The sequence below is a fragment of the Dipodomys spectabilis genome, unplaced genomic scaffold (genome assembly GCF_019054845.1).
Source record: "Dipodomys spectabilis isolate Male_0828 unplaced genomic scaffold, ASM1905484v1 ptg000094l, whole genome shotgun sequence".
In the NCBI taxonomy this organism is placed as follows: domain Eukaryota; kingdom Metazoa; phylum Chordata; class Mammalia; order Rodentia; family Heteromyidae; genus Dipodomys; species Dipodomys spectabilis.
Genome location: NW_024870771.1, coordinates 21790933 through 22774862, shown reverse-complemented (window position 1 = coordinate 22774862; position 983930 = coordinate 21790933). Strand labels below are relative to the sequence as shown.

The 983930-nt window shown below is 39.0% G+C and overlaps 3 protein-coding genes across 4 annotated transcripts; 2 read left to right on the top strand and 1 right to left on the bottom strand.

Annotated features, from left to right (window-relative positions):
- Nucleotides 1–9201: 9201 nt before the first annotated feature.
- Nckap5 (NCK associated protein 5) lies at nucleotides 9202–658646 on the top strand (the record flags this gene model as incomplete). The annotated part of the gene is made up of 15 exons (XM_042685241.1): nucleotides 9202–9275; nucleotides 105971–106034; nucleotides 174830–174963; nucleotides 308072–308159; nucleotides 334449–334598; nucleotides 421928–421996; nucleotides 432454–432492; nucleotides 439355–439474; nucleotides 516832–517020; nucleotides 521760–525529; nucleotides 526215–526392; nucleotides 534833–534911; nucleotides 585073–585378; nucleotides 587730–587866; nucleotides 658092–658646. Coding segments are annotated over 15 exons (5676 nt in total), but the record flags the coding sequence as incomplete, so codon positions are not given.
- A 3046-nt stretch (nucleotides 658647–661692) lies between these two features.
- Lypd1 (LY6/PLAUR domain containing 1) lies at nucleotides 661693–696246 on the top strand. Of its 2 annotated transcripts, XM_042685290.1 has the most exons (4): nucleotides 661693–661753; nucleotides 661885–661923; nucleotides 663235–663372; nucleotides 696009–696246. In XM_042685290.1, exons 1-4 carry the CDS (start codon nucleotides 661693–661695, stop codon nucleotides 696242–696244), a joined length of 474 nt encoding a protein of 157 aa, XP_042541224.1. In that variant the 3' UTR covers nucleotides 696245–696246. The 2 variants fall into 2 exon arrangements, with proteins under 2 accessions (XP_042541224.1, XP_042541223.1); XM_042685289.1 differs by having other exon boundaries at nucleotides 661699–661923.
- Nucleotides 696247–696684: 438 nt separating this feature from the next.
- Nucleotides 696685–918537, bottom strand: Gpr39 (G protein-coupled receptor 39). Its single transcript, XM_042685287.1, has 2 exons — nucleotides 917462–918537; nucleotides 696685–697199 (listed from the first exon to the last, which is right to left on the bottom strand). Exons 1-2 carry the CDS (start codon nucleotides 918315–918317, stop codon nucleotides 696688–696690), a joined length of 1368 nt encoding a protein of 455 aa, XP_042541221.1. The 5' UTR covers nucleotides 918318–918537; the 3' UTR covers nucleotides 696685–696687.
- Between the last annotated feature and the right edge of the window lie 65393 nt (nucleotides 918538–983930).

Genomic DNA, 983930 nt, shown 5'->3' with positions numbered 1-983930 from the left:
CTGAGGGAAAGATGATGTAAAATGTCAAGTACTTTGGGAGCTGGTCATAAGATACAGACGAAGTGAGATTCCAGCTTGGGAAAGCTATCTGAGGCTCTAATAGAAAAAACAAATCTTTTAAATAGGGATACAGGTGGCCCCATTGCAACAATGAGATGTACATGTCGTTATGTCGAAAACGAACTTTACAATTTTCGTGCGAGGGCGGGGGGGGGGGGGGGGGGGGGGGGGGGACCGGGGCAGGGATTGTGGGGGGGGCAGGGGTAGGATGGGAAGGGATGGGAAGGGGAAACAAAGGAGGAGGCTACAATGCTTGATAAGAAATGTACTCATTATCTTGCCCATGTAATTGTAACTCCTCTGTACAGTATTTTCACAATAAAAAAAAATTATACACAACAACAACAACAACAGCAAAAAAAAGCTACACTGGAATTGGCAGTGGAAACAAGTTTGCAATTGCTTGAACGGAAAAGGAATTAAAGATGACAAATGGAGGGATAATGAAGGTGGAATTAATCTGTTAAATCTGGAGCTCCTGAATTGACTTGTTTGTGGTTCTTAGCACACAAAGATGTTTCCTTGGAAAATTTGTGTTGGCATGGGTGCCAGTTACAATTGAGATACCTTTCTATTTATTACCCTTATCTGTATATTTCCCAAAGAGGATATATTTAGTGTTTTTATAATTGGTTTGCAGGCGTACCTTTTCATTAAGATGACAAAAAAATTTTTTTGAGGGCAGTATTACATGTAATACTAGTTGATTCCTAATTGTGGAAATTCCTGTATCTAATCATATTTCTGCTGCTTTGAACATCTGACCTTCTCCCTGTTTCTTCTTTGCCCAACGGTGGATTGGGAATTTTGCGTTAATAGTCACAAATTTTCTGGCAGGATTTCACAAGATCTGCTGTGATAAGTTACTCATTATAATATGAAGGTTATTTGAGGGATTTTGGAGTCTGTAAGCTTCATAGGCTAGTATATTTTAAACTCCACTTCACATAAATGATATCTAGGATCCTCATATTATTAAGATTCATTTATAATGAGCCTCCTTCGTAACTGACCTATTTCAGACAACAGGAGTTCCACATTAAGTGCTACACATATATATAATCTTAAATATGTCTATAAACTTCTAATTACTTTAAATACTTTATATTAATTGCCTTTAAATGCTTGCATTAAAGAAATGAAAGGCAAGCTTCCTGAAATATATCTCTAAAATGATTCTAATTTGCATAAATGTTAACTGAGGTACACATGTCTCTTAAAGGCTGTACCTTGGGGGAAAAAATTAAAATATTGTGGATAATTTGGTATTACTTGATACTTCTCATCTTGTTAATCATAATTGGAGAAATCATTTTATTAGAATAATAAGGAGGAGTAGAAAGAAGGTTTATTTGTCAAATTCCAGCTAAGATTTAGAATAATATGTAGAAAATAATTTATTATAGTATTTTAATTTAATTTTCTAAAATTTAATTACATTCAGACTTTTATACGCCTTAGTTTTTGAGTTTTTTTTTTGCTGGATTTTTTCCAAGTACCCTTTCATGCATTTTAAATGAATGCTATGATCATATAGCATTTTAAAACTATAGAAAAAGAAAATAACACAGAACAAAAGTTGAATTGATCCCTAATATTGCCATATACTATTCTGTATCTTATCTAAATGGTGAAACAAGGGATTATGCAGCTCTGCATCTGCTTCCACTTAAATTATACAATTTTTATTTTGTTATGTATTCTTTATAAAATTCTTTTTTTATTGTAAAGCTACTATGCAGAGGGTTACAGTTACATGAGTGAGGTAATGAGTACGCTTCCTCTTGAACATTGTTACCCCCTCCATTGTTTTCCCCCTACCATCCCCTCCCTCCCTCCCTTCCCCAAGGTTCTTTTTTTTTTTTTTTTTGATTGTGATTAAATAATTACATAATTTCAAAGTCACAAGTTCATTCTAACTTCCCTGGAGCAAATTGTCTACCACAGTCTGTAATATATAACAGTGTTCACATGTTATATACCATATTTGTGATCAGCAGCATGGGGATATTTAGTAGTGGTTCAACCAGATGAGCGGGAGTTCTTTGTTTCTTAAGTCCTGTTAGTTTTGTCGTATCACCTAACCTTTTGGATTTAGCATCCACTTATCAGGGAGACCATGTACCGTTTGTCTCTTCGTTCTTGGCTTACCTCGCTCAACATGATTCCTTCTAGCTCCACCCATTTCCCTGCAAATGCCATTATTTTGTCATTTCTAATGGCTGCATAATATTCCATTGTGTATAGATACCACAATTTTTGGATCCATTCATCTGTGGTGGGGCATCTAGGTTGTTTCCATATCCTAGCTATTGCGAACAGTGCTGCAATAAACATGGAGGTGCACGTGTCCTTGTATATTGGTTCCTGTTGTTCAGGGTAGATGCCTAGAAGTGGTATGACTGGGTCGTAAGGGAGGTCAATCTTTAGCTTTCTAAGGACCCTCCAGACTGCTTTCCAAAGTGGTTGTATAAGTGTACATTCCCACCAGCAGTGTAATAGGGTTCCTCTTTCTCCACATCCCCTCCAGCATTTGTCGTTGGCTGATTTGTGGATGTGGGACATTCTGACTGGGTAAGGTGGTATCTCAGGGTTGTCTTTATTTGCATTTCCTTCACCACCAGGGATGATGAACATTTCCTCATGTGTTTCTTTGCCATTTTTATTTCTTCATTTGAGAAGTCCCTCTTTAGTTCCCTTGCCCATTTAGTAATTGGTTTGTTAGGTTTGGGAGGGATTAGTTTCTTGAGTTCCCTGTATATACAGGATGTTAACCCCTTGTCTGATATATTGCTGGTAAATATTTTTTCCCAATTAGTTGGTTGTCTTTCTAGCTTAGTTGCGATAGATTTAGCTGTGCAGAAGCTTTTTATTTTAAGGTAGTCCCATTTGTCGAGTCTCTCTCCAACTTGTTGTGACCCTGGGACTCTGTTCAGGAAGTTCCTTCCTGTGCCTATTAGTTCAATCTTTATAAAATTTTTAAAAATTTACAAAATTGTTCAAATGAATAAAACAGGCTTTATTTTAATCATTCTTACAATTTTGGAAAGTCAGATATACCTGGGTTTTTCAAATTGCCACAAATAATATCTTACACATCCTTTGCATTTAACATGACAATTTTTGTAGGTTAATTTCTAGACACAGGCATCTAGATGTTTTCAGTTCACAGCATGACTTAGAAAAATGCTTCTTCCAATTGTGGAAATATAGGCAAAACATGCCATTCTGTTTATCAAGTCAAGAATGGAACAGTAATTTTTGTCTCTACTTATGGAGAGATTTTTGTCTATTTTCCTTTTGGTCCTTCCCCTACCCATCAGATATTTTACACATTCTTCCTGGAATATTTATTTTGATTTATTTAATTATTCAAGTTATTTAGTTTTGTCTACTAAATTATATTTATTAAAAACTAAGCTATTTATATTATGATCTATTATTGCTTGAATTTGAACTTTCTCTGTACATTATGACCTCCATATTTATTGGTTACATATTGTGTGCATCAACACATATGTGCATATACACATGACATTTCTTACAGTACTGGGATTAAACCCAGGACCTTGTGCATCGTAGGCAAACAGTCTACTGAACTATATCTGAGCCTTGGCATGTAATTTTTTTTACTCATTCTTTAATATTTGATGGCTACCAAGATAGCCTTAACATATACATATACATGTATTTTAGTGTTTCATTAAAGAAATAGCTGCTATGTTTTCTGAATCCATAAACACTTGAAAATATCTTTTTGTTGCTTTGTTATACTTGATTAGAAATATATTTAATTTAAGTAGGGATTTGGAATGGCTGGAAGAACAGAGCCAGTATTTTTTACATTGGTTGATAACCTGCTTAGGTGCTTATTGCTGGTTTGCATTCACTATTTTTTTCAACCCCTATATCAATGAATAGGTTTATTTTTCCATTAGCTCTACCTAGAATACATTGTGATGAGCCCTCTCAATGCATATAATCAACTTTTTAAAAATCCTGAAATGTGTTATGAGTTATCCTTCTATTCTAAAGGTTATCAAATACTCAACTGTAATTATTAGGCAAAACTGTATTTTCTGGTCTTATATCAATTATCTGTTTATTTTTACCTTTATACTTTATTTCCTTTTTGTCATTTTATTTATTTTTTATTGTAAAGGTGATGTACAGAGGGTTATGGCTACATATGTGGGTAACTAATACATTTCTTTTTGAACCATGTCACCTCTTCTCTCATTTTCTCCCAGGTTTTTTTCCCTCCCGACTCCCTTTATTTCTTTTTATTTTAGATGTACTGGAGTTTAAACTCAAAGCCTTAAGCTTGGTAAGCAGGAGTTCTGTTGTTGAACCATCCCTCCAGTCTTTTTCTGCACTAGTTATTTTTGAGATAGAGTCTCACTTCCTGTATGCCCCTATGCCTAGGCCATGATCCTCCTTTTTAAGCTGAAATAAACTGTTGTGAGTAAGAAAGGAGCTACATACTGGACAAAGAAAAGCTTGAGAAATGGACATCAGTCATAGATAATTTTTGCAAACCACAACACCACCAAGATAAGCAAACTTGAGTTCTCTTTTCTAGCTTACAGCAAGCTTTGTCTTCACAAACTGATGTCATAGAAATATGAGTTGTTTGTAAGTTTGTGACCTTAGTTAAGTAGTTTGATTTGTTTTCTAATGAGATACTGAAAAGCAGACATTTAGTTCCAATAGAAGTAGTAGTTTAGGGGCTGGGAAGATGGCTCAGTGGTAGAGTTCTTGCCTTGTATGCATGAGGCCCTAGGTTTGATTCCTCAGCACCACATAGGCAGAAAAAGCTGGAAGTGGCACTGTAGCTCAAGTGGTAGAGAGAGCTGAAGAGCTGAGGGACAGTGCTCAGGCCCAGAGTTCAGGTGCCATGATCAACAAAAAATAAAAATAAAAAATAAAAAAATAAAAAAATACTAGTTTAGTCCTGACTAATCTGTTGTGTGCTATTCTCTAAAGTACCATTTCAGGAGCTATCTCTTAATCAAAATTTCAATTACAAGGACAAATAGGTTTCATTTCTGTTACTACAGTTTATCTTGTTCTCACTTACTCTGATCTTTTTAATAATTTTATTTCATTTTATTATCTGTACTTTTTTTTGTTACCTTCTTAGGTCTAATTCTGTTTGTTAATCTCAGGAGATTAAAGACTTTCAGAAATCAGGTCTTTCTAGATAGTCCTCACAGGACACATGAAGGCTTTATAAACAATATCTAATGTTTTACTTATAACTCACTGTGTGAGTCCTATACTCTATGAGAATTGCATATGATGTTGTTTATACTGTCCTGCAGGACTTTTTCGAGGAGTCTATATTATAGTTTTTCAGTTTATTCTGAAATACCCATCTTGAGTTATTCTTTTGTTCTACACCTTTGATATTTTGGAATACTAGAATCTCTGTGCCTTCTTAGTAGTTAAATTTTTTTGTCCTTCTGATTAAAATATGAGAGTTAAGGTTTAGAGAGATTGAAGAATTAATCCAGGAGAACTTTAGTTAGTACAATCTAAACCAGGAGCTTCATTGTATTCACTGTTCCTTTCAATTTTGACTTCTAATTTGAGCTTATCAGAATGTATAAAATAACCAATGCTTCACTTTTTAAAGTTGGAATTTATTTATTATTATCTTTGTGAAGTTGTATGAAGGGGTTTCAATAGCTTTAATGCAAATTGCTTTCCAGAGATTGTGCAAGATTTGGCTTTTGTCTATTTCTAACTTCATTTTTTTTATTGTGAAAATACTGTACAGAAGGGTTACAATTACATGGGTAAGATAATGAGTACATTCCTTATCAAGCATTGTAGCCTCCTCCTTTGTTTCCCCTTCCCATCCCTTCCCATCCTCCCCCCTCTCCACCACCCAATCCTTCCCCCCACACCAAAGGTGTAAAGTTCGTTTTTGACATAATGACTTGTACATCTCATTGTTGCAATGGGTCCACCTGTATCCCTATTTAAACGATTTGTTTTTCCCCTTCCCCTCCACAAATTTTACCGACATCAAAAACAGTGAAAGCAGGGGTTATACTGTGGGGGAGGGCCCTACATAGCAACAAAGAAATATCTAACTTCATCTTGACCTCTATATTTCCATATTCTTGTTTCCAGCCCCTTACTGCCGGTCTTTCTTTTTTCTGCTCTTCAACTTGGACATTGCATTTCCTGATTCCTTTACCTGAAATGTTCTGACCCCCTTTTTTCCTGTTTGCCACCTCCTTCCTAGCCCTCAAATACCAGTCTTTTTTTTTTTTTTTAATTTTATTTTATTTTATTTGAGAACATACTGTACAGAGGGGTTACAATTACATGGGCAGGATAATGCATACATTTCTTACCAAGCATTGCAGCCTCCTCCTTTGTTTACCCTTCACCTCCCTTCCCAGCCTCCCCCCTCCCTCCCACCCAATCATACCCCCCCCCCCCACCGACATTGTAAAGCTGGTTTTGACATGACATTTTGTACTTCTCATTGTTGCAACAGGTCCACCTGAATCCTTAAACGACTTGTTTGTCCCCATCTCCTCCACATGTTATACTGACATCAAATATAGTGAAAGCGGGGGTTACACTGTGGGGGAGGGACATACAAAGCAACAAAGAAATAATCTTATAAATGCGTTAGAAACACATGCATGAAAGAAACAAAAACATTAAAATACATTCAAATACCAGTCTTTTTAAGATGCGTTTATGTGAAGTAGTTGAACATCTCATTTTAATAATAGACTTTTTATTTCCTATAGCACACACCTGATCAAAACTCAGTCCATTTGTTTGCTTGTCTTCTTGGGCTGAATGTAAGCTCCTCAAGGTTATGGCTTTGGCTTTCTCCCTCTTAATACTATGTCTACAGAACTTAGAATAGTACTTGGCACATCATAGATATTTAAAGAGTTGTCCAATGAGGAATGAATGAATGAATTGGAAAGCTGTTTTTACTTGGGAACAGGGTCTTTACATGTTTTTCAGTTGAACATATTTGTGAATTAATGTTTGTTGGTCACATTGCACATTCTAGATCAGTTTGGCTTCAATTAAGACACTTGAAAATGTACACTGTAATTTCATGCAACAGCAGCGATTTCTGCTTCAAACTTAATAGGCCCAATTGTCTTATTTAAGAAACAATTCAATAGCCACCTGAAAATGAATATCCAATAGGCATTAAACTCTTCAACTAATCACAACTGATTTATAGTATCTTGAATCACAACTCACAATTTTTTAACTACATGAGGTCTTAGTACTCCTTGAGGGATTTTTTTGTTTTTGTTTTTTATTTTATTTTTTTTATTGTTTTGATCATGGGGCTTGAACTCTGGGCCTGGGCACTCTCCCTGTGCTCTTCAGCTCAAGGAGAGTGCTCTACCACTTGAGGCATGGTGCCACTTCCAGTTTTCTGGTGGTAAATTAGAGATAAGAGTCTCATGGACTTTCCTGCTAGGGCTGGCTTTGAACTGCAATCCTCAGACCTCAGCCTTCTGAGTAGCTAGGATTACAGGTATGAGCCACTGGCTCCCAGCTACCCTGAGTTGTTTTATACTTACTATACTAAAGTGTTTTTGTAAAGGTGAAAACATTCTTTCAAAATTACATGGGTAATCTTGGGTAATCCATGATTAGAAGCTCAGTATTGGGCCCTTCTATTGTATCAGGTCAACCCCTAGCTGCTCCTTGCCCACTTATTATATGGAATATTTCTGTAGATACAATAAAGTATGTATAATAGTTCATAATAAATCTGCATTGCAGAAAGAGAAATCCCAATCTTGATCAAACCTCCTAGTTTATTTCTAATCTGTAGAAATGAAACCATATGTTTCTTAGGAGCCTTACTGTTAAAACTGCACAGTGCTCCATCTCAGGCGACTGTAATGTGGAGCCAGAGGCCTGTAGGATAGATCTTCAAACCAAGGGGGAAAATAACAACAGATTCAGAATAAAACAGTGTTTTGAAAGGTTTTACATACTATATTTGCAATTGAACCTTTATTGCCAATATCTGTATTCAGAAATTACCAGTTTAGATATCTGATACATTTACTTGTATGTTTTAAATAAAATATGGTAATGATTTACATAAATTTACCTGCATGTTTCTATAGAACAGCAAATCGTTGTGTTCTTAGAGCCAAAGATTTATCTTCTAATACTAACAAAAAATAGTAAACACTGCTTTATTTTTAAATTTTATTGTAAAGATGCTGCACAGAGGGGTTACAATTAGATGAGTAAGGTAATGAGTACATTTCTTTTTTTTGGGTCCGGTCATGGGGCCTGAACTCTGGGCCTGGGCGCTGTCCCTCAGCTCTTCAGCTCAAGGCTAGCGCTCTACCACTTGAGCCACAGCGCCACTTCTGGCTTTTTCCTTTTTGCTGATGTGGTGCTGAGGAATCGAACCCAGGGCCTCAGGCATGCGAGGCAAGTGCTCTACCACTGAGCCACCTTCCCAGCCCCTAATGAGTACATTTCTTGTCGAGCATTGTTACCCCCTCCTTCGTGACAACAGAGGATATACTATAGGGGGAAGAGCATACTAACCAAAAAAGAGCAAGCACCATTTTTTGTTTTGTTTATTTATTTTTTTTTGTTTTGTTTATGTATCAATGTGAAGGAAAGTTGATATACCTCAATGTTCACAAATATCCATGAAATGCATGTATAAAGAATTCTTATATAGTTTGAACATATTTAACCTGAAAATGACTTTTCAGACTAATATAATCAAGGCCTGTATCATTTATTTTATTATTCTTCTACAGTCAGCATCAATATTGTCTCATTTATCTGTGTGTGGTACAACACATGACTGTAATGTAGTTTACTATGAAATGTAGGTTTTTCTGTAAATAAGATGATTTTTGTGCTAACTCAACAAATCTTTAGTTCTTTGTGGTGATTTGTTAATAAAAAATAATTACATTATATGGAAAATACTACTTGCCCTTAAATGATTATGCTTATAAATCTAGAATCAGAGACTCCTAGCACCAAGAGAAACTTAGGTATTATGTTGCCCAAAATATCCCTTGTTATAGAAATGGGTGTAGAGTCTTAAATCTGATAACCATGTAATGAGGTTTTATTTCTCTAATTCTGTATGTGCAGGAATATATGGACTCTAATAAATATATTGAGCATCTGCTAACTCAACTCGAGGAACAACACAGAAGTCTATGGCGGTGAGTTAAATTGCTGTATTTTTGGGGGGGTGCTCAGGATACAGTCTATGGATCTATAATTTTGGTCATGGATTAGGGAGTTGTAAAAAGATGTCTCCTACTTGGTGCCGGCAGGAATCACAGGAGTTCCTTGCAGAATGCCATTCCTTTGATTAAAGTAAAGGAACAGTGCCTGAAGTTGCTGTTGAGTGTAGGATCTGTTCAGAGGCAGATCCTCCTTATTTTAGGAAAGTTAAAAAGCCTGAAACTTGTCAAGGTCAAAGAATTAAAGATATGTTCTCAGGGCCACCCGGCCAGACTTACAGGGTGGAAGAAATTAAAACATTAATTCTCTGACCCTTGCCTGCTTAAAGATTAAGTTTTACTCTAATTAAATTCTGGCACATTTTAGTTTCAGGAGTCTGCTTCTTATTCTAATAAATTTAAAGATGCTGTTGTGTAGTTTTCCAATATTTAATTTTTCCTTTCATGCTATATACTGATTTTAAGTAAGGAAGGATACTCAAGGAGATTTGTGCAAGCACATTGGAAATACAAATTGGTTACACAGAAGTTGAATTCTAAAGTCACTACCCCTCCTCCACCAGGGCCTCTTAGAAAGTGATTGTGATGTCATTAGTTGGCTTTGGAGAGTCTGTATGGTTGTATTGATTGTGTGTGCCGTTATAGAGTTTAAATTTCTACTAAGTGTCTATAGTTCTTAAGTTTTGAAAATAGTCTAATCTTTTTTTTGCTAAACTCTCAGGAGTTATTTATTTTTAACATATTTTTTATTGTAAAGATACTGTAAAACAGGGTTACAGTTAGATGAGCAAGGGAATGAGTCCATTTCCTATGGAGCATGCCCCTCCTTTGTATTTCCCCTACCATCCCTTTCCTCCCCATCTCTCCAACTCCTCCCTCCCCCACCCCAAGCCCCAAGTTGTAAAGTTCGTTTTCAACAAAGTATCTTGTACATCTCATTGTTACAATGGGTCATCCTGTATCCTTATTTCAACCTTTTGTTGTTTCCCTTCACCTCCCCAAATTAGAAAAATGAATATAGAAGATGCAGGACACTGGATTCTAAGTAGAATGAATGCTAAGATAGGGACACAAGAGATTTTATCTTTCTTGTTGTTCTTTGTAATGTACTTATAATGTACTTTGTGATTTGTTTTTGTTTCTTTGCTCTTCCCCCAAGTATAACCCTGGTTGTCTAATATTTAATTTTATGATTCCTCTCATGCAGAATTGTTTCCTATGATTACTTTGTATAATCAAGAGTCAGAAAGCTCTTGTTTATTTATTATTAATTTATTTATTGTAATCTCTTGGTAGATAGTACTCTGCTTGTACAGAGATGGAAGGGAAGGTAAATATTCGCTGACTGTGTGGGTCACTTGCTAAACTTCTTCCAATTCCATCATCACTGAGCTCAGTACCGGCTGCTCCATCTTCATAAATCATTGTAACACGCTCTAAAACCTGGAAATTCATCTTCCTCAGTAGTTCTAGTTCTTTGGTCAGGTATGATGAATTTTAATTAGTTTTACTCAATTTTCAGACTAGAGACTAGATCTCTGGTCATTATAGCAAAACACTCTCTGCTTCTGTATATAGAAAACAACTGATAGAAAAATGGCAAAAATAAGATTCCAATTTAAGTGTATTTACCACAACACACACACATAGATACACACAAAGGGTAGTTTTAAATTGACTGGTGCAATATCCGCAAGATATTTTGAAAGCTAAACCTAGATTTGACAGTTTTCTTGAGCTAGTATATAAAAAATCAACTATGCTTATGGTGATACACTTCTAATTATAATTTTCCATAGTTTAACAACTCGTATGTTGAATTATATTTGAACTCATTGTTTAGAATGTTTTATTTACCAGCTTTTTCAAGAGAAAAACTACACAGAAGGTGATTAATGCTATCTGATGATGAAAGAAGATTATGGTTTAATTGGGCCAGTAAGTATATCTGAATCATGTCATTGTGGCAGAGTAATGGTTTTATGGGCTTTTTGAACCAGCAAAAACCTGCAAGGAAAAGGCTATTTTCTCTGCTTTCTTGAGGTAGCTAACAAAAACCTTTTGGTCCTCTCAGATATGATTAAATTAAGATCTTATTTCAGGCACAGACTTACCTTAACAAAGTAAGAGAAAGCTCAGAATTTTGTGTGCAATCCCTTCCATTTTCCTTCAGAAATGGAATTATTATTGGTGAAGAATTAAAGCCTTAGATGTGGTTTCAAGATCTAATAAAAAGCTCTATTTGAATAACAATAGAACAAAATAATGACATTTAGTCAGAATAACTACCAATGAGGATATGGGAATGGATAGTATTGAAAAGAAACTGAAAACCAATAATAGCAGATTATATACGATTTGTTGAATCATGAAATTACAGTTGATTACATTTTGCAAACAAATTCTAACTTGACTGACTTAAAGTGACAGACCATATGATAGTTATTTCAGTATGATAGTTATTTCAGGCTCATAGCTACAATGGTAGCCACATTGTTTTTGGTGAAGACTATGTGAATAACAGTGAGGAGTGTGGAAATGCTTTCTGGTTATCATTGAGGATTTTTTCATTTTTTATTATTATCATTTGATATTTGTACAAGGGATTTATAATTCCATAAGTCAGGTATGAGTACAGTGCTTTTTGGTCAATGTCACCCCTTCATTCTCTTCCATTTCCCCCCTCCCATCTCTACTTACAAGTTACATAGTCCATTTTTACATAGTATACATTGAATACCATTACTGCGTTTGCTCACCCTTTCCCCTTCCATTCCAGTGCCCTCTATTTTGCCTGCTCCATAATAAACCTGTTTAAAGAAACAGTACTTAAGTTGTTCAGAGATGCTATGCCTTTGGATTCCTCCATTTTATAAATGCTTTATTCATGAGTTGGAATAGAGCCTATGATGTGTAGAGAATTATGGGAGTAATGTGTTGCATACACCAGCACAACTGGAGTGCCTGAAGTTAAACAAATGTTCTCGTATATTGGTATGGACTCTTCTGAATTTACCATGCTTTTGATTTGTGGTTCCTGTAATTTTCATGGAGTGGGCTATTTGTCATTGCTGCTAGTATGAACTGATAGAGTTAAGTTTTTACTCAAACTAATTTACAACTCAGAAGACAATTTTTGATTATATTTTGTTCTTCCAGAAATTGTGGTCATTAGTTTTATGGACATCAACGTTTATTATTGAACAAAAGTATGGTAGACATGAGGTTTGTTTTTATTGCTATTTAGTGAATGATAAGAGTTGCACATGTGATAGAGCAATGGGTAGAAGCATTTTGATGAGTCTCTTTACCACCACAGAAGGGGTTACTAGTCTTTAGATTTTAGTTGTTTCTTACAGCATAACCATCTGTGTTGATATAAAAATATATTGTAATCTCACTCAAGATAACCAGTTATTCTGGGCACCTGTTTAGTATTCTACTAAAATAGACCTATCATCTATATCTGAAATTTCAAATGGCAAAGAAATTTGCGGAGTTCAAATATAGCTGTCCAGCAATGAGCAGTCATTTAGTTCCACGCTCTTTGATATCAACAACTTCTTTTTAAAGAGATAAACTCCTGTGAATTTCTTTTAAGAAATTGATGGAGTCAGAATATAGAACAAACTCTCTGCTTACTCAGGCTTACATTTAAGTCTCAATGTACTGTTTGTCTCCCTGATTAAATTAGAAAAATAAGTATAAAATAATTTGAAATACAATATTTGTTCCAATAAAAGTATTTTATATAATCTAGGGATATTTCTTTTTTTATTGTGAGAATACCGTGCAGAAGAGTTATAATCACATGGGCAAAATAACTAGGACTTTTCTTACCAAGCATTGTTGCCTCCTCTTTGTTTCCCCTTCCCATCCCTTCCCATACTCTCCCCTCCCCCCATCCAATTCTCCCCCCACCCCCCACTAAAGTTGTAAAGTTTGTTTTTCAACATAACGACTTGTACATCTCATTGTTGCACTGGGTCCACGTGTATCCATCATCTAGGGATATTTCTGATTTTGATAAATGTATCTGTGACAGACAGTGATGATCATAAGAAGCAACTACAGAAAATGTCTTTTTCCTCACATTTAATAAAAATCTTTATCCATTTGATGCCACGAATTAAGAGTTTAAGAATAAACACAAACAGTTTTAAAGGACAAATAAAACTAATGAATATTTATGCTATTTAATATATTCTTTTATGTCACATGTGAAATTATGTATGTAAAAAGTAGAACTAACATGTTACCATAGTAATAATAGAAAGGATTGAACTAGAAGTTATGGAGGACTTTGACAAAAGTAGCTATTGACATATATCTCATATCTGTAAAAGAAGGCATTAAAATGGCTAGTATTTAAGATCGCTAAGCACTGGATTATATGGAATATAATGTGTAGAATAGGATAATGCAGCTATAAGACACAGACTATTTTTGGTCTTTTTATATAAATATATATACATATATATAATTTGAATTTTTGGAAACTTTAGCTGTGCTGTCAACTTTGGAAAAAGTATACCAGTTTACCATGTTGAGTTGGCATTGTACAGAAATTAATAGCCATATTGGTCTAGAAATGTTAAACTTAATTTTTTTCCATTTGTACAGGGGTAAATGCACTGTATTAAATATGTAAGGTCTTATCTACGTGGGTTTGATTACAGAAACTAATAAAGTATTCTCTAAATAATGAAAAAAAAGACATAGACTGATGTGTGTTTTTATAAAACACACAATGAATATTGTTCAATGATACTCCATAATGTATACACACAGAATAGAAAACCTAAAAGGAAACAGTAGAAATGTATAATCAAATGGTCCATCCGTTTTTTTAGTAACAACCAGATATTATTCATTTGGGGGCAGTGATACCCAAAATTAATAAAGTGATACCTAAGGGAATCTGCATGCCCCAATAGGTCCATCTGATGAATGTAGCATGTCAGCTACCTGTCCAGATATTCTAGATCACCCAAGATCCATCTGAAGCCATATCTAGAATAGGGTTCCTCAACAAAGTCACTGTTAACATTTGGAACTAGGTTTTTGTTGTTGTTAGAGAAATGTGGTTGTCTTGTCAGCTGCAAAATGTTTTGGATCATCTCTAGTTTTTACTCACTGCCTACCAGTGATATCCACCAGTAATGGCAACCAAAAATGTTTCCAGACATTTTCCAAGTTTTCACCAGAAGGCAAAATTATCTCTTCTTCCTATAGAAAGCCAGTGTTCTAAATAAATCATCTACATAAGTATGTCCCTAAGTCTATTTCAAGAAACACTAATACCCCAATTGCTATAGATATTTTAAGAAAATATGCTGTGTCCAAAAACACCCGAACAAACAAGTTTGAAAAATACTAAGCAAAACCTAAAAGTTAAATGTTTTTAACTGCGCAATTTCTTAAGGTCACTACAATTTGTAATATACTTTAAACATATAAAACCATGGGATATAAAATAAAATTTTGGCTTAAAAATCCCCAAACTCTAACTTTTCTGGAACATCCACTGTTATTGAGCTTCTGGGGGACATATCTTGGAAAAAAAGTTATCGATATATTTGAAAATAAGATACAGAATTTCTATGACATGCAATTCATTCCATCTTTGTCATTCCTCTGGTACTAGGCAGGGTGACTTGCTGGAAAAGTTCCTAGCAGGATAAAGAAAGTAACTTATTGGTAAGAGGAAAAAACACTAGGTAGAAAAGCTAGTCCCAAGTCTTTCACCATTGAGAGCCAGCTCAATCCTCAATATCAAATTCCAAGAACCTATAAACTATTGATTGCATTCTGTTTGCCCTAATAAAACACTTACTCCCTGCTTCCCAAGGTAAACAAATGCTTTCTATGTCACCAGAAGGAAGAAAACAGTTAATTAACAAGTATGTTAAGGTCCCTGCTTGAAATAAGATTCCTTAAGACAATATAGCATATCAAAAATTTTAAGAAATAGATTTCCTCTTGGCTTGCTAGCTGACATGTGAACCTTTTCCTAAAGGAAAGAAATAAAGTGGAGAAGCAGTCTGCCTTCATTGTCATTATGATTTAACATGTTGCTACTCTGTACAAGGAACACCAGTCCACATTCCAAATATTCATTCATGTTATCTATAACACTGATATATTTATGTATTTTAGGTCAGATGTTACTGGCATCTGTACCTCTACAGTTTCTTAATTCTTTCATACATGAAAAATAAGAATGCCTCATTCATACACTGTGTGTGTGTGTGTGTGTGTGTGTGTGTGTGTGTGTGTGTGTGTGTGTGTGTGTGAATAATGCTAGGATTGCCAGCTGGGAAGGCACATGCTGTTATACCCCATAGGGAACAAAATTTCTTTGTGGCTATGTTATCTTGAAATTACCTTGTAGTTGTAAATTACAAGCAAGAAACAAAAGCAGATACAGGAAGTATCATCAGGCCCTGAATCTCTCAGATTTACTTTCTATGAAGCTATCCTGGCTCCTAGGATCATATTAGCCAGGCTTTTCGAGAATTAGCATGACTCTCCCCTCATGGGGTTAATTTTATGTAGACTAAGGAGATGCCAAGTATTAAACAGGTTGCCTTTGCTGTAATCATAGACCTCCCCCGGGAGATCTTAATTGGCAACAAGTAAAATTGCTCTGCATGAATTCTTAATGGTGGACACTGAATAAAATAAGCACTATGATTTGTTTAAATCCCTTCAAGAGAAAAAGAGGCTATCTCTAGGGGTTGGAATGTATAGCAAACAAAGAAGTTCAGTGCTCTGTAATAGCAGTAAAAGCTCTGAGAGCAAAACATCATGCTATGCCAACTCAATAATAGCACATGGTCCCCCATTCTGCATCCCTGTCTCCCTCCCCTGAGGTCAAAGGAGATCAGGCTAGTGGGCTTTGCATTATCTTTCCTCCTCTTAACCCATGGGCTGAATTTCTAAATCATAGTGGTGTTCTCAGGAAAGTGCAAGCCCTGGAGCCCCCCTGCAAACCCATCAATGCATTCCCCAATTACCCACCAGGGGTTGTTTCAGAGATGCAGACAGTCCCAGACCCCTGCCAAGATAAGAGTCTGGCCTCTCAGCCATGCCCTCTGCCCAGCACAAAGGAGAATAAATTAGGGCACTGGCAACGGGGTATTGGCACATGCTTCAATGGTTATGTCATCCCTGAACAGGGGTAGGGAGGGCCAAGCTGCACACCAAGGGATGCTTATTGTGACTGCTGCTCCTGTTATAGAGGAGCATCAGACTTGTCAGGCCTCGACTCATGACTCTTACACCCCTGGTAAAGCTGCACCACAGTCTTTTGAGCAATGTTTGTTCCACAGTGGAAAAAGCTAGTAGAGCCAAGGGATTACTTGAACAAAAGGAGCACCTAGATTCATCCCTGCCCTTGGGTCTTAGGATCAACCAGCATGGTATTTTTATTTGGGTGACTTGTATTTGATCTGAATGTATGATGCCTTCTTATTAAGTGTCTAATGTTTGCATCTAGATCTTTGGGAGATAATAAAACACCAAAAATGTGAGAGTAAAAATCTACACCAGCTACATAGCCGTAATTTTCTATGATCAAATCTACTTAGCTTTCTTTCTTTATCAAGTCATACTAAGACATTCTAATAATCAGAGAACAATTGTTTAGCTTATGTTTAGCCAAATAATTTCATATAATAGACTGTTAAGAAATCTTGGAGTGAAATTATCTTCAAGAAAAAATGTACATCTATTTAAGACTATTATATATATATATTTCTCAAGACTATTACACCTGGATTGAAGAAGAGGGACCTATACAAATGTATTTTAGCAAACTGTCTGAAACGCTAAGAGGAGGTGGCACATGATCTGAGTCTTAAGTCAGACAGAACTGATGAGGTGAGGGCAAATCAGGAGACATTGTGGGACATGTTGACTTCGGCCTGCCTTTAAGATTTGGGGCCCTAAATATACAAATAATGATGAAAACTTTAGATAGAGAACTCTTCATAGTTTATCAAGTAAACTAAACATACATGAAGTCACTTGATTAACCATTTGAACTTTAAAATTGCCCTGTTACACAACTAGGAAAATATTTCTACTTTAAACATGGATTTGTTGCAGTCATAGGGACCTGAGTTGAATGCTATTATATAAGTAAGCCCAGAGATAGTTTGAAAATTGTGCTTCTAGTTTAGTCACATTTATGCTTTTCAAGAAACACTATGAAGTACTAAAAGCTCCAATACTAATAGGATTTGGGGGTCGTTGAGAGAAATTTACCACTATTTAATCTGTAGCTGATATGCCCTCATTCAGATCTTACCAATTTTGATAAAATGGCTAGGAATCTAATGTGATCTATTTATTTGAAATTACGCCTCAAGCAAAAGGCATCTTGTAGATTTATTCAGAGTAATAAAGATCACAACTATTCCCCACTAAGTTGAAAGAAAACCCCTGAAAAGCAACAGTATAAATGATCCCGTTGACATAAATGCAGGCAATGAGGCTGAAGCACACCCACAGTAAGAAATGACAAAATGCCTTTGTTTCACATCTGTAAGGGGAAGTGAAAGGGGTACTTTACCATGGACTTCTATTTGGTTTTAATGGAAAGGTTCACTAACTTAATAGTACATGAGCAATGGTAATTTTTCTAGGAAAAAAAGATTAGGATAGATTCTACATATTTCTTTAAACATAATTCTGAACTTAAAAAAGTAACCTTTTCCCTTTTTCTTCCTCCTTGCTATTCTTTCCATATATTCTTTACTCATGTACTTGGGAGGGAGTTCTGGTACTCAATTTCACTTCTGCACCCTGGGGTGTGGTGACTGGGCACCTCTAAAAAGAGAAAATGCCAAATACAATTTCATTTCCTTGAAGACTTTCACTGCACCGCATTGTATAATTGTGTATTTCAGATTAGACCTCATAAATAACCCAGAGAATATGGTGAACTAAATCAAAGAATCCGAAGAGGTGACTGTGAGCGGAAGTTGCTGGTAGCTATCTCAGGGCAGAGTAAACTTCTAGGCATAGCAGATAGTCCTTTGTCTTGGTATACAGATGCAAAAGTTCAAAGTAGTTACAATTAGCAATTTAAATAGGGGATGTGTAATGAAGAAGTCATATTTCTAGAGGCAAAGCCAGTAAGAGTACCTGTTTTATTAGTGTTTTATTACACAGCTTTCAAATTTCAATTGTATATAATGTCAGATCACATCAATGTATGTTATTATAAAGACTCTAGCCAGTATTAAAAATCAAATGTGTATCTAAAATACTATTTTATCAAAATGAATTCCAGGAAATGGAAATACGTTTTTTGTTGTTGTTGCTGTTGCTCTGCTGTTGCTTTCTTTGTGGGGGGAGGGCATATGAGGGACACAGAAACGGAAGGAGGAAAGATGAACAAATGCAGTCATAATATTCATTATATACTATGTAAAATTAGGCAACGGTGGGCAAGGGCATAAGGGTAAAACTGGGAGAATGTAAGGGAAGTGATGACATTGTCCAAGAAGAATTGTACTTATTACCTGACCCATGAAATTGTAACCCCTCTATACAACTTCTTAATAGTAACAATAAAATTATATTTAAAAATCAAATGTGTATTTCTTTCCTATCATCTTATTTCATTCTGTGATCCTCAGTTAACAACCAGCCTCATAAATAGAAGGAATAAAATAATATGATTTTGAAAGATTGTAATTAAGAGACTGTCATGGGTGTGAAAGAAATCAATGATAAAAATCAAAGTCTGTGGAGAAGGGTGGAAGAGTAAAGAGAGAAAGTGGGAGAGGATATAGGCATATATTCAATGTATATCCTATGAAGCTAAGAAAATGAGGGGAGGGGTTGAAAAGAATGGGGGAGAATAATGAAAGGGTTGACATCAATCAAGATTTATGGTGCTTATAAACCAATTTGTTAAATAGCAACTCATTTACACAACTACTTAAAGATAAAAAATATAATTAAGCCAGGTGCTGGTGGCTCATGCCTGTAATCCTGTACAATGAAAGATTCTAGTCTGATTGCTTGGTGACTGGTAAACTGCTACTGAGTTTTAAATATTATCAACCCTACTTCATTCCTCATAATATGTAGTTCAGTTTCTGATCCTGGCAGTCATTGTGTGGTCCTGTAAATGTCAATTAGGTGTTCCTGGCTTCCCACTGGTAATTTCTTCAAGGGTTATTAATCTATAATTTTAGTCAATCCTCTGGGCAAGTCAGTTGAAAGGTTGAGTGGTAAAAATGATGAGGTAAAGAAGTAATTAATGTATAAAATCATTGAGTGTTTGAAGTGTCAGTTTCCCTTCTTGAAAGTAGGCAAAAATAATTGTGTTCATGGATTGTCCTCTCTTTAAGATCTAACTCTTGAGTTATCTCTTGGCCTCAAACTTTCCAGAAACAATAAAATAGTATGCTGGCAGACAGATACAGGGCAGCAGAGTCAGGTCAGTCTGTGACCACTTTCAAAAGAGTTTCTAGGAAATCATTCTATTGAATAATGTTTAAGTTTCCACAGAAGTTACAAGCACAACATGGTACAAAAAAAGTTAATTACAGAATATTAAAAAAAAGAAGCAGCAAGTACTCTGGGGTTATGGTCCCTATTAAGGAAAATTGCATTGCTTGATGCTGTCTCTTCAGTATTCTCTAGAAGTTTAACAAACTCACTGGCTAATTGAGAGCCAAATGTGTGTTTACTCTGACTTATTCACTGGAATTGTTAAATGACTTTGCTATTTCTCTGCTTTGGAAATAGATTCACAATGGGGTCAATTGCAGAAGGCTGTTTAAAAAGAAAAAAAAATAATCTTTGATGTCACCACTGAACAAAAGTTCTCATCCTTGTATCCTTCATGCTCTTTGAGATGTTGCTTTTGGGATCATTGGCCCCTGAGACACTATAATTTAAAATGTGCTAAGTGACCTGTTTACTTAAAATATCTCTCCCACTGAAATTCCCCTCAAATTCCCATGCTCAGAATAAAGGAAATTAGTTATCTGCCCTTGACACCTGAGGTAGATTCTAGTATTACTTATTTAATTCTTCGTAATATCCTATCAAGGAGGATATGTTTGTCCAAATTAATACAAGTCTAAGTCCTGGAAATTTTTAGCAAAAGCAAACATGTTTAGAATGGGTGAAAGGAAATTTCATTAGAAATGTTATAGTGCAAGTGAAAATATTCCTATTTCTAATCTCATGCACACACATCCCTACTAACCATCCCTGGCCTCTTTTTTACCCTTGTCCTTATGCACACATTTTTTTTGTTGTTTTTCTCCTTTCCCCAAACATAAAACCCTAGTCATGCTCCAAGAGTAGCCCAGTTTCTCCTATTCTCTGCACCCCTGACTTGACCTCAGCCCCTGAACATTTAATCATGAATATCTCATAAAAGCTCCAGAATTAGTCCATGTACCTTAATTTGGATGTTATAACTTTTGTCAGCATCAGATATTACATATTAAATGATATCCAGCGTAGTGTTGGGTATAATAGATATTCAGCTAAAACATAGATTGATCTGTTGTTGTTGTTTTTAAGAAAAAATAAGAGGTTTACCTGGTACTCTTACATGTTAGATCATTTCAAGAGTATTTCTTTCAGATGTCAGTTAAAGGCACTACACACCATGAAGTGTCCATAAGGCCAGAGACTCAAGATACAGAATACTGAATTAATAACAGTGCAAGGGAAGGGGATGCTTAGTTGGGCAAATAGAGGATGAACCTGAGAATTGTTTAGCAATGGCAATGAATTATCCTTCTTGAGATAGGAATTAGAAGCATCTTGGGGGTATATCAGAAGGCAGAGCTAGTGACCATTTGTCTAACACTCTCAGTCTGTAATTTGTTACTGCAACAGAACATTTGGGACCAGGTGGACAAATAGAAAATATTAGCTCACAATTCTGGAATCTGAAAAGTAATCTATATTTTTATGTGTGGTGCTTCTATCAAAAGAAGGTAAGTCCTCCTTGCCTGTTTGGTAAGTGCTTAGCACTGAGTTATACCCTCTGCTTCTAGTCCCTAGTCAGGAGGCTACGTGTCCAAGATCAGGCAGTAGCATTTGGCAAGAGCATCACACCCACTATATAAAAGTATGGTTGGAAAAGAGAAAAGTAAGAACATATCTATAGAAGAGCAATAATCTTTGAGTAAGCTTCTTCATGCTCATGAGATTCCTGTATTAATTTTTGGTTAGCCTCATCATGCTCACGAAGTTCTTGTATTAATCTTTGGTTAGCCTTGTCTCGCTCCCTGTCACTCTCACACTAAGTCCTTTTTAGGCTTTCAATCTTTTCATTCACCATGTTTACCAGTAGTGTTTGTAGAGCTTTTTGGGAACTCTCCTCTGGATTATTCCTTAACTGTTCTGCCACCTGATTATCATGAGTAGGAGATGAGATACCTGGACTTGCCATTTTTCTTGTGTTTCTCCAGCTTGTTCTACCCATTTGGTATGAAAGTAACACCAAGTTTGTGCTAGAACACTACTTTAAGGCAACATCCACCTGAGTCCTGTAGTTGCACAGTCAAAATGGCTGCAGATACAATCTATTCAACATTGAACAACTATGGATTAATGTGGGGGAGGGAAGAGGGAGAGAGTGTAGTTGAGGAGGTGGGAGAGAAGGGATGGTAGGGGAAAAACAAAGGAGGAGGCAACAATGCTTGATAAGAAATGTACTCATTACCTTGCTCATGTAACTGTAACCCCTCTGTACAGTATTTTCACAATAAAAAAAAACATTAAAAAAGAAGAGCAATAAAACAAGAGTTGGCCTGGCTTTATAATAAATTGTTTTTGGTATAATTGTGAGATAATTAACCCATTCCCAAATAAAAGCCTGTAATCCTAACAGCTCTTAATGATCTCAACATCTCTCAGCACTGTTATATTGAGAAACAATTTTTTTAGGTAACCTAGGCTAAACTTGACCTCATAACCCTCCTTTCTCGTGTTCCCAGGCTATGTGTTACTAAGCGCAGCTTGGGGAACCAGTTTTTAACATGAGTTTTAGAGGTGACAAATTACATTCATCCCAGAGCAGTAAATTACAACATGACAGCTGTCACTGTAAAGAGATCCCCTGAAGTTTATTGCTATCTAAGATAGAAGGATGTATTCTTGATATAGTAAGTTTTGTGTCCTTGTAACTGTCAAAGCAAAACTGGTGACCAACATGTAGATCAGTGCAGAGTAGTTTTATTCTGTGAGAAATGAAAAAGCAGATTCCCTTCATACTGGATAACCCAACTCCTGGCTTTCACCATCTGCCTTATGGATGCTACTTATAATTTGCACTTCATTTTCTCTACACCATCCCTTTTAAATAATACATTTCAAGCTGGACGCCATTGGCTCACATCTGTAATTCTACTATTCAAGAAGCTGAGATCTGAGGATTGCAGTTCGAAGCTAGCCTGAGTAGCAAAGCCTGTGAGACTTTTTATTTTATTTTATTTTGTGGTTGTATAGGTGATGTACATAAGAGTTACAGTTACATAAGTATGGTACTGCGTACATTTCTTTTCAAACACTGTTACCTTCTCCTGTTGTCCCTCCCTCCCCCAATCCCCAAGTTGTAACGTTGTAAAGTTCCTTTCCAGGATAGAATCTAGTGAGAATTGCTGTTGCATTGGTTTTATCTTCAATAATCCCTCCTCCCCTAAAAAAAAAGCCAAAAGTGGAGCTGTGGCTCAAGTGGTAGAGCAGTAGCCTTGAGCACAAAAGCCCAGGGATAGTGCTCAGAACCTGGGTTCAAACCCCAGGACCTACCCTTCCCCTCTACATACAAAATAATTTATTTCAAACACAATTTTTCATATTTTGTCATGGTATATACTTTTCCAAAGAAAGAAATGTAGGGTTCTTCTACCGAACTTATAACAAAGTTTTTTGATGCTATTTAATTCCAGACAATAATGGGCATATACTAATTTGTCTGCTTTCATATTTATGTATGTATGTATGCATGTGTATATTTATTTATTTATTTAAATTTGATCCTGGAGATTGAAACTTGGTCTCATTCAAGCTAAATAAGTACTATGCTAAGCTATAGCACCAGCCCTGCAATTTTCCTCTGAACACATCAAGCTCTAATATAAACATAATATATTTTCTTATGACCAGATTACATGTTCAGTTTTAGCCATCCTTTGAGAGGTGGTTGTTATTCTAATTTTATGATTTTTCCCTTGTGGTACTAATTGCTAATAACCTTTAGGCAAAATACCTAAAATTCTCACATTGCATCACACACATCCAATTACTCTCCTATGAAGTTGAAGAATATAAGTCATTATTTCAAGAGAAGGCCGAGTGTTTTGAATTTAGTAAGTCCATTTCTCTCCCTATTCCGTTACTCCTCTTTCCAACCCCCATTTTAATTGCCTTATCCTGTTTCAGATCTGAGTTTTTCCAAAGCCCAAGGCTTTATTTGTAGGTAATAGTTCAAGCCAAATAATTATAAGTGAATTAGATCATTCCTAAAATTGGTAAAACTTTTATGAGATGATTACTCTGGCCATTGGAAGGGGTTACAGATCATCACAGAAATGAACATTTATTATGTTAACATTTAGTATTCTAAAAAAGAGTTCTTGAAAGGAGAAACAAAGCTCAAAATGCAAGATTTATCTAGAATATCACTGAAATGAGGGGAACAATTGGATGTTCAGCTGAGGCAGAGATTTAACATTGGGTATTGTAGATGGACACCATAGTTTATGTTTTCATTCTTCTATTTTCTGTCATCTGGGTGTATGCATTTCATAAAGACATGCAACTGTTCAGTGAGAAGAATTCTGAATCACTGTATCAATTCTTGCCTGTGTTGATAGACAAACCACAAAAAGTCCATGGATTCAGGATGTCTAGAAGGTTTCCTGCTTCTCATATGAGCAAATCAAAGAGGAAAATATGGATAAATTCTTATGAAAACTTTCCCATGGGATCATAGAGACCCGAGTCTTTGCATAAAGTTAGAATGTGAAACTGTCCCTTTAACTTGTATGAGATGAAGAAATGTCAGAATTCTCTTAAGTGACACATGCTCAGATTGTTTCATTGAATATTCATCTTTTAGACAGAGCCCAACAATCTGACAGTTTCTCCAGACACCCCAAAGCAGTGTTTGGAGATTCACAACCAGAAGCCAGGATTGCCAGGGAGCCCCATGGCCATGTGCCATCTCTGTATTCGGCAGAGTTGGCACTGGCAAAGCTAGGGCCTCTTTGATGTCAACTTCAAACATCTGAACTTGACCCACGCATACTATTTTTGCTCATTAGCTGTGATGGCCCCCTCACTGATGTATATAAGCCATTTAAAATCTATTTATATTTCTAACTTCTTCCACCTCTGGTTGAATAATGAGTTCCATCAACTTAATCCTACCCTGTGGGGTAGAGCTTCCCAGGATTTGTTCTAAACACACCAGCTAGAAGCAGGGAGCCCTCAATTAAGCATTTTAGAGTAGAAGTTAATTCTATCCACTCAGTGTATATTACTTGCAATCTTATTGACATCATTCACTTTGGTTCTTATGCAGAACACTCACAGGAAACCACAAGAGGAGTCTAGACTCACCTTCTCTCTCTCTCTCTCTCTCTCTTACACACACACACACACACACACACACACACACACACCTTATGGCATATGAACTCAGGGTCTTTTGCTTGCTAGAGAGGTATTCTACCACCCCTACTCCTTTTTTGCTTTACTTATTTTCTTTTTCATGGAGTCTTAAAGCTTGACTGATGTCATGATCCTCCTACCTATGCTTTCTAGAGGTCGCAGGTGTATAGCACTAACACCTAGCTTGGTTGATGAAATGGGAGTCTTGCTTACTTTTTATCTGGACTGGCCTGGAACTGTAATCCTTCTTGACCTCTGCCCTTCAAGCAGCTGAGATTATAGAAGTGCATTACCACATCTGCCCAATGCTCATTTAGTGCTATTTTTACTAAGTGAAACACAGACATTACCTAGTCCTAAGGGCCCAGGTCCTCAATCATTGCTTAAACAAGTGAATAAATGGTCAACATGCAACTCCTTTGCTTCCAGCAATATGACTGGACTACAGCTTCTGCAACATCTCAAGCTGCCTATGAGTTGTTAGCCTAAGGAATGTCCGTGTTCTCATGATGTTGGGGTCTCTAAAGCCAGGATTAGAATAATTATTATGAGCAACATCTCCTGACAGTAGCATAAAGAGGAGCTAAACTTTCAGTTTTAAATTCTGAAGACTTGGGATCCTGCATCTTCACCAGGCTGAAGTAGAATAAAGACTGAGTTATTCACATCATGATGCTAAAAATTTTCAGTCTCTCAAGTACTAAATTTACCTTTAGTCCTTTGCTTTATCTTAGTTCCCAATATCACCCCAGAATAGCTAGAAGAGTTTTCCCTTTCATAAGAGATCTGGGTCACCTTCTTGACAGTTTTAAAATTTTACCCTAGCTTCCCAAGTAGAAGCTTCATAATTTTAAAATTTTTGTGATGTTGTTGAAATTTGATAACTACTGTATCCATAATTTATAAAACAGATTTTAAAAATTAATGCTTATATTTTAGGGAAATATACTGTAAACTCCACATAAGACAATTTGAAACAATATTAGCAACTCTAATTGTATTGTAAAGTTATAGTGATTAACCATTCATTAGAAGCACTATATTTTAATTATATGAAAGTATTCTTGGTGTAGTAATTGCTAGCTATATAAAGTTAATTTATGTTTAATTTTAAAAGTTAATTATCTAAAAGCACTCCTAGTCTTACTATTAAAATGGATCTATCAGTGAGCACCAGTGTATGCTCTGTAGAACAAATCATATCTGAAAGGTAAGGACTTGTTAGCTTTCATGTGATACCTTTAATTGCTATAGTTGTTTCACATTGAAAGTCAAAATTACAATTGTTAAGATTGGGTTTCCTTATCCAAAGTGAGTGGGACCAGAAATATTCAGATGTCAATTTTCTACACAAGTTAAGATTTGTTAGGGATAAAGTCTGAGTCTAAACATAATATTTAAGTATATTTTGTTAAGTATGTTTAAGTACATCTTAGATAAATAACATGGAGTTAATGGCATACAATATTTTCAATGCATCTGTGATTTGATTATCACTCACATTTCATTATGAAGTGTAAACATTTTTACATGTGGAAACATGTCACAAAGTGACAATTTGAAAGTTTCAGGTTTGGGAGAAATTTGGATAGGGGATGTTCACTCTACAATAGATTTTTGGAAGTATACATTTATTCCTATTTATAATGTTTTATAACAACCTCTTCTAATGTGTGAGTCAGCAAATGTTTTGAGCTGAGGACAAAATAACACATATTTTGGGCATTAAGAAGAGTAATCATGGGGTCACTCATTGCTACAGCTATTCCATTTGGCAACCATGTCTCAACAGTAGTCACAGAGAACACATAAGGAAGTAGGTATAATTGTTTTCCCATTAAATTTTATTTTAAGAAAAGTTTAGCCTGAATTCTAGTCCTTGACCTAGAGTGAATTTGTAAAAAGAAAAAAAAAAGATTTTCTCCTGTTTTATAACCCCTAATATACTAACTTCTGAACTAGAACAAGGCCATCACAGATTTAATTTCCCTCGTAGAGCATCCTTAGACCCCCCTCTGCTGAGTCCTGGGGCATCAACAGCTCCTCTGTCTGCTGAGTAAATTGCTGAAAGGTGGATGCAGAAACCTCACAGGCGTTACTCAGTACTCCCTACGCATCTCTGTGTGGCCTCAAACTTTGTAAGCTCATTTCTCTACCTACAATGCAAATTGGAAAACTGGGGTCAATTGAGTTGTAGTTTGTTCTCACCCATCATTCAGTCTGCTTCCCTGTTGAAAACACTGAAACATTCACTTGTAAATTGTTGAATAAACTGGGGGGGGGGTTAAGAAAATTAAAATTAAAATTATTTCAGAACAGAGTGGGTGATATTATCATATTTATTTTCATAAGGCTAATCCTCCTCATGCTCAGATAGAAATATGAGTAATAATTTGTTTAAATACATTCCACCTATTTTCTTACAGTAACCATTTCAGAAATGTATGCATACTATTCTGAGTCTTAATTTTGATTGTTATGGGCAAACATTTAAAAAATGCATTCTTAAAGTGGGTTTCTTCCTATTTTTGAACTTATCTTATGGCATTGTTTATGGAGCTAGAGATACATAAACACATATATGTATATAGTTTGTATATGTACATAATATATATATTACTATGTATGAAGATGTATAATATATGTGCTTATATGCTTACTAAAACTGAGTATGGATCATATAAAACTAGATGATGTGTCATTAAAAATGTGGTTTTTTATTAACCTCTTTTTAGTTTAGGAGCCTGCATTTCTCATTTAAGAAGTTGGCACCATATATTTGATATATTAGTTGTTTAATAAATGATGGTTGAGTGAATAACAGCTACAAAGTACTAAAAATGGAATGATTACTATTGCATGATATGTGTTTATTTGCTTTGCTTCCAAGCCCCAGGAGAATAACTCCCTGAAAGAATAACTATTTAACCACATTCCATTTATAAATCTCATTAATAATAATAATATTATCATAGAACAGCAGTCTGCCCAGTTGTGGCTGCAACATGTACAATGTAGAGGGAAATTGTGTTCTATGTTGCTGTGATAAACTCAGTTGGCCTTGAGCCATAACCACAAAGGTTTAGATATTGGAAAAATAATATTTTCTTACATAAAACTCACTTGATAAAAGAAAAACTTTGTAAGAACCATGAAAAGAGTATATTAGATAATAATCTGGGATGTATCCAAAATTAATAAGCCATGTGTTGTAAAAGAATGCTTCCAATATTAAATTGAACTTAATAAGACCATTGTTTAGACATAATAATTTTCAAATCAGTATAATTTGTTCAGTGTTTCATGCAGATAATAGTGTAGAAGCTGCCCAATGAAGGATTACAAAGTTGAATACTAGTTTAACTAACAGATAATGTAAGCACAAAATAAGGATAAAAAGAAATACCTAGAAGACAAGAAGAAGTCAAAGATATTTTAAACCAATTGTACACTTAAATCAGTGTGGCAAACTAAGTGCTGGTGGCTCATGCCTTTAATCCTAGCTACCCAGGAGACTGAGATCTGAGGGTCATGGTTCAGAGCCAGCCCTGGTAAGTAAGTGTATGAGACTTATCTCCAATTAGCCACCAGAATACCAGAAGTAGTGCTCAAGGTGGTAGAGTGCTAGCATTGAGCACAAAGTTCAGTGATACTGACTAGGCCCTGAGTTTAACTCCTATAATCAACAAAAAACAAAAAATAAAGAAATAATGGAGCAATGATCAACCGTATGCCTGAGTACTTTGGTGTTACTAGAAATGTAATTTCAGGGTAAATTCAAAAAGGAGAATGTCACATGTTGTCAAATTTTCCCCTAAAAATAATTTTTTATTTATATTTTTCTCTAGCAATATGTAAAGCTACATCTTTATCCATGGTTTTACTAACAGCTGAGTTATCAAACAGTTCTGCTTTTCCAATTTAATTAATGAGATATGGTGTCTTAGTCTATTTGCGTTTTTCTAGTTATAAATTTGAGCATCTTTTCATAACTTTTTTTGGGGGGGGTTCAGTCTTGGGGCCTGAACTCTGGGCCTGGGCGCTGTCCCTCAGTTCTTCAGCTCAAGGCTAGCACTCTACCACTTGAGCCACAGCGCCACTTCCGGCTTTTTTCTTTTTGCTTATGTGGTGCTGAGGAATCGAACCCAGGGCCTCAGGCATGCAAGGCAATTGCTCTATCACTGAGCCACCTTCCCAGCCCCCTCTTTACATAACTTTAAAGGCCACTTTGCTGTCATTTTGTGAATGGTCTTTGACATGCTGATTTTTGCATTATGGCATTTCTTCTTTAGCCTAAAGTTCATTGTAATTAATACTTTATTTGTGATCTATCATAAATATTTTCTCCTGTTTACAACTTTTGAAATATGTGTTTGTCATGTGTGGTCATTAACATAATGGTCCATAGCAATGTACGTATTTGAGTTCCTAGTCCTGTAAATAAATTGCTTTTTTCAGTAAAAAGGATTTAAAAGTTGTAATTGAATCAGAGACTCTGAAATGGATAAATGGTCTTGGAATATTCAGTTGGGCCCCATGTAATCACAGAGCTCATGAAAGCTCACCACCATTTCTGGCTGTGGTTAAAAGAAGATACGAAGAAAGAAAAGGGATCAGAAAGATGCAAAGATACTAGCTTTGGAGATAGAGGAAAGGTCCTAAGACAAAAAGAAAATGTTGGTGGCATCTATATTCCCTTCAGGGGAAAAAAACTAGAAAGTGAATTCTCTTCTACAGCCTTCAGATTGCAATGTAGCAACCTTCACTGTAGATTAGTAGGACTTGTCTGGCTCTGGTCTACAGACTGGAAAGTGATAACTTAATCTGAGTAAACTAGGTTTGTGGGAAATTGTAGCAGCAGGAATAGATAACTAAAATACTATGCCATTAAAAAATTTTGGACTCACATTTACTAATCTTGTCCATTTAAAAATTTTGGACTCAAAGTTACTAATCTTGTAGAGCATCTGGAGTTTGAGCCAGATTTACGCAAACATTCCTTCAGACCTGCTTAAATAGGAATTTATTTGGTTTCCTCCTGCATTTGTGTAGTCTCATCACTTTTCATTTAGATTCCTGATGAGCTCAGAGTTTATATTCCTATAAAATGTAGTGTGTATATGTTCCGGTGGCCAACCAGTTATCCTAGAACTATTTGATGAACACCCTCCTTGTGATAGCAGGCACAGCTCTTTATTATAGACTGTTGGATTTCCAAGACCATTTCTTCCATGGCTGTCCACTCATGCATGAACACCATATTCCTGATTTCAGAAAATTTGTATGTTTATTGTGGGGTGGAACTGTTTCCTTTCTCAGCTATTTTTTCTTAAGGTTTTTTTCTTGTCCTTCCATGTGTTTTCATGAGAAATTTAGTTGGATGTTTTTATTATAGAGGGGTATTTCTCTCTTGTAAATGCAGCATAGCAACAAGCTGAATTAACTAGTTTCACTCTCAAATAACCTTGTTGGTATTTTTATTAGTACTGTGTTACGTTTTTCAAAGTAACTTCAAACTGACCTCATTATAATCTGAGTCATTCTATTACAAAAGAGTGAATGCCTTACTTCCTTCAAGTCTTGTTTTTGTGGCTTATGTTTTAATGTTTGTCTCAGAGATCTGATACATTTTCTACATATGATTTTCTTTATGTAGTTTATCACTTGTGATAATGTAATTCTATCCAACAGGTTACAATCAGTATCTCTCAAGACAGCTGACTCCTGTATTTTAAATTTTACTGTGTCTATTTTATTGAGTTCATTGTGTTATTGATTCCCATCATTTTCCAGGCATACTAACATATCATCTACAAATCCAGTTTTTACATGTCTTTCCAATTCCTATGCTATTATTCGTATATTATGTATAACTAATGAAATATCAGCTGGTATTTAAGGTAGTAGAATCTCAGTTTTGTCTGTAATGAGGTTGAAAGCTTGCATGTCCCTGTTAAGTAAGATACCGATGTGTGTGTTTTACCATGTTAAGAAAATATGTTTTAAGTCCTATCTTATTGGATTTTCATCAGATATGATATTATCAGAAATTTCATTTATGTGGAGAATCATTCAATTTTTCACTAGAATTATTGAAGTGGTATATTGTACTAATGGCCTGATATTGAGCCAAATTTACACTCCTGAGAATATAAGTTTGGTTACAGAATTTTTAAACTGTAGTTGCACTGTTTTGATCTACTTGTTTAGCATTTCTTTGTGTCAACACTGGGGTCTGAATGCAAGGCCTCATGTTCTCAGCTTTCCTGCTCATAGCTGACACTCTTATCACTTGAGCCACACCATTAGTTTAGTATTTTGCTGGTTAATTGGGAATCTCACAAACTTGTTTTTCTCTAGGCTGGATTTGAACTATAATCCTTCAGTTCTCAATTTCTTGAGTAGCTAGGATTGTAGGTATATACCAGTGGAAAGCCTGGCTTATTTAACATTTTTACATTGATATACATGGTGACATCATAACCTAGAAAGGTTTATATATATATATATATACACATATATATTTTATTCATTAAAGCTTGTTAACATCTTAGTTTCCATCTTCTTTGTTTTGGTCAGTTTGCCCCCTTTTGAGCAGAGTATTTAGGTTGTTTATATAGGTTGAGTATTCCTAATGTGGAAATCACAAAGTCAAAGTGCTTGCAAATATGAAACTTTTTTAGTGTTAAGATAATGCCACCAATGGAAGATTTGACCCTTGCGCTATGAGATGCATAGTCAACACGCGGATGCACTAAAAGTGTCATTTGAAATTTACCTTTCAGCTATACATTTAAGAAACTCAAATGAATTTCATGTTTAGATTTGAATCCCATCTCCAAGATACCTCATCATGCATGTGCAAATATTCCAAAATCTTCCCCCCACTAAAAAAAAAACAAAACTCTGAAATCTGAAACACATCTACCTTTGTACATTTTGGATAGAGGATGTCCATCTGTACTCCAATTTTTATTGGTAAATATTCATAGGAATGATAATTTTTCTATGACCACTTATGTGAGTGTATATAAACTTTCTTATATTTTAAGAAATTTTGATGTATATTCTCTTTCATTGAAATTACTAAAAGTTGTTGTTCTAGTTTTCAGAAGTAGGATTATCTTTTACATTTTTGTTTTGTTAATGACTTGTTTACTGCATTACCACCAGGTGCCATTTGCAGTACTGTTCTCAAACTGAATTATATAGTGTATTTTGTGTGTGCTGTGTGTGTGCTTGTATATGCATGTGAGCTTTCCCCTTAAGAAGCCCATGGTACTGGGGTTTCCATGTCCTACAGCATGAATGCTTTTACCTTTACTGAGTAGGTCTAAAGCGTTCCCACCTATATTTTTCAGTCTTGTTTATACACATTTTTACTAATGCATACTGTAATTAGAATTATTTTTTGCAACTATGATGGCTGTGAAATTGTGCTTATCAGTCTTTTTTTTTAATTGTGAAAATACCAGACAGAGGGGTTACAATTACATGGGCAAGATAATGAGTATATTTCTTATCAAGCATTGTTGCCTCCTCCTTTGTTTCCCCTTCCCATCCCTTCCCACCTCCCGCTGTGTCCCTATTTAAACAATTTGTTTTTTCCCTTCCCCTCCAAAAATTATACCAACATCAAATACAGTGAAAGCAGGGGTTATACCGTGGGGGAGGGACATACAAAGCCACAAAGACATATATTATAAATATGTTAGAAACAATAGCAAGAAAGAAAAAACATTTGAGTCCTTATCTTGGGGTTCATTTCGCTTACCATCAACTTACCTGACCATTTCTGCTTGTCTAAGACATATACTAGTTATTGCAAATAAGGGAAACCATGGGACCTATGTTTCTTTGGGCCTGGCTTACTTCACTTTATATATTTTTTCCAAGTCATTTCCTTTCCTAACAAATGGGGCAATGTCATTCTTTCTGATGGAGGCATAGAATTCCATTGTGTGTGTGTGTGTGTGTGTGTGTGTGTGTGTGTGTATTCCACATTTTTTTATCCATTCATCTGAGGGGCCTAATTTGAGATAGCAATTCTTTTCCATATTCATAGGATTCCAAAAGATTCATTTAGTCTGTGTCTTGACTTCTTGACTTTCATTGATGGTATCTTTTTTCCCTTGTGCAGATATAAAAATTTTAATGTAGCAAGACTTCTTTACACTTCCCAGACTGATGATAGAAAAGTATCTTCTAAATTGTTATTCAAAAAGTTTTATAAATTTATTTTCACCTTCAGGTTTTAATATGTATTTCCTTTTGGTTAATAGCCTAAGACACGATCCTAATTATTTCCCAATTAGGATTCTGTTCTGTCTTATACTTTAATTTAATATGTGAGCATTGTATCTCTTCAATTCCTTTAGATCTTTTATCTATCTGACTTTTCTGTCTAATTACCTACAATAATGTTTCTGCCCAGTTTTGGAATACTAGGGGAAATCCCTTCTTAGAGACACTTGGTTTGTGTGGATGTTAGAGGGAACCTTTCATTTTTACATAAAGAATTTAGGACAGTTGGTGAAGCTTAGTATATCAATTTGTCTTAGTTGATAAATGATTCATATTTGTAGAGGCAGGAGACTAAATTCTATCATTATAACACATTTTTCTACTTTCTCAATTCTTTCATTGTGCCCTTTAACAAAGTAGTTCACGCAGAAGTACCTATTCTTGTGTATCTTCCATTCTTTTATCTCCTTTCTGTTTTCTTTTCTTTTCTTTCCTTCCTTCTTTCTTCTTTACATGATTTGTTTTAAATTTTTCAAAAGCTTATTTTGTTAGAAATTATATTTGCAATATGAGTCTTACATGGTTGTGCAGAGTATGTATATAATGTGTCTTACTTCATTATGGTATTTTATTATTACTACTGTAAAATATTACTTTCCATATTATAGACTTAGTTTTATTTAGGATTTTTAAGATTCTCTTTAAGTTCTGCTTCCCATATGGTTTATGTTTACTTTGGGTATAAAATTCAGTCTAGCCTCTTAAAAGTCTTCCAAACTTCTCTGTTGAGCATCCACTTTCCCTTTTCTTCCCCTCTCATCCTTCTTTCTCCTCCACTTCTGGTTTTGGTGCTCTGTAACTCTTTGGTATTGAGATTACTAATTTTTGTATTGAGTTCTAGTTTTGTAAAGATTGTCTTAAAAGTTTTTCAGCCCACCATTCAACAATAAAAAACAAATAGCACAATTTTAAAAACTAAGGAAGAAATTTAAAACCCTATGAGCACATGACATGTGAGCATATGAAAAGATGCTGACCATCATCGTCCATTGGGAAAAAGTACAAGCAAACATCATAACAAGATACCATTTCATACCTTCTATGATGGTATATACTCAATGAAAGAGGGTGTGGTGAAATTGGAACTCTCATATGTAGCTTTTGAAAATAGTTTGGTAGTTCCTCAAAATGTTAAGCATGTTACTATAGGATTCTTCTACTTAGGTATATACACGGAATATGAAAATACACCACTGAAAAAAATGATATGAATTCTTTTTTGATACACATATCTATATATATATATATTTACTGAAGCAAACAATACCATCAGTGTACATTAATTGGTTGGTTAATCTTTATAAACTCTGCCAAACATGGTAGTATATACTTGTAATTCTAGCTCCGTAGGAAGTTCAGGAACAAGGATCAAAAGTTGAAGGCCACACAATTGCCAGTGGCTCACACCTGTAATACTAATAAGATATTTGTCCCCCAAAAAAGTAAAAAAAAATAAGGAGCTGGGGTTTGCTTTATGATAAAATGTTGCCTGTCTTTCATAATGTCCTGAGTTCAATCCCCAGTACCACCAAAAAAACAAAGACAAACTTTTTAAACTGTGTTTCTATTGATTGTATAACAAAGCAGTTAAGAGTATGGTGGCTTGTAAGTTTGAGAATTATTTCTGTCATGGTTATTTCATTTAATCATAGGAAATTTATTTGAGGAGTGAGAGGGTCACATTATAAAAATCAGATCTAAATTCTGCCCTCTTATGTGGAATGGCTAGGTTAATAGTGCTTTTTTTCTGCAGCATTATTCGCCATAGATAAGATATGGAACCAACCAAGATGTCCCTCAGTAGATGACTGGATCAAGAAAATGTGATATATATAAATTCTAGCTTCCACCAGAAAGAATAACACTGGCCCATTTGTTAGGAAATGGTAAGACTTGGAAAAAAATCATATTAAGTGAAGTCAGCCAGACCCAAAGAAACATAGGCTCCACGTTTTCCCTTATTTGCAACAATTAATATATGTCTAGGATAATCTTATCACATGAGCAAAACAGCTCAATAGTTATGTACATATGACCATTTATGATGATAAGCAAAATGAACTCCAAGATATGGACACAAGAGGTTTTTCTTTGTTGTTGTTGTTGTTTTTAATGTACTATGTGATTTTCTGTTTCTTTTGTATGTTTTTCTCTCTATGGTATATCCCTTGTTGTCATTGTATTTGATTTTGGTATCCTGGTATTGTATATACATTTATTTGAATTAGGAAATGGAAGGGGAATAACAGAATGGTGAGACAAAAGAACAAGGGGAAAATGAGTGCAACAGAGACATACACAAGACAATATGTTGAAATGATCTGTGCAACTTGGGAAGGTTTAGGGGTGAAGGGAAAGTAGGAGAAAAATAAGGGAAGGGGTAACAAGTTTGACAAGAAATGTACTTACTACCTTACTTAAGTAACTGTACCCCCTCTATACATCACCTTGACAATAAAAAATGACAAAAATGAATATGAATTTTTGCAGGCCCATTATTTATAACCAAAGAACAGTATAAAGGACTACTAAGAGTCAAAATTCAGAATTTGCCAAGCAATTCCTTACTCTCCACAGTAATGTATGAGAGTCCTAATTATCTTACAGACTTCATAACAGATGACATTTTTAACCTGTTACACTTTGTCATAATTCTAGTGAATATGAGTGAGTCTTATTGTAATTATCACTTTAATATTTGATATTGAACATTTTTTATGCATTATTTGCCCACTTGAACATTTGGTAAACTGTATCTTTAAATCTGTTGTTCATTGTAGTTGTATCACTTTATTAGGTAGTAGGATTTTTGCTATAATTTTATATTTTATTTTTATATTTAACTAGTTGTACAAAAGACTTGCCATTCAACAAAGTAATATATGAATTCGGTGAACCCTGATCAATGGCATCACATTCATCATTCTCTCCCCTTCCTCTCAATTCCGTCCCTCCCACCAATTTTCTTAATTTTGTAGAATATGCATTGAAATTCATGACTATATCTTCCCTTTCTCCTATTATAAAGCATACTTCTTTATCATATAGAGGAAAAAAAGAGGCTCAATGGCAACTCCCATGGCCTGCCAGGCCAGTATCAAATGACATTTTGATTGTAAGCAGGGACCAGAGAAATTCTGCAAGATGCACATACATACTTTCTTTTGTAAAGGCTCCATTGCAACACTTAATCCAGCCCATCTAAGCATTAGTTTCCCTGTATCCAGTCTCAATTTCTATGGTTTGTCTCAAATCTTTTACCTTCACATTGGTTATTTTATTTATTTATTTATTTATTTACTTTATTTTTTATTGTGAAAATACCATAGAGAGGGGTTACAATTACATGGGCAAGGTAATGAGTGCATTTCTTTTTTCTTTTTTCTTTTTTTTTGGGGGGGGGTCTGGCCATGGGGCCTGAACTCTGGGCCTGGGCGCTGTCCCTAAGCTCTTCAGCTCAAGGCTAGGGCTCTACCACTTGAGCCACAGCACCACTTTCGGCTTTTTTTCTTTTTGCTTATGTGGTGCTGAGGAATTGAACCCAGAGCCTCATGTATGCAAGGCAATCGCTCTACCACTAAGCCACCTTCCCAGCCCCAATGAGTGCATTTCTTATCAAGCATTGTTGACTCCTCCTTTGTTTCCCCTTACCATCCCTTGCCATCTCCCCCTCACCCCACCTCATGCCAAAGTTGTAATGTTCATTTTCGACATAATATCTTTTACATCTCATTGTTGCAATGGGTCCACCTGTATATTGGTTATTTTAATGGGGCCATTTGAGGAAGCATTAGGACTGTCTTCTCTATTCAGTGCAGGACTTGTTGGAGTGGGAGGATTTATGTCTGGAAATTAGTCTACCTCAGTACTGGAGACTGAGGCCTTAATCCCATATATCCTAGCATCAACTCAAGTTGATTGGGAACTCTCTATCTGTAAATTGCATATAACTTACAGTAACCAGAAGTACCTCTCTAGAAGTCTTCACAGATTATGAGGACAGTCAGCTTGCTAGGGGTGGAGTATGAGACTCCTATCCATGATTCCTTTTGATGGGAAACAATCTGGTCTCAGGTGTAATTATGTGGTTCTACCATTAGAACAGCTATCTTGGTCATGAGCAAGATTTGATATGGCCTTCCTTTGGTGGGATCAAGATTTGATCAAACATTTCTTGTCTTCTCTGAGCCATTATCCTCTTGCAAAGAGGCTTTTGAGCAAGAGCTGGAAACTCATGAAGGAAGGATTTACAAAAATCTGAGGGAAAGCAAAAGTTACATTAAAATCCTTTCTAAAAGAAATTTCTCCTCCTCTACAAGAAAATTCTATTGGAAGTTCTTTCTCTGAGAGAAAAATTTCTTTTACAATTGTTTTTGTTAAAACTCTTCTCTATAAGGAAATTTCATTAAAAGTATTTTTCTCTAAAAGAATTTCATTAAATTTATTTTTCTATAAAAGAAAGAAGCTGAGTACTAAGCTTCAACTTGAGGAGGCAGAGATATACAGGTGGGCAAGCAGTTTTGTATTTGGTTCTGCGGATGGGAAAAACCTTAACAAAGAAGTGAATCTGGAGAAGAGATATAGTGCAGAGATAGAGCATGTGCCTAGCTTTTTAAAGTTTAAAGTGCCTAGCTTTTTTGTTAAAGTTTAATTCCAAGCTAAAAAAAATTAAAAATAACAACAAAAGAAAACAGCTGTAGATTTGCTCTTCTGTTAAGTGTTTCATCTTAGAAATATCCTTTTTAATGTCATGTGGTTATCCTGTATTGTTCAACCCTCCAATGTTAGGGGTGATACTTGACTTTTCCTTTATGAAGAAGCTAACTCTGAAAAAGTCTACTGACATCCACTAAAAGCTAGTTGGTGAGGTTGGACATGTAGCTCAGGAAAATACTAGTCAATGAACAAAAGAGCATCAGGTACTGAGTTTGAGTCCTAGTCTCGAGCCATAAATAAATAAATAAATAGATAAAAAACCCAAACTAGTTTTTCAGTATGATTTCCTACACCAAGACTAGGAGTTGTATAAGCAGAAGCATTAAGACAAAGCTGGGTAGATCTGGCTGCCGCTCTTCAGTTATAGATCTTTAAATCTGAACATAAAAATGCCATTTGGGTACTAAAATGTAAGTGTGGAAACCTTCTAAGCAGTAAGCCTGAAAACAGACCCTATCAAGGGTGGGGTGAGGGCAGTGTTTACTGTTTCCACCAGTCTTATTTTCAATTTGCAGTGTTAGGTAATTCTGACAAAGAACATGGTAACGGTCTACAGGGGAAAAACATGCATGCCTCTCAAAAACAACCATTTTTCCTTCAACTTGGTCTCACGGCACTTAGCCTGTCTCTTGGTTGATTCTCTAAGGATGAACAATTCCAGGAGAAAAATGTCTACTGATTCAACTGCCAATCATGCAAGGGAGAGATAGGAGTTAGGAAGTAAAGATAGTCATAAGTTATCAGCTGTAAACTTGTCAAAGAGACAAGTTCTCAATGTTTTTACCAGACTCACTGATGTCTCAGGGTGAAACAGTTCAACAATCTGGTTTTAACACACCTTCCAGGAAATTCTGATCTCATTAAACTTTGAGAACCTGTATTCAATCAATGGTCAACTGCATTTAATGAACAGCCATCATTACCTTAACTCATTCCCTGAGAAATAAACTCAGTGGCAAACATTTTCTTTTTCTTCAAAACAAAGAGCAAAGTTAAAACATAGTCTTTTTTTTGCAACTCAATGCTGTGGCTTGTTTGTGAAACAATTTAAGATTACTCTCAGGAGAGCCTCAAATATCTGGTGGCATAAAACGATTACCATTTCTCTGATTAAAAAGAACTTTCATTGGTGGAGGCCTGATACAACTGAAGTAAGTAGAACTCTCCCTTTACTAGAAAGGCAACAAGAAAGCCATTTTGCTCTAACAACAGAAAATCTCTGATACAGAGGAAAGAAGTTTCTTATTTCTTGAAAGACAAATAGAACACAGTTCTAAGACTGGTCTCTCCCATTGGAGAACCAAAGAACTATCTTGATGAATACTAACTTCTAATTCAGAAGCAGACTTTATGCTCGTAGCCTAATTTGTGTGACGATACTCCTCAGAAAGGCTTGTGTTGGAACTTAGAAATTATCTTTCTCTAACCCCTCATTTGACCTACACGGGGGGCTTGTTCTTGGTTCTTCCAAGTCTAACCTTAGAATATCAACCTTAGAATACCTACTTCAAAACCTTATTGCTCTGATGACAAGGATCTACTTCAATAGTTCTGTGTACTCCTGGACAACATCATAAATATCGCTGGCAAAATTGGTAGAAATGCTAACTCTCCTGCTTTTTTCTCCAGCTGTGGGTGGATTGTAGGGCAATTGATATCTTTATCAAGTCTTCCAGGTAGTTTTGATCTTGCTGAACTTCCACCATCATTGCATTCATTCCCCCTGCACATTCATCTACCTTCTCTCCCCATATATGAGGTTCTCTAGCCTTTTGAGGCTATGGCTAATCTCAGTAAAGATTACCCATGATATCTCTTGAAAATATCATTTTGAGGCTAGGAAAAACACTTGGTGATGTGCCTCTTCCCATCAGCTAAAAAATCCAAGCTTAAAGCAAACTCATAGGTAGCTGCATGGCTGTGAAGTTGATATTTGTACTTGTTAAGTAGAAACCATTCTAAATAGTAGCAAGATAATAGTAAGTAGCAGTGGCACCTATAATAATCCTAACTACTTGGCAGGTTAAGATCTGAGATTCACAGCTGGAAGTCAGACCAGGCAAAAAGGTCTGCAAGACACCAAAAAGTCTGAAGTGAAGCTGTGGTTTAAGTGGTAGAGCACTAGCCTTGAGCCAAAAAGGGTAGGGGAGATGCAGGGATAGCATGAAAGTCCTAAATTCAATCCCCAGGACCTGGACTGAAAAAAAATTAGCAAGAGAGCTAACTAAATCTGATGCCTCATATAACTTGCTATTTTTTAAAGTATCTTTCCCTATGAAGTCTTATGCTATTAAGTAGACCATACACTTTTAGAAACTGAAAACAAAACACCCTGACATGGCTGGCTTGTTACAAACAGCACAGATGATAGTTAAAAACTGAAGTCAAGGAACAAATAATTCCAGGAAATGTCAGTACAAAATAGTGATTAGTTACAAGATTGAGACGTTTTAGCTGGACAGAAAAGATTTCCTCACACCTGGAATCCTGTGGATGCTTTGTCTTGGGACAATCTTCCATGACAAAAATTGTGTTTCTAAGCATACATACTTAGGGGAGCAAAGCAGGGAGTTCATTTACCAATGGGAAAGTCATTTATTTATCCTAATTAATTTTCTATGTAAGCTAGCCACAATTGGACAAAGCATATGTGTTAAATCAATTTAGCAAGGCAATTTACTATGATGAGGTTTGTTCAGTCGTAGGGAGCATCAGGAAATTTGTGCAAGTATTTTTCCAAATTTGTCCTGCCTATGCAAATATCACATAATTAGTTACCATACTTCACATGCAAAATCCTTTGCTATAATAATCACACTCAACTCTAGTGAACAGGAAAACCTTTATTTTTATCACTGGAAGGCTGTAATTGAGTGTCAAAACACAGGAAAACCTAGTTCCAACGTTCCACATCGTTATTCCAAACAAACAAGTGCAACAAAAGTTAGGAGGGTTCCTTGACTCTGGGCAGCACTTGAAGAGTTATCAGCATCACAAAAAGTAAAAGCAATTCATTCTGTTTTTTGGACTAGATTGCTTCAGGTAGACTTTCTAGCCTCTATTACAGAATGACTCAGTACAATCACTTAATATTTGCCAGAAGAAAAGCAAATTTCTGATATGGAATCTTCTGAAATATAACTATTGTTAAGTATCCAGCTGCCCCAGGCTGACAGGCTGGATAAAATGGGGACTTGTAGCATGGTGTGTTCCCCTGGTTCATTCTGTCAATGGTCCCACTAACAGGGGGGCTTTCTGGGCTGTCTTCTTGCCAAAGTTCTGTGTTTTCTGTTGGAAGTCTTTTTTAAGTCCTAAATAACTCCTAGCCACTTGAGCTATAACCCATCTATTTGTCCAGAATGGAGAATAGGAAACTTGGCAGTGACCACACTGGATAAATCTGGGCAAACCAGAACAAGTTGGACATTCAAATATAATCTTACTGTCTTCTATGCCTCCTCAATTTTGTGCTCATTCCTTACCATCCTGTTGTTTTTAGTATGTTCAAATTTCCTCACTGACAGTGAGCTTGGCCTCAAATTCTGTCTCTTTTGCTCACCCACTCTCTGCTTCTTTCATAATCCCAATCACTGGCTGAAGCTTGCTTTACCACAGGTGGATTGCTCTGGAATGAAGGGTTACCATTTGCCTGGGGATTCACTCAGAGGGTTTCCAGTGTCTCCACTGCCTGTCCCTCTTAGACAGATCAATGTGCATTATAGCCATGTTACCACATTTGAGCTGATAACTATGATTACAACTCAATGCTTGGGCACTCAGCAGGACCAGCCCTTCAACTAGGAGGGATTCAGTTGTAATCGTGACTTATACCTACATGGTATGCATAAGTCAGGATTGAGATCCCAGTTTTGTTACTTAAATTATACCCTGCCGTTGTTTTATTTTTTAGAAATATTGTACTTTTGTCATAGTATGATTGCTCTAGAATCTAAACTTGTTAAGCACTTTTCCATGTTTGTATTAACTTTAGCAAGAGGAATGAGCACAAGAGGCCTAAAGCTATGCAAACTCTTAAGAGAAATGTCAATATTTGACATATTTATCTTTTAGAAAAATAATGATGGACATTATACAGATACTTTGTTAAAATAAAAAAGGGAAATAGTCTGGAAAAAAAGGAAGTAGTAAAAGACAATGTTAGGCTGCCCATAAAGGGAAGCCTTAGTTTCCTATAAAAGTTAGCTGCTAAAAATTTCTGACGTCTTTGTAAATCAATTATCATCCTATTACATCCCTAACTTGAGGTAGTGACAGTTCCCAATCAAATACAAAGACCCTATTCTTTACTAGATCAAGTCCTCATTTTAAAACAAAACATTAAAATGATTGTGGTGTTGTCTTCTTAATTTTATGTCTTTATCTTAGCCCAATATTAAATTTAATTAGATAGAACTTAAACTGCTGTGTGTGTACAACTGATTTTATACAAATAAGTGTTGGTATAAAATTTGCATGTGTGTTACAAACCAGCTGCCTGTGGTCCTTCTGCTCTACCCAGATGGATTTGTGGACAGCCCAGGAAGAGCTACTCCTTATTTTGGGCCCTTCAGGTAATTGCAGACCGTTACCCCTGGGACTGTGACAGGCAGGATGGCAGCACAGAATTCAAGACCCTCAGTGCTATAGGAATTTGTATTCCAGGAGGCTTTTGAGACCTTAAGTGTTAAAGCTCTTTCTTGCCCATGGTATTCTTTGCTGATAGCAACTGCCTGTTCCTGAAGCTCTGGACCAGGCAGCTTGTCAGCCTTGCTACTGCCTTGCTGCCAGGCCACCTTCCTCTCTGCCATTGTCACTGCTTCTGCTCTTCATGTTATCAGCCCAGCAAAAGTCAGAATGAGCACTGGAGAGAAAGTCTTTATTAGGATCTGATGTTATAATATCAGGGGTACAGCATGAGGAGTGTCTCCCAGATGCTCATAAGGTGAGTTATGCAGCTTGAGGAGGAGGAGACAAGGGTGTTTGCACCCATCATGGCAGGTCCCTCATGTTTGTGCCAATCATGGTACAGTCTGCCGTGCAAATGAAGGCTTTTGTTTGTGCCGATCATGGTACAGACCATGATACAAATAAAGAATTGTGCTTTTGCCAACCACAAATTTTTGGGGGGCCGAAGTGCCAATCTGTTGGGAATGGCAGTTGTGGCTGTGGTCTTTTGATTCTTTTGAGCCAAATTCTAAATACAGGCTGCTTGCTGGTGTAATCCCTTCTGGAATGATACTTTGGATATTGGCAGGAGGGCAGCTTGTCTTCCTGTTGACTATTGCCTGTTGCTTAAAGTATCTGGGTACACTAGAGAAGGTTCCAGAAGCTGGCAGTTACATGTTAAATTTCTCTAGCCCCCAACATCTCAGCACATTTACAAGAAAAAAATGCACTTGAAAAAGAGTATTTACAACATAGCTTATCGTCCAACTACTTTTACCACTGTTCTAACAATGCTATACTTCTGTTCTGGCGTCTGAGAAAAAGTTAGGTCCCTAACATCTGTTTCATGTGTATCCAGCTTTTACATTGTATTTTTTTTATCTTTGAACAGGCTCTACTTTTATTTCTCTGAACTCTAGAACCTTGTACTTGGTTCATCTTTCACCTGTTCATCTAAGTGTCTAGTAATTCTTCATCATAATAAGTTCAATATTTATTTCCTTCATAAAGTAATTCATCACTTTTGTCAGTCTCATTTTATGCAGAAAGATTCCCTTAGCACTAAGTCAATAGATTTAATTAAATAGACACAGTCCTGTAAGTAAAACAGTTGAGACAACAAACATTTTAGTATCACAGTGTTAATGACACTCTTCCTGGGATATTACTATCAGACTCAGATAATTGGGGGGGGGGGTAGACTTGAGAAAGTTACAATGTACTAAGTCATACAGACATTTTACAGCAAATACTATTAACACTCCAGTGAGACACTGAGATAGAGTAGATCAAGGCTAAAACTGAGCTTGTCGAAAATAAGGTCCAGAATCACTTCTATATTCAATTATCTTGCATAACATGCTTGAAAAACAAATTTCTATCTCTATATTAGTGATAAGGGACTAGGCTTAGAGTCTAAGCTTCAGTATTTGAGTAGGTAGCAGAAAACAGTGCTATATTAAATCACATGAAAACAAGCTAAATACTCTTCTTTCCAGTAGGTTTTTTAAAAATGTAAACACTCTATTTTTCATATATTCTTAGTGTATGCTGTACAAAATATTTTAATTGTGATCTTTCTGTATGTGCATGCAGTGTACTTTAATAAATTTTTTGCCCTTTATTTCTTATTCCTTCTTCTTTATCTAGAGTCTTAGAAGAGACCTGAGAGTTTATAGTTTTAACAAGTTTTAGGAACTCAGGATTTGTGGAACACAGGACTGGAGAAGCTCTAAATCTTTTCAGTGTTTTAAGTATGCAAAACTTAATATAGACTACCTGAAGGTAAAGCGTTTGTTCAAATCTCTTTCTCCTATCCATTCATTCAACAAACTCTAGGTAAACACTTATTAACATGCAGTATATTTTCCAATAGTTTCCAGTACTACTTTTCAAAAAGTAGAAAAAAGTGATTAAATAGGTCATTTAAATCATTTATAGGTAATTTGACAACTTCATTTCTGTGATCATGGAAAGCCATAAAAAAGAATAAACAGGAAATGCATGCAAAATTTTTAACATAGTCTCAAACACTAAGTAAGGATTCAGCATCCACAGCTTGTAGCTCTCAGAAATTAACAACCATTTAGTATATCCTCCTTTCACTTCTCACAATTGCTACAACTGTGAGCATCTCTGAACATTTTGGAATTTTCTTCCCTATTTAGCTTATGAGGACAGCAAGGGTGAGATCAAGATAAAGCTGAGGAAGGGATGTGTAGGGTTAAGAAGGCCAGGAAGCATGATGCCACACCAAGTATATTATGAATTCCGGTAAGCAGTTACAATTCAAAGCAAATCATAAGCATTGGTTCATAATGTGTACCAGCTCCCAGAAGTGCCAACTAACCTTAAGATACATTCCTCCTGTGTCAACTTACTCCGTGGGGAAGAGGAGAGCATTGGCAGCAAAATAAAATAAAACCAGCACCAACTCTTGGGAGATCCTACAGAATTCAGTTAAACCTAGGCACCCGTCTTGAACGAATCAATCCTGAATGCACTTTTACAAGAGCTGGGATACCTGCCTGCTTCTCAGTGTGAGAAATGTTTTTTATTCTGTCACCAGATTGACATCAGCAATTTAAAATTTTGTCCACAGTAAAGTCCAAAAAATTCCTCTTGGAAATGGTACATGGTTACTCAGCAGGGAATGATAAAGGTTGATCTGGGTACTGGTGGCTCATATCTGTTATCCTAGCTACTTAGAAGGCTAAGACCATAAGGATCATACAGCAAAATGAGCTCAGGCAGGAAAGTCTGTGAGGACCTTATCTCCAATTAACCATCAAAAAGACATAAGTGGAGCTGTGACTCAAGTGGTAGAGCAGTTTCCTTGAGCAAAATAAAGGTCAGGGACAGTGTTCAGGCATAAAAATGAAAAAAAAAAGGAAAGAAAGAAAGAAAGAAAAAGAAAAAAAGCCTGAACTCCAAATGGATTTCCTGACTTCCATTGGAAAATAAGTCTACTTTTACATTCATCTTTGACCCCATAAAGTTTCCAAACTCTATGATGTTAAGAATCCTGGGCTGTATGGAAGTTCACTATAATCTTCCCTGTAGAATACAAATGTGTAAAAGGAGTAAGCCAGGCCTGTTGGGCAAACACATCAATTCAATCTCAGGGGAGGATCAAAGGCATGAATGGAATTAAGGTATCTCTTAATGCTTATTTGGTAACACAGTAATTGGATCCCTATCACCTTGTATGAATATCAATTCAAAATGAATCAAACACTTTAATGTAAGACCTGAAACCATGAAGATATTTCAGGAACAAGTAGGACTCTTTGTCATAAGCAGGAACTTTCTAAGAAAAGATCCAGAAACAAAGAAAATCAAAGAAAGAACAGATCACTGGGATAGCATCAAACCAAAAAGTTTCAGTATGGCAAAGCAAACAGTTAACAAGGTAACAGGATGTCTTCCCGAAGTGTTTTCCTAAATTTCCTTACCTGATTTATACCATTGTTACTAATTTCAATTTTCTGGAACATGGTCTGGGAAAAGATGCTACCTGAGATTGCTTAAGTTCAATATTTTTTCCTCAGAAATCTTCTGTACAATCGTATTTTTAAAATTTAAGATTCTTGCAACAGCATTCATAGACATAAATTGAGAAATAATTTGAAGCATAAGGCATTTAATTCCTTCATTGATTAATTGATCCAGTGTACTTGGAATAACTCATGTACCTGACCTTTGTGAGGTGCTGGGATACTGACTTATATTACAAACAGATGGCAGGCAATCAAGTTATCTAGTAACTTAGTAATCTGCATAAACATATAAATTTTCTATAAAGGGATAACTCATATTAGGAGTTACTTCCTCCTTCTTGAAATACTTTCCTTACTAGGCTCCTCATTGGGGCCCCAGGCTCTTGATTTGCCTTCATGTTCATGCCACTTTTGGATATTCCTTTCATCTCTTGACTGTTGAACGTTGTATTACTCATGACAGTCCCTGAACTACTTTGTCTTCATAGTCTTGATGGACTTAATATAATGACAGTACTGTATTCAGTCATCTACAGTCTATACAACCCCCAAACGAATCTTTGACATTTATCCAGTTGTGTACTGAACATCTTATTTGGGTTGATAAACATCAAAATAGTTAACAACCACAAATAAAAGCTCTCCTCACCCAAGTTCTACCACCACTAAAAATTTTACAGAAGCTAACTTAAAAATTAATGTATCTTAGTCTTTACAAGTACAAAACTGAAGTCCCGGGTGCTGTGGAGATACACACACACACACACACACACACACAGATGAAGCATATGCTAGGCATTCATAAAGTCCTGGATTTGTAGCTCAACATCACTAAAACAAAATGTACTCCACCTAATTTTTTTTTCATTTGAAGTGAGGAAAGTTATTTATCCTCTCTTTCCTTTTAATAGCACAAAACAGTCTCAGATTTGGCACCAATTAATTAATTTCTTGTTACCTGTCCCAGTTATCAACCCTCACCTACATTCTTGGCAATAGCTAATCACAGATCTCTCTGCTTGTCCTTCATTTCCACAATTAATTCTCCTAGTGGCCTTCAGATAACTTCAGTAAGCCAAAAATCAGATGATCAGGTCCCTCCCTCTGTTTCTGGGTCCTCCCATGTCAGTGACATCAAGTCCTGTTAGCTCCTAGATCACTGGATCTACCTTCTAAGCATTCCCTCTTCACCACACTTCCCTAGCCCTGCCCCCTTCTTATAGCCTCGTTAATGTTCTTGCCAGACACAACTGTATCTAGGGACCATAAACTGTTCTTTCCACTTCCTGTGCCTGACATCCTAGATACCTGCGTGCCTTGCTTGCTCCTTTGCCTTACTTCAGTCATTAAATCAAGTTAAGTATTTTCAGTGAGAGCTTCCCAGAAGGCTGTAAGCTTATATTCTACCCAGCCACCCTGCTTTTCTAGGTAGTATGGATCATCTTTTGACACTACAATTACATCTTTATTTTTTTCTGTCTTCTTGTCCAGTGTATCTATGTATTATATATAACTCCTATATGTTTACTTATGTATTTATAACTTGGACAAGCTGCACTAGGACATAATTCTTTTTTTGAAACTTTATGAATTTTTTTGAAACTTTTGAAACTATATGACCACAAACACATACTAATTACTCAATAAGTACAATTGAGAAAACTGGACAGGATACAATTAGGGTTAGAACTAGGAACTTGGTAAATTGGAGATGGGGCAGTCAATTTCTACTGCTACTTAGCTCCCATGAAATTGGAACAAGCCTGATGGGAAAATAACAGAACATAACAACATCTCTTGCTCAGGATGGTTCTTCAAGTGTACTCTCTCCCAGTGAAAGTCATCTTTCCTTGGAAGACACCAATTTCCTAAGCACTGGTATTTAAACTAGCTGCAGCATAATAGAATGCCTTATTCTGGTAGAAAAAAAATCTTTTTGAAACACTTCTTGGGATCAGAGTAATCTTTTAAAACACTGTTTTCATTTACTATTATTGATAAGTACATTAAATGATTGACAATGGAACACTCCAAACTTTTATCATTTTGTACAAAGGGGTTCCAATTCAGCATGCTAGCTCCTGAGTACAGCACATCTTGATGGATGTCTCTCATCATCCTCCATCTCTGCCAATCCCATTCATCCCCTCTGTTCCACTTTCACATATGTACACTATTATGACTGCATTTGCCTAATACCCTTTCTCTCTCTGTTCATTTGACCCCTTCTTCCTTGACCTCAGCCTTCTTCCTAACAGTTTCCTAATGTTCATTTTGTTAAACTGTAGTCAGTTATTAAACTGTAGTTGTTCAAAGGAATTACAACATTTAAATCCTCTTCAACCTATGCCATAACTTTAGTTAACATATTTGAGTACCTATGTATATGACCCTATATGTTTAGCTACATATTTATAATTTGGATCTTTCTCCAAACTTAAATATTAGTAAAAAAAAAAATCTTACAATCTAACCAGTAGTCCAAAGTGGCTTATTTACTTACTGGATAGAGCTCCACTCTACTTTGCTATAATGTGTATGATTTTGAAACCTGATTTGAAAATAAAAACTTCCAAATCATCAGTATTCGTCAAGTGTCCACAGTTGTACAGTGCTGTAGTAAGCATCACTGGACTATAAAATAAGTGGAAGGCAGCTTCTGCCTAGGTAAATTGATACTTAATGCAGCTCTCACTCATTTATTTTAAGTGTAGCATAAAGCAAAAGAATGATTTGGGCCCTGACTTAAAAGTCTATTCAATTTTCACAGTAAAATACATTTGGGCCTACCTCTTAAACCTATCTCAGTAAATGGGTAAATTTTTGCCTTTCAAAATTCCCTCGGTGTTTTGTTTATGCAACAAAATTATTTCCCCAACAAACACTGTCATTCAAAGCAATTGAACATTTCTAAGCACTTGAAATAAATATATAAAGTCAGGTGTAATCCCATTGGTGGAATTGTTTCATGCTTTAAGCCTTGTTTATGGGCCTCTAGGACTACTGCTCTTTTTTATTATACAAAAAACAAACAGACAACAACAAATCTCCTGGGATAGTTCTTGTGTGTATCACCCAGTACAAATATATGTAGTTGTACTAAAATGTTACATTAAAATGGTTCAAGAAACTAGCATTGAAACTAGCACCTCATTTCATCTGCCGAAGAAACTATTTTAGTTTGGAAAGATATCCATTTTAGAACTCATTATTTGCTAATAAAATAGCGTTTCTTGAAAAGTAGCATTTTCATGAGAAAATGGAAAAGAAATTTATGGGAATACTTTAAACTCAAAAATGGGCCTGAGTTCAGCATTTTCTTGCCCGAAGTCGATTTCCTTTTATCTCCAGAAATACCAACAGGAGGCGAAGGACCCAGCTTCTTGGCCAATTACATGCCCCTTGTCTCTTCCAGAAGCTTTATTCCCCAATGTACTTGGGAACTAACTTCTGACTTCAGACAAATGGCTGTTAGTTCCAGTCCTTACCTGCCAATTAACAATACTTTGCATACTGTGCCAGTCTCTGGGTCAGCCGCGTGATAAGATTAAGGAACCTGTTTGTTTAGTTCATTAGCAGAAATTCGTTCCACTCAGACAGAGCTGGGGGGGTGAGGGCGCCTGCTGGAATGGATTTTCTTTCTTTCTTTTTTTCTTTCTTTCTACTGGTACTGGGAAATAAAAGCACGATTTCCCTTTGGATCTCCGTTTCCCCTTTCAGTTCCTGGGTTTGGGGCAGACAATAGGAGCTTCCAGGCCCCCTCTCCAGTCGTGAGTCCAGAAGCCCCTCTCCCCTTATTGCCCCTCCCCGCCCTCTCACATCGCCCCCCCCCTCCCTCCGCGCCCCTCCACAACTCCAGCTCCAGGCGGAGATTTGTCAGAACCATTCGGTTGAGACTGATTATGATCGCAGCAGATGGGCTGGATTTGACAGCGCCGAATCTAAACCGCTTCTGATGGGGGGGCCACAGAGGGGCGGGGCGGGGGAGAAGGTGGGGGTGGGAATCCCTGGGCCCACGCTGCCTGCTAGGAGCGCACGCCCGCCGCCCCGCCGGGCGCTCGGGGCGGCTCTTTAACGCGCGCCTCGGAGGAAAGTGGCACAGCCGACCCCGGGCGGAGCGCGACGGGTAGGGTCCGGTGGCCACGACTGCGCTGGGACGCAGGGAGAGAGGCCTGAGCACTGGGGGCTGGCGGCGGAATACAACAAAGCCCAGGAGCGCAAGGTGCCCCGACTGCGGAGCGCGCGCGGCCCACGGCTTGACATGGCAAGTTTGGCAACTCCAGGCTCTGCGCCCAGCACCTTGCTGCCCCCCAACTGACGGCACCGCAGGGTCTGCTCCCCCCCACCCCCGGAGGGGCAGCGCCCACCCCACCCCGGGCCCCCGCTGCAAAATGATCTACCACAAGCCAGGTAAGAAGACACCACCGCACCACCCCCTTCTCCGCTCCAGGGCGTGTTCCCTGCGCCCAGCCTTAGTCCTCCAGTCCCTGGCTTTTCTCGGGTGCTCGCCGAGCGCTGGCTTCTGCACGTCCCTCCTCAGTCTCCTTGGTCCGCTTTGCCCTCTGTCGCCCTCCGGCATGGGCGCCCGCCCGTGGCGCCTTACCCGATTCTGACTGCAGGGGGAGAAGTTCAGGGAGGTGGCGAGAGGCGGAGGGTTTCCTCCCGGAAAGCCCGGCCCGAGGTGGCGGGGCCGGGGGCTCAGGTCTACGAGTGTGCGCACCCGCTGCTCGCTGGCAGGCAGCGCAACCCAGGTGCAGCCCGCACGCGCACGGACTTTCATCCCTCTCTCCACCTGTGGGGCCTCGCTTTTTTTCTGCTGGGGGCGCAGATGAAAACATGCACAAGTGACTCTACAACTTCCATTCCGCAGACCTCCAGACTTCCCAAGGGCGAGGGTGCAGAGGGTGGAGAGCGTGGGGGTGGATCCCATGACTCCTTGGGCATATCCAAGCACCCTGGGCTCAAGCCACGGCTGTCATTTGGTCTTAAGTTACAGTGTCCAAGTACTAGCAGAGTTTAGCACCCGGAAGCGATGGGGGCGGGGAAGCTGTTGGATTTGGCAAGGACATTGCTTGCTGTGCCACTAGGAATCCCCCTCTCCCTAGCCAGCAAGGTCACAGGGCCACTGCCTGGCCTGGTTCCCGCAGAATGCTTCTGCCCCATCTAGGACGAACCCACTCCTTCCTTAGCACTGAGACCCTGACCTTGTCTGCTCAGCTGAGGGCTGCTAGCCGCATAGACATAGATGGCCCTTCCCTTACTGTCACAGCCAGCCTGGGCACAGCCAGAGTGTGCCCTGTTGCTACTGGCAACTGCTTATGCCGAAAGCCAAGCTTCCTAAGAGGCTTAATTCTGATGGATGAAGAGAAATAGGATATTTTCTGGAGGGGAGCTGAGGGAAGGTACACGGGCCTATCTTGCCTCTGGGACATGGAGACCACCCAGGATGCGCACTACTGTCTGCTGCACCCAACCCTATTTCTTGGAGAAAAGAGGAAGGGAAAATATCCTCATTCTTCAGGCTAAATACCTCTACGGAGCCCACTTTTGCTTTCTTGTTGGATAGCTGGTAGCCACCCTGAGGTTTCTTTTCATCCTGGAGACTGTGTTAAGTTAGATAAAGTATATGAGGTTTGTGTTCGTGGCCACTACCAATCACCTCCTTTCCATCTTTATTTCTACTTCCTCATCCTTCTCATCTATTAAAATCTTAAAAGGCTTCCCCTCTGTACTAACTAGAGCTGTTCTTGCCAATCTTCACCGAAGTGTTTTCCAGCAAAAAGCATTCCATAGGAATACCTCTTTAAGTCACTTCTCTTTCTGGCTCTGTGCCTCCCTTCTGTGACAGAGTTGGTCATTTTCAACTCAAGACACCATCCAGGAAAAAAGTCAGTGCTTATAACGAGCCATACTTGGATAACCAGAACCTGCTTTGTGACTTTCTTTTCAGTCCTTTCAGGAGTGGCAGCTTCTTCTCCAAGCCATCATAGACAATACAGATTTTTTTTTTCTGGGCGAATAAAGCTTTCTGGCCTACTCTATACTCTTCCTTCTCCTCCTCAATACTGAGTGTTAAGGGACTGCATTTTATTATTAAAGATAATATCTTAAGGGAACTTTTTGTTCTACAATGTCCTATCACAATACTATTTTAGCACCACATTTTTATTCTAAGTTGTCATTCTTAGAATGTATTTGTTTATTTTTGCCTGTATAAGTGGTTTTGGAAAACCATGTGATACTTTTTTTTCCCTGTCTGAAGTTTGAACTCAAGGCCTCAACCTTACTAGGCAAATACTCTACCACTTACTTGACCCAAGCCTCTAGCTACATTCAATGCTCTTGAGTCACTTTATCAAACAAAACTTTTTTTGTTTTTGAGAGGGTTCCCATATGCTAGGCATCAGGATAGGCATTGGGGTGGGAAGGGACAGAGAAGGTGTACATGAGTATTGGCATGTTAAAGTCCCCATTACAGCTGGATTGTGATTATAACTATGATGGTTAATATTATAACAGCACACTCCATTTGATTAGGACTTTACAGTTTACAAAGGGCTTTTATAAACATTATCTCCTTTAATCCCAGTGGCAGGAATTTTAAATAGCAAGGATTCCACCAAAAGGCCCAGTAATGCTCACCAATCCTGCTTAATCAAAATGAAAGAGAATGTTGCAAATCATCCCAACAGCTGATGGGGCTTTAAAACACAGAATAAACAATTTAGAAGAAGCTTATGGAGCTTAGTAACTGGAATGTAACTCAGAGAAGATAAGTAAAATGCATGCTCTGTGTATATGAGCAGGAAGTCATTCTGGGAAGAAAGTGTATCCTGTGAGCTTGGTGGCCCAGTGAACTGCAGGCTTTGGAGGTGGAGCCTTCCAGGGGGTTGGCTTGTTGCCTTATTCTAGGTCCTAAAATTGGATGAAAGTGTTAGCACAAAGTTGCTGGGAGACTAGCAAATTAAGCAAAATGAGTAGGCAATGCTGTTACTTTCTTTAGCTACAAAGCATTCTTGAAATATCTGAAGTCTCTAGCATGTATTTACTAGAAAAATGAAGTGATTTTCTGTACTTGGAGCATAAGAAATGAGCTTGGGTTCCTTGTTGGAAGCATAATAAAGACAATCTAGGTTTTGATCTCTTTTACCCATTATTTTGAAAACTGGACATATCTCATGTGGATACACAGCAATTTCTCTTTTTTCATAATGTGTAGACAGAGTGGATAGAAAGCATTCTTATAGGATTACTTCTCTTTTCAGCTCTTGAATACAGAATAATAACCCTTTTCTGACTTCCTCATTGTAAATATCCTTTGTTTCTTGACTCCCCAAACTATTTTTACAATGCCAGCTGATAGTTAGAGATTTCAGACATCTTGTTAATGTTGCAGATCATTCTGTGATCAGAATGATCAGAGGATATTTCTCCCTAGTAGTGGGCTCAAACTCAGCTTAGGTGTTGCACTTTAGCTACTTTACTCAAGACTGGTGTTCTACCACTTGAACCACAGCTCCACTTCCTGCTTTTTGTTGGTAATTGGAAATAGGAGTATCAGGAACTTTCCTGCTTAGCCTATATCTGGCTCATAGAAGTTTTGCAAATAAACCACATAAGTTATGCAATTATACATGGGGGCTAGCTTTTAGTACTAGATAACAGATAAGCCAAGAATAATCATAAGCACAGTCTTTGAAGGTCAGAGATACTTGCAGGAACTTAGTTAGTTAGTTAGTTAGTTAAAATGGTGTATAATGGGGTTACAGTTATATGTCAGGTGATTAGTACATTTCTTTTTGAACAGTGTCACCTCTTTTCTTGTTTTCTCCCAGTTGTTTCCTTCCCAACCTGCTCCCCTACAAGTTTTATAGTTCATTTTAACATAGTATCTAGTGAGTATCACTGTTGCATTTGTTTACCTTTTGTCCCACCATTTCTGTTCTCCCCCTTACCCTCCCCAAAACAGATCAATTTATGAGCAAGACAAAAGGTACATAAAACAAAAACATCAAAAACAGACCCAAAAAACCCAAAGGAAAATAACAACCTCTTGTTTCCATATGAAATTCATTTTCAGAAACATCATTTTATATGATCATATGCACATAGGTGTTGAGCCTTGTGACCCTCTCCTAAGAATATATTCCTTTGATCTCACTGTGTGAATGTTTAAAGTCCAAGTGTAGTTACTGTTGGTGTGAATGTAAACTTGTTTAACCTCTATGAAAAGCAGTATGGAGATTCTTCAAAAGACTAAACATAGGGCTTCTCTAAGATCTAGCTGTTCCACTCTTGGGCATTTATCCAGTACACCACAAGCAAGGCCACATTAAATCTACCAGCACAACCATGTTCATTGCAGCATTGTTTACCATAGCCAAGATATGGAATCAACCCAGATGCCCCTCAGTGGAACAATGAAGCAACAAAATGTGGTATATATGCATGGTGGAATTCTATGCTTTCATTAGAAAGAAAGAATGATAGTGTACCATTCATAAGGAAATGATAAGACTTGGAAAAAACTATTTTTCATTGTTGATACATCTCATAATAGAAGCTTATAGATGAGTTTTTTTCCTAGATCTCATTTATACAAGCCTATTACAGTTTGAGTATCCCTTATTTGAACAATTTTGGACAAGAACTGTATAGAATTTTGAATTTTTAAAAAGTGTTTTAGAAATATGTTTAATGTAATCATCCTGGTGGTTAGGAGCCCCTATTGGGACATGGGACATGGAATGGTTTTGTTTTATGTGTATACCATATATATATATATATATATATATATATACATATATATATATATATATTTACATCCATATATATATATAACCTAAAAGTAATTTTATAGTAAAAATGGTATATTTGCAATATATTTGTGTTTTTACTGCAGTCTATCATGTGTGGATCATTTGTGGTATCATGTTGGTGCTAAAATAGTTTTAGATACTGGAACATTTTGGATTTCAGATTTTTTGGTTAGAGGTGATCAACCTATACTCTATATTTTGGCATGCCTGAGTATTATTTGCATTCATAGGTGTTATTGAACTCAGGGTCTTGCACATGCTAGGCAAGTACATTACCACTTGAGCCAGCCTGCAGCTGTTTTTGTTTTTGTTTTTGTATTTGAGATAGTGACGCACAACTGCCCAGGCTAGCCTCCAACTGGCTACTGCCCCTGTCATCCAAGTTGGTAAGATTGTAAGTGTGTACCACCCTGGTAAGATTATAGCATTTTAATTGACAGTTAGCTTATGTATCTAGGTGGCTATATGTCAATATATATGTCCTATATATATAAAGCAAAATTGGATATAGTCAGGCTGGTCAGCCTTCTTCTAATGGAGCTTCACTTTATCAGAGATGTGATGTTAGCCTTGGCCTTAGATATACTCTGATTTTTCTGTTCAACATGCTAATGCCATGGCTAATGCCATTCTGGATCAGAATTGTCCATCTTCCCTAATCTAGAGCACCATTATTTATTCGTTCATTTATTCAATGTGTGCTGAGGCATTATGTTAGAGATAGAGTTTCCTTAGTTTATGCAGAACTGTGCCATTTTCTGTAAAGTTGTAGGCATGTTTCTTTCACATATGACAGTTTTTCTCTTTGAATACCTGTGGGTGGTATTTAATGGCAGTGACTAGGTGGCTGAGAGATTTTCCTGCTGTAGTAAAGTGGTTTAGAATTGAGGTTGCAGGCAGCAGTCTCTGGCTGGGATTGCTTGCTAGAAACTATGTTCTTCTTGCTCTATCTTAGTAAACCAAGTGTTCATGTGTCCCTTAAGTTCAGACCATAGATAAAAATGAGTTACATAATAGAATGAATTTGATTCTCATCTACAAGAGTTTCATATTAGTGGACCTGAACGTAACAAAGTCTTTAAAGCAATGTAGATCTTGAGAGGAGGGGTTAATAGAGTAAAAGGAACTGACCTTTTTTATGTTTTGAAAGGTGTTAAACATAAAGCAAACCACGCAATAGGAAAATCCGTATCCTTTAAACAGGTGAAGGTTTTTGTGGGTTCAGTGTTGCTATGTCTTCATGTTGTCTAGCAGGTGTTTACAAGTTTACACTTAAACTATGTAGACCTAGAATCACAACTGATTCCATCATTTCCTTCCTTTATTCCTTTCTTCTTTCCTTCCTTTCTTTTCTTTTCTTTGCTTTCTTTCATGATAGTACTTGGGTTTGAACTTGGGGCCTAGGTATTCTCGCTTACTTTTTTGTTGTTGTTAAAGGCTAGCACTCTATCACTTGAGACACAGCTCCACTTCTGGCTTTTTGGTGGATAATTGGAGATGAGTTTCAAGTTTTTTTTTCTACTTTGGTTGGCTTTTAATCTCAGTCCTCAGATCTCAGCCCCTTGAGTAACTAAGATTACAGGGGTGATTCATCAGCACTTAGCTTATCATTTACTATTAACATTATTTAGGAAAGGCCTCCTCATCAATAAAGTACAAGGAGCTTACAGTATATGCATTTATAAGATGTTAAAAATAAAGTGTAGAAAATCCTTAAAGGCTTAGAACAGAACTCAACAGACACACTCAGCAGATACTATGGCAGTCTTGAGTCTTTCAGTGGTCTTTTCATATCCCGTAGGACTGGATAAGACAGCCTTTCTCATATTAACATAATCTCTGAACTTCCTATCACCACTCACAGAAGTGAACCATTATAAAAGGTTTTGGAGCCTGGCTCATGCCCATAATCCTAGCTCCTCATGAGGCTGAGATTTGAACATCACCATTCTAAGCCAGCCCCAGCAAGAAAGTCTGTGAGACTTTTATCTCCGATTAACCACCAGAAAATGAGCTGTGTTTCAAAGTGGTAGAGCTCTATCCTTAAGCACAAAATCTCAGGGATGGTGCCAGACCCTGAATTCAAGCTCTATGGCAGACAAAATAAAGGGTTTGTTTAGAGGCAGGAATGTCAGGCCTCAGACTCTACAAGGCCCACAGAAGCAGATAATGAGAGAAAACAGTATGTTTCATATTGCAACTGCTCATTTTCTATGGATCTTCAATGATGATATAAATACTCAAATGTCCCTTGGAAGAAAAAATAACAAAGACCACTAGTGTAAAAACACTTCCTCATCCCTTGAAGAAATTAGTTTCAGAGGAAGAAGGTACCATCCAAAAATATGACCAGATGTGTGTGGTAACTAGTCTGACCTTGAGATGCAAAGAGGTATTTGTGTATAAGCTAAACCAGTTTAGCTTATGAGGTAAATCAAGAGAAAGTTTCAACTAAAAGTCGTCAGATGCCTGTGAAATTCACATGAGTTTTAAGGCATGCAAAGATGAAAAACTGACTTGTTCTTGGTTTACCAACTGGAAAACAGGGACTGATATAAGAAACAAGAACAATAACATACTAATAAAGAACTCCATAATAAATGTTCTTATTATTTAAGGGATATGTCAGAAAATACTATAATTATGTCTTTGGATATTTTTTATTTTTTGTCGGTCGTGGGGCTTAACTCTGGGTGCTATCCCTCTACCCTTCAGCTCAAAGCTAGTTCTCTACCATTTGAGCCACAGCACCACTTCCATGTCTTTGGATATTTTTAAGGACATCAGTTTTGGTATTTTTTGGGGGGGATCCGGTCGTGGGGCCTGAATTGTGGGCCTGGGCACTGTCCCCCAGCTCTTCAGCTCAAGGCTAGCGCTCTACTACTTCAACCACAGCACCACTTCCGGCTTTTTTCTTTCTTTCTTTTTTTTTTTTGCTTATGTGGTGCTGAGGAATCGAACCCAGGGCCTCATGCATGCAAGGCAAGCGCTCTACCACTGAGCCACCTTCCCAGCCCAAGGACATCAGTTTTGAAACAAATGAGTGTGATTTTTTTTTTCATGATAGATGTATGATAAAGTAAACATATAGGTGTGAGTTACCAAGTAAGGAGTTATCCAAACGGATAAGCCTACTTTAGGTGTTTTTGTTGGTGCTTTAAGCAAATTGGAAGTCTAGAATGTGCATTCTTTGTTAGCTAAACTATCCAGGGTTGTATTTGGGTTCAACAATCTCTTGATTCCCTACATTCTATTCACATTGTCATAGAAATGAGAGAGAGAGAGGAATATTGGGCTTGGTTAAGCAGCCACCAAGGAATTTATTCTCTTCTTTTCTTGGCTCTTTGTTCATTTTTACTATACATCCCTCTAGGGAAAATATCCTACAACTCTCACAAGGCTCTTTCCTAACTTAAAGACCACTTTATCACTAATAACACCTTCAATTCTTTTCTATTACATGAGATTTAAGCTACCGGGTTATTTTCTACTATAATTCATATCAGAGCCATATTCTCACCAAATGATAAATAAACTAAATTAATTAGGCTTACTGGCATCAGAATAAAGTTCAGTGTACAATATATATTTCACCTAATGCTCATTTGCATCATCTGGACTTCTGCCAGACTCATCCTCCTCTGTTTGTTCCCTATTAGATTTTTTCTTGTTTTAAACATTGTTTTATTAAGATAAATTTGTTAACATTCTAACACCATACTTGTTAACATTCTGATATTCATGAAGTTCTTTGCACCTCCTAAATGACAGATGCCTCTACTCAACTCCTGCTCTCTTCATCTTATTTTTGTTTTTCCTAAGATTATATAAAATGAACTATCCAATTAATAATTGATCTATTCAATATTGTTTAATAATCCTTTTCTTGTAGGGGCCCTAATTTATCTGAGTTGCTATATCATAGAAATGGATTTATGTAGGGTGTCACAAAAGAATTCTAAAATTTAATAATATTTTGAAGGAGACTAAAGAAGGCATAGACAGAACTTTGCAGCCTAACCTAAACTCTAATTCAGTTTAAAAGAATTATAGCACCAAATGTAGAGCACCTGGTTAAAGCCCAGCAGCATTTCAGTGCAAGGTGGAAGGCCTCATTTCTTGCCTTTACTCATTCATTAGTTGACCAAACTAGGACTCGACACCTTCTTGTGCTAGGAAGTGTGTAGGTTGTAAAATCATGATTATTACCATTGTTTGTTATTCTCACACTGAATATTAAGCATTGGATCTTAAAAGTCATCAGACCTTAAAAGAAAAAGTGCATGATTTTGCCTGCTTACTGGCTTAGGTGGCTTTCAGACAAGTCTTATTTTAGGCTGCCTCATCCTCGTTGAACTCATGAAAAGTTTCATTGTACAAAGAGTTTCAGAAATAGACCCCTTAATCTTCTGTACCTCAGTGTATCCTAATTTTCTCTGAGCCATTTCCAGTTGTCATTTTTGCATGATGTTTGACAATTAGGACCTATTTGACAAATAGGTAGTCCAGGAAGGGGGAATAAAGGAGGGAAGAAACTTATTTACTGTGTTAGAAACTACCTCTGAGTTGGTAATTTAACATATCCCAAAGGTGTGTTTATCTTTTCCCCCCTTCCCATGAATCTTTGTCTATCCTAGATCAAATTAAGGACAATGGCACCTTTTTCATTGGATAACTTGAGGATTTGGTGCAAATGACCACGTTTACTCGGACATTTTGGTATTGATAATTTTGTAGAAGTTTTAGATTCTAGATGCTGCCCCACACCCACTCTGCTAAATTACTCTTGCACAGAGAATTAAAATCTAACATGCCTCCTCCTACATATTCCTACATAGGCATAAATGGAGACATCTACTTTTTTTTCTATTGAAAGATATTTAATACTTGTTGTATATAAGATCTTATTCTACAGAATGAGACCTCTGTTTCATGAATTCATAATGGATAGTGATAAAGGTGATTGGTTAAAAGTTAGATATAAAATTAGCCTTTGGGACAAATCTTTACTGGGAACTTTTGATTTATGTGAAGGAAGAAGTCACAGTCTTTCACGATTGTTTAGCATCCTTTAAGATGTTAAAAGGCTTAGTATAGAGCTTAGTATAAAACTTGTGCAGGAGTAAAAGGAAATCTGTGAGGGAGATGTTGGAATATAAGATGATGAAAGAAGTCAAAGTCATTGGGATGAGCCTCCTGAGGGAGGAGAGCAGAATCTGATGAGGATAGGACTTGGACATGTGGAGTGATCTAGTCAGCATAGGACTAGAGCTCAGGCCTGGACATGAGTAATTCTAGAAGAGAACATGGGAGCTGCTGGTGCAAAAGAAACAAAGATAATTTCATATGAGTCATCACAGGTACGATAAGCAGTTTGGACATTATCTCCTGGGCCAGTGTTTCCCAAGATGTGTTTTTCTAGCACACCAGTTCCAATGATGTGGAGGTGTTAAGTCAATATGTTTCCATGGTTAAAAAATGAGAAGAGCTGAGATCAAGAGTAAAAACAAATTCTCTCCTGCAGTTCTTAGAGACTCACATGCTAACCTGTGTTATTATTTTTTAAGTATCCCCTAAATAGATTAATCAATAAATGTATGCTTATGGAGCAGCTTAGGGAGAGAGTTGCTAGTGAGTGGAAGCCATTGATGATTTTGAGTCTCCGGTGATGCCAGGAAAATGGTATTAAGAACATGAATGTAAAAGTGGCTGGCTGTGGATCTGAGTAGGGAACTGGGTAGGGATTCAAGCTCTTGTCTTATACATGAACACCTTGGTTGGTGGGGCATACATGAAAATGGAAACAAAGGAACCTGTTTCATGAGCTACAAGACATTGAAGACCCTCCATTGTCCTATAAGTGACCAGATGAAAAACAGTTGCCAAGATAGAAAGAAAATCAAGAGTATATCAAATATTTTAGATTCATTTTAGAGCTTCATGGCTTTCTATGGATTTTAACTTCTTTGCCTTCTGTGAAGGCATGCATACACCACCATGCATACACCAGAGCCAAAGAAGCAAGGTTGTCTTTGTAGACATTTAACTCTTGTCATGAATGATCTGTAGTCCAAATGCTTTCTCAGAACAATGTAGTTAAAGCACTATATATCTGTTTCAAACAGTATGCCAGATATAATACTGTCGTAAGTGACATGGTGGAGTCATTAGAACTCCTGACTTTGGGGGTGTGGCTTATTTAATGCCTAGCAAGGAAATATCTGTAACATAGAAAAGAAACTATATTCTACTCTTGAGAATCTGCTCTTGATAAGTACTCTTTGGCTTAAGCAACTTCTGCTTGTTTAGCTCACCTTGAGGAGCTTTATCAGAAAAGATAGTAAGTGCAAAGCATATACAGATGTTGTTATAATCTCTCTTGAGTTTATTCATCCCTAGAAATTCAAGGATTTTAACAAACCATATTAAAACCCCTGGTTTATCATTATATCCAACGACATGCCTATAGATTGTGCACAAATTTTACATTCAGCTCTTTTTAAGTGCATGAATTTATGCCCCTGGCCCTTCAGCCATTCATGACAGATTACAAACAATGCTGATTTGTTTATCATGATTGTTTTCCATTTTTGAGAAATGGTGTGTGTGTGTGTGTGTGTGTGTGTGTGTGCGCGCACACACACGTGCATGGGCGCACACACATGCTTGTGCGTGCTGGTCTTGGGTCTTGAACTCAGTGCCTGGATGCTATCCCTGAGTTATTTTTTTGTTCAAGACTAGGTCTCTACTACTTGAGCCACAGCTACTTCTGTTGTTGTTGTTGTTTTGTTTTTTTTGGTCGCGGGCTTGAACTCTAGGCTTGGGTGCTGTCCCTCAGCTCTTCAGCTCAAGGCGAGTGCTCTACTGCTTGAGCTACAGCGCCACTTACGGTTTTCTGAGTGGTTTATTGGAGATAAGAGTTTCACAGACTTTCCTGCCCGGGCTGGCTTTGAACCACAATCCTCAGATCTCAGCCTCCTGAGTAGCTAGGATTACAGGTGTGAGCCACCGATGCATGGCTGATTTTTTTTTAATAGTCAATTGGAGGTAAGAGTCTCACAGACTTTCCTGCACTGGCTGGCTTCAAATTGCAATCTTTAGATCCTCAGATCTCAACTTCTGAGTAGCTAGGATTACAGTCATGAGCCACTGGTGTTTGAAAAATGTTCTTCACATTATTCACAGCAGGTAGTGAATAAAGCAGTAGGTAGTGTAAAGTTGTGCTGCTTTTCTCCTCTAGAATTGTTCATTAGAGGAGCTGAGCTTTCCATTTTCCATACATATTTATGGATATAAATGCACTGGGCTGCTTAATTAATAACTCATTTAGTCTCTGTATTTACTTCTTTCTGCTGCTATACTTGTTATAACTATGTTCATATATTTGTTGCTTATAAATGACTCAAAGTAGTATGAATGTCTGAATATTTTTCTCTTTTATTGTCTGTGATTCCATAAAGTATCTGAATCCTTTTTATTCTTTCATTATATTGCTTATCTGCACTTCACACAGCCTTGAAAATCCTGAGTTGTATTTCCTTGTGTTTTCGCATGACAGATTACTGCTCATTGGTGTCTTACTAAATCAACTTGTGCTACCTAGTGTTCTTGAGCATGTTGTCTGTTTCACTAAAGAAGTTCCTGTTCCTGTTTAAATTCTGTATGACAAAGAATTAGGCAAGTTCTTTATATTATTACAAAATCCCACCCTCTTGTTAGGGGTGCTTATATGTATGTGTTCCATAAGTTCTACACTCTAATGTCTGTAGAGGTTAAGGATAGAGACATTACATTGGATCCAGCTTAGTGGTGTGCTTATGGTTATTTAGTTTGCAGGGTTCAATGGCCTTCTGTTTGAATCTAAGAAGGCATGGTGGATGAGGCCACAGCTGAGTAGACATTATCTGGGCACATTGTTAACAAATGGCTTCTAGTATGCTCAATGGAAATAGAAGCTTTTGTTTTAACTACAGAATGTGGTTTTTCTTTCATTAATTGAAGAATGCTCAACAGTGAATGGGACACTGCCATGTATCTGTCAATTCACGCAGCCACATTCATTTTTTAATTAGATTACACACTCAAGATATTTTACCACATATTTTATCATTCATTATACAATTTTGTATATGTGTATGAGAGAGTATTCACTATTTTTCATATAGATTTAAAAGGGTTTTTATTCTGATGATAAAATGCTGTTTTGTATGTTACTTTAATATTCACAATAATAAAATAATTGTAAGAACTTGTTAGGAAGACTTGGAACATAGGCATGCCATGTCAATTACAATTTCCCTAGTATGTTACTTTGGAGACATTTGAGATAGATTGTAACTTTCTTCCATGACTATGATTTGCTCATTTGAGTTTTCCCTTGTAACTGGGATGACAGGAAGGAAGATAATTTCTTTCTTTTTTTTTTTTTTTTGGCGGTGTGCGGGGGTGGGGGGGGGTGGCTCTCCAGTCGTGGGCCTGAAGTCTGGGCCTGGGCGCTGTCCCTCAGCTCTTCAGCTCAAGGCTAGCACTCTACCACTTGAGCCACAGCGCCACTTCCGGCTTTTTTCTTTTTGCTCATGTGGTGCTGAGGAATCAAACCCAGGGCCTCAGGCATGCAAGGCAAGTGCTCTACCACTGAGCCACCTTCCCAGCCCCAAGAAGAGAATATTTTTCAGGAAAGCATGTTCTTGCTACAAAACATGCATATGTAGGAATTGGCATATAAGTAGCTCTTTATAAAACCTTTGGTTTTAATGGCATGATGTAAGGTTTATACACATTTTATTCTGCTTTAAGGTTTTGCTTACAATGAGAGAATGTTACATAAATGGATGAGACCCAAGCATTCCAAGTAATAGCTTCAGGGGGCTGTTTAAACACTTGTTGGCTGTCATTACTCATATAAAGGGCAAAGAGTTCTTTTTATGAGAAAACTGGTATCTCGTTCCATTGGAAAGAACAGGTAACTTTAAATATTTACCTGAGCCAAAGGATCTGTGTATCCAATTATCTGTTCTCTTTATCATTTCTTGTATCCAGCCAATCACACTGAGAGGCCTCTGTTTGTGCACATTAAAACTGTATTGATACACGTATTCTTTATAGTCCCTACTCTCAACTTTTTCTTTCTCAGGAACAAAATCTAATAGACTAGTACGTTAACAGTATGGCAAAATGTCACTATTTCCTGAAAACTAGAGGGTTTTAAAAAAAACTTCATGGCTTTATCTTTGAAAAGTATAAATGTGGAAGTGATATATTAAGATTTTGAGCTCACAAAGTTTGGTATTTTAATGTGTCACACACAGGGCATGAAAGAAGGCAGTATTTTTTTGAACATTTATTCTGCAGTGATAGGAAAATACACTAATTGTAACTGAAAATTTCTGTGATAGTTATGAAGTGGTGAGACCTCAATTTTTTTGTGACAGTGTTTCACCTTTGTACAGGAATTTTTTTCTCTTCTTTGTTTACAAAAGTCCTCTATTTTCCTTCTGAGCTCATGGCAAACACAAAAATCTAAGATGGTATTTCCTTTTTTTTTTAATTTAAAAACTTTAGAGACTTCAATTTCTTATATTTGGTAATTAGGCTAGAAGTTGAATTCAGGTTTCCAGGCTCTTAGTTAAGTTTCGTTTCCCTCCCTTCCTTCTTTCCTTCCTTCTTTCCTTGCTTCCTTCCTTCCTCTTTCTTTCTTTCTTTCTTTTCTTTCTTTCTTTCTGTCTTTCTTTCTGTCTTTCTTTCTTTCTTTCTCTCTCTCTCTTTCTCTGTCCTTTTTTCTTGATTACTGTAATACAGTGCTTCTATTTGTATTATTTAACATAAGCCATTATTGGGTAGCATTATTTTTTAATTTTTCAACTCAATTTTCACCTGGGATAACATAATTTCACTCAGCCTCATGTGTAGTTTAGTGTCCTAATGCATGTTTCAATTGGTTGTAGTGAAGATGGAATCAGATGACTCCTATGAAAGGCGAAGCATATAGTCTCTGTCTCCTTTCTTGTCCTCCTCCTCTGGGTTAGTTATTTACTACTGCATAACAATCTCTAGTCTGGTGTTTAAAATGATTCCCATTGTATTTGGTCTGACATTCTGTGAATTGATGGAGTTGAGTCAGTGGTTCTGCTCTTTTTGACCTTGTTTGGAGTTATAATTGTCTAAGAACTTGCATGGGCTGAAATGCCCAAGATGCACCACATCTGTGCTTCTTAAGGATGGAGAAAAGCCTGGACTCAGCTGCAGTTCTAGGGCTTTAGGTTTCTATCTGTAATTTTTCCATGTGTTTTTTCTACCATCACCTTTACCTAGTGGCTGAGAATAGATATGGACATTGTAGACATTCTAAAGGCTTTGAGCTGAAACACTGTGACATTTCATCTCTGCCGCATCCTGTGGTTTACGTGAATCCCAGGAGCACTTAGTTTCTCTTGTGGAAGAAGACCACACTGTGACATGAACACAGGGAGACACAACACAGGTCATTGAGAGATACCTTTTGTCCAAATTCTGTCCTCATCATCTGAAAATGCTTAGAGTTGTTCTGGGCTTTTTGCCTAGAGAAATGAATGAAACAACCCCAATGTGTAAGGAGGATTTCTGCATCTCTTTGTTACTCTAAAAGTTGATAACTTAGTTGCTTTTCTGAAGGACATGCCAGCATCTAGCTTTCTTTTGTATTGTGAGGTCCAAATGATAATCAAGTTGGTGAAAGACATCTGGTCTGCATCTTGCAGTGGTTTGTGATATGACTACTTCATACTAGGGTTTTTAATTTTGAAGTATTTTTCTATGTATTTTCCTGTTTATCCTCCCTCAAATGGATACACATAGATTTGGCATATATCCTCATTTTGAGACTTAAAAACAAAAATAACCCAAAACTAGGAATTTAACTGACTTTTCCAATGGCACATACCTGGAATAAGATAATATCAGAGTTCCAGCTCAACAGCTTTTACAACTGGGACATCATGCCTCCTTCTCAGTTCTGTCCTCAGGATAGCTGAGGGAATAAAGAAGGTTGGATCTCATGAGTGGAGGATGTGGGAAGGAGGCATGGGGATCTGTGGAGAGGAAATGGCTCTTTGTGTGATTCTGCTGCTTTCTACCTTTGTGTACTCTGGTTTTTAATTTCTTTATTGTATGTAATTCATTGGCTGTACTTGAGGTTTAAAGTGTCTTCCATGGAATAGGGAAGAAAAATTCTTTAAGCCCTTTGAGAGCTTATCAGAGTTAAGTATACTGTATAGAAGGCCCATAGATTGCTTCAGATATAGTAGGTGTTTCAGACTTGTTCATTCTCTCCTCACCCTACTTAGGCAGTCTGTTTTCCCAGGCACAGTGCTGAACCTGGATGATATATTGAAATACACTGAGCTTTCTTAGTACAACTTATGTCATTACTAACTAATGGAAAAGTTGGGGATTGCTGGCCTGCACAACAGGAATTCGGTGACTGCTTACGCATTGCACACAAAGGTAATGTTGGCAAGGTTGGCATCCTTGCCCTGAAACACAGGGCTTGTTATTCTGCAAGAGGGCTGGTGATATGAAGGAATGTGAGCTGCCAGCTCTTCACCTTACCTGCTGCAAAAGTTGCTGTCTACAGACCCACCAGCGCTTGCTGCTGCTTAGAGAGATGGTAAAGGGTTGTGGCTTGTTTTTGTAAATTGCTGTTTCAGCAGATGTTCCTGGACACTGGGATAGATTTCCCTCAGTAGCAAGCGAGTCACAAATTTAGATTTGCAGGCATTGTGAACTGGGATGTTAGATTCTTCCCTGCCCTGTTTTTGGCTACTGCAGAAAGCCATTTTGCATTTGTTAAAATATTTGGTGATGGTCCTGAGCAGTTTCGTTGACCTCAACATCCTCTAATCTAAAACCCATGTCTGAGTTCCTTCCTCCCAGAGATGAAGGAAGATCTGATTCTATTTATTTTCCTAAGTCAATGACAGGACAGAAAGAAACAAGTCACCAGAGCTTAAAGGTGAGTGTTTCATAGCAGCTCTTGTCTGGGTGAAGACTACACCAGCCTCTGCAGTGTCAGGTTGTCGTAGTGTTACATTGGTGGATGATCATGCGGGCATGTGTCTACTTGGCTGTGAGAAGAACGGGAACCCTGTAGTGACCATGGATGCCCAGAGAGTCTTCCTTCTTGGCAACTGCTTCTAGTTCTGGCTACAAAATAATGAGCTACCACAGGGACACTTATTTCTTTTGAAAGACCTCTTGGCAAGTTGATTCTACAGGTTTTTAAAGTAACTATGACTTCCTAGAACTCTTCACATTGCTAATGTACATCTAGGCTGAAATCTAGGCTTAGTAAATCAGGATGTAGAGGGATTAGAATGTGACTGTCCTGTGAATAAGGATGCTTCTGGGATTAGGACATTAAATCAGCACCAGCTACCTTTTCCCTACAGTTTGCAGTTCACATGTCTGAACTAAATTTAGGTCCATCAAATCATTTTTTCCTTAAGAATTAAAAAAAAAAACCCACATTTTAATGGGTTATGGTTTCAGCCAGGGGACTTCCTCATAGGTTTAGAGCCTAAGACCTCAATTTTGGGGAAATATCCAACTATACAAAGTGCATTTGATTCCTAACAGGGCAGAAATTTGCATTTGTATCAAGTACAGTCTTTCACTCCATGGAAAGGGATAACATTTTTAAACAGCTCATATTTTTAAATTTCTTTTGCCTGACTAGAGCTCAAACTCAGGGCTGATGCCCTGTTTATTAGCTCTTTCAGACGAAGTTAGCATTCTAACCCTTGAGCCACAACTCCACATTCAGTGTTTTGGGGGTTAATTGGAGGTAGGCATCTCATAGACTTTTCTTGCTTGAGCTGGCTTTGAACCATGATCCTCAGATCTCATTTTCCTGAGTACCTAGGATAACAGACATGCACCACTAGCACCTGGCAGTTTTATGTTTCTTTATTGGTGAAACTTCACATTTCAGCCAGAACTATTTCTGAGTTTAAACGTCTGCTTTAGATTCTAGTTGGGTCGAGTGCTTTGCAGAGTCAATAAAGGCTGCCTTTATATGATTTGGGGGGAAGGAGGCATGTACTATATGCTGGGTGATGTGGTTAGTGTTGTTCTTTAAACTGCTGTGCCTGCTGATGGTGAGAACACTTCCTTATCAGACCAGACCTGCCTGGTTTTGGAGGAACTCATTGGCAGTTTTAGGATCTGGGTCAAAACATATGCTAGTTTTCTGTTCCACTGATTGACTGTGACTGGGAACAGATGTTTGTTTAAAAGCTAATAAAAGTAAATCTCAGAGAATTTGTTTCCAAGTTAAGTTTCTTCCCACTAAGATGACAGGCAGCAGTGAGGTGCCCAGGAGGGAAACACCCACCTAGGAGGGTGCCTCTTCATATTCTGAGTCCACACGTTTTACGTGGTGGTCTCTATCCAGGCTGCTGGTGTGGAGGGTGCCAGGGCAAGACAGAGAGCTCAGCCATCCAGGGACACATTCAGAGACAAATACAAAGCAGCCCCTGCTGGGTTTACTTCGGGCCTGCTGTAGGCCTGGGAGGCTGGCTGCCTCTGTCTCAATTCGAGGCTATGCAGGGCATATCCTTGGAGGTTGCTTGGGCTTATCTCTCCCTCGGTCCTTCATGATATTTTTTCTACCTCACCTCCTTTCCTTGTGGCACTGCTTCATAGGCAGCTTACTAAGAGATGAAATTATGTGTGATAAAGATTTATCACATAGTTGTGGATAAATATGTACTTTTTTTCCTGGGCTTGTATTTGCATATTTAATCAAAACCTCCAAGGTTCAAGCTTCGTGTTTGGCCTTGTGTTTTAAATTCCCTTACCAGATGTCACCACAGGAAACTGATTATTTCAGAGATATCCTTAAACCTCTTTCCTTAAGAGGAAGTGAGGAAACAAATCAGAGTGGTGGCTTAGAAGTTCTGCCTGATGGGACCAGCCTTTCCCTCCGGCTTCCCTTCTCACCAAATCTCTTTCAATTCCTTCTCAGCTTCCGCCATCTGCTCCCTTGGGTGTCATGTGCTTTTTCATAGATCTCATAACTCAGCCAGAACTATTATTGGGTATAAACTTCTGCTTTGTATCACTAGTGCCAGGTGAGGTAGCCTGAGTATGGCAGTACCCAGCTCAGTGTGAGGGGGTGGATGAATTTCTATGGCTTCTATAACAATTAGCTACTAAGTGGCTTGAAATAAAGTATCCATATCATCCTAGTTCTGGAAGTCTAGAAATGAAATTGTTGCCTACATTCCTATTGGAGACACTAGAGAGGAACATAGCCTTTCCTGCCTTGTAAAAGTTGCTTCCATGCCATGGCTCATGGGACCTTCCAGCTGTGATGTTACTCTGACCTCTCCTTCCAATGTCATATTTCTGTCTGTGGTGGGGATTCTTCTGAGTTTCTTTTATGAAAACCTTTCTGGTTATATTTTGAGACCACCAATATAACCCAGAATAATCTTCCCCTCTCAAGGTTCTTAATTATACCTGCAAAGTGAGGTATAATTATAAAATTATTCCTTTGCAATGTGAGGGACACAATTTTGCCAGCCACTAACACCTTAATGATGACAGGTGTCACAGGACAAATTTAAAAAAAAGTTTTCAGGGGACATAATATAAAATTACTAAAAGATCACTCATGTCTAGGACAAATGAGCCTAACAGGAAGAAAAAGCTTGAGGTATAAAGATACTGGGGAACATCCAGGATTACTGGTAATCTGAGATTTAGAAGTGAGAAGAAGGCTGGGAATGTGGCTTACTGGTATAAAGTGTTTTCCTAACATGCAGGAAGTCCTGGGTTTGATTCCTCAGTACCACATAAACAGAAAAACCCAGAAGTGACACTGTGACTCAAATGGTAGAGTGCTAGCCTTGAGCAAAAGTAGCTCAAAGATAGTGTCTAGGCCCTGAGTTCAAGCCTCAGGACTGGCAAAAAATAAAAATAAAAAGAGAGAGGAGAGAGAGAGAGAGAGAGAGAGAGAGAGAGAGAGAGAGAGAGAGAGAGAGAGAGAGAGAGAGAGAAGCTGGGCTTCGGTGGCACACACTTGTAATCCTAGCTACTTAGGAGGCTGAGATCGAGGATTGTGGTTCAAAGCCAGCCTGGGTAGGAAAGTCTGTGAGACTCTTATCTCCAGTTAACTACCAGGAAACCAGAAGTGGCACTGTAGCTCAAGTGGTAGAGCGCTCGCCTTGAGCTGAAGAGCTGAGGGACAGCACCCAGGCCCAGAGCTCAAGCCCCACGAGCAACCACAAAAAAAAAAGGGGGGAGGAGAGGTTTATTTTTGTCAGAACAGAGCAGTTGTAAATTGGAATTTAGGAAAAAAGAAAATGACTTTGCCAAGGTTCAGGACTGGGTGTATACATCAGGTGGGGAAACAAACTGGAGGACCAAGAGTAGGCTAGTTATTTGGACTGGGTTATCTGAGAAAAGAACCCCACGGTAAATAAATCCCACCTACATCCAGAAGAAAGAACTTAAAGCTGCAACGCACCTCCGCATTATCTTGAGACATGTCCCCCAAGTTTGAGCTATTAGAAAACTAAGGGCTGCCGGGCACTGGTGGGTCTCATGCCTGTAATCCTAGCTACTCAGGAGGCTGAGATCTGAGGATCACAGTTCAAAGCCAGCTGGGCAGAAAAGTCCATGAGACTCTTATCTCCAATAAACCACTAGAAAACCGGAAGTGGTGCTGTGACTCGAGTGGTAGAGCGCTTGCCTTGAGCTGAAGAGCGCAGGGATAGCGCCCAAGCCAAGAGTTCAAGCCCCACGACTGACAAAAAGAAAAAAAAGAAAAGAAAAAGAAAACTAGAAAGCTAAGGGCTAAGACATGTCAAATTGGTGTCAGAATTTAGACTAGAAATCTACTTCTAATGCTGCCTTTTCTATTGATGAGTTCCTTTTCTTCAAAATTTTCTCTTCAGTGTTACTGTCCTATGTCCTGTTCACTGCCTGCATAGTCGAATAACATTTAGGAGAGGATGTCAGTAGGGCACATGCCCATGGTCTCCATCTATAAGCAGCAGGCTGCCTTTTGATGAGGCTCTGAATGGTGTGTTGAGATGAACAGAAAGGACCCCTTTCTGAGTAGCACTGAGCGGAAAGTGGGACACACATATTCCCTTTGGGGCAAGAGAATGATTATCACAAAGGCAGTGCAGATCAGTGTCCCACATATAGTCCATGCATGGAACATTAAGTCCCAGGAATGCACATGACTGGTTGATAGGAAAGCAAATGTACGTTGACAAGAGATTTACTGTTTTGATTTGTTGTTGTCGTTTTTTCCTTTTATCATGGAGCCCTTTTTCTTCCTGGGTAGTAGACATTAATTTCTCCAGAATATCCACAACACTTCAATAATGTGATCATTCAGTGGGTAAGCTATTAACCTATGACCTTATGGGCAGAGAGCCTGCAGATATCTTGGCTTGGCTTTAAATGTCCAGTTCTGTTCTGCCAGTGTAGTGACACATTTGAAAGTATTTTAGAGTAATTCTGGAACAAGTAATGTGAGACAAATAATACTGAAAGCAGTCACAGTAGAAATTGGATATGTTTCGGGGAGAGTATTGGAAATCACAAAATCATGAACCCCGGGGAGATGTGTTGTACCACAGGAAGGGAATATATACCTGAGCTATTCTTGTGCCTGCTGACTTCCAGGTTACCAGGTTTCAGAATGAATGAGAGTCTTCACTGCTCTAAGGATAAATTCTGCAAAGAAAACATATATTAATGTCCATTAGTAGTTAAAGACCTCCTTAAATACATCTTCTCACAATAAATGCTTTGTGTGGCTGATCCCAATGCTTTGACCACATAAGACCTAGAGTTCCTAGGGAGTTCTGCTATTAATTTAAAGTGATGAAGGTAGGTCCATAGGCAGAAGCTGCTTATGAGATTTTAATTTAATGCTATCAAATTTGAAGGGGTTGAGAAATCTTTATGTCGGTATAATTGAGTGCTACAAAGTTTTAAGAGGAGTAGGAAATTAACTCAGACTAAAAGTGCTCTGTGTTTTAAAAAAGATTGTTTGACCGTTTCTTAGTTTCTATGTCAACATCATTAAGGGCCTATCATAAAACAGCCATTAGTCTCACTAGAGCTGGATTTGAATAGTGGAAAGTATGTAGGAACATGATAGCCATTAAGATTCTTGATTTATTTTAAAAACTATTTTGTAAAAATTTATGGAATAGAATGAGATAATTCAACACAATGTGGAATGATGATTAAATCAGAATAATTATCATTTCCATTTCAAGTGTTTTTAAATTTTTTTGATTAATATATGATAGTTGTATATATTTATGGGGTACAGTGTGATTTTCAATACATGAATACAGTATGATCTGATCAAATCACTGTAATTAACATTTCTGTCTCTTCGTTAGAACTCTGGGTTTAGAGTCTTCAAGTTCCTCTCTTCTAGTTCTTTATAAGGTATATGAGCAATGACTGTGAACTATAGTTTTCCCCCCACACACTGTGCTACAGAACACTACAATGTTCTATCAAACATCTTATTCAACCTCCCACTGTCCCTTCCACCACCACACTTTTCAAGCCTCTAGTAATTACTGTTATACATTCCTACTGATTCTTTACGCATCCACAAAAGAGAAAGAATATGCAGAATTTGTCTTTCTACACTTGATTTCACTTAACATCATGTCTTCCGGTGCCATTCATTATGCTGGGAATGACAGACAAGAGAGAAGACACCTTAATGCTTCCCCAAATTCCGTATTTAAGCAGACCGAACCCTATTAGACATTCATAAATTGAGCACATCTTTAAAATACAAACTAACATTACCTTATATATTACATGAAATATAAATGATTCTGTTTTCTCTGCCTCAAAATTTGCTACCTAGCTCAGGCAGGAAGAATAGAATTTAGAAAACAGTTAAATTCCAGCCTCATGTGGCATGATTGAAAGAAGAATGGAATTGAGGGCTGTGTGGGAAATAGGGCATGGTGGAGATGGGGCACAGATAACCCCATGACTTAAACACAGCATGTTAAGGGTCTGAATATCTCTTGAATATAGACTCACTACTACCTGAATGTTCAGCCATCTGTGCTGCATCTTCTTGGCATTTAATATTCTCTGGCACAGAATGTTTTTCAAACTTTTTTGACTGTCAGCTACAAAGAGAAATGCATTTTATGTTTCAACCCAGTGCACATATCTATGTAAATCCACGTATCACAAAATCAATGATTTCTTGTTAAAAAAAAAAAACAAAAAAAAAAACAACACTCTACCACCTGGAGAGCCAGCCGTTGCCTGGATGCTTTACTTTGCTTCCGTCAGCCCTTACCCATGGATCCTAGCTTGAATTACGGTCTTTCTTGCTAACATCTGTACAGTGTATTCACGACTTTTTAAATCTGACCTATACTTAAAGAATATTGGTGGCAGCACACTAAAATTTATTTTATCCTTGACTAATGCACTGACAATCACAATTGAAAAAAATGTAGAAAAATGTAATCGATATTATTGAAAGAATAATCACACACACATACACACAGACACTTACACACAAATAGTAATGGAGTTTGAACTCAGTGTTTCATGCCTGCTAAGCATACCTCCAGCTCTTTTTTACTGGTCATATTTGAGATAGGGTCTCAAATTTTTAGACTATGACTGCACCTTCTATTTACACATCCTGCTGTAGCTAGGTTGGCAAGTGTGCAATACTTGCTGAGGTGGAGTCTTACAAACTTGTTTATCCCAAGACTGACATAGTGTTGTATTGCTTCCCATCTCAGCTGACAAGTAGCTAGGATTGTGTGTCTGCATAGATTCATTTTCCTGGGAATGGAACTGGGATATGAATTCAGGGTCTCATGCTTGCTAGGCAGATAAATGTATATTTTTAAATAGATTTTCTCATTATATTCAATTTGAAGATGGACAGTGACACTTTTGTTAGAAAACAGCAGTCTTTAGAGTTTTCTCTCCTGGTTCTTCCTTACACATCTTAACAGGAAAATTTACTCTATTCAAACAGTGTCACTACTCATGTTCACCAGCCATCTCCCAGAGTCATTCCCATGGCCCTCTCTTGATACTGTAGATTCAGATTCTATTCTTGACTCCATTCTGCACTCACATTTGCCTTTATTATGAGCCCTTTCTTGATAACTTCAGACTTTGACCATTATTCTTCTTTCATGATTCCTGTAGCACAGCTGTTGGAACATATTAGAGTTGACTACCCAGCATTATAATCACTTAGGGTTTGCCATCATCCCTGTATGTGTGTGTGTGTGTGTGTGTGTGTGTGTGTGTGTGTGTGTGTGTGTGTGTGTGTGTGTGTGTTAGCTCTTCACACCTAATCAGAACTAAAGACTCCTGAAGAAGGATTTTTTTTCCGTTCTTAATATATGTTTCCTTCACTCCTAAAATACTGGCCACAAATTAGGAGCTTACTTGATGTGCCGGGTGTTAAAATGCCATATCACTGTTTTAGCCACCAGCAAATATAGTCCTGAGATCTGCTACTTTAAGTTGATTTTTCCAATATTCCACATTCTGTCTCTTAAATATATATTTAAAATATATCTTAAATGTATATCTTAAACATATATCTTAATATATATTATATGGAAGGGGTGCTGTGGCTCAAGTGATAGAGTGCTAACCTTGAGCTGAAGCACTCAGCGACAGCACCCAGGCCCAGAGTTCAAGTCCCATGACTGACAAAATTTATATATATATATATAATATTATATTACATAATATAATGTTTATTATATGATATGTGTCATTCTTTTCCTAACTTTTTATGTACACATCATTTTTGTATATATTTTTGATACGCAATATCAAGCTTTTGGTTTTTAAAATTATTTTTATTTAAGTAGTTGTATAAAGGAGTTATTATTCAACAAATCAGTGTATGAATAAAAATTCATCTTAATATCACCTCTTTCAGCATTTTACTCCCTCCAAGCCTTTCCTTCCCTCAATTTTCTTAATTTTTTAGGATCTGCATTGGATTTTATGACTACATTCTTCCCTGCTTCCTCTTCTCATTAGTCCGTCTCCTCCCTTTGACCCTTACCCTTCATGTACCAGTATTCTAGAATTTATTTTTTTGAAGTACTTGCTATGCTCTCTTAAAGAACTAGCTTCTTACATATTTTTCCAGGGAGGTTTGGTTATTGGTTATTTCTCATATATCTATATATATATCTATATATATATCTACAGTCATTCAGAAATTATTTTATTAAGTCTGAGTTAAGAATTAAGACTTAATTTCTCCCCATGTGTATATCCATAATTAAATATAGGAAAAACTTTATCTGATTCTTTCCTTTGTCATTTTTATTATTGTTTATCAAATGATTATGTGTGGCTGGCTCTCCTTTTTGTTCTATGCACTTGTTTATTTTTTGTTTCAAAGACACAATCTTAATTTTGTATCTTTATAATAGTTCTTTCTTATGGTATTTGGGTTTGAACTCAGGGCCTCATGCACTAATAATCTTCAAGGCTATTTGTTTTTATAAAGAGTTTTTTGTTTGTATGTGTAATTTGTGTGTGTGTGTGTGTGTGTATGTGTACATGTTTCTGTCTGTCTGTGTGTGTGTGTGTGTGTGCTGGTCCCGGGGCTTGAAACTAGGGCCTGGACACTGTTCCTGAGCAGTTTTTCTCAAAACAAGTGCTCTACCACTCAAGATACAGCTCTATTTCTGGATTTTTGGTAATTTTATTGGAGGTAAGAGTCTCATGAACTTTTCTGCCTGGGTTGTCTTCAAACCTTGATTCTTATAGCTCAATCCATTGGATTACAGGCATGAGCCACTTATATCTGGCTTCTATTTGATTTTAATAAAGTAATTTTTCAAATAGGGCCTTGCATTTTTGCCCAGACAGTCTTGTCTGCCATCCTCTTGTTCACGACCTTCACATGATCAGAAAGACAGACACACATAACTATCCTCATCTTATTGATTCTGATACAGGTCTTGATTCCTCTGATTCTCTCTACTTTCCTTATCTGAGATTACAGATGTGTATAATTCTTATTATATAATGTAAGTACTCCAACTTCTATTGTCATTTTCTAAGATTGCTTTGGGTATCATACATTTTAATTTTTTGAGCATGATGACAGTTGTGCGTAAAATACCAGTATAAACAGCACAATGTCAATAACTTTTATGGGACTGGTGGGACATTTAAGAAAGGTGAGAGTGAAGTAAGCCAATGAGAAAAATTCATGAAACTTGGAATATAAGTCATTTGATTTTGATTTTGTAAATTTCAAAGCTTTCAGATCTGATAAGGGAAAGCATTATACAGAGAAGTAGATTATAGAAAGGATTTGACTGAGGAAAAGAGGAGGCAATAAAGATGATCAAAGTGATAGATGAAGTAGAAAACTAAATACAAAATACTCCATTATTATCAAATTGCATGCCAAAAGTTTAAATAAAGTTAGGACTTTAGCAAGATAAACTTCCAAAGAGTAAATAATATAATTGCTTAGAAATAGATCTCTAGGAAGATTTTATTTAAAATTAAATATGATTAAGCTACATGTAGGAAAGAAATACATGCCTTGTCAACCATTTTCCTACCAAGAGTCCCACAAAAGATAAATATTAAATAGAAGAAAACACTTGACCCTAAATAGCAGCTCCTCACACAGGGTTTACATTCAGGCAAAGAAAAGAAAAATACTTTGTCAGCTTCATTACAGTTTTTGGAGAATCTGTGCCTTTCTACTCCAGATGAAATAAAAGGATGAAAATATTGTATTTGCTAGAGCATATCAATCAGGTTTTATAAATGTTCGTTTCCTTTGTCTGGGGAGTGTGTCTCCTTGCAGCCTTATTTAGAAACACCTTCACATGTTTCATGATTTAAATCCAAGGTATCCATCAAAGAGGATAGCTTTAGCTTGCAAATACCCCAGTTAATGCTAGACAGGGCTTAGATAAGGTGACTGTGTTGAAAAATGAATCTTCCAACCATAGGCTCCACGAGGGCACAAAATAGTTTCATTTTATGTGGATTGCAGGGAAGAGGACCAATTGGCCTTTGAAAGATAGTTTCCATAGCTACTGGGTAGAATGAAAAGCAAATGCTGGGGCAGCACTTTTTTTTCCTGTGCCACCTTCACTGCTGCATGGTAGCTGCCAGGGTACACATCTTTTCAGGAGCTCAGACATCCATAGATGAAACGCAGGAAGTGCTTCAATCTGGTGCCTTTTATAAGCAGACTTCTTTTGTGACAATTTCATCGCATGTCCAATATTTGACTAGAATTACCCTTAAAAAAAAGATTTGTAAAGAAGAGTCTCTCTGCAAGTATACCTCTGAAGATCAATGTTTTGCTTTTGCTAATTGAAACTCAAATTTGTGACTTCAAACATGGAAGCTACACTTACGTACAAAACTAGGATTTCTGCCCTAAGTTTTCTGGTCAGATGAATATAAAAAGCACTTTCCTAATGGATCCAAAAGGTGATTTTTAAAATTCTTAATGTAATATAATATCTAAAAACATCAAGTACTTAAAATTTGAAGGAAACATTATGACAGAGTTCTCTTTCTTTTTATTTTGGGACATAAACTATACAGTGAGTGTATAATACCACTGTAGTTGTATAGCTATCCAACATCTGCATTAATGATGCTCTAAGTACAAAGTGCTGTATCATACAAACCTGTAATCAAAAGCATTCCCAATGGGCTGGGAAGGTGGCTCAGTGGTAGAGTGTTTGCCTTGCATGCATGAGGCCCTGGGTTCGATTCCTCAGCACCACATAAGCAGAAAAAAAAAGCTGGAAGTGGCGCTGTGGCTCAGGTGGTAGAGCACTAGCCTTGAGCTGAAGAGCTGAGGGACATTGCTCAGGCCCAGAGTTCAGGCCCCACGACCGGACAAAAAAAAAAAAAAGTGTTCCCAATAATTATCTAGATGGTAGAAAAGAAGTGGGAATTCAATTTTGCTTTATTGTTTATAAATCTCTCAATTTAAGTCTGTGAATTCTTGAGTATCTATTGCTTTTTTAAAGATGTTTTCCCTTTTTAAATATTAATTTTAAAGTTATAACCAAGGTGACTTCTGAGGAAGGTCTGGCTGATGCTACATACAGTGGCAGTATTTCTAAGCCACAACAGTGAGCGCATTAGCCTGGCCAAAGGTGACATCTTTATTGGCCATCTACCCCAAACTGCCACAGTCCAGTGGGGAATGTGATTAGCTCAGTAAACACAGCTTCAGAACTAACACTCATTTTGCATGTTCTAACCAAGCTGTTCATCAGAAGCCCCTTGGGGGACTCTTGAGTCACTCCTGTTTGTCTCTGGATGTCATTTTCCCCCAAGAGCTAGTTTTTATTGCTTTTAAAACATAGTTATCCCCCCCCCATATCTGTATGCAAAAGACCATTTCCTTTCTATTATTCCAGAAGTCAAAATTGCTTTTTTTAAATGCTCTCTCTTTTCTCATTCTTTAGAATAAGAAAGTGGTTCTTAGCCAACTCAGATACTGAGACACCTTCAGCTGTTTTTATAAATTGGATGAACAATTCAAAATAGAGATTAACCTGTTTTGTATTGCTCATCTTTAATGCCTGAAACATCTCATATCCCTGACTCTCATCTTATGCTGAAATTTCTTTAAAAGAGTAGCCTGGGGAGGCCCTTTTGGACCACACACATCCCTTGGTGTTTGAAAGAAGGAGGCAGAGTCTTCTATAGAGAGCTGTGTGGTTGAGTAGATGAAAGTAGAAGAGGAGAAAAGCCCATTCAGTCCTTGGGATCAGAGGACAGAGGACCACCACAGACAGCCATATCTCATGTCTCTGGGAACTTCCTCTGGAAAGGAATGTCTGTCCCAGGGACATGACTTGTTTTGTCAACTGCTGAGTACTAGATAAAGGGTTGTATTTATAAATACAAATTGTATTGTACAAACATAGTATAAATAAAGCTTTCTGGTAAAGTTTGCTAAGTCAGATTCCAGAGCTGAAAGTCATTTTGATTTTGATATATGTAAAGAATGTTGAGCTACTCAGTGGAAGTATGAAATGTGAGTGTGTTTCTGTATGTGAATTTTTATTTATTATTGCTTAGTAGCATTGTTGATCCAAGAAAAAAAATGTAAAAGAAGGCACAGAAGAGAGCTCTCTGACATTTAAAAAAATCCATTTCTGGAACTTCATTCCAGAAAATATAAGTAGTTGTTTATAAGTGCAGTGTGGGAATCTCCCATGCAAATCACATACACTGCACTGAAATCTCTAACTTGCTCTCCAAAAGCCAGCTTTCTTTGCCTCTGTGTTCCGGTTTTGAGATGGAAAAGGAAGCCAGTGTTGAGGATTAAATTCTAGAATAAGAGAATGATAAAGTAAGAAAACTTAGAAAACTTTCTCTAGAGTCATTGTTGAGAAGGTGGACACAGAGCAGCAAAATGGAATGCAATGCTTTTCTGTGAGGTAAGATGAATATCTTGTTCTGAGGGAAAGTAGAAGTGAAAGACAGCCATCCAATGAGTGCTTTGTAAATCACATTATCTGGACTTGCTTAAAGCATTCGCCTAGTAGTTCATATGGAACTGGTTGGTGGCACTGCCATATGCCAGCTTGGGTCTGGGCCAGAGACACACACTGGAAGGCTTTTGCATTCCAGCCATCCACTCCTGCCTGGCAAAAAGCACTTTTTGTATGTGGTCTAAGTGGCCAAGTTATTTGTACACAATGGGAAGCTGAAATTTCATTTCCACATGAAATTAGTGAATAATGGCTTTCAAGACTCAATGAATAAGCATGCCTAAGATGCAGTCCGCATTCGAAGTCTGTTCAGGCTGCCAGCCATCTGGATGAAAAATCAGTTATGCAGCTAGTTTTGGGGGTGTCAGAAGTGGGGTGTGACACAGTGAAAATACTGTACTACATTTTTTGCTTTTCATCAGGACTTTGGTTTGGTTAAGATTTGTCTCTTCTCTGATTCCAGATCACCTTTGTACTGGCCTAATATAGTAACCACAAATGCATAGGTTTGGTTAACAATTGTACTGTATTTGGCCACTACGTTTTTGCTTTGTTATTATTGCTTAGTGTTTGTGTCTTATTTTTTATATTAATTTTCCCAGAAGCTTTTGAATATCAATTTTGGACTTAGGGATCTAAGAGAATAGTGTTATGTAACATGGCTATGTTTGTAACTATGGAAAATATAACTCGACTGAATAGTTAATTCTGTAATGAGATTTATATTTTACCAGAATTGTAATAGTGAAATTTATTTAAACAAAAATCATTAAACGATGATTTCACAAAAATCTGATTTCATTTTTGATAGATTTGATAACTAAGCATAATCACTTACTTTTGATAAGATATTGATAAATTGTCTACACATAACAGTTAAGGTGAAAAAGTAGAAACAAAACTGAGAGGAGATGGAAATATTGTTTGGCATTTTAGAAAAATGTTGCAAAGCAGTGATGGAGTTTTATCTAAGGTATTTTGATCTCCTTTAGAAATGCTTTGGAATTCCGTGTGTGAACAGGATAGCAATGCCAGGTAGCAAGATTTGGAAGAGATTGGTTAATGAGCTGGAAAATAATTGCTTGGTTTGAGAATTGGAGGAAAGGGTAGGAAACATCAAAAATCTTGCTGGTGTATTTCATTACTTTGATTCTTTCTGGGGTCTGGCTCAGTAACAGAAAAGGTAACTGTATGCAGTAAGAAATGAAGTAGCAGTACAGCTTCCCTGATTTGCTAAAATTTCATGGTATGATATTTTGTAAAACTGTTTCTTCCATGCTCTTGTAAGTTTGTTGACTCACATTCTACTCTAAATAGGTCATCAGCTGGAGTTAGGCTGTCTCTTGCAAGTCCAGATATTCAGTGAAACTGTATTCGTTGTATCAGGATTTGGCTTGTGACTTAATATAGTGCACTCTGTATGCATTAATTAATTTTGAGGCAGCTGCTCTTATTATGTTTCCCAGTAAACATAATAAGAGAATGTATTTTGGAAGATCTAGCACATGATGTATTAAGCAGGTTTTGATAAATGAATTTGGCTGACTTCCTTGGCAGGTATGAGAAATTCTTATTTATGGGAAGCTAGTATAATTTTGTAGCAATCTCAACAGTTTTTATATTTTCAATAGGACATATCTGTGGGATAGTGTGATAATTTGGTGTATGTATACAAAGTGTCATAATCCAATTGGGATAATTAACAGGGCTGTCCCCTGGAGTGTTTAATTTTTGTTTGTGTGTCTAGGGGCAATAAAGTCTTTTCTTCTAATCATTTTGAAATATGGAATGAATTACTGTCAAAGACTCAGCGTAATATACTGTAGAATACTGGAACTTACTCTTCCCATCAAACTGTAATTTTGTATTCATTAACTAACCTGTATCCCTTTTTTTCCTCTGCTCTTTCCAGTGTCAATAACTACTTTTCTCTTCTCTGCTTCTATGTGATGACATTTTTGGCTTATATATAGGAGAGAGAACATGTAATATTTACATTTCTGTATCTGGCTTCCTTAACACAAAATCCTCTCAGTTAATTCGTGTTACTGCAAAGGACAGTATTGCATTCTTTTTCATGGCCTAACAGCATTCCATTGTGTATATGTATATCATATTTTCTGTATCTTTCCATCTGTTGATGGATACCCAGGTAGATTTCATATCTTGGCTGATGTGCCAATGAAAAGCAGAGGACAGATGCACTGATTTCCTTTCCTTTGACTACATCCATACCCAATAGCGGAACTGGTGAGTCCAAACTCAGTTCTATTTTTAATTTTGAGCACTCTTTAGATTCAGGGTTCCAGAATGATGGGCTATAAAACAGTATTTTTAAATCCTGTTTTAAGATCATGAATTTTCTGTTATCAAAAAGGAAATTTGGGTTGGTTATTAATTTGGAATAGATGATGCATTATGATATCATACCAACTGAGAGCAGGAAGGGGATTTGGAGACCCTCGTCCATTCTTCAACAAGAAACTTGAGAACAGAGAGGACGGGGTGTGATTTGTCTGAAACCAAAAAGTTCCATGATAGAAGCTGCAAGCAGAACATTGGACTCTCACACTTTAAATTCTCTTGACCAGTGCTGTTGAATACATCTTCATGGATCACATCTACATGGAATGCACTGAGTTGCTGTAGAATCATTTCAATAGAAATAAGAAAGGATGTTCACGAAATTTGAACAGATGCTCAGCTCTGCGATACAAACAGGAAACACACAGCTAGCTATTGTCTAAGCCACCAAACCATCAGTGCTTATTACCACAGCCAAGCTTCTGCTTTCTTTTACACAGAATGAGAGCACCTCAATGTTTCATAGGCAATGAGATATACATTATCAAATTTTCTATCAAGTAGTCTATCATGTCTCCAATGTATCTTTCTCTGTTGCTTCTATCCTGTGTTCACCCACCTTTCTCCATTAGCATGGGGATGCAGCCACATAAGTCAGAAAGGTGCTGCTTACTTGGGAAGACTACAGCCCACATTATTCTGAAGGCAAGTGTGCACGCAGGAGGCATGCACTGTCTGTGAGACCCTGGTAGGAGAAATTTTTTCCTATCATATGCAGACATCACTTTCATTATTCCATATTTACAACCAAACAACACAGACCCACAAAAGAAATAGGAATAAGCCAGGTGCCTATGTCTCAAACCTGTAATGCTATCTACTCAGAAGGTGGAAATCTGAGGATCACACATTGAAATTAGCCCAGGCAAAAAAGTATGTGAGACTCTTATTTAAAAAAAAAAAAAAAAACAGAAGGAGGAAGAGGAGGAGGAGTAGGAGGAGAGAAGAAGAAGAAGAAGAAGAAGAAGAAGAAGAAGAAGAAGAAGAAGAAGAAGAAGAAGAAGAAGAAGAAGAAGAAGAAGAAGAAGAAGAAGAAGAAGAAGAAGAAGAAGAAGAAGAAGAAGAAGAAGAAGAAGAAGAAGAAGAAGAAGAAGAAGAAGAAGAAGAAGAAGAAGAAGAAGAAGAAGAAGAAGAAGAAGAAGAAGGAGGAAGGAAGAAGAAGGAGAAGAAGGCAGCAGCAGCAGCTGGAAGTAGAGCTGAGGCTGAAATGGTATAGCAGTAGCCTTGAGCAAAAACCAAAAAACAAACCAACAAAACCAACTTAAGGACAGCTCCCAGGGCCTGAGTTTAGGTCCCAGGACTCCCAGCTCCTTAAAAAAAAAAGAAAAAAAAAACAGGAAAAAATGATATTCATTCTTTCTAGCAGTTGGTCAGATCCCCAGTCCATGTATATAGATTACCTACTGTTGCACTTGAACTTCATTGCTGAGACAAGGAAATATTTATATCTCTATTCAGAAGAAAAGGAAACAGATTTAGGTGATTAGCTAGCAATCGTATACAGACATATGTATATTTATACAGTTTAGTATTAGTGATGTATTACCTGTAGCATTCTTACATGAGTTATATACAATACATGGATTGTGTATTTCTCTTGTGTGGATTTTGTATATCTGATATATGTACACAGCATACATACACATACATACACACATGCTTAACATTCTCTCAAAATTAATCTAGGGAACAAATTTTCATTTTCTGAACATTCTGTCGCTAGAGATCTTACAGTTTGAAGATCGAGCTCCTTTGATTTCTCTTTGTGCTCATGTTGTTTTCATGATCTGCTTTTTCCCCTCGTCTACCTTCTATCTAGAGTCCTTACAGAGTCCTGAGGCTTTGCATTCTTTCTGGTTCTCATCAGCATAGCGCTAGTGCCTTAAAAGCTCTTCTTAAAGATGCTTGAGAGAGAAAGCACAGCTGTAAGTGAGCCATACAACCCAGTTGATTGGTCATCATGGATATCAAGATCTCCATGGCTCTAGGAAGTACGTGTGAAGGGATCTTTTTTGACCAACCTTAATCTCCTCATGGGCCCATCAATCTCCCCATTTTCTCCTGGAATGTCTGCTTTCCATTCCACTTCTTCATTTCTCATTCAGCTGCAGGCCCGGAAGCATGTAGACAAGTATGAATTCAAATGTATGAGACCTGAGGTCAAACAGCTCTAAATTATAATGGTTCCTGGCCTAAACTTCCTTTTCTGCTTCTTTCTGCTCTTAGATAAGAAAAATCATAGAACTTATGTGAGATGTTTAATATTATTGGCACATAAAGGATAAAAATAAAAATTGTGGTTGTTTTTGATATAATAATGGAACTAGTGTGATTAAACCTTGGTTTGGAGAGCAGGCCTGGGGCTGGCTCAGGTTACTCAGTAGGCTGGAAAGCAGGTCATTTGGAGACATTTATGAACATCCTACCATAGAGAAATGATAGAGGATGGAGAAAGGAACATCTGTCTTATAGAACAGGGCTGAAAATGGTTTCCTAGCAGGAGCTTCTTTTCTCTTCCTCATTCATACTTAAATTTAAGTTGATCAAATACGTATTTTTATCCCTATGAAACAGCAGTCTTTTTGTGCTTAGGAACACATAGCTCTTCAGCACTGTACTTAGGAGCCATGTTAATCAGTATGGTCACTGAGAAAAGCATGTAAGTGCAAAATATGGGGCACTACATAGGTCATGAAGAGGGCACCTGCTTCCCTTGAGTGCTGCAGAGCATTACATCAGCTTGTTTGACCTCTGAGCTGGGAATGTGCACCCTGGAACGCTCCTTTTAACCAGTCCTTAGATGTCTGCAGGAGACAATGAAGATGTGATGAGGACTGATTTTGATGTTGCAAATTTGTTTTAGCAATCAGGGAGGTCGATTGGTAAAGGTGAGAGGCGTGAATACTGAGAGCAGACTGTTACCACTGAGATTGCAAGTGATGAAGCGGAGACTAACTTCAGTTCAACAAGATAACTTCAGTTCTGCAGTATTTATTACAGATTTAATATGTGCAGGACATGATCCATCCAACTAGGCTGATGCCCCTACTTGTACTTGATGACTTAGCTCTATAGTCATATAGAAGTTTTCTTAAGAAAGAATTACTTCTAGGTACAATGTAATCCCAACTTCTTAGGAGACAGAGATCTGGAGAATTAAGATTCTAAGATTCTAGGATCAAGATTTTGCCAGCCCCAGCAAATTAGTGGTGGATATTTGTGGTCCCAGCTATGCCTGAGGCCTGAGGGATAGACTTTCAGTCTGAAGGTGGTGCTTGGCAAAACTATAAGACCTTTCCTGAATAATGAAGAAAAATGCAGAAAAGAACATCTCCCTAGCAAATGTGATGACTGAAGTTCAAACCCCACTATTGATTTTTTTAATATATTACTTGCTTTCTTTGTTCTTTCCTTAATATTTACCATTTTTCTAAAAAGCAAAGTTAATTTTTAAAACTTTGTTAAGTAATTCTTTAGTTTTTACTTTAAAATTTTTTTGTCTTTTTCAGTGCTGGGGCTTGATCCCTTGGAGTCAAGCTTGCTACACAAGTACTTTACCACTGAGCTACATCCCAGCACTAAGCATTTCAAAAGTAAAGGTTGATACTGTGTCTTATCTTTCCCCCGTAGGACAAGAACTATTTTTGGGATCAGTATCAGTACAAGGTAAACTGCAGTGAGTGTATCTGTTCACAGGTGGCCCTTCTTGCCAACTCCCACAGTCTTAGACTCATCAATGTTTTGATAATTGTCCACAGCAAAGAAAACTTCTCATTCCACACTAACAATAACGTTCCAAAGAAATCACTTTTGTGGTTTTACCTGGAATACATGTGTGGATTAGAATGTGAGCTGTTGAATTGGATGTTCTGGTTCCTGATGGATTGAAAAGAGGACTTTTTCAAGACTCCATAATATGGGATAGTGGCTAGCATGTTGTTATGACTCAGTAAGCTATTAGCTACTTGTAATATGGTATTTTATTCTTCTAGTTTATCAAGGTGTTCATTGAGGCACCTCATTACATTTTACTTAGTGCATACAACTGTTGAGATTTAAATATAGGTAGAGAGATATATGGATAGAGGAAATAGAAACCTTCATATTCAAGAGACTAGATATTTTAATGAGTCCAAGTTTACAAATAAGATATCTTGATTTTCTACTTCACTATATGTGTTCCAGCAAAAATGAAATATGAGTATTCTAGCCTAAATTTGTAAAGCGTCTTTACTTGCAGAGTTAATACTCTATGCTTAAAAAAACAAAAACAACAGCAACAAATCACTAAAAAATAATGAGCACTGGTAAGATCATTGACCCAAGTAGTAGGTTTTAAAGGTTCTCTGTTTTGGGACCTCATGTGTAAGATTTCCTTTGCAACACCTCTTGTCTTCTGTATTGACTATATGAAATAGATCACTGACTGTAATGTTGAGTGAAGAGTTGCAGGGAACTGTATTGTCAAGCTTTCCTGTCTCTGTTGTTGTCTTTTCTTTACCAAATCTCTGCCCCGCTCCCCAAGCCACACACTGGTATGGGTTGATTTTTACAGCACGGCAGGTTTTCCCAGTAAGCAGCAGTTCCCCATTCTTGGACTCATAACAGGGAGGCTGGTCAGTTGAATAGATTCACTGTGGCTCCTTCTACAAGTGCTTATCTTGTTCACTGGTTGCTTTGTAATTGTTATTGCTTTGAAAAGGCGTTTCTTTTTCATCTGTACACTCAGATTATATAGAAGACTTTCTGCCATTGAGGTATATTTTTATCAGGATGTTTTTCTTCTATTTCATAAATAATGGCATTATTAGACATAAGATGAAGCTCTCACAGTTAGTGCCAAAGGAAACAGTACAATGGACATGGGCAGTGGGAGGTGAGCTCGATAGAGTAGCTATCTTGTTTTTCTTGCTTGCTTTTAATCAATGCTTGCATTCTCTTCAAACTTTCTTATCCATCTTTTGTGGGCACTGTTTGTGAATTTCCTTCCTTTCTTGCTTTTCTTTATGTGACAGTGTTTCTGTTTCTTTAATTTATCAAGGTGTCACATACAACAGCCTTATTGTATTGTGGCTGAAGACAGTCTCTATTTGCCAGAGAGTGTTTGTTGCTGGCTTTTCTTTCCTTTTAGACTAACTAGGGCATTGCTAGTTGTTTTGCTTTGGGCTTTTGAATGTGTTTCAGTTCCTAACTTTGTCCATCCCTTAATTTTGTTACCCCTTTTAAATGGTCTGGGCTGTTTTCCAAAGCTTCTGCTTCTGTGTCTTCTTTTAATGGGATTGCCTTCTATGATAATCTGCACTTTATCAGGACTTTGGATCATTATGCTTTTCATATATGTATATATATATATATATATATACACATGTATACATACATACATATATACATATATATATAAGTAGCTTCAGAGCAGTCTCTCTCATTTTGTTTTCTGTTTTTACAAATGATAATTTAGTTAAAGGGGGAGAAAATACATGTTTTTGTGATCAGAAATGTCATAGGCTTCAAATCTTTATCATTCCCCTATTTAGTTATAAGAAAAGTGGTTTTGCTAGTAGCCACACAAAACTTGAGGGGATATTATTCTTCAAGTTTCAGACATGGCTGGAATAGAATTAAAGAGAACAAATACCTGAGTTCATATGTTCCATTAAATTTCTTCCAAGAATTTTTACTGTTTTAGTAAAATGATTTTTTAGTAAACAGATTATATTATCATTAAATTGATGAGTTGCTGGGAATAACTTTTGGGTTTGTGTGTGATAACAGTCAAAGCACTCATAGCTACCTTTAGGCTTGAATGCCTGCCTGCCTGACTGACTGACTGACTCTCCTTCCCTCCCTCCCTCCCTCCCTCCCTCCCTCCCTTCCTCCTTCCTTCCTTCCTTCCTTCCTTCCTTCCTTCCTTCCTTCCTTCCTTCTTCCTTCCTTCCCTCCCTTCTTGTTTTCTTCCTTCTCCCCCTTCCCCCTCCTTGTTTTTTCTCTTAATTTCTTTCCTTCTTGCTTTCTTCCTTACTATTGACTAGATGTACTCCCTTGTTCAGTTTTTTATTGTTGTTGTTATTGGATTTAATGATATTCTATTCATTATTGTTTTAAAGCAAATAACTGGTGAGTTTTTCATACATTTGTTTCCTATTTTATTTAATTTAATTGTTTTATTATCTTCCAGTAGTTTAGATAAGCTCCAGATAGGAGCTTTACAAAACCTAGTCATCCTTTGGGCTTTGTTGAATGGATCATGTCAAAACGCAGTAGAGTACTGAGTAATATGTAATGAATTTGTGAATTGGGTACTAAAAATGATGAGTGGTCATTTTCCATATTTTCATGTTTCCTTTTTTAAAGCGTTCATCCTAGGACTTGTCTGGCCACAGGTATGGGGATATTTTGGGGGGTGTTCGGTCATGGGCTTGAACTTGGGGCCCAAGTGTTGTCCCTGAGCTTTTTTGCTCAAGGTTAGTTTTAGCCACGGTGCTACTTCCAGTTTCCTGATGATTAATTGGATATAAGAATTTCACTGACTTTCTGCCTGGGCTGGCTTTGACCCATGATCCTCAGATCTCAGCCTCCTGAGTAGCTAGGATTATAGGCATGAGCCACCAGCACCTGGCTAAAAATCACAGATCCCAAACTTTTTTTTTGTCCTTTCCTTTTGGTACTGGGGATCAACCCAGGATACTGCACTTGCTATGCAAACACTTTGCCACTGAGCTACATTCCAATCCAGGCATGAGGATTCTTTCCTAATCAGGTGTTTACTGTTGAACTCACTTGTATTTTTCTTAGTAAGATATTCACCATCATTACACTTCCATGTCCTTATCTGTAATGTGAGGATATTGGTGTGAAAGGTTCCTTTCAGGCTCTACTATAATATCCTGTGCTGTCTAAGTTGGTTTGGAGTGAACCTCACAGTACCTTTTCCCTTGGGCACCTGAAGTCTCATTATCTGCTTATTAAAATGATACAAGTGGCTATCAACACTGTTCCCCGTAGGCAATTGTGTGAAACTAAAATTGGCAAGATGCTGAACTATAACATTTGTACACTAACAATAAGAACTTGCCCAAACTCCAGAAATAAGAAAACTTGTGCAGCAATCTCCCTGTGACCATCAAAACAGAGGAGAGCTCTTAAATCCTACTCAAATTGTCACAGAAGAGAAAACTGGTTTGACTCTGTTTTAGAAAGAATAACTGAGAGGAAAAGGACATTTGTAGAGTACCTTCTTGGTCAAAGTTTGTAGAAGGAAAACTCTTTGCAGCCTTGGATCAGCAATATTAAAACTCTGAATTGCAAATGAATAGAAGATTATGGATTGAGAAGAGAGCATCAAAGAGAAGGATGCATTTGCAAAAAGCCCAAAGGGAAATCAGTGTAAGATTAGAACTGAGTTGGAGGGATTTGAGCATCAAAAAGGATTTGATTAGTATTAGGAATGCTTCCCCTATGTGCTTTTTTTTCTCTCTCTTGTGATTCTTTGTAGGTGAATATCTCGTTTGCTAAGATGTTTTCTGCTATGTACATATGAAAATGATTATCCAGAATGAACACGTCTTGTTATAGTTTGTGTCCCAAAAGCTCAAACTAAAAGTTTGGCCATTAATGGATCAGTGTGCATAAGTAGGACTTTTGAGAAGTCATTAGATCATGGCGGGACTCTATTTGCTGAACATACCAACCAAGTAGGGGTTCATGACACAATGGGAGTCAGTAGTAAGCTGTTGTTACAGAGAGAATTATCTCCTTTTGCTTCCTCGCTGCTGAGAGAAGAACAGTCTCCTGTGACAAGGCTCCCATCATGATGATGTTTGACCTCACCATAATAGACTCCAACCTGTGAACTGAAGCCTCTGAAACCACAAGCTAAAATAACCTTTTCCTCTAAGTTGATTTTGCCACATTTACAGAAAGCAAAGACTTCAGGAGAACTCATCTGCACCATTCACTCTACTAGATGCTTTACAGACATCACTTATTTAATTTCTAGAGCAACTCTAGAGGCACAAAAAATTGAGGCACAGAAAACGTGTGAATCTGCAGAGGCGGGTTGTTGTATTAAGGGAGCCCTCAGATCACAGAGGGTGGGAGAAACAGGGAACCTGTAGATCTCTCTTCCCTTCTTTCTCCTTTCTACTCTCTAGTCTCTCTCTCTCTCTCTCTCTTTCTCTCTCTCTCTTCTCTCTCTTTCCTCTCTCTCCCCTCTCTCTCTCCTCTCTCTCTCTTACACACATGCACACACACACTCATTCTCTCTTTCTGTATATCATCTCATCCTAGGGCTTGAATTCAGAGCCTGGGCACTATCCCTGGCTTCTTACTCAGAGCTAGTGCTCTACCACTTGAGCCACAGCTCCCCTTTCAGCATTTTTTTTTCATGGTTAATTGGAGATAAGAGTCACACAAACTTTCCAGCCTGGGCTAGTTTTGAACCACAGTCCTCAGATCTTAGCTTCCTGAGATGCTAGGAATAAAGCTGTGAGTCACCAGTGCCCAGCTGATTTCTTACAGGTGTTTGTGATGGGTTTACTCTTTTGTTCCAAGGCATTCTAACTCCAGAGCTCAGGCTAGCCTCTTCCTGAACAGAGCTGATTGTAATGAGATAAAAATAACAAGGTCTGGATCTTCATCTTTGTGACTAGAAGTTGCTTTGGTCAATAAAACATGAATAGGAGAAAGTTGTAACTAATAAGCCAAGGCTCTCCCAAAAGAGCAATGTGTGTTTGTGAATAATGATGCACTGTAATGCAAAGAGGGTAAGTAAACCTACCCTGGGTCAATGAGTTGGTTGGTAAGCACAGGTGCCAGGATTCTGAAATTATACAGCCTGGGCCCCAGTCTATAGTATTAACCATGGTTCTGTACTGCCACTCCAGTTATCTGATTCTGGGAATTGAAATGGATTTTAAAGAATTTCCCAGGGCTAGGAAGGTGGCTCAGTGGTAGAGTGCTTGCCTTGCATGCATGAGGCCATGGGTTCGATTCCTCAGCACCACATAAACAGAAAAAAAATCCAGAAGTGGCACTGTGGCTCAAGTGGTAGAGCACTAGCCTTGAGCTACAGGTTCAGGGACAGAGCCTAGGCCTAGAGTTCAAGCCCCATGACAGACAAAAAACAAAAAAGAATTTCCCATGAAATTCACATGAAAGTTTTAGTGCCCATATTACTTACTGAACAGCCACATACAGTATAAAAATCATAGATCTGATAGAAGCTATGACAGTACTATAGCTTTAAGATTAAGAATGAAGATTTAGCACTAAGGCTGCCTGTGGCCAAATTCTGACACTTACCAGTCTGAGTACAGTACCTTCACAGAGATATTTATCTCTCAGGACTTCATTTTCATTATCAGTCAAATGGGGATAATAGTAGTGATTACTTCAAGGTTGGAATGAGAATTATGTGAGTGAATAACTGTTAATTACTTGAGATATAATTGCTGTGAGTATTAATGGTTATTACTGCTATTACTCTTATCCTTCTCTATCCTAAGTGTCACCAAAATGAGTTCATTACTTCAGTCAAGATCAGCCTTTAGGAGGAAGGGTGGCTCTGATCCTACAGATAGTGGCTTTTTGTAGACTCTGAATCATTCAGTGCTTCCCTCTCTCTTCTTAAAATACAAAGGATGCTTTCATTTCTTTGTTTACTTCTCTCTCTCTTTCTCTCTGGCAGCAAAACATCTTATAATTATAATTGCTTTAATTTATTTATGTATAAACAGAGCATTTCTAATAACCTGTCTTGACAGAAATTTTCTTGGTGGTGTGCTATTATTATTTTCTGTAAACACATAGCTAGTGTTTGCATACCTGTTACTCCTCTGGTGTTTGCATACCTGTTACTCCTCTGTTTTGTATTGCACACTTTTTTGCCACTCTCATTGAGAGTATCCTAGATGGTTATGCTTTGGAGAATTTTTCCTTGCTCATCAGTTTTGTCTGCTGTCACATATACAAGTTGAACATCCTTAATCCAGAATCTGAAATGCAAAGCATTTCAAAATTTTGAACGTATCAGAGCTTAGATTTTTAGATTAGGGAATGTTCAACCAGTAAAGTTTGTGCAAGTATTCCAAAATTGGGGTAGGAAGGAAATCCAAGATTTAAAACACCATTGGTCCCAACACTTCAGATTTGGGTGACTATGATTTTATTAGATTATTTCACTAATTGGTATCTGTTTTCTCATCTCTTTGATATTAGGTTCTCATTTTTCTTATTATTTTCTTTCATTGATTTTTTTTTTGCTTGTTTCTCAGCTATCAAACTCAAATATAAATTGAATATTTATCTACATTTGGTCATGATTAGATTATGTACAAAGAATACAGGGAAGTATGACTGTCTGTTTTACTCCCTAGATTTGTGTGTGTGTGTGTATGTGCATGTGTATGTGCACATGTGCACATGCATGTTTGTATGTCAGTCCTGTGGTTTGAACTCAGGGTCTGGGTACCATCCCTGAGAATCTTTTTTTTTGCTCAAGGCTATTGCTCCACTTTTAGTCACAGGTCCACTTCTAGCTTCTTTTAGTAATTAATTGGAGATAAGAATCTCAAGGAATGTCCTGCCCTGGCTGTCTTTAAACCATGTTCCTCTTCTCTGCCCCCTAAGTAGCGAGAATTACAGGCTTAAACCACCAGCTCCCAGCTCTCCAGACTTTTTAAAATTAGAATCCTTTCAACAAAATTGGAATTTTATTTATTTCTTTAGAGTTTTGAACAGAAGGCCTTGCACTTGCTAGCAAGTACTCTATCTCTTGAGCTACAATCTCAAGCCCTTTTTGCTTTAGTTTATTTTTCAGGTAGTCTTATGCTTTGTTGGCCTGGGGCTAGCTGAGGACCATAATGCCTCCTACCTTTGTATCCCAGCTAGCTAGGATTACAGTCCCATAACATGATATTAGGCCTAAATTGCTATTCTTTTTAAAAGTTTCCATTTCTATTTAAATCTTAATGTTATTTAAAGGCATCTTGCTGTAATGATGGTAGGAGCAGGAATAAAAGAGAAAGCAACTTCCTGTGCATGGGTCCCAAATGGCTAATCACCACCATGAGTACTATATGTGCTCTGTGAACCTGTGCACAGTGTTTCACAGTTGAGGACATTTCTAGAACTGTGTGAAGTATAAATAAACTGGTGACAGTGGAAACAATGACTTCATGAAGCAATACATAGACTAAATGCTAGCTGAATAATCTAGAAGAAAGAATGAGAACTGTGGCAGATATAATAAGTTTCTAAGTCACAGTGGTTTGAAGAAAGCATTGCTTTCATTGTAGCTACATTGCTACATATATGTTTTAGTAGGAAACCTCCAATAGAGTTAGTTCAATTGAAATGATTGCGAGACTTACTGAGTTAAAAGAAAGTATTGGGTTTGGATATGGTGGTCACTTGTAATCGCAGCTATGCAGGAGCTGAGGTAGAAGAATCATAGTTGAAAGCCAACCCAGGCAAAAAAGTTAGTAGGACCCTATCTCAAAACACAAGATGGCTGCCCAGTGTTGCCCAGTGGCTCATGTCTATCATTGTTCCCATTCAAGAGGTTAAAATGCAGATGATTGTGATTCAAAGCCAGCTCAGGCATAAAAGGCTGTGAGACTTCATCTCCAAAATACCCATTAAAAAGCCAGGCTGGACGCTGTGTCTCAAGTGGTAGAGTGCCAGCTGAGCAAGCCAAGCCTAGTTTGAGTTTACAGGCTGGGAGTAGTGATACATATCTGTAATCCCAGCTACCAAGCTACTTAGGAGCCACAGGTAGGAGGATCCCCATATGAGCTAGCTCAGGAAAAAATGTGAGACCCTATCTGAAAAATCAACTATCTCCACCAAATAACCCTATATCGTAAGTGGTGAAGATCTTGTGTAGAAAGTATAAGGCTCTAAGTTCAAAATCTAATACCACTAAAACAATTATTTGGTTCAAGGAAGGATTAGTGAATAAATATGTAAGAAGAGTTTTCAAATTAAGGATAATACAAAAGTCTTAGTTTTGGATCCCTGTAGAAGTCTCTAACAATGATTTCTTTCCTTAGAATACTCTCCAAACCCATCAAGGACAGGGGTGTGTCTTAAATCTGTGCCATTTCACCTGTCTTTCAGCCAAAGCTGCTCAAATCAAAGTGTGTGCCTCACTCACACTTTGTCCTTCATGACCTTCCTCTAGGGATATAAAATATGGAACTAATGGAAAGAGAAAACCAGTAGTCTTCCTTGCTCATCTAGGGAACTGGGGTAGCATTCAGAGGAGGCACAGCCAGTGTAGCTGCAGAAAGCCATGGAGGCCAACTGGATCCTGCCTCTCTTAAGCCTTGGGGGACACAGTTCTTTCTGAAATATTCAAACCCTGTCAATAATATTCTTCATAGTTCTTTCTAATCACAGTGAATTTCTAATATTTGCGGCCCAAAATAAATTTTTAAAAACCCACACAATTCACATGGTTTCTATAAAAAAAAAAAAAAACAGGAGAGAAGAATATACCCATTATACAAAGTTTAAAGGTGAGAGTAATTAATTTTGAATGGAAAGATAGATTTGGTTGTAATAGGATAAAGCGTCATCAAAAAATGAATTGATAGAGTTATTGTCATTGAACACTTCAGACAAAGCTATTGACTCTTAAGTTTATAAACATCATTGTTAATGAGGTTTCCATTTGGGAGACAACTTAGTTAATAAAGACATCATCTTGTTTCAGACAAGTTTCATGACTAAAGGTTATCTCAATACTTACGAGGAACTAACCTATCCCCTTACAATGGAGCAGCTAGAGAGTTGTAGTTGCAAACCATTCCCACTAGGGAAGACCAAGTCAATGCTTTCCTAATAGAGGACAGAGGTAGCACCTTATTTTAGAGTGGACATCACAATACACATAGTAAAAGACCTATAATAAAAGTATTAAGAATATATCTGTTGCTAAGTTTACGTGTATGAAGGTTTAGCTGTGGTGTGTGCAGTATTTGAATCATTTGTATAGTTGCCTAAAACTTTCTTAAGAAATATGAATACTACATTCCTTAGATTAAAAAGTCTTTTTAAATTCAAATTTTATTGCAAAGGTGATGTACAGAGAGGTTACAGTTAGAAAAATAAGGTAATGAATGCATTTCTTTTTAAACAGTGTTACCCTCTCCTTCATTTTCTCCCACTTTCAATGTTGACAGCTCATCACTTCAAATAAAGATGATTGCCATTTGTCTATAAGTTTTTCCTGATTCCTCTTTAGAAGGAATATTCTTTTTGATGAAAATATATTGAATTTTGCTTGGGACTCTGGCTACATTGTGCCAAGTTGAGCATATGTGTACAAGCTGAGTATCTCTAGCCAAAATGCTTGGAACAAGAAGTATCTCAGAGTTTGTAGGATTTGTACATACTTTACTGAAATTTACTAATCTGAGATTTGAAATGTATGATGGAGCTCAGAATGTTTTATTTTAGATTTTTGGATTAGGAGAGCCAAACCTGGATAGAAGAAAGATGGATTATGTACAAACATAGATAGACAATGGACCTTTTTGCTGAAATGTATCTTGAGTGTATCAGTTTGTTAAGGCTATTAGAATACCAAAACCAGGGTGACTTAAAAAAAATAATAGAATTTATTTCTTACAGTTCTGGAGGCCAGAAGGCCAGGACCAAAGCATCAACAGGATTAGGCCCATGTGGGTCTCTGAGAGCCGGTATTGTGCCTCCTGCCTCCTTCCTGGTGGTTTGAGGTGATCTCTATTGCTCACTGGCTTGGGGAAGTATGTCTTCATCTTTATACACTGTGTTTTTCTCAGTGTGTACACATGTGCATCTTCAAAATGTGCCTCTTTTTTTTTTTTTTTACAAGAACTACAGTCATAGTGGATTAGGATCCACTCCAGTGTCTTCCTTTTAACCTGGCCTTCATTGCTACATCAGGTCCACTCTGAAGTCCTAAGAGTTAGGCTTTCAACATCTGAATGGGGTGGGATGCAATGTGGTCTATAACACTTGTCTTTTTATGTATTTTTTTTCTGTGACTTAGTGCCCTGGGCTACAGGAATAAGCTCTGTGCATCATTGTATAGTCTACAGAGCCTAGCAAAGTGCCTTCCGCACAGCAGGAAGCATAGTATTTGTAGACTGTATTGATGGTATTTCCACCTTATCTTAAAAGTTACCATTTGAGCAGAATTCACCCTTGCCTATGTGACTCTGAACAAAGGGAGAAGGCTTTAGGGCAAGAGTTTTGTGTTACTGTCTACGAGGAGTTGCTACTAGCACATCTCTCGACATTGTCCTCTTGAAATTCACAACCTTCTTTCTCCACAGCCTAGACAGATGGCTTGAGTCTCTCCATAGACACTATCTTGGGGCCTTCCTCAAAATAAAGACAGAATGTGATTTCAAGGCCATTGATAATTGAAAACCATGGAAAACTAAATTAGTTGCCCCATAAGGCCTATTTTTATGTGAGGAAATGGTTAGCATGTGTTACCTCCTTAAGAGTGCCCCTCTCTGTTAACCTCCTTACACTCTAGCCATCTCCATACATTATTGTTAAAGCTCTGTTATTTACACAGTTTTCCTTAATTGACAGCTAGATTTCTTAATATTTCAATAATAGAAGAAGAAAATCGGAAGGCTGCAGGAAAACTTAGGAAATCTTACATTTCTTAAAAATCATGGAAACATCTAAACTGCTTCTCAGAGACCTAGACTTTACAGAAATTTGTCATATGATTGAAAAATAAGTGGTTCTTGAGTGTTTTTTTTTTAGTATATATTTTTATTGTAAAGATACTGTACAGAGGGGTTACAGTTACATGACTAAGGTAATGAGTACATTTCCTATCAAGCATTGTTACCTCATTTACTGTTTTTCCCCTATGATCCCTTCCCTCCCAACCTTCCCAACTCCTCCCCGCCGCCCCCCCGCCCCAAGTTGTAAAGTTCATTTTCAACATAGTGTCTTGTACATCTCATTGTTACAGTGGGTCAACCTGTATCCTTATTTCAGCATTTTGTTATTTCCCTTCCTCTCCCCAAATTAGAAAAAAAAATGTATAAACAAGATACAGGGCACTGGAATCAAATACAGTGAAAACATGAGTTGTACCATGGGGGAAGAACATACAAAAGAAACAAAAAATCACATAGTGCATTATAAATACATTAAAAACAACACCAAGAAAGATAAAACCTCTTGTGTCCCTATCTTGGGGATCATTTTGCTTAGCATCATCTTATATGATCATTTGTACATAGCTTTTGACCTTTTCTGCTTGCCCTAAACATATACTATTTCTATATTAAGTAAAGTAAGCCAAGCCCAAATAAATATAGGTCCCATGGTTTCCTTTTTCTTTTTCTTTTGTTGGTCATGAGGCTTGAACTCTGGGCCTTGGTGCTGTCCCTGAGTGCTTCACTTCAAGGCTAATGCTCTACCATTTGAGCCACAGCACCACTTCCAGTTTTCTCATGGTTTATTGGAGATAAGAGTCTCATGGACTTTCCTGCCCAGGCTGACTTTGAACTGCAATCCTCAGATCTCAGCCTACTGAGTAGTGAGGATTACAGGTGTGCCTGCCTTGAATGCTTCTTAAAAAGTACAAATCTCAAGAAAACCTTTCTTAAAAATATTTATGTGCTTAATCCATATGTTGAGACTCTTACTTTGTAGCCCAGGCTGGCCCTGAATTCACCTCCCTCCTGCTTTCATTCACCTGTCCAGTGCAGGATTTTCAGCAAGCACAAGTCATTCATGTTGGGATTCTGTTAATTGACAACTTCAGTCACTGATTCACAAATTTGTGCAAAGTTAAACAATTTGAGGACATACTCCCAGTTTTCTGACTCTTAAGCATCATGAATGGTAATAATTCCAGTGAATCACGTTATGAAATAATGATTTTTGACCTTTTAAAGTTTGGGGTATACTAAGGACTAGAAAACATGCATAAAGAAGTTTCTCTCATCTACATTGTGGGCTCTAAAAGTTTCTCTAAAATCTGTTCTTACACTGATGATCTGAGGGGATGAGTAATTAGATGATATGCTTTGGGAAGGCTAATTAATTTAGCCATGACTCGGGGACTGCTGCCACCGGTCTCCCCATCTGCCCACGCGACAGGTGCACCTGGCACTTGGCATTGTCCTGGCCCTGGCGGCGGGTGACTCCCCAGGATGTCTCTGTGTTGGAGAGAATAGTCTTGGCCTCCTCCTGGGAGCAAACCTGCTCTCCCCACACACATACTAGATCGCCATGGGCTCCTATTCTTGGGGATTGCTAGAAATGGAGAAGGCTGATGATTAATTGAACCATTTCCCCCCAAGTTTTGTGTACAGCTCTCAGCCCCAAGGCATAAAAGAACGTCATCATCTAATTTCCTTCTAACATTTGGTGGTATCTCCATGGAGGGAAGATGTGAGGGGATGTTTGTTGAATTCTAGCCCTCTACCTGAGCATTTGTTTCCTTTGAGAATTTGATTCATGCTTTTCTTCTACTGGGCATAGAACTAGTGTTTTATCAGTGTTATTCTTACTGGCTCACACTAAATGGGTCAGGAATGTGTTGCATCTTTGGGCATCCCAGCCATTTTTGGCATTATTGGTGATCATCTCCCTAGCAAGGAGGGAGGTAACAGGTGATAGTGGATATGAAGGTTCAAGTTTTAATAAATAGAATTTTAACTAACTGTATATTCATTGCTGTTTAATGGATTTGTCAAAATTAATGGCATATTTAAACTTTTGAGCAATAGGGAACGCAGAGGCATTGTCTTCCCAATTAACCTATATGAGCATCCAAAGTTGCCCCATTAAGTAGGTGTTGCTGTACATTAGCACTGTTCAAACTGTGGATCAGAGACCACTAGAACCCTTTCTGGAGGACTATAGGGTCAAAGTATTTTGTGAGAATACTATGGTGTTACTGCCTTTTCCATTCTTACTGTAGTTGTTCACTATATGTAATGGTTTACAGGTTGTTCCCTCAGTGGCTGATACAGGATATTGCATGGAGAAGCAAATATGAGAATCCAGATGTCTTGTTTATATGAGCCAGATATTAAAGATAACAGCTAAAATATACAGTGCCATGTTTTAAATTTTGAAATCCATATTATAATGAAATAAACATATACTTAATATAATTAATATAAATACCAACATGCAAGATACTTACTTTTGCTATTTGAAGTGAATTCATGTGTGTTTTGAAGGCTCAGTTTATTTTTTTGAATATGGTAAATCTTGGTAGCTATAACCCACAATAACAAAGGCTTCTTAGGATCCTTAATGATATTTTGAAGAAGGAAACGGATTCTTGATTCACAAAATTTAGGAATCAACTGCTGTGTATCAAGGAGACGATAATAAGTACCTCATGAGAGTGTCCGAAGTTTAAATATTACCTACAGTGTAATTAGGATACTAAACTGACATAGTAATGTCTCATTAAACATTATTCATTATGATTTAACTTCACAATTGGAAACACTACTACAGTGACTCCCCAAAAAGTGATGAGAACAAAATCCTGACAGCACAACAGCAAATTCTGGTGCTGAACTCAAATTTAGCAAGCCCAGCATAAACTCACATTGTTTGCTGGATTAATTTGAATTTTCATTTTCATTGAGTCATAAAGTTTTAGTTGAATAGACGATTTTAAGTAAACTAGAGTTAAGTGTATATGTTACATATCATACACATTACTACGTTTTAAATAGTTTTGAATACAGGAATTTAAACTAATACCCAAAACTCACATTAATTTACTCTGTTTTGGGGAGTAGGAGTATAGAGAGGATTCTGTGTGTGTGTGTGTGTGTGCGTGCGCGTGCACGCACACGCGCATATATGCATGTGTACGTGTGCTTGCCTGGTAGGGAACTGGGTACATGATGGTTTCCATTTTTCCCATTCATGATAGGTAGGAGTCCTGGTCTTTATTTAGAGGGGCCAGAGAAGATGATTTGTCTCCAGAAACTCTTGCCTATAACTGTCATGCAACAGAGCACTCTACACCTCCCCAGTCTGTGGCAGCCATGCATTACAAACCGACTATATTTCTACATGCACATTACTTTTCATTGGGGAATGCTTTCTAACCATGCAAGTCTTCTGTTTTTTTGGATTATACCAATGCCATTGTTGACATCATTGAGGTCACTCTTTCATGAGCTTGTCTCAAGGCTGTGTTAGTGGTATTTTGAAGACCCATGGCTCACATAAAAGGAAAAAAATATATTTGTTATCATCTTTAGTTAAGATAGTCTGTGGCTATAGTGAAGGACTTTAGAGACCTTAGACTAATTCTCTGTTTGGATATAAAAACTGAATGAGTGAAGTGAAAAATCCTCTTTACATTTAATTGAAAGAGAAGTGAATACTCTAGTCTATTGTTTGTATATTTTTCATGTTCTTTTATTTCAATTCTGTAAATAAGGAACCATAGGTTTTTGATAAGAAATCCCTGGGCATTTGTTTTATAATCATAAACTCAATACCCTCTTCCTAATGAGCTGCTGGCTTTGCCTCAAACACAGAACAAAACATCACACGGATGTATTGCAAAAGCAATTGTCTGTTTTCAGCAGATGAACTAAACCCTTCAAATGGGAGCAAAGTTATACATGGGTGTGAGTGTATTTAATTTGCTTTGGGTAGCTCTCAAGTCTAGGATTTTTTTTAAGAAGCTTCGATTTGCATGAAAAAGATGCTAGACCCAATTAGTTTCACATATGTACTGGGGCCATAGAGGTTTGGAGACATGGTTTGCCAGAAACCACTAAACCAAAGCACAAACTGGATTACTGCTAACAAAGATTGGGACATTTGTTTGTGATACCTTGATTTGGCAGATAATTTGATCCCAGAAATGTTACTGTCTAAAAATCCTGAGATTTTTGTCTTAGATAACTTTGACCTATTCAACTACTTCCTTAGTTTTGTAACTTTTCCCTTTTCTGAAGAATACCAACCTTTTTGTACAAAAATAAAATACAATTTCTGCTTTGAAAACACTGATATAAAACACACATGGAATACCAAGTACTTGGAATATGTAGAATATAAATATGATTGAACTTAAAGAAAGAGTTCTGCTTTTATTTTTTTAATTTCACTGTGACATTTTTTTCTTAAGGAAGTCTGGCTCAAACCTCATGATTAATTATCCAGGATTGAGTGTACCTTTTGATTTTGCCTTCATTTCTCATGAGTCTCCACTCATGACAGTGTATGTTATGTCTCCTACATAAAGACTTAAAAACAATCACTACACATAGTTCCAAAGGGATATTTGTATTTATGGTTCTTGCAAATTCTACTCTTTCACTACCCAGACCTTGAGACCCTTTTGTAAATGATGAGGGCTCAGGAGCAGTGCCAGGGTGAGGAATTTTCTTTCCTGTAACTCAGAATTCCCCGTATTATCTGTCCTATTATCAAATGGCTGTTGGCAACTTGGCATATGTCTGTTCTTTGTTCTGGTCAAAATTAAAATTGATATTTACCGTTTCTACCTATTTTATGTCATTTCATCAATGCGACAGTTAATATGTAAGCCCTTAGAGATGGCTCTTTCATGTTGGTTCATTCAATCTTTATTGAATGCCTAGAAGCATTAATTCATGGGCAGCCCACAAATTTTCTTTCATCCTTTATTAATATATTCCTTTTAAAATAGTATGTGAAAGCTAAAACCATTAAAATTTTTCTTTAAATTGGATTTAATAAAATTTGACACGTGCCTATACCATGTGAGATATCCTTAATAGTTGTTATGAAGACAACATTGTTTAAGCATAAAATTGATGTTTCTAACCTTTATTCTGCATTGACTCTTATTTTGTAGGATGATAGTCATGATTCATTCTTGTTCTCTTCCTAAAAGTGTCTCTTTTATGTTAATCCCCTTGTGAAAAATGTATGTGCTCTGAACATAGATATTTAATCTTACTCTGATGATTCAGCAGTTAAGACTAATGAGTCAAAACAATTGTCCACAACATTCTTCCATTCTTCTTCTATATCCGTCTTATAGTTGATATTCTCAATGTGTGGTCTACGCCCACTGGATGTCCCCAAGACTTCTTCAGTGGATTTACAAGATCAAAACTCTGCTCCTAAGAACAGTAATAGGACTTTTCCCTTTTTCATTCACTATTTTTTTCATGAGAGGAGTTTACTATGTGTGCTATCACAACAGATTGGTGCAGAAACTGATGTAAACATCCTTCTGCTGTCTATTAGCAAGACATTAAAGATACTTCCAAAATTATAAAGCAGTCACTCTTGTAAAAATTATGTTTGTTCGCATTTATAAGATTATTTCTTTGTTGCTTTGTATGTCCCTCCCCCACAGTGTAACCCCCACTTTCACTATATTTGATGTCAGTATAACATGTGGAGGAGATGGGGACAAACAAGTCGTTTAAGGATTCAGGTGGACCTGTTGCAACAATGAGAAGTACAAAAAGTCATGTCAAAACCAGCTTTACAATGTCGGTGGGGGGGGGTATGATTGGGTGGGAGGGAGGGGGGAGGCTGGGAAGGGAGGTGAAGGGTAAACAAAGGAGGAGGCTGCAATGCTTGGTAAGAAATGTACGCATTATCCTGCCCATGTAATTGTAACCCCTCTGTACAGTATGTTCTCAAATAAAATAAAATAAAATTAAAAAAAAAATTGTTTGTTTTGTAAAAGGGGGGTTCTTTCCTTTCCTTTCCTTCCTTCCTTCCTTCCTTCCTTCCTTCCTTCCTTCCTTCCTTCCCTCCTTCCTTCCCTTTTCTTCCCTTTCCTTTCCCAAACAGAAGGTGTCCAGTTGAAATGATTGTGTATGTGCAGTCAAGTGTTAGGTTCCATGTAAAGGCAAGGCATTAGTATACTAGGCAAGCTGGCATTGGGGTCTGTGATTGATGTGACATCAGCAAACCATAGACATTTGTCTTGTGCCTACCAAGTGTGCTTTAGTAGGTGTTATAGAAATTAATGACATTTGATGATTGCATTCAGATAGCCAGCTATTAAAATAAGATATAAAATCAATTCTGATCATGCCTACCTGCAATACCAGAACTCGAAGTGGAAGCAAGAAGGTCTCAAGTTTGAGGCCAGCTTGAGGTATAAGGGTGAGTTTGAAGTAAGAATGAACTATCTAGTGAAACTCTATATCAGACCAAAACAAAATAAAACAATAAGAAAAAGCAAAAGATACTAATTATAATACTGACCACCAAGGAACTATATCAATGGCTGCCATTAACTTGATCAAGGAGAAATGTAGTTTTGTTTCCCTCTCCACAGGTGGAAAAGATATGCTGAATGAACAATTGAGTAAAATAGAAGAAAGTGTATAGAAATTAAATGTGTACGTAGGTCAGCCCAGCATAGCCCAGCACAGCAGGAAGTTAAACATCTGTCTAGTCAGTACCTTAGTCACAGTGGAAACTGAATTTCTGTCCTAATTTATCAAGGCTAGTATGAGGAAGTGTCTTCATTCAGTTCATGGACTCACGTTAGCCTTGGATCATGGAGATGTGGATTTACTTTGCCCACTTCTGATTTAACTTTTAAGTGCACTTAAGATTTCTTAACATGCCTGTGTATATTGTACTCATTTAAAAAGTTAAAAGGTAGTTAGGCTTAAACTCTCTCTGTAAAATGTTGAACTATTGAAAACATTTATCCAGATTCCTAGATGCTTCCAGTTCCTACTTTTTCCTTGATACACAAAAACTTTTCAGTGGGTTCTTCTCAGGACCATGATAAGGAGCCACTCCATGACGGATCTCTAGTTTTTGAACAGTTTGACATGTTGATATATTTAATAAAAATAAAAGCAAGAGAGCTAGCCATGTGATCATATTATTTCAAATCATATTTTTGAGAGCTTTTTATTTGGTCTGTTTTTTTTTTTGAAGGTATGTTCAAAAAAAAGAAAAAAAGAAAAAGGAAAAGCCCAGGCTGGCTTCATACTCATACTCTTCCTCCCTCAGCTTTCTGAGCGTTGAATTAAAGGCCTCTGCCCTCATGCCCCACTTAAAAATTCAGGGTGACGAAGTAATTGTTTCTTCATTGCAATTGACAAAATTAATTATAAGTAATTCATCAAAGTAACTTATGTGCCGAGTTAGGAAATCAGATTGAGTGATAAGATTTATAAGGTGTGCATCTGCTCTCTAAGTCTTAAGGCCTGGATGCAATCATTCTCCATTCATGTTGTTTTCCATCCTTATTCTAAGTAATATTCTTGTACTCTTTTTTCCTAAGTTGATCAGCTTTAGACATCATATGTGGTGTTCCAATTGTGTAGTTTATGATAGTGTTACTTTGCCATCTATCTCTTTGTGCATCCTCTTCTTTTCATATTTTTCCCCTAGTGCTGGGAATGAACCCAGGTCCCTATGTGTGCTAGGCAAGCATTCTACCACTTGAGTGTGCCCCCAGCACTTCTCTTCATTTTTTTCATTAAATTGAAAATTAATTTACTTAATTAAAATGAAAGAAATGCTATTCATCACCGAGTTTAAAGTCTAGCGTTACTATTTAGGACAACTTCACATTTCTTGGAGATAAGAGGCATTTGAAAGACCCAGGCAATTAGGACAAAGAAATACAATCACTCGTGTGCCAGGAGCATCCTGTTGTATGTTTGCATACAGCTGACCAGGAGTATATGACAGAATGAGACATGAGACATGAATTATCACATAGTTTAAAGTCTTGAAATCTCAAGAATTTTCAGGGAAATCCTTGCAAACACTACCTATTGGAGCATTTCAGGAAAAAAGATTCCTTGTCTTTATGCCATCTATTTCTTATTTTTTCAAACAATTAAATCTATAACTTTAAAAATATCCTTAATATTTGGGTGATATTTTGTATTTGCAAGTGAAATCAGGGTTATAAGAATATAAAATAAACCCTATTGATGAGTAGAGAATACTAAAATCTCACTTTTAAGTCTATATTTTTCATACTTCCCAGATCTTGAAAATTGATATACAGAATTTTTATTTAGTCTTAGAAGTAGGGAAACTTAAAAAAAAAAACCAGAACTTAATCTTAAAACTATTAGAGTACATGCCAATACACAGCTGAGAATTTTTACTTTATCTGTTTGGGTCCTTATCTACAAAATTGAGTAAATAGATCAATTATGAGGCCCATGAGAACAGGCGAAATGCCCAGTACAGCAAAGATCATATAGCAAACCTGTAAGTGATTTTCTATTTATTAAGATTATTATCAGGCTGTAAAGAATGGTAAGTCGTTTTTTGTTTGCTTTTTAAAATCAGTGTTAGGGTCAACCATGGTAGTACATGTCTATAAGCCCACATTTGAAGCATTAGTCAGGAGGACGAGGTACTTGAGACCAACTTGGGCTACTTGGTGAGATTCTGTTTCATAAACTCCAAATCCAAAATAACTGAAAAGAAAATCTTAAAAGCAAAAAAATCCCAGAAGACAAAAAAAAAACCCCACCCTTACTATTTGTACAGATCATCAAAGACAATCCAACTATACTAAGCAAAGTTTGTACAGAAATGACGACTAAAATATTTCAACATACAAGATTAACCTTCAGGGCTGGGAAGGTGTCTCAGTGGTAGAGCGCTTGCCTTGTATGCACAAGGCCCTGGGTTCCATTCCTTAGTACCACATAAGCAGAAAAAAAAAAAAAAAAAGCTGGAAGTGGTGCTGTGGCTCAAGTGGTAGAACACAAGCCTTGAGCTGAAGAGCTGAGGGACAGTGCTCAGGCCCAGAGTTCAAGCCCCATGACAAACAAACAACAACAACAACCAAAAAAAAAAAAAACAATAAAAAATGATGTAGGCTAATGAATTTAAAGCAAAGCCTCTAACTCAGCATTCAACCTTCGTTGGGCTTTAATCAACAAGGCAAAAAAATCTCTGTGTGACTCTGGATAAAAGCAGAAATGACCAGTCATTTTAAATATTTATGGAATGTTCATGGAGGAAGTGAATGAAGAAAAGGAAGAAGTTCCTCTGGAGACTGTAAAAGAATGTTTCAAGATTGTATGGTGTTGCCTGCACTCTGGGAATGGCTCACTAACCATTTGTTTCTGTTGGTCCAGGGAGAAGTTGGCTGTGGCTCGGCTTCAGCGAGAAGTTGCACAAAGAACAAGGGAGGGGGCCATGGTAAGTCCTATTTGCTTGCTGCCTTCTCTGAGCCTCTTGTCATTGAAAGTCATCTGACTTCAGCATGAATATCTAAGGGGAATATTTGCTTGCAGTAAACTCCATAATATTTTTGTAAATAACAAATTTACAATCCAGTTTAGATAGCTCTGTCATTTGTGGCCAGGGGAAGATAGATTAATTGAAATGAAAACTATTTGGGCTTTGGAAAAAAAGTGTTCCAATATTCAAAGGGTTATAAGACTTGTCTTCAAAAGGAATACTAGATATCCAGCCTCCCAAATATGAGTATAAAGTCCCTAAATGAGCAATCTTAGCCATTTAGATAAAGAGAGATAATGCACTTCTGTCTGTTCCTAGAAATTAAATAAGTTGAGAGGACACCAAGATGTTTGCTAATGAAATTGTCTTCTTTTTCTTCTCACCACACACTTATTGCACCATTTATATTTCTTGCCCTTTTCAGCCTGCGCCATTTACGAAACTGTTATCTCCTTGTGTTTTGAGTCATACTAAAAATCAATATGGTTGTTTTGGACCACAGCAACTTCATTTTATAGTAGTCTTTGCCAAAGTATCTCCCTATGTGGCACTGAAACATCGGATCTGACTAGTAGGTGCCCAGAGAGAGAGAGAGAAAGAGAGAGAGAGAGAGTGTGTGTATCAACTGCCTTAGCCACTACTGGGAAGAAAATATAACACCAGACTCACTGCCTTTTTTTCTTACTTATGACAAAATAGTGACACATGTGCAGTTTTACAGTAGAAGCATTCCTCCTCTGCGAAAAGAAAAATGACACATTTTCAGCCCCTGAAGGCTGCTTCCATTTGATTTCCTAAGAGTTAAGTGACACTCCATCCTTTGGAAAGAGAGAGGAGTTTGTAAAAGTAAGCTACACACCTTCTTTTCTCAGCAGAGAAGTAAAGGGCTTAAGTCAGAGGCTGAATACAGAGTAGAGTTTGTAAGGTACATGGGCCTGTGAATTTGCTATCACACTTTAGGAAAGTCATTGTATTTATTTGTTTTCTTAGCAATAGGAATGAAAAAAAAAAGCTTGAATGTTCAAATAACTTAAAGCAACCACTCAAAAAGGTCTTTGAGCAATGGAGTAGAAAGAAGTTGGAGAAAGTAAAGATATAGCAAACGGTGAACTGAACCACCCTGAGAGGGAGTTCTCACTGTATTTGGAAATGTTGATAACCTCTGTCCTTCTGGAATGCTTCTGTCTCCTGTCATGTTGAACTCCTGTTCACCACTTCATGGACTGTGCTGTAATTAACTGCCGGGAGGGAATGACTTAGCTCTAGTTGGTCTCAGTTTTCTCATCTTCCAAAGGAGGAGGCTGGAATTTATGATTCCATTAGCTTAGTGGATCATGCAAACATGAACGCTTGCCCATGTTAAGTTTTTATGATGCAAAGCTTTTTCTGGTAATAACAAAATGCTAATGCAGCTCATAAGCAAAACAAGGTGCTTTGCAAAAATTTTCACTCTGACTCTGACATTGGGCTTGAGTTTAAATGATCTTAGACAGTTGACTAATCTTTACAAAATCAAAACCTCCCCCTTTAAAACATAATAGGTATACTTGCTCAAGGTAGATAATGCCCCCAAAACACAGTCAAAAACATTAATCTAATTGCACTTACCAATACTTGACAAGAAATGTACTTCTTACTTTACATATATAACTGTAACCCCTCTGTTTATCACCTTGACAATAAAATAAAATTTTAAAAAATAAAAAGGATGATAGAAAAGTTACCAGTGATGAATGATTCTACTTTTGTGATAGTACTTAAAGCTCACACATTTCTGTTGATTGACTAGGTGGATATTTATTAAGCACCTACTACTTGTGACTTACACTTTTTTAAGCACTGGGAAAACATCAATGAACAAAGCAGGAAAAATTCTGAGAGCTTGTAGGTTAGTTTGAGGAGACAGACATTCAGCATAATTAAATATTAGAAGGTAGAAAGTAAAAGACCAGATGAGGGGCCTGAAGGAGGTCTTGGGGTACATCATTTTAAAAGGATGTGTGTAATGGTAAATCACGGAAGCAGTAAGGATTTGAGTAAAACTTGGAGAAGGCAGAGTTTACCAAAGGGATGTTTATTCTAGCCAAGGGGCTTAGTGAAAACCACTTCCAGGCCATGATAGGGGTAAGTTTTCAGAAGAATTTAAGAGAGAGGGAAGTGGGGGTTTTCTCTGATTCATGATGTCAGTGATGGGAGCCAATGAAAAACAGAGCATGATAATAATCTGGGCTAATTCTCTTTATTTTGCTGTGATTCTCCCATTCCATCATTTATCACATCTCAGTTCCTTGGAGATATCATAATTCCTGACTTCCACTGATTTTCTATACACTTCTACTCCTTTCTCTATTTTATCACCCTCTTTCTTCCACAGTCAAATTCTGCTGAGATTTCTACTTAATTATGTATGTCAGCTTTACTGCTCCTAAAACACATTGATTTTTGAAATCCTGGTTGTTCCAGTATCTGACATGTCTTCTATTGCTCCTTTGAATCTGCTTCTTGCTGTTATAAGTGTTCGTTTTCCTTAAAAACTTTTTTCTTCAACTTGACAATAAAATTTAAAATGTGTTTTTCTTACAGAATTTCTGTCACATACATAGAAAGGCAGAGCACTTCATCACGATCAGTTAATTTTATGTTCTTAAAAACTACTACTGACAGGTCTCTGCGTTTATCTGTATAAAAAGAAAGAGTATAGAAGAAATTTCTGTAAAAAACTATGTAAATAAGTTGAAGCAGACACTTATTTTTAGAACGTATTTATAAACCTATTATAAATCAGTCTTCATCACAGAGTTTGCTCTGTGAAATTTGGTTTCATGTAATGAATCTCTTCGCTTAAAAGTGATGCATCATTTGGAGAAAATTATTTCAAAGTCATAATTAGGGTATAATTCTAGATTTAAAAGACAATTTATAGTTGTCTACTCTCCACCTGGTTTTCTTGAACATTTTTACCACCTATGTTACAAAAGTGTTATTGTCAAAACTAGAAGACTAATGCTGATAGATCACTATAAACAAAACTCTGGATTTTATTAGTATTTTACAAGTTTTCCTAGTTGTGTTCCCATTTCTGGCCTGGAATCCAATGCAGGATTCTACAGTGATTCCTCCTTAATGACTAACTAAACACATATGTGGAATTAGAAGAGGAGTCTGGAAGTAATGCAGATCTGGATCCTAATACAGCTCCAACACAAGTCAGTTATGTAATCTTGTCTACATTACTAGTCTACCAGTTCTGTGTATTTTTTGTCCTATTAAGTCAGGTCTCTCTTGTAGGAAGCTTTCATCATTATAGATGTTTTATATTTGTTTTCTTAGTTCTTTTAGGAAATGATATAACCATTGTTTCTTACGCATCCCATTCATTCTTATTTTACACATTTTCTATGTTTTCCTTTGAGAAGATTGTTTGAGCGTGTGCTGGTTCTGTATACTCTAGTACACATATGATGGGGCATGTGGACTTCATGGTCTATTCTGTCTTTAAGATTTCAGTGTCCTTACAATACTGGTGCTTAGGAGGAAGATAGAAGATAATGAGTTCAAGACCAGCTTAGGCTAAAATTGACATTCTCTAAAACAAGACAAAACACTTCAGTAGCCATCTACTGTCCCACCTTCAAGGTGTAAAGATACTCATGCTTGTTATCTTGTAGATCTTGTATTGCTATTGTCTTTCACATGCAAATTCTTGGTGTGAATGTTTTGTTATGGAGGTATGCATCAGAAAAATAATTTTCCTGAATTGATAATTCCAACACCATATATTGAACAATGTACCTTTTATTATCAGCCTTACCTTTCATATCAGCTTAGGTAATGACAAAACCTCTTACCCTTTGCCACTGGAAGTATTGTTTATGGAGCCAACTAGTCCCACAAAAGGAAAATTAGGGAAGTTTCCCAACTCACTTTAAAAAGTAAACCTTTCACTACAGAAATATTTCAAGGACAGTATAGAGTATTTCCATATGCCACATTCCCAGTTTCTCCTACTAATACCTGATATTAGAATTCACCAGTTAATTCACCAATGAGAGCCATTATTGTTGATAAACTCCATATTCATTTAGAATTTTAAAGTTAGAATTTTAAAGTTTTTCCTAATGTCCTTTTTCTGTTCCAGAGCTCAGCCAGGATATAGGTTATATTTTTGCCATGTCTCTTTAAGCTTCTCTTGGTTTTGACAGTTTGTCAGAATTTCCTATTTTCATGACCTTGGCAGTTTTGAGAACATACTAGTTAGAGTTTGTTTACTTTTGTACTTGTTTCATTAGGATTTGTGTGAATTTATTCTAATGATTAGACTTGGGTTCAAGTTCCATTAATAACAAATGAAAGGTCTCTACTGTCAACATGATTTTTCTTTGTTAATATGGTGAGGAAATGTTTGTCAGATGGGCCCTCTGTCAAAACCCTCCTACTTTCTTTTGTATTCTCTCTCTCTCTCTCTCTCTCTTTCTCTCTCTCTCTCCCTTCCCCTCGCCCTCTCTTTCTTGTATTCTCTTTGGAAGCAACTCACTACAGTTAGCTTATACTTAGGAATGGGAAGTTATGTTTTACATGCTTAAGGGTGTAAGAGCTCCATAAATTATTTTGCATTCTTCATAGTTTATCTTTTTTGTCCTCTTGAGTTTAATTCTTGAATTGTTTATTTATGTCTTCATGAGTATATTGATACTTATTGCCTGCTTTGTGTTATAAGCCAGTACTAATTTTTTTCTGAAAGCATTCCATATTTATATGCTCCCTTTAGGCTCCACAAATCCCTCTGTTATGCCCCCACCATTGTTAATTCTTTTTCTTTCTTTTTAGCATTTTCCTTCTGTAATTATAAGGTCTTTTGGCTCATCTTGTATATTTCTTTCTTTATCTTAGGATCAGGCATTTCTTGAAGGAAATATGGCTCCTCCTTTAAACAGATATTAAAAGGAGCAAAGTATTTGCTGAGTACTATCTCATTGTCATAAGACTAGCTTAAACTGGTATTTATCCCTAGAATGCAATGATTGCTTAATATTGAAAAAATCCACTAATATAAATGACAAAAGTAATAGATTCATAAACAAAACAAAAAAATCAATAGGCACAGTGAAACATTTGATAAAATGCAGTGCTAGCTCATGGCATTTGAAATTACAAATATATACTATATAGCCAGGAATGAGAGGGGATTTCTTTAAGCTGATGAAGGATATTGAGTGAAAACCTCAATATACTTTGTACATAGGCATCCTTTTATAATCCATAACTAGGTTCGGAAGCCTCTGCTACTACTTCTGTTCATCATTGGTCTTAGCTAGCATAGTAAGATGACAAATAAGTGGCATAAAAGTTGGGGAGAAACATTTCCTTGTATTTGCATAAGCTTGTTTACATAGAAAATTCTAAGCAAATCTTAAGGCACTTTTAGAAGAATATCAGATGTTAAAAATCAATAACTTTCCCAGATATCAATTATCCCCCTACTCCTCCCCACCCAGCCTAAACCTCATCCTGCCAGAAATTGTAAAGTTCATTTCCAATATACTGTCCTGTGGGTATCGTTGTTGCAATGGGTCCTTGTTTCAGTGTTCTGTTATTCCCCTTCCCACCCCAGATTAGACAAATGTATACAAAAGATGCCAAAATCAAGTACAGTGACAATAGGGAATATACCATAGGGGGAAGAACATACAAAGGAAACAATAACAAAAAAAGATATAGACACAAAAGGCCTTCTTTATTGTTACTGTTTTAAATGTACCATGACACTCTTAATTCCAATTATCCACCAGAACACTGGAAGTGGAACTGTGGCTCAAAGTGGTAGAGCACTAGCCTTGAGAACAAAAGTTCAGTGCCCAAGCCCTGAGTTCAAGCCCCAGGACTGACAAAAAAAACAAAGTAAAACAAAAAATACTTAGGCTGGACATCAGTGGTAATTTGCCTATAATTGTCATAACATAGAAACCTGAGATCTAAGAATCAAAGATCAAAGCTACCCAGGATAGAAAATCCTCTGAGACCCTATGGAGCCCATTTTGAGGGTTTTTGTTTTGTTTTGGTTTTTTTTGCATGTAGTTTGAGAACAGGGTCCCACTTGGATCTTTTGCATAAAGTTTTCTATTTGTCCTAGCAATGCTGTGTCTCTCATTAGATTCTGTTGACAACAAGTTGAAAATCTGTTGCTGTGAATACAAAGGTTTGTTTCCCTGGGCTTCATTCTATGTATGGTATATGTCTCTCCTGTGCTATTAGCCCACTGTCTTGATAACTGTAATCATCAAATAAGAGAAGTAATAATGAAATTATACTGAAGTTGAAAAGTGTGCCTCTTCCACCTATTTTTTTTTCTTTTGGCTATTTTTTTTCCTTTCTGTTCTAAGCCTTTTGCATTTCCATGTGAATTTTAGCATCAATTTTACAAAACAAAACAAATGGAAGCTTTATAGAGATTGCATTCAGTTAATCTAATTAGATTTGCTGGTTCTTAGGTTTCATATGAGAAAGCCCATATTCTTTTATGCCTTAATTCTTCACACAACATAATGAAGTTGAAACTTACACAGTTTTTTATCTTACTGGGTAATACATATATATATATATGCTTTATTTATTTTCTTTTTGACCTACATTTAGGTACTTTCTGGTTTCTAGCTATTATGAGTTAAGCTGAGATAAACTTTTCTGTACAAGTCATCATCATGGGTATAATTAGTTACTCTGTGATATCTAGCAGTAATGTTATTGGAACTTACAGTAAGTATATATTTAACTCAAAAAGAAACAGCAGTTATGTTCTCTAAACTTGCTCTGTTTTATGTTTCCACCAACAATGAATGGGAGATTTCTTTTGATTGACCCTTTTCCAACAGTTGAGATTGTCAGTATTTTAGCCATTGCAGTTGATAAGTAGTAGTATCTCAATGTGATTTAGTTTCCATTTCTTTGGTGATAAAGATGTCAAATACTTTTCAGGTATTATTGTATTTATTTTATATCAGTGAAACATTTCTGCCTGTCTTTTTAAAGGGGATTTCTTTTGTATTGAGTTGTATGAGTTCTTTGTATGTTTTCAGTATAAGTCTCCTGTAAAGATGCGTGTTGCAAACTCTTTTTCTTTGGTGTTTCTCTTCATTATAAACAATGGTGACATTTATTGGCTGGGACTATTTTAGTACTTGAGTTCTATTTATTAATCTTTCACAATTATTAGTTTCTGTATTCTGTATGTTATTTTCTGTTTTCCTCTTAAAACCTTTATAGATTGTGGTTTTATGTTCAGGTCTATGATCAGTTGAGCTTAATTTTTTGCCTATGATCTTTTAGGTGTTAAATTTCACATTTGTACCTTTGTACAATGAACTTCCTATGAATTTCTTCAATGCCTTTGTTGGAAACCATTTACTTCAGCATAAAGGAGTCTAAATAGTTTGTATAGCATTTGATATCTGTTCTTTATATCTGTTTTTTATCCTTTGTAAATACTATGCTATTTATGATGGTGACGTTGTAATAAGATTTAAAATGTCACTGTCAGTCTTTCAACTTTATTATTTTCTTAGGTATTTTCACTATTCTAAGTTCCTTTCATTCCCAGGTTCACATTAAAATCCATCTGTTAATGTCCTAAAAATGGTGCTTAATAATGGCGTTGAATCTTCAATATGAGCAGAAGTAACATCTTACAGCAGTGAATCTTTCAATCTTTAGACATCATATAAACCTGTGCTTAATTAAATTTCCCTTCAATTGAACGTTATAGTTGTAGAGCTATTAGACATCATTTTGAACAAGTTAGTTATTAAAGTAATCACAATTTGTTATTTGCTAGTGAAATGAAATGTGTTGCAAAAAATTCACTTCTCATTTCCATAATTTCGAATGAGAAGCCTATTGTCATTTGTATTGTTTCCAACTTTGTGTCTTGAAGTAGTCAGGATTATTATTGTCATTTTGTGTTCAGTTTCCTGCAGTATGATTATGTTGTGTGTGGGTGTAGATTTCTTTGAAATTACCCTATTTGGGGGTTCATTGAGCTTCTTGAATCAGAAAATTTGCCTTTCATTAAATTATTTCCATATATTTTTTTTTCAATAAATGGTTTTTCCCATTCTTCTGAGTTGCTAATGGTATAAGTAGTAAAGCTTTTATTATTATCCTCAAGCACTCTGAATTTTTCCTCTCTTTTCTATTGATATTCTCACATTCAGTGATTCTTTATAATTTGCATTGTGCTATTGAGTCTGCCCAGTGAAGATTTTATTTTTGTTATTTTTCATTTTTATATTTCTTTTTGTTCTAGGTCTGTTTTCTTTGCTGAGCTTTTCCTTCCACTCATTTCTAGAGTTTTCTCTCCTTTTTAAAAGATTCATCATGATTTCCTTGGAAAAGTCTTATTTCTAAATATTCTGTCATGTGTTATTCAGGGATTGGTATCTTTTTATTGCTTTTTTTTCTCTGGAGTTGAGAACTTCCTAGTTATTCATATGTGAGTGCTTATTTGTTTGTTTTGGCTCTATACTGGACATGTTGAAGATTACATCCTAGAATTCTTGGTATTGCTTCAATCTCAAAAATATTGAGATTCTATTTGGGCTAGAAACTGGCCAGCTTAGGCTCAGGCTTAGGTTCTGACCCATCCTCTGTGGACCATTGTTGGATGTGAGTTCACCTGCTACAGAGTTCATAACACTGTATGGATTGTGCCAGAGTGCATTCTCTAGGGTCCAGTATGTGACCTTGGCCCACATCTGCATAGATTCATTTCCACAGACTCTGTGTGCTGTTTGGATCAGATCCATTCCATATAAATAGAGAGAGAAAATAGGAGAGTCATAGGACTGGTCTTGGCTTTTATTTCTCTGTGTCATCTCTGACACATTTTAGTCTCTGGAGCCTTCCTTCCTGATCCTCTATCTGGAATGTGTAGCTTCAGTTTTCCTTCCTTCTGCTCATTGTACACACGGATACCTGTGTCTGAAGCTCAGCATTCAGAAGAGGTAGAGTGGCATGAATAAAAAGAGTTTGCCTCTCAGCCTCAAGATTTTGACTGCTTTAGAAAGAAGGTCCCCACCTGCAGTCTGCAGAGGTTTTGGTTGCCTGCCATTTGAGCACCATCCTGTCACCATCATTACCCAATTGCTGTGACTAAGGAGGGAGGCAATGTATGTCTTTCTGATCCTGTAGCGGTCCCATCCCCACTCCTTGGTCAAGAGTTCGTTAGCTGAAGAACTGGCTGTTTCCACTGGATAAGTGCTTCTGAATTTTGATTTATGTCTGAGGCCAGGCCAAGTGATACCAGAGAGGGGAATGTGATGGGTGAACTCACTGCTTATTGATGGGGCTCCAAATTCAGATCCCTTTCTCCAATAGTTCCACTACCATTCACTTTTCAGAGTTCCTAGGTAGCGGTCAATGTATTTTGCCCAGGACTTATGTTTGCGCACTGTAGGACAGACTAGTTAGAGTGGACTTGTTCCATCTTAGTGGAAACCTCAAGAGAATCTTAGGCCAGAATCAAGGCCTTGCCTACATCCTTGTAGCAGCATTGGAGCAATGCAGAGGCCCTGGAGTTTCCTTTGTTTTATCCCATTTCTGGTGCTGGGAAACATGTGAGCCCCACTTACTCTGCTTTACAAGACCAACTGATAGCATTTGGGGATATTATGTGGTTCTCCTGGCTCCCTCCTTCCACGCTCAGCTTCTCTGGGCTATAAGCATTCTTTTCTTTCCTGCACTAAGCACTAGAGGCTAGTAGAGTGTAGTCAGCAAACAAAGAAAGGTTTGTTGCCAGGAAAGGGGCCGGCAAGACCCCTTCTCACAAGGCAGAAGTGAGAAGAAGCACCGGCTATTGTCTGAGGTGACCTGTATAACTTACTGAGGCTAGGAGGGGGTAGAAGGGGCTAGAAGGTGGAGACCTCAGTATGGGACTTGTGGACCAGGGGCTTCATCATGGTGGACTAGGATTTATGCTGCTGCCCAAGTAGTAGATCAGGGGCTCTGCAGCTGCCCAGACCTGATGGTCACTTTAAGGGGCTCTTGTTGCCTTACATGGTGGTAGTTGCCTTAGAGAAGTGCCATCACAAGGTAAAAGCGGGGCTGGAGGCTGATTATTTAATGCCCTTACTAAATGGGCCTAGTGTTACCTAGGAAGGGAGCATGCCAAGCTGTGGAAGGGGGAAGGAGCATGCTAAGCCATGGGAAGGGAGCTCATTGTGCTAACAGGCACAGTAATTCTCCCTCAGGTCTTCCTGATTCTTCCTCAATGTCTACCAGTCCTGCCTAGGATGCATGGGAAGCTTAGGGTATTTCTGGAGCTTCTGTAACCTGCCCTTAGCTCAAGCATTCATTGTGCACACAGTTTATGGGACTTTTTTTTTCTCTCTCTCTCTCTTTCTCTGCTCTGTTGATTATAGGTGAAGATTCAGTGAAGGACTACAGGAAAAAGATGGGTAGTTAGAATTATGTAAATATTTTTCTTCCTTTATTCTCTTTCTCTCTGTCTCTCTGTCTCACTGTCTCTGTCTCTCTCTTTCAGCAGTACTGGAGTGTGAGCTTATCATTTTATGCTCACGTTGGCAGGCACTCTACAATCTGAGCCATGCCTCTAGGTCATTCTTTTTTGCTTTGGTTCTTTTTGAACTGGGGTCTCAATTTTAGCTTCAAATGATCTAGACTGCCCTTTACCTATTCATACTTTTTGCTGTATAGCCTGGGAATACAGAACCACTATGCTTACCTAGATTTTTCTTTTGAGATGGGAATTTTATGAATGTGCCTTCTTCTTCCTGGCCTGGCTTATAGAAGTCTGTACAGCTAGGACAACAGATAAATACCACTGAGCCTTGGCTTTTTATTGTTGAGATGAAATTGTGTAATTTTTTTTTGCTATGGCTGGCCTACAACCTCCAACCTCCTGATCTCAGCCACCTGAAGAGCTAAATATCTAAAATTGCAGGTGTTAGCCTCTGTACTCAGCTGTTACTTAGGCATTCTAAAGAAATATATAACATACTTACCCTTTAAACTTTAGGGAAAAGGGTTTTTTTTTCTGTTTTCTCCTAACTCCTGTTAGGAAAGAACAGGCAACTTTTTAAAAATCTGTCGTTCTATGTGAAATCAAAGCATCCTAGGATACCTTTCTTTCATTTGGAGCAGGATACACGTGTTTGTGAGTTTCAGTTCATTTTTTATTTCTTAATGTCTTTAATTCTCAGTTGGGTCTTCAAAATCCATAATCTTCAGTCTACCAGGTTTGTTTTCATTATTGTGATGGATGTGGTAGTTAGTTGAGACTTTCAATATCCTATGTTAAATTTAGCTTAATCCCTTAATATTTATGCTGTTGTAGAGCAGAGTACCACATCTATATTATCTTGTCCTGTCACCATTGTCCAAATGGTTTTGCCACCTTAATTATTACTTAAAGTGAATTTCAGTTTTTTTCTAATTCTTGTGTAATTCCAAGAACCACAATAAAACCACTGTTTCTGTATAGTTGTGTTGACTTCCACACTTGCTCATCTCCTCTTTCCATCAAGCTTCTCCAGTGGCTCAGACAAGGAACATAGCTCCGTGTATATTTATGGAGTAGTTTGGTGCAGACACCCTGGGCTAGTATTTCATAGTGTTTTTAGTCGGAACACAAAAACTTCAGAGAAACATGACTAGTTTGTGGCAGTTTTATATGTTCTGAAGGGTCCCCTGTTGGCAGAAAACCCGACCTGTGAATGATTCTGGTTCTATTCTCTAGACATCCCTGCAAAGCACTTTCACTGTGTTCTGGGAAACTTATGTCATCCAATAACCTCACCTTCTGAAGCTTTACATTAGTTTATTTTTGACAGCAGCATTTTTCAGAAAGATCTAATAGTGTTTTTGTTTGTTTTGCTTTGTTGTTTTTTTTTTTTAACCTATCCTGGGGCTTTAACTCAGGGCCTGGGCTTTGTCCCTGAGCCTCTCTGTGCTCAAGGCTAGCACTTTACCATTTGAGCCACAGTGCCACTTCCAGCATTATCTGAGTAGTATTTACTTTTTTGTCAGTCATGGGGTCTGAGCTTTGGGCCTGGGAGCTGTCCCTGAGCTCTTCAGCTCAAGGCTAACACTCTACCACTTGAGCCACAGCACCACTTCCAGCTTTTTCTTCTTATGTGGTGCTGAGGAATCAAACCCAAGGCCTCATACATGCAGGGCAAGCACTCTACCACTAAGCCACCTTCCCAGCCCCTGTCTGAATAGTTTATTGGAGATAAGAGTCTCACAGACTTTCCTGCCTGGGCTGGATCCTCAAATCTCAGCCTCCTGAGAAGCTAAGATTACAGGCACCAACCACTGACCTAAAAGTTTGTTTTTAAGCTGGCAACCTCAGCATTTCTTCATTTTGTACCCATCTGGCCACTCATGTTATTGTGGCTTCAGGTATACAGGTGCAGCTCCCAACAGGTCAAGGACACAGCCTTAAGCACATAGTCAGCCCTTCAAAATTAGCCTTCAGCTCTTGGTATCTGGAGTATATGGTGTGAGAAGCAAGAGCTTACGTAAGATTGAGAAACTCAGAGTGTTATATATATGCATTGGTGATTTACTGTCCTTACATTAAATACACCAAGATATCCTGTTGAATACATAGCTGTCTAGCTTCACTTAACTATGGCTAATTCAGAAGTCATAACATATGATTTCTTTCCTATATCTATTAATAATCAGAGGTCTAGCGAGTGTTTGAAAAGAAGTGAAAGGGCTCTCTATAAAATAATAGGTTGAACAACCCTGAGCTGAAAAACAAAACCTACAAATTCTACCATTGACCCAATAGGTTACATACGCCTGAAGGCACCCAAAGATACTGTTTAACATTATGTTCACATATCTGTGTAAGGTTATACAAGATGCCTGTCCTATTTCCAGAAGACTTCATGATGTCGGCAAATCTTCTAAAGTCTGAACAACAACAACGAAATAACCCCTTGAAACCCCAAACACTTCTATCCTCAAGTGTTTTGGGTTCACTCCTCAAGTGGGTATATCATAATCACCGTATGATATGCCACTCTATCTGCAGTAATATTCTCTGAAATCTACTGTAGCTGGTACGAATATATTCATTCACTCTAGCTTCCTTCTAATCAAAGTTTATAAAATGCATCTTTATCTATTGCGTACTTTTGATTAGCCTATGTTTGCCATACTGAAAGTGAATTTTCTATAGGCAGCATATGGCTGTGTCATGTGTTTTAATTTACTCTATAAATCTGTTGATGTTCTGCGTTATTTTACTCTCAATAAAGTTATTGATGTGTTATGATTCATGTTTGCTTTTTTGTTTGTTGCTTTCTATCTATTTTCTGTTCTTCATTTCCATAGTTTTTTTGTAGGATAAACTTTAAAAAATAGATTTATTTGTATTGTTTTCTGAGTGTGTCTTGTATGTCTCATTTAGTGGTTCTTCTAAGTGTTTTATCACATGCACATAATTTAGCCATCTGTATTTCAAGTGAAGTGAAAAAACTTACCTCTCTTTAAGGCCTCTTTAGTGCCCCCATTTTGATGTAAATGCCTTAAACATTTCCTTTCTTCACTTATAACTGTATCATATAGTATTTGAAGTGTTGCTTCAACTTTCAAGCATATATAAGAAAACATGCAAGTATGGAAGCTAATTATATTTACCCACCATGTATTTTTTCCCTCACTGATTACACAAGATTTCTTTGTTGGGCATGTGCACCAATGCACATGTGATATGATGTGTGTGTATGTATGTAAATATGCATCATTTTAAGAACAATTTTCACTTCTTATATTTAAAGTATACAATGTGATGTGTTGTTAGGCTCCTGTGCTAGGGCTTGAACTCATTGCCTTGCTCTCTCAGTTGGCATTTTGCTTCAGGCTCATGCTGTATTACTGGAACCACACTTTGGCTTCTGGCATTTTGCTGTTGATTGGAGATATGATTCTCACAGACTGATTGCCTGAGCTGACTTTGGATGGTAATCCTCAGATCTCAGCCTCTCAAGTAGTACAAACCTGAGCCACAAGCACCAGACCAATTTTTGTTATACATAATGAAAGGATTACTATAGCTAAGCAAATTAACATAGTCATCATCTTCCATCATTATTTTGGGGAGTGTTTGGTAAGAAAATCCAAGAACTATGCTTTTATCAAATTATCATTATATAATAGTGTGGTTCTTAACTGTGGTTCTCTTCTGTACATTAGAGTGGTGGGGTTATTGAACATATATAACTACAAGTTTGCAACCTTTGATTTTTCTTCATTCTGCCCCTCCCCCAGGCAACCCATTTCTGTATTATTCAAGTGTTTATTTTTAAACTATCATATATGTGATACTATGCCTTATTTCCTTATTTCACTGAGCTCAGTGTCTCTCATGTTGTTACTAATGGCAGTTTTGTTAAGACTCAACACATTCTATGGTATATATGTGTGTACACATGCACACATATATAGGTATACATATATATGTATGTATACACACATATCCTGTTTCTTCATTCTGAGGGGCAGTAGTAGTAGAGGTGGGAGGGAAGGGATGGTAGGGGGAAACAAAGGAGGAGGTAACAATGCTTAACAGGAAATGTACTCATTACCTTGGTCATGTAACTGAAACCCTTCTGTACAACATTTTTACAATAAAAAATGTACAAAAAAAACCAGTACTGCAGTGAATATGAAAGTGCAGATAGCTCAATGGGGTGTTGTTGATTTTATTTCCTTTGGATCACAGAACCAGAAGAGAGATGGCTAGATTATATGGCACTTCTGTTTTTGCATTTTTTGAGGAGACTCCATAATGTGTTCCATAATGATCAAATCAGTTTACATTACCACAAACAATGTATATGAGTTTGATTTTCTCTACACACTCGACATTTATTTTTCTTAATACTAGCTAATCTTAAAAGTCGAAAGATCTGTGGCTTTATTTTTCTTTGATGAATGATGGTTATTCTGCTTGGTTTCCCTATTCCTGTCGATCAATTTTATGTCCTCATTGTAGTAAGATTATTCTGATCCTTTATGGATTCAAAAAGTTGTTTCTGTTTAGTTTTGCTATTGAATTGTGTGTTTTCTATGAAGTTGCCATATCTTGAGAACAATTATATATATTATTTCAATGTGTCATATGTATTATGCATTCTTCCTGGCTATATTAAGTGCAAATCATTTCTCCTAATTTAAAGGTTCATTTTTTTCATTTTGTTAATTCCTTCCTTGGCATTTCGGTCTTAGGTAGTGTCATTTTTGTTGTCTTAACTTTTGGTGTGAGATTTAAAAATAAATCACTGCTACAGGCAATATCAATGAATTAATATTCCTATGTTTTCTTCTGGGATTTTCATCTTTTCAGATCTTACATTTATATCTTTAATTTATTTTATATTGATTCTTATTTTATTATTTTTTTCCATTTAGACAGCTTGCTTTAACCATTTTTTTTAAGGTTAGCTCTATCGGCAACAAATTTTCTTTAGTTCTTCTTCACCTGAGAATGTCTAGATCCCCCCTTCATTCCTGTGGGATATCTTGAGAGGATATAAGATTTTGAGGTGACAGTTCTGACTTTTTTTTAGCACTTGAAAATATTGTTCTACTTCCTCCAGACATGCCAGGTTTCTAGTGAGAAACCTGTTGTCAGCCTAATCACTAACTCTATGGGTAACCCAACCATTTTTCTACGGCTTTCAAAACTTTTGCCTCTTAGTTTCTTAAGTTTGATTATGATGTTCTTAGTGTTAAATTCTTTGGGCTTATCTGGAGTTTAATCCATTTCGTCAACCCGCAAGCTTACATATTTTGTTAAATTTAAGAAGTTCTTATTGTGTCTATGGTGACAAGCCTCTCTCACACCTTTGAAGAACTCTGAGATGTGACTATGAGGCTCTGTTTTAGTCACACTCTTCCCTGAAACTTCATGGATGACTTTTTGCAATGTAATTTCTCTTTGCTGGTCCAATGGTAGATTTTCTATTGCTGCATCTCCAAGCTAACTGCACATTTTCCGTCACATAGCCAACCTGCTTGGTCCAGCTGGGCCCATTCATTTTGCTTTCTTCAGCTGAGTTTTACAGTATTGCATTTCCACTTGTTTCGTGTTTATTTCTTTAATTACATTGCAGAGAAGTATTTGTATCTTGACCACTTTTGTCAGAGAATTATGTATCTCTTCTGTGGGAGTTGTTGTATTATGATCTTTTTCTCATTCAATTTTAGTTGTTTTAGGTGATGAATGTTTTTTCTTCCCATCAATACTTGATCCTTTGTGGCATTGTTTTAAGAGATCCTGACTTCGATTTCAAGTCCTATTCTCTCTGCTGCTGTTGACATTGCTCCAGGAGGAGGATCTGCCTATTTACTGCCAGTATGAAGAACTAGTCCAGGTTTCCACTTGTCCCCATTGACATAGACATGGAGAGGAGTTTGGCCTCCCTCCTGAAACTACTTCCATAGCCCCTGGTTGAGAGGGATGAGTGACTTGTTAGTGTCCACTGGTCTCATTTGACATAAATAGTATGGGTGGCCCCATTATCACTGATAGATGGTGAAGATTCTGCCTCTCGACGGTGCCTCCTCTTACACCATCCCAACGGGAAGTTATGGGATATGAGGTGGTGACATTTTGAAGGTATAAATCTGAGCCTCCCTAGTTTTTACTCTATACTCTGGGTATATGGGGGCATACTACCACCAACAGTGGTAGCACATCCTGGCTCCCTTTAAGATTGTCTTCTGATTGAGTTAGAGAATCTCATGATGGCTTTTTGGAAGTAGGAAAGTCTGGACTAGAGATCTTTCCCTCTGAATCTCTCTCTCTCTCTCTCTCTCAGTAACGCACATAAACTTGTACAAAAGCATCTAAAGATTGAATTGATTGTGAAGCTGGATACAATCACAGAGAGTGTTTTCCTGCTTTAATTTTAAACATGGCCAGCACTAGCACATGTTTTCATTCTGAAAGCACTTGTATGGTTGAAGAAGGTAAAATGATCTGGGGGCCGCAGCCCATGAGTGACATGGTCAGTACATTCTGGACACTCCACACACCACTGTATTCTGTTGTTTTATCAGAATAGGGAGTGTGACTAAATCTCTGCTCATTGGCACACCATGTTAAATTCTTCATTTTATTTTCTTTGCTTGTCACAGCAATGAACTCTGCAGGGCCTGGATCATGATATCCTAACCAAATGCTGTGACTCTGGTACAGTGGAAATTTGCACTTTATAGACATTTCTTGTGTCATATGTATGGGGGAAAAGTCTCCTGTGTCACTAGAATTCCTCAAATGTTGAACTCCAGCATTTCCAAACCCATCTACATTATTAATTGTTTAGTTTAAATCTATAGTGTTTTAATATATATATATATTATTGTAAAGATACTGTACAGAGGGGTTACAGTTACATGAGCAAGGTAATGAGTCCATTTCCTAGCAAGTTGTTACACCCTCCTTTGTATTTCCCCTACCACCCCTTTCTTCCCCACCTCCCCAACTTCTCCTTCCCCTTTCCCATCCCCCCCCAAAGTTGTAAAGTTTGTTTTCAACATACTGTCTTGTAAGTTTCATTGTTACAATGGGTCATCCTGTATCCTTATTTCAGCATTTTGTTATTTCCCTTCCCCTCCCCAAATTAGAAAAGTGTATATACAAGATGCAGGGCACCAGAATCAAATACAGTAACAACAGGGGTTGTAGCATGGGAGAAGAACATACAAAAGAAACAAAAAAACCACATTGTACATTATAAGTACATTAAGAAGAGCAGCAACAAACATAAAACCTCTTGTATCCCTATCTTGGGGTTCATTTCACTTAGCAGCAGGTTATATGGTCATAACAGCTTTTGAGCTGATCTATTTATATGAGGACATTTTGGTTTTATATTTAAAAATTATTGGTTTCTTAACACCCTTTGTGGCAACAGTTTATGCAATGATATATTTTCAGGTCAAAATGGAGCTATTTGTAGCATATCGTATATGCCCAGTTAAATGTAGTTTCATCTAGACTTCAGACCCTTGAAGTCAGGGTGGGGAAAAGGGTGTGGATAGGCTAGATGAACAAAGAAACTAATACTGCAAAGAAAACTGTGGAAAAGAGACATATGGCCATGCTTAAGACAGGCTTATTTATACATTTAAAAGTTTGCTCTTTTTGTATAGATACACTTGTGATTCTCATGCAGATGTAGGCTCTGTGGTTAAATAAAATATTTTTTTAAAAGGGAGTCCATAGTTGCTTTGCTTCTCAGGCATTTGCTAACCCCCAAAACACAAAAGAAACAAACTACCTAGCTCATGGAAATGCTTAAAAGTTGGGAATCCTTGTACAATTCTGGAGTTAATTCAGAAGTACAAGTGTTGTTGTTTATAGGGAAAAGGTATATGAATAACACTCTATTCAAAGAACACAACTCAGTGTGAGTGCAGTCCCTAATGCTAGAGTATTTAATAAAAGGCACCAGCAATTTCAAAGGTTCTTCAAAGTGATATTAAGCAGATTAAAAAAAATGGTTCCATCTGTTACTTTCTATTCCTAACAAAGAAAGAGGGGAGCAAAGGAGATCATTTTGATCAATGTCCTTTTAGATCTTCATCTTGGTATAAAATAAATCACAGTGTTATGGCAATTCATTTACAGAGGTTAAAGTGATATGATGTGGCTTTTCATGGTAACATGGATTTTACTTGCTGAGTGCCTGGGACTTTGATTTGCCGTATTACCTGCTGTGGCTTAAGTGATGCAAAATAATTATTGGGGCTTCCTCTTGCAGTGGCCTATTCCACACCTGCACCCTTTTGTTGGAAGCCCGACAGGGATGCTGGGTATGAGGTTTCCACTGAATAGACATCCTCTCCGAGTCGTCTTCCTCTACCAGATTGATTTATGGATGTATTAGGCTCTTTGTTAGTATGTATACCCCTAATTAATTTAAAGCCCTCTGTAGAGAAATTAAACTCCTGGTTAAAATTTTTAACAGACTCAGATGGGGCCAATAATAGGAAAGCAAGTCCTGTGAATGGATTTACCATGGTCATTGGTGTTCATCCTTTACAATGAATGTTGGTATATGGAGCTGAGAGTGCACACTCCGATAAAGAATGGACTGTCAGGAAATCAACCCTTTGTGTTTCCTAACCCAATTAGGCCTATCATTTGAGTTCTAGCTTCCCATCTGGGGGACAAGAATGGAAAGTAGACAGAGGCAGACATGGAGCAGAAGAGACGGGATGAGGAAGGAAAGAGTCATAATTAGTGGAGTCACAATTAAAATTCCAATGAGGCAATTTCTTGCCTTCCACAGTAAAAATGAGTATCACAATACATTCTATTGGGTAAGTTGTGAGGAAGCAGGCACATAGATTGCTGACAGGAGTAAATCCTTAGAGAAACAGTCCTATTTAACAAGTAATATCCACCTATACCCTTCTTTGTGGCATTTATTATCATTACAAAATGTTAGAATAACCATCGTTGCCTATACTTGGGAGACTGATATATATTTATATATATATATTGCATATATATATTCTGCATATTCTCTGCACATTTTCCAAATCAAACCCAATATGAAGTACAACAAAAACAGATATTCCACCTACCTATCGTATATATTTTGGATTTTATCATAGATTAACTGAAGGATTTTGAAGAAGAATCAGCTTGAGAGACTCAAAATAGTACTGATTGTATACTGTTAAAACTAAAGATAAAATTGCTATGTAAATGCTCTAATATGAAAGTTCTTTCCAAAAGATGTGAGCTAGCAATTAATAAACTATCTATTAGAATTGAATACCAGCATTGTAGATAATTTTAGAAATTTTAGAAAATGAGAGTTGGGCTTTTATTGTTAAGAAAAAGAAGTTGTGGAAATTTATACTAAATTGAAGCTATAGTGTAAGGTTGTAATTAGAATAACAAGAAGTTTAGTGCATATACTTAAGCACATACATATAGATACAAGCATCTCTATACTTAGTACACACACACACACACACACACACACACACACACACACACACATAAGCATTCTCACCTAGCCCTCCCAACTCACGCCTTCCCTCACTTTTCTTGATTTTGTAGGCTATTTATTGAATTTTTTCTAGTTCTGGACATTGAATAGGCTTAAAATAATGACATTTCTGTTACAGCAAGGAAAATTAAAGTTTAGAGCTTGGTTGCTATACAACATTATCCAATAAAATGACTCCAAGCTCTTTAGAGAAGTGGATACCAAGGAAATAAAATATCTAAAAAGCTTGCAATATTTTAGGCTGGAGTGTAAGGATATTTCTACCAAAGATGGGAATATCTGAAAAGGAGAAAAAAAATCTAACTTAAAGGAGTCCCCAAAATTGACTAAACCTGGAAAGAACTGAGCAAAAACAAATGTGAATTAAACACAGTATTGGATTTTAACCTGAAGAACAAAATAAATCTCTATTGAGCCTATATTAGTAGATGCTAAAATAACAGTTTGAGGATACACAGAATTTTCTGAGTCTCCAAGGCTTTCATCTAAGTCTTATATTAAGTCCATTAACTTTACAGTAAAGAAACCTACATACCCTGTTGTCACTGTATTTGATTTTGCTACCCTGGTATTATATATACATTTATCTGAATTAGGGAAGGGAAGGGGAACAACAGAATGGTGAGATAAAGGACAAAGAGGGAAACAATGTAATAGCAATATACAAAAGACAATATGTTGAAAATGATCTGTACAACTCAGGGTGGGGGTTGAAGGGAGGAAAAATAGGAGAAAAATGAGGGAAGGGGTAATAAGTTTGACAAGAAATGCACTTATTACCTTACTTATGTAACTGTAACCCCTCTGTACATCAAGTTGATAATAAAAAAATAAAAATACAGGCCTCACTTCTACTAGTGATCAAGATAAATATCCTAAGTATGAAGACATAACAGTATTAGATATTTGGTTCACTATTTTTTTTCTTGGATATGCAAAAACTTATTCCAATAACTAGACAAAAATAAAAGAACCCATTCTGTGTAAACATTTTCATGGGAAGACACAAAGACTGCATTTCACCAAATCAACGATGTCATCAGGTATAAACCACGCCCTGACTTTATGTAGCAGCAATTAAAGAAAAATGCTGCCAGTTAATTTTTTTTTTTTTTTGGGCCCGGTTGTAGGGCCTGAACTCTGGGCCTGGGCGCTGTTCCTCAGCTCTTCAGCTCAAGGCTAGCGCTCTACCACTTGAGCCACAGTACCACTTCCGGCTTTTTTCTTTTTGCTTATGTGGTGCTGAGGAATCGAACCCAGGGCCTGAGGCATTCAAGGCAAGCGCTCTACCACTGAGCCACCTTCCCAGCCCCAACTGCTGCCAGTTAATTTTAAGACACTACCAATTATGTGTCCAGACTTTGCCCCAAATTCAGTCCTCAAAAAGGGATAGGCAAGGAAGAGGAGGAAGTAGGAAAGGCTTTCCAAAGAATGAGAGACACAAGCTAAGTAGCTAGCGAAGTGCAAGCTCTTTCTTGACCTATCTCAGTATTTTCATTTTCATTTTGTTCCTCTTAATAGTTAGTGCTGTGTTTCTCTTTTTAATGCACATAGTTACTAGCATAGAATAATAATATTGAATAGACTAAGCAATAAGAGATTTTGGGCTTCAAGTTAACTACAGTGGTTAAAAGCAAGGCTTTCAAGTGTAAGTATGGTTAAGTCTTATGCTACCACATGGCCTTGAGGGGGGATAATTTATAGATATAAATAGATATATGTATATGCATACATACATACATATATATATATATATATATATATATATATATATATGTAACATCAAAGTTGTTCCCTGTTTTCCTGCTATGCAAAATGGCCTTACTATCTTCATCCACTTTTTCCAAGATAATCAAGTGAAATGATGCATGTCAAAGCATGTCATGGTTTCTGGCATACAGTATACATTCAAATAAATGTTAAGTAATAAAGAATTAACAAAAAAAAAGAACCCACATCCTGAGGAGTATTAATCAAAGTCATGAAAGTAAAGTTAAAAACAGAAGAATCTACTACTTATATAAAATTCCAAGAAACATGGCAATAAATTCAATATAGTATCCAGGAATGGAGTTAGGATATTAGCAAAAAGACTGACAAAATCCAAATAGTTCTCCTCACTTGAGTGTCTCTGCCCCTTCTTTGGGTGCTTTGGTTGAAATTCCAGGCCTAGGAATACTAGTCAAGTGTTCTACCATTGGGCAATGGCCCTGGCCTCTAGCTCCTGACTCTAGTTAATTACATTAATTTTAAGCATGCAAATATTAAATTAAGTAAAACTCTAAATTAGGCATGTGACTATGTGCACTGTAAAAAGTATACATATTTTCATATTTTCACCCTCTTTATCTCCTTACTGGTTCCCAAGTTGCTAGTATATTGGTTTCTAAATTGACATCAAGTCCATCAGATGTTGGGTTTTGTCAATAGTCAACTTAGAAGTTAAAGGTGGTAATAACAGAGTTTATTCAGGACTGTTGCAATAGTGATAGGGCAAGGGGACCTTCTCTAGAAAACTGGACTTCGTTATGGCTTCAGAAAGGAAAGGGGAATTTCATAGCTTAAGGACATGTTTTGGTTGGGGATGAACAGTAAGGGAGGAAACAAAACCAGCTTGATGGATTCTTACTGAAGGTAGGCCGGGTGAATAGGTCTTATCTGAGGAAAGACGGACAACAATGACTCCCATTGAGATACGGAGGATGCTCAGGTATTGAGAATGGAGGGCTCTTTCAATGAAGACTTAGCAAGATTGTTGCTAAAACTGTACAAAGTAAAGATGAACATGTAAATCCAAAAGTTCAAGCTTTGTTCATAAGAGAATCAACATAGCCTGAATAAAATCTAGTCAAGGAAAATATCTTTGCCAATATGTACAATATTTCCAAATCCATTTCCTTTCTTCCAGCTCCACCCAGAGTTGCAATATGCCTCTTTCTATGAAAGAACAGAAAACATAATTGCTTATCCCAATTGTCTCTGACGATATCCCACCCAACTTCCTGCCATCCCCAAATCTAGAGTTTGCCTAATCTTCCTAGGAGACCAGTCCTCAGAAACCAAACATCATAGGTCCAGCCGCACAAGAATGCAGCCCTCATCTTCCTGAACCTGAACCCTCTGCATGGCAGCACAATGCATGCTTTCTGTATTAAAGCCTCTGCATAAAGACATGGGAAATCTGGACTGTAGCCTTTAGCAAGTGGCAGCATTTGTGATGCAGAAACATTGGGGTTATTCAGGAGTGAATATAATTTAACAATCAATGAAGTGTTAAGAGACAAAATGTGGGAGTCTGGTTCCTTTTTGTGTGGAGCACTAGGCTTATTTTTTGTTTAATTGCCCTCTGTGTTTAACTGTTTCTTTGATTGTAGTAATCTTCAGCCCGTTAGGATTTATTTTAGCTGTCGAAGTTTACATATTGTTTGCTGTTGATAGTAAAGAAACACTATCTTTAAATTTGCCTACATTTTTGGCTTAATGATAAATAATATAGTTGGGGCTCAAATGTTTACTTCTAGTAAACGAAAAGTGTTTTCAAGTGTCCATAATCTAAAAGTATGTGGTAGTAGATTGTTTTAATATTGTATTTTTGAACCCCATTAAAAAATCAAGATATTAGGCATTCTGGAATATTTATTTCCATTAAGAAGTATGTTAACCATAATATATCATATATATTCTCTTAGTTACTATATCTAAGAACATGTTTCTAGGAATTCTTTTTAAGAGATTCAGGAACTCTCTCTCTCTCTATAGATAGATAGATAGATAGATAGACTTTTTTATTTAAGGACAAATTCCAAATTTGAACCCGAAATTCCTCTTTTAAACATAATTTTTGGAGAATTCCTTTGTTCTCTCTCTGTTTCTTTTTTATTGTCAAGGTGATGTACAGAGGGGTTACAGTTATATAAGTAAGGTAATAAGTACATTTCTTGTCAAACTTATTACCCTTTCCCTCATTTTTCTCCTATTTTTCCGTCTCCCGCAACCCCCCCAAGATCATTTCCATCATATTGGCTTATGTATATCACTTTTCAATTGCTTCCCTCCTCTTTCGTTGTCTCTGTTTCTTTCTCTCTCTCCCTCCTTCTCTTTCTCTTTCCAGTGAAGGATTTGTTTTCCCTCTCTTTATTTCACTTAAGTTCTCCATCTTTTTACCATCTAACCTTGGTGGTAAAATATGAGAATGAGGGTGGATCTGTTATTGCCTGGTTCACTTATTAGGAGTATTGCCTTGATACATATCTCTGTTGCTCTCCATTGCGTAAAGAACAAGAGACTGCCTCCCTGGTGTCCTGTTCCTATGATTTTTATTATTGATTTAGACTTCTACCAGAAGAGGGAGCCACATTCATTAAAATAGCATCCATAATCCAATTGAGTTTTTTCTTTTTTCAGCAAGTTCCCGATGCAATGCTTGAGACATGATGCTTGGATTACACACCAACATCATAGACTTATGGTATGAGAATGCATTTGGCTCTTATTGGGTAGATAGATTTTTAATGCCTAATTCTACAAAAACTAACAGCAAAAATAATATTATTAAAACCATACACTTTTTCTCCAAATCTCACATTTCCACTCAATTAGGAATTACATTTGTTCTGTACTAAAAGGATTGGGGTTTTTTAATTAAGCTTGTAATAGCCTACTTCTGTTTATCATTCCTTAGAAACAACCCTCTCCTTTTATGGGAATAATGACACAGTATAAAAAAAAAGGTTCTTGCCTTTATACTATAAGTTGAAGATGTCTTCAAAAGCACCCTGTCTCAAAATGCTGCCTTTATCTCTCCCTGTACCTGCTCAAGTGTCTAATTTCCAGTGTGAAAATTCAATTCATAAGGCTTATTACAGCTAGTTTCACAGTCTTAAAATTGCAAATATCTCCAGCAAGGTAATGCATCAATCTATCAGGAGCCATTTAACTGTGTATTCTAAAATTAGTTTATTGGACACAAGGCTTGTCACTGGGTACTAAATGAAGACATGGTTTTGTTTTGAAGAGGATTTGAGAGAGAATTTATTCCTATGGTACACCTGAGATGTATGTAAGCTAGTTACATTGATAAGTATCTCAAGGCAAAAAAAAAAAAAAGTAAAATAGAGTAGAACTCAAGAAGGAAAAATATGGAAAGGAAGTATAAAACGGGAAAATAATATAGGTGGCTACAAACACTCACTCAAAACACAATTGGTCTGAGTAGATTTTTATCTTATGTACCCTCTACAAAATTATTGCCAGGAAATGGCTAGAGCTTCTAGAGTGGGATTAGCTATTTCTTCTCTATTATTCCTTCCCTATATAGAATTACATACACAATGTTCAATGAAGAAAGGCGCAGAGTGGGGGTGACGAGAAGACTGGGCAAACTGTAGTGCTATAAGCCTGCCATCACAGAGACCTTTGAGAAAACATAATGATGACATCCACACTATACCATGGGTAATGTTGACAAGGGATATTATTTGTGAGCACCGTTTCTGCATATGTTTTTATAATGACTTTCAGAGGCTGCTGTTGTTATTATTAACCCTCCATTGCATTAGTTCAGGGAAGTTAAATACCTTACAAGCCTCACAGCTAGGAAGATACATAGCTGGTGTTTGAACTCCTGCTTTTCCCAAGGTCCAAGCTCTTAGCCATGGTACATACCTTCTATTCTGACAGAAATCCCTGAAGCAATGAACTCACACTTTCCCTTGAAATCCCCATCCTTCAGCTATTTTCAAAAGAATTAGTTTTCTGAGAATTACTGAATATAACATATATAATAAATATATAATAATATAATAAAAATTATATTTCTGAGCCGGGCGCTGGTGGCGCACGCCCGTAATCCTAGCTACTCAGGAGGCTGAGATCTGAGGATCGCGGTTCAAAGCCAGCCCGGGCAGGAAAGACCTTGAGACTCCTATCTCCAATAAACCACCAGAAAACCGGAAGTGGCGCTGTAGCTCAAGTGGTAGAGCGCTCGCCTTGAGCTGAAGAGCTGAGGGACAGCGCCCAGGCCCAGAGTTCAAGACTCACGACCGACAAAAAAAAAAAAAAAAAAAAAAAATTATATTTCTGGGTACCAGTGGCTCATGTATGTAATCCTAGTTACTCAAGAGGCTGAGATTTGAGGATCACAGTTCAAAGCCAGCCCAGGCAGGAAAGTCCATTAGACTCTTACCTCCAATTAACCACCAGAAAACTGGAAGTGGCGCTGTGGTTCCATTGGTAGAGGGCTCGCCTTGAGCTGAAGAGCTCAGTGCCCAGGCCCAGAGTTTAAACCCCATGACTGACAAAAGAAAAAAAAATAAAATAAATAAGTAAATGAAATTAAATTAAAATATATCCATGCTAAAGAAATTGTCTTCAAGTCAGGAACTAATGATTGCAGTTGGTACTGTAAAGTGGAAAGTAATCCATTTTCAGCACCTGTTGGTTAGTTTATCACCTTACAAACAACCCTCATCTGCACAGTGATACCTTATGCTGTTTTTATACCTAAGTATGGCAGCTGTATGCAGGCATTTGTTATTACCTCTGAAGTCTGCCAGATCCATGTCTCATCAAATTAGTTCCTCTACTATACATAGCAATCACAGTTTTTAACTGGAAACAGATGGATTTCCAGCACTCTTCAGTAGCCTTGTTGCGGGCTTCTGGCCTCCTGTGTGTGCAATGCAGGCTGGACACATATACTAATAACTATGAGTAGCAGCCACTTGAAGAAGTGTCAGGTTCAGCAGTCATCTTAACTTTTCCTCTGAAGGTCTTGTAGGCAGCAAGCAGAGTCTGGAAGCTTGCAGCTACAGTCTAGGGTGAGTATTGTCACAAAAGGGAAGTGTGTTTAGCAGCTGATAAAAGATGGCAGAAGTGCTCTATGAAGGAAAAGATACAATAAACTCTCTAGCACTTAAGTCAGTCAAGTGGCACCATCCCCTGGGTGAGTTTTCTTGAAAGGCAAACAGATGTGCTGATTCATCTGTGCAATTGAACCTAATTGGGAAAGAAAAGATTTCCATCTTGATTTGTAGAAGGGAGATTTATTGCAGCATGTCCCATCGGAAGTTTCAAGATGGGGATGGTGGTGAAATTCCATTCCAGAAATAACACACTGACAATGTTTGCTGTGCAGTTCTTCTGCTTACTTCCAGGAACTTCAGCATTTCAAGGTGAAGCTGAGAGTTGTTGGGAAGTCTTTATGTAAACTTCACAAGATTTCCTCTGTTGTATATAGGGCATCTATGGCTACTTGAAGATGTGATTACATTTTTCTTAAACCGTCATCCTTATTCTGGCATTATAGCTTCAGGGTTGGTTCTGCAACTTTATAAGAGGATTGAAGGAGAACGGAGAAGAAAATGAACAGTGTTTCCTGAGCTCTGAGACTGCAGGGAGACAGCATAGCCCATCAATTTTTCTGGGCAGCATTGTCTGTAGCACCATAAATGAGTACTGGGACTGAGTCAGTTCTTTTCCCACCCATTGAAAAATCTACTCTTTATTAGAGAAGTGGTTTAGCCTCTTTGCTTTGAAAGTTATACTGTTAACATAAAGGACAAATATCGCCTATAAAAAGCAAAGACAATGGCTTTGAGTAAATATTTAACATGGAAAATGAAAATTTGTGTATTAGATCTTTGTTGGTCTCAGCTTTGAGTCTCATTTTAACTTTTTCTGGAGATTAGATAACAAAGTAAGCTATATACTGACTCAGAAAGGGGAACAGATGCTGCCATCAGATGAAGCAAAAAGCTTTAGGAAAGACCAGTTTGTCTACATTTGCATTGTCATAGAGCTCTTCAATTGTACATGACTTTAAAAAGTAAATTTATTTATTGGTTTTGAGAAATGCTCTAATAAAAGAGATCCCTCAAATGGTGCAGGGGTCTTTGCATGAAATGTATATAGGAATTAATCTGTTCTTGAAAATGCCTATTTGCATGGTACGGTTTTAGAAAGTGACATTCAGACAAGGTCTTCTAGATAAAAATCTTCATCAGGGGCTGGGAAGGTGGCTCAGTGGTAGAGCGCTTGCCTTGCATGCTTGAGGCCCTGGGTTCGATTCCTCAGCACCACATAAGCAAAAAGAAAAAAGCCAGAAGTGGTGCTGTGGCTCAAGTGGTAGAGCGCTGGCCTTGAGCTGAAGAGCTGAGGGACAGCGCCCAGGCCCAGAGTTCAGGCCCCACGACTGGACCCAAAAAAAAAAAAAAAAAAATCTTCATCAGTTGCATTTACCCTTGCAACCTAATTTGACAAAAAATGGTAAATCTAGGAATGTGGCTTCTCTGAGTAATGATTAAGTTCATGGAGTCAAAAACCATATTATCTGTCAGTCATATCCTGTATCCAGCTTTGCAATGTTCAATATGCATTAATGACCTCTTTACACTTAGACAGCCTACTCTTGAATGTGGTAATCTAAGGATCATTGTGAATATTAAACAAGTGTTCATATATGTAAAATGATTAAACTAATTCATTGAAACTAATGTGTACAATATTAATATTCTATTATCACTAGTAACATGATGATGATGATGATGATGATGATGATGATGATGATGATGATGATGATGATGATGATGATGATGATGTGATGGCACTAAAGCTGATTTAACTTCTGTAACTTGTCAGGGGCAGGTGTTTAACTGGACAGAGATGGAGAACAGAACTGTGTAAACAGGGAAAGCTTTCCTTCCCAAGAGATTCTTCCTCCTTCTGGTCTGGAAAAAAATTTTCCCAGTGAAAATGAAATTTTCAACTACTTGAGACCATATGATCAGATGTTATTCTACAAATAAACAAACTTAACTTATATAAGACAACCTGGTTAATTCATTTCAAGGCTGGTATGGGTTGAACACATGAATCCAGGATATCATGGTGCAGGGTACACCGAATAGTTGCTTGGGAATCAAGAAATCTAACTTCATTGTTTTCTTCCATTATATACTACTTGAGAAGATCTCCTAACCTCTAAAATAGTATTCAATCAAAATGATTTTGTCATTTGTAAAACAATGAGACTTTCTATCCATAATGCACGGTAGGGAAATCATATGTGAATATAATTTGTGAATTTAAATAATTCTGCAAATGCAAATTCTTACTACAGGTGCATCCTTCACTAAGAAGTAGTTTAGAAATGTCCCATACTGATATTGTTCTTAATGATGTCAAAGATAGGATGTAGTTCATGATCTATCATAGACGATTAAATCACAGCTAAATTATTGTGGTACCTTCAACCCCTAAATGAATGGGCCAGCCATGGTAGGTGATAGTTTATTTTCAAGATATATTTATCATCCAAGTACTAAGTATCATGACTTAAAATCTTATTTTTACACTTTTGTTTTGTTGCCACATGACACTTCTTTTTACCATTATAGATGTAGATTTCTGAGAGAGGCTGAAGTTTGAGTGTGGGTTATCTTCTCTGATTTGTTAAAGATCATGATCTGTTTATTTTTTTATTTTTTGGCAGCACTGGGGTTTTGGATTCAAAGCCTTGTATGTATCAGGCAGGCAGTCTACCATTTGGGCCATGCTCCCAATCCTTTTTATTTAGTTTTTGTTATTTTTAATGAGCTTTTTATTGTGAAAATACTGTACAGAGGGGTTACAGTTACATGAGCAAGGTAATGAGTACATTTCTTATCAAGCATTGTTGCCTCCTCCTTTGTTTTTAGAGTCTTGTATTTATGCCAAGCTGGCTTAGGCAATGATCCTTGTATCTGTACTTTCTCATACTAGGTGGGATAATGGGTGTATCACTGTGCCTTGCTATTATTTTTTGAGATGACATTTTGCACACTTCCCACATCCCCTGCTGGCCTCAAATTATAACCCTCCGGATCTCTGTCTTCCAAGGATTACAGGGTGAGACACTGCATCTGGCTTGCAAACTGTTAATCTTAAAACCCCAAAAATATCCAGGAAAGTATTTGAGCTTTCTTCAGTTTTAATTTACTTATGGTTTAAGTTAGTAGTGCTTAATTCCCAGAAAGTACCAACTAGACTAATCTTGTCTTGTTGCCTAAAATATAGCCTTTTAATCATAAACCATCTCAAAAGAGAAATATGTACTGTTGACTGCCAGAGATTATGAAAAGAAAAACATACTTTACCTCACAAGCCGGGGAAATGTCAGCTATCTAAAATCAGATTTCAAGTTTAAAGCCTTCTTGGTAGCTGTAATTCAGTTCTTCATTTTATGACTGTGATGGATTTTAAAGAGAGTTCAAAATTATGGTTTGGGTATTGTGAGATAGTCTCAACTTGGGGATTTTTAAATATAAAAGTGATTAAAGTGAAGCAGGAATGAAGTTCCTTCTTCATTATCCATCTTTGTTTATGTGTATAAGTTGATATTTCAAATAGTAGAAACTAGCCTAAAGCAGAAATGCAAAAAGCATAGAAAAAAGGAAGAATTTCATTTCAGCAGGATATGGAAGAGCAAAAATTAAGTAATAAAAGCTGAATTTGATAGCACATGCCTGCACTCAGGACACAGAGGTAGGAGAATTGCAAATTTGAAGACAGTTTATGCTCTCTAACAACAAGTTGTTTTCAAAAGCTAGAAAGAAAGCCATTAGTTGCCACCTCTTTTCTCTCCCCTACCTCCAGTTCTTCATCCTGTGGCCTCTTGGGTGTTGCTTCTTCAGATAGTCCTTTCTTGCTATGCCCCATCCAGATTTCCACCATTGCAGCCCATTCACACCACAAGAGCCTGTTCCTCAGTTTGCCTGCATCCCCAGAGAAGAAGACCACCTCTTTCATCCTCATTATTTGTGGGGCACCAGAACATACCGAGGGACTCAGGGTTGCTGGCTACTGGACCAGGATGCTAACGACATTATCCCAAAATCATATATATATATGATCTGCAAAGTTAATGACTAAATCATCTTAGTTAATGGTACGGAATCATCCTTGCAAGAGGACAAAAGGCTTAGGATTCCCATTATAGTTCCTAAGCAGCCAATTAGTAATCAAAGGATGCGTTGGGGAGTGGTATCCAATCCCTTTCATCTTGGTGAGACTATAGGAACTTCCTTGTTTCATAGCCAGATTCTCTCTCTCCCTGCTGTCAACACTGGATATTGTATACATCCTGTCTCTTCAACTTCATATAGTCTGTCAGTTCTTTCTGTCGATAGAATACATCTCCTCTTTTGCTCTCTCCAGGCATATGGCTGTAATTACATTTATTTTCACACCATATAGTTTTACTTTACACAGAATCACCACAATTTAGCCATTCTAATAGAAAGTTAGATTGTTTCTCTGAACTATCCTGAACATGATAACCTTATAAGAGTTATTTTTGGAACCACTGTATAGGGGTTTCTTGAAGATACTTAACAGTACAATTGCATTTTGAACAATGAAAATACTATGACATTTTGAGTTGATTATGAGCATAGTGAATGTTATCATATGCCATATGCCATATTGTTTCATTTGCAGTCCCCCCAGCAGTGCATACAAGTTACCATTGCTTTATATCAGGGGTTATGACTGTATTGACACTTTGGACCAGAGCATTCTCTGTGCTCTGTAAGATATTCAGTAGCACCGTTAACCTTTCCTCAGGAGATACCAGTAACATGCTTCCCTAGTGACAACCAAAATCATCACCACTCATGACCATATGTCTCCTGGAAGCGGCAAAATCATCTGTATTTAAGAATCATTGATCTGTCTTTGCCAACACTTGGTGTTGTCTAGCATCTTTTTATATATATTAACAGCACCAAGAGAAGAACTTTGATAGAGATCTACTTTGAATCAGGTAAAAGAGCACTTAAGCAATCTACATAAAGATAACTTCTTGCAGAGGCATTTTTATAATTCTTTCCTAAAATAAATTATTTCATTTCCAATTTCAAAAAACATTCTGATATGTCAACCAAATAATGCTGTAAGTTCTTATTCGAGTGGATGCCTGTAACATAGGGCTTCTAGAAAGACTGAAAGATAGAAGTTTAAGAGACTGGGCAAGTCAGGCTTGTGTATTTCAATAGGTTGGAAAGCTGGAAACTACAAGAAAATTGCCAAGAATGGGTGCTTGATCTGACAGACACTCCACTCTGGGGTTTAAACATTTTGTAAGATATAATAATAACATATGTAATAATCTTTGCTTAGTGTCCTGTGAATATCTTATTGAGTCTTCAGCAGGGACAAGTAAAGGAGATAAATGAGTTCCTTACCTAAAGAGACTCATCAAGTCCCACACCTCGAAGGAATCAAAACCAGGTTTCTCTTTTGTCTGTCATGGGGCTTGAACTCTGGGCCTGGGCACTGTCCCTCAGCTCTTCAGCTCAAGGCTAGCACTCTACCACTTGAGCCACAGTGCCACTTCTGGTTTTCTAGTGGTTTATTGGAGATAAAAGTCTCACGGACTTTCCTGCTCGGGCTGTCTTTGAGACGCGATCCTTAGATCTCAGACTTCTGAGTAGCTAGGATTACAAGGCGTGAGCCATTGGCACCCAGCCCAGGTTTCGTTTTTAATGTTTGCTTTAGAACCTAGGATTTTTACCTTTTAACCTTGTCTTATGACTATCATCAGTATTTGAATATTTAGGAAACCATCATTTCAGACAGAACTTTTTGCACTCTTTGACACCTTTCTGGTAGGCCACCCGGGATTGTTGAGATTTATACGACACAAGACAGTCCTTACCTGCCTACTAGGGGAACAGTCCTAACCTTGCATCCTCAGACTCAGGATAGGATCCAATGACCTACTTGAAAATTGGCTTCTTGCTTGTGGGGTTGGAATTGCTCTCTGGTTGTTTGCTGTGCTTCGCTCCCTTTGTGTTGTGTGTTTCCTTAGGTAATGCTAAGCTTAAAGTAGGTGTATGCTTGATGCTTATTTTATTCAGTTGATATAGGCTCAAATTGAACAAATTATCCAGTCTAGATAGACAAGAAAAGTGGTTTTTTTTGCAAGTTTGTGAGGTTAGTTCTGAATAACAGAGTCTGTGAATTAGAATTCATCTGATGCAATTACTGCTTGACAGGGAAACTGAAGTCTAAGGCAAGCTGTTTAAAATAACTGAGAAATAAAGGTTCCTTTGAAATGAGACTAGAAACTAATTAGAAAGTGGAAGGCATTTGAATAAACAACAATAACAAAATTAGGCTCTGCTCCTCACCATACTTTCTCAAGAACACAGAGGCGAATATCATCTCAGCATTGCTGAACTATATAAATAGTAGAAGCTATCTACGTTAGAGTTTCAGTGCCAGAAGATTTTATTATAAAGAGTTACTCCAGAAAAAAATATGAAGTTGTCCTAAGTTAATATTGATGGCAGCCATCAGTGATAAGTAGATGTAAATATAAGATTTTCTAAGATGTCTTAAGCATTCCTGGCAAGTTAAGTATTTCCATCTACATTCCAGTTATTAATGCCTATTGTATGTAGCTGAGAGATCCAATAAAGTATAGATCCCAGTGATGCCAGGTAGAGCTTTGAGCTTCTGATAAGAGATTTCATGGGTTTCATACTCTCACAGCTACACGTAGAAGTTATCGATTAAAACACAAGAAATGGCTGATAGAGTATGCTAACACATACTGGGCATTTAGGAACAGTTGTGTGGGCAGAAGTATGACAGCGTCTTTTTTTTTTCACCTATAGTCATAGCCTTTAATTTCCTTCTAAGGTATTTAAAGTGCTTTAATGCTTTTTTTTTTTTTCATTGTACTTCTAAATCCCTTGCAACTGGCTCTTTCATCTTTCCTATAAAGGTAGGACATTTCTCCCTCCCTGTTGAGATGCAACCTAATACTAAAGTCCCTCTGAGCAGTTTTCCTTGATATTTCTCCTTTAATAGAGGTGAAAATATCACCCTGATTCTCCAGTGACATCTTTATGTCACTGAACCCTCACAATAATAACATTCTCTTACATGCAAAAAAATAACAAGTGACTGTTTTGGGGCTCCGACTCCTGCACAGCAGTGGGTTTACAAACACATAATCATGTTAACTATAGAAAGTAATTTAAGAGTAGCCACAAGTGACCTGGAAAGCTGTCAATTTTTATACTTGACTCTGTATAAGACTGCGTTGTGGGGATGTGAAGACTTAAATATGTCCTAATCAAGAAAGTCAGTTTTATGTTTCCTTATGAGAAAAACTGGTTACCTTATGATTGCAGTAATAGGTCACGGTCCCAAGGGAGTTCCAGAAAGAATTTAGGGCCACTATAGCTCACTTTAATTTTTTTCCCTACTCAGAGTAACACTATATTTGCAAGAATGAATGTTTGTCTTCTATCAAAAATAAATACGATGCTAAAGCTTAAAGTATTGCTTTTATTCGTCTAACTTTCTGTACAGCAGTTCCTTTTCAGCATAAAGCGGCATAACTCTTGTAAATGTGGGTACAGTATTTTTTTTAATTCAAAAATTATTTTCCATGCAGATCTTTAATCTCTAGCATAATGCTTTGTGTGAATTTTCAATGCAGTAATTAAATGACTCACAAAAATAATCAAAAGTCTCTGTAAACACTACTCCCTAGCTGTGATAGAAATTATCAATACTTTATATGTCTGTCCTTGGCTCTTTGCCTATGTATGTATAGAACATTCTTACTGAGGAGGTTGGTGATATGATTGTGAAAAACACATACTTTTGAAAATTGTGAATCTGATTCTAGGCTGAGTATTTGCACTGTGCCAGGTAACACAAAACTAAAGACGAGAAAGGACAAATCGGATCCAAGTTGTCCTTTATAGAGGGAAGAATTATATGAAGCCTCCTTGTGTAAATTTAATTTCAAGGCTCTTCCCTCAAAAATGAAGAAACATTTCTGGTTATAGATTTTTGTCATTTAAGAGAGATTTCTTTGCATAGTTCCAGCTACCATGTGCCCCATTCCCTGCTGTTATTAAATGTAAACCTTCCTTAACCAGGTTTGAACTCAGGGTGGAACAATTCAAATTCAAATTTGGATCTCCCTGGAAACTTTCTAAGATTTAACTTTAGATGTGATCTTTATTTTTACATTTTCACATAAGAAGAGATGCTGGCTGTGTGTTTGACCACCATGGTTGTTACCTGGCTGACCCTTGTGCTAAATTCAGTGCTAACCTAGGGACACTAGGTGGCGCTATTTTAACTTTGGTTAGAAAAATCAACGTGACAACAACAATAACAAATTCATCTGTCTCACACAAGTATTTGCCCAAGTTGATTGACACACTGAAGAGTAACACACAGGCCCAAACTAAAGATTGAATTGGGTTGTACTGGTATGGATAGGGTCTAAATTACTCTTAATTGCATTGTTCTTGAGGTGCAGAGTGCCTGAACATATTTTTGGATGGACACCTTTGGATAAGCACATAAGGTTGAAATCAGTGCTGCTTACAGAGCAGGTTTAGGTGCAAGCTAATTCAGATGAATACTTGTCATTGAGGGCAGTGCAGTGACTACTAAGCAGCTGATCAATAAGCAGCTGATTAATAAGCAGAGGTCAGATCACTACTCTTATAATGCATAAAACTCAATGGGTTCCTTAGAAATAGGTGATCATCACAATGTCTCAATAGTGATGAGCCTATGACCACATAAAATGATGCATATCAAAATGAACCCCAAGAAATGGAAACAAGAGGTTTTTATTGCACTGTTTTCAGTTGTTTCTTGTTTCTTTTTTTTTTTTAGTTTTATTCCTTTTTGACACTGTTTTTGATTTCTGTACCCTTTGTCTTGTATGTAAGTTTATCTGATTTGGGGAGGGGAATGGGAATCACAGAAATGGTGGGACAAAGGGTGAACCAATTCATCAGTGATACTCACAAGACACTATGTTGGAAATGAACTTTATAACTTGGGGGAGGGACTGGGAAGAAGAGGGAGAAGAAATGTACTCATTACCTGGCTTATGTAACTCTAACTCCTCTGTAAATCACCTTTTACAATAAAATTTAAAAATGTCAAAAAAAAAGAAATAAGTGATCATGTAGATCTCAGAGATTAAGCCTTGGAACTATATGGGTAAATTTCTAATAAAAGAAAGGGTAAGAGCAAGGATAAGCAAATGGTGGGACTAGTTGGCCCAATTAGACACATTGGAGGTTGTTATTACTTAGAGTTTTCAGTGCTGCTCAGGATTATTGTTTTATAGGTATAGCTTTCAAACTTAATTTTAGTGGTTGTTATGCATGGAACTGTGTCCCACCTGAAGGTATGTGTTAAGATGGTGACTATCAGTATTTCAACATATGGCCATATTTGGAAATAACCTTGAAGATGTATTTAATTAAGATCAGGCCATATTTGAATGAATGAAGAACATTTCCTGTGAAGGTTGAGGTGATGCTGCCACAAGCTGGGTAGGGAGAGAGACCTGGACAGATCCTCCCTCAGAGCCTTAAGAGGCAGCATGACCATGCTGCTACATTCATCTCTAGGTCTGGCCTCCAACACTGTGAGAGAAAAATAGTCTATTGTGTGGAGTCACCCGGTTTGTGATTTTTTTTTTTTTGTGACAGCAGCCCTAACAAATAAATACTATTGTGAATCTTGATCCATGCAATCCTACCTACTCAAAAATCAATGGAGAAAAATCCACTAATGTGGGTTGATTGAAGGTCAGACGGTGAGAGGACCAGGAAAGAGGCTGTGGTGCCTCCATTCGCTATATATGGGGCCCAAATCTGGATCTGTGTTCACAGCTTTTTCCTCCCCAAGGCTGACTGAAAGTGACCTATGTGTCTCATGTCTTTATCTTCCAAGGTTTATGAGTGTGCAGGAACTGTATGGGATGCAGAGGTTAAATTAAGACAGTGGATAGGAAAAACCCTAATGGAGTAGGTTGTTTTTCTTCAGAGCTGTCTCTTAGTTGCAAGTATTGGGGATCTTGACCTCCTTCCTTTCTTAGCCAATTCATAGGATTTTGAGGAGAAAAAGGAATCTGACAGAGAAGAAAATGTGGAAAAAGAAAATAAAATGGGAAAAAGATGAATTTGAAGACCTAGGGAAAGGACTGGGAGAAGGGGCAAAAGTCAATAAAAGATTAGAGGGTAGATGGGGATTAAAGTGTATTATCCCAATTCTTTTCCTCTGAAGGAAACAACTTAAGTTGTTTCTGAATATTTTTCTGTGCTTTCACAGGTATAGCTTAAGTATGGTTCCCACCTGCATCATGACAAATATATGGCTACCTTTCCTCCACTTCCTCTCTGAGCTTTGGCTTAGGGTTATCTCTAAGGAGACTTAAACCACTGCTCGAATTCTTGCTCGAAACTTGCCACTGCAAGTCAACAGTCTTTTTTTTTTTTTTTGGTCATCCCAACTTGTTTCTGTGGTAGTGTGCCATTTTTGTATGCTTTTGTTTTTGATAGGATACTATTTATCTAAATTAAATGCTAGTCACTATACACTCAGCGATTACTACAAATCTCGGTGATTCTCTCCTCTGAATTAAAAAAACACGTGCGAAGGAACTGGGGATGAAGTTCAGTGGTAGAGTGCTTGGCATGTGGAAGGCATAGGTTCCATCCCTAGTACTGCAAAAGGAACAAAAAAGTATAAACAAACCAACCTTATAAGACCAAGGCAATGGTTCTCATCAGAATCTGTCTATTCTACCAAATTATGGAACATGTTGTGATACTAATCTCCACGTGGGTCAATTACAGGTCTTTGAATTTTTGGTTGCTAATATAATAAATTACCCCCATTTGGCATAATTTTTTGTTGTATCCCAGTTCCTGGAGCCAGTGGGACTCAAACCCACAACTGGCAACCCAGCACTCAGTCAAACTGGCTGGAAGCCTTTTTAGGAACCGTATGGCATCTGTCTCCAGCTCACAGAGCTAGAGAAGCAGCCCCTTTTGCTTTTCGTTGAGGATTTTTATAGGAAGGGGTTTCATGTAGGGGATGTTTACTAAAGCAACAAGCAAAGTTACAGAAGCAAAGCAGACGAGTCACAAGAGCATAGGCAAAACATAATTGTGACTTAACATGATTGATACTATCAATGCTATTGACATTATTACAAAAAGTCAAAACATATCCTTGGCTTACAGAAGTCAAAACATGACCTTGGGAAGGGGTAGTATATTTTAAATCTCAAAACATTAGAAACTCGTTCCCATGGTTGGGGGTGCACTAAAATTTTCCTTACAGAAATGTTATTATTATTATTATTATAAGCTCTTGATAATACAGAAGTCAGTATAGCTGGTGATAAGCCTCAAGGTTGTCAGAGGCTTCGGCAAAGTTTGTGGTACACTGCAACGCTGCCAGCCTGGCAAACTTGAGAGAGGGAGAGATGTTCTTTTGCTTTTTAGCAAGGACGTAAAGGGGCTAAGGCTGACTGCTGGCCATTTGACCTGGAGTTCTCTCTACATAGGGGTTCTTCATTTAATATTTGGCCCTATTTTTAATAATCAGTGATTTTTTTCTGTTCTCTGATTTTTACATGGTGTGTGTGTGTGTGTGTGTGTGTGTGTGTGTGTGTGTGTGTGGTGTGTGTATGCTGATCCTGGAGCTTGAACTCAGGGCCTGGACATTGTCTATTGTCCTTGAGGTTTTTTTGCTCAAGGTTAGCACTCTACCACTTGAGCCACAGCTCCACTTTCAGCTTTTTTGATGGATAATTGGATATGTGAATATCATATTCCTTCCCAGGCTGGTTACGAACTGTGATCCTCAGATCTTATCCGCCTGAACACCGAGGATTATCAGCATGAGCCACCCCACCTGGCTTCCTTCATTTGATATCTTTAAGCAAAATACTAGTATTTCAGAAGTTAGAGTTGGCTCAACTTGTTCCTCTGCTTCCTCTCCAAAGGCTGAAATCCAAGGTGCTGGGCATTTTGATTTTCATGAGAAGGCTCCAGAAATATTTTGCTTCCAAATTTATCTGGGCTGTATCTGTTTTATTAATTAATGGAGTGAGGGAACCATCTGGCCTCAAGCAGGACCCACTGTAATCAATGAGAAATCTCTTTTGGGGAGCCTACATCTCAGCACTCTCTAAGGTTTGGAATCTTTCTTCCTATTTCTCCTGCTGCTTTACCTTGCCTTCAGCTAGCAATAGTCTCTACCTTTAAAGATTGGTCTCACCCTTTTATTTTCTCTATTTTATAGTCTGTGACGTTAATAACATCTGAAAACTGCTTTTTCCAACGTCAGCTTCCAGGTATAAACTGTGAATTTTTGGGTGGCACATTATACTCTCTACTACAATTATTAAGGACAAAAGCTGTATGTTATACTTATGTCTTATTCCCTATCACATTACCTAGAATAACAGAAGTTATTGCCCAAAATAACAGAAGTTCTCAATAACTGAAGCTGTTGACTGATTAATTGAATGATTCATAATCAATGAGACAAACCAATGACTACTGATATAAATTACATTCAAGGAGTTTGTTTTGTTAATTAAGCAAAAGATAGATTCATGCCTGGTGCCAGGAGCTCATGCCTAGCTACTCAGGTCTCAGTTTGAAGCCAGCCAATGCAGGAAAGTTCATGAGACCCTCACTTCCAATTAGCCAGAAGAAAAGCAGAAGTGGCACTGTGGCTCAAAGTGGTAGAGCATTAGTCTTGAGCAAAAGAACTCAGAGACGGCACCCAGGTCCTGAGTTCAAGCCCTGTGACCGACAAATAAAAAAAGAGATGGATTCAAAACAGCAAATACTAAAGGTAAAAAGATTGGCAAGAAATAAGGTGATCATTTATGTGAATCAGATTACTGTGGAAATGGAGAATAGAGAAAGATCCTTCTTCTGAAGTATGAATAGGACACCTGGATGCAACTGGTAGAATAGGTGGCCCCTTTTATATGTGTCTAGCACAATACAATCTCAATGATATTTTTGAATGAGCAAATGAGTAAGTATAGCACAATGAGCTTTCTTAAAGCATAATTCAAAATGAGTCTAAAAGGAGAAGCCTTCATTCTAAAGACTGAAATGTGTATTGCTATTCATGTTCATAAAAGTAAATAGAGGAAAATTTGTAATCATCTTGGCTATCCTCTAACAGCCCAGAAAAAAATTATCTGCAGGCAGCAGTTTGTTTTCTTCATATTTGCCCATATTACCTCTCGCTACAGCTACATCCAATACACTGGGATCAAAGAACACAATGATGGCAAATATACTCAGCACTTGCCTTGAATAGATTCAAGGCAGGGAAAAGTTCCCTAACCAAGAGCAAACAGAACTCAGAGATAGGACCTTTTACATTCTCAAAAAGGACTGCTATCTAGATTTTCTTCATTTACATACACACACATTCAGAGAGAGAGAGAGAGAGAGCAATACTTCTCATTCTAAATACAAATCACTGCTTTCATTTTGAAGCACAACTCCCATTAGTTGAATGGTATAAAATCATTTATATTGTGTAACAACCACATTACTACTACTTCTCAGTGTTTTGTGAGGTAAAGAATGAGCTAATATATTCAATTATAAGGTGATTTGGAAGGCAAATGGACAGTCACTTTCTCGGGAAAATATCTAAAGTCATAGGATTACATTTTTTAATGAGAAAATTATCTTGCATAGGCATTCTTATATTTACTAGTGTTATTTCCATGGTGTATCATTCACATGGAGGTCTTCCCTTTGCCTCTGTGTATTTTCTTCTTTTAAGTGAAATCTCACTAAGTCTCCCAAAAGCAGACAAAAGCAAAGCCATAAACATTGGAAAGACCTAAGGCGCTCAGGAAAAATATGGAGGTTTCTTACTATATGTAGAATTTTCAGAGTCATGTTCTCTGGCAATTTGTCTTGCAGGGAAAAACAAAATAAACAAAAACACAAGTAAAAAAAATGTCCTTCCAATAACGGAGAACTCCCTAAATAAAAATATGATAACTATGAAAGCATTAAATGCATCATTTGTGTAACCAACACTACAATTAGCTCAATGTAGAGCTTTCATCCTTTTTGGAATCTGTCAGCCCCATGCAGATGGGAGCCCTTCCTCTATGTGAGTCAATGCTTCCATGATAACACAGATCACAGTAAGCTCTCTTGTCTCAACAAGCAGATATTTTTTAATGGGTAGTGGAAACACACATTGTGTAAAGGTATAAAAAATGCTTATTACTGAACTATGCCAGTCAGTGTTTTGGAGATCTGATGGGTAAAAGCAAGTATAACACCACTTTTAGGCCTTCTGCTTATATAGAGACCAATATACACAGCCAAAAACAATGAGATACCAATAGCTATTGAATAATAGCTACTAAAGGTATTCGAGGCAATAAGAAAACAGTAGGTTGGTATAATGGCAGGAAAAAGAGGTAGGTTCTGATAGATATGTCCAAAATAAGTAGCAGTGGTTTACAGGTAAGAGGAATCATATGTTACAGAGAGTAATAATAGGATACTGAGCCAGAAAAGTCAGAATATGAGATGCAGGTAAATACAGCCAGGGAGAGATATAATATGAGTGATTAGGATTGATTTGTTAAGGTAACTTTGGATGAACTTATGAGAAATCTTATGTGCAAAACCTAGAAAGTCTGGATGGTGTTCATTGGATGATAGGAAGCCATTGGGTGTGGAGAAAATATGATCAGAGATGTAAGACATAATCTAGGAATCAAGCAAATCATATGAAGGCTAACTTGGTTACCTAGGTTACCCATGATGGAACCATGATGAATACTTGTAGGAATGGGAATGGAGCAGAGATAGATACAAGTGTTGTAGAAGAAGAACCAAGACCCAGCCTGCTAATACCAAGTTCTTGCTAGTGTTAGAGGGAAAAACAACACAGAAAATTTTAGCCTGGCTACAAAGCATACGAAAAACCACATGTGATCTTTAGGATTCCATATGAATAAATTTCCTCAATGCATATTTTTAGGTCCCTGGAAGTTGCCTGGTAAATACTATGTAAGGACCTCTTTTGATAAGTGGCTTCTAGCATTATAAAGAAAGCTGGACCAACAAATATAAAATGTCAAACTAATGCCAAGCTTACAAGACTGTGTGCCTGTGCAGAAGAGATGCCGTTAATTACAGGAGGCACACAGCAGGAATGACAGGCTCAGGAAGAAGACAGGGTAGCTTTTCTACTTGAATTTAAGGAGATTGTATCATTCAGGAGTCCAGCAAGAAAAAGAAGGCACACTTGAAATAAAATGATTCAACATGGGTTTACTGTGCAGTGAGATCACCTTATTCATGGATTTATTACAAGATTGCTCAAATAAATATATTAACTAAAAGAAAAGAAAAAAGGAAAAGAAAGGTCAATCAGGTACAAGTGGCTCATTCCCATAAGCTTAGCTACTCAGGAGGCTGAGTTCTTAGGACTGCAGTATGAAGCTAGCCTGGTCAGTAAAGTCTATGACAATCTTACACCCAACTAACCACCACAGAAAGCTTGGGGTGAAGCTGTAGTTCAATAGCAGAGTGATATCCTTGATCTAAAATCTCAAGGACAGTGCCCAGGCCTTGAGTTCTAGCACTAGGACCAGCACAATAGAGAGGGGTTGGGGGGAACAGATACACACACAAATTAAAATCACAAAATTAAATTATCTTGCATGCCTTAATACAGCTCAGTAGATGTGGAGAAGCTCTCAGTCCCTTCAAGTGTTTTTGTCATTTTGATTTTTGGATTATTGTGTTATCTGCTGAGTGTTTCCTTGCCATTAATTTTGTGAAAATATACCTCCCAAAGAGCAAATGGTGACAAGAAGCAATATGTAAGTTAATGTGCTTAATTGAGGTGATGAAGTGAAAATGTGAGATTTAGTAGACATCAGCATGTCTTTAAAGAAAGAGTCTCACAGACTTTCCTACCTGGGGTGGCTTTGAACTGTGATCCTCAGATCTCAGCCTCCTGATTAGCTAGGATTACAGGCCTGAGCCACTAGCCCCCAGCCCTGTAGGGATTGTTTACAAAAATGTGCAATTAGGGATACTATAGAAAACTGTGCAGAGGGGGCTGGGAAGGTGGCTCAGTGGTAGAGCACTTGCCTTGCATGCATGAGGCTCTGGGTTCGATTCCTCAGCACCACATAAGCAAAAAGAAAAAAGCCGGAAGTGGCGCTGTGGCTCAAGTGGTAGAGCACTAACCTTGAGCTGAAGAGCTGAGGGATAGCGCCCAGGCCCAGAGTTCAGGCCCCACGACCGGACCCCCCCCCCCCAAAAAAAAAAAAAGAAACAGTGCAGAAGCTGACATTTGTAGTAATCAAGCTGTTATTCACATATCTGAAGTGTCAGGTGGGAAACATATTCTCATGTAGGGAATAGTTCCTTGAACCCAGAGAGGCAAAATTCTTCTAGCTACACAGAAGGACTCTGTAGAACATGATGGCTGGAACATGATCTGGAACATGATGGCTCAAGACTAGCCCAGGCAAAAAGGTCTGCTACACTCTATCTCCAAACTAACAGCATGGGCTGGATATATGGCTAAAGTGCTAATTGGCAACTGAGTAAGCTACCAGAGGTGGTAAGATAAGCTAGCGTTTAAACCCCAGTATCAAAAAGAAAAGGAAAAAAATCCAACGTTATATGTATATGTATGCATACAAAATGATTTAGATAGATAGATAGATAGCAAGCTTTACAAACACATACACACATGCATTTAAGAAAGTGACTAATGTGATTCAAGATGCTTGGTAAGTCATATTTGAGCAAACTAGAAACCAAGGGCAGTGTTTCAGTTGGGCCTTAAATGAATAATACAGTGATCCACAATTATGGTATCATACAGAATAGTCACTACCTAAAACATTCTATATGCCACTTAATCATCCATTCCTCCAATACCAAACCCCTAGCAACCACTGATCTTTTCTCTATCTCCATGGTTACTCTTTTGAGAGAATGATATATAGTTAGAATGATATTATATGCTGCATTTTAACCTGGCCCTTTTCCCAATCACTAATATGTAACCAAAGCTCACTGAAGTCTTTTTATGGCTGGATAGTTCAGTCCTTTATATTGTAGAGTATTATTCCATTGCATTATTGTATTATAGCTTGCTAATCCATCTATTGAAGAATACGTTGTTCAAAAAGAACTATACTCTTTATCTAACTTACGTAACTGTAATCCCTCTGTATATCTCCTTTACAATAACAGTAGGATCAATTCCTTAGCACCACATAAGCAAAAAGAAAAAAGCTGGAAGTGGCGCTGTGGCTCAAGTGGTAGAGCGCTAGCCTTGAGCTGAAGAGCTGAGGGACAGCGCCCAGGCCCAGAGTTCAGGCCCCACTACTGGACCCAAAAAAAAAAAATTGGAAACATAAAAGTAAAAGAATGCTTAGTTATATTCCAAATATTTTACAATTATGAATATGCTCATAATAAGCTTTTATCTTTAGGATTTTTGTGTGTATGTATTGCACCTATTTAGATGAACAAAATTCCTATTGTTAAATTGTGTGGTAAATCTACATTTAGCTTTGTAATAAACTTCCATACTGTTTTCCAGATTTTCAATATATTATGTAATAGTGCCACCAACAAAAAATGAGCGTTCTTGTTGATTCACATTGTCCCTAGCATTTCTTGATGTGAGTGGTTTGGGCTTTGACTATTCCCACAGGCGTGGCATAATGTTTTATTGTTTTAATTTCTAATTCCCTAATAACATAATGATGAGGTTTTTTTCACAATCTTATTTGCCATATGTATAACTTCCCTTTAACCATTAGAAGTGAATACTTATTACTTATTATATAAGTTTTGCAACGTTTTTCTGTTCCAAGGTTCTTCATTACTTTGTATTGTATTTTTCACTGATTTGATTTATTTTCTTGCAAAACATAAGATTTCAATTTTAGTGATGACCATGTGCATCTTATTAGCTTTTTTTTTTGTTGGTTGTGGGGCTTAAACTCAAGGCCTAGGTGCCTTGAGCTCTTTTGCTCAAGGCTGGTGCTCTACCATTTGAGCCACAGCTCCACTTCTTGCTTTTGAGTGGTTAATTGGAGATCTGAGTCTCATGTGTACTTTACTGCTTAGGCTGGCTTCAAACCATGACCCCTGAGTAGCAAGGTTTAATATGAGGCACCAACGCCTGACCCTTATTACCATTTTTTGAGACATATCTTAAGCTTTTGACATTGTATTTGATAACTTTTCATCAAACCAAAGGTCACCTGGATTTTCTTCTATATTTCTTCACTTTTCATTGAAGTATATAATGTACATAAAAGTACGCATAGTTGGCAAAGCTAAGTTTTCACTAGTAGAACTTGTGAATGAGTATCTAAATCAACAGAAAAGATATCACCATTATTATAGAAGTCCTTCTCTGGCCACCTAACCAACTGTCCTTTGATAAACACCTTGAAGCATAGATTACGTTTGCCTTGTTTCTACTTTATGTAAGCTGATGTAATATAGAATTTATTGTTCTTATCCACATGATTTGTGTGGTTTTTCTATAGTATTACCTAAAGATAGTTCATCCATTCTTTCTATGTGCTATTTCAGTGTTATAGTATACATACCTTCATATATTCCAGTGAACATTTACTTTGTTTCCAGGTTGTAACTGTTAGGAATACTACTATGGGTATATGTCTTTAGGGGAGATGTGTGCATAGTGGTATTTCTGTGTCATAGGTGTTATATACATACAATATCATAGGTACTGTCACATAGTTTTTCCAGAGTGTTACTAGTTTAAACTCACACCAGAAAACAAATTGTTAAAAATAATAATGTGTATGTACTTAGCCTATTGAAATAAACAGGTTACAAAAAGTGTAGAAAGCAATGTAAAACATGAGACTAAGGCCTGGGCCATGTTAGAAATCCTGTAAGAAAGCAGAATTGAAATATCTGTCCTTAAAACACTTGAAGAAACTCCCTTGTATTCTCTATTATTAAGCTAGAAGTTTATAATTGCCCTATCTGCCTAATGTTATCAATGACTATACAGCCGATTGGAGAATTTATGCAAAGACTACCATCCATAGGAAGGGACCATAGGGCATGAATGAAGTGAATGTCCCAAATGCTCAGCTATTACTTTCAAAGGAATGTTAACACAGGATAGGTAATTTGTGCTCAAAATGATACTGATGTGAAGTATAATGATTTAGAATGATACCCCTACTGAAGAAGAGTGTCACTGGTGAGATTTTAAGTATCTTTTGGACAGAAAGCCTGTCTTATTCTAAATAGAATGGCAGCACCTATTGAATGTCTGGCACAAAGTAGGTAATTACAAATGTCACTTGTAGTCAATGAATGGATTAATTAATGCAAGTGATGGGATGTATTAAGATTAGGAAAACAAATCAAAGTTTCATTGAATGAGATAAGGAAGAATTAAAGTTGCAGAAAATGTCACTGTAGACTAATAGATTAGAACATTAATAAACACAAACCAAATGTAGGTGTTTAACATTCAAACAAAATAATATTTAAGCCCACAAGAGAAAAGAGCTGTGTTGGTGGGTAGGGTATCCATGGTAGTTGATATCAGAAATATAGCTGAAGTTTGGATTTGGTAGAAAGATTAAGCCAGGTGCTGGTGGCTCACACCTGGCTGAGATCTGAGGACCATAGTTCAAAGCCAGCCAGGCAGGAAAACCCGTGAGACTCTTATCTCCAATAAACCACTAGAAAACTGGAAGTGGCGCTGTGGCTCAAGCAGTAGAGCGCTTGCCTTGAGCTGAAGAGTGCTGGGACAGTGCCCAAGCCCAGAGTTCAAGCCCCACAACCGCCCCCCCCCCCCAAAAAAAAGAGAAGAAAAAGAAAGATTAATCATGCTTCTTTGCTTTGACTTACATTGATCCAACCCTTCTTAGATTTTAAAATATGATTTTGATTGCCATTTTTAAAGAGAGAATGAAAATATAATGAAATGTGGCAATGATAATGAAAAAAGAGGATGACAAATCATTAAAGAGTATATAATTGGCAAGGTGTCTATCATTAAGAGATTAAAGCCCAGCCTAATTATTGCCTTCTGGCATAAAACATATTTATGAACCATTTTGAGACTAGTATTTTCCTTGATTTATCGAAATATAAACAGTAACACAATAACTTGACACACAAAATGCTTTGGTTAGATATAAGAAAAACCTTAGGACTACCAGTAGGATGAACTGCTGCGATAAAAAGGGAAAACAAGATGATTTTTTTTAACCTGGAAGCCACCAAGGTTTAGAGAGTCTGAATCTTGGAAAGACACCAAATAAATGTTCTATTAGTTAATCATCTAGTCTGAGGCTTTTTCTTTTCTTTTGTTTTGTTATAGCTGTTTGGACTTACCAAGCAATGAAGGAAGTGCTTCTCTGCTTGTTTTTCTTTTTTCTCATACTGTATTTTTTTTTCAATTTAAATTCATTGTCAAGATGATTGCTAACACTGACCCTGGTAGTCACTATGGCTCTCAAATATTATTATTATTCTAATTGTGTGTGTATGTGTACTGGTCCTAGGCAATGTCCTTGAGCTATTTTTCTCAAGGCTATTGTACCACTTGATCCACAATTCCACTTCCAGCTTTTTTGGGTGGCAAATTGGAGACAAGAGTCTTTCCTACCAGCTCTGGCTTCCAACTGAAATCTGAGGATCAGATGCTCCTGAGTAGCTAGGATTATGGACATGAGTCACTAGAGCCTGGTTCCAAATGTGATTTTTACTAGAAGAAAAGCACAACTAGTATAAAATCTAGACATTCAGCGTGTGAATCACGCAAGTTGAATTTGAGGATGTGCTGACAACATTTAATTAAATAAACTCTTTAAAAGCACTTAATGGAAGATTTTCAAAGGATGTGTGTTTCAGTTGTATAAGCAGTCAGGGTGAAGTGGAGCAGTATACTCGTTTTCAGATGGGTTATCAGACAATAAAAGTTGATATGATACAATGGAATTACCATGCACATTGCCATAACCCCCTACTCCATTGGCTTTTTCTGGCAACTGCGGCATCTCTACAAACTCCAGAACACCATTCTCAGAGGCAAATTCTATCACCCTGACAACATTTTCTAGTTTTATTTGATCTTAAAAAACATTTCATTATGTTTAATTTAGGGAAATGAGATTTCTTTAATTACTATCAGTAGCAGCTATTAGAAGCTCAATTACATTTGCAAATTCATTTTTAAAAGCTTTATGGTTTTCAGATAAAAATTTCAAGTTCTAACTGAGCCCATTAAAAGTTAGTGTTCCTCCCCTTGGTGCCTGAGCTTCCCAGAGAGAAGGTACATTTTATAGTGTGAAATAAACAATGCTAGCAAGCTGAAGATTAGCCTAAATAGGCTCAGAATCACTGATTTGAATAAAACAGATATTTCATTAAATAAATTGGTTCATCAAACATGTATAAGTTTCCTTTCTTTGGGGTTTCACATACACGAAGCAGTACAATGTGAGAGGTCCCCCCTGTGGAGGAAAAACCACTTCCTAGCTAGAAATGCGATGTTGTTCATCCTGATTCATGGCTATCCTGGTTATGTGTAGTCCTGCAGTTTACGTAGTTATTACCACCATTACCTCTAAAGCCACATCTCCATGAGAGGTCATAAATAGAATCTAGATAACCTCTTATTTATTTATGCAATTAATGAATTTCAGAGTGACTCAAATGTTATCTGTTCTGGAGCTTCTTGTATAGGGAAGGAAGTGAATAGTTAAATAGTTATTAGTAGTTAGAAACTTCATTCCAAGTTCAGTGTTACTCTTGTTCTCAGTCACAGTAGCATCAATAGGCTATTTTTTCCCCTTATAAATTATTAGGAGATAAATGAAATGTATATTTTGATATCTAAAGGACTACCTGCATCTGTGGTGAGCTATCCCAGATAATGGTTTTTTTTTTCTTTGTAGGGTATAAAAGAACACCCTGCACATAGTAGATTCGTGATAAATGCTGCTTGATGTGATTTGCTCAACTCTCCTTATTTCAGAAACAGTTGTTCCTATAGGAGAGTGATTAGGCCAATGTATGGCTGTCCAACTTGATGACCATTTTGAGCTGTTCCATGAGAAATCTCTTGAAACAAGAAATAGGAAATATCTTTTGAGTAAACTATAGGATCAGTTCACAGCATTGCTTCACTGTAATGCAGAATTATCTCTGTTGACAGGAGATCTCAACTGATGTTAATAAAAATTATAAATGCTTCTTTTGTTGTTTGCCATTGTTAAATGCATGCAGATTCAAATGATTCAAGCTCACAGATTGGGGGAAGATCTTCAGTAGCTATCCAATAGACAAGAGTCTATTGGATATATATACTTAGAGCGCAAAATATCAGCCCCCAAAATTTTTTTCAAAGAATCATCCACCCTATTAATAAGTGGGCTAAAGACCTAATGAGACTTGTCTGAAGAGGAAATAAGAACGACTAATAGACACATGAAGAAATGTTCAATATCTCTGGCCATAAAAGAAATGCAAGTCAAAACAACAATGAAATTTCATCTCACCCCAGTTAGAGTGGCCATTATCAAGAAAGCTAATAACAAAGATGCTGGAGGGTATGTGGCTAAAAGAGAGCACCACTACATTGGGAGGAATGTAAAATTGTTCAAGCACTCTGTAAAGTAGTATGGAGGTTCTGCAAAAGGCTACATATAGAGCTCTCCTATGGCCGAGCAATCCCACTCGTGAGAATTTGAAGACGACAAACAATGCCCACAAACTATGTTTATTGCAGCATTATTTAGCATAGTGAAAATATGGAATGAACCCAGATGCCCTTCAGTGGATGAACGGATTAAGACTATGAGGTATATATAATGGAATTTTATGCTTCCATCAGAAAGAATGACATTGCCCTATTCGAAAGGAAATGGAAAGACTTAAAAAAATCATATTAAGTGAGGTAAGCCAAATCCAAAGAAACATAGGCTGTCTGGTTTCCCTCATTTGTACCAATTTGTATTTGTCTAGAATAGTTTTAGCAAAGGTTCACAATAGCGCAATAGGTATGTACATATGACCATATAAAACGATGCTAATCAAAAGAAAGGAACTTTGCATTTCTTTTATGGAGAGGGAGGTTGAGCATTTCTTCATGTGTCTATTGGCCATCCTTCTTTCCTCTTCAGAGAAGTTTCTCTTTAAGTCTTTAGCCCACTTATTTATTGGACAGTTGTTTCTCTGAAGATTTGTTGTTGGGGGATTTAATTTTTTGAGTTCCAGGTATATTTTAGATATGAGACCCTTGTCAGTTGTATGGCTAGTGAAGATCTTCTCCCAATCCATGGGCTTTCCATTAATCTTGCTAGCTATGTCCCTTGCCATGCAGAAGCTCTGCAATTTCATGCAATCCCATTTGTCCAACCTTTCTTTGATTTCTTGTGTTTCTGAGTCTCTATTAAGAAAATTTTGGCCTGTACCAAGGAGACCTACGGTTTCTCCTATTCCATTCTGTAATGTTTTCAGAGTGTTTGCTTTGATTCCAAGGTCTTTGATCCATTTGGAGTTGATTCTGGTGCAGGGTGATATATAAAGATCCAGCTTTAGTTTTCTACAAGTAGTTAACCAATTTTTCCAGCACCATTTACTGAAGAGGCTGTCTTTTTTCCATTCTATTTTTTTAGCTCCCTTATCGAAGATTAGATGGCTATATGTCTGTATGTTCATTTCTGGGTTTTCACGTCTATTCCATTGGTCCTGGGGTCTGTTCTTGTGCTAGTACCAAGCTGTTTTGATTACTATGGCTTTGTAGTAGAGTTTGAAAGTTGGTATTGATATTCCTCCAGCACTGTTCTTTCTGTTGAGGATCATTTTTGCTCTTTGGGGTCTTTTATTGTTCCATATGAATTTTTGGATTGCCTCTTCTATTTTCTTGAAGAATGAGGTTGGAATATTGATAGGTATCACATTGAATTTGTAGATAGCCTTGAGAAGTATTGCCATTTTTACGATGTTGATCTTTCCAATCCAGGAGCATGGGAGTTTTTTTGCCACTTTCTAAGTTAGAATGGCTATAATCAAGAATTCTAATAACAACAGATGCTGGAAGGGATGTTGACAGAAGGCAACCTTACTGCATTGTTGATGGGAGTGTAAACTTGTTCAACCACTTTGGAAAGCAGTATGGAGGTTCCTCAAAAGACTCCATACAGAGCTCCCCTAGGACCCAGCAATCCCACTTTTGGGCATTTACCTGAATGCTCACAAACAATACCATACTAAAGCTACCAGCATGACTATGTTTATTGCAGCATTATTTACTATAGCTAAGATGCCCCTCAAGTAGATGAATGGATCAAGAAAATGTGGTATATATACACAATGGAATTCTATGCCTCCATCAGAAAGAATGACATTGCCCCATTTGTTAGGAAATGGAAAAACTTGGAAAAAATTATATTAAGTGAAGTAAGCCAGGCCCAAAGAAACGTAGGTCCCATGGTTTCCCTTATTTGTAATATCTAGTATATGTATGAGTCAAGCAGGAAAGGTCAGATAAATTGATGTTAGGGAAGTGAACCCTAAGATATGTATTCAAATTTTTTTCTTTCATGTGATTGTTTCTAACACATTTATAAGATTATTTCTTTGTTGCTTTGTATGTCCCTCCCCCACGGTATAACCCCTGCTTTCACTGTATTTGATGTTGGTATAATTTGTGGAGGGGAAGGGAAAAAAACAAATCAGTTAAAAGGTTATACAGGTAGACCCATTGCAACAATGAGATGTACAAGTCGTTATGTTGAAAATGAACTTTACAACTTTTGTGGTGGGAGAGGAGAATTGGGAAGGGATGGTAAGGGGAAACAAAGGAAGAAGCTACAATGCTTGATAAGAAATGTGCTAATTATCTTGCCCATGTAATTGTAATCCCTCTGTATAGTATTTTCACAATAAAAAAAGAAAGGAGCTATAAAATATGGAAATGAGGTTTTTTTTCTTAATGTACTATATGCAGTTATGTCTTTCTTTCATTTTTCCCATTTTGTTTTTCCTCCTGTTGTCACTGTTTTTTATTTCAGTACCCTTTGTATTGTATAAATGTATCTGATTTAAGGATGGGAAGGGGAATCACAGAATTTGTGAGACAAAGGACAAAAGGTGAACCAATGCAAAAGTGATACTCACAAGACACTGCGTTGGAAATGACCTTTACAACTTGCAGGGAGGAGTGTTGGGGGAAGGGATAGTGGGAGAAAATGAGGAAGAGCGTAATATTGTTTGACAGGAATTGTACTCATTTCCTTACTTGTGTAATTGTAACCATTCTGTACATCATCTTTACAATAATAAAAAACAGAAAAAGAAAACAGGTATACAGGGGAATGGACTCCATTCATTTGTTAAGTGATCAAGGGCCCCTGAAGTGTAGAGATCCTACATGCAATGTGAAAAACATGAGTATTAATTACTTAACCTGGTTTGAACCACTGTGTCCTCCTTAAAGGTGTGGTGTTCTTATGGATTTGAGCAAATTACTCAAATGCTTTGTTCTGCAGCTTTTCACATAGTCATACTGGTAACAACTATGTGATAGGAATACTGTGGAAAAAATTTAAAAATATAAAATGGCTACATGTCCTAAAAAAACAAAATCATTGCTTCTTGACTTCTTCCTTACTAGTGAGTATCAAGATGAGAGTATGCCATAATTTATTGAAGGTGTATGCACTTGAAAGACTTGTTCATTCATTTCATTTGAAAATGTTTGATTTTATTTTTCTTAATTTGCTTTAGATTTTACCCAGGCCAATCAATGCCTTCTTTTGAAGAGAACACTATATATTAGGAATTTGGTGTCTGAGTGGATTGGTATTAGAGGGAGGAATATCCTATAGTTTAGTTTGTGGCACTCTTACTTGGCTGCCATACATACTTGATAAATTCCTGTTATAAAATGTATGTAAGAGACAGATCAAGCATAAAATAAATAATTAGAAAATGTTGGGGCTGGGAATGTGGCTCAGTGGTAGAGTGCTTGCCTTGCATGCATGAGGCCCTGTGTTTGATTCCTCAGCACCACAAAAGCGGAAATAGCCAGAAGTGGTGCTGTGGCTCAAATGGTAGAGTGTTAGCCTTAAGCTGAATTTGCAGAGGGATAGTGCCCACGTCCAGAGTTCAGGCCCCACGACTGAAAAATAAATTTTGTTGCTATCATTGAAAATTTGTATTTTATATAATGATAGAAAAATACATAAAAGGTAGGCAAAGTTAGTGAATAGTAATAAAGTACATATCAGTGTAAGAACACCATAAATTTCAAAACAGAGAACCAGAAGAATTGAGGGGATAGGTGAGTTGGGAGAGATAGGAAGAATGATGAAATAGATGACATTGATCAAGGTCATTCTATTCACAAACTGAGATGTTAGAGTCTCTTTGTACAGTAATTAAAGATAATAATACATAGATCAATACTGGCAGAGGGACTGGAAGCAGCTGATGAGAGAGGATATGTTGCTCCTATAGTGATTTCATAAGCAAATGTTTTTAAAAGGCCAGGCAACTTATCTTTTAGATAAGTGTAGAGAGTGTAGAGAAGTTTCATGTCAACACATGCCTTGCTTTTGGGATCTAAAAGTACTACAGGTTATTTTTTTGTTCAAAAAGTTATTGCTGTTTGAAATGGTTCTGAAACAATCTTACAAAACAAAGTCATTGCTGTTTACATTTTATGCCACTTCCCTGCCCCATTTTCCCTAATGGTTGGTCTTTAAAAACTTCATTCTCAGAGAATTTGTAAAAATGATCATGAACAGTGTGGTCACAATACTTTGAAGCAGTAATAAAGAACAAAAATGTATTAATTGCTATTCTCAGAAATCTTGTGATTCACTGGCCGTCTCATTTAATGAAGTCTTGTTCCAGTGGAATGATTGAGCCATAAGGAGCATGTATACGTTGCAATAAGCATCAGAGTTACATTTTCTGATTCTTGGAGGGAGTAGTTTTCCTGTTACCCACCCTCTGCAAAGCTGCAATGTACTTCAGAGTTGTTTGTCAGTGCCTGGGTTAATTTGGTAAGAGAGTATTGACTACAGAATAAAACACATTTAGTTTAACAGTAATCAATGAGTAGCCGACAAAAGGGCATCTGATGTTTTGAAGTCTTTAAAATATGAGCTAAATGCACAAGCTGGGGAAATATTGGTGAAAGGCATGACTCTAGGGCTACATACATTGCAGAATGCAAACTTTCTTTTTCTCTCCTAGGGCATATCTGATGTAAAAGAGAGGAATGAATGACTATGCAGGATAATTAGTTTATATAATATGTTGTAAATACAAAAATTTTGGTAGAGATATGGAGAGCAAATTTTTCTGTTAGCCTGTCAGTTATCCATGAAAGGACTTTACTGCAAACTACAAGTTATTTATTTGTTAAACTTCAAACTTTATTTCAGCATGTGGAGAAAATGTGTTAGAAAAGCATTTAAAGGTGCCAATATCTGTCAACATCAAAGCTATTAGTTAAGCAAAAGAAAAATGTTTTAGTCTGAATGTATTAGCTTTACATCACTGTAAAAAAATGGATACAGGGAACCTATGAAGGAAAAGAGGTTTATTTTGGCTTGTAGATCTGGAGATTCACATTCAAGTTCCTGAAGTTGCATGGATTTAGGCCTGATGTGTGTAATACATCATGACTGTGTTATAGTTCAGAATGAGAACTCATATCTGGCTCCTGGAGCCAGAAAGGAAAAGGAGGTCCGGTGGGGTCTGACAACATACCTTCTAAGACCTAAGAATCCACCTCATAAAGGTCCATAGCATCACCTTGCAGACCAAAGCTTTAACTACAGCAGCCACCAAATAATAATTTCTCTGTACAAGTGCTATGACCCATATACACAGCTGTTTAATGTTAAAATTAGTTTGACATAAAGTAGGTCCTTTGTAAATTACCAGTGGATTCATGTAGTTCTAGCAATGTCTAACAATAATTCCTGATGGCAACAAATGACTGCCAAGGCTATTTTACCTCAGATGTGTGTGTGTGTGTGTGTGTGTGTGTGTGCGCACGCACACGTGCATGTCCACATGTGGTAGGGAAGAGGTGGTGGCTGCCTATTCCTATGTATAACACAGAGCTGGTGTTTGGTGCCGAGATGTAATCACACAGGGATGGAAAAAGGATTTGTTCCTAGTCCAGTGGCAAGCAAAGATATTACATGATTTCTAGACTTGCTGAAAGGTTCATCCTTTCTGGAAAGCACAAACTTAATTTTTTCATTGTTGACAGTGGTTACAAAATTTCATTAAATTTGATAGAAAGTATATCAAATTACTTTTGTTTCTCAACAATAAGAAGAAAGTCTCCCAAACGGAAGACTCCTTAGGAAGTTTGGATATTAAAAACAATATCTTCTCGAAATGAAGCATTAGAATTGGTTACCTATCTGAGATTTTAATTGCGAAGTAATGATTGGGGTGTACAAACTATGGCTAGATATTTTCTCCCACACTCATTTTTTATAAACACTTTGGATGTTGTTGCTCATGTATAATTTATATTCACTTTCATGCTATAAGAAACAGTTGAGTGTTTATGAAACAAATTATATGATACATACAGCCTCAGATATTTACTGTTCAGCCTCTTTTACAGGAAAATGTTGCCAGCCAGGTGCTGGTAGCTCACAGCTGCAATCCTAGCTACCTAGCAGGGTGACATCTGAGGATCATGGTTTGAAACCAGCTGGAGCAGAAAAGTTCATGAGACTCTTTTCTCCAATTAACCAGTGGGCTCCACCAAATCAAGCCAAAAGTAGAGTTGCCGCTCAAGTGGTTAGAGTGCCATCCTTAACCAGAAAAGTTAAGCAAGAGCAAAATCCCCTGAGTTCTAGTCCTAATACTAACACACATACACACACACACACACACACACACACACACACAGAAAAGCTTTGCTAATTTCTGCTTTAGACAGTCATTCCAAATTGTTACATATGTGCTAAACTTACTCTAACTACATTATAATGTTCTTCATAATAAAGATCCTTTATTCCTATCTTTGCCTTTGTCTCTGTCTTTCTCTCAGCATTTCTAAGGTAGATTGTTTCTATACTCCATAACAGTGAACATAGTCTTGAAAGAGTTAAATATGTCCATTGGTTCACCAGAAAAAGTGAATGTTTTCTGGACCTTGAAGGAAACTTTCATATCTTCAAAGAGAAGCTCTGAATTCCTGAACTCCAGTTTTCTCTATTAAACTGCTCTGTTATTTACTTATGGTGGCCTTAGGTTTAAAATTTTCTAAGAAAAATGAATTGGAAATAGTGCCTACTTTCCTGCCAGTGGTGATATCCATGGGTATCCTTACTACTACAAGTACTTCAAATTAAGCCAGAGTTCCAGAGTTCGTTATCTTTACGCATGTTGCTGGAAATAATCTCATTCTTTTTTTCTATTGAATTTGTTTAGTTAATTTTTATTGATATTATTTTAAATTATTCTGTAGATCAATTTGTATACAGTAAATATGTGTGTGTGTGTGTGTGTGTGTGTTTCCCTTTTCTTATACATCTTTGGGGATACTGGCCACAACCTTCTTGCATGTATGGATTTTTTATACATAATAAGATAAAGTCAGAATCTCTGTAGCATAGGTGTAGGTTTTTTATTTATTTAATAACTATCTGCAAGTACTGGTCATGACACTGAACTTTTTGCCATTTTTGGTCCTTTATCATTTCTTCTATTCTAAGAGGAGGGAGCCATTCTTCTGTTCATTTGAAAATGGATGAGTCAGGTAATGAGTCCATTCCTATCAAGCATTGTTACACCCTCCTTTATTTTTCCCCTACCATCCCTTTCCTCCCTACCTCCTCAACTCCTCCCTCCCCTCTTCACCCCCACCCCACAAAGTTATAAAGTTTGTTTTCAACATACTGTCTTGTACATCTCATTGTTACTATGGGTCATCCTGTATCCTTAGTTCAGCATTTTGTTATTGTAAAAGCGATGTGCGGAAGGGTTATAGTTATATAAGTCAAGTAATGAGTATATTTCCTTTCAACAGTGTCACCCACTCCCTCGTTCTCTCCCAGTTTTTCCCTCTTGCTCCCCTTCAAGTTGTATAGTTCATTTGCAACTTAGTGTCCAGGGAAAATCACTGCCAAATTGGTTCACCCTTTGTCCCATTGTTTCTGTGCTTCTTCCCGCCCACCCCCCTCCAAATAAATAGACTTACATATAAGACAAAGTGGTACAGAAACCAAACACAAACACAGCAATGAAAGGGAATAAACCTAAACCAAACACAAAACGGAAAGGAAAAGGAAAAATAAAGAACTGCAACTAATACAATGAGAAATAAAACAAAAAAAGAAAAAAGAAAAAAGAAAATGGATGAATTACATACCTGTATAATGACACAATTGTGTTTACCAGGGTCCTTGTGCTTAATGGCAGTTAACTTTCTGGAACCACCTTCTTGGACATTTTGAATCTAATGCTTTGTCATAAATTCTGGGAAACCCTAACCTCTATAAAAACATACTTGTGGAGGAAATTTTTTTTTCACTTATAAAAGGGAGAAAAAGTTACTTTATAATGTTTCCAAGAAAGTTTGAATTTTCTGTGGTAGCTTTATTTTTATTTTTTTTTTATTGTGAAAATACTGTACAGAGGGGTTACAATTACATGGGCAAGATAATGAGTACATTTCTTATCAAGCATTGTAGCCTCCTCCTTTGTTTCCCCTTCCCATCCCTTCCCATCCTCCCCCCAACCCCCCAATCCTCCCCGCTTACCCCCCCCCCCCGCACCAAAGTTGTAAAGTTCATTTTTCGACATAACGACTTGTACATCTCATTGTTGTAATGGGTCCACCTGTATCCCTATTTAAACGATTTGTTTTCCCCTTCCCCTCCACAAATGATAACAACGTCAAATACAGTGAAAGCCGGGGTTATACTGTGGGGGAAGGACATACAAAGCAACAAAGAAATAATCTTATACATGTGTTAGAAACAATCGCATGAAAGAAAGAAAAAATTTGAATACATATCTTAGAGTTCATTTTCCTAACATCACCTTATCTGACCTTATGTGTGAATTTTTTCAATCATAAACATTTTTATTATCTTTCAGTAGTTCTACAAAGGGGTTTCAACTCCACATGTCAGGTTGTAAATACAGTACATCGTGATCAATGTTATTCCTCTCATTGTTCTCACGCTTTTCTCCAATCCCACTCAGCTTCTCAATTATCTCAGTTTCATTTTCACATAAATACATTAAAGAGCATGACGGCAACTCTAAAGAGAAGGGTGGGAATATAATAATGATTAAAATATTGCTATCACTTTTCCATCTTCAGGCAATGTTTTCATTTTGAGATTATACATAGAAGTCTATATTGCAAAAGAAAATAAATGTCAAGTACAGGTGCTAGTTTTTATATAAATGTTATAGGTTCAGATGAAAAAAAAATCTACCAAGCAATTGATAACCTGCTTTTCTTTCAACTTCCCAGGAAGTGAGACTGGAAAGGAGATTTAATTTCTGCACAGCTACAGAGGCCTAGCATAGGATGAACCATCCTGGAAAAATTAGCTTCTTTCAGGACCTCATTTCCACTTTGTAGTTTATAGCACTTTTCCAAGATTTAATTTCCCTTTGGCTGTAAGCCCTATAGGAGGTGAAGAGTATTGACGTGTCCATGTGGGGGAAAAAAGCTGACTGTGTTTAGTTAAATCTGACAAAATCTTCAAGAAGAGACAAGTTGTTGTTGTTGTTGTTTTGTGTGTGTGTGTGTGTGTGTGTGTGTGTGTGTGTGTATGTGTGTGTGTTGGTCCTGGAACTTGAACTCAGGGCATAGACACTGTCCCTGAGCTTTGTTTCTCAGGCTAGCACTCTACAACTTGAGCCACAGCTCCCCTTCTGACTTTTTTGGTAGTACACAGAGCCAATCACTCAATCAAGAGTGGGACCTGGGGGAAACTCAGTAAATTATTAAAAAAAAACTTCTGAGTACAAACAATTACTAACATTCAAAGTATACCTACAAGTCCTGTCATCACAGTGTAGACATTTCTCTGTGAACATTTCTATTCTAAGTCATGTGTCAGGAAAGTAGTATTTCAGTGGTAACTCTAGTCCATACTGACCTATTTTTCAAAAGTAGTAGTTTTACCATGTGGGATCAAGTCTTTTATTTGCTTTCACTTGTGACTATTCATGCTCAAAAAGTGATCATCTCCCCTAATGTTTATCCTGAGCCTATACAATTAACCAAGGGTTAAATATACTTTTAAGAGAGACACTTAGATTGTCTTTCAAGAGAATATATGTTCCCTTTCCCTCGATTAACTGTGCTTACTCAGCTCATATATTGGTCTTGAATGGTTTCTTCATAAAAATGATATTTCTGTTAAAGCTTACCTCCCATAAATTACACAAATTTTAATTCATCAGTATGCACTATTTTCAATCTCTCTTAAGTGTGGTGATTATGAAATGAAATTCTAGAGCATTGAACTGAAGCATTGATTGGTTCCACACGGTTCTCTCAGTGGTATGATAAAATGTGAAAGTTTTCATTTGTTAACAAGGATGAACAGCCCGCTAAAAGTCATATATAAAAATTTTCAGGTTTCTCATATAATGCAATATCATAAAATATTAGTGTCCTTGTGTGTGTGTGTGTGTGTGTGTGTGTGTGTGTGTGTGTGTGTGTGTGTGTGGTTGTGGGGCTTGGAGTCAGGGCCTAGGAGCTGTCCCTGAGCTCTTTTGCTCAAGGCTAGCATTTTACCATTTTGAGTCACAGCTTCACTTATATTTTTTGAATGGTTAATTGGAGATAAAAGTATCATGGGGCAGGGCACCAGTGGCTCATGCCTGTAATCCTAGCTACTCAGGAGGCTGAGATCTGAGGATTGTGGTTCAAAGCCAGCCTGGGCAGGAAAGTCCGTGAGATTCTTATCTCCAATAAACCACTAGAAAACCGGAAGTGGTGCTGTGGCTCAAGCAGTAGAGCGCTAGCCTTGAGCTGAAGAGCACAGGTACAGCGCCCAGGCCCAGAGGTCAAGCCCCACGACCAACCACAAAAAAAAATATATCATGGGGACTTTTACCTGGGCTGGCATGGAACTGCAATTCTTAGATCTCAACCTCCTGAATAGCTAGGATTACAGTCATGAGTCACCAGTGCCCAGAAATAGCCATTCTTCAGGATTTGTTAAAAGGATTAGTCTTGTCAAAAGAAAATTTCTGCAACAATATAGTAAATATGAAGGCCACTTAGTATACTTTCCAATGAACAAAAAGCATTTGTAGAGAAATTAATGCTAATTATTAGGATACTGGAAGCCATTTCTCTCAGATTTAAAAACTTCAGTAGTACCATGTATAGTAACTTGTTGACATTGTAATTATTCTCTTATTTTAGGAGGATAAATAATTATCATAGCAAACATTCCAATTTCCTATACATATAATTACTCCATTTACTGAAGGAAGACAGAAATATAAAAATCCCCGTCTAAATAGGCTTTATCTTGGACTCACAGTTCTAAGAAACCTAGTAAGTGAACAAATTTACCATCCTACAAAATTGAATTACATGCCTTGTAAAGAAGCCACTGAAAGTATTTTAAGAAGCAAAATTTTTATTTAATTGTTACTGAATGAAAGTGACTGATGTGGAGTTGGATTGCAATCTGTGAGCTATAGGGAAAAGGCAGTGATAAAGAAATCACAATGAAATGCAGTGAGTTTTTAAACCCAAGTAAATCATACTGCATTCTTTTTGGCAGCAAGATTAAGACTAAAAGTCATTACTGATAGAAATTTTGCAAACCTAGTTAAGGAAAAAGATGTGATGGGAGGTCAGGAGGAGTTGACTAAGCTAGGCATCAGTGGCTGACACCTGTAATCCTACCTACCCAGGAGGCTGTGATCTGAGGATTGCCAGCCCTGGAAGGGATGTCTATGTGTCTCTTATCAGCAAATGACCAGTAAAAAGCCTGAAGTGGCACTGTGGCCCAAGTAGTGCAGTAGTGCCAGTGTTGAGTGAAAAAGGTAAGGGCCAGCACCTAAGTCCTCAGGTCAAGCCCAGTACTGTCACCAAAAAACAAAACAAACAAAAATCAAGAAATCAGTCAAACTAGATTCCCTGACGATTTCTGGAATGCTTGACAGTATGCTAATGTTGTATGTGGCCTCCTTACCATGTACACTGCCTAAAGTTGTATGTGGCCTCCTTACCATGTACACTGCCTAATCCCCATATTAAGAATACATTCTTTTGGAGGAATCAGGGAACGTAATTATGCATATATATTTAACAAATTATATGGCAACATATAATTTTTACAATGCTGAGCTGAATATTAAAAGCACCAGTGAATGAGATAAACCATTATTTAAGTTGGCATTAAGAGAGACATTAGGATTGAGAAGGCAAAGCAAGGCTACTTTCTAGTAATTATTGCTGAAATTTGATATTGGAGAATACAAGAAAAAAATAAAATATCTTTCAATTATCTGCAATAAGGAACAAAGAAAGTATCTCCAAGTCTGAAATGGTAACCAAATCAGACAGATAATCCATTCCTGATGCATCACTTTTGTTTGGGTACACATAAAAATACATACAAATCTAGAGTCCTTCTGAAAATGCATGAATGGTTCATGAGAGGGAACTAGAAGTAAAATTTTTAATAAGTCAAAATGCTTCTGCTTTTTTATATGGAATTTACTGTCTCCATAGAAAAGAAAAGAACAAGAAGAGGAGTTCAATCAAGTATGGAGGCACTTAATAAAATTCGCTTCCAAGAGTCCACAAGAGGATGGAATAATTAATAGCTACCGTTAATTGTAATCAATTAACATGACAACAGAGAAAAGGATCTGTGACCAAGGAAGAAGAATGAGTCATTGACTTCTTATAAATGGAATCACTGGTCAAGAAAATGAAGCTATTTTCTAAGTTGAGAATCGAGCTTTTTGACCAAATACACTCAAGGGAAAGATTGGTACAGGGCAGGAGTGTATTGAGATGAGGCTTACCACCCACCTAGCTAATTACTTCTTTGGTTAGTTCCTGTAACCACAAATATTCAAAGACTTGGAAGGCATGGTTTGCTGATAAGCTTGTTGAAGTCAGAAAGCCAGTGAGTCAGAAAACCCCATGGAATGGCCTATTTCAACTCAAAGAACCATTGCTAATGAATGGCAGTGATAGAAGACACGATCTGCTGTTTTCCTCTTCCAATAGACTCTCACTTCTGGAGTCTACAGCAAGAGAGAATTATCTTGCTGTAATGACATTTGTATTTGGTTATCCTCCTTAAAATCTACAGAGAGCTGTAAGTGTTTAGGAGCCTCTGGAGTATATTTCACCACTTCCATTCTCAGTTATGTGGCATCCAGTATCATCACTTTAACATTGCTTTGCCTTCCTTCCCCTAGCCAGGGAGAGCCATACCCTTACCTTCTTTAAATCTTCTCCCATTCTCACCCAATCGTCTGAAAATCAGAGTCTCAGTCATCTTCATCGTTATCAGATGAAATCTATCCTCCCACTGACCCCAGCATATGTACGCACACACATACACACCATCTTGTAAACATTATGTTACATCTCTTTATAGCCTTAGTATCATTAGTAATTATGCTTTCTTGATATGGTTATGGCTAATTTCATGGCTATATAGAATGAGAGAACATTTCAGAAATAGGTCCAGAGAGAGTAAGTATATTTCCCAAGGTTGCATAGCAAGCTAATGGCAGGACCAAAATGGCAACCCAGATTATTAGCCTCATGCCTTCTCCATGATAGAAATGAAGATGCTTATACTGGTTTAAAAAATGGTGAGCAGTAGCAAAAATGTGAGCTTTTTTCACATTTTTCAGCTGTATGATGTCAAAACCAAAACTTTATTATTTTATGTGATGAATACATTGTTCTTATTCTTATTATCTTATTCTTTGTCCCTAGCCATAATTAATAAATAAATAAGATTATTGTCTTCACAGAAGAAAAGTCTTAATTTCCTCTTTTCATAAGGTTGTAATTTATTAAAATTTTTTCCTATCATGCCCATACAACACTCATCAATCTTGACTTATCAGACCATGTACTTTGCTTTTCTTTAGTCTACTCTGGAGATGCTTTTCCTATATTGTTCATGTCTACATCCCTGCTAAGTAATAAAACACTTGAATAATTTTGCCCAAGCAAAATGTAGTTATAATGGGTGAGTCACCTATAGGGCGGCTTTTTAACATTCAGGATACTGTTGAAACCCATTTAAATGCCTGTTTGTCTCCTTTACCCTTGAAATTTCTACCCCTGCCTCTGCTCATTGCCTTCCTCTTTTCTTCTCTCTTTCACTCTTTTTCTCTCCTCTCATTTTTAAAAACCAAACTGTATTTTTTTTCCTTAGAATAAGGGCTTTGTATCTTTCCAGTGATGTTATCAGCACTATGGATATATACTGAGTTGTTTTTATCCCAGCATCTCAAAATCTGATTCTGATTCTTCAGTTACACCTAATACTACAGACTTAAAAAAATCAATTCCTAAGTTCCTTATCTGTTTCTCTGCTTCTAGGATGTCTGAATCTTTCATAACTAATGGGGATATTGAATTCAGAGGGCTTTATGGAAGAAATGCATTGCAATTTTTGTAGAAAGGAAAAAAGGTGGCTGCAATTAGATATAATAACTATAGCTTAATTTAGATCCATTTTACACTGGTTTGATAGAAATTGGTTAATGTAGAGTTTTTAAATTAAAAGCTAGTTTTCATGAAAACATTAGTTTAACTTTTCTGCTGGTGTGTTGGCTCAAGATTTCTCAAGGAAAAAAATCAATTGTTGGTTTTAGATTCTTAGATGGCAAGATAATTAAATGGTTATTGTGGGTGTTCATAATTTTTAGAATATACTAGGGGTTGATTAGTGATGCCCATGATTTTTTTTTGATACTGATTAAGCAAATCAAGGCAGACCTGGAACTTCTAAATTTGTTATTTGGTCTTAATGCCATGTTTTGTATTTGTATCATTGAATCACATGTATTCTTCTTTTCTGGTAGGCTGTTGAGTTTTCATGTAAATCTCCATTACATAATAGTTAGCTCATCTGCCAGACTTCACATTACTTGGATGAGCTCATCTATTTATCCATTCAATATCCCCAACTATCATTTAACCATGTTAAAGACCTTTTCTAATGGCCTTTATTCATTTCCCCTACTTCAGATCTTTGTATTATCCAGAAATATTAATGTTTCTCCAATAATTCTTTTATCATAAGATATTATTCATCAGGAATTTCATAACAATGATTTTATATAGTTTGAGCCCATTGTAGAATTTTTTTTGAAAAGAAACATATAGGGAATACTGTTGTATATGTCCTTGTGGATCTCTGAAGCATCAGGTCAGTGGAGAGCACACCCAGGCATAATGTTGTCTATTTGTACTATAACTAAGCAGGTCTGGAGACTGCACTCAGGGGATGTGGATGGACCTCTCCTTTTATGGCAGATATTTCACTTAACACAAGGGTATGCATGATGGGACTAATATATTTACATATACTTGCATACGACCCAATGTATTTATAAGTTTATAGGCTAAATCCAGCTTCCACGTATGAGAGAAAACATACATCTTAGTCTCTCTGGCCTAACTTACTTCATGTAATGTAATTGCTTACAGCTCTTCCTTTTCCTTTATAAAAGGTAAACTATGCTTGCTAATGGAGGAGTAAAATTCCACTATGTTTTTATACTGCATTTTCTTCATACATTTGTCTGTTGAGGAGCATCTGGGCCCTTGTGATTCCATAGCTTGGCTATCGGGCATAGTGTTGCAATGAACATGGTTGTGCTGGTTGGCTTTACTACTTCCTGGTTTTTAATCTTTTAGATAAATACCCAGGAGTGGATTTGCTCACTAATAGAGTATTACTGTGTTTTAATTTGCAAGGTAATTCAGTTCTTTATCAGTTTAGTCATCAGAATAATCATTACTTAATTTTCATAAGATTCTATTGCATAAAAGATTAAACCTTAAAATAAAGTTGTTATTTTATTGAGGTTATAATCCCTTCCTTTTCAAGTTCTTGAATGTTTTTAAACTTCATGAATATTAGCACCAACTGATGTACTGAGAGTCACCAACTATAATTAGACCTAGGAAAGAAGCACATGTTGGTTTTCTATGTTCAAAATCCTCCAGGGTCTAGCCTTTTCCTTGAAGCTGTATCCCCTTCGACACCTGTCTCTTTGCTCACCAGGCTGTAGACACAGTGACCTTCTCTTTGTGCTTGCAACATATGACAGAGGACTTTTTTTTTCTTTTCTTTGTTTAATTTTATTTTCCTGTAAACAAAGGAAATTTTTACTTGCTGTTCACTTTGCCTGGTGTCCTGGTCCCCAGCAAAACTCAGTTGTCAGAGAGATCTCCATGTGAATTTACTTCCTCAGAGAATCTTGCCTACCATATAAAATCTGTTCCTCTTGCTGTCATCTTGCTATCTTTCAGGAGATCCTAATTAGCTATCACTTGTTTGGATGAGTCTAGCAAGTCCTTTAGCAATTGTCTTCAGTCTGTAAGCATGATACGACAATAATCAGGACAGTTGGCTCATTGTTTACCTCAGAGTGAGTCCAGTGTTGGGTAGCTAGTAGTTGCTCAATGATTATTTGTAGTCTAAGTAAGTGAATGCCTCCATGTTGGTGGTTACATAGCTATTTCCCAGCATAAATCTTAAATTATGGAATAATCAAATCAACAATCAAGGGGATTCAACTTTTTTTCCTTTCTGGTAACATGTATACATAAATAACCTTTTAATACTTGAATGACTGAGACAACTATTAGAAGTTTATCAGTACAAGAATTTAAAAATGATTACAAAGAAACTGGAATATACTTCTTTCAAGGATTAATCAGTATAGCTCAGTGAAACATTGTTGCTGTGGACAGCTATGATTTATGAACAAGCTCTACTTGTAGAACAGAACAACTTTTTTTCCTTACTTTTTTGTCTATGACTCAACTTTTGTCCTTGGACAGAGAAAGTGCTTTGGAATTCTGTTCTTGATGCTGATGTCTTTTTCTACTGCATGATGTGCAGTCTGCCCTTCCCTAGCATGACATGACATGTGTTTCTAAAAATCATTGCATTCTGCCAAAACATACATAGGAAGCATGGATGGGCTCAATGGGAGATGGAGAGTAGAAATGGAATACTAAAAGCATTGGCCAATGACAACTTAAAAATAAGAAACAATAAAAATAGTGGATAAGTTAGTTCCACGTGTGTTAAATGGTTAGGAAATAAATAAATAGATAGATACAGCTATAAATTTCACATTTTACCTTGAAAAAAAAAGACCTGCAGTTCTCTGGTGGGAGTTGGTGTCAACTCCTTGTGATATACTGCAAAGGGTGGAAGGCAGGCTGCCTGAAATTTCAGGGAATGGCATAGGCTTGGTGTGAAGGACTGTGACTCTTAAAATGCACAGCAGACTGAGGGCTTTTCAAAAAGTGTGCTTTTAGCACACCTATAATCCTAGCTACTTAGGAGACTGCAATCTGAAGTTCAAGGTTTGAAGCCAGCCAGGGCAGGAAAGCCCTTGAGGCTCTTATTCTAAAAATGCTGAATGTGGAGCTGTGGCTCATATAGCAGAAAGTTAGCCTTGAGAAAACAAAACAAAATAAAACAAAACATGCTTTGTGTTTGTGTTCACCAAATTTTTCGTATGAATGAAATCAAGCTTAAGCAAATGTGAACTGTGTGTCATGCTCAAAGTTTTCCCTGATTTATCAGTTGCATTGGGACAAATTTATACTTGTAAGGTAAGGACTGCAGCCCAAATGACCAGAGTAAGGAGGAAATGAAAAGGAATTGAATTCTGAAAACTGTCCTATGATCTAGCTCTTTGAACAGAAAAGCCTGGGAAAGTGTCTGACCTCTCTTTATCATTCAGTGGAGGAGGTGGTCATGGATGGAGCCAAGTTATCCAAGGAGAAGACACAGTAGTGCTCGTGAAAGTACTAGGCAGTGCCTGCTCCCTGTTGTAATAGTTCCAAAGCAAGTCTGGGGGAGGAGGGAATTTATAATTAGTTTAGTGATAAACTAACATGCCCAGGATAAAACACCAAGCCAATCCGCTGACATTTTCTATTGTTAGTCTTATGAAATACCTTAATTTGTGTTAAAAAAAAAAAACCTCAAGTTTCTTCTGTATTTGGAAAATTGATATAGGTTATGGGGAAAGTATATAGGTTAACTAAACACCTGATATGTGAAAGGAATATATTTCAAACACCTTTGGTTTTGTTGTCTTAATCTAGAACTTTCTTTATAGTGTAGCATGTATGTATAAGGTGTATATGTGTGTGTACTTGTGTATATTCTTTGTATGTTTTGTGTATGTAGGTTTCTATATTTGAATCAACAAGTTGAACAGAAAGGATTATTTATATAGCAAGGGAAGGTTCTCCCTTATTAGGTATTAGAGATTCTTCACTATGACAGTGAATGAATTTATATAGCGTCCCCTTTTACTTTTGAAATAAAGAAAAATTCTGTTTTCTCAAAATTTCCCATCTTTGATAACATTTGGCTAAGTTATGTCTTTACAAATGACCAGATCCAGATTCAATAAGCACGTACATTTCTAGGACCACTGTGTACTAGGTAATATGATAAAAAATTTTTGTACATAAGATATAGTTGTAATCTTGACTGTTTATCCAGTTAAAGATTTTGATAAATGTGCAAGAAAAACAATACCAGAATAAGTGAGCAGCTCAAGGACAGGTAAATAAGTGGGAACTAAGGGAAGGGAGAAAATGATGGAATGATAAGGGAAGTCTTCTCAAGGGCATGGCTGATGGCTGTGATTGGAAGAGCCCTTTGCTTTCACTTCAGAGAGGCTTTTAATCAGGAACTAGGACTTACCCGAAGGTGCAGTTTGATATGTAAGTATGTTTAGAGGGTCATAATTCATATCTAGATTGTAGTCTTTATTTTTCGTTCATGATCTTCAGAATAACTTTTTACACAGAAGTCAGAGACTGAAAACTATACCGGTGCCTGTGCCTGTGATATGGCTGTGATTATGCTGTATATATTGAGTAAGCCATTGAGATAATCAGGGCATTTGAATTACTTCAACACAGAAGGGTCTGATTCTCTTCTTTCATGATAGGAATGTAGGCTTCTCACAATCAGACATTGTAGCTTTGATTTTCATCATAAAATTATGCATTCTGTATGCAAAGTGTTTCAGTTAGTTACAGTAATAACCATAACAGCATGTAATGCTTTCATGAAAGGCAATAACAAAAACAAAACACAAACAGAACAAAGACAACATTAGCGTAGCTGACCTGGTACTATCAGGAGATCTGAGATGTGTGTGGAGCCGTCTTTTCTGGATCATTCAGTCCCTTTCAATCCCAGCTGCCCATTCATGCAATGAGCTAGTTTTCTAAGATTATAAAAACAGTGGGCGGTCTGGCCTATTTTTATCTCTGAGAACCTGACTGGACAAAATTAAAGCTCATTCTTTAACCTTATTCTCATCAGCCCCATGGTCTAATTAACTTGAAATTCTTGGTTTTTCTGTAGAAATAGTGATGTTCTCTTTAAAGTATATGCCAGAGATTGAAGTGATAAAATAATTTTGAATGGGTAATAGTGCTCTAATTATTAACTGAATTACTATGCTTTGTTACTAATTATTTTTTTCATAAAACCCTTGTTAAAAGTCATTCCCTTTGTTCTTTTCACAGCATGAAAAGCTGATACATGAACTGGAAGAGGAGAGGCACTTGCGTCTTCAAAGTGAGAAGCGGTTGCGGGAGGTGACCTTAGAGTCTGAGCGCAACCGAATCCAGATGCTGGGTCTGCAGAGGCAATTCTCCAGGTACTGATCTTCACTATATGCACTGGTGCATGCACAGGGTGTCCGTGCACCAGTAACTCCTTAGGCTGCAATTCTGTGTTGTAGCTTTTGCTGCATTTGGTAAGCTGAGTCTCAGTAGTTTAAGCCATGGAGGCAGATTGTCTGAAACTTGACGTTTGCACCAGAGCAGGCTGGGCTTTATTGAAGCTGATGGTCTTTTCTCTACCTCAGAGGTATGTCTTTGAGTCTGTAGGGACTTTGTGGCCTGTGTGTCTTTGCTATGTGACACAGTCATCTCAGGGAGGAAAAATAGCCCCTGGTCATCGCAACCCTCTTTTACTATAGAGAATGCAAATGTAATTATTTGGTAAATTCTTACCAATATGGTTTTTTAAATGAATTAATGGTTATGAAAAGGACTTGGAACATTTAGTCAAGCCTCTTTTTAGCATCTAGCTCCATTTCTGCAATTTCAGGTATATTTTCATATCACAAGCAATGCATATTCACATCTAAGAATAAAAGACTGTTTTGTATTTTAAAAAATGAATCATTGAGTTCCATTCTTTAAAAAAGATATGGCAGCTAGATGGTGGCTCATATCTGTAATCCTTGCTACTCAGGAGTCTGAGATCTGAGGACTGTGGTTTGAAGCCAACCAGGGCAGGAAAGTTTGTGAGACTCTTTTCTCCAATTAATCACTTAAAAAGTCAGTCATGGGGCTGGGAAAGTGATTCAGCGGTAGAGGGCATGCCTCGCATGCCTGAGGCCTTGGGTTCGATTCCTCAGCACCACATAAGCAGAAGTGGCACTGTGGCTCAAGTGGTAGATTGCTAGCCTTGAGCTGAAGAGCTGAGGACAGCACCCAGGCCTAGAGTTCAGGCCCTACAACCGACAAAAAAAGTCATGGAGCTGTGGCTCAAGTGGTAGAGCTTTAGACTTCAGCACAAAAGTTCAGGGATTATGCCCAGGTCCTGAGTTCAAGCCCCAGGAGCAGCACAAAAAAAGACATAACTAGATTTTTTAATAAAGGATTCTGAAATCTTTAATATTTAATTACAGAAGAATTGAAATCTCTTCAACTCCAATTGATGGGAGCTCTCAATTTATTATCCTCCAATCGAACTTTGAAAGAAGCACTGTTTATTAATCCTTGTCATTTTGTTGATACAGGAAAGGAGGAGGCAGATCTCACTCTTTATACTATGTAATTGAGATGTCTTTATATTCAAGCTATTGACTTCCATGATTTGAGAAAGGTGACACAGTAGATTATTTTTATATGATGCTGGGTCATCTGCTGTAAATCAAATGAGTATTTCATACAGATTTATGTTATAGAAAAACTAAAACTTACATCTTAGGCTGAAAGAGAAAATTATTATATGTACAGTAAATAGTGGTTGGTTGTGCATACTGCTTTGTGAGAATTTTTTCCTAGTATTATCAGTTTTCTTATGTAAAGCTTTATTGGAACTCTGAAGTTCAAGTGCAGTTAGCAGGGTAACTAATATAAATCAGCAAAAAATAGGAGAGAGCATAGATAGCAGATAATTACATGATAATTTGAGAAAGTCCCATGGCCTTTCACAGTTAAACCTCAGCTTTAAACATACATTTTAGTAATTCTTATTTAAACAACCTGTTAATTTAGTCTTTGTAAAATTCTCAGTAATACAGAATATGCATATAATTCATCACCCTTGGACATGGTAGAGATTCAAATGGTCATATAAATGATTTATATAATCCAAACTATTATATTAAATTAAAAAAATTTTATGTTGATCCTTTTAATTCTGGATTAATTAGTTCATTTGTAATTTCTAATACCTAGCAAGTGGAATTACTTAATTCATGGACTGTGGATAGTTTTTTAAAAATTAAATTAGTAACCAATTTTTTAAAAGAATACAATATAGCTTATAATAAAAGGTAAACTAATAATCAGGTAGACCAAATCAAAACAGAAAATAAAGTCCACCATAAGAGAATTTGACTAATAATTTTAGTCACAGCTCTATATGTTTTCTGAGAATGAATATTTAATATAGCTCTGAGATTCCTGGCAGCTTTAAAAGAAAAATACAGGAGATAGGCAATTTTTATCTCACAGTCAGAGGCCACTCCTCTTAGAGGAAAATCATCTCTGATTAAAAAGTTATACAAAGGTCTCCTCATAAAGGACATTAAAGTATATAATAGTGGCCCAAGGATCAATTCTAATTAGTTTGACTGCTTCCACTATGACTCTTTAAGTTTGAGAGGTTAACTAGTATCTGAGTTTCATAATACACAAAATTAGGAATAGAAAGTCCATATGTAGGGGCTGGGAAGGTGGCTCAGTGGTAGAGTGCTTGCCTTGCATGTATGAAGCCTTGGGTTTGATTCCTCAGCACCACATAAGCAAAAAGAAAAAAAGCTGGAAGTGCGCTGTGGCTCAAGTGGTAGAGCACTAGCCTTGAGCTGAAGAGCTAAGGAACAGCACTCAGGCCCAGAGTTCAGGTCCCACGACTGGACCCCCTCTCCCTCCCCAAAAAAAAGAAAGTCCATATGTAAAGGCACAAATAAAGCAATAGTTACTCTAGTGTCTGAGTTCTTGAATTAATCATTGCACGGCGAATTCATGAATGCATAAAGCATTAATGACAAAGAATGATAAGATAGAAAGGTCTGAGCTGGATTGGGTAAAGTGTTTCTTGGTATATGTAATGGCAGTACAGACAGAAGAGCTTTTAAATATTGCTCCTAGGTCTCAACTTCAGGGAGGAAGTGGGGTAGTGGAAAGGGAAATAAGTAGTGAACATAGAATCTGAGTCACTTAGAAGTATGTGGGATGTAGAATGTCAGCAAATGGTTTCAGGAGAAATAATTTGGAGTTTGGGTTTATGCAGGTTCAGCTGAGTTGGATGCTGGGTTTCATGGTTTGGAGAAAGCCAGCAAGGGTGACTGTTTGTGATTATCTGTGTTAATTACTAGGACAACTTGGATGCTGAAAATCCATTTTTTGTACGCTTTAATTGTAAAAATGCCATACAGAGGGGTTACAGTTACATGAGTGGAATGTTTGATTTATTTTTCATTAAAATGAGTTTTTTTAATACTGTGTTATTTACATCACCACAAAACTTTCAGACTTAAATCCTTTCTTCCCTTTGGCCTTTGATCAAGGTCTAAAGTTCTGAAAAAATAAAGAAAAAGGATATGTATCCAGGGACTGCAAATTAAGCTGAGCCTCACAGTTAAGGGAACTCTTCAATGAGGGAATGATGCTAATCATTCGAACTGCATTTTGTTTGTCTTAGTATTCGATGCTACAAATGTGAGTTGCTTTTCAGATGCGATGATGGATTTTTAACCCCACTATCTGATGGGATTTGTGCCTGTAAATACTTTATGATGGTGTCCTCTTTTTCTTTATAACTTCTTGTTCAGCTTATAAGTGTCCAGGTCCACCAGGCTTAGAGGCAAAGACTGAGACTGGGTTACTGCTTTCTGTTATAATTAGAGGTTAACCTCTATCCTCATTTTCCACTTCAGTTTAAAAAAGTGTTTGAGCCTCAGCAAAGGGGTATTTCCACAACATTATCCCCAAGCTGAGCTGAGTATATTTAGTTGTAGAAACGATTTTAAAAAAGATGTGTGGCATGGCACCAGTGGCCTGTGTCTGTAATCCTAATTAACTCCCAAAGCCAAAATTGGAGCTATGGCTCAAGTGGTAGAGTGCTAGCTGTTAGCAAAAGGAAAAAAAACCCTCAGGGACAGTGCCTAAGCATTGAGTTCAAGCCCCAGGACTGGCATGCATGTGCAATTACACACGTGTGCACACGCGCATGTACACACACAGACAACAAGCAACTAACACTACAGAGTACTGATTTCATACAAACCATATATGATTTGAACATGTATTTGATTGGAAATCTTGGAAGTAATCTAGTCAATTCTGTGAGCTGCTGTTATCACAAAATATTCACTTTTATTGTATACACTATAAGAGCCAAGTTAAACAATTTAGAAACCAAATAAAAAGGCTCTACCCATATTTATGAACAAACAGTATTATATGCTACACAGGAATTTTTTTCCAGGTTCAGCGGGCCAGACTTGATATTTGTTAATAGGTTATTATGCTTGGACATGAATAGTCAAAATTAATGATCATATAGTGATAATAGTACTATATATTTTAATGTGTAATATTTTATTCTACAATATGTTTTACGCTTTCAATTACAATTGATCTAGCAGATTCACCACCTGGCAGACATTATTTTATAAACTATCTCTAGTCAGCAAACTGGCCATCAAGGATCAGTGTTTCTCTGAAGCCTTGAAATGGGGAACAGTTAGTGTTGTCAATTGTAATTAGCCATGGTTGTTAGAAATCATCCAAATGCAATCCAAGATTCTATTCTCTACATCCAGGATTTCTCTGCACCTACTGTGACCTCCCAGCACTCTTATCTGCTGCCTTGAAGCCATTTACTTGCTTAGTGTAATGGCGATTCTTCTATCACAGTTGATTGCTGGGCCTTTATTGCAGTCTGTTGTATGCTGAACTTCAAGGTGATGTAAATGGAGATGGTTTTTCTCATCACTCATTGCTGTTCACATTATCAGCTCTCAGAAGACACTTCATAGAATCCTAGGGTTCGTTTTTTTTGTTGTTGTTGCCCATTTGGAAGCAGCTGTAGGCACCTGGCACAGAGTGTGTGTGGAAAATGATAATATGTTCTTAAATGTTCTACTCTCTTCTTCCTGAATATATGTTTGGTAATTAAAGAACATTTTCTCTGCACCATTGGAATGAGTAAAACATAACAAGATGAAAAAAAACTATCAATTGATCTTCAGACAATCAACAGCTCTTCTGTTTCTCTTCTGCATTTGTTTCCATCTCGGCTGGTTTAACTCATCCTGGAAGCAGGCTCTTCTGAGTGCCTTGTTCTTCCCAATGAATGTAGAAGACAATTTTCTATTGATCTGAAGTTGCTGTTTTCACACTGTCAGCAGTACTTTTAAGACTATTCACAAAAATTGGACCCTTATGTACAATTCTGTGTGAATCTACCTGAAATTTAAAATGGCAAAGCAACTTTGTTAAAGGACATGTTTCCTTCCATTTCAAACAGATGGAAGAAAATATTGTAAATGGCATTGTGTAAGATGTCTGGCTAAAACAACAATGTCATATTTTCATGTCAGCAGTGTTTTTCTTAATCACTGAGTATATGATATATTATTTGAAAAAAGTAGAAGTAGAAGAAACCAGCCCCAGAGACATCAGAAGCGAAAGTTATTTTCAGCTCCCTTTGGTGACCACAAGCTTTCTGAATGTTGAATAGTATTTTATTGCTTTGCGTTACTGTGTTTTGCCTGAGAAGCATTGATGTTTTTCTCTTAAATTCTTAAGATTTATTGAATAGACAATATGGAAGTTCCATTGCCCTTCACTCATTCCTGGGAAGAAATACAATATTGTCAAACAGTATTGCTTTCTTTTCAAAGAGCACTGTTCTGTCTAATTGAAGCTCAGTAGTTCAAGCATCCTTGTAACTAGACTAATAACTCTGGTGAAATAATTTGACCCTTCTTGGTTTCAATATGCTCATTTGTAAAAATGCAGTCTAGTATTATCATGCTTTTATGCTCTTTAGAAGACAGTACATTGGAAATGACATACATTTACTTATTGTGGGAATTATTTATTACACTGATAACTAGACCTTTGACATGACTAGCAACAGGTTTTCATTTTGAAAAGTGGGAGTGGGAAGGAATCAGTGTGGGTCCCTGGGGATATATTTAGACTGACTTTGTGAGAAGTAGAAAATAGAAAGCTGCCGTGTCTGGATGAAAAAAATTATTTTGGGGACAGCCTAAGTTAAATGCTGAGGAATTTGACTGACAAAAGGAAGTGAAGATATTTTGTAGTGAATGTACTCAATGCTGCCCTTGGTTCTGATTTTGTCAACTTTATGATTTATTTGAGCAAGTTTGAGAACAACACTCTGCAGAGAGGATTTTATGATACCCATAATGTTTTTCACTTCTAAACAATTTCTCTAAAATGGTAGCCATAAAAATAACAGTGATTTAGTCCCTAGTCCACAATTTTTTCAATGACCTATTAAAACTTCTAATTTGTTACTGTCTCCACCTCCAATACATTCTATAGAAAATAAGTATATAGAACCTTACTATAACTTCAAACTAAATTTATTCCTACTCTTAGTAGTATAAGATTTATTTTCTGGTCAGGTTTTTAAAAGCTTGATAAGTTTTGACAAGCATATACCACATATAATCACCATTGTAATAAAAATATAGAATATTTCCACATAGGAATGGTGACATCCTTCACTGTATCCCAAGTCCTTGGCAACTATTTATTGATTTCTCTCCTTGTAGCTTTGCCTTTTCCAGAGACTTGTAAATATATTTATAAAGTACTTCTAACACCTGATTTCTTGCACTGTGCATAGTCTTTGGAGATGAGCGTACTGTTGCATCTATCCGTGGATTTATTTTCTTTACTGCAGATTGGTCTGTGACTGTGAAAATATACTGAATATACTGTTGTGTGTTCATCCATTTACCTGCTGGTGGACATTTGGGTTTTCTGTAGTTTGGGATGAGGATGGTTTAAATTGGTATAAGTATTTATGTCCAAGTCTTGTAGGGTGTTTTTCTATCACTTAAGTAAAAGACTAGAATAGGGTCACTACTCTAGGGCCATATAATTAACATTTATTTCACTTTACAAGAAAATACTAAGGCATTTTCTAAAGTGTCATGCCATTTTGTATTTGCCCTTAGACACAGATAATTCTAGTTGTTTATAGCAATAAATTCTTCTCAAAAAAAGAAGAAATCCTATAGAAAACCACACAATGCAAATACTTGGCCAATTGAATTTATATAGGGCAAACACCCTTGCAACCAACACTTCATCAATAAAGTACTAGCTACTCAGACTTGTCTCTACATATTGCTTTTGAGTATCAGCTTTTGGAAGAGGCACTGTGGATCAAGTGGTAGAGTGCTAGCCTTGAGCTAAAGAACTGAGGGACAGCGCCCAGGCCCAGAGTTCAGGCTCCACAACTGACAAAAAAAAAAAAAGAATTCTAGTCTCAGCTTTCTCCCAAAGAGTAATTATTATCTTGATTTTATAGCAATAAAGTCTCTATCTTTTTAGTAATTTATTATTTAATATGTACAACTGGATGCTGTAGTTTAATTTTGCAAATTTGTTAAAAGAATTTATTATAGATTGCCTCCATTCCTTCATTTCAGATTTACCTACCTATTGAAGAACACAGAAAAGTTGACTTGTAAAATTTCTCATAGTCTAACTTTTATTAATTATTCCTGGGGCTATTCAACATATTCTCTGGCCTTTATACTTTCTACAAATTGTCATCTGTTTCTAGATGTTTTTCCTATGATTTATCTAAATAAAGAGTTAATAGCTGTTTTCTATTCACATGACAGAAGCTAGTACAACTTGGAAATTGCTGTCAGTGAGTAAATGCTCAGTAATCTGTTGATGGAGGAATAGATGGATAAATGAAAATAAGAATGAGTGAATGAATGAATGAGTGAATAAATAAGAATCAGAGTTGCAGAAAGAATTGTACTATCAAAGATTTAAGTTAAACACAGAGAAGAATGACAGAAATTTGCTTCCAAGGGAAGGTGTAGGAATGCCATTTCTGAGGGTCTTTAAAAGTGTGATAATAGTCATCATTCTTAGAGTTATAAACTGTGATGGCCTAGAAGGATAAAGACATGATTTTCCAGGCTTCTATGATAGAGTGCTCCCCTATAAAAGATGAGCTGCCTGTTTCTGAGTACTCTTTGTAGAATTCCTTTCTGCAGGGCACTAAGTGGAATTTGGTGCATTGAAAGTTTACTTCCCATAGGGTAGAGTTTACTTTCAGAGAGAGTTTTATGACCCTCATATAATTTTTCTGCCAGGTCTCTGGCTGCATATGGGGCAGGTTCACAGGCATCAGTCCCAGGAGTGTGGATTATTGTTCTCAGTATCTTTCACATGCATAATCAGTGAATTGAATGGGTGACATTCATGCAGAAGGTATCCCTGAGTGCTGAGCGTAAATACTTGGAACTGTTCTTGGAGATCCTTTGTTTAATTTGTGAAAAATAATTTAGTTAAGATGGTCCTTGTTTATAAATGTCTACATCTGTTGCTCACAAACAGCCTCAAGCTTTTAAGGATGTTTGCTGAGAATACAGAATTAGCCATGCTGAAGCTATGGGGTTGTGACAGAAGAAATGTGTTGTAGTTTTCATTAAATTGTTTTTCTGGATTCATTTCATGTTTCTTCTGATCTGTCAAGTATTGTAGTATCAAGTGACAGAATACATTTTCTCAAGATTAGAAATATGAATTTTTTTCTCCCACCTAATCCCTATAGCAATTAAAGAAGTATATTTTTACTAATTAGATAGTATTATCGCATTAAGAGTTTTTAGGCTAAGTCCAAGGTATCACACTGATAATTCCAGCTAATGGGATGTTGGAAATTGGGAGAATTGCTGTTGGAGGCCAAATAATGAGAATCCATCTCAATCAATAGACCAGGCATAGTAATATCCCTCTATAATACCAGACAAAGAGGAGGCATAGATAGGAGGACCAAGGATCAGGAAAATATAGGAACTCCTACCTGAAAATAACTAAAGCAATGAAGGGCTAGGGGTGAGGTTCCAATGACAGAGTGATTGACTGGCAAGTATGGGGTCCTGAGTTCAAACGTCTCTGCCAAAGAGAGACAGTGTCTTTTAGGTAAGCACCACTGAAAGTATGACCATTTAATTTGGCTCTGTTTTTGGCAAGATGATTCTTTTTTTAAAATGTTTTTTATTGTGAAAATACCGTACAGAGGGGTTACAATTACATGAGCAAGGTAATGAGTACATTTCTTATCAAGCAACCTGTCATGTTACAAATAACCCAAGGATCAGCCAGGCACCAGTGGCTCACGTCTGTCTATAATCCTAGCTACTCAGTAGGTTGAGATCTGAGGATCATGGTTAAAAGCCAGCCCAGGCAGGAACCTCCATGTGACTCTTACCTCCAATTAACCATGAGAAAACCGGAAGTGGCTCTGTGGCTCAAAGGGGTAGAGCACTACTAGCCTTGAGCAAAAGAGCTGAGGGAGAATGCCCAGGCCCGGAGTTCAAGCCTCATGACCGACCCCCCCCCCCCCTCCGCTCCTGCCAAATACCCAAGGATCTGATGTTTACAAAATATCACACATGGAAGGGAAATATGATTAGATGAAAATCAAGTATTTGCTATGAATCAGGGAAGAATAAAATGATCGAAGAAAAATTTTGCAGCCAAAAGGAATTGATTTGTGGTGAGTAATGAAGCAGATGCACATGGGAAGGGCTGAAATGGATGGAGCAGGGAAAGACAGATGCTTCAAGTCGGTAAGCAGATACAAAGTCAAGCCTCAAGACATGAGTATGCCAATGCATGTTGCCCTTATATGAGCAAAGGATACATCTGCAGCTTGAGTAGTATAAGAAAGCCCTTTGCAGTGTCAAGTTATGAATTTTCAATCATGCAACTCAGTCTTACTCTAGACTAGTTTTTGAAGCCCAGTGGTCACCTCTGATATCAGAAACACTTTAACAATTGATTTCTATTCCCTCAAAAGAGTACCCAGTGAAGTAGTAATATATTTAGCATTACTTCCAATATGCAAGACTCATTGAACATTTACAAGCCTATTGCTTTCTCATAAACAATCACCAAGGTTTATGATACATTATCAGGAAATATCCTACAGCTCTTTCTAATAGATATGAATGGCTTCTAGATTCCTTAAGCCCCAGCTTTCTCAGCATCTCTCCTGCGGAGAGGAATTTAAGGATGGAGTAGTTGAATATTTTTTACTCCCTCAATATATCTGGAGCCTAATTCAGGAAAGGCTGGAATCTGAGAGATTAGAATGATGGTGGAAAAAAATCCATCATTTGGTAAAATCTGAGAAGGAGAAGGGCTCAGCTAAATGCATGTAAAGAAAACTTAGAAATGTGAAAAGTAGCAACTTGAAACTTCCACAATGGCCTTTAAATATAAGATTTGGAAGATTGACAGTATTATCTCATTTATTTTTATTATCACTTAAGGAAATTTTACCACCTGCTGGATTGCTTATGTTGTAGGTAAAAGGTATATAGCAGTGAGGTGAAACATATTAATTTCTCTTCCTCCTGGGAAGAACTACAATACTACATGTAACTTAATTCTGATATCAGTCCTCCTTGGAAGATCTTCTTATGTCTATCCTTTACAGATGGGGAAACAGCCTTCTTCAGGTCAAAATTACTTGTCTTCTACTCAGTTTGAATGCACTTAAAGATGTAATTATATAGATAGACTACAGAAATAGATATATAGATATAATCTAATTTTTCCAAGTCTTTCCATTTCTTTGGTAATATGCAATATCATTCTTCTGATGGAAGCACAGAATTCCATTCTGTGTGTACACCACATTTTCTTGATTCATCATCTCTGAGGAGCATCTGGGTGGATTCCATATCTTGGCTATGTTAAGTGAAGCAATCCAGACCCAAAGAAACAGGTTTCCTGCTTTCCCTAATTTGTTGTGACTAGCATGTGCCTATAAATCTACAAGTAAACACGTGGGATGGTAAAAGACAAAATTAGACATTATAAATTATACAGGACTCTAAACATTCACACATGGAGGAGGATATTCTCAGGAGAGGATCACAAAGGCTATGTTCATATGATCATATAAAACAATGCATGTGTGATCCATGCAGTAAGTACAAATGAATTACTTATTCCAGATCAGTTTTTGAATGGAAGATCTGGTGGAAGATATTAGTCCTTATTGCAATACATACATAGTAGTAAAATCTTTCTCAGAGCAGGTAACAATGCTCAATAGGAAATGTATTCATGACCTTCCCCATATAACTGTATAACCAATCTATACAGTATCTTTACAATAAAATATATATTTAAAAAAATAAAAAATAAAGCAATGCTTATTGAAATGAACTCCAAGAAAGGGAAACAAGAGGTATTTTGTTATTTTGCATTTTGTTTTTTGTTTGTTTCCTCCTTTGTCACTGTTTTTTAATTCTTTAATTTTTTTAATTCTTTACCTTTTTTCTTATATGTAAGGTTTTCTCTTCGGTGAGTGGGAGAAGGAGCACAAAAATGGTGGGACAAAGGATGAACAAATGCAGCAGTGATACTCACTAGACATTATGTTGAAAATGAACTCTACAACTTGTGGGTGCAGGGATCAGGAGGAAAAACTGGGAGAAAACAGGGGAGAGATGACACTGTTCAAAAAGAAACGTACTCATTACCTGAAATATGTAACTGTATCCCATTTGTATATCACCTTTAGAGTAGTATAATATATATACTATAATATGCGGTATATAGTATTATATATAAACGTATAGTATTATATATAAATATATATATACACTGTAGCATACGCTGTATATACACACATACACACACATATAGGCAAAAAGACTGCACTGAGGAAGCTTAAACCTCAACTTTTACTAAATCATCGACTAAATCAGTCCAATCTGAATTCAACTCAGATCTACCTGTACATTAAGATACATTCACATCCTGTGCATACTATAAAAATTATTGCATTTACATACTTAAAGATAATTTAAAAAATTGTTTTAAGCTTCAAAAATTCAGTGTTTCCTTCAGTGCAAACTTTATTGTTGGAAACTTCATAATTAGTACATAATTATTTATACTATAATGTCTCTGGGAATCTCTAGGTAGATTTTAATTATTATAAGTGATCCATAAATTCTTTCATTTTGCAAAAGAAACAAAATTGTTTTAGATACATATTTCACATTTTGAAAACATAAGCTGAACTATCAGTATGGCTTTTTAGAGATTTACTTTACTGATGAACTCAAAGTTGAATAACTGATCTTTAGTTACATTTGAAGTGAATACTAGCAATTTATGCACTTTATCCTTTCTATACTACACTACTTTTCAAAATATATTTCAATTCTGTTTCTTCTTTTAAAGATTTCAATCAACATTTTCTTCTTATTTTTATTTTCATATAGAATAAATTCATTAAAATTTTATAAGGAAAAAATAGTGTCAATTGAGAAAGTCACTGGTATATATTTTTCTATAAAATATGTATTTCTATAACTACTTAATAAATATAACTATTTAAATAGTACAGCACCCAGGCCCAGAGTTCAAGCCCCATAACCAATTACACACACACACACACACACACACACACATATATAAAACTGTAGACTATGTATACTATATATTCTCTCTTCTCTATAAGTTTTATAGTGTCTATAATATATATGAAAGATATATGAAAGCTATATTCTGTAATATAAATTCTATATTTTTAATTTTTTACGATCTCTCTATATTATACATAAATATCCTATATATATATATATATATATATATATATATATATATATACTGTGTTAAAGCTATATATTCTATGATCTATATAATATTTTAACAATATTTTCTTTATGTATTGTATATATAATATGCATTCTATACATATGGTATTAAAATTCATGTAAGAAGGAAGGACATCCACAAAGATAACAGATGTGTTTCAAACAACAAATTAAACAAGAAATAGAAGCTCGATTGTTCTGAATAAATCTTGTTCTGAGGATTTGACCTTAGAAATTCATATATGTTTAATATAATGCTAATGTAATATCCAACTCCAAATAGTAGACATATTTGGAGATGTATTGTATCATTATCCAGAGTTAAAAGTACTCAAGATACAATTTAAAATATCTTCTACTATTCTGAAATTACTCAAATTATGCATTTGTAAGAATACTGAAAGCAGAATAGTAAAACAAGTTAAAATCCTCTCGTTCATAGTGATATAAAATCCCTGGAACCCAAAAAGTGTTAATGATACAAAACTATTCTAGCAAAACTTTTATAACTTTCTACCCAAAGTAATAAGCAATAGGAGACACTCATTATTACTGAAACTCAATAAATACTTCACAGAAATTTTTTTTAAAAATCAATATATTAACACACAGTTTTAATTCCATATTAGAAGTACAATGACAACTACTGAACGATAATAAAAATATTCAAGAAAAAAAAATTTTAGAAGTGTAGCTAATCTGTCATCATAAATGACTCTTATATAACATAGGGAGGCATATCATATTATGCCTCTAGATGGAAATGCATACAACCTATGAAGTTGTCTTGCCAAAAACATGAACCCGAATCTAATATGTTCATATAATGATCAGTTTGCACAAAACATTATGAAAACAGAATTTGCCAAATCTAAACTGTGGAAATTTCTGAAGGACAAACAAAATGGTTCCTTCAGGTCTCTACAAAAAATCTGGAAGGACATAAAAAAAAGAGCATAAAGAAAACCTTTTAGGTGAAGAAGAGTCCCAGGTAGATTTTACTTTATGTGGATTTTATTGGTATCCTGATTTGAATTGTCTGAAGAATGAAAGTTATATGAGACAAATAGAATTGATAAACTGGGTGGATGATTAGTATAGTTCTCAAATGTGTGAGATAGTCTTGTTCTTATATATGTTGGTGTGTTTGTTAATATATAGTTGTTGTTTTTTAGGATGCTTAACTCCTGCATATGCATGGTGACATAAATATGGCTAAAAGTTAGATACAATTTAATTATTTGCTTTAAATCTGGATAATGTAATTAGCGTTAAAGATGAAACATCATTGATCATGAATTAGTTGTAATTAAATCAGGTTATAAACATATTAAAGTCCTGTACTGCAACCTCTCCATATTTGGAATATTTTACCAAGAAAATCAAAAGAATACAAAATTCCTCAGAATATGTGATTTTGTGAATTATTAATTATCATATAGAACATAGAAAAATGACTGTTTTCAAGTGGTAAGATTAACTTACAGGCAACAGTATGTAAGTTGGCAGCCCACATTTCACATATGTCTATATATGAGAATGTCATAAATCAAGAAAGCACACTGCCACATAAATATGTTCTCCTTTTCCTTGATGAGAATACTTTTATCATATCATGAAGGCCAAAATAGTTGACAGTTCACTGACTCCTTGGAGTTTGGGTTGACTCATGATGGCAGAGGAATAATCAGTTAGCACTTAGCATGTAGCTCAGTTCTTTATCTGGTTTCTTTCTTTTCCAACTCTTAACACTGTTTTATCTTTCTTAACTTTAAGGTGCACATGAGGGGACACCCTATATTTCTGGTCCATATCCTGTTCAAACTCCCTCTATGCTGGGCCTCTATGTTCGTTTTGACTATAGGTACATAAGATTGAGCCCTAAATATTGTTCTTTTTTGTGTTTTTTTTTTTTAAGATAGGCTCTGGAATGCAGTCCAGTTTGTCTTTGAACTTGTGATCTTGTCGCCTTAACATCCTAAGGGCAACATTCTAGACACATACCACCCTGTTGGGCATAGGCACAGATTCTTAGTGGGTATATCCTCTTGAGAATTGATGCCTCCTTGTGTAGAATGAAGTGGCTGCTACAGGGCCACAGTAGCTATCTAAATCTCAAGGCTCAGTGTTCAACCATTTTTACCCAGGTCTATGAAAAATACAATGTTCATAGGTTACAATTCTATAATTTTTATAAGAAACGCCTTTGATCCTAGGGTTTGAAAGTTTTTAATTGCTTTTGAAATATAGGTTTTGCAATTATAAACAACAATTTAGCTAGCAAAAAATAAAACTTTAGTCTTCTATAAAATATTATTTTTTGCTCTCCACATGTTTACCAGCATCATAAGGTTTAGATGCCCATCTATGTTGTAGAATTAACAGCTAAGACCATATTTAAAAATAAAGTTCTATCATCCTAAATTGTCTTGCAAGGATGGGATGATTCTTGTTGGAGCAGTGTCCAAACTTGAGGGTCTGGCCTACCTAATACCAAACCCTCTAATGTAAGTGCCACGGTAAACAGTGAAATAGAACACTGTTCTAACAAACTGGCAGAAAACTTTCCTAGAACAGAAAGTAGGATCCCATGGAGCAGCTGAAAACTGACTTCATCCATGAGAACTATTCTGATTGCCCTCTGGCCTGTCATTTGGAGACAAGTTTCATTCCATCCATTTGCTGAAATTGAAGGCCAGCAGTTTACTACAAACAAACATCTGGCCATTGGTCATCTCTAATAGAAATAAAACAATCAGCTGTGGGATAGCGTGCTTCACCGTGTTGACCTTGGGCCTAATTTAGTGGCATCTGGATATTTGTAGGAGGCAAATTATAATGTAGTTCTGACAATAATTTTGTATTAAACCAAATGGCTGCTACTCATCTGTCTATACAAAAGCTTGGAAGAGATTCAGATACTTCTGAGTCTTACTGCAGATGGCTTTGCCATTCTTGTGGATGATGGCTGATGTTTCAGCTGAAAGTTAGCATCACGAATTTAGCTACTAATTAGGCTGTTAATCCATCCCTTAAAAAGTTATTTTTAGTGATTTTATTATGTCACAGATGCTATTCTCAACACTCCATGTGTTTGCTAGTGTGACTTTTCATTTAGTTTTTGAGTTAAGCAGCTTGGAGAACCCCATTATACCTGTTTTAAGATGAGTAAGGTGAGATTTAGAGAAGATCATAGGACATCTATACAAACATCTCACATATCTTGCCATTCCGAAGTCTCATATTCTTTCCACACGTTTCACTGTGTTTGGTCTCCCTTCTTCCTCCTATGGAGAATTTTGCATTTCAGTTCCCCAAGAGGATTTGTATCTGGGTCCTGTCACATACTTTTTAAACTTTCTTGAAATCTGACTTTCTACAACTCATCTTTGACTACATCCTTATTCTTTTGGAGCTACACTGTCACTTAAGTTTTCAGTAATTATACTGTCATGCTTTCATGCCCAGCATGAATGAAACTCTTAAGTAAAACTTGCACTGGGGCCATTGTGCTATAGACCAACACTTCAAAATCTTTGTGCTCGGGCTGGGAATATGGCTCAGTGGTAGAGCGCTTGCCTTGCATGCTTGAGGCCCTGGGTTCAATTCCTCAGCACCACATAAGCAGAAAAAAAAGCCGGAAGTGGTGCTGTGGCTCAAGTGGTAGAGTTCTAGCCTTGAGCTGAAGAGGTGAGGGATAGCGCCCAGGCCCCATGACCAGACCCCTCCCCCCCAAAAAAATCTTTGTGCTAAAGCAAGATTTTCATCTTTTTAATGTAGTGTATGTATTTTGTTGACATAATAGAAAACTGACATAATGGAAAATGTGAGTTAAGGCAAAGCTATGTAAAGGAAGTAATTGCCATGGGTATATTTGCAGAGGATCTTACACATTTGTGCAAATTCCATATTCCTCTCCTGAAACTTTCAGTGTACACTGAGACATTGTCAATGGGCTATTATTTCTGGTTGATTCTCAAGAAACCTATGACCCAAAAACAATAGGAATCATACTTCTTGTGCATCTACTAAGGCTCTGGGAAAATAGTGGCTAACCACAAGGTATTTGATGCCATTTCCAGTTGTGATTTTTAGAAAAGCGAGTACAAGCCTTATTGAGGTACAAAGGCAGGTGATTCCACAGCCCTCAGATGAAGATGGCTTCTTGAAACATTAATTCCAAACCCACCTTTGTTTAAGTCAAGTAGAGATATGTAGGAGAAGGATTCTCTTTTTCTCATTTAGTCTGTGATATGAACTGTAATCCCCTAGAATTTACATGTTAGAGCCCTAGCTTCCTAGATAGGTCTTTAGGGAGGTATTAAGGTTAAATGAAGTCATAAAGGTAGGATCTAATTTAATAAGACTGTCTCACTATAATAACAGAATGGGATGCAAGTATGTCCTTGCTATCTGAAAGCACACAGAATAAAAGGCCACGTAAGGACATTGGGAGACATTGCTACCTGCAGGATCCTGAGGGCACTCTGCATTTAGTTTCTAACTTCCGTTGTGCAGTGGACTTCTAGCACCAGGGACAAGTGGCATGCCTTCAGGCTAAGGTCATTTTAAAAAGTATATATGAATATATACATATATACCTATATAAACTTCTAATAGTTGTACAAAGGAGTTACTATTCAGCAAATCAGTTTATCAGTACAATGCATCTTGATTGTAGTCACCCCTTTCATTATTTTTCCCCCATACTTCCCAATCCAATCTCTTTTCTCTATATTCTTCATTTCTTTTTTTATGGTTTTTATTGGGAAAATACTGTACAGAGGGGTTACAATTACATGAGCAAGATAATGAGTACATTTCTTACCAAGCATTGTTGCCTCCTCCTTTATTTTTCCCCTACCATCCCTTCCCATCCCTCCCACTTCCACAACTACTCTTCCCCCCTCTTACACTCCTCTCTGCCTAAATTGTCAAGTTCACTGTTCAACAGTGTGTTGATCATCTCATTCTTACAATGGGTCCACCTCTATCACTATTTAAACATTTTTTTTTCCCTTCCCCTTCCCAAATTATACCGACATCAAATACAATGAAAATAGGGGTTGTACCATGGGGAAGGAACATACAAATCAACAACAAAATCACATGGTATATTATAAATACGTTAGAAACAATACCAAGAAAGAAAAAAAAACACTTGTGTCCCTATCTTGGGGTTCATTTCACTTCACTTCATCGTATCTGGTCATATGTACATAGCTTTTGACCTATGTCATAAAAAGAGTTTAAAGAAGTAACATAGTTTTCTACCTGTTAAGGGTTTCTCTAGAACACAATTATTATAGAGAGAGTTAGAGGGATCCTGTCCTTTGACAACCCTCTATCATTTAGCAATTGCCAATCCTTGTCAGGACTTCTGTCAGATACTCTTTGTAGATACTTCTGAATGCCTTGTTGTGAACAATTTTCGGGTTTCCCTGCTTAGGATACGCCCATACAAGTGTTATGTAAACTGCCTAGTTAAAATTATAAATCATACCTATGGATTTTAGTAAATAGGAAGCTAAGGTAATCTTCAAGTTAAATTAGTAGTGTTATTAAGTAGTAATCATCTTCATCAAGGAGTCAGTAAATGGAAAAAAGGAAGCTTAATTACAGCATGAGAGGTTGTAGATATCTATTAATAAAATTGATTACATATTAGAGATCACTTGTGACTCATTTTTTTCAAAAAAGAGTAGTTAAATCGTTTTCTTGTCTAAAGCCAAGGAGATGGTGTAGATGATGTTTAAACATTATTTTCTTCTTTAAAAGATTCCCTCTAGATAGCCAGAAAGATGATGAAATGACGGTCAACAAAGCCATTTAGATAAACCCTAATTTGATTTGTAAAACTTGAATTCCTCTATCAGATTTGAGGGCTTTTATCTGTTTATATATGTACGTGGGGAATATGACACGGGTCTTCAAGTAATAGTGGACCTTTTGCCGCTTTCTGTCTAGAGGTGTTCACCATGATCTGATCAGTATGCTGATATAGAGGGCACAAAGGGTATTTCCTCCACTTCATACAGATGGGCCATTACTTTACAGAACTCTTAAATATGAATATTTAGCAAGTGAGCATATGGATTGGTGACATTAAATTCACGCATTATTTATATTTCATGCAGTTTTATTGCAAAGCTCCTTTACATAGTGAGCTCTTCTGCTATGTTGTAGCTAGAATTCAAATTTGCAACATGTGATTTACTTTTCCCTACAACTTTGATGTGATACTTTTTTTTAGCAAGATGCAGGATGCCTAGGTGCCAAAACCACCTTTGGATGTGTATGTGCTGTCATAACCCCTAGACTTTATTGGAGCCCAGCAACAGCCTCTCAAGATGGAAAGTGTGGATGATGGCAGAGAGTTGAGGGAGCTGCTTCTGGTTCTTCCCCAGAAGATTATGTAGAACTTAGTAGTGAGGGTTTGATAAAATTTCTTATAGGCAGCAAGAGCTTTGAATGACCACTTCTGACCTCATGTTTTAGAATCTTTGATGATATTGAAGTGATTTTCAACCTCATACTCTAAGATACAAGCCACTTTAGAGTAAGTTCAAAATTGCTCCTCTATGTGAACAGGTTAGCAGAAAGAATGTAGATCATATCACACATTGGAAATACCACAAGCTTGTGACAGCCTTTCACTTTGGTTTCACCACATGAACAAGGAATGGAATGATTTTGAACAATTCCTTTAGCATCCTAGGTCTCCACTTCCTCTTTTCTAAAATAAACTCAGGGGTTCTTTCTCACTGTAACATCTTAGGAGCTCATAAAATATTTTAAACTTCCTAAACAGCTGTTTCCACAATTCTGTTCCTGCTTTTAATATTCTGGTCTAACCATATTTTTTTAAAAACTGTGCTGGGCGCTGGTGGCTCACACCTGTGATCCTAGCTAGGAAGCTGAGATCTGAGGATCACAGTGCAAAGCCAGCCTGCACAGGAAAGTCCGTAAGACTTTTATCTTCAATAAAACCACCAGAAAACTGGAAGTGGTGCTGTGGCTCAAGTGGTAGAGCGCTTGCCTTGAGCTGAAGAGCTGAGCAACAGCACCTGGGCCCAGAGTTCAAAAGCACCATGACTGATGAAAAAAATAAAAAAACAAACAAAAAAAAACCTGTTACTTTTTTTATTTTCACAAAAGTTCTGCCTTACCATTTTCTCAACAGCCTTTCAGAAGAAGAAGGTCATTACTTAGAAATGACTGGACTCTAGTATTACTCTTCACATGTTTTCTAAAACTGGGTGATGCTTACTCAGTGTCTGCATGAATGGGAATAAAACATTCATCCATGCTCTGTAGAGGGGGACAATAACACTAATGAATAGGTTCCAAATAACTGTCCACAGAGCAGGTGCTTCTACACCTGAGGCCTACCGTAACATATACTATGGTAGTCCTCTTCATACTCTTCCCTAGAAGTGATTCTCTGTACAGCCAACACTTCATGCTGTCCTTTACCAACACAATTCAGTGGTTTTCCTTTTTTAAAAATAAACAATGAAGAGGATATGCAGGAATATGGCATTTGTGAGGAGCACATATAATAGCTGGATTTACTTTGTTTCCAATCTCCATGCTTCAGAGCCTTTGTCCATTTGCTCCTTGTTTATCAGCACCAGTGTTGGACATCATTTGTAACTCACTGGATTCCATCATGGATACTGGTATTCTCTTAGTGTGAGGATATATACCTTCCATTGTTATCAAATGACCACTAAACTGGCTACGTATGATGTAGAAGTCGTTTGAACAAAGGACCCATTTATGCAAGTGAAAGCATGAAAGCAGATAAAGACCATTTCTGAGAGACAGGGGAATTGGAGGAACATTAAAAAGTTCAAAGGAATAGAGTACAAAAATAAGCTCTTATAGAATGACAAATTCAATTGGATTGATTTGAATGAAAATTAATATTTTATTCCTTTTAGATAAGAATCATTGGTTTCTCAAACTAAACCAAGGAAAAAATCAGTAATTACTTTCATATACTTATTGTTTATCTAAAACATCATGTAAATTAAAAAATAATATGTATTGGGAAATCAACGTTGAAATATACTAAACATCTACATTCATTAGTTGAGTGTTGAGAACAAAGAATTAATCCAATTCAGATATAATGAATTCCTGTAGAGTTTCTATTTTAGTAGGAAATTATTTTAAAGTTATTTGTAAAAACATTGAAAACTAAGGTTGAAATAAAATGAAAGATGACACGTGACTTCCTGGAGAGTGGAGTAAGACAATATTTGCATATCCTTTGAAGACAGGAGAGAATCCAGGAAGGGGAGGGGTTGCAGCTGAAGAGAATGTTGAGGGGAGAGAAACGGTGAGCCTGGCACATGGCAGGCATACTAAAGTCCTTAATAGCTCCTTTGCTACCACCTTCACTACAAAGGTTAATAGTGAAAGGATGCTAATATAGTAGCAGTTAATGAGTAAGTGGGTGAGTTCACATCTGTAAGAATCAGGTTAAAGCACACCTCAATAATTGACTGCATTCAAATCATTGAGGTCTGATGAAATTCACTTAAGAGCCCTTAAGGCAACAGCTGAAGGGGATGAAAGTGAACACAATCATCTTGGAGTGTTTAGCAAGGATTCATGTAGATTTAAAAAAAGAAAATTTGATGTTGCATAGGAAGATAAAACAAAGAAATTGCAACAGGAGCCACTGATGACTCATGCCTGTCATCGTAATTTCTCAGGAGGCTGAGATCTGAGGATCACGGCTAGAAGCCAGCCCAGCCGGAAAGGTTTTGAGATTTTTCTCTCTAGTTAACCATGAAATGTAGAAATGAAGTTATGGCTAATTGGTAGACCACTCACTAGCCTTGAGTGAAAAAGCGTAGAGATAGCAACCAAGCCCTAAGCCCCAGTACTGTCACACATACAACCACACATATTTATGGACAGACACACACACACACAGAAAAAAGTTTGAATGGAATAGTATATAAAGGATTGTGAATTTGTGCACTGAAGGGAATTAATATTAAAAAAAAAAAAAAAGCAACAAGCCAGGCACTAGTGGCTCATGCTTGTAATCCTACCTACTCCGGAAGGTAAGATCTGAGGATTGCAGTTCAAAGCCAGCCCGGGCAGGAAAGTCCGTGAGACTCTTATCTCCAATAAACCACCAGAAAACCGGAAGTGGTATGGTGGCTCAAAGTGGTAGAGCACTAGCCTTGAGCTCAAAACAGTGCCCAAGCCCCAAGTTGAAGCCCCATGACCAACAACAACAACAAAAGCAAAAGAAAGGATCTAAGTAGAGCTGATACCAGTTGTACTACTGCCTTCCACACATGCTGATGCTGTCACCTGTGTGCAGTTCACAAGTTCCACATTCTGAAGCTGAAAATCCAGGATGGCTTAACACATTCCTTTACTTGAGATTCAGTAACTAGCTTCAGATTTGGAAGTTTTGAGTTATTTTATCAAACAATGGGATTTTGTTATCACCAGTAACATATCTGATTTTTTGCTCAGTAAAATAGGGGATATACGTAACAAGATTCTATTGAACATTTGAGGAAAGATTAGACTTTCAGCAGGTAGCTAGCTGTTCCAGGGGATTTTTAAACATGTCTCTTTGTGCTGTACTCAGTGTCTGGCTAGAGATGGGGCTGGAGCTCTGTAGCTGATTTCTCTGTCGGTTAAGAAGTAATCACACTTTAGACATTTTCCCTTGCATTTGTAGTTCTGACTGTTCTTAAGGTAGTTTTGTTTCAGGTGGAGAGTTAAGTCTTAGCTAGGAATACAGAACAATTATTTCTAAAGTCACAGGAAGTTGAAGAAAGAGGACTCATCAGAAGCAGAAGTCTCACAGTCATTTAGTTCATTAGTGAAAAAACAGTACTATGATTTTCTGAGAGGGTGCAAGTGTTTCCCTCTTGTAATTTAATATATATATGATTAAAATGTATTAAAAGCACCAGTTTTCTGGAACAATATGTGGATGAGCAGAAATAAAAAGCAAACATCACCCAATATAAGACCTCCATTTAGACAGGCAGTATTCAGTGCGAGTTTTCTTTCCATTGCCACCACAATTGAAGAGATTGGCACTATTATAATCTCATTTTATAAGTCAAACTACTTAAATTTAACCACATTAAGTAACCTGCCCATGGTTTCCCCTTGAGCAAGTAGCTTCAAACAGTCTAAATCCAAAGTCTTCAACCAGAACCACTACCCTATTTAACTTTTAGGAAATTATATTCAAAAAGTAGCCCTAAAAGAAAATGGTGAAAAATGAAGGTAGAACTTTTGAAGATGAAGATAACTTACACTGTTCATTCATGTGGAAATGTGATGGAAGGAAAACATAATAACCAGCAAATATGTAAAAATATGTAATGAGATTGCTAAGGGGGAAGCCATCAATCATTCTCACTGGGGAAAATGAAAAGAAATGAGCTCCTAGCACTACAGAAATAGAAGGAAGTAGCACACATGGCTCATAGATGATGATATATCAGAGCAGATTCAAAGCTAACAATTTTCACACAGGGAAGTTGAGGCTCAACGAGGGATGAGCTATTTCTCAAATCACCCTTTGGATTCATCAGAATTCTAAGATTTAAAACTAGTGTTCTGAAAGCTCACTCCCAGATTTGTACCATTTCAGTTTTTGGTGATTATTAAGATAAAAGATGCAGGGGAATCATTGGTTTAGGTGAGTCTTTGTGTGTCTACATGCTTGTCTGATTCATTAATTTAAAAAGAGTACATGCCACAAGGAAGTTTTGAAATCATCTATTGTCCCTGTTTTAGGTGAACCTAGAATGCATTTCCATATTTTAAAATAGAAAACAGCATACATTTTAGTCACTCACAACCATTGTCTAAGAATTGATAGATGGCATGACTACATGCATTCTTCTATCTCGGAAAGTACAATGGCTACCAACAGGAAGCACCATTTTGAATCTTTAACTCCTATTTTCTCCATGGGAACCATTAGAAGCATGAAATATTTCTCTTTTTTTGTTCTCTTTCATTTCTCCCTCTTTTATTTTGACGTACTAAATTAAACCTTGCTATAGCTTTAAAAAGTGATCACATTAGCTATGCCTGATGGCTTGTAATATTAGCTAGTGAAAAGGCTAAATTCTGGAGAATTGAAGTTTGAGGCCAGCCCATACAAACAGTTCATAAGACCCCTTCACAACCAATAAGATGTTGGGTAAAGTGATGCTCATCTGTCATCTCAGTTATGCATTCAGCATGAATAGAAGAATAAAGATCCACGCTGATAAAAAATGAGACACTATCCCCAAAATAACTAAAGCAATGAAAAAAAGGTAGCAGAGACTTTCAAGGGGTAGAATGCCTTCTTAGTAGGTAAGAACAGTGCCTTGAGTTCAATCTCAGGTACCATAAGATAGAGAGAGAGAGAGGAGGTAGAGAGAGAGAGAGAGAGAGAGAGAGAGACAGACAGACAGACAGACAGACAGACAGACAGACAGACAAAGACAGAGAGAGAGAGAGGGAGGGAGAGAGAGACAGAGAGAGAGAGCACATAAATTAGTTTCTGTGGAAGCAGCAGAAGGACAGAAGGTGTGGATAAAGTCCTAGTGGAAGATTGGGAGATACATTTAAATATTTGAACTTTGGAATTAAGATGTCCAGGAAGGAGCTGGATGATTGCAGACAAAAACCAAAATATTTACTGAAAGTTTAAAAAAAATCCTTTTATATATTTTCATCTTCTCTATGTTTTCACTTACGCTATTTCTTTATTTTATTTTATTGTAAAGATGCTATACAGAGTGGTTACATTTACATGAGTAAGGTAATGAGTACATTTTTCATGATTTATTCAGAAGGACTTTAGACTTTTGCCTGTAACTATTGCATTTTTGCTAAATTTTTACAAAATATGTAAGATTTCTCTGTTTTTTCTAGCCCGCATGTTTCTTTTCCCAGAAACCACTTTTGCTCTAAGGTGCCTGACTAGCACATGGAGTCAAGTTTATCACATTGTGTCCCCACATCCCAAGGGACATCTTCACTTCCTAACAGCCATCCTTTAAGCTTCTGTTGAGGTACATACAGGCCATCCTGTGACATAAGAAGCCAGTTACATCCAGAAATACCCTGCCAATACTGAGAGCCTGTCTTTCTCCATTCAGCATGCTTAGCTTTAAAACTTATCTCCTCCCTTCCCTCTCTTTCTCTGTCTCATGAGTACCATATCAAACTCAGGCCTTTGTACTTCCCAAGCAAGCTTCCTACTACAGAGATAGTATATTCTTAAGTCTCTTTTTCTTTAAATGAAGAGAGTAAATTCATTTTTGTAAATCACCATTTGTTTATAATATTAACATGACCAAACCATCAAGAAAACATAAAAAAGAGTCATTCCTACAATGTCATATCTACAATGGAACAATCATGGTGAAGAGGTATTTTTCTGTTAAAACTTTATTTTTGAAGTCACAGAAGAATTCATTTGAACTGTTGAAATGGAAAGTATTACTCCTAAATTGATCAGAAGAGATATGAAATTTGGGAATAGAATTTATATGGAGTTTAAAGTAAATGAGATGCTTTTTCTGTAAGCAAAAAGAATTTTGTATCCTGTGGCTGCAATCCAATATTTACTTTTTTAAAATTCGAGTTCAGAAAAATAATGAATTGAAACTATGCACTTCTATGTCGAGACTTGAGCTCACTGCCTGAGTTCAGCCTCAGTTCTGCTTTTTATGCATTAGACATGGGCAGTCATTTCCTTCAATACTCTAAACCTTTACAGAACAGTTTAGTAAATTGGACTAACTATTTGGTTATTGGGTGGAGTAAATTAGATAAACAAATATACACACATATGTATATATGTACATATTGATATTCAACAAGGAAAGATCTCAGTAAATCTCAAGTAATAATATATAAATATATGATAATAATTTATATTAATGATTAATTGAAATGGGATTCACAGTAGCTAGTAGAGAAAGTGGATTTCCATGGTTTACTCTTTCCAATGGACCTCTTAGAGAGTTTTGATTTGCTTGAAATTCTCACATTAAGTAGGTAATTTAGGAGACATTATTGCCATATACTTGTGGCCATCAGGAGTATTTTTCCATTAACTCTGCTTTGGGGTATTCCTAAAGGCAGAATGTTAGACTAAATTGTCTTTCCTACTGTATACACATTTGAATACAAGACTCCAGAGACTTATTCCGTACAGGGGTAGAATGTAAATGATTTAGGATTTGTGAACCAGGTGGCCATTGCTATAGCTATTAGGCTTTTTTTTAGTAAGTTTTTTTTTATTGTGAAAATACTGTGCAGAGCAGAGGGGTTACAGTTACATGAGCAAGATAATGAGTACATTTCTTTTTTTAAATTTTTATTTATTATTTTATGAGTACATTTCTTATCAAGCATCCTTGCCTCCTCCTTTGTTTTTCCCCTACCATGCTTTCTTTCCCTTCCACAATGACACTTCCACCCTTCCCCCCCCCTCCTAAATTGTAAAGTTCCTTGTTCAACAGTGTCTTGTACGCGTCATTCTTACAATGGCTGAACCTGTATCCCTATTTCACCATTTTTTCCTTCCCCTCCCCAAATTATGCCAACATCAAATACAGTGAAACTGGGGTTATACCGTGGGGGAGGAACATACAAAGCAACAAAAAAATCACATGGTACCTTATAAATATATTAGAAATAATAGCAAAAAAAAAGAAAACCACTTGTGTCCCTATCTTGGGGTTAATTTTGCTTAACATAATCTTATCTGGTCATATGTGTATAGCTTTTGACCTTTTCTGCTTGTCCCAGACTTATACTAGTTATTGCAAATAAGGGAAACCATAGGACCTATGTTTCTTTGGGCCTGGCTTACTTCACTTAATATATTTTTTCCAAGTCTTTCCATTTCCTAACAAATGGGGCAATGTCACTTAATGTCATTCTTTCTGATGTAGGCATAGAATTCCATTGTGTATATATACCACATTTTCTTGATCCATTCATCTACTGAGGAGCATCTGGGTTGGTTCCATATCTTACCTATGGTAAATAATGCTGCAATAAACATAGTTGTGCTGGTAGCTTTAGTACGGTCTTGTTTGTGATCATTTGGGTAAATGCCCAAAATTGGGATTGCTGGGTTATAGGGGAACTCTATGTGGAGTCTTTTGAGGAACCTCCTTACTACTTTCCAAAGTGGTTGAACAAGTTTACACTCCCACCAGCAAGTAGGGTTCCCTTCTGGCCACATCCCCTCCAGCATCTGTTGTTTTTAGAGTTCTTGATTATAGCCATTCTAACTGGGTTGAAGTGGAATCTCAATGTTGTTTTGATTTGCATTTCTATTATGGCTAGAAGGGTTGAGCATTTCTTCCTGTGTCTATTGGCCATTCTTATTTCCTATTCAGAGAAGCTTCTCTTTAAGTCTTTAGCCCACTTATTTATTGAGCAGTTGTTTCTTGAAGAAGGCTCTGAAAAAGTTAGGAATCCATGGAACATCCCTGAATACAATAAAGGCTGTATATGGGAAACCTACATCCAGCATTATACTTAATTGCGAAAAACTAAAGCCATTTCCTCTAAACTCACTTCTCGTCAATTTAGTATTAGAATGCCAAGCTACAGCAGTAAGAAAAGATGCAAACATAAAGGGGAGACAAATAGGGAAAGATGAAGTAAAACTCTCCCTCTGTAGATGACATGTTCTTGTATTTAAAGAATCCCACAGACTCCACTCCCAAATTACTTGAGCTGATTGGAAACTTTGGCAAAGCAGCAGGGTATAAAATTAACCCTCAAAAATAAATGGCTTTTCTGTATGCCAGCAATGACAAGAGACCAGCTGAAATCAGGAAAACAACTCCTTTTGTAATAGCCTCACAAAAAACAAAATCCCTAGGAATTAACTTAACTAAATAAGTGAAGGACCTCTATGATGAAAACTTTAAAAACCTGAAAAAGGAAATCAAAGAGAAGTTAGAAAGTGGAAACACCTCCCATGCTCCTGGATTGGAAAGATCAACATCATGAAAATGGCAGTACTTCCCAAGGTTATCTACAAATTCAATGTGATACCTATCAATATTCCAACCTCATTCTTCAAGGAAATAGAATAGGCAAGCCAAAAATTCATATGGAACAATAAAAGACCCCAAAGAGCATAAGCAATCCTTAACAGAAAGAACAATGCTGGAGGAATATCAATATCAATCTTCAAACTCTACTACAAAGCCATAGTAATGAAAACAGCTTGGTACTGGCACAAGAATAGACCTGAAGACCAATGGAATAGAATTGAAAACCCAGAAATGAACCCACAGACCTATAGCCACCTAATCTTTGATAAGTGAGCTAAAAAACATACAATGGAAGAAAGACAGCCTCTTCAGTAAAGGGTGCTGGCAAAATTGGTTATTCATCTGTAGAAAACTGAAGCTAGACCCTTATATATCACCCTGCACCAGAATCAACTCCAAATGGATCAAAGACCTCAGAGTCAAAGCAGACACCCTGAAAACATTTCAGGATGGAATAGGAGAACCCCTGGGTCTCCTTGGCACAGGCCAAAATTTTCTTAATAGAGATCCAGAAACAAAACAAATCAAAGAAAAGTTGGACAAATGGGATTGTATGAAATTTCAGAGCTTCTGCATGGCAAAGGACATAGCTAGCAAGATCAATAGAAAGCCCATAGATTGGGAGAAGATCTTCACTAGCCATACAACGGATAAGGGTCTCATATCTGAAATATACTTGGAACTCAAAAAATTAAATCCCCCAACAACAAATCCTCAAAGAAACAGCTGTTAGGCTTTTGTAGCAAAAAATTAGCCATAGACAAATGGTAAAGGAAGAGCAGCCTTATTGTTCAAATTAATTTACAAAAGCAAGCAGCAGTTCAGGGTTGGCTTATAAACTATGGCCCACAACCACTTCCTCCACAGAACTTGGTGAGAGGTAGAAGATACAATGAAAGTGCAAGGCACACACTAAGAAACAGTTAGGGAAGTGTGGAGAGAAGACAACACAATTCTGGAAAGCTGATCTACTGGGAGTATTTTGAGCATAGACTAGCTACTTGATCTTGGGCTAGGGATTTTAGACAATATACAAACAACAATATAAAAACAATTTTATTTGAGCCAGGTGCAGTGGCTCATGCCTGTAATCCTAGCTACTCAGACAACTGAGATCTGAAGATTGGGGTTCAAAGCCAGCCTGGGCAGGTAAAGCTGAAAGACTCTTTAATAAACCACCAGAATACCGGAAATGGCATTGTGGCTCAAGTGGTAGAGTGCTAGACTTCAACTGAGAGCTGAGGGACAATGCTCAGGCCTAGAGTTCAAGCCCCAAAACTAACTAACTAACTAACTATACACACACATGTATATATGTATATACACATATATGTACATATATACATATGTGTATATATACATGTATACATATATATATATATATAGATATAATTTTTTGTGGCAGAAATTGTTGCCCAAGCCTATAATGCAAGCTACCCCAGAGATTGGGATTGCAGTTGATAGGTTGCAGTTTGAGACCACCTATAAGAAATTTCATAATACCACTTCTTTGCTAATGGTTTGACTAGGCCAGCCTAGTAAAAAAGTATCCATGAGATTACATATCAACAGAAGATGCTGGGTATGATGGATTATACCTGGCACTTAAGCTCATGGGAAGCGTAAAATAAGGTTGAAGTCCAATTGCATTGAAAATGAACTGTACAACTTGTGGGTGGGGACAAGAGGGAAAAATTGGGAGAGGACACGGAAAGGGTGATATTGAAAGGGTGATATTGTCCAAAAAAATGTACTCATTAGTTGACTTATGTAACTGTGATTCCTCTGTATATCACCTTTATAATAACTGTAAATTTTTGTAAAAGATTGAGGTCCAGGTTGGCTAGGATAAAAAATGGGAGATGGTAGAACACCTTCCTTGCAAGTGTGAAACACTTGCTTCAAGTCCCTAGTATTACAAAAAAGATACTGAGATATGATTTATAATTTTTGAGTTTACAATTGACTAGGATAAATTTAACAGAGACCAACAACTAATTAGTGATGATTCCAATAACCGGTGTCCAAATATTTCTCCATTATATGCCTGAGTTGTGGGGAAGATTTGGGCAAGATTTCCAATCAGTGATAAACATAGGGGGATATAAATTGTATAATTCTGAAGAGTTAAAAGCGTTTTCTCACTAAAGCTAGATCCTTATATATCACCCTGCACCAGAATCAACTCCAAATGGATCAACGACCTTGAACTCAAAGCAGACACTCTGAAAACATTACAGGATGGAATAGGAGAAACCCTAGGTCTCCTTGGCTCAGGCCGAAATTTTCTTAATAGAGACCCGGAAACACAACAAATCAAAGAAAGGTTGGACAAATGGGATTGCATAAAGTTGCAGAGCTTCTGCAGGGCAAATGATATAGCTAGCAAGATCAATAGAAAGCCCACAGATTGGGAGAAGATCTTTACTAGCCATACAACGGACAAGGGTCTCATATCTAAAATATACTTGGAACTCAAAACATTAACCCCCCCAACAACAAATCCTCAAAGAAACAACTGCCCAATAAATAAGTGGGCTAAAGACTTAAAAGAGAAACTTCTCTGAAGAAGAAAGAAGGATGGCCAATAGACCATGAAGAAATGTTCAACATCCCTAGCCATAAAAGAAATGCAACTCAAAACAACATTGAGATATCACCTCACTCCAGTTAGAACGGCAAAAATCAAGAACTCTAACAACAACAGATGCTGGAGGGGATGTGGACAGAAAGGAACCTTACTTCATTGTTGGTGGGAATGTAAACTTGTTCAACCACTTTGGAAAGCAGTGTGGAGGTTCCTCAAAAGACTTCACATAGAACTCCCCTATGACCCAGCAATCCCACTTTTGGGCATTTACCCAAATGTTTACAAACAAGACCACACTAAAGCTACCAGCACAACTATGTTTATTGCAGCATTATTTACCATAGCTAAGATATGGAACCAACCCAGATGCCCCTCAGTAGATGAATGGATCAAGAAAATGTGGTATATATACACAATAGAATTCTATGCCTCCATCAGAAAGAATGACATTGCCCCATTTGTTAGGAAATGGAAAAACTTGGAAAAAATTATATTAAGTGAAGTAAGCCAGGCCCAAAGAAACCTAGGTCCCATGGTTTCCCTTATTTGCAATATCTAGTATATGTATGAGTCAAGCGGAAAAGGTCAGATAATGTAATGTCAGGAAATGAACCCTTAGGTATGTATTTTAATGTTTTTTTTCTTTCATGCATGTGTTTCTAACGCATTTATAAGATTATCTCTTTGTTGCTTTGTATGTCCCTCTCCCACAGTATAACCCCTGCTTTCTCTATATTTGATGTCAGTATAACTTGTGGAGGAGATGGGGAAAAACCAGTTGTTTAAGGATACAGGTGGACCTGTTGCAACAATGAGAAGTACAAGTTGTCATGTCCAAAATGAGCTTTACAACGTTGGTGGGGGGGGGGAAAGGGGGAGGAAGGAGAAGGATTGGGATTGGGGGAGAGGGGGGAGGCTGGGAAGGGATGTGAAGGGTAAACAAAGGAGGAGGCTGCAATGCTTGGTAAGAAATGTACACATTATCCTGCCCATGTAATTGTAACCCCTCTGTACAGTATGTTCACAAATAAAATAAAATTAAATTTAAAAAAAAAAGCGTTTTCTCAGGATCTGATTTATTTGTTTTAGTTTATTCTGAACAGGAAAAAAGTTTAAAAAATTCTGAATCCACACAGTAAACAAACTCCAGGAAGATGACTGGCTAAATTAGATGAATTCAAAATTTGAATCTATGACTGTTTCAGAATTAATTCAGAGATTTTTGTATATTGCTTTTCTTTCTCTCTTTAATAACTTGCATTTTTATTTATGTATGAGATTACTCTGGAGCCAATACAGCCCATTCTTAGAACCATAATATCTTGTTCAGTGTAAATATCTTAGCAAATAATACTCAATAATTTAAAACAATTGGAAAAAAGTCATTTCCCATGAACGTATGTGCAATGCCCATTTCAGATACATGATTACTTTTCTAAGATACTGCCACGTCTGGAATGTATGAATTACTACCAAGTTTCTTGTGGGAAATATTTGCAAGTACTTTATAATCTAAGCATTTTACATTAACAATTAAATATGAACTTATTATTCTTTATATGGTTTTTGCAGGTCTTTAGAAAATTATCTGACAATAAGATCTATTATTCCAAAAGAACAATATTTTCCAATATACCACTTTATGTGATATAAATTAAAGGAATTATTTTGAGAGGGCATCATTATGAATATTTTAATTATGGCCAAGTGTCTTTAATTACATGGCACTATTGCTCAAGTATAACTAGAGCATTAAACCCATCATCATTTTTTAGTTTTTTAAGGTGGATGGTTTAACTAAGTGGATTAAAAAAATAATGTTTACCCACTAATACAGTTGACCTTTTAAGGAATATTTGTCTCTGAAGTAACCATTAGCAATGATTTTAATAGAAAAATTCCCTTGAAACATAACTCCAAATTTGGAAAATAAATAAATAAAAAGTCAACACTTTAGAATATGTGGCTAATCATTTAAATTCTCTGGTTATTTTCTGCAGTATCATTAATCATCATGATGGGGTCATTTGATCCTAATATGGATGTAATATCCTATTCTGCAGCAATTCAGCTGTAATTTAGCAACAATTATTGTCCACTTATTATAAACTGATGCCAAAAACCCTAATGCAATTATTTTAATGTATTTTTTCAGATTATACAACAGCATTCAGATTTGCAGATACAGCAGAATTTTAGATTGATGTGTCTGATTTAAAGCACAATATATCTAAATAAATTTATTTGAGATGTTTCTGTTGTAATAGTTCTTACTTTTGGGTTTATGTCATTGTGTGTGTGTGTGTGTGTGTGTGTGTGTGTGCGTGAGCGCACGCTTGATTTGGAGAAAATAGTTTTCTAAACATATGCAACTTTTGAGCAAGGCATAACAAAGATTGTCAAAGTAACTTGTCAGTGTGAAGGTTTGTTACTAAAATGACAAAGTCTCTGCAGCCTTTTTTGGATTCACCTTGCTGTTCATCAGGAATCCCCAACACAAGCTTTTAGGACAAGTCCCTGAGCAAGTGCAACACTTGTCTCTTTGTGCCTCAAAAATATATTCTTTAATCTTTATTTCATACCACATTGTCAGTCAGCTAGGGTAATACAAGTTCACAGTTTGCTTTCTCTTTGGTCAGACACATGGTCATATTGTGAAGTGGCAGTTGATTGTTGCTATATTCTTGTGTTACTAACCTCCTTCTTTTAAGAAGTATTTCTCTTGTCCTTGCAATCACCCATCAAATGTTTAAGGAACTCATATTTTATTTCTTTCCTTACTGAATCCTGTTCTTAGTAAGGGATTTGATGATCAAGTTGACATTTGGGGATGGATGACTTGCAGTTCTTAAGATCTGACATTCGCAGGAATTTGTACACCAGAGGAAATAATTTGTGGTGGCATGACATGATATCAAGAATATATGAAGAAATGGAGATAGTACCAGTTGACTGTTAGTCTGCATTTCTCAAACCCTTGAAATCAGCTTGAGAATCCTCACAACGCTCCTGCATGTCAGAACTCCAAAGTATAGAGATTTGAGTGTGAGAGAGGTTAATATGTCCAGAAGCAGATGAGAAGGACTTAGGGAGTGACCCTGACACCCACACAATGCCATCATTTCAGGACTGCAAACGGCTGCTTTTTTCCCTCTACTTCCCTGTCATTGAGCGAGAAGCTCCTCCTATACCCAAATGTAGAGTACCACATCTTATTACATCACTGTAGACTTAGTCTGAAGGCCATCTGTGGCTCCAAGGGAGGTGAGGAATATGGCAAAGCACTTAGCTAGATTTGAAATGCTATTAAAGGAACCAGAGCTAATAACTGTGGCACAATTATAATCTGACTCACCTAAGTGCTATATAAAAAGAGTCTCTTCCCTAGACAGATGTGTATGAAATCACTCTTAATAAACATGTGCTAAATATTATTGAACTATTCAGCCTCTTTATTATCATTATATTGACACCTGGATAGATAATACAATCACCCATAGAACAAGTTCTCTTCGTGGATGTATTCATTGAACTTGTATAAACTTTTAGTGTTATTTTCAATGCTTAAATGAGGTAAAATCATGCGATATAAACTCAATTTAATATATATGTAATTAACAAATAGTCTATATTTCCTAAAACAAAATATATTACTTAATGAGTTATCTACATTAATATATTTTAAGGTAAACTTTTTAAAAGTGCTTTGGTAGATTACCACAAATTTCACCTCAGGTTTGACATTATTTTTGAGTTTTAGATTGATTGCTAGATAATCACTTTTATTATAATGGAATTTTTGAAAACTGTAGCTCAAGGATACATAATCATATTATATAGTGATAGGAGAATAAATTGGCACATAATAAGTTACCAAGTAATTTATTGTCATCTGTTAAAGATTAAAAGGTGACCAATCGGTTCTTCCACCCATTACTTCCCTTGGAGTGATCCCCAACAGTTATCCAAAGAGACAGGGAAGCCTTTCTGAACTGCAGGTAATGGTTGATATTTGACTAATCTTGAATTACACAAATGGTAGTCTCTGTTACTCAAATTAATGTCATCATCTATCAAGAAGAGAATAGATAAATAAAATATTCTCCACTCATGAAACCACTATGTTTTAATATTTCTCACATTTGGGGCATGGAAGCGGTTGGTCCTTTCACTCTGGAGTTTGGCTGGGGGTTGGCTAGACCTCTAACAACCCCACGTGGTCATATCATTCAGTAGTTGGGTTGGGTTTTAGTTTTGTTTTTCCTTTGGGAAAAGAAAACAGAAACTTCAAGGTCTCTCAACATCTAACTTCAGAGATTTTAGAACATCACTTTTATTATATTACATGGTGGCAATAAGTGACAGGCCAGCTTACATTGAAAAAGTAAGAAAATAAGGAAAGAATGGCAAGGTTGTACTGTGATATGAGGAATGGTTGTATGCCATCTCTGGAATGAAGGCAGCTGCCTCTTCATTTCCCTGCTACTGACCCAGAGGCATACATGTCCAAATCTAAAAGTTGAATGGGTCACATAAGACTTACTCATTTTATTTCATTTGCTACACTGGGGATCAAACCTGAGGCATTGTTTGTACTAGACAAGTACTCTCCCACTGAGCCACGCTCCAATCTCCAACTATCCCAGAAGATTCTTGAATAAAAAAAGTTATAGAATGAAGTGTAGTCTTTTTTAACACTTGACATTTTTGCATTTTTTATTGTGAAAATACTGTATCGAGGGGTTACAATTACACGAGCAAGATAATGAGTACATTTCTTATCAAGCATTGTTACCTCCTCCTTTGTTTCCCCTTCCCATCCCCTCCCACACCCCAGTCCCCAGCACCAAAGTTGTAAAGATCGTTTTTCCACATAACGACTTGTACATCTCATTGTTGCAATGGGTCCACCTGTATCCCTATTTAAACAATTTGCTTTTTCCCTTCCCCTCCACAAATTATTCCAACATCAAAGTCTCAGTGGGCAGAGCTGGGTTCTCTACTAGGGTATCTCTACGAGTAATTCAAGGAGTCATGCATGCTGTTCTTACCCAAAGGCTCTTGGGATCAATCTACTTCTGTGTTTTTGGAAGCTGTTAGTAGAGCTCACTTCTGTGTGGTTCTCAGACTGGAGTCCTCACTTCCTTGCTGTCTGTGAGATGCTGGGACTCTTCTAGGTACATAGGTACATAGTTAATTCCACTTTCAAAGCCAGCCATGATGCATCAAATTTTTCTCATGCTTTGAATCTCTGACTCCCATCAGCTCCCAGCTAGAGAAAATGCTGCTTTTGAAGGGCATGTGTGATTACATTAGGCCCTTTTAGATAATCTCTCTTGTGATTAACTCAAATTCAACTCATTTAGTCCCTGTAAGTATATTCGCACAATTTCTTTTGACACATGACATAATCAGAGGGTAATATCTCATCAAAATCACAGTTCTGATGATTAGGCAAGAAATTTTAGGGGAACATTTTAAGATACTGTCTTCCAAACACGTAAACAGGTAGGACCCCAAATAAATACTACAGGCATTTGAATATATGTAGAAAGATACTTGAAATGATGCATCGGGTTTAGAATCCCTTACCTAAAATTCTTGGAACTAGAAGTATTTTGGATTTCAACTTTTAAATTTTTTTGAATATTTGTATACATGAAGTGTGATATATTGGAGATTGAACCCAAGATTATCCAAAAATCACTTGTTTTATATACACATTATACACATAACCTGAAGGTAATTTTGTGTACTCATGTTTATTACTGAAACCCATCACATGAGATCAAAAGTGGATTTTACCTCATGTGGCTTCAGTGGTCAATGTTTTGGATTTTTGAACATTTTACATTTTTACATTAGAGATGCTTACTCTATACTAAATTACTTCTGGGAGTAAACAAAATTAGAATGCCAGGTGGTGTTTAGCCTTAATCAGAATGTTTTAATTCTTTAAAGTGGTAGATTTTGTTTTTACATCAATGTGATTAGAGAGTAATAAAAAATGCTAAAACAGAATTTAAGGGGTCAGACACTCCAGGTTCCTTACTGTCCAAAAAATAACTACAACTACCTCAACGCAGTGTGCTTTCCTTTTGTTCATATCTGTCTCATTTGTCTTCTGTATGACGGCCCTATGACTCCCCACTATTATTCTGCTAATCTAAAGCATCACAGCCTAGGGCCAGTGTTCACTAGTTGATGACTTGAAAGTTATACATTTGTTATGTCAAAATACCTGTATGCTAGTTGGTAAGTAGCCACTGCCTCCAGCCCTCAGACTGTCTTACAACCAACTAGATTATCCTCTTTTCTTTGTGTGACTTTGAACAACCTACTTTTCTTCAAGATCCTCATTCCTCTGTCAACTAGCAAGTAAAAACTCCCATACCTTTAATGTCAGAGCTCCTCCATCACAAAGTCTGCCATCTTCTTGTCCTTAGACAAGGTTTTCTAATCCTCTGTGATTGAGACATTACATATGACCTTTAATCCTTGCCTAGTGCAGGGTTTTAGATGTATGAATTCAGAAGGATGGACATTTTAGATGCACATGTTCCTTCTGTATCCAGTAGGAACTGAACAGAAACCATAACTATTTTCTTTGCAAACCCTAACCATAATTGATGTGCATCCTGCCCACTCTAATGAGCTATCTGGAAAGCACTACAAAGAGATGTGTATGTTGTCTCCTTTACCATTTAAAAGGAAAGCAAACCCTGCATTTCCATTAGAGATAAAGATTCTGCATTAGTGAGAAGAGGTTGGACACATTATCAGATGTCATTATAATGTCATTATAAAAACCTTGCAGAAAGAGGGGTTTGGTCCTTCTGTCTAGGGCAAGTGGTCTAACAGTTTACTGATTTGAGTTGTACTGGGATATTATTGCAGATGTCAAGCTTTGTAAGTAGTAGTGATGGCAAGGCAAGGCAACTGTTATAGTATTCAAGCACTGCTATTCTAAAATGGAATAGTTATTGCAGTTAGGCATACATAACCCTTAGAGGCAAAAACCTGAAAAAATACAAGGAAAACAAGGTCTTCTCTATATTAAATGAAATTGTTTTTTCAGGACTTTTCTATGAGCATGCATAAGTATGAATTTTACATTTATTTTAATTAAAGTATTTGTTTTTAGTCTTCAGTAATGCCATCTTTCACAATTATAATAGCTAATGTGTATTGCATAGTTAACCATGCTCTAGATAGGATGCTAAATAATCATTTTACATGCAGCATGTAATTAGTATTTGGAGCTCTATATAGAGATGGGTTTTTTTTCTATTTTACAGATGAGGAAACTAAAGCTCAGTAAAGTTTTCAAGTAAATTAGCTAATGACACATAACTAGAAAGAGGCAAGAGTTGCTAGAAAAAAAATTCCCCCCTAAAATTCCAGACATGGGCCTAATTATATAGTACTTCCTGACTTAGATTTCACTAATTTGCAAATCTACTAGAACCAGACCTCTCAATTACTATAATTTGGAGTTTTCTATACAAATTGTCCAATGGATGGAATAGGTAGATAGAAAACTAATTTATATGGCAAATCCCAGTAAAGAGATTTGCAAGAAACTTAAGTAATAAAACATACCAGTGGATTGGTAACTTACAAGTTTTTTTGTTTTTGTTTTTTTAGAAATGGTGTTCCCACAGCAGAGTGTTCAAAACAGTAAAAAAAAAAATTCCTTTGTAGTCTTGGAGGCAGAAAGTCTTAAGGTGTCAGCAGAGCTACACTACTGATGGCTCCAAGGAAGATCCCTTCCTTGCTCCTTCCTAGGTCCTTGTATTGCCCTTAATCTCTAGCTTAAGGACATCACTCTGATTTTCTAGCTCCATCATCACATGACCGTCTTCTTTCTTTTTGTTACTGTGCCTGCATTCCCCTCTCCTTGTTAAGATGTCAAGATGTGTCAGTCCCAGCCCAACTTCATTTTAGCTTGACTACATCCTATTTCCAAACAAATACTCATCTTTTCCTAATATATATGAATCTGAGAGGAGATACAATCCAACCTACAACATGGTCTTAAGCTGATTGTATTCAACAATAAGTATTGACTCAGAGGTTCCAGTCACAAGATCACTGACATGGGCCTTGAGTATATAGGAAAAACCTACCAATCAAAACATTGTATCTGAGCTGCTACGAAGGTGAGTAACAAGTATACTTTTAGACAAAAACATTTGCAAATTGCTTCTCCATCTAAATATTCATTCATAACACATTTGTTTAAAAACTTCCATTGCTGTACATAGAGGGAAGCCCTATGTAAACAAATGAGGAAATTTATGCCCAGAGTCCCTTCTCCCAGAGAAACTAATATTTGTCTTAGGCACAGAAGTGAATGCTTAATTTTAAGGAAGATCAAGCTGTACAGAGTGGGAAAACAATTGAAGTCCAGCTTACATAAGGGGATCTCTCTCACCAGGAGAGAGGGTAAAAAATGTTGAGCTAAGATCTTTAAGCTAGATAGGATGTCACTTGGAAGGGACCTTAGACTGGAGAGAAGCTGAGTGGAGGGTTTAGAAGAGAGAAAGAACAGAAATGTGTCATTACATTTTTTTTCTCTCTTATTATCTCACCATGCTCAGAGTTTCTGGAAGTATTGGAAGAAGTCAAACACATAATCAGAGAGTGAAATTAACATTTCATCTTTTTGGCAGTGACTAACTTGTCTGCTCTATTAGCTTCACTTGGTTGTTATAATGAATGGACTTGATAGTTTGGTAGCTTTAAAGGAGAGAAACTTATTTTTGGAGTTTTGGAGTCCATGAGTTCAAAATCAAGGTGTTTGCCACCCTATACCCAGCTCTGTTCTTTGTCTTTTCTTGTGGCTACCACTCCATGACTGCATCCACATCACACCCATCTTCGTTTCCATGGTCATAATGACATAATCCTCCTCTCTGTATCATCTCCTCTGTGGCTTGTCCCACATCTGTATTTTTCCCTATCTTCTATAAGGATACTTGTCATTAGACTTCAGAGTATGTTGATCATCTAGGACTTACATCAGGGCTTATAAGTTAATCATGACTCTAAAGACTTTTTTCCACATAAGGTGACAGACACAAACGTTGAATAGGAAATTCTATTTTAGAACCCCTATCCAGATCCTGTCAGATCTGGGTTTGCTGGACTATTTAGTAAGTTAGAATAGTGAGTTATATGGAAAGAAAGTTTGGGCAATTCAAAGCAATAGAGACGAACTAGAGGGCCCAAAAATAGTATGAGATTTGGGCTTCCCACAGAAACTTCACACAAAGCATAAGTCTTTGATTAGTAAAACATTCATCATTAAGGGTATATAAAAACTTAATACTGATGTTAAATGAAATTAACCCCAAGATAGAGACACAAATATCTTTTTTTCTTTCTTGCTATTGTTTCTAACATATTTATAATGTACCATGTGATTTTTTTGTTGCTTTGTATGTTCCTCCCCCATGGTATAACCCGCTTTCACTGTATTTAATGTCAGTGCCCTGTGTCTTGTATTTATACTTCTCTAATTCAGGAGGGGAAGGGAAAAAACAAAATGCTTAAAGAAGGATACAGGTTGACCCATTATAACAATGAGATGTACAAAATGCTATGTGAAAAATGAACTTTTCAACTTCAGCAGGAAGAGGGGGTAGTTGTGGAGGTGGGAGGGAAGGGATGGTAGGGGGAAACAAAGGAGGAGGCAACAATGCTCAATAGGAAATGTATTCATTATCTTGCTCATGTAACTGTAACCCCTCTGTACAACATTTTTACAGTAAAAAACATACAAAAGAAAAGATGCATTGTATTAGAAGTGGCGCTGTGGCTCAAGTGGTAGAGAGTTATCCTTGAGCTGAAGAGCACAGGAATAGATCCCAGACCCAGAGTTCAAGCCCCACAACTGACTATATATGTATATATATATATATATATATATGTATATATATATATATAATTAAAAATAAACATGTATTGTATTCATAAACTGCTTCATTAATTAGTAACTCCTTTGAATAACTCCTAAAAGATAATAACTAAAATTTCACAGAAAAAAATCATGCTTTTATTAGACATTCATATATAGAGATGAATGTCTTGATCTTTCCCCCACTTCAGGTACAGACATAAAATATTTTTTGCATAGTTTTAACAAATAATGGCTTTTTCCTATTGTGTTCTAGCCTTATAAAATGAAGACACTAATTAATCCAGAGATTGAGCAGGCTTTTCACCATTCAGGTAGCTACACCCACTTACAAGAGCATAATTTGCACTATCCAGGCTCTCAAGAAAACCTCTTATTTGAACTGTCAGTCTCAGTGACATACAAATATTTAAGAGAGATCACAGACAATTATAAAGTAAGAATGAAATGTTATCAAATTAGCAGACACATGAAATTCAGTCAATCTCACTGAGGTTTATTGGAATTTATTTTACAAAATGCTTCTCATGTTTCCGTGGTATTTCTATGTGTGTGCATATATATGTGCATGTAAATAATTTTGTTAAGCTACATGACAAGAAACCTGTAGTGTAGAAATTACTTACTGAATATATTTACTTGGCTTTTCTTGCATGTTTCCCCATGTGGTATCCTCACTGTGACCACTACCTGTTTTCAGCTTCTTAAATTTTGATGTCACATCCCTATTCATCATTCATTTCCTGTAATCTACTATAGACTATGTTCTCCAAAGCTTTTTGAGTACCAAAAGGCAGAAATCAAACTTCAGCAGTTCTGGAATTTTAAGATAAGAGATAACTTTTCTGTGAAACCTATTACTATGGTTGCATGTCATATTCAGGATTATTTGACACTTATGTATACCGCTCTGCTCATTTATTAGAACAGCATAGTTTTTCATGCCTTCATTTTTGACAGTCTACAATTTATCACTGTATGAGCTCTGTATATTATTTGATGATTTTCTTATTTCATGCAAATTAGTAGGTTTTTTTTTTTTTACTATTTACTCAAACATTAGCTTTTATTTTAGTCAGCTTGTACCTCATGTTGTTTTTGTTTGTTTGTTGAAGTTCTGGGAACCAAACCCAGAATACCATGCTATGTAAATATTACACCACAGAACTATGATTCCAGCCCTCTTTAATGCTTTGTTTTAAATCTAAAATTACTCACTATAATTACAGGATCAAGCATCTCCTTAATTCATTCTATATTCTAGGATAGCATTTTCCAGAGCATATTATTTTACTACAAATGACTTTGCTTTTATGTCCCTTTTGTATTAAATTTAGGGTATCATATTGATTTTTTTCTTGAAATAATGTTATAGGTAAATTATGTTACCTGTTAATTTTATTTCATGGTAATAAAGCAAAGATCACATTCCTTTTGTTATAAAATAAAACCTTGCATCTGATAGAGTTGAAACCACTACCATCAATAATATGACACAATTTAAAACCTGAGAACATATATGGTTTTAGCTAAGGCAGAAGGCAGCATTTTTCTCACTGGGTGGTGACAAAAGGAAGTATGGTAGGGAATGAACCAGACAAAAACAGAGAGGACAGGGCAAACTCAGGCAGACAAGGTACAGCTTGGTTACAGGGGAGACCTGGAGGTTTATTTGGAAAGAGTTATGAGGGATTTTGAGCAGAAGGAGCAATTATACTCTATGTTTAGAGAACACATGAGGCAGAACAGGAAAGTAAGGGTCAGAAGACCAAATGCTGGAGTCCACAAACGTTTGCCCAGGGCTTCTGGAAAACCATAAATGAATTGTGTCTCTGTTTGGGTGTTGTGCTCACCTTAAAGCAAGGGCTATAACTAACCTTGTATAAAGTTATGTATTAGGAATTCTAAGGACAAAATATCTAATCTTCTACTTTACATCAATGCTAAGACTCCACAGACAACAAAAATGAGGAAAAAAATCACAACACAGCAGTACTGACAATTGAAGAAATGGAAGTGGGCTTGATAGCAAGGTAGACAGTAAGAAGTATGTTGAGAGAGCTCATGCTGAGGGAATGGAGAGCCCTGACGATATTCTCTATTTTCATGAATGAATTCACTTGTTTGTTCAACTTGGTACCCTCTCACCCACAAAAGGAAGCTCCATTAGAAAAATGCCCATCTCTGTGTTATTCAATATACACACAAACAGCACAGTACCTTAAACACTGAGCAGAATATTTGCTTGATAAAAATTTGATGGAATGGCTTGGATAGGAGCTCCCGACCATCTCTATTAGACATATGTGTGTTCCCATTCTGGGTTTTAATAATATGTTGCTGTAAGAATTATTAATAGGGAAAAGAACCAGATTGGTTCAAGTTGTATAGTATTTTCATTGTAAAGTGATTCAGAACTACTAACAATGGAGATGTGCATATCAGACTCTACTGCCAAAATAAATGATTAGCATAAATGTTTCAGAGAAATAGCTAAACAAGTTGCAGAGCTGCTAACCTGTTAGAATTCAGATTAGATCATTAGGAAGTAACAGACTTCAACCACATAGCAGTGCTTAAGTATAGTGAAGACTCTTAATTGAACACTGACACACCATCGCATTCCATCAAAGGATTAATTTTTTGTCTTCATCAATACATTCTTTGATTGATTGAAAATCAAAACAGACATTTTTACCCTGATTTTTATTTTTGCACATTTTGCTACTTTGTCATTATATTTGTGCATTTCACCAGCAACTTAATTTAGATATAGAATTCTCTAAGGGGCCAAACCTTAGAAATGAACTCATTTACAAGGGTAAACAAAAGTAAATGGATAAGAAACCTCTTCTAGTTATCAAGAGGGGAAAAATGGAATTGCACATCAGATAAAATACAATTTTTTTTTCTATCCAGACTTCAATCAAACCTAGCGATTAATAGATCTCAAGATGAAGTGTTTTAACAGGATGTGTGGCTGAGAATTAACTTAGTTATATCTTTTTTACTTCCTTAAAAAGACACTTTCCAAATGATTTTAACCTAGTTGAGTAATATAAACATGATACCCTTGCTGTTTAGCAAGTAATCTTCCAGTGCTATAGAAGATACTTGGACATACAAAAAATGTTTACCTCTGGATTCATCTCAGAGCTCATTGTAGCCTTGAGTGCTAATGCTTAACAAATCTGTTGTCCCCTTCTCTCTCAGTCACTACCCAGGCTGCTGTACAAAGGAAAAGTTGGGTACTGGATTCCTGAATCACTACAAATCATATGGTCTGTTCACTGCCGATTTTTGAGAAAAAAATAAGGCAAAACAATGGAATGGTAGATCTTATGTTAATATGGTGGCTTCTTTACTTCTTTTCTCCACTAGGCTAAAAATTCAAGAACTCAGAGTTCCTCTGTGCAAAACATGCAGATGCAGCACCTGACCTGTAGTACGACTCTGTAAATGACAATATGTGGTTAAAGAGGAGTTCAGTAGGCCTTGGTGTACTAATCCCACAACTTGTGGGTGAATACTGCTCCAGAGTTTTGAGATGATTAATACAAAGTCACTAACATAGCATAGGGAAGGTGTTTTTGGTAGAAGGAATGAATAGTCCTCTTGGATGTGTGTGTGTGTTTCTGGTTAGGTCCTACCTTTAGAAATACAATCAATTATAAGTATATTAAAAAGAACAACAAGCAAGATAAAATCTCTTGTGTCCCTATCTTGAGGTTCATTTCGCTTAGCATCAGGTTATATTGTCATATATACATCATATATACATAGCTTTTGACCTCTTCTGCTTGTCCTAGACATATACTAGTTATTGCAGATAAGGGAAACCATGGGACCTATGTTTCTTTGAGTCTGCTTACTTCATTTAACATAATTTTTCCAAGTCTTTCCACTTCCTAATAAATGAGGCTGTGTCATTCTGTACTATATGATTTTTTTTGTTTCTTTGTATGTTTTCCCCCATGGTACAACACCTGTTGTCACTGTATTTGATTGTCCTGCATCTTGTATATACATTTTTCTAATTTGAGGAGGGGAAAGGAAATAACAAAATGATGAAATAAGGATACAGGATGACCCATTGTAACAATGAGATGTACAAGACACTATGTTGAAAATGAACTTTACAACTTTGCAGGGCAGGGGTGACAGGGAGGAGTTGGTGAGGTGGGAGGGAAGGGATGGTAGGGGAAAAACAAAGGAGTGGGTAACAATGCTCGACAGGAAATGGACTCATTACCTTACTCATGTAACTGTAACCCCTCTGTACAGGATCTTTACTATAAAAAAATTAAAAATAGAAATACAATCAATTGCATGTTGCAGATACTTGTTACCAAGTCTAGTAGCATTACTAGACTTTTTAAAACTCTGCTTCATCTACTTTTCCCTAAGTATGGTTGGCTTCTGGATCTAATGTCCCTTTTGGGTCTGTTCTCTGCTTTATAAGCGAAATCTAATGTCCCTTTTGGGTCTGTTCTCTGCTTTATAAGGAGAGGCCAACCATTGTTCAGGAAGATGCCAGTGTATGAAACCAAAAGGAAGTAGAGTGTAAGCTTGTTTGCCCAGGGATCTGAGACATACTCCACAAAGGTCATAATCCAAACTTGTGATTCTATTTTTCATAATTTCATTTGCTTGTGGTTAACAGTAGGCTGGAAAATACTAAATAGGAATCATCAGAAATATTTTCTAAATTGTCAGTCTCAACTTTTGAGTAGTGTGATGAAATTGCATGCCATCCCATTTTATTTACCCTGCTTGTCACTTGATTAATCCTTTTGTCCAAAGTGTCCATGTTATGTGTACCACCAGCCCATTGGTCACTTAGTAATTGTCTCAACAGTTGTATTGACTGTTGATGTTTATGGCAAAGTAACAATAATGATCTAAAATGCAAGACTAGTGACACAAAGAGGCATCAAAGATAGATTAGTCCTGGCACTGTGTGGTGATGCTAGAGAAGTATAGAGGTAAATATTTCTTATAAACATATATACATGTAAAAACTATATACATATATATCATCCCTATGTTTTCCATACATGTATACATATTATATACCATCTATGATATAAATGTGTATATATAATAAATGTGTTATATATGTATATATATATCATAGATAGGGTTTTGTGCTATCCTCAGTTTCAGATATACATTAGAACATGGAATTTTGTATCTTCCACAGGTAAGCAGGGAGTATATATTTGATTCTGCTTTTCCATACCATAACTCTTTCAGTTGTTTCCAAAAACAAACTAGCTAGCAGTGATATTTGGGGGTTTTGTTTGTTTGTTGACAACAATGAAATCTTCAACACTAAAAAAAAAACTTAACTTTCCCCAGATCAATTGTATCATCTAAAAATAATCATTGTTGGTGGGAGTGTAAACTTGGAAAACAGTATGGAGGTTTTCAGAAGATTACACATAGAGCTCCCCTATGATCCAGCAATCCCACTTTTCGGCATTTACCCAAATGATCACAAACAAGACCATACTAAAGCTACTAGCCCAACTATGTTTATTGCAGCCTTATTTAAGATATGGAACCAACCTCAGTAGATGAATGGATCAAGAAAATGTGGTATATATGCACAATGGAATGCCTCCATCAGAAAGAATGGCATGGCTCCATTTGTTAGGAAATAGAAAGACTTGGAAAAAATTATAGTAAGTGAAGTAAGCCAGACCCAAAGAAACATAGGTCCCATGGTTTTCCTTATTTGCAATAACTAGTATATGTCTGAGACAAGCAGAAACAGTCAGATAAATTGATGTTAGGCGAAATGAACCCCCAAGATAAGGACTCAAATGGTTTTCCTTTCATGCTATTGTTTCTAACATATTTATAAGATGATTTCTTTGTTGCTTTGTATTTCACTCCCCCATGGTATAACCCCTGTTTTCACTGTATTTGATGTTGGTATAATTTGGGGAGGGGAAGGGAAAAATTGTTTAAATACAGATATAGGTGGATCCATTGCAACAATGAGATGTATAAGACGTTATGTCGAAAAACAAACTTCACAACTTTGGCAGGGGAGATGGGGGGTGGGGGAGATGGGAAGGAATTGAAACAAAGGAGGAGGCAACAATATTTGATAAGAAATGTACTCATTACCTTGCTCATGTAATTGTAACCCCTCTGTACAGTATTTTCACAATTATAAAATCTTCAGAAGTTTTCATCGTGTGTGTGTGTGTGTGTGTGTGCACACGCATGCACATTTGTTTAGGTTAATTGTAAATTGTGTTCACACTGATTATGTTTTTCTTTCTGCTCTTTATTCATTTAGATTACTCAGACTATTTAAAGACAAGTAGACTGTGACTACTTTGCAGTTCTCTGTTAAATGCTGTATTGTCTGTAAAATTTTGCTAAAATAGCAGGTGTCTGAATGCTTGTTAAGAGAACCTCACCCTTTATTGGAATTCTCAGAGGAGCTGATGTGCAGCACTTGGTCTTTGCTGAAGCAAGATTCACAGTGACCTCCATCAGATACTCTTAGATTATCATCCTAAACTGACCTGAAGACCTTGACCTGAAGACTGCAAGCTAAACCTGTCTTCTCATTCTTCCTCCCGGTTCTTGCTTTAGTATGCCCAGCAAACTAGGAACATAATTTATGTTCTTAAGGAGTTGTTTAGAAAATGCAACAGAGTGTCATCTTTGGGGCTGACAATATTTAAAAATATTTTATATCTGGTGCTTTACTTAAAAAACTTGTGTCAACTTTCAGTCATTTTTATAATTTATTATGAAAATTCAAAAATCATCTTTAATTTAAGTAGGGGATGAAAAATACTTCACAATGTGTGAGAGGAATCTGTAGGCAAAGCCAAGGAGTAACACCTAAGTGTTTGAGTGATGAATGTGCTAATGCTGAGATCATGAACAGTGGCCATACATCTCTTTCAAGGGTAGAAACTTGATGCATGGATTTATCTCAGTTGAAGAGTAGGGTTGAGATTAAGCTTTTGGGACAAAACTTCACAGGCAGATTCATTTTAGTTACATTTATGGTTAGTACAATAAGAAGGGGTTCAATGTGTAGAGAAGCCAGTGATTAGAATTTTCTCATGGTAGTCATTTGTTCTTGAAATCAACTCTACCTAAGTTTGCATTAGTCATGTTTTACAGATAAGGAAATGTAGAGTCTGTAGATTCATCAGATTGTCCAGATAATATAGCTAGTAAGTAGAATCCAGTTGTAGAAATGATCTAACTCTCTCTGTGATATTATATATCTATATAATTTATATATTTCCCATGTGCATGATAAGTATTTCTATAGTGTTATAAGACACAGAGACAGGACTGCAAATTCCAAAGAAAAACCTGTGCCATTCATTCTGGATACATCTGCTGTGATATTCAAGTCTGCTATCAGGTACGTGGCTGCCTCCCTTGACACTTTGCTGTCATATAGAGAACCTAATAGCCCAGTATTTCTCCAGTCACTATATTCCGGCATCCATGCATTATGGATTGCTGCCCCATCTGCCAGAATGCTGTCCCCATTTGTGTCTAGAAACTCTACTCAGCTTTCAACATCTCAATTCTCACCTCCTTTCCATGGTAATTTTTGACTCTCTAGATACTAGTGTAAGATCTTCTGATAGCCAGTGAATGTCTGGAACCAAGATCATGTATCAGTGCTGTTCTCCTTAGATGGTTATGACTCTAAATGAGAGAAACATGAACAAGTTGTGGGTGATAAACGTAAGTGTGGTCTCTGCATCAGATGTGCTTCTTACACATTATACTTCCTTTGGAATTCTGTCTATCCCTGGTGCACCAGAATCTTTCACCACCCTCACAACTTCTTGCTCGATAGGGTTTGTGATCTATGCCCATCTAATTCTTTATTTATTTGGCTTGAACCTAAGCCTGGGTGCTGTTTCTGAGAGTCTTTTTCTCAAGGCTAGTGCTCTACTACTTGAGCCACATCCCCATGTTTGGCTTTTTCTGCTTGTGTGTGTGTGTGTGTGTGTGTGTGTGTGTTTTAAATTAGAGGTAAGAGTATCATGGACTTTCCTTCCCAGGCTAGATTAGAATGACAGTCCTCAGATCTCAGCTTCCAGTAGCTAGTATTACAGGCATGAGTCATGGGTGCCTGGTCATTTAATGCTTTTGTAATTTTAAATTTTTTATTGTAAAGATGTTGTGCAGAGGGGTTACAGTTACAATGAGTACATTAATTGTTGATCATTGTTACGCCTTCCCTTGTTGTGGTCCTACTATCCCTTCCCTCCCCACACTCCTCTCCACCCCACTCCCCTGCCTGAAGTTGTAAAATTCATTTCCTATATACTGTCCTGTGGATATCATTGTTGCAATGGGTCATCCTGTGTCCTTGTTTCAGTGTTTGTTATTCCCCGTTCCCTCCCCAGATTAGACATATGTCTGTATATACAAGATGCAGGGTACCAAAATCAAGTATAGTGACAACAGAGGATATACCATAGGGGAAAGAACATACAAAGGAAATTTTTAAAAAAACACATAGTACATCTGACACCACAATTACAAAGTCAGACCTCTTGTATCCATATCTTGGGGTTCATTTCACTTATCTTATATGGTCATATGTACATAGCTTTTGAGCTTTTCAGCTCATCTGATAAGATTATCCTATACTTATACAAATTATTGCAAATAAGGAAAACCAAAGAACCCTGTGTTTAAAAACAATTTTTCATCAGTCGTACATTCTAAGTTCCAAGTCTCTAAATGATTATGGTTATAATTCAGCATTGGGCCAATGGATAATTGTATTACTTTTTCATCTCCAAGTCTCATCATAATTGATGACTCTAGCTCTATTTTTGTCCATGGTCCTGATAGGTAGTTGCTGGAAACTTCGCTCTATCAAAGCATTTAACCTTTAAGACAGCTATGTGATCTGTAAATAGTTGCTAATCCAATATTCTGGCTCCCCAAATAGCTAAGGTTCTCTTAGTTTTGCATGCATTTTAAAAATCTAAGCTAATATGCAAGTGGCCATAAGAAGAATGTCCTTAGCTGGGTATAGGTGGCTCACACCTGTAATTCTAGCTAATCAGGTGGCTGGGATCTGAGGATCATGCTTCGAAGAAGTCTGGGCAGAAAAGTCTATGAGATTCCTATCTCCAATTAACCAACCAAAAGCCAGAGGTAGAGAGGTGGCCCAAGTGGCAGAGTGCCACTTAGTAAAAAAATCTAAGCAACAGTACAAGACCTTAAGTTCAAGCCCCCGTATTAGCACAATAAAGAAGGAGAAGGAGAGTAAGAAGAAAGAGGAGGTAAAACAACAAGAACAACAACAAAGCATAATATCACACAATTATGAACATACCAATGAGCTTTTCTTGGCACCATTTACAGAGGGGAACTTTGAGGCACTGTTTTCCTAGCTGTACTATTACTATGGCATATCTTCTATCTCCCCTTTGCTGTGCTTTCTGAGAAGGAATGATGTGATTGAGCCCAAAGAAGGGTGAATCATTTGTATGATAACTCCTTACAGCCAATCCCGTATAAATACAGCATCATTTAAAATTTTCATAAACCGTAATCCATAATAGCTCCCAAAGCACCAACTATTTCCTCTCCACTACATATCATGCATTTTTTAACTGTCTATAATTACATTGTTAAACAGTAAGCCATTGGGGCCCACTGGAGTAATTAACTCAAAATATTTCAACTTCCATAATATGGAACTAGAAATGATTCTAGTGTGGGAAGTTTATTCATCTGTCCATGAGAGTACCGCAAATTTGGGTCACCCTCCCTCAGGGAGGTAGCAGAAGGGATTAAGTAAAAGGGAAACTCTATTCTGGCAGCATGCTACCATGTTGATATCAGTTGATACAATTCTTGAAAGGGAAGAAGGTCTCAGGCAGGAGGAGGTGGAAGAAAAAAGTGTATATTTCTTCTTCATTCCCTGATTCTCCACTTGAAATTTTTCTAATAAAAAAACAACAACAAAGATATTCCCTCACTGGCATACTCAATATGCCACAACTCTTTCAGTCTGAGAAAAGTCTTGTTTTAGCCTAGTGCGTGTTACTTTTAGAATCCATCCTCTATAAATGGGTATGCTTGTCTTTCAATATCTGTAGGAAGTTGCTTCCTGGACTCCTCTGAATACCAAAATCTGTCCATTTTCAAGTCTCTTATATCAAAGGCTATGGTATTTGTATATAACTTATGCACACCTCCTATATATTTTAAATGTTCTCTAGATCACTTGTACCTAATGCAATGCTAATGTCATATAAATCATTTTATATTGGGATTTTTAAACAATAATAACAAGAGAAAGAAGTCTGTACATGTTCAGTTCAGATGTGATTTTTTCTACATATTTTTGATCTACTATTGATTGAGTCAATAACTGCAAAGCTAATGGAATGGAGAGCCCATGGATTATCTCCACACAGAACATAGGTCAAATGGGTCATACAAAGATAACATTCTGAAACCTTGAAACAATAATCTAGTCTTGAAATGTGTGTGCTAAGAATAACACCTACCATATTTTATTCTGAGAAAAAAATCAATGACAGCTTTGTTTATTTGAGTTATGATCTCCTTACCTGATATCCAAGATAGCTTCAAATTTGTCCTCCAGCATCTCAGATGCTGGGGTTATAGGCATGTGCAACCTGAGTCAGTTTATGGTGGCATTTTGATTCATTTGTTGCCTAAGCTTTTCTTCACTTAAAACTGCTAGGAATTTTCCTTCTATCTAAACTGCTTCCTTTCTTACCACACATTTTTCTTAGAGGTCATTTCTTTATCTTCATACATTATATGCAAGGTATTGAGAAATTGATTGTGTTATATTCACCTCTGCTCACCTGTAGCATGTAAGAGTGTGCTTCCCATGAAGGTAAGTGGATTGATAATGGCCATCCTATAAATAGATCTTGTGTCTCATATTTTACAAAAGTATTTTGAATTTAAAAACTTGCAAACAGCAATAACAAAAAAATAGACAGTAATTTCCAGTGACATTTACATTAGCTTAAATGAAAGGGGATAGAAAATAAGCAAATACTGCCTTTTGAGCAGCTTCGGAAAATGCACTATTGGATAGGGCACTTTGGCAAATATTAAGTGATGGAGACTTGGTATGCCTGTGCTTTTTGTTTTGTGTATTCTGCTGCTGCTCCTGTTTTTGTCCTACTGTTGCTAATCTAATGTTCTTTGTTTTTACATTAGCATTCAGGTATTATAAATATAAACTATAAATATAAACCTTTTATTAAAGTTGGAAGAGAAGGAATGAAAGATGATATGAGATATAAGGAGAGATTGTAGAATAAAATTTGCTTTATAGAGGTTTCCTTGCTTAAGTAAAAAATGTAATTTAGGGTTGTTTTAAATAGAAAGTGAATATCTTTGAAAACATTTTTCTATTTTATACTACCGTTGTTCTTCACATTTCTTAATCCAGCCCCATTCTGGGAGGCATGCACCTGGTAAGTCCTCGTTGTGCACAGACCCATCTCTGCTTCTGCAGATGCTCTTGAAGCTAAAGCAGTCTGCTCACTCTGCTTTGTCAATCCAAACCCTTTAAATTTGTGGACTAATTCAACTTCAGTCCTTCTTAGTTTTTCTATTTTTGCATTACCATATTTTTCTTCCCTTCTCTAAACTCCTCCTATATTTGTATACTTCATTAGAGTACATGACTCCTATGCTGAAATGTCTTTTAATTTTTGTTGATTTTGTTCTTTTGCTTTGTAAACACAGTCATATTTGAAGTTCCTTGTGAGTAGGCATGATAGATCAAGGGATTCAATAACTACTTGTTGGCTGAATGGTTATGGCCTAGTAGTATTGGTTTTAATTTGTAATTATTTAAAGAATTGGAAACTATTAGCAATAATGGATCAGATCATTGTGTATTTTTGAACTTTGTGAATAAGATGATCTCTGTTTCTTTCTGATCATAAAAAGGAAATGCAAATCAAAATGACATTTACATTCTATCTTACTTCATCTTCAAGAAGAGAAGCAACAATAAATGCTGGTGGGGATATGGTGAATAGAAACCCTATTACACTGTTGGTGGGAATTTAAACTAGTGCAACCACTTTAGGAGGAAGTTGAGAGATTCCTCAAATACTAAATATAGAACTACCCTATGATCCAGTGATATCACTCTTGGACATGTACCCAGAATGTTACAAATCATAATATAATAAAAATACATTCATACTCATTGTTGCAGTATTACACACACAGTGGGCTATTATCTGTCAGAAAGAATAATACCTTGTCATTTTCAGTGAGTTGAATAGACCTACAAAAAGTGTTAAATGAAGGTGGCTCAGTGGTAGAGTGCTTGCCTTGCCATGGGTTCGATTCCTTAGCACCACATAAGCAGAGAAAGCTGGCAGTGGCACTGTGGCTCAAATGATAGAGTGCTAGCCTTGAGCTGAAGAGCTGAGGGACAGTGCCCAGGCCCAGAGATCAGGCCCCATGACTGACAAAAGAAAAAAATATGTGTTAAATGAAGAGAATCAGGCTCAAAGAAACAAATGTTTTATCTCATTTGTGGAAGTTAAGTTATAAACATATATGAAAACAGATATGGGTTATCTGCATATATACAGACTAAAGGATGATATACACAGAGGAGGATCCTAATAATGTAACTTCTCTGATCAACTAATAAACAGTTTAACAAATGGATACCAGGAAGCTGAAACATGTGTTTTTGGGGGAAAGGGGGGAACTAAAAGAGGGAAGATTGATAGAGAAGAGAAGGACAGGCAAATATAGTCATTATATTCAACATATGTAAAAACAGAACTACATAACTTGAGAGTATGGGTAGGATTAGGAAAGATGGGGAAGACCAATGGAAGGGGTAACGTTGACCAAGATTACTTATAGGATGATTTGTTCAACACTCATTTGTACAACTTTTTAAAATGAATAAAATGAAATATGTAAAAAGAATGATCTCTACTCAACTCAGCTCAGCCTTTGAAGCCCAAAAGCAACTAGTAGACAATGTGTGAACAAATGGTATAACTTGAATTTTGGTTAAACTTATTTTACAAAACAGGTGCAGAGATTTTAATAGTCTCTATCTTAAAGTCCTGGAAATACTGTTACCTAGAGGATGCCATATAACTGCAGTGTCCAACATAAGGAGCATTTTTCATTCTCCAGTCTAAGAAAAGAATACTACATAATACTCACATGTTTTAAAAATACTCTCATTAATGTTTTTGGTGGTTGATTGGAATTTACTAAAGTCATTACTTTGGATTGTTTAAAAGTAGTAATCCAAGTAACTTCACAACAGTTAAAAATATTAATTGGTTCCAAATTTTTAGAAACATATCAGCATTAAATATCATATATTCATGTTCTTGTATCTATTTCAGAAAGAATGCTAAAGAAATCTTTGATTTTCTCAATATGTATTTAAGACTATCCTACATAAAAGTTGGCATTTTGTTAGATGTTGGAACTTTCTAGAAGTGAGAAAAGACTGAGCTGTAGGGTGTCAATGACAACATTGTTTATCACAAAGTAAATTTAGGGACACTTAATATTTTATCAATATTAAAGTGATCCTGAAGAATTTTTTATTATTTGGGATGATATTCTACATAGTTAATAAAATGTATTCCAATGTATTTATTATAGGTATTCTTTAACATGCTTAAAAATGTATAAATAAATATAAATAGAAAAGCATAAAGATAATATTGATCAAAATAATAACACTAAATTTAGAATTTCGAATGGTGGAATTCCAAATGATCTAGTCACCTTTTTGCTTCATAGTTTTCCAAAATAACCATAACTAATTTATTTTAAGTCAAAATTGGAATAGACATTTTAATTATGAAAATTTGCCAACAGTAAAGCATAGTCGTCTAAAACGAAAATTAAGGTAACTTGCAGCTAGAAAAAAAAAAACAAACAGAAATTCTTGTTTTTTTTTTTTTTTTTGATGTCAGTCCTGGGACTTAAACTGGGTGTTGTCCCTGAGCTTTATTGCTCAGGGTGCTCTGCTAGTTGAACTCCTTCTGGCTTTTTTGGGGGGTCATTTATTGGAGATAAAAGTCTCATGGACTTTACTTCTTGGGTTAGCTTTGGACTATAACTCTCAGATTTCAGCCTCCAGAATTAAGTAGGGGCTAGGGTTATATACATGAGCCACTGGCACCTGGCTAACATAGAAATTTTCATTTCAGTAAAATTGCTACTGAGTTGGCTATAAAATATTTACCTATCTTTATGTAATTCAACTATTAAAATCTTTCTCCATCAACCAGAATATTGTGTAGAATAGAATTGTATTCATATAATTTCAACCAGAAAGTCCTTTGTTTCAACCCTTCTTAATCTCCAAATTCCCTTTGCAGTCATAGTCCATTCAGTCTTATGAACATAATTGAATCTTCCTTTGATGATTCAGTGTGTTTCCAGACCTCAGGATTGTAATGCGGACCATCAATTATCATCATATAGGACAAAAGATACAGATGTAGATCTGTAGAAGAATGTTGAGGTAAATGTGAAATGATTCCAAGATAACCTCTGGAAATTACTTTGCTGAATAAATCCCTTATGTCAGTGAGATTTGTTGTGTCTTTTTTTGTTGTTGTTAAAGGCTGGCTTAGTTCATGGGATGGGGAAGAGAGAGACAGAGACAGAGAGACAGAGACAGAGACAGAGGGACACACAGAGAGGGGTAATAAAGAGATAACCCAGTGATTTGAACTTTCTAGTTAATAAGAACCTTGTAATGTCAGATTATGATCCCATGCCTTCTCTTTTCCTTTCTATTTGCACTCTCCCTAGAGTGTCTATTATAGTTCAGTTAATTAATTAATAAGCTTTTGTATATCACCCAATGTATTTACTTGTAGATTTTTTTTAATTTTTTTTTTAAATTTTAAGAGTACCTACTCTAAGCTGGATATAGTAGCTCATGCTGAAATGTCAGCCAGGGCTGAGAGTTGAGGCTAGCCCAAGCAGATGTTGGCAAAAAAACCCTTTTTGGACCATAGCTGGTCATTATGGTATGTAACTGTCATTTTAGCCATGATGGAGGCTGAGAGCAGGAGGACCATATTTCCAGGTCCAATTTAGCATAAAAGCTCAGGAGACCCCATCTTCATTGGAGAAGCTGGGTGTGGTGACACGGGCCTGCACCTGAGCTATAGCAGGAAGCTTAAATAGGAGGATTGCAGTTCAGGTGCAGACCTAGGCAAAAAGCAAGACTCAATCTCAAGGGTGTGAAAAAGGGGTTGTAGGTGCAGCTCAGTAGTGTAAGATCTGCCTAGCAAGCTCTAGTACGGAGAAGGAAAGAAACAGGAAAGATATAAAGAAGAGAAACATAGTGCTTATCCTTCTTGGAACAAAGTTGTGAAAGCTTTTAAAAAATATTTTGGTTAATCATTCTAACATCTACCTCGTTTCATGAATTATGTCTGTTCATTGCCTTTTCCCCTGAAAGTTGTTAAGAATTTTCCTCTGTTTTCTTGTGTATCCTAAGCAATATATTCTGGACACTTTTATGATTGTTCTGAACACTGACAAAAGTTATTTCTTTTGTTTTAGCAATTAGCCTGGTTTGAATGAACATGAATCTCATCTTCCTGTCTCCTGGAATAGTTCTGGCAAAGTAATTACTTAATAAATATTAGTCAGTGAATTGAAAATGGCAATTGGAAGTGGTGACACTGGTCAAGATGCATCGGACACAGAAATTGACGTGTCGAAATACCCTTGTACAAATATTGTAAAGACATTTATTGCACCAAAATTAGGAGCCTAATAATTTAGAATGACTTAAACTGTTAGGACTCATACAAAAACAAAACTCTATTTAATAGTGCCTATTTATAATAATTAATGACATTAGTCCAAGAAAAAATTACTTAATGTCCAATTTATTTCATTGAACGAGAGACTTCAGTCAAAGCTTGCCTAAGTTGTTGGCTTATGTCCAAGTGAAAAAAATACAAAATCATAAAATCAGAGGGGCTGAGACATGCCTCCAGGATTCCCCACTACCTGTACATCTGGGCTAGTGCCCATTCTGTGTGGTCAAACACCTGTTAATGTAAAAGCATACATAGAAGAAGGTAGCTGTCAAAGCTGAGCATGCATCAGAGTCAGCAGCAAGATTATTTAGCACACTGCCTATGCCCTACTCCATAGTTTCTGAGTTATAGGGATCAGAGGGGAAATAATTTGCATTTCTATCAAGTTTCCAGTGATGCTGATGCTACTGGATCAGGACTATACTTTGAGGCTTATTGTTCTAAAGAGAATATTAGTTGGCATATCTCCACTAGTGAAACTGGGCTAATCATTACTCTATACTAATTCACTTCCTCTTAGACATGTGCTGTAAATAAATAATTAAATCTCATCTATCAGTCATACACAATAGGTTCCCCATCGATATCCCTTGGGAGATGGAGATTGGGAAAATTGCATATGGAGGCAAGCTGGAGAAATCAAGTTTCTGAAACTATCTCAAGCAATAAAAAAGTGGGGTGTGGTGGTTCAGGCCTGTCATAGGACATATAAATAGAAGAATTGTGATCCGGGCTGCCACAGCATAAATGTAAAACCTATTCAAAAAAGTGAAAGCAAAAGAGCTGGGAAGCATGACTTAAGTGGTAGAATGGTAGAATGCCTGCCTTGCAAGTACAAAGCTCTGAGTTTAAACTTCAGTACTGAAAAAAATATATTCATGTAGGATTAGAGTTAAGAAAAAGTGAATTATGCATTCAAAGAGATTGTGCTTGAAATCTTAGATTCTGCACTTACTAATAGAATCATTATAGGGATTTTTGCTGTTGCTTTTTGTATGTCTCAAGTATATAAAAGAAGTGCTTTTGTTGGGTTGTCAAAGTTCAGGGAAGTTTAGTCTTTGTAAGTCTTTCTATCCTTGGCTGTGGGTGAGACTCTGGATGCAATGGATATTTTGACATTGCCTACAATTACCAACACAATGCAAGGACATGAAAGAGGCCTTTCCAGACTGAAAAGGCCAACTAATGTGTCTTAAATAGTATAAGGTATTAAGGGAGAAGAAGAGAGGGTAGAGAGTGAAGGTTATCAGAAGAGTCTAGATGAATCAAACAACTTAGTGCATAGTTGAAATGAGAGTAGACCCGAATCCAGTTTAAAAAAAAAAAAAAAAGCCCAGTACAGATAAACAAAAATAACTAACTTATCTTCTATACTTTCTGTGCTCTACTTCTATGAATTCATTTACCACATGACATTTACCACGGTGTACACTACGAATGGCAGAGGTGAGGTGTGATCTCTGACCCACTGCTTTTGTCTAATGCACTATGTTGTCTGTTTAAAATATGTGTTCAGTACATGTTAATTCCCTGCCTACTTTTTCTTCTGAAACATACGGTATTACAGAATATTTTTGGTATTTTTGGTTGGTATCTGTGTGGTTTGTGTGTGTGTGTGTGTGTGCGTGTGTGTGTGTGTGCGTGTGTGTGTGTGTGCGTGCGCATGTCATTACTGGAGCTTGAACTCAAGGCTTGGGAACTATCCTTTAGCCTTTGTGTCCAATACTGGCATGCTACCACTTAACCCCCAACTCTTCTGGCTTTCTGGCATTGAACTGCAATCCTCAGATCTCAATCTCCTGAGTAGCTAGGATTACAGGGGTGAGCCACTGCTACCCAGCTTCCAACTAAAGATCACTAGCAAGAGATTTCCATTCTATTTTCTATGTAAGAATACAAAGGCTTAGCAAAAATAAGAGGCCTGCCTTGATTCTGCATTCACAGGATCTTATTTGCTGGACTATGCAGAAAGCCTGGTTTCTGATAAGTTTAATTTGGCTATCAAGGCCAATGTGTATCTCTCTTCCAGATAGATCCCACTAGTTCTGGAACATTTCTATTTTGTTACCATAGCACAGAATTTTCCTGCAACTCAATTAGTTTAACTTTTCTGTTGTTCTCTGCCAATATGATTAGTCTATAGTTGTAACTTCCTGGAAATGAATCATTATGTTTCTTGGTTTCTTTATCATCATCTTTGTCTTTTTCCTACTTAAATCTATTCCATTAGTTTTCTCTGAAGTAATGGATGGATATGTGATTGACTCTCTTAGAATTATAATTAAGAAAGGTGATCTTTCATATACCACTCAAATTTTTTTTTTTGGGTCCGGTTGTGGGTCCTAAATTCTGGGCCTGGGCACTGTCCCTCAGCTCTTCAGCTCAAGGCTAGCACTCGACCACTTGAGCCACAGTGCCACTTCCAGCTTTTTTCTTTTTGCTTATGTGGTGCTGAGGAATCGAACCCAGGGCCTCAGGCATGCAAGGCAAGCGCTCTACCACTGAGCCACCTTCCCAGCCCCCCACTCAATTGTTAAAATTAACTATTCCTGAGATAGGACACTCATGTAATTTGTACAAAGTAAGATTATGCATATATATATATGCACAAAAATGGGTATATAAATTTTATATGTAAAATATGTACCTATTTTGTTTTATATATATATATATATATATATATATATATATATATCTTGAGTATATCTTACATGAAATATTCTCCTGCCTCTCTATATGTAGGAGGCTATGTGTACACACAGATGCCCATACAGTGTAGAAATTAGGAGAATATTGTGGCTTTTTTTCTTGAGTTTGTCATACTGAGAACCCTGTAGCAGCGACTTAAAGAAGACCCTGTTCTTTCCCTAAAGAAGGTGTACTTTGGAGTTAAGGAACTGGGAAGAGCAGGGTAAACATTGCTAACCCTAAGATGCTGGTAAAGTGAAACTGGAACATAAAAGTTGGTTATTAAGTATCCGGAAGAGATGCTTCAGGAAAAATCTGCTTGCTCTCTTTTCTTTAGTGTAGACAGATTGAAGTACAGGGGTCTTTTCAGGGGAACAAATACTGAAATTCCCTTCTAGCAACAACAGCTACATGAAAATCAATCAGGACATTGGGTAAGAGAGGTCTGATATCCTGGTGGTCAAGATATATATTAGGTTTATTGTCTCATTTTATTTTACTCTTTGTCTTTCCTTTTCATTCATTATCCCACAGTGTAATTCTCCTCAGATCCTTTAGCATTCTAATGCTATTTTTTTTCATCAAGCAAGGAGACAATATTCTCATACCTTTCACAAAAGAAAAGTCTTAAGCTCATAAGGAAACATTTTTCCCCCACACATTGACAGACACCATGCATGAACACCAGTCTCAGTATTTGCTGATGCAGTTGAACTCTGGTTCAGATTAACCACATTTTCAAGGTGATATTAATTGCAGTTCAAAAATTCTTGTATAATTTGTGGAGGGGAAGGGGAAAAACAAGTCGTTTAAGTAGGGATACAGGTGGACCCGTTGCAACAATGAGAAGTCCAAGTCCTTATGTCGAAAACGAACTTTACAACTTTGGTAGTGGGGGGGGGGCGGAGAGGACTGGGTGGGAGGGCGGGGTGGGAGGGGAGGATGGGATGGGATGGGAAGGTGAAACAAAGGAGGAGGCTGCAGTGCTTGATAAGAAATGTACTCATTATCTTGCCCATGTAATTGTAACCCCTCTGTACAGTATTTTCACAATTAAAAATCTTCTGTCCAAATTTCTTTTTTTTCCTACACACCTGTCTTGGATATTCATGTTTCTACCACACATAATCACTGAGAAATGTGAAATTAAAGTACTAGATTATTAATGAGGTATATATTTACTAAGTTATGAAATCTTCATATACTTAAGTAGTTTTATCATGATAATGCTTGGGTATTTTGTTTCCACATTACCCTGAATGGTTAAGCTAATACCTTTTATAAATTACCTACATGTTTTTCCTTTCCTGATGTATGTATTTATTTTCAGATAACTACCTTGCAAGCTGATAATGTTTTACCCCACCAGAACAACCTTCTATCTAATGAGATAAGTAGGAAATTGCAGGCTTTACTTTGTTATGCATTGGAAGGAATTAAAAGACTGAGGAATAAAACTTCTATAGCTGGCTATATTTGGAATAGGTAACCTGTTAAGCAGCATATCCATCAATGCCTTGTTATTATTTTGTCAGTTGTTTTATGGAGAGACTCCCATCTGTGAGAGAATGAGAGAAAAATTTCTTTCTCACATTTTTCATATTTTTGTTCCTTCTTTTTCTACTGCTAGAGGTGGAACTCAGGGCTTTACATATGGTTGTCAAGCTATCCACCCTTAATCCATCCAGAAACAAACAAACAAAAAATACTTTGTTAGCTGGGCACCAGTGGCTCACACCTGTAATCCTAGATACTCAGGAAGCTGAGATCTGAGGACTGCAGTTCAAAACCAGCCCAGGCAGGAAAGCCCATGTGACTGTGACTTTTATCTCTAATTAACCACCAGAAAACCGGAAGTGGTGCTGTGGTTGAAAGTGGTAGAGTGGGAACTTTGAGCAAAAAACAAAACAAAACAAACAAACAAACAACTTAGGGACAGTGCCGAGGCCCTGAGTTCAAGCCCCATGACCAAAAACAAAAAAAAACAAGGAAGTCAGAAGGAAAAATCTGGGATATGGACATTGCCTACATCATCCTATTAGTCCTAGTGATTATCTCCAGACAGCTTGGGAGCTAATGGAGTAGATTTGGTGACTAACAAGGGTTTAAGAAGCCCCAGAGAGGGAAAATATTTGGAAAAGGGTCTTTTTTAAGGTATTAAAATAACATCACATTTTTTATTTCACAATGATCCACATTTGTAAGTTATTTTCTACTTAAGCTGAAGGGATTTAAAAGAAAGACCCCAAAGCTTATCATTTCAGTCTCTCCTCCAAATGGATAATACCTCACAATGTAATCTTGTCTCCCTGAGCACAAGTTGGTGTTGTACCATCACCATTTACATTCATTATCCAATTGAATGAACAAAGGAAAACTGTCATCCAGAATCACAGAATTTCTGGTTTCAAACCTGGAATGTGAATGGTTGAAGATTGCCTTCTTTCACATTTAGATTTGTTCCTCGCTGGCTTTTTAGATTAATTTATGATACATCTTTTTTTTTCTAGTTACAAAACTATTAGAATCAAAATCTATTCTGGCTATACATGTCTGAAAACTCCAGTCATGAAATTAGTGTCAGATATCTTAGAGTAATAGAACATTATCCCACAGCTAGCTGACTTTGAGTAACAATGCAGACTTCTCTGTGAAGCCAGTGAATTCCTTTTCTTAGTTTTATCCATGTTTTTTTTTTTCGTATCTATGGTCACTTGAGTTGTTCCTATAACATCCACACTAAAACTCAGGGAACTTGTCTATGGGACAGTCTCTAGAATGAGCTCCCTTTTTCAGATTAACCTGGGAATCTGAAAATAAGCACAAAGGTATTGCTCATTGCCTTTCCCTTGGCTTTCTTTCCACTTCTAGCAATGTATTCAAGCCATGGCCATCGACTGATCTTATGTCAGAGCAAGATCACCTAAAGACCTTGAGCATGCATATTTTCGTGTGACAGATTCTTGATGCCTCTGAGAATGTACAGGGAAGACTTTTACAGCTTTCCTGTTTGTAGCAATGCTTTGAGATCTTAAATATTTAAATGATCTATGGAAACTGAGGTGCCCACAGCCACTCATCAGCACCACTTTTGACTTTCAACGTCCCCCTCTGTTAATAGAGGATGCTGTGATGTGCTGTTGAACCTCCCCCTCCTACCCCAGGGTGACTTCTCATTCTTACCTCTAGTTCTGAGAGTATGGACAAAATTGCAGCCCTCTCTAGGAATTGTCATCAACTAAAGAATCTTCCCTAAGTTTGTCACTCTTTTCAGGACAAGCCTACAACCAATGGCTATGTCAATGAGGGTATGAAATCCTGGTTTTATTATCCAGTTAGAGATGATTCTACCAGACCATTCTAATTCTAGAATTCCCCTTCCTAATTCTGCTGGTGCTCTCCAGAGTACCTTTCCCAACACATTTCCTGCATATTACATGTGAATTGCTATCTCTGTCTGTGAATACATACATTGTAATAGCTACTCCATGAAATAAATTCAATATGGTATCTCTTGTTTGTTCTGACCCTCATAACCTACCTAAATATCTTTCTCTCCTCTGGCTGAGATTTATCATTATAGTCCTAGTTGTTAGGATAGGTTCTATTATCAACCTGTAGGTATTCTTCCACTTAACATTGACTATTGCCTGCTACTTACACCATGTGCCCACTTTATTGGATTCCCTCAGACACCAGCATCTACTAGGATCAGACACTTTGGAAGCCTCTTTGTGCAATGCATTTCTTGCTACCAGCTCTAATGCTGAATCACGGGTGCCCACTCTGATTTTAATATGATCCTGGATTGTTGTTTTCCTTTCCTCATTTTAGTTGCCTAACACCTTGAAAGCAGCCTGGGAAATGGTTTATTATGCTACAAATATAATGAATTTAAGTAACATTAAATCATCTTAGTTTGAAAATCTGTATGTATGTGTGTGCATGTGCCTGTGCCAGGCTTGGGTTTGAACTCATAGCTTGGGCACTGTCCCTGAGCTTTTATCACTTGAGCCACATAACCACTGGCTTTTTGTGGTGACTAATGGGAGGTAAGAGTCTCACCTCAAGTTGGCTTTGACCTTTGTTCCTATTTCAGACTCCTACACACCTACGACAACAAGCCACTGGTGCCCTGCTGAAAAATCTTTTAATGAGATATAGAACTGAAGATCATCTAAAAGAACTCAAAATCCCAGAATTATTCATAGCAAAGTGATGATCTCATAACCTGAAGACCCTATGGATTACTTCCTGCAAAATAGCCATTATTTGCTCAATTCTGCTCAAATGTTGGTCATCTCTTCCCATTGAGTCTCAGAAAAATATTTAGAAGATATAACCTTAAAATGATTTCAGATTAAACCTCACCACTGTTAAAACATAAATTGAGATAACCACTCTGAGGTGAACGAATCCTAGGTAACTAGAATAGTTTATAAAATAGATAGGTCTTTTATAATATTCACTCTGATTTTAATACATACTTTTCTCTCTTGACTCCTACCTCGACAATTCCCACCAAATCACAAAAATCTTTTTTTCAGAGTGACTATGGCAATGCTTCTTATATTAAAAATCAACTCAAAGCCAGGCACTAGTGGCTCACCCTAGGATTACAGAATCCTAGCAACTCAGGAGGCGGAGATCTGAGGATAATAGTTCAAAGTCAGCCCTGTCAGGAAAGACCATGAGACTCTTATCTCCAAATAACTACCAGAAAACCAGAAGTGATTCTGTGTTAGAGTACTACCCTTGAGCAAAAGAACTCATGGACAGTACCCAGGTCTAGAGTTCAAGCACCATAACAAGAAGGAAGGAAAGAAAAAGAAAGGAAAGAGAGAAAGAAAGAAAGAAGGAAGGAAGGAAGGAAGGAAGGAAGGAAAGAAAGAAAGAAAGAAAGAAAGAAAGAAAGAAAGAAAGAAAGAAAGAAAGAAAGAAAGAAAGAAAGAAAGAAAGAAAGAAAAGGAAGGAAGGAAGAAAGAAAGGGGAAGAAAGAAAGAAGTAAGAGAGAAAGAAAGGAAAGAAAGAAGTGAGAGGGAAAGAAAGGGAAGGAAAAATGAGAAAGAAGGAGGAAGGAAGGAAGGAAGAGAAAGAGAAAGAACAAAGTCAAAAATCAGTATCATGAGCTTTCTCATGAGAAGGGATAGACAATTTCATTGGAACGGAGTCTCTTCTTAGTCCCCATAACAGAACATATCTCATTTAGCACTCCACGTTTGCAATATTTTTACTTTCTGAGAGAGAATGGGAGTTTGAGAAAGAAGGTGGAAAAGTAAGCATGCATTTAGGCATGGGAGACTTGCAGTAAGTGTTATGTCTCTACTTTGCTCCATTCTCCAATGAGCTACATTGGCAAGGGCTAACTGATGATTCTGATTCATCCGGAGTCATTGTGTTGTTTTTTAATTTAATGTAAAGCTGTCTGAAGCACTGAGCTGGTGGTAAGGAAGCCATTTTTCTCAGTGGTAAGGAAGTATACTTCCTGAAAACAGAAAGAAAGATGAGACTTTTTCAGATGTGGGTTCTTCTAACACGAGTCATTTTTAAATTGCTTCTATAGTTTAGCAATTAAGCTTTTAATTTGTCTTTCATTGTATCAATGTATGAACACTCCAGATTTTCTTTGTCTTATTCTTACTGAATCTCCTAGTCATCAATTATGCTTCCTTCAGTTCTAATTATCTTAATGAATTATATGTAGGGAATACATAGATACACCAGCAAGCACACACACACACACACACACACACACACACACACACACTTTTCTAACTACTTGAATATTTGCGTTGAGCTAGTAACTCACACTAAGATGAATACCAAAGGAATCAAACTAGAGAATCACATGAATTATAAATTGCACTGTCATAAATAACTTGTAACCAAACCTTTATTTTCTCATGCGTGGTGTCACATTGTCATCAGAGCATAAGGGAGACACCAAGACTCTAAAACAGCTTCAGGAACCTAATGGCTTAGTGACTCAGCCAAAGGAAGGAGGCCATCAGTTATAACCTACCCTACTACAGCAGTCCTTTTGCTATTGGCAGTACTGAACTTGAACTCAGGGCCTTCCTTCTTTTACATTTTATTATAAAGATGATGTACAGGGGGTTACAGTTACATGAGTCAGGTAATGAATACATTTTCTTTCCTAGGTTTCCCTTCCTGACTTCCCTCCGCATAAAGTTGTGCAGTTCATTTCCAATATAGTGTCTTCTGAGTTTTACTGCTGAATTGGATTCCCCTTTGCCCCACCTTTTCTGCGATTCCTCTTACCCTCTTCAAATCAGATAACCATATACAAGACAAAGCCTACAGAAATAAAAAATTTCAGCAGATATGAATAAACCAAAGATAAAATGAAGGAAGACAAGAAAGAAAGAAGAAAGTGAAAAAAGAAAGAACCACAAAGAGTATAATAAAAAACCTCTTGTATCTATTTCTTGACGTTCATTTTCATAAGCACCATTTTGTATGATCATATACACATAGCTTCTTGGCTGGTTTTCCCTGCCACTTGAGTCATGTTTCCAACCATTTTTGACTTTAGTTATTTGTCAAATACAGTCTTTTATTTTGCACAGGGCCTGCCCTTGGACAAATCCTTGAGCATGCACAACCATAACTGGCTTGTTTATATATTTTTTAAATAAGTTTTTTATTGTGAAAATACAGTTGCATGAGCAAGGTAATGAGTACATTTCTTATCAAGCATTGTTGCCTCCTCCTTTATTTTTCCCCTACCATCCCTTCCATCTCCACAACTACACTCCCCACCCCCTACCCCCCAGTCCTATATTGTAAAGTTCTTTTTTCAACATAGCGTCTTGTACATCTCATTGTTGCAATGGGTAAACCTGTATCCCTATTTAAACAAATCATTTTTTTTCCTTCCGCTCCCCAAATTATACCAACATCAAATACAGTGAAAACAGGGGTTATACCAAGGGAGAGGGACATACAAGAACAAAGAAATATCTTATAAATATGTTAGACACAATAGCAAGCAAGAAAAAAACATTTGAGTCCTTAATTTGGGGTTCATTTCACTTAACACCAACTTATCGGATGACCCAGCTATCCCACTTTTGGTCATTTACCCAAATGATCACAAACAAGAGCATACTAAAGCTACCAGCACAATTATGTTTATTGCAGCATTATTTACCATAGCTAAGTTATGGAACCAACCCAGATGCCCCTCAGTAGATGACTGGATCAAGAAAATGTATATATACACAATGGAATTCTATGTCTCCATCAGAAAGAATGACATTGCCCCATTTGTTAAGAAATGAAAAGACTTGGAAAAAATTATATTTTTTTTTGTGCTTTGTTTCATTTTTTTTTAATTTAATTTAATTTTATTTGTGAACATACTGTACAGAGGAGTTACAGTTACATGGGCAGGATAATGCGTACATTTCTTACCAAGCATTGCAGCCTCCTCCTTTGTTTATCCTTCACATCCCTTCCCAGCCTCCCCCCTCCCCCCCTAATCCCAATCCTTCTCCTTCCCCCCCCCTCCCCCCCCCCCCCCCCCCCCGCACCAACGTTGTAAAGCTCGTTTTGGACATGACAACTTGTACTTCTCATTGTTGCAACAGGTCCACCTGTATCCTTAAACAACTGGTTTTTCCCCATCTCCTCCACAAGTTATACTGACATCAAATATAGTGAAAGCAGGGGTTATACTGTGGAGGAGGGACATACAAAGCAACAAAGAGATAATCTTATAAATGTGTTAGAAACACATGCATGAAAGAAAAAAAACATTAAAATACACATCTAAGGGTTCATTTTCCTGACATCACATTATCTGACCTTTTCCGCTTGACTCATACATATACTAGATATTACAAATAAGGGAAACCTTGGGACCTACGTTTCTTTGGGCCTGGCTTACTTCACTTAAGATCTTTACTAGCCATACAACGGACAAGGGTCTCATATCTAAAATATACTTGGAACTCAAAAAATTAAACCACCCAACAACAAATCCTCAAAGAAACAACTGCCCAATAAGTAAGTGGGCGAAAGACTTAAAGAGAAGCTTCTCGGAAGAAGAAAGAAGGATGGCCAATAGTCACATGAAGAAATGTTCAACATCCCTAGCCATAAAAGAAATGCAAATCAAAACAACATTGAGATATCACCTCACTCCAGTTAGAACAGCAAAAATCAAGAACTCTAACAACAACAGATGCTGGAGGGGATGTGGACAGAAAGGAACCTTACTTCATTGTTGGTGGGAATGTAAACTTGTTCAACCACTTTGGAAAGCAGTATGGAGGTTCCTCAAAAGACTTCACATAGAGCTCCCCTATGACCCAGCAATCCCACTTTTGGGCATTTACCCTAATGTTTACAAACAAGACCACACTAAAGCTACCAGCACAACTATGTTTATTGCAGCATTATTTACCATAGCTAAGATATGGAACCAACCCAGATGCCCCTCAGTAGATGAATGGATCAAGAAAATGTGGTATATATACACAATGGAATTCTATGCCTCCATCAGAAAGAATGACATTGCCCCATTTGTTAGGAAATGGAAAAACTTGGAAAAAATTATATTAAGTGAAGTAAGCCAGGCCCAAAGAAACATAGGTCCCATGGTTTCCCTTATTTGCAATAACTATTATATGTTATTAGAGTTCTTGATTATAGTCATTCTAACCGGGGTGCGGTGGAATCTCAGTGTTGTTTTGATTTGCATTTCTTTTATGGCTAGAGAGGTTGAGCATTTCTTCATGTGTCTATTGGCCATTTTTATTTCCTCTTCAGAGAAGTTTCTCTTTAAGTCTTTAGCCCGCTTATTTATTGGGCAGTTGCTTCTTTGAGCATTTGTTGTCAGGGGATTTAATTTTTTGAGTTCCAGGTATATTTTAGATAGGAGACCCTTGTCTGTTATATGGCTAGTGAAGATCTTTTCCCAATCCTTGGGCTTTCTACTGATCTTGATAGCTATGTCCCTTGGCATGCAGAAGCTTTGCAATTTCATGAAATCCCATTTGTCCAACCTTTCTCTGATTTGTTGTGTTTCAGGGTCTCTATTAAGAAAATTTTGGCATGTGCCAAGGTGATAAAGGGTTTCTCCTAATCCATCCTGTAATGTTTTCAGAGTGTCTGCTTTGACTCTGAGGTCTTTAGTCCATTTGGAGTTGACTCTGATGCAGGGTGATACATAAGTATCCAGCTTTAGTTTTCTACAGGTGATTAACAAATTTTGCCTTGATAGAGTTTCACTCAATTTTTCCCAGGCTAGCCTGCAGTCATCATCCTTTTTTTGTCTTCCATGGAGCCATCATACCTAGTACCTTGAAATGGCCTTTCTTCAATCCTATCCTCCTTCAGAGTTTACTTTATCTCTCTCCATATGGTAAATTAATAAAAGTGAACAAGTTCTGTTACAGAAGAAAAATACAGAAATGGCTTTTTTACCTACAGCTGTTTTTACCACTTGAGCTTTCAAAAAGTTGTGTGCACGACTGTTAGGTTGTAGATTTATGAATGGCTTCTGTACTGCTTTCTCTGGTGGCTAGAGATGAGAGAACATTCTTTTAGTAATGTGTAGAAAATCAACACTTTAAACAAGGAGATGAGGTAAATGATGCTCTTCATGGTCCTGATCATTTTATATGCTTGTTTCTGTTCACAAAAAGGTATTGTTCCCACAGCCCCTTGGAGCAGTGTGATTCTAGTTAGATACCCCAGAGACTACTTATGATTATATATCCTCTGGTAGACTGATCCATTCAGTCCAGGAAACTTTAAGTTCCAATAGAATTTGGAATGAAAGAAAATATTTTATAGATGTGGTTGCTAAGAGTTAGGCCTGGAGAAACATTAGGAGGCAAACTGTCTTTTGTAAACAATATGGAGTTTGGATTGGAATCCTAGATGCTTTTGGTATCTACGTGTTCCTCCTGCAAAGTATATTCCACACAGAGCAATGATGGACAGTAACATTTATTTTTATGTGAGCAGTAATCTAACACATCCTTCTTTACTAGGCCTTCTTCAGCTGTTTACAACATTTGTAATTGTTCTGTGAGTTTATCATTCCTTTGAAATGATTTCGAGGCCCTAAAAGAAAACTCTTCAACAGTTTCTCTTAATCTGTTTTTTTTTGTTGTTGTTGTGCAGTTATATAATCATGAAAAAGTGGCATTATGTACTTAGAAGCAAATTTTGTTTTCAATTCGGCATTCTTTCTGGAACATATGTGATTTTTATATTGTTAGAAGACCTTTTTTAGATTTCTTTTTGTAGGCAAAGCTTTAATGAAACAAAGCACTGCACTTAAGATATCAGTGTACTTAAAGTTTCATCTTCCAGTTGTAATTACTGCTGTTCCTGTGGGGCAGAGCTTTGAATTCCAGCTTGATAAAGCATTGCCAATTTATATACACTGAGTCTGGTTCCCTGATGATGTTTTATTTATGGTTTTATAAGTAGTGATGAAAACCATACTAACATAAAGACCGGGAGAAAGGAGCATTTGTTGATATCATCTTCTACTTTCTCCCTTCTCTCAACATCTCTGAGGGAGCAGGGAGAGAGGGAGGAAAAAAAGAAAGGAAACACAAGATTCTTGGCCAATGAGTTGCCCCAGAGGTTGGGCATGATTTGTGTGGTACCTGATAGGGAGAAATTCCCATGGATTTCAGTACCATAGACAGTTCCAGCAGGAGCAAGCAGATAGTTGGTGTATCCATTGCCCACATTTCTGTCTGTTGTAGAGTGCATCTCCCAGATGATTTCCCCATTCTCACATGTCAGCAATTTCTTCTACAAAATATAGTTTAGGTGACTGAAGTTTCCCTACTTTCAAATAATTCAAAAGCATATCTTCAGCAGGAGAATCAAAAGTTGATAGTAACTCATTTTGCCCAGATAACACTGAATATGAGTACTTCAGTGATGAGGGAGAAAGTTAAGTGGCTGAGACCTTCCTGTGTTTAAGGGCAAATGTGCATCAAAGTGCTGATGAGAGCATAGTGATTATAGTTGTGTTTTCTAGAACAAAGAGGCCAGAAGTTGATAGAAGAAAAGAAAAGTGATAGGTTTTCCTTTGCTCAAGTCACAAAACTCCTCGGCTCTTTGTCACATGAAGGCTTTTCAGAGGAAACTCATACTCTGTTATCAGAAATTGCTTCCCTTGATTTATGATCCGGTCAGCCCCTCCTTGGTAAGCTCTATGAACTCTCCTTACCAGGAAAAGAGAAACTGCAGATGGATCCAGCATGTATAAATGCATGCTGGCAGTGTATATATAACTTCACACTGTTCAGAGATAATAAATTGAGTGCCTTGTCAATGCAGCTGAATAAACACATTTGTTGTAAATGATCTGACAATAGAATTATTGATTATAAATCTAAAGTTTGACATCTGGAATCACATCTCCATTTCATTCCTGAGGAAGGGTGTGACTCTTGATCTTTTCTATAGGAGCAGCTCGACAACATCTCTGGCAACTTGGCTCCTTTCTGCTATGATTAATTAATCTGGAGTCACTCGCTTCTTTTGCTTGTGTGGACTGCATTAACCTTGCTTTGCGTCTCTGAAACAATACATGCAGCTGATGCCTTCCCCATGAGCTAGATTTTGCTTCCCTCTTCTAGAGTGTCTTGTTTTGAAGTAAAAACAGGAGAATTTTTAGGAGAGACTGATCCAATTGCAATGTATCTAACCCATTGAAATCCTTATTCTGTTTAGACATACATGCTCTTATTTATACATACATGCTATGATTATAGAATCTCATTTTGTGAGTCAATGGAGGGGTGCTTTTTACTTAGTCTTTTCCTGTTTGTAATGAGTTTTAGTAAGCCATATAAGTAAATGAACTAGAAAGATAGGGTTACCTGCAGGCACTGTTGCTTATGCCTGAATCCTAGCTACTGAAGAGGCTGAGATCTGAGAATCATGGTTCAAAACTAGCCCTGGAAGGAAAGTCCTTGAAGCTCTTATTCCCAGTTAACCACCAAAAGGCAGAAAGTAGAGATATAGCTAAAGTGGTAGAGTATAAACTTTGTTTAAAAATAGCTAAGAGACAGTGTCTAGGCCCTGAATTCAAGCCCTATTACCCTATTACATGTAAAAAGAATGGGTCACCAAGAAAATGATTTTCCAGAATATTTTGGAAATTCCAGTTTTTGCATTTACCCACAGTAAAATTAAACTGTGACTATCTCTTAAATATGTTCTTTAAATATATATTTGCTTTGTTAGGTTCACAATAAATGAGTCACTCAATCAGAAGACACAAAAGTATTAACTTCTTTACATGTCTGTAGGCCTGCATTTTTCTATTTTCTTTGGAGATACAATCTCAATAGCTTTTCTAGCTTCAAACTCCCAGTCCTCTAGATTTCAGTTTTCTAACTAGCTAAGATTATAGGTGCCCAGATTAAGAATTTTTTCTGACGTTATTTCATTTTTATACAGAGCTCAAAAATAGGAATGTGAGAGTTCTTGATTTTTGCTGTTCTAACTGGAGTGAGGTGATATCTCAATGTTGTTTTGATTTGCATTTCTTTTATGGCTAGGGATGTTGAACATTTCTTCATGTGTCTATTGGCCATCCTTCTTTCTTCTTCAGAGAAGCTTCTCTTTAAGTCTTTCGCCCACTTACTTATTGGGCAGTTGTTTCTTTGAGGATTTGTTGTTGGGTGGTTTAATTTTTTGAGTTCCAAGTATATTTTAGATATGAGACCCTTGTCCGTTGTATGGCTAGTAAAGATCTTCTCCCAGTCCGTGGGCTTTCTATTGATCTTGCTAGCTATGTCATTTGCCCTGCAGAAGCTCTGCAACCTTATACAATCCCATTTGTCCAGCCTTTCTTTGATTTGTTGTGTTTCCGGGTCTCTATTCAGAAAATTTCGGCCTGAGCCAAGGAGACCCAGGGTTTCTCCTATTCCATCCTGTAATGTTTTCAGAGTGTCTGCTTTGACTTCAAGGTCTTTGATCCATTTGGAGTTGATTCTGGTGCAGGGTGATATATAAGGATCTAGCTTTAGTTTTCTACATGTAGTTAACCAGTTTTGCCAGCACCATTTACTGAAGAGGCTGTCTGTCTTCCATTCTATTGTTTTAGCTCCCTTATCGAAGATTAGATGGCTATAGGTCTGTAGGTTCATTTCTGGGTTTTCAATTCTATTCCATTGGTCCTGAGGTCTGTTCTTATGCCAATACCAAGCTGTTTTGATTACTATGGCTTTATAGTAGAGTTTGAAATTTGGTATTGATATTCCTCCAGCAGTATTCTTTCCGTTGAGGAGCGTTTTTGCTATTCGGGGTCTTTTATTGTTCCATATGAATTTTTGGATTGCCTCTTCTATTTCCTTGAAAAATGAGGGTGGAATTTTGATAGGTATTGCGTTGAATTTGTAGATAGCCTTGGGCAGTATTGCCATTTTCACGATGTTAATCTTTCCAATCCAGGAGCATGGGAGGTTTTGCCATTTTTTAAGTTCTGTGTTGATTTCCTTTTTCAAGATTTTAAAGTGGAGGGGATGTGGACAGAAAGGAACCTTACTTCATTGTTGGTGGGAATGTAAACTTGTTCAACCACTTTGGAAAGCAGTATGGAGGTTCCTCAAAAGACTCCACATAGAGCTCCCCAACGACCCAGCAATCCCACTTTTGGGCATTTACCCAAATGATCACAAACAAGGCCACACTAAAGCTACCAGCACAACTATGTTTATTGCAGCATTATTTACCATAGCTAAGACATGGAACCAACCCAGATGCCCCTCAGTAGATGAATGGATCAAGAAGATGTGGTATATATACACAATGGAATTCTATGCCTCCATCAGAAAGAATGACATTTCCCCATTTGTTAGGAAATGGAAAGGCTTGGAAAAAATTATATTAAGTGAAGTAAGCCAGGCCCAAAGAAACATAGGTCCCATGGTTTCCCTTATTTGCAATATCTAGTATAGGTATGAGTCAAGCAGAAAAAGTCAGATAATGTGATGTTAGGAAAACAAAACCTCAAATATGTATTTTAATGTTTTTGTTTCTTTCATGCATGTGTTTCTAATGCATTTATAAGATTATTTCTTTGTTGCTTTGTATGTCCCTCCCCCACAGTGTAACCCCTGCTTTCACTATATTTGATGTCAGTATAACATGTGGAGGAGACGGGGACAAACAAGTCGTTTAAGGATTCAGGTGGACCTGTTGCAACAATGAGAAGTACAAAATGTCATGTCAAAACCAGCTTTACAATGTCGGTGGGGGGTGGGGAGGGGGGGTATGATTGGATGGGAGGGAGGGGGGAGGCTGGGAAGGGAGGTGAAGGGTAAACAAAGGAGGAGGATGCAATGCTTGGTAAGAAATGTATGCATTATCCTGCCCATGTAATTGTAACCCCTCTGTACAGTATGTTCTCAAATAAAATAAAATAAAATTTAAAAAAAAAAAAAAATAGGAATGTGAGTAAATAGCTTTTATCTCTCCACCTTTGAAATTGACCATTGGAATCACTTTAAAAGATTTTCCTTTATGCATTTGTAAGTCCTTACAAGTTTAATGATGAAAGTTCAGTTTGTCCTACCTCAAAGATTATCTATGTCCTGTCTTTAATATTCAACAGAAGTGGAATAAACAAAAGGGCATGAGATTTCATTAATGTGGCATAGCACATTTAAGTTAAGGTATATATTTTTCATTTCAATATACATAAGATTCAGTAGACAGGGCTGGGAAGGTGGCTCAGTGGTAGAGCACTTGCTTTGCATGCATGAGGACTTGGGTTCGATTCCTCAGCACCACGTAAACAAAAAGAAAAAAGCCGGAAGTGGCGCTGTGGCTCAAGTGGTAGAGCGCTAGCCTTGAGCTGAAGAGCTGAGAGACAGTGTCCAGGCCCAGAGTTCAGGCCCCACAACCGGACCCCCCCCCCAAAAAAAAGAATCAGTAGACATGCAGCAGTAACAATTTTAATGATATTTTAGAAGGCAGAGAGTGGTGTTTGAATAATAAGAGACTTATATGTGTTTTACCCCAAATTGGGCAGCCACTGTGACTGGTGGCCACTGGCAATGAATGTTAAGGAATTACACATTTGTGCGCAGTTATGAGCTTTCTCTCCATCTTCCTCTGATAATCCTCTTTCCTTTCCTCCTTACTGACTTTCAGTTTTTCCTTTAAATATGGTGAGATAGATTGACAATCTTAGCAGACAGTTTTTTGTATAATTCTGCCCTCTGTTTCTATGTAAGGCTGGAGACTGAGTCCCAGCTCTACTGTGTGACTGGGCTCAGGATGAATTGCTTTTTTTGAGTCTTAATTTACTTATCAGTGAAGATTGAAATGGAAGTAAAAGTCTTCTCTTTTCTCTTAAGAAAGTTCTGAAGATTCAATGAGGTATGTATATGAGCACATCAAGTACAATGCCTGGCATGGTGCCCATATACATTGATTGAACTTGGATCAAATCCATTATAAATCTAATTTCTCTACAGCCTATTAATGAGACAAAATCTTTTAAAAATCAGTTTTTTCCAGGCATTTTGCCATTCATAGACATGAAAACTGGTTTTGGCTTGCCCATTTTGAGGTGGTTGTTACAGACACAGTTCTTCACTAGTTAAAAGGTTCAAAAGCAAGAGTACAGATACTCACCATGGTCTGCAGCGGATGCTTTAGTCATGGAGCTTCAATTCAGGAGAGAAGCCTGGATGGATGGAAAGCCCACTGGAGAAGACCATGTCACTAAACCTTGTAAGCCAATCAGAAGGCTTCCCAGTATGCCGCCTCCTAATACATCTTCAGTTATGCCCTATGAGAAGAGGGATGGCATTTAATTCTGGTATACATCATAGGCAAGGCATATGTTCTTTACCTCAGTGCATACATTTATCTTCATTGCGTCTGAGAAGGAAAATGGGCTCATAGTTGAGATTGCCACTCAGTTTTGATACTTTAGATTCTTTATGGCTTTCAAATAAAACAGGAGGAAGGATTATTATTGTCAGCAAAGTGAATTTGGGGCCTGCTAGAAGATGGGAGGGCAGATAGCCTCTTATATTTTTATCAGTCTGGTCCATGGAAATGCACACATGAGCGTGAAGCCATAAAACATACTGACACAGAACACTTTTCCCACAGCATCATTTATACTTCTTGATATCTGGAATTTTCCTTTTTTTAGGGGACTCCTTCAGCATGCTAGGAGAGCTGTGTTCCATGGGACTCCTTCAAGATACACTTTTCTTAAAAAGGACTTTCATAATAAATGTGCTCAATTTTATTTCCCAAAATATACTACCACCTGCTACCTTTGTGCGTAACATTTAGAGTTATAAAAGAAACTGTTAGCCAAGGGCTGGGAAGGTGGCTCAGTGGTAGAGCGCTTGCCTTGCATGCCGGAGGCCCTGGGTTCGATTCCTCAGCACCACATAAGCAAAAAGAAAAAAGCCGGAAGTGGCGCTGTGGCTCAAGTGGTAGAGCGCTAGCCTTGAGCTGAAGAGCTGAGGGACAGCGCCCAGGCCCAGAGTTCAGGCCCCACGACCGGACCAGTGCTGGTGCCTCACACCTATAATCCTAATTACTTAGGAGGCTGAAATTTGAGGATCTGGGCAGGAAAGTCTGTGAGACTTTCACCTCCAATTAACCACCAAAAAAGCCAGAAGGGGAGTTGTGGCTCAAGTGGTATTGCTCTAGCCTTGAGCAGAAAAGCTCAGGGATAATGCCTAAGCCTTGAGTTCAAGCCCATGGACTGGCACCCAAAAAATAGAAAAGAAATGGTTAGAAATACAAGGTTTTTTTAAATCACACCATAATTTTGATTTTTTAAAATACTGTACTATTAAGTGTAAATCTTTTGGATGATTTCCTGAGACCTACTGAAGCCTTAGAAACCATGAATGTGCTTTGTTATACAATTATTTGGGGCAGACATAATTTTGGCATCCCAATGTATGTCCTAGGTATAAATGTATGGTTCTCTGGCTGAAGTACTTGTTCTGTGAGTCATCAGATTGATTCAGCTAATTTCATTAGTAAGAGGAATCCTTCTTCCTTCATTTTTTCATTATTGAAAATCTGCACATTTGGTCAAAGTTGAACAGCCATTCTTAATATTTTTTCTTCTTTCTTTTTGAAATGTTTAAGTGGTTGTACAAAGGAGTTTCCATTAAAAAAAAATCTAATGAATGCAATGCATCTTGACTAATTCCACTCCTTTCAACATTTTTTAAAATGTTTTTTATTGTGAAAATACTGTACAGAGGGGTTACAGTTACATGAGCAAGTTAATGAGTACATTTCCTATCAAGCATTGTTGCCCCCCTCCTTTGGTTTTCCCACCTCCTCAACTACGCTCCCCCCTCTCCCCCTCCTGCCTAAATTGTAAAGTTCCTTTTTCAATATGATGTCTTGTACATGTCATTGTTGCAATGGGTCCACCTGTATCCCTATTTAAACCATTTGTTTTTTCCCTTCCCCTCCCCAAATTATACCAACATTAAATACAGTGAAAACAGGGGTTATACCGTGGGGGAGGGACATACAAAACAAAACAAAAAAAGAAAAAAAGAAAGAAAAAGAAAAAAACACTTGTGTCCCTATCATGGGGCTCAAAATGTGATATATATATATATATATGAATTCTATGCCTCCATCAGAAAGAATGATATTGCCCCATTTGTTAGGAACTGGAAAGACTTGAAAAAAATTATAGTAAGTGAAGTAAGCCAGGCCCAAAGAAACATAGGTCCCATGGTTTCTCTTATTTGCAATAACTAGTATATGTCTGGGACAAGCAGAAAAAGGTCAGATAAGATGATGTTAAGCATAACCAACATTTTTACCCACCTCTCCCCTACCCAACCCTTCCATCACTCTTTTTTTTTTCAGATATACATTGGATTCTTGTCTGCATTTTTCCCCCTTCTCTTTCCCCTTGACCACCCCCCCCACCCCTGCCACCTTTCTTGAGTACCGAATTTCTGGTGAGTTTTTCGTTTGTTTTTTGACAGTCATGGGCTTGAACTCAGGGCCTTTGAGCTTTCCCTGAGCTCAAGGCTAGTGCTCTATTACTTTGAGCCACAGCTCCATGTCCAGTTTTGGGGAGATTAACTGGAGATAAGAGTCTCACAGGGACTTTTCTGCCTGAGCTGACTTCAAACCACAATTGGGCCTCAGATCTTAGCCTCCTGAGTAGCTAGGATTACAGGTGTGAGCCAGTGGTACCCAGCTTCCTGGTGTTTTATTTTGCTGAACTTTGATTTTGGCTTTCTAAAGAAAGATATTATTTGAGATCTTCCTTGAATCTATCATATTTCAGTTAACACATTTATATACACTTAAATACACATAAACAAATACACCCACTTAAATACAACTCGCAAGCCAATATACATAATACATACATATATATATATATACATATATATATATATATGTATGGCTTCCACATATAAGGCAAAACATGTATCCTTTCTTTCTCTGGGATTGTTTTATTTTACTTAGCATACTTTTTTCCAATTCTTTCCATTTCTTTACAAATAGTATTCTTTCTAAAAGATGAGTAAAATTCCATTGTGTGTATATGCCACATTTCTTGATCCATTCATCCATTGAGGGGCATTTGGGTCTTAATAATTTTTTGTACTTTGCAATACAAAGATATCTGAGAAACTGGCAAATATTTTAAAACAAAATTGCTGGAAATATCTTTCTTTAAAAAAATTATGATACTATAAAGTGTGCATACTCTCCTATGCCTGGAAACTCAAGGGAAAGATTTTCTGCTTTACATCTATAATATGAAGTTAATAAATGTTTGTTGGCATAAAGAATAAAATAAGTCTCTATAGCCTTTCATTATACTTGTCATATTTAGCACTCTCAAAATAATCCCCATAGATTTATTTAATATTTGATATGGAATTGGTACAACTCCTCACCAAAAATGAAAAATTACAAAGGCAGACCGTCTAGATAAATAAATCAATTTCTTTTTGTCTCCTCTGGCCCTTAAGTTTTGTTTTGTTTTGTTTTAAGGAAATCTGGGATTTATCAATAAGTTTTGTTGACTCGAATCACATACTGGAAGTGAGGTGGTATTGAAGAAGAATGTAGAATCGTATAATGAAACAATTTGAAAGTATACGTGATGGATTGTAAGAGGGACTAAATTTCTACATTTGGGATGATGAGTATTTGAGGTTCAGAGAATTGATGCTGTCTTCAGGGATGTTTCAATGTAGAGCTGGAACTGAGCTAGCCACTAGGGGACTGGGAGATCTGAATATACATATTAAGACAAAGCCCAACGCAACAGACAAACTAAAACCCCTCTCCAGATGAGGAGATCTTAAGGGCAGTGGTACCTATACAAGAATCCCCCATTGCACAGAAGGTCCTGCCTTAGAATACAGGATAATGTTGGAGAGTGAAGGGAGCAAGTATGAAAAACAGTAAAATAGATCGAGGAAGAAGACAGGGTGCTATCTCTTATGAGTCTTTCCATAACTCTTACACGTAATTTTTAAAAGAAAGATTTTATTCTAATAATTAAAGCTCCTGGTGAAATAAACATCCTCCAAGGAACACAGGACAAACCTCTAGAGCTGCCTGGCCAGATGGAAATTCAGAGACCCTTCCAAAAAGACTAGTTGTACTTCTGAATCCTTCACCAAAAGTACAGGTGCCATTGCTGGAAGTTATGTTTTCCTGTAGCTCTGCATCTGGCTGCGATAATGAGACTTGGAGAGAGAATAACTGATAAATAATCTAAATAATGCAGTAAATGTCACCAGTTATGCCATTTCATCCTGTTTGTGTCCACTGCCAACTTTAAAACTGACTGCAGCTATCTTTTCTGTTCTTTTGTGGAACCTTCTTTAATGTTTAAATAAACTAGTATCATGTCGAATACCATCCAATGGCCTTTTTGGTGTGATTGATTACCCCCTTCCCTCCATCTTATTCTTTGAGGTAGCAATAGATTGCTTCAGGTTGTTATTTACAGCTAGGTCCTGTTCTGCTTCTCCTTCCTTCTCCTCTTTCAGATATTCATTATATTGCCTTTGGTTTCTGGTTTTTTACTCTTTTCTGGATGAATCAGAAAGCTTCTCATTTTCGTGAAAGGACTGCAATTCCCATTTGGCCATTATTCTAACTTTAGTATCCACTCTAGAGTTTTAAGAAAGCAATGCCCTGTTCTAATTTGAGGCTTTGTGATAACACTGTTCCTTGTTCCTCTCTCTCCATTTAATTTTCCAAATTATAGTACTTAACTCAAGTAAAAGCCAGAATGTGCAGAGCAAGCTTTCAAGAAAAAGATCAATAGAGACAGCTGAAAGTTCTCATACAAAGATATGTAAATTTGTGATTTTAGTTTAGATGCCCTGTAGCCATGTTTCATCAAGTTTTTTTTTAATTTGGTATGATGGAAAGATAATGCTTCCCTGCTTATACACTAGAACTTTAATAAATGTCAGAGCATGATTCATAACTGTGCTGAGAAATGAATCATGGGGGCCTCTGGGACATTTGATTTCTAAGGGAGTCCCAAAATTGACCTGGTAAGATAAAAATGAGAGAATGGCATTCTCCTTTGTGAAGAATACTATACTTTCTACTTTTCAGTTTCATTGTTATATTATTTTATATTTCTAGCTCCACTGAAATCCCTAAATTGTCTTTACCACTATCTGAAGTTCTTAACTCAAATTCCTTGACTTTGTATGATTTGAATCCATGTCCCTTTCCTAGGATATTGGCCAAGTTGACCTGGCATAAATAGTAGGTAACACTCAAGTCCTCACACTATTCCTTGGGATGTATATTCTTTTTATAGGCATCATCTGGACATATCCCTATATAAGCGAAACCCTGTACAAATGTCTTGTTTTAAATCAGCACACGAACACTCAGCCAGCAATTAAGTCTCCCATTAATCTCCCTAGCATACTGTGTCTTTCTTTTGTCCTTAGAGTAGCTTACTTTATTCAGTGACTTTTTTTCTGTACATGTTCTTTCCTTTCTGGTGTGCAGAATGTAACATATCATTGTATTCTCAAAACTTAATTGAACAAAGTACCATCTCAACGTTAGTAGAAAGAATAATTGAGTTTCTGAGCAAATATTTTGGAAGAAAGCATTTTAGAATTAACATATAATTAAATGCTTCTTGCATTTTCTTGCAAGCTCAGATATTTTTACTCCTAAATGTTGTATTCATGCTCCAATGTGCTCTTACAAACTTCCTTGGTTCTGATAAGCACCACAAGATTATGACATATGAACTGGCTGTACCATCTCCGGCTGCATTTATTCATCTTTTTGCTCAGCATGGAAGACTTGAATTTGAATTTCTAATAGTAATTAAAACTAAATTTGAGATTCAAATTATAGATTTTTTTCATTTATTGACCTACACACTATATGTTTTATGAAATGCTTTCATACTATTTCTTTTTGTAGTTAAAATACATTACTTAAGAATTAGGAGACTGGAGATTTAAAGGATTTATAGTACAGCACAACAAAGAGGTATTTCCTTAGTAACTAAAACCAGTTGTGTGAAGATACCAGGAAATTGAGCTTGCTTTGAAATGTTACCCTGAAAGCAACTGAGATTTGAAAAAAGTGAAATGAAAATTGGCCAAAGAAAGAAGAAATCATGAAAGAAGCAGATTAGACTCGTGCTGATTTGCATGGCCATGCCTGGAACAGATGGGTTAGAGAATAAAAAAAAGTTAATATTTGATTTTTTTTTTTACAAAAGGTCATTTAACAAATTTGTACAATTAAAATTTTATTTCTGTAGCCACATTGTATTTCAGAAGAAAACTTTTATTGTTTTAATTTTAGCTTTAAGTAATTGAATCATAGGCTTTCTACCTGTCAGATTATAGTACATCTTGATTAATGTCACTCCTTTAATCATTTTCCCTCCTATCTCCCAACCCCACCCATCCCCTATCTATCTATCTATCTATCTATCTATCTATCTATCTATCTATCTATCTATCTATCTATCTATCTATCTATCTATATGTACACATTGCATAATATTATTGCATAACTTTCCTAGTTCCATTTTCATCTATGTACATTGAATATTATGAGTATATTCTCCCACTCTTTCATTCTTCATTTGCCTGCTCCTCTCCCCTTGATCTCCCTCTTCACCCCTCAACTTCTCACATATCAGCTTCCTGGCATTCATTTGGTTAGAATGTAAATTAGTTGTTCAAGGAAGTTATACCACTGGAATACTCTCCCGCACATACTATACTTTAGTTAATGTTTGTGTACATATGTGTATGGCTTTGTAAATGTGTATTTCTTTGCTTGATCCCTGAGCTTGACCTCTGAACCTGAGTGTTGTCTCTGGGCTTTTATCCTCAAGAAAAGATCTACCACTTAAGCCACAGTCCCCAATCTGTTTTTTTGTTAGTTAAATGGAGATAAGAGTCTCAATGACTTTCCTTCTAGCCTGGCTTTGAACTTTGATCCTTAGATCTCAGCCTCCTGAGCAGCTATTATGTGTGTGTGTGTGTGTGTGTGTGTGTGTGTGTTTGTGTGTGTGTGTATTAGATATAATTTTCACATATGAGAAGAAACATGCATCCTTTCTCTCGCTGGAGCTGATTTACTTCACTTAATAAAACTAAATATATCACTACCCTAAGACCCAGCAATTACTTATCCAAAAAATTACAAGTCAGTATACAGTAAAACCACTTGCACACAACCATGTTCATGGATGCACTGTTTACCCTCGTCAAGTTATGGAAACAGTTCTGGTGTTGTTCAACGGATGACTGGACCAAGAAATATATAGGTCCCATGGTTTTCCTTATTTGCAATATCTAGTATATGTATGAGTCAAGTGGAAAAGGTCAGATAATGTGATGTTAGGAAAACGAACCCTTAAATATGTATTTTAATGTTTTTTTTCTTTCATGCATGTATTTCTAATGCATTTATAAGATTATTTCTTTGTTGCTTTGTATGTCCCTCCCCCACAGTGTAACCCCCGCTTTCACTATATTTGATGTCAGTATAACTTGTGGAGGAGATGGGGACAAACAAGTCGTTTAAGGATTCAGGTGGACCTGTTGCAACAATGAGAATTACAAAATGTCATGTCAAAAACGAGCTTTACAATGTCGGTGTGGGGGGAGAGGGGAGGAAGGATTGGGTGGGGGGGAGGGGGGAGGCTGGGAAGGGAGGTGAAGGGTAAACAAAGGAGGAGGCTGCAATGCTTGGTAAGAAATGTATGCATTATCCTGCTCATGTAATTGTAACCCCTCTGTACAGTATGTTCTCAAATAAAATAAAATAAAATTAAAAAAAAAGAAATATATATGTATGTATATATATACATATATATGCATATACATATATACATATATGCGTATATAATATATACACATATATACATATGCATATATATGTGTATATGTGTGTATATACATGTGTATATATGTATGTGTGTGTGATATATATATATATATATGTGTGTGTGTGTGTACTCATCCATTAGGAAGAATGATACTACATTATTTGCAAAAAAATGCATAGACCTGGAAAAAAATCATGTTAACCAGGGAAATTTTTAATTATATAATTATGTCCGGAAATAAGAGTTGTAATTAAGATAGTTAGCAAATAGATAATATCACCTTCCTAGAATATTATGTAGGATTTGTTACTTCACTAAGGAGTCTGATTTCTTGAGAATTATGTATCAAAGCAGACCAGAGACAGCAAACTCCCACCTCAAGCAGACATCTTGCTTTCTGGCCTATGTTGTGCTGGTCATGAAAACTGTAGTTAAGAAGGAAGACTTGTTCAACTTAGCCATTCTGAAGCATCTCTGAGGACTGGAGAGAGGAGATGTGGAGAATGACTCACCAGGTTACCCAATGATGAGAACAGCAGCAGACAATTAGTTCAATTACTATGAAGATTATGTCTCAGTGACCAGGACCTAAAGTTTACCTCCAGACTCCACTTTCTTTTCCTTCCACTATTTTTTCTTTCTTTCTTTCTCCTTCTCTCTCTCTCTCTCCCTGCCCCCTCCCCCCATCTCTCTCGCAACCCCCTTTCCCCCTCACTTCAGGAAGCATACAAAACCAACAAAATTTTTCTTATATATTTTTTTTTTAAATTTTATTTTATTTTACTTGAGAACATACTGTACAGAGGGGTTACAATTACATGGGCAGGATAATGCATACATTTCTTACCAAGCATTGCAGCCTCCTCCTTTGTTTACCCTTCACCTCCCTTCCCAGCCTCCCCCCTCCCTCCCACCCAATCATACCCCCCCCCCCCCACCGACATTGTAAAGCTGGTTTTGACATGACATTTTGTACTTCTCATTGTTGCAACAGGTCCACCTGAATCCTTAAACGACTTGTTTGTCCCCATCTCCTCCACATGTTATACTGACATCAAATATAGTGAAAGCGGGGGTTACACGGTGGGGGAGGGACATACAAAGCAACAAAGAAATAATCTTATAAATGCGTTAGAAACACATGCATGAAAGAAACAAAAACATTAAAATACATATTTGAGGTTTCGTTTTCCTAACATCACATTATCTGACTTTTTCTGCTTGACTCATACCTATACTAGATATTGCAAATAAGGGAAACCATGGGACCTATGTTTCTTTGGGCCTGGCTTACTTCACTTAATATAATTTTTTCCAAGCCTTTCCATTTCCTAACAAATGGGGAAATGTCATTCTTTCTGATGGAGGCATAGAATTCCATTGTGTATATATACCACATCTTCTTGATCCATTCATCTACTGAGGGGCATCTGGGTTGGTTCCATGTCTTAGCTATGGTAAATAATGCTGCAATAAACATAGTTGTGCTGGTAGCTTTAGTGTGGCCTTGTTTGTGATCATTTGGGTAAATGCCCAAAAGTGGGATTGCTGGGTCATAGGGGAGCTCTATGTGGAGTCTTTTGAGGAACCTCCATACTGCTTTCCAAAGTGGTTGAACAAGTTTACATTCCCACCAACAATGAAGTAAGGTTCCTTTCTGTCCACATCCCCTCCAGCATCTGTTGTTGTTAGAGTTCTTGATTTTTGCTGTTCTAACTGGAGTGAGGTGATATCTCAATGTTGTTTTGATTTGCATTTCTTTTATGGCTAGGGATGTTGAACATTTCTTCATGTGTCTATTGGCCATCCTTCTTTCTTCTTCAGAGAAGCTTCTCTTTAAGTCTTTCGCCCACTTACTTATTGGGCAGTTGTTTCTTTGAGGATTTGTTGTTGGGTGGTTTAATTTTTTGAGTTCCAAGTATATTTTAGATATGAGACCCTTGTCCGTTGTATGGCTAGTAAAGATCTTCTCCCAGTCCGTGGGCTTTCTATTGATCTTGCTAGCTATGTCATTTGCCCTGCAGAAGCTCTGCAACCTTATACAATCCCATTTGTCCAGCCTTTCTTTGATTTGTTGTGTTTCCGGGTCTCTATTCAGAAAATTTCGGCCTGAGCCAAGGAGACCCAGGGTTTCTCCTATTCCATCCTGTAATGTTTTCAGAGTGTCTGCTTTGACTTCAAGGTCTTTGATCCATTTGGAGTTGATTCTGGCGCAGGGTGATATATAAGGATCTAGCTTTAGTTTTCTACATGTAGTTAACCAGTTTTGCCAGCACCATTTACTGAAGAGGCTGTCTGTCTTCCATTCTATTGTTTTAGCTCCCTTATCGAAGATTAGATGGCTATAGGTCTGTAGGTTCATTTCTGGGTTTTCAATTCTATTCCATTGGTCCTGAGGTCTGTTCTTATGCCAATACCAAGCTGTTTTGATTACTATGGCTTTATAGTAGAGTTTGAAATTTGGTATTGATATTCCTCCAGCCGTGTTCTTTCCGTTGAGGAGCGTTTTTGCTATTCGGGGTCTTTTATTGTTCCATATGAATTTTTGGATTGCCTCTTCTATTTCCTTGAAGAATGAGGGTGGCATTTGGATAGGTATTGCGTTGAATTTGTAGATAGCCTTGGGCAGTATTGCCATTTTCACGATGTTAATCTTTCCAATCCAGGAGCATGGGAGGTTTTGCCATTTTTTAAGTTCTGTGTTGATTTCCTTTTTCAAGATTTTAAAGTTTTCATCATAGAGGTCCTTCACTTCTTTAATTAAGTTAATTCCTAGGTATTTTATTTTTTGTGGGGCTATTACAAATGGAGTTGCTTTCCTAACTTCAGCCACACTTTTCTCATTGTTGGCATACAGAAAAGCCATTGATTTCTTATATTTTTGATTGCTTTCACTGTGACATTTCATTTTTCCAAGTCATTCTCCTTGTCATTTCCATTTTCACTTCTACTCATCAAGAGGACCTACCTTAGCATAATTGTTCCTTTTATGTAATGTCTTTCATCATCAAATGTTCATTTTCAGCAAGAAAGCAGAATTGTTTTCTTTACAGAAGTGAACTATAAATGATTTTTTAATAATCAACTCCTCTCTCCTCCATCCTATGCTTCTACCTTAAACATTTTCAGAAAGGTCAACAACTAATCTTTGTCTCCCTCTGCTAATTGCCCTCCATCAGTTTGGAAGACAGAATACTCTGTTAGGTGGTAACCCTCCAAACAGGGTAGGGAGAAGGTTCTGGGTCATGATCACTCTGTGATCTGATTTGGGTACTCTGGAGAACTAATTGATAAGAATGTGACTTGCCTTAGTGATTTGTGAATTTTGTCACTGCTGAGGAACCAAAGCAAGATTTTCTAAGCCTGTGACTTGGGAACCTAGAAAATCAGCTTGCAGTATGGATGACCACCAGTGGCAAATGTTTTATCACAAGTGTTCGAGAACAGGTAGCTAGGTTGCCCAGGGAAGGTGCAATCTTGCAAATCATTGTAGTTTTAGCTTCAGCATAATTCTTAGTGCTTTGTAGGCTTCTCAGCAAAACATTATAGAAGAAAATACATACCTGAGCTTAATTCTTTACTTAGTTTCTCCAGACTTTCTCTTTTCTCATCTACAAATTGAATCTTTAATAAACTTTCTTTTAGCCTTCTCACTCTTTCACTTTTTTACTCATTTAGATTCATCCAAGAAACATTCCTTTTGTATGTACCGATGGCCTATCATTTTGTAGACCCCCCCCATGCTTCAAAAATGAGGTACCTTAGGGGGTGAGACATTTGAATGTTTTTCCTCAGAATTGTATCACCTTTGGAGTGGCAGATGACTTTATTCTTTTAAATATTCACAGTGCATTTGAAATAACTGATGTACAGTTTTGTCACGGGGTCCAGTCCATGCGTTCTGGTTTGGGTTGCTCACAGTAAAGGCTGGCTGCAGACCTGAGCGTGTCACGCTGGCCTTGCTAACAACTCATCCATTCTATAGTGCTCAGAGCTAAAGCCAGTACCTACCCTACTTATGACCACATAAACCTTAGGACTACTTTAAGCCACTTTTCTTTCATCCTTTTCAGTAGCAACCATTTGACTAAAGGTTTTGTCTGGTAAAAAAAATGATTTAAGACATTTCGTCATCCATAACCTACTCTATAAATATATGAAAATTATTCTGATTGTGATGAAGCTAGGTCTAAGGCTATTAGGGCTAATAATAGAAAAAAAAGTTTAATTAATTAAAGAATAAGTTTAACCCCAGACCAGCTATAGTCTCAGAGGACCCTGCCAAGGGAATAATTAGGAAGTTGGCTTTTATTTCTGTCACTCAAGTCTCAGTAGAGAAGTAGAAAACATCTGATCTTAAGCAACCCAGACTCTTGACAAGATTAACTAAGAAAAAAATCCATTAATCTGATTACTTTACCTTTAGAGTATTAAAGGATTCAAATTCCCAAGGTCCTCTAAATTTTAATGATTCCAAGGGCATTTCCATCTGAGAAACTCAAAGACTTTAATGAATGTGTTCAGTTGCATATAGACTTCAAAGCAAGCACTTTTATCCTTATTACTTTTTGGTGATGAAATTGAGACAAAGACAGGGTAACAAATATTTTCAACCATCAAAGGATGTTGGTTGATAAATGAAAACTATAGGTGACCTTTTGTTCAGATCATCACTCAAACAGTTAGTCAACATTTTACAAACCTGGTGTGGACCAATTCCCTTGAGAATGTCTGTCTGCATCTTAAGAGACATATATTGATATAAAATGTAGAAAAATATTCTCAGACTAATGTTTCAGAAAATAAATAGCAGCCTAGATAATGTGCTCTGAATTACAATTGAGTGCATTTTATTCCTGCCTGAACTAAGCACATGAAGAAAATTTTCTTGTTCCATCCCCAAATAGATTTAATAAAATGTATTATCATCTTTGTATGGTTTTCATTCTACAGATAGGAAAGATTACTTTCTATTATCCAGTGGAATACAGATTTCAAATAATGCAAAGGTTGCTCATTTATTTCTCGCCTATCTAAATAAGCTCTTCAACATAAAGCTATACATCCCTCTTTGCCTCTACCAGAATACCATTCATATTATTTCCCTTTTCAAACAAGTTGACCTCTCCCTATTCCTTCCCTCAGTCTCTTCTTCCTGTCCATGGAATCTTCTATTCATAATGAATTAAAACAACTCTGTGGAGCCTGGGTTTTGTAAACAAGTCTAGGCCAGGTGCTGTGTGGAATTATCCAGAAGAATGAGAAGAAAGAGGTGAAGGATACTCTTCTTAAGTGGCTTACCCTTCCAGGGAAGAACTATAAATAACATTGGAGAATCTTAAGAAACCCAGCAGGTGTTGAATCATGAGTTACCAGGAAGAACAATGTGTAGTCAGCAGAGGGAAGGGCTATAGTACAGGCACTGGCCATCTTTCTTCATAATTTACTTCTGATTATTTCCTCAGTTTTTATTCAGTTATATCTTCTAGGCCATAATTCACATCAGTACACCTGTAGTTTTTATTACCACCTCAGAGAGCTGGGTGTTTTTGTTGCTTTGTATTGATAGGTGAGATTTCCTTAAACATTGCAAGATGACTTGGGATTTAAGTTGAGCAATACATGCTGGAATACTGGAGTTATGAGTACAAATTTTAAGATTCTAGTTAGAGGACAGGGAAGAGAATATGCTGGCCAGAGGCCACTGTATGAACTTATTCCAGAGAAAGTGAAGTCAATCTAGTCCCCCAGTGGGCAACCTAGGACCACTGACATTGGCGATGCATTATAGGTAATCTATCATGTTCCCATTTTTCAAAGCCCTTTTGACTTGACAGTGAGACTATTCTCCTTGGGGCAGAGATGTGGGAAATATCCAAATGAAAACATCACTTTTGTGTTTTGCAGTGAAATGTAGAGTGCTACACAGTCATTTACCTCAAGAATAATAGTTAATTTGGCAAGAGTGCTTCCCTGTAAGTTGCCAACATTTTGAAATATGATTTCCTTTGGTTGATAATGAGGCTTTCACCTTTTTAATGGCTATAAATGTATGGAAATTAAGGTCTAGAAAAGAGCATGAGATTTGAGACCAGAAAGCTACATCTAAGTCAGGCACCTGCCACTTTGGCCTCTGCTTTTTCTATTCTTTGATGACACTGCTCCATTCTTAAAATAGAGTGATGTAAAATAGAGTGATGGAGTTCATTTCACTTATCATCATCCTCTTACTTGGTCATAGGTACATAGCTTTTGAGCTTTTCTGCTCATCTGATAAAATTATTCTAGACATACACTAATTATTTCAAATGAGGGAAACCATGGGACTTATATTTCTATGGATCTGGCTTACTTCACTTTATATGATTTTTAAAATATTTTTATTGTAAAGATACTGTACAGATGGGTTACAGTTACATGAGTAAGGTCATGAGTACATTCCCTATTGAGCATTGTTACCCTTTCTTTGTTTTTCCCCTACTATTCCTTTTCTCCCTACCTCCCCAACCCCTCCCCCACCCAAGTGGTAAAGTTGGTTTTCAACATAGTGTTTGTATGTCTCATTGTTACAATGGGTCAAGCTGTATCCTTGTTTCAGCATTTTATTATGTCCCTTCCCCGCCCCAAATTAGAAAAATGTGTATACAAGATGCAGGGCACCAGAATCAAATACAGTGAAAACAGGGGTTTTACCATAGGGTGAAGAACATACAAAAGAAACAAAAAAAATCACATAGTACATTTAAAAACAACAACAACCTCTTGTGTCCCTATCTTGGGGTTCATTTCGGGTAGAATAATCTTATATGGTCATATGTACATAGCTTTTGAGCTTTTCTGCTCACCTGATAAGATTATCCTAGATGTATACTAATTATTACAAATAAGGAAAACCATGAGACCTATATTTCTTTGGGTCTGGCTTACTTCACCTAATAAGAGTTTTTCCAATTCTTTCCATTTCCAAACAAATAGGGTGGTGTCATTCTGTCTGATGGAAGTATAGAATTCCATTGTATGTGTGTGTGTGTGTGTGTGTGTGTGTATGTATGTATATATATTTGTGTGTATATATACATACATATATGAATATATATAACACATTTTCTTGATCCATTCATCTACTAAAGGGCATCTGAGTTGGTTCCATATCTTAGCTATGGTGCTGTTCTTTATTGTTGTTGTTTTAATGTACTATGTGATTTTTTTTTGTTTCCTTCGTATGTTCTTCCCCCTATGGTATATCACCTATTGTCACTGTACTTGGTTTTGGTACCCTGTATCTTGTATATACATTTGTCTAATTTGGGGAGGGGAAGGGGAATAACAAACGATGAAACAAGGACACAGAATGACCCATTACAACAATGATACTCACAAGACAGTATATTGGAAATGAACTTTACAACTTCAGGGTCGGGGAGTAGGAGTAAGGGAGGTAGAGAAGGAAAGGGATAGTGGGAGAACAGCAAGGGAGGGGGTAAAAATGCTCGACAAGAAATGAACTCATTGCCTTCCTCAGGTAACTGGAACCCCTCTGTACAGCATCTTTATAATAAAATAAAATAAAAATAAAATGATGGTTTCTGATCTGTAGGTTATTGTGGCAGCAAGCTGAAACTGTCTACTATAAGTCATTGTAGAAATTGAAAAGCCTTTATAAAATTGAGTAGCAATAATCGTTATTATTATAGTAATCCCTTTTTACCATTGAGGATATATCTTAAGATCCCCTATTATGGGTACCTGAAAATTTGAACAGTACCAAACTCTATGTGTACTATGCTTTGTGTGTGTGTGTGTGTGTGTGTGTGTGTGTGTGTGTGTGTGCACGTGCATAACCCCTCCACTCCTACACATGCATGTACATACCTGTGATAAAGTATAGTTTCCAAATTAGGCACAGTGAAAGATAACAATAATAGGAAAATCATAACATCATGCTATAATGACAGTTAGGTGAATGCGGGCCTTCTTAAAATACTACACAGTATTCACATTTCTTGCTGTGCTCTTGTGAGATAATTCAGTGCTCACATGAGATGAGAAAGATGAGTGATGTAGGAATTATGACTCAACATTTTATTTTACATAAAAGCCTGCTGTAGAAGACAATCAATCTGATAATAGAGATTCAGTGACTAAGATCCTAAGTGACTGGCTAATAGGTTGGTTGTGTCCATAATGTGGACAGGATGACCTGTGTCTTGCTCAGGATAAAACAGTACAATGTGAGATCTCCTCTTGGTATCAGGACAGCATACAGCCTACATCTTGACAATTATTTATTCTACCCAATATTTTGGAATTGTGATTGCTAACACATAACTATATTTTTATTTTTGGTGGGGGGGGTGGTCGGTCATGGGCCTGGTCACTGTCCTTCAGCTCTTCATCTCAAGGCTACCACCTGAGCCACAATGCCACTTCCGGTACTCTGGTGGTTTACTGGAGGTAAGAGTCTCACGGACTTTCCTGCCCAAGCTGGCTTTAAACTATGATCCTCTGATTTCAGCCTCCTGAGTAGATAGGATTACAGGCATGAGCCACCAATGCCCAACTCATAACTATACTTTTATTAAAAAAAAAAAAACCTTGTATTACAACTGTTTTCTTTCAGCTAACTGTCTACATGGAGTGCTAAAATGCAAATATTAGGAGAGAGCATGTCGGGTAGAATGTGACAATACTTGTATTATATCACCAAGTAGAATTTTTACATTTGTCTAGTAAATACTCATGTTGTTTGGAGAACTAAGACAAAATTATAGTAATTCTGGAAAATATCTGCAAGTGGCTTCTATATGACACATGTATGTGTGTTCATCTATAATTCTCATAATTAAGCTAGTGATGAGGTTGCAGCTAAAATATACTTAACCACCTATCACTAGAATGTTAGTAAGTGTGGACTACAAAATTATAGGTTAACCTCTTCGTTGCAGCCATTTTGATTTAGCTATATTGCACGCCGTTGGTGTGCCTTTAATCATTCCCCAATCTTTTTTTAGGTTTGGATCTTCAACATACAGCAACAGACAGGCTAAAGGATGCACCCAAGTCTATCAGGCAGTAAATTGCACAAGTCAGTTTTCCCTAAATCAAGTCTAGTGCCCTTTTCACTGCAACAATGTGAGCAATTTCCTCCTGAATATGAATCTTGTGCAAAGAGCAGAGGCTCTCATTCAATTCACTTATTATGAGCTTCACATCCTGGTGAGACTCTATGTCTGTGGATGGTGTGGCTCACACAATCTCATCCTCCAAAGAAAGTTGAGCCTCAATCAGTGGAGATTCAAAATCATTGCTTTTTCATGTAAGAATAATGTGTTCGCACATTTGGTGAGGATTTTTCCACTCACGCTCCAAAATGCATGTAGTCCAAAGTTGTCCTGGATGTTTTAGAATGTGGAGCTTCATGTTATACATGCAGCTTTACAAATTGTTTTCAAAAAGCTGTAACAAGCCTTTCCAGTACTGTTGGCTCCCAATGAGTGTGATTACTGGTTAATCAGAATGGTTAGTGGGAGTGAATGGATGTTGTAATGTGAATAATTATAAATGTTGACTCCCTGGTCCCTCTTGAAAACAAGCTGGTACTGCCAGCTTAATGAGGTTTTCCTGGAGTGTTTACAAATTTTAAATAATTAACATTAAATTGAATTGTAGTCCTTTGCAATGATTGCAATTACATCATTATCATCCAGGCAATTGGAATGGGGCGGGGCAGAAGAGTTCTTTCAGGCTCAAAGTCACAATAATTATATTTTGCAAAAAGATGCCAAACATTTTAAACTTTTTTATTTTAGTTGCCCATAAGGGGAAAAAACACTGCAAAATTTCTTAATTCAGCATTTTTCTTACATCTTTAAGTGTATAAATTGGATTCACTTATCAGGAAGGTTTTTAAGGAGTGTCATTAATCTGGACAACTTTAATGTATACCACAAGCCCATGGAATAGCAGTAGTTTGGGCTTAAGCAGGTACCATGTTCTGTGGGATGGGGACAGGATTGCTGATATTCTATCTATAAAGATGTTTTTGAAAAGCACCTAACTCAGCATCATTTATAACTTGGCCTTCAGTAAAGAACTTTAGGCTGGAAAAAAATAAATATTTTCCTTTACATGGAAGGCATGACAGGTGGTTTGGAGGATGAGAGCAGCATACAATTTGCACTCATCGTATCCGCTGAAGTAGCCAGAAACAAATGTAATTGAATCTACGGAGAACATGTATAGAATATTGCCCTTTAAGTAAATTTCTGTGACCAAAGAGGGAAACAAGGGCAAATCACTCTAAATTTTTTCTTTAGCATGAATTATTTTGATGAGCCTTGCCTATCACTTAATGGGATTAAAGAGATGGAGCCAGATACATGATAGGCAGGCACACGGATTTTTGTTGTTGCTGCTGCTAACACCAACAAAATGAGCAACTTCTTCTCCAGACCTCATATGCTTCTTTTTTGTCTTCTGATGAAACTGTGAGTGTACTAGAGAAAGTGTTCCTTTTCTAGAAATTCCCTCTTTTTTCTAGAATTATGTAAATATTTTGCTGTTGCCCAGTGTGTTTTGAAGCATATAGATAGTTTTTATTCCTTTTACAGAAGATTTTTTTTCTTAGCTTAAGGTAATTATACAAAGTGGTTTCATTGCAGTATGTATAATATGCATAAAATGTACTATGATTAAGTGCATTCCATTAGTTTCCTAACCACTCTCTTCCTTCTCTTCCTTTGTAGCCAATGTTGGTGAATGTCATATACTATTTTCATTCATGTATATAGTGTATTTCTATAATATTCATTACCCCCATCACCTTCTCCTCCATTGGTAGTTTCTTTTCTTTTTCTTTTTCTCCTTCTTTCTTTCCTTATTTTCTTCTTTCTTTTATTTGTTTCTCCCTCTCTCTTCTCTTCTTTTTTCCTCTTTCTTTCTTTCATTCTCTCTTTAGTGATATTAGAGCTTGCAGTAAAAAAGTTAAAGTATATATAATGTCTTGAGCTTAGATAATGTTGCCATTAAATTGTTTTCTGAAAAATTTCTCAAAACTCAAAGAAACAAAATTGTATACATAGAATTACTGTCATCTTTTGTATTTCCCTTTCATCTTACTGTGTCTGAGTTAATCTTACATCTGTAAATCCCATTCCTACCTTTTTTGCTTTTTGTACACATTCATGATCCCCAAGTCCATTTAGAATATTGTGATCTCTTTATTATAATATTATAAAGTGGTGACATACTATAATGTTTTTTCTGTATTCTCTCTTTGATAGACTCAATATTTTGTGTTACAAAGTTTATCTACATTGACAATACATTGTTCTGGTTTCTGTAGAGTTCCGTCATATGGATAAGCCTAGTTATGCATCTCCTTTAGGTTTTTACAAACAGGACTGCTAGAACTCTCTGATCATGTTTCTTCATCCTACATGGAGAGCTTCCCAGGGTCACAGAAATGGTTATGAGTGAAACTGATGGACCTTTTGGCATACTTATTCCCAATTTTTTCAAGGTCTTATTAAATATCTCTCCAGAACGGTTGCATCAGTTTACATTCTCATAGTAGTACTTTAAATTCCAAGGTCTACAACTTTCCAGCTTTTTATTTTGCCAAATAATGTTTTTTTGATCAATGTTATGTCTGTCAATTATACTCTTTGTTGGTGCTCACTGCTGCCGGAGCTGAGCCAATGTTCACACATGCATTGGCTGTTTCTAACAATCTATTTTCTTCAAAGTTCCAGTTCATGTGTTTTGCTTGTATTTCCATTGGGTTGTTGCTGCCATCTTATTGATATATGAGATAGCAACCCTTTTTGTGACAAGCATTGGGAATATCTTTTTCTTCATGGTCTGCCTTTCAATATTCCAATCTTGTCACTGGAATTACTTTTAAATTTTTTCTCTCTATTTTTATTTCTTAGAAATTGCTTAAGGAATATGTTCTAACCTGATTTACAAAAGTGTTATCCTATATGCTCCCAAATAATGCACCATACCAATGTATACATGCTATTTCACTTTGTGATATGTTGGGCCATTTTCTATACTTTACCATTTCATTAGGGCTATTGAATACACATAGCCATTTGACAGTTGGTAGAAAACAGCTTACTATAAAGTTAGATTGAATGATTATCATTTAATAAGGATTAATTCAACTCTTTGTATATTAAAAGTTACACGCTTGGTTAACAGGTGGTATTTTATACTAACTGTTTAATATGTCAAAATGGGAATATATCAGTGACATAATATTCAATATCTCATTGTCATGGCAATGTTCTTTGATGTGTTTGTCATTCACAGAATTTAACATATTAGGAGAATAATCATTGAATGAATTTTTTGTGAAAAAATTCTGGCAAATGCTTGAAGTTTCTATTTTACTTAGCAAGGAAAGTACATTAAGACATTATGTTCTCCTTGTAACTTGTGAATCTGAGTATATTCTATTTAGAAAACTCAGTGTTTGCAGTTTGAGTCAATACAGAACACAGGACTTAAACATGTACTCACTGTTGAGTACATTGGTTAAATGTTTGATCAAGGTGTCCTTTCCTGAGCTGTATATTTTATCTGATGTAATTTTATAGGAGTTCATTTAACACACAAAACAAAGCAATCTTTTTCTAGAACAGAACTAGTAAACTTCAGCTCAGATAAGAAAGACAATTTCAGTTCAGACACCTGAGAACAATGAAAATTCCCATGCTATATGTGCATGTCTTTAAAAGTTTCTCTTGTATAAATATATCATTCAAAGTTATCTGTCTATTGATTCTGTGTAGGTCGTTGGGAAAATTCTGACATGAATATTATCTTCTTAATGTTCATGCAATAAATGAAAATGACTTTTGAAATTCTTGCTGTTAAGACTATTATCAGAATTTTAACTAAAATAGTCATTGTCACTTCTTATTTTCATAAAAATGGATGATCTTTTCCATTATAGTGTCTTGACTTTGTGATTTCTTGTAATTTATTACAGAGAAATGGCAAGAGGTTTTTTTCTTCTCCTTTTACACGTAGGTCAGGTATGTGGAAGAGATGTCTTGCTAAACCCTCACTACTCTTTGTATTTGACCAGAAATTTCCTTTCTTCTCCCTGACTTTAGTTCTCATGCAACTCAGAGAGGTACAGAGCATCTGCCTTCCAAAATTTCAGTCATCAAATGTAAAATGCACATTTGTAATCCACCGAACAATCTTATGAAATATGCAAAGCTCCTCTGGGGTATTTGACAAAAATCATCAGCATTCTTGGAACGTTACTTTTGCATACGTTAACATTTGTCATTTTGCTTAGGCCATTCCAAACCTCTTCTCTACGCCAAATTTGAATGCATAGCCCAGAAATTATCCAGGAAAAAATTCAATAACTTTTAATTAATTTTGCATGGCCTGGAGAAATAGAAGAATTGCATGTAACCAACAATGGTGCCTGTGTAGCATTAGTCTGATACATAGACCAACCTTGCTCCTCAGATACATTTAAATCAATTTCTTTCTGTAAAGGAACTCATTGCTGTTTGTGTACACTTGGATGTCTGAAATAAGATACTTATATACTTTATATACTTCTTCAAAAGTTGGCAATATCCTGGGTACATTTTTTATTTTTCTCTTCTCTTTTTAAAAACAATGATTTTTTTCCCTAGAACCAATTTGGTAGATTATATATATATATATATATATATATATATATATATATATATATATGTATGTATACATAATATTCTATAGTATGTGTACATATATATATATTCAAATACTCATCTAACAAATTAGGTGACTATCCCAGATTATTAAAGAACATATTCATTGCTTATTTAATTTTACCAGCCTTGTTCATTCATCATGATGGGCTGAGGACTACACAAGATTGTCCCTGTAGCAAAAGATAGTACAATGTGGCAGATGACCTTCACAAAATATTGGAAAAGTGTTTTGTAGATGGAGGAGAACTGAGAAAAGTTATAGATTGAACATGACGATATATTTTTATGAAACAATTTAATCAAATGGTTGGAAAATATTATAGTACACTTTTTTTTACTGTTGTTGTTGATCATGGGGCATGAATGCTGGGCCTGGGCGCTGTACGTCAGCTCTTCAGCTGAAGGCTAGTGCTCTACCACTTGAGCCACAGTGCCACTTGCAGATTTTTCTACTTGTGTGGTGCTGAGAAATTGAACCCAGAGCCTCATGCATGTGAGGCAAGCACTCTACCACTGAGCTACCTTCCCAGCCTAAGCTTATAGTACACTTTAATTTTCAATGCCCACAAATAATACATGCTGGATATGCTTCTCAATGAAAGGGTTTAAATGCCTTTTCTAAATGTTTGAGATCCTAATTCTGAGTAAAAGAGATGCAGGATTAAAAAAGAAGTAGTTAAAGAGAACAAAATTAACAAATGGGGAGGTGTCATTCTTTTTGATGGAGGCATAGAAATTATATTAAGTGAAGTAAGCCACACTCAAAGAAACATAGGTCCCATGGTTTCCCTTATCTTCAATAACTAGTATATGTCTACAATAAGCGGAAGAGGTCAAAAGCTATGTACATATGACCATATCACCTGGTGCTAAGTGAAATGTACCCCAAGATAGGGACACAAGGGATTTTATCTTTCTTGTTGTTCTCTTTTTTTTTTTTTCTTTGCGGTCATGGGGCTTGAACTCTGGGCCTGGGCACTGTCTCTCAGCTCTTCAGCTCAAGGCAAACACTCTACCTCTTGAACCACAGTACCACTACTGGTTTTCTGAGTGGTTTATTGGAGATAAGAGTCTCTTGGACTTTCCTGCCCAGGTTGGCTTTGAACTGTGATCCTCAAATCTCAGCCTCCTGAGTAGCTAGGATTACAGGTGTGAGCCACTGGTGCCCAGCTCTTGTTCTTTTTAATGGACTTACAATGTACTATGTGATTATTTTTTTGTTTCTGTGTATGTTCCTCCCCCATGGTACAGCCCCTGTTTTTACTGTATATGATTCCAGGGCCCTGCATCTTGTATATACATTTTTTCTAATTTGGTGAGGGGCAGGGAAATAACAAAATGCTTACATAAGGATATAGGATGACCCATTATAACCGTGAGATATACAAGACACTATGTTGAAAATGAACTTTACAACTTTGTGGGAAGGGGTACTGGGAGGATTTGGGGATGTGGGGAGGAAAGGGATGGTAGGGGAAAAACAAAGGAGGGGTAACAATGCTGAATAGGAAATGGACTCACTACCTTTCAAGTAACTGTAACCCCTCTGTACAGTATCTTTATAATAAATATATCTAGGATGTGAAGGGTAAACAAAGGAGGAGGCTGCAATGCTTGGTAAGAAATGTACGCATTATCCTGCCCATGTAATTGTAACCCCTCTGTACAGTATGTTCACAAATAAAATAAAATACAAAAAAAATAAATATATCTATACATTTAAAAAATTTTTTAAAGAACAAAATTAAGGATATGTTTACAGTATTTTTTAAATCAGTGAGCTAATGTAAATTACCAACAATGCCACTTTATGGTGCATTAATACATAATATTGCCCTGTTACAGATTTTTTCAAAATAATGCTTATTGATTTTTAAGTGTCTATCCAATATTGGGGCACATTTTCACGGTATAGCTGTAGACTACTTATGAAAGCAATGTCTTGGAAGTGCTTGTTGAATCAGAAGCTCTGAAGCTAAATTCTGGTATCTGCATTTTTAAACAATATTGCACCCCAAGTGGATTTTAAATCACAAAAGATCTATACCATTGTCTCAAGTTATGCCAGTTGCTCAGGAAAGCAGTATATTTTCATCTTTCCATATATTCTTTTTTATGTGTCTGTATGATGCTGGGTATCATACTTACGGCTTTGTACATGTTGGGTCAATGCCCTACCTCTCAGCCTTAGCTCCAGATCTTTCCATAGATTCTTTAATTGTGTAATTTCAGACACACTACTCTCCTATTTTTTCTATTTCACCTTTATTAATGTATTCTTCATGCTTGCTCATTGGATGTATAAAATTGTCTAGGCATCATTCATTAATTTTTTCAATATTTTGTTTGCTTTTGTAAAATATAATGGGGTAACATTTATGGTGACCACCCCCTTCAGGAATACCCACAATTCCGCTCTCTCCTAGTCTTACTGTCTTTGTGCTATACAATGCTAGTGTTCAGAGCTTTCTGGTGGCTGCACATATTGGCACCAGGGACTGGCACCTTTCTCTCTGACAGGTGTGGCTGGACTCTGAGCCAAACTCAGCCTTGGAGAGGCTAGAATGTGTTGGTTTGTTCTTCCTCACTATATTGTAATTTCAAATAAAAAGTTTAATATGTTTACATACAGGAGGTGGTATAACATTTTTCTAAGATTATCATGTTTACTCTCCCTCCTGCTAAAGATGGCTGGTTAGTAATTATAGTTGCATTTAGATATGAAAAGTCTTAAGGCTGGTGGATTTTCATTGCAAGTTTCAAGATCAAGGATTCTGTTCCTAATAGCAAAAACAAAGCCAAGTGGGTGTACTACTGGGTGTCTGCACATAACTTATAATAACCCTTTCCTTTTAAAAGTTACAGGCTAAACTGAATGACTGGGTTGGTTTGTACTGCCGAATGTCAGCACCCACAATATTCCCCCCAATAGAGACCTGCTGAAAGTTTTTGTGATCATTTAATGTGATTGCGAGTAGTATTGATTTCACCTGCGCTTTACTATGTACCAACTGGAAGGTAAAGTAACCTAAAAAACCTGTGCATGAGTGGTGTCCTACCCTTACCCTGGGCTCCCTTGACCCTTTGGGCATAAGTGGCTGCCAGCTGCTCCTTTTTCTCAGAGCTAGTCAAGGTTGCCCTAATCTCAGAGATCATATGCTGTTCTTGTCCATTTGAATTCATTTTCGAAACCCTATAAGGCTATTCCGTTTTCCCAGAATGATAAGACAAGTTCCTTATGCATCTTGGCTACCTGCCCTAATTCCTTTCCTACATAAGGTTAAATGGTGGGTCTTGCAAAACATATGATTTGGTAACAAGAACCTGTGACTCTCACATTATAGCAGATTTGATTATGGGGAGGTCTTGAGAGAAAGTGCTTATCCTGAATTTCCCAAAGTAGTCCCTAAGTGCAGCCACAGGTATTCTTCTTTCATGAGGACTATAACATGAAGTGAGAGCAGAGGGAAATACAGCCACCTTGAAGATGGAAGAGTCAAGAGGTGGATCCTCCCTGGATCTAAGGGAGGCCCTTATGCATCTCTCAGTTTTTGACTTCTAGCTGCTAGAACTACAGTTTTAGGTTTTCCAAATTGAGGTTGTTAAAACTTTCACTGGAAACTAACATACTACGCAATTTCTTCACTCCCCTCCCTAATCCTCACTGCTAAAAACTGACTTCTACTTCCACTACTTGTGAAAATAGTCATCTAATGAACCATGATCTATGGAGCAATGTGGACTGCTTCCTGTGAGCATTGGTTCTTATCAATCTATTCAGAGAAACATTTAGAAGCTAGTGTCATTTACATGGCTGCAGAAAAATATGAAAAATATAAAAGCATAGGATATTTTTGTTTCTTTGTGTTTTAGCAAATATATGTGCAGATGGCATTCTTCATTGACCTCTGACTCTGCTATGGAGTGTGTTTGTGGTGTCTGCCACCCATATTTGTGTGTTGAAGTCCTACTATCCACTAGGATAGTGTTTGAATGGAGTCTGTGAGAGGCAAGCAGATTTAGAGGTCACAAAGATGATGAGGACATATGGGTAGAATGTTCAACATGGGATTAGTGTTCTTATAAGAAGAGATAGAAAGTGTTTGCTCCTTCCTTCTCTTTCATTTGTCTCTCTCCCTCTCCCTTTCCCCCTCTCTTTTTCTCTTTCCCTTTTTTCTGCCATGACAAGTGATGATAAGAAGATGGCCACCTACCAACCAGGTGACACTCACTAAACATGGCAGGCTGGTGCCCTGGTCTTAGATTTCCATCCTCCAAAACTGTGAGGAATAGCTTTCTGTTGTTTAAGCCAGGCAGACAATACTCTTCTATTATAGCAGCTTGAACTGCCCAGAACAGTTTCCTCCCCTATACAGGTGAACCTGCTGAATTTAGGAATTTATCATTAATAAATCAAAAACAAAAAGCTCTTTAGTATTTTTTTACTAGCTTAAGTTTTCCATATTAGTGTGACTTGAACATGTCAATCTGTCCACATCAAAGGAACATTTGACATTCTCTGACCTTACCCGAAAACACGTGTCTTCTTGATCACAGGTGAAGTAGCTATCTCCAAATCTCAGTGAAACTTGGATTGACAACTTTTTTTTCAGAACTCGGCAATTTTCTGCCATTGTCTTACAACTGTGTGCTACAGATGAGGTAGACATGAATAGGGATTGCTGAATTGATATGTGACCACTTTCTTGATTTGTTTTACCTTCCCTGATCTTTCAGGCCTTAAGCATAGAATCCTGACCTGAAGAATCTGGTTTTGAGGTGCTCATCCACCACCCTGTTATGGTCATGCCTAATATCCCATCATTAGGTATTCTTCTGGGATTCTGTGGTCAATGATTCTCTGATAGGTATTTCTCAGCAATCAAACTAGCTATTTTCTTCACTGAAGCAATCTATACCAAAGAACACATTTCTGAAACATTAGGTTTTTCTTTGCTTTGTTTTTTTGAAGGAGTGAGTTTTGTCTAATAGTTTCCAAAAGAATCTGCTTGTATTAAGAAGGTTGTATGTAATTAAGAGGATTTTCTTGATTTAGTCAGCCAATGTCACTAGGGCCTAAGAGATATTTTGTTTTCTAAATGGGATAGCTGTATAACTAGAAAAGTCATTTCATTGCTTTTTGTTAAATAGTTTTCCAAAGTCAAGCATAGCTTATTTTTAGCCAGAAAATAAGTTTGTGGATAGTCAATAAGTGTTTTCTGACACTGCTTAGATTCACTGCCCCAATTTTTCTTTCCTCTCTGTGTCTTCTTAGCATAGTCTGATATGCCCTAAGGCAGTTGTTGGCCTGTACCATCATCAGGTGATGAAAGAACTACACATTCTGATGTCTTAAAAAGGAGGAGGCAACAATGCTTGATCAGAAATGTACTCATCACCTTGCTCATGTGATTGTAACCCCTCTGTACGGTATTTTCACAAATATATATATATATATATATATAGCAATCAATGCAACAGTGATACTCACCAGACACTATGTTGGAAAAGTATTTTACAACTTGGGGAGGAGAGGAGTGGAAGGTAAAGTGGGAGAAAATGAGAGAGGAGGTAACACTGTTTAAAAAGAAATGTACTCATTACCTTACTTATGTAACAGTAATCCCTTTGTACATAACCTTTACAATAAAGTTTTTTATAATCCATTTTAAGGGACTGGGCATGTAACTCAGTGGTAGAGCACTTATCTAGCAAGTGCAAGGGTCTGAGTTTCATCCCCAGCACCAGAAGGAAACCAAAATCTCTAATAAAGTTACTTGTGTATATATATTTTTTAAAAAAGAAATCCATTGTAATAGATTCTTACTCTGATTATATAATGGGTAGTTAGTAAATATTAAATGATTTTGGCATTTTTAGTATAAGAAAATAAGAATTTTAGTGTCATTTCTACTTTTGGATATGGGGCATTTTTGAAAGAACTAGAAAAACTGAATTGGGTTATCTAATGATATCCAATCTTTTCTGAACCTTCCCCCAAACTATTTAAGTTAATTTAGTTAAGTCAATGTTTGAATCAGGTCTACATTCAAATTCTACTTCTGCCACTTTTGAAGAAGACTTAGGCATGATTTTTAATCTCTTATGAGTCATATATGATCATTTACAAGTGGGGACAATAACGTCTACTTCAGAAATTTGTGATAAAATATTATGTCATATTGCATGTGACATACTTAGCATAATAAATATGAATCAACATTATGTGTAGTTAAAAATAGTACAACAAGCTGGGCACCTGTGGCTCACGCCTGTAATCCAAGCTACTCAGGAGGCTGAGATCTGAGGATCGCAGTTCAAAGCCAGCCAGGCAGGAAAGTCTATGAGACTCTTATCTCCAACAAAACACTAGAAAAACCAGATGTGGCGCTGTGGCTCAAGCAGCAGAGCGCTTGCCTTGAGCTGAATAGCGCAGGGACAGCGCCCAGGCCCAGAGTTCAAGCACCACAACCGACCAAAAAAAAAAAAAATAGTACAACAGTTGGTCTTGAAACAAATGTTTGTGAGATTCAGTTATATGGTAACTTCCACTTTTTCTAATAAAATACAAGAGATTTTTAAATTATATTTTTATATGTATAGCTTTAAAAAGGGTTATCATTCAACAAATACATTTATAAGTACAATGAGTCTTGATGCATGTCACCTTTTTTAACATTCTCACCCATCCATCCCACAAGAGATTTCACTATAGATAAAGCAATTGCCTCTACATCTAGATACTAAATTTCAGATACTTTATTTTTAGAAGAAGACTGTCTTTCCCATTTATATTCAGTTTGTTTTGCATTTTCCTTATTCACCATAGCTAGCCAATTTTATTATAAAATTCCTTGATTTTAAAACAGGCCATGAGGAGAAATACTATATGGATATATGTAGCTTTTAGAGGAGTGTATAAAAAGTTAACACGTATGAATATATATGATAATAATAAAAGAATCAAAAAATTATGATATATACATATCAATTAATACTTATTTTGATTGCTTTAAGTAGCCATCAAAAGTCTTGTGCAGGTCAGACCAATAAATAATATGTAATAATATGTTCATGATTTAAGGAAAACAATTATCAAACAACTTTTTATTTACCTTAATGAATTATAAATTAATAGTTATCTAGAAATTTTATTTAAAGGATTTTTTTATGTTCCTGGGGCTTGAATTCAGGGCTTTGTGCTGTTTATTTGACTAAAAGCTAGTGCTCTACTACTTGGGTCACAGATCCACTTCTGGCTTTTGTGATAGCTAATTAGAGATAAGATTTTAATTGACTTTCCTGCTCAATCCTCAGATCTCAGCTTCCTGGATAGCTAGGATTACAGCAGTATCTTATTTTTATTTCTGTAAGAGTAATAGTAATTTATATTGTTAACTTTTCTGAGTCCATCAGAAAATATGCTATGTTTTGCATTAAATAATTTCCTCTAGGAATTTCAGTCTAAGATCAATTAATATAACATTTAAGAGGAAATTAAAAGTAATGCTATGCATATAGAAATATATAAGAACATAACAGACCAAAAGTTAAATTATTGGATAATTAAGCAAAAGTAATTTCTAAAGGAATTATAATGATAATATATAAATTGTACTTTAGCATATAATAATCATTTATGGGAAAGGCCATTTGTATAAGAAAAAAAGTGTTTCTTTTGGAATCATGTGAGAATTGTATTCCAGCCTCTCTTCTGACACTCAAGCCCCCTATAAAACTCCCTATATATTTACTTTTTCTTTTTTGGGGGGGAGGGGGTTCCAGTTGTGGAGCCTGAACTCTGGGCCTGGACACTGTCCCTCAGCTCTTCAGCACAAGGCTAGCACTCTACTACTTGAGCCATAGTGCCACTTCTGGCTTTTTTTCTGCTTATATGGTGCTGAGGAATCGAACCCAGGGCCTCATGCATGCAAGGCAAGCGCTCTACCACTGAGCCACCTTCCCAGCCCCCTCCCTATATATTTAAAAGGCCATATATATGGCAGTGTGAATAATCAGTACCCACCAAACTGCCTGAGATCCTATTCCAGCTTAACTACATCTAAGTCATGTGACCTTGACCTTGTCATTAAATCTGTCTGTTTCAGTTGCTTCTTTCTAATTATCGAGGGGTGGGAGGACTTCTGAGTGCTATTTAAATGATTATCTTTAAGATACATGCAAAACACCTAAAATATAGGTTACAAAAGTAAGTGCTCATAAATTTGCTTAATAACATATAACCTATAATTCTTCAAATTAGGAATTGTGCTAAGTGAATAAAAAAAAAAAACAGGATTTTTTCCTGTGTATGATACATGCTGGGATTGTGTGTGTGTGTGTGTGTGTGTGTGTGTGTGTGTGTGTGTGTGTGTGTGTGTGTGTGAACTGATCTGTCCAAATGGAACCATCACATCTTCTTCATACCAAGTCATGTTCATGGTCACCAGCTCTAGAAATAGTCATGTTATATTATTATTACTAGAAAGGATATCGGTGTTTACCTGTTGCAGAATGTTTTTCCCTACCAAATGCACATGGCCTTATGGAAGCAGGTCTTTTCCTCCACTTTGTAACAAAATAGCAGCAACCTGAAAAGGTGCTTTGGAGTGAGTGGCAGGCTGACAATGAGTCAGATGCAGTGTTGTAAATCTGGCTACACTCTGGTTGGATTATGGGTGAGAATATTGATCAAAGGAGAAGTGTACCTCAATAAATACAGTAGATTGCAGTGTTCAGGACTTTTTGCATGAAGATATTTGGATCAAAATAGCAAGCAAGAGCTCAGTTGAAAAGATTTTTGAGTTCAGCACAAAGGATAGTTCCCAGCAGTCTGCAACACAAGTCTTCCCAGTGATCAAGGTCAGCCCTCCTTTTGACTAAAGGTTCCCAGTTCTACAAATACAATCTAATGAAGGAAGTTTAAATTGAAACTATATTTAAGCTTTTTCATGGTAGCAGTAAAAATGCCATTCAAATTGAAAGGCAGCCAACTTTCTAAATTCTTAAACATTTTTCCTTATGACCTTCTGGAATGCCTCTTTGTTTTTCTTAGGGCCAGTAAAACTGTGACTGAGTTTGCAATGACTCTTATGCTGTTGTTCAAAGTCAAACTAGAATAGAAGTAGTTGGCTGTGACTAGAAATGAAGAATGAGCTGAGTCTATTGTAGCTTCAATGGAAATATTCCTGATAGATCATGCTGCACATCCTCTCTCTGAGCCTATTAATCCAGTGTACAGTTACCAGAAAGTTCTGGATTCATTCTTCTTTGTCCTCTCTTTGTCTAGATCAGTTCCTTGCTAACATTTCATGGAATGTTGATACCATAATTAAAATAGTTCCAGGCCTTCTTCAAGACCTCACAGCACCCAACAGTGTCTTTTGACAGTTTTTCACACCTCTTAGAGATAATAAAGCCACTCACAAATAAGCAGTAATACTTTGCACACCAGCCCCACATCCATTCTTTACCTTAAAGAGCTGTGTTTCATTGAATTATGTGATCTGAGTTTTCTAGTCCTGGAAACATGAAGACTATGTTTTTTAAAAAAAACCTTCTTGGGCTGGGAAGGTGGCTCAGTGGTAGAGCCCTTGCCTTGCATTCATGAGGCCCTGGGTTCGCTTCCTCAGCACCACATAAGCAAAAAGAAAAAAGCTGGAAGTGGCGCTGTGGCTCAAGTGGTAGAGCACTAGCCTTGAGCTGAAGAGCTGAGGGACAGCGCCCAGGCCCAGAGTTCAGGTCCCACGACCAGACCCCCCCAAAAAACCCTTCTTAAAAAATCTTGAAATTCTCATTCCCCCCAAAGCAAATAGAGATGGATCATATGATTGCTGACTAATACTTGTTCATTATAAACCAGGCAGCATTTAGTCATCTTTAGAGATAGGTGCACCGAACCATTTTCTCCAATATAAGAAAAAGTTTTGGAGTCACCTATTTCAAAACCTTTTTCCTCCTCATACTTCAACCACAAAAAGGCAACGGGAGAGCTAAGTCAGGGAAAATTGGATGGTAATAAGAATGGTAAAGTGAAAGGGAGGAAACTCATTTTCTTTGTCCCTTTCTCTGGATGGTAATTGGACTAATTCACCAGGTATTATCTTTCTTTACAAAACACCTAAAAGCGTAGTGAGAAATATTAGACAAATATGAGACTGGCTTATCTTTACAGACGCATCATCATATTTTCTGGAGGCATCTAGCCAAATGCATGATCACACCAAGAAGACATGCTCTGCGGCTCTTTGTGACACAGTGTGGGGAAAGGCAAAGGGACAGGAACTAACCAGCTATCCCAGAGTTGTAACGAATTCCCAATCCAAGGAAACCTGTCATAAGACATTCTCTCAAAATTACTAAAACTACTTTTCATATAAAGCTGATATTTAAGAGAAAAAACTGGTTTCTTTATAAGTTCAAGCAAGAAAGGCTTCTAGATTTGCTTCTGTATTTCTAAATAGCATATAATGATAGAATGATTATGTAGTAAATCATGTTAATTACTTTCTTCCACAGCTGTTGTTTTCAATATGGGGGAAAATATAATTGTTTAAAATAAGTACATAACTTTCTTCTACATTTAGTATACTAAATACAAGAAAATGAGGTTTACAATGTCTTTAAAAAGTGTTTTGTTTATCCTTAGTGAGTGCTGGTTAACTCCAAATTTTTGGAACTAAATGAAAAATGATGGTTTACATTTTCTTATTAAGGCCTATTTTTTTCATTGCGTAATGAATGTGGATGTTAGCAATACTAGATGAATTGTGAGTAAAACTTAAACTCTGAGTAGTATTTTGATGCAGGTGAGGGTCATATGATTGTGGTACAGTTAGCTATGTTTGTGTTGGCATGCAGTGTATTTTTATTTGACTGACTTTGTGAATGCATAATCAGTGAAGACATTTATTAATTTCTCTCTGTGAGATAACATTCTTGAATTCTCTATGATAAAAACTTGTACTCTATCTGAAAAATTAATCTCAAGTCTACATGAAAAGCTACAAGGTACAAATAATTATTTGGGGGTCTTAGATATTTGGGGGGTCTTAAATATTTATACCCTTCATGACCTGAAATACTAGACAGTCCTGTCAGTGAGAATTCTAGGCATACTGATATATCTCAAATACTGAAACTACACACACACACACACACACACACACACACACACACACACATCACATCAGAAATAGCCAGTTTTAGCCAGGCACTGGTGCCTCACATCTGTAATCCTAGGTATTCAGGAAGCTGAGATCTGAGGATCACAATTTGAAGCCAGCATTGGCAGGAAAGTCTGTAAGACTCTTATCTCCAGTTAACCGCCCCCCCCCCCCAAAAAAACTGCTAGTGGCGCTGTGACACAAAGTATTAAAGTGCTAGCATTAAGTAAAAAAAGTTCAGGGATGGCACCCAGGTCCTGAGTTCAAACCCTACAACCACCATCACCACCACCATCAACAACAACAACACACACACACACACACACACACACACACACACACACACACACACACACACACACACATATATATATATATATATATGTACATATATATATGAATATAAGAACTATATAGGAAAGTTCTTTGTTTTATTAAAAATAAGATGATTTGTATCTTAATTTACTTAAAGGTGAAACAAAGAGAGGAAAAAGGAAGACAATATGAATTAGATTGAGAGAACTAAGATATGTATATTTTTTAGTGAGATCAATATTCATAGCTCTAGGAGATAGCATGAAAAGTAATTGCAGGCATCACTGAGGGCTATGCCATCTGAGTAGAGAGGACAGAGTCTAGCTTAAACTCTTGTTGTCGGTGGTATTTGTTCTATAACAAGTTCCTGAAGTCCCTTTATCAATGGTGACACCGACCAAGTGTCACTGACCCAGTGTCAAATTCTACCAGACTGTTAAAGATCTAACACTATGACTCCTTTAGTAGTTCTATGAAACAGAAAATAAAACTACTAAACTCATTCTATGAAGCCAAGGAAACACTCGTCCTAAAACCAGATAAAGATGCAGCAAGGAGAGAATTAGAGACCAGTCTGTTAATGAATATGGACATAAAAATTCCCAGTAAATTACAACTACGATTCAACCATACATTTAAAGGATCATGTACTGTGGTCAAGTTAGTTTAATTCTACTGACATTAGTTTAATTCTACTGACATAAGGATTGTTCAACACAGATAATAATAATAGACAAAATAAACAATGAGTATAATATATAATATGAACAGGATCAAGAACAACCATCACAGTCATCCCAATTCATGAAAAAAGCCTTTGACAGAATTTATGATTAAAGCTAGGTACAGGCTCATGTCTGTATTCTTAGCTACTCAGGAGGCTGAGATCTGAGGACTGCAGATCTGAAGATCCTACCAGCTCAGTCAGAAAAGTCTGTGGAAATCTTTTCTCTAATTAACCACCGACAAGCTGGAAGTGGAGCTGTGGCTCAAAGGGTGGAAAGCTAGCCTGGAGCAGAAAAGCGTAGGACCAGGACATAAGCCTCAGGGCTAGCATGAAAAAATAGAATTAAAGTGCTGAAGAAACTAGAACTCTAAGGAATGTACATCAACATGATAAAGGCTATAAATGATAAATTCATAGTCAACATCCTACTAACTGGGGGAACAAAGGAAATCATTTCCACTGAAGGCAGGAAAAATAAAAGGATGTTCATTTTCTGTGTGGCTTATTCAAGGTCTTACTGTAATTTCTAGTCATTACATCTTTAGATATAAACATTCTAACATAGATTCAATCCCAGGAAAAGTCTAATAGAGACAGATACCTTTCTTCCTTTCTACTCTCCTTTCTCATCATCTCTTTATTCATTTCTAGACTTCCTGCATCCAGGCCCTCTGTATCCAGGTCCCAGCTTCACTCCTCACTGAAGAACCTAGCGTTCTAGCTCTATGAATGGGCTCAGGCTTCTTTCAGGCAAAACCTCAGTATTCTAAAAACTATTTACATCTGAAGTGGCTAATTAACTTCTCTCTCCTAGCCGGTATTGTAGTATCCCTTCCACAAAGACTTCTTCTGAGATGGACTGAATGGAGGAACAGTATGTACTCTGAGATGTACAAGATGCATCTTCCCAGGTGCAGTCATGAAGATTCTCTATCATCCTCTACTCAGGATCTATCCATCCTTTTCTATTTATGCATCATTTGCATGTACTTCCTGTTCCCTGACTGCACTGATCTTCCTCTGTTGTTGATTCATGACTGCCTCTCCACTTTTTATAATCGGACTCTTACTTTTCCTTTAGTAAAATGATCCAGAGACCCTGAGTACAGAATCAGTCACTATAACACCTCCCTCCTGGCTTGTACCTCATGCAACTCATTCCAGGGTGTGCATTTCAAACTGGTTCTCCTTTCAGGTAAAATGCTCCCCGCTCCCAATTCTTTTATTGTGAAAATGCCGTACAGAGGGATTACAGTTACATGGGCAAGGTAATGAGTACATTTCTTATCAAGCATTGTAGCCTCCTCCTTTGTTTCCCCTTCCCATCCCTTCCCATCCCCCCCACACCTCCCACCTCACCTCGTCCCACTCCCCCCCCCCAGCACCAAAGTTGCAAAGTTCGTTTTACAACATAACATCTTGTACATCTCATTGTCGCAATGGGTCCACCTGTATCCCTTTTTAAACAATTTGTTTTTTCCCTTCCCCTCCCCAAATTATACCACCATCAAATACAAATTTCAAAACAAGACACATAATTTTAGACCCTAGTCAGTATCGCTTCTAAAAGTTTTTCTGCCATGCTTTTGAGAAATTCTTTTCTCCTTAATCTATTTATGCCACTTCCTCTGAGTCCCAGTGACTCCTGAAATGCAGAAAACTCATTATGTGCATCTTTTTATTTCTCCTCTCCTGTTACTGTCACATCACTTCCATCTTGACCAAGTAGCACCTTGCCTACATCTTACCACCACAGGAGACATTCTTTTCTTTTTTCTTTTGTTAGTTGTGGGGCTTGAACTCAGGAACAGGACACTGTCCCTGAGCTTCTCTTTCCTCAGCGCTAGCATTCTACTACTTTGAGCTACAGCTCCACCTCCACTTTTCGGATGGTTAATTGGAGATAAGAGTTTCACAGACTTTCTTCCCCAGGCTGGCTATGAACCATAATCCTCACTTCTCAGTCTTCTGAGTAGCTGGGATTGTAGGCATGAGCCACCAGCACCAAGCTAGGACTCAACTCTCTTAAACAACAGATTTTTTTTTCTGCTGCCATTCCCACTGTTGCTCCTTTCTCATAAAACTTGGTCCAAACTGAGCTTATTGCTGTATGTTCTTCATCCTGTGCTCCTTAGCAACCTCTTCACATTTACATGAACAAAGATGGATTCAAATTATCTTCTTTGGTGATCCCAATATCTAGGCTGTGCTCCAAGGATTATGACAAACAACAGGATATGCATTGAGTAGCTGATGACAGGTATACTTTACTAAAGAGGGAACTAAAACATGGGTTCAAGACTCCATGGCTGTTGAATGACAGCCAGTAGCAGACAGCAGGTACCCACATGGTTCCTGTAGAGCAGTGTGGAGGACTTCACTTAGGGGTAGACCTTGTCAAGATAGGAAAATGCTTGTAAACCCAAAGATGGCTATGTTTTATAATTCTTTCCCCACCCTGCTTTTGTCTCAGTCATCTGTACTTTCAACTAATAAGTTTTCTTCTCTCTGAATAAATTTAAGGGTACACCTAGAACATGGTGGAGTGAATTCTTATGCTTGCATTGCAATATAAGGGACAATGAGAATGACTTCCACTAACTCTCACATGACTTCTTTACTTTCCTATGAAACCAACAATGAGTTCAGGCTTAAAGTTTTGAAGAACTATTTTCTTAAACTTAATAAAGGAACTTAAACATGTGCCATACTGTGACACATTAGAGAGTCCTTCACAGATGGCTTCAGTTCTAAGGAGTAATGTGTCCTTCCATTTTAACCATCCCTACTGTTTTTTGTCGGTTGTGGGGCTTGAACTCTGGGCCTGGGCGCTGTCCCTCAGCTCTTCAGCTCAACGCAAGCGCTCTACCACTTGAGCCAAAGGCCACTTCCATCTTTTTCTACTTATGTGTCGCTGAGGAATCGAACCTAGGGCCTAATGCATGCAAGGCAAGCACTGAGCTACCTTCCTAGCCCCCAGCCCCTAATTTTTGTTTCATTTCCTATCCTGTTTACCCCACAACTTGCCAGTGCTTCCCTCTTTCTTTCTCTGTCAGACTTATCTAAATATTCTGTTGGTTAACTTCTGCTTCAGAAAAAAATCTGACAGAATCCTCACTGTTATTGAAATGGTAATAATAAGTAAGGACTGCTCCATGTTTTGTGACTCCTGTAGACCAGGCAGCTTGCTGTGTGATCTCCTTCTATGATGGTCCTATAGCATATCTGCAAGTCATTCCTGTTTTATGGTTGCTGCAACAGAAATGTAAGGAAGCAAATTCCAAAATATGATCTGCCCAGAATAAAGGGAGAAATAAGATTTCACTTGGTTACATTCATTCTTAGAATGAGACAAGGCCCATTTACTTTATTATTATGTTTCCTTCCAGGCATCATGGTGTTTGAGCAGGCAACAATGTAAAGCTCGACAAATAAACTCCTAAGACTAACAGTACTAGAAGAGTCCTTTTAGATACCTTCTACCCATTGCACCATACTTGCCTGCTCTGTGGCGGTGTCTTGCTTGTTTCTTTTTTAGCTTCAATTTGCTTTGAGTTTCTATAGCAAAAGTTTTGACTTGTGTTCTCTTATCTCTTAAGTACATACCAAAAAAAAAGTAGAAAGCATCCTTAGGGAATGATCTTTCAAAGGTTCTTGCTAATTTTTCTGGATTCCAGAACAAGTGACAAAAACATTTATTATTGAGCACTTAAAGCAACAAGAGTGAGCCAGGCACTGGTGGCTCACTCCTGTAATCCTAGCTACTCAGGAGGCTGAGATCTGAGGATCACGGTTCAAAGCCAGCCCGGGCAGGAAAGTCTGTAAGACTCTTATCTCCAATAAAAACCACTAGAAATACGGAAGTGGCGCTGTGGCTCAAATTGAAGAGCATTTGCCTTGAGCTGAAGAGCTGAGGGACAGCGCCCTGGCCCAGACCAGGTCATGGGGTCAAGCCCCATGACCGACCAAAAAAATTTTTTTCAGAGTGTGAAAAAGGATTTGTCAGTCCAACGAATTTATATACTTTTTAAGTGAGGAAGATTTAAAGAATTAGAAAATATTTTTTCTTCAGTCTCTACAGGCAAGAACACCTTTCTTTGTTCACCATTAATCAGCTATGTTTTCAGTCAAAAAATTAGAAAGAATTGCAATGTTTCAAATAATGGTAATCATGGCATATTTCTCATTTTGAAGCTCGAATAATTCACCTGAACTTAATTATGAAATGAAGTATTGTATTTGTATACATCCCTCCAGTAGGAAAGGGAAGGGAAGGCACATTATGCTTCTAAACCCAGACCCTATTTTGGTTTTAGGAATTTCCATAATGGAATCTACATACCCAGGAGGGTTCTGGGGAATTCAGAATGCCAGGAGAATGTGTACATGCCTCAGAGGTGCTCAGAATTAATTTAATGAGAAATGGTTGCCTTTCCAAAAACGTAGGAAAGAAAAAATAAAATAATATAAATAGCTTTTGACAGAAGATGTTAGCAGATGGTTTCATATAGGCACAGCAATATTGTCTTTGCACATTGTTAATAAAAATTCTGCACACACTATTCATATTATGTTTGTCAAGAAGTGATCATATAAATAAAAATAGAAGATTGGTATAGAAAGGCTATAAATATTGAACGCATTTCACAATGCATATCAATCAGTTAACAATGAGGTAGTTGCATTGCCCTTTACCATTATTCAATGCAAATTTTAAAATGTAGACGGCATTATAAATTTGTTATGTCTTTCAATTACACATTAAAGGGTGTTTTCATTTGAGTGGCAATCCATAAATATTGTGTTGCCATATCTTCTACTTTCCTGTCACACTACATTTTCCTCGTTAGGCAAGCAGATGTCTCCTCTGTGAAGTAGATTGCTTTGGCTATGGCCATTAGCTCTATTATGTTGGCCAGCCTCTGCTATTCCTTTCTGGAATCTCTCAGATGAGAACTTTAAAAGAAGAAATACAATGAAGTCCTTCTTTAAACAGAGTATCAGTACTGATATGTCCAGACTTGGAAACCCTCTTCTTGTTTCATTAGGATTCATGTTGGAAAGCAGGCCAACACTGTGTTCTGTAGCATTAATACTGTTTAATTACAGATTTCAAAAGACCAGTTTCTTTGCATTTTATATTTAGACAAAGAACATGCCAAATGTCCTGAGAAGGCTACTAAATCATTTCTTAATATGGAAGGCCTGTAAAGATTTATTTCCATCAAATTTTGGTGAAATGTACCGTCTGTTCAGCTAAAGAGCTTCTGTTTCCAAACCAGGTAGAACATTTATTTTCATCAGCTTTTTGTGCCCATAGGACTTTCCCAAATCCACTATAAATCATCAGACTTGGTGTGAGGGTAACTTTCCCACACCAAGAGCCTGAATTTTGGAGATATGAAACTCTGGTTCAAGTGGTTGGACTAGGACCACTATTTACTTACTTTGATTCGATTTGAATTTTCATACATTAAAGAGCAAATGGCTCTCTTCCTTCTTCATCTTTTTCTGATTTCTTTTCTCTTTTCTCTCTTGATATCCTTGAGAGACTTCCTATTATAAGCTCTTTTCCTGGGGCTCTGTCTGAACATTCTTCTCTAATGTTGTTGTACTGATCCATTCTCATTCACCTTTCTAGTCATTGTTTCACTAGCATCAATCGTAGAATGCCTTCTTTCTACACTGCTTGGAGGCCCACTTCTCTGCCTTCAAAGCATGCCAGTTTACCTCTGCTGTGCAGATTCCCCTGTGTGGTGGTTTGTATTGACATACATGTTCAAGTCTTCATTGAGCAGTAGTGGTTCTTTTTGAGTGGAGACTGGGAAAAGTGATTATACAAGTTAAGGCTGGCACCGGTGGCTCATGCCTGTAATCCTACCTATTCAGGAGGCTGAGATCTGAGGATTGCAGTTTGAAGCCAGTCCCAGCAGCAAAGTTCCCATGAGACTCTTATCTCCAATTTACCACTCAAAAACTGGAAGTGGTGGTACTGTGGCTTAAAGTGGGAGAGTATCAGCCTTGAACAAAAGAGCTCAGGAACAGTGCCCAGGCCCTGAGTTTAAACCACATGACCGACAAAGAAAACAAAAAAACAAAAACATTGATCTATTTATTAGGTTGAACCAATGAAAAGATGTCCTTTCTGTAGATCAAAAATGGTCAAATACCTGTAGTTTCAAATTGAAAATTTATTTGGAATACTTTGGACCCAAGATGTTTTACACATGTACTTTTATTCTGATTTGGAGGTATTTGTATAAATCCCACCACAGCCTTTCCTAATCCAGAAATCCAAAATATGAAATATTCCTAAGTCCGTATTTGGAATATCCAATTTTATAGCATTTTGGATCACAGATTTTCAGATTAGGGATGTTCAACATATATATATATTTATCCATTTAAAGTTTTAGAGCTTGCCTATAAATCAGAAAGTCTTAAAGCAGAATAATTATGCATCAGAAAGTTTATGATCTCATGAACCACTAATTTCAAGTAATAGTCTTCATAAAATTGCCATTTGGCAAAGAGATTTGAACAGTCTGCTGCTGTACATCACTGAATATTGAATAGACATGTCTTAAATTATGTTCAGGCTATAGCACCCTAACTTCAGGAAGATTAAGTTCCAGTTAGGATCACAAACATAGCAAGTGGAGTAAGGACAATGTTATCCTGATTTTACAGAATACTAAAACAAAGTCTTAAAACAGCCTAGAGAGTTCAACTCAGCTCCATGTATTATGGTACCTGTGTGTGTCATAAAGGACCATGTTTCTGTAGAGATGGAACAACCTTCCTGGGATAGGTTCTATCCCTGCAAGAGTCCAGTTGGATAAGGTGATTTCCAATCATATATAAACTGATATTTAAAGAATTTGAAGGATCACTGGGAACACTGTGAGGTCATATTCAAGGTGAGGAAAAAAATGAGAAGTAATTCTGGAGGCAAGATATGGTGTAGAGTGCAAGGATGGATTTCAAGTACCATTTTGCAGAAGGAAAATAAAGCCTTAACAACAGGAAATATGCCCCCTTTTCTGCAATAATTGTGGTCCAAGACCTCTAGAGGTGCCTGAAACTATGGAAAGTACCAAATATTCTACATATACTATGCATTTTTCCTAAGTGAACGTGTTTATCATAAAGTATCATTCATGTTAAGAACAGAAAAGGATTAACAATGATAACTAGTGAAAAGAATGATTACATTAAGTAATCTAAGGGCTTCTTGAACACAAGCCATGTGATATATGATGGTTGAACTGACACCCAAGAAGGTGGCTACCAAGTGACAAAGCAGCAGGAAGCATATAGAGGTGATTCACATCATAAATCAGCCTGAGCTTTGTGTTTCAGTGTTTTGTACCTCACGCGGCTCTGTGCATGGCTGAAGCCTTGGAAGGTGAAACCATAGATAAGTGGGGACTATCATATGTCAAATTCCTTGCTAGCTGTCCTGACCACCCAGCTGGCTGGGAGGATGGGTTCATGTAAGGTTCTAATCCATTGCAATGGAATGCTAATAATTATTGTTTAAAGCGGGTTGGTTTGTTGTCAGGTGAAGATGGTAAAGTCACGGTTAGAATGAGTTCGAAGACTTGTGAAAGATAGGGAATAGAGGCCAATCTAAGAGCATTAGTAATAGAGAGTAAAACATTTAGAAGACGAGACATCAGCATAAGCCAAATGACACAACCAAAATGTTTGAATATGATGAATTCAGGTCTCTAAGTATAATAAAACACTCTCAATATGATCAGGGTAAAAGTCAGATTGGAGTTAGTTGTTTAGCTTGGTGGGGAAAAATCGGAATGAAGAGCATAGAAACTGATCTTTAGAATGAGCAAAGAGGGATACATTGTAAACAGAATAAAGACAGAAAAAGATTGAATTAGAATAAAATTACTACTAATGTCCTAATAATCTGATGAAAAAAATCATATAAAGAGAGAAATAAGAACTGCAAATGAGCGCAAAAGGCCAGAGGAGACAAAGAAGTAGTGGGGATCCATTGGTAGCCATGGAGAAAGAAGGCTCAGGGACCATAAATTTCCTAGTTGCCACTGCCATGGACATCATGAACATACCACATTCTCCTGGAGAGTTGGCAGCAAAGCAAGAACAACAATGTGTTTAATGAGGTGATAATCATGCATTCCATCCAAATGGGAAATCTAGCAGTGAGCACCACTGGAAACATGGCCAGTCAATGTACATCCCAATTCCTTCTTTTGTATCAAGTTGTTTCCTGTCTCCAGTAGCCACAAGTATGAGATGCTAGGTGATAATGAGAATTCCCTACTGGAGGCTATGGTTCCCACCCTTGTTCCCCCTATACAAAGAACATTGATATTTGATTTATTCAACTTCACTAATCAATCTCTTGGTAATAGACATACTGCAATATCATTTTAGAGTCCCTATCATAGCCTAACTAGATATAGATAATTAAGTCTTAAGGGATCCATGTTCTAACTGATTACTGCAGAATGGACCTTCCTGCACTGCTTCCAGTCTGCAGTAAGTCACTGAACTTCATAGTTAAATCTTAATCTTCTTCTAGTATAGTCCTTCATATGGGGGAACCAAGGGCAACTGGAAGCAAGTCAAATAGCAGAGGTGCTATTGTCTTTACCAATAAAATCCCATGGATAAAAGGAGAGCAGAATGCTACACGGTTTTACTGATTCACTTAGAGAGGGAACAGAATTTCTGTCCCTACACATGGTTGCACAGCTGTAACATAAAACAATCACTGTTATATATCTCTGTGTGTGGCAACATCAGAATTTCTAGTAGTATGACCAATATATTATTGGCAAACGTATCATTTGGTAACTTGCTTTTATCAATAGTTTTCCTTATGTTACTGAGAATTGTGTTTCTTTCTCTACTTTTAATATCAAAGAAAATATCTTTTTCAATGTTTGTTTTAGAGTATAGATTCTCTGCCCTTTCCCCATGTGTCTTGCTACTCTCCTTTACATGGCATTGCCAATTTAAGAATAAATCAGCACTGTTTTGGCCCAAAGTCACTATATTTTCAACATCTATTTCACAGAGCAAGAATGGGCAGTGAAAGTGCTATATAAAAGCTTCTGTTTTACAATAAAAAAAATACTTGAAGACAATTGACTTTTATTTAATGTCATCTTTGTGGTCGGGGAGTTTTGCAATTATTGGTCCTAGTTTTATCATAACCATTCTTTCCTTAAAAACAGAAATTCTGATGTGGTTAGTCTTTATTTCCTCACAGAATCCAAGGACAAGAAGGACATCTCCCAAAAACTAGAGGAAACTTGATTTATTACCACAATGTTGGGAGTAAATACACAAATATATGTAACATTGTTAAAGAAGCTCTGAAAATATGTAAAAGTACCTAGAGAAGCATAACCCTATAGCCCTAGTTAATACTGAAATATAGTTAATAAACTTCCATGAAAGAGCAGACATAGCAGGACATGTATGTAGTTCTGTTGAAAGACCCTTTGTTGTCTCCTAATAATTTACTATGCTGTCCATTTTTTTTAAAAAAGGCTAGCACATACCACACTAAAGTGGAGTGTTGTTACTTTCAAGAGACATCCACTTGATGTTGCATACACTTAAAGCATATTTTTCATTTTGGCAAACCATAATAAGCAATATGCATTTGCAAACAAGTTAATCAGCTATGTTTGAAAAATCCCATTTTCATCAAACTAAATCCTACTCATTTGCCTCATGTCAACACCTCCAGATTGCCTTTTGTGACCTTTCAGCTTTTTTCCTGCCTAGCATCTCTTTTTGTACTAATTACACTGTCTCCGTGACTCATGTTTTCAGCATGTTTTCTTTACTTGACTTATTAGTTATAACTTGAAGCACCTGACAGGCTTTCAACAGATGATTATCATATAAAGATAGAGATAACTGAGTGGCACAGTATATAAGGGAACAAATAAAAGAGGGAGTAATTATTCATATTGCAGAAAGTGTTATTCATAAGCTTACCACCATTGGAATTAAAATGAAATTCATCTAAATATACACTTTTCTCCATTTGGCAGCATCAAATACCTTTCAAATGAGGTAAATCAATCTATAGTTCTATGACTTGAGAATGTTCTAACCACTCAGGATAAATAGATACTCTACACTATGTTGTGAATCATAGAAAAGGACCTGAGATCCGCGCTGTGCTTTCTAACGAGCTCTCAGGATTGACAAAATCGGTGTAGAATTGAGATACTTGTATATGAACTTTGTGTTAATATTAAAAAATGCCAGGTAGTGTAAGTGGCTTAGAAGGCCATGAGCACGCCACGAGGTTTCTTTTAGCTCAGTGTGTGAAAGCAAAGATATTTAAAAAAAAAGCGTATTCCTAGCCTCTGCTTGGCAGGAGGGGGCGAGAGCAGAGGTCTCAGGAGGGCATGGGAATCTGACCTTTTAACTGGCATCCTCATTAGCTCTCTGAACGAGTTCCAAGAAGATACTTTTCAGCAGATTTAAGAGACATTCCTGTGGGCCACGCTTAGCAGGAAAGAAGGATCCTGAAGGTACTTGATATTTGGACAGGCAAGGAAGGAAGGAGAGGAACCTCACAATTCTGATAGTGGCTGACAGAAAAAATTTCCATCCAAATAGCAGATGATTGTGATGATTGGCAAAAGACACCTTCGTGACATCCCAGTATAAAGCACTTTACCTTGACAGCTCCTTTTTTGTAACATACAAGCAGGTTTTAAACTTGACTTCTTCCCCCTTTCCTCCAGCTTTCCCGTTTACCTGTTTGTCTTGAGAGGCTTCCATACTCCCAAGTTTCCAATGATAACACATGCCAGATAGTTCTGGATCTAGTCATGGTAATATTTTAAACAATGGATAGTGAAATGCTGGAAGAATTGCTCTATCTACACCATCTAGAAACCACCTGTTCCATTGTCCTTGCCAAATAAAACTTAGAAGGTTACATGGGTTTTGGGGTCTTTTTTTTTTTTTAACAAATATGAGTTCCTTTTCTATGTGTATTGAGATTTGCTATGAGATAGGGTGCATCAAAAACATGTCTATCAACTGTCATACTGAAGGCTTGAGAGTGTGTTCTTCAAAGCAAAGCAGCCTTTGAAGGTGTGTGTTTGAAGATTCCCTGATCAGAGGAAGCATATTTGTTGACAATTTAGAGAGCTCAAAGAGACTAATTGTATAGCTGGCAATCAATTTGGTGTGACTGAAAGAAGAGTGACAATCAGCATTCAGCTTAAAAGTAAGACGAGCCCTAATAGTGACAGCTCAGTCACACAATAGGGAAAAGGTAACCACAATATGGAGGGATGCCACCCACAGCAATGCTTGCTTGCCTGACTTGAATTTTGGACTTTGTTCACTGGTTGGGATTAGTGATGTCAGACAGGCCAGGCAGGCCATTCGTGAATAGCAGTTTCATAGATGCCCTCAATTCTGTCCGCGAAAGTTTGGAAGACCATTTCCACCAATATCTGGTTCTCTTCTCTGTGCTGCAGTACTCAAGAGACTTTAAATTTATCAGCCACCCTAACAGTTAATTCAGTCATATGAGCAGTCTGGACAATAGTCCTTAAGCTAAAGTGACAATTTTTGTAAGAGGCATAGAAAAATCTCTACCTAGTTTCTCTTTTCAAACCATGATAAGGACCACAAGCTGAGAGGGTTGGCTGCTGAAATACTCTGAGTCACTTCATTGACAAGAAAACCACAGCATTTGTCTTTTAAAAAGAACAATTTTTGGAGCAAAATGACGCTATTAATAATTATTTTAGAAAAATAGGTATGACCTGGACAGTCACAGCAAACCAGGACACAGAACAACCCTAACTATGGAAGAAAAGAGACTGATGAGTTGCCCAGACTGTGTCAATAAGAAATTCAGAAAGTTAGTACTCTCTCTCTCTCTCTCTCTCTCTCTCTCTCTCTCTCGCTCTCTCGCTCTCTCGCTCTTTCTCTCTCTATCTTACTGAGATGCTGGGACTCTTTGTTATGTCAGCATAACCTTGACTATCCTGACAGATTGGTATGTTATCTTTCCAATCAGTTTATTGCCTGAAATTGAGAGAGGGGTATTTTACCCCCTGACCTTTCAAAAGAGGCAAAGAAGTTAGATAATTTCATAAAATGTAGCTAGTTAAGCTCCTGTTATCAAGAGCCTTTTTCCTGCTCTTCTTATATAAGACTGTATAATTCACAAAGCCTTAAAGTTCTAAATGAACTATTTTTTAAACCATATTAATATCAAGTACCAACATAAGCATTTCACATTTTATTTCAGTTTTATAACTTCTCTCTGGATCTAGCAAGATGTACCTGTTTTACAGATAAGGAAACAGAGGCTCAGCTAATAGAAACAATTTGCCCTGAGTTACATAGGGAGTAAGAAAATCTGCACTCAGATACCCCTGTGCCACCTTAAGTGACTATACTGCAAAGATAAGAATTGAATCTGGAAAGGAATGTTATTAGCAAGCTTTCCTTCCTGTGTTAGAGTTTATAGTATTTACTTCCTTAATAGGAGCTACATGAAAAAATGGTGATGTCAACACAGGTGAAGAATGCCTTGCCACGGGGTCACAGAGGCTGGTCTTGGGGCTTGGACTCAGGGCCTAGGTGCTGTCCCTGAGATTTTGTTTAATTTTATTAAGGTGATATACAAAGGGGTTACAGTTGCATGTGTAAAGTAGTAAGTGCATTTCTTGTGGAACTTGTTTTGGATATGCTAATGCTCTACTATATGAGCTACAACTCCACTTGAAGCTTTTAGGTGATTAATTGGAGACAAGAATTTCACAGATTTTCCTGCCTGGGCTAGCTTCCTCAGATATCAGCCTTCTGAGTAGCTATGTTATAGGCACGCGCCACTGGCACCCAGTAGATGTATGGATTCTTAAGTACCTCTTTGCCACAATTGCATCTTCATCTTCTACTGTTCAGAAAGTTTAACACATAATTTGACCCCAAAGATGGCCAGTTGGATTTTCCTATAACTTTCCTGCACTACCCTTAAAGAATTAATAGCAGATTAATACCAGTTACTTAAGAGTATTGCTACAGATATTACCTAGTATGACTAATAGTTTGACCTTTACAAGTTTTAATGACTAAATACTCTCCAGTTTGCAAAAAGTTGGAGAAAGAGTCTTTTAAGATGTGGAAAACAAGAACCAAAATGGTTTGACAGTGAAAATCAAGTCTAGTCCCACCTAGTTCTGTATTTACAAATTATCTAGGATGAACTATTCTAAGAAATGAAATAATCAAAGCTTGAACAGACCAAAGTCTGTTCAGTGAATAGTAGAGATCAGAATTATCTGACGAGGTGAAGCCAGATAAAACTGTGGAGAAAGATACAATATGTTTGAAATAGAGAACTTGATTTTGAGTTCCTAAATTACATTTCTAACTTAAAGCTTTTCTTTGTCTACTCTAGATTTTGTTTTCTTGTGCAAGGTACCATTGTTACCGTTTTTCCAGTCATGGGCCTTGAACTCAGGGCCTGAGTACTGTCCCTGTGCACTTTTTGCTCAAGGCTAGCCCCCCACCACTTTTGATTCACTAGGCCTTTTCTTGTTTTTTGAATGGTTAATTGGTCATAAGACTCTCACAGGGACGTTTTTGCCTGGGCTGCTTCAAACCAGTTCCTCAGATCTCAGCCTCCTGAGTAACTAAGATTACAGGAATGAGTCACCTGCATTGGGCTCTATTGCTAAGCCTTTTATAAGAAGTAATAGGAAAAACAAGGCTCCAAATTGCTAACATTAATTTTCTAGCATAGAACAACCTCTAATTAAAACTTAATGCATATAGCATTATTTACAATAGCTAAGATATGGAACCAACCCAGATGCCCCTCAGTAGATGAATGGATCAAGAAAATGTGGTATATATACACAATGGAATTCTATACCTCCATCAGAAAGAATGACATTGCCCCATTTGTTAGGAAATGGAAAGTCTTGGAAAAAATTATAGTAAGTGAAATAAGCCAGGCCCAAAGAAACATAGGTCCCATGGTTTCCCTTATTTGAAATAATTAGTATATGTTTGAGAGAAGCAGAAAAGTTCAGATAAGTTGATGTTAGATGAAATGAACCCCAAGATAAGGACTCAAATGGTTTTTCTTTCTTGCTATTGTTTCTAACATATTCATAAGGTGATTGTATTGTTGCTTTGTATGTCCCTCCCCCAAGGTATAACCCCTGTTTTCACTGTATTTGATGTTCGTATATTTTGGGGAGGGGAAGGGAAAAAACAAATTGTTTAAATAGGGATACAGGTGGACCCATTGCAATAATGAGATGTACAAGACGTTGTGTTGAAAACCAACTTTACAACTTTGGTGGGGGGGGGCGGGATGGGAGGGAAGGGGTGGTAAGGGGAAACAAAGGAGGCAACAATGCTTGATAAGAAATGTACTCATTACCTTGCTCATGTAATTGTAACCCCTCTGTACGGTATTTTCACAATAAAAAAATTCATTAAAAAAACGTAATATATATACACAATAGAATTCTATGCCTCCATCAGAAAGAATGACATTGCCCCATTTGTTAGGAAATGGAAAGACTTGGAAAAAATTATAGTAAGTGAAGTAAGCCAGGCCAAAAGAAACACAGGTCCCATGGTTTCTCTTATTTACAATAACCAGTATATGTCTGAGACAAGCAGAAAAGGTCAGATAAGATGATATTAGGCTAAACGAACCCCAAGATAAGGACACGAGTGGTTATTTCTTTCTTGCTATTGTTTCTAACGTATTTATAGGTGATTGTATTGTTGCTTTGTATGTCCCTCCCCCATGGTATAACCCTTGTTTTCACTGTATTTGATGTTGGTATAATTTGTGGAGGGGAATGGGAAAGAAACAAGTTGTTTAAATAGGGATACAGGTGGACCCATTGAAACAATGAGATGTACAAAATGCTATGTTGAAAAACAAACTTTACAACTTTGGCATGAGGGAGTGGGTAGGGGGTGGATAGCCATGGAGATGGGAGGGCAAGGATGGTAGGGGAAAAACAAAGAAGGAGGCAATATTAGTTGATAAGAAATGTACTCATTACCTTGCTCTTGTAATTGTAATCCCTCTGTACAGTATTTTCACAATAAGAAAAAAAAAAGAATTCTAAAAGACATAACACACCAATCGGCAGCTGAGCAGATGAGTTCATAAGATGGGACATTGGTGATATTAGTTATAACAGCTACTTTGTCTTAATTGATAGTAATTACCAATTGTAACTAATTATAATTATCATTAGTGTATTTCTTTTTTTTTTTTTGTCAGTCATGGGACTTGAACTCTGGGCCAAAGCGTTGTCCCTCAACTCTTCAGCTCAAGGGTAGTGCTCTACCACTTGAGCCACATCGCCACTTCCATAATTATCATTAGTAACTAATTAATTGAAAATTAGTGTATTGAAAAGCTGGTTACATCTGTGACTCTTTGGGATACTTTTTTTTTTTACTTCTCTGTGACTTACACACATTAGTTGTTTTTTTTTTTCTCCTCCTTCTCCCCTGCTGTCTCCTCTTCTCTTTTAACATGTGAATCCATAAATGTACTTTTGTATTCTGCCACAGTTAAGCAGAAACACTTGGGACTTACTTTTTAACACTCAGGGAAACTCCCTGGCATTCATGTGGAAAGTAGGACTTCCTCTGAATGCATGCCCTGACCCTCTCTCAGTTGGCATTTCTTCATCCAGTGAGTGCCCTGTGAGGATCTGTACAAGCTTGCCTAGAAGAAAATTTATGTTGCTTTCTGCTCACATACAGAGGGCCCTGGAGTGGATATGCCGCAGTAATTCAAAGTGGACTAGCACCTTTCGATCTGTTTATGAATGGTGTTGCATCCCATGAGTGAATTAGAGCACTGTGGTTTCTGGGCAGTGGTATTATTCTTGCAAAATTTGTGCAGAATTAAAGATATATATCATGTTGGGAAGAAATCATAAACTCTTTCCTTCCAACAAATGTTCCAGGCTGAGTTTCAGTTTCAATGCAGTATTTAGTAATCCTCATGGTAGATTTACTGTTGCTAACTATTGCAGTAGGGATAAGCAGAGCTTGGGTTAAGAACATCCACTTCACAACTGATCAGGGAATTGTTCTTGCTTACATGCTTAGCTATGCTAGCTTCTAAAGGAAGAAAGCCGCATTTTCTAAGGAGAAAAGTTTGGCAGAACCCAGTTCAAAACCAGCAAAGTTTCCACATGAGCAATTTCTTCTTGGAAATCAAAATTAGTCAGTTCTTTTCATTCTTAGGAATGGCTTCCCACTGCAGTTAAGATGGGAAGCAGAATGGGCTATTGAGGAGGATGAGGGAAATAGAAGGGGAAAATGAAACATAAAGTAAGTGATACAGATGCAATGCAAAATATGTTCTCTATCAAGATCTAATTCTCTGTCCCCCTAGGCAGTAGAATAGTGGATGAGCTTAGCAAAGACTGGTTTGCCAGGGGTCTCACAGTGTTAAAACAAAGAGTGTCGAGGTTAGGTTCTGTCTCAAGTACCTTGTCATCACTGAAGTTAAATTATAACTGTCAAAACTAATTAACTGAATTGAAGCATACAGGTAATCAATGTGACAATTAGAACATCGTTATGTACTTTGTTTATTTTACCAAATGTGAAGGGTACAAAAATCTCAGCCCCAAATGTCACAGCTAAAGACATTCACCCTGTAATCTTACTTTTATCTTGTACTGTTGCTCCTTTTCTATGACACTTTACACATATAACACATGTACTCGTGTGTATAAATATAAGGAGCCAAAGAGTTAAAAAATGAAAAAACACTATTGTACTAATTTCCTCATAAAAGAACTATATATTCAGCAATATCAGCTGTGCTTACTAGGATTTTTTTAAAGGAAAAAGGCAAAGCCATTGACTTCAGGAAGCTCATAGATCATTGATAAGGTGCTATTATCACACTCTGACAGAGAGAGTCAGGGTGTTAAGAAAACATAAAGGGAGGGCTATCCTTAGGGAAAGAAGAGGTCAAAACTTGGTATATGTTTTCTGTGGCATTGGATGAAATTGAATGCCCTATAGGTAAGACATATATTTCTATGGATAGTTGATATTAAATGCTTCAATGGGTATTTAGCTGGGCTCCACATTTTTAATAAAGCTATATTAAAAATAACATGTTAGAATCTATCACTGCATAAAATCCTGGATGTAGAAGATTTTTTAATCTAAGTAGGAGAAGAGGGCTGACTAATGTATATAGAGTATTTTCAAGTAACAACAATCCATCTATGCAAATGTCAACACATGGTAATAAGATGGTAGAAAATGTTGGTTCCTGGCCAAGTAAACACCAGCTTGTTTTAAATGTTTGCCAAAATGCTGACATGATACAGGAGAACATTTTGTAAGTTTTATATAAATACATAAAAGCAAAATGGAGATGCCATACCTAGCCTTGTGATTATAAAGATGAAACCATGGATCATTTGGCATACAGTTGCTGTAACAGTGTTACTGTTTAAAAATCTGTTTAAGTTTCTATTTTGTCATTCTGACTATGAGAGCCGTGCTCTTGTTCATATGAGATTAAATAATATAAGGGCAGAAAAACTCAAGTTCTGCACAACAGGACTAAGCCGAAAGACTTGTGAGTATTCAGATATATTGATCTTAGTTCTTTTACTCACCACCATTAACATTCAAAAGGCCAGGTCTGCATGATCCATATCAGAGATCCTGCCTAGGATTTACACAATATACTGCAATATCATTTGAAAAAGACAGAAGCTGGAAAAGAACCAGACATGGTTTCTAAGAAATTTTGAGAAGTTCTTACACTTCCAGTGCTGAAGATTACTGCAGGAAAGATAGGTTAGAGGGTAGAAATCTGTGCTGTAAGTGGCAAATTACATGAACAACAGAGCAGTGCTAGTATCACTACTTCCCACGGAGGATTCAGTAAGAGGACCATACCTGTGTCTGTGCCTGTGAACTGGGGCATGGCCATACCTATTATAGTCTTGTACCTTCTCACCTGACTAAATGAAATAGAAACAGAGGCAATATTAAATAAAGCCATTGCTAATTTAATTATTCAAAATGTTCTAGCCATTGTCAGTTTGAGAGACTTCTTGTTTCATGCTTTTTTTTTTTTTTTTTTTTTGTCCAGGACTGGGAATCAAACTCCGTATGTTAATTTCCCTCATTGGTTGGGGCTCCACCACCTGAGCCATGCAAACTACCCCTATTTTTTTCTATTTCTGTCACAGAAAGAAATTATGCTTATTGGATGGTAAAAGATGAAAAGAACAGTTTAGTTTAATAATTTGACCAATCCTGATTGGGCCAGAGAGCCAGAATGGAGGATTTTATCTTGGGAGGAAGGAAAGAATAGGAAAATGTTCATAGTCATTTCTAGGTTAGAATAAACAGCTCCTAAGGTGTCATTGAGTCACATTTTATAATCCTTATTACTGCTGCTGTTACTGAGCCAAGTTCCTCAGGGCCCAAGTCACATTTGGGGGGGGGGGGCGCGGAGTTGGTCATGGGGCTTGAACTCTGGGCTTGGGCACTGTCCTTCCCCTCTTCACCTCTAGGCTAGCACTCTACCACTTGAGCCACAGTGCCACTTCCATTTTTTTCTGCTTAGGTGGTGCTAAGGAATCGAACCCAGGGCCTCATGCATGCAAGGCAAGCACTCTACCACTGAGCTACCTTCCTGGCCCCACATTCTGATTGTAAATAAAGCCCTTGATATTATTAGGCTTAAAGAGCTGTTTTCTTGATGCTCAAGAAACAGTTGTCTTTGAATACTTCCTTCCACAATGAACTTCCTTTGGGGTTTAGAAAAACCTTCTCTGTAAGACACTATGTCCAGGCCAGTGACAAGTACCCCCTATTGTCTACACTTGAAATGTGAGCTTTTAGGTAAAAGTGAATCTGTAGGAATAGTGAGTGGATTAGTTAAACTGGTTTTCTTATCCTACCTTTTTGGGGATTTGAGGTGGGTGAGGTCTGAAACCAAGACTTGATCTTAGTACCTGATGTTTTCGCTCATTGGTTAGCACTCTAGCAAACAAGCCTTGCTTACCACCCCTCTTTTGTGGTTTTAACTTGTTAATTTTCTTAGGCATTATTTATTATCCATAATAAAAATATATGAACTAAATAATGTTTACCTTAATGACTGGAAATTAGTTTTTGTATTTTTTATTGTAAAAATAGTGTACAGAGGTGTTACAGTTACATGAGTAAGGTAATGAGTACATTTCCTTTCCATCAGTGTTACCTCCTCTTTGTTTTTCCCCTACTATCCCTTTCTTCTCTCCCCACCTCCCCAACTCCCCTCTTCTGCACCTCCCCCCCCAAGTTGTAAAGTTCGTTTTCAACATAGTATCTTGTATATCTCATTGTTACAATGGGTCAACCTGTATCCTTGTTTCAGCATTTTGTTCTTTACCTTCCTTTCCCCATATTAGAAAAATGTATATACAAGATGCAGGGCACCCACGTCAAATACAGTGAACACAGGGGTTATACCATGGGGTAAAAAACATTCAAGAGAAACAAAAAAATTCACATAGTATATTTTAGATATGTTAAAAACAATAGCAAGAAAAAAAAACAAGTTGTGAACCTATCTTGGGGTTCATTTCACTTAACATCATCTTTTTTTTTGAAATACTTTTTATTGTAAAACTGCTGTACAGAGAGGTTACAGTTACATGAGCAAGGTAATGAGTACATTTCCTATCAAGCATTGTTACCTCCTCCTTTGTTTTTCCCCTATGCTCCCTTCCCTCACACCTCCATAACTATACTCCTCCCTCCCCGCTCCCTGCCTAAATTGTTGTTTGTTTTTCAACATAGTGTCTTGTACATATCATTGTTACAATGGGTCAACCTGTATCCCTATTTAAGCATTTTGTTTTTTCCCTTATGTCCCCAAGCTAGAGAAGTGTATATACAAGATGCAGGGCATCAACATCAAATACAGTGAAAACAGGGGTTATACCATGGGGAGGAACATATAGAGAAACAAAAAAAGTCACATGATACATTATAAATACGTTAGGAACAATAGTAAGAAAGGAAAAAAAAACCTCTTGTGTCCCTATCTTGGGGTTCATTTTGCTTAACATCATCTTGTCTGGTCATATGTACATAGCTTTGGACCTTTTCTGCTTGTCCCAGACATATACTAGTTATTGCAAACAAGGGAAACCATGGGACCTATGTTTCTTTGGGCCTGGCTTACTTCACTTAATATAAATTTTTCCAAGTCTTTCCATTTCCTAACAAATGGGGCAATGTTATTCTTTCTGATGGAGGCATAGAATTCCAGTGTGTGTGTGTGTGTGTGTGTGTGTGTGTGTGTGTGTGTGTGTGTGTGTGTGTGTGTGTGTGTGTGTGACATTTTCTTGATCCATTCATCTACTGAGGGGCATCTAGGTTAGTTCCATATCTTAGCTATGGTAAATAATGCTGCAATAAACATAGTTGTGCTGGTAGCTGGTAGCTTTAGTATGGTCTTGTTTGTGATCATTCGGGTAAATGTCCAAAAGTGGGATTTCTGGGTCATAGGGGAGCTCTATGTGGAGTCTTTTGAAGAACCTCCATACTGCTTTCCAATGTGGTTGAATAAGTTTACACTCCCACCAGCTGGAAGTTAGTTTTAATAAAATCACATTTCTTCATTTTACCTATGTTACCAGAAATGTAGACATTCATTTACATAGGCATTTGGTTTATTTTATCTGGTTTGTCTAGGAGTTAACTCATGATTTACTTGACTAAGTATAATATATCTAGGAATAAAACCCCATGGAGTAAACATTTTAAACAGTTAACAGAAATATTAACAATGAATATTAGGAAGCTGAAACAAAATTTTAAGGTTTGTGGGACACTAATGAGTATGGGGTTGCATAAATTTAAGAGAGAGCAGGGAATATATATTGCCAGAATATTCAATTTACGTAAGTGATAAAGGAAACAGGAATCATGAAATGAGCCTAGAGGAAGGGAACAGATAGGATGGATGATTCACAGGAAACTTAGATGGACATATTCAACTGTAACCCTCTTATACAACCTTTTGAAGGTCAGAAAGTAAAATAAAAATAGTTTACTTCATGTATATTAGAAGATATTGCATCCCACCAAGTATAAAATTACCCTACATGTTTTTAGTTATGAACGCTAATTCATCAGCATTTAGGAAAAGAAGTGATTTAGTTTCCATTGGGAAAAAAGAAGATCAGTGTTTACTAGCACCTGTCAGCTATTTAGAAACAAAGGAGAAGAAGAAAAAATGTCTGCCCAACCTTATAATGGAGGGAGGAATTGACTTATTTTTAGTCACATTTGGGAAACAGATGATGCAATTGTGCTATGTGTTGACTGGTAACATGAACCCTCATACATCACAATAATGAAATGATGCAAAATGTCATTGGGCATCAGTGACAAAGGACAATTCTTCACGGCCCTTGATTTTCAAGAAAATAGAGGTTTGCTAAATGAGAATTAAAAGATGTCAGCAAGTAATAAATAATGGTATATTCCTATCAAAGAAAATATTTTCTCTGCTGCCACATTCATAAAAATTATAAAAAGACAAAAGTTTTTCTTAAAAAAAACACAAAGTTTTCAATGTGCTCCTGTTCCACTATCCCATATTGTAGGGTGAAAATGGAATTGATTTTCATTAATTATAGAGTTGTTCAAGAAAGGTGTTCACATTATTACTAAGGAATTATTTTAGCAATTCCCTGTTCATACTTGCTGTTTTCCATTCCTTTAGTTTTTATTTTAAAATATGAATCCAAGACTAATGAGGGAAAGGTGAATAGATGTTTGATCCACTGACATGTATAAAGAACTTCTTTTTATTCAGAAGAGACAATCCCACAATATATATACTAAAACAAAAATATATTTTGTTAGTAAAAATATTTCAAAAATGATCTTTGTAAAAATACTTCAAACATGATTTTTACTTCAGCTTATCTGTAATTTAGATAAGCTAAATATTTATCTGGGTACAAATGAATGAACTAAGGATAGAAATGAAGTATTCATCTTCTGTGCTAAGGTGAAGAAAAATAGATTACAGTGTGGGGGGGATGCATTCTGGAAGATGCATCCTCAGGCAGTTACATCATTGTGCAAACATCTCAGTGTACTGATAAACTAGAATAGCTACAGTTTCACTCAGTGATGTAATCTGTGATCATATTGTTGAATGACATGTCCTTGGGCATCACATGACCCATCATCCATATTAGCAAACCCAAAGTCTAGACCGTAACTTGCCATGAACAAAAAAGTGTTCACCAAATCTTAGAACCATTAATAAATTGATCTTGGTTGGTGTCAAATTTCGTGGACAATCCACTACTATGAAAGAGATGTACATTTAACAATGAAACTAAGTATTAGGAACTTCAGAATTTGTAACTTCTTCATGTCTGTGGGTTTTGAGGGTTTTGATTTGTTTTTACATAAATTTAGTTTTATTCTCTCACAAGATCTTAATGTTTCCACAAATCAGAAACGTGTTTGCTAATGTAGTAGGCCAGCATCTAAAATGTATTCATGAAGAAACTCCTAATTAGAAATTAAGATTCTTGTTTATCTGAAATAATTTCCCTAAATGTCGGTAAGGACTAGTGAAATTAGGATGCTGTACTGCTGTCAGTAAAAATTGTGTAACCCAAATTCCCTGTCCAGCTGTAGTTCTTTATGCCAGCCATCTACCCTTCCTGTGCCTCAGAGTTCCAAGTAGATAAATTCTGTATTGAAAGTGCATTAAAACAACTAACAGATGAGAGAGTTATTTGACAAATGAAACTGCATCTATTTTTCATTAGTAATAATATGCAACTTGTGAAAATACAGATCACAGCCTCTGCTTACCCAGCTGGCTATGTAAGGTGGTGTCTTGAATAAGTAGGCAGTTAAAAACATTCTTTGAGCACTCATAATCAGTATCTACCATTTTGGGAAGCCTGAATGAGTCCGGTGCCATCCTCTCAAAAGGCAGAGTTACCCCAATTAATAATACAAGTCTGTATATCTCCAGGGTTTATTTGTTTGTTTGTTCATTTCTAAGGGTGTGGGTTTTTTTTCAGGCTCTTTACTTTGTTCGTGATGTTAAATGTTATAGTAGAAAGACTGACACTTTTACTTGTGTAACCCTGACTACTGTAATGGCCTGGCCATCTCAGGGTCATAGACATTCTAGAGCCCCTAGTTACATCCCTTAATTAGTCAGCTTGATCAACTTATTTTTCCCTATAACTCTCGTAAACTAATTTCAAACTGTAATACTAACAATACACGTTTCAGGATGTGACTAAAAAAGCCTACCAGATACAGAACAAGGGAGCACTATGTTTAGTGCACAGAGCCAAGCCATCTTGCTCTCAGTGTTCTGGGCCTTGAGTTCTATGATGGGACCCAAACAGAAAGTCATTTAAGCATAGTGTAAATATGCATGGCTTATACCTAGCACAAAGTAAGTACTTCGTCCTTTTAAACATGACTTGATGAATATGAACTGTCTAGTGAGTGCCTACTTTGTCCATAATTAAGGGAGACATAGAAGAAATAAATGGCATGGACTTAAACCAAATGTCATCATTTGTTCTCTGAGATAACATAGGAATATATGAAATATTTGAGCATTGCAGTGAGGGACTTTTAAGGGATAAAGTAGGTCATTTAAAAGATAAGGCTGTAAGAATTCAAAGTAGGAGATCAATGAGGAGTTATCTCAGGAAGGAGAAATTGGAAAGATAGGTGGGATATGGCCAGATAAAGGTTGCCTTTTCCTGGACTAGCAACCACCTAAGCAGATGTCTAGAAATGGTGATGGGATAATGGTCAGTTCTTGGAGATAGATACTTAAAACCAGCAGGATTATAACTCATATGTTAGAGCCTTAAACTAGTCAGAAGTATGTTAAAAAGATGTCTACGTAAAGATGTTATTGAATTAGCAGAAGCTGTTAAGTGATTTAAATAAATCACAAAGCACTGACAACAGAAAAAACTAAAAAATATTGAAAAAAAGAAGTAAATTTTTGCATGCTGACGTTGAAAGTCCACCATAGAAAGGCCTAAGAAGCTATTAATGGTGAGAATGCATTTACCCAATATCTGTTAGCTTTGAAAATTGATTTTTATAAAATCAAAATGGTGTTTCGAGATTCTTGTGATGACATTACCTTGAATTACAAGGGAGTGACTGGAAGTGAAGAAGAGTCTTGGAACGTGTGTGCATGAGTAGAGATTCTATGTCTGAGGAGGGGTCCCTGAAAGGCAAGAGTGAGCTGTGTATTCTGAAAAATAATTACAAATGAACTTCATGACAGATTCTGTGCCCTCTCCTCCTATTCTTCCTCCTTCTCCTCTTTCCCCTGCTCCAGCCCCCAGCCCCCTTCCCTTCCCTCCCCCCCCCCCCCCCCAGCCACAATGTGTTAACTCCTAGGGAAAACAGACAAAATAAAACAAATACCTAATGTAAATGAATTCCTATGGTTCTGGTGACAAAGGTAAAAATGAAGAAATGTGATTTTATTTAAAACTAACTTCCATTAGTTAAGATAAACATTATTTAGTCCATAAGTTTTTATTATGAACAATAAATAATGCCTAAGAAAAAAATAACAATTTAAAGCCACAAAAGAGGGGTGGGAGGCATGGCTCAGTTGGTAGAACACTAGTCAATCAGCAAAAGTGTCAGGCACCAAGTTAAATTCCTGGTTTCACACCTAAAAACTAAGACCCACAAAAGAACAAGACTAGCAAATCACTATAACTAAGTCCTCTCACTCTTCCTAGGGGTTCATTTTTACCTAAAGCTTCATCCTTCCAGCACAGACCATAGGGGTACTTGTGGCTGGCATGAACTCAGTGTCTTACAGAGAAGGTCTTTCTAGACTTTTGAACACAAGGCCTTGTGCATGATAAACAAGTGCTTTACCCCTTCCATATATCCCCGGCCCTCTGATTCTTAAACTATGGGATAAAGAAGAGAAAAGATATTTCCTGGTCTAATTTACTGATCAATTATAAGATTCACGCTAATAGGAAACCTTTAAGAAACTCTTCATGGTTTTGTTTCTCAGGATGGAAGAAACAGTCCGAAATTTATTGCAGAGTCAAGGATCTCCAGAACAAAGGAAAGAAGAAACTGTTCACATGAAGGTCTATCAGGTACATCATGTTTCTTACTCTTGGCTGTGTGCCACTCAGTTACTTGTGGGTCAATTATGGCTTGAGGAATCATACACAGCTTGATTGTATGATGCTGCAAAGAAAACCAGAAAGACATATACAAGCAGTGCAGTGCCCCTATGGTCAGGAGTACAAAAGAGGTGAGTACAACAATTTATGAGGACAAAGAAAAACTCGAGAAAACTGAGAAATTAAGGACTGCTTGCCAGTGATGTGGTTTTGAGGTAGGCCTGGGGAATAGAGGGCAAGGGGAAGGACATTCCAGCTATAGGAGAAGGCTAGATCCCAGTGCCCTGGCATGAATTTTCCGAAAATGTTAAGTAGCTTAAGGAGACTGAATGATGGTCTGCTGCTGATGAGAACAAGGATGCCCAGAAGAGCTAGATGTGGTCTGGACATGTTTGTCATGCTCCTGAATCTGACCTTGTATCTGACAATGTGGAGTTCAAATAGATGCAGGGAAGAAATGGTCACTGAAGGGACACTCATCCTCTTCTTGGATATCACTTATCCCACAATCCATTGATCCAAGTCTGGTAACCAGAGTAACAAGCAGGACATCTAGTCTGCCTGTGAATCCAGAAGGTTCTAGCAGGATGGGAAAAAGAAATGCTACAGGAATCATCTAAGTGCTCTACATTTAAGACTTTTATTGAAGACCTAAAATCACAAATGGAGACCCAGTATTCCCAGGTCAACTATGTGTGGAAGGAAATAAATAAACAAACAGACAAATAAAATAAGCAATCTATAAATAAAGCAAGGAAATGGGTAGAAATTTAAGGTTATTACTGGTCATCTCTGAGTTTCAGCTGGCTTAAAAAGCAAATAGGTTAAGTAAAACAAGCATCGGAACACAGCCAGGAAGGATAAATTTGCATTGGTTTATTTAAGTTCATAAGTTCAGGGTCCTGCAGCCCAGTGTGTTATGAAGAAGACTGGGAAGAATCTGATAATAAATGTCAATATGTCATACAGAGTGATGATAGCTCAGCTTGTTTGCCTTCACAGTTGATCCTGGAGACATGCATAGGGCTGCTTCCTAAAGGCAGAGCCAACTGCTTTTCAGGCAAGATTGATGGAAGCACCACAGAGCTAGGAGAAGGACCAAAGTCCAGTTCTGGAGACAGAATTTAGTTTATTCTTGAAGTGATGGTCTGGACAAAAGGAATGCATGCTCAGCTATTCCAAGTTGACTGTGGACTAACACTTGATTAAATCTATCTGGCTGTGAATTGCTCCTAGATTTTATATTTGCTTTGGTTGAATGATGACTTACAAGTAAAAGTGAGACTTGATTTAGCATTAACTAGTTCTGTGCAAGCTAAAAGTCATGGGAATCTGAAACGTGGTCCATTTGTTCCTGCTCACAGGTGACAAGGGAACTAAATAATGCAGCTCTGTGCCTGAGTTTTTGCCAGTGTTCTTCCTCTCTGTGGATTCCAGTTTTCTTTAGATCATTTTTTCCCAATCTTTCCTCTAGTCATTAGTCAAATGTATAGTATAGACAGTTACATTCCTTATTAGGATTCTTTGTGAAACAGGAAGACACTTTGAAAAACACATACACAGAGAGAAATTCATTTTTAAACGATTTCTGCTCTATATACCAGTTCACTTCTTTTTGGACATTAGCTCTTCACTTTCAAGAGAAGATGGCTATTAATTGAAATACAATAAAAGCAACAGCAGTGTTGCTTCCATCACTGCTTTCATTCACTTTAGGCTTCTTATCCGTAAAATGGGAGAGGGATATATGGGAACATCACCTATTAATGTCGTTTATGTATTCAACAAACATTTACTGAGTTTCTAAAGCATATTTGACATTTTGGGAAACCAAGAGAGAAATAATAGTAGGTCACAAATACCTCTCACAAATTTTAATATTCTAAAGATGTTTCATAATAGTAAAATAGTAATATAAGATACACAATGTGCAGAATCAACTCCAAATGGATCAAAGATCTCGAAGTCAAAGTAGACACCCTGAAAACATTACAGGATGGAATAGGAGAAACCCTAGGTCTCCTTGGCACAGGCTGCAATTTTCTTAATACAGACCCAGAAACACAACAAATCAAAGAAAAGTTAGACAAATCGGATTGCATGAAGCTGCAGAGCTTCTGCAATGGCAAAGGACATAGCTAGCAAGATCAATTAAAAGCCTATGGATTGGGAGAAGATCTTCACTAGCCAGACAATGGACAAGGGTCTCATATCTAAAATATACCTGGAACTCTAAAAATTAAATCCCCAACAACAAATCCTCAGAGAAACAACTTCCCAATAAATAAGTGGGCTAATCTTGCTCATGTAACTGTAACCCCTCTGTACAATATTTTCACAATAAAAAACTTATTAAAAAAGAAATGTACACATTACCTTGCTCATGTAAATGTAACCTCTCTGTACAGTAGTTTCACAATTTAAAAAAAACTTATTAAAAAAAAGACAAAGAGAAACTTCTCTGAAGCGGAAATGAGAATAGCCAATAGACCCATGACGAAATGCTTAACCTCTCTAGCCATAAAAGAAATGCAAATCAAAACAACATTGAGATTCCACCTCACCCCAGTTAAAATGGCTATAATCAAGAACTCTGGTAACAACAGATGCTGGAGGGGATGTGGACAGAAGGGAACCCTACTGCATTGTCGGTTCAACCACTTTGCTTTTTTTTCTTTTTCACAAACACATTTTAATTTTCACAAGGCAAATTTGTTCAACCACTTTGGAAAGCAATATGAAGGTTCCTCAAAAAACTCCACATAGAGCTCCCCTATGATCCAGCAATCCCACTTTTGGAAATTTACCCAAAGGATCACAAACAAGGCCACACTAAGGCTACCAGCACAACTGTGTTTGTCACAGCATTATTTATCATAGCTAAGATATGGAACCAACCCACATGTCCCTCAGTAGATGAATGGATCAAGAAAATGTGGTATACACACACACACACACACACACACACACACACACACACACACACACACACACACAAACACACACACACACACAGATACATACAATGGAATTCTATGCCTCCATCAGAAAGAATGACATCGCCATATTTGTTAGGAATTGGGAAGACTTGGAAAAAATTATATTAAGTGAGGTAAGCCAGACCCAAAGAAACATAGGTCCCATAGTTTCCCTTATTTGCAATAACCAGTACATGGGTAGGACAAGCAGAAAAGTTCAAAAACTATATGCATATGGCCAGATAAGATGATGTTAAGTGAAATAATTCCCAAGATAAGGGCACAAATATTTTTTTTCTTTCTTACTATTGTTTCTAACATATTTATAATGGACCATGTGATTTTTTTCTTTCTATGTTCCTCCCCCACCGTATAACCCCTGTTTTCACTGTATTTGATATCGGTGCCCTGCATCTTATATATACACTTCTCTGATTCGGGGAGGGGAAGGGTAAAAACAAAATGCTTAAATAGGGATACAGGTTGACCCATTGTAACAATGAGATGTACAAGACACTGTGTTGAAAATGAAATGGGCTGGGGCGGGAGTAGTTGTGGAGGTGGGAGGGAAGGGATAGTAGGAGAAAAACAAAGGAGGAGGCAACAAGGCTCTATAGGAAATGTACTCATTGCCTTGCTCATGTAACTATAACCCCTCTGTAAAGTATTTTTACAATAAAAAACATACAAAAAAAAAGATACATGGCATGGTACAAGGGAATCTCATAGTTATTACCTTCCGAAGTCAAATGATATGTTTAAAACAAGAGCTGGGAAATGCATTGCTTCTTAGGCCTAGCTCAGTTATCCCAGATAATTTCCCCATCTCAAGATCCTTAATTTGATATCATCTTCAGAGTGCCTTTTTGTCATGCAACATAACATTTTCTTCTGGACACAGTAACCCAAACCTATAACAAAGCTACTTAGGAGAAAAACTTGGGGGGAATCATTGTTTGAGGTCAGCCAAGGCATAAAAATATACATGAGCAATGAAATTATCCCTTGAGAAACTAATATTAACTAATAAAATTCCAATATTAATTTTAAAAATGCATGAGACTTCATCTCAACCAATGGCTCTGTGCAATGGTAGATTCCTGTTATCCGAAGGGAAAGCACAATAGCTAGGTACAGTGTGTACATCTCTCACTCCAAGGCTGGCTTGGGCATAATGTGAAACCATACATTGAAAACAGTCAACACATAACAGGGATTGGAAGCCCTTGATTTGTAAACAAGGCCATTTAAATCCCTGTATCAGAAAAAAAAAATGGATAAAATGTCTTCAGGTCTCAGGAACTATGGAATGTCGATTACTTGGGCATTATTCCTTCTGTCACATTCGTAACACTAATTGGTCTAGCAGTACCCAGCAGACAATAAGTTATGTTTCTAAAGGTTGTAAGATGTGTGACATAGGCTCATTTCATAGGATGCTAGAGTGGGAAGACAAATATTAACTAATAGTTAATAATGTGATAGAAGTTTAAATAGAAGCTCACACTGTTTCTAGAACACACGAGAGGCATGCTCTTAGACTTATTGCACTATGCTCACAGGAGACCTTGACACCACCTATAACTTATTTTTTATAATCTCTTCTTTTTGTTGTTTTATTTCTGAGTCCTATGGTCTTCCTTTGCCAGAACATTTTATGCCCCCGGTGCTTGAGGACAAGGATACATAGGCTTAAAGCTTGCCAATTTACAAACACATAGTATGCTTGTATTACTAGCATCTGTAATAGACATTGCAATGAAATGTATAAACTCTGGCACATGGTAAGTGTTGCATCTCAAAATAAATTAGTTAAATTTCCTAATACCTATGAAAGATTCTGAAGGTGGAGATAAAAGTATGCACAGTCTAAAATCCCAGATCACAACATTAGTTCTTCAATATACAACACGAGGGGGAAAAAAACTATTGAAAGGAAACTGAAATAAATCAATACAGCACAAAATGTTTGACTCCCTTGTCTCCTCTGGGGGGTGGGAGGAGGAGAAGTGTCTCAGTGATCGAACATCACCATTATACACAGAGAAGAGGCCATGTGCACTGAGGACAGACGTTTTATTAGGGAAAAATACAAGGCCTGAAATAATCGTCTTTTGAGGAGCTTAAGTGAAAGACATCTGTTTCATTCTGGCTTTGTTTGGTTTTCTAGCTCAATCTCTCTAGGTGTTTTGGGGTTTCTTGTGCATAGTGTTATATATTCTTGTCATCCTGGCCACCATTTCATGTAGTTAAATTAGGAAACTTATGTCAGAAAAAAATCATAATTAGACATGAGAGAGGGTCATTAAGCATCAATGAAATAGAGTGAGTGTTTGGAGAGGGACATCATTCCTTCATTTGTCAAAACAAGTACTCATGAGCTGCCTGAGTGGGTGTGAATAATCACAGCCGTAAGGATGGATTATCCTTTACCGGCCTCCTGAGTCTGTACTACCTTCTGTGCTTCTTTACGTAGCTGTTTATAGTTCCTCTTCTTTCCACTTTTCTATATGGAACGTGAATTGAGTCCACAAGCTAATTCATTTAGGGAAAACAAAAGTGTATGGGCAAGCATGAATTGTAATGGAGGCTGAGACCCACATGTGCAAACGGCCTTTATCACTAATGAATCTTATGACCTCATATGGTCATTTAAACCTTAGCTGTCTCTTCTATTTCATGTCTTTGAAAGAAAAAGGTTTTAGACCAAATGAGGAATCACAGATGTAAATAGCTTAGTGTTCAGTAATGTAGCCATCATGGTCCAGGTATGAGAAAAATCAACTGCCCTTTAGGGGTTACATTTAATGAAATAAAAACAGGGAAGCACTTTCATTTTGTTTTTATCAAAAGGCTGAAGGTTTGTTTTTGAGAGTCATGGCAATCCATACCTGGCTGAATGCCAAAGGAACAGTAAAGAATGGTGAGGACAATGGCACACTGGAAGGCCTCTGTGTACTCTCCAGGGAGAAGTTACAGTTCTGCTACAGTGGACTTCCAAGATCCAGATATACATACGGAAGCCTGAAGATGTATGGCTGAATGGTGCAAAAGATGAAAGTTAGACTTTTATGAGAAATTTCTTTTTATCCAGATGTTCACAATTTAGGACACTTTTTCTTTTTTAATGTATATTTTTATTGTAAAGATACTGTACAGAGGGGTTACAGTGACATGAGTAAGGAAATAAGTACATTTCCTATCAAGCATTGTTATTCCTTCCTACCATCCCTTCCCTCCCACCTCCCAAACTCCTCCACTCACCCATAGTTGTAAAGTTCATTTTCAACATAGTGTCTTGTACATCTCATTGTTACAATGGGTCAACCTGTATCCTTGTTTCATCATTTTGTTATTTTCCTTCCCCTCCCCAAATTAGAAAAATGTATATACAAGAATCAGGGCACCAAAATCAAATACAGTGAAAACAGGGGATATAACGTGGGGGAAAAACATACAAAAGAAACACAAAAATCACATCGTACATTATAAGTACATTAAAAACAACAGCAACAAAGATAAAACCGCTTGTGCCCTATCTTAGGGTTCATTTCACTTAGCATCCTCTTATATGGTCATGTGTACATAGCTTTTGACCTTTTATGCTTGTGTTACCCATGTACTGGTTATTGCAAATAAGGGAAACAATAGGGCCTATGTTTCTTTGGGCCTGGCTTACTTCACTTAATATAATTTTTTTTTGCAAGCCTTTCCATTGAGATTCCACCTCACCCCAGTTAGAATGGCTATAATCAAGAAATCTGATAACAATAGATGCTGGAGGGAATGTGGCCAGAAGGGAACCCTATTGCATTGTTGGTGGGAGTGTAAACTTGTTCAACCACTTTGGAAAGCAGCGTGGAGGTTCCTCAAAAGACTCCAGAAATCCCACTTTTGGGCATTTACCCAAATGATCACAAACAAGGCCACGCTAAAGCTACCAGTACAACTATGTTTATCGCAGCATTATTCACCATAGCTAAGATATGGAACCAACCCAGATGCCCCTCAGTAGATGAATGGATTAAGAAAATGTGTTATCTCTCTCTCTCTCTCTTTCCATCTCTCTCTCTCTATCGATATATATAGTGGAATTCTATGCCTCCACCATAAAGAATGAGAAATTTCTTAATATGTATCATACGGCTTTTTAAAAGTATATGCAATAACTAAACTGCATGATAAAGAAAGAGCAATCCTTAGGAACATAATTTCTACAGTGGCTTCTTGCTCTTAGGACTCTGGAATTTTGACTTTTTCCTTCATAATCCTGTGTGTACCCACTATACACCAATACTATTCTGATCCTTTTACCAGGATGAGTTCACTGAGTCCTCAGTAGAACTCTGTGAAAGAGTTGCTATCTGGTTTCCTAGAAAAAAGAATCTGAGGCTCATAAAGAGGTTAAATAGCTTGCCCAAAGTTACACATTAGTGATGCTACAGCAGTGCCTTTTGTTCCAGAGGAAGCTGTCATAAGAATGGAAAACAGAAATTATGTCCTGAGACATGTTATGTCATCATCCCAATGGAGAATATAGAGAACAAGACATCATGTTCAAAAAAATTACAGTGCTGTCCAAGTTTGTCTTTTCTTCTTCAGTCTACCTTCTTGGAGAGCCCTGAGCTGTTAAATTTCCTGAATACAGCTCCATCCTTGCCAGAGTGGACTATTATCTTCATACAATTTTATTAGTGTATATTAATTGTACATAATTTTGTGTTTCATTGTGACATCTTCATATGTGTGCCTTGTATGCCTTGATCAAATTCATTCTCCAGCAACTTAGTATTTTGCCAAGTATTTCCATTTGAAGTGAAGATCAAAAATTATTTTTTTATCTTTAAATACTTCTATAAGAGAATTGTTCGGTGTGAACATGGGGAAACAGACCTTTTCTAGTTACTCTAAGACCTGTCAATCATCACATTTATGTATTTCGTTCTCTTGTGGTACCTAACAGGCCCAGACCATGGTTGGGGACTTTCCTTACTGAAGCTCAATACCACCTAGATGCTAATTATTCATAAATTACTGTCCTATTCAGAAGTGGTAGGAAATTTGTTACACCAAACTTTACCTCCTTTTCCTGAAGTGATTTAAGGATACTTTAATCAAATCAAAACATTTAAGTATAACACAAAGCAAATTAGGTTAAAAATGATTATTCAATAGCCAACCAGAAAGAATAACTTCTCTAAGATATACTTAAATAGAAATAGCTCTAGTGACAGTGTGAAAGTTTGAAACCCTTAATAGTAGCGTTTTTATTTTAATGAACAAACATGATCACACATCCAAATTGAAGTTTTAGGTTTCACAAAGCTGGCATTTCCTGATTTCCCAATGTTCCTGGCCCTAGCTAAGCCTCTGAATCACCTGAGGTACGTCTCAGCTAACTGGGTACCTTTCAAATATAAGTGGAGATGATGCATGCTGGGTCTGTGTTTGGCTTTGTTTATGTTCAAGTTTCATGGACCATTTTGATCCCTGTAGTCAATGGGTCTTTGCTAAGATCCTCTAATTTGCTTCAACACACATTCTCCCCACAAAAAAAACAAAAACACTTTCCTTCATTTAGTAGAGCAGAAAATGGAGTTGAAATTAGGGTCTACTTCTCCCCACACAGTGCATGTGATAGTCATCTATAACAATACACACACACACACACACACGCACACACACACACACACACACACACACACACACACACACACCCAAACCCCACTTGTTTCAACAAATATCCTAGACAAGAGTACTGAACTCTTTATAGAATATAACTGTAATTCATAAAAATGATTTAGAAAGTGTTCTCTTTTTTCCCTTTTTCCTTTTCCTCGACATAAAAAAGTAGTAAACAAATGTAAATACACAGATCACCCATAAGTAGAATTGAAAGAGCCAACATCAACTAAATCAAAGGATGTAAAATTGTACTGTGAATAGAGTAGTTAAAGTCTCAGTACAGTTATATATAAAATTGTATATAACTGGGATACGAAATATTTTTATTGAGTACTTGTTATTTATATTTGTGGACTATAATCATAGGAAAACTCAAGTGCTTTATATTCTGTGTTAAGAAATTTGGCTTTTTCTTTGAATTACTATGAACTTTGAATAGCAGGTGAAGAGTGTGAAAGTGGTAAATGGAGTATTTTAATTGTGGGTAAATTTTACGCAAGGGATGAACTCTTCCTTGAGGAAATAGCTTCCTTTCTTCCTTTTTTGTTTTGGTCTTAAGCTGTGTTTCCTACTCATAGAATGAGTCCAGAAAACCTGCTTAGGTTCAGGACAGCCAAATGTATTGGTCTTTATAAAGGAGAACAATTTCTCTTTGAAATTCTGGAAGATAAATGTTATGATTTCACCTCCTACATAAACACTGCTCAGTATTCTCATAGTTCCTAGAACAGTCTTATTTAAGAGTATATGCTTGTTGGTATACTAACTACAGAATTAATTTGCCTTAAAATTCTAAACTCATTCTGAATACATTTGAAGGAATAATGATCGTTTAAAAAATAGAGCTGAGATTTTAAATAATTACCTACATGCTTCTCAGGAATTTTAAATCCCTGCTTTAATAAAGGCTCCAACTCAATTTTCTTGGCCTCCATTTCTTGCTAAATTCTGTGTTCTGACTTGAATACTTTTGCTATTAGCTATATTGACCCTTGACCTGAATTCTTCCCAAGTAAAAGTAGAATATAGCTTCCCCACTAAAACCAATATAACCTATGAATAAAATGGTGCCCTAGAGAGGCACCTTTGCGTCTTACAGGTAAGCTGGCTATTGCCCCGTGGACCCTCCGTTTTCTCAGCTCATCTCAGCACGGGCCTGAGCTTTATTGTCAATACCCAAGATGTCTCCCAGGTCAGGAGGTCCTGTGGAGAGAATTCAAAGGTGTTGGCCTTTAGTAGGAGTGTGGCTGGGATAAATACTTTGGGCACTTCAGATTATTCAACAGGCATATCAGCTAGTTCTTTGTTTTATGAAGCAAATGAATTTGAAGAGAACGAACTCACGATATCTATTATTGAACTTTGACCTTCCATCCTTTTTTTAACCTTCCATTTTTAAGTCACCCGTGGATTTCAAAACTTTGAAAGTTTTCAAAGACTTGAGTTATTAGTGCTTCATAAAATGTAGATAATATAGTCTGAGAGAGGATATATTATTTTGGAATAAAGAAATAGTTAAGAAGTGGCAAGTACCTTCTCGGAAAAAAAATACATTTTTATTACTGAGATCTCCCCTATACAGTAACCTTTCAGCTGTATTGTCCTTATTGATTTTGTCTGCACAGCTAGCACAGCATGGCAATGAGAAGAAATGGCTGGGTACAGGGTGAAGGAAAATGTCTGGCCTGGGGCCTCTTGTCTCCATTTAAGCCCATGTAGACGCTGGGTGTTAATTGGCTGACAGGTGTAGTAAGAGAGCAGTATTTACAGGATTTACAGGCTTTGAAGCCAGGACTGGGCCTTGTAATGCAGTTTCTAGCTTTAAAGGAGGTAGCCACCTGCCCCTGAAATGTCTTTCCTATAAGAGAAGAGTTTGGGCTATGAGAGTGTTTTCAAATGACCTGGCTCCAGCCCACAATAATTCCAGAGTCCTCAGCAACTGAGTATGAGCTTTACATGTTCAAAGGTCTCCTGGGTGATTCTCAGATAAGGCCTGAGGCTGCTATTATCATAAATAAATGTAGAAGAGCTGGCCTGCAGCCTCCGCACCATGTCCTCTGTGCTTTCAGCAGGATGCATCTAGTGTTAGTTAAGTTCAAAGCCACTCTCAAACGAGCCAATGACTTGGTTTTTATATGACCGGAAGGACTGGTTCTTCTAATGACTTGTATTCTTACTTCATCTTGTTTAAGTGAGTATCCACAGGTATCAGTCAGATTGATTCCATTGTTTTGTAAGTAGATCAAAATGTATGTTTTATCCAAATGTGTTTTGTCTGGTAGATTTGCCACTCTACTCCCTAATAACTTTGGTTTGGCACCGAATTAATGAATTAGAGAGTAATCTCATTTCTCCCCATTAAGACTTAAGTTTATCCCTTAGTCTGAATTAGTAGGCTTCTGCTGTAATTATATGTGATGATCTGAAAGCAATTTCATTGCAAGAACTCCATAAAGTGTTTTATTGCATTTACAAAATAATTTGTAAACATATCCTTAAGATATAAATCAGGCTGGATTTCTCATGGGTCACTATATTTAATTTTTCTACTTTAATATTATTGCATTTTTCTTCTTTGTGCATTTTTATTACCTCATTTCTTTTTGAGCATTTAAACATTACCCTGGGGGTGTCAGTAGGGGAATTGGTTCACAATAATTAATACGTATTTTACAGCTTACAAAGTACTTTTCACACTGTCATCAAATTTGATCCTTACATTAACCTTTTAAAATAAGAGAAGCAGGAAGTTCAAGCTCACCTTACAGGTGAAGAAACTGAGCTCTGCACAGACTATTGTTTTCTGCATGTCATGCAGTAAGTCAGGATGCAGTGGAATTTAGCTTTCATTTCCAAGTCCATAGTCTTGCAGGGCCGACATTATTTACATTCTATACCAGTGGTTTAGCCATTATGTCTGCACATCATCTGGAGAGTTAAACATTTTACTGATGTCCTAGCTGCACTCCAGGGATTGTGATTTAATTGATATGGGTGTGGCCTGAGCATGATGATTTTCAAATTCTTCATGAGCCTCTGGGGAACCATAGTGGAGAACTCCTGCACTACAATTCATTACACTCACAGATGTACTTACCTTTCTCACCATGGTATAGCTTTGTTTTCTGGCCAGGTCTTGCTTTTATTAACCTACTCCAGGATTTACTTCCACCAGAGTAGGTAATCTACTGACTTCTGTAGAGGCAACACTGAATTTGTAGAGTGAGTGAGAGTTAAGTTGGTCCTTGAAAACCAGTAAAATTCAGATAAGTGGAAGGATCTTTTATTTTGTAGGTACTTTGACGAATGATACCAGAGCACTGTATACACTAATTAGAGACTGCAGAGGATTATGGGAACTCCAAGAAGAAGTAGAAAGGAATTACAAATACTATAAGAGGAAAGAGGATTACTGTAAATATAAAGCCTTCATAAGCCAATAGCCTGGGTTCAAATTGTGCCTGAGCCACTCACAAACTGCCTGATATTTAGAGTTAGTTCACTTGTAATGGCTCTGAGGATCTCATTCCTAGCCATGTCCAGTACAAAGGTAAGTAGAGAGCTTACTGCTAGGACATGGAACATTTTGGTCAGGGAGTCACTTAGGATAATGACTGAATTATGGAGTGGGCTTTCTTCAGACATCCTAGCCTCGGTGGTTGAAAATTGGAGGAGGTGTCTGGGGAAGCAGAAGCATTGAGGAAAATTACTGCTGGAAAGTCCCTACCAGAAATGTAAGGTAATTTCACTCACATTATTAGATGTAGCATGGACATTAAATTTTTTTAAAATGTATTTTAAATTTGTTCAATTTAGGATAGCCTAGCATTAGCAAATGCTAGGGAGTTACTTTACAAAGAGTTTTCTTTTGACAAAGAGGAAAACCATGGAAATTCAAGGTAATACAAGTAGAAAAAATGAGCAGCCAGGCACTAGAGCTGCTCTTCACAGCCAACCCCTTACCCCCAGCCAGTTCTATGCCCTCTACATAGAACTGAGTTTTCAGAGCAGCCTGGGTCCCAAGGACTTTTGGGTCCTCTATCAGGGACTAGGACACAAAGCCTTCTGTGTTTGGCAGGTTGGAAAAAAAAAAACTATGAAAACTGAATAGCATCCTTACTGTGTAGCTCGAGGTAGAGCCAGAGTGCTTCCTGATTATTGTTGACAAGACTATAAAAACTCTCATCTGTGTGTTTTGGAGACCAGACTACTTGGAAGGTCTTGAAATTTTTCATATTTCCTGGGTTGGTCAAGAGCACAAGTTGTGTTTATCAGCTCTTTAGGTCATATTGATGTGTATTAGTTGACCAGCCTGTAATGTTTCCTGAGGAAACAGTTAAAATGTGACACAAGAGGGCCAATCACTGGGAAGAGTTGATTAACAAGCCTAAAGGAACTGAAAACAAGTACAAGAGAGCCAAACAAGCAAATTGAAGCCAATGATTCTCGTTGCTAAATGCTACTTCTAACTAGCTCTGTCAGAGTCCTTCCTATCAGCCATGAATATCAGGCCCAGCTCACTGGACTTCATTACATTTCTCCTGGTGCCAACAGAAAGCTGTACTGGTTGCATGGCACTAAGATAGCCTTTGATGAAATCAAGAAGCCTGTTGAAGTTACTAGAACTCTGAACAACCGTTTGTGTCAAAGACCATGACTTTTGCTGGTTTGTTCCTCTTTAAATGCATGAGATTTTATTGAAGAAATGGCTACCCAACTTTTAGATGACTTTTATATTGCTCTTCTTATGTGTGTATTCTGACTTTTCTAATTGGTTTTGAGGATCATACTTATCTCCTGCTAATTTACCTAAATTTGCTTCCACATTTTACTAAGATGAATCATTTGACAGCTTTATAGCAGTCTTCACTAAGCAGCTCCTTGACTCTGTACTCCCACTGAGGCAGTGAGTGGTTTGGCAGAATCTACCTCCGACTCCGTGACAGGGAAGTACTGCACATGGGAACTTCCTGCCATTTCCAGGAGTTCAAGAGAAAATAATGATTTTGATGTCTCAAAAGAAAAATAGGACAGTATGACTGACAACATTTCCTCAGTAAAAAATCCTCAAGCAATTGAACCCAACTAGATGCACTGAGGTTGGAGTGACTAAAGAGCAGGTATTATGTAAGTTGTGCTAGAAGATGCAATATTCTTGACTTTGGTTCCATTTAGAGGAGGCCTCTCTCTTCTCTGACATGAGACCTCAATAAAATTAACTAGCTAATACTGACTTTCAAATGAGCTGGAAGTGATGTATATTATTCGCGCTGTTCAGACTGCTAACCCCCAGAAGTGAAGGTGGGAGGAATAGGGTATACCTTGATTAGGTCTGTGAGTTCCCAGAAAATCCCTAAGGCATTTTAGGATAGACAACTGTTCGGCTTGAAAGGTGATGTACCTCCCTTTAAGGTGGATGATGGGACCAAGCCCTCAAAAGTCCCATTCTAATAGAAGAAATCAGTTAATGGTAATTTAGTATATTTAAGATGGCAAATTACTTTTTAAAGAACATTTTTCTGAGCCAAGTCTGGTGACTCAGACCTATTATCATGTCATGGAGGAGACTAGCACAGGAGGATGGCAAGGTCAAGACCATCCTGGGCGCCATAATTAAATTGTTTTAAAAAAAGGAAGATAGAAAGAAACAAACAAAAACTCAAAATTAAACCAAATAAATCTTTCTGTTAAAAGTACTTAGCAGTCCCATTGCAACAACAAGATGTACAAGTCGTTACGTTGAAAAATGAACTTTAGAACTGTGGCGGGGGGGAGGGGAGATGGAGGACAGGAGAGGGGATATGGGAAGGAATGGGAAGGGGAAACAAAGGAGGCAGCAATGCTTGATAAGAAATGTACTCATTATCTTGCCCATGTAATTGTAACTCCTTTGTACAGTATTTTCACAATAAAAAAATCATAAAAATAGTACTTAGCAGTATTACAATCACAGTACCATTAACAGAGCCAGGCTACATAATCCTTTGATTCATTTCAGCATACAAATCAATTTTGGTCCTTTATTGAATGTCTTGATTTGATGTTATAACACATTATTGCTGTTTCTGAAAGTCTTAGGATTGTCATGTTGTGAAATGCATATCCTGTCCATTTACTGAATTTGATCTGTAGTTCTCTTCTCTTTATGAACTACTTATTGTTACCAATGTTTTTCAGTTTACAATTGGGTTATGCCCTTATAAGTCTATCATAAATTGAGAGTATTATTTCTCAAAAATGCCCTTAATACATTTACCAAACAAAACCCACACATAACCTAATGCCTATTTTATAACAAAGTGTTGAACATCTTGTATAATTTATTGAAGACTCTACTCAGAATCTGCTAGGAATCTAGAACACTGTAATGTATAAGCTCTTCTTTTTCATGATCCTGTGGTTGTGTGGGAGATTCAGCCCACTGTTGCTATCTAGCATTTCAAGAAAAAGCCCAACAAGGTATCTCTATCAATATGGGAGGAGACAATAATGCTTGATAAGAAATGTACTCCTCACCTTGCTCATGTAATTGTAACCCCTCTGTACAGTATTCTCGCAATAAAAAACATTAAAAATTCAAAAAGAACAAAATTCAAAGTGTGTTTTCTATTAATTTTTTTTTACATTTCTTTTTTGTGAAAATACTGTACAGAGGGGTTACAATTACATGGGCAAGATAACGAGTACATTTCTTATCAAGCATTTTGTTGCCTCCTCTTTGTTTCCCCTTGCCATCCCTTCCCATCCTCCAACCACCCCCCCACCCAGCCCTCCCCCCCCCAACCAAAGATGTAAAGTTCATTTTTGACATAATGACTTGTACAATGGGTCCACCTGTATCCCTATTTAAACGATTTGTTTTTCCCCTTTATTAATTTTTTTTTGCTTTTGCTCCATTGCAAGGCTGAAATTTTTCTCTTAACTCTAACCATCATAAGTGAAAGGTCTTCTGTAGTATTAATGTCATTATTAGTGTATCTGAATATTAAGGAATTATATCTTCATAGAAACAGTTGCCTCCCTGTCAGTTCAGTTTAATAAACGCAGACAGTCCATAACAACAGCACACAAACAGTTATGCCACTGATCACAGTTTTTGAAAAACAAGTGAACATGTTGGCCACCTAACAATGTGTTTTTATGGGAACCAGAGATGAGATCTTATTTAATTTTAGGCCAGCCAAAACAAAAATGTTTGCAAGAACTCATCAAGAAAAACAAAATAGCCAAGCATGGTGGCATGGTGTTATTTGCTTCCATTTTACTAAAATGCATCATTTGACAGATTTATGTAGTTAATTTTATATACATATATGCACACATACATACACACACACACACACACACATATATACATACACACACACACACACACACACACACATATCTACATACACACACACACACTTCTGCAGGGAGTGTAAGATAGGGGATCACTATCCAGGCCAACCTGGGCAAAAAAAGCCCCTATTTCAATAATAGAGAAAACATAATCGAAGCAAAAAGATATTAGAGACACAGTTCGAACAGTGGAGCACCTTGTTAGCACGTGCAGCATCCTGAGTTCGAACTCCACTATCACAAAAACAAACATCTTTGCAATTTTTGGCATATAGTACATTATTATTAGATATAATCACGATATAGTGCAATGTGTTTCATGAACATATTTCTCCTTTTTCATTGAAATTTCTGTTGTTTGCCCCAAACCTTCTCCGTTCATGTAATACTTCGCCCATCACACCACACCACACACACACACACACACACACACACACACACACACACACACACACGTGCGTGCTCATGCACATGTGCGCATGCCTCTTGGGAAACCACTGTTCTACTCTCTGATTCGGAGGGTCCATATATTTCTGACATCATGAGACGTTTGGTTTTCTGTGGCTGGTTTATTTCATTTAATATAATGTCTTCCAGGCTCATCCATTTGCAACAAACTGAATAGGAACTTTTAAATTGCTTAAATGTATTTTAAATTAAAACTCTGCCCAGAATTCTCAAACATATAGCTGCTATCAGTGTGTTTAAAAAGCAGCAGTAATATCGCCACACCACCTACCACTGACAAGGCAGTGACTGAATTATCAGCTCATTTGGGGATGGCCATTGCACAGCCTATGAGCTCATCTTCCATCTGGATGCTTTTCAGTTCCTCTACCCTGTGAATTCTCTGAGAAAACTGACATGAGATAGGAACTCAATTCAAATTGTAGTTTTTGATCTGAAGTTTTGAGTTTATCATTTTACTAACCTTCAAGCTTTTAAATGTAACCATTAACCACATATATACATATATACATACATATGGATGCATATATATATATATATATATATATATATATATATATATAATTATTCACATGTGTGCCATTTTGCTGTTTTTCTTTCTGCTGTGATTATACTCAGACACCAATACCTGGTTGTTGTTTTTTTAATAAGTATTTTTTATTGTGAAAATAGTACAGAGGGGCTACAATTACATGAGCAAGGTAATGAGTACATTTCTTATCAAGCATTGTTGCCTCCTCCTTTGTTTCCCCTTACTATCCCTGCCAACCCATCCCCTCCCCCCTAGCCAAAGTTGTAAATTTCATTTTAATCCCTGAGTTTAAAGCACTCATTTCTTTTGATAATTTTAGATGTGCAGTCACATGGAGTATACTTTTGATGAAAATCATGGCTGCCTTTTTCACACTGTACTCTTCCACAGCAGACTTTCCCTTTATGTAAAGTGCCTTGAGATTGAGCTGGGTTTTTATTTATGATAAGGATAGATGGAACAAGCAATAAAAGTACCATCTGAGAATTTATTAATGTAACTCCATGAATCTATTCAATATGGGAGATAGTTGGCAATTTTGAGGAGTGTTTCCAGCAAAGAATAATGTGGAGTAGATGGGAATTGATATGGCCCTGGTTGTGGGATCATATCAGAGACATAGAGTAAACACTTTGTCCTTTTATCCATCAGACACATTTAATCTTGGAGATTTTTACTGTATGCTTACTTCACTTTGTAAGTCAAATCCAGGGATAAAAGAGAAGAGTTTTATATGTTTTGCCTGTCAGTTGTAATGTTAAACTGTGAACAAATTGGGATGTTCTTTTAAAATCCTGTGATTTATCTGGCACTATTTTTTTTCTCCCTTTAAAATTTGATATGCTAGAGCTGAACAAAAGCTGCTAGCAGTCCCTGGAAACCAGAAATTGTTATGGTATTTGCTGAAATGCTATCTAAAGGTACATGAGATTCTGTGTACCCTCCCTACCACCACAAAACAAATGAGTAAATAATTCACAGAAGCTGAAGCCGCTGGGTGCACTGGAGTGGCTGTCAGGCAGTCAGATGGCCTCACTATGTTTCCATTTAGTTTATATTTTGATGTGTTTATGTTTGAAACTAATTGGATCACCATGAAGCATGGACAGTTAGGGCTCTGTTAAACCTAATCTGTACATAGCCATTGGAGACCAGACCTGAGATTTTTGACAAAATCACCAACCTCCTAAGAACACTGGCCTGGGACTTATAGAGAGGTATTGCCTGCCAGTGGCATGACTCATGCTTCGATAAAGATTGCAGATTCTCAAATGGAATTTCCATTAAAGATACATCTGCACGTGCATGGAAAAGCCCAAAAGAGGTCACGAAGTGTGCAGAAACAGCATGCCACTTGGAATCAGAACTGCATTTCAATTCCTTCTCTTCTCATTAAACAGGTAACTTCAAAGCCAGTCAAGCTCAGTTCCTTCTCTCTAAGGGGAGTTCTGGAACAATATCCCTATATCCCTGTTTCTCCAAGTATATAAAAATGGTACATGTGAGCTCACTTAGTTTAATTCTGAGATATTACACAAATATTAAATGTGATTTATTATCTCTTGTGTGCCAGAAAGAACTTAGCACTTCATGCTAATACCACTCCAGTAGCTGCCTTCTGTGAGAAGTCCTAAATTATAGCTTTTTACATTTTTACTATGAATTAATAGGTGGATTTAACACATGGTTGGGTATTTAAAGTGAAAATTCTGTTCCAACTTCTACAACTAAATAGCATCTTAAAGTTTGATGTTATTTCAAATCCTATAATTTGAGTTTTTTATCTTCAAGTTAAAAAAAAAAACTATTTGAAGGAAAAGTACTTGAGGGTATTTTAGGTTTCCCCCATGGTGCTGAGAATTTGGGATTAAGAAAAACAAAGAATGAGCTGCCATCTGCATGGCGCAGAGGCTCCATGGCCACTTCAGATAAAAACAATAATAAAAGAAAAGTTATAGGCGAACTTGCTTTATTTTCCCCAGAGGATACTTAGAATTAGTCCCCCTATAATCACAAACCCTCAGAGAAGTTTTTATTGGAGTGTGTTAGCAGGACTCTCCAGCAAACTCTCATTGAGTGTTGCCACCCAGTTTATTCATGTCTTGCAAAAGGTAAAGTTGGTCTAAATGACTTTACTCTTATAGCCCAAGAAACATGCACAGCAAATAGAAGTGATTTTTATTGTTGTTGCTTGTATGTGTGTATTTTTTAAGGGAGGGAGAAATACACTTCTAGAAAAAAAGGCATAAAAGTTTATCCAAGGAGTTTTCTAGACAGATCTATTGACATTATATATTAAAAAGCCAGTCAGACATGTTGGTTTATGCTTGCAGTTGCAACTACTGGAATCAGGAGGATTGTGGTCTTGGTTTGTGGGGCTGGCCTCACCAGCCCCTCTAAAACAAAAAGTTACCAAGGCTACATCTTAACAAATAAGATGGAAGTGGGTTCATAGAAGGCATAGGTAATAGGATCATGGGCCAAGGCCAGCCCCAGAGCACAGGACTATATCTGAAAAAAAATTCAGATGAGTAGTGGCTGGAACATCTTTCAAGTGAGTGAGGGACTACCTAGGTATCATAAAGCCCTGAGTTCACACTCCAGAAACACCAACAAACAAAAGTGTTCAAACTTCAGCAGCATTTCAAGTATTCCCTTGAGTCTTTGCAAACAATCAAAATCATTAACAAGCCAAGAGATCTTTGAGTCATTCTATATCTCTGCATTTGATATTACACATGAACAGAAAAGAATGGGATAAGTAAAAACACATAACTAGTGAGCATCAGAAGTAGGAGGGAATGCAGATTCCTTGTGTCTGTTTATTCTAAGGTGGTCTTTAGGAAGTTGACTCTCCCTTTATCCTATTAAGTGAACAGTGCTAAGGTTTTTTGTTTTTGTTTTTTTCAAAATGAAATACAGTGATAACAGTGGAAGAACATACAAAAGAAACAAAAATATCACATAGTACATTAACAATTGCAACAACAAAGAAAAACATCTTGCGTCCATATCTTGGGGTCCATTTCACTTAGCATCATCTTATATGTTCATATGTACATGGTTTTTGAGCTTTTCAGTTCATCTGATAAGATTATCCTATATGTATACTAATTATTGTAACTAAGGGAAACCATGGGATCCATATATCTTTGGGTCTGGCTTACTTCACTTAATATGATTTTTTTCCCAAGATTTTCCATTTCCTAACAAATGGGGTGGTGTCATTCTTTCTGATGGAAGCATAGAATTCCACTACATATATATGTATATATAAATGTATATGCATGTATATATATGTACACACATACACACATATATATACGTACATGTATATATACATATATATATTTACCATTTTCTTGATCCATTCATCTACTGAGGGACATCTGGGTTGGTTCCACAGGGGCGGGGGGAGGATGGGAAGAGATGGGAAGGAGAAACAAAGGAGGAGGCTACAATGCTTGATAAGGAATGTACTCATTATCTTGCCCATGTAATTGTAACCCCTCTGTATAGTATTTTCATAATAAAAAAAATTTAAAAAAGGGAAAAGAAAGATTTTCTAAATGTGACTCAGCATCATTTTCCCTCTGCCTGAATTTGGATTTTTTTTAGTTATCTTTGCAGTTCTGAGGTTAGACAGACCTAATAGCACAGCTCCAGAACTGGATAGAAGAGAGAAAGGCCACCATGTTTGGTTAAGCTAAATCTTCAAGCTCACAACTAGGCTATCACATATACCCAGAGGGCTGAGCTTGGATTGCTGGGTGTCTGATATTTAAACTTTTCTCACCAGTTTTCTTAAGAGAGATACTAGGAATTCATTGTGGCTACCAGTTTCTTGGTTCTTACCTTAAGTAGAGCAGTCAGTACTGGGCACGTTTCTTCTTTAATTCTTTTGTTTTTTTAATGAAAACAAAGAATGAGAATGCATCTTTTGTAAATTAAGAAGGCTTACCAAACAAGGGAGTTTTGTAGGCCTGTGCATTCCTTGCTTGCGGCCATCCTAAGACGTATCTCTTGAATCTTAGTGAGGCTTGCTCTCAAAAACCACTGAATGTAGTTACAAGCTATTAATGTCATCAAGTTCCATGAACAGGAATACTCATAACAGAATGGGCCCTAGAGGCTCAGAACTCAAATAGAAATTTTCCCTGCAGCCTGTCATCACACTAACATACAGAACTAGCTCCTCTTCCATAGGCCAGCCCCTGACTCCTGTAACCAAATTACTATTTAGCAAGCTGTGGGTAAATTCATCTACCTATTGCTTATACCTATTGTCCCAGTGTACTATTAATAACCACCCCTTGTGTCTACTCTCCAGTGGGTATTGGTTTGGATGATTAATTATCTGTTCATTTTACTGATTAATAATAGAAATTAAATCAAATGTGCAACCTCAGAAACTTATCTAAAGTGAAAGTGATTTATGTTCCATGCTGGGGCATTTTTTGTCTTAAATTTCTACATAGATTAGTAATACCTGGGGTTTTTCTCTAAAATTAAAGACTGCTGGCCCAACTCCCAGATATGATGACTCACTAGAGCCAAAGTGTGCCAAGGAATCTGCAATTTAAGCAAGCAGCACTTTTCTCCCTCCACCTTCAGTCTAGTGACTGAGTGGAGTTCTTGTTGGCCCACCCTGAAAAAGACTAAAGAATGTTAGTTATTTGTCAGTGTTGGAAGAAATATGGGAGTCAGAATTGAAGGATGACTGAGAAGCGATGAGCTCTCGTTTAGTGATTGTCATTTTAATCATAGTTCAATAAACTCCTGCTTACACTATTCCAGTAGTGTCGAATCTCACTTACCTCTCAATGATAGCCTCTCTCCAATCAGTCCTCAACAATGTAGCACGGAACTATTTCAAATATGACCATTTTATCTCTGCCCTTACCACCTCCACCTTCCTGGGTAGTGGCTTACCTTTCACTACTACAAGATTCCTCGACCTATGCCTTGCTCCATCTGCCCATCCAGCCTCTTCTCTATCCCCAGCAATAATACCAACTTCCATTCAGACCTTCCCTGTTTTACCCCACTCTTCTCAGCTCATAGTCATTTCTTGACTAACTTGCACTGTGCATTCAGATCACAGTTTGGGAAACCTGACCTTCCTTCCATACTCCTCTATCTCTGAATCATAAAATACCATGAAACTTGCCCACAGCAAACATTGCATTTTTATTTCACGTTTCCTTGTGATTTAAAAAATATTATTATTGTAAAGGTGCTGTACATAGGGGTTACAGTTACATAAGTCAGGTAATGAGTGCATTTCTTTTTGGACAATGTCACCCCTTCCCTAGTTCCTTCCCAGTTATTCCTTCTCATCCCCACCCATAAGCTGTGTAGTTCATTTTCAACATAGTGTCTAGTGAATATCCCTGCTGCATTTCTTCACCTTTTGTCCCTCATTGCTGTTTGCTAGCAACTTTTTAATTATCCTTTACGTAGTTATATAAAGAAGTTTCAATCCAGCCTGTTTGTGAGTACAGTGCCTCTTGATCTATTTCTGATCTTTTGATTAGCAGCCAACTCCTCCCCAAGACTGTAAGCTCCATGAGAACAGGAGCCGGTGTGTTGGTTCACTAGCATTTCTGTGATGGTGTCCAGCATTTAACTGCTCAGCAAATATTTCCTGAATGCATTGTTTAATTAAAGTAAGGTGACCTCAGGAAACATTTATGGAATCCTACTTGGTGGCTATTCTAGAAGAAAGTGGTGACCTGAAAGTGAATAAGACATGTTTGTACATTTCAGGGAAAGTGTTCTGTTTATTTTCCTCCCTGTTTTTATTAAAGATTCCTAACTTATAAAAGCAACACACTGCTGGCTGTCAGTGAAGACTGGGCTGTTTGCACTTTGGACTAACTAAGCTCCCTAGACTATCATCTGTCTAAGTTGAACTGATGTGATTCAGAGCTTTGTGTTGATTGATATTATTTTACATAGGCCTGATGATGCCAACTGCTCAAGAACAAAAGATGAGAGTTCCCCCAGAAGTGAATCATTACCTTGGTTACCACTTAGAGAAAAGTAGAGCTCTAAGGATTGCTTTATGTACCGACAAGGCAAAATTTGATTTAAACCCTTCAATGCTAACTGAACTCCTAAATCTTTAGCTTTCTGAGTACTGGCTGGTATTTGTTGAGGCAAACAAGCTTATGGCTTCAACCATGTATGAAATATGTGGTGAGTGAAAGTTGCTTGCGTGGTAGCCTCACATTTATAGAATTTGCTGCTGATTAAAGTCCGTTAAAATGAAAACAGGTCACCTTTAGAATCAACTATTTCTATTTACAATTTGGCAAAGCTGAATGAATGGACTTAGCTTATTTTCCTTTTCCTTTCTGAAAGCTTTGTAAAAAGAACATACCTTATTCTGACCTCTGTTTCTTTTTGTTTAATCTCTCTCTCTTTTTACCATTGTATATCTCAGGTGCTTTGTATACATAAAATGCATATACTTGAATTTTAAAATATTACCATGAAGCCAGGCACTGATGGCTTATGCCTGGAATCCTAGCTACTCAAGAGGCTGAGATCTGAGAATCACAATTCAAAGCCAGCCTGGACAGAAAAAGTCTATAGGACTCTTATCTCCAATTAACCATCAAAGAGATGATCAATTGGTAGAGTGCCAGCTTTGAGCAAAAAAAAAAAATCTAAGAGACAATGCTCAGGCTATGATTTCAAGCTCTAGTGCCAGGTGTATTGTGTGTGTGTGTGTGTGTATCTAGGTAGACAGATACATAAATACATACATATGTACATGCATGTACACTATCTATGTACTATAAATACATATACTGTAATATTTTTATGAGTGTAATGTAAATTCCACAGCTATCCTATGTGAAACTGGTCATTGTAGCCTGCTAAAAGATTGTACTCTCTCACCCCTTCACTGATCAATGATGAAGGGAAGAATTAGAGAAAAACACTTTTTAAATGGAATTCTGCTTGTAGCTCGGTGACCGTTTGAGGAGCACGAAGCCATGGCTTTCTTCCCTGGGAGATGTCATGTCAAAGTTGGTCTGAGGCCTTCTAGTTATCTCTCACCAACATGCTAACAATGTGCTGTCTACTTCACACCATTCAGACTGCTCCTTTGAATTCTGTTGCCAGCATCTGGGTCAGATGGCTCAGTTGCATATGAGATATGCAAAGCTCATTGCCCCATGGGGCAAGCTGAAAGTGCTAGGTAATGAACACTACAGCAACTACTCCCAACCAATGAATTTTAAGGGGTTAATGAATAAGCACTCTAACTCCTTCTCTTAGATCTTAGATTTCTCTGTTTCCCAAGACACTTAGCTTTGGTCACTGAATGATAATGTCTCGCACAGGCTTTTAGACTTTTCCTACTGATACTTTCTGAGCTTCTCAAATAAACTATTTCCACTCAAACCTTTGTTTTCTATGGACTGAAGTAGACACTGATGATAAGGAATGCAAATGTGGAGTGTTGTGGAGACATATTTTGTAGGCAAATATATTTCAGAAGCCTAGTTGCTCTGCCTTCTCTAGCCTCCTGGCACTGGAGAACCTTCATCTGTACCCACAAGTACTGTCATCCCCATCTCCCCTGTGTTCTATAGCAAACGGCTCTATCTTCTCCATCCTGTAAAAGGTTTCTACTTGCCTATGCAATGCCCTTCAGCTATAGTTCTTTGTGTTTCCTTCCCTTCCCTGCCACACTTTCAAATGAACATCTGAGAAAATTGCCTCTATTTTCTTCTCTTTTTACTTTTTTGCTTAACCACAGACAATTTGGACACCATTGTCACAGTTTAGGCAAAATGCTTTCAAATTCTCCCTAATCATCTTTCTCTCATTTTGTTCTCTTGTCATTTCTGTTCCCATCGATTGTATTGATAAAATTTCCTCCCTGAAAACTGTGTTCTGGTAACTAACTGAATTCTTAGAATTTTAACATCAGAAGGGGCACTTAGTACTCCCTACCTTTACATGTGGGAGAAAGTAAGACCTAAAAATTTCCAATCATTTACTCAGTGAGGTCCTAAAAAGTAAAATGTCATGGAAGTGAAGCTACAATGATGATAGATTGATATATATTTATATATATGCACACACTTACACTTTCATATAGATATATAGATATGTACACTTACATATATATGGGTGTATAGCAAGACTTTATTTTACGTACCTTATAGTGTATTTTCAAATAAATTAAACTGCTTTTGAAACCTTTGGCAAATATAGTATGAAAACCTCTTTTTTTCCCTCTCTATCTTAGGCTGTTTCTGGCTAAGTAAATGTCATGAGAACCTAAAGTGTAAGAATTATACCCTTTTTTGCTTCTGTATTTGCAAATGATCTTAGCTTAGTACTAAATATAAAGAGATTTGTTACGATTGATAATCTAATTTAGCTCAACCAGTTGGCAACCAGCTATATTAAAGCAAAAATTTCTGCAGTGCACTTAGAATTAAATAATGGGAAGGAATGACAAGGGTCCTGATATAAGCACACAATGGATCAGATTTGGTTCACATAATATTCTCTTGACATTTCTCTTTCCTTTGAAAACAAGAGCCAAGCATGAGTCTCAAATTAATACTTCTCAGCTTCCAAAAAGCTGCCAGAAACAAGGTTGAGTGAGGCTTTTCCAACAGGGAGACAAGTCAAGATAACAACATCTGATGTTTGCCTCAAGGCTATATTCCACATCTTGAGGTGTTTGAGCAAGGACTAAGGGGTTCTTAAAAGCCATGTCATTATTGAGCTAAAGGAGCTAATTGGTTTAACTTAGAATTCAGACAGTATTTAATTCAATATTTCTGATATTTTATTTTCCCTTAATTAAATGGTTGCCATTGGATCTAATGATCCTATTTTTGGGAAGCTGAGCCTCTCCTAAATCAAGGCATTGAGGTTGAGGTACTTTTTCAAGGTTTAAAGCACAACTGAATTCCATTGTGTGGTTAAAAATGGATTAACTGCATGACTTCACCTAGAGCTTTGCTGGTCTGTGGCTTTTCCAACTGGGGAGAGAACATCTGCCTTAAGACAGGGTGACCCAGTGGCTTTGTCCTGATGGTGTATAGTAAAAACTAAAATAAAATATCATCTCCTGTATTCATTAATATAAGCAGCACTTGCTATCTTACTCTGGAAAAATGCAATATCAAAAGAAGAATAGCACAATTATTTTGCTTTAGACTAGTGCTTATTTTCCAGGGGAGATTATTGAAAAACAGTCATTCTTTTTTGCTTCAGGAGAAACTGTCAGAGGAAGAGAGAAAACACAAGGAAGCTTTGGATGATCTTCACGTGGTGTTAGATGAGGATTCGAGGAGCGAAAGCAGCAGTACAGATGAGGGAAAAGAAAAGACCAAATTGCTGTTAGAAAGATTGAAAGCTCTAGAGGTAAGAAATGGAACCGTTTTTACACATTTAAAGAAAAATAACAGTGTTCTGCTTTTATTGGCACTGCTTTTAAGTGAGTATAAATCTTCCTTTTTCATTTCTCCTAGACTGATGCAATCAAATGTCTGTCATTGAGATTCTTTTGTCAATGATGGACATAAAGTTACAAATTGCAGTACTGAAAGGGTCTTGATCCACTGACCATGATTGTATTGCCTTAAAAGGAAGACATAGGACAATAATTCACTTCAAATTCATTTTACAACTCAAACTGGATTAGTTCCTAAAATTGCAGCTTCCTGTGGCAAGGGCTTCTGAGATACTTCACCAGGTTTGCTTAAAGACTTGAAATGAGTGATTGAATAAGCAAAATATCTCTCAAAAAAATCATTTATAGGGGCTGGGAAGGTGGCTCAGTGGTAGAGTGCTTGCCTAGCATGCATGAAGCCCTGGGCTCAATTCCTCAGCATTACATAAGCGGGGGGGAAATACCAGAAGTGGCACTGTGGCTCAAGTGGTAGAGTGCTAGCCTTGAGCTGAAGAGCTAAGGACAGCTCCCAGGCCCAGAGTTTAGGGCCCACGACTGGACCAAAAAAAATCATGTATAGAAGTTAGATATGCAAAAAATGATGAGTTGAAACCAGCCTATCGGACTTTTTTGGAATACTATAATTCCCTACAACACTGCTTAGAAAACAGTGATCTGTATTTAGTGGCATTTGAAATCATTTTAAGTATCAGTTGATATTAAGCATCAGTGGATATCAGAACATTACAGATATTACTCCTTGATTGAAATTTTATATGCTAAAATCATCAGGTGAAGATTTCTCTTTACAAATGAGTTTGCTTACGTCTCTTCCATAAACTTGCAATAGTCCTTTACCCAGTCATCTAAAAATATATTTAACCATGGCATTCAGAGTCCTAATTGTTTAAGAAGAACCTCCACAAAGAGAGAGATGTTATTCTCTCTGCTTATTTTCTGTAACCCTGTCTCTAAGCCTCGACATTGTCTACTATGAGCAGATCCTTTATATTCTAATTTCTTAACAAATATGGTAGCAAAACTGTTGAGATTGTGAAACTTGAAGACAGACTCAGAGTTTTGCTTGAATCCCTGTTCAACTTTCTTACTTTAAAAAATGTTCAGAGTTCCCTAGTCTCTCTGTGTCTGTTTACTCAATTGTAAAAATGGAGATAGCAATAGTAACTAATCTTATGGGAAAGTAATGAGGATTAAACAAGTTAATATTTATACATTTCCCTTCTATGTGATGTATTCTGTTAATCATTCATAAATGGTTTCCTATTTACTTGTGTGCGATGTCTGCCAAGAACTACGAATTAGAACTTCAGCTAATCCATACAGTATTACCACAGGTCAATAGGTGAACCAGTGATGTCAGATACCAGACACTAGGTCCAGCACAAATCAGCTAAGGAAGTCACTCCCAGCTTGCCATCTCTATCCCCAAACAGTCAGATATCACCTTTCTCCTCCAAGAGTTCCCATACTTTTTGTTTTAACATTCAAAGCCAGTCATTATAAAAGATAGGAAAAGCCTTCTTGGGAAGATTGAAGATTTGTTTCAGTGTGCTAAGAAATCTTTAGTTTTGTCTTTAGCCTGAATTAACTGGATTCAATCATAGGAATGAGTTAGTATTACATGTATTTAATTTGTTACCAGTTATTTATGATTGCAATGAAAGTTGTTCTGAGTTCATCTCTTTGTCAGAGACCACTTGTGAAGGGCATTTCATTCAATCAAGCTAAGAGGAATTTAAAAAAGGTCTTTGGCAATGAATGTTTCATAAACTTCAAAGCTGAAAAAGGAGCCATGTTTTTTTGTCCTTCCACAGGGATCCTTACACTTTGGGCAACAATTCTTTCCAGAATTACTTGGATGCAGTAAATGATTTAAATCCACAAAACACTGTGTTTTCTAAATTAATCTCCTCTAGTCAAAATATCATTGCTTATTTTCTAAAATAGTTCAATGTCATTAGGTTAACTTTCTTCTTACCAGTCTATTACACCATACTATTTGAGGATTCTGAAGTAATCTTTTATTATATAAAATCAAAGGTTTTTTTTCATTTTATGTAATCTGATTTTTGTAGGAATTTTATATTCACCTTAATTTTTTACAGTTGTTGAAATTTATCCCATCGATTTACTGCATAGATGAAAATGCATTATGGAAAAATAGGGCTAATTTTGACAGGTTGTGATTAGAGCTAGTCACAGACCCCCATGTGAATTCAAGCACTTCAACAAAATGTTCCTTTAAAAGACTGAAATGATAATGCATAATGCATCAAAATTGCCTTGGCAGGATTTGATATTGTATATCAAGATTTTGGAAAAACAAAGACTATTTTCCATCAACGCATATTTGAAACAACTGTACATACCTACCCTGATATCTCTGTTACCAGTGTAGGAAACAGAAAATGATTCTCAGGGGGATAGAAAGCAGGTTTCCTCTACTCCTGCTTCCCAAAAAGGGCACAAGAAGTTGTGGAAACAGACACAAAGTTCACTTCTAATAATATATTCTTGATCAATGCAACAATATTATTTATCATATTTAACAACTAACACAATTGTACCTGAGTTGCCTCTTACTTTGGCAGTTAAGTGCATAGGATCCAGATATTTTATTTCCTGGCCTACAGAAAGTCTAGTGTTATCTTTTCTAGGGCTGGGTCCTGCTGACGTTCAACTTTTGATGTCTTGCTTCACTCAGAACATCATCATGAGGAATAATGCCACCTTTCCTGGGTTTTCCCCAACATCCAAAGCCACAAGTACAGGGTTTTTGTCAGAATATCCATTTCATCCCAATTGTTCACTGCAAGAAAGGTTTCAATGGTATCGCCTTCAATTTCCAGCTTCTGGCCATATAACTTAGATATCTCTTTCTCACCCACTTTGTCTTACAGCCAACTTCCCCATAATTTTTATGCACAGCTCTTTAGGACTCTATGCTCTACTTCATGGGTTTGTTTCCTGATGTTCCAGGATCATCAGAGTATTTTACTAAATAAATTATTTAACTTTAATATTTAACAGAATGCCAGGTCCAACAGTCAAAATCATATGCACACACACAGACATTCTCCCATTTACCTTCAAAACTCAGTCACTGCTTCCTAAGGGCCTAAAGCCTCATTTTTGTTTAGGTTCTGATGTAGGGGAGAAAGTGTGAGGTGGTATTTTGTGTCTGGGTTATCACATAGGTGATCTGGATGCCACTTGCATGTCTTCTTGTCAGTGTCAAGATGTAGTATTTTCCATTTTGTTTTGTTTTCAAGTTTGCGTTTTAAAGATTGCCATGTCAGGGACAGTTTTCTTGACTTAGAAAAGAAAGTTTACAGTTCTGAATAATGCTATATCATTGTTGTGAAAAAGGTTTATGCTTTTCTCCCACCTTACTTTATGCCTTTGATTCCAGGGATCTCTCCAGACTTGCTGTCCAGGATACATTGACTTCACCTTGAGTCTTCTCTGTTTTGCCTCAGGCCCTGTATTTGTTTATGGTACCTTCCTTACAATGTAGGATTTGCTTGTCTCCCAGCTCCATCCCCAAACTCCTAACAGCTCTTTCTCTCCAATGAGGGATTAGCCTCATACTTGACCTTAAATGAAACTAGACATTTCCTCATAGAGTCTCTGATTCCCACACTCTAGCCAGGGGAAAGAATAGGTTTGGGATCACTTCAGAGTTCTGAGTCTCCAAATAAGTATCTTAGCTACAGCCTCAAGGTCAAACAAATTTGAACTTTTATGGAAAAGATTTATTTTGTGCACAAAAATATGGCAATTAAATATGTTAAGGTGAATAACAGGTTTTTCTACTCAATTATACCTTTCTATGAAAGTATGACAATTGAAGTGCTAAGTATAAACATTCTGTTAATCAGTAATTCCTGCTTAAAATTGGGTTGTTTAAAATAGTCAAACCTGGTTGTACATCTCAATTTTACATAGATCTTGTAGTCAATGGATACATGCTGAAGACACATTTGATGAGCCAAAAGCCAAAAATTCAAAAGCAATGGGTCATGGCAGTTTTTCTGTTTTTCATCTCAGTGGGTAGAAACAAGAATCACAACTTAAAAAAATAAACAAGTGACTCTGAGTGAGAAAAAACAGATGATACTGCAGCAGAGAAAGTATGAAAGATATTTACCTACCTCAGAAGCCACCTGATATATGTACCACATATACAGTAACAAGAAGCCAGCTGTGTGAAGATCTGGAAAGACCAGCATGCCTCTTGCTACATGCTGGTCTTCCTTCATGTAGAGAGCTTGGCAAATTAAAAGCACAGAATTTTGCCTTGGAATATCAATAATAAGATTTTTATAAAACTGAAAGATGATTTTAGGGAGGTAGACAAGGATCAGATTCTGTGAAACTTTGTAGGCCATTGTCACTGAAAAGAATTATAAATTCTACAAGGACCCATTGGAGACTTTCAGCTCAGGAAACAACATGAGGTAACTATTTAAACTTTGAAAAAGCAGTTTTTGTGGGCTACTAATGGGGCAGAGGAGAGTCAAAGAGATGAGCCAAAGGGTTGTTATTTTTATTTGAAGGTCTGGGCCTGGTACTCAAACTCAGTACCTGCCACTTTCACACTTTGACTAGCTCTCTGTCAACTGAGGCAGGCCTCCAACCCTGTGTTGTTCTTTTAAAGTTCCAGATAAAAGCTCTTCGTAACTTGGGCGGTTATGGGTGCCTAAGAGTAAGAGGGTATAATAATATTATATTAATAATATCACTAGAAAATAAGACCACTGAGTAATAATAATCACTCTGCTAGAAAACCCTTCTATAGAGCTACTGTGTACCAAGCACCATATCTATATAATTTTAATCTGCATATGTAATGCAGAATGTAATGCATATGTAATGTAGAATAGGGTGGTTACAGTATCATCATCATCATTTGCCAAATGAAACAACTGAGCCCCAGAAAGATTTATTGTCTTAGCCAAGGTCACATAACAGCAAACAAGAGAATAAGAATTTGCACTCCAGTTACATGGCTTGAAAGAAAAGCCTATAGGAATTACTGATAGATTTTATATGGAACATAAAGGAAAGTGAAAAATCAAGAGTGACTGCCATCTTTTTTGGCCTTAACAACTGAGAAGGAGATTATAACTGATTCCTGAGAGGCAAAAATTGAAGGAGAGGTGACCAGGGAAATGACTGTGGTCATCAGTTTGTGTTGTCCATGTTGAAATGCCTATTACACATGCAAGCCATGATGTTCAATAAGCGAGTGGGTATACAAGGTTGAGGTCAGGATTAGAGATATGGATTTGAGAGTCATCAGCATTTAGATGACATTCTATGTTTAGGACCAAAAAAAGTCACATCAGAAGTAAGTATAAATGTGGGTGAGAACAGGACAGAAGACAGAGCCCTGGGGTGAGATCTTGCAGAGCTGAAGAAAAAATGGAAAATAAGTCGTGAAAGAGTAACTGGTAAAATGGGAGGAAAATGGCCAGGGAAGTGTCAAAGAATTGTAACAAATGAAGTATTTCATTTGTTAACCTTAAGAGAATTAGATGAAACACCGACTTCATCATTATTAGTTCTGAGTTGATAATTATCCATGATCTTCTAAGCATAGTTGTTAGATAGAATGGATAGGAAGGAAAAGAAGTGGAACCAACAGATGGCTCTTGAGAATCCTTCCTCTGAAGTGGAGCACATGTGGAGAAAGACATAGTACTGGGAAAGGTCTTTTAAGACACTAGATTTGGGGGTGGGTTATTGTGCTATTGGGGATGATCCAATGGGCAGGGGGAAACTAATGATAGAGAGAAAGGAATATAATTGTAAGGGTGATACCTACAAAGCAGACTGAGGGCAGGGACGGGGGGGGGGGGCAACAGACACAGAGCTGAGGTACCTAAGAAAATTCCAACTATCTATGTCTGTGATAGAAGCTAAACATCTGTATGGTTTTAAAATACTGCTGGTGATTCAGATGTACAGCCAAGATTGAGAATCACAAATACTGTTTTTTCTTTAGTCTATTTTGCATTGCTAGAAGGAGATACCCTAAGCTGTATAACATTTTAGAATAAAGAGGTTTATTTGGGTCAGGGCATTGGTGGCTGAAGTCCAAAGAGCATGATGCCAGCATCCCAGAGAAAGCCTTAAGGTGTGTTACAACATGATAGAGAAGCAGGAAGGGAACTAGCCAAATACCCAAAGAAAGAAAAAAAAAATCACTGTGCCAAATGGAAGCAGAAGACCAAGGAAAGGCCAGGCTCCTTGAAGACTAATTACTTCCTACTAAGGCCCAAAAGTTAAAGGCTCCATCACACCCAAATCACCCATAGGAGCGTCTTAGATATAGCCCATAATAAGTTGTTTTTATTCAAATCCTGTGGTTTGAACTCAGGGCCAGAACACTGTTGTTGAACATTTTTGCTCAAAGCTGATGTTCTACCAATTGAGCCACAGTTCCACATCCAGATTTTTGTGTGTGTATGTGGTTAATCAGAGATAAAAGTCTCACAGAAGACTTTCTAACCTAGGCTGACTTTGAACCACAATCCTCAGATATCAGCCTCCTGAGTAGCTAGTATTACAAGTATGAGCTACCAATGCCCAGCTGATAAACCATAGTAAGTTTTTAGAGTGATAGTTAAAAGGTTCAAAACAATCTAGATCCTGTTCAGTACCAGATCGAACAAGTTTATTGAGTCTTAAATACCTCTTAATTTACCTTCCTTTGTTGTAAGACTTCAGTAGACCTTTCCAAGAGTATCTTAATGTAGGTACAGAAGCCCTTCCTACATGGGCCCAATGACAAGGTACTACTGAGCCTTAGGACAGCTTTTTAATCAAAAGTGCATTGAAGTGGCTCCTTACCTTCCTTTCATGCCTCCTGTGATATGGTCCTTGATAGGCCCAGGTTTGGCTTGGGTTTTTTGGTAAGAAGAAATTCCTAATTTACCCAGCATTCCTGGTTTACTTCAAGTTCTGACGTTGGCTTTGGTCTTTTGGTCTTCTTCTCACTCTTATCCTCACTTCCCTAAGTATGTACACACACTTGTATATATGTACATACATATGTATATGTATATATGTATATATATATGGATGTGAATAAATATATACACATATGTATACATAAGTATAGGTTTATACATATATACATGTGTGTATATATACATATATGTATATACATGTACATAGGAAAGAAAGTTGTAAAGCAGTGCACCAGTGGTAGTCTCAATAAAAATCCATGATTCTGTGACAGATTCTGTGACAGTTTGCTCATAGGTAACTCCAGCTATACCATCTCAAGGTATCTGAGATATATCTTTCTCCTGATTAATTTGGCTGCAACTCTGGGTTACCTAGCAACAACATGAATGTAAAATTAGAGACAGAAATTATCTTTGGAAAAGAACTTAAAGCTAGGAGGTTGAAGTCATTATATAACTTTGTACTAGCAACATTCTATCTATAAAAGTAGTAAATGATTATAACAAATAAGCAAATCAATTGTATTGGCATTGAACAGGTTCTTATTTTATTTCTTAAATCATATAGTGAAAAGAGACATCTCTGGAGAGGAAATAAGAATAGCCAATAGACATATGAAGAAACATCTGTGGCCATAAAAAAATGCAAATCAAAACTACATTGAGATTCAAACTCACCTAAGTTAGAATGTACGTAACCAAGAAATCAAATATTAACAGATGCTGGTGGGGATGTGGCCAAAAAGGAACACTACTACACTGTTGGTGGGAATGTAAACTGTTCAACCTCTCAGGAAAGCGGTATGGAGGTTCCTCAAAAGATTAAACATAAAGCTCCCATTCAGCCATCCCATTCATGGGCATTTACCCAAATAATCACAAACAAGGCCACACTAAAGCTACCAGCACAACCATGTTTATCGCAGCATTATTCACCATAGCTAAGAGATGAAATCAACCCAGAAACCCCTCTGTAGATGAATGGATCAAGAAAATGTGGCACGTGTGTGTGTGTGTGTGTGTGTGTGTGTGTGTGTGTGTGTGTGTGTGTGTGGATTCTATGCTTCCATCAGAAATGATTGCATTGCCCCATTCATAAAGAAATGGAAAGTCATGGGAAAAAATCGTATTAAGTGAAGTAAGCCAGACCCAAAGAAATATAGGCTCCTTGGATTGCTTCATTTGTAATCATTAGTATATTTCTAGGATAGTCCAAGCAGAGGATCACAATAGCTCAATAACTATGTGCATATGACCATATAAAATGATGCTAATAAAATGCATTCCAAGATATGGAAACAAGATATTTGGGGTTTTCTTTGTTTCTTTTTCTTTTTGTTTTTTAATATACTGTATGAAGTTATTTCTTTCTTTTTTTCTTTTTGGTTTATCTCCTGTTGTCACTGTTTTGATTTTGGTACCCTGTGTCTTGTATATATGTTTATCTGATTTGGGGAAGGGAAGGGGAATAACAAAATGTTGAGACAAAGGACAAAGTTTGAACCAATGCAACCATGATACTCACAAGACCCTATGTTGAAAATGAATTTTACAACCTGGAGAGGGAGGGGAATTGAACGAGAGGCAAAGTGGAAAAAAAAGGGGGAAAGGGTAACACTGTTTGACAAGAAATGGTCTCATTACCTTACTCATATAACTGTAACCCCTCTGATATCACCCTTACAATGAAATTAAGCTAAATTTAAAAATAGAAGAATTTGCATAGCCTTTGTATTAGATAAGTACATAGCATTGTATTAGATAAGTAACTTAGAAATGACTTTAAAGATACAGTAAAATATATGTAAGTTATATAAAAATGTTATTCTGTTTTATATAAAATGTTTAAGCATCTCTGGATTTTTGTTGCCCTGGCAACATGCCCAATTGGATTCTGACATACAACAACTGTGCATCAGTCAGAAATGGCTTGCTTTTTCGTATTTTGGTGTATTTCCAGTCTTTTGTTGATATTGTACTTAACCAAATCAATAAGACTTAGAATATTATTACATACAAGTTAGTAGGAGCCTGTTCTTACATATAACATATTACAATTATTTCCTTCTGTTGTTTAATATCACTCAAAAATACAGTACAACTGGGCAGGTACCTATAATCCTATTACTCAGGAGACTGAGATCTGAGGATCATGGTTCAAAGCCAGCCCATGCAAGAAAATGTGTGAGACTCTTATCTCCAAAAACTGAAAGTGGTGCTGTGGCTCAAAGTGGCAGAGCTCTAGCCTTGAGCAAAGAACTCAGGGACAGTGCCTAGGCACTAAGTATAAGCCCCATGACTGACAAAACAACAACAGTAACAAGCTCAACAAAAACACAGTGCAATGATTATATAGAAATTTATCTAATAGATGCTAAGTAACACTCATTTAATCCCCTTCAGCTTGCTACTTTGGTTGTTAACATTTTTTTCACTGTTATAAAGTTACAATGTTAAAATGTGCTTACAAGATTATATTGCCTTATAATGTTATAATTATCCTTACTGTATACATGTGTATTTTGGCAGGATAATTTAAATGCCTCGTTCTTTTAAGATAATTGTGCAAGTACGCAGTTATATGTCTTCTGTAAGAATCAAGGTTGCTCCTAAATCAAGAATTTCAGAAAAGATGTTGACGAGGAACAGTAAAAGTAGGGGGAAAGCACCTAACCTATATCTGTCACCATTGTCACTCAAAATAGAATAAAATGACCAAAAGGACTATGGACTGTGGGATCAATTTCAAGCATCTAAATTCTTGGGAAATTTTCATGATGCCCTTATGCTCTCTCAAGATACTCTGTAATCTTTCAGTTGCAAGTCATAGAAGTTCCACCCAAACTGATAAGCAGAACACAGAAGGCCTACGTAATGATAAGCTATATTGGAGCAACATGTACAGGTACAGAATGAAGCAGATCCAGAAGTCAGAGCCATCTCCCAGGCCTGCTGTGCTCTGGGCTAGTGCCCTTTTCAGTCATGCTTTTGTCCATGTGATGAATGAGGTGGCACCAAATAGCAGTACCAGGAAGAAGACCATTTTCCTTTCCTAGTAATTCTATCAAAACCCTTTGATCCCAGAGAGGAGTCCCATTGACATGGCTTCTGTTGGTGGTGCTCATTTCTTGGCCTGGGTAGTTGAAGCTTACAATATGTTAGTTGTCTAAATGTGAGAGCTGCTTTGACACCACCCAAAGAGGTTCGTTACTACTTATTTTCTTTTATAAATTTTTCTTTAGTTATTTTTCTGTAGTGTATCTTCTTTTTTTTCTTCCTGTTTTTCTCACCAAACTCCAATCTTTACTCCATCTGTTCTCCCTTTGTGGCATTTGTAAGCCTGGCCTCATGCTGGATACTGTAATTACAAAGTTCCATAGAACATTCTTTCTGCCCTTGAAATGTACTGTGGGAACAAAGACAAGACTATACTAATTGAAGTAATAAAAATAATATACAATAAAAGAAACAAGATATGTGCAAGGCCAACACCAGATGGAAGTAGGTAAATGAATTCTTTTTGAAGAGAGCAAGGAGATTAAAAAGGTGGCATTTGAACTATGAGTCCTTGAGACCTCAAGCTAATTGTCTAGGGATGTGGACAGAGAGAAGGCTAAGGGCATCTCCATAAAAACGGAGAAACCTGATGGGTAGATATGGATTGGTCAGAGATAAGAACAATAATCTTTGCCTGTCTTGCGTGTGTGTGAACACAGAGCTACTGATTACCCATCAATAATATTACAGTTATATATATATATATATATATATATATATATATATATATATATATTTAGTTAAAACGCGTGGAGTTGTCTAATCAAGCCTCTAATTTGGGTAAAGGCTTTCTTAATTTTCAGCCTCCATTATACTGAGTTAGCCTCTGTATATGTCCTCATAACTCCTCATGGCACTTAAGTTCATCTTAGGGCATAAAAATCACATACAAAGCACCATGCCAACTGTTGGTATAAACAGTCCTGAGCTCTGGAAAGCATATTTATGGATTTAGTGCTCAGGTCCCACTCATTTTGAAAGGCACTCCTTTGACAGGTAGAAAAATGTATGCATTCTATAAAATGAAGTTGTACCAATCATCAACAGCCTTTAATCTGCCCTCATTTTCTTTTTGCCTGTCTTTCACTATTGATGCGAGGGAGCTGAACTTGTCTGCAATTTAGGTTTTTCAATAACAGAAGAGTCCTCCTACCTTGGGTTTTGCTAGCATCTCTACTGCTGTTTTACAGCAGTTCTTTTGGCCTTCTAACTCCTGGAAGCTTGTTCAATCAAGACATAACCTTTTATCAGTTATGACCAACTGCTGAGGGAAAGAAAAATCTTCTCAATATGAGGCAGGCCAAGGTGTGAGGTGATCTATGGTTTTATTGCATTGCTGAGGCCAAATCTGGGGGGAAAACTCACAATAAACACCTCAGCTATTAGAAGAAAAGCCAATATGTCCATAAGTAATCTGCATAAATATGTTTCTTTCCTAAGCACAGATTTGTGTCTGAGCTTGTAAGAGAACCACAGCTCTTAGGGAAGGCCAATATATCAAGGCTTAATCTCCGTAAATATTCTGAGAGCTATCAAAGAAGAAAAATGAACCACAGGGCCAACATTAATTGTGCCTAGAGATAATTAGAACAAAGTGTTGTTAATTGCATGTTGGTTTAATGTGATGTAGCTATGGCCTTGTTTTTTCTTTCATGGAGGGTATAAATTTTGATGTCAGAAACTAAAAGCTAGCTGGCTTGATTAATCAAAAGGCCTTAGTTTGCTTAGTTACAGCCAATTAGACATTTTAGTCATTACTCTACAAGGTATGATGAAGCCTAGTATATAATGAATATAATTGAAAAACAAAACCCTAAATCTTAGTTCCTTTTGTCTAGTCTGGCATGTGAGTTGTCTCAGAACCATTTGCTTCTGAGACAACTCACCTAAGCATCATGAATGAAAATTACACGAGTTGTGATTCAAACAGCAGCATGACTGATGAGTGTCTCAGATACAGAATCGCAGTGTCCTATTAACTGTCATAATTTGCCCAGAGGAAATGTCATATAGCTTTGGGAGAAAAAAGCAGGGGATCCAGAATTGAATCCAGAAAGATATTCTTGTTTTGTAGGTGTTGACTTCCTATGCTGGGTTAGTAACATAATTATCCTAACATTAGGTAATTCTATAGAAATCCATGGAGTCTGGTTTCCCATAGCAGCCTTCTGAGGGCCATCCAATTCATTAGCATTCGCAGCAGCTCCAACCTTAGGACCTCACTACTTAGAGAATAGGGAAGTAGGTCATTTTGCTTTCTACCCAAAGCAGTAAGACTGAAGTATTATAGTGGATCAGGGATTTTAAGATTCTGGTGTAGGAGGAGAGATTATAAACACAAGCTGTCATGGTGTTGGAATCTCTACTGTTATTCTGGCAATTACCCCTATTTCAAAACTATCTAAAATATACATCTTTGTTTTTATTTGTGAGCTACACTTTTAAAAGCAAATGTCCCTTGTATGTTGGGATGCATCTCGCTTTTTGAATTGGATCCCATTAGTCGCAATACACACAATGCTGTTGTTTGGAGCTCAGTGATCTTGGGGTCTAAAACACACACAGTGAAGAAGGCTCTTGGAAAAAGCAGGTTCCAAGGTGCTTTGAGAGAAGACACAGCTTGTAATTGGTACATATTCTTCATTTTGGAAGGACAGCATCTCAGCCAAGTAATGGAAAGACATACTTTACAGAACAGAACAGGGAACAAAAGCAATTTGGAAAGTTGGGATCTTTTGCCTCCAGACAGAGCTTTCCCCCCCCCCCATACTTTTTGTCTTATTTGTAGTCATATCTATAAGAAGACATTTTTGAGAAACATGAAAAATACCTCTTCCTGTGACATCATTTTTTGTTTGATTTTTTTTAAATTTTATTTTAGATTCCCAAGGGCAATCAAATAAATTGGTTTTGGTAATCTCATAAAGCATTTAAATAATCATGGATTCATTTAGAGGAGACTGCTTTCCCTACAGTGTAATAGCTCATGAGAAGTCATGCTGTAGGTAATAACCAGATTAAAATGAGAAACAGCCATAGGAATACAGCATGTGATATGCTAAGATTTCTAAGTCCAGTGGATAAATTGAGTTTTTCAGAAATCCACATAACCAAAATCTCCCTGTAGTCAGTCTTGTTTTATGAGGGAGAGATATAAGAAAACAAATAGGTTCTTCCTGCCCCCAAAAGCAATATCTAGTATTTCCTAAGGTGAATATAAATTCTTGACAACAGATTCCATTTAAGGCCTTACCCTAATATTAGTCTCTGAAAACCTATCCCAAGAGACTCATTGCAAGAGTGAAAGAGCATAAAGGATTATCATAGTAGATGTGATAATCATATTTTGAATATAATATATTGTAACAATTAAATACCAAAAATGCCAACTAAAGGAATATTTGGTAAATTTAATGGTATCCATTTTTGGAGAAAAATAATAAAAGATGCTTATTTGATGATCTTATATTGCTTTTAAATTAGCTTGTTCATGTCATAACAAAGAAAAATTTCAAAACTAAGTACAATCTATGAATAAAGGTGTGGTGAACAAGGTTTTGTCTGTTTGACAATATTTGCCTGTAGAAAGCGAACTTTACAACTTTGTGTGGGAGGGCGGAATTAGAGGTGGGCAGGGGAGGGGCGGTAGGGGGAAAACAAAGGAGGAGGTAACAATGCTGGATAGGAAATGTACTCATTACCTTACTCTTGTTACTGTAACCCATCTGTACAGTATCTTTACAATAAAAATATATACATTTAATAAAAAATAAAGATAATTAAAAAATTAAAAATGAACCAAAAAAGAAAATATTTGCCTTTCATAAAATGACTATCTTTAAAGAGCAAAGGACAAGAAAGAGGTGAGAAGAGGAGGAGGAACAGGAGAAGTAGTTGTTTTACCTTCTTTCCTACAGTTTTGTAACGCCCCCTCTACACACACATGCGTGCACGCGTGCGCACGCACACACACACACACACACACACACACACAGAGTCAGACATATCTGGATGTCCTCTGAATGAGTCACCCAGTTGTCTTGAGAGCCATGTCTTCAAATTTAGGCTTTACTATTATTTGAGTAGAGTAAGGCCCACAGATCAGAGGATGGCTGTCGTTGAAGAGATGGCTGCTAGGCTCATAGATTCCAATAGGGAAGGGAAGGGGACACTAAGCCCCATGGTTACTGTAGCAGCAGATGAAGAGGAAGTGGGCACATTAGGCAAGAGCCTTGAATGTAGTTTCTATGAGAAGAAACACGTGAAGCAGGGGATAATTTCAGCAGTACAAGGGCACAGGGATTGTTGTTCATTGTGGGGCATCTGGTCTTGAGTTGTCTAAGACAGGTGAATAGTGGCTTTTTATGTGGGAGCCCCAGACTGAGATGATGGAGACAAGGATCCTAGACTGGTTGGCTTACAGTTGAAAAGCACACTTATGGGCTGGGAAGGTTGCTCAGTGGTAGAGTGCTTGCCTTACATGCATGAGGCCCTGGGTTCAATTCCTCAGCACCACATAAACAGAAAAGGCTGGAAGTAGTGCTGTGGCTCAAGTGGTAGAGCACTAGCCTTGAGTTGAAGAGCTGAGGGACAGTGCCCAGGCCCAGAATTCAAGCCCCACAACTGACAAAAAAAGAAAAAGAAAAGCATACTCATGAGTAAGTGGATCACTATTTCTAGGAACTGTCTGACCATGGAAGAGCGATCAGCAGGAGTTCAGGATTCCTTCAGGAGTTCAGGACAAACCTTCAGAACATAGAAAATAAAAGGCATGCTTAATATGTGCTCTGAGATCTAAGTGACATGCATGTTGTTTCTGCACTCTGGACTCTTTTGCACAATTAGCCTTTGAATTTATTTACTGCTGCTCACCAAGGGTAGGGAAGAAAGAGTTGAGTCTTACATGTTACTTTTTTCTGATTTTTCTGCATCCTTATTCCTTTTGAATTGGGATATCAAAATCAAGTGTGGCATCAAACTTTCAAACCATTTGAATTTTCTGTTCTTTCCATTTTATAAACCGATCAGGATGATTCAGCTAATCACTGGATATTAATCTTCTGGCATTTCAGGCCCTAGACTTGGTTTATGTTTGCCCATACTTGGTTTATTTGCTCCCCAACTTCCAAACTGAAGCTAGTAGATAATAATTGATGTTTTACATATAGCTCTGCAGTCAGTGCAGAAGTGAGGCTTTAGCCTATCACCTTGCCTTATAGCTATGTTCCTCACTACCCAGGAGTCTGAGATCTGAGGATCATGATTTGAAGCCAGCCAGGGCAGACAAAGGTAAGGGACTCTTACCTCCAATTAACCACAAAAGAATACAGAACAGGAAGAGGTATGGCTCAAGGGGCAGCCAAGACTGAAAAAAACAGAGTGAGAGCAAGAAGCCCTGAGTTCAAATCCCAGTGGGGCTAACCAAGAGACAGGGGTTCTAGATGGCCAGGATTTCCTTCCATATTGGGGTCTTATATGTTTGATATTTAATGAAGGGATGGGGAGTGCTTCTCTTTCTCATAAGCAGCCTTTCCCTGGAGACTGTCCAAAGAGCATGTTACCATTTGCCACTCTACCTCCTCAGCTCACATTTAGTTCCCCAGATCTTTGCCCAGAAAGGTAGATTTATGTTTTCTCTAACTGCTTCTCATTCAGGCTGTCAAGGCCCTCTGTTCCTCTCCTTCCCAGAGAGTGCCCCTTGCCTCTCTGGGGACTGCACTATAGGGAGTTCTTAAAGCAATTCTTCTGCTTTCTCAGCAGGCAACAGTCCTTTTACACTTCTCTGTGCAGCTGTTTGGGCACCTGCTGCCAGCTGCTGTCTGCATATAACCAGCTAGAAATCAGCTGCCTACCTCTGGATTGTGAAACTTGTCTCTGAAACCAAGTACTCACAAAGTGTGTCACTTTTCTTGTTAAATGCCAATTTCTCCCTTGCATCAGAAAGCACATAAATACATGTAGACAGAAATCAGCAAATGAAGGGGAACCTGTATGGCTGACAAAAAAAAAAACAAAAAACGAAATCATCATTATGGTCTATCATCTCTAAGTCAACCCAGAAACTTCTTTCTCATAGTCGCCTCCCTCCACTGGATTCCTTTGAAAATTCTTTCACTTGGGAGGTATCCTTCAGAACTTTTACCTATCTTGGGAATGGGTGATTGAAATATTACTGGTGAGTTTCTTTATCTCAGCTTGAGTGCTAATTTCATGGCCGAAGTTATTAGAAACAATTGTCCGAAGTATCCAGTCTCCAGAGCCTTCTAGGGCAGGTGACAAAGGAGACAGGTGACAGAATGTTTTGTAGTAAAACCTCCTTAGTGGAGTTGGTAAGTTCCTCATTTCCTTTATCTGAGAGATAGGTTCCTAAAGAAATCAAGTGTCTCATTATTGCTGGAGACATGAGCTCCAGGAGGGCAAGGACAGAGTTACAAGTTCACCTTCAATTTGATTCTAGCATTTGTTTAAATTTGCCAGGTTGTGAATACCGACCATGAATACAAAGATTTAAAACAAGGGACCCTGCTGAACTGATGACAAGCCAAGATAATAGCCAAAGAACTCATCTATTTTCCATTCTTCAGCTGCAGGGAATTCTGCATTATCTGCTATGGGTATCATTTTATTTTAAAGTTGTACTTTATTATTATGAATAGTGATAAACCAAGAAATGGCAAAGCCCAGGGTAGATTCACCTATTTTTCCATCATTTCTAGTTTTCATTTACTATCAGTACATAAATTAGCATATATTATATTTAAAACAGCATCCCTCTTTAGTTCAATGAAATGAATTTTAGTTAGAGTTGACTATAAAATTCATTAAAACATTTTAAGCAACCAAATTAACTTTAAAAAATCCCAATATTAACAACCTTCAAGTTAACCCTTGTAGTTTTTGTTTTGCTTTGGTTTTTGCTTTATAATTCACAGTATATATAACTTTCTTTAAGGACCAACACTTGTATTTCAATTCATACTGAGCATGAGCTAAATAAGAAAACTATTTAAACCAATTTCAGTCCTCTGAAAAAGAGGAACATATTCCTGTAAGACTGTTTCTTTTTCTAATTATGTATGCAAAGCATACCATTTATTTTTCTTCATTTTGAGCAAGCATTTTATAACTCTCACTTTTCAGAACTAAATCTTGTGGTAATGGGGTTTCATATATGAACTTCTGGAAATCATAAAACATGAAGATGAGTTCCTAGCTCCCTTCCTTTGTGATGTTTTCATTTACTCATCAGCTTTTCAGCAGAGAAATAAGCAAGTCTGAAAGTCAGTGAGACTCAGCTTCCTTGGAAAGATTAGTAGGGATTTGGTGGAAATAACCCCCCAAATTCCAAGAACCAGTACCAATATTATTCATGACCCACTGAATTAAACCCAGAGTTCACCTTGCAGATGGCTTTAGATGAAGTATCTAGTGTCACTTCTCTGGTTGCCTGAAATTCCTGCTTTGGCTTTTCCAGTGGCTAACCTGTTTCCTAGAGACAAACAGGCTCAGAACCCTGTCTGCAGCTCTTTTTGAAGAGGACAGATTGCAAATCGATTACCAACAATCTAGGGGGGATGCCAGTGTCAGCCTACCATTTCCTCCTCTCTGACCCCTGGAATGTACTCTCCCATTTCACTCATCCCCTGGATTTTTACTTCTCTCCTGTATTAAAATGCAAATCTCCTGAGATAAACACCATAGAAACATGAATTTCCTGACAAAGGCAAGTGAACTTGCCTGCAAGTATTAACCAGAGAAGTAAATAGAGCTGACCTTCTTTGGTTCTCCAGTGCCTTTTCACCTTCTTTGAAATTTCCTTCCTTTGAAATTTTCGATGGTTTTGAAATTCCTTTGAAATTTTGGATCACTTGTGAAATAAGAGAAAGAATACATTCATGAATGCATTGAATACATATTTTTAAATGCCTAGGATATGGCCTACTGAGAGGCATATATTTTCCTTCTTAAGCTGAATAGCAAACTGAAGAGGTTTTGCTGGAATATAAGACTGGGGCATTTCTTTTCCCTCAGCTTGTGGGGGAAGTAACCTGTGAAGACTTTTAACTCTAGATGATGTAATGTGGTATTTGTCATTTTGGTTTTTTTTATTTTCATTTTTTGCATTTTATTTTATCTTTTTTGATCTTTAAGGTGATACAAAGGAGTTGCCATTTGCAAAGCAGTTTATGAATACAGTGCATCTAGATTAATGTCATTAATGGCATCCAGGTGATAGGCTATTGCTTCTACTGATGCCATTGTTCACTCACCTTCCTTGGGCTACTACCCAGCTGTTGTGTCTTTTCTTTTCTTTTTTCCCCTAATTTTCATCTTTAAGTAGCTGTACAAAGGAATTGTCATTTAACAAACTAGTAGATGAATACAATGAACTTGATCAATGTCACCCATTTCATCATTATTCCCCATTCCTCCCAACCCCACTCTTTCCTTCAATTTGTGTTTTTTTTAATATTTTTATTTGTAAAGATACTGTACAGCGGGGTTACAGTTACATGTGTAAGATAATGAGTACATTTCCTAGCAAGCATTGTTACCCCTCCTTTGGTTTTCCCTACTATTCCTTCCCTCCGCACCTCCCCAACTCCTCCCTACCCCCCAAGTGGTAAAGTTCATTTTCAACATAGTGTCTTGCACGTATCTTTAAGTAGCTGTACAAAGGAGTTGCCATTTACAAATGAATTTATAATATATCTTGATCAATTTTCTTAATTTTATAGAATATGCATTGAACTTTATGTTCTATCTTCTTTCTAAGTTAAGGAATAGAAAGACTCCTGACAATGCTTTGATCCATCTCCCTTTGTTCCCTTTCCATCCCTTCCCTGGGCACAATAGCCAAATCACAACCCCACCCCCAGTATTTCTCATAAGGTGAGACCATGAGAGTACTTGTTAGTTATCCCCTTGCTACGACATTCAATCTCCAGGGGCAGATAGTATGTTGTCCAAGAGTTCCCCCTTCTGTCCCTTGAAGACCAACAGTAAAAGTAGGCCATCTGAGACAATCCAACCAGCTGAAAGTCAGTCCTACTTCTACACTACCACTTACCCAGAGTTCGTTCTTCTGTTGTGGTACCTGTAAGGTCTGCACAGGGACACCTCCCTACCTTTTGGCTAAATTTCCACCCAGTATCTGTTACCTAAGTAACTAGCACACCTGGAAGCAGTCACCTCCTCAGGCTAGGTTACATCCTGGCTGCCTCTGGTCACATGCCTCCCATCTGTCCATACAGAGGGTCCCAGACCCTGAGGTCACATCCAGATCCAATGTGGCCACACCTTTCCCTACCTAGCCAAACCTCTTCCTGTCCCTGGCCTAGATAAGTCCTGGCCCAGGGGTGATTTGCCCCATCCTTTGTCAGCCATGCCTCTCCCATGCATAGTGCGGGCAGCAGTTCAGTAAATAAACTTCTTTTTCTGTCTGAATAGCACGTGGTGTTCTCCTCATGGGCTATCTAATGAAACCTACCTATTTAATATACCTTACATATAATGCCGTGACTTGGATGGGGTTTTTGAGTTGGAAATGTTAGTACTTCCTAACCATCCCTTTTCTGTGAACCAAATTGCCTTGAGACACCACGCGAGACTTTTCACCAATACCATTGCTGGCCTTCACATCCACATCCACACCACTTCTCTACTCTGGTGAGTGAAACTACTCTCTATGGCTCTCTGTTTCTCAGTCTCTGTCCAGATGTGGCACCACACAAGAGAGCTCCTAAGGCCTCTAGCGGAAAGGCCAGTCACCTCCAGAGCCGAGGACATTGGGTTTTGGGGGCTTGGCTATTTCTCACTAGAGTGTGCTGGGGGAAGTGGGGACACCGCTTCTGCCTGGTCAGCTCTCCTTCACTCACCAGACTGACTCTCCCACAATTTTACTATGAGTCATGACTGAGCATTGAAACCCTTTGAAATGCCTCCTGCACTCCCTGGAAAGCCAGAGCACCTAATTTTTAGACAGTTTTTGCCACTGCATTGGTAAATGGTCAGTAGTCTGTTTACTTTCAGGCTCTCTTTGCTCTCTCTCTCTCTCTCTGCCAATCACATCCAACTTTCCCTACCCCCTCCCTCTCAAAGGCTAGCCATTCTAAGTTTTGTCGTAGGAAGACTTCTAGTCAGGCAGGCAAGCCCACCTAGTCGTCTGAGTTACAGAGCTCACTGCAACAAAGTTGTTAATAAAGAAGCAACTTTACTGTGAAGGTTCCTACACTGACCGGTCAGGGCCACAGCACAGGCTCGGGAGCTGATACTGTGACCCCAAGCATCCCACATACTTTGGCTTTTAAAGGCAAAATTCATGACATCGAGCCTGGTCACGCACAGGTGACCAATGGGATTGCACAGTCATAGTAGACCACATACAGGTGGCCAGTGAGGTTACAGTTTGTCTCATAATGGCTTTTTAAACAAGCCTAGCACTTTGGTTTAAAATGGCATACAAATTTAGTGGGCAAAAGGTAGGATCTACCTTTTGGTGGGCAGAAAGGATTTACTGTAAGCAGGTGGTGTTGCCAGTTGAGCAAAGTTACAACTTATCTGCTTTATTGGTCAGTCTTTAACTGAACAGTCAAGGATGGGTTAGGTTGTTAAGGGGAGGGGGACCAGATACATTTTTTCCATTCCAGAAACTAGGCCCATTGGAGCCAAGATGTGGCCCTGTGATTAAAAGTTGTTTTTCTACTTTGAACATTGTTTAAAGGTTTTTAGTCACCACCCTTCAAAAATGCAGTCTAAAAATCCCTAAAACAAAAGCAAAGCTCAAAATGGAATCATACCAGCGTGGGCCCCATCTCAGGGTCCACTTCAGTTTGGACATTGTCAGTTTCCCTATGTTCAGGTTTTCTTTGCCTGTCCTCTTCTTTCTAAGCCCTTCACCTCTGCCTCCCAGCCATCTTCTCATGAAAGGTAACTTTCCTTGTCTTATAGTTCAATCTCTCCCTCTCTTTCCTTGAAAGCACCTATACTATGTTAGAGGGTACCCCTTCCTTTCTGCTTCTTTGCTTGTCTGTTTGCTTATTCAATAAAGCTCCACCTTATCATGACTTTTTCAGAAATTCACCATCTTGAGTTTGCCATCTTGGCCACATGGTGAGTTAAGAGTTTGGCCTCATCCGACCCTAAGCTTACTACTTCTCCACCCATTCATTCTAATGTGCCTTTGCTAACAAGTTGCTGCCTCTTTTCACAGGCTGTGGAAACTCAAGTCCAACCATCTCATATTCTTTGTTAGCAAAGATGTCTAAACATGGTTGTCAAAAATTTTGGGTTTTGAGTTTTGCCTTTTTTGTTTGGTGTTGCTTATTCTAGCACTGGCCACATGGTTTTAAAATATTGCGCAAAATAATGTCATCTGACTGATGGAATTCTAAGAGTCTATGGCCATTATTCATTTTTACGCACTGTAAAACTTAATGTGTACAGTGTGTATGTGTGTGCTCGTGCACCTATGTGTGTATGCCTGTGTCTGTGTAAACTTGTTCTCTGGCATTGTAATCAAGTTATTTGGCTTAAATTGTCTGAGATTCCTGAAGTTTGTTCAGTTTGGATTTATAGTTCAGTGCTAGCCAGACTACATGTAGTCCAGATCCAGCCCATCTCTTCCAACCTGGAAGACAGCCTCACTCCTGCCTAGATCTTACAGTACCCAGAATACAAGGCCTTCCACACAGAACTCATGGTGATTAATCTGGAGTTCACCCTCTGGAATCAGCAAGCTCTCTGATCCCTGGACTCACCTGTGCTGCCTGGATGAAGCCTTCTCTTAGCCCATCGTTCCATGTTTGTCCTTGACTCAGCTTTATACACATGTGGCTGTGCATGCTGTAAAGGGAGTTCCCATGAGACAAAGCATATTATCTTCCCTCATTGGAATTTAATGTTAAGGTCCCCTTAATTTATTGTCTTCCCACATTGGGATATTCCCATTAACAGTAAACTGCGACTCCCAAATGTAGCTCATAGCAAAATGCCAGAGAAGTTTCAAGGCCCAGCAAAAACTTTGAGTTCAACTCCAGGCAGCTAAGCTGCACTAACCAGCTAGATAAGTTACCCGAACTTTCCAAGGTATGGTCACTGCATTTACATGAAGATAACAATAAACCCCGAAAAGGCTTGTTTGGGTGTTATAGTGAGGAAACAATTTTTAAAAACCTTAGCACATAAGTTAGCCATAGATAAGGATTCAATAAAATGCTAGCTACATATTTATTTAGCTGCCATCCAGCTTTGCAAGAAGTACTCTTATTTTTTCTGGAATTACTTCTGTTTCTCTGAAATTTCTCCCAGGTGATTTCTACCTACAATGCTAGTTCTGTCCCTAAAGCCACACATAGTAATGTAGTGTAGTAATGATGACCTTGTGTCATCCAAGGACAACTCATATCCTATCTAAGAGTTTTCTCCTCTGGTTAAATAAGCACAGTTTCTTTTGTATGACATGATTTCCTTTGTAAGACATGATTCAAGTCCCATCACCATCCTTTACTCTCTCATTTCTCCATGCGAGTTTAGCATCTGGCCAAATATAACACATATTCTCACCTGAACTAAATTTCCATTGTTTATTACCTCTAGCAGCAGATGAAGGATAAGAACACATTCTTCACTTGTACTGAGGATACATACTCAGTCTGAGATCCCAGTTCCCTGGTTGGCGTATTCTTTCCCCCACTTTGTTCTTGCGCAGTTGTGTTTGCCTTAAGTGCAGGGTAACATATTGACTTCAGTTGATTTCAACCTAGTTGGATGAATTTGATTGTAAACCATTTCTCCAGGTTCTTTTATAGCTTTCTGGAGCCTGAGTCTGTTGCCCAGCAACCCAACATATGCACTCCACCCTATTTTGTATCATCTGCAGATGTGTGCAAAAGGTGACTCCTTTGGGTGAAGGAGCAACTTCATGAACAGTAACACTCGGCATTAACAACAACAACAAAAATCCCTTTTCTGAGCTCACTGCTCCCCTTTGTACAAGGAAGGACTTGGCTACAGGGTCTGTAAAATTCCTCCTTCCTCTTCACTCTACAGAAATGAACATCCTCATTGTCAATGATAAGTTTTTAGCCTTTCAACTAATAATGGCACACTTTTACTTGTGAAATACATTTTTATCATTTGATGGAGTATATGAGTATGAATTATATTCATATTGATATTTGATCAGAGGTTAATTTTTGATTTATGATGAGATTCCTGTCACAATTTAATTTTAGTTGTTAAAATATGAGTGAATCTTACCGCATTGATGGATAAGCCTTAAATGGGAAGATAACTGGAAAGGCACAGGACTCATAACTCAGGACGAGCAATTTGGTAAAACCTGCCTAATTGACAAGAAGTTACTAAATTGGTAATCTAATTCAAAGTTCTTACGATCTGCTAGTGTCACAGTTTGCCACTGTATAGTAAGTTGATGCTAATCTATTTTATTTAAGTATAAAAATGCTTAGACTTTAACATGGATTAAGGTCTCAATGGAGTTTTACAATAAATACCAAAGCAAAATATCTTCCTATCCTTATCTAGACTTGCCTCAAGGAGTCTCATCAATAGATAGACCACTTACTATTTTTTGCTCCAAAGAGGTAAAAAGACACCTCAGAAGCTGTGGTATGTTTGATTACTTTGATCTGGTAAACTCGGCTAATAAATGTAGCATTAAGTCTGACTTTTGCTTGGTATAGCACAATGCCTGACTGGTCATGTCATCTACTGGAAATTGAGGTTGACTGGTTTCCATAATGAATTATTTTAATCAAGCATTTGCAAGATTACTTTGGCTCTGTTATTTTTCATCCACCTCTAAATCACATCATTATCTTTATGCCCAGATTTCACAGATCTAAACTGTACTTGTCTCTCAGAAAACATAGACTTATGCTTTAGATCTGACACACCAAGAAAATGTCAATAATTACACTGAATTGCAAAACTTTTTTAATCTAAGTGACTTTTAAATTGTGGTCCTTAAGCCAGAAGCCTCAGCAGTAAAAAGTCTCAGGCTCCACCTTAAACCCACTCAACAATATGCTGAGGAGTGATGGGAGGTACAGTAATATGTCTTTTCTAAAACCATCCAATTAATTCTGATGTGTGCCAAAGTTTGAGAATCACTGATCTAAATTATTATACATAATCACTATTAATATTTTCTTTCATATTTAACATTTATGGAAAAGTCTAAATCCAGATTGAATCCAGATGGCTAATTAGGCAACTTCTTTTTCTGCTTTATTGATTAAGATATGTTTATTAAAACCTATTTTATATTCAGATTGTCAAATAAGATAAGCATATATAAAGTCACTCATTGACTTGACAAAGTTTAACACTTATTTGAGAAAGAACTGTAACTGCTTAATTCAAGATTTAATCTGCAATTTAGACTCATACAATGTGAAAAAGAGGATATAGTTCAGACAATATTCATTATCTGATGTACAATTCTAATGCTTTCTTTTGTCTACCTAACTTTCTGTCTGTCAATCATAATTTTTTTTCCTCTCTTTTGTTTTACTGATCCTTGGGCTTGAACTCAGGATCTGGAAGCGGTCTCTGAGTTTTCTTGATTAAGGCTAGTGCTCAGTCACTTGAACCATGCCTCTACTTCTAACTTTTTTGTGGTTAATTAGAGAGAAGGGTCTCAGAGACTTTCCTGCCCAGGCTGGCTTCAAACTATGATGCTCAGATCTTAGCCACCTGAGTAGCTAGGAATATAGGCATGAGCTATTGGCACCTAGCCATCATCTTCTTTGTAAGCAGAAAGTATATTTATACTTCACTAGGAAATTGAAGAAATATGAGCCAGGTGTCTTTTGGTACACATAGCAAAAAAAAACCACTTAGCTCAAAATACAGGGAGAAAACACCATTTATTGGCTTGTGAATATAGAAAATCCTGTAGCATAGGGTCTCAGAAACAGCTATGTCCAGGTTTTTAAAAATAATACAGGAATCAGCTATACTTCTCTTGTGTTATTTCGTGATCAGACAGATTCTATCTAAATGTCAATACGAATGCTTCCTAATGCTAGTGAGAAAGTTGCTACTGGCTTAGTGAAGAATATCATTCAAGTTACCATCCCAAGGCTTACTGTCATTGTTAAGTGTGGAGCATTTGGAGCTATGCTGCTAGTCTACACTTGCTAAAAGAAAAGATCTTAAAAATGAAAGGAGAGTGGTCCACTGAACTGAAAATCAGGATGAGATGCAGGAGTATATATAAGGCAGACAGAAACAAGACACTTGAAGTGCTTAATGGCACTAATGATAGTTTTTTTTTTTATTTTCCTTGTTTTGTTTTGTTTTGCCATGGGTAAATTCTCTAGCAGCACCTTGTCTTTGAGGACTTTTTGTACTTCTGATCAACACTGCAGATTTTGCCAACTTTTATTCACTGTCTTTGAAATTTTCAGATCTCACAACTTTATTTGATTTTCAGTAGTTTTGCTGTTACCTTCATGTAGCATTTAAAGTATTAAATATGTTAATAGAAGAGAAAATCACTGAATTTTAATGAATATATTAGTACAATATTAAATTGATATTTATTGTAATTATAAATATACTTAGCAGCAAATATTAATTATGAGTACAACTAATAATCTAATTACAGAGCAAATACCAAAGCTACCAGCACAACTATGTTTACCACAGCATTATTTACCATAGCTAAGACATGGAACCAACAAAGATGTCCCTCATTAGATAAATGGATCAAGAAAATGTGATGTGATATATATGTATGTGTGTGGGTGTGTGTGTGTGTGTGTGTGTGTGTATAATGGAATTTTATGCCTCCATCAGAAAGAATGACATTGCCTCATTTGTAGGAAATGGAAAGACTTAGAAAAAATTATATCAAGTGAAGTAAGGCAGGCCCAAAGAAACATAGGTCCCCTGGCTTCCCTTGTTTGTAATGACTAGTACATGTCTAGGACAAGCAGAGAAAGTCAAAGGCCATGTACTGATGACCACATGAGAAATGTTAAGCAAAATGTACCCCAAACAGGGACACAAATGTTTTTTTTTTCTTGTTAGTGTTTTTAATGTACTTAAAATGCACTATGTGATTCTTTTGTTTCTTTTGTATGTTCTTCCCCCACAGTATAACCCATTTTCACTGGATTTGATGCTGGTGTCTTGCATCTTGTATATATATTTTTGTAATTTAGGGAGAGGAAGGATATAGCAGAACACTTAAATGGGGATGCAGGCTGACCCATTGTGATAACCAGATGTACAGGACACTGTGTTGAAAACGAACTTAACAATGTGGGGGGGGGGGGAGGAATTGAAGAGGTGGGGGGAGAAGTGATGGTAGGGGGAAAACAAAGGAGGAGGTAACAATGCTCAGATATATATATATATATATATATATATATATATATATATATCTGAGTAGAAACTTGACTCATCTTGAACTCTCTACTATGGTACAATCTTAGCAAATGGTTTTGTTATTTACTGTATTTTTCCTGTACACTTCTTTTTGTTTCTTTTTCTTAAGTATAATCTGGTGACATGATTGTAGATTCATGTATTTGAAAAAGAATGAACGAAATGTTACTACATTAACAACTTTGACATTTCATCATAATAATTTACAGCAATAATACATACATGAATGCTTCATGGTTAATGGGTGAACAATGTTTTTCTCAACTACATAATTATATTACCATATTGTTGTTGACCAGCTGGATTGTTGCAATTTGTCCATTTCCATATTACCTTCTACTCCTTGAAGAGATGTAAGTAAGGGAAATCAGTTATAAATCATACAACCCCATCTTACTATATATTAATATATGTTTATATGTTGAAATATGTTTCTATTTTTTTATGTTGACAAATAATATGTATTGACAATATATTATATTTTATATATTATATTTATTATATATTATACATATTCTACTATAAATGTATTATGTATGTATTTTGTTTTTTGGGTTTTTTTGGGGGGGGGGATCGGTCATGGGGCTTGAACTCTGGGCTTGGGCGCTGTCCCTGCGCTCTTGTAATTTGGTTTTTGGTGTTTTTTTTTTTTTTTTTGAGGGGGTCGGTCATGGGCCTTGAACTCTGGGCTTGGGTGCTGTCCCTGCACTCTTCAGCTCAAGGCCCACGCGCTCTACCACTTGAGCCACAGCACCACTTCTGGTTTTCTGGTGGTTAATTGGAGATAAGAGTCTCACGGACTTTTCTGCCTGGGCTGGCTTTGAACCGTGATCATCAGATCTCAGTCTCCTCAGTAGCTAGGATTACAGGCATGAGCCACCAGCGCCTGTCTTATGTATGTCTATATTGTGTATTATACATAGATACATATATGTAATACATATATGTATTACATATATTTTTCATATCATACATGTAAATATATTATATAATGTATTCTATGATATGTTATATATTTATATATTAACAATGTATTATTTATGTATTTATATATTAGCAATATTATATATACTATATAATCATATAATATAACTATATATATATAGTTATATATATATATATATATATATGTCTGCTAGGCATATGCTTTATGGCTTGATCTATGCCTCGAGCCCTTTTTGCTCTAATTATTTTTAAATAGGGTTTCACTGTTTGCCCATGATGGCTGAGACTATGATTCCTCTCTTTATGCTTCCCAGTGAAGCTGGGATGACAAGTATGTCCCACCATAACTAGATTTTTCTGATGGTATGGAGCCTTATTAATTTTTTTTCCTCAGTTGGTCTAGAACCAAGATCCTTCCAACCCCAGTCTCCTGAGTAAGTCTGACTGACATCTATACACCATTACTCCCAGCAATTTATTATGATGGAGACTTAAAAATCTCTTTTGCCTGGACTGATCTGAAACCACAGTCTTCCTAATTTCTGTGTTCCAAGGAGCTAAGATTTCAAGTGTGAGCCACTACTGCCCAGCTAACCTATTTTATGGGAAAATGCTCCATGAAAGTCTAGGAGCACAGCACTGGCAGTCATGTGGGTTGATCACAGCTGTAGCCCAATATTTCCTGAGTGTTGTTTAAGACTGTCTCAATTGCAATTTCATTTTATTCTATCCCTGTAAGTAATCTTGTACAGTTATGCCTAACACATTAGTTGCATAGTAAGTAAAAATGGGCCTTAGAAACATATGTACAAACAGAGCACTTTTCATGATGATGAAAGGTGTCAGTAATGACACCTTTCAGGTCAGGAGCCAAGAATGTACAACTGTCCAGATAGTTCTTCCCTCCTCCTACTGTCCTGAACATTGCATTATAATTTTATTTGAGAATTCAAGAGGACCATTTATGAATGCAAGAATGCTGATTTCAGTTTACAGAATAGTTGAAGCAGTTGTAGTTTTGCTAATTCATTCTTACTTTGTGAGCATTGGCTCCTTTACATTACTTCAACATCCTGTTTCTCCCTGAAAGTTTAATTCAGTCTCCATATATTTGTAAATTCTTTTCTAGCTTTATTCTGGTATGATCAGAAAAGATACAGGTCATGGTTTTACTTCCTTTGTAATTTTTAAAATCTATTTTGTGGCTTTATATATTTACTAGGGAATGTAGTATGAACTGACAACATGTTTATTCTGTTGCTGTTGAATGAAATGTTCTATAGAAGTCTTTTAAATCTACTTGTTACATAATATAGATTAACTCTGGTATTTCTTTGTTGATTTTTGTCTCCATAATCATCCATCTGTGAAGGCAGAGTATTGAATTCCCCCATTCTTAGTGTATTGGAGCCTACCTCTCTGTTTATGTCCAATAGTACTTATTTTATGAAATTGAGTTCTCTGGCAGGTACATATAGATTTTCCATCATTGTGTTGAATTGATCCCCTCATCATTCATTGTACAACGGCCTTTTTTGTATTTCATATAAGTCCATTTCATCAGGTTTTACAATAGCTACTCCTGCTTGTTTAGATTATTTGATTAGAATATAATATTTCATCATTTTGCTTTCAGTTTGTAAGTATCTTTATTGATGAAGTGAGTTTCTTGTAGACAACAAAGTGTTGCAACTTTGAAAATATACTTCACTCATCCAGTGTGTATCATTCAACTAGAGAATTTAGTCTACTTTATTGTTGATAGGCAAGGACTTTTTCCTGTCATTTTAAGTTTATTCTATTTGTTTTCAATGTGCTTTGTTCTTCTTTTCTTGTGCAATTTAATGATTTACTGTATTCATAGGTTTGATTCTTTTCTATTCCCCTTTTGTGAACCTACTCTTATTGTGGGATTTAGATGCTGTTATGATGGTAGTTATTGTTTATTCACTCCGCATCTAGAATTTCCTTCAGGCTAGTGTTATGGTCACAAATTCCCTGTAATCTTGTATGTTATAAGTCTTTATTTCTTCTTCCTTTCTAAAGGATAGTCTTTCTGGGTATAATGTTCTTGTTTAGCAGTTAATTCCTTTGAGAACTTGAATATGTCTGTTATTCCATTGCATTTGGCTTATGAGATTTCCACTGAGAACTCTGTTAATCTAATGGGGATTAGTGCTTTTTTCTAGCACATTTTAGATTTCTCTCTTTATCTTGTCTTTTTGAGAGTTTGACTAAAATATGTCATGATGAAGATTTTTGCTCTACTTGGATACTATAAGCCTCTTGTACCTGGATGCCTATTTGTATTGTCTGCTCTTATTTCAATGAGTTAGTTTTCTATGGTATTCAGGCTTCCTTCCCTTTTCTCTTTCAAATATTAAGAAAATGTAGAGCATTTGAGTAGAAGAGATAGGAGAAACTTGTGCACCAAGTGCACCAGAAGAAAATATGAATATTTGTTTATTTAATGGTATCCTAAAGTATGTAGGCAGACTTTCAGATGCCACCCAAGCACTTCATTAATAACACTCACACATAACCTTAACAGCACAATCACACACAGGACACTGGCAAGGAGAAGGCAGGTACTCCTTAGATGAGTTGGCAACAAGAATCACAGTGAGCCTCTCTAATGCTTCCAGATCATGCATGCAAAGACAAGGTGGTAGTTTGTCTGTCTCAGCCTTTCCACTAGCAGCACACTTTTGGAGCTGTGACAGCAGAAGGGGCCACATCTTCTTTTCGCCTTCAGTTGCAATGTGAAGATACAGCTTCAGTTACATAAGTTCTTCTTTGTCTTCTTCATGACAGAGTGACAGTGCACCTAGAGATAGAGTGTTACTTGGACTCACAGGCTTGCCTAAGGCTCCCTCAGCATCCCTTTGACTTGATTGCATGACCTCAAGTGCCAACATCTCAAACACCACATTTTCTTCTTCCTCTTCTCTTTCTCCCTAGTGAATGCTTAGTTCAGATTATCTCTCTAGTCTGTTCTACACAAGCTGAGTAATTAAGACCATCACTGATTTTGTAAAGATTCTTAGGATCCTTGGATCCTGTCAGGGGTGAAATTTCTGTTCCTACACTTCAGTCATCTTGACTCTATACCAACATAGAGCAGTCAATACTTGGTGTCCAAGGTGTCATCACATTTTTGTCTTAATTCCTAACATACACATTTTAGAATGTGAATGGAGAAAAAATAAAGAAGGTAATCCAAATCAATATGTTTAAGGAATACATCATTCTTTGAGGAGGATTTATAAAACTAAAATATTCAAGTTTTTTTTTCCAATAAGAAGTGCTAACCAACAATATATCATTATTTCCTTCTCTCTTTTTTTTAACCAAACCCAGCCTTTTTCTTCTCAAAGGAGAAAAGTTGCTAAAATTGAGATTCTTTATTGAATTTTTAATATTTAAATGAAATATTTATATGCAAGTGTAAAAAGTATATATATAATATATGTATATGTGTTTGTATATTTCAACTGCATTAAAAATGAAAACACTGCATACTGACCAGATTTTTTGGTTATACATTGAAGAATATTTTACAGTCATCAGCATTCCATGACTCCTTCAGTGGGTTTATAATTTTTTTCAGAAATGTCACTATTTTACTGTTCTTTTCCAATGAATCCTCTGCTTGTGATTAATATTTTAAATTTTCCATGAGCTATGCAATGTTGAATATAAATTATTGTGTATTAAAACAGAAAAGTTATATAGTAGTCTCAATGTGTATTACTTAAATAAGTGAAGAATGTGAAGAACAAAAAGTAATTATTTGTATCAAAATAAATTGTTTTTTCTTTATATGAAGATAAAACAACTCCCTCCTCTATCACCACCCATTTTAATTATGTTTGGTCATCCAAATCAAGTTTCCCTCTTAAATTAATTGTAGCAACTGAGTTCATAATTATATTAGACTTGTTCTGATTTAAGTCAATGTTGATACAGATATGCCTACTTTCAAGCTTCTATCACCTAGGTATAATAATTTGTTAAAAACACAAAATTGTCAATAGTATAGAATACCCTGAAATGTCCAAAAGACTAAACTGACAGAGTACTGAAACTAAAGAGAGTTTGGGAAAGTGTCCAATTCAAGGTCAGCATCCTAAAACCATTGGCATTTTTTACTGTGCTGTGCCTGTGGCTAGATAAGAAGTTAATTCCCAGGGAAACAGAACCAGCTGAGACATTTTCCCTGAACAGACTATATTTTGTAAGTAAAAAAAGTTAATAAGAAAGAGAAAGTGGTTTCAAGTACATACTTTATCCAGAGTGGTGAGAAGTCGAATAGTTTCTACATGGTCTCTTAACAGGCATCCCACAAGATTGAAATAAGCTTTCTAGCTGAAAGGCATTAGAATGGGTTATGATTAACATAATACAGTTATACCTCAGTGTCCATAGGGTATTAGTTCCACAACCCCAAAATATACAGATGCTTTGTATATAACCTATGCCTTCCTTAAAAGTTAGTATTTTAATATGAATGGACAGTCATGAAATAGCTTTTTATATATTCAAATAAGTAGTATATTAAATGATATAAAGTAATATACTAGATTAGCAATATATTTAATGTATTATTACATTAAATTATTTCATATTTTATTTAATTATATTATCATTAATATATATTAAATATAACAGATTTCATTGTGAATTTCTCTAGCATATGCAGTGTTCCATGTGCATTCTCAGATCCCTTCTTCCTTCTCACACATGCTCCAAATAGGCAGCACCTGTGTCTTGTGGTAGATGGACTGCTGTCCTCACACTTTGCATTTCCACAGTGGAAGCCTTGACCAGTGACTGACACAGAAGAGGACCAATCTGCTTTGTCCCTGCGGAGATGATCCTGAGTTATCTCCAGTAGGACTTTGCTTAATATTTCACCTTTTTTGGGCCGAGAATCATGCCAGAACAGGGGTTTGTCTTACCAATTTTACTCTTTATCACTAACAGATCTGTTAGTGGTGGAGAGATATTAAAAGGAACATGTGAGCTACCACCTTGATACATCCAGGAACTGGAGAGACTTTTTATTTGACTATATCTGTTATGAAAATAGTATCAATCAGAGGAGTTACACCCAGGAAACATTAATAATCCACTACATAGTTGTCTTACACTGATTCAGTTAAATGTACCATAACTTATCTAGCCATCCCCTGTTATTTTAGATTTAGTTTGTTTCCATTACTGTCATTTAAACAAATTATATAGAACCTATTCCAAAAATTATTTAAGGTAGTTTAACTCACGCCTCTGGCTTAGTCCTCATTCTTGATTAATGTTGGCTTTTTTCATGTCCCGTGACTGAAAACTCACTGTCCCATGATTTACTCTCTGTCCACTAATGCAGTTTAACAGCATATCATGTGTTGTCTATCATTGATTACCCTGTGAACCCAACCTTTCTTTGCCATGTTCACTGCCCAGGTGCAAACTAGGCCCTTCATCATCTTTCTCCCAGGTGATAACAGCCATTTATATCTAGCTTCCATTCCTCTCTTCCTTATGTTTTTCTGCTGCCACAGTTAGTATTCTAATAGACATCACTATAGATGGTCCACTTTCCTTCCCACTCCACCTTCCACCTCTCTTTCCATGTGACAGACCTGCCTTTGAACGTGATAGGCATCTTCGCATTTCTTTGTTCTTGCCCTGGGAATTTTCCATCCCTGGAAAAGCTTCATCCCCCAATCTGTTGTCAATAGTACATTCCTTCCTCAGAAGTTCGCTCCAGGACCATGGTTTCCATTGCAGAGTTGTTGTTAAGGTACCCAAGCTGCAGGTAAAGGAAGGCTCAAGCTGTCATGCGTCTGTTATAGTTTCCCATATTACTTAATCATGTTTTGTTGTTTGCTTATGTTTTGTTCTATATCTTTACATTAGGTCTATTTTTCTAAAAACCTCACATTTTTATTAGCATCAATTAGCTATAAGAAGGGACTCAATTTGCATGTCCATGTATGCATGCATTATATCTTGATCAGACTCTTTTTCACTTTCATAGATATGTAACTATACTCCTATTTTTCCTTTTTCTTTTTTTTTTTGTTGGTTGTGGGTCTTGAACTCAGGGCATGGTTGCTATCCTTGAGCCTCTTTGTACTCAAGGCTAGCACTATACCATTTGAGCCACAGCCACTCTACCATTTGGGGCTTCTGAGTGGTTACTTGGAAACAAGAGTCTCATGGGGACTTTTGTGCCCAGGCTACATTCTGACCATGATCCTCAGATCTCAGCTTCCTGAGTAGCTAGGATTACAGGCAATAGCACCAGTGCCTGACTCTATTTTTTCTTGTTTTTCTTTCTCTTTAAATTATACTTAAGTAGTTGAACAAAAAACTGTCATTTAATAAAGCAGTTTAAGAATATATCTTCATCACTCCTTGTACCATTCCCATCCATCCCTCAGCTATTCAGCCTTTACCTCCCATATTGGATTCCTGTCTGCATTTTCCCCTCTTCTTTTTTGTTACCTACTTTCCCCTAGAGCTCATCCACTCTTTTCAAGTACCCAGTTGCTGGTGTTTTATTTTGCTGAACTTTGATTTTGCCTTTCTAAGGAATTAAACTATTTGAGATCTCCCTTGAAGCTACCATATTTCAGTTACTACATCAATATACACTTGTAGACTACCCAGCATATTTGCTTATGAGTTTGTAAGCTAAGGCTAGTTTCTATATATAAAGGAAAACATGTATCCTTTTTCTGCCATACATCTTCAAAGAGTCCAGAACTAGATTTGGCTTCTGGCACAACTTGATGAAAAATCAGGCTTCATCCTTTGATACAGTTTTTTTTTTCAGGGGTGGTAATTCCCTTTCCGTGTATCATCACCATTCTTAAGATGGTACCTGCCCTCATGATTGTAGTCAAGAGCTACATGTCAACTTAGTATACTTTACACAGCACAGTTCTCCCAGGAATCCCTGAAAAGTGAAAGTCTCCAGCAAGCTCCTCTACCCAGATCACTTCAAGGGTCTACAGTAAAAAATAAAACATCTTCCCAAACCAATCTCTTATGGCTAAAGAAAATCCATGTTCTGATGGATTCAGCCTGTGACAATGGGGGCAGGGCATGGCATAACCATAATTAAAACAAATTAGGGCAGCCATTGGTAAAGCAGAGTGGCCACTGACCAATCCTGACTTCCTGAAATTCATATATGAGAGATGCAATGCCTGTTGTATAGAGGGATACAGAGATTTCCACTCTTGAATGGATTACAGGGTGCTTTAGATATGGCACATCACATCAGATATCACTATAGCTCTTAAAGCATCTTGGAGAAAATCATTTTTGCTTAACTCCAAGTATATGTTGAATACTTGTCTAATGCTTACTCACACTGTAATAAATTGAGGAAAGATCAACTGATGTTAATTTTTTTTCTTTAACCTTGCTTTTCAAAGTTTAAAACAGGGTCATTATTTGGCTTTTACAGCACATCTTTTCCATATAGCAATCATTACCATATCAGGTTATCCATGCTTCTCTAAGTTTCTACTTGTCATCACCAAGGAGACCCAATATTTGGCCACCTGTGTATCTACTTTCTGTTATGATGCAGATGTTCTGCTATGACAGGAATCCCAGGGTAAGCATACCAACAGGTTATGCTTAAAGTTATAAAGACTTTTTAACTCCATAGTTAAGGATAGAGTAAATCTCTGTGTACTGTGTTTGAAATGCTATTGCAAAGATCTCCAAAGCACAATTCTTTAAAGCAGAGGCCAGGGCAGAAAGGCCCCTGTCATGGTAATATGCCAAATGAATAGACCCTGTGCTGATGCTCTGGACAATTTTTCCTGTTCTTTGGAGATTGTGCAATGAATGTCTACGGGAAAATTAGAGCTATTGTTGTAGGTTTTTTTTTCCTTTTGAAAATACAATTCTCTTCTGAAAATACATTTAAGATTCAAACTTCTCTGGCTTCAAGGTACAATCATCATAATGAGGTTGGACTCCACATGTATATGTAAATCCTAAATGCCATTTTCCTGTCTTTAAATTATGGTGACAAAAAAAGCAACTCATACATTTTGATCAGATCAAAGTTATTCTTTTGGGTTAAAGAATTTTAATTGTGATCACAGCCATATTGAAGCCTTTTGCCATTGTCTTTTTTGTTTGTTTGAGGATTTTTTGGGGGGAGGGCTCTAATTTTGTAAGCTTTAAGTATATTTTAGATATGAGGCTCTTGTCTGATGTATAGCTACTAAAGATCTTCTCCAAGTTTGTGGGATTTCTATTTATCTTGCTAGCTATGTCCTTTGCTATGCAGAAACTCTGCAATTTAATACAGTCCCATTTATCCAGACTTGATTTGTTGTTTCTGGATTTTTTTCTTATAAAGTTTTGGCCTGTGGCCAATAGACACATGAAGAAATGCTCAACCTCCCTAGCCATAAAAGAAATGCAAATCAAAACAACATTGAGATACTACCTCACTCCAGTTAGAATGGCTAAAATCAAGAACTCTAAAAACAACAGATGCTGGAGGGGATGTGGACAGAAGGGAACCTTACTGCATTGTTGGTGGGAGTGTAAACTTGTTCAACCATTTTGGAAAGTATTATGGAGGTTCCTCAAAAGACTCCACATAGAGCTCCCCTATGACCCAGCAATCCCATTTTTGGGCATTTACCCAAATGTTTACAAACAAGACCACACTAAAGCTACCAGCATAACTGTGTTTATTGCAGCACTATAGCTGCACTATAGCTAAAATATGGAACCAACCCAGATGCCCCTCAGTAGATGAATGGATCAAGAAAATATTGTATATATACACAATGGAATTCTATTCCTCCATCAGAAAGAATGACATTGCCCATTTGTTAGGAAGTGGAAAGGCTTGGAAAAAATTATATTAAGTGAAGTAAGCCAGGCCCAAAGAAACATAGGTCCCATGGTTTCCCTTATTTGCAATATCTAGTACATGTCTGAGTCAAGCAGAAAAGGTCAGATAAGGTGATGTTAGGGAAATGAACCCTAAAATATGTACTCAAATGTTTTTTTTTCTTTCATGCCATTGTTTCTAACACATTTATAAGTAAACCAGGCCCAAAGAAACATAGGTCCCATGGTTTCCCTTATTTGCAATATCTAGTACATGTCTGAGTCAAGCAGAAAAGGTCAGATAAGGTGATGTTAGGGAAATGAACCCTAAGATATGTACTCAAATGTTTTTTTTTCTTTCATGCCATTGTTTCTAACACATTTATAAGATTATTTCTTTGTTGCCTTGTATGTCCCTTCCACACAGTATAACCCCTGCTTTCACTGTATTTGATGTCGGTATAATTTGTGGAGGGGAAGGGGAAAAACAAATCGTTTAAATAGGGATACAGGTGGACCCATTGCAACAATAAGATGTACAAGTCGTTATGTCAAAAACGAACTTTACAACTTTGGTGTGTGAGGGGGAGGGGGAAGCGGGGAGGATTGGGTGGGGGGTGCGGGGGGGAGGATGGGAAGGGATGAGAAGGGTAAACAAAGGAGGAGGCTACAATGCTTGATAAGAAATGTACTCATTATCTTGCCCTTGTAATTGTAACCCCTCTGTACAGTATTTTCACAATAAAAAAAGAAAGAAAGTTTTGGCCTGTGCCAAGGAACCCTAGTGTTTTCTCTGTCCCTTCCTGTAATATTTTCAGGTTATCTGGTCTTATATTAAGGTCTTTGGTCCATTTGGAATAGATTCTGGTGCAGGGTGATACATAAGGATCTAACTTTAGTTTTCTCCATTGTGTAGCCAATTTGGCCAATACCTATTTTTGAAGGGGATGCTTTTCTTCCATCCTGTGTTTTTGGCTCCCTTATCCAAGATAAGGCCATAGGTCTGTCATTTCATTTCTGGATCTTCAGCTCTATTCCATTGGTACTCAGGCCTGTTAATTTGCAAGTCCTCTCAAGTTACTTGAGCTGATCTGAAACTTTGACAAAATAGCAAGGTATAAAATTAACCCACAAAAGCCAATAGCTTTTCTGTGTACCAACAATGAAATCAGTAAAGGAAGTCAGGAAAGTCAGGAAAGGACATCAGGAAAGCAAGTCCCTTTGTAATAATCTCAATACAAACCTCTATGATGAAGGACCTCTATGATGAAAACTTTAAAAAATTGAAAAAGAAAATTAAAACAGGCTTAAGTAAGTGGAAAAACCTCCCATCCTCCTGGATTGGGAAGATTAGCATTGTGAAAATGGAAGTGCTGCCAAAAGCTATCTACAAATTCAATGCAATACCCATCAAAATCCCAAAGGCATTCTTCAGTGATACAGAAGAAGCAGTCTAAAAATTCATATGGAATAATAGAAGACCCAATTAGCAAAAACAATCCATAGGAATATCAATACCAAACTTCAAACTCTATTATTATAAAACCATAGTTATAAAAATAGTCATTGTCTTTTTTGATGTTTCCAAATAATAAATATTTTTCTTTTGATACAATTAAATGTAGTTATCATTCATCCTAGAGATACATATTTGATCATTTCTACCCAAACTTGGAGACATTTCCACTTGTATTCCACCTTAAATTAAATCTCTGAAGTAAACTAATAAGCTTCATTTAAATCCATTCTCCTTTTACCAAGCACTTCCCATATATCGGCCACCATGATGGATATTAGGAACAGGTCAGTAAACAGGATACAGTTCTTGCCTTCTCTCGGAGTCTAAGCAGAGAGAGAGAGAGAGAGAGAGAGAGAGAGAGAAGGAGAGAAGGAGAGAAGGAGAGAAGACAAGAAGGAGAGAGAGAGAACATTTATTGTGCAGAACAGGCTATGGAGGACAGCAGATGCATGGCAGAAATGAGGGTGACTCACTTCAGCTCACTTCAGCTTGAAAAGTAGAACTAGAAAACAGTAGCAAAAGACTTGCCTGAAGTATTGGTATTGAACGTGTCTGTTTATCCGTAATGCTTCATGATTCCCTTTCATGACTTTATCAAGATCACCCCTACAAGACAGCTAAATTGAGTTATGGTTACTTCCTAGAAATGGTTGCATGACCTTCTTTGCTGTGTGCCATGAATTTTAGGGTTTACATCCAACAATGTCATGATATATTCAATATGGCATATTTCTGCCTTTTTCAGGAAAGTGAAGCCCTTTTTGGCACTAGCTTAGACACAAAGAAAAACAACTAGTGCAACTATTGATTGTGTGATTTCCACTTTCCATTTAGCAATTGCTACTTTTCCAAGGTCAGTGTTGACTTAACTTTCCTGTGAATGCCAATAGAATCATTTTCCTTTATAAACATTGGCTGAGTTAGGTGTGACCAAAATCTGAAGGTCATTGATTTGGGCTCTGGGCTCTGAAAGTGGTCAGATACTTCTTTTCTTGGACTCATTTATTGAACACTTTTTTTAAAAAATTGCTTTTCACTTTACACTGTTTTCCTGTCTCAAACTTGATGTCTGAATTGTAGTATTTTTAGCCATTGGGGAATATTTTGTTAAAGGTAGTGGAGAAAAGATCGGTGAGAAAGTGACACTGTAGATCAAAAACTTAAGAGAATATTTCGCAATGATCTTCAGATATTAAAACAATGTCACAATAAAAATGTGCATATGAAACTATTCTTTTGTGTCCTAGCATGTACTGCATGGAATGGTATATTTCTCAAAGCAATTAATACATTGAATAATGGAGATTATAATGAGGAGCTCATCAAAACTTACCTCTCTAATTTGTGTACTGAGAAACCGCCAGGGAAACTAAGATGGAACTGTAGGAATCTCATAGATCAATACCCAGACAAGTCTTTCCCATAGAGCAACTATGCTCTATTATTTTTAGGTGTCTCCCAATGTTCTTATGCTATTAAAATTTAACTTTTCTTGAAATAATTATCAAGTGCAGTATGGCCTTTTTAGTCATGATTTTTTTTTTTGCTTTTCCCTCAATCAACTTACAGTGACAATAAAATACGATATTATGTCTGTGAGTATTCACAACTCTTTCTGCTTATGTTTATGATTATCAGGGTCCTCACCCTTAGAAAGGAGTGTTGTTGTTGTTATATAGAATGTGGTTAAAAACAGGTGTGAGGGTAGAGGTATAACTCAATGGTAGAGCATTAGGATGTCCAAGTCCCTCCATTCTATCTCTAACAGTTCAAAAGAAAACAAAATGTAAGGAGGTCATATGCACAATCATGCATTGGGTTATCTGAATTTTTTTAAATGTAATGCTGTGGTTTGAATCCAGAGCTTTATATTTCCTACACAGGTGTTCTGTCATTTGAGCCACAACTCCAGTTTGTTTTTGTGCAGGTCCTGGGGTTTGAACTTGGGGCCTTGGTAATGATCTTCAAATCTATTACTTGAGCCACATCTTCCCTATAGCTTTTTCTAAGTAGTTTATTGGAGATAGTCTCACAGACTTTCCTGCCCATGGTTCTCAGATCTCAGCATCCTGAGTAGCTAGGATTGTAGGTGTGAGCCATCAGTGCAAACCAAAGCAATTCTAGCCCTTAATAGCTTTAGTTATTTTTAGAGATAGTCTTGAACATAATCTTTCTACCTATAATTCATGTGTAACTAGGATCACAAGTATGAGCCACCATTCCCAGTTTATTTGTTTGAATAACATTTTGCACAGGGATGAAACTGAACAGAGATTCTCCAGATATCCACCTTCTAAGTACATAGGAAGCAGTCATGTGCTACCATGTCAGGCTGTATTAACTGATTTTTATTGTGCGTTCACAACAGCTTTCTTCCAAAGACATTATAACAGTCTCCTCAGAAGAACACTATAGAATTATGAACTTTTATAGCAGAAAGAGAGCATCGAGATTACTTTACAAATAAAGAATTTGTATGGCCTGCCCAAAATCCTGCTGTCCACTGGTAGTGAAATTGGGGCTAGAACTTTAGTTTCCTCGCTCTACCATCAAAGTTGCCTCCCTATTTTTCTGCTATGAGATATTTCTCAAAGGCAACCAGAAAATGGAAGCCTTTAGATATGGACTGATTTGGAGCCATGGAGTAGCACATAAAAACAACGGTCAAGAGCCAAAATCTAGAGTGTAACTTTTGACTCTGTCACTTATTAACAAGCTATTTAGTCTGTACCACAGAGTAAAGGGTGAAATGAAATAGCAGCACATTTCTCATAGGGCTGTTGACACCGTGAGTCCTTCGCAATGGGAGTCTCCTCTTAGTATGTGCTGTGTCTCTCTGTCATTGTCCTCATGACAATCTTTACCTGTCACTTCTTAATCCTCCATCCTTTTCTTAGTCAGGATGACCCATAGAAACAGCAAAATAGGCTACAAAAGGGGAGACTTGGTTCATAAGATTATAGAGGCTGAGCAGCCCCGTGGTCTATGATCTGCAAGTTGAAAACTCAGGGAAGCAAGTATTATAATTCATTCCTAAATTTCAGGCCTAAAAATGAGAGAAGCCACTGGTTTAAGTCCTGGAGCCGGAAGCCTGAGCGCCAGGAGCTCTGATGCTAAGGATAGAAGATGTCTGTCCAGGAAAAGTGACAATTTATTCCTCCTCTGCCTTTTTTTTTTTTTGGTCGTGGGGCTTGAACTCTGGGCCTGGGTGCTGTCCCTCAGCTCTTTAGCTCAAGGTGAACGGTCCACTTGAGCCACGGCACCACTTCCAGTTTTCTGAGTGGTTTATTGGAGATAAGAGTCTCACAGACTTTCTTGCCCGGGCTGGCTTTGAACCATGATCCTCAGATCTCAGCTTCCTGAGTAGCTAGGATTACAGGCATGAGCCACTGGCGCCCGGCTCCTCTGCCTTTTTATACAATCTTTGGGCCCCCAAATTATTGGACTAATTCAAATGCTAATTTCTTCAAGAAACACTTCCCTTGACATATCCAGAAAAAATGTTTCTCCAGCTGTTTTAGCTATCCTTTAGCTTACTCAAATTAGCATATAAAATTAACTATCAAACCATTGCCAGAGCTGCTTCAAGGACACTTGGATTTTCCCTATGGATCCAGAGGCTCTTCTATGATCATACCACCTTAAATATGATCTGAACACAGAAGCTAAGAAGGTTCTGGCCTGATTTAGTGCTTAGATGTGAGATGGGTGAATGACTTCCTAGGCGGTAGATAATCTTGTCAGTGTCATCCTGGTTGACACAGTGAACATAGTAGTTTAGGTTCAACTGGGGAAACAGACCCAATAGAATGATACTGTGCCCTTGCCTCTGCCTTTAGTAATGCAGGTATCTTGCAGAAGATGGGACACTGAATACATATTCCTGGTCAGGAGGCAGAAAAAAATGGAAGACAATATAAGGGAAAGTAGCACCAGTATAGGCACCATAGCTTATTCATACCATGAAAATGAACCAGCAGAAACAGTTTCTATGAAATAGTTGCTTCACAACTCTTCCAATCTCAAGAATTTTCCTTGTGGGCTGACCCCAATTTGGAAGATACCACAAGGGAACTACCAAGTAAACACATCCCAAAGCCATCATAGCATCCAATCATGGAAAAAGAAAGAAGAGCTGAAGAACAAAAAATGAGAGAAATCAAAGAAGAAATGTGGCAAATCACTCCTACACAATAGAATGTGGTTTGGGGACAGCTGGCTGCTTCTAGATTTCAGAGAACTGTACTTAGCAAAGGAGTCACCTTCCTGGGACCAACTCATTAAAATAGTTATCTGCCTCATCATGCTTACATACCTACCATTTTCTTAAAATTTGCTCCCCAAATCCTTTTCAATTTTTAAAATATGAAGCCTGGCACTGGTGGCTCATGCCTTAATCATAGCTACTCAGGAGGCTGAGAGCTGAGGACTGAGGTTCAAAGCCAGCCCAGGCAGGAAAGTCCATGAAACTCTTATGTCCAATAAACCACCAGAAAACTGGAAGTGGTGCTGTAGCTAAAGTGGTAGAGCGCTTGCCTTGAGCTGAAATGCTGAGGGACAGTGCTCAGGCACAGAGTTCAAGCCCCATGACCCACCAAAATTTTTTTTAATATGAACAATGTAAGCAATGCATTGTGTTTATTTTAACTATTTTTATAGCAGAGGTAAAAACAAGCAAGCAACACCAATCATATCAGTTTAGATAACCAAGATTCTCCACTTCTACCATAAACATGTTATTATAAAATATGTGTCAAACAGCTATAGGTTAGAACAGAAGTCCTTTGTATGTTTTACTTTCTTTCATGTCTCTTAGTTGGGATTTTTTTTTTTAACAAGATGCAGACTGTGTGACTGAAACATCAAAGATTTCTTTTTTTACAATTCTGGAGGATGGGAAGTTCAAGAGCAAAGTGCTAGCAAGTTCATTGTCAGAAACCCTGTTTCTTGGTTTTCTTCCTGCAGTCTTATATATCATAAAGCCTCCTTTTGAAGTTCTATTTTGCTCCTATTTTTTTTTTCTTATTCAATCTTTTTGTTGGTGGTGGTGGTGGTCATAGGGCCTGAATTCTAGACCTGGGCGCTGTCCCTCAGCTCTTTAGCTCAAGGCTAGCGCTCTACCACTCGAATCACAGTGCCACTTTGGTTTTTTCTGCTTATGTGGTGCTGAGAAATCGAACCCAGGACCTCATGCATGCGAGGCAAGCGCTATACCACTGAGCCACCTTTCCAGCCTATCATTCAAACTTTTAATTTACTTTGATATTTTAATTGTCTTAATAATGGACCATATGAATGAGAAAAGTTCATAGCAAATTAGAGTTTCTGTGTCTCTGAGCTTAGTAAGGATGGGGTATACACCTCACAAACAGGCATCCTGAGTTCAAATTTATAGTGTGGATCTTGAGACATGGTGAGGACAAGATATATATATATACATACATATGTGTATATATTTATATATAGTCTATGTAAATGCAATGTAGAAAATCTATTTTCCAGCATATTTGTGTTTACTTCAGTTATGTCATCTGTCTTCTCCATTTGTGATTGCCTCTAATTTTTACTTTGCTTTGAGTGCCACAGCCATCTGTTACGATTTATCTATTGTTGTAGTAAGAGTTTACAACAAAAGTATTTTATTTGCTTGTAAATCTGATGTGAACAGTTTGCCTGGCTACTTTTTGAGCTAGTCTTGGTTAAGATCACTTGTGTGACTGCAGCCATCTAGAAGCTTGTGTGAGGCAGCCTCCGTCATATGTATTATGTGTGGTCTGGAATTTGGCTTTCTGGAGAGAGACAGCCTCAAATGGGATGGGTCGTTTCTGTGCCTGTGACCTCTCATCCCCAGAGACTTGTCCAGTCTTTGCACATGGTGAACTGAGAGAGTGACAGAAAAAATGAGAGATCTAGTGAGTACCAGGCATCGGACTTTCAACCAAGTCTCTTCTTCTGGACAATATTAGTCCAGGAATGTCACAGGCCAGCCTAGATCTAAGGAACTGGAAAAGTAGATTCTACATCTTAATGGAAAGAAGGGGAAAGTCACATACAAAGGAGTATACATAAGAAGAAAAGTATTTATGGCCAATTTTAATATACCATAGTTTCCACATCAGGAAAGCATTGCAGTATTGTAGAAGAATAAAGTTAGTCAAAGAATAGCTGCCCCCAAGTTCATGTTTTTTCTGCTTGTTCACCTTTTATAAAGATCAGCCATTACTTTTGCTTTGAAATGTACACGCCAAAAATACCATATTCCTTTTTTTCATATAAATTGCCTCAATAAGCAAAGGATCTTAACTGCTTGATTATATCATGTGTATCTTAGATAGTGAAATCCTAACCCAAATCTGAGGGCTGGGTTCTATTTTCTCCTCCCACCCCCACCCCCCACCACTGTGCCATTTGTCTACTTAGAACATCCTATTTAATTTTCCTTAGTTGTGTGGTCAAATACCCATATAAATCTTGCAGAAGAAAAGAAATTCCTCTGCTAACTCATTTGTCTTCCTGGACTGTAAGAGAAGATGAAAGTTTAATAAGGTTTAGATGTTAACATGACTGCCTGCTTTCTCCCTTTGCCCACTTGAGTTTTTCAGCAAGTAATAAATAATTGCAGAGCACCTTAAAATATTTTATGTGTCATAGTTTTATTTATCTTTGACTTGTCTTAAATAAGAAGAGTTGATCAAAATTCAGAGAGTTTAAAAGTATGTGTTTGTTAGGGAAACCCTATCGTTTAAGAAATACTGTTCATTTGGAAAGGTATAAAGAGACTGCCACGAGGCAAGCATTCTATTTTAATTCAGCACATGCTTACATAATGCTTATCATGTGTCAGGGATATTGGTCTGAAAGCTTCATGGACAATTCACCAAATCCTCACAGCAATCCAATGAGAGAGTACGATTATAGCTATTTCACAGATGAAGATATTGAAGTACAAAGAGTTTATAGCTATTACACAGATGAAGATATTGAAGTACAAAGAGTTGAACTAATTTATTTTGAATAACCAGGAGTTCAACCCCTTCATCACTTTGCCATGCTTCCTCTGATTGTGTTCAGAAATCATGGGTAAGGCAAAATGTGTTATAAAATGTATGACAAGGATAAGAAAACATGGTGACATGTTACACAGGTGGCTTAATTTGTACCTTCAATGATCCACAAAGTCATATGTGTTGCAGGCTGAGTCATGAGACAGATTCTATTAGGAGGCAGTAGACTGGTTACGAAGTGGAACTTAGTGGGAGGTGTTTAGGTCATGGGGTACAAGCACCCGGCCCCTGCCTCTTAACTGTTTTTCTTCCTGTTTCTATTATACATTCCCACACTGATATACTCTATCTGTCCCCACACACACACACACACACAGAGCCCTAAACACAATGAATTTACCAGATTGTATACTTGAACCTACAGACCACAAGCAAACTTCATCTAAGTTCTCTTCATTTTTGTAAGTACAGAAAGTTACTAACACAGATGTGACACTGGTAAACAATTGTAAGTCACCATTCAGGAAATTTCATGGAAAAAAAATAGCTCTTCCTGTTTTCCCTATAAAAAAGAACAAAAGTAAGCTCTGTAATGAACTTCTTATCAATAAAACAAAGCTCTTTAGGTTTAGAGATTAGTAAGTAGTAAACCATCTTAAGAAGCACATAACACATTGGTAATTAAGAAATCCTGATTTTAATGCTTTTTTATTTTTTTAATTGTGAAAGTACCATACAGAGGCGTTACAATTACATGAGCAAGAAAATGAGTACATTTCTTATCAAGCATTGTAGCCTCCTTCTTTGTTTCCCGTTCCCATCCCTTCCCATCTCCCCCGGGCCCCCCACCCCCACTCCGGGTCCAAAGTTGTAAAGTTCAGTTTTCCACATAACATCTTGTACATCTCATTGTTGCAAAGGGTCCACCTGTATCCCTGTTTAAACAATTTGTTATTTCCCTTCCCCTCCACAAATTATACCAGCATCAAATACAATGACTCCTATTTGGCTATGTTAATACTGGCAAATCACTTTTTCAGGTATAAAGGATGATTCTTAAGACTAGAGCCAAAAGTAGCAAATATAATTATTTCTGTTTATAAACCACAGCCTCTGTGAGAATGTGAGATGCAGAACCTACAATCTGGATTATAAAATGCCCTCTTACCCTACCAAGTATTGATTACATCTCTGTTTTCTCCTAGCTTAGAAAGAAGTGTGATTCATTCTTCTTCACATTCTTATAACTCTAATGAAAACATTTTTAGTGATTTTAATGTTAATTCTTCTGTTCAAGATGGACCTCTGTGACTGTTGTGTCATTGGCTGTGATTGGGCATGGGTTTTGACAACCTCTTAAGTCACTCTGGCTAATACTCAAATAATCACTAAGATTAGCCAACAAAATCCCTGATGCACAAAGCTTTGAGATTAGTGATCATTTAAACCTTTCATATTCTAAGCCATGACAAGGGATTAACCTGTACTAGCTGTTAAGCATTGTCTTGGACCAATTATGCCTGTTTATACTTTATTGATCTCTGTTAATAAGAGAAAATTTTATACAATTTTCAAAGAATTAATAATACTTTAGGATTTTCCTTACTGTATTTAAAGAATGACTCCTTGAATAAACATGATTCTGCACACAAAAGGAGACCTCTTACTAACATTTTATATTCTTCTTAATCTTTAGATTGAGAGCCATTTAAAAATTCAATTCTTTCAAGACTTCTCTTCTGGTTAGCTGTGTGCAGCAAAATTTCCAACTACAACACAGTCTTTTTAAGGTCCTGGAATGATTTTATGGGCTAAGGGTGCAGTACAAGAAAAATGAGTCCATTTTTGATAGTCGCTGAGGTTATGAAAAAAAATGTCTTTTTTCCTGAGAGGAATATAACTTTTTCTGGTGATTTCATGGCATTTTCAGGGCCACAAAAGCACCTATCCAGAAACAGCTGAGGTGTACAGAGGATGAGCTACCAAAAGGCCTCTTAGAGCCCTGAGCCCTCCAGATCCCACTGGATGGCATCTTTCAGCCATTGATTATGGAAGTGGCTGTTGAGTTTATTTATGTCCTACGGCTCTGGAATCACTCTCACTCAGATAACTGAGCTTATATCCAGTTCTCAATCTCTCAAACCCCTGATATGACAAGTATCTTTTTCCACTCTCAAAAAGTACTTGTTTGGGACATTGGAAAAGCCCCACTTAAATTTTCATCTCTCAATCATTTCTCACTTCGCTATGCATTTTTAGTAACTCAATAATCTTGTCCTAATGAATGAACATACACAGTAAGATTTCCTGACGATACCTTTAAATATTTGATTTAGTAAAATATTTTTGTTGAGTTTATAGCATCCAATTTGTTGTGTATATTTTTTCAGTTTTTTTATGCTTATTTTTTGTTGTTCTTTCATTGATGATCAGTTTGATCTCAATTAGAAATCTAGGATGTAGCCGGGCGCTGGTGGCTCACACCTGTAATCCTAGCTACTCAGGAGGCTGAGATCTGAGGATCGCGGTTCAAAGCCAGCCCGGGCAGGAAAGACCTTGAGACTCCTATCTCCAATAAACCACCAGAAAACCGGAAGTGGTAGAGCGCTCGCCTTGAGCTGAAGAGCTGAGGGACAGCCCTCAGGCCCAGAGTTCAAGCCCCACAACCGACACACAAAAAAAAAGAAATCTAGGATGCAATCCTTCAAAATTAGTACTACTAAGAAATGTCCTACATTTTGGTGAGAAATAGGAGTAAATAAGGTAATGAAAAATGTATATGTTGTTAAAGCAACCATGTACTCTGTTCCTGACCCCACCTATGCAGGCTGGAGCCTCGCTGAGCGAGCTATAATACAATTGATTCCAGGTATACAGGACACAGCACACTATTTCCTTCATTGATTGATTCCTGGGCTATTCTCCACATTTCTCTATTTTGCTGATCACTTAATCTCTGATAGTACTCGGTGGCGACCAGTGAATATAATGCAGCAGATGATGTTTCCTCAGAAACAGAATGATGGACTTCCTTGTGAACAGGCATCCATTCTCATAGGGACAAAAAGTCTTGTGAATGAGAAAAAGCTATGAGGACTTAATTGACTTCCCTTCCTTCTTTCCTTCCTTTTTTCTTCCTTCTTTCGTCTTTTCCTTCCTTCCTTATTTTTTTCTGAGAATTATCTTACTTTATAGCCCAGAATAGCCTTGAATTTACAATTCTCTTGCCTTAGCTTCCCAAGTTCTGAGATTATAAGTGTATACCAATACCCAGTGTGAAAAGTAGATTACTGAAAGCACTATGAAGACAAAGACTGTGTTGTCATTCTTTATCCTAACAGTGCCATTACCTGGCACCATGTTTGGCATGAAAGAAACACTCAAAAAATATTTGTGAACTGAATGGAAAAAAATAAAATTGAGTTTGCAGTCATAGCAAAGTAGATTAACATTGATTTGTAAGCCCTGGCACCAGCCCCCATTTTAGAAACTCTGAAGTTTGAGTTTGAGTTAAAAAGAGACTATGAAATATAAAAGCCCATGGTCCAAAAGTCCAAAGGAGCTATATAATATATGGTAGCAGAGAAAAAAGAGGTCGAACCTTGATGCCAGATAGATACGTGCTCAAATCTCCATTCTGTCCTGACATAAGTCCTTGGCCCTCTCTGCCTTGCTACTTTTGCATCTGAAAAATCAGATGATAGCGCCCACTTCCAGTGACAGGGTGCATGCGATATGAGGGCACAGGGGCATGAAATAGCATGCTGTGTTTGGAAAACTACAAGGAGTTCAATTTAGCGGGAGCACACGGTACCCATGGGAGAGATGGAAGAGGAGATGAAACTGAGAGAGAAGGAACAGCTAGGTCATCAGGAGCCTTGGGTGCCAATCTAATGGGTTTGAACTTCATCCTGAAACCTTTGGGGTATCATTAAAGTATTTAAAGCAGGAGAGAAGCATTGCACTATCACATTTACATTTTATGACATTGACTGTGGCTGAGCAACACTGGATAGAAAAGATCAGCTACAACTTTTCCAGCTTCCTCAAGCCACTTCTTGGCCCTACTGTCCTGAGAAACTTCACACATAGAATGGGCCAAATTTCCTCGGCTGTCAGGTTTTTTGCATACGTGCTACCCACTTTCTAGGACCCTTTCTTCATTTTTAGTGGATTAGGAAGAACTCTCTTTGTTGCAAATGGCAGAAAGCCCAACTCAAACTAGACCAAGCCATCAAGGTGATATACAGTTCTGAAGCAGCTCCCTTATAGCTGTATTCGTGAACATCACAATGTCTAAAATCAGAGCTGTTTCTCCAGACCATCCAGTGCTCAGGCAGGCTCTCAACTAATGATGGCAAAACTGTGATCGTATTTCAGATGTACATCCTGGTTTCTCAGCATGTCAGCACCTCCCAGCAAAGTCCTGCTATTGGCTCTCATAGAGTCGCAGGCTCATCGCTGAAAGTCACAGAGACCACTGAACTATTATATTCTACATGTGGCCCAGCTAGTTTTTCATTCTCTCTTGGAAGGTATAGGGAGAAGTGATGCCATTTTGGAGACAGATCCTGAAACTGAAAGAGACTTTTGGGGTAGAAGAAGAAGGTCCTAGAAGTTGGAGTATTCTTTCTAGAAGTTGGGGAATACGTGTGGACCAACGATGCGTCAGTTTCTGGCTACAACTCAGTTTCAGCCTTCATGGGCATTGAGACTGACATCTTCAAGTAGAGCGTCTGGGACTAACCACACATTGATGTGTGTGACCAACATACATCCACATATTCTCACCATCAGGACAGCATTGCCACGGCTGTTTGTTGCTGTATACCCCAAGGGCAGGAGACCTGGCTTACTTACTGCTGTATTTCTAAAACCTAGTGGGAAACTGGATAAATAGTTTTTGTGGTCTGATCTCAGTGAGAATGTTGAATCCCAGATGAAGGATTATATCCTGGTTTCTGGCTCCCCCACACTAAAAGAAGTTAGAGAGGTAAACAGTTCATTTTGGTACATGGGCTTCTAGTGAGGTAGAGATGTCATGGGTTCATAACCCTGGAAATACCCAGAAAAGCCTTGGGAAGGAATGAGAAAGCCAGGCAAGAAGCTTCTCTCTGTGAGTCTGTATGTTTCAATAAATACCCTTCCAAATGGTGGAAGGGTTGACATCCATCAAGTTTCCTTGTACTTATAGACTGATTTATTGAATAGCAACTCTTTTGCACAAATTAAAAGATAATAAAAATGTAATTTAAAAAATACTCTTCCAGTTAATGCTGGGCTTTGTGTCTTTGATCCACACAAGTGAGCTGGGAACTAATGGTATTTAATAGTAGTTATAGGTCCATCTATCAAGGCCTAAATTCCACAAGGAAGAAGAGAATCTCAATTAAATTTTAAGTTTCTAGGATTTTATATAGTATTGTGTAAGTCATGGATATTACAGGAAGGAGAATAACTGAGACTATTTTTACTATAAGAAAGTCAAGCCAGGAGACAGTAGCTCATGTTTATAATCCTAACTACTCAAAAGGCTGACATTTGAGGATCACGGTTTGAAGCCAGCCTGGACAGGAAAGTCCATGAGACTCTTATGTCCAATTAACTACAAAGCCAGAAATGGAGTGTGGCTCAAATGATAGATTACTAGCCTTGAGCTACAAAGTCAGGGACAGCACCCTCTGAGTTCAAGCCCCATGACCAGCACAAAAAAAAAAAAGAAAAGAAAAGAAAAGGAGACTGGGAAGTTGGCTCAGTGGTAGAATGCTTGCCTCGCATGCATGAGGCCCTGGGTTCGATAATAATAATCCACATAATCAGAAAAAAGCCAGAAGTGGCACCGTCACTCAAGTGGTAGGGCGCTAGCCTTGATCTAAAGAGCTGAGGGACACCCATGCCCAGAGTTCAGCCTCCACAACCAATGACAACAACAAAAAAAGAAAAAGAAAGGAAAGAAAGACCGAAAAGAAGGTCAAAAAGAAAGAAAGAAGAGAAAAACTGTCAAAGGACCAATAGGTTGAATGCCAGTGGTTCACACCTGCAATCCTAGCTACTCAGGAGGCTGAGATCTTAAGATTGCAATTTGAGACTACCCTGGACAGGAAAGTCTCTTATCCACCAGAAAACCACAAGTGGGGCTGTGGCTCACGAAGTAGAACACTAGCCTTGAGCAAAAAACTCAGGGACAGTCTCCAGGGACCTGAAGTTTAAGCCCCAGAAATCACACCCACAGCCACATCGTCATCCCCACACATGTGACATACAGGGAAATGTCACCTTGTAGTGGAAATGGATGACTAGAAGGAGCCAGGAGGCCATTGAATTGGGCATGTGTTCAGCATGTGTAGGTGTGCAGGAACAATGTACTCACTGCCAAGATTTCAAATTGGTTCTAGTAGCATTCATTTCAACCAACAAGGGTATCCAGACCACAGCGTAATTTTTCTGCCCATTGGTACCTAAGGTTGTAGATGTTTTTTTTCATAGTTTTGAAGGTGCTTATTGCCTGTGATGCTGCTACAAGGAAAATAAATTTGATGTAATATCTTTCAATGACTTCGAGAAAATATCTACTTTTTTTCTTTTGTTAGTACTGGGGTTAGAACTCAGGGCCTTACACTTGTTCAGCTTACTTGCCTAGCTGGTACTCTACCACTTGAGCAATGCCTCCAGCCCAACTTTTTCCTGGTTATTTTGTGAATGGAGTCCTGTGGACATTTTTGATCAGCCTGGCTTCAAACCTCAATTCTCTAGATTTCAGCTTTCTGAATAATTTAACACTCAGCAAATGTCTATATTTCAATTAGCCTGATTTTCCCAGAGTTGATAGATACATGGTAAAAATTGTACAAGACAACTACAAGATATCAATTCTCTTTATTTCCCTTTTTATTTTCTATCTTTACTATCATCTTGTTCATTCTTTTGTTCCTTTCTTCTACCTTCAGTCTCTTCCTTTCTGCCTGTTGGCTCTGGTCTGATTTCTTTAAAGTCAAGTATAACTTTTCAAAAGCTGTAATCACCACTACTAATTTGCATCAAATGTTGTGTACATAATCCTATGATTGGTGTTTACATTAATTTCCAGGCTTGATAGCATTTAGGCAGTTTGTGCAATGTATTTTCAGTGACTGACCTGGATCTGTGGCTGTTCCTGCCCACCTTTCTTTCCAGGTGCCCACGCTCTAGTAGGCTCTATGTGTTCCTGTGCAAAGCACATGTCTGACCTAGGACAGACAGACACATGTCTACATGTCTACCTGTCTGCACCTTCATGTACTCTCACTGTGCACTGTGGAAAAAAAATAGCAGGCTCCTAAAAGGCTTGATAACTGATGAATCCTTAGCTGATGTAAACACCATCCTGGTGTGTTACCCCTGTAGGAACAATTTTCCCCCTTCTCACTGCCCAGACCAAGACAGATAAATAAATTAGCTTCCTCTTTTGTCTCTGCAAAAACATTTTCTCATATGAAGTGTTATATTTGCTAAATTATGTTTTTTTTAAATAAAAGCTAGGCAATTTCTATTTCTCCTTTGCCTTTGGGGTAGAGAACCATGAAGTGAAGCAATGATTTCATTTTCTTTTTTTCTTTTTTTTTTTTTTTACTAAGGAAGATGTTAATCCAGACTACTCATGACTTTGCATACTTCTAACTCTCTGAACGAATGAAGAGTACTCTTATTTTATTTGATACTAGATGTGAAAAAACATTTTTATTCTATTTTTTATCTATAGCTGTACAAACAACTTTGGCTAGGAAGATTAAGGAGACGGGTAGGGCTGGGAAGGGTAGGGGAGAATAATGAAAAGGGATTATATTGATCAAGACGTATGTATTCATAAACTGCCATGTCTGATGGTAACTCTTTTGCACAACTACTTAAAGATAATCAAAATATAATTTAAAAACGAACATCTTTGTTTTCCATCCTGCCATCTGTGCAGTGGTGTATACACATTTCCTTCTGGGAGTCCTTTAGCCCCCACATTGTGATTACAGTGCAAAATTCAAGATGAACTTTCTATTCATGACCTCTTTAAAACTTGGATTCTTCAGAAAGCACTGACCTTTGAATTCATTTGTATTTGTTCATCCTTTCCATTCTTGTTTCAAAAATCTGGAGAAATGAAAAGCTATAGAGAAGGAGCAAGAGGGAGTCAATATTGTTTTTTCATAACAGCATTATCATGATCATTATCAGTGCTATAATGTCATCACCATTATCAGTATTAGTGTTCCATTTTAATTGGAAGAGAAATGATCCAACAAATGTGTTCTATTAATATTTAAGTACTGGCTATGAAAAAACAATGTTATATAATAAAATATGAACCAAATATGCCATGGTAAACTTAAACCCTCTCTTTTAAAATGTCTTTATACTGGCAAGAGAGAGACTAGTGAAATCTCCAAGAAACAGGTCATTCTGAAATACCTAAGGGTAGATCTTTTATGGAAGTGCTTAAATATCTGATATCTTCTGTGGCGAGAAATAAAATGAAATTGCTTTGAGTACTGACTTTCAGACATAAACCAGCCTTTCCTTGTGGCTGAAACATCAGTAGGAAAATGGCACCACTTCCTTCTAAGCTCACTGCAATGTAGTATGTAGTACATTAAAGGGATCTGATTTATAGTGATGAGTTATTAAGGAGAAATTGAAAGTTTCCCAACCTAAGGGCTTTTACATGCAAAATTTAAAGAGCCCATTATAGTCCATTAGTTTTAAAAGGTAAACTTATTAAATCCTTCATGATAAAATAGCTATTTCTGATTTTATGGTAAAATTAAAAAGGCCTGGATAGCATTTTAAGACTTGGAATACTATACTTCTTGGCTCTCCTTCACAGACAGTGGGATCTAGGGTTTAACGTAATGATTACCAGATGATTTAAACTGGTCCTCCTCCCATTGGGAAGAGGATCCTTGAAGAAACCAGATTTGTGATTTACAATGAAGTGACAGCATGGTTGGAGGGAAATCTTAAGGGTGTGTATCTCCCAAGACATATACTCTAAAATAAATGCAGGCTTGTGTTTCTGATAGCTTCAGTAAAGAGTCTGTGGTACCTATATAGGTGAACAAGGGGCTAGGCTACATTCTGGAGCTAATTAGGTCAAATAATTGAATTTATATTCTGTCCTGAATTTGCCCACTTTATGCTCAAACCTCAGATTGGTCCATGAATAAAGATAACCACAGAATTCTGGGTTTTAAAACAAAGAAGATGACTTTATGAAAACAGCTGATTTCATAACAAATAATCACAAGCCAAGCCCACAGATGAAAAGACAAACCAAACTAAGAAACAAAAACTTCACCCATCCAGGTAGCTAAGAGGTCCTGTGTCTCAGTCTGTATTCCTGTTTCTTGGCCCATTTCTTTATAACATCCAAACATACCTCACTGTAAATGTTCTATAAATCTTATAAATAAGCTATCAAATGCTATCTAAGTCACAAATCCATTTTTGAGCAGAATTTGGTGGTACATGCCTGAAATTCCATCACTGAAGAGGCTGAGGTAAGAGAATCATGAGTTAGATGCCAGCCTGGGCTACACAATAAGACCCTGTCTCAAAACAACAAAGCGCTCCCACCAACAATGCAGTAGTGTTCCCTTCTGTCCACATCCCCTCCAGCATCTGTTGTCATTAGAGTTCTTGATTATAGCCATTCTAACTGGGGTGAGGTGGAATCTCAATGTTGTTTTGATTTGCATTTCGTACATGGCTAGAGAAGTTAAGCATTTCTTTTTTCTTTTTTTCCCTGTTTTCTTTTTTTATTGTGAAAATACCTTATAGAGGGGTTACAGTTACATGGGCAAGGTAACGAGTACATTTCTTATCAAGCATTGTTGCCTCCTCCTTTGTTTCCCCTTCCCATCCCTTCCCATACTCCCCCCGCCCTCCCATTTGATCCTCCCCCCAACCAAAGCTGTAAAGTTCATTTTGGACATAATGACTTGTACATCTCATTGTTGCAATGGGTCCACTTGTATCCCTAGTTAAACTATTTGTTTTGTTCCCTTCCCCTCCACGAATTGTACCAACATCAAATACAGTGAAAGCATGGGTTATATCATGGGGAAGGGACATACAAAGCAACATAGAAATCATCTTGTAAATATGTTAGAAACAATTGCATGAAAGGAAAAAAAAAACATTTGAATACTTATCTTGGAGTTCATTCCCTTAACATCAACTTATCTGACCTTTTCTGGTTGACTCAGACATATACTAGTTATTGCAAGTAAGGGAAACCATGGGACCTATGTTTCTCTGGGCCTGGATTACTTCACTTAATATAATTTTTGCCAAGTCTTTCCATTTCCTAACAAATGAGGCAATGTCATTCTTTCTGATGGAGACATAGAATTCCCTTGTGTAGATATACCACCTTTTCTTTGTCCATTCATCTACTGAGGGGCATCTGGGTTGGTTCCATATCTTAGCTATGGTAAATAATGCTGCAATAAACATAGTTGTGCTGGTTCATGTGTCTATTGGCCATTCTTATTTCCTCTTCAGAGGAGTTTCTCTTTAAGTCTTTAGCTCATTTATTTATCAGGCAGTTGTTTCTTTGAGGATTTGTTGTTGGAAAATTTACTTTTGAGTTCTAAGTATATTTTAGATATGAGACCCTTGTTGGTTGTATGGCTAGTGAAGATCTTCTCCCAATCCGTGGGCTTTCCATTGATCTTGCTAGCTATGTCCTTTGCCATGCAGAAGCTCTGCAGCTTCATCGCAGTATGGAGGTCCTCAAAAGACTCCACATAAAGCTCCCCTATGATCCCACTTTTGGGCATTTACCCAAACTATCACAAACAAGGCCATACTAAGGTTACCAGCACCACTATGTTTATTGCAGCATTTTTACCATAGCTAATATATGGAACCAACACAGATGCCCCTCAGTAGACAAACGGATGAAGAAAATGTGACATATATACACAATGGAATTCTATGCCTCCATCAGAAAGAATGACATTGCCCATTTGTTAGAAAATGGAAAGACTTGGAAAAAATTATATTAAGTGAAGTAATCCAGGCCCAGAGAAACATAGGTCCCATGTTTCCCTTATTTGCAATAACTAGTACATGTGTAAGACAAGCAGAAAAGGCCAAAAGCTATGCACATATGACCATATAAGATGATGTTCATCAAAATGAACCCCAAGATAGGGATACAAATATCTTTTTTCTGTCTTACTTGCTAATGTTTCTAACATGTTTATAATGTACCATGTAATTTTTTTTATTTTTTGTATGTTCCTTCTCTATGGTATGACCTCTGTTTTCACTGTATTTGATGTTGGTGCCCTGCATCTTGAATATACACTTCCCTAATTCAGGGAGGGGAAGGGAAAAAAACAAAATGCTTAAATAAGGATACAGGTTGATCCATTGTAACAATGAGAAACACTATGTTGAAAACAAACTTTAAACTTTGGGGGGGCAGGGGAGGGAGAGGGGGAGGATAGTTGTGGAGGTGGGAGGGAAGGGATGGTAGGGGGAAAACAAAGGAGGAGGCAACAATGCTCAATATGAAATGTACTCATTACCTTGCTTATATAACTGTTACCCCTCTGTACAACATTTTTACAATAAAAATGTATACAAAACAACAAAGTAATAAAACAAACACAAAACTATTTTCTAAAGTCTCAACTTAGCACTGATCTCCATTATATATCTTTTATCAGTCAGAGTAAAGGGCAATTTACTAGTTCCATAAAGCCTGTGATGGAGGATAGATAATATTTGTGCCAGTCCCTTGGAAATGTCACTGAACATCTTTTTACTCTGCTTCTCATCTGTGAACCAGGAATGATGAGCGGTCTAGTGTTGCAGGATTGTTATGAGGGCGAGCTAAAGCAGATAAAGAGCCTGGAACCCTACTTTGCAGGTATAGACACATGGAAACTGTGTTGCAAACATCAGTAACAGTATTATAGTTCTGTAAACTCTGCAGTTGGGAATCATAGCTAAACATGAAGTATTATAATTTGCTATACTCAAGAAGGAAGACATATCCTAACCTATCTTCAGACTACAAATTCATGTTACTCCAGACTCTTTAAAGAAGTGAATAGAGAATAGAGTTGACTTCTTTACTTGAGGTCCTTAAGTTAGCCTATTGTGTCACATCTGTATAAATTCCTTAATTTCTTGAGTAATGAATGACAATTAATAGAAAAATCACTAAATTCAAATGCCCCCTTTCACAATTAAACAGAAAAATCACTTTATCACTAGACTTCCAGAAATTTTTTTCCTAAGTATTTCCTATTTATTCATGTAAATTATGCTTTGTAACAAGATTCTTTATAATGTTATGGCAGAGCCTTTCCACATTTTACCCTGCTACTCTAATGTTTGCCAAGAAATCTCTTGTGAAGTTGGTGGTAGGTTCAAAGAGCCCCATGCAAATGAAGGATTACAAAACTTATCATTCTCAACTGTGATTGTGTTTAGTCCAAAAGTTATATGAATCATCCTGAGCCTCTAGCTCCTCCTCTTACCTTACTTTCCACATTGCATTGTATATCTGCACTATATCTTACTTTGGGTTGGAATAGTGGACAATGCAGCAGTAAACCTCTTCTACCTGCATCTTTTGTGCACATTCCCAGTTACCTCAAAAGAAAACAGCTGGCATGGAATATATGCAACAGACTCCCCCCGCCCCATCTTTCCTTGATGCCTGAGTAAATACTAGAAGCATGTCGCACCACTTCTGAAGATGCTCAGGATAGGAAGTAATGGCTTTTCTGAAGTGTCATAACAATAATGCAGTTCTGATAGTGAAGGCATGGAAAATGGGTACCTGCAATGTAGTACATTCTACTGGGATGGACTTGTTATCCGATCGTCTTGGGATCCATTCAGTGACCCATCTGAACTGCAAAAGTGTTGTCTTTTTATTGAAATATCATTGTGGATGGCAAAAGGCACAGTTCTTTAAGCTTCAAGCAACTTGGGTTGTCACAGACTCCAGGAGTCCCTGGATCTAATCATGTACCCGGGCCACATTGCATTCCCCCAAAAAGGATCACTTTCCTGATCATACACCCAACATTTGAGTTTCAGAATGTATGTAGTAAAATTGTTGGACCTGTTTGGTTAGGAAGAGGTTGCTTTTTAAATTATGGTTGATTCTGACTCTATTCCTTTCAAATTATGGAAACTCAGAAATAATGAAAAGGGACAGAAGTCATATCTGCTCATGAGTAGGTTCACCTTTAAAGCTTAGGTCTCCTGACTATTGGTGCTAGGCACTTGAGTAGCTGTCTCAGAAAGCAACCAATTTTTAGTGACCATGATTTGGCATAAAACATCAGGATCTCTATGTGAAAAGAGTCCCTGATGGATATGGTAATAACATTAATATCTCCTCATTGTCAGTTTTCAAAATGGAAAATTAATTAGGCTGTGACATTTTATCTTGAGCCAAATATGAAGGGTGGAACCCTTTTGCTTTAAAACATAGTATTATTCTTTGAGAATCTTTGCAGGAGTGGACTGAAGAGCAAGCACAGCTATCTCAAGAATTGTAAACTACCTGAGAAGAGTGGCTGTAATGCCCCAGATTTCCTCTCCCATCTCACTTCTCTCTTACACTTCATCATTTTTGTTGTAAAATTTTGATTATAAAAGACTGTATAATGAGTTAGATTAACATAAAATTATTACTGTTTTCAGGCATATGGGAAGGTTTTATATTTTTTTTTTAAGAAAGAGACATTTATTTCCCTGCATGACTATTAGGCTTTTTAAATTTTATTAAAAACTTTCCTTTCACAAATATGTTTCAGCTTCCCCGACTTGAAGGAACATAATGGACAGCTAGTATTCATACAGATGTGCAATTTGGAAGGAATTGGGCACACCGCTGTTATTCAGGACTGCATTTTCCTGTGTAGGAACTGATGTATGCCAAGAAAAAGGCAATTAAAGCTCTTACGCTTATTTTTCAAGGTGTATTAAACTGGTGCAAGTTTTAACTATATGTTTACTTTAAGAATCTTCAAAGGCTCCCTTGGGAAATATTACTGACTGAACCCAGTGGGTTAAATGAAGAAGCAGCTTAATTTTCATAAATAAATCTGAATTCCATTATTTTTCAAATTTACTGGTAGATTGAAGAAGAGGATAAGTATGCTAATAGAGGAGAAAGGAGAAGGGGAATTATGGTGAGACTTTTCTCCATGCAGGCAATACAAGTCCTGTTCTTTTGGGGGATTTCCAAACACAAAAATATTAGAATTTGAAGACTTGTTTATTCATTCATTCAATAAGTGTTTGTTGTATAAAGCATCTTCTAGGGCCTTGGGTTGGGAAACAAAGACATAGAACCTAGTCTAACCCCCCTTATGCTGCAACATATCACTGAAATACTACTCTCAGCTATATGGGAAAATACTGACTTACAAGCAATGAAAATTAAATGACAGCTTCTATTTAGTGATACTTAATCATGTAACTAATGTAAATCAAGCCCTTTGTCCCACTCTTCTGTTTTCCATGAAACCTTATTGATAGCTATTCTGAGTGTTTCCAGTTGACATATGATGACCTACAAGGCACAGAAAAGCTACCTGTCTTACCTAAGATCACATAGCAGATAAATAATATAATGGCCCAGTATTCACCCGACTCTAGAATCTGCTCTCTTAGCTTAATATAGTGAGATCTGTGCTTATATTATTAAATTTATTTTTAAAAATCTCTATCATATTTATAAGCTAGGTTTGCATGATTCTCCTCTGACCTTTCTCTGTGGACTATCTTATGCTATGCCTGGCATGGAGTAGGTAGTCAGTATAAGGGAGCTGTCTCTGTTAATAATTTAGCTACCATTCCCATGATGCAGCCCAACTCTGAGTTCAAGAAACCATAATTGCATACACAAGGGCTTCATATTAAATTATTACTGTTTTTGTTTATTATTGAGTGTTTTCTTGAGATGGAATGTAGGGTTTCAACTAACAAGGTTTTACCAAGAGATTTAGGCTACCGAAAGCAAAACAACTGATAAATTCTTGACTTCTCCTGGAAGTATTCTCTTCCTCGAGAGCAGAGGAAGAAAGGAAGAAATCGGCTTCTGTGTGCTTAGTGCTAGGCACTATAAAAGACCTGGTATGGGTTTAGAAGTGATGGAAAACTTACAGGTAAAACAGTATCAAGGGAGCTCTAGAAACATAGCAGGCTTCAGTTGTGTCTACTCTAGTTAGTCTTTAAGAAACAAGGTCTCTAACATCCATGTTCATTGCTGTGCTATTCACAATATTCAAGATATGGAAACAGCCCAGATGCCCCACAATAGATGAGTAGATCCAACAACTGTGGTACTTTACAGAGCCATTAAAAGAATAACATTATGTCATTTGTAGGGAAATGGATAGACCTAGAAAAAAAACACATTAAGTGAGGTAAGCCTAGATCAGAGAGATAAACAATACATGTTTTCTATGATATGTGGCAGTTATTTCTAAAATACACAGGGATATGATAAATTATACAGGACTCCACACACACACACACACACACACACACACACACACACACACACACACACACACACAAAGACCAAAATAGGATACTTTTATGGGAGAAACACAAAGACACAATGCTTATGTATCTCTTTCTATAAAATAATATATATATACATATATGGAAATGAACTCCAATATTTTGGTTTTTGGCTTTTTGCTTTAAATTTTGTTAATTATTCTATTTTCTTTGTTTTCTCTCTGGTTTGTTCATGTTTTTAATCTTTGGGGGTGGGGAGAGATCACAGAACTCCAGAGAAAAAGTGTGAAAATGTGCAGCAGTGGAGCTCACTGACCACTGTGATGAAAGTAAACTATACAATTCACTGGTAGAGATGAGAGGGAGGGACTGGGAAAGAGTGAGGGAAGGGAAGACACTGTATGAAAGAAAGTGTATCTCCCTACCTGACTCACATAATTGTAGCCCCTCTATGCATCACCTTTATAATAACAATAATGTGAGTGTCGAAAAACTTTAAAATTTAGGCAGCTTGGGGGTGGGGAAAGTGTAGTTGTGGATGGGAGGAAAGGGATAGAAGGGGGAAAAACAAAGGAGGAGGCAACAATGCTTGATAAGAAATGTACTCATTACCTTGCTCATGTAATTGTAACCACTCTGTACAGTATTTTCACAATAAATAGCTTATTTTTAAAAATAAAATAAGAAAGCATCATAAGCAAATCTTCCAATCCTGGACAGGTTCTCTGAAGGAGGAGAACACAGTGCACCAAGGATCAAAAGCTCCAAAAATGGAATCTGTCTGCATATTCTTAAGGTCCTTACTGAGTCTCTGCTCAAAAGTTTTGCAATGGGCTCTTTATTTAAATGCATAGTCTTACTCTCTGTTAGTCAGCTTTCTGTCATATAACAAAGTACCTGAAATAATTAACTTACAAAGAGATGAATTGTTTTGTCTCCAGTTTTCGGGGTTCCGGGCAATGATGATCAGCCTCTTTGGGGGGGTGCAGGATCTGTGTGGTAAAGCAAGACTGCTCACGTATGGCCAGGAAGCGAGGGAGGGGGGGGAGAGAAAGGGAGAGAGAGGAAGGAGAAAGGGTCCCAGAGTTCCCTTTCAGAATATACTTTTAATGACCTAAGTACTTCCCACAAGGCTCCTCTCCTAAAGGTCATAGCACTACTAGGGGAGGTATTAACATCTGGGCCTTTGGGAGCTGCTCAGCATCCAAACTCTATGTCTCTTCTTACATGCTTGATTGAAATGGACTCATGTTCCTGTTTGGGATATGCTGCATTGCTCCTTTCCTAAAGGTCACTATGCCACAGAGGGAGAGCTTGGCTCACTAAAGGCAGAGCCAGCTCTATTGGAGGTCTGCAGGCCTTTACACTATCACATAGTTAAGGTCAGCCTCTGGACTTACACAAAAGACTTGATAGGAATGTACTCTTTCCTAACCTGGCTGATTTGCCAGTTACCTTACATAGTTCTATTTGGAAGTTTCTGCAAGTATCTCCAATTTCTCTATTTGTCTGGGCAGACACTATGATCATACATTTGACCTCCAGCAAGGACATTGCCAATTATCTATCAGGAAGCTGTGCTATGCATAAGTAGTCCTTTGAGAGGCATTAGTAGTCCCTTTATCTGTAAGAGCTAAGGAAAAAGATGAGTTAAACATATGTGTATCCTAAGATCTCAATCCTTTCCTCCTTTTGTGCTACATAAACAGCGCCCCACTATCTCTATCAGATAGCATGGGATCCTTACTCTGTTGGCTAAGTTCACATAGAAGGGCAAGGCACAGTATGTTGAGGTATGTGGGAGACGCTTGGAAAACCTGCCAGCATTTGCATATATGTGCACACATGCAAACACTCCTAAACAAGTCTTTTGAAACACAGTAGATCAAGAAGGCACAATGAGCACAATGAGATATTTAGGTCTAAAGAATATATCCTTTTTAAGTGTAATTCCGTGTGTGTGTGTGTGTGTCTGTATGTGTGTCTGGGTGTGTCTGTGTCTGTCTCTGTGTTCTAGTACCAGGGCTTGTATTTGGAGCCTTAAACTTTTGCTTGGTTTTTTCGCTTGGCTTACACTTTGTCTTCAGTTCTGGCTTTTTGCTGGTTCATTGTAGACGAGTCCTATGACTTTGTCTACTGTATCTGTCTTCAAACCATGATTCTCATATCTCAACCTCTTATGTAGCTAGATAGGATTGTAAACATAAACCACTGGTACCCAGATTATAACCCTGATTCTTAAAGAACAGTGGAATTTGGCTAGAAGGAAAGACTATATTAGACCGGCAAATAAAATAAAAGATTAGCATCATAAAATGTATATCAATAATAAATTAAAATTCACAAGATATTCAATCTATATCCAATAAAATTAAGAAAATTGAGGTGTGGTGTAGGTTTGGGAGGGAGAGTGGGGAATGATGAACAGGATGCCATCAATCAAGATGCATTGTATTCATGAACTGATTTGTTGAATGGTAATTCCTTTGTACAGCTACTTAAAGATAATAAAATTGACTTGTCAACAAAACCTAAATTTTTAAATGAACTGCAGTGTAGCATAGTGGATAGCAATTCCATATCTCACTAATCATCCTTCCAGTGGAATTGGAATCGTGGCTGTGCTTCTGTGACTGTGTTAGTGTAAATATTAATTGACATTCTCCATTTTAGATACATAACAATGTATAGAACTTAGAGTAAAAGCATGCTATTCGTGTTAAGAAAAGATTGAATGAAGGGAAAGGGAGGGGAAATGCAATCAAGGATTCAATGTATATCCTATAAAATTGAGAAAAGTAAATGAACCTGAGGGATGAGTGAGAGCGTTGAAAGGAATGACATTGATCAAGATACATAGTATTCACAATCTGGTTTGTTAAATGGAAACTCCTTTGTACAACTACTTAAAGTTGATAAAAAAAATTTTAAAAAGAGTAAGTTTCATCTTTGTGGAGAATTTGGTAATGTGATGAAGGCAGCAGTTGGGCATCAGCAGGAACAGAAGATGGCGCTATTCAGATCTGGAGTCCCTATAAAGTTGTTGCTCACTTTAGAAAAGAAGAGGTAGTTCTCCTGAGGGGTGGATCAACATCTCAGCTTGGTGAGGACAGGGAACAGAGCAATTAGCTGCTCCGAATGAGTCACACTTCTCCTGCCCAAGTAAATAACTTTCCAGGTAGAAATTTAAGCATTCCTAAATGCGATTTCAGACCTATTGTCGATTATTACTGAGTTTCAAAATAGGATGCAGGAAGTAGGCTAGAAGGATAAAAATGGGAAAGTAAGGTGAAAACCATACCACAGGAAGCTTGAGGCTGCTGTTTTTGAAATTTCTAGAAAAAAACAAATGAACAAAGAAAGACACAAAAAAAAAATCATATCGTACATTAAAAACAACAGCAACAAAGAAAAAAACCTCTTGTGTCCATATCTCGGGGTTAAATTCACTTAGCATCATCTGATATAGTCATAAGTACATAGCTTTTGACTTTTTCTGCTTATCTGGTAAGATTATCCTAGATGTATACTAGTTATTGCAAATTAAAGGAAACCGTGGGACCTGTGTTTCTTTGGGTCTGGGTTACTTCACTTAATATAATTTTTTCCAAGTCCTTTCATTTCCTAACAAATGGGGTGGTGTCATTTTTTCTGATGGAGGCATAGAATTCATATGTATATATATATACATATATATGTATATCATATATTATATATCATTTTCTTGATCCATTCATCTACTGAGGGGCATCTGGGTTGGTTCCATATCTTAGCTTTGCTGAATAATGTTGCAATAAACATAGTTGTGCTGGAAGGTTTATATAGCCTTGTTTGTGATCATTTGGGAAAATGCCCAAAAGTGGGATTGCTGGGTCATATGTGGAGTCTTTTGAGGAAACTCTATATTGCTTTCCAGCGTGGTTGAACAAGTTTACACTACAACCAACAATGCAGTAGGGTTCCTTTTTGGCCACATCCCTTCCAGCATCTGTTGTTATAAGATTTTTTAAAATTTATTTTATATATATTTTTTATTGTAAAGATACTGTACAGAGGGTTACAGTTACATGAGCAAGGTAATGAGTACATTTTTTTAATCAAGCATTGTTGCCTCTTCCTTTGTCTCTGCTTACCATGTCTCTGCATCTCCCTCCTACCCGCCCCCAAACCCCACCGTGCCCCCCCAAAAGTTGTAAAGTTTGTTTTTTGACATAGCATCTTGTACATCTCATTGTTGCAATGGGTTCACCTGTATCTCTATTTAAACGATTTGTTTTTTCCCTTCCCCTCCACAAATTATATCAACATCAAATACAGTGAAAACAGGGGTTATATCGTGGGGGAGGGACATACAAAGCAACAAAGAAATCATCTTATAAATATGTTAGAAACAATAGCAAGAAAGAAAAACCATGTGAGTCCTTATCTTGGGGTTCATTTGGCCTAACATCAACTTATCTGACCTTTTCTGCTAGTCTCAGACATATTCTTGTTATTGCAAATAAGGGAAACCATGGGACCTATGTTTCTTTGGGCCTGGCTTATTTCACTTAATATAATTTTTTCCAAGTCTTTCCATTTCCTAACAAATGGGGCAATGCCATTCTTTCTGATGGGAGCATAGAATTCCATTGTGTATATATACCACACTTTCTTGATCCATTCATCTACTGAGGGGCTTCTGGGTTGGTTCCGTATCTTAGCTATGGTAAATAATGCTGCAATAAGCATAGTTGTGTTGGTAGCTTTAGTATGGTCTTGTTTGTGATCATTGGAGTAAATGTCGAAAAGTGGGATTGCTGGGTCATAGGGAAGCTCTATGTGGAGGCCTTTGAGGAACCTCCATACTATTTCTTATTGAGCATTGTTACCCTCTCCTTTGTTTATCTCCTACCCTTTCTTCCCTTCCCATCTTCCCAACTGCCCCCCTCCTATGCTGTCCCCACACACACCTGATGTTGTAAAGTTCGTTTTTAACAAGTGTCTTGTACATCTCATTCTTGATTATAGCCATTCTAACTAGGGAGGAGTAGAATCTCAATGTTGTTTTGAGTTGCATTCCTTTTATGGCTAGAGAAGTTGAGATTTATTCATGTGTCTATTGACCACTCATTTCCTCTTGAGAGAAGTCTGTCTTTAAGTCTTTAAGTGGTTGTTTCTTTGAGGATTTGTTATTGGGGGGTTTGATTTTTTGAGTTCTATGTATATTTTATATATGAGGCCATTGTCTAATCTCCAAATCCATGTGCTTTCTGGTGATCTTGCTAGCTAAGTCTTTTGCCATGCAGAAGCTCTGCAGTCTCATGCAATCCCATTTGTCCAGTCTTTCTTTGATTTGTTGTGCTTCTGGGTCTTTATTAAGAAAAATTTTGCCCATGTAATTGTAACCCCTCTGTACAGTATCTTTACAATAAAAAAAGAGAAAAGAAAGACATCACTAAGAAGTAGTACTATATATAGAGTCTTTTTTGTTGTCAGTCGTGGGGCTTGAACTCTGGGACTGGGCGCTGTCCCTGCGCTCTTCAGCTAAAGGTGAGTGTTCTACCACTTGAGCCACAGTGTCACTTCCAGTATAAAGTCATTTAAAAATAGGTATGTTCTTTTTTAATAAGTTATAAAAAAACTTAGTCATGGAACTGTCCTAATTTGGTAATATTAGGATCTCACCCTAGGATCTGAAATGTCTGATTGCTTGACTCATGATGCTGTTCAGAAAACCTTGAGATATATGCGTAGGCTCATCTTTCAGTTGGTAGGTCCATAATTAGCTGTTCCATTGTACACAGAAATGCCCAAATGAAGGCTGATTAACTAAAAGATCATTTCAGAATTATATCACATGGCTCCAACTTTTCAAACTGTATTACAGTTTCTGCCGGTGAAAAAGTCAGTCTTCTCACAGATAGACAAATCGAGATGGGAAGAGAAAATAGCTGATATTTTTGTCAAAGTCAGAATTTCATATGTTCTATCATCTCTTAAAACTTCAACAGGAATATGACTTTCAGCATGAGGCTTAAAATCAATTTATTAAAAAAGGGGATAGAAGCAATTTTCATTCAAAGAGTATTTGAGAATAAGCTCAATATGAGTCAAGAATATTTTGGGAGCTAAGGCAGAGGATATTTAACAAAGGGCTAATGTCCTTTCCACAGAGCTGCATTCAGACTCCATCTTAAAGGATTTTGTTCTGGATGTTCACATTTCAAGAAAAATGTCCCAGGACCAACAACAACAACAACAACCACAACAAAGATTGATGTTCTTAAAAACAAATGAGAGCTAAACAAAATTAGGAATGTAAATACCAATGTGTAGCCACTTAATGTGGGAAAAGAAAAAATCGAGAAGACATAAATATGGAAAGGAATTTCTTAAGGAACCACATATAGATATAATCAGTGTAGATCTTAGAGGCCAAAGGAATTATTGGTAAAGATTACAGAGATGGTACTCTAATCTAAAGAAAATTTATATTTGTCAGAGGCATCCACAAATAAGCTGCTTCTTAGAGCAAATTCTACTCTTATGCATAAACACATTGACTAGATGTCTTAGATGGAAGCCTTGTAAAGAATGATCATAATACGGCTGGTATGAAGCTCAGTGGCAAAGCACTTACCTAGCAAATGCAACGTCCTAGGTTTGATCCCCAGTACCAAAAAATAAGAGACAAAAATAGTTTTAAAAACAAGATCATAATAAATGAGGGTTGTTTTTCTAGATGCCCCTAAAATGTATTTGCAGTGATGAAAGACTGAGTCTGGGCCAATCATATGGCTTCTGACTTAAATGCACACACAAGAGATGGCATTTGACATGTGACAAGGAAGTGTCTTTTCTATCCTGCTATGAAAAGATGGGAAACCACAGTGTGTAGGAGTCCAACTAGGCATTGTTTCTTTCATTTTCCCAAACATATATGGGAACATCTTTTGCCCCACATCTGGTCAAATTAACAAGCAAGCTGAGTGGGAAACCTCAGTATGAAGTAATGACCTCTTCAGGCCATTTCATACTTGGGTGGTATTTTAAATCTCAGTAGCCAAACTAAATTTCCCTCGGGACAACCAGGTGATATTACTTCTGCTTGTTGAGGACAACTCCTGGATGCATCCCTCTGCAGTCCCTCCTATGGAAAAGAGCTTTGTTGACACTTTTTCTCATTAATTACTACATTGTGCCTCCTCTGGTGAAGTTGGAATCAAGTCTCTCTAGTCAGATGGTCTGTATAGACAAATTCTGGTAAAATTTTCAGTGTTAATGAATTCCTTTCTTTACATTAGATACTAGAAAAGAATAGAAAAAAAATATCCTACTCTGGCAAAGAAATCCAAACTCATCCAGGAAAAAGTTGATAGCTCAAAAGTCTTTCTGTCCATTTCTGTTTCCAGCTCCTGGAAATGCAGAAGTAAAAGTTCTCAGTAAAATAAATTCCTCAGTAAGATAAAGAAATCATATTCTGGTAGCCAGTATCACTTTCCTATACAAAAATATGATGGCAGTGTCATATATAGTCAGGAGACCTGGCCCAAGTAATCAATCATATCTAGTGGTAATACTGTAGAAGTTCTGCCACATTCGTTCATATGAGAATTAAAATAAAACCAGAAAGGAAAAACTTTTGTACCAAAAACTCAAGAAAATCATTGGGAATAACATGTTAGCATTAAGGAAATAATCCAGTGAATTGGTCAGGTATGAATATATAAAAAGCCATCATTTTCTATAAATGAAACTACAGTTCAAAATATAATTGAAGGGAAATTTGGTGTATAATTGAAATGGAGCTTTGAAAGAAGTGGGAAGACCATTTAAACTGTAGAACTGCTTGAGAGAAATAAAACAAATGTAATAAAGAGATATACCACATCACTGGATGAGAAGACTAAATATTGCAAAGTTGCTTCTTCTTCCCCAACTATTTTAAAAGCTGAATTAAAATTTTACACACACCCACACTCACATACATACATACACAAAATCAATTTGCTTCAGACAATGGCTTAAGCTGGTTTAATAGACCCTATAGAAAAGAATGAATATGCTAACAAATGTTTGGAAAAAAAGAGGAATGAAAAAAATGCTGGCATGTCCTATCATATATTAAAATAATGCAAACTTAGCATAATTACTTTAGTATACTTATAGTTCTCTATAACACAAATCAGTAACTCAGAACATTGTATCCTGTAATAAATTTTACCATATTTAAGAGCTTATTAGTTGCAAATGAAATCTTGTATACATCCAAGAAAGGATAGATGATTCCAAAAATATTCTTGAACAATCTTATCACTGTTTGGAAAGAAAATAAGATAATGCATTTACCTGGCAGTGTGACATCTTATAAAATTCATATAGACTAAAGAGGTAAATGCACCAAAAGGCAATTGAAACATTATTAAACTTGAAGCAAACAAAAGTGACTATTTAATTGCTCTCTGGTGGGGAGAAGGATTTTCTGGTTATAAAATCAATGAAGGAAATCACAAAGGAAAAAGGAAGATTGATTTGACTTTATAAACATCTCAAAGTTATGAACATAAAAATATCACAAACTAAATTAAAAGACAGACAAAACATAGTAGAACTGAAACAATTTTTGATATCCCTAATATATGAAGGTTTAATATAAATTCATAACATAAACCTTGTGACAAGCAGCTGGACAAAAAATTGAAGGGACAATTCACAGGATAGAAAAATAACATAACTAATAAAGGCAAGGACAAAATATAGAAATAAAAAATGAGATAACAGAAGAGGATATTCTTTGTCTACCTAGGCAAAATGTATAGATGGTACTAACCAGTGCTAGGGAAGGCCACTGACTCTCTGGTATGCTCCTTGAGAAGTGAAAAACAATGTTATCTTCCCAGAAGGCAGGGTAAAATTATTGAGCATTGACTAGAACTTCAAACTGTAGTACTGATTCCACCAGGGCTCCATCCTCAAACATAGTCTGTGATTTAAAAACGAAAGTTATGAGTTGGATATAGTGATCTGTACTTGTAATTTTAGCAATTTAAGAGGAAGATGTAGGAGAATAATAACCCATATCATAACCCATGGCCAGCACAAGCACAAGCAAAAATACACAAGACCCTGTCTGAAAAACAAAAGACTGACAAGTGATGGGTATTGAGTAAGATGCATTATCCTCATAAATTAACATGTTGAATTGAAACTCCTTTGTACAACTACTTAAAAAATATTTTAAAAGTATAGAAAGATTTGCTAAAAAGGGACTGGTTGTGTGACTCAAATAGTAGTCACCAGGTATTGAGGTAAATTCCCAGTACCATTCTCCCCAATAACTAGAAAACATGAGAGTTATGATTAAGTACATTCTTATGAAAATTTTTTTCAACACTAAAAATGAGAAATACTTAAATGATGTGCAGTATAGCCCCTTGGTACCATCCTGTGCATTCTTTTTCTTTGTTTGTTTATGCAAGTCCTGGGGCTCGAAAGCAGGCCCTGGGCACTGTTAGCTTTTGAACTTTTATGCTGAAAGCACTATTGTGTTCTACCATTTGAGCCACAACTCCACTTCGGACTATTTTTTCTTTTTTGCATTTTTTTTAGTTTTGAGTGACTTTTTTTTAATTGTGAAAATATTGTACAGAGGGGTTACAATTACATGGGCAAGATAATGAGTACATTTCTTATCAAGCATTGTTGCCTCCTCCTTTGTTTCCCCTTCCCATCCCTTCCCATCCTCCCCCACCCCCCACCCAATCCTCCCCCCCACCACCAAAGTTGTAAAGTTCAATTTCGACATAAAGACTTGTACATCTCATTGTTGCAATGGGTCCACCTGTAGCCCTGTTTAAACGATTTGTTTTTTCCCTTCCCCTCTACAAATTATACCAACATCAATACAGTGAACGCAGGGGTTATTTTTTCTTGACTAGTTAATTGGAGATAAGAGTCTTATGGACTTTCCTGCCTGATCTGGCTTCAAACCTCGATCCTCAGATCTCAGCCTCCTGAGTAGCTAATAATATAGGCATGAGCAACCACCATCTGGCTTGCACATTCTTGTTACCAAATAATTTTTAAGCTAAAAGGAAAATGCACTGTGGTAAGTGAGAAAAAAAAAAACATGCCATTCACTAACTGAATTGTAATATAGGAACACTGTGATGTTGCCTATGAAGTGGGTAATTTTGAGCAATTTTTACTTTCATAATACTTTTTTGCATTTTTCAAGTTTCTTTATAATAAATTTTCATTCAGTCAGGAAAATACAAGAACTGCATCCTTTCCAGTAGGCTCATTTGCCTAATTTGTTATCTCTTAGCTAACAAAGTCATTCACACTGAAAACTCCCCAATAGCCAGGAGCTCAAGCTGCACACAGATGAGAGGCAAACTTGCAGAGTATATTGGAAATACATGAGCCACTTTTTATGTACTCTACAGAATGCGACAAATGGGTATCTGTGTAAATCAATAAACCTTTCGGTGAAGGGACTAATAGTTTAATGTGAACAGCAAGGCACTGCAATAGGAAACCAGTACTCTTGTTTCCTGTCAGTATTTTTAAAGTTCACTCTCATAACTCTGTTCCCTTGACCTTTATCAGTGATACCTACCAGACATCCACTTGCTTGTAGAGTTCTAGCTGGACATCTTGCCTATCAACCTTCATTCCCCTGTCTCTCTATGTCTCATTTTGGGCAGTGCTTTCCTGCACTGCTCATTTTTTAGCTATGTTATGACTGTTCTTTGAATAATAATTAACTCGGTCCAATTTAAGAATATTTCATTTCAGTGCATACAATATAGATTAAATACAGATTTTTTTACAGTAGTGCTTTTAAATCAGGTTTATTATCATCATGAATCCTAGCAATAATTACTTATGTACATATGAATGCTGGTAAGTGGGAAAACCAATATGCATAAAAATTCAGGTATCTTGTAATGCTCTGAAATGAACAGTACTAAAACTAATAGCAAATGAGAACCTTCGATTTTTTCCAAAGCAAAATTCATGCCAACTGTAAGCTTCACAAAGTCTTATCAATGTCCCCAAACATATGAAGATGGTGTACTATTATTTGGGCTCAGAGTTTTCAGCCATAACATTGCCTAGCCCCTTCCTAGTTGCTGACATATATTTATATCCAGATAACCCACAGAGTAATAGTTCTCTTTGCTCTTTGAATTGATTTCTTTATATAGTCTTGTCTCCATTGTCTCCCAACTTCATTTTTAAAACACAGTAATTCTAGGACAGCTTAATTATGTGAAGAAGTTCTCTTTTTATTGTCAAGGTGATGTACAGATGGATTACAGTTACATAAGTAAGGTAATAAGTATTTTTCTTGTCAAACTTGTTGCCCCTTCCCTAATTTTTCTCCTGCTTTCCCTCCCCTCCCAAATTTCACCCCAAGTTATACAGATCATTTCCAACATATTATTTTGTCTGTTGCATTGGTTCCCAATTTGTCCTTTGTCTCACCATTCTATTGTTCCCTCGTATTTTTTTTAACTTAAGAAGCATTGAATATTTTTCCTTGCCAAATATATTCTACTGGTATAATCCTATTTCATGTAATATGTTTACTTAAAACATTTCTACCCAGAGGTAAAATATTTAAGCAAGTTTGCATTGTGGGTAATATTTTGCTAATTAGCATCCTAATGTGGGACTCTGTAAATAGAGTTCAACCTAAATGTGAACAGTGTTTTCCTCAGGTTAAAGAGACTGCTCAAGGCTAGGAGGTGTTAACCGCCATCACACTAGAACAGCTGTCTGATTAATTACAATGGTGTGAACTTGGTCATGTTTTAGAGATGATGTTCCCTCCAGAGCAATTGACTAGATAATTGTGCTGCCAGGGGACCTAAGTGGAACTCAGTAGGTATGAGACCTGAGCCTGGAGCTGTCTCTGTCTATTGTCACTTACCGCATCAAAGGGAACATGCTTTGTGAGGATTATCACTTCCAGTAATTACGTATAATTTCTGCCATCTTGTAGGATAAAATTAAGACACAATTAACTCTCTGTCCCTGAGAGCAAGTGACCCCAACAATCAATGTACCAGGGACTAAGTAGCGGTCTAGTTTTCTTGTCTAGAAAACAGAAACTAGATTTGATCAAATTCATATCTCATCCATCTCTGTTGGCTTTATACCTAACAGCAAAAAAATATAATTCAGTGGCTGGAGTGATAGTCATTTTCTTTCTCTCCCAGCTACCATTTCCTTCATATACAAATCTATCTGGTGAGACTTGATTTTGCAATTCTTCTGATCACCTAAAATTTTAGCAAATATATCCATGAAGTTTAAACTGCCATAGAAGTATCTGATGACATTGTTATCTGTGTACACATGAATAGGAGCATATGTATGCATGATTGTGCATTGTATATGCCTCCTACATGCCTCCTACAGGAGGTTTTTACAATGTCTAAAGATGACTTTCTTAGCAATAGTGGCTGAGAAGGATGCTTACTCACATGTACTGAGCAGGAGTCAGAGATACTGCTTCTCATTCTACAGTGCACAGAACAGCTTCCCCCCAAAAGAGTGATCTGACCTAAAATATCAGTTGTGTTCAGGTTGAGAGACCCTGGCCTACGTGTGTGTATAGTTTTGTTAAACCCACGTGGATACTGCATACAAACACTCTCATTATAAAGAACGGCTCTTTGAATTTAATTTGTTCTAACTAGATCAACAAGACATTGTTTTCCCAGCCATCTGTTGAGACACGGAAATAAGCTTTGCTGTCCACAGCCTGACATTTCATCCATGTTTGTCTTAATGAGACTTCACTCTGGTTTGGTTACCCTCCTCTCTGCTCAACAGATTGCATCAAAGTCTGGTTTAGAGAAAAGAGGCCAGCACTGCTCTGTGTTCTAGTGGAAGTTGGCTGACCCTCTCTCTTTGTCTAAAAAGGGAACAAGTATATGCCATGTGTGTTCAGAATTTTGTAACAAGGATGTGTTCTATGGAGTAAGTCTAAATTTGATTCTAATCGTGTCCTAACAATCTATGACTGATCATTTATCTTTGGATAATTGCTCTACCTATTCCTAGAAAACTGAGATTTTATAGTTGCAAATGTTTTTGAAGATGATGTGGTCTAGAAAGATTATGGAATAGGTAGGGTTAGAGCTCAATGGTAGAACATTTGCCTCCTGTTATGCAAAAAGTCATGGCTACAATCTATCCCAGAGAGAAAGAGGGGGAGACAGAGACAGAAATAAAGACAGACACAGACAGAGACAGAGACAGAGAGAGACACAGAGATTGATGACAAGGGAAAAATAAAGTCAAACCTGGCGCCAGTGGCTCACACCTGTAATCCTAGCTACTCAGGAGGCTGAGATCTGAGGATCACAGTTCAAAGCCAGCCTGGAGGCAGGAAAGAATCTATGACTGATCATTTATCTTTGGATAATTGTTGTACCTATTCCTAGAAACTGAGATTTTATAGCTGCAAATGTTTTGGGAGATGATATGGTCTAGAAATATTATGGAATAGCTAGGGTTAGAGCTCAATGGTAGAACATTTGTCTCCTGTTATGCAAAAAGCCATGGCTACAATCTATCCCAGAGAGAAGGAGAGAGAGAGAGAGAAAGAGAGAGAGAGACACAGAGAGAGAGAGAGAGAGAGAGAGAGAGGGAGGGAGAGAGAGAGAGAGAGAGGGAGGGAGGGAGGGAGGGGGGAGACAGAGACAGAGACAAAGATAGAGACAAAGACAGATCAGACAGAGACAGACAGAGACAGAGAGAGACACTGAGATTAGTGACAAGGGAAAAATAAAGTCAACCCTGGTGCCAGTGACTCACCTGTAATCCTAGCTACTCAGGAGGCTGAGAACTGAGGATCACAGTTCAAAGCCAGTCCATGAGACTCTTATCTCCAATAAACCACCAAAAAAACAGAAGTGGCACTGTGGCTCAAGTGATCTCTAGAGCACTCGCCCTGAGGTGAAGAGCAGAGGGACAAGCGTCCAACCCCAGAGTTCAAGCCTTATGACAGATTAAAAAAATAGTCAACACATGTTAATGACTTCATCAATGGCACACAGTGAATAAACTCTACAGCTTAAAAATACCTGCTCCTGGCTATTTTCTCTGCCACATCGTGCTACTGAAAATGTTTTTAAAAACTACCAACTTATTTTTTTTATTTTTAAAGAAAGACAGTCTCTTCTGTAAGTGGTGCTGGCAAAATTGGCTAACTACTTGTAGAAAACTAAAACTAGATCCTTACATATCACCCTGCACGAGAATCAACTCCAAATGGATCAAAGATCTCAGAGTTAAAGCAGACACCCTGAAAACATTACAGGACAGAATAGGAAAAACCCTAGGTCTCCTTGACACAGGCCAAAATTTTCTTAATAGAGACCCAGAAACACAACAAATGAAAGAAATGTTAGACAAATTGGATTGCATAAAGTTGCAGAGCTTCTGCATGGCAAAGGACATAGCTAGCAAGATCAATAGAAAGCCCACAGATTGGGAGAAGATCTTCACTAGCCATACAATGGACAAGGGTCTCATATCTAAAATATAGCTGGAACTCAAAAAATTAAATCCCCCAAAAACAAATCCTCAAAGAAACAACAGCCCAATAAATAAGTAGGCTAAAGACTTAAAAAGAAACTTCTCTGAGGAAAGAAGGATGGCCAATAGACACATGAAGAAATGCTCAACCTCCCTATCCATAAAAGAAATGCAAATCAAAATAAAATTGAGATACCACCTCACCCCAGTTATAATGGCTATAATCAAGAACTCTAATAACAACAGATGCTGGAGGAGATGTGGCCAGAAGGGAACCCTACTGCATTGTTGGTGGGAGTGTAAACTTTTTCAACCACTTTGGAAAGTAGTATGGAGGTTCCTCAAAAGACTCCACATAGCTCCCCTATGACCCAGCAATCCCACTTTTGGGCATTTACCCAAATGATCACAAACAGGACCATACTAAAGCTACCAGCACAACAATGTTTATTGCAGCATTATTTACCATGGCTAAAATATGGAACCAACCCAGATGCCCCTCGGTAGATGAATGGATCAAGAAAATGTGGTATATATACACAATGGAATTCTATGCCTCCATCAGAAAGAATGACATTGCCCTATTTGTTAGGAATTGGAAAGACTTGGAAAAAAATATATTAAGTGAAGTAAGCCAGGCCCAAAGAAACATAGGTCCCATGGTTTCCCTTATTTGCAATAACTAGTATATGTCTGAAACAAGCAGAAATGGTCAGATAAATTGGTGTTAGGCAAAATGAGCCCCAAGATAAGGGCTCAAATGGTTTTCCTTTCTTGTTATTGTTTCTAATATACTTATAAGATGATTTCTTTGGGATGGTAAGGGGAAACAAAGGAGGAGGCAACAATGCTTGATAAGAAATGTACTCATTACCTTGCTCATGTAATTGTAACCCTTTGTACGGTATTTTCACAATTAAAAAAATGGAAAATACAAAAAAAACTATCAACTTATAAGCCATAAGCTAGATCTTTTTTTTGTCACACCATTTTATACTTCAAGTATCTCTACAAGGAATCACCTGGGCTCTTTAAAAATAAAATCACTTTCTAGTAAGCACCACTGACTAAACACAGGATGTCTGCTATGATTCAGTATTACATTAACTATAATTTAAATAGAAAAATGTTTTATTACTCAAGTAAATAGCGGCCACTTCTGCAACCTGCCTGTCTACTGCTGCACCTGAACCAAGCCTTGAATTGGAATACTTATTTTTTCTTGATCCAGCCCTTTGTAAGTTCTCCTCTCAGCATTATCACTTTAGTGCTCCAGCTGCTTAAAAATATCAACCAACTCCAAACCCACTTAACCACATAAAACAGCCTTGGAAATGATAAAGGCTAGGCTGAGAGAAAATGGGGTGGTGTATAAGTGTGTTAGCTCTTCTGTTTCCCAGAGATTTCACAGTAAATTGTAGTGCCTGCCAATTCTCTGCAGAGAAGCAGGTGTGTCACCCAACTGTTAAGTTCTTGGACTTGCAAAGGTGGAATGTGGTTTCTAGCAGGGGATTTGGTTTTAACATAATCTCATCATTGCTGTGCAGTTGGAATTCAGAATGCTAAGAAGTTTATTGGAATGCCTTAGAGTACTTTTGACTCATATAGATGTCTAGTCTGAAGAGATGTGGTAGAAACTCTCTGGGCCTCTGCTTAGCTATTAAAATGGGCTGGCATAGTTCATAGTTTGTTCAATAATTATATGAAATAAACTCCACTGATTGCTGTGCACAGAGTGGGACATGTAGTAATCACAGTAATTATCAGCATTTGATAACTGTCATTATCATCATCATCATCATCATCACCATCAATGGTTAATGGCTCCTGTAGTGATCTGACTCGGGCTTCCTACATTTCCAACATTTCTACCTCCAATGTCTTCTGATGGTGTCTTTCAACCTTCCTATACACAAAACTAAATTCTTTTTGCAAAGACTTGTATTGAAGCTTGTGGGGTAACTTTTCTCTTGTGAACATATCTCATTTAGGGTTCTTTAACCCTAAATGGCTAAGGAGGAAACTGAGGCCCACAAAAAGGGCAAGTCACAGGATTTTTCATGGCTTTCCCATTTCAGCTAGAGGCATTTAAATCACACTTACACCTGTCATTACCCATGTTATGTGATGTCATAGAAGGGATCTTCCCAAGGAAGCTTTCTGAGTCCATGGCCCTGGGCTGCTGTTGCTAACTCTACACTGGAGGCAGATTAAAGTGGGGAACTAGAAGAGTTCAGATTCCAAGTAACCTATAATGTCTACATCTGGGCCACCTGCCAAAGCACTTCTGATGAAAAGAAAGGCCAGAGATTAAGTTTCATAATTAAATCACAATCTCCCTAAAACTTCACTCTAATCCTACTTTGCTTGTAAATTCTTTAACATATGGACAATATCCCTTCCTGGAGATAATAGGGAGCCATACAGGTAGACTGAGCTACCTGGCATCCCCAAGGAACAGAATTTCATGAAGACATGCAAATGATAGAAATACCAGAGTGTGTGTATGTGTGTGTGTGTGTGTGTGTGTGTGAGAGAGAGAGAGAGAGAGAGAGAGAGAGAGAGAGAGACCCTGTCTCTTTACATGCAAATCCTCTCATTGCCATATCACTCATTTGAATCTGAATATGAAGAAAGTTGAGAGCACTTTGTCTAAGAGCAGATTTTTCTCCAGAAATTAGTCTGGGAGTGGGGAGGTGAGAGGAAAGGAAGGAAGAGTAAGGCAAAGGCACCAGGCCAAAGAACCCAGTACCTAAAGCTCAACTCTGGGAGAGTGCGGTTTAACAGTACCAGTACCACTAGCCTGGGCCTCTCTTCTCTTGCTCTTAGCTGAAAGTTTTCCTACAGAGACAAGTGCTACTCTGCCTGAAGCTACCACCCTAATAATACTAAGGCCCATGGGCCTCCCAGAGGCAGCTCAGAGTTGTTTTACAAAGGATGAAAGGAAACCTGACATTCATTAAACCTGTTCATAGCAGGCTACTCTTTGTGCTAGATACTGTTACACTCAGCTTCTCCTTCCAAGCAATCAGTGATGGGTATTATTATCATTTCTATTTTCCAAGGGAAAGAAGCCCACTCAAAAAGTTCAAATGACTTGGTAATGGTAGGTGAGAGACAGTGGTAAGATTAAAATATCTATTTGACTTCAAAGGCCAGGCCCCTTTCTATTATTTAAAAAATGGGAAAGAAGGAAATTTACAAAGCAAACTATAACCTTCCATCAGATTCTCATATTTTCCTCCAGTGAAGATAAATTCTTCTTACCGGTCCTACCGCCCACCAACTCCACAAAAATTTCTTCCCTGTATACCTGTAGACAAGAAAATTACCAAGATTACTTTTTGCTTTGTATTACTAAAACATAATGCAAACTTTTTTACTTTTTCCAAATACAATTCTAATGTGAAATCATACTTTTTTCCAGTTCATACTTATTTTTTTCTTCTTTTCTGTAGGTACACTTATGTACACACATGTGAGTGCACAAACTGGCATAGTGACCAGTTTTCCCCAATGACAATCATTGATGTAGGTAGACAGAAGCAGACTTACATACAAACTAACAGAAAGAAAATGATAAAATTGTATGCAGACCACTCCAGTTCCAGAGTGGCTATGAGAGACTCTTGAATAGTTTGAAGGTGATGGTGGCAAAGGGGACCAAAGAAAGGACAGCTGTTTTTATTCTAAAATTGACACTTCTTGGAGATTGGTCTTCAAAGTATGGGCCTAAGGCTGGCGGTGGTAGCAGCAGTAGCAGCAATAACACCCAAGGGATCGATAGAGATGGGAATTCTGGGCCCTCCCTTAATATGCCAAATGCAAATACCAGGTATGGTACCCAGCAATGTGATTCAAACATCCAGCCAAGATTGAGGTGTACCCTAAAATTGTGAGCTGCTGATCTAAAGTTCCACCCATGACTTTAAATTCTACACGCTCACAGAAATGTGTTAATAAGTACTTTCTGTGGGTGTTCCAAGATGAACCTGTGGATAGGCCCCCAGTTGTTCTCACAGCATGGGTCCTAAACCCCTTAAGAAGATGCCTCGTACTAGTCTTTGACCTGTTGGGCATCCTTAATATTTGTAGAATTTAGGAGCAGCAAGAACAATGTAAGGTGTGTCTGTGTGGATCTAGGCATGCATGCTGATTCCTTTGGTGGAAAGGCAATGCTTATAAGAATTTCTTGAATTTTTCTTATGGGATAAAGTTGGTTTTCAAGAAGATTCAACAGTGTTAGTCATTGCCTATGTTTAGAGAATATATATATATATATATATATATATATATATATATATATATATATATCTTCAGTACAGCCAGTGGGAACATTCTTCAATCTGCACGAATGGCCAGACATGATAAGCCAGGTCATCCAGGAAACTCACAGATATGTGTTGATAATGATAAAGACAGTGGGCTCAGTGTTCAGCCCCAATGCCTGATGTCCTTTGCTTTCAAATTTTAGTCATACTACTGGATGCAGATGTGTTCTTTTCGATGATGTGCAGTGATAATAGCAATGATGTTTTTTTTTTTAACAGTTTTCAAACTATAACCGATTACTTTATCTCTGGGATTATTTAAGGAATCTGCTCTTTGTTTGGAAGCCTGACTCTAAAGGTCTTGACCTACAGGCTGAAGTCGTTGGGATAGCACTGTAGTCATAAGATATGTCGTCTAAGTTGAGTGCCATACGAACTGAGATGCAGGTGTCTTCATAGAGAAGCACACATGCCCAACTTTGGGGCCAAGCCATGATCTTGCCAAAATACCTTTTCCTAATCCTGTTCTGGCCTTGTCTGCTCTGGCTGAATTGATGCATGGTTTTCAATAGGCTTTAAAAAAAAAAAAAAACTAGGGTTGATCTCAGAACCTTGTGCAAGCTAGGCATATTCTCTTGAGTATGCTTGAATATACTTGATCCTTACCCTATACCCTCAGCAAGTTTGAAAGAAAGAAGCCATCCTGAGAATGGGCAACTCATGCAGTTAAACAAAACAACAGGGCTTCAAACTTTTAACTACTATGATTTTCATCTCTTCTCCATTTCCTCAGAGGACATCCCCTGCTTTCCTCTTTTTTCTTTCCTTCATACCACTCTAACCCCATTCAACTCATACTCATTTTATTTCCATGTTATAATTTTGTTCCTCTTCATCATCATTGAACCTAAGTTTTCTCTGCAGTGGGTGTTGGCTGGTATGTGACATTACTTGCTTACATAATAATTTGATATAATAATCCAATCCAGAATTCTTGCTAGAGAATTCACTTCTGATAGTTAGCACATGTAAAATGTCATTTCCTTAGCATTCCTTTCACAGTAATAATATCTTTATTCATTGTGTTTTTGTTATTTTGAATGTTTGTTCGGTAAGCTGATCCTAAGGTTACCTCCTCAAGTAATATTTTCTCTACCTCATCCAAAGCCAATTGTTATTTTGGGCAATGGTGGGTATTCTAATCCTGTTGCACTGTGGCTTTTAAAGTAAGAAATTAATTTGTTTCCTCTACTAGATTATTTCCTTTTTTCTTTTTTCTTTTTTTTTTTGTTGGTCGTGGGGCTTGAACTCTGGGCCTGAACGCTGTCCCTCAGCTCTTCAGCTCAAGGCTAGTGCTCTACCACTTGAGCTACAGCGCCACTTCCTAGATTATTTCCTTTATTGAAGCAGTCCCCATGTTTTATATGTCTTTGTTATACTCTCATCCCCAGCATTAGTCCTGAAGTAGCAGTGACTAAATGCATACATTAAAGTTCCTATGTTGAAGCTCATCTCCTAATTGTGCTTGTTCTTAATCATATATTACTGTGTAAGAAGCTACCATAACAACTGTGGCCGAAAATAACTATTCTATTTATTGCATAGTTTTGACAGAATTATGGGAAGGTCATAGCTGTATAGCTCATCTCCAACCCATATGGTGTCATCTGGGGCTGGAAGATTCATTTTTAACTTGGTTTCTTCACTCTTATATATGTATTTCAGTGTTCCCTGGCTTCCTTCTCTCCGTAGAGATCTCATCCTCTTTGGCTTATCTGCATAGTTTGGAGCTTTACATGGCTGCTCCGGGTCCCAGAGTTCTAAGAAGCTCAGGTATAGGCTGAGGAGTTCGTGATCTAATCATGGAAGCCCCTGGAAAGATTCTTCAGCCTTGTTTTGTTGGCTAAGCAAGTCAATAAGGCTGGTCAGGATTCAAGGAGATAAGTCACAAAAGCATTGTAACCAGTTGTTACTGTGTTGTTGTTGTTATTGTAGTTTGGTGTGGTTTTGGGAGTTGAACCCAGCCATTCCACCACAGAGCCACACTCTAGTCCCTGTAACCATTTTTAATGTGAGTAGTATGTGTAACATGTATATGAGGATAAAAAAAAACTCAAGTTTCCCCAGCTTGAAAAATTCTGCCAGGTGCCAGCATGTGAGTCATACTGGTATTTTATTTGGAAACTATGCATATTCAAATAGATAAATATAAAATAAGTGATACAGCAATCTGATGGGTGGTATAAGAAATGTTTTAGTAATATTGCTATAACATCTCTGTATATGCATTTTTTAAAAAATTTAGTTATGTATCCCTACTTAAGTTTTGTAGCTGCAGCTATGAGCCTTCTACCATAGCTGAAAATACTCCAGGGAAACCAGTGGGAAAGTGAAGTGTGGTCCATGATAAAGCAACAGAAATAAAGACATAGCCCCAGGAAAGAAAGGGGACGTCTTGTGTCACACACAAACTGGTGTTGGCCCCAGAAACCTGCACAGCTGCAGATACACAAATTCTAGTGTATGTCTAGGGATGGATTATATGATGTCTGAAAAGCTATCATTATTATTATTGCAAGAGAATTTTTTGTGTAGAACATTTCTAACACTGGTCTGTGGAAAAAAAACATATTATACCAATTTATAGTATAAAAAATTTCAAACATAATACACATTGGGACAATTAATGTTGAGCAGTGGCTTAGAAGCATCATTTGTAAACTTTACCACTGTATCTATTCACTCACTCAGCAAAACCTATAAGAAATATAGAACCTTCAAAATATATATTAATTTGCCCAGGCCCTGAGTTCAGGCCCATGACCGACCAAAAAAAATATATAGATAGATAGATACATACATATATATATATATATATATATATATATATATTTAGATATCTTGCCATAAGCCCAAACAATATAGATTTACTCTGTGATTTTTACAAGGACCCATAAGAATTTTTAAGATGAAACCAGATCACTGTAATTTGGAGCTATGGGGAAACGAGGTTGAGCAGGAAATCCTCTAAGTCAGGTTCTAAGTGTAGCAAAAGTTTTTGATGGTTGTGGAAGACACAGCTGAGCACAAAGATACACTGTTACATGCACTTGAAGCTATAATTGCATCCCCTGGGTATACTGGTTTAAAAACATACTTATTTAAAATAGAGAACACCTTGTGTTGTAATTTCTGCAATTCTCAATGGTGATACGTACAATTTCTCTGCCTTTTCCTTTCCCATCTCTTTTTACGCAAATATTCACTGTTTCTTTAAATCACTCTTAATTAAGAGATTTTTTGGTTTCTTTTTCTTTTACCTGTTGTCTCCTGTTGGAAGCTGGTTAATCCTGAATCTCTAATAAATGCAAATGGATTAAAGAGAATCATGAGTTCAAGATTATTGTAGCTTCACTGGCATAATTGTTAATATCTTCACTGTCCCCTGGGGCAGTATAGGATTACATCAGTTAAATTGCTCCCTGCAACTGAACACAGTAACCATAAATGTGACTACTGTGTGTTCACCAGCACATTTGAGGTATTTAATTTGCTTGGCTGTAATAGATTGTCAGAGCAGTAAACGTGAGGCAAGTAATGTAAACGGTGTAATGATGGTAATTATCTGAATGGATCGATCATCATGTTATTGCAACGTGATATGGGTAAGAGCAAGATGTAGACATCCCAGTATAAATTCTCATTTTCAGCTTTATTTCCTTGCACCCTTTTTCCTAAATAATTTAAAGTGAAAACAACATAAACTGGCATTGGAGTTCTTTCCATTATCTCTTTCCATTATCCTGTGTGTTGTCGCCTTCCTAACATTTCAGATCTCAAAAAAGGTACTTCTCTCCAAAGAAAGTAGTAATTTTATAGAGCTGGAATTCTGACACTCCCTTTGTAATTCATGGGTATCTAAATACATGAAATAGAAGTCACTGTAGGTTGCTTCCTCATCTTCATTTGTTAACTAAAGAATCATTCACCAAAGAATCGTAAAGCCACCAACATTAGCCAACCTGGTGATGGTTGATCATTCTGACTTTGCCCATATTCTACAATAGAATGAAACTGGAACCCAGACCTCATCCTCCTACTTGTGCCGGGGAAGGACCTCAGTGGTTGTACCAACTGCTGGCATAGAGAACATACCACCATGACAGGCTAGAAACAACCCTCAAAGGAAAAGCACGTAAACCCATGCCTTCTCATCGTCAAAAGCTGGGAACACTGGTAGGATTCCACCGTGTTCGTTTAGTTTCCATTATCCCAGCATCTGCCTCGTAGTCCTATCTTTCTTTTGTCTATTTGGACTTTAGACTACAACTTCTTTCAAATCACAGCAAGTACAAAAAGAAATGCCAGATATCTATAGAATTACTGCCGAAAATGTGTGTGCCCAGCGATAATGGTAGAGGAAGGCACAGAAGGTGAGGGAGAAGGGAAGGCAAGCAAGAAAGTAAGACTTTTAGGGGCTGTGAGATAAATGGAAGTTTGGGGAAAAAATCTTTCTACTGAAATTAGAAGTGGTAGTGCCTCAGAAAATCTACACTTGTCAAGACCTGGACTGTGGCTTCCAAGTAGCCCTCTCCGACTAAGAAGAAGTGGGGTCCATGAGTACATGGACTAAAGCAAGGAAAAGGCTAAATGGCTAAAAATGAATGTGTTGTAAAGAAGCATGCCACTCACTGGCACAACTAGAGCATAAAAATAGTAATGACTTAAAACTCTGAATAATGTGAAAATCTATGTAAGCATACTAATATATAGGAAATGGGTAGACATATAAATGTATATTGCTCTATACTTAGCTGTGGATTCACTTTCTTCAATAATAGTTACCTACTGCAGACTGTGCTGTAAACATAGCAAATAGAAATTTCCAGATATAAGCAGTTTGTATGTTTTAATTTGCACCCTATTCTGAGAGAAATGATAAGATCTCCTTCCATGCTGAAGGAAATGTGAATCCTGCCCTTGGAGAGTATGTCCACATGATGCTGTGTATGAATATATGTTCTGTGTCTATAGTCAAAACTATCAGTGTCTCATTGGGGTTGGTTGGAAGTTGCTCTTATTTTACTTATTAAATAAAAATGACTCCAAGGTACAGGAGGCATTAATCTGGCAATTTTGTTATAGTGCACTGTTATAATTGTCCAATTTACTAGAAGCTACTGTTATTAATGTCTTACTCTTTCTTATTGATACATGTTATCAAATCTATGTATGTCATATTAATAGGTGATATGATCTCATAGGACCACTGCCATACATGGAGGCCATCAGTGAGCAAAAACATCCTTACGTGACACATGATTTTATATATGTATATAGATATATATACATGTACCTATATGTGTGTGTGTGTGTGTGTGTGTATATATATATATATATATATATATATATATATATATATATATATATATATAGGGTTTCATACAATCCAGAGTTTTGGTGACCCACTGGGGGTCTTGGAATGTATACCCACAAATAAGGGGTACTAGAGATACAATGGAATTAGAAATCACCACTTGTAGCCACAGTAATCATTGAGTCAGTTAAGTTACTGATGGTTGTTGTAACAAGTAACTGAAAGTTATGAGCAATAGTATACATTCATAGTTTCAAAATATTTCACTCCAAATTAAATATTAATTGCAAAAGTCAGGGTAGTAACGGTACAATCAAGAGATTCAGTAGACTCCACTGAACATGTAATGCAAGTTAGCACGTGCAGAAATGGAGCACAGAGGCATCATGTGACTGATACAACATGCTAAGCAGGACCCAGCATCAACTCTGTGCTATTCCTACCACATCTGCACAAGGAAGTTGCAGATAAACTCTGCAAGGGAAGGAAAAGAGAAAAGAAAATCAGGAACAGGAAATGTTTCAGACTAAAAGTTATTGTATGAATGACAAGGACAAGTGAATACAGTGCATTAATGTGCCTAGGATCCCAATCCTGGAGGAAACTCACTACAAAGGGCATTACAGAGATAAGGGATGAATAGGGGTGAGGGCTAATCATTGTGTTGTATTAATGTGTATTTCCTGAAAGTAAAAAGTTGGCTGAGATTATTCAAGAAGATATCTTTGTTACTCATAAATTCACAATTCAGGAGTAACAGAAGCCATACTTAATTTTAAGGTCAAAGAGACAGAGAAGCAGGGAAGAAAGAAAGACAATAGTATAGCAGATGTGGCAAAACATTAATGATAATAAATCTGAGCAAAGTCATGTGTGAATGCTTTATATTGTTCTCGTAAATTGTACATTTGCAATTATTCTCAAATACAAGGTGAACAAATGCTTAGGAAGTGAAGGTATATGAATTATGATTCAAAGTCAGCTTAGGCAAATGTTAGCAATACTATCTCAAAAAGAAACTAGCTGCATACCTGTGCTCATGTCTTTAATCATCATTACTCAAGAGGGTGAAAACTGAGAATTAGGGTTCAACACCAACCTCGGGCAAACAAATTCTGGAGACTTTGATTAACTAGCAAAAAGCCAAAACTGGAGGTGGTGGCACAAATGGTAGAGCACCAGCTGTGTGTGAAAAGTGGAGCAAGAGCTTGAGGCTCTGAGTTCAATTCCCAGTGTGAACATACACACACTAACACACTCATACACAAGCTGAAATAAACTGGGAATGGAGCTACCCACTACTCCAGAGGAACAAGTAGGAAAGTTGTGGTTTGTGGTTAGCCGAGGCAAAAGGTAGCAAGCACAGCCCTACTTGAAAAATTCAACTTAAAGCAAAAATACTTGGAGCATGGCTCAAGTAGCAGATATGAAGTCCTGAGTTCAATTCATCGTGCTGTTAAATAAAGGGAAGGAAAAAAATGAAAATAGAGGAGTGTGTTAACCTTTATACCATATACAAACATACCATACTGTGCACACTGAGTTAGAATGCTAAAGATGTAGAACCATGAGTGCTGGCTGGGGCGGGGCGGGGCGGGGTGGGAATAAGCAGAGATAATTTGTACTTTTCAGGATGCAGACAGGGGTAAGGTGAGGGGTGGGGACAGGGTGTCCACAGTGGCCACATTGGAACCAGGTTACCAGCTGCAAAGCATAGGTGTAACATCATCATTTTTCTGCTCTTTCTTTTTAAACCTACTATGCTTTTTCTCCCTCCTTACTATTGCAAAAAGTAGCCTAATAACCACATGTACTTTCAATGCCCACAGAGAAGCATGAAAGCACTAATTAGAAGAAGCAGCAACATAGGAAAAGGGATGCTTCAGAATAATTCAAATCTTATGTGTTATGTCCAAAGAGACAAAGGTGACATATTTTCTCTCATGTGAAAGCTAGAATTAGTTTATAAATATGTAAGTAAATACTTTGGGAGGTGTGTAAGTACACACAAATATATTAACTGAAATACAGCTGATTCGGGGAGATTCCTTAGAAAGGCTAAACAAAGATCAGCAAAATAAATACCAGGAAAGAGTATGGAGTCAGGGTGGACAAATGAAGAAAAGGGGAAAAGTACTTTCAAGAATTCAGTACATATCCTACAAAATTAAGAAAAATGGGGGAAGCAGGGAACAGGAGGGATGGGAGAGGATACCAAGAAACATTGCATTTATAAACTGCTTTGTTGAATGGCAACTCCTTTGTACTACTAGTTAAAAAATTTTAAGTCATTGATGAACACCAAAAATAGCATGTTTAGTTTGTGTTGGGAATTATTCTTTCATGACTTTACCTGAAATTCTTTTTGTGGCCTCAACAAATATTCAAATATTCAGCATTGAGACTGTGACAGGTCTTAATGAAGTAGATTAAGATGTTTCTTACATTTACACAGTGAGATAAATATTTTAATCTTTCTATAGAGCACTCTCAGATTGAGCCATGATTTCATTTTTTTAACCTGTTCAGAATATCAAATTCTGCATTTCTTATAATTGTATTATTGTAGCAAGTTGATAAGACAGAAGTCAACTTGAGATACTTATAATAATATTCACAGAAACCTGTCAAAGGTATTTCTAAAAGATTATTTGGGATCTTGAGGAGCTATATTTAGTTACTGTATTGAATGACTTGTCACACAACACAACATTACATTGATTTATTTGTGTTATTTCTGTATCTTACTGCAGGCAGAGAATTCAGCATTGGCTTTGGAAAATGAAAATCAAAGAGAGCAGTATGAAAGATGTCTTGATGAGGTAAGGTGAATGAGAGGCCCATAATAAGAGGTTGTACTATTTAGCATTTTCTTAGTCTGATAGTAGCACATATGCATTAGATGCCCCCACAGAATCTTAGCATTTTCTCTTCCAAGAGGAAGTTGTAAGCACATGCCCCACTGTTAAAGAGCAGAGTGTGTGTGTACATACATGTGTGCATGTGTGTGTGTATGTGTGTGTGTGTGTGAGAGAGAGAGAGAGAGACCATCTGTCCTTCCCCTGCCTTTCTTTCTAGTTGCTTATCGAGGAATCTGTAATTTTTTTGGTAATTGTTTCATATTCTTGGAGCACAGTTAGGATGTGCTTCTTCACTGTTGGATCAATTCTTCCTGTGCAGTAAGTGCACTACTTGCCCATGAATGAGAAAAACCATATCAGCACAGTGCATCTGAAATAGGATGTCGTTTCTGGAAAAGCGAATCCTTGATAGAGTGGGTGGGGTGATGTTCACAGTTGGCAGCCAGAGGGGGGAAATATTCAAAAATTGAGCACAAGCCATAAAGAAGACAGGAAGTGAAGAAGAAAATTTGAGCCGAATGGAAGAAGACACACGCCCGAGTAAACTCAATAAATATTATGTGATGATAATGATGAGATGAGGGCACAGATACTGGGCATTTGAGAATCTCTGGGAGGGGAGAGAAAGATTGAAGGGTGTGCAGAGCACTCAAGGGTACCTCTTTGGGCCACTCCCCTTACACTCCATGTTGTATCTTCCTGCCTGGACTGCCCATTCACCTCGCTGAGAAGTTTTCTGGAGACTTGTCTGTGATTGGAGCCATTATTTAAATGAGATAACTTTCTTAGGGATCTGGCCCAACACTCTAAAACATAATAAGCATTCTTTGGAAGAGTCAGTTTGAGATTTGTTATAGTGTAACTGAACACATTTTAGTAAAACAAGAAAAACTGCACTTAATCTTATTCTGTTACTTTACCTGTGGGAATTGCCAGTATATCTTCAGTCTTTTTCTCCTCTAGCAATTAGGGAAACCTTTTCCCAAGGAACTCCTCTTTATATATTTTACCCTTTCCTTCCCCTGTCCACCTACACACTTTCTCAGAAGTTGGTGGGTTGAACCGTAGCGAGCATGGGCTTAAATCCCAACTCTGTTCTTCTCTTGTTCCTTCAAGCTGCAATCATAGTTCTTATGATCTGATGGTCCTTGAGACCCACCCCCCTGCCAGTTTTGGAGGACTGCAGATTGTCAAGCCATGCCCTGCCCTGTACTTATGGAATCATTCAGGGTGAGCCTGGCAAGCTGTGTGTCAATGAGGTCTCCAGTTGTTATATCTGCTGCTTTTGGAGTCCTATCCCCATAATACACACCAGTTGTATTTAGTACATCCATGCCATTGGAGAACTCTCAAGATATCCCTAGAAAAGAAATGATGTTTCACATCCAATGCTTGAATTGTTCAATACACATAGAATTTAGTATACATACAGCCATATACATAGGTTACTCCAGCAAAATAGTCTTTGCAGTGCCCTTCTATGTCAAGACTTAAAAAGACCAAAATAATCTTTACAATGCCCAAAGGTAAAGAATCATAAAATGTTAGTTGACCTAAAAGACAACATAAGGATTCAGGGTCTGAGAGATAGTTCAATAGCCCTCACCTCTGCTCCCCAGGCTCTTGGTCCAATCAAAATCTAGGGCAAGCAAGACCAAATAGATCTGAGGATATTTAAAGGTACAAATAATGCCCTTGAGTGATGTTTATTGATCAGCATAGTTTTACTTTAACCTCTAGCACTGAAATTTCCAGTGAAACTATTTGTATTCAGAAATCAAATGCATGTGGCTCACACTCCAGAAACTTCTTACTTGCCACAATTCTCTCAGAATAATTTCTTCCCATCCATGAAAAAGCTCACAGCATTTCTCATGAGGAACAACAGCCTGTTGTCTTATATTTCCCAGGAATGCGTCGTCCAGATTTTATGAGAACATGGTAGGCAAAATGTAAGTTTTCACCCACAATATCATTTCCTGCAGTTTCCACTGAAGGCAGAATTTTTAAAAGGAAAAAGTCCCTGTGTCTCTAATTTTAAAAAAATTAACCATTGCTAGAAACGTGATTTGCCACCAAGAGCCACCTCTGTGTGACACTAATGTTTTATATTCATGAGTACCTGCCCCTGATTACACATGCCAGTTGTTTTGAAACTAATTGCATGGGGTAGACAATCCATTATTTTGCATTGTGAGAGAATGCCCTCAAAGGAGTAGTTTAATGCCAACTGGAAATTCTTTTCAAGGCTTTCTACGCTAATTAGACAAACTAACAAGATAAGGTCTCATATAAGTTATTTCCTTGCTAGTGGGTTTCATAAAACATACTCAGGTGATTAACACATGAATTTCAAATGTTCCTCTATCCTTTTTGCTTAGATAGTTATTTTCTGGGGAATGAAGAACATATGGAGGATTTAGGGGAAAAATTGTGAGTCTAAAATTCCTTCTGTGGTTTCCTACTGGAAGAGGGCGTTTATTCGGGCATTAGCAGCCACTCTGTATAGATAGAGACACCCACAAACCTTCATCCTGGCTTGGTTAAGCATATGCACAGTCACATACATGTGTACATGCATACTCTTCCCACACAAATTCATACATATGCTTCACCATCATCTCTCCTGAACCTGTCTCCTGGTGTTCTTCCCTTGCAATACAAAGGCAAAATGAGGGGCTAATTTCATTTTTCCTTGGGAGTTTGGAAGTTCTCATCTTTGAACAAAGTTTCTTGGTCTAGGGTCTAGCTGTCTGACAGGTAGTGTACTAATATGCACCAAATGGTTGTTTATTTACACTATTGCTTTGGCCACAATTCCTTTTGGACATAGTATTCCCAGGTAGAAACACATAATGATAGGTACAAAATAAGCAGAACCACTGCATTGCATTTAGTTGGATTCAGCGTTGTCCTGCAAACTTTCCTGATGTCAGCTTCAGGCAAGCCCTGGAGCTGATGTTACTCTTAGCCCAGAGGAAGTGAGAAGCTCTAATTACCACATGGTAAATAGGTAAAAGAAACTCACAGAACAATCATATTATACTGAGGACTTCCAGAACAATTTCCCTGTGCTGAGGACTTCCAGGACAATCAGTGGAGAGTGGAGGAGCAGCAAGGGCATGTCACAGACAGTGGGCAGGCTTAGAGAGTGCATCATCAGGGGAGGGACCCGGAACAAGTGGGAGATTTCCCAGCAGAGCTTTAAATTGCTGCTGGCTGCACCCTCCCTACCCCCCTAAACATATATGCTGATTCTGATGGGCTCTGGTATGGTGCAGAGCCTGGGCCTTTTAAGTTCATATATATATGTACTTCCTTTTAAGTTTTTTAAACAGCCCAAGAGGTGATGATGTTTAGCATGCTCAGCCAAGGTTAAGAATTACTGCAATAAGGCTCTGAATGCTGGGCTTCAGAGAACATTTTCAGAAAACCTTCACAGGATGGTACACTAGAGATGAACTTGGATAGAGTAATGGGGGAAAAAAGCAGTCCCCTGTGGAGGTTTGGGGGTTCTTTCTGAATAGAAAGCTACAAACCAACAAGTAAACCTACTCCCAGCGTTCCTGAAAGTGTGTTCCCAGTTGTTTCTGCATCAAAAAGATGTAGAATGACTGCAAAAAGTTCACACTAGTAGACTTTCCTAAGCCCTCAGTCAGGCTATGTATAGAGGAAATGTCACAGTTCCTGGTGCGTGGTGGAGCTTCTGTGCATGAAGCAGAAGAAGCTCACTAAACCTGTAGAGTCACTGAGGACACTGTAGATAACTTCCACATTCCAGAACACAGGGCAGAGAAAACAGTACCCTAAATGTAGCTTAGAAATAGAAAAAAATATATATGACAGATGGGCTGGGAAGGTGGCTCAGTGGTAGAGTGCTTGCCTCGCATGCGTGAGGCCCTGGGTTCGATTCCTCAGCACCACATAAGCAGAAAATAGCCAGAAGTGGTGCTGTGGCTCAAGTGGTAGAGCTCTAGCCTTGAGCTGAAGAACTAAGGGACAGTAACCAGGTTCAGAGTTCAAGCCCCAGGACTGGCAAAAAAGACAGAATGGCTCTTTTAGGTTTGGGCCAAATAATGACAGAATAGGTGATAGTTCTCATTTCTCTGATCCTACCCTGAGTGCCTAAGACTGCACTATAGGATCATTATTCAGATGTCTCTATGCATTGCCCATCTCTGAGCTCAACATAACCCTTGCAAGTCAATGTCTCCATCACTGTAGGTAGAAAATGGCCTGCTGTGGTTTTCACATGCTCCAGTGCCTTCCCTATAAATGGGCTATGAAACAATTGTACACTCTCTTCCTTATTTTCCCCAGACCCTGACTACCTTAAAAGCATAGGTATGCTTTGCCGTTATTTATCTAGTACTACCCAGCATGATTCCTGGTGCATATTAGGTGCTTGATGAAAATTAATATTTAAATGAGTTTCCCCTGAAATCCTGCATACATATTTAGAGTAATTTCTTCAGTTGTCTCCTCAGAGGTGAATAGCCATTTATTTTCTACAAACCCTGAGGATAATTCAAATCAGCTGGAAAAGTGGTAGACACACTTAAAAGACTGATTTGGATGGGAAAGACATGGGTTCAAATGCTTCCCCAGCCATCCTTATCCTATTTCATGTGGGGCATGTTGCTCCTTCTTTTGATTTCTTTCTTTCTCACCTTTATCTGACAGGAAGATATCAAGGGACATATCTATTCATGTATATTATGTGCAAGTGCCCATTCATCCACATGCATATGTACGTACGTGTGTGTGTGCGTGCACACACACACACACTCACACACAATTACTTAATAAAATCTCTTACTATTTTTCAGATGTCTACTTGAAAATACATTCTGTTCTCTGTCACTCATCTGTAACTCTGATCCCTAATAAACCCTGGTGAAGTGGCCACTTTACATGAGGCCCTGTCCTGGGTATCTTCTCTGTACCTACCCCTTGAACTTTTCACGACTTTAGGGGCACATGAGGACAGACAGGTTGCTCCTCCATTGAAATATATGTCAGGGGACACAGGCAATCTTTGAACCACATCATTTTTATGAATCTAGTCCCATATTCTTCCCACTTTCCCTCAGCTGTCTCAATACAGTAAGCTAAAACTCCAGAGCATCAGAAATTCCTGCACATTTGTGAATGCACTGTGTTCTTAACAAGATTTTAAGTTACTTTCTGATGTAAGAATTGCTTTGCATGATGAAATAACACATCAGAGTGTGAAAATAAGACAGCAGGGCAGAAGCAGGATGCCTTTTGAATCCCTCACTATCTCTTGTAGCTTCCCACTCTTTACCTTCCTAGGGAGCCCTGGGCTGTGTTCTTTTTTTTTTTTTTTTTTGTCAGTCGTGGGGCTTGAACTCTGGGTTTGGACTCTATCCCTGCACTCTTCAGCTCAAGGCGAGCACTCTACCACTGGAGCTACAGCACCACTTCTGGTTTTCTAGTGGTTTATTGGAGATAGGAGTCTCACAGTCTTTCCTGCCCGGGCTGGCTTTGAACCGCGATCCTCAGATCTCAGCCTCCTGAGTAGCTAGGATTATAGGCGTGAGCCACTGGCGCCTGGCTGGGCTGTGTTCTTAACTGGTGGGAATTGGTTCATCTAAGGTCTGGGCCTCTGGGCCTTTTGGTAATCAAATAATAGAGAACTCAGTATCTCTACCTTCTCTTCCCCTTATGCACCTTCCAGAGGACCCTGAAAGCCTGGCAGACGGGAGAAAGAACTGTCTCTTGTGTGTAGAAAACAGCTGGTTACCTGATAGAATTCTCCGTGATAAGGAAGGGCAAGGTACTGAGGCATCATTGGTACCTGTCTCACCTGTGGCCCCTCTCCGTCTCCTAAGAGCAGAGTGGGGAGGTCTCCTCAGAGAGCTTCAGGGAGACTGGAATACAAGCCTGGGACATAAGGCTGTCAGCTCTGCTCCATGTGTCCCAAGTCCCTGTGGCCCAGCCCAGCTGTTATTTTTCCCTTCTTTGGAGCAAGAGCTGGCAGGTGCCGCTGGAAGTTATTTGTTCTCATTAGCTTGAGTCTTCTGGTGTGTGATCCAGGTGCTTTAGGGCACATTGTTGAAGGCTTATGGACCAGGGCCCATTCCAGGCATTGTGTGAGCCTAGCAAAATTTTCAGGCACAAAGCTCCAAACAACAGTTGTGTTGATGTATCTAGGAAGCTTAGCTGGATAACAGCAGCCACAAAAACCTCAGAAACTGTCTTGATGGGGCTGGCGTGTGGGAGGTAAGCATTTTTACAACTTGCCTGCTCTTCTGCAAAAAACCCATGAGTCCTCTGGGTAATAGACTCCCCCTGTCAGTAGCTGCAGACATAATGTATTGTTGTATCTTTGTTCAATTTTCAGGTAGAGCAAAACAATTGTCCAAAGTACATGCCAGAAGGAACTATGTCCACTATAGAGTCTGTAAGCCTATAGGGCAACTACTTGGACTGCAAAGATATAACATATTTCCTCCTGTGGGCTGTTACAGTTAGGATATTACTCTATGTCTCCCATTAAATCATGACTAGAGCTCTTTTATGGGACCACTGGTACACGGAATGGTTTAAGTGAAAGTCTGGTTTGGGCACAAGAAAAGAAAATATTGGTATTCAATAGTTTTATGAGCATGTAAATCAAATCCAAAGTTGGAGATCTGAAAAATAAGTAAATTATTTATAGTATGAATTAACTTCGGTACATTGTTTCTGATTCAACCCACGTGGATAGTTCAATTCTACTATTTTGTTTTATTTGCCAGCAATAAAGCAGATGATGTATTGTTTGACTTTGACTTTTCAGCTATTTACAAATTGGAAGGAATGTTTAAGAACTAAAAGACTTTCACAGTAAGAGTATGGGTCAATTTGTGTGGGCTCAAAAACCGTTTGTCACTCCTGTGATTAAGTATGAATAAACAGTTAAAGGGAAAATAAGGCACCAGTTAAGGAGGTGAAGTCTAAGATAAATATTCAGTTTGCTTCCTTTAAAATGAAAAATAATCATTTTCATTTAGATTTATTTTAGGATGATGTATGTTGTTTTATTATCCATTAGTAGCTGTACAAAGGAGTTGTCACTCAGTAAAACAGTTTGTGAATACAATGCATCTTGATCAATGTCACCCTTTCCAACATTCTCATTCATCCCTCTCTTAGTCACCATTTCCCTCGTTTTCTTAATTTTGTAGACTACATCTTGTATTTTTACTGCATTCTTCTCTACTTCTCTTCATTCATCTACTCCCCTCCTCTTGGTCCCATCCTTATGAAGTACCCCATTTCTGGTGCTTATTTTGTTGAATTTTGATTATGCCTCTCTTAGGACTTACATTAAGTTCTCCCTTGAATTTACCGTATTTCAGTTAATACATTTGTATATACCTGAATAACCACCCTTGAGTTTGCTTCGTAAATGAAATTCTTTAAAATATTTTTTTCTAAATGTAGAGAGAATGAAGGATGGGGTAACATTATCCAAAAAGGAATGTACTCATTACCTGACTTATATAACTGGAACCCCTCCGTATATCACCTGTATTATTACAATGAAAATGTTTTAGTTTAGAAATTTAAAAAAATTTTCTAAAACCATAGTTGGTTTCAGTGAAATGTTTTTCTTTTTAATATCAAAGAGGTGAATTTTGAAAGTCTTCTGATAGAAAAATAAAACTCTTTGTGCATGAAGTTTAACTAATAAATTGAGAATAACGTGATTGTGGCCATTACTGCTTATGGTGTGAATATCTTCCAACCAAAAATTGATGACAGCCTGTGTTTTAATTTTCTTGGAGACCTACTGGTTGCCAACTGCCATTAATGATGTGCTGTTTTGTCAATATTGAGTCAAGAAACAAATTCTATGTACATGTTCTCACTATGATCTGCTTCACAATTCTGTTCGGGGGCAACAAGACATCATTTAGCATCACCAAAAATAAGTTTGTCACAGAGTAAAGGGAGATGAGCGTGTGTCCCATGGTAAGACATGTTTACATGATGATGGCATGAATATCACTGTAACTTTAGTTATGAATCTACTACCAGATAGCAGTTCACATATATCACTACATCCCAAACATTAACCACATAAGCAGATATGTAGAACTTTTATACTGAATGAATGAAGAGATGAATGCATACCAGTAACATATCTAGGCTATTTTAATGTTCAGACCGGTCTTTATTTTCTTTTAATTTCATTGTAAATGTATTTTTCAGAGAGGTTACAGTTACATAAGTAAGGTAACATTTCTTGTTGAACATTGTTACACCCCTTCTTATTTTTTCCCACTTTCCCTTACCCTCCCACCCCAATTTATATATTGGCTTCAGAATACCCATAGCTACCTTATATCATCTAATTTGGAAAAGCAGTTGCTACTCTGAATTTTATCAACCATAGTCATGTGGATGCATAGCTTCAAGGTTATAGTGAAGTTGAATCGATGATTTTTTTGTCAAGTGGATTTGTTTTTGTTTTATTTTGTGACAGAGAACTCAAGGCCTAAGTTTCTCATTTGGCTTCTGGTTTCTGTTACTTTTTTAAAAAATTATCTGTAAGTAGTGGTACAAAGGGGTTACCATTCAACATGACAGTTTATAAATATAATGCATCTTGATCAATGTCATACCATTCATTATTTTCTCTCATCCCTCTCAACTCACCCTTTCCCTCAATTTTCCTAATTTTCTAGTTTCATAGATACACATTGAATGTTAAGACTTCATTTTCCTCTCCTTTTCTTTTCTTTTGTCTAGCCCCCCTCCCTTTGATTCCCACACACATCTCAAGTATGATGTGAGTACCCTGTGAGTTATTTTTTCCTACGGAGTTACACCAACCATACTTTGGTTAATATATTTATATGTATACATACAACTCCATTCATATTTACTTGTATATTTGTAAGTTATATCTAACATCCATGGATCCTTTGTCCCTCTGGGCCTGACTTATTTCATTTAGCATAATTTTTTCCAGGACCATTAATTTCTTTACAAATTATATCCCTTGGCATTTTGTTTAAGATTGATGCTCTACCACTTAAGGCACACCTCTACTTCTGTACTTCTGTCTTTTTACTGGTTAATTGGAGATAAGGGTCTCACATACTCTGCCTGGGCTATGAATCTCAGTCTTCAAAACTCAGCCACTTGAGTAGTGAGGATTACAGACATGAGTCACCAATGCCCAGTTGTCAAGTGTTTTAAATCTGTAAATGAAGAAAAATCTGAATACAAATATATAGTGATGATGAACAGTCATGTGGAAAAAATGCCAGATCTTTATGTCAGACCTATATAGTTCTTTGCTTGAATGCCATCACATACCCTCTCCTGAAGCAGTCCTTGAATGGGAATGCAATGTCCAGATTGTTTGAAAATAACTACAATTCTTCTCCGTCTGAGGAGGGTTCTGACTTTCCCAAGCTTCCTGATTCGTGAAGAAATCTGTTCTGTTAAATTATATTAGTAATTTAATGCATAATGGAAGAAACCCTCCCCAAAATACCGAGTATTCTGTTCCTTTCATGAAGAATATATTCCCATGACACCAGCAAGAACAGGCTTGTCTTATTTTTCTACCTACATATACTTAATACGTGATTCTGATTGCAAGGTAGATCCAGCCATCACTTTTATGGTCTAGACAGGAAGGCAGAAGCCAGGCCCTTTGCTTACAGATATCCTGTAAGCTCAAGAAAATAGCCTGTTTCAGCTATGTGATTGGCCAGAATTTTGTCAGGTAGGGCATGTGGTTAAAAGGAAGGCCAGCAAATATAGTTGGATGTGCTCCAACAAAATCAATTACAGCTTGTTACCGAATAAGAAGGGAAAGGGGATGTTGGAGTAAACAACCTGCAGACAATTCCAGATGGCAGCCATAGTAGAAAGGCCTGGAGAAGAGCATACAGGAGAGCAGCAGTTCACTCAGGTAATAGGGAGTTGTTATAATTTGCCATTTACTCTGCTGTAAGGAAATTTAAGCAGTGCAAGATACAGCAAAAGAATAGGAAGGAGAGGAAAAGGACATTGTCAACCAGCAAAGTATAGAAACTGTGTACAGATAATTAGGGTTACATTTTGCACTGCTTCATTTTTTTTTAGCTTTCCTGGAGTACTTTACACATGAAAGGATATTATTTTTGCAAATATGGAAATGTGAAAGTCAAGGTATGAATGAGTTTTCCAGCTGAACCATCTTAATTAGCAACAAGGTCACCCTTGGAAATAGCAAAAATTACTTAGAAGGACATGCTTATTAAGAAAAAATGAGATCTTCAGGAGTAGAGGGAAGAGGGGATGAGGAGCTCATTAGAGATAGTAAGCTGTGAGAAGCTTATTGGTAAATTACAGTTCAGGCGTATAAAGTCTCATTATTATAAATGGCAACTTTCTTTCTTTTTTTAAAGGTAGCCAACCAAGTTGTTCAAGCTCTGCTCACTCAAAAGGTAGGTCACATTTTACCTTCCACCCTTCCCCCCCCCCCCCCACCTTTTCAGAGTACTTCTGTGAATAGAAAACAGCTCACTCTGCCTGCCTGGGGAATTGTGATTAATAGTTGCAAGACTTTTCTTCTTAGTCACCTAGGTTAAAGGCTGCTTGTTTTAAGTGATATGTGAATTAACTGCAATGAATGGCCAATAGAATCAGGCTTTTGGAAAGACATAGAATGCCTGTTGAAAATGAAGGATTTCCAGTATCCAAATGAGTAGCAGGCTCATCCTTTTCATTGAATGAATACAGACTTTAAATAAATACGTGGATAATTCTGATGCCTGTGATATGAATGTCCTCTTGGGGATGTTGAAAAGAACATACAATTCAGCACAGAGTGTTTTTGAGGTTATAGAATTGGTTTGATTTCTCTGTGCTTTAGTTATGCGATAAGGGCTGTATGGATAGCAATCTTCCTTCACACAAGTGATAGTTCTAGGAAAGGTAATGTGGAACACTTTTTTGGGGGAGTCACTCGGATAAATATCAAATCATTGGGAAGTGTGGTACTCTGTTGCCCTGGTCCATTGCCTCATTCAGGCAACATACGATCAGGTTCTAGGGTCAGGTCACTATTGGCCCAGATTTGGCTGGTTCATTTGGCGAATCTTATTGGCTATGATCTCTGAAGGGCTAAACAAAATCCTTTAGATTTTGTTCCCTCTAAATGTCCCTCTATAAAGCAGATGCATCCTCTTCCAAAGGAAATCTCAAAATGTCCAGGAAGAAGTGATTAACAAAAGCAAAATTTATTTTTACTTATCTAATTTATTGTGACTTTTAATTTTGTTTTGGTCTTGGATTATACAATCGTGATTAATGTCACGCCTTTCATCCTTCTCCCCCAGCCCTCCCAACCCTACCTCTGACCTCATTTTTTAAAACATTTTAGAATATGCATTGAATTTTATGACGGTGCTCCCCCTGTTTTATTGAAAATCACTTTTATCAGTGATCGTCTGCTTCCCAGAAGGAGATACTTCAATATTAGCATTTTTGTACATTTCTCCACACCTACTTATGTCAAAATGTCACATTTTCTTCTACAAATAATTTTAACTGCTTCAGATTTTACCCTAGCATCATATAAAGAGACTCAAGTACTTTTATGTAGAATTAGATTTAAGTTTCATTGCTGTACCAGTAATCTACAATATTAGTAGCTTTAATAAGCTAAAATATTATTTCCTTCTCACGTATAAATATGAGAGAAGTAGACAGTACATGGCTAGTATGGTACCTGGTATGATCCCTGGTTGCTTTCATGGTTTTCCATGGATAAATTCAAAGGTTTTAATTCCTTTGTTGTTCTTCTGCTTTTAGAAACTATGTTCATTTTAGCATAAAAGACAGTATGAGGGAGCACTGTTCTGACTCTGTGTTGAAAGACATCCCATACCTGTCTCTTTAATTATACCTGAAGAAAGGCAAGGAAGTTGTGGGGGGGCGGTGTTTAGGGGGAGGAAAAGTGGGAGAAAAGCAAGGGAGGGTGACAATGTAACTGTAACCTCTTTCTACATCACCTTGACGATAAAATTAAATTAAAAACAAAAACAGAGATTCGTCAGGTCAGACACACACACACACACACACACACACACACACACAAGTAGCTACACAAAACAAGTAATAAGCAAGTAAATAGATAAATTCACTGTGTCCCAGTTAAGGGCTAAGACACAGAAAGACATTACTGTGAGCTTGCATATCTCAGGAACCCCAGGAAGCAAGGAGAGGTGCAGGGGATATTAAGAGATTCTCAAGAATATGTTCAGAAATTGTGTGCCCCTGGTTTTTGTAGAGCTGGTAAAACTGCTGCCAAAAGACAAAGATTTCTTTTTAATTAAGAGCATGGTATAGGAAATAAGACACAATTCACATACAGATGAGACAACAAATGTTTAAGAATTGGCCCAGATTGCAAATTACAGACTTTTTGGTGGTTTCTCCAAACACTCAAGGAAAAAAACAAGTCTGTGTGACATTAAGTACAAACCTTACAGTTTGAAGATACATTATTGTTTTAGGACACAAAGGCTATTGTGTCACAATTTCAGCTCTTCAAGGAACAGCCAAAAAGCTTTTTTTTCATATCATATAATGAATTGGCTTAACCTGACATCCTCAAGTACCAGAATCAACAAATATTTATGGGAAAAGACAACTTCATTGCCAAAAGCTTACTATTTCTGCTATATAAACATAGATTGTCCTGCTCTAGCAATTCAGTTATTACAAAAAGACAAAAAAGGAAGCTAACAACAAAAATCTCATATGGATTCCCTTAAAAGAGCAAAGTACACACCTTTCAGTCCATAACACTGAAATGAGAATGATGTAAAACCTGTTCACTTGCATTTTTCCCTCCAAATCATTGGTCCCAGCCTACAAGCTTAAGTGAATCAGAAGCACAGAGTAAGCTCATATTGTATCTGAAATGTATTTTATCATCATTACAACAATTATACTTCCTGCAAAAGTACCCTTCCTAGGCTCTTCAGTGATTATGTTGCTTTGCTATTAAAACCAAACTTGGAAAAGCATTTCCTTTATAGTTAGATCTCTTCTACATCAACAATTTCAGTTTTATCTGCATGTTAGTAGAGTATCTAAACATCTATCTAGAGTTTTTTTCTCCACAACATCTAGTTAAGCTGGTATAGGATAGCATCCAGCAGTATGAAGGGCTTATTGGCCCATCTCTCTCCAGTTTAGCAGTGGTCGGGGTAGTCTGGTTACTAAAGAGGGTTTGTTTCTATTTACTGGGCATTTATAGTCACACCAAATTCAGCAAATAGTATATTTCCATGATATATTTCTGAATAGAAATAGCATTATGATATTTTATAGCACATAGATTTAATAGTTTTCAAGAACAATGATAACACAAGTTTACTTCCTTCTTTTCTTTCTTACTTTCTCTCTTTTCTTTTTTTTTCTTTATTTTTTATTTTTTGTCAATCATAAGGCTTGAACTATACTGGCCAGGGCACTGCCCCAAGGCTATTTTGCTCAAGTCTAGTACTCTACCACTTAGAGCCACAGCTACACTTTCAGTTTTCTGGTGGTTACCTAGAGATAAGAGGCTCAGACTTTCCTGCCTGGGCTGTAGGTCCTCAGATCTCAGCTTCCTTAGTAGCTGAGATTTTATGTGTGAGCCATCAGAGCCTGGCTTAAGTCTTGTTTCTAAGCAATCAGCTTATGTTTTTTCCAGTTAACTTCAGACTCAGGTTGTAACAGTGTTGCTTTTCAAGTTGTATAAAATAACTGTACTCCCATAGGAACTGGATAGTAGTGGTCCAGAATCTTCTGCATAAGTGTAGGTGAAAATTACCTGAATGTCAGGCATGGAGTTTCCAGAGAAATTACACCTGAGGATCGTTCAGGTGGAATGAAATGCTTTAAGCATGTATGTCACACTGCTCAATATATTGGGCTTTTGCACCCAGCTAAGATCCCTTAGTATCTATTTCCAGTTGATAATGATATTCACATTGCCAGGAAAATAGGTGTGGCTAATTTCTTGAACCCAAAGACTATTGTTCTTCCTTTGATGATGCTGAGCATCATCCACTGTTGGACATTATTTTCCCATGGTAAAATTAAACATCCCATCCCCTTTTGATATCAGAAAACACATCTGTATTTTCAGTGAAATTCACCTCTGGAGGCCTGAGTCACAAGAGTAATGAAAGGTTATGAGTAAGGACAGATGGTCTAACCTCTGCCTCCATATATGAGCATAATCTTAGGCTTCTACACAGGAGAGCTATGTCATTTCTAAAGCTTTCTTAGGTTGGTGTTCTAGGCTTTGCTTCTCACTGACAGAATCAGAATAGTTGCTCTTATACCCACCCCCAATATGTCATCCTGCTTATGTATGTTAGTAGGTTCTTGTTGGGAGGGTGGAGAAAGTAATCAGATGCAAACTTCTGTCCAGATATCACCATATTGGCCAGAGAGTGTTATTTTCCTCTTTTTGTGCCCTCTTTAATTGCATTTAGTAGGCACACATGCTTGTATTTATTACAACAAATGAGGCAACAGCTGTCTTCTATCAACAACCATTCACACATGACTAAACATAATAAGAATATTAAAGCACACACACACACACACATACACACACACACACACACACACACACACACACACACACACACACACACACACAGAGCCAGGTTTCACCCACCTGTAATTCTAGCTACTTAGGAGAATTTCAATTCAGAGCCAGCCTTGGTGTATAAAACCTAAAGACACTAGTTAATTATGGGAAAGCCAGAAGTGGTTGTGTGGCTCAAGCGGTAGAACACCAGCCCTGAATGAAAAAAAAAAAAACAGGCAAAAGCACGAGGCCCTAGTTACAAGCTCCAGTACCAACACACACACACACACACACACACACACACACACACACACACACAATCCAACCCATTCTATCTGTCTATATAGTTTCACATTTGCTCAGTTCTAATTTGTCAATAATTGTAAGACTAATATCACATTCCTACATCTTTCCTCTCCAACAATGTGTGCTCAGCTCAGTGAACCAATGATGAAAACTAGAGTCCTTAGGGTTCACAGGTGTGTTTTCACAAGTGAATGATGAACATTAATGATTGTTGAAGTTAATGATTATTGAAAGGGAGCCACTTATATTTTTTTAAAAAACTTCTCTGTGAAGTATATGAATTTTTTTTATTATTTTATCCATATAAAAATCTTGTTAAGGTTTCCTCAGTTTTGCTGCTAAAAATCGTGTTAGTTGCTTTCAGGCCTTGGTTTTCTCAAAAATTCATACTCACTCACTTGCATTTGTCTCCAAATCGAGCGGGAATAATTACATTTTCCCAGCCAATGGATGCTGGTCATATTTATATACCCCTCAGTCAGATTTTATTAATTACTCAATTAGTAGTAATGAAAACAATTAGTGTAAGAGTGCAGGAAGTGTTAAACAAATGCTAAGAATAAAACTTAGCATAAGTGAAACAGACAGAGGATGAAATCTACAGAAAGCAAAGCTTGTTGTACAACTTGACAGAACTCCCTTGGCAGGGAGCACTGCCAGACAATGCAAGTACCCCTAAGGATGCACTCACACTACTATTCATGCCCTGTTGGCTCTTATTCCCAGGTCCCTCATTTAAGACATGGTCTTGTGTTTCCCTACCCTGCATTTGTAGGCATAACTCAGCAACATCCTATGCATGAATTACATCATTTAACCCCACAAGTGAGTTAAGGACACACTTTGCTGGGAGCTATACCCCTGCAAGTAGTATCAGTGCTACTGGATGTGATGACACAGGCTTGGGTACATCTTCCATAGTTACATTGTTCTAGCTTCATGGTCAGGTTGATTCAAGGTTTTAGGACAGGCCCACAAGCCTCTGTACTGACACTTTGGCCCTGGCAATCAGAGCTGTTGACTTGTGCTCTTCCTTCTGTACAACCCCTTAACAATGGCCTGTAGCCTTCCCTTGTAAAAACAGACATCCGCAGACTAGATTTCCACATCATCATCACTGCTAGCAATATTTATAATAAATGCAGAGGGTTTTTTGTTTTGTTTTTAAGCTCCTAATATATGTGATATGGCAATAGGCAATGAAATAAAGAGTGTAAGAGCAATCTGTTTTATGAGTGTTCATTTTGGAATCATTTTATGTTGCCTGTTGAAGAATGTGTCATCTAGATGACAATGTAACCTAAAGTATGAAAGATGAAAGCAACATAATTTGAAACAAGAGAATGCTCAGTAGTATGCTAACTACCATAAAGGAGACATGGAATTCAGAAAAGGGAGCAGTCTTGGCAGGTGTGGTAGGTAGTAACATTTGAACTGGACTTGAAACAGTGGCCCTGGGAAACATGGATGTCATGGGAAGACCACAGAAACCAGGATACATAGAGCTTTCTAGAACAAGCAGACCCTGTTCTCTGTGCTTTGACAGGAGAATATATTTCTGTATATGAATAAAACTGTAAAAAATATTGTTTGAAAAAGGAAAAGAGTTGGCTTTTGAACTGGAGACCCACAAGTCCTTCATCATAGGTGGGTTAAGAAGGAGCTCCTTAATGGGGCTCCAGTGAACACTAATGCCTCAGGGGTAAGCTCCCTGCCTAGTAGCTGGGGAAAAGGTCTTGGAGGCATTGTAACTATTCAAAAGTGCTTCAAAAAGGTGGCCCAGGTGAGCTAACTGGGACCAAATTCCTCCAGACAATATGGACATCTACTCACAGGTTGAGCAAGTTACTATTGGCCTTTTAAAAGCCTTCTCTTCCGTGACCCCTTCCCACTAAATGCATCCCTGACTCTATTAGCTATAGTGTCAGGAATCTCAGCGTGTTTTCACAAATGGCATCAAAAGGCTCCTTCAAAAGTGATAGTTTCTTTCGCTCATCAAATCTCTATTCATTGCAGAAAACATTGTTGTCCTTGTGGTTTGTGCTTTATGATTGCTTTTATGAAGACAGTGAAAAGGCAAAATGTATAGGAGGAAACTTAAATTGACTTTATATCGCTAAGATTTACCATCTTCAAAAATAGCATGCTACATTAATGCATTTTGGATTTCAAGATGCTTTTTTTTTAAAAAAAAAAAAAAAAAGGTCTTTATAGAACATAATAATTCCATCAGACAATGGTCTGTGGAAGAAAATGTTACTTTTGATTTATTTCTTGGAGCTTTTAAGAAATGAAATACTATTTTTGACTAATGTTTCTGAAGTATCGTCTAAAATATGACTATGATATACAAAGATCTCTTTCAGCTATAGACTTTTTTTTCCCCTTCGATGTGTTTGTTATAGGATCTAAGAGAGGAATGTGTAAAGTTGAAAACAAGAGTGTTTGATTTGGAACGACAAAACCGAACACTAAGCATCCTGTTCCAACAGCGAGTTCGACCAACTTCTGATCTGCTTCTCCAGGTATGTGTTTATGTGGAACAATCTTTGCTACTGAAATACTATTGACAGGAAGTTACTTAAGTTCAGAAATCATCAGCATCTCTAGGGGAAAGACAATTGCTTTTAAATCCCAACTCTTCTATCTCAGGAGATGCCATTAAAACTGAATGTTTCTTAAATTCTTGGCCTTTTAAAGCTTCATGCAGATAAAGAACAGCACCAACAAAGAAACAACAGGCACCAGGAGCCATTAGGAATCTTCTAGTAAACTAACTGAAACCTTGAAATGAAGTTGGGAAATAGTCATTTGCTTTAGGGACTGCTATTAGTAACTGCACATTCCCTGATAAGAAGGAATAGTGTTTCATAAAATGCCAAAGCACATTTGTTTATTTCAAACTATCTGTAGTTAAAAATACAGCTGGGCTTTTTTTATAGCCCTATTTCTTTTGTTTGTAGAGTTTCTCCTTTCAACACAACACTTGATAGATCTTATCCCAGTATATTTACAAGCCTTCTCACTGAACTCTCCTTTTCCAGTCTTCACAGCATGTGGACTTCTGGAAAGTCAAACCATTGCATCCGTTTGGAACTGGCTCTGAAAAGGCACTAGGGAATATATGCCACAGCAGGGAAGCACAGGAATTAGCACAGAGGTCTGCAAGGCCAGTCTTTGCAATTTCCCATCTTTTTGATCCCATTATTGTGCATATTTGCTCAAACAAGCTCCCTTGAGCTTTGCTCACAGCTCTTCTGGTCTAAGCTGTCAAAGGGTGCATTGAGGTTTCCCAGGAGCAGGATCCAACTTGCAAAGAGTAACCCACAGCTGCTTGTTCTAGCTGGCTGAGAGGAAGGTCCTTCTTCAACCTCTCTTCATCTAGACTACACTGTCCAACTAGAGTCATTGCAAAATTCTCCAAAGTCACATGTGGCCAGGAACTACTACACTGGACAGTGTGCAAGTTGAATATTTCTATCAGTGTAGAAAGCTCAACTAGGCAGTGTTTTCCAAATGGTCATGACTGTGTTGCTGACTTGCCTTCTGAATTTTGGCATAAACAACTTAGGACTCCTTAGAGAAATAATGGAAAATTGCAATTCATTTCAGAGAAAGAAAGATGTTTGGTAAAATTAAACATGAAAATAACCCCCCCAAATTAAAATAAAACAGCTCTGTGAATTACAAAATAGATCTCATCTTTTAAATTAATTTCCTCTCTGCTTTATCAGCTGGTGCATAATTCATAATTCATAACTCAAAAATGTTGTGGGTGGGAAAAGGGAAAAATCATTTATCTCTATTCTGTTTTCTGGTCCTTACCATAGTAAATGTTTGTCATAGGGGATTTTGCATTTGTAAAAAGCCATGTTTCTTCTGCAGTCTCATAATCAAGATCCAATATTATAATTACTTTTAGCAGCTGTTGCCTGTTCATGAATTTTTCTGTTTTGCCTGTTTTAACTTCAGGCTCTTCTGGAACAATATTTAAGGATCTGCAGTCTTTGTTTATGATTCATGATAGTTTATTTGGACGGTAAAAACATGGGCTGTGGTATCTAAGCTTTTCACTGGCAGTCACAAATTTCTTAAATCCATGTTCAAATGGCAGGAGCTGGCGAGGTGTGTACTGACAACACTGGAAACTTGGTGTTTTCAGTCTGTATTTTTAAATTTTCACTTCCAGAAGCTCTCTTTGTTTAAATAATATTTGTCAAAGGGAGGCCATTAATCATTCTTCTGTAAAGAATGATAGTGTGATGCTAATACTAGCATCTTACAGTTCACACTCACAGAAGAAGTTGCTGGTTTTTCAACGGATCTGTTATTTCTGTCATAACTTGAATTTTCAGTGATACTTTGGGGGTTAACTGGGAGTAAGGACATAGTATAGAGTAAAAACAAAAAGCTAGCTGAGCTTGCTACCTACCTAAGGATACATATTACTTGTTGAACTGAATAATGAATAAATGATAAATTCACTCAGTAATTGGAGAGTTATTTTTGTATAAATGTGACAACTTTGTGTCCTGAATCTTCTTCTGAAATTTCCTATCTCATATGAATATTTGGGTGCTGGGCAGCCATGCAGGTTCTGTCAGTGGACTTCACATTGAGTACTGCAGAATTCCAAGTATGTTTGGTGAAACTTCTCAATTCGTCTCTGTGGAATACAGCCCAGTGGTTGTCTGCTATGTGAAGAGCCACCTGAGGAGCAATATGGAAAGATGGTTGACCCCATCATGATTTTATAATATAAATTATAAATACTAGAAAAATAGCTTATAAGCAGTATCTATTTGAGTTTTGTACTTCTAGTTTATAAGCAATATCTAGTTGAGTTTTGTACTTCTAAAATAGGGAGTAAGAAGTGACATGGATGTCATTTAGCAAGTCCTTGTATCAGGAAAGCAAACTGTGGGGTAGAATTAGTTGACAGAGTCTGGTAACCTACAAATGGAGCCAGGTAACCCAGCCCAGTGGCTTGCGGCCTTTAGTCCCAGCACTCAGGAGGCTGAGACACAAGGATCATGGGAGCCTAGAGTTCAAGATTAGCCTGGCTACTATAATAAGACCCTAATCTCAAAAATAAAACATATGTGATGGAGAGGGGCTGTTTAATTTTCTGAAAATTAAAATCTTGAGGCTGACAATGCACTTTGCTATTAGAATTTAGAATGTTATCTGTAGGAGAATGAATGGTGACAATTCAGATTATGAAAATCCCCCTCCCTTAAGATCAACAATTTGTGCCCTGCAACTTGTATATACATTTTTCTAATGTGGGGAGGGGTAGGGAAATAACAAACTGGCAACACAGGGGTACAGGTTGACCCATTGTAACAATGAGATGTACAGGACACTGTTTAAAACAAACTTTACAACTTGGTGGGGGTGGTCAGGGAGGAGTTGGGGAGGTAGGGAGGGAAGGGATGGTAGGGGCAAAACAAAGGAGGGGGTAACAATGCTCCATAGGAAATGTACTCATTAGCTTATTCATGCAACAGTATCTTTACAATAAAATAAAAAAATAAAAAAGATCAAAACAATTTGAGCTGAATTTCAAAGATTCAAGAATCCAGTGTAGCAAATAGAATTGTATAGTAAAAGTCTTATAGGGACTAAAATCTCCATTGGATCTTATCTAAACCTATTTCTGCAGATTAATCCTAAACCTGTTTCTGCAGATTAATCAATATTCCTTTTGTTCCCTCTTGTAAATCATATTAAACAATACTTTCACCTTAACAATTATTGGTATCTAGTGAAGACCTCTTTGCTGAGTGTACTTATTTTGCTTACTGTTTTTCTTCTCGGAAGCACACAAAGAATGAATTACACTTGTAACTCGACTTGTTACTTTTTTTTTCCTTCTCTTTCTGATGTGATATTTCAAAGAGTTGTACTATCTATATCTATAGGCTATGATAGGAAGAAAACATTCTTTATAGTGTAGATTATTTCACCAATGGTAGAGTTTTGACAGCTTAGAATCAGGGGAGCAAAAATTTGCTGTCGCTTCTTAGCATATTTCTTTAGCTATATTTTTTTCGATTATTGTTTCAGATGAGAAAATTTTGAAATTCTACTCATTCATGTTTTTATTTGTCTTTCTCCTATAAATCTTTATTCCCAGAGTGTATGCTATCTAGGATAGATTTATAGACCTTACCCATGATTTGGCAGGATATGCAACACTCATATTCCTATCTTCACAACTATGCATTCCTCTCTCTGAAAGGCAGTCTAGTGCCTTCACCCTTCTAGAGCTTCCAAGAGTCATGGTACCATCATTGTGCTTTTTTCTTGCTAGAATCCATGTTATATTCATGTTCTGTGCAACTCAACTAAGAAATTTAGGGTCCTGTGTGGGATTATGGAATTCTGACCTCTCTTAACAGTAGGATTTACCAAATACACCGAAGTTACTAGGCATTTCTTGTTAAATTTTCATTTCAATTCAACTCTTTCTGGACAAGACTTTTGGTGAATGTTGGCTTTGCACCTTCCAGAGATAAAAGTACTATTCTCACTGTATATTAAGCTTCCTGATGGCTTAACACTTAATTTCATACTTTTCTCTAGAATTAAAGTTGAGGTGTGGGTCTAAACCCAATAATATGGTCATTTTCTTGGTGAAAAGGCCATACTTACTTCCATCTACTAATATCTATTTTTATGTCAACCCCTGAGTGTCTAATTCATACTTTAAAATACAGATTTTTAGATGTTTACATTCTTTGTCATCACATTAGCTGCTAGTATGTAATAAGCATAACTTCTGGGTAGTTGCTCATTCAGCAACACTGAAAAATATCTGCTGTCTTGAACATTTTTCAATGTACATATTTTATTTCCTCTTTTTCTTTTTCTTCTTCTCCCTCCACCTCTTCCTCCTCCTCTTCTTCTTCTTCTTCCTCTTTTTCTTCTTTTCCTTCTCTTTCTTCCCCTCTCTCTCTCCTTCCCTCCCTCTCTCTGTCCCTCTTTGTCTCTGTCTCTGTCTCTCTCTCTCTCTAAATGGTACTGGAGTTTGAATTGAGGGTTTTGCTCCTACTCAACAGTCACTCTACCACTTGGGCCATACCTCCAGACTTTGTGCTTTTGTTATCATTGAAATAGAGTCTTTCTTTTTGCCCATGCTTGCTATCCACTGTAGCTTGGATGTCAAGTGTATACTACGACATCCAGCTATTTCTGTTGATACAGTATTTTGTGAGCTTTTTGCCCATGCTGATCTTGAACTTCAATTCTTTTAATCTTAGCCTCCTCCATAGCTAGGATTTCAGGTTTGAGCCACCAGCTCTTCAATATGTATTTGCCTTTTGCATCTGTATATTTGCCTTTTGCATTATCTTCAAATATCTGTAGTTAAAATAACATGAATAGAAAGGAAAAAATATTAAGAATATTAAAATGTGTGGAAGCAGTAAGTGACGGGTAGATGAGGAAGGGGCCAAGGGGTTGTTGAACTGAGGTAATAGAAACTTTTCCTTTCATCCAATGGCATCTTTCTTTAGCAAGAGGAAGTCAAGATAGGCAAAGAACTCTCAACATGTTAGGGGCTTCTTCTGCTGGTTCCCAATAATGCTAGGCTTAAGTTTGCCTCATGATTTTCTTCAACTGATAAGTTCTACTCCATGGCTGTTTGTATTCCAGCCATGAAAGTGCCAATAGTCCTGCCCTGAAAACATGGTATCTAATTTAGAAAGACCCCTGGACAACAGAGGATCTGTTTCATAGTGGTCCAGGGATGCTGAATAACACTGGAACCCAGAGGGCCTCATATCTATTGGGAGCAAGCCTGCCATCCTGCAGGCTGTCATTTGAGGACTCTGGTTCTTCATTATGGGTGTCGATCAGATGTGAAACCTAAGGGGAGTGGACATCAGGGGATTCTGTCTCAGGCATTGTGCACTGGACGGATATTAACTTGTCAGCGTGCAGAAAGTAGCCTTTCCGAGAATAAGGGACATACAAAGATGGCTGAGTTCTTGCAGGGCAGGGTTTCTAGTGAGATGTAATGCATAACCTTGGGCCTGGGATCAAGTAAGTACACCATAGAAAATGAGAATCTTCAAGGTTATGGCAAAAAGGTTTTTCCCCCTCCTTATAATGCATCGAAGGCACCTGCTTTGCCCTCAATGGCTTCATTTTTCTTTTCTTTCCTGATATAAATTCTTTGCTCTAGTAAAGCAGAAATGCTTTCCCTCTTCAAAGCAACTATTCAACAGTTCCATTTTGTACATTATTTCTCTGTTCACAATGTTATGCTAGTTCCACCCACCCCATACCTGCCATTCCTCTTCATTGCATTAACACACTGGTAGGCAGAGCATGTTTTAGCTCTGGGATTCTGTGGGAAAATGCATTTCCTTTGGAGCCTCGGGTGTATAAGGAAGCCTAGAAGCAAGGTATTGTGTTATAAGACAGCTGAGATATTGTTCTAGGCATTGGGCAGGGCAGGTGGAGGCCTCATTATGTTGGGAGAGGATCTGGGGGAAGGTTTAATAGTGAATAAATATAAGGGGCATAGTATAAATGCCTGCCAAAAGGAACAGCCCATGAAAAGGCGCTAGAAGTTTCCCTCCTTTTTATCCTCTTTCTAAATCCATATGAATTGCAAATGCCCCTGGAATATGTGTGCTATCCCTTCCCTTGTTCAATCTCTTACACACATCTTTCTTCTAAATCCCAGCCTATTGGTGTGTTACTTTGTAACTGTGCCATGCTGTTTCCATTAATGTTTGTTTCCATTAATGTTTCCATTAATGTTTTACTTCCTAAAGCAATTAAAAAGATGTATTTTGTCCACAAGCCCAGTCTGTGTATTATTAGTGTACTGTGCTGTCATCAGTTGATTGTCAACATAATTTCAGAAAGTAGACCTGGTCTATGGTTTCTACACTTGATTGCTTTGGCCTTCATTCTCCTAGGGACAGAAACCCTGCCTCATCAGTATGCAACCTGAACAAAAGTGGGGCCTGCTAATGCTGAACAAGTTAAGGATTGAGTAGACCTCTGGGACAAATGAGAAAGCTTGTCTGAGAAGAAGTGGAGTGGTATAGCTTCATAGATGAAGTGACCCTCAAGGGAAGGACTGTGCCCATACTATGTCCATGAAGAAGGTAGATGTTGAAATACCATGTTTATATAGATCAGAATGATTAAGGAGAATTATCCCTCCTTATTAATGGAGAGAAAATGCTAATGCTTGAGAAATTGTTAGGAACTGGAAGTGCAGAGTTCTGCATGCACCTCACAGTGTTTAAACATTGTCTGACCCCCTTCCCCACTACACACACACTGGATTCAACTGTTTTCTCACCCTGAGGAAGCCCAGTAGAAAATCTGTGGGCTAAGACTGGCCTGTAATCTGCTTGTCTTTCTCTTTCTTAGTGATAGTAAGGGTTTCACTTAAAGTATGGTGCATCTATATATAGCATTTGGCTATGTGGGTTTCATAATTATAATCATAGGACAGCCAGCATGTGTTGCTTTATTTGTTATTTAAGGAAGAATCATTGAGTATGAACTATATGTTTGTCCCTCTAGGTGCTTCTGAGAATAAAGAGATGATTGAGACATAGCTTCAGACCTGAAAGTGTCATTATTTAATAAAGAGACAGATAATGGGAACAACCAATTGTATGCAGAGTAAGAAATGTAACTAAAACCTTTACAATAAGAGGTCCCCTAAGGAGAGGGTAGGAAATCAAGGAAGCCTTCCAGGATGAGGTGACAGCCAAATTGGACATTGAAGGAAGAATCACAATTTGTTAGGGTTTCAGAAGCAAGATGTGGATTAAATTCAGGACTAAGCTGAACATTGGAATTTATATACGCACTAATTCTAGGTCCTGGTTTTAATCATAACTAGTATAAAGTTTGGCTTTCCCAAGTCCAAACAATATCAGGTTAACTTACTGAGTTTTATTAAAAGAAAATAAAAACAGACCTCTGAAGAGTATCATGCTGGTTGAATTCTCTCCCTGTGCCCTTCAAGAATTCATTCTAATTGTTTTTATCCAAGGAAGAATCTAGTTAAGCTGAATTAAGAGGCTGATGAAAAATGAAGAGCTCTCTGTGTTGAAGATTTGCTTTAAGGATTTTGCAGGCTCAAACCTGCAACATAAGTCACCACAATATAGTGATAGAACAATGGTTGACAAGTAAATTTAGGAAGTATATATGCTACATTGTAGCATGGAATATTTGAGACATATGACCCAAACACATGCATGTATATATCACCTAAGGAAACTTTATTATCCTAGATTTAGTAAATTTCACACCATAAATGCTTATCCTAGAGACCTTAAAAATTCTTTCAGTAAAAATTGTTATTGACTATTCCATTTTCAAGAACTTTGAACTTTGGATGGAATGTAAGATTTGGAAATGCAAGTGATAGAATGTCCAGAGAAAGCAATGGTGATGTTTACCTAGGGATTTGATTATGCATATTGGAGCATTCATTTCTTGGCCCTGGACGTTACAGAATGTCCATTGCTATCAGTGGATGTCACACAAGGGAAATCTTACTCCTAGCATGCAAAGATTAAGAACCCAAACTCTGACATGAAAGATGAGTGTTTGCAGGAGTGTAAAGCAATTCTGCTCTTGTTCTATCACCTCTTTTACAAAGAGGGTGCACTTGTCTGGGAGTTGCCCTGTCGCATTCGGGGGGTCACTTTCTGGAACTAGGCAATGATTCACAGTCAATGGCTCTTCAAGAGCCTCTGGGATGAATCTTTAGCCTGTCAGGCTGCAGCAGAGATCATCTTCCCAGTCCTCAATCCTAGATGCATAATCAGCCTAGTGGAGGGGAGTGAGGGGAAGCCAAGCCATCACGGGGGCAGAGAGGATACAGAACACCTTAACAATGGCTACAGAAAAAGGCCGAGACTTCCTGGAGATAGAACTTCAGCTATGTCACCAAAGTCCTGTGCTATTTTGGATGGTCAGACTTCAGAAGCAAGTATCTTAGACTTCCACAGTGCCTGGTCTGCCATATGGTAGCTCCCAAATGACCTGATGAATGGAGATAAATATTACTAGGCAAGGTGTTCCTCTATCCCAATGCCACAGATTTACTATTTGCCCCCAAACAGTCACACCTGGCCTCAAGGCACAAAGACACACTCAGATTCCAGCTATTATTACATACAGAAGCCTTTATAGGCTCAGGTCAAATCTTCCAAAACCTTAATAAAAGTATTTGCACAGGTGAGGAGGTACATGCTCAATGAACACTGTGTTTTGAATTGTCGCCTTCCCTGCTTTTCCCAGACCTTCATAAGGATATTGAGAGCACATTCCGCAAATCAATCAATTAAAAGACATTTAGGGGCCTGTTGAAACTTGGCAATGTGCTATGCTTTGGACAAATCAAGTTAAAGAAGTTTAGTTGTCCTAATAGTCAGTTACAGACAACACTATGGGCTTAATAGATATTTCCCTGAATAAGGACATGAATCTAATAATCGAGAAACATGACCCAGACACTTGCCCTCAAAACATATTTATGCCAAGGTATAATAGAACCACTGAATATTATATCTCAACTTTCAAGATCCCCTTGCTCTTCTTTTCCAACTTTGATTGATTTCAGACTGATCCATACATTGCACCAAGCCACACACTGTGTATAGTGTAGTATTGTGATGAAATGGGCTTTTAGTCTAATGGGGTGACTTTGGAAACTGGTTTAGACGGAAGGGACTGACGTAATGCCTCATCTCTGAAAATGCATATTGGAGAGTCAAGAGGGAGAATTAACTGTCAAGTAGACTGGGGTTCAAGTCCCCTTTCTGCCACAGTTTGCAAGGGCAAGTTTCTGAGATGACTATAAGGCTTATTTTCCATCTGAGCAATAAAGCAATGGCAAGGTGTCTAAAAATCCTAACACGCTGACTGCCACATAGCAGAAGCCAATGAACACTGTAATTCTTGTCTGCCTCTTCCTGGGTCTGGGTAGCAAGGGAATGAGGGAGATGGATCAGGTGACCTACTTACTCACAAGGATATTTTTCTATAACTTGGCTTGAGGGGAGGAAGTATTAAGGTAAAAATATACTGTATTAAATCAATTTCTCTTTATTATTGACTTGTAGGTCTTTCCTGGGAATTTGTATACAGATTCGATCATCTAGACAGATTCAGTAGTGATGTTTAAGCTCCTCAGCAGGATGTGCATGAGATGTGTTGGGGTGGGATGGGTTGTAAATACCTTGGCTTAAACAACCTAATTTGGTGGTTAACTCTGGAGACATTGCGAGCTCTGTAATGGCCACTGAATCCTTTGAGTAGAGCAGGACATTTTTCTTTCTACACTAGAAGAAAACTTTCAAGATGTTTTGAGAATTCATGAATCCCGACTCTTAGTGTCCTTAAGGAGATGATTCTCCATTCAAATTTAAGCCACTACAGTCCTTTGAACCATCATTTATTCACATTGAATACTTTTGAAATTCTCTCCTTTCCTTAAGACTTCTTTTCTATCCTTACCACGCATGCTATGGCTCTGCACGGTTGCCATTGTACATTCAAAGGACAAGTTCCCCTAAAAGACAGAAGCCTTTTCTGATCTACAACTTTATGGTTGTTTTACCCTCCCAAATATCTAAATACTCCATGGGAAAGGATAAAGATCATACCATGCGAATCTTATTGGACAATAGATACTTATTTCAGTCGGGACAGTCATCAGAACTTCCCAGTAAAAGAGTGCATTTTTATGTGAGATGCATACAGATGCTTTCTAATACGTTGCGCTTATATTTCATTGGTACATTTGACGTTGTTCAAGGAAAGCATTGGAATTCTTTTTTTTTTTTTTTAATTTAATTTTATTTTATTTGAGAACATACTGTACAGAGGGGTTACAATTACATGGGCAGGATAATGCATACATTTCTTACCAAGCATTGCAGCCTCCTCCTTTGTTTACCCTTCACCTCCCTTCCCAGCCTCCCCCTTCCCTCCCACCCAATCATACCCCCCCACCCCCCCCCCCACCGACATTGTAATGCTGGTTTTGACATGACATTTTGTACTTCTCATTGTTGCAACAGGTCCACCTGAATCCTTAAACGACTTGTTTGTCCCCATCTCCTCCACATGTTATACTGACATCAAATATAGTGAAAGCGGGGGTTACACTGTGGGGGAGGGACATACAAAGCAACAAAGAAATAATCTTATAAATGCGTTAGAAACACATGCATGAAAGAAACAAAAACATTAAAATACATATTTGAGGTTTCGTTTTCCTAACATCACATTATCTGACTTTTTCCGCTTGACTCATACCTATACTAGATATTGCAAATAAGGGAAACCATGGGACCTATGTTTCTTTGGGCCTGGCTTACTTCACTTAATATAATTTTTTCCAAGTCTTTCCATTTCCTAACAAATGGGGAAATGTCATTCTTTCTGATGGAGGCATAGAATTCCATTGTGTATATATACCACATCTTCTTGATCCATTCATCTACTGAGGGGCATCTGGGTTGGTTCCATGTCTTAGCTATGGTAAATAATGCTGCAATAAACATAGTTGTGCTGGTAGCTTTAGTGTGGCCTTGTTTGTGATCATTTGGGTAAATGCCCAAAAGTGGGATTGCTGGGTCATTGGGAAGCTCTATGTGGAGTCTTTTGAGGAACCTCCATACTGCTTTCCAAAGTGGTTGAACAAATTTATATTCCCACCAACAATGAAGTAAGGTTCCTTTCTGTCCACATCCCCTCCAGCATCTGTTGTTGTTAGAGTTCTTGATTTTTGCTGTTCTAACTGGAGTGAGGTGATATCTCAATGTTGTTTTGATTTGCATTTCTTTTATGGCTAGGGATGTTGAACATTTCTTCATGTGTCTATTGGCCATCCTTCTTTCTTCTTCAGAGAAGCTTCTCTTTAAGTCTTTCGCCCACTTACTTATTGGGCAGTTGTTTCTTTGAGGATTTGTTGTTGGGTGGTTTAATTTTTTGAGTTCCAAGTATATTTTAGATATGAGACCCTTGTCCGTTGTATGGCTAGGAAAGATCCTCTCCCAGTCCGTGGGCTTTCTATTGATCTTGCTAGCTATGTCATTTGCCCTGCAGAAGCTCTGCAACCTTATACAATCCCATTTGTCCAACCTTTCTTTGATTTGTTGTGTTTCCGGGTCTCTAATCAGAAAATTTCGGCCTGAGCCAAGGAGACCCAGGGTTTCTCCTATTCCATCCTGTAATGTTTTCAGAGTGTCTGCTTTGACTTCAAGGTCTTTGATCCATTTGGAGTTGATTCTGGTGCAGGGTGATATATAAGGATCTAGCTTTAGTTTTCTACATGTAGTTAACCAGTTTTGCCAGCACCATTTACTGAAGAGGCTGTCTGTCTTCCATTCTATTGTTTTAGCTCCCTTATCGAAGATTAGATGGCTATAGGTCTGTAGGTTCATTTCTGGGTTTTCAATTCTATTCCATTGGTCCTGAGGTCTGTTCTTATGCCAATACCAAGCTGTTTTGATTACTATGGCTTTATAGTAGAGTTTGAAATTTGGTATTGATATTCCTCCAGCAGTGTTCTTTCCGTTGAGGAGCGTTTTTGCTATTCGGGGTCTTTTATTGTTCCATATGAATTTTTGGATTGCCTCTTCTATTTCCTTGAAGAATGAGGGTGGAATTTTGATAGGTATTGCGTTGAATTTGTAGATAGCCTTGGGAAGTATTGCCATTTTCACGATGTTAATCTTTCCAATCCAGGAGCATGGGAGGTTTTGCCATTTTTTAAGTTCTGTGTTGATTTCCTTTTTCAAGATTTTAAAGTTTTCATCATAGAGGTCCTTCACTTCGTTAGTTAAGTTAATTCCTAGGTATTTTATTTTTTGTGGGGCTATTACAAATGGAGTTGCTTTCCTAATTTCAGCCACAGTTTTCTCATTGTTGGCATACAGAAAAGCCATTGATTTTGGGGGGTTAATTTTATAACCTGCTACTTTGCCAAAGTTTTGAATCAGCTTGAGTAATTTGGGAGTGGAGTCTATGGGATTCTTTAAATACAAGATCATGTCATCTGCAAAGAGGGAGAGTTTTATTTCTTCTTTCCCTATTTGGATCCCCTTTATGTCTGCATCTTGTCTTATTGCTGTAGCTAGGCATTCTAATACTAGATTGAAGAGAAGTGGAGAGAGTGGGCATCCTTGTCTTGTTCCTGAGTTAAGAGGAAATGGCTTTAGTTTTTCACCATTGAGTATAATGCTGGCTGTAGGTTTGTCATATACAGACTTTATTGTATTGAGGAATGTTCCATGGATTCCTAATTTTTCCAAAACCTTCATCATAAAGGGGTGTTGGATCTTGTCGAATGCTTTTTCTGCGTCTATTGAGATAACCATGTGGTTCTTATTCTTGCTCCTGTTGATATGATGAATAATATTAATTGATTTGCGTATATTGAACCAGCTTTGCATCCCTGAAATGAATCCTGTTTGATCGTGGTGTATGATTTTTTGGATGAATTGTTGAAGTCGGTTGGCCAAAATTTTGTTGAGAAGTTTTGCATCAATGTTCATCAAAGAAATGGGTCTATAGTTCTCTTTCTTTGATGAGTCCCTGCCTGGTTTTGGGATGAGGGTTATGATGGCTTCATAGAATGTGTTCGGTAGTGAGCTTTCTCTTTCAATTTCATTGAAGAGTTGGAGGAGAATTGGTGTGAGCTCTGCTTTGAAGGCCTTGTAAAATTCCGCTGTGAAACCATCTGGTCCTGGACTTTTCTTAGCTGGGAGGTCTCTTATTGCTGTTTCTATTTCAATGCTTGATATGGGCCTGTTAAGATAGTTTGCCTCATCTTGGTTTAGTTTTGGCATGTCAATATTTGCTAGGAAGCGGTCCATTTCTGTCAAGTTTGGAATTCTTGAATTAAAGCAAAGATGTCATAATGATATGAGTGCAAAAAGCCATTATCATTAATGTTGCAGTAGAATTTGCCATAAAATTGAAGAAAGCTGAAATAAAGGTGATCTTTACTCTGATGCCTCAGATACAATATCATCTTCTCTGTTCAATGTTCTGTCCACTGCTAAAGAGAAAAAAATAACTCACTGCATTAATACCATATCAAAACAGAATATGTGAGACATTTGTGCATGTCCTTTGTGCATCTGAATGGATTTTCACGATTGATTATTCAGTAAGACGCCAGCCTGTTTCTTTTAGTATTTAGATTTTGCTACTTTATGAGCAGACTGCTGAAATGCTAAAGATCCATATAATACACTAATTTGTGACTTCTCAAAAGCAACTTCCTAGTCATTCTATTAACAGGACCACCAAACTCATCACTTATTACATATATTTGTGACCTGTTTCTGAAGAATATTTACACCACTCTGCATCTACCCCAAAAGATTCTCTATTTACTTTCCAGTCAGTCTCTATCAATCCCCAACCTCAGACATCCACTGATCAGCTTTCCATCACTATGGATTCGTTCTGTCTTTCCAAGAAAATGAAATTACATAATGTACAACTTGTTTATATCTTCCTAGTTGTTTTTTATGTTTATATCTTCCTAGTTGGATTCTGTGGGAAATTATTTATAAAATATAAACAGGTAGAACAAGAACTTACAGTTAAATACAGCTGAGTTCAAAATTACTGTTTACTATTAATAACTCCGGAGACAATAAGTAGTTGATTTCTACTCTCTGGACTTCACTTATCTTTTTTAGGAAAGCAGACAAAAAAATACTGATTTCTTGGCTGTTGTACTGGTAAGTTTATGTGAACATAATATAACATAGTACAATGTATTAAGCTACCAATACCATTCATAAGGAAATGAAAAGACTTGGAAAACAGTATAGTGAAGCAAGCCAGACCTAGAGGAACAAAGATACATGGTTTCCTTCACTTTTGATAGGTAGAATGTACCTATAAATCTAAGCAAACAGGTGTTTTGCAAGTGGTTACAATTACCTGAAGCTCAATGGAGGACTAGAAAGATTAGGTCAAAGCGCCCCCCCCCCAAAAAAAAAGCAACACCAGAAAATGGGTACATATAAGAAGAGGGATAGAGCTGGGTGCTGGTAGCTCATGCCTGTAATCCTAGCTACTCAGGAGGCTAAGATCTGAGGATCGTGGTTCAAAGCCAGCCCAGGCAGAAAGTCCATGAGTCTCCGATCTCCAATAAAACCACCAGAAAACCGAAAATGGCGCTGTGGCTCAAGTGGTGTAGTGCTAGCCTTGAGCTGAAGAGCTGAGGGACAGTGCCCAGGTTCAGAGTTCAAGCAAAAGGGAGTGTGGAGCCAAGGGAAAGGGGTAGACAGATGAAGGAAGGAAAGGGGGAGAATGTGGTCAAGAATTTATTGAATATGCCACAAAATTAAGAAGAATGAGGGATTAGTGGGTCAAAGCAGGGGGAGAATTTTGAAGGGAGGGACCATAATCAAGACGCATTATATTCAGAAACTGCTTTGTTCTATGGTACTTCCTTTGTGCGATTACTTACAGATTCAGACTCTCTAGCCTTACCTAGAGAAGACAACAGTCTTCTCTCAGTTAAGTATAAGCACAGAAAAGATTTTATTGTTATCTCATCGCTACTCCAGAATAAAATTTTACACATAAAAATTTTAAAAAGAGAACTATTATATCATCAAAAGAGAATCATTTTGTCCCATTTTTACATGACTTTTGCACCTCTTCCAAAGCTGAATAACTTTGGGGGGATTAGTCTTCTTTGGCTTCCATTTTCAATTATTTTGATAAATGTCCTCATTCACTTTATATATATTTATATACTATTATAGATATGGCCATTTCTACTTTTAAGGAGCATATAATTGAAAACAAATGATCATTTTATGGCAGACAAATTTGTCTGTCCCTTATATCCATTAGATATGGCACAAATCATCCGACTAATAAATGGATTAAATATGTAGAAGCTTACACAACTTGCAAAGGAGGTACAGTTAAGCCATTGTTAGTCCTGCTAACATTTTAAACAATTGTAATAATCATTCTAGATCATTCTAAAAGCTAATCCAATTCTGCCATTTTCAATTTTCTTCTTCTTTGTGCTGGTGCTGATACTGAATTCAAGGCCAGGGCACTGCCCTTGAGGTTTTTGGCTTAAAGCTAGCATTCTACCACTTGAGTCAAAGCCCCGTTTCTGACTTTTTGATGGTGAATTGAAGATGAGAGTTTCACAGACTTTGCTGTCTAGGCTGGCTTCAAACCATGATCCCCTTATCTCTGACTCATAGGTAGCTAGGATGACAGGCATGAGCCACCAAACACCGAGCTAATTTTGCCTTTTTTTTTTTTTTTTGAGTACTAAAGGAGACAAAGGACAAAGGGTGAATCAATGCAACAGTGATACTCACCAGACAATATGTTGGAAATGAAATTTACAGCTTGTGGGTGGAATGGGGGGAGAGGGAAAGTAGGAGAAAATGAGGGAAGGGATAACAATGTTCAACAAGAAATGTATCCACTACCTTATGTATATAACTGTAACCCCTCTGTACAATAAAATAAAATATTATGTTTTATATTTATTGTCAACCACTTGACAATAAAATATATTTTTAAATAATGACTTAAATCCTTAAACTGCAGTAGGTAAAAAATGCAGGGTTTAAGAAGCCATCAGAGAATGCTTTTTGTTGTTGTTGTTGTTGTTGTTACAGTTTAGTTTAAAGATAAGGGAATGAGTGTAGAAGAAGATTCATTGAATGCTGAAAACTAGCATGAAATAATATGAAGAAAGGGAAATTATGTGTGACACCTAAATTTAAATCCCAATTGTGAAACATTATCTCTAAATCTAATATATCAAATTAAATTTTTGTTACTAGAAAATGAGGTTTTCATCAACAGGAAAGAAATTGTGAAGAATTTCTGAAAATCTGAAAGCTAATAAGTTCACCAAGGTAGACTGATATTAGAAAAACACACAAAAGCCAATAAATTTCCTATATATTAGCAGAAACCAATTGGAAAATGTAATTGAGGAAAGATTTCATTTATAATACAAATAAGAAATATGAAGTATCTTATAATAAAACCTAATAAGAAATTTGTAATATCTAAATGAATAAGAAAGGAAGGACAGAAATGAGTACATGGAAATGTATATCTATTAGATGAGGAAAGTCAATATTATTTTTTAAAATGTCAATTCTGCATAGCCAATCTAAAATTGCATGTATTTCATCCAAAATCCAAGATGATTTTATGGCACTAGTCAAGCTGATTATAAAATATACCTAAGAGGCTAAAAATGTTCTCAAGTAGTTAAGATAGCTTTAAAAACAGAGAATTATACTGAAGTATGGAATGCAATGTACTTCAAGAAATAAAGTTGTAGCAATTAGAGATATATAGATTTGGAACCTAAAAAAGGCAGATTGATAAAATTCCAAAATCAACCTGATTTTATATAGAGATTTATTTTGTGATAAGACTAGAAATGGAGGAAGTAAATTGTGAATAAATCATTGGTAAAAATTTGGTAGTGGTGGTGATGATAATGATCATGATAATGGCAATGCCATTGGAATCCTGCCTGATCACAGCAATACAAATTGTATATGTTACTGTTGTAAATATACAAAGTTACAGAAATACCAAAAGCCCCATGGAAGACTTTGTTTTTCAATTTTACTGCATTGGGTATTTTCCCAAGGCATAGAAATCAAGACATAATAAAGAAAAGTATTGTTAAAATTTGACCAATCAAACTTTCTAAATTCTACTTCCCACTTGTTCCATTTACAATAGACAAAAATAGACCAGGAAAAAAATCTTCTAAATATATTTAAAATTTATAAGAACTTTCCACTATTTAGAGTCACGAATTTATTACACATTCAGGAAAACTAAGAATGAAAAAAAGTAGAAATAAGCAATCAATATGGAGAAAACATGCTGGGAATGTGGCTTAGTGATAGGGTGCTGCCTAGCCTGCATGAAGTTGGATTACTCAGTACCACATAAACAGAAAAAGGCAGAAGTGGCACTATTGCACAAGTGGTAGAATGCTAACCTTGAGCGAAAGGAGCTCAGGGATAGTGCCTAGGTCTTGAGTTCAAGCCTGACAAAAAAAAATTCAACAACATGGAGAAAACACAAATCGCTCACAAATCTATGGGAAGATGCTGGCCTCAATAGTAACCAGCAAACATAAACAAGAAATTCTTTTTTCTAACCAAACAGATTGGCATAAATAAAATTGTGATAGTATCAAATACTGTCAAAGATAGAAACAAATAATTGCAAGAACTGCTGTTGAAAACCTCTTGCATTTCTCATGAAATTATAAGAAGGCACAGCAATTCTTGGAGGACAATTTACTAGTAAAAGCATCTCCTCTTTGGTTTAGTAACTTAGAATATCCATTTTTATCTATAGAAACTGTCATTCAAGTGCAGAGGATGGCATGTAAAACACTATACACGTTTTGTATAGAAATTTAGTAGAAACAATCTAAATGCTCATCAAAAAAATTCTACTTCCATGCTTTGTGTTATTATGCCACAAATTAAACAAACTATATTAGCAACCAAGAAAGACTCAAATTGACATTAAATAAAAAATGCCATGACAAAGCAGTGCATTCACCTATAAAAGCAATGAATAATGTATATATATATATATATATATATATATATATATACATATATATATGAATAGAAAATGTTCTGGAAAAGTACTTGCTTTTCTCATAAATGTGGCTATTCTTAGGGAAGTATTTGAAATAGGTTGAGTGATGTCCAGATGAGACTTTTTCTTTCTTGTAAAGTTTGAATTCTATTTAAAGTATAGAAATACATTATATAGACAAAAAAGTTTTAAAGATAAACCAAGGTATTGTCAGTGGCAGGAAATTTTTTTAATATTGAGAATATATAGATAGTCTATATGTACTCAAAAACATATCTGACAGAGTTCTGATAATAGGTCATTTGCTCTTGAGACAGAACAGATTATATAGTCGTATTTCTACTTTGCAAATGATTTCATTACCCATTCTATTAGTCCAGGTCTTAAATGGTAAACTATTGTCAGTGAAACCTTAGGACTAGGGGAAAGTGAAAGAATGCTGGAGTAAAATTATTGCAAGATCTAAGAAACATGAGGGGATGAAGAGAAAAAGGAGGAGACCAAAGGATAGTATTCTTTCGATCTTTATTAATGAGGCTGGAGAAATGAGAAATGCTGATTTAAAGGAAGTACATTTCTGGGTTTGGAGGTATCAATGGCAGTATCAGGTTGTCTAACAATATGAAAGGGGATCTATCTATCTATCTATCTATCTATCTATCTATCTATCTATCTATCTATCTATCTATCTACCTACCTACCTACCTACCTACTTACCTACCTATGTGTGTATGTATATAGGATTTGGAGCTAGAATATGGTAGGTCTTTTCAGTTAATAAGGAAAAAATAGCTGCTAACCTAGTAAAAATACTGTTAGAAATAGATGAATACACAATGTAATATAACAAATCTAAAGTAAGTCAGAAGGAATAGAAACCTATGAACAATGTGCTGATCTGCCTGGTAAGGAAGAGAAATAGGAACAGAGTTGTCAAAAGCTAAATTAGAGATTCTTAGATTGGATTAGAAAACTAAACCCAGGGGTAAACTTGTTCACTTACAAAGAAACAATAGAAAACACCAACTCATAAAGGGAAAGGTGGAAATAAATACCCCAAAAATAAGTGTGGAGAAATTATGACTTAAACTAGAAATGAGGATAAATAGCCTAATACATAAAGAAAAAAATATTAGGCAATTTAAAAAATCGTAAGCTCTTCTGGGTACACTGACTCACACCTGTAATCTCAGCTACTCTGGATATTGGGAAGATTCTAATTCCAGATCAACTTGGGTAAAAATTCATGTGACTCCACATACTTGTCATCCAAGTTTGTAGAAATATGAATAGGAGGCTCGAGATCCATGCCAGTCAGGGCATAAACTTAAGATCCTATTCCCAAAATAACTAAAGCAAAAGAACTTATGATATGGCTCAAGTGGTAGAATACCTGCCTAGCAAGCTCAAGGCCCTGAGTTCAACACCCTAACACAGCCAAAAAAAAGTCATAAGAAAAAAAATTTAGGACATAAAATTGAATACACAAATATCACTAGTTAAATATACAAAATTAAAACTTAAATGCAAGGTAAACCTAGTAAGACACTAATGCAGAAAGAGATCTTGAACACAAAGATTCTTTCAGAATTGAGGAATTTAGATAGACAAAGAAGATGGATATAATTTAAAAGCTTTATACAAAACCCTATGTTTCTTCCAAAGCAGAATCTATTATTTTCATATATGTGACATATTTAGAAAAATTAAGTATTCCTTAGCCATACAGAAAACTCCAATGATATAAATGTGTATAAAATATATAGAATAGTTCTCTTATAATAAGTTAATAAACATAAACAAATAGAAAAGTACCACCTTTAAATTAGAAAATATATCCCTATATCATTTTTCCTATACCAAACAGCATGACTGTGATATTAAAATCCATGAAGCCCTATAAAAAATACATTTCATTTTGAAATTTATGGGACTTAGCAAAAGCAGAGACTTTATCTGGAAGATAAAACAAATGGAAAGTGACTATCTTCAAATGTTGTTAACATTAGAAAATAAAAGTAATAAAATTTCTCAATTAAAAATCAAAGAACAAAAAATTCAAGGAAAATATAGGAGAAAATAATAGATAATGAAAGCTGAAATTCATAAATTGAAATTCATATATGTGAGTAGGTGTGTATAAGTGCATGTTTGTGTGTGTCAGAGTATTTATAAGAACTCATTTGGTAACTAAACTAAAAAGAAGCACCAAACCAATGGTTTGCAACTTTAGTCCTAGCTAATCTGGAAGCTGAGATCTGCAGATTGTAGTCTGAGACCAGTCCGGACAGAAAAGTTTGAGAGACTTTTATCTATGCTATGCTTAACCAGCAAAGTAAAAAAAAAAAATCCAGAATTGGTGGTAAAGCAACAGCCTTGAACAAAAAAGCCAAATGAAAGCATAAAGCCTTGAGTTAAAACCCTAGTTCTGGCACACAGAATACAAGAATGTCTCAGATACAAGAATGAATAAAATTTATAAAACATAACTACCAAATCTCTAATAGTTGAAATGCAGTATTGTTTAGTAAAATACAAACTACAGAATAAAGTATGCAACAGAAGTTGGAAAGATGATTAAATAGTTATTGAAAAGTGTCTAGAGAATAAATGACCAAGTTTATGACTAAATCTGATATAATTTTTAAGGAACATATAATTTTTACATTATTCAAATTATTTCAGAGCATACAGAAGATGAATATAGCATAAGGTTAGTACCAATACCTGATTTAAAAAAATAATGCATTTAGGTTGGGCGCTGGTGGCTCACACCTGTAATCCTAGAAACTCAGAAGGTTGAGATCTGAGGATCATGGCTCAAAGCCAGCCCAGGCAGGAAAGTAGGTGAGACTCTTATCTCCAATAAATCACTCAGAAAACTGGAAGTGACACTGTGGCTCAAGTGGTAGAGCGCTAGCCTTGAGCTGAAGTGCTGAGGGACAGCGCCCAGACCCAGAGTTCAAGCCCCACAACTGCCAAAAAAAAAAAAAAAATTAGAAAAACTATAAACAAATATCACTTATAAATTTAGATGCACACATTCTCTCTAATAGCACCAGAGAGTGTCTTTAAAAGTACATTATGACCAGATGAAGTAATTTCAGATATGACAAGGCAGTCCAATATCAAGAAATTCATCAACATTATGAATTGCAATATAGATTTAACAAGTTAACATAGCGGAAAAAAACCATACTGCTGTGACAAAAAAAATACTATATAGGTACTTGGAAAACTCAACCCATATTCCTAATGAAAGCTCTAAGATGGACTGACTAGATGTCAAACAATTGTACCCAATAGAGAATTTATAACAATAGAATATCTAGCAAGTATTATGCTGTTATGGAAAACACAGCAATCAGGGCACTTTAGAAAGACAGAGACAGTAGCACCCTGGGCACACAGATGGTTAAGCGATAAGTAGTGATGTATACAGGTCTTCAAATAGGAACTACAAAGGGAATGACATGAGATTTCCTAGCATCACTGTTGTGGCAGTGGGATGGAGTGTTCAACTTATGAGAAACACCAAACACCAGTTGAAGATGAAGAGGGCCTAAATATATGTTCTAGCTTACAACAGCTCAAACAAATACAAGAATTATCCCTGTCCACTTTCTTAGGAACCTACCACCAACTGAGCTTTAGCAAACTGAGAAAACATAGAGGATTTGGCTAAGACAGGATTTGATTCAAGAAATCAGCTAAAGGTTGAGATCTTGAGACAACCATTAACACATAGAATAAAATGTCAGGCTGCAGGCCAGGAGAGCAGATGATGTGGACTGCTCCGGGGAGAGAACCTAAGGAAAAGATAAGAATTTTCATGTTGGAGAACACAGAACATAACACAGATGAGCATTTGCCTGAGGGAATAATACAGATTATTGAGCAGATTAAACTTCTCCTAGGTAACCAAGGATTCCTTCATGGTGCAAATGCACGATTTGGCTAGCTGCACAGTCTGTGGTCATGATCATGATATTACAGCAGTTATTATGATGAATTCTTGCAACCAAAAGATAGGAACTGAAGGCAGGAGGTGAAGCCATGTTGGTAGAAGAACTAGTTCTTTATATACTATGGTAAAAGTCAGTAGATGCAGTCTGAAGTTGAGAAATCAATAACAGCACAACATGTTGTCAAGATATTTTTGAGAGGCAGCGTATTGGGATGGCTAAGAATACAACTGCCTGGATGTGAGTTCTGCTTCAAAAGTCCCCTTGCTGTGTCACCTCTAGGAAGTTTCTTATGTTTCTGTACCATCGTTGTTCCATTGGAAAAACTGGATAACAAGGATTAAATTACTTCATAAATGCACAGATGCCTCTTGATTTGTAATAGTTTTATATCCTGATAAATTCATTGTAAGTTGAAAGTACCTTTGCTTCAAAGACTTATTAATGTGCTAGCCAAGTCAGGTGTAGAGGCTCAAACTTGTAATCCCAGTATTGGAGATGTATAAATCAGGAGGTTCAAGGTTCAAGGTCAGCCTGAACAAAAAATTAGCAAGACTCTCATCTCAACCAACAAGCCAGATATGGTGGTACATATCTATTGGTTTCAGGCATATTTGGTGGATTATGGTCTGGGGCTAGTCCTGGGGAGAAATGTAAAGTCCTAATCCAAAAAAATAATTAAATGGAAACAAGGTTAGGCATGAGGATGAAGTGTGATACTTTGCTGCTTAACAAGTGTGAAGTCTTGAGTTCCAATTCTAGTACCACAAAAACCAAAAAGAAAATGTCTAATTATTGTAACATCTGACCTTTGCATAGGTCTTTTTACATATACTCTGAACTTTTTTTTGCAGGGGGGGGAGCGGAGATCTGGTCATGGGGCCTGAACTCTGGGCCTGGGCGCTGTTCCTCAGCTCTTCAGCTCAAGGCTAGCACTCTACCATTGAGCCACAGTGACACTTCCGGCTTTTTTTCTTTTTGCTTATGTGGTACTGAGGAATCGAACCCAGGGCCTCATGCATGCAAGGCAAGCACTCTACCATGGAGCCACCTTCCCAGCCCATACTCTGAACTTTTACATGAGCCTTCAACTGGGCCAAATCATCTCATCTACAGCCTCTTCTATAATAAAGTGTTGAATAGCTCAGATGACTTATAGAAAAGATCAAAATTCAGGATTTGCATATGGTTTCTGCTGAATGCATATGGGTTCACAACTTTCATACAGTCAAGAGTCTTAAGTCAATGTCATAAGCAAGGAACCACCTAAGTATTTGTAGAAAAGTATAGTTCCTATAATTATTTTTCCAAAAACAAAATCCAAATATCATTGGAAAACCTGGTGGTAATGAAGGTGAAAAAGACGGGTAAGCCAGTTAGTCATAGATAACTTTTTAAACTTTTGGGCTTTTTCTTAGATAAAATAAAATTAACTGACATAAAATTAACTGGCAGTTAAAGATTCAAAGGAAAATGATAATAATGCTCTGGTGAATATTATCTGCATGAGAATTAGAACAAAGAAAAGTTAATCAGTCTATTAAAGGCAAGAAAGTGATTAACAAAAAAGATCAACACAAACCTCCCAATAAAGGAAGAAATTCAAGTCTATCTGGGGGAAAAGAGTAAAAATTCACATAAATGACATTAGGAACTAGAATGAACTATTTATAATAAAAAAATGGAATGCCTAATGTTCTAAGAAGATAAAAGACAAGGCTCACAAGAAGGTGGGAAACTTCAGCCCAAGGTGATCACACAAGATGTCCAGAGAACAAAGATCCACTCCAGAGCAAATCAGATGACAGAAAGCGATGGTGGAAGGCTGTGTGGCTCTATTTTATAGACAAAGGTAGTTTCTGATATGTTATTTAAACCATTTCAGATAGAGAAAATTTCCTAACTCATTCTAAAGGCCCAGCTCACCCAAGTTTTGAAATTCTGAACAAGGAGGCCACAGAAATAGAGTATAGTCACGTGGCTATAAAAGACATGTAACAATTAGAAATATCCTCACTAGTGTCCTCAATCTCAAGTCCTTTCCTTTCAAAACTGGTCCTGTGAACAACAAAATTGTCACCAAAATAATGTGTCTAGCTAGGAGGACTTCTCCAGGTATTGCTTGCCTCATGGTCTACAAGATCACAGAGGGACTGCCTTGTATATATCTCTAGCTGAGGGAGTCAAGTTCATAATCAAGTTTTCACTGGGTAGAGTAGCACAACATTTGCTAGGCATTCAGCTCTAGTTGAAGCTATTGGCTTCAACTCTACTTCTTTCAAGTGGCTCTTGTCCTGAGCAATTACACTCTTAGCCATTATGTAGAGCCTAACAAATTCATAGGAAAACTCTGTGTATCTCTGCATGCACAGCCTGGAAGACTAGATGGAGAGCATCCTCCAGCCTCCTCCTTAATACAACTTAGTCGCGTATTCCAACATTAAAAAAAAAACAAAACAGAAAAGAAAGAAAATCTACAGCAAAACAGAATATGTTGACTGGATGTCTTGTTGCCTTACACAACTACTTCAGTCTTTTAAAGGTTCTCATTATCATTTTCTCTTTTGCTCTTAGTATATTCTGTACTCACTTTCCAATATATATTTTACCCCTCTTCAAATGTATAATAATGTATCCTCCATACTGTCAAGGATTACATTAGTGGAATCCTTGAAGTCAGACCTATTTTGTACACTGAAATCAACTTTGCTTGATAACAAACTGTTATAATTTTAAATATGTTATTAGATTTAAATGTGAAATCACAAACAACATGTCATCTTCTGTGGCAACTGCATGTAGGAAGGATCAGGGTTCTGGGGCCTGGGAACCATCATTCCTGTCTCTTAACACATGAGGACAAGGTGGCTTTCTTCCATACTAAGCACACCTGAGCCCCTCTGCCACCACTTCCCATATGTATCATAAAGTGTGATCTGCAGCTTATGTTAGGACTTTTCTTCAACATGATCCAATTTGAAAGAAAAAATATTATTCATCAAGAAAATGTATATATACATGCAATGGAATTTTACTCATCCATTAAAAAGGATGATATTCTACCATTCTTGAAGATATGAAAAGATCTGGAAAAAATAATGTTAAGTGAAGTTAACCAGTGCCAGAGGCAAAGGAGGCCTGTTTTCTTTCATATGTGGAAGCCCGATTTAGCTTACAAACTCATAAGTAGTATACAATCATATACAAATGTATAAACTGAAAGAGAGTAGATTCAAGAGAGATCTCAAATAATGTAATTCCTTGGAAAGGCAAAATTGAAGTTCAGCAAAATAAAACAGCAGGAAGCAGGGACTCAAAGGGTTGGGGATCGAGGGGAAAGGAATAAATGAATGAAGGGGAAAAGAGGTGGAGAATGCAGTTAAGAGAATCCAGTGTTTGCCTGCTGCTCAAGACTCATACCTGTAATCCTAGTTACTCAGAAGGCTGAGATCTCAGGATTACAGATCAAAGCCAAGCCAGGCAAGAAAGTCCATGAGATTCTTATGTTTAATTAACCACCTGAAAACTGGAAGTGGCTCTGTAGTAGTTCAAAGTGGTAGCGCATTAGCCTTGAGAAAAAGAGCCCAGGGAAAGTGCCTGGGGCCTGAGTTCAAGCCCCAAAACAGACCCCCCCCCAAAAAAAAGAATGCAGTGTTTATCCGACAAAATTAAGAATAGGAAGCGAAGGCTGAGGAGTAGAGGAAGGATGGGTGAGAGTGTTGAAAGGTGTGACATTAATCAGGATATATGTATAATAAAGTACTTCGTTAAATGGCAACTCCTTTGTACAAATATTTAAATACAATAGAAAGAAAAAGGCAGGGTTATACCGTGGGGGAGGGACATACAAAGCAACAACGAAATATCTTATAAATATGTTAGAAACAATAGCAAGAAAGAAAAAATATTAGAGTCCTTATCTTGGGGTACATTTCGCCTAACATGCTTATGTAATTGTAACCCATCTCTATGGTATTTTCACAATAAAAAAGAAAAAAACAGGAAGGGAGGGAGAGAGGAAGGGAGGGAGGGAGAGAGGGAGGGAGGGAGGGAGGGAGGGAGGGAGGGAGGGAGAGAGGAAGGAAGGCAGGGAGAGAAGGAAGGGAGGGAAGGAAGGAAGGAAGGAAAGGAGGGAGGGAGGGAGGGAGGGAGGAGAAAATGCATACAGTTGTCTCAATAACTACAAGGATTTACATTACCTTACTTAGAAAGAAGACTTAGCAAGCTAGAAGATACATAAGAGTTATAATTTTCAGTGTTGAAATATAGAAGCACTTGTATTGAAATCATAAAAAATATATTGCTACTGTTTTGTTATTACTGGTCAAGGCAATAAGAAAGAAGAAACAGTGCCATGTATAGTGGGAGGAATAACACATAGCTGTCCCTATTTCTGAATAATGTGATCTATAAAGTCCAAGGAACTTTACAAATAAGAAAATATTTAATATATAATATAAAAAGACCTATAACATTTATAAATACTAGCGGCAATTAATTACAAAATTGGATAGGGAAATGCATTAACAACAACAAACACTAAAGTCTATAAATTAACTCATTTGAAAGAGCACTATACATCATATGTGAGACCTTTTATAAAATTTTACCGGACAGTTAGAGACACTATGGAAAGGCAAAGTGTATATAGATGGGAAGGCTCAGAAATTTAATAACAGCACACCCTAAATGGAAGGTAATTATATCAGAATCCCATTAGGCTACTTTATGGATTCTGACAAGAACTGGAAGAAAGTGTTTGAAGAAGCATGAAGGGAGATTTGCCTACCAAATTTCAAAGCAAATTATCAAGCAACAACTAAGTCAGTAGAGTATTGACCCAATGTTGGAAAAGTAGATGAAAGAGGCAAAAAATTTCCTGAAATAATTTTTAAATGATAGTTTTGTTTATGATAGAGTTATCTTTTTAAACCAATGTAACCTTTCAGTCAATCTATGCCAGAAAAAGACATATTTAAATCCTGAAGTTGCCAGATAACACATCAAACATGCTACCAGAAATTTAAGTTTACCTTGAGGTCTTTTGTCTTGCAAAAGAAGAATTCAGACAAGATTTAGACACAGAGAGGTGATGAAAAAGTTTATTAGAAATATATATATATATATATATTACATTATATATAGAGAGAGATAGATATAGATGACAGAGAAAGAGAACAAGCAGCATAAAGATGCACGGGAAGAACACAGCGAATCTCAACCATGTTGTGCCACATACAAGATTTATAGAGCTTGGCTTTGGGTTTAATAGGAAGAACTGCAGTCCTTGAAGACAGCTTTCTGATTGGTGGGTCTCCTTTTGGTTTCCTATATGGTCAGAGCACCAAAGCCTTAGTATCCCATTTTTAAAGTAAGTTTTTATTGTGAAAGTACTGTAAAGAGGGGTCACAGTTACATGAGCAAGGTAATGAGTACATTTCTTATCAAGCATTGTTGCCTCCTCCTTTGTTTTTCCCCTACCATCCCTTCCCTCCCACTTCCACAATTACTCTCCCCTCCCCGCTCCTGCCTAAATTGCAATGCTAGTTGTTCAACAGTATCTTGTACATCTCATTGTTGCAATGGGTCCACCTGTATCCCTATTTAAACATTTTGTTTTTTCCTTTCCCCTCCCCAAATTATACCGTTATCCAATACAGTGAAAACAGGGGTCATTCTTCTTTCCTCATTTTTTCTCTTTACTTAACAAGTGTCTTCCTCATTTTTTCTTTTTTTTTTCTTTTTTTGGTCGGTCATGGGGCCTGAACTCTGGACCTGGGCTGTCCATCAGCTCTTCAGCTCAAGGCTAGCACTCTACCACTTGAGCCACATTGAGCCACAGCACCACTTCCGGCTTTTTTCTGCCTAGGTGGTGCTGAGGAATTGAACACAGGGCCTCATGCATGAGAGACAAGCACTCTACTACTGAACCACCTTCCCAGCCTATTCCTCATTTTTTTAGCTACCTTCCCTCATTTTCTTATCAGATATATTATTTATTTGTTTGTTTGTGTGTTTATTGTATTTTATTGCTGGTCCTGGACATTGAACTCAGGATCTGGGTGCTGTCCCTGAGTCTCCTTGTACTCCAGACTAGTGCTCTACCATTTGAACTACAGGCCCCCTTCTGGCTTTTGTAAGTAGTTTATTGGAGATGAGTCTCACAAACTTTTCTTGCCTGGGCTGGTTTAGAACTGTGATCCTCAGATCTCAGTCTCCAGTAGCTGGGTTACAGGCATGAACCACTAGTGCCCAGCTCAGACAGTTTACTAGCTTATCCTGTCATCTGCAAGTTGTACAGGCCAAAAATTCCATACTGCTTGTTTTTCTACTATTCCTATCACCAAGAGGCATCAATGTATTTCTAAAGACTAGTTTTAACTCTTTCAACAGAAAGAAAAATAAATTTTCCGATTTGATCATTTAATGAATATTTTAAAGCAAGATTCAAAATCTGGACATCAAAGTCAGTGGCTTTCCAACAACTGATAGATTTAATAAGCTATGTATATCATGCATAATGTTTAAAGACAATAAAGAAGCAAAATATACCAAATTAATATCCATATTATATAAAGAGTAACTACAAATCAATAAAGACAATCAAACCAAAAGAGAAATGAGCAAAAGCTATGAGGAAAAATTCACAGGGGTGGAGAGAATATATCCAATAAACAATCAAGTGTATTAGTAATGATGAGAGAAATTAAAATAAAACAGATCAGATGATATTGTTGACATACACTCTTAAAAAGGATGTTTGGAGCATGATGAGTGAACGTTAGGGTAATTTTTGAAAGGCAATTTGGGGGTTTACATTAAGAACTAAGTATTTCTTTCCCAGCTACAGAAATACTAGTTTTTGGTATACCTCTTTTAGAACAGTTTGCTTATATGTATATGTATGTCTTAGGTCATTTATTGTAGCATTGTTCATGAAAGCAGTTATTTACCTACAATTACCCTTAGTAGCAATAACTTAAAGACTAGATCTTCCATGTGTTGGATACCATGCAGTGGAAAAAAATAAGGAAGATTGATTTATAATGCTAATAAGGAATTCTAAAATATTTTACAAACTACAGAATAATAAGCATATTACTGAGACAGCAACATTGTTTCAAACAAGGTATGGTCAGGACATGCCAATATTCACAGTACTCACTCTGTAGCATGAGGCAGAAGGATTATGACTTCCAGGCCAGCCTGAGATACACACTCTGTGCCAGTCAGCTCTTTTCCCCATGTTCAAAAGGTGTATTCATATAAGTATTAGTAAATTGCATGGAACTGGTTTGGGAACGATTAATACCAATTAAAAACCAGTCACTTCTGAGAAGAAAAATACAACTGATTGGAGGAGAATAAAAGGAGAAGCACTATAAAATATTTCAATTTCACTTTACATATGTCTACGTTGTTTTACTGTTAATATTTTTATTATTATCAAGGTGATGAGCAGAGGGGTTTCAGTTACATAAGGGAATAAGTACATTTCTTGTCAAACTTGTTACCCCTTCCCTCATTTTTCCCCTACATTCCCTCCCTCACACTCCCCATGTCTACATTTTTTGAAGTTTTATTATAGGAATGCTTTCCTTTGTTTTTTTTTTTTTTTTTTTTTTTATTTTATTTGAAAACATACTGTACAGAGGGGTTACAATTACATGGGCAGGAAAATGCATACATTTCTTACCAAGCATTGCAGCCTCCTCCTTTGTTTACCCTTCACCTCCCTTCCCAGCCTCCCCCCTCCCCCCCCCACCCAATCATACCCCCCCTCCCTCCCCCCCACCGACATTGTAAAGCTGGTTTTGACATGACATTTTGTACTTCTCATTGTTGCAACAGGTCCACCTGAATCCTTAAATGACTTGTTTGTCCCCGTCTCCTCCACATGTTATACTGACATCAAATATAGTGAAAGCGGGGGTTACACTGTGGGGGAGGGACATACAAAGCAACAAAGAAATAATATTATAAATGCGTTAGAAACACATGCATGAATGAAACAAAAACATTAAAATACATATTTGAGGGTTCGTTTTCCTAACATCACATTCTCTGACTTTTTCCGCTTGACTCATACCTATACTAGATATTGCAAATAAGGGAAACCATGGGACCTATGTTTCTTTGGGCCTGGCTTACTTCACTTAATACAATTTTTTCCAAGCCTTTCCATTTCCTAACAAATGGGGCAATGTCATTCTTTCTGATGGAGGCATAGAATTCCATTGTGTATATATACCACATCTTCTTGATCCATTCATCTACTGAGGGGCATCTGGGTTGGTTCCATATCTTAGCTATGGTAAATAATGCTGCAATAAACATCGTTGTGCTGGTAGCTTTAGTGTGGCCTTGTTTGTGGTCATTTGGGTAAATGCCCAAAAGTGGGATTGCTGGGTCATTGGGGAGCTCTATATGGAGTCTTTTGAGGAACCTCCATACTGCTTTCCAAAGTGGTTGAACAAGTTTACATTCCCACCAACAATGAAGTAAGGTTCCTTTCTGTCCACATCCCCTCCAGCATCTGTTGTTGTTAGAGTTCTTGATTTTTGCTGTTCTAACTGGAGTGAGGTGATATCTCAATGTTGTTTTGATTTGCATTTCTTTTATGGCTAGGGATGTTGAACATTTCTTCATGTGTCTATTGGCCATCCTTCTTTCTTCTTCAGAGAAGCTTCTCTTTAGGTCTTTCGCCCACTTACTTATTGGGCATTTGTTTCTTTGAGGATTTGTTGTTGGGTGGTTTAATTTTTTGAGTTCCAAGTATATTTTAGATATGAGACCCTTGTCCGTTGTATGGCTAGTAAAGATCTTCTCCCAATCCGTGGGCTTTCTATTGATCTTGCTAGCTATGTCATTTGCCCTGCAGAAGCTCTGCAACCTTATACAATCCCATTTGTCCAACCTTTCTTTGATTTGTTGTGTTTCCGGGTCTCTATTCAGAAAATTTCGGCCTGAGCCGAGGAGACCCAGGGTTTCTCCTATTCCATCCTGTAATGTTTTCAGAGTGTCTGCTTTGAGTTCAAGGTCTTTGATCCATTTGGAGTTGATTCTGGTGCAAGGTGATATATAAGGATCTAGCTTTAGTTTTCTACATGTAGTTAACCAGTTTTGCCAGCACCATTTACTGAAGAGGCTGTCTGTCTTCCATTCTATTGTTTTAGCTCCCTTATCGAAGATTAGATGGCTATAGGTCTGTAGGTTCATTTCTGGGTTTTCAATTCTATTCCATTGGTCCTGAGGTCTGTTCTTATGCCAATACCAAGCTGTTTTGATTACTATGGCTTTATAGTAGAGTTTGAAATTTGGTATTGATATTCCTCCAGCAGTGTTCTTTCCGTTGAGGAGCGTTTTTGCTATTCGGGGTCTTTTATTGTTCCATATGAATTTTTGGATTGCCTCTTCTATTTCCTTGAAGAATGAGGGTGGAATTTTGATAGGTATTGCGTTGAATTTGTAGATAGCCTTGGGAAGTATTGCCATTTTCACGATGTTAATCTTTCCAATCCAGGAGCATGGGAGGTTTTGCCATTTTTTAAGTTCTGTTTTGATTTCCTTTTTCAAGATTTTAAAGTTTTCATCATAGAGGTCCTTCACTTCTTTAGTTAAGTTAATTCCTAGGTATTTTATTTTTTGTGGGGCTATTACAAATGGAGTTGCTTTCCTAATTTCAGCCACACTTTTCTCATTGTTGGCATACAGAAAAGCCATGGATTTTTGGGGGTTAATTTTATAACCTGCTACTTTGCCAAAGTTTTGAATCAGCTTAAGTAATTTGGGAGTGGAGTCTATGGGATTCTTTAAATACAAGATCATGTCATCTGCAAAGAGGGAGAGTTTTATTTCTTCTTTCCCTATTTGGATCCCCTTTATGTCTGCATCTTGTCTTATTGCTGTAGCTAGGCATTCTAACACTAGATTGAAGAGAAGTGGAGAGAGTGGGCATCCTTGTCTTGTTCCTGAGTTAAGAGGAAATGGCTTTAGTTTTTCACCATTGAGTATAATGCTGGCTGTAGGTTTGTCATATACAGCCTTTATTGTGCTGAGGAATGTTCCATGGATTCCTAATTTTTCCAAAACCTTCATCATAAAGGGGTGTTGGATCTTGTCGAATGCTTTTTCTGCGTCTATTGAGATAACCATGTGGTTCTTATTCTTGCTCCTGTTGATGTGATGAATAATATTAATTGATTTGCGTATATTGAACCAGCTTTGCATCCCTGAAATGAATCCTGTTTGATCGTGGTGTATGATTTTTTGGATGAATTGTTGAAGTCGGTTGGCCAAAATTTTGTTGAGAAGTTTTGCATCAATGTTCATCAAAGAAATGGGTCTATAGTTCTCTTTCTTTGATGAGTCCCTGCCTGGTTTTGGGATGAGGGTTATGATGGCTTCATAGAATGTGTTCGGTAGTGAGCTTTCTCTTTCAATTTCATTGAAGAGTTGGAGGAGAATTGGTGTGAGCTCTGCTTTGAAGGCCTTGTAAAATTCCGCTGTAAAACCATCTGGTCCTGGACTTTTCTTAGCTGGGAGGTCTCTTATTGCTGTTTCTATTTCAATGCTTGATATGGGCCTGTTAAGATAGTTTAACTCATCTTGGTTTAGTTTTGGCATGTCAATATTTGCTAGGAAGAGGTCCATTTCTGTCAAGTTCTCAAACTTATTAGCATACAGTTTTGAGAAGTATTCCCTTATAATGTTCTGAATCTTGGTTGTTTCCGTGGTAATGTTTCCATTCTCATCTCTGAGTTTATTAATTTGGGTGTGTTCTCTTCTTTTTCTGATAAGATTTGCTAAGGGTCTGTCAATTTTGTTAAGTTTTTCGAAGAACCAACTCTTTGTTTTGTTGATTCTTTCTATAGTTTTTTTGGATTCTAATTCATTTAATTCTGATTTAATTTTGATTATTTCTTTCCATCTACTGGATTGGGGTTTATCTTGCTGCTCTTTTTCAAGGAGGTTTAGATGCGTCATTAAATTGCTAGTTTCAGATCTCTCCAATTTGTTGATGTAGGAGCTCAGAGCTATAAACTTGCCTCTGAGTACTGCCTTTGCTGTGTCCCAGAGGAGCTGGTAATTTGTGTGTTCATTTTTGTTGAATAGCATGAACATTTGAATTTCCTTTCTAATCTCTTCCATGACCCACTCATGATTCAGCAGTGTGTTGTTCAGCCTCCATGTGATACCGGACTTTCTTTGGTGGCTTTTGGTGTTGAGTTCTAATTTTATTCCCTTGTGGTCAGAGAGAATGCAAGGTATAACTTCAATGTTTCTGAATTTAGACAAGTTTGCTTTGTGGCCTAAAATGTGGTCTATTTTAGAAAACGTTCCATGTGCTGCTGAGAAAAACGTGTATTCTGATGCTGCTGGGTGAAATGTTCGGTAAATGTCTGTTAAGTCTAGTTGATCTATGCAGCTGTTTAGATCTGTGGTTTCTCTGTTGAGTTTTTGCCGAGTTGATCTATCTAGTGGGGAGAGTGGTGTGTTAAAATCCCCAACTATTAATGTCTTTGGATCTATATGGGATTTGAGGGAAAGTAGTGTTTCTTTGATAAATTTGGGTGCTCCATTGTTTGGTGAATAGATATTTAGAATTGTAATATCCTCCTGAAGGAGAGATCCTTTAATTAGTATGTAGTGACCTTCTTTATCTCTTTTCACGAATTTTAATTTGAAGTCTATTTTATCTGATATTAGGATTGCAACTCCCGCCTGTTTATGCGGTCCGTTTGCTTGGTAGATTTTGTTCCAGCCTTTAACATTGAAAATGTGTTTGTTTTTACGGGCAAGATGTGACTCCTGCAGGCAGCAGATAGAAGGGTCTTGTTTTTTAATCCAACTAGACAGTCTATGTCGCTTAATTGGAGAGTTCAGTCCGTTAACATTAAGAGATAGGACTGAGAGGTATTTGGGAGTTCCTGCCATGTTATCTACCTTTTTGGGGGCTGCGAAAACTGGGTTCTTCCTATGGTTCTTGGATTCTCAGTTTGGGTGCAGTTTCTTGGCCTTTATTGCGGTCTTGTTGGTTTTCTATGTGTAGGACATCTTTAAGAATCTTTTGTAGGGCTGGTTTGGTGGAGATGTATTGCTTCAATTTTTCTTTGCTATGGAAGGTTTTTATTTGGCCTTCGGTTATGAAGGAGAGTTTAGCTGGGTACAGTATTCTTGGTTGATAGTTGTTTGTTTTTAGGGCATGGCATACATCGTTCCAGGCTCTTCTTGCTTTGATTGTCTCTGCTGAGAAATCTGAGGTGATTCTAATTGGTTTCCCTTTATAAGTGATTACCCTTTTCTCTCTGACAGCTTTAAGGATCTTTTCCTTGTTCTGAGTTGATCCTGTGTGGATTATAATGTGGCGGTGGGATGTCCTATTCTGGTCTGGTCTATTTGGGGTTCTAAAGGCTTCTTGTATCTGGACAGGCCTATCTTTTTGCATGTTTGGGAAGTTCTCTGCTAGGATCCTGTTAAACCATTAACTTCTGTTTCTAGGTGCTCCTCTACACCCATTATCCTTAGATTAGGCCTTCTGATGGTGTCTTCCAGGTGTTGGATAGATCTATCATATTTCTTGGACTTGTCTTGGATGATTGTATATTCTTTCTCTATAATATCTAGGCTGTCTTCAATCCCTGAGATTCGATCTTCTGCATGGTCTAACCTGCTGTCAAGACTCTCTACTTTGTTTTTTATCTCTTTTCCTTCTAGTTGGTCAGCTTTGATGGCTTCAAGTTCTTTGTTGAAGCTCTGTTTTAGGTCTTGTATGAATTTCTTTACTTCCTTAATTTGGTGTTCAGTGTTTGTTCTCAAATCACTTAGTTGATTGGTTATGGTTTCTTTGGGCTCCCATTCCTTCTGTTGGGTTCCATTCAGCATTCCCTTTGTGGTCTCCCTGACTTCCTTCAGCTCTTTGTTAATGGATTCCATGAATGCCTTTAGTGATCTTTGTGTGTTCTCTACCTGGTCTCTCAATTCCTGTATTACTCTTTGATTAGCTTCCTCCCGTTCGTGGGATTCCTGCAGATCTCTTTGAGTGTTCTCAGCCTGCTCACGCCATTCCTCCCTTTCTCTTTGAGTATTCTCAAGTTGTTCACGCAAATCCTGTATCAGTTTTTGAGTAGCTTCCTCACGCTTATGATATTCCTGTATAAACTTCTGGGATGCCTCCTTTCTCTCCCTGTCACGCTCATACAGAGTCCTTTGTACATTGTCAAACTTTTCATTTATCATGTTTGCCAGCAGTGTTTGTAGAGCTGTTTGGGAACTCTCCTCTGGATTATTCATTATCTGTTCTAACCCCTGATTATCAAGATTGGGAATTGAGATACCCGAATTTGCCATTTTTCTTGTGTTTTTCCGGCTTACTCTGCCCATTTGAGATGAAGATAGCACCAGTTTTGTGCTAGAACACTATCTTAAGGCAACCATCAACCAAAGTTTGCATTTGTACAGTCAATAGTCTACAGATACAATCTAGTTCAACAGATACATCTATTCGACATCAAACAACTATATGTTAAAGGACTTCGAACCGCAGAGAAGAATTTGGAAAACCAGAAATTATTAGGGTTAGGGAGAGATGTGGGTAAAAAATAGGAATAGATTGGTGTGGGGAGGCACAGGGAGAGTTAACTATGTCCTAATCACAGTGCAGGAAATAGGTTGGGTAGGATGCAAGTAGAGAGAGAGAGAGAAAGAAGAAAGGGAAAGGGGAATGAAAAGAGACCAGAAAAAAAAATAGAAACGTAAAAATTAATGTTATTTTAGAGATTAAAAGACCTTCTATTTATAGAGGAATATGAATATGTTGAGAGAAAGGGAGGGACATAGAGGAGATGTGGAAAACTTTAAAAAAATGCTTAAAATATTATATAGGTATAAAGAGGTAGTACTGCTATTAATGAATTAAGTCTCTGAGGTTTTGAATTGAGTAATAACTTTGTGGGTTAAGTGTGTACACAATGGGGGGTAGGGTCTACTGGTTAACTATGGGTTTATCTGAGGATGTGCAGGACAAGAGTTAAGTCACATAAAGAAGAACAAAGAGGAAAAGATGGAAAGGATAGGAAAGTGAGAAGAAAAGATCAGAAGTTCAGTAGAGCTAGACAAAAAACAAAAAGATAATTAAGAATGAAAGAAAAAGAGAAAGAAGACAAGAAAAGAAAGGAAAACACACATTCACGTATTCCTAAAATAAAAATTATAAGAGGAGAAAAGAAAAAAAAAAAAGCAAAAATTAAAGATTAATAAAAGTTTTAGAAAAGCAAAAAAATTTTTTTTATATATATAAGGTAACAAAAAACGAAGAAAAAAAAAAACAAACCAAAAAAAAAGAAAAAAAGAAAAGAAGAAAAAGAAAAAAAAAAAAAAAAAAAAGGTCTTTGATTTTTTTTTTTGGGGGGGGGAGGGGTGGGAAGAGTCCTGTATCTCCCTTTTGTCTGTAACCAGAGTGTGGTTGGAGTCTCTGGTCAGCTTGAGGTCCTGTGGCTTGATTGGTTTCTTAAGTCAGTTTGTTGGAACAGGCAGAAAAATGCTCTGCTTTACCCAAGATTTTGAGATTCCCCCCCCAGGTTAGTTTACTGGGAGGGTGATCTGCTTTGAGAATCACAAAAGAGGGGGATGCAGTGATGAGGCTAGGTTCTGGGTAGAGTTGAGGCCTTTCAACAAACAGTAGCTTTTCCCTGGGGCTATTTTGTGAAAAAAACTCACAGCACCCAGCCTGGAGCCATTCTCAGGGTTTCTGTTTTTCAGTTGATTGTGGTGGCTGCTAGAGGGAGGGGCAGCCTCTGGCTCTGGTTACCCGGTGAGGAGAGCCACTCCAATGGCTGGCGCCTGAGCTGGGTGACTTTTCCCTGGATGGAACTGAGTCTGTGAGGTCACTTCGCCGTTAAGTTCTTGTGACCTGCTAAATGACTAGTTTTATTCCAAGGCCTGAGCTGGAGCTAGCAGCTCCTCCGAGCTTTGTAGGTATCCAAGATGGAGATCACCGGTGCTGGGGGGGGGGGGGGAGGGGTGGCCTTCCCTCCTCTGCTCCCTGGGAAGGAGTGAGGAAGTGGGGCTACTCACGCCGAGTCTTGGATCCTGGGTCGTCTCTGGTCTGCAAAGTGCAGGATGAAGTTGTCCGCTCCTTGTCGGTTCTTGCTGGTGTTGAGTAGAATCCGCTCGCCCGCTGCGTCTGGCTCCTTCGTCCCAGACTCTCTGTGTGAGCGCTCAGGTATGGCCGTGGCTGCGGTCGCCACTGCGACCCTGCCGCCGCAGCAGCAGCTGCTGGCAGACGCTCAGATGTGTCTGCTTGGCTTCCCCTCTCTTGGCTAACTCTCTGTCCTGTGATGGCACACTTGGTGTGATTCTCTGGCTTGGGACTGTTCACTGGAACTCTGAAACTGTTTTCTATGCAAGAGCTTGTTCAGATTCCAGCTTCTCCTCCGCCATCTTCCCCTGCTTTCCTTTGTTGTATAAGCTTTTTAAGCTTTTATTAAATGCTACTGATCCTCTTTATATTTTTTTTTGAAAATTGCTGTGTTTTGTTCTCACACTTAAAAACTTCAGGAAGTGATTGATGATGGCTGGTAGAGATAGGCTCTGGTTGTCTATCTCAGTGAAAGAAAGCTTGTTTTGTATTATTTTCCATAATGCTGGAGGCACTCATTTCTCAGTTCTCATTTCTATAATTAAACTTGGGAAATGATTCAGCTCTCTAGAACATGTCTTTCTGATAGCCAAACCCCTCTCATTCCACTTTGGCCTTGGTTTTTCCTTTTGTGGTTTGGTTTGTTTGCTTTTCATTGAGAGACTATTTCCTCTCCTGAACTTCTGTCCGCCCTTCAAGGAGAAAAATTATAAGCACTCCTCTATCCTTAGCACCTTGGCCTAAAGAAAAGATGCATCCATATGCTATTATATGACTCCCAGCCTTCTTCTATTCCCCCCAATTAAAATGCATAAAGTAAAATAATTGGGATTTTTCACTTGTGAACATATTTTGTGTATGTTTATACTTCTGTAAAACCCATTGAAAACAATTTTTAAAGATTAGATAGCAATTAGAACTGAGAGCTGGTTGGTGGCTCATGCCTGTAATCCTGACTACTCAGTAATTGCAGATCAAAAGGATCACAGTTCGAGGCCAGCCTGAGCAAAACATTTGTAAGACTCCATCTCAACACATATATGGTGGCACTTATCTGTTATACCTGAGATCGGCAGGATTATGTTTTCAAAATAGCTTGTGCAAAAAGTTCAGGAGATATCATTTCACCAGAAGAAGCTGAGTGTGGTAGTAGTACACATCTGACATTCCCAGTTATATGGGAAGGAAAAATAAAGAATCAAAGTCCAGGTTTTCCAGGGCAAAAATAAGACTCTATCTCAAAAATAACCAGAGCAAAAGAAGAGCACGGGGCATGACTCATGAGTTAGAGTACCTTATCCAATAAGCATAAAGTTCTGAGTTTATAACCCAGTACAGGCAAACAAAAAGAAAATGTAGAAAGCAATGGAAAAACTAGTGTGAGAATGATTTGTATTTTCCTACTAAAACCTTGAGGAAAAGATAAAGAAAGCTATGGGAAGTATGATAAACCCTCTTATCCATGGGGAATGTGTTACAAATGTCCTTTAGATACCTGCAACTGAGAATATCATTGCATTTTTTTATATACGTCATGATTTCTTGCACATAATACTTATGATTGTTTAATTTATAGATCACACAGTAAGAGGTTAACAATAGACCAATTATATATTTTAATATAATAGGCTAATGATAACAATGAAAGTTATTTGAATGTATACTCTGTCTCTCAAAAAAAATACTGTACTATATCCTTAGCAACCTCAGCCTATGCTTCTCTTCTTAAGAATTTTCACCTTTTGCTTAAAGGAAAGCTGTCTCACATTTCTCTTTAGTGAATCCAGTTGTTGCCACAACTACTTTGACACTCGATGGCCATTGTTAAGTACAAGAAGTATGATTTGGACACAGATTCAATATTATGATCGGTCTAACTAAAGAAGCTACTAAACGATTGATAGTTGAGTAGTACATATAGCATGGTCACCCTGGACAGTTTGTGTACCATATGGGATGGGAGAGATGGAATGAGAGTTCATCATGCTATTCAGAACAGCAAGCAATTTAAAACTTGTTAATCATTCCTTTTTCCATTTAGTATTATCAGGCAAAGGCTAGATAACTGAAAACAAGCTTAGATATCAACCTTAGATAACTTAAAACACATATCCTGATTTTACAGTAGTAAAACCCCAACATTACATATGCTCTTCTGTTGTAGTGTATGTGTAAGGAGAACAAAAAGTTGGGGTTTTGTTGATATTGGTTGTATTTTAGACTGTGGTAGGATCTGAGGGAGAGGGAATCAACATCACTAGTCATAAAATGTATAAAGCCCTGAAAAACTGGGAACCTCAGTAGCAGATCAAACAAATATATTCATCTTACATGTATAACAGTAGCCATAAAGCAAAGCTAGTGATAGGTATGATCTTGTTGAATTTCTAGAGAAGAGCTTTGAAAAGTTTCTTAACATCAAAGATTCCCCTGAACCATTAGAAGCAGCCTCACCTGGGAACCTGTAAGAAATGGAAACAGCTGGGCACTGCTGCCTCACACCTGGAATTCTAGCTACTCAGGAGAGCTGAGGCTCTCAATTGGAAGCCAGCCCTGGAAGGGAAGGAAGTCCCTGAGACTCTGATCTCTAGTTAACCACCAAAAAGCTGGAACTGGAGCACTAGCCTTGAGAAAGAAAACTTAGAAGCAGCATCCAGGCCCTGAGTTCAAGCCCCTAGGACTGGCATAAAAAAAAATTAAATTAAATCAGAAGAAAGAAAGCTGAAAATATTCAGTCTTCGTCCCTTATTTTGAATTTGGTGCAGGCCTCCTGAAGTCTGATTATTACCAGGTCTTCCCAGGGATTCTTATGCACACACAGTTTGAAGAACTTTAATAATGGAGTTAGAAAGTTTTTATTCTACAAAGGGCAGAAAGTAAATATAGTGGGCCTTGTAGGCTATGGGATCTCTGTCACAACTACTGATTCTGCCATTGTAGTTGAAAGCCTCTGAATTAAATACAAAAAAGACTGTTAACAGCTGTGTTTCACTACAGTTGTCCTTTTAAAACCAGGAATTTGTTACACAGTTGTTTTTTGAAAATCCCTGTTCTAGATATCATAACCACTACCACTTATTGAGTAGTTCCTGTGAGGAATTTAGAATTTTTAATTACCTCATTTATTTCCCTCAATCCCTCATAAGCTAGACATCGTTGCCCCCATCTTATTGATAATAAAACAATCTTCAAACTTTTCCTAAGGCATATAGTTTGCAGGTCTACAATTCAAGCCTCATTTTGCTGCAAAGGCTATTTTGTTTACTTTGATACTTCAATAAATGAAAACTAATTGCATTGTACTCATTACTAATGTTCAGCAATTACAACATTACTGATGTCTCTGTCAGATGAGCTGATATTACTTTATCTACTGGAAAAGAATATTCATGAGTATTTTCCTCTGATTATTGCAGCCTCCTAATCCTTGTTTTCCTATTAAGATGCTAAGTCTCCTTGCTGAATGGTGAGGTAGAAAGCAAAGTGAGCAGATTGAATTGCCATAGAGTAATGGCCACATTTTAGAAGCCAGTGAGTGTATCCAGCATCTAAGGAAGGCTGTTTGGGAAGGGTAGAAAAGAAACTGTCAATAGCAACCCCTCCTTTTCTGGGTTGAAATGCACTGAAGTGATACAGTTACCTGTGGAAAGAAGGCTCTAGGAGGAGGGGGTCACCTGATAGAGAGTTGATTTCCAGGATTGGATCCAACATCTTGCCATGAGATGACTAATGACAAGAACGAGTATTGTCTACATGCCACAGTGAGCTATACCTACAGGATTTCCACTCATCAAAAATATCTGAAACCATAAACATCAGGAAACATCTCTGTTTTACATAAGTACAAACAAGATCACACAGCTGGTATGACCTCAGCTTATGTTTGAACTTGAGTGTAACTTCAAAGTCTGTGTATTCCTTTTGTATCACGGTGCATCTCCTGCAAACTAACAGCAGGTATGGGACAACCTTGGACCTTGTCAGACCTTTGAAACACCCACTGGCAGCTTCAGCAAATCTCAGCAACTCAGATGAAATGCATTCACAACTACTTTCCTTGAGAGCCTTTGTACAAAAATAAGAATTCAAGGCCCCAGGACACAAAGACTCAAAGAATTCTGTCAACTTTAAAAAAAAAATATTATCTCTAAGTAGCTGTACAAAGCAATTTCAATTCAATATGTCAGTTTATGAGTGCAGTTGCTCTTGATCAATGTCATTTCTTTCATCTTCCTCCACTATCTCTCCCATATCTTCTCCCAGGTTGCATCTTTCTACCCTTCTTCTCTACCCTCCACCCCTTGACGTCAGCTCCCCATGACACAATGAGTTCCAGCTTTCTGGCTTTCATTTTGCTAATCTGAAAGTTTATTGTTCAAAGGTGAGAAGGGATGGGAAGGGGAAACAAAGGAGGAGGCAACAATGCTTGATAAGAAATGTACTCATTATCTTGCCCATGTAATTGTAACCCCTCTGTATGGTATTTTCACAATAAAAAAAAAAGTGTGACAAACAAGACCGCACTAAAGCTACCAGCATGACTATGTATATTGCAGCCTTATTTACCATAGCTAAGATATGGAACCAACCCAGATGCCCCTCAGTAGATGAATGGATCAAGAAAATGTGGTATATATACACAATGGAATTCTATGCCTCCATCAGAAAGAATGACATTGCCCCATTTGTTAGGAAATGGAAAGACATGGAAAAAATTATATTAAGTGAAGTAAGCCAGGCCCAAAGAAACATAGGTCCCATGGTTTCCCTTATTTGCAATAACTAGTATATGTCTGAGTCAACCAGAAAAGGTCAGATAAGTTGATGTTAGGGAAATGAGCCCTAAGATATGTATTCAAATGTTTTTTTTCTTTCATGTGATTGTTTCTAACACATTTATAAGATGATTTCTTTGTTGCTTTGTATGTCCCTTCCCCACGGTATAACCCCTGCTTTCACTGTATTTGATGTTATAATTTGTGGAGGGGAAGGGAAAAAACAAATCGTTTAAATAGGGATACAGGTGGACCCATTGCAACAATGAGATGTACAAGTTGTTATGTTGAAAACAAACTTCACAACTTTGGTGGGTGGGGGGAAGGTAAGGGGGTGGGGGGAAGATGGGATGGGAAGGGGAAACAAAGGAAGACGCTACAATGCTTGATAAGAAATGTACTCATTATCTTGCCCATGTAATTGTAACCCCTCTCTACAGTATTTTCACAATAAAAAAAAAAAGAAAAAAAAGGGTGAGATTCTAAAAACTAAAATGTAAAATAAAAGCAAAAAATAAATTTCAAAAAAAAGATGTTACACCATTGAACCATTAGAATCCTCTTCTGCATATATCATACTTTATTTTTTTATTAATAAGTTTTTTATTGTGAGAATACTGTACTGAGGGGTTACAATTACATGAGCAAGATAATGAGTCCATTTCTTTTTTTTTTTTTTGGCAATGTATTACGTCACTTTATTTCTTTTTTTTTTTTTTTAAGTTTTATTTTATTTTATTTGAGAACATACTGTACAGAGGGGTTACATGGGCAAGATAATGCATACATTTCTTACCAAGCATTGCAGCCTCCTCCTTTGTTTACCCTTCACCTCCTTTCCCAGCCTCCCCCCTCTCCCCCACCCAATCATAACCCCCTCCCCCCCCACACCGACATTGTAGAGCTGGTTTTGACATGACATTTTGTACTTCAATGAGTCCATTTCTTATCAAGCATTGTTGCCTCCTCCTTTGTTTACCCTTACCATCCCTGCCCCCCATCTCCCTCCCCACCCCACCCCCGCCAAACTTTATTTTTTTTTCAGTTATTTCTTTTTTATTTTTTTATCGTGAGAATACCATACAGAGGAGTTACAATTACATGGGCAAGATAACGAGTACATTTCTTTTTTTGGGGGGGTGGGGGGTCCGGTCGTGGGGCCTGAACTCTGGGCCTGGGCGCTGTCCCTCAGCTCTTCAGCTCAAGGCTAGCCCTCTACCACTTGAGCCACAGCACCACTTCCAGCTTTTTGCTTATGTGGTGCTGAGGAATCAAACCCAGGGCCTCATGCATGCAAGGCAAGCACTCTACCACTGAGCCACCTTCCCAGCCCAACGAGTACATTTCTTATCAAGCATTGTTTCCTCCTCGTTATTTCCTCTTCCCATCCCTTCCCATATGCCTCCCCTCCCCCAACCCGATCCTCCCACACCTCCACCAAACTTTCATATGTTTGTATATGTATGCATATGAACCTGTATATATTTACATGCATATTTATAATTTAAATCTAACTTGCACATATAATAGAAAAAATGTGTCCTTTGTTTTTCTGAGAATAACTTACTTTTCTTAATATTTTTCCTAGGTCCATCCATTTTCTTTGCAAAAGACATAATACCATTTTTCCTCATGGATGAGTAAAATTCAGATAGTTAGATAAGTAGATCGATAGATCATATTTTCTTGATCTGTAAACTTTTCTAGTGTGATTATAGCTACTTGTGGAATCACATTTCATGTCATGAAAGTACAATACATACTGTGGAGCAATACTAAGTTTTCAGTCTTGAGCAAGTTATATTTATTTTATCTTTCTTTGCCATCATCCTCATCTATAAAATGAGGCTAATTCGGCAATGCGACCAATCACAATATACTTCACAGGGAAATTTGGAAAATTAAAATAACAAGAAGTTGAGCCATCTCTGTCACACAGAATATGCTCATTTTCACTGTTGGAGTTGTAATTAGTTTTTATGACTATACCTATATACCTGTTTCTTACAAATGTCAGAAATGTGATAGTTTCCCCCTTTGCAATATGGTCTCCTCTCCTGTTTATGCATAAGAGGTTTATTCCTCATCCCCAGGCTCCTTTATCATTACTGGGGTTTGAATTTAAAGCTGTATCTTGCTAGATTCTACTTCTACCACAAATGCCATGTTCCTGAGATAATTTTCTTTCAGAAACGATCTCATTTTTTGGTAAAGGGATTTTTGGAGAGGAGGAGGTTGGGCTTAGCCTAGAACCGCCTTTATCCAGACTGCTGCCGCCTAACTAACCAGAGTTACATGCACTACTTTGGCACTCTATGGACATGACTATGTGCATACAATAAGGATGATTTGAACACAGGCTCAATAGTACAGTCAGTCTAAGTGATTGACAGTTGGGCAGTGCATACAGCATGATCACCTTGGACAACTTGTGTCCCATGTGGACGAGAGAGATGGTATGAGAGTTCATCATGCTATTCAGAACAGCAAGCAATTTTAAACTTCTTAATTATTCCTTTTTCCATTTAGTATTAATGAGGCAAAGGTTAGATAACTGAAAACAAATTTAGATACCAACCTTAGATAACTTAAAATACATATCCTGATTTTACAGTAGTAAAACCCCAACATTAGGAATGCTCTTCTAGGGCTGAGAAGATGGCTCAGTGGTAGAGCGCTTGCCTTGCATGCCTGAGGCCCTGGGTTCGATTCCTCAGCACCACATAAGCAAAAAGAAAAAAGCCGAAAGTGGTGCTGTGGCTCAAAGTGGTAGAGTGCTAGCCTTGAGCTGAAGAGCTGAGGGACAGTGCCGAGGCCCAGAGTTCAGGCCCCATGACCGGACCCAAAAAAAAAAAAAAAAGGAATGCTCTTCTATTTTGGTTTAGAGGGAAAAATCCCAAGTGAGTGTAAGAACAGATAGTTTGGGTTTTGTTTTTACTGGTTGTATTTTAGAGTGTGGTAATCTGGGAAAAAGGAAATCAACATCACTAGTCATAAAATGTATAAAGCCCTGAAAAATTGGGAACCTTCATCTTACATGAATAACAGTCGCTATAAAGCAAAGTTAGTGATAGGTATGATCTTGTTGATTTTCTAGAGAAAAGCTTTCAAAAGTGTCTCCGCATCAAAGATTCCCCTGAACCATTAGAAGCAGCCTCACCTGGGAACCTGTAAGAAATGGAAACAGCTGGGCACTGCTGCCTCACACCTGGAATCCTAGCTACTCAGGAGAATTGGAAGGGAAGCCACCACATCTATCTCTCTGTCCCTGTGGTTTCATCTATCTACCCGTTCCTCTGTGGATACCCAGAATGTAGGATCAGCCCTACATTTGAGCAACAGCTCTTCCCAATCCCCTGCTCTTACCTTTTACTTGGGCATAGTGTCCAGCACCAACTGTATTACAAATTCTTACAGAAGGTTTGTTGGACAACGCATAATCAGAGTCTGCCCTCAGCTTTAGGAAAGCTCCCACTTTCTACTGTTTTATTATTGAATGCTAGTAATTCCAGTTGTCTCTAAGATGCAGACTAGAAATGTGCCATAAGCCTCATTTCTGGCTCCTCAGACCTCATCTGTGCATTCTTAAAAGACCAGTGCTTCTAAATAGGGCTGTACTGTTGGTTGAAGGGGACAGCAGGGATGTGTTGTAGTGCAGGTAATGTTTGGGAAGCACCACTAGTGTTTTGTAGGCAACAGACAAGGTCATGAGACCTAGTGCCTTCCAACAAACTGTCCTGTGCTTCACTGAAGCAAGGACTCACCAGACCTTCATGTATGTGAATGACTATTTGAGAGGAGGGCTCGACACCATTTTATGTGGAAACTCAAAAATACATTTGGGATGGGCATCAGTGTCTGACACTTAGTTATCAAGGAGAATGAGATCCGAGGATCCCGCTTCAAAACCAGACAGAGCAGGAAAGTCAGTGAGACTTTACACTTCTCTTTACACTTACCTCCAATTAACCAGCAAAAAGCCAGAAGTAGAGCTATGGCTCAAGTGGTAGAGCATCAGCCTTGAGTAAAAGAGGTAAAGGACAGCATCCAGGCCTGAGTTTGAGCCCCAGACCTCTTACAAAAAAAATCCTCTCTCTGTGTGTGTGTGTGTGTGTGTGTGTGTGTGTGTGTGTGTGTGTGTGTGTGTGTGTGTGTGTGTGTGTGTGTAATTTGGTATGCTTTCAGTATTACCTATATTTTCTCAGACTTTTTAAAAGGAAAAATTGAATTTTGTTTTATTTATAATTGTAGTAAGAATTGTTGGCTGTGGCAGGAAAGTATATGGTTGACTTTAACTGTGCTAATTCCATGTGAGAAACCAACAGCAGAAAACTATAAGGATCTATATTTATGGCTGTCACATTGGTTCTGTGGTGTATATGTCTGATTGCATAATATCATGTAGATGAGGTCTGCTTGAACATTTTCAAATTGAAAAGAGTAGTTATATGATAAACTAGATGTCAATTTTCCCTTTCCTATGAGTTTATGAATTATATTCTGTGAAATGATATATGTTATTTGTACCAAAGGTCTCACAAGTTTAATGATTTGCTAAGAGAATAGCCAAGACTCAGGATGTAGTTACATAGCTGGACTCAGAAAATCCACCTAGGGAAGAGGTGCATGAAGCAAAATCTGAGAGACCAGTTTCACACTTCCAAAAGGACACTCCATACAGGGTTACAATGAATTTGGCAGTATGCATAAAATGTTGTCTGCCAGGCTTCTCATTGGCCCATTGACCAAGCTGTTGACTGGTTATAACAGCTTCCTTTACTTGCACAGGCCAACATCCTGGCTTTTCAGAAGGAAAGAAGGCATATAGAACTTGTATCCTATTATGCAAACAGTGTAGTTACTTTGTGCTGATTAGGTGGTAGGAGCCTCCAATAGTCTACACTTTAGAGAGAGCAGTCAGTCCTACTAAATTAATATTTTCTGTATATACATAGCTTATACCTATAAACATCCATAGTAGACATAAAGTGAGAAAGAAACTACCAATCATTTGTTTGCAATGGGCATGAGTTCTCATAGGTTGAAACTCACCATTATAAGAAAAGCACTCCCAGACCTCTACCCACTGTTAGCACTTCAGACTGCTGAACCAAACTTAGCAATTACAGGTTTTTTGTTTTTTTTTTTTAATTAGCTGCATAGTCCTCAATTCAATTTTTCAAGCAGAAGTTAAATTTGAAAAGCAACAATCACTTCTTTCCCTAACCACAGTCTGTTCATGAAAAGGTGGCAAAAAAGAATGTTTCTTCTTCTTCTGTATTCTGAAGGAATCCATCACATCCTATTCCCCACTTTTAATCTCTGTAAATTTTTTTCTTTTTTGTATTTTTTTTTTGTTTTGTCGGTCATAGAGCTTGAACTCAGGGCCTGAAAAATGTCCCTGAGCTCTTTCGCTCAAGGCGAGCACTCTTTCTGATGGAGGCATAGAATTCCATTGTGTATATATACCACATTTTCTTGATCCATTCATCTATTGAGGGGCATCTGGGTTGGTTCCATATCTTAGCTATAGTAAATAGTGCTGCAATAAACATAGTTGTGCTGGTAGTTTTAGTGTGGTATTGTTTGTAAACATTTGGGTAAATGCCCAAAAGTGGGATTGCTGGGTCATAGGGGAGCTCTATGTGGAGTCTTTTGAGGAACCTCCATACTCCTTTCCAAAGCAGTTGAACAAGTTTACACTCCCACCAACAATGAAGTAAGGTTCCCTTCTGTCCACATCCCCTCCAGCATCTGTTGTTATTAGAGTTCTTGATTTTTGCCATTCTAACTGGGGTAAGGTGATATCTTAATGTTGTTTTGATTTGCATTTCTTTTATGGCTAGAGAGGTTGAGCATTTCTTCATGTGTCTATTGGCCATCCTTCTTTCCTCTTCAGAGAAGTTTCTCTTTAAGTCTTTAGCCCACTTATTTATTGGACAGTTGTTTCTTTGAGGATTTGTTGTTGGGGGATTTAATTTTTTGAGTTCCAAGTATATTTTAGATATGAGACCCTTGTCCATTGTATGGCTAGTGAAGATCGACATTGCCCTATTTGTTAGGAAATGGAAAGGCTTGGAAAAAATTATATTAAGTGAAGTAAGCCAAGCCAAAAGAAACATAGGTCCCATGGTTTCCCTTATTTGCAATATCTAGTATGTGTCTGAGTCAAGCAGAAAAGGTCAGATAAGGTGATGTTAGGGAAATGAACCCTAAGATATGTATTCAAATGTTTTTTTCTTTCATGCGATTGTTTCTAACACATTTATAAGATTATTTATTTGTTGCTTTTTATATCCCTCCCCCGCAGTATAACCTGTGCTTTCACTGTATTTGATGTCAGTATAATTTGTGGAGGGGAAGGGGAAAAACAAGTCATTTAAATAGGGATACAGGTGGACCCATTGCAACAATGAGAAGTACAAGTTGTTATGTCCAAAACGAACTTTACAACTTTGGTGAGTGGGGGGGAGGATTGGGTAGGGAGGTGGAGGGGAGGATGGGAAGGGATAGGAAGGGGAAACAAAGGAGGAGGCTACAATGCTTGATAAGAAATGTAATCGTTATCTTGCCCATGTAAGTGTAACCCCTCTGTACGGTATTTTCACAATAAAATAAATAAATTATTTTTTAAAAAAGGCTAACACTCTACCACTTTGAGCCACAGTGCCATTTCCTGTTTTCTGGTATTTAATTGAAGATAGTCTCATGGACTTTCCTGCTGGGGCTGGCTTCAAACCAGGATCCTCAAGTCTCAGCCCCTGAGTAGCTTTGTAGACTTAATTCTTGAAGCATAATAGGCACTTACAGCTCTGTCACTTTTTATCATTTCTATAGCAAACCTCAACTTTAATTTTTCATTAAACCTGAAAAATCTCACAACTAAATTGCTATTATGGGTTACAAACATGATTTGGACTTGAGATGCAATTATTACTCTAAACTCAGGGCAAAGCACAAAACATGTAACACAAATAAAAGTCTAATCTGATAACATTGGATCATCTCTGATGGCCTCACAGTTGACACCGTGCTGTGGAATAACAGCTCCAGAAGCCCTTCCTGAGTATTATATGCATAAACAACAGGTGTGCCTGCTAATTGTTTTCTCATCATGGTTCATATTTCACACCCCATAACTCCCAAATGAAATACCAAAAGAATACATAAAAATAAATGATTCAGAAAGGAACCTTACTTCATTGTTGGTGGGAATGTAAACTTGTTCAACCACTTTGGAAAGCAGTATGGAGGTTCCTCAAAAGACTCCACATAGAGCTCCCCAACGACCCAGCAATCCCACTTTTGGGCATTTACCCAAATGATCACAAACAAGGCCACACTAAAGCTACCAGCACAACTATGTTTATTGCAGCATTATTTACCATAGCTAAGACATGGAACCAACCCAGATGCCCCTCAGTAGATGAATGGATCAAGAAGATGTGGTATATATACACAATGGAATTCTATGCCTCCATCAGAAAGAATGACATTTCCCCATTTGTTAGGAAATGGAAAGGCTTGGAAAAAATTATATTAAGTGAAGTAAGCCAGGCTCAAAGAAACATAGGTCCCATGGTTTCCCTTATTTGCAATATCTAGTATAGGTATGAGTCAAGCGGAAAAAGTCAGATAATGTGATGTTAGGAAAACAAAACCTCAAATATGTATTTTAATGTTTTTGTTTCTTTCATGCATGTGTTTCTAACGCATTTATAAGATTATTTCCTTGTTGCTTTGTATGTCCCTCCCCCACAGTGTAACCCCCGCTTTCACTATATTTGATGTCAGTATAACATGTGGAGGAGATGGGGACAAACAAGTCGTTTAAGGATTCAGGTGGACCTGTTGCAACAATGAGAAGTACAAAATGTCATGTCAAAACCAGCTTTACAATGTCGGTGGGGGGGGGGGGAGGGGGGGTACGATTGGTTGGGAGGGAGGGGGGAGGCCGGGAAGGGAGGTGAAGGGTAAACAAAGGAGGAGGCTGCAATGCTTGGTAAGAAATGTATGCATTATCCTGCCCATGTAATTGTAACCCCTCTGTACAGTATGTTCTCAAATAAAATAAAATAAAATTTAAAAAAAAAAAAAAAAAGGAAAAAAAAAAAAAAAAAAAAAAAAATAAATGATTCAGTTTTAAAGGATTTATGCTGCTTCTGATAGTGTAGAAACCAAATGAAATCTGTAAAAGAAACTATAACTGTTATTATTAATGTTCCTGAATATGTAATGTTTATTTTTGCTTTAAAAATTGATACCCCAGCTGGGTGCCAGTGGCTCATGCCTGTAATCCTTGCTACTCAGGAGGCTGAGATCTGAAGATCGTGGTTCAAAGCCAGCCCAGGCAGAAACATCCGTGAGACTCTTATATCAATAAGCCATTAGAAAACCAGAAGTGATGCTGTAGCTCAAGTGGTAGAGTGCTTGCCTTGAGCTGAAGAGCTCAGGGACAGCGCCCAGGCCCAGAGTTCAAGCCCCACAACTGAACAACAACAACAAAAAAAGATACTCTGAACAAAAATGGCAGCCACAAAAAAAATGAGTTGAGCACACATTTCAAAAGAGTAAAGCAATCCATAATTTTTAAAAAGGAGGGGATTAGTTGTCTCAGACCTTTTATTACATGAGCAATTAAAAATTCCATGAAAGTACAGCACTATGTGCAGGTTGTGTTCTGTTTTTCCATGGTTATTTCCATATTGGCTTTCACCCTTTGCAAGTGAGGGAACATCATTATTTAGAAGGAACTGAAGTAGTGATTGTAGTCTTTTTTAAAAATAAGTTTTTTTATTGTGAAAATACTATACAGAGGGGTTACAATTACATGAGCAAGGTAATGACTACATTTCTTATCAAGCATTGTTGCCTCCTCCTTTGTTTTTCCCTTACCATCCCTGCCCTCCCATCTCCATGACTACACTCCCCCCACTCCCTACTCTCACCCCCCACTCCCCCACCCCACCCCCGCCAAAGTTGTAAAGTTTATTTTTCGACATAACATCTTGTACATCTCATTCTTGCAAAGGGTCACCTGTATCCCTCTTTAAACAATTTGTTTTTTTCCCTTCCTCTCCCCCAAATTATACCAACATCAAATACAGAGAAGGCAGGGGTTATACCAGGGGTGGGAGAGACTTACAAAGCAACAAAAAAAAATCACCTTATAAATATGTTAGAAACAATAGCAAGAAAGAAAAAAACCACTTGTGTCCTTATCTTGGGTTCATTTTGCCTAACATCATTTTATCTGACCTTTTCTGTTTTTCTCAGACATATACTAGTTATTGCAAATAAGAGAGACCAGTGTCCCTAGTCTCAATGTGTTTCCAGCCATCTGAACCTAACTAACATTATGTTACATGACATTTTGCACAAAACATAAGAATGCTGTGTAAGATTCTTTATTACCATCTGTTGGGGAAACTAACCATTTTTCTAGCATCAGTCCATATGGCTCACTTTCTCCATCCTACTCTGAGACGAGGGATGATTTCAAAATGAAATGTAAGTAACAGTGAAGCATAAAGGCACTGGGCAAGTAATCATCACCTTTATATTGAATTCTATTAATGTTCTCTTTCCTCTCCAGTATGACTTGCCCTCTGTTACAGTGCTTTGATACTGGTAGCTTCATGTTCCTCATGTGAAAGCCCTGTCACTATTGAATGAATTCCTATTGACTTTGCTGAGGATGTGAAATGCTATACTTAGAGATAGAATCAGGTACTTAATGTAACTGAAGAGGCTACTAATGGCTTAACTTCATCATCTCCCCTTCCTCTACAGCTTTCCTCCCTCCTCCCCTCCCCCCCCCCCCCGCCCCATCCTCTAAGGGCAGATTGGACAACTGAGAAATGTGAGCACTATCATTAACTAGGTTTGTCACAAACGATGTCATCCCTCATTATCATGCATTAAATTATTGTAGATGGTCATCCTGGAAGTTCATATTAAATTTGGTGGCTTACCTTGAACACGCTATGTTTCATTAGCCACTCACCTATGTAGAGACACAGGAGAGAGGGATAATTTGTCTGTGTCCCATGGGCAGTGCAAGGACAGCGATAACATTATGAATTAGAGTCCTCCTAAGTACACTTGCCATTGAGGAAGTTGGCTTCAGGATATCTTCCCACTGAAATCAGCTCAGGGGGCCCTGATACTGTCTGAGAGTGCTTTTATCACTCAAATGTACTTTTTCTGGCAGACATGAAAGTTGACTCATTGAGTCAGTCAGTCACAGCTATGTGTGGTAACAACCAACCAAAAACACTTAATGGCTTTGCACTCAAAGATTTATTTCTTGACCCTGCTCTGTATCTTTACCCAGTTAGCAAGTGAGCACTATATATCATAAGCACTCAGGACACCTGATGATGGACCAGCTAACATCTCACACATGGGCAGCTACCAGGTCAGGAAGAAAAGAGTTCTGGACAAGTATGAAGATTGGAGGATGTCCTTCCATATTGAACATACTGTGGTCTGAAATATTCTATTCCAGTTCATTGTGCTGAACTAGCCATATGTCTACACCTAACCATAATGAGAGGGAAGTGCAAAAAGACATGCTCCCAGGGAGAAAGAAAACTAGTCTTTCACAGGCAGCATTCACATGACTGCAATGGGCAATCAATACCTTCCTTCTTTTGTTTACTTCAGAACCTAGAGATCCAAATACCTTACCTGCCTAGTTTTCCTTTCTTCTAGGACTGTCCACATAAAGCTGGTGGTAGTCTATGAAACCTAAATGGGAATATGCTATTTAGAAAAAAAATTGTTAGTATTGTAGCTTGAAACTCAGGCCTAGGCACCATCCCTGAGCCTCTCTGTATTCAAGGCTAGCACGCTACCATGAGTCACAATGCCACTTCCAGCTTTTTCTGTTTATGTGGCACTGAGGAATCAAACCTAGGGCTTCATGCATGCTAGGCAAGCACTCCACCACTAAGCCACATTCCCAGTCCCTATTTGGAATTTATGGAAAAGCTTTTTGCTTCTCCCAAAGAAACAGACACAGTAACAATGACAATTATCCCCATTCATGCTTACATCTTCTAACTTGAAGGTGGAGACAATATCAGGATGTGAAGCAGCAATCTTGGCACGAGCCTCACAAAAAGATGGCAAGGTAAAACAGAAAGAATAAAAAAATATCCACTCAACTAGAGTGGACTGCCTACTTGTGTGCATTTTACTGTGAAAGAATTACAAGATCTTAGATGCTTAAGTCACTGCAAATCATGCCTTCTATTTATTATTTCTATTTATTATTGAGCTTGTTGCTAAATGGAAACCTTTGATAATCATCATCTATTCAAGACCTTTAAAAGAAAACATCTCATCTGAAAGAATGCATTATCCACAGCCACTCCTCCAAAACCAAAACATGATTCAGAGATTTCTAACCCATGACTTTATTTTTGTTTTCTTTTCTTTTTTTTTGTCTGTTGTGGGGCCTGAACTCTGGGCCTGGCTGCTGTCCCTCAGCTCTTCAGCTCAAGGCTAGCGCTCTACCACTTGAGGCACAGCAACATTTCTGGCTATTTTTGCTTATGTGGTGCTGAGGAATCAAACCCAGGGCCTCATGAATGCAAGGCAAGCACTCTACCACTGAGCCACCTTCCCAGCCCCTTAGTTTACTTTTTTGTACTTAGTTACTGACATATAATGTCGCCTTGCTGTATCAGGTTAAACAAAGTTATGATGCAGTAATAAACCTGAAATTTGAGTGACCACTCTTCTCTGGACTTCTTATTGCATGACATAAATAAATCCAACATGTGTTTAAGAGACTGTGTTTCTAAAGCTACATACAGTTCTGACTAATATAGTCTTGGTTATTCTTGAATTTGAAAGAAAATTTTGTTGTTGTTGTTGCTTGTTTGTTTTTTTTCTTTTCTTGTACAAGTGATGTATGGAGAGGTTACAGTGACATAAGTAAGGTAATGAGTACATTTATTGTCAAACATTGTTACCCCCTCCCTTGTTTTTCTCCCACTATTCTTTCCCCCAATCCCACCCCCACCCCTCAAATTGTAAAGCTCATTTCCAACATAGTGTCTTGTGAGGTATTGTTGTTACATTGTCCTTTATCTTACTATTTTGATTTTCCTTTTCCCTCCCCTAAATCAGATAAAGGTATATACAGTATGGTTACTGTATCCATCTATAAAATATCACAAAATAACTTTAGAACCTTTTTTTACTGCTTGCTGTCATATTGAAGAACTTTCTCGGAAAAAAAGACCCTTTCATAAGAACATAAAACTTCACCATTCACCCATTTTTAAGAAGAAATATCTTGATTTCAAATCTTAATTGGGTATCTGAGATAGTTACAGAATAAAATCTGTTGAAAAGAAAATGAATGAAGAAGAGATTCTATGTTCTAGAAACTTTACAGAGGATTGGAACTACCTCTGAGACTATCTCCCTGTGCCAACAATTTTACAGAACGTAGCTTGTCTTTCAAAATGCAAAATGCTTTCAAACAGAGATTTTCACTTGCTCAGTATTAACCTTGACAAAATCAGGTTTTGTGTGTGAAGGAGTGAATGCATCTGCTCTTGAGAGTTGGGGGGCCTTGAATGTCTAAATTAAAGCAAGGTAGCGGAAACTGATCTATGTCTCCTCATTGCACATTCGATCATGTTCTTATTCTTTCTTTAAAATTTTAACAGTTTGAGTGAATGACTTAACAAAAAAATTTAATAAGAAAGTCTCTTCAAAAGCCACATTTCTTGCTTGTCACCACTGTTTCTTGCTGGAAGGACAGCGTTTTGCTTTATGTATTGATCTCTAATATCTTCCCCAAATCTTGTCTCTTCTTTACCTCCTACAGGCAAAGGATGAGAGGCAGATAATGGTATTAATTTTCCAGACATCTGCACATGTTTTAATGGCCTTTTGCAGTTTGAAGGTAGTTTCCCTGTGAGCCTACCACAGGGCCAAAATGTCATTAAGCTATAGATTGCAACAATACATAACATTCATAGCTGTAGTGTTCACCTTGTCAATGCAAAGAAAGCTAATCTATTTCCTTGGAGATTCAAATTCACATTAAGTTTCCTGCTTAACCAGGGTGGGTGCCTACAGTTTCTGAAAGTAAATGGCCTGACTTGGGCTGACTGAGTCCACATGCTTTCAAAGTCAGCATCACCATGTGAGATGGGGTCCGGGAAGCTTATAAGCAGTTCTTAATCATGAACCATTTTTTAAGATCAAATAAGCCTATGTTCCCTTTCTCAGAAAGATGCATTAAAATGCATAAATAAAAGGCACAGGATTATGAAGGAAAGCAATTACAGTCTTCCCTAGATATCCCACAGAGGACTGGTTCCAAGACTCCCTGCAGATTCTAAAGTACACAGATGCTCAAGTCCTTTCTATAAAATGGCATTGTATTTGCATATAACCTACACACATCCTCTTCTACTCTTTAAACCATGTCTAGATTACTTATAATATCTCACATAATGCAAACCCTATGTAAATAAGTATTTTTTTATTCAGGGAATAATGAAAAGGGAAAAAAGTCATTACATTTTCAGTACAAAAGCAATGTTTTTTTTTTTCCAATTCTTTCCATCCATGGTTGGTTAAATCTGTGAATGTATATCCCATGCATATAGAGGGCTGTCTGTATATTGAAGTCTGTATATTGTGTCTGGTTTCTAAAGTGTTAGCTCAAAGAGGAAAATCCAATATAACTTTTAAATAATGTGGCATATAGACAATACATAGAAGTATTTAGATTAAAATGTTTCACGATATGATTCTGTTGGAGAATGTGATTGTGTGATTTCTTTTGGAGACAAAAATCACAAATTTATACCATCAAGTCTGATATATAACTAGAAGGTATGTTGCATTTTATTTCAAGTTTAGGGAAACTAGACACCCTAAATTCTATACCAAACCCATTTCATGTTTAACAAAAACACATCCCAAGTATCTGTTTCCTAGAAATCACAAGTCTATATAAATGAAAGAACAGCTATTTGTCTTAGCTCTCTCATAAAAAGTTTAATATTTTCCCTCACAAATTATTTGGGTAAATATAGTTCATATTTGACGTCATTCCTGCCCATTTCTTAGTAGACCTTGTGTCTTGAGTTGGGCTCACAGGGAAAGAGGTGGCTCCTATAGAGATACCACACTGTACTCTTTGTAGACCCATTACCCATTATGATGGGCTACCAGCAGAGTTGGAGGGTTTGTTTCTCCTCGTTTATGCAGAGCTAGTTGGGACTCTACCAAAGACACTAACATTACGTCAGCTCTGTGCTGGCCAAGGTCACCACATGGGTAGTGATTATTTTATAATCTGACATCTGAAGCTCTCTGGGGGAAAAAAAAGGCAAAATGATTTCAAGGAATATTATGAACATTTTCTTTAGGATTCAATATTGTTTCTCCCATGGAACCGTTTTAAGGGAGAATAAGTTCAAATTAACCTCTATACAAGTGTAATTACCAGAGAATTTCTTAAATCCTGAGAAAAAAATGAGGATTTCTTAAATCCTGAGAAAAAATGAGATTTAAAAGCAGGAAACTTTTTATTTCTTGTAACATACTACAGGACCTGATTTCCCTTGTCCCATTACATCGTGATAAAGCAGCTTTTGATAGCAGCAGCCAGTGTGATAAAATGATTATGGCAGCAGTGAGAAAGAATCTAATAAGGGAATTGATCTGCAGATTCCAATTCTGTAAGAGCCAACATCGATCAACATAAATGTCAATAATGAGATCGTATGGAGAACTGCCTAATTCCTTCAGATGATTCTGAAGTCTAGTGACAGATTCAAGAACTAAATGTGAAAAGGAATATAAAACTCTTACTATCACTCCATTGACCAACAAAAGGCTCCAGAACACATGGGTGCCACATGAAACAGTTTATCTTGGGTAAAATGAGTAAGAGAATAATCAAAGTACTTTCATATCATACCATAGGTATTGCCAATATTAGGCGATGGTAATATATCTTTCCGTAATTATACATCGTAATTATGGTTAGTGCAGATCAAGGAGAGGGCCAGGAGAAAGTTAATGCTTTTATTTATTTGTGTCTTTGAGAGGCCTTGTCTTCATAGAGCTGTGGCAAAAGGACACTTCAGTTCTCAGAGATGTGTCAGAAAAGGCTAGATGGGGTAGAATCCTTAAGTCTTCACTTACCATTTTGTATGTTCACTGATTATCTGTGCCCAGGGTTTAACTGATTCTAACTTTGCCATGTTAGGAATCACAGGTAGCAACTAAACAAGTAACACCAAGCCAGCTTCAGGATCTGGAAAACTGAGAGGTATTACAGCTTGAGGAGCTGCTAAAGAGCAGGGAAGTAAAGTCAGATGGGTGTGACTACCAACAGACACTGGCTCTGTTCACTTCCTCTGGCACTATCTTGGGAGAGAAGCCAATGTTCAGACCAGTATAGGATTCTTCCCATACTTCCTGTCTAGGAAGTCTCATCATCCAGCCCTGCTGTAGGGCCAGTGTAGGAGATCCACTAAAACAGACAGGTACGAAGAGCCAGTCACTCCTGATGTTCTGACTGTGAAGCATCTGAGATTTAGTACTGGCCAACATGCCCTCCTCTGGAATACTCCCTCCCCTTTCCCTTGCTGTTGGTATTTGTTCTACCTTAGCTGGGCACCCTGTTGCAGACCCCTTTTTGGACCTTGTCATCAACAGGAGAATTCCTCCACAGAGATGATTCTTCTGTTGGGAAACTGTTTTAGGTCCTGCTGTGGGCCATATGATAGCAGCCATATATTTGGTTCTGTCACTAGTTGAGTGTAAATGGGTAAAAATACTAACAAAGCAGGCTACTCTGTTACTGAAAATTATGTTAAAACTCAGAAGTCTATACTTAGACTGTAAAACTTAGCAAAGGGAGTGTAACTATATCCTTTGTTGATTATGAGATAGCACTCTGGAAGTAATAAAAAGCAGATAGGTTAATAGCCAAGTCTAGATTCATGGAGGCATAGCCTGTAGTGCCCCACAGGAACCTAGGAAGGTCCAGTCCTTGATTTAATGCTTTGCTGTTACTGTCATGAAATTCTTAATATCTTCTTTACAAAGGGCTCCCTGCACTGAGTCCCACAAATTATGTCCCCTGTCTTGAAAATAGCTAACATTTTTCAAGCATCCAATATGCCCCAAGCACTGTAACTAATTGAATCCTCATCTCAACCTTATGAATTCCAGAGTTCCTTCTCCAGCTTCATGTCTTCAATAAGCTCCTGTGAGTTGGTATTGTTGTTATTATCCCCAGAGGAAACAAAGACTCAAGAGATAAAGTGACTTGTCCTAATTACACAAAGCCAGGATTTAAACTCAAAATTATGATACCTGGGGCCATGTGTCTCCCTCCCCTCCACGGTTATGAATATAGCAAATGGTCACTTAGCTGATTTGTGAAGCTAAGTCCAAGACTTCCTCTGAATATTTAAAAGCTGATTTTGTAGCTACTGGATTTCAGTTAACAGAGGTGTTTTAGTCGTGCAATAAACTTGCCTGTGGATCTAGATTTTGCTTCAGTGAATAGCTTGGTGAGACAATGTGCTGAGTGATGTCTTCTGACACTTCATCATTGTCTTTTTGAATAAGTGATTCACATTTTCCAGAATCACTAAATTGTTATGCACTCAAGTAAGAGGGCATCTTATTTCATTAGGTCCTGATATGTAAAAATGCGTTTATGAAAAGAAATTTATCATTCAGTTTCAAATAGCTGAAAATCCAATGAAGATTTATATATATATTTGAGAATATATATATATATATATATATATATATATATATGAGAATCTTGGGATTATTATTCACGTGGAGCATCTGAGCAAAAATATGTATAGTGTTCTTCCCACAGCATGAAAAAGAAGTATTGCTTTTCAAATCAGCTGACCACTCTCAAGTGTTGAATGCAAAATTTTGTAATCACAATTAATTTTATAATCATAATTGTTTTTTGAGAATTTGGCATTCTCATAGTTCAAGTAAGTCTAAGAGCAGTTTCTTTTCTCGATAGCCTCTATAGTGCTTTGTAATGGTTATTTATAGATCAAGTACCAATTCTTGGGTCTGGGAAGGTGGCTTAGTGGTAGAGCATTTGCCTTGCATGCCTGAGGCCCTGGGTTCGATTCCTCAGCACCACATAAGCAAAAAGAAAAAAAGCCGGAAGTGGTGCTGTGGCTCAAGTGGTAGAACGCTAGCCTTGAGCTGAAGAGCTGAGGGACAGCGCCCAGGCCCAGAGGTCAGGCCCCACGACCGGACGCCCCCCCCCCAAAAAAAAGAACCAATTCTTATTCGAAAACTAAGAATTCACTTCTGGTATTTTCTAAGGTTAGAAGTACTGGGCATGATACAAAATAAAAGGAAAGCTCAGATAAAGATTATTGTACATCTTTGAGGACCATTTCCATCAAGCAGTTTAGGAAAATTAAGAAATCTTTAGGGATTTGTAAAGATGGAATAATTTTAGGATGATGGTAACTGGCAACAGTCCCAGAAGAAAACAGAGAAATTATGTTATTTATGTTTATGCATCAAATATCTGCTTAATGAATCATAATTCTACCTTAGAAGACTAGGAATTTCCCTTTCAACTTCTTTTTCCATGCCTTGTTCCCTGATTCAGTGTTGGCTAAAGTCATGCTCAATGAGAACAAATTGTTATATGTTTGTATATTCTGCAGCTAAAACAGCAGAGCCTTGTTTTATTTCTTGTGGAGGATTTGCCTATTTGCCGAGTTCTCAGGGGCAGCTGTAACTCCTGAGTCTCTCATGCAGATCCCTGTCACAGCACATCCTTGTACTTTTTAGGGAAACCCGAGCAGTTTTCATTTGAAAGGTGTGTGTCATTTCTATCTCAGATTCTGTTTTTAATATTTTCCCCTAACATACCTGAAAAAATTACAAAATTGAAGTTTAAGTATAGAATGCATTTAGCAAATAGTAGAAAAATACAAATCAGTCCACTTGACTTGACGAATCCCATATAATAGCTGCAAACTGCCATTTGCCAAGAAATGATTTAGCCCAAGGAAATGTATTTTACAACTAATCCTTTAATGTCTGCTTTACATATTACCCTTCCCACTGTTAATGTAGAACAATATTGTAAGCTAGTAATTTTAGCCCCTATATTTCAAATTGCTATTAGGCAGCCACATAAATAACAATTTTCAGCTACTTGTTTATAATACCATGAGGCATTACTTACCATCATGCAAAGGAACCGTGGATTCAAAACAAAAAACTTTGGAAACAAAACTCTGGTGAGGCCGTGATGTAGATTTTTAGAACAAATTCAATAAAGCAAACCCAAAGATTTAAGACTGGAACCATGACAATGTACAATACAGTGCTCATTATCAAGGCAAAGGAGACAGTGGTCTTTCACTGAACATTCAAATAGAAAGTACATTGATACCAGGCACTTGCACAGCTATTGTATGAGACCCCAACAACTTATCCTAAAGAAACCAGGACATGCAAATGAGTGCACGTGACAAAAGTCATTTTCATCAGCCCTGTTCTTCTTCTCCTATCCCCTGCAGTAAGGTGCCTGTGGAGGTCCCAGTGGCTATGTAATCAGTGAACAGAATTTCATCTCTTCTAATATTTCCTTTAATAATGTAAGGAGTAGCCCATCTTATAAATAATTCTACATAATATTTTTCCAGCTCTCTGGAACACTAGGAAAGCATTTCTACCCTTCCTTAGAGATAGCTATTTTCTAATTTTAAGTGATAATCATTTTAGTTTAATATATTTTCTTTGTAATAAGAATAGAACATGGCCTAGGTATGAATTCTCTCTCTCTCTCTCTCTCTCTCTCTCTCTCTCTCTCTCTCTCTCTCTCTCTCTCTCTCTCTCTCTCCCTCTCCCTCTTTCTGTCTGTCTTTCTTCTATTGCCTATTTTCCTTTTGGCATTTGTTTTCCTGGATATTTGTTTTCCTTTTCAAAAATTATTTTTAAGTAGTTGTACAAAGGAATTGCCATTTCACAAACACCTGCATATTTCTAATGGGTGCATTAAATTTGGCAGTATTTCTAGGGTGTTTTGATGCAGATAGACATTGTTCAATGTTCAAATCAGAGCAAACCTATATCTCTACTCAAACACTGATCATTTCTTTGTAATTGAAGATATTCAAAGTCTCTTCTTTTAGGTTTTTCCTAAAAGATACTTTTTTTGGAAAATATCTTTATCTTCTCTCTTTTAATGCACTTAGACCAACTTCTGCCCCTGCCTTGGGATCTGGTTTCTTGCTGACCATCTGAATAATACATGGGACTTTGGCATTAAAGATGTGATCTCCCCGCATGTCTTCAGGATCGGCAGTTACAGTTCTTGGAATTTGGAACCCTCTATTAACTATCTTTTTAGACCTTTACTTCTGGTAAAGGAGGTCTATAGTCAGCCTCATCAGTAGGAAAAAATTGGGCAAAGGAATGGTAGAGAAAGCATAATATTTAGCAAGAGTGGTATAGATTCAGTGCTGGCTCTTCACTAAACTTGCTCACTCAGTGGCCTGGCATCATATTCTTGTATGATGGCAGCCATCTATCTCCTCATTTTTCTTGAATTCACCTTTGTGGTCTTGCTGATTTTTTTTTTTTTTTGCAAAAAAATGTTACTTTCTCCTCATCTCTGGACCTTTTCATAGGCTCTGTCCACTCAAATCTTTATTTCTTCTTTGGGTCCCTGCTATGATCTGATTCATATCATCTGAATCAAAATGTATATTGAAATCCTGGCCCTAATATGATGGTATCACATAGTGATTGGATCATAATAGAGCCCTCACCTATAGGTTAGTGTCTTTATAAAAGAGTTCCCAGAGAGCTGAAATTATTCCTTCTACGTTTGAGGGCATCGGGAAGTGGTATCCTGTTAGTAGGAAAGTAGGTTCTCACCAAACACTGCATCTGTGGCCACATTGATCTCAGGCTTCTCTGCCTCCAGAACTAAATGTTGGTTGTTTATAAACTGCAGCTTTTATGGTAATCGTTCTTGTAGCTGAATGGACTTGGGGAATCCCCTCACATAAGCAATCTTTTTTATTCTAAATCCCAGGTGGGCTGATAGTTAGCTGATAGTTAGATATACTTTCCTAATGAAAAAGCCATAAAGAAGCCCCCTGTATGGGGATATTCTTGGGACATTCTGAATCAAGGGAGTCTGGCTAGCTTGCTCTTCTATGAACACCAGATGACAGACTCGTTTATTCCTCATATCCCTCCATGTTAAACATGGTTAAGACAACATAGTGACAGAGATTGAAGTGCTACAAGGACAGTCCTAACTCTGTATTCATCTCTAATCCTGACCCAGAAAATTACTTACCCCTTACCTCCCTTGCTTTTTAAAATTTTTCTCACCAAAGAAATGGAGATGCTGGTAGTTTTTACTCATAATTGGACTTTAAAGTCTGAATAAGCATAAACCTATGTATTTAGCACAGTACCTGACACATAGTAAGTTAAGTGTTTGCTCTTATTCAGCTTAGTTTCAGTTTAGTCAAGATTTTAATCAAAATCTTCCTTAGAAAGACTGCAGACATCAAAGAATAAAACAATGATGTGCAATAATCATAATGGCAACACTAAAGATAATAAAATACTAACAAGGGACATATTTTTAATAAATAATTAAATACATCACATTGGAGTCTAGCAAGCTAAGAGATATTGTAATGGAAGGTGGCTTTTTTATTTTATATTCTATCCAGTCCATTTCTTTGTCTAATACATTTATATTGTTGTTTTAGTAAATTGTCTATGACAGACCATCATTAGCCAAATTTAATCGGGTAGAATTAAAACCAGGAATTCTGCAGTCAGACTGTTTGTGGTGTCAAATAATATTTATGTAACCTTAAGTGATTAATTCTCCATCTCAGTTTCCTCATCTGTAACATAAGGATGATCATACCAGTCTTTATTGTGGATCTTGATGAAACACAAACTTAGTGCTAAAAAGAGCTCAAAAAAAAAGTACATAGCTATTATTGTTGAAGTTATTATTATTCTTTCTTTCCCAATTATCTGCCCCTGAAGAAGAGTCTATGCAGGTGAATCACCATGACAACATAGTTCATCTGATGGGAATGGCCTTGGATTGTGGACTTAGTACTTAGGGAAAGCAAGCATCCACAACAGAACTTGATTTGTAAAAGCTAATGAAATCCAGGGACCAAGGGCTTACACTTACAATCCTAGCTACTTCAGGAGGCTGAGATAGTGGCTCAAAGTCAACCTAGGCAAGCAAGTCCATAAGACTCTTACAATAACCACTAAAAATCCATTGTAGAGCACTAGCCTTGAACAAAAACCACAGGGACAGTGCCCAGGCCTAGTCCCAAGACTTCCCCCCCCCCAATAAAAACCAAGGAGAGTATCAATTCATTTCCTTGTGGTAAAAGCAAACAGAATGTTGTGGGAAAGGTGGGCCTAGAAGGGAGCACATGTGGAGATATGGGCGGTTACACTGCTTTCTGGAGCATGCATAGTTTTGTAACTTGGGATACCTTCCTCAGCTGCTACTATCATCTTGAGTACTTCCTCCCTAAAATTTAATATAGCAGCTTTCTTCCATGCAGTAACGTGAAGATTCATGAGATAAACTCAGGAAAAGAAGCTTCACACAATCTCTTTTCCCCACAGAGCAAGAAATAATTCATTTCTTCCCATTTCTTCCTAATAAATGGTACATTAAACTCCAGTGACTCTCAGTACAGTTTCCAGTAGGGCTAGGGACCAAAAAAAAAGAGTCAACTGTGTTTTTATTCCTTCTAATCTCTTTACTTCAATGAAATCAAATGGAAAATTTGCTCCCTTGAATGTGAAAAGCAAAAAGCTTCAGAAAGTCATGGCATTTCAAAACTAGAAGTTGATTAAAAATGTAAAAAAGCAGTGTAGATAATTTTACAAAACAGCAGGGGCATTGGGAAAGCATTTATTAAAAGAACCTGTTAAAGTAATTAGTGATAAAAATGGAAATTTCAGGCACTTCTGTATCTCTTAGATCCCAGAATAGGCTCAGGCTGTGCTGAATCACTTCCTCCCCTGGGTTGAATTCATAGAAATAGACAAAAGGGATCTTTGGAAGTCTCAGGACTGGCAAGCAAGCCTGAGTCACTCTAAGGTGAGCGTTCTGCCCACAGGTCTGATTGACCAGCTGAGGAAGCCCTAAACCTGTGTCTGATTTCTCCCTCTTCGGTTATTTTCCTGTTAAGGGACTTCTTACAGAAACCAGAGTCTCTCTTCCTCTAACAGTTATTACACAAAATATTATCTGCTAATATTTCACTGATTTTTCAATATACTGATTCAACCTCTGCCACCTTTGAAGTTGTTTTTCTTCTAATTTCTTCTTTTTCATGAAAGCAAAAGGAAACACCTCTATACTACTCCTCCAAGATCTCTTCTAAAGCATTTTCTACCTGAAGAACTCTCAGAGTCTTTCCTGCCTGTGTGTGATTGGGCTCCTCAATGATCTCATAAGCTCTACTAATGAGTTTTTGGAAGTCTCTCATAGTTTATAATCAGGATTCTGTACACAGTAGATAATTCATAAGAGCTTCCCCATCCTGTTCATTCTAGTGGGGCCTCCAGAGGGAAAGTGTCCTGTCTTTATCTTCATCTATCCTTCCCACTGCTCCTCACCCTGAGTGTCTTCAGGGCACTGCTAATGGAATTGTGGCAGATAGGATGGGTATGAGATGCTGTAGCCATCAATCTGCTGCAGAGACCCAGATAAACTTCCTAGTCACCAAACCAAGTGCTACCCCCTTAGGCAACCGTCCGTTGTCATGGTAGCCAGGACCCTTGAAGAGTGTTTTGAATATAGCTGTGAAACAATTGTTTTTAAAAGCACCTTTTAACCTTGGATCCCAGAAACATAGACAATAGCATGCAGAGTCATGCCATTTTTCTAAGGTACCATACCAAGTGAGACAGAACGCACCTAAAGGTTGATTCCCAAAGCAAGTTAAAAAGTTTTCAGAGAAAACAATTGTGGCAAGGAATGCTATGGTTGGAAATGTAGTTACAAAACTTTCAGACCTTGAAGTGATAAAAACTACGATGGACTTATTTTCCAACTTCTTCTGGAAGAATATTCAAAAGGCATACTCTTTGCCTACCATCAGCAAAATGGCTCGATGCAGATATTTTGTTTTATCTTTGGATTCTCAAAATGGAAACAATGACATGATTAATTAAACAACATCTTCTATCCAAAAAGGAGTTTGTCCTAGGCTCAAATTTTTTGTGAATTTATGAAATGGCCATATAATACTTAGTTATGTAATATGCAGTCATGTAATATTCAGTTTTACAATAAATACTTAATGGGTTAGAATGAAACCTGTGAAATGCAAACCCAGGGATCTGTCCCAGTTGTTCGTAATAGGGTTTGGAAGGGTTGGTGAAAAGTCACATTTCTATAAATGTAATATGTAAGATAAAACTTTAGAAGGTTTTGGAGGAGGGAAGATTGTTTGGTTAGTAAATGTTCCATAGAGAATTATGTTCATCAGACTGAGCTATTTTGGGTAATTTCCTTGAACTTACTTTTAGCCATTCTTATGCATACCCATGAAAATTGCCTTATTACTTAACAGAAGGAACAAAGCTTTTCTACCTTATGTCTGATTCGGAACCATATTTTAAACACTTCTCTTAATCATATACTGCATTTACCACAGCTGCTTCCTACTCCTGTAATAGAATATAGGAAATCAAAAGAAGTTAGTAACCTCTCTTGCAGTTGGATTAAAGGACATAACCCACTGGGCTGGCTAGGAGTCAACCAAGTACTAAGTTGAAGGAAGAGCAGGGGCCCTGGGAATCTTCTGGAAGCTGTAAATTAGAATTGTTCTCTGGGGCTGGGAAGGTGGCTCAGTAGTAAAGTGCTTGCCTTGCATGCATGAGGCCCTGGGTTCGATTCCTTAGCACCACATAAGCAGAAAAAAAAGCCAGAAATGGTGCTATGGCTCAAGAGGTAGAGTGCTAGCCTTGAGCTGAAGAGCTGAGGGACAGTGCCCAGGCCCAGAGTTCAGGCCCCACGACTGACAGAAAGAAAGAAAGAAAGAAAGAAAGAAAGAAAGGAAGGAAGGAAGGAAGGAAGGAAGGAAGGAAGGAAGGAAGGAAGGAAGGAAGGAAGGAAGGAAGGAAGGAAGGAAGGAAGGAAGGAAGGAAGGATTGTCCTCTGGAGTAAAAACAGACTAATTTAAATCAAAACTATAGATAGATAGAAAACCCAATAAGTGTTTCATCTCAGAAATCAGCCCTGGATCTAGACCACAGATGTGATTTCTAAACAAGGCCTGGTCAGAGGGAAGCGAGAAGTAGAGCTCACCAAAACAAGACAGTCTACAGAAGTGAGGGACCCGAAACAATTGCTGGCCCACTCCTGTGGGCTGTGTTGTAAATAGGAAAACACTTGTGAGTTGGCACCCTAGTAAAAATTCCTCCAACAACTCTCTAAATTTCCTACACTAAACTTCTGTGACCAGAAAAATACTTTAGAGGGAATAGCACTGAGGACAGAACTCAGGATAAAGGTAGGGGTAGTGTGATTAACACTAGATCATACAGGAGTAACAAGAATTACCTTCCAAATAAAACAGGAAATAATAAAGAACTATGGTCATCAAGCCTACCCCACCAACTGAGATACTTTTTCCATAAGAAGACAGAAAGTAACTTTGATGAATATGAAACAGTTAAAGTATGGACTAAGATTAAGTAAATCAAAGTATTGAAAGAGATCTGATTAAAACCATGAATTTTCATTCCTCCTCTGTTGTCAAACATAAGGTGCTCGTGTTGGTGGAGTCTATGAATCAGACTCAGGATGTATTTATTCTCATAACTGTACAGATAATTGTCTTTTAATAAAGGAGAGAATGATTCTGTGCATGCTTATGACGTTAGATTAATTCTCTCAAGAAAACAAGAAAGGAGTCATGGTTCAATGATCTCTTTGGTCCTTTCTTCTTGACTTTTGAAGCTGAGCTAATAACTTCTGAAACCCGATATGGAAAAATTCACACATTCTTTTCCACACTTTAAGAAGTATAATAGAAAACACAAAAACTGTGCATCAGCTGAGCAGTTATTTGGTATGTTTAAGCAGGATTTCCTAAACTCTCTGAACTTCTTAGATAAAGATCTGTGTTGTCATTTTAGCCTGATCTTGTACCATTAACAAAGTCCCCATGTCTTCCTGGCCTTCACAATCACTGCCTTAATGTGAAGATAACAGCACATACTGAGTCAAAATGTACAGGCAGAATCTAATAAATGCAGCATCCCTCACTGAGCACTAGGGAATAGCACTACAGTGAATAAAGGAAGGAAAATAATGGAAAACTCTGGACTCCAGCTCAAAAAGTCAGAGCCCACCTAAGTCTCCGTTCTCCATTGTCACTATTAACTATTCAGCTATGCAATTAGTCACTGATACTCTGAAGGAGCCACTCCAGCTGCATCAGACCAGATAAAGGATAACCAGTCCTTGGTATAGATTGTAGAAGAGGATATTTACAAATGATGACTGGGGACTAGTTAACCCCACCCACCCCAGATAATACTGCCGCCATGTGTGGGTGGCTTGGGTACCAGCTGACTTGGTTTTCTATACTGGTATGAAGGCTGCACCCTGACTACAAATTAAGGTATACTTTAGATCTTCAAGCAATCTCTCATCCTTGTTCCTACGTAGTGTTTAGCACTATCTCCATGAAACTGAAGCCTCCAGCGCAGGAACCAGATCTTAGCTTGGTAACATGCGCAAAATGCTTTCATGCATAAATGAGTGCACACATACACCTATATGAATATGTATTTATGTCCAAATATCTGTACATAAAATGCACACATGCATTGAGTGGTTACTCTATATGCTTCAGAATGCCTATCTCAGAACAGGGCAGTATCAGACAGGTCAGTGTTTGCTATGGTAACAGATATATCCCACATGAATTAGCCTCAAACTCAGTAGCTATGTACAAGTTCATTTGTTCCTCATGTAAAGTCCAAAAGAAGTATTTTGGATCCCACAGGGGCTCTCTTGAAATTGGAGATTCAAGAATGCAAATTTGTTTCATCGGGTGGCGTCCAGCTTTGACAAGATTGCTATGCTGAATTGGCTACTACATCAAGCAGTTGAAGGAAAAGAATGTGGAGAACTATGTAGGATGTTCCTTGCCTGAATATGAAGGACAGCTTCCATTCCATGGTCCATGTCACATGACCATCTCTACCTGGATAGGAAGATAGGAATTAAGATCTATCAAGTTATCCAGAAAGACGGTGGCTATTCCATGGCATCCAGCCCTCCCCAGACACAGAGGCAAACAGAAATGTAGTGGTTAATCTGTCTTTTTGCAGAACTACTCATTTGTAGGAAAGTAGAACCTATATCAAGTAAGAATGGCCCCAATTCAATGATGTTGCTCTTAAGACAAAGGGCCAATATGAAGAGATAATATAATCCATTGTGGCAGTGTATCTACACTGGCTACAGACGATGAGTAGCCTTCAGATAAAATTCTAGTGTAGTCACAAATAATGAGCAGGGTTTTGTTAGATTGACAGGAGCATGGGAAGGTATGTTAAATAAGGAAAGATAAGTAAAAGTGATAAGAACAAGAGGTTCATTTTTTAAAATATTATTTTGTACCAGTCCTTGGGCTTGAACTTAGGGCCTACACACTATCCTTGAGCTTCTTTTGCTCAAGGCCAGAACTCTACAACTTGAGCCACAGTGCCACTTCTAGCCTTTCCTGGGTAGTTTGTTGGAAGGGATGGGAAGGGTAAACAAAGGAGGAGGCTACAATGCTTGATAAGAAATGTACTCACTATCTTGCCCATGTAATTGTAACCCCTCTGTACAGTATTTTCACAATAAAAAAAAAAAAAGAATCTCAGGGACTTTCCTGCTTGAGCTAGCTTTGAACCATAAACCTCAGATCTTAGCCTCCTAAGTAGCTAGAGTTACAGGTGTGAGCCACCAGTGCCTGGCTAAGAGGAGCACTCTTGAGATAATGAAACTAATCTGGAAGGAAGATAGAATGAGATTGTCACCTGAAAGAATCATTTAAACATAAGGATCTCACTTCTCTAGTCTGGAGATTTGTGAGGCCACCAGTCTATTTCCAAAACCAGCCAAGTTGTATTTCAGTTTCTGAAATCATGGCGCAGATGATGAAAAGTCAGTTTCAAACCTTTTCTGAGTGGTCTTGCATTCATACTGAAAACAAAACAGGCTGGTATCCAGGGTTCTTCTGGATTTTTGGGTTAAGTAATTGTAATTCAAAATAGTTCAGGTAAGAGATTTTATCCGGATGGACTCTACTGTGAGTGTGAACTATAGTTCATAGGTCTGGAAGTGTGTCCCACTTCATCTGTAGACTCCTCTGAAAGGATTATGGCATTTTGCTTTGCTGTCTCTTTGACAATGAGTTTAATTGAATTTCCCATGTACACTAATTGTACTTACTTCTCACTGAAGTCAGAATTAAGCGCAGATGTCATCATAGTAAGGGTCCGAAAAGCTATCTGGTATATGCATACATTTACATGCTTGTTTATAAGAACATATTTTCACATATACATTTATAAATTGGAAATTATAAAGCTTTTGGACAAATTCACACATCTGTGGAATTTATAACTTCTGTGGTTATCTAAGGAGATTTTTGTAAAAAGATATTTACCTACCCTTTTCTTTCCTAGAGACTTAATAGATTTTCTTTTTCTCTCACTTTTTGTTTGCTTCACATATATGGAAACAGTACAGCAAGTGATTGTACTTTATCATCTAAGGATCTACCTCCCACTAACCTAAATCATGGCATTATCTTGGTATATGGATCAACATTGTATCTTCTTTACTGTCTGTTCTTCAGATGCCAATGCCTTTTCCTATCTGTGATTGGACCCATCCTTTTATAATAGGTGAAAGATAGATTTTGTAAAACCTGTGCCTTAAACAGGACTGAAACTCAGGTTTCCTGGCCACATTGTCCAAGATCTTGCTGTCTTCTACATAGATTTTACCTATTTCAAGGGAGAGAACTGACAAAAATCAAGAACTCTAACAACAACAGATGCTGGAGGGGATGTGGACAGAAAGGAACCTTACTTCATTGTTGGTGGGAATGTAAACTTGTTCAACCACTTTGGAAAGCAGTATGGAGGTTCCTCAAAAGACTCCACATAGAGCTCCCCAATGACCCAGCAATCCCACTTTTGGGCATTTACCCAAATGATCACAAACAAGGCCACACTAAAGCTACCAGCACAACGATGTTTATTGCAGCATTATTTACCATAGCTAAGATATGGAACCAACCCAGATGCCCCTCAGTAGATGAATGGATCAAGAAGATGTGGTATATATACACAATGGAATTCTATGCCTCCATCAGAAAGAATGACATTTCCCCATTTGTTAGGAAATGGAAAGGCTTGGAAAAAATTATATTAAGTGAAGTAAGCCAGGCACAAAGAAACATAGGTCCCATGGTTTCCCTTATTTGCAATATCTAGTATAGGTATGAGTCAAGCGGAAAAAGTCAGAGAATGTGATGTTAGGAAAACGAACCCTCAAATATGTATTTTAATGTTTTTGTTTCTTTCATGCATGTGTTCTAACGCATTTACAAGATTATTTCTTTGTTGCTTTGTATGTCCCTCCCCCACAGTGTAACCCCCGCTTTCACTATATTTGATGTCAGTATAACATGTGGAGGAGACGGGGACAAACCAGTTGTTTAAGGATTCAGGTGGACCTGTTGCAACAATGACAAGTACAAAATGTCATGTGAAAACCAGCTTTACAATGTCGGTGGGGGGGGGGGGGTATGATTGGGTGGGGGGGAGGGGGGAGGCTGGGAAGGGAGGTGAAGGGTAAACAAAGGAGGAGGCTGCAATGCTTGGTAAGAAATGTATGCATTATCCTGCCCATGTAATTGTAACCCCTCTGTACAGTATGTTCTCAAATAAAATAAAATAAAATTTAAAAAAAAAATAAAAAAATAAAAAAAAAAAGGGAGAGAACTGAGTAATTGGGTAAAAACTGGTGAAATAGAACACCATTTAGAAAGGTAAGATTTTGCATACACATATTCATGCAGTAAGCACTAGAGTGACATCATATCTGAGAAGAAATGGTGAAGTACAATCATGAACTGAATAAAAAGTCAGATATCTAATCTATAAAGGACTCTTCTCCCAAATCACATGATATACCACTCAAAACCATCATTTCTTTTGTTGGATGTCATTTCCCATAACTACTTCTACTGTTTGCATATTGATAAATGTATTCTTAGGTCTTAAAATTATAATTCTTTTGGCACTCTCTCAACCTTTAAAACCTATAGATGGGGGCGATCGAAAGACTTTTCTTTATAGTCTGCACCAAGCATTAACAGGGTACCTACTAAGTATAAAAGACTATGAGAGGTCTTGAAAATTAAGCAATGAGAAAAGCTCTATGTTTTTCCTCAGGAGATTCAAATTCCAGAGAGATCTTGAGGTAGGGATTATAAAAAAAAATTGTCCAGAATAAAAATGTTCTGTTCTAGTTATCTACTGGGATCATAGCTATCTTGGAGAAATTAGACTTTAAACTAGTAGGCAGCTGACTTTGGATTTATTCTGTCTCATGATGATACCTCCACAAACACATGGACTGAGAGAAGAAAGGGTACAGGTATGAGACAAATGAGGATGTGAAGTTCCAATCATAAAAGGAAATAATCTACCTAAACCAGAAAATAAAAATGTCAAATGAGAAGGATGAGGAGCAACAGTCTTATAGAAGAGAGAGTGAGACTGTCACTATCAAAAATCACAGCCTGCCCTCTTCAGTAGGTACTAAAGACATGTTTGTTGAGGGACCAACTAACCAACTGTGTGGGGCTCATAGGAACTCAACCTAAAGGGATCCAATTGGGGAAAAGAAAGACTGTGATTCACTTTATTGGAAATGACAAGGGTGGTTGACCTACTGGGACAATATGGCAAGTGTGGTCACCCTTGCATTCTAAGGTGATTCAATATCTCTTGATGGCGAAGACTAAAATATTTCTAGGATCCACATCATTAGGCAGAAGGTTCTTTCCAAGATGGAAAAAAATATAGGAAAACTTTTCAGAGATTGTAAAGGCTTTCTTATTCACACTATTTACTTACTTGATTAGATTTCCTAATGTCTCAAGTCATAGAAGTTGTAACCAAGACAAAGTATGGTACAAGAGACATTTTTTAATGTCACAAACACTACTCATAAATCACAGGTTTTCATTGTATTTGCAATTAAACAAATCAAATTTAAAGTCTACAGAAAAGTCTTTGTAATTAGAATAAAGATTAATATAGTGAAATGTCCCAGTCTTAGCAGGCCTCCCAAGCAAAACTGAAATAAAGAATTCAGTATATAATCGAATAAATATTAATGCATGAAATCTTCCAAGCCCCCAGATCCCCGATGTAATTATTTTCTATTCACATTAATTGTTCCTAACAGATGATGCTAATGACTTTGAGTTAAAATGTGTCCAAGGGATAATTTCACTAGATCCGAACTGTATAGAAATAAGGTCACTTTTATAATTATTTGCTCAGATTTTTAACCACTGCTCAATATCATGAGGTTAACTTGGTAACAGATTTTTTAATGAGAATATACAAATTTTATTTTTACACTAATCCATAAGTATATTGGGGTATTAGTGCTTTCCTTGTCACTTCTCTCTCAACTACTACTTATTTTTTCCTACTACTTACTTTCTCAAGAAAATTGACAGTCTACAAATATGTGATTATTGTTTATAGAATGTAATTTTGTACATATACCCACATTTATATGTATGTTTACATATATTTGTATATGCATATATACATATGTATCTATATATATATATGTGTGTGTGTGTGTATTATTTGTATTATGTGTTTTGTGATCTGGAAATGTAAACTCTTAAGAGGTTTAACCAAAGCCAAATACTTGAAACGAAGTATCTCTATTTGATATTTCTGCTTGGTTTTCACTAGAAACTTCACTCGCGAATCTTAGATCTTTCATCTGGAGATTTGCTTTCAGAGGTGGAAAGAAGCCAAAGTCTGACCCAGTCTGGAACTGATGCTGAGCTGCACGTGAGTTTCACTGTTGTCTTTGGAGCACTTGTTTAGGCTGTTTTCTTCCCATCAAATATGATGTCACAAGTGAACCATAAAGTGCATCCTTGAAGTATTGTCAGGCAGAGAGAAATTCCTTTCTTTCTTGTGTTCTCTAAAATTCAATAACATGTCCTCCAGTTGATATAGTAAGCAGAAAGTGTCACTCTAGGCAAAAAATGTCATAAATCTTGGCTTTGCCCCCAGGATACCTTTTTAGGTATTGATTACATCTCAGCATCCCTGAGAAATGGTCAAGGAGCTTTTTATTAAAGCCCATGTCCCATATTATTCATACTACTTTTATGATATATTATGTATGAACTTTTAAAAATTCATGGGCTCTTCATTTTTCCTCTTTAGCTGAGGTTATCTTTGTGCTTATTTGACAAAACTTTAACCAGTATGACTTTTAACTCTTATGGACATAGAGTAACTTGAAAAGAACACAACAGCCATATAAGTACATAAAGAAAAATACTATTCTGTATTAAAGGTAAATATTCTTGAGTCAAGTTGGAACCAACTTTCAGGGGAATGCTGCCACTTACAGCCATAAAAACCTAATGGCATCTAGCCTTACCTATAATCTGGCATACATGTCAGGAATCTTTTATATGTGAAAGATTTACTCAATTCCTGGCTTTGTTCTCTCTCTCTCTCTCTCTCTCTTTCTCTCTCATATATATATGTGTGTGTATATACTAAAATTATAACTTTTAAATTGAATTTCTCATGGTAGGGGATGTTAAAATATGTAAATATACATTTTTGATAAAATAAACATCATGTGTTTGGCGAATTAAATCAATATATGATAGTGCTGCAATGGAAGCCAATACCAACTTTTCAACAATGAAGCAATTTAGTACTAACAGTAATCTATTTCTGTTGACATCTGGGCTCAATGGGATTTGTGGAGTTCTGCATGTCTCTAGGACTTTTGTACACTATCAGGGTCATTACTTGGTATTGCTTGGCATTATTGCATTATAGCTATAGGACTGGCATCAGAATGTTGTATTGGCTGGTTGACTCTAGATAGGATGGTAAAACCTTTATGTCTCAGACTTCCCATTTAGATGTAGGTTAATAATATTCTTTTTCTTTTCTGTATTGATAAACAGCCCATGCCACAGCCACAGAAACCCATGGCACATGTGAAAATGTTAACTGAGGAAGTTACCTACTATATGTCTCTCCAGAAGCTCCCACTGGCAATCCCTGGAAGTGCAGAGGTGCACTTTGAGGTGCATTCATTTCCACATAGTTACTCCACCATTTATATTCAAAGCTAGCAAGAACTATAAACAGAGTCTTTAAAGGAGACTAGGAAGTTTGGGTATAGTTGAAGAGCTAAGACATGTCTGCATGACATATGTGTTATCAGAAGCTATTCAGTTATCTTTCGTAGTGCGTGCTTTCATGAACTCCATTTGCAAATAATGAAACTGAGGCACAGATAGACTAAGTAATTTTTCCCAAGCTCAAAGGTCTATGGAGTGAAAGACCCAGGTTTCAAACCTTCTAAATGGTCTTGGAGTTCAAGAGCTCAGCCACAACACTTATCCTCTAGAGTAGACTATCTCTAACATGACAATCAAGTGCTAATGAGGGAATGTGTCTGGAAAAAGAAAAAGAGAGAGAGAGAGAGAGAGAGAGAGAGAGAGAGAGAGAGAGAGAGAGAGAGAGAGAGAGAGGTCACTTTACAGCCATGCTGTCAGAGATTCTATCCTGGGAAACATTTTAAATTCAAACATCAAGGAGTCCACACGAGAGATGGCCTTCTTTGCCTGATAGCTTCTCCTAGAGACTTGCTGTTCAAAGCACTGATCACAGACCACTAGCATCAAAGCATTTGTACATTTGAACTCTTATACATAGTTTAGATTTTATGGCAGAGCAACTGGATCAAAATCTGGATTTTAGCGATGTCACTCGATCATCCAGGTGCACCTTAAATTGTGCAACACATAACTCAGAAGATACCTCTCTGCCCTAACATTCCTCATGTGGCATTGACATGCCTTCACCACTTCCCTGAAAATATCCTTCCTCACAAGTGAGTACTCAAAGTCAAGGCTAAGAGAAAGCCAGGAGTTGCTTCTCCATTCAGCCCAACTTCTATGTTCTAGATTCCTGATATCTTAATCTAACCTCTGTGAGAGGAACACACATTGGTGATGAATGGGCAAGAGAGTTTATGCATTAAGAAGAAGGAGAAGTGAGCTGTAAAAGCAGTTTTGACAACCGGAATGCAAAGGGAACCACATATAAGCATCAGTTCTCTAGGAGAAGGTAGAGTATGGACGGTGTCTGGAAGCTAAGCAGAATGTGGAATGGCATTGAGGATGTTTAACTCTGGGTCAGCTGGCACGACTCAGATGAAATATCTCCCTGGAGAATGGTCACACCAAGAACAGCAGAGGCAGCTCTAAATAAAAATACCAGCTGATTACTCACATCACAAAATAGGAGTAAATAGGGGACGGAGACATTAGAAAGCACACAGATACAGGGGAGTCTAACAGTGCTTCTGCTGAAACTTTGTTCAGGGTTCCTTCCAATATGTTTGCAGTAGCAGAGTCTTAAATGCAAGTCTCTCCCACTAGCTCTAGGCATCTATTGTGATACCCATATGAACTCTCTTTAACTAAGTGACACCTAGCAATATGCAAACGCATCAATCAATACATGCTAAAAGCTTGATTTTAAGACAAGTTTCTTTTTTCATTGATAGAGCCAAATTTTAGCAGGGGCAATAATAGCATAGTAAAAAATTCTTGGCATTTTTTAGATTACTTAAAGATATGGCTATGTAGTAAAAATACAACAGTGATAGCCAGCAGTTAAAATCATTAAGCATTATGGGTATTGATTAGCAAGCACATTAAACATCATGTCAGGGTTTAATACTTACCATCAGTACTCTCATACAGTCCTTACTTTCTATCCCCAAGCTGGTTTAGTCACAGTCGGTTGGAATTGCATTTGGAAAACAGCAATAAGTACTCAGGGACTAAAGGCACCCATAAAGTGTCAATAAATTGCATAAGTAAGAGGCTTTGCTGCTCTGTAAGTGACACAAAGACAGATGGCTGAAGAGTTTCTGAGACAAAGCTTTATATAGATAGGTGGCTGGAATTAGACGGTAATAGAGAGATTCTATTCTCAGTGGTTGAGATGCTAAATTAATTTAGCCTGTCCAGTTTGTAGAGCTTCATCTGTTACATGAGAGGCCTATAATGTGGCTGTCAGGATTTACTTGGATATTTACCCCTTTATCTGTCACCCAACTCTTATACAGACCCACTAGAATTCTAACAGCCAGAAACTTCTTCAGGGGACCCAGGACTGTCAACTGGGTACCCCAAATCATATTATCTTATGAGGTAGAGACCTCCTGATAACCTAGTTTCAGGTTTGCTGTATGTGGTTTCTTGTAAGTGGCACAGATAGGATGTGTCCATTTGATGAAAGGACTAGAATAATACCATCAGAGCCAGAAGGCTGCCTTGTGGCTTTGGAACACCATGAAGTTGATGTTTTCGTTGCTCAAGGTTGTGTATTTGATAATTGTGCACAGCCAGATCTCAACTGCCCATCTCATGTTTATGATCTTGAACACTATAGTTTTGGATACTACTCTGCCGCCTTTCATTTATGCCACTTAAGCAATATCTTTGTTTCCTTTCAGTGTTATGGAGATCAAACTAGAACCTCCATGAACTAATCAACGCTCCACCATTTAGCTACATCTCCAGATCTTGACTTGTGTTTTGATATTGGTCTGATTCTCTTACCATTGTGGTTTGATAAAATATGGAACCAATATTAGCATACTTTTGCCTAATAATGGCGGTAGCTTGTAATAATTGAATACCTACTAGAGGCCAGACACTGTGCTCTGATGTCTGAATTTTGTGTACTCTTGCAATGACCCTGTAATGGAAGCAATATTTTTATTACTCATTTCTGGAAGGAAAACGTAGCCACACAGTGAAAAGCTGAGCCAAGATTAGAACCTATGGACTCTCCAGATCCAGTCTGTACTTTTAACCATTCAATATGTAGTTCTTTCCTATCTTTCTCTTTACAATCTTGTTCAGAGTGTGTCTCTCTTTTAGGAACACCACGTGAATGCAAAACCAGGAACCCCTGTCTTGAAATGCCCTGGCTTGGGTGTCATCATCCCTGGCCCTCTGTGTACCGGAAACAGCTGCAGCAGCAGTGAACTGTCTCTTTCAAGCACCTGCAGCGAATACTCCAGTGGCTCCTCCTACACATGGCATGATGGGAAGAACCTGAGAAAGAGGGTAAGGGCCCCTTGCATAATATTTCAGTGTGAGGGGATCAGAAAAGAACCACCTTCAGGTAGAATTTAACCCTAGAGGTGGAGGGTAGAAGGAGAACTAAGAAGCAAAAAATGACTCCTAATCAATGCTAGAGTTTCATAAAACAGGATTTGACTATAAATTGGAGGACCACGTGACACAGAGAGAAAATACTGTGTTAGACCATAGGGACAAGATTTCAGTGAAGATGGTCCTATTTCTACTCAAATACCAGATCACCTGCAGGTTGGTACAAAACCACTCTCCTTGAAAATACCTCTCTTCTGCACCTTGGGCTCAGACAGCTGAAGACTTTTGCATACACTGAACAAAATTTTTTGCACACTGGTGCAAACCAAGTATTTTGAAAAAGCTATTTGTCAGTTTCACAAAGTTGAAGCAAAACAGACTACATGAGAATTGGAAACCCCAAATCAGAATACTTAGAAGTCATTTTTCTACCAGCTGGATAAATTTAGTTTATGTGTTCAGCAATGTAGGCACCAGGAAAATTCCATAACTTCCAGAATATATCGGTGAGGGAGTAGTTTTGTCATCCACTGAACAAGAACTCAAAAAAAAAAAAAAAAAGACTTCAAGCTTTCATTTAGAGCGTATTCCCTTGGACTCAGACGTCTAATGCAAAATAGAGAGCCTGCTGCATTATCAAAATTGCTTCCTCTAAGGAGTTGTTCAGAGCTCTGAAGAATGACTGCCAGAGGCCTGGCTTGTACCAGACTGGGAAGATGGTTGGAATAGTTTCCTTGCTCTGCCTTTGCATGTGGCTGAGTCACACAGCCCTTTCCCTTATCAGCTCATTTCCTTCTCTCATACCTTCCTCTTTCCTTTCCTCAACCTTCTTACTTCCTTTGAAACTTTTACCTGATACTCTCCCAGTTATAGAAATGTGATGGTATGAGAAAATATCCACTCTGAAAGGTGGGAACAAAAAGTTCTTATGACTCTGTGCACACTCACAGAGTGGTATAGCTCTGGAGTCCTTATTTACCTGTTATATCTCATGGTGTAGTCCTGGTTCTCAGGGATCTAGAAAGCTAGATTCAGACTAGCAAGGCATTTTAAATCATATTAGTTAAATAATTCCTACAGTATTTACCTAGAAGCAGGTGTTCTCTTAGTATAAACTTCTGTGATATACTCAAATAATATGAATCTGAATGGTAACACAATTACTTTGAATTGTGTATCTCACAGTATCTCTGGAAATATTGTTTACTGTAGAACAGGAAGGAAGCCTTCATGAAATTCACCATCCTGCTCTATGTGAAGAGATTTGGCTCCAGTTAATAAATTACTGCCATATAGCTTTGTATAAGTATTAGCTTATTTAATCTCATGATAGGTTATTGAATAGTTTCTCCTGTTCTCCCCATTTTACAGATGAAGCATTTAGAGTGCTAAAAGTTAATTAACAAGCTCAAGAGTTCAAAGGTAGTACATGACAAAAAAAATCAATCATTCAGTTCTAGAAACTTCACTCTTAAAGGTTCTGGACTTATTGAGTGCTGGTTAGAGAGGGGTTATGCCATTTTTTTAAATGACTTTGTTCCTATTAAGGCCAGCAATTATATATACATATATATGTATATATATATATATATATATACACACACAAATACATATATGCATATAAAGCTATAGGTATATATGTATCACAATCTTGACACCACCCATTCAGTTCCCTAAAGCAACTCTCTACCAACATTGCCCCCACAAAGAACACAGTAGCTTAGGGGAAATGTCATGCCTTTCCACCCTCTCCCCTACAGAAGACACTCACTGTTACATCTGACCTTAAGTTTCAAGATCAGTCTAAGCTTTTCACAGGTTATTAAATAACATAACCTCCTGTGGAAAGCTGATGGAGGAATGTGGCTGATCCCACTGGGAGGTTTGCTGCAGCTAAACAAAGCACAGCATGGGCTCTGGAAGAGTAGAAAGAAGGTGGGTGGGCAGAGGCTGAGCAGCCTTCTGTGGGTTAAACAAATCTGCCTCTTCCAGTAGTTCACAGGCCACTTTTAGTTGGCTTCTCCTCTTTATTGTCAATATGACATCAGGATCATGGAAATCCTTAGGCTGTAGTAGCCTTCTCTCTGGTCAGTCTATAATAACCAGACCCACCAATGAGATTTATTCTGATTTCCAAAGAAGCTTTTAATGGTGCAGAGAAAGAAGATGGGAGGAGTCAGCATGGCCAAATAGCATCTGTCCCCTGTAACTCTTACACCGAGTTTCCCAGAGAATATAAATAATAACTTAGATGCTAGTGAATTTTCCCAGCTTATTATAAAACCTATATTCCAGTGGAAGTTCCTCACACTTTAAAGTCTCTGCATTTGAGCATGTTGTTAACATTTGCAGTTGGCTGGGGTAGCAAAGATTGGTATACGAGTGCTCCTGTGTAGTTACCAGACTTTCCCTAAAGTTATTCACCAGTAAGTATAAAACATTTTTTTAAAAAAAAGAATAAAGGTAAGCTTTTCTGTCTTTTCATTTCCCCAAGTATTGGTTTGTTATTTATACTGAAAATCCCATTGAAGAAACAGTGCCAGGGAAACCATGGTCTCTGTTAGGATGCTGAGGCACACAGACAGGAGACTAAAAGCTAAACCTGACTTGGCAATGTAGCACAGAGATTAAGAGTGCAGACTCCAGATTTCAACTGCCCAAGTTCACATTCCCTTCAGCCCTTTTTGAACTAAGTCAAAAATTGACAGTGGTGGTATAGAAAGTACTGGGGAAACCAGAGTTCAAATGTTTGCTTCAGATGTCCTATTTCTGCCATGTTCTCCAGATCAGGCTTGCTGAATCTCAGGGTTTTCTACAGCAAAATGGGAAAGAATGTCTCCCTGAGGTGATCTGAGACTGCAGCCAAAGCCCTGTGTAATCGGAGGGTACATATCACATGCTCAGTACCAGACGTTCCCTCCTCTGCCTTTTCTTTTCTTGTTGCCAAAAGGATGAGAAATGCAAATGTGTTGAAGATGGTCTTTTGCCTGCGTTATTTCTCATATACTTTTCCAAAGCTGAGTGTGATCTTTGTAAGTTAGTAGAAGAATAATTACCCTAAGGTTCTAACAGCAAATGGCCAGCAGGTATATGTAAGTAGATATGTACAAGCACACACATGTGAATAACAACTTCAGAAGATAACAAGATAACAACTTCATACATATTAATGACACCACAGAACTATAAATACATGAGAATGGGAAGGATATAAAGTAATGGACCACCTAGGCACTGCTGGCCCTCACCTGTAATCTTAGCCTACTCAGGAAACTGAGATTTGCGGATCAAACCAGTCCAGGCAGACAAATCCAAGAGCCTCTTACCTCTAATTAACAAGCAAAAATCCAGAAGTGGAGGTGTGGCTCAAGTGGTAGAGTTCCAGCCTTGAGTGGAAAAAGCCAAAAAAGAGCTCAGGGCCCTGAATTGAAGCCTCCAACACTAGCACACTTGTATGCACGCGCGCGTGCGCGCGCACACACACACACACACACACACACACACACACAAACGTATGGCCTAAATTATTTTTTCTGGCTCTGCCCTCTCTGACTCTCATTGACCTTCTATAGTGAGGTCACATTCTCTTTGGAGCATTCCCTAATTACACCTTGAGCATATCTCCCTGACCATTCCATTTCTTCAACCTGGAAATCACTTCCTCTTTTTTGGGGGGGGGTAGGGGGGGGGGGTCCGGTCGTGGGGCCTGAACTCTGGGCCTGGGCGCTGTCCCTCAGCTCTTCAGCTCAAGGCTAGCACTCTACCACTTGAGCCACAGCGCCACTTCCGGCTTTTTTTTCTTTTTGCTTACGTGGTGCTGAGGAATCGAACCCAGGGCCTCAGGCATGCAAGGCAAGCGCTCTACCACTGAGCCACCTTCCCAGCCCCACTTTCTCAACTTTAGCATGAGTGAAATCACTTTCTCATTTTTATCTTTCAAGCATTAGGTAATTTTTAAGTGGCTTTTCCATATGCCTGTTACAGCTTTTCCAAACAGACTTGTGAATCTCTAGAATGCCCTGCTTATGTGAACTTCTCATGTGCTTCCTTGATGGAGGGATTTTTGTGGCTAAGTCCCCTTCTCCCTATTGGGTGTTACAAGCAAAGTCTTTACCTCCTACTTATTTATTTTACTGTAGTACTAAGCACAGAGCCTAACAAAAATCAGTGCTTATCACATACTTAACAATGCATACTTAATTTTGCATACTTATTCATTAATTATACCAATTAAGTCTACTGTATGTTTTTCCTTTTGTATATTTGTGATCTGAATAATTCAATCATTTCTTTTTAAATTTTTTTTTTGTTGTGAAAATACCATATAGAGAGGTTACAATTACATGGGCAAGATAATGAGTACATTTCTTATCAAGCATTGTTGCCTCCTCCTTTGTTTCCCCTTCCCATCCCTTCCCATCTCCCCCCCACACACACCCCCCACACCAAAGTTGTAAAGTTCGTTTTTCCACATAGTATCTTGTACATCTCATTGTTGCAATGGGTCCACCTGTATCCCTAGTTAAACAATTTGTTTTTTCCCTTCCCCTCCCCAAATTGTATCAACATCAAATTGAACAAAGGGATTTCATTGTGATACTTCCATGTATGCATATAATATCCTTTGATTAAATGTATCCCCTCTATTCCTCTTGGTTCAATCATTTCTGATATCTACTTTTCTTTCTTAGCAATCATCACAGAACTGGGATAAAAGACTGAGTATTGATTCTTCACTCCCAAGTGGCTTTGCGAGTCCTGCAGATGAACTACCTCCAACCCGTATCAAAGAGAGCCACATTTTGGAAGGGTTAAGGAAGTTACAGAAGCGGAAAGTATTACTTGAACCCCCATCAGTGATCACCAAATGGGGTTATAAAGATTGCATGAACTCGAATGAAGGAATATATTCTCCAGGAATTAAGAGCAGCAGCCTCAAGGACTATCCTCCATGCAATCCAGCTGGCACGAGGAGCCCCTGCAGGGAACCTCACAGGACATTTACCTACAATACAGATTCTCATGAGGAGGCTGACGATGATTCCTCTTCCTTAGCACTGCTGCAAACACTTCCACACCAGGGATCCAGGCTGCACAGCAATAAGTTAACACACAGTGTTTCTGACAGCCTGTTTGGCTGGGAGCCACATGGAAAACACTTTCCAGAAGCTTCAGCCTCAGTCTACCCCAGGGAAAGACCTGAAAGACTGGCTCGTTGTGCTAGCCACTGTCTTTTGGAACAGAAGCTGCACCCAGGTGGGCAGGTACCTTGGGTACAAAGGGAGTCACCCAGTCAAGGCCATGACCACACTACAGTCAATCTCCAGCTTTCAGACACTGATGACAATGAACCCCCAGATGAGCTGCACATAGAGAGCAGCGATGAGAGAAGCCCATCAGACCTATCATTGACTGCTGACACTGACAAGTCCATGGAGAACCTTGACATCCTCGTGGGATTTGGAAAATGTGGGTTTCCTGATGAGGAGGAAAAGGAAGTACCCAACCATTCAGAGATGAGGCCAAAGACATTTAGTTTCATTAAGCAGCAAAGGGTGGTGAAAAGGACTTCTTCAGAGGAATGCATTACTGTGATATTTGATGCAGAAAATGGTGAGCCTGTTGAATTTAGCTCACACCAGACTGGAGTTGTCACTGTCACCAGGGATGAAATTTCTATCAACACAGCCTCTGCTGGATCCAAGGCAGAACACACTGAACCCTTACCTCAGGGAATAGCTCTTTTACAGCCAGGAGCTGCTGTTAGAGATTACCCCTTCTTGAGGAGACCTGAGGAGGAAATGGAGAGAAACATTCCAAAATCTGAGGTGGACCATGTTCCTGTAGTGTCCATGGACTCTTTCCATCCTAGGACAGCCACTCCAAGCACCTGTCAGCAGAAACTGGCCAATTCAACACACAGTATGTCATGCCAGAGCATTTCTCGGTCTTTGGTGCCTGTGGGTATCTGTCAAAAGCAAAGTCAGACCAAACTCCCTGCCAGGGGCAAGTCTTCTCCTCAGAAATCAAGAATAATAGAGGCTGAAGCCTCCACACTTGTTCCTTCCTCTGGCCCAGTGAATCTTGAGAAATCACCAGGCATTCCTACAAGAAAACTCTCAAGATTCGTGAAGACAGAGAACCCAGGACCCCTCTGTGGCATAAGAGCAGATCCACACATTCCAAAACACCCTGCCCACCCTCCTCATAGCTCCAAAATACCAAGCAAGAGGGAGTGGGTCTATTGCCCTAAGAGTCAGACTCCAGGGTCACAATCAAGGCCCTTCATAGAACCTGAAGACAGTGGAGGACCCCCCACGAGGGACAAACACAGTGACTTTGGATCAGATGCTGGGATGAACCCTACCCCCCTACCATCACCTCCAGACAGATCAGTCTCCCTGTCACTCAAGCCCAGGCATGACTGTGGACCATCACCCTTATCTGCCAAGTCTGAAAGCAGGGTCCCCAGTGCCACAGCAAGGACAGGATTTAGCTCCCCATTCCTGAAAGGATCCTCTGCCCCTGCTATTTCTTCTAGTAACACCATGACAGAAGCACCGAGGAAGAAACCTTCCATGGCCTTTAAAAAGCCTATTTCCACTCAGCCTCTGCCCTCTCTGGAAGCCATGATTCACACCAGATGTCCTGCTCATACACCCTCAGGTTCATTTGCCATGATGGCCCCAGGACCTCCAAAGGTCTCTCCCAAAAGAAGTATCCCCCAAACATCTCCTTCCCAAACACCTGAGGCCACACACACAGACACAGGGTTCCAGACACCCAAGACTTGTTCTTCAACTCATGAGCCTCTGGAGACACCATCCTCCAAAAGTGCTTCTCCAGGAAGAAAAGGACAGTTGGGTGACAGTCCCCCGACATGCCCCAAGCCTCCCTCCTCAGGGGGTAATGAGTCACCATCATCTCAGGTGAACAGTCCCTCCTTTTGCTCCTCATCTCCCTCCTCTTCCAAAAGCCATAATACCCCACCTGGTTGTCAGAACACTCATGAAAAAGGACTGAAAACTCGCCTTCCAGTAGGACTCAAAGTTCTCATGAAATCCCCACAGTTGCTCAGGAAAAGTTCCACAGTGCCAGGGAAGCAAGAGAAGGACAGTTTAAATGAGGCTTCGAAGAGCTCTGTGGTCGCGAGCAAGTTGAAGCCCAAGGACTGCAGGAGTCCCACAGAACTGGAGACCTCAGGCAGGGAAAGGCACACAGCCATACTAGGTTTACAGGTGCCAGACAGTGCAGCCGAAGGGCTGCTCCTGGAAACAACTCAGCTCGAGTCCTTGGATGGTAGCATCCTCGGGGCTGAAGGGAGAGAGAGGATGGAAAACCGACCAGTGAAAAGATCTCTCTCTTCAAGCAAACCTCACCTAAAGCCAGCTCTGGGCATGAATGGTGCCAAAGCCCGGAGCCAGAGCTTCAGCATCCACTCAGGAGACAAACCTTCCACACCCCCCATGGAAGGGCCGGGCAAAATCCGGACTCAGATTATTACCAACACTGCGGAGAGGGGCAACTCTCTGACCCGTCAGAACACCTCCACAGAGGGCTCCCCCAACAAGAGCCCTTCTGCCCTGGCCCAGGAGAGCCTCCCTGGCTCTGGAAGGGCCCCTAAGCACCCTTTCTCTAGGCAGGCCTCCCTGGGGAGCATGAGCAGCTCAAGCAGCCAGCAAGGAAGCCCCAGCAAGTTGCCTTTAAGGATCCACCCAAGAAATGAAGGGCTCCTTGCCCTGCCTGGAACGGAAGAACAGCAGGCCTGTGTTCAGGAACAAAATCCCCAGGTGGGTGTACCTGAGGAGCAAAGCAATGAGCACTGCAGGTGTCCAACCACCACAACAGACTGCCCTGGAGCCCCGCAGGCCTTAGGGAGGATGCAGCATCCAAGGGATTTGGAAACAAGCAGGCTGGACAAGTTGGAAACTTCTGGAAGGCATCCAGATGGCCCTACTACTAGAACTGGTGCTGTGAGCCCAGAGGCCCCCCTCTCACCCACAATCGAAGAAAAAGTCATGTTGTGCATTCAGGAAAATGTGGAAAAGGGCCAAGTACAAACAAAGTCCACATCTGTAGAAGCCAAACCAAAGGCCGGGCCTTCTTTTGCTAGCTGGTTTGGGTTTCGGAAGAGTAGACTTCCAGCTCTCAGTAGCAGGAAGATGGATGCTTCTAAAACCAAAGTAGAAAAGAAAGATACAAAAGGCTTGGGGTTTGGAAACAAACAACTAAAATCAGACAGAAAAAAAGACCGAAAGAAGCCTGAACTCCCATGTGAGACAGAAAATGAGCTTCACAGAGACACTAAGTCAGCAGAAAGTCCAGACAGTGGTTTCCAAAGCAAGAAGAATCTGAAAACCTCACAAGACAATTACAACCCAGTGAAGTTTGAACAGAGAAATAGACCCAGCCCTGTTTCAGGTTCAACAAAAGATACCTTTATGACGGAACTTTTGAACAGGTAACTTCTTGGAATAGAGGGTGGTGATGTAGATGGTGTCCCCGAGATTCCCCTATAAGGAGAGCGGTTTGCTTCCTGCAGGTTAAATGCCAGCCAAGCATGATTTCCACATAAGCATAAATGCAGTCTTTTAATACATTGGCTAGGATTTAAACAATGAAATAAAAGTTAGCAATAAAATGATAATTTAGTCCATGTTACTTTGTTAACCAAACCAATGGTCTTTGAAATTAAAGAATGGTAGTTTTATCAGGGTTGATAGAATTTCAGCCTACACGAGGAACCATGAATATATCCACATGGAATGAAATGGAAGAAAATTACACATAAGGTTTAAAGATGCGGATTTCATTGATTATACTGAGCAAATGTATACCTAGAAACTTTCCAGAAACACTTTTCCTGCCCATCTAGAGCTAGAGATATATTTAGCAATTATTTTTTGGTGATTTTTACTTTGCCTCCCCCCACAGCCATCAAAAAAGTTAACTAAGTACAGTATCAAATGTAAATTGACATACTGTTGGAATAATAGAAGGTCTGAACAAGTCTAGCGAGTAACACATGCCACTCAAAGGTTTAAAGACAAAGAACTACATGGAAGTTACATTAAGCATAAAAGGGAGAGGAGAGTGATTGAAGTCCAGCAATGGAATTGATCAGAGGACTCACTTTCTACCTGCAGAGTTGATAAGAAAGGAGCTCAACCGACAGAAAGTGGATCAAATAATGCTTCCTGCAGGAGCATGCTAAAGGGCACTTCCCAGGACTCCTGTCTCACTGTCAGCTCTGGCAACACCCAAGGAAGCCACAAGAAAAACTTCAGAATCAAAGCTGATATGGAAACACCAAGAGATTCCCTGGTAAGTGTTCCACCATCCTTCCTTAAAGTGCTTCATTCTGGGATGCTCTGGCTGGATTCTTTTCACTCTTTTCTAATACGACATGAGTACAAGATTATTTTGAAAGAAGAGAGAAATCTTAGTGACAACTGTGACAGGGAAATGGCAGCTAGACCATGAGTAGGCCTCCCCCTTGAGGAACTAGGCTTCTTTCAGCTCTATTTTCAGAACAATGGTATAATAGCTGCTCAGTGCCAGCAAATGAGGCTAGCGGTATCATCTTTAAATTATACCTTGTGCTGGAAATTCGTTTTGATGATGATTTCCAACATCACTAGCAATGAAACAGAGATGCATGTGATTTTAGATATGAAACTGCGATGATTTAAATATTTCTTTTTTAAAAAATGAAAGTTATACGTACCATTTCATCCTATGTAGACAGAAAGCAGTAAGCCTATGAATTATTTTTTGGGAACTTGGCTATCGCCTGGTTATTCAAGTATTAGATCCAGAACAGATAGACTTGCTCTAAAAAATTAATTAAAAAATGATCTTTATATTTCCCTAGGTTATGCTAGTTTTATTTAAATATACTTTTATCTTAGAACCTTTTATTACACTTACTGTCCTTACATGCATTATACGCTTGTATACTTGATTTAATTGTCTTCATCGTTCCATTTAGTAAATTTTAAAGTACTTAAACCAAAAACTTCTCTTTACAGAATTATCATATCTTTTCATACTTTAATAAAGATGATACAACACATGAGACACAGTCCCATTTCTGAAGCAAAATGTGAAATATGGCAGGAGTAGTTAGAGATAGCTCAGGGAGGAGCAGAGGAAATTCTATAAGTAGCCAAAGTTATTTTTGTTAGTTTTCAATTATTCATTATTTACAGATGTTTACCATATCTTAGAATCTCATAAATATATTTTAACTTGTAAGAGATATAATTTAAAATATGTAATCAAGTAGCTCTTGACTTCAAGGAACTATAAGGTCTCTTTCTCCAGACTGTCTGAAATCACAAGCAGACTACGTTCACTGCAAATATTTTTCCATTTTCCTCCCCATTCTTGCTCTTGATCCTGTGGTATCATTCCTTCTTTGAAAACATAGATGCCCCCTGCATTATAAAAGCCACAAATTATAAGCATATCTAAGGATGCCCTTGTAGTGACACTGAAAGGGAAGAGAGAGAACGGACGTGTAGAAATGTGCAATATGCTGGAAATTCAATCCTGCTGATGGAAAACTTTGATAGCCCAGCAGAGCCCCTGATCGAGGCACTGCATTTAACTATGCCCCATTTAATACGGTTCTGACAGCTTAGGGTAGATCTTCACCATACGGAAGTACGAAAGAAACACAAAGACCTCATGTTTGCCTTTTATGATTTCGTTTTCTCTTTCTTAGTGCTTACTAATGCTAAAATAATCCGCCAAGCTTTCCTCTTCTCCTCTGCAGTCTTTCACAGGATAGTAATAACTATCATTAGGTCTTTCACTGACTACCTGCAAGAAGCACTATTTTCTGTGAGAACAAAGACTCCCTAGCCACCCCAAAATATGCATAATCAATAGGATATGCTAATTTCTCTAGTTAGCTTCAAGAAGACATTAGTCATGCTGAGAAGCTTTTCCATACAGAGGAATATTATTAACCTTCATAGATGACCAGCAAGTCGTATTTTTTAGAGTGTAAAATACTACGTGTTTTCTTTGCACCACCATTTCCATAATTATCAGTGTGAAGTGGGCTAAAATTACTAATTTCAGAAAGGACACTGTTGTAGACCCCTAAGGGAGTACAAGAATAACAGTGAAAACCCATTTGTTCCATATTATCAGCCTATATAGGAAGAAGATTAGATACAAAATAAGATGTAATCTGATCCCACAGCACATAGAAGTGAATACCATGAACCTTTTAAAATTCAGAGAATTCAGGGAATTCTCTATGGTGTTTCAAAGTGAATTTGCTCCCTCCTTATTTTAAAGTGAGTTGCAAAAAAGTTTTTCTCATAGTAGTTGTAGTGGATGCAAACAATACCTTCATGTAGTGCATAACATATTATATTTTTAATGAAATAAATTTTCCAAAACATATGACATAACATACCATCATTTCTTGTCTTTTTACAAATAGGATTGTGTTTACTAGTGAGAATCCTCAGGCATTTTACTCATTAGTAATGAATACTTCTCATTTAATAATTAATATCTATTTTAATGCATAATGTTAATACTAGATTATTTCCATATATATATAAAACATCTTTGTTTTTCAATTCACTTGGTTCAATAGTAAATGCACATTTCTTTTTAGTATTGTCAAGGTACTTTCTAAAATATGTGTAAAAATCATAGTGATGTTTTGCTGAAATAAATCTTTTTTCTCTTTTTTCAGAACCTTAATTAGATGCTTATGTTCCCATTTCTGCCACCATTTATGGACCACTTAGCTCTAACTTTTGTGTAATTTAGACTAGGGGTCATGTTCCTTTGTATTTAAAATAATTTTATGTGATTCAGATAAAAGAAGGAGGAAGGACAGCACAGGAAGACAGTGTGAAGCATTTAGTCAGTAAGTCAGAAGTGCACTCTGCTCACTGTATGTTACAGTTGCTACCTTCCTGTGCAAAAAGATCATTTGCTGAAATGAGAAGTCTCAGAGGAAGATGGCTTCAGGCTCTTATTTAACACCTCTGGACAAAAATAAAAATTGTTAATAAAGTTAACGAGATCATAAACCTTCATCATGCACAGGAGAGAAATAGCCATTTTAATATGGGTATTTTAATTTAAATTATGGATATTCTTTTCACCCAAGTGTCACATAGTCTAAAAAAATCACATCTGCTAATAAAAAGTCATCAAATACCATCCCATTAAAATGGTACTCTGCTGATGAAATAGCAGAAAACAGTACAATAATTACATAAATTGTTATCCTCTTATCAAGTTCACCAAAATGTTATAATTTCATTCCGTAATTGAATGATTCTGTTTTAAATGCTGTTTTGATGCAAATAAGAGGCCTGCACATTTTGTCCTCTTGAAAAGTTTTCTAAAAGACTCACTTTTCCAAAGATTATGTTGACTAGTTTTTCATTCCAGGACTACTTCCTGTCTCTTATTGATTCAATACCCTTTTTCTGTTCAAATGAGCTTTGACATCAAACATGTTGTTTTCATGAGTAACCCTTACTATCAGGGTGATTCAAAGAGATCTGTGCAGAATTCCAGATGAAGGGAGAAAGGGGTATGTGGACTCATCTGTGGTAAATGATTTTCTCTCTTTCCTTCTTCTTTCTTGCCTTCTTGCTTTTTTTGTTGTTGTTGTTCATTTCCTTCTCACTTCCTAGTGACTAGAGTTAGTAGTACATGACAAGTTTGGGGATATGCTAATCCTTGTTCGTTATAGGCTAGCATCTGGAATTGTTCTGGAATACAGTTGCAAAGCCTCCAAATGTGGATAAGAGTTAGAGAGGCATCATTAAAAGACAATCAACAAACTTAAATCAAAACCAACCCTTAATTAGTTGTTTTCTACATCCTATTTAGTGGGACATTATTGACTTCTACCTGCCATGGGATGGCAATGAACTAGAAATTCCATTCACCTGTCTTGTGCCCATTCCCATTCTTTGCAGTGCTTTATTTACCAGGACAAAGTTGGCATACCTGAGTCTATTTCTGGAAAATTCTTAATCATGACTGGGAGCTCTGTAACCAACAGGAAGGTTCCCCAAACCATGTGATTATGAATTAAAATTCATTTAAATTTGATCCGATGAAAAAATATAATTAGCAGTGGGAATCTGCTGCCAAATAGATTATGCCCCTCATTTCCATAGGCAAATGGATTTTTTAAAAATTATTCACTACTTTGCATTGAATCTATTTGTGTGGATAATGAGAGCTTAGGACTAGATCATTCCCAGGCAATGCCCCCATGCCCACTTCTTGCTGATCCTTCATCATTCCTTGCAGATTCATCCTTTTCCCTCATGAGTTAACCAGCCCACAAAACTGAAAGAACAAAGCTCCATGGTTACCACACCAGTTCCTTGCATGAGTCCCTGCAAGTTACATCCAGTATTTGCTCTTGAGCACTTAAAGCTCTGGGAAAGTTTTGGTAAGGAGTTGACAAGTAGAATTGCACAGTAGTTTATGTTGGCTTTCTTCAATACAATACTGAAGAAATTTCATCGATAAGTTGCACTGGAGAGCTAGGGAATAGTTGGGAAGAGAAGCAGAGCTGGATTATCTGTCTCTATTTCACGATACATATACATATATACACATACATACATACATACATACATAAGAAGGTGTGCTACTCTTTTTTTTTGTCGGTCATAAGGCCTGAATTCTGGGCTTGGGAGCTGTCCCTCAGCTCTTCAGCTCAAGGCTAGCGCTCTACCACTTGAGCCATAGCACCGCTTCCAGCTTTTTCTGCTTATGTGGTGCTGAGGAATTGAACCCAGGGCCTCGTGCATGCAAGACAAGTACTCTACCACTGAGCTACCTTCCCAGCCTCAACTCTTAAAGTACTATAATTTATGAATACTTGGGACATTGGCTCCATATCTAACCTTCAGATGGCAAGAAAGGTATAGTAGTTGTTGGGAAGATCTCGTGAGGATTCCTATAACAATGTGGAGTACTCATTTCAAGATGCAACCATAAAGGGGATCCAAATAGGGAAAGATGAAGTAAAACTCTCCCTCTTTGCAGCTGACTTGATCTTGCATTTAAAGAATCCCACAGACTCCACTCTCAAATTACTCAAGCTGATTTGAAACTTTGGCAAAGTAGCAGGGTATAAAATTAACCCTCAAAAATCAATGGCTTTTCTGTATGTCAACAATGAGAAGAGTGCAGCTGAAATCGGGAAAACAACTCCTTCTGTAATAGCCCCACAAAAAAATAAAATACCTAGGTGTTAACTAAAGAAGTGAAGGACCTCTATGATGAAAACTTTAAAAACCTGAAAAAGGAAATCAAAGCAGAACTTAGGAAGTGGATAAACCTCCCATGCTCCTGGATTGGAAGGATCAAGATCGTGAAAATGGCAATACTTCCCAAAGCTATCTACAAATTCAATGCGATACCTATCAATATTCCAACCTCATTCTTCAAGGAAATAAAAGAGGCAATCCAAAAATTCATATGGAACAATAAAAGACCCCAAATAGCGAAAACAATCCTTAACAGAAAGAACAGTGCTGGAGGAATATCAATGCCAAATTTCAAACTCTACTACAAATACATAGTAATCAAAACAGCTTGGTACTGGTACAAGAAGAGACCTGAGGACCAATGGAAGAGAATTGAAAACCCAGAAATGAACCCACAGATCGCTAGCCACCTAATCTTCGATAAGGGAGCTAAAAAAATAGAATGGAAGAAAGACAGCCTCTTCAGTAAATGGTGCTGCAAAACTGGTTATTCACCTGTAGAAAACTAAAGCTCATTTCTAAAACTAAAACCTCTGTGACTTTGAACTGATCACAAACCTCTCTGAGCCTCATTTTATGGAATGAGAAGTTCTTTTCAATTGCTTAGTTCTGCAGTTTAGAATTTCACAGGCTCACTTAGGAAAACTTCACCCACATTCGAACAGCTTAGGAAGGTACCCTTGCTAGATTTAATGGGTAAATTTAGAACAACCAGAGGAAATACTACTTTACATGAACAGGTGGTAGGAAACAGGAACAGGTTGTCCTAAGGACTGGTATGAACTGAAGATGTAGATTTTCTTGATGTTTCTATAAATGAGACAGTAAGGCTCCCTGTGGATTATGAGTAGAAATCAAGGTGTTAGCGAGAAACTTTCCTCAGTGGGTCTTTGGGTAGCTGTGTCACAAATAGATCCCTGAGTTTCATGAAGCTCAGAAGACAAGTAAGTAGCTTTGTGCAGGCTCATCAGGTGTTTCTTCTCTGTTCTCCATTAATGTGCAGGGTGGGAAGCAGTTAGTGGACGAAGCCTTTTCCCCTTCTGTCTTCCATCATTTTGCCTTTTCCTGAGGAGGTGCAAATCGGCAGGTACCTGCCCACAGAACAGACAGCTGATGGAGAAAGTGGTAAAACACTGCCACGGGACACTGAATTCATGGCAGTTCCGCTCTGTGAGGCTGGGAGTGGCTGCCATATCCGCTTTGATGGCTCCTGGCTATCAATATAGCACACATTAAGCACCAGCTGCCTTCTACTATTTGAACTGTAGTCATAAAATGTAAATAATTGTTTTTATTCCATTAAGTGTGAAATATAAGAAGGGATAAGTAGAAATTTAAATATAGCTCAAGGTCAGGATGCAATCAAATGACTTCACACATTTTGAGTGTAAAATAATGGTTTTGTCGAATTCACCTCCAGCCCCTGATCAGATCCGCTGATAGCCTCTAATATACATCCCTGAGCAAGCCCTCTTTACATTGTACAGTTGTTCAATACAGGCTGGCACTCAGTACTAGGTGACCAGCTACAATCTATTTTATAAGAAACTACGTTGGATTATTCTGCTACAGACCTCAGTTATCTTAGTACTGTAGGCAACTCTATGTAGGTATAGATAAATGAGTTGAATAGAAATTTGAGAATAAGTCTTCCCAAGCAAACACAGATCTGCAGTCAGACTCACTATGTTTGCAGCTTAGCTCCAGTTGGACAGTTTATATCTTTTTCTCTATTCATTTGATATGAGTCCTACTGTCTACAGAGATCAGCACCTATTGCACCTGCCTGTAGCACTATTGAGAGGATTATGAGCCCTACACATAAACACTTGGCACACACAGCATTTCCCTCTACTCTGCAGGTGTTTGTTCTCAACAGTACCCAAGTTCTACATCAGGAAGTAGTGGATTTAGTGTTTCCTGCCAGTGTGACAGCCTACTAAAGTGTATCAACTTTAAAGAAGCTTCCTGTACCTCAGATTTCTCATCTGTGAGAGACTCTTTACTCTCTAGAGTTTCATTTGAGGCAATGCAATCCAGCTCTTGGGTATTCTAGTTGAAATAGAAGAGGAAAGTTTTTAATGTGAAAATCTAGAAAAATGTCTCACTGCTCTAGTTTATTGATCTCACATCCTTGTCATCTCTTTTCAAGATGGAAAGAATGAAAAAATACTATTTCCTTAGAGAATTACATTTCAGGATAGGGTCAGGAGATCCAAGTATAATTTAAGAGCATTTCTTTATTCTTAATAAAATGACTTAGGTCTGTTTTCTCTGACTCTTGAAGTATATATCCTAGGCTGTGTGTGTGTGTGTGTGTGTGTGTGTGTGTGTGTGTTTTGGGTGGTTGAGGGGCTTGAACTCTAGGCCTGGGTGCTGTCCCTGAGCTCTTCAGCTCAAGGTGAACCACAGTACCACTTCTGGTCTTCTGGTGGTTAATTGGAGGTAAGTCTCACGGGCCCATAGTTCAGGACCCACAACAGACCCCACCCCCTCAAAAAAAAGAGTCTCATGGCCTTTCCCCATTGGGTTGGCTTTGAATCCCAATACTCAGACCTCAGACTCCTGAGTAGCTAGAATTACAGGCATGAGCCACCAGTACCTGGCTGTGTGTAATTTTTAACAACACTGTGTTATTGACTCCATTAAGTTAACAACCAAACTGTGATCACTCAAACGTGTGGAATTAGGTAGTCTAGATCCTCTCTATCAAAACTAAGATTATTTCTTAAAATACACTTTTGAAATTAAAACATGATACCAGTCAGGCACTGTAATGCTAGCAACTGGGACCCTGAGATCTGAGGATCAGGGTTCGAATCCAGCCCAGGCAAGAAAATTTGTGAAACTCTTTAACCACAAAAAAGTTAGCAATGTGGCTATGGTTCAAGTAGTAGAGCACCAGTCTTGAGTGAAAAAGCTCAGGGAACAGCTCCCAGATCTGAAGTTCAAGTCCTAGTATTGGCACAAATAATGATGATGATGATGATGATGATGATGATGATGATGATGATGATGATGAAACATGTGATAAAGCCGAACAATGAAATGAGGAAAAGTGGAATGAACCCACAAGTGTATATGCATGTGCTGTAAACACTTAGATCTACACCTGCATGTATGTGTACAGTAATTATAGAATGCGCCTTTCTTTCAGGATTCTGAAAGATTTTTTTTTTTCTTTTTGGTGCTGGTCCTGGGTCTTGAATTCATGGCCTGGACATTGACCTTCAGCTTTTTTGCTACCACTTGCACCACAGCTCTAATTCTGGCTATTTGGGGTGGTTAATTGGAAATAACAGTCCTACAGACTTTCCTGCCTGGGCTGGCTCTGCTCACACTGTGATCCTCAGATCTCAGCCTCCTGAGTAATGAGGGTTATAGGTGTGAGCCACCAGCACCTGGCTTTGAAAGGTCTTTTGATGTAATACGAATCCTGAAAAGGTCTTTTTTTGAATACTAACCTCCAGTGTTTTCTTTGGCAGATAAAAGAGGCAAATGAAAACTTGCCAGAGGATGAAGAAGACACTATTGCAGATTCTTCCTTTCAGAGCCATATCATAGGTAAGACTTCATGCCTTGATACATTTCTAACTTGGATACATTGTCTACATGAACCTTTCTTTCAGACCTGTGCATTCCTAGAAACCATGTCTGGTGTTCCCTCTATCATATGAGCTTAGTTACCTGTACCTCTTAGAGTTGGATGCTACCATAAAACAAGTGCATGGTTGCCAAAGAATGTAATAAAAACCATTGAGAAAAATGCCCTTGTCAATATAAACAAACATGATATTGAGTGCAAATAAGTTGATCTGAGGAGAAAATCAAATCTTGGGTGAATCCAGTTTCTTTTTTGTTGTTTTTTTGTCGGTCATGGGGCTTGAACTCTGGGTCTGAGTGCTGTCCCTCAGCTCTTCAGCTCAAGGATAGCACTATACCACTTGAGCTACAGTACCACTTCTGGTTTTCTGGCAGTTCATTAGATAAGAGTTTCACAGACTTTCCTGCCCCAGCTGGCTTTGAACTGTGATCCTCAGATCTCAGCCTCCTGAGTAGCTAGGATTACAGTCGTGAGCCAGCAGTGCCTGGCTTGGATCTAGTTTCTATAATGGTCTCAAGAGGCAAATAATTCAGATGTTTATTTGGATAGAAATATGGGACGATGGCTTTCAGAAATTGAACACTTTTTAGACTTAGCATGCTTTTACATGTGTAACAAACCAGAATGAGTAAATATGGTTTGCTCAAACTGTTACCTCATTTTCTTCATCATTTCTTTGTAGACCACTAAATATACATAGACTTGTCTTGGTGTTCAGTTCAAATTGACTACCATCTCTTAAAAGTGAGCATAACCCCAGAGAGAAAGGAACTTTAGTTCCCAATAAAGTAGAATTTTGCCAACCTGTTTCTAGCAGCCACAAGGCAACCCAGATAGAGGAATTACTAGTGGTTGTGGTCTTTCAGAAGATATTGGAGAGACAACATTTTAAAAGTCTATTGTTACCTTGGACATTTGTAAAATTAGCTTCTTTTGTTTTGTTTTGTTTTTCATAGTTATTTAATAATATGATTTAGCAAATTTGTAAAACATAGCCTTTTTATTGTTTGGATCCTCATAATGACATGTTTTCTTAAGGATTTTACTGGTTTTCAGTAATTTGTATGATGCTAAACAGAAATGATGGAATTTGTATGTGCATAAGCCTTTTGAGAAATTAGAGGAGGTTGGCCAATTTCATCATGTGGTATGCAGCATTTTAGAAAAACTTTTGTCTATAGTTTGATTCATATTGTAAAATTAGCTTTTTATCTGGACTATATTAATAAGTAGAAGGTGGGTTTAATGGTTCCTATCTGTAACCCTAGACATTCAGGAGGCAAAGATCAAGACAACTCTTGTTCAAAACCAGTGTAAGCAAAAAGTTAATGACACCCCATCTCAACCAATAATAGCTGGCTGCAGTGGCCCATACCCATGACTTCAGAAATATAAATAATACAAATATAGTAGGACTATACTAGGCCAGTCCAGGAAAAAAAATCTTTTAAAAACTCTATCCCAAATATATCTAAAGCAAAAACAACTTTTGGAGTATGGTTCAAGTGGTAGAGTACCTGTCTAGAAAATACAAGATTCTAAATTCAACTACCAGCACTACTAAAAAAAAGTTACAAATGTAAACAGGCTAATTACTTAATTTTACACCTAACACCAAAGGTCAAGGAAATTATTACTCCAACTCCCATTTGAGTGTAGGACATGGCATTGAATACAAGTTCCAGGATGCAACAGCCTTGCAAACTGCTGGTTTCTGGTAACCATGGTCCTTGCCCTTCTCTGAGGTGTTCTTTTGATGCCGATTCTCCACTTCCCCTGGTTCTTGGCACCACATTGGTATACTTCGTGGCTGATTTTTTCGCATACCCAGCAGTCTCCTACAAACTATAATTTACAGTTTATCTCAGAGAATTGTTGTACCCCCACAATTTAATGAGACTGGCACACCATTATTATTCTTCTCATTTGTAATGGAGAATACAAAAGTCTTAACAAACAGCTGAATGAGTGTAGTCTGAATAAGATTATTATTCCAAAAAGACATCCTTTATTATAGTTGTCAATGTGAAATGCTTAAATTGGTATCAGTTCTGCGTAGTTAGCTAATATGCAAGTTAAATATTGTTTAACAGCCTTCAAACATGATATTGTGTCAAGCCCCGCTGAGTCATCATTTTTCCATAATGAGGTACTTTTGAGCCTTTTTTTTTAAAGAAAAAAAAACATTTCCAAAGTTAGAGGCAGAATTTTAGTTCAAGAGAATTTTAGTAATTTAAACATTTTAATAGAATAACAATTCTTTATATCTTCACTTTTTGATATGGCAATTTCAACTTTAATTAAAATCTTATACAATTAAAATTTCAGTTTCCTCAATTTTCTTAGACACATTTGTGTGTCTGTTGGGGGAGGAGGGTGTTCTAAGGCTTAAAGTCAGGGTGTAGGTTCTGTTCCTGTTTTTTTGTGCTCAAAGCTAACACTTTACCTCTTGAGTATTTGCTCCACTTCTAGACTCTGTGTGTGTGTGTGTGTGTGTGTGTGTGTGTGTGTGTGTGTGTGTTGTTAATTGGAGATAAGAGTCTTGTGGGCATTCCTGCCCAGGCTGACTTCGAACCTTGGTCCTCAGTCCCCTGAGCATGTAGGATTTCAGACATGAACCAGTGACACTTGGCTCCCCACTTTACCTCTTGAGTATTTGCTCCACGTCTAGACTCTGTGTGTGTGTGTGTGTGTGTGTTGTTAATTGGAGATAAGAGTCTTGTGGGCATTCCTGCCCAGGCTGACTTTGAACCTTGGTCCTCAGTCCCCTGAGCATGTAGGATTTCAGACATGAACCAGTGACACTTGGCCCCCCTAGCCATGTTTTAAGTATTCAGTGGCCACCAATTATATATGTCCTTATGAAAATTTGCCCTCATCATCATCTGTTGAAGAATGCTGTTTTAGATGACTCTAGAGTCAACTGGACCATGTTTGTGACAACCAAGTGCTTTGGTCTTTAAATCATTGTAAAATAACCTCTGGAAAGTCACAGGAGCTATGTGGATATGATGCTGTGGCCACAAGTAAGCAGCAGCAGAAACCTGGTAAGCCATTCCTTAAGTAATAAAATCATTTCATCACCTTACATAATTAAAAGTGTTAAGCAAGGAAAGAGGTATGTAGGAGTTCATCAAAATTGTAATAAAAGCCCTAGTTCATCTTGCCTGCTGCCTCTCATTTTGTCCCATGTTGGCCTTTTGTTTTTATACTGTTGTCTCTGGTTGCAAATTGCTTCCTGGCACTCTAAGCATCCCATCCCCATTTGAGGCAAAAAGCATGAAGAAAATACAAAAGAAACAAAAAAATCACATAGTACATTATAAATACATTAAAAACAATAGCAAGAAAGAAAAAAACCGCTTGTGTCTCTATCTTGGGGTTCATTTCGCTTAACATCATTTTATCTGATCATATGTACATAGCTTTTGATCTTTTCTGCTTGTCCTAAACATACACAAGTTATTGCAAATAAGGGAAACCATGGGACTTTTGTATGTTCTTCCCCTGTGGTATAACTCCTGTTGTCACTGTATTTGACTCCGGTGCCCTGCATCTTGTATATACATTTTTCTAATTTGAGAAGGGAAAGGGAAATAACAAAATGCTGAAATAAGGATACAGGTTGACTCATTGTAACAATGAGATTACAAGACACTATGTTGAAAATGAACTTTACAACTTCGGAGGGGGGATGGGGAGAGAGGGAGGAGTTGGGGAGGTGGAGAGGGAAGGGATGGTAGAGGAAAACAAAGGAGGAGGTAACAATGTTCCATAAGAAATGTACTCATTACCTTACTCATGTAACTGTAACCCCTCTGTAAAGTATCCTTACAATAAAAATATATTTTAAAAAAAAAGCATGAAGAAGATTAAAAGCTATCCACAATTGGATCACAAGCTCCACTTTACACAGCATTGGTGAGAAATGAATTACATAGCCATTCTTACCTGCAAAGGATGCAGGCAAAGACCATCTATTCTGCTTCAGACTCTAATTTATGAAAAAGAGGATGCAGATATCTCTCAGGTCATCTTTTTAGAAGTGTTCACAGTTTAAAGCTAAACAAGACTCATCAAAACTAAGTGGTTATATATTTTTATTTTTTGGTGATGCTTGGGTTTGAAGTCAAGGTCTTACACTTGCTAAGCAAGGACTCTACCATTTGTGCCATGCCCCCAGCTCTTTTTTTGCTTTAGTTAGCTTTAAATTTTTGTTGAAGACTGACCTTAGGCTACAGTCCTCATGTATGCCTCCTACGTAGCTTGGATTGCAGATGTGTACCACCAGGCCATATTTTATATATATGTACATATAATTATATTTGTTATATATATAAAATTATATAAATATATATTTACATATATTTATATTTAACATATATAAGATATATAATACAATATGTTGTATATAATACAATTATATATGTCATATATATATAAAACTGAGATGGGTTTTACTAACTGATTTCTTCTCAAATTATAATTAATTAACTTATTAACTTAGTATGAACCCCCCATGTAGATAGGATTATAGAAGTGAGCCACCATACCTAGGTTGATTATTTCTCTATATTGCACAGATACCTCATGTTGTTCATTTTGTTCAACCAAAGTATTACACATTTTGATATATTTCATAATATAATATTTTCAAATAGCACCTAAGAAAATCTAAATTTGTCCTTTTTTCAACCATGCATTGACTAATGTGTTTGACAGAGAAGAACCATCAAGAAAGTTGTGAATCAGAATGAATTTTTGCGGCTGTGGGTAATCATGTTTGCTTAATCAAAATGTTATGAGTTGATTACAAGATGAGATATTGTCAACTAAACTTGCTTTCTCTTGACATTCAATATTTATGAATTAAATAAAATGAATGCACTAGATTTTTTTCTTTAAAATTGTTCTAATAAATACCATGCTCCCAGGTTAATAAGCAAGTAGATGTATTAACACAAATAATCACAACCATCATATTTTCTTTTCTGAAATTTAACTATATTTATTTTTTAACTAAATAATTGGAATTTATGTATCTGTTTTGGAAAATACTACTGACATTATCACATCTTACTGTTTGTAGTTATGATGGAAAAAGCTGAGAAACAGGAAGGTCCTCTCATACATGTACAGACCTAGAGTACAATTTAATTTACCTAGAGTTCTACTACCTACACATTACCTTTAATGTAAGCATCTTATGTGTACTATTATGTGGAACTTTTTTTTTTGGTTGGTTGTGGGGCTTAAATTCAGAGCCTGGCACACACACACACACACACACACACACACACACACACACACACACATTAGATAGATAGATAGATAGATAGATAGATAGATAGATAGATAGATAGATAGATAGATAGATAGATAGATAGATAAGATCACAAGGCATTCAAATAGAAGGAATTTAAATTTCAAATTGAAAATATCAATCAATTGTAAGCATCACAAGTTATTCCCCAAGTGAAGAAGGAAATTCTTATAAAGAAGAGAATATGTCTTTTGAGGATTTTCAGAAAGAAGCCAAGTAGAATCCAGTGGTAAGCAGCAAATCAAGGAGGCAGAGAAGACTCTATGAAGAAAAGAATACACATGATTTCTTCACACCTAAGAGTTACAAAGAAGAGTCTTCCCACTCTTCCAATGAGACTGTCTTAGTGCTTCACAGTCCAGTGAGACCTGTTTTCTCTCTCACACTGAAGGCACTTCTAGTCTCTTCTGCAAGAGTAAGAAGGGTTCCTATCATATGATCATAAAAAGACCAAAGACATGGTCTCACTCTGGTGATGGTTGCTAGATTTTTTTCTTTCTCTTTCTTCCTCTTTTTTATTCTTCATTCCTTTCTTTCCTTTCCTCTCTTCTCCTCTCCTTTTTTCTTTTCTTTTTTTTTTTTTTTTTTTGTTCCAATACTGTGACATGAACTTAGGGCCCAGGCACTGTCCGTTAGCTTTTCATTCAAAGCTAGCCACTTCAGCCACAGCTTCACTTTTGGCTTTTTGATGGTTAATTTGATATAAGAATCTCACAGACTTTCTTGCTTGGTCTGGCTTCAAAATATGGTCCTCAAATCTCACCCTCCTGAGTTTTTAGAATTACACATATGAGGTACTGGTACCTGGTTCTAGCTTTCTTTGAATAGCTCTCTCAAGTCACATTGGAGCTCTCCTTCCTACCACAGAAACAGATGCTCTATGAGATCCTTCCAGCTCAAACTATTGCCGTTCTTTTTCTCTTCCTCCTCAACCTAGGGTCTTCAGTAAGCAGCCAATGTATAATGCCAAGCTAGTAATAGGTACTCAATAAGTACCTCTGGGAATACATTAATGCCACAGACTTGTGCATTTCCGTTTTCCTCAGGGTTTTTTTTATTCCCTTACATCTAGCTAATAATGGCCAACTAACTTATATCACTATAGTAACGAATTAGACAGAGACCTTTCCAGGTTACTTATTTTCATTTATGACTCAGGTACAGTTTTACCTCTAGTTAAGAGAAAACCTTGGGAGCTCTAAGTTTCAGGTACTCAGTGTGCTTGTTTGAACAAATTATAGGATGAGGAAAAAAAGTAGAACCAAGCCTACCTCAGATAATGAACGGCACAAGAAGCAGTGCCAGGTGGAATAGAGGTATTTAAAGAAAAAAAGATTCATTCTGTTTGTAGGTTAGAACTGAGATAAAGTTATGTTGAACCAAACAGAAGAGGCTGGGAATACCATGTTCAATGGCCATTTTACTCCTAAAGTACACAAACCTTGCTCTTGCACCTTTTATCAACCACTCAGAAAGCATCTAATCCACAGTAATATCATGCCCAGTCTGCATTGGGTGGAGGCAGAAGAACTCAGAAAAGTATAGACTGAGGGGATACTGCTGTTGAGGAATCCCTAGCAAAGGTCAGCAACTACAATAGTTTCTTCACCGAGCAGAAGATAAAATACCTGGTCTGATGCTAACATGTTTGGATCTGTGGGTTGATTTTTGTTTTGTTTTGTTTTGTGGTGTTGAGGAAGGGGAGGTCTCACAGGTTCTTGAAAAATAGCCTCAATTGCAGAGAGAAAAACCCCAGGACCTCAGCACTTACCTCATTCGAACCCACTTTATGCAATGAAAGCCTGACAGAACTTGTCCATCATTCATCCTAGCCTTTGAACTTTCCAGACCACACTTGTTTTCACAATGTAAGACTGGCTTTTCCTCACCATAAGTGTAGATAGGAATTGAGAAACCATAATGCCCCGTGGTTAAAATAATAGAAATGAGGCTGAGTGCCAGTGCCTCATGCTTATAATCCTAGCTACTCAGGAGGCTGTGAACTGAGGATTGTGGTTCAAAGCCAGCCTAGGCACGAAAGTCCATGAGACTCTTATCTCCAAAAAGCCTTAAGTGGAGCTGTTACTCAAGTGATACAGCTCTAGCCTTCAGCACAAAAGCTCAGGGAGAGCACCCAGGCCTTGAATTCAAGCCCCACGATTGGCACCAAAATTTTTTTTTTTAAAGGAAAAGAAAAACAAAAGAAAAGAAAAGAAAGTCATAGGAAAAGAAATCTGGAGAGTTGCTGGGAAAGATCTTTATTAGAAATAAATGCTGAACTTGAATTAATTTGCCATCACCCATGTGTGACCAAATATATAATTTGGTCACCAACAAACAAAATGTATAGATGATCAAGTATGAATACAAGGCATCTAAAATCTCTAAAATTAAATCATACAGGAGGGCTACTAGTTTTATAGCTACCAACCAATTAAACTCCTTTATAATGATGGTCAAGAATATTACTAATTTTCCTCCTTGACAAAATGTGAAGAAAGTTTTTTAAAAAAACCTATTCATATTAGTACATTTGTGGACAAAGAGTAGGACAATGTGGTTTGTGGTTCAGATCCTGAATCCTGTTTCCCCGGTGACTTCAATTCTGCGTTTCTATACGTACAAAATGGCACATCCCAAGAACTGTAGAGCAATGGCTCTACAGAGCAAGGACACTTTCACCCAGGTTTTTACAATTAAGGACAGATGATAAAATTCATAGAAGTTGGTTTGCATCATGCAAACCTCCAAGGCATTGGAGGTATGATTACATGACTTTAGTCCCATGGAAATAGAACCATGTGATTTCTTTTGGTTAGGGACTGAAAATAATATTAACATCTGAGCACCCACTATAGACCAATCCTGCTACTTCTCCTCCTTATTGTTTTGTTTTTTGGATCTTTGGGCTTTCCATATTTGTACTTGATCCTGTGAGTGCTTTTTTCTAACTATCATGGATAGTCATCACATAAAGCTTTGGTGGAGATTTCTGTACCTGACCTGAGACCATACTGAATCACTGTGACTTCTGATTTATCACTAGATTCATGTAATTGTAGACTTAGTGTTGAAGACAGAGTTTTTTTCCTCCTATATTTCCTCCTATAGATTAGACCAGGAAGCTAACTTCATATAACAAGTCTATATTGAGCATTTTCTACAATCTTCCCTGTTCAATATTGGAGATATTAAGATAAATAAGACATACTATCTGCCCTCCTAGAATTCCAGTCTAGAAAAGCAGCAAACAGATGATTTGAATACAGTGTGATCACTGATAGAGTACAGGTAGAGTGGAGCTGTTATCCAAAGCCAGATATATCATCAGGTGTAAAATGAAGTTAAATGGAATTCTATATGATAACTAGTTATATTGGGATTCCTTTGAAGATTATAGACACCAAGTATCCTTGTAAGTAGATGGTTCATCTAGGAAATGGCAAATTCAAATAAACCTCTAAGTCAGTGAGTGATACAGAATGGGCTTGTAATGTACATGTATATGTCACAGAACTGATGGAGATTTTGAGAAGAAAAAAAAACAGAATATGACCCTTCCTAGAGAGGTAACTCCCTTTGTAACTCCCTAAAGCATGTTATTCCTACCAAAGCACATCTGTTTTTTCACAACAGAAGCCAAACATTTAGACATGGCATAACTTAAAATATGGACTCCATGCTAAAAAATATTAAATTTTCAGAGACTTCCTTTTATGTGGAAATATGTCAAAATAGAATTTCAAAATGTTTTACACCTAAACTATTGAACATAATATAAAATTGTGCATATTTCCTTACATATATGGTTAAACTGCCAGCAAATAATTCATTCAAGACTAAGAACAGCAAGAAAGTGTTAGTTTGTAGTTGCCAAGATTGTGTTAGAACCAGCATTTGCTTAGGGGCTCTATCAAATCTCTGGTGATATGAAGATTGCTCTTAGTTCAGACTTGGACCTGCCTTGTCACCCTACTGGGGATCTGATATTAAGGACATAAACAATTAACATAATGAAAACCAAGGGCCTGAATAGGAACTGGAAGAATATTAGTCTTATGGAACCATTTTTACCAGAAACCAAACATCTAGACTTTTATGTGACATAAGGTATATTTTCAAATGTAAGTTCATTTCTTTTTTAAAATTCAGATTTTTTAATTTAAATATATTTTATTGTAAGGATATTGTACAGAAGCATTACAGTTACATGAGCAAGGTAATGAACCCATTTCCTATCCAGCATTCTTACCCCCTCCTTTGTTTTTCCCCTACCATTCCTTCCCTCCCCACCCCCCCAACTCCTCCCTCCCCACCCCCTGCAAAGTTGTAAAGTTCATTTTCAACATATTGGCTTGTACATCTCATTGTTACGATGGGTCATCCTGTATCCTTATTTCAGCATTTTGTTATTTCCTTCTCCTTCCCAAATTAGAAAAATGTCTGTACAAGATACAGGACACCAGAATCAAATACAGTGACAACAGGGGTTATAGCATGGGGGAAGAACATACAAAGAAACAAAAACAAATCACATAGTACATTATAAGTATATTAAAAAGAACAAGAAAGGGCTGGGAAGGTGGCTCAGTGGTAGAGCGCTTGCCTTGCATGCATGAGGCCCTGGGTTCGATTCCTCAGCACCACATAAGCAAAAAGAAAAAAGCCAAAAGTGGAGCTGTGGCTCAAGTTGGTAGAGCGATAGCCTTGAGCTGAAGAGCTGAGGGACAGCGCCCAAGCCCAGAATTCAGACCCCACGACTGGACCCAAAAAAAAAAGAACAAGAAAGATAAAATCTCTTGTGTCTATCTTGGGGTTCATTTCATTTAGCATCAGATTATATGATCATATATACATAGCTTTTAACCTCTTCTGCTTGTCCTAGACATATACTATTTATTGCAGATAAGGGAAACCATGGGTACTATGTCTCTTTGAGTCTGGCTTACTTCACTTAATATATTTTTTTCCAAGTCTTTTCATTTCCTAACAAATGGGGTAGTGTCATTCTTTCTGATTGAGTCATAGAATTCCAGATATTTATTTTTATCAAGCAATATGTCAAATTAGCATTTCAAAATCTTTTTATAGGATGCCACACCTAAAATATGATTGGCTCAATTCATTTAGATAAATAACGGAATTAGATTCCCTATTTCCTGGGCATCCCAGCTTGAAATTTTATCATGGTTTTGGTTTTGCTCTTAATATTGCAGAGAAGAATTAAGGGAGAAAACAAATGAGACGAGCAAAATGTTGAACAATGTGTATGTGAGGATTTAAGTATATTTGAGATGTGTCATAATGAAAAGTTTAGTTATTGTTTTGAGGTAGACTCAGATTGATAGTACTCCCTAGATTGTGATAAACCCAATTTAAATATTGTCTTGAGATACTTGCTCTAAACTTTACATTTAAATAGGAATCCAAAAACAATTATTTCACAACAGAAAAAAAATCACTCAAATATGAGAAAACATGACTCATTTGTGAGAGTTGGAAAAAAAAAAGTGTCTGTAAAAGGAATCCTGCAAAGACTGTAGAATTAGCAATTATCCAATAATAAATATAAAATATTCTGTGTTTCTAAATAAACAAAAATGGAAATCAAAGTTAACAAAGGAACTGATAAATATTGAGCAGTCAGATTTGGGAAAAGAGCATAAAAGAACTTAAAAACACAGAGACTTGTTAGATGGTATTTATCACAACTGAAGAGATAATTAATTGCCCATGGAACTGAAAAAGTACACAAAACACATCTGAGAAACAACGAAGTAGACAATGTGAAAGAAAAGTTGAGAAGTCAAGACTATGAGAAAAAACAACAACAAAATCCTTATACATCTAATTTCAGCTCCAGAAAGAAAGAGCAGAATGAACAGGGTAGATACAATATTAAAATAATGATAGAGAATTTTGCAAAACTAAGGCAGTTAAATTTGGGAAGCCAAATTACTCCTCAATCAGATAAATTCCAAAAACTTACACTTAGGCATATCTTTGTAAAATGGAGACACCAGAAATGATAGCTATGAGGACAAAAGGGAAACGTAGATTACTCAATAAAAAATGACAGCTACATGGTAGTAAACTTCTCTATGGCAACACGGAAGACAATGGAATTAGATCTTCATTGTGTCAAGAGACAAATTAATTATTATTCTTAAATGAATACTCAGACTATACGCAAAAGGAAGAGTAGATATATAAAGACATTTTCTAAAATAAAAGTGAAACAATGGAAAACTGGGTGTTCTATCATTATGTACTCACTAAAGTAACTACCTAGTGAACATCAGATAAGAGAAAAATGATCCTAAAGAAGTCAGAAATGTAAGAATACAGAAAAGTTGTAAAACCTATATAACTTATATAAGGATAAAATCATATGTAAATTATATAATTATAATACATAATTATATATAATGTATATATATTTAATGTATATATTTAATGTTATAAAGTATATTAATATGCTATATTATATGAATGTATTATACATAATTATAATTCATATGTGTTATATAGAGATACGTGTGGATTATACTTATATTAATAAACATTATATTTGATATAAATAAATATCAAACCCTGTCAGTATTGCCAATGAAAAATCCATTAGTAGTATGATTAAAAGTACATTAGTTTGAGAGGAGAGTTAAAATCTAAATTAACAGGTGAGGACTGTGGCAAATGGCTGAGATAAAAATTGAGTTGTTCAATAAATTACACGTGTGATTGAGAACAGAGATATGCAACAATCTTGGGACTAAGGATGCCCTCTGCTAAAGCAAATCCTTAATACGAATTGTGCCTGGGAAAAAGGAGCATGAGGTTTATAGAGAAAAGAGAACCAACCATTGATTTCCCATAAATATGTTTTAACACAGAGATGATTTGGATCCTTTTTTAATGATTAAATTGTATGTAGCAGGTGCTTACTGTTTCTAAAGAGAAATCCTCGCACCTTGAAATTGGTAGTAGCTGAGAAAATAACCCATCAATGTCAGTCTTAATGTCTCTCATTGGACCTTGGATAGAATGCAAGCAGAAACATTTAGCCATCATCTTGTCTCTGGAACAGTGTCTGCTCCACTCATTTTGCACATGATCAGATAAAAGGATGTTTGCTTTATCCTTGCCTTGCCACCCTGGTGCAGCTAAAAGCGTTTCAAAAAGGGGGAAGAACAAGCTTTGAGGTCAGCAGGTTATGAAACATTGTCATGGCCAATCCAAGAGCACTGAATCAATTTCCAATATGTTTCTTGTGTAGCTAAAACCTATACTCTGGAGATGTTATTGTTTGATTATAAAAGCAGAAGGAATTTGAAGAGGGACTTTCATGCCATCGTGATAAACAATTTCTGCCCGTAACTCGATTGTGTCAACTCTCAGATTGAAGGGAAATATGCTTTAAGGTGACTTTCTGCCCACTTGAAACTCAGCCCCGTGTTCCACCTTGAGAACACATTTGGAAGGAATCCAGTGCATGCAAGAACATATTTGGAAGTTGGATTTGGCCTCTCTGCTTCTAAATGAATGGGTTACATAGGCAAAAATGCCATTCCTCTCACTCTTGACCTAGCCATCAACCTGTTCCTCTAATGTCAAAAGTATTTGCACATAACTTTTGATTTTTATTTATTTTTTTTTGTCCTTCATGGGACTTGAACTCAGGGCCTGGGCACTGTTCCTGAGCCTCTTTGTGTCCAAGGCTAGTGTTCTACCACTTAAGCTACAGCACCACTTCCAGGTTTGGAGTGATTAATTGGAGCTAAGAATCTCAAAGGGACTTTTTTGCCTAGGCTGGCATTGAACTGTGATCCTCAGATCTCAGCCTCCTGAGTAGCTAGGATTACAGGCGTAAGACACTGGTGCCCAGTGTTTAATTCTGCTTTAAAACAAGTGTTTTAATATGCTCATCTTTTTTTCTATCTACTTTTTTATCTTAAAAAGGACTTCTGATCTTTTAGTTTGCAATGGAAATGGAATCAGACTTTAAATGAAGAAGGTGGTGGGGAGGAGTGTAATGTGTCATGTGGTAATGAAGATTGGCTGGGAGACATTTGGATTTACTGAAAAACATTCCACCTCTCTGTGTCTGTCTCAGCCTTGAGAAGGAGGACTTGCTCTATATTCTGTTTAATGGTGGGGGGGGCACTGAACCTTCTGAGGTTCTTTTCTTGTTTGTTTCTGTTTTGGAGTTTTTGATGTCTTTTGATTAGTAACAGAGACTGAACCCAACACCTTCAGACACTCTACCACTTGAGCCAGGCCCTTAGACTTTGTTCCAGTTTACTTTTGAAGATTGGATCTCACATTTTTGCCTCACAAACCTGGGACCTTCATCTTCCTGTCTTTACCTCCCAGGTAGCTGGGATGATAGGCATAAGCCACAGTGCCCAGGTATCTGTCTGAGGCTGTTTGTAGTAGTAGGGTATTTCCTACACTGTCCATGTTGAGCTTATGCTTCCCATAAGTCTGTGGGAAGAGAGTTTTTCAATTACAGGATCTGAAAATACTAGAAATATACTTGTCATTCTTATCCAGCTGGTTCTGAGCATAGTCCCTGTTCTTGTTTACCCATTATGTCACCACCTCGTATTTGCCATGTATTTACATTTTAGAGTTTGCCCACCGGTTTCCTTTCATCTGATAGTCAGGGTAGTGCAGTAAGGAGACCAAGTTTCCAGTTCCCCTTTGCCATCTATCCACCTAACACTGTGGCTTCTTTGATCCTCCACCCCATCCTCTGCCAATTGGAGATAATAGTAATCACTGAGGTGTTGTTGAGAGCATTAAATGTTCATTTGCTTGTGAGTGCTAGACACCATTCTGGGTGGATGGGAAAGCTCAATTGTTGGTCTTCATTGTTCTTGTAATTATTGTAATTGGATCCTCTAATGGGTAAGTAGCTGTAAATCCTATCTCTCTGAGATAAGTAAGGCAAGACTTGAAGAAATATCATTACCTTGCTCATAATTCCTGCAGGGTAGTGACAGGATTCATGTGAAAGACTAGACTTCCTTAAGGAGGAAAGACTTGGCCTTGCAAGCTCCTGCTCATAAGCCTCATGTGTACATTATTCTTTATCTCCAGCCAGTCTGAAATTATCACATGCCCAAATGCAGCTAAACCATGAGCACCTACCTGCCTGTACAGTACGTTGTTTTACTCAGACCTTAACCATTCGCTTTCTCTCAGATCGCTCCAAGCCCTGTTGTGCTCATTTGAGACTTTTCACTTCATAAGAAGGAAATCATGGCAAAGACAGTAGCTGCTCCACAGGTAGGAGTGAGTCACCTTCATCCTCTGGTGCTCAAGCCTCAAGGCCCTGCCATAATCCAAATTTAGTTCAGTTACTAAATATTTATTAGGCACTGACATCATTCCAAGCATTGTGCTGCACTGTAGGGATATGAAAATGGAGAAGACTCAGGATTTGATGATCTGAGCTGATCTGATTCTGAACCAGAATCCTTATTTACATCTTCTTAAATTCAGTTGAAGATTGAATCGTGCTAATCTCTGCCTTGAGATTGAACTCTACAAAAAGGTCAGTTTCCATAGCCTGTTCTTAAAAACAATGTTTTTCCTTAGACAGTACCAAAAAAGACTTGATGACTATACAGCATCCTGTCATAAATACTCACAAACCTACTTACTCTTGTAGTTCCTAAATTATGTGAACTTATTCTTTTTGACATGCTGGCAAAGACAAATAATTTCTTTAAAACAGATGGCATACCGAGCTTTTGTTTAAATGTCAACTCTGCTGCTGTTTATTGCCCTACTTATTCCGGGAGTTATTTGCATGGTAGATTCACCTGAGCACTGGGTCTCTGCTACAGAGGAGCTGGGAAGTGTACTTGGGTAGTACTTCCTAATAAAACCCTATATTATAATTAGGTTGACCGAAGATGTAACTATGACCCTATTTCATTTTATTTTTGGTAACTGTTGTACTCATGTGCCTTATTGTCTTACTTTAATGAAGTAGCACAATGCTTTTATTTAATTCCTTACAGTGTTTTTCACCAATATAATTTATCATTTTAAAAAATCTAGTTTAGGGTTTCCCAATAGACACTGTGACAAAAGCCAAGGGCAAATGCTTATCAAGAAGTCCAGGAACAAGCAAGAGAGGTCATTATACGAAGTAGAGAAAACACCCAATCAAGGTGTACAATCACCCCAGCTGCCATATGGACTGACTGCATTATTCCACAACCTACTGCAAGGCAAAATATGTGGCTTCAGATTCAAACATGATTAAGAATTTTAAGACAGGAACAGCAGTATACAGGGCCCTCTGTGAATATAGAGATCACCCACATGTCATTGGCCCTGGATACTACCAAAGTGAGCAGAAGCTTAGTGTGTAAGAACTTCTGGGGGCATAGAACCACGTCTTAGGAGTTTCTGGCCTGTTGAATGAGGGAACTGCTTATCTGTCATCATTCTCTATCACTAGTGAGGCAACACTTCTAGGAATGTACTAAATAGATGTAGTCACTGGCAATGCAGCATGCCCAAATGTAAGGCTCCAGGGACATGGACAGACCATCGGCATTGCTCAACATACTACTCCAATATCAAGAAATATGTCTTCTGATACCCAAAGCCATGCCAGTATCTCTAAACAAGAGCTGCCTATTTAAATTCTGCCCCACAGAGTCAGGCACCAGTGGCTCACACCTGTAATCCTAGCTACTTGAGAGGCCGAGAAGCCAGCCAGGCCAGAAAAGTTCAATGAACCCTTATCTCCAATTAACTATTAAAAAGACAGAAATGGAGAGGTAGCTTTAGCAGTAGGGTGCTGGCTCAGGGACAGCACTTGGGCCCCAGAAGCAGCACCAAACAAACAAACAAACAAAAGCCACCAATACTGCCCCATACCATAATTGTGCCTCTTAGGTTCTTTGCCATCTACCTGCTTCTCAGCCAGTTCTTTCATCAGCCAAGATACTCATCATTTCTACCTGTGAAAGTTCCATCATGTGCTAAGAATGGAAGGGAAGCCATAGTCTTGAGTTCATAAAATGCAGGTGTATTTTGAGTTTTAAATATTATGACCCTAGAAGAGCTATTTCTTTCCCCATGAGCCTCATTTACTTCACAGGAGAAATAAACTTAGAATTTGTTTTCACCTATTTGTACAAGATTTGAGACATAGACTTCTACATAAGAAACACATCTGGAATACCATTTTAAAACAATTCTATTTCTAAGCAATATCAATGTCTGTTAAAGCTTGGGAAAGGGTGATATTAGCAGGTAATTTCTATGGAGTTCAACATAACATAGGTCAATTTGTATCATGTGTTCATTTGAAGGAGGCTTAAAATGTTTGCAATAAGAAAAGAAATCCTTTCATTTCAACTTCTTCATCATTTCTATGTGCCATATACTCCGGCTTTTTAACTATTTGTGAAGTTACTTTTATGTGACAATTTGAAATGTTTGTGCAATCCACAGATTTTTTTGTGTCTAATATTATTCTGAGAATTTCTGTGAGGGTGTTTTTTTCAGTGGGATTGACTTTTATTCATTTATATACATATCTTAAATTAATCTTTCTATTTATTTATATAGTACTAAGGTTTGAGCTCAAGCCTTGTGCTTGATAGATAGATTTTCTACTACTTGAGCCACACACCACCCCCCCCCCGTCTTTTTTGTTTTTGTTTTTTGTTTACTCTGGATCTCAAGGCTTTGCCTAGGGCCAACTTCAGGCAGAGATCTTCCTGTCTACATCCTCCCACATAGCTGGAATAACAGACATGTGTCACCTTGCCAGGGTTCTGTGTTGAGATGAAATCTTGCTATCTTTTCCTTCTTTATCCTGGCTGGCCTCAAACCAAAATCCTCAGGGTTGATACCTCCTGAGTATTTTGGATTTCAGGTGCACACCATTGCACGGAGATACACACTTCCAGTAGTACATTCAAGCCTTGTTAATAGTAAATCAAGTAGTTCTCTTAATGTGGACATCCTTATCTAATTAGTTAAAGGCTCAAAAATAAAATAAAAAGATGCATACACACAAATACACAAGCACTTGTATATTCTGAAGATGGCTAATGCAATTACACATAATAAGATTGAACCTGAATGATTAGAATATCAGCTATCGAAAGTCAGCTGCTGTCAGCTGCTCAGGTTTGCTTCATCTGGTATAAGGAGACCTAAGCCAATAAATGCATCATTCCATAAACTGGGTGGAGCTTGAGAGAAACTATAGATGCCATGCCAGAATTCAGACCACATGGTCAGCATTTATGTAAAAACAAGAGCAGGCAATCTTAATAAAACCTAGTTATTAAAAAGCCTCCCTATCTAGCCCTTTGGTTTCAAGCAAAAAGTAGACATTCTTACTTTAACTGAACCTGGATCTGAAATTCACCTTGATGGCTGTAAGCCGTGAACTGCCTCAGAAAGGCACATGCTTTCTGCACACATGCTTACCTTCCCCAAGTGGACTGAAGATATCAGGGCCTAGTGTTGGGGGAGGATCCTGGGCCTCACACGCAGCATATTTATTCTGTACACTGTAATGGGTCCCTATTAGAGGGAATTTGCATTTTAGAGCACAGCTTCTTTAAAGGCAAAAATGATGACTTCAGGCATGCATGAGATGATCCTGCTGGAAACAGTGGGAGTTGCTGTCCCTGTAGATAATTGCACCGACTGCCAGAATTGTAGATGGCAATTAGCTGCACTGTGTAATTCACATGCTGTTCTGTTCGTGAAGACAGAGCTGTGAGAAAACACAGATTAAATGGCCCTCCTCCCCTCCAGCCAGCATGTCAGAGATTCCACAAGTCTGTTACTGGGCACCATCTTCCCTTACAGATCTGAGTTGTTTAGGATGTTGTAATGAAGCCACCAGAGACAAAGACAACCCACAGTACCTAGAATGACAAATCCCTGTTGTTCACCAACCCCTGTGAGAAAGCAGCACCTCAGAGTTACCTGAAGATACCTACCTCCGCTTTGTTCAGTGCACAGGCTTCCTTATGTCCAGATAGATTTTCACCAAGCATCTGAATTCTGCCAAGTGCTACATCTTGGGGTGATAGGGGGATTGTGGAAGAGTGGAGGCCTTGGGACATGCGCAAGGCTTCACAATAAACCATCTCCATTAGTGAGTTTGTATTTACAAGGATGATAGATTGCTTCCAGGGTGGTGTTCTTCAGGCATTTGGAATAGGAACTAAGATGAATTCTTTAGAAACAGATGGGCTGAGTTATGTGGCTCACAGGAAAGTTTCTTCTTCCCCAGTGAAGTTAAGCAGATTTGGCTGTCAGGAAACTCTGAAGATCTGGCATGTTCTATTCCGCTGCAGTACTCAGGACCCTGCAAGGGGAACCACTCAGCCTCAGCCCTGTACTCCTCAATCTGTTCCCTCTGGATGCTTTCCCACTGCACTGTGCCGGGGAGGATTGTGCTGCCTAAGTGTTAAGTACACCAAAAACATTTTCAGTGTTCTAATCCTGGACTTCTAGCTATCTTTGGCTCCCTACTTAATCCTCCTTTAGCCATGCTACCCACTGTCATTTTCCTTCCCTAGAAACACTGCTCACTATTAAATGTCCAAACTGGAATCTCAGCACTCCTAATAAGAGCTGCAGCCTCACAACTCTGCTTACCTTCCCTGACCCCTCTTCTTCTTCTTATGGCAAATCCAACTGTCATCCCTTTCCTATGCTCTAACTTACCTCCTTGTTTTAGCATGCCCTCATCCATTCTTCACTTTGAGAAAAACAGGTTTCTCTAATGCCTCTTGTATCTCTTTCTTCTATATCTCAAAGATACACATATTCTAGGTTAGGGATGGTAGCACATGGCTATACTCCAAGCTGAAGATGAATAAAGTTTAAGGTTTGAGACTCACGCAGGCAAAAAACATAGTAAGGCACTATTAAAAACATAGTAAGGCACTATTTAAGGGGGAAGAGGTAGGAAGATTGAGGACCCAGGCTATCCTTGAGAAAAAGTACATGACCCTATCTGAACAATAACTAAAGTAAAGGGGCTAGAAGCACAGCACAAATGGTAGGGCATTTGCCTAGCAAGCAAAAGGTCTCTGAGACCCTACTACTAACAAAAACACACACATTTTTAAAAATTAATAAGTATGTTTTATTGTGAAAATACCACACAGAGGGGGGTTACAATTACATGGGCAAGGTAATGAGTACATTTCTCATCAAGCATTGTTGCCTCCTCCTTTGTTTCCCCTTCCCATCCCTGCCCTCCCATACCCACCCTCAGCCTTCCCTACCCCCACCCCCCTACCCCCCCCGCCAAAGTTGTAAAGTAGTTAACCAATTTTGCCAGCACCATTTACTGAAGAGGCTCTTTCTTCCATTCTATTTTTTTAGCTCCCTTATTGAAGATTAGATGGCTATAGGTCTGTAGGTTCATTTCTGAGTTTTCAATTCTATTCCATTGGTCCTAAGGTCTGTTCTTGCGCCAGTACCAAGCTGTTTTGATTACTATGGCTTTGTAGTAGAGTTTGAAATTTGGTATTGATATTCCTCCAGCACTGTTCTTTCTGTTGTGGATCATTTTTGCTATTCGGGGTCTTTTATTGTTCCAAATGAATTTTTTGGATTGCCTCTTCTATTTCCTTGAAGAATGAGGTTGGAATATTGATAGGTATCATGTTGAATTTGTAGATAGCCTTGGGAAGTATTGCCATTTTCACGATGTTGATCTTTCCAATCCAGAAACATGGGAGTTTTTGCCACTTTCTAAGTTCTGTTTTGATTTCCTTTTTCAAGTTTTTAAAGTTTTCATCATAGAGGTCCTTCACTTCTTTGGTTAAGTTAATTCCTAGGTATTTTATTTTTTGTGGGGCTATTACAAAAGTAGTTGTTTTCCCGATTTCAGCTGCACTCTTCTCATTGTTGGCATACAGAAAACCCATTGATTTTTTTTTTTAATTTAATTTTATTTTATTTGAGAACATACTGTACAGAGGGGTTACAATTACATGGGCAGGATAATGCATACATTTCTTACCAAGCATTGCAGCCTCCTCCTTTGTTTACCCTTCACCTCCCTTCCCAGCCTCCCCCCTCCCTCCCACCCAATCATACCCCCCCCCCCACCGACATTGTAAAGCTGGTTTTGACATGACATTTTGTACTTCTCATTGTTGCAACAGGTCCACCTGAATCCTTAAACGACTTGTTTGTCCCCATCTCCTCCACATGTTATACTGACATCAAATATAGTGAAAGCGGGGGTTACCCGGTGGGGGAGGGACGTACAAAGCAACAAAGAAATAATCTTATAAATGCGTTAGAAACACATGCATGAAAGAAACAAAAACATTAAAATACATATTTGAGGTTTCGTTTTCCTAACATCACATTATCTGACTTTTTCCGCTTGACTAATACCTATACTAGATATTGCAAATAAGGGAAACCATGGGACCTATGTTTCTTTGGGCCTGGCTTACTTCACTTAATATAATTTTTTCCAAGCCTTTCCATTTCCTAACAAATGGGGAAATGTCATTCTTTCTGATGGAGGCATAGAATTCCATTGTGTATATATACCACATCTTCTTGATCCATTCATCTACTGAGGGGCATCTGGGTTGGTTCCATGTCTTAGCTATGGTAAATAATGCTGCAATAAACATAGTTGTGCTGGTAGCTTTAGTGTGGCCTTGTTTGTGATCATTTGGGTAAATGCCCAAAAGTGGGATTGCTGGGTCATTGGGGAGCTCTATGTGGAGTCTTTTGAGGAACCTCCATACTGCTTTCCAAAGTGGTTGAACAAGTTTACATTCCCACCAACAATGAAGTAAGGTTCCTTTCTGTCCACATCCCCTCCAGCATCTGTTGTTGTTAGAGTTCTTGATTTTTGCTGTTCTAACTGGAGTGAGGTGATATCTCAATGTTGTTTTGATTTGCATTTCTTTTATGGCTAGGGATGTTGAACATTTCTTCATGTGTCTATTGGCCATCCTTCTTTCTTCTTCACAGAAGCTTCTCTTTAAGTCTTTCGCCCACTTACTTATTGGGCAGTTGTTTCTTTGAGGATTTGTTGTTGGGTGGTTTAATTTTTTGAGTTCCAAGTATATTTTAGATATGAGACCCTTGTCCGTTGTATGGCTAGTAAAGATCTTCTCCCAGTCCGTGGGCTTTCTATTGATCTTGCTAGCTATGTCATTTGCCCTGCAGAAGCTCTGCAACCTTATACAATCCCATTTGTCCATCCTTTCTTTGATTTGTTGTGTTTCCGGGTCTCTATTCAGAAAATTTCGGCCTGAGCCAAGGAGACCCAGGGTTTCTCCTATTCCATCCTGTAATGTTTTCAGAGTGTCTGCTTTGAGTTCAAGGTCTTTGATCCATTTGGAGTTGATTCTGGTGCAGGGTGATATATAAGGATCTAGCTTTAGTTTTCTACATGTAGTTAACCAGTTTTGCCAGCACCATTTACTGAAGAGGCTGTCTGTCTTCCATTCTATTGTTTTAGCTCCCTTATCGAAGATTAGATGGCTATAGGTCTGTAGGTTCATTTCTGGGTTTTCAATTCTATTCCATTGGTCCTGAGGTCTGTTCTTATGCCAATACCAAGCTGTTTTGATTACTATGGCTTTATAGTAGAGTTTGAAATTTGGTATTGATATTCCTCCAGCCGTGTTCTTTCCGTTGAGGAGCGTTTTTGCTATTCGGGGTCTTTTATTGTTCCATATGAATTTTTGGATTGCCTCTTCTATTTCCTTGAAGAATGAGGGTGGAATTTTGATAGGTATTGCGTTGAATTTGTAGATAACCTTGGGAAGTATTGCCATTTTCACGATGTTAATCTTTCCAATCCAGGAGCATGGGAGGTTTTGCCATTTTTTAAGTTCTGTGTTGATTTCCTTTTTCAAGATTTTAAAGTTTTCATCATAGAGGTCCTTCACTTCTTTAGTTAAGTTAATTCCTAGGTATTTTATTTTTTGTGGGGCTATTACAAATGGAGTTGCTTTCCTAACTTCAGCCACACTTTTCTCATTGTTGGCATACAGAAAAGCCATTGATTTTTGAAACCCATTGATTTTTGAGGGTTAATTTTATACCCTGCTACCTTGCCAAAGTTTTGAATCAGTTTGAATAATTTGAGAGTGGAATCTGTGGGATTCTTTAAAAACAAGATCATGTCATCTGCAAAGAGAGAGAGCAAAACACACATTTTTGAAGAATTAATAGCATATTTTTATTATTTAATGTGCAGTGCTAGTGTCATTGTCTTAGAAGGCATGCTAGGAGAATTGCCATTGATAGTATCAATAATTCTTGATAACGCCTTTCGAATTTATACATATAAGCCTTGGTTACAAATGATGCAGGTTCTCATCACATCATCTGTCAAGTCTTGCTTATTTTCCCTAAATAGCAAAGAAAGACTCCACATATGTAAGAGTCAAACTTCAAAGTGGATCAGCGTACTAGATAAAGTCTTAAACCCACACATATTCCCTATGCCTCTGGTGGCTTTTTTGAGAATGTAAACCATGTGCTATCAACAGAATTGGACTGCAAAATACTATACTTAGATTTCTCTTGTGTTTTCAAGTTCCTTAATTGAGCAGATCTTTACCTAAACTTTGCACCTGTAAACTGGATGATGTACTGATTCCTGTCATCTCCAATCTAAAACACGAGTAACCGAAGAATGAAAGAAGATCCCTTCCTATCATGCTCATGGTAGCATATTTTAAGTGAAAGATTGTCATAAAGACTGAGAGGCTGACTTCTTTTCTTCAGTCCTTAGAACTCTGCTAGATCTGACATTTCAACCATTCATTATTTCATTCCTCCCAGGACTCGATTTGAAATACTGCCTTGGGTAGGTAGGCATATATTCAAGGGTATTTTTCACTAAATCATTTCTCTTACATATCTTTGAAGGGGAAATGTCTGCTACTTCCTGACATTCCTTACCCTAAGAGCCCAAAGGACAAAACTCCTTCTCATTGGTCTATTGTAGGAATGAGTCCAGGTTGAGCACAAAAGACTAGGACTTCAGCTTGACAAAGTGTTGCTGGCAGATGCAGAAAAAGCATTTGAACAGAACACTCTTTCTGAGCACAAGATTATTTAAGAAAGCAAGATTGAACAGAGAAAAGAAAAGTTACATCACAGCAAATAGGTTTTAAGGTACACCAGACTATTTATTTTAAATGATAGCTACAAAATCTCATTAGAAAGGAAATCCTGGAGAAAAGCCTTCTGACTTGGTTATAAATGGTTCAGTAGAATCTATAATGGAGTGGTAATTGACTTAGAAAAAAATGATGATAAATAACAAAGGAGGGAATATAAAAGGTGAATATATTCTCAACAACAGCCTGGAATTTGTTCTGAAGAGGGAGAGTAGGTAAGCTTGTCATAAATGCAGAGTAATGAGAAAATTTCTGAACTTAAGAGTCAAAAACCTGGTTTTGAATCTTGATTTCTTCATATGCCCTATATCCCTGAGAGATAGTCGTCGTTCTCTGAGTGTTTGTTTTCTTTTTCTGTAAAGTGAAGATGATCCCTGGAGCAATTGTAAACTCAGTTTAAACAATGTTGAGGAAAGATAAGAATTGTTGGCTTCTCAATATTTATTTCCATGCCAGGTGGGAAAACTGATTAAGACTCTTACAGTCTTCTTCCCTGTCAGTAATTGGTTAAGAAATTTGGCCCTGGCCTATCAGCAAATGGTATTCTCCAAGTAATGTGGATTGGACCAGGAAAAGGGTTTGTGAATTTAGTTGATGAATTCTGAGGAAACAGGGCTGTTGGAAGTTTAGAAAGTAACTTGAAGAGTTAGCCTCTCTCTCTCTCTCAACTTGAGAATGTACAGCTCACTGCTACAGCAACCTCCTTTTAACCTGAAGATAAGGCTTGACAGAGTGGACTACAGGAAATAGAGGCAGAAGCCTCTGATGGAGAAAGTCATAACTTTGCTTAACTTCTAAACTGTGAACGAATGCAGTTCCTCGCTATTTAACATGTTTCTGGCCAGCAAGAGTATCCTTATCAGTTCAGAGTGGTAGCCTGAACACACAGATAGTAAGGTAGCCATGAACCAACTGGGCCTTCAAGATTTGTGTTTTATTCAGACCTCAGTTTAAACCCTAGCTTTCTTATTCATACCTACATGCTTATTGACAAGTTTTTAAACTCTTTAAACCTGCTTCTTCATATGGAAAATTAGTCACCCTCTTAAATTGTATAATTCAATGACTTTTAATCAATGTGTTCAGTTGTATAATAACTTCCCAAATCAGAACATAGAATATTTTCATCATCGTAAAATAATGTTTTGTATTCTTTATAGCTTTTTTTTTTTTTTTGGTCGGTCATGGGGCTTGAACTCTGGGCTTGGGCATCTGTCCTTGGGCTCTTCAGCTCAAGGCAAGTGCTCTACTGCTTGAGCCACAGCACCATTTGCGGCTTTCTAGTGGTTTATTGGAGAGAAGAGTCTCATGGACTTTCCTGCCCCAGCTGGCTTTGAACCGTGATCCTCAGATCTCAGCCTCCTGAGTAGCTAGGATTACAGGTGTGAGCCACCAGCGCCCAGCTTATATAGCTATTCTTTCTTATCAAAACTGGTTCAAAAGTCACTGATCTGCTTTCTGTTGCTACAGTTGTGCATTTTATGTAAATGGAATCAGCCATGAAGCACAAAGTGTTTTAGTGAAGCTGACAGTGAAACAATCCATGTGTGGCTATCATCAATAAGTTCTTTAGCTTGTTTTTTTTTTTCCTTTTCTAGCCAATTAGTATTTCATTGAATAGATGTACTCCAGTTTGTCCATTAACCCATTCATAGACTTTTCCATTATCCCAAAGTGGACTATGATGCCTAGAGCTTCCATAAATATGTATAAGTTTTTGAGTAACCTATGCCCTCCTTTTAATTTTTTAATTTTAATTTTTAATTTTTTGTCAGTCTTAGGACTTGAACTCAGGACCTGGGCACTTTCCTTGAGCTTCTTTTGCTCAAGCTTAGCACTCTGCCACTTAAGTAACAGCACCACTTCTGGCTTTTTCTGTTTATGTGGTACTGAGGAATCGAACCCAGGGCTTCATGCATGCTAGGCAAGCAGTCTACCACTAAGCCCCATTCTCAGTCCTCCTTTTATTAATATTACTGTTGGATTGCATGGTGTTTGCATATTTGCCTGTGCATGAATATGAAACTACTTAACTTCTCCAAGGTAGTTTTACTATTTTTATTCTCACCAACAACATCAGAGTTTCACTTGTACCACATCCTTGTCAATATTTAGCATTAGTATTTCTTTTTAATTTTAGCTATCTTTAGGGGAGCAAAGTATATCTTACTGTGGTTTTAAATTGTATCTGTAATGACTAGTGATGTGAGCACCCTTTTCTTTGTGTATTTGTCATTAATGTATCTGTGTTGACATCAGCTTACAAAATATTGATTCACTCTGGTACTGAGTTCCTTTTTACTGAGTTATGATTTATTTTTATTTTTATCAAAATCACCTATTAGATATACATTTTGTGCTTTCTCTATACTTACTGCTTTCCTTATGTGTCTTTGAAGATGGAGTTTTAAAATTGTAACTAAGTATAACTATTTTTCTTTTATGGCTTATGTTTTTATGCTCTATTCAAAAACTCATTGCCAAGGCTACAGAATTCAACTTATTTTATGGTCACAGTCTGGAGTTTTCTTGTTGAAGTTTCCTGCTATTAGCTGTTTGTACAAGTCCATATATAAATTTTTGTACACCAAGTGAGGGGAGGGGATAAGATGACTTTTCTCCTTATGAATATTTACTGTTTCCACAAATTGTTGAAACACGATCTTTCTTCCATTAACTCAGTTTGCCATTTATGTGCTTATCTCCTTCTGGAATGGCTATATTTCCTAATGATCTGTATACAGATCTTTTCCTAACACCATATCTCTCTCCATTGGTGGAACCTTAAAGAATTCAGATTGTCAGTCATCTTCTGACCTTGTTTCAGACTTTTTAAATACTTGCATTCTCAAATGATTTAGAATCACTGTATTAATGTCTATATCAAAAAGCCTAAGTGGGAAGTAGTGCTGTGGCTCAAGTGGTAGAGCGCTAGCCTTGAGCTGAAGAGCTGAGGGACTGCACACAGGCCTAGAGTTCAAGCCCCATGACTGACAAAAAAAAAAAAAGAAAGCCTTTGTGGATGCCGGTGGCTCACACCTACAATCCTAGCTTCTCAGGAAGCTAAGATCTGAGGATCGAGGTTCAAACTCAGCTGTAGGAAAGTCTATGAGATGCATCTCCAATAAACTACTAAAAATTCCAGAAGTGGAGCTTTGGTTCACATGTTAGAGCACTAGCCTTGAGCAAAAGGAGCTCAGGAACCACACACCCAGGACCTGAGTTCAAGCTCCAAGACACACACACAGCCTGATAGTGATTTGAATCTGCAGATCAATTTGGAGAGAACAACATTGAATCTTTTGACCCACAACTACAAATATTTCATTTCTCTCTGTAGTGTTCTGAACTTCTTAGTGTATAAGCTTTCTATGTTTTATAAAATGTATCAATAATTCAGTTTGTTGCTGTTGGAAGTGGTGTTTACTTGTATTATGTATATTGCCAATAATATATGTATTAACATAGTTTTTATACGTTAACCTTATCTGGTATGATGTTCATAAACTCAATTATTAACATAACCAAAACTCAATTATTAACACTTACAATTTGTCTTCAAATGAAAGAGTTATACCTCTGTTTCTTTTGCTTCATTTCTTTGCCACATTATCATGCATTGCACTGGGTAGGATCACCAGACATCTTTCTTATATTAAACAAGGAGTGGTAAGAGCAGACATGCTTGACATGTTTCCAATCTAAGGGAGAAAGCATTGTGTCTCTTCCTATTAACTATGATGTTATCTGCAGGTTTATTACAGATGCCCTTTTTTATGCTGAGTTCCTCTACTCCTACTTTGCTGAGTTTCATCTTATGCTTATTTGTCATGAAGAGGTACTGAATTCTGTTAGCTGCTTTTCCTGTATCACATGATAAGATGATTTTTTTAAATATTGGTTAAGTTTTTTTAAATACTTTTTTATTGTAAAAATACTGTACAGAGGGGTTACAGTTACATGAGCAAGGTAATGAGTACATTTCCTATCAAGCATTGTTCCCTCCTCCTTTGTTTTCCCCCTACCATCCCTTCCCTCCCACCTCCACAATTTTTACCCCCATCCACCACCACCCCTGCCAAAGCTGTAAAGTTCATTTTCAACATGGTGTTTTGTACATGTCATTGTCACAATGGGTCAACCTATATCTATTTTAGTTTTTAAAGGTTGCTCTGAAGTTTTGTCATGACAAGTCTAGGAGCCTTTATTCTGTGATTAATTTAGCTTCAATAGTAAGACTTAATCCTTTCTAGAATTCTATTCAGTGTTTCTTATATCTTTAGTCCTAACCTGTCTGGTTGTTAGAAACTTCTATTATTTTCAGTCTTATGTGAGCTCCAGAAATTATTCAGCCTGCTACTTCATAGTAATTGTTTTTCATATCTCATGAATTTTACCTCATGCATGCACAGTATTCAAGCAAGACTATAAGGTCATCGCTGCTATTAGCTTTTCTCTCAAATCCTCTGCTTTGCAAATCCCAGCTGCCTTTATCCCTTCCTGTTAATGCCTAGATTATCTCTTTAATCCAGCAGGACCTCCAGGCTCTGTTTGCATTTCTTCTCCCTGTGTTAGTCCAGAAACCATCTAAAACCCATTGTTTAGAAAAAATTATAGAGCTCACCTCATTTGTTTGACTTGATTCAGAGATCAAGTGCTGTGGTGCCTGTTGCCCAGTGTCTGAAAGCAGTGTAATTTGTGGGGGGGTGTTTGGGGGCGGGTATCTGTGTGTCTGTGTCTGGGTATACTTGTGTGTCCATGTGTCTTTGTGTCCATGCATATTTCTGTAATAGCTTAATCTTCATGGATGGAAACCAAATTCTATTTTTTTTACTCATACCTATATCCTCTGGTCTATTGAATTTCATTATTTTTTAAAATTATCTTTATGTGGAGACAGTTGTGTGATATTAGTAAAAGGAGGCAGCAGAAATGGAAAGCTGTTCTCAACCTTCCCTTCATCCACATTTCAACTCCCATTACATTAAAGAAAAATAAATGATCCTTGAATATTCACTTTAAAATAAATTACCATATAATAATTAAAATCCTTACCAAATAAGAAAGAGTTGTTAAAATGAATCTTTAAAAAAAGCTTAAGGGTGTGAAGATTTGAGCTTTCTCTCCTTATACATATAATTCAAAATATAATTAATGCTGATTAAATACAGGGACAAATGGAGAAAAACATCTTTGAACTTTAAATTTTATCTTTCTGAAGCCTTTTATTAAGTGTCTGTAATTAAAGTAATATAAGTAAACTAAAATAGTTTCTAGTCTTAGAGAATAAAAGTTTTCATTTAAGAAAGTTAGATAATAATATGTGCAGTCCCTTAGCTCCAATACTGTAAGAACATTTTCATCAGTTGCTGAATTGAACCTTCCCCATGATTCTCTATTTTTTATATGCTTATATGCTTAAGTCAAGCTGCTTTAAGTCTCTTCCTTTAGCATCCTACCCCCAATTTACTTTCTACTCCCTATCCTCACATGGCTTATCAAAGCTATCTGGGCAGGTGATATAGAAAGAGCACAGGCAGTTGTCCATATAATTTAGCAAGCCTGATACAGAGTAAAAGAGATTTAGAGCAACAGAATTACCCATAATAGCCATCAGTGTCTACCAGATTCACCAGATAATTGTTCACTTTTCCCTTTACTTTGTCAGGACAGCTAGAGATGAAATGAATCTCTGTGAGAAAGTAGATAATTGAACAGAGACAAGGATAACCTTTTAAGATAGATATTCTGTACCTTCTCCAAAGGGAAATCATACCATACTCATTTGGGAATGTGATCCAGGAACATAATGAGTCTGAGCAAAGTAGAATCAGTAAACATCATTTGCTTAGACCTTTACAATGCTGCACATAAATGCCAGCCTAAAAGTGGATTAAAAGAAGGTACAAACAAATAGCCAAATTGTAATCAGATTGGAAGAAAAAGGCTGAGGATAGAGTGAATTAGTGATACATAAGGAACACTAATGCTACCAGCACAACTATGTTTGTCACAGAATTATTCACCATAGCTAAGATATGGAACCAGCTCAGATGCCCCTCAGTAGATGAATGGATCAAGAAAATGAGATATGCACAAACATACATGCATATAGATAGATAGATAGATAGATAGATAGATAGATAGATAGATAGATAGATAGATAATGGAATTCTATGCCTCCATTTGAAATAATGACACTGCCCCATTTGTTAGGAAATAGAAAGACTTGGAAAAAATTATATTAAGTGAAGTAAGCGAGGCCCAAAGAAACATAGGTCCCATGGTTTCCCTTATTTGCAATAACTAGTATACGTCTAGGATAATCTTACCAGACTTGCAAAAAAGGTCAGAAGCTATGTACATATGACCATATAAGATGATGCTAAGTGAAATGAACCCAAAGATCAGGACACAAGAGGTTTTATCTTTGTCGATGTTGTTTTTAATGTACTATATGATTTTTTTTGCTTCTTTTGTATGTTCTTCCCCCATGGAATAACCCCTGTTTTCACTGTATTTGATCCTGGTCTCATGCATCTTATATATACATTTTTCTAATTTGGAGAGGGGAAAGGAAATAACAAAATGCTCAAACAAGGATACAGGTTGACCCATGCAACAATAAGATGTACAAGACACTATGTTGAAATGAACTTTACAACTTGGGAGGGAGGGCAGAGTTGGGGAGGTGGAAAGGGAAGAGATGGTAAGGGAAAAACAAAGGAGGAGATAACAATGTTCAATAGGAAATGTACTCACTACCTTTATCATGTAACTGTAACCCCTCTGGACAATATCTTTAATATATATATATATATACATATATATATACATATATATTAACAAGGAAGGCAGAGAAGAAGAAGTGAGGAGATAAGTTGTTCTTTCTACTGTCACCAAGGATCAGAAAGATATCCGTTGTTGTTCTGCTTCTTATGATACTTTAGAAAGCTTTATTTAGAAAGTTAAGGTTGTATAAGTTTCATCTTTTATTAGAAAATATTGAACTTAGTAGAACAAGATCTGATCTGTAGATTGAAAAGTGGTTAAATGATAGTAACAACTTCTTAGGTAGCTGAGGGAGATCCCTTCTGTGCTTTCCTATACAAAGGAGTTTAAGCAAGAACATATAATTTCTAAAATCTAACACTTAAGAGTCTGGGGTTAGCCAGGTGGTGGCTCAAGCCTATAATCCTAGCTACTCAGATGGCTGAGTTCTGAAGATCATGGTTCAAAGCCGGCCCAAGCAGGAAAGTCCATGAGATTCTTATCTCCAATTAACCACCAGAAAACCGGAAGTGGTGCTGTGACTCAAGTGGTAGAGCTTCTACCTTGAGCTGAAGAGCCCAGGGACAGTCCCAGAGTTCAAGCCCCATGACCACCACCACAACCACCACCAACAACAACAAATATGAGTCTAGGATTTAAGTCTGTTCTTGAGTCAGCTGACCATTTTCCCAAAATTCAGGCTATTGGCCAGTAGTGATCTGATTAGCCTACTCTTGCATAACACTGTAAGTATTGCCTGTAAGTGTAGCCATTGGTTTTCAAGACAATAGTGTAGCAGAACATGGAACCATTACATAAAAACCTCAACATTTTCCAGTCTGAAGTCAAATCAATATAGAGTTAAATTTTAAAATTTGCAATGTTAAGGAAGTTTTCAAAAATTTCATTAGGGGTGCCAGAGTACCAGGCTAAGACCAACCCTTAACACTAAGAGAGCTCATTTTAGTATCAGGAGCCAGAAACAGCACATCTTAAGCAATTTTTTTCTTAGGGGTTATACCATCTGTATAGAAAAATCAAGAAATATTTCCATGAATGCATGCTCTATAAGGACACTTTGAACACATTCATAACCTTTAAGTAGTTTAGTAAGGTAAGTTAAATAGGTAGGTTTAATTAGGTAGCTGATAAAGAGAATACCACATGGTATTCAGGCAGGAAGAGAAGTTTATTTTACCGAACTGCTGCACCTAGGTGCATGGTGGAGAATCACATGGCCAACGGGGGAGGGCTATGTCCCACCTGGGTTTAAGTAGGGAAGGGGTAGAGGGAAGGGGCAGCCAGGGGAGGGTAGGTGTGGCCACACTGGATTCCTGGATTCCTTGGTGACCTCAGGGTCTGGGACCTTCCCCAACCCATCCAATGGGAGGCATGGGGTGGGGAGGAGCTAGGTCCAGGATGTGATCTTGAAGGAAGTGATGACTGCCTCCAGCTGTGCCAGTTACCTAGGTGACACAGGTACTGGGCAGAGACTTAGCCAAGAGGAGGGAGGAGTCTGCCCTTCCTTCCCAGGGCAAACCTTACAATATCCTTGAGTGGTCTCCTACCACAATAATTTATGTGATGTTACTATCATACCAAAAATAGGGGTTTCACAGGATACTGAGCAAGTCTGAGATGATATTTCTTTTATATTGTTCTAAACAACATATTCTTTATATGTACAAAGAAATTTTATAGTTTACTCTTTTTATTTCCTACTAATGCCCTATGATTTTTTCTCACATTCATTCCCTATATGATAGTGTTCCAAATTCCCAACATCTGGTTTTCTTTCATGACAAAGAGCACACAAAGGATTGGAAAACAAATTAATATTCTTCTGTACATTTTTCAAATTTCAGGATGCCTAAATCTAATTTGAAGAATGAGGCTGAATATTCTTGTGCATTCCAAATCTAGCACATTGAATTTAACCTTCCAGAAGGTCATCTTAATGCTGTGGCCAGAAGTTACCCAGTGGTTGTGAATAAATAACCAGTGCAGTCATTTTTTTTATTACTTTAACAAAACCATAGGGCAAAGTTAAAATAAATGCCCTACATTTAATTGATGTGGTTTTGGCAACAGGCTTGGTTTCTTTTAGCTTGTTTCTGCCATACAAATGAAGAGAAGGATGTGCAAATAAAGAGATCTGTTTTCCCATCTGTGGTTTAAGTTTCTGTTGCCAATGCCTCATGTAGCTAAAGATGTTTAGGAACCTGGAGAGAACTCCTACAAAGACTTATTTACATGGCTACTTGCATTATTGGAAAGGGTGCCAATCAATAAGATGGCATGAGTATTGAACACCTACATATCATTCATTCTAGCTGTGGAATTGAGATAGATCTTCACTGAATGTTAGGCTGAAGATAGTTTTTGATATAATAGAAGTTTCAAAGTAAAAAAGCACTTGAGTTTCCATGTTTTCTATTTTCCTGTGTTTTATAGGGGCTGATAAGCAGAACAATGATTTCTAAAGTAATTTGTTTGAATCTATCAGTAGATTCATTGCACAGAAACAGCTACAGATTCAGCATCCCTAAAAATCAAAAACTCAAAATTCTCTTGAGTTTCTGAATGCTGGCATGTTGCTCAAAAATGTCAGATTTTGGAGCATTTTATATTCCATATGTTCAGATTAGGGATACTCACCTATAAAGTATAGTCAAACATGCCAAAATAATAGAAACAAACCCCATCAAATTGGAAACATTTCTAGTCTCAAACAATTCAGATAAGGAAGAGATAGATATTCCATCTGTGTAAGTTTTCAGGACAGATGTGTTGTATGTCTCTAACTAAAATCATGGTGTAGCAATTTGGGAATGTTATCTGTCAAATCCCAAGTCTGGAAACAGGGGAGCATTAAGTACCATTTGTTTAGAATTTTTGGTAAGCCTAACAGAGCACTATGTCCAAAATGGACTTCCCAGGAAAGTGGACTTCATTTTATATACAAGGTGGCTTGCAAATAAATCTAAGTACTTATTCTATATTCATTTGTTGCTCACTAACACTTCTGATGAACTCACGCCCAAGGAAATCATTATCCAAAGATAACTGCCTGAGAACAACAGGTTGGTTATTTAGTATCCAGGTGCTGCAGTGAAATACAGACTACACATATGAGAATATGGTTTGCCTTAGCTGCCATGCTAGTATGTGTTACATCCCTTCAAAGGCCCTCACCTTTCCTGACATCCACTTAAGGAAACGTACTGAGCACCTGCCTCATAATGAGCACTTTGCAAGGCTTATTGAAAATGATCTATGATTAGTTAAGTCAAAACTGGCTGTTTGTTTATTCACAGCCAGGTTTTTGACTCACAATCAGCAAATACAAAACAGAGCTGCAAGCTCTGTCTTTCTGAAGCTTGTACTCTTCTCATTTCATTCTTCTGAGTACTCAGCATCATTTGGAACTCAAGACAACCTTCTTCAGCCTGAACTATGGGGATCTCTTTGGTCAGATATATTAGTAGCACCAAGAGCTGTGGTTTACAAATTTAATTAAAGATAGGTACTGTAGTAGCTGTGAGAAGTGGAGACATTTGAATTGGTAGAAGACAAAACTGAAAAATGAATGTGTGACATTTCCCCAAAACCCTAAACCATAGTCAATTCAGATTTCACTCATTTGGAAATTTGTATTTAGTAGAACAATGTCAGAAATTAACTTTTCCTTTGAAGCTGTTTATAAACATAGTGATGCTGTGTGAAGGAATATATAATAGAATGGACTTCAGAGAAGCTTCTCCAAGCCAGTTAAGGGAACAATTCATTCTATTTTTTTTAAATAAGTTTTTTTATTGTGAAAATACTGTACAGAGGGATTACAATCACATGAGCAAGGTAATGAGTACATTTCTTATCAAGCATTGTTGCCTCCTCCTTTGGGGGGGGGAGGGGAGAATGTAGATGTGAAAATGGAAGGGAAGGGATGGTGGGGGAACAATTCATTTTTAAAGACAGCAACTCTGGCTGAATGCCAGTGGCTTAGACCTGTAATCCCAGCTACTCAGAAGGCTGAGATCTGAGGATTGCCATTTGAAGCCAGCCCAGGGAGGAAACTTCATGAGACTCTTATAATAAACCACATTTTAAAAAAATATTGAAGTGAAGCTGTGGCATAAGTGGTAGAGCATTAAGCAGAAGGAGTTCAGGAACAGTGTCCAGGCCTGGGTTCAACCCCCAGGGCTAACAAAACAAACAACAACAACAGAAAGCACCAATTCGTTGTTCTGTGTAAATGAATATAGAATGTTTCTCCGTCATCTCATTTACCCACTACAAAAGGCTCCCCAGAACTCCACTTGGTAGGAACCCTACTGTGGGGACTGGTATTAAGCAATGAATTCTACATTGTACCTACAATACCTGAGCATGGGTGCTTCACTGAATCTGGGACCTTCAGGCCCAGTGATTATGAGAGGTGGGTATAGGAATTGAGGAAGATGTTAAAACAGCATTCCACTGCTACCTTTCCTTGGTCACCCATATTTCTTCTAAGGAGAATCTAAAGAAATCAGTCTTGAAAATATTCAATAAGCCGGGTGCCAGTGGCTTACACCTATAATCCTAGCTACTCAGGAGGCTGAGATGAGGATCGTGGTTCAAAGCCAGGAAAGTCCGTAAGACTCTTATCTCCAAAAAACTACTAGAAAACCAGAAGTAGCGCTGTGGCTCAAGCAGTAGAGGGCTCGCCTTAAGCTGAAGAGTGGAGGGACAGCGCCCAAGCCCAGAGTTCAAGCCCCATGACCGACCAAAAAGAAAATATTCAATAATTCTGAATGTTCTTATCCCTCTGGACATCTGAATTAAGGAAGTCTGATATGGAAAAATATAGAGAAGAAGGGAGTCAGCTGTTGTCTTTGGTTACAAGAATCAGAACAAAAACAAACAGGCTGAGATTTCTCAGGGGAAAAAAATTACCTGCAACAAGTTGAAGAGGAAGAATGTAATTTTCATCTACCACTCGCTTGTTACCCAAGAGTGATGACTGACTATGTGTTGTACATTATGCTGAGGCTGGTGATGAAGAATGAATCAGATGCTCTATCACAGTGATGTATGCAATGGCCACACTAGAACAAGGGCCATGATCGTATTTAGGAACAGATGAGTGGAATTCAGCTCTGACCCCAGGACATGTACAAATTAATAATACTCCCTTTGAGACCTGCCCTTTTCAGCATAGTAGCAGTATATATGTTGCAGACATTAAACCAGGTTAATCATGGGCTCTGTTTCTCGTCCTTCAAAATCCCTAGAATGAAGATCGTGGAATCTACTATTCAGATGATGTAAAAATGGCCAGAGGTTTTAAGCAACCCATTACAGGGAGCCACAGGTTTACAATCCAAATGATGAGTGAAGATTTAACAGTCTAAAAATCCCCAGTGGAAACATTCCCACAAATTTTCTTCTGTACTACCGTCCTACACAGAAACTCACATGACTGCTTGCCCAAGAGTTACTTATTACCTTTTTAGATAATGGCATGTTTCTCTGTTCTGAAGCCTGATGCCAGATGTGATTCTTTTAAAAAAAAAAATAATTTTAAAATGTCAAGGTGATATACAGAGGGATTACAGTTACATAGATAAGGTAGTAAGTACATTTCTTGTAGAATATTATTACCCCCTCCTTTGTTTTTCTCCCACTTTCCTTTCTCCAACCCCTTCCCCAAGTGGTAAAGTTCATTTCCAACCTATTTTCTTGTGAATATCACTGTTGAATTGGTTCACACTTTGTCTTTTGTCTAACTATTTTGTTTTCCTCCTTCCCATCTGTAATTCAGATATAATTCAGATGAACATATTATCAATACACAGGGTACCAAAATCAAATACAGGGAATAAACCATAAGAAAAAGAAAAAGAATGAAAGAAAAAAGAAGTAATTTCACATAGTACATTAAAAACAACAACAAAAAATCCTCTTGTTTCTATACCTTGGAGTTCATTTCCCCTTAGCATCATCTTATATGGTCATATGTATGTAGCTATTGATCTATTGTGATCCTGTGATCTAGGACTATCCTAGACATATGCCAATTATTACAAATGAGGGAAACCATGGAGTCTATGTTTCTTTGGGTCTGGCTTACTTCACTTAATATGATTTTTTCCAAGTCTTTCCATTTCTTTTTTTTTTTTTTTTTTTTAAATTTTATTTTATTTTACTTGAGAACATACTGTACAGAGGGGTTACAATTACATGGGCAGGATAATGCATACATTTCTTACCAAGCATTGCATCCTCCTCCTTTGTTTACCCTTCACCTCCCTTCCCAGGCTCCCCCCTCCCTCCCACCCAATCATACCCCCCCTTCCCCCCCCACCACCGACATTGTAAAGCTGGTTTTGACATGACATTTTGTACTTCTCATTGTTGCAACAGGTCCACCTGAATCCTTAAACGACTTGTTTGTCCCCGTCTCCTCCACATGTTATACTGACATCAAATATAGTGAAAGCAGGGGTTACACTGTGGGGGAGGGACACACAAAGCAACAAAGAAATAATCTTATAAATGCATTAGAAACACATGCATGAAAGAAACAAAAACATTAAAATACATATTTGAGGTTTTGTTTTCCTAACATCACATTATCTGACTTTTTCCGCTTGACTCATACCTATACTAGATATTGCAAATAAGGGAAACCATGGGACCTATGTTTCTTTGGGCCTGGCTTACTTCACTTAATATAATTTTTTCCAAGCCTTTCCATTTCCTAACAAATGGGGCAATGTCATTCTTTCTGATGGAGGCATAGAATTCCATTGTGTATATATACCACATCTTCTTGATCCATTCATCTACTGAGGGGCATCTGGGTTGGTTCCATGTCTTAGCTATGGTAAATAATGCTGCAATAAACATAGTTGTGCTGGTAGCTTTAGTGTGGCCTTGTTTGTGATCATTTGGGTAAATGCCCAAAAGTGGGATTGCTGGGTCGTTGGGGATCTCTATGTGGAGTCTTTTGAGGAACCTCCATACTGCTTTCCAAAGTGGTTGAACAAGTTTACATTCCCACCAACAATGAAGTAAGGTTCCTTTCTGTCCACATCCCCTCCAGCATCTGTTGTTGTTAGAGTTCTTGATTTTTGCTGTTCTAACTGGAGTGAGGTGATATCTCAATGTTGTTTTGATTTGCATTTCTTTTATGGCTAGGGATGTTGAACATTTCTTCATGTGTCTATTGGCCATCCTTCTTTCTTCTTCAGAGAAGCTTCTCTTTAAGTCTTTCGCCCACTTACTTATTGGGCAGTTGTTTCTTTGAGGATTTGTTGTTGGGTGGTTTAATTTTTTGAGTTCCAAGTATATTTTAGATATGAGACCCTTGTCCGTTGTATGGCTAGTAAAGATCTTCTCCCAGTCCGTGGGCTTTCTATTGATCTTGCTAGCTATGTCATTTGCCCTGCAGAAGCTCTGCAACCTTATACAATCCCATTTGTCCAGCCTTTCTTTGATTTGTTGTGTTTCCGGGTCTCTATTCAGAAAATTTCAGCCTGAGCCAAGGAGACCCAGGGTTTCTCCTATTCCATCCTGTAATGTTTTCAGACTGTCTGCTTTGAGTTCAAGGTCTTTGATCCATTTGGAGTTGATTCTGGTGCAGGGTGATATATAAGGATCTAGCTTTAGTTTTCTACATGTAGTTAACCAGTTTTGCCAGCACCATTTACTGAAGAGGCTGTCTGTCTTCCATTCTATTGTTTTAGCTCCCTTATCGAAGATTAGATGGCTATAGGTCTGTAGGTTCATTTCTGGGTTTTCAATTCTATTCCATTGGTCCTGAGGTCTGTTCTTATGCCAATACCAAGCTGTTTTGATTACTATGGCTTTATAGTAGAGTTTGAAATTTGGTATTGATATTCCTCCAGCAGTATTCTTTCCGTTGAGGAGCGTTTTTGCTATTCGGGGTCTTTTATTGTTCCATATGAATTTTTGGATTGCCTCTTCTATTTCCTTGAAGAATGAGGGTGGAATTTTGATAGGTATTGCGTTGAATTTGTAGATAGCCTTGGGCAGTATTGCCATTTTCACGATGTTAATCTTTCCAATCCAGGAGCATGGGAGGTTTTGCCATTTTTTAAGTTCTGTGTTGATTTCCTTTTTCAAGATTTTAAAGTTTTCATCATAGAGGTCCTTCACTTCTTTAGTTAAGTTAATTCCTAGGTATTTTATTTTTTGTGAGGCTATTACAAATGGAGTTGCTTTCCTAATTTCAGCCACACTTTTCTCATTGTTGGCATACAGAAAAGCCATTGATTTTTGGGGGTTAATTTTATAACCTGCTACTTTGCCAAAGTTTTGAATCAGCTTGAGTAATTTGGGAGTGGAGTCTATGGGATTCTTTAAATACAAGATCATGTCATCTGCAAAGAGGGAGAGTTTTATTTCTTCTTTCCCTATTTGGATCCCCTTTATGTCTGCATCTTGTCTTATTGCTGTAGCTAGGCATTCTAATACTAGATTGAAGAGAAGTGGAGAGAGTGGGCATCCTTGTCTTGTTCCTGAGTTAAGAGGAAATGGCTTTAGTTTTTCACCATTGAGTATAATGCTGGCTGTAGGTTTGTCATATACAGCCTTTATTGTATTGAGGAATGTTCCATGGATTCCTAATTTTTCCAAAACCTTCATCATAAAGGGGTGTTGGATCTTGTCAAATGCTTTTTCTGCGTCTATTGAGATAACCATGTGGTTCTTATTCTTGTTCCTGTTGATGTGATGAATAATATTAATTGATTTGCGTATATTGAACCAGCTTTGCATCCCTGAAATGAATCCTGTTTGATCGTGGTGTATGATTTTTTGGATGAATTGTTGAAGTCGATTGGCCAAAATTTTGTTGAGAAGTTTTGCATCAATGTTCATCAAAGAAATGGGTCTATAGTTCTCTTTCTTTGATGAGTCCCTGCCTGGTTTTGGGATGAGGGTTATGATGGCTTCATAGAATGTGTTCGGTAGTGAGCTTTCTCTTTCAATTTCATTGAAGAGTTGGAGGAGAATTGGTGTGAGCTCTGCTTTGAAGGCCTTGTAAAATTCCGCTGTAAAACCATCTGGTCCTGGACTTTTCTTAGCTGGGAGGTCTCTTATTGCTGTTTCTATTTCAATGCTTGATATGGGCCTGTTAAGATAGTTTACCTCATCTTGGTTTAGTTTTGGCATGTCAATATTTGCTAGGAAGAGGTCCATTTCTGTCAAGTTCTCAAACTTATTAGCATAAAGTTTTGAGAAGTATTCCCTTATAATGTTCTGAATCTTGCTTGTTTCCGTGGTGATGTTTCCATTCTCATCTCTGAGTTTATTAATTTGGGTGTGTTCTCTTCTTTTTCTGATAAGATTTGCTAAGGGTCTGTCAATTTTGTTAAGTTTTTCGAAGAACCAACTCTTTGTTTTGTTGATTCTTTCTATAGTTTTTTTGGATTCTAATTCATTTAATTCTGATTTAATTTTGATTATTTCTTTCCGTCTACTGGATTGGGGTTTATCTTGCTGCTCTTTTTCAAGGAGGTTTAGATGCGTCATTAAATTGTTAGTTTCAGATCTCTCCAATTTGTTGATGTAGGAGCTCAGAGCTATAAACTTGCCTCTGAGTACTGCCTTTGCTGTGTCCCAGAGGAGCTGGTATTTTGTGTGTTCATTTTTGTTGAATAGCATGAACATTTGAATTTCCTTTCTAATCTCTTCCATGACCCACTCATGATTCAGCAGTGTGTTGTTCAGCCTCCATGTGATACCGGACTTTCTTTGGTGGCTTTTGGTGTTGAGTTCTAACTTTATTCCCTTGTGGTCAGAGAGAATGCAAGGTATAACTTCAATGTTTCTGAATTTAGACAAGTTTGCTTTGTGGCCTAAAATGTGGTCTATTTTAGAAAACGTTCCATGTGCTGCTGAGAAAAACGTGTATTCTGATGCTGCTGGGTGAAATGTTCGGTAAATGTCTGTTAAGTCTAGTTGATCTATGCAGCTGTTTAGATCTGCGGTTTCTCTGTTGAGTTTTTGCCGAGTTGATCTATCTAGTGGGGAGAGTGGTGTGTTAAAATCCCCAACGATTAATGTCTTTGGATCTATATGGGATTTGATGGAAAGTAGTGTTTCTTTGATAAATTTGGGTGCTCCATTGTTTGGCGAATAGATATTTAGAATTGTAATATCCTCCTGAAGGAGAGATCCTTTAATTAGTATGTAGCGACCTTCTTTATCTCTTTTCATGAATTTTAATTTGAAGTCTATTTTATCTGATATTAGGATTGCAACTCCCGCCTGTTTATGCGGTCCGTTTGCTTGGTAGATTTTGTTCCAGCCTTTAACATTGAAAATGTGTTTGTTTTTATGGGCAAGATGTGACTCCTGCAGGCAGCAGATAGAAGGGTCTTGTTTTTTAATCCAACTAGACAGTCTATGTCGCTTAATTGGAGAGTTCAGTCCGTTAACATTAAGAGATAGGACTGAGAGGTATTTGGGAGTTCCTGCCATGTTATCTACCTTCTTGGGAGCTGCGAAAACTGGGTTCTTCCTATGGTTCTTGGATTCTCAGTTTGGGTGCAGTTTCTTGGCCTTTATTGCGGTCTTGTTGGTTTTCTATGTGTAGGACATCTTTAAGAATCTTTTGTAGGGCTGGTTTGGTGGAGATGTATTGTTTCAATTTTTCTTTGCTATGGAAGGTTTTTATTTGGCCTTCAGTTATGAAGGAGAGTTTAGCTGGGTACAGTATTCTTGGTTGATAGTTGTTTGTTTTTAGGGCATGGCATACATCATTCCAGGCTCTTCTTGCTTTGATTGTCTCTGCTGAGAAATCTGAGGTGATTCTAATTGGTTTCCCTTTATAAGTGATTACCCTTTTCTCCCTGACAGCTTTAAGGATCTTTTCCTTGTTCTGAGTTGATCCTGTGTGGATTATAATGTGACGGTGGGATGTCCTATTCTGCTCTGGTCTATTTGGGGTTCTAAAGGCTTCTTGTATCTGGATAGGCCTATCTTTTTGCATGTTTGGGAAGTTCTCTGCTAGGATCCTGTTAAACAGATTTCCTAGACCATTAACTTCTGTTTCTAGGTGTTCCTCTACACCCATTATCCTTAGATTAGGCCTTCTGATGGTGTCTTCCAGGTGTTGGATAGATCTATCATATTTCTTGGACTTGTCTTGGATGGTTGTATGTTCTTTCTCTATAATATCTAGGCTGTCTTCAATCCCTGAGATTCGATATTCTGCATGGTCTAACCTGCTGTCAAGACTCTCTACTTTGTTTTTTATCTCTTTTCCTTCTAGTTGGTCAGCTTTGATGGCTTCAAGTTCTTTGTTGAAACTCTGTTTTAGGTCTTGTATGAATTTCTTTACTTCCTTAATTTGGTGTTCAGTGTTTGTCCTCAAATCACTTAGTTGATTGGTTATGGTTTCTTTGGGCTCCCATTCCTTCTGTTGGGTTCCATTCAGCATTCCCTTTGTGGTCTCCCTGACTTCCTTCAGCTCTTTGTTAATGGATTCCATGAATGCCTTTAGTGATCTTTGTGTGTTCTCTACCTGGTCTCTCAATTCCTGAATTACTCTTTGATTAGCTTCCTCCCGTTCGTGGGATTCCTGCAGATCTCTTTGAGTGTTCTCAGCCTGCTCACGCCATTCCTCCCTTTCTCTTTGAGTATTCTCAAGTTGTTCACGCAAATCCTGTATCAGTTTTTGAGTAGCTTCCTCACGCTTATGATATTCCTGTATAAACTTCTGGGATGCCTCCTCTCTCTCCCTATCACGCTCATACAGAGTCCTTTGTACGTTGTCAAACTTTTCATTTATCATGTTTGCCACCAGTGTTTGTAGAGCTGTTTGGGAACTCTCCTCTGGATTATTCATTATCTGTTCTAACCCCTGATTATCAGGATTGGGAATTGAGGTACCCGAATTTGCCATTTTTCTTGTGTTTTTCCGGCTTACTCTGCCCATTTGAGATGAAGATAGCACCAGTTTTGTGCTAGAACACTATCTTAAGGCAACCATCAACCAAAGTTTGCATTTGTACAGTCAATAGTCTACAGATACAATCTAGTTCAACAGATACATCTATTCGACATCAAACAACTATATGTTAAAGAACTTCGAACCGCAGAGAAGAATTTGGAAAGCCAGAAATTATTAGGGTTAGGAAGAGATGTGGGTAAAAAATAGGAATAGATTGGTGTGGGGAGGCACAGGGAGAGTTAACTATGTCCTAATCACAATGCAGGAAATAGGTTGGGTAGGATGTAAGTAGAGAGAGAGAGAAAAAGAAGAAAGGGAAAGGGGAATGAAAAGAGACCAGAAAAAAAATAGAAACGTAAAAATTAATGTTATTTTAGAGATTAAAAAACCATCTATTTATAGAGGAATATGAATATGTTGAGAGAAAGGGAGGGACATAGAGGAGATGAGAAAAACTTTAAAAAAATGCTTAAAATATTGTATAGGTATAAAGTACTGCTATTAGTGAATTTAAGTCTCAGAGGTTTTGAATTGAGTAATAAGTTTGTGGATTAAGTGTGTACACAATGGGGGATAGGGTCTACTGGTTAACTACGGGTTTATCTGAGGATGTGCAGGACAAGAGTTAAGTCACATAAAGATGAACAAAGAGGAAAAGATGGAAAGGATAGGAAAGTGAGAAGAAAAGATCAGAAGTTCAGTAGAGCTAGAAAAAAAAAAACAAAAAGATAATTAAGAATGAAAGAAAAAGAGAAAGAAGACAAGAAAAGAAAAGAAAACACACATTCACGTATTCCTAAAATAAAAATTATAAGAGGAGAAAAAAAAAAAAAAAGTTAATGGAAAACAATTATTTTTTCAGAAGAGGCAAAAATTAAAGATTAATAAAAGTTTTAGAAAAGCAAAAAAATTTTTTATATATATATAAGGTAACAAAAAACGAAAAAAAACAAAACAAGAAAAAGAAAAAAAGAAAAGAAGAAGAAGAAAAAAAAAGTTCTTTGATTTTTTTTTTTTTTTTTTTGGGAGGGGTGGGAAGAGTCCTGTATCTCCCTTTTGTCTGTAACCAGAGTCTGGTTGGAGTCTCTGGTCAGCTTGAGGTCCTGTGGCTTGATTGGTTTCTTAAGTCAGTTTGTTGGAACAGGCAGGAAAATGCTCTGCTTTACCCAAGATTTTGAGATCCCCCTCCCAGGTTAGTTTACTGGGAGGGTGATCTGCTTTGAGAATCACAAAAGAGGGGGATGCAGTGATGAGGCTAGGTTCTGGGTAGAGTTGAGGCCTTTCAAGGAACAGTAGCTTTTCCCTGGGGCTATTTTGTGAAAAAAAACTCACAGCACCCAGCCTGGAGCCATTCTCAGGGTTTCTGTTTTTCAATTGATTGTGGTGGCTGCTAGAGGGAGGGGCAGCCTCTGGCTCTGGCCACCCAGCGAGGAGAGCCACTCCAGTGGCTGGTGCCTGAGCTGGGCGACCCCTCCCTGGATGGAACTGAGTCTGTGAGGTCACCTCGCCGCCAAGTTCCTGTGACCTGCCAAATGACTAGCTCTATTCCAAGGCCTGAGCTGGAGCTAGCCGCTCCTCCGAGCTTTGTCGGTATCCAAGATGGAGATCACCGGTGCTGGGGGGGGGAGGGGTGGCCTTCCCTCCTCTGCTCCCAGAGGAGTGAGGAAGTGGGGCTTCTACTCACGCGGAGTCTTGGATCTCGGGTCGTCTCTGGTCTGCAAAGTGCAGGATGAAGTTGTCCGCTCCTTGTCGGTTCTTGCTGGTGTTGAGTAGAATCCGCTCGTCTGCTGCGTCTGGCTCCTTCGTCCTGGACTGCGTCTCAGGTATGCCTCCGCGGCGGTGGTCGCCGCTGCGACCCTGCCGCCGCAGCGGCAGCTGCTCAGATGTGTCTGCTTGGCTTCCCCTCTCTTGACTAACTCTCTGTCCTGTGATGGCACACTTGGTGTGATTCTCTGGCTTGGGACTGTTCACTGGAACTCTGAAACTGTTTTCTATGCAAGAGCTTGTTCAGATTCCAGCTTCTCCTCCGCCATCTTCCCGGAACTCGAGTCTCTTTCCATTTCTTTATGCATGGGGTGATGTCATTCTTTTCTGATGGAAGCTGGAAAGCAGTATGGAGGTTCCTCAAAAGACTAAACATATGACCCAGCACTCCCACTTCTGGACATTTACCCAAATGACCACAAACCATTCCACTCTGAAGCCACCAGCACAACCATGTTCATTGCAGGAGTATTGACCATAGCTAAGATATGGAAACAACCCAGATGCCTCTGAGTAGATCAATGGATCAAGAAAATGTGGTATATATGCACAATGGAATTCTATGCCTCCATCAGATGTGATTCTTAATATTCTTCTGAAAAAAAGAGGGTCTCCCAGAAAGTCTCATACCAATAGCTAACCAACTAAGAAGGTACCTGACTTCCTGTGTAAAATATATTTGCAAAATGATGTGTTCAAAGTGTCAATAAAGGAAGGTCCTGAGTCCATTTTCTGAAGAAAAATTTCATCATCATTCTGCTGCTGATTCACTCGAAAGTCTTAAAGTTATTAGTGTTCCTGAGGACTAAGATGCTCATTTAAAACATCTGTTTTAAAATGGGAAAAAAACATCTGTTTTAAAATGGAATGTGGCATCCTAAGTCATCTCATGAAATATCTGGAGATAGTTGGTGGAGACAAGTGTGAGGACTTACCTTGAGAGACTGTTAGAAGGCAAATGAGAGGATGGGAGAAGATGTGAGGGCTGGCCAAGGTCAGAAATGTAATTGGTAACCTTGAAAGAATAAAGCCCACTGGTACATTGATCCATTCAACCCCTGAACTCATTAGCAAGACTCTGTTGGCAGCTGTATCTACAGCCACAAATGCGAACACAACACTCGTGGAGGGCAAGACCCAGTGATTTCATTGAAGATGCAGGGCAGACTTGGCCCTGTGAACTTTGTTCTTACTACAGCCATCTAATTATTTTGTGAGTTCTTATAATTCTCTGAGAAAAAAAAACTGGCCTCAAAAGTACAGTATCCAACAATTTTTCAGGTTATAACATTTTTATGAACTGCAAGAAACTAATAGTGCTTTAAAGAAACTACAAAAAGGCAACGTCAGCAGTTCCCATATAAACTCTGGTTTCCCAAGATAGATGTATTCTAAGGAAATTTGCTTGAGGGTGAAATGTGGCACACATCTGACCCCCTGACGGTCCACACCTCATTTCATAGGTGCTTACAAATGAGTCCTTCATATTTTCTACCTTTGGCATCTTGAAATTTAGAAATTAGAAAAAAAAAAATTGCAGGTAGTTTCTGGGCTTCATGTCAGTGAACACAATTCTCAAAGAATTACAGAATTCAGGAATTCCAAAAGCTCTGTTTAAGAAATTCACACAATATTGTATATTAAAGAGAAAGGGAAAGAAAAGCAGGTGCCAGATGATATTGGTGTCCCCTGTATAGCACCAATCTTATACTACTCCACCTTTGTTTCCTGCCCTAAATCTCTCTTCTGCCTGATTTCCTACACCTGCACCATGACTTTGTGTTAAAAAACCAGGCAAACATATGTGGGCCTTAGGAAGTGGGGCCTGTTTCCAGATTACTGAAAGAAATTCTGAGGATCTCCTTTTACTTTCTTTCTTACAAATAATTACAGCTACAGGAGACAGAGACAGGATGACCACTGTTCAATATCAGCCTCAGGCAGTTAGCAAAAGATATTATCTGGAAAAACTAAAAGCAAAATGAATTGGGGCCACGGTTCAAGTGGTGAACTGCTTTACTAACAAGGTTAAGACTCTAAATTCAATCCCTAGTACAGGGTTGGGGGTTGAGAGGAAAAGGAAAAGGAAAAGAGGGAAGTGGAGAGAAAGAAGAAAGTCAGAGAAGGAAAGGAAGGAAGGAAAGAGGGAGGGTGAGAGGAGAGAGAGGGACAAAAGAAGGAGAAGGAGGAGAGCTAGGTAGTGGTCGGTTGTACCTGTAATTTTAGTTACTTGGGAAGCTGAGATCTGAGCATCAAACAGGAAAGTCCGTGAGACTCTGACCTACAATTAACCAAAAATGCCCCAGGTCCTCAGTTCAAGCCCCAGGACAAGCACAAAACAAACAAAAAAAATGATGGAAGAAAGGAAGGGAGAGAGGGTGAGAGGAACAGAGGGAGGGAGGGAAGCCACGTCAAGCACTGAAATCCGAAAATTGGGATCCTCAAAAAGTACTCTGGAAGTGCCTTCTTACACAAACACCCGATCATTTCTGAAGAGGGCTATTCTGTAACAATGCCAAAACAAGTAGAGAAGGTCGTGAATATTTTGTAAACTGGTTGAAAGTAAAGCTGACCGTAATGGGAAGGTGGGGGCAGAGGGAGTGCTTGAAATGAATGGGACTAAACTCAGTCTTCATCAGCCTGAGGAAGAGTAATACCTTTCAGATTGTAACGAAGCCAGACATCAACTGTCCCCAACCCAATATTGACAATGAATGGCCTAATTCAATGGTTCAGTGGCCCCACACTGAGGAAAATGGTTATCTGTGGGTCCCTCTTAAGTATTTTGTGGCAATTAAAGTCCCCCCCCTCTCTCTAGGGACTTCCACTTCTGAATACTTCAAGAACCAAACAGCAAGCCTAGCTACTCCTCTCCTCCTTTGTTTCTAAATTGCCATCCGAAAATTCCTAAAACTATACAGCCCATATTCAGCAAAGCTACTTTGAGGAAGAAGGCAGGGACATGGATATATTCTGGAGTCCAGATGTTATTACTTAAATCAAATGAGATTGAGTATGAACAGTCTTTAAATTATTTACCTATCTTTGTCTACTAATATGTAATGAATATACTAAGTATCTTATATGTGTTGCCATCCGTTACCTCATTCCTTCAGGCATATCATAGTATACTAAAAGGCATTCTAAATTCTAGGGACTCAGTGGTGAGCATATTTTAATACTTACAGTAGACCTAGATGGGTCCTAACACACCAAAAGGTTAGGGTTCTTTTTTTTGGGGGGGGCGGTCCAGTCGTGGGCCTGAACTCTGGGCCTGGGCGCTGTCCCTCAACTCTTCAGCTCAAGGCTAATGCTCTACCACTTGAACCATAGCACCACTTCTGGCTTTTTTCTTTTTGCTTATGTGGTGCTGAGGAATTGAACCCAGGGCCTCATGCAGGCAAGGCAAGTGCTCTACCACTGAGTCACCTTCCCAGCCCCAAGGTTAAGGTTCTTATGCAGAATTCACACTGACAGTTGTTGTCAGAGACCATATCACAAGCACCAAAGGAATAGTAGTAGTACCTAATCAGTAAGATTTCCCACCATGCCTTACACAGTGCTGTGTTATAAATCTTAGTGCTAGACTTATAAGGCTCATACAAGCTAAAACTAACAGTTTTAGTTCAAAATTTTATATATTAATACAGACCTTCTGGATACCAAAATTCTCAATTTTCAGCCTTTGCCAAGGAGACAGAGGGTTTCTCCTATTCCTTCCAGTAATGTTTTCAGGATGTCTGCTTTGACTCTGAGGTCTTTGTTTGGAATTGATTCTGGTACAGGGTGATATATAAGGGTCCAACTTTAATTTTCTACAGGTGAATATTTTCTTAATAGAGACCCAGAAACACAACAAATCAAACAGAGGTTGGACAAATGGGATTGCATGAAGCGCCAGAGCTTCTGCATGGCAAAGGACATAGCTAGCAAGATCAATAGAAAATCCACGGATTGGGAGATCTTCACTAGCCATACAACAGACAAGGGTCTCAGATCTAAAATATACTTAGAACTCAAAAATTTAAATCCCCCAGCAACAAATCCTCAAAGAAAAATCTGTCAGATTAATAAGTGGGCTAAAGACTTAAAGAGAGACTTCTCTAAAGAGAAAGTAAGAATGGCCAATAGACACATGAAGAAATGCTCAACCTCCCTAGCCATAAAAGAAATGCAAATCAAAACAACATTGAGATACCACCTCACCCCAGTTAGAATGGCTATAATCAAGAACTCTAAAAACAACAGATGCTGGAGGGGATGTGGCCAGAAGGGAACCCTACTACATTGTTGGTGGGAGTGTAAACTTGTTCAACCACTTTGGAAAGCAGTATGGAGGTTCCTCAAAAGACTCCACATAGAACTCCCCTATGACCCAGCAATCCCACTTTTGGGCATTTACCCAAATGATCACAAACAAGGCCATACTAAGGTTACCAGCACAACTATGTTTATTACGGCATTATTTACATAGCTAAGATATGGAACCAACCCATAGGCCCCTTATTAGATGACTGGATCAAGAAAATGTGGTACACACACACACACACACACACACACACACACACACTAGAATTCTATGCCTCCATCAGAAAGAATGACATTGTCCCATTTCCCATTTGTTAGGAAATGGAAAGACTTGGAAAAAATTATATTAAGTGAAGTAAGCCAGTCCCAAAGAAATAAAGGTCCCATAGTTTCTCTTATTTGCAATAACTGGTACATGTGTAGGACAAGCAGAAAAGGCCAAAAGCTATGTACATATGACCATATAAGGTGATGTTAAGTGAAATGAACCCCAAGATAGGGACACAAATATCTTTTTTCTTTCTTGCTATTGTTTCTAACATGATTATAATGTACTATGAGAATTTTTGGTTGTTTTGAATGTTCCTCCCCTACAGTATAACCCCTATTTTCACTATATTTGATCTTGGTGCCCTGAATCTTGTATCTAATTTGGGGAGTGGAAGGGAAAAAAGCAAAATGCCTAAATAAGGATACAGGTTAACCCACTGTGACAATGAGATGAACAAAACACTATGTTGAAAACGAACTTTACAACTTTGGCAGGGAGGGGAGGAAGGGAGGGTAGTTGTGGAGGTGGGGAGGGAAGGGATGGTAGGGAAAATAGAGAAAGAGGCAACAATGCTCAATAGGAAATGTACTCATTACCTTACTCATATAACTGTAACGCCTCTGTACAACATTTTTACACTAAAAAATGTACAAAAAGAAAAGAAAAAGGTTAAGAATCCAAAAAAAAAAAATCTCAATGTTTGGAGCTGTCTCACTAGATTAGATCATCTACACCTCTACTTCTACAAATATGAAGTATTTTTCAGGAACTTTACATATGAAATTCTGTGAAGGTGAGACATAATTAACGGAATAGGTCACCTGCATAATGATATCACCTTAATTTGTTCTGAAGACTCCTAAGATTCCCCTGGGAGTGAGGGGAAAACCAATAAGTACTGATGAATTTTAGTCATTGCATAATGTAAGGATGAAAGACAGAAAGTGGCTCCATCATCTTCAAAATAAGATTTCAAGTAGTAGTTGGGTCAAATGAGACTGGTGTGGTAAGTGAGAATGACTGTCCTCACACTCGTCTTAGAGGCCAGGGATTGCGTCAACTGCTAAGCAGGTGATAATTCACATAAGAGATACACAATTACCTTTGTTAGGACATCACTTCAATTTGTTATGTCTGCTCATTACTCATTTTATTTCAGTTAATAAATTTCACCTAATTGAAGTCACATGAGTCCCAGATTGAAATAACGATAATCAAAGATAATTGTTAGAGTCTAATGACTGTTCTTTTTCTATAATAACTCTGGAGGGCCATCTAGCATGTATGTGCTTGTGACTATTGCTGTCTGTAATAGGCTGACCTTCTTACCTCATTATGTGAAGGAGATAATTTCATGTTCAATTAAAGGTCTGTTTCATGCACCTGACTGAAAATTTACTACACTGTGTCTAAATGTGTATTAATTTTTTTTCTCTCACTGGGAGTTTCCTTTCCCCAGAGCATACCCAAGTACTAGTGGCCTTTCTACCCTTTGCTATTCAATGTCTCTAATGTTCTCTTTGTTTCTCTATGTCAGAATCAAACTGCCAGATGAGAACATTAGACAGTGGGATTGGAACCTTCCCACTCCCAGACTCTGCAAATCGCTCAACAGGAAGATACGCGTGCCAGCCAGAGTCCTCCGAGGACAGTGAGCCCCTCCTGTCTCTCCAGCCAACCTCATCTCATGTCAGAGCCCAAACCCTTGAACGAGAAGTGCCTTCCTCCACAGCCAGCCAGCACTCTGCAGAGATCACCATCGTTCATTCCACATCGGACCCCATCATGACTGCCAGAGGAATTCGACCTCCTCAAAGTCGTCTTCCCAAACCAGCCTCCTCAGGTAAAATGCCAGTCACTTCCAAATGAGATTTTTGGGACCAGTGTTAAACATTTGCTGACAATAGTGAAAACTTTGCAGCACAAGAAAAGTCAGTCAATGACCTCAGCCTTATGGAAATATAGACTTATAAAAATCCCTGAACATCCTCTACCAAAAAGTAACAGAGTGTGTGAGATGTGATCCACTTCATAGTATTGTGTTAAGAACTACACATACATGAAAGTAAACAAGCATGCAAACACCAACACATGACTCTATAAATGTTATTTTTTTGTGTGCCAGTACTGAGCCTTGAAACCAGGGCCTACACACTGTCTTTTAACTTTTTAACTCAAGGCTGATGCTTTAATCACTTGAGCCAAGTGATTAAAAACCAGCATTTTGCTGGTTAATTAGAGATAAGAGTCTCATGGTCTTTCCTTCCCTGGGATGGCTTTGAATTGAGGTCCTCAGATATCAGCCTTCTGAATAACTATAATTACAGGAATGAGCCACCAACACCCAACTAAAATGATTTTTTTTAATCTGAAAATATTTACTGCAGGCTTGGGTGACACTAAATGATCTTTTAATTTATATAGATATTTTCAGTTACTTTTATGATATATACGTATATCAAATAAAACTCTGAATTGTACATTGTTATTTTAATTATGTGAGTAGAAAAGAGCCACCAGTGGAGATTATACAATAGATGTCCCAAAAGAAGACTTTTAATTTAACATGTTTAAATGAATAAATGGACTGGAATATTCTCGTGGCTGAGTCTTTCCTTCATATGGTAATGCAAACTCGCATGAATGTTTCCTTACAAACTTCTGCTCATTCCAAGCCAAGGTTACACTTCTAAAGGTGACAATGCATATTATTTTTGAAATAAATGCATTGTTAATTAATGGCATAGCCTCCAGAGATTCAGGGATGAAATTTTAGTTATAGATTATGTGCTCTATGCCTGGATAGCCACATGTGTGACCTCAATTCAGCAGTGGGTTGCTGAGCAGACTCCATGATTAAATACTGTCATTATAACAAATTGAACAGAAACCACAAGCCTTGAATTCTTTCATAAGAAGGAAATAGGAAGGAGATCATTCTGATCTTGCTGCTAATATTCACTGTGCCACATTTCTGAGGGTTGTGTCTTAATTAAATTGTCATGGAGAGTTGTTAAAACAAAACAGTGTGTATGGAAAAGAGTTAACACATGACAGACAGGACATGTTTGAGTTTCTCATCCTGAAGTTTCCTGTCCTCCATGTGACATCTGTGGTCCAAAGACAGAGCTGGCTTTCAAATGCCTCTCTTTTCTTGGTAGCTATTTGCTATTCATATGAAAATTAGGATAGGGAACACTAGTTGAAACGTCCCATTTAGTATGTACAAAGGAATTGGTTTTTCTCTTATCCCTATAGTGAACATGAGAGTCTGCACACATCTTCCAGTGCTGATGCGAACACAATTACTTTGCTTCTACACAAATGTAAACTGTGGAGAGATTGTCACAGCATGTCCTGCTGATAATCACTGAGGCTGGACAATGCTAACAGTGGTTCTCCTTGCTCACATGGGAAAGGAATACATTTCACAAGTTAATCTGTTGTTACAGACAATGGAGGAAGTTGTTTTTTTTAATCACCCTGTCAATTACACACTTGCTACTCAAAAACCATGGTCCATGGGCCAGCATTGTAGGCTTCACCTGGGAGCTGGTCAAACATAATTGGAGAAGCTCAGAACCCACCCCACACCTACCAAACCAGCAGTTGCAATGTAACCATAGCCCAACTAGTATGTGCGCATGTTAACCTATGAAAGCCTGAAAGAGCTGTTAAAAGAGTTTCTAGAAAAGTTTCCAAGGTCTATGATTCAAAATAACCTTAATTGGTCATTATAATAAGAAAATAAGGGTCCCTGTTCAATCATGCTTGGGAAAGGCTGTAAATTCTGATCCCTTTTTTTGGAATTTATGATAAGGCCCATTACCACAGTGAAGGCTCTGAGAAGGTCTCCCAAATCTGTTATTTTATGAATAACTTTATTTGAGGAACATTGTTTATGATTTCCAAATGATTTACCTACCAAACCCTTGTAGCTTGACATATCCCAACCATTTGGAAAAACACTGGGTCCCAGAACACTTTGGCTTAGGAAGATATCTTTCACAGATGTATATTTATAAGTAGATTTATAAGCATTGTGGGTAGTATGGATTTTTATGGGGGGGTAAGAATGGAAAACCCAATGTTCATTGTACATTTCTGTTATTTTGGAATGTTTCCCTCTTTCCTCTAAGCTTTCAGAACTTGTTGAAAGCTGATTTGTGAATCACTATCCATTTCTTCATATAGGAAAAGCCTATTTCCAAAAGGAGAGCGAGGTGGAGTCCAACCCTCAGACTTGCTCATCATTCAAATATGCAGAAGAGTTGAGGGCCAAGGAGCCCTCTCCAGACTGGGAGAGAGAAGATGCTGCCACTGAGACCCAGGTGAGAAGGGGAGGGGCACTGTGGGAATGGAGCATCCACTTGTTGTTGGTCCTGACTGTGAAAAGCAAACTCTCTAAACATTTCAGTAATTGATTTAATTTTTTATTGAATTTCCCATTTGTTTATTAAATGCAAGACAAGATCCAAGGCTCAACCTTTCCTATGAATGGAGAACACCTAGATTCTTGAGACATCTTTATTCTGTATAGAATGCAACATGTTTCTTATCTGCTCCCAATTGGCTGGTTTATGAATGCTCTCTAATTCAGGATTGTAGAACAACCATTCATTCTTCCAAACCATAAGGATACCATTAGATTATTTTTTTTTCTTTTTTCATTATCTCTGTGGTTACTTTCGTTCACTCTCTTCCATGACACAGAGGAAGAAGGTTTAATGCTTCTCCTTTTAGTGATGAATACACTTAAGAACTGGAGTGGTAAAATGACTGGCCAGGATTAATTAGAAGCAAGTTTCTCCAGGGCTTTCATTTTTGCTGTAGACTGTTCATGCACCTTGAAATGGCAGGCTCAGGCTTTCTGATAGGTGAGTGGTTTTCCAGAGGCCCTCATGGCTCAGGGCCTCTTTTGTCCCTTGAAGCTTGCTTGCCAGCCCTTCCTGTTTCTCCTTCCAGGTGGTTGTGGATACATCACAGCCTTTTCACTGGTTCTCAACTTATTCTGGAGCTGGCCCACTGCAGTCTCTGGTGGTAGTTGGCAGTGAGAAGAATGGAGGAAGGACATGTGGATTCATTAGTTGAGCTTCCTGTCCCATCCCTGACTTGTCCTATTGTTGCCTTCACTCTCTCAACTGTCTTCAAGAGTCACCACTTTTATCTTTACAAGAGTTTCTGTCTAGCTGTGATGAGGAACTACAAACATTCATCCATATCTGAGGTCTCCCACACCCCATATGGCTGACTGAGCCTTCTCTTTATCTTGAGCACCTCAATATGGAAATGAGAATATAAGGAAGGGGGGGATATTCTCGGCCCACACCTCCATTTAAAGCAGAGAATGCAAGTTCCTGAGTTATGTAGGACATGGTACAAGGTCCAAGGGTAGTGTGGTAACTCAGGCTAGAACTGAACTCTGAGTTTTCTTTCTGACTCTTAAAATGACTGTCTCTATAGGAAGTGTCTCTGAGAGGCAAATGGGTAAACTGTCATAGTGTATCATGCCTAAATATAGACATTTAGGGCTCCTCTGGATCAAGCAGTACACAAACTCGAGTTGATAGAATCACTGGTCTAACTATACATCCTATTGTCTCCACCTGTGCCCAGAATCTGACTTAGTGTATACAGAATATGTGGAGTGAGAACTAAACACTTCTAATACATTCTCAGTTAGAGCTGATGCTGTTTCAGCATAACAAATCTTGGAAAAGCTTGGGGGACTAGAAAATTGAGAACATCATGAAAAGCACTCAGAGTTAGTTAGGGGAAAATAGTTCTGAAAAGTCAGTTGGTGACAGTGACAAAGTCATCCCACAAATGTAAAAATAAAATTATTGAGCACTGGACCTGAGTTCTGTACCTGTCCCCTCTACATGAAATGGATGGACATATCAACAATACACTCACCTTTCTCTGAGGTCCCCTTTCTCCTCATCATTCAGTAGAAATCCTGTCCTGACTGATAAGAGTCTGATTTGCAACTTAAAAACTGCTTCACTTACTTGCAGGTAGAGAATGTTGGAATCAACAATTAGCTTTAAATTACATTAGATTTAAAGTACCCAGCCCATTGCCTAGTTCAGTTAGTGGTTGTTGCATAAAAGGATGAAGGAATATTAGTGTTCCTAGAGTCTTTTTCTTTTATCAAGGTGATGTACAGAGGATTACAGTTACATAAGTAAGGTAATAAGTATTCTAAATACAGTGATGCCAGAGTTCCCTGGGTATCTGGTCAGTAGACATGTCATCTGTCCCAGACAGATTATGGCTAGATGCCTGGAATCTTCAATACTGAGCACTGTACCTGGAGACTGTAACACACTATTTAGCATAAACACATTGAATATAGAGACGAATAAACAAGTGAAGGAAGGAATAAACAAAAGGAATGAATGCTCGAAATTTTAACACTAGCTGAAGAAGTTTAAATCCTGAAATATGTTTAGGTAATCAGCAATCAAATGACATCATCTCACATAAACCATGGGTACCTGTCCCAAGCATCTGCACTTGAACCAACCAGAACAGGTATTCTAATGGAAACAGTGCTATAAACATGAAACTATGATCCCGAATTCCTAACTCAACCAACAGGTGATACAGTGTAGGTCAGTATTCTCCATATTCCTGTATTTCCAAAAGGAAAAACTGGACAATAATCAACCACCTCTGAAATTGCTAAATGTGGCATCATTGTCACACTACCGACATCCAGGGGAGCTGGACTATGTGCATTCGTGAGATTGAGTCCTTCCTCCTATGAACTACCCATAGACTGGGGAGTGGGGTTATATACAGATACTACTTCCTTTATCAGAGTAGATCTTCCTTTTGTTGCCTGTGAAAAAGTTGTGAATCAGATAAGTACTGATTCTCGTGTTCCCAAGGTTCATGTTTTTCATATTCTCTAGCACTCAAACACCAATGATGGGAGCAGGTAACTAAGCTAGTAGGCCTGGAATATCAGCTCCCAATAGATACTTGAATATAAAATAGACCCTACAAAGAGGCATGCAAAAGACAAGAGTGGGTGACTATGGAGACCCGCCTGGGACAATGGCAGAGTGTCTTACAGGGTGTCATTAAGGCTTCGTTGTTGCAGTCAGCCTTGGTTTCTGCAGCCCTGGTAATTAAATAGCTGTGTAGAAGGCACAATAACCAGCAAAGCAGTTGCTCCTGGGTGGAAGGTGGGCTGGGCAATGAGGATAAAATCATGCACACAGAGAAAGCCAAATGTGAACTGCCTTGCATCCTCACCTCAGGTTTACTTCATGGTGCTTTCTAGGAATGGTCTTAGCAGGCTCGTATTACTTGTTTAGGATGAGGTGCACAGAGTATGTATATACTCTGCTGGTGGTAGCAGTAAAGTGATAGTAACCTGGACTATGAAAATAATAGTTTTGGAGTTACAAAGGAAAAGTTAGTGAAAGCAAGGAAGAGTGCCACCCCCAGGATCATGACCAGCATGGACATATGGGTTTCTCTCTCTGAAAGATGTTGACTAAGCCTTACCTATGCTAAACCCCTTGCTACCTTGATTTTACATTTTAGCTCCATGTCTCTCCTGAGATCTAATTTTCTGCTGCATACAGAAGATTGTCTGTGCACATCAATTTATTTCCTGGTACAGTCTTCATGATATTACACTTGCAGTCTGTAAGGATTTTATTTCCAGATCTGGCATCTCTAAAACGGCTTCCAATTGAGTTATCTCAATAATGAAGGAATGACTATAAAGATAACTTTATTCTTAATTACATACTCTGGCAATTTGAATCATCCAGTGAGCCATAGCTGGAATTTCTAGGCTTTTTGCTCACATTAGGCTGTATAGCTCTGGACCTGTTCACAATGCCATTATGAACAGGTCTGTCTGGGAGGTTAGAACTCCCTTATTGGCTTTCCTCTTGAATATGAATTGGCAATAGAAAAAACATCATCCTTCAGCACTTCAAATATGTGTGTTTGATGGCACTTCCTTACAAACACTAGGCCAGACAAATGTGGGGTGGAGAAATCACTCTTTTCCTACCAATCAACTTTCTTTCTCCAATACGAATACAGAAATTATATGATAAAATCATGATTATATACTGAAATCATAATTATTTTTTGTATGTATAGGTCAGTCCTAGGGTTTGAACTCAGGGCTTAGGAACTGTCTCTGAGCTTTTTTGCTTAAGGCCTTTTTTTTGAGTAGTTAATTGGGAGATAATAGTCTCATGGACTTTCTTGCCCCTAATGGCTTTAAAACCACAATCCTCAAATCTCAGCCTCTTGAAGTAGTTAGGATTACAGGCAGGAGCCTTTTTAAAAAATTGTTATTTTCTTGTAAAGATGCTGTACAGAAGGGTTACAGTTACATGAGTAAGGCAATGAGTACACTTCTTGTCAAGCATTGTTACCCCTCCCTTGTTGTTCTCCCACTATCCCTTCCCGCTTCCACCTCCCACACACCTCCCCTTCCCCTGCCAGAAATTGTAAAGTTTATTTCCAATATACCGTCTTGAGAGTATCATTGTTGCAATGGGTCATCCTGTGTCCTTGTTTCAGCATTTTGTTATTCCCCTTCCCCTTCCCAAATTAGCTAAATGTATATACCAGATGCAGGACACCAAAATCAACTACAGTGACAACAGGGGATATATCATAAGGGGAAGAGCATACAAATGAAACAAAAAAAAATCACATAGTATACAACCAAGAAAGACACACACATGCCAGGCACCGGTGGCTCACACCTATAATCCTAGCTACTCAGGAGGCTGAGATCTGAGGTTCAAAGCTAGCCCAGGCAGGAAAGTCCGTGAAACTCAAACAGCTATTTAAAGAGAGAGAGAGAGAGAGAAGAGGGAAGGAGAGAAGGAGGGACGGAGGGAGGGAAAGAGGGAAAGAAGGAAGGAAGGAAGGAAGGAAGGAAGGAAGGAAGGAAGGAAGGAAGGAAGGAAGGAAGGAAGGAAAACAGGAAGGAAGGAAGGATGGATTGTTTAAAGCTAAAGTAGATATGTTGCTTTAGGGGTTAATATAATCTAGCACTCTACATTCCTAATTTTTGGAGAATTTTAGCATTTGTAGTGAGGGCTAGAGAGAGGCTAGACTGGCATATAAGAGCAACCCATTAATCAGAGTCTGTCACTTTATCACTTGTTTCTTACAAGTCAGTGAAGAATCAGGGCTAATTGTTGAAATGCAGGAAAGCTTACTGCCTTTGGTTTCTTGTTACTATCATGGAATCCCTAAGACTAAGTATTTGTAAAGAAAGACAGTTTGTTTGGGTCATTGTTCTGAAGTACAAGTACAAGGTACCAGCATGCTTCTGATGAGGACAGTCAGTGGAAGGCAGAGGGGAGCAGATACATGCAAAAAGAGCAGGGGATGAAGGGGTTGACCTGATTTATAACATTCCTCATTCAGAACTAACCTATTCCCCCCTGAAACTATATTAACCCATTCAAGGAGGCCAATCCCTCATGACCCCAAATGCTTCTTAAACGCCTACTGCCTCTTATCACCATCACATTGGAACTAAGTTTCCCTCTTCAAATCATAGCATTTGTCAAGAAGAAAGCAGCAAATACCCCTAATATTTTAGTTGGTTGCCCCTATGAGCTCTCCATGGTTCCCCCAGCAACCCTCCAGTTGTGATAAATGAATAGGGAAAGGGCTGTTCTTTTCTTGGGCTTGTCCAATGGAGACACCTAGAACCAGGCCAGCTTCTAGTCCAAGCCCTTCCTTTGAGCTAATCCTGAATCCAAAGTGTATGATCTCTCCTCACTGACCCTCAGCTGCCCATCCAAGAGGCCTCTGCCAGTTCTAGACGTCTGTCCATTCACTACTGAGCAAATATTTGCTGAAGGCCTCCTGAGGCTGGCTTTCCAGAGGTGAGTAAATTATGCAAAGACCCTCTCTGATGGTAGACAAAGGTGTACTCTACAGTTTTTTCAATAGTGATTAAATGCTGTGGAGAAGATGAAGTTGAGCAAGGATAAGAGTGCTGGGGAACAGGTGGACAAATTTCAGTGGAATACACAGAACAAGCTCACCTCACAAGATGACCTGGGTCAGAGCTAAAAGAGGAGGGGCTAACCCCAGAAGATATCTTGGAAATGGCAGTCACACCTAGGAAGCAGCTAGTGCCATAGCCTACTGCTGGAGCAGTTGTCACTAAAGTTGAGTGGACACATCAGGTGACTGGAGATGAGTTGGATGAATGCTGGTACCTTTTGCTCTGGATATCTTTCAGTACAGGAATAGCATGACATGGGATGTTTTAAAAGGACCACTATGCTCCATTGTGACAGTCATCAAATGGGAGACATTAGTGGTGTGAACCAGCCTGTAGTGTGAGCCACCTCCCTGCACTGAAGGAAATGCTCTCACTGTCTGGATGTTAAGCACTAAAGACATGACCAGTGTGAGAACAAGGAACTAGATTGTACTTGTGTGGAGGAGGAATGTGTGTGTGTGTGTGTGTGTGTGTGTGTGTGTGTGTGTGTGTGTGTGTGTGTGTGTGCACGCACACGCGCCACTCCTGGGGCTTGAACTTGGCCTAGGCACTGCCTCTGAGCTTTTTATGCTCAAGGCTTCCAGTTTTTAGGTGGCTAATCAGAGATAAGCATGAACCACTGGCACCCAGCAAAACTGGATGTTGTTTTTTGTTTTTGCTGTTTGTTAATGTTTGGTCTAGTTGTCCTGAGAGCTCCTTTTTGGATCATCCTTTTCTTTTTTTCTTCTTCAAATTGTCATAATTTCCATTTAAATGGGGGTGGTCACCAGGGGCTTGTTGTACAACACAGAATTACTAATTTAGTGCAGAATACAACAGGACTTATTGAGGATGGGTAATTGACAGTGGAATTGAGTCAGGAATGATTTCAAGGTTTTGGAAGGTCCTCACTTGCTACATACTATGGATGGAGAAGGTGGAGTTTGGGGGCCAGGAGGCAGCTGCACAGTTTGGCTTGTACATACTAAACCTGAGGGACCATGAAGTCTTCAACTAGAGATGGTGAATGATGGTTTTCCATGCTGGCATGGAGGTCAGCGACCAGCACAGTCTGGGCATGGAACTGTGTGTCATCTGTTAGTGCATGATATTTAAAGCTGTGAGGCAAAATATTGAATGGGGGGAATAGAGAAAGTAGATGGAGAGAAGACTATACAATCCCACCTGAGTAGTCAGGAGAAGGAGAGCACCTAGCCAGACAGACTGAGTAAGAACCAATAGTAAAGGACACCGTGAGCTAGACCACATGGTGTCTTAGAAGCCAAAGGCGGAAGGTAGAATTATCTGTGCATACCCACCATTCTGCATCCCAGAGGCAACCAAACTTACTTCGAAAGTATTTGAAAGATATTACATCAATTCCAAACAAATACAGACTTTTCCTTGTCATTATTCCTTAAACAATTCAGTTTAGGAAGGATTTACGTGGCATTTACAAAGCATTAGGTAGTATAATTCATTTAGAGATAATGTTATAGTATGCAGAAGTGTTTCATAGGGAATGCACAAATACTACATTGTTTTATATATGAAACTTGAGCTTTTACCATGGATCCTGAAACTCATCCCACTTGATACTGAAGATCTGCTTTTGTTGGTTGTTACTGAAAAGAGGAACAGTAGCTTTCAAATTTGACCCTAACCTTCCTGTGGCCTATGTGTGAGGTTCTACTGTTGGTAGAGGGTGAAGACACAGGAAGAAGAGATGGAGGAGGAGGGGGAGGAGGAAGAGGAGAAAGAGGAGGCAGCAGAGGAGGAATAATCTAAAGGCAATTTGAAAATGTCCATATTAAGAGAGATTCTCTGGATTCATATGAGAGTACATGGATCTGAGAGCTTAAATTTGGATGTGGACTTGTCTAATGCAGTGATGCAGAGCAGAGAAAAAGCAGTAGTAGGCTGAGTGTCTATGGGTTCAGATAAATGTTAAACTTGCTCCTTGCGCTGTTTTGAAATCCCTATGCACAATCAACTGAGTCCTGGCTTGAATTTGTTTTTCTCTATATATGAAATTTGCTCATCTATTCCCTTCAACTAAAGCAAATCCCAAAAGAATGAAGAGACATTGTTTATTTTGTTGTTTTAACTTCTGGGCAAAGCGTTTTTCTTAGGAGGAGTGAGGAGGTCCTAGAAGCAGATGTCCAGCAAGCCAACCCTTCCCTCTATCAAGGTACTTGGACTCTGCTTTTGAGAGTAGATTTGTTGCCAGAGATCTATCATCCACACTCCCCAGTGAGACAGACACAGTCCTCCCTGGCTCATGATGGTACTGCCAAGAAAGGAAATATATGCAGACAGCCAGCAGGGCTGCCGCTGCATGCTGGATTATAACAAACACTAAGAAAGGATGCTTAGGGTAGCCATGGCATTGTTAACTATAAATGTTGACCAAAATGGTATAAAAAAAAAACTGAAACAAGAAAAAATTGAAAGTGAAGGGACATTACACTCCCCAGGGTGATTTTTACCTTGCCCTCATTACTGGCTGGCCCAATGCTCGAACTCCCTTTTTAAATAGGATTGGAACAAATGTCTCCAACCTTCAGAGTTGAATTTACCAGTAGCTCTTGAAGCATGGATGGATGTCTGCCAAGATAATTCCTGTTTCTAGAGCACACCCTTCTTTCCTGGATCCCTAAAAGTCTCCCTTGGGTAAAGGACATTTGACATTGGCCATCTGTCTTTCAAGGCTACTTCTCACCTGTACCTTCCAGTGAGCAGGAGCCTGCTCATTTCCCTGGCCAGTCACGTCCTAACTGTGATCTGTGCCTTTAGTACAGACAGGCCTATGGCTGTTTACTGGTTTTAGTAAAGATCTGTTTCTCAGCATCACACCAAATGTGGCAGGAGAAAGCTACTTTCCAGCACTTTGCCTATGGGCTCATAAAACACTAAAGCAAATACACAACTTTTCATTCAAGGTTGGTTTCTTTAGTGTGACTTTGAAAAATGTTTAAAGAGTCCAAGTTGTTAGCACAGAGTCAGTGACAAAGACAGGATTTAGGACCTGGGTTGATGGCCCAGCGGGTGAGGGAGCAGACAGAAGTAATTTTGTGGTCTTTGTTTCTACAGGGCTATGCAGTGTAATTTGCCAAGTTGGGCAACACAAATATCTCTGTCCCTTTCCTGAAGGCTGGGCCTGAGAGAAGGCAAGCACAGGGAACTGAGCAAAAAACTTGAGGGAGCCGAGGACCATTTGTCGACTAAGGGGGTGATCCGGGGGAACTGCAGCAGGGAAGCCCATCTCCAGATGACAGGAGGGGAGTTTCTCCACTTGCTGGACCACCAGACCTGGTTGGTTAAAAGCAGAATGAATAACTCTGAAGCTGAGCGGTCTTCCTCAAGCTTCTGATTTTTCTACGTGGCTGCCCATTATCATTGCGATTCATATGTCAGCCATGTTTCTGTTACTATAAAAAAAAAAATGTCTGAAGTAAGAACTAAGGATAGTGACACACATGGTTATCCATCTATTGAGGAGGCTAAGACTGGGAAAACCCACCATTTGAACTCAGCATGGGTAACACTGTGAGACACCATATCTAAAATGGAAATGGGGTTGGGGATATAGCTCAGGTAAACCACTTGCCTCTCATGTGTTAGGCCCTGGGATTCAATTTCCAGCACTAAAAAAGAATAGAGAAAACTGCAGTAATGATCAACTTATAAGACTTTAGTCCACAGTTGCCCAGCCTTTTATGCTTTGAGCCCTGGGTTTAGAAAGCACATCATGGGGGTGGGGAGAGTCTGTGGTAAAATGAAACTGTTCACCTTATGGCTCAGCTATGGAAGAGAGGAAAAGCAAGAGCAAGGAGCTGGGCCCCGCTCTGTTCTACAAGAGCACAACCCTGTTACCCTCCAGTGGTCCAAAACTTCTCACTAGGCTCCCCCTCCCAATAATGAAGCCGGAGACCAGGCCATTGCCCCCATGGGCCTGTGGGGGCAGGGGGGACATTCTCTATCCATGAAAGTGTAGCACTAACCCTGTGAGCTTGGGCAAAAATCCTAATTGAAACCTGTTGGATCTTTTTTTCTCTCTCTCTCCAGAAATCTGCCCTTTCTCCCATGCTCTCTATTTCAAGTGAATGTCTTATGGTTCTTTTAGAGATACCAGTCATAAAGCCATTGTTGTCCTTGATACTTCCTTGTCTCTCACTCCCAATTCTGGCCATCCTAAAGACCTGTTGGCCTTCCTCTCAGATACCTCTCAGTCTGCTCCTTCTCTAAGTTCTGTACCACTGGCTCAATCTAGGATCTTGGCTGGCTTACACAGTATTTTGCTTTTTTATTCATTGCCCTATCTGTCCAATGCCAGTCTCATCCCCTAAATTGTGTCATCTATACTGCCACTAAAATACCCTCCTTGAAAGTCAAGATCCCATCATTATTGTTCCTTTGCTTAAAATCTATTCATGGATCTCTACCAGTTTCACCATCTCCCAGATGCCTACTTACCTTTAAATTCATCTGTTTGCATACATTAAATATGTATGGCTTTCTATATGTCAATCATACCTCATTAACATGGTTTAAAACCAAACTGCTAGAGTAATATGAATACCCAATTATCCTTTTGTCCTCAACATTGACCATATAGAGTTAAAACTCCACATCTTCAAATATTGGCTTCTCTCACAGATCCCTGGGGCTACATTTATTTCAATCCTATTGCATTCTCGTGGAATCTATTCTGCCTGTTCTTCAGTGGGCTCATTTATACTTTTAATACTTCATAAGTCAACTCATTCAAATTCCAGTCTATTGAACCTGGTAAGCTACTTCTACAGACAAGTCCATTGTTAAGGCTAGATATCCTTCCTCAAAAAGTTTTTCTAATTTATTTTCCATAGAAATTTTATAAAAGAGTCATTTTGTCTTGATTTTACAGCCAAGTAAACCAAGCTCTTCCAAACTGACAATAATAACTTTGCTCAAGGTTCACAGAGTCAAATTTACTTACTGGAATCTAAAAAAGGTTTAGGTTCTGTGCCTCTTTGGGAAAGGTGGGTGTCACGTGTCTTACCAGCAGACCTAGACAAATTCTGAAATGCATTAGCAATATGTTTATTGAATAAATGAATGTCTAGATTATAAGCCACATCATTGATACCAATTTAAGAAATGCCATGTAATGAGGTTCTGAGTTATTCTCAGTAAAATGATGCTTTATGAACAAGATTTTAAAATGCCATTTACAAAAATATATAAATGAAAATCCAGTTTCCTTTTACTCCAAGGTCCACAGAATCCCCTTTTGGCTTGTCTTTGACTCTTCTCTTTTTTTCTTCCTGTTTCAAAGTTCAAGCATGATTAATATGCCTGCTATGTCCCACACACAGGGTGTTGTGAGGATGTCTGGATTCTTGCTCATGCGATTTTGTCTTTCTCCTATCTAACTTTTCCCCTAATTCTTATTTAGTCTGTAAGGTCCAATTCAGGCTTCATCTCCCAGGAAGTCTTCTGGGATTGTCTCCCTGCCATACCCATAGCCTAGTTCACTCCTCCCTGCCTGTTCTACTATGAGATCCTGCACTTATTTCCATCACTTGCTTCTTGGTTTTATATTAATTTTAAATTGATTGTGTATTATGTTAATTCTTTGCATATTCAGTTCTTTCATTGGAGTTAGATAAAATGCAAGAAATTCACTGTGCTGATCAAGAAGGTAGTTAAGACCCTGTGCACAAATTGATTACTTATATGGAAACGGGGGGGTGGGGGTGTGGGAGACTCAGAATGGCTACCTGTGGGGGGGAATCCAACACAGATATTTCTTCTTCTCTGAGACCTGTGCTAGATAATGTGGTGAATCCATTTTTCCAACTTTTCTCAAGGATGGAAGCTTCTGTATGGCTGCATCTTCCTGAGGGCCATTGGATGCGTATCAGAGCCTTTTTATTTATTTATTTTTTTGATTCAACAGTCTCATACCTTCTAGCTTGATTCTCATAGTCTCTGCCCCAAATTGAGAATTATTTATTCTCCTAACAAAGCATTCTTCATGGTAGGAATATACCACACCCCTGATCTGGAAGAGACAAATAGAAGTTGACAATGTTTGTTCTTCCACTATTTCCTTGAGAAATGAGTTGAACTAACTAGTACATAAAGAGATTGAGAGGAGAGAGAAAAATGTGATTTAATTTGAGCATGTCTATGCTCCAGCCAGTGCTAGACAAAAAGAGTATGGACCATAGCCACTACCAAATTAAATAAAGCAGCCCATCCCTCTAGAATCTTAGATTCACACATAGAAACAGATTATCTGAGAGAGGAGATAATCAACAAAAACCATTATGCTCTACTACCTCGGCCATACGTACTGTTGGCTACTCAAAGAGAAGAGCCAGAATTCCAAGTTCTTTGGGATATCCATAAAATTATTTCTTCCAATCCAAGTCCACAAGCATCTGCAGACCACCACAGCATGGGACTCCCTGCATTGAGGGCCCTTCCCTGCACAAGCATCTGCAGATCACCATAGCATGGGACTCCCTGCATTGAGGGCCCTTCCCCCACTCAAATGCTTTACCCAAAATGCAGGGGAGGCATATGCAAAGCTTTGCAACTGGGGTCCACAGCCACCTGATGATGCTCCTCTAATCAAGCCCCAATTTTCCTGAACAAGAAGTACATTTTCTTCATTCGAAGGTAATTACATTCAACAAATTACCAAGAGCTGGGGCAGTGAAGTTAAAAACAATTGGTTTTGCAGTAATTAGGAAAACACAAGGAACTGATGACTGTGGAACAATATTGAAAGGGACACTGAGGGATGGTGGCCCCAGTTCCTGGTTAATTCGCCAGCTTGAATACTAAGCAATTCACAACACATTATGCAAAGAAGATGAATTTTAAAACAAAACAAACAAAAAACACTGCCATCCTGTCTTCTCAAGGCCAGAGACTTGAGCTATTAATAGAGCAATCTGATTTTACTGTATTATAGAGAATTCACAGCAAGTTGCATCTATTTTAAAGCATAAAACTGGCATGTTAAAAATGACAAATCTGTAATGTGCAAAATCAGCATTGGGTTAAGCTCAATCCAAACTCATTACCATCACTCCAAGTGTCCCGCTGGGAAATCTATTGTTTAAAAAAGTGGACACTACAAGTAAGTGTTATCTTTAGACCTTCCTGGAATTTTGCACTGATTAGGTCATGTTAGGAATTTGCTTTATTTTTGACAAGCCCCTCCCGGCCTGTGGTAAATGGAGAAATGTGCTAGACCATAAGGGCTTTGTCTCTTAGCATTAAACCTTTCTGAATGACAAATGGAAAGCAATGCTCATGACAAGCTGGCTGCTCTGAAGCCTTTGTCAGGAGTAGGATTTCACAGTTCTCTCGATCACCACTTATCCATCTGCAGAAAATCCATAGTCCTTTCTACTCTTCCCATTGGATCTGCTCTACACCAAGTTCTGGGGGCTTTGAAGAAGAAGAAGCACCATGCATCATAAAACAAAAACTCACACTAGCTTCTGAAATTCACATGGTCAAGTGCTAACCACCAAAAAGATCGTACTGTGCACTATACCCCGTAGACAGGCTTGAAGGGGAGGCTGTGATGTGGCTTGCATTTAATTACTGAAACTGCATATTGTGGGACTGTTAAGAAAGCAAATGTCATGGTGGACAGAATGAGTTTACCCTCCTGTCGAAAGAGCAGTGTGCCGTGGCGAGGCTGTTGCTCAATTAAATTGGACTGTGGGATGCCATGGCTGAGGACCCTAATGAGACATTTGGAGGGAAGAGTTGCACCCCACCCCAGAGTTCTCCAACTCAAAACTATTACCATAACACCCCTACGGTTAAAACCATCCAGTTCAAACTTGTTGCAGCTGAGAATAGGCTTTTTAAAAGCTTGAAAAGTAAAATTTAATAACTATGTCCCTAGTTACTGTGGACTAGGTGCAGGGAAGCAAATGGCTCTTAATACCATGTGAATCAGCAATGTTTGGCTGCTGGAGCTGAAAGAAAACAAGGTAGTGTGCCTCATACAAAAGAAAGAGGTGATGAACAAAATGCTGTTGCATTTGTGTGTGTGTGTGTGTGTGTGTGCGCACGCGCACGCCAGGTGCCAGTGGCTCCAGCCTGTAATCCTAGCTATTCAGGAGGCTGAGCTCTGAGGATCTTGGTTCAAAGACAGCACAGGCAAGAAAGTCTGTGGAATTCTTATCTCCAATTAACCACTAAAAAAATCTGGAAGTAGAGCTGTGGTTCAAATTGTAGAGCACTAGCTACCCTTGAGCAAAATTCTCAGAGACAGTTTCAGTCCCTAAGTCCAAAGCTGCAGGACCCACATGTGTGTGTACATACACAAACACACACACACACACACACACACACACTAGTATGTGTATATTAACTTTGGGTACAGGGAACAGAATGAAGTACAACTTGAAAGGGCATTACAAATACTGGCTTCCATGGACACTGACACTTATGTATTCCCATACACATATCTGAAGATGACATTTCTGCAGAGGCACACCCTAAGCCAAGTAATACATCAAGCCAATGTGATTGTACCCCCACCCAGAGACAACTAGCAATATCTGGAGACATTTTGGGTTGCCATAGCTCAGAGATGGCAGGGACTACTGTTTAATGTGAAGAACCCAAGGATACTGCTAACCATCCCACAATATATAGGAGTAAATGGGCAGAACTCTCAGCACTGATGACAAAGCCAGGAGAAGATTAACCTTTGAATATCAGAAGTGTTCATTGGGACAGAGAAACTGTCAAATGTTTGTGTCCAAATATGACAGCAGCCATGTTCCTCTGGTACCCAACAGGTATACCAGCCTCCTAATCAGTGGAGAAGATGTGTTTCCTTTCTTAGAAAGGGAAGTTCATGGCCCTGCCTAGACCTTGCAGACTTGTTGATCCTGTTACTGGTGCCTTTGTCAAAAGAAGTTAGGAAGCTGGGTGCCAGTGGCTCACGCCTGTAATCCTAGCTACTCAGGAGGCTGAGATCTGAGGATCGCAGTTCAAAGCCAGTCCAGGCAGGAAAGTCTGTGAAACTACTGGAAGTGGCGCTATGGCTCAGTGGTAGAGTGCTAGCCTTGAGCTGAAGAGCTGAGGGACAACGCTCAGGCTCAGAGTTCAAGCCCCACACCAACAAAAAAAGAAAAAGAAGAAGTTAGGAAGATACTGATTGTCTGAAGTGCTAATGCAGAACACAGATTACTTCAGGCTGCTGCACGTAAAGTCTCTTATTAGTATTTTAGTGCTGTCTCTTTTTAAGAACATGTGCCCCAAGGAGGTAGAAATCCTTTTCAGACTTGAAAATTACCCGAGCACAGTTAATCCTCACACTGCTCCAGCGAGGCAGGTAAATTGCAATTAGATGGAAAATGGAGGGAAAAATGGAGTTAACAGGTGTTTGAGCTTCCTTGGGGACCACATGGTTTCATTTTTGGCTTAAAAGCACATAGTGACATTTGCAAAGTGCCCCTTGCCAGAACCATTCCAATTGAATGGTTGAGACAAGAAAGATTTGTAGTAATCTCAGAAATAAAACACTGAGGTAAATAGAAGGAACTGTCTTGAAGAAGGTGGAGCATATCAGATAAACAAAGGCCTCAGTATTCAGTCTGCCTTCTAGGCAAATTTAACTGAAGTTTGCAAAAGGAGGAAGTTATGTACAAACCTGCAATAGGTTGAGCAGAAAGGAGCAGCTGTAGTCTCATTGCTAAGTGTGCTGTGTTTGTATTCTTTTTAAGGTTCAAGGAAGGGACTACTTCACTTTCTCATACAGGATGCCCTTCAATATATCCCTAATGTACAACAACATAGAAATATACCGTAACTGTACAACAAAGCAGATGAGGTTAGGAAAATCAGGGTTTATTCCCAACTAGCCACCAAGAGTTTTATTGAGAAAAATGCCAAGTAATGTTGGGTGAATCACACAATTGGTTCCTTTTGTGGGAACTGTTGGAATATATAACCCAAAAGCCATGACCATCTGGCTTTGTGTGTGTTAGAAATGCCCATGTCTGGGACTTAGGTACCTGGTTTCTAGATCTGGCTGTGCCATTAATTGACTTCATGATGGTGGATGAATGACATTGGCCTTTCTGGGCATTTATGCCATCTGTCACCCAAATATCCATCTTGCTGCCCCCTCATGAGCTATTTCAGGTATGACAATAGCCATAAAAAAAAAATTCAGCCTAAAGAGTGCTTGTAAACGTGAATAGTATCATATAAAAAGGACAAAGAGAAGAAAAATTTTCTGGAACTTAAGATATAAAAGTAAGAGAGGGAAACAGGGAGACTTTTAAATAATAGGTCGGACCAGGAATATCACATCTATAATCCTGACTACACAAGAGGCTGAGATCTGAAGATTGTAGTTCAAAGCCAGCCTAGGCAGCAAAATCCATGAGACTCTCTTTTCTCCAGTTAAGCACCAAAACAGCTGGAGGGGAGCTGTGGCTCAAATGCTAGAATGCTAGGTAGGCTTGAACAAAAATTCTCAGGGACAATGCACCAGGCCTTGGGTTCAAGCCCCAGGACCAGCACAATAAAATTAATCAATAAATTAATCAATTCATGCATAGGGCAAAAATCCTTATAAAGTTTTACTTTCCTCATAAATTGCATAGGGATGTTCAGCTTCACTAAGGCAAATAGCTGTGGTTGAAAATCATTCTAAGTAAGGAAATAAATTAAAACTTCCTTCTTGTTCACTCTCACAGTAAGTTGCAATCCTCCCAACTTTTCCTCAGCACACTTGTTTTCAGATGCAATTATGTGAGAATCTAAAATAGTGTAAAGTTAGATGAGGTCAGTGTTTAATTAGACTAAGAATGTTCTTGTGAATAATACATCAACTTATTTACTCTTTGAAAAATGAAATTAGAAAAGGAGATGACATTCTTTCCATTGGCGAAATTGGCTCTTGACTTCATGCTGACAAAGAGAAAGTAAGCAGTGTCTCCCAGCCTTTTCTGAGTCAGCTTGCTTATATGTTTCGGACCTCTCCCCTGATCCTCAAAGCATCATAGAGAATATTTCTCCTTCCTCCTTTGATTTGAAAGAAAACAATGAGATAGTGTCTCACTATGTAATGCAGGCTACTGTTGAATTCTATATCCTGTACTAGCCTTGACGTCACAATCCTCTTGTCCCAACTTTTCAATTGCTGGAGTTATACACATAAAACATCATGCCCAGCTTACTTGATTTCTCAAAGCAATTTCCATGTTATCTGTCTGGCCCTTACGCTCTCATGTAACTTTGACTCTTTCCTTTCTGAAATATTGCCTGCCCTGGATTCCTTCAAATATCTTCTTTGTTGGTTTCTTTTCTTTTCTTTTTTGGTCTTTGTATTCTTCCCTTTACAAGCCATGTAAATGTAAATGTCAATTTCTTGTACAAAAGAAAATAGTTCCTGAATCTTATTTTGCTTTCTTCTACTTAAATACAATCCAAGAAATCATTTTGTGTCAATGCATAAAGAGCTCTGTTGCTTTAATTCACAGTTATATCGTGTAGGCTAACATCAATACTTTAGCTCACCTTTTACAGAAATCTGTGGGGTAGACTTGCAGAAGCTTAAATGTTGGGTAAATGTCCTCTTGGAGGAGATGTACCTCCTTTACCTCTACCTGCAGTGTCTGACATGTCTGGTCCCTTAACTCAGCAGCAAATTAAATGTCAAATTTTATCTTTGCCAATCTGACAAAGAAGACATGATTTTCAAGTGTTGTTTAAATTTGATTTCTCTCTCTCTCTCTCTTTTTCCTTTGGTGCTAGTCCTAGTCTTTAACTCAGGGCTTGGTTTTGTCCCTGAGGTTTTTTTTGTTCAAGGATAGCTCTCTACCATTTGAGCTATAGTTCTGCTTCTGTTTGTTTGTTTGCATTGGGAGAATAGTTAATTGGAGATAAAAGTCTCATGGACTTTCTTGCAAGGGCTGGCTTGGAACTATATTCTCAGATTTCAGCCTACTGAAGAGCTAGAATTATAGGAATGAGCAAGGGCACCCACTCACTATATAGTGAGGTTGTGAGAATTTTTAAATTTCAGATCTTTCCTCTTCAGAGAAGTTTCTCTGTAAGTTTTTAGCCCACTTATTTATTGGGCAGTTGTTTCTTTGAGGATTTGTTGTTGGGGGACTTAATTTTTTGAGTTCCAAGTATATTTTAGATATGAAACCCTTGTCCCTTGTATGACTAGTGAAAATCTTCTCCCAATCTGTGGGCTTTCTATTGATCTTGCTAGCTATTTCCTTTGCCATGCAGAAGCTCTGCAGCTTCATGCAATCCCATTTGTCCAACTTTCTTTCATTGGTTGTGTTTCTGGGTCTCTATTAAGAAAATTTTGGCCTGTGCCAAGGAAACCTAGGGTTTCTCCTATTCCTTCCTGTAATGTTTTCAGGGTGTCTGCTTTGACTCCGAGGTCTTTGATCCATTTGGAGTTGATTCTGGTGCAGGGTGATATATAAAGATCTAGCTTTAGTTTTCTACAAGTGACTAACCAATTTTGCCAACACCATTTACTGAAGAGGCTGTCTTTCTTCCATTCTATTTTTTTAGCTCCTTTATCAAAGATTAGATGGCTATAGGTCTATGGGTTCATTTATGGGTTTCCAATTCTATTTCATTGGTCCTGAGGTCTGTTCTTGTGCCAGTACCAAGCTGTTTTGTTTACTATGGCCTTGTAGTAGAGTTTGAAATTTGGTATTGCTATTCTTCCCACACTGTTCTTTCTGTTAAGGATTGTTTTTGCTATTTGGGATCTTTTATTGTTCCATGTGAATTTAAAGAAGGATGGCCAATAGTCACATGAAGAAATGTTCAACCTCTCTAGCCATAAAACCAATGTGAATCAAAACAACACTGATATACCACCTTACCCCAGTTAGAATGGCTATACTCAAAAACTCTAAGGGGGGGGTTGGGGTGGGAGGAGATGGGAAGGGATGGGAAGGGAAAACAAAGGAGGAGGCAACAAGGCTTCATAAGAAATGTACTCATTACCTTGCCCATGTAATTGTAACCCCTCTCTATGGTATTTTCACAATTAAAAAAAAAAAAGAAGTGACAAACTTTAAAAAAAAGAACTCTAATAACCACAGATGCATGCTGGAGGGGATGTGGACAGAAGGGAACCCTATTGCATTGTTGGTGGGAATGTAAACTTGTTCAGCCACTTTGGAAAGTAGTATGGAGGTTCCTCAAAAGACTCCACATAGAGCTCCCCTATGGCCCAACAATCCCATTTTTGGACATTTGCCCGAATGATCATAAACAAGACCATACTAAAGCTACCAGCACAATCATGTTTATTGCAGCATTATTTATCATAGCTAAGATATGGAACGAACCCAGATGCCCCTCAGTAGATGAATGGATAAAGGAAATGTGGCATATATACACAATAGAATTCTATGCGTCCATCAGAAAGAATGACATTGCCCCATTTGTTAGGAAATGGAAAGTCTTGGAAAAAATTATATTAAGTGAAGTAAGCCAGGCCCAAAGAAATATAGGTCCCATGGTTTACCTTATTTGCAATAACTAGTATATGTCTGAGACAAGCAGAAAAGGTCAGATAAGATGATATTAAGCGAAATGAACCCCAAGATAAGGACATAGTAGGTTTTTTTTTCTTTCTTGTGATTGTTTCTAACATATTTATAAGATGATTGTTTTGTTGCTTTGTATGTCCCTCCCCCACGGCATAACCCCTGCTTTCACTGTATTTGATGTTGGTATAATTTGGGGAGGGGAAGTGAAAAAACAAATTGTTAAATAAGGATACAGGTGGACCCATTACAACAATGAGATGTACAAGATGCTATGTCAAAAAACGAACTTTACAACTTTAGGGGGAGGAGGGTGTAGTCGTGGAGATGGGAGGGCAGTGATGGGAGGGGAAAAACAAAGGAGGAGGCAACAATGCTTGATAAGAAATGTACTCATTACCTAGCTCATGTAATTGTAACCCCTCTGCCTGGCATTTTCACAAGGAAAAAACTTATTTTAAAAAAATTTCAGATCTATTTAAACATTACTTGAATTCCCAGTTCAGTGAACTCTCTGTTGGACATTGCTGAAGTTTCAGCTGGGTTTTTAGTCTTTGAAGCCCCGATTTCTATGGGACTTTCAGGAGTTACAATTTTTTTCCTGTGTTTCATTTTCTTGTGACTTTACTTATAATGTTCTTTGCTGTGTAGGAGATTTTATTTTTATGATAGACAAATTTATCAATATTCTTTTTCTGACAAAACTTTTCCTATTCCAGTTATTTATAAATAGGAACAGTAGGTTAGGAATGTGACTTAGTGGTACAGTGCTTGCCTAATATGCAGGAGGACCTGGGTTCAATTCCTCCATACCACATAATCAAAAAATAGGGCTGGGAAGGTGACTCAGTGGTAAAGCGCTTGCCTTGCATGCATGAGGCCCTGGGTTCGATTCCTCAGCACCACGTAAGCAGAAAAAAAAAAGCCAGAAGCGGTGCTGTGGCTCAAATGGTAGAGTGCTAGCCTTGAGCTGAAGAGCTGAGGAACAGCGCCCAGGCCCAGAGTTCAGGCCCCACGACCGGACCAAAAAAAAAAATAATAATAATCAAAAAATAAATAAAATTAATGAATTTTTTTTCAAAGGAACAGTAATGTGCTCATGCTTCTACTCCCATCTATCTGGTTTCAAATGTTGTCATCATATCTGCCTACAGTGTGGATTTTGGTGGTAGTGGTGGTGATGGTGGTAGTGGTAGTATGTGTATGCATATGATACTAGCAACAAATCCATGCTCACCCTGTGTTTATGGGGTTTTTTTGTTTTAATATTTAATTTGTCTTAAGTCACTTCCATGTTAAAGAAATAAAATAGAAAAATGTAGAACAAGTTTCTTTAAGGGTCAGCTCTGAAAGAGACAATTTGGAAAGTAGATAAAATAAAAAGACCCCAGTGTATTCATCACAGAAGTTTTTAAAACATTTGAGAATCTGCTCTGCCATCCATTTCGCCATCAAGAATCACTGATTAAAAATGTCCATAGGGCTTGTGTCTACGTAATGGAGGGTGCTTGGTTGGCAGTGGCATCCTGGAGACTTCATGAAGTACTCTGTCCAACTGTCTCTGGTCAGTTACCCTTTGCAAGACTCTCATTGTAGACCTAAAGATGTACAAGGAAAGGAACTGGCATTAGCAAAGGATTCTTACCCATGTAGGCTGACTGCACCCTTTCCTAAGAATAGAGATCTTTATTCTTGTTCCCTCCTATAATTGCACCTCTTTGACTTTACCACATGGAGGGTCACATAAGGTTTTCTTTTTCCATATCCAGTGGAGGCTTAGTGTAGGTTATTTCCAAGTCAGCACTCTATCTCATTGCCACTATCCTCATCTAACTCTTCCAATTGTTCCTTAGCAGGAGGGGCTTTGATATTTCATACTGATTCCCCAGCATATGTCAAGCATTTATCTAATTGTTACTGAAAGACTAGGTGAGGGTCTGATCTGTAAGCACAACTGCGACTGAGGGTTAGCATCATTCTGAGTACGATGAATGAAATAGTCAAGGTGCCTTGCTGGAGAGGGGCTTCTGAGGAACATCTTGAAGAATCAATTCTGAGTGTGCATTTAAAAAAAGAAAGGGCTGGGAAGCTGGCTCAGTGGTAGAGCGCTTGCCTTGCATGCCTGAGGCCCTGGGTTCGATTCCTCAGCACCACATAAGCAAAAAGAAAAAAGCCAGAAGTGGCACTGTGGTTCAAGTGGTAGAGCGCTAGCCTTGAGCTGAAGAGCTGAGGGACAGCGCCCAAGCCCAGAGTTCAGGCCCCACAACTGGACAAAAAAAAAAAAAAAAAGGAAAGAAAGACAGAATTTCTCATAGGAGTGAGTGAGTAAATAGAAGAAAAAAAAGGTCAGAATAGAGTGATGATGTGTATGACTCTTGATCTTCCCTCACCAAGAGCAAAGTGGAAGGTCATAGGATTTATGAGAGTTAATTGATACTGTGATCTGTATGTCAAGGAGGTAAAGAGACACACGGAGGGCCAGCCTACAACATAGGAATGAGCAAGCTTAGGGTTGCAGTCAATTACCTCAATATCTCCCCTGAAACTTGAACCTGCTCTGTTGGCACTACTCAACAGCAGCCACCTAAAACTGGCCTCCTGATTTCCACTTCTCTAGAGTTTTGTATTGGAAGAGGACTTAGAAGTTATGCTGTGTAGACTACCTGTTGCTTACATCTATAATTCTAGCTGCTGACAGTTCTGGAGGATGGCAATTTGAAGCCAACCCAAACAGAAAAGTCTGTGAAATTTCATCTTCAGTTTACCAGCAAAATGTCTAGCTGGTGGTATGACTCAAGTGGTAGAGTGCCAGCTGTGAGCAAGAAAGCTGAATGAGAGTTCTGAGGTGCTAAATTTAAGCCAGTACCAAAAAAAAAAATGAAGTTACCTTGTCTACTTTTCCTCTCACTTGCTGGTAAGTGAGCTCCATGGTGGCCAGGAGTTTTATTTAGGATCACAGTTTCATAATTCCTTGTACTCAGTGCATATTTATTTGATGAACAGATACATGGACGGATAGATCCAGAAATGAATCTCAATTTATCTTCTTACTTGGCACCAACAAGGCTTTACCATTTTAGGTTACTCTATTCCTCTGGAAAGAAAAAAAATTCAGACTTTTTTTCCTAATTGAGTTTTTCTTTACCATACATGTGATGAGGGAAGAGGAATAGAGGGACTACTTGTAATTTGGGGTTTACAGAATTATTTAGTTGGGGAAATAGAGTATTTATGGATTATGGATAAAGCCTGTCCTTGGCATATATTCTAGAGAACAAGAAATTGCAAATTCTCTTTGGTACAGGACTCAGTATTTGATGAAATTGTGAATGAAAAAGTGCATGAATGAATGAATGAGACAACAAGATACACTAAAAGTGTTCACTGAGGCTTTGGAGTCAGTCAGAGTTGAGTTCATGGTCATGATGTAGTATCCCTGAGACTGAGGGCCTTTCATGCTCACCCTTCAATTAATGATGGTACTTCACTGTAGGAGGACTGTAATGAGACAAGATATGCTATGTGCCTTTTGGAATGCAGGCTACTGTTGTTATTGGAAACGAATCTACCAAGAAAGGCTCCAGAAGCAGGGTAGCCCCTAAGGTATGCAGTGACCATACTGGAAGAAACTCAACTTTGACATTTTTCTTCCACCTAAAACATGGGAACAAGAGATTTTTCAGAAAGAGAAGGAAGTTGCATGGATTCATTCAAGGATCTCTATTCTAGAACTTTCTAGATTCACCTTCTGCTCACTGGGAACCACACTGCCATGTTTCTGGTCACTCAAATAGCATAGGAACAGTCTGTCCATTGCTATATTATCATTGCCGACAGCAGTGGCTGGCACACGGGAGGCCCCGAATAAACATTTGTCAAGTGGCTGAAAGGCAGGCAAGTACCTGAAGTACATGCTCCCTGCTCAGAACCACGGTGGAGGTTCATAGCAAGGCATAATCAAATGAGTATTTCTGCTACCTCTCTCATATGAGGGGGAAAAAGTTGATCTTTTAAAAAAATGTCATTTCAGTGCCATAAAATGTCTCTTTAGTTCTCCTTGGAGTGCAGAGTTCACTCATATAATACATTCAAATTACAGATTTTATTCACTATAATACCAGTTGGATCATAAGATGAACAAAATTATGGGCTAAAACAGTTAAGTTCTACATTTGTTGAAGAACAAGAGCAAAATGTGTTCAGCTCCTTGGTTCCAAAGCAAGATGATATTTAGCCTGGATAATACTGCTGGATTTACAACTAAGTATGCCAAATTATGCTTTTCCTTCCTGCCCCTTTTTTAAAGTGACTGCTAAAACATGCTGCTCTAAGGAGTGCTATTTTTTAAAAGAAATGTAATAATGAGTTTGGAGGTTGGGAGAAGGTGTTCTGACTTTATAATAAACTCATGACTTAGGTTAAGAATACCTGCTTATAGTCACTTTCTTTTTAAATTTCATTGGTCCTGGGGCTTGAACTCAGGGCCTGGATGCTGTCTCTGAACCTCTTGGTGCTCAAGGCTAGTGTGCCACCACTTGAGCCACAGGACCACTTGCAGCTTTTTCTGAGTAGTTTATTGAAGATTAACGTCCCATGGACTTTTTCTTCCTGGGCTGGCTTCGAACTGCAACCCTCACATCTCCGCCTCCTAAGTAGCTAAGATTACAGGCATGAGCCACTGGCACCCAGCTTAGAGTCATATTTAGGAGGAAAGTTTGATGAGATTCTTTAAATGGGATGAATGCTTCCAAGAGTCTCCAATCCTATTGAGTTCGAATGGTGATCATTAGGAGCACCTGTCTTATACATCTTTTTAACAGGTATACTTCCTATGTTATGGCCATTAGAGTAATGATCTTTGTTGTACCTTTTGTTTGCTTGTTTTGTAGACTAACTTGATCATGTTAAGGTAGTTTTTGTTTAATCCTCATTAACTGAGAAGTTTTTCTAATCCTGTATTCATGTTCAGTTTTTCAAAAGTTCTATATATATCTGTTGGGGTGATAACTTGCATTTTGCCTTTTATGTCTTAATAAAGTAAAAGGACACACACATACTCTCTCTCTCTCTCTCTCTCTCTCTCTCTCTCTCTCTCTCTCTCTCTCTTCTAAATTAAACCTTCCTCTCATATCCATGGTATTAATCTGAAGATGCTTTAAGCTGTGTAACCCCTCCTGCATCTGTAATTACACTTCATTTTTATTGCTAATGTAATACATCTCTTTTTCTTTTTAAAAATCATTCTTCTTTTATGTTTTTCAGGAATCAACTTTCTCTGAACCTATTGCCTTCCCAAACCCACTTTATTGGCTTCTTATTTTTAATCTTCTTTCAGCTTTATGTTGTCTAATTCTTTTTTTTTTAAATTTTATTTTATTTTATTTGAGAACATACTGTACAGAGGGGTTACAATTACATGGGCAGGATAATGCATACATTTCTTACCAAGCATTGCAGCCTCCTCCTTTGTTTACCCTTCACCTCCCTTCCCAGCCTCCCCCCTCCCTCCTGCCCAATCATATCCCCCTCCCCCCCCACCACACCGACATTGTAAAGCTGGTTTTGACATGACATTTTGTACTTCTCATTGTTGCAACAGGTCCACCTGAATCCTTAAACGACTTGTTTGTCCCCGTCTCCTCCACATGTTATACTGACATCAAATATAGTGAAAGCGGGGGTTACACTGTGGGGGAGGGACATACAAAGCAACAAAGAAATAATCTTATAAATGCGTTAGAAACACATGCATGAAAGAAACAAAAACATTAAAGTACATATTTGAGGGTTTGTTTTCCTAACATCACATTATCTGACTTTTTCCGCTTGACTCATACATATACTAGATATTGCAAATAAGGGAAACCATGGGACCTATGTTTCTTTGGGCCTGGCTTACTTCACTTAATATAATTTTTTCCAAGCCTTTCCATTTCCTAACAAATGGGGAAATGTCATTCTTTCTGATGGAGGCATAGAATTCCATTGTGTATATATACCACATTTTCTTGATCCATTCATCTACTGAGGTGCATCTGGGTTGGTTCCATATCTTAGCTATGGTAAATAATGCTGCAATAAACATAGTTGTGCTGGTAGCTTTAGTGTGGCCTTGTTTGTGATCATTTGGGTAAATGCCCAAAAGTGGGATTGCTGGGTCATAGGGGAGTTCTATGTGAAGTCTTTTGAGGAACCTCCATACTGCTTTCCAAAGTGGTTGAACAAGTTTACATTCCCACCAACAATGAAGTAAGGTTCCTTTCTGTCCACATCCCCTCCAGCATCTGTTGTTGTTAGAGTTCTTGATTTTTGCTGTTCTAACTGGAGTGAGGTGATATCTCAATGTTGTTTTGATTTGCATTTCTTTTATGGTTAGGGATGTTGAACATTTCCTCATGTGTCTATTGGCCATCCTTCTTTCTTCTTCAGAGAAGCTTCTCTTTAAGTCTTTCGCCCACTTACTTATTGGGCAGTTGTTTCTTTGAGGGTTTGTTGTTGGGTGGTTTAATTTTTTGAGTTCCAAGTATATTTTAGATATGAGACCCTTGTCCGTTGTATGGCTAGTAAAGATCTTCTCCCAATCCATGGGCTTTCTATTGATCTTGCTAGCTATGTCATTTGCCCTGCAGAAGCTCTGCAATCTTATGCAATCCCATTTGTCCAACCTTTCTTTGATTTGTTGTCTTTCCGGGTCTCTATTCAGAAAATTTCGGCCTGACCCAAGGAGACCCAGGGTTTCTCCTATTCCATCCTGTAATGTTTTCAGAGTGTCTGCTTTGAGTTCAAGGTCTTTGATCCATTTGGAGTTGATTCTGGTGCAGGGTGATATATAAGGATCTAGCTTAAGTTTTCTACATGTAGTTAACCAGTTTTGCCAGCACTATTTACTGAAGAGGCTGTCTGTCTTCCATTCTATTGTTTTAGCTCCCTTATCGAAGATTAGATGGCTATAGGTCTGTAGGTTCATTTCTGGGTTTTCAATTCTATTCCATTGGTCCTGAGGTCTGTTCTTATGCCAATACCAAGCTGTTTTGATTACTATGGCTTTATAGTAGAGTTTGAAATTTGGTATTGATATTCCTCCAGCAGTGTTCTTTCCGTTGAGGAGCGTTTCTGCTATTCGGGGTCTTTTATTGTTCCATATGAATTTTTGGATTGCCTCTTCTATTTCCTTGAAGAATGAGGGTGGAATTTTGATAGGTATTGCGTTGAATTTGTAGATAGCCTTGGGAAGTATTGCCATTTTCACGATGTTAATCTTTCCAATCCAGGAGCACGGGAGGTTTTGCCATTTTTTAAGTTCTGTGTTGATTTCCTTTTTCAAGATCTTAAAGTTTTCATCATAGAGGTCCTTCACTTCTTTAGTTAAGTTAATTCCTAGGTATTTTATTTTTTGTGGGGCTATTACAAATGGAGTTGCTTTCCTAATTTCAGCCACAGTTTTCTCATTGTTGGCATACAGAAAAGCCATTGATTTTTGGGGGTTAATTTTATAACCTGCTACTTTGCCAAAGTTTTGAATCAGCTTGAGTAATTTGGGAGTGGAGTCTATGGGATTCTTTAAATACAAGATCATGTCATCTGCAAAGAGGGAGAGTTTTATTTCTTCTTTCCCTATTTGGATCCCCTTTATGTCTACATCTTGTCTTATTGCTGTAGCTAGGCATTCTAATACTAGATTGAAGAGAAGTGGAGAGAGTGGGCATCCTTGTCTTGTTCCTGAGTTAAGAGGAAATGGCTTTAGTTTTTCACCATTGAGTATAATGCTGGCTGTAGGTTTGTCATATACAGCCTTTATTGTATTGAGGAATGTTCCATGGATTCCTAATTTTTCCAAAACCTTCATCATAAAGGGGTGTTGGATCTTGTCGAATGCTTTTTCTGTGTCTATTGAGATAACCATGTGGTTCTTATTCTTGCTCCTGTTGATGTGATGAATAATATTAATTGATTTGCGTATATTGAACCAGCTTTGCATCCCTGAAATGAATCCTGTTTGATCGTGGTGTATGATTTTTTGGATGAATTGTTGAAGTCGGTTGGCCAAAATTTTGTTGAGAAGTTTTGCATCAATGTTCATCAAAGAAATGGGTCTATAGTTCTCTTTCTTTGATGAGTCCCTGCCTGGTTTTGGGATGAGGGTTATGATGGCTTCATAGAATGTGTTCGGTAGTGAGCTTTCTCTTTCGATTTCATTGAAGAGTTGGAGGCGAATTGGTGTGAGCTCTGCTTTGAAGGCCTTGTAAAATTCCGCTGTAAAACCATCTGGTCCTGGACTTTTCTTAGCTGGGAGGTCTCTTATTGCTGTTTCTATTTCAATGCTTGATATGGGCCTGTTAAGATAGTTTAACTCATCTTGGTTTAGTTTTGGCATGTCAATATTTGCTAGGAAGAGGTCCATTTCTATCAAGTTCTCAAACTTATTAGCATAAAGTTTTGAGAAGTATTCCCTTATAATGTTCTGAATCTTGGTTGTTTCCGTGGTGATGTTTCCATTCTCATCTCTGAGTTTATTAATTTGGGTGTGTTCTCTTCTTTTTCTGATAAGATTTGCTAAGGGTCTGTCAATTTTGTTAAGTTTTTCGAAGAACCAACTCTTTGTTTTGTTGATTCTTTCTATAGTTTTTTTGGATTCTAATTCATTTAATTCTGATTTAATTTTGATTATTTCTTTCCATCTACTGGATTGGGGTTTATCTTGCTGCTCTTTTTCAAGGAGGTTTAGATGTGTCATTAGATTGTTGGTTTCAGATCTCTCCAATTTGTTGATGTAGGAGCTCAGAGCTATAAACTTGCCTCTGAGTACTGCCTTTGCTGTGTCCCAGAGGAGCTGGTATTTTGTGTGTTCATTTTTGTTGAATAGCATGAACATTTGAATTTCCTTTCTAATCTCTTCCATGACCTACTCATGATTCAGCAGTGTGTTGTTCAGCCTCCATGTGATACCGGACTTTCTTTGGTGGCTTTTGGTGTTGAATTCTAATTTTATTCCCTTGAAGTCAGAGAGAATGCAAGGTATAACTTCAATGTTTCTGAATTTAGACAAGTTTGCTTTGTGGCCTAAAATGTGGTCTATTTTAGAAAACGTTCCATGTGCTGCAGAGAAAAACGTGTATTCTGATGCTGCTGGGTGAAATGTTCGGTAGATGTCTGTTAAGTCTAGTTGATCTATGCAGCTGTTTAGATCTGCATGTTGTCTAATTCTTATAACCATTTCAGATAGAAATCGTTGCTAATTTTTCAATGTTTCTATGTTATTGTATCTTCAATCACGTCTTTTCATGTTTAACTCATTTTCTGTGCATTTTTATATAAACTTAGTTTTAACTGATAGACATCAAACTCTATCAAACTAACAATAAATTAGAAATATGACTTAAAATCTTTCTGACCTAGGGAAAAGATTCTTAAACCAGAAACAAATAATGCATTATAATTGTTCATAAATAATTAGATACCTTATGGATGATTAAGAACAAAATGTAAACCAAAAGGAGATTGGAGTTTTATAGGACCAATAAAGATTAGCACAATACATAATATATTTGTATATACATATATGTATCTTTGTATGTATATACATCGTCTCCTATAGATTAAGGAGACAGCTTAATTCTTAATACTTTTATTATCTTTAAGTAATTGGGCAAAGGAATTACCATTCAATAAAGCAGCTTATGAATGCAATGTGTCTTGATCAATGTCACCCTTTCAACATTCTCACTCAGTACTTCCTTTAATTGTTTTAATTTTTTGTGATATGTATTGACATTTTTACTGCACTTATCTCACTTCTCTATTTTTTAAAAAATGGGGAACGAAGTCATAAGAAGGCATCTCAAAGACTAGAAAACAACTGTGGGCAATGAACAAATGAACAGATACTCAACTAGATTTGTGATCAGGAAAGTGTTATGAAGACATCATTAAGATACCACTTATTTGACAAAAATTTTAAAATCTTTTAAAACCTTGTGTTGGAAACAGTATAAATTTCAGGACCTCTTTTGCATTTGTTTTGAGAATATACATTGTGCCACCTTGTCTTGTCCAGGTGATTGTTACCATGTGCTTTTATTCACTGACTCTGCTTTTGGAAATATGCCTTTGATGTGGTATAAAACATGGGTACAGGAAGCTTAAGCTACAACTGCCTATATCAGAATAAGCCATGTGATAACCTGAAGAATAGTCATTGACACAATCATGGAAAATAAATTTCAGTGGTGGAAAATAAATTTTGGTGCATTCACATAGTAACATCTTATGTGACAATGTAAAAGAAGAACTAGAGCTGCACAAAACTTTGTGGAATTCTTTTAGTACCAAAATAAATAAAGCAACTCCCAAATAATGCACAATAGTATGATGCCATTTTTGGAAAGTTTATAAATTTTAGAAACAAATAAAGGACATTGCACACACCCATCTATGTGATAAAACTGAAAAAGAAAACAAGAAATAGTAACATCAGGATTTAGAACAGTGCTTACTTTTGTAGAGAAGGTACAGAATGGGATGTGAGTAGAACAGGTAGATAGAATAACATATGGATAATAGTTTCAATAATTATATAAATTCATGTTTTATATTAAATAACAGTAGAAAAAAGCCATGCTTAGTCTATTGATGATAATTTGTTATTAACATAGACAGTGATTCATCTCTATGAATCTCAAAGCAAAGTTTGTAAAATCTTCCATTTTATATGAAAGTGACTTCAAGAAAAGATGAGCCTTAAAAATAGTATGATTAGGGCTGGGAGGTGGCTCAGTGATAGAGTGCTTGTCTCTCATGCATCAGGCCCTGGGTTCGATTCCTCAGCACCACATAAGCAGAAAAAACCGGAAGTGGCACTGTGGCTCCAGTGGTAGAGCGCTAGCCTTGAGCTGAAGAGCCCAGAGTTTAGGCCTCATGACTGGCAAAAAAAAAAAAAAAAAAAAGCATAATTAAGACTCAGAATTCTAGGAAATTTCCAAATGTCTCATTTCTTGTGCATTAAACCAAAAATTTTATCTGCCTCCCATTTCTGCCCTTTCCCTGTATTCTTATAGTGAAAAGATTCTAAAGGTATTTAGACCCATACTCTGGATTTTCAAGAGAGACAGAATCAATGATCGATAGATGGATGGATAGATGAATGGATGGATGGATAGATGGATGGATGGATGAGTAAAAAGGGGATTATTAGAATTGGCTCTCATAACAATAGAGGTTGACAGGTCCTATTACAGGACATCTGTAGACTGAAGAACCAGGAAAAATAGAAACATAGCTCATTTCAAGTACAAAGACTTCAGCAGTGAGGAAACTGATGGTATAATTCTCAGTCTGAAGCCACAGACTGGAGAACATGGGGCCACTGTACAAGTGCCAAGGTCCAAAGGTGAGAGAATCTGGAGTTTCAAGTGCCAAAGGCAGATAAGAAGTATGTTCTAGCTCCAAGAAAGAATTTACCTTTTTATTCTAGCTCCCAGCTAATTAAATGGTACCCACTCTCCTAAGGGCAAATCTACCTTACTCATCCAATGCTTTCTTCTAATTCCTCTGGATCTATCAAGATTAATGTTCTTTTTCCAGCTATCCACTTACCATGTAGTCTAGTCAACACTAAATTAAGCATCACACAAGCCATAATATTCTTGTAGGCCTCACATATCCTTTATAGGCCAAAGTCACTATTAAAATTTTATGCTGTCTCGTGACATTCTTTTCATCTTCCCTCTTTTTGGCTTTAGCTTTGGTCCTGTTTAAGTGGAATATGGGTTTGGTCTCAGGGAAGCCACATGGCTCTCCTGACTTCTTCAGCGGAAAGGACAGACACTGGGCGTAAGTTCTACCCAGTACTCTTTTCATTCAGTTAAAAGGATTTTTTTTAATTCCACATATGTGTATAGATATATGCAAAATGATGTATATTGCATTTATCCATATGTGTATTATATACGTGTTTGAATATTTTATGTGGTTATATATCTACTTGTTTTCATCTGCTCATATCAATACATTCATGCATATACATATACATGAGAGGACAAGCAATATCAACTGGAAACTGGACTAAGCTCTTGTATCAGAACACCTAGTTTCTAAGCTTAGCTCTACACTCTGTTACAATAGAGAAACCCCTACTCTTCTCTGGCCCTCCATCTCCTCAGTTATAAAATGGGGTTATTCAACCAACTGAGTGCTAAGATTCTTTTCAGCTCTCAGAACCTCTGTTCTAAAGTGTGCACATCATCCACTTGAAAGACAACCTCAAGGGTCCTTTCGCTGTTTCACTTGCTAACAGTATTTCCCATGGAGAAGTAGATATTTCTCATTTCAGAACTTAATGCCCCTGGACCTTTTGCCTTGCAACTTGCATTTTTAAACTGGACTAAACTTTTCAGTGGAGATTATGGTTATGAAAGAATGTTGAAAGTGGAGATAAAAGATTATCTAATCAAAGGATCCTGATAGGTCAAGGCCCATAAGAAATGAAGATTAACCTTTGGAGTAATTTAGAGGTCACTGGAGATTGTCACAGTAGAATGATAGGGACATCATTTTGCTGGAATGATGTCTGATTAAAAAGGGCTAAAGGGAAAGTAGAAAGAGAGGAATTGAAGGTAGTAAGTATACATAAATCTTTCAAGCATTTTTTTTGCCATAAAGGAGTACAGATAAATGGGGTCATTGGAAAGAAATTCTTTAAAGATGGGAGAAATGACCACACATTGGATGCCCATGGCAATAATCCAGTAGAGAGAGACAGCAAAGCTAGTGATGAAAAAGATTTGTACAAGTCGAGGGCTGTCTTTAAGTAGTAATATAACATTCATCCACAGGTAGTAGATGATAGCAGACCTTATGGATAGATGCCTTTATATATGGATGGTACTTCATCAAAATTCTCCTATGATTTCTCCTATTTCCTGTGGAAATATAAGGTAAAGCTGAGAGAAACTATGGGTAACAAGGTATTTCAATTTTGAAGAGAGAGGAGATGAAATGTCCTAAAGAAATGTATTAGGATTTAGCTAACTTGAAGTCAGTAATTGTGAACGAATGGAAACTAAAGGAACATGTTAATGTATTTATCTGCTTTCATGTTCAACTCCCAAGCAAAAAGTGGGTAAAATATTAGATTTAATACAGTTAAGTTTTTTTACATGATACAACATAGACATGCTGGAGAGTTGAAAGTGTTTGAAAGGAAGTGATTCCAATGATAAACCAGGGAAAGTAAATTAAATGAGAATCGGGAAGAGTAAACTAAATATGGACATTAGGGTATAAGGAATCATAAAATGATAGTATAATAAACAAAATGATAGTGTAATAAATGGGTGGTAGATTCCAATCAAAGGATTATTGAGTTGAAAAACTGGAGAAAATGATCTGGCTTTGGAGGTTTGTTAGGAGTTGTTGCCAGTAGAAGCAAGTGGAGAATATGATATAAAATTTGCTCAAAATGCTATTAGGATATTCAAAGATAATGAATTTTTAAGAATACATAAATATAGATAGAAGATCTTAATCATATAGCATATTCCTTTGTGTTTTATTTATCTTGATATCTCGAAATCTATCATAGTGATTACACAAACTAAGAGTTCAATAAATGTTTGTTGAAGAATGAATGAATAAATAAGTGAATGACCCAGCCAATAGTTCAGTTGGTCTGTCATGTTCAGATATTTCAATTGGCAGAGAAGGAAAGTCCAAACTGTTGTTTGGCACATGAATTTGGCTTTGGGAATCCACTAAATCTCATTCAGTAGCAAACTTCACATATCTATGCAATCTTTCAATTTAGAGTAAAAGACAAACTGTGCATGGGAAGGAATGAGCCTAGTAAATTGCTTCTGAAAAGAATTTGAAAAGAATAATTTCTAAATTTATTTTTAAACTACATATATATATATATATATATATATATATATATATATATATATTCCACATTGGCCCACCATTGGCTATGTCAATTATTTTTTAATTTTTCATCAGGTTGTAGACAATCCAATAACAGTAATTGCTTTTACCCTAAATGTTAACAGACTCAGATTATAAATACTAAGATAATCCACTATAAACCAGAGTTTTGTCTTGTGGTTCATAGACACAAGGAGGAGGAAGAAATAGGAGGTTTGAGAATCAGCCAAAAGGTAATATCATGAAATTTAAGGGCCTAGAGGGGATGGTGGGAACAATGGTGATGATGAGAAGGAACGGTGACAAACTACCACATTTAGAAATCAGTAAGTGTTCTGTAAGTGCTATGAGCAGACTGGGAGTCTCAGGGACTATTTGAATTCCAAATTCCATGTTCTCTTCCCCCTCTAGGTTGATCTATTTATGGCTTCTTAGTCTTGCGTCCTCCAACCCTTTTCCTGAAACCAACCGATTACCTTCACTTGACAGAAGGAACTGGTGTTTTCTTAAATATCTGGGTCATTGGCATCCAGGAATGATGGCTGGAGCAGCTCTCCTCCCACATCACCTTTTACAAACCCTGCCATTGATGTCAGCGGGGAGGTCATTGAAAAGTACAATGAGAGCTATTCAATCTGCCAGTTTCCTTTTCCCTTTGACACAAAAGCAGGCTAATGATTACCCATCCTTCTTGGTTGGAAATCAGTTTATTCCCTCCTCCCCCCCCCCAAAAAGAAATTCTTTTATTTTCTGCAACTTCTAAATTCCATGTGGTTCATTTAATTGGAGAATATTTGAGGCCATTTGTCAAGAAGTCTGACAGATGTAGCCATTGTGCATCACATCACTGCACAGAGAACAATCATCCCTGTCTCATTTGTCATCGTACAATCCCTGTCCTTCAACTTCCAAAGGGAAAACAGGTTAGAACCCAGGTTCTCTCCAGTTCTTCATGGGATCCAGAATTGGCCTCTAACCTTTCCATTTTTATCTCCGGGAGTAAGGAAAGGTGCTTCGAATAGTCAAATTATTCAGAAGACAAGCCATAGAAGTAAATGTCAGTGTCTTTATTTTTGTAAAAACAGCAATATATTTGTGTTTCTATCCCTTACATTATCCTCAAGAACCAAAAGCTCCTTAATCCCTGTACTCCACACCTGGAGTCATCTCTGTATATGTTTATAGCATATGTTTAGGGACCTACTAAACATTTGTCAAACATATGTAGCTATCGAATCAGATCATCTCCTATTTCTGAGCTATCACCTATTAAAAAAATAAAAAGGGGAAAATTAGAGAAACAGCAGTTAGTTGAAAACTAAGACAAAACCTGGTGTTTTGTTTTATAACCAGTTAACCAAGAATCACTGTCTCTAGGCCTTAAATTTTCTAATCTGAAAAAAATGGATTAGATTAAATCAAAGACGTTGTCTTTAATGTACTATGTAATTTTTTGTTTCTTTTTTTATTCTATTGTTAAAATAGTGTAACAGAGGGGTTACAGTTACATGAGTAAGGTAATAAGTACATTTCCCCTCGAGCATTGTTACCTCCTCCTTTTTTGTTGTTGTTATGAAGAAGTTATTGTTATTTTTTAATTAATAAGTTTTTTATTATGAAAATACCGTACAGAGGGGTTATAATTACATGAGCAAGGTAAGTGAGTACATTTCTTATCAAGCATTGTTGCCTCCTCCTTTGTTTCCCTTTACCATCTCTGCCCTCCCATCTCCCTCCCCGCCCCCCCAACATCACCAAAGTTGTAAAGTTCGTTTTTCGACATAAAGTCTTATAGATCTCATTGTGGCAATGGGTCCACCAGTATCCCTATTTAAACAATTGTTTTTTTCCCTTCCTCTCCACAAATTATAACGACATCAAATACAGTGAAAACAGGGGTTATACAGTGGGGATACCTCCTTTTATTAATCCCCTACTGTCCTTGCCTTCCCACCTCCCCAACTCCCTCTCCCCCGCAAGTTGTAAAGTTTGTTTTCTACATAGTGTCTTGCACATCTCATTGTTACAATGGGTCAGCCTGTGTCCTTGTTTCAGCATTTTGTTATTTCCCTTCCCCTCCCCAAATTAGAAAAATGTATATGTTCTTCCCCCTATGCTATATCCTCTGTTGTTACTGTATTTGACTTTGGTACCCTGGTATTGCATATATGTTTATTTGAATTAGGGAAGGGAAGGGGAACAACAGAATGGTGAGACAAAGGACAAGGGAGAACCAATGCAACAGCGATATACACAAGACAATATGTTGGAAAAGATCTGTACAACTTGTGGGGAGGCTGGAGGGAAGGGAAAGTATGAGAAAATTGAGATAAGGGGTAACAAGATTGACAAGAAATGTACCTATTACCTTACTTATGTAACTGAAACCCTTCTGTATATCACCTTGACAATTTAAAAAAGTTTTAAAAAGATGTGTTAGCTTTTTTAAACTATTAAAAGTACAGTTTCAAACAAAATATTAGCAAGAGACTAAGTAAAACAGACAAAACTGTGTGCTATGGACCCACAAACCTTTATCCCCACCCCCATCATTCTGTCAGTTCCTGTCAGATTTCAGTGAAGATGTTTCTCAGCCCTGTCTGGACTTCAGAAACTCTCAACAGGGTTATAGATTTCACAAATAAAAATACAGGATACACGGTGAAATTAGAGTTTCCGATAAACAAGGCATTATTTTTAGTCAGTGTATCTCAATGATTTGTGTATCTTGCACATATAACATACATATAATATTCTATGGTGTATATTACTCATAATGGTAGCTTTCTACTCAGTGGAATTCCAGCTAAACTCTAAACCAAGTAACTCAGACATTCTGGGTGAGGTATTGTGTTAGTTTTTTGTTGATGTAACCAGATACTGATGCTTTGGATCATAGTTTCAGCTTATGCTCATTTGGTCCTATTTGTGCCTGAGGTAAGGTAGAAAGTGTACACTTGAATAAATACCTTATGGCTACCAAAATCAGGGAGAAAGATGGAAAGGAAGAGGACAAGGTTTTAGTTCATAGTAATGAGAGTCCAGTGGCCTAGCTGAAGTCAAGTGTCATAGCCAAAAAACAAAGTAGAACAGAGACTGTTTACCTCATGGTATCCAACAAGCAGAAATATGATAGGAAGGGGCTCAGACAAAGTATACTGTCCAGGACACAGCCCCAGTGACCTATGTCTTCTAACTAGACCCACCTCCTAGTTTTTATTACCTTCTAGTAATGCCTAGATCAGTAGATTCATTCATGAATTAAGTCAGAGTGCTCAGGATCCAATCACTGCTCAGTAGTGGTAGCAGCTGGAGACTGGGCCTTCAACACCTGAGCTTTTCAAGGAATACTTGATACCTAAGCCATAATAAGTTTCACCATCAGTATTGCTTAAAAGTGCTCCCCTAGCTACACAGGAGACAGAGTGCTTGCTTGACACTGGCTCCCAGCCAAAAGGCAAGACTGAAAATTAAAAGGAAAGGGCTGTAGGAGCGGTCCAGTAGTAAAGAACCTGCCTATTAAGTCCAAGGCCCTGAGTTCCAATCATAGAATTGCCAAAATAAGTGAAAAGAAAACTGAAATTAATCATCTCAAAAATTATGGTGTATTGATCATGTACAATATGTTATTTTGAAATGGGTATGTAAGTATATATGTGTGTGTGTGTGTGTGTGTGTGTGTGTGTGTGTGTGTGTGTGTGTGTGTGTGTGTGTGTGTGTGTGTGTATAGTAGAATAATTCAATCTAACTAATAAATGTATTATCTTGGGCTGGAAAAGTGGCTCAGTGGTAGAGTGCTCCTTGCATGCATGAGGCTCTGGGTTTTATTCCTCAGCACCACATAAGCAGAAAAAGCTGGAAGTGGAGCTATGGCTCAACTGGTAGAGTGCTAGCCTTGAGCTGAAGAGCTGAGGGATAGCACCCAGGCCCAGAATTCAGTCCTCATGACTGACAAAAAAAATGTATTATCTCATGCTTATAATTTTGTGGTGGGAACACTAAACTTCTGGCCTCTTGGCATTTTTCTAAAACAGTTTATTTCCATTAACCACAGAAGTTAATCTCTTGAATTTATGCCTCTTAATTCTAATTTGTATCTTCTTACCAACATCTCCCAAATTCCTCTCTCTTCAGCCACTCCAATGTTTGGTAGACACTGTTCTACTGTCTGCTTTATAAGAGCCACATCTTTCTTTTTTTTATTGTGAGAATACCATACAGAGGAGTTACAATTACATGGACAAGATAATGAGTACATTTCTTTTTTTTTTCTTTTCTTTTTTTTTTTGGGTCCGGTCCTGGGGCCTGAACTCTGGGCCTGGGCGCTATCCCTCAGCTCTTCAGTTCAAGGCTAGTGCTCTACCACTTGAGCCACAGCGCCACTTCCAGCTTTTTTTTTTCTTTTTGCTTATGTGGTGCTGAGGAATCGAACCCAGGGCCTCAGGCATGCAAGGCAAGCGCTCTACCACTGTGCCAGCTTCCCAGCCCGTGAGTACATTCCTTATCAAGCATTGTTGCCTCCTCTTTGTTTCCCCTAAGAGCCACATCTTTCTATATGAGGAAGATCTTGCTGTATTTGAGAAGGACCATTACTCTCCATCACCTGGTCCAGTATCTTAGGCTAGTACAAAGTTCAAGATGGATCATAAATATGCAAATTAACATGCAAATTTCTAGACCTGAACCTAAGATCTGGGTCAGGAGAGAGGCCTTGAAGATGTATATTTCTACCGAGTTTCCATGGCTGTGGACACTGTGTTAGTGTGGTGATCACACGTTGAGAAAAGCTGTGCCACAGCTGTCTATATTATGTTCCCTTTTTCAATAGCACAAAACCAAGACTAGGGAAAGCTAAAATTTTCACACAGTACTCACACTTTCTGTCAAATATATCTTCCTTCTATTCTGTAAGGAGTTGTTTTGAAGACTTTAGTAGGCAGTAAAATTTCACAGTGGTGTTGTCTTGATTTTTTTAAGAAAAAAAATAAAAGTTGGGTGCTGCTGGCTTGCTCTTAATCCTAACTACTCAGGAAGCTGAGGTCTGGGGAGGTCCCAGTATGAAGCCACCTGAGACAGGAAAGTTCATGAGACTCTATCTCTAATTAAGCAGCAAAATGTAGAGTTGGAGGCATGACTCAAGTAGTAGAGTGCCAAGCCTTGAGCAAGCAAACCAAACAAGTGAGAGGCCCTGAATTCAAGCCCTGAAACTGGAACAAAATCTTTAAAAAGAATAAAACTAAAGAAATACAGTCTCTTTTAAGCAGGAAAGTTCAATGTATGATGGGGATCTGAAACGTATGAACTCCACTTACCAGATTAGTTGACAGAATTGTTCCATACTTCCAAATTACAATGGAGAGATGTATTGTCTTGGGACTTAAAGTCAGTTCCTAAAGACTTGGTCTGCAGAGCCAGGCGCCAGTGGCTCACGCCTATAATCCTAGCTATGCAGGAGTCTGAGATCTGAGGATGGCATTTCAAAGCCAGCCCAGGCAGGAAACTCTGTGAGACTCTTATCTCCAATAAACCACTCAGAAAACTGGAAGTGGTGCTGTGGCTCAAGTGGTAGAGCGCTAGCCTTGAGCTGAAGAGTTGAGGGACAGCGCTCAGGCTTAGAGTTCAAGCCCCTCGACCAACATTATAAATAAATAAATAGATAGATAGATACAGAAATACAGAAATAAAGACTTGGTCTGCAGAACCCAACAATACATTGTTGCTGGTAAACAGTTTGGGATGAGGGGTGAGGAGTGAGCTTCCAACTCCAAGGAAAAGAGTTTGCCTTCTCAACGTGGGTTTTGAAATACGGGCTCATAAAAGGCACAAAATGACAATTTACTCATGAAAGTTTGAAGCCACTGTTCATATTTTCCACATTTTAACAAGGAAGCAGAAAACCTAACCTACACAGCTATGATTAATCTATTTTAAAGAAGGGAAAGTGAAAGCTTGATGGGGAAAAAACACTCTCCCAAACAACTAATTTGAAAAGCAAAACGACTCCCCCTTTCTCCTGTTGACGTGGAAACAGTCATTTCTCTATATTTCTTGAATTCTCTTACTTTCCCAAAGGATTTCAACTCTTATTTAAATGAAAAGTCATTTCCCAGTTTTCTTCAGCCTTAAAGCAGATCATTTCAAAATGAAAAATGGCATCTTATTCACACTTAGCTTCCTTCAGGATATGGGCAAAAAAGATGGGACCTTAAGCTCACCCAGAGAAGCCTCTAGAAAGGTCACAGAGGCTCAACAGAAAACAATGATGCCATTTTTCTTTCTGTTCATGTACTCCCAGACCTATATTCATTGCCTGAAAAAAATCTACAGCCTTTCACAGCAGGAAATATGATCTCATATGACATCCCCTCAGAGGGTTGGGAACACATAATGGTGAAGAGTGACAAAGATGATTGGACAGTATGTAAGTTAAAGCTGTAAAAATCTAAGTATCTAAAATGTAAGAGTCCAGTGTTGACACAAGTGGCACTCATGGTGCTTAGTCTGAACTGACCCCTGTGTATCAACAGAGAGCAGTCTGACAGGTGACCCCAGGCTCACCTCCTCCAGCAGGGCTGTTACTTAATGCACCGTTGTTAGACGTCTAGGGACCTGTGACCATCAGCCATGTGGGAATCTAGCCTGTCTCTTATTACTCCAGTGTGTCCTCTCTGATGCATGGTTAATGGACTCATTTAAAGAGTTGCCAACCGTTCAGGAAGATTTCTTCCTATGTTTTTATTTTCTCTCCTTCTATCTAAATTATGGGCAGTGAACACAGATAATTAAGCTTTCTGCTGATGATCCTAGGGAAGGCTATGGGTGCTCTGTCATCATTGCAGTATTTCCTTTTCCTGTTTAACCTCCTCCATTCTGTTGTGCCTCTCCTCTCTGGGAGGGGGTGGGAGATTCTAGCCCCATAAAGCTGTGGGAATTTAATGGAGACAGTGTTCAATTGCAGTGCCCTGAGTACAAGAATTATTCAATAACCAAGAAGGTGATCGTTGTTTGCACATGAGCCAGTTAGCTTATAATAAAAACAAGAGCATTGGCTGCTTAAAAATGTCAGGATATTGTAATGGTTTTCGGGTGTGAGCTTCTAGGCATGAGGAGGTCTGATCTATAGAATAGATAAATAAAATGAAATTTATACTCACTGCTGAGGAAAGAGAAATCATGAAATCTTCCTTCCTGTGGTGTCATAATGGCTTTGCTCCCCCACACAACATCAACAAATTTGATTTTCTCTGGCTATGTCTATGTACATAAAAATTTGCTAACTTTAAAATAAATGTGGCCAGATGTGGTGGTACACACCTGTAATCCCAATACTCACAAGGCAGCGCATAAGAATAGCAAGTTTGAAGCCAGCCTGGACTTCATAGCAGATTCAAAGATTTCCCAGAGGGGAAAAAGGAAAAGAAGGAAAAGAAATGAAATGAAATGTGCACATATCACATCATTGCAAATTAATTTCACTGAGTGTTTATTTTTCAAATAAGACAAGCCCTATTGCCTTGGGTTGGATAAAGCCAAAATACTAAACTGAAAGTTGACTACTGTTGTCAGTGATACATTGATACATTCCATCTTCCACAGCAAAACAAATTCAACAAAGCTAGAAAGAAGGATGCACAACTCTGAATGGGAAGCCTTTAAAGGTTCTTAGAGTTAAACAAAATTTTAAAAATTATAGATCAGGGCTGGGAAGGCGGCTCAGTGGTAGAGCGCTTGCCTTGCATGCCTGAGGTCCTGGGTTCGATTCCTCAGCACCACATAAGCAAAAAGAAAAAAGCTGGAAGTGGCGCTGTGGCTCAAGTGGTAGAGTGCTAGCCTTGAGCTGAAGAGCTGAGGGACAGCACCCAAGCCCAGAGTTCAGGCCCCATGACCGGACCCCCCCAAAAAAATTATAGATCATCAGGGAGGGTATAAAATTGTATGAGTGTGAAATGTTTGAATGGCAAAATAGGGAAATATAAATGTGCCTTTGGACCAAATTGGAGTTAAGAAGAATAGGAAAAGGTATCATTGACCCCTATTTCAACTACAGGCAGAATTTAATACGGCTCCACATCTCAGAAGCTTCCTTTCTGAGAATGACATTTCCCCATTTGTTAGGAAATGGAAAGGCTTGGAAAAAATTATATTAAGTGAAGTAAGCCAGGCCCAAAGAAACATAGGTCCCATGGTTTCCCTTATTTGCAATATCTAGTATAGGTATGTCAAGCGGAAAAAGTCAGATAATGTGATGTTAGGAAAACGAAACCTCAAATATGTATTTTAATGTTTTTGTTTCTTTCATGCATGTGTTTCTAACGCATTTATAAGATTATTTCTTTGTTGCTTTATATGTCCCTCCCCCACAGTGTAACCCCCGCTTTCACTATATTTGATGTCAGTATAACATGTGGAGGAGACGGGGACAAACAAGTCGTTTAAGGATTCAGGTGGACCTGTTGCAACAATGAGAAGTACAAAATGTCATGTCAAAACCAGCTTTACAATGTCGGAGGGGGGGTATGATTGGGTGGGGGGGAGGGGGGAGGCTGGGAAGGGAGGTGAAGGGTAAACAAAGGAGGAGGCTGCAATGCTTGGTAAGAAATGTATGCATTATCCTGACCATGTAATTGTAACCCCTCTGTACAGTATGTTCTCAAATAAAATAAAATAAAATTTAAAAAAAAAAAAAAAGAAAAAAGAAAATACTTTTGGAAGCAGGGGTTATACTGTGGGGGAGAGACATACAAAGCAACAAAGTAATCATCTTATAAAGCTGTTAGAAATAATTGCAAGGAAGAAAAAACATTTGAATCTTTATCTTGGGGTTCATTTCGCCTAACATCAATGTATCTGACCGTTTCTGCTTATCTCAGACATATACTATTTGTTGCATATAAGGGAACCCATGGGACCTATGTTTCTTTGGGTCTGGCTTACTTCACTTAATATAATTTTTTCCAAGTCTTTCCATTTCCTAACAAATAAAAAAAATTGTTTAAATAGGGATAAGGGTGGACCCATTGCAACAATGAGATATAAAAGTCGTTATGGAGAAAAACAAACTTTACATCTTTTGCGGGAGGGGGGATTAAGGGTTGGTGGGTGGGAGATGGGAAGGGATGGTAAGGGGAAACAAAGGAAGAGGCAACAATGTTTGATAAGAAATGTATTCATTACCTTGCCCAAGTAATTGTAACCCCTCTGTACAGTATTTTCACAATAAAAAAGGAAAGAAATTTAAAAAAAAAAAAAAAAAAAAAAAAAAGAAGCTTCCTTTCTGAACTCATTCTGCCTTTATGCTCCAAAGGTTAGCCTAAGAAGCCAATAGAATGAAGACTGACATAGTTCCTCTCAAGGGAAGCAATTCCATTGAGCATTTCTCATGAGCTGTCACTTATTTAGGGATTAGAGGACAGAAGGTGGCTGCCACCGCCAGGAATGAGGCGGGATGGGGTGGGGGAGGGGGGGGGAGAATGAAGCTGCATTATCATGAGGTCATTTCTCCCTCCAAGACACTGGGCTCTGACATTTCCAGTTCCCTTGGTTGTCTTTCCCATCAATGAGCCAGGTGTCACTCTAGACAGACCTTTGTGGGCAGAGAACCTTGTAAATCCTAACGCTCTAAACTCTTCCCTCAGAAAATAACATTTTTTTTTTCCATTTGGAAAGGAGAGCTGTGTTTATGCATAAAATTGACAGACATCGAGCTACAATTTTATTCAAGATTATGTATGCTATTGACTGAATGTTAATGTCTCCCCCACCCTAATCTCTGGTATATACTTTTTGGAGGTGGGGGCTTGGAGAGGTATTAGGGGTATACGGTGCTTACAAATGGGATTTGTGACCTTTTAAAAGAAGGCTCCAGAGAGCTCAAGTGCCCCTTCCAACCTGGGGGGATACAGTGATAAGACAGATACCTGTAACTGTAAGGAGGCTTCCTATCCTCACCTGTCTGCTTCACCAGACCCCCAATCTACCAAACACTTCAACCCTCCTTGCCTCCCAAACTGTAAGAAATACAATTGTGTTAATTTATACATCACACAGTTTAGGGTACTTTGTTATAGCAGCCAAAGAGACAAAGCTAAACCCATGCAGGAGCTCAGCCTTCAACCAGAGTTTTAAACCAATTTAACTTTCATGACACAAGGACTCTATAAAGAACCAATCTACAGGACTTGATGTTGGAAAAGGCTACCTGGTTTATTAGGCCACATAGCATCCTGGTGGTTTTAAGCCTGACTCAATTTGTAACTCACTCATTGCTTTCCTGGGCCGCTATTGGGCTGTGTAGATCCACAGGTGTGTCCCCCTGGCCCACAGTGGAAGAACATTGTAGCTAGAAAACTCATAGTCCCAAATCCAGACTTTTCTGAAGACTGAAAGTTTGGAGCCAAGTGAATATTTTGCAAGAAGATATTCCTTATAATCTTTATTTCTTTTGGTACCATACTGGGTACAGTAGCCGTAAGCTTCTTTAGCAGGCCCTTTGTTACTTGCCTCATGGTTTCAATACCTTTTTCCTGTTATTTTCTAAATAGGGTCTCATTACTTACCCCAGCCAGGCTAGACCACAGTCTTCCTATTTACATTCCTGATCTAGCTGCCATGAGAACTCCATACTCAGCTTTTTATTGACTGAGATGAGCATTCATGAGTTTTTTGTCCAGGATGGCCTAATACCACAGTCTTCTTGCTCTCAGCCTTCCAAGTAGCCAAGATTACATGTGTGAGCCACTGTGACTAGCCTTCTTACAATTTCTACCATGCATAGAGTAAACTAAACAAGGAGATACAACAGGGCATTAACACAAGAGACTATGCAATGGTGCATTCTATTGTTTCCTAGTACTCTAAATATAACTCCATTTTCTCTCTGATTACTTTTCCTTTTCAAATGAAGTATATTTTTCATTTTACTGAATTAATGTACTCATAATTTCAAGTGGCAGAGTCAAACAAAAGTTTTTAATCTCCTATTTTTATGCTTAATAAAGAAAAAAAGAAAACAGGTGGCTCATGCCTGTAAGCCTAGATATTTGGGAGTTAGAGACAAGAGAGTATGAGGCCAGCCCTGGAAAAAAGGTAGTGTGTCTCTATCTTAAGGAATAAGGGCAAAATTAAGTTTGTATTTCAAGTATCTCATTTTTTGAAGTCCAGTAAAGAAAAACAAAAACTAAATAGTAAGAATAAGCATGATAGTGCATACCTGTAATCCCAGCTAAGTGAGTGGTGAAAGTAGAAGGAAAAGGTGTAATATAAGCCCTTGTCTAAAAAATAACTGAGGCAGGAGCTGGGAAGGTGGCTCAGTGGTAGAGCGCTTGCCTTGCATGCATGAGGCCTTGAGTTCAATTCCTCAGCACCACATAAGCAGAAAAAGCCAGAAGTGGTGCTGTAACTCAAGTGGTAGAATGCTAGCCTTGAGCTGAAGAGCTGAGGGACAGTGCCCAGGCCCAGAGTTCAGGCCCCATGACCGACAAAAACAAAACAAAACTGAGGCTGCAGTGCCAGGCAATCATGGCTCATACCTGTAACCCTAGTTACCCAGCAGGCTGAGATCTAAGGATCATGGTTAAAAACAAGTCTGAGCAGGAAAGTCTGCGAGACTCATATCTCCAATTAATTAACAAAAAACTAGAAATGGAGTTGTGGCTCAAGTGGTAGAGCACTTGAGCAAAAAAGCTCATGAATAGTACCTAGATCCTGAGTCCAAGCCCCAAAACTGGAAAAAAAACAAAGAGGAGGGTGGGCATGGCCTAAGTGGTAGAGTGCTTGCCCTAATTTCACAATTCCAATGCTACAAAAACAAACTACCTGAAAAAGCAAAAGCATGTCTGGCTTACTTTTTAAAAAAGAAACAGCTCATCAGCACATTATTATAAAACCTGGAATTGTAGTTCTTATAGTTGCTCCTGTTAATGACAATACATTTTCCAGAGGTAACTGTTAAGTTTCTTAGGCTACTTTAACAAAGTTGCACATACTAGAGGGCTTACAAGAAAGGAGGCTCAAGCGTACAGCGGGGCTTTGGCAGGGCTGTGCTTGCTCTCTTACGATCAGAAGGTAGCCAGCCCTTCTTGGTAAGTTTTGGCTCACAGCAACAGGACTCCAGACTGCCATCACACAACTAACTTTCCTCCATGTGTCTATCTTCACACAGCATTCTCCACTCTGTGTCTGACTCTTCCTGCCATCTCTTCTGTGCAAACTTGGTTTGTTCGGCCTTCTCCTTTTCTTACAGTGGCATTGTTTCCGTCTCACTAAGGCCCCACATACTCTGGTATGAAGAACCCCCTTAGCTTACATCTTCACTAAATCTGCACAGCCTCAGTTGCCAAATACAGTTGTGTATGCAGCTATTAGGAGCCAAAATGTTAATATTTTGGAGGGGATCCAGTGCAACCCTCAAGATCACTCTAAGTCAAGAAGCAGAAGACAATAAAACCGAGGAATGACTAGGTTGACTTCCGCATGTAGAAATCAGCTTTGACTTACTGAGTGCCAGAGAAGTTCCAGAGAAGTTGTCATAAAGAGCGAGCATAATTCTGGCTCCAATTCATGGCCACAAGAAGTAGTTGGGAAGCCCACAACCCTGGATCTTTCCAGTATGTTTTTCTAACGTACATAATTAAAACAAGCACACTAAGGGACTTTACCATAAGCTGTCTGGTCCACTTTGGCACATGCAGATTTCAAAGAAGAATTTCCACATCACTTGCAAGTGCACTAAACATAGGTGCGAAGGGACTGAGAAGTGGGGATTGCAGGGATGACAAAAATGGAGCGATCAATGTTGCTGTCTTACTAAATCAGCTCATTTCCTTAAAAACTTAGCTTGGGTCAGAATACCAAGGAATGCACTGGTTTCCATTTGAAATGAGTATCGATTTAATTAGGAAAGCATTTATACGTCTGTTCTTATTCTAATACTGCAACTAATGATTCCTGGACAGCACTTGTTTTTCAGTGTAATGTAGGTTTACCATTTATTATTAATGATTCCAGGCTACTGATGTAGTTGGTACTACTCAGTAGGTGTTATTCTAGGTATTACAGATATAAGAAATTTTTAAATGTGGAATTCCTTGCATTTGCGGGTAGCAAGAAAGATATAATTAATATGATGTGCTACAGTCAGCCACAATATCTGTGGATTCCACATCCATGGGCTCAACCAATCACAGATTGAATTACTTGGGGGAAAATGTGTCTGTTGAATGCGTCCAGACTTTTTTCTTATCATTCTTATCAATATGATCTAAGCAATGCAGAATAACGTAGCGTGTACATTTTGTTGTTGTTATAGGTAATCTGGACATAACTGAAGTATGCAAGAGAATATGGTTGGTTATAGGCAAGTCCTGCACTATTTTGTGTAAGGAACATGTGTATCCACAGACTTGGGAATTCATGGGGGTAGGGCTGTAGGTGAGGGAACTAATAATCACTGTGGATCCTGAGGAAAGAGCCTATAATATCCACGATGTATGGTATTTAAAAGTCAAGCAGAAGGAGTTGATAAGGGGACCGTAGTTGCTTTAGTTATTATTCAAGTGTGTCTCATGCTTTTTCTGGGTCAGGCTTGGACTACTGTCCTCCTACCTCTTCCTGCTGCATAGCTGGGGTTATAGACATGTATAACTGTGTCTGTGCCTTAGGTTAAACGTAGAATAGGGACAAAAGTAGAACAGACAGAATTTGTGGTTGAATTGGTCAGGGTCTAGCATGGGAAATTACTTTAGGTAGAGGAATTTTTATACAAAAATACTACTCAATGAAGGTACGCCTAAAGATAGAACCATTCTGATTCAGATATTAGCAGCAGAAAATCACAACCCCCCCACTAAGATGAGGAAGAAATACAAGAGTGAAATTAGATCTCAAAAGCAGGATGAGCCAATGGCAGTTAAAATTGTGGACAGGAAGGGCTATCTGGCAGCAGGTAGCTGTGGCCAAGCAAGAACATCACAGAACAGAGACAGTAAGCGGCTTCATTTTCTCCCCACTTAGAGCTATACAGGCCTTTATCATTGCCTCCACTTGGCTGCCTTCCCCATGAGCCAGAAAGAAAGAGAGCCTTTCTATGATGCAGAGGAAAGCAAGGAAAGGAGAATTAATCTGAAAGCAAACCAGCACTTACCGGAAGTGAATGTGAGATATGAGGGAGAGGAATCAAAGGTGACTTCAAGTTTCCGTGTTTTAAACAGTAACATACATATATATATATATATATATATATATATATATATATATTTAATATTAGCATAACTAAAGCCCACAAGCATGCTATTAACATATAGTTTGATATACTGTTATAACTATATGATAATTGATACATAAGTATCACTGATGTATATATGTACACACACATATGTGTGTGTATATATATATATATATACACAAACACACACACGCACACATACACATATAGTTCTTACTAAGCAAGCATATCAGATAGCTGTCATCCTAAAAGGTATGGACAGACAGGAATGGTACGTCCACTTATTATCCCAGCGACTGAGGAGGTGGAGATCAAGAGGACTTTAGTTCAAAACTGGTCTGGGAAAAAAATAAGACCCTTATCTCAATCAGTAAAAGTTGGACATGGTGATTCACACTTGTCATCCTAACTACATGATAAATATAAATTAGGAGAGTCAGAGTCTGGTCCAGCCTGTACAAAAAGGTTTTAAGCATAACTCCATAGTAGAGCAGCTTTCTTACAAGGCTCTGAGTTCAAACCCCAGTACTGCATTAAAAGATGCAAAAACAACAACAAAGAAAACCACCAAGGACAATGGCTGTTAAGAAGATCTGAGGTGAGCTCCCCTATGACCCAGCAATCCCTTCTGAGAGTTTGCCCAAATGATCACAAACAAGATCATACTAAAGCTACCAGCACAACTATGTTTATTGCAGCATTATTTACCATAGCTAAGATATGGAACCAACCCAGATGCCCCTCACTAGATGAATGGATCAAGAAAATATGGTATATATACACAATGGAATTCTATGCCTCCATCAGAAAGAATGACATTGCCCCATTTATTAGGAAATGGAAAGACTTGGAAAAAATTATATTAAGTGAAGTAAGACAGGCCCAAAGAAACATTAGGTCCCATGATTTCCCCTATTTGCAATAACTAGTATATGTCTGAGACAAGCAGAAAAGGTCAGATAAGTTGTTGTTAGGTGAAATGAACCCCTAGATAACTATTCAAATGTTTTTTCTTTCATGTGATTGTCTCTAACATATTTATAAGATGATTTCTTTGTTGCTTTGTATGTCCCTCCCCCACGGTATAACCCCTGCTTTCACTGTATTTGATGTTGGTATAATTTGTGGAGGGGAAGGGCAAAAACAAACCATTTAACAGGTGGACCCATTGCAACAATGAAATCGTTATGTCGAAAAAGGAACTTTACAACTTTGGCTGGGGGGGGGTGGGTGGGAAGGGATGGTAAGGGGAAACAAAGGAAGAGGCAACAATGCTTGATAAGAAATGCATTCATTACCTTCCCATGTAAATGTAACCCCTCTGTACAGTATTTTCGCAATAAAAAAAAGAAGATCTGCGGATGTTTCCAAGTTGAGAATGATCGCTAACCAGTGCCAACTATGGCATGAGAGGAAGCAGTTGTCCCATGAGTCCCAGGTATTACTTGTATCTGCGCTGAAGCAATGAAGTCCACATTTCAGTGGCAGTATGAGCCAGCCCCTTACTTCCCTCACCTGTCATATCATAAATGGATCTCTTATATTCTTGAGGATGAATTTATCATGAATTTCCTGGGAAAAGCTTAAGCTGAGTCCTGTATAAAATGAGTATTCTCAGCCCTTCTCCTTTCACACAAAGTTATAGAGAACATCTGGATCAGTTCAGCTCGATGAGTTATTTCTTTCTCCTATATACTGAGTGCCCACAGTCTCTGTGACCCTTAGGTTTTTCTGCAGAGGAATTCAGCCAGTTCCTAACTGAGGGGCTGATCTCTGAGTTGGCATTCTGTTCCAAAGTTAATATAGAGAAAGGACTGGTATCCACCCAAATGGAGTGTGGCATTACCCTATAATTACAAGTCCATGACTTTCTGGATATTTTCCCTTATGCCTCAGTCATCCTAGTGATATGGAGAACTGGCACATGTCAATGGCCATGGCTAATGTAAACATCTGGAATTTTTCTTATCTCAGGCAAGCCTTTGTTCTAGTGGAGAATTCAGACCAACAGGCTTTGGAAAGTAAAGTTGAGAATCTCTGTGGAATGAAGTTTTTATTTTTATTTTTTTTCAATTTTATTTTATTTTATTTGAGAACATACTGTACAGAGGGGTTACAATTACATGGGCAGGATAATGCGTACATTTCTTAACAAGCATTGCAGCCTCCTCCTTTGTTTACCCTTCACCTCCCTTCCCAGCCTCCCCCCTTCCCCCACCCAATCCTTCCCTCCCTTCCCCCCCACACCGACATTGTAAAGCTCGTTTTTGACATGACATTTTGTACTTCTCATTGTTGCAACAGGTCCACCTGAATCCTTAAATGACTTGTTTGTCCCCATGTCCTCCACAAGTTATACTGACATCAAATATAGTGAAAGCGGGGGTTACACTGTGGGGGAGGGACATACAAAGCAACAAAGAAATAATCTTCTAAATGCATTAGAAACACATGCATGAAAGAAAAAAAAACATTAAAATACATATTTAAGGGTTCGTTTTCCAAACATCACATTATCTGACCTTTTCCGCTTGACTCATACCTATACTAGATATTGCAAATAACGGAAACCATGGGACCTATGTTTCTTTGGGCCTGGCTTACTTCACTTAATATAATTTTTTCCAAGCCTTTCCATTTCCTAACAAATGGGAAAATGCCATTCTTTCTGATGGAGGCATAGAATTCCATTGTGTATATATACCACATTTTCTTGATCCATTCATCTACTGAGGTGCATCTGGGTTGGTTCCATATCTTAGCTATGGTAAATAATGCTGCAATAAACATAGTTGTGCTGGTAGCTTTAGTGTGGTCTTGTTTGTAAACATTTGGGTAAATGCCCAAAAGTGGGATTGCTGGGTCATAGGGGAGTTCTATGTGAAGTCTTTTGAGGAACCTCCATACTGCTTTCCAAAGTGGTTGAACAAGTTTACATTCCCACCAACAATGAAGTAAGGCTCCTTTCTGTCCACATCCCCTCCAGCATCTGTTGTTGTTAGAGTTCTTGATTTTTGCTATTCTAACTGGAGTGAGGTGATATCTCAATGTTGTTTTGATTTGCATTTCTTTTATGGCTAGGGATGTTGAACATTTCTTCATGTGTCTATTGGCCATCCTTCTTTCTTCTTCAGAGAAGCTTCTCTTTAAGTCTTTCGCCCACTTTTTTATTGGACAGTTGTTTCTTTGAGGATTTGTTTTTGGGGGGTTTAATTTTTTGTGTTCCAACTATATTTTAGATATGAGACCCTTGTCCGTTGTATGGCTAGTAAAGATCTTCTCCCAATCCGTGGGCTTTCTATTGATCTTGCTAGCTATGTCATTTGCCCTGCAGAAGCTCTGCAACTTTATGCAATCCCATTTGTCCAACCTTTCTTTGATTTGTTGTGTTTCCGGGTCTCTATTCAGAAAATTTCGGCCTGAGCCAAGGAGACCCAGGGTTTCTCCTATTCCATCCTGTAATGTTTTCAGAGTGTCTGCTTTGACTTCGAGGTCTTTGATCCATTTGGAGTTGATTCTGGTGCAGGGTGACATATAAGGATCTAGCTTTAGTTTTCTACATGTAGTTAACCAATTTTGCCAGCACCATTTACTGAAGAGGCTGTCTTTCTTCCATTGTATTGTTTTAGCTCCCTTATCGAAGATTAGATGGCTATAGGTCTGTAGGTTCATTTCTGGGTTTTCAATTCTATTCCATTGGTCCTGAGGTCTGTTCTTATGCCAATACCAAGCTGTTTTGATTACTATGGCTTTATAGTAGAGTTTGAAATTTGGTATTGATATTCCTCCAGCAGTGTTCTTTCCGTTGAGGAGCGTTTCTGCTATTCGGGGTCTTTTATTGTTCCATATGAATTTTTGGATTGCCTCTTCTATTTCCTTGAAGAATGAGGGTGGAATTTTGATAGGTATTGCGTTGAATTTGTAGATAGCCTTGGGAAGTATTGCCATTTTCACGATGTTAATCTTTCCAATCCAGGAGCATGGGAGGTTTTGCCATTTTTTAAGTTCTGTGTTGATTTCCTTTTTCAAGATCTTAAAGTTTTCATCATAGAGGTCCTTCACTTCTTTAGTTAATTCCTAGGTATTTTATTTTTTGTGGGGCTATTACAAATGGAGTTGCTTTCCTAATTTCAGCCACACTTTTCTCATTGTTGGCATACAGAAAGGCCCTTGATTTTGGGGGGTTAATTTTATAACCTGCTACTTTGCCAAAGTTTTGAATCAGCTTGAGTAATTTGGGAGTGGAGTCTATGGGATTCTTTAAATACAAGATCATGTCATCTGCAAAGAGGGAGAGTTTTATTTCTTCTTTCCCTATTTGGATCCCCTTTATGTCTGCATCTTGTCTTATTGCTGTAGCTAGGCATTCTAATACTAGATTGAAGAGAAGTGGAGAGAGTGGGCATCCTTGTCTTGTTCCTGAGTTAAGAGGAAATGGCTTTAGTTTTTCACCATTGAGTATAATGCTGGCTGTAGGTTTGTCATATACAGCCTTTATTGTATTGAGGAATGTGAATGAAGGTTTTAAAATGAACTCAAGTGCTAGTTCATCTGAGAGCCAAATTTTGAGTTTTCCTGTCTGCACACCCCTCAAAATGATTGTATCCCTTCTGCACATACACACATGCAAGGCAAAGAGCATAGCCATCAACTCTCTTGTTGTCACTTGGCTTTTATTATGAGAAGTATTTTATCCTCCAAAAAAGGGAAACTTGAGTGATTATCTTTAATATTCTGTTGATCCTTCTGGTGCATATTAATTATTGGTTTAACAATTCCAATAGCAATTTATATGGTTATTACCTAAAAATAAAATATTTGATACTTTTTATCTTTTACTCTCCAGTAGAATAACCAGTTACTGTATTATTCAAATAGGGCTCACTTCCTGCTGTTTTCAATACAATTTTTAATAAATATGTAAATTCTGAAATTAATTTCCAGCATACATTGGAAGCCATGATTTTTTAAATGACAAAAATTTGATGGATTGTAAAATTATCCCTCTTAAAATCATCAATCACAGTGTGTACCAACCTCTTATAATTTTACAGCTTTTCCGTCATCGTATCTTCTTTTAGCGACTCACTTAAAATTGATTATAAAATGGTCATAACTCATTCACAGATTAATTAGATTTTCTGTTAATATCCCATCATCGTGTGGGATGGGAGCCAATAGTGTTTTGTAGTCAGTGAGAGCTGCAGAAGAGAAAGCCTGATTGCTATTCCCCAGTGACTAGAGTGACAGTGCTAATCACGAATGACATTCCAACCACATACATGGAGCATCCTTCACGGTGCTGTTTCTCTCTTCATTGGCTTGCAACAAGAAATCTTTATTGGCCCTGACCAATGGGCCAAAATTCACCCAAGCATTCTTGTGAGAAGTGATTATGTTTTATCCTGTATAAAATAAAATGTCTATAACTATCTCTTAGAAACATCAGAAATGTGTGTATGTGCACATGTGCCTGTGTGTATCTGTCTCTTTTACTGTAAGTGTCCATGCTCAGCTGGCTTAGACTTAAACATCTTTTTCTCAGACACTTTCCAGTGGAAATAGCCTTTAGATTAGCTTCTTCACAGTTTGAAGTCCTCCTTTGGTAGCATCTAACACAAATGTTGAAAGCACGTTCGTCAGCAACTTCTTAACACTGATCTAAGGAAAGGTATTTTTCCCTTGTCATTGAAGAGAACTATAGATCTGCATGGCAGAGACATCATCGGCACTGAGTCCAACAGAGAGTTAGCAGTGCACTAATTTAACTAACTGCAACTGTGGGTTTTCAGAGTTGAAGAAAAAGACAGTTACCCCACTTCCACCCTCCCTCCTGGCTCAGTACTGAGATGTGAAAATGGTGCCCACTGTATGATTCTACCTCTGCCACACTGCAGATTTCTGCACTGAAGTCACAGACCAGGCCATAGACCTCTCAAGATAACCACTGAGTGATCTGGTCCTCCATCCTAGAGGGGACCCTTACTGAAGCCACTCCAGGCCTCTCAACATCTCCCGTCGGCTTTCATAAAATTCGCTATTCTTTAAAGTCATCCCAGTAGTTTCATTCCAGGGCAATTCTGTGTTTCCTTTTCCTCATAGTGAGGAAGATATTCTTAATTTTTATTTTCTATTCTCCTTTCACTACGGAGATTCTTTTGTTGGTAATTTTATTTTATTGTTGTTATCTTATGTGGTATACAAAGGTGTTTCAATTCAGTATTATTTATAAGTACAATGTCACTCCGTCCATCATCCTTCCCCATCTTCCCTAACCCTCATTGCTGAGATTTTTTTAAATTTTATTTTATTGTAAAGCTGCTGTACCGAGGGGTTACAGTTACATGAGTAAGGTAATGAGTACCTTTCTTGTCGAACGTTGTTACCCCCTCCTTTGTTTTTCCTACTATCTCTTCCCTCCCCCACCTCCATTTATCTTCCCATTGCTAAATACTGCAATCTCCACCTTTGGTGCTCTCATCCCCAACCATGAAGCCTTTGTGCTGACTGTTGTTTCAAGGAGGTTGGTTTATAGTCCCAGAAGTTCCCCTGGAGACTAGTATGTTAATCAAATTTCTCTGAGAAATGAATTCAATTTTCCCATTTACTTACTGAGAAAGTTATTATCTCCCTGGTCTAAACAAAGGAAACCTAAACGTCTTCTGGATGATTTAATATTAACCACCCCTCAGGAAATAAACAAAAGTTCATCAAATAGCTTGTCTTAGAGCTCCATCACTTCCAAAGGCATTAAAGAATATGACAGAGATAAAAGATTAAGTTACAGAATAAAAGGACCAGTCAACAATTGCCATTCTTTTCTTGTTCTACTAACATTTATGGATCATCCATGTGCCAAACACATTCCAGGCACTCAAAAATATGAAGCTAAATAGGCTTATAGTCACTACACAGAAGATGGTGTCGTGTGCTGACCAATTTTAGCATAATAGCTAACTATATCTCCAATAATAATCTGCAAATAGATGAAGGGAAGACAGGAGACAGTGGCAAAGGCTCCTGGCCAGGAAACAAATCAGAGATTTTCTTCGCCTTGAGTCTCAAGAGATGAATGGGTGATGACCATCCTGAAAGGTTGGGAGGAAGATATCGAATCAGAATACAGCCTGACTTTCTGGGCCCAAAATCCAGCCTGTCACCATCCCTGGCTGGCTATTTAAGTAATAACCTTGATACCTATCTTCATGTTGCTGACTCTTTTTCAGAATGTTACTGAGAAGCCGTAATCTTATCTGCAAATCCCTGGATCATTTGTATTCTGATTACTTCTGAGATTGCGTTTACTCTTGCCTTCTGTCACTGGGTACTAGTTGGTTTAGCCCCTGGATTCCTGAGCTTCTCTGGGAATAGTAAGTTTTCTTTCTTCTCTACCTCCTCTCTCCTTTCCACAGAGAACTTTGTCTTTGAACTGCCTTTCTGTTTCATCACTAAGGATCTTATACCTTCTCCTAAAGGCATGATCTATGTCTTCAGCCCATATTAGCCCAGATGTAAATACGAGAGCCACAAAAAGGACAGATGGCTCTTGCCGCAAGAATCCAACAGCATTCTGCTAGGCAACCCCCAAGCACTTAATCATAGGGAAGTGGCTATGTCAACTGTAGCTCTCCATCTTGTGAAACTAGTTTTCATAGGATGGAAGAAAGGCCCCCTAACACTTCATTGCAATGGGAAGATGGGAAAGGAGGAAGAGAATCCTAACTCCTGGGCCTAGTAATCCAAACTATGTCTTTCTATGTTGTTGAGAGCTATTGTTAACCAGAGCTTCCTTTCCTTTTGTTAATTTGCTCATGGGTCACAAGGCTTGACACACAATCTACCTGCCACCAGAGAACTGTCTATATCCCACATCACTGAGTAAAGGGCTTCTATGTCATCCCCAGAACCCTTTCGAGGATGCAGGCCCATGAATCCTGTGGAATGGGGCTGCTAGCCACATTAAGCACAAGAGTTGCTGTTGTATTTGGAATCTGCTCCTGCCTATGAGCGTATCAAATTAACAAACATTTCCTTCCATGCAATCTTTTGCTTGAGGAAGGAGAAAGAAACTTTCTCATTATTTATCTTGAGAGTTAGATAGGCCTCCTTTGAGAAGGTCATTGTCTGCCACAGCAAAATAATCATGGGCAAGCTAGCAAGAGAAAAATTATTTCAAAAAATTATTTCAAAAATTATTTTGCCTTCTGTTCCTGAAATGGACAAAGGCATCTAACAATATGTAAGAGAAAGCAAGGCTTAACCTGTTATATGAAAGGTTACACTTTAAAGGGAAAATAAGTTCAAACATTACATTTTTAACTCACTATAATGTAACAAGGGTCAAAGTGGTCCTTCTGATACCCGTATGGTCCCCTGGAAGGTATTGTACAAGTGGAAGCTAGCCTGCTAGGACTTTCTTCTTCTCTCCTTGGCCTAATGAGACTGGAAGAAGTCTTTTTAGGTTCTATTCAAGCAGCAGCTCTTCCCCATTGTCCTTTGGAATGCCAAAACATATGACATTTTTGTGCACCTGTAGGGTCCACCTGACCCCAGAGTGCTCTTATAAGGCCATATCAAATCATACAGCTTTACAGAACAATAGATTTGCTGATTTAGTGGGGTTAAGGTGGATATTTACTTACCTGTTATGGTTATCATCATGAACTAGACCAAAAGGTAGTCTATAATGCATTACCTTCAGTACCAAGACACTTACTATATTAGATTATTTTTGCATTAAGGTTTGCTTGGCCTAACTGCAAGGCAGAAACTTCAAATGGAGCCGCTTGTATGATAATGATACAGAAATTTAAAATGAAAACTGGAGAGGCTGGGCGATCAATATGACCTTGACTACTTACAAGCCAAATAACTTATGGAAATAATGTAAAGACCCTGTGAACTCTTATGCCTGACAGAAGGGTTTAAAATAATATTTTAAGAAAATCAAAAGCAAACATCCCCTGGACCTTCTTTGCAGATTAGATCTGAAATGAAAAACCCTGAGTTACACAATTAACTATTGATTTTGTTGATCCATATTTAATTCTCACAGCAATTGAGTTGTGTTTACACTGCTATGCAAGGCAGACATCTTTCACTGGGAGCAAGGCACCTTTCACTTTTGTATTAATTTTAAAATTAAATTGTTCTTTGCATGTGAGACAAAATAAAGTATATTTTTATTTTTGTAGATGGATGACTTAAACCTCATAAAGTGTTATTAAGTCTACTGAGAGGGTTCATGAAGAGATTGCCTTTCATAATTCAATAAACAGTTGGCCAAGTGAATATACAGTAGTTTCACTCTTGCATAGTTATTTTTTTTCTCATGTGGTCTCAGTAATCTATAGTCAATCAAGAGTCCAAAAGTATTCAATGGAAAATTCCATAAGTAAACAATTCATATGTTTTAAATATTCTACCATTCTAAGCAACATGATTAAATATCTTGCTGTTTTAGCCTTTGTCCAGCATTACCACACTGTATAAATTATCCATCCATCTGTCACTTTGCCATCTCAGCAGACTGACTGTCATGGTATTGAAGAGCTTGTGCTCAAATCTTACTTAACAAACTAATTCTGATGCAATGCCAGTGTCATGTACCTCCTTTACCTCATCACATAGGTATCATTATCATCTCAGAAGTATGAGTCCAGCACAATAAGATATTTTGAGAGACACAGAACACATTCATACAATTTTATTATAATTGCTGTATTTTATCATCTATCTTTTTTACTGTGCCTAACTATAAATTAAGCTTTATCACAGGTGTCTATACATAGGAAAAGTATAGAATATGCAGAATTCTATACTCCCTATTGTATCTGGCTTTCATTGGGGACTTGAAACAAATCTCTTGCCACTCTTCAGATGACAGCGAGAAGCTGAAAATCACCTGTATGCTAGAATTTTGTTGATATGGCTATGGTTTTGATTTTCCTACAGTTTAATTTCTTTAGTTGATAGGCTCACTAATATTTGTATGTTTATCACTTGAATAGTAAATTTTACTGCTGCTTCTATAAATATCATCAGTAGATGCTTACTCTCCTCTTAGAAGCACCAAGGTATATTATCAGATGTCTCCTGTCTGAAGTGGCAAATTAGATGTACTTGAGCACATTTCTTGCTTAGACCAAGCAAGATACTGCTTCAGGCTGCAGGAAGCTCATAAGGAAATAGTAGAACCAATGTGTTTGGAGGTCTAGTCTTTTCAATAATACTTTGCTCTCTGATGAGCCTATTTTATTGGCTGTTGCTCCTAGATTTCCACAAAGTGGTAGTGGCTATTATCAAAGCCAAATTCTGACCTGGAGGAACAGGAGAAGATCCAGATAGCTCAGAGCAAAACTGTCCAACCAGGGGGCCATGGAATGTGATTTCATATGTCTCTATCTTAGGAGGAAATTGCTTTCTCCAACAAGACATTCGTTAATCCACAAAGTATCCTGGCTCTTTATCCTAACCTTGAATCTGAGACCTGCCACTACTAGTATACACAGGATAGGAAAATGGCTGTCATTTTCACAAATCAATTAAAGTCTGCGATCTTTCTCTATGTCTTTTCATCATGGAAAACAATAGACACTAAATAACATTTTATCAACAACATGAACTATAGAAGGAACTTACTTTGTAGAAAGAATTGAATAATTATGACATTGGTAAACCTTTAAGATATCCAAAGACAATGTCTGGATCTTGGAAGCATGAAGAATAAAACTCAACCCATAATTTAAATTAAGAAATAAGACAGAGAGCCTGTACAGTAGAAAAGTTGAAGCTGAGGGAACAACAGGTCATTTGGCCATTTATGCCAGGAAACCCCAAAGAGAAAGATTCCTGTGAAGAGCTATCATAGAAACAGACCAACACTTAACCAAAAAGGATCAAGTTATAACATGAAGTCACAATTCGCACTAATATGAAATTAGAGAAAAGAAATTCCAGTTTTAACATACTGAATCTATGAAATAACTATACCTAGAAAACTGAAGAAAGGGCTGGGAAGTTGGCTCAGTGGTAGAGTGCTTGCCTTGCATGCCTGAGGCCCTGGGTTCGATTCCTCAGCACCACATAAGCAAAAAAAGAAAAAAGCCGGAAGAGGTGCTGTGGCTTAAGTGGTAGAGCACTAGCCTTGAGCTGAAGAGCTGAGGGACAGCGCCCAGGCCCAGAGTTCAGGCCCTACGACCGGACCCGAAAAAAAAAAAAAAAGATAAGAAAACTGAAGAAAGATGAGTGTAAATAGTAATTAGTCAATCTATATAAAACATCCACCTTTGTTTATAGACTAAAAACAGAAAGTGACCAAAAGATATAGTAGCAAGTTTAGGAGGCTATTTTGAAAATATGATTGGAACGAGCAATTGAGTTTGATGAGCTATTTGCATTCTAAATATCTTTATCATACCAAACAGTAGGTTGAGTAGAACATTCTCATTCGATGAGACAATTCTCAATATTCGCCTTCCAACATATCTCAAGTTTTTTTTTCCACATTTACTTCATACTAAAGAATACTTTTACATCCCATGAGAGCAGTGATTTTGTCACGTATACCAGTGTCATAGACTTCCTCCTAGTACATAGAAAGTACCTGAGAAATACTTGATAACTAAATCAGTGATGTAGCAGTAGCAGCAGAATTCCTGTTTACAGGTTCATGAAAATCCTGGTCAACAGCTGAAATTGAGATTGTCACTCCCATAGTATGCTACCGAAAAGAAAGTGGTACAGAAGACCTGATCCCATTGACATTCTCCTAACTATCCCATGTTCTCATTCTAGGTCCTTTAGTACCTACTGAGTAATGTCAAGGGCATCTTACACTTGTAGTATGAGCTAGTATACAATCCAGAATTTCGACTTTAATGTTTCTGAATCCTAAGAACAATTCCCAAAAACAAATCTTCTCTTACAAGATTCAGTAGATTCAACATTCAATGATTTGACTTACTTACGAATTACCATGACTCCCAGAGCTAGATATGTCAAGGAATTTCATCCCAAGGAAAAGCTGAGTAGATCCTTAACTGAAGCATGTATTATAGTTGAAGATGAATAGAGAAAGGGAGAGATATTTCATCCATCCGCTCTGCTCATGGCATTTCTGGATGAGCATTAGTTGTATTCCCAGTGCATGGGGTATTGTGAAATACCCCATAGAGTGGAGACCAGGGTGCACTGTTGATTCTAAATAGTCTGCCAGAGTCTGTTGGAAGAAATTCCAGGTTTTTAGTTCTTTAAAGGCTAATGACTCACATGAAATATTATCCCTTGCTTTGGCACTCACAATATGTCACATTATAACATTATTACAATTCACCATAATATGAAATTAGAGAAAAGAAATTCCATTTTTAACATACTGAATCTATGAAATAACTAGACCTAAAAAATTAAAGAAAGATGAATGTAAATTGTAATTAGTCAACCTATGTAAACATCTGCCTTTGTTATAAACTGAAAAATAAAATAATAATAATATAATAATAATAGGAACTGAATGCTTTCAGGTATAATGGTAGCATGTTTACCATTTTGATGACATTGGAGATTTTCATTTGAAAGGAGATTGCCAGCAGAAAAGGTCTAACTTTTTTTTATATTCACCTGATCCCAGAAAATAACGTATTTTGTTTTTCTTGCAAGAGCAAATCTATCTCTGAAAAACCAAAGAATAGCTGTATGGTGTTCAAATATTAGATGTTACCCTCATGATATATTTTTCCCTGACAAAATTTGTGTGCTTTTTGTGTCACAAATACACTGATAACTCAACCAAATGTGCCTCAGTTTGTTGGACAGATAACTATCATGCTTAAAATATAAAAGGGGAGTCAAAGAGAAAAAAATCCTACAAATCTTTGAAATTAAGAAAGTAAGGCATGTTTGGGTTTGTTTTGTTCATAATAGTATCTGTGAATTACAGACAGAAAAACTTGATATGCTTACTCTTAATAGCTAGAATTAATAGTCTAATGCCAAAATGAACAAATTTAGAAATTTACAGCTTAGGACTTGTTTGATTCCTATTCCCAGATAAAAGTTTTGATTGATATTACTATGCCAGAAGAAAGAAAGACATCTCACAACACAAAGAAGCATGCTTTTCCCAGGTAGGCCACTTAGACAAGCTGATATGAATGGGCTGGCTTGTTTTGCAAATTCCAGATCACTAAAAAGTAATGCATGCTTTATATATTTACTTTGGGAGAAACATCAATCAAGTCTGTTAAGTTGCTAAAGGTGACCAGCCTATATTCTAAATTAGGTTTGCAGATCTGTCTACCAATGTAAAACAAAAATACAATTTTTGTGATAGGCATTTCCATTGATGGCACTAATGTCACAGTTTGCAGAAGTAACAAATGACATTAGTATAATCATACTAAATTCCCCCTCAGTTTATCATTATATAACTTTCATCTTCCCAAATACCTTTTCTTATTAGAAGAAACATTTGTATTTTGGGGGGGGGGTCCGGTCATGGGGGCTGAACTCTGGGCCTGGGCGCTGTCCCTCAGCTCTTCAGCTCAAGGCTAGCACTCTACCACTTGAGCCACAGCGCCACTTCCAGCTTTTTTCTTTTTGCTTATGTGGTGCTGAGGAATTGAACCCAGGGCCTCAGGCATGCAAGGCAAGCACTCTACCACTGAGCCACCTTCCCAGCCCACATTTGTAATTTTTAATAAGTTTTTTATTGTGAAAATACTGTACAGAGGGGTTACAGTACATGAGCAAGGTAATGAGTACATTTCTTATCAAGCATTGTTGCCTCCTCCTTTGTTTTACCCTTACCATCCCTTCCCTCCCACTTCTACAACTACACCCCTGCCCTAAATTGTAAAGTTCGATGTTCAATAATGTCTTGTACATCTCATTGTTACAATGGGTCAACCTGTATCCATATTTAAACATTTTCTTTTTATGTTTTGTTTTTCCTCTCCTGTGAGAGACATGGAGCCATATCTCCCCCTCGCCCTTTTTTATAAATCTGAGAATGATTGAAAAGTTATCAGTAAAATGACTTTTTTTCTTCTACGCTTTTTTTGGTCTCTACATGTCTTTGTGTCTGTTATTTATGTCTGAAGCTCATTCTTCTTTCCACAAAGTGTACTACCTCCTAGCAATCCTAACTGCTTACTGACCTTCTCTTTGTTTTCTTTTTGTATTTTATACTCAGAAAGCAAACTCATTTTTCCTACCCACTCTGGGTTTGGGGGTTCTGCCAGAGGTCACTGAAAGCCATTGATCATGATTAACGACAGAGCTATAGTTAATATAGTCATAAAAGCACACTCAACTGAAAATTGCTCTTTCACGGAATAAAACCAGTTTGCCTTGGAGATACTGAAGTATCTCTAAAACCTCAGTGTAGGAACAGAATTTATCAGGATACGTTGCATTCATAAACTGCTTTGTTAAATTGCAACTCCTTTGTACAATTCCCTTAAAGATAATTTTTTAAAACAGGAAAGGAAAGGAAACAGAGTCCCCAAGTGCCGAATCACATCTCTGTCATGTAGATGAGTGGAGAGAGTGGTTGACATTTATTTTTTCAGAAGGGCAAAAGAAGAATAATGTATACAATTGAGTTAAGAGAGGAAACTGAACTTGCAAGAGCAAGTAATTATACAAGTTGGAATCTGACCAGGTTAACAATGTTAACACTACAACTCTTGAAAACAAAGAGGAACAGTCTCTAGAGCTCTATGTTTACGTCTTATATGGAAAGTAACCCTGGCAGCCAAGAATGCACTAAAAGATGGCATTTAGAAAGATACTCATGAGCAAAGAGAAAGGACTTTAGCTGCATTTTCCCCTTGATGTTGGCCTGTCATTTTAAAATACACTAAGATATATACAATCTCTGACTAAGATCCTGGATTAAATACCTCTTCTCTGTCCCCAAAACTCTGCCTGAAGTTTGCTCATCCCAATGCCCAAGATTTGCTTACCACAAAATGAATGTAGTAAGGGCTGGGAAGGTGGCTCAGTAGTAGCACGCTTGCCTTGCATGCATGAGGCCCTGGGTTCGATTCCTCACCACCACATAAGCAGAAAAAAAAAGCCGAAAGTGGCGCTGTGGCTCAAGTGGTAGAGCGCTAGCCTTGAGCTAAAGAGCTGAGGGACAGCGCCCAGGCCCAGAGTTCAGGCCCATAACCGGAACCACCCCCCCCCCCCCAAAAAAATGAATGTAGTAAATCACACCTTCAACTTTAACCCAAAGTCCTGGCTTAGTTAGGCTGTCTCCTGTATTTGACTTACCTGATTCCAAAAAGAAGCTGTCCTTTTATTCCACATCTTCCTATGTCTTTGTTCCAAGGAAAGCTTCTCTGACTAACCCAATGCACTTCATTACCCAAGTTTTCCAGCATCTTCTTGGCCTGAATGTGTCTGTGACTGTTTAAAGTCTACATCTTAGCTAATAAAAGGTGTTGGTGAGAGGTGCTATGATGTACCTTACCAATTTAGAGTGTGTCCTTCCAGGTAAAAAGACAAGCCTAAAATAATACTCTAGATCTGGTATGTCAAAGGTCCCCAGTTCCTTTCTCCTTGGGAAAAGAGGAAGGATTCATTTAAAGTTCAGAGAGGGAACTGGCAATTAATGCATGGACTACATCCAGATCTGCCCACATCTCTGTGAAGTGGAGCTGGTTATGAAAAGCATGCATTCTATTCTGTCTGTGCTGTACGTTTTATAGGAAGGTATTCTTGCTTCCCAGCTCAGGGCTGCCAGTTACTAAGCGTGTCAATTTCTTGCAGACACTGTTAGGAAACCTGGTGCTTAGAGTTGAAGCATTCAGTACTAAAGCTAATATTTCATCCTCCTTCCAGCCTTTGTCTTTTGTTTTTCAACTCATCAAAAAGTAAGCTAGGGAGCAAGAATGTTAGGCTTGGTTATTGCACCCTCTCAGCTGCAATATTAGATGCATAGCAGATACCCAATTAAGAAAAATGTTAGTGTTTCAGAGCTTTATAGAGTGGCAAGTTTGAAAAAAAGTAAACTTTAAAGAGACTAAGTATCAGAGGAGTTACACAGCTAATTAGCACAATGCCAGGCATTGTATACTAGTTTTCAAATCAAATACCTGGTAGCTAATGTCTCAAGTTCTATACTCAGGCTGCTTCTACACACATCCTGACTTCTTAACCTATTAGCCATGTGTATGTGAACAAGTACTTAGACCTCTTTATCTGCATTTTCCCATTTGGGTAATGGGCATTAAAGTTGCACTCTCTTATGAGGTTGGAATAAGCATTAAATGAGATAATTCACCCAATACCTGACACACAGTCAAAACCTTTATAAGTATGGTTAGTTTTCCACCTCATGTTCTTGAAATGAACCACTATAGCAATAAAGAACGAAGAAGTACAGAGTGTTGGTTAAGATTCTTGTTTGTATTAATTTGTATAAAGACCTGGAGTCTTTGTGTTAGTGCCCAGCTGAAGGTTAAGGCTGGATTCAAATTTCCCAAAAAGATTTCATTCTCTTCCTGATATTTTACAGTGACATTAACTGTTGGTCAGGTATATAATCAACTTTTAAGATAAAATCGGTAGATGGCTACTTGCTTGAAATTGTGAAAGAGAAAATCTGTACAATGACTGTAACCCTATAGCAGAGACTGGGAAGATCAGAGTTCAAGGCTAGCCCAGGTCCTGCCCAAACTAGCAGAGCAAAATGCCACATGCCTGTCATCCCAGATATACTGGAAATATAAGTAGGAAGATCACAGACTGGAAGAAATAATGAAAGCTAAAAGGACTGGAGGTGTGGCTTAAGTGGTAGAGTACCTTGCCAGGCAATTGCAAAGCCCTGAGTTCAAGCCCAAGTGTCACCAAAAAAGTAAGGAAAGAGAGAGAGGGCAGGGAAGAGATTGCCTTCATAAAAAAAATTGTTGTACCATAGTTGTTATTTGTGTCTGTCCTAATTTGGGATAGGAGTGTCTCGCTCAACACATATAACATACATGATATAAGAAACCAAAACTGTTATGTGGATGTTTTCACAGTTAATCAGTTAATCATGTCGGTTTTCTTTTTTTTTCTATTAATTTTTTTATTGTGAAAATACGATACAGAGGGGTTACAATTACATGGGCAAGGTAATGAATGCATTTCTTATCAAGCATTGTTGCCTCCTCCTTTGTTTCCCCTTCCCATCCTTGTCCTCCCATCACCCATCGCCAGCCCCCGCCAAAGTTGTAAAGTTCGTTTTTCAACATATCAGCTGTGTGTTCTCCTACCTTCCTCATGGCAAAAGCCCAGAATCCTCTAATTAACTTTTCCTTAGAATACTACTCTAGGGAAATCTCTCTTCCATGGTTATTGTTGACTGAAAAATATATATATGAGCTTCTAAAAATCAGATAACTAAACTTCCGGTTCCAATTTCACTTGAATTTGTATGAATCACAAATTCTAAAAATACTCCACGTAAGATATGGCTGACACTGGCCTCTGTTACCTACCAGGCTGATGTAAGAACACAATGAGATCATAGATGGGGAAGTGATAATGATTTATAATCCCGACAGCTGCCAGTGCCTCACATCTGTATTCCTTGCTATTCAGGATGCTGAGACCTGGAGGATCAAGATTCAAAGCCAGCCCAGACAGAAAAGTTTGAAAGACTCCATCTCCAATTAATCAGCAAAATGCCAGACTGGAGGTACAGAGCAGTGGTAGAACACCATCTGGGAGCAGTAAAGCTGAGAGTCTCTGCTCCAGGCTCTGAGTTTAAGTCCCAATATCAGTACACACACACACACACACACACACACACACACACACACACACACACACACACAACCTATATCTGGATAAGGAGCCAATACTTCCTTCAGTCTGGTTTGATTTCTAAGAAATTCTAGGGGTGTGCGTGTCACTGTCTTTATGATAAGTCTGTCTATTACAGAATCTATAAGGAGAAGAGATAGACTCTCTTGGCAGAGCTATGTTAGATGGTGTCTTATTAGAATGACCTCTTCCTTTTTTTTAACTGTATATCTTTATCCCACTTTTCTTTCAAAACTTTTTCAACTGCACCCTTCTGTATGAAACTACCTCTGAGAATCCTAAGCACAAGCGGGTTTTCACAAAGGTGATTACAGAGTATGTTTTTGGTTGATTGATTGGTAACAAGGTATTAAATTGGTTAGAATTAATTCTCAAGAGATTTCTGGAGAATACATCATTACATTTGGCTGGGATTATTGCTAATAATTCATTTTTATGATTAAAGGCAGGAAAATGCTGTCAGAATTGTAAAGCTACTTATTTTAAACTTGAAAACTACATTCTCATTTTGCCTGCTCTGTCTTTTGTTCCCCAGTACAATCAAAAGCCTCACCAAAGAGTCATCCATACAACTGTTGCCACCTATAGGTGACAAGTGTAGTATATTAATGCTAATGAAATTTGGATAAAGCACAACATATGAAGGGAATGTCCATGTTTTTAAAAACCTACACAATTCTTGTCAAACATGAATTTTTGCTTGGGTTTCCATTACTGCCATTTTGCTTCTATCATATTAGTTTTGGATGTTATCTTTAAAGATACTAGTGACTGATGTTTTCAAGTGCTTTTCCAAGATAAAGAGTTTAGGTTCCACAAGCAGATTACCTGGGTCCAAGTGCAAGCAGCACCATGGGTTTCCCGGCTGCAGGACTAGGCTCCACCTTCCTCAAGCTTCCATGGCCTGTCAATGTAGATGCTAATGGTACCCACTCCATAGAAGTGACATGAAGGGGAAAACAGCCAATCCCCGCAAAGTGCTTAGCAGAGTGTCTGCCTCTGAACTGACACTCAGTAGAAGGGAAATTGTTACTACCATGATCAGTTTGCAAAGCACTTTTACGGGTAGTCACTCTACAGTGATGTGCATTACTTGGTTATCTTCTGCCAAATAAATCATTAATACATTATCATTTGACCTCAGTCCTCCTTATATTTAAATCTAAAGGCCCCCCAACTCCAAAAGTTTAAGCCTCTCAATATCTGGAAAGACCAAGTTGTGGCTAATTGAACATGTTCCTTGGCAGAGGCAGGGCAAAGAAAATGCCTTAATGCTGTGATTCTTTGCTCATCAGAACACTGGAGAAGCCCAAGCCAGCCCTCGAGAGTCCTCTGGTACTAATGGAGGTTTCCATTGAGATGATAATGACAATTGAGCAGTGGGTTACTCCTTTGCGGGAAAAGGAAGTGGAAGGGTCCACAAATTGGACACCAGAGAGAGAGAGAGAGAGAGACAGAGACAGAGACAGAGACAGACAGAGACAGAGAGACAGAGGGAAGAAACATGATTCCTAGTAAATAAACTCAGACAATATCAAGATTACAATTTGATACCCCTGCTAGGATTTATTTTTTTGGTTGTTGTTATCTTGGTTGAATATGTGACAGAAATTAAAAATTGGGGCATTTTTTTCAATGTAAACCAATATTTCATGGATTTATTTTCTCATCTTTGAAATCCAAAGATCTAGACCCACATTTCAGCTTAGCAGCAATAGCTAGACCAACATAGCTGCATCTGCCTTTATCACAACCTGGGCCTCTGGGGAGCCATCTTCAGCACTCCAAGGCCCAGTGGATTCTTCTCATCATCATTTGCATAGAGGTTGTTCTTAGAGCTAAGAAATATTTCTGCTTTCACACCTAAGTGTAAGTATGAAAGGAAGCTTGAGAAGGCCAGGTTTTTCTTACAATGGTCCTTAATTTCCATAACATTCCTGGACAGGATGAGTCTTTATTACATGTGACAGACAAAACTGACCTTTCTAAAGGTTTCAAGCATTAGAGGTTGGAACCCTTAGAAAATAGGATGCCCTGCCCATAAACAGTGGGAGTTTACATGGTAATTCTTTCCTCAGTCCATCTGCACTAACTGAATCCTACTTTGTAACTGCCTGGTGTTTTGTTTGTTTGTTTTTTTCTCTCCCAAACTGCAAATTCTTTTAGATCAGTGCTCCTCTGTCTAGTATGTTTCAGAATTGCTCTGTGATCTTGTTTAAAAGAAACCTCTCCGCCTCAAAGTCTCTCATGTCACACTTGTGGTGGAGACCAAAGAACTGCATTTCCTGGTGCAGATACACTTTTAGAACCACGGATCTAATAATCCTCATTTGCATTTCTTGAGCAACACCTAGTAGTAAGTGCCTTAAGGTACTATAAGGTACTATGTTTCTAAGATTTTCCTTAATGCTGAAATAACAATATGTTTTATCACCATTTATACCTGAAGAAGTTGTGGGCACTGAACCAAGGAAAGAGCCAAGCTGGTACAGAAGCCCATGTGTCATTTTCCAGGGTCTCTTCTATCCCTTTTGAACTCAGTTCTTTGAGCTTTGAATCCTTAGCAACAAATCTTCCCATCTGCCTTTTAGTAGCTTATGTAACAAGGGTTTGCTGAGTGAATTTGTGATCTATATAGACCTTCAGAAGTAGGAAAGAAAAATGCTTGTAGTTCTTGTATGAAGAATAAGACATCCAAGGAAGGAGAAAGCATCTTTGTATATCCATTATTTACCTAAATGTAAATGTAAATGTATATACTATATTTACATTAAACCTTTTTGTAAATAAATGTATTTAGTTTCTCTGAAGCATTTCCAGCTCCATGTATTTTTAATATCATGCTATATAATTCTTTGAAAAAGAAAATAAAGCTTAAAACTTGGCACAGCACACAAAAAAGGGCTCCTGCATAAAGTAATATCTAATTATGAAATCACTTTTCTGTACTCAGCTAGGGCTCAGGCCCCCTATAGTTTCAATGTAGCCATTTGAGATTGGAAATGAGCTCCCTGAGTAATGCGGCTCCACGTTAATAGTATAATGAAATAAGCACTAGTTCAAGGATGATTTTCAAATATTCCTGTAGAATTATACCATTCCCCATAGCAGAGAAAACTGCTCATATCTGCTTTTGGGACACTGAACCATTTGCTTCCATCTCTTTTTTCTTTCTGTTGACTGTTCTGCATAGGAATTCTGTTTGTTCCCATAGAGGTCAGTTTTCTCACTGCACCTTTCCAATTCTTACATGACCATGAGGAATGGGCCTAGTAGGGAAAGAGAATTGTGTATGTCAGAAACGGTTTGGTATGTTCTTCAAATGGAACATTTAGGTAGCAAAATGTAAATCAAACAAGCACAGTGTTTTGTCCTTTACTGCAGAAGGCATTATGTAGTGGAAAAATTAAAAGTGTAGAGGCAGCCAAGCAGAAATTCCGATCTTGTTCTCTGCCATGTTCAGGGAAATCTTGAATGAGGAGCTGTGCCATTCGAGTCTTGCTTTGTCATTTTTAAAACTGGTCAAAGTAGACACCAGTGGTGCATGGCCTGTAATCCTAGCTACTCAGAAGGCTGATACCTGAAGATCATGATTTGAATCCAGCGAGGGGCAGAAAAGCCTGTAAGATTCTTATCTCCAACTAACCATCAAAAAAGTTGGAAGTGGAGAAGTGGCTTAGATGATAGAGCACCACCATTGATCAAAAAAAGACAAGTCACTGAGTTCATCCAAAATAAGAGGGGGACCAACAGGTAGAATACTATATGTACTGACAGTATGGCATTCTTTTGTGCACTGTAGTGGGTGTAATTCGTGATATTATATATTTCAAAGTAACCAGAACAAAGGATTGTGAATATTTTCAGCACAAAGAAACGATGGGTGTTTGACACAACAAATAGGCTAAATACTCTGATGCAATAGATCATTGTCCATTATCTACCTGGATGGGAACATACATTGTACCGTGTACAGATGTGGAATTATTATGTGCCAATTAAAATAAGATAAAACTTAAAACTAGATAATACATGGGCTAAAAAAAGAACATGAAACAAGATGTTTTAACTTAAAGAGGCATGAAAAGGCTGACAGGGAAAATCTGTTAAATGTCTTTTATCTAGTGGAGGCTTAAGAAATGTAGCTATTATTATCAACTGTAAGACCCTATTCTTGCTTCTTCCTTGTGTTTGATGGAACTTTTTCTTGAAAAAGAAAAGATGAGAGATGTTTGTAAAGGTCTTAACCCCTCCATGCTTTTCATCATTACTTGCATCTGAGTTCCTTTGTCTTCACCCCAACCCACCTCAGCAGATGAGTCTATTCATGTTCACATTGCTTACTTGCCTGTGGATGTGATTATGACTGATAGATCTCATAAAGTCCTAGAGAGTGCTACTAACATCTTATAACTCATCTGGTATTGCTAGGACTTCCTGGAAGAGTTAGAAAAGAGGGGTTCCTGAACTGCAGACCTGTGACTATGATTTTTACAACCTTGGGTCTTCTGTAGGCCTGAAGGCCTCTTTCGAATGCCTTAATTCCTATGAAGCAACAAAATGCAAACGTAATAATGGTTCTGACAAAATTGCCACATACGTTTTATACCAGTTTAAGAAAATTTATGCCCAGGGAAGCGGGGATTTCTATAACTTCTGGTTGAAAGTCAATCACTATCCCCTTTTAGAAAAAGGGCAACTAATACTTAGGAAGAAAGCAGAGGAGTTGGAAAGTTTGATTAAGAAAAAAATGAACGTTACCTGAAAAAATTTTAAATGGATCCATTTTAAATGAAATTAAATGGCATTTAACTGATTTGCAAATTGGGATTTCTGTATATCAGTAAAATGATTATAACCTTGATTTATCCCTAAAATTAGCTTTATTATTACCTTTAATTATACTAGAAGATTGTTAAGCATTTGTAAGTTCCCTCTATCCCTTTAAACTGTACCGATCAGACAATAATCAAATACCAGATAGGGTAACTTGATTTTCTAAAGAAATATGTTTCTAATATTTTTCTCTTTTATTACAGAAATTGAAAACAGTTGAAGAAACAAAAGAAGATCCTGAGGATAGATTATCTAAAATTTCCCTGGAGTCATTCAATAAATTCAACAGCACTACTGTGATTCTATTAGAAAAAGAGAACTCTCTGAACAAGGCTGAAGGAGAAAAAGAAGAAAAAGAAAAAAATGAAGAAGCATCTTTGAGTAGCTCAGATAGGCCTGGAGTCGATAATTTGGAATCCTTGAGTGATTCTTTATATGATAGCTTCTCTTCTTGTGCAAGTCAAGGTTCAAATGATGTGTAAAGAACTTTGCTCCTTAGTGAGACCTGGGAAGAGTACACTTAAAGGAAATAAAGCAATGATAAGGATGTAGAAAGGATAAACATTAATGTACAAATGCCAGTCAAGTTCACAGTAGGTAATGTACTACCGCTTATTACTTTGACAGGGCAAAAAAACCCAACTCCAGCTGGGTTGCTGTCTCGTGCCTGCAATCCTAGCTACTCAGGAGTCTCAGGTGGAGGCCAACCCAAACAGAAAAGATTTGCTAGTTTCCATATCTAAAAATAATAGCAAAAATATAAAAAAAGCTGGGTGCCGGTGGCTCACACCTGTAATCCTAGCTACTCAGGAGGCTGAGATCTGAGGATCACGGTTCAAAGCCAGCCTGGGCAGGAAAGTCCGTGAAACTCTTATCTCCAGTAAACCACCAGAAAACCTGAAGTGGCGCTGTAGCTCAAGTGGTAGAGCGTTCGCCTTGAGCTGAAGAGCTGAGGGACTGCGCTCAGGCCCAGAGTTCAAGTCCCACCACCGACAAAATAAATAAATAAATAAATGGCTGGAGGCATGGCTCCAGGGATAAAGCACCAGCCTAGCAAGCAGGAGGCTCTGAGTTCAAATCATGATACTGCCCAAAACTACTCCAAAAGGATTGACTCCATTTGTTGTATTTCAAGAGGATAAAAAGTAAACATGATACAGAATTCTTAATTTTTGCACTTTTTGAATACTTGTACAGAAGTTGTAAATTTTTTGAAGAGAAATTATATTTGTAGGGGCAAATGATAGCAATAAATGGAATCAGTGCCATGCTCTTGAAATAATGTACTAAGACCTAGAAGTTGATAATATATTTTTAAAAGTTTCACCTGAGATTTGTGAAGTTCACTATCCCAGTCCTCAGATGATTTGTGAGTGCACTCTAAATTTAAAAATAAGAAAAAGGAAAAAATAAGAAAAAAAGAAAACAATGAGAGATTGCCATGATCTCCACCTTAGTCTCCTTTTGATAGAAAATTTAATTAAAAAATTTGCTAGAGAGATTCAATAGATAGCAATAAATGTAATTCTACTTTTCTAGAAAAAATCAAACTGAAGTATGGATGCTGATTAGAAGTTATAGTGAATCCAGACCCAACTCAATCCTGGTTCCAATAGCAAGTTCCCCTCTCAAACATCTCCTTCATCCTCTTCTCCTTAGGGTTTGTCTGTGATTCTGAATACTATTTGTTGATTTTTATCTTTTTATTAAAATCTGGGTACTCTAGAAATGAAAGCGGATTCCTATTTGCTCTGTCCACTTTTTTAAAAAATAAAATGGTTGGTGCTATGATAATTTCTTACTTTTTAATATCCTTTTTTCTACAAAGACTGTTTATATGTAAGGATAAATTCTATTTTAAAGGCTATGTGTATTTTTTCTAGATGTGAACTATTTATAATTGCTTTTGTACAGAAGCTGTAAACTAGTCATAATAGAACTATTTTTAGGATGTATATGGTTAGTTTAGCACACAATTGTCCCTTTAAAGAGTATTGTATAATCAGTGTTATTTCGTTCATTTGTGCAATGTGTTACGTTTGAGTTTTGTTATCTTAAATGAAAATTATGTAAAGTGTCCTTGTCTTTCAGGCTTTTAAAAATCCTTTTTCTTTTTTCCTGAATAAAAGTCCTATCACAACTGCTCTCTATGAAAACTGAAAAGGACTTCTTTGAGGACTTTTTGCTCACTAGGTTATTTCAACTGTGACTCATATGTGCTCCAAGGAGGGATTTCCGAAGGCATAAACTGGCCCTTTTGCGCCTAAAGTAGCAATTCAGCCAATGGTAAAAGCAGAGTCTACAGACAAGGGAGAAATGGTCAAAGCATTTCAGTCTCCCCAAGGGGTTAACCAACTAGAAAAGAAAGGAAAAGGTGGGGGATGGGGACAAAAGGCAGAAGGGAGAAGGAGCCCTAGGCTGAGAGGAAAGGATTCGTCTGCAGAGGAATTACAAGAAAGTCACTGCCGCTCATTTCCAGACCTGCTCAGCTGGCAGGATGGGAAAATAAATGAACTGCGCCCAGCTTGAGAGCTTCCCCTGCGAGGCGGCTGGAGAAGAGGGGTTAGAGCTTACTTACGAGGCTATTTCTACTGAAATGTGTGCTCCCCCGAGACTTGAAATAAAGGGGTGGGAACGGGCGGGACTGGGGGCGGGGGTACCTTCCAGCTCCGGCCAGGCAAGCCTGCTCCGCACCACCTGCTGCAGTGCTCCGCCAGGAAGGCGCAAATCACACCGGCGAATACACAAGGTGGGTCATCTGTAATGGACTGAAAGAAGAAAAATAAGGGTAGAATGGGATGGAGGAGGCGGGTGCAGCCAAGGGGCAGCCGGGCAAGGATAGTGGCACCTTATGGAGTGGGTATTCATAACTTATGGCTATGGGGAGCCGAATGGAGTCTCTGGTTGGAGGAAGAAGGAGAGAAACCCTCTTGTTTTCTGTCGGATTTGATTTCCAGCCGGAGCTTATCAGGGTGGTATTCCTGGTGGCTTTCCGCTGGGCCGGGCCACCCCGGCAGTGGGCAGTGTCAGTGCCACGTACCCGCCAGCCATGCGCGCGCGGGCTGGCGACAAAAGGACAAGCCAGGGCAAGCGCGTCCGTCAGGGCAGGATCCCCACCGCACTTTCACCCATCCACCCTAACCAGTAACCACCAGTGGTGAGCCTCTCCCAAAAGTAGAAGCGGCACAACTGCGCGAGACACCCCAGGGAGCCGGGGGGCGGGGGGGAGGGCATTTCCCCCAAAACTCCATCCCTCCAGATCGACTCCCCAGAAGCGGTCGATCCCGCCGGGGAGAGTGGGGAGGGCCGACCTGGACCTGGTCTCTGGGGTACTGGAGAGAGCCTGGGACCCAGAGGGGGAGCTCGCCCGTGCGCACCGAGGCCCAGAATCCGTGCCGGGCTGGTCCCCGCGGCACCTGCTGCGCCCTCCGCACCCGTCTTCCCCCACTTCACATCTCTCAGCCCCTGAAAACTACACCCCGCCTCCCCGCGCCGCCCTCGGCGCCCCTTTCCCCAGAACGTGCAGAGGCGGGAGATAAGGGCGGCAGGAAGGAGGTGGGGACACAGAGAGACAGTCCCAGCCTCCCCTGCCCGCCACCCCCACCCCCACTCGACAGCCGTCACGTGGTGCCTGGAGTGGGGGGGGGAAGGGGGGAGCAGAGGAGAGACTTTTTTTGGAGGGGGGTGCTTCGGATCGCCAGTAGTTCTTCAGTCTAAGCCACCAACTCCGGAGGTGCCAAGCTCGGCCCGGGAGCGCCAGCCAGAGCCGTGGGTACCCGGGCGCGGAGAGCCCCGGCGCGGGCGATGCGGGCGCCGCGGGCGACACCTGCGGCTCCCCTCGGTGGCGGCCGTCGCTCAGGCGGCAGCAGCGCGGGCCCCGGCAGTACCAGCGGCCACGGTGACCGCGGCGCGGGCGTCCTCCGCGGCGGCCGCCGCCTCTGATGCTCCCGCCCGCCCGCTCCCGGCACCGCGGCTCCGGGAGGATGTGGGTCCTCGGCATCGCGGCAACTTTTTGCGGATTGTGCTTGCTTCCAGGTAAGGAGACCACCGAGGTCGGCAGCCCCGCCGAGCGCTCCCAGCCCGGTGATCCGCTACCCACCGGCCCCTCTCCTCCCCACCCTCACCCCATCCCACCCCCAGGGCGCCCACCTCCGGGCGGGCGCGGCTTGGGGCTGCCCCGCGGGAGTTGAGCTGCGGGGCGAGTGGTGGCCAGAGGCGCGCTAAACTGGGAAAGTCTCCAAGTCCCGCGCTGCTGGACTTGGGGACTGTTGGATTCGCGGGACTCCCAGCGCCGGCTGCCCAGGGTACAGTTGGGAGAAATCGGGGACAGGGGTTGGCTGGGGAGAGGGAAGGTGTAGGTCATGGAGAGGGTCTGGGGGAGATAAGAAGGGGTGACATCTCCCCGAACCGCAGCCAAGTTATCAAGTGTCTTGCAACCCGTGGGAGTGGCGCCGCCGACAGGTGAGCGACGCGCTCGCGGAGCTGGCTGGTGCCGGGCTGCGCCGGGGCTGTGTCCCTGCTGCGATCCGCGTGAGCCACGAAGGGGACACGCCGGGCACAGCAGCCAGGTCTAGATAGTGCCTCCAAGGATGCGGGTGTCTGACTCCCTCTTTGACTCTTTGCGGACTGAGCTCTGCAGAGCTGGGACTCGGACCGCGAACCCTTGCCAACGATTGTTCCCCCCCCCCCCAAAAAAGCCCCGGGGACCCGGGGGGCTGCGGTGTGGCTCACAAGCCGAGATCTTCACGTCCCCTCCGACCCGCGGCGGCCGTCCCCTCCGCCGCCGTTAGAAGGGTCGGCGAGCCCCGAAGTCTTGGGGCGCAGGGGCGCTTGGCGACCAGAGCCTCCTCCCGCGTTCCCCCGTGGTCGCTCGGGAAACAGCGCCAGAACGCTGGCTGCAGAAATTAAGTAAAACCCAAAAGGCGTCGGCAAATGTAATCATGAATGGTGCCAAAATAGTAATTAAGTAATTTGTAACCAATTAGCAATTAAGCAAATCCTTTGGCATAGACCGGAGCTGACGCGGGCTTCCGGAACGACTTGGTTCTTCGGTCTGAACCTGTCCTCCTTTCAACTTCTTGGGAATGACCGCCCGTGGTGGTGCCTGGGCACTCTGAGTCTGGAGCAAGGATTTAGGGAGTCTTGGGGCAATGTTCCTCTCAATCCTCTGTAGGACCCGGGGTGCCCGCGCCGCCCTCTGCCGGCTTCAGCCACATCCAGCTCTACGGGAGACCTCGAAGGGCAGAGCTGACATCCCCGAGGCCCTGAGCCCTGGCTTTCCCCGAACAGGAGTTGGCTTGCTCTGCGGGCGGGATCTGACCACCCCGACCCCATCTGTCCTTGCAGGCTTTGCTTTGCAAATCCAGTGCTACCAGTGTGAAGAATTCCAGCTGAACAACGACTGCTCCTCCCCTGAGTTCATCGTGAATTGTACGGTGAACGTTCAAGACATGTGTCAGAAAGAAGTTATGGAGCAAAGCGCGGGTAAGAGCCTGGCACCTCTTCCAGTCCTCCCTTCAGCTAGCCTAGGCAGCGAGCGTGAGAGTGAAGGGCCATTAAATTACAGAAAAGGGGGTGACTTTGATTTAATGTGTGTGTGTGTGTGTGTGTGTGTGTGCACTGCGCGCACGCGCGCGCGCGTGCGCGCGCGCGCGCGTACACACACACACACACACACACACATTGGTTATCACAGATTTACAATGCTGGGAAAATGAAGAGTTCTGAGTTACCTTAATCTCATTAGAGTTAATTACCAGGGTTTCTACCCCAAGGGATTTGGGAGGGAAAGTACATTTAAATCAGTGCCTCTCCTCTTTATATTTACTCCCTTCTCCTCCCTGTGCTAAAAGCTGATCAGTGGGTGGAAAAATATATGAATAACCAGCCCTGGCTTGGGCAACTAGACAGTAGCTGTGAGGGATGTCAGCCTGAAATATGGAGCTAGTTGAAGTTCCCAGAGGTCAGAGCTTGAAAAATGTGTTTTGTCATCGAGCCACACCATATTTCTTTGAAGAACACTATAGGATCTTTATTTAATTTTAGAACTAATGCATCAAATTCCAGGCACAAATTGCCAAGATCTTTCAAAGGAATGTTGTTCTCAGCCCTACAGGCTCAGCTGCTGGCTGGCTGACAGACACTAAGCATTATGCAGGGGACATGGGGTGGGGGGGAGAGAATTCTCACTCTAATTTAAAGTCTTTTTTGGATTCCCCAGTGCCATCTTTCCCAATAATCTTAGTAAAACTCAAAGTCCCCCAAAACATCATGGAACTTTGAGGGAACATAAAGGAAGGTGTTGCTTTAATTTCAAGGTCAAATCATAGAGTCTTCGCCATGGAAAAACTGTTGAAAAGATGGGAAATAGCATCATGTAATAAATGATACTGAATGAGCCAAATCCGTACTACTCTAGTTAGGGAACTAACTGCTCCCAGAGCCCCAGAGTGAAGTGATTAGAACTGTTACATGATTCCTTTAAACCACTGGCAAGCCATGCAAAGCTAGTTTTAAAGGCAGCACCTTGGGAAAGTACTTTGCCCTAGAGCAAGGCCTGAAGATGTTGCTAACCACAGGGTTACTGGAGAAATTGATTAGCTAGAAAGATGGAGACTTCTCTCATAGCATTCATCTCTGTGTTATGAAGTGGTGTGCATATGGTTTTATAAGCTGTTCTTCATAGGTGATTATTGTCCAGGGTATGGATTTTTTTCTACCAAATTGCTCTCCTAGGAAATATGAGATGTAATTGCTTTGAAGAATAACTGTCCCAAGAAAAATAGCAAGCATTATTTTGGTATAGGAGATTCAGTCTCGTTTTAAAAAAGCAGAACGAAACTAAGCTTGATGATGAGGCTTTAGCTCAGAGTGATATAGACAGTTTTGACAAGTGATTTCTTTCGTAGTTGAATTTCACTCCTGCACTTTTCCTGGGCTTTTCCTGACCTTTTGAGTATTTGCAGTTCTTTCTCCACAATAGTTTAGAGCTAGAATACTGAAGGCCACAGCTTACCCAGGTATCATGTTTTATAACCTAGGATGTGGTTGAGGAAAAGATATGAGCTGAATTCGAGTCCAAAGGGGTACTCTCTCTGAGAGACATATCTTTTCCCCTTTGTACTTGCCTTTGATGAATACTATATACTCAATTTTCAAAGTGCTATTTTACATTTTGATTAATTCTCTACTGAAAATCATATTATACAACCAATATATAAAGGCAAAGCAGACATTATAATTCCCATTTACCACAGACAACTTCATCACAGAGAATTCCTAGGTACCTGGCCTGAGGTTGGTTGCCTCCTATTAATGTAGTTAAGTTGGGTGCTTTGTCTCCAAAATCATGTTTCTCCCACCACGGGCAAAAAATGATAAGATTAAAGCATAATCCAGTCTTAAACTTGAAGAATTAACAACAGGAGCAATGGATGAACACAAATGAAAAATCAGTTATGAACAAGAGCACAGGTCTAGCCATATGCAAAATATTCTAAACCTAAATCCAGTAGAAATCAGCCAACCAAATATATTTCTGTACTTGAGAGCCATGTCTAGGCTCTGATACTTCCAATGTCCTTTCATGTTTATGTAATTGCTACAGACTAGCCTGTTTACTTTGGATGATAAGAACAAAAAGTAAATCTGAAACTTTGATTATGACCACAATGTGGCATAATCATTGCAATACTAATGGCAAACTTTTGTCATGTGCGCTGTGCATCTAGCTCTTCCTTCATCAAGTTATCTGTAGTGTCTCATGAAATCTGGTAGAATTTTCCTCATGCCACAACCAGTCAGTATTTAAGTCCATGGCATAGCCAACTCTGCCATTCTGAAAAAAGTAATGCCTGTTAAATGATACTATTTAGGGGCTGGGAAGTTGGCTCAGTGGTAGAGTGCTTGTCTCGCATGCATGAGGCCCTGGGTTCGATTCCTCAGCACCACATAAGCAGAAAAAAGCTGGAAGTGGCGCTGTAGCTCAAGTGGTAAAGCGCTAGCCTTGAGCTGAAGAGCTGAGGGACAGTGCCCAGGCCCAGAGTTCAGCCCCCAACCGGATCCCCCCCCCCCGAAAAAAATGATACCATTTAGAATCAAAGTTGGAATTGAATCTAAGTCAGAATCTTAGTGCTTTGGAGCTGAAATGGCTCACCGACTCCTTCTTAAGGTGCATTTTACCATCTTCCTGGAATTTGGGTTGATTCCACATGCCTGGGCCCACACTGAAGAAACTAACTTCATAAGTCTGTGTTATATTGGCCATGGCTTTTATAAACTCCCCAAGTGACTCTGGGGTGCTCTAAGTTGAGATTGCTGATCTGGACCAACCTTTCTTAATAAAAGAGGATCAAAACTATTTCTAAGAGAAACTTGAAATCTGCTTTCCAAGCCAATACCTGTGCTATAATGCCACCTGCCATCGTCTCACAGACTAAAATGCATCACCAAGTTTACCTGAAAAGGTAAGTCAGGAAAAGTTCTAAGGTCTGAAACAATTTTTCATGTCCATTAGGTTTACCTGACAGGATCAGAGGACAGGTCACAAAGTGAATGTTGACAGAATAAGAAAAGCAACTAGTAGGACTTTTAAAGTTAGAGTGCTATGTAGATTGGCATTTTTCATAGATAGAGAAAACAAAGGCTTTAAATGGGCTAAGAAATTTTAATGAACTAGGCTGGTCTGACATTAAGCAGTAATGAAAGGTGCTCTCTCTCCTTAAACTACCAGCGATGCAATATGCCCAGGCCTTCAGTTAGTCCTTTCGGGATTAAGTCTGCAGACTCAGCTTTTATGAATTTTGAGGCAGGTAAATTTAATTTTCAGTAGGGAAGTTCGTTTGAAATTAACCTTTACCTATCCCCCAGAGTGTCATTCCTATTAGGTGCTGAGAATGTTTTCCATTGCTCTATAAACCCTTGGACATTGCTAGAATAATAAAGCATGTGCTGTGGGAAGGAAGAGAAGGTTTGGTTCAGCTTTTCCCATTGTCCTTTCTAATTGATATTTAAATGTTTGCATAAGTAATGACTTGCTCTCACCAGTTCTGCCCTTAATGGGCTAGTGTCTATTTGCCAGCACCCTTGATAAGGACATTTCTTTTGCTCTTGTTTATCATTGCATTTCACAAAATATTTCAAATATTGATTTTCATTTCAGAATAAAAGCTTCTCCCTCTTCCAGTATGAATTTTTAAACCAGGGTATAAAGAATGTGGATTTGCATTTGTTTGACAGTGCAATCTTGTAATTAGAGTTTTTCCTCTTGACTAGATACAGTGAAAGGGGCATAATTTAATTTTTATGGACTAGCCAATTTCTGCCCTTAGTAAAATATAGCTCTGTCAGTGAGCAAAATGTTACAGGTTCTCTTAAACCTTATTTAAAAGTTAAATGCAGTATATTGAGAGAAAGTTCATGGTCTGAATCAGTAACCTAATCGATCTTATCACCCATCCTTTGCAACATGCATTAATCTATTTGTCTGTTTTGCAATACAAGAGTTACTGATTTACATGCCATGGTGCATCTACATTATGGCTGGATAAGTAATGGCTGTCTTCTTTTTGGATTAGTTAGTTGCTCATTAAGTTGAGCAAGGATAGCTCAGGGCCCTGGATGGATTCATTGATGGCTTGTTTTCTCATGAGCTAAATAACGAATGGCAAGAAAGGATGCAATGTTCATTAAATAATCACTTATCCACTTCCAGTAGATAGAAATAGAAAAGTAATCATAGCCAATGTTCTTTCAAATCTAGTTGTGCTTAATTTTACTAGCATTTAAAAACCTAGGCTCTATTTCAACCTTGATGTAGGCTTAGAAGGAGTGAAACCCAGTATAGCTCATCAAATTTATATCCCAAACCATTTTCCTAGCATTCTTTCATATAAGATGTGTGCAGGGTGATATATAAGGATCGCTTTAGTTTTCTACAGGTGTTTAGCCAATTTTGCCAGCACCGTTTACTGAAGAGGCTGTCTTTCTTCCATTCTATTATTTTAGCTCCCTTATCAAAGATTAGGTGGCACATACATTGGAACACACATGATAGCATGTATATGTGTGTGTTTATATAGTTTTACCATTTTACCTGTGTGTGGATATATGTGTTTATCTGCATATACCCACATATGTAATTCTTGTAATAAAAATGAAAACATTAAGTCCTCCTTTGAAGGTGTTCAGATCCGATCCATGCTATGTTGTAGACACAGGGATAATTTTAATATAAAATTTTGCAGAATGACTTTGTTAAGAGCACTTTGCTAAGAATGACTTTCCCTATGCGTGTCCCTCACCTGCCCCATGTCTTTTTCCTCCTCCTCCCAGGCCTCTCCATTATCTCACTTAGTAAAGACTTCCTTACTAGAAACCAATTAATCAGAATGATTTTTAGGATGTGCTCTATAGAGCAAGTGAAAAACAAAAAGATTTTAAATTACTATAGATCAAATTTAGCAAAGGAAACTTCCCCAGGTTAAAAAAAATAATGTTACATCAAAACGATTTCAATGTCAATAAAGATATCCACACATATTAACACCAGCCTTGCTAAAAAGGTTTCTGTGTCAGCTTCAATAAAGTTATGAATTACACAGGAAGAGATTCTGTGCTGGATATGTCGATGTCTCTCCCTCCTGCCCTTGCAGGACACTGCACTTTTCTCTTCGGGGGCGTGACATTTTGCCAATCAGCTTGCTCACTTAGTTCTCCAGGTATATCCATCTCTTTAATGTGGCAGGCAGAGTTGGCTTCTGAGGAAGGATTCGAGAGGAAATATCATAGGCTTTGGTCCCTTGGACTCTCCAGTAAGTGAATCATTTGTTTATGTTAACTTTCCAGCTGAACAAGCAGCCAGGTTGACCTCCCATATCCCATCTCCATAGATGAAACGTTTGAAGATTGATCTGGCTCTCCCTTAATACTAATTCCTCCCACTAGGATTTCTTGAAAGCTCCCATCATTGATGGTTTTCCTAATGAGTTTAAACAGAGAGGCTTCAAAGCTGGGTTTTGTTCCCAAGTGGAAATGAAATGAAGTATGAAAACAAAACACACCGTTTCTTTTGAACTTTGAAAAGGAAATCGGCTTCCCTTAGATAGTCCTGAAACTCAAAATTCTGAAGCTGTAGTGTGTACTTTCACTTGATCTCTCCCTCTCATCCTGTCATCCCCTCCTCTTTTTCTTTTTTTGTCTTTTCTTTTTTGTTACTGGGGATCGAACCCAGGACGTTGCACTTGCTAGGCAAGCGCTTTGCCACTGAGCTACATCCCAGCCCCCACCCCCTCCTCTTTTTCTTCATCCTTTCTTTTCTTTCTCTTATGGACTGACTTAGCGTCTTATGACCAAACTAAGAGAATGTTTCTTAGCACACTGGACCGAAAGACACAAAATCCAGATGGGAAGGGATGGAAAGGGGAAACAAAGGAGGAGGCAACAATGCTTGATAAGAAATGTACTCATTACCTTGCCCATGTAATTGCAATCCCTTTGTATGGTATTTTCACAATTAAAAAAAAAAAAGAAAAAGACACAAAATCCAAGTCTTTGTTTTCATTCATTGAATGAAAAGGGAATTAAACTCCAGTTAGGGTGAGAGCACTCTGTTTTAGGTTTTGTATGCTTTTCCCTTGGAAAAGGTAGAAAGTGGTTGGTTGCCGGTTTTCTGATGGGATACAGCAAGAGAATAAGAAGTGCAGTCATTATATCTGTAGCAAAGAAATCAGTCTTTAAAAGAGAAACCTGACATGATGTTCACGGGAGTTGGTTTTGACACTGTCCTGGCCTGAACCAAGGATAGCCTAGATAGCTTAGTTACTAACTACTTGCATGCTATTTTCTGGTTGCTCAGAGTAAGGGAATGCCTGATTTCACCTTTCACTGTCTTATAAGTGGGCTCTCATAATTAGTCTGGAAGGCTGACACTGAGATAATCTCTCTACTTGATAACGGTGAATCTTAGACACAGAGAGGTTTGGCAGTTAGACACAGAGAGGGACCTCACTGCAAGGGACTGGAATTCAACTCCTTTCCTTTGCTCAGGTTTTTTGTTTTTGTTTTTCAATCATTGAGGTGCCACACTCCATAGTTTTGTACATTTTAATGAGCCATTTTATTGAGATATATTTCATATGTAATATAATTATCACAAGGATTAATTTACCCTTTTATAAGTATATATGATTCTGTACTTTTTAAGTATTCACAGAATTGCATACTTATAGAAAATGTCCTAATTCGAGAACATTTCATCATCCCCCAAAGAAACTTGATATCTATTACTACTATCTCCCTCTTTTCCCTCTTACTAGCCCCTAGAAACCATTTATCAGTTTTACATTTATATGCATTTGCCTATTCTGTGCATTTTATACAAATGGAATCATACAATATGTGACCTTTAGTGATGAGCTTCTTCTGCTTAATGCTTCTATGGTTCATTCCTGCCATTTCTACTTTGAGAAATATAGTTTTTCTTGCTAGTGCTGGTATCTGAAGAGATATCTCTGGTTTGGCAGAGCTCTAAATGAAAGAGGAGGGTGGGATGAGATGGGCTGGAATATGGTGATGAATCATTAGAACTCTGCTAGCTAATTACACAATTTGCTGAGTTGAAGTAAAAAAAAAAAACAAAAAAAAAAACCCTGTACCAAGAGCAAGTCATTTTAGTGAGCTGAGGCCAAAAGATTCATGTTCTTCAAGCCTCTGCTTTAACTCTGAGCACTGAGGCTCTCCATCTATTAAATCCATAGCATGTTTTCCAGTGAAGTGATCTTGAACTAGGCAAGGTTAACCACAAGAATCCTCGGGCACATGAATGGGTGATAATGGATGCCTGAATCCCCTGTAGGTGAATGCAGATGCACTTCCTCACACGTGGTCTCACCCATCGGCTGCAGCCCTCCAGAATCAGACCCTTCTAACGCCAGGAGATTCTTTATCTATCTGGCCCACTGCTTCCATTCTCCACACAGGCTATTTCTTTCTGGAGCATGAGCATCTTGATCCGTTTCTCTTTCTTCCCTTGAGAAGACCTGAGGGTAGGGCAGGTTGAAAGATAACCTGGAGGACTCTGGCTTAACAGAAGAAAAACTGGCATGATTTATTCATCCTCCAATGAATGTTGACTGGCTACCTGCTCGTGGCTAGCCTTCTCCCAAGCCTAATCAGATCATAGCCCTTAGGTAAGCAGAGATACTTATCTCTTAAATGTGAGATGTATACTTTTCTCTTGGTCAATTCCTTCTGTTTTTTAAAAAAATGTTATTCTTATTATAAAGGTGATGTACAGATGAGTTACTGTTACATTAGTCAGATAAAGAGTCCTTTGCTCTCTCCCAGTGTTTCCCTCCCATGCCTACCCACAAGTTGTATTTTTAACATAGTATCACTTATGCATTTGTTCACTTGGTTATTTCCTTCTTAAAGACTAAGCTGAATTCTTCCTGGTCTTGTAGTTTTCATTGAATCTATTTGGGAGAGTTGAGGATTTACTTGTGAAAAATACTGTGTTTCCTCCCCTGGGTTCTATAGAAGATGCCACAATTTATAAGTTAGGAGCTTGTGATGGGATGAATTGGCCTATGGATAAACCAAAGAAGTCTTATGCATGCCATTAATTCTTTTTAGAGGAGGTAAACTTTGGGCTATAACGTTGTTATGATTCAGTAACTTTCCATAGGCTTTCCCTGCAAGACATGTTTTTTTTTTCCTATTAATAAATTGCCTCCAATCTTTTGCTTGCTGCCAACACTACAGAGCAAAGCAGGAGATGGAATGAATTAAGTGCTTTAGATAAGGTAGAGCATTGAGAGTTTGTAATAAATTGCTTTTTTTAAAGGATGCATTAAATAGAATAAAGCAATGATGGCTCTAGCCATTGATTTCCAAGGGTTTATGACTTTGCAAACCACAAGTCTGATCCACATGCAAAAGTGATAAAGTGTTGTATTATTTTAAGGAAGTTGTGATACTTGGTCCAGTGCATTTCATTTCTCACTGGACATGGACAATAGCTTTTTATGTTTTTCTATTTCTTGGACTTGTTCTCAAGCACAGTGGAATGACTAGAGATAGAGCCAGAGGCGAGTAGCATTGAGCACACAGCCCCAGCCTGACATGGTCCAGTTGCGCTGTACCTGGGATGAATAGGAATGTGGGAAGCAGTTGACCAGGGCCTCCATTGAGACTTTTTCAAACAGCATCAGTAGAAGCAAGGTGTATTAAATGGCACGGGACAATAGGTTTTATGCACTATTTTATTGCTTATGAAAAATCTAGCAAGCCACTTGGGTCTCTGAGAATTTAAGGAAACCTGTTCAGAAGTAGCAAGAAACCAGGCAGTGTGACTGGTTTTTCCACTCAATGAAGATACCTAAATTGGGAGTACAATGAGATCTCAGAAGCACCAAGCAAGCAAGGAATTCTTTCCATATTTTTCATTATCTTCGGAGGGAAAGCAGTGGGTTAGAGCCTTACCAGCAGACCGATGAATTAGCTAACTTCCTCTGAAAGGCCAGACAACTTCCTATTCAGCCTGTCGCCAGCTGTTGCAAAGGAAAGAAAGATAAAGCAAAGCTGAAACAGCCCTTTCACAAAAGAATAGGTTAAGATGGAGAAACCCAACCAGTCCCCTTAAAGTCTAAGTGTGTGTAAAAGCCAGCTAGGGCCCCGCCCGCCAAGTTTCATTGGAAGCATTTCTAGCAATTGTAGGTGACAGGTGTGTGTTAACAGAAGGATATTCTTTGTTCTGTGTTCTCCAGCCAGTAGTTCACCTAGCACCAAATCCTAAATTCTGTCAGTGTTTTAGGGTATATTTTCCTCATGGAATTGAACTATCACTTCAACCACCAGATTCCACTCTTGGTTTTTACTTCTTTACAAGGATGACTGAAACAATGCAGTTGACCAGCTCTCTCCAGTATTCCCCTCCCAGCCTCTTTCTCCCTCTCTCCCTCTCTTCCTCTCTCCCTTTTTCTCCCTATCTCATTTTTTCTCACTACACATATACACATGCACACACACACATGTACACACACACACACTGACTGATATATAGGCATCTGAAAAATAGCTTGAAATATTAAACAAATAGGGTTTCAAGCTAAAAGGATAAATTTACCCACATTTTAAAATATTATAATAGAAACAAATCTTTAGCACACAAGGAAAATAAAATAAAGATAAGTTTAATATGTTGTTTGCTTTTTAGTTAGATAGAAATAGCTAATGCCTGTCACTATTTTCGTTTGAAGACTCAACCCCCATACACTCCAAGCCAGGTTTTCTAGTTTGTCAGCTTGCTTTCAAGACTAACTTAGCTTTGTTTTGGATAGGAATGTTTTTAGAAAACACACACACACATACACACGCACAAATATGTGCATGTGTACACATGCCCACATATAGGTGCACATTTGTTCCATGTCACCTTGCTAACTTGATACTTAAGCCAGCTGGAAGACTGAAATACCACTAATGAATCTTATCACCCAGAGCTCTGCTACATTTGATGGTTGCCTTTAGTCACGAACTCCTTTGGGAAGAAAGAAAATTCCCATCTAGTCAAACTTCCTTCTCCAAACTTCTGTCTCTCACACCTCCCGTATAAGAGATGCAAATTGGAAATTCTCAGGTATGTTCCACAAGACATATGCAATTCACACTTTCAGCTGGAAAATATACTTCTAAATCATTTTATTAAGGAAAATTATACCTCAGAGGAATGAGGAAGGAAAGAAAGAAGGAAGGAAGGAATGAAGGAAGGAAGGAAGGAAGGAAGGAAGGAAGGAAGGAAGGAAGGAAGGAAGGAAGGAAGGAATTGTTTTTATCCTACCATCTGTTTTTTTACTGGTTGACCAAACGGTAAGTATCCAATTAATTGTTTGCTTGCATTCTTGCTTTTTTTTTTTTTTTACTGAATATCATTCTATCATTGACTTCACACTGACAAGCCTGAGTGTCATTCTCACACTGGAGCCCCAAGCAATTCTGGCCGGACTAGCTCCTAGACCTTAAGAAGTGTTTTGGTGTGGCTCCTTTGCTCTTTTGCTCTCTGTGATAATTAATTGGCTATTGCTCCTGTTAAATTCCCTTCTCTTCTTACCTCCATACTAGGCCTGACTTCCTATATCTAAGGAATGATGATGATAACGAATGAGGCTGATGATAATGGTGAAGATTGGTTGTAACAGGAACTGAAAATATTATATTTATTATTTACCTAAGAAGATGGCCCACATCTAGGTGGTTTGGGGGTCATTCCCAGAGCCCAGCAACACCAATAAAGACCCAGACTTTCTCCATTTCCTTAATTACTTTCCAAGCATGATGGTGTTTTTTGTTCAGAGTTACCACTTCTTGGCTTCAAGCTGATTTCTATATTCTAGTTAAAGGAAAGGGAGAATGCTAGGAAGCTCTTGTCTTCACCGATGTCTTTTAATAAGAAAACAAAAGTTCTCCTCGGTTTGATTCAAAGAACTTTGCTTGTTTCAACAATTAGACTGATGTCTAATGGTCCTTAATAGCTACAAGATAGGAATTGTATATTCAACTATCAACATCTGCCTGATCTGCCTGGAGACACAGATGAGCACAGGGGGGAAATTTTCTCCAGGGTTTCTTGGAGAAATGACAGAGATAACCTCTTAATATCACACATTATTTTTCCTGTATTAAAGATAACCTCTTAATATCACACATTATTTTTCCTGTATTAAAATGAATAGTCAAAAGACCTTCATCTCATCCCGGTCACTGTCATATTTAAAAAAGAAAAAATATGTGCTCACAAATGATAGCATGAAATTTAGCACAAGATATGAATGACATTACAGAAGTCAGAAGTCAGATCACTGACACCTGAGATGCAGGAATACAACTAAATTTTACAATGAATATAATTTCTGCATGGAGAATGCCATGTTGATGTTAAAAAATATAAGATTGCTGTTTCTTAAATGCATAGATGTTCTTGATTCATTCTCCTGGAGCCATTATACCATTGAAGACTCTGTTTACCCACATTTCTATAACTTTGGATGTATAAAGTGACTTATGAATCCTTGGACCCTACTATTGACATTTAGGACAATAATCAGAAGGATATCAAGGTGAAACATGCAAGAAAACAGTTTCATAAGTTACTATTAATACTGAAATAATAAATCAAAACAAATACTCACTCTCTCAGTTTCTGTAGACTAGAGACACCAGTGGAGAAAAAGCAGAACTTTCCTGGCTCACAAACTTATAAACAAGCAGAGAAACTGAGTGTGATACCAAAGTAAAACCAACAATTGGCATCATACATTATGGGTTGGTGTTTGTTTGATATAATTAAGTTGGCATCAGTGGTTAACAGCCTTGAAAATTAAACTCAGCCAAAAAAAAAAAAAAAAAAAAAAAAAAAGCCTTTTTGAGAAGGGTAATCAAAGTCTTCTGTATAATGAACTTAACATGTTCCTATTACAAGGAAAAATAATGCATTCGGAGTATCTTATTTTATGTCTCTTTTGCTATCATTGTGACTGTTGCTTTTTAAAAAGCATGTTTATTTTTATCTTAGGGGTCATTACAGCTCTTTAACTGTATTCTCAATTTCTCATCCCACCTGCTTGGCAAAGATGGGCGGGCGGACTAGCATCAGTATGGATATGCAATGTGCAGCTTGGCATTTTTTCCGCTTTTGGCCTTTCTAAAATGGGCTGTTAGCATTCTTGTTTGGTTGCCCTGGCCATCTGCAACTCAAATGGATGGAGTTTCTTTGGCCTTTCAATTGTTCTTGTCTATGGCAAAGGAAAAGTGTTTTAAGAGCCAGCACTGAAAATTATCCAGAAAAGACAGATCTTTTCTCTATCTGATAACCAATGTCCATCAAGCAGAAGTGAGGCGTGGATGTTGGTAAGCCTCCTCTTTCTGAGCTGCTCCCATTAGAATTCAGAGAACATCGAAGTTTCTCACATAGTAGTCTTTAAAGAGAAAAAGGAAACAAATACTTGGGAATAGATAAAAGATCTTTTATCTTGCCATTTCTTTCAAAGCTCAGCGAAAACACACATAGTTCATTCCAATTACCTGATTCCAAGCATTTTTCTTTGAGAAGCTGATGCTAGTCCTGCATGGAATATTTATTGTGATGTAATCATAACTATGGTGTGGCAATTGCTGGTTATTTTTCAAGTAGAGAAAGATTAGTCTCACTCCCAGACAGGCATCCATACAAGTAGCAGTTTACCACAGAAGTTGGACTTTAAGACTAAAATGTTTATGAATGAAAAATAATGGACTGTTTAAAGGCTCTGTTTAGCTATTTCCTATTCTTGTATCAACAGACAGAACATAGGCAAGGAAAGTATTAGAAAAAGATAAATGTATGATGGGTCATTAATGGAGAGGACATAGGCTTTTTTGGGGGGGATGGGAAGGGACTGATACTTTATTTCAAAAAGACACTTGTCAATATTCAGTATCAAAACAGCTGCATTATTGTTTTCTCTTTCTTCTAACTGGCCCCAAAGAGACCACAAAGAAAGGAGAGTACATTATAAGCCAATAAGCTGCAGGATGTACACCTAACAGACCTCACAGAGACTTATCTGAAAGTGGATGTACACCTAACAGACCTCACAGAGACTTATCTGAAAGTGGGCACTTGATGGGAAAAGACACTCCAAAAGATCAGCATGCTGCCAGCACTCAGACTGTAGAATACTCTCATAGTCAGACAGGGTAGACCAGGGCTCCCCAAACCTAAAGCAAAGTTCCAAAATGATATAAGAATTTTGGGTTCCTGTCTCCTCCACTCAGAGTTGCAGCCGCTTCTCGCTCCTTCTGCCTGCTCCACCCTGAAAATCGGACATAGGCTTTTATGCCTTTATTTTAATTGACTATTGAAGCAGAGGTTAAAGTAAGAAAGCAGGAAAGTCACTTTTAAAAGCATGCTTATAGGAAATGTGCTGTGATGGAACTGAAAACAGAGCCCAGCTCTCTAGATGACCCACTTGTATCTTCTGACTTGGGTCCTCCTCTTTCAGCTCCAATATGAATGAAGAATCTCACCACACTGAGCAAAAACCATCTGACGTGGTTGTTATGGATGGAATTTATCATACAAGGGCTAGCTGGAGGAGAAGATGGTTTAACTATTGCTTTGCAAACTGCTAGAGAATCGTGACTATAGGCTTAATGCCTAGGGCCAAGGATGTAGTTCAATGATGAGCCCTTAACTAGCATATGGGTTCCCTTGGGGGTCCATCCTTTGCACCACTATAAATTAATTAATTTCAGGACACTATGCAAACTAGAACAAATGTAACTTACTGGAGTCTTTATGAGTGTTCAGTCTTCATCAGCTTTCTTTCCCACTCAGATTCTGAACCATTTCAGAAATAAAACAAGGAATAAGGAAGATAAGGCAAAAAAAAAAAAAAATCACTCATTTACTGAAAAAGTCTAAGATGAAGGACATAGCTTTGGATTGGGAATCAAATGGTCTTTTAAATTAGCATCTTCAAATTAATTTGCTTACCCAGTCACAGAGAAGACCAAATAAGGTCTGTTTCTTGCCCAAAACAAATGATAAGTCCTCTTTGTCATATGTGCTGAACTCCCAAGAAGGGCAAAATACCCAGAGGAGCATGTGTCTGGTATATTCTGCCCAAATCTACCAATCCGTTCATCACTGGACCCCCACTGGTGAAGAGGGAAGGAAGGAGGGAGGGCAGCAGTTGCACTGACTGAGCTCCTTCATGTGCAAGGAAACATATAAGCTGAGGGAGATACATTATTCCCAGTAATCGTCCCTCAAACTAATCACACTGCAAAAATAATTTCTGAAGCCCTCAAGCTCATTGAGGCAAGATTTAGGTAGTTAAGTGGCACGGATATTTAAGGATATACACTCTTGTGGCTTGCATGGATACAGGGTTCTACCACTTGAGCCATATGTCTAGATTGGCTTGTTTCTGTTTCTATTTGCTTTTTTTTTTTTTTTTTTTCCTGTCGTGGGACTTGAACTCTGGGCTCGGGCGCTGTCCCTGTGCTCTTCAGCTCAAGGTGAGTGCTCTACCACTTGAGCCACAGTGTCACTTCCAGTTTTCTATTGGTTTATTGGAGTTAAGAGTCTTATGGACTTTCCTGTCTGGGCTAGCTTTGAAGCTCAATCCTCAGATCTCAGCCTCCTGAGTAGCTAGGATTACAGGCCTAAGCCACCGGTGCCTGGCTATTTGCTTTGTTTTGAGATTGACTCTCAACAAAAGCTTTTCTGCTTGAGCCAGCTTTGAATCTTGTGTCTCTAGATCTCAGCTTCTTGAGTAGCTAGAGTTATAGGCATGAGCCACTGGAACAAGGCTTCTTTCTTCTTATCTTGAATATTTCTTCACTCTTCCCTTTTCTGTCATGATCTCGACTTTTTAAAAAAATTTTTATTTTATTGTAAAGACGCTATACAGAGAGGTTACAGTTACATGAGTAAGATAATAAGTATATTTCTTGTGGAGCATTGTTACCCCCTCCTTTGTTGTTCTCCCACAATCCCTTCCTTCCCCCACCTGCCCCCAAAAGTTGTAAAGTTCATTTCCAATATACTGTCTTGTGGGTACATTGTTGCAATGGGTCATCCTGTGTCCTTGTTTCAGAGTTTGTTGTTTCCCTTCCCATCCCCAAATTAGATAAATGTATATACAAGATGCAGGTTACCAAAATCAAGTGCAGTGACCACAGGGGGAAGAACATACAAAGGAAACAAAAAAAAAAAATCACATAGTACATTAAATACAACAACAAAGAAAGTCCTCTTGTGTCCATATCTTGGGGTTCATTTCACTTAGCATGGTCTTATATGGTCATATGTACATAGCTTTTGAGCTTTTCTGCCCATCTGATAAAATTATCCTAGATGTATACTAATTATTGCAAATGAGGGAAACTATGGGACCTATATTTCTTTGGGTCTGGCTTACTTTACTTAATATGATTTTTTCAAGTCTTTCCATTTCTTAACAAAAAGAGAGACTTCTCTGAAGAAGAAATAAGAATGGCCAATAGACACATGAACAAATGCCCAGCTTCTCTGGCCATATAAGAAATGCAAATCAAAATAACATTCCATTTCACCACAGTTATAATGTCTATAAAGAAATCAAATAACAATAGATACTGGAGGGAATGTGGCCAAAAGGGAACCTACTGCATTGTTGGTGGGAGTATAAACTTTTCAACCACTCTGGAAAGCAGTATGGAGGTTCCTCAAAAGACTCCACATAGAGCTCCCCTATGACCCAGCAATCCCACTTCTGAGCGTTTACCCAAATGCTCACAAACAAGACCACACTAAAGCTACCAGCACAACTATGTTTATCATAGCATTATTTACCACAGCTAAGATATGGAACCAACCCAGATGTCCCTCAGTAGATGAATGGATCAAGAAAATGTGGTCTATATATACAATGGAATTCTATGCTTCCATCAGAATGAATGACACCACCCCATTTATTAGGAAATGATCTTGACATTTTTGAAGAGCAGGTCAGGTTGTTGCATCTTGATCTTCAGATTAGGTTTGTCTGATGCTCTGTCATGATCATATCAAGGTTTTGCTGTTTTGACAAGAAACAGGAAAAGATGTGAACTTCTTTGTTTCCATGTAGCATAGTAAAGGGTGCATATTGTACATCTTGTTATTAGTGATACTAACTTTGATCACTTTATTCACATGGAATCTGTTGGATATCTCCACTTTAAAGTTACTGATTTTTTTCCCTTTGCAATTAATAACTTTAATGACATAATGTGAAACTACAAAAACATTCTTTTTGCCCTCTTTTTGCACTCATTTCAGTATTGCTTCTGGATTTCTCTTCCTTCATTTCTTCTGCATTTATTAATTCCTCTGTCAGAGTATTTACTAATTTGATTGTTGATGTTGATATGAACTATGAACATTCACTTTATTCTTTGTTGTATATCTTGTTGTTCAAATTGTTCCAGCTCTGTTCGTTAGTGGTTGGCTCCTATGATCTTTTTATGTGCCACTTGAGGGTCCTATTTTCTTACTTTGAGGCTCAAGATAGACTAGGATCCTCTACACTTTTCCTTCCCCAGGCTCCCCGGCTGTCATTTTTCCTCAGTAAGTAGCTATTTTTCTAATATTTAAAATAAAACAAAGTATTATATACATGGGTGGAAATATCACAATAAGCCTCCTTTGTAAAAAATTAATATGCACTAATAAAAATTCTGTTAAAAAAAGGCATAGCCAGGTGCTGGTGCCTCATGCCTGTAATTCTAGCTACTCAGGAGTTGAGATTGGAGGATCATGGTTCAAAGCCAACCTGGGCAGAAAGGCCCTGAGATTCTTATCTCCAATTAACTACCAGAAAACCATAAGTGGCACTATGGCTCAAGTGGTAGAACACTCACCTTGAGCTGGACAGCACCCAGGACCAGAGTTCAAGCCTCATGGCTGACTTTAAAAAAAGTAAAAAGGCACAAGGAAACAAATGTTGAGTCAAGGAAGCTGATGTTTCTTAGACACATGCTATTGGCTAACACAATTACAGGTGCTTCATTACTCTGCCATCATACTGCTCAGCAGTTTACTCTGTTAGGTATGTAGTCTTGCTTTATTTAAAGGGAAACCTGAGGCTTAGAGAAGCTAAGTGCCTTTTTCAAGAAAAGAAGCCAAGGAGAAATCTATTCAGATCCATTGGACTCCAACAGAGTTCACGACTTTCCATTGGGGAAGGAATGATTTCAGAAGTAAATGACGTGTTCTACTTCAGTTCTTCAACTTCTTTTTGTAAATGAAGAAATTGGAATCTTTCTTCTATACAAAAGGAGATGACCAAACGTTCTAAATGTCCAGAACTTGATGGGAGAAGTTTCTGAAAGAACTTGCTGTGCTGGCACTCAGTGCAGTATTTCTTTACATTCCCACATTCCCTAGGTTGTTTTCACTGATAACACTATTCACAATTTCAGTTCATTGTTGAAACATCCATTGATTATCTTATGACCAAATACCATTGCCTGTTGGGCTTGCCAGCAACGATGAATGAGAATTTCAGCCTAAGTGGTCATTTTGACAGTTCAAGAAACAATAAAACTGTAAGATGAGATGTTCATGCCTATAATCCCAACTGCTGAAGAGGTAGACACAGGAGGATTACCATTTGAGGCTAGCCTGGGAGAAAAGATAGTGAGAACTTATCTCAAAAAGATAAGATGGAAATGACCTACATAACTTGTGGGTGGAGATGGGAGGGAAAAACTAGGAGAGAATGAAGGGCTGACATTGTCCAAAAGGAAATGTACTCTTCACCTGACTTACGTAGCTGTAACCCCTTTGTACATCACTTTTATGACAAAAATAAAAATTAAAAAAAATAAACAGCATACATACCTATAATCCCAGTTACTTTGGAATCTTATATAGGATAATGGTAATCCCAATCTGACACTACCAATAGCAGTAAAGTAAAAATAAAATAAAATAAAGGCTAGAGATGTGACTCAAGTGATACAGAATACCTACCTAGCAAGTCCAAGACCCATAGTTTAAACTTCAGTACTTCAAAAAAAAAAAAAAAAAAAAAGAGCCAGATACCAGTGCCACACACCACCCTGTAATCTAGCTACTCAGAAGGCTGAGATCTGAGGATCACGGTTCAAAGCCAGCCTGGGCAGGAAGAAAGTCTGTGAGATTCTTATCTCCAATTAATCACCAGAAAACCAGAAGTGGTGCTGTGGCTCAAGTGGTAGAGTGCTTGCCTTGAGCTGAAGAGCGCAGGGACTGTGCTCAAGTCCAGACTTCAAGCCCCATGATTGAAAAGAAAGGCAGGCAGAAAAGAAGGAAGGAAGGAAGGAAGGAAGGAAGGAAGGAAGGAAGGAAGGAAGGAAGGAAGGAAGGAAGGAAGGAAGGAAGGAAAGGAAAGAGAAGGAAGGAAGGAAGGAAGGAAGAAAGGAAGGAAGGGAGGGAAAGGAAAGGAAAGAGAAGGAAGGAAGGAAGGAAGAAAGGAAGGGAAAGGAAAGGAAAGAGGAAGGAAGGAAGGAAGGAAGGAAGGAAGGAAGGAAGGAAGGAAGGAAGGAAGGAAGGGAAAGGAAAGGAAAGAGGAAGGAAGGAAGGAAGGAAGGAAGGAAGGAAGGGAGAGAGAAGGAAGGAAGGAGGAAGGAATTAAGGAAGGGGGAAGGAAGGAAAGGACTGAATGATAGGCTCTCATAGAACAACAACAACAAAAAAAAAAACAAACTTTTCCTAAGTTCCATGACTGTTTCAACTCTTTGGCAATGGAAATGCATTTAAAATTATTATTTTCCATTTATTCTTCTTGTATTGTCAAATACGTTTATAAGAGGAGTTAGAAAAACATAAAATTCCAGCGGGAAAAAATCCAGAAAGTTTCAATCAGACCTCAAGAGGAAGAAAGTTACCGTATCCCCACTTATGCTGTGCATTGAAAGACTCCTTAGCTTCAAGGAGCAGGAGAAAATAGAATAATGGAGTCCAGCTGTCTAGACCCAGCACGGTTCAGTGAGGTCATCACAGCCATCAGGGCATGCGGAAACATCTTACCCAAATGAAGTGGTTTCCGGTTTATGTTAGAGACAGTGAAGAAAAGACTGGAACAGGAGGAAGTCAGGGGGACAAGACAGGTGCACTGATACAAAACTTCTGGGGGACGATCTGCTGAGGCTTTCCTGCAGTGTTTCACTTTAAATAGAACAGCACCATCAGATGCTTAAATGCTAGTTCTACTCAACAGGCTGCATCCTGCCTGTGCTGGGAACAGCCTTCAGCGAGTGGCTCTAATTTTGCCTTTCTTTTCCTTTATCCTCTCTAGCCTCTGTTCTCCACTCCTGTGGATTCCAAGCCACCTGCAGGGGTTGGATCTGCTCTGAACAGCAAGCTTTCAGCAAAGATAGTTCCATGAAAAAGCATTTTAAAAATATGGAGAGAAGGTTCCACAGATCCTATAAAACTATCCAAGGTCTTTAACAGCATAGCCTTTGAGTAGACACACACGGAACCCAGAGAGACCCTTTTTGATATTTGTCTGGAAGGATATCCATCTAACAGTTGGATTTTTCTGCAGATGAAAAGATTGGGTAGAAGGAATAGGTTTTGAAGAGACAGGATTTTGAGAAAACAGAGGTCAGAAAACTATAGGTCTCTGAGCCAAATCTAACCCACTATCTGTGCGATGCACTGAATTGGGTTCTTTCTCCCTGAAACTTCCATGTTGCAGCCTTGTTGTCCAAAGTGGTCATGTGTGAAAATGGGTTTCTAGGAGGGAATTTCAGCTAGATGAACTAGGCCATGAGGTAGGGGCCTGGTCCAATGGTGTTAGTATACTGATAAAAGACACTAGAGCTGGGCACAGGTAGGTCATGACTGTCATCCTAAGCCACTCAGGAGGCTGAGATCTGAGGATCCAGATTTGAAGCCAGTCTGAGCAAGAAAGTTCATGAGATTACTCTCCAATTAACCACCAAAAGAGCTGGAACTAGAGCTGTGGCTCAAGTGGTAGAGCACTAGCCTTGAAACCAGAGCTCAAGGACAGCTTTCAGGTGCTGAGTTCAAGCCCCAGGACAGGCACAGGCACAGACACACACACACAGACACACACACATACACACACACACACACACACACACACACACACACACACACACACACACACACACACACACACACACCAGAGTATAAACCCAGAGAAAAGGCTTTGTGATAACATGGAGAAGGCAGCTATCTTTGTAAACCCAGAAAAGAGCTTTTCAGGAAATCAATCTCTTAGTACCTTGATCTTGAACTTCTGGCCTCCAGAACTAGGGAAACATAAATTCCCATTGCTTAAGCCACATGGATTCTGACACTCTATTATGGCAGTCCTAGAAAAAGAATACAGCCTGTTTCTGTGAATGATGTTTTATTATAGCCCAGAAAAGTTTGTCATACATAAATTGCCCATGGCTTCTTTCACAACACAGTACTAGCACAAAGTACTTTTGATAGAGATCCTTTGGCTTGCAAATGCCAAGATTTATACCATCTTATCATTTTAAAGACAGTGTGCCAACTCCTAGAGTATATACTTAATGTATACAGTGTGTATTTTATTTATTTTGGTGCTACTGTGGTTTGAACTCAAGGCCTCATATTTGCTGGGCAGGTACTCTGCCACTTGAGTCATGTCTCCAGCCATTTTGGATTTAGTTATTTGGGGGGGGGGTGGATAATGTCTTGCATTTTTGTCCCAACTCATCTGCTGTTTACACTACCCATATAGATGGAATCACTGGTAGGTACCACCATACCCAGGTATTGGTTAAGATAGGACTTCGCTAACTTTTTGCCCAAGCTAGAGTAAAACCATGACATTCTTGATCTCTGCTCTGGAGTTGCTAGGATTATATAATGCCCAGCTCAATGCAGATTTTAATACCTCAGTTGAAGAGTTAAGACCCAAAGGAAATAAACCATCTTAGTGGGCAACAATCTAGAACTGACCTGATCCCCTGTGAGAATGGCCTGGACTCCTGTCCTGACCATGTCTCCTTTAAGCTGAGTGGTATAGAGTAGTATGTGAACTCTCAACAGTTGAAGTTCTCAAAAGGTGCACAGTTGGGGAGCCAGTCCTCCAGGGAGGCTGATAGGACAGGAAACACCTGACAAGGGAGTCAAGAAGAGAATGAGAGTGGTGACAAATCTGGAAACTAAGGAAGAAGGAAGCCTCTGGCCTCTCACTCTGCATGGCTGTCACTCTTCTAGGGGCACAGGACTCCCCCAAGTCCCTACAGCAGAGTGGGTTGTAATGTATAATGAAATCCTTGACATTGGTGAACAGACTTCTCCTCAGATAAGGGAAAATGTGCATTTGTAGTCTGCACTTACTTGCTTCCTTCTCAAAGCAGTGATTTAGAACTTTTGACTACGTGTGAGTAAATCACCCATGGATGGTTCTGGGAATCTGCCTATTAAAGGTAATTCTGCACACAAATGTCTGATCACCACCCCTTAAGCCCTTCTTGCCTGGTGGAGTTCTAACACATGTTCCTTCTGGTCAGCCCCTTAATGAAGCACTAAGTACTTACTGAAGTACTTTTGACGAAGGAAGGTTTGGGCCAAAGGGATAACACCACATCAGTGGTTCATACATTAAAGAACATTTGTACCTGTCAGCTGCCAGGCAAGTCAACCTTCAGGCGTCTGAGCCACAGAGTACCAGCAGGGGAACTATTGTCCAAGGCTCAGTAACATGGAGTTCCAAAGCTGAGACCACTTTTGGCCTGGATTTGCCTCCAGCAGGGTTGATGCAGGTGCTTTTTTATTCTGCCCACTCAAGCTGTGGTGACCCAGCTGTGTTAGGAGCAGACAGAAAGCGCTGGACTCCAACAAAGAGAAAACACCATCTTTCTTCTTCCCTCTGTGTAATCAATAATTCAACCGTGTAAAGCCAGCCCTATGCCTGACAGAGTGCTTGCTGTAAAGAACAAGACAGGGGCCATCCAGCATCCACATCAACTTCTAAAACTTCTTTCTCCTTCAGTCTACATTGTTCCTATTCCCTGCTTTGCCTTTGTTTTTTCCCCATCTGAATGCAAAACAAACATTTTTCTGCTGAGCTGTGGGTCCAGGAGGAGCAAGAATGGAGTGTGTAAAGAGAAGTGAAAAAAGGAGGCAATCATTTTAAATATCAAACAGATTCATTCATCAGTGATTACTGAAGTCACTGTCCCCTCTGAGTTAAGCACCAGGGGATGTGTAAATGCAGCAAGTAGCTACTTGTATGCATTAAAGGCATGGATCAGAGTATGTCCCATGGATAAAAGATTATAATACCTACAACAGCAGCAAACACCTGCAGTTTTCTAAATGTCTTAAACATCTTATTTCATTTAACATGGACCAACCACTCATTGCTACTGTTTGCCAAATGGAGGAAAAGGACACAATGATGCAAAAATGTTTTGGACCCATTTATTTGCATCATTTCCATCCATCCAAGTATTTATTTAAGTGCTACATGTAGGGTACAGAGAGGCAGCCCCTTTTCTTTATTTCTATTTTCAACCTTTTCAACACAATTTTTGTGAGGATAAATGCCTCCTCCACAAGTATGAGTTCATGAGTCCCAGGGAGCAGAGACAATGGCTGCAATGGAGTGAACTCCCCTGGAAGAAACAGGGCATTTTAGTTACCCCTTCCTCCCATCTTAGGTGTGCACCTTATTCACAACCTAAAGAAGGCAGATTAATAGGAATGGGTTCCTCAGAGAGCTCTGTTCGAAGTCACTTTAAAGCGAGTATGCTTAGCTGCCCATCTGAATCCAGGAGCCCCTAAGAGGCCAGACCTCTCTAAAGACTTAAGAGGGATTAAGGTTTTAAATACGGTTGTCTTGATTAATTTGGTGATTGTGGGTGGTGTGTTCTACCAACTTCTGGTTGGCAGGTTCAAGCTGTGAGAGATGGTGACAGGACGCATCTCTGTGCCCCTGCACTGTGAAGCAGTAGGAACAAGTCTAAGCTGGGATTAGCTTTTCAGCAACCAGCCAAGCTTGCTAGCTCTGGGCCAGAATCTCAGTTAAGAAGATCAGCACCTCTCAACTCTGCCTTGTGTTAACAAGACTTGGAGATTTGTCTTAGTTTTATGTCATGGCTGCGACTCAAGCCCCACCAGCCTAGGAATATACAGGTTCTCCTCAAATTATCCTCTTCCTCTGTCTGACTTTTCTCTTCCTCCCTTTGTTTAATCACTTCCTAAATACTATTGAATCAACATCTACCAGTCATTCTTCTAAACGCTGGGGTTCCATTAGTAACCTACGCTATGTATTAGAAGCAAGAGAATATTCATGCAGGCAAGAAGGACAGGAAGAATCTTTTAGCTGTTCGAGGCCATCTCCAGATGTCTTCCTCCTGGCTCTCACTCATTACCTTCTGTGCTAACTTGCTGGGGTAGCTTGGTAGGAGCTCCAATGCTAGCCATAAATGTGTGGTAAAACACACCTATGCTGGGCTGCAGGCATCAAGTCCTACCCGTAGTGCTGCTGAAGTCAGGCCAAGTTATGACCCTCGTTGCCAAACCTGTCCAAAGTTGAGGGGAGCCCATCTGTGACGCTGGCAGCATGCTGACCATGGTGGGGTGCACCCATCTGCCACTTCGGCGCCACGTGCCATTGTTGTGTGCCCTGGGCCTGAGAATTCATTGAACTGGCTCACTTGGTTTATGTTTGTCAAATTCTATTAATTTGTAATTTACAAGTACAAGCTATTTATGAATATATTCACACATACTGTAAGGCATTCTGATAGAACACATAAATCATGAAGCGCCTGACTTTCACCCATTCCTATAGGGAATACACTGTTTAATGCATAGTTGCCTAGACTTCTTGCTCTGATTTTACTTAGAAACATAAACTCAGGTACTCAGACACACACACACACACACACACACACACACACACACACACAAACCCTACAAACCCTGCCATGCCATGTATTGAGTATTTCTTTTCTTATAGTGTCATCAGTATCATTTGAAATTTGTTTTTCCATTCATTGAGAACTTTCCAGATCAGTACTGAACCCCTACAATCTCTCTCTCTCTTTCTCTCTGTCCCTGTCCCTCTCTCCCTGTCCCTCTGCCTGGCTCTCTCTCCCTCTCCCGCTCTCCCTCCTTCACTCTCAGGGCCTGGGTGCTGTCCTTGAGCTTCATCAGCTCAAGGCTAGTGCTCTACCACTTAAACTTCTGGCTTTTTTGGTGATCAATTGGAGATAAGAGTCTCACAGACTTTCCTGCCCAAGCTGTCTTCAAACCATGATCCTCAGATTTCAGCCACTTGAATAGCTATCCCAAAGTATACATGAATCATTTTTTTCTTATTAGGGATCTAAAGGTATATTTTGTTTTTAAGTATAAATGTCAAGTAATGGAACAACTTGAGTTGTATATTTAAAATTATTATAGGGCTGGAGGTTTAGCTCAGTGGCAGAGTACCTGGTACATGTCCTTTTTCCCTTCCTTCCTTCCTTCCTTCCTTCCTTCCTCCCTTCCTTCCTTCCTTTTCTCTCTTTCTCTCTCCCTTTCTTTCTCTTTCTTTTTTCTCTTTCACTCTCTCTCTTCTTTCTTTCTTTTCTTTCTTTCTGTCTCTCTTTCTTTCCTCCTCCTCCACCACCACCTCCCTCCTCCTCTTCCTCCTCCTCCTCCTCCTGCTCCTGCTCCTCCATCTTTTTGAAATACTATGGTTTGAACTCAGGGCTTCATACTTGTTAGGCAGGCACTCTACGACTTGAACTGTATCTGTAGCCCTGATTTTTGCTGGTTATTCAAGAGACAGAATCTAGCAAACTTCTCTTGGGATGGCTTCAGAACATGATCCTTCAGATCTCGGCCTCCTGAGTAGCTAGGATAACCGGTGTAAGCTATCAGCACCTGACTACTCTGGTTATTCTTTTTTTTCTTTTTTATTGTGAAAATACTGTACAGAGGGGTTACAATTACATGGGCAAGATAATGAGTACATTTCTTATCAAGCATGGTAGCCTCCTCCTTTGTTTCCCCTTCCCATCCCATCCTCCCCCCGCTCCTCCCACCCAACCCTTCTCCCCCGCCCCTCCAAAGTTGTAAAGTTCGTTTTTTACCTACGACTTGTACGTCTCATTGTTGCAATGGGTCCACCTGTATCCCTATTTAAACAATTTGTTTTTTCCCTTCCCCTCCACAAATTATAACAACATCAAATACAGTGAAATATTCTTAAGATAGGATCTTCATTTTGCCCAGGTTATCCTGAGCCATGATCCTCCTATTTTTGCTTCCATTGTGGCTAGGATGACAGACAAGTGCGGAGTGCATGCTTAGCATGCATATCCCTTTGTTCAATCCCTAGTACTACATAAAGGTATGTATAATGTATATCATAGTTTCTCCTCCTTCTGCTTCCCCTCCCCCTCCCCTTCCTCCTCCTCCTTCTCCCCCTCCTCCTTCCTCTCATCTTCTTCCTCCATTTGTGTAACCACTTTGTTGGCAATTGAACTCAAGGGCCTCACACTCACGTGGCTGGTTCTTTACCACTTGAGCCACACCTTCAATTCTGGCTTTTTGTTAATTAGAGATAAGTGTCTCTCAAATTTATCTGCCTGTGCCAGCATTGCTCTTCAATCCTCAGACCTCAGCTTCTTACGTAGTTAGGACTGGGGCTGGGAATGTGGCCTAGTGGTAGCCCTGGGTTCGATTCCTCAGTACCACATAAACAGAAAAAGCCGGAAGTGGCGCTGTGGCTCAGGTGGTAGAGTGCTAGCCTTGAGCAAATGAAGCTCAGGGACAGTGTCCAGGCCCTGAGTTCCAACCCCCAAAAAACAAACAAACAAACAAAAAAACAACAAGTAGTTAGGATTGTAGATGTGAGAGCTATAGGCTATGAGCTCTATAATTCCTTCTGATCTTATGTGACTGACACTCCTACCAGTTGCCCAAGATAAGGCTCATTCTGGTTTTACTCACAACTCTTTAGGCCCAGTACCTAGCTCATAGAGATTGCATTAAAGAAAAATCAAAAAGGCAGACACAGGTCCCTCTTCCCTATGATACTGAGATTTAATCTGTAGTGTCCCATAGCACAGCACTGTGGCTGACTTTTTGAGAGTAGGATCATTGTTAGGAGCCTCTGGTGGAGACAGCTAGGAAGGGAGGGGTTGTGCTACACTGGGGAAGAGATATTATTTGGTAAAAATGGCTCATTAAAGGTGTTATTCATTTTAAAAGGTCATTTTAAAACAATACTTCATTCTCATAGTTCTGACTTCAAATAGTAAAAAAATAAGTTGGCCAGGCACCGGGGGCTCATGCCTGTAATACTAGCTACTCAGGAGGCTGAGATCTGAGGATCACAGTTCAAAGCCAGCCTAGGCAGGAAAAGTTCATGAGACTCTTATCTCCAATAAACCACTAGAAAACTGGAAGTGGCGCTGTGGCTCAAGTGGTAGAGCGCTCGCCTTGAGCTGAAGAGTGTAGAGAGAGCACCCAAGCCCAGAGTTCAAGCCCCATGAGTAACAAAAAAAAAAGTCTTCAGATTTTTTCTTCACCCCTATTCTACTACCACCCACCACCTCTCAGACAACCACTATTGCATCATTGTTCATTCTTTCAGAGATGTTTTATGCATGTGTACATAAATGTATGCACACAGGCTATGTTAATCAGTTTTGAATATTTTAGCACTGTAGACAATGTAGTAAAATGGTTAAGAGTATAGAGTTTAAATCGGGCTAATACATAGTATCTTCATAAACCCTAGGGAAATTAAAAGTCCTGTCTGCCTCAATTTCTCCAACTACAAACCATAGGTTACTTCTAGAGTTATTACCAAGATTAAATAAGTTAAGATTTTAAGCTTACAAACTATATACAACATAGAAATATATGTTCAGTTGTTAATAAATAATAGAAGAAGAAGAGAAGGATGGAGGATGCCTGTTTTTACTGTTTTTGTTTGTTTGGTGATTATTTGTTTGTTTGTTTGTTTTGTGGTACTGGAGTTTGAATTCAGAACCTCATTCTTGTTAAACAGGCACTTTACTATTTGAGCCATGCTCCAGACCTTTTTGATCTGGTTATTTATGAGCTAGGGTCTTGCTTTTTCCCCAGGCCAGCTAGGACCACAATCCTCTAATTTACTCTTTCTAACAGAGTGGAGATGACAAATGTACTCTACCACACATAGCTTTTTCTGGTGAGATAAAGTCTCTTGAACTTTTTTCCTGGGCTGACCTGGAATGATGATTATCTCAATATCCACCAACTAAGAAGCTAGAACTACAGGTGTGAGCCTCTGTGCCAAGCTACACTTTTGTTGTTGTTATTGTTGTTTTTGTTGTTATTGAAATATCTCAGAGCTTGTCATTATTTTACAGCCTTCCAAAATCCATTTATATGGGTAAGACAACAGATGTTTGCCATCCTCCCAATGGTGAACAGAATGAATGTCCATCTTGTGCATTAAAAACTACTTTGTGATGAATAACCTTGTATGTGAACATTTTATGCTGGTGTGACTATGGGGTAAATTTATCAAACTGCAATTGCTGGATCAAAGATCTTTTATGTTTGCAATGTTGAGAGTCATTGTCATACTGCCTCCATGAGATGTTTGCCTATCTACCCTCTTAACCAATAGTGCAGGAAAGGGCCTGTGTCCAGAACTACAGGCATGATGCTCATAAGCTTTTTGATATTTTCCCAAGAGATAACTAAGAATCATATCTCAGTGTAGTTATAATTTGCCCTTGACTTTAGGATCAGAGAGGTAGGTAATTTTTCATGCGTTCAAAGATCTTCCCATTTCTTTCTCTGTGAGATGTCCACTTGCTTTCTCCATTTTTCGGATGGGTTACTCTTCAGAAACAAGGAAATTTTCTCTTTGTGATTTGAAGTTAGTTATCTTCCTGAATATTTTGCTCTTCCCTTCATGACAAACAATTTATTAGAAATACCAAACATTTTATTTGTTTGCAATCTAAATTTATCAATCATTCTGTAATGCCTTTTGGGAATTGTATCATAGAACAGCCTATCGCCTCCCCTACTCTTATATGATAAAAATAAATTCCCCAAGATTCCAAAATCTATCAATACTTCCATGTTTTTGTTCAACATTTAAAGCTAGCTTAACTCCATAAGGAACTCATCTTTAAAAGACTATGAATGATGAAATAGGTTCAAACACCCACCTTCTCCACTTAGTGACACCTGTATTCTTGTCCAGCTGTTCTCCAGTTGGCACTAGACCACTCTTATCTGTCCCTGGGCCTCCTTATCACCCCTAGCTGCAGCTGAAGATTGAGTGGGCCCTGAATGCTCTTCCTTCTCTATGTGAGGTCTTGGGAGAGGTAGTTCATTTCTTTATAGTGAGTGAGTGTGTGTGTGTGTGTGTGTGTGTGTGCGTGTGCGCGTGCACGCAGGCCAGTACTGGGGCTTGAACTCAGGGTGCTGTCCCTGAGCTTTGGTGCTCAAGGCTAGCATTCTACCATTTGAACCACAGCACCATTTCTGTCTTTTTGGTGGTTCATTGGGGATAAGAGTCTCATGGACTTTCCTACCTGGGCTGGCTTTGAATCATGACTCTCATATCTCAGTCTCCTGAGTAGTTAGAATGATAGCCATGAGCCTTTGGTGCTCATCTGGCTGTTTCTTTATCTTTGTAGATTTCACATAATCATCCTTTTTCTGCTTCCCCAGTCCACTTACATCTTTCAAAGGCACCACCTTATCCCCACCAGGAATGAAAATGATGAGTAAAATGACCTTCTACTTTCTCAAATCCCTTTTTAATTCCCCTTAGCACACTTCTTGCTTGCTTTCTCTACCATTGTCAGTAGACACATGCACATTATCACGTTTCCATTGTTATTCATGAACATCTCAAACCCAGTACAATCGCATCTGCATACAAGTCTCTTATCCAGTTCCAAACCACTTTAGTCACATCCCATTCCACTCATAGTCCCTGGAACCCCAGTCTCCAGGCTTGGATTTCCATTGCAGGAGGCTCATGGGGGCCTCCAGGTGTCCTGAGTCTCATGGACCTAGCACAAATGACATCTTGACACTCCCTTCATGTCCTCATGGTTCCTGGTCTGAAGTGACCAGCACAGTGGACACATCTGTGTAACAGTATAGCCCTTGGGGAATATTGAGGATTGCTTTGAGAGGAGTATGTAGTATTAGTTCATGAGATACTAACTTGAGAGCTAACCTCAGAGCATAGTTTACGCTACCCCAGCTTCCTTTATGAAGCAAATTGTTTCCAGTTAACAATTTGATAAGATCCTATCAAATGTGCAGATTTTGTTTCTTGGTCCATCTCTTCAGACCTCATGCACTTACCTGGTTGCTGATTCATTTGCCTGCAAAGTGATGCTCCAAAATAAACCTCCAAGTCACGTCCCTAAGTAAAAATGACAATTGAAGAATAGCTTATAAGGTGTGATATCACGAACAGATGTGTTATTTTTCCTGGGAAGGAGGCACACCAAACAGAGAACAGCAGTATGCCTCAAAGGTGCAGAGGTGGTTGAGGAACATTTTCTCTGTATCTGACTATCTGAATATTTTTGACACTGAAAAACATACTGAGAAAACATTTTTCATTTTTAAAAGTCACTTAAAGGAAAAAAGTCATTATAGCCAAATCGGAAAATGAGAATTTTAAGAAAATTCTCTTAAAATTTAAGAATAAAAAAAGTACATTTCCTCAAAGGGAGAATGAAAAGAAAAAAGTAGAAAATCCCTGAAGCATATACCTGAGAATCAAACAATACTTTGCATGCATCCACACACATCCTCTGTATATGGGCTTACACCATAGGAGCATCTACCTTCCAGGATTTTCTATCAGTACTAGAAAAATCAATCATTACAAATATGCAGTTACAGAAAAGGAATGACATAAAATTGCATGTTTTAAACCAAATCTAAAGTACTCTTTTTACCTCCCACTTGTAAGTTTTAGACAGTTTGATTCTCTTCTGTGTCCACACACCCCAACTAGCAATTCTTATAGATGAGAGAGCCCAAAGCTAAGCCATACCCGCCTACATATCTACAAGGAAGCACTGGATAAGGTCTTTGGCTGCTAGTGGGATGTGTCACATCACTCAGCTGTGCAAATAGGCTGACATTCACCTCAAAGACCAGTACCATTATTCAACATTATCTGTCCAAAAGAAAATTCATTGATATCCAATAGCTATACACACTCTTTGGAGTAAAGCCAGCCATCTCAATTTCTACTATAGTTAATTGGCTGTCCACTGTGCTATCCAGTACTACAGGTGACAGCCAAGAACAGAACGTTCAGCTCAAACCACAGCTACTCCACTTTCTTCTCATGTGATCTCAGCCAATCACTAAATTCCCAGTGAATGGACCTCAGGCTCCTGATCTGTGTAATGTGAATGGTTATGGGAACTGCCCTCGTAGAAATGTGTGTTAGTTTTCCATTACTGTCATAAAGTATGTGAGATAATCAGCTTGGGTTGAGAAAGGGTTTATGTGCATTAACAGTTTTGGAGGACTCAGTCCAAAGATATGAGCTGGTAGTAAGGGGGCATGTAGAGTAAAGAATCCTCGGGGCTGGGAAGGTGGCTCAGTGGTAGAGCGCTTGCAATGCATGCCTGAGGCTCTGGGTTCGATTCCTCAACACCACATAAGCAAAAAGAAAAAAGCTGGAGGTGGCGCTGTGGCTCAAGTGGTAAAGCGCTAGCCTTGAGCTGAAGAGCTGAGAAACAGCGCCCAGGCCCAGAGTTCAGGCCGGACCCCCCCTCCAAAAAAAAAAGAATCCTCCCTCATAGCCACAAGCAAAAGAGAGAGTAAGAGTCTGGAGCATCATTATTCCTTCCCCTCCCCCCCCCCAAGTGATCTAACACGTCACACTGATCAACCCCATCTCTTCAATTTCTGCCACCTCCCAATTTTGAGTTACAAGCCTAAAAGCCCGTGTTAGGGCTTTTAGGGTACATTCTAGACACCAGCAATCACATGGTAGTGAGCTATTATACTGTAGCCATCTAGATAGCATCTGACATTCAGAAAAGCCCTTATATAAACTTAGCAACTCAAATTTTAGTACACTCTCAGATAAAGTCAAATGAGAGGGCTGGACATAGTGATACATACTTACAGTCCCAGCCACTACAGGAGAGGCAGTGATAGGAAGATCAAAGTTCAAGGCCAGCCCAGACCAAAGCACTAGATCTTATCTAAAGGACACCCTAAAAGAAGCAAAGGGGCTGGAGGCATTGCTCAAGAGGTAGTGTTTACCTGAGTTCAATCCCAGTACCACTACCATTAAGAAAGAAGAAGAACCAAATGCCATTGGCTCACACCTGTAGTCCTAGCTACTTAGAAGGCTGAAATCTGAGGATCATGGTCCAGAGCCAGCCCAGTCAGGAAAGTCCTTGAGACTCTTATCTCTAATAAACTACTCATAAAAAAAAAAAAAAAAAACAGAAGTGGAGCTGTGGCTCAAGTAGTAGATTACTAGACTTGAGCACAGAGAAGCTCAAGGACAGATCCCGGGCCCTGAGTTCAAGCCCCAGGACCAGAAAAAAGAAGAAGAAGGAGGAGGAGGAGGGGGGGGAGGGGGATTTTGGAAGATACCCTCATTTGATGACTACACTACAGTTTGGTCAGGACACATATGTTTCTTGACATGGGCCTCTAGTTTTCTCAGAATATCAGCTCTTTGAGGCCAATTTGGAAAAATTGCCATTTATCCTAAGGTCAAAGTTGTTTCCCTTAGAAGAAGATTGTGCTATACCTACTGTTGGCCATGCCAACTGCTCACTATATCCAATAGACCTCCTCACACAAAGAAGAAATCATGGCTCATACCATAGGGATTGAATTAATTCCCGTTAGGTACTTAGCTCTTAGTCAAAGAATTATGGGATTTCTTTCTTTCTTTCTTTATTATTGGGTCCGGTCTGGGGCCTGAACTCTGGGCCTGGGCGCTGTTTCTCAGCTCTTCAGCTCAAAGCTAGCGCTCTATCACTTGAACCATAGCACCACTTCTGGCTTTTTTTTCTTTTTGCTTATGTGGTGCTGAGGAATTGAACCCAGGGCCTCAGGCATGCAAGGCAAGCACTCTACCACTGAGCCACCTTCCCAGCCCAAGAATTATGAGTTTTAATAAACACAAAGTTAATGTAACACATAGTATGTTCATTTATAAACTAATACGCACCTAATAAGAAATAAGATTCAGACATAGTTCTCCTGGTATGAGATACTTTGAACAATAACAACAATTTTGTCTGGTACAAAATGTGAACACTGAGCTTGAAGAAGCAGATTTTAACTTTAATAACTGTTTATTCATTGGTATGAGAATCTAAATAGCTTTTGGAACAATTTTGTCCAAAACGGTATCTGCCTTTTTCAGCATGGATATGTGTATTTGGAAATTCAGTGAAACATCCCCTTAATCTTACTCTCCAGCCTCTGGGCTGTGGGAGGAGTGAGAAAGAGCTGTTCTTTCGATGTGAGTTCAGAGAGAGACATCTGACCTTCAGTGAGTGAACATTAACCTGGCTCCTTTGGGTCTGTGTTGCAGGAATCATGTACCGCAAGTCATGTGCTTCCTCAGCGGCCTGTCTCATCGCCTCCGCTGGCTACCAGTCCTTCTGCTCCCCAGGGAAACTGAACTCAGTGTGCATCAGCTGCTGCAACACCCCTCTTTGCAATGGGCCAAGGCCCAAGAAAAGGGGCAGCTCTGCATCAGCCCTCAGGCCAGGGCTCCCCACCACCATCCTGCTCCTCAAATTAGCCCTCTTCATGGCCCACTGCTGAAGCTGAAGAAGATGCCACCCCTCCTGTATCTTTCTGGTCCTTACTCTCCTACCTCCCCAAGTTTTCTTCTGGGTGTCCTTTGATCCTGGATAGAGAGGAGAGCTTTGGTTTTTGTTGTTGCTATTATTCCTTTAAGAATAATACAAGAGCCCAAAACACTTTTGTAAGCTCTGAGTGCGTGACTTCAGTCTGAATTTTCAGTGTGTGTCTGAAGGAAGGGTGCTGTGGCCCTGTCCAGAGTCAAAGCCAGGCAAGTTGATAAATCAATTCTTTAGAAGTCACTGAGATGGACACCTGCCCTTTCCAAAGCCCTCCCAACCCCAGCTTCCAATTTGTCCCCGACGGGAGAGAAGTATGTTTTGTGTCTGTGATGGGAAGGTAAGGTTGTCTCTCTCGGGGGGTGAGCGAGGCTCGTTGGTACCCGAGACTCCGCACATGAGGGCTCATACTTCATGCTCCTCCTGCACACCGTTCTCTGCAGCCAGATTAATTGATTTTGCCTCAGAGCTGGGCTGGGGTGACTCAAGACTCAATTGCTGGGGCTGAGGCTGGGGTTTGGCCTCAGTCTGAAAAGTGCTTAAGAACACCTTGTTAGTTCTCCTTGCAGAGGAATTCCGCCGGGAGCTCAAGAAGAGGAGAGGGCTGCGGGCTGAGCGGGCACTCCCGGTGCTGGAGCTGATGTGGGAACGCAGGCGCTTCTCCTGGTTGGCATGCTGTAGTGTCAGGTGGCAACGCAACACCTGTCCGAACACCTTGCGGAACTGCTGCGAGGACACATTGTACAGGAGCGGGTTGACCACCGAGCTGAGGTAGAAGAAAGTGTCTGAGAAAGGGAGGAGAATCATGTAGGCCCGGAAGTAGGACCTGGTCCAGTCGTGCTTGGGTTTGGCTGCAGCCATGATCCTCCGGATTTGGTTTGGCATCCAGCATACAGCCAGTGTCACAACAATTAGCCCTGGGCGGGAGAGAGAAAGGGAGAGAGGGAAAGGGGAAATGGCATAAGAACAGAAAATAAATAAATAATCATAAAATATTTAGCGCCCCTTGGTTTTGTGCTTACTGGCCAGGAAACTACCAATTTTTCAATGTTGCGCTTGACAGCTTCTTTTGCCACCAGCAAAAGAGAATTTAACGCTGCTTTGGGCTCAGGGGAGTTGGCCGTGTTAAAGACCATTAAATGCTTCAGACTGTGTGTTTATACCTGTGGATGCCTGTTAATTTTGAAAATGTTTTCATTGTTGCTTGTCTCTCCCGAAAACATTTTCCGTTTCCATAAATTTGGTTTTGTCGTTTTGTTGTAAAGCAGTAGATGTAGACTTTCAGTACAGCCATACTCGATGAAATGGGGTTTGTAGTTTAAAGAAGGCCTGAGCAAAGAAGAACCTGAGAGTGATACTTTAAAGTCAAATGGAAATACTCTCCCTTTGGTAGCAAGGAAGCATATTTAATAACGCTAATTTTACATGCAATTTCAAGGAAATCAGATCAGGGATAGCCTGTCACTGAGAATGCTCTTTGGTCTTTGTGCCAGGTATGCATACCTACAATGGTAATGCCCACATCTGCCACTTTTCAAACTCTTTTAAAAAAGCATCATCTCTTCCACCTTCATATGGGAAAATAAGTGATCTCAAAACATCAGGAAATACATAACCTATCTCCAGTTTAACCTTTGCAGCCCCAAACAGTACTCTTGGCAACCCAGAAATAACCAGCCCTTAGAGAAATGGTACCACAAGTGGTCTCAAATGTTGGTTGTAATGTGCATTGGTTGGCATGCCAACCATTCTTGTATTCTCACTTCGCATAATCTCCATAATTTCTGCAGCTCCCGACAAAGACAGTGTACAAAACATAGACAACTGAAATTACAATTATTATGAGACTTGATCTAAGGTAACACAAAGAAAAAGAACAAAGAAGGAAGATCAGAAAATCTTCAGGACATTTGCTTATTCTTTTTTTATTATTAATAAGTTTTTTATTGTGAAAATACCGTCAGAGGGGTTACAATTACATGAGCAAGGTAATGAGTAGATTTCTTATCAAGCACTGTTGCCGCCTCTTTTGTTTCCCCTTACCATCCCTGCCCTCCCATCCGCCCCCACCCTGCCAAAGTTGTAAAGTTCGATTTTTCGACATAACATCTGCTTATTCTTTTCTTGAGCAGTTGAGACCTCAGAATGTAACTTCTCAATGTAGAGAGATGGTATCTTAAAGTTGCAGCTGCATTAGCATTTTTCAGGAAAGGGTTTTTGCTTTCCAAATTTGAGTCAGAAAAAATCCATTCATATTTTCAGGCTTTCTGGTTTTTCTAGGAGACCACAGGGAGTAGATGGCTAGCCATGGCTGCTTCCTACTAAAACTCAATGGCAAATATTTCTTTACTAAAAGCTGTAGGGAAAAACAGCCACATTCATGCATCCGGGCTTGCCAATCCTGCACACACTTGAGTGAACATATCTTGCCTGGTGGGGGAGGGAACTCTGGTCTGTATTGTGGCACTGAAAATATTCCTTTCCCCCAAGGACAACCCCTCCATGAAGCCTATCTGTCAGCAAGCAGCCTCTGGGAAACTCTGCTTCTTTGCTCATCTCTAAGGGTTCTGCCTGTCAAACCTCAGCCTAGGCTTTGAAATACAAACCAATTTGCTTATTTCTTTCTTTTGAATTTGCTACCCTGAGAACAGTCAGTAAATCTAAAAATAAAATAGGCAAAGTAACATATTGATCTGATGAGGAGGCAAAAATAACAACAACAACAAAAAAAAAAACCTACTATCTTAAGTCAGGAGCAAACTCTGAATCACCTCATTACTGAGGCGGCGTGGAAACACGACAACACAGAATCAACACTTTTTCTGATTAAAAAATACTTGCATAGGAAATTGGGTGTGTTTGGTTTTTTCTCCCACTTCAGGGAGGAGCCCAGGTGCACCCAGCCACCCGTGCTGTCAAAAATTCCTTCTGAAGTTTCTGCTTGCTGTTTTCATCTCATACAGCTCTGAATGAGTGGTTCATTACATGAATCCTGCAGGAACCCAGAATCCTCTCAGACCTGGGGAAATGGCATGCTTCACAAAGTCTTACATTTTCTTCCCCTCTTCTCTGCCATCACATTTCACAGAACAGCTACAACTCTCTTCATCTAAGGGTATCGTTCTCAGACATAGGAAATCTTACATGAGTTTTAGATAAGGGTTATGCTGTAAGAGCTTAGGACAGCAGAAACTAAGAAAAATGATCAGGAAGCAGCTTGTACTTAGCATGGACTAAAAACAACTCAGCTTTTAAAGACAATAGGCAAAGAAAGACACTGATAAAGGAGGCAGGTTCTACAGCCAGGAAAGAGAAGTTCAGAAATTACATTTCTTTTTCCCTGTGTTTTGTTCTTTCTCTTGATCTCTTGCTTACATAATCCTTATTTCCTTTCTTCGCTTCCCACACGTACTTGCTTGGCCTCAATTGTCTTTGAGTGATCAACCCATCAAAAGAAGCAGAGTTCAGTAAAAAGTATGACCCAAAATTCAGGTAGGAGCCAAGAGACAGGGCAGATAAAAGCTGTAATTTGGTTTGTAGTTTCAGCCAGGATAAAATCCTTGCTCTGAAATTGAAATGAGGGAGTAAGTACGAGGTGAGTGATCAGAAAAGGTAGTAGGAAGTAAGTGAGGAACCAGATCACTGGCTTCCCACTGAACTTCCCATGAAAGCTCCTAGAATAAGGAAAAGAAGGGATTGTTGAGATTTGCCAGAAGGGAAAGGAAGAGGATCACAAGCATCTGAATTAGAAATGGAGGAGAATTTAAAATGTCCACATCTCACAGGTCTTGAAATATAATCAAGAATAGTGATGGATTATGTGATGTTCTTCAGTGTCATTTTTATGTTAAGAATTCTACTTTTTTCCCATGAATTTCTCTTGACAACAACATAGTGAGCACTGGCCTGAGAGGTCAAAACAATTACTATTGTCATTTAACAAATAAGAAAAGGGAAGCTCAGAAGAGATTACTTACCCAAGTGCTAGGGCAGGACACATGATTTTCAGGATCCAAACTGTGTGTGTGTGTATGTGTGTGTGTGTATGTGTGTTTCAGTTTGAAAAATACAGAAAAACAAGCAAGAAAGCACACATTTACTATGACTCATGTACATAGCCAGCTCTATCCACTGAACACATATAATGTAAGCCATATGTCTAATGAACATTTTTGAGTAGTCACATTCAAAAAGTAAAAGGAAGTAGGTGGAATCAATTTCCATAATGTCTGTTGATTCAATATACTCATAACCAAATTTCATATATAAGTTCAATATGGAATTGAGATTTTTTTAAATGATGGATGAGATGTTCTCACATTCTTTATTTTTTCATACCTGAGTCTTTACCAATCAGTATGGTTTTTACTTTTTCTATTGGGCCCAGCCAGTAGCTGCCACACTGAACTGTATAGATGCAATTAAACTTTCCTAGACCCTCCTCAGAGTAGCAAGAGTCCATGTTGATTCCTTTTCCAATTTTCCTATTTCTCCCAGCATACATACATGCCCTAAAGCAAGAAATCCCAAGCACTATCCCTCATTCCTTTATCTGAAGCATTATAACAAAAACAATCCAAATGCTGATTATATTTCTGAATGTGTGTTTTGTTTTGCTACCACTTGAGCTACAACCTCAGTCCTTTTGTTTTAGTATGCTTTTCATGTAGAATTTTGTGTTAACTTTGCCTGTGCTGGCCTCCATTGGAGAGCCTCCTAGTTTTCAAGAATCTAGGATCAAAAATATTAACCACTATGCCTTGGCTTATTTTTGAGCTAGAGTCTTGTTAACTTTTGCCCAGGCCAGTTTATAATTGTGTTCCTCCTGTCTCTGCTTCCTGGATGTACTAGAGTCAAGGGAGGAGGGATAGGAGGTTGAGCTGGGGGCATTGCATATGCTAGGCAAGTGCTGTGTCAGTGAGCCGCATCCCCAGTCTTATGTATTTTTGCCATAAGACAGATTTATCTAGTCTTCATATTAAGCTTTCTGTAGAAAGAAAGACCTATTTGCTAAAGTCTGAATTATTCTGAAAATACAAAGATATATTTTGATGTCTCATTCTCAACTTTGCTGAATTGTGCCAACCTACCTGGTAGAGCTACAGGAATGTATTTTTCCTAACTTCAACTTGAGGTGAGAAGAAGTGGCTTGTACTTTCCTTCCTGTGTTTTTTTTTTGTGGGGGTCTGGTCATAGGGCCTGAAATCTGGGCCTGGGCACTGTCCCTCAGCTCTTCAGCTCAAGGCTAGCACTCTACCACTTGAGCCACAGCACCACTTCTGGCTTTTTTTTTCCTGCTTATGTGGTGCTGAGGAATCGAACCCAGGGCCTCATGCATGCAAGGCAAGCGCTCTACCACTGAGCCACCTTCCCAGCCCCCTTCCTGTGTTTTTATAAGTTAATTTTGTTCTAGGAAAATGGAGCACTGGGATAGAGTTAGAGTCAATGACAAATGAAGCCGATGTGCTCATCGGCAGGGTAATAGAGGTACGCCACTCTGAGGAAGGAAACCAAACTAGTCCCCATCATAAAAAAATTATCATTTTACAGTGACAGTTAAGTGCTCATTTTTACATTAAATTAAGTTCAGTATTTTAGATGAGACACTTGGGAATAAATATCATGTCTAAAACTTTCTATACTGGAAGCAATTGGTTCAAACTCCAGATGCAGTTATTCTGTAGCAAAGGACAAAGCTCTAAAGTCTTATTCATGCCTTAATAGAGTGTATTGAGGATTTACTAAATTTATGTTTGGCTGCAATCAATTTGGACTTAGGCATTACAGTTAGAAAAAAATCCATAATGCTTTAGTCTATGTGGTGTGATGTGTACCCCACAGTTAAATAACTTGAGTGTGAACTTGAATAAAGATTGGTGAATTGAACACATGCATGTAAAGCAGGTAAACTGTTTTTAACTGGATTATGGATAGCTGTATATCACATTCCAGACAGCCTTGCACTCTGGGCTTTGAAATACCTTCATATCTTATCTGTTTTGCCACATAAAGCACTTCCATTTTTTCTCCTTGATCACTGCACTAAAAGGACAAGAGCCATTAGATGATGACACCAATTCAGCCTTGGGAAAGTAATGTTGTTTAGAAACAGAAGCAATGCAGATGCCCAACAACATCCCCCACTGAATCTTGACATTTGAACAGCATCTGAGTCAGACTGCATGGTTTAATTTTCAGAAGTGCATTAAGTTTTATAGCCTGGGACATCATATCACTGAGCTAGCTGCTCTGATCACTGTGCTCTGTTTTTTCCAGTCTGATCTTTAAGCAGAATAGAAATATTTGTGTATACCCCAGAACTTATCTCAGATTCGTGGATCATGGAAGAACAGGAAGAGACCAGTGTTTCCTCATATTACAAATGAAGAAACTAAGGCTAAGTGATTTGCCCATGGTCCTGAGGTTAGAGTACAGAATTTCTTTACCTTGTCTTCTTGCTCAAAATACTGGATTCTACCTTAGCTTGCCAGGTGAAACTATTGACTAGACTATTTTTCAAATTTTTGATTCAAATGGTACCTACTCACAGATAAGAATTTATGCAATGACAGCAGTTCTACACAACTTCTATATGTATCTTGTTACAGTTGTGTATTTCACAACAGGTCCTAAAGAATAGACATTTAGCTAAGTTTATAGGACATGTTTCCCACCCAGCTCTGCTTCCCAGAGCTGGACTATTTAGAAAACAAAATATGACTTCGGAACATAACCCAGTGTGCTGGCTTACAATAACCTGCCTGCCTATCCACCCATCTATCTATCTATCCATCATCTATCATCTCTGTTCATCTACCGATTTACTATTTTATCTGTTATCAATCAATTTGTCTTGTGTCTAATCATTCATCCTTCCATGTAGCTTACATCCATGCTATCTTAAAAAGAACATTTAGTAGGCTGGGAATGTGGCTTAGTGGTAGAGTGTTTGTCCAGCATGCATGAAGCCTTGGGTTTGATTCCTCAGTACTACATAAACAGAAAAAGCCAGAAGTGGCTCAAGTGGTAGAGTGCTAGCCTTGAGCAAAAAGAAGCTCAGGGACAGTGTCCACTCCTTGAGTTAAAAAAAAACAAACAAACATTTAGCTAATATTGGACAGAAAAGACCTGGAAACTTGACATCTTCCCCAACAAAGGTAGCGTGTGAGATTTGAGTAAATTCCAGCTTTTATTTTTCTATCTAGTATTGGAGTTCCATTTTAGTGACTTATAGATGTTGTGAATGGTTTGGTATTTCTGTAATCAGCTGCTCTGTCTTTTTCTATTCCCATTTTTAATTTCTCTCTGATCACTGATCACAGTGAGCAGAATTTAGACCTCTACATCCTGCCCTCTCTTTATGATATATGTTCCTTGCATTACATTTATTCATGCAGCAGACATTGCTTGTTGGTAATCTGTTACAGACCCTATTCTTAGCACTGAGGATCCCAACCTATAAGCTGTAGAACACCAGATAGGACCAAGAGAACAGTCTGGACAGGCGAGCAAAGGACAGCCCGGTGGACCTTCCCCACAGGCAGGAAAAGTCAGATGGAAAGTTAAAGAATTAGAGTTGTCCAACAAAGGAACAGCCCAGGCAGAGGCAGAGCCATCAAGACAGGGAGGAAAGCAGTCTATCTTCAGAGATAGCATGAACAGAGGGGCACACAGAGACAATCAGAAACCAATGTGGTTGCTGAACACTTTATCAGGTTTTGTGGACCATACATTTGCTTGCATATCTTGGGGTGAGAAACATCTGCTATCTACTGACATTTAAATAGCAATTGCCAGTGGAAAGTAAGCATATGGTTAGTTGAATGAAAAGCTAGGAAGAGACAAATAAAAGGTTTTAGTGCTTTCTCAATTTGTAGTTAGTGTTTGCCAGCCTGTGCCTGCAAGCCATGTGAGAACTTGGTCTTACTCACTGACCTTGTATGACTCAAGAAACCAGTTCAGCACTTACCTCCATTTAGTCTCTAATCGCTAAGGTACTGGCTCTCACAAGAGATTCTGTGATAGCATCAGCACTGTGTAAGAACTTACTAGAAATGCAAATTCTCAGGCCTCCAATGTAGACTCACTGCACTGGAGACTCCAGAGGTTCTAGAGTTGGCCCTGCAGGTGACTGTGGTGCTCACTTCAGTAGGAGAACATCAGTCAAAGAGAAGTGCGAATTAACTCAGAGCTCACAGGAACCAGTACTATGATGGGCCCTATGACTGTCTGTTACTTGACCTTATAGCATTGTATTCTAATTCATGTCTGCAATCTCAGCTGACTGAGAAAACTAAGAACTACTATCATCTTGTTCTTCTTTTGATTACCTTCTCTTCTGATCAGGTCTTGGTTTTGCCTCCTATCTTTCTTCTGTTTTCCTTTCTACTTCTGTCTCTCTTTCTTTTCCCTTTCTTCTCATTTCTCTCCATTTTTCTTTACCACCTCCATTTCTCTGCTTTCTTTCCGTATTCTCCAATATTTAGAGCAATGGCACCTCTCCTTTCTCTTCTCATTGCTTCCCCCACCCTTCTTCTCTTCCACCTTTTCCAGTATCACCACAACCAAGTCAGGTGCTACTTTGCCAACCCACAGCTCTCCCTTCCCATTATTTTTCTGAAACAATCTCGAGAAGATGATTGAGACACTTGCAAGAAACTCCTTGATAACAAGTGGCCACCGGAGAGCGTCATCACCACTCATTGCTAAGATTGCTGAAGGAAAATTGAAGCTATGGATTCAACCTGAATGGAATGTGGTTGGCCATGAACTGAAGGCAGCCATTACTGAGAGCCAACACCCTGCCCATATTCTCTGACCTGAGTAGAATGGACTTGCGCACTTTGGCAATGATTGTTTGAACAAATCTACCTTCTTGCCCTCTTTCTTACTGAGAAATTTTTTTTACAAGACAGAAAAGACACTGGGTTTTGAGTTTCAGAAAAGGGCACAGGCCATAGCTTTAAAATGATAGAAATGCCACAGATGACTGCTTGTGTCCATGAAGACAGATGGTTGGATGTCCCATCCTTGCCCTAGCAATTTGATGGAGCCCAGAAAAGAACTCGTTCTCCCCACTATAACTCCAACCACCATGTGGAGGCCAGAGACCTCTGAAATGTGGCACCAAAGCAGATTCCAAATGGTCTGCAATTTGCTAGGCATTACATCCATTTCCTTCTGCTCTACAGGTTTCAGTACAAATCACTATGGTGTATACACACACACACACACACACACACACACACACACACACTCCCTAAAATAAGCCCTCTTATCTGGGAGCTGTAGGACAACTACTTACACACCAAGTAAACAGCATTTAGGTCATTGTTGTGGTTTAGTGCCTCTGTTCCTTTATGATGCATGGTAAATGAACAAACGGAATCCATTAAATAAATATTTTTCTATGTGGATCACAACAATTTGTGGCTTTGTATGCAAACAGTCTGCTTTGAATGCTCTGACAGTAGTCCTCAAGTGTAGTGTAGTGTACAAGGGGCTACAGCCGTTTCTTAGCATGACAGGCGAAGCCAATAGAGCTGCTTCCCTGGTAATACATGATGGAGCAGTAGGTGGGAACGGGGACAAGATGCCCTGTGAGCTTCCTGGGGAAGCTGTGGCATGTGCGATGGAGAAGCTCAGAGCTGAGGCAAAGCCCACAGTGCATCCATTAACATCACTTTGGCACCAGGCTGCTAAATGCCTCAAAGGCTGGACATTCTATTAGAATTTAGTTCTATTACAGAGTAAACAGTAGAGAATAAACACATGGATGGCTGGTACGGAAGAGATGCTAGAGATTAATGGACTGAATTCAGTGGTATAAGGGACCCAAATTCATGCAGCTCAGGAGTGAAAATACGTAGGGCCTTTTTCTTGCTGGTGTTTGCTCTCCATGAGCTCTCTTTGGAGATAGAGCAAACCTATACTGAATAGGCAGTTTGGGCATTTGGGGAGCATAGGACTGGGTAAACATAGTGGCAGACCTGCATTCTATATCTCTCCTTTACTGAGGTTCCTGAGTGCATTCCCAGAGCCTGCAAGACCTGTGCTATCCCTATTATCAGCAGGGATTCAAGTGACAAGAGACAGTTTCTGCCCTCCATGGTCCAATTATGATATAGTATTTTCATAGGTTGGGCTGTCATGCCAAACAACACAAGCTGGTTTCATTAACATTTATTTCTCACTGTTATAAGAGCTGAGAGTCCAGGGTCAAGATGCCAGCAGGTTCAGTGTTGGGGGCAGGGTGTGTCTAAGGAGAGGGAGAAGTAGGGGGTGAAGGCAGGAAGGAGAGAAGGAGGGAGGATAAATCTTCCTCTTATCTGGTCATCAATCCTCCTGGACCAGGATCCCACTTATGACCTAATCTAACCTTGTTTATCACATAAAGCTACATCACTAAGCCGGTAAATGTGTGGGGTTAAGTCTTCACATATGAATTTGGGAGGAACATAATTAGCCCACTGCTTTCCATGTCAACACGACTCCCCACCCTCTCTCACACACACTCATACCTCTTCTGCCTGGTCTCGGGACCACACCCCCCTCCTCTGTTCTCTCTCCTTCCCTCTTCCTTCCTTTCTTCTCCTCTCAGACATGGGTGTTGTCTAGCTCTTAGTCTCTAAGTTCTATCAGTGTTGCTGCCTCCAAGGAGCTTGCTTTGACTATACAAGTCTGCATCATCTTTTTTTTCTGAGTTTACCAAGACTTTTGACTCCCACCCCATTATCATGGCACTACAGTGTAGACTAGACCCAGAACTTAAACTCAGTGTGAGCAAAACGCTTAATTTTGCTGTTATACCCTCAAAACATAAGAAAAACCTTTACATAGTAGCTTCTCAATAAACATTTGTAAGCAAGAAGAGTCAATAGAGGGAGTAAGAGTTTTAGGCATGCAGACTTTCATCTCATGTATACAGAATCAATTGGATGTCAGCATTTCTGCCTAGAGAACACAGCACTAGGGACCTTTGACTTGGGAACTAGTGTCTGGCTTATTTCCATTCTCATCCTGAAGGGAAGAGGAGGAAAGAGTACAAATTGAGAGATGGAATCTCCTCATTCAATCAAGGTCAGAATGGCTAGTTTAAAAAAAACAAAAACAAAAACAAATAAACACTGGAGGAGCTGCGCACTGGAGGCTCATGCCTGTAATCTTAGCTACTTCAAGAAACTGAGATCTGAGGACCGGGGGTTGGTATCAGCCTGGGCAGGAAAGTCTGTGAGACTCAACCACCGGAAAACCAGAAATGAGGCTGTGGCTCTAAGTGGTAGAGCTCTAGCCTTGAGCAAAAAAGCTCAGAAATAGTACCCAGACCCTAAGTTCAAGCCCCACAATTGACAAAACAAACATTCATACATACACACACACACACACACACACACACACACACACACACACAAGCACACACACAACTGAAGATTGCTGGGTACTGGTGGTTCATACCAGTAATCCTAACTACTCAAGATCTTGAGATCTGAGGATCATTGTTTGAAGCCAGCCCAGGCAGGAAAAGTTGATGAGACTCTTATCTCCAATTAACCACCAAAAAGCTGGAAGTGGAGCTGTGGCTCAAGTGGTAGAGTAAAAAAGCTCAGGGGCATCCCTAGGCCCTGAGTTTAAGCCCGTGTGTGTGTGTGTGTGTGTGTGTGTGTGTGTGTGTGTGTGTGTGTGTGTGTGTGTGTGTGTGCGCATGTGCATGTGTGTGTGTGCATGTGCATGTGTGTGTGTGTACGTGCACACACACACACACACACACACACACACACAAAGAGTGAAGTTGAGAAATCTTGGCTTCTGACAACTGCCCTCAGGGACCAGAAGTTTTAGTCTTAATCCCCCTCTGCTACTGACTAGCCCTAAATTCTTACACTAAAAACTCATTTCTTCTCTATTTCTCTCTAAGATGGCCCCACGGGGGTACAGATACAAGTGAAGGTCAACAGGTGTAATGGGTTATAGAAAAGCACTTTCGCTGAACAGACACATGAGAGAACATTAGTTTATTGCAAAATAATCCATCCCAGCAGCCTTTAAATTCCAGTCCTCTTTAGAGATACTATAGGTCTTTGTCAGAGATGCTGCAGGTGAACACACAGAGCAATGAATTGAGTTATTCCAAAAACAGAAATGAAATCAAATTTCCAGAAGAGTACCTGGTAAAGGTGACAATGAACCCCATCCTTATTTACATGATGTGGCTTCAGGAGAATGAAATCTTACGACCACAATCCTGAATTTCTATGGAAACACCGTTGGCTTATTTCAGAAAAGGCTTTGAGAAGCATAGAACATGGAGCATTGGGACAGACTGCATTCTTTTCCAATCCATGCCTATGACAAATTTCCCAACAAAGCATTCCCTGGCCACCCGTGCTTTTGCTTCCATTTGACCTGGGCAATTCCACCCAACAAAGGGCATGCACAGATTTACTTGCTAACCCTCAGACTCCCTTTTTATAATATGGAGATGATGCTAGCTACTTAAAGACTGAACCAGATCATGGAGGCACCATGCTAAATTTTGGCCTATCTCCAGTGGACAGATTAGGAGCATTGTTAGGTAAGCTGGCTACCATCTCCGTAACTATCTGTGCCTTTACTACTACTGCCCAAACAACCACCACCTTCATTATGATCTCCACCTCAACTCTGCTTCAGTAACAATCACCATGACATCACCTCTACCTCTACTACCAACCATATGACCTCTCCACCTACTTCCACTTTTTATTATCACCATCACTACCACACCATCATTACCATCAATGTTACTAAGGTAGATCCAGAAGTCTGAGATTTAAGGAAGGCTACATAGATCCATAAGATGTCAAATTCCTCTCCATCTCAAGCTTAGAGATGCTGTCCAGACAAGTCAATGCCTTCCTCAGCTTTATGTTCTAATCAATAGCAGAGAGAGGACCAGAGTATAGATTTGTTTAATAGTTCAGGTATTCCCACCACCTGGAAATGGTGCTCTCACCATTGAACCCAAAGTCCTGATTCATCCATTCCCTAACACACACACACACACACATACACACACACACACACATGCATGCACGCACGCACATCCTACACCACACCACACACACACACACATGGTTATTTGGGGTGTAAAGGATAAAGATAGAGGGTATAATAAAGGAAGGAATTGATAGAAGGTAGGACGGCAAGAGGAGGGAAAAAACTTGAGCCATCAGACCTTCCCCGACTTCATATCCTCACCTAGGATAGCTGAGAAGGTATAGAGGTACTTCAGACAGCTGGTCACCTGGTTAATTAGCCAAGAAAGCCTCCACTTCAGTAACCCTGATCCACGTATTTTCCAATTGTTCAAGGGAAGGAGTATGAGCTAAGATTTGGAGTCAGACATGGGTTTGTAGCCCATTTCCTTACTAGATATGTGACCATAGACTTACATCACTGTGGAATGGAAAAATAAAAAAAAATCCCTTTCATAATTGTAAGGAAAACTAAATGAGCTAAGTATATGTCAAACACTGAGCCTAGTAATTGTTGGTGAATGGAGGCTCATAGTGCTTACTGCACAATCTGATAGAGATAATATACAGTTACACTTAGTGTGATGTATATGTAACACTCTTCTAAGTGTTCAACTGATATTTGATTATTTATTTATTTATTTCTCAGTTGTGGGGCCTGAACTCTGGGCCTGAGCACTGTCCCTCAGCTCTTTAGCTCAAGGCTATGGCTCTACCACTTGGGCTACAGCTCCACTTCTTGTTTTCTGGTGGCTTATTGGAGATAAGAGTTTCATGGAGGGGCTGGGAAGGTGGCTCAGTGGTAGAGCACTTGCCTTGCATGCTCGAGGCCCTGGGTTCGATTCCTCAGCACCACATAAGCAAAAAAAGAAAAAGCCAGAAGTGGCACTCTGGCTCAAGTGGTAGAGTGCTAGCCTTGAGCTGAAGAGCTGAGGGACAGCACCCAGGCCCCAAGTTCAGACCCCATGACCGGACCCCCCCCCAAAAAAAAACAAAAAAAAAAAAACCAAAGAGTTTCATGGACTTTCATGCCCAGGCTGGCTTTGAACCACGATCCTCAGATCTCAGCCTCCTGAGTAGCTAGGATTATAGGTGTGAGCCACTGGCGCCCGGCCTGACATTTGATTATTCAAACCTTATAATACATATCACAAGATGTTTACTACTTGATTCCATTGCAATTACACAGTTAGGAATGCTGACCTGCCCAAACTCACATAGCTGGAAGGGAACAGTGCCACGAGTTTGACTCAGGCCACTGGTCCAGAATCTGTGTGCTCTCACACACTGCCCCTACTGAATCTTTTTGGCTAAGAAGCACTTCCGATCAAAGACCAAATGCTTACTTTGTCTCCAATGTAAATTCGGATAATTGGTCCAAACAGTCCCACATTCACAAATGAATCTCTTTCATGTGCATGCCACAGAAGAGAACCTCAGATGTCTAGAAATAAATATCTCCTAGAATACATCTCCGTGTCAGGGAGAAGCATTTCCATCAAAGGGCTTTTTACATCTACAGTGAACACAGTAAACTTTCCTGTTACTGAGAAAGAAATGTGATAAAATTCAAAGGGGAAAACTAGCTTTGAATAGGAGTCTGGCAGGTGAGATCACTTCAGAATGTCTGTCTTATACTTGAGTTACTTTATGACAGGGAAGAACAGCCACCCAACCTCCATCACCATGGGTGATGGAAACACTTTTTGGGAAGAAAACTTCTCCACCAAAATTCACTTAAATTTAGCTGGTGTGGTGACCCATCTATAATCTGGATACTCAGGAGGCCAACCTGGTCAAAAAGTTAGTGAGATCCTCATCTTAAGCAATAACCCTTTGCAACAATGATACCCACAAGATGGTATATTGGAAATAAACTTTACAACTTTGGGGTGGGGGAGGAGTGAGGGAAGTGGAGAAGGGAAGGGATATTGGGAGAACAACAAGAGAAAGGGTCACAATGTTGGACAAGAAATGTACTCATTGCCTTACTCATGTAATTTAAACCCTCTGTACAGCATCTTTACAATAAAATTAAATTAAAAAAAATCTCTAAATCATCTTCCAAATGTTTTTTTTAAAAAAAAAGCTGAATATGGTGGTGTACAACTGTTATACCAGCTAAGGGGAAAACTTAAATAGGATTATTGTCCAGGCTAGCTTGAGCACAAATATGAGAGTCTATCCCCCAAATAATCAATACATAAAAGATTGAGGGCAATCTTTGAGTACAAACTCCACTAGTACCCCCCAAAAAAATATATCATATTTAAATCCTCAGTGGGAACACTGTTCTCACCCATCCAAGGCATACACAGCCCCTCTGCATAACTATAATCTAGAATTCCGTTTCAAAATAAATTAGGAAATGAATTTGGTTCCCTATTATCTGTTCACGTCATATAAGTTAGCAGTGAAATCCTTGGAGCAATCTATAGCTGAATATCAAAACCAGAAGCAAAGAAAAAGAAAAAAAAAATCAACTGATAGGAGAGATACCAAAAGAAGCAAACACAGGAGCCGGGCCCCTACTGTGTTTGATGTAGAGCTGAGTGTCACAGCTAAAATCAGTAAAGCTCCCAGGAAGGCAGAGGAGATGGTATCAGCCTTCTGAGATAGGATTTTGTAACAAGAATGATCAAACGAGGATGCCTTCCATTAAGGATTTGAAAATGAAATGACTGTTGCATGGCATGATAAGAATAAATCCGTCCTGTTCGGTTCTTCTTTTAATAGAAGCAAACATCTTTGAGGAAACAGTCTCACAGATTTGGAGACATTAAAGATCATTTCTCCTGGCCAAAGGCAATAGTGTCAGAGATGCCTATGATTATAGTCAGAGCAGTATAGTACAGTGCAGCAATAATAAAATCATGTTTTATTTTTTTAAAAGCATTCTTTGTCTTTCTCTCTTGCTATCCCTTTGCCAGACCTTCAAATGGCAAAGGGTGTCTGGGGGCTGTCCTCAGTACTCTACTTCCACTCCTTTCTGAAGAGTACCTGCTCCGTCACTCCAGCTTGGAATGCCATCTCTAAGCATACACAATTTCTAATCAGTGTTCCCAGCCTCAGTATATACATTTAGGCTCCTGCAACCCAGCATCATGGCTTGGAAAGATCATCTTTCCCAGTAAGGGAACAAATCTATGTTGAACAAATGACCAGCCACTTTCCCAGAGCTGCTTTCCTTCCGGTACAATCAAGCAACACAATCTTTTCCACGACGCTCTGAGATTTTCTAGCTAGAAACCATCCTGCTGTCCTGTTCTACTTTGTCCTACGCACTCTTCCTCCCACACAAAATCAAGTCCAAGCTTGTCAATTATACCTCCAAATCTGCCCGCATCCCACCATTCCTTCTGCCACCACGCTAAATGGAGCCACCATTTCTTTCTTTCTTTTTTCCTTTTCTTTCCTTTCCTTTCCTTTCCTTTCCTTTCCCTTTCCTTTCCTTTCCCTTTCCTTTCCCTCCCTCCCTCCCTCCCTTCCTTCCTTCCTTCCTTCCTTTCCTTCCCCTTCTCTTTCTTTCTCTTTTTCTCTCTTTCTCTCTCTTTCTTTTTTCTTTCTTTCTTTCTCTCCCTTCCTTCCTTCCTTCCTTCCTTCCTTCTTCTTTCTTTCTTTCTTTCTTTCTTTCTTTCTTTCTTTCTTTCTTTCTTTCTTTCTTTCTTTCTTTCTTTCTTTCTTTCTTTCTCTCTTTCTTTCTCTCTTTCTTTTTCTCTCTCTCCTGGGGTTCGAACTCTGGGCCTGGGCACTATCCCTGACCTCCTTTTGCTCAAGGCTAGAGCTCTACCACTTTGAGCCACAGCTCCATTTCTGGTTTTTGATTGGAGATTAGAGTCTCACAGACCTTCCTGACCAGGCTGGCTTTGAACTGTGATCCTCAGAGCTCAGCCTCCTGAGTAGTTAGGATTATAGGCATGAACCACCAGCATCCAGCTCACCACTATTTCTTGATAAGACCTGACAAGTTCCCAGTCCTTCCTGCTCAATCCATTTTTCCCACAAGCCTGTCACAAATCAGTTAATGTTCTCTTCTCTGGCTGAAAACTCTTCAGTGATTTATTATTTGCATTAGAATAAGCTCCAAATCTTCAACAAGTCTTAGAAGATCTAACACATCTTATTCCTCCCCTCACCAGTAGACCTAGCTCCTGCTTTACCACATCTGCTTCAGACCTCAGCCCTTTCTGGGTTGCAAGAACCATAACTCTCTTTTTCCTCAGGGCTCTAACAGCTGGTATCTTCTCACTCAATTCTTAATTTTTCAGTTTAAGTTGAAAGTCCTCTGAGACAGCTATCCAGACCTCCTGGCTGAGTTGTTTGATCATAAACTCCCCAAATTTCCAAAGTACATATTTTGAAGATATTCAGCTGGAACTTAAGGCATATGGTAAGAACATAATATGTTTGGGAAGATTTTACAGTTTCATTCTCCCAACTATGCAGTAAGGTAGACAGGTAAGGACCACTGTCATTCCTATTTTTGTTGATGAAAAAGGCTGAGTTTCACTACATTGAACCAATCTTGTTCTGATTACAAAGAAAATTAGTGACAGAATAAAATCTTCAGGTCATCTAATCAAAGATATATGCCAAGTTCAAGGGCATGGTGTCTTCATGTATGTAACCCTTTCTTCCAGTAATCTAACCCCATAGCCTCTCCCAGGGCTTGGGTCAGAGAGTGTTAACAGGCTTGGACTATCTCAAAGAAAACAGATGAATTTTCTCACCTCTAAAATGAGGGGCTGCCTTAGATGTCTGAGGCCCTTCCTAGACCTTTAGTTGTTTAGCTTCCCAGTGCTGCAGGATCTCCTCTGAAAAAAATGTAGCTTATATGAGCCACACTTCACAGGGCAATGTATGAATTAAATGAGACAGTACAAACGACTTTTGGAATTTCCAGTCACACAGATTCAAGAGATTATAATCATCCTATCATGTAAAGGTCTCCGTGATCTTAATTGTCTCCATCCTTGCTAGAATGTGGTTCATGGAATCTCCTGAGAGCTTGTTAGACATGAAGAATCTCAGACATCTGACCAGTATCTGTATTTTAACAAGCCACCCAGGTGGCCTATCACTCACACTAGAGTTAGCCGTTTAGCATCACAACCATGCCTTTCTTGACCTATCTGCCCCTGTCTACTGAGCCTTTGCACTAGTCAGCTCTGCACCAATGCTTTAGCTTTCTCAAATGGTTCACAATGCCAGGCCATTCTTTATCTCTTCTCAAGGTAAACTCAAGGAACACCAACCTGCTGATGTCCATCCTCAACTCTAGGAAAGGCTCTCTGGCTTTGCGAAGAAAAGGACTCCCCTTTAGCTTGTACTTGCTTCAATTGATGGCACAACCACCATATTTCAGTCCATGAATTTTCATGTGTGGCTCATCAGTTGTCCCAGTCAACTCATGTCTAGCATAGCACAGTAGGGCCTTAACACATATTCACTGAAATTATGAAAGAACTTTGTCATTAATATATATATATGTTAATGTTCTGTCTTGAACTACAGACTGAACTGGGTTCTATTGTATATGTGTGATATAGTACATACTGTATGTACATACATACATACATCTAGAATATTTAGAAAAGTTATTTGGGACTTGTAAGAGAAAAAAAATCAGCTATCACTTTCCTAACCTCCCAGAAAGATAACTTCAGATTATTCTAGAACCTGGATAGAGACAGGATAAAAGGGTTAGAGGTTGTTCAGTGATTTGCCAGGGAGCCACATCCTGGCCTTCAATGTGTGAGGAACAGATTCCTCTTCACTCCTGCCTGGGCTCTGCCTAGAGCCACACTAGAATCTGAAGATCCCTTAAGGTTTAAGTGACAATCAGTCAGTGGCATTCTGAGTCAATGTGGGAGACATTGGGGGAAAAAAGATGTAAGAGACCACATGAGTTATTAGAGCACACCAGCATGACCAAGGGAGGCAGAGCAGGACATACAGGAGGCAGGAACTCTAGATTGGGGAATAAGTGCCTCCTGGAGCAAGGTTGTATTTGACAAGGTTGGCCATCAGCAGGAACAAGATTGAGATGTACATGCATGAGTGTGTGTGTGTGTGTGTGTGTGTGTGTGTGTGTGTGTGTGTGTGTGTGTGTGTGTGTGTGTTGGAATGGGGGACTGTACATCCTTTGAGATCCTCTGAGGTGGTGGAGGAAGGTGAGACTTGTCCAGCTCCCTCATGCTGTAATTGAGGAAATCATAGGTCTGGAGCCAATGAGAGAATCTCCCAACACCACTCAGCTGGGCAGCTGCTAGGAACAGGAGCAATCTCAGAGAGGTGTTTCTCTTCCTCCTGACCAAGGCTCTCTCCTTCTGCTCTCATGTTTATGATTCCCACTGCTCCAGGCACTGACACCTCGTTTTGCTGCAGCACTGTGCAGTGAGGAGGTGGGGGAGCACTTTGGAATAGAAAAACAGTGACTGGGAACTGTCCCCCCCCACACACACCTCATTGGCTAGCATACAACCCACAGGAACAAGTTATTGACACTCTGTCCTCATTTTCAATGATGACAAAACATTGGAAAATTAATAACTTCCTTACAGGATGAGTGGAATATAAAATGAGGTTTATAGCAATGCGTGGTTTATTGATACTCAGTAGATGTGATTTCCCATATTTTCTGCTTCTTAGAATCCTCAATTGGAGGAGAAAAACAGGAAGCATCTCCACTGCCATCCTGTCTTGTGCATGGCTTTCTGTTCACTGTGGTACTTGCACCATAAGGTGCAAGTCTAGTGTGGCTCCTCCCCTCTGTTAGGAACAGCAGAGATCTTCCCCGGCTCTGCTATCTCTGAATCAGCCCCTGATGTTCATGAAGGAATCTGACTCGCTCTATAACCCCTAAAGGTTGATAGTGAAACAGTGATAGTAAGAATTAAGGCGATTGCTTCCATACCTGGAAAACAGGGAATTCAGATGAACATGGCCATCCAAAGCCTTGAGGTATGTTCTGGAAATCCTGGGAAGAAATCTTCTGCTAGAATTGTTCTCCCAGGAAAATGTAATCCCGTGGTCATCCCCCAACACAATAGCACCTGAAAGACTCCCCTTTGCCAATTGCAGGAGGGCATTGAAAACAAAAGAGCCAGTGTAGTAGTACACCCCTGTCATCCCAGTACCTCTGGAGGCTAAGGCAGGAGGCTCATGTCTGACAACAACCTGGCCCATATAGCAAGACCATCTCTAGAAATAAATAAGATTTAAAAAAACAGAAGGATGATATTGTAAACAAGAAAGAGAGTCATTTCAAATGTTATTTCGGCCTGCATCCTTCCAATCCTGAAATAAAAGCCTACCTACAGAATTTTCAATTATTTGCACTAGTATGCCTTTTTCCTTTTCCTTTCTTTTTTTTTGCTTAAGACAATTTAAATATGATTTTCTTTTGTTTCCAACCATAGAAGTCCCAATTACAGAAGAAATTCTTCTGCCTCCTAAGATAACATTATTCAGTCACTCAAGTATGACCTGAACCCTTCCATCTGCTAAAAAAACAAAGCATTTCCCTATTTGAAAGAAGAGACACAGACAGGGATGGCTGCTTTCTATCACTCATCCTACTGGGACATTATTTATTTGAAGCCCAATTTCTCTCCTTTATCGACAAAAGAAAGTTGATCCTGTCCTCTCACAGGAAATCTATACTTATTTACTTGTTACCTGTTGCAAGAAAACAGCTATCCTTTCTCTTCTGTGCAAGATATTGTGGGGTAGAGAACTGAGAGCTGGAAGGGATGTCAGAGGATAGACCACTGGGGCTTGGTATATTTGACAGTGAGAAATTGGAAGGTAGGCACCAAGCCACCATCATAAGTTATCTCAGTCCTCTCAAACCCCATGTCTCAATGGATATCCATTCCCCTCTGACCTTGCACAGGTTCAAGGTATTTATGCGTTGATTTACACATTGGATGTCTTTGGATTCAGTGTGGGAGCCCCAGATTCTACTCTCAGCGCTGTACTAACAGCTCTATGTGACCTTGGGGATGCCATCCAACCATTTCAGGCTTGTTTCTTCATTAATAAAATTAGGGGTTGGACTAAGAGGATACTGAAATGCTAGAAGAACAGTAAACCAAAGAAAGATTGTGGACAGATAACTGAGTGCTCTAAATGCTCATCTGTGTTACATCAGAATTAAAACAATTCCCTGTATTGGACTGTGAGGGTGAACACTTTTAAAAGATGCAGGAAAATGGACAGCCTTCAAAGCTGTGTCCTGAAAACATGGATTCTTATTCTTTTTTCTTTGTTTTTTTTTTTTAATAGAAGGAATAAGTAGTTGCTTTGAATTTCCTCTTTCAAATCTTCAAACTAGAAACACTGGTGCTGATCACTGGAATTTGCTCAGTGCCTGGGATCTGGGTTTACACATGTCTACGTGATTTATTACTAGCTCCCCACTTTTACTCTACAAATTGTCTCCACATCAACAGAACACAGGTAAAACATTCCTATAAAACAGAAAAAAGGTAGATAATATAGCAAGAAAATAGAAACAAAAGAGCAGGCACTTCACAAAAAAATTATGAAAATGGCTAATATTCAAATGCACATGGTTCTGATCTTGAGTCATCAGAGAAATGCAAATTAAAACCACAGTGAGGTATCACCACACACTCATCAAAATGATTAAAATATAAATATGGGTGTGCGGGGGAAGATGAACATGTATAATCAAGGTTATAAAACACTCTGAAGAACTCGCCTATGCTTTTGGGGGAGTGTGTGAATTGGTACAACTGCTTTGGAAAGTGGTTTGGCAGTTTTTAGTAAAGCTATGCAGATCCACACTCTCTGAGCAAGCAACTCAACACTCAAATAGAAAGCAACAGAAATGTGTAAAAGGAAAACACCTGAATCCATGCACAATAATGTTCATAGCAGCTGGGCACTGGTGGCTCATGCCTGTAATCCTAGATACTCAGGAAACTGAGATATGAGGATCACAGTATGAAGCCAGCCTGGGCAAAAAAGTTTATGAGACATCTCTAATTAACTAAGAAGATGCTGGATGTGTGGCTCAAGTGGTAAAGTACCAGCCTTGTGTATAAAGTGTGAATCCAAGCCTAGTACTCTCTCTCTCTCTTTCACACCCCCCCCACAACCCCCACACACACATACACACACAAACTCATAAATATTCAAAGCAGGAGGCTGCAATGCTTGGTAAGAAATGTACGCATTATCCTGTCCATGTAATTGTAACCCCTCTGTACAGTATGTTCACAAATAAAATAAAATTAAATTAAAAAAAAATAAATAGATATTCAAAGCAGTTCATAGCAATCTATCATAGGCCTAATCCTAAACTGGAAACCTTGCAAGAACTAATCAGTGATTGAACACATAGTTTAATTGTGGACAGTTTACACAATGGAAGACAATACACTACACTACATTCAACAAGGAAATCAGGCCACAATTGGTCAAGGTGAGAGTCACAATGTTCAGAGAAAGCAGACACATGAGATTACACATACATCTTGTATGGTTTGTATATATAAAGTACAGAAAGGAAAGCACTAATATGCATTGTTAAATGTCCAGATACTGGTTAGTCCTAGCAGAGATGTGGATAAGAGGACCCAAGGGGAGATGTACAGGGGGTACTAGAAACACCATGTTTCTTAACCTGGCTATAAAAATGGAACCTGTATACTTTTTAATATGATGTTCTATTTCAAGAAAAAGTTCAAAAATAATTTATAAAACCATCTCATTGTGAAGCCAGGCTCTGGGAGGAAGATTTCAGGGAATAGTAGTCCAAGGCCATTGGAGCATTAAAAACAGGAAGAGCCAGGCACCAGTGGCTCATGACTATAATCCTAGCTCTCAGGAACTGAGATTTGAGGATTGCAGTTCGAAGCCAGCCTGAGCTAGAAAGTCCACTACACTCTTACCTCCATTTAACTGGGGGAAAAAAAAGAAAGGAAAGGAGAGGAGAGGAGAGGTGAGGGGAGGAGAGGAGAGGAGGAGAGGAGAGGAGAGAAAAAGAAAAGAAGAAAGAAGAAAGAAAATGAATTGTTGTTCAAATGGTAGTAGAATGCTAGCCAAAAAGCTCAAAGACCACACGCAGGCTCTGAGTTCAAGCCACAAGACCAGTACAAAAAAAAAATTCAAGAGACTCCATCTCAACAAATAGTTGGATATGATGGCTAATGCCTATTCTCCAAGCTACAGAGGATGCACAATGTCTGGGTGTAGTGATGTGCCTCTGTCATTCTTGGTACCCCAGGGAAGCACAGTGGAAAGCTTGAAGCTCAGACTGTACTGAGCATAAAGTGAGACCCTACTTCAAAAATAACCAAGGCCAAAATAAAGGTGTGGCTCAAATGATAGAACACCTTCCCAGCAAGCCCATGGCCCTGAGTTCAACCCCCAGTACTGTGAGGTGGGGGCAGATTCCAGCATGAACAACAAATGGTCACTGTCATGGGCTGAATTGTTACTCCTTCCATCCCTGATTTAAGTTGTATCCTAACCTTTGCCTCCTCAGAATGTGACTAAAGTTGGAGAAAGGATCTTTTATACTCTATTTAAGGTATAGGAAGTAACTAAGCTAGGCCCTAATTTACTGTAACTGTTCGGATAAAGGGCAATTGGAACACAAGACTCACAGAGGGAGGGACTATGGAAAAGAGTGCTCTCTACAAACCCAGGACAGAGGCAAACAGAGGACCCTAACTCAGCACTTGATCTTGGATTTCTAGCCTTCCAAATTGTGATGAAATACTATTCTGTTAACTTATCGAGTCTCTTATAGTAGCCTAGCTAACAAGGACAGTTACCATGATAGTCTTGGCTACTGAGGAATAAATAAGCTGTTTCCTGAAAAGGAGGTGGTGTGGAAATGTCTTTGGCTTCCATGGTGAAGAGGAAGAGAAATAAATAATACACAAGGAGTATGCTTCTCCAGCTTCAGCTGCCAGTGTGCCTCTGGCTTTCCCATCATTCTACATCGAGAACCTTCCCTGACAAAAGAAATAAGAAGCAAGTGCTTCCCAAGGTGATGTTGCTGGCTTCTCCATCACCAAGAAATCATAAAAGACAAGGCCTTGGAATTTTGTCTGAATTATCACAGAGCCTTGTAGTGCTGGAATAAATAGTCTCAACAGCAATCTCCTTATTTTGTGAAGAAGAAGAATGAAAGGTCCAAAGAAGTTCAAAAAAAAAAAAAAAAGTACACCAAGTCACACAGTTGTAGCAAAGCCAGGACTAACTCACAGCCTGGGCTCAAGTTTCCAGACCGGGCTCTGTGTTCAGAACCATTTTTGCCTTCCTCTTACTGAAGGTAGAACAGGGTAGGCATATGGGGAAAATAGTTTCGTGTTCTTTATAAGCTTTAACTTTCCTCTGACTTTGGAAGTGGTACCTACACAATGGTACTGTCCCCACTTTTCTTTCCCTGGGTCTCTTCACTGTCAGCTTTCCCTTCAAAACATTTGGAGCCTGCATCCCCGGCACTGGGTTTTTTCCACCTGTGTGGCTTTATGAAAGTCACTGATACTCCATGTTCTGAGGTTTCCTCTTTTGTGCAACAGGCCTCTGCTGTTTGGGTAACTATGAAGCCTCCCCCTGTAGAAGGAAAGCAGGGATGAAGAGGGTTAAGCGGATGAATGGCTGCTTAGTGAATATCCCGAAGCAATATGGAACCTGGGTACGATAGCCTGAGTCTGAAACAGGTCCTTGGGAACACCTGCACCCCAGCACTCTATGGACATAGCTAGAAACTGGACAACAGCTGTATTCCTTTGAACAAGGAAACCAAAAGACTGTGCAAGACTTGTCCAAAGTCCCCTTTGGGGTTTTGTAGTCCCAACCCTCACAATAACCTTCGAAGACGCAACCATTCAATCCACTTGAATGGCAAGTGGAAAGCCAGGCTGGAGGCAGGGTTTGGCCCCAAACCTCTTCATCTCTCACATACTGGTCTTTTCTGAATCACCCTAACTGCCCTTATGTGCACTTCAAAATAGGAACCTGGCAAATACTAAGGAGGATGATCCATTTATGCAGGATTTATGCAGGGCTGAAGAGGATGAGAGATGCTGTGGGTACTCACTGTCCTACAAAGGGCTGCCAGTATAGGTGGCAGTAAAACTTCTCAAGGAGTTAACTGAAAAACAAAAGGAAATAAGACTTAGCCCAAGCCAAATGGCACTGACTCACTGCATACACCACTGAGACTGGGACATTTGCAGCTAAGGACAGCAGGATCAAGAGATGTTCACTCTAAGTCACGGTCATCTGCCACGATGCTGGCAACACTTTCATTTCCCTGTTAACCTGCCCTTTGCAAGATACTTCAGTAATGAGCTAAGGGAATTCACCTGTGCTCAGGGACCAGCTTTCAGTACAGCCAGCTCCAGAGAGAAGACAGGAAATTAGAAATCTCCCATCATGGCTAGAAGATGGGGTGGGGGGGTTAGAGCTGAGGCTTTGGTCAGCAGCTATGGCTAAAGGGTGGAAAAGCACCACCCATACAGGACCAACACAGTGAGCCTTTCCAGATTTTTTTTAGGAGAGCAGATTTCAGAAAATGGGATGGTCATGGTTTTATGAATTAAATAGAACCACTAGGTGGAGAGAGGAAAAGAAGGTGACGGGAACTGTCCTGGAAATCTTGGCCCCAGAAGACACTGGAAGTCATCCTGCAAGAGTGGATCACTCATCCCAGCACTTTTCTTTCTACACAAAGCGCCTGGTCTTCAGGAAAAGGGTACAAGGGAATTCTGAGCCAAGATGAGAGGTACGGGTGCTCCTTGATAGGGTGTAAAGTGATTCTGCAGACACAGGAGACATTTAAAGAGAAGAGGAGCAGGAAAGGCAGGAGGGGTTTACTGAGTGGATAATTTAAGGCCTCCCTTACATTTTTTTAGGGGTCCGGTTGTGGGGCCTGAACTCTGGGCCTGAGCACTGTCCCTCAGCTCTTCAGCTCAAGCCTAGTGTTCTACCACTGGAGCCACAGCGCCACTTCCAGCTTTTTTCTTTTTGCTTATGTGGTGCTGAGGAATCGAACCCAGGGCCTCATGCATGCAAGGAAAGTGCTCTACCATTGAGCCACCTTCCCAGCCCCCCCTTACATTTTTGTTTGTGCATATTAATTACATACACAACACAAGAAATTTTATTGTGATTTTCCATGCATGCATTTAATAAATATAAATCTTATTAACACTTTTATTTCTTTTATGTCTCCCTGCTCTACCCTTTTCTAATCTGTCTTGTGTTTTTATTTGAGTATGGGGGCTTGAACTCAGGGCTTTGCACTCTTGCTTGGCATTTTTAGTCAAAGTTGGCACTCATACCACTGGAGCCTCACCTCCAGTTATGTCTTGCATTTTTTATATTTTTTATTGTGAAGCTGATGTAGAGGGGTTATAGTTACATAACTCAGGCAATGAGTATTTTTTTGTACAGTGTCACCTCTTCCCTCCTGTCTTGCATTTTTAAAACAGGATTCAATAGGTTTTTTTCATACATGTGTGTGATGAGCTTTGATGATATTCTCCCTCAATCTTCTGTTTTCCCCATCCTATCATAAATAATTCCCAAACTGTGGAGGGAGCTAGGGCCCTCAGATCAAGGGAGGAACTATGTTGGCATTTATCATCTCTCATGCCAAGAAAAATATTCTGGGGAGTTCTTGACACAGATCCACAGTCCCTATCCTGGAAACAAGCTACTTTCTGAATAGGTTTACCTTAGTTGACTGACACAAGCAGATTTAGACCACATGAAAAAGCCTACAAGGTGCTAAAGAGCTGAGAATTTTGACAGGTGGGTCACCAGGAAAAACAAAAACAATTCAGAGTGAAGGAGAAGAGTTAGGCAGAGAGCTAATTCAGATTCAGGTTGGGCCTGCAGGCAGTATTTAAGTACAGCCTTGTGATGGTGTTTGGGTAGAAATGGAGGAGGTAGTTTTTGGCAAAGATCATTGAGCCCCTAAGGTTGGACGGGTATAATGGGACACTCTGGCATATAGTTCCCCAATTACCTGAGCAATTGCCAAGAAGCTATGTCTGATATACATCAACCAGCACCTTCCTTTCCAGGAGGCCAGGCCACCAGATATACTTCAGTGGACCCAGGCATCCTAAATGATAACCTCTTATATAACTTAATCTGGAGAGAAGCCTGATGCCTATTTCCCCACAGAAATGACCACAACTGAGCAAAATGGTTTGGCCGCAAGTTCCCTGTGCCTGATTTCTTGTCTATAAAAAGCAGCTAATTAGTGCCTGCCACATGATTTTGACCTTGGAGTCTAAGGAAAGCAAGTGAGTTTTCTTTTCTTGCTGGGCAATGGCATACCAGCCAGGGACAAAAAAATCTGCTATAGGCCCAATAATCACATCTGCTAGACCTTACATTGGATTTCTCAACCTCACCAAGGGCCAGAAATCGCTGTAGCAAAGGTGGCTGTTGGGCTGCAGAAAATGTGCATGGCCTACTGTAAATTCAGCTCCAGACCTGGCAAATAAGAGTGCCAGCATGTGCCTTGTGGTGACTGCCATCCTGACACGGTCAGTCTCAGAAGGAGAAGATGAAGGTGTACGTGAGACACAAGACTCCTGGAAAGAATGTCTGGAGAGATGCTTAGCATCTAAATCCACTGAGAGAGTTCCCCCCTGTCTTGTTTGCATCCTGTTTGCATCATCTGCACACTAGGGGAGCTTGCAGGCAACTCTTATGGATTTCTGTCCCAAACTAGAGATAAGTAGGAGGTAGACTTTTGGGGTTCCTACATTCTGGTGCTATGACTGTCCTTGCCCTTGCCCTTGCTGCCACATGGCTCCCTGAAGACCTCTTATAGATACAGGCCATCAGCACACCATTATAAATAAAGCTGTTGATAAAAGCATCTGAAGAGGGAGTAATTAAATATAGGGATGAATGGAGATGAGATGGAAAATGGTGAGAAAACCCAGTCCCACCCTTCCCCAGTTTGCCCAATCATGTGGCGACACAGCTCTGTATGTTCCTGGCACAGCATAGAATGCCCCCACCCAGACCCCATCCTCTAAGGGCAGCTTTGATTTTCCTGGGTTTCTTGGCACTTACACAGGAAGTGGCTGTGTTCTTGAGAGATCTTTACTCTCTCCATTTTTATCACAGTAAAAGCTGTGTGCTCAATCTATTGCCACATTGATGCACAAGAAAACCCTAATTCCCTGCAATAATCTTAAATGACAATTCCAGGCTAAATGTACTTTAATGTTTTGTAATGCTTCTGAAGCAACATCTCAAAATTATAATATAGCCCCGGAAATTACAAGTCTAAGTGAAGGAGGGAATGAATGACTTGCAAACAAAATGAAAATCTAGCAAATTGATATGTACCACTGAAATGATGAGGCTCAATGATGGAAGTAGGTGGGCGCTGGGGTGAACTTTGTCTAATAGCCCAATGGCCTGCCTATGGAACACCCATTTATTTCAAAGGAAGGCTTTTGTCACCTTCCCTCTTACCAAAATTTAGCTGGTCAGATTCTTCTCACTTGAGTTTCCTTAGTGTGGAAAAGGAATAGGCACACTTAGACAGCCCCAATCTTCTCAATGAAGAGCAGTATTAGGGAAAGACCACAAGCCCAGACAAAGCCTGCTTCATCCTATCTTCCTTAGTCAGTGTTTACTCTGGGCCATCGCCTCACTTATTTCCAGCATCACTTCTGGGTGTTGCATGAAGGCCATGAGAATCACAGGGGATCCAGGACAAAGCCAGCTTTGCCTGTGTTTGAATTTGAGTCTCAGTTCACAGCTTATGACCTTAATCTGAATTTTTTTTAAGTATGTAAATATCAGCATGTGACTCTTATCTAACATCCCATCCACTTCACTTCTTGAGAGTACCAATAAATCACTCTTAACTTTCTAGAAATATATATTTAAATAACAATAATATCAATAACCTATACTACAAATGGAAGGATAAATTGCAGAACACATCCACTATATATATATATATACATATATATATATATATATGTATATATATATATATATATGTCAAGTAAATATCTAATATAAAAAGAGCTCTTAGGCCCAGCACCAGTGACTCATGCCTATAATCCTCACTACTCAGGAGATTGAGATCTGAGGATTGCGGTTCAAAGCCAGCCTGGGCAGGAAAGTCTGTGAGACACTTATCTCCACTAATCACTCAGAAGACCAGGAGTGGCGATGTGGTTCAAGAGGTAGAGCTCTTGTCTTAAGTAGAAGAGCTGAGGGACAGTGTCCAAGCCCAGAGTTCAAGCCCCATGACCAACAACAAGAAGAGCTCTTAGAAACCAACAGGAAAAGGCTAATACCTTACCTCTCCTCAAAAAAAAAAAAAAAAAAAGAATAAAAGCCTGGAGGAAGATGGTGGAGGAGAAGCTGAAGGCTAAAAAGCTCTCACATAGAAAGCAGTTCCAGTGAACAGTCCTAGTCTAGAGAATCACACCAAGTGTGCCATCACAGTACAGGGTGTTTGGCCAGAGAAGAAACATCCAGGAAGTTTGGTCAAGGAGACAGATCTGAGCACTTGACAATGTCCATGGCAGCAATGGCTGCAGCTACTGCCCTGGCTGCCAAATCAACACAGAGAGCTCAGGACAAAGGCACCAGATGCGGTGTGAGAGCGCATGCTACTTACCACCAGCAAGAACTGACAAGGAGCAGAAATCTTCTTCCTGCTGATCACAGGCCAGGGATAGCCCAGAAACCAAGATGCTAGCATGAGTACACCCAAGACATGCTCACTCCTTTTCATGGAGCAGTGATGGGAAGGTAGCCCCTCCCCCACCACCAGAGAAGAACTGCATTTTTGATTGGAAGAAAACAACAGGAGCTATTCACCTGGTCACAGGAACCTGACCTGACCTGATCTGCTGGGCTCAGCTCCATCCAGGGGAAAGTCGCCCTTCCCAGGCAGTGAAAGCTCCATCCCCCCAGAGCAGTGACTTTATTCACTGGGTAAACAGAGCCAGAGGCTGCCCCTCCCCACCTTAGCCTAGACAGCAAGAGGTTTAAAAGACAAACAATTGAAATTTAGTAAGTATAAATTCGGAAAATGGCTCCAGGCTGGGCTCTCTGAGTGTCTCAGGAGCTAGCCCCTCAAGGAAAAGCTATTGCTTGCTGATAGATCCCAATCCTACCCACAACTTAGCCTCATCACAGCAACTCCAAGCTAGCCATCTCTCTTGTGATCCTCCCACTGAACTAGCTGGGGAGGAGGATCACCATATCCTGGGTAAGGCAGAGCAGTTTTCTGCCTGCTCAAACTGACTTAAGAAATCAATCTAGCCACAGGAAAACCAAACACCACAAGTAAACCAGAGACACAACCAAGAGACTGGTTACAGACACCGTGGAGATACAAGATCTCCCCCCCACACACAAAAAAAAAATTTAAAAAAATTCATTTTTCTACCTTTTTTTAATTTTTTAAAAACTTGTTTTCTATTTTTTTTCTTTCATAATTTTTATTTTAGATGTATGTGTGTGTTTTATCTCTTTTAACCTTTTGGTCTCTTTTTTTGTGTGTGTGACTTAATTGCTGTTCTGCTCATCCCCAGATATATACCCATCATTGATGATTAGATGTTATCCTTCATTGTGGACATAATTAATTCAGAAATCGATTACACAATTCACAGCCTCTTAGGCTTAACTTCTTTAATAGTAGCATTATTTCTTTATACCTATATAATCTTTAAGTATTCCATTTTTAATTTAATTTTTTATTTTTCCTTTTTATCTCTCTCCTCCTCTCATCTTTTCTTCTATCAGTATTATTTCTTTATACTTACATAATTTTTAAGTGTTTAATTTTTTAAATTTAAATTTTTGTTTTTCATAGTTTCTTGTTTCTTTATCTCTCTCCTTTCATTCTATTCTATCCATTTCCTCTCTGAGATTATGGCTTGGTTAAATTCACTCTTTCCTTTTACCTCTCCACATCCCTCTATTCCTATTTTTCCCCACAATTCTCCCTAAACCTATTACTTTCTGGTCTGCTGAATCCCTCTTTGATGTTCTTGGCCCATTAGTCCATAGTTGTTTGATTTTGAATAAATTATATCTGCAGCCATTTTGACTGTGCAACTGCAAGAGTCTGGTTGATGCTTGCCTTAAAATAGTGTTCTAGCATGATGTTACTTTCATATCAAATGGGCAGAACAAGGGCTGGGAAGGTGGCCTTGCAAGCCTGAGGCCCTGAGTTTGATTCCTTAGCACCACATAAGCAAAAACAAAAAAGCCGGAAGTGGCGGAGGTAGAGTGCTAGCCTTGAGCTGAAGATCTGAGGGACAGCGCCCAGGCCTAGAGTTCAGGGCCCACGACCGGACCAAAAACAAACAAACAAACAAACAAACAAATGAGCAGAACAAGATGACAAGTCTGGGTAACTCAACTCACAGTCATGATAATCAGGTGGCAGAACAATTAATGAATAATCCAGAGGAGAGTTCCCAAAATGCTCTACAAACACTACTGGTAAACATGGTGAATGAAAACATTGAAAGCCTGAAAAGGACTCAGTGTGAGAGAGATAGGGAGCAAGACAAGGCTAACCAAAGATTAATACAAGAACTTTGTGAGCATGATGAGGCTAATCAAAAATTAATACAGGAATCTCATGAGCATGAGAAAGCTAATCAAAGATTCATACAGGAATTGTGTGAGCAGGCTGAGAAAAGTCAAAGAGTAATACAGGAATTGTGTGAGCATGAAGAAGCTAATCAAAGACTAATACATGAATTGCTTGAACGGGATGAGAATAGACAAAGATCAATAGAGATATTCATGGAATACATAAACAGACAGCGGAAGGAATCCAGGGAGACCACAAAGAGAATGCTGAAGAGAGCCCAACAGAAGGAAAGGGAGTCAAATGAAACCATAACCAATCAACTAAGGGATTTGAGAATAAACACTGAACACAAATTAAGGAAGTGAAGAAGTCCATACAAGATCTAAAACAAAGCTCCAACAAAAAATTGGAAGCCATCAAAGCCCACCAATTAGAAAGAAAGGAAATAAAAAGTAGAAAGTCTTGACAGTAGGTTAGACCATGCACAAGATTGAATTTCTGGGATTGAAGACAGCCTACATATTATAGAAAAAGAACATACAACTATCCAAGACAAATCCAAGAAATATGATAGATCTATTCAAAATTTTGAAGACACCATCAGAAGGCCTAATCTAAGGATAATGGGTGTAGAGGAGCATCTCAAGACAGAAGTTAATGGTCTAGGAAATTTATTTAACGGGATCCTAGCAGAGAACTTCCCAAACATGCAAAAAGATAGGCCTACTCAGATACAAGAAGCTTTTAGAACCCCAAGTAGACCACACCATAACAGGACATCCCACCATCACATTATCATCCACACAGGATCAATTCAAACCAAGGAAAGGATCCTTAAAACTGTCAAGGAGAAAAGATCAATCATCTATGAAGGAAAACCAATTAGAATCACCTCAGATTTCTCAGCATAGACAATTAAAGCAAGAAGAGCTTGGAATGATGTATGCCATGCCCTAAAGACAAACAACTACCAACCAAGAATACTGTACCCAGCTAAACTCTCCTTCATAACCAAAGGTCAAATAAAAACCTTCCACAGCAAAGAAAAACTGAAATAATATATCTCCACCAAACCAGCCCCATGAAAGGTACTTAAAGATGTCTTATGCATAGAAAACCAACAAGAGCACAATAAAGGCCAAGAAACCGCACCCAAACTGAGAACCCAAGAATACGAAGAACCCAGTTGTCAAGGCCCCCAAGAAGGTGGATAATATGGGAGGAACCACCAAACATATCTCAGTCCTAACTTTCAATATTAATGGACTTAACTCTCCAATTAAGCGACAAAGAATGTCTAGTGGGATCAAAAAGTAAGATCCTTCTATCTTCTGCCTTCAAGAGTCATAAGTATTCAAATGTTTTTTTCTTTCTTGCAATTGTTTCTAACATAGTTATAAGATGATTTCTTTGTTGCTTTGTATGTCCCTCCCCCACGGTATAACCTCTTCTTTTATTGTATTTGATGTCAGTATAATTTGTGGAGGGGAAGTGCAAAAACAAACCGTTTAAATAGGGACACAGGTGGACCCATTGCAACAATGAGATGTATAAGTCATTATGTTGAAAAACGAACTTTACAACTTTGGTCAGGGGCAGGGTGGGAGAAGTGGAGAGGGTGGAAGATGGAAAAGGATGAGAAAGGGAAACAAAGGATGCAACAATGCTTGATAAGAAATGTACTCATTACCTTGCCCATGTAATTGTAACCCCTCTGTATGGTGGTTTCACAATAAAAAATAAATTAAAAAAAAAGAGTCAGACCTTGCCCAGTAAACAAACATATTCTGAAAGTAAAAGGCTGGAATAAAATCTACCAAGTAAACAGCCCCCATAAACAGGCGGGAATTGCAATACTAAAATCAGATAAAATAGACTTCAAATTAAAATTAATGAAAAGAGATAAAGAAGGTCTCTACATACTAATTAAGGGATCTGTCCTTCAGGAGTATATTACAATTCTAAATATCTATGCGCCAAACAATGGAGCTCCCAAATTGATCCAAGAAACACTACTTTCCCTCAAATCTCACATAGATCCAAAGACGCTAATTGTTGGGGAATTTAACACACCACTCTCCCCACTAGATAGATCAATCCCACAAAAACTCAAGAGAAATACTGCAGATCTAAATAACTGCATAGATCAACTAAATTTAACAGACATCTATCGAACATTTCACCCAGCAACATCAAAATACACATTCATCTCAGCAGCACATGGAACATTTTCCAAAATAGACCACATTTCAGGTCACAAAGCAAACTTGTCCAAATTCAGAAACATTAAAGTTATGCCCTAAATTCTTTCAGACCACAAGGGAATAAAATTAGAACTCAACACCAAAAGGCCCCAAAGACAGTCCTATAATACATGGAGGCTGAAGAACACACTGTTAAATCACCAGTAGGTCATGGAAGACATTAGAAAGGAAATTCAAATGTTCATGATATTCAACAAAAATAAACATTCAAATGACCTCCTCCTCTGGGACATAGCAAAGGCAGTACTCAGAGGAGGTTATAGTTCTGAGTTCCTAAATCAACAAATTGGAGAGATCTGAAACCAACAATTTAATGAGACATCTGAACCTCCTTGAAAAACAGCAACAACCTAAACCCCAATGCAGTAGACAGAAAGAAATAATAAAAATTAAATCAGAATTAAATTAATTAGAATCCACAAAAGAAACATAGAAAGAATCAACAAAACAAACAGTTAGTTCTTCAAAAAAATTAACAACATAGACAGACCCTTAGCAAATCTTATCAGAAAAAGAAGAGAACACACCCAAATAAACAAACTCAGAGATCAGAATGGAAACATCACCACAGAAACAACCAACAGAACACTATAAGGGAATACTTCTCAAACATTTATGCTAAAAGGTTTGAGAATCTGGAAAAAAATGGATGATTTCCTAGCAAATATCAACATGCCAAAGCTAAACCAAGATGAGTTAAACCAACTTAACAGACACACATCAAGCATCGAAATAGAATCAGCAGAACACACACCAATACTCCTCCAACTCTTCAATGAAATTGAAAGAGAAAGTTCACTACTGAACTCTTTCTATGAAGCCATCATAACCTTCATCCCCAAACCAGACAGGGACTCATCAAAGAAAGAGAATTATAGACCCATTTCTTTGATGAACATCAATGCAAAACTTCTCAACAAAATTTTGGCCAATCGACTTCAACAATTTATCAAAAAAAATCATACAGTATGATCAAACAGGATTCACTTCAGGGATGCAAAGCTGTTTCAATATATGCAAATCAATTAATATAATTCATCACATCAACAGGAGCAAGAATAAGAACCACACGGTTATCTCAATAGATGCAGAAAAAGCATTTGACAAGATCTAAAACCATTTCATGATGAAGGCTCTGGAAAAACTAGGAATCCATGGAACATTGCTCAATATAATAAAGGTTGTATATGACAAACCTACAGATAGCATTATACTCAATGGTGAAAAACTAAAGCCATTTCCTCTAAACTCAGGAACGAAATAACGATGTCCACACTCTCCACTTCTCTTCAATTTAGTATTAGAATGCGTAGGTACAGCAATAAAACAAGATGCAAATATAAAGAGGATCCAAATAGGGAAAGCTGAAGTAAAACTCTCCCTCTTTGCAGATGACATGATTTTGTATTTAAAGAATCCCACAGACTCCACTCCCAAATTACTTGAGCTGATTGGAAACTTTGGCAAAGAGGCAGGATATGAAATTTGCACTCAAAAATCAATGGCTTTTCTTATGCCAACAAATGAGAAGAGTGCGGCTGAAATCAGGAAACCAACTCCTTTTGTAATAGCCCACAAGAAATAAAATACCTAGGAATTAACTAAAGAAGCGAAGGACCTCTATGATGAAAACTGTAAAAACCTGAAAAAGGAAATCAAAGCAGAGTTTAGGAAGTGGATAAACCTCTCTTGCTCCTGGATTGGAAGGATCAACATCACAAAAATGGCTATATTTCCTAAGGCTGTCTAAAAATTCAATGCAATACCTATCAATATTCCAACTTCATTCTTCAATGAAATAGAAGAAGCAACCCAAGCAGAAACGATCTTTAACAGAAAAAAAATGCTGGAGGAATATCAATACCAAATTTCAAACTCTACTACAAAGCCATAGTAATCAAAAAAGCTTGGTACTGGCACAAGACCAGACCTCAGGATCAATGGAATAGAATTGAAAACATAGAAATAATCCTACAGATCTATAGCCAGACCTTCAATAAGGGAGCTACAAAAATAGAATGGAAGAAAGACCGCTTCTTCAGTAAATGGTGCTTGCAAAATTGGTTAATCACTTGTAGAAAACTAAAGCTAGATCCTTATATATCGCCCTGCACCAGAATCAACTTCAAATGGATCAAAAACCTTGGAGTCAAAGCAGACACCCTGAAAACATTACAGGAAGGAATAGAAGAAACCCTTGGTTTCCTTGGCACAGGTCAAAATTTTCTTAATAGAGACCCAGAAACACAACAAATCAAAGGAAGGTTGGACAAATGAGATTGCATGAAGCTACGGAGCTTCTGCATGGCAAAGGACATAGCTAGCAAGATCAATAGAAAGCCCATGGACTGGGAGAAGATCTTCACTAGCCATACAACGGACAAGGGTCTCATATCTAAAATATACTTGGAACTCAAAAAATTAAATCCCCCAACAACAAATCCTCAAAGAAACAACTGCCAAATAAATAAGTGGGCTAAAGACTTAAAGAGAAACTTCTCTGAAGAGAAAATATGAATGGCCAATAGACATATGAATAAATGCTCAACCTCTCTAGCCATAAAAGAAACGCAAATCAAAAGAACATTGAGATTCCACCTCACCCCAGTTAGAATGGCTATAATCATGAACTCTAAAAACAACAGATGCTGGAGGGCATGTGGGCAGAAGGGAATCTTACTGCATTGTTGGAGGGAGTATAAACTTGTTCAAACACTTTGGAAAGCAGTATGGAGGTTCCTCAAAAGACTCCAAATAGAGTTCCCCTATGATCCAGCAATCCCACTTTTGGGCATTTACCCAAAAAGATCACAGATAAGGCCATACTAAGGCTACCAGCACAACAATGTTTATTGTAGCATTATTTGCCATAGCTAAGATATGGAACCAACTCAGATTCCCCTCAGTAGATGAATGGATCAAGAAAATGTGGTATATATACACAATGGAATTCTATGCCTTCATCAGAAAGAATGACATTGCCTCATTTGTTAGGAAATGGAAAGGCTTGGAAAAAATTATATTAAAGTGAAGTAAGCCAGGCCCAAAGAAACAAAGGTCCCATGGTTTTCCTTATTTGCAATAACTAGTATATGTATAGGACAAGCAGAAAAGTTCAAAAGCTATGTACATATGGCCAGATAAGATGATGTTAAGTGAAATGAATCCCAAGATAGGGACATGGGTTTTTTTTTGTTTCCTATTGTTTCTAACATATTTATAATGTACCATGTGATATTTTTGTTTCTTTGTATGCTCCTCCCCCAAGGTATAACCCCTGTTTTCACTATATTTGATGTCAGTGTCTTGCATCTTGTATGTACAAGGAGGGGAAGGGGAAAAACAAAATGCTTAAACAGGGATACAGGTTGACCCATTGTAACAATTCACAACTATGTTGTGAATTGAACTTTACAATTTAGACAGGCGGGGAGGGGTGGAGTGTAGTCGTGGAGGTGGGAGGAAAGGGATGTTAGGGGAAAAACAAAGGAGGAGGTAACAATGCTTGATAGGAAATGTACTCATTACCTTGCTCTTGTAACTGTAACCCCTCTGTAAAGTATTTTTACAGTAAAAAATGTATAAAAAAGAATAAAGAATATGAGCAGACAGTGCTAATGACAATAAACATGTAATAAATTAATTTCACTAATGTAAGACCTAGAAGTCAAATTGACATTTTAATCTTATCTTTTACCACACACAACTGTAAAGAGTTTTGAAAGATTGTTAATATTCAAACTTAATGAAATTAGCTATGGAAGAGGAAAAGTATTCCCATTTGCCATTTGAAAAGAACAATCTGCTGACTTTCTTTTACATGCAACTTTGTAATGGCTTCCAAAACCACAGGAGCATACTATTTGCCCTGTGAACTACATTCCAAAGTCTCTAAGCCATAAAGGCCTACTCAAATGCACACATACTTTAACACAAAGAATTTCACTGCCAGGAAAAATGAATACAACTCCAATATTCATCAGCAGAGGAGACTTCATTATTATAGTACATTCCTTCACAGCTATTAAATAAATGAGTCAGTTCTATTGGCACTGAAATTGATCCAATGCTACAATGCACTATTAAGTAGAAAAAAGGGAATCCACTGTATGCAGTGTTTGACCATGCCACTGGAAAAAAAACCAATAAATATTGTCTATGGGTGAGGATGTGTCTGTATATTTGTGTATGTTTACAAAAAATTCTAGGAGAAAAGTCCTCAGAGTCACCGGTGGACAGCACTGGGCAATGAAACTGGGAGAGAGAAAGGAAGTTTCAGTTTCCTCTTTATGTGTTTTTTCTGTTTTGAGTCTTTCACAAGAAGAGGCCACAAGAAGATGGTAGATTGATATGCATGGTGCCCATACTGTACTACAGGGCAGCTCTGGAGGGAGCCTAGTCTTGGTGCTTAAGTCTTTCCTGACCAGAGGCTGACCACTTAGAGCTGCAAACAGCCCTGCAACAAGCAACTCTACAAAACTTGAAGGAATGCTCAGAACAGAGCCAGACAGACCCCTCACTACATTCTTCAGGAGGTAAGGGGATAGTGGTGGTGAGGACCTGTTAGGAAGAGTGGAGGAGCTGACAGGTGAGCTGGACAGAATGAATGCTCCCAAAGAAATCATCTACTTGGGCCAGGTTGCACTTATAATCCAGCTGCATATAGATATATATACATATACATAGATATATACCTATCTATCTATCTATCTATCTATCTATCTATCTATCCACATGCACACATACACAATCAGACTGAGTATGGTATATAAAGGAGTGAATTCCCTTGGTGGAACTCCTTTGAACAATTAACTGACAGTTAAACAAAATTGACACCAGAAAGCTGAAATATGTCTTGCCTGAGGAGAGTATGGATCAGGGGGAGGTAGCATGGATGAATGGTGAAAGAAAGGGCGGGAGAATACACTCATAATTCTCAATATGCACATGTGAAAATGGAGCCTGGTAACTTGAGGGGAGGGATAGATTGGGATGCATGGGCAAACAATGATGGAAGAAGTGACATTTATCAAGATGCATTGTACTCATTAATTAACAAGTGAGTAAAATGACTTATAGATTATTTTTAAAACGTAAATTAAAAAACAAAGGAGGGGAAGGGAAAAAACAAATTGTTTAAATAGGGATACAGGTGGACCCATTGCAACAATGAGATGTACAAGTCGTAATGTTGAAAAATGAACTTTATAACTTTGGCCAGGTGGGGTGGGGCGGGGGGGGGGGGGCGAGGGGAGGGCAGGGGGAAGATGGGAAGGGATGGGAAGGGGAAACAAAGGAGGAGGCAACAATGCTTGATAAGAAATGTACTCATTACCTTGCCCATGTAATTGTAACCCCTTTACAGTATTTTCACAATATATTTTTTTTTAAAAAGAATGTTTCTTAAGAAAAAAAAACTGTCAAATTAGAGAGTAAGATTTTTTCCATTATTTTTTCCTTCATATTTGTCTCCACAGTCCATTCTTTGTGTGAGGGTGGTTAGAACCTCTATCTCCCTTGCCTTCTCCCTATCACAGAAAACCTCAATGACTTTGCCATACTTGGCGAGAGAAACCCTGTCAGATGTATGCGCAGCTCTATGCCAGACAGTCAGGCACACCTGGGCCAAATCCTGGGTCTATCTGTTCCTTAATGGGCAAAGAACAACCTCTTCTAGCCTGTGTTTTCTGGAAAACTTTGTAAACATTTACTCACAGGGTTGTTGGGACAATGACAAGTAATAGTCTACAATGATCCTTGCTTAAATCAAGAAAATGTGTGTGTGTATATATATATATATATATATATATGTATATATATATATATATATATGTATGTATACACACACACATTGGAACAGCTCCATTTGTTAGGAAATGGAAAGACTTGGAAAAAGTTATATTAAGTAAATAAGCCAGGCTCAAAGAAACATAGGTCCCATAGTTTCCCTTATTTGCAATAACTATATATGTCTAGGACAAGCAGAAAAGGTCAAAAGCTATGTACATATGACCATATAAGATGATGCTAAGTGAAAGGAACCCCAAGATAGGAACGTAAGAGGTTTTATCTTTCTTGCTTTTGTTTTTAATGTACTTAAAATGTATGGTGTGATTTTTCTGTTTCTTTTGTATTTCTTCTCCCATGGTATAACCCCTGTTTTCACTGTATTTCATGTCGTTGTCCTGCATCTTGTATATACATTTTTCTAATTTGGGGAGGGACAGGGAAATAACAAAATGCTGAAATAAGGATACATGTTGACCCATTGTAACAATGAGATCTACAAGACACTATGTTGAAATGAACTTTACAGCTGGTGGGATGGGGGGAGAAGTTGGGGGGGGGGGTGGAGAGGATGGTAGGGGAAAAACAAAGGAGGGGGTACCAATGCTTGATAGGAAATGTACTCGTTACCTGACTCATGTAACTCTAACCCCTCTGTACAGTATCTTTACAATAATACATATCTAATAATCCTAGTCAGATCCCTGTACAGAATAAACTTTCAGCCATAGTAGTTCTTACATAGACAAGGGCTGCTAGACTGAAAACATTTCAGGATTCAGTGGAATGATGATAGGGAAAGGCAGGTTGGCAAAAAGAAGGGGCACTTTCCATGTTTTCATAAATTCACTATAATTATTTAATCTGTGTTCAAAGATCACCTGATTAAAACACTGCATCACAACCAGAGGTTGGGGGTGGGGATGGGCAACATTACAAGCTGGGTGTGGAGTGCATAAAATTTGAAATAATTCTCCTGGAAGTGTACAATCATTTTTACAGCTTCTTTAAATTTTACATTCTAAATGCTTTGCTTGCCTTACTCTGGGCTTAGCCTAGATCAAAACAGTTTTGCTTAAAAGCAAAACTCTATCATGCAGAATCTCCATTACACAGACACAAGCAAGAAGCAAGCTAGAAGCAAGCAACCAATGTTGTTTCATTAAATGTTGTATTCATTTTGGAGCAAGAGTATAGCTACAATTAGTAACTTTATAGCCCTGGGACAATAGCTACATTTTAAAAGCCCTCTTCTCGCCTGTTAATTGGCCTTACCCATGACTCTGGAACTCAAGTCAGTTGGTATTATGTACACACTCCTCTCTAATAAAGCACAGCTCTAATCCAAGTTGAGAAGGTGAGCAGAGCACTGAAGAACAAGATAACAGGGCTTGCACTAACATACAAATCTGAAAGGTGGGTCTGGTTGGAGTGGAGTCAGGAATAAAGCTGAGGAAGTAATCTAGTACAAGGATACCAATGAAGAGAGTGCCTCCAAGAGCAGGCTAAGGGCGTGATTCTCCCTCTTCCTTCGGATAGTGGGCAGGGAGGGCTAGGACGCAATAGACTTGTTTTGAGTGTGTCAGTGGCAGAGCTGAGGGTAGAAGGTATATTCATGCAGAGTGGTGATAGCTAAGAGAAGGCTAGAGAGACTCTGACCAGGGCTAAAGAAAGCATAGCTGAACACTGAGAACAATGAGAAGCCAGATCTACCAGTCTTCGACTTAACAGCAGCTCTCCCTGCTGGATGGGGACTACAAGGATTCACAGCATCCCCTCCAAAGGCCAATTTACACACACACACACACACCATATACAAATATTAGGAAGTAATTTAGCCAGGTGCTGATGGCTCACACCTGTAATCCTAGCTACTCAAAAGGCTGAGAACTGAAGACAGATTCTAAACCAGCCTGGGAGTAAAAGTCTACGAGGAGGGAGAGAGGGAAGGAGTGAGGGAGGGAGGAAAGAAGGAAGGAAGGAAGGAAGGAAGGAAGAAAGAAAGAAAGAAAGAAAGAAAGAAAGAAAGAAAGAAAGAAAGAAAGAAAGAAAGAAAGAAAGAAAGAAAGAAAGAAAGAAAGAAAGAAAGAAAATCATGTTCCAACCTCTTTGTAGCATTAAAAAAGTATTTGTATGTTTATTCATTTATTCACTCACTCATTTACTGCAGAGCTAAAACTCTGCCACAAGGCCTTGGACATGTCAGGAAAGCACTCTACCAACCAAGCCTTGGGCTTTTTTAAAAAAAACAATTATTATTACAAAGGTAACATACATAGGGGTTTTCTTTTTGGACAATGTCATCCCTTTCTCATAGCCCTGGGCTTTTTTTGTTTATTTTGTTTTATTATTTGGTCAGCTGTGGGGCTTGAACTCTGGGCCTGGGCACTGTCCCTGAGCTCTTTAGCTCAAGGCTAGCACTCTACCACTTGAGCTACAGCACCACTTCCAGTTTTCTGGTGGTTAATTGGAGATAAGAGTCTCATTGACTTTCCTGCCCAGGCTGGCTTTGAACCATGATCCTCAGATGTCAACCTCCTCAGTAGCTAGGATGACAGGTGTGAGCCACCAGCACCTAGCAGCCCTGGGTTTTGTGAGACAGGGTCTTACTGTATAGTAGAGGCTAGCCGTAAATCAGATGCTGGTGTCTCTCAAATGTGTGATGTATACAAGAGGCTTCACTTTTCTGAGCGTCAGTTTCCCCATCGCCTGTTCAAGGCACTGTCTGAACTAGCATGAAACACATACTCTGTGCTCAATAAACTGCTGCTCTTGGCATCTAAGCAACTAGTAAAGGGTGCAGGGAGAAAGATCAAGGGGTATAACTGAAGAAAAATGGAGCCTACCTCCCCCATTTCATCCCTTCATCCAGCAGAGTCCTACACATTTCAGCTGTCTCTGAGAGTCCCATGATGAACCTATCTCAAATCCATTGTCTTCTGTCATGTGCTCCTCTACAGCTGGGATAAAACATCCAGGCACTTCTGTACAACATCATGTGCTGGAAAACATCCCTTCTTTCCACTATCTAAACAACATCCTCACTCCTATTTATTTATTTGTTTATCCATCTATTTGTTTCTTTCTTCTGCAGCTCCATTTAGCTCCGTGATTGCTGCTGGGGTCTCCTGAAAGGCTGCTGAGAGATCAATCATGAAACCCCAGTTCTGCACCAAGGCCCTCAGTAATGAGCTACCTCATGCCAGGAAAATGCCAACTCAAGAGCTCATTGATTCCCCCGCCCACTCCCACAGCCCTTAGCATCCCAGCTGAGGAGCTAATGGCTGCTTAAAGGTGAGCTGACCCCAGATGCACTCAGCTCCAGCAGGGGCCCCAAGGCAACAGAAACGGCTGAGAAATGAATACAGGCATGGTGTCTATGTCCAAACTGCCAACATGCTGGTACAGGCTGTCACTTTTCTGTCCTGCAGGGTTCCAAGGAATGGCGGCAGCATGTGTACCTGCTTAGTGGCGGCCAGTGTGCCGGTTTGCCAGCCTGTGACAGAGCCACTCAGCAGGCCAGCATTTGAACTGTAAACAGCCATTTGACAGATGACAGGATTTTCTAGAGCTGATTCAGAAACGAAACAGTGGGACTGAGACCAACAGAGAAGAGATCCTCTCAGCGTGGAGCGGACAAAATTGGGCCTGGAAATGACAGACAGCAAGTCAGGGATGTGTATTCAGCAGACACGTGTAGGGGCCTCTCTTTATGACAGCTGGGAATTGTGCACCAACTGAATTTGCTCTACAATTTAAGTATTCCAACCGAGGACTCCAACATGCTCAGCTCTGTGGCTGACTCTGTTAGAAATTGATTTCAACAGCCAGTTGTACTGGTATTTTATGTTGTAACTTATTATTTTATTTTATTTTTATTTTTAGTGTAACTACAAGTATTGAAATGGAACAGAATGAATGTATCATCGTCAGCAAGTGACTTTGACTTTTTAATGATGGCAGTTTCCTTTCTTTATATATTTTTTTAAGTTGCCCCTTGAATTTCTCCTGTCTCAATGGGGAAATGGGAGATTAATTGCATGGCCCTGTAGATCATATTTCTCGTCTCCAGAGGTTTCATTATAGACCAGAAACCAGAGAATTGCTCTGCCACCTCTTGCCTTCTCTTCCAGCTATTTCTGGTTTTTAATAATTATTCATTAATTGCACACTATGATAAGATCCTCACTGTTTTGAAACATTCTCCCTCTGGCCTCCATACTATTAAAGACCCTGATTGCCTGCCAAGAGTGTAAAATTAAAAATCAAAGCACTACCTCTGAAAGGTTTAATACGTGCCATATTGAAAAAGTTTTTGCAGCTTACAGCCATTTTATTGCACCAGTAGCTCAAGGGAAAGTGCAGCTCTGTGTTGAAGTTGTTCTCTTTTGAAACATAAGTCAACAGGATCAGCACTGGGGGAATTTTTCACACAGCTGTTATCTCCTTTGGATGAGCTCCTTTTTCCCCCAGATAAAATTTGCCTCTTGCTGATGTCAGGCCTCAAGGGTAACTGGAGACTTTAGGAGGGAACCTCCCTCAAGGTTCCTTGAATTATAGACAAGCATCAATTTGAAAGGGCAAATCCCACTCATACTGGCTCCCAAGGCCATTAGACATAGAATGAATCTTAGGCATTTCCTTGCAAGGCCTACAGCTGAGCTACCTATTCTCTCTCTCATTAATTCTGGACTCCATACTCAGTACAGGGAAAGAAATTGACATCATGGTCAATCTTATAAACCTGACACAGGGATTTATTCAATACCAGATGAATGAATGAATAAATGAATGAGTGAACGGATGTACGGAGTGGATACAGAAGCATAGTCAAGGACAGGAAAAGGACAAGCTAGACCTTTAAAACAAAACATAACACAACTAATACCTTGCAAATTTTGCAATTACTGACACCCACTGAAATAAACAGCCCAGAGCAAGATAATACTTAAGATACAAAATGGTATCTAAATTATCAGATGTCTTCGGATCCACATCATCCCCAGACTTCCAATAAGTTTTGTTCACTAAAAACTTAGAGTTAGATCAGGGGGAAAATATATACAAGACCTTGAGCTAAGTACCAGCAACCTGTCTTTCTTAGAAGACAACAATCCACTGCCTTGGGAAAGGAGGGACCAAGTCATCTGTCCTCGGAGCCCTTTTCTGAATGAACTGCTGCTCCTTAGTTACAGAAGATGTAAGAAAGATAATCCAGGCTACAAAGAATGACTAGCTTAATCTTGGTCATTTTGGATAGCCAGAGAAGATACATACCATGATAGAATAATCTGGATCATAAGTGTACAGATAGACAAGAAGAAAACAGGCCACCTACTGACTGTATTTTATTAAATTGGAACTGTTCAAAGGTTCCATTTTTCCTTTGACCAGGAAACCCCCAAATACTGGCACCTGAAACCCCTACAGGTTGGCCCCATTATGTTTCTCCACTGCTAACATGAATTCCCTGCTGGAAACAGAGGTCAATGAATTCTGAGCAAGCATACTCAGGTTAGTTCCTGTGGCTTTTTCAGCTCTCCTTCTACTATGAGTACCCTTCTCATTTCCTTTCTTGGCTCTAAACTTTGCCCTTGTTTCAAAGTTAGATGTCCAGTCTTGTTTCCTCCATGAGTCTTTCTCAAGGAAGGTTGGGATAAAACTTGTCCTCGTCACACTTGTGCTTAGACTTGCTCTTTTTGCACTTTACTCACATGGCTGCAAATGGCCTATTTCTCCAAGTATTTTTGTCATTAATTGATTGCCTTTAAGTAGTTATACAAAGGAGTTTCTATTCCGCATGTCAGTTTATAAATACAATGCAGCTTGATCGATGTGACTTCCATCTCCATTCTCCTCCATTTCTCCCCACTCCACCATTCCCCCTAGTTAGCTGGTTCCATTTTCACATATGTACACTGAATATGATGACTGTATTCTACCTCTCCCAGTAAATTTTGAGGACTGTGAAGACAAAGCTCACATCTTGGGTGTTCCTCACTCCTCTGGCCTTTGACAGCATGGAAGCTGGGCTCAAGGAGGATCTGCCAAACAGGAGTCCACTGATCCTTGTTACCATGTCTTCACATTAGAAGTCCTCGGTGGCATGCATACCCTGTGCTACCTGGAGGCGGTCATATCCTGTGAGAGCGGGAGTTCAAATGGAACACACTTTGGGACTCCATTTACTCCTATCTTGTGGCTAATTAAAAATGTTCTTTCAATCGTCTGTTGCTGTCTAACAAGTCATTCTGAAATTCAGTGGCTTGAAACTAAAACCATTTTAATAAATCTCATGATTCTGTGGACACACTGAGCTTTGCCTGAATGGTTCTTATGATTCACTTCATGGCGTGGGGTTGCCGCATCTGCCATCTGGAACAAGCTGGAATAGTCCAGATGGCTCTTTCTTGTATCTTGTATCTTGCTGGAGATGGCTGGAAGGCTGAGCTCAGCTGGAGCACTGGGATTCTCTCCTTATCTCCATGGAGTTGCAACGCCTTCCTTCTTCACATAGTCTATCTGCTCAACTGTTCTGGCAGGGTTGCTAGATGTGTTATATGGTTTCCCAGGACTCCCCCAAGAACACAAAAGTGGAAACTGCCAAGATGTCTGAAGGCTTAAGCACATCACTGACATAAAGTCACTTCTGCCACATCTATTGATTAAATGACATACCAGCCCAGCCCAGATTCGTGAGAGGAGTGCTATGCAACTGCACAAAAACTGAGTCAGCGTACCATAACAAGGAAACATCTGCAATTTCATTATCTAGTTCATCAGCAAGGCAAGTGTTAAGTTCCAATTAGAAATCAATGAAATAGGTTCTTTTACAATTTCTATCCAAGTTCAGGCATCCCCTAAATTTTATTCTCTGAACTTTTATGGTTCAGAAGGCCCCAGATTAGGGAACTTTGAGATAAGGGCTGAAGCATTCCCAGTAAGACACTAAACTACTAGTAGAGCAGAAGAGAATGAGCAGGCAATGAACATGGGCTCACCCAGGCAGTCTGGTCTGGGTGATCTCATGAAGGGTGTGGAGGTGCACGATGCCCAGGAAAGTGTGGATAATGAGGTAACAGGAAAAGCTTTAGCTAGAGGTTGAGTGAAAGGGAAAAGTGCCAACCCCATCTGGAACACACAAGTGCCCTCTCCTGCTTTGCCATCAGTGGGAAGCACTGGCTCTCTTTTGGTCCCTATATCATAAAAGACCTGCTGCACTGAGTATAAGACAAAGTGCCAAATCAAGCTCCAAAGAAGCCATGCTCTACATTTTCTGGGAGTGGCCCCAAAGATGAGCTTCAGTGTCTCAACTCTCCCAACTCCCAGTTTATCCTCAACATCCATCATTGCAAGAGATAGAAGTAAGCACTACTAACAAGAGAGATAGAGAACATCTATTCTGCATTCCCTGCATCCACTCCCCAGACCACCCCTAAAGCACACAACATCAGGCAAGTTTTCTCCTGAGGATTCTTTCTCTAGGTCAACAATCAAATCTCAGTTCAAAAAAAGAAAATATCAGTTCAACACATCTTCAATGTTATCTGTTCCAGGTAACCTTATAGCCTACCAGGGAAACCTCACCACAGCTCTTCTCAAGAGCTCCTTCTACATAGCTCTAGGTAGTCTCAAGTGTCTGGCCTGAATTATTACTACTTGTGCTGAATGCGGCCTTCTTCATGCCGTGCAACACTAACCTCACTAACCCCTACTCCTTCCTGTTATTGGCTTGTTGGCTCTTGTCTCCTTCTCTATTTTTCTTTTTTGTTTTGTTTTGTTTTAGGTCCAGGACTTGAACTCAATAACTTACACTTTCATTCATTGATTGGTGCTCTACCGACTGAGCCACGTCCAACTCCTCCTGTCTCCTTCTCAAAGAGATGTTTCTTTAAAAAATAAAGACTTAGGAAAGCAATGTCTAATGATGAGGGTTATATTCCAAAATGGTGGGATATGAGAAACAATAGGAATGGAAGCATCATGCAACCCAGTGTCCTTGCATAGAACTCATTCTCATAAAAAAAAACTTTTGAAGCAAACGACATGCTATGGCTGAGCATTGACTCAGACAAACACGTGGTATGTTGTATTTCAGATCACTTTCCCTATAAGTCTAAATAGTATGCTTGTAGTCCTAGCAACTCAGGAGGCTGAAACCTGGTTCAATGCCAATCTCAGGTAGAAAAGACGGTGAGACTCTTATCTACAATTAACCAACAAAAAGCCAGCAGTGGAGCTGAGTTCAAGTACCAACCCCAAGTGAAAACAAAGCCAAGAGAGAGTGTCTAAACCTGAATTCAAGCCCCAGTAGAACACACACACACAATAAAGGTCATTTTACAAGTGAGTAAACTGAGGCAAAAAGAGGCTCAATAATTCACCTATGTCCTCAGAGTTACAGTTATTGATCTGAACCAAAACTTCTGGCCTCAGTCGTGTGACAAGGACATTTTTCAATCTGTGTCATATTATAAGCTTTATTTTTCAGCGGCTTGGACAGTTTAGGAAACCAATCTGGTAGAGGAAGCAGCAGGTTGCTGAAAAGACCCTCCTCCTAACTTGCTATTCTTCCAACTCCCACACCAACACCCACCTGGGCTCCCAGCTGCTTGGGGGAAAGGCTTTGCATTCCCAAGCAGGGGTGGCCATGGCTCATCCATCCTGCCACAGCTTCAGATGGCAAGCCCAGTAAATGAAAGTGACAGCCAAGCCCATGAATACGTTGGTGGGACGACAACTCAGCATCTCAATTGAACACTAACAAAATTCAATTTCACTCGGGGAACAATCTCCTTTTGGCCTCTGCTACCCTGCCCTGATGTCTCTCTTATTTAAATGTGTGCAGCTGGAATCTTCCACTGCTCAGCTGGCTGAATGCCCCTCAGGGATTCCTAGTGTGGAGCAGGGCACTGCTGAATTCATTAAGTCCTGCAGCCAAATAGTATCTATCCACACCCATGAGCATACAGTAGAAGATATTTAAACACACACACACACACACACGCACGCACACATGCACGCACACACACGCACACACATGGCACAGAGGAGAAGACCAGCCCATGGGTTTCCTGTGTGCTTCTATCTACCTGTGTATGACATCTTCTCAGGCCAGTTAAAAAGGAGAGACCAGGGGACAACTGAGCAGCCTTGAGTTCCCTGGGCCTTTCTAGAGAGCAGTGACTTCAGAATGGAGAGTGCTTCTTAGGTTGCACCAAGAAGAACGAGAACACCAATCAGAAGAATGGACTGCAATCGTTCTCATCTCTGTGACTTTGCTCCTGACATTCCTCCTTGCTGAGGTGTTGTCCCTCCTTATCTGCCCCACCAAGTCCTTTTCATTTACCTCTTCCTGATGCCTTCCCTTTCCCAAAGCAGAGTCTATCCAATCATTGAGAACACTCAGAGCTTGTGGTAAAAAGTCTAGTGTCTGGTGTCAGGCTTCCTTGGATCACATCCCACCTTCATTCAGCATCAGTGTTAATTAGAGAAGTTTCTTTTCTTCCCTGAACTTCAAGTCTCCCAATGGTAAAATGAGGCAAGCAGTGCCCACATCATAAATAAAGGCTGAATTAACAATATGCAAAGTATCTAGTGTAATGTCTGCCCCGAGCCAAGCAGGCCCAGGGCAGACACCTCCCCCCTCCTCTTGGCTAAGTTTCCACCCAGTATCTGTTACCTAGGTAACTGTCACAGCTGGAAGCAGTCACCTTCCCCTCCCACTAGGTCACATCCTGGGCTGCCCCGGTCCCACCTACCATCTGACCATAGAGGGTCCCAGGCCCTGAGGTCATATCCAGATCCAGTGTGGCCACATATTTCCCCCACCTCTATACTTATTCCTGTCCATGGCCTAGATAAGTCCTGGCCCAAGGGTGGGCTGACCCTTTTCAGATATACCTCTCCACCATGCACAGCAGGAGCAGCAGTTTGGTAAATAAATTTCTTTTTCTTCCTGAATACTGTGTGGTGTTCTCTTCATCAGCTACCTAATGAAACCTACCTATTCAATGTACCTTACGTATGGTGCTGTGACGGGGATGGGGTTTTTCAGTCAGGAATGGTGCAATTCCTTCCACTTTTTTTCATTCCTGACCATCATCTTTTCCTCAGACTAAACTGACGTGAGCCACCACCTGAGACTTTTCACCAATACCATTGCTGGCCTTCACATCCACATCCACACCACTTTTCTACTCTGGTGAGTGGAACTACTCTCTATGGGCTCTCTGTTGCTCAGTCTCTGTCCAGATGTGGCGCCACCCCAGAGAGCTCCTACGGTCTTTAGCTGAAAAGTCAGTCACCTCTGGAGCTGAGAACACTTGGTTTTGGGGTTTGGGCCATTTCTTTCCACAGGGCTCTGGGGGAAGTTTGGACTCAGCTTCTGCCTGGTCAGCTCTCCTTCACTCACCAGACTGACCCTCCCACAATTTTACTATGAGTCATGACTGAGCCTTGAAACCCCTTTGAAATGCCTCCTGCGCTCCCTGGAAAGCCAGAGCACCTAATTTTTTTATGCCATTCTCAGATGTAGACAGTTTTTGCCACTGCAATGGTAAATGGTCAGAAGTCTGTTTACTTTCAGGCTCTCCTTGCTCTCTCTCTGCCAATCATGTCCAACTTTCCCTATCTCTCTCTTTCTCTCTCCCTCTTTCTCTTTTCTCCAACTTTTTGGCTTGTACCCTGGAGAGTGCGATCCCAGGGACCGTCCCCCCTCTAGGTTGTCTCTCAAAGGCTAGCCACTCTGGGTTTGATCTTTGAAAACTGTCAAGAGTTTCAATGTGTTAGGTTTTCTTTACCTGACCTCTGTCTGGCTAAACCCTTCACCTCTGACTCTCAGCCATCTTCTCTAGTAAGATAACTTTCATCGTCTTATAGTTCAATCTCTCTCTCTCTCTGTTTTTCCTTGACAGCACTCATACTATGAAAGAGAGTGCCCCTTCCTTACTCCTTCTTTGTCTGCTTGCTTACCTATTCAATAAAGCTCCACCAAGTTTTCTTACCATCACTTGTTAAGAAATTCGCCATCTTGAGTTAGCTATCTTGGCCACGTGGTGTGTTAAGTGTTTGGCCTCATCTAACCTTTATCCTTCTACCAAGCTTACTACTCCTCCACCCATGTATTCTAATGTGCCTTGCTAACAAGTTGCTGCCTCTTTTCACAGGCCCTGGAAATAGGCCTGACCACCAATTGTGCTTTGTTAGTAGTAATGTCTAAATGTTGTTAAAAAATTTAGGTTTTGAGTTGTGCCATTTTTGTTTATTGTTGCCCATTCTAGCACAGACCACATGGCTCTAAAATATTGGCAAAATAACGTAATCTTACTGCTGGAATTCCAAGAGTCTATGGCTGTTTCAGTTTTGCATGCTATAAAACTTAATGTGCACAGTATATGTGTGTGTGTGTGTATGTGCACACACGTGTGTGCAGACCTACGTGTGTATGTCTGTGTCTGTGTAAACTTGTTATCTGTCATTGTAATCAAGTTATTTGGTTTAAATGGTCTGAGATTCCTGAAGTTTGTTCAGTTTGGATTTGTAGTGCAGTGCCAGCCAGTCTACATAAAGTCCAGATCCAGTACATCTCTCTTCCAACCTGGAAGATGGCCTCACTCCTGCCTACCTCCACCATGGTAAAAGTAGACTGGACTCTTGCTTGATTCCATTACACGCAGCTGATTCCTGGTAAAAGACTGCTTTGGATTTGCAAAAACTAAGACTCTTGTATGACATTCTTTCTGTAATATTAGATTTGTAAATCCTACCAAGCCTGACCTGGAAAAGGCTGGCTATTATGCTAGTGAAACAGCCGTAAGCCAGGCCTCTTCTGAACTTTGGATAACTTAGGCATTGTTAGGGTCACCAGAAATCAATATTATATCTGTGCTAAAACTCTCATCACATCTAATGAGTTCTGTTATTTCACAATATTTGTTGATCAATTCTTGATAAGGAGCTACTTATTTCTTCTTGATCCCTTCATTGCTTTAACTGGAAATAATAAAGGTTTATTTTTTGACAAGGATTGCAGTTCAAAGCCCGCCTAGGCAGAAAAATCCCTGAGACTCCATCTCCCAACTAGCCTACAAAGAGCTAGGCTGAAAGCATAGCTCAGGAGACTCTTATCTCTAATTAACCAGCCAAACACTGCAAGTGGTACTGTAACTTGAAGTGGTAGGGCACCACCCTTGAGCAGAAGTGCTCAGGGACAGTGCCCAGGCCTTGAGTTCAAACCTCCTTGAATACCAACTGGGACAAGCCATCCCAGCAACAAGCACTTAGATCCTAGGACTCAGCTAGTCTGGGGAACAAGGAACCATGGAGAAGAGTAAGAGGAGATGACATCACATCAGCCACTTTGTGCATGACCTTTCAAAATTAACCAGAGCCAGGAGGTCAATAGAGGTAAGAAGCCTGCCCATCTAATGTCCATAACTGTCTATCTTCTAACTGGATAGGAATTTACATTCTTGCCTTTGTTACCTGATACGCTCCCCTAGTCACCAGATGTCAGAAGTAGCTAGGGACATTTTCCACCAACTCCACAACAGCCCGGAACTAGCTTATCTACCCAAATCATCCAATTTTTAATTTTCTACCTCAAACTCTTCCTCTTGTCCTTTGTGTGCTCTCTAACATTTTTTTTTTGCCCAGCCTCTGTCTCATGAGACTTCTTCAAGACTTCATTCAAGAACTACCACCAAGGGGCAGCTGCTGCCTGCTGCCTTCTCCCAGAGGGGACCACATCTCTGCCTTTACCCCTAATGTTGATGCCCCTTGCCAGCACGAAGTAGCCAGAGAGAATCTGTACTCTTTTTCATAATTATCAAGATGGTGGAATGTAAGGTCTGCCCCTGGCCAAGCAGACCCTGTGCAGAGACCTCCCTTCCTCTTGGCTAAGTTTCCACCCAGTATCTGTTACCTAGGTAACTGACAGACCTGGAAGCAGTCACCTTCCCCTCCTGCTAGGTTACATCCTGGCCACCTCTGGTCATATGCCTCTTATCTGACCTTAGGAGGGTCCCAGGCCCTGAAATCACATCTGAATCTAGTGTGGCCACCCCTTTCTCCATCCCTGGCCCAGGGATAAGTCCTGGCCCAGGGGTGCTGTCTCTTTTTCAGCCATGCTTCTCCACCATACATGGCAGGGGCAGCAGTTTGGTAAGTAAACTTTTCCTGCCAGAATACCGCCTGGTGTTCTCTTCATCAGCTACCTAATGAAACCTACCTATTTAATATACCTTACTCTTAGTAGAATGGCAGACATACAGTAAGTACTCAATAGTTGTTCACTATTATTGTAATTTAATTTCTTGTCCTACCTACGCTACCCAACCATGGATCCTCACCCTCAGCTACATTAAGCTACTCCCTACTTTCCAGGCTCATGCAGGTTTACTTCTTTTAGTCCTAAAACTTCATTCTGCTGTTTCTTATCTGAAACACTTGGATTCATGCACAAGGTCCAATTCAACTATCCTTTCCTCTGGAGGCCTTCTTCATGCAATTCAGATAGAATGACTTGGCCCCTTCTCTATGCATTCATAAAACTTTATACATAACTTTGTACATAAGAAGTACTTACCCTTCTGTTTTATGGTCAGTTGTTTAAAAGTCTGCCTCTGCCCTCAGATTGTAGCCTTCTCAAGAGACAAGTTGTATTCATTTTTATGTCTGCCAGGCCAAGCTCAGAACTCTACACTGGCTTTAATTGGATCCTTCTGTGATTGGACTGTGTTCTCTCCCCAGGACTGTTGGCTCAGTTTGCTATAATGTCAAGACTGGTGTCTTTTATGTCTTCATAGCTCAGAACTCAAAAAAAGATTTTTCTAGGTGATAATGAATACCCTCAAAAACCACAGACTCTGATAGGCAGTTCTTAGAGCTACAGTAGATCAAGGAAGAAATCACCTTTCCTTTTTTTTTTAAAAAAAAATCATTTTCTAGCAAGAGCTGATGGAACTTCTATCAGGTGCCTAGGTGGGAGATGTCTGCTGTGGGAAGAAAGCAGAGAAGGTGGTAAAAAGTATAAGAAATGATGACCTCAACTAGGGAATTAAAAGAACAGAGGGCAGCGCCCCCACCTGGCCTGATCACATGGGTGCGCTCTTTAACACATAAAGGGAACAGCTGTCTCAGAAAAACACCTCTAAATATTTCAATTATTTTACCACTTTCCTCTGAACATGGATTGGCAGGAGAATCTTGACACAGGAAGGAAAAACAGATCTTTCCTCAAAGTTTTTATTTATAATGTCCCACTGGGATCAAAATCCATAACCACCCCATATCTACCCAACAGGCCTCTCTTCTTCAATTCCAATTACAGTTCAGTCCCATGAGAAGTCTTGGTTGGATAAGCTCATGTGTCTTCCACATAAAATATCTCATGAAAGTGGCTTGGGGACCACACTTCCCCATATCATCTGACTGTGATGATTTTCATGTCCTCCTCTATCAGATTCCAGCAGCCAATCCAGAATAATAATACAGTTGCCTTTTTTTTTATTTTTCACTTTTGTCAATTGTGGGACCTGAACTCTGGGCCTGGGTGCTGTTCCTCAGCTCTTCAGCTCAAGGCTAGTGCTCTACCACTTGAGCTGCAGTGCCACTTCTGGCTTTTTCTGCTTATGTGGTGCTGAGAAATTGAACCCAGGGCCTCATGCATGCAAGGCAAGCGCTCTACCACTGAGCCACCTGCCCAGCCCACAGATGCTATTTTTGAAGCCAACTTGTCCTAATTATATTCTCAGTTCTCTGACAGTAAAGATTAGGTGTGTTTGTGTCCCCCATAGAGTATGGTACTATTTAAATAAAAGCACAAGGTCCTAGGTAACTTAGCTCAAAAGACTGCTATGATTTGAATGGCATCACCAAAACTCAGGTGAAAATTTAATCCCTATTTTAAAGTATTAATAAGGTAGAAACTTGATCCAACTGTGGGATTTAGAGGTGCTAGCTTTGCCTAGATAAGACCGATAGGATGTAATCTTATGGATGGTGGTTTTGTAAGAGGAGGAGATAATTCATCAGGCAACACAGTGTCATTAACCTCTTCTGAGATTCCAGCAAGAAGATTCTCATTAGATGGGGCACTGATCTTTGACTCTCCCTGCCTCAGACCTGAGCAGCATAGACCTTTATTTGTTATAAATTACTCAAGTTAGGGGTACTGATTGAGTTACAGTAACATATTGAGACCTTCAGAATTTCCTGCCATGGCTCTCTGATGCTAACATGACTCAACCTCTCCTACAGAGCTATCTGGCCCTCTCTCGCCCCACAAAAGGCCATTTCAATGACTCTTGTGGAATTCTTATCTTCTTCATCATTTTCAGGCATGATTTCTAGAGATTACATTTTTTTTTATCAGCCCCTGTTTTACAGAAAGGGATCTTGGTTTTCCCACAGTAGCATGTGGTAAGGGCAGGCAAAGGTGAATGCTGGAATCCCAGTGTCCTGGCCTCTTCAGCTGCTTTCCCCCATGTCCCTGCCCTTGTCCCTCACTCAATTAGAAGACTAAAAGAAACAAATGGCAAGAAAGATCTTTTTAAAAGATATATACAAAGCCAAACAGTAAAAAGAAAATGCTTTAAAAATAATTTTAAAAACACTCAGATGAGTCAGAAGTTTCATACACAGGACCCAAGCTTTATTGTTTTGAAAAATCCCCTTGGTGATTTTAATGCCTATGCAGAACTGAGGGCTAGTGGGCTTGACCAGGCCAACCTCAGTCAAAACTGGTCGAATGCATACTTGTAAATAATCGTCATAACTGGGACTGGGAAGGTGGCTCAGTGGTAGAGTGCTTGCCTTGCATGCCTGAGGCCCTGGGTTCGATTCCTCAGCACCACATAAGCAAAAAGAAGAAAGCCGGAAGTGGCGCTGTGGCTCAAGTGGTAGAGCGCTAGCCTTGAACTGAAGAGCTGAGGGACAGCGCCCAGACCCAGAGTTCAGGCCCCACGACTGGACCAAAAAAAAATAATAATAATTTTCATAACTAATTGACACATTAAACCAGTCAGGATGCATTAGTCAGTGCCCAGTAGCTGACTAAAGACAAGATTGAAATTGTCCAAGAGAGTGATTTCTCAATCCTAGAGATGCTTCCATCAGCTCACCCTCCTGTCTTTGGGCTAGGGAAAGACTGGGCAAAACCAGGCTGGCTTTGTACTCTTGTGAAGCCACCTCCACTCTGTCTGTGACCTTGATTCACCATTATGAACTGGCAGTTACTGACAGGCAAACAGCCCAGCTTGTGCTGTGCTAAGCTGCTTCTGGTACCAGGATATGCCTGGATTCTGGGCTTCAGCCTTGGGGTTGGGAGCTCTTTTTATGACCACCATAGGGAGGGGAATTCTCACCCATAAACTGAGAACATGTTTTGCTTTGTGGATCAATAGTAGTGGGAGGTGCCCATTCCTATAGCCGAGTACAGAGATCTTCTAGATTATTTCCATATTACCTTTTAGACTTGGATCCTTCTATCAGATACTCTTTAGCTAATTTATAAATCTGCTTCTCAGCAAATTCTTATCCATTGACAGTGTCTAGTGTGATTTGAACACTCAGAACATCAAGCGAGATTTCCAAGGATGTTTTTGGAACTACTGCTTCTTTCCCCTACCTGAAAGGTGCTAATGGTTTTAGAGCCCACTGAGCAAATGCTTGTTTTCTCCTGGGGAATCTTCAAAGTGAAGCAAATGCCTTTCCTCAGTGACCTTTGTCAGGACTGACAAGTCAGAGTTTGTTCTGAGCACGGGTTTCCAGATCACAGAGAGAGAGGAGCTGGAGCTGTTCTTATTGTGAGCAACTGATGTTCTGGAAAGGAATGCAAGCCTAGCTGTTTGGATCTGGAGAATTTATATCCTTCCACTCAACTGACCCTAACTCAAGCCAACTTTCACAGATACTCCCAAACTAGAGGCTCAGATTCACAGTTGTGCCTTCTTGACTCTGCATTTAGGCTTAGTACAGAGTCTCTTGGGCCCATCCCTATTCTGACCAAAGTTTATTTCCACCTCTTCTTCATTTCTTCTCTGAACTCTTAATGACCTTGACAAAAGGACAAGGCTACAAGATTGGGAACTGGCATAAAGAGAAGTACATTCCATCCAAAGTAAAAAAAATGAAGCCTATCAGTTAAATGACCTAGAGATAAACTTAATAAGCCACGGCTATATAAAGTTGGCTTTGCACAAAGAAACATGTTCTAGTCAGAAAGCAAAGCAGAAGTTCCCAACCTGGGGCTTTGCATCTGAACACACTGGGAACTTTAAAAAAATACTTGCACCTGTATTCTATTCTCAAAGGCCCTGATTTAATTGGGCTGGGGTTCCGTTTGGCCATTAGGATATTTTCAAAGCTTCTCTGGTGAAATAATGTTCTTAGCAAACACTGAGAAGCAACAAGACAAAGTGATCCTGCGTAAGTAAGAGCTACAAGAGAGGCAAGGGAAATTAAAATAAAGACTTGGGAGGAGAAGAAAGGGTATTTATATTGGGATTAAAATAAGAGGAAGGGAAAGGAAGAAAGTGACAGAAGGAAATACACCAAGCAGGAAGGAAAAGGGACTAAATCACACAGATGGGTGGTGGGGATCAGAGGAGGGGAGACAATACTAATGAAAAGATAAAAGAACTCAGAATATACCCAGATATCAGAGAAGGAGCAAAAAACAATATTTATTCCAGGCTTACTATGTTGTCTGACCCACTAAGGCCTTTTGATGGGGGTAGGGAAGAAAGAGGCAGGGTGCAATGATTTCCATCTGAAGTTTCCCCAAAAGGCTCCTATTTTAAAGGTTTTATCCTAGCTGGAGGTACTACAGGGTAGAGCATTTAGGAGATGCTTCTGCTAATGAGGTTTTATGTCACTGATGCGTGCTTGGTCTCTTTCTCCTTTCTCATACCTGGCCATGAGGTAAATAGAATTCCTCCCCCAAGTACTCCTGCCATGATGTGTTGTGCTGCCACAGGCTCAAAGCAATCGGTCAATTGATTATGGTCTGAAACACATAAAAATCTATGAGCCAATCTTCTTTGTAACTTGATTGTCGCAGGCATCTGTTACAGTACTGGAAATATGACTCGTTTAGGGGTAACAAGACACAAGAGAATAACAAGGCAAAAGAGAGGAGAGAAATTCCAAAACAAAGGAAGAGAAAGAGAAGGGAATTTTCATAGCAAAGGCTAAGAAAGTTGAGCAAGCATATGGGACCTGCACCCAGTCATCTCTGTAAGCAATTTAAATAAGTTTCAATGAGGGCATTAAACTTGAGTTTTTCATTAAGTGCAATTTGGTGTTTTTCCAAGATGCTACTCTTTACACCCTGACAATCTTTTCTGAAACAGGCCAGCTTGGGAAGCAAGAAGGGTTCCCACCACATAAGAAAAATGGCTTTCTCATAGGAGGTGGGCAGAGCTGGCTACATTGAAAGCTCAGAGTTTGCTAAGTCCCCTTAAAATGTACTCTTACCAGAATTTTGTTTTCTTCTCTGGTAACAATCAAAATAGAAAGAGCTGCCAAAGGCCCCAAGAGCATGGTTATGATTAAAGTTTCCTGAGCATTTTCATTAAGAACCTGCTTTAGAGGTTTATTAGTAGTTTATACCTCCACAATAAAAGAAATGCTGTACTGGTTCTCATGGACAGGTGCTCAGGAGAAGAGAAACCCAGGAAAGTGACCCTGATCCCGACAAAACAATCACAGTGTGAGGAGGGGGTACATGTGTCAGACCACTAAAGACGCTTCTTATTCTCCTCTCACAAAAGAATCATTACACAAAAATGGAAAGAGCTCACCTTTGTGTGCAATGAAAAAGAATTGAACCTATCAATGGCAGAATATCCACTGGGAATAATTTCGGAGAAGGGTGATGGCAAGACCCTCCACTTTCCACTACCTAGGACTCCGGTGAGCTAGAACAGGCTACATCTTCACAGGGACAATGGGAATTCCTCTTCCGCTTGAAAGAGCCAATCACAGGCTTAGAAACTTCACAGGCTTAGAAACAGTGCAAAGGTTACCTGCTATCATTTTTTTTCTGGCCAACTGGCCAGTCCTGAGACCATTCAGAACAAGAAGTAAAAAGCAATTCACCTATGAATACCTTCTCTTATCATCTTTGCTACTGCCACGCACTGTGCTAAGTGTTTTAAGTGTCTTAGAAACATTAAGTTGCTTCACCATTGAATCAACCCTAGGAGAGAAGTACTACAAGAGTCACTCCACACATGAGGACAGCAAAGCACCAAGTGTAAAGTAGCTCTTCAAGGGCACTCTTTTTTTTCCCCTCACAATTCTTTTTTTTTTTTATTGTGAAAATACTGTACAGAGGGGTTACAATTACATGGGCAAGATAATGAGTACATTTCTTATCAAGCATTGTAGCCTCCTCCTTTGTTTCCCCTTCCCATCCCTTCCATTGCCCCCCTACCAGTTCCTCCCCCCCCACCAAAGATGTAAAGTTCGTTTTTCAACATAACGACTTGCACATCTCATTGTTGCAATGGGTCCACCTGTATCCCTATTTAAACTATTTGTTTTTTCCCTTCTCCTCCACAAATTATACCAACATCAAATACAGTGAAAGCAGGGGTCATACCATGGGGGAGGGACATACAAAGCAACAAAGAAATCATCTTATAAATGCTTAGAAACAATCATATGAAAGAAAAAAACATTTGAATACATATCTTGGGGGTTATTTCACCTTACATCAACTTATCTGACCTTTTCTGCTTGTCTCAGACATATTCTAGTTATTGCAAATAAGGGAAACCATGGGACCTTTGTTTCTTTGGGCCTGGCTTACTTCACTTAATACAATTTTTCCAAGTCTTTCCATTTCCTAACAAATGGGGCAATGTCATTCTTTCTGATGGAGGCATAGAATTCCATTGTGTGTGTGTGTGTATATATATATATATGTATATATATATATATATATATATATATATATATATATATACCACATTTTCTTGATCTATTCATCTACTGAGGGGCATCTGGGTTGGTTCCACATCTTAGCTATGGTAAATAATGCTGCAATGAACATAGTTGTGCTGGTAGCTTTAGTATGGTCTTGATTGTGATCATTTGGGTAAATGCCCAAAAGTGGGATTGCTGTGTCATATGGGAGCTCTATGTGGAGTCTTTTGAGGAACCTTCATACTACTTTCCAAAGTGGTTGAACAAGTTTACACTCCCACCAACAATGCAGTAGGGTTCCCTTTTAGCCACATCCCCTCCAGCATCTGTTGTTATTAGAGTTCTTGATTATAGCCATTCTAACTGGGTGAGTTGGTATCTCAATGTTGTTTTGATTTGCATTTCTTTTATGGCTAGGGATGTTGAGCATTTCTTCATATGTCTATTGGCCATCCTTCTTTCCTCTTCAGAGAAGTTTCTCTTTAAGTCTTTAGCCCACTTATTTATTGGGCAGTCTTAAGTGACAGATTTGGAATAAGATCCAGTGTGACACTCTGACTTTAGGATTCAGCCTCAAGAGTGAAGATGAAATCCTGATTACTCAGGATCTGAAATACTGTGTACCCAGAGTCTAAAATGTTTAGTATGATTTGAAAGAGAGGCGAGGGAGATATTTAAATTAACTGAATAACTGTTTCAATTCACCACTATTAAGTATTTATTGAACATTTATTATATGCCAATTTCTAAGCCTGAAGGTATAGGAAAGAAATACTAGATGGGACCCTGCAAAGTCAGACCGTACTGCTTTATGGTATCTCAATATCCTATCATAAAAATGTTGCTATTTACAAGGTTAGACACCTACAAGCATACACATGTACATAATCAGACACATACACACAAACACACATGCATACACACACAAAATCAGCATATTATAAGACTCTCTTCAGACTTAGACATCACATCTTTAAAAATGACCTGGGAAATATCAAATTCAACATTCATATTTTATGAATTCTGGAAACAGCCTCGACAGATGATAGCTATTTGTCAGGGTCACCTGACCCCAAGCCAGTCCCTGGTATTGGAGAGTTTGAAAGTTGTATAAGTGAGTGTGAAATGTCCCCAATGATGGGATAGTAAGTGTCAGATGTTTATCTTCTGATTGCCAAATAGAGAGACTCACCCATGCTGATATTTGTCATTTCTGTGAGAATTCAAGGTAGAAATAACCTGTAAAGATGGGAGTGAGGAATTTGGGAGGACTCAGATTTCCAACCAAGGTGATTTGATGAAAAGCCTGGTGGCTCATTGGGAGAGAATGTTTTTCAAGTGATAAGGGGTTGACTAGAAAGGGGTAATTGGACCTGGGAACAGAAATGAGCTGCCTTAAGAGCCAGGCTGACAGTGTCCATCCCAATGCCACAAGATCACATGATCTGACACCTTTAATCACATGTCATCTGCTTCTGGTGAATGTTGCTCTCCAAACAGGATGGCTACAGCCCATGCCTGCCTACTTGCATCTCTACTTAGAGGAGTAAAACTTAACACATTCAGGAAGAGCGCTCTCTGCCCTCTCCCACCACGCTCCACCCCATCTCTGTTAATGGCAGCCCTATCCTCCCATTTACTCGGGTCCACAACTTAGACATTATTCTGTGTGTGTGTGTGTGTGTGTGTAAATGAAGATGTGGTAGCTTCTGGAAGCTAGTCCATAAACCCTAGAAATGTCTAAAACAATACAAATGTCTTTGCTTTTCCTGTTGGTTGCTTCAACCCATGTCTGATGATTTGTGACTTCATGATGAGTATCTAGAAAAGTCAGGATAGAGCCACTCACTGGTGGTTTGTGCCTGTAATTCTAGCTAATTAGTAAACTTTTATGTGGAAGACAGCGTTTTGAACCAGCTTAGGCAGAAAAATCCAAGAGAATTCATCTTCAAAACAACCAGCAAAAAGCCAGCTTGAGATATGACTCAAGTGGTAGAATGCCAGACAAGCAAGCTCAAGGTGCTGAGTTCCATCCCTAGTACCCTCATACCCCATCCAATCACACCAGCAAAATCAACCACGTAATTAGAGGGCTAGGATTTTGTGTCAGCCTAAACTCCAGGGGGAGACAGTCACATGGCAATGAGTCAATCCCTCATGCCATGTAATGAGGCCCCCGGAAGCATTCTGAACCCTGGAGCTAGAACATTTCCCTAGCGGAGAGTAGGTGAGTACTGACACACATTGGTGTTGAGGGCAAAGTATCTCTAAGACTGGAAAATTGTGCTTGGACTCAGCCTTTGCTTTATTCAAATCTTCAAATTTCTGTCCTTTTGTTGTAATACAAGCGTGATCATGGAGTCTTTCAAGCAGATGTTTGGACCTGCAGGTTGTCATAGAAACCCCCAAATTGGTAATCACTGAATTTGTAGCTGTACCTGAACTGAGGAGGGTCCTTTGTGGAGGTTAAACCTCTTTAGCTATAAAGTTCAACCCAACTCCAATATCTTTATTCTCTCACATCCCACATCCAATCTGCCAGGAAATCTTACCAGTTTCAGTTTTACAATAGCTCCAGAACCAGATCCCTTCACATGGTTTCTGCGGCTCCCAGCCCCCTTCTCCCTGCCAGGCCACAAATCCATCACTCAGATTCCTGACTTAACTTTCTAACTACCCTCCTTGCTACCACACTAGTCCCTTAGTCTCTACTGTTCTAATCATAGCATCCAGAAGGATGCTAGAAAAGCCCAATATCAGATCAGATCATTACACCGTTCAGCTCAATCCTCTAGTGATTCCCATCTAACTCAAAAGAAAAAAATCCATTCTTTACCCTAGCGCCTTCAAGATCTGGTCTCCCTAACTTCACCATCACTTTTTCTCTAACTTCTCTGCCCACTCCGGCCTCTCTCTGACTCTGACTCTACTGGACCAGAGCAACCTCATTTAACAACCATGTGAGCTCCCATCTCAGGGCTTCTTTACTTCCTGGACCTTCTATCCAGAGGGCTCTTTCCCAAGGTGCCACATGGCTTACTGCATCACCAACTCATGTCTTTAATCAAATGTCACTGTGTCAGTGGACCCTTTGCCAGCCAAGCCTCTTGAAAATTTTACTCCCATCACTTTTGTTCTCTCTTTACTACTAACTATGATTTACCCTGGTATACACATAATATTTTTATTTTATTGTTGATCATGGAGCTTGAACTCTGGGTCTGGATGCTGTCCCTGAGCTTCTTTTGCTCAAGGTTAAAGTTCCACCACTTGAGCCATAGTACCACTTCTGAGTAGTTTATTGGTGATAAGAGTCTCATAGACTTACCTACCCAGTCTAGCTTTGAACCGTGATCCTCAGAGCTCAGCCTACTAAGTAGGCATGAGCCACTAGTACCCAGCTCACATCATATTTTAAATTTTTTTCTTTTCCATCTCTCTAAGCAATAAACTCCATGATGAAGGTGGTATTTGTTCATTTTTCTCTCAAATATCATTTGGCATCCAATGAGCCTTTAACAAACATTTATTGTAGAAATGAATGAGTTCCTATTGACCAACTAAACTTATGAGGGACAATCTAAGCCATCAGTCATTGCTTGTGGGAATGTGCCATGGCCCAGGCACTTTGAAAGACAGATTATAAGTCCATCAGAGCTTGATCACAGAGGTATCATATGACTCAGAAATCCCATATCTTATCCTCTGCTGAAGTGAACTGAAAAGCTGTGCTCACACAAATCTTGCACATGAGTGTCTTGGCAGTTTTACTCATAATTTCTACCAACTGAAACAACTGTGGTATTGTCTCCTGCAGGATACTTATCCTTTGTGAATGCCTCCAAAAGGGATGCATTTTGCATTCTACCCTTCATGATAAATGAGAAAATGTGCCCTTGAGGTTTTTTTTTCCATATCAGTCTCTCCATAGGTTTAGAGTTAGTCACTAAGTGACAGACCCACACTCACAGAATGACATACCCACACAATGAATGACCAAACCACACTCACTGTACTGACAATAAAGACAGAGTGGTGCAGGGACTTAGGGAGCATTCTTCAAAATGAGCTTCATTTTCTAGTCTTCATTTCTCTTGACATTCTTTGTTTATTCTTTAACTCAACATCTACCCCACAGTCACAGTAAAAGGCATTTACATGGCTTTCAACGAAAGGTTAGTAAGCCTTAGTGGGTCATTTGTCCTGCCTGGTCTACTTTTAATTCTACCTTTTAGGTACAGAGACTGAGTGCATGTGTTGGCTTAGAAAACTAACCAGTGATATTTTGGGCTACAATGCCACGGCCTACCTCCCATTTGTGTGAGTGTCTACATGTATGCACACCTTCAACCTCACTTATTTTCCCCTTCTATCTAAGCTTTTCCTTCTCATTCATATTTCTTTGCTTTCTCTTCTTCATCTGATAAGAGATAAACTTACTCTCCAGGAAATGGTAGCAGTAAGCCTCACACTGGTGGCTCACATCTGTAATAATACAAGCTACTTTGGAGGCTGAGATCTGAGGATTGTAATTCAAAGTCAGCCCAGACAAGAAAGTCCATAAGTCTTTTATCCCCAATTAACCACCAAATAAAGGCAGAAGTGAAGCTGGTGACTCAAGTGATAGAGTGCAAAAGCTCATGGAAAGCGCTTCTGAGTTCAAACCCCAGAACTGGTACAAAAAGAAAAAAAGAAAGAAAGAAAAGGAAATGATAAAAGAAAATGTTAGCAGTGAAATCCATTGATTTACATACATATTAGCTTCCAGCATTTGCATTAGAACTTGGGTAGCTTCAAGTTTTTGCTTGGCTCTGACCAGACTGTGCACCATGTCAAAAGATAAATGTAAACTCAATTTGCAGTTTATTTCTATTATAGGATTATTTTAATAAATGAGAGCTGCTTAGTTTCTACAAAGGCATACTTGTTAATTATTTTAAACAGAGCTTATATACACAGGGGGTTTCTGACAAATAAAATTAAAGTACTTCTGTCCTATTCTTCACATATAAAATTACAATGTCTTCCTTACCTGTCCATTTGCTTTAATAAAACAAATACATAAACTCATCAGTGAGACAGAGTATCCTGCAGTAGTAGGGCGTAGGGAAGACATTCCTTCAAATGGAATGAATTTTAATTTTTATCTGTCTCACATATAGAGAGCTACTTTCTATTTGGGAAATATTGATAGTTCAAACGGACAAACGAGACAACTCAATAAGAACTCAGTGACACTCTTCAAGTGAGGCCAGCAAAAGGAAAGGGCCCACAAAGTAGCTTGGTTCAGGAACAGAGGCACACCAGCCCTGATTCTTTGATGTGTCTGAGTGTGCCAGAGATAAGACAGCTGACTTGGAACTCCACGAGGGGCCCTGTGCCTATTAGTTCAATGAAATTAGCTTAAAGGATATGAAAATTTTATCAGATAGGCAAAATTAATTGAAATTACATCTCTGCCTAGAAGATATGCACATGGAAAAAAAAAAAAAGATCTGCTACAACGTGACAATTAAAATCTCATTATGTCTCAATCCCTAGTGATCCAAGACAGACTGAGGGAGGTGGGAGGGGATGCGGAGCCTCTTGGCACAGATGTGAATGTGGAGAATGCATGGTTGCCAGGAAACCACTGAGCCACCAAGGAGGCAAAGGGGCAGTTAGGAGACACTTGTCAGAAAGGCCACCTCCAGGCTTTTGTTACAGACACAGGCTCTATGATTTCATACCTACACCTACTAACATAACAATCACTGAAAAGATGAAATGCTCTGAGTCAATCAAATTGTCTTTGGCTTACACAAAGCCAAACAACTAATCTGATGGATTGTACGCAAGTTAATGAATGAATCTAATCAGTAGCTTAGTTGTTGCATTGGGCTGTTAAGAGTTGTTCTCAGGTAAAGCTGGAGCAAGAACATGTCATGCCAGCCTGCAAGTCTTTTCTACTTGCTTTTCTCTTCCTTACCTGAAGTTAATTATATTTTTCAGTTTGTTGCAGAAATCTCATCCATCCCAAATGCTCTTCTACAATGTGATTTGGCACCCCTACATCTATCTAGAAATGAAATTCAGTTTCCTCTTCTTATGGGGGCTGGGCTTGGGACTATTGGTATTAATAGGGTGTGACATTGTGCTATCTCCAGGATCGGGTAATAAAAATGATGCAGCATCTGGTTTGCTCACTGAAACATTCAAGCTTAGCTCTGTAAACATCAATGTAAGAAAGCTTTTAAGTCTGACTGGCCTGTAGCCACCATGCTATGAGGAAATGACAAGTAGACTCTAGTCAATTTGTTCAGACTTGGGAATAAGGGACCCTCCAGATAACCACAGTCATTAGACAGGTTGTAGCCTCTATTTTTACTTAGCTAAGATCCCAAAGATCATGCATAGAGCAGAGGTAAGACATTCTCATTCTCATCGAGTCCTATCCTGATCCATGGAAGCCATGAGAATAACCAATTCATTGTTGTTTTAAGCTGATAAATATTGGGATCGTTTGTTTCACAGCAGTAGTAACCAAAGTGAAATTCTTGACCATGCTTCCTCTCACTCTAGCTTTCCTTTGGTGGTAAATGGAAGAGAACCACTCCCTTTTGAAAGAATACAGACACTGGCAGAACCAGTTCCCAAAGACGTTAAATCATCCATGACTAGCCATTGTCTACTGGGATTCCTGCCATCTTCTCCCATTACAACCACTTCCTCTCATGTCCACCTCCCCAGCTCTCCTGCTACCTTCACTTTCATAGACGAAATCTTAAAGCAGGCATCTGGATGAGCTACACCCAAATTACATCTGGGTGGAATAGATGTCAGCCCTATTGGTGAGAAGCTCACAAACCTTAAGAAAGCTCTTTTAATTCATTCATCCAGACACTCTTGCCAATCAACTCTGTATTTTCCTTCACTAGGGAAGTCTGTGACCAGGAAAAGATGTTTGTTAAAGACCAAGCTAGACAGAAATGCAAAGCTGATAACATTGTTTCAAATATTTCACTACCATTCAAAAACAAACAATACAAAAAAATTAGACCTTTTAAAAAGACCTTTGCTCTCACGTTGATCCCAGCTCCAAGTGTCCTAGTTCTTGATCTATTAGGATCATTAGGTAACATAACTGACCAAATGGCTAACGGGCCAGATAGCATAATTGCTATAAAATCTTGCTTTCTATGCCTTTGCTTATTTGAAAGCACTTTTAATTTCATGGTTTTAAACAAAAAAATATTGGTTGAACAAGGCTAAATACTTATTTACTAAGCAAGCATAGAACTGATAAGAATGTCATAGGATCATCTCGAATGAATTGCCTTTCCTGAACCAAAACTTCTAAATTCAGTCTCCACTGAAAGATGTTTATGGTTTCTAACTGGGAAAGCATGACTTCAATCTTTTAATGGTGCTAACCAGAAAATCAGATTCAATCTACAAAGTTTCTCCTAACACAGTTTCACAGATGCTCAGATTTGAAAATCTCACTTTGTTTACCACCATTTATGTCTTATTCTGATGATGTTAGATTGGAAGTATTAAAAAAAACCCTCTTTCCTAGAAAGCTGATAATATTACTAAGTTCTTTGAGGTCAGCAGAGGGAGAAGAAAGTTTAAAAAAAAACCCTAAATTTGGACCCAAATCCACAATTTTCAGCCAGTGAGACACGTTGATTCAAAGCTTCTACATTCAGGGTGCCATGCAGTGACTGATTGAATCAATCCCTCCAAAGTATCTCCAATAACAAGCTTGGAGGCTTATCACCTTGTGGTTTAAATAAGAACTTCTGTTGCTTTCAGGAACTTTGCCATGAAAAACCACTTGGCTGATCTCTTTCCACAAAAGCAGCAGTAGCGGATGCTAGATGGTTTAGCGTACATAAGAGTTCCCTACACTTGCCTCAGATGGTTGGATTCTCAGGGGTCCACCAACACAGCAGATGGTTGGTGCAAATTCCTTCTAAGGAAGGGAAGCTGGGACTAAGATGGGAAAAGCTTTGAGTGAGCCAGCATAGCTTTCCAAACCCAGAAGCAGTGAGCCTAGCATCATCCAATAGTAGAATTATGGACTCAGTGAATGATGAAGGCTCAGGTCAACATGGTGCTTGGGGGACACTGACATATGGACTCTCTTCTATGAATACAACTGTAAATGTTGCAAAGTGAGTGGCTTTGTATTTTTGCTACTCCTTCTCTCTCTTAAGTGTTGGAGGAGGTGGTGCAGATACTTTACCATCTTTCTTTGGGAAACCCCATAATGCTCCAGCATTTATGTTATTAACATGTGTTAGCTGGAGTCTTGCAGCAATGGTTCACACTTGCCTTCAGTTTCTGTAGCTGTGAATCAGAAAACACTACTGGGCATGTTAATGAAGTTTTTGCAGTGGAACTCGATGCTCCAAGAGGCAAATTAAAAAAGGAAAAAAACAAAACAAAACTGTTCAGTCTGAGTGCTGAGATTAACACCTATAATCCCAGCACTCAGAGTAGTTGAAGCAGGAGAACCGAGGTTCTAAGCCTACCTAAGCTACATTAAAAAAATCAAAGAGAATGACTGCTGGGGCTTCTCCTTTTTCTCTTTGACTCTTCAACATCCCCATCCCCAAATATCAAATAAAACCCAAGCCAAGCCAGAAGCTTGAGAGCAGGAATTCTAAGAGGCAGCCACATAATCAATGAAGAAAAATGGCTCCAGATCTGAAACAGTGACAGGAGGGAGCCCATTAGGAAGGACCTGGGAGAACTGGTCTCCATCAGAGCTGCTCCAATGGTCCCTACTCATTCTACACCTTGTCCCACTGAGCCAGCAGGAACAAGAGGAGGAGAGTGTGCCCAGAGCTGGTGACAGGGTGAGCATGTGCACGTGGCCTCAACTGTGTGATGCAACCTATGGCCAGGTCAAGTCTACTTCTAGGCTCAGGCTAGCACAGAGGAAGAAGCTGTAGATCATGTGCAACTCACATCAATCCCAAGTATGGCCAGGAGATAAGCAAGTAAATATCATGCAATGCGAAAATATCAAAGCAATGTGAAAACATAGAGTGTGTTTGTGTTGTGTTCTCTGAAAGGATGTCCATGAATGCCTTTTCTGGTTGCATTTGGGACCTGACAGTGCAGGAAGGCCTCCCTGGGCCTAGCCAATGGCTGTTCCTGCCCCAAGCCAGACAGCCAAGAAGTCTCTGCAACTCTCTCTCCCACTCTTAAAAGTCCTTCAACATGATTTTGCAGATTATCCAAATGAATGCAGGCAGATTAAGAGGATTATTCCACTTTGGGGAAACTATGCTGATAATCAAGTCATAGGCACCCTATTTTCTACCAAATTGCCTTTGAACATCTCATTTGCATAGAAGTATGTCAGCTTTTCAAAACAAGAGTGTGGGTCCTTTCTTAGAAGGCTCTAAAAGTGACTACAGACTTTTGAAATGTATCTACACTTGGGGAAAGAGCTTGGGTACTTGTCCATTCCACCTCTCCTGACAGATCCTAGCCTGGGAACACTGAACACAATGGGAAGAGAATCTTCAATGACTCCTCTTTGGTTTCTTCAGCAGGGAGTAAGATCCTAGCTGCTCTCAGTGATGCATCAGAAACTTCTTCTTACTGAGCACTCAGTGGCTCCCATTGGGTAGGTTACTTCAGCAGTGTTTCTAACATTTGGCCAATAACGGGCCAGATCCTTCCTGACAATCTGTTTGCTGTATACAGGCCTTTTAGAGTTGCCTTTCCTCTAATGTTTCACATACAAATTACTCTCTTATCGAGCATTGTTACCTCCTCCTTTTTTTCCCCCTCCTCCCCATCTCCCCTTCCTGTCTTTTTCCTTCTTGGTCTACATGAGGTGAGCAGTCTTCTCAATCACTGTCTTGCCAAAGGCCCAAGCAACAGAACCAATTGACTGCAACTGAAACCTCAGAAACAACTCACGTGCCCGAACACATCTTGTTCTTTATCAAGTTGATTTCTCAGGTATTTGTCCACAGTTGTGGAAAGCTGGCTGGAACAGAACAGCATGTGGACATTTACCTAACAGCAGATTTGCTACTGTTCTTATAAAAAGTCTCTAGACTAAACACGACCAATTTGGGGGGAGCTAGGGACACATTTTTAATACATTTTTTATTGTAAAAACACTGTGCAGAGGGGTTACAGTTGCATGAGCAAGGTAATGAGTACATTTCTTATCAAGCATTGTTGCTTCCTCCTTTGTTTTTCCCCTAACATCCCTGCCCTCCCACCTCCACAACTAAATTCCCCCTGCCCCCCACCTAAATTGTAAAGTTCATTATTTGACAGTATCTTGTACATCTCATTGTTACAATAGGTCAACCTGTATGCTTATTTAAACATTTTGTTTTTTCCCTTCCCCTCCCCAAATTATACCGACATCAAATACAGTGGGATTATACTATGGGGGAGGAACATACAAAGCAACATAAAAAATCACATGGTACCTTATAAATAGGTTAGAAACAATAGCAAGAAAGAAAAAATAAAAAAACACTTGTGTCCCATTTTTTGAGAGTTGTGTTTGTGCCTAAGAAGTAGTATTTACCAACAGAAATGTCTAGCAGTTTTAAAATATGTCAACCTATGAGTAAGTGCATTTCATATTATCACTCAGTCAACAACCACATGGCCCATCTGGAAAGTGAATGCTTCAGGAGATAGTATGGGTTACTTGTTAAGAATTCTGATTCTCTGCCCAAATTTATTTTTTCCAGTGCTTGCGGTGACTCAGGAAATTGATTTTGCAACTCACTAACAGACTGAAAACCACAGTTTAAAAATACAGCTTTGTTGTTGCTGGTTGCTCATGCCTGTAATCCAAGCTACTCAGGAGCCAAAATCTCAGGATTGAGGTTTGAAGCCATCCAGGGCAGGAAAATTCATGAGACTCTTGTATCTCTCCAATTAACCACCCCAAAAAGCTGGAAATAGAGCTGTGGCTCAATTCGTAGAGTGCTAGCCTTGAGGAAAAAGCTAAAGAACAGTGCTCAAGCCCTGAGGATTGGTACAGAGGTCAGGTGTATAAAGGCAAGTCAGTCTGGTTTAGGCACATGGGATAGACAGAAAGATCCGAGAGACCCCGTTACAGGCCACATCAATGTTGCGTGGGTGGAGTCCCAGCCATCTGAACACTCCGCCTTCTAAGATCCTACATTGTCAACGCAACCATTGCTCAGTCTCTGTTAGTTCTGTGGGACTCAAAATATAGGCAAACAGGTCCTGCCATTGGATCTACATTGCTCATACCTCACTCTAACCTAACCTGGAAAAAGAAGCCAGGAAGCACACATCTGGCCTCCTCTGAATGATGGAGAGCGGGCTTTATGTAAAACTGAATTAAACCTGCCTGATGGCAAATTGCAGCAAATCATGTGAAAATTTAAATATCCAGGTCCTTCCCACACACAATCACAACAGATGGAAACAGTAGCTCACCAGGACTTAGTTTCTCAGGCAAGGACAGAGTTTTATTGATGATCTAGAGCATCCTCTCTTACCTATAAGTACTTGCCTGCTAGCAGTACTGAGCAATAGGGGTGACTGCAAGTGAGCCAAACCAGCTCACTTCTTCCTGCTTATCACCTGTAGCTTCCTCTCACAACCCAGATCTGGCCACCCACAGATGGCCTGTAAGAGGCCCCAAGGACAGCAGCTGGCCCAGTCCCCAGCACACCTGTCACTTAATCTCTGTGCTCACATGTCTGCCAGGTGACTCCAGCAGCAGCAGTGTGTCTGCCAACCACTGAGCCATCTGTCTTGACTGGTTTTGAAACAGCTTTTCCTTTTGTTTTTTGAAACAGGTGCCATAAACACTACCAGAGTTGTATAAAAATTCAAATGGTGTTATTGCCACACACATTCTTAGTTAGATAACTAGTCACAAAATGAATCACTTCCACCAGAAGATGGGCCCTGAGCACATTATACTTCATTAGCCACTTAATAAAGGCTTCTTATGGTGAGAATTTCTTCCCTGAAGAGAGCAGCTGTGAAAATCAGTTTGGTTTCTTTAAATAGTCCCCTATCCCCCCAATTTGTCTTAAAGTTAATCTATTTTGCCTCACTCTCTTGTAGACCCATTACATTCCCAGGAATACTGGGAACCAGGGAAGGAGCTTAGAAGTCAATGTCAGTGTGATATTTGATGTAATCTTTTTGGTCTTCCATAGAGAAGGCACCAGAGATGCAGGGAAAGAGGAAAAATAACAAGGTCACCAACCAACCAAAGGTGACATTTTTGTTCCCTGAGTATTTTTTTTTTTTGGTGCCAGTCTTGGGGTTTGAACTCAGAACCTAAGCATTGTCCTAAGCTTTTTGTGCTCAATGCTAGTGCTCTGACACCTGAGCCACACCTCCACTTCTGGCTTTTTGGTGGTTAATGGGAGCTAAAAGGATTATGGATTTTCTTGACCAAGCTGGCTTCAAGCCTCAATCTTCAACTGTCAGCCTCTTGAGTAGTCAGGATTACAGGCATGAACTGTCAGCATCTGGCACCCCCAAGTAATTTTTAAAGCATCTGTAAGGACTTCTAAGGCTATTGTATGATTCTGGGTCTACAGGACCTATTAGGTGTTCCTTCCAAATCTACCTGTAATCATTCTTCCCCTAACAAAGAAAAGTTACTATCCTTTCCAGATAGCCTGAGAAAACTACTACCTGAGGATAATGCTAACAAAAAAAAAAAAAACACTTAAACCAAGATTTGAGACTTTTCTGGTCTCCTGTCAAATCAAGATGATTTAACATAATGATTTAATATACCTGACATAGAGCTCCCCTATGACCCAGCAATCCCACTTTTGGGCATTTACCCAAATGATCACAAACAAGACCATACTAAAGCTACCAACACAACTATGTTTATCACAGCATTATTTACCATAACTAAGATATGGAACCAACACAGATGCCCCTCAGTAGATGAATGGTATATATACACAATGGAATTCTATGCCTCCATCAGAAAGAATGACATTGCCCCATTTGTAAGGAAATGGAAAGACTTGGAAAAAATTATATTAAATGAAGTAAGCCAGGCCCAAAGAAACATAGGTCCCATGGTTTCCCTTATTTGCAATAACTAATATATGTCTGGGACAAGCAGAAAAGCTCAGATAAGATGATGTTAAGTGAAATGAATCCCAAGATAGGGACACGGTGGTTTTATTTCTTTCTTGCTGTTTCTAATGTATTTATAAGGTACCATGTTATTTCTTTGTTGCTTTGTATGTCCCTCCTCCATAGTATAACCCCTGTTTCCACTGTATTTGATGTTGGTATAGTTTGGGGAGAGGGAAGGGAAAAACAAATTGTTTAAATAATGATACAGATTGACCCATTGTAACAGTGAGATGTACAAGACGTTATGTAGAAAAACGAACTTTACAATTTAGGCCGGGGTGGGGGTATAGGGGGCATAGCTGAGGAGGTGGGAGGGAAGGGTTGGTAGGGGAAAAACCAAGGAGGAGGCAACAATGCTGGATAAGAAATGTACTCATTACCTTGCTCATGTTACTGTAAACCCTCTGTACAGTATTTTCACAATAAAAAACTTAATTAAAAAAGAAAACAATTAAGGGATCAAATTTGATTCATGCTGAAAAAGCCTTTATTTCCGGGTAAGCCAGAGGAGGAAAAAAAAATAGAAAATATCTCAAATTTCAGAAAAATGTTTGCTCAGAAGTTTTTACTCAATTTTTTTTTTACTCAAGCTCAATTTTTACTCAACTTAGTGTGACCGATTGCTTCTAACATGATGAAAATACCTGACTAACTCAAGTAACTTGGCAAAGTATGCAGAGCAATCTGTGGGTGAAACTAAAAAGAGAAATGGACAAATCCACAGTCCTATTGGAAACTTTAACAGTTCTCTCAGAATAATTAACTTAGTAATGAGAAAGAAGTCAGCAAAGATGAAAGAACTCAACAATGTCAATCAACAGGGCCTAATCAAAATTCACACAATATTCTAGCTAATGATAATAGAATAGACCTTTCTTCATCTTCCCACAGAACATATACCAGAACAGTCTATATTCTGCCCAAACAACAAACTTTTAGAAACATAAAAGAATTAAAATTCATATAAGGTATTTCTCTAAAGACCATGAAGTCACGCCAGGAATCAATCACAGAGAGGTAACAGGAAACTCTCCTAATTCTTAGAAACTAGACAACATATTGCTAAATAACCCGTGGTTCAAACAATAGGACACAAGAGGAATTTTTTAAAATATAATCGTTGAACTGAATGAAAATGGAAATGAAACATACAAAAAATTTTAAGACACAGCTAGAGTACTGAAAGGAAAATTTGTAGCACTAAAAACATATGTGTAGAAAAGAAGAAAAGTCTGAATTAGCACAGTAAACCAAAGCCAAAGAAATATAGATTGTATGGTTTCTCTCATTTGTGGTAGCTAGAATGTGCCTCTAAATCTACAAATAAATACACTGAATTTTATATATATATATATATATATATATATATATACATACATACATACATACATACATACAGAGAGGGAGAGAGAGAAGGAGAGAGAGAGAGAGAAAAAAAGACACTCTGACACATGATAAATTATATAGGTCTCTAGCTATTTACACACTGAGACCAAAGGAAGGTATGGATAGAAGTGGATGACAAAAGTTCAATAGCTATGCACATATGATCACATAAAATAATATTTAATGAAATGAATTCCAAGGAAAGGAAACACGAGGTTTGTTTTTTTTTAGTGGCTGTTGTTGCTGTTTTGATTTCTTTTTGTCTTGTTTGTTAATTTGTTTGTATTGTTAGTTTGTATTTAGGAGGGTAAGAGGGGTAACAGAAAATGTAGAACAAAGGGTGAACAAATACAACTCACTAGATGCTATGTGGAAAATGAACTATACAACTTGGATAGAAACAAGAGAGAAAAACTGGGAAAGAGGAAGGGAAGAGGAGACATGTCACCAAAAGAATTGTACTCATTACCTGACTCATGTAATTGTAACTCCCCTGTATATCAGCTCTTCAATAAGAATGAGAAAATAAAAAATAATTTAAAAAATGGAAAGAACAAACCCCACAACAAAAGGACTAGGGAAAGGAAAGGATAAAGTCCAAAAATCAATGAAATTTAAAACAGAAAAATACAAAAATAAAACCAAGACCTCTTTGTAAGGGGTGGGATGTGGCCAAGGAGGGGCAGACAAATGAAAAGAAAAAGGAGAAAGAATGCAGTCAAAAGTTCAACGCATATCATACAAAATAAAGAAAAGTGAGGGACAGGAAGGATTGGGTGGGATTGGTGAAATTATTGAAAGGAATGACATTGATCAGTATGCCTTGTCTTTATAAACTGCTTTGTTGAATGGCAACTATTTTATGATAATTTTTAAAATACTTTAAATCAATGAACTTGAAGAATATCTGAGGCTAAGAAAGATACAAATTACCAATATCAAAACAAAACAGGGGATAGTACTGCAGACTCTACAGATAGCAAAAAGAAAGCTATACACAACTATAGACATCACATTTAACAACAATTTCCTTAAGAAACAGAAACAACACTCATTCTAGAGCAAGGAGATTGTTTCCATACCCCTAAAACTATTAAGAAAATGTGTAATTTTACCTGCCCTCCAAATTTACAAGCTGAGAGAGTTTCACTGCAAAATGGTTTATCATGAATTAACAGCAATTATACAAAATCCTTTTTCAGAAAGCAGAAGGAGGGACTGGCAATGTGGCTTAGTGGTAGAGTGCTTGCCTAGCATTCATGAAGCCCTGGGTTCAATTCCTTAGTACCACATAAACAAAAAAATAAAATAAAATGATTTGTAGAATGATTTAAAAAAGAAAAAGGAAAAGAAGGAATATATCCTGGTTTATGTGTTGCTAATAGTAGCCTGGTACCAAAATCAAAGACAATAGAAAAATATGAGGAAGAGGAGAAAAAACTAAAGACCAATATGAATTGTGTATACAAATATATATAAAGATCTTTAACAAAATATCAGCAAATGGAGTTCAAAAATATATTGAAAGAATGATACATCATGATAAAATGTAACTAAGCTATCTATTCTAGGAATGAAAGACTAACTGAATATGTAAATATCAATCAGTGTGATAAGGTTTTTTGATATGCTAAAAAAGAAAAATCATGATTGCATTAGTTGATGCAGAAAAATTGACAAAATTAAACATTTATTTATAACAAGAACTCTTTAACAAATAGAAATATAAGGAAAACTTGTTAAAGAGAATCTATGGTTGACATAGTAGTAAAAGACTCAGTACTTCCCTTCTGAAATTTAGGACAGGCAAGAAAGCCTACTTTCTCCACTCTTACTCAACCTAATGGTAGACATTCTACCCAGGGAAACAAACATTAATTGGAAATTAAAGGAACACAGATGGGAAATCCAGCTATCCTTGTTTACATATGACATGATTACTTATGTAGAAAATCCAACAGATTAAACAAGAAAAAATATATGGATTGAGTTTAACTACATCAGAGGACATATAAGTTCAATATATAAAAAATCCACTATGTTTTTGTATACTGTAAATGAGCATGTAGAAATCAAAATTTAACAGATAATCTATTACTTAAAGAAATTAGAGGGGCTGGGAAGGTGGCTCAGTGGTAGAGTGCTTGCCTTGCATGCATGAGGCCCTGGGTTTGATTCCTCAGCACCACATAAGCAGAAAAAAAAAAAAAAAACAGAAGTGGCACTGTGGCTCAAGTGGTAGAGCGCTAGCCTTGAGCTGAAGAGCTGAGGGACAGTGCCCAGGTCCAGAGTTCAGGCCCACGACCTGACCCCCCCCCCCCAAAAAAGAAAGAAATTAGATATCAATACCTGAGTTCAAAACTTCCAACACTGAAAAAAGAAAGAAGAGAGAGAAAGGAAGGAAGGAAGGAAGGAAGGAAGGAAGGAAGGAAGGAAGGAAGGAAGGAAGGAAGGAAGGAAGGAAGGAAGGAAGGAAGGAAGGAAGGAAGGAAGGAGGGAGGGAGGGAGGGAGGGAGGGAGGGAGGGAGGGAGGGAGGGAGAGAGGGAGGAGGAAAGAAGAAGGAAAGAAATAAAGAGAAAGAAAGAAAGAAAGAAAGAAAGAAAGAAAGAAAGAAAGAAAGAAAGAAAGAAAGAAAGAAAGAAAGAAAGAAAGAAAGAAAGAAAGAAAGAAAGAAATTAAATTATTAAATAGGTATGAATCTATCAAAACATCATGGATATGATTTATATGTGAAAAATTACACAATACTAGATGGGGTTATAGCTCTGAAGGAGAGAAATTTCCAGCATTCACAGCATCACAAACCTGCATATAAAGCTATATACTTTATTGAAAGAAATACAAGGATTACATAGATGAAGAACTATACCACATCGGTGGACTGGAAGATTCAACACAATATAGACATCACAACATCAACATGTATAGGAAATTCTTCTCAAAATCCCCATTGTAGAATTTTTGTTGATATAGAAAAGATTATTCTAATATCTATATGAAGATACTAAGGAACTAGACTAGCTGAAACAATTTAGAAAAATATTGTGGGAGGAATGTATCTACCCCATTTTGAAATTAAAGCAGTTTGAATTTACAATCCCAAGGCAATGTAGAATGTGGTTAACTAATTCTTACTAGCAATGGATACTACTTTTGTTAATCAACTTTTTAAATTCATATATTAAATTGTATGCAATAAGAAAAGCCATCGTGACATTCCTATGCATGTATATAATATATTTTGATCTTATTCATCCCCTTTATTTTCTTTTCTCATCTCCCCTCCTCCTCTCCCTCTCTTCCACTCTTGTCTTCCCATCTTTCTAGCTGTCCCCATTTTACTTTCATATATACAGTATGAGATGTGATATCCTGACACGGAATACTATATAGACATTCATTATGATTTTTGAAAATAGAAATATTCACAATATAATAGAATATTACACTGCAAAGCTAAGCATATAAAGCTATGGTGATGGAAATTGTACAGCTCCCTAGCTCTGACTATATTGATTTCAGAAAAGCAGTACATATTTAAAAAAATTAAGCCAGGTACCAGGGGCTCATGCTGCTAGCTAATCAGGAGGCTGAGATCTGAGGGTACAGTTAGAAGCGAGCCCCAGGCAAGGATGTCTGTGAGATCCTTATCTCCAATTAATAAACAAGAAGCTGGAAGTAGAGCTATGGCTCAAGTGGTAGAGCACTAACAATTGAGCACAAAACTCAAATACAGCACCCAGACCCTGAGTTCGTGTCCCAGGACCAGCACAAAATAAATATATAAACAAATAAAATCTGATGATCAACTGACTTTTGCTGGGACTCTAAACACAATCAGTTTAGAAGTTCAAAAGGCTTTCTTAATGTGTTTTTTCTTTTAGCCTGTAAAAGTTTCCTAGCTAAAGGAAAGTAGTTCTTTCCGCGCTATCATCTCTATCAATGGCGGGCAGCTGAGATTCTCATTCAATTAGTTTCTAGGCATCCCCTTAATGCAGCTCAAATCCTTAGATATGGAATCTTCTCTTTGGCTATTGGGCTTGTCAATCAATCCATCAGATGGAAGGAAGCCAGTAGGATAGATCTTGAAATGAAAGGAAGAGCAAAAACCAATTTAGCACCCAGGAATTGCTCCCCCTGTGGCTTCCGTGTCTATCTCAATGGAAAGTGGCATGTGATCTGATTACCTTCTTGTCACTCTGATTGCCCAGACTCTGGCTGCCAGCCTTGCCAGGAGAGTGCTCAATCCTTGAACAAATGCTCTGCTGGAAAGTGCCTGTCCCTATCTCTTCTCCACTCTCCATGTCACTGAAACAGACCTTCCAGATTGCTTTTCTTATTTGGCAATTTAAGGTGTGGCTGAACAAAGTGACAAACAGACAGGAGCTGGTGATCTACCAAGATCAGCTTCTGCCACACCAGAGGGACAGCAGAGGCATGAGGGAGACCTGAACTTCTCCTAAAACCATTGAAAAATTTTCATCTATCTTCTCTGAGTTTCCCTCTCATAGCTTGTCTCTGTGCTTTAGCTCAGCTATCCTTTCAACCTGGAAGCTCAGGCTGACCTCTGGGATTTCTGAACAGGAAAAAGAGTTGGAGCAGCAGCCAGACACAGTGGGAGGGGTGAGGCTTAGATATACAACCCATTGCCCTTGGGACACAGAGCCACCATCTCTCTTGTCTTCATGACAAGAGAATTTGACCTTATCTGTGTTGTGCTTCTGGAAACAGAAACCACATTTTACATAGGTAGAACACTCTCTTCCTAAATCTGCCTTCACAAATGGTTGTCTGATCCAGTTCCAGAAAATGATATCCATTGGCTGGGATGATTCAGAGTTGGCATTCTGATGGCAGAAGGAACACAATTACAATGACTTCTAGGATTCCTTCCCTAGACCCATGATGAAAAGGTATTTGGATGGGTGGCTTGCTGGCCAAAGACAAGGCTATTACTGGTGCTTTAGGGGCCTGATGCAGGACAGAGAACTTTCTCCACATCTGCATCACTGCAATTCAGCCATCCTGAACTTCTTCAATGTTTGGTTTCATAGTTCATCAAATGTCCATTTCAAGTGCAGTTTGGAATGATTTTTCTATTTCTTCTAGCCCAAAGATGTTTTGTGGGTGCTGGTAGTAGTGGTGCTATTTTGCTTGTGTGTGTGTGTGTGTGTGTGTGTGTGTGTGTGTGTGTGTTTTCTGGGGCAGTACTGGGCTTGAACTCAGGGCCTGGGTTCTTGTCCTTAGCTTTTTCTACTCAAAGTTGGTGCTCTACCACTTCAACCACAGCTCTACTTCTGGATTTTTGGTGGTTAATTGGAGATAAGAGTCTTATGGTCTTTTCCTGCCTGGCTGGCTTCCAACTGCAATCCTCAGATCGCATCCTCCTGAGTAACTATGATTATGGGTATATGCCACTTGTGCCTGGCTCTCAACCCAAAGAGTTCTGACTAACAAAACCAGCTGTCCTCTGGGGAGATGTGATGGTGGACACTGAAGCATGGAAGAAGTTAAAAAGAAAGGGGAAATCAAGCAGGTAGGGATGGGTCCTATGAAGAAAGAACTTCAGAATTACCAGTGAGCGGCCATGGATGTGGGGGGAGGGTGGTGGTGGAGGGAACATGGTATTGGAGTTAGTGGCCAGCAGGCATTGGAAGTCTTCTAATATGAGAATGTCAGCTGGAGCAAAGAGCAAAGGGTTCAAGATCCTCAGCTGACTTGGATGGCAGATCAGGAGAGGGAGGTTCTCCAAGGTACCAGGAAGACTCAAGATAAGGAACACATGAGAGGAACCCTTGGCGACTGGGGGACTACTTGGAAAAAAATGGTGCCCCTCATGGAAGGACAGAGAACACAGACTTACTCCCAGATACCCACCCTATGCTTTTGGTTCCTTAGCCCTACATCTCACCCATATATCCATTCCAAATCCCACTTCTGCCCAGCCTGTGTTTCCATTACCTCTAAGGACACAGGTAGTGAAACTTCAATTAAGACACCTGCTCATTCAGGCTAGTTTTTTAACAGAGTAATTTTCTTTTTACAGTAGGTTTTTTTTTTAGCAGAGTAGTTTTCTTTCCCATTCAACACTTTCATTCCAGGACTTTGAGATGAGTTTTTTAACTCCTGATTTTCTAGTTGCACAAATCACAGAAGAGAGCTTGGGTCATAGAATTTTGAATATTTTTTAAAAATCTGATTATAATCTGGGTGCTGGTGGCTTACACTTGTAATCCTAGCTACTCATGAGGCTGAGATCTGAGGATCACAGTTCAAAGCCAGCCCGGACAAGAAAATCTGTGAGATGCTAATTGCCAATTTAAAAAATGACAATAACAACTCAAAAAGCCAAAGTGGCGATGTGGCTCCAAGTGGTAGAGTGATAGCCTTGAGCAAAGAAGCTCAGGGACAATGCTCAGGTCCTGAGTTCAAGGCCCAGCACAGCACAAAAAAAAATCTGATTATAATCAGAATTATCAAAGTGATATTAAATTAACCATATTGAATTTTGATTTTTTTTTTGTTAGCCATTGGGTTTGAACTCTTGGCCTGGGCACAGTCCTTGAGCTCTTCAGCTCAAGGCAAGTGCTCTACCACTTGAGCCACAACACCACTTCTGGTTTCCTGGTGGTTAATAGGAGAAAACAGTCTTATGGACTTTCCTGCCTGGGCTGGCTTTGAACCATGATCCTCAGATCTCAACTTCCTGAGTAGTTAGAATTACAGGCCTGAGCCACTGGTGCTCAGCTTGAATTTAGATTTTTAAATTAGGGTGTCACTTTCTCTAAACTTAAATTCCAAAACCATCTTTTTCTGCTCAGTCATAAGTTAGCTCCAAACTGTCCATAGAAGATATTGATTCAAAAAGTAGCTTGAGATGAGCATGATGGTTCATACCTATAATCTCAGCTACTCAGGAGGTAGAGATAGGAGGATCATGGTCCAGGCCAGGACAAAAGGCAGAGACTATCCACAACATAAACTAAAAGCAAAAGAACAGTTGTAGTTACAGTGAGAACATGCTTGACTTGCAAGTATGAAGCCCTAGTTCAATCCTCAGTAATACAGAAAGAGAAAGAGGAGCAGATAGATAGACACATAGACAGACAGACAGTCAGACAGATAGATAGAGAACAAAAATATCTTACATTTGGACAATAGGTACACAGTCTTTATTTAATCATTTAATTTTTTCTGGAGTTTGAACTATTTCCTTGATTTGAACTACATCCCCAGCCCTTTTTGCTTTAGTTATTTTTCAAATAGTGCCATGTCCTTTTTATGTGGGATCATTCTGAACCTTGTTCCTCCTATCTCCACCTTCCATGGAGCTGGGATTACAGGAATGAGACAGCATATAGAGTATACCTTACTAACTTTTTGGCCTAGTCAGCCTGGAACCTTGATCCTCACCACTTTCATCTCCCAACTAGATGGGATTATAGATGGAAGCCACTGTACTCAACCATTAATCATTTCTTCATAGGAAAACAAACCAGGGACCTTGTAGATATAGACAGTGAAGTTTGCACTGCCTAATTAATTCATCCAGCTATTTTTGAGCTCCCACTCACTAAGCTCACTGTATCCCAGGCAGAAGCCTGCGGCACAGTGACCACTACAAATGTCTTTATGATTATTGTCAGGCTCCAGGAAAAGAAGAGCCCCCTGCCCTGGGAAAGGGCGAGGCTATATAGAGAGTTAAGGAATTTAAGCATGGCCATAACTCTGACAACACTGTCACTGTGCCTTTTGGAGCCTCACCAGTCTCAGGAGCTATGAAGGAGGATGGCAGGAAGGGGTGAAGGGACCCTCGGAGAGGATGGGCACACATTCCTTTTTAAGGTAGGAGAAGCTTCAGTGCATTTAAAACAGAATGATAAGAGCATGTTGTGAGAGATTGATGGTTCAGAAGAGGAAAGATGGTATAGCAAGGTGACACAGCAAGGCCCGGGAGGTGTGTAGACAGGGAAGCCAGAACTTAGAAGGCAATAAGGACTTAAAAAAAGAATGATGAAATTGAGCAAGTAGAGCAGCCGAGCCGGGGGAAAGCTGTGTGGACAGGGACAGGCTTCTGTGGAGCAAGGATCAAGCCCAAAAGATAAGAAGAGATCTCGTTATGGAAGTGGCAGGTGTCATTGCCCAGGAAGCAGAGGTGGTGGAGGCAGAGAACAGTTAAAGACTAGATGCGAGTAGAATGGGACAAGACAAAGGGATGAGGACTATGAACACAGAAGAAGAAGGGTACAGCTATGACGGCTGGATCAAAGACAGCTGTAGTGAATCATAAAGCTAACTTCAGACCTCAGTCTGATTCTAGCACCTCCAGTGTTGCCCTAGCAGAGAGCACTTTGATTTTAGGTGCACTGGACTCCAGGTTCCGTCTTTAAAGTGTGGGGACCCCACACCTGATGCTGTGTGCTGCAAGGGTCTATTAGCCACCAACCCAAGCTGGGCTTGGAACTGTCCGTGCCACCCACCCAGCCTCAGAGAAGTGTTCTGCAGTGTTTTGGATGGATTCTAAGAGAAGCCCTGGGAAATCCTATTCAAGCTTCCTAAGTGGTTGAAGTACTACTCACTTGTACGTACACCACCATCCTTCCTCTCATTCTCTGCAGTTATTTTACCTCTTGCTCATTGCTATGTAAGGAGAGAGTATATATAAAAATAGTAAATAAAATAAGGTAAAATAAAATAAACACATACTAAGAACATACAACATGTTGGGTACTGAGTTGAAGTCATTAAAAGGAACTATAGCCACAACTCCTGGAATTACAGATGTTGTGTCCCGTTGTAGAAGGTATGGCATATACAGTTAAAATGAATCAGTCAGTAAACAGAATCCAAGCTTAAATCCACTACTTTTATTCACTGCACATAGCACAGTATAAAACTGTGATCCTCCTATCTCTACCTCCCATGTAGCTGGGATTACAGGCACAAGCCACTGCACCCAGCCTTAGTAGGACATGATCTTTAAGAACTATCTGGAAACCTCCAGCTTGGGATATCCTGGACAGACTTAGTAACTCAGTGACACTGTTAAGAACCTAGCTCCTTTTTGCACACTGAAATCCTCATCAAAAATAATCCATGGCCTCTAGTATATTTACTCATAGTTGAAGCTAGCTGCAATGGCTCGAAGCATTACATCTTTACTCAAAAGCTTCAATAACCATAAAGCGGGGGGGGGGGGGGGAATCCCTCCCTAAAGGTGAAAATCCTTCTTATATCTTCCTCACCCTCATCTCTACATACCCACATTTCACTGCTCTAAAGGGCATCATTTGCATAATCCTAAATCAGCCACTGGTTAAGAATACAACTGTACTAGATTCATGATCCTAGATGCACATTTAAATCTCCTAGGAGCTTTGAATATCTATTTAGGACCAGTGAAGTCTGCATTTTTGAAATGCAAGGGTCACCATATATTTTTTTCAAATCCCCAGATGTTTTTAACGTACACTCTGGGAGGGAGGTAGAACACAGTTTCCACTCACTGAAGTCCACCATGTGGTTCTGGACACAATGCTTGAAGAAACTTAAAGTTCTATCAGTCAGGAAGAAGTTAGATGAACCCAGATGCTGGTGGGTCAAAGACTGTGGTTGTCACAGCTGGTCCCACAAACAGGACTCTAGGGACAGAGCACAGGACAGGATGGAATGGGAAGGGAAATACAGAGTATGAGATCATTAATTGGAACCACAGTGTGAGGCATCAAAGTCTTTAGCCCAGACTTCTTCAGTAATGACTGCATCGTGCTAGACTGCCCACTCCCCCAGGATATCTACACCATCAAGCTGTTTGTTCCCCTGCATCCAAGGGACCCAAACCATAGTGCAGAAAGGCTAGAGGGGACTGCAGCTCCAAGAACAAAGGAGGGGTAACAATGCTCTATAGGAAATGACTCATTACCTTGCTCATGTCACTGTAACCCCTCAGTACAGTATCTTTACAATAAAAAGTATATATTTTTCTTTTTTTTTTTTTTTAATTTTATTTTATTTTATTTGAGAACATACTGTACAGAGGGGTTACAATTACATGGGCAGGATAATGCATACATTTCTTACCAAGCATTGCATCCTCCTCCTTTGTTTACCCTTCACCTCCCTTCCCAGCCTCCCCCCTCCCTCCCACCCAATCATACCCCCCTCCCCCCCCCCCCCACCGACATTGTAAAGCTGGTTTTGACATGACATTTTGTACTTCTCATTGTTGCAACAGGTCCACCTGAATCCTTAAACGACTTGTTTGTCCCCGTCTCCTCCACATGTTATACTGACATCAAATATAGTGAAAGCAGGGGTTACACTGTGGGGGAGGGACACACAAAGCAACAAAGAAATAATCTTATAAATGCATTAGAAACACATGCATGAAAGAAACAAAAACATTAAAATACATATTTGAGGTTTTGTTTTCCTAACATCACATTATCTGACTTTTTCCGCTTGACTCATACCTATACTAGATATTGCAAATAAGGGAAACCATGGGACCTATGTTTCTTTGGGCCTGGCTTACTTCACTTAATATAATTTTTTCCAAGCCTTTCCATTTCCTAACAAATGGGGCAATGTCATTCTTTCTGATGGAGGCATAGAATTCCATTGTGTATATATACCACATCTTCTTGATCCATTCATCTACTGAGGGGCATCTGGGTTGGTTCCATGTCTTAGCTATGGTAAATAATGCTGCAATAAACATAGTTGTGCTGGTAGCTTTAGTGTGGCCTTGTTTGTGATCATTTGGGTAAATGCCCAAAAGTGGGATTGCTGGGTCGTTGGGGAGCTCTATGTAGAGTCTTTTGAGGAACCTCCATACTGCTTTCCAAAGTGGTTGAACAAGTTTACATTCCCACCAACAATGAAGTAAGGTTCCTTTCTGTCCACATCCCCTCCAGCATCTGTTGTTGTTAGAGTTCTTGATTTTTGCTGTTCTAACTGGAGTGAGGTGATATCTCAATGTTGTTTTGATTTGCATTTCTTTTATGGCTAGGGATGTTGAACATTTCTTCATGTGTCTATTGGCCATCCTTCTTTCTTCTTCAGAGAAGCTTCTCTTTAAGTCTTTCGCCCACTTACTTATTGGGCAGTTGTTTCTTTGAGGATTTGTTGTTGGGTGGTTTAATTTTTTGAGTTCCAAGTATATTTTAGATATGAGACCCTTGTCCGTTGTATGGCTAGTAAAGATCTTCTCCCAGTCCGTGGGCTTTCTATTGATCTTGCTAGCTATGTCATTTGCCCTGCAGAAGCTCTGCAACCTTATACAATCCCATTTGTCCAGCCTTTCTTTGATTTGTTGTGTTTCCGGGTCTCTATTCAGAAAATTTCGGCCTGAGCCAAGGAGACCCAGGGTTTCTCCTATTCCATCCTGTAATGTTTTCAGAGTGTCTGCTTTGAGTTCAAGGTCTTTGATCCATTTGGAGTTGATTCTGGTGCAGGGTGATATATAAGGATCTAGCTTTAGTTTTCTACATGTAGTTAACCAGTTTTGCCAGCACCATTTACTGAAGAGGCTGTCTGTCTTCCATTCTATTGTTTTAGCTCCCTTATCGAAGATTAGATGGCTATAGGTCTGTAGGTTCATTTCTGGGTTTTCAATTCTATTCCATTGGTCCTGAGGTCTGTTCTTATGCCAATACCAAGCTGTTTTGATTACTATGGCTTTATAGTAGAGTTTGAAATTTGGTATTGATATTCCTCCAGCAGTATTCTTTCCGTTGAGGAGCGTTTTTGCTATTCGGGGTCTTTTATTGTTCCATATGAATTTTTGGATTGCCTCTAAAAAAGAGGACTCTCATAAACAGAGGTGGGGAAAACACTGAAAACAAACATTCTGGGCTTTGAGATTTTTCTGGGGCCTAACACTGCTTCTGTTCTCCTAGGAAACTCATCCAACCATATGTACTCAGAGGAATGAAAACAGGGCCAGTGCCTCCGCAGGTTCATAGGCAAGAGTGGTCAGGAAGACTCAACAAGAAGATGGTGTTTCTTTTTTAAAAAATAAGTTTTTTATTGTGAAAATACTGTACAGAGGGGTTACAGTTACATGAGCAAGGTAATGAGTACATTTCCTATTGAGCATTGTTGCCTCCTCCTTTGTTTTTCCCCTACCATCCCTTCCCTCCCACCTCCACAACTACACCCCCCCCCCAACTGCCTAAATTGTAAAGTTCATTTTTCAACATAATGTCTTGTACAGCTCATGGTTACAATGGGTCAATGTGTATCCCTTTTTAAACATATTGTTTTTTTTCCATTGCCCTGCCCAAATTATACCGACATCAAATACAGTGAAAACAGGGGTTACACCATGGGGACGGAAATACAAAGCAACAAAAAAAAATCACATGGTACCTTATAAATATGTTAGAAACAATAGCAAGAAAGAAAAAAAAACACTTGTGTCCCTAGAACAGTGCTGGAGGAATATCAATACCAAATTTCAAACTCTACTTCAAAGCCATAGTAATCAAAACAGCTTGGTACTGGCACAAGAAGAGACCTCAGGACGAATGGAATAGAATTGAAAACCCAGAAATGAACCTACAGACCTATAGCCATCTAATCTTCAATAAGAGAGCTAAAAAAAAAGAGAATGAAAGAAAGACAGCTCTTCAGTAAATGGTGCTGGCAAAATTGGTTAGTCACCTGTAGAAAACTAAAGCTAGATCCTTATATATCACCCTGCACCAGAATCAACTCCAAATGGATCAAAGACCTTGGAGTCAAAGCAGACACCCTGAAAACATTACAGGAAGGAATAGGAGAAATCCTAGGTCTCCTTGGCACAGGCCAAAATTTTCTTAATAGAGACCAAGAAACACAACAAATCAAAGAAAGGTTGGACAAATGGGATTGCATGGCAAAGGACATAGCTAGCAAGATCAATAGAAAGCCCACGGATTGGGAGAGAATCTTCACTAGCCATACAACAGATAAGGGTCTCATATCTAAAATATACTTGGAATTCAAAAAAGTAAATCCTGCAACAACAAATCCTCAAAGAAACAACTGCCCAATAAATAAGTGGGCTAAATACTTAAAGAGAAACTTCTCTGAAGAGGAAATAAGAATGGCCAATAGACACATAAAGAAATACTCAACCTCTCTAGCCATAAAAGAAATGCAAATCAAAACAACATTGAGATTCCACCTCACCCCAGTTAGAATGGCTATAATCAAGAACTCTAAAAACAACAGATGCTGGAGGGGATGTGGAAAGAAGGGAACCTTACTGCATTGTTGTTGGGAAGGTAAACTTGTTCAACCCCTTTGGAAAGTAGTATGGAGGTGCTTCAAAAGACTCCACATGGAGCTCCGCTATGACCCAGCAATCCCACTTTGGGGCATTTACCCAAATGATCACAAACAAGACCATACTAAAGCTACCAACACAACTATGTTTATCACAGCATTATTTACCATAGCTAAGATATGGAACCAACCCAGATGCCCCTCAGTAGATGAATGGATCAAGAAAATGTGATATATAGATAGATAGAGAGAGAGAGAGAGAGAGAGAGAGAGAGAGAGAGAATGAGAATGGAATTCTATGCCTCCATCAGAAAGAGTGACGTTGCCCCATTTGTTAGGAAATGGAAAGACTTGGAAAAAATTATATTAAGTGAAATAAGCCAGGCCCAAAGAAACATAGGTCCCATGGTTTCCCTTATTTTCAATAACTAGTGTATGTCTGGGACAAGTAGAAAAGGTCAAAAGCTATGTACATATGACCAGATAAGATGAAGTTAAGTGAAATGAAGATGGTGTTTCTTGGTGGGTGTTGCTGCACCTGTTTCTTCTCAGCTGCCCCCATTGACAAGTGTCAGTGCGTCTCAGCCTTGGCTGAATATTGGAAACATCTGAGAAGCTTCTCAGACATTCCTGGGATCAGGCTGGTCCCCACGGTGGCACATGTATACAATGTGTAATGATCGGATCAGGGTAACTGGCATATTAATCTCCTCAGACATAAAGCATGTTTTCATATCAGAACTATTATAACACATTATCCATTAGTTTGAAATGCTCAATTTAATTGTTGTCAAGCATAATTATCCTACTATGCTATAGAGCATTTGACCCTATTCTCCCTATCCAACCATATGTGCCCTGTATTCATTAACCACTCCTTCTCTACCCGCCTCTTGGCTTCCTCCAAGCTCCAGTAAGCACTCGATTTTTTTTGTTTTTTGTTTTGTTTTGTTTTCTTACATTTTATCTTCCACATAAAATGTATGAGATAGATAGATATAGATGATGGATAGATAGGTAGAGATAGATAGATAGATAGATAGATAGATAGATAGATAGATAGATAGATAGATAGATAGATAGATAGATAGATATAGATAGATACATACATACATACATACATACACACACACACACACACACACACACACATACATACATACATCTTTCCATAGGCATCAATAGTTGTCAAAACTCTGTGGATGATTCCAACACATAGCCAAAGCTGAGAATCTTCGTCTTGTGTCTAAGATGCTAATAAACCTATAAGTACCCCCATTATAAAAACTCATATCATGACATCCTCATCAACCATCATATTGGGTGTATACTATTTTCCCCTCCCTTCTGTGATCCTGGGGTTTGAAATCAGAGCCTTAGCTTGCTTGTTCTACCACTTAAGCTACAACATCCAGCCCAGCTTTTGGCAGGTTGGAGATGGAGTTGGAGATGGAGTTGCTCAACTTTTCTTCCTGGGCTGGCTTTTGAACTGTTACCCTCTAGATCTCAGCTTCCCAAGTAGTTCAGTCACAGGCATGAGCTATCAGCATCTGGCAAGTTTGGGAAGAGTGTTTCTCTGTCTTTTTGAACAACACAAATGGCACTGGTATCTACTAACCTGGCACAAATGACTGAGAAGAGATGGAGGAGATGAGAGGCAGCAGGGAGGGGTTAGAGAGAGGTGTCCTCCTTCCCTCCCTACTCCTGGCAGGGAATGAGCTTAGGTCAGATGACTGTTAATAGGGAAATACACAGAGAAAATTATCTTGAAAGCTGGATGAAAGGAACAGGGAGGGAAATGCCAATAGCAATGACCCAGAAATTTACCATAATTGTGTCCATTAGTTGTATCTGTTTATTATTTGTGCTGCAGCTCTGTCTGTGTCCAGGGAGGGAGTGCCACCATTAAGGTGAATGAGGTCACTCAGGCAGCAGGAGATGGAGGAGATGCTTGGTTGATGTATTTACAATTGGCTCGTGGGTGGCCCAGGGGTCAGGGCCCCTGGTGTCAAAAGGTTTGATCTGTAAAGTAGCACTGAGCTTTCTCTCTAGCACAATGGCTGTGTTCAGGGAGGCAGCCACGAAGGTCAGCTGTGAGGATAACTGCATTCTGGGCAGGTTGGGAGAGTCTCATCTGCTCATCACAATGGAGCATTTCAAAGTGAAATGGAACCCCCAGAGGCCTGACTGGCTGCTATGGTTCTAACACACCAGTTAGCAATGCCATCGCCAGGGAGCTTTTACAAATCCTGAGGCAGGTACCAGGCCATATCCCATAGCAATCAAAACCGGGTCCCTCTGCTAGGGACTAGCACTCGACACTTCCTCCCCATCCCCTACACCGGGAGATTGCATTGCGCAGCTCAGTGTTAGGACCAGTAAGCTAGCTGAACGCTCCTCAACTGTGCCTACTCACTGGCATCAGCTAGGTGCCTTTAAAAGTGCAAAGTTCAGGACTCTTATCCCAGGCATTGTTGTCAAACTGGGTCTCTTGTCAACCTGGCCTCATGGTGGGGAGAGGCGGGCAGGTGTGAGGCAGGTGCACTTGAATAGTTTCTCATGCCCTGACCCTGTAGAAACTGGACACTAATGGGAAAGACCCACATCTGAAAGGATACTATGGACAGCAGGTCACTGGCAAAGTTAAAAATCCATCTGCAAATGAAATCACACCTCACAATTTGACCTGTTAAGAACTCAGCGATCTGAAAAAGTGAAACAGGAGCCTTCTTATGGCCTAATGACAGTCTGAGCCACCCTTTGCTTAAGCATAAGTATAGTCTTGCCCTAACTTTAAAATTTTATAGCTATAATTTACTTGTGGTGCTGGGGATAGAACTTAGGAACTCATTCATGCTAAAAAAAAAAAAATGCTCATTTGCAGGGAAATGGATGGACCTAGAACAAATCATTTACTTCATTTAAGTGAAGTAAACCAAGCTCAGAGACACCAACCTTGCATGTTTTCTCTCCTATGTGGGGCATGATAAATTATACAGGACTGATTATACAGGATTCTAGGCATTCACACACAGTGAGCCCAAAGGAGGATATTCTTAGAGGAACACAAAGGTACAATATCTATGTGCCTTTAAGCATATAAAATAATATTTATTGAAATGAACAGGAAATGCAAAGAAGAGGTTTTGTTTCCTTTGTCGATGTTTGTCTTTTCTTTTCGTCTTGTTTGTTTGTATGTCTTTGGGCGGGTAATGGGGACAGAGAAATGGAGGGACAAAGGGTAAACAAATGCAGCAGTGATACTTACTAGACACTATGTTGAAAATGAACTATACAACTTGTGGGTGGAGACAGGAGGTAAAAACTAGGAAACTGGGTTGAAAAAGTGACCTTGTCTTAAAAGGAATATTCTCTTTACCTGACTTATGTAATTGTAACCCCTCTGTACAACACCTTTATATTAACAATAGACTTTTAAAAAATACATTACCACTGAGCTGCACCTCCAGCCTAAAATGAACTCTATCTACACCTCACCTGGAAAGTCAGAGTGAGCACTGGTAGTCAGTAGGGTGGGACCCACTTAAGGTACAGGGGATAGAGCACAAGACCATCTTCCACATGGCCCAAACTCTGCTCAGCCATGCTTGCAAGGGATGCCATGGCATCCTTGCATACGTATTCTAATCACATGTGTGTTACTGCTGAGAAATGTCCTCACATCATGTATCCTAGATTTGCAACCTTGTCCTTGACAACTGGATGAACTTTTTATTCTCCTTTTGTGATTCTGCAGGAGGAACTGGTTATGAGGTTCAAGGTGCAGAAAGATGGACACATGCATTCGTTTATTCATGCATGCATGCATTCACTCATTCATTCTGCACATACTGAAGGCTTGCTAGGAGCTCTGGTGGGGTGCTGTATAAAGAGTAGACTAGTAGACAGTCACTGGCATGAAGAGGCCCTTTCTAATGATGTAGAATCAGTGCAGGATTCCCAGGGAAGAAGCAGCTAACCTAGCCTGAAAGGATCTCAGAAGACTTTGTGTCTGTGATAACATCTAAAAATAGGGTCTGAAAGAATAGGGAAATGGTGGGGCTGGGGGAGACAGCACTGACAGAGTGGGAGGAGTCCACAAAGGCCAGAGCCTTGCAGCTCAGCATGGACTTACAGGAGAGGAAGCCAGAGCAAGGGGCAGGACCAACCCTCAGTGGCCTTGCCTGGCTCTGAAGAGGCCCATTTAACACACACCAAATACTTCTTTCTAAAGCAATGGACAGTGATCGAGAGATGTCAAGCAGAAGTGCAATATAATCCAATTTGAAGGGTTTGTCAGTGTGGGGCTAGACCTCTGGGCCTGGGCGCTGTCTTTGAGCTCTTCAACTCAAGGCTAGCGCTCTATCACTTGAGCCACAGCGCCACTTCTGGTTTTCTGGTGGTTAATTGGAGATAAGAGTCTCACAGACTTTCCTGCCCTGGCTGGCTGTCAACCGCAATCCTCAGATCTCAGCCTCCTGAGTAGTTAGAATTATAAGCGTGAGCCACCAGTGTGAGGCTTTCAATCTGAAGTTTCAGAAACAACTTAAATGGAGGTGTGGAGGATGGATGTGAGGGAGAAGTTAAACCAGTAGCTTTTAACCTCAGCCATATCATCTAAAGGTCTTTTAAAAATCCATTAAGTACCCTGGTCCTACTCTCTGGAATTGTGATATAGTTAATCTGGAGTGTGTGTCCTGAGCAGCCAAAATGCTGTCCTGGAAAGCCATTTGTTTTTCTTTTGGGTTTGAACTTGGGGCCTTATGCTTGCAGGTAGGGCAGGTGCTCTTCTTGAGGCAGCCCTATTTGCTTTCTTGATTTTTCAAGTGGGGTCCTACTGTTTTGTTCCAGGTCACAGTCCTCCTAACTTCAGCCTCCAATTTAGCTAGAATCATAAGTATATACATCATAACCAGCTTGTTAGTTAAGAAGAGGTATCAACTGACTTTTTGTGCCCAGGCAAGCCTTAAACTTACATCTTCCAAATCTCTGCCTCCTTGGTGGCTGGGATTAGATACATGAGACACTACATATGGCCCAATTATTTTATTAGCTAGTTTTAATGGGCTAAGGATATATAGTTGTCCAAACAGTTTGGGGGGGGGGGGGTATAATCAGGATGTTTCTGCATGAGGTTAAACTTGGCTCTATAGACTGAATGAAGCAGCCTGTCCTCTCTGATGTAGATAGTCCTCAGGTAGCCATCTCATTGGAAACCTGACTAGGAGTAAGAAGGAACTCCTGTCTTGATGCCTTGAGCTAGCCCATTGGTATTACCTAGACTTGGGATCCAAACTGAAACATCAAATCTTCCTGAGTCTCACGTCTGCTGGCTTTCATACTGGAATGGTCACTATGGGTTCTCCTGTTTCTCAGGCCTGTGGGATGGGACAGGAACAGCACCAGGGTCTCTAGCTTTCCAACTATAGGATATAATTCTTGTTAATAACACACACACACACACACACACACACACACACACACACACATACACATCATTGATTCTATTTCCCTGAACAATGACTAATACATTCTCCAAGTGACTCTGATGTGTGGTCAGCTAGGAAGTCACAGTTATGTTCAGAAAGGTCAGTTAAAGGCAAAGGCAATAGAGTTCACCCTCCATAGTCATAGATTCTGCATCAGGAAATTAAATGATCAGTAAATCAAAAAATACTTAGAGAAAAGCTTAGATTTGTACTGAACATGTATGGGCTTTTCCCCTCATCATTTTCACTATTTACAATTACAGCATGTATGCAATATAACAGCTACTTATCTAGCAAGCACTCACATTGTATTAGGTATTGTGAGTAATCTAGAGATGATAGAAAGCAGATTGGAGAGTCATCTAGGTTATATGCAAAAGAGTTCATTGTGGATGGATGTGTAGTTTAAGTAGTATAGCTCTTCCTAGAAAGCACAAAAGCCTTGGGTTCAATCCCTTATGGAAAGAGAAGAGGAAAGGGATAAAAAATGGAAGGAAGGAAGGAAGGAAAGAAAGAAAGAAAGAAAGAAAGAAAGAAAGAAAGAAAGAAAGAAAGAAAGAAAGAAAGAAAGAAAGAAAGAAAGAAAGAAAGAAAGAAAGAAAGAAAGAAAGAGAGAGGAAAGAAGAGGAGGAAAGAAGAGGAGGAAAGAAAGAAAGGAGGAAGAGAGAGGAGGTAGAGGAGGTTGAGAAGGTGGAGGAAGAGGAGATAGTAGAAGAGGAAGAGGGGAGAAAAAGGGATGATGGTCATACCTGTAACACCAACATTTGGAGACCGAGGCAGTAGAATTATGAGTTTGAGGTCAACCTTGACTGTATAGTGACTTTGTCCTAAAAGAAGCTCATTAATTACTTCATTTCCCAAATTTTGAAACCCTCTCTGTTTCTGAATATGAAATCTCTTTTTCAGTAGAGGCAAGAAGGACTGCTGAAATTGCCACCATCTTTTCCTTAATTTAGTGTACAATTTTCTGGGTAGAAAACAATTATGTTCTCTGTCTTTATTCTATCTCTTTTGGGGCTTGGCATAGACTTGGTGAATAATTGTGTTTTAACATTTGAAAAAGGAGTTATTTCCTGGCTCTACAGAGCCCAGATGCCTGTGTTAAGTGAAACGGAGCTCCAACTAATGGCTTATCTCCTCCCTCCAGTGCTGCCCTTACTACTTGTAATCAGCCTTTGCAAACCTGGTCAGTAATGCTTAATACTTGTATTATTAAAGTAACCCAGGGACTCTGAACCCCGGAGAGTAGGGAGTGTGCAGAGACATCCAACCCCTCAGGGATCTCAACCCAACATTTGGGTAATCAGCTTAGGCCTTGAAGAAATCATTTCTTTCCCCTGCATCAATATTTCCAAATGTACTCAGAATACTTTCCCCTCCGCTCAAGCTCCTTGGAGCCCACGCAACCCCCTCCACCCCAACACACACACACACACACACACACACACACACACACACACACACACACACACACACACCTCCACAGGTTGCTCAACATTATAAGAGACAAGGAAAGAACTGATGTGGAGTCAGTCTTGTGCTGAGAACGGCTTGAACCAGGAATTTTTGCAAGTTAGTGATTCAACTGTTGGTAATTGGCCATGGTGGGAGCATTTACACTATGAAAATTGACACAAAGCTTTTACAAATCAAAGCTTTTCACAGATGAGCCCCAAGACACAATGCTTCGATGTAATGGCTTTCCAGCTTTATGATTGAGTGGAAGTCATAGGAGTTCAGTAAGAAGCATATTTACTTTTTTTGAATGTACATGCTTTCATGGACTTGCTATGTGTGGTCAGGTCTTCTCATGAAGATGCAGGGCAGCGGCTGCAGCCCCCTGCCAGTGCCATGAGAGCAAGGAACTACCATCAACACTCCACACTGTGGTCTGCTGTTCATTGTGCTGTTCCTTAGGTTAGGTTTGTTCAGTGCATTTTGACTCGCATTATCTACCAATTATGAAGGGTTTATGAGGGCAGACATGCTCCCATTTAAGTAGCAGCACATGATATATATATTTTTTGGAACCAGCCGGCCAGTACACCGCTGCTTACAGCTTTCAGTAGCCTGTCTTTTCTGATTTGTACATTTACACAAACTCTATCATTTGGTGACCTTCGAGTTGAAAATAATAGGCTTAATGAATCTGACAGCCTGGCCATTCAGCTGTAAGAGGTCAAGGATGTTTGTTCAGGGAATCACAGGCTCTACATAATGAGAGAGGTGGAAGCAAAGTGTGATCCCGGCACAGCAGCTTGTGAGGGAACTCGTTATTAATGCAAGTCCTCCCTCTCCACCCCACACTTACTGAGTCAGGAATGCTAGGAAGGGGGCTCAGCAACTGATGCCATAATAAGCCCTCTAGGTGATTCTAATGCACATTATCATTTGGGATGTAGACCTATAATAAATAACACTTCTGTAGTTTATCACTTACATATTGTCTGTACATTTATGCACTCATACCATAGAGCCAACAACTTAGTGATTACTACATGCCATTGTGTCTAAGCCCTATGTTATTATCAGCTTTAAAGATGGCCTCTGAGTATATGGTCTGCTATTCATGCCTCCATGTAATCTCTTCCTACCTGGAGCCCTGGATGATCTATGTGGTCAATAAGGACTCAAAATACTAATCAGTGACTTCAGAACTTTGGTAAAAGAGGCATCACAGTTTTTACTGGTATTTTAAGACATTCCCTTAAGAGATGCAGCCTCAGAGCTATTTTAAAGACAGTCAAATAGCCCAACAAAGAAATCCATACAAGTAGAACAGAGGTATCTATAGGTAGCTCCAGCTTGCCTGCCCAGTAGGTCTGCCATCTTGGAAATGGGTCTTGTAGTTCCACTCCAACTTTCATGTGACTACAGCCCCCACGACTTCTCATTGGGACTTCATGAGTACATGAGTGAGACTCAGAGCCAGCACTCCCTCCCCAGCCAAACCCCTCTGCTTCTAGACCCCAGAAACTGTGAGACAGACACTAAGTCTTGGGCAATTTGCTTCACCACCTTAGGCAATGAATCCACTTGGTGGCAGAGGTGAAAGGGGAAAGTGGCAGTCACACTTGAGGGTGGTAAACATACATGATGCAAAGATATGTGGAATATCTTTTCCAAAAGAGAAGCTTGCTGCTTAGGTGGGAGACAAGATACAATTCACTAAACGCAAAATTCTAGAAGCACTCATTGTTGTTGACTTAAGAGATCACGCAAACCCAGAAGAAGAACATCTATACAGATGCTTTGCAAAGTCATTTGTGTGACGAAGTCAAGGTTTCCATCCCATTCACACCCCTGACAGCATTAGACTCCACACCCTTCTATGCCCCATACTTCCTAGGCTTTCTCAGCAGAGCTGATAGGAAGGGCTTTCTGTAACTGGTATGCATGTTCATCTATACAATGCCAGCAAGTCAACACCAATGTCAATATTGTCGCTCCCGATGAGAACCAGAGTTGCATGTCAGTGCCAGCCTTCAGTAAGACCAGACTCTATCTTAAGAGTCCACATCCATTCCTCACCTCATCGTTCTTCCCACAAGCTTAAGATTGGCTCATTGTCCTGGTATAAAAACAATAGCTCAGAGCAAATGCACAAGGTCACTCAGCTAACAAGTGACAGGACTCTGGCTGACTCCACACCATGCTGGTGATTATCTAGCACATGGCCTCCAAGGAACTCTCTTCCTTTACTGCCACTTTGAGTAACACTCCATTGAAAGTAGTACATGTGCAATGTGCATAAGCCAAAAAGTATATATCTCTGGCTCCCTAACTGGCCAGCAGTTCTCTTCTCTAGAGGTCAGAACAGTTTCTCATGTGTCAACTTCTTCCTGTCCTCTCTCTCTCTTTCTCTCTCTCTCTCTTTCTCTCTCTCTCTCTCTTTCTCTCTCACACACACATACACATTTTTGCAAAGGACCTTGACTAACACACTTCTCAGTTACACACCCTAATTGTCATGACTTTCACTATTGGTCAGGACATTTCCTATTACATCCCAAGGGCCTACAGCAGAGCCCAGTGTGCATGGCAGTACTCCACTATTTGCTGAATTTATTCTGAGAACTAGAAAATGCTGTTACACTACTACTGTGATTATATGACTTAACAGAATTGTAGGCACAAGCAACACTTAAAAATCGCATCCTTTATATTGTGAAATTTAAAGACTTGTCAATATTTACGTCTACTGAACTTCTCATAAAATTTCTCCTTTTGACCTAAGTTGCGCTACCATACAAATAAAAATGTCTCTGACATTTATTGTTTCCATGGGTTGCACTCTATAAATGTCTGGCCTCATGCTTTGTTGGCCTCAGAAGTACCTTTGATTCTGAAATAACCTCCCACTAAAGGTATAAAAGGAAAGCTGGACATGGTGGCTCATGCCTGTAATCTCAGGTAGTTAGGATGAAGAAATCATGACCCTGAGAATTCAAGGCCAATGCAGGTACAAAGTTAGCAAGATTGTATCTCGACAAAAAAGCCCAGATTGTGACTTACCTGTAACCTAGGTATATGAAATGAATAGATAGGAGAATCATAGTTTAAGGTCAGCACTCAGGCAAAAATAAAAGCTCCTATCCAAAAAATTGCCTAAGCAAGAAAAGACAAAGTTTCCACTGGTATAGTACCTGCCAAGCAAACAAGAAGTCCTGTGTTCAAACCTCAGTGCCACTACCACCATCAACAAAGGCATAAAAAGATTATAGAACTAAAGGGAAAAAAAGTTCTCTGTCCATCCTTGCATCAAGATTGTTCTCTGGATCTATCACCCACATGTAAGGATATGAACAGTTTCAGGATGATTTGGAACAGTCAGAGTGATTTCCTTCTTCTTTAGTGATAGAAAATTCCGAGTGTGGGGCTGGGAAGGTGGCTCAGTGGTAGAGCGCTTGCCTTGCATGCATGAGGCCCTGGGTTCGATTCCCCAGCACCACATAAGCAAAATGAAAAAAAAAAAAAGAAAACTCCGAGTGTGAGCCTAGCCCTAGAGAATGTATTGTAATTGATGCAAGACAATCCAAGCCATCTGTTCCTCACGTTTCCAACTTCTCTTTCTCCAATTCAGCTTGATCAATCACATCTAAACAGGCTCCATATGTATTTATAAGAAAACATTTATTCCTCATAATGAGGAAGATTCTAGGGGATCTTCTCTCTCTTTCTTCATATATGAAATAGAGACATAATAGCTGGAATTACAGCTATCAATTTATGACAATGAGGTAAAGGCTCAGAGAATCGGACACCAAACTTGTTATCTTTGACCTGCTGAACTAAGTCCACAGCTTCCTGCATCCAGACCTCTTGTTGTGTTAGAAAATTAAAGTGATTCCATATTCTCTAAGTAGCTTTGTTCAGGTTTTCTGTTTCTTAAGGTCAAAAACATTTTTAGCAATACAAATGGTGCTCTATTACAGTGGCAAGGCTGACAGTAACAGAACATACAGGCTTCATTCTTCCTTCGCTTAACTCAAAGGAACTGTTACAGTATGTCTTTCAAAGTTTCAACAAGGTCACCTTTCAAGAGCTTTATCTAGTGAAATCTGGGTAATGCTACCAAAATTCACCAAAGCAGCCAGATATAACTGCCAATGATAAAAAAAACGATCCAGTTAGAAATGCAGCTTGGACAGAAAAGGTCAAAAGCTATGCATGTATGACCACATAAGATGATGAACCCCAAGATAGGGACTCAGAGGTTTTATCATTGTTGCTGTTGTTTTTAATGTACTATGTGATCTTTTTGTTTCTTTTGTATGTTCTTCCCCCATGGTATAACCCCTGTTGTCACTGTATTTGATTCCAGTGCCCTGCATCTTGTATATACATTTTTCTAATTTGGGGAGGGGAAGGAAAATAATAAGATGCTGAAATAAGGATACAGGTTGACCCATTGTAACAATGAGACATACAAGACACTATATTGAAAATGAACTTTACAATTTGGGGCGAGGGAGGGAGGAGGTGGGGAGGTGGGGAGGAAAGGGATGGTAGGGGAAAAAAAAGGAAGGGTAACAATGTTGGACAGGAAATGTACTCATTACCTTACTCATGTAACTATAACCCCTCTGTACGGTATCTTTGCAATTTTATATATATATATATATATAATATAATATAATATATATAATTACAACAGAAAAAAAGAAAAAGAAATGTAGCTTGGAGCTATATGCATGGTGACTCAAGCCTGTAATCCTAGCTACTTGAAAGTTTAAGAGCAAAAGATCTTGGTTCAAGACTAGCCCAGAAATAAAAGTTCAAGAGATCCCAAGAAAAAAGTTCAAGAGTCCATCTCAACCAGTGACTCAGTGTAGTGACTTCCTACCTATATGCAATATGGTGAAGAACACTAGGAAATATAGGAATATTGCAGCCAAGGTCAGACTGGACATAAACTGCGAGTCTAACTCAAATATTACCAAGTCATAAAGGGGCCTAAGACCTGGCTCAAGTGGTAGGGTACATCCTAGCAAGCTTGAGGCCCTGAGTTCAATTCATGGTACTGTCACAAAAAAATGTAACTTGGTATAATGGGACCCATTATTGAGTATGAACTAGAATGCTAACTTGAAGCTCAGTGACCACTAACTTTATTACTTTCTTCCATGAGCTTCATTTTCTCATCTACAAAGGAGAGGAACTAAAGCTGGACTAGATGGCTCCTGGGTCCCCTCAGATCTGACAATCTATATAAACTGTGAAGCAAAATTAATTATTTTTAAAACAATCACAATTCCTCCAAGCACTGTTCTTGACATTTCAATGCTTTCAGGAAGTGTGAAAGGACAAATCTGCAAGCTCATAAACACACTTGGTCTTTTCAAACCTCCTTGGAACAAAAGCAGTAGCATCTCAGCGTGGTGGGAAGGACAGATACAGCACAGAATCCAGCTGTGCCAGCCCTCCCAGAGCGCCTTCTCAGAGGCTGCCTACCACCTTCTATCACCTTCCAGAACTATGGACTCCTGAAAGGGTGGAATCAACATCTCTCTCCTATAGGGTCATCTTTAGCATTAAGATACACGCTTTCCATTTTCTCCTCTTCAAATGAGCATGATCGCTCTTTGCTTTCAGCTCTTGATCTCCCACAAAAGGATAATGAACTATGGTACAGGAACAGTTCACTCAGAAGTCCACTCTCTGATGCTGCTCAGATCTTCAGGCCGCAGGGTCTCCCTGTACTTTCTCTCCTGAGCCAGGGACTTGGGCTGAGGAATTGGGTGGGCTCTCCCTCTTATCACTAACTCACACAGGCTCCTCCATGCCATCCATCAAGGCCACTGTACTGAGGTGCTGGCGTTGCAAAACATGGCTCAGTGCCAGGCAGTCATCACAGATTAAAGGTCATCTCCTCATCTCAGAGATCTAGGATAGCACAGAAGACACCAAGAAACAGATGATAGGGTTGTAAGAGCAGCCACTGATGTACATATATAGAACCCCAACCTCTGTCTGAACTCATCTGGCCTGCATTAGCCTCCTTCCCAGCCAGCTTCTTAGACCCAATGGTCAATCCATGGGTACAGCTTGATCTCCAAGGTGAGTATTAGGGAATGCTATGGTCGTTCAGGAGATCCTAATGTGACTTATGGAGATTTGAGTGGAGTAAACACCCAGTGTCCAGAAAGAAGGAAAGGCTAACTTCATAATGTATTCCATGGTTCATTCTACGTCTTTCTTACAAATGTAAAACAGACTACTAAATAAGTTACTTGTGAGCATCACAAAACATACTAATCTCTGGACCTCAATATACAGGAACAATTTTAAACAGTTATGTTCTTTAGAGTTTAATTATGTGAGAGTGTTACGGTAAATATCTTAGAAAGTCATTCAAAAAATCAGCCACAGTCTGCGTAAGATGGTGAAGTCATCTGATGTAAATCTGGTCTTGTGCATTTGAGTTGTGTGATCTCACAAAATAAACACTGACACTCAAGGGGATCTCCTCTATTTGCAGAATCAAAGCCTAGTGAACAAATGCACTGCCTTCATTAAAACAGCAAGCCCTCAGTTGAGTGCCCACCACATACAGGTGCCAGGTATGGCAAGCTCTGATTACTACATCCAAAAATGTTATAGTCTGACAGTCACAGCGCTAGATACAGCAGCATTCTGTATTCTCTACTACCTGCCAGGCAGCACTGACTGCTGCCCTAAGAGAAGCTCCTGGCCACACTGAGGGTGTGAAGCTATGCTTGACCTGACTGCACAAGAGAGAAGAGAAAACCTTGGCTGCTCTGAACTTAGAAAGAGCATTTGATTCAAAGGTAGGAAAGACAGAGCATAACATGCCCATAGGAGAGGCGAGAGACTGGTTCACTACAGTACAAGTTCCCTCCTTCATTCTTTCGTTCATTCCATCACTTATTAATGGTGGGATACTAATCTGGCAACTGGTGGTCTCAAGAAGCTCACATTGTAGCTGAGGTTACAGACAAAAAGAACTTATTTCTTTTTTGGGGGGTGGGGCAGTCGTGGGGCCTGAACTCTGGGCCTGGGTGCTGTCCCTCAGCTCTTCAGCTCAAGGCTAGCACTCTACCACTTGAGCCACAGTGCCACTTCCAGCTTTTTTCTTTTTGCTTATGTGGTGCTGAGGAATCGAACCCAGGGCCTCATGCATGCAAGGCAAGCGCTCTACCCCTGAGCCACCTTCCCAGCCCACAAGAACTTATTTCAAACCCCATGTTTTTTGTTTATTTTCATCTAAAACAAAATTTTTGATACATGCAAAGATAAATATTTTTTTGGGTGGGGGGGGTCCGGTCGTGGGGCCTGAACTCTGGGCCTGGGCGCTGTCCCTCAGCTCTTCAGCTCAAGGCTAGCACTCTACCACTTGAGCCACAGTGCCACTTCCGGCTTTTTTCTTATGTGGTGCTGAGGAATCGAACCCAGGGCCTCGAGCATGCAAGGCAAGTGCTCTATCACTGAGCCCCCTTCCCAGCCCAAGATAAATATTTTGTAAATGAATGTATAAGCAGTCACAGAATGTCAGGAAAGTCATCACCCAAGCCTTTATTTACTAAGGTGAAGGTTGATTACAGCTAGGATGTGTGTGTGTGTTTTGTGTGTTGTGTGTGTGCATCTTTATGCACACATGTATGCTTAGGCAAAACCATGATAACAACTCACAGAGTGACCTGGCCTATTCTGGGGGCATCAGAGAAGGCTTCTCTAACTAATGCTTATGAGAAATGAAAATATGCAGGTCCTCAGGACATTGAAAGACAGCCAAGCTCAAGGTTTAGACTGCTTAAAACCAGGAATCCTAGCGACTATTGTAATAATAAAGGTTGCCCATGTTAGGGACCCATAACTCATTCTGCTAAAGGTTGCATCTATCTATTTGCACTTCACAAGCAGCCTATAAAGCAGACCCCTTGGGCTGGGAAGGTGGCTCAGTGGTAGAGTGCTTGCCTTGCATGCGTGAGGCCCTGGGTTTGATTCCTCAGCACCACATAAGCAGAAAAAAAAAAAAAGCCGGAAGTGGCACTGTGGCTCAAGTGGTAGAGTGCTAGCCTTGAGCTGAAGAGATGAGGGACAGCACCCAGGCCCAGAGTTCAGGCCCCACGACCAGAACCTCCCAAAACAAAAAACAAAAAAAAATAAAGCAGACCCCTTTTTGCAACTTTTCCCATTTTACAGTTGAGGAAACGGAGACTCTGCAAGGTCAGGTGATAAACCTAAGGTCATAGAGCTGGCATGTGACCAAATGGGACAAGAAATGAGAGACAAATTACATCTGCTGGTTTAGCAGAGTCCTATTGTTAGACTATTTTATAAATCATGAACTTCCAAATATATATTCATGAACTAAGCCTAATCATGTAGTCTCGACTACATGGCACTACTCTGTTCTCAGAAAAGGTGGTCTAAATCTCAGGGCAGCTAAACCTTTAGCTAAATTTATAACCAATTAATGCTGGGAGCCAATAGCATTTCCTCCCAGGGAACCCTGCCTTTGTCTTTCATCAAAATATTATTTAATACTAAGACCCCAAGTGGAATGTTCCAGAAGACCTTTAGCAATTGTGTACTGCCTGTTATTTAAACTAAAAACAATGCTGTGGAAAACTGCACTCCAGCATGTGCTGTACCAAGTAGAATTGGCCGGCTGAAAAGAGGACATGATGATTGAAATATTTTCCAGACTATTACATCCTTGAAGGGTTTAAGCAGCGAGAAGAGAGACAGGGAAGGGGAGGAGGATGATTTAGGGTGGTTCATTTAAGAACAACAGGATTAAATTAACCTTGGGGGGATGAGGGAGGGTGGTTGGAAGTAATATTATGCAAGACATAAGAAGCTTCCCAAAGGAGAAGTGTGTTGGGCTGCAAAATTTTCTAGCCTAGCAAAGCAGACAAAGTCATCTATCATTAAAGCCATTTACAAGCAAACTTGAAAATTTGCTGAGAAAATGTATGATAAGCTACATTCTGGAACAGTTAAGAATGGACAGACCAAGAGGTACTTTCTGCCCTCCTTTTAGGTAATAACTGGCAATTCTTTGAGGATTTTTTTTTTGTTACATTTGGAGGATCTCTTTCCTTCCCCTTGAAAATGGCTATCCACAAAGAAGTTACTCACTATGGTGTAGGTGTCATTTAAAGTATAGCTCTGATAAAATTTTAACCCAAGGAAAGAGATGGATTGCCTTCCAATTTAAAAATGTCTATTAACTGAACTATCATATAAATGACATTGACTTCTTAATCCTCCTCTCCTTATAATTTTCAGTCAAGCTGCAGAAATTCCAAATAACACAGGCGGCTGAAAGATTAAAGAACATTTCCAGAATGAAAACCCAGCCGACCTAAACATTTATTGACTTCTCAGCACATTGAGAAGAGTCAGCGTGTGCCTGTGGGCAAAAGGGTGGATGTGTTAGCCCCAGCTTGGTCAGGCCTGGAAATTTTCTATAAGCTTTCCCAACCATCTCCAGTGCTGAGCTATTTCAAAGACCTCTCCAGGCTTGGGGGAAATCCACATGACCAGAATTAATGTCTGTGTGTTGCTGCCCCCTGCTGGACACATGGAACCCATTTTGTCAGGGGTCCAACAAAATGCCATTTGTGAGATTTCAATTACTTTTCAATTCCCTTTCCTCCCATCCCTCCATTTGCAGACAACGGCTCCCCACCCCCCAGAGGACCATTAGGAGACAATCCCTTCTGAGCTAATGGGCAAACATCCCTCCTGATGCAATTAGTAAGCTTCCTAATACAGTAACCCCAGTGACTCTCCACTGGTATGGCTGGCCAGAAGCAGCGGGAAATAGGAAACAAGCCATCTTGTCCTCCAAGCAGCATTTTATGAAAACATTCCCTCGAATTTACATTAATCGAAGCAGGAGTGGTTACTCCTCTCCGAGGAACCCAGGGCCTCTAGGATGGCAGCCAGCCCCCTCCCTCCCTCCCCTTCATTTGACATTGGTATAGGATGCCTCTTTCTCATGGAGAGGCAAATCCAAACCATCTCCAGTGACTCCCCAGATGGTGGCTCAGCCCAAGTTCTAGAGCTCTTAAAACTAGCAATGACTATCTGGTGCTAGTGTCTCTTAAGGCCCTGGAGGAATGGACAGGTGTGCATTTTTTAGTGATCACTTCTGGAATGGGGCAGAGGAAAGGACAAAAGTGATCTTAGTCCTGATTACCTAGTGTTGGGGAGTGGGGATCCAGTCTAAAGAGCCTCCACCACTGTCACCTTTTAGTGTCTTGTCCATACCAGCTGGCAAAATCCCTTCCCACATATCAAGTACACATGGCACAGTTCCTCTTCAAGTCTCCACCAGCTGTGCAGTCAGGCCCTGACCCCATGACAGAGATCCCCACTACACGCTGATGAGCCTGATGAGCCGCTTGCAATGAAGCAGTGCATTCTCACATTTCACCATGGATTTCTTCAGAATAGTTATCCTTACACTCCAGCCCAGACCTGCTGAATCAGTGTGCAAGATGGAGCCCAGACATTTGTGTGTAAGAAGCCCTCGTGGTGATTATCACATACACTCACGTTTGAGAACTGTTGCTCTAAACTCCTTCTGTATTTCTCCACATACCAAGTCACAACCAACTATGTCTCCTGGCTCAGTCTTGTTAATGCTGATGAGAAAAATTTTTAAATATATTTGTGAAACTGTTTTCACCGCAAGTGCTGATGTAGATGGACTATTCATCCTTGAACATGAAGCTTTTTGTGGAAATCCTCTTCTAATTCACTTGCCTTGGGACAGCAAAACTTTATTACCCCCTCTCTCTGAGGGGATCCTTTACACTGGGAGGCTACAACCATCACAGTCTCCTGGTCCCTTCTAATGCACAGTTGGCCCTGGACTAGCCTCATCTGCATCCTCCAAAAGTTAGATAAAAAGTAGAGAACCACGGGCCCCCTGAGAGATCTGAATCTGCATTTCAGCAAGATCTCAAGTTGTTCCTACATATATTGGAGGTGGAGAAGAAAACCATCAGCCAGATGTTTTCTGCCATCTTCTCTGTGTATGTCTGTGTCTATCTCTGTGTGTATATCTCTGTCTTATACACGTGCGCACGTGTGCACACACACACACACACACACACACACACACACGCACACACACACGCACACACACACACACACACCATGGATTGTAAAATGGTTTTAGGACAATCTGTATTTGTTAAATCTGGGTCTTTAGGATATGGAACAGGGCTGGATCTATTCCATTTCAGCATTAATAAATGCTGATAGGTAATGATAACAGCAAATGAAGGACTTTAAAAAAATCTCAGGGGGGTGGGGGGAGGGGGGAGATGGGAAGGGATGGGAAGGGGAAACAACGGAGGAGGCTACAATGCTTGATAAGAAATGTACTCATTATCTTGCCCATGTAATTGTAACCCTCTGTATGGTATTTTCACAATTAAAAAAAAAAAAGAATAGCCAATAGACACATGAAAAAAAAAAACTCAAGATGTTTGAGATCTAGAAAGACTAAATTCAAGAATGAAACTCAAATCAGCAGGATTTTAATCACTATGACACACCATAGAATCTGAGAACTTACAGACTGAGGACCCCTCATTATAATCTAGCCCCAATTACAAACAATAGTTGCTCATTATTTATGAAGTTGCCTTGCCTGTCCTCGCCTGCCTGTGTGAATTCCCTGTCAAGGAACTGGAGAACAGGTAGGCGGGGTAACAAGTGACTGATGAAGACCACAGAATGGCCATAGTGAGGAAGTCAGATGGGTACTGCTGGAGACCAGGTGCTGCATGCCACAGAAAAGGAACAAGCATGAGAGGAATAGGCCACCATTCCCTACCAGGTTTCCTTGGACTGGCAGCTATAAGACTTAGAGGCCAGGGTTTTCTTTTAAGTCTACTGCCCTACATCCAACCTTCCATCATCCCTGTGCTACAGATTATACTGGTGTGGCTGCTAAAACCTAATTTAAGATCAAGTAACAAGTGTATAACGGATTCTGCTTCCCTTGTGAGTATCCAAGCAAACGGGAGACAAATAGACTAACATGGCTCAGCCCTCTGCGGTCCCCAGGCTCCCCATCCTTAAGATGTCATTTTAGGTACATGCTGCAAATGACCTCAACCCGAAAGCTAGAGTTCCACCCCTGGTAAGGTTGAAAGAGGAAGAAGCAGGTAAGCAGCATGCATTTAAGGGTAGGACTTGGAGCTAGAAACATCCCTCTGCTCATAACCACCTGGCCAGAACTCAGCCGCTTGCTTAGCTTCAGGGGAAGCTGAGAAATACAGGCTCACAGTTGTCCTTGGGCCTAGCTAAAAACAAAAATAAACAAGGAGATCTTATGCGGGAAGAAAGGAGGAGAGAACAGATGTTGAGGGATAGACTTTACCCTTAGCCCAAGCTTCTACCTTAGCTGAGGAGTCATTAGTGTTTATTCTTACGATATTAGAAAGCCAGGGCTGCCCAGAAGAGCAGGGAAGGTGGCACATGGATGTAGAGAGAGGGCCCCAGACCACCCTGTGTACAAATACAACCTTGTGTAATAACCACCAGAAGTGACGATCTGTAACCATGGGTTTCACATTTGCAAACGCAATCAAATACAGGAAAAAGCAGTGTGTCTATACCAAACACACAGAGACATTTTCCCCCCTCCACCTTATAATTTTTCTTTGAGAAACACAGGATCACTATGTTACATAGTATTTACACTGTTACACTGTTACACTGTTAAAAGATGCTTGAAAATATAGGAAGTAAGGGGAAAATGACATTGTCTAAAAAGAAATATACTCATAATCTGACTTCTATAACTGTAACCTCTCTGAATATCACCTTTATAATCACAATAAAAGAATTTTTTAAAGATAATTTAAAACAAAATAAAATGGAAAAATGTAGGAGAGACTGTATATAGGTTCTCTGAAAATACTACACCACTTTAGATAAGAGGCTGGATCATCTTCAGATTTTGGAATGTACGAAAGCCAATCCCCTTAGCTAACAAGGGACATTTAATGAGCTTTATGTGCTCTGCAAACAACACTGAACATGTAACTACTTCATTCTCTCTGAACATCCTGCTCTCCACTCCCCACTCTATGATGACTCCCCCCTCAAAAAAGAATATAAAATGTGAAATCAGAAGCAGAACAAAATCATTGACTATTAAGAACAGGGCCAAACTTGAAAGGCATTGTCTCCATGTAGAGAATAAACTCCAGGCTAGTCATTAAAAGGAGAAATTCCAAAGATAAAGGCTTGAAGTAAATTGGTTACTGGAATTCAGTAAATAACAGTGAAACTCAGAAAGAGCCAGAAAACCTGGAAGGTGGTTTGATTCTGACTGAGATAAGTAAGAAGTTTGGAATGTGTTCTGGTCAATATCAATTAAACCCCAAACTGAGAACTGAAAAAAGGGAAGTTGGGATAAGAACTTTGCCTTGTGACTTATTACCTTGGCTACTGGAATTGTAATCACCATTTTGTAATCACTAACTGTTAGCTCTACTTCTATAACTTGCTTTGCCAATTGCAAAACTACCACTGGCCAAATGTGGGTGGCCCCCTTGCTGTTTTTTTCCTATATAAGCCTACCCCTGTTGTGCTTGGTGGCTGTTCTTCACTGACTTGGTATAGTGGAGGTCAGTCACCATGGCTAATATAGATTCCTAGCCCAATTGACGGAGTGTTGGTGACTCTTTTTGCTGATCTTGGGTTTGAGTCGCCCTGGCCCAGGGAAGTTGGAATATTCTCTCTCTCTCTCTCTCTCTCTCTCTCTCTCTCTCTCTCTCTCTCTTTCCCCACCCTGGTTTGCAGAGTTTCTCTATACTTGGAAATCAGTTTTCCATGTTGGTAACAAGATGACTTAGTTGCTTAGCTTCTCCCTTGTCAGACTCTCCTGGTTCAGCTGATCCCTATCCCCCCCACCCCAATCTGACTGCGAAGTTCCCACTCCAGCCTCCTCCTTGTGATTCCCAATACTAGCATTTTTATCACCTCTGCCTGATAGGCTGTTCTGCAGCCGTATCTGAACCTCTCAGAAGTCTGAATTGCATAAGGAATAAGTCCTTCAACTCATTCACCCTGTATTGGAGAAAGGACTTGGGCCCATAGTCAATGCTCACAGAGTGCAGGGACAGGATAACTTGGGTAAATGAACCAGGGTCATTTCTAAAGCATCTCAGAACAGCTGTCCATGGTGATCGTGTTTACTTGAGGTCACTTTCCAAGTAGCCATCCTGGCAATCACACCCAAACCAAATCGGTCCTGTCCACTCCCTCACAGACCATTCCTAAAGAACTCCAGAGAGGACATGGGAGCTTCTAGAATTCCCACCCACCCCAGCAGTCTGTCCCATCTCCCACTTATCTCTGTTCCTCTTCCTTCCTTTCCAAGGATGGACTAGAAGGGGTCATCCACACTCCTCAGTAAGCAGAGCTGGCTGCCCAGCACACCATTTGTCTTCTTTTCAGTTGTCAACAAGGAAGGACAGAGTTAGCAAGATGATAATAGAAGACTATCCAAAAGGATATCCAAAGCCTATTCAAAGACTGTCCGAGGAATATCCAAAAGGTGTTTCCTTTGCTGTGGGAAATTAGAATATAATTTTTATTCTCCAAAAAGCATGTTACTCTAGTTCAGACTCAGGCTTTTTATAGAAAAGACCCATGTCCCTTTAGCTGACTCTAGTTCCCAAAGGAAAACCATCCAGACAAAAGGGTCACCCTAGCTAAGCCACCAAACTAGACCCCTGGGGATACCTCAGAGTTGGCTGTGTGGGAGCAAAGGGGCATTGCCAGCCAGACCGACTGATGCCCGGGTTTCATAGAGATCCTTTTCCCTTGTAAGACAGCTCATCTGGACAGAATCTCGCTCCAACCCAATTTCAATTCCACCCTATTCTCTGGAGCCAAAGGATGGGGGTACCCGGGTCAGCAGTCAGCCAGGACAACTGGCAGTTCTCAGCAGGAGTTTCACAGTGGTGGCAGCAAAATGCCTTTAATGGCACACTTACTGCTGATGGGCAGTGGCGGAGGTAAAATGGCAAAGCAGCCAAGCCCAGGGGACGGGATATTTTAACACACTGAAATAAAAATGCTCCTTGGCAGATCTGCCCTCCCCCACCAGTCAAAAACTCAGAAGGGATGCTCTCGTGTTCAGCTTACCAACACTGCAGTTCTGAGGCCTGTGTGGCAGATCTGACTTGAGCATGAGTCAGTCAATAACCATGTACCGAGAAGAGCTTGGCCCAGGGGCCAAGGAAGATGCTCAGGCCTAGCTGTGCTATTTGGTGGCTCTAAGAGATGAGGACAGCTGAACTTCCTTACTGACCCCCATCCTCCTATGAGGCTCTTCTTCTCCTAAGTGCTCCCCAACTAAATGCACACGCTGCCATGCTGTGCATACTAGTGCTTTCTGCAGAGCCCTGTGCTCAGCTTCAGTAAATATCAGAATAAAAACTCTTATGTTCTGTATTTTTCAGTGAAAGGAAGTTTTCTGCATAAGTGAGGGGATCTGCCACTCCTGTGGATGGAGACAAGACATTTGGAGGTGGAGGTACTGCAAGTTTGGTAAATGGATGTAGATTGGAGTTAAGACATGGAGGAAACGTGTTATGGGTTATCTCGGTCCCCCAGAAAACTAACTTCCCCTTTCTATGTTCATACATATATAAAATAGATGACAAGAATTCAATGTCTAACCTAAATTAAGAAGGGTGAGGGAAGGGTTTGGTTGAGGAGGAGTGGGTGAGAATGTTGAAGGGGTGACATTGATCAAGATATATTCTAGTCATAAACTGTTTTGCTAAGCAATAAAAATAAACTGCTTTGATAAATAGCAACTTCATGGGTCAACTGCTTAAAGATAATTAAATAAAAAAACTTTAAAGATCTTGCTTTGGCCTGTCCTATATGGCAAATTCCCTGTATCATAATTCTTTGGACTGGGATTCAGAACCCTCTTCCTGCATTGCTGGATCTGCCTGGAAATTTCTTGTGCACATGCTGTTTCCCAAAAGGTGGCTGTACGCTGCCTACTTACCCACTCCCACTATGCACACTCGCCATTCCTCATTGTAAGGTCTGCCCCAGGACATGCAGACCCTGTACAGACACCTCCCTACCTCTTGGCTAAATTTCTACCCAGTATTTGTGTTACCTAGATAACTGGCACACCTGGAAGCAATCATCTCCCCCTCCTGCTAGGTCACATCTGGAGCCAGTGTGGCCACACCTCTTCCTGTCCCTGGCCTAGATAAGTCCTAGCCCAGGAGCCCTTTTTCAGCCATTCTTCTCCACATGCAGGGTAGGGACAGCAGTTTGGTAAATAAACTTCTTTTCCTGCCTGAACAGCACCATGGTGTTCCCTTCATTGCCTACCTAATGAAACTTACCTATTTAATATACCTTACACTCATCCTAAGGTAGGACATATTCTGCTCTCTTCCCGTGAAATCTGGGGAAACCTTGTGACTACTCTGATGGGCAGAATATGAGAACTGGATATTTCACTCATCCCAGCTAAACTGACATGGATCAGTGAGGAACCACCCAGCTAAGTGCTTCCTACATTCTTGAACCCCCTAAGACTGCAATCAAAATATAATGGCTGTTTGAAGTCACTACTTGGGGTTGAGATTAGTTCATTAAGTAGCACTTAGTAACCAAGACAACTCTTCTATTCCAAAATGTTTTTTGCAAAGGATCTAACATGTTATTTGAAAATCCTCTATTAGTCAGATATATGGATAAAGCAAAAGCCTTGCTTTAGTACAAGTGACATCTAGAGAGATGTCATTTTACCCATCTATAAATTAATACTGGAGCAAAACTTGAATAGATTCCTAGGATCTAGCAGAGCCTAAGACAAAGGGAGACAGAAACTGAAGTCCAAAATGTGTGGGTGCTGAGTGGGGTGAGCAGAGTATTTACCTCTGGATAGTAGTTGAGCTCAGAGCATGCCTGCAAGCTTCCCTGTAAGCCCAGCCTGGGCTGTGGTTCAACATGCAAACACAAATTCTGGGTTAAGTAAATGATCCCTGTAGACTTCAACTGCATCTGGAGCTGAACTCTGCCTACAGAGGTATGCGGGTTAGTCTTCCCCAAGAGGAAAGAACCCATTTACCTGGCAGCTTACAGATTAAAAACTTACTAGGAAGCAGGATGGATGAGAGAAGGTCATTTCCTGCTACAGTCTTGCAAGTCCTCGGTCTTCAGGGCTATAATCCTGAAGATGGATTCCGGGACTCAGAATTCTCCAGGGGTTGGAGAGGTGAGGTAGTTTCCCAGTTAAATACTACCTGATATTTTAAACAAGAACTGACAGGTATTCTGTAATCCCTTTCTCTTTCCTCTCTGACTCTCTTCCTCCCTCCCTTTCTTCTGTTTCTCTCTCCCTCCCTCCATTTTTCCCTCCCTCTTCTCCTTCCTCCCTTCCTTCCCTTTCCTCTGAGTAGGTCTCCCAGTACCTCTCCCTCGCCTTCCATCTCTCCTTTCATCTCCTCTCTTCCTCTCTTCTTCCCTCCTTTGCCCCTCCCTGAGTCTCTCTGTGCATCTCTCTATGTCTGTCCCAAATACTCTGAAACAAAGCAACTTACCCTTCACATTCAGAATAAATATCACAAATCCCACCCCACATCAGATTGGCTCAGGTTTCACTGTCAAATCTATTTCTCTGGGACTGGGGACCTGTTTTGCTCATATTCAGTCAGTTTTCCAAGCAAGGCCATTTGTCAAGATATCACTGAAGAGGCTATTTCCAAGCCAGATGCTGTGATGTTTGACATCTACCTTCTTGGATTATTTATCTCAGGGGATTCTAAGAAAGACCTTTCGTTTGTAGCCCATCAGCTTTCCCCATTTGGCTGCTGATTAGGTAAAGAATGAACAGCATGTGGGACATCTGTTTCTTGTCACACACATGCACTGCGGCTTCAAGTGGCCTGGGGGATTGAGTCTGGAACCTCACTGTGCTTTACAACCAGCTATCACCATGCCTACGTGGATATATCATGTAGCTTTTGCTACATGTCTGACAGCCAAGGAGAGCTTCTATTTCTCCATCTTGCAACAAGGTGGGGCAGCAATGATCAGACCATACCTCATACCATACCCAATGTTAGCTGTTTGAGAACATCAAACTAAGTAGAATCTGTGTAGCTTAAAGGATGAATCACATGGGGACTGGTTCTGTCCTCTGGCAGCTAGACTTTACGCACGTGCCACCATAAATGATGCTGAAGGCTGAAGTACATTAACAAGCGCAGACTTTGCCATAAAGTATAAGCTTTGCCAGGAATTATCAATGAAACCCCTTGTACTGGAACCCCTGGTTGTTATCACATTGTCCCTTTTTAGGAAGACACCATGGTCTTCATTTTGCAGAAGAGGATGTTGGGTTAGTCAAAGATCTCACTCAATCCGCTGCTGAGCTGCACTTTGAATCCATACTCTGAACCAAGCCTGCACTCCAAAAGCAGGGCTTTAGGGGTGACATCCACATAAAAGGGAGGGAAAGTGGAGGAGTTTGGGCTTTACAGAAGGAGAGGCCTACAGGTCAAAGAGGGTTCCAGTAAATGTTGAAAAGGGAGAACTGATTGGAGATGGGGCATTGTCCATTGGCCCATGCTAGCAAATAGGAAGCTGGAGAGAGCAAGGCTCCTCTGGGGATTTCCAGTGGACTAACTACACCTGGCTGTATCTATGTGAAATGGTTCAGGGAAGAATATTGGCCTTGAGGGAGAAGAAAACAGACTTTACCTGCAATAGTTTCATAAAACATATAACAATAACAGGATATACATGAAGCCTAGTGGCAAAGAATTTATTTAGCACATGAAACACCTTATGTTCAAACTCTAGCACCACAAACAATACACTGTAAACTATTTAATAATGTAACAAAGTGTCAATAGATACCATTCCTTAACTCCTTCTACATCTTAAACATTTAAGATGAAATTGAAGCAGACAAATTCAAACCAGTAGACACTAGGTTTCAGAGCGTCTTTATTTTGTAGGTGTCTTGTGAAAAGAATGTTTTGTTTGGGAGAAACCTCTCATGGCTGTATTTTGGGACAAAGTTTCTTTTTCTTTTTCTTTTTGTCAGTCATGGGGCTTGAACTCTGGGCCTGGGTGTTGTCCCTCAGCTCTTCAGCTCAAGGCTAACACTCTACCACTTGAGCCACAGTGCCACTTCCAGTTTTCTAGTGGTTTATTGGAGATAAGAGTTTCACAGACTTTCCTGCCCAGGCTGGCTTTAAACCATTGTCCTTAGCCTCCAGAGTAGTTAGAATGGATTACAGGTGTAAGCCATTGGTGCCCAGCTTAAGGGGACAAAGATTCTTACAGTACTATGCAGTATCAGACCAGAGCTCAATGTCTAGATGAACAGCTGCCTACAAGCTTCATGCAACTTAAGAAATAAGATACACTTCGAGCTGATCAGTAGCAAAGCACAGAGGGTCCTGGTAATCTGGACACAAGCAATATCTGGTTGGGGGGGAAAGGAACCCACTCTCTGAAGAGCAGTGTCACCACCACTGGTTAGTTGGTCCTATGACTGGTGCAGGTGTCCTGGAGTTCACTGCTAAAGAATCTAATAGTGATCCGCAGTGATCCACCATTAGCACTTCCAGGTAAATCCTCATTTCATGAGTGATGGATCAGTAAGGAACGTGGCTTACAGGGAAACTGAAGGCCTGCTCGGCCTCCTCTTTGCAGGAGCTCTGTCAGTGACTATCTCCACACCTGCCACTATTACTATTGTGGCAGTTTTCCCTATGACAGTCAATCTTGAACTTATCATCATCACCTAAAGTGTTTCTTTTAAAAAAAAAATGCCAAAACAAATTACTTTATTTCATATAACACACTTAAAATACTGTGTTAAAACTTTCTAACTGGGGCTGGGAAGGTGGCTCAGTGGTAGAGTGCTTGCCTTGTATGCATGAGATCCTGGGTTCAATTCCTCAGTACCACATAAAGAGAAAAAGCTGGAAGTGGTGCTGTGACTCAAGTGGTAGAGCACTAGCCTTGAGGGACAATGCCCAGTCCCAGAGTTCAGGCTTCACAACCAGCAAAAAAAAAAGGAACAAAATAAAACTTTCTAACTGCCATCACTAATGGTGAAATGGTATACTTCTTTGAGGGAGAGATAAACTAATTGAGCCCATAATGGAATTATGATTATTATTATTATTATTATTATTATTATTATTATGTGCTGGTCCTGGGTTTGAACATGGGCCCTGGTACTGTTCCTGAGCTCTTGCTCAAGGCAGTACTCTACCAATTGAGCCACAGCTCCAGTTCCAGCTTTTTGGGCAATTAAACTGGAGATAAAAGTGTCCCAGACTTTTCTACTGGGGCTGGCTTTGAATCACAACCCTGAAGGACTTCTTAAAACACAGATTTCTAGGCTCTTGTTGAAGTTTCTCATGCAGCAGGTCTGGCGGAAGGGTCTGGTAATTTGTAGCTCTCTAGATTCATTTGGAGAAGTTCTGCTCTAACAATTTTGAGTGTGGTCCAAACTCTTCCTTCCCCCAGGTACCAGGCACTTAGCAGACTCCACAGTGAATGTCCATGACAGTACAACGCAACTGCAAATGACAAAATGACGAAACCAAAGATGGAAGGGTCTAAGTAAGTTAACCAAGGCCATCATGCACTAAAGCCGACCCTCACCAATGCTTAACAGAACCTTTACAAGCCCAAGCTGCTGTTAACAATGTAAGGACACTGCATTTCATTATGTTAAAAATCTGAACTCAATTTAATGGATTGTTCAATTTTTTCGACTTTAGGAAGTTAAATTGCTTTCATGAAATGACAATGCCAAGAGATGGCCTTTTACTTTTTCTAGTTTTAAATGGTGATAATTGGCAAACTAGATAGATGAAGTCTGAAAAATCTCTCCCCTCTCTCTCTCTCTCTCTCTCTCTCTCTCTCTCTCACACACACACACACACACACACACACACACACACACACACACACACTTTCTCTCCTCTCCTCTTCTTTCCCCTCCTCTCCCCCATCCATACTCTGTGAATTTCCTACGTTTAGCACCTACATACCTGTATTTGAGCGGGTGGCAGCAAAGATGTCTAAGTTCTTCAGAATGCATGTCCTGTATGGAGTGGCCTTCCTCCCCTGGGCTGGGGTAACCAGACACTTAGGCCCAGGGGAATAGCTGCCCTGAGGTGGCAGCTTCTCTCTACCACAGGGCATCTCAAACAGTAAAAATACTTATCAACTCAGCTTCTTCTTGTTTGCATTCACATATTTTCTCAAATGGTTGCTAGAGTCCAAGAGATTCCACATGGAGTATTTCCAGGTAGAGGTCCCCAAAGCAGACAGAGAGAGTTCTGCCACCTGTTCCAAATGTCACAGGGGTAAATAGTGGGGTCACTCAGATGAGAAGGTTCGGAGAGGGTGAGGGACAATCTTGTGCTCTCCATATTGGCTGTGTAATCTTAGGCCAGCTTGTCTATTCAGTGTTTCCTTGGCTTAGTTCCCTTCTCTATTAAGTTGGAATTATAGCACCTGCTTCTTAGAGTAGTTGTAAAGATGAAGTGTGCTAATATATTTAAAGCAACTAAGAGCCATGCCTGCCATAGAAAATGCATTTGGATGTTGGCGTTTGTTATTACTCAATTCTTCACAACCCCTCATTGCACAAATTTTATTGACAGACATCACCTTCCTGGGGGGCAGACCTCTAGGGAGACAAAGACAGATAGAATCAAGTCCCACTTCTCCAGGATGCCCAATGGAAAAATGAATGAGCAATGGCATTATAGAGAAAGAACTATGTTTGCTGAAGCACAGATAAGTGAACACAAAAGCTGGATGTTAAGGTGAAACCTAAGATGTTTCCCACCAATGATAAAAGGTGAACCAATGCTATAGCGATACTCACAAGATGTTGGAAGTGAACTTTACAACTTGGGGTGGGGAGGACTCACAGTGGAGGGAAAGTGGGAGAAAACAAGGCAAGGGAAAACAATGTTGACAATGTACTCATCACCTTATATAGGTAACTGCAGCACCTCTGACGTCACCCTTACAATAAAATAAAATAAAATCTAAGACAAAACAAAACAAAAGCTTTAAAGCAATGTTTCCCACAGACTCAGTGAATGTTTGGTCCCCAGTTAGTGGTGCTATGTGTGGAAGTGGTGGAAACCTTAGGAGGGAGGGTAGCAGGGCCATGCTTTTAAGGCCAAGGCCCCTGTCTCATTCTCTACTTCTTGTCTACCAAGAGGTGAACAGTCACCTTTTCTCTGTGGGCTTCTACCACAAAGAATCCAGAATAAATGGAGCCACGATCTGGACTGAAATCTCTGAAATTATAAGCCACAATAAATCTTCCCTTCTTAAACTTGTTTATAATCACGTATTTGATTAAAACAGCATAAAGTAACTAACGTATAAGGAAAGGGTCCATAGTAAGAAGCTTCCTAGAAAATAAGACATTTACAGTACAGTTGGAAGGGTTGAGGCTGGTCTCCGGACAGGATCTCTAAATCCTCCAGCATGCAGAAGCCATGAACAAAGCAGGTAGAACTCCCTGATACATTTGGGGTCATATTTATACCACTTGCAGCAAAAGGAAAGAGAGGAAAATCTGTAACTATTCTGTGCTTGAATGATAAAGTGACTGACTAATTTCAGTAGTTTTTCAATGCTCATAATTATTTCAGGGAGATGGGACAAAACCCTTTGTTCAGTTAGAGGCATACACAGAAGAGGATGGATGAAGACACAGTATATTGAAAATGGAAATTAGGAATTGAAGAGCAAAACAATAGAATTTTGCCACTTTTTTATTGCTATACAAATTGCTAATCAGTATCCAGTGTCATGTGAGCTAATTTGATCAATAAGAGCAAAGAAAGAAAAAAGATCCCAGAAGTCTGAGAGGAGGCAACCCACCTGGTGAAATCAATTGCATGCAAAATGTCAGAATGTCTCTAAATGTGTTGGGTAGATAGATGTGGGGAGTTCTGCTGAGGATTTAAATGTTGGATCTGTAGCCCTAGGACTGTGGAAACTACCGTCCCATGGTGTGAGTCAGAGGTAATGGGAATGACTGAGTGAGAGGTGAAGCCCGTCTTCTTGTAGAGATTCCATTATGGGGGACACAGCTAGCAAGCAAGTGAAGAGATAACCCAGGTAATTTTATGCAGTGTTAATTTCGTGGGCAACACAGTGAAACTCATAGGAAGATTTTGGAAAGTCAGTGTGAAGGCAAGTGTTCCATTCAATATCTACGCTTTCCTTCTTTATTAGCACAACTCCAACTTAGTTGGGGGCAATTCCCATGCTCCTTTACAGCTAGCTTTGTCCATATTACAGCATCCATGTAGCTCAGGTTTCTGGAAAGCCATCCAGGAAGAAGAGTTAGCATCTTGTCCCTTTGCCCTTGATGCTTTACCTTTCCCACCTGTTCCTGTTGAAGAACGAAGTCATTCCGGGACCATAACAACAAAGCTCATGTGCTAAGACAATACAAGAAGACAGGCTCTGCTAACAATGTGATCCAGCCCTGAATGGCCTGTTTCCAGGCTGCTCACTAGATGGGAGAAAAAGAATATCCAATCTTGTGTAAGCCATTATTCCTTTCATTTTTCGGCACTCATAACATACTGCAACTCTTAGCTGACACAGATCCCTGCATATGTTCCCTTCCTCTGCATTTCCTCCTCATCAGAGACTGCTAGAAATAAACACATACACACACTCACACACACACACACACACACACACACACACACACAGATGAGGCTGGGCCAAGTGACCTTGTTCCAGGTAAACCTGAATCTCTTCTTTATAAATGCCTTAATGGCTTCCAATATAATCCAAATGAACATTAAATTCTTGTCTGCTCAGTCATCATCTCACCAATCATTCTCTCATTTACAAATACTGCATTCCTTGTGGGGTCCTGAGACTCACCAAACTGAGCCAAGGTAATGTACTTTCTTGGCCATGTAGAGTATGTAGGGTATACAGTTAGGTCTGTAAAGAAGGATGGCCAATAGACACATGAAGAAATCCTCAACCTCCCTAGCCATAAAAGAAATGCAAATCAAAACAACATTGAGATACCACCTCACCCCAGTTAGAATGGCTAAAATCAAGAACTTTAATAACAGCAGATGCTGGAGGGGATGTGGACAGAAGGGAACCTTACTGCATTGTTGGTGGGAGTGTAAACTTGTTCAACCACTTTGGAAAGCAGTATGGAGGTTCCTGAAAAGACTTCACATAGAGCTCCCCTATGACCCAGCAATCCCACTTTTGGGCATTTACCCAAATGTTTACAAAACAAGACCACACTAAAGCTACCAGTGCAACTATGTTTATTGCAGCATTATTTACCATAGCTAAGATATGGAACTAACCAAGAAAAGATCTTAAGGAAGCTGATAAGACCAAGCACCAGTAGTTCACACCAGTAACCCTAAGTACTCAAGAGGCTGAAATCTGAGGATCGTGGTTCAAAGCCAGCCTGAGCAGGAAAGTCTGTGAGATGTGAGACTCTTATCTCTGACTAACCACAAAACAAACAAACAAACAGAAGTAGAGCTATGGCTCAAGTGGTACAGCCTGAGCCTTGAGAACAAAACCTCATGGATAGTGCCTAGCCCCTGAGTTCAAGCCCCAGGATGGACACAAACATAAAATAATAAATAAAAATGGAAGCTGGTGGGTTGAAGATTCAGCCTCAGCCTCTTTGTCAGTCCCCTTATGTGGGAGAAAGAATGCCCAAACTGACCTTCACTGGGAGATGACAGAAAGGCCAAGCTCACCTGCCAGAAGAGAGCAAAGGTAAGTCCCTGACCCCCAGAAACCTCTGTGTCTCATGGGTCTGTTGCAGCCCCTCAACAGACATTTATTACATACTTATGGAATGTCAGGCACCAAAACTTGCCTCAGGGGACTCAAAGATGCACAAGACAAAGTATTCCTTACCTGACAATAGTGTATGCCTTCTGATGATAAACATCACAATGGCAGAGACAGGAAACCTGCCTGGAGTCGCTTGAAAGAAGCTGGGAAAGGGCTTCCTGAAGAAGTGGAGCCAAGTAGTTTTACGAATGAGGTGAACTAAAATTTAGCAGGGGGTGGAGGAAGTCCGAGGAGGAGAGAGGAGAAAGCACTTGCCTAGAGAAACATGGGACGGCAGTGTTGGAGAAGCTAAGTGATAATTCAAAAGGAACAAAATGAGGAAGAAGACCGGAAAGGATTAAGCTAGGAATGTGCCTTTGGATGGCCTGTATACCCTTGTTTTGAAAACTATAGTCTTCAACTGAAGATAATGGGGAGCCACTGAAGTTACGTTTCTCACTGTGCAATGAAACGCCCATTCGGATTTTACCTGGATCTTTCTGATGGGCTATGTGGACAAAAAATTTGAAGAGGACAGGGCTGGAACCAGATACTTAGGAATCCAGTAGCTATTTATTTACTCTGAGCGGAAAGGGATGGAAATTGCAATGATAAAGCTGTACCAGGCTGAAGCCTTTTGGAGCAACATCAGAGAACCTCATAAGCAGGGCAGCAGCCTAATTTGTAGCTAGATATAAACATCCACCCTAGCAAGCATCTCTCAGTGGCTGTTTTCTACCCCTCCTCCTCCTAGCATCCCATTTCATTAGTGCAGGAGGGTCTTCAGGTGATGAAAAACCCCAGAGCTCCAGGCTTACATTACCTGTCTCCTAAACTGCAGTAATCAAGTTCAGTGACAAATGGAGTCTTTGCATTATGCCTCAGAATTCCTATTAAACTTTTATAATATGAAACAATTAAAATATTCTCCTAGATTTAAGTCTGCACTTTCCTCAGGAACATTGCCAATGAGATAAAATACTCAGCAGCTCCTTATTCCCCAAACATATATTTGACAATAGGCAGCATGCTCTGTTTGATATCAAAGCAATAACATGAGTTGGAAATCAGGATTCAAAAACTAAAAATAAAAAAGTGCTCTTGTCATGGCAACAAATAGTAGTAATAATAATAATGAACAATCTCTTTTTTTTTAACGAGGCTATAAATGGTAAAGCCAAGCTCTGATAATGAGGAAATGGTATATTTATGAGGATCTGCTCTGCATTTATTAGTGTGGAAGGTGGGGATGACCACAGGATCTGTAAGCTAATTCAGAGAGATTGTAAATTTACCAATGACTTTGAAGTCTAACTATGAAAATTAAAATGTAGATTTTGCATGGTCTTGCTAGCCATTGGATAGTATTTACCTAGCCCAAATCTGCAAAACCCAAAAAGAGAAAAATGAGCTAGATGCTGGATGGCTCATACTAGCATACTTATTCTAGGTATTCAAGAGGATGAGCCCTGAGGATCACAGTTTGATGCCAGCCTGTGAAAATAAGTCCATGAGATTCTTACTTCCAATTAACCAGCAAAAACTTGGAAGTTGAAATATGACTCAAGTGGTAAAGTGCTAGTTTAAGCAGAAAAAGCCAAGTGTGAGGCTTTGGACTCAAACCCAATATTGGCATGAGGAGAGAGAAAGAGAGAAAATAAAGCTTTATTATAAGCAAAAAAATTTAGTCTTGAGTTGCCTCATCCTACCTGGTTGAACACCAGATACATATGGCTCTAATTCATTGGAAATGAGGCTGGACAAAATTGAGATGGGCTACAAATGTAAACTACATTCTAGATTTCTAAAACTTTGTGACCAAAAAGAAAAACAAAGCAAACTATGCCATCAACATTTTTATAATGTTTAGACACCGAAATAAGAAGGAATTGGATATATTGAGTTAAATAAATACCTATTGTTTCATTTTCTAAAATGTGGCTACTGAAAAATTTGCATGGTATGTGTGGTATGTGTTCTATTTGTATCAGTGATCTAAACCAGAATTTATTCATGGATCAGTTAGCAGAGGTAGCTTATCTCTGTGGGCCTCTAACAATTCATTACATGTTGGCTCACCAGAGGATGCAGCTGTCATGAAGCTCAGAAACAGGGCGGGTGAGACAGCCCTCCAGGCCCCCACCACAAGCCCCAAACAGGCATTAGTTGGTAGTGTATGAGGTTCAGCAAGTGGAAAGAAATAAAATTCAATAACAATTTTTATAGTGAGCTGACTTTGCTGTTGCTCATTAGTGGCTGTGAGCTAAATTAATTTGAGCTTGATTGTCCTCTAATTGGAAAGGGACATAAATCCAGCTAAATGTGCTATTATGGATGACACCTTGATCTTGCACAGTCTCACACATCTGCATTTACAACACTCTGCACTAGAGGAGAGACCCCACCTTACAATAATTATCCAAAAAACTATGATTATTGACCAAGAACATTATAATAAATGATATAATGTGCTAGGTCAGAACATATTTTCTCAGTAAAGCCATGGGTCAAGTCTTTATTGAGTTAATATGTTAAAATCTAGGTATTATGACTCAGAAAATTGCCAATTTTTACAAAGAATATAAGCCACCTTTTACGCCAATGCAGTTACACTGCAGTAATAACTCACCATTTCCCATAAACATAGGACAAAAAAAAACTATGAACATGTCAGTGAGTCCCACATATTCAAGTGTTTCTGACTTTTACTCATGCTAAATGTTTAGCATGTTCAAAAAAACAGTCCTGAAAAGTGAAGGACACTAAGACAGATGGTTGTTCCTGACTTTGTTATCTTGCACCAAATTTGGCAAGTCCTAGCCATGCCTGAGTTTGAACAGTTTCTTACAACAGTCAACACCTTTTACTTAGAAAATAGAATCTTTGAGACATAAAAACTGCCCACAAACAGAAAGGAACCTTACTTCATTGTTGGTGGGAGTGTAAACTTGTTCAACCACTTTGGAAAGCAGTATGGAGGTTCCTCAAAAGACTCCACATAGAACTCCCCTATGACCCAGCAATCCCACTTTTGGGCATTTTCCCAAATGTTTACAAACAAGACCACACTAAAGCTACTAGCACAACAATGTTTATTGCAGCATTATTTACCATAGCTAAGATATGGAACCAACCCAGATGCCCCTCAGTAGATGAATGGATCAAGAAAATGTGGTTTATATACACAATGGAATTCTATGCCTCCATCAGAAAGAATGACATTGTCCCATTTGTTAGGAAATGGAAAGGCTTGGAAAAAATTATATTAATTGAAGTAAGCCAGGCCCAAAGAAGCATAGGTCCCATGGTTTCCCTTATTTGCAATATCTAGTATATGTATGAGTCAAGCGGAAAAGGTCAGATAATGTGATGTCAGGAAAATGAACCCTTAAGATATGTATTTTAATGTTTTTTTCTTTCATGCATGTGTTTCTAACGCATTTATAAGATTATCTCTTTGTTGCTTTGTATGTCCCTCCCCCACAGTATAACCCCTGCTTTCACTATATTTGATGTCAGTATAACTTGTGGAGGAGATGGGGAAAAACCAGTTGTTTAAGGATACAGGTGGACCTGTTGCAACAATGAGAAGTACAAGTTGTCATGTCCAAAACGAGCTTTACAAGGTCGGTGCGGGGGGGGGGGGGGGGGGGGGGGGGGGGGGGGGGGGGGGGGGGGAAGGAGAAGGATTGGGATTGGGGGGGAGGGGGGAGGCTGGGAAGGGATGTGAAGGGTAAACCAAAGGAGGAGGCTGCAATGCTTGGTAAGAAATGTATGCATTATGTGTTTCTAACGCATTTATAATATTATCTCTTTGTTGCTTAGTATGTCCCTCCCCCACAGTGTAACCCCCGCTTTCACTATATTTGATGTCAGTATAACATGTGGAGGAGATGGGGACAAACAAGTCGTTTAAGGATTCAGGTGGACCTGTTGCAACAATGAGAAGTACAAAATGTCATGTCAAAACCAGCTTTACAATGTCGGGGGGGGGGGGGGGGAAGGGGGGGGTATGATTGGTTGGGAGGGAGTGGGGAGGCTGGGAAGGGAGGTGAAGGGTAAACAAAGGAGGAGGCTGCAATGCTTGGTAAGAAATGTATGCATTATCCTGCCCATGTAATTGTAACCCCTCTGTACAGTATGTTCTCAAATAAAATAAAATTAAATTAAAAAAAAAAAAAAAAAAAAAGAATGAAAAAGAGACTTCTCTGGAGAGGAAATAAGAATGGCCAACAGATACATGAAGAAATGTTCAACATCTCTGGCCATAAAAGAAATGCGAATCAAAACAATATTGAGATTCCACCTCATCAGTTAGAATGGCCATTATCAAGAAAACAAATAATAACATATGCTGGAGGGGATGTAGCCAAAAGGGAATGCTACTACACTGTTGGTGGGAATGGAATTGGTTCAACCGCTCTGGAAAGCAGTATGGAGGTTTCTCAAAAAAACTAAACATAGAAGTACCCTATGATCCAGCAATCCCACTCCTCGGTATTTTATTTACCCAAATGTTCACAAAGAAGGCCACACTAAAGCTAACAGCACAATTATGTTCATTGCAGCATTATTTACCATAGCTAAGATATGGAACCAACCCAGATGTCCCTCAGTAGATGAATGGACCAAGAAAATATGGTCTATATGCACAATGGAATTCTATGCTTCCATCAGAAAGAATGGCTTCACCCCATGCATAAGGAAATGAAAGTAGTTGGAAAAAAATCATATTAATGAAGCAAGCCAGACCCAAATAAACACAGGCTCCATAGTTTCCCTCATAATAATTAGTACATGTATAGGAGAGTACTAATAAAGGATAGCAATAGCTCAAAAGCTATATGCATATGACCATATAACATGATGCTAATCAAATGAACTCTAAGATATGAAAACAAGAGGTTTTTTTGTTGTTGTTTTAAAAAAAAAAAAAAAAAGAAATGTATGCATTATCCTGCCCATGTAATTGTAACCCCTCTGCACAGTATGTTCACAAATAAAATAAAATTAAATTTAAAAAAAAACTGCCCACAAATATAGAGATCAATAATATAATTCACCCCAACTGGGTGGAACTGCGAAGTAAAAAGATGCCCACTATTTACACATTCCCTTCTAGCTGAGCCATTTCCTCCCCTAGTTTACAATGGGAGGGCAGAGATTCCAATGAGATGGGGTTTGCCTGGATGAAAATGATCAGATCTTATTATCAAATCAATAATGACCAGGTAGAGGAGAGCTCTCATCACAAGCTACACCAGGTACTAGATAAAGGTAATTCAACTTGATTGTGCACCTAACTTGAGAAACTTAAAAGAGAACTTTAGAAGAGACATACATTCCCAAACACAAACTTTTTTTAAGATAATGAAATGGTCTACACCCCACCAGATGCCTTTTGACAGCAATTATTTTTATTATGGTCCTGTATATTCTTCCAGATTTCCTTTCACTATGCAGCTCATGCAAACATTTGTTCCTATTTTTCCTCTCTATTTTTATACAAAAGTAGATGAATACACAGATATACGCAGGGATCAAATACAGTGACTTTGCATTTTACATGTTGTTATTGGGAAATTTCTTTATGTTAATACTTACATAGTGTGTATATTTACACATACACACATATAGCATAACTATGACTTTCTACACAGTTATAATTAGCCAGGTCCCTGTAGAAAAAATACTGCTATTATAAACATGTAAGGAATTCTAAGCTAGCTCTCACATCACCAACACAAAAAAAACTCCCTCGCTCTTTCTCTCCCTCCCTTCCTTCCTTCCTTCCTTCCTTCCTTCCTTCCTTCCTTCCTTCCTTCCTTCCTTCCTTCCTTCCTTCCTTCCTTCCTCCTGCATTCCCCTCTCTTCTTCCTTCTTATTCTCTTGTCTCTTATCCTTTCCTTCTTTCTGAATTCATTCATTTACGCCATATACCTTCCCTGAGTTTGTCCACCTTTGGAAAGTGCTGCCTCAGTGAGAGTAAAGGACCCATTATACTGGTCCTATGGAGGAAGCAGTAAGACACCATGACCCTGGTCTATCCAGAAGGTAAATTTATGTACTGATTTGAGAGCACCATGCCTGGAGGTGTGACTAGCTAAAAGTTCAAAAAGCTTCTCTAGCCTCAGTTAAGCCAGATGAGCTGCCACAGACATTCTATGCTTCCTGCTGTATGGGGGGAGGGGGGATTGGGTGGGGGGGAGTGTCAGAATTGGAAATGTCAGTTATATGCACCCCTCTCCAATAACCCATGATACCCCCTATCATTTTTGATATTTCCCTGCTCCATATTGGATACCCAGCCTGGAGTGACATTTCCCGTGCTGGACTTCTCCATTCTATTGCAAGCATCCTCTCACCAGGGCTTGCTTGTCATTCTCAAGAGACTTTTCTGTCTTCTGGGAATTAGCTAGAAACTGTGCTGCCCACCTTGGGGGTACTGCCTCCACTCTGTCAAGCTGTACATGTTTCTGTGGAGGTCTATGGGGTGGCCAACAGTGCTGAGAATTTCATGTCTCTCAAAACATAGTGAGCCTGGCACAGGAGCCAGGAGGAGAAGGGTAGGGAAGAAAAAGAGCATATTTTCCATATCTATCACAAGGTTTGTGTCTAAGATCCATGTCACAGAAGAGAGAGTCACCAAGAAAAGCACACAACTTTATTTAATGTAAGTTTTATGTGGAAGCTCATGGCAGAAACTCATAGCTCAGATGTTTGCCTTGTGGCAAAGACATAAAACAAGAAAGCAGGAAGCAGAGAGAGAGAAAGAAAGAGAGAGAGAGGAGAGAGACAGAGACAGACAGAGAGAAAAAAGAAAGGACTGGTCCCCCCATTCTCTTCAAGGGCATATACCCAATAATGTAACTTCCTTCCACCAGGTACCACCCCCTATAGATTTTACCACCTGCCAATATCACCATATACTGGTGATGAAACTTTTAGCAAAGTGGGCCTTAGGAGACACTTAAGATCCAAACCTTAAGGCTATGTATGTATTAGGGAGCAACAGCAAACATCTAACTGCATGCTCGTAAATACACAGCTGGGAAACATATATGACAGTGATCCTTTAAGATTTGAGTAGAGTTGAAAATTTTCCACGACTTAATGACATCATAGCTGACATCACATCACCTTTTCTGAAGTGAGTGCTGTGTATACAGACTTGCTACACTGCCAGTCATAGTGTAGAGACATCAGGACAACAATGTTCCGACACGATACTTGTAATGATAATAAATGGTTATGACACTGGTCTTTCCATCCACTACACTGTACTTTTGATTTATTTATTTATTTTGTCAGTCATGGGGCCTGTACTCTGCGCCTGGGCACTGTCCCTCAGCTCTTCAGCTCAAGGCTAGCACTCTACCACTTGAGCCACAGTGCCACTTCCGGCCTTTTCTGCTTATGTGGTGCTGAGGAATCGAAACCAGGGCCTCATGCAAGACAAGCACTCTACCACTGAGCCACCTTCCCAACCCTTACACTGTATCTTTAAAGCATCATTTGAGTGCGTTCCTTGATCCATTGCAACAATGAGAAGTACAAGTTGTTATGTCGAAAACGAACTTTACAACTTTGGTGGGGGGGGGGGTTGGGGGGGCAGGGGAGGATGGGAAGGGATGAGAAGGGGAAACAAAGGAGGAGGCTACAATGCTTGATAAGAAATGTACTCATTATCTTGCCCATGTAATTTTAACCCCTCTGTACAGTATTTTCACAATAATAATAATAATAATAATAAAAGTTATCCTAGAATAGCACACTGTTAACTCTGACAGCAGTCTCATGTATCTGTGTCTACCATTTCTTTGGTGCATCATGAACTATATCCAGGCATTGAGTTATACATCTCTGTTTTCATAAGCACACTCTATTATACTCATCCAATGGTGGCATCACCTAATAACACATTTCTCAGAACATATTCTACTTTTAAACCACACATGACCATATTCTGAGCCATGTGTTAGGATATTCTTTGTATTCATAATGTCAATCACACTTATATTTATAATGTGTTTACATTTATTGTATTATATTCACTTATATGTTTATCCATAATATTCATATATTCAAAACAGCCTTCTTTAGTGAAAACTGTTGCTAACTCCATGGCATAGATAAAGTCAAAATACTCAGAGAAGTAAAGTAAGTTTACACAACTGATTTTTTTAAAAGCCACGTAGAGATTTCCTGATTCCTAAGCTAAGGTTCCCTACCTCTTCTGTGCTTCAACACAAACCACAGCCAACACTCAAGGCCAGAATGCATCCATATGAAGAGGACCAGGAGTGCTGAGAGCCCTTCAAGGGCGGGGGGGGGGGGGGAGCTGTGCCCCTTGTCAGTCATTTGGTTGCTCTCATCTCTTGATGCACATCCCTTTCAGAAATCCTTAAGTCTTGACTACAGCAATGCCAGCAAATGGCTACAACTTTGACATAGCCACATCATGGTGAGCCAATCCTAGTCAGTTGCTATGAATTCCCAAAGCAAATTGCTTGATACTTCTACTAATGGTCTGTATGTTCGGGGTTTACTGACAGCTTATCAATCCCTACAAAGTTCACATGTGCAGAACCACAGAGGCAAGAAGGAAGAAATATATCAATAATCTGTCACACTTTTAGTCCTGGGTGGATGGAGAAGCAATTTACAGCTTAACTCTCTTTCGAGAGTGAACACGGGACTTACTTCTTGTATTTGGGAGGAAAAGGGTGCTGACTTTGGGGTTAGAGGCTCAAGATGAGGAAAATGAGACAACCCTGCATCCCGTGAGATGTTAACCATACACAATAGTGATCCAATGTACGGAGTCTGCAGGCAGACAGCTTGGCTTTGAAGTTATCATTTGAGTTGGACGGCAATGTCACAGTTGTCTCATATGGAAAATGAGAATGGTACCTGCTCAAAGAGCCACTGGGAGAATTAAGTAGTTCATACTAAGAAATGCCTGATCAATGATGCCCAGTACATAGTAAGCACTAAGTTTGCTGTTTGCTGTTTTTTACAAAGCCAGCAAATGGCTGTAACCCTGATATAGCTACGTCAGGAAAAAATGAATTATTGCCCCCTGAACATAACACTCTGAGAAAGCTTGCCTCAGGAGTCCAGGGCTTCTTGGCATGATATTTCTTGACCAAGACCCCTACTCAGAATAATATGCAATCTCACTAACTGCCTTCTGAATTTTAAAAACTGTTTGTCACTTTCGTTTACAATATCCTACAGACCTGATTTTAAGCTTAGACTATTTCATTCAGACTAGTATAGTATTCAAGAGTGAGTTATAAATTTTACTAATTGCATTTAATAATATTCATAGCATCTAGTTAAAATTTTACTTAATTCCATCTACCAAGTGATGCACAGAGTTTAATATACTTGAGATTAATTATGTAAGAAAAACATAACTTGTTGACAGTAAATTCCAAATCAGGTTTGCTCAAAGATTGAATATACATTAAAATGCAGATTGGAGTTTTAACTATGCTGGTATATCAGCAGCAGATAGATAAACCCTGTTTTCAATATGTGATGCTAGGAATTTTGCAATGGGCCTGTTAAAAGTAAAATAATTAAGTTTGGTAATGTTACAGTTTTCCTTTTAGATGACAGGATAAAAGAAAAGGTTTATGTTTTAAGCTTTTTCTTGTCCTTTTTAGCATTCCTCTACAGATAACACATTTTGGGTAAAACCATTATTCTGAATAAATGAAAACCAAATTGGATATAATCATCACTCTATTTTCTCTTTTGAGCATTGCCTTTTGGAGTATCAGAGCTACCCTGATTCACCCTGTACATGTGGTAAGCAAATGAATGAGTTGCAAAATCAAGGAATGATCATCCTGAGTCACACTGGAAGAATTTTCATAGTGTTTTATGCTCCTCATTCATTTAATAAATTCAAACACTAGTGTTCCTTGTCTATTTTAAAAGCTCTATTAGGGTAGTAACAAAAACAAAACCAAGAACAAGAAGAATGGAATGCCATATTGTAGTCAAAACTATATATCAGTCTCTAGCTGGTGGATTGACCTAATTCTACCCAACAGCCAGATTTTTTGTTGGTTTGTTTCAAGCAGGAACTCACAATCTGCCTGCCTCAGCCTCCCCAGTGCTGAGATTTTAGACATATGCCACTACAATGGATTTTCTCTTTCTTGTTTGCATTTCTCAGAAATAACTACAATGTACTGGGGTAGGGTGGGGGGATGATGTCCTAAATGACAGTAGACTGTCAACTGTCAGGAACAGCCTGGCTTTTTACAATCCCACTTCTATTCCTAGAAACAGGCTATATCTCAACAACTTAACCCAGTAATTCACATTGCCCTAGGATATAAAACAGACCACAGGCTGCATTCTGAGCCAACTAAAAAGTTATGATGCATATGAGACACAAACAAGAAACTGCACTCACCCAGGCAGCTTTCCAGAGCTTTGGAGGACTGGTTTGTAATATATCCTGGATTTCTTTCATCTCTTGCTATCTGGTTTTAAGTAAGCAATACAGTTCATATAACTTGTGGGCAGTGCTATTCTAGCCTACTGGGATAAACAAATTGGTAATCAGTCCACACAGAGCCTGCTTTCACAAAAGTCACTGCATGCTTAACCTGCAAGGAATCCAAATTCAAGAATCCTGTCAGGACAGCATGGACTAATGCCATGAGCAATTAACTCAACCATAAGCTCATATATTTGATCCACACCAGTAGCCTCTACTGGTTAACTTGGTCATAGTTAGGGGACATATAAAAAGTTAAAACAAAAAACACTGCAGTTACTAGTTTAGAACTGTCAAACTGACCTTCCAATCTTTTGGCCTTTTCTGAATCTATGTCAAATGGTTTCCTGGGATCCTTTCCCCAAACAGCCACATAGAGGTCTCTGTTCTCTGGGCTTTTCCATAATCCCAGGCAGCTGCTTCAGGACCATGGACAGGTGTCTGCAAGCAGCTGGAGCAAAGCAGGGCTGGGATAAATTGCTTGGAGTCAGGGTGCACAGAGAACAAGAACTAGCTATACCCAGGGGCCTGCACTTCTCACCGCAGCGTTCACCTCCTTCACACCTACCAACAGCCAGTTCTGTGAGCAGGGTCATCTATTTGCAGATGAAAGACCTGTAAGGCAAACAGCTCCAAAATCTGTTCAAGGTCACAACTGTGTTGTTTCCAAAGAACTATGGGAGGGAAAAAAATAGTTACAATATAATATAAGGAATATTCTTCAAGCGCTACTTTGGCTCCTGACTTCAGACAATGGATGATCATATACCAAGGGTGTGGAGTGTGTGTGTGTGTGTGTGTGTGTGTGTGTGTGTGTGTGTGTGTGTGTGTATGTGTGTGTGTAAAAGAGAGAGTATGAGTTTCTCTCTTTCTCTCTTCCTCCCTCTCCCTCTTTTTCTGTGTATGACTATGTAGAGTGTTAGCATTAGGTTGGCATTGGTTCCAGACGAAGAAATACTAAGTTTACCAATTAGTTATCTTTGAATTATAAAATAAGCAAGATTTAAAGATTTTTCTCCCCCCTCTGTATATCTTTGCTCTCTCCAATGCACATGTATTTTAACAACCAGAAAGAATCCAGGCAACACTCGTTGAATTGCTTATTACTCACTTCCCACCAACATGAGGGAGAGACTGCCCTTCCCCAAGACAAAGACCTAGAGGTAGAGGGAGTAGGTTATGTATGGGAGAGGGGAGGGGAACCAGGGAGGATTCAGTTAACAATTCCCACCAGCTTTCCAGTTCTCTTGGTACTTTCCAACTCCAACCTCCTCCCATACAATCTGATCACTTAGGATATCGGTAAAGCCTGCCCCACCGGTCTGTCTCCTCTCTTGTGAGAGATGATGGAATCTGTGGATTTAATGACTAATCTAAGCACCCAGAACTCTGTTCCCTGGGAGCCACTAATGTGAATGGACTGGGAGATATTGGGAGCATAAAGTCCACGCTGACATTTCTGTGTGACCCCCCCCATTTCCCTCATTAACATCAAAACAGGAGCCTCTGCTCAGCTCCAAGCCACTGACAGCAGATGATAGGCTAGCAATGCTCATCACCTCAGTAGCAATCAACTGCCCAGAGATCTAAACAGTCTTTGATTAGAGAGAGGTATGTTCTCCAGGGCAATTAACAAGAGGAGAAAGCTTCTTTGGCTGGAGAGTACCATGGAAATGTGTGGAAGTGTAAACTCTCCAAATGGGTGTCCTCCTGCCTTTGCTAGGGAAATCTTCATCCTCTTGCTAGGAAAAGGATTAGGATCACTTATTGATCAGTCTTTAATTCTATGTACCTGCCCAGCCATTGGAGGCTCAGATAAGACCTCAGAAGCAGAAGTCTATTAGTCAGCTGCAGTAACTAGTATATGTCTAGGACAAGCAGAAAAGGTCAAAAGCTATGTACAAATGACAATATAAGATGATGTTAAGCGAAATGAACCCCAAGATTGGGACACAAGAGATTTTATCTTTCTTGTTGTTCTTTGTAATGTACTTATAATGTACTATGTGATTTTCTTTTGTTTCTTTGTATGTTCTTCCCCCATGGTACATGGTTCTTCCCCCTGTTGTCACTGTATTTGATTCCGGTGTCCTGCATCTTATATATACATTTTTCTAATTTGTGGAGGGGAAGGGAAATAACAAAATGCTGAAATAAGGATTGCAACAAGAAGATACTATGTTGAAAACGAACTTTACAATTTTGCCTGGGGTGGGGGGAGAGGGGGAAAAGGGAAGAGTTGGGGAGGTGAGGAGGAAAGGGATGATAGGGGAAAAACAAAGGAGGAGGTAACAATGCTTGATAGGAAATGGACTCATTACCTTGCTCATGTAACTGCAAGCCTTCTGTACAGTATCTTTTTTTATTGTGAAAATACTGTACAGAGGGGTTACAATTACATAGGCAAGATAATGAGTACATTTCTTATCAAGCATTGTAGCCTCCTCCTTTGTTTCCCCTTCCCATCCCTTCCCATCTCCCCCTCCCCAATCCCCCCCCACCAAAGTTGTAAAGTGTTTTCAACATAACGACTTTGTACAGTATCTTTACAATAAAAAAAAATATTAAAAAAAAAAAGAAGGCACACTGAAGATGATCAATGGAGAGCCAAAGCACATAAAGGACATGAGAGCCCTTCATAGATCAACAAAGAGCCTCTGGAGGTGAACTGTGTTAAGAATTTGTTTAGTCTTTGTCCCTGCTTCTTGGTGGGAAGCTTTAAACCACTGAAACTTTCTCCAAGTCTTAGAAGTGTCTTTGTTATTCAAAGTGGGCCACTATCTGTGATTTAGGTGGTTCTAGGTAGAAAAGGAAGTTTCAGGATGAAAGCTAGCAATGCCTAATGACTGAAATTTTTTTATTTTTTTATTTTTTTACTTTTACTTTTGTCTGCCATGGGACCTGAACTTTGGGCCTGGCCACTGTCCCTCAGCTCTTCAGCTTAAGGCTAGTGCTCTACCACTTGAGCCATAGCACCACTTCTGGCTTTTTCTGCTTATATGGTGCTGAAGAATCAAACCCAGGGCCTCATGCATGCAAGGTAAGCGCTCTACCACTGAACCACCTTCCCAGCCCTTGAACTATTATTTTTTTTAATGGAGCTTTGGTCTTACATTATCAGCCTGAATGCCCAACCTTGGGAAAGGAATTGGAAACTAGAGTTTGAGTGTGGCCAATGATTCAATCAATTCCACCTACACAATGAACTCTCCATAAACACTCTAGGCCCTGAAGCTCTCTGGAAATACCTGGTTAATCATGTTAAGAAAGTGACACCTTGTAAGAACATGGAAGAGTTGTGTTTAGGACTCTCCTGTGGAGGAGCCCCTACCAGCCCCCTTCCCTTTAAGAAGACATGACAGACCGAAAATGATATTAAAGGGCCAGTGGAATGCAAAAGGGAGTCAAGCATGTGAAATGACCCACATGGAAGATGGATATAAAAATGAAGCGCTTAAGATGTTTCCATGAAACTCAAACCATGCTTTGAAAAAGAAGAAATGAATCAATAAGCTTCACCAAAAAAGTGATAGCCAATCAAAAGTTGCCTAACTAGAGATATAAACCCTACTCACAGCCTGTCTCCGCGTACTATGCTCATTTGCCTAGCTACCTTCTCTGTCTCTGCCATGCAGCCTCCTAATAAATCTTTGCGTTCTTTTACTCTCCCATCTCAGTAAATTCTTGTACCAATCCATGGCTACAAAATTCCATGACATCTCCCACTCATCACCCTGTGCTGCTTCTTCTTTTCTCTGGTACTAATCTGTATCCTTTGTAATAAAACTGTAATCATAAATATAGTGGTTTCCCAAGTTCTGTGAGTTGTTCTAGCAAATTATCAGACCCGAGAGGGTCTTGGGAACACCTGAATTTATGGCCTGTGGGTCGGTGGTGCAGGTGTCCTGGGCCTCTCCTTCCCCGACAAGCTTGTGACTGGTATCTGAAGCAAGGTCAGCTTTAATGGGGACTGTACCTTTACCTGTGAAATTTGACCTAGTTCCAGGGATTGACAGACCTGTATTGCAGAGGCTGGAGTTCAAATCCTGACCCTAGGGCTTTCTAGCTGTTCCATCCACGGAGACAAATTCTAACTCTTTCCAATCTTCAGTACCTACATCTAAAATAAGAAAGAGAACACATGTGAAATACTCAGAATACACATGTGAAATGCTCAGAAAGCACGTGTGAAATGCTCAGTCCGCTGCCGATATCAATACACCCTCAAAAATGTTATACATGTTACCCATTACTGTTAGAACTCATGCTAGCAGCAAGGCGGTCTTTTGTATTTTTCTTTCCAAAAGAAAATATTTTGTGGGGGTTTTTTACTTGTCAAGGTGATGCACAGGGGGGTTTCTGTTACAGAAGGTAATGAGTGCATTTCTTGTCAACCTTGTTATCCCTTCCCTCAATTTTCTCCTACTTCCCCTCCCCCCAGCCCTTCCTCACCCCCAAGTTGTACAGATCCCAACATATCGTCTTGTGTATATTGCTGTTGCTTTGGTTCCCCCCTTGTCCTTTGTCTCACCATTTTGTTGTTCCCTTTCCCTTCCCTAATTCAGATAAACGTAGATACAATACCAGGGTACCAAAATCAAATACAGTCACAACAGAGGATTTTTCTGAGGGGTAAGAAGCTGAGCACTAGGGTTTGAGCCAAGAGCTTTATGCTTGTGAAGCAAACACTCTACTACTTGAGTCATACTCCAGCCTTTTTTTGGCTTTAGTTACTTTTCAGATAGGGTCTCACACTTTTTGCTGATACTGTCCTCAGACTGCCATCCTCCTTTCTGTGACATAATATATACCTGAGATTTCGGATTTACACCAGCCATGCCTAGCTTGTTTGTCAATATGGGATCTTGCTAAATTTTTGCCTGGGCTAACCACGAATCATCGTCTTCCTTGTCACTTCCTCCTGAAAAGCTAGAATTATGGAAGTGAGGCATAGATACCCACCTATCTTCTGTCTCTCTCTCTCTCTCTTTTTTTTATCTCCTGTCTCTCGTAAGGTGTTTGCCAGCATAGAATTCTCTAGTCTTCAGTGCACTCTTGTACATTCACTGAGCACTCTCTAATATTATTACTTAATTGTTTACCTCCTATATCTCTATATAATGAAAATGATTTCCTATTTACATGCTTATTTATTAGACTATCCTATGGAAGCAGATGAACAGATTTCCACCAAATTTTAAGATGTATTCTGTTTTTTTAATTCATCTTATTTTTAGAATTGAGGTTGTTTGTATAAATGATGTTCCCTTTTAACAAACCATTAATGTATACCAAAAGCTATTTAATCTTAATAATCCTTCTACCATTCTACCTCCTCACCTCTTGCCTATCTAACCCAGTCTCATCAAATTACATTCCTCCATTTTCACATGTGTAGATAAATTCTCACTTTCCTTCTCCTTCCCTATTTATCTATCCTTCCCACTAATACCAAAGCCCTAGGGAAGAAATATTTCAATTTCTTAATCTCCATTTTTGTTAAAGTGAATGCTAATTGTTCAAAGGGCATCTCACACATGCACATACCATATGTTAGCCTGATTGAACACACACACACAATCCTATATGTGCTTTTGTGTATATTAGTCATTTAAATCTGACATCCGTATGTGAGGGAAAACATGTTCTTTGTATTTCTGAGCCTGGTTTACTTCATTTAGTATTAAATAAAGATGTATTTAGGAACGATCTGACCCTACTTGACAAAGTAAGCCATGTACATAAAGTTCCCTTTGGACAGTATTGGAACAGCCATTGCTCTCATTTTATAGCAAGAAAACATTATGTAAGCATTCTGACAAATGAACTCAGTGTCTATACATTTTCAGTTATGCTAGAGCTTTGTGAGTATGAAAGAAATCATCCAATAGTTACTAATTCTTTTTTTGCCAATTAAACATTTTATATCTATATCTATATCTATATATATATATATTATTGTAGAGATACTGTACTACTAATTCTTTTAAGCCATTGTTTTAATGCTGTTTTGTGTGAAAACATAATATATGCCACCCAAAATGTTGGAGGTAAAGTTGTGAAGGATGAGAGTCATGGCCACCTGCAAAAGACAGACTTTCCCAAGTCAAGGAAGGAGCTGCACATAAAGAGCCTTGCACATCCTCTCTTGAGGGTTTCAGGACAAGAAGGAATCTGAGCACCCACAAAGACAGCTTCAGAAGCCCAGGCCAAAAAGCCCAAGTGGTCACTTTTTGGAATTACGTACTCTCTTACATCAGTAATGAAAACGAATGTTCCTCTGGAGAACATTTTATTGCCAACCAGGAGACACCTGAAACACATATTTAGCTACTGTGGCAAGAGGAACCAAACAGTGGCTTCAGACTTCCAGTTGCTAAAGCATCACATGTCAATAATATCAAAATTTTAAAACAAGTCCTGCATTGTTAGAGTCACTGAACTTGACCCTACTGTGACATTCATTAAAGGACAAAGTCAAATTGGAGCCCATTCGTAGGACCCAAAACACACTGCATTTGCAGATCACAGCCACGCAGTTCAGCAGAGCATAGTTTAGGAAACTGCACTGACATGTTAACTGAATATTGCTGAACTTTATAAACTACCTTAATCTCTTTCCAACACTCACAAACGGGATCTAGTCCTCTATAAAGGCAGGCTCTCCAAATGCAGAGACCAGGAATGATTCTTGGAGCTCTTTTTCCTTAGGCTGTTGTATGGTGAGTAGCAGCAGAAAGGTATAACCTTGCTCCCCAGATCAGGCAAATTGAGTAGGGTGTACAAAAGAGATTTGTTCTACAGCAAAAGATTATTACACTCCTAACAAATTATGACAATTACATTAAGGCCCAACTGGAACCCAACATATGCCTCTTTGTTGTTTCCATAATGATGAAGGGGCAAGAAAGGTAAGAGAAGAGAATCCAACAAAGAATCTGCTCTTGATTGGGGCTGATTTAGGAAAAGCTGCATTTGAAGGTAGTGGTGGTCACATGAGTTACTAATATCTCTTTGATTGCCCACACCTTTTCCACCTATTAAAGACCATTCTTCCTCTTATATTCAGCCTCCAAATTTCTAGTGAGGATGAATGAAATAATAAAAATCTTAGAGGTAAAGTGAGAAGAACCCACAAGAACCTCTAGAAAATTTTCTGGTTGCCTGGGGATGCCCAATTTAGGGGTCTTACTTATATGGACTATTTGGATTCATATTCATATTCATATTCAGGTAATCAATCCTATCACATGTACGTATACACAGTCAGCCACCCATCTGCCATGCATAGATCAGGATGTGTCCCTCTGAAAAAAATCTCCACAGTGATCACTAGCTAAAAAGACTAGCTCTGTAAGAGACACATGGATAAAAATGTCACCAGATCATTGCTCCTTTAGAGATAGGAAATTTTCATCATGACTATATAAACATGGAACTAAAATTTGGAAGCCAAATGGGCATGTTAAATGTCAGTGAAATTGAGTCTTTTTGTTTCCTGCTTCAATATATCTTGTGTTATTCCATATCCCAGGGAATCATTCCCTGACACCATACAGCCCACAGAGCTTCCTAATCCCATTCATCAGAGCTTATAGAGGCTCCTGGCACCCAGGCATACAGGCCATATTGCTGCAATTCAGGAAGTCTACAGCTCAGCCACACCAGGCAAAGCAGATATGATGAGAACTGACATCAAATTTGCATACACGCTTATGCACATATACACACACAGCAAGTAAGAAATATTTCTAATCTCAAACAGACGTGGAGATGAGAAAAACTAGAGGAAAAAAATGCAAAGTGTGGTATAACTGAGAATGGGTCCCAAATCTCTCCTCTAAGTGAGGTTTACACTTCTGTTTTAATTGCCTTGTTGGCAATCTCTAATTTAAAAAATTATCACTGGGCTATTTTTCAGGCTGCTGCTTTTGTTCTAAGGGGACTTTTTTTTTTAATACTCTGTGCTTCTTCAGCAGCAAAGGGAGTTCTAATGAACATATTTTCCTGCTGGAGGGTTACATGTGTCTTCACATGCCTGAGTAAATAACAAGTAATTATTCCTTCCATATAGGAAATTTACAACACTGTACTCTGATATTAACCTGTCCAGCAGGAGAGATTGGTAAACACGCTGATGCAGGCCTTACCCTTGCTTTCTGAAATGAAGGAGCGTAAACCAAAATGTTTCCAGGAGGGGAAAAAAAGGCATGCAAAACAGCATCAGGCTCCTGCGCCATCTGCACTTTCATAGATCACTAATGGGGAATAATTACATTGCTCCTGCTACCCACTAGCTTCCCATTTCTGGAGGCAAGAATGGTTTCCCAGGCCTTCCCAGCGGCTGTTGTCTGGCAGGAGTGAAAATTGGAAGTCCGAAGCTGAAATGGCTCATTAAAAGAACCTTGAAAAAGAGGGTTGCTCTTTGAATCTTAAGGACAGTAATGAGTAACTCAGCAGGCTATTCAGCGAAACCTTCCCTAGTCCCTAAATTCATTTTCAGTGTCTAGGGATCCAAAAGTAGTGAAATCTTTAAATGTAAGATTTGGGGAGGAGTGTGCTGAGAGAAGGAGAGAGAAAAATCCATCCTCTTAACCAGATACTGATAAAACTTCTCCAAAACTTCTTCTCAGGAGAAACACCCACCAGCTGTTCCCTGGCAGGAAATTTAAAACTGTCAAGAAGTTCCATTTACTGCTGGCTGATGAATCGGCAAGGAAGGGGTACACTGTGTGCTTTAAGTGGAATTTCAATCCAGCTTTGCTTCTCTGTGGCGGAGGTCAGCAAAGAAAGCAGATCAAAATAGGTCTAATAACCAGACTTATCTAAAGAGCTTGGCTGAGTACAGCAGGTCAAATATGAGTGAATGGGTCTGGTGTTATCCTGACCTTGTGACAGAGACCTCTACCTCCAAATAGAGGCCCATAGACTGACCTCAGCATCGTCCAGCAGTCCTAATTCCTGCTAAAGCCTCCTTCCCAGCAAGGGTTGACTTGGAAGTCTGGCCACCTGCCCAGTAGCCACTGCCACCCTCAACGCTGACAATGTAAGCTGCATGTGGTTTATCTGGATGCTGTTCTTTTCTCAAGGCTACTTTTGTCTCAAGCTTTCTACATGTGATGATCTTTTCCTGTTGATGCCTCACATTTCCCATCTGAACCAGCTCCTGCACAGCCTTCTTCACAGTACTCGTTGCCTAACAATTTTCATTTGCCTCCAGCAAGGCTGAAGTTGCCTGGAAATCTCTCTCTCTACTTCTCTCATTTCTTCAGGGAATCCCTTTACTTTCCTTGCATGCCCCAGCCCAATTCCATCCAAGTTCTTCTAGTTACCATCCTATCTTTCTCATCATTGATGTATAATTTCATTTGCTTCCAAACAGTGTTTGAAGAAAATTAGAAAACTGAAATCAGGAAAAGAAAACGTAAGGAAATGAAGAATCAGGGAAATTGAAAATCAAGCAAAGATGAATTGATTGAAACCTGGGATATGTGGAATGAAGTTATATAGAAGCGTGTATTTGAAATGTTCTGTCATCTGCAAAAAAAAAATGGATGCAAATTTGACTTTGTTTCTAGTGAGCAAAGGCATGCAGAAGAACATAATCAGAAGGAAACTTGAAGCAAAACCTAGTGTCTCTGTGATTAAAGTAATCTCATTGCTGTAGGATGGCGGGATCATACCTGGAATGAAGTCATTGGAAGATTTCTCTGGGATCATGTATGATAGGGTGACATCCCTTACTAATATGAGAAAAGCCATGAGAGATATTGGTAGAAATTAGGTTGGGAATAAATACATTCTTGTCACACTGGTTTAATGGAGAGACTAGGAGAGGTACGAGAGAACAGTGTTCAGGAGAGAAGTCTTCCTCAAAAGGTTAAAAAGTTACCAGCCAGAAAAAGACTTACACATTTTTTCCACTTGTTTTGTTTTGGAGCCAGTCTTGCTGTGGCCTAGGCTGACTTAGAATTCACTATTAGAACTCCCACTACAGCCTCCCAAGATTAGAGTTAGGTACCACTCACTATATCTGGCTACTTAAGACTGTTTTTGTAGGGTCCCCTGATCTGGCAAGTGAATACAAAACCTGATTCTGTGAAGAACACTCTACTTCCCTGGCTTTGTCTGCATCCACATATCCTCTCCACACCCCCACCTCGCTGTTCCTCATCCTTATAACTTGCCTTCTACAATGACTCCTCACTTCCTCCAGCGACCACCCCAGCCATGGGACCAACAATGTCAGTTTCTACCAGAAACCTTCAGTCCTTAGTTGGCTAGAAAGGCCTTGTGAAAATATTCCTATTGATTATTTGTTCCTACTTGCCCTCCAGGACAAAGGCAGAGAGCAGTTATGTGGTTTAACCCAGGTCCCACAAAAAGAAATGTGAAGATAGATTTAAGTTTAGACAACGTCTGACTTTAGGACCCCTGTGACATGACTACTCTTAGATCACTCCTTGCTGTAATTGCTGCTGTCACTAACCAGCCCACCTGAAAGCAAGTTATCACCACCTTTCTCCATTGTGTTCCCATAGCCCAGTCTATCCGAAACTCAACTTTGATGTCATCACTCTGTGCTTCAAACTCTTCTACAATTTCCTCTGGCCTGAAGAATATATTTCAAGCTCTGGGTTATTTCATGGTACTAGCCTGCTTGTACAATAACTCAGGAATTTGCACTAAGATCTCTGCCCAGTACAAAATGCGGGTGCAATTACTAAGAAAATGTTGAACAAGTGGTCAAGGAAACCTGTGAACAAAAATATCATTGGGGCTGGGAAGGTGGCTCAGTGGTAGAGCGCTTTGCCTTGCACGCATGAGGCCCTGGGTTCGATTCCTCAGCACCACATAAGCAAAAAGACAAAAAAGCCGGAAGTGGCACTGTGGCTCAAGTGGTAAAGTGCTAGCCTTGAGCTGAAGAGCTGAGGGACAGCTCCCAGGCCAAGTTCAGGCTCCATGACCGGACCCAAAAAAAAAAAAAAAAAACAGAAACGAAAAACCTACAAAAATATCATTATCAGTATGAAGCCTAAGGACACAAGCAGTGTAATTTAGTGGCAAAGAGGGCAGATACTCAACCAGTCATCAACCAGTCATTTAATATACACGCAGCAGTCTGGCCAAAAAAAAAAGAATTATTTTCCCTCCCAAGCTAGGCACTTGTAAATGATCTGTTCAATTCTAGTTTAGCTTGAAAGATACTTTAATATTCCCATATTGTTCCAGTTCAATACTTTTAGAAAATGAATAGGCTTGGCTCTGATTTGAACTGGCTTGCTAGGTGTTGCTGTCTTGAAAAAATTCTTGGTTCAGTGCTCAGCTCAGTGGAAAAGAGAAAAAGATTAATTTGGGCCTCCGCTTGGTTCAAGGTTCACAAATTAGAGCTGTTCCTTCCATTTGTGATTCACACTTGAGCTGGTGCCTCAGTTATAAATTCAGTTCTGGGGCTTTGTGTAGGTAGGCGTGATCTTCCACAGAAAATACAAAACCCCTCAGACTGTCAACAGCTATCTCTGCCTACCTCCAACGTGAACAAATACTTGCACACAGCACTGTTCCATAGGGGCCTGTGCAACAGGCCTGTGGGCAGGGCAGTGTCTCCTTGTCTGAGATGAAGGAGCATTAGGAAGTAAACCCACTTAAGCATTTATAACCCTCAGTCCCTCATCTCACGCAGAACTGTGCTCACCTTACTTGGCCTCTGAGGACAATTTTTAAAATGGACACAATTCCTCCCTCCCACTTGCCAGCACTGTCCTTCTCCTATCTCTGCTTTGTCATTTTCTACAGCATTGACTGGCACCTGGCACCTTCCCCATACTACATTTCCCCTGTCTTCCTGACTAGAGTGTTAGCAGCCCAGACTTAGAATTTGTCTTCTTTTCCCTCCCATTGTCCACAATACAGTGGAAGTGTATTTTTGATACTGAGTAAAAGCTCTGTCTATTGTTGTGTCAAAATACCTGAGATAATCACCTTACAAGAAGGAACCGCTTATTTTGATCCACAATTTCAGAAGTTTCGGTCTGTGGTCACTTTATCTGGATGCTTTGGGTCTGTGTTGGCCCAGTATATCACGGTGGCAGGAATCCTTGATGGAAGAGACGTGTTCAAGAACCATAGCAGTCAGGAAGCAAAAAGAGGAGAAGAGAGGAAGGGGCACAGATCTCCATATCCTTTTTCAGGGCATGCCCGCCAATACCAAGATTCCTCTCACTAAGCCCCTTCTCCTAAAGATTTCTTCACCTCCCAACAGCACCATAGGCTAACAAACAAGCATTCAGCACATGGACCTTTGGAGACATTCAGAGTTAAAACTGTAGCCTTCCCTCACTCGAAATCCAAATACAATATTTAACAATTTCTGAAGAGGAGCTGCAATTGGCCTAAAAACTGTATTTTTGCACATTAAAAATATCTTAATGAGGCTTTCCAGGTAATGTCCCTTTCTTTCCATCTCCCTCTGTCTCCAAGCATGAGACTTAACTAAAAAAGAGTATACACCCATCAATCCTTCAAACCTTCCTTTCTCCTTGGAGATAATTCCTTTGACTCTGCTTCTGTGTCCCCATTTGGCTGGGTTTTTGCAGAAGTAGGTAGCGTGATAGCTGTTTGCATAGAAAGCAAGGGAGAGCAGGGGTAGTTAGGTAGATGCCCGAGGGACCACGGGCTGAGGCAGTTGTTTGCCACAATGATCACAGGAGCCTCACCAGAGCTGTTCCTCTTCCACATACTCCTAGGGTTATGTCCAAAGGGAATTTAGTATCCCTTTAGTATCCCTTGTCTAAAGTGGCTTTTCATTTACCAATTATAAATGAAGCTTACATTCATATCAAAAACTGATAAAGTTTACAGCACTCTTCATGTGGAAATATTTTCTGGCATTTTAGGGCCTAAAAAATAAAAAAGTGATAAGAAACAAATTAGAGATTTCGTACCCAATATCAATAATCTATTGAATTGATCAGACACCTGTCTGTTCACATTACTGGTCCCCATCCCTAGCTACATATCCCTATTTATTTCCCCTTCCCAGTATACCAGCCACAGCGATTACACACATTCAAATCCATGGAGTACTCTAAAAGGCGCATCACAAAGTTCTCTGGGAAAAGTAAGTACAGACTCACACAATCAGGCAGGCCCAAAGAAAAGAATAATCAAATCTGTCTATTTACCATTTAGTTTTGTTGTTGTTAATCCTCATAGAAAAGAAAGAAAACCTAAAAATGGATTTGGTTTTTTGGTTTTCTGAAAGCTACTCAGAATGTTTTCTCCAAATATTTTCTTTTATTTGTCTTTGATCACTTTCCCTGAAATGCATGTCGAGAGAAACTCTTGATTTGACTTTCTTAAGGTTTAAATTTCCTAAATCTGCTTAATTTCATTAATTTTGGGGATAGTCTCAGCCACTGTCTCTTTTGTTTTATGTTAAAGGTGATATACAGAAGGGTTACAGTTACATAAATAAGGTAATGAGTGCATTTCTTTTTCTTTTTTTTTTTTTGTCAGTCATGGGGCCTGAACTCTGGGCCTGGGCACTGTCCCTCAGCTCTTCAGCTCAAGGCTAGTGCTCTACCACTTGAGCCACAGCGCCACTTCTGGCTTTTTCTACTTATGTGGTGCTGAGGAATCGAACCCAGGGCCTCATGCAGGCAAGGCAAACGTTCTACCACTGAGCCACCTTCCAGCCCCAAATGAGTGCATTTCTTTGCAAACAATGTTAACCCCTCTCTCATTTTTTCCTGCTCTCTCTCCCCCAACAATCCCCCTCACCCCCAAGTTGTAAAGTTCATTTCCAACATAGTTTTGTATCACTGTTGTTTTGTTTCACCCTTTGTCCCACTGTTTCTGTGATTCCATTTCCCTTCCCCAGCTCAGATAAACTTATATATAAGACAAAGTATACCTTCTCCCCATATATTCTCATTTCTCCTGAAATTCTCATTAGATATCTACAGACCTTCTCTTCTTGGACTGCATTATAAATACTTTCTTATATCTATTCCAGTTCACCCATCTTTGATCAAATCTGCCTAAGTGGTTATTAAATCTGTTAAATGTAATAGCTAAATTCGACTATTACAGTTTTCATTTCTAAAAGTTTAATTTTATTCCTTGTTAAAGCTGCCAGCCATTTAAAGTATCATGTTCCTATCCTATTTTATAAGTCTCTTCATTATTTTAAACAAATTAAACATAGTTACTCCATGATTGTGTCTTCTAATGTCAGTATATAAATGGCAGCCTGGTTTTCATACATGTACGCTTAGTGCTTTCTTTCTGTGTTATCTATATTTTGTTTCTAAAAAGGAAAAGTTCCTTTTCTCACAGGACATTATCTGTGCAAGTTCCTTGAGTCCGTGGGGACAGAAGAGTTTTTTCCCTAGGTTAGTTTCCTTTTCCCAGGTGGCTCAGCATCACCAGCCTGGACTTCCCATTAAACTCAATTTTTTACTTGAGATTTCTCAGACTACCCATACATTGTACCTGGATACAGACCTGTATATAGATATCCAAGCTCTAATGACAGATATTCCCCCTTTCCATTCAGAATTAAGGGCTGAGACAGGCAGTTTGTCTTTGCCATTCCCTTGGACTTATTCTTTTTCTAGACCTACCTGAGGACAAAGCTATCTGGAGTCCTAACTTAAAAGTACAGGGGGAATCTCCGATTGGACTTCTCATTTTAGACAGCCAACTGAACTCCCCACCTGGGATTTTTTCATCTGTCTCCCCTTCCTGTACGAACCCAGGGTCAAGTTCATGTCATTCACAAGTATGCACAGGGGGCTCTGTTTGCATACTTTCATTAAGTCTGTGGTCTCTGAGGTTCTTTGTTTTTTACCAACTCATGGATGCTTTGTATACCTTACCCATCATTTGTTTACTCTTTTTAAACAGGAATGTTAACAGGCTTTCCAGTCAGCTAAAGGCCAACTGAAAGGCAAGGAGGTCACTTTTCCATGTAGCCTTAGGGTGTGTTCACATGCTGCATTGTGTTCATCAGAACCCTGGCCTTTGGCTCTGGCCATATGTCTGTAGCTAGTATAACACATTAGGGATCATGAGTGAAGATGGAACACACCAAAATGTAAACTTTTAGCTTTGGCGAGTGCCTGAAGGATAAAAGATAGGTCATTAACCTGGTCAATAAGCAGGGGTAGGGGTAGGGGCTGAGTGGAGGTATTCCCAACAAAGTCAAGGGAAATACCTACACTCTAATCCTTCAACTAAAAAAATAGGAAAGCTAATGGAATGTGTAAATTCCCAGATGTTTCCAGCCACCTCCAATCTGAAGATTTGGCAAAGAACTCAGAAGGTTATTTTTGAACCCCCACAGACACGACAGGAGTTCTTGTGGCCTGTGCCCCATGCTCTGGATGCTGTAGCTCTCAGTGTATGAATCTGCATGCAGTTTGGAGCCTTTGGTGACATCCAATCAGTGCATGAACTGAAAAGCACCTAGATTCTGCAACAAAATAGTGCCACAAGGCTGACGGTTGAGAACCAGTCTGTTTCTGAAGACTGCCATTAGCACTATAACTAGGATATCAGAACTGCCAATCACTAGAACTTCTTAAGAAGGGATGTAGCAACATTCCATCATTATGTAAAGCAAAAGGACTTTCTCTGCTCCTCAATGTTTTTGGTACATTTTTTATTGTAAAAATGCTGTAAGAGGGGTTATCATTACATGAGTGAGGCAATGAGTACATTTCCTATTGAGCATTGATACCTCCTCCTTTGTTTTTCCCCTACCCCTTCATTCCCCACATCGCAACTACTCCCCCTACCCTCTCTCACCCCCCCCCCACCTCCTCTTGCCAAAGTTGTAAAGTTCATTTTCAACATAGTGTCTTGTACATCTCATCGTTACAATGGGTCACCCTGTATCCCTATTTAAACATTTTGATTTTTCCCTTCCCCTCCCAAATTAGAAAAAGGTATACTAGATGCAGGGCACCGAAATCAAATACAGTGAAAACAGGGGTTATACCATGGGGGAGGAAGATGCCAAAGAAACAAAAAAAATCACATAGTACATTATAAATACATGTAAAACAATAGCAAGAAAGAAAAAACCATTTGTGTCCCTATCTTGGGGTTCATTTTGCTTAACATCATTTTATATGGTCATATGTACATAGCTTTTGACCTTCTCTGCTTGTCCTAAACTTATACTAATTATTGCAAATACGGGAAAACATAAGACCTATGTTTCTTTGGGCCTGGCTTACTTCACTTAATGTAATTTTTTCCAAGTCTTTTCATTTCCTAACAAACAGGGCAATGTCATTCGTGTGTGTGTGTGTGTGTGTGTGTGTGTGTGTGTGTGTGTGTGTGTGTATCACATTTTCTTGATCCATTCATCTGCTGAGGGGCATCTGGATTGATTCCATATCTTAGCTATCGTAAATAATGCTGCAATAAACATAGTTGTGCTGGTAGCTTTAGTATGGTCTTGTTTGTGATCATTTGGGTAAATGCCCAAAAGCGGGATTGCTGGGTCATAGGGGAGCTCTATGTGGAGTCTTTTGAGGAACCTCCATACTGCTTTCCAAAGTGGTTGAACAAATTTACATTCCCAAGAACAATGCAGTAGGGTTCCCTTTTAGCCACATCCCCTCCAGCATCTGTTGTTATTAGAGTTCTTGATTAGAGTCATTCTAACTGGGGTGAGGTGGAATCTCAATGTTGTTTTGATTTGCATTTCTTTTTTTAATTGTTATTTTTTTTACTGTGAAGATACTGTACAGAGGGGTTACAATTACGTGGGCAAGGTAATGAGTACATTTCTTATCAAGCATTGTTGCCTTCGCCTTTGTTTCCCCTTCCCATCCCTTCTCTTCCCCCCTGTCCCCCTATCCCCCCTCCACCAAAGTTGTAAAGTTCATTTTTCCACATAAAGACTTGTACATCTTATTGTTGCAATGGATGCATTTCTTTTATGGCTAGAGAGGTTGAGCATTTCTTCATGTGTCTATTGGCCATTCTTATTTCCTCATCAGTGAAGTTTCTCTTTAAGTCTTTAGCCCACTTATTTATTGGGCAGTTGTTTCTTTGAAGATTTGTTGTTGGGGGATTTAATTTTTTGAGTTCCAAGAATATTTTAGACATAAGATCCTTATCTATTGTATGGCTAGTGAAGATCTTCTCCCAATCCATGGGCTTTGTATTGATCTTGCTAGCTATCTTCTTTGCCAGGCAGAAGCTCTGCAATTTCATGCAATCCCATTTGGCCAAACTTCCTTTGATTTGTTGTGTTTCTGGGTCTCTATTAAGAAAATTTTGGCCTGTGCTAAGGAGACCTAAGGTTACTCCTATTCCTTCCTGTAATGTTTTCAGAATGTCTACTTTGACTTCAAGATCTTTAATCCATTTGGAGTTGATTCTGGTGCAGGGTGATATATAAGGATCTAGCTTTAGTTTTTTACAGGTGATTAACCAATTTTTCCAGAACCATTTACTAAAGAGGCTATCTTTTTTCCATTCTCTTTTCTTTAGCTCTCTTATTGATGATTAGGTGGCTATAGGTGTGTGGGTTCATTTTTGGGTCTTCAATTCTACTCCATTGGTCCTGAGGTCTCTTCTTATTCCAGTACCAAGCTGTTTTGATTACTATGGCTTTGTAGTAGAGTTTGAAATTGGTATTGATATTCCTCCAGCACTGTTCTTTCTGCTCAGGATCATTTTTGCTAACAACAAGAATAGCAATAGCAATAGTGCTATAATGGACATGTGTGTGCTATGTGTCTACTACTGATCTGAGCATAGTGAATATATCTACAACAGACTTCACAACTGGATCAAAGAGCTTAAGTAACAGATTCACAGTCATACAGCCAGTATTTGTCAGATAGTCAAACTTGAGCAATCTGGCTCCCGATTCCCTGCTTTCCATTGCTATTCACTATTCTATGTATCATGTAGGGATTTTTTTTGGCACTAAATGTATAAAATACACAGGTAGGTGTACCTACTGTAGAAGTATTTCTTTTTATAAAACATATGGGTAAGTTTTAATTCTATCAAAGTCAGATAAAACAATGGATTAAAGTTGGCACTGTTATCAATTGTATTGGTTCCATCTGGTTTGTTAAATACTACCAATATGGAATCCATGGTAAAAAAAAAAAATCAGAAGCCTTTGAAAATAAAGGTGTACTGGTACCCAAAAAGTATTATTTTCAAAATATTTGTGCCTTTAATGATTTTATGCAGGAATGTGCACAACACCCAGCCTCTAAGACTGAAGCCACAATTCTTGTTTTCTAGGTTCTCCCCTAATCATACTCAGAATCAGTTTCTCCCCACCCTGCCCCCTCTTTTTTTGTCGTGGGGCTTGAACTCTGGGCCTGGGCACTCTCCCTGAGCTCTTCAGCTCAAGGCTAGCACTCTACCACTTGAGCCACAGTGCCACTTCTGGCTTTTTCTGTTTTCTTGTGGTACTGAAGAATCAAACCCCGTACCTCATGCATGCAAGGCAAGCACTCTACCACTGAGCTACTTTCCCGGCCCTCCTCCCCTTAAATTTTGAGTGGTCTTCCACTTGCCTTGATCAACTAAAAGAGGTAGACATGATACTTTGTCAATTCTATATTTAAGTTATATGAAAGGCTGGAAACTTTTATTTTTTGTTTAATTGGAAGCCAGTCAACCTCTAAGACACCCAAACCATACTAAAAGCCATACTAAGACTTCCAGACTATGAGCAAGGCCTGGTAGAGGAAGGCCTCGAGGAAGGTCTTAAGGATGGAACTGTGTGGGACTTCCAGACTAGCCCTGCTGCTAATTGCAGCCTACTGACATTACCAAGAGGCAGATAAGTTACCAATTATGTCCTACTGAGATACTAAAATTATGATTAACATACCATAATAATTTTTAGGGTGGTGTGTTACCTAGCAATAAGTAACACCAACACATTATTTAACAGAATCATCGAAATCATAGCTTGTCAAAGCTGCTTCATGAGTCTCAAACTTGAATAACTCTAGAAAGTTGATAGCTCAAATAAAGGAAAACATTAAATTAAGATAGTCTCAAAAAAAAGAGAGAGAGCCTCAATTTTGTGTCAGGTAATAGATAAATTGCAAATGTAGTAGTAAGGTATGCTATGCATGGAGAAGGCTGCCTGTTCTGGAGCTGAGTGCCGGGACTCTGAAGCTATCTCCCTGCCCCCGGAAGCCACTGTGCTCCTTCCACACCCAGACCTGACTCTCACCAAGAAAACCCATTGCTTCCAAAAGCCAAGGATCCATGACTCTAGATCATGCTGAGGAAAAGCAGGCCAGAGACCTCTTGTTCAGTGAGGGAGAGTCAAGCACCTCAACAAGACACATTTAGTATAAACACCTATGAAACCTTAGGCAAGCAAATAAAAAAATCTTCTAGTCAATCAAGAAATTTTATAAAAGAGGAAGTGAACTAACATAATTCAGAGAAAAGGAAACAGGTCAAAAACCAATGTTTGGGGGCTGGGAAGGTGGCCCAGTGGTAGAGTGCTTGCCTTGCATGCATGAGGCCCTGGGTTCGATTCCTTAGCACCACATTAGCAGAAAAAAAAAAAACCCAAAAAAAACAAAAAACAAAAACAAAAAAAAACAATGTTTGGACCTAATCAGCTAATTTCTCAGCCACAAAGATGCAGCTGAGCAGGCAAAGACACTAAGCACTGAACTCTATGGAGAATGAAAATCTCTTGTTTATGGGACACAACACTTGAAAGTAAAGTCTGTATGCCATAGACCCATCCAGAGAAATATTCAGTTTGTTCCTTTATTGATTCATGTGTCAAAGTCATAGGTTGACATGAGGCAGCCTCTTTGATATAGACTCTGCAATGGTAGCTTTAACCTGCAGAAAATTCCTTCCAGATCAGGAAAAGGCCTAGGAGGAACATACAGGGAAGTCCTTCCAGCAAAATCAGGTGAAGGCTTGGGAGGGACATGCAGAGAAATACTTCCTGAAAGGTCAGGAGAAGGCCTAGGAAGATGGTGTAGATAAACCTTTGCTGTGAGTTGTTCAAGGTTAAGGAAGTTAGGTCAGAGCTGCCTCCTAAGACAATCTGTCTTCCATGGGAGTCCTTCCCCTCAAACGTGCTCCCATTTCAGGTTCCATTTCAACCATTTTCTGTACATTTTAATGCAGTGGCTCCTTTTCTAATGAAATACTTGATTTGATAATGATAGCCAAAGAGGAACAATTTTCCATCCATGATCTTCCATAAAGACACGGTGAGACAAGGCAAAGTCATGTTATTCTTTATATAGATCTATTTCTACTAGTACTAGATATTTTTAGTTGATGCTATGCTTCAATTTCTTTTTTTTTTTTTTAAATTTTATTTTATTTTATTTGAGAACATACTGTACAGAGGGGTTACAATTACATGGTCAGGATAATGCATACATTTCTTACCAAGCATTGCAGCCTCCTCCTTTGTTTACCCTTCACCTCCCTTCCCAGCCTCCCCCCTCCCCCCCACCCAATCGTACCCCCCCTCACCCCCCCTCCGACATTGTAAAGCTGGTTTTGACATGACATTTTGTACTTCTCATTGTTGCAACAGGTCCACCTGAATCCTTAAACGACTTGTTTGTCCCCATCTCCTCCACATGTTATACTGACATCAAATATAGTGAAAGCAGGGGTTACACTGTGGGGGAGGGACATACAAAGCAACCAAGAAATAATCTTATAAATGCGTTAGAAACACATTATGCTTCAATTTCTTAACCTGTGCTTAAGCGCATGTCTAATAAATGCTGAGTTGTAGCTATCAAGGGCAAATCTAAGTTATTTTCATTTTGATGACATCTGTTCTCTCTGCTTTCCCATCATTCTCTAATATTCTGATTCCCAAAGGAGCATGAGATCTTAATTTGTCCACTAACAGATGGAAAAAATTGAATATTCAACTATTCAAGCAATGAATCCAACACTTTCCTTGCCACTTTTGCCTCTTTGTTAGACTTCTAAAAAATTAACCAAGTTCTATGCTTATAAATAATCTACAAAGCAATTCAAGTTCTTCACATGTGTGTAGCCAGAACTCCGGGTAGAAACTCTCCAACATAGAGATTTCAGGACATTGGGCACCAACATCAGTCCTTCCCGAACTTTAGTGGTGGCATACAGTGACTGAGTCCACATGACGGTAGATATTATGACCAAATGGAACAACTGAAAGCTGGAAATGAACTCTCTTGGGTGTGAATTGCAGTTCTGCTGCTCATTGACTCTGTATACTTATTCAACCTCTCCAAGGCTCACTTGGGTAGTATATATCTTCAGAGTTGCTTTGAGAAAAGACAACTTCACTTAAGGTGCTTGACACCCAGTTGATGATACTGATGAGTCACAATCTCATTATGATACTTTGCTTATCATTAAGTATCTGTAAGATAATAATCTATATTCTCCAAGTATCAGTAATGTTTTCTATTATTCTGTCCTTCCTCCCCCCACTCCTTAACACCTCATATCCATATTTAGATCTGTATTTTTGTACTTGTTGAAGATCAGAGGTGATTTTTTTATGTTTGGGTTTTTTATTGTCAAGGTGATGTACAGAGGGGTTACAGTTACGTAACGTAATAAATACGTTTCTTGTCAAACTTGTTACTCCTTCCCTCATTTTTCTCCTGTAGGTGATTTTTGAACAAAGTTAACAGAAAACACATATTTTAGAAACATTCATTTCTATTTAGTGGACTGATTGTACTGGCTGAACTCCCTGTAACATTTCTGAAGGACAATTAAGTTGTATGTATCAGATGGCTTTAAACATATACAGTGTTCCCCTTATCCATGGTTTCTTTTTCCACATTTTCATTTTGTCTGAAGTTAACAAGAGCCTAAAAATGTTAAATGGAAAATTCTGGAAATAAAATACTCATATGTTTGACGACCCAACTCTGTTTGCCTGGGGCATGAATATTCCCTTCATCCATGGTATCCAGGCTCTTCTGTCCATTAGCAAGCCATCTTGGTTGTCAGATGACTGTTGCACTGAAGAATGTTTGTATTCAAGTATGCTTATTTCACTTAAGAATAGTCTCAAATGCTGTTTAAAAAGAAATACACTCCTTATTTGACTTGTATAACTGTAACCCTTCAGCACATCACCTTTACAATAAAAAATAAAAATAGTGATACCAAAAAACTGAATATGCCAAAAAGAAAAAAAACCTATAAAATCCTGCATATGTGTAGGATTCTGTATGCTCTATGATGGCCCTGGAAGCATTAGAGTATAGCCCTGTTAAGAGGGACTTCAGTATTGCCATTTAAAATGAGCATCCTATTTCTTAAGGTGGTTATGCAGAAAAATTAAGCTATTGAACTATGTATACATTTTTCTTAATGAGTAAGCTGGTTGTCTTCTTTATTGTCCACGTTAGGACACCTTTGAGAGTAACAGGAAATGTTATTAATCAGTAATCCAGGATATATGAAAGATAAACCAAGAGTGGAAAATAAAAACAATGTATATGTCCAACTGTGAGGATATTTTTGTCCGGTCATGCGGCCTGAACTCTGGGTGCTGTCCCTCAGCTCTTCAGCTCAAGGCTAGCACTCTACTACTTGAGCCACAGTGCCACTTCTGGCTTTTTCTGCTTAGTGTAGTGCTGAGGAATTGAACCCAGGGTCTCATGCATGCAAGGCAAGCACTCTACCACTGAGCCACCTTCCCAGTGAAGGTTTTTTAAAATAAAGACTATATCACTGATAAAATATATGACTGATACTTCAATTGTAAAACTTTAGATTACAATTAATATTCGGAGTATACTCCATTCACACACACACACACACACACACACACACACACACACACACATACACACACACACACACACACACACACACACACACACACACACACCTGCACTATACTGGAGGTCAGATGACACGATGCTAATAGTGGTTGTTCTTGTGTGAAAAGTATGGGCCATTTTTATTCATCTGTATTTTCTAAATTTTCTGTAATTAACATGTATTATAATATTAATTAAAAACATTATTTTCAAGTCCATATAGAGTCAAATATTGTTTTACAAAACTTTTGTCTCAGAATCTAAGTGGTTCTCCAAAACCTAAGGTGAATTTCCTAAGTATTTCAGACATTCCAAGCTGAAATATTTATTTAATATGTTAACCAAAGCTCAAGGTCTATTTAGTGTTTGAAAATGTATGACACAAATATCAGTGGGAAAATTTCTTCCTGACAAAGATGACACAATAAAGGTCATGAAATCGCTTACTATCACAGTCTCAGATTCTAGTCTATGAAAATAACCCCAAATATTTCTTTTATCTCCTGGTGCAAATATTAAGAAGACATGTTGCAACACCGAAATAAGTGATCGCTTTTGTAGACCTATCCTGCCAGGTTGAACTCAGGCTATATCATCACTTGCTTTACCCTCCCTGACAATTCTTTTGACTGTGAAAACACAGATCTGAAATTACAAATGTACTATTGCCACCACTCTGGGATGGTAAAGGTGGTGACCTTATAGATCAGTGCACAAATACACTGGTAAACCTCTGGTCCCTATGAAATGCCTAAGGCAAAGAAATAAACTCATACCTCTGAGAATGCTTCCAGCATAGAGGAGTAAGTTCCGTATTAAAATGGCAAGGGCATCATGTCCATCTGGCAAGCTTGAATAACATCTTTCTAATGGGAAGAGAAATGCATTCTGTTTTTGAAGAGATGGAAAGTACATTTTCAAAAATGCCTAATTTTTACAACTCCTGAAGCATAGTAAAGCGCAAATAGAAGAGCCAGTGAAAAAATTTATAAGGGATTCACATCCCCAAAATCCAGTCTACCATTGATTTGAAGATTTAGGACTAAACCTTTGAACAAAGCCAATTAAAGAGCTGAAGGTCAAACACATAGAAGGATGACAGAAAATATAAAACTAACCAAAAGAAGCTTCTAGCAGCTCTCAACACACAGAATAATCAGTTCAAACACAATTGGACACAACCTGAAGTCAGAATGAATCCCAGACCAAATGCCTTATCTCCTCAGGTAAGTTACTATGTTACTATGGGAATAGCTCCATCATTTTCTCATTAGCACAGGTTGGGAACTTCCAAGCTGATTGAGACTACAGTTCTCTCAATCCAGGATCCAGCAGGTACCAAGTCTTGCTAATTCTTCTTTCTTGTCCCTGCCCAAATGTAGGGAAAAACCTCTAAAACTCGGTGTCTTCTTCCTCCCTCTTCTAGATTTAATCCAACACTGCAAAACACACACACACACACACACACACACACACACACACACACACACACACACACACACTTTATCATAACTAATGTAGTTTTTAAAAACTTAATATAAAATTTACTCAGCCATTTAAGTTTAAGGGTCAGCATCGTTAACAGTGTTGTAAAACAGAACTGTAGAAATGTTACTTCATGTAAATCTGAAATTCTATATCCATTCAGCAACAATATCTTCCTCCTTCCTTTTTTCCAACCCTTGCTGTTTTCTGGGTTGTTTGTTTAGTAGCCAACCAGTACGAGGTACTTCTGTTTTTTCTTTTTTGGAAACTTTTTTCTATGAATGTGGTGATTTTAGATAGCTCATGTAAGTAAAAACATACAGTAGTTATCCTTTGTGAATAGTTCATTTCACTTAGCAGAACACCTCCAAGATTCACTGATGTTACAATATATGATGGGACTTGTTCTTGACAGGGCTTAACAATATTTCAGTATGTGTATGTGTCTATGTGTGTGTGTGAGAGAGAGAGAGAGACAGAGACAGAGAGACAGACAGAGAGGCAGAGACAGAGAGAACATGCACACATATAAGTGTTGGATCATACAGTAATTATAATAAAAATGTTTGATGAACCTCCATACTGTTGTCCATATTGGTTCTACCATTTTATATTCCCATGCACAGTGAACAAGAGTTCCAATTTCTCCACATCCTGCTGACACTTGCTATTTCTGGGTTGTTTGTTATAGGAGCCATCCAAGTGGGTATGAGGTGGTATATTGTAGTGTTTTCTTTGTTGTTGTTGTTTTGTTTTGTTGTCAGTTGTGGGGCCTGAACTCTGGGCCGGGGCACTCTCCCTTAGCTTTTCAGCTCAAGGCTAGCACTCTACTACTTGAGTCATGGCACCACTTCTGGCTTTTTCTGCTTATGTGGTACTGAGGAATGGAATCCTGGGCCTCATGCATGCAAACACTCTACCACTGAGCCACCTTCCCAGCCCTGTAGTGGTTTTTGTTTGAATCTTTCTGTTGGTTTAGTGATGTTAAGCATTGTATCTAGATTATCTAGATTCTTATTCCCTACCTCTGATCAAACCCTCCCCCTGCTTAGAGGCTAACAAATGAAGTATAAACCCATTCAACACCTCTACAGTCACACCACATCCATTTATTTTACACTATCTCATCCCACAAATCTTCCACACAAGCCCAATTAAATGTTTCATCTTCCTCCAAATAGATTTCTGACTTTCTAGCTCCTGCAAATATTTACAGCCCAAATAGTATCTTCCTTAGAAGGAATGTTTTGTTTTCCCAGTCAGAAGTCTATATTCCTTTCGGCATTTAGTGCTTGCTTTTATGGTATGGATCATGTTTACTTTCCTACACCAATGTATTTTCAGGTCTCATCTCACTACTGAACAGAAGCTTCCCTCGGGCTGTGGACTCTGCCTTGCACAATCATTTATTTCCCACAGTGCTTCGAACACTGTAGACATTAATAAATAGTTATTGAATAAAGGGCTCAACATTTTCATGTGTAACCAGTTGGTTAAAACCATCAAAACATAATTTCAAATTACTAACCCTATTCTACTTTTTGTTGGCAAGGGGCGAAAACAGAGAAAGATGCTTTGGTTTGGTTGATTTTTAGCTATGCACACTCAACCTTAATTCATTTGACCACATTATTATTTAACTTCCAACTTTAGAGAAAAGCTGAATGCCAAGTAGAGCCCCACCTCTAATTGAATAGCCAGCTATTATATTTACCCTCCTAGTGGCTATGAGCTGACATTTAAATACTTCTCTCCCCTCTCCAAATATTAACCATGCTCAGCTGGCCACTTGGGCTCTGAAACAACATTTGATGGAGCACATTTCAAATACAAGTCTGGAAAAATATTCAATTTACTTCATTTTCATTTTACTTGTTAAATGGTAGCTTCCCTCCCAAGTTCAATTAAACTCACTTGAAATTAGAATTCACAAGAATGCATTTCATTTAGATTTACTGGAAGATGTCAGACACCAGTTAATTGGCCTTGAAGCCAGCACCGCCATGAGGTCCCTCCTGACTGAGCCGTCCATCTTTGATGTGTAGCTGTTCTTGTTAGATAGCATTGATTGGGAAACTCATCTGGTATTTGGGGCCAACCAATGGCTATACAACACTCTGACAAATAAATTAGATGTAGATTTTAAATTACTTGTGTGCACCCTACAGAGAGCTTCAGCTTGTGTCTAGCATAGTCTGTGTTCTTTAGCCTGAAACTTCTCATTCATTTGAATGAATGGATAACTGCCCAATAATTCAACAAACACTATTTTAGATACTTCGTGTATTCAATTAGTTCTCTTATTAATTATTGCTTTGAGCTGGGCAGTTGATCAGGGATTGGGAGATTTCCCTTAAGGAATCTAGTAAGTGCTTCAAACTTGTGCTTGGTTCCCTCTGGAAATGTGGAATTCAGTAGTGTGTGTGTGTGTGTGTGTGTGTGTGCGCATGTGCGTGTGTGTGTGTGTGTGTGTGTGTGTGTGTGTGTTTAAGAGTCATTGTGATGCTGAGCCCCAATTAATTTCATTTTTTCTAGAATAATTAGGTTTCAAATAGTGGTGGAGTGAGACTGTGTCTCAATTATGAATAAGGTTACTAAAGGGATAGAAAAAACTGCCTTATCTACTGTAGAGGTTGTAGTGTGGATTTCAAATCTATAAATTGATGGGATTAACTCTTTGGTAAATCATGGTTTCCAATAACTATTCAAAAAGTGAGACCACTAAACACCATTTATTAAGTAGCTATTCTAAGATTAAAATCTTGAGAGACAAGACAGAAGATGAAATGAGAGAGGCAATTCACATGCATTCAATAACCACACTGTATCCATATCCAGAATTTTCTTTATATCTAGGGTCTGTAGGGGCCACACAGTAAATATGGTCTCTATTTCAGCTATATAGAAAGACATCACATATCACATAAGTGAATGGGTATGGCTATGTTCTAACCTTATTATAAACAGAGGTGGAGGAGCCAGGTGCAGGTAGTTCATACCTATAACCCTAGCTACTCAGGAGGCTGAGATCTGAGGATCGCAGTTCAAAGCCAGCCTGGGCAAGGAAAGTCCGTGAGATTCTTATTTCCAAACCCATCAGAAAACCAGAAGTGGGGCTATGGTTCAAGAGGTAGAGTGTTCGCCTTGAAGAGCTCAGGGACTGTGCCCAGACCCAGAGCTCAAGTCCCACAATCAATCAAAAACAAAGAGGTGGAGGGGTGGAATTGGAATTGGCCCATGGCTACATTTTAAGAACCCCTGTTTATATCATCTCCCCTTATCTCTGAGTTCCTCCTCATATTGTAGCTGAGAAACTCACATCTTGATATCGCCCCTTATCCTCCATAGCTCCATTCAGCTCCCGCTCTTTCCTCTTCTGATTCATGCTTAAGAACTCCTCAAATAAGTAACAAATAGCTTTTCTGCAGTAGTAACAATTTCTCAAAATGTTTTGTCTTACAACAATCTTTGCTTTATTTAGTTGATTTTACTTACTGCTTTTTTGTTTGTATTCCCTTTCAGAGTACTGCATAATATATTTTCTCATTTTCTGATCTGCAAACAAATACCTAAATGAATTTTTTAAATTTTAATTCTAATTGTAAAGGTGGGTGCAGAGGGGTTGTAGTTACATAAGTCAGGTAATGAGTACATTTCTTTTTGAACAGTGTCAACTCTTCCCTCATTTATGAAAATATTTTTGAGTTATTAAATTAAGTACATATGACAATTAATTTACAAAGACAATTTCCTAAGACAAGAGAACCTTGTGTATTGTATATATATTTATCTGAATTAGAGAAGGGAAGGGAAACAACAAAATGGCGAGACAGAGGACTAAGGGCAAACCAATGCAACAGCAATAATCACAAGACAACACGTGGTTAATGAACTTTACAACTCGGGGGAGACATCGGGAGGAGGGAAAGTGGGAAAAAATGAGGGAAGAGGTAACAATATTTCACAAGGAATGTACTTACTACCTTATATATCTAACTGTAACCTCTTTGTACATCACCTTAACAACAAAATTCAATTAAAAGTAAATAAGCAAATGCATATTAAATGGAGTTTAAAAATCTAATTAGATTTAGGAGTCAGCTATCTACATATCTTAAATAAAATCTATGTAAACTCCTACATAAGAAGGTAGAAAGTTTGCATAATCCCATTTGATGAGAGTAATGACTCACACCTGTCCAGTCTTTAAATGTTAAGCTACTTCTCCAATCTTCAACTAAAATGTAACCATCTCATCTTGGCCAACACCACATGTCAAATTTTTACACCATTATAAAATAAGTGATCATTAAATATTCACATTGTTCCTCCTAGCTCACTAGCCCTCCCTAAAATCCCAAATATGCAACCATGCCATATAGTGACAGACAATATTGTGTATATGCTCAATAATTAATACAAATGGCAATGAGCAGTCCCCACAAATATATAGTTTCTTTTGAGGCGATGGTTTCCAATGCCTTGTGATAACTTTAGATTTCAAAACCGGAAAACATTGCCACAATCTCACTTCCTTAGGACAAAATTTGATTATATGTTTAATTCAAGCTCCTCAATCAAAAATTGGCTAGAAGGTATAACAAGCCAGCCAACTGGCTTGTGCAATTTCTCTTCTAATTGCAACCGTCTTTTAAAAGAAGCAATGCAGTTAATATTATTCCCAAGAAATCAGTGAGTAGCTGATGGGATGCCATGTCTTGAGAATCATGGATGGTTTAGCTGGCAGAGGCAGACTGGCAGGCAGTGAAGGAACAGAGATTGTGACTCTTCCCACCACAGCTGAAGGCTGATGTGGACCAGAAGCAGGACATCAGTTGCCACAATGAAGAAAACCACAATTCTCTCACCTGAGTTTCCTGATTTAAGTCAGTTAGTTCACAGACCCAAAGCTCCATACACAAAGCATGTACTAACAAAGACCTATAGTTCCTATGATGGTACAACCTATTCCTTCTAGAAAAGGGCCTCTACATCCCTGCTCAAGCTGGCACTGGGCATTGGTCTGGACGTTATAAGAGGTGGGAGATGACAAATTGAGGAGGAGTTTAGGGATCCTTGAAGAATTCTACAACATCCCTACAAGTATATACACAAAACATAGCTCTAATTCTTTCTCCAAAGACCTTTCAAAAATTGTCAAGGTAACTTATCTTTAAAGAAAAGATAAAACTGAAAAAGAAAAAAAAAGATAAAACTAGCCATTGGGGGAACCCGATTATTTGGGGGCTCTGCAGAATATCACACTGGTCTGTTACCTGATGGGAGCATACTGATTGCACCGAGGAGTAGAAGTGGCTTAGATACTTTACTAAAAGGACATATGTGTGTTAGAAGATATGAGATCAAATCCACAAATATTTAGAACCTGACAAGTTGATGGCATTTGTAAAGCTTTCGGTAGCTGGACACTTCTCTAACTGGACACTCATGACTACGAAAGAAGCATAATGTTTGTTGGAATTCTTTCGAAGCAACCTTTCCTACACTTGGGAAAACTCAAATATATTTCTCTGATGTCTCAGGAGGTTGCCAGAATATCCCTGACACTTGAATTATATATTATAGTGCAGGAGGAGTGGGTAGTAGATTAGAGGATGGTCAAGCTTCAGATAAAGTGTCATTTGATGATGTTCTAGGCAAAACCAAATCCTCTGCAGCAAAGACAACTCTGAAAGATAGCTTCTATGTGCTCTTGGATTCTTACTGAAACAACCATCTCACTTTAAAATACCTAGTAACTTGTGACCTGAGCTGTCCATCATGAGCTAAGTGTTACTGTAGCCATAGAGTCTTCTAGCCACATCAGTGTTGTAGAAACTCACCATATGGTTAAAGTAGTAAATTTGGCACCAGACAGATCCAGAATGTACAAAAATTGGGGGGGGGGGGAGAGATACATTGTATATTGTTAGTTGACTATCATGTCACTTAGCTTTGTGATGCCAATATCTTTGTTTTTACCACCCATACCCCTGGCCTCTCATTTCCTAAGACCACATGATGTAAGAGGAAAGAACTTGGGTCTGTTGGCACTAGAGATGGCTTGCTGCTACGTATAACCCCACTCAACAATGGCTTCTCAGGGAGCAGACCTATAAGCAAATACTCAGCCATGCCTACAAGCAAAGGCTTAACTGATCGATTAAAGTTAGGAACAATAAACATGGAAAGCCCTGACCAAGAGTTCTAGATGGACCTATAGACAAACTCACAAAGCTTCCAAGTGTTTATAACTTACACTCATTCTTCACAGAGAAAGCCCCTACAGAAAGAATTCCCAAGAATCAAATATGACAAAATAATGCCAGTAAATGTTAGCTAGCTTCCCTTCTCAATTCCCTATTACTTGTTCAAGGATGGAGGTTGTTCATGAGCCCAACAATAAGGCACCACTCACTGTGGTTGATGTGCCCTAAGTTACTATGGAGTTACCAGCTTGTCACAAATATAGACTAATCCTGAGTCCTCAATATAGCATCATTCCTTGAGAAGACCAGTCTGATGGCAGGCTGATTGCACTGAGCCAATTTTTCATTAGATGAAACATCAGTTCATCTTTACTGATAAAAACATGCCACAGGATCAGTTTCCCTGCCTGCTTTGAATGCTTCTGGAGTCAAGGCTGGTAAAGTCTCTAATCTACTGAGACCTCTCCAAGCAACAATCTCAAGAAAGTCTAACATTGAATGACCCAAGATTGTTTACCATTCCCCAGATAGTCTGACTGACAGAATATTGCAGCAGACTATTGAAATCTTGCTCAGTGAAGGTGCCATAGTTGTGGAATTAGGAAGACAGCAGTGTCGTAACACTAGGATCTACTTTTCAAGATATAGATATGGTATAGGCATTGAACCAATGACTAATTCTATACAATATTCCTACCAACAAGAATAAATGGACTCAGAAAAGAACCTGCAGACCTATAGCCACTTAATCCTTGACAAGGGAGCCAAAAAAAAAAAAAAAGAAGAAGAATGGGAGAAGACAGCCTCTTCAGTAAATGGTGCTGGAAAAATTGGTTAATCACCTGTAGAAAACGAATGCTAGATCCTTATATATCACCCTGTACCAGAATCAACTCCAAATGGACTGAAAACCTTGAGGTAAAACAGACAGCCTGAAAACATTACAGGAAGGAATAGGAGAAACTCTAGGGCTCCTTGGCACAGGCCAAAATTTTCTTAATAAAAACCCAGAAACACAACAAATCAAAGACAGATTGGACAAATGAGATTGCATTAAACTGCAGAGCTTCTGCATGGCAAAGGACATAGCTAGCAAGATCAAGAGAAAACCTACAAACTGGGAGATGATCTTCACTAGCCATACAACAGACAAGGGCCTCATATCTAAAACATTCTTAGAACTCAAAAAAAAAAAAAAATCCCCCAACAACAAATCCTCAAAGAAACAACCACCCCATTAATACCTGGGCTAAAGACTTGAAGAGAGACTTCTCTGAAGAGGAAATAAGAATGGCTAATAAACATATGAAGAAATGCTCATAGTCTCTGGCCATAAAAGAAATGCAAATCAATGGAAGTGGCACTGTGGCTCAAGTGGTAAAGCACTTGCCTTGAGCTGAGGAGCTCAGGGACAGAGTCCACGCCCAGAGTTCAAGTCCCCATGACCTATCAAAAAAACAAGAAATGCAAATCAAAACATTGAGATTCCACCTCACCCCAGTTAGAATGGCTATAATCAAGAAATCTAATAACAGATGCTGAAGGGGATGTGGCCAAAAGGGAATGCTACTGCACTGTTGGTGGGAGTATAAACTTGTTCAACCACTCTGGAAAGCAGACTAAACATAGAGCTCCCCTATGACCCAACAATTCCATGTCTTGGCATTTACCCAAATGATCACAAACAAGGCCATACTAAAGCTACCAGCACAACTATGTTTATCACAGCAGATATGCAACCAACCTAGATGTCCCTCAGTAGATGAATAGATCCAAAAATGTGGCATGTACACACACACATACACACACACATACACACACACACACACACACACACACACACACACACACACACACACACAGTGGAATTCTATGTTTTCATCAGAAGTAATGACACAGCCCCATTTGTAAAAAAAATGGAAAGACTTGGAAAAAATCATATTAAGTAAGCCAGACCCAAAGAAACATAGATCCCATGGTTTCCCTTATTTGCAATAATTAGTATATGTCTAGGATAATCTTAGAGATAAGCAGAATAGCTCAATAGCTACATACATATGACCATATAAGATGATACTAAGCAAAATGAACTCCAAGACATGGACACAAGAGGTTTTTCTTTGTTGTTGTTGTTTTTATTTTTTTTGGGGGGGGGGGGGGGGGTTCGGCCCTGGGGCTTGAACTCTGGGCTTGGGCACTATCCCTGCACTCTTCAGCTCAAGTTGAGCGATCTACTGCTTGAGCCACAACGCCACTTCTGGTTTTCTACTGGTTTATTGGAGGTAAGAGTCTCGGAATTTCCTGCCCAGGCTGGCTTCGGACCATGATCCTCAGATCTCAGCCTCCTAAGTAGCTAGATTACAGGGATGAGCCACCTATGCCTGGCTGATTTCTTGTTTCTTTTGTATGTTCTGCTCCCTATGGTATATCCCCTGTTGTCTCTGTATGATTTTGGTACCCTGGTATTGTATATACTTATCTGAATTAGGGAAGGGAAGGGAGGGCAACAGAATTGTGAGACGAAGGACAAGGGGAACCAATGCAACAGCGATATACATAAGACAATATGTTGCAAATGATCTGTACAACTTGGGAGGGGGGATTGGGAAGGAGGGAAAGTAGTAGAACATTGAGAGAAGGGATAACAAAGTTGGCAAGAAATGCACTTATTACCTTACTTAAGTAACTGTAAACCCTCTGTACATCACCTTGACAATAAAAAAAGAGAAAATAAATACACTGACCAAGGACCCAAGTGATGAAAGGAGAGGCCATGTTCACTGCTACCCTCATGATCCATTTGTACTTTACTGCCAACGCATGCTCACGTCCTTACCAGGTTCCAAGGAAGGTCACAGCTACCCATGGACTCCATAAGGTTTCCTCAGTGCTTGTATCTTTGACTACCTCTGAGCCCTTTGGAAGCTCATGCCACTACTCCAGTCAACAAAGACAGGACTTGGCATGAAGTCAGCTTTAGAAAATTCTTTGACCTCTTCCCTTTTCCTATACACTGGACTATTCCAACTGATTCCATATAGCTTGCCCAGAGGTATCTCAGGTAACTAGAAAACTGTCTACATATTCTTGAGATATTGTGGCCAGCTTGTAAAAGACCCCTATTTTATCTCCATCTATCTCACCCCAATACCCTGGGATTGCAGTTCTCAATAAAGAATTTGCATGCAATGAAAGCCGGCTACATGAGACAGCTACATGAATACTGACTGACTTGCCATGAGCTTAGGAATAGGAAATGGTCCCAAGCCAAGGTGAATGCCCACACAATCAGACATGGATTGATCAAACACTATAAAACCAGGTTGTAGACTTGTCTCAGACAAATCATAGGCCAGCAAGTTCAGACTAGGTGCCCCTGAATTCAGAGAAGAGAAACTGGTCCCTGGATGTCTTGATGCCAAGTAAACATGCTGAGGATCTGGTGGGAGTTAGGAAGTGGTGATTGGCTCATCTATCTTTCTTTTCTTTTTTTAATTTTTGGTCATGGGCCTTAAACTCAGGGCCTGAGTGTTGTTCCTGAGCTCATTTGCTCAAGGCTAGCACTGCACCACTTGGAGCACTGCTCTACTTCCAGGTTTTTTTGTTTTTGTTTGTTTATTTGTTGTTTTGCCAGACCTGATCTTGAACTCTGGGCCTGGGCACTGTCCCTCAGCTCTTTAGCTCAAGGCTAGCATCTACCACTTGAGCCATAGCGCCACTTCCAACTTTTTCTGCTTATATGGTGCTGAGGAATCGAACCCAGGGCCTCATGCATGCAAGGCAAGCACTCTACCACTGAGCCAACTTCCTAGCCCTACTTCCAGTTTTTTTTAAGGATGTACATCTTTGGCTATATTTATTGAATTGTGAAATTTTTTAGAATCTTGTTTAAATTTTTTTATTGTAAAGATACCATATAGAGGGGTTACAGTTACATGAGTAAGGAAATGAGTGTATTTGTTTTTTTATGTTTTATTTATTTTATTTTTTTTATTGTGAAAATACCATACAGAAGAGTTACAATTACATGGGCAAGGTATGAGTACATTTCTTATCAAGCATTCTTACCTCCTCCTTTGTTTCCCCTTCCTATCCCTTCCCATCTCCCCCCACCCCACCCCAAAGTTGTAACATAAAGTTCAACATAACGTCATATACATCTTGTTGTTGCAATGGGTCCACCTGTATCCCTATTTAAATGGTTTGTTTTTGCCCTTCCCCTCCACAAATTATAATGACAACAAATACAGTAAAAACAATTTTACCCCCTCCTTTGTTTTTCCCCAGCCATCCCTTTCTTCTCCACCTCCCTAAATCCTTCCTCCCACCCCCCAAAATTGTAAAGTTCGTTTTCAACACAGTGTCTTGTACATCTCATTGTTACAGTGGGTCAACCTGTATCCTTGTTTCAGCAGTTTGTTATTTCACTTCCCCTCCCCAAATTAGAAAAATGTATATAAAAGATGCAGGGCACCAGAATCAAATACAGTGAAAACAGGGGTTATACCATGGGGAAGAACGTACAAAAGAAACCAAAAAAAAAAAAAAATCACATAATGCATTTAAAAAAAAAAACAGCGACAAAGATAAAACATCTTGCTCCACTTCCAGTTTTCTGGTAGTTCATATGGAGATAAGAGTCTCACCGACATTCCTGTCTAGGCTGGCTTTAAGCCACAATCCTTAGACAGTAACCACCTGAGTAGCTAGGATTATAGGTATGAGGCATTGGCACCCAGCTTAGAAAGTTTTTCTTGTCCTGTCTGTCCTTCCTTCCTGAGCAGGAATAGGTGCCCCTTCCCTCCACTCTTTATGCTTCCTTCACATTTCTGGGATTGTATATTTGAGTCATAACACTGGATTGTCTGTTTTCATATTAGCTTCATATCACTTTACTGCTCAACAACTTCCATGCCTCCAATTTCCCTCAGAATAGAAGCCAACTTGTTCTTTCCATGGCCAATGGAACATTTTTATCCTCCCCACCCCCAACCCATTTCCTTGACCTTTTCTCCTTCCCCACGTTGCTTTTGTCATACTTTTTGGTCATCAATCATTCAAGTCCCTTACTGCACCTTCCCTTTATCTACTTCATTACCTCTCTCCCAGCCCCCATAGGTGGCAGATTCTCACCTCCACTCATACTAAGGAGACACAGAAGGGTCCAAGGGTCCAAGTCCTTAGTCTTGGGAACAGATGCATCACAGACTATGACAATCATGACATGTTGTCCATGTGGAGCTCAGTCTGCTGATTGTCCTAAGCAGCCATTCCATCTTATACAGACACTGCTTGCCTTTAGCCCACAGCCCAGCCCATCCACCACTTTGCAATACTTAAAGAGCTTCCTTTCTCCACACTATGCAGGTTTTCATCAATTGCTCTGAGAGTGGGCAAGTTGGCCACAATGGTTTCCACTTACTGGCATTTTCCTTATACCCAGAACTTTGGAAACTGAATCCACCCGTGGAGAGGGAGATTGGAGAGGAAAGGTGGTGTCCGGCTGCTTTTCCTCCTGGTAGCATGTAAATGGGGTTGGTCTTTTGTGGAGCTCAAAAGGGACTCCCCATAAGCAATAATGACTCTCTGGATGTGTCAGCTGCTAGATCCCCACGCTCTCTGCAAGAGGAAAGGTTGCTGAACTCACTTTCAGTGGTGAAGAAATCACTGCCCTTAGTCATTTTGCTGTACCTCCTCCTCCTTGTCCATATAACCAGAGGGTCGTTTACCTATACACACTCGCAGTCTTATTAAAGCCAAAGGGAGCACAGGCTTCAGTCGCTCTGCCTGTTTCTAAAACGTGTTATTTGCGATTCAATTTTGCATGGCCTGCAGAGGCAATAGAGGGCAAAGGGAATTACCCTGTAATGTATTCCAAAAGTGCTCCCTGGATACTCACACTCTGGAGGATAACAATTTGCCAATATAACCTTTAATTAAATGAATAGAAATCATGCAGACCCCATGATGTAGGAAGTCACTAAATAGAAGGAAATTATGTATGAGTTGCCCCCAGCCACTCATTTTAACTTGAATAGAACATATCAGTAGGAGTTTTAAAGTGCTTTGAGATAAGAAACAGGAGGCAGCCCTTCCCTCTAGGATGGCAACCCTGTGGACTCTGTGGATGGAGGGCAGGGATGAGAAGAGGGGCCAACTAGAGGAAGTGTGCAGTGACAAAAGAGCTAGTAGTAGAAAGCTGAGGGGCCCACAGACCCAGGAATGGGACATGGGGCCTATGTGTCAGTTGATCGGCCTCACGGCAAGGGAGACTCAATTCAGAGTCATTGTCAAGTTGGCAACAGTCATTGTTAAATCTCAAGGGTGGCATTCTCTGGTTGGAAGCCAACAGCAGTGTGGGCAGAAATTCTTAGAATTCTGCAATCCTGACGAGTACCTCAGTGAAAGTTTTGCCAGCCCCGGGAGGAGGAAAGATAAGTACAGTTCTCTTGTCTTCTCTCATTCACCTACCTCCTCCTCACTACTATACTTTCAGAACTGTACCGAATACTGCCAGCAGAACTCTAACCTGACATCCCCTTTTCCATTCCAGTTATATACTATAGCCAAAAATCAGAACAAAATCCAAGCCTCTTTTCTGCTCAAAGTTTTCTGGGCAGGGGTTAGGTCCACCCGAAGGATTGGCCCAACCTCTTGTGCTCATGCTCTAAACTCCATTCTTCATTCCAACGTTCCCTGCTATGACACTCATTCACATCCCCAGGCTCAGCCAGGCCGGACTGTTCTTGTACCAGTCGCCTCTATGTCTCCATTCACAACTTATCTTCTCAGTACAATATCCCTGTGCTCACCATTTCCATGTTTGTGCATTTTTATTCTCCTTGTGGACTAGTACATTTTAGATTTTTCTTGTGGACTAGCCTCTTTCCCACCTCCATACGGATGTCTTCCCCATTAGGATTAATTTTACTCTGCATTCTTACAGCTTCTCTTACATGGTATAGCCGTGTGTGTGTGAGTGTGTGTGTGTGTGTGTGTGTGTGTGTGTGTGTGTGTGTGTGTGTGTGTGTGTGTGTGTGGTCTAGAAGGTGAAGTCTTAAAAAATGACAGACTATTAACTATTATATCAGGGTTACATTTTCATATTTAGATCATAGGGACTTAATAAATGTTGATTGAGTGATGTTTAAGCTTAGATATTACATATTTTTGTGAGACTTCCACACAGATTAGTTTTATTTAGCAGAGAAAAGAACTTCCCATCATGCCAATCCTCAATGTTGAGGACAGAACTTTTAAGGAGACTATGCTAGTGGCTGAAGTTTCAAGATATTGGAGTTAAGCTATAAAGCACTTAAGGGTGAGAAGGGTGGAGTTTAACAGCCAGATATCATTAACTTGGGGCTATTGGATACATAATCTAATTTCTTTGGGGAAATTCTCTGAGGCAAGTAGAAAATTAGAAGCAGACTTCCTCTTAAAAGATATAAAAAGTTAGTCAATGTATATATTGCTTGACCCTGGAGATCTAGCTTCATTCCAGTTTCCTGCAGGAACCCTTTCTAACTGTTCTGGGTTACTCTATTCCCTTCCTTCGTGAGCTCTAGGACCATAGATCCTGGTGCTAAATTATACATCATCTTTATTACCCATTAGAGCTTCATTTTCAGTAACTGTCTCTTACCAACTTGACTACTTAGAGATTGCATTTGAAGCCTTTAAATGTCCCACAGGGGCCAACGCCCTGCCGGGTATATGACTGTGCTCAAAACATACCTGTAGACTGAATTACTCCTTTTATAGCTCCCATAAAAACTGAGACAGTATAATAGTCTGCTTGGCTCAAACAGGTTGGAGGAAATTTTATGTGATACATGTTGTTCAGTATTACTACCACTACTATGTATACTAAAGTAACATTCTCAATTGATATGTGCACCACTTTTTGGCAGATGTTTTTCAAAATGTTAAATATATGTATACATGTACATATATCATATAGATATATGATATTGGGTTATTCAATGTGCTTGCTATACAGGAGTGGGTTCAGAGTTTGGTGTGTAATGAAGAATTCTGAATGAGAGATAATAATAGTTGAAGTTGGACTGTGCCAGCTCAAGAAGCTGTTGGTGTCATGTGCTAACTGCAAATGCCACTCTGCTCTCTGGATATTTTCAATGGAAAACTAAGCTTGAAATCTTCTATCTATCTTCCATCTAAAATTTTATAGACTTGAAGCGAACACCAAAGAACATCAGCAACTTATCGTCACATAGCAGGACTTCTCATTTGGTTTGTTCTATATGCCATTTCCTGAAAAGAGCACAGGCTGACAGGCTAGGGGCAATGCTGCCCTCTTTGCATGTCCCCTGCATGAGAGGTGAGCGCTGGCACTTCAGAGACTCTCTCCTCAGACACACAGACCTCAGCAAAACCTAGCTGCTGAATGAACCTCAGCGCTACCAGGTGCACTGTAGCCTTCTCCAACTTATCCAAAAAGCACATTTTATTCCTAGTGTAAAGGAAAACAAAAACCTACATCCCAGGAATAAAAAGTCGGAAAAAGGATGACCTACAACAATTTAATGCACACATACCTTCTAATATTCTGGTAGTAATCCTGCTCAAAGAAAATTACTCCAGATTAAAAAAAAATCAATTTGAATTAAAACTGCTGAAAGATTGAGAAAAAAAATCTTAGGTAATTTACCTATGTCAGCGATAAATAGTTCTTTAGTCACTTAGTTAAGAAATGGACATTTCCTCCTGTTCATGTACAATGACAACTCAGACAGACCCAAAGGCAAGGGTATGCCAAACCTGAGGAACCTGGAAAGGCTCAGCCCAAAAGTCAGACAAGGCAATGTGCCTTAAGCTGTATGATTTAATTTTTAAAAGATCTCTTCTTTCATGGGCTGGGAAGGTGGCTCAGTGGTAGAGCGCTTGCCTTGCATGCCTGAGGCCCTGAGTTTGATTCCTCAGCACCACATAAGCAAAAAGAAAAAAGCCGGAAGTTACGCTGTGGCTCCAGTGGTAGAGCACTAGCCTTGAGCTGAAGAGCTGAGGGACAGCGCCCAGGCCCAGAGTTCAGGTCCCACGACCGGACCCCCCCCAAAAAAAGATCTCTTCTTTCTTGTTATAAAAGAAAATACTTGTTCATTACAGAATAAGGCTGTGCTTATAAGGAAAAAGAAAAATGTATCATGTAGAGACACTATCAACTGAAAGGGTCCTAAGTTTAAAAAGTATTTACTTAAAATATACTTGGAACTCAAAAAATTAAATCCCCCAACAACAAATCCTCAAAGAAACAAATGCCCAATAAATAAGTGGGCTAAAGACTTAAAGAGAAACTTCACTGATGAGGAAATAAGAATGGCCAATAGACACATGAAGAAATGCTCAACCTCTCTAGCCATAAAAGAAATGCAAATCAAAACAACATTGAGATACCACCTCACTCCAGTTAGAATGGCAAAAATCAAGAACTCTAACAACAGATGCTGGAGGGGATGTGGACAGAAGGGAACCTTACTTCATTCTTGGTGGGAATGTAAACTTGTTCAACCACTTTGGAAAGCAGTATGGAGGTTCCTCAAAAGACTTCACATAGAGCTCCCCTATGACCCAGCAATCCCACTTTTGGGCATTTACTCAAATGTTTATAAACAAGACCACACTAAAGCTACCAGCACAATCATATTTATTGCAGCATTATTTACCATAGCTAAGATATGGAACCAACCCAGATGCCCTTCAGTAGATGAATGGATCAAGAAAATGTGGTATATATACACAATGGAATTCTATGCCTCCATCAGAAAGAATGACATTGCCCCATTTGTTAGGAAATAGAAAAACTTGGAAAAAATTATATTAAGTGAAGTAAGCCAAGCCCAAAGAAACACAGGTCCCATGGTTTCCCTTATTTGCAATATCTAGTATATGTATGAGTCAAGCACAAAAGGTCAGATAATGTGATGTTAGGAAAATGAATCCTTAGATATGTATTTCAATGTTTTTTTCCTTTCATGCATTTGTTTCTAATGCATTTATAAGATTATTTCTTTGCTGCTTTGTATGTCCCTCCCCCACAGTATAACCCCTGCTTTCACTATATTTGATGTCAGTATAACTTGTAGAGGAGATGGGGAAAAACAAGTCGTTCAAGGATACAGGTGGACCTGTTGCAACAATGAGAAGTACAAGTTGTCATGTCGAAAACGAGCTTTACAATGTTGGTGTGGGGGAGGGGTGGGAATGGGGGAGGATTGGGTAGGGGGGTGGGGGTGGGGAGGCTGGGAAGGGATGTGAAGGGTAAACAAAGGAGGAGGCTGCAATGCTTGCTAAGAAATGTACGCATTAACCTGCCCATATAATTGTAACCCCTCTGTACAGTATGTTCACAAAAAATAAAAATTAAAATTAAAAAAATAAATAAATAATAAAAAGTATTTACTTCATATTACTGATAGTTTAGATGCATTAATTTGCACAATCACCCTGACTTTGTGACATTAAAGATCAGACAGGTTTATTAATTTTCCTAATTATTAAATGTAAATTGGAAAATAAACCCATCTCTGTTAAAGTCTGCATCCTAGAACTCACCTTCTCCCTAGTCTAAAGCAATAATAGTTCTCTATCAATTCCACCTCTCCCTTAGCATGTTAGATAGACTCCACCAGTGGAGATTCTTATGCTGCCTCTTTTTTGTCTACCATATTTTTGCCACTAGGGACTCTCTGAGAAACAGTGATGGTTGAAAAAGAAAGAAGGAAAGAAAGAAAGAAAGAAAGAAAGAAAGAAAGAAAGAAAGAAAGAAAGAAAGAAAGAAAGAAAGAAAGAAAGAAAGAACTGCAAAGTAGCTGACAGTATGACCGTGTAGGTACATCTGCAGCTACCCTCGTTGCCAGCATCCCCAGAACAATAGGTTACAGAGGGAGAAACAGTGTCCCACGACTGAGTTCTAGCACTCTACCACTTGAGTCACAACTTCACTTCTAGCCTTTTTTTCCTTTTGGTACTTAATTGGAGATGTCTCACAGACTTTCTTGCCTAGTCTGGCTGCAAATTTCGATCCTCAGATCTCAGCCTCCTGATTAGCTAGGACTGCAGGCATGAACCACTAATATCTGGCTCCATGACTGACTTTCCCTCTATCACAGTGACATGTGCAAGAAATCACTGGGCTCCAGAGAACCCAGTGATGGCTGCTACTAGGTCTTGGAGCAGGGGATATGTCTTTTTTTTTTTTTTTTTGTCGGTCGTGGGCTTGAACTCTGGGCCTGGGCGCTGTCCCTCAGCTCTTCAGCTCAAGGCGAGCGCTCTACCACTTGAGCTACAGTGCCACTTCCGGTTTTCTGGTGGTTTATTGGAGATAGGAGTCTCACGGTCTCTCCTGCCCGGGCTGGCTTTGAACCGCGATCCTCAGATCTCAGCCTCCTGAGTAGCTAGGATTACAGGTGTGAGCCACCAGCGCCCGGCATCAGGGGATATGTCTTTACAGATATTTCCAGTGAATTGTTCTTAAGTATGTGTTCCAGAGCTGCCCATATCTGGTCAGGAGAAAAATAGCTGATTTTTGCACGTAAGGCAGTAATGGGAATTGAACTTAGAGCCTTGCACGTTTGCTTGGTGTTTTTGTTCAAGACTGGCACTCCGCTACTGAATCTCACTTCCACTTATGACTTCTTGCTGGTTAATTAGAGTAAGAGTCTCTTGTATTTATTTTCCCTGGCTGGCTTCCAATTGAGATCCTCAGATCTCGGCCTCTTGAGTAATTAAGATTACAGCGTAAGCCACTGGTACCCAGCTAAATAGCTCCTTTTATGATACTTTATGAATCTTGCTTTTGTTTTTTGTGTCCATTGATGCCTTCTAATTCAATGAAGGACACCATTCTTAAAGGATACAGAATGAGGCAAGCAGTTTTACATATTCTGAATCACCACTTCCTTATTACTAATTAAATGAACCATGTTCACAAATCCCAACAAATCTGGCTAATAAGCAAATCAAATCATTATTTGGAAACAATGGTTTACAACCTCTAGGCCTATTAGGACCTCATGGCTCTAGGGAGGTATATCATTTCTGACAATTGTCTAGTATTATCCCATGATTGCTGAAAAGCTTCTGCCTTCTTCTTAGAAGACAAATTGTATAATAGAATAAGACCAGTATGGCTCCCCAGGTCCACCTCTACATTTGAGTGTATGCTAGAAAGACTCACAGGACTCAGCATGCATGTTTTACTAGACAATCACCTAGGATGAATGTGCATCCAGATCACAAGGGGAGAATACAGGTAGGTCTAGAGGAACACATGCTCCATCGGTGATGGTGCACATAGAGCTTTTCCTCCCTGAGCAAAATGAAGCATGTCCTGTGAAGATGATTTTTCCCAGAGAAGCTAATGAGAGACTTTGTGCCCAGGGTTTTTATTAGGGGTTCATCAAAAGGGTACCTTCTTAAAAATTCCAGATTCAAGAGGGAAAGTGAGTGTTCAACAGAAATCACATCATTTGCACAAGGAATGGACACACTGTGTTATCCTTATCAGTTAGGGAACAATGGGACCCTTCCAGAATTCAAATTCCTAAATACCAAACCTGCAAGCCAGGCTTTCTAAGTGCAGCCTAAAGCTTGCTATACTTCACTTTCACCATGAAATGAAACACCAAGAACCCTGTGTGTATATACACGATTTCCACAAATGGTGATAAAAGCAATCCAGCACTGGGCATGGGTCCTCATGGTTATTCTCACATAACATTTCTTCCACAGTCATATCACAAGCTTGAATAGCAATAACTATATGACTTTAAATTTAACATCTATCTCACTGCTAGAGTCTGGGCTAGCCTGTGACATTCTTTAATCAATACAATAAGATGGAAGTGACATTGCATGTGTGTTGCAATGTTTGTGCTTACTGTTTTGGAATGCTGCTCTGAAACCTGGTCCAGCTTCCTGGAGAAGGAGGCAATGAAGGTATCCAGGGCTGCAGCAAGCACCAACTTCTAGACACACTCTGAGCTTAGCAGGGGACCTTAAGAGCCCTGCCCATCCTGCTATTGAATGAGTCAAGACCAGCTAAACCAACCATAGGGATTACGGAACAACCTAGGAGCTCAGGAGAACTAACAAACCATTGCTTGTTTCCAGGGACTAGATTCTAGAGTCATTTGTTAGGCAGCAACAGATAACTTTTAATTTGAGGGAGGGGCTGTTCCTTCTCACACATCCTTTCTCACCCCTGCAGCAAAGTTTTACTTCCCCATCAGGTTTTTCTACTTATCTTTGTGTTCATGTCTCTCTCCATCCATTTTCCTGACTCTGGACCAATATTAATATACAAAACAGGTTAACAAAACAGGACTCTCATTCAGGCCCTCCAGGGACCTGAAGACACCCCACAAGAGAAGAGACCTGCCTCTCCCCCTAGGATCTTGCATAGGGGAGCCAAGCCATTTTTAGATGGTCTCCTTTCATTTCTTTTCCTTCCTTCTGGACATTTTTGCCAGTCACAACTATTAGTTCATTCCTTTCCGAGCTCCTGCCCATTCATTTCCACCTAACCACTGCTTCTAAGATGTCTATCAGTCTCCTTCTCTGATGTATTCATTCACCATTAAACAGAGTGTCCTACAAGCAAGGGTTCTTAAATGTGTATTACTGAATGGATGGATGAAGGAATCAATGAATGTAAAGGAAGGAAGGAAGGAAGGAAGGAAGGGAGGAAGGGGCACCATACATTTTCTGGAAATGACTCTAGACTCTACAAGACTCTAGTTTTTGAGAAAAGTAAAGAAAGTCTGAAAAGAATAGAACAATAAGGTTACTACCTTAATAATATTAGCATACACACAGCTGTGTCAACAAAGCTCTGGTGCTTTACAGTCAGTTTTTACTCTGAGCTAAGTAGTGTTGTTACCATCATCTCCATGTGACACATGAAGAAACGAAGGTATAGAATGACTCACCCACTATCATCCAGCCAGCACCTGGCTCACCTGGACTTAAACCCAGGACACTTGACTTTAAAGTTTGTACTATTAACCATCTCATTCTATGCCCTTTCAAAGATAAGTCAGCAAAGACCAGGGTATTACAAATGGAGCCAGACCCTAGTGCCTCACACTTGTAATTCTAAATACTCAGGAAATTGAGAGCTGAGGATCATGGTTCAAAGCCAGCCTAGGCAAAAAAAAAAAAAAAAAATCACAACACTCTCTCTAATTAACCAGCAAAGAAAGCTGGACTGGAAGTGTGGCTCAAGTGATAAAGCACCAGCAAGAAAGCCAAGCAAGAGTATGAGGTCCTTAGTTCAAGCCTCAGTATTAACATACATACCACAGTGCACAGACACACAGACACACATATACAATGGAACAGAGAAGAGTTGGAGAAAAATGGAGGAACAGAGAGAAGCCATATGTATACTTATGGAAGTGGAAGCCCTGAAATTTAGGTTTGTGATTTGCTTTGACATTTCATAAAATCCAGAACACTTGAAATGACTTAGCAGTTAGTTCCCTCTCCTTACTCTGCCCCCAAGACATCCCCTCAACACAACACCCCCTCTCCAAGGGGCCGAGGCCAGTTCTTGCTCATACCGACTATTGGGTTCCACTACCATATAAGGATGAAGCTTATTCAAACAAATCAGCAATAGACTTCCAGATGAACCAAGAGGTCTTCGGCCTCTTGATACTATAGATCCTCCTTCCCCTGGCTCCTCCAACTGTTTGTTCTCAGTGTCTACTCCGTGCTGAGTGCAACTTCATACAATGCAGGCTGGCTAGCACCCTCTTCACCCACACCATGACTGCTTGTGACAAATAAACTAGTGTCAACCTCAGCTGTGTGATACAGGGCACTGTTTGACCACCCCCATAATTCTAGGACAGGAATTTCTTCCTGTGAAGGGCAGAAGAAGACAGCAGGTCAGGAGAAAAAGCATACGATATGTGACCTTGAGAAATCTCTTCACCCTTCTGTGCCTGCTTCTTACAGCTGTCATTAGCTGAGCCAGCTAGTGATCTCTGAGAGTCTGAGAATGAGAATGATGATGGGGAGGTATATTCACAGAGTGACTAGGAGATGAATGAAATAGTTATGAGGTTGAAGTTGAGGAGACTGTAGTAGATAGACACGTGATGACCTCACCCCTTTGCACACTGGCCCCAACCAGACTGAATGAAGTCTGTGTCAGAATAAAAGCCCAGGGCCCCCACTAGCTTATGGATGGTCTCCCACTAGCATGATTCTAAATATTTCAAATCTCTTGTCACATCAGAGTGACTGCCACTGGGACAATGGTTGCCAGGAGGGCCTGAGCTTATTGAACTAATTTAATAAAATCAACAGTATGGTTAGTAAATGTTTCATGATTAAGCTCTTTCAAATGTCTTTCTGCCATTACATGATCATGAGGGAAATTATGTATGACAAAAAGGCTAACATGAAAACAGCAAGAAGTGACACTGTATGTGAAATATAGACTTTTCAGCAGACTTTTTCAAAAGCTAAATGTATAAGGAGAATGACCATAAAGCTGCAGAGCAAAGTGATTACAACAGTTGTGTTAGCAGGCTTGCAATTATTTTAAATGTTTCTTGATCTTGCTACTCTGTAGCTGTAGTATATTACTTTCAAACTTGAAAATACATTCAATCATATTTTTAAATAAGCTCCACTGCTGCTGGAATTATCATTGTAGCCACTTATTACCATAGTAGTGCCTCTAGCCTGATGTTCCCAGGCAGGAAGCACTAGGAAGCAGCTTCCATGGTGTCATGGAGAGCCTGCTCTAAAGAGAAGGCTATGAGATTGGAGCCAGAGTAGGGGCTGGGGCCTGAGCTCTATCAGGTAAGCATCTTCTGTAACATTAGGAAGGCCTTTTCATTTATCCACAGCTCCTTTTCCTATCTATAGAATGGAAATATTACTCAGGAGGGCCCTGCATTATTACTCTTGGGAAAGAGTCATCAAAGCAGTCAGCCGGCTTTGGAAGTTCTTGGCACATCTTCTTTGCCCCTCATATAGCTCAGCCAGGCCAACGCCCCTCCCATATCCTCTCCTTCCACCCCCTTCACCCGCCAACTCCACCACCAGGGGTGTAAAGTTCTGGGATGCTCAGAATACCTCTAGCATCCTGTTCTCAGTTTTTCAGGCCCCAAAACCCAAATTCCTTACCCAGACTCGGCTGTAATCTGTAGTTAGGTATCTCACTCCTATCTGGGGTTTTGGTGTAGGTGACTTATTGACATTGAATGAAAGTTAAAAGACTGGTATTTTAGCAACAGAGACAGTAAAGATAAAGAGGATAAAACGAAAGAGAGTGAGATTGAGAGAGAGAGAGAGAGAGAGAGAAGTTGTTGGCAGAGTTTTCAAATCCATCATGTTGAAGCACATCTTCCCAGAAACAGAAAATTAACCTCTCAGTCTTCTTTTTTCTAATTTGAAAAAGAAATGTTTTATTCCAATGTGTTTCCAACTGGCTGAGGTCAAAGAGGCTGCTCTGGTTAAAATTACCACCTTAGTTTCTCCAACCCCTTATCATATTGGAACATCTCAGCTTGAGCATTGACTGCCACATTGATTGGTGTCAAATGCACACTTGCAATTCTACCCCAATGACTCCTTTTCCTTTCAAAGAATGTCTTTCCTGTCAACCCCCATCCATCCTAGTGAAGACACCAAGCCTGACTTTAGCACAAACTGACCTTCAGATGAGTTGATTCACCCACCAGAAAAAAAAATTGCACATTTGTGGTTTATGGAGTATCATGTGAGAAGTAAAAGCAAGCAGCAGGTCAGGAGATAAAGCAGAAAATATGTGACCTTGGAGAAGTCACTTCACCCTTCTGTGCCTGCTTCCCACAGCTGCTACTGAGCTGAGCCACAGCCTGGGAATAAAGCTGATGATGGGGAAGTATATTCCAATGTGGTCATACAATAGGATCCACAAGGAGGTGTTGGTTTTTTAAAAACCATCTGTGTTAGATTTCTGTCACTATTATAAATACCTGAAACAATCAACTTATAAAGAGAAAAGTGGTATCTTAAATCATTATGATGATACAGACTATAGAGTGGTCTAAGAGGAAAGGAAGAAAGAAAGAAAGAAAGAAAGAAAGAAAGAAAGAAAGAAAGAAAGAAAGAAAGAAAGAAAGAAAGAAAGAAAGAAAGAAAGAAAGAAAGAAAGAAAGAAAGAAAAGAAAGAAAGAAAGAAAGAAAGAAAAGAAAGGAAGGAAGGAAGGAAGGAAGGAAGGAAGGAAGGAAGGAAGAAAGAAAGAAAGAAAGAAAGAAAGAAAGAAAGAAAGAAAGAAAGAAAGAAAGAAAGAAGGGAGGGAGGGAGGGAAGGAGGGAGGGAGGGAGGGAGGAGGAAGGGAGGAAGGAAAGAAACAAGCCTGCCCCAATGACCAAGGACCTCTCACAAAGCACCACCTGTTAAAGATCTCACCATCTTCCAACCAAACCACTCTGGAACCAAGCATTTGGGAGACATTGGATATATAGCCTACAATCCTAGGTTTTAAAATGTTTCTACTTAAGGAGACATTGAGGAGAGTAAAGATATTATGAGAGTAACTGGCCTAGTGAGTTCCCCCTGATTGTAGGTCTGATACTTAGGAATATGACTAAGACATAAGAATATAATGTGACTCATTGCAACAATGCGATGTACAAGATGCTATGTCGAAAAAAGAACTTTACAATTTAGGCAGGGGCTGAGGGGTGGGGGGCGTAGCTGAGGAGGTGGGAAGGAAGGGATAGTAGGGGGAAAACAAAGGAGGAGGCAACAATGCTGGATAGAATGTACTCATTACTTTGCTCACGTAACCAAAACCCCTCTGTACAGTATTTTCACAATAAAAAACTTAATTTTAAAAAAAGGATATAATGTAAAAGGAATACAATTACACAATGACAAAGAACCATAGCTTTAGAAGGAGCACTGATCTCTCTTGATGGGAATATAAACTAGTACAACCACTCTGGATAGCAGTCTGGAGTTCCTCAAAAAAACTAAACTAAGATCTTCACTACAACCCAGCCATACCACTTCTAGGCATTTACCCATAACTTCACAAGCCAGGATACTATAAAGACACTTGTACATCCACATTCATTGCCACACTATTCACAATAGCCAAGTTATGGAAACAGCCCAGATGCCGGATAGATGAGTGGGTCCAAAAAATGTGGTACCTATAAACAGTGTAATTTGGCACAGCCATAAGAAAGAATAATATGTTATTTGCTCAGAAATGGATGGGCCTAAAACAAATCACGTTAAGTGAGGTAAGCCAAGCTCGGAGAGACAAACAATGCATGTTCTTTCTCATATGCAGAAGATAAATCTAAAATAGATGAGGACATGATAAATTATACAGGACTCTAGATACTCACACATAGTGAGACCAAAGGAAGATACTCTTTGTGGAGGAATACTAAGGCACCAATGCCTATGTACATCTGATCATATATTATTGAAATGGAAACAAGAGGTTTTTCCTTTGTTGTTGTTGTTTTATTTCTTTTTGTTTTGCTTATTCATTTATCTGTCTTTGTGAAGGTAGGCACAGAAATGGAGGCACAAAAGGTGAACAAATGCAATGAACTCACTAGAGATTATGTTAAAAAAATCAACTATACAACCTGTGGGTGGGGATGTGAGGGAGAAACTTGAAGAGAGTAAGGAGAGAGGTGACATTTGTCCAAAAAGAAATGTAGTCTCCCTGACTTATGTAGCTTTAACCCCTCTGTACATCACCTTTATAATATCAATAAAAAAAAATTCACAAAAAGGGGCATTAACCTATATAATACTGGTGGAAATAAAATCTAAAGTTATTTATAATGGTATCCCCAATATCATATAAGTACACAAAGAGTGTTTACCCAGAGTTCTTTATGAAATTCAGGATGTTATGAAGTCTTCATGATTGAGCATACATCACATATGATTCATGCCAATTAACGACACTATATCTAACTCAGCAAGAAGAATGCACAGAAGAGAGTAAACAAATTCAGGACTGATGAGGCACCATCAACGTATTCCCAATACCATAGCAAACTATTACAATGAAGAAAAATCCCTAAGGATGTTTACAGCATCCTTTACCTGTGTAATGCCACAGAGGATCCTGAGTGTTCATACCACTGACTGTGCCCCCAGACACCTTACAAGGCAGCCAAAGATGATGCAGTCAAGACAGGGGATGCTATCTCCAGGGTGTACTGTGAGCACAGTGGAGATTCAAATAGTCCAGAGAAAGCTTTCTGGGAATGAGGAATCTGTCCTCACCTGAAAACCCTTAGATATGAGCAGGTAGAGAAAGTAGCTTTCTGGGAAAGTGGACTTGTGGGGAAATGGACTTTATGTCACTGAAAAGAAAGGACTGCTTAAAAGGGTTGATGTTTATACATCATTAGCATTCATTCTTTCTTCTTAACCAAAATCCCTAAAACAATAGACAATAGACAAATTGTAGCTGTGGTAAAGCCAAAAAAAACAAAACCATGAAACATACAAGAGGTGGAGAAGGCTCCAAAATAGTGGTGCCCAGAAGAAAACTGATTCCCTTTGGGTGATCACTTTCAGAAGGAATGAGAGAGGTAGGCACAGAGGTCCAGAAACAAAATCCCTTTTCTTCAGCAATGGAGATGAATTGCAAAATGCTGCCAGCCAGAACCTTCCTGAACCCAAGCTTTGTTCTGAGATGATAATGAAAATGGCTTGAGTAATGCCAGAGCTGCATAGGAGTCCAAGGCCAACATGTATTACGTAGAAAAGACCTATTTTTTAAAAAAAGAATCAACTACCAGAGAAATATTATGATAGAGGAGAAACAAAAATATTTGACTAAACATTTTACCATGCATCTATTTCAACAATTTAATGAATTAATTACATATACACATACATACACTAAGTTCGTAGAAAATGTGGTAAGACAAGTTGAAATATGAGCTACTAAAAAAATCTGCAAGTAAATTAAAAGAAGTTTCTTTTGAGGCAGTCTTTCTTTACAGCCCAGGATAACCTGAAATTCAAGATTCTCTTGCCTTGTCCTCCTAACTGCTAGGAGCACAGGCATGTGCCACCATGTCCAACAATAAATGAACATTTTAAAAATAAAGTCACAACAAATAAAGGCAAGCCAAAGAAGAAGAAGGAAAATAAGATACCATTCAGAACACAAAACATAAAGAAGAGTGATTAGGAAAAAAGAAACGAAAAAAGAAATGGAAATCAATGAGGAGCTTGAAATAATAGAGGGAAAATGATAGACATGGAAGATTGCCAAAGGACATAGTAGTATACCAAAAGATATTATTGATAAGGATCCCCACAAATAAAAGAAGTCATGAACATACTGGCAGCCACAAAGTATCCTGAAAAACAATTGACATACATTACTTGGCACATTTATAAACATAAAAAGAGAAGCTCTGGGTACTCCTCACTCATGTTAAGGTGGAAGGAGGGAAGCAAGGGGTTGGCCTCAAGATTTACCATTGTTTCATTGAATAGTTGAGGGTATTAAGGCAATACCTTTGCATCTAGTCGCCAGGAAGAGAGTGTTATTCAATTCTATACCCAGCAATGCTATTGTTTATATTAGCGATAATAAACTAGCATTCTTGAACAGTCAAGAATTCAGAAGAGCCCATGTAATTGTAACCCCACTGTACGGTATTTTCACAATAAAAAAATTCAAAAGATTTGGTTTCATCTTAAAGGAACTGATACAAGAAGTGTTTTTCATCCACTTATGAGATGAATGGAAAACAAATGCAAACTTTTAATGAGAATGGCTGAACCTACTAAAAATATACCACTAAGACTAATACAAGGTGCGACCTATGATTAAAAATAGGCAGTAAGTGGTGTAGACTCTAAGATAGTTGAACTATAACAGTGAAAAGACAAAGGCACAAACTACAATCTTCATTATCTTCAATAGCTAGAAAGGCAAAAGAGGCCATTATAAAAATAAATACATTTACTTAATAGCACAAAGGTAAATCTTAAGAAAAATAATAAAATACAATAGAATGTTATTTAGCCAACAGGAAGAATGATATTATGTCAATGGCAGGAAGATGGACAGACCTGGAAAAATTGTTAAGTGAAATAAGTCAGGCCCAGAGAGATGAAAGACTCATGTTTTCTCTCCTATGTGCAAGTTAGATTTAAATTATGAATATATATATGTAAGTGTATACAGAGTCATATGCATAAATACACCAATATTAACTGAATTATGGTGTATGCAAAGGAGGATTGCAATGGTATGACTCACATGCACAGCTTACAATTTAACAACATGAATACCAGAAAAATAGAATGGGAGGGGGTGGTTGACAAGAGAAGGGGGCAAGATGAATGGAGACAGGGAAGGTGGGCAGATGCAGTCATAATAGTCAATGTACATGTGAGAAAATAGAACTAGGTAAACTGAGGGGATAAGTGGCAGGTTGGGAGCGATGGGAAGAATGATGAAATGTGTGCTATTGATTGAGATGTATTGTATTCACAACCTGACATGTTAAGTTGAAACCCCTTTGCACAACTATTTCAAGATAATAAAATAAGAGTATAACCAAATGAAACAGAGAATGAGAAGGGAAGAAGAAGAGAAAGAAGAAGAAGAAGAGGAAGAAGGAGAAGAGGAAGAAGAAGGAGAAGAAGAAGAAAGGAGAAGAAGAAGAAGAAAGAAGAAGAAGAAGAAGAAGATGATGATGATACTGGGAGGAGGTTAATTGGACACTTTTTTCTGAATTTACCTGCTGCCAACCCTGCCTCACAGAAAACATTTGGCATCACTTTAACATTTGGCATCCCCAGATTTTTAAAACTTTTATCTCGTCCTTCATTCATTCAATCAAAAACTACTGGGCATCTAAACGTTCTAAGGGATATCTGAAGGCAATGATAATGGAGCAGAAAGCAAAATGGACAATGTCTCTGCCCTCATGGAACTCATATTTAACTGGGGAGACAGACTCTATGATAAGTAAGTAATTTAAAAAGTAGTAGTGAGTACCACGAAGAAAAATAGATGAAGAGAAGGTAATGGGTTGGTGGAGTGAAAAGGTATCATAAGCTAGATTAATGGGCTGTGGTCATGAGACACTCTTCAGACATGGATAAGAAGCTGGCAATTACTCTCTTCAGTAGGCAGCCAGGGATTCCTCTCCACATGTATTGGTCCATTCTTCTCTGTACTTGTGAGTCCTTTTCCCCTTAACCTCTTCCTTCCCTCAGCTCCACGTAGCACTCTATAACCTCAGGTGGCCTCCAGTTGCTCCCATAGCACCACACTGAGACATAACATCCTTATCCAATTCACCTCCTTCCTCACTATGTCTGTTCAAGCAGGCTGGATCACTAGTCTCTTCCTTTAGCCTTTGCCTGTGAGCACTGGAAAAATGCTGCAACCTGGGCTGCAAATCAGAGACAATTACATGAGGGAAACTTAGGTCCCTTTCAATAAATTGGTTCCAGAGTATTTTATAAGAAAAAAAAAGCAGCAATCCTGCAGTCTGCTGGAGCTGTTTGAATCCTGAGAATTGGAGATACCAATTAAAAGGAAATGGTAGGCTGTTATTGATCTTATGTTAGCTCTGTGGGCTGCCACTGGAGAGGGAAGATGTTCAAATGCCACACAGAAAGCATTCTCATCTCTTCTCCAGTGGTGCTCAATTGGATGGCTGCTCTCCAAAAACCTGCCAGCACCCAGCCACCTGCTGGGACCTCAAAGAACATAGGTAAAGAAAGCAGAAAATCAACAATTACAGAGAGGCTACCACGCACCATGCATTGTGCCAGATATTTTATGCCTTCCCATCAAATCCCAGATATAGAGAATGATAATAATCCTTATATGAAAATGGACTGTCAAAAGGTTAATGATATAAGCTTGTTAGACCAAATTCTCCCATTCATCTTTCTGTCTAGGCTGTATCTCTCATTTCCAAGTGATCTTACTCAATCCAGAAATTTCTACCATCAAGATTTAGAAGAGCCACCATGAGGTTATTGGAGAAGATGCTAGATTTAGGGAAGAAAGTGAGATGAAAAATATGGCAGATGAACAAAAGGGAGGGGGGAACAGAGAAGTGAGACCACACGAACCTCAAGAGATGAGAAAAAGTAATTCCAAGGGTTCTTTATATCCGAGGGCAGAAGGCAGACAGGAAATGATAATGCATGCCACTCATCAAGGCCCACTGAAAAAAGACTTCACAAAAAGAATCAGTGCTTCATTAAAAATACACTTGCTCTCAGTTCAACTGAGGAAAAAGATGATGAGCTCTGAAGTGGAATGCTTTTGAAAAGTAAAAAATAACACAAAGAGGCTGATGAGCAACCCTCAAACCTGATAACCAAATAAAAATTCAAACCATTTCATGAAGAGTCAGTCCAGCCAGCGCTGTGTGAGGAGGAAGGCAATTTCCAGAAACCATGGGCTGAGTTAATAGCAGTTCTAGCTACAGGGGAGGCTCACTGCTTAGTTACTCAAAAACTCAGTTTAAAAAATTAAAAAAAAAAAAACAACAACCTTTCCCTATTCTCCACTGCTCACCTCCAGCCACAAGCAGAGGGTTTCATGGCAGTGAGGGTAGTTATTGGTAAATCTACAGCTTGCGTTAGGCCTGTGGTCTGTGGGAAATATTTTTTCTTTAATCTGCATCACCCCACAACAAGAGGTTGACCTTCCCACCCAAGAAGGCACCAAAAAGGTGTCTAGGGCTGCACTGTATAGACAGAAAGAAAGGAAAATCCATTTCTGATTTCCTAAGTGAGATTTTTGTTGCATGATTAAAGGAAGGAGTCATTTTTACAGTATACCTAGAGGTGAGTTGGTGGCAATTGGCAAGAAACAGAAGATGGGCTGCCACTTTCTGACCAAATGACACATGATACAATGATGCTGAGGCTGAAAGACATGTTCTCTGCATTCATAATTGTCCCCTAGAAGGATGAATGTTGACAGAGAGGTGGGACACAGGGAAAAAGGAAGACAGAGGTCCGCTGACTCATTGAATGGTTTTATATCAGCTACAAGTACAAAATGTCAGGCCAACCCCAGGGATCAGTACCTAGCAACCTGCCAACAAATCCCATCTTACCCATACGACACGTTTTCGTGACAGACGAGGAACCCATAGTCTCTGTACATGCCTAAATGAAAGTTGAGATGTCTAAGGAAAAAATCTTTAGAGAAAGCCTTCCTGTCTTTTGTCCTCCAGTACCCATTATATCCTGCCTGGTTAAAAGGGGAAAACTAAAACAATCTACCCTGTACACAGCCTAGTGGCTACGCTCCTATGACTTTACTACTTCATTAGCATCCCCTAAGGATGTCACTACCCAAGAGATTAACCAGGCAAATTATTTGCTTGCTCATGAAAAGAACTTCTTGAAGGACTCATGGGCTCATCTGCAGAAAAAAAGCTCATCAACAGACAATGTGTCGCTAAGGTATTTGGAGTCCCTTGCCATGCTGTTTCCATCAATTTTAACCTGTCACATCCGGACCTTTTTCTGTCCTGATTAAGTCTACCCCTCTTCCACTGAAAGATTTTGATCTGCCCTAAAGCAAATTTCCAGTGCTTATGAAGTAAGGTATTTGAGTATACATTGTTAAAGTATCTTTTTAATGAGTTCTTCTTTACTTCACTTGTACAAAAATGCCTTGTGAGACCTGAGACATGTACCTTGGAACTTGGAAAGAGGTCTCTTGTCCAGTTTGAATTCTAAGCAGGCAGGTAAACTACATAGTCAGCTTAATATCATATCTATCTTGGCGAAATGTGTGAACTTAGACTTTGATTATACTAGTAGCAAATGAATTCTACAAGCAAGTGAGTGGCAAGCAGACTTCAGTGAAAACAGCAGTGGGGAATCAAGAGAAAATAAGGCCTGTTCGTGCCTAGCCAGGAGCCACCTGCTGATCACTCACTGAACCTGACAGCTCACACTGCCAGTTCTGAGATGAGTACCCACATGGTAAGCTGAAGTTACCGGAAGCTGGTTTGTTTATTATTACGAAGGAGGAAAGGGTCACTTTGACTTATTGTTTCACAGAGGTCAGTCCATGGTCTCATCGTAATGGAAGTGTGACGGAGAGAGTGGTGGTCCATTTCATCTCATGGCAGACAGGAAGCAGAGAAAAGGACAAGGTGACCTAGTTAAAGGTGTGCAGTCCATGATAAAATGTCTTAGTCCATTTTATATCGCTACAAGAGAATACTTGATTCTGGGTCATGCATCAAGGAAAAAGGCTTATTCAGTTCATGGTTCTAGTGGCTGCAGAGTCCAAACAACCTGACACTGCTATCTAGAATGGGCCATCTGGCTGTGTCACAACATGAAAGGTGATGTCATGCAATGAGAGACAGGTGAAGTCATGCAAGAATGACAGCTATGATGCATGCAGAAGAGATCAAACACAGGAGGTGGCCTTGTTTATCAACGCACTGAGTACTAACCTACTCCCATAAGAGCAAGACCAGAAGCCACTTCTGAAGCAAAGAGCATTAATTCACCTTAAAGACTTACTCACATCTCTTAAAGGCACCGCAACCTCAATACTATTACATAGGAAAAAAAATCAAGCCTCAATGGGAGTCTTGGTAAGAACCAACCACATTCAAACCTCAGCATAGTGGGATACCAGAAGAAGCAGGTGCCACAATCCTGGCCAACTGGGAGGCTGAGAACGGTAGGATTGTGGTTCAAGGCCACACTGGGCAGAGAAATTCACAAGACACTTTGTCAACCCAAGAGGCTGACTGCTGGCTACAATACATGCACTTGCCATGCCAAGCTACATGAGAAGCTAAGGTTGAGAAGTACACTGATCCAGGTCAGCCAGAGAGAAGTCCACAAGGCTCTGTCTCCTTGGAGGGAAACTAGACACTGTGGTATGTGCCTATCATTCCAGCACCAACACAGAGCCAAAAATAGTCTAATAATTGGGAGTCAGATGCAGGGCTGGGCAGGAAGTAAAACTTTATCCTTAAAATAACCATTGAAAAATAAGACTGGAGACATAGTTCATTCAAGTGGTAGACCACCAACCTACGAAGAATAAAGTCATGAGTTCATACTTCAGTACTGCCAAAGAACATTAAAAATCAAACAACCAAAAAAACAAACAGAAGTAGCCATCACACTGTTCTTTCAAAAAGAACTGGAGAGCTGGGTGCCAGTGGTTCACACCTGTAATCCTAGCTACTCAGGAGGATGGAGTCTGAGAATTGTGGTTCTAAGCCAAGCTGCACAGTTAAGACCTAGAGAATCTAATCTACAATTAACTACCAAAAAAAAGCAACAAGTAGAACACTAACCTTGAGCAAAAAGTTCAGGGCCAAAGACAATGCCCAGACACTTAGTTAAAGCCCCCAAGCTGGCATAATAATAACAACAACAAAACTGCTGAAGAAATACCAAAACATTGATGCAGTTAAGTTTCTTTCTTGGCTAACTCTAAAAGAATAACTGTAAGAGTTTGATAATGTCCTAGAGGACCTAGACTCCAAGAGTGCAAGGTTACCAACGGGATTTCAATAGGATGGCTAGACATAGAAAACAGCCACTAGCCATTTGACCATGAGCACCAACTCCTGTACCTGGACAAAGGTGGGTCGGTGGGACAGGGAGAGAAAGTTTTTGTGCCTTTCGCTGGAGAAAACAAAGGGAAAATCTTTACCCCTCCCCCATAAAACACATAGAGACTCCAGAAGTAAAAGTACTTATTGACCAACAACTGGACACAGCTCTACTCAGTATGTGCTTGGACAACACAATTCGCTTGACAATCTAATGTTTGATGATGAAACGAGCAACAATGAAGAAACCAAAGGGCTTGCAAGAACTGTGGTCAAAGATGAAAACGTCAAGCCAGAATGTGAGGAACTCCTAGGTCCCACAAATGGTGAACTAAGTCTACAACCAATGAAAGCTTTCCCTGCAGGCATATTCATAAGGTCATTTTCTGGAGAAATTCTGGCATGACGGAGCTGTGAGTTCCACGAGGCAAGAGTCTTAACCTGATTTACTCTCCCCTATATTTCCAGCACCCTGAACAATTCTGGTACAACAGAAACCCTCCCAAAAAAAAAAAAAACACTTGCTGAAAGAACAAATGATTCCATGGCATGTTGTCATAGCCCTGCTTTAGCCTGCTTTAGAACGTTTTTGCTCTGAATTGTAACATCTTGTGTATGTGTATGTGTGTGTGTGTGTCTGTGTCTGTCTGTGTGTCTGTATCTGTGTCTGTGTGTCTGTGTTGTCTGTCTATCCTATGGCCCTAGAAGAAAACATGGAGACCTTTTCTTAATTGGCTTGGGTCTTGAGGCCCAACAGGTAGTTGTGACCACATCCATTGGTGGTTGAAGAAAAGAAAGAATGAAATCAATATTCTAGCACTGTGTTGGGGCACTTAGTAAATATTTGTAATAAAAATATATGCACTGCTCCAATCCAGAGATCTGTAAGCTAATTAAGAAAAAATATTAAAGGTGATTTGCAAATCTGCTTTACCCTCTAACTGCCCTTCATTATTTAAAGACTTACTGATATGCTTCTGTGATGAGTGATAACCTTTAGTCAAAGTAGCTGTCCTCTGCCCCTCTTGGCTTGCCACACTTCCCACAGACTTTCCTATGTTTATCCCTGCAGCTGAATGAATACTCCTGCTAGTGGACCTGCCCGAACAGCATGCAACCTAACAGCTTTCCCTCAACCAAAGAACATCGCACAGACAAGAGCAGTGTCCACTTTTTACCCCAACATGTGTCAGGGCACCAGATTATTATTTCTTGGTAGGCACAGTTTCTTGATATTGCAGAGTTACATTTCAAGGTTGTTCTCCAAGAACAAATTAGTGAAAAATAAATCACAAGTATGACCAACAATTTGTCATAGAAGCAAAGACACAACAATAAATCTCCGAATACAGTTTAAAAGCCTCATAAAACAATGAGAGAAAAGACTCAGAAGACGAGCATAAATGTCCTATCTACATCAATCACTGGGGCTTCCATATGCCAAGGTTGGATCTATTGTGTTATAGAATTTGTCCTAAAATAAATATGTTAACTCTGATACATATGTTCATCAGTTAAATTTGTGGTTTTGTTTGCCTCATTGAAATTAGTAGGAGAATATTCAATGTACATATGTGAAAATAATACTAAGTAAATTGAGAGGATGGTAGAGATGGGAGAGATTGGAGAGACTGATGGAAAGATGACACTGATCATGATACATTGTACTTACAAACTGACATGTAGAATTGAATCCCCTTTGTACAACTACTTCAGGATAATTTTTAAATAAATAATAAATAAATAAGTCAAAAGTACAAGATGCTATGTGGAAAAATGAACTTTAAAATTTAGGTGAGAGGTGGGAGGTGAGAGGGGGTAGAGGGTGAGGGGTGTAGTTGAGGAGGTGGGAGGGAAGAGGTGGTAGGGAAAAACGAAGGAGGAGGCAGCAATGCTGGATAAGAAATGTACTCATTACCTTGCTCAGGTAACTGTAATCCCCTTGTACAATATTTTCACAATAAAAAACTTAATTTAAAAAAAAGAAGATTTAAAGAAGTTACTTAGATATTACAGAACCAACAAAAATTCAATGCTTTCTAAAAGATATATATAGTCCCTTCTTTTGCTTTCAGATTTCCATATAACAAAACAAGGTATCTTGTTTTATTATTTAGACTCAATTAATGGAAATAATGGGGAATATAAAGAAATGATATGACTTTTAAAACAAAAAATGAGCCGGGCACCAGTAGCTCATGCCTGTAATCCTAGCTACTCAGGAAGCTGAGAACTGAGGATCATGGTTCAAAGCCAGCCCAGGTAGGAAAGTCCATGAGACTCTTATCTCCAATAGAAAACTGGAACTGGCACTGTGGCTCAAGTGGTAGAGTGCTAGCCTTGAGCTGAAGAGCTAAGGGACAGTGCCCAGGCTGAGTTCAAGCCCCACAAACAACAATAACAACAACAACAACAAAAAGAAATATGTAATATTTCTAATAGTTGTGTGCATGTGCAAATTAAGATATGCCATGGTTTGATTTGGCTTTTCTTCATATCCAGGCTTGGTCCCCAATGCAATGGTGATGAGGTCAGTATGCAGAGTTTGTGCTTTTCTCATGGGAGTGAGTGCGCACTCTCTTAGGACTGGATTGGTTACCAAAAAAGTGAGTTGTTATAAAATGAGTCTGTTACCTCCTCTTGCTCTCCTATATTTCATATACACACTTCATACATACATACATCTCTTACACACACACACAAACACACACATACACAGAGATACTGTACAGAGGGGTTACAGTTACATGAGTAAGGTAATGAGTACATTTCGTTCTGTCACCCCATTGATCTCCATTGATTCTGCTAATCTAGCTGGCTAGGCTGGTATCCCCTTCCTCCCTCACCCCTCCATGGGTGTCTCTCCTGAAGCTGCCTGCTTGGTCAAAGAGGACAACCAGCCCCAATAGAGGATCTGTCTTTGATCAAGGGTATACGAGTAGCTGCGATCCCCTGCTAAAACCTCAAAACAAGCACTCTTCCATTTTTCTACTATGTCATGGTACCTCAAGACTCCTTCACGTGATCAGTTTTGAACTTTTGAACTTCCTTGCCTTTCTCTGTATGCATATAAAAAGTACCCAGTCTCAGGGCTGGGAAGGTGGCTCAGTGGTAGAATGCTTGCATCATATGCATGAGGCCCTGGGTTCGATTCCTCAGCACCACAGAAACAGAAAAGGCCAGAAGTGGTACTGTGGCTCAAGTGTTAGAGCGCTAGCCTTGAGCTAAAGAACTCAGGGACAGCACCCAGGCGTAGAGTTCAAGCTCTATGACAGAAAAAGAAAGAAAGAGAGAGAGAGAGAGAGAGAGAGAGAGAGAGAGAGAGAGAGAGAGAGAGGGAGAGGGAGAGAGAAAGAGAGAGAGGGAGAGAGAGAGAGAGAAAGAAACAAAGAAAGACAGAAAGACCTAGTCTCAAGCCAGACACCAGTGACTCACACCTATAATCCTAGCTGCTCAAGAGGCTGACATCTGAAAGACAGCAGTTTGAAGCCAGCCGGGACAGAAAAGTTCATGAGACTCCATCTCCAAAATAAACAGTAAAATGCTTGGCTGGAGTTGTGGTTCAAGTGGTAGAGCACTAGCAGGGAAATTTTGAGGCCCTGAGTTCAAAGTCTGGTACCAAAAATTGTTACCCAGTCTTGTTTCTTCTTTAGGATGTTTTGGCAGTACTGGGATTTGAGTTGCAAGGCAGGCACTCTCCTGCTGAGACTTCAAGTACATTCTTAGAGCAAAAGAAACTGTACTTAGACAATATGAAGGCAGCTGTGCTTAAATGACATACCATGAATGATTTTCAAGAGCTTATATGTTTTTCAAAAGTATAAAAACTAGGGCTGGGAAGTTGGCACAATGGTAGAGTGCTTGCCTTGCATACATGAGGTCCTGGGTTCGATTTCTCAGCACCACATAAGCAGAAAAAGATGGAAGTGGTGCTATGGCTCAAGTGGTAGAGTGTTAGCCTTGAGCTGAGGGACAGCGCCCAGGCCCAGAGTTCAGGTTCCATGACAAAAAAAAAAAAAAAACAAAGTATAAAACTAGCTAGGCACTAGAGGCTCACAAATGTAATCTTAGCTACTGAGAAGGCTGAGATCTGAGGATTGTGGTTTAAAGCCAGCCTGGGCAGGGAAATCCTTGAGAATTTTATCTCCAAGTAAGCACCAAGCCAAAGAGAGGAAGAAAGAAGAAAAGAAAGAAGGAAGGAAGGAAGGAAGGAGAGAGGGGAAAGAAAGGAAAGAGAGAGAGGAAAGGAAGAGAGAGGAAAGGAGGGAGGAAGAAAGAAAAAGAAAGAAAGAGAAAGAAAGAAAGAGGGAGGGATAGAGAGAGGGAGGGAGAGAGGGAGGGAGGGAGGGAGGGAAGAAAGGCAAAAATGAAAGGAAAGAAAGGAAAGAAAGGAAGAAAGAAAGACAAAGAAAAAAGAAAAGGAAAAGAAACAAACAAGAAAAAAGAAAAGAAGTGGAACTGTGGCTTAAGTGGTAGAGCACTAGCCTTGAGCAAAATAAGCTCAGGGACAGTACCCACGCCTTGAGTTCAAACCCCAAGACCAGCACAAATAAAAAAGAAACTGCTACTGGGGGAGCTGAAGTCACTCAAGAGTTGTGTGTTCAAGTTATCCGCTTCTTAAGAAGCATATTTGGGGTGCATCATCCAGTCAGAGTTCCCCCATTATTAAGAACTGACTTAAAATTCATAAACAATCTTCTCCCTATTCTCCATTTGTTCTAACCTGGGGTCTCTACTACTCTGAACTAAATTAAAGCAAAGCTAGATTTAGGAAGTAGGAGAGACCCAGTTGTTCTCTCCTTTGCTGTATATATTACCAACTCTGGGCACTTCATCAACAGTGAGCTTTGAAACAATTACCAGGCACCAGCATCAAGTTCTTAAAAGCAGCTGAGAAATACACTGTCTCTAAATTCCATGAGTAGATAAATCCAGACGCCAGCAAATGCATACAGGTAGAAGCTAATCATATCCCAATGCAGTCTCTTAAATCCATAGACTAATTTACAGAATGTTAACTACTCACTAAGCAGACAATAATAGGCCAGGTGATTCCAACTTGGAGCCAGTACAAGAATATAAGTGGAAGCCCACATAAATATTTAACAGTTACAAATCAGCCTGATGAATTGTTTGATAAAATGTATTAATCCTCTTTCTCTGACAAATACACCTTCATAACAACAAACTTTAAAAATATGTTTAGTGCCAGGGTATAGCTCAATGGTAGAGCACTTGCTCTTGGTAGGTTTTGATTACAGCACCAAAAAAAATATAAATAAATAAATTTTAAATTATGGATCACATAAGATTGAAAGCTGAAAAATTCCAAAAAATAAATTCATCCATCAGTGAACATGTCCAGCTGTTCATTCATATTCCAGAAGTATGGAATGAGTAAAAAGTACTTCACCTGTTATTACTTATTTGCCACATCAGATTTCTTTTTCTTGTTTTCATTTCAGCAAGGTTGTTAAAAAAAAATCCAGAGCTTTAATACTGTGTCTGTTCTATTGGCCAGAGTGATCTCAATGGTTAGAACACAATGTAACAGTTAACTCAGTGAATAAAATTTGAAGGGATTAAACTATAGATCATGATGTTAAGCAAAATAAGCCAGACTGAGAAAGTCTGGCTTCCTCATATGAGGAATCTAATCCTAAAAGTGAAAGATGGAACAGAAAACAGAGACTGTTTATGGAAAGGGGCCAGGATGGGGAAGATCAAAAGAGAATTATAGAGGATGAATAGGATGGATACAATTGACATACTTTAGACACATTACATAAACAGAATGACAAAATTTGTCAAAAATTTGTATAAAAAGAGGAAAAGAGGGAATTGAAAAGTAACAGTGTAAGTTTGACAAAATCCACATGTAGGGATATTGCAATTTAAAAAACCCTTTGTAAAATTAATGTATGCTAATAAAAATGGGTATATTTTCAAAGATTTCAATTATGTAAGTTGAAGTATAAACTTATACATATCCACTTTGCCTATAAAAGCATAAGATACAGTCTAAATTTAAGTTATAAAAATAAAGTCAATTTTTCTATGTAAATTAAGACAAAATAATAATCTTGAATTTAAATTGAAATCGTGGTTTCGTTCTGGAAATGTTAGGGTTGGAGTTTGCTAGGCAGGTGCTTTAACACTTGAGCCACACATCCTTTTTTGCTTTATCTTACAGACAGGGCCCTGAATTTTTTTGCCTAGGGTTGACCTCAAATAAAGATCTTCCTACCTACAGCCTCTCTAGCATAGGTGGGACAATAGGTTCACAACACTATGCCCAGCTTGTTAGTTGGTATGGCATCTTAGTTACTCTTTTGCTTGGAAGGTCAAACTTCAGTTTGTCTCTGGAATAGCTGGGATTACATGCATGTGCCACCTCTCCTGACTTCTAAATTAGGGTTATTAAATAAAGGTGATTTTCATTTTCTTAAACTAAATTAAATCTACATAAATATTTTAAAATTAAGACAATTCCTAATTATAATAGTCAAGGCTTAATTTAGACTAGTTACTAATGAAGCAATCAAGATCACCTATTTTCTAGTAATGAAAAATGCCCCTCAGTCTCCATGTGTCATGGTTGGAAATCCAAGAGAATCTCTGGAATTACAGAGAGAACAAAAGAGAAGCAAGAACACAGATCCTTTGCATAGATCCTTTGTAACACTAGAAAACCACACTCCGCTATGCAGGCATTTATCATACGTGTGTTGTGTGACAAGAAGAATTTAACAAGATGATTTGTTCTTTTCCTCCACTCACTTAAACTCTTCCATCACTCCAAACTTCTCTGCTCTCCAAAGTCATGTCTGACAGCCATTGGTAGCCATGAGAGCCAAAAGCCTTGCTGGCAATCAGATCTACCTGCCTTCTCTTTTGAGAACATTGAATCAGAGATTTGGGGACAACTTCCTTGAGATTTGGATTCTCTTAATTAAGAAAGCTGATGTTTACAGGATGAGTCAGGAAGCATTCAGAAAGGTAAAGCATCTGTGAGCTCTATATATTGTGTATGTGTGTGTGTGCACCTGTAAGTGTGTAGGTGTGTGTGAGACAGAGAGAAGAGAGAAGAGAAAGAGACAGAGACAGAGAGACAGAGAGAGACAGACAGACAGACAGACAGAGACAGAGAGACAGAGAGAGAATTATAGGAGACAGCTGGGTCCCTCATGCCCAGATATATGGATCAAACTGTAGGGCCCAGGTCACTCAGGCAGGATGAGTTTGAGATAAAATCTACAATGTACCTATATTCTCATATTTCTATGAGAGTTGTTTGTCACCACAGTGAATGAAATTTTAGTGTCTTGAGATTGTTATTTTTCTTTCTTAGACCCAACTCCTTTGTCTACTTCTCCAACTGAACAATTCCATCATCTGCTCCAACAAGGCAGGGAAAAGTAGTCGTCTGGGACTTATTGAGAGGATAATTTGGTCTTGAATCTGAGATTTTCAAGTGATTTTGAAGCAACTCTGACTCTATAGGTTTTTTGTTTGTTTGTTTTTTTCTGTTCCTGGAGCATGAACTCAGAGCCTGGGCACTGTCCCAGGGTCTCTTCGTGCTCAAAGCTAGCACTGTATCACTTGAGCCACAGCACCACTTTTGGCTTTTGCTGAGTAATTTATTGGAGATAAGAGTCTTGTGGACTTTTTCTGCCCAGGCTGGCTTTGAACCCTGATCCTCAGATCTCAGCATCCTAGGTAGCTAGGATTACAAGCAATGCCCAGCTTTTTTGTTTTTATTCTGGCTTTACACCCTATCCCCAAATAAGAAATGGTCCCTCCCTAAGAAAGTAGGCAAAAAAAAGTCGCAAACAGCAGCTGAAATTCATGGGATGAGTCAGAGCATGGGATAAGATGTTCCTTTGGCCTGAAGAGTCAGTCTCCAGAGCCAGCTTTTGGCAACTTTGAGTCTTAGATCATTAAAGCAGAGAGAGCCTCAGAGGGCTGCTGACAGCATTCTATCAGTCTACTCACACGCAACCCTAATATCCATTAGAATAGCTGAGTTGAAGAAATGGAAGCTTAGCGCTCATGGAGAAGGGGAAAAGAAATACAGTTGAGATGCATCCATTGCTCTGTTCCTTAGGGAGGTTCCTAGGGCCTCTCCAAAATCACATCCAATGTCTGATATCACCCTCAACACTCCATCATGCCACTTTGTTCAGGGCTAGTCTTTGTGACTGGATGGCTACTCAAAGGCTTACTTTCCTAGCATTCTCCGTTCCTTCCTTAGAAGGTGTTCAATAAATACTTGTTCCTGGAAAAAAACATGTGTGCATAAAAAGAAAATCTGTACTGGAAAACGAATCGGTTTCTAGGCCAAGACTCTAAACTAGTTCCGCTTACATACTTGTAAGCAAAGAACTTCCTGTCTTAACCACAATACCTCACAACTCTTGACTTCCTAGGTACTTGTATACACATCTCATTTCCTGCTCTGGAAGCTTCCAGGGAACACACAGGAGGGAGGATATTGTTCCCTCTCCTTTGGGGCCTTGGGCAGGAGCTGGAGGACAGCAGACATACATACTAGGCTTACTTTAAAAAAAAAATGAAAGAATAAAGACTAGAGTTAACTACTTGGCTTGCTTCGCTAAGTGGGATAGAGGAAAAGGGGACTCTCAGGACTTTTGCCCATCATCACTGGATAATGCCATCATTGTCAAGGAGTCCCCCCTCCCCCCTCCCGCAATACAAGAGGGGCCTGAGCTGTCCGCAGGCAAAGAAAGATGGCATCCCCAAAGCCCCTGGGCTTTCAATTCAAACATTAAAGTTGTTGGCTGAGGCTCTTACCCACAGGAACAAAGAGCAGAGCAGAGGGCACAGGAGAGCAGACCAGCCAGGATGGTAGGTATCACACATTAGGATTCTCCTGGCTGGTTCGTATCTTGTCCTACACAGGGCATGTGTCTCATTTCCTTCCTCATGCCATGTGCAACTGAGTTATAGTAGCCTCTTTTGATTTGCTCTCTAGTGGTTAACATTTCTGCCATTAATAATTTTTTTTCTTAATCCTAGTATTAGAAAGATGTCCTACCAAAGCATCCTCTTGACCTGCTATGGTTGAGCTCACCATGAGTTCCTACCTCCTCTGCCTCTGTATGAGCAGTGGATAACTGGTCAAACTTGGTAACTCACTCCCCTTCCTACCAACCATTTCCTTGTCCAGTCCTGGATCAAATGAAGGTCAAGGGCACTTCCAATTGCTCCTCCCGGCTCCTACCTCAACCATGCCCCTTCCCTAAGAAACTGTCCTTGTCTGAGTTCACAACTGGATAAGGGGGAAGAAGGGTGACAGCAACCAACAGGGCCAGCTCTAGTGCACCAGGCTCTCACTTCACCAGCCCTCTTCCCCAGCCCACATTATGAGTCAAATGAAAGGAGATCTCCAACCTTCCTGCCTCACAGAGCATGCTGTAATTAACCAATCCGGAATGGCCACTGGTCTTTTGCTCAACCTTTCTTGTAATAGTAGTCAACAGAAAATAAGCCCTAACCCTTTAGAGAAGGCTGGGGTTCATAAACTACCAGTTCTAGGATGTTTCTCTAGAAGTTGGGCTGAGTTTTAAGGGCCTACCTGATGTCCACAAATCTTTGTGACTGGGGTCTTATATTCAAAAGTGGCAGAGTAAGGGATAAGTGGATGTGACATTTGGATGTGACCTACAAACTCAGATTGACTCTGGAGGAAGACTGAAGCTGTCCAAGGAATTCAAGCTCCTTATAAAAGGAAGAGAGGAAAGGGGAAGGAGTGAGGGAAGGAAGAAGGAGGGAAGGAAGGAAGGAAGGAAGGAAGGAAGGAAGGAAGGAAGGAAGGAAGGAAGGAAGGAAGGAAGGAAGGAAGGAAGGAAGGAAGGAAAGCAGGAAGGCAGGAAGGGAGGGGAAGGAAGGAGGAAGGAGGGAAGGAAGGAAGGAAGGAAGGAAGGAAGGAAGGAAGGAAGGAAGGAAGGAAGGAAGGAAGGAAGGAAGGCAGGAAGGCAGGAAGGAAGGGGAAGGAAGGAGGAAGGAAGGAAGGAAGGAAGGAACGAAGGAAGGGAGGGAGGGAGGGAGGAAGGGAGGAAGGAAGGAGGGAAGAAAGAAGAAGAAAGAAGGGAAGGCAGGAAGGAGGGAAGGAAGGAAGGAGAAAGAAAAGAAAAGAAAGAAAGAAAGAGAGCGAGAAAGAAAGAGAAAAAGAGAGAGAAAAGGAAAGAAAGGAAGAAAGAAAGAAAGAAAGAAGGAGGGAAGAAAGAAGAAGAAAGAAGGGAAGGAAGGAAGGAGGGAAGGAAGGAAGGAAGAAAAGAAGAAGGAAGGAAGAAGGAAGAAAGAAGACAACCACAAGCTAGCCATTGCTGGCTCTCTCCTGTAATCCTAGGTACTTGGGAGGCAGTGAATGGGAAATTTGCAGTTTGAGACCAGCCTGGGCAGAATATACCATCATCACAGCTAGGACAAAAAACCTAAAAGAGGTAGAGTGTGGTCCAGGTACATGTGCAGAAAAGAAGCAAGACAGGCTCAAAAATGACAAACAAAGAGCTGGGGACTGATGTCTCATTCCTGTTATACTAGCTATTCAAGAGACTAAGATTTGAGAAACAAGGTTCAAAACTAGCCGAAGAAGACAGATCAGTGAGACTCTAATTAACAAGCAAAATGTAAGAATTAGAGGCATGGTTCATATGGTAGAGCACTAGACATGCGTGCAAACCTTCAGTGAGTACACAAAGCCTTGAGTTCAAGCCCCAGTATCCACACAAAAATTAGATGATAGATAGCCAATGGAACGTGAAAAGTGGGGCTGAGGGCATGGCTCAATGGTTGAACACTTGCCTACAAAGCCATTAAGTCCTGAGTTCAAACCACCAATAAAAATACCAAAAGAGTAGACCAACAAAAGGGAACCCTACGCATTGTTGGTGGGAGTGTAAACTTTTTCAACCACTTTGGAAAGAAGTATGGAGGTTCCTCAAAAGACTCCACATAGAGCTCCCCTATGACCCAGCAATCCAACATTTGGTTATTTACCCAAACGATCATAAACAAGGTCCTACCAAAGCTACCAGCACAACTATGTTTATCGCAGGTTATTTACCATAGCTAAGATATGGAACCAACCCAGATGCCCCTCAGTAGATGAATGGATCAAAGAAAAGTGATATATATACATATATATACATATGTATACATATATATACATATATGTATACATATATACACATATATACATATGTGTATATATATGTATACATATGAATTCTATGCCTCCATCAGAAAGAATGACGTCGCCCCATTTGTTAGGAAATGGAAAGACTTGGAAAACATTATATTAAGTGAAGTAAGCCAGGTTCAAAGAAACATTGATCCCATGGTTTCCCTTATTTGCAATAACCAGTGTATGTCTAGGACAAGCAGAAAAGGTCAAAAGCTATGCACATATGACCATATAAGATGATGTTAAGCGAAATGAATCCCAAGATAGGGACACAAGTGGTTTTTTCTTTCTTGCTATTTTTTAACATATTTATAATGTACTATGTGATTTTTTTTTGTTTCTTTTGTACGTTCTTCCCCCATGGTATAACCACTTTTTTCACTGTATTTGATTCCAGTTCCCAGCACCTTGTATATATATTTTCATAATTTGGGGAGGGGAAGGAAATAGCAAAATGCTTAAATAAGGATACAGATTGACCCATTGTAACAATGAGATGTACAAGACACTATATTGAAAATAAACTTTACAACTTGAGGGGTGGGTGGAGGGAGGAGTTGGGGAGATGGGGAGGGGAAGGGATGGTAGGGCAAAAACAAAAGAGGAGGTAACAATGCTGGATAGGAAATGTACTCATTATCTTACTCATGTAACAGTAACCCCTCTGCACAGTATTTTTGCAATAAAAAATATAAAAAATAAAATGGTATTATTTGCTATCGAGCACCCACAGAAAAAAAAAAAAAAAGATTAGGCCAAGAAAACAACTCCTTATCTGTAATGTTATAGAACCTGGTGACTGGGGAAAATGGGTAAACGGCCCAAATTCCATAAGGTGTTTTTCAAAAGCTCACTTCCTCTTTCAGAGAAGCCTGTACTGGAAGAGTGCCAGCTCAGAAATGAGCCCCAGCAAAATCAACGGAAGCAAATGAAAATGTTTTCCCCTAAACTGTCCTTTATCTAAAAGTCTTTGGAGCAGCATGCTCCTTCACCTTTCTCATTGCTACATGGGAGTTTTTGCTATATGGAAAAAAATAAGAACAATCTCATGCCTATCTAAAGGAATCTAAATTTCTGGTAACAAAAGGCCTTCATTGTCAAGTGGAGCTGTCTGAGCCTCTGGGATAGACAACTCTATATATTGCACAAAGCTGTTAAACCAATCTGTTCTTCACAGTTATTTACCAAAAACCTCTCGGCAGATTGTGTCAGGGATGTGTGAACCTCTTCCTACTCACAATACCTTTATTAATTTTTGTTTTTTGCATTCCAATACAGAAGCTTGAACTGAAGGCCTGGGAACTGTCCTTAGTTCTTTCTACCACTTAAACCATAGCCCCACTTCTAGCTTTTCCAGTGGTGAATCAGATAGGAGAGTCTCCTGTAGTTTTCTATACACGCTGGCTTCAAACCAGGATCCTCAGATCTCAGCCTCCTGAGTAGCTAGGATTCCAGGTGTTGGACATAGATACCTGATATCATCTTCATTTTGACCTACACATTTGCCTGTCATCAAAGTACACTTACTACAAGAGAAAAAAAAAAAAGCTACTCACCTTTGTTTTTTTTCTGATTTGTAAATAAGTTATGAGCTTGGCTACATGATGACTTTCCAGGTTTAACTGCTTATTTAAATGAGACTTCACGTCACAACTTATTACAAATGGCCAAGTAGAGCTCAAGAGAAATGCTGTTGGCTTAGACTCCCAAGTTATTTATGTTGGTAAATGGAAAGCTTCGTCATGGGGAATGTTCCTGTACCACTTATTATAGATGGCATCAGGGCTCTTGCCTAGCAGTTTGGCATTTGGCACTAATCACAACATGCCACATGTCGAAAACATTAAACATATACATGCTCAGCATTACATATCGACCTGCTTCCAGCAGAGCAGGGCATTCCTGACAGCTTGTGCAGCACTGAGCAATGGAACCTGTTTCCTCCTCTCTCCAGTGCACAGGCTTGTGTGGCTTCAGGGTGTGACAGAAGGGCAGAGAGAGTTACTACCGAGTGAATCAGAATTAAGCCAGGCCTTCTGCTTGAAACAAAGCTTATACACAGTGGGAACTAAGGTTCCAATGGGCTTTTTTTTCTTTAAAAGCGGCCAGAAAGAAAATACCTTTGGCTTCCCAGGTTCTCACAGTCACAGTCACAGAGTTCTCTTTTGTTCTTTTTTTTTTTTTTTTCTAAAATGCTTTAAAAGGAAAAGGAAAAAACATTTGTTCTTGGTTAGGTTATTTATTAGGCTGGCACCCTACCACTTGAGCCATACCTCCAGCACAAATTTTTGCTGGCTATTCTGGAGACTGGATCTTGTGGACATTTCTGCCTGGGCTAGCCTTGAACAGCTATCCTCTAGATTTCACCCTCTTCAGTAACTATAGGCATATAAAAGTTATTCTGACATTACATTGCAGATATTATGAGCAATAGACCTTGCCCATATGTGTTCATCTAACTCCTGATTTATGGGAATTAAGCAGTTGTCTGCCAGTGACCCAAAGCACTGTGGCATGACTCAGTTCTGGTCCTCCTCTTTGAGAGAGAGCTATGACCCAATTACTATACGTAAGCATTGCTCATATATGAGTGGTGAGTTTTATATATCTATTTGTCTCCATCCCTGAATGAGTCCAATTGTGATTATTGCAACCATGAACTAAAAACACACTTTCAGATATTCCTCAAACACTGCCTCCTCCAGGAAGTCTTCAGTAACTGCTGAAGAACACCCATCCCTTTCCCAGAGCCTCTGCTCCAAGAATCATATCGTGCACCAGACTTTCAATAGGTGGCAAAACTGTTATGACAACATACCACCCAACTAGTGACCTCCTCATAGGACTGCATGGAACACCAGACACTTTCCCCAGTGTTAACTCACAAGCCAGCTTCTATTGCAGGCCAGAGACAGGCGCTAAGAGGTCACTTGTTTGTCCAACATCACATTACTAGCTGGCAGATGGGACTCAAACCCTGGGCTGGCTGATTCCAAAATCTCTACTTCTTATGTCCCTCACTCGTCTCCAGTTCTCCCTCCACACGTCTGCCCTCCTTCTCTAGTGGCTTGCGATTTCCTTGTGATGAGAGCTCATGCCTTATGCGTCTCTGCAGTTCTCCCAGGCAGAGCTAGATACCTACAGAGCCAGCATACACCAGCTATTCAGTTAACATTTAAAGGTGAAGCCTAGGCTTGCAGGCTGAGAAGATCCCCCAAGACCACATGGTGCAAGTCTGATCAGACAGAGAGAGGGGCTGTCTCTGCACTGCTTCGCCCAGCTCAGAGACACTGGGTCAGCCAAGACTCTCACCTCCCACTTCCTGGTCTCCTCCCACATTCTCACCAGCCAATCACATACATTCCCTGCTCCTCTCTTCTCAAGCTCTGGCCAACAGCAGCCAAGGAAAAGTTAGGTAGGATGCAGTACTTTTCAAAATGTGGGTCAACACTGGCTTTTGTGCTAGGGCCAAAAAGGAAATACCACAATGTATTTCACATTCTAAGGTAAGGATGGGTAAATATTGAGACTTTTGTTGGCTTGAATGTGTGTTTTTGTGTCCTGTGGTGCAACATCAAAGTCCCAGCAACTTCAAGGTAATGTAAATTTCATAGCCAGCTTGTATAGATCCTAATCCACCTCAACCTCTTAATTGCTCAGCTACGATATGCAAATTCCTTAAACTATCTGGGCTTCAATTTGCTTTTCTCCAAAACAGAGTTAAGAACTGCATTTGCTTCCTCTGGTTTTTGTAACCATTTGAACTCTGAGTAAATGAATGAATGAATAAGTGAATGAATGAAATACTTTTGGAACACATGGCACATACAAGAGATAGATATATTAGTCAAAATGATGAATACAGTCATCCTCACAACATCAATGCACTGATGAGACACTGTACCATTATACCTTTGACTGGTGGAGGCCCAAAGAGAAGAACAAGACAGAGGAGCTAAAGCGGTTTGCAGAGTTTCCAGACTTTTCTCTGCCCACAAGGCAGCAGTATCCTACCTGGTAACAATTTCTTCAGCCCAAAGGGCTTTTTGCTAAACTGAAAATAATTACAACCATTACCTAGCTTCCAACATCACTCTGCTTGACAAAGACTGACAAGTGGCTCTGTACAAAGAGCTTCTGGCACCTCACAGACCCAAGCAATAGACATGCAGAATGTCATTGTCATGTTCTCATTATTGTCATTAAAACAGGAACAGAGAAAACATGGTTTCAGTGTCTCCAGTTTTAATGGGCATCAGGAATGTGCATCCTGGAAGAATTGGTTTCTGAGGCTCCTATATCTCAGATGGACTAAAAACATAAGTAATGTCTAAGCCATTCGCTGTTTATTTCCTGATGAAAGTCATCTTTCCCTCTTCAGGATAGAGGTTTTTGTATTTTTGAAAATAAAGTGTGGTTTGATGACAGTCTCTTAAAAATTTATTTTGATCTATCGATTGCCCTGGCCAACAATACTTGGGCCTCACAGATGCATGAAGAAACCATCAGCCTTTCATTCATCACAAACTCCCACCTCTGAAGGGACAAGGCCTGGAGCTGCTCCTGTTCCTCCAGTGACTTCTCATAGACTAAAGGTCAAATGCAAGTAGTTTCAGAACTGTGGGGCCTGAGGGAACTGCTGAGCCTGAACTTCTCCAGCTGGGATGACCTCACAGCAGGCCCATCTGAGAGAATTCCATAGGCTCCTCAAGACATCTCAGAACAACTACCAGTCTCCTCTCTTGCTCCACTTATACTCTGTGCGTGTGTGTGTGTGTGTGTGTGTGTGTGTGTGTGTGTGTGTGTGTCTCAGGGAGGGGAGGGGGAAGGAAATGCTTAGGTATATGTGTGCCAGTACTGGGACTTGAACTTGGGGTTTGGACACTGTCCTTTAGCTTTTATTTTGTTCATCTCTGTTGCTCTACCACTCTAGTCACAGCACTCCTTCTAGTTTTTCGCTAGTTAACTGGAGATAAAAGTCTCAGGTTTGTCTCCAGGCTGGCTTTGCACCATGGTTCAGATCTCAGCCTCCTGAGTAGCTAGGATTACAGGTATAAGTCCCCAGCCCCCAGTGCACTTGTAATTGTATTTTCTGAAAAAGCAACTTTAAACATTCTAATATTTGATCAGGCATATATAATAGACAGTGGAATGAAATACAAATGTCTATCTCTCTCTGCCACAGGAGATCCCCACAGATTTCTACTCTGTGGAGCACCTAAGTCTAGAATCCAGGTTTTTTTTTTTTAAGTTGTAAGGATGTTGTACAGAGGGATTACAGTTACATGATTGAGGCAATGAGTACATTTTTTGCAGAGCATTGTTACTCCCTCCCTTGGTGTCCAGGCTTATTTCTGTAGAATTTTTCCTGTTGTTGGCCATGGTATTTGTAGGCATTGTCCCTGAGCTTTTTCACTCAAGGCTAGTGTTCTACCTCTTTGAGCACATCTCCACCTCCAGTTTTCTGGTGGTTAATTGGAGATAGGATTCTCATGGACTTTCCTGCCCAGGCTGGTACCAAATCTTGATCCTCAGATCTCAGCCTCTTGAGTAGCTAGGATTATAGGCATGAGCCACTGGCACCCAGCCCTATAGAATTTTTTAAATTAATTTTACCATATATTAGTTATACAAAGGAGATGTATTATGGCATTTTTATACACGCATACAACTTCACCCCATCAACTTCACCTCCTCTATCACTCCCCCTTATCTCTTTCTCTTCCACTTAAAACAATTTTGGTGCATAAAGGAAGAGAAAGAAATAGAGAAACTTATTCTGAACTAAATATATGTATGTCTGCAATACTACACAGTGAAACCCCTTGATGCAATTAATACATACTTAAAAATATTAATGACAGGAAAGTAAAACAAGATTAGATGGGAGGGTAGCCATAGAAAGGGAGATGGCTAATAAAGAGTAAATGAAGCTGAAAATAGTTGAGGTAATTTACTTGAATATAAGAGACTAGAGCAATGAATCCTACTGAAATTATTTTAAGAAGGGAGGGGAAAGATGAGAGAGGGGAGTGTTTTCGATTTTTTTTAATTTAATTTTATTTGTGAACATACTGTACAGAGGGGTTACAATTACATGGGCAGGATAATGCGTACATTTCTTACCAAGCATTGCAGTATCTTTACAATCAAGTATATAAATATATATACGTATATAGATATATAAACAAGGTTACTCTAGGAAGCTAGTTTTTACAGAAGGATGTACCACACACCTGTCACAATCCTGGAGACTTCATATGCTTCCCATAAAATGTCAGCTGAGGGCTGGGAAGGTGGCTCAGTGGTAGAGTGCTTGCCTCGCATGCATGAGGCCCTGGGTTCAATTCCTCAGTACCACATAAGCAGAAAAAAGCCGGAAGTGGGACTGTAGCTCAAGTGGTAGAGTGCTAGCCTTGAGCTGAAGAGCTGAGGGACAGCACCCAGGCCCAGAGTTCAAGCCCCACAACTGACCAAAAAAGAAAAACAAAGTCAGCCGACCTTGAACAACAATATTGTGTCTAAACTAAAGGTCCTAACACTGAGGACCTGAAAGAATAAATAATTTCCCCAAGTCCCCCACACTTGAAGATGGCAGAAAAGGACGGAAAGACACATCCTTTCTGTTGTACAATGTCTCTAGAGGCCAGGAAAGGATGCTGACTAATATTTCTTTACTGCCTTTATTAGTGAGGAAAATTTCCCCCAAAGGCCAGGTCCTAGTTCCTAGAAACTGAAAATATTCCCTTATAAGAAAAAAAAGGTCCTTGCAGAAGTGATTGAAGATAAGGAGTTTATCTTAATCCAGAAGTTACCCTGCAATATCAAAGCAGACTCTAAATTCCATCAGATACATTAAGAAGACAGAAAGGGAGATGAGATACACATAGAAAATTATAATACTTGAATGTTTGTCTCCCCCCAACCCCCCCCCCGCATCTCCCCCCTTCTGCAAAGTCATTTGTGGTGGTATTAGATTGACCTTTGGAGGTGATTAGGTCAATGAAAGCAGAAATCTTATGTAGTCTGTTTTACATGACTGTAACAAAGTACCAGAAGCTGGGTGATTTTATGAGAGAGAGGGGCAGGGGGAGAAGGAGAGAGAGGGGGGAGAAGGAGAGGGAGAGGGAGAGCAATCTGGGGACAGGTTCCCCAAATTGCTCTTTTTATGAGGGGGGGGAGAGAGGGGGGGTTCTTACCCCCACAAACTCACAGTTTGGTAAGATAAAAGTCCAGGACTGGGCAGCATACTCTGTTTGGGTGTTGGTAAGAGTCCACAGGGCTAGGTGGCAACATAGAAGATGGCATCATGGTATGAACATATGAACATATGAGAGATCAGAGGCAAGACCAGAAGTTGGAGCACAGCAGAGCTAGTCTTGCTAGTTCTCTAACCACCCCTTTTTGTAGGAACTAACTCCTAGAGACCAGCAGTAATCCTTCCAGAGGGCTATACCTCCCATTACCTAACTATCTCCCTCTAAGTCCCTCCGCTGAAAGTTCTACCACCTCTCATATTGCCACACTGGAGAGCAAGTTTCTAATGCATGAACCCTTAGGAAACAATGGCAGTCTTGAGGAATAATAGCAGCTCTCAGGAATGGGATTGATGTCTTTATTTTATAAATGAATGAATAAATAAAAAGGCCCCAGAGAGCTGCCTCTTCCACCACTGGAAGATTTCATCAGCCTGCAACCTACACATGAGCCCTTACCTGATTCTAAACCACAGAGAGAAAGAGAGAGACCGCCTCCTTCCCCTCCCCCACCAGGTCAGCATTCAAACTCGGCTAATTCTGAGATTTTTGATTAAAAAATAAAAAGTCAGTGGGGAGGGAAGGGATGGTAGGGGATAAACAAAGAATGAAGTAACAACACTTGATAGGAAATGTACTCATTCCCTTACTCATGTAACTGTAACCCCTCTGTACACTATTTTTACAATTAAAAATAATAATAATAATAATAAAAAGTCACAGCCGGTTTCCTGGCCAGTGACATGGAAGAATGAGTCAATCAGGGATCCTAAGCAGGAAATGACACACCTGTGGAGTTGGCATTAACCAGCTCTTAGAAGCAGCATATCAGAAGTACAGTTAGTCACCTTCTAGCCCCTCCTCTGTCTTTCTAACTTTCCCATACATTAAGATGACCTGATCTCTGGGAAACATCATCCAGGACTCAATAAGGGGAGGCAAAGAGGAAATGCAGAGAGAGCACTCTGCTAATTGCATTTGGCCTAAAGCTGCCTCCGTACAGATTAGCAGTTGGCCTATGGGTTTCTCTGTACATAGAAAACTGTGCAGCCTAACTTGACACATGAACAGGCTGCAACCTACTCTTGTACTAAATGCTAAGTTTCAGCCAATCACAGCAGCTGAGCTTCAGTCAACCACCAACAACCACTTGTTCAAATCAGGTTCAAGTACAAAACTTTAACCAATGAAGCTATTTCTGTTCTTCTCTTCTGTTTCCTGTACATTATTTCTGTCCTTAACTGTCTCCAGACCATGTTGAGAGCTACGCATTTGGGAAAAAAAAAAATTTAACCTACATTCCTCCTTGATTCTAAAATCACAAATTCAGCTGACTAATATTGGAATGAGATTTTATTCTTTCTCTTCCTCCCTTTCTCATTGTTGTGATTGTACCAGTCCTGGAGCTTGAACTCAGGCCTGGGTGCTGTCCCCTGGGTGCTGAGTTTGTGTGCTCAAGGCTAGCACTCTATCACTTGAACCACAGCTCCACTTCTGACTTTTTGGAAGTTCATTGGTGATAGGAGTCTCCCAGATTTTCCTGTCCAATCTTGCTTCAAACCATGATCCTCAAAAATCAGCCTCTTCAGTGGCTAGGATTACAAGCATGAGCCACCAGTGCTCCACTTCCTTAATTACTTCTTAAATAACTCAGGATCAGGTTTGGTAGCTTGCAAAGGATATTAGCACAACCCTCAAGTTTAAGTTTTTCTTTCTTTCTTTCTTTCTTTATTTATTTATTTATATGTGTGGTGTTTTATTGTAAAGATACTGTACAGTGGAGTTACAGCTACACGAGTAAGATAATGAATACATTTCTTATCGAGCATTATTACCCTCTCCTTTCTTTTCCCCTACCATCTGGGTTTCTAAAGGCAGTCACATCCTTCCTACCCAGCTCCTTCTTCCCTCATTCTCAGTCCTGGCTACTTACTGAAGTCACCTGCAAGATTAAATAATACTGATGGCCAATGCCACTCCCACCTTCCAAAGATCTGTTGCAAATGGATGGATATTCAGCCAGTGACCCGAGAGTCAGGGTACCAGGCAGTGGGGCATTGCACTTTGTAGGATATTGTATGTGGCCAGAATGATATCTACCTCCATTTATGACCCTTTACGGCCAAACCTGTCCACTCTCCATCCTCAGAACCCACAGCATTTTCCCTTCTGCATCCTCACACTGCCTCTACTTTCCTGCCGCACCTCTATAGTTATACTAGTCTTTCACACTCCCTCTTTCTACTCTTCCAAAGATGTCCAAAATTCCTTATTATCTCCAGTATGCAGACTAAATCCTTTAGCCTAGCTATAAACTCCCTCTAAATTTGACCCAACCCATTTTTCAGTCTAAATTCACCAGTCACTGTTCCTTTATGGATCCTTATACATACATTATCTGTTACAATCCTCTAGTGCAAACAAGGGCCATTCCAGTTTCAATGGGCAAAGGGCTGCTGGGCAAAGGGCTACTGGGCAAAGGGCTGCTAAGAAGTCCAGAAAATCCATCATACAGCTAGGAATCATATTAAGTTATCTTGGCGCACATTGGCCCTATAGCCAACAACATTTTGTGGGGTTCCTTCCCACCATTCTTTGCCATGTGAGAATCTCACAGTAGTACATGTGATTTTCCTGGCCAAGGTCACATGCTACATTTTATGTGCAAATGTTGTTGGGAAAGCAAGTTTGTAATCACTATCTTAGAGATATAGGACTCAAAATGAGACAATGCCTCAAATATAAAAATGTAATCAGTGAGCCAGATGCTGGGGGCTTACCTCTGTAATTGTAGTTACTCAGGAGACTGAAATCTGAGGATCATGGTTCTAGATACTATCTCCAATAAGCTACTCAGAAAAGGCCAGAAGTGGTGCTGTGATTCAAGTGGTAAAGCACTAGTCTTAAGTAAAAGAAGCTCAGGGACACCCACTAGGCCAAGTTCAAGCCCCAGGACCTGACTGGAACACACACACACACACATACTCTCACACACACACACACACACTCACACACACACACACACACACACACACACACACACACACACACACACACACATATACACGCACGCACATACACAGATATTCAATGGGTGCTAGAGGTTCAGGTAATCCTAGCTACTTAGGAGGCTAAGATCCAGTGGGTCATAGTTAAAAGCTAAAGGCCCATAAAACTCCAACTCAAATTAACCAGCAAAAAGCTAAGCTAGATGTGTGACTCAAATGACAAGTGTCAGCTGAGTAAGTCCAAGGCCCTGGGTTCAAACCTCAGTACTAAAAGGAAAAATAAAATGGAGAAGGTAATCGACAGTTGCTTAGTAACAAAAACAAACAAACAAAACAAGACAAATATCCACCAGTCTTGCCTTTGTGCTGTTACTACCATAACTAACCATATATAACAAGTAGAACATGTCCTCTTTTCAGGAAAAGTCATGGATGTTAGAATGTGTCAGATTTCAGCCAATGGAAAGTAAAGAAAATTATGTCCTCGTGATGGTAACATTATTAGGAAGGGAGATAAAATATAAAGGCTTCCTTTTGGCTGCTGGCCCCATGCTCTGGCCGACCTCAACAGTAGAATCATAGAGCAGGAGGAACAATAGGAAGAACCAAACATCCCATTTGGGGGGCACTTTCTAAAACTTGAGTTTTCATTTTGCTGTTTGGTTTTAGACCTCAGGGCCTCAAGCTTGCTTGGCAGGCCTTCTACCACTGAATCGCACCTCCATCTGTATTTCTCACCGGTTATTTTTTTTATATAGCATCTCACCTCCTGCTAACAAGCCTGGGCTTCAATCATCTGTTTTAGGCTCTCTGTCATTGCTGGGATTACAAACACATATCACACCACCTCCTCCAGCTTCCCTCTTTCCCTCCATTGACATGAAGCCCCTCAGACATTTCTGCCTGGGCTGGCCTAGAGCTACACATTCTTCCCAATCTCAGCCTCCTAAGGTGCTAATGATGACAGTTGACAGTGGTGTGACTGCAATGTCTGTCCCTTGAGTTTTGCTATAACAAAGTTTCCTGGCATCAAACTTTACTGAAGTTTGAATGTTCACCTCCTTACAAATGGGTGCCTAGAAACAAGATTTAAGTTCCTTTTTTTATAACCAAGCCATGGGAAGTTGTATGTGGTAGAGCAACTTCCTGCCCATTCTAACAACTCAGCAAACAGTGATGGTGCTCTTCATCTCTGATAAGGGAGGTTAGTCCTCTCACCTCATGCTTTGCAGGCTTCTGGAGTGAAAGAATCCCCTGAAAGTACCATTAAATCAAAGCATCTCACTCTTTGGTATGACAGGGATCTGCTTAGAATTCAGATTCAGATTCAACTTCACAATTTGTCCGGTATGGCTGACAGAGCCGGTCTACAGAGCTGCTCACTGTGAATATCAAGATTACAGAAACCTCTCTGCAGTGTGGTCCCATAATTTCCTCCAATTACTAGAAATTCCGGAGCAAACAATTATCTTGCTTCATAAGCAGTCACTACCCTCTACCTTTCATTAAATGTTGTTTTTGTAGGCTGCTACTACAACATACTAGAGAAACATTAATCTCCTTGAAATGGGTAACCAGGATCCTGCTCTCTGTAATTTAAAGAATATTTTGCACAGTTCCAAGTTTATGAATGCTGGAAGTTCAAAGCAGGCACATAGATGTAGGAAGAACCAGAAAAGAGTAAGGCCAACCTAGGTGGACTTCATGGAGGAAGCAGGCTTGCAAAAAATCAAGAGGGAAAGCTCAGGCCCAAGAAAGAGAACAGCCGGCTTCCACAGAAATCTCCTTCATTCTCCAGAAAGCAAACTTCAATCACCAAGACGACCCCATTTGTCACCTGTTCAAGACAAACTTGAACTTGAAAAACAGTGGCAACCTATCAGTTGTCTTCCAAATCTAGAAAATGCATAGCTGTCATTTCAATGCGATACTTAATTTGTCAGAATGGCAGCATATAGCAAGTAGACCAATAAATCCCCAGAAAACTGTGTATTGCATAAAGCCACATATAACTCTTAAAACCAAACATCTTCTGCTCTGTTCAGACACCCTGTGTGCAGTGTTATTTTAAGACAGGGTGGGTTTGTTTTTCCCCTTCATTAGAGAAAGAAGATGGTTTTTCTCTTTGCATTCAACGAACCTTATCCTTTCCTACTGGGCCTGACTCCCATTCCTCATGCATTTGCCTCCACAGCCTGTTAGACATTTAACAAGTACAATAGCAACTTGATGCTGTCGGCTGAGCTCCTGGACTGTGTCTGTCAGGTTCTGGTAACACCACTGCTTCCAAGTAGGCAGCCCCAGCCACCATAGAGACGTGTGAAGTGATGGGAGGGTTTGTCTGCAAAGTTTCTGCCTGCCAGAGTGGTTCTTACACATAGAAAGTGCAAACATAAAATCTGTCAGTTTTCAAAATTAGCAGGAACCCCCCTCCCCAGAGTCAAAACCCAGTAAAAGTTTGCTAGCCCTAGGCATCTCTCCTATTCAGATGCACTATCAGCACATGAAGTGGCTTCCCCTCCCCCCCCCCCCCCCATGGCTTTTTCCACTTAAATCTAAATGAGGAAGAATATCCTTTTCTTATGAAGAAAGCTCCTGGGAGCAGCAAAATGACAGATATCAATTCAATTATGAACATATCTATTGAGCACCTACTACATGCCAGATTATAAAGAAAAAGCAACCAAAGGGTTGACAGTAACAAGATCAAATCCTCCATCATTTTCCCTGTTGATAATCAAAGTATCCAGAATTCCAAAAATTCCTTCTAGTGGGCCTTACTTCTGTACACATTGGATTCCTGAAACCCAAATCTGAAAATCCAGGGAACATTCCACAGCGCCCTGGAACGCAGTGAACATATTGACTGTAGAGCACTGAGCAGGCAATCAATAGGTGGCTGGCAAGCCAGTCAATGGCTCTCTTAAGGGTCTGGTTCTTTGAAGGTGAGACTTTTCAAAGAGAAGCTACTGGATCTCAGGCAGGACATGTGTCTACCTGGAGGTCCTTTATTCAGGGTTCAGGGAATTTTGGCTTTCTGTTGCTTCATAACAATTCATTATGAACTCAATAGCTTAAAGCTCACCAATATATAAATTACAGCACAGCCTGGTTGGCTTAAGATGTAGGCTAGACTGAGTTCTTTTCTACTTCTGAGCTCACTGGGCTCCTCATTTCCTTGCTAAGTCTGCCTGTGTTCCTGGCCATGTGGTTCTCTACATCTTTAAAGCCACAAAAAAGTTCTTCCTTGTAAGTCTGCTCATGCTGGGATCTGCCTACTTCTGCCTCTGACCTCTAGACTCATTCAAACAGTCATGTGACTTGGTTAAACCCACATAGAAAATTTCCCCATTTTGAGATTTACACACTAGAGACTCTATTAATCATGTCTGCAAAATCCCTTTGGCAACATCTAAACTAGTCAGTGTAGCCCAGAGACCATCTCAAACTGTGCCTTCAACAACGAATGGAAGATAGAGCCCAGAGACCTTCCTGAGTGTCCTAGCTTGGGTGATTTCCCTCCATTTCAGGGCCAGCAGTGACTGCCAGTCAATGATGATATCTCAGCCTATGAGAAGTGTCATGAGAACACTGATCTCTTGGAGTTCCATGTGCAGTCAGGAGATACCTGCACCCACTCTGAGAAATTTTCAAGATGGCTCATCACATGTTGGCTGGAGTTGTCCAGCAAGGCCAATGGTGGGGGGCAGTGTGAGCTGAGATTGCCATTGAAGAATAGAAGGTCTGTAGCCTGGTACAGATAACAAGTTTGACCCAAGACCTGCCTCCTAGGCCTGCCACCTGCTGTGGTTACAGCAGAAGCTAGACTGGGCAGTTCTGACCTCTGTGCTGGGAAAGAATGAGGAGCTGGCTGGCAGCCCAATCACTGTCTGGCTGTGGAAGGTTGTGGCAGGAAACACGGGGAAAACCAAGAGCCAGAGCTCTTGAAAAGAACCAGGTACCAGTAGTTCTAGCTACTCAGGAGGCTGATATCCAGAGGGTCAAGATTCTAGGCTACCCTGGGGAAAAATGTTCACTAGGCTATATATTCAAAAAAGCATAAAACAAGGTTGGGCCAGGTGCTAGTGGCTCACAACTCACAGGCCCTGAGTTCAAGCCCCAACCAAAAAAAAAAAAAACAAGGTTGGAAATGTGGCTCAATGGTGGAGTACCAACTGAGGAAGCATGAGGCAATGAATGCAAACTCCAGTAATGCTTTCCTAGAAATAACAATGATAACAATATTAACAAATAATAACAGCAAGAAGAATTCTCCGGTGCCAGTTACTTGTCAGGACTCTGTCTCAATGAAGAGTTGCCTGCTTTGCATTCTGGGAACACAAGCAGCTTACATCTGATCCAAGTCACAATGCAACAAATATAGTACAGGGGTGGCATTACCTATCCAAATCAGGCCAACTTGAGCCTTAAGCCCCATCACTAGCTTCCAAGAGCCAATTTCAAACCCCTTAGCTATGGTCTTGTCTGGAACCGGTTGGTCTAGCCCACCAGGCTGGGGTCCTGATCCATTAAAGGCAAAGCTGTGGAATTTACAGTCCTTTTTCACCCTTCATAAAACTGAGCTTTTTAAAGTAATTGCCCAGCTAAAGAGGTCATGAAACCCATCTCTAATCTCAAAAGTGATCCACAATACCTTTGTGGTAGGCAACATCTGCTTTTTTCCCCCCATAAACCTCAAGGCTCAGCCTGGAGGGAGATGGTATAAGAGAATGCAATTGAAAGAGGAAATGAAAACACATCAGTCTAATAGTTGCAAAAAGTTACACTTGGCCTCCTTTCTCCATTACCCTAATACCTTCTAGTGACCCACTAGTGAAAAGTCTGCTAAAATATTATATATGGATTTGCACTGTTGCATTAATATCTTGTTAATCAGATATTAACAAGGGCTTAAGTACCACCAAAATCACATTCTGTTAAGGGTTACTTCTGACCAGAACATGTGGTTAAATCTCATGTTCAAAGACTGATGGGCATTTTCTCAGAGGAAAGAAAGTCTTACATCTCTTAATTGTGTGTGTGTGTGTGTGTGTGCGCGCGCACGCTGGTACTGAGGCTTGAACTCAGGATTTGAGATCTGCCTTAGAGTTTTTGTGCTTAAGACAAGTTAGTGTTCTACCACTTGATTCACAGCTCCACTATCAGCTTTTGGTAATTAATAAAAGATACAAGTCTCATGGAGTTTTCTGCCCTGGCTGATTTTGAACTGTGACCTCAAATCTCAGCCTCCTGAGTAGCTAGGATTTCAGATGTAAGCCACCAGTGCACAGCTTCTTCTGACTTTTTAGAGGTCTCAAATGAATCAGAGCTCGTTCAAAGAACTGTCTTTGGATTCAGACTAACCAGAACATATTTGATGAGTGATAATCTTCCACAGGAATGTCCAAGGGAAAGTAAAACTTGATCTCATAAATCCAAGCGAGGTTTATACATATATTTATTTCATCAACCAACATTCCCTAAACATCTACTTTGTGCTAGGATAGAGGTTCAAGGTTGAGAAAAATTGGGGAAAACTTCTACCCTTAAGGGACGAGAAGGAAAAAGACAGCCATCAAATGATTACACAAGTAAAGCATGGTGGTGCATACCTATAATCCCAGCTGCTCCTCAAACAAGAGATTGGAGGGTTGTAACTGCAAGCCACTAAGCCAAGATGGTGTGAGATCCTCTCTGAAATACTCAAAACAAATGGGCTGGGATTATGTCTCAAATGATAAGGCATGTGCCTAACAAGTTCAAGTGTGGGGTAAGCCAAGAAAAGCAAGTCAGACAGAAGAAATGGGTGCAGAGGCCTTGGGGTAGGGAAGGCCTACCTTGCCTAGTGAAGGATTGAAGGGGGTCCAGAGGAAAAGAAAAATCTAAACACCTTACAGTTTGAATGTGTCTCCCCCAAAATCTCAGAGGTTGAATCCTAGAGACTCATTTGGAGATGGGCTTTCAGAAGGTATGACAATGGTTAAATGGGGTCATAAGGATAAGGTCGTACAACAAGACTGGTACCCTTCTAAGGGAAGGAAGAGACACAGAAGAGGCCCCAGGAGGGCCTAATGAGGGATCCGCTTTGTGCAAACCAAGGAGAAAAGCAGCAGAAGAAACCAACTCAGCTGGCTCCCCGACTCAGACTTCCAGCTGCCAGAGCTATGAGAAAATCAATGGCTGTTGTTTAAGCCCCCAGCTTATAAATTGTTAGGGCAGCTGAAGAGAGGAATCCAAAGGGAGAAAGAAACTCAATAAAGCTGGACAGGCCACTGCCTTGGAGAGATTTTAAGTAAGGGTTCAGCCAGTGTTTGGCCTGATAGCTGTGGGGAGCCATCAAGGAGCTGTAGGTGGGTAGAGGTAGAGTGCGAGTGCGACACCAGGGGCTGCCATCTGAAGGACAACCCAGTCCCAGGAAAGTGTGGATGCAGACTCTTCTGATGATGGCAAGCCAACTGTAGAACTCTTATCCAGAGAATGAGCTTTCTGGAAACACAGTAGAAAGCATACTATGGTAGTTCAAGTTCCTTGAATGTGCTTGCAGAGCACCCGGCTAAGGTAGGGCTACACATCACCAACCTACACAAACAACAACTATGATGACCAGTCTTCTCTTCAGTACTCAGTAAGTACCCCAGCATTGATTGGCAGGAGAAGGGGCAGAAGGAAAAGTCACTGAGAGCTGACAAGTTTGTCAAGTGATGACCAGGTTATCTAAGTGAAGTGTGTGGGAACATCATGCCATGAGAAAAGACAGGGTTCCTGGATTCCTAATTCAGTACTTCTCCTGTGTATATTCTCAGTGGCAAATGGTTTTTATTGCACACACGTTAGTATTCATAAGCTGAATGTTTTGCTCAACGACGGCCTCACAGCCTGATTATGCTTTGGTAGCCCCCACGAGAGAAGCAACTTAGACAGATGAACAGGCTTGCTAATGAATGGGGTCTGGGACTCCAATATTCCCTTCCTCGAGAATCATGCATCTCTCCAACAGAGAAATGAAATCTTTTGAGACAGCCTGATTATACAAATAAAGCAGCATTATTATATTTGTCTGCCAGGCTGATCACAGGACATTTGCAATTTATGACAGACATCACAAATAGAAAAATAAACATGAAATATCATTTACTACAGCCACATCTACATCAATAAAGGGAAGATGAGAATACAGGCAATAATGTGAATATTTGAAGCAAAACTTTCCCTGATATGTTCCAACGTTTGAATCAAAATACTATCTTAGACTAAAAAGTCACCAATTTAATTCTGATGATATTTCCCTGAGAGACTGGGTTGACATATCGTTCTATATCTCAGGAAAATCTCTTGCTAGGAAAATTAATAGTAAAAACATGATTATAACTAGTCAAGAAAAAAATAACTCCTAGCTGGGCACCAGGGTTAACATCGATAATCCTAGCTACTCAGGAGGCTGAGATCCAGAGGACCAGAGTTTGAAACCAGCCCAGGCAGAAAAGTCCTTGAGACTCCATTTACAAAATAATCAACAGACAGCTGGCCTGTATCCGTGGCTCAATTGTAAGCTGAGTAAGATTTAGGAACTGGCAAAGGGAAAAAATAAATAACACTAATAAAATATTAGAGCTCATTTGAAACATGTTAAAACATGATCATGATTTAATAGCAAAGAATTGTCTCAAGGGACTCCCTTGAGACAAAGCCCTCTCATAGCTTTCTGAGAAAAAGCAAAACAAAGACTATTACAGAGTTCTGTCAGGAGACTATGCCCTCTAGCCAGCATGATGGCTCACACTTGTAATCCTAGCTACACTGGAAGCAGAACTGAAGGGATCTTGTCTCAAGTCCAGCCTGAGCAAAAGTTAGTAAAACCCCATTTCACAAAACAAGCCAGATGTGGTGATACACATCTGGTTCTATCTACTAGGGAGGTAGAGGTTCTATCTACTAGGGAGGTACTAGGAAGATTATGACTTCCAGGGCCTTTTCAGACCCCCCCTCTGAAAAACAAATTACAAGCAAAAGTGTTGTATAGTAACTCGGTCGCAAGAAACAGAGAAGCCACATTTTAAGAGGTCGAATTGGTAATCTTTATTGGAAAGCCAGACAGGTGGGCTCCTGTCTCAAAGACCTGTCGCCTCTCCAATAACATTGTTAGAAAACTGAGCCATGAGGGCAGGAGAAGAAAAGAAAGAGCAGAAGAGAAGAAAAGCAATACCAACAAACTGGATCAACTCCAATGGAGAGCTGAAATGGGACACCATGCTAACTGGAGGAGAGACATAAGACACTAGGCATAGGGCATGGTGTAATGGTGCCTGAGAGGGTGTGGGATTAGTTAGGGCCAGAGTCTGAGGGCAGGGTCACAGGAAACTCAAGAGTCTTGAGATTTCAAAGCACATGATTGACAGGTCTACTGATCTATTGTCCAAGTCCCCCCCCCCCCCCCCCCCCCCGCCTCTAAGAATTCAGGTATCCCCATTACCAGGGGGGTGGAACTTCCTTGACTCTACCATGAAGACAAGATAGTGCCACTTAAATCTAATACCCTATCATATACCACATGGCCAAGATGGCGCCAATCAGATCCTTATTTCAAAAGGACCTCACAAGTAGGAAGTTCAAAATTGAATCCCTGAGATTATATACAAGTGCAGAAAGGGGAGGAAGAAGAGGATGAGGAAAAGAGGAAGAAAGAGAGAAGGGAGGGAGAGATAAAGGGAGAGGAGGAAGAAAGGAAGGAAGGAAGGAAGAAAAGGAGGGAGGGAGGGAAATTATGTCTCTCCAAAGTCATACCTGATCAGAAATTAACATATAATTATAGTCTATATCTATAAAATACAAGGTAAATTACTTCTGATAATTTTCAGTTTCAGTTCTAATCCAATCTCTTCCACATGAAGCTTGGGAGCCTACTTTTTTTCTTTTAAATCGAATATGTAATCTTCAAATCAATAAAAGGGGAAATGAGACAGGAGAAAAAAATTCACACCCAAAATAAATCAAAGTGTGGGGTTTGAGATGGAAGAAAGAGGCCCACCAATCAAATGATAGATGTATTTCCAATATACAAGGATTTGTAGGTATGATCAGGTAAAGTAAATGCTTTGGCTAAAAGATAAAGAGAATCAAAGTAAGGGTTCTTTTCAGCTTTTCAGATCAAGAGGACAAAGATCAACATCTCAGCTGTTTTTCTCTGTCCCTTTCTCTTATACACATGTACAATACATTCAGATACACACACACACAACACTTTGGCACACATTCCTTTCTTAGATTTGGCCTCTAAATCTGAAGAGGATATGATTCTGATCCCCTACTTCTCCCTCACCCAATCTCCCAGTACCTAAATATACATACAACGTGTTTTAGATTAGAAGGTTGACAGCAGAAACTCTCACCTTTTCTTTCTAACCAAACACATATATAGTTGCTGGTCATATGCCAGACATTCTCCCCATGAGCAGCCCAAGCTGCTGTGCATTGCATGCCATCAGATGTAATTCCTTCCCTTTCCCCTGACTCAGGAAAGCAAATAAGAATACAAAAGACTACAGTTATTTAGATCCCTGCATCTTATGATGTTCCTTTAATATCACACCTTCACCATTATCTGAAGAAAGAATAAAACAACCTCTGATAACTACATTCACTGTCTTGCAGAACTTCAGGAGGTAGCAGTAGCCAAGTCTATTCAGATCATGCTCTTGAAAGATACAAATTAAAATTATGTTTCTGGTAAATAACTCCATTGTTCCACTCGGAGTGGATAACTTTTGACAGCAGAGGAGTTTGAGGACCTGGATATTCCAAGCACATGACCATCACTATAAGGACAGAAGTTCTGGAAGAGGCTTGCTTGAAAGAAAGCTTATTTTGCATATCAATAGCATACAAATGGAAGTGCCAGTTCCTGTTCCCCAAAGGGAGAATGCAGGATAGTGACCTGTCTTCTGACATTGCATGAGCATCCCCCTGGCCAGATTGACCTTGACCTTGAGGGAAAGCAGGTCTAGCTCTAATTTGCTGAGCTGACAAGAGAGAAGGAGAGACAGCCAAATGTCCAGGAATCCATACTTTGCCTTGTGATTGTACCTCTTGCAAATTACGTGAAACCTGGTATGTGTCTCAGCATTTTTCTCTCCCCAAGCTCCCAATTTGTTTTCATTATTAACCAGCCCAGCTCCTAAATTTCACTGAGACTCAATAGCAAAAGATGCAAAAATAGCAGAATGAATATTTTTCTACCTGGGCTTCTGCATCTAAGATAGACTTATGAATCTTGCTTCCATTATGCAGAAGTCAGAATTTTTAACAATGGCAGGGATTCTTTTTTTTTTTTTTAATTATTGCTTCAAGAGTTCCAAAGCCTTCTTGTGCTATGTTGTCATTTACATTTCACATTAAATTCAAAATATGTTAGAAAGGAGCAAATATTTATTTTAATTGGATCCATCTGTTAAATGAAATACTAAAAAGACAGCTAAATCACTACATTAAATTCAGCGATTTGTAAACAATTTATATGTTCATTTGTTCTAGGTTAAAAATGCCCCAAAGCACAAATTTTGTGAAACCCACAAAGTAAATTGCATTGTATTAATCTGATGGATGTGGTCATGATTTCCAACTCTTCACTCCATTAATTTATTTCTTAACTTGAGTTAATTAGTGAGGTTCCTGTTTTTAAAAGCTCTTTGAAATTCATTGAGAGAGGAGTTTGCAAAGAACTGCTGGGAAAACCTACTGCAGAGGAAATGGACTAAATACAAATGGTAAATTTCCTCAAGACATTATTACACATTGAGCACCTGATTGCCATTCAACAATCTTTATGCTGGGAGCACAGTGGGTGATTGATAGATAGTTGTTATAAGGACAGGGAAAGTAGCTACCAGGGAAAGGAGAGCAGCAGTGACAACAAACTCACTGCAGGCAATTACTAACCGGATGAGACCATCTTCAAAGTCCTATCCATCTCTAAGTAAGTCTGGGGTAGATTTTTATGCTACCAGAGACGGCCTTTAACTTGGAATACCCACTGCGGAAAGAACAGATACCTACTCAGACATACAAAAAAAAAAAAAACATAGAGATTGGTCATCTAGAGAGCTAAGATTAACTCAGTGACTTTTCCTTTGGTCAATGAAGCCCAATATTCCTAAATTAGACTACAGATAAATGAAGGCCACTTTGTGATCCTTGTCTACTCCCTATTCTTATGTACTCAGGCCAATACCCAGCCTGCACTCAAAAAGGAAAAAGCAAAGTATAAATTGTGGCTCTCAGATTAATATAAGAAATGCCTAACTAAGCCTGGCGCCGGAGGCTCACGCCTGTAATCCTAGCTACTCAGGAGGCTGAGATCTGAGGATCTCAGTTCAAAGCCAGCCTGGGCAGGAAAGTCCGAGAGACTCTTATTTCCAATAAACCACTGGAAAACTGGAAGTGGTGCTGTGGCTCAAATGGTAGAGTGCTAGCCTTGCACTGAAGAGCTCAGGGACAGCGCCCAAGCCCAGAGTTCAAGCCCCACGACCGACTAAAAAAAAAAAAGAAAAGAAAAGAAAGAAAGAAATGCCTAGTAGGGTAGGAAAGAAAGGGGAACTGGCCCTTCAATAAATGATCAAACTTTAAGCTTGTGCATTTGTTTCCTGGGATGTTTGGGCAGCAGCTAGCTAGTGGGCAATAGAGACTGAGGTGGGTTCAGTGCCTTTCCCACATCCCCAGATGGTGTTTCTTCTAGTGGCTCTACTAGTGACTTCCAGTGACAGAGGGCCTGGGTCAAGGCAACACCAGAAGGCAAATCTAAGTAGCTCCTACCTTGCCACAGCCCTGCTTTATTTCATTTTCCCTGCACCACAGGCCTGGGAAAATCACTGCCAGGCACTCACTGCCAGTTGACCATCTTGGAGCTGCACGGGAAAGAGATTTTGATCTTAAGCTTCAAATGTCTCATCTATAACATGGAAAGATAAATCATCCAGTACAGCCCCTGATGCGGAATAAGCATCCAAACATTGTAAGCCTTTTTCCTTTTGCATAGACTCTGAGTAAAATAAAATCAACTGCTCCCTGACTCTTGAGAAGCCAGAAGCAAGACAGATCCAAGACCTAAGTGCTTTCCAATAGGACTCCCTGCCTGGCTCCTTTCCTTGGAACCAGTTTCTCAGGTTTCCCCAGCACCAAAACAAACAGCTCCAAGATTTACTTCTACTCTGGACCCCATAGAGGGGGTGGGGAGACAGGGAATAATTATAATTTCATTATAATTTATAATTTCAGCTCCCACCTCACTCACAGTCAGCACCATGTTACCTCTTTTATTCAGTTACCACTCCACGATACAAAATAACTCCTTGGTTTCTCCAAGGAAGAGAAAATGGGATTCAATCTAATGGCCTGAGAAAGGTTCTCCAGGATAAAAACAGGGTGCGATAAGAGTGTTCTACTTATCTCTGCAGAGTGTGTCCTTTTCCAAGGGACTTTCACCTACCCTGCATTACCTAATTTGCTCCTCTTAGTATCATTGCCCCCCCCACACACACACACAATACACACACCCCAAGAGGTCACAGAAATGGTGCTCTAGGTCTCTGATTCCCAGTCAAGGGCTCTTTTCACCATCACCACAAACACAGAAGGAACATCCACAGACCCAGATCAATGCCCTTAACCCAATATAACTCTGCAACCTGGGTGAACTACATTGACACTTCTAGGGCAGGACTTCCGGCAAAGAGGACCGCAGGAAGTGGCTCAGGTGAGGGCGTGGGGAGACTCTCCCAGATCACCCTCCACCCTGACTCACTCAGGAAGATGATGGTCTGTCTCCGGGCTGTGCGGCTCTCCTCGCTCTCTGACTTGCGCAGCTGCAGCTGCTGGCCATTCTTGGCCAGTGTGCCCTTCTTGCTCCTCGTGAGTACTTTCAACATGTTCCAGCACATGAAGGCCACAGAGACCAGCACCAAGAGATAGACGGCGAAAGCACCGAAGATGCTGGACTGGAACACGGTCCAGCGGCTGGAGAGATTGGTGCAGATGGACATGTTGGAAGACTCGGGCTGCTCCTGGTGGCGGGTGCGCGAGCGGTTGCAAGTGAAACCGTTTTGACTGGGCAGGTTCACCAGCGGGTACTCAACACCCATGGCAAAAAGCAAGGGCAAGGCCACCAGGATGGAAGCAACCCAGACAAAAGCAATCAGCAGTTTCACCTGGCAGGGCCCAGACAGGGCCTTATACCTGAAGGGGTGACAGATGGCAATGTAGCGCTCAAAGCTGAGCGTCAGCACGTGCAGCAGAGTGGCATAGCTGCAGGCTTCGAAGAGGAAAGTGTGGAGCTTGCAGGTCACCGCATAGCTGGGGGTCGTCAGGGGGTTCCAGATGATGCTGTAGAACTCCACGGGCATGCCAATGAGGAAGACCAGGATGTCGGAGCAAGCCAGACTCACCATGTGATCCGTCACCTCCTTCTGCAGGTACCCCTTCTTCTGCAGCACCTGGGTAACCCGAATGGTGATACTGTTGCCCACGATGCCCGCCACAAAGATGACCAGGTACACCAGGAAGAGGGTGATTTTGATCCAGGTGGCCACCTCAAACTCGGGGACGTGGCTGTGATCGATGACATTGGAGCAATCTTTGCTGCTGCCACGGGGTGAAGCCATGAGCAGAAGAACCACAGGCCACCAGATCCAAAGTCTCCTCAACTTCCCCCTTGTGACTCCAAAGTTCTGGGCTGCAACTCACTGCGGTGGGCGCGAGACTTTGTCTCCCTGGAGCTCGCTGGGCAACGCTGACCTTTTGTTATTTCAGAGCTTTCGCGAAAACTTCCTGAAGTAGCCCAGCCTGGGAGAGGCGGAGGCGCCTGGGGGTGTGTGCTTTTAGAAGGCTCGTGGGGTGGGGGAGAGGAGCCCCGAGGGAGACCCGCGCGCCCTTTCTCCCCGGTGCGCACTTTGCCTGGCCACACGCCGCTCTGCTTCTAGCACCTGGCACGGGTGGCCCCGGCCCCACCCTCTCTGATCCTGCGGGGAGGGGTGAGGTTAGCCAGTGATCAATCATTAACCTCAGCAGACCGGGCTCAGTGGCCTGGCCTGCAGATTTAGCCAGGCGGGCGGAGGCTGACTCAACTCCGAGTTATGGGCTCCCGGAGACCTACGGCCGCACCTTCCCGCCGCCTCCAAACGGCCCCCGCCAAGCAAGCGCACCAGCCGCGGGGGTCAGCCCCGCCGCGCATCCCCCCCCCCAGGACAGGCGCCCGGGAAAGCTGGGCTTGGAACAGGACAACTTCCCCTCTCGCCCGCCCCGCCCCTTCTCCTGCAGCTGTTCCAGGCCTTGCCAAGTAAAGGTTAGGGGTGGCCCGGCCTGGTGCCCTCCACCTTCGCCTGGGCCGCGGGCCTGGGCCATGTGAAGGACCCCCCTAGCCCCCCGTCCCCACCCCAAGCCCTGCGTCTGCATCGTGAGCACGAGGCGCGCCCTACGCCAGGCAGGACACGCCGCCTTCCAGCTCCCACCGGGGAGGAACGGTGCAGACGCTAACCCAGGGACCTGGGCCCCGATTAGGCAAAGGGGGTTCACAGAAAAGCCCGACTTTGACCATAATCTCCGAAGGGTGCGCTAGGCGCCGCCTCGCCTAGGGAGCCACCGGGCCAGCGAGCGAGCATGCAGTCCCCGCCGCTGGGTTCCCCTCGGCTGCATTGGCTGCCGCGGTGGGGAGTCTTTAATTGGAGACATGAATATGGATGAGGATGGCGCCAGCCACCCAGGATGCCCGGGGTCGGCAGGGGAGCACGCTGCTGGCTCCCCCAACCGCCAGGGCAGCTGCCCGGCTGAGGGCGCCACTGTATAGAGAAACAGCGCTGGAGATTGTGACTTTTTCCCTAGGAAGGGAAGGAAGAGGGGGTTCTAGATCCAGATAATATTATATACACATTACATTAGATAGATAGATAGACGGACAGATAGATAGATAGATAGATAGATAGATAGATAGATAGATAGATAGATAGATAGATAGATAGATAGATAGATAGATAGATAGATAGACAGACAGATAGATAGACAGACAGATAGATGTTGGTAGATAAATAGCCCTATATTGGCAATGTCCTTAACTAATCATAGCCACCATTAAGTTGGAATCGTTTTGAAGACAAAGGAACCAGGTTGTCCAGAAGACATAATAATGTGAATAAAGACGGTTACATAGGTCATCTTGTGTGTCTGTCTGTATCCACCAACACTTGGACTCGAACTTGGGGACTGGATGTTTTCCCTTAGCCTTTTTGCTCAAAGCTGGTGCTCTACCACTTGAACAAGGGCTGTCAGCCACACCTCCCCTTCAGGCTATTCACCAACTTGAATTGGAGAGAAGAGTCTTATGGACTCTCCTTCCAGGGCTGGGCTTCAAACCTTGATCCTCACTTCACATTCTCTTGAGTAGCTACGATTTTAGGCATGAGCCAGCACCCAGCTTTATATATGCAATTTTTTAAAGTCAAATACACAGAAACAAAGGTCAGGAAAACACGATTTCCAACGGTGGTGTGGGTGGGAATGCAGGTCACAGGGTAGGAAGTTGCCATTGTGCAAGATGAACAAACCTAGAGATCTAATTAACAGCAAGAGCATCTCAGTTAATGTTTAATTTACCCTGAAACTTTGTCAAGAGTAGATTTTAGTTATATCACACATACACACACACTTCACTCTGAAGGTGACATTTAATTTGCTTGACTGTAATTATGTTCTGATGTATGTGTGTGTCAAAAACTATATTGTACAATTCAAATATACACAATTTTTTAAAAAATAAGGCAGGGGGTAGTGGCACACACTTGCAATCCCAGCAGTGCACAAGACAAAGGTGGAAAAACTGTGGTCCAAGACTCTATCTAAAAATAAGCTAAAGCAAAGTAAATGAATGAGTGCAAGGCCCTGAGTTCAAACCCCAATACAGCCAAAATCATCATCATCATCAATATCATCATTATCATTTAAAAATTGAGAGAGAGATTCAAATTAGCCCAAATATTTCCAACTCCTGAGGCCACATTCCTAACCCTCAACAGGAGGGCACTCAGGAACATACTAGGTGCTCAGGAAATGTGTCCTGAGTGTTGTACATAGAAATATGGGACTGTGTTTTCTGAACAGACCCATCGATCTAAGACCTGATGAACAAAGGGATTAGTTCATTTCAACATTATCTTGGATGGGGGGGGGGGAGGCGGAGGGGAGGATGGGAAGGGATGGGAAGGGGAAACAAAGGAGGAGGCAACAGTGCTTGATAAGAAATGGAGGGGGGAATTGGGGAGAGAATTAGTGGGGTTGGGAGGGTTGAGTTAGGTCCACCACATCTCTACAATTGGCTTCATATTTGCCTATAGGGTTAACTTCTCTCTCCTCCTCCCTTCTTACCTCCTTTACTCCCTTCTCCCTCCCCCTTTCCCCATCTCCTGCCTTGTTACTGGTTAAATTACAAGCTTCAAAGTCAAAGACTGGATTTTCTCCATCTCTTCCAGGTCTCCATAGCACCCTAAGTACTACATTTTGAAAGAGTTCTCCTCTTCCCTAGGCCTATGTGTGTGTGTGTGTTATTTCACCTTTGCTAGCAAAGAAACAGATCTTTTTAATCTGCATGTCATGCTTGATGATCTTCTACCTTCTCTCAGTTACATGAGCAGGCAAGTCTGGACTCTTCAGGCTTTCCTTACCTCCAGATTCAAGTTTTGAAAGGGCTTCTTTGCAAAAGCTGAACATTGTTTGTTTTACTCTCTCTCTCTGTCTCTCTGTCTCTCTCTGTCTCTGTCTCTGTCTCTCTGTCTCTGTCTGTCTCTGTCTCTGTCTCTGTCTCTGTCTCTGTCTCTGTCTCTGTCTCTCTCTCTCTCTCTCTCTCTCTCTCTCTCTCTCACACACACACACACACACACAAACACACCTGTCCTGCCTACTTCTTTCTTTCCAAAGCTGTAATAAAGCTAGATTCCTCCTAAAAATCTCTCAGCCCAGCCACAGAGGACTGAAGTCTTTGTCATTCTCTTCTTAGTCTTTCTCTGAGCCCACATGGTGCATATTGATGTAATGCATTTGTCCCATCACAAGGCAACAAATGGAATATTCTCGCCTCCATTTTACAGATAAGGAATTAGAAGGCTGGGGATTTAGTGACTGGCTAGAATGGTCAAGAGGCAGGAGTCTTAATTCTAGTTTGCATTTGCATTTCCATACTATGATGCTAGCTCCTTGTGAGACTGTGCCGGGTGGAACACGAGCAGTAGATTTTGTCACCAGCCCAGATGCTTCTCCTCTCTTGGCTGCACATGCTAGTCATCCAAAAAATATTTGACAATCTCAATTTGTCTGGCTTGTAATGTCTGAGTTGCTATTCACTGGCAGAAATTTCCTTCTATTGTCTGGCCTCAGTCCCTCCTGCTGTTGGAAATTTACTCTCCCCCCTGAGCCCCCATTCCCTTGGAAAAGAAGAAAATCCATGAGAACAAAAATGTGAGATCCAAAAACAGAACAAAATTATTGCTAAAGGGCAAAACCTTTTGTTAAAGAAAAACCCCAAGCAAAGGCTTCCTGGTAGTAGGAAGGGAACCTCATGCGGCTATAATAAAGTCCCCAGCTCCTTTAACTGGGTGTCTTGGAGTCTCTTTTGGATCCAGGACATAATAAGCTCAGACAAGATTTCCATTACTGTCCAATTTCTTTCATCGAATTTTTCTCTCCCAAAGTGTGAACACAGATTACAGATGTATGGCCAGATAATGAGACTCTAATTAATTAAAACCGGTCCTTTATAACAAAAATAGAAAAAAAAAAAACATTTTGAGCAAAAGGCCAGAAGAAATAAAATTTCATTTCACCTTTACTTTTCCTTGGCCCAGTTAAAAACCATTTAATGTACTCTCACTTTTTGAAGGCGGTTTGGCACAGCACCTGGCTAGGGTGGTACAGTCCAGATTTTTTTGTTAGCCTATTCCTTGGAGGAAAAAAGGAATTCAAACTATGAGGAAATAGTATGTAGATACCCTTTTGTCTCAGCCTGACTCAAAGGTCATACTATTCTAGGACCCATACAAATTCATATTCATACTCCACACATTCTAAATGCCCTTTGATCTCCAATAGCTCATGGTTTTAAACTTATATTTAGCATTAAATTCCATTTTTAAGATATAATATTATATTGGTCCCAAAGTATACATATATACACATTATGCATACATATATTATATTTGAATTTATTTTATATGATTCAACTGATAAAATTATGTAAAATAAGGGTTATGGTAAAAAAAATCTCAGTAATTGTTTGCTACACTATAAAGAAAACTTAAAACATTAAAAAAAACTATACACAGTGCAAATTTTATTTATAATGCAATAGGAATCAAGCTAATATCAAAATCAGAACACTGAAACAAAAATTCTACCATCTCTAAAACACTTTTAGCCAGATTCTGGTGGTTCATGCTTGAAATCCTAGCTACTCAGAAGGCTGAGATCCAAGGATTGTGATTGAAAGCTAGCTGAACAGAAAAGTCTATGAAGACAGAAGTAGAACTGTGCAGACAGAGAGAGGGAGGGAGGAGGAAAGAGAGAGAAGGAAGGAAGGAAGGAAGGAAGGAAGGAAGGAAGGAAGGAAGGAAGGAAGGAAGGAAGGAAGGAAGGAAGGAAAAGCAAAAAAGGGTAAAAGAATAAAGAAGAAAAGAAAAACACTTTTAAATATTTGGAAAAATCCTTAGCTTTAAAGAAAGCTGAAGGAAAAATTGCCAATAATCTAGAGAATAATGACCTAGAAAATACTATGTATCAGAATCTGTGGGAATAGCTCAAGGAAACTCTTAAGGGAAAAGTCCGCATCCCCAAGTGCTTCCAATAAACAGGGAAGAATAAAAATCAATGAACTGACAAAGGGAGTAAAATTAAGAAAGACAATAAGAATTTATTACTAAAGAGCAAAATAATTATAAAGGATCTACATAGTAAAACTAATAAATTCCAAATCTATTTTTTTTTTTGGCCCAGGGGGTGGATAATTGGTGATTTGAACCAGAAGCCTCTTATTTGATAGGCAATTGCTCTGAGCCATGCCCTAATCCTTTAATTTGTTTCTTTTAGATAGAGTCCTAAGCTTTTTGGTCTCTAACTAAAATCACAATCTTTCTATCTCTGTCTCCCAAGTAGCTGGATTACAGATATGCACCACCATACCTCAGTTGTTTTTAAGTTGGACTCCTTGTTTCTGAACAAATTTATTACCAAGAGGGCAGCTTTCATTCCACCAGCCCTTTTCAGAAAAGATACCCATCACAATTACCTATTAAGAGTTCCCCCAAAGCCTATATACTAAAGGTTTGGAAGTAGGGAACCTTTAGGAGGTGGAGCCTAGTGGAAGGAGGGTAGGCCCATGAGTCCAGAGGGGACCTTAGGGCTTCTCTCTTCCCTTTGCTTCCCAGATTCTCCGAGGCAAGCAGCACACTGTGCTATCATGATATCCTTCCTCCCTGCAGTCCCAATGGTCAACTGACCAGGAACTGAAACCTTGGAAATTGTGAGTCAAAATAAACTTCCTCCTCGTGAGTTGATATTCAGGTATTTTGTCTCAGGGATGGAAAGCTACAAGCACAGTAATCTAATGAGGTAAGCCCTACAATCACCAGACTTACTGCCTACTGGCGCATGCGCAGGGTGGGGCACTCTAGACCAAAACATAGTCACCTTGCTCAGATAAGGGGACTCGGAATGCAGGTGGAGCTGTTGGATCCTGCAGAGCTGAAAACTGGAAAGGAGAGAGCTGCTCAGAGAAAGTATCTTGAGACTTTAGTTGAATACTAAGGGGACGTGGAGAAGTGATACTTCAAAGGAGATGTGGAAGCTTCACCCATGGTGCAGAGACTTCTAGCCACAGACAGAGCAAAGACTGCTCACCGGCCATAACCAGCTATCTAATTTGACTGCCATGGACCACTGTAGCTAGTGAACCAAGACATGTAGATAACCCAAGCTCCACGAGCTTTATGGAATTCAAACTGGATTGCAAAGAATTCACGTTGTGAAAGGATATAAATTATCTCATTTATAGTTTTCATATGTTGGTTTCATATTAAAATGATAGTATTTGGCTACAGTAGTTTAAATAAAATATTGGCAATATTTTCACCTTTCTTTTTACTTTTTAAATATGGTTACTACAGCATTTTAAATTATATTTGGCTTGTGTTTGTGATATGCATAAACTATCCTAAAAGCTGTAAAAGAAAAGGTTTGCAGACTTTATTTCATTAAAAATAAACTCTGAAAGTCAGGACATGTGACAAATGCAAAGAACAAAAAGTAGCTTATGGAGAATACATGCATTTGACAGTACAAAGCATGATGTCCATAACAAACTTCAAGTAGCTTGAAACACATGCATTGCTATAAAGGTTAGCAATTAAGCTTCCATTTAGACAAATTTATCTGAAAACTAGACAACTCAAAATTTAAAATGAGCAACAGAGATTAAAAAAAAAAAAAGTCCCTTCCTGAGAGAGGAAATACAGATAGACAGTAAGCAATGCAAAATTACTTAACCACATTATCTGTCAAGGAAATAATCTGAGAATAGTGTTCAAAGCGAGTCCAGGCAGAAGAGGTCATGAGACTCTTATCTACAGCAAAAGGCCAGAAGTGAATGTGTTGCTCAAATGGTATTGTATCAGCCCTGAATGACAACAAAATAAAAATCTAAGCAAGAGTGTGCGGCCTGGAGTTCAAGCTTCAGTACTGATACACACACACACACACACACACACACACACACACACACAGAGGAAGAGAGTGAGAGAGAACATTTATAGTAAGTTGTCAATGATCATCACAACCTGAAACATCCAAGTGTCTAGCTACTTGAAAACAGATAAACAATATGCAGTATATTTACATAAATTTATACCACAGTACCATGAAAATAAATATATTGCTTCAAAGAAGGATCAGATTATAGACCACTGAACCAGACCCAGTGGTTTGTAATCTCAGTTTCACAGCTGAGAGAAGACAGAAATTAGGAAGACTACATTTCAAAGACAGCACGGACAAAGTTAATGAGACCGCATCTTAAAAAATAAACCAGGCTGGCACCAGTGCTTCACATCTATAATCCTAGTTACTCAGGAGGCTGCAATCTGAGGATGGAGATTCAAACCTAGCCCTGGCAGATGAATCTGAGAGATTTATTTCAAATTAACCAGCAAAAAGCTGGAAGTAGAAGCATGGCTGGTAGAGCACCAGCCACAACTGAAAAAAATACTGAATGACCAAGAGAAGCTTTGACCCTAGTACTAGATCGATAAATAGAGCAGCGTTGCGCCCCCTTGTGGCCTTAGCCATACAAAAGGCATAGATAGGAAGGGTCAGAGTCCAAGGCCAGACCAGGCAAAAAGAGACCTTGTTTTAAAAAAACAACTATAAGCAAAAAGGACTAGAGGTGTGACCTAAGTAATAATGCCTTTGCTTAGCAAATGCAAGGCCCTGAGTTCAAATCCCAGTACCACTCAATAAAAGAAAGTAAAAAAGAAAGAAAAAAGAAAGAAGGAAAGGAAGGAAGGAAGGAAGGAAGGAAGGAAGGAAGGAAGGAAGGAAGGAAGGAAGGGAAAGAAAGAAAGAAAGGAAGAAAGAAAGAAAGAAAGAAAGAAAGAAAGAAAGAAAGAAAGAAAGAAAGAAAGAAAGAAAGAAAGAAAGAAAGAAAGAAAGAAAGAAAGAAAGGAAGGAAGAAAGAAAGGAAGGAAGGAAGGGAGAGAGAGAGAGAGAAAGAAAGAAAGAAAGAAAAGTTGACATTATAAATACAGAATACCCATTAACAGGAGAGAAAAAGAGAGATGCTTGAATGTGACCCTCAAGTGTCTGTAGGTTCAAATGTTTGAAGCTTGGTGCCTAGTATGATGGTGGAACTATTAAGAGGAGCCTCTTGGGTGTCCTTAGGAGAAGCTAACCTCAGAAGAGATTAATTCTCTCTTTAGAAACCCGAGCCCTCAGGAGACACAGGTTGTAAGAGTTGCTCTCTGGCTTATCATTTTGCAGAATGGTCTCTTGCTCCATCTGTTGGCTCTCACTAGAGGTTGAGCTCATGAAGCTCCCTGATCTCGAAACTGTAAGCTACATAAACCCATTTTCTTGATGAAGTTATCTTGCCTTGAGTTTTTTTTTTTATTAGAAGGAATATGGACAAAGACACATAGATTATGAAGGAATATAAATATATATTTATATATAACTAATGAACATATACATATCTTTATTTGAATTCATTTATACTGGGTATGCTATCTATTATTTATATCATATGTATTTGTCTATAATATCCATATATCTATCATCTAGATAAATAAATGTATGCAGTATAAATAATATATAGCATAATGTAAGGTTTAAAACTCTATAACAATATGTTCAACATCCACCAATCCTCAGGCAAACACCAATCAAAACCACATATCAGATCCCCTCACACCTGTTAGGATGGTCACTATGAAAATGAAAGAGATAATGAGTGTTGGTAGGTATGTGGAGAAAAGGTCCCTCGCATACACTCAATGAGAATGTGAGTTAGTACAGCAATCATGGAACACAGTATGGAAGCTCCCCAAAAAATTGCACAGAGAACCACTTGATGGACCAGCAATCACTCTGTTGGCATATGTAAAGCAGCACGAATATCTGTGCTTCTGAAGCATCTCCAGTTACATGAGCCAAGATATGGAAATAACCTGTATCCACTGACAGATGAGTAGATGAAGAAATTGTAGCATGTTTCCATAAGGGAAGATAATTTGAGAAGAAGAAAAAAAGAAGGAGGCACTGTTATTGACAATGACCTGGATGAACCTAGAGGATGTTATGCTAAGTGCGATTATCCACATAGAGGAAGGAAAATATGGCACTGTCTCTGAAAAAGTTGAATACATGGAAACAGAAAGGACATTGGTGTTTAACAGGAAGAAGACAACGGGGGGGGGGGGGAATGGGGAGAAATAGGTCACAGAACACCAAGCTGTGGTTATATAAGATGAGCAAGCCTGGAGCTCTGGGTACAGCAAGAGGACTGTCATGAATAATATTGTAGTGAATATTGAGGGAGCTTTTAGGTGCTCTTAACAGCACACAGAAGTATTCATGAAGGGCAATGGATATTATATTTGTTTGACTAATTGTCATTTCACTATGAATAGATATATCAAAACATCATACTGCACACCCTAAATATGCACAATTTTTTAAAGAAAAAAAAAGACAGAAAGGGCCAAATGAATGTCTCTTTGCATATTAATTGAAGCAAAAGCTACAGATACTGGAGAGACAAGATCGCTGGTCTGTGACAGTTGGGGATGTGTAGATGACTCCGAGTGTTTGTATTTCATCCAGCACAACTCTCTATTTTCATACATACTGCACAACACAGAATTTACTGAACAGCAGGGACTCTACATTCTCCATCTTTCTCTTCACTAAAAATAAGCATCGAGTTGTTTGGAGTGTTATAACAACCAAGTGGTAGGTGGATAGCTTAAACACATAGCTGCGGCCTTCGAGTATTTTTGGTCAGTGCAGAATGAGACTGCTCCTGTAAAGGGATGGCAAGTGTGATCTTAGTGGCCTCAGCCATCTGAGAGTCCTGGGGAAGTTTGTTCCACTATCCTGTTCCTCAGGGCTCACAGCAAGCAGCACCACCCATGGCACACCCAGCCCAGGCACTGAGGCTCCATCGTAAAAGCCCTTCTGTGCACTGAAAATCCAGAGAAACAAATGAAGAACATACCTATTTCCAATGCTGAAGTTGGCCATTGGTCTTTATTATTATTTTTTAATTGCAAGCAGACCTTGTCCTACAAATGCACTAAGTACAAATACACTCCGTGCCCTGCTGTTCCAGCTATCAGACCTTCATTGCCTTTACCATTGGAACCATAGCCTGAAAGGAACCTGGGGGACCAAGGAAGGAAGGAAAGGAATAGAGAGGAAGAGGTGGGGGGAGAATTCAGTCATAAAATTCAATGCAGATCCTCAAATTTAAGGAAGTTGAGGGAAGGGGTGGGGTTGGGGAGGATGGGGGAGAACGATGAAAGGGGTGACATTGATTACAATGCATTGTATTCAGAACTGCTTTGTCGAATGACAAAAAATATTTTAAGAAGCACAACTGGGAGAAAACGAGGGAAGACATGACGCTGGTCATAAAGAAATGTACTCGTTACCTGACGTCCGTAACGCTAACCCCTCTGCACACCACCCTGACAATAACGATAAAATTTTTTAAAGTCTAAAAACAAAAAAGCTTATATGGCCATCTGGAGCAGGTGTCTCTCTTTCTCCTTCTGCTTACATGAAATGTGCACCTGTAAGCTATGGCATTACACATTGATGCTAAAGCCAAAACGCAAGAAGATATGACAAAGTAAACACGACTCAAGAAACAAAGGACAGCCACCCACTTTGTTGTATTATTGCTAAACGACTCCATGTTCTTGACCATATATATGGTAGATATATACGTGCAACGGAAGGAGGAGGAACAGAATAAGAGGGAAACGGAACAACATACAACAAAGGGGTCCATCAGCTGCACTGGATATAGAAGAAAAAGCACTGAGCAACCCAAAGGAAGTGATGGGAAGGAAGGAATGAGAGGAAAAGAGGAAGCAGCCTACACTAAGCAAAAGGAAAGAAAAAAGTGAGAGAAGGGATGCGTTAGGAGCAATGGGTGACAATGTTGTCAGACACCTTGTACTCATATACTGTTTTGTAGAATAGGAAGTTCTTTGTACAACTACTTAAAGATATAATAATAAAAATGTAAAAAAGCATATAAAAATAAAAAAGCCTATATGGCTGTCTGGAGCAGGTGTCTATCTTTTTCCCTCTGCTTACATGATGGATGAAACGTGCACCTGTGAGCATTGCACATGTTATGGATTCCCCAACCTACCAACACACCCCATTTCCCACTAAGAACAAATGGAGGCATTTTGTATTATGGATAATATCTTCCCCCACTCTTAAAACCATCTTCCTCCAGTGGGAGGACATTTATAGTCCGACAAACATGAGAAACAGCAGTCTCGCATGATTCCTCCCAAGGACTGTCTTAAGTCTATAAACAAATTCCTCATAGTGCAAACACAGAAGTCAACAAAGAGTGAAAGACAAATGCTAATTCTAAACTCAAGTGGCAGCTCATTCTCCTCTTTGGCTCAGGGAAATAATCAAAGCTAATTGTACCCTCAGCTTTTACCCTTCAAGGTGGCTGGAAGGAGACTCTATAAAGAAGACCAAGGTTTTGAATGGAAATGACAAGCAGACAATTGCATTTAATCTGGATCCACAACTCCTTGGCAAATTGAATGGACATTAGGTGTCACAGATTTGCCAAGAATCAACTTTAGAGTTTTGGCTTCTTCTTTGAGTTGTTAAGCAGTAAGTCCAGTGTCAATCTAGATATGGTTTTGACAATTTTGATACTGTGCTATCTTAAGTATATTCCGCTATGGGTCAGCTCATTATTACCTGCACAAGTGTGCAGAAACATGTGGGTTAGGCCAGGTGGGGGACAGGCAAGTAGCATGTCCAGTCTGGTCTGACCTGTCACCATTATTGGATAGGGTAGGCAGACCTGGATTTACTGTACTGAGGATATAAGAGCAAAGCCCTCACCAGGTAAGATAATTAAGGAAAAACACTCAGCTAAGCAGGGTAGCACTCATCATAATCCTAGCTGATTGGGAGATGGAGATAAGGAAAGATTGGTGTTTGAGACCAAAATAGGAAAAAGTTTGAGACCCCCATCTCAACTAATAAAATGCTAGGGATAGTGACATGCACCTAGCATCCCAACTACATAGGAATCATAAATAGGAAGATCACAGTCCAGCATAGATTTGAAACCCTCTTCAGAAAACAATGAAAACAGAAAGGGATGACAATGGCTGAAGGGATAGTGCAAACCCAATACTACCAAAAAGGAGAAAAAGGAAGGAAGGAAGGAAGAAAGAAAGAAAGAAAGAGGAAGAAGAGGGAAGGAAGGAAGGGAGAAAGGAAGGAAGGAAGGAAGGAAGGAAGGAAGGAAGGAAGGAAGGAAGGAAGAAAGGAAGGAAAGAAGGGATGGAGGGAGGAACAAAAAAGGAAGGAACGAGAAGGAAGAAAAGAAAGAATTAAGAAAGAAAAGAGAAAAGGAAAGAAAAATACAAAGTTATCCCAGTACCCAGACCTTCAGAAGGTACTAAAGTTACTTCAAGCCTTGGGAGATGATTATACACAAGGATCTAACTCTGTGCCCAGTAAGCTCACACCAATTCCTTCAGATTGATTGGACTACAAATCCACACAAAGGCTATATAGGCATTCCCTGCCCCACACCTTTATTTTTGGAGAGCTAGTTTCTTAACATTTGACCTTCACACCTCTGGAGCTATCTCTTACTTGGTATTATGTCAACAACAACAACAAAAAAAAAGAAGACACAGTCTTCTAACTCCCAACATTTTCAATATTCCAACGGGGACATTTTCAATATTCTTTTTTATTAATAAGTTTTTTATTGTGAAAATATGATACAGAGGGGTTAAAATTACATGAACAAGGTAATGAGTACATTTCTTATCAAGCATTGTTGCCTCCTCCTTTGTTTTTCCCTTATCATCCCTGCCCTCCCATCTCCACGACTACACTCCTCCTCATTTCCCCCACCCCATCACCCCCACCAAAGTTGTAAAGTTCATTTTCAACATAGCATCTTGTACATCTCATTGTTGCAATGGGTCCACCTGTATCCCTATTTAAACAATTGTTTTTTTTTTCCCTTCCCCTCCCCAAATTATACCAACATCAAATACAGTGAAAATGGGTTATACTGTGGGGAAGGGACGTAAAAAGTAACAAAAAAATCACATGGGAGGGGGGACCAAGATGGCGACGGGGCAGTAGGGAAACGCCACAGCTCTCTCCAACCAAAAAGAGAGTTCCAGTTCCAACCTTTAATCTCCCCAAGAGACTGACAACAACAAAAAGACGAACACTCAGAGAAAAACCAGAGGTGGAAAATAACAAAAAAAAGAAAGAGAGGAAAAGAAGAATTTCAGAACAGAGAAGAGCGAAGACCCCTCCCCCAACCTTTACTGGCCGCGCGGCAGTGCCGGCCAGCCGGCCCGGCGGGGGCTGCCGGAGCCACAGAGACACAGGGGGCTGCTTGCAGATCACCAGGTACCGGATTGCAGAACAGCGGATCGCCAGGAACAGAGAAACCTACTAGCCGGGAGTCTCCACGAGGATCCCACCCCACCCATCACTCTCCACCGGAGCGGAGAGGCTCCATCCCGCCAAAGCCGCCCGGCACCAGCAGCGCCACGAAGGGACCTGTCCGCAGACCACCCGCCCAATCGCGATCGCAACGACCCGGCGGGGGGCCGCCCAACCCAGCCCTCAACCACCCCAACTGAACTCGGACTGCAACAACAACTGATGGACTGCAACAACAACTGACGACCTACAGGGTGAGTACCCATCAGGGGACAGGGAATCCATCAAGGGAGACCAGAGCTGGAGGGAATCCCCAGACCCTGACCTAGACTCCCTACCCCAACACCCGGACCACAGGACCCACTAAAACTGGGAACTGTTCTAGAGCTCCACCAGCCGGTGGAGCACACTCTGCTGGCCAGGCCAGAGCAAGAGCGCCCCTGGAAGGGAGCTTAAATGCTCAAGCCAGGAACAGTGCCCCTGGGTCAAGACTACCAACAGTAGAAGAAATTTGAACTGTGTCCTCCAGGCTGCATAACCAAGGTGGTATACACATTAGCACAGGCCTAACGAGCGCGCTCCAGGCTGGGGCCGGAACCAGGCCAGGGGACCGGCGCCTGAACAAAGCAAAAAGGGTCAGAAGTGGGGCTGTGGCTCAAATGGTAGGGTGCCAGCCCTGAGCTGAAGAGCTGAGGGACAGCACCCAAACCTAGAGTTCAAGCCCACAACCAGCCCAAAACAAACAAACAAAAACACATCAGGAGCCCATAGCAGACTCCAGTATTTGGGAGAGTGCATCCAGAGCATCTGATCTTCCCAAGAGCACCCGCAGGAGCAAACACAAGCAGTCTAGGCTGCTCAACCCTTCCAAAGGCGGGAATTGCTACAGCAGAGAGCTGAGAATCCTAAGTGAATAGCAGCTGGAAATAGGCTCCCAACAGAATCCAGATCAGGCACAGACTCTCTCTACCAATACAGAATCAGCAACCAAGCAAAGACAGACACACCAAAACAAGATTGAAGAGCAGTCTCCTGAACCCCCATGCGAAAATCACAGAGAAAAATCACAAGGTTTACCACTACCCAGGACAGCAAGCTCACCTCAAAAACCAGCAGCCACGCAGGGGAGAGCCCCAGTGGGAGCAAAGCAGGAATGGAAGACAAAAACTACATCCAAGGGTTGCTGGAGGCAATGACTCAAGAAATAAAGCGAGAAATGGATCAGAAATTGAAAGAGCACAAGGATGAACTATCAAAAGATATACAGGACATCAAACAAAAGTTGGATGCAAAAATAGAAGCTGCACAAACCTCAGTAAGAAGTGAGATAAACGCCAAATTAGAGGTAATGCATACTGATCTCACCTCATTGAGAGGTGAGATCAGTACTCTGAGAACCAACATTGAATCCATAAAGGGATCCATTTCCACCATGCAAACCACAATAGAAGCCACGGTCAACAGAGTGAATGAAATGGAAGGTAGAGTGTCAGAAACAGAAGACAGAATACACCAACTGGACCAAAAAGTGACAGATATGGAAAAATCACTCAAATTAAACCAAAGGGAAATTCAAGAGCAAGCAGATAATGCTAAAAAATTTAACCTTCGCATAATCGGAGTGGACGAAGGTGAGGAATTCCAGAGCAAGGGAATGCAACACCTATTTAACAAGATAGTCAATGAAAATTTTCCCCACCTCAAAAACGACCATCTTAACTACATCACAAAAGCTTATCGAACACCCAACAAGCAAGATCCCAGGAGAAACACTTCTAGGCACATAATAGTAACAATGATGGATCTGAATAATAAGGAAACAATCCTGCATGCAGCAAAAATGAAGAAGGAGCTATACTACAACGGGAAAAAAATTAGAATCACTGCAGATCTCTCCACACAAACAATGAATGCAAGAAAAGCCTGGGAAAGCACCATACGAGCCCTGAGAGCCAATAACTGCCAACCCAGACTGATATACCCGGCAAAGCTAGCATTCACATTCGATGGAGAACTGAAAACTTTTAATAGCAAAGAAAAACTAAATGAATACATAAACATTAAGCCAGCATTACAAAGAATTCTAAGAGGGGGGACACAACCTGAAGAAAGCAACCAGGAACTGGGACCTGCCCCAAACAGGCATTACTCAAAGTCTAACTGAGCAAGCGCAGGAGGAAAGGAAAGAAGAAAAACTTAGGAAAACGGAATGGCAGGGACAACAATGCATCTCTCTATACTTTCTCTTAATATAAATGGGCTGAATTCGCCAATTAAAAGAAAACGAACTGAGGACTGGATCAGAAAACAAGACCCATCCATCTGTTGCCTTCAGGAGACCCACCTCTCAGCCAAACATACAAACAAACTCAGAGTGAAGGGGTGGAAAAGGATCTACCAATCAAATTCCCCCAATAAGAAAGCAGGTGTAGCTATCCTGATATCTGACAAAATAAACTTTTCATTAAAATCAGTACAGAAAGACAAGGACGGACACTACATATTAATAAAGGGAACAATTCAAGAGGAGGATATAACCATCATCAACTTATATGCCCCAAATATTGGTGCACCCAGATATGTTAAACAAATGCTCTCAAACTTACAGAATAAAATAGATCCCAATACGATAATACTAGGAGACTTTAACACGCCACTCTCACCAAAGGACAGGTCTACCAACCAGAGGATAGGCAAAGAAGCTACCGAATTAAGTGAGGCCATACTTCAAGCAGAATTAACTGACATCTACCGAGTATTTCACCCTAAAACAACACAGTACACATTCTTCTCAGCAGCTCATGGAACTTTCTCCAAAATAGACCATATCATAGTTCATGCAAGGAACTTAAGCAAATACAAAGGGATCGACATAATCCCCTGTATCCTATCTGACCACAGTGGAATCAAGCTAGCTCTCAATAACAAAGCATACCGCAGAAATTTCTCTAATACATGGAAATTGAACAGCACACTCCTTAACAAGGCCTGGGTAACAGAAGAGATCAGAGAAGAAATAAAGCATTTCCTAGAACTCAATGAAAATGAAAACACCTCACAAAGAAACTTGTGGGACACAGCAAAAGCAGTCCTGAGGGGCAAATTTATTGCCCTCAGTGCCCACATCAAGAGAATGGAGACAGACCAAGTAAATAATCTCATGTTGCAACTAAAACAGCTAGAAAAACAAGAAAAAATGGGACCTAAAGCTACTAGACGAAGCCAGATAACCAAATTGAGAGCAGAGATTAACCAATTAGAAAATCAGAAAACCATAACCAAAATAAACCAAACAAAAAGCTGGTTCTTTGAAAAAATAAACAAAATTGATGGCCCGTTGGCAAGATTAATTAAAAAAAGAAGAGAGGAAACCCATATTAATAGGATTAGGGATGCCACGGGAAACATCACAACACGTACCCAAGATATCCAAACAATTCTAACAGACTACTTTCAAAAGCTATACTCTCTAAAGGAAGAAAATCTGGTGGAAATGGATGCATTTTTAGAGAAATACAAGTTACCCAAACTGAGCAAAGAAGAAGTTAACCAATTAAATAAGCCAATATCCTATAATGAGATACAGGAAGCTATCAAAAGTCTTCCAACAAAAAAAAGCCCAGGACCAGATGGATTCACAGCAGAATTCTATAAGACCTTTAAAGAAGAACTAATACCCATACTCCTCAAGCTCTTCAGAGAAACAGAGAAGGAGGGAGCTATCCCAAACTCATTCTACGAAGCCAATATCACACTCATCCCCAAACCAGGCAAAGACCCAACCAAAAAGGAGAATTACAGGCCAATCTCCTTGATGAACACAGATGCAAAGATCCTTAACAAGATTCTAGCTAACAGAATCCAGAAACACATAAAAAAAATAATACACTATGATCAGGTAGGCTTCATCCCAGAGACACAGGGATGGTTTAACATACGTAAGTCAATAAATGTAATCCAGCATATCAACAGAGCCAAGGTCAAGAATCACATGATTATCGCCACAGATGCAGAAAAGGCCTTTGATAAAATTCAACATTCATTCATGCTAAAAGCTCTGGAGAAAATAGGAATAGAAGGAACATTTCTAAAAACAATAAAAGCCATTTATGACAGACCAATAGCCAATATTATACTTAATGGGGAAAAGCTACAACCAATCCTCCTAAAAACAGGAACAAGGCAAGGATGTCCACTGTCTCCACTCCTCTTCAACATAGTCCTAGAACCCTTAGCCAGGGCAATAAGGCAAGAAAAAGACATTAAAGGGATCCGCATAGGGAAAGAAGAAGTGAAACTATCCCTTTTTGCAGACGACATGATACTATACCTCCACGATCCCAAAAACTCCATCCCCAAACTTTTAGAAATCATAAGTCACTTCGGCAAAATAGCAGGATACAAAATAAACCCACAAAAATCAGTTGCCTTCCTATACACTGATAACGCACAGGAAGAGAGGGAAATAAAGGGAGCAACCCCATTCACAATAACCTCCCAAAAAATAAAATATTTAGGAATTAACCTAACCAAAGATGTAAAAGAACTATTTAATGAGAACTATAAAAAGTTAAAGAAAGAAATTGCAGAAGACACTAGGAAATGGAAAGACCTCCCATGCTCCTGGATAGGCCGACTTAATATAGTAAAGATGGTGATACTTCCAAAACTAATATACAAATTCAATGCAATTCCTATTAAAATCCCAATGACGTACATCACTGAAATACAGAAAACAGTCCAAAAATTTATATGGAACAACAAAAGACCTAGAATAGCCAAAACAATTCTAGGGGATAAAGACAATATGGGAGGGCTATCCATGCCGAACTTCAAACTCTACTACAGAGCTATAATCACAAAGACAGCATGGTACTGGCACAAAAACAGACCCGAAGACCAATGGAACAGAATAGAAGATCCAGATATAAATCCACAGGCCTACAGCCAGCTGATATTTGACAAAGGAGCCAAAGACATACAATGGAAGAAACACAGCCTCTTCAACCGCTGGTGCTGGGAAAACTGGGCAGCCACATGCAGAAAACTAAAAGTGGACCCCAGCCTATCACCATGCACCAACATCAACTCAAAATGGATTAAAGACCTTAACATTAAACCTGAATCTCTGAAACTACTGCAGGACAGAGTAGGAGAGACACTTGAACTAATAGGCACAGGAAGGAACTTCCTGAACAGAGTCCCAGGGTCACAACAAGTTGGAGAGAGACTCGACAAATGGGACTACCTTAAAATAAAAAGCTTCTGCACAGCTAAATCTATCGCAACTAAGCTAGAAAGACAACCAACTAATTGGGAAAAAATATTTACCAGCAATATATCAGACAAGGGGTTAACATCCTGTATATACAGGGAACTCAAGAAACTAATCCCTCCCAAACCTAACAAACCAATTACTAAATGGGCAAGGGAACTAAAGAGGGACTTCTCAAATGAAGAAATAAAAATGGCAAAGAAACACATGAGGAAATGTTCATCATCCCTGGTGGTGAAGGAAATGCAAATAAAGACAACCCTGAGATACCACCTTACCCCAGTCAGAATGTCCCACATCCACAAATCAGCCAACGACAAATGCTGGAGGGGATGTGGAGAAAGAGGAACCCTGTTACACTGCTGGTGGGAATGTACACTTATATAACCACTTTGGAAAGCAGTCTGGAGGGTCCTTAGAAAGCTAAAGATTGACCTCCCTTACGACCCAGTCATACCACTTCTAGGCATCTACCCTGAACAACAGGAACCAATATACAAGGACACGTGCACCTCCGTGTTTATTGCAGCACTGTTCGCAATAGCTAGGATATGGAAACAACCTAGGTGCCCCACCACAGATGAATGGATCCAAAAATTGTGGTATCTATACACAATGGAATATTATGCAGCCATTAGAAATGACAAAATAATGGCATTTGCAGGGAAATGGATGGAGCTAGAAGGAATCATGTTGAGCGAGGTAAGCCAAGAACGAAGAGACAAACGGTACATGGTCTCCCTCATAAGTGGATGCTAAATCCAAAAGGTTAGGTGATACGACAAAACTAACAGGACTTAAGAAACAAAGAACTCCCGCTCATCTGGTTGAACCACTACTAAATATCCTCATGCTGCTGATCACAAATATGGTATATAACATGTGAACACTGTTATATATTACAGACTGTGGTAGATAATTTGCTCCAGGGAAGTTAGAATGAACTTGTGACTTTGAAATTATGTAATCATTTAATCACAATCAAAAAAAAAAAAAAAAAAAAAAGAACCTCAGGGAAGGGAGGGAGGGAGGGGATGGTAGGGGGAAAACAATGGAGGGGGTGACAATGTTCAAGAGGAAGTGTACTCATAACCTCACTCATGTAACTGTAACCCTCTGTATAGTAGCTTTACAATAAAAAAAAAAAATCACATGGTACCTTATAAATATGTTAGAAACAATAGCAAGAAAGAAAAACCACTTGAGTCCTTATCTTGGGGTTCATTTCGCCTAACATCAACTTATCTGAGCTTTTCCGCTTGTCTCAGACATATACTAGTTATTGCAAATACGGGAAACCATGGGACCTATGTTTCTTTGGGCCTGGCTTACTTCACGTAGTATAATTTTTTCCAAGTCTTTCCATTTCCTAACAAATGGGGCAATGTCATTCTTTCTGATGGGGGCATAAAATTCCATTGTTTATGTATGCCACATTGTCTTGATCCATTCATCTACTGAGGGGCATTTGGGTTGGTTCTGTATCTTAGCTATGGTAAATAATGCTGCAATAAACATAGTCGTGCGGTAGCTTTAGTGTGGCCTTGTGATCATTTGGTTAAATGCCCAAAAGTGGGATTGCTGGGTCATAGGGAAGCTCTATGTGGAGTCTTTTGAGGAACCTCCATACTGCTTTCCAAAGTGGTTGAACAAGTTTACACTCCCACCAACAATGCAGTCAGGTTCCCTTCTGGCCACATCCCCTCCAGCATCTGTTGTTATTAGAGTTCTTGATTATAGCCATTCTAACTGGAATGAGGTGGTATCTCAGTGTTGTTTTGATTTGCATTTATTTTATGGCTAGAAAGGTTGAGGATTTCTTCATGTGTCTATTGGCCATCCTTCTTTCCTCTTCAGAGAAGTTTCTCTTTAAGTCTTTAGCCCACTTATTTATTGGGCATTTGTTTCTTTAAGGATTTGTTGTTGGGGGATTTAATTTTTTGAGTTCCAGGTATATTTAGATATGAGACCCTTTTCTGTTGTATGGCTAGTGAAGATCTTCTCCCAATCCGTGGGCTTTCTATTGATCTTACTAGCTATGTCCTTTGCCATGCAGAAGCTCTGCAACTTCATGCAATCTCATTTGTCCAACCTTTCTTTGATTTGTTGTGTTTCTGGGTCTCTATTAAGAAAAATTTGGCCTGTGCCAAGGAGACCAAGGGTTTCTCCTATTCCATCCTGTAATGTTTTCAGAGTGTCTGTTTGACTCCAAGGTCTTTGATCCATTTGGAATTGATTCTGGTGCAGGGTGATATACAAGGATCTAGCTGTAGTTTTCTACAAGTGATTAACCAGTTATACCGGCACCATTTACTGAAGAGGCTGTCTTTCTTCCATTCTATTTTTTTTTTTTTTGGGTCCGGTCATGGGGCCTGAACTCTGGGCCTGGGCACTGTCCCTCAGCTCTTCAGCTCAAGGCTAGTGCTCTACCACTTGAGCCACAGTGCCACTTCCGGCTTTTTTCTTTTTGCTTATGTGGTGCTGAGGAATCGAACCCAGGGCCTCTGGCATGCAAGGCAAGCGCTTTACCTCTGAGCCGCCTTCCCAGCCCTCCATTCTATTTTTTAGCTCCCTTATCGAATATTAGGTGGCTATAGATCTGTGGGTTTATTTCTGGGTTTTCAATCCTATTCCATTGGTCCTGAGGTCTGTTCTTGTGCCAGTACCAAGCTGTTTTGATTAATATGGCTTTGTAGTAGCGTTTAAAATTCGGTATTGATATTCCTCCAACACTGTTCTTTCTGAAAAGGATCGTTTTTGCTATTCGGGTCTTTTATTGTTCCATATGAATTTTTGGATTGTCTCTTCTATTTTCTTGAAGAATGAGGTTGGAATGTTAATAGGTATGGCATTGAATTTCTAGATAGCCTTGGGAAGTATTGCCATTTTCACGACGATGTTGATCCTTCTAATCCAGGAGCATAGAAGATGTTTCCACTTTCTCAGTTCTGTTTTGATTTCCTTTTTCAGGTTTTTAAAGTTTTCATCATAGAGGTCCTTCACTTCTTTGGTTAAGTTAATTCCTAGGTATTTTATTTTTTGTGGGGCTATTGCAAAAGTAGTTGCTTTCCTGATTTCAGCTGCACTCTTCTCATTGTTAGCATACAGAAAAGCCATTTATTTTTGAGGGTTAATTTTATACCCTGCTACTTTGCCAAAGTTTCAAATCAGCTTGAGTAATTTGGGAGTGGAGTCCATGGGATTTTTTAAATACAAGATCATGTCATCTGCAAAGAGGGAGAGTTTTACTTCATCTTTCCCTATTTGGATCCCCTTTATGTTTCCATCTTGTCTTATTGCTGTAGCTAGTCATTCTAATGCTAGATTGAAGAGAAGTGGAGAGAGTGGACATCTTTGTCTTGTTCCTGAGTTAAGAGGAAAGGGCTTTAGTTTTTCACCATTAAGTATAATGCTGGCTGTAGGTTTGTCATATACAGCCTTTATTGTATAGAGGAATGTTCCATGGATTCCTAGTTTTTCCAGAGTTTTCATCCTAAAGGAGTGTTGGATCTTGTCAAATGCTTTTTCTGCATCTATTGAGATAATGGCATGGGTTTTATCCTTGCTCTTGTTGATGTGATGAATTATATTAATTGATTTGCATATATTGAACCAGCTTTGCATCCCTGAAATGAATCCTGTTTGATCATGATGCATGATTTTTTGGATGGATTGTTGAAGTCGATTGGCCAAAATTTTATTGAGAAATTTTGCATCAATGTTCATCAAAGAAATGGGTCTATAGTTCTCTTTCTTTGATGACAGCCTGCCTGGTTTTGGGATGAGTGTTATCATGGCTTCATAGAATGTGTTCGGTAGTGAACTTTCTCTTTCAATTTCATTGAAGAGTTGGAGGAGTATTGTTGTGAGCTCTTCTTTGAAGGCCTGGTAGAATTCTGCTCTAAATCCATCCGGTCCTGGGCTTTTCTTAGACAGGAGGTCTCTTATTGCTGTTTCTGTTTAAATCCTTGATATGGGCCTGTTAAGTTGGTTTAAATCATCTTGGTTTAGTTTTGGCATGTCTGTATTTGCTAGGAAAAGGTCCATTTCTTCCAGGTTCTCAAACTTATTAACATAAAGGTTTGAGAAGTATTCCTTTATAATGTTCTGAATCTTGGTTATTTCTGTGGTGATGTTTCCATTCTCATCTCTGAGTTTGTTTATTTGGGTGTGTTCTCTTCTTTTTCTGAAGAACCAACTCTTTGTTTTGTAGATTCTTTCTATTTTGGGGGGGAGAGGATTCTAATTTGTTTAATTCTGATTTAATTTTAATTATTTCTTTCCATCTACTGGATTGGGGCTTAGTTTGCTGCTCTTTTTCAAGGAGGTTCAGATGTCTCATTAAATTGTTGATTTCCCAATCTCTCCAATTTGTTGATGTAGGAACTCAGAGCTATAAACTTGCCTCTGAGTACTGTCTTTGCTGTGTCCAAGAGGAGCTGGTAATTTGGGTGTTCATTTTCATTTTCAATATTCTTAACCAAAAGAAATGATAAGTATTTGAAGTGATACATATGCTAATTAGCTTTACTTGACCGTTTTACACCCATATTGAATGAGATGTCACATAGCACCCCATACATTTATACAAGTATTATTTGCCAAAAAGTAAAACCAGAGTTAAAAAAAATGGCCCCCCTCCAGGAATCAAGCTCCTTTAGAAAATAATTGGATGCACTGGAGGAAAGATGATAAAGACTTCCTGAGCAGTGCACAGAGGCCTACTGGCTGTGAGTCACTTGGCTCTTTGTTAGACAGTTTGCTGGCTCTGGAGTTGAGTTTTCTTCTCCTCCTTCTGTTTTCTTTCTTCTTTTTTTCTTTTAATGAAGGATGTTGCATAACTTTTACAATCCTGCCAAGGTATTAGCAGATAAGCTGAAGCAGCACTGCAGTTCAGGACTGGGGGTGGAGGGGGCAGGGGTGATTAGCCATTTCCTGGCCTTTGGCCACTAAAGCAACAAATGAATTAACTGCCTGTGTGGTCTTTCCTGTTCAGCTGTCAGCTGCTGGTGGGACTAAGCTGCTTCATAGACAGCTAAATACAAGAGTTTGCCTGAAAGAAGTTTCCTTTCATGGAAGACCACAATATTTTCTGGATCTGATTGTGTGAATTATACTTCTGTCCCCCAAGACATGTTAAAACCTCAACTCTGGAGACTAGTGAATATGACCTTATTTAGAAATGGAGTCTTTGCAGATAATAACCAAGTGAAAATAAGTCATCATTGTGAGTCCTAATCCAATACAATTGATGTCTTTATAAAAAGAGAGGAGACCTAGAGATAAATGTGAACAGAGGGAGAGAACTATGTGAAAATACACACAAGGGGAGTCCCAAGTAACCTTTATTTACAGAAACAGGCAATGGACTACGTTTGACCCTTGGAGTGTACATCATTTGCCAGCTCCAAACCAAGATTCTCCCAAAATAATGAAGTTGCAGGGACTGGGAACTATCAGCTGTCAATTGAGTGCCTCTCCAATTCAGTTGAAGAAACATGCTTCACCCAAGGTCATGCCCCTTTCAGAGAACGGCCTACATCTAATGACTGGCAAATCCTTCATTGAAGGCAATTGGCAAAGGTCTTCCCTACTCCCAAGTCCTTTTTTTGTGAGCAGATTACCAATTTATCTTTTCCCTCTGCCCAGTTCTGCTTTCTTCACAGCCCACTCCCCACTAAACCCTGGGCATGCCATCCAGTGCCTAGAGAAAGTCTTAGTAGAAAAGGGAAGTAGAAGGCAGGTATATTAGTCAAGGTTTTGTTATTTTTTTAATCACCAAGACAGACCATCTGAAATAATCAACTTATGGGGAACAGGATTTATTTGGCTCACTGTTACAGAGGTTTAGTACATGGTCTGCTTGCCTCGCTGCAGTGATCTTGTGGTCAGACAGATCAACATGGTGGCAGAGCAAAGCTGCTCACCTCTTGGTTGCTAGAAATCAAAGAGAAAAGTTAGGGAGGATGAAGGGATTGGGGAAAAGATATATTTCCAGGCATGTCTTTAGGGACCCAATTCCCACTCCTAAGTTTCCATTATCTCCCAATAATGCTATCAAATTATGAGTCCATACGTGAATGAATTCATCCATTGGTTAGATCCACCAGCTGGAAACCAAGCCTTCAACCCATGAGCCTTTTGTGGACACTTTATGTCCAAATCATAGCAATAGGAAATACAAAAAGCAATAATTAATAAGTAAACTTTTAGAGTATAAAGTAGAAAGCACTAGCATGACAAAGGTTAATAATCAAATAAAAGGTTAAGAATAAAATGAAATGAGTAATGAAGAGAATCCCACTATTAGCTGGGTGCCAGTAGCTCATGCCTATAATCTTAGCTACTTAGGAGGCTGACATCTGAAGATCACAGTTTGAAGCCAGCCTAGGCAGGAAAGTCTGTGAGACTTTTACCTCCAATTAACCACCAGAAAATTGGAGGTGGTTCTTTGACTCAAAATGGTAGAGCAATTCCTTGAATGAAAAATCTCAAGCTCTATCAAATCCCATGACCCACAACAAAGAAAACCCCACTATTCAGACCCCAAGAGTGTACAGCAGTTCACTTTCAGCCTATCTGGAATTAGTAGAGACCCCATGATTTAAGTAATCTGTAAGACTAGCTTTATCCCATACATTAAGGCACACACCTGATATCCAAGCTCCACTGAGCTTCATATCCCAGAGTTTTTATTGGGGCTTTAACGTAGAGGTATGAAAAATAAAGTTGCCCTATACTGTCACTGGTCCTAAGGTGTGTGTGGAGATTTCCCATCATGGCCTAAATTTGCATCTCTCTAGTAGCTAGTCCTATAGAACACCTTTCCCCTTTCCATGTGCTAATTGCTATCCTTATACTCTCTTTGATAAAATGTTTTAATATCTTCTTGTGCCGTTTGCTTATCTAACTGAATTTAGAAATTTAGGTCAGCTCAATAAGTATCAGAGTAAATGGAGTTGTTGAAACTCCCAAAAATCCAGGAGCCATAACCTCCAGGAAGGTAATTTCAGAGCCAAACTCAGCAATATTAGCAACTTCTAACTTAGAAAAGAATATAGGCTGAATACTAGTGCCTAATCCCAACTACCCAGGAGGCTGAGATCTGGATAGATCATGGTTTAAAGCACAAGAAAAGTGACTACAATCATTCTGTGATCTCAAAAGGAAGTCCAACTTGACAGTATAGCTAAAGCCTGTAGTCTCAGCTGCTTGTAAGGCGGACATGAGGATCACAGTTGCAGACTAGGCAGGGGGGAAATGTTCATGAGACGTCATCTCAACCAAAACTTGGGTATGGAAGCATATGCCTTTTGTATCTGCTACTTGTGGAAACATAAATAAGACAATAGGGGTATAGGCCAGTCCCAGAAAAAAAGAGACTTTATCTCATACCTAACTAATAAAAACAGAGCTGGCTGAGTAGCTCAGATGGTAGAACACATGACCAGCATGTATGATGGGCCAGATAACTGAAAGGCTAACAACAAATGTGCCACTCCAGGCCTGGGTTAAAAATATAGCCAGTCCTACCTTACTTTCTATCCCTTCACTTACTCTCTCCTCATTTTGGGTAATGTCTGCAAGTTCAAAACAAGCAGTAAGAGTACTCTTATCAAAACATAGAAGACGTTACTGAACATAGAAGCCTTTTGGGGGTGCTTTGGGAAGCAGAGGGAAACCCGACTATTGACATTATTCACTCCCTTGACTTTGTTTATCTCCTGGTCATAATAGTTACCAAGCTCCAGAGCATTCATTTGCTCACTTTGTTCCTCATGATAGGAATAGATGGCCCAAATCTGATGTGGCAGTATTTCAGTGCACCATGGGGCAAATTTGCCATTCATTCTTGCTGCTCACAGATCCCCACTAAGCTCTGCAGCGATTTGCCTTGTCTGCAAATTCTACTTTGTCTTTTCTTTTTTTTTTTTGGATGGTCTGCCTGCTTATCCATCCCCAAATTCCTGGCACATCTAATTCCTGGCAGCTAAAAGGGAAATGACATTGAGAGCCCAATGTTTAAAAAGCCACTTTTGGAACAAAGAGGTCTGGTGTTTCAGCACTGCAGTAGTGTGGAAATAAAGACTTGACACCAATGGCCATGGCCAACCTCCCACCACAGACAATCTTTAATATGCCCTATTCACTCTAATAAGTAATGTTTTTCCCATAATGTGTAGAGACACAGGACACCTAATATTTTCCCAAGGCCACCCATCTAACCAACCCAGGATTTGAGTCACAGCAGAACCATAGCGGAGTTTCCACTGATCTCCAAATTTAACATCAGGTTAAATTCTTGAGACGAAACATGAACTTAGAGATGTGGGGTCTTAGGTAAGAGTATCTTGGTAGATGACAAGCATCCATGAGTGATCTCTGGCATAGCCAGAGAGAAAAGCAAGAACTCACACCTTACAGATGAAGATTTATCAATAAGGGGAAGAAGGAGGTGGAGAGCATAGATGAAGAGGAAAGCTATGGAGACATTCTTTGGGTTTCTCACTGGGTTAAGGGATGACAAAAGACATGATCATCAGATGCTTCCAGCTTAGCACTTATTTTATGAGCTTTACAAGCTGAGGTGGCCCCAGGGCAGAAGTCGATGAGTGAATGTAAGCAAATGGGTCTTGCATCCTTTGTCTTCTTCCACCAGTTGGCATGGACTATGATCCATCTAATTAAGCTAAACTCACACCCAGCTATTGGCTGAGAGGGGTCTTGAACCCTTTGCTGGCGCTGCCTGTGAAAGATAATCCTCCAGATCTCTGATTTCTAAGTAATTAGTATTACAGACCTGAGCCACAGCATCCAGCTTTTGGTTTATATTAAAGTGATGTACAGAGGGGTTACAGTTACATAAACCAAATAAGGAGTACATTTCCTTTTGAATATTTCCTTTTGTCACCATCTCCCTTATTTTTGGCATGTTTTTAATCTTCCAACAAAAGAATTCTACAGCTTACAAACAGCCTATAGGTTTTGAGTATTCCTATTCTGCCTCAAAAATCATAGCCTTTATATCTTCCTGAACTATAACTAAAATCTAAATGTTTCCCAGATTCTAAGGCAACCTAGAGCTCAAAACTATGTAATTACATTTTCTGTACATGTTTTAAACTTTAGAAGCATTCAATATTATTTCTAACATGCTTTGATTTTGAAAAGCAGAGCTTTACCGGGAAAGTAATTAGTGTTAAATAAATCTGGATCCTCCTAGAAACAAATGGCACTAATGAGGAATGGATGCGATGATGAAGGTCAAAGGTCACACCGTAGTTGTTAGTTGATGCCAAAGGCTGGAAACAGGGCATGCTGGATGACTTTGGAAGCAAGAAATGACCCAAAAAATGGATGTGAGTAATAGTAACACTTAAAATTTCAGCAGTAAGGGACTTTCCTCTTTCCTCTAACTTTCTCCCCTAATGAGGTACATGTTGGGATTGAATAGCAACTCATTGCTCTGTGAACTATCCAAAATGTTTACCAATCAACAACAGCAACATGAACACACACACACACACACACACACACACACACACACACACACACATTCTGCTAAAAGCAGTCTTGGGATAACTGGGTATTTTGCATTGAGTTGGAGGTTAGTATCCAGCATGTGTGTGGCTATCATGGCCATTAGTCAAAAGGTACAAGCATACCAACAGTGGTTGCGTCTGCTGGGCCCCTCCCGGGAGGGGTTGCCTGTCTTCTCCATGTTTACAGCACATTTCTCAAGGTCATCCTTACAATGTCCATCTTGGGGGATGCTAGATCCATGGCATTGTATTAGCTCCATCACTTGGTCAAAAACTGGCAACTTTGCTCCTGTATAAAAATGAAACCTCTGTGTTAGGTTCCTCCTGGTTCACACTTCTTCCTCCTGTTCCATAGCCAGCATGCCCTGGCTATTTCAGTGCAAATTAGAAGACTATAGTCTCATTTTTCTAATTACATACTCTAGGATTTGACATCCAACCAGGCATGGTGGCTCAGGACTATAATATCAATTATTCAGATGGTAAAGGTAGCAGAATTTCAATCCAATGCAGCATGGGCAGGGAGGGGGGTGGGTAAGATCCTATCTGAGCAATAAATTACAAGCAAAATGACCTGGGCATAGCTTAAATGAAAGAAAGCTTGCTGAGCAAGGCTGAGTTCAACCTCCAGTACATTTTGAAAAGCAGCATGTTAGAACTTAAGAACTCAATGTACCCTATTAAGGGAGAAAGTTAGAGGAAAGATGAAAGTACCTTGGCTAGGCAAGTCCATGGCAGAGTAACTGCTTCATATGCAGAAAACATGGTGTTCAATTTCCAGTACTACAAAGAGGGAGTAAGGTAAGAGAGACAGAGACAGAGACAGAGAGACAGAGACAGAGACAGAGACAGAGACAGAGAGAGCAGACTCCTTACTAACTGCATACAAGGCAAGGAAATAGGAATGAAAAGCAGAGAGGTCTAAGACAGTTCCTGCCCCCAGAGACTACAGGACCAGAGATGATGAACTTAGACCTGGTACCAAGTATATTGCCTGGGTTGTAAGACTTTTCACAGCAAGAACCTTCTGTAAGTGAAAAGGAGAGTCCAGGGAGGAGCCTTGGATTTGAAAGCAAGGTGCCCATCATGGATGAGGTGAGTGAGAGACATGTTGACAAAGTCTGTTGGTGGGCACAGATTATCTTCCACACATAGCAAAGAGCCTAGTCTGGGAATCGTGAGGGTTAGGCTTGACATCCAGAGCTTCCATTGCTGTCCATACAAACAGGCAAATCTCTCATCCTCCCAAGGCCTCTGTTCCTCGTTCATAAATAGGAATTAAGCAACACTTGCTGTAGCTCCTGCTTCCCATGGTGGTCAGAGGCAGGAAATGCCATTGTGGATGAGCAATGGCTGTGAATGTCATCCACCTTTGCTGTCATGGCCAAGCAGTGCGTCCGCATCCAGCACACGGCTGGGGTGCCATGGCCACTGCTGTGTGGGACTTTCCTGCCTCCCTTCCTCAGAAAGGACAGTCTCAAGCCAGGCGCTGGTGGCTCATGCCTGTAATCCTAGCTACTCAGGAGGCTGAGATCTGAGGATCACGGTTCAAAGCCAGCCTGGGCAGGAAAGACTGTGATACTCCTATCTCCAATAAACCACCGGAAAACCGGAAGTGGCGCTGTAGCTCAAGTGGTAGAGCGCTCACCTTGAGCTGAAGCGCTGAGGAACAGCGTCCAGGCCCAGAGTTCAAGCCCCACGTCTGACAAAAAAAAAGAAACGGCAGCCTCAGTCCCCAGAAGCCTCTTCATCCCTGGACAAACCAGGATAAGTGATTCCCATGTCATATATTATGATGACAGGAACTGCAAAGACCCTGCTAGCCATGAAACTATCTTCAAAGCTCTTAAGGTGATCAACTCCATGGCTTTTAGTACATCCACTGGTTTTGCAATCATTGCAGTGATCTAATTGCTGGACGTTCTTATCACACCCAAACCAAGTCATTAACAGTCAGTTCCAGTTCACTAACCCACCCCACCTCAACCCTGGAAGTCACTAAGTCACTTATGATGTCTATGGATTTACCTATGCTGGATATCTGATATACATGGAATCAAGCAATATATAGACTTACGTTTTTGATGCTTCTTCTTAGTTTTTGATGCTTATCCATATTTGAACAATATCAGTATTTCATTCTTTTTTCTGGTAGTATTGGGTTTTGAACTCAGGACCTCAGGCTTGATATCCAGGTACTCTGCCACTTGAGTCATGCCTCCAGCCCTTTCTTATACTGGTTATTTTAAACATAGAGCCTCACTTTCTTCCCAGGAGCAAGCTTACACTGAAATTTGACTGTTTTAGGCTTTCCATTGTAGCAGGGAAGACAGGCATGTACAACCATGCCCAACTTCTTCCACTGAGATGGAGTCTCACAGGCAGGAAACTATTGTCCTCTGTATCTCAGCTTCCCAAGTAGCTAGGATTACAGGCATTCCTTTTTGTGGATTAATAATACAGCACTTTATCAGTTGATGCATATTAGAGTTGTTTCCAATTCTTGGCTATAAGACTAGAACCACTCATGAATATACCTGTACAGGTTTTTGTGTGGTCATTTTGTGTGGTCTATTTCTCTTAAGTAGTTATGTAGGGGTGTCATTTCTGAGTCAGTAACTTGTGGTCAACTTTCAGAGGAATCATAAAAACATTTCCCCAAGTAGTTGCAACATGCTACACATTCCAACCGCAAAGCACAAGAGTTCCAATTTCTCCACATCCCTGACATTTGCTAGCATTTCTCTTTGATTGTAGTCATTCTAGTGTGTGGGAAGTGGTATCTTATCATGGTTTTTGATGTGTATATGCATTTCCAGACAGTAACAATGTCCAACAATTCCTGTGTTCTTATTTAACCTTAACAGTTTAATTCTGAAATAAATGGTCATCCCACTATCTAGAATCTGATTGTGCACACTGCTGCAGTGCATTTCCCATTCCTACACAGAAAAGAACAGTCACAGTCTAGATCTTGTTCAGACTCAACTACCTGTTCACGGCACCAGGAAAAAGTCTAAATTCTTTCATGGCAGCCTTCACCTGCATTCTCAATTCTTTCTTTCCCACTCCAATAAGATGATTTATTTATTGTCCCCTCAAATACATCACTCATGGAGCTCCCTTCACATCTGCAGCTAAAAGAGATCTGTTGTTAGCTTGACAGTGGAAAAAGCACCATGGTGTTTTGCTTTTACAACTTCCCTGAGTGGCTGAGAGGGACTCCAAAGTCATTCAGAGGGTTCTGCCCAACCCTGGAATAATGTGAAAAAACAGGGTATGGGGGGGTTAAGGGAAGGGAGTGTGGTAAATATTACCATTAAAACAATTTCTGTCCTAGTTCCCTCTTCTGTTCTAGTGACTCTCCAGATACACTAGAGACACTAATCCTTCACCAGGCTACCAAAGCCAGAGAAATCTCAGAAACATACACTATGTTTTATGCAAAACTCTTCCTCCCATGTCTCCTATGATCTAGTAATTCCATTCCTTAGAGTATATCAAGAGAAGTACAAATATGTCCAAGCTAGGCATGACACTACATTCCAGCATTCTAGAAGCAGAAACAGGAAGATTGCAAGTCAAGGTTAGCCTGAGCTAACCTTGATATCTCAATTATCAAACAAACAAAAAATACATTCACACAAACACTTGTGCTAAATGTTCCTAGAAGCTTACTCACAGTAACCACAAAGTAGAAAATACTGGAACATTATATGTAGGATGGTATTTAGACACAGAAAATAAATACTGATACATGTGAACATATAAATGACCCTTGAAATTTTTATGATAAATGAAAGATGCCAGCCACAAAAGGGCCTATATTGTCTGATTCCATTCACCCGGAATATCCCAAATAAGAAAACCCATAAAGACAGTAAATAGACTGGTGTTTATTTAGGGTGGAAGAGTTGGAGAGATTGGAGGATGGTGGTTTACAGCTGTAATTCTAGTTACTTGGGAGGCTGAGAAATGAGGATCAAACTTTGAAGCCATCCCAAGAGGACAAATCTGAGAGACTCTTATTTCCAATTAACCATCAAAAAAGCCAAATCACAGGTGTGGCTCAAGTGGTAGCACCTCAAACTTGAGTGAAAGAAAAAGCTAAGTGAGGGCTTTAAAGTTCAAGAATGGTACACACACACACACACACACACACACACACACACAAATTTGGGGAGGTGTTAAAAAATTTTCAGATTTTATTGTAGTTACACAACTCTGCATGAAAACTAAATAAATATTGATTTGCACACTTTAGTGAATCACCTAATGTGTGAATTATATCTCAATAAGCTGTTCTTAGTTTAATCCATTCTTCTGAAACACACTGAGATGGCTGGTGGCCTCTCTCCCTTGCTTTCTGATCTTCCATAAGAACCTCACTGAGTTTTGCAAATGTGTCTGTGCATTTGTGAATTTGCAGTAGTAACAGCACTTGGGCTGACCTCTTAGACCTCAGCTACAAGTGCTTATTGACATGGATATCCCTATGTGCCATGCATCCTCTGGATGCTTAATATAGACTGAAAAGAAATTAGCATAGGAGAGTTTTGAATTTTGCTACTTCTTTAGCTCTGAGGTCACATAAGTGAAGTTGTTTCCCAAGGATGCCTTCTTCAAGCATAAACAACCTTCTGTGTCTTCACCTGCATCCCTCAGAGCTGGAATGGACGCAGATGGACCAAATGTACTTCTCCCACACTACTGCATTTTTAGTAAAAACAACAAGAGCTGGTTCTACACTATAGCCACCTATCGTCCAATTCCTTCACTATAATACTTCAATTTTCTATGTAACATTCACAACAATGGATATGAATCAGATGTTAGTAAGATAATGTTTAGTATTATTACATAAGCAACATCCCCACTACGGCAATCAAAATGGAGTAATACAGAGATGGACAGAGACGGGTACAGATGCCCTTTCAGTAACCACTGTGAGTACTGATCTTACAAAAGAGCCAAAGAGAGCTAGGTACCAGTGCCTCATGTTTGTAATCTTAGCTACTCAGGAGGCTGAGATCTGAGGATCATAGTTCAAAGCCAGCCCAATTAGATAAACCTATGAATTTCTTATCTCCAATTAACTAGAAAACAAGCCAAAAGTTAATCTGTGGCTCAAGTGGTACAGTACCAGCCTTGAGTGAAAATGCTAAGGGACAGCACTCAGATTTTGAGTTTAAGCTCAGTGTACACACACCCACACCCATACAGACACACACACACATGTAGAGGGAGTTGCAGATGCCAACATTCAGCACAGAGGACATGAGTGGATCTAGGTAAGAAGCCAGTTGCATAGAAAGCTAAATCATCCAGCCAGCACTCCTGAAAAAAAATGAGAAGGAAGCAAAAGGGAATGAACAAATTTTATGGTCCCCTTCTATAAAGACTTAGTAATTAAAGTCTGCACCAAGAGCAGGTGCTCAAGCTAGGACAAACCACAAGTCTGCGTCTCCTCCCATCTTCCTTTTCCTCCCACCTTCCCAGTAAAGGTCAGCACCACCACCCCTGCTCCTTCCAGATTCAAAGGATACTTCATAGTCTGGGGTCAAAACTTCTGCAAAGACAAGAGGCTAACAGAGCTAGAGCTGACCACACATTGAACTGGCACTGGTCCTATTTTTAATTTAAACAAGAGCTATCTTCTTGCATGTACTGAAAGGCTTTGGAATGAGGGAGAATAAACAGTAACTCCAGTTGTTAAAAAAATCTTTTCTTTCCATTCATTCATTCATTCATTCATTCATTCTCTTTTTTTGTGTGTGTGCCAATACTAGGGCATGCACTCAGGGCCTGAGGTGCTGCCTTTTAATTTTTTTTTCTTTTATATTTGCTTAAGGCTGGCATTCTACCACTTAAGCCACAGTTTCACTTTCTACTTTTTAGTGATTAAATGGAGATGAGTTTCATGGACTTTCCCTACTTGGGTGACTTTTAGTTGAAATCCTAAGATCTCAGCCTTCTGTGTATCTAGGATTACAGGGGTGAACCACTGGCACATAGCTGTAAAATAAAATTTCTAAACAGAAAAGAGCACATTTGTATGCAGAGAAACCCATGCCAGAGCTATAGAGAGTATGTGTAAGCATCATCTGACTTCTGAGATACAGAACAGGCAGAGGGAAAACTGAGGCCCAGGGGAAGAGCAGTGATGGACAGGTAACAGAGGCTTAGCTACTGGCACATTCAGAAACAAGTCTTCTAGAAAGCCAGTGCCAGTCAGAAGCAAGAGAGCAATCGAAAGGTAGGGCATCTGGAAGAAAAGAAGTTAGTGGAAAGACTGTGCGCAGGGTCTCCAGGGCCCCAGGACTCAGGGACCCGGAGCTGCTCCTGACCTGCTAGAGGTTTTCCTTCCCGAAGCTGCTGTAGGAAACAATGCAGATGGCAAGCATGTATTATCAGCAACTTGCCTCATGGTAGAGTCACCAAGCTAATGCCTCCCAGTGCCAGGTTCAACTATATTAGAGAGAAACAATCAGTAGATCTCTATTTGACTTTATAAGGCCTGTCCTCTGCAGCTCCATCCAAGCCAGAATTGAGTTTCAGCAGGGAAACTTGTTATTTCATGCCTTTCTTTTCCCTTATGTACATGAAAGTAGTAGGTAACTATGGGTTTCTGGGCACAAACACATCAGAATAAATTTTAGACTGTAGGGGCTTCAGATTTGCCTGTACAGACTATATTGGAAGTCTAGTCAATCAGCAAAAGGAAGCTGGAGGGGCCAGAAACAGGAGGAGAACTAGGTATCTTGGGTAAGTATTAGAGAATGATGTAGAAGATAGTCAGAGCTGAAGGCTATTGGGTTCCCACTGCTGGGGTGAGAAGCTATGGCAGCTCAGCCAGACTTCTTTGACTAACAGAGACTAGAGACACAGCTTCCCTAGTGACCAACCCCAGAGCATCGGAGGTGATAACCTCACAGACATCTCTAGGCATGGCCACCCCACAGACAGCTCTGAAGCTTGAGGGCCGCCAAGACGTCAGTGGTACTCACTAGATGTGTTCCTCTCCCAGGCACCAAACTTCACTATCTTCTGAGTGTAGCCCTCCAATTTCTTCTTGAGCTTACTTTCCATTATTTGTCACTGAAGATCAGTAAAACTCTCCCTTTCTTTTTTGTCCAGAACTCAGAGTTCAATGCTTTCGCTCAAAGGCTGGTGTTTTACCATCTGAACCCAAAGGCTCTCTTCTTGACCAAAGTTTAGTTAGGTTTCTCTGAGCCCTTTTCTCAACCAGAACTCCACTTGGGCTTTTTGGTGTGTGTTCTTTTTTTGTATATATTTTTTATTGTAAAAATACTGTCCAAAAGGGTTACAGTTACATGAGTAAGGTAATGAGTACATTTCCTTTCAAGCATTGTTACCTCCTCCTGGTGTTTGTTCTTGACCAGCTCAGTGTTAGCAAGAATCATGCTGAGTTGTCCCTGTAACCCCTGGATACCTGATGAACTTCCTCATCTCTTGTCCTAAGTGTCTAAATGATAGCAAGAATCTTCTCACCTTTGAAATCTTCCTCTTAATGAATTCCCATCTGTGCTACCTCTTTATTCTGTTCCTTGACTATCAAGCCCCAGCTTTTTTATGCTGTATTTGGAGCTGAGCTCAATCTCTTTTCTATTGAGTGCGATATGAAGCCAACTGGCATTAAGATAGTTTTGAAGAAAGTCTTTCTTACAACTTTACACAGTGCTCAGTGTATTATTTCTTTCATGGCAACTCCCAATATATTCTTTTCTGAAAGTCCTTCTCTTTTAAGAAAGATAATAAGTGAGGTTATATATAGTCTCTTCATCTCCCATTTAAATCATCTAGTGACCACCAGTCTTCACAGAGACCTTCCCTAAAATCCTGTCTGTTTTTTTCTGCCTGAGGATTTGATGGTTTTGTTGACTAATGCAAATGACACTAACTACCCTGAGAATTTCATTTGAAAGTTAAGTGCAAAAGCCAATTGTGCATTATGGATCTGAAATTACTTTCATTGGAATGCCTTGGAATGGAATTATCAAGCCTTTCTTTAATTAATTTGGTGCAGAAGTTTATTGTGAGGTACTTTTGGGACAATGCCCAGGCTCTGATAAGAGAGGCTAACTGCTGTCATTTGAGAGTTTGAATTTTGCTGGAGCTTCACAGTCTAGCAAAGTCCTCCACCCACTCCGTTACCTGGCAACTCACAAATGGGCTCCTTTGCAGGGAGAAGTGAAAAAGAAGGCCTCGGGAAGGTTCCTCCTTGGTGAGCTAAACCACTCTAAATGAGACCTTTATGCAGAAAAATTGAATTGGATGTCAAGGTCAATGTCAATGGCAGCGAGCTTTGTTCAACTGAAGAGGCAGAAATTCCATGGAAGTAACTGAATAAAATGAAAGAGAGTTAAATAATGTGAAAGTTTCACTCTTACAAAGGGGAAAAAACATACTTAGGATTGAAAAATCTATTTTCTTTTCTAAAAGTGAAATTTTTCACCTCCTAGCAGAGTGGCAATTAATCACTCTGACAACCCTAATTCCACTTTTCTGAACTTCCCAGCCTGTCCCACAGCACAGTACACAGATTTTAACACCACATTTGCTTCAATATGTGCTGTTACTGGGAATGGCTCACAAGGAGGATATTTTAGCATAAACTTTTCTTCTATAAAAGATACTATTCTTGGGGCTAGGAAGGTGGCTCAGTGGTAGAGTGCTTGCTTTGCATGCATGAGACCCTGGGTTCGATTCCTTAGCACCACATAAGCAAAAAGAAAAGAGCCAGAAGTGGCGCTGTGGCTCAAGTGGTAGGGCACTAGCCTTGAGCTGAAGAGCTGAGGGACAGCGCCCAGGCCCAGAGTTCAGGCTCCACAACCAGACCCCCCCCCCCAAAAAAGATGTTATTCTTATTTTTATGAAGTCAATATTTGTTCTGTTTTGTATGTCACTACCATTTTTTATTTACCTACACACGTATTTATTTATTTACAAATAAACAGTTAGACAAAGTCTAGCTATGTAGCCCACTCAGGTCCTCTAGCTACAAATCCTCCTTCCTCCTGCTGAATGCTGGTATTACAGGTAAGTATGACACACTTAGACCTATTTTTTTGTTTGTTTAATTTACTTATTGACAGGGATCAGGGCTTGTTAATCTTTCTTATTCACAGTGGTACTCTTCCACTAGAGCCACAGCTCCAGCCTGGCTTTGTAGTGTTTAATTGGAGATAGTCTTCTGAACTGTTTCACTACAATCTTCCAAGTTTTAGTCTCCTAAGTAGTTGGGATTATAGGCATGAGGCAAGGGGCATCTGGCTTAATTTTATTTTTTCCACATCAAAATATTGAAAGATCTTTGAATGAACTTCTGAAATTGGGAAGGTTTGGGGATGTTAAATCTGTGAGGAAAGTCAGAGAACATCTAGCCAGAAGTTTTCCAAGATTTCAGCTGAGATCACTTTCTTCTAGTGAAGGCAGAAATGGACAGCCACAATGCATACCAGCAGCAACAACATCTACAAAAAATCCACTTTGAAGCTGGATTTAATGGCTAATGCCTTTAATCTCAGCTATACTACAACCCTGAGGCGGAAGTCTGGTAAGTTGGAGGCCAACCTGAGCAACTTATTGGACTTATAAAATAAACTAAGACAAGTGCTAAAATTATAGCTTGTGTTCATTCCTAACACCAAACACACACACACACACACACACACACACACACACACACACACACACACACACACACACACACACACACACACACACCCCTTATGGGAATATATAGAGTCTAGGGTAGAATCTAGGGAAGGGATCCTACAGTCTCTCTTCTTATACCACCCTTTTGAGTCAGGATTGAGGGACGAGGTTGAAAGAGGCAACATAAAGCTGTTTTTCTTGAACCTATAAATTAATAAGAAGTTGGGGACCCAGCACCCCCAATTTCCATCTATCCCCTTTGATCTGAGCCTTTGTTAATTCAACATATTAATTCATGAATACAAAATCACCCCTTCTGCCATTGTACCCATCGCTCCCATCCTCACCATCCCTTCAAGTTACCCTTTCACATGTGTTCATTGAATATTTCAACTGTATTTGTCCGCACTTCCTCTCTCTGTTAGTCTGTCCCCCTTGAGCTTGCCCTTCCTCTCTCTTGACAACGTATGTTTTAGCTTCCCGGTATTTTTTTAACATTAAAAATATCCTTAAGTCCTACACGAAAGGGTTTAAGTCCAATATGCCATTTTGTGAGTACAATGCATAGAAAAATAGGATTCACTGCTTGGCATCTTGTAACAAAAAGCAAACTCACCCTCAGCTAGGCAATGCCTTCATCTTATCATCTTGCAGAAAAAGGCAAAGGCCCTAAAGAAAGAGAACATAGGACAGACTACCTGCCAGGCAACAGAGACTGACTTGCTATTGCTACCCTCAACTTCTACAGAATTCCTCCAGAGGCAAAGACTGAGGCAACAGTCCTACCAGGCCCTACCTGTGACTAGGGACTGTTTGAACCCTGCAGGCTTTTCTCAACTGCTGCCTCCAGTTCCCCCTATTTAACCTAAGGCAGGAGAAGATGGCTGTCTTCCCATAATTGCCTTGTAATAAATATTTCTCCACTTTCACCAGTAGTAAGTGGCTAGACCTGACATGTGGGGCTCCTGGAATTTGGGTCTTGAGTCTGAAATTCTAGTCTCGGTCCATACTGGGACTTGAACTGTCCTTGAGCCTTTTTGCTCAAGACCTAGAGCCCTATTGCTTGAGCCTCAACTCCATTTCCAGCTTTTTTGCTGGTTAATTGGAGATAAGAGTCTCACAGGCTTTCCTTCCCAGTCTGGCTTTAAGCCTTGTTCAAAGATCTCAGGCTGTAGGATAGCTAGGATTACGGCTGTGAGCCACCAGTGCCTGGCTAAATAAGGAAAGATTTGGTGCTCAACATGTATTTCTAAAACTTGATGAAAATGCTTCACTAAAAACTATCTAGGTAGGTTGGCTCTCATTAGGCAGGTGAGAAGATGTGTCTCATACAGGGGAGAAAAGTCAAGTTCAGGTCCCTCCTCCAACCAGTGAAGAGAGAAGATTAGGAACTGTGTGCCTAGAGATAGGCCATGACAAAGCCCCCCCAAGACTTCTCAGCACTGTGGTAGTGTTCACAGGGTGGATCTCCATGTCCCCACCTGGAAAATGGATGGATTAATAGGAACCATGAGCTCCAAGAGATGCCTGGGGGTGAGATGTGATTATGCAAAGTAGAGCCTACCACCTCTACCTGCCATCTTTTGGCCTGCTGCAGATCATGACATGGACCTGAGGAGGGAAGAGGGATTTGAGGTGGGTTCTGGCTGGGTGGAAAGAAGGTTCTGGCTTTTGCAGATTAGAATTAATGATTAGGACCCTTGATGGTTTCTTCAGTAAGCTGAGATGTCCCTGCCAAACCATCACGTATGGTGGCTGCTACCCGAGCCCCAGGCCTTGCTTTGATGTTCCCTCTGTGGTACCAGATGGTGGCCTGGGTCTCAGGGAGCTTCAGGAGCTAGAAACAGGAACGGGGCCTATAATCAATATGGATCTGAAAAAAAAAAACACAGAACCTCAGTTTCAAGGTGGTAGGGAAATTAAAAATAATCAAAATTATTACAAAGACCAGACTTGGGAATTAGAACAGAATCAGGAATTAAAAGCTGAAAAAGCAAGCTTTCTTCCCATCATCCTGGGAGTAACAGGGAGATAGAGAGTCAAAGGGAAACTCTGATAAATGGATTCTCTATCCACGATCATGCTAAATATTACACTGTTGTCTCTAATTTGGGGTAGGCCTACGCCCCTAGTCTCTCTTAGACATAACTGTGGTGGTAGACCCTCCCTAAATCCATTGGATCTGTGTGTGGAAAGTTAGTAAAATGACTAGGGGTGGGTGACTTGCAGAAACCATCAATCACCAGACAAGAGGCACAATGGTGAGACTTCTTTGCTCCCATCTCCAGCCTGTCAGGCAGAAGATGTTTCATTTCCCTTCTCTATTTCTCTATATTTTATGTCATATTTTCTAAATAAGTCATTACATGATATTCTTAGGAGAGGATCACAAAGGCACAATAGCTATGTGCATGCGCACATAAAATGATGTTTATCTAAATGAACTCCAAGAAATGGAAACAAGAGGCGTTTTTCTTCTTCCCTTTTTGCTGCTTTTGTTTTCTGTATCTTTTGTCTTGTTTATAAGTTTACCTGTTTGGGTTAGGGTAAGAGGGGAGCACAGAAATGGTGGGACAAAGGGTGAACACAGGCAGCAGTGATATTCACTGGACCCAATGTTGTAAATAAACTATACCACTTGTGGAGGGAGGGAATAGGAAGAAAAACACTGGGAGACAGCAAGGAAAGAGGTGACACTGTTCACAAAGAGGTGTACTCAATACCTGACTTACGTTACCATAATCCCTCTGTATAGCACCTTTGCTATACAATAAAAATAAATAAATAAATAAGTAGGTCCTTGCTAAACTTCCTTTTTTTAAAGTTTTTTTTTTTTAATTGCGAAAATACCATACAGAGGGGTTACAATTACATGAGCAAGGTAATGAGTACATTTCTTTTTTTTGGGGGGGGGGAGGAGGGGGGGGAGGGGTCGTGGGGCCTGAACTCTGGGCCTGGGCGCTGTCCCTCAGCTCTTCAGCTCAAGGCTAGCGCTCTACCACTTGAGCCACAGTGCCACTTCCGGCTTTTTTTCTTTTTGCTTATGTGGTGTTGAGGAACCGAACCCAGGGCCTCATGCATGCAAGGCAAGCGCTCTACCACTGAGCCAGCTTCCCAGCCCTAATGAGTACATTTCTTATCAAGCATTCTTGCCTCCTCCTTTCTTGCTAACCTTCTATGCTCAACATTCTTTTAGTGAAAACCCTCAAAATGTTTCTTTTCCTTATGAATATTAGGGACAGTATTTATGTGGAAATTGAAGCTCTGAGGGATCTCCTTTACCCTTTCTCATTTCCACTGAAGTCTGTATCTCTACTACAGACAGGTTGCACCAGCGATAGGCTGTATGGAAGACCAGAATATACCAACCTATGATATATTATATCCCTTGGTCACACAGATTAGTTTAAGAAACTGTAGGCACAGTCATAGTTCTGAAAAAAGATGCCAAGTAACTCTTTTGAAAGAGAAATCGATTATCTTTAAAGGAATCTCCCATTGTAAGAACATCTCCCTGGGCACCAGGAAGAGAGCATGACACTAGAAGTTATTAAAAGGAAATCACCAAAGGCTCTGATTAATGGAGAAGGCCTTGTCTAAGGAACCTCATCCTGTACACTGAGATTCTCCTACACACCTGCCCATGGCTATCCTCTTCATACCTGTTTTTGGTTTTGTTTTGTTTTTTTAACTTAATTCAAAGTCACGTCCTTGAGACCTAGAGGTAGAAGCCTTGCCTAATATTTGTGCGGTCCTAGCCTTAAACTAATTGCCAGCACAACAACAGCAAGAAAATCACCTCTCTGGGTTTTCCTCAGTATCCTTGGGGATTTGTGGCTTGGTTCCAGGACACCACCCCCACCCCGCCCACCCAGCACACATATCCTTACATATTCGTGTCTCCTACGTAAGATGGCTTTGTATTTGTATAGACCCTTTCTCTTTATACTTTAAATCTTCTTTAGATTACTTAAATGCCTCACACAATGCCCCTGCTATATAAAGAGCTGTCATATTATATCATTAGAGGATAATGAAAAATCTACATGCTCAGAATAGATGCAAATATTTTCTAGCTGAGACTGGCTGAATTCACAGATATAGAACTCATATATGAGGGGTACTCACTTCTTCTGAGCTTTAATTTAATAAACACGTGTTTGTAGCCCTCTCATTAATAAGTTTACTATAAAATCTGTCAGAGAACTCAAAGAAGTAGAAGCAAAGTTAGTCCTCTATAGTTCCAAATTGCTGAGCCAACATAGTCCAGTAATTAGAAAGCTTTTCTATAAAGGACAGTTAGAAAATATTTTAGGCTTTCTAGGCCAAGAAGCAAAATTGAGGATATTATATTTAGGCCCTGATGTAATCATTTAAAATGTAATCATTCATGATTGTAAAATCACTTTTAATTGATTGACCATGCAAAAATACTAGACCAAAAGACAAATACTGTATGATTCCTTGAATATAAGGTTTCTACAATAGTGAAAATCAGAAGGAGAAAGTATACTGTGGGAGATGGATTTGTGGGAAATAGGGAGTTGCTGTGGAATATACAAAGAGCTCAGGTTTACAGGATGAAAAGAATTGTAGCACAATATGAATGCATTCAATGCAAGTGAATTGTATATTTGGTTGGGGTTAAACTAAAACATTTTGTGTCACATGTATTTGGTTTTTGGGTTTTTGTTTTGTTTTGTTTTTGTCAGTTGTGGGGCTTGAACTCTGGGCCTGGGCGCTGTCCCTCAGCTCTTCAGCTCAAGGTGAGCGCTCTACCATTTGAGCCACAGCACCACTTCCTGTTACATATATTTCACAACTTAAAAGCAAAACAAAACCAAACATAACTGAGAAGCTACACGCCAGAGGTTCACCTGTAATCCTAGCTACTCAAGAGGCTAAGATCTGAGGATTGTGTTCAAAGCAGCCTGGGCAGGAAAGTCTGTGAGACACTTACCTCCAATTAACTACCAAAAATACCAGAGATATAGCTGTGGCTCAAGTGAAAGCATGCTAGCCTTGAGCACAAAAGCCTAGGCACAGCACTCAAACCCTGTGTTCAAGCCGCAGGATCAGTGCGCATGTGTACACATACATACACAAACACACACACACACACACACACACACACGCACACGCACATGCATGCACACAAACAGGATATTTTTTAATTAAAAGATATACATAAAGAGCTATGTTTTTAGTTGCCTATAACTTGCCACTTTCTAATCTAGCCACATTTGGAAATTGAAACTCAAGTCTAACTGGTCTAGGCACAATCAAAACTGACCCTTTGCCTGAGCTTCAATATTCTGCGTTCCTTCCTCCACAGAGCCTACCTTCAAATCCCAACTCCATCACAGACCAGCCATGCGTCCTCAAGGAGGCCAGCCACCTAACAAATTGGCCACCAGCCTTCTGACTTGGGAAACAGACTAACCAAAGCTTTTGCCTCAAAGGCTACTTGTAAACTTATGTGGTAATACTGGTGGTAAATTGAGGTGGGGGAAACAGGGGTGTGGCCTTAGGTTTGATTGAATTCACTGTCCAAGTGTATCTTTAAGGACACAGGTTTTCCTCTCTTGACTTTTATATTTGTTTGTAACCTCATGATAGCAAAATGCCTATCAGAGATCCAGACATCATCATGACCAGACAAACTCATCTACCAAAATGGAAGAGGGATTAAGAGCACTTCTCATAAGCCTTCTTTCCCCATAGTTAAAAGAACTTTTTCCCGCAAAATACTCATGTCAGAATTGAACCGTATGGCTCCCCTATGTAAAAAGTAGGCTGTAGAGTATGGAACATGTCAGTGTAAACAAAAGGGATAGGCCTAGTCAATCAAATAAGAGGCCAGCAGTTTGCTTTGTAGATTTGCTCCCCTCCCTTCTTTCTTCCCAAGAGAATCCTACTTCTACACTTGATACATGACTAAGCCAGTCATAACAGCTTTATTTCAGCTTTCTTTGCCAGTGACTAAAAATGGCCCTGTGAGGTAATCTGATAGAGGCACAAGGCTTCTTCTTACGCCAGGACAGTGTTTCTTTAAAATCTTTAATTTTTTTTCCAGTTTTAGAGTAGACTCAAGAACAATTGAATTATCATAGGACCCAGGGTTAGGGTTTGAGAGTGAAATATCTTCCTACAGGCTCACGTGTTGGATGCTTGGTCCTCAGCTGGTGTCATTCTATTATTGGGAGGTTCTGGAAATTTTAAGAGGTGGATCTGGCTGGAGGAAGTGGGTCATTGTAGGTGCACCCTTGATGGTTGAACCTGTTTCTCAGACCCTTGCTTGCTCCCTGACTCTGGCCATTGTGATGCAAGAAACCTGCCTCCCTACCCACTCCCATCACTCAGGTGTGTGGCCTCACAATGATCCCAGAATTACTAGAGACAAGGAGTGAAGTTGTTTTTTCAGGTATTTTGGTCATAGCTGAACATGAACATTGGTCCATGAGAAGTAGAGTCATTGCTGTGACTAAAACTCACTTGGGGTTTATAAGGCTCTGGAACTGGTTTGTGGGAGGAATTGGGACATGTTCAGAAGTATGGGCATGAACATCCCTACTGAGCTGAAGGCAGAGATGACTGGGGTACTCTGTGGGGAACTCTGAAGACTAGGGTGCCAACAAGAATGCAGACAGAGAAGGCCAAACTCATCAAGTTTCAAATGGGAAACAAGGACCCTAGTGGGAAAAGAACTGGAAGTAATTTATCTTGGCAAAAACAAAAACATAAAAACCACTGGTGTATGCTTTGTCCATGTCCTGAGATTTTGAAGGAGGCTACTAGTACATCTTGTAGAGGGAATTTCAAGGTAGCCCAATATGGGGCATGGTTACTGCTAGCTGCTTCTAGTGAGTTTACCACAAGAATGAAGAGCAGAGGGCACAGAACAAAGACTTGAAAATTCTTCTAATGGATCAGAAAAGCCTGTTTAAAGTTGGGACTAAGGAAGGCATGATATCTGAAGATGTTAGCACCAAGTTTTCAGAAAGAGAGAAAGGGGGGAGGTTGAGAGAGAAAAGAGAGGGGGGCATTATTTGCTTAAGGATTAATTGCCAGTGGTCTACTATCACAAATTAGATCCCACATCCAACACCTCCCAACAGTTCCACCAGCTGGGGCCAAATCTTTACCACAAGAACATTTGCCAGACACTTATGATCACAACCATAATTTACATCCAGGTAAATGTGCCCGGGAATGGTGAACGTGAGCCGTGGCCTGTGTCATCTCTTTTACATAGGGTCTCCGCTGGTCCTTCTTCAGGGTAGCAAGCTGGCCCAGGATCTCAGGCATTGTGCATGGAACTCCAATCCTTCATGTGGATTATGTGCATCATTCTTCCCCAGACTGAACTCTAATATCAGCTTATAGTAGATTCTAAAGAATCATCATGAAGACTGACACTGGAAATATTCCCCCACTGCCCAAATCATGCTACTCCTCACCTTTTGGTCACTAACCTAAGCTGGCATTCATCCAAACCCAGCTCAGCTCCCACCCAAGAGTTTCCTAAGGGCCTTCAGATATTGCAACTTTATGCCCTTTTGCATGAACAACAGAAGGGGATTACATTTTTCCTTGAAGCTATGCATGCAAGGTAAAAGTTGCCTCAGGGATTACTAGTCTCCTGTGGAGACTACTAGGAGCTCAGGAAGAAATTTCACCCTTGGCTGAGATTCATTCATCAGTCCCATTAAAATCAGCAGAGCCATTTTCTAGCCCTGTTGATTCCATCTTCAAAAAATGAGGAGAGGATAGAAAAAAAATGAACTGGCTATAAAGTAAGACATACCTACTTTTCACAGTTTCCACCCTAGGTGTCCCCTGGGTCAGAGTCCCCCAAGAAGAGGTTTACAGGGGAAAATGCCAATGAAGAAGCAGCAATGTGAGAGCTGTGAACCGAGAGGGGCAGAGAATCACCACAGAATGGATGGAGCACCGTGACAGGCTTCAGCGTAGCTCAGAGAAAACCTAAGCCAGACGGATGCAGACCTCAGGCTAAAGATGGCCCAGGGAAGAGCCCAGCATTGGGCAGGAAATGCCAGAGTCTGGGTCCCTGTCAGGGTCAATATTGTCTGGGATCAGCCTGGGAAACCATGGCCTCACAGGAATGCTGACAGGTGCAGGATGTAGCAGCTGATGACTGTCCTCTAGTTCCTCATTCACTCTGTCTGTCTCTCTCTCTCTCTCTGTCACTTTCTCTCTCTCTGTCTATCACTTTCTCTCTGTCATTCTCTCTCTCTCTTTCTCCCCCCACCCTTCTACCTCCTTCTTTGGGACTGTGGATCAACCCAGGGCCTCATACACACTGTATGTCATGCTAGGAAATTGCTGTACCATTGAGTCACACCCCTACACCAGGTTCTCTAGAAAGCAAGTCCCATAACCTGCCCTGCTTCCTGCCCATCTTGGCTTTAATCACTTGTACGCATAGGAATTCAGCAGGGTTCTGCAGAATATGACTCCATGTGACTGACTCAGTCAGCCTTTATCAGCAACCATTACCATCTGGTCCTCTAAGGAGAACGAGATGTAGTGTACAAGAACTCCAAAGTCTAGGCAGTGTCAGGCAGGAGCTAAGGAAGGTCCTTAGCTAAGGAAGGTCTCAGCATTTGCATTAGTCTATTAGGACTAATGGGTTCTTTTAAAGCTGGGGCTTGCCAGCAATCACCTGCAGGGTTCTCTAGTTTTATATGGCTCACAGCTAAGAAATTTACATTTTTACATGGTGGAAAAAGCAAAATGGATGGTTCATAGTTTGGAGACTGTAAGAAAATTAAACTTCAGTATCCATGCATTAGGTTTTAATGGTGTACAACCACTCCCATGGCCTGGGGCTTCTTCCAAACTACAGTGACAGGACAGAGAGGCTGTGACAGAGACCACACAGCCCACAGTGCCCAAGGGCCTAGCGTTTTTATTGTCTTCCCTTCACAGAAGACACTCACCAGGTGCTGTGTGTATGGATTGAGGCACGTACAGTATTTGTAGGTACTGGTGCTACAAGCTGTCTAGTGAGTTCTCCTTCCTCACATATTGCATATGGCATCTCACAAATCAAGTGGCTAAGATCCAAAGAATCAAGGTACAAGGCCAGCCTGGCCAGAAAAGTTTGTGCTGAGACTTCATCTCTAAAATATCCAGCAAAAAGTTGGGTTGGAAGCAGGGCTCAAGTGTTAGAGAACCAGCCAAATAAAGCCAAGCAGAGAACCCTGAGTTCAAACTTTATATTGGTGAAAGAAAGTGGGGGGTAGAGGAAGGAAGGAAGGAAGGAAGGAAGGAAGGAAGGAAGGAAGGAAGGAAGGAAGGAAGAGGAAGAAAGTGAGGGGCATGGAAGGAAAGGGGGAAGGAGGAAGGAGGAAGAAAGGGAGGAAAGAAGGATGGGAGGGAAGAAGGGAGGGAGGAAAGAAGGAAGGAATGAAGGAATGAAGGAAGGAAGGAAGGAAGGAAGGAAGGAAGGAAGGAAGGAAGGAAGGAAGGAAGGAAGGAAGGAAAGAATGCTGGATCTTTTAACAATCCATGTTTCTTGCATTTTAAGGAAGGTTTAGTCTTTTAACTTACAGTAAAAGAAATGCTCTGGACTGCCCTGAAAGGCAAGGTTTATATTACTCAAATCGCTAAGTAAACACATTCTTCTTCCTTCGAGATAGTCCATTCTTCCTCATTTGAGATATTCCATTAAAGCAGGCTCTGGCCTTAATTTCATTCCCTCTGCCAAATCCTTTAGACGTATCTCATTTCTCTATCTGTCCATCCCTTAGGCTCAGCTTCTACTTCAAACATATAATTGGAAACAAATCTTGAGATATCCAAGATGTTGGCATACTGAAAATCTGTAACCACAGTTTATCATCTATTTTTGTCTTCCTTCTTTCCTTCCTTCCTTCCTTTCTCTTTCTTCCTTCCTTCCTTCCTTCCTTCCTTCCTTCCTTCCTTCCTTCCTTCCTTCCTTCCTTCCTTCCTTCCTTCCTTCCTTCCTTTCTTTCTTTCTTTCTTTCTTTCTTTCTTTCTTTCTTTCTTTCCCTCTTCCTTTCTCTTTCTTCCTCTCTCTCTTTCCCTCTTCCTTTCTTTCTTTCTTTCTCTTCCCCTCTTCCTTTCTTTTTCCTTTCTTTCTTTCTTTCTTTCCTTTCTTTCTCTCTCTCTTTCTTTCTTTCTTTTCTTTCTTTCCCTGTGTTGAGGATTGAGCTCCGGACCTCTCCCATGCACATACTCTACCTTTGAGTTGTCTCCTCAGTGTCTATTGGACAGAAATCTTCTGACAGCAGTAGGAACACCTCCTTGCTTTCAAATTCTTTTTGTTGTTACGGGATTTGTTTGTTTTTGAGACAGGATCTCTCCATGTCACCCATGCTGGACTCAGACTCTTAAGTGCATCCACCCTCATGCTTTAACTTCCCTAGTAGCTGAGACTATGGGTACATTCTTCCATTTTCTGTCTTGTCACCGAAATAGAGTGAGAGCCTTGTTTGGTTTAAACAAATATAGAACCTTCCCTCAAGAAAATACATGCTGGGCCAAGAGCCATTGACTGACACTTGTAATCCTAACTATTCAGGAGGCTGAAATCTGAGGATCGCTGTTCAAAGCCAGGCAGGAAAGTCTGTGAGACTCTTATCTCCAATTAACTACCAAAAAGCCAGAAGTGGGGTATGGTTTAAGTGGTAGAGTGTTAGCCTTGAGCAAAAAAGCTTAGCATCAGTGTCTGGGCCCTGAGTTCAAGCCTCAGCACAAACACAAAACAAAAGCAAAAACATATCAGGATAGAGATTTGGCAATTGTTTAATAAGATTCCATCTCAGCACTATAAAAGAGAGAGAGAGAGAGAGATGGGGAGGGAAGGAAGAATGGAAGAGGGGAAGAAAGGAGGAAGAGAGGGAAGAAGGAATGAAAGAAGGGAGCATGCAAGGAAATTATCTAGTTGAAAATACAAGAACTACATAAATGATGAATGCATATGTCATAGAGATGTTAAAATCAAGACATGGTTGCTCAGGGCATGTAGCTCAATAATGTCTTAGCAAATTACTCTGGGTTAATCCTGAGTTTACATATACCATCACTACCACCACAAACACCACCACCATAACCATCACCATATGGAATCCAGTATTCCAAGGCTCACACAAAGTTGGGGAAAATGGAAAAGGCCCTCAGTTGAGCTTCTTGCCCTTTTTCTGAGTTCTAGAACAGAACTGTTTAGGCCTTTTGGGCTGACTGCCTGTCTTCCTGTAATTGTCTGCCTTCCTTATTATCTCCAGCAAATGTATTGGAATTCTATTTAGTTTGCATGCTCTGTGGATGAGGAAGTGTGGACTAGCCTCTGGATAGAGATCTAGTCTATGCTTTCAAGAATAATTCTAAATAATTCTGAATTGTTACATCCTTCACTAGTTCTCCAAGAAAATCTCACTTTATCAGCAATAATCAGCCTGTGAAAGAATTTCACAGAATAAGATGCTACTGTTTAAAGAAGAGATGGTTGGAGCTGGGAAGGTAGCTCAGTGGTAGAGTGCTTGCCTTGCATGCATGAGGCTCTGGGTTTGATTCCTCAGCACCACATAAGCAGAAAAAGCCAGAAGTGGTGCAGTGGCTCAAGTGGTAGAGTGCTAGCCTTGAGCTGAAGAGCTGAGGGACAGTGTCCAGACCTAGACAGACCCAGAGTTCAGGCCCACAACAGACAGGGAAAAAAAGAAGAAGAAGAATAGACGGTTGAGCCAAGAGCTGGTATCTTACACCTGTAATCCTAGCTACTCAGGAGGATGAGAACTAAGGATTGTAATTTGAAGCCAGCCCAGTTAGGAAAGTCTCCAATTAATCATAGAAAAAGCTGGAATTGGTGCTATGGCTCAAGTGGTACATTGCTAGCCTTGAGCCAAATGAGCTCAGGTACAGCACACAGGCCGAAATTTCAAGCTCCAGGACCTGGAAAGGAAGAACTAAAGAAAGAACAAACGGAAGGAAGGAAGGAAGGAAGAGAAAAAAGTAGTAATGTTCACTTGGGTCTGAAAATAAGTGCTCAAGGAGTTAGATTTTGTCTTTCTTATAAACAAATGTGAGAATATAAAATCCATGTTTTGACATCTGGATGTGGGAACTTGGAAGCATTTGAAGAATCTGACAGCTCCAAGAAGTCTGAAATGGTTGATCGCCTTAAGGATTTAGTATCTAATTTTCAAACATAATAAGTAAGGTCTTTTTTTGGCCAGGTATCATGGCTTGTGTCTGTAATACTAGCACTCAGGAGGTGGAGGCAGGAAGATTTTGAGTTCAAGGCTAGCTCAGGCTACATATCAAGACCCTATATCAAAACAACAAAAGAAACAAAGACCCAAGGGGTGAGAATAAAGTAGAGAATTTGCCTAGAATGTACAAGGCTCCAAGTTGGGCCCTCTCCTCCTTCCCCCCCCCCCCCCCCCCCACTCACACACATACATATACACTACCTTTTGGAGTGAAGAGATGACTTCTGAAAGATTCACTTATTATGTCTCCTTAAAACATCATCTGGGCTGGGTGCTGACAGCTCACATTTGTAACCTTAGCTACTCAGGAGGCTGAAATCTGAGGATCAAGGTTCAAAGCCAGCCAGAGCAAGGAAAGAGACTCTTATCTACAATTAGCTACCCAAAAAGCCAGAGATGAAGTTGTTACTCAAATGATAGAGCACTAATCTTGAACAAGAAAAGCTTAGAGACAGTGCCCAGGTCTTGGGTTCAAGCCCCAAGATGGCAAACACACACACACACAAACACAAACACACACACACACACACACACACACACACAGAATCCAGAAATGCCTAAGCTCTTTAGAGAAAACGTATGAATGGAAAAGCATGTAAAACCCAATATTATTGTTTTCTGTTTTTGTTGGGTTCTTTCCTTTTTTATTTCCTTTTTTTCTTTTCTTCCTTCCTTCTTTCTTTCTTCTTCTGGGTTTTGAACTCAAGGACTCCTGCTTGTTAAGCACTTGAGCACAACATACCCTTTCTCATGGATTTCTTTTTGCATATGATTCCCTGTTCCTACTGCACACAGTTGATCCTGGCTCATTGCAGGTTGTTGCTCACAAGATTGGTGGGAATGCCAACATGAACAGAAGCAAACTTTAGATGTACACAGAGCTCTGACTCCATAGCAGTTGGAGAAGTTCTGGATTCAGCTGGCTAGGTCTTCCTCTGACTCTTCTGGTTGTCTGAGTTCATGTACTTCCCCTTTTTGGTTAAGGTAGTTAAAGCTTTGTATATGTTTCTGCTTTTGAAAAAATCCCCAAAGCAGCCAGTTACACAGGTAAATCCCACCTGAAGAAGCTTCAGCAAAGAATAAAGCCTCACTCACTCACTGCTTTTCCAACCTTCTCTAGAACTGGGGCCAGGCAAAGGAAGTTGGTTTGAGTATGTTGGGGAGAAAATGTCAGCAATTCTTAGGACACATGACAAAAGCTGGTAAGACTACAAAGCCCTCCACCCTTCCCTGAGGCTTGGAGGAAGGCAAGGGGGTGGGGGTGGGGCTATCTGTCAGCCACCATCTCAAGGCAGCCAGGCCCCATTAGCTGGAGAGCAGTAGAAAAATCAGTCATACAGATCTTTCATGGGGAGTCTATATTATTCCTCCAGAAATGAAAATAGAGCATATGTTCTCTGGGGATATTTTCAGCTGCGCTCAAGAGAACAAACACTTGAGAAAATTCACTGGAATGGGCAACCCACAACCTTTATAATGCTCGGGTCCATAGTGTCTGCTTGCATGTAGCCTATCCACACCCCCCATACACTTTAATTCAATCTCCTGAGGACTAATAATGCCTAATACAATGTAAATATTATGTAACTAGTTGTTACACTGCATTGTTTAGGCAATCAGGACAAGGGAGTTGAAACTCTGTACATGTTCAGTACACATGGAATTGAAATATTTTCCAACTGTTCCTGGGTGAATCTATAGACATGGAGCCCAGGGCTGCAGAGGGCTGACTGTACAGTGAACAGGAAATTGGTGATCACTACCTTCTCAGTCATGGAGGTTTGGAATCCCACCCATTGCTGGGGACTGTCTATCCCACCAATGCCCTTTTGACTCTGATTCCTGGGCAAATGACTGTCTTTGCTCTGGGAGTAGAGTTTCCTATAGAGGCAGAGGGGAGGGGAGGGGGAACAATGAGCAATGCAGGACCTGGTGACAGGTATTGATTCTTAGGCTGAGGAAGGAGCTTTAGCTCACTGGCCTGTGTGTCTCTTGAGCAGGTTGATGGCCATCCATCCCCTGAACACCTAATAATGGATTGCTGGACCTTCTGGCTCCTCTCAACTTCAGTCACATCTCTGCCTCTGGAACAGCCTACAGAAGAGCCCCATCTTCAAAATTCGAGACAACCTGGGTGCCGGTGGTTCACACCTGAAATCCTAGCTATTCAAGGAGGCTGAGATCTGAGGATTAAAATTCAAAGCCAGTCTGAGCAGGAAAGTCCACAAGATTCTTATCTCTAATTTAACTTGCAATAAAATAAAATAAAATAAAAAGCCAGAAGTGTACCTGTGACTCAAATGGTAGAGCATCTGTCAATTAAAATTTTTTAAAAAGCCAAGCACATGACCCTAAGTTCATGACCCTAAGTACTGGCATATAAATGAATAAATAGATATAGAGATGAGATGAATAAATAAATTAGCTGAAGAGAAAGCAACATGGTAAAATCTATTTAAAACTTTTTAAAGAGGAAGGAGGCCAGTCAAGAAAAAGCAATAGAGGGGCTGGGAAGGTGGCTCAGTGGTAGAGCGCTTGCCTTGCATCCCTGAGGCCCTGGGTTCGATTCCTCAGCGCCATATAAGCAAAAAGAAAAAAGGCGGAAGTGGCGCTGTGGCTCAAGTGGTAGAGCTCTAGCCCTGAGCTGAAGAGCTGAGGGACAGCTCCCAGGCCCAGAGTTCAGGCCCCATGACCAGACCCAAAAAAAAGAAGAAAAGAAAAAGCAATAGAGGGTGAATTGAATGAGAGTACATAATATGCATGTTTGGAAACATCACAATGAAAGCCTTTTGTACTATTAATTTATGCTAATAATTTTTAATAAAAACAATTCACAGATTACAGAATATGAGCCAATTTTACAAGGAGGAAGAGACAAAGAAATTGACAACAGAAAAATAAAGAAGAGGGGAGCTGGGTGCTGGTGGCTCACGCCTGTAATCCTAGCTGAGATCTGAGGATCAGGGTTCAAAACCAGCCTGGGCAGGAAAGTTCATGAGACTCTTATCTCCAATAAAACACCAGAAAACCAGAAGTGGTGCTGTGGCTCAAGTGGTAGAGTGCTAGCCTTGAGCTGAAGAACTCAGGGACAGCACCCAGGCCCAGAGCTCAAGCTCAAGAAGAAGAAGAGGAAAAACAGAACCCATAAAAGACTACCCTTTCCTTTTCTTGTAGGTTATACCACAACTGGCCTTCTGCCTGAGTCCTCTACCTCCAGAGTGGCAGGAGTAGGAGAGAGAGAAAGATGCCATCAAGGGCTGGGAATGTGGCTTAGTGATAGAGTGCTTGCCTAGCATGCATGAAGCCCTAGGTTTGATTCCTCAATATCACATAGACATAAAAGGCCAGAAGTAGTACTGTGGTTCAAGTGGTAGAGCCCTAGTCTTGAGCACAGACAGGATCAGGGCACAGCCCAGACCCTGAGTTCAATCCCTAGGACTAGCAAATAAATAAATAAATGAAAAGATGCCAACATGCAGGCCAAGGGTTTGCTCTGCCTGGGTGCCTGTGAGGGAGCTGTGTGTGTCCCTGGTTCTCAGTGGGGCAATGACCCTGGTGGGTGTCAGGAGCACTCTACAATTGCCCCAAGCATATTCTTGCCTGAGCTGGCCATTAGAGACACTCGGGAATCTATCTCACTGTCATCAATCACGAACTTGAAAAAACTCAGTGCTAGAGTTTATTATCAACTCTTAATGAAAATATATGAGTTTCGCAGAATAGTCTGAAAGGCATGGAGTGTCTGAATGTGAAATGGCAAAATCGTTTGATTAAGTGCAAGGAGTGAAATGATTGCCTGCTGAGAGCAGAGAGCAGAGTGAGGAGAAAGGCCCCGGAGCACAATCAACCCATGGCAGATGCCAACACCTCTGTGGCCCCGGCAAGACATGGGAGTAGTCTACTCTGCACAGTACAGAGCTTTTTCTCAAATACAAATCACAACATGAAGCAAGCTTTCATACAGAACTCTTGCCAGATTCAGGGAGAAGTGATCTGCAAACTCAGTTTCATTATATTCTCAGATCGATCCCATTTTACGGATGGAAAATTGAGGCTCTGGAACATTAACTATCAGGACTGGGGATCACTAGGATTTATACAGACCCACGTCTGATTCTGGAGTCTGGATTCTTAAGAATCAGCCAACTTTTTTTTTTTTTCACATCCAAGACCAAGCCTCAAACTTGGTACCTGATGCTTTTGCTCATTGACTAGCCATGCCTCCAGCCCCAGCAAACAAACTCTTTTATGTAAAGGGTCAGATGGCAAATAATTTTAGGCTTTCTTTTCATTTTTGGTTTCTTTTGCGTTTTGCTTTACAACATTTAGTTTTCTGAGAGACCACCAGATAGATTTGGCCCATGGGCTATTGTTTGCTGACCATTGTTCTTTCTTAAATTTTTTTTAAAAGTAATGCACGGAGGGATTACAGCTTCTTAAGTCAGGTAAAAAGAAAATTTCTTTGTGGACAATGTCACCACTTCCTTTGCTCTCAGTTTTTCCCTTCCAACCCCGCCCACAAGTTGTATAGTTCATTTTCAACATAGTGACCAGTGAGTGTCACTCTGCATTTGTGCATCCTTTGTCCTTCCATTTCTGTGTCCCCCTTATCCTCCCAAAGACACATAAATAAACAAACAAGACAAAAAGAAAGGAAAACAAAAACAACAACAAGGAACAAACCTCTTGTTTCCACTTCCTGGAGTTCATTTCGATAGATATTATTTTATGTGATGAGATGCACATAGCTATTGCACCTTTGTGCTCCTTCCCTAAGAGTATCCTTCTTTTGACCCCTGTTTTTAATTATAACCCATGACCTTGAATAATACCCCTCTCTCTGCCATAGGTGGGCCCGTAAAGTGGGTTTGTAAGTGGACAATTGGGAGATGAAACTGGTATAATTCCCAGTATTCCGGGAATTTTAACATAGTGATTTCTTTGTGCTTTTCCCAAAGGATAAGACTACAATAGCCCTAAGTCTACAACAATTAACTGTCAAGCTGCATTACTCAGTCATTCACAAGATCTAGACATAAGCCAGGTATTGGTAACTCACGTCTATAATCTTAGCTACTCAGGAGGCTGAGATCTGAGGATAAAAGTCTAAAGCCATTCTGAGCAGAAAAGTCTGTGAGACACTTACTTTCAATTAACCAACAAAAAGTCAGTGCCGGAGCACCAGCCTTGAGTAAAAAAACCAGTGAGAGCTCATGGCCCTAAGTTTAATTAGCATTGTGTGTATGTATGTGTGTGTGTGTATGCGCGCATGAAATTACGTAATAGCAGTTGAGAATAACACCCATTAAAATAGCTGAATAGGGTTTGGTAGTAGAGTGCTTGCCTTGCATTCATGAGGCCCTGGGTTTGAATCCTCAGCACCACATAAGCAGAAAAAGCCGGAAGTGGTGCTGTGGCTCAAGTGGTTGAGTGCTAACCTTGAGCTGAAGAGCTGAGGGACAGCGCCCAGGCCCAGGCCACCACGACCAACCAAAAAAAAGAAAGAAAGAAAAAAATACAGCTGAATACACAGTACAGTTTGAAGAAGAGAACAAGGTTGTATAGTTCACATACACCCCATATTTTTCTCTTACTGAGTTCAGTAGCATGCTCCTCACAGGGAAGAGGCCTCCCCAGTCTGCACATTTGCATTCTCATCTATACTCCCACAACCATGAGGCTTTGCTCGTTTATTTTTTTCTTTTTCTTTTTTCTTTTTGTGAGGTGGAATTCTGTATTTGTGGTAACATATCATTATTTATTAGGGATTCAAAGGGTCTTTTAAACTGTGCTAGTTATTTTATTAGGGGTCTTACTGTCTTCTTAATGTTCTAGTTACAAAATAGCCTAGGTCTTTGACTAATCTCTTAACTTGAACTCTTCCATAATCCTGTTATTTTTGTGTGTGATTTTGCAGAATATGGAGGTTTTCAGGAAAATGTTACCGTATTATAATAGAAATTCTTGAATCAAATCAATAAGTCAATCAATTGACTTAAGTTCTAGACATTTTTTTTTTTTTGGTCAGCCGTGGGGCTTGAACTGTGGGCCTGGGCACTGTCCCTCAGCTCTTCAGCTCAAGGCGAGCGCTCTACCATTTGAGCTACAGCACCACTTCCAGTTTTCTGGTGGTTTATTGGAGATAGGAGTCTCACGGTCTCTCCTGCCCGGGCTGGCTTTGAACCGCGATCCTCAGATCTCAGCCTCCTGAGTAGCTAGGATTACAGGCGTGAGCCACCAGCGCCCGGCTAAGTTCTAGACATTTTTTAAAAGATCTTTTTCTTTTCCTGTTTTTATCTTTTCTTTTCCTCCTCCTCCCCCTCCTCCCCCTCCTCCCCCTCCTCCCCCTTCTCCCCCTCCTCCCCCTCCTTCTCCTCCTCCTCCTCCTCCTCCTCCTCCTTCTTTTTGGTTGGTTATAGGCCTGGGTGCTGTCCCTGCCTCTTCAGCTCAAGGCTAGTGTTCTACCACTTGAACCACAGCACCACTTCCAGTTTTCTGGAGCATAATTGGAGATTAGAGTCACAAGAACATTCCTGCCTGGGCTGGCTTTGAACCATGATCCTCAATCTCCGCCTCCTGAGTAGCTAGGATTACAGGCATGAGCCATTGGCACCCAGCAAAATTTTATTTATTTTTTCAATATATACTTTTTTGTAAAGATATTGTATAGAAGGGTTACAGTTACATGAGTAAGGTAATGAGTACATTTTGTATAGAGTATTGTTACCTCCTCCTTTGTTTATCCCCTACCATCCCTTCCATCCCCACCTCCCCAAATCCTCCCTACCCCCTCCAAAGAGTTTGTTTCCAACATAGTGTCTTGTACATCTCATTGTTACAATGGGTCAACCTGTATCTTTATTTCAGCATTTTGTTATTTCCCTTCCCCTCCCCAAATTAGAAAAATGTATATATAAGATGGAGGGCACCTGAATCAAATACAGTGAAAACAGGGGTTATACCATGGGGGAAGAACATACAAAAGAAGCAAAAAAGTCACATAGTACATTATAAGTACATTAAAAACAACAGCAAGAAAGATAAAACCTCTTGTGTACCTATCCTAGGGTTCATTTCGTTTAGCATCATCTATGTTTATCACAGCATTATTTACCATAGCTATGGAACGATGCCCCTCAGGACATGAATGGATGAAGAAAATTATATATATATATATATATATATATATATATATATATATATATATATATACCTCCATCTGAAAGAATGACACTGTCCCATTTGTTAGGAAATGGAAAGACTTGGAAAAAATTATATTAAGTGAAGTAAACCCAGGCCCAAAGAAACATAGGTCCCATGGTTTTCCTTATTTGCAATAACTAGTATATGTCTAGGACAAGCAGAAAAGATCCAAATCTATGTACATATGACCATATAAAAATTTATTTTTTAAACAAAGCTTTTTAAAATGCATGGAAACTTTCAATTTTTGGTAGAATTCTAGACCTCTTTCTCCTGTGTCCAAACCTTGAAATCTCCTCCCTTAAGTGTGGCCAGCACCTGGGTAAATGGCAAAAGCAAAGGGATTTGTACAGATGTAATCAGTGCTAATCAGTGACTGAGTTAATCAGAAGGGAAATTTTTCCTGAGGTAGGCCAGCTCTAATCACATGAGCCCTTATAAGAGGAACTAGAGATCAAAGTCACTTCTGCTGGCTATAAAGAAGCAAGCCACCACAAGTGCCACAACTGCAAGGAAGTGAACTCTACCCTAGGATTTTTGGCTAAGGACCTCAGATGAGACCCTAGACCCAGCCAACACTTGGTTTGCAGCCTCTAGAGAGACTAGCAAAAACAAAAAACACAACAACAACAACAACAAACTAACCACCCTATTAACCTTTGCCTGGACTCCTCTGATTTAGGAAAATTGTAAATAATAAATGTTATTTCAATCTTTCTAAGCTCGTGGTAATGTATTAAGAAGCAATTTATCATCAATTCAGACATACTTTTTAAAATTTGAAGTATATGTCCTAGTACTTACTAGGCAGGTGCTGTATGACTTAAGCCATGCCTCCATCCCTTTTTGCCCTGATTATGTTTAGTCACTTTGTGTACAGGTCAGCCTAAACCTTGACCTTCCTATTGACATTTTTTGACCTATTTGGGATGTCAGGTATGTGCTATCATCTCCAGGTTTTTTTTTTTTTTATTGTTGTGGTAGTTTCTCACACGTTTTGCCTGGGTTTTGCCTGAGACTGCAGTTCTGCCAATTTCAGCCTCCTGCGCTCAACCTCCTGAATAGCTAAGATTACAGGTGTGAGCTACCATGTCTGGCTCAGAAAAAAAAAGATATTTATTTATCATAGTTTGGGATGGCCTTTAATAAAGAAGACACACAAGTGATGAAATATAAAGGAAAACTTCCATTAACACGGTTTCATATTTTAAAACTACTGTTTAGTAAATAGTCAATGAATCACAGTGAAGACCAATAAGATGTTAGAGGGAAAGATTTCTAGCACATTTATTTAATCACAGAAGTAGATTTGTCTTCTGAAGAGACACCAGTGAGCTTCTCTGAGATATGGTCAACCAGTAAATGAATTGTCCTGCATCATGAAAGATGAAGGGATGGGACCAGGGCATAGATCCCAGGGAAGAGGCTAGAATCTTTTCTTGCCATCTTGATGAGGAAGCTGGCTCACAGTATCTCAAATTCAAGGCTAGATTTCTGAATGTATTTTGTTTGAAAAGGCTGAGTTAGTAGCCTGATAAATCCATAGCATAGTAGACAAAGGCAAGCATCTCCTCAAGAAGGAATTCCTCCCTAATATCTACCAGAGCAGATGGATATAAGTCTTCCTGAGAAGCAACAGGTGGACATGGGAGCTACTTGGCCATTAGACTCTTCTAGGCCACCGGAACACTAGTAACCTTTAAAGTCACTGGAAGACACACAAAAGGGGTTCTGAGTTATTTGGAGGTTGGGCATTATTTATTTTTTAGAAAAGCAAAAGAAAGATCAGCAAAACACTAAACCCAGCAGGTAGCCTTGATTGTTTAAAATCTGTCTATTCTTCAATATGCCCTGCCATAAAGAAAATTCAAGTCCAAACAACTCAAAATACATCTCACCCCAGTTAGATTGGCCAACATCATGAATTTGAACAACAAACATTGGTGGGGATGTGGTGGGAATGTCATCTAGCACAACCATTCTGGACAGCAGTTTGGAGGTTCTTCAAAAAAAACTAAACATAGCCAGGCACCAGTGGCTCATGTCTGTAATCCTAGCTGCTCAGGAGGCTGAGATGTGAGGAACGCAGGGAATGCAGTTCAAAGTCAGCCCCAGAAGGAAAGACTGTGAGATTCTTATCTCTAATTAACCACCAGAAAACTGGAAGTGGCGCTGTGTCTCAAGTAGTAGAGCACTAACCTTGAGCTGAAGAGCTCAGGGACAACCGGCAGGCCCAGACTTCACACGCCACAATCAACAACAACAACAAAAACAAAAACAAAACCTGAAAGGGATCTTCCCAATGACTCAGCCATTACCACACCTAGGCATCTACCCAGAACATCAGAAGCCAGGATATCATAAAGACACATGCACACCCATATTCATTGCTATTCTAGTCACAATAGCCAAATCATAGAAGCAGCCCAGGTGCCCTACAAGAGATAAATGGATGTAAAAAAAAAAAAAATGTGGTACCAGGCCGGGCACCGGTGGCTCACACCTGTAATCCTAGCTACTCAGGAGACAGATCTGAGGATCACGGTTCAAATCCAGCCTGGGCAGAAAAGTCTGTGAGACTCTTACCTCCAATTAACCACTAGAAAACCGGAAGTGGTACTGTGGCTCAAGTAATTGAGCACTCACCTTGGGCTGAAGAGTGCAGGGTTAGCGCCCAAGCCCAGAGTTCAAGCCCCACAACTGACAAAAAAACAGTTAAAAAAAAATGTGGTACCTCTACACAATGGTATTTTGCACAGCCGTTAGAAAGAATAATATTATTCATTTGCAGGGAAATGAATGGACCTAGAATAAATCATGTTAAGTGAGGTAAGCTGAGCACAGAGAGAAATGGTACATATTTTCTCTTATATATAGGAGCTAGATCTAAAATATACCTGGGCATGATAACTTACACAAGACCCTAGGCATTCACACACAGTTGTACGAAATAAAGGAAGAATACTCCTCGGGGAGAAACCCAAAAGCATAACTCCTCTGAACATTTAAAATACTATTTATCAAAACAAATGCCAGGAAATGGAAACAGGAGTTTTTGTGTTGTTGCTGTTAGTGGTGGTATTATTGTTTGTTTTTTTCAATTTTGGTGGGGAAAGTGGCACAGAAATGTTCACAGGAAGAGTGAACAGATGCAGTCATAGTATTCAATATACACTATGTAGAAAATGAACAGTGCAACTTATCGGGGTAGGGATAGGAGGGTAAAACTAGGGAAATGAGAGCTTGGTGCTGGTGGCTCACACCTGTAATCCTAACTACTTGGGAGGCTGAGATCTGAGAATCATAGTACATGGATAGCCTGGGCAGGAAAGTCCATGAGACTCATATCTCCAATTAACGACCAGAAAACTGGAAGTGGCACTGTGGCTCAAGCAGTAGTAGAGTGCTCACCTTGAGCTGAAGAGCTCAGGGACAGCAGCCAGGCCCAAAGTTCAAACCCCATGACCGACAGAAAAACAAAAACAAAAACAAAACAACTGGGGAAATGCAAAGAAAGAGTGACATTGACCAAAAAGAATTGTACTCATTATCTGAGTAAAAATGGTAGCCCCCCCCCCATACAACACCTTAATAATAACAATAAAATTCTATTAAAAATATACCTCTTCCGACAAACGGTACATGGTCTCCCTGATAAGTGGACGCTAAATCCAAAATGTTAGGTGATACGACAAAATTAACAGGACTTAAGAAACAAAGAACTCCCACTCATCTGGTCGAACCACTACTAAATATCCCCATGCTGCTGATCACATGTATGGTGTATATGTGTACACCGTTATATGTTATAGACTGTGATAGACAATTTGCTCCAGGAAAGTTAGAATGAACTTGTGACTTTAAATGAGCATCATTATTCCACAATACTGTGAAATTTGGGAAATTATGTAATCACTTAATCATAATTAAAAAAAAAAAAAGAACCTCGGGGAAGGTAGGGAGGGAAGGATGGTAGGGAGAAAACAATGGAGGGAGTAACAATTTTCAATAGGAAGTGTACTCATTACCTTGCTCATGTAACTGTAACCCTCTGTATAGTATCTTTACAATAAAAAATTAAAAATATATATATACCTCTTCCAAGAATTGTCCTGGGGACAGGATTCATTCCTCCTAGTTTTTATTTCTGTTTTAGGACAGCCTGAATGAAGCAATTTAGTGATTAAGACAATGATCCTGGATGTCTGAACACATTTAATCAGCAAAAATTAACTACTGCTCCCCAGATTGTATTTATAAACACCAGATGCAAACATTTTGGGGGAAAAAAAGTCTTAACCATGAACAATTTGGCATACTTCAGCATGATTAAGCTGTCTTCTAAAAATGTACCTAATCTTGTAGGGTGATATTTATTTTATTTCATTTTGTAGTACTGGGGGTTGAACCTAGGGGCTCCTGTATGCTAGACATGTAGTTTGTCACTGGGCCATGCCCCTAGTCCTCTGGGTTGATATTGAAGTGTAAAGCCTCATATTTCCACACAATTTACTATGTAATGCCAGGGGAAGAGTGGCATCTTGGATTCCTAGGAGCTTCATGCTAACACATTGAACTTGGAGCCATTCCAACATGTTGAAGAGAAAGAAAAATGTAATTACCCAAATAGCTTTTTTGTATTCAAACCTCTCAGCCGAAATAACCAGATAATTACAAATGGCTTATTTTCTATTCTAGGCATATTTCAGGTCATGTTTGAATTATTCATATAAATTCTTTTATTGTTCATTTCAATTTTCTTGTGTGGAAATATTCCAAGATGGTGTAGACATTCGGGCTGACAATGGAGTCCTGGATGGAGTCCTGGATCATGGCTGGAGGCCCTGGAGTTAGGGGGAAACATTAGCCAACTGGGTGCCAGCAATGTCTTCATTTAAAGACTAGGCAGATTAAATGCAAATCTTTCTGGCCCTGTTGGGGGCTCTTGCTTTTTAGAGCCTGATCAAGAACTTATTGGGATTCTGCTGCATGCCTCAAGTCCAGCACTTTGTAGCATGCAGGGCAGTAATTACGCTCAATTACAGCCTAGCATGTGGTTTCTGGCACATAAAACTCTCCCTGCGTCAAGCCAATCTTCAAGGCAAGGAGGAGCCTGCTTTGGCCCTCTTCCACACTGCTAAACATCCATCCTTAATTCAGACTCCAGAGGACTTCCAACATCTCAGATCTGTCACTGGTCCCTGTGAAATCTCAAGGCTAGCATGTTAAGTGATGGCATAAATATTTCCAGGGAAATTCAAGACACAACCCGATTCAGGGATGCATAAAGGATTCTTACTCCCCCATCTTATGAAAACGGACCCCTATCAAGGTAACATGATGAGAAAATAAGTCAGTAGCAAAGCTCAGAGGTGACTGCCCGGAAAACAGCCCACATTTGCGGGTGGATGCATTTTGATTTTAAGGTTTCAGCCAACCTTGCTTATTTGTTCCTCCTTGTGATCACACACCCACCAGCTGTTTGGAAAAAGAATACATGAAGCTGAAGAAAAAAAAAAAAAAAAGCAAAAGAAGCTGGGGACATCAAGGTAGCAGGTGCAGAGGCTATGTCACCAACCCAAGGTGACACTGAAGGTTGATTCTAGCTTTCTCCCTGCCTGTGGACTCTGGGTGCAGAGGATGTATTTATTCCCAAGGCTGAGGGCTGAGGTACACTGAATTTGCTCAGGCTCTGCAACATTGAGAGTGTCACAGAACACTGACATCTTGGTTCCATTGTTTAAGATATATTCATACGCATATATTCCAAGTGATTCTGATTTGAACTGATTCTCTAGGAATTTCACTCTCTGAGGAGAAAAGCAAGTTAGCAAACGCACAGATTTGATGTAGAGAGGAAGAATGTGGAGGGTAACATGTTGGCTAAGAAACTGAAAGGGAGTAAATTACAGTTATGGTTAACAATATACAATGAAATAGCTATAAATGTCTACCATATTAAAAGAGCAAAAGTAGGTGGCTATCCTTATAAAAATGGTCATAAATGAAAGCAATAGATTGATTATCCTGTGGACCCCAAAGTTCTATAAAATGTTATATAGCACATAATAGTGCTATTATAAATGTTATATACAATTAATATGCCAGCTTTAAGCATTAAACATTTATATGTCTTTGCAGAGTTAAGAACTAATTGGAGGGTCAATTGAGATCGGAAGAAAAGACAACAGTTTGAAGTACCTAAAACACATCCTACTTATTTTTACCCGTACATCATCAAGTAGAGAACAAAAGTCAATCAAAATTATCCCATTAAGCAGTACTTTGAGAAATACACACTATAGTCCCATTGCCCACCATTAGGTGACATGCACCTGGGAGGAAACTGCTGGGGTTGAAAAAACACCGAGGGAAATCTATGTTTATGTGCCTGCTTTGAGTCACAAGCTAATTGTAGGCTAACAAATCAATACTATTAAAATTAATTGTTTATAAAGTGAGATGTGCCTGCAGTATGTCACTTGTACAACTGGTTGGCAAGCCAGAGATTTTCTGTACATGAGGCATCTCTAGAAGAATGTTCTAGAGCTAAAAGTCACATGGTTAAGAAGGTTGACAGGGAAGCCAAGAAACTCACCTTGAGAAGCGTTAGAACAAAGCTTGTTAATCTGAAGGACTCCAAGGGACATCTTTGGGAGGAAGGGATGAGCAGGTTCATCTTGTGCAAAGTGAGTGTGGACACATTTGGCTGGGACTCGTGCTTTCATTTTCACAGGAAACTTGTGATTCTTGAGTGGGTAATCTACGCTTTTTAAAGGTCTGAAGCTAGGGCTGGGAAGGTGGCTCAGTGGTAGAGCGCTTGACTTGCATGCATGAGGTCCTGAGTTCGATTCCTCAGCAACACATAAGCAGAAAAAGCTGGAAGTGGCGTTGTGGTTCAAGTGGTAGAGCTCTAGCCTGGAGCTGAAGAGCTGAGGGATAGCGCCCAGGCCCAGAGTTCAGGCCCCACGACCGGACCCCCAAAAAAGTCTGAAGCTAAATGGGGCACTGGTGACTTATGCATGTACTACTTACTCAGGAGGCTGAGGGCCTGAAGATCACACAATTCAAAGCCAGAGTGGGAAGACAAAAATCCTAGAGACTTTCACAAATAAAATTAAATTAAATTTAAAAAAAAAAAATCCTAGAGACTCTTACCTTACAACTAAACACCAAAAAGTTGCAAGTGAACTTCATTGGTAAAGCACCAGCCTTGCCTAAAAAAGCAAAAGAACCTCTGTATTCAAGCCAGGAGTTTACCTCCAAGTACCCACAAAACAAACAAACACAAGGAAACAAAAAAGGCAAAAAGCCAAGTAACAGAGGAAAAGTAGTCTTCTCTCAATGCTCCAGAGAAAGTGGTTCTGAAACAGTTGGGACCCACCTTTCCCTGGGGCATGGGGGCAGGAATTATACATTGTTAGCTCACTGTGAAATGACGCTAAAGCTCTGCTACTGATAAGCCTTTGTGGTAAGCACTAAAAGTTGTTTATTTGTTTGTTTAATGTGTTGAAATATAGGGGACTTAGGGAGATTTAACTTCCTAATTAATATTATTCCCAGGGGCCTAAGCAAATAACTCTCCACCAGGCAGCAAAACTGCCCCCTTGTCAACAATTAGCACAGTACCTCCAGGCAACTTGTATGTGACTCTTGGCCAGCCACAGCCTCAATGAAAGCTAGATAACTCTCTTGCCTTTTCCACGACTGGCTTCCTGGTGTCCCCCCAGGACACCAGGACACCAAGACACGAGACTGCTACAAACACAGTCCTTCATTTCCACAAGGGAATTGCTCTGACTGGTACAGACACCTTGTCAAACCCCTTCTGGCTACACAAGCAGGCTGCTCAGGTTTGTGAGTGGCCAGGGGGCACCCTCCCACACTGCCCCTAGTATTACAGTAGCAGCTCCAATAAAGACTGATCTTGAACTGAGAGCCAGTGGCTCATGCCTGTAAAACTAGCTACTTGGGTTGCAAGGATTAGAAGAGTTTGAGGCCAGCCAGGACAAAAAAATAATCTTAACCGCCAATTGGGCATAGTGA

Bases quoted from the DNA above. Each gene is read 5' to 3' on its own strand.
- Lypd1 (XM_042685290.1), top strand. From the start codon at position 661,693: ATGCGGGCGCCGCGGGCGACACCTGCGGCTCCCCTCGGTGGCGGCCGT. The intron at 661,754-661,884 runs GCAGCGCGGGCC...TGTGGGTCCTCG, and splicing joins CGGCCGTCGCTCAGGCGGCA to GCATCGCGGCAACTTTTTGC. The intron at 661,924-663,234 runs GTAAGGAGACCA...CTGTCCTTGCAG, and splicing joins CGGATTGTGCTTGCTTCCAG to GCTTTGCTTTGCAAATCCAG.
- Gpr39 (XM_042685287.1), bottom strand. From the start codon at position 918,317: ATGGCTTCACCCCGTGGCAGCAGCAAAGATTGCTCCAATGTCATCGAT. The intron at 697,200-917,461 runs GTGAGTCAGGGT...TCTCCCGCCCAG, and splicing joins ACAGACCATCATCTTCCTGA to GGCTAATTGTTGTGACACTG.